Source organism: Sabethes cyaneus, chromosome 1 (genome assembly GCF_943734655.1).
Source record: "Sabethes cyaneus chromosome 1, idSabCyanKW18_F2, whole genome shotgun sequence".
Taxonomy (NCBI): domain Eukaryota; kingdom Metazoa; phylum Arthropoda; class Insecta; order Diptera; family Culicidae; genus Sabethes; species Sabethes cyaneus.
The window spans coordinates 12,536,705-13,685,686 of record NC_071353.1 but is presented as its reverse complement, the minus strand read 5'-3'; the positions used below and the strand labels follow the sequence as shown (position 1 = coordinate 13,685,686).

The 1,148,982-nt window shown below is 40.5% G+C and overlaps 32 protein-coding genes across 42 annotated transcripts in view; 19 read left to right on the top strand and 13 right to left on the bottom strand.

Moving 5' to 3' along the window:
* The first annotated feature begins 14,172 nt into the window (after positions 1 to 14,172).
* LOC128733063 (calcineurin B homologous protein 1) lies at positions 14,173 to 15,665 on the top strand. Its single transcript, XM_053826644.1, has 2 exons — positions 14,173 to 14,376; positions 14,907 to 15,665. The coding sequence occupies exons 1-2, from the start codon at positions 14,310 to 14,312 to the stop codon at positions 15,407 to 15,409; spliced, it is 570 nt and encodes a 189-aa protein (XP_053682619.1). The 5' UTR covers positions 14,173 to 14,309; the 3' UTR covers positions 15,410 to 15,665.
* Positions 15,666 to 15,714: 49 nt separating this feature from the next.
* Positions 15,715 to 24,990, bottom strand: LOC128733062 (protein transport protein Sec23A). 2 transcript variants are annotated; one of them, XM_053826642.1, is made up of 4 exons: positions 24,861 to 24,990; positions 22,570 to 24,788; positions 22,327 to 22,344; positions 15,715 to 16,207 (listed from the first exon to the last, which is right to left on the bottom strand). In XM_053826642.1, the coding sequence occupies exons 2-4, from the start codon at positions 24,784 to 24,786 to the stop codon at positions 16,118 to 16,120; spliced, it is 2,325 nt and encodes a 774-aa protein (XP_053682617.1). In that variant the 5' UTR covers positions 24,787 to 24,788; positions 24,861 to 24,990; the 3' UTR covers positions 15,715 to 16,117. The 2 variants fall into 2 exon arrangements, with proteins under 2 accessions (XP_053682617.1, XP_053682618.1); XM_053826643.1 differs by lacking the exon at positions 22,327 to 22,344.
* A 5,244-nt stretch (positions 24,991 to 30,234) lies between these two features.
* On the top strand, positions 30,235 to 33,885 carry LOC128734936 (ubiquitin conjugation factor E4 A). Its single transcript, XM_053829350.1, has 4 exons — positions 30,235 to 31,178; positions 31,249 to 32,203; positions 32,257 to 33,230; positions 33,288 to 33,885. Exons 1-4 carry the CDS (start codon positions 30,416 to 30,418, stop codon positions 33,644 to 33,646), a joined length of 3,051 nt encoding a protein of 1,016 aa, XP_053685325.1. The 5' UTR covers positions 30,235 to 30,415; the 3' UTR covers positions 33,647 to 33,885.
* A 266,268-nt stretch (positions 33,886 to 300,153) lies between these two features.
* Positions 300,154 to 776,564, top strand: LOC128745362 (leucine-rich repeat-containing protein 24). Of its 7 annotated transcripts, none has more exons than XM_053842419.1 (6): positions 300,154 to 300,261; positions 301,133 to 302,027; positions 672,786 to 672,918; positions 731,475 to 731,520; positions 764,217 to 765,968; positions 766,057 to 776,564. In XM_053842419.1, the coding sequence occupies exons 5-6, from the start codon at positions 764,435 to 764,437 to the stop codon at positions 767,106 to 767,108; spliced, it is 2,586 nt and encodes an 861-aa protein (XP_053698394.1). In that variant the 5' UTR covers positions 300,154 to 300,261; positions 301,133 to 302,027; positions 672,786 to 672,918; positions 731,475 to 731,520; positions 764,217 to 764,434; the 3' UTR covers positions 767,109 to 776,564. The 7 variants fall into 7 exon arrangements, with proteins under 7 accessions (XP_053698394.1, XP_053698395.1, XP_053698393.1 ...); XM_053842420.1 differs by having other exon boundaries at positions 300,160 to 300,334; XM_053842418.1 differs by having other exon boundaries at positions 300,160 to 300,576.
* A 113,449-nt stretch (positions 776,565 to 890,013) lies between these two features.
* Positions 890,014 to 892,241, bottom strand: LOC128745324 (zinc finger protein-like). 2 transcript variants are annotated; one of them, XM_053842366.1, is made up of 4 exons: positions 892,222 to 892,241; positions 890,586 to 892,165; positions 890,456 to 890,517; positions 890,014 to 890,145 (listed from the first exon to the last, which is right to left on the bottom strand). In XM_053842366.1, exons 2-4 carry the CDS (start codon positions 892,124 to 892,126, stop codon positions 890,054 to 890,056), a joined length of 1,695 nt encoding a protein of 564 aa, XP_053698341.1. In that variant the 5' UTR covers positions 892,127 to 892,165; positions 892,222 to 892,241; the 3' UTR covers positions 890,014 to 890,053. The 2 variants fall into 2 exon arrangements, with proteins under 2 accessions (XP_053698341.1, XP_053698339.1); XM_053842364.1 differs by lacking the exon at positions 892,222 to 892,241 and having other exon boundaries at positions 890,586 to 892,178.
* Positions 892,242 to 896,071: 3,830 nt separating this feature from the next.
* Positions 896,072 to 898,226, top strand: LOC128745332 (uncharacterized). The gene is made up of 7 exons (XM_053842374.1): positions 896,072 to 896,237; positions 896,300 to 896,380; positions 896,434 to 896,879; positions 896,969 to 897,131; positions 897,190 to 897,377; positions 897,438 to 897,609; positions 897,675 to 898,226. The coding sequence occupies exons 1-7, from the start codon at positions 896,174 to 896,176 to the stop codon at positions 898,157 to 898,159; spliced, it is 1,599 nt and encodes a 532-aa protein (XP_053698349.1). The 5' UTR covers positions 896,072 to 896,173; the 3' UTR covers positions 898,160 to 898,226.
* Positions 898,227 to 907,218: 8,992 nt separating this feature from the next.
* LOC128745132 (zinc finger protein 3 homolog) lies at positions 907,219 to 909,672 on the top strand. The gene is made up of 3 exons (XM_053842126.1): positions 907,219 to 907,500; positions 907,558 to 909,147; positions 909,210 to 909,672. The coding sequence occupies exons 1-3, from the start codon at positions 907,277 to 907,279 to the stop codon at positions 909,397 to 909,399; spliced, it is 2,004 nt and encodes a 667-aa protein (XP_053698101.1). The 5' UTR covers positions 907,219 to 907,276; the 3' UTR covers positions 909,400 to 909,672.
* Positions 909,673 to 917,103: 7,431 nt separating this feature from the next.
* LOC128745299 (zinc finger protein-like) lies at positions 917,104 to 919,344 on the bottom strand. Its single transcript, XM_053842334.1, has 4 exons — positions 919,251 to 919,344; positions 917,632 to 919,183; positions 917,502 to 917,563; positions 917,104 to 917,220 (listed from the first exon to the last, which is right to left on the bottom strand). Exons 2-4 carry the CDS (start codon positions 919,161 to 919,163, stop codon positions 917,129 to 917,131), a joined length of 1,686 nt encoding a protein of 561 aa, XP_053698309.1. The 5' UTR covers positions 919,164 to 919,183; positions 919,251 to 919,344; the 3' UTR covers positions 917,104 to 917,128.
* A 12,781-nt stretch (positions 919,345 to 932,125) lies between these two features.
* On the top strand, positions 932,126 to 934,398 carry LOC128745190 (zinc finger protein 492-like). The gene is made up of 3 exons (XM_053842207.1): positions 932,126 to 932,456; positions 932,523 to 934,109; positions 934,170 to 934,398. Exons 1-3 carry the CDS (start codon positions 932,242 to 932,244, stop codon positions 934,285 to 934,287), a joined length of 1,920 nt encoding a protein of 639 aa, XP_053698182.1. The 5' UTR covers positions 932,126 to 932,241; the 3' UTR covers positions 934,288 to 934,398.
* A 16,200-nt stretch (positions 934,399 to 950,598) lies between these two features.
* LOC128743531 (zinc finger protein ZFP2-like) lies at positions 950,599 to 952,996 on the top strand. The gene is made up of 3 exons (XM_053840130.1): positions 950,599 to 951,867; positions 951,930 to 952,097; positions 952,162 to 952,996. Exons 1-3 carry the CDS (start codon positions 950,818 to 950,820, stop codon positions 952,840 to 952,842), a joined length of 1,899 nt encoding a protein of 632 aa, XP_053696105.1. The 5' UTR covers positions 950,599 to 950,817; the 3' UTR covers positions 952,843 to 952,996.
* Positions 952,997 to 953,559: 563 nt separating this feature from the next.
* LOC128732889 (uncharacterized) lies at positions 953,560 to 955,387 on the top strand. Its single transcript, XM_053826318.1, has 4 exons — positions 953,560 to 953,586; positions 953,644 to 954,795; positions 954,850 to 955,218; positions 955,286 to 955,387. Exons 1-4 carry the CDS (start codon positions 953,560 to 953,562, stop codon positions 955,385 to 955,387), a joined length of 1,650 nt encoding a protein of 549 aa, XP_053682293.1.
* Positions 955,388 to 955,609: 222 nt separating this feature from the next.
* On the bottom strand, positions 955,610 to 957,646 carry LOC128738212 (zinc finger protein 420-like). Its single transcript, XM_053833182.1, has 3 exons — positions 957,411 to 957,646; positions 955,786 to 957,354; positions 955,610 to 955,721 (listed from the first exon to the last, which is right to left on the bottom strand). The coding sequence occupies exons 1-3, from the start codon at positions 957,626 to 957,628 to the stop codon at positions 955,610 to 955,612; spliced, it is 1,899 nt and encodes a 632-aa protein (XP_053689157.1). The 5' UTR covers positions 957,629 to 957,646.
* Positions 957,647 to 960,013: 2,367 nt separating this feature from the next.
* On the top strand, positions 960,014 to 962,736 carry LOC128745136 (zinc finger protein 345-like). The gene is made up of 3 exons (XM_053842131.1): positions 960,014 to 960,264; positions 960,324 to 961,817; positions 961,902 to 962,736. The coding sequence occupies exons 1-3, from the start codon at positions 960,023 to 960,025 to the stop codon at positions 962,047 to 962,049; spliced, it is 1,884 nt and encodes a 627-aa protein (XP_053698106.1). The 5' UTR covers positions 960,014 to 960,022; the 3' UTR covers positions 962,050 to 962,736.
* Positions 962,737 to 962,859: 123 nt separating this feature from the next.
* On the bottom strand, positions 962,860 to 964,101 carry LOC128743823 (electron transfer flavoprotein subunit beta). Its single transcript, XM_053840506.1, has 2 exons — positions 963,889 to 964,101; positions 962,860 to 963,730 (listed from the first exon to the last, which is right to left on the bottom strand). Exons 1-2 carry the CDS (start codon positions 963,937 to 963,939, stop codon positions 963,017 to 963,019), a joined length of 765 nt encoding a protein of 254 aa, XP_053696481.1. The 5' UTR covers positions 963,940 to 964,101; the 3' UTR covers positions 962,860 to 963,016.
* A 4,642-nt stretch (positions 964,102 to 968,743) lies between these two features.
* On the top strand, positions 968,744 to 969,886 carry LOC128732675 (3'(2'),5'-bisphosphate nucleotidase 1). Its single transcript, XM_053825964.1, has 2 exons — positions 968,744 to 969,064; positions 969,131 to 969,886. Exons 1-2 carry the CDS (start codon positions 968,822 to 968,824, stop codon positions 969,818 to 969,820), a joined length of 933 nt encoding a protein of 310 aa, XP_053681939.1. The 5' UTR covers positions 968,744 to 968,821; the 3' UTR covers positions 969,821 to 969,886.
* On the bottom strand, positions 969,863 to 972,023 carry LOC128732670 (uncharacterized). Its single transcript, XM_053825960.1, has 4 exons — positions 971,780 to 972,023; positions 971,496 to 971,706; positions 970,981 to 971,311; positions 969,863 to 970,921 (listed from the first exon to the last, which is right to left on the bottom strand). Exons 1-4 carry the CDS (start codon positions 971,942 to 971,944, stop codon positions 969,946 to 969,948), a joined length of 1,683 nt encoding a protein of 560 aa, XP_053681935.1. The 5' UTR covers positions 971,945 to 972,023; the 3' UTR covers positions 969,863 to 969,945.
* Positions 972,024 to 978,215: 6,192 nt separating this feature from the next.
* On the top strand, positions 978,216 to 979,506 carry LOC128738205 (serine--tRNA synthetase-like protein Slimp). Its single transcript, XM_053833168.1, has one exon. It carries the CDS (start codon positions 978,250 to 978,252, stop codon positions 979,504 to 979,506), a length of 1,257 nt encoding a protein of 418 aa, XP_053689143.1. The 5' UTR covers positions 978,216 to 978,249.
* A 60-nt stretch (positions 979,507 to 979,566) lies between these two features.
* Positions 979,567 to 1,001,955, bottom strand: LOC128732661 (lysosomal-trafficking regulator). The gene is made up of 12 exons (XM_053825951.1): positions 1,001,864 to 1,001,955; positions 1,001,458 to 1,001,691; positions 1,001,181 to 1,001,376; positions 1,001,034 to 1,001,110; positions 998,512 to 998,818; positions 998,247 to 998,369; positions 995,697 to 998,181; positions 987,287 to 990,355; positions 983,392 to 984,092; positions 983,175 to 983,334; positions 979,877 to 983,111; positions 979,567 to 979,812 (listed from the first exon to the last, which is right to left on the bottom strand). The coding sequence occupies exons 3-12, from the start codon at positions 1,001,343 to 1,001,345 to the stop codon at positions 979,680 to 979,682; spliced, it is 10,455 nt and encodes a 3,484-aa protein (XP_053681926.1). The 5' UTR covers positions 1,001,346 to 1,001,376; positions 1,001,458 to 1,001,691; positions 1,001,864 to 1,001,955; the 3' UTR covers positions 979,567 to 979,679.
* A 533-nt stretch (positions 1,001,956 to 1,002,488) lies between these two features.
* Positions 1,002,489 to 1,004,127, top strand: LOC128732674 (uncharacterized). Its single transcript, XM_053825963.1, has one exon. It carries the CDS (start codon positions 1,002,894 to 1,002,896, stop codon positions 1,003,896 to 1,003,898), a length of 1,005 nt encoding a protein of 334 aa, XP_053681938.1. The 5' UTR covers positions 1,002,489 to 1,002,893; the 3' UTR covers positions 1,003,899 to 1,004,127.
* A 6,780-nt stretch (positions 1,004,128 to 1,010,907) lies between these two features.
* LOC128732677 (ras-related protein Rab-1A) lies at positions 1,010,908 to 1,029,957 on the bottom strand. The gene is made up of 6 exons (XM_053825967.1): positions 1,029,633 to 1,029,957; positions 1,017,436 to 1,017,508; positions 1,017,259 to 1,017,306; positions 1,017,148 to 1,017,195; positions 1,011,814 to 1,012,041; positions 1,010,908 to 1,011,751 (listed from the first exon to the last, which is right to left on the bottom strand). Exons 1-6 carry the CDS (start codon positions 1,029,659 to 1,029,661, stop codon positions 1,011,557 to 1,011,559), a joined length of 621 nt encoding a protein of 206 aa, XP_053681942.1. The 5' UTR covers positions 1,029,662 to 1,029,957; the 3' UTR covers positions 1,010,908 to 1,011,556.
* A 1,030-nt stretch (positions 1,029,958 to 1,030,987) lies between these two features.
* LOC128732664 (exocyst complex component 5) lies at positions 1,030,988 to 1,033,778 on the top strand. 3 transcript variants are annotated; one of them, XR_008411828.1, is made up of 3 exons: positions 1,030,988 to 1,031,102; positions 1,031,162 to 1,033,371; positions 1,033,434 to 1,033,778. XR_008411828.1 is itself a non-coding variant. In XM_053825953.1 (2 exons), exons 1-2 carry the CDS (start codon positions 1,031,070 to 1,031,072, stop codon positions 1,033,271 to 1,033,273), a joined length of 2,145 nt encoding a protein of 714 aa, XP_053681928.1. In that variant the 5' UTR covers positions 1,030,988 to 1,031,069; the 3' UTR covers positions 1,033,274 to 1,033,778. The 3 variants fall into 3 exon arrangements, 1 of the variants encoding a protein (XP_053681928.1); XR_008411829.1 differs by having other exon boundaries at positions 1,031,162 to 1,033,375; XM_053825953.1 differs by having other exon boundaries at positions 1,031,162 to 1,033,778.
* A 213-nt stretch (positions 1,033,779 to 1,033,991) lies between these two features.
* On the bottom strand, positions 1,033,992 to 1,036,061 carry LOC128732667 (heat shock protein 70 A1-like). Its single transcript, XM_053825957.1, has one exon. The coding sequence runs from the start codon at positions 1,035,966 to 1,035,968 to the stop codon at positions 1,034,055 to 1,034,057; it is 1,914 nt and encodes a 637-aa protein (XP_053681932.1). The 5' UTR covers positions 1,035,969 to 1,036,061; the 3' UTR covers positions 1,033,992 to 1,034,054.
* Positions 1,036,062 to 1,045,318: 9,257 nt separating this feature from the next.
* LOC128732668 (heat shock protein 70 A1) lies at positions 1,045,319 to 1,047,294 on the bottom strand. Its single transcript, XM_053825958.1, has one exon. The coding sequence runs from the start codon at positions 1,047,230 to 1,047,232 to the stop codon at positions 1,045,319 to 1,045,321; it is 1,914 nt and encodes a 637-aa protein (XP_053681933.1). The 5' UTR covers positions 1,047,233 to 1,047,294.
* Positions 1,047,295 to 1,049,482: 2,188 nt separating this feature from the next.
* On the top strand, positions 1,049,483 to 1,051,409 carry LOC128732671 (heat shock protein 70 A1-like). The gene has a single exon (XM_053825961.1). The coding sequence runs from the start codon at positions 1,049,489 to 1,049,491 to the stop codon at positions 1,051,400 to 1,051,402; it is 1,914 nt and encodes a 637-aa protein (XP_053681936.1). The 5' UTR covers positions 1,049,483 to 1,049,488; the 3' UTR covers positions 1,051,403 to 1,051,409.
* Positions 1,051,410 to 1,051,672: 263 nt separating this feature from the next.
* On the bottom strand, positions 1,051,673 to 1,053,364 carry LOC128732672 (serine protease easter-like). Its single transcript, XM_053825962.1, has 4 exons — positions 1,053,156 to 1,053,364; positions 1,052,599 to 1,052,922; positions 1,052,414 to 1,052,522; positions 1,051,673 to 1,052,358 (listed from the first exon to the last, which is right to left on the bottom strand). Exons 1-4 carry the CDS (start codon positions 1,053,223 to 1,053,225, stop codon positions 1,051,737 to 1,051,739), a joined length of 1,125 nt encoding a protein of 374 aa, XP_053681937.1. The 5' UTR covers positions 1,053,226 to 1,053,364; the 3' UTR covers positions 1,051,673 to 1,051,736.
* Positions 1,053,365 to 1,062,425: 9,061 nt separating this feature from the next.
* Positions 1,062,426 to 1,064,038, top strand: LOC128738191 (zinc finger protein 616-like). The gene is made up of 3 exons (XM_053833131.1): positions 1,062,426 to 1,062,598; positions 1,062,660 to 1,063,963; positions 1,064,007 to 1,064,038. Exons 1-3 carry the CDS (start codon positions 1,062,426 to 1,062,428, stop codon positions 1,064,036 to 1,064,038), a joined length of 1,509 nt encoding a protein of 502 aa, XP_053689106.1.
* On the top strand, positions 1,063,949 to 1,064,608 carry LOC128732678 (early growth response protein 1-like). Its single transcript, XM_053825968.1, has 2 exons — positions 1,063,949 to 1,064,258; positions 1,064,313 to 1,064,608. The coding sequence occupies exons 1-2, from the start codon at positions 1,064,083 to 1,064,085 to the stop codon at positions 1,064,458 to 1,064,460; spliced, it is 324 nt and encodes a 107-aa protein (XP_053681943.1). The 5' UTR covers positions 1,063,949 to 1,064,082; the 3' UTR covers positions 1,064,461 to 1,064,608.
* A 5,569-nt stretch (positions 1,064,609 to 1,070,177) lies between these two features.
* Positions 1,070,178 to 1,072,560, bottom strand: LOC128732665 (zinc finger protein 431-like). The gene is made up of 4 exons (XM_053825954.1): positions 1,072,516 to 1,072,560; positions 1,072,127 to 1,072,452; positions 1,070,475 to 1,072,070; positions 1,070,178 to 1,070,412 (listed from the first exon to the last, which is right to left on the bottom strand). Exons 2-4 carry the CDS (start codon positions 1,072,348 to 1,072,350, stop codon positions 1,070,271 to 1,070,273), a joined length of 1,962 nt encoding a protein of 653 aa, XP_053681929.1. The 5' UTR covers positions 1,072,351 to 1,072,452; positions 1,072,516 to 1,072,560; the 3' UTR covers positions 1,070,178 to 1,070,270.
* Positions 1,072,561 to 1,091,833: 19,273 nt separating this feature from the next.
* On the top strand, positions 1,091,834 to 1,094,196 carry LOC128732666 (zinc finger protein 431-like). Its single transcript, XM_053825956.1, has 3 exons — positions 1,091,834 to 1,092,107; positions 1,092,167 to 1,093,732; positions 1,093,795 to 1,094,196. Exons 1-3 carry the CDS (start codon positions 1,091,893 to 1,091,895, stop codon positions 1,093,946 to 1,093,948), a joined length of 1,935 nt encoding a protein of 644 aa, XP_053681931.1. The 5' UTR covers positions 1,091,834 to 1,091,892; the 3' UTR covers positions 1,093,949 to 1,094,196.
* A 221-nt stretch (positions 1,094,197 to 1,094,417) lies between these two features.
* LOC128732669 (zinc finger protein 879-like) lies at positions 1,094,418 to 1,096,528 on the bottom strand. The gene is made up of 3 exons (XM_053825959.1): positions 1,096,227 to 1,096,528; positions 1,094,656 to 1,096,170; positions 1,094,418 to 1,094,591 (listed from the first exon to the last, which is right to left on the bottom strand). Exons 1-3 carry the CDS (start codon positions 1,096,448 to 1,096,450, stop codon positions 1,094,444 to 1,094,446), a joined length of 1,887 nt encoding a protein of 628 aa, XP_053681934.1. The 5' UTR covers positions 1,096,451 to 1,096,528; the 3' UTR covers positions 1,094,418 to 1,094,443.
* Positions 1,096,529 to 1,107,622: 11,094 nt separating this feature from the next.
* LOC128732676 (GTP-binding protein Di-Ras2) lies at positions 1,107,623 to 1,120,809 on the top strand. The gene is made up of 5 exons (XM_053825965.1): positions 1,107,623 to 1,107,733; positions 1,107,816 to 1,107,923; positions 1,120,012 to 1,120,197; positions 1,120,264 to 1,120,434; positions 1,120,495 to 1,120,809. The coding sequence occupies exons 1-5, from the start codon at positions 1,107,659 to 1,107,661 to the stop codon at positions 1,120,807 to 1,120,809; spliced, it is 855 nt and encodes a 284-aa protein (XP_053681940.1). The 5' UTR covers positions 1,107,623 to 1,107,658.
* Positions 1,120,810 to 1,130,552: 9,743 nt separating this feature from the next.
* The window catches only part of LOC128732662 (endoplasmic reticulum aminopeptidase 2), a 20,660-nt gene continuing 2,230 nt past the window's right edge, over positions 1,130,553 to 1,148,982 (top strand). Inside the window, 7 exon segments of the mRNA XM_053825952.1 lie at positions 1,130,553 to 1,130,664; positions 1,143,116 to 1,143,217; positions 1,143,289 to 1,143,516; positions 1,143,590 to 1,143,672; positions 1,143,737 to 1,143,939; positions 1,144,010 to 1,144,190; positions 1,144,256 to 1,145,848. Coding sequence (XP_053681927.1) covers positions 1,130,553 to 1,130,664; positions 1,143,116 to 1,143,217; positions 1,143,289 to 1,143,516; positions 1,143,590 to 1,143,672; positions 1,143,737 to 1,143,939; positions 1,144,010 to 1,144,190; positions 1,144,256 to 1,145,848 — 2,502 coding nt within the window.

Sequence of the window (1,148,982 nt, the reverse complement as noted above, 5' to 3'; positions counted from 1 at the left end):
GGGCTCCCATTCAAACGAAATACAAATTTGCTCATAACTTTAGAACTAATCAAGCAAATGGAACCAAATTTGGCATGTGAGAGTTTTAGATGGCAGAATTTTTTTTCTGTGGTGTATTACGACCCCTTTCCCTTTTAAGAGGGTGGGCTCCCATACAAATGAAATACAAATTTCCTTATAATTTGAGTACTAATCAAGCAAATGGAACCAAATTTAGCATGTAGGAGATTTTTGAGTCTTGAATTTATTTTATGATAGTTAGAGACCTCTCACCCCTGTGGTAGGGGGATATGGACTCTCATACAAATAAAACAGAAATTTTTGCGAAACTCCAAAACTAATCCAACTCGAGAAATTCGAGACTCTTCCATAAAACATTAATCAATAACAAAACCACAAAAACTATCTATAGTAACACTAGATCATTCAGGACGAGCCGGTCGCGAGTGTTGCCGGTGACCCGCCGTCGGAAGCGCCGTCGGGGCTTGCAAAACTCGAGAAGTGACAAAGATCATCCGAGATTCATGATTTATGCACAACACAGGTTAATTTGTGGCAATACGAAGTTTGTCGGGTCAGCTAGTATATCTATATTTTTGAGTTTATTTATTGTTGTTATTAAATAAGTTTTTAGCTGGCCCGGCATATATTTTATCCACAAAACAGTTAATGCGGCAAAAGGGTAGTTTTCCGACATTTCACTTTTTGTCTGATATAACTTTTATTTTGTTTCGTTTTATTTATTTTGGTTATTTTTGGATTTATATTATTAGTGATTTATCTAAATAAATGATAAGCTGCTTAAAATTGAATTCGTAGAAAAACGCATCGGGTACTTTCCTTAGGTGACCCGTCCTGCTCCACCTGACCCTATATTCTATTATAGCTGTTATCGCTGCCTGGACGACTGCGGGCCAGTCTCCCATAGCTACAGATATTCTTGTTCTGGGACCGTACACTCCAGCACCCATTTTGACTTCCATTTTTGACCTGTCGGTATAGAACTTGATTGAACCACTGTGGAGACTAGGTCCCTCCCCAACTCATACCGAACGTGAGGGTTCGTTTAATGTGTATGGGATGTCATAGTTGGTTCTAGCTTCCATCCAATCACTATTCATTTCCGCAGCTGGACCGACAAACAGGTAGAAGATTCAGGATACTCAAGTGACCGGTTTTATCTCCGTCGAGTATTGTCTTCAATCGATTAAGTGTTAGGACACTTTTCTTAGCCTCTAACTGAACATGTTGGTTCAGGGGTAGTAAGTGGAGGATAGCTTCTAGAACCTTTGAAAGTGTGCTTTTCATTGCTCCAGTTACGGCCATGCATGCTAATCGTTGAAGTTTGTTCAAATTTTCAATAGCTGTGGCTTTTATTAGTTTTTGGCCACCATACCTACGAGGCATAAGCTATCTTAGGTCTCACAACGGCGGTATAGACCCACATCACCATTTTTGGTTTGAGGACCCATTTTTTTCCTACCAGTCTAGAACATACCCATAAGGCAGTCTGCCTTGCTAATTATTAAATCTAAGTGTGCGTGCCAAGATAGTTTAGCGTATAGGATTACTCCTGAGACGAGACTCTACATTTAATTTCTTCCTTAAGGTGTAGAGATTGTAATTTCAGTTTCTTCTTCCTAGTGAAACAACACAAACAATTGTTGTTATAGAGGGATTGATGCCCAGGCCTTCTTTACTACACCAAGGCCCTCTGCATTCTATCCGATATCACGTCGTCGAATTTTCAAAGAACCATGATGACCAAATCATCAGCAAACCCCACAAATTCGAAACCTTTTGCCTCTTAGCTTCTCACAAGATCAGGTCCAAGACTTCCTGCCTCATAGCATTCATGAATGTAGGTTCATTGTTTTTATTAGCAATGTCGATATTGTTTAACGAGAGAAATTCTAAAAGGCACTCATCTCGATTGTTGATGTCGGTGCCAGCGAGGTGGTGTGGCTGTCAAATCACATACATTGTCCATGTCCCACTCATTGGTTTTAATACCTTTGGTGCTGGGACCTACTTAAAGGTTGATTCGTTTTAAAACAATTGTAATTAATTAGAAAGCAGGTAAACGTAGCCTTTTAGTTATAATTTAACTATTATTAGCTGTTATTTTCGATACGCTGGCTGGTTCCAAATTGTCGCCATTCATGGATGTTTAGTCCGCAAAATTTTGACAATTTCACACCCCTGGTCGGTGCTTCCCCACAAAATGCGATAGCGTTGGCATCGCAGCCGATAATACAGTCTTTGTTGACTTCTATGCAGAATTTGACGAACGCCGCAACCTCTTGAGTTGCAACCTTAGGAACGTCTCCAGGAAAATGGGGCGATGCTACGATAATATCGGATTTCCCTTGGCGATTGATACCTCAACTCTGATCGCCACTATGTCTCGTTTGATGAACTCTGTAATGGGCAAACAATTAATGTTTGCGTTGGCCAAGACAGCAGCTCTCGGAGGATCATATTTGTCATCATAGAAGAACTTACATGTTCTTGTTTGAATACCTTGTATTCTTCCTTTGTAGACCCAGGGCTCTTGAATCAGGGGTGGTATTGCGATTTTCGTTTCGAGTGATTTTAGTTCGTTTCGCCCATTCATTTAACGTGGTCGAAACGAACCAAAATCACTCGAAACGAGAATCGCAATGTCACCCCAGGGCCAGGTCCACACCGTGTTCGATAAACCTCCTGAAAATTACGCCCGAAACAGCTTTCGCAAGTGGAAGGTTTATCTGCACTGTATTTTTGTGATTTTTCCGCTCACTGGCATTTAGGAGAGACGGAATTACCGGAGGTTTGGCCTCATGGAGGCCGTAGTTTTCTTACTACCAGTAGCCGAACACACTTTGGATCGAGGGGGAGCTGGCTTCGTGTGGTCTCGCCTTTCCCACGCATATTACCGGAGTTTCCTAGAGACCACTTTTTTGGTTCCGCTCGAGGTTTCCACTCCTAGCGCCGAGGTTGCGACCCCGTTGACGGCCGAGCGTATCATACTCCACCCGTTTTCGAGGGTCGAAGCATCTAGCTTTAAGCGCACGTGTACTGCTATTAGGTAATTGTCCGAGTCGATATCCGTACCCCGTAGGGAGTGTACGTTGGTGATATTCGAGAAAAACCGGCCCTCGATGTGAATATGGTCGATTTGGTTCGAAGTTCATTGGTCAGGTGATCAGGAAGAAAGTGCTTCTGATCACCATCGCTGGTGATCATGCATCGCTGGCCGTTGTCGTTCGTATCGGTGTGCAGGCTATGGGACCCGATCACCGGTCTATACATTGCTTCCCTGCCGACCTGGGCGTTCATATCGCCGATGACGATCTTGATGTCCTGTCGTGTGCAGCTGTCGTACGTTGCCTGCAGCTGCACATAGAACGCTTCCTTCTCGTCGTCGGGTCTACCTTCGTATGGACAATGCTCGTTTATGATGGTGTAGTTGAAGAAACGGCCTTTTATCCTCAACACACACATCCTCTCGTTGATCGCTTTCCAGTCCATTACGTGATCCTGCATTTTTCCCAATACTACGAAGCCCGTTCCCAGCTCGTCGATCGCTCCACCGCTCTGGAAAAATTTGGCTTTACCGCCACGGATCCTCCACACCTTCTCGCCTTTGCGACAGATCTCTTGCAGTGCCGCGATAAAAATGTGAGCCAAAATATTTCGGGGGATGGGCCAAGGCCGCCAGGCCCCCCTGGCTACGTGGCTGCTCCCACCATTATTATTACGGCAGATAAAATAAAGCTAATAGTATTTAAATATTCACCGTGATTATATAACATTTCGCCGAATTTTCGCGGAAAACCAATTCTCAGTTGACCATAATGCGGAATATAGTGTTAGCCAAGGGGTCGGACACTCAGCACATAGTGCCCGGGCACTGCAGAGATATCAAACGGCACACCTCTAAAGCCTTATAAAAATAACATTTATAGGGCTTTACACACCTCCGGTTCAATTTTACATATGAAATGGGAGCACTGCCAGTTGTCAAAATCATCTCGCACGGTTGCCAGATCTATCAGATTTTAACGAATTTAACAAATCTTGCAGTTCGGCACTTTCGGTACAGCATCGGCACAGTTCGGCTTGTTTCAAGTCGCCTAACATAAAAACGGCTGTGCCGAGTGACCGACCCCTTGGTGTTAGCGGAATACCATTTCGCGAAAACCCTTTTAGCGAAAAGTACTATTTCGCGGGTGCGATCCTCACTTACCCGCCGTCGCTCGTTCGGACCCAACTGAAGGAAAGTAATAGAGGGCAGTAGACCTAGGAAAACAAATAAACCTAGACAGAGGTGTTTTCTCTGGGGACTGCCCCCCCTCGTAGTGGTTAGCGCTTCCGCCGGCAGTACTCGCGACCTGCGGCCGTCTCGCCCTGAATCATCTAGTGTATATAAGCAGTTTTTAGTGATCTTGATATTGACTAATGTTTATGGAAGAATTTTTCTCGAGTTCAATTAGTTTTTGAGTTTTGCAAAAATATCCGCTTTATTTGTGTGAGTACAAACCCTTCCAGAGAAGGGAAAACCCCACCTCATCCAAAATTTGGTTCAATTTGCTTCATTGGTTCTCGAGATATGTAAAATTTGGGTTTTATTTGTATGGGAGCCACCCTGTGTAGTATACCCAGATAACACAAAATCGTAATAGAAAGTTCACATTAAATCGTTTTCATGTCAATTTCACATTGAAATTGTATAATGGTTAGAGTATGTCAAATCGAAGTGAACAATAAGTTGTTTTGCAGTCGTGCGTGTCTTCATATACAATTCTAGACTGTGAATTATAAAGCAGTATAAACGATTGCAATATTTGATTATATCTTAATCATATATTCAGGAGTATTTAGTTGCGTGTTATAAAAACTACGCAAAATAGAATTACAAATAATTGTCGAAATTTTCGCACGTATATTGCCTCCACTTTGGTACATATATGCTCTTATATGGCGTGAAATATAACTTTTTCGTTCAGATATGATTTCGTATATCTCAGTTGCAATCGAGATATACAAACCAAATGGTTTACTGGGTAGTAAAATATTTATAAACTCTATTATCCGTTGATCTAGTAAACATAGATTCTTGGATATGCTATTTAATATACATACTGGGAAGTACAAATTTTACAACTGGGCGGCACAGACGTATTTTCATTAGCAGCACTAGCTAGTACAATAAGAACCTTCCCTGGCCCTAAAAACCGCATACAAATTTTCACTCCGATCGGTTTGGTAGTTTCCTAGTCTATAAGGCACATGCAGAACAGACAAAATTCATTTTTCTGTATACCCAACAAACATTTTTGTTTAATAGTATACCTTATTAAAACCATTGTATAGCTAATACCGAGTAGCAAACGCCTGATAAGCTGTTATATAACAAAAATATTTGTTGGGTACAATATTTTCTTTTTCTTTATATTTTCCGCAACATATTTTTAAGAAAATTTGCATCTGTTACTTGCTTCCGAAATATCGAACATAACCGGATTGCAGCTCTTTACAAAAACTAGGAATGAGCCAACACCATCCAGCAATCACAACATTTAGCCTCTATTGTGCGAACGGTATTGTTGCCGGGTCCAAGATCCACGTCATAGATCTTCTTGATTCGTCGTAAATACAATACAATGATCACGGTTTGCTCACCAACAGATGTTTTATATCGGAATCCACAGGCCAGTGAAACTTTTTATTTTATTAGGCCAGTGAAAAAAAAAGAATCAATCCAAAGTTTTAATCGCCGTCATCATAACTCCATACCGTACGGACTACAGGAAGCACCATTTGTGCTTTAGGTAAAGAAATAGAAAAATCATCTTTTATTATCTTCAAATACACCATAATAACTCTTTTTAGGACCAGCAATGAACTCGATTAGGACTGTTTCAAACGGTTGAGGCTAATATGTTGTTTTCCAGGTACAGTGTTTTACTGGATATTTCAGCAAAAAAAAACAGAAGTAAATACGTTTCGACAGAGGAAAGCGGCAATATAGTAGACCGACAGGAATCAAAAGTTAGTACATATTTTTCCTGACCGGTAGAGTGGCAGGTGCGGAACAAGCGTAGCATCCAGATGATCAGACAAACCAGTTCGAACATCCTGCCACACGTACAAACAAAAAGCAGGTTCTGGAACTGCCAACGATGGCTGATTCGTGTCGGGAATTGAGGATTACACTTTCGGTACCTTCAGTCGAATAATTCAAAATGACATCCTATGTAACACCAGCTAGACCAGTGATGGCCAAACTGCGGCTCTTGAATTTGGCCTTTGCGGCCCGCGAACTGGTTTGATAGATGGCGGACGGACACTATAGGTTGAATTTATTAATGGCAGAAGTCATTTGGGGCCGCGGATCTATTGGGGAGATCTGATTTAGCCCGCAATATGCTTGTACCGTGGCCACCACTGAGCTAGACCATCGTCAAACTATTTCCGTCAGCAGACACTGGAGCACAATAGACTTCTAAAACCGATCAGCGTCACAATTAGCAACTCCGAGACTTTGAAATATTTCAATCGTAAAATCTACTTCTACCAGCAGTTATGACGTCCTACTTGATCGGAAGATTTCGGCCGGCCTTTAAACTACCCCGAAACTACGGCATATCCAACGAACGAACGAAGTGAGTATTTAATTTTTGTCGTATTTCAATGTTTATTCAATTTTGTTCATTTCAGTCGTCTGTTATTCAAGTTGCTGACACACTACGAACGGACATAACGAAAACATCGCTCACAGTCGATGGTATTTATTATGTGGTTAATCCAGGATTTGTTGAGCAAAAAGTCTTCATCTCAAAAACTAGAATGGAACGTAAAACGCTTCCGATGCTGGTTCCAAAAATTTAGCGTACCGATTTGACCACAATGATATTTCAGCTGGGAATTAACGATTTCCTGCAGTTTGATTTTATGGATGCTCCGCTAGTTGAATTACTGTTGCCTGCTTCAGACCTATTGCACTCTTTATCTGCATTAGACAACGAAAGACAGCCGGCATGATTAGATTGCCGTATGACAGACTTTCCCTTAGAACCGAACATATATAAAATGCTAATTATGTCGGTTGTACCAACCTGATGAAATTGATCAGAAACCAATTGTTAAATCACTTGACGGAGATCACCTTTGCTTGCCGTTTATAACAGTTGAAATAACAATATTTTCAATGCATGGTGCACGGAGGAGAATCTTATCCTGTAGTTAATTGGCGTCATGGATAGGCTTAAGTTAGACGTGTTGTCTGCAGTCAAGAATACGGCATATGTCCAGAAAACTATTTCCAGGATTATCGATTTTCCCATCCGTACAGGATTCTGCTGCATAATGCCCCCGGGAGATGTTTCCAATTTATTCGAAGTCCCAATAACCGATGATCGTCATTGGATGTGCCATCATGATAAGGATTTTTAGAGTAGTAGCTACACGGGCTCGACAACTTTGAGGTAAATATTGGTATGTGTTAGTTTAGCACACGTCTAAAACCGCTTCTCATCCCAAATAGGATAACGTGAAGTCTATGCCACATTCGATTAATGTTCAGGCAGTTCAAACTAATAGGTAGCCAGTGGTTTCACTTCAGTATATTCCAGCTAAATATGCCAGATCTGACCGGCTCTGCTGCAGGCTGAACATCGCAAATTGTGGTTTTAGCCGCGGATGAATCTATACTCGGAATGCAGGTAACCACAGTCAGCAAACCTACACTGCAGAGCCACACCAAAAACGTACGTAAAATTCCTGTTAAAATTATAGTAATCTACGATATATATGTATAGACATAACCGATTGTTTGTTATTTGGATTGTGAAATAATGAGAAATCCGTCTAATTTATTTGTATATTACCGTTCACATTATGCTTACTTCGAAAGAATCATATGAATCTTTTGCAATAATTGAATGTGGTGCATCTGCAAGTATACTTGAAAGTTTCTCTGCAAGTATACCTGCAGGTGCACCACATTCATTTATTGCAAAAGATTCGTTTGATTCATTCGGAGTAAGTATAACGTGAATGATCATAAAAACTATAAAATTTATAGTTGAGATGACTACGTTCATGGTTATTTCAACAATAGTTAATAACGTCATTTTTACCACGAAATTGTCACGACAACCAACTCGTCCCGTTCATTGCGTGTTTAAGATGACTATTTTCTTGTCAGCAATATCATACAAAACCTGGTCATGATAACAAAACCATTGTCATGATGACAATTGTATAGTTTTAAATTATAGTTGTCCCAACCATACATGGTCATTTTTACCATAAAATTGTCACTGCAACCAGCTAGTTCCGTTTATTTTTTTGTCCAAGATGACTATTTTCTTGTCAGTAAAACTATACAAAAAGTGGTTAAGATAACTAAAGCATTGTAATGATGACAATTTTATGGTATACAGATTATAGTTATGCCTACTATGCGTGGTCAACCGTACCATGCGTCCATTGTTCAAGCTTATAGTCGAAATAACCATGAAAATGTTGTCTAGACCAGTTTTCCCAGTCGGTTGAAAACCACCATACTTTTCTGGTCAAGCTTACCCCTAAAATGGTAGAATTTACCATGAAATTTTTCTGTGTGTATTGACCACATTTAACACTAAACATGGTCGGGTACCCTGGCCCGTCCCGTTTCCGTCGGGTTGCGGTCGGGTTCGGGCATCAAAAATAATAAACTTGCGGGTTCGGGTCGGATACGGGTTTTCAATTTTTTTCTTGATCGGGTACGGGTCGGGTTCGGGTATTCAAATTTTCATACCCGACCATCTCTAGTACCTGGATTAATCCAGATTATTTTCTCTAATGCCAATGTATATGACAAAAGAAAACAGCAACATTGCAGTTGTCACTCTTTCTCTTTGTCACTCACAGCATTCGCATTGTCGCACTTTTTGTGCCAGTCGCACTTTTAGACAGCGGTGTCCAATAAGGTGCAAAATGCGGGATAACAGAATAAATTTTAAAATATAATGCAAAGTCCGATAAAAAAAATAAAAAATAACACGAAAATAAAATCTGCTGCAGCACAACCATTTTTTTCTAGTTTTCCCATGTGTGGACTCATCTCTGCAACCAGTTCCATCCCAAGTAACAATTTCAGGCTGGTCAATTGCTTTTATCAAGTTTTCCACAAACGTTAATGGCGGTTTTGGCATTCAATGCAAGTGCAGTTACTGCGGTTACTATAGAAGCTACTACGATTGTTTGCTGGTTGAGTGGTTAAATATAAATATTGTTTAGTTATCGCAGACCAAAGAGGGCTTTAATTGAACGGATGCGCAGTTTTGTGACTATTCTTTGGTGAAATATTGTCACTTTGATCCAATGCAAAGGTTATTTCAGGAAATATCACAATAGTTATTTGAAAATTGCGAACTTTGCTGCAAATAACTGGTTGTTTTATTCAGGTATAATGCCATTACTCACCTAATTTTATGAATGTTTCTTATAGAATTTTTTTTCAGCTTTCAAATGGTGGTCTTAAAATGAAAATCGGTTGGGGGGCTCATGGTGAAAACGGCCATTTTTTGATAAAACCCAATATGGTGACCAAATCCAAGATGGCCGCAAAAAACATTTTTACTCCATTAGAAAGCCCTGTTCTTCTTCTTTACAGAACCGGGCCATTTGTCAGTTGTTTCATAGCAAATTTATGAAATATCACATGACATAGATCTCATGGTTTGCTCACAATCCAGCTTTCCACGAGCGATAATGGCGGATATTGAGCACAAGTGGGCACAATCTTTTGACATTCATTGGAGAAGCGTCGAGTTCGCCCTGACGGAGTTACTATGGATACATTCATGATTGCTTGTTGTTCGAGAGCAAAAATGTAAACATTGTTTAATTTTGCAGATCAGCTGAAGTGGAACATAACTAAATGGATTCAAACTTTTATAGTGGTTTGCGGCCATAATTTGCTGAAGGCACTGGCTCAGAATACTTTTTCACAATCGTGCGAATTAAACATTCGAAACATTACACATTAACGCAAACATTAACTTCATGTTGGTCGAGCCGTTGTCAAGTTTGCTCTCGATCAGCGTCTCGACTTGATAAGAAACTTTCCGTTGCGTATTTGGACATTCTGCTTGAAATTTGCGAAAACTGAAAAGCCACAATCCATAAAATTTATTGTCCGTTCAATCATGTTCCTCTTTAGCTGATCTGCAAAATTGAACATTGTTTACATTTTTACATTCGAACAACAAACAATCATGAATGTATCCATAGTAACTCCGTCAGGGCGAACTCGACGCTCCTCCAATGAATGTCAAAAGATTGTGCCCACTTGTGCTCAATATCCGCCATTATCGCTCGTGGAAAGCTGGATTAAACTTTTTTTGAAACTGTTAGGCCCCTGGTGAACGAGGGGTCCACTATTTTGAGGTATCAAAAGTGTAATAGAGGTTTTCCGTCAAAAAATTTTTTTTCAATAAATGTTCGGTTTTGACTCTTAGAAATGATACCCATATAAATCTTTCTTTATTAAAGCCTCTAACTACTGTAAAAATGAAAAACTAAAATACGTATATTTCAACCCGTCACTTCTCGGATGTATTACATGTCTTTATGTACCAGTGTCCTCTATTTTCACCACTTCGAAACCATTTGTGCCACTCTTTACTCTTGTGGCAAGCAACAAACGAAATGAAAAAAAAAACGTAATCATTAGCTTTTCATTCGTTTTGTCCTTTTCTCTCAACCGTTGATAATGATACACATATGTCAAAAACTGTTGTGCAATGCTGCCAGAAAATCTGAAAATTTTGTAAACTGTGCAACCGAAACGAATTTTTTAAAACTCAACATTCGTGATTTGGTGAAAAGAAACTCAACATTCTTGCAATTTGCATTATTTAAAAAATCGTAGTAAATTCTAGTCAACGAAAAAAATATATTTTTGCACCATTGTCACTCGTATTGGGAGAACTTTCAAGAAAAAATAAGAAAAGGAGGGGTATGATCTGACGGAAAATCTCTATTCTTATTTTTTAACCATTTTCAACCAATTAAGCGCAAAAGTTTCAATATTTAAAGACCTCGTGTCAGTAGTGGCCCCATTTCAGCGAGAATTACTCAGCTATAAAAACGTTTGATCAGCCTAAAATTGGTATTGCTGATTGCAAGGAAAATTGTACCATTCAAATCCAGCTGAAAAGAAAACAGCTCAAGAAAAAATCAAGCTATTTGCCGCAGAAATTTTGACAACTGCAAGTTGAAAACCGTAATAATCGACGTGCGACATTCGGTTTCATTCTTGTTCTGTGTGTCGCAACTATGTCGCACGTGGTGCGCTGTCTGTCGCACGTCGATTACGGTTGTCAACAGCAACAGCAATACTTTCCAATGATGCATGTGCTATTGATTTTGCACGGTATGAATGTAGTTGAAAATGAAGCAAATAAACAACGCTAAACTCGGTTCTCGGTCGGTGGTCTCTACAGTAGGTGGAGGAAGAGGCACAATTTGGGTCTAAAAATAGCCCAACCCATGTCGCTACGTTAATAAGGGGGGTTGTGCAGACTCCTTTTGTCCATTAGCCACTACTGCTAATGGATCATTGAAAAAAAATTCACAGATGGTTCCAGCATAGACATGTTCTGTTAAACACACTCGACGAATGTCAGCGAACGGCAGTCAAACTGCCTTGCAACCCAAGTAACAATTTCAGGCTGATCAAACGCTTTTATAGCTGTATTGTTGAACCTGTGGCAAAACCTTTTTTCAGCTCTTAAACATCTAAATTTGGTGATTTTATCATGCTTCGAGCTTGTTATTAGCTGCTTTTTAAGCTGCAATGAAGCTTAATAGAGAATTTTGCACACTTTTTAACAGCCAGTTCGCACAATGCTGTCAATTCTATTTTTAGAACGAGAAATAGTTATGCAATATGCTTTTCCAGTCGCTTAATCAACGTCCCAGTAAACCATTTGGTTTGTATATCTCGATTGTAACTGAGATATACGAAATCATATCTGAACGAAAAAGTTATATTTCACGCCATATAAGAACATATATGTACCAAAGTGGAGGCGATATACGTGCGAAAGCTTTGTCAATTAGTTGTAATTCTATTTTGCGTAGTTTTTATAACACGCAACTAAATACTCCTGAATATATGATTAAGATATAATCAAATATTGCAATCGCCTATCCTGCTTTATAATTCACAGTCATGAATTGTATATGAAGGCACGCACGACTGCAAAACAACTTATTGTTCACTTAAATTTGACATACTCTAATCATTATACAATTCCAATGTGAAATTGACATGAAAACGATTTAATGTGAACTTTCTATTACGATTTTGTGTTATCTGGGGTCTCATCAACCTTTATGCAGCCAAAAAAAAAATTATTTTTAAATTTAAAAAAATTCCATTGAATGAGTTACCAGTCGGTAAAAGATTGTACCGTGGACCCCCGTTCGTTTGACCGTTTTTAATCTGAACACTTTTTAATTTGAAGCCCGTCGATTTGCACGACGTGCAAACTAAAAATGGTTCAAATGTCATTCTCAATATGACATCATTTGCTAATGCGAACAATGCACATAAACACGATTTGTTTGTACTGATCGAGCGTGTTTAATCTGTTTCACATTGCGTTTTCCCAACGGTTATGGTATAGAAATCCGATCGAAAAATTAAATATTCGCTGCTTGCAACTGCCAACTGAATCAAACCACCAAAACAATAACAAAGAGCAGTGCAGCCAGATCACACAAACTTCAGCATATTTGGGGTTATTAATTGTTCAAATTAAAAACTAACCCCGTTAGTTTGCATGAGGAATCGTTCAAACGAACGGGGGTCCACTGTAATTTAAAAAAATGGAACGCGATATTTCTATTTTGCCGTGAACATTAACGAACGCGATATTTTTAATTTCGAATAAAACTTTAATTCGTACAAGTTGGCTAATTAAAATGCATATTTTTTCGGGAATTGAACCCGCCACCTTCTGGTCTATAATCACTCACCGTATGATCCGCCCCACGATCTGCCTGACAGACAGTGGGAATATCTTTACACCTGAAAGCAGTCGATAATGTCGCTAACTGACAAACTTTTGCTGTCAGCCAAATTGCGAAATTCTATGATCTGACGGTATGTGTGCTGTGAGCCGAATGAAAACTTGATAGTAGTTTGTAAAACCACTTTAACACCTTTAAGCAGTCTTAAAGTAGTTTGAAGGCTGTGAGCCTAATGAAAGCTTCTACGCTACACTTTAACACCTTTAAGCAGTCGTGAAACGGTTGAGAAGCGGATTGTTTAAAAATCCGCTATGAAGCCTGTTTATCAGCCTTTAAGAGAGAGCTGGTTTGAAGAACTTAAAGTAGTTTAAACATCGCTTGTTCAACCACCATTTAAGTGCTTATTTTAGTGCAGCTTTGATCGCCTTAAAGCAGCCAGTAAACAGCAATTGCTCTTGTAATTCAGCTACCGTTCACTCACTATAATTTTCACGTCGAAATTACGGGAAAAGTTATATGAATATTTTCCATCCAATTTTTCCCATACTATTTACGATTTCAACGTAGTTTGCATTAGTATGTGTGCATTTACGTGGAAATCAGATAGATGTTATTGTGTTTTCCAATCATGTTCAATTGAAAGTCACGTAACTCCCTGGTAGAGTAATTTACGTGATTTTTCACGTAGAAGGGACGTGTGGATTATTTTGCGTCTTGTTACTTGGGAATCTGGTTGGTCCACCTAAAAAGACCGGTTCAGATTAACCGTCAACAGCAACGGGTAATCTGTATCAGCCTTAAAGTTTACTCCAAATATGGCACGTGGCGCTTTAGTGTCCATCTAGCGGCAAGCTTGAGTAAAAACTACCTGAAATGATCCATGTGTGCATCAAATTTGAACAAATCTGATTCGCTATAATTTAGTTTGTGCATGGCATCCGTTTAGCCTTTGCATCCTCTAAAGCATACAAGCAACACGAACGATTCTGAAGGGAATCGAATTGGATAGACCGAACGGTAAAAATGGAACCTTCATCAGCATGAAAGTAGCGGTAAGATGTGTGTCACTATGCAGTATGCACACACACACACTCATTCATGCATGACGATTACTCACTCGCGTTTTAGTTCATTCAATCAATGACAGAGCCGCTGGCTGGCCGAGAAGTCGTGTTTTTTTGCTCGCTTTGGTGACGCCGTACCTCAAAATTGTTCTCAAAGTTTTGCAGAAGGAAGAAACCGTTTTTCGGAGAATAATTGATTGACCTTTGACCAGTACCGGGATCTGCAAAATGGGCAATAAATCGTCGCTGCTGCTGCGCGAGGAAGAGATTGCGCAAATTCACGAAGAAACTGGATGTGAGTATATTTTAATAGACTTATTCTGCTGGTTAACGTAATTGATCGTTGTTAGTTAAGTAGGTTTAGTTTGCCCTTGAAAAAAAGTATACTGTTTTCTATTTCTGGAACTTGTGTATTGGTCGCTTAATATGCGTTTTTTGTTTTGCAATACAGGTGTCTGCTCATTATTCAATGATTGATTTTGTTCAAACGCAGAGACATTTTTCATGACAGTGAGGGAATATAACTAAACAACAGTAGGTAATAAATTACGTTTCTGTGTAGCGAATGTTAGATAAAGTCAGCTTGTGGTTGTGTATAGGTACCTCGGCTAGTTTTCTAAAAGATCACTTGAAAATCAGGTGTACAGATTTATCAGCAGCCTTATCTATGTCCGTCACTTGCACGCTTTTCATTTCTCTGTTCCATTTTAATTACTGTTAAGGTTTACGCTTCAAGATAACCGTATGGTTGTTTGCCTTCAAAATTGTGCATTGACACGATTCAAGGGTTTCAAACTAACAATCGCTATTCGCTCATAATTACAGTTACTCCGAACCAAATCGAGCGCCTGTACTCACGCTTCACGTCACTGGATCGCAACGATTGTGGCACTCTGTCGCGCGAGGACTTTCTACGTATTCCGGAACTGGCTATAAATCCGCTTTGCGAGCGGATCGTACATTCGTTTTTTGCCGACAGTAATGACGATAGGGTTAATTTCCGTCAATTTACTCGTGTGCTTGCTCATTTCCGGCCGATCAAGCCGAGCAAGGAGAACAAGCTGAACAGCCGAGAGGAGAAGCTGAGGTTTGCCTTTAAAATGTATGACCTTGACGATGACGATACGATCTCCCGGGACGAGCTGCTGAGCATCCTGCAGATGATGGTCGGTGCGAACATCAGTCAGGATCAGCTGAATAGCATCGCCGAGCGGACGATCGTCGAGGCGGACTCGGTTGGGCAGGGTAAGATTACGTTCGACGATTTTTGCCGGGCCCTCGAACGCACCGAAGTGGAGCAGAAGATGTCGATTCGTTTCCTTAACTGAAGTCGAAGCTCGTGGTGTGATTGGTTTGCCAATTTAGGGCAATCTTAGAGCAACCAGAATGGAATGTGCATTTGTTTTACGAATCTTTTGGGTTTCAAGTTCAAACTGATGCACACGACGAGCGGAAAAACGAACGATATTACGGAGAATGGGGATAATCTTCCGATTGTAATGGTTTATTTCAAGTGTCTGTAGAATGTAGCTTGTATGGTGTATATATCTGGACGTATTGCAGTAATTATAATAAATTTCTTGTTTGAAATTCAGTGTTCTTTTGTTCTTTTCAATAGAGAATCGGATTGATACCGGTGCTTTCTGACAAATATAATAAACTTGCTTTCTACATAAACATAATTTCACACTTGCCGTCTGGCAGCAGTTTTCAATGTAAAGTCTAGTACGTTAATTGACCGCTTGGCCTCAGTTCAATTAAGTTTGTCACGACTGCGTCAACTGGCTTCTTATCTCAAGCCAATGTTGACGATACCAACGACCGAGCCAATTGAATGCAACACACTTATAAACTGACGACCGCGCCGGTGTGATTTTCCAACACATGCCTATTGAACCCGAACGGCTATATGAAATGCTATTGATTAACATCATAATTGATAAAACTGAAACACTGCGCTTGCTGACGTCCTATCCGTCCCATACACGACGTTTAGGTATGTTCGCAGTTAAGTAGGAGTAGTCACGATCGAACGATTACGTTGTCGAGGAAACGGCAAGCTTTTTCAAGTGCTCCATGAATACTTGCAGCGACACATCGTCTGTGAGAACGGACGCTCCGCCGTCCTGAGGGGAAAAAGAGTTGAATGATTAGCATTTGATAGATGAAAATATTTTGTCCAAAACCCGTTATTTACAATTTAATGAATGGTAACATGGGGGAATAAGGTCTTCGGATGACTAAAAGTGATAAATCTAACTTAAAATTTAAAAAAAGCAAAAATTGTTTTGGTTGATTCATAGAAACTAGCTTAGTCACAGTCGTACAGATTATTCTTGAATTAATTTTTATTCTGGATCAATCACCTCGCCATTATACATTCTTCATACCAATTATTGAATTATTCATGGTAATAGATAACCTACTACCTATTGAATTTCTTCTGTTAATTTTTGGGTTTAAAACTACTCAGAGTCTAAGTTTGTACACTTGGAGAGGGTCCTGAGCCATTCCAATCAAATTATAGGTAAAAATATTTAAGAGAATTTAATATTTCGGATAGAACTATTTTCTCTACTGGTTCTGTCAATGACCTCAACCTGGTCGAGCCATCGAGCACATTGCGACCCTCTATTCCTGGTGCCGGTGGGGTTATTGAAGAGAATGGATTTTACTGCATAGTTATCTGGTACCCTTGCGAAGTGGCCGGCCCGGCGTAGTCTTCCAGCTTTCGCCCGGTGTGCAATGGGAATCTCTCCAAGTAGTGCCTGCAACTCATGGTTCATAGTACGTCACTCTCCGCTTTCCGTTTGCACTCCATCAAAAATAGTCCGCAATACCCTTCGTTCAAATACGGTAAGAGCACGTATGTCTTCCGTAAGCAAAGTTGCTGTCTCAAGTGTCAAGTCCGTAGAGGACTACCAATCTGATTAGCGTTTTGTACATCGTCAGCTTTGTGTCACGGCGTATTTCGATCGAAAATCGTTCCTCTTGTTACCCGCTCGCCGGCTCACACTTTCAATAGCGAATAACATACAGGACAGATCATCCAATAAAAAGTGATTGGGCGTTAGTGTTTCTTTCTCGTTATCTTCGACAGGTGTTTTCAACCTCTAGCAATTTGTTACTGAAAACTTCGTCTGTGAGCAGCCTTGGAAGTTTTATCTGATACCAATATCTTCTTTACCGATTTCACCAATTTCTCACAGTTTCCATCCAAGTGGGGACTGCTTGGAGGCAAGAAAGTCCATTTAGTGTCTTTGGTGTTACAATCTCTTCTATCAGCTTACTCTGGTCCATGGAACGCAAAGCTTCATCTAGCTCACGTTCCACTCCAACAAAATTCGTTAAACGTTCGCTGTATACTTCTGTCAGAGTTCCTCTCCTGGCTATGAAGTTTCGCAGGACCAAAATACACGAGCTTGTATTGACCAAGTGTGCAATTTCTATGTGAATGTCTACCAACAACTACTTGGATCGGGTAGAAGTAATGCTGAATTTTGCAGAATAGCATGAGCGTTAGTCAATTCGATGAATTCGCAACAAATTGTTCTTCCACAAATACGCAGTACACCGTTCTCATACAGGAAGGGCGACAGTTTGTAAATTGAACTAGATCTTTTGGAACCGATGCTGCAGAACTCAGGAACGACTTTTGATCGCTGAATTTCTCCAACTTACTTAGGTGGCTTGCCGTCCTACGGCAAAGCCTGTTGAACAAAGTTTCTCCATGTAACTCGATTGAAGGCTACCACTCTCCAATTTCTCGAACACCGAGTACTCGCCGCAAGATCTCGCTCCACCTGGTCTAACCATCTTGCTCGTTGCGCTCCTGGTCGTCTTGTTCCTACCGGATTTGAGGCGAACACCATCTTTGCAGGGTAGTTGTCCGGCATTCTTACAAAATGCCCTGCCCATCGTATCCGTCCAGCTTTAGCCACCTTTTGGATACTGGGTTCGCCATAGAGCTGTGCGAGTTCATGGTTCATCCTCCGCCTCCATACTCCGTTCTCCTGTACGCCGCCAAAGATCGTTCTTAGGTCTCGTAGGTCCACCTGCTTCGAGCATTGTCCATGTTTCATGTCCGTAGAGAACAACCGGTCTAATAAGCGTCTTGTACAGGGTGCACTTTGTACGGGGACTTAGTCTGCTAGACCGCAATTGCTTGTGAAGCGCATAGTAAGCACAACATCCGCTGATAATACGCCTCCAGACGAAGCAGACGAATTGACTAGATTTGTGGAATATCGTTCCCCGCGTGTTGATATCGCTCGGTTCATAACACCTTGTAGCACTATGTTGAACAGCAGGCATGAGAGACTAAAACCTTGACGAAACCCTCTGTGTGATTCAAATGAACTTGACAATCCACCCGAAATCTGAACACAGCGCTGTGTACCATCCATCGTAGATTTAATCAGTTTGATGAGCTTCCTAGGGGAAGCTGTTCTCGTCCATGACTTTCCATAGCTCTTTACGGTCGATGGTATCATATGCGGCTTTAAAGTCAACGAACAAATGATGCGTGGGAACTCTGTTTTCACGACCCTTTTGGAGGATTTGCCGCAGTGTAAATATTTGATCCGTTGTAGACCGACCTTCGAAGAAGCCGACTTGATAAGTTCCCACAAATCTATTCGCAATTGGTGATAGACGGCGGAAAATAATTTGGGACGGCACTTTGACAGGCGGCATTGAGAACGGTGATCGCTCGATAGTTCTCACAGTCCAACTTGTCGCCCGTTTTATAGATCGGGCAGATAACCCCATTTTTCCACTCCTCCGGTAGCTGTTCCGTATCCCAAATTCTAACAATTAGTCGGTGCAGACAAACGGCCAGCTTTTCTGGTCCCATTTTAATAAGCTCCGCTCCGATGCCATCTTTTCCAGCTGACTTGCTGTTCTTTAGCTGCATGATGGCCTCCTTGAGTTAACTCGCCTATCGTTGGGGTTGATGGTTCTCCGCCTGGGCGCCATTCAGGTGTTCGTCGAAGTGCTGCTTCCACCTATCCGTCACCTCACGATCGTCCGTCAGAATACTGCCAGTCTTATCCCGACACATTTCGGCTCGCGGCACAAAGCCTTTGCGGGATCCGTTCAGTTTTTGGTAGTACTTTCGCGTTTCCTGAGAACGATGCAGCCGCTCCAACTTTACATATTGCTGCTCTTCCAGGTAGCGCTTTCTCTCCCTAAAGATTTGGTTTCGCTGCATCTTCTTCTGTTTATGTCTTTCTACGTTCTGATGTGTGGTACTGCGCATCTTGGCTGCCCGCGTAGCGTTCTCCTCATCCATCACCCTCCTACATTCATCATTAAACCAATCGTTTCGCTGATTCCGGGCCACATGCCCGATGGATCTCTTCGCTACACTGCTGATTGCTGTTTTGATGGTGTTCCAACAGTCCTCGAGAGGGGCTTCGTCCAGCTCGGCCTCTCCATTTCTCCAACTGCTCTCGTCGATAAATAAAATCCTCTGCTTCGGAGAGCTCCATCTGCTTAAAGGGCTTTCGCCGCTGCATTTCCTTCATATGAGAGTGCCACGCGTGCTGCTAAAAAAGTTCCTGCTAACCTTATTGATATCGACACTTTCGAAATTACACCACAAATAATTACTGCTGCTGCGAAAACAATCAGATGTTTGTACTCGGCTGACCCGAAGTCGCTGCATAGAAGTTCTAATGCCTGCATGCTCCGCTGTATTTTGAACAAATACCCCTCGCGAGATTCCTTTTGAAATATCGTCAAAAGACTTCAGATACTTGTTATTTACAAAATTTGACGTAAATTCAAACATTTGAATAATAATTTTTATATATGTAACCGGGTATTTCAACTGCTCGAATTTTGTCGGATTTTCGGTCAGTCAATTTAGAATTTAAAGTGGTGACCGTCGGAATGTAAGAAACTACCGCAGGATAACTAATTTATCCGCCGCATCAAAATTATTCGTAACAATTGTTGGCACTGTTATTTTGCGTTGCACTGGCCGTTCCGTGTCTACGAACCTTTTGGATTTTGTATCGTGTATTGATCATAATACACTGCTTACGAAAAACTTACGAGCTTCCCGTGGTTCGCCCAGTGGTTGATATCGTTCTTCTGTGACAGAATTTTACATCTGATTTTTTGGATCGGACTAATCATTTGTATTTTCAAACAAATAAGGTGTACCCCAGGGTATCATCTTTGGCCCTCTTCTTTTCATTATATTCTTCAATGACGCAGCTCAACGCCGTTTACGCCGACGATTGTAAAAGCTTTCTGACGATTCGTAGAATCGAGGATTGTTATCGGCTGCAGTCTTTATTGGATAAATTTATAACGTGGTATGAACTAAAATGTTTGATTATAAGCACAGCTAAATGTGAAGCGATTGCTTTTCACCGTACTCAAACGCCAATTCTCTTCGTGAATGACCAAGCGTTAAGCAGAGTAGATCACGTTAATGATCTTGGTGTCATTTTGGACCGAAAGCTGATATTTGACAGGCACCGTACGGCGGTCGTGGCTAAAACTAGTAGACAACCTGGATTCATCTTTCTAGTGGCAAAAGTGTGCAATGGTGAAACTGCTGTCTATGATAAACTTCCGTGCATCACAACGTGTGCTGAGACCCTCTTCGATGCTTGGAAACCAGTTTCATCGGACAAACTTCGGTTATTATTTTGAACCAACATATTTCTCAGAAACCGGACGGCCGAGGCAATGGTCCGAACGAGCTTCCGGAAAAAAATCGATGAGAATATCACGGACAACTTGTACGTTTTTTGATAACTGCAACTCGTTAGTAGTTAAACCATGATCTTTTGCCACTTCGTTCCTTCATCAGCAACATTCAACTTTGTGGGCCTGACGAATTTAATGTATCTTCTATGATCTGAACGTAGCCAGCACAGCACGCACAACACGGGTTTTTGCCGTTACGGAAGCACACTCAATAACACCTTTTCACTCGCACCAATGAAAATATGGAGCTGGACTTCGTTGGTTTTCAGTGAAGAGGTTTCGCCATACGATGGCGTCGAGGAACAGTTACTGACTCAACCTTGGTCGGTACATCAACCCACGTTTTCCATTTGACAAATAGTTCATGGGATATTTGTTCGTCTCAGCCCAGCGTCCCAGCGTTACGGAGCTCTGAACATAAAGGTGTCACTGATTGTGCCCCACCATAATCCCAAGACCTTTTTTCGGTCGCCAATTCCGCGGTTTGGTCAAGACTTTTCGCGGCAATTCCGTGTTCGCCCATGGACTCCACCATCTTCTTAGAATTCGACAGCCATCCACCGATTTCCAATCCTCCTTCAACACAGATGAAGCATACGTTCTGAGCAACTCGAACTGCCTCTTCTTCCGTTTCGACACTGTATTCGGTGTAGGAAACGGACTGCTTTATTTTAAAACAGCATCCGGCAAATTGCTATATGCTATACGTATCCCGAGGGCTCTATCTAAACGAAGAACATGTGTAACAGCGGCGTTAAGTCGGAAATGGTATGCTAAAGTATCAACATACATTTCCACAAAAAAAATCCAACGTACATCTTCAATTTGGATGGATTTGGATGGCACCAACAAGCAACTCTGGATTCTGGCTAAATGTGGCGAGAGAGCCGTGCCATACATCAAACACCAATTCCAAAAACTAGAGTTTAAGGCTTGCCTAGATTTCTAATATAAAGTTTTTAAGGAACACTTTTGTCTATTATTATGAAACCGCTTTTATAAAGTGTCCATGTTAAGGAACAAAAAGGAATGAAACAAAAACCATTTCTTAAAACGACGCACTCATGTTGTTTAAGAAATGGTTTTTGTTTCATTCCGTCATTGAATTAGTGTAAAAGTTAAGTTAGATGTACGATGAATACGGTGGTAACCTAATTACCTGACTCATCTGAAGGGATAAGCTATTATGTACCACGGAAAAATTGAGCCCATTAATGTTGAGGAGAATAGCGCGAGGCATACTTTTTGATTAAATTCGATTCGAATTTTCCACTGACATACTGAATAGTACCTAATTATTATTCGCACGGAAAATATAGGTCTCCATGTTCAGAGTCACTTGTTAGTACAAATAAAAAAAAACTTAATTACTATGTTAGAAACCCCAAAGATGTTAATCTGCTTGAGAAATTGTTAATTTTCCTACAACTTCAGCGAGTATACACCAGCAACCCAAAATACAGTCCAAAGTTTACCCAATCAGCTAGATTCACCGAAAAAAGAAAATGAAAATATCTACCGCAGTTGATGCAGCCATCTGTCACCGAAGAAACGCGCCCCCGTAATAGATGATGATGGTCGGATCCAGTCAAGGTGGATTTACGAGTCACGGAGAGAAAAAAACAAAACGATTCACACGCACAAGAGGTACAGTCAATCAAACGCCATAAGATACCACGAAAGTAAAAAACAGTCCAAGTCAGTGAAAAACGAAACACTTAGGTATTTCTCCTTCAACGGGAGAGCAACGGCAGAAACTTACCTGTCCGTAGGCGTACATGTTGTTGTGCGTCTGCGAAGGGTTCACCTTAGACAGCAGAAAGCGAGCCTGCGAGCCACCCTGCTCGGTGTCGATGTACCGGGGCATCGGGAAGCGAGTCTGTAGGATTTCCTGCGCATCGTCGACCGGCGCTTGCAGCAGTTGCTTGAAGTTTTCGTACTCGGGCATTTCCTGGTACTTCAGATTGCGCCATTGCGCTATCGTTTCACCGTGAAAGATGAGAATTTGGAAGAAGGTGTCCATCAGCAAGATGCGATCTGGCTGGATTGACGACGTGTCCAGCAGGACCGGTTCGGGCGGACCGTTGAACGAATAAGAATACAGGATTGGTTGAATCATGATCAACGATTGAGTGAGGTCCTCCCGCATGAGCATGTGCCGATAAAATGTGGTCTCATCGGGTGAGTTGTTAAATACCTGCAAGAACTGTGACCGTCGCAGGTGGTACATAAACTGCGGGAACAATGAGAAATTCTCCGCCAATCTAAAACTGTTAGGATCATCTTTACTGTATTCACCAAACTTCTGACACAGACGTATAAGCTGCCGATCAACCCAACGTAAGGTGTCCGGACCATCGTCTGATTCGGCCCGATATACAACCATTCGAGACATAAGCACAGCGGCAGCTTCCTGATCAAAACCGGCACTAATCATGTGAAGATTTGCGGTGGCATCCGCCCAACTTCGTGCCACCGTAGTAACCCGAATCCGGCGCTGACCGCTAGAATGTTGATACTGTGTAATAAACTGCAGGCAACCCCGACCTCCTTGGGGTATTGGAGCGGCGTGTTGGTTTGCCACCTCGAAAAAGAATGCCATCGTACTGTTCGGGGTCATAGTACAGAGTTTCCACTGAGCCGTACCTCCCATTCCTATTTCCGAATCAGCAACAGAGCCATTTTTCACGTTCAATGAAACACAAGATCCTATACCGCCCTCGATTTTAAGTTCGCGAGAACATTTAATCTCAAGTGTACCGTTAAAAGCCATCTTCAGATCACCTTTCTGGTCCACGGCAAATACTCGCTGGTAGGTTTGTTTGAACAGCGACGAATTGAACGAATCGCCCATAACCATGTGACCGCCAGTGGAGTTACAGCACTGCTTCATCTCCATTAGACCGGTTTGATCCAGGGCACAGGAATAAATATCAATGCAATGGCCGTTGGTGGCCGATCTAAGTGCGAGCGCTTCATAATGTTTAATAGCTTTCTTCATGTACTTAGCGTTGTCCTTCTGAATATCATGATGGGATCGAATAGGATGTTTCAGCTCATCGTCCACCACCTGACCAGGGCCCTGAGAGCACGGTCCCCCGAGGAATAGCATTGTACGAGCACCGGTGTTCGGGTAGGTACATTCCAATAAGCCAACTGCAATCGAAAGCGCAGCTCCAGTTGAACGCAGGAATCGTTTTCCCTGCGGAACAGGCCACGGATCCCGTTGTAACTCTCCAAGCAGATCGGTTAGTGCCATGTCGCACTTGTGCAGTGGTTGTAGAAAGCGATTGGCCGGCGGGATGGGACCAGCCGGACCTCGTTGCTGCGGTTGTTGCTGGTTTGGCCCGGGAGCTCTTCCAATGCCAAGCATATCCTGAATTTGCTTCGCATTCAAATCTTTTGTGCCTCGAAACACGTAACTTTTAGAACAACCATCCGTTCCGAGCTCATGCACCTGGACCATTTTTCCGAAGGTTATCAAACCTACCAGCGCATTCGCTGGCAACAAACTGAGTGACATCTGCAGGGAATCCTTCAGCGCCGTTAGTTCTTCCTCGTCCATGCATGTATCCACAACAAACAGGAAAACTGGAGGCAAACAAGGTGCCCTAGTTATGGTGTATTCGATTGTACTGAAACCCGCAATCAACTCAGCCGGTTGATGCTGTTCGGAGATAGCTGCATACTGCGGTGGAAACGGATTACGCTGGAAGCAAAAGTTGCACACCCATAGTTTTGCCCGGTAGTCCACCTGGCACATCGGATTTAGAATGGCCCGGCAGGTGGTCCTGGTGCAGACAACCGGATCGTATAGTATGGGTGGAAGATCCGGACGCTCTTTAAGCGGTTGATAGAGGCATCCCAACGGGACAACCATACGGCTGGCATCCAGCCGACTGGAAGGCCAAACATTCCACGTGAAACGAATCCCGTCACGGTCCTCATTCTGCTGTATAAACTCTTCGTACGTAGTCATGTCTGGCGAAATGCAATGTCATTAATACCCAATTTCACGTTAATACTGCACACTTAGCTGAAAAATATATTTACCTTTCAGTGGACCAACTTTAAACTATTAGTTAAGAATATTGTATAACAAGAAATTATTCAAAATTCATTACGATAATTGTCCTGCACTTAAATTTCCGATCCGCCTTCCACACTGGAACCTGCAGAGAAAAACACGTCAGATAGCAGAGGCTGGCCTCGGAGTCGAACGTCGAAAAAAAACTCGCCACAGCTTTACACGTCACTTCGCCCGTTTCGCTCGTTCATCTTCTACACGGGAAAACGAGAAACCCTAAAATTGCGTTATATTTATTCAACATTTCTAAAGGGTCAAAGCTTGAGTTTTTGCACCAATGCATTCGCCCGCTTAGGCGCGCCCGGCAGAAATCGAACAAAAATCTGACAGCGAAAAATTTTTTCTGCCAGACATTCTGCCGGATTTCTGGCCGCCGTCACCCGTGAAAACTAGCAGAAATGCAACAACCGTTTCGGGCAGAAATTTCGCCTAACGGTTTTGTTTTGATTTTTCTGCCCGAGTTCTGTTCGATTTCTGCCAGTCATATCGAACAGAACCGGTGCAGGAACCGGTTCGGCTGATTTTCCTTTTTTTGTATTATTTTTCATTATTAAAGATAGAATGTCATCATACAAATTACGTTAAACCAAATTTATATTTATTTTTCTAGCTTTTTATTTACATTATCATAAGCACACACACACACACACACACACACACACACACATAAAGCACATAAATGGCGCACAAAAGAACACCGGTACTAGAAACAATTTTCTGAAAAAAGGTCTGGTTATAAATGTATCACACTAAACAAAACAAACATTTTTGTGATTAGTTATAGATGCAGATTGTTTGATTTGTTTAGTGTGGCTATACGAACAAAAACTGAAGTTTGCAGATATGAATTTGTAATTTCCTTACCTAGAATCGGAAACTGCAACGAGCAGCACGTGTCATCTCTTGTCACTTGTTCTGACATATAGAGAGTAGAGCGAAAAACGAAGAAGATGAACCGGTTCTGAATGTCAAATTCAGCCGGCGCCATATTGATTCTGTTCGATTTCTGCCAGGCATCCGACTTTTTCGTAAGCGGGCGATAGCGCCTTGGATAGCGTTATTTAAACAATTTTCTAACAGTTTTATTGCAGATTGCAAGAAAAATCCTCACATTGTGGTTATTTATTTTCCACCACAAACACGTTACAAAACTGATACCGTGGACCCCCGTTCGTTTGACCATTTTTAATCTGAACACTTTTTAATTTGAACCCCGTTGGTTTGCACGACGTGCAAATTAAAAATGGTTCAAATGTCATTCTCAACATGACATCAATTGTTTATGCAGACAATGCACATAAACACGATTCGTTTGTACTGACCTAGCGTGTTTAATCGGTTTCACATTTCGTTTTCCTAACGATTAAGATAGAAATCCGATCGGAAAATGCAATATTCGCGCTTGCAACTGCCAACTAAAACAAACCACCAAAACAATAACAAAGAGCAGGGCGGCCAGTTCACACAGGTTTCAGCATATTTCGGGTTACCAGTTGTTCAAATTAAAAAGTAACCCCGTTAGTTTGCATGAGGAATCGTTCAAACGAACGGGGGTCCACTGTATTTTGTTGAACGACAAACCAGAACACCTAAATTATAATTTTGCCGCACGCAGCAGGAGGATTTATTATAAGTGCCGCAATATATATACGGGGGTGTACGAACTAGTCGATTCTACCGGACCTCGAAAGTGGCCATTTGGAATTCTCTTCGAAAATATGACAAATGGGGTATCAAATCACTGGATTTTTCAACACGAGCTCGTTAGTGGACATTTGGATGTATTTTGAGCCGATTTGTACATTTTCACACCTTATTTGTCGTATTTTGGAGAATAATTCCAAATGACCACTTTTGAGTTCCGGTGGAACCGATGCTGGATATTCCGGCATGTCCAGATCGACTCAAAATACATCCAAATGTCCACTAAAGAGCTTGCGTTGAAAAATCCTGTCATTTGATACCCCACTTTCCATATTTTCGAAGAGAATTCCAAATGACCACTTTTGAGTTCCGGGAAAACCGACTTTGGATGTTCCGGAATGTCCAGATCGTCTCAAAATACATCCAAATATGCACTAAAAAGCTCGTGTTGAAAAATCCTGTCATTTTTACCCCATTTGCCATGTTTTCGAAGAGAATTCCAAATGGCCACTTTTGAGGCCCGGTAGAACCTTTACCGGATGTTCCGGAATGTCTAAATCGACTCAAAATACAACCAAATATGCACTAAAGAGCTCACGTTGAAAAATCCTGTCATTTGATACCCCGTTTGCCATATTTTCGAATACTAAAGAATACTAAATGACCACCCAAGGAACAAAACGGCAGCACCTAAACAAGCAGGTGTGGAATAAGAGTTGTTTGATAGCATTCGGTGCTGAATAAGCGAATTTGCTGAATTGTCTGTTGTTTAGACGTCATAACCTATATTTTTTCTAGCTTCTAATCAACATCTATACGTTGTTATATAAATGCGGAATAAGAGTCGAATAAACGTTATGCAAACGTATCGGCAGTACGGCTAACAGCAGGTGTGGAATAATGGTCGCTTAAAAGCTACCATGAAAATGCATGTCGAATAGACGTTGTGCAAACGTGCCAGTCAAGGGCAATTGTGGAGTAAAAGTGGAATAAGAGTGGAATGAGCATTGCGCAAACGTAACAGCAGCATTACGGAGATCAAATGTGGAATAATAGTGGAATAAGTGTGGAATGAGCGTTGCGCAAATGTATCAGCAGCATTGCTGAGAGCAAGTGCAGAATAAAAGTGGAATAACAGTGGAATAAATGTTGTACAAACGAATTTGCAGCATTGCTGAAAGCAAGTGTGGAATAACAGTGGAATAAATGTTGCGCAGCATTACTGCGAGAAGGTGTGGAATAAAAGTGGAATAAGTGTGGAATGAGCGTTGCGCAAACTTATCAGCAGCATTGCTGAGAGCGAGTGTGGAATAAGAGTGGAATGAAAGTTGCCCAAATGCATCAGCTGCATTGCTAAGAGGAATTGTGGAATATGTGTCGAATAATCGTCGTACAAACGTATCAGTAGCACCACCAAGAGCAGGTGTGGAATAAAAGGTGCTTGATGGCAGCCAATAACACCAATAACTTGAATGACACTTTATACACAGACAAACAGACATAACTCTTGGAAGAAAAATCAACAAGAATTATCGTACCTCACATTTAGCCTGAATACTAGCACCATCTATGATCGACATTCCCAAATATCAAATAGCAATATGGGTGTCCCTCGAAGTAGCAAGTATTTTTTATGGGGAATTCCCCTTCTTTCGTCAAAAAGCGCCACTTTGACCAAAACGGAGACATCCCCAACTAAGCCCAAATTTGAAATGACGGTTTTATCGGTACGATGAATGGAAAACGAGTGTTATGTCTGTTTGTCTGTGCTATAAATGCTTTAAATTTATGTTAGGTACACTTTATTTTTATTTTTTTTTTTGGTACATTAAGAATAGAAAACATTTGCATAACCACTTTTAGCCGCCGCAAATCTTTGCTGGTCGTGGAAATCCTTTTAAGTGTTGTCTGTACGGTGTGTATCTTTTCCCTCGGCGTGTCGTTGTCCCTCGTCGTACCGAAATTTAACTTTAACAAACTTATATCCAAAGGCAGCCGGCTGCTTGACGCTTTACGAGTTACTCACAATGGATTTGCTCAGCGAGATGAATTCCGTCGGGCTAAAGCCGCCAGAATTGTTATGATCGGGTGGCATAGTGGCGATACCACCACTGCTCCCGCTGCCGGTGCGCGAAAACACCACTGCTTCTCGTGCCATCCGCTGCTCTTTTTTGTTTTCTGGAAGCTCAGGACTATCTGCGTAAACTAATGACGGGGTGACAAAAGTACTCCTTCTCTGCGGTACTAACACGAATCACTCCTGCTGCTAACTAATCACTGCTGCTGCTAGTCACATCACTGCTAACTAAATGAACAATCGCTAACCGAACATTCTGGATTTCTAGTTTCCAGTTAATTTTATTCACTAGCACCGCTTACCGTCGTCAATATTCAAAAGAAAAAAGTCCTCTGCGTTGCGACTGTGTTATGTTTCTGCGTTTCTGGTGGTACAAGCGAAATGCTTTATTATTTCAGTACAAATAGTTTATTAAATGTTTAACATGTGCGGAATAAATACTTCTAAAGTAATCTTGTACAGCAGATGCCAAACATGATTTAAGAAACTACTCTTCAGCGCTTAAATGTATTTTAGCCCATTTTTGTTCCACACTTGACAAACTTAAGCTGGTAAATCTACATCGGCTGAAAACTCGGCGCCTGTCATATGTCAGATTATCTCAGATGTGTTCGTTGACGGCTTCCGACCGATAGGATGTAAGTTCGAACCCGGGTGAATAAAAAAAGTATTTGGCAGGCTTGATCAATTTAGAGTCAACCAATGATTTTCTACTAAAGTCTCTTATTAAATTATAATATATGCATACAAAAATGGCCATGAAAATAGCGAAACCCACAAAATAAAAAAAAATACTTCCTGCATATTTTTTTCTTTTTGCTTGTCTAAAAGTTGAACTGCTGTGGAATAAACGTAGCTTCAGTGTCATCAGCAGAAGTTTAATAAACATATCTATACGTACTGAATAAACATTTTACTATACGTTGCTTAACAGTCATACAAACGCATCTTCCACGCCCATATTCAGCACTGTGCTGCTTAAATTCTCCAAAACCAACTGTATAAGCATTGAACAGAGGTGTTTAGACATACTTGAAAAGCAGCTATACAGCATGTGCTGAATAAAAGCTGTCGGGTAAACGTTTAATAAGCAAAAATTGTTCCTTGGGCACTTTTGAGTTCCGGTAGAATTGACAACCGATGTTCCGTAGTGTGATGCGTAAGCCAGTGCTCTGTAGGATAGTTTAAAAGTCATTATTAGTGTAAATAAAATGGATAACTTTTGCGCGGTCAGTTAGGCAGATTTCTAATTTTATTTCACCTGTTACTTAACGTCAAAAAAAATCCCACCGCCATCTGGAATATCTCCGGGAAATTGGAACCATAATCTACCAGCATATTTTTCCATTAAAGGCCAATCTAATGTAGTTCTTTTAAGACTAGTTGCATAAAAATCGATTGAAAATCAGTGGAGATAGAGCCAAAATTGTTACTGAAAGTAAATACCTTCATTTTTTATGTCGGGGACGTAAAGCAAGTTTTTGTAAGTTGCCAAAATGCCGCCCAAACCTAAATTGCATTTTTTCTCACTGGCTTGACTGTCAAAAAGTGTACACAAACAGAAAATCTTAAGTGACGTTTCAGAAAATTTTCCAACTCATTGCGAGAAAATTACTTTTTTAATCAGCCAGCCACAATCGAGGTGCAAATTTAACTTTTTCAATAAGTGATATGTTATTGACATAAAATCAATGTAAGTGAACCATTCCTCCGTTCGCTGCGTTAAAAGATTTGTGTTTTTGTGCGAATAGAAAATCCATTTTTCACTGTCGACATTGGTTATCACATTCCGTCAAAACAATGGAGGACCTCCAACTGCAGAAGGCAAATCCATTGGATTTAAAAATCAATGCTCTAATTGAGAAAGTGTTTTTAATAACACTTCAAAAAACGCCACCCAAAAATCAACACGGCCGTGCACGACCGCAGCTAGTCTACATGGAAGAAGTGGCAGCTCAGTGCCCGGACGGCGAGTGTCTACTCACGGTGGATCTGCTTGAGCAGGCTCTGTTCGAGCGGATAATCCTGTTTAACCCATCAGAGTATCTCATACCGAGTAACGTAACCGACGGGGAAACCGAAACCGTGGCCCAGACTAAGGTGATGCTGTACCTTTTCGGATGCTTCCACCGCAGCGAACAGTCTGCCGATCCCAATGACTGCGTAGTTAGCGAAACCCGTCAGAAGATGAAAGCGTTGATTTTACGAAATGCGTGCACCTCGCTTAAGCAACCGGAACTGTTCGAAGGGCAGAATTTGTCCAATCAGCTGCTCGACATTTTCAAGCTCTCGGACGACGACCAGCCAGCGAAGGCACAGTTCGTTTCGGAGACCGTAAAGGAAATCTTTGCCGATTCCGAAAGCGAGCAGGAAGGCTTTTTGGTGCTGCGGAGTATATTTTCACCGATGTTTACGGAGGTGATGCGATCGTTGAGGACGGCTTCGCTGATTAGCATGGAACGTTGGATCGTTCCTTTTCTGGAGGTTTTCATCAGCGACAAAAGCAATCCCCGGTTGGCACATGTGCTGCTGAATTTTACCACTCCACCGGAGGGTGCAGACGGTTGGTATTGTTCTTGAGATTAGGATGGAATAATCCTTGAGAGTCCTGATTGCAATTATTTTACTTTCAGGTATCAAATATTCCGAGTCTTTACTAGGTCAACTGTTGTCCCTGTCGATTATGCCCCGCAATCAGAACGGACCATATGAATTCTTTGAAAACCCGTTGACTACGAATCGTTCGGCTTACGATAGTCTGTCGGCGTCATTGTGGAACTACACTAAACTGCACCTGGAACTGATGCATCGATTCATCAAAGGTTTCCTGCTGCTCGGGGGAGATGTCCGTAGTAAAATTTTGGATTGGATTGGAAAATGTTTGCATGCCAATGTTCCGCGTGGACAGATTTGGAATACTCATCAAGTTCAGAATATATTCGGCAATATGTCTACGGCCCCGGATTCGTTCAGCATTAATCTAGCTGGAGTGCTGCTTCGTCTGTGTCAGCCTTTGCTGAAACCTACATTGAAGGTGCTAATTGTTGATCCCACGTACTGTGCCGTAAAACAGCAGGACAAAGAAGCTAAGGGTGTTCATATGCTAGATACCGAAAAGGAAACCTGTCTACTGCCAGTGGATGAAAACGAAATTCGTCTGGAAGCGGATAAGTACAACTTCGTAACGGAATGTTTCTTCATGACACACAAAGCGATCGATCTCGGGTTTCGCGTTTGCATTGAGAAGTTTTTCCGCATGAATCGAGAGCTCCACCGATTACAGGGAGCCTATCAGGATACCCTAGCTGGGGGTGGCCTGGCCGGTGGTGGAGCGGACGTCGCGAACAACATCATGCAAATGTTGTCCGGTCAAACGCAACAGTTTTTGTGTTTACAGAATTTACTGCGTGAACCTACGACCGATCAGTTGCTGCTGCAATTCTACGAAGCTTCCGCCATTTGGTTAACCCAGCTGGCCGCTCGAGAAGCCGGCCGGATCGATTCGTTGGATAAGTCGAAAGGGTTTGCTCCGCAAACCGTAGAAGACGTGAAATTGCCTCTAACCAATGGAATATCTAAAGTTTTAAAGTAAGTGTTAATTAACTAAGTCACGTGGTTGGTTTTAATCTACCTCTTCTTAGATGCGTCCCGGAGTACATCATGGAAAACATAGTCGGCTATCTGCAATTTTCCCGTCACTTCGACAGTCAACCGCTTCGGGTTGATGTCGAAGCGCAGAATAACATTTTCACAATGACGCTGGTTTTCATGGGTTGTTCGGAACGTATTCGGAATCCGCATCTGCGTGCTCGGCTAGCCGAGGGACTGGAAAGTTTGTTGCCTAAGGAATCCGAATCCGGTGGGTTCAGTTTCAGTGCAGCCCTGTTCTCCAATCATCCACATCGGTTGGAAATCATTCCTAACTTACTGCAAGTCTTTGTCAGCATAGAAATGACTGGCCAAAGTGTGCAGTTTGAACAAAAGTTTAATTACCGTCGACCGATGTATGCCATAATGGACTACTTGTGGAAGATGGATGAACAGAAGCACTGTTTCCGCAATTTGGAACAGGAAGCCATCCGAAATATTGAAGCCGAAGATCCACCAATTTTCCTACGCTTCATTAATTTGCTGATTAATGATGCTATATTTTTGCTCGATGAATCACTGAGTAATTTACAGCAAATCCGGCAGTCACAAGCCGCTCAAGATGCTGGCGAATGGACTAGTTTGCCAGCAGCTGAACGTCAGCAAAACGTTTCCAATCTGCGCCATCTAGGAATGTTAGCCCGTTTCGATAATATTTTGGGTCGGGATACTATCAACATCCTGCAGCTACTGACGTCGGAGACAAAAAGCATTTTCTGTCATTCGTCTATGGTCGACCGAGTAGCGGCCATGCTCAATTATTTCCTGTTAAATTTAACCGGTCCCAAGAAGGGCAACTTTAAAGTAAAAGACAAAAGAGAATTTGAGTTCGACCCTGCCAACACTGTACTGGAAATCTGCAGGATTTACGTAAACCTACAGGAATGTGATGCATTCTGTCTGGCAGTTTCTCAGGATGGTCGTTCGTACAGTCCGCAGCTATTTGAATATGCTGAACAAGTCCTAAGTAAGTCAGAACTTCCTTTCCTCAGAACAGTAAATTGATTGCAATTCACACTTTTAGCTCGCATCGGCGGTGGGCAGCTGATCGGTGAAATCCAGGAACTATCCGCCCGAGTTCAGAAACTGGAAGCACAGCAAAAGATCGACGAGGAGGCACTGATCGATCCGCCGGAGGAATTCCTCGACCCGATTATGTCGTCCCTGATGACCGATCCGGTGATTCTGCCCAGCTCGCGGAATACCGTCGACCGCTCAACCATCGCTCGGCATCTGCTGTCGGATCAATCGGATCCCTTCAATCGGTCTCCGCTCACGATGGACCAGGTCAAGCGGAACGTCGACCTGAAGGAGCGAATCGACAAATGGATCCGCGAGAAACGAGCCGAACATGCTGCCAAAACTGCGTCCATTTCCGAGTGAACTATGCACTGGTGAGAAGGTAAGGTTTCTTTTTCGTACTATCTATTTATCTTTCTTCGAGCAAACGGTACATTCGAAGCACACTTTTCAAAGAAGTCGGTGGGCTTACTGGCTTTAGCTGGCATATGTGTAATATATCTACTATTAGTAGGATGATTCATTTTTTAATTATGGTTAGGAGCATTATATTTCACTAGAGAATAGATAACTAGATTATTTTAGAGCAATAAATAAAACTAGCCAGTTTCAAGCAATTCAGTCATGATGTTTATCGGATATAGGATTGAAAGAAGGTTTGATTGGTGGGGCCTTCCATCTAGTGATGTATCCCCCTAAGCTTCACCACGAAAGGAAACCCATTACCAATATATCAAAAATCATAGAATGATCCTGAGGATACACATGTGTCACTAGAAGTATAGATAATAACGGCAAATTTCCCATCAATAAAAACGGTAATCAGCTTGACTGCTATGTTTATCGCAACATCACCAAAGAGTTTGCACGCTGGTTTCTACCAAAATTCTAAGCTTAATGATATATCACCCAACTTCAAACGATTGGTAACATAACAACAACTTTACTCACTTCAAATGGGATTCCGGAATGCAATGACATCGGTATTTTTGTAGCTCTCGACCTTTTCGTCGTAGCCGAGTCATTTCTGCCAGTAAACAACAACCGTACTGGTTCTGCGCGTGGGTGTATGAGACATGGCTTCCAAATTTCAGATCAGACAAGTGTGAGATCATTTCGTTTACCAATTTTTCCGTTGACGATTATCTCGTTTCCAGTTTTGTGCCTGATTCGCAAGTTACATCTTTCAGTCCGTTGCTGATTTATTACCAGAACGTGCGTGGATTGCGAACTAAATTTGATGTTTGTTGCTGCTGTGACGAAATCCGAAGTCAAAACTTGGCTAGCAAGAAGTGTTGGCTTGAAGAAAATGCAGTGTGCCATGATTGTTAGACTGTAAATTTACTTTTAAATAAACAACGCATCTGTTATAGCTACCAGTGTAGATAGACATATTTCTATAACTCTCATGGGCTTATCGCACTAATTATAAAAATGGAAGGTGCAAGTACCAGTTCTGGAAGTAGCAGAAATGAAATCCCTGGAATTTCGTACAACGGATCAAGTTTGTCTGCGTTAGAAAGATTAACCGGAAGAGCGAATTGGTCATCCTGGAAGTTTGCAGCGAAAACCTTTCTTCAGCTGGAAGGACTTTGGGACACAGTGAAACCTGCGAAGAATTCAGATGGAACTTTCAAAGCCGTAGACGAACATAAGAACCTGAAAGTGAAGCTGAAAATTATTCTGCTGCAGTATCCTTCAATATACGTTCACGTTGAAGATGCGGAAGTATCTCGAGAAGTGTGGAATCGACTGGAATAAGCTTTCGAAAACAAAGGACTGTCCAGGCAAGTGGGTCTCTTGCATAAGTTACTACGGTTAACCTTGGAAAGCTGCGGTAATATGGAAGAGTATGTCAACGAGGTTATGTCTACTTCCAATCAACTGAACTCGTTGGATTTTAAAATTCCGCAATTATGGATCGGAATGTTACTCTTGGCTAGTCTTCCGAAAAGTTGCTAATCTGGATGTTACTGGTTATTGTGATGCTGATTGGGGTTCGGATGCTGATAATAGAAAGTCTACGAGCGGATACGTATTCTTACGCTTCTGGAGGAGAAATTTCGTGGTCTTGCAAGAAACAATTACACAACCAACAATCAGGGATACCACATATAATTCTGTATTTTTTGCTGGAAAAATCTGGCTACGTGAGTGGTACCATTCATTACGATAAGGGCGTCCTTCTCAGCTTATCTTTCAACAATTGGACAACACGCACACTGTTGAGCCCGAGAGCAACGCAAGCCTACTGGATGAGGCTCTACTGTAATATTTAACAATGCCCTGGGAATGCAAACTTCACTTGATACTATCAAGTTGACAGCAGCGGAAGTCCCGAAAAATGCAAAAAATTCCTGGATGTTGCAACTAAAGATAATACAACTTTAATCTGTCGCCTTCTTTGGCCTTAACCATCAACGGAGTCACATAATCGAGCTCTCCTAAGCTTTTATAACCAAGTGTACACAAGGCTACCTCCCAGTTGGCCTCGAGGTAAGATGCTGGTCTGATAAGTCAGTCATCGTATGTTCGAATCTCAGCTGGGAGAGGCTGTTAAAGTCAATAGGATCGTAGCAACTGGCCTTGCAACAGGTCCTGTATTCTACCAGCTGGCTGCGAAGTCTGTCGTATAAAAACAGAAGGTCAAGTTTCGATAACGGAATGTAGCACCTAGGGTTTGCTTTGCTAAGCTTTACACAAGGCTATTGAAGCGAAATTACCAGAGTTACTGTTTCATCGCGACATTATTCAGTAGCTGTCTCGCAATATTCGTGTCGCGAGTATTAAAGGGTGTGATATTTGTTGTAAGCTGGCCCATTCCTGGTCATAATTCAATTGTGAATAGCGAACACAAGTGTTAAACCGCGACGCAATCAAAAACGTAAATAAATCCTTGCTGCAAAATACAGACTCCAGAATGCGCAAGGACGGGGCACGGGGGGGAATAGTTAAATGCATCGTAAATAGACGATCTCGAGAGATCGCTGACCCCTGAGCTCTAGGGTAAGTCCACATACTCTTTCTAAACTTAAGTTGAACCCTGACTTACATTACTTTTCTCAGAACTTGATGCGTCGACCCTCGAACACCGATGGGGACGTCAACTAGGCCACAACCACGGTGCTAGGTGAAGATCTTCCCATCTTTCCACTCCTCCGGTAGCTGTTCCGTATCCCAAATTCTAGCAATTAGTCGGTGCAGACAAACGGCCAGCTTTTCTGATCCCATTTTAATAACTTCCGCTCCGATGTCATCTTTCTCAGCTGACTTGTTGTTCTTTAGCTACATGATGGCCTCCTTAACTTAAGTCGCCTATCGTTGGGGCTGGCACCTCTGCCTCGTTTGTTGCACCGTCGAAATCGCTTTCCCCGCCGCCATGGTTCTCCGCCTGAGCGCCATTCAGGTGTACGTCAAAGTTCTGCTTCCACCTATCGGTCACCTCACGATCGTCCGTCAAAATACTGCCAGTCTTATCCCGACACATTTCAGCTCGCGACACAAATCATATGCGGGATCCGTTCAGTTTCTGGTAGGACTTTCGCGTTTCCTGAAAACGATGCTGCCGCTCCAAATCTGCATGTTTCTGCTCTTCCAGGTAGCGCTTTTTCTCCCGAAAGATTTGGTTTCGCTGCATCTTCTTCTGTTTGTGTCTTTCCACGTTCTGACGTATGGCACTGTGTATCTTGGTCGCCCGCGCAGTGTTCTCCTCATCAATCACCCTCCTACATTCATCGTCAAACCAATCGTTCCACTGATTCCGGGCCACATGCCCGATGGAGCTCTCCGCTACACTGCTGGTGGCTGTTTTGATAGTGTTCCTACAGTCTTAGAGAGGGGCTTCGTCCAGCTCGCCCTCTTCCGGCAGCGCAGCTTCGAGTGAATGCGCGTAGTTTGCGGCGACGTCTAGCTGCTTCAGCCACGCTAGATCTAACCGAGGCTGGCGTCGGTACCGAATGTTGTTTCAAATTCTTCGTGTCGATAATTAGCTGCAAATTAGTATTGTAAGCACTATAAGAAGGTTAACAGGTAAAAAAGCTGTATATTTTGCCGGAATAGCATTTAAGTAGCATTTAAGACGACTTAAATGCTTATTAGCTTGCATTTGAATAGTTTAGTGATGCTTATTGGTTACCAGGGATACCTTCATAGTTACGTAACTGCCAAAATGAATCATCTAAGGTTGAACTCCTCAGAAACTTGTAAAACTCGAGATTGTGACAAAGATCATGCGAGATTCATGATTTATGTACAATACAGTTTAATTTGTGGCAATACGAAATTTATTGGGTCAGCTAGTAGCGTCGAAAACTCTATGTCGGGCCCTTTTGTGTTGTCACCATCAGAGTCAGAGTATCAGGGAGACTTCAAACATCAGTTCTTCCTGACGGGACGGGCAATTTCGCCCACTAAAACACAGGTAGAGCTCCAAGCATAGCCGACTCCTATGCTCGCAGACGGAGACGTTCTGGACCTGCGCGGACTCCACAAACAGACTCCGAGATCTCTCTGCCAAAGGCCGGAATGTCGTATTTTAATGTAATGATGACGATGACGATGGTGATGATGATTATGATGACGATAATGATGTTGAGAGGAAAAATGATAGATGTAAATCTGTTTTGCTCTGGACATTTTGTACTTCTTTTGTGGTAAAATGTAGTATAGTGAAGAAGTGGAGATCTCGTCGGCTCCGCCTAATACCGGTTGTCCTGACCCGCGCACCCATCATCAATTTTTCAACACAAACAACCACTAATGAACGAATAGGAAGACAAATATCGGACCATCAATAGTTATCAACTTACCAGGGCTCAACCCATGGAACAAATTTCATCTTCCATTCCCCTGCCATTTATGCACTGTCCCAAGATAGGTCTACGAAGTAAATTAAGCGTAGCACGACCTATGCATTCGCGGTAGTCGACAGAAGCTTTAAACCATAGAGTCGACCCCGCCTCCCAACATCCGAGACCAAAAAGCTAGTGTACTGTACAGTCAACTTTCGTTCGTTGGGCTATCTTTAAGTGGGCTACGTTTTATCGGGCTCCCGTTAATTGGGCTATAGCCCATCTAAAACGAAATCAAATGTAGTTTTTTACAGTGTATTTTTTCTTCCGTGAGGCCCTTGAATGCATTATTTCAAATGCAGAAAATAATTTCTATAGAAAATATTAAAATTAATTAAATGGAACACAGTTGCATCATGTCGTTATCTGATCATTTTTAAACTTGACCGTCTCCTTTATTAGCATAACGGGGAAACAGTTAAAAATGCCAATGTATGTTAATATGGTCGCTTGAAATTCGACTTTTTACTTGTGAAAAAATCTAGAAATAAATTTCAACAGCGAAAAGATAAAGTTTCACATTGACTCCGTGCTTAAACAGGGTATATATTTTTATAAACCTTTCTGCACAGACACAGTGTTAAATGTAATATAGTAAGAATATTGACTTAATTCTCGCATCTGCTACACACTTCGAAAAAATCTTGTAATTTTACGTCTTCTGACCTGCACATAAATACAGCATCGTGAAGCATATAAAATTACGTGTTATTTCACCTAAAGGCTTGTTTGTTACTTGTGGATTGATGTAAAAATATATCTTTAAAAACGGGTTAGGGTATTTACGTTTTATTTAATGGAAAAATGTATCAGATTTCAGTTTACGTCGAATGTGAGATTCATTTTTTCGTTCTGTGTACCTTAGCACCTGTATCATCGCTCGTAATCATAGTAAAATGCTCCTTCGGCTTCCAAACCGGTACTGGTATCCCGCAGGACAAGCTGGTTGTCTAAAGATTGAGATCCTGAGGCTGAACAAGGTCCGCTGGCCGGGTACTGGTGAACGCAAGACATCATCCGGGCAAGTAATACCCTAGTCTTGCTTAAGTGTTGTTAATACCCGAACCCGGCGGGTAACGAAAGTAGTAACAGTAACGAAACCCTCGACAAAGCGCGCGGCGGGCGGAGGAAATGGATTTCGGGTGAAACTTGGAGGATGATCGACGAGCGGATAGGGGCGAAAGCCGGTACTGAGCGAGCGCGAACCAGTTCGGCTAACCGTCAATGATACGCTGAACTGGGAAGGGCTGTTAAACGAGCTTGTAGGCGGGACAAGAGAGCCTGGATGAAGGAATTGTAGATTGTATTTCAGCCAAGATGCTCAACACTGTGTCATCTTTGTCAGCCTAGATGATGCATCAGCTTTTCAGCAATTTAGATGCAACTTTTCTGGTGAACTCGGTGGACTGGATGCAGGCAAAAACATTCCATCAAGAAGACTGGCAACTTTTCCAAAAGTTGAGAAGCAGTAACAGCAATGCTCTCTGTCGAGTTAAAGTGTGTGGATATAAGAATATGGATGTACACAAACACGTATGCAATGCATTGTCACGTTCGCACACATATTTTCCCATCAATACATGTACACAAAGCTTCAGCTTTTGCCTGGAGGGGTGCGCTGCCCCTTCTGTCACTTGTCATTAAATGATTATACAAATTTTGTATGACTGCGAGGAAGTGATGCCAGTCTTCTTGATGGAATGTTTTTGATGCAGGGTATATTGATCAAGGACCCTAAAAAAGGAGCTAACTAAATGCGGTGACTGGCGTGACATCATGTTGCTCTGTATTATTCTCAAAGTAGGGTAACCAACCTATTTTGGACCCCATCAGCAGCTGTACATAATTTGGACACTTTCATTTGATTTAGCTGTAAATCCAAATTATGTACAGCTGCTGAAGGGGTCCAAAATACGTTGGTTACCCTACTATGTTAGGTCATCCTTAACTGTATGCAGGAGTAGATCGACGCTACTCTTCGGCCAATGTGATATATACAGGTGTGGCGATGTTGGTTAGGTGGTGTTAGTGCAATGAAGAAATTTCATCATGGTGTGGGTGGAATCGTAAACCGACCAATCACGATGAAGCGTGACGTCAAACTCCAAAAACAAACCCCATTGTCCGACGCGGTTTGTTTTTGTAGTTTGACGTCGTTTTCTGATTTTTCGCTACTAACACCATCAAATGTCTTCTTCTTTCACACCTTTTTAAACCTTATCATTACACTCCGGCGGCAGCAAGCTGGACTCCGTACTGGCCGATCATGTGTAGACCATATCCGCATTATATTGGAGCAAATCAGTGATATGTTCTGTTTCAATTTTCCTATTTTTGACTCGAGTATCATTCTTTATATAAAGAAAATCTGAACTAAATACGTTGGTTATGGAATTGGGAAACCTTTCTCAAACGTGAGAATTTATTTTATTTGCACAGTTTTCTGTTCCAACCATATAACGGCGCTTCATTCGTTTACCTCAATCATGATAGCTGATCTTTCAAGGTTAGCGCATCGCATTTGCATTCATTGGAATCATCGCTGATGGGTTTGCCTGCTGCTCTGGAGCTTGAACCTCACATGCCCAGCCCCAGCGGATAATTTAATTCCGTATCCTCGCCTCGGCAGCAGCGATACAACAAAGCAAAATTCGTTTCTGCCGTTGTTGCCGCTGCCGCGGCCGTTGAGCTTATTTTGCGATATGCGAGCCTTTTATTCTTTCAACGCGCCAACAAAAACCGCTGTAAAAGAATATTGGCTTAAAATGCTCTTTTTAAAAATTCATTGCTACAACATTGGATACGAGAGACAGAACTCAACTGGTTCTTCATTTTTCACACAAATTTTCACCCCTAACGTTGGATTACCTCCTAACGCTGGAACTTGAAAGAAGAGTGGAATTGGGATTAAGGCGTCTGAACCACGCGAAACCAAAAAAAAAATCCTACTTTCATCTCCGTCAGAGCGTTCAATGGCGGATCCGAATGTCGACTAACATCTGGTTACTGTTATTTCGCAATCAGACATTCGTACATTCTTTGTTCTCAGTCCTAATTTCTTTTGCCCAATTTAAACCTTTTGTTTGTTAAAATTGATCATAACTTAGGTAAGAGTAACTTTGATTCCTTCAAATTTTTACTCAAATAAAAAACTCCAATAATAATTATTGGTTTAGTAAACACTATAGTTTTCAAACATTTTGCTGGCCATTTACGAAAGCTAAAAATTTCAGACACAATTAAGAAACGAACTTTGAATGATCTTGTTGTGCTCTTCAACATTCATCAAAATTAAGAAATTGCACAATTTAAAAAATGTTGGTTTTGAAAAATATAGAAACAACGCTACCACATTTTACGGTTGATTTCTTTCTACCTAGATTTTTATGCTATGTGATGTGATACATCGAATTCCTAATAACTTAGATTGTGCTGTAACCTACCTCGACCTTTCGTATAGTACTCCGGGTAATTGGAATAATACCGAATTTAATTGTATGGAATATTTAATTGGTTACCGAGAATTTTCTGCATTTAAAAATTCACGGAGTGAAACCAATATGCTGGCTAAAAACCTTGCCATGGTCGATTGCATCCACAATCGCAATCGAATCTACCCCCTGTGAAGTTAATTTTTGTGCATCGATTGTTTTCCCAGAAGCTAGCTGTTTTTCAACAGTGCCTTCTGGGAAATTTAAATGATTTTGCTCTTATATTAAACAGTTTGGTGAATGGAAGGTTGAAATGTTAAATATGGAAAATAACATTGATACCTGTCCAATTCGAACAGCAGCGAAAAAAAACCGAGGACCTTGACTACACAGTAACCAAATTAATAATGCCTGAAATTTCCACCATAAATTCACCTTTCACCGGGGCCATTGCATTACCGACAGTTCGACAAAGTCATTATCAATAGCAATAATAACCGTCGCGTAAAAGAGTGTTTTTCCTCTGCCAAGAATTGCAACCTCGACGGTTTTAATTGTTTCAATATCCAATGTAAAGCAGTCACCGTCTGTTCAAAATTGATTCCGAGCTGGACTATGCGAAAATGAAAAAGTAACGAAAAAGTTTGTTTCAATGTTAATTTCACCCACGGGCAATCGACATTTTATGTTATTACTACTATTTTTTAGCATTATTTTTATGGTTTCAATAGTCTCGAAACTTTTTCGTAATGTGTGGCAGCTGGAACAATACAGGCTTTTGAATTTGCAAATGTACGGATTGAAATTGGAAGAGTTGCTTGAAATGAGCGTCAAATATAGTTCTGGCCCTCTCAAGCTCTTACCTAGCGCCTCCTCGTGGATTTAATCAACCGACGACGATTGATGGCCATATCTGAAAATGCTTCATGTACATACTGGAGCAACTAAGCTAGTAGGTGCGAACTTGAGCGTCCGTTCCTCAGGTGAGGAGCGGCTCAAACAGCGTCTGTCTCGAAGCGAGCGGCTGAACATGAAACGCTATATCCGGCAAGCTATACCTAAGATGGCAGACCCATTAGCGGAGCGGGATGTAGGTACCGCGACCCCGGTACCTGGAATGTCCAAACTCCCCATGAACTGACAGAAGCCGGCTTGCCTGCTCGAGAGTAAATTCCGGAGAAAGGGAGCTCCGTGCAGTAGAGCCTTTTGCAAGCACTAACGTGAACGAGGAATTCTTTCGTCGTGTCATTGGAAGACACTCACTGAGCAGCCAGCATATTAAACTGCTCGACTTTCTAAACGTGAAGAAGATCGTCATCGCCGGCATCAAGGAAACCCACCCCAAACCAGAGGTTAGCGTCCACCTACCCAATTTTCGACTTTTGAGACTCGATCGAACAAGTGCAGGAGGAGTAGTCATCGAGGCCGTAGGGGTCGAGGTCAGCACGTCGCTCAATTACGATCCGACCCAGGCAAACTAACTCTGCGGTGAGAGAAGTACATCATTGCCGGTGACTTCAGTGCTCGGCATGAAGTGTGGGTCAACCGAAGGACAAATAAAAATGAGACTATATTGGAACCTCAAGAACGGGGAACCACTCGATTTTGGACATCTTTATAATGAACGTCGCCATCTCCGCAGTACCAGAGGTCTTCGAAGAACTATCCGTCCGACTACTACACTGTGATGCTGAAGCTTTCTGCCTCCACCGATACGGTGGACAGAAGGCCCCGACCGTTGACGACCACATCGGTACCGCACAGCTTCTGCATACACCGGAACTGCTCGATCAGGAGCTGGAATCCCTCCAGCAAACGATTGACCATGCCCGGACAAGTGGGCTCCCTGTTCAGCAACTCCGGGTGAGTAACTCTCTTCAAATAGACCCCACCACTAAACATCTGATGAGGTTGCGTAATGTTTGTCGGTGCCAATATCAACGTACTGGACCCCGGTAGAAATAAATCTATGACAAACAGTTTTTCTAGGGTTATCCAGTAGCGAATTCGAGAGTTAAAAAACAAGGAATTCCAACAGAACACCTCATTCAAAACCATTCTGGTCCATGACTAAGGTCCTCAAAAATAAGCCAAAGCCTATCCCTCCTCTTGTTTCGTCAGGTTCAGGTGGCTCAGGCGATAGAATTTTACTGATCACTCCAAGTGAAAAAGTGGACGCGCTGGGTCAGCAGTGTGTAATGTCTCACAATCTGGGGCAGAATTTCATCAGCCCACACGAATACGCTGTTACCGAGGGAGTCGCCGAGGTTGATCGATCAGACAGCTTAGTACCTGAGGAAGAAAAAATCCCCGCTGACCAGCCACTTTGGGCCATGACAAGGAATTGAAACATGAAGGCTCGACAGCACGTTCAACAACGAGCTTAAGCACTTGAGCTACTTTCCTTCAATGTGGAAATTCGCTAAAGTTATCCCAGTGTTGAAACGGGGGAAAGATCCTGCTGTTTCCAAGAGCTATCGACCCATCAGCTTGCTCTCTGCTCTCTCCAAGCTGTATGAGAAGTCAATCCAAAGCAGCATTCTTTCGTTCGCTGATGACAATGTTGTCTTCCTGGAGGAACAGTTTGGATTCCTCAAAGCAAGGTCTACCATCCTTCAACTTTATCGAGTTACCAGCATAATCCAGCGGAACAAATCGGGTGCGAGTGTTCCGGGTATCTCTGAATAGAGTCTGTTCAGACATTTAACGTCTCTGCAGGCGTGCCTCAAGGAAGTTTCTTGGGGCCCATTTTATATATCAGACATTCCTCCCCTCCCAGAGGGTAGAGTATTGTCTCCGTTTGCGGATGACACAGCAATCATGTTCGAAGATCGTGTCATACTTGCCCTCACATGCAAGCTTCAGAGAGGTCTGGATACTCTGACAGCATATTTTACGAGCTCGAAAATCGTGATCAAGGTGGCTAAAACTCGAGCAATTCTTTTCCCACACTCGAAGTCTCCGAAGTTGATTCCGGCTTCGAATGTAGGGGTCCGGTTCGGCGACTTTGTATGACAGATACAATGGTCCGATGAGGTCGATTACCTCGGACTCACGCTAGACAGGCAGTTGATCTTCAGGTCTCATATTAACAAAATTATCAACACCCGATGATATGCAGAACATCCAAACTACGCCTGACGAATCGAGCAATCCTTTTCCCACACTCGAAGTCTCCGAAGTTGATTCCGGCTTCGAATGTAGGGGTCCGGTTCGGCGACTTTGTATGACAGATACAATGGTCCGATGAGGTCGATTACCTCAGACTCACGCTAGACAGGCAGTTGATCTTCAGGTCTCATATTAACAAAATTATCAACACCCGATGATATGCAGAACATCCAAACTACGCCTGACGAATCGACTGGCTGTCTACAAATAAATCATCTACCCAGCGCTGGAGTACGCAGTCCAGGTCTGGTCGGGCTGTGCTAAGACACGCGTACAAAATAAATGCCTAAAGATGACCCTGAACCTGCCCTCCTGGACGAGAACAAGCGAAGTGCATCAACTCTCTGCCCTGAATACCCTGGAAACTAAGTTTGAAGAGAGGGGTTCCCACTCAGTCATGAAATAACTCAAGTTTTGAATTCATTATGTTAAGGCATTAGTTTTAAGTTCGAAAAGTAGAAAGCATATTATTAATAATTCGTACAAACAACAATGTTTTAATATTGAAAAATATTAGGGTAATGAAACAAACTAAATCAACAGAAAAAGCAAGAACTACAACAAAGATTAGAAGCAATATTTTGATGCCAAACACTTAAAATATAAAAATTGTAAGATGCAAAACAAACAAGAAAATACACATGAATTTAGTAAAAAAGGACGGTAGATGGCGTGCCAGCGGAATGCGTCAGAAAACTCGATCAACGAATCGCAGAACAGCAGGAAAAAAGGGAAGAAGATGCAAATGGGTTGTGGAGGGGCGTCCATGGCGCCACTGAAGCCACTGTGAGAAAAAAAGACAGCGTAACGTTTAGTTTGATGCTGAATGTCCGACAGTGATAGACAAGAAGAAGCAGGCCGGGAGTCGCATGCTCACTGTGGCTACACTTCAGTACAGAGAAATATACAGAGAGACTAGAGCTGCGAAAAAAGAATTCATTGTCTGAAAACACGCGAGGCAGGAATGCCTGTGAATGTGCAATGAAAGTGCTGGCAATCTGCTCACTGACCACACGGCGGTAGCAACCAGGTAGAAGGAGCACTTCCAGACGCTGTTGAATGAAGAGATAAACACAGAGATCGACTGGAATAGGATAAAAATTGTGAGCGATGGTCAAGCTGTGGATCCATCAACACAAGAGGAGGTTAAGAAGGTAATTAGTGAACTGCAAAATGATAATGCTGCTGGGAAGACTGTATTTCGTCTGAACTAGTAAAAGCGAGGAGCGAGACTAACACCGTTAGCGGAGTCCTTCGTCGACGAGTACCAAGCTGGTTTTCGTAAAGGTCGCTCCATGATTACCATTAAATGCCTACAAATAATTAAATTTAACGGAAAGAACTCGAATCCAATACAAGTCACTTCTGGGGTCCCTAAGGCTCTCATTTGGGACCTCTTCTTTTTATTTTGTAAGTAAACGACATTTCTTTCATTCTCAAGAAACTTGAAGTGCTAATATATGCCGATGACATGAAGCTCTTTTTAGAAATAAGAAATGAAGAAGACGTCAATGTATTCCAGAATTAAATACACATATTCTACATATGGTGTAAAAAAAGCCTATTAGAACTAAATGTAAAAAAATGCAATCTAATATCATTTGTCGGAAAAAGAATAACACCAGAAGTCTCAATTAGATTAGGAAATCTAACAGTAGAAAAATGTGAAAAAGTTAGGGATTTAGGAATTATCTTAGACTCCAAGCAAAATTTTATCGATAATGGTCGCAATAATACACAAGGCAAATAACATGCTGCGTTTTAGCTACAATTTTTTGGATCCATACACAATCAAAACATTATACATTGCCTATGTGAGGTCAATACTGGAATACTGCAGCATTGTATGGTCACCTTTTTCCATCATGCACGAAGAGAGAATAGAACCAGTACAATATGCCCTTCGTAAATTAGGTTGGACAACATTTCCTCCTCCATCATACGAAGCACGCTGCATCCTAATAAATAAATATAAAAAACTGATCTTTTATACACCTACTCGGCAACTTTGTAATCGAAATTTATTTGCCATAAACCATTATCGCATAAATTATGCAAAATTCGGTCCATTAAATCGTATGATGGCCTCGTACAAGCAATACTACGAAACCATTGACTTTACAATGTCTCGGCATAGACCTAAGGCTTGTTCGCGACAAAATCTGGACACCTCAATTTTGCAATAAAACAAATTTGCTAGAAGTTTAATCCATAAAACAATTGTATATCATTTATGTGTGTATCGTTAATAATTATCAAACAAATTAACATTACTTATTTGGTCTGCATGAAAAATTGGCGAACTTTGGAGTTTACCCTTGCCATGAGGGTCAGTGCAGACTTGTTGACAACCAATTTAGCTGCGTTTGTCCAAGATTTTCGAAATTTATCTATAGTTGTTGCTTGTTGTTTGTGCTGGGACAGCTTTCTCTTCACCAAAGCCCAATACCGCTCGATGGGGCGTAACTCTGGATAGTTAGGTGGATTCGCCTCCTTCGGTACAATATGGACTCCATTAGCATCATACCATTCCAAAACATCTTTGGCGTAGTGGCAGGATGCCAAATCAGGCCAAAACAGCGCGGGTACCCCAACAAACACCGAAGCTGAATTAAAATGCTACTGATTTGGTCACAGCTGATTTAACTCTGAATACAGGTGGTAGACGCTGAATAAATTTAAGCAAAGGCCTCTGTATTCTATAAGTGATTAAGCAGTCAACGAATGCGCTGTAAATCAGCTGCTTCACATGATAGTGTCACAAGCCGATTAGGGGCATCTTCAACCTTTCCACATCCCGTCAATATTCTCAATGATTGTGCTATACTAGCTGAATAAACAATTTGCCATCTTAATAAGCAGCCCTCCCACGAAACATTTATGCGCTGATTAAATAATTTAGGAGCCATTATTATTCAGCCATAGCTGAATATGCATCGAATAAAATTTATGTAAACAATTCTTATAATACTTATTCAGCCGAAATTGGAGAACTTATACAACCTATTTCGTTTGAGGCAGAAAAAACACTTGTTAAGCAATTATATCGCCCTTTATATAACCTCTGTGCGCCTTGTTTCTAGCTTTGCGCAAATTGGTTATTTGAAAACGTGCAAAAGCCTCTATTAAGCTCCATTGCAGCTTCGAAAGCAGCTATTAGCAAGCCAGAAGCATGTAAATTTACATGTTTAAGAGCTGAAAAAAGGTTTTTATTTCTAAAACTATACCACAGTTCAGCCCCAGGGGCGTCTCACTTAAATTAAATATATTCACTGCAAATGCTGCAATCACTGCAAATATCGCTTTGCATCCACGGTTGCCGCCAATAAAAAAATTTTGCAGCAAAAAAAAATTCGCTTGCCTTTTTGAAATGAATGCAAATGATGTAAAAAGCTAATGCAAAATTGCGAAGTGAGACACCCCTTGGTTCAGTCACAGGTTGAAAAAATTCAGCTATAAAAGCGTTTGATCAGCTTGAAATTGTTACTTGGGTAGCTGCTTTCAAAGCTGCAATGGAGCTTAATAGAGGCTTTTGCGTGTTTTTAAACAACCAATTTGCGCAATGCTGTCAATTCTATTTTTAGAACGAGAAATAGTTTTGCAATACTTTTTCAGTCGCTTAAATAACGTCTCATTAACCTTTATGCAGCCAAAAAATAATTTTAAAATTTCAAAAATGGAACGCGTCATATTTATTTTGCTTTGCCGTCATAAGCTATATTTTAAATTTCGAATAACTTGAATTCGTATATGCAAACTAATTAAAAATGCATGTCGTCATTTTTCGGGAATTGAACCGCCATCTTCTGAAATTAAAAACTTTCCAATTAAATTCGGCTATTTATATTTATGCGTGACAGATACGTATTTCGCCTACGACATGCAGGTTTCATCATCATGTCTGTTTACGAAAAATCTTGTACACTGGATCGCCTTAAATGCCTTAAAGTTGCATAAAGTAAGCACTCAAATGGTGTTTGATCAAGCGATGTTTAAGCTACGTTAAGTTTTTCCTCCAAAGCTAATAAACAAGCTTAATAGCAGATTTTTCTGCTAAACAATCCGCTTCTAAACAGCCATACACATAGAACCGTTTTACGGTTGCTTAAAGGTGGGTAAAGTGGCTTTATAAACCAGTAGACACTTTCATTAGGCTCACAGCTTTCAAACTACTTTAAAGCTGCTTAAGGGTGTTAAAGTGGCTTTACAAACTAATACCAAGCTTTCATTCGGTTCACAGCACACATACTGTCAGATCATAGAGTTTCGCAATTCGACTGGCAGCAAAAATATACGTCAGTTATCGACATTATCGACTGCTTCAAGTGTAACGATATTTTCACTGTCTGTTCTGCAGATGCAGATGGGGCGAATCGTACGATGAGTGCTTATGGAACAGAAGATGGCGGTTCAATTCCCGAAAGACGCGTTCTATTCTTTTTTAAATTTAAAAATAGATCATTTTTTGGTTGCATAAAGGTTGATAAGACGTTGATTAAGTGACTGGAAAAGCATTGCAAAACTATTTCTCGTTCTAAAAATAGAATTGACAGCATTGCGCAAATTGGTTATTTAAAAACACGCAAAAGCCTCTATTAAGCTCCATTGCAGCTTTGAAAGCAGCTACCCAAGTAACAATTCCAGGCTTATCAAACGTTTTTTAGCTGAATTTATTCAACCTGTGGCTGAACTATGGTTTAGTTTTAGAAATAAAAACGTTTTTTCAGCTCTTAAACATCTAAATCAAGCTTCAGGTTTGCTAATAGCTGTTTTGAAGCTGTAATGTAGCTTAATAGAAGCTTTTGTGTGTTTTCAAATAACCCATTTGCGCAAAGCTGGAAACAAGGCGCACAGAGGCGATATAACTGCTTAACAAGTGTTTTTCCGCCTCGAATAAAATAGGTTGTATAAGTTCTCCAATTTCGGCTGAATAAGTATTGTACAGTGGTTTACATAAATTTTATTCGATGCACATTCAGCTATGGCTGAATAATTATGGCTGCACAAATATTTATTCATCGCATGTTTCTTGGGCGTTAGCGCTTCGATAGGATCTGACGTCGATAATGTCTGAGAAGTGCCGACTGTCGATCAAAACGTGGTCGATCTGTGATTCTGTCTGATTTGGTGACCTCCAGGTGTACTTGTGATGGATTCTGTGCTGGAAAGAGGTACTACGTAGGCCATGTTCTTGGAGACGGCGAAGTCGATAGGTCTTAGGCCCATTTCATTGGTCCGCTGGTGTGCACTGAACCTTCCAATCACCGGTTTGTATTCCTCCTCCTGGCCGACCTGAGCATTGAAATCCCCGATGACGATCTTGATATTATGTTTTGGGCAGCGGTTATACTCACTCTCCAACTGCGCGTAGAATTCATCCTTGACGTCATCGGTAATTGATATATGTTAAGTGTATATATATGTTGAGTTTCAAATCATTACTTAATACAATAAAATACACTTAAATATAACACCTGTATAAGACAAATAAACTAGAATCGGGAAGAGAGAGGGACCATCAGAGCACTTGTTTGAAGCGGTGTGCCTAGGGAGAGTGAAACAGTCAACTTTCTAGGGTTAATCTTGGCCCGATTAACAACACATAGCGGACAATGAGCGGGTTCTTCTCCCCATTTGCTGGAGTCATTCTGCATTAAGACGGCTTATTTAACGATTGACTCAGGAGACTTAGCTCTTGGAAGGATATTCTCTAAATCCCTGGTACGTGTAAGTGATGTTGCTTGCCGACCAATTCCCTTTTGGCCCTTCATACGAGAGTTTGGAAGCATGACCAACCGTTGAATATGTTCAACTCTTTTTGACATGATAGGCTCATTGCTATGAACGGATATTCTGCTAAGGCGGTGGTAGTACCATATATTCATATTCATATATGTTAAGTTTCAAATTATCTTGAATTTGAGCCATTAGTTTGCATAGATCTAATCTATTTTTAGAAACAAACATTGTTGGTTTTTGGTACAATCTCACCCCCGTGGCCCAATGTCACCCCGGATGGTGGTAGTTTGTAAGCTGCTGGATGGGGGGCTCCGTAGCCGCAAGGTTACCGAGTCTGCTTTGACAAAAGAATGGACGTAGGTTCGAATCTTAGTAGAATGAAACCATTCGATGTCAAGTGACTTTAGCATGGGTTTATTTTGAGGCCCCTCATTTACTCTTCCTTCATGCTGAATTTCTATATATTTATTACTGAAGCCTCTGGACAGTGCAAAAGTCCCTCCTCCCTCGCCAGGGACGGCTATAATATGGGATAGTGCTGGCAGCGTGGAATAAGCGAGGTTGTTGGCCACAGTGGCCATGAACGCACCTACCTTATGTAGTTTACTTTGAACGGTGACATATGCGTCAGAGCCAGGTCAGTAGAAAAACAAAACAAACTAGGCAATATCAGAAAATTTCGTTCGCCTCAAGTGCAAATTTTTATTTCCTTAAAGTTACAACCTAAAAGCACCTAAAAGTTAACTTATTGCTAGATTTAAAACATTGTTAGCCGGTTTCACACAGTTTCACCTAAAGTAATAGGTTAATAATACCAGTATATACTACAGACGGTGAGAGGATAGGTGCAGCTTATTATTTTTCAAATCTAAACTAATTCGTTTACACATAGGACACCGTCGTTGTCATTCTTACAGTACTATCTTACGAACCTAAGCCGAGTGGTAAACAAAAGGAACTAAACGTGTCTTACAAATTAATATTTTAATCAAGATCTATATTATATGAACTAATAATATGCATGATGATTGCTACGTTTGTCATCCTGCAGGAAAATTATATTCTCCCAAAACCGAAGTCGTTGTTTTATTGTCGTCGGTCGGAGAATACGTTTTCGGAAAAAGATTCCGTTGACACAATTGTCAACATGGGTAAAGTAGATCAAGCTTTGAAGGAATGGTAAACCCCAATACACACAAGCACGCATAAAATTTAAAAAGCATATCGCTCACTCAATAGCGATTATAGCAAAAAGAAATGCAGTGCTGGTCATACAGCAAACACCCGGGCGATATGAGTCCACACATGAAAAAAAAGCTGCTGCATATTTTCGTTAACTGTGTCGCAAAAATCGGTTCATCGTATGCACAGAAAAGTGTCAGGTCATGACATTCCACCAACCTGTCAGCCCAATATTGTCCGAATACAACATTGATGATCAGGCACTCAAGAGAGCCGATAATGTCAACGATCTGGGCGATGTTCTTAACCCTACGCTCAGTTTTAACGTGAATCTCTCGACTGTCATTTCCAAAGCAACTCGGCAGCTCGGTTTTATATCCAAAATCGGACGGGATTCCGAGTGTACAACTTGCTGACTCATCATATCTTTGTGGACTTTGAGGCGACGAACGATTCAGTCAAACGAAATGAGCTGTGGCAGATAATGCTAGAACATGATTTTCCGACAAAACTGGTCAAAATTATGTGAACTTGAATCAACCGTATAGTCAATTGAGAGATGGGGAATCATAAAGTTGAGCAGCTGTCGTTTGCGTAAGAAACATGCAAAGCCGCTTTGATGCAATCCAGGTCAAGGCAAAGGTAGATTGTTATTTTAATGAAACGTGGAAAAACTTTTTCGCATCCGTCTCTCAAAATTGTTTTCGAGCGGTGCGGATGAACCACCAACCACCGGTACAGAAGCACTTTGTTTCAGACTATGCCTTCTGTGATTGCCAGTGCCGCTCATTATTCCCGTCTGAGAGCAGCACGTAATTCACTTCTGATGAGTTTTCCTGACGACGCGGTTTTTTTTTGTTTACAATGGCCAATTGATTTAGTCAGGCACGCGGTTGAGCGGTTCAGCAGCGCGGACGGTGATATCGATAAGGCACATTCCCGCCGGCTAACGCTGAAGGATAAGAGCCGCACCATCATAGAGACAAAGCGCGAGTTTTTTGTTCGTGACAAGTCATTGCTTCATTACGCCTACACCTGGCTACAGGCTGAACTTCACAAGGTAATATTACGAACCATCGTACGTTAGTGTCCGTGTCAATTATTTATACAAAAATCAAATATCAAATTACTGGCATTCATAAGAGAATTACATGAAAACCATTACTGGCACTGTAAGTTCTAATAATAAATTTTGAAAATATAACCAACCACGCGATTTTCCCAGCTATGGTTTCTATCAAAATCAATAATTTTGAAATTGCTGTCTAACTCTAACATGAAAACCGCATCATTCATGGAGCAAATATTGCCCTGGGCTGGTTGCAAAAGCCTCGCTTATCCCCTACAGTGTGAGTAACATCAACTGTGCCACCGAAACCGTCCATTCCATCCGTTGGCCGTTCCCGAAGTGGCCATTGGAAGTGAACGATGCCAATGTATGAACAACGGCCGGACGTTGTCTCGACTAGGAAAACAACGCCACCGGGAATTCACCGTTCCATCCTGGATGCGTTGCCGTTGCTGTCGGCCCCGGCCGGTTTAACTTGTGCGTTAAGCAGATAAGCTCAGCACTTATCGTTTGCATATCACGCGGTACATCGCACCTTATTGCGAGTACAGTAGAATTGCCGGCCGACATCATTATGAAATGGAACCATATGCCCTCTGCTGGGGATGATAGTTTCCTGATGCTAACTAGAACGGACAGTTATACAGCACATATATTCCAGCTGCGTCCACTTCCATATCCGGAGCAGCAGAGCGACTGTGAACATTAATCACAACTAGCCAATCGACGATCAACGCCGGTTACGTTCTCTGGTTCTGGAAACGATCGAACGGGTCAATATGTTATGGCGTATATCGTTGTAGGGCCACAATAGCCGGAAGGGGACGCCGCAGGGCAGGGTCCTTTGTACTGTGCAACGCGACGACGGAAATTAATACTGAACCATTATGGAACTCGATTCGATATTCGACGGCCGGTGCCTGATAGCATCGCATCGCAAAAGACTGATTTTGAAGAGTCCCAAACTGGACAACTCGGTCTCGGTAACCCGTGCCGTCGTCGTTGGCTATTGTTTGCCAGTGGGGACAGCTGCTGTAGTAGCTGATATGTATTTGTTTGATTTCAAGTGACATTTGCAATTAAACCAGACTCGGTCTGCCGATGGGCAGTTTAGCTTTTCGGAAAGGACCGAAAAATCTAGATTTATACTTGGGTCACGAAAACATACGGGTTTCAGAAGATGAATTCCCCTGAACCAGGTAGTGGGAGACACTTACTGATTGGTAAACAGTTCAGGTAAATAAGCAAACACTTTTTCCATGTTCATACTGAAAAAAGTAGTAAGAGAGACCGGTAACTTTTATAAATCTTTTGCTTCATTTCTGTTTCAAATACAGGCAAATTTCTTCCATCTTGAGTTTTGTTGAATACCTCATTCGACTAACTTGAGTCGAAATTAAATCATGAAAACTGAAATTCGATTTATAACATTTTACCAAGCAACAGGTTTGCATTTCAGTACCAGGAACCAAGCTCTGTATATACTGCCCTATGGTTTCACATCGTTATCAGGCGTCTATCGTCTGCTGCCTCAGATGAAGAGTATCCCTATTAACTGGAGAGCAGAAGAATCCCATAAAATCTCATCCTGTTTTCGAACGATTCTAAACAAGCAATGGATCGAAAAACTGACACATTACACGTTACGACCTAATCATCGCCATCAGTATCAACAGCAGCATCAGCACCAGCAACAGCTATCAGGATATTTCCGCAACAAAAGGCTATCAAGGAAATAAGGAAACTTGATACCGGAATGCTCGGAAGAATGCTCGCAAATAAAGGAATGTAAATGTAAAATCATTCGTGTGAGAAACTCAAGACAATTACCATAAAAAGTGAATATGCAGGTTCGGAGGAAACTCGTCGGCAGACGAGTTTGAGTTTTAATGTGATACTCGATTTCGTTATCGAATTTAGATAGCGAAAATAAGGTCGCTAGTAATACTTACTATCTTGGGTTCAAATTGTTATTACGTTGATATGAGGACTGCGATAAATTCGGAATTTTATAAAGTTGACTGTAAACAGCTTTCGTCGCAGTTATGTTTTATTGGGCTAAGTCCGACAACAAACATCATCTGCCAGCAAATCCCAGCATTTAGAACACAGTCAAATTAAAATCACCTCCCCCACTCGCAACCCGAGACCAGCTTCTCCCACCACCGTCACCATCACCCCAGAAGCTTCATAAATCACTGGATATTGTGGTATGACGCAAATCAAATTACACTTCCAGCCAGGCCGGAAGACCACGCTGATAGGGAAAGCACTCCTAAAGGAGGGAGAGCAGCTCTCGGCACATTATTACGAAAATATGAATCTATTAGTCATGGAAACATAAATTGGCCCGAAGGACCGCTCGGGCTCTGGCGCAGTGAATGATGCCGTTAATTGAATATTCAAATTGTCGTTCCGCTGGCGGGCTCGGACTCCGGTAGTCGTCGGAGGCCGGATACAGCGTTTGAGGTAAATTTTTACTAAAATTGAAGCAAGTTCACTCTGTGCTGGGAATTCGGTGGCATTTGTCATGCAGAGTGAAAGTGGGCTCTCGCCTAGGTTTGCGCTTTGTTTGCACAAAAATCATTCGAAATGAGTTTGAATTCGACTGTAGGGGCAGGTAGCGGCTACTGCTAGAAGTTGAACATACAAGAAGAAATGATTTTATTATATACAACTATAAACCAAATTGTTAAGGGTTCCTTTTAAAATAATTGTTGAGATCCCGTTGACTCTGGCAGTCGCTTCCGCAACCGATATTCGAACATGCGACTCGATATCTGGTTTATGTAGACTCTCAGGTTTAGACCAGTATCGCAGCTCGAGGCAAACGCTTTGCCAACAAATCATTTTCAAATATCCGATTATTAAATATGTAATAAATTTTTGCCTTCTAACGTACATATAGATGGGAAAAATCATACCGATGTCAATAGCAACAGTAAACGCCAAAACAGAATTTAACTTGCTCAAACAATCCATCGAAGCCATCTTTTGAACTCGTTGTGACATTGGATTGGATCATAAATTAATTTTAGCCGTACCTTTGCTTCGTCAGTCTACCGCGCTGCAGCTCCCGTTTGCCTGCGTGTAATTGCACTCAAATTTTGCAAGTCCATACTATAGTTTAGAGCAAATATTTGCTAGATGTTTCATCGGGCAAAAAGTTCACTTTCGCGTCAGTTGAACCATCAAATTTTGAACTGATGCTATCAGCGTAAAACTGATTTCACCCAGCTCAGTTCATTGGTGGCGGGATTCGGAATGAAGAAGCAATACCTATAGCGTTCAAAAATAACCCTCTGCATACTCTGCACATACGATGTACGATGCACACTATTGAATGCTGGAAAAATTATAATTTCCCACAAAAGGCACCCGTTCTGAATTCACTAAATTATAGACTGATATTATGCAGCTCGTTAGAATATGCACCCGGTTCGAATCGACAGCAGCAGCAGCAGCAGTTCCTGCTGGTGGTGGCGCAGTCCGGATGAACACCGGAAGCGTGCGGGAGATGGTTCTCCACCGTCCACACTCTACCGTGAGCATAAAAGCGTGCGCCCAGAACAACCAAAATCAATATTTTACGAAATAGCCATCGTTTATGCATGCAGGTCCCCGCACCAACTGCAAGGGGTTACGTGATACAAATTTACAAGCAGCCAAAGTTGCATTGCTGGACAGACAGGACCAAGCGACTGGCTTGGATAAGTAGTAGTGAGAGAATCCAATGTACCCGCTGCGAACTGTGCCGGATCATTTTCAAGCCAATCTGTGGCGCTGCAAAAGTATCAGGAGAAAGTCAACAACACAAAGTGACATAATGCTATTCTTTCAAATCAGTGCTCAACTTGACCTTCTGTCTGTTTGTACTTTGAAATCTGATAAGGTCGAACTTTGCCAATTTTAACATTTATCAAATTGATAACTTACACTTGGTGGAATTTTAAAAACTAGACGTCCAAAGGCTAATTTCCATTTACTTCGATATGCCATGCAAATGTCATACTGCTTTTGAGTTCCGTTCATTTCACATTAATGAACAAATCGTCATGTATGCACTCCAAAGGTTAAAGCTTTCATATACTGCTGGTCCCGATCGCATTCCAGCGTCCATTCAAAAGTTGTACTCGGAGGGGTTACTTGGACTGGATGATGGACTGGACTGGACCGTGCACTGGACTGTGGACAGGATTGGACTGTGGACTGGACTGGATTGTGGACAGGATTAGACTGTGGACTGGACTAGATTGTTAAGTGGATTGGACTGTACTGTGAACTGGACTGGACTAGACCGTGGACTGGACTGTGGACTAGACTGAACTGTGGATTAAACTGGACTGGACTGTGAACTGGACTGGACTGTGGATTAGACTGAACTGTGGACTGGACTGTGGACTAGACTAGACTGGACTGGACTGGACTGTGGACTAGACTGGACTGTGGATTAGACTGGAATGGATTGGACTGTGAACAGCACTGGATTGTGGATTGGACTGGACTGGATTGTGGACTGGACTGGACTGTGGACTAGACTGGACTGGATTGTACTGTGTATTGGACTGCCCAGTCAGCATTTTCATATGCATACCGTGACTACTGGTAATTCCGCGCACTTAAGGCGCAGATAATGTTATGATCCGTGTAAAAAATTCAAATAGTGAGTCAGAATAACGATAACTTCACCATCGGATACGATTTTTAGTCCTTTTATGAGAAAAATATGACAGTTGGTGTAAAGTTCCAATAAACAAGAAAAAAAAAATACTTCAGCCGGTTACGTGTCAGTGCACATAATTCCGTGCACTAATTTATGACTTGATTATAATTCCGCTCAGACGCGTACATAATTCCGCGCACTATATTTTTATCGTAATAATCACAGACACAAAGTCTAAAAAAGGTCCATAGGCAAAATTAGTTTAAAATTGAAACGAGTACATTTTAGGTCCGGTAAAATAAAAAAAATATTTTTCGTCATACACATGTACAGGCGATTTCTTTTAAATATCTGTTAAACACAGAATAATCTGTGCATGTGGCAACCCTGCCAGTACCAACTCGTATATCAATGTACGAATGTCCGGAATTGAAACGAGTACATTTTGAGGTCCGGTAAAATAAAAAAAATATTTTTCGTCATACACATGTACAGGCGATTTCTTTTAAATATCTGTTAAACACAGAATAATCTGTGCATGTGGCAACCCTGCCAGTACCAACTCGTATATCAATGTACGAAAATTATCGTAAATATCTCTTAACAAATTCGGATTCCTAAATAAAATCGTATAAAGCGCGCACAAGTTGATATTCTATCGTTTATAATGCTAGTAGTTGACAAACATACGATTTTCAGCACAAATTTGTATAGGTGTATGTAGCTGGTAGCGTTTAATCGGATCTTATCGTATTGAAACACCTATATAAGTGTATCGCTCAAAATTATTCCTTAGTGCGTATATCGCCTCCAAAATGGTACGAATAAGCGGCTTTTGCGCGTCGAATACGATTTTGTTGGATATTGCCCTTCTTATGACTATTTAGACTACTGTGATAATCATTTAATGAAACATACCGCATTTTGCACTGTTAATCTGACACTAGCGAGGCGTTTAGTTTAATCAACTTATAAGTCGGACTTCTTTTTCCTTCCTTCCCTTCTTGTTCACTTCATTTTCCTTGAGCGAAATCGTGTAAATCGGGGTAGTCTAAATAGGGGCAAATGGCGCAATACATATCAGTACGTAACTTTAATTTGCTAATCTAATTATACATTTGAAAATGCTGACTGGGTGTGGATTAGACTGGACTGGACTGCGAACTGGACTGGACTGTTAACTGCACTGGACTGTGGATTAGACTAGACTTAACTGTGGACTAGACTGGACTGGACTGGACTGTGAACTGCACTGGATTGTGGATTAGACTGGACTGGACTGTGGTGTGGACTAGATTGGACTGTGAATTGGACTGAATTGTGAACTGGACTGGACTGGACTGGACTGTGAACTGGACTGGACTGTGAACTGGACTGGACTGTCGATTGGACTGGACTGGGGACTAGACTGGACTGGACTGTGGATTGGACTGGACTGGACTGGACTGTGAACTGGACTGAACTGTGGATTGGACTGGACTGTGGACTAGACTGGATTGGACTAGACCGTGGACTGAACTGGGGTCTGCACTGGACTGGACTGCAGACTGGACTGGAATGTGTACTGCATTGGACTGTGAACCAGACTAGATTGTGGATTGGACTGTAGTGCGGACTGGACTGGACTGTGAACTAAACTGGATTGGACTGTGAACTGGACTAGATTGTGGTTTGGACTGGACTATGGCCTGGACTGGACTGTGGAGTGGACTGTGGATAGGATTAGATTGTGGAATAGACTGGACCGGACTGTGGACTGGACTGAACAGTGGACTGGACTGAACCCTGGACTGCATTGGACTGTGAACTGGACTAGATTGTGGATTGGACTGGACTATGGCCTGGACTGGACTGTGGAGTGGACTGTGAATAGGATTAGATTGTGGAATAGACTGGACCGGACTGTGGACTGGGCTGGACTGTGGACTAGACTGGACTGGACTGTGGATTGGACTGGACTGGGCTGACTGCTCCACTTACGAAACAATTTAAAAGGTCACTACAAGAGAACAAATTTCCTGAACTGTGGAAATCCTCATTTATGTTCCATGTTCACAAGAAAGTTGATAAGAGTACGGAATTACAGAGACATCACCACCTTATGCTACTGTTCAAAAGTTTTTGAGGTCATTATAACTAACAGCTTTTATAAACTCAGTAAACTGAAGGTACTCAATTTACTAAAAGTGTCATCGACATGAATACAGCAATTATCACGGCATTACGCTCCTCAATTCTGCATACAAAATTCTCTCCCGCATTCTGTTTCTCAGACTGAGGCCGTTGCAGGACACCTTTGTTGGCGGTTTTCGAGAGAGACGCTCCACGACGGACCAAATGTTCACCTTGCACAGATCCTCGATAAATTCCGGGAATTCAACTTGCAGACTCATAATTTGTTTATAGACTTCACTGCGGCGTACGATTCAGTTAAACGAAACGAGTTGTGGCAAATTATGCTTGAACATGGTTTTCCAACAAAATTGATTAAGCTGATACGTGCAACCCTTGATGGTTCAAAATCAAGCGTCAGGATGAGGATAGCGGGTGAGACATCGGACTCGTTTGTGACGTTAGATGGTTTGAAGCAAGGTGACGGACTATCGAACTTGCTGTTCAACATTGCATTGGAAGGTACTACTCGAAGGGCCTGCGTGCAGAGAAGTGGTACCATCATTACAAAATCTCATATGCTCCTAGGGTTCGCGGACGACATCGATATCATCCGTGTTAACCGTAGAGCTGTGGAAGAAGCGTACACGCATCTTAAGAAGGAAGCTGCGATGATAGGGCTTATCATAAATTCTACCAAAACAAAGTATATGGCGGCTTGTAGAGAGCGTGGTAGCCCCTCGGGTGTTGGAACTGCGGTGGTGATAGATGGAGATACTTTTGAAGTGGTCGACGAATTTGTTTACCTAGGTACGTTAGTGACATGTGACAACGATGTGAGCCGTGATGTAAAAAGGCGGATAGCGGCTGCCAACAGGGTCTTCTACGGATTACGTAGCCAGCTGAGATCCGGTAGCCTACAACTCTGTACAAAACTCGCGCTCTATAAGACGTTTATTCTCCCGGAGGTACTCTACGGCCACCAAGCGTGGACGTTGAAAGAGAGTGACCGTCGAGCTCTTGGCGTTTTCGAGCGTAGAATCCTGCGATCAATTCTTGGCGGCATATTAGATGAAGGAGTGTGGTCCAGGCGCATGAATCATGAAATATACCAAGTGTACAAAGATGCGGATATTGTGAAGCGACTAAAATACGGCAGGCTACAATGGGATGGATGAGCGCTGTTGACGAGGATGCTAGAACAGCGGGTGTTAGAGGCGACTGGAGAGTGGCAGTCCAAGACCGAGTAATGTGGAGTCGGCTCCTGAATTCGGCATGGATTCGATAAGCGGATTGTCGCCGAAAAAGTAAAAAGTAAATAAACTGAAGGTAATTTTTCAAGTAAAATTGGCCGCTGAATCCGACAATGAGGTCAAAAAGATTAAAGTAGATCAGTTTTTGATATATGCGCAAAAGTTGAAATTTTGCCTAAAGAAAGTACTTGTACATAAATACAAATATCCCCGGCTGCAGAGCATCAATTTGAAATCTCTTTTTTCCATATTAAAGGTGAGAAAATTTGCTATCGATTACTTGAACTTCAAGAATAAGAATAATAGTACTGTAGATATTTGTAAATTTGTTCACAACAAAACAAAAAAGAACCAATTTTTTTGAATAATTTCAACTTTATCGAGGATTTTGGACAAAATTAGCATATTTAAAAAAAAATTATTTTATGTGTGCCTTGTAGAAGTTATGACCATTTTACTAAAACAGTAATGTTTGCGCATTTGAATATCGTGCCCATGCATACACCTTCTTATTTGTCCACATGCATAAAATACCCCCCCCCCCCCCCCCACCTCTCTCTCTCTCTCTCTCTCCTTTCTTTATCTTTCACACCCACGCACCAACATGGCGATGTTAAGACACCACGTTAAGGTCGGAGCAAATTTTCCAATTATGTTCACTTTATTTTATAACAGAGCCTTTAGGCCGTATGCATAAGCAGGGTGTCGATTACCTGGAAAATCAGGGAAAACCTGGAAATGTCAGGGAAATTCGTTTCAACCTGGATAAGTCAGGGAATGTCAGGGAATTTCATTTGAAGTCAGGGATTTTTAACAGGTGAAGAAAATATACCGAAAAAGCTATGGCTTGGCAAGGATAGCATTTATTTCAAGTAGCTGGCACATTGTTATTCATTGCCATCACAAATGCACAAATGAAATGAAAGATGGCACGTTATTTTGAGTTTGACTCACGTGCAACCAATCTGTTGCGTACAAATTTCACAGAGTTTCGAAATCGAGTTTCGAATTTCATGAATGTGCGACTGACCCGCTCTTTACCAGACCACGCTTCTCAACAACGGTTGGACCGATTTGATCGATTTTCGTAAGGGCTCACCGCTCACCACCTAATTGATCATTATAAATATTTCAATATTTATTGAATTCTTCGATATTGATCGGATATTTAGCACAAAAGTTTTTGGGACAACTTTTGTGCTTAATTAGTTTATTTTGCATGGAAAGTGACATAAAAGTTCATGCTAGGCTAGTGGATGTTGACATATTTTTAATCTGTGCATCACTATTGTTGAGACAATACTTTTTCTGTTTTCTCTACGGCCAATGTAGCAAAATTCTTACAACACTATTCTACGCTTCGAGAACAACTATTCATTGGGTCATGGGAGCTGACATTTAGAAAAGTCCAACATTTAATACAAAGAAATTTTGCATCTAGATAATTCCAGACTTCCGGACCGAAATCAGACTGTAACCGAAACGAGAACGAATCAAACTGAACCAAAATCAGCCTTTGAAAATAAGCTACGGCATTTAACCCATTTGTGCCGGAACCCAGACTTTAATTTTTATTCTGATGTCGATCACTAGTGAAAACCTACGATTAATTCGTTTTCGGAGGATAGACCATTTCAGCATCAAAATCTTGATTTAGTCCAACAAATCAGTCATATGTTTGATACTCGACTGGAAGCACCCAGGGGAGCACAGAGTCCATAGAATCATAAACCCGACGTTATTAAAAGTAGATCGAATAAAAATATAAGATCTGGATTCAAATAATAGAACGAAGCTGCGTTGCTCACTTCATCGTCGCAAAAAAGATGCATTTGAATTGATAAAGACAAATGAATTCATTAAGAAATAGTAATTAAAGAGTTAACAACCAATTTAGTCTAATAAACACTTTGAAAAGAGAAATTAGCGAGATATTTTGCAACTGGATTTTTTCGAAATACACCTGGAAAAACCTGGAAAAGTCAGGGAATTTTATTTTCACCGGATAATCCACACCCTGATAAGAGTTTACTTTACTTCCTTAATAAGACTTACACGGGAAAAGCGAAGCAAACTGTTTTATTCATACGGGCTATTGATTCATGTTTACGGCAAATCGGGAATCGAGGGTTATTTGTATCCCTGAAGTAGTTATACAGCCTTCAAACTCTGCTTATTGCTATCTATGAACAAACGCCAATCAGCTGGGTCATAGAGCTCACCACCAAATTCTTCGAATAGCCCCTTTACATCCAAGCAGTAACAAGCATTGTCTTAATTGGCATAATATTTACCGAATTGCTTGTAACGATCTCTATAAATGGACACCTTCGTCAAGATTCTCAGAATCAAGTTTAAAGCACATACGATACGTAGTTTGCAATGAAGCAATGAAGCTGTGAAATTAACCGGGGTTGTAAAAATATAGTTTTAACAGGCGTAACAAAGTTTTTGTGGATTATTTTCACACTTAAACTCACTTCACACGCCGACTGTTTTACGCCGACTAAGTCAAAATATATAACATCATCAACAGCACTATAATGATTGCGACTACTTGCTACTATGTGTAGATCGTATGCAAAGTTGGTGCTCCCGGCATTTTTTGATACTTAGCATCAACAAATGCAATGTCATAACTTTTCACGGCCGACAGAAACCGATCATGTTTGCATATTCAATTGCTGGACACCAGCTTGAACGCGTTTACCAAATTAGAGATATGGGAGTTACACTGATATAGTGGAGGTAGTACAATATGACCGGTTGCGGGAGGCTGGGCACGCGGTCAGAATGGCCAACGAAAAAGTACCAAGAACTATTTTCAGCAGAGAACCGGGAAAACACCGTAAACTCCGGTGGTTGTGCGCTGTCTAGGATAACGCACGTTTAGCAGGTTCTCGAGGGGATTGGAGAACGGCAGTTTAGGACCAATAGTACTGGAAAACGCTAATTCATGCGACGTAGTAAAATAAGTACATATTCTTAGAAATGATTACAAGTTATGTAGGTTCGAAACAATCAGATAACGTTTTAAAGGCCTTACCACAACTTTTACCACTTCTGGTTACTATAACATTACAACTGTTATAAATGTGAAATAGATCAAACAATTTCTTGGCCAGCAAAGAGAAGTACGACGAATTCACTTCGGATCGCCAAAAGCAACAAGTAACCTAGTTTGTGACGCAGTAGCGAAGCACGTGCAGCAGCAGCCATGTTTTGCAGCTATTTCCGTGCCCAAGAATGCTTCTGCAGTTCATTCATGCAAATCATGCTTTGCTGGCTTGAACAAGAATCGCTCAACTATAAGCAAGCGCATAAATTCTTCCCCCGAACGCGCCCGGAATGTACGTCTACATGGCACAGCAGCTGCTATTGGCCCAAAGTTATCTATCTTTAGGGTTGAAGGGTGGATACGAATAACTTAAGTGTTGAAAAGATTTTCTGCCACAAAGAAAACTAGTTAACAGAACCATGGAATGACAATTTTGAAAACCAGCGAAAGTATGGATCCACCCTTTCCGATTAGTTCATTGACCGTGATGACAGATTAATTTTCCCACCAACCTTAAGGCTGTTTTGAATAACCAGTTTTAATTTTCCGTGTTCAAATGGTAGCTACCGCCGAATACCACAGTTCAAGTGACTTCACTCGCCAGACATCAACACCTACTTGTGCCTTGTATCGACCGCGAAGATAAACGCGCAACTTTTGCTCTTTGAACTTTCGGAAATGGGAATTTAAATTAATGCCACTAGTCAGTCTGTTCGCCGGAAGTCGACCCACACTCCTGTCGCACTTTGCGTTCGGTTCGGAATCCTACCACGTCGCAGCAGAAGCACGTGAAAGCACGCCGAAGATGAATAGATTGCTTAAATAGTTCGCTGGAACTTTAAATTGCGTTATCGTGCCGCGCGTTGGATCCGTTCAGATTACAATCACTGTTGATCCGCGGGAGGGGATTTTCACCGGCTAACCGGCGGCGCACCCCTCCCGCAGAGTTCGAGTCCGCCGGCCGTCGGTCGTTATCGGGGTTCGATCTAACTCTATCGAACCGTGGCACCGCCTTGAGTTCTTCTTCCAGTAGTCCTAGTAGCTATAATTAAAGTTGTGTAACGATTTAATGGAAGAATCGTTTTAATGAAGTGCTCAAGAAGATAAATTAAAAGCGTCAATTTTATAAATCACTAATCAACGGACGCAAAAGGTGGGGTGCCGTGACTAATTTTTTAATAAGTTTTATAATTTGAATAAGCAACTGAATCAATAGGGTGCGATTGTTATTCAAATTGTTATTAACTTGAAATATTCAGGTTGTTAAAAAAGTGTTGTTTCACAAGTTCAGCAATCGGTACTATTTAATTGGAAAATGATAAGCTCAATAAAATGAAATTATTGTAAAAAGCCAACAATCGTTGGACAATATATTGGCAACCGTTGGCGTTGCTAAGCGAATTTGATTCGAAATGTCGAATCGAAATCACTCTAAGGGAGTGTTCAGTTTTAGGTACGTTACGGTCCTGTAAGTTTAATTTTGCCATCGTCCAGCTGGTACCGGAGCCATTAAAATCCCTACATATAGGAACTTCTTGCCGTTCGGACCATTCTCCTACGAGGTTGAAAAACGAGTGGAAAATTAAAATTTTAATTAAACACAACTGCACGCTACACACACTTGAAGAAAAACTATATCTCTTGTTTTAAGCACCGTCCTGCCGTCGCCCCGAGTGATGATTGACCAGAGGCGGCAGACATCAACTATTTGTCCCGAAGGAGGGAATTGAAATCATCGTGTAAGCAGGCAATCCACTCGAGGCGAACCGTTGGTTGTGGCTCTGTCTAGAGTGCTAAAATTGCAAAAAGCAATTACAACTGCGTGCGGATAGGATGTGAGAAAAAGACACTGCAAATGTGAAAAGGGTTGAAGCGTTGTGATAATTGTGAAATTAATTTGTTGCTGTGAAGAATGAGAACTGGAAATATAAATAACATCTGGTTGGAACTTCTGAAATGGTTTTGATTAGTTATTGAAATTTAAACATGTTTTTGACATTATTTCCTATGCGAATTTTAATGCTCCAATTCAAACTAGAATGCTCTTCAGTCAACCGTGTCGAATTTTGATGATGTTTAGTTGCACGATCTTCCATTTAACCGAACGAAAGTACAATACTAAGTTGTTTCAATAATTCACCAAAACGAGTCAATTTAAATCTGATAAGAAAGCACCTTTTCCCCCACTAGTTTAATTTCTATTTGATGACTTTGACTGGCATGAGTAAGTAACCATCAAACACGGTTTGTAAAAAATCGTGGCACGAGTTTATAGCAGCCAACCAATGCACTATGGTCCAGAAAGTCAAATTAGGTGGAATAAATTGTTCACTCATGTAGGATAAGAATGTTAAATGTTGAGATGAATCAAATATTAAATGAATAAAATGTTAAATAAAATTCTTAGTTAAATAATATTATACGTGAAAAAAAGAAAACGATACATATTTCTCAAGTTGATGTCCGAAGTCCGCCAATTGGCATTAGACAGAGTACATATTCGCCCCGCCCCTTCTACTAGTACGTGAGAGTCATTTGCTATAAATAGGCGTGCGCGCCGCAAGAGAGCTCATTCGAATGTCGGACGCTGAGAAGTACACATCGGGAGCGGTAAGCAGTAGCAGCAGCAGCAGCAACTCTTGGGCCTTCAAGTAGCCCAATCGAGACGAAGGACGTCACCCGATCGACGAGTAAGCGAGCCATTCTTGGTGAGCCCTCTGTCCTACATCGGCAACGATTAGCAGCAACTCTTGGGCCTCCAAATAGCCCAATCGAGACGAAGGACGTCACCCGATCGACGAGTAAGCGAGCCATTCTTGGTGAGCCCTCTGTCTTATATCGGCAACGATACTAGTTAGTAACACGCGCAGAGATGCTGCCCGGTTACGGAAATTACGACAACTCAGTAGTCGATGATCTTAGACTGATGGTAGTGAAACAGATAGTTCCCAAACTTCGTACAATACCCGACGTTCGCGTAGAATACCGCCTGGGAAGAAAATGAAGCACTGCAACGAAACCATTAGTACCACCGAACACGAACACGTCCATATTTCCGATCATGAAATGCAATAATGGTTGAATACGTCAGCTGCAACATCGGAACTATCAATATCAACACGATCACAAACCAAACCAAGCTAAACGCTCTTCGCACTTTCGTCCGCATGATGGAGTTAGATATTATATTTCTTCAGGAAGTCGAAAACGAACAACTCTCCTTGCCTGGTTTCAATGTTCTCTGTAACGTTGACCACACTAAAAGAGGAACTGCAATCGCGCTCAAAGAGCATATTAAGTTCTCCCATGTAGAAAAGAGTCTTGACGGAAGACTGATCGCACTTCGTGTCCACAATACAACGCTGTGTAATGTATATGCGCCATCAGGCTCTGTTCAGCGTGCCCAGCGAGAGCGCTTCTACAACAACACTATCGCATACTACCTTCGTCATCGTACCGATCACATCATTCTTGGAGGCGACTTTAACTGTGTGATTCGGCAAAGCGATGCAACTGGGCACAATTCGAGTCCCGCTCTTCAGGCTACCGTTCAGCAACTCCATCTACACGACGTGTGGCCACTTCTCAGGCCGCGCGAAATAGAGTACACATACATCTCACACAACTCATCATCTAGACTTGATCGTTTCTACGTAAGCAACGGTCTCCGCAATCAGCTGAGATCGACAAGTACCCATGTGTGTTGTTTCTCAGATCACAAAGCCGTTACAGCTAGGATTTGCCTACCTCTCCCCGATAAAGCGCACGGGCGAGGCTTCTGGTCCCTTCGACCTCACCTCCTCACCAATGAAAACATCGATGAGTTCCAAATACGATGGCAATATCTAACCCGTCAACGACGATACTATCCATCGTGGATGGAATGGTGGCTGTCATACGCTAAACCCAAAATAAAATCCTTCTTTCGATGGAAGTCCAAAATCGCATTCGATGCATTTAACTATGAGCAGCAACGCCTCTTCGGACTACTACGGCAGGCATATGACAGTTACCAAAGCAACCGCACCGAGCTCACTACCATCAACCGGATAAAAGCCGAGATGCTCTCACATCAACGACGATTTTCTGAAATGTTTACACAAATCAACGAAACCCACGTCGCTGGAGAGCCTTTATCTACATATCAGCTGGGTGAGCGAGTTCGCCGAAGAACCACCATCGAAAATTTGAGAAATGAGAGAGATGAGGAAATCGATCATACTGCTGTTCAAGATCACATGGTGCAATACTTCACTCAACTCTACGCTCGTGAGCACCTGGACGAAAACGACACTGGCCTCTTTCACTGCGAGAGAATTATTCCCGAACAAGATCCCACGAACGCTGCTATCATGAGTGAAATCACCACCACAGAGATACTCACTGCCATTCGAACGAATGCATCGAGGGAATCTCCGGGTCCTGATGGCCTGCCTAAAGAGTTTTATCTGCGAACGTTCAATGTGATTCATCGTGAACTAAATCTCATCATGAATGAGGCAATCAGATCAAACTTCCCGGCACAATTTGTAGACGGAGTAATTGTGTTGGTCAAAAAACGGGACGGGGGAAAAACTGCTCGATCATACAGACCAATTAGCCTGATCAATGCTGACTATAAAATTCTTTCTAGAATTCTTAAACAACGCCTTGAAAATGCTCTTCGAACCCACAATATCCTCACAAGCTCGCAAAAGTGTTCAAATGCTGGACGAAACATTTTTCAAGCTACGCTCGCAATAAAGGACAAGATTGCACAACTTAAAGCAAACGGTCAAAAAGGCAAATTGGTCTCTTTTGACCTCGATCATGCTTTCGATCGTGTCGATCGGCGTTTTTTGTTTGACACAATGCGAAGGCTAGGATTGAATGCAGAACTGGTTGAACTGCTGTCTCGTGTTGCAGCACTTTCGTCTTCCCGCTTGCTGATAAATGGACACCTTTCATCACCGTTTCCGATTCAACGGTCGGTCCGCCAAGGAGATCCACTTTCGATGCACCTATTTGTCCTGTACTTGCATCCTCTCTTACGGCGTTTGGAACAAGTATGCGAAAATGATCTCATAGTCGCGTATGCCGACGATATTAGTGTTGTTGCAACCAATGCTAATCAATTACACTCAATGAGGGACCTATTTAGATGTTTCGAGCATGTAGCAGGAGCACGATTGAATGAAGCCAAAACAACAGCAATCGACGTCGGCCTGACTAATAACCCCTTAGCAGTGGCGTGGCTTCGTACAGAAAATACAATAAAAATTCTTGGTGTGATGTTTGCCAACTCGGTGCGAGTGATGGTAAAGCTAAACTGGGATGCACTTGTGACCAATTTTTCCCGACTGGTGTGGCTACACTCTTTACGCTGCTTATCACTGTATCAAAAAGCTACACTACTCAATACTTTCCTGTCCTCCAAGATGTGGTATATAGCAGCAAACTTACAACCAACGGCAGCACACGTTGCAAAACTAACCGCTACCATGAGGACTTATCTTTTCCGAGGTGCTTGCGCGACTGTTCCGATGCATCAGTTAGCTCGCAACAGAGAAGATGGAGGCCTTAAACTGCATATTCCGGCGATGAAGTGCAAAGCGCTACTTATAAATCGCCATCTACGTGAGATTGGATCTCTTCCCTACTATAGTTCTTACATTGCCCAAGAAAATCCCACTCGCCTGAACTTAATCAGCGACCTTCCCTGTCTCAAGCAAATCCTAAATAATTATTCAAACCTTCCCTTTCAAATCCGCCAAAACCCTACCGCTGTTCTTATCCATCGCTTCTTCCTGGAAACCACCGATAGACCAAAAGTGGAAATAGCAAACCCAGGAACCTACTGGCCCCGAATATGGAGAAATATAGCTTCTCGGAAGCTTACGCCTTCGCAACGCAGTGCACTCTACATGTGGGCGAACCAAAAAGTCCCACATCGACGGCTAATGAATATTATGGGACGCACAGATGGAGACCAATGCACTCACTGTGAGAGCACGGCCATTGAAACCATTCAGCACAAATACTTCATCTGCCCAAGAGTACGGAATGCGTTTATTACACTCAAACGAAAACTAAGCTCACTAACTGGTGGTCAATGTTCCTTCAATTGTGAGGATCTGCTGCGGCCAACACTGGATGGAATATCAGTGTCTACAAGAACAAAGTTTTTCAAGATTTTGATTGTTTATATAGCCTTCATTGATAACTGCAATGATAGAATAGATATAGGAGAATTGAAGTTTAACTTTGAAATTGCCATATAAAACCTTTGTGTAAATATTTTATTTATAAAACAACTTGCAAATAAAAATTTAAAAAAAAAATCTTAGACTAGTTTCGTCTTAGAAACAAAATCTTAGTTTAGGAAGCCGTTTTTTTGGGCATGAGCTATTTTTGGGTGATCCTTAAATTAACCAAGATCCAGAAATTATCTTCAAAACGAAACAAGATAGAGAGATATTCACTCCAGCAATTTTATGGCTTAAAGTATTTCGCGTAATATTGCAGAAGACAGAATCTCTATCTCAAACCATTTCTATATTAGAGCGTTTTTCCTGATTTAAGTTAGGGTGACTCTGCTATTTTGCGATTTTTATCTGTAACTTTTTTATTTTGCATTTCTCAAAAAACACTTCTTAACATAAATTTTGAGGCACAATAAGACGCAACTTTGGGTAAAAAACTGACTATCTACTTTACTTCTACACCTATATCAAATTTTGTGTAAAAAATAGGCCGTTTTCAAATGATAGTATCTTGAAAAGATGCAAGCAGATTTAAAACCAGTTGATTACGTTTGAAAGAACGCAGTTTTTTATGAAAATTGAAGAGGGATTTTTGTCTATCTCAAATACAGGGTGTTCAATAAGTTCGAATACACTTTAAAAATGTGTTTAAAATATGAATGAGACGTTTCTCAAAAGAATCACACGCGGCACGCCCCTTGTCCATGGGCATCTCGTCCCAGATTTTAGAAATGAGCTTCTTGAATTGGCCCATAGTGCTCATTTTATGTTCGCTTTGCTTGGCCAGCATGTACGACCATGCATAAAAGTCCAGGGGATTAAGTTCCGGGGAACTGGGAGGCCACAAAGTCTTATCGAGAAAATAGTCAAATTCTCCCGACACCCCGCTTGGACGATGTTCGCCGTGAGGGCCGGTGCGCCGTCCTGTTGAAAGACGTAATAATCTTTCTCGTAGAGGTCACGTAGTGCTGGGGCCACAACCTTCTCCAGACCTCGGTCTTATAGTACGCGGCGTTGATTTTTACGTTTTTCTCGATTAACACCAGTGGAAGATTCCCACGCTTGGATACGGCCCCCCAAACCATCACCGACGCGGCGCTCTGGAACCGCGGGATGTTTGTATGGGACGGGGGGAGGGGGTATGCTGGCCAACGTCGGCGCCCACAGCCGACCATTTTGGACATTAAGTATCAGTTTTGCTCTGTTCAGCCTCTTCTTCATTGAAACCTCCGTTACCCCGTGGACCTTGCGTTTTTTGTACGGTTTGCATCCCAGGTCCTTCGCCATGATTGTGTGGGCAGTCCAGATCGACACATCCAGGTCAACAGCGGTCCTCCGGATCAAACGGTTCATTTCTCGACGAACCCCATTTTTCCCTCACCAGCACCACCTTGATGGCTACTGGCGTTCTCGCCGAACGCGGCCGCCCGGATCTAGCACGGTCCTTGGTTATCGAAATATGTCTCCGGGTCGCTCACCTCTCGCAAACAACTAACCAATACTAATACACAGAATGCACATGCGCACTTCCACAACGATGGAAAGTTGTGTTCGAACTTATTGAGCACCCAATAAATCAACTTTGAATATGTAGGGTTTTACCATATTTAAGTATCTAAAAGTGAGCATGATGTGCCATAACTCCGGAACGCCTTGACTGTTCGGTCGACAATTTAGATGAATCTGCAGCTGTTCTTACAAATACTTTGAAAACGTGTACTAATAAATTGGTTGAATATAAATTTGTTTCTTTGAAAAACTCGAACAGCTGGTACAACTTAGATCTCTTACGTCTTAAACGTAAGAGGGATAAATGGTATAAAAAGTTTTGTAGATCTAATAGTCAAAATCATTGGAATAAGTACACGTTCGCGCGTAATAAATATTCGCAAGAAGTTAAGAAAACTCGTTGTGAATATATCCAGAGGAAGATTAGTCAACATCAAAACAACAGCAAAGAGTTATGGAAAATTTTAAAGTCTTTGTTAAAACCTAATAATTGCAAACCGCGGTCCATAACTTTTAATGGCACATTAGAACAGTCTGAACAAGTAATTGCATCTAAGTTTAATGATTATTTCGTCGATAGTGTTTCATTGATCAATCAATCTATTGAATTGGTCAATGAACCTGATGAAATAAAACAGCCTTGTAATAGTAATTGTAGATTTGAAAGTTTTCACCCAATTACATTAGATGAACTTAGGATTATTTGCTTTTCATTAGAAAAAACGGCAGGCGTAGATAACGTAAATGCTAGAGTTATTCAAGATTGCTTTCATGTCATTGGTCATACCTTGTTGGTTCTGATTAATGAATCTTTGCTAATTGGCCATGTTCCTCAAGTGTGGAAAGAATCGTTAGTTGTTCCGATTCAAAAAGTTGCTGGAACGATTAAAGCCGAAGAGTTTCGTCCCATCAACATGTTGCACACTTTAGAAAAAATCCTAGAGCTTGCTGTTAAAGATCAGCTGCTGGAATATTTGAGTTCGAATTCCTTGTTAATTCCAGAACAATCGGGTTATCGAGAAGGTCATTCTTGTGAAACCGCATTGAATTTGGTATTAGCAAAATGGAAAGACTACTTAGAGCAGAAGGAGACTTGGATGGATGTTTTCTTGGATCTAAAACGCGCTTTTGAAACAATTTCAAGGCCCTTATTGTTGAGAACAATCAAGCGCTTTGGAATTACGAGTACAGCGTTAAAATGGTTTGAAAGCTATTTGTCTGATAGATCTCAAAGGACTACTTTCAATGATTTTGTATCTAATGCAATGAGAAACGATCTAGGTGTGCCCCAAGGAAGTGTATTAGGGCCCCTTTTGTTTATTATGTACATTAACGACATGCGCCGCGTTTTACATTTTTGCGATATTAATCTTTTTGCAGACGACACTGTGTTGTTCATTGCAGCTAAGGATTTGCACGAAGCCGTTTTACATTTGAATGAAGATTTGCGTTCTCTTAGTAGATGGTTGAAGTATAAGCAATTGAAATTGAACATAACTAAAACTAAATTTATGGTGATGTCGCGAAGTCGATTAGATGAAAATGTCTCAGTTATGATTGATGATGAGGCAATTGAGCGCGTTCGGGAGATTAAATATCTTGGTGTAATTATTGATGACAAACTAAAGTTCAATGCTCACATTGACAATGTCATCAAGAAAATTGCCAAGAAGTATGGAATTCTATGCCGATTGAAAAAAGAATTAACTATTTGGAGTAAAATACAGCTATACAAATCAATCATCTCTCCTCACCTAGACTTTTGCCCTTCCATTTTATTTTTGGCCAATGAAACACAAATAGTGAAACTACAACGATTGCAGAATAAAATAATGCGTTTAATATTAAGATGTGACAGATTTACTTCCTCGATTTTAATGCTCGACGTTTTGCAATGGTTGTCAGTGAAGCAGCGCATTGTTTATTTGACTATGGTGTTTATTTTTAAAGTAATCAATGGTTTGCTGCCTCAGTATTTGTGTAATCGAATTGAAAGAGGTAGAGACTTCCATAGATATAATACAAGGAACGCGGATGAAATAAGAACACCGAATTTCTTATCATGTGCTTCACAGAACTCGCTTTTTTACAAAGGAATAAATGTTTTCAATTCGATGCCAAGACACATTAAACGTGCAGCAACATTTATGGAGTTTAAAAGACTATGTATTTCACACGTAAAAGCTGTTTTTTAAGATTTACTTATTAACTTATAATTGACGAAGTTTTGAACGAAACAAATGATTTTTGTGGACCATTGTGTTTGAAATTATTTACTTATTTATTTTGTTTGATGAATAGAAGATTGTAATTGACGAAGTATTTTTATGAATTATCTCATAGTGTTCGAAATTTAAATTGTTTTTATATTTTTAAATTTATGACTTTTTTTTAATTATTGTACACTTTAACTACTATGTTCACCACGATGGTGATGATGGATTTTTTTTTCTTATTATAGTAATTATAAAATAATACAAGAGCAGTCTTCAAAAGTTTGAGCCTCGCGCGCGGTGTACAGATATAACGATCGTTTAAATTTGATTACCTATATCTGTATGTGAAACCAGATCGTTTTTTTTTTGTTTGAATAACTGGTTTAAATTGTTATAATATTAATTATCTTATAGATATATCGTCTTGCTCAAATCTTTGTGGGGGTATGTGGCGGGACCATCATCATCATCATCATGTTCTTCAAACTTGGCGTATATGTTTCTTGACATACGTGAATCAGCACATTGGATTGACAAAAGGAGGGGGAAGGGGGGGGGGGGGTGGTCACTGAAAGGATGGGGAGATCCAAATATAAGTAAAAGGGGCTGCAATTATTTTGAATTTGGACCGATAGAAGTTGTATGAAGGCCGCTGGGAGATAAGAGGAAGAAGATGTGAAATGGTGGGAGGGTGACAACTACGGGACAATATAAGGAATTAAGGAGAAACTAAAAGTGGCTCACGTTATTGTATTAGAGCGACAAACACTGTACTGTACATCTCATGTGTTCGTTGAAAACCTAAATGTTTATTTGAATGTTGCATTAGTATTAGTAATATATGTCAAACAGCAGAACTTGCAAATGTAAACACAGCTGATCCGCAGCCAACCGCACCGACTCCAAATTTCCGAAATATGGTTTGTTTTCTTTATCCAGATATTCCGATTCATTAAAGATTTCCAGCAGCAACTGAATAATGCATAGGATCAATAGGATAGTTAATTTATCCGTTTGCATTGAAGGCCAGTTCCGTGTGCTTACTTTACTCTAAGCTTATCTATGCGGCAAAAGCTGAAAGCTCTTTTTATTTATTAGGAATCCGGATATATGGGTCTTGCCCTTCATCCATAGGATATTCAAAAAAATCACGAACATAAAAACGTATAACCAGTGGCGACTCGTCCGCATGTTCAACCTGTTCATAGGACAGGCAACAAAATTCAACCCGACAAAATTTTTTTTCATCACTAGTTCATGATTTCCTTTGAACCGACGCACATGCAATACGAATAATTCGGTAAATTATTAGTTTAGTTTACGAAGCTGCTGAGCAAACCGTTCAACACGACGTTTGAACGTTGCTTTGATCTCAATGCACAAGCATATACCAACACATTATTCCTGGTGTTGATTCTGGGTACGAAGGAGATAAAAAGAGAATGTGAAACAGCTTTTACTCGAAGGCGCGGGCGCATTATTGTCTCATTACTCGTTCATCTTCAGCATTGAACAACTTACTACCCCATATTCCTATGGCCTGCGCTTTGATTCCATTTTATCGAGTTACGAAGCTAATGAGCAAAACGTTCAATACGACGCTTGAACGTTGCTTTAGAGATTAGCACCAGGACAATGTATTGGTACGAAGGGGATGGCATGCATTATTCGCAAAATTTTCTCATTAACTCGTTCATCTTTAGCATTGAACAACTTACGCATATTGCTTGTGGTGCGTGTTGTGGTTATTCTTGAATTTGGTTCAATAGGTAAATTGAACGGAAAGTCTTAGGTTCGTAGTTAAAATTTGCTGGTAAAGTAAACCGCCGTATTCCGTTGTTATTTAAATAATAGGGGTATTCCCGTAGCGCTTGTTATGTTGCGTATACGGAGTATTGCGTATTTATACTGCCGCTACTCTGCCGCTTCCATAGAAACCGGAACTGCTATGCGAATTGCGGCAGCATATACACGAAATACACCGTTTACGCAACATAGCAAGCGCTACGTGCATACACCTAATGTTTGTTTTATGAATAAAATATAGAATTTCGATAATAAAAAAAGCTGCGGATTAATTTGTATTTTTCGCTGGTTGAACAGGTAAGCTAAACCACCACGAGTCGCCACTGCGTATTGTCGTGTCCAAATACCTTTTAACGACACTGTTAGGTTCGGGTACAAAACGCGATCGATTAAATGAGTTACCATCGGGTTAATCATTATGTAACGATGTTAATAAAGTTATCTCTTGTTACACTTCGAAGGATACAGACGTATTTTAGTTACCTTCATCTCCAACCCTTTGTGTGATACACATTAGTGGCGACGAGAATTTTAAGAACCCGCGAAGTGAAGATTAAGTCAAGTTCTTTTTAATAGTGGTTTAAATTTTGTTTTAAAGTGTGCTATTTCGCTAAGCCGATTGGTTTGCTAAGGATTGAAACTGTAAATCGTTGGACACGTGTGTTTCTGATCGGTTTCTGAGCCGCTGCAGGATACCCTTTGAGCGCGCTAGTTCAAACACGAAGAACGTAGGAAAAATTGTAAGTCGGATAAAACTTTCCTTATCTTGGTGGCAAAAGAAAGCATATGGAAACCATATCAAATTAATACAGATAATATATTGAATATAGATTGGAAGCCATCACGTTTTACATATCGGCATTATCAATCTATTGTCTGCTATTATAATAGGATTCATCATCAACTTTTGTACAGTGAAAGCTACCATTTGTGAGAAGTGAGTGGCTTGACTTAACCAAATCTCTATAATCTGTCTTTGAGTACCGGTTACAATAGTTACAATAAGTCGATTCGAGCAATTTGCATCGACGACCGTTGTCTGGTTAAGTGCGTCATCACTTTGTTGAATAGAACAATCAATACTGGTTGCTAACTCACTTTCGTTTGCTCATATCAGGACTCGTTTTGGAAAAAATAGTTAATACTAAACAGTATGACTACTTTCATTGGATCGGTTGAACCGTACGTGCCAGGAACGTCTTTCAGCGATTACGCAGAGCGTTTACAGTATGTATTCAACTATAATAACGTCCCAGTTGCCAATCGCAAATCGCTTTTTATAACGGTTAGTGGTGCAGCTGTATTCGCTGAGTTAAAAAAACTTTATCCGGGAACCAACTTAGATACACTGCAGTACAATGATATTATTCTACGACTAAAAACGAGATTCGATAAAACGGACGGAATGATGATTCGGAAAGCAATGTTCTACGAACGGAGTCAGCGAAAAGATGAAAATGCTGAGGATTTCATCTTGGATGTAAAATTGCTTGCAGAAAACTGCGGTTTTGGCGAACTGAAGGACATGTTAGTTAGAGATCGTTTAGTATTTGGAACGTGTGACAAAAAGTCACGAGACAGGTTAATGGAAGAAGATGAACCCAGTTTGCAAGAAACTGAGCGCGTTTTAATTGCAAGAGAACAATTGGCAAAGAGATCTCAGCTATTGGATCAACCAACTGACAGAGTTAGTGCAATTGATAGATTAGGAGAACGTAGTCGGCGAGATCAGTTCCAGCATAGATCACGAGAATATAGAGGAGATAAAAGGGACAATTTTTCTGACAGATGGCAACGTGATGAATACCCGTATCCACAACGGAATCGTAGTCGTTCATCATCCAGACAGAATTGGCGGAATGGAAACGTGCTATGCAGTTTTTGAAAGATGCGTGGACATGTACGTAAGAATTGTTTTAAGCTGCAGCGATCACGGCAGTCGGTTCGGTTCTTGGACGATTCTGTGGAATCTCCGTCAACGAGTTCAAACTTTAAGCGTATTGACCGAGCCCAGACAAGTGACTCTGAGGATGATCTGGAATGCATGACGATTACCGCTGGAATTAAGGTAAATGATCCTGTTTTTATTAATGTTTTAATAAATGGCAGAGGTTTTCGTATGGAAGTTGATACAGGCTCAGCAGTTTCCGTAATAAGTGAACCAATTTACAATATGTATTTTAAATATTTGACGCTTTTGAAATGTAATAGAAAATTATCAGTGGTAGATGGTACTAGGTTAAACATATTGGGCTATATATATGTTGAAGTTTCACTTAATAATAAAATAGGAAAAGTAACGCTTATTGTGTTGGAAGGGAAAAGTCTTTTCGCTCCATTAATTGGTCGCGATTGGCTTGATGTCTTTTTTGAGAATTGGCAGTCAAATTTTCAAAATTCGGCTGCAGTAAACAATTTAAAATCAAACAATGAAAAACAAAACACAATTGACGAAATTAAACAAAAATTTGATACTGTTTTTAACAAAGATTTTTCCAAGGCTATTTTGGGGTTTCAAGGTGAACTTATATTAAAGGAAAATCGACCGATTTTCAAAAAAGCCTACACTGTGCCACTTCGTATGAAGAACAAGGTAGTTGCTCATTTAGACTATTTGGAAGATAATGGTATTATAACCCCGATAAAAGCGAGCGAATGGGCCTCCCCTGTAATTGCAGTAGTAAAAAAAGATAACGATATACGATTATGTATTGATTGCAAGGTTTCAATTAATAAGCTTCTTATACAGAATACTTACCCGCTCCCACTAGCTCAAGACATTTTTGCCACACTAGCAGGAAGCAAGATATTTTGTTCGCTAGATTTAGCTGGAGCCTATACTCAATTAGAGCTGTCAGATAGATCTAAAAAGTACATGACAATAAATACGATTAAAGGACTTTACACCTATAATAGGCTGCCGCAAGGTGCTGCGTCGTCTGCAGCTATTTTCCAGCAGGTCATGGACCAAGTACTTCAAGGCATCGATGGAGTGTCTTGCTACTTAGATGACGTACTGGTAGCTGGCTTTAGTTTCGAAGACTGTAAGAAAAAGCTTTACCTGGTATTAAATCGGTTAAAAGAGGCAAATATCAAAGTAAAATTAAATAAATGCCAATTTTTTGTGGAGCAACTACCCTTTTTGGGTCATATTATTAGCAAAGACGGTTTGCTGCCATCGCCAGATAAAATTGATACTATTTCCAAAGCGAAAGCTCCAAAGAACCCCAGTGAATTAAAAGCATTTCTTGGGCTAATAAATTTTTATAACAAATTTATTCCGAATCTTTCAACTAGGCTTGCTTGTTTCTACAATCTTCTGAAGAAAGAAGTCCAATTTAATTGGGACGCTACATGCGATGAACAGTTTGAAAAATGCAAACAATATTTATTGCAACTAACAGTGCTTGAATATTTTGATCCCAGTAAAGAAATTATTGTTGTTACTGATGCTTGCGGATACGGGGGGGGGGGGGGGGTGTGCTGGCACATGAAGTGAATGGTTTAGAAAAACCGATTTCTTTCGCTTCATTCACCTTAACTGACACACAGCGGAAATATCCCATTTTACATCTCGAGGCCCTGGCAGTAGTTTGTTGTATAAAAAAATTCCATAAATACCTGTATGGTCAACATTTTGTAATTTATACTGACCACAAACCTCTTCTAGGGATATTTGGTAGAGAAGGAAAGAATTCGATATTCGTAACACGTTTGCAGCGATATATTATGGAATTATCAATTTACAATTATGAAATACGGTATAGGCCTTCGAACCGAATGGGAAATGCAGATTTCTGCTCCCGCTTTCCTCTTTCTCACACAGTTCCGCAAGATCTTGATAAAGATCAGGTAAATAGTCTAAATTTTTCTAAAGAGATGCCTATGGATTTCAAACTCATTGCGAGTGAAACAGTAAAAGATAATTTTCTTTCAAAAATAATAGGTTTTCTTTCTCACGGATGGCCGAATCACGTGGAGCGTAATTTGAGGAATGTTAAAGCACAAGCCCACGAATTTGAACTTTCTGAGGGTTGTTTATTGTTTCGCAATAGAGTAGTTGTGCCAAAATCTCTACAACAAAACACTCTCACGCTTTTACATTCAAATCATGACGGTATCGTTAAGATCAAACAGCTAGCACGCCGAACAGTTTTTTGGTATGGCATAAACGTTGATATAGAACGTTTTGTAAAACACTGCGAAATATGTAACCGTACATTGGTAACACCGAAAAACGCTACAGATTCTTCGTGGATACCTACAAGTCGACCATTCTCTAGGGTGCATGCCGATTTCTTTCATTTTGGGGAAAAGATATTTTTGCTAATAGTAGATAGCTACTCAAAATGGTTGGAACTCAGCTATATGAAATATGGTACTGACTCACAGAAAGTAATAAAACAATTTATTACTGTGTTTGCTCGTTTTGGACTCCCAGATGTGCTTGTAACGGATGGGGGACCACCATTTAATTCTTCTGAATTTGTCAGTTTTATGCAAAGACAAGGAATAAACGTTATGAAAAGTCCACCTTATCATCCTGCGAGCAACGGGCAAGCAGAACGGTGTGTGCGTACTGTTAAGGAAGTGCTAAAGAAGTTTTTGTTGGAATCACAAATGAAGCCTTTAAGTGTTGAAGAGCAGATTGACTATTTCCTCATTAATTATAGAAATGGCTGCCTGACGAAAACAGGAATTTCTCCAGCAGAGCACATTTTGTCGTTTAAACCAAAAATTCTCTTGGATCTAATAAATCCTAAAAACTACTACAAAAATTATCTGGTTTCTAGTCCTACCGATTCAGCGCAAGTATTAAATCCCAAAGTTGATCGCATAGATAAATTTCGAAATTTAACACCCGGCGATAAACTGTGGTACAGAAACCATAGAATTAAAGACGCAGAAAGATGGTTAGAAGCAAAATTTGAGAAGAGGTTATCACTAAATGTTTTTCAAGTATCGGTTAATGGACACATTTTATCCGCTCATCGGGATCAGCTAAGAATACAAAAAAAAGAAAAATCAGTCAACAGAAAAATGGTATATATTAATTTAAAAAGAGGGCGGGAGGATGAAGAAGAACCGAGTCTATTAGAAATTCCAAATGAAACCTCTTCCAACCGTTCTCGTCGGAGAACGGATAATACACAATCTAATAATCTAATTACAGGCATTAGAAGGTCCGAGCGCTTGAGGAGGAAACGACTGCAGAATGGTCCCAGTTCAAATAGATCGTCGACGTATATACCGGCATAATAATGATTTACTAGTTTAGGCATATACCATCGTATTATTTTTAGTATGAAGTACATACTTTCGAATTCTCTAATTGATAATGATTGCTTACCTGTTAGAATTATCATAAAAATGCACGGTAATTTGTATATAATATTAAATATCATTAGCATATACATTTCGAAGGAATTTTAAGGTTTTCGCCTATTGATAATGATTAGGTCTCGAGTTTTTATTTGATAAAAAAATATTTTATAAATTCAGGAAAAAATGAATAAATTTGTCTACAATCAAACAGCTTAAAGGATGGAGGACTGTCGTGTCCAAATACCTTTTAACGACACTGTTAGGTTCGGGTACAAAACGCGATCGATTAAATGAGTTACCATCGGGTTAATCATTATGTAACGATGTTAATAAAGTTATCTCTTGTTACACTTCGAAGGATACAGACGTATTTTAGTTACCTTCATCTCCAACCCTTTGTGTGATACACATTACGTATAACATAAATTACATAAAATGCACTCTTAACTTATTTTTAATTGATTGTCTACATTCTAATATTGATACTACGTTTTGTACGTCGTTTGCCATGGACATCATGCTGCGAACTGGTTCGTTCATGCTGTAGTTCGTATTTCTCGTGGGTAACTGGAACTCGCGAACTCTCCTCAAATTTCTATTTCCTTCGTTAAACGTTACCTGACTCAGAAGGTATGTCGAGTAGAACAGGTCCGTTAAGAGGTCCTTCAGGAACAGCACATCGTTCAATTTCCGTCTACAATCCAGCGAATTTAGATTTATTAATCTGCAGAGATCTAAGTACGGTGCTCACGCAAGTACGGTGCTAAACCATCACGCCAACCCAAGTTCCGAAGTGCGAACTTAACAAATTTCTTTTGAACACGTTCCAACCGCTGTTTGTGGATATTATACTGAGGTGTCCAGACAATTCCTGCGTATTCCACACTTGATCGTACCAGAGCTGTGTACAGTGTCACGATTGTATACGGATCGTCAAAATCTTTTGCTAAACGTTTTACTAAACCGAACATCGAGAAGGCTTTCGAAATCACTCCATCGATATGTGCGTTAAAAGATAGTTTCTTGTCCATAATCACTCCCAGGTCGCGTACTGTGTCCGATCGTTGTAAGTCAAAATCTCCTATGCGGTAGTGATGTATGACATTAGATAGTTTGTGTGAAAAAGTCAAAGCGCTACATTTCGAAGTGTTGACCATCAAACCACATCTGTCGCAAAATGTCTTGAAGTTGTTCAAATCAGCCTGGAGCTTGCAGCAGTCAATATTGTTTTTCACCGGGTAAAACATTTTCACGTCATCAGCGTACACTAACAAGAACGCATCATTGATGTACTCAGGTAAATCGTTCATTAAAACAATAAAGAACAAGGTCCCAAGGTGACTCCCTTGTGGAACTCCAGAATTTACATCGAAGGTTTCTGAGCAAGACTTATTAAGCTTTACGAATTGTTTCCTATTTGACAGGTATGTATAAATCCAGTTCAACATATTTCCTGTGATTCCACTTTTGTTCAAACAAGCGAGCAAAACTTTGATACTGATAACGTCAAAAGCCTTAGACATGTCGGTATATATCGTACCAACTTGATAACCATTTGCCATCCAGATCTTGGTTCTTGACACAAATTCTGCGAGGTTAATTACAATTGATCTTTTCTTTAAGAAACCGTGTTGAAGCTCTTTAAAAGCTTATTGATGTGGCGAAACTTTGAGACCGTGGTGCTGTTTTTTCGGAAATCGCTAGTGCAACGAAATATGTGCTCAACCAAATATCTATTAACTAATACCAGATTATACGTTTTGTGAACGCGTAATGATCTATATGATCAGTTAAATTTATTCTCCATTAGCAATTATGTTTTGCTGAGCGTTTGTTGATATATAGCGCATCGATAAATGAAATGACAAGTTTTAGGGAATTATAACAGCACTGGAAGCACTGATTACGTGGCGAAAGCGTGCTCTGCCAATACAGATGCATTTTTAAGGCACAAAACAATACATGCATCAAACGGTAGCCATTTATCCAGCCATCTTTGAGCCATTTTCGGTTTTCCCTTTTGTTTGTTTGTTTCATTATAAGGATCTTAGGAGAGAAATCAGACGTATAATTGGCTGTGGATAAAAAGGATGCCGACCTAGGAGAGCTAAACAGGAGAAGGGGTAGATACGTCCAAACGAGGAAAAAAAGCTTTTTTTGCATTATGAGAATTTTCAAACTGAAAGGTAGTCTAAAAAATAAAAAATAAGAAAATTTTTAGGTTTCGTATTCTACTAAGACGCTCCAAAAACTTCAGTGAAAGGTAGTGTTTTGAAGCCCGCATTCGTGTGGTCCAATTTTCTCCCACGCGCGATTTCGTTCTAACGAACGCACATGCATGAGCACTTCTTTCGGATGCCTTTTCTGTGGAAAGTTTTTGTCAGTGTGTATGTATTTATTAGCCACGGTCGTCGCTCTCACTCGTCATTGCAGCCCAGCAGTTGATACCTATCATCGCTCGCAAAGGCCTGCACTCTTACCCGCGTGTGGCAGCGAGGGTGTAAGATAAAGAAGAAAAGAATCCAAATTTGTATTCATACATCCTAGTGTACGGCTCGCGCTCACGACTTGTTGACAGCTCACGAGCTTTGGTTTCGTGAACGGGCTGTGCAGAAAGATGCTATGAGGCTGTACACTCACGTCTGTATAGGCAGCAGAATGTATGCATACGGTACCAGCAGTTGTTTGTCCTAGGCTTGCGTCAGTGGAGTAAGCGTGGGATGTTCAAATGGCTGAAAGACGAAAGGATGGTGGCCCCTGATAAAAGGGGAGGTCCGAAACGCGTTGATTCCCGTCGCGGGTAGAAAACTAGTTTAACTTCTCATTCGGTAGTTGACTACAATAGGCGGAGACGAGACATATTTTGTGTCCAGAAATAACGCTATTCTGCCAGCGATGGTGAACAGTAATTGAAAGTCGTGGTACACTAACCTGCTACAACGCGTGGATCATTTGGCTTGATAAAAGGAAACGAATTACAAACCTGGTAAGTGTTGTTTCAATAAGTATGCTTCGCCTTATTTCCGCTCTTTCCTCTTCACGTCTTATTCCACTTCCAGTCAAGGCGTTCGGGAGTTATGGCGCAATATGTTCACTTTTATATACTTAAATATGTTAAAACCCTAAATATTCAAAGTTGATTTATTTGAGATAGACAAAAATACCCTCTCCAATTTTTTGGTATTATGCGTTGTTTCAAACGTAATCAACCGGTTTTAATTCTGCTTGTATCTTTTCAAGATACTAGCATTTGAAAACGGCCTATTTTTTACACAAAATTTGATATAAGTGTAGAAGTAAAGTAGATAGCCAGTTTCTTTTTTCACCCAAAGTTGCGTCTTATTGAGCATCAAAAGTCAAGTCAAGAAGTGTTCTACGAGAAATGCAAAATAAAAAAGTTAGAGAAAAATCGCAAAACAGCAGTCATTGAGTCATTTTCAACATTGGAATTTAAAAACCGGATAAAAAATCTGAAATATGATATGAATACTTCAATAACGAAGTTGCCAAAGCAGGCAGAACGGTAGTTAATCTGGTTAATTGCTATCCGCCCATGGAAGAAATCGGGTTGTTGAAGACCAATAAAGCCGCTGATTAGAACCGTCTACCGGCAGAGCTTTATAAATATGTCCGAGAAACGCCGGCAACACTGGGTTATTTCTAAGATTCAGAAGGAGGAGAAGCAATCGGAGGAATGGATGGAAGGAGAGGCATAGCGCTGGTAAAGCTGGCTACGAGGTATTCTCCCAGATCTTGTTAGACCGGCTGTCGCCGATAGCACATGGTATCGTATGGAATTACCACGCAGGCTTCATGGGGGCTCGTGCAACTACGGACCATATTTTTACCATCCGGGAGATCTTGTCGGGAGTACAACGTGTCCACGAATCACATGTTTGTTTTTCAAGCAGCATACGATACAGTCAATCGAGACCATGGCAGATAAAGCAAGAATTCGGTTTTCCGTATAAACTGACGGGACTTATCAGAGTTACATTGGATCGAATCTTTGTTTCGTGCCCATTTCGGAGACACTCTGGAATTCGTTCGAGATGCAGCGAAGGTTGAGACAAGGTGACGACTTATCCTGCATGCTGTTCAACATCGCTCTTGAGGGGGTGATCCGACGAGCGGGTACCGAAACGAGAGGCACTATTTTTACCAAGGGTAGCCAACTTCTAGCCAAGAACTTTATACATATTTCGCACATCTGGCGAAAGTCGGTAGACTACGATTCTATTTTTTTTTTTGGAAGGTACCCCCAGGCCCCTTCCAGGGAAATTTCTCAGCTACGCCAATGAACAGAGTCACCCTAACTTAAATCACGAAAAACGATCTAATATGGAAACGCTTTGAGATAGAGAGATTCTGTCTTCTGTAATATTACGCGGAATACTTCGAGCTATAAAATTACGGAAGTGATTATCCCTCTACCTTGTTTCGTTTTGAAAACAATTTCTAGATCTTGGTTAATTCAAGGGTCACCCCAAAATAGCTCATGCTTTAACAAAGCGTCTTCCCAAATTAAGATATTGTTTCTAAGACGTAAATAATCTAAAATCATCGACTAGTGAGTGAACAATTTATACCACCTAATTTGACTTTCTGGACCACAGTGCAATGATGGCTGCTGAAGCAATGCGTGCCATTTCAGATTCAATCGCGTTGAACCAAATCGGAATCGATCCATTCCGGTTGCTCCATTTGTTCATTCAGTGCTACGCAAAGCAGTAGTGGCATGTGAAATAAGCATTCTGCCGGTAGGTCAATTAAAATTATTTTTCCTTGTCCTGGTACCTGGAAAAGTACAGAACCACGACCGGGTTTCGGAAGAAGTAAAAACACTTCCTTCCATGTAGGAATTTACTGCGAAAATGAAATAATAATAATAGTTCAGGACAAAAACAAACAACCAGTGCAAGCTGTTAGATTGTTTAATCAACATTTTGCTCAATAATTATTCTGTTTATTTAGATTGTGAGTAAAAAGTAAGATGGGAACTCGAGACAAACGTATGAATAAAAATCAAAAAATCTCAACAAACCACAAATACCTCATATTGTTAACCCAGAGACGTTACAAAAACACCATGTGGGCACGCCAGCGGAACCAGGCGGGTATCCTTTTCAACCCACCTGACCCCACGCAAAGCGCAAAGCGGCAGCTCAACTAAAAACTAAAAGTGCTACCAAGCAAGAAATCTCATAATTTTCAATTTTGGCAAACATTTAGCAAGTTCTCCGGAAAATGGCATCCAAGCAACCATTTCCTTCCGTGCAGTTCCGTGCTATTGTTCACCGTCGGTTTCTGTCGGAGTGTCGGTACCCGCCGGCTGGCGTCCTGTGTCCGGTGGAAGCCGAACCGTGCGGCAGGAGCCTGCTGACGGGTGAATGCGGGGGATAATTTTAAATGAAGTTTGGGAACGTGTTACTGCATGGTTATGGCTTTGTAATGTGCAGCGATGGTCGTTGGTAATTGTTGATAGCTGCTGGCAAGTGAAATCTGGAAATCCGTACCGTAAGTTGGCAGAACTAGTTGACAGCAAACTATTACGTCATGATGGGAGCAACTTTTGCCGTTTCAAGTCTCAGAGGCGACGTTACGGCGAAAAGCTTACATTTGCAGTAAGGAATAGTCCTCCGAGGTTACGCTTATTTGCTTGTCGAATTATCCCTATCAAATAAGAGCACGTAACAAGCAATGCCGTTAAATGCTTGATTTAATTTGCTCTGTCAAATGCAACACATCTTCTTACTCACGTTTCGAGAAAACTCGCCCAAATTGATAGCTTCGGATCAGCGCCTCTTCGCTTGGGAAGAAACCAAGATGACAAAATGGCCCGTATAGATTCGCTTAATTAATCGACAAAGTTTATAAGAAATAAATCTATTTCCGCTTGCTAAGTCTTTCTTCTTACGTTTGTGTGTCGCCGCCAACCGGCTTCACACTCGAACGGCAGACTTTTTCCTCCGACCGGAAAGGAAACTTCCCGATCCATCCGTCTGCCACTGATTGTAGACACAAGAGGTAAAGATAATTGACTTTCCTATACCACCACTAACGGGATTGAGTTGGGCTAAGTGGCCGGCGATGAGGAGTCGAAGACAAAGCAGGATACTTCCCATCGGGAAATGGGACTATATATGTGACGACATAAAGTTGGACTTTTCCATCATATTAGTGCCTCTTGAGAGGGGATGAAAATCCGTCTCCAGTTTCACTGGTCGTTGACTTTCCTAGCTTCAAATGCTTACAGTTACAAGTGTTCGCTTTTGTGTGATCGGGAGATCCACTGGTAGAGGAGGAAAAGGAAGGCTTTGCACTCATTACGGTCAACAAGATGTATGACTTGGCTGAAGGATTCTCGGAACTGAAAGCCGTTTTGGTAAGCCTGTATGTAATCGTCCCAGTTGTGCCGGCTCCTTTCAGGAGACAAATTGAAATGAAGGCATATGACACAAACAGACCAGGCCTTTGGCTTGGAACTATTATCAACTTACGACAAAGTGGCCTCAACGACCGGAGTGAAAAGGATACAGTCTTATGAAGCGAGATTAAGTATTTCCTTATGAAAACTAATCCTCGGATATGATATGTCGTATGATTTATCTTGCCATTGAATGTAAATTAAATCTGAGTAAAATTTTATATAAAAAAGGGAATACGAATGGCCAGAGAGTCGGTGAATTAACATTTGAAGCAAACAGGGTATAAAAATACCCTACGCAAGGGTTTTTCATACAACCTATCAATATGTTTAATTCGATTCGTAAATATTCGATTCGTTTCAGATTAGTTTTTTGATAAAAAATTTGGAAATACCATAACCGTTTGTTTCACCATCCAGAAAAACAAACATTTAATCTGTGTATAACTATACATACCTGTAGGTTGTGATCAGGGTAACGCTTTTTGGTTTCCGCGCTGAGCATAATCTTAATCCTAGCCTAATTCTCAATCGCCTACGGGCGCGCGGATGTGGAAGTAAGTATGTACTTGAACCAACACTGTCAACACTTTGTTTCATGTGGGGGAAAACTAATACTGTTTTGTTTACTCTCCGCTTTACCAGTCAATTTAAATATGTACTTTCCAGGGGGATAAACGTGCTGCTGTTCGATTTTCCACTCACCTAACTCTAATAAACAATACCTATAATCTAAATAAATTTACGTTGCTGCACAGCAACGCTTCACAACTCTGCGTCTACTTCGATTTCACCATTTGCATGGAGGCGCACGGTCATTGTTATTGTTTTTTTCACCAACCCGTGTTGCATTGTATTATTAAAACCATCGATATTGCTCCTAGAATCAATTGTTGCAATAAATCACGTCAACGTCCATCTTCCAAGCAGTGTTCCTTTCGATCTAAATTATCGTCTCTCTTGTCAATCGCAGCCGGCCGGCCGGCCGTAGTAGATTGCAACGCATCGTGAAAGGATGCAAGCCTGCATGTTCAACCCCCCTGGATCTGATCCGTTGTGCGCTCGAATGTACGAGATCCCATAATTGAAGGGCATATGCCGTGCGTGCGTCTGCTACGGGTCTTTCTCCTGCTCGACAGGTGATGGAAGGCGTGTTGTTTTTTCGACGCTTGCTGTTAGATCGTTCCGATGCAATGACAGCTTTTGCAGCTTGATTTTCTTCGCTTGCTGCCGGACCATTTAGTTGGTGGAGAAATAAGAAGTGAACTAAATTGATGGGCAATCAAAGAAGAGAAATTGGACATTCGAGCCATGTTCGTGCGTGCGCTTTCTGAGTTACGGTAGGTTTGCTGTTGTGTAGTTATGTCTTTGCAAATGGAACCTCAAAATATACAGAACATCTAAAGAATTTAACATGTAAACAAACTGAAAAATAATATTTGGGTTAAATTTTATATTCTGTTCAAAACAGATTCGCCAGTCTTCACTCGAAAATTAAGCAGCTGTCTTCTAAATTGATTCCATCAAGGACTTCTTTTTTAAGTCGGTCTCGATCCTGCTCCAAAGTCGAATGCACTGAACCCTTGTACTTGGCCGAAACGTATCGTATTCCGCAAGCTGGAGGATCTTTCGAAGGTCGAAAATCTCCAGTTGTGAATCTCACTCCAACGCACACCACTTCGCCTGCCCGCCCGGTTAGCTCCAAGGTACGATGCTGGTTTAAGAAGCCAGTCGTTGTAGGTTCGAATCTTAACTGGGCGGTGCCGCTATTGAGCCAATAGAATCTTTACACTAGTCCCGTAGTTTTCCTATACTCTAATAACCGGCAGGCAAGCCTGTCGATAAAGAAGGGTCTAGTTCTTAAGGACGTGGCTTTGTTTTACCCGCCACTCCGTCGCAATTTGTAATGCAGCAATAAATACTGAGTCCATGCGTTTATCTATACGGTGGGAACCAGCAGTTTACTGCTTCAGCTGTCGATGATGCCTCCTGGTTTTATTATCAGAATGTAAGAGGATTGTGTATCAAAATTACCCAAAATTAAATTTTTGGCGTGTTTTGGTTATATTTACGATGCAATTATGTTAACAAAGACGGTTTAAATGACAGCATCAATTCACTACAGATCTTCGGTTCGGTTCGGGTCCACATTTTTGAATGTGACGTAGGCTTGGCGGTGCTTTGATTGCTGTTGGCCGCATTTACACCTGTAACGGCCATAGGCTAGAGCGAGTGTGTGCTTCTGCTACTATACGGGGCCATCGTTTCCTGATGTGTAATATTTATATCCCTCCCGACGAAAGTCGATCCGTTTCAACTAATTGAAGAACACAGAAGCACCGTCCATGAATGCTGTGACATTGCCTCTCAAGGTGATATATCCAGCTTTCCATGAGTGATAATGACGGCTGATGGGTACAACTTTCTGAAGGGCACAGTTCGGTTTTGACATTCAATACAGGAGTGGGTACTGCAGTTACTATGGAAGCCACTAAGGTTGTTTGCTGGTTGAGTGGAAAAATGTAAACAATGTTTAACTGAAGTTTTTGGAGCGTCTTAGTAGAATACGAAACCTAAAAATAAAAAATAAGAAAACTTATCCAATTTAATTCTACTATGTGTATTTTATTCACGACAGATACGTATTTTGCCTACGACTTGCAGGCTTCCTCAGTTCGAGTTCGAAAACAGACACTGAGGAAGCCTGCAAGTCGTAGGCGAAATACGTATCTGTCGTGAATAAAATACACATAGTAGAATTAAATTGGATAAGTTTTCTTATTTTTTATTTTTAGGAAACAATGTTAAGTTTTCGCAGACCTCTTCGGCTGGAATTTAGTTAGAGGGAAGCGAATTTTCGTGCTTTCCTAGCTATCATTTTGTGAAATAATCTTTCCATTGGGTCAATGTGACAATATTTCAACAAAGAATAGCCATAAAACTGCGCTTCCGTAAAATTAAATTTGTTTTCGGGTGGTCTGCGGTAACTAAACAATGTTTACATTTTTCCACTCAACCGGCAAACAACCGTAGTGTCTTCCATAGTAATCGCAGTGGCTGCTCCTGCATTGAATGTCAAAATCGGGCTGTGCCCTTCAGAAAGTTGAACCCATCAGTCGCCATTATCGCTGGTGGAAAGTTGGATAGAGCCTAACCAGCGAGAAGAGTAACGTGAGAAGCCACATTTGACCACCAGCGTGCCCAAAAATAAACGAAAGGTGGGAATTTGAATTTAAAGTTTTGAAATTGGAATTGAATCTCATTCGGAATTGGATTTAAAAATTAAAACTGAAGTTTGACAGGAAATTGGATTAGAAATTAAGCTCGAAATTGAATTTGAATTGGTTTTAAATTGGACTAGAGATAAGACTTGGACTCAGAATTGCTGCGATCAGTTACGCTCACTTATGCTCATTGGACTGTACTACTTTATAAAAGTAAAATCTGTAGAAGTCATATAAGTAGCTTTTGTACAGTTGACTTTAATCTACAATCACAGACTAACAGACGTAACACTAAAGGCTCATTCCATCGCCAATTAAAACAATCATTTAAAATTTTCACTTAAGCCAAGACTCAAACAACAGTCGCTACGCGAGAACGCCGCACGCCTGCGCTGGTGCTGTTGTCAGATAATATAAAAGTATATTTCTACCATTGCTAAATTTATAGCGACCTGCTCTGCGTAGCATGTAGACTACATTAAGTAGTGCTAGAGTTTTTTCCAAGTTTTAGGGGTGTCATTAGGCCGTAAGAATAAAAGAGTCAGAGTAAACTCTCCCATAAGATTTACACGGTAAAAGCAAAGCAAACTGTTTTATTCATACGGTCTATTGAAACGATGTGTTGTTAGAAAATTTGTCCGAAGTGTTACGTCTGTTAGTCTGTGGATTAACATTTGAAATTGAAATTCAAATTGGACTTGAAATCAGAGTTTAAATTTAACTTCAAATTCAAATTTAACCTAAACTTAAATGACAATTGAGCTTGAAATTGAGTTTGACATTGGACATTAATTCCAGCTTGAACTTGAAGTTTTACTTCAAACCGGATATGAACACGAGACTAGATACCAAGTTTTACTTGAAATTAGGATTGACATTTGTATTATTATTCTCGTTTTATCTCTTTTCTCTCCTTTTCTCTTTTCCAATTCCTTCTTTCCACTTTTTGTTTTTCTACTTTTGTATTTTTCTGTACTGTATTTTTTCCTTGTCGCTCTCACTTTTCTTCCATTTTTGTTCAGTTGTTCTTCATTTCCTGTCTTATTTTTCATATTTACAGTCCTGTTTTTCTCATGTTTTAAATTAGTTTTTTGTTGTTTTGCTCTTTTTTCATCTTTTCGCTTCTCTTTTTCGAACTCTTTTTATCTCCTGTCCTTTCCGGTTTTCGTCTGTCCTTTTTTCCATTCCTCTCCAGTTTTCTATTTTTATCTCCTGTTTTCTATTTCGTTTTATCTTTTTCTTCAGTCCGTTTTTCCTGTTTTTCTTTCCTTCTTTTTTATCCCATTTTTCCGTTCATTGTCCCATCTTTCTCCTTTTATATTCTGTTTGACCGCTTTTTCCCATTTTCCTCGTTTTCTGTATCATCTTTTTCTCTTTCACTATTCTTTTTTTGTTAGATTAGAGTCATTTTAACACTTTTAGGTCATTCGTGACTTCTGCGGGGTTGGGATTTGAACCCGGGTCCTCGGCGTGAGGAGAGGCGTAAATGCTAACCAATACATCGGGACCGGGACACCCCATTTCACTATTCTTCTTTTCCCTCTACATTTCTGTATTCTATTTCTTGGCTCGTTTTCCCTTTTTCCTTTTAATCGTTGTTTTCTCTTTTTCTGCTCCTTTTTTTCTTCTTTTCCTGTCCCGTTTCCTGGCCCTCTTTCTAAGTTCTGATTGTTCTTTTCCGTTTTTTTTGTCTTTTTTCTTCCGGTTTTTCACGTCTTCAGACCCATTTTTCCTCTTTTTCTGTTTCTTTATATGGTCTTTATAGGGTTTCCTTCTTTTCTCTCGTTTTTTCCTCTTCCGGTGTTCACCTTTTTTAAGTTGTTTTCTCTCTCATTCCCTCCCCTCCTCTTTTTTTACATTTCCACTGTTCGTGATCGTCTTAAATGATAACTTACTAACGGGCGGGATTCTCCACTGGCTAAATAAAACACAGCGGTGCTGGCTGCTAGTGCACCGTACTCATTGCTATTGCGACCAATAAGCCTTTTTTACACTTGCGGTAAATAGATATTTTTTATTCTACGTTCAAAAGAATAACCACGTTCGGTCGAACGATCAATAGCCTTTTGTGACTAGATTTGGCTGAGCAATAGCTAACTATGATGAAATATTACAATGCGGCTTTCTGCCGCTATATCCACTTTTTTCTCTTTTTATGTCCCGTTGTTCTTTTCAGTCTGTTAAGTTTTTTTTTGGTTTTTTTAATGCCAGTTATTATGAGTTTTCTCTCTTGCGTTTTTTCTCTTTTTCTTCTAGTTTTTTCCCAATGTTGCTTATCTTGTCTTGTTTTTTCCAATGTTGCTAATCGAGCGAGAAGCCAACGTTGAGTACTCTTACGCGAGTGAGTATGAGAAGCATAACATTCAACGTTTGCGCCGCATACGCAAGCGTAAAACAATCACCGTTGCAGACTGGTGCAGACATTCTGCTACCTACACACTCGCGCACGCACCTCCTTACATCATCTTCCTGCATAGCTTATTCGCGAGTCAAATAACTTCTGAGCATTCAACTGCCCATGAGGCCTAGTTGCGCACTGGAAAACAGGTTGTGCATTACTTCATTCTCGGTCTCGCCCTCGATTCTACTCACGGGGGGAAGTGCAAACCCTCGCGATGAATCGGTTTCAGCAGCTCGGGCTGCAACGGCGAACGAGAAAGACGACCGTAGCTGTTAGCAAAACACACACTCGCAAAAACGTTGGAGTGTATCCTTTCCAAAGGCCGGCTTGTACGCGGTCGGGTTCCGTTGAATTCCGAGAACACATGGATCGCAAAATTTCATTTTTCCTTTGATGCTCGCAATTCCTGTAACCATGTTACGCTTCACGAGTAAATCCAGGTAACGTCAATGTGGCTCAACCGACGATGCCAGAGATTTACATCCTGAGTGACACACAGGTTCGCACGACCGTCCGTATAGAACACATCTAGCTCATAAAAGTCACCTCGCAAAGGGCAGATCATTTTACCAGCGTGTGGTCCTAAACTCACCGTCACTCCAGCCTTGGCCTATTGACGGATTATAAATTTGCACGCAGATCCGGTACAAATAGTACATCGTTAATACTCATCTTCACGCCTTGAAAATTGACTCCGCAAATCGTTCCTTTATGCTATGCTGTCATTGACTGGTCGTCCCTTCGCCACACCGATTATCACAGGTTGTTTAAGCTTTTCCAGTGACATGAAATGTTTCTTATTTCTCACCAAGTGATGGCTGGCCCCGGAATCTACCTTAAATGTGACCTCACTCTGGTTGGAACCCGCAGGTTTATTCTTATCAACCATGAAAGCAACGGCTTTGTCGTCAGCCACAACGTTAGCTTCAGCTTGCAGTTTGGCCCGACAATTCTTGGCAACATGTCCCTTCTTGTTGCACCTGCCTGTGGCATCTACCCGTAAATTTCTTCGGCTTCTGCTTGAATCCGACGAATGCGGCGGGTTTTTCTTTATCCGTTTCAACCATTCGATCGGATTTCTTCAGTTCTTCGGCCAACAACCGTTCTCGAACGACATCCAGGGTTAACTTCTTTTCATTAAGTTTCTCTAAAGCCGTTACCAAGGGGTCATAGGATTCGGGCAAAAAGCTGCGAAACCACGTCTCTTTCTTGAAGCGTTGCACCTACAGATTTAGTTGCCGAATAAGCTCGTCGAATGTCTTGAGGTGATCCTTGATCGACGCTCCTTCCGCCATTTCCAGTCTCGCCAGTTGCTTCCGGACGAAAGTTTGTGAAGAGACTGACTTCTTTGCGTAGACGTTTTCAAGTGCGATCCAGATTTCCTACGCAGAATTCTTCTCCCGGATCAGCTCCAGCAGATCATCGTGAATTAAAGATTTTATCACGTTCGATGCCTTATTGTCCATTTTCCGAAACTTTTCCGATTCAGCTTCAACCGCCGGCGCGTCTTTTGTCATCGCTTCCAACAGCTCGATAGACTGCAGGTATCTCTTTACGCGAAACTTCCAATTTTCGTATCCAGTCACGGAAAACGGAGTTATTCCGTGGAATGCATCCTTCCGTAAGTCGCCAATAACCTCTTGTAATATATAATTTGAAAGAATTAAAAACACAGTGGAAACAGGAACTATAACGTATATAGAGTTTTGCACGGAGGAACATAACCTCGCTTCTTTGACGTCTATCGGTGGTTTGTTTACATGGACTTAGAATGCGGGTTAAAATTATGGAAGTGAATATTGTTAATGGCATTTACGGCAGGTCAGAAAAGCACGTAAACTGCCATTCCAAGTAGTTTGGAGGGAAACACTGCTGGACAATACGCTTTTTAAACGTTTAACTCGAATTTATGTATGTTGCTTTCGCAAAATTCGGCTAACAGATAGTAAACAAACCCCAAGTAGATGTCAGATGGGTGAATCGCGTTCATTCGTGACGTCAGTGTGCAAAACTTTATTGAACCAATCGTATCCAGCTCTAATATTTGACATTTCCTTAGTACATCGCACATGTTGTTTCCGCACGTTCACGGTAAAACCAAAGGAACGTACGGAAAGAAAACGTGCAAAAAGATGGATACAGAGTTAACAATTGAATAGAATAAATTTTTATTAAGTGTTGCCTGATTTAGATCAAGTATTGCCGCTACTCAGACGCAGCATGGTTGAGCAAGGGTTGGTACTTGCTATAATCCTATATAAGCTCAAATTCGATAACGCCAACATGATGTTATCTATACGGATTTGAAGGTGGCCTTCGACAATATGGCCAATTTTGTAAAAGTATTACTCCGTAAATTGTTGTGAATTGGAGCATCGAGAGCAGATTGGTGTTGCAGTTTTTATCCTACCTAACTGGAAGAACGCTGCATATTAAGCACGGTTCCGCAAGGTAGCAATTTGGGATGTTCCATCATCCAGTACCACGCAATCGAACTTCGTTAGCATCGCTGTGTACAGCTTCCGGGATCGTGTTTTGGCCGTCTTGTTTTGTTTATTGTCACGTTTTTGAGTCACTGCTTTTTTATAAGTCAATACTCCGGCTTGGTTTTTTAGCTCGATTCACGGTTGTAGACGACACTTCTAGCTTGTTTGCAACATCTCGAACGGAGAGATTTCTTTTTGGTATCGTATCGGTTTCCGACTTTCGATTCCGCTTCTATCCTATCAGGCTTCCTGGCTGTCGACAAACATTCTCCGAACACTTTTATTACGTTCGTTACAGTTAATTTGGCCACTTTTAAGAGCATTCTAATGTATTGCTCCTCTTCTTGCCGTGTAAATTTTAACCGTAGCACACTTATAACCTATGTAACTTGCTGGTGTTAGATTTCATTTTTGGCTTATTTTGAACTTATTCTGAAAAGCATCATAATTTTCGCTCGAAGGATTGCAAACTTTCGGTCTGTTTCACAAAAAAAAGTAGATTAAGCCGCCTTATCTGCATCAGCAGGCCTACAAGCGTGCATGCTGCAGGCTGCTCCGTCGGCCGAGAAGTACGAGTGCAGCTCAGACAGAAATCTAATTTCCTTTCGGTAATGAGCAAATCGTCACTTTCGCTGGGTGTCATTTGGTGGAATTTGATTTTCCACTTTTCCGCATGCAGTTAGTGCCACTGAGTGGTGGTGCATTACGAAAGGCAGAGTTCTTTAGTTTGTTTTTTTTTCTCGCTGCTCTCTGTCGAATCAACGAAGTGTAAATGGAGAGCGCGGAATTGAATATTTTAATAAAGTTCGCTTAATGGTGTGCATCAGCTGCATCGCACGGTTGCCGTCAGGATCAGCGTGTGATAGCTCGGAATGTCTTTAATATCCTGAGATCAACTAAACCGAACACGGGCTTGGCATCAGTAACGATTTCAACTGGGGCAGGTTAACTGTTATTGCATCAGTACCCAGTATGAACAGTAAAGTTTTCTGGAACAAGAATAGATTATGAAAACTAGGGTAAAATCTCAAAAGCACGAACTCTGCTAAATGATAGGCGGCGGTTATTCAGTGAAGCTCCTGTAGGAAGGAATTAGTTCTACATCTTCAGCTTTTGTTCATTTCAAAACTTAGTTTTCAACTATTAATCGGTATTTATCCAGCATTCCATTGCTCGACTTTGCAGTTCCTTCCGGAATGCAACTCCAAGCGTCTGCTTGGATGATCAATCTCAATTCACTTCTGCTGGAGAACTATGTTTCGCCGGCGCGTTTGTGTGCTGATCTAGTCAAGTAACATAAACAGCAACAGCAGGCAAGAGCTGAGCATAAGAACATCAGTTACGGCGAGCATTGGCAGCGGGGCGGGCGCGTTCAGACGTAATGTATGTGCATAAGTAATGGTTGTGCAAACATTAATCTGCTGGCAACTCAGCCTCCCCGCATGTTCGCGGAATACGCGGCACCCGGATACGGAAGAGGAGAAATACGAGGAAGACGAAGCGTGCTACCGAGCGGAATGTACTACGACTGGCAGTGCTGGTTTTCGGATGAAGTTGCTCACCGCTTTGCCCACCTCATCGGCCGGCGTCGCGCCGGCATTCTGAGGTACAAGATGTTTGCCCGTCGGATTTGGTCGACGGAAACAGTTCCTTGATATGGATGCAAAATTTTGTTGAACGAAGATTCATATCTGATGAGCTTTCGAGGTTTTCGGTGGTTCGATGAGAGCGGCGGTCGGAATGATCCTGTGTAGGGTCGTTTATCAAAATAAGTTACATTCATTTGGGTATCATTTTTCCTGAATGTAGTTATGCTTATCAGATAAAGAGAAAACAACGTTCGAACGAAGGTCATATTCCAGTACACAGTTAGATGCCAGACAGAGTATTGAAAGTTCGGCTTACATGCTTAGCTTCCATAGCGATGCTGAAGCACATACTCAAGCTTAAGTACTTTCCGAGGAAAACTTATTAGATGTATTGGTTAACCTTTCTGCTATGCTGTGCGATTGCTACATACATGTAGGTAGGCATTTGGTTTTCGAAGTGGAAATTTCATTCAACATTGGCGTGCTCGGGTGCATTTGGATTTATTTTCCGGTGAATTTGGGCTGATTAGATTAACATCGTGTAATGGCGACCAATTCTCAAAGAAATATTCAACTTTTCGAATGTACACTTTTTTGATTTAATGAATGGCACATTGCAAGGACCTGTACTTTCAATACTAAACGAATATTCGTATTTAGCCTGAATTAATTTGGCTTAAATTGCTTTCCGTTCTACGGAGGAGGAAACTTGATTCGCCGTAGGCAGACACAAAAATGTCACCCGTTTACAAAACATTAAAATCCAGATTCGACTGCTTAGACGAACCAAGGCCACTAGTTATGACAATCCATATTCGTAAATTCAGCTTGGTTTCATAGCAAAAAAATATTTATGTACTTATTTATTTATCTGTCGTCAGTTCTCCGCAACCAACAACTACACCTCGCGGTTGACAATGTGATAGAAAGGCAGCGAAAGAATGGGGATTATACAAATCCTGCCGGGATGGTATCTATCTGTACCTGTTCGCAAACATAATCGTTTCTGCTGCGTAATGTTTATTGGTTACACAAGGGCTCGTTTAAATACTTTCCTCGCTAAGCACCCATCATTGTATAGTTCCAAAGCGGATACAAAACGGTCATAAGCTGCATTCTCGTGTAAGCAGAAATAGTTCATATTACCTGTAGCACCATCCACATGATAAACGAGTCCACGAGCTGGATATGCTAATTGCAGACCGCTTGTCGTTCTTTTTTTGCTCTCCATGCGTTTGAAACTGTATTCTAGAAGGATGAGTCAGCATATGCTCGCGAGGCTAAAGCTGATAAACCTGCAAGGTATACATTTATGACAGGAACAAGGTCCTGATGATGATTAAAACCCATTGTAAGAAGATTACGTTGTCCGCAATAGTAATTTAGTATGCCTCAATTGTTTAGAACATGGGAAAATCTGTTGCCTGGGAATGCCTTAGCAGCACCCATCACCATAAACGGTTGTTTATTACGATGGTTAATTAGTTGTTGACCTATGTAATTGTTTCACCATCAAACCAGTGATTATGCATGTGCAGCGGTAGCAGTTGATTCCCTCGCTCGAGTCATCATCATGAAGGACCTACTCGGCATATTATTTCTGTCACCACTTGTGAGCCGTGTCAGCTCGTGCCCTCGCCTCGGCGAGGGCACTATGTAATGTTTTTTCGATTGGTGTGAGCTTTGGCGTGCTTGGGAGGATTCTTGGGTGCTTGGGTGTCAAATGCACGATTTTTTGTTATACCAATGCATGGTATTTGTTCTGTAATGGCAGGATGGTAAAGCCAGGCCAAAACAGCACGGAACAATCGTCTTGCTTTAGGGAAAGCAGCACACGTTTTTCCACACACTCGTTCCTTCATTAATTGGTAGTGGTGGCTAATGATGTTTAAAGGTATACGCTTAGACAAAACTCAAACTCATTTGCGCTCCTGCTACTTCTTAAATAGCAAGTGATTGCATTATACTTGTCGCTGATTGGTTTTTGTCATTTTGGATTTTGTGTTTTGTTGCTTCCGATGATAAGCGCTTTTTTTTGCGGGAGGTACACTATTCCAATTTATAACACCTCGAATGAACAATTTTCGATGCAGTACGGCCGGAATTTGCATGGTTATTATTTTTCTCAAGAACAGGCAGAATCGGTATGCGTAAAAGACTTGCACAGAACACCCCACCAAACACTTTTGGAGATGGCTTACATCGCACATGGTCATATTGTGTCAAACCATAAACGAAGCGTACACAGCAATTTAATGTAACAGGAAGTCGGTCAAACGAACTTGCACTAAGACGACATCCATTTAGTACGTCACGAAAATCTTAACCAAACTCTAACCTCCCTTCCCCCCTTGTCAAATTTTGTCACACATTCATGACCCCCCCTGAGAAAGTACGTCACGTCACGGCAACCGCCCTCCCCACCACCTTCACAACAAGAAAAATAAAAATATATTCCAACCTTTTTATTTCAAGCTATCAATATAATTCACTTCAATCAATTCATCAAACAACAAAAACGAACTTCAGCTAATAAAAAAATAAAATTTTCGAGCTTACAGGTCATCGATTCTCGGATTTTGAAGATGATTTCCATTGCTGCAATCGGATACGCTTCAGAAGTCGCTGATTGACCCAAGCTAGTTAAAGTGACTATAATCTAACAAAAAAAGTCGCTGATGTGTCGTCGATTAATGTTTCGCGCATATCCACGTCCTTTACATCCATCCACTCAAATTCGTCTGATTTAGCTAAAAGAATCAGGACTTGCTGCTGACGTTTTGCAGCAACACACCCTGGAAGAACTTTTCTGACGGATTTTGTCATTTTGTGTGTTTTTTGCAATCATTCAACATTACCTTAGATGCGAAATTTAATCCGCAAGTGGAACAAATTAGAACAGTATAGGTTATACGGAAGAACCATAAAACCAGCCGTGGAACTTCGGTATGAGTTTATGTTCATCGATTGAGATCAGCACGAATATCAATTAGTCTCTGGTAGCACCTCGTAGCCCCTCACCCCTCAAGACTTTGTGCGACTGCAATTTGCGGTTGCAAATATCTTTTAGGCAGGACGGTACTCAAGGAGCTCTTTAGTAGTGTACTTACAGTACACAGTACCCCCCCCCACCTCGCCCCTCTACGCGTGACGTACCATATAGATGATCCCTAAGGCGAATATGGAAAATATCTCCACATAAAAAGTCACACTGTCCGGCCACACTGGATGTTTTTACCGTCTATCAAGAAGCACAATACCGAAGGCACAAATCCAATTGCACGCCGACGTCGACTTTCTATGAACAGCGCTTTACTTAGGTAGGATTTATTGCAAGCCAACTTCGCCGTGAACGTTCTGAAATTCGTTCAAGATCCGCATTCATCATCCTGGTTATTTCCGATCTGCTAGTGACCAAGACGTCCGAGATATAGTTGAACGTCATTATCATACATCTGGATGGAACAAAACTTAAGAATTGTTGGATGATCGTTTATGTAGCACCAGAACAGCAACGGTCCGAGAACTGAGCCTTGCGGTACACCAGATGTAGATTCAGCACAGCTGGAGAGCAGCGATCACCACAATATATAGTTTGTGTTCTGCCTTCTAGTGCTGCAACAGCATGTTAACAGCCGCAGAGCAAAACTTGAATTGAGCTTCCAGTTTTACAAGTAGCTTCCGGCGTGGAATGATGTCAAAAGGATTTGAAAAGTCTAGCAGCAGAGGAATACTAACTCCTTTTTTTATCGATATTCGCTCCCAAATCATCATGTACACGTATAACTCCGGTTTTAATGCTTTGACCTTTACGAAAATCGGCTTGGTAGTCAGTTAGTAGATTGTTGCTTTCAATGTAGTGTGCCATTTGCTGTTTGAGAAGCTTCTCGAAGGATTTCGACAGCGCGCATATGCTAGTCAAACGTAGATTCATACTATTGTTCATGTGAGTTTTCTTTGTCAGTGCGTGTAATGCGTTGGACAAGTGAGTTACATGTTCAATTACCAATGGTAAGATTATCTTCCGTCCATACCTACTGTGTTCAACTTAACTTGCCAAATGCCATTTATGACCTCCCAGTTCTGTACCGGCCGAAACTGTAGATGTACTGTACTGTAGATCTTGGAGAACTTCCTTTTAGAGCGCCACTCTAACCACATAGTGCCACGTAGTTGGGTAAGAAAACGTCATTTACCTCATCGGGGTCGTGATGCTGTGTCTCTTTTTCCTTGCCTACCCTATTCGCTTTCCTCGTTGCCACAAGACTTTTGACGATATTCTATTATCCAGGTACTGCTCCAAACAGTTTTTTCTATGGCACTTCTTCTTCTTCTTCTTTCTTTAGGTGGCTTGCCGTCCTAAGACAAAACCTGTTGAACAAAATTTCTCCATGTAACTCGGTTGAGGGCTACCGCTCGGACACCGAGTACTCTCCACCAGATCTCGCTCCACCTGGTCTAACCATCCTGCTCGCTGCGCTCCTGGTCGTATTGTTCCTACCGGATTTGAGGCGAACACCATCTTTGCAGGGTAGTTGTCCGGCATTCTTGCAACATGCCCTGCCCATCGTATCCGTCCAGCTTTAATCACTTCTGGATACTGGGTTCGCCATAGAGCTGTGCGAGTTCATGGTTCATCCTCCGCCTCCATACTCCAGTTTCCTGTACGCCGCCAAAGATCGTTCTTAGTACTCGTCGTTCGAAAACTCCGACCACTTGCAGGTCCTCCTCAAGCATTGTCCATGTTTCATGCCCGTAGAGAACAACCGGTCTAATAAGCGTCTTGTACAGGATGCACCTTGTACGGGGACTTAGTCTGCTCGACCGCAATTGCTAGTGGAGCCCATAGTAAGCACGACTTCCGCTGATAATACGCCTCCGAATCTCACGACTGGTCCGCCGTTACCAGTGTGCCAAGGTAGACAAATTCATCGACTACCTCAAACTCATCGCCGTCGATCGAAACTACTGCCCAAGCGGTGTCGTTCGGCCTCGGTTCCGCTGGCCAGCATGTACTTTGTTTTAGACGTATTTACCTTTAACAAAATCTTTTCTGCTTCGCGCTTTAGTCTGATGTACTGTTCAGCCACCGCCACGTATGTTCTGCCGATAATATCCATGTCATCGGCAAAGCAGACGAATTGATTAGATTTGTTGAATATCGTGCCCCGCGTGTTGATATCCGCTTGGTTCATAACACCTTGTAGCGCTATGTTGAACAGCAGGCATGACAGACCATCACCTTGACGAAGCCCTCTGTGTGATTCGAATTAAGCTGTTCTTATATATCAGGTGATTGCATTATACTTGTTGCTGATTGGTTGTTGTCTCGGTTCTTGTTGATTATCCCACCCAATTCGCCGGGTCAGATGCAATACCAAGCCAGACAATTCTTAGCGAACTTCGACAGATTCATATGCTTGAAAATGTCTGCCATCTTTCCCATTCCGATTGCCGTATCAAACTTCTGTCCAGGAAGCTGGTTGCAGTATGTCTTGTCGTAGGTTTCCTCGTCCATCAGCATCATCGTGGATAGTTTTCAGGATCGTGTTTCGTCCGGATCCAGCAACTCCTCTCCCTACCTTTTCGTGGTACCAGCCGGAATATGAGCAACCTTGATGGAGATCGGGTTACCAACCCCGGTGGAAGCTAAGGTCGTATACCGACAAGGAAGAAGGTACTCATGCATCTGCTGAGTGTTGGCAAAAGGAACAGCCTTGCCAGCCGTGAGCGTTTGACTCCAGGTTAGGGGCAGCTCACGACGGTGATCCCACTGCACGGTGAATCGCCGTTTCCGTACTAGGTATGCGGCTGCATCCCAGGTTAGGGGCGGCATACAACAGCGATTGATCCGGAGCGGACGGCTGACTTATGAAACGCTGTCTCGCCAGCTATACCCAAGACAGCAGCCCTGTCCACGAGACTAGGCTTCGCAGCCCCAGTCAGGCAGTATGCTTTCGCTAGGAGAAATTCAGAAAAGGAACTACGATCGGATAATCGGCATGGACCCAGGCAAAAGAAAAAGGACAACGGTTATTGGAAACGTGGTACTTGAAATGTCAGGACTCTACTTGAACCGGCACGCGCGGGTGTCGTGGCAAGAGAGCTGCAGAAGATGAAGGTAGAGGTTGCAGCCATCCAGGAAGTGCGGTGACCGAAGATGGGAGAACGTGAATTCCGCGCAATAGATCCTATTGCGGGCATGACGTTCAGGTATCACATCTACTACAGTGGCGGCGATAAAGCAGAGAATGGAGTCGGATTCGAATTATATGGAAAACAAATGAGCGTGTCATTAGGTGGAGGCCCATCAATGACCGTCTATGCGTGTTGAGAATCAAGGGCAAATTCTTAAAATACAGTCTGATAAATGTGTACGCACCGACGAACGACAAGCCCGATGACGTAAAAGAGGCATTCTATGATCTTCTCGACAGGACCTATGGAGAGTGCCCAAGACATGACATAAAAAAAGTCATCGGGGATACAAATACACGGGTCGGACGTGAAGAGTGCTTTCGTTCCGTTATTGATAGATAAAGCCTCCGTCCTACCACAAAACGACAATGGCCTGAGGCTAATCAACTTCGCTGCAGCCAGAGGAATGGTTATCTGTAGTACCCATTTTGCACGATGGAACATTCGGAAACACACCTGGAAACACCCTAATGGAGAGGCCTGCTCTCAGATCGACCACGTTCTGGTTGATGGCTGGCACTTTTCTAATGTCCCAGACGTGCGATCCTTCCGGGGACCAAACGTTGACTCGGACCACTATCTCGTAGTAAGCAAGATCCGTGCCCGGTTGTCCAACGTATTCAAATCGAAGCCAACGAGGAAGATACGACTGAACATTCGGCGGTTATCAGCGAAGGGAGTTGCTGCAGAGTACTCTCGGAAGACTGATGATGACTGAAGACATCTCGGAGAGAACCTGAACAAACAGTGGAGACACATTCACGACGCGATCAGTACTACAGCGCGGTAAGTGTTGGGTACTGTACTACTGCTGCAGCCACTTCCAGTGAGTGGTTTGACGCAGAGTGCCAGCGAGTGACTGGTGAGAAGAATCGAGCCAGAAGACACATTTTGGCTGCAACTGTGACACGCCAGAGCAGAGAGAGATACCGAGATGCTAGAGCTGCCGAAAAGAGACTTCACCGTCGTAAGAAACGTCAGCACTGGGATCGCGTTCTTGCGGAGGCGGAGAATTGCTTCGAGAGGCACGATACGAGAAGCTTCTTTAATACGATCAACGGAATCAGGAACCGAACCGTGCCAACACCTGTTATGTGCAACGACAAGGAGGGGAACCTGATTACCGAAAGATCGGAGGTGGCTAGGCGTTGGAAACAATATTTCGATGCATTGTTGAAGACTTGCTCGGCCAGAAATCCCGCCTCAAGGCGGGTCAGTTCAATAGACTCTAAATAGGGGAAAACAAAATGACGGACGCAATCCGCCAAAGGTACTCAGTCTACGAACGAAACAGTCTCTAAAGTGCTCAGAAAAAAAATCCCTTAAAAATCCCTGAATCAAATACCGACTCGTGTTTTACTCATCACTGGTCCAAACTCTGTACGAACAGATCACTGATCAGCTTCGAAAGTCCGAGTGCGGGGACTGAATTCCCAAGCAATGCAACTTGGAGTACTCAAAACACAACAAACAAACTAAAGACGAACGCGGTACGTGAGATACCTTTAGCAGGGTGTCGACTCAAATCCAAAAATAAAATTCCCTGACTTTCCCTGATTTTCCCTGATGCTTCAAATATTTTTCCCTGACCCTCAAAACTCGAATATCAAGCTTATTTGGGTGATTTCTGGCTTAAGTTTTTAATCCTTTAGCATGGCTTATGCGAGCTGCTGAAAACTAAAGCTAGATTTCTTCATGCTTTACGAACACATATCAAAGATTCTTAACCTATTTCTTACCAACGTTTCGAAAACGCCCTCTTCTGTCGAGTATCGAGGGACAGTTATGTTTGAGGTATCAACTTGAATCCAAAGAAACAAAGATTGAGAAATAATCTAATCGTCCTGTTTTTGCACAAAGCTTAGATGTTACATACAAAAAAAATTACAGCCGTGTAAACATAACAAATCTTGCTAATTTTCAGTCAGCTCAAACTAGTAACTTTACCGCTGGAAGGTGGACACATGTCTGCGAGTTTTCAGTTAAACTAAAACAAAACTTTCCTGGAAGTTCCAGCTTGTTATCTTTGCTGCAAAAAGCATGGGGTTAAGGAGATGATTCCCCAAAGATTTTTGGTACAAAAATGTGCGTTTTGCTGGCTTCGAGGTACGGCAAAACTTTAGCTAGATATATTATTGGAAAATGTCCAAATGGCAAATATTTTAACCCTCAATGGTGGACAGTTAAGACTAAAGCTGTGTGTCATGATTTCGGATTGCAACTATCGAGGCTTGAAAGCAACATTGACTCGAAGGTAGTTCGGTGGCCGGCCGTTCGGTCCGATGACCGTATATGGGTGTTGAGAATTAAGGCAAATTCTTCAACTACAGCTTAATCAACGTATAGTCACCAACAAATCATAAATTCGATGGTACTAGGGATGAATTGAACCGCCCAGTTAGCTTCGAGGTACGATGCTGTTCTAACAAGCCAGTTGTGTTCGAATCTCGGCTAGCTGGTTTTTGTTAGACGGAATCAGTAGGATCGTTGCACTGACCCCGTAATTTTCCTGTACTCTAACAGTAGGCTGCGAAGTCTGTCGATAAAGAAGGATAATGTCTAGTGACGGTTAATGCTCAAGACTTTGCTTTGCTTTGCTAGGGACGAATTCTATGACAGGTTCGAAATGATTTATGGGGTGCGCACGACTTGAAAATTCAAGACTCTAGCTCCCAGATCGATCGTGTTTAACGGTCAAAACTTTTTGGAAGTCACAATATACAGTCTTTTCTTAGTGACTTTGACCACTATCTCGACGTAAGATCCACGCAAGGTTATCGAAATCGGCGAAGGCTCGCACTGAGAGGATGTTGCATTTCAACATCTAGCGGTTTACGGCATATGACGTTGCAGTGGAGTACACCAGAAAGCTTGATCAACGAATCGCAGAACAGCAGGACGAAAGGGAATAAGACGTAAGTAGGCTGTGGAGGATCCGCCATAGCGCCAACAACTACGAGGGAAGTGATAGGCACGACGTGGGGAAGACAATCACCCTTATACCGCGAGTCACGTGACTCAATACGACAATTGTCATTCGCCGTGACTCGCCACGGCGAGTCGAATTGAGTGCTGTCACCTAGGTCACCTAGGTAACAACCCCGTGTCACCTAAGTGACAAACCGTGTCACCCAGGCGACAATTGTCACCTCATTCGCGATGACTCCAAATTAGTTACGTCACTCGTCTCGCAGAATAAGGGTGAGTGTAACAGCTTGTTTGATGTCGAATGCCAGAAAATGACAAATGAGAAGAACTAGGCCAAGAGTCGCATGCTCACTGCGGATCACGTCAGAACAGAGAAACATGTAAGCTTTCTGCGTATTACGTAACCAGCTGAACCAGTCCCGAAGGTTGCCAACTCGCATAAACGCAAATTTTACAGAACGTTAATGCTCCCGGTAACCGTTAACGGACATGAATCATGGACACTGAAGGAAGATGATCAATGCTTGGGACTTCTGAGTGTAAAATTCTGCAATTGGTGAAAACGCTGTAGATCGCGTGTAAATAACAGTATGTATCCCGCTTTGTGCTCTTGATGTCTGCACCGTGAAGTGCGTGAGACCTGCCATTGCCGATTTCGAGCACTACAGCGAGTGAAGTCTGACAATTGTACGGCGCAAAACAAATAAAAAATTTACGGCAAACTGAAAGATAATCGAATCGCCACTAGACATGTAACAAGTTTTAATTCAACCGATCAATCTGCGTATATTTTACACGAAAATTGATTTGATTCGAAAGTTGGCCGGGTAAATAAAATTTCCCTGATTGAATTTCGAAATTCCCTGATATTCCCTGATTTCCCTGATCCAAAAATGTATTCCCTGATTTTCCAGGTTTTTCTAGGAAATCGACACCCTGTTTAGACTATTTAAACCATACTAAACATCAATCCACTAATAGAAACTATTAAGACGGAATCTACTAATTTTACAATTTATTCTACATGCACATTTTCTTTAACCTACACTCTTAAATGATTCTACCTGTAAATAGGTCGGATTTAGTTAAAGCTAGGTTCAAACTACTCAAAATGCCCTTGAAGTGTACAAACTCAAACTTTGGGTAAAAATTTCAACCAATTTTGGCTACTTGCTACCGATAATTGAATTATTCTCTATGACAAATAACGCACTTATAAGTTCCTACTACCAATTTTTTGGTTGAAAAACTACTCAAAATCTGAGTTTGCACACGTCAAGGGCATTTTGAGTAGTTTCAACCTAGCTTCAACTAAATCCGACCTATTTAAAGGTAGAATCATTTAAAAGTGTAGGATTTTGATCTATTCTAATTTTGTGGAGAACGCTAAACGCCTACATCTATACTACAAGTTTAACTTGGCGCTCTAATTCTGGGGCTTGGCTCGCAAGCTTTTACTTCATGTATTGGTATGTGTTGGCTTTATAGGCTGGCTTTAGATCTACCCTGCGCAAGGATTTCATAGCATAGTCACTCCGATTATCGAAGACACACTAGACACTGACGCACGGTGATGCTGCAATCCCAGTACTGTAGCTACAGTAAATCTCCGCCCAAGGCGGTTTATCTGCTGCACTATACTATGCAAAAACAAAATGGCGACGATGTTCTATTTCAGGATGTGCCGGTTAGTTCAACCAGCGGTGCTTTATTTCTGCACGGGCCGATTAATCCAATAAGCGGCGGTTTTAGCGGTGCCAGAAATTCCAATTCTAGCCGAGAGTGGGTCAAAAGTGTGCAGCAAGAGTGAAGATGAGCTTTGCGGGCGGTGTGATTATAACCAATGTTGCGACGCCCACACTCGTGTGGTCTAATTTTCTAATTGAGTACGCGTGTGTGAGTACTCATCCTAACGAACGAAGCGGGCGTAAGCGTCCCTTTCGGACTCTCGCTCATACTTATTCATGCAGTGCGACGAGTTTTTGCGAGTGTGTGTTTAGCTAACAGCTACGGTCGTCGTTGCAGCACGAGCTGCTGAAGTCGATTTCTCGCGGGCGCTCGCACTCTCGCCCGTGAGTAAAATCGGGGGCAAAGATGAAGAAGAAAAGAAAAAGTAATGCAAAACCTGTATCCCAGTGCGCCTCTTTACCTAACGGGTAGCTGATTGCTCAAGAGTTTGCCTCGGGAATAAGCTATGCAGGAAGACGATATGAGAATATGCGTGCGCTAGTGTGTAGGTAGCAGAATGTCTGCACACAGCAACGGTGGCTGTTTGTTTCAAGCTTGCGTGTGCGGCGTAAGCGTTGAATGCTGTGTTTCTCATACTCACTCGCGTGTGAGCAGGCAATGTTGAACTTCTCGCTCAGTTGGCAGCATTGGTTATAGCTTCGCCGAGCGCTTGAACGAAATTGAAATAGCCAACACAAAAAGCCGCTGAACGGCTGTTCCCTACGAAACCACATGCTATCGGTGACAGCTGGCGCAAGAGGATCTGGGAGAGTACCTTGTAAGCGGTATTAACCAGCGTTATGCCGCGAAAGTTGCAGCAGTCGAACTAATCGCCCTTTTTGTAGATGGGACCTCCCTTCCATCCATTCCTCCGACAGTAGCTCCTCGTCCCAAGTCTTGGAAATAACCCAGTGTAGAGCAGTTGCTAGCGTTTCTTGGCAATGTTCCACAGCTCTGCCGGAAGGCGATCCTTCTCAGCGGCTTTGTTGGGCTTCAACAACTCGATTTCTCGTTTGACTTCTTGGAGATCAGGTGCCAGGACATTACTATCTTCCATGGGCAGTTCATCGAAGAACTGCTTCCAGCTGTCGACCACCTCACGCTCGTTTGTAATTAGATTCCCTCCCTCGTCACAATACATGTCAAGTTTCGGTGTATAGCCCTAACGATTTTGGTTCACCTTCTCGTAAAACTTGTGCGTGTCATTATCTCGGAATAGTTGTTCTAATTCTTCAGGATATCTGTCCTCCTTTTGGCGCCTTTTACTTTTCAGGATCGTGGTCAACTCATTCCGCGCTTGTTGATACTTGGCCGATTTCTCCCACGGGGCAATGCTTAGATAATTTTCCAAACTTTTTTCCTCTCCATAGCTTATTGGCCTTCCCGATCAAACCAATCGTTTTGTATACTCTGGGGGTGTTTACCTAGTCCCGCGGTACCGGCTTCTCCGATGGCCGAGAAGGCAGTGCCTCATCAAATATTCGCGGCAGATTGCGGGTTATCTAACTGCCTACTGTTCAGTCGAAGAGAACAGCTTTGACATGTCTGGTATGCGGTTGATAGTTTAAAGCGCACACATACTGCTTCTAGGTTAATATCCGCACCCCGTATATTAAAGAAGAACCGGTCTCCTAAAATCTTAAAAATGTTGCTCAATAATTTTGCATACGAATTTTTCATTGCTTTCAAATGTTCTATAAAGTTAATCAGTTTGTTGGTTGGAGGATTGGCTGTTCAGTCTTTAAATGCAGTGGACAATTTGTTTTATTTTACGCCAACGTTTGGATCTTTGGTTTAGAGCTTCTTCAGGGCCGTCTAAACCGTCTTTGTCTAGTACTTTTTGCCTATAGTGTTGTCTGCCTTTGGGTTTGGATGTGTATAATGGTTCGTTTGTCTACAATTTCTAAAATATGTTGATTGCGTCACAATTTCACTCATTTGTAGCAGTTTTTTGGTCACGATATTCTTAACTCTTGGCTTGATTCTTCCTATTCAAATAAAACAAATCGTCCACTGCATTTAAAGACTGAACAAGCAATCCTCCAACCTTTTACCATCACAGTCGAAGAAACTCCCGTTAATCAGTTTATTAAAATACACATTTTCTCTAAAGACTGTTTGTCATTAGGACACATATTTAATGAGTTATGAAATAGTTGAAAAAAACCACTGACTATTCAATTTTTTTTTTCAATTTCGGGCAAACAAAACCACTTTTTTGTCTACAAAAAAAAATTCATGAAGCGCACTCTGAAGTAACCTAGAAAAAAATCTACTGAAAAGAGCGTTACTTTTTGATAAAATATTTTATAACTCATGAACTGCGTCTCAGTAAAACCAGTCTTGACAGAAAAGATGTATTTTAACATTTGAGTAGTTGAACATTGTGTGCAAAATTATGGAGCTCTTTTTAAACAAATCATTATATATCGCCGCCAGTAAGAGATAGACAGTTGCCATATTCAGAAAAGTTGCTTTTTGCAGTCTGTTCTCTAACTTTTATGAATAAAAATTTTTTTGGACGTATTTGAAAACAAACTAAAATTTTGTATCATTCTAATATAGGTGGATTCGCCACATGACATTTTTCTCAGCTACATTTTTGTTTACAGCTTTCGATTGGTGTGGGCTAACCATGCGCTGTTTCACATGTTTCACAAGCTACTTCCTGCTACGCATATATGTAGGTGGTATTCCGAAACACTCGAGGCGAACGTGTTGTAGAGAATGACATCCACAGTAAGGCACTCGCCGCGAAAATCTAGATTGCCAAAGCGGCATTAAAAGAACACACACAAAAGCGCACCGAAGAATGTTATCTCTTCTAACACGCTGTCACTTTACACATTCCGTGATCCTCCCCGACAGCGTGTGCCTGCCTGCTTCCTGGGACCGGCCGAGTACAAAATAAGCCAAAAGTTTCCCACCCCACAACACAATTTACGGTGATGAGCGAGGAAAAAAGGTCCCGAGCCGGATTTTTATGTATATACATAGGTGATGCGCCTGAAGCTTGTTATAGCTGACTGTCGACAGTAGATGGAAGGATAAACTTTTTAAAAGGATAATTTTGCGGTTTATTTAGTCTGTGCGGTGTAGATGTCGACTTGTCTTATGGCATCAAGTGTGGCACTGCTCTGCTCTGGTGAAGGCTCCCGCAGGTGTAGGACTTCGTCGAGAAACACTTGCATAAGGTGCCGCACATGACCGCACCACCGCATGTCACTTCTTGATTTTGATTAATGATGGATCTCCCTTGGTACCATGGATGCCACTAATGCCACTCTAGTAGTACGCCGATCGGATTTAGTAACTCAAAGTCCGTCATCAATGTTTGTGCTGTATGTTAAAGTAATGGTGAATATTTGCTGCTATTTGCTGTTCAGTGATGTCCTTTAGTTCAAGTTGCGCTGCAATTCATTCTCAGAATAATTTAACTGATATGAGCAAATGCCATCTCGTAGCTAATCCTATTTGAAGTTGCGACGCCTTGCAGGATTTAAGATTAATAGTACGAAGTATGAAGGATGTCTCTTACCAACTTATCACCTCATCAGAGAGAAATGCACGTGTCTCTGCAAAAGGGTGTTGCCGTTGCACAAGCAAAACTTTCCTCCGGATTACCGGCTGAAGTATTTTGAAATAACCCGGAGAAATTTCATCCTGGCAAAACAATTTCTCCACGAGCAAGTTGTGTGATTGCATGCGTACGACGCCCGCCTGTGAGATGAAGTATGCCGTTCCAGAGCCGCATGTACCAGACCAGTACAGGTATGCATTTAATTGACGTAGTTCATTCGCCAGTACACGAAGACCACACAAGTGTTCATTGTAAAATTTCCCGGAGGTGAAAACAATTTAATCAGTTACCTTCCCTGCAACCTGCGTCCTTCAGTGCACCTTCGCTGCAGGCCCAGAAGCCCGAGAGACGGAAAGTTTGTCTCGGTAAGCAGTTTGGCGAACATCATTCCAAGGCAAGTGTGTGGGATGATTTCAGTTCCAGGCTGCTTAAGTCCTAGCTAGTTATTTCGAGCGCTGCGGCTGCGGATTATTATTAAACTAGTTGAGTTGGTGTTTTCGAAGATAGCTGCAATGCAATAGGATTGTTTTCCAAAGTGCTCATTTAGGTATTGCGTGTCTACGAGAACGACGCGCGAATGCGTCAGAAAGTTTGCTTTGTGGAAACTTCAACTTGAACTTGTGGAATTCATTCAACAATTGGAAGAAAACCGATAATTATATAGTTTAGTAGATAACTTCTTATTCTGCTCAAGTAATAACGTAAAACGTCAGTTACGTAGGTATAATTCACCAAGCAGATAAAAACCATTTTCTGTCTGACAAAACCAATCAGAAAACCAAGGGAAGCAATCTCACAAGCATATCATCTAATAAGTTAAGCTTAAAATAAAATTGATTTTTGATTTTTAGTTCTCCAATGCAAAAATTAAGTATGAACTTCATTTTCCTATCATTCTACAAACGTGATAACTGATATTTTTTTGCCTCGCTCACTTGTGTTGAATCACTAATGGATTTAACACCAAAGACTGAAATGCCTCACCCGCCCTGGCGGCAGAACGATTCCGCACAACTCATATCGAAAGCGAATCCCTTGAAAGGATTTGCCAACTTTATTCTATTGGGTTCTTTGCCCGCCGTTTTGACCAGCAGGGATGAGCTTTGATTTTCGGTGATCACTTCATCACTCGAAACACTGTGTCTGTCCTCTCTGACGTTGCGCTCCGGTTTGGGCTGGCAAAGTGGGCTTATGTATGTTAAGTCCTCTTCATTGCCAGCCGAGAAAAGGACCTATGTAATGAGTTGCCCGAGGCGTTTACTTCTTTGATCACCAACGACGATTCATTCGGGCGAGCGGGATTTCTTTTCTATAGCTCGAACAACAACGCCGGCGACAAGAATTGATAGAAGGGCGAAGAAAATTGCTCAATTCCCTTCGGGCTCTGCGAGATGTCCCCTTATCGGATGACAAAAGATATTTAACACTATCGATGACGGCGCCACAACGATGGACCATTTGTGGCGAAAGGAAAAACGAACACGAAACAAACAGAACAGGCGTCGCATTGTTCTGTTGTTAGCCAACGGAAACCTCATTACACTAATGAGAAATGAGAAAATAATGACCAAGCAGTTGTATGCAGAGAAGAATGTAGAAGGATGTTTTCTTCCGCATTACCAGTGGAAAATATTTCCCCTTTCACCGGACCGAATAGCTTCGGTCCAGGAAAACAGGAAATACTCAATCGAAGCGCACTGTTTTTGATCGGGATGTGCAACGTAATTGAAAATGTTTCCTGCAGTGTGAGAAATACTTCAACGTTATTATCAAGTCAAGAGCTTTTAGTGGTAAAGGTGATTGGTTTGTGTTTTCCGTTCGCTACCGTAGAAGTGCTTCAACAAAGGAGAGCGATGAACGCTCAGTGGCGGAAATACTGTTGATCTTGAATGCTTCACTAGAAGTAACTAATAAACCAGGTGGCACCATTTTGATTAATTTTCAAAGCTTCCTTCTTCTCTCGCTATGTGATTTGGCGTGCTCCCTTTGCCTATAATTAGCTATAATTAACAAATAACTATTATTATCTTTCACACAAGTAGAACGTAAGGTTGAAGCACGAATCATTGATTTCTGAGATTTCAAAACCCGTTTTTAAGCTCAAAACAATAGCAATGTTTATGAAATTGTTTTCATTCCATCCTTTCTGTCTATCAGAACACAGTGCTTCCCTAAAAACCATTTCTCCGAATATACTACTGTACTGCGCTAAATCGTTTTCCGGAAATCCCCCTTTTCCCTTCGTACTCGAGTGACTAAGTCGAGTCAAGATTCTTGGCATGACTTACATAATACGGCCCATAATAAAGTAAAGCGAAGCCTTGGGTCAAAAGATCAAAAGACTTCACAGCAGGTTATTAGAGTACAGACCAATTATGGCCGACAACCAGTATGCAAACCTAGACATTTACTGACTAGTAGGAATTATCCTAAAGAATTAAATAGGCCAAAGGCTACGAATGTTTTCTATGACATAGAGTCGAAATTTTTCAAACTGCAACAGTTAAATCAGTTTTTTAATGTAAAATGTCTACATTCCACCCGACAAAAGCCGGTCAATTAATGTAATAGAAGAACACATTAGTGCGTGAGCGCTTCTGTGATAGCGCTTCTCTAGGTGACATTATCATCGTGTGCGGCGATCACAATCAGCCCCGCCTTGTATGCTGCAATGACGAAAAAGGGATTCGTCTTGATAATTTGCCACATTTTCTTCTGTGTGTAAAGCACTAGTCGATGGCATGGACTTCTTGAACATGAATCAAATAAGCCTACAGCTGAATGACCTCGGTCGTGCTCCAGTTTTACTCTTTGCTTCTGAGGGTAGCCGTGCTGTCGTCCATACTGCCGAGGATTCTTTCTCCCTGCTGCCTATAGATCTTCATAATCCCTCCCCCCTTGATATTCGCATAAATGTTACCAAAAAATCGATTTCGACAATCTTACTGGTTTCCTACCAAACCTAGATTGGAATTTTCAATCTTTCAACTGTCTGTTCATCTGTCTTTCAATCCGAACAATCGTCTGATGAAGATGCTGAACTTGTTGTGTCTAATATTTCGCTGGATTCAGCAGATACAAAAGCCAAGCCTTGGGTATAACGTCCCAAAGAACTTGACCCTTCTTTATCGACAGACTTTGCAGCCGGTTATTAGAGTACAGGAAAATTACGGGGCTAGTGCAAAGATGTTTTTAACTCTTGTTAGGCCAGAATCGACACCCCGGAGCTAACTGGGCGGGCTCAGTAGATACGGATACCTTCGAAATCTTGCCCGCAATGATAGTAGCAGCGTCAAAAAAAAAGTATTTTATGTGCACCTGGACCAGATGGCATTCCTGCTGTTGTCTTCCGTCGCTGTGCTAACGCAATTGCTGAACCATTCACCTTCATTCTCAATCGGTCATTCGAAAGAGGAGAATTTCATACGAGTTGGAAACTATCATAAATGATTCCTATATATGAAAGTGGTTGTCGTCGTGACGGGAAGAACTATCGTGGGATAACCCGCTTCTCAGTCGCTTCGAAGTTGTTTGAGATCATCGTCGGCGAGCACATTCTACAAGCCATGAAGTCTTAATCTGGTCAATCTGGTAGATCTGTTACAACAAATTTGTTAGATTTCACAGGTGGTAGTGATTGACAGCTATTCAAGACAGAGCGCAAGTTGATGTCATCTTTACGGATTTGAAAGCGGTCTCCGAAAAAATTGACCATAACATATTACTTCGCAAACTGTCTCCAATGGGAGTCTCGAGTGGCGTAGTTTTCATCGAACCTAGCTGCGAGAACACTGCATGTCAGGCACGGTTCATGTGTTTCTTCACCACTTGTTAACACCTCTGGCGTTCCGCAAGGAAGCGATTTAGGACCACTTTTGTTTGTCATCTTCTACAACTATGTTCGCTTGGCGCTTAGCTATGACCGATGATTTTAAGATCTATCTAATGTAATGTAACAAGCTCGTTATCAGTATTGCAAAGTGTAACTTGATGACCTTTCATCGTTTGATAGAACCGATCATCTTCGATTACTATATCGACGGCACTATTGTCAATAGAGTGAACCATGTATTCTATCGGATCGAAAGTTTACCTTCCATGCCCATTACATGTCGATTATATCTAAGGCAAACCGACAGCTTGACTTTATCTCCGAAATTGCAAAGGACTTTACAGATACGCACTACCTGAAGGCATTGTATTGCTCCTTCATTAGACCGATCTTTGAGAACGCTTCAGTTGTATGGGCATCGAACGATTTAACAAGGCACTTAAGTATTAAGTGATCCTTCTAATCTTCCGACGTTTCCAGATAGATGCCAACCTGTTAATCTCAACACACTTGCACGAAAACGAAAGGTACAGCAAGCTGCTTTTGTTGTAAGACTGACGCCGTTGGTTCCCGGCACGTACCGCCAGCAAGGAACTATTTTCTAGAGGGCATTCACGCGCCCACTAGCCACCAGCATAACAATCACTATTCCGGTATTCATAAAATACAAAACATATCTTCAAATATATCTTAACCAATAACCAAAATACCTCAACACTTAACTATAATTCTAGCATATGAAAAAAATTTACGAAAATCTATTATTTTTTGGTCTTCCAGAGTAGGGTCCCCCCTTAAGTCACCAGCATCAGATGGAATTTTTCCGGTGGTATTACACTAAAGCAAGGATATCACGGTTTCTTTTCTGACAAAGATGTTTAGGGTCAGTTTGATACACTAAGAAATGGCGAACCTTTGAACAATAAAGAAATTTCATTTGCAGCTTTTCTTGATATTGAGGGAGCATTGGACAACGTGTCCCAGAATTCCATAAATAAAGCCACGAAGTAAAGGGGTTATGACAGGTGCATTTCCAATTAGTTATATGCTCTGCTGGGAGAGGCTGTAAGTGTCAATAGGATCGCAGCAACAGGCCCTGGATTGTCCTGCACTCTAACAGCTGGCTGTGAAGTCTCTCGTATAAAAATAGAAAATTGAGTTTCGATAACGGAATGTAGCACCTAGGCTTTGCTTTGCTTTTATATGCTCTGCTAACCAAGCGCATAATAACAGAAAAACTGGAAGGATCTCCTTTAACGACAAAACCAACTAAAAATTGCCCTCAAGAGGAAGTCTTATCTCCTACATGTTGTGGTCTTTCGTAGTTGATGATCTTCTAAATCAGTTGTTTGACAAAGGCTATGAAGTCGTAGGATTCGCTGGCAATATAACAATTTTAGTTAGGTGAAAATATGAGTGTACTACACTCAAGTCGCTTTTTACGCGCAGGATACGTCCCGCGTAAATCAAAACCGCATAAAAAAACCGCGTAAATTCCGAAAACCGCGTAAAAAAACCCGCGTAAAAAAACCAAAATTTCGCGTAAAAAAAACTTTGTGGATTTCAACACTACGCGAAAAAATAGACGTTTTGAGCACATCCGCATAAATTTCGAAAAATGCGTAAAAAAACCGCGTAAATTCCAAAAACCGCGTAAATTCCGAAAACCGCGTAAAAATAGTCGCGTAAAAAAAACGCGTATAAAAAACCGCGTAAAAAGCGACTTCAGTGTATTTCCAATAGAATTGCAATTCTAAACTACACGCTTAAATGGTGCAACTTGGGGGGATTAAATGTTAGCCCTTCTAAAACAGTCATATTACTATTTACAAGAAAAAAAAAACGAAATACAGTATTCCAGCTCTACAGCTGGGGGGAGTGCAATTGGAGCTATCCAAGTACGGCAAGTACTTGAGTGTTATGCTTGACTATAAGCTAAATTGAAACGAACATTGTTATTATCATTTATTGTATAAAATTCATCTGACAATAATATGTCGTAATAAAAAAACGAACACAGAATCGTGATAGTCTTTTCTCATAAAAACATGCAATGTAACGTTAAAGTCAAAAATGCTGTAAGAGACATTGAAGAAACTAGAAATGGCACGAATTTGCTAATTTTGTCCGTATGTATTGTCGATCCTGAGCTGCGAGGTGTAAAAAGTTGCGAACAAACTTATTCTAGATGGCAGTGACAGAAAGTTCGCTGATAAATAGCGTGACTGAAGTTTTTGGAGCGTCTTAGTGCGAGTCTTAGCGAGAACAAAAGAGGTCCAAGATTACTTCCCTGGCGGACGCTCGAAAGATTCGCAAACACTTCAGAGCAAGAAGCTCCGATCTTAACGCAAAGCGATCGGTTTATCAAATAGGATCTCAATCAGGCGATTAAGGATTTGTAGACTCTAAGTTTCTCTAGTTTGCTCAACAGAATTTCGTGATCCACTCATTCAAATATTGCCTTGAGATTAGTGTAGACAGCATCAACTTATCTACCGTTGTCCATTGTGCGAACGCATAGTGATGTAAATTCCGTAAAATTTGTCGCAACACAGCGCTTGGGATAGAATCCATACTGAGTAAATGTAATTCTTAGAAGAGCAGAAAAGCACCTGATTGATAATGATCTCAAAAACTTTTGAACAGCAGCATAAGGAGGTGATGCCTCTGTAATCTCGAACGTCTCTGTTATCACCTTTCATGTGAACAGGGAATTTAAATGAGAATTTCCACAATTCAGGAATTTTACTTTCTTGCAGTGACCTGTTAAATAGTTTCGTAAGTGGAGCAAGTAACACCTCCGAGCACAACTTCAGAATGGACGCTGCATATGCAAAGCTTTAAATAGAAGGAAATCAAAAGCATCACTAGAGCAGTCGTTGATGGCCATGGCGACTTGACCAGGTGAGGCAGAGCGTTCGTTGAACGAATTCCTAAAGTGTTGGACGAAAAGATCGCACTTCTCAAGTTCAGAGTTGACAACTTGTTCCCCAAGGTGAACCGACGTTAGCAGACCAGCCTCTTTCGTCTTGGAATTTACGAAATACCAAAACCGCTTTGGATTCCTGATCATCTAGAATATGCAATTTCAAAAGCAAATAAAACTCTTTGAGCCTGCAGTAATACTTTTATCAAAAAGTATAAACTTAAGCCTTGGATGATTCACTGGATCTAATTCGGTAATTGTGAGACCAAGATTAACATATGCTTCGCTAGTGTAGTGGCCTAATTCTTTAGAAAAACATCTCAAAATGGCTTGAAAACTACTACGTATGGCATGCTCTTCAATAACTATAGCACATGACCAACATACGCTCCAAAGCCATAGAGGCTCCTTTATATCTTCTAACGTTGTACCAATTCGTACATCTTGAAGCAGAAAAGGGCAGAAACTTCGAAAATGAAAATATTCTGTTCATAGCAATGTATGTTTGACCTGTAACAAGAGCGGATAATGGCGAGTTCGCAGTACTAGCAAAGTACGTATCCGAATTACCGTCAGAACTACGTAACAGAATAGCAATACTCGGCGATTTCAACGCACACATCGGAAGTGAGAGCATCACGGAAGATGATAAACAATGGATAGGTCCAAAGCTGATTCATAGTCAATCGAAACAAAATGGATTAGAGCTAAAATTCTTGCTCCACTGTCTCAAATTGAAAAACTTCCTCACCTTCGCTAAAAATCAAAATCTGCCAGAGTCACGTGGTTCAACAAAAAGAGATCATGTTGTAATGAACATCATGCCGTTTCTGAAAAACCCAGAAGTAAGATGTTTCTACACCCAAACCAACTGAGCGATCACAAAATGGTGATCTGCAGTATGAAAAGAAAACAAAATGTATCTGATAATCAAAAAAGCAGCTACAAGCAATGCTCAGTTCCCCCCCGACTAAGCGTACAAGAATCCATGTGGAAAAGCTAAAAACTGAGGAAGATAGCAGAGAAAGATACCAAAATATGCTAGACAGAAAACTAACCGATGTTAGTCTGGCGGAACAGGACAGCACTGAAAAGAAATGGGAAGTCCTTGCAGATGCAATCGTAGCTTCAACGTCAAGTACTTTTCAAACCCCAAAATCCCCAATAACACCAAGACGTGACGCAGCATGCAAAAGGTACAAGTAGTGGTGCTCGTTTCTCTCTTGGTTGACTCAGCTGTTCGAGCTGTATGAATGTGGATTTTTTTCCTTCCTGTCGAGTACTACACCCCCGGAGAGAATCCTACAAGACACGAAATACAAAACCTCATTTTTGAACTGAAGAATAATTCAGCGCCGGGGATTGATGGAATTGCAGCAGAGCTGCTAAAACACGGATCTGAAAAATTGATGGACAGTTTATTTGACCTAATAAATCACATTTTTAGGGCAAAAGAGGTGCCAGCAGGATGGACCTCCACAATCCAAATTCCAATCCCAAAGGTCAATGCTCCCAAGACACTAAATGACTACAGACGTATAACGCGGTGCTCCATAGCGTATAAACTATACGCGAAGATTCTCCTAGACCGGCTATAAAGGCAACTACCAAACCTCCCAGCCCATCAGATGGCATTCCAGGCCAACAGAAGCGCTGTGGATCAACTATTTATGCTTAAAAGATTACTAGACGAACGATGGCGGAAGGGAGCGCTCACCATTTTGGAATCTTTTGACCTGAAGCAGGCATTCGACCAAATAGACATCATGAAGCCAGCCGACGTTTTGGTGTCGTTAGGGGTCTTCAAGGCCCTAGTGAATAGAATAATCAAAGTGTGTCTTACAGAGAAGACTTCTATCCAGTGGTTTAAGCAACGCAGCATGGCTGTCAGGAAATCCAAAGGTATTAAGCAGGGGTGCCCCTTAAGCCCGATACTGTTCATAGTCATGCTCCACAGTGTTTTGACCACAATGAAGAAGTTCATGTCTGAATTAAACTTGGAACATGGCTTTGGGTAACACTACCGTTGATTTTGGACTGCGTGGATGGCCTCCTCTTCCTCTGCACTGATCCAGCAGATATTGAACGAATCATTGACTTACTAACGCCGCTCTTAGCCTCCGTAGGTCTGGAAATAAACACACTGAAATCAAAGGTACTTATCAGAAACCCCTATACGAGAAGGAAAAGAGAATTGTAGAGCCAGACAAAGTTTAGGAGTTCGGCAAATACAATCTGCTGGTAGTATCTAACTTGAGATACTTAGGAGCCGCCATCACCAAAAACCTTATGAGAAAGGAAACGACTGCGGAACGAATTACAGAGCGTTCAACAGCCTATGCAGCTTCTTGAAGAAACATTAAATTCGTTGGGAAGTGACGAAAAAACTATAGGTACCACACCTTAATAACCCCGGTCGTAACGTATTCCTTAGAAGTATCAACGATCTTAAGGAGAAACCGTAACTCACTAAGGAGGATGGAGAACACAATGTTAACCGTCCTTAAAACCTTAAGCAGTCAAAATACTATAGTCAACACCGAGGAAGCAGAAAGCCAATCATAAACTATTTTTTGCTCACTCCGTTCTATTTTTCCTTTTCTCTCTCTCTCCCATCACCGAGCCGTAACAGGTACCGAGGACGCCAAAGCAGCCAGTCCAAGTACATTTTGAACTAGAACGCAAAAGACAGACAGGTAGGAAGGAAGATTACCGGAACAGATTTACAAAATAGGATCGGCAAACGGAGGTTGGTAGCGCAGATCTCTCCAGGTACGCTGTATAGCAGGTATGTAGGTAAAGATAGGGTATGTTTCCCCAAAAGCATTTTGATAAGAGAACTACACGGCATCTGTATCATCCATACGCTGCAATCTCAATCTGTTTTTTCAACCATCACTATTCTCTGCTTTACCTCAGCTATCCACTACTTTCTGATCTATCATCTCCCTATCGGGCATCGGCCCCAAGACTCACTCGATCAGCAAGATTATTATTCTGAGATGCCAAACCTCTCCCTCTAGCTTAGCGCAGCATGGAAGGTATAGATTTTTCTTACTGGCGACCTGGTATCCTAGACCCCCTTCCTTCGTTTCCTTTAGTGGCAACGGTTCATTACCGATCCTGCGCCGAACGAATTATGGTCCTCCAGTACCGTCAGTCCGGGACTGCTGTTCTGCAATCCCAACGAACACCAGCTGAACGCGCATCGTCTTGGACAGCACACACCCACCGGGTGCGGGGTCTGCCTCGGATTCTACGGCCTCTTCCTGGTTCTCTGCTGAAAATAGTTTTGGCTACTCTTTCATCGGGCATTCTGGCCACGTGTACAGCCCACTGCAGTCCGCCACATTGCACTACTTTCACTATATCAGCATATTTGTATACTTGGTACAGCTCGTGATTCATGCGTTTGCGCCACACTCCATTTTCCATTTTGCCACCAAGTATAGATTGCAGAATTTTACGCTCAAAAACCCCAAGCACTCGCCGATCAGCTTTCTTTAGCGTTCATGATTCGTGTCCGTAAAGGGCCACCGAGAGGATTAGTGTTCTGTAGGCGCCAGTTTTGTGCGAATTTGCAAACTACGGGATTTCAGCTGGCTACGTAATCCGCAGAAAGCCCGATTCACGGCTGCAACTCGTTGTTTCACTTCGCGGCTTACATCGTTGTCACATGTCACGAGTGTACCAAGGTATATAAATTCCTCTACTACTTCATATCGTTCCCCATCTAACTCCACCTCGGCACCAACGCCACTTGGGCTCCTACGTTCCCTACCAGCAACCATGTACTTCGTTTTGGCGGTATTAATGGTAAGTCCCAATCTCGCCGCTTCCCTTTTAAAAGGCTTGAAGGCCTCTTCCACTGCTCCGATTCCGAATATATCGACGTCGCCCGCAAAACCAAGAAGCATGTGAGATTTCGTGATGATAGTTCCATTCCTTTCCACGTTTGCCCTAGACCCCCTTATGCGTTAAAAAAAGAGAAAATGAAAAAAAATGAAAAAAATCAAACCCAAAAGTAGTTCCAATATTTGAAGACCTCATGTCAGTACTGTGGGCTCATTTCAACAAGCATTATCCAAAAAAAAACCTTCATTCGGAGAAACTGTTTTCGTCAAATCGAGTTTTAGGGAAAAGACGTATAATTTACTTTGCATGTTTCTACTTTGAAAATACTGGAAAAGAAAAGAAAAAAGTTTGCGATGTAATGGCTTTTCACGATTTGTTAGTTGATGAATTCTACTCGTGATTTGAAAATCAGTATTCGGGAAAATGATGCATTCAGGAACATGGTTTTCGGGGAACCGGTACACTCGGGGAAATATCTTTCGGGAAAATGGTCTCCGGGGAGTTGATACATTTCCTAAATTGTGGTTAGTCTCTGAATGGATACGAATGGAGTTAAGCGGCAGAAATTTTATGGATGTGACATTTCTTTAAAGCCCTAACCTTACGCACACAAGTAAATACGCCGAAACATGCAAAAATAAAAACTTAATAATTTCGTTTAGCAAAATAACGTGATATGTATTTAAAGAAAAATGGTATAATTTCGAATTACACATAGAACAGCTGATGCTGATTGCAGCACGTTTTTGTTTTATAGCCTGTTGGCTAAATCTGAATCAATCTATTTCTTAAAATATAGGATAAATTTTTAATCCAATCGCAATAAAAAAATCGCGATTCCTGATATATAATTTCGTGAACGAACTTGCCAAGTTCGTTTCCTGATGAAAAATGTATTAAGTTTAAAATACGGTAACATTCGAGCGACTTTTTCGAATCTGCTCAATTGTGAAGAATTCGAAAAGTTAAATAAACCAAAAATTCCAACAAAATTCGTGCTGTAAAATGACAATTTTTTTTTCAAAAATACTCACTAGCCGACCGTCCCGTCGCACCGGATTCAGCATTCCGACTTTGCTTGTACGGTGGAACCAGCTGAAACTCGCTCCCTTTGTAGGCCCGATTGTCAACGTAATACTTAAGCAGCGAGTACCAGTGCAGATCGCGCTGCAGAGTGTCCGGATTGCCAACAATCACCATCAGCGCCCGCGCTCGCGTAATCGCCACATTCAGCCGCTTTTCGTTGCTGAGAAAGCCTACCGTTGACGTTCCGGAGCGAACGGTGGAGATCAGTATGACCGGTTTCTCCCGGCCCTGGTACTGCTCGGTCGAGCCTACCTCCACGTCTACCCAGTTGTTGTTTTTACATAACGTCTTGATCAGTTGCACCTGCTTGGTGTAGGGCGAAATGATTCCGATATCCTGTTCGCTCACCGAACGGCTACAGATTCCATCCTGCAAAATTTTTTTCAAGTAAAACAGAATCATATCCGCTTCCTGTCGGTTGTAGAGACTGTTCGAGTGCGAGTCTTTCTCTGTAATTCCTCGCAGAGAATGAAATAGAATAGGGAATTTTTTTCTCGGTAATTCGACCCATCCCAGAGCCCAATCCGTTGCCCCGACTGGGGCTTGTGAACGAAGATCTCCTTCGTAAAAGGCGCAATTAGGAAAGTCTAACATATACCGATGAGATCGGTAATTGTCCAAAAGTTTCGTTATGACACGTGGATTGTATTCTCCCATCGTATTTTTCTTGTACATGTCGTGATTCATCAGACGTTCCAGCATTGAAATTTGCTGTACGGTATCCAGTAAGTATGAGTAACGTACAAGCGGTCCCAGCTGCTTTGGGTCACCCGACAGTATGACACTGGCAGTAATTTCCTTTCCATCCGTTCCAATGCCAGCGATTGGGATCAAGGCCGAAACTTCCTTTGTACTTCCAGCTTCGTCAATGAATATGTAATTAAAGTGGTTCGGGTCTACCTTTGCCTGGGCCAAACGACCGCACATGGTAACCGTGGCCACCACCACTCGGCTATTGTAAATATCATGCCACGATGGAACGGAATAAGTGCCCGCAGCCAGGTTCGAAATCCCGACGACGGCTTCATCCATGTTAAGCACGTTCTTCTCGCAGGTCTTCGATAGATACCGAAAAACGTCAGTGGCTGGGATAAATTCCAGCAGTCTCTTGGTAAATTCATCACACGCGAAATTAGAGGAAGCCGTCACCAGAATGTGAGATTTCGGCTGAAGTTTACAAATTTGTACCACCGCTTCAACCAGCGTGGAAGTCTTCCCAGTACCTGGCGGGCCATACAGTATGTATGGAGCGGGAAAAGCCGTTCGATTAACTATGTTCTCTACGGCTGCCATTTGCTCGACGTTGCTTGCTACATTTTTGCTACACCAATCGAAGCTGTTTGGACAATAAACCTTGTTAGTTGCGTGCAAGTTTTACCTAAAAAATAACTCACTCTTTATAAAACATCTCCTTTTCTGCTGGCTCTTCAGGAAACAGCAGTTTAGCAAGGTTAATTTTTTCTAGCAAAAACAAAGCGAAATACTCCATCTGGAAGGTCAACCTATTCAACTCAAACACAATCCTATAGAACGGTGCCGGAGGCAGCGGAGTGTTTACATGGATCACCATGTAGTCCGGATGAATGTTGTGAATGGAACCAACGAAACTCTTTTCGTCAAATTCACTAGGAATTATAATTTTCACACTGCATTCCTCGTCCAGCAATGTCGGTGTCACGTCAAACTGGTCAATCTAATTGTGTTTTGCAAAATATTGAATCCATTCAAAATTAAAACAATTATTAACCATACTCACCGATAATCTGTAAAACTTTTCCGAAATTCCGGGTACAAGCTTCGCTTTTTTAATGCGATATTTCTGGTACTCAACCTGTAGATCAATGTCTTCAATTTGGTTTAGCACGTTGAGATACTCTATGTAGTTTCCGGGGTGCAAACCCTGACTTTTGAAAAGCTCCAATTTGTCAAGGAGACTTTTGGCCCCAGCCAACCGGTTCGTCGCACTAGGCGAAAAGTCGTTTGCATGAAGCTCTTTGATCAACTTCGGTACTGGATAACTGTTCAGCGGGGCACAATGTATTGGCGGTTTCTTCTCGGCCAGCTGTTCGCTCAGGAAGTGACACAACTCGTTTACCTGCAGGTAGTACTGCTCGAACACTTCCGTCTTCGAGTCGAGCATTCCAACGAGAATGAGGGCAAACTTTCGATTCACTTCCGACAGAGCAGAACTCCGAAAAGAAAAGCTCGCAACCGATCCCCACGGGATGCGACGATCACACTCGAAGAGTGTCATCAGTTGACCATCCGCCCGATGCAAGTAAGCCGTCGTTAAGACAATGATAGGATTGGACGAGACGTTTCGGACGTACACCAGCGTTTTGGCAAAATCTGGCCGATAGTCTACCCGAATTTGAAACACGGCTTCCTCTTGAATACTATCATCTAGCTGACGAATGAAGTGGAACTCCTCTCCGTGCTTTAATCGGTGCGTCTCCTCCTCCGATTCATTGGACAATTTGATTCTACAGATGTAACAACATCGAGAACCTAGGCTTTTCTTTTGAAAATCTCTGATAAAGGTTTTCACATAACGCAACTCGTGGTGGCTTTCCTTGCGCTTCGGCTTCGAAAGTTGTTTCATCTGCTCCACGCGGGATTCATGGTTCTGCTGGTTGAAGCGATCCAAAAGGTTAAGTTTCGAAGGAGGCTGCGATGTTCTGGCAGATTTCGATCCAGCGAAATTACTTCCACTCGCAGGAGGCTGACATGATAGTTTTGGTAAGCATAAGGTGCAAGAAAAAATTATTCCACTTACCTTTCCGAAAGCGGCACCGATTTTCATGCCGCTATGTGCTAAGGCTTTAGTCATCTTTATAAAGTAAACTCGCTAACGAAAATAAGCAGTAGAGTTTAGCACAAGTAAAAATAATTGAAATTCAGAAAAATGTGTAAAAACGACTGGCAATTACGTGAACGTGACCTCGTTCTCCGAGTTTGTTGAACGGTGAATGATGATTGATGATGATGATGATCTGATCAGAGATGCCAGATTTTTCTTTAAATTTTTGAGGACTGTTCGAAAGCAAGGGGTTTCCAACAGCAATGATTACTACGCACCTTTGAAAAAAGTTACTTTTGATTACTTTACTGATTACCTCTGATTACCAGTAATCAATCTCTTGCGATTACTATCCAGCTTTCCACGAGCGATAATGGCGGTATTTGAGCACAAGTGGGCATAATCTTGTGACATTCATTGGAGGAGCGTCGAGTTCGCCCTGACGGAGTTACTATGGAAACATCCATGATTGTTTGTTGTTCGAGTGTAAAAATATAAACATTGTTTCATTTTGCAGATCAGCTGAAGTGGAACATAGCTGAACGGATTCAAACTTTTGTAGTGGTTTGTGGCCATAATTTCCTGAAAGCACCGGCTCAGGATACTTTCTACAATCGTGCGAATTAAACATTCGAATGCACTCAGAGGCAAACGTGAACATTGAACTTCATATTAGTCGAACCGTTGCCAAGTTTGCTCTCGTTTTGATAAGAAACTTTCCGCTGCGTATTTGGCCATTCTCCCTGAAATATCCGAAAACTGCGAAGCCACAATTCATAAAACTTGTCCGTTCATTTATGTTCCTCTTTAGCTGATCTGCAAAATTGAACAATGTTTACATTTTTACATTCGAACCTTGATTCGAACAACAAACAATCATGGATGTTTCCATAGTAACTCCGTCAGGGCGAACTCGACGCTCCTCCAATGAATGTCAAAAGATTGTGCCCACATGTGCTCAATAACCGCCATTATCGCTCGTGGAAAGCTGGATAAATTAATCATGATTACCAATGATTACTTAAGATTATCATTGATTATTCTACTGATTACTATTGATTACCTAATTAATTCATAAATGATTACAAAAGTAATCTCTGATTACTACGCACTAATACGCCTTACTGGAAACCCCTTGTTCGAAAGTCACAGCAAAGTACTCGACAAGGTACTCGATATCAAATGTCAACCAACACTTGAAAAGGGCGGATTTCGGATAAGCCAACTGTCGAACAGAACGAGTGAGAGTTCATTTTCCTATGCTGTTCCAGCAAAAAATAACTCTCGCTTGGTCTGATAATTCTCGAATTCAAACACTAGAAAAATAAATGTCGACCGAAAAATGAAAATCCCTTAGGCTGTGAGCCATTCGCCAAATTTTTAACTTTTTGGTTAAAATTTGACAGTTCGATGGTTTTTCGAAAATAACCCTGCTCGGGAGCATGGTTAGTTTTGACCAAGGTTTTGACAGTTCGATGGTTCGCTTCAGAGCCAATGAGATATTCACAGGTGAGGAAGAGAGCTTCGACGTGTTTCACTGATTTTTCGTTGGATTTTTTTTTTGCATTGGTATGGATGCTTATCGCATAATAAATTTGTTCAAACAACCCGGGTTTAAATGAGATGAATTTTATCTATCAAATAAAAGCAAATCAACATCAAAAATTCATCCAATTTTAACTCGAACAGAATAAACAATATTTTCATCCTCACCTTATAGGCTCTCATTGAACAAAAAAAACTATCAATACGTCAAATATGAAATGGTTCGCATTCTGAACTGATTTTAACCACTCGAGGAGAAATAACCATCAAACTGTCAAATTTTAACTAAAAAGTTAAAAATTTCGCGAAATGGTTCACAGCCTTAAAAGTAGTAATTTTACTGCGTGAAGCATACTGTTCAAATTGAATTGTCAAGAAAGCGCAATGCTTGTGATTCAATCTTACTTGCTTACTTACTCAATTGGCCTAACGTCTCACGACAAGGCCTGCGCAGTATAATTTCTCCATCTATTTCGGTCCATGGCAGCTGGTCTCCAGTTCCGCGGGCACCCAGTGCTCGTCAGATCTCGCTCCACCTGGTCTTGCTACCTCGCGCGCTGTGCCCCTCTTCGTCTTGTTCCTACCGGATTCGATGCGAAAACTATTTTTGCAGGATAGTTGTCCGGCATGCTAGCAACATATGCTGCCCAAGGTATCCTTCCAGCTTTAACCACTTTCTGAATACTGGCTTCGCCGTAGAGACGCGCAAGCTCGTGGTTCATTCTTCGCCCCCATACGCCGTTCTTTTACATTCCGTCAACCTCCGGTTCATAGCACCGGCTGTTCGAAAACTCCGAGTGCTCGTAGGTCCTTTTCTAGCAGTGTCCACGATTCCTGCCCATAGAGGACAATCGGTCTAATTAGCGTTTTGTACAGTGTGCACTTTGTACGGGGGCTCAGATTGTTCGATTGTTGCGGATTCCGTAGTAGGTCCGGCTTCCGCTGATAATACACCTTTTAATCTCACGGTTGGTATTGTTGTTCTCTATTGCCAGTGCGCCAAGGTGTACGAACTCGTCAAATACCTTGAAAACATCCCAGTCAATTACCACGGTATTGCCCAAGCGGGCCCTGTCGCGCTCGGTCCCGTCCGCCAGCATATACTTCGTTTGAGACGTATTTAGCTTCAACCCTATCTTCTCTGCTCCGCGTTTTAGTCTGGTGTACTGATCTGCCACCATCTCAAATGTTCAGCCGACAGCATTCACGTCGTCTGCAAAGCAGATAAATTGAGTGGATTTATTGAAAATCGTGCCTCGCATTTCGATCGCCGCTCGTCTTATAATACCTTCAAGCGCAATGTTGAATATCAAGCAGGAAAGACCATCTCCTTGTAGAAGTCCCTTGCGAGATTCGAATGGATCCGACAATCCACCCGAGATTCTCACACAGCACTGGATCCCATCCATCGTAGCCATGATAAGTCTAATAAACTTACCCGGAAACCCGTTTTCGTCCAAAATTTTCCATAGCTCTTGTCGGTTAACGCTATCATATGCGACTTTGAAATCGATGAACAGGTGATGGGTGAAGGGGACTCGGAATTCGCGGCACTTCTGGAGGATCTGCCGCAAGGTAAAGACTTGGTCCGTTTTGGACCGACGACGACCATGAGGCCGGCCTGGTAACTTCTCACAAATCTATTGGCTATTGGCGATAGTCGATGGAAGATGACTTCCCAAGTAACCATAAGCATTAATCCAAAACCATATATTGGAAATAATTCTGCATCCCTGGTGCCAAACTTTTGTGTATTAGCCATCCTAATGCTTATAAAACGTATATTAATATTGTTGATGCATAGAAGCATTAACGTAAATCACCATTAAAGAAAGCAATGTATGCGCATATAACGTAACAATATAATGCATTTAGTCAATTGCATTAAAACGAGCCATAAGTGTTGATAACGGTTTATAGTTGACTTCCTATTTTGTTATTCTGCGGCCACTATTCGTGCCCTCTTCCACCTTACGGATGCCGGCTTTTTCTATCCTATTGGTACTGCAGGACAAGTAGCTATGATATGAGAGGGAATATCACCAAGATTTAAGGAGACACCGAAAGTAGCTAACGTTGTTGTGTTAGAGCGACACACACTTGTAGGGAACGAGCTAAGCCTGATAAATTAGCGCAAATATAAATCTAATGAAACTGATTTATTTGCTTCAGTGTAACAGAAATTCATGTTGCATGTGTTGTAAAAGTTCGTCGTACGAACGATAAGACGCAACGAGAAGGTAAATCATGAATCATACGTATACTGGGGCATGGTATAGCATACTTAGAGTGACTATATACAGAGTGGCGACAAGTCATCCCAAATGTATGCAATGCGGTTTTTCCAAGGTTTTTCTTTCTCTTTCCTGCATACGCGTTGGATAGGTCGTCTGCTCGATTGGAATGACACTGACAGATAATTATCATTCCAATTTTGACATTGTCGCCACTCTGTATATAGTCACTCTAAGCATACTCTAAACAAGAGTCAGTTTTTGGACTAACGTAGACTGGAACGGACGTCGTTTAAATCGTGTTGCGGGGATTCTGCTCAAAACTATTGACGGATACGATAACACTATACTGTACATCTCATGTGTTCGTTAAAAACCTAAACGTTTATTTGAATGTTGCATTAGTATTGGTAATATATGTCAAATGGCAGAGGTTGCAAACATAAACACAGCTGATCCGCAGCCAGCCGCACCGACTACGAACATCCCGAAATATGGTTTATTTTCTTTATTAAGACATTCCGATTCATCTAAGATATGCAGCAGCAATCCCATTGATCCTATGCATTCAATAGGATGGCTAATTAATCCGTTTGCATTGAAGGCGAGTTATTGATTACTGGTCAGCTGTTAGTTTAGTAGAATCAATATATATATATATATATATATATATATATATATATATATATATATATATATATATATATATATATATAGAATGCCAGTGTCACTGTTTTTCTACAGGACTCATTGTGGTAAACATGATGCTTGAAGCAAGCGAAGTTTACAATTGCATTACTTGGCAGCCATAATCGAAATTTTAAACTGGTTGTCAAAGTTTGACAATGAGATTCCCCTTTTGCTGAATCTCAGGCACACACACATATGCAAGTATAATGTAAATACATTATCTGAATATGTATGATGTTTGCCACGCGCACTGCAGCGACACTAGCATTCTATATATATTGATTATACTGTTTGTTTACATTCTCTAAGCTTATCGATGCAATTATGTTTTGCTGAGGGTTTGTTGATATATACCGGGTCGATAAATGAAATGACAAGATTTAGGAAATTATAACAGAACTGGGAGCACTGATTACGTGCTCTGCCAATACATATGCATTTTTAAGGCCCAAAACAATACATGCATCGAACGGTAGCCATTTATCCAGCCATCTTTGAGCCATTTTCGGTTTCCCCTTAAATACGACTAATTACAACTCACTCAATCACGTCCGCTATGGTTTAGATAGCAAAGGTGCAAGGAAACGAATGAGGTTGCATGACTAATAGCGAATTCATAAATTAACCTGGGTTCGTGCTAACTCGAGCCCGAAATTTATGAACGATACGGACAGTTTGACAGATCGACCCGTAAACCGTAATGCTAGACAGTTTTAACCTGTGCTTCAAACTGAATGCTGTCAGTTTAACCGAAATGCAATCTCGGTTAATTTATGAACACTTTGACAGCACTTCGATTAAAACTGAGTGCTAATCGACCTGTGCCAGGTTAATTTATGAATTCGCTATAACTCCCGGTCTAGGTGGTACAGTGAACCCCCGTTCGTTTGAATGATTCCTCATGCAAACTAACGGGGTTAGTTTTTAATTTGAACAACTGGCAACCCTAAATATACTGGAACTTGTGTGAACTGGTCGCACTACTCTTTGTTATTGTTTTGGTGGTTTGATTCAGTTGGAAGTTGAAAACAGCGAATATTTCATTCTCCGAGCAGATTTCTATCATAATCGTTGGGAAAACGCAATGTGAAACAGATTAACCACGCTAGATCAGTACAAGCAAATCGCGTTTATGCGCATTGTCTGCATAAGCAAATGATGTCATGTTGAGAATGACATTTGAACCATTTTTAACTTGCACGTCGTGCAAACCAACGGGGTGCAAATTAAAAAGTGTTCAGATTAAAAACGGTCAAACGAACGGGGGTCCACGGTAACATTATTCAGCATTTCCTAAAATGGTTCTGTTTATCCTGCTCCCCTTGAGATGCAGCAAAAGAAAAACAATCGCTTGCTTTTTTATAGTTTTTTCAATCCCGTAGCGTTTTTCAATTCCCGTTTTTCAATGCTTGTAGCGTAGCATTTTAATAACCCGCTATTTCGCCTTTTTAGCGTTATGTGAGTTCTACAGAAGTATATAAAGATAAATAAGCTTTTAATCATAGTTCTGTATGCTTATACAATGTTGTCAAAGGACTAGTGTTTAGTGCTTACTGGTTACTTGGGTTGGGACAGCACTTTGTAGGCGGCATTCAGAATAGTGATCGCTCGGTAGTTCTTACAATTCAGCTTATCTCCTCTTTTGCAGATAGGGTAGATAACCCCGCCTTGCCATTCCTCCGGTAGTCGTTCCGTCTCCCAAATTTTGACATTCAGCAGATGGCCAGCCAACTTGTCCGGGCCCATTTTAATAAGTTCCGCTATACAATGCCATCCTTCCCCACTGCTTTGTTGTTCTTCAGTCGCTGGATGGTTTCCCTTCCCTTATCGATGGAGGTGACACATCTTTGTTGCTCGCTACACCAATGTGGCCACTTTCTACGCTATCATGGGCTTCCTCCACCTGCACGCCATTAAGGTGTTCATCGTAGTGCTACCACTGACGAACTGACGTGACACAAGCAACACATTTTTGACCGACACATAACCGTCGCTTCAAATAGCAAGCGATCGCTTATGTCAAAAATTCAAACTGACAACTCGCTAGATGACTTTTTTTCTGTCAATAGTGTCAGCTGATTCGGCCGCTGTCTCGCAAGATGGTGATTCGGGTAATTTATGTTATTACTAGCCTTACAAGCAGAAAGTATGTCCATCACCGACGAGCAATTCACTAAATTAGCAGTAGCAACAGCAAAAGTGTAACGAGCACCCTCAGCCCCAGCAACATAATCATTGTCATCAACAACAAATGCACGCGAGTCTACATCACCTGCAGTAGCAGCAGCAGCTGCTGCCCAAGTAACCAAAAGTTCGAATAACGGTGTCTAACGAGGGCTAAGCAGCTTTATGTATATTGATCTATAACTTGTTAAGCAGCTTCACTTTTAAGTAATTAACCGAACTTTCAAGTTGTTTTGAGTTCCCTGCATGGAACACTAAGCAGCTTCGAAATAAACTGTCAAAAATAAGGAAAAAGCTAATATTTAGCAGCACTGCTATGTTCTATTTTTATACTTCTACCTAACTTCTATATTCATTGCATTCACCTGCTGTTGGGTTTGAACCCGGGCGTTCCGCGTTGTAATCCTATCCCGATCCACTGCGTCATATTTGCCGTATATAAGTGATGTGAACTTTGCCAGTATAAATACGTTTTAGAACGTTCAACAGCTTTGTGCGGCGTGAGTTAATTATAGAACATTAAAGTTCGGAGTCAGGCAATCAAGTAATAGTGAAAAGCATTGCATTCTAATTTATTATATTTACTGATTAGACATGTGCTCTGATTAAATTTATTTGAGTGATGGAGTGAAATGAAAATGTTTGCTGGTTTGATCACTAAAAATGTAAACATAAAAATAATAACAATCATTTCGTGGCCAGAAGCATACAAGCAGAACTTGTTAGCAACTAAGGTTACTTCAAAACTTCATGTAGCATCCTAAAAGCTTTGAAGTATCTATGAAGTACTTACAGCACTTCTTAAAGCATTTAGTTCTACGTACACTTGATATACACTACTAATCAGCAAAGAGGGTCTACGGAACTGAAAATGAACTAATTGTGAACTTTTGAGTTCGTTTGTCAAGACTTTTTGTTACTTGGGTGCTGCTTCGTTATCAAATCAATGGCACTGATGGACATTAGCTGCTAATAATTGGGGATCTGGGCGAAATCGAAAGAGTGCAATATCTGAAACCAGCATCCGAAGTGCAAAAAATCAACTGGAGCTTGGGAACGTTTCTCCGATTTACTTTTCTCCACTCTGATGAAAGTTTTGCTTTGTTTACATGCAGGCCGCTTTTGTTGATTTACGTAACCAATAAAGTAAAAAAAAAGGTGCGGTAAGCAAATATATTGCTAGACATTGCGTATGTATAAATATGACCATTAATATCTCATTGTAACCAGGGAAAACGAAATTTTCTGATAAACACATTTATTATCCCAGTTATATTACGCCTGTGATGATGTGTGAGGTGCTATTGATATTTTTTATCATTCGGGTTCATTTCAAACAATTAAGTTTTTTCACCTTTTTTCAGCCCTATTGATAATAAGGCGCGATCCGTTGTACAGATGGCGTTACTGTTTTAACGTATTTTAATTTGAAATTTTGGTCAAAAGTTTCTATGGAAAATGTATGGGATGGCATGTCGGTTCGTCGGTGGTGCTACTTCCACCTTTCGATCACCGCACGGTCGTCAGTCAAGATACCTCCATCTTAATCTCTGCACGTTTCCGCCCGCGGCACAAAGCCTTTGCGGGATTCGTTGAGTCTGTGATAAAATTTCCGTGTGTCGTGAAAGCGGTACAGCTGCTCGAGTTCTTCGCACGCATTCTCCTTTTGGTTGCGCTTCTTCTCCTTAAAGAGTCCGGTTTGCTGTCTCCGCTTCTGTTTGCATCGCTAAACATCCTGGCGGGTGGCTCTACGAGGCATTTGTACCCGCGCTGCGTTCTTCTAATCTAATATCTGTTGGCATTCCTCGTCAAACCATTCGTTACATCGAGTCGGTGCCACACGGCCTAGGACGTTCTCCGCTACGCTGTTAATGGCTGTTTTCACGGCATTCCAGCAGTCTTCAAGAGGGGCTTCATCCAGCTCACCCTCTTCCGGCACCGCGGTTTCAAGAGATAACGCGTAGTTTTCGGCGACATCCGGTTGCTTCAATCGCGCTAGATTATACCGTGGCGGGCGCCGGTATCGTAGATTGTTCACGACAGATAGTTTTTGACGTATCCTTGTCATCACTAGGTAGTGATCCGAATCGATGTTAGCGCCCGGATAGATTCTGGCGTCGATAATGTCCGAAAAGTGCCGACCATCTTTCAGAACGTGGTCGATTTGTGATTCTGTCTGGTTGGATGATCTGCAGGTGTACCGATGGTAGAGGTTATGCTGGAAGAAGGTACTACGTATGGCCATGTTCTTGGAGGCAGCGAAGTCGACAAGTCTTAGGCCGTTTTCGTTCGTTTTCGGGTGTGCGCTGAACCATCCATTTACAGGTTTGAATTCCTCCTCCTGACCAACCAGAACATTACAGTCCCCGAAGACAACTTTGACATCATGTCTTGGGCAGCGGTATAATTCGTCTTTGTCATCATCGGTACTTCCGAGGTCAGGGCTGTGCACGTAATTATGCTAATATTAAAGAATCGGTCCTTGATTCTTAATCAAGTTTTCGTCGCCTGGGTCTTTGGCGGTCGTTCCGATTAGAGTTATTATTACTTACGGAGTCCATTGCTGATTTTTTTAGTGGTTCAGGCTTGCAAAGCCCGCAACCAACGCCACAGTATCACCGGAGAGCCAACGTAGCTCGGAGAAGCCCTCCTCCCCTGTCAGCATACGATCTTGGTTTCCACTGGGGTTCTTTACCTGATCGCCACCTAGGTTGCTCGTATCCCGGCTGGTACCACGGGGAGCTAGGGGTAGTAATTGCTGGGTTTATCTTATGCTCAGTGCGTAAGGCACCGATGGTACGTATTACCCAGTCGTTTGCCAGTTCCATCTTATGATTTCTTATGTGCTTCTACAGAGAACTGACATCCAAGCTCAATCTGTATAATTTTTGTTTCGTTTATGTTTAAATTACTCCATTTCGTCAGTTTTGACGATTGGTATGTCAGCGGCATCATCTTGCATTCACATTCGTGTTAATGGTTATAAATGACCTGCAATATTTAGACAAACCACTAAAAACGCGAGAATAGACGTCAAAAAAATGAGGTTAAGTTCGCCCGTGCAACACCCCATACCGGCCGAGCCGTGAACCGGCGTTAATGCTTGATGGATGATTCCAATACACATTTTTGTTTAAGAGGAGCTTTTCAACTACATCCTGAATTCATTACTTAATTGTGAGTCACGACTGCACTCTTACTTTTCTAATCACGATTCGATAGTTGATTTTTTAGTTGATAGAATTTGGACATTCAAGCGCGTTTTAGTTGGAGTAGGTACAACCCAACTAGCGAACAACCAACTGTAAAATCGCCGAATTAATTGCTGTGTTACATAGCTAATACGCGTAGCACAAGCACTTGAAAAGCATTTATACAACCAAAATCTGGCTTTAGAAGGATATCTTGTCTGTAATAAGGTTGAAAATGTATTTAAAACATATAAATAAGTAATGTACAAGCTTGTCACTCAATTCTCGACAGTTAACAACGTCGTTAATTTACAGTTACACTATAGCAATTAGTGTGCTGTGAATTTTTACTTACGATTGTAGAAATATGCTTTAATTACTGCATATATATAATGTTAACTTACCCTTCAAAGCAACTTGGTGGAGAATACGGAAGGTTTGTTTGGAATATGTTTCCATTTCCAACTTCTCCACTCTTCAAACTCTTTCCACTCTACCCAACGAAACCCCACAGTATCGGTATGGTCATCACCATCAGCCAGCAGGATGGTCGTTATAAAATTTCCCTGCTCCCGCTGTTCACAGTTGCAAAACCGAGCAGCATTAGTTCAATTTCCGCCTTTGTACCGACTGCTCTGCTATTATTGCGAGGAGTGTTACTCTGTGCGAACTAACGTACCTACGTACGAACTGCTAACGATAATTACCTTCGAACTCGCATGACTGGATGTTATCGCGTAGACGTCGTTGTCGCAGTAACTATGAGAGATGGAAAAATATTATATACAGGAAGGACCGTGACTTTGGTACGCTCGAAATAATGATTATGTGAAGGCACAGGTTCTTTTAGCACAGATGGTCTAATCAGAGCACTAAAGTTAGCAATGTCCTTGAATGAAAGCAGCTCTGAAATGTACACCAAATTTCTCCGTTTGAATTGACGCGCATTAAAAGAAATAAACACTTGTGTTAACTATTGCAAAGATACGATTCGTATTTTTTTAATATACGGAATCAGTTACCTATAGACCTATAGACCAAAACAAAAAAACATTGTATAGTCGTTCACCAAGGTCGTTGTACCTAATTGTATGTTAGTTTACTTTTATCAAGATTAAAACGTACATAAATAGATCGGAGAGGTATATAGAAATTAAATATTTTTTTCTTGTTGTTCTGAGCATCACATTTCTCCTCGATTTTTTCTGCCGGCCAGCAAAGCAAAAACTGACTTCATTTGAAGCGGCTTCGATTGGAGCAGAACATAAAAACTACATCCGAGCCGTGTCTTTGTTCGGCGGCAGCATTAAACAAGTGAGTGTTTTTGACGTTTGCCATCCGAAAACTTTCCCCTTGTTCAGTTATCAGCGCAAAAAGAGTCGCTCATCAGCGGAAGCTGAGTCCCTTGCTGGAACAAACAAAGTAGACAAGGTTTGTTTTACGATAAATACTTTTGTTTTCATATTATTGAATGTAAACTGCGGCGACGCCGTCTAGCGACAGTATTTGCAGACAGACTGTTTGTGTTCTTAAACCAAAAACAAAGCTAACGGGAGTGTTCTTTGTGCAAATTTTTGTAACGGACAAAATTAAAAAAAAAACCTGTTCGATTTCCAAGTTGATTTAATCAGAAAAGGATGCAAAGTTTTTTTTGGGTGTAGGCGACGGTGATGGCTACACTCAAAATAATTTTCATGTCGAATTTATAGGAAAAATTATGTGCGAAGATTTTCGATTCAACTATTTACGTAATATCAAGGTAGTTTGCACCAATACTAAATGCATTTACGTAAAAATAAGAAGATAGATGTTATTATTTTTCCAATAACAATCAACCGAAAATTACGTAACTCCCTGTAGAGAAGTTTACGTGATCTTTCAGTAGAATCAATATACAGGGTGTTAGGTAGCTTAGTGCAAATATTTCAGGGGGAGACAGAGGACCATATTTGATGAAAAAATCCTTCTACGCATATGGTCAAATCTCAATCGTTACAGAGTTATTAAACATTTTTAGTTTTCGGTTCCGTTTGCCCCAAAATCGCTCTAGTACAAAAACTATGCCAGCTAGCTCAATACTGTTACTTTCATTCGAAAGCTGCGAAAATTTCGTATTAAAATTTGCTCTTAAACCTCCTACGTTATGAAATTTAGTAACTTTTCAGAAGTAAAAAGCCTAAAAATGAGTGTTTCTCTTGGCGCTTTTATCAAATTTCTCCTAAAAAGGCATGATAAAGTTGATTATTTTTATCCACCAATTTAAAGCTCTAGAACCGTTCTACAATACGTTCTTTGACGAAAAATGCCTATCTTTTTTCACTTCGTCACAATTAAATTTTAAACGTATCGTATTGGGTGTTGAATTGGTATCTGAAAACTGCCTGAATTCATACGTCACGCATGGCACACTAGAGCACAGCGTGTGATGGACATGAAACGATGCGTATGGAAACCAACAACAAAACCAAATTCCCGTGTTTCTGTAGAACGTTTCTGAAAACGATTGCAGCATTAAAATTTATTCTCAACAGACCTCCTACCTTTCCCTATTTTGTCAGTTTCCCCATTTTGTCAGCCCAAAATTCAACATGGGGCTGACAAAACATTACTGTACAACTTGTATTAGCAATGAAAATAGAGTAAGATGAAGTGAAACAGGTAAATAACACTGTTTGAACCTTTCTGATTCGGATGAAACTTTACCTGCTTGTTTGATAGAAGGAAACATAAAACTTGCACAGATTTTGGTTAGAGGCATATGAAATATAATTCAAAACAATCTAAAAAAATAACTTAAACACTACCCAGGTAACTAATAAGCATTAATATAAGTAGTAAACCAACGTGAAACCAACCATTTAATGGTGTTTTTTACACGTTGCTGTGTATTAGCCTTTCAATAGCATAGCTGTTATAAATTGGTATCCTAAACTCTATTCAAATACTTCTTGTCAGTAATTAGCTGCAAATAAGCATTGTCAGCAGTCAGCACTAGAAGAGGGTTCTTAGCAGTAAAGTAGCCGTATATTTTGCCAAAGCAGTTGTTAAGTAGCATTTAAGGTGACTTAGATGCTTATCGGCTTGCATTTGAATGGCGTTGGTAATGCTTATTCGTTTCGTGGGTAGTGCCTAACTATTGCCGACTAATATATCTACTTCGGTTTTACCGGGTTTGTATTCGGTTTTACGTAATACCCGGTAGCGAGTAATTTATTTTAAAATCAAACTGTTTGCGATAGTAGCACAATTCTCAAGAGTCTGTCTCAATTTCATTCGATAAGTAATTAGTGATTCAGCGCTTGAGAGCTAGCCATTCATCAATTCGAAATCGAAATGTGAATTATACAACCGGTTGCCGTTCGCTCATTGACTCAATCCCTTTTATGTGCATGAAGCACAAATCCGTTAATGCATCACGCTTCGACTTGACGTGTAAAGCAATTATAATAATCCTTCCAACCGGCCCGGCTCAGCTACCGGGAGAAGAAAAAGGGGCCGTGAAATGGATCATTCGACAGGCACCACCATAATCGACGCTGCACCGGCGGAGCTGCATCCGGTTGCCGCATGCCGGTGCATGGCGACGATACGCTGCGATGAAGAATAAAATTTATGGAAAACCAGCGGCCACCCCGTTCGAGACCACAAATCATTTTAATGCTTCCTTTCGAGGGATCAGACCTCCCGCTGTCCCCGGGCCCTGGCTTATCGGACGATACCGGCAATGATTGCGGCAATTTCGAGTGACAGTAGATACTTGTGCACCGCTAGATTCGGCTGTGACACGGCAAAATGGGTTTAATTAAATTTTCTGTTCGATGTCTGTGAGATTTAAACCAGGCTCCAGCCATATGCACCACCAACCGTATATACAATATGTTGACTTTTGTTCGATTTCTCTTCCTGCTTGGTATGTGGGGAGACAGAATGTTTTTGTTACGCATTTGAAGAGAAAAACATTTTACATTCAGTCAGCTGTAGAAAGTTAAAATATGTCATTTACGTGGGTTCCGATTACTATCAATGACAACCTTAATCAAGGTCTTATCGAAATCGTTAAAACAGTGGGCCAATTAAATTCTCAACCTACGCATGACAACCTTGTCAAAATCTAACCTAGTCGACCACATCAGCAGCACATTTGCTATGTATAACGGCAGGGCGAAGGTCTGGATTTGTCATACACTTTCGGGTCGTTCTATTATGCGAAAATTGAACCGGAAAATATCCACCACCATCATCGTCAGCCCCAATATGGTCCAATTTATGTACACTGGTTGGTCGAGCTCGTTCGCACAGCCACAGATCAAAGGATGTGACTGTTCCCGTGGGACTTGCCAAAATCTCCACATTCTGATAGAATTTACATACGAAATCCCCAATCCACTAATGCCGCTAACCCGCTTCAAAAACGTTCCATGATTGGTTTCGTTGGCTGTGAAAAGAGAGCCCGGGCGCTCCCCAATCTGAGATCCGATTTGAGCTACATCCACTGGAACCTGTGTGAAGTACTAAATTACCATTTGAGAAAGCCGTCACCGCAAAAACAGCGACCGGACCGCCGGGTGTCGAATTTTGCATCGCATTTCAGAAAGTTTATGAAACTGGGAAATCCGGTGAATGGTTCTAACTAGACTAGAGGAGGCTCGGCGCGGCCGGACTTGGTACCGATATCTGCGTTATCTATTAATGTTCCGGATCCCTGATGTTACGCCTATTTTACCGGAAAATTGGGGGTAATTAAATTACGAAATATATTAGGGCTGTTTCAAAACCGCACTGCAAGTGGAACGTGGCGCTGCTGCCATTTAAAATGACAGATGAAAAGCATTAAATCGCTGTTGAAAGTAGAACTTGTTATTGTAAAATAAAATATGGCAGAAAACCGATTAAAGATTAATTGTGACTGCAAATTAGACATTTATAAGACAGTTTTAATTGTGTTTTTTTATTAAATTAATGTTGAAATAAAACATTACTTACCTACTGATGTGCCGCCGTGGTGACCGCCGGTCCGGCAGAACAAAGGAATGAAATCAGAGATCTCCACTGCTGACGGTTACCCGCCATGGCTTTTACCTGGCGCCAGGACAGGCTCTCGTCTACATCCCGGATGTCGTTGGCTAAGCTCCATCGCCATGAGCCTCTGGGTCTGCCTCTTCCACGCTGTCCTTGCGGATTCCAGTCGAGTGCTTCTCTGCAAACCTCGTTCGTTCCTTTCCTCAAGGTGTGTCCGATCCACTTCCACCTACGTTCACGAATTTCTGTTGCTATCGGCCGTTGATGACACCGACGATGGAGTTCCTCATTGGATATCCAGTTATCAGGCCACCAAGCACGAATGATGTATCGCAGATACCGGTTAATGAATACCTGCAGTTTTTGCGTTGTTTCCACTGAGACGCACCACGTTTCGCAGGCATACAGTAGTACGGATTTAACGTTTGAATTAAAGACTCGGGTTTTCGTACGTAGAGCGATCTGGCTTGAGCGCCAAATGTTTCGCAGACCTGCAAAGGCACCCCTGGCCTTCTTGATTCGTGTGACTATATCAGTCTTGGTACCACCATCGGGCCACCTGCTCAACTTGTTGTCCCGCTACTGTGAAGTTGGTGGAATTGTCAGTGCTCACAACCGTAGACTTAGTTTTCGCTACATTGACTGTGAGACCTACTGCCTGGGAGCACTCGGAGAGGTCAACTAACTTGCTTTGCTTATCGTTTCGGCGTTGTGCAATGCAAGACAATGTCGTCGGCTAGGTCGAGGTCATTTAGCTGCTCCATCGTCAGAGGATTCCAAGGCCATCTTCGATTTGGTATACTGTCAATTGCTCCAATTAATAGCTCATCCATAACGATCAGAAACAGAAGCGGTGATAAAATGCAACCCTGTCTCACGCCAGCAGTAACCCTTATGGGGTCGGACAAGACGTCGTCGTGCAAAACTTTGCACGAGAACGCCTCGTACTGAGCCTCTATGAAATGGACTACCCAGGTAACCAATAAGCATTAAAATAAGCAGTAAATCAGTCGTTTATTAGCATCCCTGGCGTTTTATACTGCAGGTTGTTGTTTATCAGCTTTTTGACTGCATAACTGTTGTAAATTGGCATGCACAATTCTATTTAAATTCTTCTTGTTGGTAACTAGTTGCAAATAAACATTGTCAGCACTATAAGAGGGCTAGCAGTAAAGTAGCCGCATATTTTGCCAAAATAGCATTTAAGTAGCATTTAAGGCAACTTAAATGCTTATTGGCTTGCTTTTAAATTGCATTGGAAATGCTTATTGGTTACCTGGGTAGCTTATCTGGAACTTCTCTATGCCTAAGTGCACCCCAGATGTTTTCGTGATTGAGTCGGTCGAGCGCCTTTTCGAAGTCAACGAACTCCAGCAGAAGAGAGTCCTGGAATTCGATGATCTGCTCCAATATAATGCGGAGCGATGTGATATCCAGCTTGCTGCCGCCGGAGAGTAGCGTCGATCTTCTCCTGGATTCGGTTGAGGATTACCTTACAGAGTACTTTGAGAGTAATACAGAGCAAAGTGATACCACACCAGTTACCGTATTCAGTTACGTCTCCTTTTTAGGGACTTTGACCAATATGCCCTGCATCCAGTTCACCGGAAAAGTTGCGGTTTCCCAAATATTGCTGAAAAGCTGATGCATCATCTGGGCTGACAAAGATGTGTCAGCTTTGAGCATTTCGGCTGAATTACATTCTATCCCTGGCGCACTATTGGATTTCGTACTCTTGATGGCTGCTAGAATTTCATCCAGCGATGGTGCCTCCGAGTGTACGCGATTAATTCTGTGACAAACTGTAGGCGTCATACGCTACTGATTTTGTTGGTTCTGACAGTAAAAACAAGTTCACTTAGCGTAATTTTCTTTTCGGTAAATTGGAGTATCGATAACCGCAAACCAGGCACGGCTTGTTGCAACGAGCCAACCGGAAAGCCTCAGCAGCTATGCGATTGTCGAAGCTGTTCGTGTATGGTCATGAGTCACGATGAAATACCAGTCCAGGTGGCCTAGCTGCCCACTCAAGTACTTCCGCAGCTAATTACTCCATCGCGGCAGCCAGCTCCAGCTTCAATAGTTTCCTTTCCTCAGCAGCCGATGAATACGACTGACCGGCAACTGCAGACGTGCACGACTCGAGCGTGTATTTCGCTTGCCCTTGATGCTTTCTCCTTTGTCGCGTCCAGACATGCCAGTAAGAAGTTGGCTGTAGCTCAGCTAACGTTTGAATAATGCTGCTCGCTGGCTTACCTCGTGTTATGTATCAGAGTAAGCGACAAGAATCGGTTCCGCCTATTTTTCGTGGTCCGTCATTCCATCATCTACGTTGAAGAAAATGGAGCATTTCAATTTCAGTCTGAACAAAAGAGCAAAGTTACCAGTGAGCCGTTCACCTTTTACTGCCACAGAAAAATTACGCTACGTATTACTGTAGCATTGGTGATGGATAGATTTATGCGGCTAAAGAAAACCTAGTGAAAAGCCCTAAGTTCCAAGTTTCCTAAGTTTCATCAATTACCGGAAACCGTTCTTTTAAGAATGAACAAATTCTTATATGAAGATGCAGAAGATGTTACTAAAACCATTTCAATCCGTAGTTTTCAATGCATTTTGACGCTTGACCGAACACATTTACTTGGAGCTGGTATATTTGTTGACTGCTTTGGTACCTTCCGACACGGCAAACTCAACTGGCAGCAACAAGCGAACAGAAGCGCGAGAAATGATCGGTTAAAGATAATTCAATATGAGGCGAACAATTAGAATCAATCGAATTAAATTGAATATCAGTGAGCGAAAATTCCTCAAATCTTCATGAACATATGTTTTGTCCTTAAAAGAACGGGGTTTCGACGTGATGTTGGAAATTTAAGCCTTCTTTTCCGTCTTCTTGAGCAGCAACAAAACAGCTTGGATGTTCGGACACTTCTCTGAGCAGTTGTGACACGGGACAGCAATATGTTCAACGCTTCGTCGTTGCGGTTGGCCAGCTGCAAGTGACAATAATTGTGGTCGTTTTATTGTCGCGAGCAGCATATTTCCTGCCAATTCCAGAACTTCAGCAGCCAGACATTCCATTACGGCAGCGAAACGAGTGCTCCAGCTCCAACATACGCTCACCATACTTTCCTTTCCTCAGCAGCTGATCAATACGACCGACCGAGAACTGCAGACGTACACGACTGCGACACCGCTCGTGTTGCCCTTGGTGGTACATCACAATAAGGAATTTTCAAGCCAATTAGTAATCAACGAGAAAGGCTCGCATTGAAAATCAATAGTTTTTTATATTTTCCAATTCGGTTTTCCGATCTATTGCTGTAAAAAGCCTGGAAATCTGTTAGGAATTGACTGTATTGTAAGCCGAAGCGTGAAAACGCATTTCCACTTTAATGACGTCATTTCCAACAACCAATCACAAAGCTAGGATTTCTAGATGGAAAAGGTTTCATTATTTCCAATTTTTTAATTGTGCGCATTTAAAAATCAATAGCTTTCTTTATTCGTGTAGATGCGTAGAAGATTTTCCGATCGTTTGGTGCAAAAATAGTTAAAATCGATCGGGAAACCGCCAAGCTATTAGCGCTCAAAATTTTTCATTTTTCGTGACGCTCGCGTTTTTCGATCTTTTGGAATGACCTCCTATACCAGCTACCTTCCTGAAAGATGTAGTCCTACGTCAAAATTTATTTTTCTTCAGTTTTAATATAACACATTGATGTATTCTGCAAACTTTTATGATATACTACTACAAGAAATTTTGCTGAAGACAGTAACCTTCTATTTCTTCAGCAAATATAGAAAAATCCTATTTCTCATAATGGAAAAATCGTTAAAATCAGTTTTTCTATTTTAGCTGTTTTTGTAGTTGTTATATGACTTTTTCATGCTCTAAAAAGTTGTACAAATAGTGAAAATACACAACCTTCCTGAATATAGTATACCTCTATCTCTATCTTGTTTAGGAATTGTAGTACTTTAAGTATAAAAACACCCTAATTTTGATCCCGAATTACGCGCAAAAAAGGCATCATTTCATTCAAAAACTGTCTCTAGGGAACAAGAATAGTTTCATGCAGACTGAAAAGTTTATAAATCCTGTTTAAAAGCACATTAGTTAAACAAAATTCATAGACTGACTGATCGGGAGCTGACAAAATCGGAACATTACATAAATTTTGCACCATCTGCTTGTAAATAAGCATATAGATGGTATGGTAATAGAACTGACCTAAAATGTTTTCATTTGAACAGAAAAAATTAAACCAACCAGCATCTACCACTCAGCCACAGTTATTACGACACAGAGCGGTGCGCGACAAAGTACCCCCAAAATTCGCGGAAAGTGAATATCAACTCAATTATAGAAATGGAACTTTCGCTGGCATTCAGGGAAAATTTGCTTTTCGCAAGCTCTCCTATTCAGCGTATACACTTATGCATATTAAAGTCACGGTCGTTAGCGTCGTCAGAGTGGAGGAGTTGCTGCTGGTGCCGTTTGATGTCGTCGGTGTGCTGCTGCAGATTACTGGCTAATCCGACCAGTTAGAGGTAGAGGCGGTTCCGGGACGCGGGTTTATCTGAAAACGGGTGACATTTCCGTACTGCTGTCAGTTCCTTTCTTCGTTTATTATATTTGTGTTCATCATCAGGAGGTACAGGAAATGTTGATTGTGAAATAAAAACTGCGTTATAATTAACTGTAATATACGATTTGGTAATTGTGACGAAGGTCCACAATAGGGAACGGGTCCTATAATGGTAAACGGACCCTGCGTACTCGACATCACGCTCAGATGGCACGTCTTTGATGAAAAGCTTCTGGCAGATGTATTACATCGTCTTTTTGAAATCGGATTTGCAGTACTTCTAATTAGGAGAGATTGAATATGTTTATTTATTTTGGCAGAGGTTGTTTCATCTCTGAACTAGATTTCAATGGAATGATTGTAAATATTCGCTACAGTAAATATTTCTAGTTCTCATGCTACGGTGCGCAATGAGACGTTTCCTTTGAGCTTGCAAAATCAAACGAAAGTCTTGCTTGGACCGGCTGCTTTGTCGATCTCCGCATCCATTAATTAATCAATCAAAGTCATTTTCCTCCTTTTTTCTCGAACTAGTTCTTTTCTTTTCCATGTTTCTTCATGTGCGAAATTTCCAGGCTGCAAAATTTGTGCTGTCGAAAAGCGGCAGAAACACACGATCTACCATTTCTTCTTCCATAACGATTACCACTTTACTCGAATTACTAAATGCGCTACTCGATTACTGGGCCGATAACCTAAAATGACTTTTCGATATGTCGCGAAACTCGTAAAGAAAACGGATAAGTTTTATAACAGAAGAAAAACCAAACTAATCTTTTTTGTATGAGAAGAAACATGATGTTGAATATGAATATTGATGATGAAATGTATTTTGACACTTGACATACAGTAGAGTCTATATAGTAAGGGGCACGACAGACAGTAAATACTGGCGCTTGCATTAGAAGGATTAGAAGACACAACAGTGCAGCCAAAACTTGTTCTTTAATAATAGATGCTCTAAAACCTCTAAAACAGATTAAAATCCGGCGGCTGTTTCGCCCATTTTAATACTTTTATTGTTCATTCATACTTATATCAAGCTAATTCCTGATTTAACTGTGCAAATTAAATTTAGTAAGCTGTAATGCTCCCTGACGAGATCGAATATGCTACATTTATTTTCAGAAATAGCAAACAGCATACAGGAAGCGAAACATCGGATAAAAATTCGAACAAATCAATACCTTAAAATTCCACCCCGAGCCCGAATCACGTCCGTTACACATGTTTCATTCGTTGGCTGCTCTAAAACTGCAATTGGAAGCTGCGGCAGACCGAAAGCACGGCTCGAATTAGCAATGTAATTCTACCACAAAGAGTATTCGCGCCGATCAAATCCGCCGTGGCACACCTGTGCTGTGAGCACATACTAACTGGTTTTAGCGCACAATGTACGAGATGTGTAGTACGTATTTTTTTCCCGTTAAACCTGCCAATCCCCCCGAGGAGGCTTCCTGTTGCGAGGACGTCCCAGCTACTTTCATGTATATCGATTTGGCGCACCAAGGAAAAAAGGCAAAAATTAAACTATACCGTACCTGTCGGACAGCCGAGCTCTCAGTTGTAACTGCAGTCCAGCAATCGACCCTGGGAACAAGGGTCGACGATGGTGTCTGTTATCCGTATACCCTATTTTTGTGGCTCATCCAACAATAACAACGAGCTCGCACCGGTGAGCTGCTTCTAAAACCGCCGACGAACAATCATCACCTCTGACTGACATCGCGGACGAGTTGCTGGAAGCCGACCATTCTGATGTGTAATAGCATTAAAATGTAAACCACTGGCGGGGTCGTTCTCGGGGCTGCATAGAGCAATACGTAGGTCGCATTTCAAACGACCGACACACGGTTTTTCGGGAATGTATGCTAATCCTTCTGCACAAACCAATGCAATGCGCCCAGGTCGGTGGGCTGTGGGCTCTCGTTTGTGGTGTTTCAAGTGTTATCCAAAAACAGGATGCTACACGCGAAAGTATGTGAAATGCTGTGGCGCAGGCTTAGGTTGGATGTCACCATGCAATTCCAGCGGGCGTTATTGGTCGTTCTTGGCCGGCTGTGCGGTCTCACGTCACAGTTTAATGCGAATTCGTTAAGGTTCCTCAATTTTGTCCCTCCGAAGAGAGGGTTCTTTTGAAATCCTTTCTTTTTTCGTTTCAACTAATTTGCTGTTTCCCAGAGCATAAAACGAAAACTCTTCTGACACGGATAATTTATTGCCAGCGGACTCAGAATTGACTGCATCGTGGTTTGCAAGATAAGCAGTAAATATTTTGACACAATGCAAAACAAATCTGTAAATAAATGAGATAAAACCATGAAAACTTTTTGCCTCCTTCCCAATCCGAACCAACGTGGTGAAGAGTGGCACAGGAAAAGCTAATCTCTCGGAAAGCTCAGTGATTCAACAGTATCGCTGTGCCTCCAACTACAGCTTGGTAGGAGGATCCTTTGATTTCTTCTGAAACTAGCATAAATCATAGTTGGAAAAAGTATGAGCCAATCAGCATCGTTGGTTCCTCAATTCGTGCCCGCATCCAAAAAAAAAAACACGGAACAAGTTTCCTCAGCTGCAACGATAGAGTAACTGTTGAATCGGAAAGCGATGGCAGTGTATTTTCCTCTGCCATTTATGAATGCCAGAGTAGAGCGATGCATAGGAGATGGTGGCCCAAGTTGGCAGGAAGAGTAAAATTGGTGATAATTTGTATTTTGATAGGTTTATGTATTGCTGATTGCAAGGAAAATTTTGCCATCCAAAGCGGGCAATCGTTCATAAAAGTGCTATTTTGGCTTAAATCGCTTCGGTCTCTTCGGCGCACTTATTGCTTAGAATGGAACGAAAAAGTGCGCTGAAGATACCGAAACGATTTAATGCTGGATCGCAGTTTTATGAGCGATTTCGCACTTTAGATGGTACAATTTTCCTTGCAATCAGCAATATTTCCAATAGAAGCTAAAACACCTTCAAAGAGAATATCGCTCTACCTTCTGTTAGGAATTCGCTATGTGCGCGAAACAGTGCTGCCACCTTCCCAAGTTTGTTCTATTTGTGAAGTCTGTGCACAGGTTTGTTAAAGAGTGAAAAAGATAGACAAAACTTTGCACCAAATCTTCACAAACTTTCCATATGGCAGTTCCATGAGAGTACAAGAGATCGATTTGTGCTTACATAGCGAATTGAGCCGATCAAAAATGGCTCAGAACGACTGTATTTTTTCTATCGAGTTTTCCATGAGCGTAAATGGCGGCCAATTTTGAACTGCATGTACTGTCAAACTCGAATAAATTTCTCCGACCCATCACTTTTCCGCATGCTCATGTTACATTAATAAGTTTAAGTTCCTGAAATTAAATTAAAGAAAACTTTTTCCAAAGTTAATTCTACTATTTTTATTTATTTCGAAGTTCGAAAACTGACACTGATGATGAATCTTGTAAGTCGTAAGCGAAATACGACTCTGTCGCGAATCAATAAAAAATAGAATTTAGTTTGGAAAAAGTATGCTTTTATTTAATTTCTGGTTTAGTATTCTACAAAGGCGCTCCAAAAAACTTCAGTCAAGTTTATGCAAAGTTTATGTTGATATACGATAAGCTGTGCTTTAGAGTGTACTACTAATGTAACTTTAACTTGTTATTACATTTCTTTGATTTAGCGTGTAAAGCTTGACATCTAGTTCATGATATTGCTATACTGTCGATATAGAACTGGTCGCAGTGGTCCAAGGTCCCCAACAAGGAAAAAAAAAATACTGTCGATATTTGTAATTTCCCTTCGCGAATAACCGTTAACCTGTGCGGAAGAATCTTTTTACAACTGCGCGAGTTTCTGTGCACTTTCAGTTTAGTTACATATTGAATTAATTGTTAGAATTTGGAATACGGAATAGTTGCCGGAAAAGTGGAAAGATGGGATTATCTGCCTGATCTACAAGAAAGATGACAAGTTGGGCTGTGAGTGAGAACTATCGAGCGATCACCGTTCTCAATACCAATCAATACTATACAAAGTGCTATCCCAAATAATTTTCTGTCGACTATCACCAATTGCGAACAGATTTGTAGGAGTTTATCTAGTCGACCTCGTTGAAGGACGGTCAACAACGAATGAAATATTTACACTGCGGTAGATCCTTCGTATATTTGGGATCTCTGGTCACCGCCGACAATAATACGGGTAAGGAGATCCAACGACGCATTCAAGCTGGAAATCGAGCCTACTTTTCCCACCCCGTAAGGTGCTTCGGTCTGGGTGCGTGCGCCGCCGCACAAAGCTGACGATATACAAAACGCTAATCAGACCGGTAGTCCTCTACGGACTTGAGACACTAACTTTACTTACGGAGGACATACATGCACTTGCCGTATTTGAACGAAAGGTGTTGCGGACTATTTTTGGTGGAGTACAAACGAAAAGCGGAGAGTGGCGGAAGCGTATGAATCACGAGCTACAGGCACTACTTGGAGAGATTCCCATCGTACATCTGGCGAAAGTTGGGAGACTACGGTGGGCTGGCCACGTCGCAAGGATGCCGGACGACTGCGCAGTAAAATCCGTTCTCTTCAAGAACCCCACCGGCACCAGGAATAGAGGAGCTAGGAACGTGCTAGATGGCTCGACCAGGTTGAAGCCGACTTGCGTGTGCCGAGACGCGCGCCAAGCTAGCACCAACTCGTATATCAATTTACGAAAACTATCGTAAATATCGCCTAACAAGCTCGAAATCGTAACTAAAGCTGGATAAAGTGGGATCAAGTTGAGTTTTTGTCGTATATAATGATAACGACTGACATACATACGATTTTCAGCACAAAATCGTAGAGTAGTACGGAGCGATTCGCGCTTAATCGGATATCTATACCTATAAAGAAGGATTTCTGTCTGTCTGTCCTGTGTTCCTTATAGAATCAAAAACTACTGAACCAATCGGCGTGAAAATTTGCAAGTAGAGGTTTTTGGGGCCAGGAAAGGTTTTAGTGATGATTAGAGACCCCTCCCCCCACTAAGAGGGGGGGCTCCCATACAAATGAAACACAAATTTCTGCATAACTCGAGAACTAATCAAGCAAATAGAACCAAATTTGGCATGTGGGTGTTTTCGGTGACAAGAATTTATTCTAGGGTAATTTGAGACCCCTCCCCTCTTTATAAGGGGAATTATAACTCCTCTCCCCTTTAAGAGGGGAGGTTTCCATACACATTTCCTCATAACTCGAGAACTAATCAAGCAAATGGAACCAAATTTGGCATGTGAAGGTTTTCGAGGGCAAGAAAATTTTCTATGTTGAATTAGGACCCCTCCTCACTTTAAGAGGGGGGGCTCCTGTACAAATGAAATACCAATTTCCTCATAACTCGAGAACTAATCAAGCAAATGGAACCAAATTTGGCATGTGTGTGTTTTTGAAGACAAAATTTTTTTCTATGGTGAATTGGGACCCCTCTCCACTTTAAGAGGGGGGGGGGGGGCTCCTATACAAACGAAATACAAATTTCCTCATAACTCGAGAGCTAATCCAGCAAATGGAACCAAATTTGGCATGTAGGTGTTTTTGGAGGCAAGAATGTTTTCTATGATGAATAAGAACCTCTCCCCACTTTAGGAGGGGGGGCTCCTATACAAATGAAATACAAATTTCCTCATAACTCGAGAACTAATCAAGCAAATAGAACCAAATTTGGCATGTGGGTGTTTTCGGTGACAAGAATTTATTCTATGGTAAATTGAGACCCCTCCCTCTTTATAAGGGGAATTGTAACTCCTCTCCCCTTTAAGAGGGGGGGCTTCCAAACAAATTTCCTCATAACTCGAAAACTAATCAAGCAAATGGAACCAACTTTGGCATGTGAAGGTTTTCGAGGGCAAGAAAATTTTCTACGGTGAATTAGGACCCCTCCCCACTCTAAGAGGGGGGGGCTCCTGTACAAATGAAATACAAATTTCCTCCTAACTCGAGAACTAATCAAGCAAATAGAACAACATTTGGCATGTAGGTGTTTTTTTTGGTGACAAGAATTTATTCTATGGTGAATTGAGACCCCTCCCCTCTTTATAAGAGGAATTATAACTCCTCTCCCCTTTAAGAGGGGGGACTTCCATACAAATTTCCTCATAACTCGAGAACTAATCAAGCAAATGCAACCAAATTTGGCATGTGAAGGTTTTCGAGAGCTAGAAAATTTTCTACGGTGAATTAGGACCCCTCCCCACTTTAAGAGGAGGGGCTCCTGTACAAATGAAACACAAATTTCCTCATAACTCGAGAACTAATCAAGCGAATTGAACCAAATTTGGCATGTGTGTGTTTTTGGAGACAATTTTTTTTTCAATGATGAATTGGGACCCCTCCCCACTTTAGGAGGGGGGGTCCTATACAAACGAAATACAAATTTCCTCATAACTCGAGAACTAATCCAGCAAATGGAACCAAATTTGGCGTGTAGGTGTTTTTGGAGGCAAGAATTTTTTCTGTGATGAATTAGGACCTCTTCCCACATTAGGAGGGGGGCTCCAATACAAATGAAATACAAATTTCCCCATAACTCGAGAACTAATCAAGCAAATAGAACCAAATTCGGCATGTGGAGGTTTTTGGAGGCAAAAATATTTTCTACGGTGAATTAGGATCCTTCCACACTTCAAGAGAGGGGGCTTCTACACAAATGAAATACAAATTTCCTCATATTTCGAGAACTAATCAAGCAAATGGAACCATATTTGGCATGTGGGTGTTTTTGGAGGCAACCATTTTTCCCATGATGAATTAGGACTTCTTACCTTTTTAGGAGGGGGGGGGGAGGGCTCCCATTCAAACGAAATACAAATTTGCTCATAACTTTAGAACTAATCAAGCAAATGGAACCAAATTTGGCATGTGAGAGTTTTAGATGGCAGAATTTTTTTTCTGTGGTGTATTACGACCCCTTTCCCTTTTAAGAGGGTGGGCTCCCATACAAATGAAATACCAATTTCCTTATAATTTGAGTACTAATCAAGCAAATGGAACCAAATTTAGCACGTAGGAGATTTTTGAGTCTTGAATTTATTTTATGATAGTTAGAGACCTCTCACCCCTGTGGTAGGGGGATATGGACTCTCATACAAATAAAACAGAAATTTTTGCGAAACTCAAAAACTAATCCAACTCGAGAAATTCGAGACTCTTCCATAAAACATTAATCAATAACAAGACCACAAAAACTATCTATGGTAACACTAGATCATTCAGGACGAGCCGGTCGCGAGTGTTGCCGGTGACCCGCCGTCGGAAGCGCCGCCCACTGGGGGGCTTGCAAAACTCGAGAAGTGACAAAGATCATCCAAGATTCATGATTTATGTACAACACAGGTTAATTTGTGGCAATACGAAGTTTGTCGGGTCAGCTAGTTATCGTATATAAATACTTATATAGTCGCAACGCTCAAAATTATTCGTAATCACGTATATCGCCTCCAAAATAGTACGGATATGCCAAGTTTGCACATGAAATACGATTTATTTAGCATGTATATCTGCACATAATACTGATTTTTACCTTTTTTATACATATGAAAATGCTAGCTGGGCGACGAGTAGCCCAGGACCGAGTACAATGGAGAGGAATTCTTGATACGGCAAGAGCCATCCCGGCTCTCGGCTGCTAAAGTAAGTAAGTTAGCAGATCCTCCAAAAGGACCGTGAATACAGAGTTCCCACGACTTCAAAGCCGCATATGGTCCCTTCAACCGAAAAGAGCTATGATGGTCTCTTATGCCTACTGTTCAACATAGCGCTCCAAGGTGTTATGAACCGAGCGGATATCAACACGCGGGGCACGATCTTCAACAAAACCGGTCAATTTGTTTGCTTTGCTGATGACATGGATATTATCGGCAGAAGATCTTTGGCAGTGACTGAACAGTACACCAGACTAAAGCGCGAAACAGAAAGGATTGAGGTAAAGGTAAATACGCCTAAAACAAAGTACATACTGGCCGGCTAAGGCGAGGCTGACCGACGTCGCTTGGGCGGGAAAGTAACGATCGACGGCGATGAGTTTGAGTAGTCGATACATTTGTTTATCTTGGCTCACTGGTAACGGCGGACAATCACACCAACCGTGAGTTTCGAAGGCGAATTATCAGCGTAAGTCTTGCTTACTATGGACTTTATAAGCAATTGCGGTCGAACAGACTAAGCATAAGACCGGTGGTTCTCTATGGGCTTAAAACGTGAACAATACTCGAGAGAGACTTGCGAGTACTTGGAGTTTACGAAAGACGAGTGATAAGAACGATCTTTGGTGGCGTACGGAACGAAGTATAAACACAGAGAACAGACTACCAGGTAATTGACAAAAAGTGTGTAAAAGGTTTTTATGTAATCTACGAGTAACCTTTCAATAGAGCACCCCTCGAGCAGTAAGTGGCAAACTAAATCTTGATGTCGTTGCCATCGCTGCTATGTAACTCCAGCACAAAGAAATATTGATAAGGGTACATGGATATTTTTTTATGCGTTTGGCAAACTATTTCTGGAGGGCGCTACCGACAGATTTTACACACAAAAAATCGATTACTTCCTTCGAGCCTGTTAATCTGTTCTCTGTGGTATAAGGCGAAGAATGAACCATGAACTCGCACAACTTTGTGGCGAATCCAAAATTGAAAAGGTGGCTTACGCTGAACGGATACGTTGGGCAGGGTCCGTTGCCAGAATACCGGACAACTAATCTGCAAAGATGGTGATGTTCACTTCAAATCCGGTAGAAACAAGATGACCAGGAGCGCAACGAACAAGATAGTTAGATCAGGTGGAGCGAGATCTGGCGGAGAGTGACGGTGTCCAGGCGAGCGGTAGCCCACAAGGGCAGTGTATTAAAAGACCACACAAATGATCATCTTTTAGGGCAGACTTCGAATGCTGTACACAGTTTACGAGCTGCTCGTATCCATTGCTGGAGTGGAGTTAGATAGTTGTTATCTTGTGGCCCAATTCGGTACTACATGGTTAATAAAATCTATGACCTATTGAGATTTGGGCTTCAGGAAGGAAACTTCTGAAGAAGTTATGCCTGGATAAAGCAAGAGCAAATGCGCTGAACTTTCAAGTTCAGAGTTACAAAAGCGGCAGGTTTTGGTATCATCCGATATTCTTTAAATGATAAAGACCGGGACAGTGTCCAGCTAGGAGTTCCGTGATTGTGATTGTGAAGAAGCGCGGCAGTTACCAGTACCCAATGCACGGGGGGAGAGAACCTTTCGTCAATCTTTTTCGAGCACTCCGTGTGGCCATCCTTTGATCGCTGAAATCGTAACTGACGTATCTCTAAATGTTACTGTGATTTCACTGCTCGAAAGTATTGCTTGAATCTAGTCTATTATAATATGGTCGATTCCGTTTTATAAGAGGGCCGTAACAATTGAAACGAAACGTGTAATTGAAAGCTCCTTCAATATCAAGGAAAGCACAAAGTGCCGTCTCCTGATATTTGAGTGATTTCTCAACAATGCAGTGCGGTTTTCGTAGATTTGTCCGGTTGGCATGTATGTTGATTTCCATGTAACGGAGAGCTCTTTAAAGACTCGTTTGTTTTGTTTGGTTATATTATAGTCACTTTAACCAGCTTGGGTCATTCGTGGCGTGAATGCTAACCACTACGCCAGGACTGACCCCCTCTTCCGCCAATTCAGCTGGATATGTCCCAAAGCGACGCTGGCTCGAAAAAAAGGTTGATGAGCTCGGAAATTTTAACGTCATCTATTTTCTGTGTAAAAAATAATGGAATATTATCTGGATTTGGAGGTTTCATTGGTTCAAAAGAGCTAACTACCCATTTGACCGAAGCCTCCGTGAACAATCGGCGTGCAAGCCGCGTCGATTGGCACATGTAATGACTCATTCTAGAGCTGCGAGGCCTAAATTAATCGATTTTTTCTTAATACTTTATACTCTGCATTTGAATAAAAGAGAAAAGGAAGCATTTCCATTGCATTGCATTTAATGCCAGGGATTGTTCACTTGAATTTTTAAACATTTTTCTCTAGTCTTCACCGAAGTGCGAGGCTCTGTGCAACCGCACGGGTTTGCCTCTTAAGGGTTCTGTGGTCATCACATTTCAAAGCGATTTATTTACAGACTACGTGTGTCTACATATGAGAGTAATTCCAATATAAAAAACAAAACTAATTTGAAAGCTGTGCCAACAATGTAAATAATCTATGATGGACCTTACATTGAATTGCTCATTTTATGCATGGGGAGGATGTGGCTCCCTGGTTTTTTTAGCGTATTAGAAGATTTTGCCTTGAATGTGGAATGTGTGTTAATGACACATTGTTTGGGTAGTTGCTGGTAGCGTGTAACAGGCATAGAAAGAAAGTGTAGAGTAGTTGTTCCGTTCGACGGCACATGCTCTGATTGATCTGCTGATCTGCCCATATAGAGACATGAAAAAAAAATGATTTGTAGCCTCAAAAACCGAAAACTTTTACCGTAATGTGAGATTTATCACCATTTGATTGCTGTCATTATGTTCTCCTCGTTCATCGACTGTTACTCGGCAAATTTTCGAGTCGATAATCGTTATTTCAATTTTGACGTTGTCACAACTCTGAATATAGACATTCCAGCTTAAACGAGAGAATTAACGGAATTGTGCTGAAACGTCCGACATTGTTCCATTATTTTACTCCTAATTCAGCGGCACCCCTCAAACTCCTCCATTCTCCCCTATGCATAGCAGTATACTTGCACTTGCTGCCAAGCGAACGAAACGACTAAAGCTAAGGAATAATCATATTTCGGAACGGTGTGATTTATGAGTCAGATATTTCGAATGCTTCGGTTACAAATGTTGTATTGCTGCACACTCCATCACACAAACATGCATACACACACAGACATACATACTCGTGTGGGAAAAAGCAAATTTTCTTTACTAGGCAGAGCTTTTCGGCCACAAAGCGGCCAGCTGGCAGGTCTGTGGTGCCTTTACCGCCGAACGACCACATTGTAGCGTTGAAATTTGTTGAATTTTACAATTGAATTGCCAACATGATCTGCGGTGGGACAAAGTGGAGCGAGAGGAACCGTAAATAATTTATTCTGCATGCAAGTAATGTGCCTGCATCCTGACCTGGTACCAAAGCCAGAGGGCCAGAGGGGAGGGGGTGTGAAGCTGAAATGACCTTTCTGCTGGATTCGTAAATCAATTTGGCTGACTGGAGTGGACTCGACGAATAGCTTGCTTCCGGATCATGTTTTTTCTTGCTCGTGGTTTCTTCTTGTTTTTGAAGATTTTTATATGTATTTTGAATCCACGATACTTTGATGAATATACATGTGTCATTGATAGAGTATTTACAGTATTTTTCGTAGGATTAATTCGTTTAATTAAATTGAAAACTTCCTGTTTGATGCACCAATTTCCTACGCACAGCACGAATAATTGCTAGACCAGAATAATAAAACGTTTCAGGTTGTTTTTAAAACTTCTTGACGCGAAGCGTATTCAATCAAGAAAAATGATAATTTTATAGCTGTCTGTGAGTGATCCCAGAAGAAATATTAACATTAGAATTAAACTATTAACAAAATCGTCCTATAACAATGCTGACGCAGCTCACAGAATGACGAAAATTGTGAATCATACAGAGCATTGGAAAAACATGCTTTCCACTGCGACGAGCAACATCAGCGGCAAAGTTTCACCAGCGGAATTCCGCTTCGCCGTGAATTGAAATCAATGAAAATTTCAATTAATATGTAAATTGCTATCTATTTCTCCGTGTTTCTGCCTTTCGAATAGCGCGACAGACGGGATACCGACGCGCTGGTGGCGCCAGCGAAAAACGGTGCGAGCTCGTCCTGGCAATAAATCTAGCGCGATTTTTAATGACGATTTTTAAAGCGCTCCATCAATTTCCATCTGACTACCCACCACCAAAAAGAAGAGGGGCGAAGGGGGAGACCCGGAGAAAGCGAAGAGGTGGAATGGGGTAGAGCTTTTTTGTTCTTCGGTCTGGTACGTGTTAATCGGGCGGAAAATCGTTCTTAGGCAGCAGCCAGCGAAACGATTTGCTGTTTTGGGTGGGGGGCAGGACAAATTTCTACTCAACCTGTTCAATGGATACGGGGCGGTTAATTTCGATGCTTTATCATTCAAATACGGTTGCACGCAATCTGGCCTGAAGATGAGAATTGAAATCGTTCAAGGGAGCAAAACCTTGGTGCTGTATTCTGCTTTCGGAACTTGACCTTCGGTTTTTATTCGACGGACTTCGCAGCCAGCTGGTAGAGTACAGGACAATTGCAGGATTAGTGCTACGATTCTATTGACTCTTACAGCCTTTTCCAACTGAGATTCGAACCTACGACGACTGAATTGCTAGACCAGTGTTGTACCTCGAGGTCAACTGAAAGGCTAATGGAGGCTTAATGGAGAATATGATTAAATTGTCAGCGAAAAAACGGAACCAAACTTCTAACGAAGTTTGCATCTATAAGGAATTACGAAGATGAAGTTTCAAAAATCTTCATAGTTTTAGACGAATATACCTAAGTCGTTTGATGGATTGGATTTGCAATAATTTTTGCATCTACTCATCAGAAGTTTTTCTACAATTTTTATTAATAAAGACATAATGCTTTCAAGTTTCTGCGCAATTTCTCAGCATTTCAAACGCAGACGATACAGTAACATGAGACTATGTAACATGATACAAGTAAATTATGTATTATTACGAAAATTGTAATTGTGTTTGCATGTTAGGAAACAGGTTCGAAATATTGCTGAGACGCCGCGGTTATCAATAAATAAATCGGACGTTTCGACCGAGTGCAGAGTTCTGCCGCTGCGTTACGCAATGGAACTCATCTATAAGTGCGAACAAATATCCGTTACTCAACATTCAATAATATTGCTAAACTACTCACAGACCTAACTACTATTCGTCGATAATAAAAGATAAAGCTCCTTCTATTGTAATAGTAAATCACATTTTAGAATGTGATTTACATTAATACTACAGCTGATTTTCCGGTTGATTCAATCAATCCGTATCCGAAATTCTTCTTAAATTGTATTTACCTAAAGGTGAAATTTGTTGCCATCTTTTGTGCTAACCCTAGAGTATTGTACCTTGTATTTCGCTTACTTCGAGATCAATATCCCAAAGCCGGCGTCAATGGTCTATCCAACTTTTCACGAACCATAATATTTGACATTTTAGCAATACATCGCACGTTTTCTTTCCGTACGTTCCTTTGGTTCGCCGTGAACGTGCGGAAACCAAATGTGCGATGTATTAAGGAAATGTCAAATATTATGACTCGTAAAAAGCTGGATAGATACCATCATACCATGCCATAGTGCTGAGTGTATTATTATTTTATTTATTTGTTTTGAAATGTGATTGCTCCAGTTACTGTAGCAACGCAGTTGCTTGTAATGTTTTGGTGAACAATCAAAATCTCATCTGTCTGCGACACGAGCGCCACGTAGCGAGTGCTTTACCACTTACGTCCAATATGGCGGTTTGAGTTTTTACACATCCCAGGAGATTAAGATGAATGTCTACTCTATGTGCTTTTAGTTCAATAATAAGGTTTGTCATTTCTAAAATTATCCAGCTTCTATAAAAAAATTGTAGAATCAAAAATAGGTATTTTGCGATTAATCAAGATCCGGCAAAAATTTTTTGATTTTAAAATTTGATACAAATTGAACTTAACAACAGATATTATTGTTTCTAACTATCATCATTGTTCTGCGTTCTTCAGGAAAACATGCACACATTACAAATTTCAATGAACCGGATTGGATACTTTCTGTACACCTGAACTTGAACTTACCTGAAAAATGCCGTGAGCAGCACCGTAGCGTGCAGTTGCCCAGACAGGCACCCTCCAAGGGCGCTAGCTCTAGGGGGCGGCAAAATTAGCCTGAACCTCAGTAAGGTATTTTCGAGTGCAGCGAAGTACTGGATGTAGGAAGATGTAGGACGAATCGTTGTAAAAAATAATAAACATCGAAGGAAAACAATTTAAGAAATGAGAGTGTGCCAAATCGGGCCTTCCTCAGGGTCGGTACAATATCACGCTACGGCTCTAGAACCAGGTCTAGAAACTGGGTCCGAAGTCTGATAAAAAATGTGGTCCAAAACAAAAACTGATCAAAAATGTGGTCCAAAATCTGAATTATAATCTGACCCAGTTTGAAAATCTGGTTTAAAATCTGATAAAAAATGTGGTCCAGTCCCAAAATCTGATTTTGGCCCAAAATGTGATTCAAAATCTGGCTCAACATCTGATCAAAAATGTGGTCCAAAATATTATCGAAAACCTGGTCCAAATCTAAGAAAAATGAGGTTCAAAACCTTGTCTAGAATCTGATGGAGGTCCAACGTCTGGTTCAGGTCCAGAATCAGATCCAAAATATGACCAAAATCTAATGAAAAATGTAGTCCCAAATCTGGTCCAGATTCTAAATAAAATCTGTTCCAAATTTGTTACAAAATTTGGTCTGCGATCTAGTCCAGGTCCAAAATACCGTCCAGGTCCAGAGTCCGAATCAAAATCTATTTGGTGGTTTAAAATATGATCAAAAATGTGGCCCAATATCTGGTTTACACTCTGGTCCAGTTCCAGAATCTGGACCAAAGTTTTTTTCTTTTAAAATGTGTTAAAAATTTGGTCTAGAATCAGGGCAAGGCCCACAATCTGGTACAGGTACAGAATCTGGTCAAAAATTTTATCAAAAATGTGGTCCAACGTTTCCAAAATGTGGTCCAAATCTGATAAAAAGATAGTCCAAAATCTGGTCTAGAATCTGATGCAGCTGCAAGACCTGGTTCAGATTCAGAATGTGGTCCAGGTCCAGATTCTGATCCAAAATGTAATAAAAAATGTGACTCAAGTTTTATCCAAAAGCTGGTCCGAACCTGATAAAAATGTGGCCCATAATCTGGTGCAGGTCTGGAATCTGAATTCAAAATTTAATCCTAAATGTAGTCAAAAATCTGATTAAAAATGTGGTTCCAAATTTGGTCCACAATCTAGTCCACATCTGTTCTGAAAACGGAAACGAAAATTGATAATAGTTGGGGTCCACGATGTAGTCCAGGTTCGAAATCTGGTTCAAAATCTGATCCAAAATCTGGTTGGTGGTTTAAAATCCGGTCAAAAAACTGTGTGTGGCCCAAAATCTGCTTTAGGTCCATAATCTGGACCAATAAGTCTGATCAAAACTGTGGTCCCAAATCTGGTATATAACCTGGGCCAAAATTTATTACAAAATCTAGTTCGAAATCTGATGAAAAAAATGTCGGTAATTATAAAAAATATATCCCGATGAAAACATTAGTTCCATAGCTCCCGGATACGGTGGTCGCTGCTCGGATAAAAGATTGTAACAGATAGTGGTTTTCCGTTTTCTGGATGTTTTGATACCGGGAGACGTAGTAGGGTAAATAAAGTAATTTGGACCCCATCAGTAGCTGGAAATAATTTGGACACTTACAGCAAAATCAGATGGAAGTGTCCAAATTATGTGCTGCTGCTGATGGGATCTAAATTAGGTTGGTTACCCTATTAGCAGCTAAGGGTTGTGATATTCAAGATTTAGTCTAGTCCAGGGAACCATCTTCGAATATACCATCTTTCCTAAGCAAAACACAATTCAAGCAATCAAATAAGCTTCCGTATACGTATACATATACGTAAAGATCCATGCAACTTGCAACTGACCAGGTTTATCGCAGCCCTAACGAGATTTGTTGGGATGAGGAGACTTATCACTTTTCTGGCGCTCTTCTCTAACACAGCCATCAAATCGGTCTAGATTGTTAGCGGTCCTAAGAAATTTTGTTAGAGCAGAGGACTTTATCACTTTTTCTGGCGTGCTTCCCATGCACAGACAGATTGATTTAATGTGTTGGAATTGGAAAAGAGCTCTAAATGTGAATACAAGTTAATCAGTTCGGAATCAAAAGGAATTTAGAATTCGAAAAATAATTTTCAAGTAATTCGGAACTTGTTATCGTACGAAAATATTGCTCACACTTCATGGTACCTACAACACATCCAAATTGCCAAATTTATTTTAATGGTTATTTCCATTTGTTCGTTTTTGCTTCAAATTACAAACAATCCTTGATCTGAATTGGTTACAAAGATTTGTGTCTGAATCTGATAGTACCTAGCAGCTAGAAGCTTAGACGTGCTCTTTGGGCGGTATGGACACTTGATTTCTGTGCAAGTTCTTCCGAAACATATGCAATAAATAATCATAAGATGCCGCAATAAATGGGTTTTCTTCGTACAAAAAGCATGAAGGTCTGTGTCTAGGGGCACGAACGAGGGGCTCACGTAGAACTACGAATGCAAGTTCAATTCGACAAAGCTTGACATTTTGCAGGGGGTTTGTCATGCAAATTTTTAATGTACTGTATTGTAATAAATGCTCAGAAACATAGTTTAATACAAGAAGACTAGTTTAAATTTCTTAAATACTCGTGCTCTGTGTATCAGTTATATCCGTTTCTTGGAGTTTGTGGTTCCACCAAGAGTTTCATCAGGCCACAATCATACTTCTTCTTGTGATTGGCGACGATATCGCATGTTGGAAATTTGTGAGTGACTTGTAGCACTAGTCAACTTTAGGTAACTGGCTTGAAACGAATTGTAACTGGTGTAAAGATTTTGAACAACTTATGGTTGAACGGAAAAAATAAATAAACAATCTCAATTACCACTTGTTCACTTTCAACCATTTCCTTGCAAATAGTTGATATATAGCACCATTTATTGTGACAGGTTGATTTGAAATATAATTGCCTTTCAATTAATATAGGAGCAATGATTTAACATAATTAAACAGTTAAACACAGTCCATATTAAACGCCCAAAGCCTGTTTTTGGATCAGACAGTCGCTCATTCTTCATTATTTCGAAAATTGCTACATCGCGTCACATGCATGAATAGTCCGTCAACCCCTTTTTCATACAAGACATCATTTTGAAAATTTTTTTCAGTATATGGATACAGTCGGGTGAAAGATATAGTTGATCGCCCACTTTTTTGACGTAGGACTACGTCTTACGGCAAGTTTTGAGATAGGGTGTCATTCCAAAAAATCGAAAAATGCGAGCGTCACGAAAAATGAAAGGTTTTGAGCGCTAATAGCTCAGCGGTTTTCCTATCGATTTTCAATATTCTTACACCAATCGATCGGAAAATCTTCTTAGAATTGACCCAAATGAAGAAAAGTATGGATTCTTGATGTCGACCTTTTAAAAAATAAAAATAATGAACCTATGTTTTACCAGAATTCTCGCTTCGTGATTGGTTGGAAGATTCTTCGCGATGATCTAAACCTATACCAATTTGATATCTGTGCTTGGGAAGTAAGCCAAAACAAGTGACCAAGTTTCCTCATTTCAACAAGATTTCTTAACACCGCGAGTAAACCTAGACCATTTGGATGTCCTTGCTTGGGAAGTACGCCAGAAAGAGTGACAAAGCCCCCTCGTGCCAACAGATTTCTTACGAACGCGATTAGACCTAGTCCAATTTGATGTCTGTGTTAGGGAAGTGTGCCAGAAAAAACTACACATGTTCGACACATGTTATAGCATGTATACATGAAGAATCGAATGATTACAAGCATGAATACATCCTACTATCACTACAAAGAGACTTACGTAGTCCTGCGTCACCTATATATGCGGTCGTGTCTTGTACACAACCCCTCTGATTTTTTATCAACTTTTGTTTCAAATTTTGGAACAGTTTTGGACTAGATTCTGGAACTGGGCCACATTTTAGATCAGATTTTTGACCAGGTTTGGATTAGATTTTGGACCCAGATTTCAGACCTGGTCTGGATCTGCATTAGACTCTGGATTAAATTTTGGATCACATTTTTATCGGATTTGGACCAGATCTTGAATAAGACTTTGGACCACAATTTTGATCATATTCTGGACCTGAAGAAGATCTTGGAGCTGCATCAGATTCTATGTAGTTCAGATTTTGGACCACTTTTTCATCAAATTTTGGACCAGATTCTAGACCTGAACCAGATTGTGGACATTACCCCGAATCTGAACCGCATTTGTTTACCAGAACTAGATTTTGCGTCAAATTTGGGTCCAGATTCTAGAACCGGAGATTTTGGGTCACATATTTGATTTCATTTTAAACCACCAACCAGAATTTTGGATCAGATTTTGAACCAGTCAATGAACTTGAACTAAACTTGAGATTTTGTATCAAATTTTAGAACAGATTTAAACTAGATTCTGGATCAGATTTTGGACTACAGTTTCAATTAGATTTTGGCCATACTTTGGACCCGTTTCTGAAGCTGAATCAAACGTAGGACCTCCATCAGTTTCTGGGCCAGTGTTGGACCACATTTTTATCAAACTTGGACCAGGTTTTGGATAATATTTAGGACCACACTTTTGGTCAGATTTTGGATCAGGTGTGGGACCAGATTTAGGACCACGTATTGGACCAAGACCAAATTTTGAGCCTGGACTTGATTCTGGAGCAAATTTTTATCAGATTTTGAACCAGATTCTCAAACTGGATCAGATAATAAACCAAATTTTGAACCACATTTTTGATCAGATTTTCGACCATATTTTTGCTTTAGTGCAGGCCGTTTTTGGCGGCCCCTAGAGCTAGTGCCCTTGGCGGGGGCCAGTCTGGCCAACTGCACGCTACGGCGTTGCCCGTACAGCATAGTTAAATTTGTGGTAATACGAAGTTTGTCAGCTCAGCTAGTATGGTATAAATACCAGGATGCCGTGCTAGACGGGGGCTACCCGGGTAGAAATGCATGACGAATATTAATGTAAAAACATTACGGTTACTATGAATTTTACTGTTTACAACACTTTATGCTGTAACTTCACTGTACCGTTCTTGGAAAATTTTTCATATAATGTATTCATATTAATATAAAAACTTTACGATTACAATGAATTTTACTGTTTACACACTTTATGCTGTAACTTCACTGTACCATTCTTGGAAAATTTTTCATATAATTCAGCAATAATGCAAATTGTTTCGAAGCAGGAAATAATCTCTATCTAAGGTCCAATCCTTGGCAGGTTGAGTTATTGGTAGACACAAATTGTGTCTCTTCCTCCGTCTACTGTAGAAACCGCCGATCGAGAAGTTTAATCTAACTCGTTTTACTGACGGGACGACGATACTATGCAGGCGCTTGCGACTTACTTGTTCGTCTGTCAACATATTAGCCGCGACGCGATTCTTAACGCGGGTGTTCAGGGAAAGGCTCCGTTCCTATGGAATAGACCAACCTCGTTGTTTCTAAGTCTTGACATCGAATGAGATGTCAGGCATATAATTAAGTTTTTATAACGGTAGATTTTAAAATTGACAGAGGGAACTATAGAAGACAGCAATGAAACAAAGAGTCGATAGGATCTAACAGATTGAGATGAGGCGTGAATGGTAAAGAGCGGAATTTGTTTATGTAGTTGTACTGACCTCTAATACTTTCCTAATATGAGCGATGAATGCGGCTCGAAAATCATAATAGTTCGAGCCTATCAAATTCATTGTCATCATATCTTTTCAAAAACATGAAATACCGTAATTAATCAGCCGGTTTTATTTTGTCCTAATAACCCGAAAGCCTACAATTTTTTTTTCAGAACTCACCTTAAATTTCATTGTAACTTCGTTGTAAAACAGTGTAAAACTTATTAATTGCCTAATGACCAACAGATAGATAGAAGAAAACAACATGAAATGTAATGGACATCACTGAAATAAAATTAATTTTCCTTGATATTAACGGACTGGTGGAACTCATCATGCTAGTTCTCGGCATGTCACATACTTTCCATCGACAGAATGTGCCATAAAACGTCAATAACATCCATCGCGAATGTATGCGAAAGGACGACGGCATCAAACTAAACTAAACGATGATGAAAATGGGAGATTTTTTTTTTTTCATCCGGCACTTCCCACGCTCGGCAGAAATTCTTCGAAAGGAAAAGTTGCTTCTCCGCTGGGCTGCGCCGGTCATTGCTGGCCGGAAAAGCAGGAAGGAACTCACTCACGCTCGAACTTTCCAAATGGTTTTTTTTTTCTTTCTTCTGCTATCGGAGATGTTTTAAAACGATTTCGTTCGATCGGAGAGAAGCAAATAAGGGGGGCGGGAAAAAAGAACAGGAAAACCGAACATAAATCAGACATATCAAGTTCACGGTTGCTGCCTGCGGGACGTTATTAAAAATCTAAAATGTTTTCTCCGGTACACCGGACTTTCCCGACCCGGTTGTTGGGTTCGTTTATTCAGATTAGAAAAGTTTCCACCGGCGGCGTTGGCTGGTTGGACACTGTTTGGTTGGAGGAAGCAAAAGTTTTCCATTGTGTTGATATAATTAAGCCATAAACGCGTATACCTAGCGGGTCTCGGAATATGGATGCGTTAGTTGGTGTTTAGTTCTCCGTTAATTTCCACTAATTGGTTCCTTGCTGCCGTTAAAGTCTGCACATCTGCGTTTGCAGATTGAAATAGGAACGTCCAGCAATTGGGTTCAACACCAACTTGAAAAGTTTCTCACTGAAATGCTTCCGTATGAAGCGGTAGCAAAGTTGATTGAGTTCCGAATTGGTTCGTAATAATAAAGTAAATAAAAAGCTCACTCGAAGCTCAACTTGCGACCAGCAACTCGATCACAATCATCATTATTCAAGGGCCGGCAAGTTTTGAATCACCGCAACGACAACCAACTTGACCTGCATCACACAGTTCGGGTCGATGCCAGCTCATCCATTATGATTTTCCCATTGTTTCGGGCTGAACTATTTGCCAAACGAAAGCCAATAAAATCTAATTGAGGGGAAAACTTTCCCAGTTCCCAGCGAAAGGAGAGAAAGAAAGAAAAACTTACAGAAAACGACGATTGAGCACAATGGCGGCCGCCCTCGACAGTTTGGCAGTTCTAGGGCTTTTCCTTTGAAAGTCCGGTCCGGTCACCCGTTCACCGGCGATTGGACTTTCCAAAGTCAACTTCACGAAGTTAACCTTTGCCGGGCGTAGGAAGTTCCAGGCTGGGACCAGCTCTCCCAAACGAAGGGTAGTTGTTAAGCTTGCAAGGCAATCCTAAAGTTTGGAGGAAAAGATTTTTGGACCTGGCTACGACCGTTGCAATGCAAATCTAACCGCGTTGTTCGCGTCGTAAAACCTTAAAAACTATGAATTGGCTGGCACAACAGTTGAACGTCAAAAAAAATCCACAAGTTCTCTCTGCGTGCAAAATTAACAAAACCTTCCTATTACCAGTTACATGCTAACATATTAGTTCATAAGTAAATAATAAAAATGATTTGGTTTCACGTAAATGAACTTCACGGTGATATTAACCCTTTATAAGGCCGTGGCAATTATTTTGCCACCAACGAAAAATATTTGTTTTGCGTCTATAATGACATCAATATAATTATAGAAGCAAAATAAAAAATTTTTGTTGGTGGCAGTATAGTTGCCACTGCCTTATAAAGGGTTAAATGGTAAGTTGGGTGGAAATATTTGCTATGTTCGCTAATAATTAAAATATCATCAATTAGCTAGAGTCTTCCGCACATTAATAGCTTACTTTTCTATAACTGTTTACTTTCAGGACATCAAATTAGACTAGGTTCGATATTCAGACGATAAAATCGCATGAAGAGGAGGGATGTTTGTACTCTTTAACAAAATTTTTTACTCTCAGGACATCAACTTGGTCTAGCTTTAATCGAAACGAATAATCTCTGATATGTTGTACGGGAAGGCTTTATCACTTTTTTTTTCTAAAATCTGTCGTTACGGTTTTGGGAAGCACAAGTGCAGTGCACTCTAGCTCTGGCTCTGGCTCTGGCTCTGGCTCTGGCTCTGGCTCTGGCTCTGGCTCTGGCTCTGGCTCTGGCTCTGGCTCTGGCTCTGGCTCTGGCTCTGGCTCTGGCTCTGGCTCTGGCTCTGGCTCTGGCTCTGGCTCTGGCTCTGGCTCTGGCTCTGGCTCTGGCTCTGGCTCTGGCTCTGGCTCTGGCTCTGGCTCTGGCTCTGGCTCTGGCTCTGGCTCTGGCTCTGGCTCTGGCTCTGGCTCTGGCTCTGGCTCTGGCTCTGGCTCTGGCTCTGGCTCTGGCTCTGGCTCTGGCTCTGGCTCTGGCTCTGGCTCTGGCTCTGGCTCTGGCTCTGGCTCTGGCTCTGGCTCTGGCTCTGGCTCTGGCTCTGGCTCTGGCTCTGGCTCTGGCTCTGGCTCTGGCTCTGGCTCTGGCTCTGGCTCTGGCTCTGGCTCTGGCTCTGGCTCTGGCTCTGGCTCTGGCTCTGGCTCTGGCTCTGGCTCTGGCTCTGGCTCTGGCTCTGGCTCTGGCTCTGGCTCTGGCTCTGGCTCTGGCTCTGGCTCTGGCTCTGGCTCTGGCTCTGGCTCTGGCTCTGGCTCTGGCTCTGGCTCTGGCTCTGGCTCTGGCTCTGGCTCTGGCTCTGGCTCTGGCTCTGGCTCTGGCTCTGGCTCTGGCTCTGGCTCTGGCTCTGGCTCTGGCTCTGGCTCTGGCTCTGGCTCTGGCTCTGGCTCTGGCTCTGGCTCTGGCTCTGGCTCTGGCTCTGGCTCTGGCTCTGGCTCTGGCTCTGGCTCTGGCTCTGGCTCTGGCTCTGGCTCTGGCTCTGGCTCTGGCTCTGGCTCTGGCTCTGGCTCTGGCTCTGGCTCTGGCTCTGGCTCTGGCTCTGGCTCTGGCTCTGGCTCTGGCTCTGGCTCTGGCTCTGGCTCTGGCTCTGGCTCTGGCTCTGGCTCTGGCTCTGGCTCTGGCTCTGGCTCTGGCTCTGGCTCTGGCTCTGGCTCTGGCTCTGGCTCTGGCTCTGGCTCTGGCTCTGGCTCTGGCTCTGGCTCTGGCTCTGGCTCTGGCTCTGGCTCTGGCTCTGGCTCTGGCTCTGGCTCTGGCTCTGGCTCTGGCTCTGGCTCTGGCTCTGGCTCTGGCTCTGGCTCTGGCTCTGGCTCTGGCTCTGGCTCTGGCTCTGGCTCTGGCTCTGGCTCTGGCTCTGGCTCTGGCTCTGGCTCTAATATTTCAATATGTATCGATTTAGTGTTCCATATAGGCCTTAACAAAATCATTAACTAAATAAGACAAAAACGTACAGAAGCACGTAAAAAGCAAATATTTCCGGCTATTTCCCACTGATGTTGACAGTCTCTTCCACGACGAAGTACAAGCCACGAAACTGCTCCCTCAAAACGCTTTCGAATATTGCGGTAAGTTATCTACATAACAGTTATTTTACTTTGCCTCTGGGATGCAACCCACTCCACGGGATGCTCCAGATTCCGGCTCTCGACCCCCGTCAGTAGCACCGGTAGCACGGAAAATATCTCCTCAAAATTAAATTTACAACCATTTAAAAGCTTTTCCAAAGGGATGCTTTCAGTGAAACATTTTCAACTGAGACGAATGGTGGTAAGCGTCCGCGTAATTTTCGTAAACTCCCCACTATTACAACTACAGCAGCAATAACAACCGCTGCCCACTACACAAGCGAGAACCGTCAGAGGAGAGGAAAACGAGCACAAGAAAAAGCTTGTCGTAAATTCAATTGTAACTTTTCGCAAACAAAGTTAGGTCGTTTCAACGGATCCCGGTGTTACGCATACCTTCCACGGCTTCGTCTGTCACGCTAGCTGTCTGTGCCACAACCATGGGAGACAAAAAAACAGTAAACCGCCAAGACAATATCCGTCGAGGTTGGTCGTAGTATTTCTGTCTCCGTCCTGGGATGAGGATAATTAGCTTTTATTGAGGATTGCCCGCTATTTATCTCAATGACGAAGCAGATGACCGGCAGCCACCTCATGCTACTGCTGCTTCCAGTTCAGATTCCAATGTCGTTACCCTGCTTTTCGTCGGGCCATTGTTGTTGTCCATCGCATCTCGAGGTTGTAAAGTTAGTGAAACCACGCTGCCGCTTCGTTCGATAAGGCACAGCACTCTGGCACGTTGCAATGGAACCCGGGACGTACTTGAATCGACGGAAGAGCTTTTCAAGTAATACTTGGAACAAACTGAGTTTGACAGCTATCGCTTCCTTCCAGCTGTTGCACTACGTGGCACTACTGAACACTTTATGTTACAATTTGTTTACAAATTTTTTACCCCCAATGTGTTCCAATAGTTGTGGATTCCAACCAGACCATGATTTTGACATCAATAATAGTGTTTGAGTATTCATTCTTTGTATTATTTTAAGCAGTTTCATGAATCCTTGAGAAATGGATACAACTGCAAGGCCAAAATCCGGCACAGTTTCAAAAGCCACCTCTTCTCAGCAGTAGTGTAAGCGGCAGACGTCCATCTAATGTGACAAGTACAAGCAAACGTTCCGGCTGCTTCCGTTAGCCGGGAATATGTTCCGTGTCAATCTGGCCACGCAATTAATTACCACTCTTAGAAATCAACCGGCACAGTGCATTCCGGTTGGGTACCAACCTCGAGTATTGTTCCTGGGGTGGCCATCCCATCATTCTCAAGCAAGTGCCACGTAAAATACCATCTGTTGTCCCAGATACCGGTCACATACAGAAATTCGCACACACAACATACATACACACACACCCACACACTGCTGCTGGTCCGGTCGCTTCAGAAATTCTCGGATATTTGTACGCCTTGTTGGCCAGATGTCGATCAAGATAAATTGAATTTCAATCCCTCTTGTTCGCCTTGTCTCGTGCGTCTGTTGCTCTGGCATGGCATAACCGAGAAGCGTCATCCTCTAATCCACCTCGGTTTACTCCATCGCATAAGAGACAGCAGCAGCACCAGCAGCAGCACAGTAGAATATTAATTTAATCTCGGTTTTCATTTATTGATTTGTAGATGTCGTATCGATGACTGTCGGTCGGTAGGTGCGAGGCGAATCGGAATGAAGACGGACGGCAGCATGCAGCATATCGTTAGATGACTGCTTGCTTGCTTGCTTGCACGGAAGCCCATTCGCAATTGGAGAAACGATAAAATAACATACAATGGGTGTGCGGAAGATGGAAAACTGTCGTTTTTCATTTCATGCAACACTTGCAGGCATTTGTTTCTCGTAGGACTCTAATCGGACAACGAGCCCTGTCTGCCTGCAGCGGATGCATGCACAGACGACGATCGGCATATTCAGTTGGATTTAATTTGCAACATGTTATAGTACGCAATTTGTAACCAGGATTTACTTGAATTGGGTTTGACTTTCGGAAAATATCGTTCGCTTTTGGGCGGAATACTTTTCCTCGTTGGTCGGGTTCGTTGTTTGTCCGAAAAGTGACAAGAAAATCAGACCGGCCTTAATGGAATTTATTCGAACGAGTGAAACTATGTTTTTCACTATGCCTGGATGGGGCCTACGTTTATTATCGTTTATTATGCATAAACCAACCGGAGAATGTTTCCTACCAATTAACGTTCCAAACGGGAATTCCTTTTCCCCAGGGCATCGGCTAGCACCGGACGGGGACGACGCGTCGGTGCTGACCGTCACCGTCCACGAAACATAAAGGTAAAATTTTCTCACCGTTTTTATGGTGGGTTGGAATATTAAAATTGGGAAAGGGTACTGACTAGTGACTAACGGTGAACACCATAAAGTACACTTAATTATTTCCACTTACAACACCGTGCTCTCTGGAGGCTTGTGGTTATTGCTTTTGAAATTCGTTAATTGGTACCTACATATTTGTTTGGGTAAATGTTTAAAAAGTAAATTACAACTGGAAATGTCGGGCATTGCACAAAATCTAGGTCTCTTAGTTGACGGTGTGGTACAACACTGATGTAATAAGCCAATTGTCGTGCGAATATTGGGGCCATCATAATGCAGGCACCCTAAGCTCTAAATAAAAAACGGCTAAAACTGAATTTTCTGAAAAGTAAAGAAACAACATAACACTTAATTTATACCAACTACCTCTATTGAACTGGCACCACTGCTGCGCACGAATTCCTTTTTGAGTTCATTTAAAAACGATTTCTACAATGTTTTCCGTAACTCTATTCGGTTATACGCCCAAATTGTTCCGAACATTTAGTGAAAGTGCAAGAGTGTTTTCAATGATTCAAGACGACGACAAAAACGGAGCATGGCGATATACGTAGCTTACGTGACAGTAAAGTTGATTGTTTATTAATAAAAGTCAACAGATTTTTCTATCCTACTGACTTCTGACTAACTAATAGCTAAAATACCAAATCTGGTTTTCAGCACGTTGCGGCTGACGTCAAAGTCGAGGTAGGGCACGAAATGGTTGAAATTGCATTGTAACTAAGCTGGTTATACTACCGAAAGGTGCTGTAATCAGTTCGCCAGCGGGACCATTCTGGAAAAAGACGTCAAAAGTCTTTTCTCTTTTTCCCTGACGTTTTTGAGCTTAGGTGTCTTGGGAGAAGTTTTTAAAAAAGTATTCTGCATCTGTTGACATTTTCATAGAATATGATATTAAGAGGATAATATATTTGAAAAAAATTACTTTTTATAGGAACTAGAAAGCATGTTCATGTGTTCCGCAAAGTTGTAGAACTTTGAATTTCATTAAACTGCTGAAGATACTAAGTATCTGCATCGTATGGTTTGCGAGATATAATTGACTTTCTGTCGTGACCCCCTTAAAATCAGTTTATTAAATATTTTGTACATGTTTTGTAAATATTTTTGATAATTTAATCAAAATATGTAACTTTCTAGAAGGTGTAAACATCGTACGTTGCTTTATTTGCTTTAAAAAATGCTTTGAAGCTTAAATTTTACCGTTTTTACAAGTATTTTTTTTTGTAAATAGACACCTACTGGCAGCTAAAGTTAGCATCGCTTAAACCGCCATAGAAGATAGTATAAGTATGCTAAAAATCAAGCGATGCTATCTTGTTTACACCGATGTTTACACCTTCTAGAAAGTTACGTATTTTGATGGTATCAAAAAGTTTGTAGAACATGTCAAACCTATTAGATGAGGTTTTGTGTACAATAAACTGATTTTAAGGGGGTCACGACAGAAAGTCAATTATATCTCGCAAACCATATGATGCAGATTCTTAGTATCTTCGGCAAAGTTTAATGAAATTCAAAGATCTACAACTTTGCCGACCACATAAACATGCTATGTAGTACCTATAAAAGGTAATTTTTTCAAATGTGCTATCACCTTAATATCTAATTGTCTGAAAATGTCAACAGATGCAGAATACTTTTTTCACTTCACCGAAGATACCTAAGCCCAAAAACGTCAGAAAAAGCGAGAAGTTGACCGTCTTTTGCCAGAATGGTCCCACTGTGTGCCGTTGGGCCGAGTTAAGATGCCGAGTCTTTCTAGAATCCAAGGGCCGTCAATCCGAGATGTTACAACATCTGCTTTAAAGACAGCTTTAGTTAGGTCCCGACGTATTTGCAGCTTAAGGTTGGAACGAACCAACGCGCTGAAGAGTGACTTCGAACAATAAATATTCATCATTGAAGTTTTTGGCGATACGTATAATGAATTACAAATTCCTTCAGGCCTTGTCGACAACGAACGAAACATGCTGTTTGAAAGTCAATTTGAAGTCGAGCCATAGATATTTGACGCAATCTACCGTGAACGCTCCTAATTCTGCGCAGCTCCTAATTCTGCGCATATGCGCATATGCGCATTTATAAATGTCTGTTGAATATTACGTCATTATTCACAAACGGGCCATAATATTTGAGAGCGAAATAATTTAACGTCAAACTGATAGTATTTTATATGGCAGAAAACATCATCGTTAGCACCAACGCTAAGATTGTCCTTCTAGAAAATTAACAAATTTATGATCGAAAATCTTTGCAATCATCAAATTACCCAGCATAATTAGAAAGAATAATTAATTTTAGTCACGTTTTAGACAAAAAGAGTGATTGCATGCATTGCTTTCCTTAGAAAAATGCGATGCAATAATGCGCAGATTTAGGCACAGATTTTCATTATTCATGTTCCAAATTCTGCGCAGTAATGTATCCTACGAAGAAATCGAGAAAGAATACGCAACCTCACCCAAATGGCTGAGGTATAGAGGCATGAAAATTCAAGTAGAATCTTTAACTTGCATTTATTGGAATCCTGTGCTGTGTCTCGGGGTCCGAACCTACGAGCGCCAATTCATGAAACCATGTCTTCTATTTTTTTTAATGTCCAATCTCATGGGGCTGTCAGAGCGTGGGGAAGTGGTTTCTATATGAAAACACAATTACTAGTAAAAAGTGTCTAAAGTGTAATGTAATGTCTAAAGTGTAATGTTTGCCGCCCGGACAGCACAAGAATACCGAATCATAGATTTAATTATGGTAATGGCTAATGCCGGATTTTTTGGTGTGCTTTCAGTGTCTCAAGTCATAAACAGCATGTCAGGAGTATTTATTTTCACTTTTTGGGTGCGCAGAATTAGGAGCAAACATGCGCAGAATTAGGAACATGGACAAGAGAGTGCGCAGAATTAGGCACCGTAGATAAGTTTAAAAAACAAAAAATATACTCAATTGTTGGTCGACTTATAACTCCCATATTTTTTACCAGATATTATAGACCGTAGCACTACACGTTGCTGCTATCCGCGTTGTTAATTTAAATCTAGAATACTTGGAATAGCGGAAGAATCATAAAAATGTCTTAACTGCGCAGAATATGGTACGTTCACGGTACATAGCGTAAATGTAGACTTGATAATCGGTAATCAAATATTATATAGGATTCTGGTTTCCCAAAAAAGCAAAGCCTTGGATATATACCGTCTTTTGACATTACCCTTCTTTATCGACAGACTTCGCAACCGGCTGTTGGAGTACAGGATCGTACTGACCCTATCTAGCAAGCACCGCTTAGCTGAGATTCGAACATATAACGACTGGCTTATTAGACCAGCATCGTACCTCGAAGCTAACAACTGGGCGGTTCAGCTTTCCCGAGAGTGTTATCACTTCACATTTGTGTTCCATCCATCCAGCGAAAATCAGCAGTTGTTCCTGGAGTGTCCGATGAGTCGTTTACTTTCGAGAACAGTTTTAAGTCGTCATCGAACACAAGCCGAGGACTTTCAAGGAAGCATTAAGTTGCTGTCGTTACCTTAAAGAAGGAAAACCAACCGTCCGAGATGGCTACCTTGTGGGACTCCGGAAAAAGCGGTGAAAGCCGGTGAGATGAACTCATTAATAGATACATTAATAAGACGCTTCGACAGATACGATCTAAGTCACTGGAACAATGGTCCTCCAATGCCCAGTTTGTCCAGTTTTGCGACGGCGATTTAATGGATCGGCTTGTCGGAAGCGGCGGAGAGGTGCGTGTAGATGACGTCTGTCTGAGAATGGTCGTCAAGGCCCGTTCCATTACGTTGAATACCTTTTTTCGGATTTAAGACAACGTAACGTAGCGTTTATCCAAGACAGGTGCGGCACTATGCGTACTGCCATCCGGGGTGACATTGGACCACGGGGGTGACATTCTGCCAAAACCCAACATTAGATTATTTTATTTCTATGCAAACTGATGGCTCAGATTCAAGATGACTTGTAACATAACATAACGTTATGAATAACATGGAATGAAACACTAATAATATAAGCGAATAGTTTGGTTTAAAAAAGGTTTCAAACTTTAGGGTTAAAAATATCGGGAAAAACGTTGACAATAAATGTCCCAGATAAACAAACCCAAACAAGAAATCGCATCAGCTTGCTATTCTGAAGATAGATAAAGTAAACATTTACAATATATTGGAAGGGTATTATGCGTTGGACGGCTTTTGATTACGAAAATATATTTTTTTCTAAATTTTGCACTTTCCGAGCTCCACGAGGTGAGATTGTGCGAAACTATAACAATCAGTTCAGAGTGTGAAATTCACATACACAAGAAAAATGCGTCAGTGTGCATCAATACACTTGCATTGTTTACTAGGGAACACAATTTTTTGGCAATTTAGATTGCATTATCTTTTAAAGAGCAAACAGTATCGTAAGTCTGCCAAATAATTAAATTTTACTTTCCCTCTAGAAATTTTAGATCCTTTGAATAAAATCTTTAATATGAGACAAATATGCTTTACCTTACATACAAAGTCGGTTTTGAAGGTTAGGCTGATTGGATGTCCTTTGGCCGCAGTATTTATCTCGAACGAAGTAAATGTTAATTATTTGTTGTTGTTGAATGATCAAATAGATATTACGACCCTTAATTTAGATTTTACGACCCTTAATTTCCCCTTTCTAACGCCTGGAGACGCTACTACATATTTAGTAGCTATAAACCACGTACTTATAATTGGTAGTTGTAGACCCCCGGAGTAGTTTTCGTGCATACATTTCATTATAATTTGTAGGGTGCGTTGTTTTCGATCGTCCCCCAAATTCTAATAGACCATGTGATCATGGTCGGCCCCATACGTTCATATTTTTCTACATGTGTATTGTTCATAGATACGCTACTGTTTATTAATTAGGTATTTAGCTTAACTTTATGGTATTGGCACAGAGAACAGACTACCAGGTAATTGACGAAAAGTGTGTAAAAGGTTTTTATGTAATCAACGAGTAATCCTACGATGAAGCACCCCTTGAGCTGTAAGTGGCAAACTCAAGGGGTTTCCAACAGCAATGATTACTACGCACTTTTGAAAAAAGTTACTTTTGATTACTTTACTGATTACCTCTGATTACCAGTAATCAATCCCTTGTGATTACTATAAATTAATCATGGTTACCAATGATTACTAAAGATTATCATTGATTACTCTACTGATTACCATTGATTACCTAATTAATTCGTAAATGATTACAAAAGTAATCTCTGATTACTACGCACTCATACGCCTTACTGGAAACCCCTTGGGCAAACTAAAACTTGATGTCGTTGCCATCGCTACTATATGTAACTCCAGCACAAAGTAATATTGGTAAAGGTGCATGCATATTTTTTTACGCGTTTGGCAAACTATTTCTGGAGGGCGCCGCCGGCAGATTTTACACACGAAAAATCGATTACTTCCTTCGAGCCTGTTAATCTGTTCTGTGTGGTTTTGGCACAATGTCACCCCCTAGAAGGGGTGAGATTGTGTCAAAGTTAATGTAATTTTAATATCATCAATGTCCATTGTAACTAAACTATCTTTCTGGCAGTTGTTAACTAAATATTGAAGTATATATTGACAAGTTTTAAATCATAGTAATCGCTAAATTATGTATATAGCAAGCTAAAGAACAAAAACCTATGCTTTTTTGGCCCAATACCACCCCGGCAGATGGTATCGTCTTTTTAGGCACGTGGCGGCTGCATTCCAGTCGATACTGTTTAATAGACTTTGGATCACGTCAAAATCGACACGGTTGAATTCATAATGGACAGACGGTCGTTTCGCATAGGGATGGCATGGCAAGTGGTGTAACTAGAGTTATTGTATTGGGTCCTGGGTTATTTGACGCCAATTCGTTGAGCATCTCGACACAAACAAATCGGCTTCAACCTGGTCAAGCCAGGTTGTAAGCCTGGTCTCTCTATTCCTACAGGCCCTCATACACGTACGAACATGTTGGCCGCCGAAAATGTTGGTGAATTCATGTTCGGTCAACACTCTTGCCTGTGTACGAGCGTCTCGACCCACGAAAAGAAGAAGTTGGGCTTGTCGCTCGACCTGAATGGCCCGCCAACATTTTATTCATTTCCAACCCAACACATGCGTACGTGTAAGGGGCCCTTAAGGCCGACGAAGTTCTAGAACAGAACACAGATTCACTGCATGGACATCCGGTAGTCTTGCGACGTGACCGACTCATCATACTCTCCCAACTTTTGGCATGTGTACTTTGAGAATAATTCCATGTAGTGCCTGCAGTGCATGGTTCATACGCCTACGCCATTCTTCGCTTTCCGTTTGCGCTCCATCTCCTCCTGATGAAAATCTATTCGCAACAAAACACAACAATCAAAACACTCAGATAAACGTGGTGGGAAAGTGGCATTGATGATATTAAATTATTTAGAAATTTTCCGGGAGAGATTTTCGAATCTCTTCAGAATCCGCAATCAGCAGATTCATCTTCGATGAAGTAGCAAGGTATGAGGACGAAGTTTCTGAAGTAACAGGAAATATCGAACTTTTTCACTTTTGAATGTTCATCATTTCTAATACAGTAATGACCCGATTTTGTCACCCCCATGATGAATTTAAGGGTGACAAAAACGGGGCAGTGACAAAATCGGGTATTTTTTCAATTTTTATTTTTTTTTGCAGATAACTTAGAACGAACTACATATACTTCATTTTGATCACTTTTAGGACATGTCGCACTTCCTTCTACCTCTCTGTGGACATTTGTCACCTTTTCACAGCACTCCCAAAGGTCTGAAAACACGCGTTTTTAATTGCGCCGAAATGGTTGATTATACTGGTTAACTATGTTCAGAGAAATTCCACAGCGTAAAAAACTCTTTCTTCAAAGTTCTTATTATAAAGAACTTTGCCAAAGAAATTAACCTTCTAGCTATTATAGTTGTGGAGATAAGAAACAACTTTTGTGGAAACTCCACGATAATCAACTTGTTGAACACAGTTCTTTTCACAGTGTTTTAACACATTTGACATACTAAGCTTTTGATAAATCAAAAGCGTGACAAAATCGGGTAAAAAACGTGACAAAATCGGGTCAAAAACGTGACAAAATCGGGGGTGACAAAATCGGGGAGTGATAAAATCGGGGAGTGACAAAATCGGGTTACCACTGTAATGGGTTTCAAGAAACCGACAATTATTCAAAAGAAATGGCGGTTGACTGTGACCAGTGTTGCGAAATCCTACTCGTTGTAATGAACACGCCGGCATAAGCATTCCTTTCGGACTTCCGCTCTTGGTTATTCATGCACTGTAACGACTTTTGTGAGTGTGCATTTAGCTAACAGCCACGGTCGTCGCTCTCGCACGTTATTGCAACCTGAGCAACTGATACCGATCACTCGCGAGGACTCGCACTCCTACCCGCGTGTAGAATCGAGGGCGTAAGACGAAGAAGAAAACAAAAAGTAATGCTAAATCTGTATCCCAATGTGCCGCTAGCCCTCACGGGCAGCTGGCTACTCATAAGTTGTTTGCCTCGTGCGTGGTTATGCAGAAAGACGCTACAAGACTGTGCGTTTGCGAGTGTGTAAGTAGTAAATGTCTGCACACAGCAACGCCGGCTGTTTTTCGTTCGTTCTGGGGGCACCATTTTGAGAATTTTGCGTGGAGCGACAAATTGGCTAGCGCCGGCCCTGGAGCAGATTATGGTTTATGATTCAATTCAATTGATTTAATTCTAAAAATCGACTTTTTAGTTCAGTGATCGAAATTAGAAGCTGATCGGAATAACCTGCGTTCACAGTACTATAGCAGGCGAACAACTCGATGGTGATCGGGGGAAGAGTTGAAGAACTGAAGTCGACGAACAGATAGCCGTTGCCGCGTTTACACCAATCAATCCTGGAAAGGTTGAAACCATCCAAAATGAGCAAATCGTCAGAGGCGGAGGCTGACGAAGGATTTGCGGAGACCGGTGCCTTTTGAACCTTGAGGAGAACGGCGTCCCGTACCCAATCCGATGGGAACTTGCTCAACAGGTAACTAATCGTTGTGTTCCAAGACAGAGGCCTTGAGTTGATGATGACCTGCTATTAGAACGCCGCCGGCCGTTAATTTGCGATTGTTGTGCCAGGGTGCGCGGTGCGGAACGGAAGACTTCGTAGTTCGATCCTAAGATTTGTGTGGAGGAGGTTCGTTCATCGAGCGGCTCGATTCGAGCCATTTATACCGTACAAACAATTACATCGTATGGATTATCGACACACGCTAGCAAATAGTCGTGGACGCTTGCGTTCATTCCGCCTACATTCTGGCAGTACACGTGGATGTTGTGCTGAATGTCGCGCGAACTGCTCGGTAATCGGTGGGGTTTAATCGGGCGGTTGTGTGCTTGCCTGGAAGAGAGTTTTGGAAGCCTCTCTCACTACACCCACACGCAGGGTCGGGACGGCTAATGAGCGCTGGCAGGAAAGGCGCGATTGTGGCGGGGAGGATAGGACAATTCCGTGGTTCAACTGTAAAATTGAAGTATACAACGAATGGCAGCTTGAAGAAGCGCTGGGAAGGGGAACGGAGACTCGACGACGAGGGACAGGCACCACAGAAGTCATTGCGATGAATGGAGAGAACATCAGGAAGCGACCTCAGGAGAACATCAGTTTAAGTAGCGAGTATACTGTCTGCAGACTGTGACAATTGTGGATAATATAGGTACAGGAGTAAAGAGTTCGACAAAAATAAAAACAAAAAAAGTTTGTTTAAATTGCTCCTAATACGGAAATTTTTTTTTGACGAAAGTGCCCAAAGCCGTCTTTAAACAGTCTCTTGTTGTTTGTTAAAACAGATCACAAAAGAAAGCAATCAAAGTTTTTTCAAGCTAAAATAAAATTTGCGCACCGGAGGACTTCAATCGCTGTCCTTCGATTGCGTGGGATCCTAATGTGACACCGGCTTCAGGATGTCGAGCTGCGTGTGTTCGGATGATCAAAGGCAAAGAACCTGGGCTGAGTTCACGCACAACAGCTATCGTGGGTAAGATTCTAACGCGAAGAAGTTAACGCGCGTGACGTTGATTGTATCGAAAATGGTGTCATCGAGTGGAATGGCAGGAAATCTCGTAACAGTGGTATCAACAACTTTCTTCCTGTCCCAGTTACACGCTACTGGCAACTTGGCAGCCCTAATAATATGTTAACAACACACGCACACATTCCAGGCAAATCCTCTAATATGGTATAAATACCAGGATGCCACATTCTCCCCATGCGAAAGATGAACAATTCGAGGTGCTCTGTGCCGATCCCGAGATACAACTTTTTATGCAAAATCAAGAGCAAAATTACTTTTTATTGAAACAGTTATTCTTTATGTAATGTAAAAATACTTCGTCATATCGTGGAAGCATGTGTTCGTTTAGTCGATAACGCTAAAAGCAAAGCAATGCCTAGGTGCTACATTCCGTTTTCGAAACATAACCTTCTGTTTTTATTCGGCAGACTTCGCAGCCAGTTAGAGTACAGGACAATTGCGGGGCTAGTGCTACGATCCTATTAGGCCGTATGAATAAAACACGTTTACTTTGCTTTTCCCATGTAAACCTTATGGAAGAAGTAAAGCAAATTCTTTTATTCATATGAGCCAATACTGTAACAATCTCTTCCAGCTGGGATTTAAACACACGACGACTGCCTTGTTAGACCAGGTTGTAGGTTCCAGGTAAATAGGTTCCAAATCGATGGGCTGTGGATGGAGCCTTGCGAAAATCCCGCTGTGATTGTTCATTGTCCTTCGCTGTTCGGCGGACTCGTAAACAAGCTCCCGATTTTAAAAGTAACACCTCAAAATTCTGCACAGTGTAACGGATTGAAAAGTGTTACTCTATGGCTGGGTAAGTATCGAAATGAAATGAGTAGATCGCAGTAATCGTATACAATAAAGCTTCATGAAAGAGTGAAGCTATATGAGTGAGCGAGAAGTATAGATTACGAAACGACTTGAGATGAGGTAAAAGTCATAACGGTCGAGTCAGTTTTGGGAACACCAACGTTGACGATCGGACGGAGTTGCGAGTGCGAGTTGCGAGTGATATTTTACACACAGGTACCCAGGGACCTACATTCTGTGCAGCGACTCGCCGATGGACTGTTGGCACTGTTAATACAAAACACAAAGTATGAACAATTCATGCAAGCACTAAGCACTAATAGCAACCATAGTGGCACTCATGGGGCTGAAAAAGATACAATTTCAAGTTAACAAAAGTTTGCAAGCTGTTCGTTATCTGTATACGAACTGGGATTCAAACATTCTTGGTGACACTTTTCATTCCTGTTTTCACCAAACTGCTAATAGTTTGAAGTGGATTGCGAAAAATTCCGACTGATGGCCACAAGGTTCGGTTTGTGATCCCTTTAGAATACACAATCGGAGTTTTCTGTGTGGTGCACAACGTGTACTTTCAAGTCAAGTAACATAATCTGTTCTGTTTCTCTAATTTCCTAAACTAGTGTAAGCCATTCCTGTCGGTATCCGACCGCTTCGCTTTAAGATCACAAACGGTTTGCGGTTTTCTAAGCAGCTCCCAACTGTGGGAAAAGATTTTTCGAACAATTGTCACCGGAATAAGTGGACATATGGTATTCACTTTGCCGAGGGCTTTTGGAATTTGTGAGGAATGCCTTACACAGCAATGGAACCAAGTTGAAACCAACTGTCCAAGTTGAACGTCTCTAATTTTATACCATTTTGTGATTCGAAGGACTAGCAAGGCAATGGCAATTGTGTATAAAGGATGTATTCTGTGGAATTTTCCGTCAGTTTCATTGCAGTTTTTCTCCTATCGGGACAACACTCCAAGTTCGGATGCTATGTTACGCTCTGTTCGCTTTTCCTCAGTCTGTCGTTTTAAAGACTGGATTTATCTCCAACGAAAATGCTTAAATCTCGAGAGAACAGTGTCCGACAGGGTGGGGCTTTTTGGATAATGTTTGCATTGTTTTCGGTGTGCCAGGCTATCTGGACTGATCCAGGTAGTTTCGGTCTCTTGTACCGACCATAATAGCAAGTCTAGGAAATGACTTTTTCGTCAGAAAATCCAACTGCAGAGAAGGCAGAACGTTGTAAGTTTAACAATTATGTAAATATATCCGCACACATAACAATAAAAGCTTACACCATTATCAGTTGAAAGGCAGTTACTTTCCGGAAGCCTTATTCGTATATATTTGAATGGCACGCTGGCCTTGACAATGGCTAACGAAATTTAATTTGCAAAATTGGCTTCCCTGCAGCGCTAGATAGCTGGTGGCACCATGAATACACAACAAATTGTGCTTCGTGACCGTGAGATTGAAAAATGGTCATTTGTGTGTGCCTGAATCTGAGATTTAATTTTTCCAGTTAATGCGCGTGAAAGTTTAATTTTGAGGGGCATTCTTCTAAATTATTGATAATTACAGAAAAGTACCGCAAACCACTACAGATTGCTTAAGTATTGTGTTGTTGTGGACAAACTGATGTAATTGGGATTTTTCACCCTCTTTCTCTGCAGCGACATCGAGTGCTGAACGAGGCAATAATCTTTTACATTTGTGAGTAATGAAATCTAGCAACAACTAGCATTAATTAGGTTTTAGATAAAAATCCAAAGGGATTTAACAAGTATTAAGCATAAAAATGATTAGAAATCGGGATGCATGGTTGTTGAAAATATGCTAGTTTTTTTGGAAATTCTGCTACACTACATAACCTCGTTCTAGAACCAACCGGTCCGTTTAGGCCAGGGGCGCCAGTTTAGCAGCACTACATCCTGCCACAACCATCGTTTTCAACGAATTTATCCCCGCAAAGACTAGCTGTTTCTCTGATTCTACGGAGCCCTAGAACACCTCGAACACCTGTATAAAGCGTAGGTAAAGCAAAAAACCCCGCAGAACAATGGAACTAAAATTTATCGTCGCGCAGCGTCGACGTTGTTTATTTACATCGCCAGTAGACTGACATCAGCTTACCCCCTTTACCGGTTCAAGAAAGTGCTCTGCTTTGACCTCTGTTTTTCCTCCAACATCCGGCCACCGACCTTCCTCCTGGTTGGCTGGCTGGCTGTCGATCGTCATCTCTCATTGCAAGCAGGAGCACTCATTTTCACACCACTTTTCACCGGCGTAATAAAATACAGGAACAAGAATAAACACAACACAAAACAGATGGAATGAGGAAGGATTTAAGGATTTGAGCAGCATAAATCAGAGTCCGGTCGACCCGTTTCTTTCTCTGCTTAAATTTTTTTTCTGCACAAAATTCGCGTCCCGGAATCCTATTGTTGCCGGTTTCTTCACCACTCCCATCCTTACCTTCCCTGGTTTGTCTGTCTCTTCCGTTCACTCGGAACCGGACTTGATTGTAGTAAATTATTTAAACGAGCGGATGAGAAATAAACATTATTCCTCGTTCCGATGTTCACCGTCTGCTGTTTTTCTGCTGTCCACACGGCCAAGTATCACGGTAAGTTTCGACCTTTTTGTTGAACTGCAGCAGCACTAGCTATGTTTTATTCATACCTCGAACTAAGTGTTTCTTGCCAACCTAAACAGAAAGACAAAGATTTAAAAAAAACAAGTCTTGTTATTGCAAACTGAATAGCTACTTAAAAAAATACAAAATTTAAATATAATCATCACATAGTTACAATAAGACATTGTGATACAATTAGAAAGATTCAGCTTACTGAAATTTAACTGTTTATTTAGGTCATTCTAACCCAAGTAACATAATAGCTTATTAAACTATTGTACAACTAATTTCCGTGGAACTAGCGCTTGATAAGCTATTATACAACAAAAATGTTACTTGGGAATGCAACTTTTGAATAACTTTGAGTAGATTGTCCCGTTTCGTTGTTCCTTTGCAACAGCAAGAAAACCAAAATCAATCATCGAACGGCTAACTATTCGTCCTCATGTGATAGGAAATGAAATTCCATTCCATTGGATTGAACCAAGGAAATTGTAAACAATGGCACTGGCATGCAGCAAATGCTGGTTATGAAATAAACCCTTCAGCAGAAAATTGGTTGTTGACAACGTTTGCTCGTGCATCGTTATAACTTCTTCCGGTTCCAATCCTTTCAAAACAACAACAAACTGCTTCAGTCCTGCTAATCGGATTCACTTACGACATAGCGCAATTAGTGCGAAATAAACAATCCGTTAGTTCATTTATCTGCATCTGTAATTTAAATCTCTCGCAAGCTGTTTTTCAGAGATAAAACCCTCTCCCCCTTTCTCGTTCCCGAGGCAATATCTGGCTTAAAGTATACCTCTTTATTTGTATTAAATTGAATTCCCCGCCCGGTTGAAACACTCTCCCGGAAGTGGCGTAGTTTGTTTCTACGATACGTGGTGCATCTGCCGGAGAAATTTATACCTCCCTCTTCGCGGCCACTGTCTTGTGTGTGCATGTGTGTGTGTGTATGTGTGGACGTGTGTGAGTAAACAATACTCGAGAATAAATCGTGAATCGCTTGCACTCAGCAAATTTCGTTTGTTAAGTGAGCTTATTTCCATCGGGGGCAATAAACAACCGACGCCACGCCGGTGCAGTGGCATTCTTCAAGTATAGTGTGCATTCGCCGTGGCTACCAAGACGCTGCTGGCTGCTGCACCCCGGTGCTGGTAGCAGCAGAACGAGGAATCGTAATAGTGTGGCACTTTTCGGGGATTACCTTGTACTTGGTACGATTCGTATTGTTGGTTGTTTGTTAACTGGATTTAGGCGGCTTAGGACGTTGTTTGTATTATTTTATACTAACCATAAACGCCCACTTATGGAGAACAGCTTTGAAGCACTTTTGAGGATAATTATTTAAGGCTTGACCCCTCTTAATCGATAAACTTCGTAGCTAGAATACAGGACTTTGAATTCTAATGTGACATCTTGGTAAGGGTATGCGATGCTACTATACCGAGAAAACTAGAGCCGAGAAACCACCGGCGCTTTGCTTACTGGTGGGATATAACACTTAGCAACACTTAGCAGATCGAGAAAAGTGTAGTGTACTGTTCAGGCTAAGGTAGGTTTGCATGTCAAACCGTCGCACGCGGTGTTCTAGTGTGCTATGCGTGATTTATGAATTCGTGCAGTTTTCAGATACTAATTAAACACCCAGAATTAAACTGCAACGAAACTAAAAGCTCAGACAAACAAACGAAACACTCGCGTTAATTCCATCGTCTATTCAAAAACCACTAATTTTTCAAAAAAACGTGTTTCGCCACATGACCATACCGCGGCGTTCGAGTATTGGTTCGAGTTTTCAGTATAAAACCATACAAATGTAAAAACCCTGCAGCAAAAAACCCATATTGAAGTCACGCTGCCGAGGCTCTGGATAGGGCTGCCGTCTTAGCTTTAGTTCCGAGACAACACGCTGCATAATTCATAAACTATAATTCAGACGCCCGCTCAAGATCAGACGTTGTCGTGAGCCGCTCCTAATCTGAAGTGCAGATGCTCACTAGGTTGGGGAAATATCCAGCCGTCCCTGTCGTGGAAACAGACGTTGAGGGCTGACAAGACCATTCCACGTCTTGTCACACACCCATGGGATAATATAAAACAACTTTGTCAGAGAACAGCTAAACTAAAAGGTCCGCACTTGGATAAAATTAGTTGGGAAACTATAGTTAAGATGTCGCTAAAGGCACATAAAATTCAACAATAAACTGACAACAGTTAGCTGCTGGCGCTAGTGGAATGTTTATAATCCATATATACTAGCGCCAGAGCTTGTCAGTGTGCAAATCAAAAGAATCATTTAGATGGGAAACTATAGTGGTGGTGACGCTATAGTATACTAGGTGATTTTAATTTGAAATTTTATCCAAGAAATTTGTTCCTGAATGGATGTCTGTTCTCTGTGCTTTTCTTTCATTATTTTCTTCTGCCATCTCCTTCGTCTATTGGAAAGACTACCGTTACAAAAAAAAAATTCGAATGCTTGAATTGATTATGAATCCGGATCGTGATCGATTGAATTTGCTTTTGAAACTTTTGAAAATGTCTAAGAATGTGGATCTATGAATATTGTGCTTATCTGGCAGCTCTGTTCTGTACAAAGCGTCAAGTAACAGTAGACCAAATCATCATACCGTCAACTGACAGATTCTGGCACCCTTGTTTACATGTTGGACTGTTTTTTTTTGTTTATATCGAACATAATGTGTGTCTTCAACAACGATGCTACTTAATCCTGCTTCTGGGACGGTCTACTATCTGAAACGCTCACACAGTCAAAACGAAACGAAGATACATGGAGCACATAAGTGTGCAATCAACTCATTGGATCCATACTCCATTATAATGAACGTAGTGGGCTTAGCATCAACAGTTGGCGAATTTCGGGCAATAGATGCTGTTACATGCACTACCTTTAAGTAATGTATTTGAAAAATTGATCGATTTTTCATGCGATTACCCTACGACTTGGTGTGAATCCACATCGCCAATCGTAGTAACCCTGTTTTTTAACATTGTATAAAGATGTATTACATCTCACACTTCGCGTGGCTTCTACGGACATTTCAGTTTATTGGATTAAGCCATCGAAAGACATCAAAGAAGATCCCTTAACCAAAGTTCAGAATATTAATTATGGCGATACCACTAAACGCTTCTACGATATCGACTGCCAAGAAGCCATAGAACGCGATTTGGAAATTTTAATCAAAAGTCTTAACCAAACTGGCTCTAAAGCAGTAAAGTAATAAGAAAGTTTTGTAAAGAAGATTTCATGTTCAACCGTTATGAGCATTTACATATTTCAGACACAATGTTTTGACGTAGGACTACGTCTTACGGCAGGGTGCGATTCCAAAAAATCGAAAAATGCGAGGTCACGAAAAAAAGAAGCATTTTGAGCGCTAATAACCTAGTGGTTTCCCGCCCGAATTTCTATATTTACCAATAAAGCCAACTAAGAAAACTATTGATTTTTAAGTGCGCACTATTAAAAGGTTGAAAATAATGAAACGTTATCCAACTGTAAATTCTCGCTTCGTGATTGTTTGGAAAAGACGTGTTAACGTGTTTTTAGAAAAAAAAAGTGACAAAGTCTTCCCGTCCCAACAGGTGTCGAAGATTCCTTGCGACCTTTGGAGCTAGACCCATTTGATATATGTACTTGGGAAGTAAACCAAAACTAATAATCTCCTCGTCTCAACAAGATTTCTTAACACCGTGATTGAACCTGGACCAATTTCATGTCATTGTTTAGGAAGTAGGCCCTAAAGATTGACAAAGCCCCCTCGCGCTGACAAATTTCTTACGAACGTCCTTAAACCTAGACTAATTTGATGCCTGTGTTGGCAAAGTGCGCTACAGCTATTGTGCTCAGTTATAATATAATTCTAAATGGGATCGAATTGGTAAAATCCCTTCAATATGGGGGAACGATTGATAACAAAACCAAACTTTAATTTCTGTATGGTAACAGGAAAGCAATAGTTTGTGTTCTTGATTTTGTTAAATTGTTTCGAAATGCACATAAAAATAACTATGAAGTCTGTTGAGGATTGAATGTATACAATGTTACTATTTTGATAAATGTTACATATAACGCATATAGCATGTATATATGCTGGATGTAGTATGTATACATGAAGAATCATTTTATTACATGCATGGATACATGCTACTATCACTACAAGGAGACTTACGTAGTCCTGCGTCACCTATGCGGTCGTGTCTTGTTTACAACCCCTCTAATTTTTTTCGATAAAAATATTCTCCTTCAAGGCCTATTTAAAGAAGACTATAAAGGCAACGGGCTAGAAGAACTCAGGATTATTGCGAAAAAATCAAGATACAGCTTGATGTAGAAGATATTGCAGCAGTTGAGGAATTAACACACCGGCAATCATCTGATCCATTTTGGACGTACGTACGACACTTTTGAAGAGCAACGACAGTGCTTCGGTAAAAGAATATGGAATTTTTTGTGCAAAGAAAAACCATTTTGATGCCACGTCACCAGATCTTATGATTGATTGCATATGTTGCGGAATAACTTGCACAGAAATTCAGTGTCCATACCGCCCAAAGAGCACTTCTAAGCATCTAGCTGCCACTAACAGCTTCAGACACAAATCTTTGTAATCAATTTAGATCAAGGAATGTTTGTAATTTGGGGAAAAACCGAAATGGAAATAATTGTTTTAAGAAATTTGGCAGTTCGGATGCGTTATAGGTACCCTGAAGCGTGGCAAGCGTCACGAAAATATGAAAGATTTTGAACGCTAATAGCTCTGCCAATTACGAATGGATTTTCATGGTTTAGATACCGATCGACTCATAAGAGATGTTGCAATTCTGTAATTTCTATTTTAACTTTCTTTTTCAATCACTAATTGGTGAAAATAATAAATAGTTTCAAGGTCAAATAATATATCCCCAAACATTTTCTTCGTGATCGCCTTGCTTCACAGGCAGGAACGACTTATGCTTAGCAAGCACGCCAGAAAAAGTGGTAAAGTTGTTCTAACAAAACTCTTAGGACCGCTAACGAGCTACATCAATTTGATGTCTGTGTTAGAGAAGCGCGCCTGAAAAAGTGATAATTCTCCTTATTCTAACAAGATTTTTTGGGACCGCCCTAAACCTAGTCCAATTTGATGTCCTGAAAGTGAACAGTTATAAAACAGTGAGCCATCAACTCTATCTTTCGACCGAATGTATCCACATACTGCAAGAATTTATTGAAAACTGATGTCTCATATGACAAAAGAGCGACTATCTGATTCGAAAATAGGTTTTGAGCGTTTAAGCATTTAGAGTATAGAAAGAATCTGGCACGTTTGATTCAAGATTTTCGAAGATTTCGGACTAGTATTGAGATTCGTGATGTCCGTAGAGTAAAGGTACTTTTTTTGTTAGAACCTGAAATCATTTCGAATTCACACTGCCGTAATTTAAGCTCAACGTCCAAAACATCGACTTGGTGACTGACATTTTTTCATTATATCACAATCTGTGTGGTGGTTCCATTAATTGGAGACAATTTGCGTTCCGAGATTCTTCGCCGGATGTATATTTACCTTTGTTATACTATAACAAAGGTTTTTAGAAATTCACTTGATTGTTCATCGTCGACGCTACTGGAAGAACCACCCAGCATGGCACCTCCTAGCTTAGCTACTCAATAGAGCATAACTAGATTGCTCTAGATTTTGTATTAAATTTAAGACCAGATTCTGGAACTGGACCAGTTTATATTCCAGATTTGGGACCTCATTTTTGATTAGATTTTTTGGTCCAGATTATGGACCTAAAGCAGATTTTGGGCCACACACAGTTTTTTGACCAGTTCCAGGTTTTTTGATCAAATCACCAACCTGATTTTGGATCTGGTTTTGAACCACATTCCGGACCTGGACTACATCGGGGACCACTTTTTTTATCAATTTTCGTTTCCGTTGCTTTGTGTAGTAGATTCTGGACCAAATTTTGAACCTCATTTTTGATCAGATTTTTGACTAGATTTTGGATTAAATTTTGAATTCAGATTCCAGACCAAGTCTGGACCATATTCAGGACCTGCACCAGATTATGGGCCACATTTTTATCAGCCTTCAGGTAAGACTTTAAGCCACATTTTTTAATACACTTTGGATCAGATTTTGGATCAGAATCTGGACCTGGACCACATTCTGGATCTGAACCAGGCCTTGGAGCTGCATCAGATGCTAGACCAGATTTTGGACTACATTTTTATCAAATTTGGACTAGATTTTGGATACGTTGGACCACATTTTTGATCAAATTTACCAGTACCAGGTTGCGAACTTTGCCCTGATTCTAGACCACATGAACCACATGAAACTGGACCAGAGTATAAACCAGATTTTTGTCCACATTTTTGATCACATTTTAAACCACCAAATAGATTGTGAATAAGACTCTGAAACTGGACCGTATTTTGGACCGGGACTAGTTCGCAGACCAAATTTTGTTCTAGATTTTGTAACAAATTTGAAACAGATTTTATCTAGATTCTGGACTACATTTTTTATTAGATTTTGGTCGTATTTTGGATCAGATGCTGGACCTGAATCAGACATTGGATCTCCATCAGATTTTGGACCTGATTTTGAACTACATTTTTATTAGATTTAGACCAGGTTTGGGATGATATTTTGGATCACATTTTTGATCAGATTTTAAATCAGATGTTGGAACAGAATTTGAACCACATTTTGGGCCAAAATCAGATTTTGGGACTGAAGCACATTTTTTATCAAATTTTGAACCAGATTTTCCAACCGGGTCAGATTATTAATCAGATTTTGGACGACATTTTTGGTCAGTTTTTGTTTTGGACCGTATTTTTTATCAAATTTCGTACCCAGTTTCTAGACCTGGTTCTAGAATCGTAGCGTGATATTGTGTCGACCCTGAGGAAGCCCCATTTTGGCACACTCTCATTTCTTAAATCACGTTTCTTCGATGTTTATTATTTTTTACATTGATTCGTCCAACTTCCTATATCCAGTACCTTACTAAGGTTCAGGCTAGCGCCCTTGGCGGTGGCCAGTCAGGCCAACTGCACGTTACGGAACTGCTGACGGCATTCTTCAGGTGAGTTCAAGTTAGGGCGTACAGAAAGTATCCAATCTGGGCCATTGAAATTCGTAATGTGTGCATGTTTTCCTGAAGAAAACAGTTCTTGGTAGATAATAAATTTTTCATTAAAATAATCCCATACGTATTTACCAGTTCGGAAGTGCAGACTGCAAATGCGTTTTCCTTACATCCTACACTCTTAAATGATTCTACCCGTAAATAGGTCGGATTTAGCTAAAGCTAGATTGAAACTACTCAAAATGCCCTTAAAGTGTACAAACTCAAATTTTAGGTAAAAAATTCAACCAATTTTGGCTACTTGCTACCGATAATTGAATTATTCTCTGTGACAAAAAACGCACTCTCAAGTTCCTACTACCAATTTTTTTGGTTGAAAAACTACTCAAATTCTAAGTTTGTACACTTTAAGGGCATTTTGAGTAGATTCAACCTAGCTTTAGCTAAATCCGACCTATTTACGGGTAGAATCATTTAAGAGTGTAGGCCTAGCATACTTATCCATTTTTGCATGCAAACGTTCAGTGAAAGCCCTGGTGAAGAAAATCTAAAGTAACTTACACCGAGACACCTTCTGGTGGGTATGTCGCTGCTTCGTCGTAATTACCTATTCCCGTTCTATCCAACACAAATTATTAAAAATATCAGCATTTTTAAGACACACAATGCAAAACTAGTTATGCCCTAATATTTTAGTTGGTTGTCTATCATACGCGATCAATCAAAGTGAGCTCAGATCTGTTTAAATGCTTTTTATCATTAAAGAAGTCCTACCAGCCAAATTACCTACGTTTTTTCGTGCGACGAAGAAGAAAATGTCGACTAATCGTTTCAATTTCCGTCATTCATAAGATAAATGAAAATAACTCACGCAAGGCACTGTCGTTATTCTCCAGCCAGGAAAACTTGCCAGAAATTTTACAGAATAACATTTGTCATGCCGTACTACACAAATACATGCGCGTTAGCTTCGTAAACATTGTTGTGACTTTTATTTGGGACGATGAAAAATTTTGATGGACGGATTTTAAAACGGTACGACGAATTAAGAAATAAAATCAGTTGCGTAATTTTCAGTGATTTCAAAGCTCACGGATCGGAAGGTAAATGTGTTTTAGTCAAATCAACACAAGAGCTTTTGGAGTATTCATTAAAACCATCCAACAAATGATGAAAATTAGAATGGCTTTACCTACTACGACGGGAATTAGAAATAACCTCTACTTGAATCTTGACTGGAAAACAAATTTGTCGCTCACATAAACTTAATCTGTTGTTATGTAAACAAGGGCGCCTGTATCTGTCAAATCACATTCATGACGTCGCCTCTTGATTGCACGGGAGTTCCTAACCTCACTCTTTTGACAGTACCTGGTGATTTATTTACATGTTGTTAGAAGAAAAGGTGCTTTATATGCACTATAAAGCAATCGACACAGTCATCTTTCACGAAAACTCAAATCGAAAACACTGGATTTTACAAAATTTATGGAATTAAATCACCCGGCAGTGTCATTTGACGGCAAAATGACATCATCATGAAATGATCTACATATATTGAGACATAAAAAGGTCTGATTTTTTATCATTTCTATGGATGGACTTCTGAGTTTGGATTTAATTTGGTTGCTTTTTCTGGATGTGAAATGCTTGTCTCCTCGACGTGCATTACGTAATCTGCTTTTATCAAACCTCCGGCAAGAGAAATTAAAAACAACACGAGGCCGATTTCAACGAAAAAAGAAACATTACCGGAAAGAAATCATTGCTAAACACAGACTCATTCAAAATGAGTGAATCTGAAAGCCTGCTTCGACTTGAATGTAGGAATCAATTTTCAATCCGGCGGAAACTTTTTTCGCCCGAGCTGCCTCCTTGAAAAAACATCATGCTGCTGGCATGACATTCTAAAACAGCTCCCACAGAACGACAGAAACCACCACCGACCGACCCGCCTTCCGGAAGTATCCTACTCGCCCTTGGATACCCGAAAAAGTTGTTGATTCAGTTATGAACACTGAAAATAATTTCCACCATTACGCTGCGCTGCCAGTCAGCGTTAGCGTCCCCGTTACCTGTCAGCAGTTATTTTTTTTATATTTCACTTTTCGTTAATTTTTGCAAGTAATTTACATCATTTTGGGCTGGAGCCTGCTGCCTGCGTGTTGCAAAAACCAAACCGCCACTCACGCCGGTTCGCGGATGGAGGATGCTTATAGTAACAACTATGAACGTTAATATGACAAGGAGTTGATTATTTATACGTACGCTGCTCAACCGCACACACACACATACACTTACAAACACCCCTGATGGTGGTACATATGATAAATTACCCGAACTGGGCTGTTAGGGAAGGAAAATTCCCTCGTGCGGAGAAATTTTTAAGAGTGATGATTTTAAACTTTCATTTTTTCCGAGCGATTTTCCAAAAGTTATTGCTTTGGCAAAGGAGCGCAGAAAATCGTTTAGCCGCACCGCATGCGGTTGGTACTTAGTGCAACCAGGCGGCAAACGTTGCTTCCAAGAAGGGCGGGTCTTGGGCTTAGGAAATCGTTCCTTTTGGGCTGGCTACCCCATGGGAAGCCTTCTCGGAAACTACACAAATACTTTTTCGAACGATTATGATACAAGATTGTGACTGATTAAATTGGCCGAAATGCAGTGTGATTTAGAAACCCTACAAAATATGAACTTTATCTTCACTGATTTTGGTCTAACCCTAGCATGAGGTCATGTAATTTGTTGCTATTCAAAGTTGCAATAAAAGACAACCCGCCACCACTCCTACTTTCAGGACTACTCTACTAGACGAACCACTGAGAAACCCATCGTAAATCCACAGTGAATTCCACGAACTGCACTGCACTGCCGAAGAAAGATTGCGAAAAAATAAATTAGAATCCCACAAAAGATCTTGCCCAGAGTGGCACGTACGTTTCGGTGGTTCTTCCTACGTAAACGGGCACGATTCCCTCGCGGACGCGCGCCGGAGCTGGTTAGCAGCAATTCCATTTCTGAACGCATGCGAAACGTTGCGGCGGACTGGCTGGCAGAATGCAACTTTTGCATCACACCACGGTATCGCCCACCAGCCAGCGGCATCAGCAGTGGGACAAAACGGGCACGGAATACGAATGGGTGGGATTTCCGCGGCGGTGATCATGATAAACATATTTTTCCTCGTACTTAGCTGCTCGGTTTCGCAGCTCTCGTCGATAGTTCCTTTTTTTCTCTGTTTGCAAAAACAGCTTCAAGCTTTGCTTCCTCTATAGTAAACGAATAAAATAGATAGATCTACTCAATTTGATTTACAGCGCGCTCTTGGTAAAGTATTCAACTGCTAGGTGGCGTGCGGTGGAGTGGCGTGTCGATTTGTGGCTGCGACTGGGTAGTGTACTAGCTGGCGCAGAGCATTTTACCTGAGGAGGTCGATATGGAATCGAAAAGTTTTAGTCGTTGTAAAACCATGTGGTGGATGCAATGATGCAGCAGGATGCACTTGTGAACTTCAAATTTTAAAATTTTTCCTCTACTTAGAAACAATGGGAAACGAAAAAACACCGGTAACAGGATTCTACCTACCATCCAGGCTGTTAGGAAATAGACCACGCTACAAAATTGTTCTTTTTTGTGTAAACCAAACGAACCCGAACGAAGTGGTGGAAAACCACTTCGATTAAATATTGGTGCCAATGAAGCCGGCATTTGGTTGACTTATCACTGCGCCAACTGGTAAACCCACCAACAAAAGTTATCACCATTCATTGGTGGACAGGAAATGATGTTCCATGAAATGCAATCAAACAAGGATCAGTTTCCGCACACAATTTTCAATTCTTTCGTTCGCGCTCCAATTGGCCACAATCTTTCACTCACATACAGCGGCCGGCTCGAACCGGCGGCGCTTCCGGGGAATCGATTTGGAGCTCGCCATACAAATAAATTACATTTTCGATCAGTTGGTTTTCCAATCGACTTCGCACGTCCGTCCCACATTCTGTCGGCACACGGGAATGCCTACGAACGTCGTTTTCCGCTTCACAGGAGTCGTCGAATTATTCTCTCTAGCTGTGGTGGGCTGACAGGGCACCGTTATGGGGACGGGGAGGCATTGCGGTTACAATTCAAATTGCCACGACCCACCCAAAGCCCCTTCCATTCCGCTCCGAACCTCTTCGCCCGACTGGAGTATGCCGTTCGAAATAACCGTGTAATTGATGATCGCTGAAACTAGTCATTTTTCACTCGCTTTCCCATTACACTTGACCTGGTGATTTGCCTACCGCGTAGCGCCGCAGCAGGTAGGAAACAGTATTCGAGTGTCAAGACGAGGCGAAACTCCTTGCGCCCCGGGCAGTCGAAACATTAAGAGCCTTGTGGCTGGGAGGTGATTTTGCTGCTGGCCATTCACTACTGGCTGGCTTCAACCACTTCGAGGTCCATGAGGTTAAAATATCTGAAAATCTCGTTGTTTAAATCACAGTTTACCAGAAGTGGAAAAACAACCGGTATTTGATATTTGGGGTAATATAAAAATTGAATATCGGAACTGGATGCTCAACTTTCGGATTCGGTTTAACGAGAAGGTCGTCAGAGTCCATTTATGGCAGTCAGCATGGCACCGAATATCACCTTTCCCTTCCCTTCTTCAGTGTACCAACATGCTCCCATAGACTCAGGAAACCATCACAAAAATATAAAATTAGTTCAACTAACCTGCTAGCCGTAATAAGATCTTGCAACTCGAAGCACTAAACATTGCATTCTATAAGTTCTATTACTTTTTCGGTCATCAATTACACTAAATCCTGAGATTAGTGACCAATTAATATTCATCACTATATTTTCACTTTGTCGCCGTCGGTTTTTCATTAATTTTTTTCAGCCGTTTCAGTCGTCAAATCACTCGCGAAACTTAACTTGAGCCACAAAAAACTTTAATTTACCACCCGAACAGTTATTTAGCGAGATATTACAATCATTTTGCCCAAATTGTTCACTTGAATTGATAGGAAAAACTTCACTTCGCTTCGATTGCAATTCCGAATCCGCGACCGTCGTTGTTGTACGTTGCCAAGGGAACGGACGTTTATATGGAGTGATGACAACGTAAACATTTGAGCATGAAATTGACCAGTTATTTTCGCTATTAAATTAAAGGTCGTAGAGTGTCGATAATATACTTATAAAATTCACTGATAATAAAATTCACCGTAAACAACATTTTATGTGATAGAATTACTATCGGATCGAGTTCAACAGCAAAATTAGATACGTGATTCTACGTTTCATAATTGTTCATAGCAGATTATTACCTACTACTAGCAACTCTTTTCTCAACAAAACGATAGTGGCAACAAGTACTGAAATCAGTAAAAAGCAACAAGACTCTGACGACCTTCACCTTAAAAAAATTATCGTTTTATCTATTAGACTAATCTGACAGTTATAGCGGTCTCTTTGTAGCCCCTCGTTGCGTTATGATGTTTTTAGCGCGTTTCCCGTTTTGCGTTTAGTTTGTTTTACGTGGATTTAGTGAGCGCTCATTTAGCTTGTAGAGATTCAGTCTAACATTCGAAGAGTGAAGTTGAAGAATAAAGTTGTGCGGTGTTGTTAAATTAACACGTGCTTTTCAATTGACCGGAATACCACACAGTCAATTTTAATATGTAATGAAATTCACTTGTTCGAATACACTACTCTGACAACAAACACGAAATGTTTCTTTAGAAGCAAAGGAGTGTCTACAGAAGCGTCTGATTCCTTTGTTGAAGCAATACGAGGACCCTACGATTTTTTGGTCGAATCCAAGGTTAGTGAAAAGAGGTTTTCTAACTTTCAAATTTGTTATTAATTCATGCTGGGTGTTACCGTTGACAATCGCCGACTTTGTTAATAAACAAAGTAGAAACACTCCGGTGTGAATACTGCTCACATTCACTTAAAAGTATGGACATGTTCAGTGTTTTGACGTAGGACTACGTCTTTTTTTTGTATGCCAGAAGGGCATTGGGTTAAAAGGCCACTGCGACAGCCTTAAAGTAAGACTACGTCTTACTTTAATTGGATGGCATGCTACGAAAACAAAAATGATCGTGACACGAAAAAGTGATAGATTTTGAACGGTATTAGCTCAGTCAATTCTAAACGGATTTTGCTGGATTACATGCCAAGCGACGGGTATGAAATGGAGAGAGTTACCTGGAAGGAGCGTCAAACATAGCTCTGGCTCACTCAAGCTCCCACCTGGCGCCTCCACGCAGATCTAAGTCAAATGATGACGGTCGATTGCCTTACCCGGGAATGCTTCATGTACTTACTGAAGCAGCTAAGCTAGAAGGTGCGAACTAGAGCGTCTGTTCTCCAGGTGAGGGGCGGCTCACACAGCGTCTGTCTCGAAACGGGCGGCTGAATATGAAATGCTGTACCCCGCAAGCTATACCTAAGATGACAAACCCATCAGCGGGATGTAGGTATCGCGACCCCGGTGAGGTAGTATATCGAAAACTCAATTACCACGAACAACGAAGAAAGAAATTCAGGACGGAACAATCGGTATAGGACACGGCACGGGACAAGGAAACGATTAAGGGATAACGATTGGAAACTTGGTATCTAGAATGTCCGAACACTCCATGAACCGGCACGGGCTGGCTTGCTTGCTCGAGAGCTGCATCAATTCGGAGTGGAGATCGCTGCTATTCAGGAAGTTCGGTGGCCAAATTCCGGAGAAAGGGAGTTCCGTGCAGTAGACCCTATTGCAGGCACTTCTTGCAAGTACCACATCTACTACAGTGGCGGTAAGAAAGCTGAACATGGAGTCGGTTTCGTAGTGTTGGGAAAACAAAAGCAAAATGATACTTCCGATAAATCCGATGATGCTAAGGACGAGTTTTACGAAAGGCTTGAGAGGACCTATGGAGAGTGCCCAAAACACAACGTGATCGAGAGGGAGAAATTCTTCCGACCAGTTATTGGAAGACATAGCCTTCATCTGTCGACCAATGATAACGGTCTGAGGCTCATAAATTTTGCCGCGGCCAGAGGTTGGCCATCTATAGCACCCCCTTTCCACGTTTGAATACACTCAAGTCTTTTTTTACACGGTTTGTTTTTTTCGATTACTCAAGAACGGTACAAATGAGAGACCCATTACTAACTACGTGACGAATATCGGGCCTCTCCCAAATGTATTGAGAAATAAATGAATGGTCCCCAAGTTGCCCCGTTCTTAATAATCGAAAAAACAAACCGTGTAAAAAAAGTACTTGAGTGCAGGCTTGGCATACGCTTTTCGCTTCGATTTTGCTCTTTTGATTACTGCATCTCAGCCAAGCAAAATTTGAAAAAGTGATGTATGGGGCGCTTGTAGAATTTGTTATTATCTACAATATTGCCGAAGTAAGCATTACTGTGCGTTTTGTATTTATGACGCTATAAGGCTGCTACCCTCTTGGTAGCAAAAAGAGCGCTCTTTTTGCTACCAACGGCATTGCTGCGCTACAGCGCCGTAAATACTAAAGATAGAACTTCACTTTCTTCAGCAATATTATAGATAATTACTAGCTCTACATATGCCCCATACACCACTTTTTCAAATTCTGCTTGGCTGAGGAGCAGTAATCAAAAGAGCAAAATCAAAGCGAAAAGTGTTTGCCAAGCCTGCTTGAGTGTATTCGGAAACACACCTGGAGGCATCCAAATGGAGACTCTAGCTCTCGGATCGATCATATCTTGATTGACGGTCGACACTTTTCGGATGTTATCGAGGTACGGTCTTTTCGGGGACCAAATATCGACTCTGACCACTATCTCGTAGTGAGTAAGATTCGCGCAAGGCTGTCGAACACGGCGAAAGCTCGCACTGAGAGGACGCTGCGTTTCAACATCCAGCGGTTAACGGCAGACGGCGTGGCCAGAAAGCTTGATCAACGAATCGCAGAACAGCAGGTAGAAGGAGAAGATATGAATGGGCTGTGGAGGAACATCCATGGTGCCATCGAAACTGCTGCGAGAGAGGTGGTAGGCACGACGCTTGGAAGACAGCTGGTTTGATGCCAGAGAGTGACAGATGAAAAGAACCAGGCCAGGAGTCGCATGCTCACTGCGGCAACGCGTCAAAACAGAGAGAGGTACAGAGAGACTAGAGCTGCGGAACAAAGAATCCATCGTCTAAAGAAATGCGAGTACAAGGAGCACGTGCTCGCCGGTGCAGAGGAGCGATACGCCAGCAACGACACACGGAGTTTCTATAAAACGGTGAGATGCAGGAATTTTGCCATGCCTGTGATGTGCAATGATAGTGCTGGCAACCTGCTATCCGACAAAACGGCGGTAGCAGCCAGGTGGAAGGAGCACTACCAGACACTGTTGAATGGAGAGGTAAATGCGGGGATCAGCAGGGACAGGATAGGAATTGTAAGCGATGGTCAAGCTGTGGAGCCACCAACACAGGAGGAGGTTAAGAAGGCAAGCAGTGAGCTGAAAAACGGTAAGGCTGGGGGGAAGGACGCTATCCCGGCTGAACTTCTAAAAGCGGGGAGCGAGCGGGTGTCATTGTCTGGATCTGGAAGGAAGAACAAATGCCGGAGGAGTTGTTGGATGGCCTCATTTGCCCAATTTTCAAAAAGGGACATCGACTAGAGTGTAAAAACTTTCGAGGAATTACATTGCTCAATTCTACCTACAAGGTGCTTTTCCGTATCCTGTTCTGCAGACTGAGACCGTTAGCGGAGTCCTTCGTCGGCGAGTACCAAGCTGGTTTTCGTGAGAGTCGCTCCACGACGGATCAGATGTTTACCCTGCGTCAGTTGCTAGACAAGTTCCGGGAGTACAACTTGCAGACAAACCATCTGTTTGTGGACTTCAAAGCGGCGTACGAATCAGTCAAACGAAATGAGCTGTGGCAGATAATGCTAGAACATGGTTTTCCGACGAAACTAGTTACGCTGATTCGTGCGACGCTAGACGAATCCAAATCATGCGTTAGAAGGATAGTGAGTGAGACCTCAGCTGCTTTCGTGACGTTGAATGGACTGAAGCAAGGGGATGCACTCTCTAACCTACTATTCAACATTGCCTTGGAAGGTGCATTATGAAGGGTAAACGTGGAAAGGAATGGAATTATAATCACGAAATCTCACATGCTTCTTGGTTTTGCGGATGACGTCGATATCATCAGAATCAACCGTAGAGCAGTGGAAGAGGGCTTCAGGCCCTTTAAAAGGGAAGCGGCGAAATTGGGACTTACCAGTAGGTAAAATGGAAAATCCATCCATCCATCCATCTAATAGCATCCCCGGTTCCAAAACATCAAATTGGGAACATTTTTACGTCTTCCAAATAAATAATCGGGCTTTTTTGTCACTGACAAAAACGCATGGGACTGACTATTTTGCAGGGTGACGTTTTATTTTTGGTTTTCGTTTAGCGTCAGTGGCGAAACTGACCGTTACCAGCCCTGGTAGGGATAATTGAAACGATAGTTTTACACCTTTACAAACTTGTTTACTTTCAAGACATCGAATTCGTTTAGGTTTAATGTTTAAATAATAACATCGATCAAAGAGCAAGGGTAGTTTCGATTTTTTACAAAATTGTTTACCTTCAGGACTTCAATTTCGTCCAGGCTTACTGGTAATGAGAAATTCCTTTCTCGTTGGAAAGCAAGGGTACGGTGTATAGGTGCAGGTGTATAGGATTGTCGTACCGGGCCTGGGAAGCAAAACAGTGCTTTCATGTGATTGGCTAATTCCAGGGGGGTGGTGTCAAGCGAAAATTTCGTACCTAGAATCGAAATCATCATCCCCATAAAAAATTCCTCCTATTTAGTATTTGCAGTAGTATTTCAAAAACAACAATTCCAGTTCTTTCAATGTTCGTTCTTTATAAAAACACAAATACTCAATAGTAAAAAGCATTCAGTCTATTCGTAATAAGCTAACCAAACTTGTTTTGTTTGAAGGTCATTGATAATTGTCGTAATGAAGGGTATGAAATGGGGAAGGTAAATGAGGAGCGTCCAATATAGCTCTAGCCATCCCAAGCCCCTACCTAGCGCCTCCACGTGGCCATACCTGGTAATGCTCTATTGAGTAGCCAAGCTAGGAGGTGCGATGCTGGGTGGTTTCCGGCTGCCTGACTTCAAAACCGAGGTTTTGGGCAGACGGCGGAGCCACACGGCCTAGCTAATTGGTAAGCCTAATGAGTTATTTTAATTATTTTTTTCGTTTTAGCTTATAAAGCATCTTCTGCTATACAGTAAAAACTTTGACCAAAACGAGTTTTAATACTGCACATGGATACCATAATGAAAAATCTAATAGTTATAGAAGCACTTATGGAACCTCAAAGGACGCTACTTTATTTCATACGAAGGACTGCTGGTGAGATTGTTCTATTTTTGCCTATATATCCCACATTTAATCTTAATATCATATTATTAACAGTATTATTATTGAAATCATAAATGTGGAAGGCTGGATGATGGAGTGGATTGCCAACCTGAATCCTTAAGGTCTGAAGCAAATATGGCACTTCTCAATTTAAAACAAACAAATCATCACGTGGGTTAAAGTTGGTACAGCGAAATTGATTATTACATGGAAGGATCCCAATGCTGGAAGGCAACTCTTATAACCCCGGAATGCGCACAAGTGCCTCTGCTTGTGGGTCCGCCCAATCCCTTTTGGCCCTTCTGTAACAGCATTAGTGTGAAATTCATTTGATAATCAAATTCGGATCTACTGTAATTCTACCCACATACATTGGCAAGTCCTTGAAATGATGGTGGCTTTCCCCTACTACTACTACTACTACTACTACTACTACTACTACTACTACTACTACTACTACTACTACTACTACTACTACTACTACTACTACTACTACTACTACTACTACTACTACTACTACTACTACTACTACTACTACTACTACTACTACTACTACTACTACTACTACTACTACTACTACTACTACTACTACTACTACTACTACTACTACTACTACTACTACTACTACTACTACTACTACTACTACTACTACTACTACTACTACTACTACTACTACTACTACTACTACTACTACTACTACTACTACTACTACTACTACTACTACTACTACTACTACTACTACTACTACTACTACTACTACTACTACTACTACTACTACTACTACTACTACTACTACTACTACTACTACTACTACTACTACTACTACTACTACTACTACTACTACTACTACTACTACTACTACTACTACTACTACTACTACTACTACTACTACTACTACTACTACTACTACTACTACTACTACTACTACTACTACTACTACTACTACTACTACTACTACTACTACTACTACTACTACTACTACTACTACTACTACTACTACTACTACTACTACTACTACTACTACTACTACTACTACTACTACTACTACTACTACTACTACTACTACTACTACTACTACTACTACTACTACTACTACTACTACTACTACTACTACTACTACTACTACTACTACTACTACTACTACTACTACTACTACTACTACTACTACTACTACTACTACTACTACTACTACTACTACTACTACTACTACTACTACTACTACTACTACTACTACTACTACTACTACTACTACTACTACTACTACTACTACTACTACTACTACTACTACTACTACTACTACTACTACTACTACTACTACTACTACTACTACTACTACTACTACTACTACTACTACTACTACTACTACTACTACTACTACTACTACTACTACTACTACTACTACTACTACTACTACTACTACTACTACTACTACTACTACTACTACTACTACTACTACTACTACTACTACTACTACTACTACTACTACTACTACTACTACTACTACTACTACTACTACTACTACTACTACTACTACTACTACTACTACTACTACTACTACTACTACTACTACTACTACTACTACTACTACTACTACTACTACTACTACTACTACTACTACTACTACTACTACTACTACTACTACTACTACGACTACATTGACAATTGTCGTAATGAATTTTGTTACAATTAATTAAAACGAGCTTAAAGTATCAGAATCCATTTAATTTTATATGTAAGTCAAATTTTTTCTTCGCTGTTATTTCAATTTCTAAGCAATTAAAAAAATGCCTAATTGAAAGTAAAAAACATATAAACATTGCAAAAATTTCTTGGTCACTCTAATTTGGAAACAATGGTAACCCTAAGAGCCAAATTTTTGGTGCATGTCAGTAACGCATCGAATATATGGAGTTTGACAAGCACACCATAGCCCTGGCTAATTCGTTCGTTCTTGACAATGCCTACTATTTATGCTTTTTACGACAGTGATTTGACAAATTATTTTTATATTTGCTATTTGAATCAGTTTTTTGAAAAATTTTTGATCGATTGATGCAAATATCTTCAAAATCCCTTTAAAGATGACTGAGTTATAAGCGTACAAATCATAATCACTTTTCGTTACCCACGCTACCCCCCCAAGTGCACCCCAATATGGAAAACGAAAACGTAGTTCCACGTTAAAAAATCACGGAATTGAAAAACACCAAAGAAAGGTCAGAAAAGTTATGCTTTACCTCAAGAAAACTTTTCACAATATTCATAATTAAATGATAAAAATTGCATCATAGCGTGATGTTCTGTTCTTGACTTATGGCCGAAAAACTAAGAACCAATGTCGCCGTTAGTTTTTCGGTCATAGCTCAGGGATAAAACATAAACCCATGTTGAAATTATCATCAATGTGAAATCAAAAATCGGTAAATGGTGCAGGTTTAAAATATTGCTTTCATTCGTAAGTGTTTAAGGTAAAAATAGTCAAAACCGAAAATGTTGGTTGAACTACCTTTCCCTCTAGATCAGCAGCTCTGAAGAAACATTGGATTCTGAAATCTCGAATGCCTCCGTTACGTGGGTCCCGTATGACAGTAATTCGGTGCGCCACAATAGTAACATAACTCCACTTAATTAATGTTGAACCGAAACCGGCTAACCGCACACCGTGTAACCTGATTAGAACACGTACCAATACTTCGTGGGTGCCGCAATTGACCGCAGATACCTACCGGGAAAGAGTTTGGCGGGCGCGTTTGCCGTTAGAGACGACGGCAAAGTGTATGATTGGGAGCAATCGAGATAATCGAAGACGGGGCTCTCTAAATTACTTCCCAGCAAAGCGTGACATTTATTGCCAATTAGATGAAGTGGCGCAAAATTTATATCACGTATCTTTATCATCCGATATTATTTCGCAGCCAGCGCCAGAACCAACGATGGAGCCAATTTTCTTTTTCTTTAAGCTTACAGCTTGTGGCCCGCAGTATCTGGCCCAAGTTCCCCGGCCCTTTTATATGTGCTAACTGAGCAAAGGTATATTTTATCTTTTGCGTTGATCTTTTTCTATGCGGTGAGGGTGACGCTGGTTGCGCTTCGGTTCCCCTTCCTATCCACTCCACTGGGTTTGAAGCGAAATTGGTTTTGCACCCAGAGTTCACCAGGACATCGGAGAAAATCCTTTACGACGGCATCAGCCGAACCGGTGCTGTGCAGTTTCATTATTTGTACTCCGAGAATGCGACAATCAAGTTTTCTTTGTTTGGATTCCATTTTTCCATGCTTTTGCACCACTTGAATCATGTTATTATTTCAGTGTTGCAACTGTGCTTATTCTTTCTTGATGATTTCCAAACTGACAGCGGCTTCACTTACTGCAGCTGCCAAGGAAAGGACCAACCGACGTTAAGAACCTATATGGCAAATCACATTATCTATCCAATCCAGCGGATGACATCCTCTATCTTTATTCTTTGCTGGGAAAGCTCATATCACTTCTTTCCTTTTCGTGACAGCCATCAAACGGTGCTTGAAAAATCGCAAAAAAATACCCGCCGTGGCTCGGAAAGATCTTGTTGAAAAGTCTACAAATTGCTCATAATCCCGTTTTGTCATCGTACGCAAATATATTTACACTTATCCGAGTGTGTGTCGCCATCGTTAGACTAAGTGGCGCGACGAAGACCGAGATCTAAAAGGTTCGTCTTTTTGGCTGCGTCAGTATGGCTGGCAAGGAGGAAAAAAAAGGTCGGAATGCCATCCGTGTAGCCCTCGGGAACACCAGCCAACGATGTATGTTCGTATGGGAATTTGCATCGTCATGCGTGGCAACGTGCTCCAAGTCAGCATCAGGATTGCGGCGGGGCGTCGAGAACCGATGAAATGGCCTAATATAGCTTTTTGGCCCTGGTTGCTTTGGGACGGTGGTGGTGGGACAGAGTAGCAAAATCGTGCCATTCCTTCGGAATGTGTTATTCGAAAGTAATAGATCGTGTCGGCACGGGTTTATCAACCCCGCCGTATTCAGAGGTGGAGACAGGAAAATAACCTACGGATTAGTTAAGAAGTGGAAGGTTGCTGCTGCTGCCGGTTGTGTCGATGTGGATAAAGTACAAAACTTTTTCCTGGGAAAGGGTTTCTGTTGTACCGGAACAAAAGGTACGTTGAGTGAGCTGATTTAGGTTTACTCTTTGGAATACATATTTTTTGTGCTGGCGGGCTCGAGATGACGGATGGGATAAAAGTCAAAATGTTGAAATCGATTTCGATAAATTTACGTAATCCTAATATACTGAATCTGAAGCCAATTCCGGTTTGTTGTATTATTTGGCAGAAACGATACAACCCGGGTTTACAGAAATTGTCTGTTGGAAACGAGTTCTTGGAATAAATTTTCATGAATTCACTACAAACAACATCCGCGATCGTCATATCATAAAAAGGAGATTGAATTTCTGGATTCAGATAAACTCATTAGGTGATTCTGGTGAGCAGGTTTAGCAGTACAGGGATTTCGGTGAAAACGGTGATGGACAGAAAACTAGAAAACTACGTTATCAAAAACCAATTTTTAATCTTTTAGAGCTGAAAAGACAGCTAATTTTTAGATTTGATTTTAACCCCTTACCTTTGCGCATCAAATCTGAAACTAAATTAATCAAGGAAAAAGATCTTATAATAACTTTTAAAAGACCCTTTGCGTGTCATCCGGTCCACTGATGCTGTTGTTGTAAATATTTAGCTTTGTTTATCTAGTACATGAGAATTCGGAGAATCTCATTGTTGTGGCATCACTGGAAACCCTGAATATTTTGTGAATATTTTTTGAAACGATGGTTCTTCAATTGATGAAGGGAAGGGACGGTAAGGGAAAGTAATGAAGAAGGATTTTTTAGGAACGGAGGGGAAAGAGCGGAAAGGAAGGGGGAGGGGGGTAATAGGTAGCTACGCTTAACAAGTTGTCCTTGCGACTCCTATCTTTTGTCCAATGTTGGAAGATGCATAGGTTGAACCAAGCTATAATCTGAGATTATAACCGGATTCGAACCCACAATACCCGCCAGGGCACGTGGCTCGCTGGTACCCGTGTACCTAAGAACCCCAGAGGCGCTGGACAAAAGGAGACTGCACAACCACCCTTATTAATGTAGCGACGTAGCTGGTTTTGGGATATTTTTAGACACACAATTTATGCCTCTTCCTCCATCAACTGTAGAAACCACCGACCGAGAAGTTTAATCTAACTTTGTGTTTACTGGCGGGACGACGACACTATGCAGGCCCTTGCGACTTAGACTTACAAGGTAGCAAGGTACTACTGGAAACCCTGCCAAACGCTCCGCAATAGTAAGCGAGAAATGTCAGCATCATTACGAACTGGAGGGAAAACGACGCTCAGTGTTTCTTCGTCCTCTATGGAAGCATCATTTCTATTTTATTACTCTTTTTCTTTTCTCTTCTTGGTCACAGCTGTTGCTGACGACTCTCGTTTTAATTCTATAAATTTTGTGATATCTACCATAAACGAGAGAATTTTTTTAAACCCAATTTCAATGCGATGCAATCGTTGATCGGTTTATTGCAGGATCGGAATTCAAATATTCCGAGATCACCTCAGTGTATCGCCCGTTCTGAAGTTTTATATACTGCTTTCCATCCGCAGACTGCAATAATCTGTAGAGAACTAATCCGCAATGAAGCTTACTTCATTTGTACAGTTCTGCTGTCCCGTATTACTATGCAATCCATCTCTTGCAAGTATTACTGTTGCTTGGTATGGGTTTTTGTTTTTAACCTCTTCCAGGTTATATGTAGACTCGCTTTCGATTCCATTATTATGGAAATTAGTTCGCTCCTATAAATTATGAAAATATTTAAATGAAATTTTATTCATAAATAACCAACACAGTACCGTTGATATTTCATATACATCCGTATCCAACTAATGCGTGTTTGAATGGAACTTTTAATTTCTTCTGGTTGGCTGGACATGCGTTCCACCGTTTGTCTCAACCGCATCTTCCGAATCAGTAACGTTCTCCAACTTCCAGACTATTTTCTCTGCAGATTTATAGGTGTTTGCACGACCGACAGGTTGGCATTTTTGCTTTTGCCATTTTTCTCTGTCGGGCTCAGAATGTTACAAATTTGTTGGTGGCCAATAAACACTATCACTTGATAACCATTTCGAAGGCGCGATTGCCAAAACTGGCTTTGTTATCTTCGATTTTCTAGTTTGTATGATAGAGAAATTCGTTTTTACAGTAAAATTTAACCACTTTCGCTTACTTTCTTAAATCTTACACTCTAACCAAACGGCAAACCTCGCTGCGCAAGATGCAGCTCAACTCAATTAGATAAAAGTGACAGCGGCAGGGATGGCGGCTATTATAGACCATTGCACGGGACGGTTTAACCTTACTTTTTTGACAGTCGTGGGTGGGTGGTTTGTTCGCATGGTGTTTAGAATTTTAAATAAGATTTCTAATTCCGCCCGGATGATCAATGTTGATAATGATAATGTTAGTTTTTTATTGAAGAAAAAGCGCTTTACAATATGCATTTTAAAACAATCGACACAATAATCACACAACTAACACAGTTCATTTTCTTTCCACGTGCTCTCGCGGCAAAACTAAAGGGTCGTAGGTACGGAAAGAAAACGTGCGATGAATACAAAAAGTGTCAAAAAGGCTGTTCAAATAACACGAACCTAGATTATCCCGTCCACCATTATTAGCGTTTTTGTTTTTTACCCTGGGTTAGTTCCAACTCGACCACTGAATAAACAAACGTTTTCAGGTTGTCAGTGTATTGCTCATGGCGGGGTTCAAACTGTAAAAATACCCAGAGCGAACCCGTCGTCTAAAAAGTTCAACCTGAATGAAAAAACAAACGTTTTGAGACAGCCGTTCGATTGGAACTAGAGCAAACCTAAGTCGGACCTGAGGAAAAACAAAAACGCTGTATGGCTCGTGAAAATCTGGACAGACCATAGAACTTTCTGACAGCTCAAGCACCCACATTGGTGAACACGAAATATGCGTGTACACATGATGTTTGCCTCATCTGTGTGTATGTGTGTGTGTGTGTGTGTGTGTGTGTGTGTGTGTGTGTGTGTGTGTGTGTGTGTGTGTGTGTGTGTGTGTGTGTGTGTGTGTGTGTGTGTGTGTGTGTGTGTGTGTGTGTGTGTGTGTGTGTGTGTGTGTGTGTGTGTGTGTGTGTGTGTGTGTGTGTGTGTGTGTGTGTGTGTGTGTGTGTGTGTGTGTGTGTGTGTGTGTGTGTGTGTGTGTGTGTGTGTGTGTGTGTGTGTGTGTGTGTGTGTGTGTGTGTGTGTGTGTGTGTGTGTGTGTGTGTGTGTGTGTGTGTGTGTGTGTGTGTGTGTGTGTGTGTGTGTGTGTGTGTGTGTGTGTGTGTGTGTGTGTGTGTGTGTGTGTGTGTGTGTGTGTGTGTGTGTGTGTGTGTGTGTGTGTGTGTGTGTGTATGTAACGCTTTCAATCTCACTCACTTTTCTCGGAGATGGCTGGACCGATTTTAATGTTCTTAGTGTCAAATGAAAGGTCTAGGTGTCCCATTGGTCGCTATTGAATTTCATACTGATCGGACTTTTAGTTCAAAAGTTATGTATAAAAATACGAAAAATATGGGACTTCATTGTCTCATAGGTCCCTTAACCGATTTGAACAAAGTTGATTGCATATGAAAGAGGAGCCTTGCAAACCCTTAACTTCCAAATTTCATGATGATTGGACTTGTAGTTTGAAAGTTACATAAAGAAATGTGAAAAAATAGTATTTAAAACATATTTTTGTAACATATAAGCATTAATTCAATGAAAAACATCACACATTTTATTATTATTTGAAAATTACTGCTGAGATCTATCAAACAAAACCGAGTTATTGAAAATCGGACGGTTCATTCAAAAGTTATTTAAACTTTAACATTTAAGCACCGTATATTAAACCGTTAAAACGTGTGAAATCAAAACAAATGTTGATAGTATTCAATGTGTGTGATATATGAGTGTATGTATGTATGTGTGTATGTATGTATGTATGTATGTATGTATGTATGTATGTATGTATGTGTGTATGTATGTATGTATGTATGTATGTATGTATGTATGTATGTATGTATGTATGTATGTATGTATGTATGTATGTATGTATGTATGTATGTATGTATGTATGTATGTATGTATGTATGTATGTATGTATGTATGTGTGTGTGTATGTGGTGACAATTCGCAATTTTTAAATTTGCATTTAAATTCAAGAAAAGTAAGAAACATGTCAATTGTCTGAAGTTTTTGAAGCCTCTTAGTGGAATACGAACTTTGAAATTAAAGAAAAGAAAAAACTTTTACCGACTAAATTCCACTATTTAATATTTATTCGCGACAGATACGTATACGCTTTGAAATAAGACACTGATGAAGCCTGCACGTCGTAGGCGAACTACGTATCTGTTGCAAATAAATATTAAATAGTGGGATTCAATCGAAAAGTTTTTTCTTTTCTTTGATTTCAGATTTCAATTGTCATTTTGTTCACTTGCTGTTACACACAATAGTACAAGAAAAGCAAAAAGCGAAGAAAAGAAGTTAAATTAAGCATGTAGGTATAGTGGTATATAGGATTAAAAATACTAGTGAGTTGATTTGTCCAAATAAATTTATACAAATTTCAAACAAACTTTGCGCATTAATAGATGCTCTTTTCAATCCATAGATACTAGAGCTTAGAAATGTTATATGAAAAATAGGAAGTAAACGTTGCACGGTAGTAATTTTGTAAGATTTGTTTCCGTTAGTGACATTTTAAAGGACAGATGTCTTATGTCATGTATCATGTTTTATCATGTTTAAATAAATCAAAAATGACAAGCACTGGAAATCATATCGATCATATTTCCCATTCTCAAGCATGTTTGTGACGCAGCTTTTGCACTATTTTTCGACCTCATCTTGTTTTCCCAACCCTCTAACATTGTAAAAACGATGCGATCAAGCTAATGATTATCTTTGCATGAAAGTACATTCAAAAGAAGCTTAAGTTTTGATTTTCATGCAAAAATAATTATCTGAATGAGCGCCAGCTAAGAAAAAGTTCAATTTCTCTTTTTCATATCTAATGCATTTCTAATCTAATGCATATCTATTCAGTTATTTTTTCTAATTCAGATATATTGCAAAATTGAAGCGAAGCAAACTAATAGTAAAATTTTTAGATTAATCATTTTGTTGTCGATATCCTTTTTCTTCAAAAGCGAAGTATAATAATAATTTTTCTGAACTCTTGTTTTTCAAAGATGCTAGCTTTTGAACGCATGGTATTAATATCAAAATATCAAAAAATCTGCTGTGAACACATATTTTATATAGTCAATTCAAAACAAGTTTCATATGTGGCTCTGAAGCCCGAAAGTTAACGCCGACCGATTATAAAACTAAATAAGGTGTTACAAGTATTTACGCACCCAAGGAAAGAAAATTTAATTATTCTACGCAATACGTTGGGAATTTTACTGGGAAATAAGGATTTTGAGGAATACGGAACGGATATTTAAAAATATAGTCAAGTTAATTATAAATAGCTGTTCCTGAGAAATTAAATAATGATTATTGTGGCAGTAGAAAGGCTAGGTCACGCCGCTAGGTGGATTAATTCGGGTTTTTTCTATTATCTAAGGCTTAGTCACTAGCCGAAAGTTTTATTATTTTCTAACAAAACTGAAAACAAATTCTGAATTGACGGAACCTGTTCACCAGTAGCAGCAGCTACAGCACAACTGATGAACTATCGTGTTGCCAAGACACTGTTTCGGTTCTGGAAATAAGAATTTTAAGTTTGAAATTAACTAAAACCTCCTATGGTGAAAACGTGGTTCAATACTTTCAAGAGAAATGTATGTTCATAATTAATTTTTCTTTATTAAAAACAACACAAAAGACAGCTTTTTCAATAATTTTCGAAGATTTTCTCAGTGATTTAATAAAGCACCGATGTGTTTCAATGTTATTTGCTTTGACAACACTGTTCTGAGTCGGATCGTTTGTACTGCTATATGTTTACCTCTTTTGTTCTCCCACCATCCTTACGAACAGCGAGTGAGACGTCAAACTCGCAGTTTTCCATAAGAACAGCAGAGAATAAAAGAGACGACGAATACCGTTTGCCGAACGGTGCGGTGAGTGTATGCCTCGATAAACAATTTAGACAGATGGCATTTTACGCATCTATGCCGATACGCTATGCCGATTACGCATCAGATGCCGATTAGTAGGTCGCGGATAGGAACGTGAACTTACTGAATAGGGGAAAAGGTTTGAGGAATTTTTTAAGGGGACGTAAAAAAATTCAGATTTCAGGATTGCTAAAAAAAGCACCTTGCGGGTGAAAATAGGTTCGGTCTGTTCAAAATTAGTTCCGCCGCTCCAACTTTTAAAGCGAAAAATCATAAGTTTAGCTCAACAATAGTGTCTTCCAATGGTAACAGCTTGAAGAACTAAAGATAGCAAGAAGATTGGTATGCTGATATCCCCCACTTAGTCAACCCATCGCTTGTAATAAGGTAAAACAATCAGTGACCCGCTTAGACTGCTTAAAACTAGTTCTTTACCCTAATTTGATCAAGCGCTCAAAATCTAGTCGCTAGTTTTTCCTAACTTTGAAATTTGCTGCAACACGTCACATGCATGTACATTCTGTCACGGGTTCATATAAGACATATCACTTTTGAATAAATTCTTGTGCAGTATGTGGATACAATCGGGCTGCAGATAAGGTTGGTCGCTTACTTTTTTATAACTGTTCACCTTCAGGACATCAAATTGGACTAGGTTTATCGCGGTCCTAAGAGATCTTGCAGGGATGAGAAGGTTTATCTTTTTTTTGGTCTTTTTTTCTAACACAGACATCGAATTGATCTAGGTTTATAGCGATCCCAAGAAATTTTGTTAGGGCGAGAGGACTTTATCACTTTTTCTTCCCATGCACAGATATAAAATTAATATAAGTCTTAACGTTGTAAACAATTCGACATGTTGGGACGAGGGTGGGAGGTTGGGAGATGATGTGTTTAGTTTTCGTCCCTGCCTGGGAAGCAAGGTAATGAGGAAGAAAATGTATGGGGATATTCGACTTTGAAACTTTTCGTTAATTTTCACTCATTCGCGGTTGTAAGAGAAAATTGTAACAGAAATTATATAATTGCTACATCTGTTATGAATCGATCCGTATCCAAACCATGAAAATCCATTCATTATTGGCAGAGCCACTAGCGTTTAAAATCTTTCATATTTTCGTGACGCTACCTAGAATCTAAATTACGGAATGACACCTTACGGTACGACGTATTCCTACGTCAAAAGAAAAGTTGAATTCGAGTGCCGGACACTTGTCGGGCTAGCGCTACGATTCTATTCGCTCTTGTTAGAAACTAAAAAAGTAGTTCATATTTTATCAACAGAGTACATATTTTAAATTATAACAGAAAAGCATCTAGTGGAAAATGTCGAAAACATGAAGCTGAAAAAGCAGAATTGAACAAATATCGCTTGTTTTTTTTCCTTCGAATAGAAGCAAATGAAGTTAACTAAAAAGTGATCAAACATTCTTTCGTCGAACTACTTTGCGATGAAACTGGCAAGGCGAGCTCCGGTTTCATTGCAAGCCGCTGCTTGCAAGGAAGAAAAAAAAAGCGACAGCATAAAAGATTTGCATTTGATAAATCGAGAACCAGCAAAGTACCCCGACAGCATTGGACTGGAAGCAAGCAGGGCATTGGTTCGGCATTCAAACAAACGGTGTGAATTTTTCCGAAGCTAGCTGGCTGACCGGTAAAGGAAAATCATTTATTCAACCTGGCACTGGCACTGGTGTAGAGTGCTGCGCGGAGGCTGCTCGTAAGGTGCATGGGTGCACCGTCGTCCTTGGTAACAATCGAACGTAAAATTCGAACCGCACACCGGGTTAGCAAATGGTTGGTGCTCCTCCCCCTTCCGTGCAGGCAGAATGGTGAGGAGTTGGTCAAGGTGAATGAAAAATCCATTCATTTAATTTCGAATTTGTTCTCACTCGATTTACCTGCGATGCATTATTCAACGTTTCGTCGGTGGCTTTCGGGTTTGTGTGTGAGTGAGTCTGCGTGATACGCTAGTGATGTTTGCGTTGCACAGTAAGAATAGGAAATGAGGTAAATTCTGCTGACTGCATTCCGCAAGAATCTATTTTTTCTAGCCGACCGACCCCGACGGACGGAGCCCGTTTTTCGGCATTACTAATTAGCTGCGCAGACGAAATTTGTACGAGCGAACCGCGTGGCGTGGTGCTGCGGGCGTGCATTATTTAGCAGAGTGCGATGGATTATAATGGGTGGTATGACGTAGCATGTAACATCTGATTTCGCTGGCTCGTGACTCGTGATTGAACCTTTTAGTCGCGTGAAGCAACAAATTTGGAACAATGCTCTCTTTGTTCAGGTATTCTTCGCGAATGATTTATTTACGTTTGGACTATATGAATGAAAGACTCGTTTTAAAATATATCAAAGTTGTGCATTTTCGGGCGTGTTTTGTTTAAAATTTCATTTTACGTAAGTGCGTACGTACGTACATACCTGGAGTGAGCCTTCATCATCTATTTATTATCCACTAGCTGACCCGACAAACTTCGTATTGCCACAAATAAACCTGTGTTGTACATAAATCATGAATCTCGGATGATCTTTGTCACAATCTCGAGTTTTGCAAGCCCCCCAGTGGGCGGCGCTTCCGACGGCGGGTCACCGGCAACACTCGCGACCGTCTCGTCCTGAATGATCTAGTGTTACTATAGATAGTTTTTGTGGTCTTGTATTGACTAATGTTTTATGGAAGAGTCTCGAATTTCTCGAGTTCGATTAGTTTTTGAGTTTCGCAAAAATTTCTGTTTTATTTGTATGAGAGTCCGTATCCCCCTACCACAGGGGTGAGAGGTCTCTAACTATCGTAAAATAAATTCAAGACTCCAAAATCTCCCACATGCCAAATTTGGTTCCATTTGCTTGATTAGTTCTTAAGTTATAAGGAAATTTGAATTTCATTTGTATGGGAGCTCCCCTCTTAAAAGGGGAAGGGGTCGTAATTCACCATAGAAAAAAATTCTGCCATCTAAAACTCCCACATGCCAAATTTGGTTCCATTTGATTGATTAGTTCTCGAGATAAGAGGAAATTTGCATTTCATTTGTATGGAAGCCCACCCTCTTAAAGGGGAGATGGGCCTTAACTCGCTTTCTAAAGAAGAGAGGGGTCCTATTTCACCATAGAAAATATTTTTGCCTCCAGAAACCTCCACATGCCAAATTTTGTTCTATTTTCTTGATTAGTTCTCGAGTTATGAGGAAATTTGAATTTCATTTGTATAGGAGCCCCGCCTCCTAAAGTGGGTAGGGGTCCCAATTCATCAGAGAAAAAATTTTTGTCTCCAAAAACACTCACGTGCCAAATTTGGTTCCATTTGCTTGATTAGTTCTCGAGTTATGAGGAAATTTGTATTTCGTTTGTATAGGAGCCCCCCCTCTTAAAGATGGGAGGGGTCCTAATTCACCATAGAAAATATTCTTGCCCTCGAAAACTTTCACATGCCAAATTTGGTTTCATTTGCTTGATTAGCTCTCGAGTTATGAGAAAATTTGTATTTCATTTGTATAGGAGCCCCCCCTCCTAAAGTGAGGAGGGGCCCAGTTCATCATAGAAAAAATTTTTGTCTCCAAAAACACACACGTGTCAAATTTGGTTCCATTTGCTTGATTATTTCTCGAGTTATGAGGAAATTTGTATTTCGTTTGTATAGGAGCCCCCCCTCTTAAAGTGGGGAGGGGTTCTAATTCACCACAGAAAATATTCATGCCCTAGAAAACTTTCACGTGCCAAATTTGGTTCCATTTGCTTGATTAATTCTCGAGTTATGAGGAAATTTGCATTTCATTTGTATAGGAGCCCCCCTTCCTAAAGTGGGGAGGGGTCCTAATTCATCATAGAAAAAAATTTTGTCTCCGAAAACACTCACTTGCCAAATTTTGTTCCATTTGCTTGATTAGTTCTCGAGTTATGAGGAAATTTGTATTTCGTTTGTATAGGAGCCCCCCCCTCTTAAAGGGGGGAGCGGTCCATATTCACCATAGAAAATATTCTTGCCCTCGAAAACTTTCGCATGCCAAATTTTGTTCCATTTGCTTGATTAGTTCTTCAGTTATGAGGAAATTTGTATTTCATGTGTATAGGATTCCCCCCCTCCTAAAACGGGGAGGGCTCCCAATTCATCATAGAAAAAAATTTTGTCTCCAAAAACACCCACATGCCAAATTTGGTTCCATTTGCTTAATTACTTCTCGAGTTATGAGGAAAATTGTGTTTCTTTGGTACAGGAGCCCCCCCTCTTAAAGTGGGGAGGGGTTCTAATTTACTATAGAAAATATTCTTGCCCTCGAAAACCTTCACATGCCAAATTTGGTTCCATTTGCTTGATTAGTTCTCGAGTTATGAGGAAATTTGTATGGAAGCCCCCCCTTTTAAAGAGGAGAGGAGTTATAATTCCCCTTATAAAGAGGGGAGGGGTCTCAATTTACCATAGAATAAATTCTTGTCACCGAAAACACCCACCTGCCAAATTTTGTTCTATTTGCTTGATTAGTCGAGTTATGCAGAAATTTGTGTTTCATTTGTATGGGAGCCCCCCCTCTTAGTGGGGGGAGGGGTTTCTAACCATCACTAAAACCTTTCCTGGCCCCAAAAAACCTCTACATGCATATTTTCATGCCGATTGGTTCAGTAGTTTTCGATTCTATAAGGAACATACGGACAGACAGACAGACAGACAGACAGACAGACAGAAATCCTTCTTTATAGGTATAGATTATCGGATTGATAACCATGCGTCTCCATCAGCGACGGGCTTAATGGAAGCGCACGGTACTCCAATGTTTGCTAGTAAAACAAAATGCAAGGAAATGCCACTTAGTATAAATTTTAAATGATTTAAATCTAATTGGTTAACGATATCAAACTGAAGCTGAAGAGGACATAAATAAATTCGATTGAGAGCGGATTAGCTGCCAACTTTTTCTTCAATAGTTCAATTATTCCGTGTTGGTTAGTCTTCGTTACTGGCCGTCATCAGGACGCCTGGTACAGCGACATAATTGATAGCCACTCGGCTGTCCGCTGGAAGAGTGCTTTCAAACTCGACCGTTATTCCAGCTGTCCTCCACGCATCGTGGAATATGTCAATCATATCGATTAGACCCGCCCGCTAGAGTGGAACAATTTAGAATCCCTTTCCGTCGTAACCGCTGAGAACGATGGCTGTGGGAATGGTTCTATTTGTTTTTATTTTTTTCATTTTTCAGAATATTATGATAGGCAGTCAGTCTGTATTTGATTTGACTCTGGCTGAGACAGGAGCTGAACGTGGTTGAACGATTCGTAAAGTTCATTATCGATGTCAGCGTACGTAAAATTGACAGAACACTACCGGCGAGAAGGCGTGTTAGGTTGCCCAGGACAACCTCTTTGTTTATCGGAATGACGTGCGACTCGGGTGGAGTCCATCAATCTTCTGCAGATTTGAGGCTTGCCATTTTCACTCGATAGCTTTGTCGACCATTAGATTTGTGTAAGGGAAAACCTGGAAACAGCTTCCGAGCTGACCACAAACATGAGCCACAGACCGGAGGTTCGGTATTTACTATAATCTACACAGTCTGGTCATCATTCAGAACACTGACTGAGACTCCAGCTGTTGCACACTCCAACGCCTCATCGGACTCCGATGGTCATCGTTCGCCGAAATAAAACACAACAGCAAAAAGCTAGCAACAATTCCGGATGAAAACAGAGCCGCAGAATATAAACTTCAGCACTACCATCGACCTAATTTTGGGCTGGAGATTTCCATCTCAACCATCAGGCAAGCTGATATAAAATTATCCTTGTTGCAATCGAAAAGTTATTCAACTAATAAACCATCCAATCCATTCTGCTATGCGGTCGGTGCTGGTCGGGCCAACATTGATTGGAAAAGTTTCTTTCCCTATTCGCTCTCTCGCTCCCTCTGTGTGTCACTGCCAGATCGGATCCTGTGGACCGAACATGAAACTGAAAAGCGGATGTTTCACGCTTCTTTATAACGCTAATTTCAACCGACCAAAAGCATAACTTTCCCCCCTCAGTTAAGTACCTGCAAGTTTCACTAAATACCCAATAAAGTTCTTTTCCGACAACTAATCACCTTATTCTATTAATGAATCACCCAACAGGATAAAACACCGCCAATCAGCCGTCCCAAAGGGTGGTGGTGGGCGTCACTGGCACTGGCACTGGCGGTTTGCAACTGAAACAACAACAAGTTTCCCATCCAGAAACACGGGTGTCTGGCTGATGTGTCGAACAACCCCGGCTGCTGCTGCTGCCGGTTGTCTTCCAGGGACTGGTGACAGTTGTTGTTAATTTTAATTACGACTCACGCACCGACCGTCGATAAATTTCAATTAATTACCTCCATGGGGCTGCCGACCGGGCCCGTACCGTGTATCGTGGTGCATCAACAATTAATTCTCAATAATCCCCAGATGATCCCCATTACAAGCGGTCAGCTATCATGCAGATTCCACCGGGGGTGGTCCCACCGAGCCCGCCTCCACGTTCTTCGCTTTATTTCGAACATCACAAACTACACATATTGCCAATGATAGCTCATTTCATATTCTGTAGGCGCGAAATGAACATGCATTGTTTGCGGTTTACCAGCCATCGTCCTGCTTTCGAGTTTCCTCCAGGACACTGATATGGTAAGATGAGACCTGACTAAACCAAACAGCTCTCGAACTTCCTTGTTGGTTTAGTATCGATTTCAGGATTTTTACTCATCTCTTCTGCTGCTCCTTCAGGCGTTGGTTTTTGTGTGGTATGATTAATGATTTCGGCAAACGCATCATGTTTCGTTTCGTGACAGTGGCAGTTTCGTATACGAGCACCAACCTCACCTCACGTGGCAGTCGTCACGATGTGAAGGTGGTGGACACGGCCGAGCGAGTGTCGGCATTGATAATACATCGCCCCGGGTGGTCTGCAACTAATGACTTATTTATTCAAATGAGTCCATCGTCTGGCAGTATATAATCGCCTCTGGTGGGTGTGTTCGGTGTGCCGCACTAATTGGTTGACATTTTTTTCAGTAATTTGCTAATCTGGATAATTTCGACCTCTTCAGCTTGGTAAACGTTCGCTGGCCAGCAGCGGAGGCGAATGGAAAGGGGGCCTCCGTAGCGCCGTAGGTAGTGCTTCGATTCGGAAGAAAAATTCTATTAATACACGCAAGTAGCACAGTTGGTCGTAAATAAGTATCAACCATCGACTTAAAACTAATCCCATTGCTAAAGCTTTGATCTATAGACTTATTTACAACTCTTTGAACTTGAAGTTGTGCTACAAATTGAACTGGAAATTAAAACTGAATTTGAAATTAGGCTTCAATTTTGAGTAATTTGGTCTAGAAGTTCTACTTGGAATGGGACATTAAAGCTTGACTTGAATATTTGAAATTGGACATAAATTGAATTTGAATTGGACTTGAGATTGGACTTGCAATCAGAAATTAAATTTGACTTAAAATTGAACGATTACATTAGAGTTGAATTTGAACTTGAAAATTTATTTTAACCCGGATACGGGCACGAAATAAGACATCACGTTTTACTCTATTTTCTGTTCCACTTTTTCTCTTTTCCTGACCCGTTTTTTTTCCTTTTCTGTTGCCTTTTTTTCACATTTACTGTCCCAAATTTCTCCTTTTATATCCAATTTGACATATTTTTCCAGTTTTTTACGTTTCCTCCATCGGTTTTCTTTTTTCTTTCACGTTATTCTTCTTTTCCCTTTTGGTTACTCTTGTCTTCTGTTCCGTATTCCCTTTCCTGTTTAGTTTTCCCTTCTATTGATTTTTTTCCGCTCGCGATTTCTTCTTTCTCAGTTGCTTTTCTCTTCTTTTTCTGTCCCATTTTTCACCCTTTTGATGAGCCCTGAATTATCTCTATTCCGGTTTTCTGGCCTCCGGTTTCTCCTCTTTTCCTGTCTCGTCTCTGTTGTTACCTACTATCCCGTTTCGAAAGTTTTCTTCTCTTTTTTCGGTTTTTGCCTTTTTTCGCTTTCTTACTCTATCCCGTTTAATATTTTTTGAAACGGTGGTTCTACAATTGATGAAGGGACGGTAGGGGAAAGTAATGAAGAATTTTTTGAATGGAACGGAATGAGTGGAAAGGTGAGAGGGGGGGGGGGGTAAGTAGTTAGTAGCTGCGCTTGACAAGTTGTCGTCGTGACTTCTACCTTTTGCTGGAATGCTGGAATGGTGCATGGGTCGAACCAAGCTATAATCTGAGATTATAACCGGATTCGAACCCACAATACCCGCCAGGCGGTGTGGCTCGATGGTACTAATGTAGCTTTGATCCTTAGAGGCGCTGCAGGAGACTGCACAACCCCCTTATTAAGCGTGCAACGTATCTTCAATCTCCACCATCTGGTGGGTTGGGTTATTTCAATTGTGCCTCTTCCTCCATCTGTTGTAATCGAACCACCGAATTGAGAAGTTTTAATCTAACTCGTTTTTACTCATGGGACGACGAAACCGTACAGGCACTTGCGCCTTACAAAACACTGCACGTGATGTTGTTCGTCTATTAGCGTGTTAGCCGCAATTCTCAACGCGGATCTTCGGGTTGAAGGCTTCGTTCCTATGGCATAGACGATCGACCATCCTCGTGTTTTAGTCTTGACCTTGCAATGAGGTCAGGCATATAAATTAAGTTTCATTTGTTCAGTTTTATTAGTTTTGTCTTTTATTTTCATTTTTTTTTCTCTCCAATTAATTTTTTTTTGTTCCGCTTTTGCACCTTTTCTGTTCTCGTTTTTCCATTCTCCTGCTCCCGTATTTGCTCCTGTTCTTTTCCCTCTTCCTATCACGTTTTCTCTCTCTCTTTCTCTTCAGTTTATCCTCATTGTCTTCCTTGTTTTCTTCGTTTTCTGTATGGTTCTTCCTTTTTTGACATAGGACTACGTTTTTCAGGAAGGTAGCTGGTATAGGGGGTCATTCCAGAAAATCGAAAAATGCGAGCGTCACAAAAAATAAAAGATTTTGAGCGCTAATAGCTTAGCGGTTTTCCGATCGATTTTTAATATTTCTGCACCAATCAATCGGAAAATCTTCTACGCATCCTCACCAACAATGAACCCTATTGATTTACGTGCGTACTATCGAAAAATTGAAAATAATGAACTTATGTTTTACCAGAATTCTCGCTTCGTGATTGGTTGGAAGATTCTTTACGATGATCTAAACCTATACCAATTTGATATCTGTGCTTGGGAAGTAAACCAAAACAAGCGACAAAGTTCCCTCGTCTCAACAAGATTTCTTAACACCGCGAATAAACCTAGACCATTTTGATGTCCTTGCTTGGGAAATACACCAGAAAGTGTGACAAAGCCCCCTCGTGCGAACAAATTTCTCAAACGCGATTAAACCATGTCCAATTTGATGTTTGTGTTAGGAAAGTATGCCAGAAAAAATGACTAAAGCCCATTGCCTCAAAAGATTGCAAATTCTTTACTGTGAGACCGCGAGTTTGAGATCTGTGTTGTTCGGTTATAATATGGTTCTGTTTCGATACTCATGTTTGTAACAACTCCCAAATGAGTTGCTACTCCGACAAACTTCAGCAACACACACACACAGAAAATGCTCAGTTTTCGAAACTGAGTCGAATGGTATATGACATTCGGCCCGCAGGACCTTCTTTCCATTTCCGGTTTTCCAAGTGATTTCTATACCTTTATACTATATATTTATATAGTAGAAAGGCAAAAAGAGAGTGAATAATATGGTATGTGACAATTGAGTGCTTGAATTTTAGAGTGGTTGTAATCAGTGCTGAAAAATGTGATGGATTCGTTAGTAGCGAGGTAGCGATTGCCTTCAGCAGCTGAAAAATGTACGTTTTTAGACAACAATTTTTAATTCATCATATTTCTTGTGTGAATCAAATGTATGGTTAAGTGATTTGTGAAGATGATCCTATCAAAAGATTTTGAAAATATGAATAAAAAGTGCATTTTCGGCTCATTTATGTTCAACTGATTAAAATAGGTGACACTGCTTAACTCGTTCCTTACCCTAGCTGCATGCAATTTTGACGTAGGACTACGTCTTACGGCAAGTTTTGAGATAAGGTGTCATTCCAAAAAACCGAAAAATGCGAGCGTCACGAAAAATGAAAGGTTTTGAGCGCTAATAGCTCAGCGGTTTTCCGATCGATTTTCAATATTCTTACACCAACCGATCGGAAAATCTAAGAATTGACCCAAATGAAGAAAAGTATGGATTCTTGATGTTGAACTATTGAAAAATTGAAAATAATGAACCTATGTTTTACCAGAATTCTCGCTTCGTGATTGGTTGGAAGATTCTTTACGATGATCTAAACCTATACCAATTTGCTATCTGTGCTTGGGAAGTAAGCCAAAACAAGTGACAGTTTCCCCATTTCAACAAGATTTCTCAACACCGCGGTTCAACCTAGACCATTTTGATGTCCTTGCTTGGGAAGTATGCCAGAAAGAGTGACAAAGCCCCTCGTACCAACAAATTTCTTACGAACGCGATTAAACCTAGTCCAATTTGATGTCTGTGTTAGGAAAGTGTACCAGAAAAAATGACACAAGTTCATTGCCCCAACAGATCGCAAATTCTTTACTGCGAGACGATTAAACCTGGGCGAATTTGATATCTGTGTTGGAAAAATGTACTACAGCTGTTGTAGTGTTCGGTTATAATACGACTCTTTATGAATACGCATGCTTGCCGTTCCATTAGAAGTATAGTGAAAAGATGTGCTGTTGATAAAATAGGATTGAATTGGTAAAATCCCTTCAACGTGGGGAACCATGGGTAATAAAAACAATCTTTAATTTCAGTAAGGTAGCAGGAAAGTAATAGTTTGTGTTCTTGATTTTGTTAAATTGTTTTCAAATGCACAATCTTTTGAGAATTGAACGTATGCAATGTTACTACTTTGATAAATGTTACATACATCGCATGTAGCATGTTTATATGTTGCATATAGCATGTATACATGAAGAATCGAATGATTACAAGCATGAATACATGCTACTATCACTACAAAGAGACTTACGTAGTCCTGCGTCACCTATATATGCGGTCGTGTCTTGTACACAAACCCTCTGATTTTTTTTAAACATAAAATAATCGAAATCACAGTAAACAGATGGTGTATTTAAGCGTCGTCCCTGCCTGTGAAGCAAGGCGATCACGAAGAAAATGTATGGAGATGTTCGACCTTGAAACTTTTCGTTAATTTTGACTAATTAGTGATAGAAAAAAAATGCTAAAAAAGAAATCATATACAGTTGGATTTCGAATTTGGCATGGTTCGATTTTGGCATGCCTCGATTTTGGCAACAAAGTATCCGTTTTTGGCAACACAAAATATTTCTCTTCCAAAAATATGCTTAAATATCAACCAGTTTCCACATACATACTTTAAATGACGAAAAAATGATGCCTTGAGTATGTTCATGAAAAAAAGTTATGAGGTTTCGAACAATAATATTTTTATTGCCGTAGGACTACGTCTTACCGCAGGGTGTCAATAACTTATTTGCATCAGACAGATAGCTCTTGTCGGACTTTTTAAACATAAAATGGTTGCAATCATTGATTAATGATATTTAGTCTAAAGCATTTACATTAATTTTTTTCATGTCGGAAAAGGGTCTCGATTTTGGCACGGTTTCGATTTTGGCAACATAGGCGACACGCATTTGTTGCCAAATTCGAAATCCAACTGTAATTGCTACATCTTTTATGAGTCGATCGGTATACAAACCATGAAAATCCATTCACAATTGGCCGAGCTATTAGCGTTCCAAATCTTTCATTCTTTCGTGACGCTGGGTTGAATCCAAATTTTGGATTGACACCCTGCGGTAAGACGTAGTTCTACGTCAAAAAGACGAATGGGACAAAATGGAAATGGGCAAAAACGAAAACAACACAGCAGTGACAAATGTGAAACAGAAACGAAAAAGACCAAAAACGGAAGATAAAAAATTACCGGTGAACGAAGAGGAAAAAGAGAGCCAAAACAGTATGAACGTGACAGAATAGAAGCAAAAAGGGAGCATCAGAAATCTATACCTATAAAGAAGGATTTCTGTCTGTCTGTCCGTATGTTCCTTATAGAATCGAAAACTACCTAACCAATCGGCATGAAAATATGCATGTAGAGGTTTTTTGGGGCCAAGAAAGGTTTTAGTGATGGTTAGAATCCCCTCCCCCCACTAAGAGGGGGGGCTCCCATACAAATGAAACACAAATTTCTGCATAACTCGACAACTAATCAAGCAAATAGAACAAAATTTGGCATGTGGGTGTTTTCGGTGGCAAGAATTTATTCTATGGTAAATTGAGACCACTCCCCTCTTTATAAGGGGAATTATAACTCCTCTCCTCTTTAAAAGGGGGGGGGATTCCATACAAATTTCCTCATAACTCGAGAACTAATCAAGCAAATGGAACCAAATTTGGCATGTGAAGGTTTTCGAGGGCAAGAATATTTTCTATAGTAAATTAGGACCCCTCCCCACTTCAAGAGGGGGGGCTCCTGTACCAAAGAAACACAATTTTCCTCATAACTCGAGAAGTAATTAAGCAAATGGAACCAAATTTGGCATGTGGGTGTTTTTGGAGACAAAAATTTTTTCTATGATGAATTGAGACCCCTCCTCGTTTTAGGAGGGGGGATCCTATACACATGAAATACAAATTTCCTCATAACTGAAAAACTAATCAAGCAAATGGAACAAAATTTGGCATGTGAAAGTTTTCGAGGGCAAGAATATTTTCTATTGAGAATAAGGAGCCCTCCCCACTTTAAGAGGGGGGGCTCCTATACAAACTAAATAAAAATTTCCTCATAACTCGAGAACTAATCAAGCAAATGAAACCAAATTTGACACGTGGGTGTTTTTGGAGACAAAATTTTTTTCTATGATGAATTGGGACCCCTCCCCACTTTAGGAAGGGGGGCTCCTATACAAATGAAATGCAAATTTCCTCATAACTCGAGAATTAATCAAGCAAATGGAACCAAATTTGGCATGTGAAAGTTTTCTAGGGCATGAATATTTTCTATAGTGAATTAGAACCCCTCCCCACTTTAAGAGGGGGGGCTCCTATACAAACGAAATACAAATTTCCTCATAACTCGAGAACTAATCAAGCAAATGGAACCAAATTTGACACGTGCGTGTTTTTGGAGACAAAATTTTTTTCTATGATGAACTAGGACCCCTCCTCACTTTAGGAGAGGGGGCTCCTATACAAATGAAATACAAATTTCCTCATAACTCGAGAACTAATCAAGCAAATAGAACCAAATTTGGCATGTGGAGGTTTTCGGAGGCAAAAATATTTTCTATGGTGAATTAGGACCCCTCCCAACTTTAAGAGGGGGCGCTTCTACGCAAATGACATACAAATTTCCACATAATTCAAGAACTAATCAAGCAAATGGAACCATATTTGGCATGTGGGAGTTTTAGATGGCAGAAATTTTTTCTATGGTGAATTACGACACCTTCCCCTTTTAAGAGGGGAGCTCCCATACAAATGAAATTCAAATTTCCTTATAACTTGAGAACTAATCAAGCAAATGGAACCAAACTTGGCATGTGGGAGATTTTGGAGTTTTGAATTTATTTTACGATAGTTAGAGACCTCTCACCCCTGTGGTAGGGGGATATGGACTCTCATACAAATAAAACAGAAAATTTTGCGAAACTCAAAAACTAATCGAACTCGAGAAATTCGAGACTCTTCCATAAAACATTAGTCAATACAAGACCACAAAAACTATCTATAGTAACACTAGATCATTCAGGACGAGACGGTCGCGAGTGTTGCCGGTGACCCGCCGTCGGAAGCGCCGCCCACTGGGGGGCTTGCAAAACTCGAGATTGTGACAAAGATCATCCGAGATTCATGATTTATGTACAACACAGGTTAATTTGTGGCAATACGAAGTTTGTCGGGTCAGCTAGTATATAATAAACGAGAAGGGAGAGAGTTGGAAAAGACAAAAACTGTAAACGAAACATGGAAAAAGGGAAAAGACGAGAAAAGCAAAAGAAAATTATAAAAAATGGGTGAGAAACAAGAGGAAAATCAGGGCTGAAAATAAGATAAAATTGGACAGAAAACGAAGAAAAACGGAACAATGAAACAGCGAACACGGACAGAAAAAAATAACGAGAGAAAAAGAAGAATAACGAAAGGAAAAAGACGACAAATGAGAGCAAAGCTCAAAAAAAAAACGATACAGATTTTCTTTTCTTTCGAACGAATCAGTGGAAAAATAGGAATAAAAAAAGAGAAAACATGAATGTGTAAATGTGAAATATGTAAAGGCGCAACACCAATTATGTTAATCCTAACTTCTAGCAAAATTTTGTGTCTAATTTCATGTTCATGTGCAAATTCAAGTCTAATCCAATTTCAAGCTTAAATTCAAGTCCAATTGCATGACCGATTTTGAGCCCAGTTTCAAGTCTAATTTAGTTCTAATTTTAAGACAAATTTGAATTCCGATTTTTAACCCAATTTCCAGTAAATTTTGAATTCCGATTTCAAGTCTAATTTCAAATGTAATTCCAAGTCTAAATTTAACTTATATATACACCGCTGAATTTGAAAATCACCCAACGAGAGTGTCTCCGAAATAGTTTATCATACGAATATTTCAACATTTTTGCCAAAAACAATATATTTTTATTTTCACATGATCTCGAACTACCAGGCATGTCTTCTTCCTACCAAATGCATTTTTTCCCACCAAGAAGCTTCACAACAAATATATCAGCGGCGACTTTCGTCGTGACTTTTTCTTTCTTTTCACGAAAAATCATACGGACGAACGGTCCTACTAACTCGGTTACTATCACATTCTATTTCGGAGTCAACCTCCCTTGTCACGTGCAAGGTATATCAATCTTGAAGTCCATCTTCATCTTTCATGAGGATTTTTGAATCAATCTATCATCGCCAAATTACTCTCCATCGAACAGCACCCGGTCGACGTTGCCGTTGGTGGGAGTCAAACATAAAAGCCAAACAGTTTTTGTACCCTACGCGGCACCTTTTCCATTTCACTCGAGTGGGCAACCACATGCCGGGACGATGGGCGTAAAATAATAAGATAGCTCGTTCTTGCACTTGCTTTGTATTTTACGTTCCGAATTAATTTGATTCGTTTTTGTGATTTTTTTTGTCTCATTCGCGTAACCTAAATTGAACTTTAAGCAACGGAACGAGTTCAGTTGCTTTAGTTCGTTGAGTATTCCGTCGTTTTCGGTACTAGCGAAATCAGAAATAACTAAATCACAGCTCATAAATAAATAAATAGCAGGTGCCAAATCACTCGATAAGAGTGAATGACGTTTTGGTGTCATGTGTGAATCGATGGCATAGTAGGAAAATGCTTCGAGCTTCCGAAACCGAAATCGGAATGCAATCCAAATGGAGTGCTGCTAGCAGGAAATTGCATTAACGAACAAACAATAAATTTCATCAATTTAGCCAAACAATTTAATGGCTGTTCTGCATTCCACCGCACGCTGCTGGTGTTTTAAATTGAGCGTAAAAAGTCACCCCAGCGCCACAGATTGGATCGGTAAATAACCCATTTTCAGTGACGCCATGAAGGATCCTCGACGTGGTACGAGCCAGTACGTACGAACCCGACCACAATTGTCCGCAAACCGCTAATCGACTCTTCACTTCACCGAATGGCCACCATTAGGCCAATAATGGATCGGATAATTCTCCCCCATGATTGTGACGCCGATTTTCGTAGACCTTCGTTGGCAATCGGTTTCCACTATCCTCAGCGCCACACCATCGTATCGCATCACTTCGCAAGCTTGGTAGCCGGCAACTACAATACCACCCGAAGACTAATGAGCACGTTTATGAATCCCACCTGGATGGCTGGTGGCTCCTTTTTCCGGTGCACGTTCAAGTGTGTGAATGTCCGGGAAGCCTTTTGCAACATATCCTGTGTGTACAGTGCGCTGGCGGAGGTAGGGCTGATACAACCGTACCAGGCCGAAAGGAAAACCATTGCAAAACGGCTCTTAATGACGTTCCATTACTGCTAATGACACAATGCCGTCGAGACGAGATAATGCTATTATCGCTAACCGTCCAGGTAGAGGGGAAAACGGGATCCACAATCGGGTCTCGATTGTCACAACGACGATGAGTTCCTGGCGTGAAACAGGCGAAAGAATAGGTGGTTGGATCCAATGAAATGCATGAAATACTTCGAACTGTCACTGGTTTTCGGTTAGCTTCTTCGAAGAAAATCGATGCATCGAAGTTTTTCTCAAACTGACTGTGTGCGTTATCTTGCTGTGGGGCGTAAGGTTTCTGTTCCCGGAAAGATTGTTCCAACAACGCTGTCGAATGAGTCGGATCGGTTATCTACCTCAACGCCCGAGTTGAGGTTGCCCGAGGGGAACCTCTCTAATGACGAGCAATAAATGCCGAAGTGTAAAGACGTTACTCTACCGGTGGCTGACTCGATTGTCTATTGATAGATATAGCAGTTCCTTGAACTGGGGCTCTCTCTATAGTAAAATATTTCTGTGTTTATTCACCTGACGCCATACGATACGTACGGACGGTTGCCCACGTGACCAGAGTTTATTCCTAGATTAAACCGTGACTGATGTATAGTGAACGGATGATTTGAACAGTAAAGTGACGTTCTGTGAGAACTTGTAATCTATAGATAATCTTACGAGCTATAAAATATTATTTTTTCTGTTTCACTTGTTTCTGACTCTGTCGCGGTCTAACGTAAATGAACTAATTTTTATGGAGGAGCGTTTGGTGAAAATAATTCTCGAATACTCGACGGTGGGCACTAGACTGCAAAGCTCCTACCACAATGCAGTCGATAATCATCTATCTTCTCGGCGATAGAAGTAAAAGGGGCAAACCGTCTGTGGAGGAGCGTATGAGTGCGTATATGGAATGGTAAGACTGTCAAAATTAGACATGAGACAAACTAATATTGGGTTGTGTGGTAATAGTTTAATTGCCAAAACACTCGGGCGTCAAACGAGAACGTGTGGGTTGGAGGCTCATTTACCAATTGAACTACCTAATATATTTTTGGCCTCATATCGAAATTGCGCAGTTTCATCCAGTCTACCATTATTCTCACCAAACACTCCTCTACTTTAATTCCAGATTTCAATTCCCTTTTTTAAAATAAATGCTTCAATCAAAAGACAAAAACATCATATCTAATCTAATCCAATTTCAAACTAACGAAACCAATTCTTGAAAGCATCCTGGAAAAAGACGATTACTTGAATCAATCATTTTTCTTGTCAATGGCCAGGCCAATATTAAGGAATCAAGCGGAAACATAAATAATACCTATTTCCATCCAGCTCCTTGAAATAAAGGGAAAGGAAGAAAACGTGGACCGCCCATACCAAGCGCTTCCCATAAAGATAATGATCTATTTACAGTCGTTGGGAGTATCTTTGCTAAAAAGAGTCAAGTGCTACTCCGGCTACCCTCGGGGATGAACTAATGACATTTAAAGCAGAAGTTAGGCTGCAATTGACCACGGATAAAGCGCCTTATTTCGCTCTCCGAAAACAGATTAAACCACTAAATATATAAGTGTAAATAAAATTACACTTGAAGATAAAATCATGTGGTTCAATGTTTGGCTAACTACAATTGTAAGATCCTGAACTGAAGACCACATGTCCCCGCACCTCCTAGCTTGGCTACACAATTATTCAAATTGGAGTATTTCCAGGCATGGCCTCGTGAAGGCGCTAGATAGCGGCTTGGAATGGCTAGAGCTATATTGGGGGCTTCTTCCTAGTTGCCTTCCCCATTTCATACCCTTTAAAAGATCAAAAGATCAAAAACTCAAAACAACAAAAAATCAAAAGATAAAAAGATCAAAACATCGAAAAATCCAAAGATCAAAAGATCCAAGCATCAAAACATCGAAAAATCTAAAGATCGTAAGAATGAAAGATACAAAGTTCAAAAGATCAATAGATTGCCCAAGGCTTTGCTCTTTTAGATCGAAAGATCAAAACATTGAAATATCGGAGCATCGAAAAATTAAAAGATCGAAAGATTGAAAGACTGAAAGATCTAAAGCTATAAAGATCAAAAGATCGAAAGTCTGACAGATCGAAAGATTGAAGTATTGAAAAATGGAAAACTAGAAAGATTAAAAGTTTAAAAGATCGGAAGATCGAAAGATTAAAAAAACGAAGGATTGAAAAATCAAAAGATCTAAGCAACGAAAGAGAAAAAGATCGAAAGATCAAAAAATCGAAAAATCGAAAACTAAAAGCTCGAGCGATCAAAAGTTTTAAAGATCAAATGATTGAAAGCTCAAAGACCGAAAGTTTGGAAGATCGAATGATTGAATAATTGAAACAACGAAAGATCGAAGGATCAAAATATCAAGAGATCGAAAGATTAGATGGAAAGATCGAAAAATTGAGAGTCCAAAAGATCGAAAGATTGAGATTGAAGGATTGAAAGATCGAATGATCGGAAGATCGACATATCAAAAGAAGATTACAAGACGTCCTCCAAATCTATGGGTTTCAAGTTTCCAAAATCGTGAGATCCCGAGATCAAAAATTCATTTCAAAAGTTCAAGACCATAAGGTTGAAAAATTCACAGAATTCAACATCCTGAGATCCACATATTTTTTCAAAATATTAGGTTCTCTAGAATTCAGGAAATCCTAATAATTAAAAATTCCGTAAACATGAAATCTCCGAGATCTCCGTTGGCAATAATTTCAAAGCTCAGAGATAACAAGATCCCGTCATTTTTACTTTCCAAGATCCTTAGAGCATAAGGTCCAAAACTTCTGAGACTTCAAAGTGCTAATATCTCATGATTCCAAGTTTTCTTGACCCAAGAATCTAGACATTAACAGTTTTACATAAATCGAAACTCAATGGTCAACAGTTCTCATTGTCCCTAGGATCCTAGGATCCCAAGACCCCGAGATCCTAAGACCTCTAAACACACTAATTCAAACACTAGATTCAAAGATTTCAAGATCTCGAGATTCTATATTTCATGGTTCCAAAATCTCTAGTTTCCAGCACTCTAAGATCTCATGGTCACAAAATTCAAAGCACAAGAGTCTTAGATTTTTAAATGTCCGAGTCCCAAGATCTTTAAATTCCAAAGTCCGTAAATTACGTAAGTAATCTTGAAGATCCCGAAATCTCGGGATTTATTTCTATATCAAAATATCTAAAGTATTCAAGATCAAGAGTTCCAGAGATCTTAAGATCGCCAGATTGGTAAATTCAAAGATCTCCGGATCTGGAGATAACAGGATTTCAGATTCCATAATCCAGATCACAACATCCCAAAGTCACATGTTTACAGTAATGTAATACCTCAGATCCCAGTATTCCAACATTCCAGAACTCAAAGATATCAAGATTTAGTCTTCATATAATCGCTAGATTCCAAAATCCCAGAACTTTTTGAGACCTGCATGCTCCTAGCTCCACAGAACTAAAGCTCTCAAGATTCCAAGATCCGGAAATTTCAAGATCTCTAACTGTTTTGAACACGAATGACTACAGATTCTGAGATTCCAAGACCGTAAAATCTCAAACTTCTGCGATCCTGGTCCTGAGATCCAAAAATTCCGTGGCCCCAATTTTTCAAAATACCAATATCCAGAAATCTTAAGATTTCCAGACTTCAAGTCGAAAGTGTTTTGTTGTTTCTGAAATTGGCGACGAGTGGCCCAAAACTGAGCTGAATGGAGACGACTGCTTGAAACGGTACGAGCCACTCTGACTCCAAGCTGCTGCTGACGACGACGACAACAACCGAAGATTTAAGACCCTAAAATCTTCAGATCGAGATTAAAGGATCTCACACACTTAAAAAAAAAGTGCCGAAGTCAGCAAAATTTTGCCGAGATTTAGACAGCCGAGCGTTCGGTGAAAATTTCAGTTTGGCAAATCGACGTTTACGGATCTTTATTAACGTTAAATCTCATGACCTTTGCCAAATTAAAAGATTCCGAAATTCGAAGGTACAATAATCAGTAAGTTTCAATGCCCTAAGATGCTAAGATCTACAAATCGCAAGATTTCACTTATCTAAGGAAAGTTCACGAGATCCCAAGGTCCCTATATTCGACGGATTTCACGCCAACTCGAACAAAGGTTGGCACGACCCTCTCAGAATTCAATGAAACTTTGTGTGTGTGTGAAGAGTTCATGTAAATAAGCAACTTAGTTTTTTCAAAATTGCTCTAGACTAGCTTTTGATAAGGGCGCATTTTTTTCTTTTTTTTTAATAAAAAATCAATTCGAAAACTATAGGACCTACAAAAAAATGTTCTATGGGTGACTCTTAGAAAATGTTTTGAATAAAAAATTCTCAAAAATTTAAAAAAAAATTTCTTTCATGAAAAAATAACGTTTCAAAAATTAAAAATCGATTTCCCAAAAAACACCATCTCAGAAATAGATGAAATTCTTTTTGTAGGTAGATAATTATGTGGCCTACAAATCTTCCATATTGCAAGATGGTCAAACTGAAAGGAAAAAAGTTTTTCTAATAAAAACTTTTTTATGTGCTTACCGAGACAAAGAGATATTTCAGTATTTCCAAAATTATAGCACCAACAAAAAAATGAAGCACAAATGACTTTTAGAAAGTTTTCTGAATTTTCATAAGAAAATACTGAAAAAAAATTCCTACACTGAAAAAAAAGCATTTCAAAAATTGAAAATCGATTTCCAAGAAAACGCCATTTCAGAAATTAATGAAATTTTTTTTTGAAGATAGATAATTATATGACCTACAAATCTTCCTTACATTGCAAAATTGTCAAATTGAAGAGAAAAAAGTTTTTCTAACAAAAGCTTTTTTAAGTCCTTACCGGGAAAAAAAGATATTCCCGTATTTTCAAAGTTATAGCACCTACAAAAAAATAATGTATGAGTGACATTTAGAAAAGTTTCTGAATTTTCATAAAAAAATACAGAAAAAAATGAAAATTATTTCCTACACTGGAAAAAAAGCATTTCAAAACTAAAAACTCAAAAAACGCCATCTCAAAACATTGATTTTTTTTCTGGAGACAGATATTTATATGGTCTACAAGTCTTCTTACATCGCAAAATGGTCAAATTAAAGAGAAAAAAAACTTTTTCATATACACACTGAAAAAAAGATATAAACAGCTACCTATAAGTTGTTGTTAGAAAAACTTTTTTCTCTTAAATATTACCATTTTACAATGTATGGAAGAATTGTGGGCCACATAATTATCTATCCTTAGACAAAATTTCATGAATTTCCGAGTCGGCGTTTTTTGGGAAATCGAGTTTTAATTTTTGAAATGCGTTTTTTCAGTGTAGGAAATTATTTTTATTTTTTTCAATATTTTTTAATGAAAATCAAAATATTTTTAAAGGTCACTCGTACATCATTTTTTGTAGGTGCTATAACTTTGGAAATACTGAAATATCGTTTGTCCCCGTAAGGACTTAAAAAAGTTTTTGTTAGCTTCAATTTGACCATCTTGCAATGTATGGAAGATTTGTAGGCTATATAATTATCTATCTTCAAAAAAAGTTTCATCAATTTCTGAGATGGCGTTTTTTGGGAAATCGATTTTTAATTTTTAAAATGCTTTTTTCCAGTGTAGAAATTAATTTTTGAATTTTTCAGTATTCTTTTATGAAAATTCACATTTTCTAAAAGTTACCTAAATCATTTTTTTGTAGGTCCTATGGTTTTCGAGTTATATCTTTTATTTAAAAAAAGAGAAGAAAAAAATTACGCTTTTTCCAAAAGTTAGTCTAGAGCAATTTTGGAAAAACTAAGTATGCAGAGTTGCTTATTTACATGAACTCTTTACACACACAAAATTTCATTGAAATCTGAGAGGGAGCTGCCAGCTCCATAGACGAGTTGGCGTGAAATCCGTCATTCGTAGACGCAAATTTTAACCAGTGATATAGGGTACGAGAGAGTATTTTCAGCCCATTAAGCGGTAGCCTGAACAATATTCAGGAATTACGTTGAAACTAATTTATTCGAGACGAGATTTTTATACCAGTTGATAGCATATTATTTACTGAATATCGGCGTGTATTTTGGTCTTAATGAAACGCTACTGAATTTGAGTTATAGTCGCGGGAAATGATGAAGTCGCTGCGGCTTAATTGGGCCCATTTTCCATAGTGGTGTCTGTGTTTTTTAAATCCGACTGGCCGAAATAGCCTGCACAGACAGGGATTAGATGCTTTGCAAAAACAGATCAAAAGAGAGACCGATGGATAACGTGTCGCTATTGCCTACATTCCGGGCTCATTGAAGATAGTTTTGCAGTGACAACAGCTTGCTGCTGGCGCTAGTGTATCATTGAATCGTTCATATACACCAGCATCAGAAGCAACTGGTTGTTACTCAAATACTAGCTATGTCAACACGACAGAAGCGTTTCAGGCCTCACATATTGGTAGTATTGTAAATAACGCACCATATGCTGAAATTAAAAACAAAATGCTGCTAATGGCTATTGAATGAAAATTGATTTATATTTTCATATCAGAGGGGAATTTTTTGTGTTCTTCCGTGATAAAAAGAAGTAGAATTGTTCTGTGATAGCATGATTCACAGCTGTTTAGTTTCTAGAATAAGTAAGCGTGATCATAATTGTTTGTTTTCCAAACCATCATCAAGAGCGGAAACGCGTAAGCGATTGCTGCTGGTTTTTTCAGCCTGGTTATTGAATAAAATTTAGCAAATTACTTTTATGAATTTTTTTTTCCAATTTTTATGAAAATAGTTATAACACATTAAAGCGTATGAGTGCTACATTCGTTTCAGTATTGTTATATAGCGGCAAAGTTTTTATTTGGGAAAGTGTAGCGAAAAAAGGTAATGTATGCCGAAATTAGTAGTGTGCTGGGAATACCCTCCCGTACCCTACTGTGACTTCATATATTTTCTTTCGAGGAAAAAAGTAGTCTTACTCAGCAACGATATTGTCTTTTGTGTGACTGCTCTTTGTTTCTACCGTAGAGAGGATAGACCACTATCAACTCGTCCGGTGCCCGGTGCGGTACAAACAGGCAGTGCGTTGCAGACAGTCGCTCCGGCAAGTCTAATGATTTACCACCACCGCCGGATGTGCTTCTTTTTGTGTGATTCCATACGCGGCCATTTATTTATTTATTGATTAACTGATTGATAGGCTTCGCCCGTTATCATCATTAAAACTAATTAATTATCACATAAAATTTACATAAAACAATCTAAAACTACACTTAATTTGCTGCTTTGTCATTTGAACATTAACAATATCTCGATAATTATTAAATATGGACATCATTCTGTATACTGGTTCGTTTCTGGCATAGTTTTGGACTCTATTTGTCAGTTGAAAAGGCCTAACCCGCCTCAACGAAGAACGTCCATCGTACACGGTTATCTGACTCAATAGATATGGCGAGTTATACCTGCCGCTGAGTAGATCCTTTAAGAAAAGAGCATCTGTGGTACGTCGTCTGCTCTCTAAGCTTTCCGTTCCAATCAACATGCATAACGACTTGTAATCGGGCATCTCTCCAGACCATCCTAAATTCCGAAGGGCATAGCGTATGATGTTTTTCTGAATTCGTTCGACTCGTTTCTTATGAACTTCATAGCATGGTTGCCAAATTATGCTCGCGTATTCAATACCACTGCGTACTACGGAATTGTATAGAGTAATGATAGTATACGGGTCATTCAGATCTCCACTAAGGCGTTTGATTAAACCGATCAGCGAATTTGCCTTTGCTACTATCTTTTCCACATGACGAACAAAGTTGAGCTCATTATCTATTTCTACTCCAAGATCACATACACAATCCTTTCTAGGAATTACGTCACCTTCTATTAAATACTCAGACAACAATTTGTTTGGTTTTCGAGTGAACGAAACCACGCTGCACTTCGTTGTATTCACTTTGAGACCAAACATTTCGCAAAAGCCGACGAACCGATCGACGCTATCTTGAAGTATGCGACAATCTTTCATGCATTTTACTGGGAGAAAAATCTTAACATCGTCGGCATAAATTAGGACGTAAACATCGGGAAGTAGTTCCGGAAGCTCGTTCATGATAGTTACGAATAGTAAAGGTCCAAGATGACTCCCTTGGGGTACACCAGACCAAACGGGATACGACATTGATTTGCTTTTATCAATCTTGACATATTGCGATCGGTTTCTTAAATAATCGTTTATCCACTGCAGATTCATTCCGCCTATTCCATATTTTGGTAACACAGCTGTAATCGCATCTATATTAATTACGTCAAACGCTTTCGACATATCCGTGTAGATTGTATCCACCTGATAACCATCCATCATCCATTGCGCAGTTCTCGAGACAAATTCTGCCAAATTCGTTACCGTTGAGCGTTTTTTAAGAAAACCATGTTGAAAACTTGAAATTTTTGGTTCAATAACAAGATACAATTGCTCATATACCAGAGATTCAAACATTTTAGGTATGGCCGAGAGAATGGCAATTCCTGGCCATGACTAAGTTTCTCGTTAAGAGGATTCCCGAGGAGCTCATTGAGATACTCAAATTCTTGAATATAATGATATTATAGAAGCGGGTGCATCGCGTCTAGTTAGTAGAGTCTTGCATCGCACAACATCGCCGATTATTAATAGTGTACCAAGGCAGTCAAATTGGTGCACTGTTTCGAAAGTATTCCCAGCCATACTATTTTCAGAAGCAGTTCTTAGCTGTTTAAAGACTCTTTACCCTTTGATGTAGCATCACGCCGACATGCTCGGAAAGTTTACCAAATTCTTCGAAACTTTATTCAATGAAAAATGTTGAATAATGGATGAGCATTTTGTGCCACATTTATTACAGTGACCAAGCGGAAGGTGCTTTCGATTGGCATCCTAATGGAGACAGAATAAACTAAACGATTCAACCTGTGTACTAGCACAGTATAGTACTGAATTATTATGCGCTGAAAACCCCACACTGCAATCAATGGAACAAACCAATGGAGGTTCCATCCATATACCCGTTTAAAATCCGACTCGTAAATCTGGAACCCATATAACGGCGAGCAAAAAAAAAAACGTATCAAATCCGCTGCGTCGAACCGTAAAACGGCGACCTATTAATAACGCTAACGGCTTCCCACTGTGGGTGGATAGCTACATCAGGACATCAATGAAGAGAGTGGAAAAAAAACCTAGCAAATCCTTTTCGACTTCCTCTTCCAGGCGAAAGACACGCACAACTGCACACTGCCTGCTGCTCACGTGCTGCTCGAGCGAAGTGTGGCCGGAGCATTTTTTTGTGCCCTCCTCCGAACCAGCGAACGGGGTGAAACTTATACGGCAAAGACGATGCTCGCAGCATAAACCGGGGCAGTTTTCCTGTACATTGGTCTCTATCTGTCGCGTTGAGCAGCAACTTGGCCGTTACGACCCTACACGAGATTGGACAAGTACTTCCCAATTCGACGATGTCGTCGTTGGAGTCATCGTTGTCATCGGTGTCTCTATCCTTACAGCTGGCCTGGCCTAGTCTGGCGGAGGTGCTGTGTAGAGAGTGAAAATAGCGCTCACTTTTCAGCCATACAGGTGCTTAACGTGTTGAGGAAAAAGCTTTCTGCTGCTGTATTTTTCCTTTTTTCCTAGCTTTCAACCGTCTGTATCGTGCGCCGACGACGACGACGACGACGACGGACGGGAAGATCTGGGTCGGCAAAGATTTCGATTAACTTGTATGAGATGCATATTTTGCCCCGAACATAGTGCGGAGCGATAAACTGTGGATCATACTGCCGGGTTCGAGGTAAAGTATGAAACAAGAAATGGCTGCCAACTGGATAACTGGATGAATCCGGTCGACTGCCGGGCTGGAGTGTGCCGGTGTGCCGGCGATGGGATGGGTAACCGAGTGAATATGTTGGTAGGTATTAGATTGCATACTGGATTACTTTTACATTGTGGTTGCCGAACTAGGTGGGGGAAGGGAGTGATGGAGTATGAGCAGCAGCTGTAAAGTACTAGTCAGAATCTGTTGAACCACGTATTAATATTGAATAAGAGAAATCAAAAGCTGATAATGCTCGTGCTGAAGACAAAACCTGTCCGAAGTTCATGGTCCATGGAGCAAGGATGAGAAATACACTACGGGAGGTGAGTTTTTTTATTATTTGTTTTAAAAACGATTCAAAAATATATTGCTCAATGCTATGTTGGAGTAACCATTGTGAGAGTTAAACAACATTTACCGCAATACAAATTAGGAATGTCTAATCTGCCAGAAAGTAAAGTTTCCGGCTGTATACTAATGTGAATTGGCGACATAGGTTGTTCTCTTTTTATATTTTTAGATATGTGGGAAATTATCAAGCGGGTTTTGTGGACGGGTGAACGACAACGGACAAAATCGTTCATAGGTTTCAAGACCGCCTATGATATTATCGACCGTAAAGAGCTATGGAAAATGATGGACGAAAACGGATTTCCCGAGAAGCTGACAAGACTTATTAATGCCACTATAGAAATTTAAATTTGCCAAAAACAAACAATTTTCTACTCGTAATTATCTGGGCCCTGAATATTTAACAGGAGAATATTCCGTTTTGAATCAAACGTAGAATGGCTTGTCTCCTCTGTAATCTATAGCCTCTGATAATTATAATAGAACGTTTTTAATATGTATGGAATTATGTTTTGCTTGTGGGTTCCTGAATGAACCGAAACCAGATGTGCGGAAAGTCATTCCGGCAAAAATTAACTCGATTTGGCATGCAACCGCCCACGCAGCTCCGTAACCCATTGAACTGATTGTCAATAATTGAATCCTTTCGCCTTTTTGGGTGCTCATTAGAAACGGACAAACAACGGCCGTTTTCCGGCCGTCCTTACAATCCAGAAATTAGCAAACACGCGTTGAAAGTTGTTGAATGTTTTGGCTTTCTTGTTCGGTTGGGTTTGACAAACAAAGACGTGGGTTAAACGAAAAACATCGTAGGTAGGCAGGGGTAAATTAATATTTACGTAGTCTTTTCACGTACCGAAGAACACAGGAAAGGACTGTCTATCGAAAGACAGGCTCCGTGTGGGCTGCCGTAAGGTAAGTTGAGCTTTGATTTGATATTTCATACCTTTGGCATGCCGGAAATACGGTTGCTTACGAGTAGGTTAAATTGACTGGCCTTTAGGCACATGAAATAGCATCATAGTAGTGGTGTAATTTTACTAGAAAATTTATGGTTTTTCTCCAGAAAAGTAATTGCTTCCTTACTTCTACCTTGTGTCAGTAAAAATTTATGCTACATGTTTGGATGGAGTCGTTGGTAAATTGTGGATGCTTAAACATCATCACACGCATCGAGAAGGTTATGTTCTGATGATAGAGGCAGAGAAAGAAAATCAAATGTTAATGTGAGTGGCCATCATTATGAGTTCATTATAGTACGGGTTTTCCCAAAAAATTAACTAAAAAACCGAAAAGTCGGGAATTTCACAAGATCAGCTCGAAAACTACTCGAATTGAATAGGTAAGGGCTTTTCCCCTGGTAGCGGCTTCGTCTGCTATGTTATGCTTATGTAGCCTGCCGTAATACGGCCACCTATTCAGTCCGCTATTCGCTCCCCAAATCTCTGAAGCAAGTGACTTAAGCGCCACCTCGTGAGAGGGTCACTTGCCACGTTCAGGCTTGCCCGGCCAGAAACTCCGCCTCAGGGCGGGTCAGTTAAATAAACTCAAAGGGGGGAAACAAAACAGCAGACGCAATCCGCCAAAGGTACTCAGTCTACGAACGATAATGTCTCTAAAGCCTCAGAAGTTCCTTAAAAATTCCTACTATCAGAAACCGACTCGTATTTCTCATCACCGGCCAAAACTCTGTACGAACAGATCACTGACCAGCTTCGAAAGTCCGAGTGCGGGGACTGTTTTCCCAGGCAGTCCAACCTGGAGTACTAAATCACAAAATCAAACAAACTAAGACGAACGCGAGACGTGAGACCTTTAGACTATTTAAACCGCATCAAATATCACTCCATTAAGACAGAAACGTAATTTACAATATTAACAATTTATTCTAAACGAGCATGCTTTAAACCTAGGATTTTCTTGAACCACTCTAACACTATCTTACGGCACCATAATTGCGTGGGTGGAGAATTCTAATGCGCCTACATCTACTCTACAAGCACGACCTTACGCTCTAAATTCTTCACTATAATTGGCTTGGCTCGCGAGCTTTAATAGGCTATGATGGTGTGTGTTGGCTCACTGTAGCGCTTTAGCGCATCACCCTGCGCAGGGATTTTATAGCGTACTCACAGGTTTAGCGAAGATTCCCACTACCGTAGGATGCTGCTTTCCCAGTAGCTCCGGCTACAGTCATTCACCGCCCGAAGCGGTTTATGCTCCAAACTGCACTATGCTGGCCCCAAAACAAAATGGCGTCTACCTCAGCATATGCCGGCTAGTCCAACCAGCGGTTTTTATGTGCTGCACGGGCCGATTATCCCAATCAGCGGCAGTTTTCGTTCAGCAGGGACCGATTATTCCAATCGGCGGCGGTTTGGCGGTGCCAGAATCTCCGATTCTAGCCGAAAGTGGGTCGAAGAGTGTGCGGCAGGAGAGTGGATGATCTTTGCGGGCGGTGTGTTGAGCTTCGCCGAGCGCTTAAAGAAATTTTCAAATACGACCGAAAAAGCCGTCGAACGGCTGTTCGACGCGGTGAGCCAACTATTCGATAAGCCACTTATTTAAAATTTTAAATTTTACCTTTTAGGATCTCCACACTTGCTTGCAAACTCTCCACTATTTGCAACTCCTGACTGCGCTATCTAACTATTTAATGAAGAGAACATTTAATAAAGCTAACTAACCTAAAGGTAACTCACATCTACTAAACACAAACCTCGTTTTTATTTGCGGAACACAAAATCACACACTCTGACTTGCTCCACTGATCAGATAGAAATGATCGAAGCGAGATTTGAAATACCCTCAGATAGGAACGAGGTTTTTAAATTTGAAAGCGGAATTTTGTAACGAACTTCTGCGACCAATTCAAACGCGAACAAATCTCTCTTTTTCCCTTTGGTTTTATGCATCTAACCATTTCATTTCCCAGAGTTTATTGAACTTTCTTCGGGCAAATTTGAAGAAGAACATGGCAAGGCAGTTTACGCTTCGTGCTTCGAAATTTGAGTTTTGCGAATAGCGAATGAGCGGCTCTAGGAAAGAGTAAACTCGGATAACTTGTACGCAAGATGCATTGCGTATGCGTAGCCAACTAGCCATAATGTCTAGTGGCACATGCTCTAATTGCTAAGCTTATCGAAACTACAAGAGTAAACCGATTTAATAACCCTGGACGCTACATAACACCCCGGTCTGTTTTACGAAAATTTGATTGTAGAATACAATCAAATTTTCGTAACTGCAAACCGTACAAGAACAAATACTCAAGAAACACTAGAAGAGGCTCTAAACTAAATTATTTACAAGCTACTTAAACTACTATTTACAAATTTATACAAATGATTAATGGTTCATCAAAAGAAATTAGTGTACTTGAACGTAAGACATTTCTTCGTTACTGTGCCGCGGTTCATACATCAACACTTCCACATCTTCATATCCACTCTAAATCGAGCCCTAATCTAAATCTAAGTCCCAGTATAACATTTTCCCCAAATCGAAATCCCAAGCAGTAACTCTTGCGCCGATTCATATCGACCAATAAGAAATCTGCCACCTACAACGTCCATACATATTCCCCATAATTACAACGACTAGGCATATATATTCCATGGATTACTCCAACACCTATGTTGGAAAGGTATCCCAAAATAATATACCATCAGCTTTGCTTTCGAAGAAAACCTCAGAATACTTCTGAACACATTTCTTCTATTAGCAAAACGCAACCTCCCACCTTGACTTCCCCAGCAGTAACTCTTTACCAAATAATTGGCCACTGAGCAACCTGCCAACGTAATTCGCATAGATTCCCAACACACTAGCATCAATGTTTCAACGCCGGACCTATTCCGACAACGTGAAACATGACCTATACTCGAAACATAAATTAACAATTTACGTTTTGTTTCTAACATCGTAAACATTCGATTTCCACGAAACAAACGAAATTGTGAACCACCCTATAGCTTGCTATAAAAGCTCCGTATGAATTACGCACACATATGTACTCGCGAACAGCAACGAACGAAATGTCAAAACGAATGTAAACAGTGCCGGTGTTGTGTATTTGCTGCTGACGAATATATCGTGAAAAAAAGGTAAGTGGAATGAAATATGGGACAAATTTACGTGAAACAAGTAAATTGTCCCCCGCTAATTCGTATTAATATTGCAGTGGAGGAATTCACCATCTCCCCGAGGACCACCGAACCATTTCCCTCAGGGCGACTACGGCGGCCGACGACTTGGAGGGGCCGTGCGGCAGCTTATTATATTATTGAAGGATGATGCCAGGAACACCAATGGATTCAGGATAAACATGCCAGGAAAGTTGACTCCAATTTACAGGTGAGTGCTTAAACAGAATACTAATGCCTTTTTCTCTAATTTGTTTCAGAGCAACCGAACTACGGACATTAAAGGAGGACTGCAGAGGCGCTATAAACTGCGAGGAAGCAGTTACCTATAAAATATTTTCAACCCATAAATCACCCAACCATAATATTCCAAAAAGACTAAATTAACTAACCCTAGCTTTAAGTAATTAGACTTAAGAACTAAAATTAGCTTTAAGCAAAATCATGTATCAATTCGAAAACTCTAAATAATACACAATATGCAAATAAATTACCAAACCATAAATTGAGTAACTAACAAAAATAATTATACAAGTAAATAAATAAATAAATTACATGCAACTATTTACAAAATATACAAACTTTAAATGAGCCATACTAAACCCAATTAGAAATAAGTTTAGCAGGCAAAAATACACCAGTAGTAGTAGGTACTAACTTAGTTCTGTAAGACTCGATGTAGTTGTACCAAACTAACATTACTTATACCGAAAAGGGAAGTTTGTCTACTTCGTTATGGTTTCCCCAGTCCACTGTTTTCCGAAATTCCCATGGCGACAAGTTTCGCCAGAAATTTTTGACCATGTTCGTTCGTTGCTATCACGCACCCAGGGATTGTCGTCTGTGGGCGACCCAAGGTGGCGTGTCTAGCAGCGACTTCACGGAAATTTCTTACATTTTTAACCTAGATAGAGGTCTGTTCCTTTTCTCCATTACCAAAGGTCTCTCGAGCGTCTTAGCATCGAGGGCCCCCAGTAGATGACAGGTTTTGTGGGGGCCGCAGTGGCCTGCAGGACCTTAGCAATGGAGATGAGTATTTTATTGACACCAGAGCTTTCGCGTCATGGTGCAATTGTTTCGACTCAACGAAGTGAGCGAGACATAGCTTAAAAATTTTTATTATTACCACGTGAGGTTGATGATTGAAACAAATTGTTGCAAAATTGCACAATCTTGGGTGTCTGGAGGGCAAGAGTTGAAACGACTAAGACACTACTATACATATCGCGAAGTCATTGCTGGGGCTCGCTTAGCATTCATATTTATACTACTTTTAGCAGGTCATCATCCCGGCTCCTTCTAACTCTTCGTTCCCAGTTCTTCAGGCCCAATTCTTTCACCTTCCCACTCTTAATTATGCAATTTCCCCACAATCTACTCAATGACCATCTTAAGAATCGTTTTGTAGTTGTCTCTCCGTAGAGGTTCATAGCTTTGAAAATTTTTGGTCCCTCACTGTATTTTAAATTTGATCTTGTCACTCCGTAGAGCTTCATAGCTGTAAAACTTTTCAAGAAGATGTCAGGCTAAGGTCGAGAGAGCTTCTTTAGAAATTTACAATTGTAAACTCCTAGCCTCTGACCATTCAGATCGTCCAGGTCGTAACAATGCGCCCCTACAACCCTCCTTACTACGGCTGGAATGTACTTTGGTGCCAACTTAGCACAGAACCCTTTTCCCTTGTCCGATTGCTCCATGTTCTTTTTTAAAACTTGTTCTCCGACAGAGTAGGTCGGACAGTTGGCATTGGAACGCAGGTTGTAGTAGGACGAATGCTTTTCATAGGCAACTTTTAAATTTTTTCGAACATCTTCAAGAAGTTTATCTCTTTCTACGCTACTGATTTGACTCTGGTTCGGGTGTGGTGCATCTCGTAGTTGACGATATTCTCGTCCGTCGGACACCATGTTCCTGCCGAACAAGACGAAATATGGGGTGTAGTGAGTGGCATCGTGGACAGAGTTTCGCACAGCGTTTGCTATTTGCTGAAGATTATGGGCCCTATTCTGTAAGTCACGTCGAGCCACTCGGCTCGACTCAGTCACTGTCGAGTGTCGAGTGCAAGAAGAACGGGCAGCATAGCGGCTCAATGCAGGACCAAAACAAAACTAGCTCAAGCGTCACTTGCTAACCGTTTAGTCACTAGCTTTTTGGCGGTGGACTCAGTCGAGTTACTCGACAAAATCGGGTCGCATGTGACTTACATAATACCAAAAGTCGACTAGTCGAGCAAAGTGACACTCGACGTGACTTACAGAATAGGGCCCTATTTGACCATTCCCGATGATCGTTCTTAATGCAGGCTCGAATTGCAGTCGTTATCACCCTGTTAACCCTCTCCGTATCGTTCACCTGCGGATGGTAATTTGGCGTCCTCCTATTGCTGCTGACCGTTCCAACTCGCGGATGACTGTCGCAGTTTGAAAACAATTTCCCGGGATTGCCACACACGTAACAGAAAATTTGCTTCTCCTCCGTACAATGTCTCCACACATGTCCGCTTTTGCGACAATTCCAGCATAATGGACCTGAACGCTCAACTACGCGTTCCGACTGCTGTCGCGAGGCGTTTGCGGGTGCCTTCGGCAAGTCGGTCAACTTCTTCTGTTGGTTCTCTTTCCGGCCAACAAAATTGACTTCCTCTGGCTCTGAGTAAGACTCGTACGAATCAGCGTTTTCCCTCTCCACCTCAATCTGATGAATTCGATTCGGTGGCCGAGACGGTCCTTCTCTGGGTTGTCGGAATACTGGGTCATGGGCATCGATACGATAGGCGTAATACTCGAGCTTTCGTAAATCTCGTACCGTACGACAAGCAAGCTTTGCTTGGTAGTGTGGGCGCATATTGTCCCATATCACCTCAAACAAACGGTGCTGATCTAGCGGTGTAGTTAGAAGCTTATTGAGACGCTCGATTTCCATTTTGAACGAAAGGAATGTTTCGTCCCGATGTTGCTTCCTTCCATAGATACGCTGTCGATTCCCTTGATCCTTATTGGGGTTACCATACATGTACCGTATCTTTTCCTCAAAGTCCTCCCAAGTGAGAAACTCGTCGGAATAGCATAGGTACCAGTCGTACGCTTCCCCTCTAAGGATCGTATGAATTCGTTGCAGAAGCACATCGGCCGCAATACGGTCCATGTGGGCTAGGCGACGGATTTTGTGAAGGAAATCCTCTAACGAGCGTTGTCGACTATCCCCACTGAACGTTAAATGCCACTTTTCCATTCGCCGGTCTGCGTCTCGAATCTCCTCGTCACTGATTCGCCGCTGGGTTCGACGGTGGTGCCTATTTCGGCGGTCGAAAACTTCGTGGTCTTCATCGTGGCTCTCGTCACTAGACTCCCAATAGTCCTGCTCAAAATCTGCGCGACGGACACGATACCTGCCACCTTGTTCCGTTGCATGACGGTTTCTATTGGAACGGTCGTGAGCAGCAAAACGCTCGTCGTGCGAATGCGCAACATCTGCGCGCCGAAAACGATCAAACCTATCCCGAGTTAACCGGTTTTGATTCTGTTCCTCCGCCCATAAACTGTCCCGTGGCCGAGGAAAATTGGTCGACTGCCGTTCCCGTGGCATCTCTCTTGCATTCCTGGACTCTGGTAGATAGCTATCCGAGACCGTTCGATTAACCCGCGGAAGTTCATTCCAACTACTCGGTCCCTGACGTGGTCCCTCAATCCGTGCCTTTGCTAACTCCCTCTCTAAGCTCTCTATCCGTTTCAACAGTGCCTGATGATCTTCTGCTGGTTCTGGGTTTGCGGTTCGATCCCGGTTTACCTTGGCCTGCTTCGGCACTGCACCATGCAAACTACTCCGTCTTACTGCATCACTGTTTCCCTGCTGCAAATCGTCTTCTACCTGTCCACCTACGGCACCATCATCACCATCACACACGTCATCCGAGAAGTTTCGTCTCGCGTCTAATGCTCTTGTCCGACCTGGTCTCTCGTCGGAAGCTTTCTTACCATTAGACCTGCTCAGCTTCTCCCGTATAAATTCACTCAACTCTCGTTTCATTTTATCCGAATTCGTATCCGGAGCCTGGCATCTAGCTACCCTCATAGCATAATGCTTTAGCCTAGAGACAACCCTGTCGTCACTGCCACGCTCCAGTTTTCTACTTAAATCGTCAACCTTACCCGCGATATAATCGAACTCCTGCTCCACCGTGTAAGGGGATGGATATTCTCTATCCTCACGAATATCTTCGTGAAACAAATTACGCAGAAGGCGGTATTTGGCCTCTGGTTCATTGGTCAATTCCCCACTCTTACCACGAATCAGCAGTTCATAATCGACCTCCTCATTCGTGAGGTGGTCAGCGTGCGGAAATCTGTTCGACATAGCGACAGTATCCATTCAAATTTGAATAAGTTAATAATAACGGTAATAAATATTTATATACAATAGCACGACAAACACAGTAACACCAAGCAATGTTTATATACCAATACGAAAATAATTTCCTATAATAAATTAACTAATATATACTAAAATAAAAAAAAATGTGAACCTAATCTAGTAGCCAAAGTATCCGAAATAATTTCAAAAAGCTTTCTCTAAGTTTCCTGAAAACGTGGCCCCACGTTGGGCGCCAAAATGTAGCCTGCCGTAATACGGCCACCTATTCAGTCCGCTATTCGCTCCCCAAATCTCTGAAGCAAGTGACTTAAGCGCCACCTCGTGAGAGGGTCACTTGCCACGTTCAGGCTTGCCCGGCCAGAAACTCCGCCTCAGGGCGGGTCAGTTAAATAAACTCAAAGGGGGGAAAACAAAACAGCAGACGCAATCCGCCAAAGGTACTCAGTCTACGAACGATAATGTCTCTAAAGCCTCAGAAGTTCCTTAAAAATTCCTACTATCAGAAACCGACTTGTATTTCTCATCACCGGCCAAAACTCTGTACGAACAGATCACTGACCAGCTTCGAAAGTCCGAGTGCGGGGACTGTTTTCCCAGGCAGTCCAACCTGGAGTACTAAATCACAAAATCAAACAAACTAAGACGAACGCGAGACGTGAGACCTTTAGACTATTTAAACCGCATCAAATATCACTCCATTAAGACAGAAACGTAATTTACAATATTAACAATTTATTCTAAACGAGCATGCTTTAAACCTAGGATTTTCTTGAACCACTCTAACACTATCTTACGGCACCATAATTGCGTGGGTGGAGAATTCTAATGCGCCTACATCTACTCTACAAGCACGACCTTACGCTCTAAATTCTTCACTATAATTGGCTTGGCTCGCGAGCTTTAATAGGCTATGATGGTGTGTGTTGGCTCACTGTAGCGCTTTAGCGCATCACCCTGCGCAGGGATTTTATAGCGTACTCACAGGTTTAGCGAAGATTCCCACTACCGTAGGATGCTGCTTTCCCAGTAGCTCCGGCTACAGTCATTCACCGCCCGAAGCGGTTTATGCTCCGAACTGCACTATGCTGGCCCCAAAACAAAATGACGTCTACCTCAGCATATGCCGGCTAGTCCAACCAGCGGTTTTTATGTGCTGCACGGGCCGATTATCCCAATCAGCGGCAGTTTTCGTTCAGCAGGGACCGATTATTCCAATCGGCGGCGGTTTGGCGGTGCCAGAATCTCCGATTCTAGCCGAAAGTGGGTCGAAGAGTGTGCGGCAGGAGAGTGGATGATCTTTGCGGGCGGTGTGTTGAGCTTCGCCGAGCGCTTAAAGAAATTTTCAAATACGACCGAAAAAGCCGTCGAACGGCTGTTCGACGCGGTGAGCCAACTATTCGATAAGCCATTTATTTAAAATTTTAAATTTTACCTTTTAGGATCTCCACACTTGCTTGCAAACTCTCCACTATTTGCAACTCCTGACTGCGCTATCTAACTATTTAATGAAGAGAACATTTAATAAAGCTAACTAACCTAAAGGTAACTCACATCTACTAAACACAAACCTCGTTTTTATTTGCGGAACACAAAATCACACACTCTGACTTGCTCCACTGATCAGATAGAAATGATCGAAGCGAGATTTGAAATACCCTCAGATAGGAACGAGGTTTTTAAATTTGAAAGCGGAATTTTGTAACGAACTTCTGCGACCAATTCAAACGCGAACAAATCTCTCTTTTTCCCTTTGGTTTTATGCATCTAACCATTTCATTTCCCAGAGTTTATTGAACTTTCTTCGGGCAAATTTGGAGAAGAACATGGCAAGGCAGTTTACGCTTCGTGCTTCGAAATTTGAGTTTTGCGAATAGCGAATGAGCGGCTCTAGGAAAGAGTAAACTCGGATAACTTGTACGCAAGATGCATTGCGTATGCGTAGCCAACTAGCCATAATGTCTAGTGGCACATGCTCTAATTGCTAAGCTTATCGAAACTACAAGAGTAAACCGATTTAATAACCCTGAACGCTACACTTACTTGGCACCCTTGGTTGATGACAAAATTTCACTGACTCGACAGACAAAAAAATGGACGACAGCGACGGTGTTCAGGCTTAATTTACCTTTCGACAGACCTTGTAGAAGAGTCGGGAGTACAACGTGCCCATCACATCACATCTTTACTGATTTCAAAGCAGCGTACGATACAGTTGGTGGAGACCAACTATGGCAGATAGATGCAAGAGGACCGTTTTCCGGAAAACTCGACGCGACTGTGATGCTGTGATCGAGAGGGCTTTTCCAGCCGACCACAAGAATATAATACTGAGGGACTACAATCTACTCGACATAACGTGGAAGCAATACCAATGCGGTTTCCTGTACCTCGACCAGCTCTCTCTGTACTCCAAACCGGCGCTACCAGCATTCTCGACATTTACAGTGCTGCCACCCTGTCACAGATCAATCACGTCGTTGATGAGCATAACCGTCGCCTGAACATCCGTTTCTCTTCTACACTAGATACCGCACCATTCATCTCAACAGCTCCACTGCCGTTAGTTAGAAACGTACCTCACCATCCTCCATTAATCATCTCTGTAGAAGACACCTACACTAGCGATCTTAGCATAACCACCGCTGCTGTTTCGTACGATTTTTTTCAGAGCAAATCACCGCAGTTTGTCATCGATGTTTTGTCATATGTCATTGGTAGATATGTCCCGAAAAAACCAAATCGTTCCGGATCACGCGCTCCCTGGCAAACGAGTGAATGGCGAAGATTCAAATCATCAAAAGGAGCCGCTCTACGAAATTTTTTCAAACACCGTACGCTCTTATTACACCATCACTACGTTAGAGTGAATCACGAGTTCAGGCGGGTCACTCGTGTCTGACTCCAGCAATATCAACGTAGGATTCAGAAGAGGAAACTCTGGTTGCACCCCAAAGCTTTCGGGAAGTTTGTGAACGAGCAACGCAAGGAATGCGGACTGCCCTCCTCTATGACCGATCTCGATGAATCTGCCTCAAATTCTACAGACATATGCAAATCTCTGAAAAGTTTGCTAGCGAGATTTGTCATGAAAGTTTAACCAGCGATGAAGTCGACTGCACCGGAAGTAACGTCCCATCGTGCGGTCATGCTCTGAGTGATCTGGGTGAAAACGTCGAGATGATCTCCACTGGCGCTACGCAACTGAAGTCCTCCTTCGATCCCGGGCCACAGATGGAATTCCGTCCGCTTCCATCCTGACGAAACAAATCTCTTGTTTGCTTAGACCACTACTGCTTGTATTTTAGATGACCATCTCCAGTAGTATTTTTCGGTCTTGCTGGAAATCTGCTCATATGTTTCCTGTTCACAAAAAAAGGCAACAAGCAAGGTGTGGACAACTACTGAGGAATCGTTGAGCACCATCTCGAAATTGTTCGAACTAATCGTCTTGGAGGTTGGAACCACTTTTTTCACATTGCAAGATTTTTTGACATTAACTGTGACCCTCGCTGAAGCTGTTTGCAGTAGGAATAATATCAACAACATCAAATTCTAAACTCCCGGATCCTCTCCTCTCCACTATTTGCTTCCCTCTGCGCCCTGCACATACGAGCCCCAGGTCCCAGCTAATGTCATTCTCGTTTGGTGACGAACTGCAAAATACTTCATTGAACATAACTAAACAATAGGTAAACATCGTAAACGTCCCTTCTTTAAAACGACCTTGACTATCAACTGGTAATGTACACAAACAAAGCAGTGCTGTCAAAAGCGCGATGCACCAAGGGACTGGCAGCCCTACTCAATGTGTTTGACCATAGCCAACATCTACTGCCGGCTTGGGTATTATGTATTTGCAAAAATCTGCCTAGATTTGAAAATACTACCCATCTGCTAGCATCCCGGCTTTGCGAAGTGAAACGAACAGAACGTATAGCGGTGTCATGCTGTTTCATTTACGCAAATGGTTAGATGTTGACTGCAAAAACATGGTTGCCTAGCAGGACCTTGCAATGCACAGAAGTATGGATATCGGTATCGGTCTCGAAAAGTCGAACATCAGAGCAGAGTCGAAAAGTTAAAAGGTCGACAGTTCCAGATTAAGTCAAAAGTCATAATATCGGACGGTCAAGATTCGAGAAGTCGTCATGATTAAAATTTAGAGCCCTATTCTGTAAGACAAGTCGGGTGTCACTGTGCTCGACTACTCCACTTTCGGTATCATGTAAGGCACACGCGACACGTTTCGGCCGAGCAACTCGACTGTCTCGATCGCAAAAAAGGTAATGACTCTAGCCACTGTCACTGTCAACCACTGAATCCTGAAATGACTTTGTTTTGGCCTACACTGATAATAAAACTTGGTTTATAGTACGAAAACGATCGTTTGCTTAACGAATTCTTTCGTTGTTTTCTACCACGAAGTAAATTCGTAGAATCAGTCCAGAATATTTCGTACACAAAGCTATATTCGTACGAGTTATTGCATTTTACAAAATGATTTGTAGATTTTACGAATGTACAAAAAAGCCCACGATTAAAATAAATATTTTAGATTTTACTATGTTCCGATAGGTGTCATTGTTCTACATTACCGACACCTCTAGAAAAATAGCGAAATTTCTTATCTCCGAAAAATGCTGATTTATCGAGAATCGAACCGAGCTCGTTTGCCATACTTCTTTACGAACAGCGGACGTCGCCGCAAACCACAGAACCACAGCTAGTGCATACTAAGCAGGTCATAATTGCACAAGTCTGTTTTCTCTTTGTATAACGATGCCAGAAGACAACCGTGCATCCAATAGGCTTTGATGCAAGACAGCTATGAATGTGCTCTCGTAGAAAATACGAACCATTCGTAATAACAACATTTGCGGTAGACAATAAACCTACGAATGTTTTTAAATGGTATGAAATTATTTTTGTCAGCTACGAATATAGTTTTACAAATGTTTTTTCAAAAAAAAATACGAAATTATATTCTCAGTGTAGATCAACCTCGTGTTTTTTTTAATCTTTACCTTGAAATGCGGTCAGACATGTGTATTAATATTTTTTGAAACGATGGTTCTACAATTGATAAAGGGACGGTAGAGGAAAGTAATGTAAATTTAAAAAACGGAACGAAGGCTTTCCACGAAAACCCACGCAGAGAATCGCGGCTAACACGCTGACAGACGAACAGCGTCTCGCGCAGTACCATGTAGGGCCAGTAAAAACAAGTAAGATTAAAACTTCTCGGTCGGTGGTTTCAAAATCTAATCCAAAATCTGGTTGCTGGCTTGAAATCTTATTAAAAATGTGGCCCAAAATCTGCTCCTGGACCAAAATCAGGTCAAAAATGTTGTCTAGAATCTAGCCTAGGTCCAGTATGTGGTTAAAAATTTGGTCCCCCAAAATATTATTCAAACCCTGGTCCAAAATATGACCCAAATCTAATAAAAAAATGCAGTCCAAAGTCTAGTCTAGCATCTAGTTCAAATTTGTACCTAAATTTGTTAAAAAAAAATTGATAAAAAAAAGTAGTTTGCCATCTTATCCAAGCTCAAAATACGCTCTACTGTTTCACCTGACTCACTGCGAATATACGTTGTGTTTGTGGGATCCTGTAGGTTCGAAAGGTTGCGAAAAATATCGCCCTTGTATCGAAAATATCGCTCATTTCAATCACTGAAAATAACGTACTTAAACGTCATATTCCAAGTGCCAGTAGTACGCAATAATTTTGTTGTGAAACTGAATTGTTATTTGTGCAACTTTTTACAAGTTAAGTACAAAAACTCGTTTGATATCGATTTTAGCTGCATATACGTTATAAACGAATAAAACGGTAGATCAATAATGTTGCCCAAAATCTGGTTAATAGTCGGTCCAGTTCCAGAATCTGCACTCAAATTTTATTCAAATTCTGGTTCAAAATTTGATCAGAAATCTAATTCAACATTGGGTCCAAAATCTAACCTAAATATGTACTACAATCTGAAATATAGGTTGATAATGCATAGTTGATGATGGTTGGTGGCTTAAAAACTGATCTAAAAACTGGGGCTCAAAAAATGATTAAAAATGTGGTCCAAAATCGGGTTTATAACCTAGTCCAGTTCCAGAATCTGGTTCAAAATTTGATCCAAGTTCTGGTCCGAAATCTGCTAAAAAATGTGGACCAAAATTTGGGTCAGGTCAAGAATTTGGTCCAGTAGTAGGTAGTAGTAGCAGTAGGGGAAAGCCACCATCACTTCAAGGACTTGCAAATGTATGTAGGTAGAATTACTGTAGATCTAAATTTGATTATCAAATGAATTTCACACTAATGCTGTTGACGGGCCAAAAGAGATTGGGCGGACCCACAAGCAGAGGCACTTGTGCGCATTCCGGGGTTATAAGAGTCGCCTTCCAGCATTAGGATCCTTCCATGTAATAATCAATTTCGCTGTACCAACTTTAACCCTCGTGATAACTTGTTTGTTTTGAATTGAGAAATGCCATATTTGCTTCAGATCTTAAGGATTCAGGTTGGCAATCCACTCCATCATCCAGCCTTCCACATTCATGGTATCAATAATAATACTATTAATAATATGATATTAAGATGAGATGTGGTATATATGGGCAAAAATAGAATAATCTCACCAGCAGTCCTTCGAACGGAATAGAGTTGTGTCCTTTGAGGTTCCACAAGTGCTTCTATTAATTAATTTAATACTGGTATCCATGTGCAGTATTAATACTCGTTTTGGCCAAAGCTTTTCCTATATAGCAGGCGATGCTTCATAAGCTAAAGCGAAAAAAATAATTAAAATAACAAATTAATTAGCAAGGCCGTGTGGCTCCACCGTCTGCCCAAAACCGCGGTTTTGAGATCAGGCAGCCGGGAACCACCCAGCATCGCACCTCCTAGCTTGGCTACTCGATAGAGCATTACCAGGTATGGCAACGTGGAGGCACTAGGTAGGGGCTTGGGAGAGAGAGAGCTATATTGGACGCTCCTCATTTGCCTTCCCCATTTCATACCTCTCAGGTCTAGAATTTGGTCCAGGTTCAAAACCTGGTTTTGGTTCAGTATGTGGTCCAAAATCTGATCAAAAATGTGGTCTAAAATATGCTTTAACTTGGACCAAAGTCTGTGGTGTCAGATTTTAATCCAAGCACAAAATCTGGTCTTCGTCCAGAATGAGGTTCAAAATCTTGTCCCACATCTGATGAAAAATTTGATCAAAAATGTGGTTCAAAATATTATCCGAAATATGGTCTGAAATCTGGCCCAGAATCTGATGGAAGTACAATATCTGCTTTAGGTCCAGAATCTGATCCAATATATGGCTGAAATCTAATCAAAAATGTAATCCAAAACCTGGTCTAGAATCTAGTTCAAATCTGTTCCTAAATTTGTTACAAAATCTGGGATATGGTACAGGTTCAGAATCTGCATTAAACCCTGATCCAAAATCTGGTTGGGGGTTTTAAATTTGAATAAAACTGTTGCCCAACATCTGATTTTTATATTTTGGTCCAGTTGCAGCATCTGGTTCAAAATTCGATTAAAAATGTAATCCAAAATCTTATCAAAAATATCGTCTAAATCTGATAAAAATGTGGTTCAAAATTTGATCCAGAATCTAACCAAAATCTGCAAGAAAAGTTAATGATAGTTGTTGGTTTAATATCTGATCAAAACCTTGAGACCTAGAAAACTGTTCAAAAATGTGGTCCAAAATCTGCTTTATAACCTGGTCTAGTGCCAATATCTGGTCCAAAATTTGACCCAAAAACTGGTCCAAAATCTGAGAAAAAAAGCTTAAATTTGCTCCCAAATTTGTAACAAAATCTGATAAAAAAATGTGATCCAGAATTTATTGCAAACTCAGAGTCTGGTCGGTGGTTTATCATAAACAATAAACTTGGTAGGAATACTGATTAACGAAACAACGCAGTGCTAAGTCGGGTCCTCGCCAAGTACGCCACAATGTCACGCTACGGCTCTGCTTACAGAATAGGGCCCTTAATCAATCGACAGATCAAAATATGGAAACGTCGAATAGTCCACCAGCTTCAAAGGTAAAAATTCGACAAGCTGCAAAGTTGAAAACAGCAGAAGTCTATAAGGCAACTCCATGAGCAAGAAACCTTCAAAACCCGAATATTTCAAAATTTAAACAGTCGAAAAGCTTATCGATCGAAAAGTGGATAAGTTGAAAATATATATCTCCAGAACGCCTTGACCGATCTCCACCAAACTTGGCACACACACATACCTTAATATAATGGAATGAGCACTGGCGGGTTGATAAGAGAGCTGGGTCGTAAAAGGGGGGGGGGGTCCATAACTTCGAAATGCCTGGACGGTTCTTCATCAAACTCGGCACAAATGTTCCTTGACATTAGGAAATCAGCACTGGGAAGTTGTGCAACTGACTTTGAGAAAACAGAGGGGTTCCACCGTGGAGGAATATATGGTAAATAAACCTTTGTTTCGTTTCCATAGCGTTTTTCATAGAGCAAACCGATGCATAATTAGCTACGTGACAGAAGCGGGAGCTAACTGGAAAGGATGTGACATGTAGGGGGACGAGAAACGTGAGTATAAATGTAGGTATGTTCCGCCAAAGCTCCGGAACTTCTGGATTGTTATTCTTCAAACGTCGTTTGTCAAACACATGTTTTTTGGCATGATTCTTTTATGCCGGGGGGTTGACAAAAGAGGGAACGGTTTCTTACAAGTAGATTGAAAGGTTCAAATGGGTAAAGGGGGCGCTTCTCTTGCGTCTTATATTGCAAAACCCGATTTAATCCACCTATTGGTGAAAGGAACCTTTGTTATACCATATCATTTGTCATTTGAGATAGAATTCGGCACGCCTTCGGAACATAATTAAACTTTTTGCTAACACTCACTATGGTAGTTATCATCAATACATATGCATGTGTATGTAATATATTGATAAATTTGCATAATATTTGAAAGCAATCAAAAAATGTCTTCCTTTTATTTGTAATTTGTTATTTTAAGATAATAGCGGGGTCGCATTCTGGGGTTGGGTTTAAGTTAGAAACTGGCAGTTTTTCTTGCACATTTTATACGACTACCAATGGTCTAGTTGTGCAATTTCGAGTACTTGGAAGTGTCGCATGACGGGTTTGTTATGATTCAAGGAGCTTCTATGTTCAAGTTTCATATATTCCGGAACTTGTTCCGGACATATCTTCGGAACCGTTCATCCGTTCCAAATTCTGTTCAATAGAATTCTTCTAGGCCACAAAACTTTGCGTTTGGTAGTTATTCAGTCAAATCGGTCCAGACATTTCCTAAAAGCAGCTGTTTATTGTTATATTTTCACTACTGAGACTGTTATGCCGTTTTTTTGTAACTGGTGACTGACATAGTTTGATATTTTTTTCAAAATTTTGGGAACAAACTTAACATTGCTGTTTGAAATATTGAAAGCATGAACAATTTAAAGATGATTCCAAGGCTTATCTCAAAAGTGGTGAAATTCACATGGGACTGTTATGCATTTATGGGCAGTAATGGTAGTTATCATCAACACATATGCATGTGTATGTAAAATACTGATAAATTTGTAGAATATTTTTTTCTTGGGCAGGATTGATATTTAAGGGGGAGTCTTTTATCTGAAGAAATGTTGAGCCCAGAGTATTTTTCGGTGCGTGGTTTCGTTGAGAATTTACAGTAAAACTGTGGGATTGCTTGAAGGGAAGTGCAACGCTGTACCTACAATAGTTTAAACGCGCTCTCCTCGAAACCATATGTTTTCAGCGACGCACAGTGGGACGGCGTCAAAAATAGGCGGACATCAGCTTTTGCGGAGAAACTATTAAGTTTTTCGCATTAGTGTCTTCGCAAAAGTTTCTTGGTTTTTAATTTATTTTTTTGTTAGATAAAAAAAATTTACATTAAGGGGGTGAATCAATAAATAGAAAAATTAACTTTTTTATTTTAGGTCCAAAATAAACAGTGCCTAAGGAAAAGTGAGAGAGGACATTATTTCAAGAGTATTTGGTGAAGGAAGAAAGTTTCTATCCCTTAAGGGAAAAAAGATATTGAGCTACACAATAACAAACCCCCTTAATATCAGTTTTCCTAATTTTACTTGCTTATTTCCGTTTCTACATCGTTTTGATGTTCAGTAAAATTTAAGATATAGTAAAAATACATCTTTTTGCTGAAGAGAGCGAGGCTCTAACCTTATGGGATTTTAAGCTGTTACAGTTTTTAGACAATTTTCTAGTCAATTTTAAGGCGATTTATTTCAAAAAGGCGCAAGTATGCGCAGCCAATCTCAGCGACTTTATGTGCTGCAATGTAGTGGCTTTCATTTTCTGTATATGTCACGGTGGATCACGGTGGAACATTCGAGCAAACTGCAACTAAAAATATCACGTTTAACGCCTGAAAAATTACATAAAATAACATAATCGATCAATACAAATGGTATAAACCCATTTAAAATAAAAATAAATTTAATAATAAATGATTTAAAAATTCAATGATGTTATATTTCTAAATAACTGTTCATTTCTTCATCGTTAGCTTCGGAGGAGTCAATAGTACCGTTTCCCGCAAAATCTGGTTCATTATACGGATGGTACAAAATGACAGCTAGCATGCACCGAATTCTTATCCATGGTGCAGATATTATCCAAGCATCAGTGCTCCCTATCGGTGCCTTGTCAGAAGAACCGCAAGAATGCCGGAATAAGGACGTCAAAATGTTCCGGGAATATCGGGCGCGAAAATGTTCAAGGTGCATATTAGTCATCATATATGTTGTGTTTTGTTCCTAATTGCATACGCTTATGTTCACAGAGTATCTACAAATCAAGATATATTTAACCGTTTAATGCTATCATCTGATCCGATAATTTCATCAGTGGCTAAGAACACAAAACGGAAGAAAATGCCATTCAGTGAAGCAGCACTGAAGTTATTGCGTGAACCAGATTTTGCGGGAAACGGTACTCTTGACTCCTCCGAAGCTAACGATGAAGAAATGAACAGTTATTTAGAAATATAACATCAGTGAATTTTTAAATCATTTATTATTAAATTTATTTTTATTTTAAATGGGTTTATACCATTTGTATTGATCGATTATGTTATTTTATGTAATTTTTCAGGCGTTAAACGTGATATTTTTAGTCGCAGTTTGCTCGAATGTTCCACCGTGATCCACCGTGACATATACAGAAAATGAAAGCCACTACATTGCAGCACATAAAGTCGCTGAGATTGGCTGCGCATACTTGCGCCTTTTTGAAATAAATCACCTTAAAATTGACTAGAAAATTGTCTAAAAACTGTAACAGCTTAAAATCCCATAAGGTTAGAGCCTCGCTCTCTTCAGCAAAAAGATGTATTTTTACTATATCTTAAATTTTACTGAACATCGAAACGATGTAGAAACGGAAATAAGCAAGTAAAATTAGGAAAACTGATATTAAGGGGGTTTGTTATTGTGTAGCTCAATATCTTTTTTCCCTTAAGGGATAGAAACTTTCTTCCTTCACCAAATACTCCTGAAATAATGTCCTCTCCCACTTTTCCTTAGGCACTGTTTATTTTGGACCTAAAATAAAAAAGTTAATTTTTCTATTTATTGATTCACCCCCTTAATGTAATTTTTTTTTATCTAACAAAAAAATAAATTAAAAACCAAGAAACTTTTGCGAAGACACTAATGCGAAAAACTTAATAGTTTCTCCGCAAAAGCTGATGTCCGCCTATTTTTGAAGCCGTCCCACTGTGCGACGGTGCGTGTATCTCAGTATCTAGAGGACCGATTTGGCTGATTTTTGTTTTGACGTGTAAAAATTAATTATCTAAATTGTTACGTAGCCGCTTTTCGATATCTCAATTTTTCAATTTTCGCTGCATTTTTAAAAAAATCGTTACTCTTCGCAACCAGTAAGAGGTAGATAGTTACTATGTACAGCAAAGTTGCTTATTTTATTGTGTTCTACAACTTTTGTGGAGGCACTATACTTTTTTGGACGCATTTAAAAACACAAAAATTTGTAACACCCTAATAGGTAGATTTACGGTCACCCTAATAGTATAGAAAGTTACGCCATATTTTTTAAATAAACTCTTTCAAAGACACACTACCTGTAAAATTAAGCATTTTTGCGCTAGAGCACATGATCGCGTGTATTTCTATTTGGTTCATATCAGTAAAGTTTGCTTAAATAATTTGATCAATGTTTTTCAAATAACTTTTGATTGGTAAAGCCAATTCTAATGAAATTTGGCAGATATATTCACAGCGTTAAGGCCTCTCGTTTGATACTAAGATAATTGAAATCTGATTAATTATCTGGTTAAAATCGTTATGAATAATTGTAAATTTTTTTATGCTGTACACGACTGCTCATAACTTTCAAATTAAACGTCCAATCAAAAAACAAATCAATAGTGATCTATGAGGCTATATTACCTACCAAATGAGACTAATGGCGCATAAATCGGTTTGGCTATCTCTTAGAAACGTTCGACTAATTGACACCTTGAAAAAGCACATTTTTAAGCATAACTTTTGAACCGCTTGATTGTTTTCGATAAAATTCTCCCAAAAAATTTACAGTAGCAAGAGCCTTCATTTGATACTAAAATTGTTGAAATCGGTTGAGCGGTTCCGGAGAAAATCATGCCACGTAATTTTTACATTTTTGCTTATAACTTTTAAACAAAATGTCGGACCGCAAAACCATTCAATAGTGACCTACAAGGTGATAACACCTTTCAAATAAGCGTAATAGCAAACGAATCGGTTCAGCCCAAGGGAATGCGCCATTAACGAGAGCAGCGAGTACAACATCGAACAATGAAAATCGATGTTTTGCTTTTTTCTTTTTTTTCTCGCTATGTAACTGCCATTGAAATTTGACACTTTTGGAAGCGTTGACAGTTTTGGAAGCGCGATGTTATCCTCTGTCAAATACATAGCGAGGGATGGCACAGCGCATCCCCTCGGTTCAGCCATCTCCGAGAAACAGACGACTAAAGTCAAGCGTCTCACACACATACACACACACACACACATACACACACACACATACACACATACACACACACACACACACACACACACATACACACACACACACATACACACACACACACACACACACACACACACACACACACACATTGCTCAATTCGTCGAACCTTATCGATTGGTATATGTGACTCGGCCTCGGATCAACTTTGTGTTTTTCGACCAATTTTTAAACCTTTATTATAGTATAACAAAGGTAAAAAGGCTTTGTGTCGATTTATAGGGATTACCGCGAAGATGACAGATATACAAGTGGTTGGGGAACAACATGAGAGGAACTGACAAAGGAAGTAGACATATTAAAATGAAAAAAAGGGGTTTGTTTCTTGCATTATGAGAGTTTTCGTTACATAAACAGATGTACAAGTGACTGAGCGACAAAGGGTCTCTGAGTGAGATCGGACAATCAGCGAGTCTCTAATAAGTGTCACTCTTATTTTCAAAATTTGGGCTCTGTATCACCAACACAGTTTATTCAGTGTCTTTAGTGTGGCTCTAATTAAACTAGCAACTTTTAAAACAAAAGTTTCTTCTGACACTAAATGAGCTACCATAGTCAAATTTACAAACAGTAAAAACATTACAGCATTGTGCGAACCGACAGTTTTGTGGAGCGTAAACTGTTATGCATTCCGAAGAACAACGCCCTGCGGTGGGTGACAGAATAGCTGGCAAGTAGCAGTACGACGAGGCACATTTCACAGGCGTCACTTTTCGAGCTGCATTTCGAACAAGAAGCCTTCGGCAGGGCATCCAGTTTTCGTCACCAGCGGCAGGCAACACCCGTCGAATGCTACGGCGTGGTGCATTCAAACACCGAAATAACATTCTGGCACAAGAATGTACGGGGTAAAACCATTTCCACGATCAACATGTTGTCGACAAACGGTTCGATGTTCTATACGATTTTCACATTGTTCGCTAACAACGGTGCGAGTGGTTTTACAATGTGAGGAGGGGATTATTTTTTTCCTGTTTGAAATGAATTTTTAATTGGCTCAACTTGCATTTACTGCAGTGTTCATGTATGAAATTGATTTAAAATATGGTATTGATAACAAATTATCAACGAGCTCTACATAATTGCAACTGTTTGTCCGGCAATGGATTCGTAAACCAGATAATTCCCCCTGCAGTGTGTAAAAAATGTATGAACAACCGTTCTGTAAATAAATAAAATGCACACAAATCCACTTAAAACGAAGCCCATCTATTTGACCGGTTCCGGATGACTATGTAAACAGCGAACCCCCCGCGAATGTGAGTTTGTATGAGGGGAAAATAAAAGGTTTTTAAATTGCTGTTTGCAGAGTTTCGTGTTTGCATATGCTGGCGGATAATTAACAGTCCTTTACCGGGACCAGATGGAACTGGTCCCGTTCAATTCATGCGTGGAATTGCAATTTTTCGCCTCCCACCCAAATTGACGGAAAAATTGATTATCACTGAAACTGAAGACGACGAAAAACTGACGAAGGGTTACATATTTGTCGTTAACTGGATTTGCTCAATTGTGAAACAGATTAAACAAAAAAAAAATGGTTACAAAATTTGAAACCGGAACCAATTTCTGTTTCATGATTTTTCGTACTCAGATTTCATGACCAGTTTGAATGGGCTTTGAATGTCCTTGACTGCCGTATTTGCTTGGGACGAGGACGACTGTGACGACGAGTTCGGTGTCATTGAAGTTAGCAGGGCTGAGCTGCACACTGCAATTGCTGCTTCGAAGTATGAGTTACCGACGAGTGGGCCCATAACCTTGCCAGTATCCAGTACGGAGGAGGGAGCTTTGGTGTTTCACTTTTTTTTCTTCCTCGCACGAAAATCCCTGGCGGAAAACTAAAAGACCAGCCAACCATATGTGAGCCCCGGTTCCATATGGAAAGGCAAATAGACCAGCCGCACATTTCACCGACCGTCGCGACCGGCTGCTGCTGCAGCGACTTCCAGCAAGCCCAGCCTTCTACCGGGCTGGGACATTCGGTCGGTGCACGTTTGTTGACCTAGCCGAAACCGAATGCGCGGGCGAGGGACGGAGTCCCCACAGGCAGTTTTCAACTTTTGTAAGCCAGGTCGTAAAAATCGATAAAATTGTCTACTCTGCTCGGTGTGACTTCCTTCCTTCCGGGCCGGATGTGTGTTTGTGTCAATGTGGCATGGGTGTGTGGGCTTGTTCAGCACATGTTCACGTTGCACGCTAAATTGCTCGTAGGAGAAGTCTAGCGTCAGATTACCTTTTATTTTTGTTCAATTTACTGCCGGTGTTTTAGTGATTCTTGGAACAATTACTGGAATCCGATCAGGTTATTTTTTTTCTTGGTCACCCATTTCAGAGTGTCCCTAAACGGGCGGTGAGCAGGGATAATTCGCTCGTTTGTCTAAGCACCACGTCAGGACATGTGTTCGGCATGTGATAATCTCGCTGTAAACGGGTAGATATTGGCTTTAAAATCCGAACCTTACGAGACTGCGGAGAGGCATTTTCATTCGTTTTTACTGTAGTTGCCGTTGTTTCTGTTATTGTTATTAGCATAGTTCGCTGGCATAGTTCGATGCCAGGGTGAATCACATTATTGGACTGCTTGAAGAGCCATTAGTGTGTCATCAATCAAACCGAGCGGAATAGCATTTCCCCAAAGCGAGAAAAACTAATCATGCATATCATGTCGGAAATGTTCCAGATCCTAAATTAAATTTACCGCCGACGGGGGCAGCAGAACGCTCGGAACGGCTTCGGGTCGAACGCCAATCACACGCATAATTTTCAGTATCTGTTTCAAATCAGCCCCAAATTGATCCCATTAAATGTATTCCCCCTTTTCGCCCGGTTGCCTCCGACACCCCATCGTGCTGACCGAAGTTTGATAGTCATGAAAATGAACGACGACCATTCGCCGGCTGACAATGGCTCATAAAGGAATTGGCAAGTACGGATGATACGGAAAACTCTGCATGTGAAAAGCAGAACGCTTCGTTTTACAGACTGCTGCTGCAAGCCCGTCTTTTCCCACTCTGTTGAAATTACTAATTATTTACGACCGTCTATGCTGTAATAAGTTCTCGACTCCTTTTGTTAATAGGTCATTAAACTCTTCTCGGAATTTCTCCGCCCTTTATTACCACGACATCAGCTTGCTCTCCCTGTGAACTACCCTTTTTGAGACTTTTCATCCCCAGTAAATCCAAACCAATTTTCCAGCAGGCAGTTCTAGTAAAAAGAAAAAAAAAGAAAGCAAATATGCATCCGTAGTCGGCGCTAGTGTACAAGCTGCAAATAGCACCAGCCCGCCGCAGGTGGCACTTGAAGCTGTGAACTCGCACGAAAATCGTAATTAATATTCATATTCCCCGCTGCGCTGGTTCGTTGCTTTCGGGCTTCGGCAGTTGTCGTCCACTAGGCAGTTACCCTCGGACAAGAGGCGGTGGTGGGAGCAGTTTGTGTCGCGTATTTACTTACTGTGAACTCAATTGCTATTTCTAGCATTAAACCCATTTTTGGCTACGATGAAGTTGGCTGGTTCAACAGCTCGAAAGTAGGAACAACGATGGCAATTAATCCGTGCGTTAAAATTGTCGGTATTGCCGAAAAGTAATTGGCAATTTTATAACTCGCGATATAGAGATCACTCATTAACCGTAAGCAGCCTTTTCTTTGCGAAGGCAAATTTTACTGCAGCAGAACTTCGCCAGAGTGCAATATAAGAGTGCAGCGTAAAGAGGGTGGTGTAAAGAGCAGAGTTTTGTGCAGTGGTAATAGTAAAGAGTAAAGAGTAAAGAGTAAAGAGTAAAGAGTAAAGAGTAAAGAGTAAAGAGTAAAGAGTAAAGAGTAAAGAGTAAAGAGTAAAGAGTAAAGAGTAAAGAGTAAAGAGTAAAGAGTAAAGAGTAAAGAGTAAAGAGTAAAGAGTAAAGAGTAAAGAGTAAAGAGTAAAGAGTAAAGAGTAAAGAGTAAAGAGTAAAGAGTAAAGAGTAAAGAGTAAAGAGTAAAGAGTAAAGAGTAAAGAGTAAAGAGTAAAGAGTAAAGAGTAGTGTAAAGAGTAAAGAATAATGAAAATAGAAAAGAATGAAGAGTAAAGAGTAGTGTAAAGAGTAAAGAATAATGAAAATAGAAAAGAATGAAGAGTAAAAAGTAGTTCCTATATTAAGTGTAATTGAAAATTGGTTGACGACAACTGGCTTGTTAGATCAACTGCCGTACCTCGAAGCCAAGTCATTTTGTACTACAATTGAAAATTCTTTGTCTCTGCTATCATTATCATTGGAAACGTATATATGAATATCAATTTTCAGTCACAGTAGTCAACTCAAGACAAGGTTAGTCAATTAACATCACAATCGCTTTCGGTATGCATATTCATAATGACAATCCTACAGATTTGCTCTAGCAGCGGGGAATTCAATCGATGTTGGCATTTAAATTAAAATATGTTTCGAATGGATTGCTAACAAATTCATGTTGGGTTACGAACTTCACAATTGAAAAAAAAATGTTTTCGTAACCTATGGGGAGCCTACGTAAAGAATCTGCATTTTTAACTGAAATAGATAGCAAATGATGAAGCAGCATGCTGGATTGTGAGATTCATACACAGCTAGCTATTTGTCTGGACTCTGAAAATGGAAATTTGTTACATGATGTGGGTAAGACAATGTCAAACAAATCATATTCAGGAATCAGAACAATATCCATTTATTGATATTGGTAATGTAAGAAAACTGAGCTCATTCCAGCAGGTTCTTCACGGGATGTGCAATGAGTTCTACACTCTTAAATGATTCCACCCGTAAATAGGTCGGATTTAGGTCGGAGGATTCATTGTATTCTCATGTTGTTTTGTCGTTTTTCTTCATGTTCACATTAACTTCCTAAATTTCTAAATCTGTAGAACTACGAATAAATCCGTAGATCTGGCATCACTAATATTCCGGGTACAGTAATAGTAAATTTTCCGCATAGTAAAACTAGTTTTCTACAACAAGATTGTGCAAAAACACACTATTTTGATGAGTTTTTTCCTATGTTGGTCTAGTAAAGAATATCCACTGACGAAATGACGGGACACATAGAAGAAATTCCTTTGAAAAACATCGTCAGACACATTTTGCTTGCACACTAGCACCCTCTGTCATACATATCATAAAGTAAGATACATTTGTAGGGATTTGTACTGCTTGATTTTTATATTTGTAGGGTTTTATACTGAACAATCGAAGAAAGCCTCATGAGCTGCCATGTGGCCATCTTGCGAAACATACTTTTTTTTGGAAAATGAGTGGTTTTTGCTCGAACGATGGAATAAACGCAAGTTGTTCGTCTGGTTGTCTGTGAAATATTCCTTGCTCGGTTTGGACTTTGGCCTTTTTCTATTGTTAGTTATTGTTAGTATGGTCAAATGCTACAGTCTTAAATGATTCTACCCGTAAATAAGTCGGATTTAGCTAAAGCTGTGTTGAAACTACTCAAAATGCCCTTAGAGTGTACAAACTCAAATTTTGGGTAAAAAATTCTACCAATTTTGGCTACTTGCTACCGATAATTGAATTAACTCACCTTTAAACTCACCCAGAAGGTTTGATTTGGCAGTAAATCGCCAATGTGATGTCTTGCGGTTCATGCTCTAACACCAACTGACTCACTATTCCCCTTTACGCGGGAAGCTGTGAACCGACGCATGCTGTGTCAGTTACACGCTACCGGTAACTACCCAAATAATGGGTCATTAACACACATTACGCATTCGAAGCAAATGCTATAATATGCTAAAAATACCAGGATGCCACACCGGCTACCCTTTAATATGAGTTGGCCGTGCTTTTTCCCGTTTCAATTTTAATATACGTTGGCCATGGCCTTTCACCGGCTCAACCTTAATCAATCTTTAACTTTTTTACCATTTAAATATTTCAGCTTACACCTTTTTAGATTTCATAGCCACGTCTTCACTCCCAGAGACATCCGCTGATCGCCCGAATAACGAAATAACGCAGCGAATAACATATGAAAAAATTACTGGTCGAACACCACCAGCAGGAATAAACGAACCAATGGACTAGTGAAGGCCATCCCCAACGAACAATCGAGAAACGAACTGAAAATCGGTACATACACGCCTACCCTCTAGCCAGGGCAACTGAAGGATTCGATCTGTTTAAAAAAACAGCAAAATAATAATGCACTTGCCCCTTTGTACAACCCAAATCCTTCTGCCAAACAACACGAATTTAAACCTCTTTCCATTCCCTTGTAAATTTCATTTTTTTCATGCACAAAATCGTTTGTTATCGATATTAACTGAATATGCGTTATAAACGAATAAAACTCATGGTTACGTTTTATTTCAATAATACGCATATTCGCAGTGAGTCAGGTAAAACAGCAAATCCTCCTAAATGGTATAAAATACTATGATCCAACCGATTGATAGGATACCGCTCACGGGAATGTTTGTGAACGTTGCACACGGTCGAGTTAGCGTTTTTTTTAACTAGACCACGTCGAATTTTCGAAGTGGGTGTCCAAAATAAGTTTTCGGTTCGTGGTTTCAATCAAGTATAACTGCTTTGAAACAAAATTATTTGTGACGAACTTTAAGGCACTGACAGATGAAATATTTCGAAACAAACTACAGTCAAAATATTCCAGATTCGACCATTAGGAGCACTGCTATTAAATAAACAGTCCGTCCAGATATGAAAAGACTCATGTGAACAATTTTCCGAAACTGCCAAAAAGTGATAACCTCATTTCTCCTGCAATAATCTTTTATTTCAAAAGTGCTGAAAAGTTTTTTTTATAGAAGCCTGAACCACTGCGACTATTAGTTAGATCTATTGTGGTAAGCTGTAGTTACGTACACGTTGTTTGTTAAAGATAACAGAGTAAACATAGATCAGCGAAGATGAATCCTTTGTATTCAAACGAACTGTCAAAACGAGCGCTCCAAAAAAGCATGACGTCATCATATCCTATGAAACACTCGAGAATTTTACAGTGCTGCTGAGATGTCATTGTAGTTTTTTTCGTTGCCAGTTCTGCGAAAAGGTGCATCCGCTGATCTATGTTTACTCTACTATCTATAGTTGTTCCACTGACGAACTGACATGACACATAAAAGAAAATCCTTTAAAAACCATCGTCCTACACATTTTGCTTGCACAGTAGCACCCTCTGTTATGCATGTCGCGGAGTAGCTTGCATTTGCACGGTTTTATGCTGTAGGGTTTTCACATTTGTATGGTTTTATACTGAAATCTCGAAGCAAAACTCGCGCGCCGCGGTGTGGTCATGTTGCGAAACATGCTTTTTTGAAAAATGAGTGGTTTTTGATTGGACGATGGAATTTTCGCGAGTGTCTCGTCTGTTTGTCTGTGGTCGTTCTATTAGTTCGTTTACATTAGTTCTATTAGTGATCAGGATCACAAGCGTATTGTCAAAGCATTTAAACGGAATGCCAATGCTTCGGTCAGGTATTTGAGCAAAAAGTTGAATCTGTTCAAGTCTTTTGTTCAGAGAGCCAAGGACCGGAAGCGACTGCATACGTACAAAACGCAGAAGTCTCCAAATCGTGATGAACGGCAAAATACGGAGAGAAAGTCACGGGCTCGGAATCTGTGACGTAGCCGCATTGTCTCATCATGGATGATGAGACTTACGTCAAGGCGGACTTCCGGCATTTTCCATGGCTACTGTTTTACACCGCCTAGCACAAGTTAGATGTTCCGGAGGAAGCAAAGAAGCAAAAACTTTCAAAGTTTGCCATGAAATACATGATTTGGCAAGCGAACTACTCGTGTGGTAAACAGAGTGCGCTGTTCGTGACTACCGGGACTGTAAACCGGCAGATCTACCTCAAGGAGTGACTACAGAAGCGTCTGCTTACTCTGTTGAAGAAACACCAGGGCTCTACGATCTTCTGGTCGGAACTAGCCTATACAAAGGATATCCTGGAGTGGTACAAAACCAGCGGGGTCACATTCGTACCCAAGGACAAGGACATGAACCCCCTCCGGGTATGAAAAGGGGAAGGCAAAAGCGCCCAACATTGTTCGAGCCATTCCAAGCCGCTACCTAGCGCCTCCATTTGGCCATAGCTGAAAATATGCCAATTTGAATAATTGAGTAGTCAAGTTAGGAGGTGCGGGATAGCGTGGTTTTCAGTTTCTAATCCTACAACTGTAGCTTAAGGCAACCATAGAACCACACGGCTTTATTTTCAAGTGTTATATTATTTAAACTAATATTTTTGGTAGATGTATTTTTTTTTTTGCAGAGAGCGAAATAAGGCGCTATGTCCTTGACTAATTGTAGCCTGTTAACCTTTATTAGCAAAGATACTCCCAACGACTGTAAATAAATCATTATCTATATGGGAAACGTAAAACCCCCAACGCACCGGAACTAAGGCCCATCGAAAAATACCTACTGGGCTATTATGAAGCAGGGCCAAGGAGGTCAAATCGGAGGAGTACAGGAAGAAAAAGTGGGTTTCCGTACAGAAGAAGCTGCAGCCAGCCATCTTACGAGTGGAGTTAAGCGTAAGGTGCGAGCATAGGTTATAGTAATGAAGTGGAATGAAATAAATATGGGTTATATTTTATTGCTGAAAGTTTAAAAAGAATCAGTCAACCAGGTAATTTTCTGCAACGTTTTTTCCGTGATGCAATTTGATGTGGGACACTCTTTATTCACAGATGGATTATCAATGGGTCTAGAGGTAGTTCGTCTTTTGGTGTACGAGGAAAAACATGACAAAAACTAGACCAGCGCGACTGAAAATAAAACAAAAACACAAGAAAAAAAGTATAAAAACTGGCTTGAAAAAAAAAAGAACGGGACGGGAATACCGGATTTAAAAAGGAACAAAGAGTGAAAAAGTAGCTAACGGAAGAAAAAAAAAGAGAAAACGAAGAAAAAAGAGGAGACTGTTCAGAACAAGAGGGAGAACGGCAAAGAAAAGAAGAAAAATTAAGGAAAAGAAGGAAAAACGATAAAAAACGAGAAAGAAAATAAGAAAAAACTGCACAGAAAAAGAGAAAAAACGGATGGAGAATATAAGGAAAGTAACAGAATGGAAATGCAGAAAAAAGGGAGCAAAAAAATTGAGAAATGAGATCAGAAAAAAGACAAAAGGGATAAAACGAAAAACAGAATGTGCTAGAAAAGAATAATAAATGGGATGAGAACAAAACATTAAAAGAAATTAACGGTACAGAAAATAAGAATGGAAAAGATGAAAAACAAAAAAAAGAGCGACATTGTTCCGAAAAGTGAAAAAAAGGAAAATCGGGACTGAAAAGAACAAAAGACGGGACAGGAAAAAAAGAGAAAGAGGAAGCAGCGGACAGCGAAATGAGAGGTAAAATGATACAAATACAAGGAAGATGGAACAGAAAAGGAAAACAATCGTGGTGGAAAACAGACGGAAAACGCGAAAGGCGAAACGGACCACAAAAGAGCGGAAAACAAAAAGGAAAAGAATAATAGCGAGACAGAAAAAAGAAAACCGATAGGGTAAACGAGGAAACCGGGTCAAATGGGATATAAAAGTAGAAAGATAAGACAAAATGGTAATGGGAATGGGTTGGAAAAATGGAACAGAAAAGAAAGAAAAACAAGACAGGAAGAACGATCTGAAAAAGGTAAAACTATAAAAAAGACGAAAAAACGAGAGATAAAAAGGGAAAACCGTAGTGCAAAGGAAATGAAGGGAATCAAATGCAGAATAAACATGACAGAAAAGAAAAACGGAGCATCTATAAGAGGAACAATGGCACAGACCAAGATGAAAATCGATAAAAGGGAGAGTTAGAAAAAGACGAAAACTGGAAACGAAAAAATGGGAAAGGAAAGAGAAAAGACGGAAAATGAGTGAAAAAATTACATAAAAATAAGTGAGAAACAAGAAGAAAAACTGGACTGAAAATAGTTATAAATGGGACTGGAAACGAAGAAAACCGAAACAATGAAACAGAAAAACGGGATTTCTTAGTCCAAAAAAATGCAAAGGGGTAAAAAATGGGACAAGCAAAAAAAAGAGAAAGACAGCGGGCCAAAAAACCGAAAAACGAAAACAAAAGCAAAAAAAAAACAAATAGAAAAAACGAAAATGAGACAGGAAAGGCAAAATGGAATTGAAGCAATTGGGAAAACCGAAAAGGAAATGGTCAAAATAAGAAAAGAAAAATGGACCAAAAAATGTAAAACTGGAGTGAAAAAGACGAAAAACGGGAGATGGAAAAGAAAAGAAACTAGAGGAAAAAGAGAGCCAAAACAGAATAAACGTGACGGGAGAGAAGAAAAATTGAGCATCTAAAAGAGGAAATCGTCGCAGAAGGAGATGAAAAACGAGTAGATGGGAGTTTGAAAAAGACAAAACCTGGAATAGAAAAATAGAAAAAGAGAACGAGAGACAAGAAAAGAATTATTTTTTTATAGTTTTATAAGTGAGAAACAAGAAGAAAAGCAGATTTGAAAATAAGAAAAAATGGAACAGGAAACTCAGAAAAACGGCACAATGAAATACGAAGTAGAAAAAAAGAGTAAAACCGGAAGCAAAAAGAAGAAAAGTTAGGACAACCATCAAGAAAACGGTACAGAAAAGAAGACAAAACCAAACAAAAAGTGGAAAAACGAGTATGGAAAAGAGAAAAAGGAATATAAAAGAGGCAAACGTGTGAGTGAATAAGACGAGATATGGCAATGTCCCACGGATTGATCAATCCCCTTTGCAGTGACGCTTCTCCATTTTTCTCAGATTTTCGAAAAGACTCATTTTTCACTGCATGTCTTTGCAACGGGGATTGTTCAATCCATACAAAAGTTTGAGAAATTAAATGTGGGGTCGGAATAGGAAATTATACCAAACTTGGTTGAAATCGGAGGTGGTCGATTACAACAGACATGATATCTTGAGAGGGGATGACCCCTAAATAACCTTGAAAATTGAATTTTTCAAAAAACCCGAGATAGAATATTTTAAGACCTTCTCTAATTTAATTGTTTTGAATAACACTAACATCCTGTGAAAAGAAATCTGAGGTTCATGTAAGTTAAATAATAAGTACCGTCGGACCTAGCGTGTGGCATCTTATTCAACTCTTTTATGGACTAGGCTATTATTGGACTAGATCCTCCATTTGAGCTTCGCCCAAAAACTTTCTATCGGCAGTGGTTGGGAGACGTTGCGGGAGTTGGCGATCTCCGGTACGTTTACCTCCTCCCATAATCTCTTGGCATGATGGGTTGTGGCCAGGTCCGGCCAAAAGACCACACCATCCTTCGCATGATACTCCTTGATAGCTAATCGTCAGCCACAGAAGGACTTTATTCGGGAACTTGTTGCGGAAGATATACTTGGTGTCATCACTTAGCATCTTGGTGAAGGACAAAAGCCGTCTAGGGTCAAGTATGTAGAAACTCAACTTTCATTTTGCTACTCTTCAGCGGTTAGCTCTAGAAGAGTTCTATCGCTATTTTTCTATTACTCTTTACTTTGCGGCTTTCAATTTACCTTCTTTAATTGCCAATGACGTCTTAACTTACGGTTACTCGCGCTGTTGTAGGTTGTACAATGCCTGTGAAACGTTAACTTTATCTCGGTATATTTTGAGATTCTGGCAATAAAGAAAATTACTGGTTTCTGTAAGGTTATTCCGCACACCAAGATCTTTCAGTCAGTGAACCAAGTTTTAATAAGTTTTTTGCCAAGTGGCAAAAACCTTACCTAAGAGTCGGAGTTAACGCGAGTAAAGAAAAGTTGAAGACGTCCATTTTTATGAAATTTTGTGTAATTGCGGCTGTGGCAGATAGTCAAAACAATGTGAGCATGAAAATTTATACATATTGCTTTCACAAAAAATTGAAAACAATCCTGAATTATCCTGATTTTTATTTCCTTTGCTTCCTGACTTTTGAGAAAAATAATTGGCATCTCTGCTTGCAAATCGCACAAACAATATATTTCATTTTACTTACCTCAACAACCGAGAACGTTCAATTTGGCAGTAGATCGCCAATGTGATATTCCATGATTTGCTGTTCTACGCACTCCTGTTTTCGCGGGTAGCTGTCAGCCAGACTCCTGTCGCTTTCTCTGTGCCAGTGACACGCTACGGCAACTACCCAAATACATTCTAAGGAAATCCTCTAATGTGGTATAAATACCAGGATGCCACACTTTCGATTCTTAGTTCCACTACAACACGGTCAATTTAGACAATTTCAACAACTTCGTGATTTTGGAAACTGACCACGTCAGGTTTTCGAAGTGGGAATCCAAATTAGTTTTCAGTTCGCAATTTCCATCAAGTGTAACTGCTTTGAAGCAAAATTAATCATGACGAACTTTAAGGCAACATTTCGAAGCAAACTGCTGTCAAAACATTTCAGATCTGACCCCTAGGAGAGCTGCAGTAAAATAAACCGTACGTCCAGATATGAAATGACTCTGGTTTCAAATTCTAACACCATGTAAACAATATCCCGGAACTGTCAGAAAGTGGGGTTATCTTTTCTCGTGCAATAACCTTTTGCTGCAGTTACGTACACGCTGATTAGCTATTATCCAAATAAACTTCTATGATTTTTAATCAGTTAGTCACTTTACTTTCTATTTAAACTAGAGGCAATCATTAAATATGTTAATTTTCTTACACGGCACGCTTCTTGGACACTCATTTCATTCTGGTAATTCATTGAGCTTCTATTTCCACTTTGACACTTCCAACAAAGCTCGGCTTTCTCGTGCAAACAAAAGCTCAAAGAAAGAAACGCCATCGGCGTGCTGTTTTACATTCACTGAACAACCAAACAAAACGGGAAAAAGGATAGCCTTCCGTGCAATCTACTTCCCAAAGAAAGCTGCTCAATAGCATTCGTTTAGTTTGGTTGTCTTCTCCCCGTTCCGACCCATTTACTAATAGTAGATCCGGTGTTTAGGGGCGTACGGTGGCAGCATCCGAACGAAAACAGACGCGGCACCAACAAAGGCTGTTCGGTGTGAAAAGCTGGTCTGGGGAAAATACTAATTAGCATTCGCTACGCTGCCTTTGTTTACCATTAATTTCCCCGCCCGCGAGGTTCATCCGAATGCAGAATAGAACCCGGATTTCACACGGTGGGAACAACGTCCTCTGGTTATTGGAGCGGGGAGTGCAGCAGCGAGGGCAAGTGCAATGCTCCTGTTGCATACCTGCCGGCGCAACAATTTGCCAAATTACCCGAACTGCACACCAACTCAGCCGCCCATTCTGGCAAGCAGCAGAGTTCCGAAAGGATTCGAATCGTGGGAAGGAGTAGCGAAAAAAAATAGCAAGACTGCCGGCTGACTACGCGATAGTTTGTCACAGTGTCAACATGCAGCAGACAACAGTGACATCAAGCCGTCCGGAAACAATGCAAGCTCATCAGCGCCTTTTCCGCTGTTTCTGTGTCGCTCTCGCTCGCACGTTCGTTCGCCTGCTGCTATATTAGGCACATAACTTTTTGCTCCCGGTACAATCTCCGGTCGGACGAGAGTTCAGCAATTCCTTGCTACCGTTCTTTTTTTTTGCGTTACGCTTTCGGATGCTTTTGCCTTCCCGGCTACAGCTACGGCAAATGAAGAAGCATCCTCGCAAATAATTACTATTGTAAACGCCTGGGGGACATGTTTGATTACGAACCACCGCTGACTTCCTGCCGCCACGCGCGCGAGAATCATTCTTACGCGCCATTTTTTCCCATCGGTTTGCCATCCCGAGAGCACGAGAGCACGTGAGGAAGAAAATGATGTCAAAGTTGCTTTTTGTTCCTTGTTTTCCGGAAACCGCCAGGACTTCATCCGTTTTATTTATGCTGATTCATGTTTGTGTGATTTATTGCAAACGCCCCTGGGTTGCCAGCAATGATGGGCGTGCGGGCAAGTGAAGGCAGACGACGCGATGAAGACTGGTGGGGCGACTGGGTCACCCGTTAGGATTCCGGGGTACGGTTGATTAGTATACAACCCGTCGCTCCCGGATCCCTGGATCGCCGCCCTTCCCCCAGAGCCGGTGAGTCGCCGAAGGATGGCGACGTAAAGCGAGGAGGAACCGGCTTCGAATGGCGGAACTAACATGCATTAGGGCGGTTGATTGCAACTCCCACTTGTTTACTGTTTAGTTGGAAGTTGAAATTTTCCTATACGTGTTAACGATAGGTTGCGGATATTTGATCGGAAATGTGAGTTTAAGCCCGGCTTACTCCACCTATAGTTTGTGTCGTGCAATTTATATTCGGTGTATCCTGTTGCGGGTTCAACGTGTGATCTGATTTGCATTCCCGCACGGTGCGCGGTTCCTGTCCTTTTCCATAAGTTTTAGCAGTCCCAATTTTTGCAATTCACTCATAGTTAGTCGCCCACCCATAGACTTATGAATTTACGAATTAATTTTCAAGAAAACCGATTCACCTTACTCATCTCGACAAAGTATTACATATAAGCAAATCTTATCGTGAAGCGACGCTTCAAGGAATCTCTCCGACTATAAACAGAACCATTTTCTGTCAGCACATTTCTGCAAAATTCAATTAAACCACATTATCAACCCGACCTGTGTGTCAGCGTGGAAGGTGAATCTAGAATAAATCATCATTATTTCAACTGCTAACGAGAGGTCCTACAGCCGTTGGCAATCGGCGCGTAGGCTGTGTTACATGCTCGCACTATCGCACCCCCTGCATATCCTGGTCGGATTTCGCCGGATCCTTGCGCTGAAATGCTTGCCAAAAAAAAAATGAGAGGTCGCAATTTATGCCGATCCTTACGTAATCTCTGTCTAATGAGAGCCATTAAAAGGGAAATTTCACCGTCGTGAAATAACGATAACTCGTGAGATGGGTTGTTCATAAATTTCAATGTTCCACTGCAGACTCCAGCGGTAGTGGCTTTTTTAACTGAACGGTGGAGGTTAATCAATCACCACCGTCGTCGGTGGATAGTAAAGAAACACCACTTCGACCGAAGGTCGAATCGTAAATACGCAAATAATTTCCAGTAAGGAACAAGCTTTATTACCCATTAAAACACTCATCCGAAAGGATTAATTTGCAGTTCTGGTTCTGGAAGATCGATGTTGCAATGATTTGAAAATGGAATTCGCTTAAATTACAGCCTCGAGCGTGGAGAAACATTCCTCCCAGACGCACCGTTGATGGCGTGTCTCTCGAGTCACTCCTTTACATCTTACCACCGGAATACATGTTTCCAGCCGACATGAATTGGGCGTGTAACAAAACGTTTGTGCGTATGCTCATGTAGTTCCTCTTCCCGACCTCGGCACCGGAAACCGGCACTGATGGGGCAGCTGGGAGTTCGAGATTTATGCAAGAACATGTCACGGCCACAGCTTGGAACTGTAACGACGCCGCAATAAGAGCAGTACCTACACAACAACCATCAACTCGCTACAAATCAATCATATCCCACAGGGTTGACAGCAGAGAGCTGACACCGATCATCGGTTCAGTCGTTGTGTCATTCGCAGCTTTCGTGTAGGCTTTCCGGTGTCGTTTAAACACGTAGAATGGGCAAAGAATGTGTTTTCTATCTAGACATAAATGTCAAAAGCGTTCTAATAGTCTAATACAATTAATCAACTTTGCTAACTTGGTTGGACGTTGCGAAAAATTTTCGTCAAAATCCTTACACGGATTAACCGGGGTAAAAGGGGGCATGAAAATCTTAACAAATGCTCTTCTACATGGGAGCCTAGAATGAGTGTTATCGTACGCTTGGCAAATCAAACGGATAATAGGCATTTAGACACGAGGTTGATTTGAGACCAAGTTTGCACTAGTTGCTATCACACTACTCACGAGTCACTACTCACTAATATCTACCCACTTACTGTCACTAATTATTACTCACTAGTCACTACTCACCAATAACTAGTCAATAAACACTACTCAGTATTCACTACGTTCTGGTCATTACTCACTGATCTCTACTCTGCATTAGTCATTAGTCACTATTCACTAGTCACTACTCACAGGTCACCACCCACTGACTACTTACTACTCGTTACTTACTACACGCTGCTACTCATTGCTCACTAGTTACTACCAGGGCGCCAAAAGAGGCTTGAATTTCAGTAAAGCATTAGCAATAACGTATGTATTTTTTAATGCAATAAAACTTATACATCGCCAATCGTAGTAACTTTGTTCAGTACAGATCAAATTTGAGAGTGTTATCAGTTGATTTGCATGCAGCAGTCATAGTGAAAACAGTCAAATAACTACGCTCGATGCATTGTTCGTACTACCAGCTCCAGCCCGTAGTGAAGAAGTTGCAATTAATGAGACACTTTGAGTCCGCTAGATAAAACCGATCCTCGTCCTTCTGGCGAATGGCGAAAGCATCAAATGGAAGCCTTGTTTCGGCTGCCCGACGATGCTGCGCCTCCGTAAAGTGCATCAAAAACTGAACAGGAATACCGAGAGCAAGGTGGGCTTATCGTTCTGCGCCTTGGACCAGGAGGTCGAAGCAACCGGCCAAACGGTGAAGTTGGCCAAGATGAACATTTTTATGTGGAAGCGTCAGTTGTAGCTGGCCATGTTTGAATAGCAAGCAATCAGCCATTAGCCAGTGTTGATGAAATACATGTTTCTAGCGAAGTGTAAAGTCGTGTTCATAATGGGTGACGAGAACTACTTGACGCTAGATGGCAACGATTGGCAGGGGATCGAGTGCTTTAGACTTCGTGCACAAATTACGTAACGCTCAGAGGGGAGGGGGGGGGGAAGACAAGCTAGCGTTACTTTTTGTTACGTAGGGGGGAGGGGGAGTCTTGAGAAGAGTTACGTAACAAATATTTATCAAATTGAAAAAAAAACGGAATTATTTTTTGCTGAATAAATATGAGCAGCTGAAAACCGTTTGGCCCAACATGCAACATGGGGTGATGCCTAATTGCTGTTTCAGCTGTGTAACTCTATTTTAGCCTTGATTTCCACTTGATCAAATCCATTTTGACCAAAATTTTTGTTCTGAACTCAGACTTGGTTGTGTTAAATCATACAGTTTGATCAGAATTCAGAATTAACATTCTGATCATAGTAGTTTTGATAACGGGTGGCAACTAAAATTTTGGAATTTTTTTCTCAAGCTGTCAAAAAAAAAACAACGATACATGAAGAAGATCTGATTTACCGTAATTAAAGAGACATTATCCATTGTTGAAGAAAAATTAGTGTACATTTGAAAACGGTCCGTAATCGGCTGTAAGGCGAAGCTTTCGTTTGACGTCGAAACAGGAGCGTTGGCTGGATTTCCACTACCTTGCTTGCGAATAGTTGCTGGGCATCTTAGGATATGGTAAACAGTCGAAGCCGCAACATATTTGCTTTTTAAATGTTGTACCGTATATTTTTTGCCAAGACTAAAATTTTGGAATTTTTTTCTCAAGCTGTCAAAAAAAAAACAACGATACATGAAGAAGATCTGATTTACCGTAATTAAAGAGACATTATCCATTGTTGAAGAAAAATTAGTGTACATTTGAAAACGGTCCGTAATCGGCTGTAAGGCGAAGCTTTCGTTTGACGTCGAAACAGGAGCGTTGGCTGGATTTCCACTACCTTGCTTGCGAATAGTTGCTGGGCATCTTAGGATATGGTAAACAGTCGAAGCCGCAACATATTTGCTTTTTAAATGTTGTACCGTATATTTTTTGCCAAGATTTCTGTTGCAGTTCGTAGAAGTGCACAACGCGCTCCCGAAATGCTTCTTGTTTCGACGCCATTTTAAGCAAAACTGGGCAAGCATAAGCAAAACAAGAAATATTAACAAAAAGAGGAGAGAGAGCTAACACATACATACTCTCATTTCACTCTGAGCTCGTTTGTTGTTGAGCATAAGGGCCGCGAAAAATTCCAAAATTTTAGTTGCCACCCGTTAGGAATGTAGAATCGATGCGTTTCTTGAGTTTGCAAAACTAAAAAAACTTAAACGGATTGTGCGATTTTCATTCAATGATAGGGGGGGAGGTTTAGTTAACGTTACGTAACTTACAGGGGGGCTGTGCCAAGCGTTACTTATTGTTACAAAGGGGAGGGAGGGGGTCAAAAACTATAATTTTTGCACATGATCCTATACACATGAAATACAAATTTCCTCATAACTGAAGAACTAATCAAGCAAATGGAACAAAATTTGGCATGTGAAAGTTTTCGAGGGCAAGAATATTTTCTATGGTGAATAAGGACCCCTCCCCATTTTAAGAGGGGGGGGGCTCCTATACAAACGAAATACAAATTTCCTCATAACTCGAGAACTAATCAAGAAAATGGAACAAAATTTGGCACGTAGGTGTTTTTGGAGTCAAAAATTTTTTCTATGATGAACTGGGACTCCTCCTCACTTTAGGAGGGGGGGCTCCTATACAAATGAAATACAAATTTCCTCATAACTCGAGAGCTAATCAAGCAAATGAAACCAAATTTGGCATGTGAAAGTTTTCGAGGGCAAGAATATTTTCTATGGTGAATTAGGACCCCTCCCAACTTTAAGAGGGGGGCTCCTATACAAACGAAATACAAATTTCCTCATAACTCGAGAACTAATCAAGCAAATGGAACCAAATTTGGCACGTGGGTGTTTTTGGAGACAAAAATTTTTTCTATGATGAATTGGGACCCCTACCCGCTTTAGGAGGGGCGGCTCCCATACAAATGAAATTCAAATTTCCTCATAACTCGACAACTAATCAAGCAAATGGAACCAAATTTGGCATGTGGAGGTTTCTGGAGGCAAAAATATTTTCTATGGTGAATTGGGACCCCTCCCAACTTTGAGAGCGGGTGCTTCTACACAAATGAAATACAAATTTCCTCATAATTCGAGAACTAATCAAGCAAATGGAACCATATTTGGCATGTGGGTGTTTTTGGAGGCAACCATTTTTTCTATGATGAATTAGGACCCCTTACCTTTTTAAGAGGGGGGCTCTCATACAAACGAAATACAAATTTCCTCATAACTCGAGAACTAATCAAGCAAATGGAACCAAATTTATCATGTGGGTGTTTTTGTAGGCAAGAATATTTTCTATGGAATATTTTCTATGGATTTCCCCACTTTAAGAGGGAGGGGGCTCCTATTCAAATGAAAAACAAATTTCCTCATAACTAGAGAACTAATCAAGCAAATGGAACCAAATTTGACATGTAAGTGGTTTTGGACGCAAGATTTTTTTCTATGGTGAATTGAGACCCCTCTCTTCTTTAGAAAGCGATTTATGGCCCATCTCCCCTTTAAGAGGGTGGGCTTCCATACAAATGAAATGCAAATTTCCTCTTGTCTCGAGAACTAATCAATCAAATGGAACCAAATTTGGCATGTGGGAGTTTTAGATGGCAGAAATTTTTTCTATTGTGAATTACGACCCCTTCCCCTTTTAAGAGGGGAGCTCCCATACAAATGAAATTCAAATTTCCTTATAACTTGAGAACTAATCAAGCAAATGGAACCAAACTCGGCATGTGGGAGATTTTGGAGTCTTGAATTTATTTTACGATAGTTAGAGATCTCTCACCCCTGTGGTAGGAGGATATGGACTCTCATACAAATAAAACAGAAATTTTTGCGAAACTCAAAAACTAATCGAACTCGAGAAATTCAAGACTCTTCCATAAAACATTAGTCAATACAAGACCACAAAAACTATCTATAGTAGCACTAGATCATTCAGGACGAGACGGTCGCGAGTCGGAAGCGCCGCCCACTGGGGGGGCTTGCAAAACTCGAGATTGTGACAAAGATCATCCGAGATTCATGATTTATGTACAACACAGGTTAATTTGTGCTACCGCGGCACTAGGTATTGAGCCTCGGAGTACACAAAATGATTGGTTTGATGGGGAATGCCAACAAGTGGTGGAGGAGAAAAAAAATGCTTGGAAAAATTATCTAAGTATTGCCATTAGATAGAACCTGGCCAAGTACCGACGAGCTAGGAACCAGTTGACCACGATCCTGAGGAGAAAAAAGCGCCAAAAGGAGGACAGAGATCGTGAAGAATTAGAGCAACTATTCCGAGCTAATGACACGCGCAAGTTTTATGAGAAGGTGAACCAAACTCGGAAGGGCTACACACCGAAACCTGACATGTGTAGGGACGAGGGAGGGAATCTAATTACAAACGAGCGCGAGGTGGTCGACAGGTGGAAGCAGTTCTTCGATGAACACCTCAATGGCGAAGTCGCAGAAGGAGGCGGAACGGAAATTAACCTAGGAGCGCCCATGGAAGATGGTGATGTCCTAGCACCTGATCTCCAAGAAGTCAAACGAGAAATCAGGCTGCTGAAGACCAATAAAGCCGCTGAGAAGGACCGCCTGCCGGCAGAGCTTTATAAACATGGCGGGGAAACGCTAGCAAAGGCTCTACACTGGGTTATTTCGAGGATTTGGGAGGAGGAAAAGCTACCGGAGGAATGGATGGAAGGAGTGGTTTGTCCCATCTACAAAAAGGGTGATCGGCTAGACTGCTGCAACTATCGTGGTATTACGCTGGTAAACGCCGCCTACAAGGTACTCTCCCAGATCCTGTTACGCCGGCTGTCACCGATAGCACAAGGTTTCGTAGGGAATTATCAGGCGGGTTTCATGGGGGCTCGCGCAACTGCGGACCAAATGTTTACTATCCGACAGATCTTGCAGAAATGTCGGGAGTACAACGTGCCCACGCATCACATCTCTATCGATTTCAAAGCAGCATACGATACAGTCGATCGAGACAAGCTATGGCAGATAATGCACGAATACGGTTTTCCGGACAAACTGACGCGACTGATCAGAGCTACATTGGATCGAGTGATGTGTTTCGTACGCATCTCTGGGACACTCTCGAGTCCCTTCGAGACGCGACGAGGGTTGAGACAAGGTGACGGTCTATCCTGCATGCTGTTCAACATCGCTCTTGAGGGGGTGATCCGACGAGCGGGCATTGAAACGAGAGGCACAAATCGTAAATCGTAAAAATCTTACCAAGAGTAGCCAACTTCTAGGCTTTGCAGATGACTTCGATATCATTGCCAGGAACTTTGCGACGGCGGAGGCAATCTACGCCAGACTGAAAGCGGAGTCTAGGAGAATTGGGCTAAAAATAAATGCGTCGAAGACCAAATACATGAAAGGAAGAGGCTCAAAGGAAACAAATGCGCGCCTCCCACGGACGGTAACCGTTGACGGCGACGAACTAGAAGTGGTAGAAGAGTTCGTGTATTTGGGATCGCTGGTGACCGCGGACAACAACACTAGTAAGGAGATCCAGCGGCGCATCCAAGCGGGAAATCGGGCCTACTTTGCCCTTCGTAAAACGCTGCGATCAGGAAGCATACGCCGCCGCACGAAGCTAACAATGTACAAAACCCTTATTAGACCGGTAGTTCTTTATGGACTTGAAGCCGTGACGCTGCTTACGGAGGACATACGCGCCCTTGCCGTGTTTGAGCGGAAAGTGCTGCGGACAATATTTGGCGGAGTACAAACTGAAAGCGGAGAGTGGCGGAGGCGTATGAATCACGAGCTACAGGCACTGCTTGGGGAGACTCCCATCGTACATCTAGCGAAAGTTAGCAGGCTACGGTGGGCCGGACACGTCGTAAGGATGCCGGACGACAGTGCGACGAAAACGGTCCTCTTCAACAACCCCACCGGCACCAGGAACAGGGGGGCCCAACGTGCACGATGGCTCGACCAGGTCGAAAGCGATTTGCGACTTCTGAGACGACTAGGAAATTGGCGACGTGTGGCCCAAGATCGAGTTGAATGGAGACGAGTGCTTGAAACAGCACGAGCCACCCCGGCTCTATGCTGCTGAAGAAGAAGAAGGTTAATTTGTGGCAATACGAAGTTTGTCGGTCAGCTAGTAATTTATAAAATGGCCAAAAAGGAGAAGCTGCGGATCGTCAAGGCCATAGAAGAGTTAAATAAGATGCCGACGTCTACCTCTTTATCGGCTTTGGCGAAGGTAAGGTTCCGGTAAATTACTGTAAGGCCACCTGACAATGCATCGACGCATTTTTGTAGAAGATTTAATAAAGGTAAGATTTAGGCAAAATTTGTTTCCATTTGTATTACTATATTTTTTCAATGCATTTTTATTGCATTGGACGGAACACTCACTAATTTAGAAAACGAAGGGGCGCCAAATTGGGTCTTTGCAATGTCACGCTACGGCACTGGTTACTACTCACTGGTCAATATTCACTAATTGGCTGTGCAATGGCATTAACTGAATAAAACAACCAGTTATTTCTAGCAAGGTTTACAATTTTCATATAATTATTGTGATATTTCAAAAATTTGCTATGAAACAAACTACAAATGACACGGTTATGTAAAGAGGAGAGATAGAGCTTATAAACAAAGTGAAAAAAATAGCGGCCATGCTGGATTTTATCAAAAAATCGCCGTTTTCGTCATGATCCTTCCAACCGATTTTAGTTTCAAGACCACCATCGGAAAGCTGAGAAAAAATGCTGTAGAAACTGTGCTGTAGAATGCTTGTAGAAACATTCTACAAGTTAGGTATGCAATGGCATTAACTAAATAAAACAATTAATATTCTGTAGCAAGATATTCCATTATATGAGAGTTGTAAACCTTGATACAGAAAATAAATTGTTTCGTTTATTTAATGCCAATACACATGTAATTTGATTAATGTTCCTTACAGCAGTTTTTCTCAGCTTTCCGATGGTGTTCTTAAAATTGAAATCGGTTGGGAGGATCATGGCGAAAACGGCGATTTTTTTTTATAAAATCCAACATGGCGGTCAAATCCAAGATGGCCGTCGATTTTTTTTTCACTTCGTTTATAAACGCTATCTTGCCTCTTTACAAAACCGTGTCGTTTGTAGTTTGTTTCATAGCAAATTTTAGAAATATCACAATAATTATATGAAAATTGTAAACCTTGCTCGAAATAACTGGTTGTTTTATTCAGTTAATGCCATTGCACACCTAATTTTATAAATTTTTCTTGTAGTATTTTTCCTCAGCTTTCCAATGGTGGTCTTAACATGAAAATCGGTTGGGGGGCTCATGGTGAAAACGGCGTTTTTTTTTGATAAAATTCAATTTGGGCCAATTTAGGTGGAAAAAATGGTTTACTCAGTAGTTGTTGATTTCAGACTATTTACATGTTAGCAACAAAATCTTGATTTAGGATGCCGCTTTTTTGGCCTGAGCTATTTTAGGGTGACCCTTAAATTAACCAAAATCCAGAAATTATCTTCAAAACGAAACAAGATAGAGCAATATTCACTTCAGCAATTTTATAGCTTGAAGTATTTTGAGTAATATTGCAGAAGTCGAAATCCCTCTATCTCGAACCGTTTCCATATTAGGGCGATTTGAGTCAAGTTAGGGTGACCCTGCTGTTTTACGATTTTTCTCCATAACTTTGTTATTTTGCATTTCTCGCAAAACACTTCTTCCGATGACTTTTGAGGCTCAATAAGACGCAACTTTTGCTGGAAAAAGAAACTGGCTATCTATTTTACTTCTACACTTATATTAAATTTTGTGATAAAAATAGGCCGTTTTCAAATGTTAGTATCTTAGAAAGATGCAAGTAGAAATAAGATCGGTTGAAGGTGTTTGAAAGATTGTGATTTTTTGTGCATAATATCAAAAAATTGGAGAATGGATTTTTGTCTATCTCAAATAAATCAACTTTGAATATGTGTTTTTAACATATTTAAGTATGTAAAAGTAAACGAGTTGCGCCATAACTCCGGAACGCCTTGACTGTTCTTCAGCAAACTTGGCGTACATGTTTCTTGACATTAGTAAATCAGCACAGGGGGTTGATAAAAGGGGGTGGTCGCTTAAAAGGGGAGGGGGATGTATAAATAAGTGAAAGTGGCTGTAATTATCTTGCATTTAGACCGTTATAAGTTGTGTGACTGGTCCAAATCTAAAAGAGAATGTATAAACTTGTCCTCATCATGGTTGCTGACTTGAACTTTATAATGAGGTTAGACATTAAAAACGGTAGACTTTCCAATAAACAGAGGGAATGGTAGACAAAGTAATTGACCAAACTCGTGTTTTAGTCTTATGACCTTGAAATGCGGTCAGGCATATATTAATATTTTTTTGATACGATGGTTCTACAATTGATGAAGGGACGGTAAGGGAAAGTAATGAAGAAGGATTTTTTTTGGGAATGGAGAGAAAGAGTGGAAAGGAAGAAGGGGGGGGGGGGGGTAATAGGTAGCTACGCTTAATAAGTTGTCTTTGTGACTCCTACCTTTTGTCCAATGCTGGAAGGTGCAAAAAAATCCTTCTTCATTACTTTCCCTTACCGTCCCTTCATCAATTGTAGAACCATCGTTTCAAAAAAATATTAAGACAAAGTAATGAAATCATATGTGTTTCATAGTATCATGGAGTGGAACTACCGAATGAGAAGTTTAAATAGTTTTCTACCCGCGACGGGGATTTCCGTGATTCGCACCTCCCCTTTCATCAGAGGTCACCATCCTTTTGTCTTTCAGCTACTTGAACATCTGTTTTCGATAAGGTTGAAAATCTCACTCAGGCGAGCGAGTGTGAAAAGCATAGCATCTAAGGCTTACTCCACTGATGCAAGCCTACGACAAACAACTTCTGATACTGTGTGCATACATTCTGCTACCTACACACTCGCGAGTGTATAGCCTCATAGCAACTTTCTACACATCCCGCCCGCGAATCCAAAGGTCACGAGCTGTCCATAGGTTTTATTGAGTCTCAAATGTCATCTGAAGACGTGTTCTGCGAGAAATGCAAAATAAAAAAGTTACAGAGAAAAATCGCAAAATAGCAGGGTCACCCTGACTTGACTCAGAAAAATCGTCCTAATATGGAAACGAGATAAAGGGATTTTGTCTTCTGCAATATTACTCAAAATACTTCAAGCTATAAAATTGCTGAAGTGAATATTGCTCTATCTTGTTTCGTTTCGAAGATAATTTCTGGATTTTGGTTAATTTAAGGGTCACCCTAAAATAGCTCAGGCCAAAAAAGCGGCATCCTAAATCACGATTTTGTTGCTAACACGTAAATTGTCTAAAATCAACGACTGCTGAGGCTGCAATGGGAGACGCATGGTTTTTGTTTTTACTTGTAATAAAAGGGGATTTTGATAAAGAAATGCGTCTTTAAAAAATGCCATGCGCGTCAATTTTTTCTTTGAAAAAAAGAATGTAAATATGTAAATAAAGCCATTACAAATATTTTCTAAAGTTTTTGTCCTTCCGGTGTTGGGCCACTATAGGGGAGGTGGGGGGTGACGCGAAAAAAAACAGAGATTTTTTTAATCGAACAAAAAATATATTGATTTTAGGCATTTTTACTTAAAGTTTAAACGTGAAAACCAAATCTATTCTTGCTTTTAATATACACGTTATTATTTTCCATGCAAAAATCTACGAAAAAAGACAAAAACGAAAGAAAATTTTTTTGGCCGATTTTCGGAAATTCCGTTGTTTGAATTTCCATTTCTGATTCGTGCTAGAAGCATTGACTCAACTCGTACATTGATTTTTCCAGTTTTTCAGGCTGTAGAATCCACAGACTATTGATTTTATGAAACAAATTAACTTATATCCTAAATTATTTTTTTACCCCCCGATTTTTCAAGCCAATTTCCAAGGAGGGGGGAGGGGGGTGACAACAATTTTTGAAATTATTTGCAATGACCTAACTAGCTTGCGATTTTTTCTGAGAAGCTCTCTAAAATACCTTTTGTTTGGTTAGAAAATTATTGAAATCGGAAAGATTGAAATGAAAGATTAGAATTTTTTAAGGAAAGAAAGGTGATAACCATAGTTCCTAGCGGAGACGGGGTGTGCCCGTTAGCGTTACGGTATAGAAAAATCTCACAAAGAATCATTATGAAATGTTAAAAATATGCGTTTCAAAGTAAATGGAAGTAACTTTGCGTATTTGACTTCAGCATTATTATACCCATTCTGTGTATAATTACATACCACAGATGCCACATAGTAAACTATAAAATGCAAATAAATATTCTTTGCTATGCATAAATTCATGAAATCTTCCAAATTTTCATGTCGCATGTTTGAAATGATAATTTAAAAAGAGGTAGATAAAACCGGGTGCAAAAGATAGACAAAATCGGGGGTACCTAAAATCGGGTGTAGATTAAACCAGGTGTAGATATAATCGGAATTCCACTGTATTCGACACAACAAAATAAGTTGAATCAAAAAGTAGACCTGAAAAGTTCTTAGTCAAAAATTTGTTACCGAATCGAACTGACAAACTAAACTTTAAAAGGTATAAAGTATTAAGATGTTGAATATATTAAAACCGAAATATTGCAAAATCAAATTGTGTAACAAAGAGTAAAGTAGAAATTTCAAATAATCGATAAGCTCGAATAGTCTGGAAAGTAAAAATTGAAAAATCGATAAATGACAAAATCCAAAAGTCGAAAACTTGAGCATGAGGATTTAACAACCATTTAACGTGAAGTTCGAGCTTCAGAATCGCATCGATAGAAAGCTACAACATAACTGATGTTAAAATTTGAATCAAAACCTGCCAAAATCGTACCTCAATTAAGCAATCAATCAACCATAAACCACAACTGCATCACAAAAACCTAATCCACCGGCAAAGGTAATCAACCGCAAGCATATTCCGCTGAGTTGGTCAATCAATATTGGCAATCGATTCGGTATCAACCGTTATGGGCAATTCGGTTAGCCAGCCGCTCATTATGTGGCGATTATAACATAATTTTCCGACCATAATTCTATCGGTTCGTGTTTTACTTTGGTTGATCATGATGCATTTTGCTTCCCAATGTTTAACTAACAAAGGATTGATGGTCGGTTTTCCTAGTTTTGTGTTTGTCGAAATTAATGAAATCCAGCACTGGAACGCGATTGTCGGTTGGATTTCACAGGCTGAAGCATTACGTTACATTGTTCGAAATCATTCCTGTGCGTTTGTTGCTGACAAACCCGTTTTGGGATGGTAATTTTGCACCAACCAAAAGCCCGAAAAGGTCAAAGCCAAATTGTCCACAGAGAACTCACAGCACAAATGTACACCTGAACCGCAATTCCGAACCGCTTCAATCGAAATAACTCGACCGATTACGGCGGTATGCAGGACGAACAAAAGGAAGAGCAACGATTTTGCAAGAAGTAAACTCGGTCACCGGGGTTAGGTTTTGCGGTCTGGGACAAGCTTTCACCGGAATCGGTTCCGTTCGCCACAATCGCAAATTGTAGGTGTTAGTATGTGTGTGTCTGTGTGTGTGTGTGTGTCTGGAAGAAAATTTGCTCTTCCAATTCCGTCCAACCAACTTTAGCAACAGCAATAGACCAAACACGCTGTCTGATGATAACCTGCTGTGGGGTGAAATGAAAGCACTGTGAATCGAAGGGTGGATCAGTGGTAATCTGTCCAATGTATTGTGGTTCCCGGGATTACACGACAATCCACATGAAAAGAAATCCCATCCTCCGGTTGGGACCCAGCGTGGCGTGGCGTGTATTATGAGCACAGTGGCCGTGTCGCACTGTCCTTCCTTTCAACCTGACCTGGGATGGATAGTACGGCTCCCAGGTGTGGAAAGAAGATGTGATAAGCTGTTAAAATAATACTTTGTCGATTATGCTGGTCTGAACTTCGTTGCAAGGAGGTTTTTCTTTTTGCGGTGAGAACCACTCGAAGGGATTCCGTTAATCATGTTTGGTAAAACAGATGAAAAATTAATCTAATTTGGTGCAGCTTATCTACTTACAACACTTTCGGAGCGATGATTTGAAAAACAAATAAACACTCATGTCTGATCCGGTATCGAATCAACAAAAGTCCCACAATTTCCATCAAAAGGTGATCACTTTCGAGCACCGAATGGCAATACCGTATACACGAGAAGTGCTTCCTTGTGATATAATCACACAGCAAGTGCAGCTTTTCAGTTCCCTTTCCGTTCGTTCAGGATTTGGTCGGTTGTGGATTGCACATGTACACATAAATTGCGTACACCGAAAGCATCGCCAGAAAACAACAGGCAGCCAACCCGGTAGGACGACTCGGTCGGGTCGGACTCTCCCTCTCTCTTTATCAAGTCCTTTGCTGGTAATTGTACCGCGCGCTCTTCGTCCTTGTTTTCCGTACCTGCCGCTGCCACGCCCGTAGATGCCACTTAACCGAGCCGAGATCTGTGCAAACAACAGCGACAAAACAAGGAAATTTCGGCATGTTACCTCCGGTTTGCGCCGTGCTCGTTCTGTCCGCTAGAAGGTACCTGTTATCTGTTCGACCGACAGTACTGGCAGATGTCGTACATTCGACAACAGTATCAACGTCCCCATCTACTACTGAGCGAGCACTTCAAGATGGAATTGGATGGGAACAGGGCGTAAGGACGGGGGAGAAGACGGGGGTCTAGCATCTTGCAAATGTTGCCCGCTCACGGCGACGATCAACGAACCGAGCAGTGCTCAGCATTTCCGTATCCTGCCAGAAAAGGGTTGTGCCGGAGCGAGCACTCGCCCGAAAGCAGAGGACATTCAAAAGCGGTCGTATTGTGCACTTCAACATTTGCCTACCTTCCGGCGAAAATGTTTCCCAAAGTTTTGCGGCGGGTTAGAGCTGTGTTGGGAGTTCAGCTGAAATTTTCACGATGCACCATTTCCATCCACTGTTTGATGCAAATAACCGAGCGAAACCAAACCAACGTACAACATCGTGTGCTAGTGCTGGTATGTCTAAGTACCATTTGTATTATTTATTCCGACTTGTTGACTGAGCCGGGCATTGGCTGTAAATTACGGCGATTAAATAGTTTTCCATTGCTTCCGCACGACCGCTAATCAATGGAATAATTCAAAGTTGCTGGGATAAAAACTAGAAACAATGGCACAGGCAATATCAAATTTAAGCTTCGAGCTGATAATTATAATTTTTAACAACTCTTATTGCGAAATAGATTGACCGGAGTTTGATTGCAGCAACAAGTTTTTCATAAATGAACATCAATGTCATTCTCTAGTTCGCCCAGTCCACCCACAAGCATATGTTTCAATCACACTGCGGACGCGCGCTGTGAATTCATTCAATTGACGACATTGACAAATTCATCAATGAATGAGTGAATTACGTTTCCGCAGCCATGACAGCATTCTGAACGGTGACCTGCTGTGCATCAGTGACTGCTTTAAGTACTATTTAAAAAAAACTACAAAGCGCTTTTAGAACCGTTCTGAAGATACTCTAGGCTTCAGCAGCATTTCGTGCGAACCCAAACAGAAACATTCTCATACCTACGTACTCAGTGTTACACTGACAGTAACATACGAATGTAATCGCGTAAATGCGCGAGAGAACGTAACGCCCGACACTCACTCCCAGCGAACGTTACAGTGAGAGAAACGAAAGGCACTCACACGGAACACCCCCTCAGTGTGTATTGTCAAGTGTTGCCAAAATGACAAAACATCTGGATTCAGTGTTAATTTGGCCGATTTTCCATTTAAAAATATATGTGTTAAAATATTTTGTAAGGCGCAACAGTGTCAAATACATAAAATTAATTTTTTTGTTTAAAGCAAAGCCTACACTGAGAAAACTTTTCGTATAGTTTCTATGTGTTTCACACATAGATTTTTTCCATGTGCCCAGTAAATGAACTTGATGTGCCAAACAGTTATCATTTATGTGTTTTTAAATTTACCTTTAAAATTTGCGCATACTATTCATATGCATATAATTTTCATGTGTACTTCTGGGCAGATTGTGTTTATATGTGGCACATAATAATCATAAGGATTTTCATATGGAAATTTTCCATTAGTTATGTGCGGATTATTTTGAGTGTAGGTAGTACATTCTATTTTTGGAGCAAGACGTTCTGTTTTTATAATTTTCTGTTCTACTTTTATACGACATCGTACCTGTACAATTCGCTATGACGGCATCGCATGACCCAAGGAACATTTTTGTTGTATAGCTGCTCATCAAACGCTTGTTTCATTGCTTTTAGCTATAAAGTAGTTGAACAAGCTACTCTTAAACAAAAATGTATGTAGGGGACCTCTTCCATTATAGAACTGCCCGTAGCTGAATGCGTGAAAATTATTTCCGATATATTTCTATCTTTTGCTCTCTTTAACAAATCGCTATTCTATACTTCACGCAAACTCGAAACTAGTGTAGGTGGCTCTACTGCGGCGCCGTCATAGCGAATTACAGCACTACCCAAGTAACAACGGTAGCTGAATTGCAAGAGCAATTGCTGTTTACGGGTTGATTTAAGGCGATCAAATCTGCATAAAGTAACCACTTAATTGGTGTTGAACAAGCGATGTTCGAACTACTTTAAGTTCTTCAAATCAGCTCTCTCTCAAAAGCTGATAAACAGGATTAATAGAGGATTTTTCTGCTAAACAATCCGCCTCTAAACACCCAAGTAACCACAAGTATTAACGCATAACCCCATATTGGCTGTCGTTGGTGAAACTAGCGCTCATTTCTAGGGGGGCTATAACTCCCGGTACTTTTTCAACTATTTTATTTGGTCGCCCAGCCCAAGTAACAATCCAATAGCAAATTGGTCTTATGCATTTCTTATAGTAGTTTTATCAGAGCATTGCAAAATCTATCACGTTTTATAATGTTTTTCCTCAAGTGAATGTTATCTTATTTAATTAACATTTCTGAAGTATGATTGAAGGAGACTTGAAGAAACACGCATAAAACTGAAATATCAATAAGTGTAATTCACCTTATAAGTGGTTTTAAAGGATACTTGATTTCTGCTCAAAAACGACGCTCCTTAAAACCTAGCAATAGTTTTGTCAAAAATTTATGACATTCTTCTGCAAGATTGGTTTGTCTTAACAATACTACCATAAAACCGTCTTAAAACCGTATATTCTTGTAAGAGAAATCATACTCTGAAGAAAGAACATTCGAGCGAAACAACTGATCTGTCAAAATGAGCATCTGAACCAGGAGAAAATTGAACAAATACTGATATTTTAATCGAAACTTTAGCAAGATTTCATATGAAAAATCAGCGAAATCAAAAAACAATGAAGATTTCCAAATGAGCTGCGGAAGGACTATGCCGGTAATGATGCATCAATGGTAGATTTGTATGTTATTAAAAATTTGGTTGGATTGTATTTTGACGGAGGCGGTGCCGGTGCCGGTTTGTAAAGTTGTTTGTATTTTTTAAACTAAATAAGGTCATTAGCCGGTGTTGGGAAAATGTTCGAAGGGGTTGAAGCAGTTGAAGCATATTTGATTTAAAGACGGTTGTAACGACGAAGTATATAAACAATTTTGCAGATTAAACTTTACGCATGGAACTGCCGTGCAGCCCTCGTTTAATTTTTAAAATCAATTTGTATTGGTACAGGTATACCTCGATATAAGACAGCCTCGTTATAAAACAACCTCGATATAAGACAATTCGATATAAGACAATTTTGTCTTATATCGAAACAAATCCCTTTGACATAGCTGATAACGATACCAGAGCTGAAATCGGTGTCATGAAGATGTTCATTATTTCAAAATAACCCCAAAAATAGTAAAAAACTAATAGTTCAAACAATAATAAATAGTTCAATAACCGTAAACACATAAGACAGAGCAAAACTGGCGACCGCTAATGCAATTTTTTTTTTGAAAAAACCATGTTTCGATATAAGACAAGCTGTAAGCTGCGATATAAGACAATCGATATAAGACAACTTTTAGAAATTATAAATTGTCTTATATCGAGGTATCCCTGTAATCATAATGACTGCTGTACTTAAAAAATATCAAACTCAACATAAGTAGGTGAACCTCCAGCACAAAAAACATCTTACATTGACACTTTGTTGACGTTTTCTTTGTGATTATCTATGATTATCTTGCAAAAAACTTGGTCCCCTTAAGTAATTCAAACAATTCTTATTCAAGCACAACTTGTCTTCTTCAAGAATACAATAAGTATAGATGAACTTATCGACCTCTTGGAAAATTTTTCTTTGTCTTGTGCAAGAAATGTTAGTCTAATAAGCGCCTTCAGGTTGATTTAGATAAAACCATTGAAAAAATGGCGAACAGGACTGTTTTGATTACTTTTGAAATTCTAGCCAATTGCATATGGACGTTTATAAATATGTTGTTATACAATACCATAAGTGATCTTATATTTTTAAATAAATGTTCGGACACTTAAAAGACTTTTTGCCGCAATTTGTTAAAAATTTGGTAACTATCAACTTCTTCATGAAATTATTGAATATTTTTTTATTAATTAAATTTTTAAATAATCTAGCGAAAATAACCCGCGCGTTAAAATTTTCTAACTTTCATGTCACAAAACATCGACAAACTGAGCGTGACATGAAAAATTTCTCATTGATTGACAACAAAGCAGCTGCTTTTATTTTCAATTTTCATTTATATCCATTTTGGAAAAGCAATATCTGTGAATGCTTTTTCTCTCATAGCTTTTAGTCAATTTAAACAAATTAAGACTGTGAAAAGTGTATGATGTCTTGCAAGTGTTCTTTGAGACGACAACCATAAAATCATCAACACTTGTGGTGGTTTTCTTTTAGTTTCAACCGACTCTTGGAAGTCACTATAAATACATATCGATAAGAATTACAAGTTTTAAAAGGACCTTTGGAAATATTCTTGAGAACCTTCTTTAGTGTGGGCCTCCCCAGATTTATAAGGGTTTTATGGCTGTTTTACCACAGATTTGTAGAATTGCAAGTTTTATATTCGGTTTTAAGGAGCAAATGCTGGAAACCTCTTCAAGTGCATCTTAAAATTAAATTTGTTACTTGGGAGGTCCAGGGCCTAAATCTCTCCTAGGGGGGGGTTTAGCCCTCCCTAGCCCCCGCTAGTTCCGCCAATGTTGCCTGTAGCTCGGCATCGCTAATACCAGATAGCGGCATACCGTGTACCCCCGTTGGTATGACCTTCTTTGATCTGAACATTTTTAATCTGTACCCCGGTGGTATGAATGCGTTCACATTAAAAACCGATCAAGCGTCACACACAATTGACGTTAAAGTGGACCGGTAAATTAAAAAAAAGCAAAAAATCTTAATGCGTTTCCTCTTGCTTAGGAGCTTTGGCAATATAACTCATATGCAACTTATCTCTCTCCAGCACTCAAAATAGACCATTTTAGTCGAAACTGCCGAGCCAATTTCGTATGATACAAACCGAACCTTTAGAATTCGCGCATGTTTGAGATGTTTTCGAAACGTTTGTTTTCGTCAAATCAAAACAACAAGTTCATAGGGTGCGCGTCTTGCGCGTGTGTGAAAATGAATAGAGTTACCAAATATTCAGATTAAAAATGAACTCGCCCAATCTGAACAAGTTGTTTTTCATATTAGCGGGGGTTGAGTGTATCAGCAATTCGCATGGTTATGACACTTATATAAACATCGTTATTGCGTTTGAGCACGTTTTAGCATTACCGTAAATTAGCATTATTGAAAACACTATTTGCGTATATAATGTTACAATATGTTGCTAACACGCTTTTGGACAAATTTTTAAAACGTACGGTAAGTGATAATAAAATGCTTATACCTGACTTCGTTTTTGCTTATTTACGGCCACAACTCATGCTCTGTTTCGCCTAACAGCTGCTGTCTCTTTTCATCCAAATAAATTCTAACACTACGAACGATGATTTAAGTACGACTAATTACAACCAACTTATCTATAACAGCTACGGTTGAGAATCTCTTTAAAGGTATCGTCAAACGGGGTAACTTGCAACAGCGGGACTATACTGGGACTGGGTAGCACTTTGTGAAAACGAAAATAGAAGTGAACGTTTGAATGAAAGATTTCAAATGCTAATAACTACTAAACTACTGAACGAAACTGAACAATTTATATGTCTTTGTATAGATAAAATGAAAATTTTGTAGAACATTGTTTTGCTCTATCTCTTACTGCTTGAAAAATAAATTTTCTATCTTACTTTTAGGGGGGTTAATCAAAGAATCGTTCATACCATAAGAAAGAACTTTTTACGCTATGAAATTTCTATGAACATTGTTAACCACTATAATCAACCATTTCGGCGCAATTAAAAAACGCGTGTTTTCATACCTGAGGGACTGCTGTGAACAGGTGACAAATGTCCACAGAGAGGTAGATGGAAGTGCGAAATGTCCTCAAAATGATCAGAATGAAATATATGTAGTTCGTTCTAAGTTATCTGCAAAAAAATAGAAATTGAAAAAATACCCGATTTTGTCACTGTTTCGTTTTTGTCACCCCTAAATTCATCATGGGGGTGACAAAATCGGGTCATTACTGTATAAGAGAAAGACACGAATTGCACTTTACAGGGGATTAGTTGGCAATTTCTTGAACTTTATACGCAGAATTAGGAAATATTTAATTTCTGATCATGTTTTATCAATATCGACTGGAAAGAAGCAATTTAGAATTTTGGCCAGCTTTTTGGGGCAAATACTCCTATGTGCGTCGATGGTAAATACTGACCGTCCATCAGTGCGATAGTGCGATGAATGAGCAGACGGTGAACCAAGAGTTCCATTTTATTATAATCACTGGCACTGCCGCTGCTGCTTGTAAGCTAGTGTAGGTGGTAGGGGAAACCAGATCAACTGCTGCTGCTGCTCGAATAATTATCCGTCGCTGATTGAGCAAGCATTTTCCGTGTTACCATGGTATAACGCAAAATGGAACGTTAACCATTTTAGAAAATGTAGAAAAATCTTTCCTTTCTTCAATTACTATAGTTCTTATAAGAACTGTTTAAGACCACAACGGCCTGCTGCTGAATTTGCTGCCCGTCAGTCGATCCGTTTCCATTTGCCTTCAGTGTCCGATAGCCGTCGACGATAAATAAAGTACTGACCGTCCGTCAGTGCGATAGTGCGATAAATGAGCAGGCGGCGAACCAAGTGTACCATTTTATAGTCACTGGCACTGCCGCTGCTACTTGTAAGCTAGTGTAGGTGGTGGGGAAACCAGATCGACTGCTGCTGCTGCTGCTCAAATGATTATCCGACGCTGAATGAGCAAGCATTTCCCATGTTACCATGGTATAACGCAAAATGGAACGTTAACCATGTTAGAAAGTGTAGAAAAATCTTTCCATTCTTCAATTACTATAGCTCTTATAAGAACTGTTTACGACCACAACGGCCTGCTGCTGAATTTGCTGCCCGTCAGTCGATCCGTTTCCATTTGCCTTCAGTGTCCGATAGCCGTCGATGGTAAATAAAATACTGACCGTCCGTCAGTGCGATAGTGCGATAAATGAGCAGGCGGCAAACCAAGTGTACCATTTTATAGTCACTGGCACTGCCGCTGCTACTTGTAAGCTAGTGTAGGTGGTGGAGGAAACCATATCGGCTGCTGCTGCTTAAATGATTGTCCGACACTGATTGAGCAAGTTATCGAACAATTTCGCATGTCTGCGATGGCGATAATGCAAAATGTAACGTAAAGTGCATCGTGTGGGATTCACGTTGGCCATTGCACGCTGATTCCGTTTGTCTTCGGGGTCGGTGTTGCCGTCAATAGCCATCGATGTTGCCAATTGGATTGGAAAAGGGGTGTGGCGTACAAAGTGGTCTCAAAGGTTATCATTTGGATCCAAATCCTTTGGTGTATCTAATTGTCGTCCGTGCCTGTAAAGCTAGGCGATCACAAGGGAAATGTATGGGAAAATTCGACCTCAAAACTTTACACACATTTTCACTATTTAGCGTATAAAAAATTATTATTAATATGTTACTATAAAATTGCTGGACATTTTATCTATCCAACGACATATTAACTGTTATGTTTCGTTCAATAGTATAGTAGCTATTAGCGTTTGAAATATTTCATTCAAACGTTACACTTCTATTTTTCGTTTTTACAAAGTGCTACCCAGTCCCAGTATAGTAAACAAAGACGTAGTCCTACGTCAAAACGCATAAACATTGTGTCGTACAACGATCACATTAACACACCTATACTTTTTACCATATTACGAACACAAACGTTCTAGTCCAGACCTTGCAAAATGAAGCCCTTTTACGACACTAAATTGTATAACTATCAAGAGAAAAATGATTGCTAGTGATGGACAGCATGCTGTTTTGTGAATTGATTAAAACAATCAGAATTAATAAAAAAAAATACTTTCATTGTCTTCATCTGATACACCACAAAATTAATTCAATAAATTTGATTAGTGCAGTACAAAATACAGTAAAATCTTATTAAATTATTTTGAGTGACTTGCAGAGAAAAAAATTGCATTTGGAAAAGTTAATTTTCTTAAGATGAGTCAAAGTTTAATCAGAAATGTAGTAAATTTATAGTGAAATACTGTTCTACAGTAAAAACTTTGTATTTCATTTATTTATTTACTATTTGATCGGGCTTTCAACCGTTGGTTGGTTCGCCCCAACGATAAAAACTTTGTGTGTATATTGTTTCGAAACATTTTCTAATTAAAAACATATTATCATTTAAAAAGGCTGATTTTAAGGTACCAGTACACTGTTTACTTGTACTGTCAAATTGTGTTGTACTTTATCGTCAAATTTTCTTCCTGTCAGAATTTGGGCAAATTTTGGTATTTGACAGACATATTTGTCTTGCCCAGTACACTGTTTGTCAAATTTGATGTCAAAAATTCGATCTGAGACGTTACCCGTGTTACAAAATCAAATAAATTTTGACATATTTTGTGGGACCAGTACACTGTTTGCAAAACAGCATGAAATTCGTGAGATTATCAAATACATTCGGCCCGAAAATGTTTGCCCCAGCAGATTTCTGTGCAGATCAAACAGATCAAATATGCAAAAAAAGTACGCTCGGAAAGTGAGGCTATTCATTTAACAGGAAGCTGAAAGCCATTTTAATTTTTTTAAACACGTTTTAATACAGTCATTATTATTAATTCAAAATAATTAATACAAATTACTGCGGTATGAAAAAAGGCAATTTATATACACTGAAGTCGCTTTTTACGCATTTTTTACGCGACTATTTTTACGCGGTTTTCGGAATTTACGCGGTTTTTTACGCGGCTTTCGGAATTTACGCGGTTTTTGGAATTTACGCGGTTTTTTATGTGGTTTTCGGAATTTACGCGTTTTTTTCGCGGTTTTTTACGCGGTTTTCGGAATTTACGCGGTTTTGATTTATGCGGGACGTATCCTTCGCGTAAAAAGCGACTTGAGTGTAAATTCAATTTCTACATTTAGTGATGTCCGGTAATCGCTCGATTAATCGATTACAGCATGGAATAATCGAATAATTTGTGATCGAATACGGTCGGCACGAAGGATTCATTAATCGAATAGTTTAAATAAGATAAAAAAAATGCGAATAATCCCCATTAATCGTTCATAATCGTACGATTAATCGAATAATTTAACGAAATATTCGAATATTTATAGTCGAATACTACTAGCTAGTGTTCGACATCGGAACGAAAATTGAAGTCCGGGTTCCGGTCCGGTCCGGTTAAAAGGCGGCACGAACTTTGTTATTCCGACTAAAAAGACTAATGATCCGGTCCGATTTGGCTCTGTTCAGGTTTCGGAACCGGAACAGAGCCAAATCGGACAGGAATAAAGTCGGAATAAGAAAATTCGTGCCGATTTTTACCGGACCGGACCGGACCGGAACCCGGACCTCAATTTTCGTTCCGATGTCGAACACTACTACTAGCACGAATACTGAACTAATCGGACAGTGCCTACTCGATTGATTAATCGGTAATCGAATAATTAAAAATTTCGGACATCACTAATATCAATACCAATGTCAGCCGTGTCGCGTTAGTCCAATACCAATATCAGCCAATATCCATCCATATCAGCCAATATCGATCTAATCTTTTAAATAACATAAATAGTTTATGGACTACTTTAAAATTCAGGAACATTAGTAGAGCCAGAAATCACAGCAACTGAACTAATTGATGGGTCCCAAATTTATGCATGCACAAATATCTGTATTTGTGGCAGCTCTGTTTTGCTTTCCCGTGCGCAATATCAATATCAGCAAGTCAGCATGTCGCTTTGTCACGTAAAATGCTCTTTACATAAAGGCATTGCTTGGTATATAATAAATTCGGCACCAACTTTTCAAAAGGTCGTAAGCAGATGCCAGATATATCCAACAAACATTTCTGTTGAATAACAGTTAATCAAGCGCTTATTATCCGGTAATCTATACCCCTACTATTCAAGAAAAATGAATTTGGGACATTATTTTTCCGCAGTATTTCATTTTTGCAGTCTAATTTTTGCTGTAATGTACATAGTTTATGAAGTACTAGTACGTATTATAGAGGTTGCTGACATTTACCGCATGCACAGTTCGTCGCGTATACGTATACGCGGTTTGTTTGCATATCCAATTTTTTTCGCTGCGAAAAATTTTTCACGATGCACACAAACCACTATATTAGTCCCACATAAGCAATCCTGATACCGTCCGTTATTATGGCAGATGGTGTAAAAAGCTGGATAGCGCATCACTGTGCGATTACAGCGCACTACTTGCGACACACAAAATCAGAATAAAATTGAATGTCACACAGCTATCCACCTATTCGCGTGCGTAATGACGGCTAGTGGAGACAACTTTCGGAAAACGTTAGCATGCTTTTGGCAGCTTTATTCACGTTAAGTTAATATTTCCAGCCATAATTGTCGTTGTAGAACTTTCAAGCATACGTGAGCGGAGTTCCCAAAAGCAAATAAACATTGTCGAAAAGCGTACCCACTAGTCGCCATTAAGCGCGCGAAAAGGTGGATTACGGGTTCCAACTACAACAGCAATATTAATATTGCTAGTCGAATAGAGTCGGTGCAACGGAGGTTTATCCGCTTTGCCCTCCGTAGGTTACCATGGAATGACCCGTTCCGGCTACCAAGCTACGAACAGCGCTGCAGATTAATCAACTTGGACACCCTGCTAACACGTCGGGACGTAACTAGAGCCGTCTTCGTATCAGATGTTCTGACATCTCGGATTGACTGTCCTTGGATTCTATGAAGACTAGACATCTTAACTCGGTCTCGCTTAACGCGGAACAATTTCTTCTTGCATATACCGCACCGGAGAACTAACTACAGTACTTTCGGTACTATAACCGGCTTACAACGGAACTTCAACCGTTTTGTGTTTTCGACTTTGACGTCAGCCGCAACGTATTGAAAACCCGATTTAGAGCTCTTGCTATTAGTTTTTAAATAGTCAGTAGGATAGCAAAATTTGTTGACTTTTAATTAATAAACAAATAAACAAATATGGCCAACAATAGTTTTTAGGTATCGACCTTTACGCGTGTGTAATGGCGTCTAGTGGGTACAATTTGGGAGAACGTTAGCATGCCTTTGGCAAGTTGATATTTCCAGCCTTAGTTGTTGTTGTAGAACTTTCAAGCATACGTGAGCAAATAAACATTGTCGAAAACTGTACCCATTAGCCGGCATTAAGCGCGCGAACAGGTGGATATGCATACAATATTGTTCATATTTTGTAGTAAATTATCCATGTTAACAGAAACAGAATGTAGCCTTTCGATCCTGAAATGAACGTTTACATGCTGACTATTTATTTACTAGATTTACTAGAATAATGTTTCACATATGTAGTATTATATACGTGGTAGTGCCTAATTTTAGAGGGTATTTAAGGTGAAATTAGTCGTCATCGATTCTGCCAATTTCAAAAGCAGTTTTTTTATTTGAAACAAAAATTCTGTTCATGAAAATATATTCGCTGTGTTCTGATTGGCAAAAAGAAGGCAGTATTTATATTTTTACAACCAGACCCCAGCTATTGGGTCCAAAAACTGCTTCTGAAATTGGGCTCTCCGACGAAAAGTTAATGACTGCTAATTTCTCGTTAAACAAATCATGTTCGAAAAACAGGTCTATAAAGTGATTTCCTCATTATTCATAATCTTTTTAACTTTTCACTATTGATTTAATAATGTCCTGATTTATTCCAGTGTCATTTCCTTTGCAAAACTTCCTTTCTGCACGATTTTTCCTGTACCAAATTCGATTTTGACAGCAGTTCAAATAATAAACATTGTGAGCTTTTTTGATAAGTTTCAAGCAAACAAACAGGCGAACGGCGCAAAATGTTACGAAAACAAATTTAATTTGATTGGCATATTACACTGTTTTACAAACCGCCAAATTTTATTGGAAAAGCTCGGCGACATTTTGAAAAATAAAATTTGTTCGAATATTTGGTTGGGTCAGTACACGGGTTTTCAAATTTATTTGAAGAAATAGATCAAATATTGGATGATTCAGCAAACAGTGTACTGGTACCTTTATCCTGTTCAATTCAAGTTCACAATTATTTCTAGCAACACGAAACCGACGTATTTTCTGCATTGACCTTTGTGAAGTCCGCGGCACTCAGCGTACGACTCACGAACCACTCACCCGAGCCCACCCGAGTAAAGAAACTGACTAAAGAACTGACAAGTAACTCATTTTCGTTTCGTCGTAACCAAGTGCGCATGAATCTCGATGAAACCTTCTGAATCTTTTGCTCGAAAACTTGCGGAGTATCAGTCGATGAACGCGGCAGAAATTAATGATTGCAAGCAAACGGCAACAAATATCATTGTATCACCACGAAATCGGTCCGTGCTGCCTAACGAAAACACCAGGCAATCAAATTTGTATCGTACATTTCATAAAATCGCCTAAATGTTGAACTCGAAAAAATATTGTTCGAACTTTTCCTAGCAACTTTGAACGGAGTCACGCACAACAATCATCGTTGAGCAAACCAGGTTTAATGATGACAGGAGGCCGCGAGTGACTGAGCTCCAGTGTCTTTTCTTTAGTCAGTTTCTTTACACCCGAGACTTCGTAACGCCGGGTAATTATTGAGAGGCTGAGCGCCCCAGTAGGCGTTAGCGTTAGCGACAGTTTTACTGCATGCGTTTGTTCGGCGCTGCACTGCACTCGGTTTTCGGTTATTGTTCGTTCTCCAGCCAGTTTCTTTCGGAACGTCGGGCGGTTCAGGCATCAGTGAAGGTTTATTCGCGTTTATGCGCAGCTATGTGATTCGTTTACATCGTGTCATCACGAAACAACACACATGCCACGGGGCCGTTCTTTGCGCGTCTATGATAGTATGTCGATTGTGAATACGTGCTGATTTTTTGTTTGATGAAGAAGAAACACTAATAAGTAGTTTATCTATAGGTACCGGCCTAAATTTGTGCAAAGTTTGCTGGAATTACCGTTTTGTGCTTCTCGCAGAATGGGGTTAGCAGGCAGCAACAAGAAGAAGAGTGTGTACTTTTAGATGCTGCTGTGCTGTGCTGTGTGATGGTGTCTGTCCAGCGAGCGTACGTAGGCGCTGCGGCAGAGCCCGAGCCGTGCAAACGAGAGAAGGAATAAGAATAGGCATAAAATAAAAGTTGTTTTCGACAGCACATAAGCAAGTAAGCGAGCAGGCACTGAAAGAAAAGCACAAAGCGGTGGAGTAGAAAGAGTGCACACAAGACAGCAGCGCAACTAACAAAACACTGTAAGAAAACAAAGCTTAAGGATGTGTTTCATTCGTTCCATTCGATACGGTGTGTGGTTTAAATAGACACCGTCGAATGCTAACTGCGGTGCAATGGATTTTAAACAGCTGCCAAGTCGGGAAATCGAACGTTTGTGTAAACACCGTTCAGTTCTTGTAGTGTACAACCAGTATCTATATTAGCGACTTAATTTTTCTTCGTGTACCGGAAAGTTAGGAGTGATTTTAAAACTTACTCGGTCGTTGCCGATGTATAGCGCGCTCGAGTGAGCTACAACACGGTTCAAAGGCTGGCGTTCCAGCCAGCAGCATCGCAGATCGATTCTCCCGTGACGGTGTTGTTCGGAACAGAATCGCTAAGTAGGCCTTTACTCATACAGCGGCAATTTCGAGTGCACGTTCGGGACCGGTTTCCTGGCGATCGTAAAGCTGGTGATGCTAAAGGTTTTTATTTTTTTTTTATTTTTCAGCAGAGAAACAAAATGAGATGAAAACAGTAAACAAGAAAGGTGGAAAATTATAATGTGCAGTTTGCAACTGTAGGTGTGCGCGGTGGAGTGTGTGCGTGTGTGTTTTTTTTAGTTGTTCTGATCTGCTAAAGGCCACACGATAGCCTACTATGCGCCATTGAGAAGGCACATTACACACGAAAAATTACACGGTTGACTAGCCCTTTCGGGAGGGTTGAAGGTTTGCAAGGGTGTTTCGGGGCCAGTTAGAAGGATTCCGGTGCATAAGCGTTGAGGTATGAAATTACGTGCCACAGAGTTATTACGAACCAGTAGTGAAAAGTAATCGGGCCACACGCTTTGCTGTGCTGAAAGCAAACACGCGAAGGTATCGGAGAATAATCGTGTGCCTACAGGCTTATTGTTGTGTTTGTGCGCGAAATTAGTGTGCAGCAAAAAGAAAAAAAAGTGTGAAGAATAGTGTAAAGAAGTAATCAACAAAAGTGATCTCCACTCGAGAAAAGCGCGAAGAAAGAAAGTGTTTATAGTGCTGTTTGAAAATAAAAATAATCAAAATAGAGAAAATCCACTCATTGGAGTCAATTGTGAAAGATCGTGCGAAGCAGCGAAGCAAAGCGGAGAGGCCAATTCGAGCGGTTAATTAAATGTACGTGCAAGGCAAATAAACAACACACTCACTCGTGGCGTGGCGAAGACGAGACGAGACGAGGCAATTGGAATACACAAATAATAAATACACAATCGTGTGTGCCCGTGTAAACACGACGCTCGCTTCCATCGATATTATTGGCCTCAAGTGAGTGAGTGAGTGAGTGGGATTGTGCCGAGACATCGCCTACTATCGAGGAGCACTGCTGGTGCAGTGGCCGGCATCCATTTGGAAGCGGTTCAATAGGTTGGTAACCTTCCGTAGAAGGCAATTTTTCCTGTTACCATTGCTAAAGATCAATTCCCTATGATTTAGAGAGTGACAAGGTTAATTTCACACGCTCAACACGAACTTGGGTGTGGTTTTGAAGTCACAAGATAAAAATTTAAAATGAGTGTAAGGGTTAGAGCATAAAACCTTTTTACTATATTTTTTTTAAATTAGACCAAAATGTTTGAGAATTTCATGAAGTTTTCTACGTAAAAACAACGAATTTGCATTAACTGGATGAGCTACTGATGTTCGATAAAGTGAAATGGGAAAAAATGTTGTGCTATATTCACTTTGCGGCACTGCAATGACGGTTAAAATTAAATGTTCAGCTTCAAATCGTAGTTGAAATTCATTGAAAGCAAATTTTCTTTACTACAGCACAATGCCGAATGTAGAGTACAATTTTTAAAACTTAATCGTAGTTATCGGACTTCTTTACTGTGCGGAAGCTAACGAATGAGTATGTAGTATCAAATGCAGGTAAATTACCTATAGGCTTGTACTTGACAAAACATAACTCTAATCCCTGGTACAATAACATTTGTTACGAAAAGTAAGGGATACCTCGATATAAGACAGCCTCGTTATAAAACAACCTCGATATAAGACAATTCGACATAAGACAATTTTTGTCTTATATCGAACAAATCCCTTTGACATAGCTGGTAACGATGCCAGAGCTAATTTTCCTTTCCAAAATCGGCATCATTAAGATGTTCAACATATCAAAATGACCCTCAAAATAATAGTTTTAAAAATTTAAACACAACACAGAGCAAAATTGGCGACCGCTAAGGTAATTTTTTTTTGAAAAAAATCATGTTTCGATATAAGACAACTTTTTGAAATTATAAATTGTCTTATATCGAGGTATCCCTGTAGTTGATCGGGACTTAGCATATCGATAATGAAAATTTTCTAGGGATGATAGCCACCATAATCGTTTCAAAAGGCTCCGATTTAAAGTAATTTTTCTTAAACGCAAAGCTAAAGCAAAATATCTCGATTCATACCTTCACATGCACTTGACATCAAAAGAGTTATGGAGAAGCCTTGAGAACGTAGTCGTACAGGACCACAAAGTGCATACATCCAATCCTTTTTCCGCTGATGAAACTAATATTTTTTCGCTTTTTAGCCATTTTGCTCCTTCGTTTGATCCCTACTCTCCATCATCTGAAACTTCTGCAGTTAGTGCGTTGCATGCAATGATAGGACATGAAATCTAATGCTATTGGTTTCGACGAGTTGCCCTGCAAAATTTTGAAAGCCATTTGTCCTTTAGTAACTAAACCAGTAATGCACATTTTCAATTTAAATCAACTCTAATTCCATGCAAATCTGCGACCACATTGGCCACCATAATATGCTGTCTGAATTCCAATTGATTTATTACGCCAAACATAGTACGAAAGCTGTTACGCTAAAAGTTGCAGATGATGTTGCTATTGCTGTAGCTTACGGCAGGCAAGTTGTATTGATATTCCTTAACTTTTCCAAGGTCTTCGTTGCGATGTCCCACAACATGCTCTACACGAAATTTCAAACCAATTTCAATTGTTTAAACCACGCAACGAAACATATTCATATCTCACTGAAAGACGTGAAAAGGTTTTTAATGAGTGCCACAAGGATCCATATTAGGACCTATTTTATTTACAATGTATATTAATGACCTCTTAGATATACTAAACTTCTGCAAAATACATTTTTTTTTGCGGATGATGTACGGTTATACGTCAGTTACAAATCCACGCCTTTCCGTGATGCTACCATCACCAAGTAGCTTGAAACGGGACAAATCCGAAGTGATTCGCGCGATTAAGGCGCAACTAGCAAAAATGTAAACAAATCGTTTTATTACACCACCAGCCTTAACCTTCCGTTAATCGCGCCAACTTTTGTAACACGGATACTCGCGCGTTGTATTTTGTACAACACTCTTTATCTCGGAATATCTCGGAATCCTGGCTATATAGAAAGTTACCGTCTTCAGCAAAGTTAATCAGTACGTTAAGATCTATCGTTTGGGGGATAGAATTTCAAAAGTTTGTCACCAGGCGGCGCCAAAACTCGCTGTAAATTGTACATCTTACAATTGCGGCCAAGCTGCTGCATTCGGAAAGATCCTTTTATCGTTCCTAAATGATGTAGCATTCTATTGATTAAATTTTTTTCTAGCAGTTATCATGTTTTCTTAGATATTTTTCACATAAATCATCTCATCACATGAAAACATTTCTGCAGTTGGCAGAAAGTAGGGCATCTGTGGTTAGAAAGTAGGGCTGATGTGGTGTTTTGATTTACTTGGACAGGATGTTTAGAAAGTTTTTTGTGCAGTGATGATACATGGTGTGAAAATTGGATACTTCCGTTCATCAGCATTTTTGGTCCATTAGAACATTTTCTAAAAACAGGATCTTACAAATAAACAGATTCTGTAGATAGAACACCTTCAGAAAAGTAGCCCATACACTAGAGCCGTGAAGTCAGGAAATTATGAACTTTTGCACACCTGCGGAATGACCATCAACTGCTGAATAACTTTGCTGTATACAGAAACCATTTTCCCTTATGAAGAAATAAGAGAAAATTCCAGTAGGGACCAAGTGCGGTACCCCTCACACGCCGCTTGCATCGTTTCTGCGGTTTCGGTTTATGCTCATCTATTTTGCTGAACAGTAAAGCATTAATGTGTTAAATAATTATGTCATTTTGTTCATAATAAGTTTATTAAAGAATATATTTTGGTTTGACATCGACCTGTTACTTTAAAACAAAATGGCATCCAAAAATCTACAGGTGTTGTACAAAACACAACAGCACGAGTAACGGAAGGTTAAAAAGACTGATAATATCCATGGCAAGAGTCCTTTCCAGGGAATCAACAATCACGAACGCACAAGAGACAAAGTCCCTACTTCAAAATGTTGTGACAATGTATGATGAAAGTTTGTCACTATTGCATGGAAGTTAGGACAAAGACAAGTTATCGTAGCTGTTTATCGTGGATACAGATATTTCATGACAACCACGTTGTCGCCTGGGAAAAAGACACACTGCTGTATGCAATACGTATTGTACGCAACAAAAGCAATCCTAATCATGTCACACTGTGTCGGCAGTGGCAGTGTTTGGTAGTTACCAAGATAACGTTGGTAACTTTTGTACGCCAGACTTTAGGTCAAAGCAAGCTGGTCTTTTTCTTAAGGTTTTTGCTGTTTCTTCCTTTTGTTCAAGTTGCTGATAAAGTATTGTCTTTAACCAGCCGACTGGCGACAAAGACATATTTTATTGTATACCTGCGTCACCAACAACAAGCGCTTGTGAGAGCGAGTCAAAATATATTCTCATCGAAAGTTGTCCTGCTTGCTGGTGTGATGGGACATTCATTTGTCCTAATATTTTGTTATCGTGATACATTCTGGTTGCTACGTATGTTTGTTTTATTGGTAGAGAATAACTGGTTAATCCCTCTTCCTTTTTGTCGGTTGTTTCTGCGTATGAACAATGATATTTTGATTCCCTGATCCTTTTTTTGTTTTAATCGATAGAATTATTTAAAAAAGGTTTTAGTGATGAGCGATAGAAGTATTTAATCAAAACAAAGGCCATTTGCAGTTTAGCCCTTTTCATTGTTATGAAGTAACCGGCTCATTTGCAAACCGTTTTGTAAACAGGCGATAGTAAAGAGCGAAACTGCGTTGTTTTCAAAATACATGTGAATGTAAACAGGCCAAACTAAATAAAAAATCAAAACAAACAGTACTGGGCGAATCTCATTATCAAGGGGCTAAACTAGAAAACTTAGATTTTGAGCAGGAATGAACAGATTGGTTTATTTGATTGTGAAATTCAACTGACACAGTTATCTTATGGAATATTATAGTCATGCTTATAAAAAACTACTGTTAGATAATTTCTGTGCAAACTTATATGAAGGATCGCCGAACTCAAAGAGGGTTTCAACTGCAGAGAAAGTTCGAATGCAGGCAGTTATTGGTTCGTTGCATCCAAATGTTGTTCGATCAAAACTCGGCTGCATTAGTCCGGTTGATCGGAGGGAGCGTTGCGACGCACGGAAGCTCAAAGCAGAGTTGTCGGTGAATCGATCTCGCCAGTTAGGATCTTTGCTACACGTACAGCGTTTGCACCCGTTCCATACACAGATTCCATGCCAGCTGATAACGTCACCAAACTACGCACGCATTTTCGATCAGTGACGTAGCGCCTTCAGACAGTGAGGATCACTGAAATCACCTTAGCGATGAAGCCGTCGGGATGCCTTCGATATTGCAGTGGTGCGATGTTAATTGAATGTCAGCTTGGCATCAAGCAGCGCTCCGAGGTTATTGACTTGGTCGATTCCCGAAATTACCTGTTCATTTATTTGGTAATTGAAGAAGATTGGACTAGCGATGCGATGGAAAGTCATTACCTGGCACTTCGGGATGCTGATGACCAGCCAGTTTTTCCTGCACCAATCAGCGAACATATTCAAAAGCTCCTGAAGCCGCTTGCAATCATCTAAAGAACGAACCGGTGAATACAATTTCAAATCGTCAGCGTACATTAGCTTGCAGCCAACTCCAAGCAGCGGGGCGATATCGTTGAAAAACAGCACAAACAGTAGAGGTCCCATGTTGCTGCCTTGAGGCACACCCGACACATTAGTAAACCGGGAAGAGAAACAGGAGTTAAGCTGTACACGCAAAACTCTACCGCATAAATAGGAGCTTAGCCATTCTGTGAAATTCCGAGATGTGCCAAGTCGCGAGATTTTCTGCAGTAGTATTTTATGGTCAATACGATCGAACGTTGCTTTTAGATCAGTGAAGATTACTTCGAGTTGCGCTTTTTGCTCCATGCGGGAAATACAGGAAGACGTAAAATCCATAAGGTTCGTGCTTACGGATCGACCAGGCGTAAATCCGTGTTGGTCGGTGGATATATAGTTGCCTCAGAATCAGAAGCTGATTGTTCAGCACACAAACACAGAAACGAAAAATTTCGCGACCAATTCGCATGATCCTATAGTAGTTTCAGCTTCGATTTCGTCAAGATAAACATTAGAAGGAACAGGGGAATGCTTCCGTTTTGATTTAACAAAGTTCCAAAACCCTTTGGGATTTCTGCGAAGATCAATTGGAACCCGCATGACGTAGGATTTATACAATGTAATTTTAATACAGTATTGTTGGGAAACTATAAGATTGCTTTATTCTACACCAATTTATGTCTTTAAAATCAATCTTTGTCACTTGCTTGAAAATGGTCACGACTTGCGAATTATCACAGTGATATTCCTCATTAGTTGCGTCCTAATCACAAATCACTCCGGAGATACTTACTAAAGCAATTAGTGCTTAGAAATCTCGTATTCAATTCATGCAATACGCCTGAATTGATGCAACATACTGCTCATTGTTTGCTGTTTCTAGTACAGATTAAATGAACTCAGCATCCTGAAACCAACGATTCGAGCAAATCACTTGCGTTTGTGTTCGTGTTGTTCTGCATTCATGCATTGTCGACAATAGTGAATGAAATCAAATGAAAATCATTCGTTCATTTTGAACACTGCAACGGCAACGGTAAAATATTGCTTCGAAGTTTTAATTAATTTTCTTCACCGAGGTTTTGGTTGCTTTTAAAGAGCAGGCTGTTTCGAAAACTAAACTTTGATATTTTAAATATCAGTCAAGAGAAAGAATATTGACTGACAGGTTGCTCGAGCAATCACTTGCAATTCGTGAATGAATTGGTTTGAAGGGTAGAAAGCTGAAAAAGACGAACACTGTCAGCAGTTCAGTAGTCATGTCCATGGAGTGACAAATAAAACAATACTACCGAGGGTAAAACTGAATGCGTTGAATGCGTTTTATATTCACCTTCACGCAGGGCTGCAGGGTGGCAACAGCCTGAAAAAGCTAGAATTGTCAGAGAATTTGAAATGAAATGTAAAAACCTGGAATGATCAGGGATTTTTTCAACAAAATCAGGAAATTTTTTAAACAATCTCAAGCACTCACGCTTTATTGAATATTCAAGCACACTTTGAAATCGATGAAGAAGTATGGCACCGATTATAGAACCCGCCTAGGGAAATGGAATAAGTGGGGAAATTTCTCCATTTGGTTGGGTTAAGACGCGCTGTATGGGGAAAATATACGAGCGTTGTTTTTGACAGGTGAGTAATTCTCGCTGAAACGAGGCCACTACTGACACGAGGTGTTCAAATATTGGAACTTTTGCGCTTAATTGGTTGAAAATGGTTAAAAAATACGAATTACACTTTTGATACCTCGAAATAGTGGACCTCTCGTTCGTCAAGGGGCCTAACAAGTTCAAAAAAAGTTAAATTTTGAGCAAACCTTGAGACCTATTTCAAGTGATATTTCATAAATTTGCCATGAAACAACTAACAAACGGACCAATTTTGTAGAGAAGTACAGGGCTTTCAAACGGAGCAAAAAAAAATTGGCAGCCATCTAGGATTTGGTCGCCATATTCGATTTTATTGCCGTTTTCACCATGGGGGCTCAAAAAATTGCTGTTTTCACCATGAGCCCCCTAACCGATTTTCATTTTAAGACCACCATTGGAAATCTGAGAAAAAATACTACAAGAAAAATTCATGCCATCCAAACGACGGCCATCTTGGATTTGGCCGCAATGTTCGATTTTATCAAAAAATCGCTGTTTTCGCCTTGATCCCCCCAGCCAAATTTAATTTTAAGACCACCATTGGAAAGCTGAGAAAAAATTTTGGGCAAGGTTTGCTCAAAATTCAACTTTTTTTGAATCTGTAAGGCCACTGGCGAACGAGGGGTCCACTATTTCGAGGTATCAAAAGTGTAATTCTTATTTTTTAACCATTTTCAACCAATTAAGCGCAAAGGTTCCAATATTTGAAGACCAGTGGCGACTCGTGGGGGTTTAGCTTACCTGTTCAACCAGCGAAAAATACGTAGCTTTTTTTATTATCGCATTTTTATATTTTAATCATAAAACAAACATTAGGGGTATTCACGTAGCGCTTGCTATGTTGCGTAAACGATGTATTTCGTGTATATACTGCCGCAATTCGCATTACTGTTCCGGTTTCTATGGAGATGGAACTGTTATACGAGTAGCGGCAGTATAAATACGCAATACTCCGTATACGCAACATAGCAAGCGCTACGTGAAGAACCCTATTATTTAAATAACAACGGAATACGACGGTTTACTTTACCAGCAATCTCGTCTCTGAATTTTAACTACGAACCGAAAGCTTTTCGTTCAATTTACCTATTGATTGAACTTCAAGGATAACCACCTTACTGCGATGCACGCACAAGCTCACACCACACGCACCACAAGCAATATGCGTAAGTTGTTCAATGCTAAAGATGAACGAGTTAATGTAAAATTTTTGCGAATAATACATGCCAACCGCGCTCTATTTTAGAATCCCCTTCGTACCAACACATTGTTCCTGGTGTTAATCTAAAGCAACGTTTAAAAGTCGTGTTGAACGTCTTGCTCATTAGCTTCCTAACTAAATAAAATGGAATCAAAGCGCCGACCATAGGGATATGTGGTAGTAAGTTGTTCAATGCTGAAGATGAACGAGCTAATGAGACAATAATGCTCCCGCGCTTTCGAGTAAAAGCTGTTTCACATTCTCTTTTTATCTCCTTCGTACCAACACATTGGTCCTGGTGCTAATTCAGTATCAAGAATCAACACCAGGAATAATGTGTTGGTATGCAGGTATGCTTTTGCATGGAGATCTCTAAAGTAACGTTCAAACGTCGTGTTGAACGGTTTGCTCATCAGCTTCGTAACTAAACTAAATTCGTATTGCATATGTGTCGGTGCAAACGAAATCATTAACAAGTGATGAAAACAATTTTGTCGGGCTGAATTTTGTTGCCTGTCCTATGAACAGGTTGAACATGCGGACGAGTCGCCACTGGTGTAAGGAAAGGTCCTAGAGATTTGCAATCTTCTGCGAAAACATGTATTTTGAGTCTTTTAATAATCGCGTAGAACTATAAGGACTGTATCGAAAAGTAATTAGCAACTTGATTAGCAAAATGATTTTACTCAAAAATGGGTGAAGACATTTTTATGTGCGTGCAAGCAAAAGTGTGTTTAAATATCTAAAAAGAGTTGTGCAATCGATTTGTTTCGATTATTTTTTTACTTTTCGCTATCCCTAGGATTGATCTTGGAATCAGAAAAAAAATTCTGCACACTTGGTGCACTGAAAACGGTGTTTTTTATCAACCAAATCGCAAAACGGTTTAAAGTGCACCACGCAAGCGTAAAAAATAGTTTATAGTACTCGATTTAAGCGTCAAGATGAAGCACTGATTGCATAAATCCACTTGCCCCAGTTTACCCCAAGGACTTGTGAAGCTATGGAAATTTAAAGTTTGAATATGCGATAACTCAACAAGTTAGGGTCCAAGAGATTTGAGGTCTTCGGCAAAAACATGTGTTTTGAGAGCTTCGATAATTGCCCAGAACATTGTATTCTTGTAAAATGCAACTAACAAAAGCTAAGTATGAAAAACCAATTTTTTAAGAAGTTTTAAAGAATATGCCCTATAGTTCAGTACTCGATAAAGATAGAAATTTTATTTCTTCAGAAAAGTTGCCGGTTTTTACAATATTTACAACTTTGCCGAAGAAACTATGTCTATATTTCCTAACACAAAAAAGTTATTTTTTCATTTTCTTTATAGTGAGTGATGACTAACTTTTGACAGTTTTAAATTAAGGGTGATATTCATACGAACAAAAGTGCTGGTGACCATAAATGATCAAATGAAAACAAAAAACACTAGGAAAAAAGTTTCGCTTTTCACCCTATTTGACCACTGTGCAGTTAATCACCAATTTCGCGTAATGGCACGATGCCAGATTCAGCCAAAACAGAGTGTCACCTTTGAGGGACCGGAGGCGGGGCAGCTGGCGCTTCTAGAGGCATTGTTCTTTATATATTTGGCCGTTGATGGTGCCAGTCGTTGTGTACCGCTTACTGACTTTGCCGTACCTACAGATCGCCTGTCACACAAAGTACTTCTTGGCACATTTGTCAACCTTCGTCTTGCGGAACTTCTCCGGAACAGCCATGGGGGACTTACCAATGAAAAACTCCAGACCGGGGATCTGCTCAGAGTCCGCTTTGATGTACGTCTCGTTGTCCATTACAATGCCTTTCGGTTGCACTAACCATTCGCGGTATAGCGCCCTGGTGCGAGGTTTGGCCACCGTATTCTGTTTACCGGTTCGGTTAGGCGCCTTCCTTACCTTGCAGACATGAAGTCCGCACCCACCGCATTGTCTGCTGGACGAACTAGGCGGAAAAATTGACGTCCCGAATCGAAAGGTTCGGATTCGGTGCTTGAAGCAATCCTCCTGGGTTTTCTTGAGCGGTTTTAAGACACTGGGGCAAGGTCGAATGGTCGACTACCAAATGTTTCGCGATGCACCTGTGGGCCTGGGTTTTTTCTACGACCTTGCTCATAATTTTTTAGTCGAAGCACTTCTGGTTTGGAATTCATGTAAACATTACACTCTAAACTAATTTTACCAACAATTTCATCAATTTTTACCCATGCAATTAAAATTTATACAGAAAAGAATGTGTTGCATTTTTTTTCGAGTACAGTTCTTAGCCAACCCTTAGCCTTCGCAGATAACCTTGACATCATTACTAGAAAGTTTGGAACAGCGGAAGCAATCTACGTCAGACTAAAACCAGAGGCTACTTAGGAGGATTCCGCTACAAATCAGGCTCCTGAGACAACAACGTCCGCCTGGTTGATGACTTCGTTTGTTTGGGATCTCTGGTCACTGCCAACAATAATACGACTAAAGAGATTCAACGATACATTCAAGCTGGAAGCACAAAACTGACGATATGCAAAACGCTAATCCGATCGGTAATCCACTACTGTAATATTACTTATCGTGCACTTAGGGAGGTTACGGTGGGCCGGTCACATCGCAAGGATGCCGGACGAATGTGCAGTGAAACCTGTTCTCTACAAGAACCCTCTGAATATCTGAATTTTTGCATCAATTTTCGTGTTTTGTGTTAGCAAGATCAACGTAAAAAGTTTTGACGAAGTTATATTGTATAGCAAATCGTATAGAAATCGTACAGTACAAGAGTGCAATTGCCAGTAAAAATTAAGAAACAACTGAATTGATTTGCTTTTGACAGTTCATGATTGCAAAGAAAACGTTTTCGCACATTGTTTTACAATTGGTAAACAAAGAGACATCAAGCGTTGCAAACAATAAAAATAAGGAGGAGAAAACCAGCAGAGACAAAACAGTATACGAACAAAAGAACTAAAGTTAGTAAGCTTTGTATACACGAAAGCGATTGAATGTGACCGAACAAACAATGACGCTTACTACTAGGTATAGTGGGTATTGACTCTTCAAAGTTTTCTGTTCCGTACAGCAAAACTCGAAGGAACAAAAAGGTCCACCCAACCCACTCGAACCGGCATGCACAGCAGCAACATCATGATGTAGTGTGCTGCGAATCGGTCGGTTCGCTTTAGCATCGATGTTTGCCTTCCGTCACAGTTCCAGACACACACAAACTCACACATCCTCACGTTGCAATGTCTATCTAGACAAGCTGAATCGAACGTGCAGAATGGGAAAGAAAAATCGCACAATTACTCAACCGTGAATAGCGTCAACCGTTCAGTTTCAGTTCGATACACCCAAAAATAGATTCAATCGACATTTTTTTTTTGTTTTCTCTTGCTTTTATTATTTCGACAGGGAAATATTTATCGATAATTTGTCGTCGTTTTATCATTCATTCCGGTTGGTGTAATAAATCATTCAGTTATGGACTAACATTTTGAGTGTATTCTAATAAAAAAATTGTTAGCGAGAGAAAGGGATCGAATAACATCGTAAATGGTTCTGCACCTCTGTGCCGAGCAGCGTTCCGTAAACATTCGACAAACTCTCGAAACGTGATCGCACTGTGCTGTAAATCCTTCGCAAAGAAATGTATGTGATGTTTTTGCGAATAGCAATCTTCATTGTAACCACAGGATAAAATTACTGCATTGAATTGATCGGAAAAAAAGTTCGTTCTGCCGGCAGTAGTGGTAACTCAAGCAGATAAAACATTCGAGCATGAATCATTAGTAATGTGAGCCCAACTACAAAGCCATTTCCGTTCCTCGGGAGTAAGCCATCATTGCCACCGTTCGACAGCATCGACGGCAAACAGTGAATCGAGCGAAATAAAACTCCGACAGCCACCTCTCCTCCTTTGGCAGCCTTGGGAGCTCACACGTTCGACCTCGTGCATCAGAAACAATAACAAACCCTCGACTCGCGAGCGAACAAACAAACCCAGACTTGTTGCCTAAGCTGGTTAGGCTTATCTGCACGTAGACACGCACGCACATGTTTACACACATACACACACACACAGACACACGCCTACACCTGACAACTCAATCTGAACGATCTCTGATTTCCTACCCTTCTTGTGACGGTTGACACACAAGGCACGTTGTAGGACGTAACGTTATTGTTCAGCCGTCTGTTCGGTGGATCCTTGAACCTGGTAGCCGGATGGCATCGATGCGCCTACAGGTCATTGCGGGTGGGGGTGGGGGTAAAGTTCACCCGTAAAGAAGAGAAGATGATTTGCTGTGCCGGTTTGTTGGTACGAATGATTGACGTAGTGGTAAAGCTGAAAGTCAACTGATTGCAGAAGGATGTTGTTTTGACATAATCTCTGTTATGATGTTTATTTCCACGTTTGGGTTTGTTTCCATTTTCAAACTGGAATGGAAAGCAATGTGTTGCGCTCTTTCGGTGATTTCAGCATCAGAATCAATCTTAATCAACCTAGTAGATAATCAAATGAAAATCTGTCAAAATCCGAAATTCCTGACGGCAGCTGTTTTGAAAAGCTAAAGTCAGATATCAAAATATCCATTGCGAGACGAATTTTTGGGCGAAAAGTTCACGGTAGTCACCATCCCAAGCCCCTACCTAGCGCCTCCACGTGGCCATACCTGGAAATACTTCAATTTGTATAATTGAGTAGCCAAGCTAGGAGGTGCGGGGTCGTGCGGTTTTCAGTTCCTAACCTTACAAATGTAGTTTTAGGCAACCATTAAACCACACGACTTTATTTTCAAGTATTATATGATTTAAACTAATATTTTTGGCAAACTAATCTATTTTCAGAGAGCGAAATAAGGCGCTATATCCTTGGCCAATTGCAACCTGGCTCCTGGTCTAAATACCATTAGTTCATCCCTGAGGGTCCGGAGTATCACTTAACCTTTATTAGCAAAGATACTCCCAACGATTGTAAATAAATCATTATCTATGTGTACGAGAAGCGTTTGGTACGGGAGGTCCACGCTTTCTTCCTTCCCCTTGATGTCAAGGAGTTAAATGGAATTAGATATTTTTTCTGGTTCCACTTGATTCCTTGGAATTCTCTCTGCGGTACATGCTGCGCAGTTGGCCTGGCCGTTGACAAGAAAAATGATTGATTCAAGTAATCGTCATTTTCCAGGATGCCTTCAAGAATTGGCTGCGTTAGTGTGAGATTAGATTAGATTAGAAAAGTTCACGGTAGTCACTCTGATTTGTAAATCGAATCAAATACATCTTTTAACTATAAATCCTAGAAAACTCGATGATCTTCAACATTTGTTATAGCCCGTTTATATTTTCCTCATATTTTTACCTCATTTTAAAAACTTCAAAATTTAATCATTCACTACTTGAACGTACCAACAGTCCATCATCCTTGCTTTAGGTTTTCTCTCAGCCAAACTATCGCACAAAAGTTTCCCTACATCCGCCGATTGACCTTGAACTTTGCACACAGAACCACCAAATACCTACACCCGATCGACCATCATCGCCTAAGCCAAAGAAAAAGGAACCTCTCCGGCAGCAGCAGGCACACAGAGGCACACTCAATCATCCGTGTGTTCCGAACTGAACGAACGGAATGAAGGAATGATGATGGCCAACCACCAACTGGCGCTTCCGTCCTGCAGCGAGGATCTATTCTTCTCTCTATGGGATGTAGCAAAAAAAAAACGAGAACGGTTCATATGTATGTAGGAACCCCTCCCGGGAAGCGCCCACAGGCTTATCCGCTCAGGTAATCGGGTCAGTAACAGTCGACTGGAAGCCTTTCAGCTGGCCGAAAACGCGAAAACAATTCCTTTATTTGATGTATTTGTGTGCTTCCTCCACGGTGCGATGCCTTGGGATTGCAGGGAAGCATTGCCGTAGACCGTCGAGCAGCTGCTGAAAGAGTGCAGAAGGTTTGTTTTCGTTTCCGTTTATTCCTTTGCTTTTTTTTTCTCCGAATATTACATTTTCTGCTTTAAAATAAATGTAATTTTTGTGTAATCTAGCTCTCCATGAGCGGGAATGGCGGACAACGTCTGCATGCTGTCAGTTGATTTTGACATTTTATGCTCCGCAACAGAGTAGTCTAGGAGGGGGATGATCGATATTCAACTATCTTGGATTTCAAAACCGCTTTGGAACACACTGGAAGTCGTATACTTGTTAAACCCTTTTATCTAGTACCTATATTATGAGAATTTTGCGTCATTTCCAGTCACATCCGGAAAATAACATTAGAACACGATATTCCACTCCCAGTTGTCATGCTCTTTCACCTACTCTACTCATTTTATAGAGGGTTTTGTATCATTTATTGATGTTTGAAAATCCCATCTGTTGTGGAATGTTTTTGGGATGGCAGAAACATTACATTTGAAATCAGAGTGGTCTATGTTAATTGGTATGAATAACTTGGTTGAACAACTTGATTCGGAGAAAATAATTGAAAAGAATTTATATAGCTTTTTTTTTCAACAATTGCGTTTCCTGTAAAATTTACTTAATGACTCATACATCACTCTGTTGCAGAATAGCTCATTTTATGCCGGTCAAAATCGGTTAACCCGTTCATGGAAAACTTGACAATTAAATTTTTCGATGCGTCCTGTCTTGAAAGATTTCAGAGAAAAGTTATCGATTTTTTTTTGGATAGGAATGATGTCCGCTGCGAAGAATGATTAGTTGGATGAATTGGAATATCTCGATATGCTTGCACCCACGCTTTTTCGGTTGGTACCCGAGTGTTTTACTCATTAAACTACTGGCGCCCGTTATATTAGGTAGTTTAATATTTAGGTTTTGTTTTTTCTCCCAATTTTATCATTGCCGAATACGCACCACAGACTCCTATGCGGCGATATTATTTTTGTATGACTGCTCTTTGTTTATATAGATACTAGCTGACCCGACAAACTTCGTATTGCCACAAATTAATCTGTGTTGTACATAAATCGTGAATCTCGGATGACCTTTGTCACAATCTTGAGTTTTGCATGTTTCTGGGGAGTTCATGGGTGTTTTAACATACAAATTTTCCTCACAGTAAAGTAGAAAACAACTCTCCCCATTGCTTAGTCTGATAAAATAAAGCGGATAGCATTTAAATATTCGCCATCATTACAAACCATTTCGCCGAATACCCTTTTGCGGAACACCAATTCTCGGTTGACCATAACGCGGAATATAGAGTTTCGCAGAATATCATTTCGCGAAAAACCTTACGCGGAATGTACCATTTCACGGAAAATCTTTTCGTAGAAAGTACCATTTCGCAGCGGTGACCCAACTAAAGGAAAGTAATAGAGGTCAGTAGATCTAGGAAAAGAAATAAACCTAGATAGAGGTGATCTCTACGGGGGGCTGCCCCCCGCAGTGGCTGACAATTCCGACGGCAGGTCGCCGGCAACACTCATGGCCTGTGTCTCGCACTGAATTATCTAATGTTACTATTGATAGTTTTTGGTGGTCTTGTTATTGATTAATGTTTTATGAAAGAGTCTAAAATTTCTCGAGTTCGATTAGTTTTTGAGTTACGAAAAAATTTCTGTTTTATTTGTCCCCGTACCACAGGGGTGAGGGGTCTCCAACCATCATTAAAAAAATTCCTGACTCCAAAACCCCCCACATGCCAAATTTGGTTTCATTTGCTTGATTAGTTCTCGAGTTATGCAGAAATTTGTGTTTCATTTGTATGGGAGCCCCCCCTCTTAGTGGGAGGAGGGGCCTAACTGCTCATTCTGAACATACTGCTCATATAGATGAAATGAACACAGCATTGCCAACTTGAAAACAACGATTGGAGCAGCGAGTCACTTGCGTTCGTGTTCGTGTTGTTCTCTACATTCATTCATTCTCGATAATAGTGATTGAATCATTGCTGAATGCAGCAATTCATGAATGTTTTGAAGGGTAGAAAATTGAGAGAGATAAACACTGTCAGCAGTTCAGTAATCAGGTCCATAGGCTGACAGATGAAAGGATACTACCAAGGGTAAAACTGTATGCACTGAATGCGTTTTATGTTGTGTATTTTCACTATTTGTATAACTTTGTAGAACATGAAAAAGTTATACAACAACTACAAAAACAGCTAAAATAGAAAAACTGACTTTAGCGGTTTTTCTTATTGAGAAAGCTCTCTTTGCTGAACAGAGAGAAGGTTACTGTCTTCAGCAAAATTTCTTGTAATAATATGCTATAGAACTTTGCAGAACAATTCAAGGTGTCATAGATATTGAAACTAAAGAAAAATAATTCTTTATTGCAGTTTCAGGGGGATTACTTAAAATTTAAATTTTGCTATACGATCGAACTTTTAATTTTAAGAAACTCTTCCGAAGGTTCCATAAACCTAAAACCAAGTTTTCCCGCTTAAAACTCTAATGTGTACCAAAAAAGGTTCTGGACTAGTGTACTGTGCACGGTTGATTAGATTGCGGTGAGCTTTCGATTGATCAATTGAGGGTTAAAATTTAATTTTTAGTAGAAGTCTTCGATATTGAGGTCTTAATTCTTGGATTTTGAGACAAAAAAATTCGAAAAAAAATTTCCCGATTTTATCAGTTTCCCCATTTTGTCAGCCCAAAATTCAACATGGGGCTGACAAAATCGGAACATTACTGTATTTTGCAATCAACGAGAAAATGAGAAAAAATTATCCAATACCGAAATTTTCTTGTCCAACTTAGTCACTTCCATCTCACAGTACATATTCCAAAAAGGCGAAAAGCGGAACTTTTTTCCCAGTGTCTTTTGTTTTAGTCATCGCTCACTATAATGAAAATAAAAAACCCGATTTAATCCACCTAGTGGTGAAAGGAACCCTTGTTGTACCATCTTATATGTCATTTGATATAGGCATTTTCAGTTAAAATATTATTTTTGATTTGTATTTGAATTTGTAATTTTCATAAAACTGACAGAGTAAAATTATATACGCATCACTTTGAACTAAACTCTTATATAAACCGTTTCTTAGGCCCAGCCGTTCTCAAGTTATTCAGATGTGAAATCTCAAAATTATCTATTAGATTCAAGACATGCAAAGTATCCGATAACCGTGTAATCGACCTTCACGGATTTGAACCAAATTTTGTCAGATTGTTCATTTTAGGTCAGAAAGCAAAAATATTAAATTTGGTGCCGATTGATAGTGCCTCCTTTTTAAAAAAAAGACTCGTTTTGTCAAACTTTTTATTTTTTACTTACAGATAAACATGGAAATCTCGACCAACATGTCAAGAGGTCCAATGTGCAAATGACAGATTCTCTTTGCGTTTCTTCTCTTATGCTTATTACGGCGGCTTAAATACATTTCAACCCAACTATTCTAAAGGATAAACTTTCCAATAACTCCGGTAACCGTTTCATGCAAAATAGACGCATTCAAGTGCATTTATGCCGCCGTAATAACCGTAAGAGACGAGACGCAAAGAGAATCTCTCAATTGCACATTGCATTCATTTTTAACTATTTTTTCACCAGTAGAACCAATCCTTATGAAATTTGGCAAATACATTTGCAGTGTCACGATCTCTCGTTTAATACTAAAATAATTGAAACTAGATAAATTATCTTGGTTAAAATCCCTATAAAGTATTGTAAATTTTAACGTGTAACTTCAATTGCTCATAATTTTCAAACTAAAAGTTCAATCAAAAAACAATTCAATAGTGATCTATCCGGTTATATTACCTTTCAAATGAGACTAATAGCGCATATATCGGCTTGGTCATCTCTGAGAAACAGGCGATAATTATTACCTTGTCAAAACACGTTTTCAAGAATAACTTTTAAACTACTTGTTTGTTTTCAATAAAATTACCTGAAAATGTTTATGATGGCAAGAGCTTTCATTTGGTACTAAGATCATTGAAATCGGTTATGTGGTTCCGGAGAAAATCGTATCACGTAGTTTTCACATTTTTGCTTATAACTTTTAAACGAAACATCGGACCACGAAACAATTTTACAGTGATATACTAGGCAAAAATACCTTTCAAATGAGACTAATGGCGCATAAATCGCTCCAGCCATATCCAAGAAACAGGAGATAGAAAATGAGCTGCACACATACATACACACACACACATACACACACACAGACATTGCTCAGTTCGTCGAGCTTTATCGATTGGTATATGTGTGTGTTCGTGTTTTTCGACCAATTTCTAAACCTTTGTTATATAATATAATAAAAGTAAAAATAACTTTTTTGTGTTATGAAATATAGACATAGTTTCTTCAGCAAAGTTGTAAATATTGTAAAAACCCGAATTAATCCACCTAGCGGTGTGACCTAGCCTTTCTACTGCCGCAATAATAATTTTTTAATTTCTCAGGAACATCTATAATTAACTTGACTATATTTTCAAATATCCGTTCCTTATTTTTCAAAATCCTTATCCAAAAAGAATATCTGAATTTGAAAAAAAAAAATTAATGAGTAGAGCATTAGATATGAAAAACGAAAAAGAGAAATTGGACTTTTTCTTAGTTGGCGCTCTTTCAGTCAATTATTTTTGCATGAAAATCAAAACTTGAGCTTCTTTTGAATAAACTTTAATGAAAAAATAGCTTGATCGTATCGTTTATACGATATTGCCCGTTAGATGTTTTAGGAAACGATGAGATCAAAGAAACAAAAGCTGCACCATAAACATGCTTGAGGATGGGAAATATGATCGATATAATTTTCGGCGCTTGTTATTGTTGCTGGTATGAGTGGACCCATATTTATTTAAGTGTCTAAGTGTCACTCTCCCTAGCGAAAACAAATCGTACAGAATTATTAGTAATCTTTTCTTCCTTTTTTTTCATATAAAGTTTCTAAGCTCTAGCATCTAGTGATGCGCAAAATTTGTTTGAAATTGGTATAAATTTATTTGGGAAAATCAACTCATTAGTATTTTCAATCCTATACACCACTATACCTATATGATTAAATCAAATACTTTTCTTCGCTTTTTGCTTTGCTCGTCCGATTGCGAGTAACGGCAAATAAAGAAAATGACAATTGAAATGTTTCTCACTCTTTCTCCAGTATTCATAAAAAATCTTGCAATAGAGTTCACTGCTCCTCTGTTTTGGCTTTTTAACTTATCACTAAAATCCGGAATCTTTCCAAAAATATGGAAAAGCTCATTTCTGGTGCCTATCTTTAAATCGAGCCGGAAATCTGACGTACGTAATTATCGTGGTATTGCCATTATCTCTTGCATTCCAAAACTTTTTGAAGCTATTATCAATGAAAAACTATTCCTTCAAATTAAAAACAGAATTACAGAAATGCAACACGGTTTCTTCAAAGGACGTTCGACTACGACAAATTTACTGGAATTCATAGACCACTCACTGAATGCAATGGATAATGGAAACCATGTAGAAGCACTCTATACGGACTTTAGCAAGGCATTTGATCGCATTGACATACCAATGCTGCTTTTCAAATTGCAAAAAATTGGAATTGAGCCAGGGCTCCTGAAATGGCTTGAATCGTATTTAACTAATCGCCAACAAATAATTAAATTTAACGGAAAGACCTCGAATCCAATTCAAGTCACTTCTGGTGTTCCTCAAGGCTCTCATTTGGGACCTCTTCTTTTTATCTTGTATGTAAACGACATTTCCTTCATTCTCAAGGAACTTAAAGTGCTAATATATGCCGACGATATGAAGCTCTTTTTGGAAATAAGAAATGAAGAAGACATCAATGTATTCCAGAACGAAATACACATATTCTACATATGGTGTAAAAAAAGCTTATTAGAACTTAATGTAAAAAAGTGCAACCTTATATCATTTAGCAGAAAAAGAATTACACCGGAAATATCAATCATATTAGGAAAACAAATAGTAGAAAAATGTGAAAAAGTTAGGGATTTAGGAATTATCTTAGACTCCAAACTAACTTTCATCGACCATTATAACACAATAATACACAGAGCAAACAACATGCTAGGTTTTATTAAACGCTTTAGCTATAATTTTTCAGATCCATACACCATCAAAACACTATATATTGCTTATGTGAGGTCCATACTGGAATACTGCAGTATTGTATGGTCTCCTTTTTCAATCACGCACGAAGAAAGAATAGAATCAGTACAAAAACAATTTCTCTTATATGCTCTTCGTAAATTAGGTTGGACAGCATTTCCTCTTCCATCATACGAAGCACGCTGCATGCTTATAAATATACAATCATTAAAAGAGCGTCGTATTTATGCAATGGTCTCATTTGTAAACGATATCGTTTCGCACCGTATTGACTCAGCAACACTTTTATCAAAACTGAACTTTTATACACCTACCCGGCAACTTCGTAATCGAAATTTATTTGCCATAAGCCATTATCGTACTAATTATGCAAAATTCGGTCCACTAAATCGTATGATGGCAGCGTACAATCAATACTGCGAAACCATTGACTTTACAATGTCTCGGCATAGACTTAAACATCACTTTAATTCAATACGTAATCATAACGCATAGATAACGAAACAAAGGAATAAGAACACTTTTTAATCACCATCTAATCATAAGACTTCTATATAAGAAACTGTATATGCATTATACTAGTCTACATCGGTTGACGAAATAAATAAATGAAATAAATAAATAAAAATAAATAAATAAATAAATAACTTTTGAATAAATCGTCCGATTTTCAGTAACTTGGTTTCGTTTGATAGATCTCAACAGTAACTTTCAAATGACAGTAAATTGTAGGATGTTTCCCTTTGAATTAATGCTTATATGCAACAAAAACTGTTTTAAATACATTTTTTTAACATTTCTTTATGTAACTTTCAAACCACAAGCCCATTCGTCATGAAATCTGGAAGTTGAGGTTCTGAATGACTTCCCTTTCATATGCAATCAATTTTGTTCAAATCGGTTAAGGGACCTATGAGATAATGAAGTTCCATATTTTTTGTATTTTTATACATAACTTTTGAACTAAAAGTCCGATCAATATGAAATTAAATAGCGAACAATGGGACACCTAGACCTTTCATTTGATACTAAGATCATTAAAATCGGTCCAACCATCTCCGAGAAATGTTGGCTCAATCAAAAGCGTTCCACACACACACACACACACACACACACACACACACACACACACACACACACACACACACACACACACACACACACACACACACACACACACACACACACACACACACACAGAAAATGCTCAGTTTTCGAAACTGAGTCGAATGGTATATGACACTCGTCCCGCTAAACTATCTTTCGATTTTCGGTTTTTCGAGTGATTCCTATACCTTTATACTATACTAGCTGACCCGACAAACTTCGTATTGCCACAAATTAACCTGTGTTGTACATAAATCATGAATCTCGGATGATCTTTGTCACTATTTCGAGTTTTGCAAGCCCCCCAGTGGGCGGCGCTTCCGACGGCGGGTCACCGGCAACACTCGCGACCGGCTCGTCCTGAATGACCTAGTGTTACTATAGATAGTTTTTGTGGTCTTGTTATTGATTAATGTTTTATGGAAGAGTCTCGAACTTCTCGAGTTGGATTCGTTTTTGAGTTTCGCAAAAAATTCTGTTTTATTTGTATGAGAGTCCATATCCCCCTACCACAGGGGTGAGAGGTCTCTAACTATCATAAAATAAATTCAAGACTCAAAAATCTCCTACATGCTAAATTTGGTTCCATTTGCTTGATTAGTACTCAAATTATAAGGAAATTTGTATTTCATTTGTATGGGAGCCCACCCTCTTAAAAGGGAAAGGGGTCGTAATACACCACAGAAAAAAATTCTGCCATCTAAAACTCTCACATGCCAAATTTGGTTCCATTTGCTTGATTAGTTCTAAAGTTATGAGCAAATTTGTATTTCGTTTGAATGGGAGCCCCCCCCCCCCTCCTAAAAAGGTAAGAAGTCCTAATTCATAATGGGAAAAATGGTTGCCTCCAAAAACATCCACATGCCAAATATGGTTCCATTTGCTTGATTAGTTCTCGAATTATGAGGAAATTTGTATTTCATTTGTGTAGAAGCCCCCCCTCTTGAAGTGTGGAAGGATCCTAATTCACCGTAGAAAATATTTTTGCCTCCAAAAACCTCCACATGCCGAATTTGGTTCTATTTGCTTGATTAGTTCTCGAGTTCTAGGGAAATTTGTATTTCATTTGTATTGGAGCCCCCCCTCCTAATGTGGGAAGAGGTCCTAATTCATCACAGAAAAAATTCTTGCCTCCAAAAACACCTACACGCCAAATTTGGTTCCATTTGCTGGATTAGTTCTCGAGTTATGAGGAAATTTGTATTTCGTTTGTATAGGACCCCCCCTCCTAAAGTGGGGAGGGGTCCCAATTCATCATTGAAAAAAAAATTGTCTCCAAAAACACACATGCCAAATTTGGTTCAATTCGCTTGATTCGTTCTCGAGTTATGAGGAAATTTGTATTTCATTTGTACAGGAGCCCCTCCTCTTAAAGTGGGGAGGGGTCCTAATTCACCATAGAAAATTTTCTTGCTCTCGAAACCCTTCACATGCCAAATTTGGTTGCATTTGCTTGATTAGTTCTCGAGTTATGAGGAAATTTGTATGGAAGCCCCCCCTCTTAAAGGGGAGAGGAGTTATAATTCCTCTTATAAAGAGGGGAGGGGTCTCAATTCACCATAGAATAAATTCTTGTCACCAAAAAAAACACCCACATGCCAAATGTTGTTCTATTTGCTTGATTAGTTCTCGAGTTATGAGGAAATTTGTATTTCATTTGTATAGGAGCCCCCCCTCCTAAAGTGGGGAGAGGTTCTTATTCATCATAGAAAAAATTCTTGCCTCCAAAAACACCTACATGCCAAATTTGGTTCCATTTGCTGGATTAGCTCTCGAGTTATAAGGAAATTTGTATTTCGTTTGTATAGGAGCCCCCCCCCCCCCCACTTAAAGTGGGGAGGGGTCCCAATTCATCATAGAAAAAAATTTTGTCTCCAAAAACACACACATGCCAAATTTGGTTCCATTTGCTTGATTAGTTCTCGAGTTATGAGGAAATTGGTATTGCATTTGTACAGGAGCCCCCCCTCTTAAAGTGAGGAGGGGTCCTAATTCAACATAGAAAATTTTCTTGCCCTCGAAAACTTTCACATGCCAAATTTGGTTCCATTTGCTTGATTAGTTCTCGAGTTATGAGGAAATTTTATGGAAACCCCCCCTCTTAAAGGGGAGAGGAGTTATAATTCCCCTTATAAAGAAGGGAGGGGTCTCAAATTACCCTAGAATAAATTCTTGTCACCGAAAACACCCAAATGCCAAATTTTGTTCTATTTGCTTGATTAGTTCTCGAGTTATGCAGAAATTTGTGTTTCATTTGTATGGGAGCCCCCCCTCTTAGTGGGGGGAGGGGTCTCTAACCATCACTAAAACCTTTCCTGGCCCCAAAAACCTCTACATGCAAATTTTCACGCCGATTGGTTCAGTAGTTTTTGATTCTATAAGGAACACAGGACAGACAGACAGAAATCCTTCTTTATAGGTATAGATTTTCATATAGTAGAAAGGCAAAACAAGCAACTTTGCTGAAGAAATAAAATTTCTATCTTTATCGAGTGCTGAACTATAAGACATATTCTTTAAAACTTCTTTGCAAATTGGTTTTTCATACTTAGCTTTTCTTAGTTGCATTTTACAAGAATACAATGTTCTAGGCAATTATCGAAGCTCTCAAAACACACGTTTCTGTAGAAGACCTCAAATCTCTTGGACCTTTACTCGCTGAGTTATCGCATATTCAAGCTTTAAATTTCCGTAGCTTCACGAGCCCATGAGGTAAAATCAGGGCAAGCGGATTTATGCAATCAGTGTTCATCTTAAAACTTAAGTCGAGCACTATAAAATTGTATGGGTTCCGCTTGCCCCCAACCACCCAAATGAGAGTACGGCACGCATACGTTTTATTTGTTTCGCATTCGCTAAAGGCTCGATACACGTCCATTTTTTTGTGTTCGTAGATAGACACATGGTTTCTTCGGCAAAGTTATGGAAAATATTAAGCCAAACAACTATGCTAAAGAATTGATATTCCTATCTCTATCGAGTGCAGAGCTATAGAGCATTTTCGTTGGAAATTCTTTAAAAATTAGTTTTTCATACTTAACTTATGTTGGTTGCATTTTACAGGAATATATGGTTCTAGGCGATTATTGAAGGACTCAAAATATATGCGTCTGCAGAAGATTGCAAATCTATAGGGACTTTCCTTACAAAGTTATCGCTTATTTAAGCTTTATTTTTCCTTAACTTCTTCCATTGATTGTAAAAACTGCCATTATAAAAAATTAATTAATGCCTAACTTCAGTATAACGGTCAAGGCAAGAACACGATGTTAGTCTACTAAAAATTGACTGATTAATAATTTTATTGGATTCTTGTACAAGCTTTAACGATCAATCAAAGTTATTACCGGTTGAATAACTGATCTCATTTTTGCACCAAAGGAGAGCAAAATAATGAACATAATACGTCATTGCACAGCAATCTACACCGGTACTCTGTCGAACATACATTTTGCCGAACGTGCTCAGACGTAGCTCACCATATTGTACATCCTCGTGATCCATTTTCTCCTCGTTGCACAGGAAACTACTCAGAAAATTGAAACGAATAATTTGCATGCAAAAACACACATCAACAATGTTAGCACTTCCGTGGCACTCTCTGCCGGCGGAGCCTCACTGCCATCATCATCCTCCCTCCAGGCCTGAGCAGCGCGAGCTCGAGCACAAAAGAACTTTAATTCAATCACTTGGACCATAACAGAAAGATTAAACTTCCCTGCTCGCTCTTGGGCTGATGACATATTGGTTGCGTTGTGTGTTGTGTTGCTACGCGCGCATCAAAATGCTACGAGGAGACGCGTTCGGTCGCTTCGCTTTTGCTCTCGCTATGGCTGCGGTCTTACACTGACTGTTGTCTGCATTTTGCTGCACAGTGATTATCCTCGCTCGCAAGTCGCAACCTGACTCGGGTGATTTTTACTTGTTCTTGCAATGACACCGAACGCCGATGGATGGATGAGGCCGACGACAGCAACGACAACGACATCACGACGAGAACGGCATCATGGCAGTTGCAGTTGCAGTTGCAGCACCGAACAAAAAGAAGCAACAAAACACTGATCAGTGTCAGTGCTGCAAAGCGGAGGGAGCCTTCGACTTACGGCCGCTGTTGAACCGAGAGTCGCGAACCAATTTGGGAAAGTGTGCGCTTGGACGTGGGATAAAAATAACCAGTTCTTCCTTCGCCTACCGGCGTTCCCGCTGCGTCCCACCGTCTGGGGCGACATAAACAAACCGTAAAAAAGGCTGCTTCGAACTCGAATGCATCTCGACGAGCATCACCGTCGCATCGTAGTGCTGGATGCATCCCGTGGAATATTTAATGCACAAACACAGAACCGAAGAACGGCAGCGGCTGATTCGGTGATTGTTGTTAACCAAACCGGCTTCGAACATCTTGTTCGCTCCGATATGATCCGGCCAGAGCAATCACACAGATGGAGAGGAACGAAATCGCTCCGTAAGGCCTTGAGCAGATCGTGACTCCCATCCCAGACCCAGACTTGGAATGTAATAAGAAAACGGAAAACGGAGAACATCGGGAGGACGGGATTCGGCTCGACCGTATAAGATGGCGTGGACCGTCTTGGACACGTTCGCCCGTGGTGTTCGACACGGCACGTTGCAAGTGAACTGCTTTATTTGGAACACGTCCCTAGAGAAAGAAACTGTGTAGAGGTCCTATAATAAAATACCGCGTTAGAGTGAGTGGAAAATCGGATTATTAACTCATTCCATCGTCGTCGTGGCATGCGTACCATCCGGCTGGCTAGGCAGAAAGATGTTAAAGCGTTTCATAGACACACATACCTACAAGGGAAAAAGAAAAAAAAACGATAGGCTTCACAAGTTTCCCACCAACCAATCGGTTTCGCCGGCTTCTCGCTGGTTCCAGGAACTGGTAAAGTTGCCAATTTGCACGCTCCAACCAACCAACCGGGCGAATATTCCGATGTGCTGTATGGCTTTAATTCCGCTTCGTTAATCATTCCCTTTAACGGGTTGTTGCTGCTGCTGTTTGCTCGACTGCAACCCACAACAAGGAACACCGCCGTACGCCACCAAATGTTCGATCATCGCGCGTTCGACGATTAATGACTGACTGACTTCGAGAAAAGCAGCCCACGTCCAATTTGGGAAGGTTTGTTCATCTTCCGGAGCGTTCCATTCGACCGCTAGCGCTGCCTCCTGGCGGGCTTTGATAAAGCTGAGGCCAAGTTTCCAAGAACGTTTATCTTTCGCGAACTTGAAGTTGAAAAAAAAACCTGCGAATCACGGCTTACTTTTTCCGACCGTTGAATTGAGCTGTCACTCTTCATTTTGGCCCCACGGAGTGGGAGAAGAACGTTCAACGACAGGAATGCTCATTGGCCGGCTTTTTTCTTAACTTTTGCCTGCCTGCCATCACGTCATCATCATCAGCATCATCACTCAGCAGTGGAGATTTGTTAAGCTGAGTCATTGTTCTTGCTTCGTAACAAGTGCATACTTTCATTTGTTTTCCGGCGAAAAACAAATGAGATTCCGCGTTCCGTGATGCGCGGCCGATTCGCGACAAACAAGTTGAAGTAGCATTTTGTCACGAAAAATGAAATTAAAATGCTGTTAGATTAAAAGCAAAACAAAAAAACAGTATCCATTGCTCATACCTACGAGTATTTGCTCATCCGATTGTGAATGTTGTGATGGAAGAGTCCACCAAAAAAGACGAATAACTGATAGTAAAAACAATCGACTGGAGAAAGAAATAAAAGTTTGTCAAAATAAAAGAAGTTTCGGAAATTACAATTCATAGCGAAAATAATTCGCGTTCAGCGCATACAGTTTTACCCCTGGTAGTATTTTTTTATCTGTCAGCCCATGGACATGACTATTGAACTGCTGACAATGTTTATCTTTCTCAGTTTTCTGCCCTTTTGACTCTAACAGGCAATCTCTGCCAAGATTTGAGCTTGCGATAATATTGTAGGTTATAACTGGCTCATAGTTTGGTGCAACCTACGGATCTTCTAGTTTAATTAGAATGAACCTGGCTGCTTCAACGACCCTATTAACTTATTAATTTGTCCATGTCCGCCTGTGCGGCAGAACAAATGACAGTTATTGTCAATAGGCTGTTGATGGGCAACTGGTTCTACCTCTTCTACGTTGTCCTGGCTAACTTGTATAGGTGCCGCTTGTCCCCAACCACCCAAATGAGAGTACTGAGTTGTTTTCCGATGTCCCGATGAGTGAGTTGAGGATTTTCCAGGTGCTTGCGCAAAATTAATTCGCGACGTTACTTTTCGGGTGACGCCTTTTTTCCAATTTTAGAAAAACTGGCAGCGAAAAAAATACAGTGTAAACAATACCCAATGGGTAATTTTCTACAGCGTTTATTAACAGTTTTATTGGGGTTTTATAGCTAGTTATAAGTATATTTTGACACGTATCATCTTGGTATTGCGTAATACCATAATAAAACCAGAGATAATAATGATTAATACCGCAATAAAACCTTTATAAATTTCAAATAAGGCCAAGGCACCGGAACCGATCATACGGCCTCTGAGAGACATGAGATGATCACCAATCGCTATTTTGTCGAATGCTGATGTTTTTTGATATGCGACTCGACGTGCTTTAATGATGCTGAAATGTCCCGTTACGGGAACCGGTACCGGATTTATAGTGTCCCCCCGGATCCGGATGGCGCGCACCATGGCTCCTAACTGCGGCAAAGTAACTGATATGTCGATGATATGTTTACAAAAATCAACAGATTTCAAACAAATTTTAGATATTTGGCAACTTTATCTAAAAAAGCCACATCTCGGTCCCCCAAGGAACTCCGGAATAACTCCGGGACCATATGACATATGGCCATTATCTATAGATATTATGAAAATAGAAAATATTTTCGGTCAAATTCCCAAATTTGGAGAAAAAATATTGAAAAATAAAAAAGTTATGGCCATTTTAGTGAATTTTGCGGTGCTAAAAATGATGTAGACCTTGGAGGGGTTAATTATTGGTGTCTGTCAAGTCAATAATAAAATAGTTAGACCTTATACAGTTGCAACGTCCGTGCTCGGGAAGTTAAGTCGGTCTGTCTGTCTGTCGGTATGTTCCTTATAGAATCGAAAACTACTGAACCGATCGACTTGAAAATTGGCTTGTAGGGGATTTTGGAGTCGAAGAAGGTACTTATGATAGTTAGAGACCCCTCCTTTCCCTAAGAGGGAGGCTCCCATACAAATGAAACACAAATTTCTGCATAAATAGAGAACTAGTCAAGCAATTCGAACCATATTTGGCATGTGGGTGCTTTTGGAGGCAAGAATTTTTTCTATGGTAAATTGAGACCCCTCCCCTATTTAGAAAGGGAATTATGATCCCTCTCCCCTTTAAGAGGGGGTTTCCCTACAAATGAAATACAAATTTCCTCTTATCTCGAGAACTAATCAAGCAAATGGAACTAAATTTGGCATGTGGGGCTTTTAGGGGGTAGAAATTTTTTTTATGGTGAATTATAACCCCTCGCCCTTTTAAGATGGGGGGCACCCATACAAACGAAATACAAATTTGGTAATACGAAGTTTGTCGGGTCAGCTAGTTATATATAAATGGCGAGAGACAACTAATGTACTACAGTAAGGACCCGATTTTGTCACCTCCATGATGAATTTAGGGGTGACAAAAACGGAACAGTGACAAAATCGGGTATTTTTTCAATTTTTATTTTTTTACATATCACATATATTTCATTCTGATCGCTTTTAGGACATTTCGCACACCGTACTACCTCTCTGTGGACATATGTCACCTTTTCACAGCACAGGTCCCAAAGGTATCAAAACAGGCGTTTTTTAAATTGTGGAGATTATTATAAAGAACTTTGCCAAAGAAAGTAACCTTCTAGCTATTATAGTTGTGGAGATAAGAAACAGTTTTTGTGGAAACTCCACAATAATCACCTTTTTAAGCACAGTTCGTTCCACAGTGTTTTAGCACATTTGACATGTTTGATAATGATTTTCAAACAGTCAAATTACATACTTTCCTAGAACATAGAACTTGCTATCGTCAATATTTGAGAAGAAAATACATATTTTCTGATAAAAATTAAGCATCTTTCAATAGCAATAACTCCCAAATATACAAAAACGTGCAAGCCAATTATTATCCATGTGAAAGTACAATAAAAATACTACAAAGTGCTAAACAAACTCTACATGACCCCCTACCTGGAAGCTGTTATTCGGTGGGCTTTAATATGGCGTAGTTCAAAAAAAGTGTTATCCAGATTAAGAAAATCTCCGAAATAATTATTGAAAATGTGTAATTCAAGCAATATAGATTATTTCTAGACCCTCTCAGCTGGCCTCGAGGTAAGACGCTGGTGTAATAAGCCAGTCGTCGTATGTTCGAATCTCGGCTGGGAGAGGCTGTTAGAGTAGCATAGGATTGTAGCACTGACCCCGCACTGTCTTGTATTCTAACAGCTGGTTGCGGAGTCTGTCGTATAAAAAACAGAAGGTCAAATTTCGATAACAGAATTTGCACCCAGACTTTGCTAGATTATTTCTAGAGATTTATCAGAAAATGATTTTCAAATATCCTTTTTGTATGGAATTTAATTAGGGTTTATTTCTAATTCCCGTCGTAGTACAGGTATACCTCCATAGTACGTACCCTCGTTAGTACGTACCCTCGATAATACGTACCCTCCATAATACGTACATTTTGCCTCCATAGTACGTACATTTTCCAACAATGATTTTTTTAGTTGCTATATAAAGCAGAAGCATTTTTATGAATATTTATGAGTCAATACAAGCAAATACGTATTCAAAAATTATAAATTTTTGAATAATATCAGTTATTTCTATTATGTAAAAAACCAGTGTTTTAAAATTAAAAACAGTTCTTAAATAGTAAATTATTAAAATGTACGTTCTAAATAACAGCTATTTTAGCATTCCGGGCAGACTTATTGTTGGTACTAAATTTTGCAGATTTTTGCTCAGAGAATTCACCTTTTCTGCGAATCGCATTCTTCCCAACTGCGACGGGTGTTGTCGTTATTATAGAAGAATTATTTTACTTTCTTCGGAAAAAATTTACGTTACACTAGTAATAAAACTATCCACATTAACTTTGTTGTAAAGTTAAACACAAATCCATTTTTTTTTTTTTTTTCAAAATTTCGAAGATTGGACAATTATGCCTTTATTTACAAGCGATTGCTAAATAAAAGCATGTCTGTCCCATATGTATTTTTTTAAATTTTTAACTGTACATGGCGGAAGATAGTTCCTATGCCAATGTATGCGCAACCGGAACGCTTCTATAATATTTCAGGACTTTAAGATCGTGATTAAAGAAGCAGACGTCGCGATCTTGGACATAGAGTCATTGGTCTGGTTTAAATACACAATTTATAAATCCCAATATCTCGAAGGCATTCGAAAGACTATATTTATAAATGGGCAGCTTCACTGCTAAATACAAACTTGATAAAGTTTGAAGTTGTTCTGCTGTCGAAAAAACAACACGATCTATTTTTTGAAAACTTCTCAAATGAAAAAAATCACCATAACATCCATAACCATTGTGGAAAAGAATCGTAGAGAAAAGTCGCTCTATCAAATACTTTTCTCCTTGTCATCGCCGAAGAAAATTGTGAAATTATTATCACACTCAATAGAGGCGAAAATTAAAATAATATTGTTTCCTAAATTGGCAAAAAGAAAATGTTTATAATGGACAATATTATTATGGGATAGTTATGCTTTTATTTTGCATATGGAACTGTTCAAGTTTGATATTTTTTTGAAAATTTTTCGAACAATGTCCGTCTAAATTACAATTTTTTAAGGTAAATTAGGATATAAATAAGCTACTTCCGTGTTTTTCTCAAAATCGATTAATATTCAAATGGGACAGGTATGCTTTCCTACGCAGATAAGCAGCCTTATAGGAAATTCTCCAATTTCCAATTCTCCAATATATTGTAGTTAACTATTTTCTGTTCATAGCACTCACTCAGCTTATTGTCCAGCATATAGACTGGAAGCTCACTCGATTGATATTAGTGGATTTGGAATGAAATATCCCGAATGACGGCTATTGAGCTCCCCTTGTCATGCTTCCTCATTTTTTTGTATGCCAGAAGGGCATTGGGTTAAAAGGCCACTGCGACAGTCTTAATGATCGTCTTTTGTGGCAGGCTCCGATTGCTGTACACAGTTTACCTAGATATATTCGATTAAAATATGTAAATTTTCAATTTGAGAGAGAATTTTGAAAAAATAGGTGTTTTGGATTCCTTTTGCTTTACTTTTCAACTATTTTTTAACATTTGTAGTTTTTTTTACCTTTGTTTCTAAAATAATTTTACTAAGATAATTATTTATTTTATAATATCTGATCTGATCTATCTAATTTGGAAGTTTTAGACAATATGTAGTATAATAAAAACAATACTTTACCTTAAAAATTGTGATTCGATAGTACGTACGTTTCGATAGTACGTACGCTAAACGATGCGCGGGTGTACGTACTATCGAGGTATACCTGTAAGTAAAGCCATTCTAATTTTCATCATTTGTTGGATGGATTCAATAAATACTACAAAATTTCTGGTGCTGATTTTACTAAAACACACTTACCTTCCGATCCGTGAACTTTGAAATCACTGAAAAGCGATTATTAAAGCTTATTATTGAAATTACGCAACTGACTTTATTTCTTAAATTTGTCGTACCGTTTTAAAATCCGTCCATCAAAATTTTTCATCGTCCGAACTAAAAATCCCAACAATGTTTACGAAGCTAACGCGCTTGTATTTGTGTAGGACGGCATGACAAATGTTATTTTGCAAAATTTCTGCAGGTCTGGCAATTTTTCCTGGCTGTAGAAAAAAGACAATGCCTTGCGTGAGTTATTTTCATTTATGAATGACGGAAATTAAAATGATTACGCGTCGACATTTTCTTCTTCGTCGCACGAAAAAACGTAGGAAATTTGGCTGGTAGGACTTCGTTAATGATAAAAAGCATTTAAATAGATCTCAGTTCACATTGATTGATCGTATATGATAGACAAAAAACTAAAATATTAGGGAATAACTAGTTTTGCATTGTGTGTCATAAAAATGCTGATATTTTTAATCATTTGTGTTGGATAGGACGGGAGTAGGCAATTACGACGAAGCAGCAACATACCCTAGCTGCGGTACAAGGTGTACAAGTTTCAAGGTGTATTTGAAACTTCTTCATCATCACTATCGCTGTTAATGTGCCTGTCATCTGTACTGACCAATTGCGTGTTTTGATACCTTTGAGACAACTGTGCACAGTAGTGCCGAATCGCAAAAACGCTATAAAAACTGCAGTAATTATAATTACTTCTCTAAAAATATCATCATAAAAAAATTCCGCATTTTTGTATAAAAAAAGACTTGAGTGTATTTCGAAATTTAACCCTCCGATTTTTTTGTTCGACAAACTACGCCCCACTGTTAGCGCAGGACAATTCCGGGCCCGTCCTTGTGACTAATAGTCTTTCCCAGGCGAGATTAGAATATGCGTTGACTAGTTTGTCATACCAGTGTCGTACGTCGAAGGTAGCCTCTCAGTTACATGCTGCTTATATTTTTATTATACATTTTTCAACACACTTCCTTCCAGTACTATGGAAGTACAGTAATGTTCTGATTTTGTCAGTTCCCAATTTTGTCTACCCTCGATTTTATCAGCTTTCCATCCCGATTTTGTCAGTCTATAAATTTTGCTTAACTTTTATGTTTTTAAACATGATGTATAATACTTTTCAACCTGCTTGAAACTCTCTGGATTCTCTGGGGAGAGTTGTTGAATAAAATGATGCCTTCTTGCGAGTTATTCGGGGCCAAAATTAGGGTACTTTTATAGTTAAAGTTCTATAGTTCCTAAACACGCAAAGATATAGGTATATTATGTTCAGCAATGTTGTGTATTTTTACTATTTGTACAACTTTGTAAAACAAGAAAAAGTCATACAACAATTACAAAAACAACTAAAATAGAAAAATTGATTTTAACGATTTTTCATTTATGAGAAATAGAATTTTTCTATCTTTGCTGAAGAGATAGAAGGTTACTGTCTTCAGCAAAATTTCTTGTAATAATATACTGTAAAACTTTGCAGAACAACTCAATGTGTTATATTGAAACTGAAAAAAAAAATAATTTTTTATTGCACTGTTAGGGGGATTATTTAAAGTTTAAATTCCGCTGCACGATAGAACTTTTAATTTTAAGAAACTCTTCCAAAGGTTCCATAAACCTAAAACCAAGTTTTCCCACTCAAGTCTTGAATTTTGAAAAAAATATTTCTCGATTTTGTCAGCCCAAAGTTCAACATGGGACTGACAAAATCGGAACATTACTGTAGTAATAAAATGCACAGCCCAGCCCTCCTTTTTCTCTCTAAGAGTCCAATTACTGCTATGCTACTATACATTTTCTTTATTTACTATTTGCTGGGGCTTTCAACCGTTGCACAATAGTCGGAAAATTGCGATTTTTGGCCAAAATTATTTTTTAGTTTCAAATTGATTCTAGATTATATTTGTTAGAAAAGAAATGATTTGAAATTATAAGAACTCTTATATAGGGTGATTTGGGGAAAAATGATCAAATGTTTTCGATAAATTTGCTTGACAAAAAAAAATTCTCGCGGGGATTCTCCCATACTCTTATTGAAACTCTCTTCAGGTACTAAATAAATTTAGTAACAAAGATAATCAAATTTGTTGAAAGAGTACTTAAAATTTTATGGACTTGCTAAAAATATGACAATTTTAAAATTATTTTTTTTCTAAAAACGTCAAATTTATAGCAAACTTTTTATTCATGTTTTGATACAACATACTTCGAGCTTTCAGGCGCACTGTAAGAAACTGCGGCGACTAGAGGCGTCAAGAGTTGATTTTTTGATTAAAGTTTATGAGAATTTCATTTTTATTAAAAGTAGCCTATGGCGCACCTCATTGAGTTTAAATTTGTTTTCATTTCATTTTTTAATAGGTTAAGGGTTAATAGGGTCTTACATCGTGTACAAGATGCTCAGTTGCAAGTTTAGGCGGCTGATATATGAGAAGCAACAAATTCTACAACTCTTAAAAATGGTCTCAAATTTGCAAATGTTGACCGATTTTGCAGAAATTTTGACCAAAGTTTTAGGATTGAATATAAAACAAGTGATGTTGAGCTTAGGAATGTGGGTCTCTTTTATGGTCACTTTAAGGACCCCTAAAGTGAGAAAATTTTTAATTTTTTAGTTAAATTTCACATTTAATTGAAAAAATCTCGTACTTTTGTAACTTTTGTAGAACCATCGTGAATGTATATATATATAAATATATATATATATATATATATATATATATATCCTGAAAGCTTATCCTCTAAGCTTTCCAAAAATGTATAAAAAACTTGAAATTGCTTGGAAAATTATTGAGTTATTTATGATAGTATGTGTACACCTAGTCAGAAAACGTTTTTTTGCAATAACTTGAAATTTTGGGGGTGTTAGGATGATGTCATATGTGTTTTTATGATGTACTAGGTGTGACTAACAACGTACACTAGGTCACTTGCAAAGTATATTAAAAAAATTTTTTTTTTGTCACACCGTGTAATTTATCATTCAGAGTCCATCAAGCAAAATTACAGGTTTTCATACTTCATCCGACACGCATCGTTTCACAATACAGAAACCATGCTGCACGCGGAGCCCAATGGGAAATCAAAAGATCCGATACCGGCCAGAGCCCATGGCGATTCATTCCACTCATTGAACTAATTTTCTCCCAGAGAATAGAAGAAGCCTTCCAATGCTTCCGGAAGCAAACTGCAAACCTTCAGTAATACGTTCAGCATGGTTTCCAAAGTATACTCTGTTGGCTAGACGCATAGGAGGCACACACACACACAGACCAGCACTGATCAATGCCGCCTCATCAGTCAACCGCGGCGCAACGTAACGCACTGTGTTGTAGGACTCGTCCAGGAGGGTGCCACACTTCAGACGCAATCCTCCAGGAAAATAATGGAATGGAAACCTCAAAACGCATTGAACATCGTCAAATAACTGTGTGTGCGTGCGGTGGCTAGTCGCAGAAAGAAAGGACTCGGATTACAGCTGTTTGTCGGTTGGGATGCGAGCGAAATGAAAAGCGACAACCAGCTGAATAATTGAACGCTTCCAATCGGCTGCTGCGGAGAGATGCTGAGCCCGAATGATGACGATGATGATATCCCAGTGTGTCCTACTCCTGCTGGCGCTTCCTGTGAAGCATAGGTGTTGAGTGAACATCTGTCATGATGATCATGACTGACGCAACCGACGGAATGAGCTCAGCCGGGTATGCAGTACCATCAAGCTAGTTACTTGGTTAGGAGTCTAGGAGCTAGGAATCGACTCGTGTCCGATATTCAGTGGAGGCACCATTCGAACTAGAACGACGCCCGTTGCCATGTCACGTCAATTGATTTGTACGAAACTAGAATCCGAGTCAACTAACAACGGCAGAGACAGAACAGGAGAAAAAAAACACATGGCAAATCGCGCCCAATTGGGTGAAAGTGATATTCGACAGGAAATCGATAGCAAATATAATTCCTCGATTCGCATCAGCGAGTGGCCCAATTTACCACTGACTCGCCTGCTTTCGGTGTGGCTTTTTTTTTCTTCAGCGGAGCGCTGATAGGATGGTGGGGGCCTCAACAGGTACTCCTCCGGTCGTCGGTGGCATAATCGTACATGGGTTCTTCCATCAAAGTCAACGACACAGCGGCCAACAACGCGGCCACCCAAAATCAGACAGCGGAGCGGGGAGGAGGTGTTGGGGAAATAGCGAATATCGAGCACAACGACAAAAAAAAAAGATCTCGATGGTGTGCCTCCGTACCAGCAGGACACGACGAGCACGGTGGGGTGATGGTTGGGTGGTTCGATTTCCGAATGGTTATTATTTCCAAGTGGTTGGCGGGTGTTGCGTGACAAGTTGGCCGGAGTCATGTATCGCATTTTGGTTCTGGTCGAGAGCGAATTCTTTACTGCCCTCTGCACGGTGGGCCTATTCCTGGCTGGCGGCGTTACGGGGGAAAAGTTCTGAAGTACTTTTCCAAAGATTAGAGAGAAAAAACTACACCTCATTTACTTTTCCTTCATGCAGAATTCTCAATTTACCCACTGTTAACAGTGCAAAAGTCCCTCCTATAGTTAAGTGTACTGGTCAGAGGAACGAATGAGTCCTCGTCAGGGACGGCTATAATATGGGACAGTACTGGCAGCGAGGAATAAGTGGGTAAAGTAGATCAAGCTTTGAAGGAAGGGTAAACCCCAATACACACAAGCACGCATAAAATTTAATAAGCATATCGCTCATTCAATAGCGATTATAGCAAAAAGAAATGCAATGCGGGTCATACAGCAAACACCCGGGCGATATCACATTAGATCAATTATACTGGTCGCAGTGATGAGTCCACAAGCAAGGTAGTGGAAGACCAGCCAAAATTATGGACGCAGAAGGACATCATTCTCTTTCTCGTTTCTTCAACAACAAGCCCTCTGGTTTCGCTATCAGTTAAGATGCACCAGACGAATGTTTGAAGAAAATTTTGATTCCGTATCTACAAAAATATGGACAATACGTGTTTTGGCCGGATAGAGCATCATCGCATTAAGCCAGAAAAATATATTCGTTCCTGAATACCCATTCGATCCTGTTTGTACCCAAAACCCACGTCCCAAAAAACCTGTCTTAGTGCGCACAATCGATGATTTCTTCAAGATTTTTAGTTCTTTGGTGTACAAAAATAACTGGAGAGCCACGAATTGCAAACAGTTGATTGGTAGAATTAGGAAATGCATTCGAAAAGTTGACATGACGGCCGTACAACGCTCCGGTTCGGACATCAAACGGAAGCTTCGCCGAACAGCCGATTGATTATGGACCGTTTTCAAATGTACACTACTTTTTTTCAACAACGGATAATGTATCTTTAATTTCGGAAAATCAGATTTTCATGCATCTTTGTCTTTTTTTGACAGCTTGAGAAAGAATTCCAAAATTTTAGTCGTCACCCGTTATTGACACCATTATGCTTAACTACCAAACAGTTCTGGCAGCTTCTAACCTATAGAAGGGAACATGGTATCTACATGGATGGTAAAAACATTAAAACACACTTCCCCCAATTCTGATATGCTTAGTTACATTTTTTTAAACTATTCAAATAGAATAGTGACTAAAATGCTCCCGTGAGGAACATCAAATATTGCCCAATTGTACAACTGTACCGTCACTATTTCATAACATCTTAAGAAGCGTCTCCTTTAGTTGGTCTTTGGATAAAACTGCTAAGTTTTAATTGAGCCCTTGTTTATAACCCTTAAAGGTCTCATCTTCCCAATTTCCGTGTTGCTGCTTTTTTTTTCCTGTAAGGGCTCATCACTGCACTATGGGCCCGAAACTAAAATTTCGGGACAAAAATATTTGCGGTTAAACGGCATGTCTCAGCTCAATGTGGTCTTCGGCAACTTTTTGAATAAAAAAATGATGCAACTTTTGAAGGGGTCGTTCAATATTTAAGCGTTACTTAAACAACAATTTAAGTAATAACTTTTTGAGTAAACTTTTTTTCACCTTTTTGGTTTCAAAATATTAAAGATAAACCAATTTCAAGTAATTTTTCGGAAGGTATCAAACTTCTACCTTTTACCCATTTTCAGCAATAGACCTTTGTTTACAAACGACCCCTCAAATCACATTTCTTCTTGTAACATGTTTATTTCAACAGTCAGCTCAATGTGACGTTCTAGACAACATTTTGCACATAAAAGAGGAATGCATTTTTGGCTATAATCGCTATTGACTGAGCGATATGCTTATTAAATTTTTATGCGTGCTTGCGTGTAGTGGGATTTACCTTTCCTTCAATGCTAGATCTACTTTATCCACCTTGCTCCTCAAAAGACGAAAGTCAAAAGGCGATATTTAAAAAATGAAAATCAAATGACAAGAAATGAAAAATGACAACACGAAAGGCGAAAAACGAAAGAAAAAAGACAAAACGAGAGACAAAAGAAAAAAGCGATAAGCGATAAGACGAAAATCAAAAGACGAAAACCAAAAAGTGAATGCCAAAAGACAAAAGCTAAAGACAAAAAAAGACACGACAAAACGAAAGACGAAGGGTATTAGACGAAAAACAAAAGACGAAAGTCAAAAAATGAAAGTCAAAGGTTGATACAAACGACAAAAGTAAAAAAGCGAAAATGAAAAAATTAATCTTGAAAGACAAAAAACGACAAACGACAAGACTAAAGTCAGAAAATGAAACTCAAAGACGAAAGCCAAAAGACGATCAAACGACGAAAGTCAAAAGACAAAATTCAAAGGGCGACGGCCAAAAGACGAAAGTGAAAAAATGGAGAGAATGAAGAAACATAAAGCAACGCGATGAAATTAAAAAAAAACGAAAGTCAATAGATGAAAGTCAAAGGACGAAAGTCGAAAGTCGTCCTTTGACTGACGAAAGTAAAAAAAATAACGTCAAAAGACAATAAACAGAGATAAAAATAAAACAAAAAAACGGTAAACGACAAGTCGAAGGCGACTGACGAACTTCAAAAAACGTAAGTTAAAAAGATAAAAGACGAAAAAAACGAAAACTAGAAAAAATTACGGAGACATACGTGACAAAAACTGGATAAACGGGATAGAAAAAGAGGAAACCCGTGAGTAAGAAAAAGAAAAAAAACTGGCATCAAAAAAAGAAAAACGATAGAATAATCTTGGCACAATGCAAGAGCAAACAGGACGTAAAAAGAGAAAAAATTGGAAAAGAAGAAACCGAGAGGAGAAAAGGACAAACAAGGCAAACGTGAGGAGACTGCACAGAAAAGGAAAAGAGAACGGAAGAGAAAACAAGGAGAGAAAAGATGGAAAGGAAAATGAGAAAGAAAATGAGAAAAGAAAGAAAAAAAAAACGGAAAAAAGAAAAGAAGAAAATAGGGAAACAGGGAAATTGAGAAACAAGAACACAAAAAGAGGAAAATGGAGAGAAAACGAAAACAGAACGTGACATCATAGGAGGAAAAGCTGTACACAATGAGAGAAAGAATGGAACATGCGAAAACAAAAAAATAGAAAAAAATGAACGCGACAGAAAACAAAACATGAGGTTGGAAAATAGGAAAAATGGTCTGAAAATGGGAGAAAAAACAAAACAGAACGGAAAAGAGAAATACAAGAGGAAAATCAGGAGAGGGTAAAAAACGGAACAGGAAAAGAACCGATAGAGCAAAAAGCGTGCAGAAAATAGAAAAAGATAGAGCAAATGAGGATAAGGAGACCAATAGAGGGAAGACGGGACAGAAAAAAATTAAATTAAGGTGGGAAAACGAGACAAGAAAAGGAAAACTGAACAGAAAAGAAAAAAACCGAAAGGGAAAAAAATCAGAGGGGTTGTGCACAAGACACGACCGCATAGGTGACGTAGGACCACGCAAGTCTCCTTGTAGCGATAGTAGGATGTATCCATGTATGTAATAATACGATTCTTCAAGTATACAAGCTACATACGTAACGTTTATCAAAGTAGAAACATTGTATACATTCAATCCTCAACAGATTTTGAAGTTATATCCATGAATTGATTGAATCTATTTTATTAAAACGAAACCAAGTCAGTAACTAAACCAAACAGTAAATAAATTTTTATGATCTGTTTCTACGTTGAATAGTGCTTTTCCTCTGGTAATCGGTAGACGGTACGCGCGAGTTTTCACAAAGTTGAAAATTTTTCGCAACTTTTCTGCGGCTTACAAAAGAACACTGATAAAGCATTTACAACCTGCAGACGTTTTGGAAGTCGCAGAAAATGTCGCCCGTGACCAGAAAACTTATTTCCGTCATTTGTTGGCCGTCCGCAATGGCAAAAAATTCAACTTTTCCCTCGTTGCCTGCGTTATGGTATTAACTGGGCAACAAAATATAATAAACTCTTCAATCGTTGTGTGGCCCTTGAAAGGACCGATTGTTTGATTATCATAACTCCAGCTTGCAATAAACTTGCACTAACGCACTTAACGTAATACTCTGTTTGGTAAATTGGAGTACCGATAACCGCTAACCAGACACGGCTTGTTGCAACGGACCAGCCGGAAAGCTTCAGCAGCTATGCGATTAACGAAGCCGTTCGTGTATGGTCCTGAATCACGATGAAATACCACTCCAAGTGACCTGCTGCAAGTGACGTGGGATGCTTCTGGTCGTTTCGTTGTCGCGTGCAGCATATTTCCTGCCAATTCCAGAACTTCAGCAGCCAGATATTTCATCACGGCAGCGAAACGAGCGCTCCAGCTCCAACACACTACACTGCAAACGTGCACGAGTCGAGCGTGACTTTCGTTTGCCCTGGCAAACGATGCTGACAGTACCTCAGCTAGCGTTTGAATAATGCTGTTCGCCGGTTTACCACGTGTTATGTACCAGAGCAAGCGACAAGAATCGGCCACACCTATTTTTCATGGTCCTTCATTCTATCATCTACGTTAAATAAAATAGAGCATTTCAAAATAGAGCAAAGTTACCAGAGAGCCGTTCGCCTTTTGCTGCCAAAGAAAAATTACGCTACGTATTATTACTGTAGCATTGGTGATGGATAAATTTGTGTTGCTAAGATGCAAAAGATGTTACTAAAACTCTTTCATTTGATTAAATCCATGGTTTCATTTATTTTGACGCTTAACCGAACACACTTACTTGGAGCTGGTATATTTGTTGGCTGCTTCTTACCTTCCGAGACGGCCAACTGAACCAGCGTCCAGCAGCAACAAGCGAACAGAAACGCGAGAGGTGATCGGTTAAAATTATTTGATAAGAAACATACAATTAGATCAATCTAAATTAAATAGAATTAAAATCAGTGAGTGAAAATTCCTTAAATCTTCATGAACATATGTTTCGTTCTTAAAAGAACGATTTTTCGACGTGATATGCTGGAAATTTAAGCCTTCTTTTCCGTCTTCTTGGGCAGCAACAAAACAGTTTAGATGTTCGGAAAGACACTTCTCATAGCAGTGGTGACACGGGACACCAATTTGTTCAACTCTTCGTTGTTGCGGATGGTCAGCTGCAAGCGACGATAATTCTGATCGTTTCGTTGTCACGAGCAGCATATTTCCTGCCACTTCCAGAACTTCAGCAGCCAGATATTCCTTCACGGCAGCGAAACGATTGCTCCAGCTCCAACACCTCGCTTGGTGAATTTGCATGTCTTCGTTGCCGTATCCGTGGGAAGCAGCAACAGCTGAAGCTCAACAATCGTAAGGAAGCTTAACCCATTGCTTATACCGTATATATTTCTGACATCCGTGCTAGGGAAGTACTGACGAGGGAAGGCAAAAATATGAAAATAATTCAAATTTTCAAAATCAATTCAAAAACAAAATTTTTTCAAATTCAATTTCAAAAACAAAATCAATAGTTTTCTATATTTTCAATATTTTCAATCGATTTTCCGATCATTTGGTGTAAATATCTTGGAAATCTATTGAAAATTGACTGAATTATAAGCCGAAGCGTGAAAACGCGTTTCTACTTTGATGACGTCATTTCCAACAACTAATCACGAAGCGAGAATTCTGGTAAAACATAGGTTCATTATTTTTAATTTTTCAACAGTTCAACATCAAGAATCCACACTTTTCTTTATTTGGGTCAATTCTTAGAAGATTTTCCAATCGATTGGTGTAAGAATATTGAAAATCGATCGGAAAACCGCTCATTTTTCGTGACGCTCGCATTTTTCGATTTTTTGGAATGACACCCTATCTCAAAACTTGCCGTAAGACGTAGTCCTACGTCAAAAGAATAACGAGAGAGAGAGAACAAAGAAAACCGATAGAGGAAACGAAGAAAACGGAAGAAAAAGGTCCAACAGGATATAAAAGGTAAGACAGAAAAAGAAGAAGGAAAATCGGACCAAATAAATATATAAAACTAGAGACATAAGATCGAAAAAATCGGAGATTAAATAGGAAAACTAGTGAGCTAACAGCAAAAGGGGAATCAAAAACAGAATTAACGTCATAGAAAAAACAAGAAAAAAACGCACACCTAAAGCAACAGGACAAGAGGAAAAACAGAACAGGAAAAGACGGAAAACGAGCAGTACAGTTAGCAAATGATAAAAAGGGAAAAGGGAAAAAATACAAAAACGAGCGAAAAACAGAATTAAGTTATAACCGAACACTACGGCTGTAGCTCACTTTACCAACACAGATATCAAATTCGCCTAGGTTTAAACGTTTCGCCGTAAAGTATTTGCAGTTTGTTGAGACAACGGACTTTAGTCATTTTTTTTTGGCACACTTCCCTAACACAGACTGGACTAGGTTTAATTGCGTTCGAAAGAAATTTGTTAGCACGAGGGGGCTTTGTCACTCTTTGTGGCGTATTTCCCAAGCAAGGACATCAAAATGGTCTAGGTTTAATCGCGGTGTTAAGAAATCTTGTTGAAACGAAGAAACTTTGTCACTTGTTTTGCCTTACTTCCCAAGCACAGATATCAAATTGGTATAGGTTTAGATCATCGTAAAGAATGTTCCTACGAATCACGTAGCGAGGATTTCCAGTTGGACAATGCTTCATCATTTTCATTTTTCAATAGTACTTACTTTGGAATCAATAGGTTTCATTACTGGTGTGAATGCGTAGAAGATTTTCCGATCGATTGGCGTAATAATATTTAAAATCGATCTGGAAACCGCTAAGCTATTAGCGTTCAAAATCTTTCATTTTTCGTGATGCTCGCATTTTTAGATTTATTGGAATGACACCCTATCCCGAACCTTGCCGTAAGACGTAGTTCTACGTCAAAGTCAAGAAGGTTTCATGAAACCTTTCGATTATTTACATCCCAGTTGTGAAGTTTCAGAAACCGGAAATTCCAACGCCATTGTCAACATTGTAAAACTCAGAACACATTCCGAACCAATCGAAGCCGATATCAGCCCGAAGCAAAATTCAAAGAAAGACAGAGTTATTTCTTTTCCTGCGCCCTTTCTACCCTGCGCTGTTTATCAATATTTTGCCGAACCAAACATGTGCGTCGTGCAGTCCTGGCTTTGAATGGCAGCTGTGTTGATAACTACTGCCATGGCACATACTGCACTTCGCATAGGTGCTCAGACTGAGAAATAAAAATACACGCAGCAGTTCGAGTCCATTTATGGCCACTTACGGCAATCAGCGTTTCCTAGAATGCCCTCTTATCGGGTTAGGTTTTATGATTTCATTCGAATTCGACACGCTCCACACTCGATGCCAACCAACGAGTCGAAATTCGATTATTGCTTGCCGGCTTACTTGCACCGGCTTGCATGCACCGAATCAATAGCCTGGGCAAGTAGAGCTTCGAGAGCCATTTTTTAATTGAGCTAAACTGCTGTTGAAAGCCAACCACCACTGAAGTGGTCACCGAGCGCCTTTTAGCGTAGAAACATTTTCTCGCTGAATAGGGATTTAATTTATTTTCTGACAGTAATATGAGCAAGGAAAACTAAACAATAATTACCATTTCACAAAGTTTATTGTTACCCCCTGCCGGGTGCCAGACCGGAGACTTCCATCGACCACCCGGTCCGTGCGGGTGCGACATCGACCGTTATGCGTCGGTACGAAAGCGGCGACAACAGCGAAACTAGAACGCGGACCTCGTGCAGCGGAGCCTCATCGGATGAATCAGCACTTCCCGAGAAGCACCCATGAATAAAGCTTATTTATGGCTACACAGAACCAGTGCTTATTCAACGAAAATAAAATTCCACTAGCGAGAAGCGGGCCAGACACACATATGCGACTGAATGGATACGATGTAGTTTTGTATTTTTTTTTCCATCACACACATACAGACACATAAAAAGCAATACATCGGCACATTTCTCTAGGTGCCCATATCAAGCGGCAGTCACGCAGCCTAGAACCGATCCTTTCTCCTTTCGGTGCCGCGCGCACTACCAACCAAATCAAGTCCACTTGGCTGCCCCGGTAAGAGCCCATATCCGGGAACGGCACGGAACCGGTCGGTCACGTTTTTCCGATATATATCCTTTCTTGTTCCTAATTCTATGAAGCAAACGCAATCGGCAAATTCACCGATTGCGATTTATTGCCTTTTGAATGGTAGGCATCGTGATTTACACGGCTTCATCTTCACGAATCGGCTTGACTACTTCTTCGTCTCCGCGTTTTTTCTTTGCCTGCTGCATAGTTCAGTTCTGCATCGATTGAGTCATAGTGTCGTTATGCGAATTCCAGCGGAAGTTCCCTGGAATGCCAACGATTTATCGTCCATCGACGAAAGCTGAATATAGCCGTACAAATCAAAAATAATAGTTTCTCTGTCTTGTTTCGATGCCACTGTTCGTATGTTGAGAAAATTGACTGCAAGCCAACGAACTAGGTTGAGTAATAAAACAGAGAAAATCATTAAATAATAAAGCACCAAAAAAAAACCAATTGACGGAAATCGTTTCTTATCGTTGCGTTGGGAGAGAAAAAAACCACTTCCTTACTTGAACGAAACGTCTCGCACGTTCCACGCATTTGGTTGATTATTTTTATTGCGGGTGATTCACATTTTAAGATATATATTGATGTAGAGGAACATACCAATATCGACCGGTACATAATATCGCAATTTGTCTGATGGTGACTGGGTCTTAGGTAGAAGCAAAATTTTTGAGACTTGACTCTTCTTTATTATCGGCAACACAGATTATTAACTGTGCCGGTTATTAGAGCACCGGACAATTAAAGCTTGAGCTATTTAATATCAGAAACGGATCTGTTTTGGAACCATGTTAATGAAATAAAAATGTTGAGTACTCCAAATCCCCAAGGTAGAGCTGAACCTTCACGTGGGGAGGGAGCTTTTTAACTAATCAGTTTAATTCTGATTGTGGGTATAAATTAGAATATTTTTGCGAATTCAAGTGGGATTCCGGGCAAACATTACCCAATTTGATTGTTGCGTTCCTCAGAAGGTGCCTTCATTCTGAATAGGAACAAGACCGGCACGGACACTTGAATATCCTCAAGTCTTATAAAAGTCTCCTAAAAATCCTGGCTAAGGTGGCTGGTGGTAGAGGTGGAGGTGGCCAAGACTGTTTCTAAGGGATTACGAAGAAAATTATGTTTCATTTCTATGGGAGCCTCATCTACCAGAAGGTAGTGAGGTCTCGAATCACCATAGAAAAAAACGCTGCCTCCAAAAACCTCCAAATGCCAAATTTGGTTTCATTTGCTTGATTAGTTCTCGAGTTACGAGGAAATTCGTGTTTTATTTGTATGTGAGCCCCCCACCCTCTCAGAAGGGGGAGGGGTCTCAAACCACTATAGAAAAAATATTACCTGTAAAATCCCTTACACACCAAATTTGGTTTCATTTGCTTGATTAATTCTTGAGTTATGCGGAAATTTGATTTTCATTTGTATGGAAGACCCCCCCCCTGAGAAGGAAGGTACTCTGGAACCACCGTAGAAGAAAATCCAGCCCTCAGAAACTTCCACATGCCAAATTTGATTCCATTTGCTTGATTATTTTTCGAGTTATGAGAAAATTTGTGTTTCATTTGTATGAAAGCCCCCCCCCCCCCTCTCAGAAAGGCAAGGGGTCTCGTACCATCATAGAAAAAATTCTTGCCTCTAAAAACACCCACATGCCAAATTTGGTTCCTATTGATAGATTAGTTCTCGAGTTATGAGGAAATTTGTATTTCATTTGTATAGGAGCTCCCCCCTCCTAAAGTGGGGATGGGTCCTAATTCACCATAAAAAAAATTCTTTCCTCGAAAAACCTTTACATGCCAAACTTTGTTCCATTTGCTTGATTACTTCTCGAGTTATGAAGAGATTTGTATGGGAGCCCCCCTCTTAGTGGGGGGAGCGGTCTCTAACCATCATAAGAACCTTCCGTGGCCCCAAAAACCCCTACATGCAAATTTTCACGCCGATCGGTTCAGTAGTTTTCGATTCTATAAGGAACATACCAACAGACAGACAGACAGAAATCCATTTTTATAGGTTACTAGCGGACCCGACAAACTTCGTATTGCCACAAATTAACCTGTGTTGTACATAAATCATGAATCTCGGATGATCTTTGTCACAATCTCGAGTTTTGCAAGCCCCCCAGTGGGCGGCGCTTCCGACGGCAGGTCACCGGCAACACTCGCGACCGTCTCGTCCTGAATGATCTAGTGTTACTATAGATAGTTTTTGTGGTCTTGTATTGACTAATGTTTTATGGAAGAGTCTCGAATTTCTCGAGTTCGATTAGTTTTTGAGTTTCGCAAAAATTTCTGTTTTATTTGTATGAGAGTCCATATCCCCCTACCACAGGGGTGAGGGGTCTCTAACTATCGTAAAATTAATTCAAGACTCCAAAATCTCCCACATGCCAAATTTGGTTCCATTTGCTTGATTAGTTCTCAAGTTATAAGGAAATTTGAATTTCATTTGTATGGGAGCTCCCCTCTTAAAAGGGAGATGGGCCATAACTCGCTTTCTAAAGAAGAGAGGGGTCTCAATTCACCATAGAAAAAATCTTGCGTCCAAAACCACTTACATGTCAAATTTGGTTCCATTTGCTTGATTAGTTCTCGAGTTATGAGGAAATTTGTTTTTCACTTGTATAGGAGCCCCCCCTCCTCTTAAAGTGGGGAAATCCATAGAAAATATACCATAGAAAATATTCTTGCCTACAAAAACACCCACATGGTAAATTTGGTTCCATTTGCTTGATTAGTTCTAGAGTTATGAGGAAATTTGTATTTCGTTTGTATGAGAGCCCCCCCTCTTAAAAAGGTAAGGGGTCCTAATTCATCATAGAAAAAATGGTTGCCTCCAAAAACACCAACATGCCAGATATGGTTCCATTTGCTTGATTAGTTCTCGAATTATGAGGAAATTTTATTTCATTTGTGTAGAAGCACCCCCTCTTAAAGTTGGGAGGGGTCCTAATTCACCATAGAAAATATTTTTGCCTCCAGAAACCTCCACATGCCAAATTTGGTTCTATTTGCTTGATTAGTTCTCGAGTTATGAGGAAATTTGAATTTCATTTGTATAGGAGCCCCCCTCTCCTAAAGTGGGTAGGGGTCCCAATTCATCATAGAAAAAATTTTTGTCTCCAAAAACACCCACGTGCCAAATTTGGTTCCATTTGCTTAATTACTTCTCGAGTTATGAGGAAAATTGTGTTTCTTTGGTACAGGAGCCCCCCCTCCTAAAGTGGGGAGGGTTCCTAATTTACTATAGAAAATATTCTTGCCCTCGAAAACCTTCACATGCCAAATTTGGTTCCATTTGCTTGATTAGTTCTCGAGTTACGAGGAAATTTGTATGGAAGCCCCCCCTTTTAAAGAGGAGAGGAGTTATAATTTCCCTTATAAAGAGGGGACGGGTCTCACTTTACCATAGAATAAATTCTTGTCACCGAAAACACCCACATGCCAAATTGTGTTCTATTTGCTTGATTAGTTGTCGAGTTATGCAGAAATTTGTGTTTCATTTGTATGGGAGCCCCCCCTCTTAGTGGGGGGAGGGGTTTCTAACCATCACTAAAACCTTTCCTGGCCCCAAAAAACCTCAACATGCATATTTTCATGCCGATTGGTTCAGTAGTTTTCGATTCTATAAGGAACATACGGACAGACAGACAGACAGACAGAAATCCTTCTTTATAGGTATAGATAGGGCGCTTGGTAGCGGTCGGCTTTCTGCACACTAGCTGTTTGGTGTCGGAGTTTCGGTGTCGGGGCGGGTGCGACTCTATGGTTTATAGCTTCTGTCGACTACCGCGAACGCCCACGTCGTGCTGCGCTCAATTAACTTTGAAGGCCCATCTTGGGATCGTGCATAATGGCCAGGGGGGATGGAAGATGAAATTTGTTCCATGGCCATGGGTCGAGCCCTGATAAGGTGATGAAGATTTATCTTCCTATTGGTTCATTTGTGGTTGTTTGTGTTAGAAAATTGGTGGCGGGTGCGCCGTTGAGGACAACCGGTGCTAGGCGGGGCTGACGAGAACTCCACTTCTTCATTATACTACATTTTACAATTTTGAGTAATACAAAATGTCCAGGAAAAAGCACATTTACCTATTCGATCTATCATTTTCCATCTTCTGAAATTGAGCCTGAAATTGGAGATGAAATTGCCACTTAAATGGACATGAAGTTGGACTTGAAATGGGGCATTACAATGCACTTGCAGTTAGACCTCAAATTGGACTTGAAATGGGGCATTGAAATTGGACCTCAATAGGATTTCAAAATGCACTTGAAACATCATCATCATATTTAAAATATAACAATCCAGCCTTTGGCAGAAAGATCTGAGAGTCATTCAGAACGCCTCCGCCTTCGGGCATAGCCGTGTCAGCTATATTTAGGGTTCTACCTGTGTGCTCTAGTAGGCGACAACGCCTGTCTCGTCAGGTAAAACTGGAGTTTGAGGTTTACCAGCACTGATTTGAGCCCCAATTTCACATCCGTTTTTAGATCCAATTTCAAGTGCAATTAGAGGTTCTCTTTGCAAATTCAAGTCTTGTTTCAAGTACAATTTGGAGTCCTTTTGAGGTACAATTTCAATGTCCCATTTTAAAGCCAATTTCAAGTTCGATTTAATTCCAATTTCGCCTCCGATCACGAGCTCAAATCCAATGTCCCATTTTAAATCTAGTTTCAATGCAATTTTACCTCCGACTTCAGGTCCAATTTAAAGGCTAAATTGCAGTCTACTTCCTAATACTATTTGAAGTCCAATTTGGTCCAATTTTAATGTCCCATTTCATATCCAGTTTCAGGTCTTATTTAGTTCCAATTTTACCACCGACTTCCGGTTCAATTTCAAGGGCAATGTAATGTCCCATTTCAAGTGCTAATTTCACTTCCGATTTGAGGCCCAATTTCCTCACCGAATTCAGATCTAATTTCAAGTGCAATTTAATGTTCGATTTAAAGGGCAAACTAATGTTTAATTAAGTTCCCATTTTATGTCCGATTTCAGTTCCAATTTCAAGTGCAATTTAATGTCCCATTTCAAGGTCAAATTCTAGTAGACTATTTCCAAAAGTCATTTGAACTCCAATCGAGGTCCATTTTCAGTGTCCCATTTTTTGTTCAGTTTCAGGTATAATTTGGTACCAGTTTCACCTTCGAGCTCAGGTCCAATTTTAAGTACACTTTAACGTCCCATTTTAAGTCTGATTTCATGTCTGCTTTAGTGCCAATTCCACCTCTGATTTCAGTTCCAATTTCAAGTGCAATTTAATATCCGACTTATAGGGCAAATTCAAGTCTAGCTTCAAGTGTAATTTCAGGTTCAATTTCAATGTCCCATTTTAATGCCAATTTCTAGTTCGATTTTTTTCCAATTTCGCCTCCGATGTCAAATCCAAATTTTATGTCCCATTTTAAGTCTAATTTCAAGTTTAAATTTAAAATTAAATGCAATTTTACCTCCGACTTCAGGTACAATTTTAAGACCAAATTCCAGTAGACTACTTCCAAATGCCATTTGAAATCCAAATGAAGTCCAATTTTATGTCTCATTTTAAGTTCAATTTCAGGTCTAATTTTGTTCCAATATTAAGTCCGAGTTCACGTCTATTTTAGTGATGATTTCACTTCCTATTTTAGGTCCAATTTCGCCTCCGATTTAGGATTTAATTTCAAGTGGAATTGAATGTCCCATTTTAAGTCTAATTTAGTTCCAATTTTATGTCCGATTTTTGGTCCAATTTAAAGTGCAATTGAATGTCCTTTTTAAGGTCATTTTAATTCCAGTAGACTACTTCCAAATGCCATTTGAAGTCCAATTGCGGTTCAATTTCAATGTCCCATTTTAAGTACAATTTCAAGTCTGATTTGTTTCCAAGTTTACCTCCGGTTTCAGACCCAATTTCAAGTACAATTTAATGTCCCATTTTAAGTCCGATTGCATGTCTATTTTAGTGCCAATTTACGTCCGATTTTTGGTACAATTTCAAGTGCAATTTAATGTCCCATTTTAAGGCCAAACTCCAGGAACTACTACTTCCAAATGCCATTTGAAGTCCAATTGTGGTCAAATAACAATGTCCCATTTTAAGTACAGTGTCAGGTCTAATTTTGTTCCAATTTCACCTAATTTTGAAGTCCAATTTCAATGTCTAATTTGAAGTCCAGATTCAGTTGGTATCACTGAGACAATGCTTTCGCTATGCACGTTTTTGACGTAGCACTGCGTCTTTGATTTCTCTATTGGGATGTACTTTAGAAAAACGAAAAGAGAGGGAACATATTACGAAAAGTGGTTATAGTTTTCACGCTTATAACTCAGTCATCCCTCAATAGATTCTAGAGATATTGGCATCAATCGATTGGAAATTTTTCTAAGAATCCATTACAATATAGTAGATTACATGTTTCCCTAACAAACTTGCACAGGAAAACGGTTGCATACAACCGTGATTAAATTTACTCATTTCAGTTTGGACTACCAATACTACTAGCTAATGATGAAGAAAGTTTTTTTTTACATTTGCACCTTTATGTTTAGAGAAAAAAGTGACAAAGCCCCCTCGTCCCAACAGATCGAAGATTCATTACGACGTTCAGACTTATACTAATTTGATATCTGTACTTGGGAAGTGCCTCCCAGTTGGCTTCGAGGTATGACGCAGGCCTAATAAGCCAGTCGTCGTATGTTAGAATCTCGACTGGGAGAGGCTGTTAGAGTCAATAAGCAATCGTAGCAACTGGCCCTGCAATTGTCCTGCACTCTAACAGCTGGCTGCGAAATCTATTATATAAAAACAGAACGTCAAGTTTCGATTACGGAATGTAGCACCTAGGCTTTGCTTTTTTTTACTTGGAAAGTACACCAGAAACAGTGATAAAGTCCTCTCGTCTCGTCGTAACAAAATTTCTTAGGACCACGATAATCCTAGTCCAATTCGATGTCCTGAAAGTAAACAGTTATAAAAAAGTGAGCGACCAACCCTTTCTCTCGCCCGATTGTATCCTTATTCTGAAAGAATTTATTGGGTAACAGTGACAAAGGGACATCTTCACATTTGTGGTTGTAACTAGTTTAACTTAAAAAGCTCGTTGGTAGCTATCACAAAAAAAATAATTTTTGGAAAAAAGTGTCTCACTGTAGACATCTCTTCCTTAAAAAGATGATAAAGTCAAAAAATAAAAGGAATTATAGTAAAAAACTACGCAATTAAAAAAGACTTCTTGAAAATTTAGGGCCTAATTGTTTGCCTTGGGGGACTTAGCGTCCCCACAATCAAACAGAAAAAGTTAGGAAAATTATGTCAAATGCTCTGTCAAATATATTATTAATTGAGTCTAGAAAAAAAAACACTTAAAATAAAACTGTCGAGTTCCCGTGAGTTTTTCTGTGAGCGACCTACATACTTTATTTGAGGTTGTAACTAAAATATAAGATGACTTGGAATCTATTCCTAGATGTGCTTTTTACTGTCTCCTTCTTCATCCTTACGCATACGCATAGAAGAACCTCTAAAACACAAATGTTTTCTACCTCTTTTCGAAAGCATCAGCTAAATCTGGCAACACTGCTCAGAGGTTATCGTTCCTCTAATCCCGCTAAATGGTTGTCAAATCAGTGTTCTTTCGCACCCATTTTGCGCGCGACGACGGTTTTATGTAAATTCGATCGATCGACCCCGCCCCACGCTCCTCGTCACCCGGAGCAACTTAATTCAGCAATGGTCCATCAAGATTACATCCCCGTCCGAAAGAGTGCTAACTCGTCAGGCCAGTTATGTGGCGTGTCTTCCACGAAGCCCGGTCCGTGGCTGTTATGTGTTATCTCGACCACAACGTTAAATCCCCGAAAGTGATTTGCCCTGCCCAAACTCGCGACGCATCCCGACTGACGGCGACTGACGGTGGTAATACCACCGAGATGAATCAAAATTTATGGCACCCGACTCGGTCGGATGGACGGTCATTCTGTGGGGGAGGGATCGATGGTGAATGAGTGGGTCCTCCCGCTCGTGCGGGGCATATAAAAGGACGACAGTTGATGCGTAAATATCAACCGCTTTCATTTGCCTTGACGGGGGTTAATAAAATGGGATGCTACGCAGCATTCGTTCATTCATTCATTCATTCGATAAGGGGACGGGATATTTACTTTCTTGCATTCGCAAGAAGCTTGATCCCCTGCTTCTTCGGAAACACTTCCCGGCTGTGGATCCCTCGTGAAAAGAATGATACCTATAGAAATCGACAATCTGAAATTCTTTTCACAGTATAAAGTTGAAAAATGAGGAAATAAAGCCTTTCATAAAATGACTAGTATAATACTAATATAGACAGACTCTGTTGAGCAATGTTGTACACTTCATTGATTGCTCGGTAAAAATTTTACACAACAACCGCAGTTTTCCACCGTAGCTTTCACTCAGCCTCCGAGTGGCGGCGAAAAGTTACGCATTTATGAGGAGTAGTTTCGTCGACAGCGCCGTGACGAGCGAAGAAGCGAGAATCCACCTGCCAACCGCAATCACTTTTCTTCTTCGCATTACATAAGCTCGTTACCACTCGACTGTCACTCAAGCGGGATCCGACATAACGCGAATCATACCCACGTCGCGTAAAAGCCCGCATTTATTCGTCCCTAATTCCACGGCCTCCGGATGTTATGCCGCGTGTGGACTGGAAGCTGAATGCGACTGTCTGCGTAGAAAGTAGTAACTACGTCCTACCTTAGCTCCGAAACATCCGAACCACACAGAATTGCTGTCTTTTCCTCTTCGTTCTCGAAAGGGACGCTCCACGGCGCGGAAATGCACCAGAAAATGCAAAGAGTGGGGTGGCAGCACACTGTGACAAATATCGATTTTATAAACTTCACTTTCTTTACGACAAGTAAACGAGAGAAGGCTCTCAAACATGTAGTTTTTATTTCTATTTATTTGGTTGTACAAGTTTGATAGCATTTTACAGTGTGTACAACATTGGCCCAGAACCACAGAACCAGCAGAACAGCACTACTACCTAGTTTAGCCCAGACAGATGCTTAACTTCTCAACCATCATCTTTCGGCGCTACTCGGCATTGTTGCAGCCACCGCGCCGCTGCGCTGAAGGAGTGGCCGTTCTGCATATAATAAACTAAGCGGACCCGACCGGGGAACGCGCCGAGTGCTTCTTTCGCTGGAGAAAGCATCTCCGGTGGGTGACTTTATTATTATATTTCCAGCCTAACAGGAGTTTGTTTTCAAACGAGACGATGTACGGGGCTTGTTGAAAGAAGTAGTGCTGAAAGAAGTGGGTTGTGGCGGTATTTATGAAATTTACAGCAGCAAACAGTACGGGCGGCGGGGGGAGGAGGACCTAAGGCACGGCCTCGAAACGAGGAAAGGCCAAAACAAAACGCGCACTCTGACGGGAAAGCTAGAATTTTTGCCTGGGGGAAATTGGCTTTCTTCTGGAGTACTGCACCGGGAAATAAGTGCTTCAGTTGGGCTGCGCTGCGCTGCGCTGCGTTTCTCGCAAATTGGTTGGAGTGTGCAGATTGCAATTACTGATGATTTATTATGCACCAGATTTTGGTGGCCGACTAGAGTTTTTACGATTCGTAGTTTCGTCTCGCATGAACTCGACACTTATTTCCTCCTCCGTGCGAAAGTTTGTCGTCCCTGCTGCTCTCTGAAGAACAATTTTCATCATGCTTAATTAACGTCGAAAAGTGTTCATAACTTTTTATCGTTAAGTCCTTCCAAATAATTCGGGTATTCGTTGGACCCATTGTCTTGTGTTTGATAACCCGTAGATTGAAAAGTTTTCGTGGATTGAATAAAATAGCATTGCATATAGTTTTGTATTTGAAAGCTAATTTTAGTTTTTTTTCTTTCATTATAGGTAATGGACCACGGAATATATATCACATCAGGCTGGTTTATCCGAAAAAATCAATTCTTTTCTAATCGTAAGCTTTGGAACTAAAACGGTATTATTTTATGTTTTCCTTTGGAACTTCAATTTTTATTGGTTTTTGATGCACAATTTTTTTAACAAATCAAAATTTGAATAATGCAAAGGAGCCGCGTGGTATTTTTTAACTGTAAGAAAATGGAGATATCTAATGAACAAAAACTAAACCTTGTCAAGTCAAGTGTTGGAACCATTTTAACCCAGACGGGGTACTCTATGTGTAAAATAAAAAAAGATAACAGTTGTGTTATAGACATGACCGCATGGTTGACGTATTACATTATACAGATTTTGCCTGTAAAACCTTGAAACAGAAACTCCATGACCATGACTCCATTACTTACCTACATTAACAGCCGAAAGTCGGGGTGGCTCTTGTATCAAGAATTCCTCTCCATTGTACAACTCGGTCCTGGGCTACTCGTCGCCAATTCGTTGCGCGTCTCGACATACGCAAGTCGGCTTCAACCTGGTCGAGCCATCTAGCACGTTGGGCCCCTCTATTCCTGGTGCCGGTGGGGTTCTTGAAGAGAACGGATTTCACTGCACAGTCGTCCGGCATCCTTGCGACGTGGCCGACCCACCGTAGTCTCCCAACTGCGTTTTGTACATCATCAGCTTTGTGCGGTGGCGTATGCTCCCAGATCGAAGCGTCTTGCGGAGGGAAAAGTAGGCTCGATTTCCAGCTTGAATGCGTCGTTAGATCTGCTTACTCGTATTATTGTCGGCGGTGACCAGAGATCCCAAATATACGAACTCATTCACCACTTCCAGTTCATCGCCGTCAATAGTCACGGTCCGTGAGAGGCAAACGTTGCTTTCACAGGAGCTTCTTCCTACCATATATTTGGTTTTCGACGCATTGATTGGTAACCATATCCTCCTAGCCTCCGTTTTTAGTCTGGCGTAGATTGCGTCCGCCGTCGCAAGGTCTATAGTAATGATGTCGAGGTCGTTTGCGAAGGCTAGGAGTTGGCTACTCTACATTGATCGAACCAGTCACGGATGCGACCGGCCGAATTGAGCCGTTGATAGTATGCTAGTAGATTTGTGATAAATATTCGGTGCGTCAAATTTGAAATCGAATGACCACCAATCATTAGATCAAATGTTCTAACACGCTTACGTTTCCCTTTTCGGCCTGAGATTGCATCTATTCTTAGCAATGCAAATTTATCTACCGCTATTTGTTGTATAGCCTCTAGTCTCCATTTTTTCTATTGGTGACAGTCGCATGTTTAGTTTTTTCCACTTGTTGTGTTGAGTTTTTTGTGATGAAGATTAGAAGATATATACATGGGAAGCATTCATATTCGTGTTTATTCTTGGATTTTTTTTTTTCTGTCACGGTTATTTATACTTACTGCCGATAGAAGCTACATATGTTATGAATAATATGAAATGCAGGAACTTACTTACTTAGCGCCTGTATGGATCTATAGACGACTATTCATCATTTCATTATTTTCATTTTTCCGTCTTTCTCAATTATCAGTGATTAAAATTTTCATTCACATGTAGGATAAACGTTTATCGCTCACCCATTATTCTCATATGACAACTAGATTCTGTGGTTATCTGTTTGTATAAAGCGAAAGAAAAACATTTTTCCGCTACAGAATGAGAGTTGATAATATCTCATTGCATTTTTCCCTGAAAAACATTTATGCTCTCTCAGTAAACCATGAAAAATATAAATCGCAGGTGGAATTAGCGCGAAACTCTAATGCAATACTAGGTATATAATGAAACCCATGGTGATACCCAAATACATAAATTCGATTGTTTTATATGTCTCTCTATTGTACGCTGCTTGCCTGGTAAATTTAATAGTAACCTGAGTATTTTCGTCTCTGAAAAACAGCTGATACTGCTTTATCCTCTCACAAGAAAGAGAGGATAAACTCGTGTTACTAAAAATTAAAAATAAACAAATCATGATCGCGTGTTTCTAGGGATAAAGGAAAATATGAATAGCCTGTGCTCACGAGCGACAATATATATGTATAAAACATTCTCGTTTCTCTTTTGCTAGGTTATAAGTCGTAGTAGGCAAAATTCATTGAATATCGCGCATTTGAAACGATAAATTGAATGCCTGTCAATTATTAAACGTCTGTTAGGGAAACATGTAATCTACTGTGTTGTAATGGATTTTTTGAAAAATATCCAACGGATTGATACCAATATCTCTACAATCTATTGACGGATGACTGAGTCTTAAGCGTGCAAACTATAACTACTTTTCGTTACATTTCCCTTTTCGTTTTTCTAAAGTGCTCCCCCATATAGATAGAATAGAAATCAAAGACGTAGTTCTACGTCAAAAAAAAATAACAGTTGTGTCATAGACATGACCGCATGGTTGACGGACTACGTTAGACAGATTTTGCCTGTAAAACCTTAAAACTAGTGATGTCCGGTAATCGCTCGATTAATCGAGTAATCGATTAGAGCATGGAATAATCGAATAATTTCTAATCGAATACTGCCGGAACGAGTAATTCCATAATCGAATAGTTCAAAAGAGATAAAAAAAATGCGAAAAATCCCCATTAATCGTTCATAATCGCCCGATTAATCGAATTTTTTAAACGAATTATTCGAATATTTGGGGTCGAATACCTCTAGCACGATTACTTAACTAATCGATTAGTGCATACAACGCTAACCGATTAATCGGTAATCGAATAATTGAGAATCTCGGACATTGAAACAGAAACTCCATTTGACCCCTTTTTGCATATCGTTAAAAAAATTGCGTGAAAATATTCTTTGTATTCATCCTAAAAATCAATTTTTTCAAATCAAAATTATCAAATTAAACAAACAGTTGTGTCGTCCATGCTTGGAAAATTGAAGAACCTTGCGAAAAAAATACTTCAAAGAAGTTTTCAACTAATTTTCGAAAGCTAGAGAAAAACCAATTTGCTTTGTATTAAGAGTTTTCCTGAAGTTACACTGTCACAGATCAAACTGATGTCTGTGTTAGTAAACCAACTCGTCCCAACTGTATCGAAAATGACAAAAAATTACAAGGTATACAGCCCCAAGGGTTGTATGAAAGGGTGACGCAGGACTATATCAGATCATTAGATCAAAGATTAATGTAAATTGCATTTCTGGCATATGTATGTTTGTAAGAATCTGTGAGTGCAATTGTTTGAATGTTTAGTGAATGTTTAAAAGAGAAGAGCGAAATATTCAGATTCAATTCTTGTTTGAATGCAATGGTGGCTTTGAAACGCCTACAACCCGAGCAGAAGCGAAGAGCAAAATAATAGTGTTATTGGAAATCGAATAACTCATATCGAAATTTGGTCTTGTTTTGGCTGACATAGTTGGTAAAATAACAGAAAATAATATAAAAATTTTACTCCTTTAACAAAGCACTGTATTCAGAGTTTAGAATAACATATTTTAGTATTATTAATGTATTGAATAGCAAATGCAGTAGTATATCAGATATTAAAAATCGTTTTATAAAATATTTATAATCTTAAATCTCTTTAATCATCAAAAAAAATGTATGAAATATATCAAATGTCATTTTAAGGCCAAAATAAGATATGATTACAAAATCAGTTATTAAACTCATCTTACAACAGTGGCTTAAATATCTACTCAATAACAAAATGTGTTATCAATGTATCTCCATATCTATGCGATAACAAAATATACCATTATAACCCAGTTTGATATTGTTTTTATATTATTTTGCTCTTCGCTCCTGCTCGGGAACCTTTGAGACAGAGAATTCTTTTACAAATCATTTGTGTGCACCATAAATGTTGAAATAGTAATAAATGACCAGATCACAGATTGTTGTATTAAATATGATTATGCGTAGCTTGACATGTTTCAATAATCTTACTTTAACTCGCTAGTGTCCTTTAAAAGGGCCATTGGATACAAATAACATTACAGCCAAAGCACGTTTATTGCGAATATCACGTCCTTTTCTTTTGACATGATTGTCAACAGGCACGTAAGTTAGTGGCGTCGATTCACTGTATTTTGCTCCGAGAAGGTTTTACTAGTTTACTTTCACAGCTTACAGCTTACCACTTATTACACAGTAGAAAATATAGCACATACGCAAAAATTTCTGTTTTATTAGAATCAGAATCCTTCCCATGTAACAATTTCAGTTTTATTACGCTCTTATTGCGGTTTTTATGACCAATTTTGGTCACCAGAACCGCCATAAATACGTTATAAAACCAGCAATGTTACTTAGGTTATCCTCCTACCACAGGGGTAAGGGATTTCAAACCATCATAAAATAAATTCATGCCTCCAAAAACCCTCACATGCCAAATTTGGTCCCATTTGCTTAATTAGTTCTCGAGTTATGAGGTATTTTGTTTAGGAGACCCCTGTTAAAAGAAGAATGGGTCTCAGTACACTCAAGGCTTTTTTTACACGGTTTGTTTTTTTCGATTACTCGAAAACGGTGCAGCTAAGGAACTATTTACAATCTACGTGAGGAATGTCGAGCTACTCCCAAATGTATTGAGAAATAAATGAATGGTCTCTAAGTCACCCCGTTCTTAATACTCAAAAAACTAAACCGTGTAAAAAAAGTACTTGAGTGTACACCATAGAAAAAATTCCTGCCTTCTAAAACCCCACATGCCAAATTTGGTTCCATTTGCTTGATTAGTTCTAGAGTTATGAGGAAATTTGCATTTCGCTTATATGGGAGCTCCCCTCTTAGAGCGGGAAGGGGTCTCAGCACACCATAGAAAAAATTCTCACCTCCAAAAACCCCCATATGCCAAATTTGGTTACTTTTGTTTGATTAGTTCTAGAGTTTTGAAGAAATTTGTGTTTCATTTGTATGGGAGCCCCCCCCCCCTCTTAAGCTCTCCATAAAATTGCTCTCTTACCTCCTCCATAAAATTGCTGATAATTTTATCTGTCCAACGACATATAAATTGTTCGGTTTCTTTCAGTAATTTAATAATATTACCATTTGAAATCTTTCATTCAAACGTTACACTTCTATTTTCGTTTTCACAAAGTGCTACTGGGACTGGGCAGTATAGTAAACAAAGACGTAGTCCTACGTCAAAACAGTTTTTCCAATCAATAATTGACAACTAACATTTCAATAGGCTCGAGCGTGTCTAGTCTAGATCAGTTAGACCGCACCTGTTTGTATAAGGTGGCAAGTTATCCGGATGACGTCAAGGAAGATGCCACAAGGTCAGTCGTACAAATTTCCTTTGCACTCGTTCGATGCTTAGGTTCCAACTAATCTGGGGTGACATTGCGATTCTCGTTTCGAGTGATTATGGTTCGTTTCGCCCATTCGTTTAACGTGGTCGAAACGAACCAAAATCGCTCGAAACGAGAATCGCAATGTGACCCCTGCTTGGGAAACCAAACCAAATTACAGTTCTTCAGCGGTAGGCGAATTAGCGCGCAATACAAGGATTTTAAACAATCGTTTCCACGATGATCCACCCATATGTGCAGGGCGTTCGGTGAGATTATAACCCATTTCGTGGTTGTGTCGGAAAATGTTTTCGCCTCCATCGGCTCCTCGGTAGTATGCCCCGTTGTCCGAGTGGATATCTGAAGTCGTTCCGCGACATCGAAATTGACGCCAGATTCAATTCTGAAATTGATAACTACTTCTACAAACCGTTTCCGTTCTACTTATGGAGAGTATGCTTGGCATACACTTTTCGCTTCGATTTTGCTCTTTTGATTACTGCATCTCAGCCAAGCAAAATTTGAAAAGTGATGTATGGATCGTTTGTAGAGTTAGTTATTATCTACAATATTGCTGAAGTAAACATTACTGTGCCTTTTGTATTTATGGCGCTGTAAGTCTGCTACCCTCTTGCAAAAAGAGCAAAAAGAGTGCATTTTTTGCTACCAAATAATCGTAAATACTAAAGATAAAACTTTACTTTCATCAGCAATATTATAGATAATTATACTAGCCCTGCAAATGCCCCATACACCCCTTTTTGAAATTCTGTCTGGCTGAGGTGCAGTAATCAAAAGAGCAAAATCGAAGCGAAAAGTGTATGCCAAGCCTGATGGAGAGAGCTATTCCATGCGTTAGAATCACTCAGTTTGTGGTGCAATTTAATATGTCTTATCAATTTTCTAACTATAATTTGGAAATAATTATTCGGCATCGTACATTATTGTTGTTGATACATTTGGTGAAAACATTCAATGTGCTGTTTTTAATCGAAAGTTCATATTTGCTAAACTGATTGAAACGACTTACAAGTGTAAATTGATAGTGGGAAATGTTAGCAGCCATTTTGCACAAGCTATAAACGAACGAAAATAATGAAAAAAAAACAGAAAAGGACACCAAAGTGCACCTTGCGGTACACCAAAAATGTTTTTAAATGGTTTTAACCAAAAAATGAGCTCAGACGTAGGAATATTCATGAAAATTGTAACAAAATCAAAGAAAATCGAACATGTTCTTCTTGGTTTAAAGGTATTTCAGATAATAACTCAGCTATGCAATAAATAACGTTGGTTAACAGCGTAAAAAAGAATCGTTTAATATTCCATTCAAACAGTAAACTTTCAGTGATCAGCTAACTAATGCTTTTCTTCGAATTGGCTTTTCCTGACGACGACGGTAGCAAACCAGCTAAGTTGCAGCAAGTATCGCCGCCCATAGACATCAAAGCTAAGCGCTTTCGTCAATTAAGAGCACAGAAATTCATCATGTTGCCTAGAAAATGGCACAAATTACATAAGAAAAACCGGTAGCTGGTTCCATATATGACTAACAATTAACTCCGCCAGTATTCCCCCGCTCCCCGCTTAGACCGCTCCCTTACCACACCGCCGGTACTCTGTTGATTGGAAAAGTTGGCCGCTGCGGTTTCACGTGCCGGCAAACGGAGATCGCTTCGCTGATGCAGAGACGGCTGGCTGTACTATTGACGTACGATGGCAATTACGGTGAGACTAATTATTCCTGCACCGGGGTTTTAATCAATGTGCGCTGCCACCGAACGTCAAACTTTGCTCGATAATGCAACGAGCTCCTTCTAGGGTATCGCATCGTTTAATGTAGACACACACAGGAACGAACGATGAGGAGCTCGAAACTCAAACCATCCTCCGCAGCGTGTACCGGCTTTCGGCTCGGGCACACGATATCATGCGGTAATTTGAGATAATTTAAACGACGTTCCTATGTGTCTGCATGTCGCGATATCTCCATCGTCGTCGAACGTCGTCGTCGTCCTCGTCGATTGTCGCCGTTGTTGGTGTTCCGATAACTTCGAAGCTAAAAGTTGCTTGTTCGTTCATTGATGACACAGCTTTACATGAGCACATACCTTCACCCCTTCCTCCTTCTGTGCCCTAAACACGCTACCAGCACATTTGACATCGAACCGATAAACTTATTCTGCAACCGAAAACCGTCCGATAGCAGGGCATAGAATATACACTGGAGAATAAACGAGTTTTGCGAAAGCGTAACTAGAAACCAAGTCGGTGGTCTTGAATTTCATCCGACGTGCCAGTTTACTCAGAACGTCGTCGTCGTCGTCGTAGTCGTCGTTGTTGGCACCGAAATGAAGCCAGCTCCCTGACAAGCGCGCACGCCGGCTACCGGTTTCGTAATCGGTTATTAAAATGTGACGATCCGCTACACCGTTGCGTTGTTGTTGGCTGGCAACTACGACCGTTACGACCAGTACTCAACCCCATTCCAAGTGCCGCGATAGTCCAAGCATCTGAAATGTGATACGGTTTAATTAGCTACTCTTGTGGCCGACCGTGGCTGGCAGTAACGTAGCAATGATAGTAGCAACGAAAACAATAGCGTGCAGTCAGTTCATCAAGATGTTCATTAGTCATTACAGAGCTGAGACAAATGAAATTTGATTCCTCACACGGCGTTGGCGTTGTGGAGACGCGTATAAGTTACCTTATAAGGTACATCCGGGCGTGTGGCTTGCAATGGGTGACCCTAAACAAACCATTCCACATCATTTAAGAACTAGTTGAGCCCGAATCTTACGATCCGGAAAATATAACCGTCTGTTCAAAATTCAGAAAACTGCGGATACATTTCATTGGCCAGTGTTTGCGAAGATGTTTAATCTTTGTTTTAGTTCTTTGAGGTCTTATATTGCATAATATATCTCTAAGATGTTGTACATAAATGAGTCAGCCGAAAACTGTAACGAATAGCTTTTATGGTCGTATTGGATTTTATTAAACTGAATAAAAACTTCTGGCTGTTTGCAACATTTATGTAGCCTGATTAGAGTAAAATGTTGCTTAGAAAATTCTTGATCGTTTGCTATCATTAACTCATTTTTTAAAATTCCACGACTTCGTCCGGTCTGGTTTAACACCGACCATATGGTATCGTGACAAGCAATCGAGTTGAGCAGGCGAGTCGAGCAATCGAATCAAGCAATTGAGTCAAGCAGTTGGGTCAAGCAGTCAAATCGAGCAGTTTATTCGAGCAGTTGAGTCGAGTAGTCCAGTTGAGCAGCTGTGTCGAGCAGTTAAGTCGAGCAGTTAAGTCGAGTAATCTAGTCGAGCACTTGAATCGAGTAGTCGAATCGATTGATTTAGTGAAGCAGTCGGGTCAAGCGGTTAAGCCGGGCAATTCATTTGAGCAGTCCAGTCGAACAGTTTATTCGAGCATTTGAGTCGAGTAGTCCAGTTGAGCAGCTGAGTCGAGTAGTCCAGTCTAGCAGTTGAATCGAGCAGTTAAGTCAAGCTGTCGAATCAAACATAAGTCAAGCAGTTGAGTCGAGCAGTCCAGTCGAGTAGTTAAATCAAGCTGTTCAGTTAAGCAGTTGAGCTGAGCAGTCGAGTTATGCAGTTGAACCGAGCAGTCGAGTCAAGCAGTTTAATCGAGTAGTCCAGTCGAGCAGCTGAATCGAGTAGTATAGTCGAGCAGTTGAGTCGAGCAGTCGGGTCAAGCAGTTGAGTCGAGCAGTTAAGTCGAACAGTTAAGTCGAGTGGTCTAGTCGAGTAGTTTAATCGAGCTGTTAAGTTGAGCTGTCCGATTCCAACAGTTAAGTCAAGCAGTTGAGTCGAGCAGTCCGGTTGAGTGGCTAAGTCGAGCTGTTGAATCAAGCTGTCAGTTAAGTCGAGCTGTTGAATCAAGCTGTCAGTTAAGTCGAGCAATCAAATCGAGTAGTCCGGTCGAGCAATTGAATCGAGCAATCGGGCTGAGCAGTTGAGTCGAGCAGCCGATTCGAATAGTCCAATCGAGTAGTTGAGTCAAGCAGTTCATTCGAGCAGTCGAGTCGAGTAGTCCAGTCGAGCAGAGGAATCATGCTGTTGAGTCGAGCGTCGAATCAAACAGTTGAGTTGAGTGGTCTAGTCGAGCAGATGAATCATGCTGTCCAGTTAAGCAGTCCAGTTGAGCAGTCGAATTGAACAATCCAGTCGAGCAGTTCGATCGTGCAGTTAAATCGAGCATACGGGTCGAGTAGTAAGTCAAGCAAATGTGTCAAGCAATTGAATCGAGTAGTTAAGTCGAGTAGTCCACTTAAATCCAGTTAAATCGAGCTGTTCAGTCAAGCAGACAAGTCGATCTGTCCAATCAAGCAATTGAATCGAGCAGTCGAATCGAACAGTTCAGTCGAGCAGTTCAGTTAAGCAGTCCAGTGGAGCAATCAAGTCGAGCAGTCTAATCGAATAGTCCAGTCGAGCAGTCTAGTCAACCAATTGAGCAATCGAGCAGTCCAGCAGTCGACCAGTGAAGTGACTGAGAATACAACCCGTTGCTACGAAAGCATGACGTCCTGTCAGGGACCTGTTTTTAGTTACCGATAAGACTCTAATGACGTCCTGTCGGAGACCTGGTTTTTGGTACAGACATAAGCCTCTTATATAAATAGAAGATAGAATAAGATGTCAAGGTTTACTAAAAATTAAACTTTTTCAATAATTGTGCCCCCATGGTGAACGAGGGGTCCACTGTTGCGAGGCATTTAATGTGCAATTCTCATTTTTTATACATTTTGAACCAATCCAGCACGAAAATATCAATCTTTAAGTAACTCATGTCAGTAGTGGCTCCGTTTCAACGTTTTAATTCCTCCTGTACAGAAGTGAAGCGATCCCACGTTGCAACCCTGTGGATCCACTAATTTGTCTATTTAACAGAAGCTAAGCGTTCAAAAATGGTTTTATTATTTTTCAAGGTTCATTTCCTCATGAATTAGTTTCGTCTTAATTCTGTGTTGGCCAAATGTAGGCACGGTGCGGGCCAAATCACATCTACCTATGGAAGTCGCGATTTGCAATAACCACTACAAGTATGGTATATACATATACGGCCTCAACTATCACCACATTCTAGAACTTACAACGCCTTTTTACCAGAAATCACACAGCTCAACAACATGCTCGAAACATGACGACTTAACTAAACGGGATCATTAGATTGCTCAGTATATAATTCTCCTTCATCGTTCTAATCTGTTCGTGGGCCGCAGTTTTTCCATCACTGGCACTGTTTTAACCGACCGATTTGCCGACGAAATTTTTGCTGTAGCCAAACATTTTGCGTAAATCAGGCCTTGACTTGAATTTAGAAATAAAAAAAAAACATAACAAATTATAAAAAAATCTATTTTAGAAAAAAATCTACACCCCAGCGTTTAATTTTTTTGTTTAATTTATCATTCTAAGATAACGTGCTTATTCAGCCGTTTGAGAAAAATGGAAAGGCTGTCAAGGTCACACCTATATGAATCAAGCGTGTCAAGAGCCAATGCAAACTTCAATTCCGTTTTTCTCGAAACGGGCTTTTCAAAGCAATGTTGCTAATCCAGCGAGAAGTCAACCATTTCTACTCACACGCGAAAGAGTATGAGAAACATAGCAATCAACGATTACGCCGCCGTGGCACGCAACCGTAAAAGAAAAAGCCGCCGGTGCTGTGTGCAGACATTCTGCTACCCACACACTCGCGCACGCCCATTTTCACATAGCCTTCCTGCAGAGCTTATTCCCGAGTCAAAAAATTCGTGGGGAATCTGCTGCCCGTGAGGCTGGTGGCGCACTGGGATACAAATTTTGCATTACTTTTTCTTCTTCTTCCTCTCCTACGCCCTCGATTTTACTCACGGGCGGGAGTACGAGGCGTCTTGAGTAATCGGTATCAGCAGAAACGGCTGCGACGACGAACGACGAGCGACAACTGTAGCTGTTAGTTAAACACACAGTCGCAAAAATTCATGCTGCAGTGCATGAAGAAATAAGAGCGGAAGTTTTAATGCCTTATATAACTTACGCCGGCGTGTTCGTTAGAATGAGTACGTGTGTGTGTGAGAAAATTAGACCACACGAGTGTAGGCTTCGCAAAACTGTTTCAAAGTCGGTATTAAAGAAATCTTAAAAACCGTTAAATCAATTAACTTTGTTTTGTTTTGATGGCTGTAAAACTTTTTCCAATTTGGACATCTTTTTTCGATATTAAAATGATGTTTTGGAGAAAGTTTAAAATGGCTAGCTATCATGCCTGAAGTTTTAATGAAAAAAAATTATAAATTAAGAAAGCGGGTTGCTGAAGACCAACAAAGCCGCTGATAAGGACCGCCTACCGGCAGAGCTTTATAATTATGGCAGCGAAACGCTGGCAACAGCTCTACACTGGGTTATTTCCAAGATTTGGGAGGTGAGGAACAACCGGAGGAATGGGTCGAAGGAGTGGATTGTTCAATCTACAAAAAGGGTAATCAGCGCGACTGCTGCAAATATCACTGCATAACGCTGGTAAACGCCGCCTACATGGTACTCTCACAGATGCTGTTATGTCGGTTGTCATCGATAGTACAGTGTTTTGTAGGGAATTATCACGCAGACTTCAGGTTCGCGCAACTACAGGCCAAGTTTTTACGACCCGAAAGATCGTGCAGAAATGTCGGAAGTACAACGTGCCTACATCTCTTCACATCTTTATTGATTTCAAGGCAGCGCACGATACAGTTGCCCGAGACCAGCTTTGGCAGATAACGCACGAACACGGTTTCCCTGACAACCTGACGCAACTGATCAGAGCTACATTGGATGGAATGATATGTTTCGTGCGCATCTCGGGAACACTCGAGTCCCTTCGAGACGTAGTAAAGTAAAGGTTGAGACAAGTTTAGCGGAACACGAACGGAAAGCGGAGAATGGCGGAGCCGTATGAATCACGAGCTACAGGCACTGGCGAAAGTCGGTAGACTATGGTGGGTCAGACACTTGTACGGATGCCAGACGACAGTGCGACAAAAACGTCAAGACGTTTTACAAAAATTTTCAAAATTACACATTTCTGAACAGTACACCAGACTAAAGCGCGAAGCATAAAAGATTGGGTTAAAGGTAAATACGTCTGAAACAAACAAAGTACATGCTGGTCAGTGGAACCGAGACCGAACGACGCCGTTTGAGCAGTAGTATATAATTGATCGACGGCGATGAGTTTGAGGTAGTCGACGAATTTGTCTACCTTGGCTCACTGGTAACGGCGGACTGTGAGATTCGGAGGCGTATTATCAGCGGAAGTCGTGCTTACTATGGGCTTCACAAGCAATTGCGGTCGAGCAGACTAAGTCCCCGTACAAAGTGCACGCTGTACAAGACGCTTATTAGACCGGTTGTTCTCTACGGGCATGAAACATGGACAATGGTCGAGGAGGACCTGCGAGTGCTCGGAGTTTTCGAACGACGAACGATCTTCGGCGGCGTACAGGAGAACGGAGTATGGAGGCGAAGGATGAACCATGAACTTACACAGCTTTATGGCGAATGCAGTATCCAGAAGGTGGCTAAAGCTGGACGGATATGATGGACAGGGCATGTTGCAAGAATGCCGGACAACCAACTACTCTGCAAAGATGGTTTTCGCCTCAAATCCGGTAGGAACAAGACGACCAGGAGCGCAGCAAGCAAGATGGTTAGACCAGGTGGAGCGAGATCTGGCGGAGAGTACTCGGTGTCCGAGGAATTGGAGAGCGGTAGCCCTCAACCGAGTTACATGGAGAAACTTTGTTCAACAGGCTTTGTCTTAGGACGGCAAGCCACTTAAGTAAGTAAGTAAGTTTATAATTTTGCATACGTTTGTTTACTAAATAATGAGAGATTCATAATGTGCGCTCGAATATAGTTCAAAACAATATATTTGGTCATAGTTAATGAACGTCTACTCGAATTGAAGGAGGTTGATTCAAAAACTTTATAGAAATAACGATGAGAAGCGCTCTTATGTTACTTCCCTGCGGAACCTAAATACACCCTTAGGTAATTTTGGAATACTTTATTTCAAACGGACCTCTGACTTTAGCAATATTTTTAGCAATTCATTGGCAGACTTTCAGGGAAAAAGACCGTTGTGAACATCAAAACAACTGAATTCTGCTACTCTCACAAGGTCTGTTGTAGTATTGTGACCAACGAGTTTATCATTATCTGTCGATTCAATTATTGAAATAATCAAATTTCCAGCGAAACAAGATTGAAGTGATTTTTGGGATACATTCAATTGGGGAATTCAATTAATTATTTAATTTCCTGTCTGTGCTTTCTGATGCAATCATGCGTTAAGCATTCATAAAATAATTGAGGTCATTATTTCTAATGACATTGCCATTGAAATGAAAAACAATTTTGGTGAATTGAATTCGATTTATCATCGACCTATTCAAGTATGAAAGCACAGAACAGAAGTGGAAGTTCGAACAATCGTTCGAGCAAAACCTGGCATCTACGCTCTGGTCTAAAACTCTACCAATAAGTAAGAACTTTGACGAGTTTTTGTTTTGAGTGCACTTGTCATTCAAAATCTCGTCTAAACGAAATTCCTCAACTCGTCTAAATATTTCAGCTTTACTTCGCACATAGGAGTATTTGATGCAAAATGTTGGCCATAAGTCCAAAATGGAAAATGCATGATTTTATCAAAATATCGTATCTATTATCACAATAGGGCCTACTAGTCACGTTAGTATTGTTCTATACAGGATTGATTGATATTTTTTTTTACAGAGTATGCTGTTATTTTGGATAGCAGTTTTCAAGAAGCATCCTATCGTTCGTGGGTATATAAACCTGAAAATCTGAATGAAATATTATTTGTTTAACATAAGTGAGCATTTTCTCCGTAAAGAAGGATATTTTTAAATAATTTTATCTAGCTTTTCACGAGCCGTATTGGTGAACCGTATAATCTGTGTTAGTGTGTTCGTAATATTTAGACAGTGTTTTTGACATTTCGTAATTACATTGCACGTTTTCTTTGCGCACGTTCACGTTAAAATTAACGGAACGTGCGGAAAGAAAACGTGCCATGTAGGGTAAAGAACTAGTTTTAAGCAGTCTAAGCGGGTCACTGATTGTTTTACCTTATTACAAGCAATGGGTTGACTAAGTGGGGGATATCAGCATACCAATCTTCTTGCTATCTTTAGTTCTACAAGCTGTTACCATTGGAAGACACTATTGTTGAGCTAAACTTTTGATTTTTCGCTTTAAAAGTTGGAGCGGTGGAACTAATTTTGAACACACCGAACCCATTTTCACCCGCAAGGTGCTGTTTTCAGCAATCCTGAAATCTGAATTTTTTTACGTCCCGTTAAAAAATCCCTCGAACTTTTCCCCCTATTCAGTAAGTTCGCGTTCCTATCCGCGACCTACTAATCGGCATCTGATGCGTAATCGGCATAGCGTATCGGCATATGCGTAAAATGCCATCTGTCTAAATTGTTTATCGGGGCATACACTCACCGCACCGTTCGGCAAACGGTATTCGTCGTCTCTTTTATTCTCTGGTGTTCTTATGGGAAACTGCGAGTTTGACGTCTCACTCGCTGTTCATAAGGATGGTGGGAGAACAAAAGAGGCAAACATATAGAAGTGCACACGATCTAACTTTAGAACAGTGTTGTCAAAGCAAATAACATTGAAACACATCGTTGCTTCATTAAATCACTGAGAAATTTTCCGAAAATTATTGAAAAAGCTGTCTTTTGTGTTGTTTTTAATACAGAAAAATTAATTATGAACATACATTTCTCTTAAAAGTATTGAACCACGTTTTCACCATAGGAGGTTTCAGTTAATTTCAAACTTAAAATTCTTATTTCCAGAACCGAAACAGTATCTTGGCAACACGATAGTTCATCAGTTGTGCTGCAGCTGCTGCTACTGATGAACAGGTTCCATCGATTCAGAATTTGTTTTTAGTTTTGTTAGAAAATAATAAAACTTTCGGCTAGTGACAAAGCCTTAGATAATAGAAAAAAAGAGACTGAATAATATGGTATGTGACAATTGAGTGCTTGACTTTCAGAGTGGTTGTAATCAGTGCTGAAAATTTGATGAATTCGTTAGTAGCGAGGTGGCGATTGCTGAAGAGCAGCTGAAAAATGTACGTTTTTGGACAACAATTTTTAATTCATCATATTTCTTGTCGGAAACCCAGTAAATTGTGTTTGTGTGAATCAAATGTATGGTTAAGTGATTTGTGAAGATGATCCTATCAAAAGATTTTGAAAATATGAATAAAAAAGTGCATTTTCGGATCATTTATGTTCAACTGATTAAAATAGGTAACACTGCTTAACTCGTTCCTTACCCTATTTAGGAAATGTCAAAAATGCTATCCAAATATTACGAACGCCGTCCGCCATTATGGTATGTAAAAAGCTGGATATGCATTTATATATCCATCAGCTTTTTCGAGCCATAATGGCGACTGTCATTCGACTCAGTTCGACAAGAACAAAATATATTTGTCATTATGTTTACGTATATATGTATGCACGCATGTACATATGGATATACAAGCATAGGCGTCACACACACAAACCAATTTTATGTCACATACACAAACCAGTTAGCACCGCCTAGTTAGCTTCGAGGTACGATGCTGGTCTAACAAGCCAGTCGTCGTATGTTCGAATCTCGGCTACACTGAGAAAACTTTTATGTGCCAAACAGTTATCATTTATGTGCAAGCGATAAATTAGCACATACTATTCATACGCGTATAATTTTTATATGTATTTCTGGGAGGATTATGTTTATATGTGGCTCATGATAATCATATGGAATCTCATATTGTTGATTGCAAGGAAGATTGTCTAATCAATAAGTGCGCAATCGCTCTTAAAAGTGCTATTTTGGCTTAAATCGTTTCGGTCTCTTAGGTGCACTTATTGCTTGGAATGTTACGAAAAAGTGCGCCGAAGATACCAAAACGATTTAATGCAGGATCGCACTTTTATGAGCGAAATTTACTATTAGTTATGTGCAGAATATTTTGAGTTTAGGTGGGGCTTGCTAGTTAGAGGTAGTAGGATCGTTGCACTGGCCCCGTAATTTTCCTGTATTCTAACAACCGGCTGCGAAGTCTGTCGATAAAGAAGGGTAATGCCTAAAGACGGTATAAACCCATGGCGTTGGCTTTTTACACAAACCAATTTAGATTCAATGGATTCGACCGCAATAAATTTTATGGAAAGCTCTAAGGTAACAAGTTTATATATTTTTGGATAGAACTAAGTGTAAATTCGACTATCTGAAGAACCTTAAGCGAAACTGAAATAAACTTTTTCTCACCGAATAAGTCAACAAAAATAACATCACAGAACAGAAGTGGAAGTCCGAACGATTCGGCGATCAAAACTGGTAACAATAGCTTTTTTGTTTTTTTTAACCTGGGTTTATTCCAACCGACCACTAAATAAACAAACATTTTCGCGAGCATAACCAAACGTTTTCGGGTTGTCAGTGTATTGCTTCTTGCGAGGTTCAAACTGTGAAAAAACTCAGTGTGAACCCGTCGTCTAAAAAGTGCAACCCAGAGCGAACCAACCTGAGTGAAAAAACAAACGTTTTGACAGCCGTTCGATTGGAACTAGAGCGAACCTAGATTGGACCTAAGCAAAAATAAAAACGGTAAAAGTCTTTTTTGTTTTTATTTTTCTTTAGGAAGGTTTTCATTTAGAAGCGAATAACAGCAATATAAGCAGAACGCTCGCTGCCAATCGCATAGCAGCTTTCACATGCTTTTGTGTGCATTCGTATACGTTCGTGTGTTTTTGTGGAAAAAAAGTGACTCGCTACCGCCAGGTTCGCTAGTATCTATAGAAATCTGTAGCATGTACGTGTTTGGATTTTTACTTCCATTTCTGTTCTGTGATAACATATTAACCCCTCTAAGGTCTTTTCTATTTTCATAATGTCTATAGATAATGGCCATATGTCTTATGACCCCGGAGTTATAACGGAGTTCTTTGGGGGAGCGCGACATGGCTTTTTTAGATAGTTGCCAAATATTTAAAATTTGTTTGAAATCTGTTAATTTTTGTAAATGTATCATCGACTGTGGACTAGAGATGGTCGGGTAGCGGAAAATTTGCCCGAAACCCGCACCCGTACCCGTACCCGCCGGGTTCGGGTATTGGAAAAAAATAATTTGCGGGCTCGGGTCGGGTACGGGTTCTTAATTTTTATTTTTGAAACCGGGTACGTGTCGGGTCGGGTATCTCTAATGACCACATTTAACACTAAATGTGGTCGGGTACCCGGCGTCCCGTTCCCGACGGGTTGCGGTCGGGTTCGGGTATCAAAAATAATAAATTTGCGGGTTTGGGTCGGGTACGGGTTTTTAATTTTTTTCTTGATCGGGTACGGGTCGGGTACGGGTATTCAAATTTTCATACCCGACCATCTCTACTGTGGACATATAAGTTACTTTGCCGCAGTTACGAGCCATGGCGCGCGCGGTTCGGATCCGGGGGGGGAAACTATGAATCCGGAACTGGTTCCCATAAAAGGACATTTCAGCATCAGTAAAGTATGACGTGTCGCATATCAAAAAACATCAGCATTCGATAAAACAGCGATTGGCGATCAGTTCATGTCTCAAGAGAAAAATTTGTGCGCTGCCGTCCGAATACTTTTTCGGCTGATTGTTATTGTGCGCGCATTCCCTTACTGGACACGACGGTTGAAACAGTCGTGTTTCTGAACGGTCGTAAAAAGGGTCGTTTTTAGCTTTTGACAGATAAAATGTCAAATTGTGTCATCATCGCTGTTTCATTATTGGAACCAATCGAGCAAAGTAAATAAACCTAGGAATTACCGTTCTATCAGAAGAAACGGAATGAAATTCAGCATGAAATGAATTTGTATTTTCAACGCCGGTTTGCCGAAATTTCATAGTGAATAAAGCGTATAGTTTATCCTTCATTATCCAAACAAGCAATAACAAAGCAATAACGTTCGTATCCGAAAACAATTTGTTTAATGCTTTTGTATGATTAACGCGAAGTCACGATTAAGGTTGCGACAGAAACGCAATGAGCCTGTGTTGCCAGTTATGGCGATAAAACATTACGAACTGTGTTGCCAATTTAGTCATTTTTTTACTTTTGGAACGTTTGAAACAGTACCTGAACTCCTCTCGGAATCCATCGGTCAAGTAAATGCACAATACGTGTCAGAGCGCAAATCGCGAAAGCGAATTTCTCAAAACTGTTTTTCCAAAGTAGATGAGCATGATTTCTCGAAAAAACCTACACCGATCCACTTGAAACTTTTAAAGAAGTTATATTTTCGTTTTTTTGATTTAATACAAGTTTTCTGGAAATATTTTCTAGAGATTAATCGAAGAGTAAAATTATTTTTCTTTTTTTTTTGGTCTGTTACCGTAACATGTATACAAATTTCCACTTTAATCAGTTAAAAGGTTTAGTCCTCATTCTCATTTTAATTCGAATTTCGTTTTGTATTTTGAAATAATTCATTGCCGCAAGCATCAATTGATGTACCGCAAACCTCTAATCACATCTGCTTGATGAAATAAGACTAATAGAAGTAATGAAGATATTTTGGACCAACATGGCCACTTCACCGGAAAAGCATCTAGTACCTGATTCGCGACACATTGTTTAAATTTTAGGATAATTCATCTAACGGCACATCAAATCACATCATCTTGATAAAATGAGACTATTGAAAGTATAATAAAGACATTTTGAAAGCAAATGACCACATCACTATCGGATCTGGAACATCCGGTACCTGGTTCAGGGAAATTCTTTGGATTTTGGGATAATGCATCATGAGGCACATCAAATCATATCGCTTTGATCAAAAGACATTGATGGAAGTACAATGGAGACATTTTGGAACCAAATAGCCACTTCAGTAACCGGGTTTGGGTTCAATTGATGATTTTAGGGTATATAAGCGATTTAACTTATAATGAACCGGTTAACGGGTTAGTTCTGGTTATATTGGGGCGGTTTAAAACAAAATTGTATGGCACTGAAAACTATAATACATATATCAAACTAATAATGCGTTTTAGAAGCAACCATTACCATTGGAATAAAAACCATCTTATGTGTTGAAGGCATATTTGGTATCATAGCTTCTAAGGTATTACACATTTTTGTCCCGAATAATCTCATATGTGCTGAATCATAATCCACCCAGTTAGCTTCGGGGTAAGATGCTAACCTAACAAGCCAGTCGTCGTATATTCGAATCTCGGCGAGGAGGTGCTGCTATAGAGTCACTAGGATCGTTGCACTAGCCCCGTAATTATCCTGTACTCTAATAACCGGCTGCGAAGTCTGTCTGTCTGCCCAAGTACCGGGAAGTTCCATTAGTGTTATTTTGCTAAGCCGATGTGATTTGATGTGCCACAAAATGAATTATCTCAAAATACAAAAATGTCCCCGGAGACAGGTGGTTGATGTTCCGGAGCCGACGCAGAAGCGGCCATTAGTACAAAATACTCCGAAATTTACCTTTAGTGTCAGTTTTGGGTCATAACGAAGTTCGGATTGAAAATGGATGAAAAAGAGCAAGCTCAAAATTTGGGTCCTTTTTGATGATGCTTTCGTTTAGATGGACCGATAATACAAATTAATTGGGGAGTCAAACGACATGCATTGTACAACGGGAGCAAATCATTTGAATTGATAAGAAGCAATAAATTGAAATAACTATACAAAAACTTTTTAAATTAGGAATATCGTAAAAAAAAAAGAATTCATAACTACATATTTCATCACTTTACCCACTGTCCAGGCAGATTAGACTAGACACAGGGGGATTAAAATACCCAACTTTTGTTTTTGTTTTGGTTTCACTGAGCGAACTGACAGATTCAGTTGGTTCGACTAGTTGAATTTCATAACGGAGACAACAGCTAATAATAGTAAAATTGTAATAAAAATACAGTGTTTAATTGCTTCCTGTGTAATACTTCCAACCAGCAAGTGGGAGCAAAACCAAAACTGATAAATGCTATACGGACAATATGTAGAATTTGACAGCCACACCAGTCCCTAGTGGCGAGACTGGAGCATTTAGACGAGTTGGCAAGGATGCCAGAAAGAAAAGTGTTATGAATTTTCAAAATGTATCATCGAGACGGGAATCGAAATCAACATGCGGCTTGTGATCTTAAACAAATTTTATATTGCGAATTGCATCAAAAACGTGAAATGCAAGAAACTTGCAGACATATTACAAGTAAAATCCCCGCAACGAGCTGTCAATTACATATGTCAATTTATTGGGATTGACACTCGCAATAGTTGACATAAATATTTGACAACTCGCCGCTGGAATTTTACTTGCAAACTGTTTACAAGATTTTTGCATTTCGCGTTTTTAATGCAATTTGCAATATAAGAATTGTTGATGTGCGACTGTATTGGTGGTTTGTATGCATCGGGAAACACTTTGCAATAAAAAAAAACTCCAGATGCAAACAAATCGCGCATACGTATACGCGGCGATGTGTGCGTAATATTCTTGTCAGCAATCTCTATGCTAAACTTCCAACGACATGCGTAACCGGTGTAACGTATAAAATAGGAGTAAAATCAAAAGTCGCGTAGGTATAGATTTTGATTTTTATTATTGATCACCTGCGGTTAGCGGCAACTACATTAGCATGTTTGAAAGATGAAAAAACACCTATGCTAGTTTTGATCACACGGTGGCAACTTTGACGTTTTCGAACAAAATAGGTGAAGCCAACACATCTGGATCACTGGATCACTTTTATGCTAGTGCGCGGCTAGTGTGCGTGTAAAAAAACGATTAATACGATATTTCCGCAGCAGCAAACTTAACTTTTGTAGCGGCGTCATCTGTTTCTCGGCCGAGAAGTGAAGTTTTATGTTAGACGAATGTAAATTATTGTTACCAATGCACTGTTTTTGAGATTCCTAGAAAATTCTTCACTTCTATATAACTAAAGTTATATAGAGTTTTTGTTGGTTTGGTCGCGTGAGCATAAAGATTATTAACACCTTTTCGCCATTTCCGTACAGGAATTCCATAGAATAGTTCTGGCAACTTTGCTTTGGGTCAGCTAGTCTAAATTTGGAAAACAGTATAGTAAATTTTCCGTGTAAAAAGCCACTTTCCACCGCCAGGTTCGCTAGTATCTGTAAAAGGTTAGAGTTACGAGTTTTGATTTTAACTTCCACTTCTGTTCTGTGATGAAAGTCTAACAGCTCAAACATCAGAACAAATATGTGTGATGGGAGGAAGTGATAAGATAAAAAAAAATGAAAATGAATTCAATTCATACTGCTATCGAAACATCAAGATAACCGTTCCGAAAAATATATCGCAACCTAATATTGGCCTCCGAAAAATGTTTATCCATTCGCTCAAGCCGTTGGTTTCGATGATGCCAAAACAAACAAATGCCAATAATTGCCAAATTTGTACATTTTATTGCTTCCCCACTTCCCGTCCGTCCCCACTCAACATGCACAAGAGGAGAGAGCAGACCAAATATGTATTTCGGGGTACCTCCACAATCGACTACCCTCCGGTCTCTCGGGTTTGAATCCTCACAGTCCGCGCTCGGTGGCGTAATCATCGGCCATTTCGCCAACAACGCCACCGATCATCCATTGATTATTCCACGCTCGTTCTCGGATACATCAGGCGGCAGCTAATTGATATTCCAAGCCGATGCGACCAAGGAAGCAAAAAAAACAAAAACCCAGCACAATCGTAACACTTGCGGTGACGATCGACATTTCCAACCGACCGATCGGGGCGCCACACTGCGGAGGCGTCGACAAAGCCGGCATCGTTGAACGCCATCACACACTGATGACGACATGACAGCAGTTGGCTGATTTTCTGTGTGCTGCTATGAATCATGAATCACTTTTGTGGCCCACACATGTGTGTTTGTGTGTTTGCACACAGCACAAAGAGTAGACGTTTGTAATCAGATTGCTTGCGTGGTTTGCCGACAGAAAGCCTACGAAAAAAAAACACAGTGAAAAAGTGCGAATTTTTACTATTGCAGTTTAGTGAGTTTCCTGCTGCTTTCCTGGTCCTGGCGGCGGCTACCAACCAAAACATGCTGCTGTCAGCCAATCAAGCGATAGCGCGTGGTTACGGCAGCACTGATTTATAGCTTCATTGATCTACGCGTCACGACGAAACAATATTTCTCACTGGACGTGGGCCAGCAAGAGCAGTGTTGCGTGATTGCACAGCCAAGTCGTTCGTTCCCCGGCAAACATCGCGTTAGTTTAGCCAGCAGAAATTGGCCGCTTTGTTTGCAGCTATGAACTATGGTATGAAAACGTCGTTTGAAGCCGTCTACCCGTCAAGGTCCTGGTGGCCGGCCAACGGAACGAAGTTGTACAATCTTGATAACGAGTGCGCAGAAAAAAGTGCTGATTGTTTTTTTCTTCTAGCTCTTTCCACGCTAGAAATTTCTTTCCGATGAAAAGATACGGCTTTTGTATGAAAGAGGAAATTATAAGACAGCCAAGATAGACAGATATTCCATTGAATTAATTTTCTCGAAAACGGCCAAATTTTGTTCGGCGAAAGTATTATTTTCGGATTCAAGAAACATCGATCAAACTTAAGACATTTGGATTATGATAGTGAGATAGTCAGAATTAAAAGTTATTCCAATCTGACTATCGTTTCATTTTCATGATTTAATAAGAATTCGTCTTCGCACGCGATATAACCTGATGCTGAAGCACTTTAACATTTTTTGACTGACATTTACTGTTACGTTAAACGAATCCCCATTCACAACAATCTGAAAATACAACTTGACACAAACCGGAAAACGCATCCTTAGCTTATTTGCTAAGAAATCAAAACTGACACAAACACAAACAATGCCACACACATTTGTTTCTCTTTTCCCGTGTTCCCGCAGGGGAAAAACTTTTTCGAATTCAATTTACCACCAGCCAGCGACGGGAAAGCCGAAAAAATTCCTGCCAAAAGTAATCCAACAAAATCAATGCATCAATAATGGATCAAGCCGGTGGGTGGTGGCAGGGCACTAAGTTCTCCTCCACTCGAATGACATGAAACCAACGCAACCGGGTCGTAAACTCGGCAAATGACTTCGAAGCCTCCTTTCCCCCGTCCACGCGCAGTGTCCAACAAACCATCCGCCATCTTCTTGCCTCGTGGTCGATGCCTAGGAGAGCCATGAATAAACCAGCAGACGAGTTAATCGAATCAACAGTATCCTTTATCGAATCGAACCGTGGCTGTCATAAAAATTAATAACTTTCGGCAACGTACGCGCGCGCTGGTTCCCGATACTGCATCGGCATTTGTCGCCAGCTACCAACCGACCGACCGTCCGTCCGTCCGACCCCGCGCATCCCTGCTTCCCGTGTGTCATTTCTAATATTGTCGATGAAATTGGGATAGAATTCATGCTTCCGCTTATTGCTCCGCATTCTTCCCTCTAACTGGCTTTATATCCGCCGGACATGTAACCATAAAAGTGTCAAACTCGTGCAAGTTTATCGATAATTCATCTGTTTTTTTTTGTGTGTGCCGTAAAAATACGGCAGTTGCTGGCACTCAACCTAATAAATGGTAGCCCTAACTCACTGGACGCTGATGAATGACACTGGTAAACTGATATAGATCGTTAGAAAGCAAAAAAATCAGGATAATTTGTAGTACATAATTCGACGAGGCTGCGATTTAATATTGGATATCACCGCACGAATCTAACAGGGAAACTTTCCACCGTCGGTACCACAGGGGAGTAGTCTGGGATCGGGAAGAATAAAATTTTTTGCTTTTAATTATCAGCTTAGAAGGCTCAAATTATAATCAATTTTCAAAACTAGACTAATATCTGCAGCGGCTTGCTGTCACTGTTGCAAAAGAAATGCGATTTCGTACATGATTGATTTACCTCCTCCTCTTTCTGTTCATTGCCAACAGCACCACCGAGGAAATAGAGGCCTTCTCTACCACAAAGCCAGGAAGGTGTACTTATAAATTGTACAGCCTATCAATCAAATCCAACAGCGATTCGGTACCTAGCATTTCACTTTCTGTGGAGCAGCTCCCGCCTACCTGCGGGTACCGGGCGGTGTCTCGGTGAAATGTCGCTACTGTGCTGCGCCTTTCAGAACGAACCAAACAAAAATTACTGCTCTCCCACCTCCCCCCTTCCGCCCTCATCCTTTGTAATTTCTTGAAGGAAGCATCGATTTTCGGCGCGTAAATTCCGAGGCATCGAGCGTTAGTCTGAAAACATGAACAAAAACCATTCATCTAGGTCAGCCAGCGCCAGGGCCAGCGCGTGCAAGGTGTTCATGTTGGAAATAATGAGCACCTTGTGGGTCGTTGATGGAAATTGAATTGCCGGGCCGCTTTGCTCTGCTCTGCGTTCCAGGATGCTTCGGCCGCACACAACACGCATAGCCACACAGCCAGCCGAAGAAACAACCGGTTGAAAGGGTCTGCGCGCCAGCAGCGGTGTGGTAGGTCAACACTGGAATTATGAATGATAATAGAGCAGGGGATGCAGAAAAAGGGAGAGTTACGAACGAACCTTTTGCCAAATCTAATAAAAGATGAAAAGGTTTTCGAATTAATGTCTAACAATAAACTCGGGTGTGAGGCTGTGCTCTTTTGGGTAGTATACGAAGGGACAATTTTTCACTAGTCGCTTAACGTTAAAAACATTTTGAGAGCTTCCCCATGAGATACTCAAATATCTTGTTATCATTTTTTTCATGACTAGGTATGACACGACACACTACATACATCGTTTAAAGAAACCTCGCCCCGTTTTCTTATCATCGAAGTTAGGTCCAAAGACTAATGACGATGGTTTTCCGGTGGTTACTTAGGAACAACAACAAAAAACTATGTCGTGAAATATTTCTACTAAAACAATGTGAACAACGATCAATAAAAACCTTTTAAAAAGTTTACAAAAGGTCGAACTTTTCTACTTTTTTCAAGCACCGAAAAAAATATGGCGGTAAGCTTTTCCCGGTAATATTTCTTCTAGATTCCTAAAAAAAAATTCGCAAGCATTTTCATAAGGAAATATTTGTTTTACCACGCTTCGTTCATGAGATATGAATTTTTTTAATAGAACACTGAACGGATCTGGGAAAATAGAAAACGTTAAATTGAAGTTTTCTGGCAAATTGGCAACGTTGAAGCTTTTAAATATTAATTATTTATAACGGTAGTTTTTTACAATTGACGGATAGGGCGGTAAGAGAAAGTAATGAAACAAAAGTTTGTATAGTATCCAGACAGAGTGGGACAAGACGCGAAGGCGAAAGAGCAGGAATTTACTGAAGGGAGGGTCATTGAAGCAACGCTTATAAAGTATGTTTACCGTTCCTCTGTATCCAAGTTTTTGATTATAAACTTTTACATTCATTGTGAGTGTGAGAAGCATAGCGTTCAATGCTTACTGCACTGACGCAAACGTACAACAAATAACTGTTGTTGCTGTCTACATACAATCTGCTACCAACACGCTCGCGAGCATACAGCCTCGAAGCGTCGTTCTGCGCAGCCCACTTATGAAGCTAACAGCTCGTGAGCTGTCAACAGCCCGCGAACGTAAGCAGGATGTTTGGCTGCAGATTTTGCTTTACTACTTCGTTTCTTCTTCACCTTGCACCCTCGCTTCAATTGCGGCTATGAGTGCGGGCCATCGTAAGCATTCGGTATTAACTGCTCGGGTTGCAATAACGAGTAAGAGCAACGACCGTGGCGGATAGTTAAATACACACTCGCAAAAACTCGTCGCAAGGCATGGAAAAATAAGAAAGAGAGTCCGAAAGAGACACTCATGCCAGTCTGTTCGGTAGAACGAGAACGCGCGTGTGAGAATATTAGCCCACACGAGTGTGGGCTTCGTAACACTATCAAAAAGTACCCTACACGTTTGGTTTGGTTTCAAATCTAACATTATAAACGTTTTATTTCGTCTGCAACCAAAACCAGGTCCCTGACAAGACACCATATTGATACGAAAAACGAAAAACATCACGCGGAATGTATCATTTCACGGAAAATGCTTTCGTGGAAAGCACGATTTCGCAGGGGTTATCCTCTCCTTACACGCTGTCGATCGTTCGAACCCAACTGAAAGAAAGTAATAGAGATCAGTAGACCTAGGAAAACAAATAAACCTACTTGATAGTTTTTGGTGATCTTGTTAATGACTAATGTTTTATGGAAGAGTCTAAAGTTTCTCGAGTTCGATTAGTTTTTAAGTTACTCAAAAAGTTCTGTTTTATTTGTATGGAAGTCCTTATCCCCCTACCACAGGGGTGAGGGGACTAAAACCATCATAAAAAAATTCCTGTCTCCAAAACCGCCTCACATGCCAAATTTGGTTCCAATTGGTTGATTAGTTATCTAGTTATGAGAATTTTTTTTTATTTCATTTGTATAGGAGCCCCCCCTCCTAAAGTGGGGAAGGGTCCTAATTCATCATAGAAAAAAATCTTGCCTCCAAAAACCTTCACATGCCAAATTTGATTCAATTTGTTTGATTAGTTCTCGAGTAATGAATAAATTTGTATTTCATTTGTGTGGAAGTAGGGGGAGGGTCTCTAACCACCATAAGAACCTTCCCTGGCCCCAAAAACCCATATATGCAAATTTTCACTCCGATCGGTTCAGTAGTATTCGATTCTATATGGAACATACGGGCAGACAGACAGAAATACATTTTTATAGGTATAGATTTGTATGGGAGCCCCCATCTTAGTGGGGGGAGGAGTCTCTAACCATCATGAGAACCTTCCTTGGCCCCAAAAACCCCTACATGCAAATTTTCACTCCGATCAGTTCAGTAGTTTTCGATTCTATAACGAACATACGGGCAGACAGAAATCCCTTTTCATAAGTGTAGATTTGTATGGGAGCCCCCCCTCTTAGTTTGGGGAGGGGTCTCTAACTATCATAAGAACCTTCCCTGGCCCCAAAAACCCCTACATTCAAAACGATTGATTCAAGTAATCATCATTTTTCAGGATGCTTTCAAGAATTGGTTGCGGCTAGTGTGAGATTAGATTAGATCAGATAGGTTTGACGTAGAACTACGTCTTGCTGGCATTCTAGAAAAAAATATTTAAAAATACAAGCGTGTCAAAAAGTTGTTGGGTTTTCAACGTTAATAATTTGGTGTTTTTCGGATTGATTTTTAATATTTTCACACCAGTAGATCGAAAAATCTCCTGCACAACAACTCAAATAAAGAAAATATTGAAATTGATTCCAACAGGGCCGGTCTGACCTGAAAGTCGTTTTTGATAGAATTGACCACGGGATACTTTTGCGGAAACTGCCTCGTCTTGGTGCTTCGCAGATCGCAGTGGTAGAGTACTACGCTTGAAACTCGAAACTAGTATTTCCAAGAAGTTTAGCAATAAATCTGGAGTGCCTCCAGGCAGCGACATGAGGCCGCTAATAATTTGAAACTATACATTGGTGCATTTGGTGCAGACAGAACTAGCTCAAGGCAAAATGTGTAGTTATTAGTTTCCACCGCATCAAAACCCCAATCGGCTTTAACCGTATTGAATTACGCCGAGTGGATCGAGTTAGTGACCTCACCCCACAAATGATAGCCTAGGGTTTCACAGCAAAGCTTTTATATGATGTCAACATTGGTTGACGCGATTTTTTTTAACCCTACACTGACCCCCACACCAAAGAGCTCAGAAAGAGCCCCCACTTACAAAACAAAATATTAAAAGAAAAACGAGATTTAATTAACAACAATTAACAACGAAGTGAGAACCCAGTGGAACTTAGTTCCTTTGAAGGGTTTCACGTACAAAACGGAAAAATAATTTACAAAACATGAAAATAATTTAAACATTGATAACGTAAATTACAATTAAGAATGCAGGAAAAACCCAGCAGGAGCCAGAAAAACCTACATTTGCAAAATGGTCAACAGATCTATATAATATATTCATTCACGTTCCTGATTAAGTGATGTTTCAGTCTGTTTTTAAAGAGAATGTTATGTGTTATTCCTTTCAGTTCATTGGGGAGCGAGTTATACTTTAATGGACCATAATTTAGAATGCGCGACAGGCCTAGGTTCGTGCATGCCCTATTTCTCAAAAGTTCATTCACATGTCTGGTGTTCTGAGGATTGACCCTAGTGGAGAAACAAGTATTGTGATGGAATTTAGGGTTGTGCAAGACATTGTGTACAAACACGATCGTTTGAGAGTCACACAAGCCTCGAATGGGAATAACTTTGTGATGTAAAGTTGTATAAAGCGAAACTGTTGAGTATAGGTGAGGTAAACCGTAAATTACTTTTAAGCAGCTATTCTGCAAAGTTTGTATTATTTTAAGTTTAGATTTAGCAGCGTGACCCCAAACAATAACTAAATATTGCAGTACGGAATGAATACATGCGTAATAGAATCGTAGCAATGCTTCATTGGGAACAAAACAACGCACTCTTTTCATGAGACCACAAAATGCTGCAATTTTACTCGATACATGCTTAATATGAGCAGCCCATGAAAGGCAAGAATCTAAATGCAGTCCTGGGTACTTAAAAGATGGAAGTTTTTCAATGGACAAGTTACCAATCGATGGATCAGGGTGTTGAAGTATTTTTTGCGAATGGAAAACCATATATTTTGTTTTAGCGAGATTCAGAGTAAGATGATTGCCATTAAAATATTCCATAAGAGTCACTAAATCCGTTTCGATGTCTGTTACAATTGATTGATTACTAGAGCGAGGGTAAAATAAAGCTGTGTCATCTGCAAAGAGCGTCGGTATTCCACGCTGCTTTAAATTTCCAAAGTCATTTATGTACACTAGGAATAGTAGAGGACCTATGTTACTTCCTTGGGGAACTCCTATATCGATTGGGCGCAAACTACTACGTACACCATTAATTGACACATATTGTTGTCGATTTGATAAGTAGCGCTTTATTAAGTCGTTTGCTACTCCTCTCACCCCGTAACGATCAAGTTTTTTCAGAAGAATTTCGTGGTCCAAGGTATCAAAGGCTTTTTTGAGGTCAATATAGGTTTATAGGATATAGGGTTTAGGGGTCGCACATTTGAGTTTTATGAAAAAATGGCATTTTTCAGGAGTAAATTCAAAAAAATATGTTTAGAAATGTTAAAGTAGGTGAAACAAAATACTTAACTATTTCTTTCACAATCATTGAGATATGATACATTTATAAAAAAGTTATGGAGGCATGTCTGGAGTCATATTTGGCTACAAAAATTTATTGAATTCGGTAAAAAATTAAAATTTTCGAAATTTAATTTAAATAAACGTCAAAACAGGGTATCAGTATCTCAGAGTAATGTACGTATACTGTAATGATAGGAAATTTTATGACGAACAACTTTGCCGAAGAAAGTATGGACGTATGTTCAAATCTTGCTGAGCTATTTACCTTTTTATGAAAGCGGAACAAAACACATTTCTGTATTTTTCAAATTTTAGCAGGTTTATGTGAAAGAGGTAAATGAAAAACTTGAACTATTTACTCTAAACGTCACTTACGTTTTTGATAAGAGGAAATATGGAGTTTAAACTTAATTTCAAGTCCAATTTCTAGTAAAATTAGAATTTCAATTTCAAGTCTAATTTCAAATATTATTCAAAGTCTAATCTCAAGTCCAATTCAATTTTAATGGTTCCATTACTATTCCAGTTTAAGTTTAATTTCGAGCATAATTTCAATTGACCAAACTCGTGACTTTAGTCATGACCTTGAAATGCGGTCAGGCATGTATTAATATTTTTTTGAAAACGATGATTCTACAATTGATGAAGGGACGGTAAGGGAAAGTAATGAAGAAGGATTTTTTTCGGGAATGAAGGGGAAGGGTGGAAAGGAAGGGGGGGGGGGTAATAGGTAGCTATGCTTAACAAGTTGTCGTTGTGACTCCTATCTTTTGTCCAATGCTGGAAGGTGCATGGGTCGAACCAAGCTGTAATCAGAGATTCAAATCCGTTCCGGGTTCAAATCCGGTTATAATCTTTGATTACAGCTTGGTTCGATCCATGCACCTTCCAGCATTGGACAAAAGATAGGAGTCACAACGACAACTTGTTAAGCACAGCTACCTATTACCCCCCCCCCCCCTTCCTTTCCACCCTTCCCCTTCATTCCCGAAAAAAATCCTTCATTACTTTCCCTTACCGTCCCTTCATCAATTGTAGAATCATCGTTTTCAAAAAAATACATAATTCAATTTCAATTACATGCCCAATTTCATGCCTAATTTCAGGCAAAATTACCGGTCCAAAATACTGCAAATTTATTTTTAAGCTTAATTATCAATTTAAGTAGAAATAAAGCTTCAAGCCAAAATAAATCCAAATTCAAGTCCAATTTAATTGTGTATGATAATCGGTCAGTATTTTTGTGATAAGTATAGTCGATTTGCCATCCTACGAAATGCTTTCAAACCAGAATATGCTTCTGAAAGGTCGGGTGCCCCATCTTTAGTTTATGTCTGGGCACGCTACTGAAGGGGGGAGGAGATGTAGCGCCACTACTCCTCGTACCGTCATTTAACATAGGCTGAAGCCGGTTTTTTGCCCAGGAATGTATAGTCCGAAACGGTAGTCATTCATGTCATTTCCTTCATATTGATACAGTTTAGCATTTCTTTCTTTTCCATAATCAATACCAAAAATTTACAATACGACCTCGTTAATCCTTGCTACGCCTCTTGTCCGAGCTCTACCTTCAATTTCCGTTGGTCGCTGATCGTAAGCAGTGATTGATTGATGATATTCCAGGCTGACCTACCGCCTGCAGGCCACACTCATAATCGCGTCGCAAACACCTTGATAGCAGCAGCTCATCGCTCTTGCACCGATGGTGATGAACCAACATTGCACCGCATCAATCTTGCTGCCGGCCAAAGACACGTTTGGCAAAACTTTTCCCCCGTCATTCAGAAACCATTCAACTTTTGGCGCCTAGAACTCGCTTATCTAGTGCTAATATTTACCCAAACAGATCCAGGAAAGATTTGTTTCCATTCCATTCCATCCAGTTCCCAGACTATGCCCTGTTAGCTGCTGTAGATACTGTAGATACTGTGAATTGTTGCAGCTGCTTGTTTGAGTATCGAAAATTATTTCCAATCCGTATCAAGTCCGGCTGGCGAACAACACCGAACAAAGCCAGGATTATTAGACTAATTATGCCCGATGGGATCGTTATCGGTCTGGTCGTTTCGATGTTTTCAGTGCAACGGTTTTCACCAAGGTGCATCATTACATCCTAGCACAGGCTCTGTGCGAGAATCCATTGCTATCCGATGCCGTCGCCCGGCGGCCAAAGTAACTTTAAATTACCGTTAAGCTTACCTAAGTGCACCATTTTATGGCATCATTTTTAATTTGCAACAACATTCTGTCCGGAGACTCTCTCCTTCTGCTGTGTGCTCGGTTGCAACTAGAGTTGCTTTCCGGCAAACTTTGCATCTACAAAGCCATACCGACCGTGCACGAACCTTCCGGAGAAGCAGCAGCAACCAGCAGAAGAAGGTCGTCTGCTCCTCGGTCGGTTCACATTTATGGCTGTTGTCGTAACTCTTCAACACGGACTCGGAATTTCCCCTGATACCGTATCAAAGTTGTTCGCCCGACCGAAAACGGAAAACTTTGGACCACTGCCGTCGTCGGTTCATTGCCTCAGTACAGTACAGTACTGCGGACTTGGTACACTCAAAAAACTAGAACAAAAACCGGTGCATCCCTGCGGGCCAGAAGGTAGGGAAAAAGGTGACATATTACAACACATTCACCCGGCCACGGAAAAGTTGCCTCTTTTCTTGGGCTTTTTCGAAGAATTGAATACGGATGAGGTTAGTCCAAAAGGAGTAACTATGCAAGGGCGAAAGTTTCCCTGCCGGGTTAACCGAGAGCCTTACGTTTATGGGGCGATGTAAGAAAAAAATGAAACTCATCCGCGGTGGGATGTCGACGTGAAAGCACTTGCGGCTGCCTACCTACACTACAGAGAGAGAAAGAGAGAGAGAAAGTGTGCGGTGCAGTGGTAGTTTGGCCGACGAAAGAACGGCAAACATTCCCACCGGTGTACCTATAGTCCGTGTGTACCGAAACTTTGGCATAAGTTGAACCGAAAGTTCTGGTGGCACTGATGACAGTCCCGCGTTAGCTAGCGAGCCCCGGAATTCACGTTCATAACCTCTCGAAATTGCTGCGAGCAATGGAAACTATTGACTTTTTTCTCGAGTGTAGAAGCTTGTCGGTAAAATTGCAGTTGAACTTTATGCGTTGTCTTCTTCTTAAATTTTCCCCAAGATTTCCCAAAGATATTTTTTTGTTCTTACCAAACAATCCTTCTCTTAGTTTTTCGTTTATTCGGTCTTCAATAGTTTTTGCTCAAATTGTTGAAAAATAAATTGGATTTTAAAATTACTATCCTCATAAATCTCCTGAACTTTTCATAATTCAGAATACAATCTTCTAATTTTCTACTGAAACCATGAGAAACATTCTACCGAACACAGATTCATTGTCGACCGTAATGGCTTTATCAAAACAGATTTCCATTAAAGTCTCAGCTCTAAATGCTCCCGGTGCGGGAGCCTGGCCCGGCTAGGCAAAAACTGTCTCGCGCATAATGAGGTTATATTTCAACTTATGTCAACGAAATACGGGGGCCGACCGGGGCAGCTGGGCGGAGTCGGGCGCATTTGTCGAATGTTTAGCACTACCCGAGAGGGGAGGATCAGCACAAGAAATACTTTCGCCGCTTCCAAAGCGTACATAATTAAGCGACATCCGGAGGACCGACGACGACGCTCGCTAAGAAAAATCCTCACGGCAATTTGCACCGATAGATTCGCTACTCCTGCTCCTCCTCCTCCTTCGGTAACAAGCTGCGTCCGCTAGGATGAAATTGGGCTCTTGTGTTTGTGAGATGATAATAAATCAGCCGCTTTCTTTCGGTGTCTTTCGATACGGCCTTCGTTTTTATCCCTTTTCCTCGCTGGGAACCGTCGAATCCATATGTCGTTCGACAGTATATATCTTCGGGCCAACCACCTCTCCTGGATTTGGCAAAACCGAAATCTTATAAGATTGGGAAAAATACGGCCCCCATCCTACCGTCGACACTTCACCCCCAAACGACCGCAAAACCTATCTCTAACCAACCAAAATATTTTAATAATAAATTTAAATTTAGATTACCGAACGTCCTGGGCTGGGCCCAGGCAGCCGCTCAGGCAGGTAGCCAGCTATTCGCTTGCCCTCCATCGTAATAAGAAATCATTATTCCTGGGCCACCGAAATTGGGATTTAATTAAATTTCGACACTCTTGCCCGTGCTCGATTCGCTTGCCACGTAAGGCTGCTATTTTCCGAGCATCTTTCTTCTTTCTTGGCGCAAATTTTCACACCTGGGTAGTCCGAGGGGAAAATTAAAGTAAATATTTATTAGTGTACTTCCAGCTGCCGGTCGGTCGGTAGGTTGCCTTTTGGCACATCAACATCCTTTCGCCCTTGAATGGCCGTGGCCGCCGGTGTGCGTGTACTGTGTCGTATCTGTCTATTAGCTCATTTTCATCCGCATAAAAAAAAGCCGACCCAAGCACAGCGGCTAGAGGTGTCCTTTTAGCAGGCACGTATTCCAATCTTCATAGCTCCCGAGCGATGGAGAATCGTTGTCGAGAATGAAAACGATGGCCATTATTTTGTTGTTATTTTTTGGCTCTCCCCAATGGTCCATTTTACTCCTAGACTATAATGGTTTGATAGATGGTCTCTGGTCAAGGCCTTTGGAGTGGATGATGTTGGAGATTCCATTTCGGCTCTGTCCATCGGGACTAACCGGCAACTAATGAAGACCGCAGTGTACTCGTTTTTTTTTGTGAGGTAGTACTCTCTCTCTCTTTATCGCTAGAGGAGCGTGTCCTTTGAACACCTTTGATGTTGCCGAAATGTATTTCCCGGTGTTGCAAGCCTCTCTACCGACGAATTAGGTACGCTATTTGTCACTGGCACGAAGGATATTTACTCGGGCTGTGATGTTCACATGCTAGCCACGAGTAACTGCCTGTTGACGAGAGACATCTTCAAGTAGCCATAATTAGAGTACGGGGTTGGCTGGAGCAATCAAAAAGAACTTCACAATCCAGTTCGTTTCAAAAGGGGGGAATTTGGCTGCAACTCCCAAGGTTTGGTTACTACAGTGTGATACGTATATATTCGAACAAAAATCATATTATGCTTGCAGCGGCATATACAATTAATACAATAAAACTAAGACACCTTGACAAACTGTGGCATCATGACTTAAGTCTTACTTGACGTAGTTTCATTTTCGTATCGTGTCTTGTTCGGTGTGCCCGTACCAGAGTTTGAGTTACGGTCGTTGATAATAAATGAATTGTTGAACGGTGCTATATGCGGCACTAATTTTCGTGACATCAGACATCACGGCACAAAAAGAGGATTTGTATACTATACACTGAAAAGATTTGTCGAGACGGGATCTGTTGAAAACCCTAAAAAAATACCGGAAGAAAACGAAGTGTTAGAACTGCAGAGGTCAAAAAGGTTGTTTCTAGAACGAATTTGTCGCTTTCCGCGACCGGTCCGCACGAAAAATGGCAGTTGAGCCCTTCATCAAATTTTGAAAACGGATCTGCATATGAAACCATTCAAAAACCGTAAAATCCATGGATTAACGGGGGAAGCAACACAACAAAAACGGCAGGGCAGTTGCAAACTGCTGCTCCATCGGCACGGGGTTTCAGAAGTGATCTATTCTGATGAGAAGTTGTTTGTTCCTCAAACACCGCATCATGCTCAAAATGATCGGTCATGATTCAAAAAACAACAGTAGACATTGGGCAACAATTGGCAAATTACCATACACACATTTTGAACATCATCGGAGCCCTTTTAAATTTCGATATTTTTTTTCGAGGGGTTGTGATTTCAAATTGACTGGGTTTTATTCCATTTTACAGTTTTTTTTGCATTTCAGATGACCATTTGAGGTACATATTTTTCATTTCTAGACTCACACTGTAGAAAAGGAAGATTTTTTGCATATTATCGAGAAAAAACTTTGAAATGAGCCAAAAAATATGAATATTTTTTGAAACGATGGGTTTACAATTGATGGAGGGACGGTAGTGGAAAGTAATGAAGGAAGGGGGGGGGGGGGGGGTAATAGTTAGATCAAAACTTCTCGGTCGGCGGTTTCTACAGTTGACGGAGGAAGAGGCACAATCTGTATTTCTAAAAATAACCCAAAAACCAGATAGGTCGCTACATTAATAAGGGGGGTTGCGCAGTCTTCTTTTGTCCAGCGCCTCTATGGTTCAAAGGTACACGGGTATCAGCGAGCCACACGCCCAGACAGGCTTTGTAGGTTCAAATCCGGTTATAATCTCTGATTATAGCTTGGTTCGACCCATGCACCTTCCAGCATTGGGCAAAAGATAGGAGTTACAACGACAACTTGTTAAGCGTAGCTACCTATTATCTCCCCCCCTTCCTTTCCACTCTTTCCGCTCCTTTACCCAAAAAAAATTTTCATTACTTTCCCCTACCGTTCCTCCATCAATTGTAAAACCATCGTTTCAAAATTATTAATATTAATGCCTGACCTCATTCCAAGGTCAAAGACTAAAACACAAGTTTGGTCAAAAAATATGGTTACCAAACTGCTTTAACTCCTATTGCTGAATATGAGAAGCGCTCCCATATTGCTATCCTGTGGAACTACAAAACTTGTCTACGGACAGCTTTGTTACGAAGCCCACACTCGTGTGGTCTAATTTTCTCACACACGCGTACTCATTCTAATGAACACGCCGGCATAAGCATCCCTTTCGGACTCGCACTTATTTATTCATGTACTGCGGCGAGTTTTTGCGAGTGTATATTTAGCCAACAGCTACGATTGGTGCTCTTGTTCATCATTGCAACTCGAGCTGGTGAAACCATTGACTCGCGAGGGTTTACACTCCTGCCCCCGTGAGTAGAATCGAGGGCGAAGATGAAGCAGAAAAGAAAAAGTAATACAAAATCTGTATTCCAGTGCGCTAGGATACACGGGAAGCTGATTCCTCAGGGATTTGACTCGGAAAGACGATATGAGGTTGTGCTTTCACGAGTGTGTAGGTATCAGAATGTCTGCACAGCACAGGAAAATTGTTCACAGTCTTCAATTCAGTGCAGACTGGTATTACTATCAACTAAAATTAACAATTGCCTTTCTAGACCTACTTTCCTTTAAAAATGTGAAAATAGTGTCTTTCTAAACCCATTTCTTCCGGAGATATAAGCAAACGAAAATAAATAGGTTTTGACAAAAAAGGGAATTTTCCTTAAAAAAGAGGTGCTCCCATTAATCGAGGGAATGTCCGATGGGCACCAAATTTTGGATTTTTACTTTCTGACCGAAAACGAGCAATCTGGCGAAATTTGTATCAAATTCGTGAAGCTCGATTACACGGGGCTCGGACAGTTCGCGTGGAATGACCCATATACATGTATCGTTTGTGTTTAGAAAGTTGAGAAATCGTTGATAAAATGTATAGAGAACTCACACCTTCTCATTTATCATCAATCTTCGCTCCCTTTTTTCTATATGATTTATTTCGTAAAGAATTTTCTAGTCGATTAATACAAAAATCTTGTAAAAATTCTATCAACCATTCAAAACATGACTTCTTTTCTGCTTTAATATTTTGATCATACTCCTCTGCTTTTCTTTAAAACGTAGTCCTACGTCAAAATCAAAGCAAAATGAAACCAAAGTGAAGTGAAGTTGATTTTTGTGCGAAAAAATTAATTCAACAAATTCGAGGTAGCCCATTTCTCCAAACAATCAGATACGTGAAAATACTGTAATTTTCTTATGCCAATCATCGCACTATGGGCCAGAAATTAAAATTTCGGGACAAAAATATTTGCGATTAAACGACATGTCTCAGCTCGATGTGGTCTTCGGCAACTTTTTGAATGAAAAATTGATGCATATTTTGAAGGGGTCATCCAATATTTAAGCGTTAGTTAAACAACAATTTAGGTAATAATTTTTTGAGTAAACTTTTTTTCACCTTTTTGGTTTCAAAATATTAAAGATAAACCAATTCCAAGTAATTTTGCTGAAGATATGAAACTTCTACTTGTTACCCATTTTCAGCAATAAACTTTTGTTTATAAACGACCCCTCAAATCCCATTTCTTCTTGTAACATGTTTATTTCAACAGACAGCTCAATGTGACGTTCTAGAAAATATTTTGCACATAAAAGAGGAATATTTTTGCTGAAGACCAACCCAGCAATTTGGTGGTAAAAACTTGGACACAAGAGGGTTATTGTCCTTCGCGGGGCGTTCTAGTAGGATTTGTATGTCCCTTCCGACTTGCTGGTTTCATCAGTGTCTACATCGAATGTATAAAAGAGACAAATCAAATTGTAAAACCTTTCTTCTTTGTAGTAACATTACGCAGACGTTCTCTGTTACAGTACAAAATACTGTCAGCTGGCAGCAAATCTAAATTCATGTCAACATTCCGTACGAAAGCGACACATGCATTCAAATCGAATGATCATTTTCTATCTATCGCAACTTTCCCAGCATTGCCCCCCCCCGCTCGGTAGGAGGTCACAGTTAAAACGGATTGCATGTTTCTCACACTTTTTGGCTGCCATCCCCCGAGCGACCCAAAGTATGACCGCCCGTGGTGCATCGCCAACGCTAACCGATGGTGGTGTCTCTGTCAGTATCGAGACTGGTCACGAACTTTCCTCCAGCCAAAGATCGGGGCGTCGATAAAAATCAATTGCTTCGAACGGTCGCATGCAAGACCGACGCAAACGACGTGATTGGATCAATCTCCTTTCAATTGGCACCGATTTCCCAAACAACAGCGCGAGTGATTTCACATTCCACTGAGCCCAAAACTACTGCTGCCAGCTTGTGAGAGTTCGTACGTAGAAAAACCGTTTGCTTGATTTTTTTTCCACGCAGGACACTCTACTGATTCACAAGGGCGATGCGGTATATTGCCTGCAGCAAACAATTCCTGTAATGAAACGAAAAACTATGTCTCCGACCGGTCGGTCGCCACGTGCCCCCACGGAATCGAAGGGGAATGGCTTCGAAAATGCTCGCAAATTTCCAAACTCTGCCAAGGGTGCGTCGCAGTGGCGACGCCGTTGCCGCCGCCGACAAGAATGATGAGTCACGAAGTGTTCATTAGGAAAAGTGCTTTCCACCATTCAACACGTTATTCGAAACTTTCGCCTCGCTTGCCAGCTTTCCTGCTTGCTTGCTTGCTTGCCTGCGGGAGGCTGTGCGGAAACTGCACACCAAGCAATGAATGCGATGAATGATGATGGCTCAATACAGTGTACGACGGGTACAGTACGTGTGGGTGTGGGTGTTTGAAAGGAAAAGTTCATACACGGCACTTGTGCCCATTTTTATCAACTTTTAGATGCGAGAACTTTGCTCGTACGTCGTCGAAAATGAAGGGTTGCGTTGCGTCTACGTAAGCAGTACAAATTGTGGTATCGTTTCCTTATCGGGGCGGCCGTCCACCCCCGGTCCTGTCCTGTCCTGTCCTGTCCTGGCCTATTCATTGCGGTTCGGTTCCATTCGATTCCGATCTGTCAGTATGTACGTATGTGTGTGTGTGTATGTAGGAGGAGAGATCCAGTGACGACGGCTAACGACAGGAAGGAACAACTTTTTCGATTACATCCTGGCTGCTTGATTTCACTTGGTAGAGAAAATTGCGGCACGGCCACGGGTGCACATGCAACGGTACTGGTCGGTCAGGGTTGGTAGGAGAAAGAGGGCTAAATTGCGTGAATAGATTGGTGCGTATGTGTGTGTGTTTGATGTACCAGGGGGGTGGTGAAGATTTTTTGCGTCAAACTTTTCCTGAGCTGTCTGTCTTCTGCTGGTTATGGTTCCAACGGCAATCGGTGGCACCACAGGCAGCAAGGAGCCTGCTTTTCGGAAAAAGTTTCACTCTCGGTTGAACAACTTTGCATAGTCCGTAAAATTGATTTGCGATAGGTAGTCAATGTTTGCGGTTATCGTTGCTGAAAATATGTACTTGATTAGTTTTACAATTTTGTTTCTTATTGTTATTACGGAAAGGACTGGATCGGTCGGTACTGCTCTGAGCTACCACGGGAGTAATTTGAAATTTATTGTTATATCAGATTGCATTGCGTAACATTTCTATCTTTGCGTTCTTTCAGACCGCTTTTGCAAACAATTTTTAACCAGAGGTCGATTTGCTTCGGTACACACTTTTACTTCAGGATGTCGAACGTGCTGGCTCGGTGATTTCGGTTCGCTTTGCCTGGGCTCCTTGCCAAGGAGGAAAATGCTTTCCGCCCTTTTGATTGGTAACGACACAGTCGACAAGTGCTTTTGTCCATTAGAAAGTGGTTGTTTCCATTAGCAAATGCTACTGCCGTTGTTGCTTTTTATAACCACAGAACATTTCTCTAGAATAAACATCAACCCCCCTCCCGGCCCATTGATTCCCCGCGCAGAGCGCAGGCTATTTATTGGCACAGAATCGATCCGTTTCGTCGTCATCATCTGTTGCCGGTGTCACCAACAATCGTTGCAAATCGACAGACAGACAGTTCATTTCGGTCGGCATTCAACAACTAGAGAGAAACCATCGCAGGAACATTGTCAATCGCCGATCGACTCGGTTCGTCCTCAATTTGCCATCAGTCACCGCGTCTACCCACCATCGGCAATGAATCACCCGGATTAGGGCTTCGAGCAAAGTCATAAAATCAGTACGAACCCAACGGAGGGGGGAAGTGTAGCAGTCCAAAGAACCATCTGTCGCAGCTGATTAATTTGTAACCCAAACCACTTGTCGCTTTGTCAATATCGATACTAAATTTGACTTGATAGCATATCACCGAACGAACATCACAGTGGGTTGAATCTAGCAAATCAAAATGACGCAGAATTTTCTTAGGTTCCGCATGGTGGTCTTTCAAGGTCGGTTTTATTTTATGCCAAACGATTTGGTCGAATATTAATCCGGCTACTAAATGACTTTCAATATTACCTGAACGTAACTTTGTGTCACAGTAGAACGTCTGGTTGTTTGGATTAATCTTCCTCTCTATGTCGCTCGATGTCTGACTACGAATGATTAATTGCTTTACGAAGCTTAGCTCGATGTGTATTTTCACTAGGGAGATGATTTTGTTTTTCGGCCTTTTCCGGCCGACCGTGAACCGGAAAATGGATAAAGTCCATGGAACTGTGCTGCAATGCTGTCTGTTTTCATTGCCCCATGTCCGCCTTGACCTTGCCGGAGCGACGCCACCGGATGTGAAAAAATAATCTTGTCATTGTCGAGAATAACCTTTGTCCCCGGGTCCCCGGGTTGGTCGGTTGTCGTCGCCCATTTGGGAGTTGCAAATTCTGTTGGTTTTTCGCATAGACTTCCGAACAAAATTCACACGACAAACCGATAGACTAAATTCTGAATTATTTTTTCTGTCAATAAAAGTTGCTTCCTTTCCTATATTTCGATGATCGACAGTTGATTCAATTACCGGTCCGTTGGACCGCTGTCACTTCCGCCGGTTGTACCGGACTTGCTGGCTGACAATCGAATTCACTTAGTCATATTTATTCAGCCGAAAAATTCGTCGCACGGCATGGAGCCGGCAAATCATCGTGTGATTATTTCGAGCCCGACTGAGTTCTGGACTAAATGTACGATGACAATGCGCGTTACATCGTTCTGCTTAATTTTCGAATGCTTCATTACATTTGGCGATCATTTTTTGTGCATGTTTATTTTTCAATGACTTGATAAACTTTTACTTATTATGGAAGCACCGATTTGCTAAAAAGTAGAAAGTCACTTTTCGGTTATGTAATATTCACAAATTTTCGCTGTACAACTCTCATATAATAGAATATCTTGCTATAGAAAATTAATTGTTTTATTTAGTTAATGCAATTGCACAACCAACTTAATGAATGTTCCTCATAGCATTTTTTCTCAGCTTTCCGATGGTGGTCTTGAAATTAAAATCGGCTGGGGGGCTCCGGGTGAAAACGGCGATTTTTCGATAAAATCCTAAATGGCGCCCAAAGATGGCCACCAAACATTTTTTTACTCCATTTGAAAGTCCTGTTCTTCTTCTTTACAGAACCGTGCCATTTGTTAGTTGTTTCATGGCAAATTTATGAAATATATCACATGATATAGATCTCAAGGTTTGCTCAAAGTTCAACTTTTTTGAAACTGTTAGGCCCCTTGGCGAACGAGGGGTCCACTATTTCGAGGTATTAAAAGTGTAATTCTTATTTTTTTAACCATTTTCAACCAATTAAGCGCAAAAATTCTAATATTTGAAGACCTCGTATCAATATTGGCCTCGTTTCAGCGAGAATTACTCCAGGGTTTTATTTTTTACTACAGGTATATCTTGATAGTAAGTACATCTTTGTCTCGCTTAGTGTAGGTTTTACCGAAATGTACGTGCTATCGAATCACAATTTTAGGCTTTGAAGCATTGCACAGTGGGCAGAATCGACCGAAAATACGGATCTTTTTGTTGTCGCTGTTTTTTAAGTGGTGAAAAATGACTTTTCTTATGTAAAAAATTTCGATAAATCACGATTGATGATGTTCTCAACGCGCGGAAATAACGGGAAGTAGCCCGTTTTGCCCCATTCACCCCTATTTTCTAATAGTTTTGAAAGAATCATTTACAAACTCTCTCTAATTTGAGATTCTGTGGTAATTCCTTAGAAGAAGAAAGTTGCTTGGAAAAAGGTATATGAACAATTTTGTCTTAATGCAACATAATCTACAAGTGTGCTTTGCCCCATTTTACTCAAAGTTTCTGTGCTACATGTGAAATGCCAATTCGATACTTTTACCAGAAACTTTCAAAAAGGCATGCCTGTTGAGCAGGTCGCCTACTTAGCTTCGAGGTACGATGCTGGTCTAACAAGCCAGTCGTCGCATGTTCGAATCTCGGTTAGACGGTGCTTGCTTGATAGAGTCAGTAGGATCGTTACACTGGCCTCGTAATTTTCCTGTACTCTAAAACAGCCGGCTGCGAAGTCTGTCGATAAAGAAGGGTAATGTCTAATGACGGTTTAAGCCCATGACTTTGCTTGTTGAGCAGGTTGAAAAAGTTAGAAGATCGAATGGCGATCAAATTTTTCACTAAAATGTCATGTAAGGGCATTCCCATACATTTTACCTTGTTTTATCCTACAACTTTTACAGAAATGTATATTCTCACATTGATTGAAAAAGGAGCAAATGTGAAAGTGCTCCGATTTCGTTCAAATTTGATGTGTATGTTTCTAGTCCAAAAATTTTAGACCCATATTTTTTATTAGACGCTTGGGGTGCCCCTTTCGGAGTTAGGGTGGCTTCAAAAATCATCATGCTTTTCGATTTTATTTCAGTCAAAACTTCATAACTTTTGAACCACTGAACCGATTTTAATGATCTTGGTTCTAAATAAACGATATTTTAACAGACTTTTTAGAAAATATGTTCGACTGTAGCTAAAACCATTCCAAACTACAAAAACTTTGAAACTTTGAAGAAAGAAAGAATGGCAAACATGATTAATTTTGAAGCCGCCCTTACTCAGAAAGGGGAACCTTAAGCGTCCAATAAAAAATACGGGTCTAAAATTTTTCGACTAGAAGCAAACACACCAAATTTGAACGAAATTGGAGCACTTTCATTTGCTACTTTTCCTATTAATACATTCTCAGATTTCAGTAAAAAAATTTAGAGTAAGACAAGGCAAAACATTCCCTTACATGACATTTTTGTGAAAAGTTTGATCATGGTTCGCTCTTCTGATTTTTTCAACCTTCATAACAAGCATGCTTTCTTGAAAATCTGTGGTAAAAGTATCGAATTGGCATTTTGCCTTGAGTGAAATAGGGCAAAACAGACTACTAGATTATCAAGCATTAAAATAAAATATGTTCATATACCTTTTTCCTAACATTCTTCTTCTGTTCTTATCATAGAATCTCAAATTAGAGACAGTTTGAGTATGATTCTTTCAAAACTATTAAAAAAAATAGGGGTGAATGGGGCAAAACGGGCTACTTCCCGTCATTTCAGCGCGTTGAAACCATCACCAATCGATTTCTCGTGATTTTTACCTTTGTTATACTATAACAAAGGTTTAAAAATTGGTCGAAAAACACGAAATTGATCCGAGGCCCAGAGGGCCGAGCCACATATACCAATCGACAGGGTTCGACGAACTGAGCAATGTCTGTGTGTGTGTGTGTGTGTGTGTATGTGTGTATGTATGTGCGGAGCGCAACTTTTCTATCGCTTGTTTCTCGGAGATGGCTGAACCGATTTGTTCGCTATTACTTTTGTTTGAAAGGTATTATTGCCTAGTATATCACTATTGAATTGTTTCGAGGTCCGACATTTCGTTTAAAAGTTATAAGTAAAAAAGTAAAAATTACGTGACACGATTTTCTCCGAACCCAAATGACCGATTTCAACGATCTTGGTATCGAATGAAAGCTCTTGTTAACACTAAATTTTTCGGATAAATTTTATTGAAAACAAACAAGTAGTTTAAAAGTTATGCTTAAAAAACCTGTTTTGACAAGGTAATAATTATCGCCTGTTTCTTAGAAATGACTAAAGCGATTTAGACGCTATTAGTCTCATTTGACAGGTAACATAACCTAATAGATCACTATTGATTTGTTTTTTGATTGGACGTTTAATTTGAGAGTTATGATCAATTGAATACAACACATAAAAATTTACAATAATTTATAACGATTTCATCTAAGATGATTTATCTAGTTTGAATTATTTTGGCATCAAATTAGAGATTTTAATGCTACAAATATATCTGCAAAATTTCAGAAGAATCGGTTTTGCCGATCAAAAGATATTAACCCTCCAACACTTGCGCCGACTTTTGTAATTCGGTTACTCGTGCGCACAATGGTCCAAAGCCAAAAAGACATGCGCATTAGAATTTTGACTGGGAAAGCTTGGTTTTAGGTTTATGGAACCTTCGGAAGAATTTCTTGAAATTGAAAGTTCTATCGTCTAGTGCAATTTAAATTTTGATTAATCCCCCTATAAGTGAAATAAAAAAATTATTTTTCTTCAGTTTCAATATAACACATTGATGTGTTCTGCAAAGTTTTAGAACATATTATTACAAGAAATTTTGTTGAACACAGTAGCCTTCTATCTATTAAGCGAAGAGAGAAAAATCTTATTCATTGTATATGAATTTGTAAGATCAGTTTTTTCTATTTTAGCTCTTTTTGTAATTGTTGCATTCCTTTTTATGTACTACAAAATTGTATAAATAGTAAAAATACACAACTTTGATTAATATAGTATACCTCTATGTTTGTTTGTTTAGGTGCTGTAGAACTTTGATTAAAAAAAAGCCTTAATTTTGACCCCGAATGACTCGACTACCAACAGATACATTTTAAACATTTTATATTTGCTAATTATGTTGCTGCATACAGACACCATTTTTACATATGAAGAAACGAGAGAAACTTCCAGGGCCAATCGCGGTACAACTCACATGCTGATTGCTTCGTTTCTGTGATGTCAGTTTATGCTGATCTATTTGCCCAACAATTTAAAGTATTAATGCATAATTATGACATTTTGCTCATAACAAGGTAATTAAAGAACATACGTTAGTTAAGCAGAGATTTGTAACTTTATAAGAATATGGCATTCAAAAACCTACACGTGTTGTACAAAATGCAACAGCGTGAGTAATCGAAAGTTAATAGAAATTGATGAAATTTATTCAAGAAAACTTTATTGATGTCAATCAAAAATAATGGCGTTACAGAAATTTATGCGTAGTTCAAAAACCTATGAACTAGACTTTTACTACGCAATGTATATGTTAAAGAATAATATTTCCTCTTATAACTTGCTTTTACTTGCACTTACTCAAATTAGAAACAACCAGCTTACCCTTACTCAGTAATTTCATGAAAAAAGGATCTATCAAAATTTATAAGTGCTGCTATTTTGTTCAAATTTTGTAAACTTATTAAATTTCCAAAAATTTAATGAAAACCAACGCACCACGCAACGTTAACCAATAGATGAATTATGTTTCGAAGACGTGTCGATTTCTATCTCAAGTTCTAAGCAAGTAAGACCGTATAACAAAGGTTCCTTTCACCACTAGGTGGATTAAATCGGGTTTTTACATAAGAAAAGTCACTTTTTACCCCTTAAAACAGTGGCAACAAAAAGTTCCGTTTTTTCGGTCGATTTTGTCCACTGTGCAGTGGTTTGGTTTTGAAAAAGTGCGGTCATTAGCAATTGGATAAAAATGCGTAATTTTTCATGGGTGGTGTCTTCGGAGAAGTTTAATAATAAAATTTAGCGCGTTTTTCAGCACTATTAGGGTGACCTTGAATTCACCTATTAGGATGATACGAACTCTTGGTTTTTTAAATAATATCAAAACAGATTTTCTCCAAAAAGTTGCAGAACATACTAAAATAAGCAACTTTGCTGAACATAGTAACTATCTATCTCTTACGGGTTCCGAAATATAATTATGTGTTAAAAAAGAGCACTTAAAAATCAATTATGCTCAATAACTTTGCACACAATTTTTTTATTGCTCTCAAGTGTTCTGCAAAGTTATTGGGTAATGTAATGCAACTTCACGCAAACCATACAACCATTAGGTGAAAGTAATATATTTCATCTATAGAAAAAAAAATCCATCAGGAGATCTCCACAAGAATCTAAAAAAAATCAATTGAAAAATGTGTTATTTTTTGATAAAAATTTTTATAACTCGTTACGGAAAAGAGATTGCGAGTTTCTGTATTCAACCAAGTTGCTTATTTTAATATGTTTTACAACTTTACTGAGGACACCATGAAGACTTTGTGAGGAAAGGTCCTAGAGATTTGCAACCTTCTGCAAAAACGTATGTTTTGAGTCCTTCAATAACTTAGAACTATACTAGAATAGCTTAGAACTATACATTCTTGCAAAATGCAACCAACATAAGCTAAGTATGAATAACTTATTTTTAAAGAATTTCGAAAGAAAATGTTGTATAGCACTACACTCGATAGAGATAGAAATATCATTTCTTTAGCAAAATTGTTTGCCTTTACATTTTCTACAACTTTATCGAAGAAACCATCTGTCTATCTACTAACACCAAAAAGTGGACGTGTATCGAGCCTATAGCGAACGCGAAACTCATGAATATTATGCTTGCCGTACTCTCATTTGGGTGGTTTGGTTGGGGACAAGCGGCAGTGAAGCACTGATTTCATAAATCCACTTGGTCCATTTAACCCCATAGGCTCGTGAAGTTATGAAAATTTAAAGCTTGAGTATGCGATAACTTAGCAAGTAAAGGTTCCAGGAATTTGCGGTCTTCTGCAAAAAGGTGTGTTTTGAGTGCTTCAATAATTGCCTGGAACATTGTACTCTTGTAAAATGCAACTAACAAAAGCTAAGAATGAAAAACTAATTTTCAAGTTTTAAAGAATATGCTCTATAGTTCCGCACTCGATAAAGATGACAATTTTGTTTTTTCAGCAAAGTTGTTTAGTTTTACCTTATTTACAATTCTGTCGAAGAAACTATGACCATATTTCATAACACAAAAAAAATATTTTTTTATTTTTGTCATAGTAAACGATGACTATCTTTTGACATTTTTATATTAAGGGGGATATTCATACGAACAGAAGCGCAGAGTCCTGTAATTGTATATTCATCCCGATTTTAAACGACATAAAGTTCATTGCAAGTGTGCGTCATTTTTTGGTCAAGAGAATGACCTTGAACGGTCCATCGCACACGCACTGGAAACATTTTTTCAACAGATCAGTTATAGCTTCCATTATAACCAAAATAATTGCAAAGGAGGGGAACAGTTATTACTACCTCTTTAAAAGTTGAAGGCTTAAAATCTTCAAGGAGCGACTTGGAAACCTTAATGCGCTCAACACGTAGACAATTTTTCGGAAGACCATCACCAGCAATCCTAGGGGCTAATAGTTTTGAGAGGGTTTCTTATACTTCCTTAGAAAGCTGTTCCATCTGCTAGCCATTAACCAAGATGGTTGACAGACAAAAGAAAGTATGTTTACAGTACACTTTTGTAAAGGATATTTGACACTTTTGTCACTACGTTTTACTCATTGCTCTTTATTCTTCTCTCTTTATGTATTTTAAATCACCACTTTCTTATCACAGAAAAGCACTTTCTGGTTATTTCCTCCCAACGTGGCTATATCTTACACCTATCAACCCGGTTAAAAAATATTCTAATCGAATTCCTTTTTCTCTTCTTTTCAGGTACGCACACTCTGCAGGGCCCGGGACTTGGTTAGCACATCTGGGTTGAACCGAATTTCGTTGTCATTTTTTGTTACGCAAACTTTCAACTTCAAGGTAGATTTATAGCTGATAAATTATTAAGCTTACCGTTGTGAGAAAGAGAAAAAAAGTACGCCGGGAAAATTATCCGGTCGGCATCCTGCCAAAATAAATAATAAATATATAGAGTCCCACCCTCTCGGCGGGCCACTCGGGTTATTCTACAGATATCCCACCAGACACCCAAAACAAAAAAAAAAGAATTCAACCCGAACAGAAGCGAAAGCCAAGTTGTTCAAATGGAAAATAAAATTAGCTAATGCCTTATGTTGGTTTGCTGTGTCCTCTCGTTTAGGTGAAAATTGCCATGCACAACAATTACCAGGCCAAATGAGAAACAAAAAAGCAAAAATAGAACAAACCAAAACAAAACACAACACACTTTTTGCTCCCACAATTCCAATGAAATTTTCTGCCCTAAATTCCGTAGGGCAGCAAAGAGCAAAGATAAAAAAAAATTAATTTTACCCACCCTTGCACCCGAGAGTTCCGGTACACTACGCGTCGCTGCAATAAATTCTCTTCCAGGAAAAAAAATAATAATTGAAAATTCCCAAACGCTGCTGATTGAATTCCGAATCCCGACCGCCTTTGGTCGCACCTCGCACCTCCACCGTAACTACCGTTAGCGTTACAATTTCGGTACTGTAATCGAGCCCAAATTAAGCAACTCGTCGCAGTTGTCCGGTAACCGCGTCGGAACTGTATACGGTTACGCTGCGTTTGTACCGCATCGCACACTCCACACGCAATTGAGCCCATAAATAATCTTATCTACCAACATGATAAGACGTACTTACCGTCGACCTAATTGAAAGCCCATAACTGAGACAGCCCTCTGCGGCGCGACGTCCTGAAATAGGGTCGACACAACCGTGTGGTCTCCTTCCGTGGTTTGTTTGGTTCGACGAGACTAAACCGCGCTAACGGCGGGATTGACAGTGACAGTTCGGTCAATGTCAGAACAACCTAATCGAATCATATCTCTGCGCGCGCGGGGGATCCTTGCCTTGATTGAAGGACGTGCGAAGCTGTTCGTTCAATGTGAGTGGCTTTTAATCTTCCATCACTCGTAGACTTGTCAGGTAATTACTGAGATTATACCTACATTGCGCTAAACATCAGCATCCTGTCGTCGTTCGTTACGTGCGATGATGATGACAGCGTTGCCAGGCTGATTTCGGGTTCGTGTGCAATGTCATGAGATGGTTTGTGGGGTTTTGTGGATTTCAATTTGGCTAACTAACCAAGCAGAGCTAGATACATTCAAACGTTTTCTGATCGATCTCGTACGTTACGGTTGTATGACGCACGCCGGCTCCGTGTTGATTTATGATGAATGATGCTTAACGATGCGACGGTATGCTTAGATTACCGTGCCAGTAGGAAGCATACTGACAGTTGCTGGAGCATCCTGATGGTACCAGAAGGTACCACATTCGCGATAGCAAATAATCTTGCCAGATTCAGTTGGTCATAACGCAAAATGACGATTTTTCAATAAGATTGGTCTAGTAGAAGTGAAAAGTAAGCTTTTCTTAAGGATCTTAAGGACCTTAACTCGTTTCATGCCATGAATGGACCGAATTTTGATCACTCAAACCAATCTCAAACTGCCTTGCGCCTTTGTAGTAGTTTACAGGGTGAGTAGCAATAACTGTCAGTAAATTGAATGGTCATAAAAATAATCCGCTTGCATAAATTGTAAATATTTCGAGTGAAGTATACCCGTACCGTTCGTCTTAAAGTAGTACAATTCGTCCAATTTCGTCTCAAATCTTAACAATGCTTGAAAGTATCCATAGTCAATCCTTTGGTGCTCTATAGCTTACCTAGCATGTAACCCCATGCATAGACGACGAGAGAATTCAAATCAAGCCAAGAGACAGGCCACTCTTTCGAAAAATCAAAATCCGGAAAATTGTCCTCACACCAAGCCTGTGCAGCTTTCGCTTGGTGAGACGGTGCAGAATCTTGTTTTGACGATTTTTTTTGACGATGGGAAGCAAATGGTTCTTCAAAACATTATCGATGTGATATTTAGTGTTGATTTTAACACCAGCTACAATGAACAGTAATGGATCCTTCAAATTTTTGGAGAAACATCCCCATATCAAATCCCTGCAAACATTCTGAAACCTTTGAACAGCCAGTTTGTCGCGAGAAATACCAGAAAGATGTGCTGCAAGCATCCCATCCATTTGTTGGTTGTGGTGATCCTGTAGCAGGAACATTTTTTCATTCGAAAACAGAATTTCACGATCACCCCGTGCCGTTTGAGCAGCTCCCGATATCTTTCGACTTTTGCAAACTTCTACTTTGCGCTTCAACCTTGCAGCGGTTGTTTTTTTTTGTTTGAAATCAATCAAAAATCATCTTTCAAAACATTCCATTAAGCGATTGCTTCTATTTCTTCAGCCCAACTAAGGGCTAGCGAAGAAACAGTGGTGTTCATTTAATAAAAACCTACAAAATTTGTGAAAGTTTATGAAAATAACTGTAAAACATTAAAGCGTACGGGTGCTACGGTCTTTTCAGTATTGCTATACAACGGAAAAGTTTTATCTAGAAAAACACAGCGAAAAAAAAGACTAGGCTGAATTTAGAAGTTGGCTGGCAGTACTCCCGTACCCGTAGTCGATTTATGGAAGAGTGAAAAACTGTAGGAATAAATATATATCACCATATTCTGTATTTCGAACGAGTTGAAATATTTCGATCTTGGCAAATATTTCGTTCGAGTTGTTTTTTCATATGAAGATCTTTCGTTCGAGCCGCTCTTTTTTCGAACGAAATGGCAGTTTCGAACGAAACATAAGCCCGTTCGAAATACAGAATAGGGGTGATAGAGTCGAGTCCAGTCCAGTCCAGTCCAGTCCAGTCCAGTCCAGTCCAGTCCAGTCCAGTCCAGTCCAGTCCAGTCCAGTCCAGTCCAGTCCAGTCCAGTCCAGTCCAGTCCAGTCCAGTCCAGTCCAGTCCAGTCCAGTCCAGTCCAGTCCAGTCCAGTCCAGTCCAGTCCAGTCCAGTCCAGTCCAGTCCAGTCCAGTCCAGTCCAGTCCAGTCCAGTCCAGTCCAGTCCAGTCCAGTCCAGTCCAGTCCAGTCCAGTCCAGTCCAGTCCAGTCCAGTCCAGTCCAGTCCAGTCCAGTCCAGTCCAGTCCAGTCCAGTCCAGTCCAGTCCAGTCCAGTCCAGTCCAGTCCAGTCCAGTCCAGTCCAGTCCAGTCCAGTCCAGTCCAGTCCAGTCCAGTCCAGTCCAGTCCAGTCCAGTCCAGTCCAGTCCAGTCCAGTCCAGTCCAGTCCAGTCCAGTCCAGTCCAGTCCAGTCCAGTCCAGTCCAGTCCAGTCCAGTCCAGTCCAGTCCAGTCCAGTCCAGTCCAGTCCAGTCCAGTCCAGTCCAGTCCAGTCCAGTCCAGTCCAGTCCAGTCCAGTCCAGTCCAGTCCAGTCCAGTCCAGTCCAGTCCAGTCCAGTCCAGTCCAGTCCAGTCCAGTCCAGTCCAGTCCAGTCCAGTCCAGTCCAGTCCAGTCCAGTCCAGTCCAGTCCAGTCCAGTCCAGTCCAGTCCAGTCCAGTCCAGTCCAGTCCAGTCCAGTCCAGTCCAGTCCAGTCCAGTCCAGTCCAGTCCAGTCCAGTCCAGTCCAGTCCAGTCCAGTCCAGTCCAGTCCAGTCCAGTCCAGTCCAGTCCAGTCCAGTCCAGTCCAGTCCAGTCCAGTCCAGTCCAGTCCAGTCCAGTCCAGTCCAGTCCAGTCCAGTCCAGTCCAGTCCAGTCCAGTCCAGTCCAGTCCAGTCCAGTCCAGTCCAGTCCAGTCCAGTCCAGTCCAGTCCAGTCCAGTCCAGTCCAGTCCAGTCCAGTCCAGTCCAGTCCAGTCCAGTCCAGTCCAGTCCAGTCCAGTCCAGTCCAGTCCAGTCCAGTCCAGTCCAGTCCAGTCCAGTCCAGTCCAGTCCAGTCCAGTCCAGTCCAGTCCAGTCCAGTCCAGTCCAGTCCAGTCCAGTCCAGTCCAGTCCAGTCCAGTCCAGTCCAGTCCAGTCCAGTCCAGTCCAGTCCAGTCCAGTCCAGTCCAGTCCAGTCCAGTCCAGTCCAGTCCAGTCCAGTCCAGTCCAGTCCAGTCCAGTCCAGTCCAGTCCAGTCCAGTCCAGTCCAGTCCAGTCCAGTCCAGTCCAGTCCAGTCCAGTCCAGTCCAGTCCAGTCCAGTCCAGTCCAGTCCAGTCCAGTCCAGTCCAGTCCAGTCCAGTCCAGTCCAGTCCAGTCCAGTCCAGTCCAGTCCAGTCCAGTCCAGTCCAGTCCAGTCCAGTCCAGTCCAGTCCAGTCCAGTCCAGTCCAGTCCAGTCCAGTCCAGTCCAGTCCAGTCCAGTCCAGTCCAGTCCAGTCCAGTCCAGTCCAGTCCAGTCCAGTCCAGTCCAGTCCAGTCCAGTCCAGTCCAGTCCCGTACATCAGTCGTCATCGTCAGTCAGTGAAATCAATTTGCTCTTCATCATGCGCACTTACGCCTATTTGTTTCCAACTACACTTACATTGTTCAAATTGACGTCTGCGTTAGTAAAACACCTCGGTTCCATAGCAAATCTATACCTATAAAGAAGGATTTCTGTCTGTCTGTCTGTCTGTCCGTATGTTCCTTATAGAATCGAAAACTACTGAACCAATCGGCATGAAAATATGCATGTAGAGGTTTTTTGGGGCCAGGAAAGGTTTTAGTGATGGTTAGAAACCCCTCCCCCCACTACGAGGGGGGGCTCCCATACAAATGAGACACAAATTTCTGCATAACTCGACAACTAATCAAGCAAATAGAACAAAATTTGGCATGTGGGTGTTTTCGGTGACAAGAATTTATTCTATGGTAAATTGAGACCCCTCCCCTCTTTATAAGGGGAATTATAACTCCTCTCCTCTTTAAAAGAGGGGGCTTCCATACAAATTTCCTCATAACTCGAGAACTAATCAAGCAAATGGAACCAAATTTGGCATGTGAAAGTTTTCGAGGGCAAGAGCATTTTCTATAGTAAATTACGACCCCTCCCCACTTTAAGAGGGGGGGGCTCCTGTACCAAAGAAACACAATTTTCCTCATAACTCGAGAAGTAATTAAGCAAATGGAACCAAATTTGGCATGTGGGTGATTTTGGAGACATAGATTTTTTCTATGATGAATTGGGACCCCTCCCCGTTTTAAGAAGGGGGGATCCTATACACATGAAATACAAATTTCCTCATAACTGAAAAACTAATCAAGCAAATGGAACAAAATTTGGCACGTGGGTGTTTTTGGAGACAAAATTTTTTTCTTTGATGAATTGGGACCCCTCCCCACTTTAGGAAGGGGGGCTCCTATGCAAATGAAATGCAAATTTCCTCATAACTCGAGAATTAATCAAGCAAATGGAACCAAATTTGGCATGTGAAAGTTTTCTAGGGGATGAATATTTTCTATAGTAAATTAGGACCCCTCCCCACTTCAAGAGGGGGGGCTCCTGTACCAAAGAAACACAATTTTCCTCATAACTCGAGAAGTAATTAAGCAAATAGAACCAAATTTGGCATGTGGAGGTTTCTGGAGGCAAAAATATTTTCTATGGTGAATTAGGACCCCTCCCAACTTTAAGCAGGGGGTGCTTCTACACAAATGAAATACAAATTTCCTAATAATTCGAGAACTAATCAAGCAAATGGAACCATATTTGGCATGTGGGTGTTTTTGGAGGCAACCATATTTTCTATGATGAATTAGGACCCCTTACCTTTTTAAGAGGGGGGGCTCTCATACAAACGAAATACAAATTTTCTCATAACTCTAGAACTAATCAAGCAAATGGAACCAAATTTATCATGTGGGTATTTTTGTAGGCAAGAATATTTTCTGTGGTATATTTTCTATGGATTTCCCCACTTTAAGAGGGGGGGGCTCCTGTACAAATGAAAAACAAATTTCCTCATAACTCGAGAACTAATCAAGCAAATGGAACCAAATTTGACATGTAAGTGGTTTTGGACGCAAGATTTTTTTCTATGGTGAATTGAGACCCCTCTCTTCTTTTGAAAGCGAATTATGGCCCATCTCCCCTTTAAGAGGGTGGGCTTCCATACAAATGAAATGCAAATTTCCTCTTATCTCGAGAACTAATCAATCAAATGGAACCAAATTTGGCATGTGGGAGTTTTAGATGGCAGAAATTTTTTCTATGGTGAATTACGACCCCTTCCCCTTTTAAGAGGGGGGCTCCCATACAAATGAAATTCAAATTTCCTTATAACTTGAGAACTAATCAAGCAAATGGAACCAAATTTGGCATGTGGGAGATTTTGGAGTCTTGAATTTTTTTACGATAGTTAGAGACCTCTCACCCCTGTGGATATGGACTCTCATACAAATAAAACAGAAATTTTTGCGAAACTCAAAAACTAATCGAACTCAAGAAATTCGAGACTCTTCCATAAAACATTAGTCAATACAAGACCACAAAAACTATCTATAGTAACACTAGATCATTCAGGACGAGACGGTCGCGAGTGTTGCCGGTGACCCGCCGTCGGAAGCGCCGCCCACTGGGGGGCTTGCAAAACTCGAGATTGTGACAAAGATCATCCGAGATTCATGATTTATGTACAACACAGGTTAATTTGTGGCAATACGAAGTTTGTCGGGTCAGCTAGTGTACTATAAATAGGCAAAACTGATTTTCTTTAGTTGAGTCGATTCGCAGATTATCGGATCGATTGGCGCAAAACTATTAAAAGTCGATCACGAAAACGCTGAGTTATTAACGCTCAAAACCTTACCTTTAACAGTACTACGTTATTGGGACAGAATCCTCGCTGGTTTGTAGAAAAATAAATACGTAAACCGCAGCGCTTCGAATTCCCCGTGCCAGAACAGGGCCTTCAATAGTTCTTGAACTTTCCAATCAATTAATTGAACAACGTTGCAGCGTCCACCGAACCTCCACCTTTCGCTCCAAACACCCAAAACAATGCAGCAGGAAATTAAGTGCAGCGAATAGTAATAACTTGAAAAACATCAATTTACACCGGAACCAAAGTGCATCCGTTTATCGCTCGGAATCGACGAGGGTCCTTTCACACAAGTAATTGCCCTCGAATTCAAGAACGCCTCAATCCAGCGATCCGATCACGTGAATCATAGAGTAATTTATCGAGCGGCACATCTACGGAACAAATCCCTCGCCATTGCCCAACTCGATTCGGTGTGGCTGCGGAGCAGCAACAACAACAACAACAACTGCACAGATAACCGTGTCGAGTTCAATAAACCGATAATGCATTCGGACTCGGAGTCTAGAAAATCGAGTTTATGTTGCTTCATCGTTCGTTCTCGCCGTCCCGGCCATTCCATTGCAGCTAAACAAAAACCAAACACACGAACGGAGCCGCTCAAAGTTCGATATTTGAACAGCGATAATGGATGCATGCATGCAGCCCATTTCCAGTGTATGTAGAACGAACGAATTGGGCCGAGTTCAGTCCACTTTTGCTGTAACCGAGCGAGAGGCAGAGAAAGAAACAGATCCGGTAAGGAACTTTTACTGTCCCTCCCATCGTTCGTCCGCCGCGCCGGCTTTCGAAGCTTAAACCTAATCGACAAAGATAAATAATACTGGACGAACCGGACTGCATTGTGTAGCTAAGCTTTTATGTATGCAGGCACTTCCTTTTTGGCCCGAAACTGAATCCCGGAGCTGTTGTATGTTGGGAAAAAGGAACGAGATTTATGGACTATGAACTACGAACTATACGACGTCTGGTCGAATCTGCAAGAAGGTCTCTGCTCACGTGTGAATGTGTGTTTGGTTTCACGTTTGTTTCGTCCGGGTGTTAGGACGTGATTTTCGGTTTATTTGCTCTCCCTGTTCGATTCGGTTTCCGGCTTTTCGACTGCCGCGATGGACTGGGACAACACGCACCGTTTAAATAGGGAAAGTGCTGTGCTGGATAAACGGTTTCAGTATTCCCGTATTTACTCTCTGCTTGAAATTGAAGTGCCTCCACCATCCGTCATCCTGATGGATCCTGAATCGGTAGAACGGTATAATACATTTTTTCTTTCCTTTTTATTGATACTCGACGGAAAAATCTTAACATGCATATGACGCGGCTGGATTCACCAGGGAGGGAGGGATTCGATTTCCCGATTTTTCGAACTGCGTATTACAGAATATTGACAGCGCTGGAAACAAGGAGCTAAACGGAGATAAAATTTTTTCGGTTTCAGCTCGGTGTATCTTGAACTAATACTAAGCTGTCTTCTCCGCTTCGAAAAAAGATAAATTTCATGTTCGAGTCGGGTCGTTTTTTCACAGCTTCCCCTGCCGTCGGAAGTAAGAGGATTATAAATTTCCGCCCCACCAAAAACCTGACAGGAAGCAAAGTTTGCTGCGAATCTGCCGGCGATCGGGGAGTTTGAATCGTTCGCCATGACTGAAAGGCATCAGCAACTCTCTGGTGGGGGGATTGGCGAATCGGATAATAAATTAGGAATATTTTGCCGCCAACTTTTCTGGCTGATGAAATTGTAAGGATTGTCTTCATTAATTAGCCCAGTGCCAGACCGGCGAGCGTGTCGCCGTGGATTAGACACATCATCGTTCGTTTCACTTGTCAATTAGTTTAAAAACGATCTCGAACTCGTCTGCATCAGGGAAAGTATTTTAACACGAAAATGCTACATTGGCGATGTCACGCATCACGTTACATGCTCGAATATTCGGTCTACAACGTGTTCATGCTAGACTTCAGTTTCAAATTCTATAATTCTTATAGTATATCGATATAATCGGCTGAAAAAAAGGAATGGGTGCACTATTTTATATAACGGCTTACTTTCCCAATGAAAATGACGGAATAATTCTTTTGGACTCTGGGTCGCAGATAAGTTTCGTAAATTTTTCAATATGTCAGAACTACTTTATAATCAGAGCTAACTTCTACAAACAGTTGACATGAGCAGCAATGGGTAATCCACTGTCACCGTTACAACCGGCATAAAATCAAGGCCGAATCTATTAAGAACCTGATTGAGACTCGTGATAATCATGGAGGCAAAACAGAAGTTATGATAAGTCTGTTGTTGAAATTTTTTCGACCGTGTGATATTTTAAAGAAGCTGAAGTCACTCGGAATAAACGAAAGATTCATCTTTCGTGCTATCAAGCGATACAATGAAATCGGTTCTTGGAAAATACTCCCCAAATCTGTCCGTAAATGCATTGTAAGGACACCGGAGGCCATCAAACAAATAAGAGAGCAAATTCGACGAAAACCAGATCAGTCTGGACGTAAGATGGCCAAGGAACTAGGAATTTCGCAGTCTACCATAAAGAATTTTTTGAAAGATGATCTTCGTTTGATTGCACACAAAAAAACAATGGATGCACGATCAAACCCGAAAGCAACCCGAAGCGTTGCAAGAGTTGGAAGTCATCGGCAGCTGCTCAAGCGGGGCACGGTGATTATGAAATTCTGTTTTCGGACGAAAAATGATCCTGCGCTATCCTGTTTGTTCACCATCTCACGACTGACTGGCTCTCATGCCATTTACGCGGGAAACTATCAGCCGACTCCGACACTTTCTCTCTGTACCGGTTACACGCTACCGGCAACTACTCAAATGATGTGTCATTAGCACACATTTTACATTCAAGGTAAATCCTCTAATCTTTATATATATAGAGCCTTGTCTGTAGCCAAAACGAGGGGTGGATATGTATTTTCGTGGTAATAATCGCCCACATTGAGCAAAGACTAAAACCAATCATACCAGATAGCATTCAAGACGAGCAAAAGTAACATAGTTGCACCTCATAGAGTTACATAGCGTTAGCGTTACATAGCGTACCTCCAATTTGCTCTCAATCAGACGCGAAGCGACGCGCGCGGGTTACAGCTAGTATGGTATAAATACCAAGATGCCACATCCTCCGTAAAATACCAAGATACCACATCCTCGTAAAATGAACAATTCAATAGGGGAATGTCCCCGGTTATGAAACAGGTTTTGTTTTTTGGTCATAGTTTTTGATCGGATCATCCAATTTTAAATTTTTTTAAAGCATTGGAAAGTAAAAACGTTTACCTATGTTTTTGCCAAAGGAAGTATATGGTTTTTGTTTAAAACACAAAAGTTATAGCAAAATTTCAAAACATGGTTTTTTGTGGCTTAAAGAAAAGTGTCCCCGGTTGTGAAACATCTAGGGAAATCTTTAGAAAAGAAAAGAAAATATAGAAATATCGTAGGAAAAGCAAAAATTAAAATCATTTATTCATGAAAAATATTAAAAATACAAAGCAAGCAGTCATATTGGCGCATTTTAAATGCACAGGCCTGTTACATGTATTACAAGGAATTGAGTTTTTGCTAAACCTAAATATATCCTGCTGCCATAAAAACTCATAATGCCCCAATTGAAGTAATGTACGATCATTGAAGTATAAAATTATTGATTTTCTAGATGTTTCACAGCCGGGGAACTCGACTGTTTCATAACCGGGGCGGTGGCCATATTGCAAAAAAAAATTATATGATAATTTTTGAGTCAATTATTTCACCTAAAATTTGTCTGTGTGATGAAATAGAGGTCCAAAACTTAGCTTATATGCCTTTACCTGAGCTTTTTTTATCCCATTTGGTACACAAAATAATCAATAGCAAAACATACGAAAAAACTTTTTTGGGTGTTTTTTCAAACACTTTTCCTACAAAGCATTGTCAATGTTGAAGTTTGACTGTTGGTTGCTCAAAAGTTATATTACTATGAGACTAGACGTTGGTAGTAACTTGACTGCACTAGGATAATAAAAACGTTAAAAATTACGAGTGTTTCACAACCGGGGACACTCCCCTATAATTGCTGCAGTCGACAAATTATTCTTGCTTGTTTTTTTGTTAAGATTATATTTAGATTTATACCCCACTAGCGGGGTAAAAGTGCGAATACAGCGGTGCAAAAGTGCGAAGCAGTTAGCAGTAGCTAACAAAACCATAATATTTTCAATCGAAATTCGACTTTTCGAAAATTCTAACTGTATATAACCCTTTAATACGAATTGCCCAATCTCAATCCATAAAAAATATGAAAAACATTTGAATGTATGACACTTTTGAAATAAGCATACCATACATTTTAATGCTCGTAATAAAGAAAACTATTGAAGTAGCGTTTCTACTATAAAATAGATTGTAATATTTCTTCGGGTTGGCCTTTTGCCGGCTCAACTTTAATACGAATGTCTGTTCGGCTCCATTAATATGCGGTATAGGGTGCCCAATATATTCCATTTTTCTTACCACGAAATTCATCCCGAAGGTTAGGATTTGGCAAAAAGATCGCCAATGTGTTGTCCGGCTTGTTCACCATCTCACGACTGACTGACCCTCACCCCATTAACTCGCGGAAAGTTGTCAGTCGAGTCCGACACTTTCTCTCTGTGCCGGTTACACGCTACCGGCAAATACCCAAATAATGTGTCATTAACAGTTTTACACATCCCTACAACAGATGCGGCCTTCAGATGCGCTGATGGCCGGCCAATATAAATCTCTACTTTTACCGACCCCCCGGCACATCGCCATTTTTCTATGACTAAAATCTAAACGTCAAAAGCACTGGGCGGGAAATCACTTCATAGAAATTCTATGGAGCCGCCATTGTTGTTTGGGGCCCAGCACCGAGGGGCCCATCAGTATGAGGGTACTGTCAAATCATATGTGAGAGTGTATTGGTGACACCGGGTTGACTTTTACACATTTCAAACAAATCCTGTAATTTTCTATCTTCTTCTTCTATATATATATAAGAGGCTTGTCTGTAGCCAAAACCAGGACGTCATCAGAGGCTTATCGGTAATTAAAAACAGGCCCCTGACAGGGCGGTATGCTTTCATAGCAATGGGTTCTATACTCAGTCATCTCACTGGTCGACTGCTGGACTGTTCGATTGCTCAACTGGTCGACTGGACTGTTTGATTCAACTGCTCGATTGGGCAGGTCGACTTGACTAAACAGCTCGACTAAACTGCTCAACTGGACTACTCGACTCACCTGCTTGACTGAACTGTTTGATTCGACTGCTTGACTTGAGAGCTCCGCTAAACTGCTCGACTGTATTGCTTGACCTAACAGCTTGGTTCAACTGCTCGATTCCAATGCTCGTATTAACAGCTCGACTTAACCACTCGACTGAACTGCTTGACCTAACAGCTCGACTAGACTGCTGCTTAAAAAAATTGTTCGATTCGACTGCTCGACTTAACCGTTCAAATGAGCTGCTTGACTGAACTGTTCGATTCGACTGCTTAACTTGACAGTTAGCTTCAAAGGTTCGAGTGGATTGCTTGACTGGACAGCTTGATTCAACTACTCGATTTGTCTGCTTGACTCGACTGCTCGACTGAACTGGTCGAGTGAACTATTTGACTAGACTGCTCGACTCGATTGATCGAATCAACTGCTTGATTTGACTGCTCGATTCGATTGCTAGTCGCGACGTGCCGCTCATTTGAATCGGTTCGCGGCAGAAAATTGACGGTTCAGAGCCACTCACACAAAAGAGCCATTTTGTCCACCTAAAAAATCTGCACAGTGGAGATGTTTTTATTTTAGTTAAATAAAACCCAATGCGAGCATGAAAACTATTTGTTTCAGTTTCATTCTATGACTCTTATGTACAACACTCTAAGATGATTGTAATCGTAAGATCTTCGCATGCCCTGATGCAAATAAATTTATTGAAAGCTCAAAGAACTAATACAAAGATTAAAGATTTTCGCAAATACTGGGAAATGGAATGTATTCGCAGTTTTCTTGACAGACATTTATATTTTCCAGATCGTAAGATTCGGGCTTATCTAGTATGAAATAAATACCAGGATGCCACACTATACAGGATCCCCATAACCAACAAAATGATAGGATTTATGCAGAACATCTTTCTTCTTCGGTTCATGCTTCATTTCACTGCCTGGCTGTTCAAAGGTTCCAGAATGCTTCCAGAGTGATGGTATGGGGTTGTTTCGTCAAAAATTTGCAGGTTCCATTGCTGCTCATTGAACCAGGTGTTAAAATCAACAGCATCAAATATTACATCGATAATGTTTTAAAGAACCATTTACCTTCCATCGTCAAAAAAGACTACAAGGATACACCATACTGCTTCCAACACGATTCTACACCGTCTCACCATGCGAAACCTACAAAAGCTTGGTGAGAGGACAATTTTCCGGATTTAATTTTTTCGAACGAGTGGCCTGAATTGAAACCTCTCGACTTCTGTGCATAGGGTTGCTAGGCAAACTAGGGAGCACCAAACAATTGACTTCAAGCAACGCACAATGAGCAAAAACGAGCTCGTAATCCCAAGTGTTAGAAGCCGCTGGTTTGATGGAATCTTATCAGACACTTATTTCTATGTAAAAAATGCAGGAAATCGATTGGTGGTGGTTTCATCCTGCGCCATCTTCGGGAAGTGGTCCCTTTTGTAATATTTTCCCCAAAAATCACGATAAAAGCTAATTACTCAGAATAAAAACTTATTTACCGCCCGTGAAATGAATTCAAATAGCTTCCAAATCTTGTCAAAACATCAGAAGAATCAAATCCCATCCATTCCATGCGAAATGAAAGAATAATCCATTTTGCCCAATTCACCCCTGAATACATAGTAAACCCAACCTAATTAGAGCGATTAAAACTAATTCAAAGACAGGGGAATAAACTCGAATAGCACCATTTCATTCGAAAAATATCAGGAGAATTGAATGTCATTGGTTTAGCACCGTGATGAATTCACAGTTGGTCCGTTTTGCCTGATTCTCTTCTCGATGTACAAAAACACGTTCATTTGCTATTGCATACAACATTCGTAATTTTTCAACGATGCACAGTAGTCCAAAAGGGCGAGAAGCGGAACTTTTTTCCTAGTGTCTCGTTTTATCATTTATGGTCTTCAGCACTTTTGTTCGTATGAATATCCCCCTTAATCTAAAACTGTCAAAAGTTAGTCATCGCTTACTATAATGAAAATGAAAAAATTACTTTTTTGTGTTAGGAAATGTAGACATAGTTTCTTCGGCAAAGTTGTAAATATTGTAAAAACAAGCAACTTTGCTGAAGAAAAAAAAATCTATCTTTATGGAGTGCTGAACTATAGGGGATATTCTGCAAAACTTCTTTAACAATTGGTTTTTCATACTTAGCTTTTGTAAGTTGCATTTTACAAGAATACAATGCTCTAGGCAATTATCGAAGCTCTGAAAATACACGTTTTTGCAGAAGACCTCAAATCTCTTGGACCTTTACTTGCTGCATTATCGCATACTCAAGCTTTAAATTTCCATAGCTTCACGAGCCCATGGGGTAAAATGGGGCAAGCGGGTTTATAAAATCAGTACTTCATCTTAAAGCTTAAGTCGAGTACTACAAACTTGTATGGGTTCCGATTATCCCCAACCACCCAAATGAGAGTACGGCAAGCATAAGTTTTATGTGTTTCGCGTTCGCGAAAACCTCGATACACGTTAATTTTTTTTGTGTTCGTTGATAGACACCTGGTTTCTTCGGCAAAGTTATAGGAAATATAAAGATAAACAATTTTGCTGAAGAAATGACATTTCTATCTCTATCGAGTGCAGAGCTGTAGAGCATTTTCTTTGGAAACACATTAAAAATTAGTTTTTCATATTTAGGGTATGTTGGTTGCATTTTACAAGAGTATATGGTTTTAGGCGATTATTGAAAGACTCAAAACACATGTTTTTGCAGAAGACTTATTTAAGCTTTATTTTTCCATAACTTCACGAGCCAAAAGCGATAACTTTGTAAGGAAAGGTCCTAGATATTTGCAGTCTTGTGAGAAAACGTGTATTTTGAGCCTTTCAATAATCGCCTAGAACCATATATTCCTGTAAAATGCAACCAACATAAGCTAAGTATGAAAAACTTAGTTTTAAAGAATTTCCAAAGAAAATGCTCTATAGCTCTGCACTCGATAGGAATAGAAATGTCATTTCTTTAGCAAAGTTGTTTATATTTATATTTTCCAAAACTTTGCCGAAGATACCATTTGTCTATCTACCAACATAAAAAAATGGACGTCCATCGAGCCATTAGCGTACGCGAAACGCATAAAACGTATGCTTGCCGTACTCTCATTTGGATTGTTGGAGACAAGCGGAACCCATACAAGTTTATAATACTCGACTTAAGCTTTAAGATGAAGCGCTGATTTCATGAATCCGTGAACCGGTTCCGGTCATCCGGTTCGTGAAAGTATGGAAATTTAAAGCTTGAATATGCGATAACTCAGCAAGTAAAGGTCCAAGTTTTAAAGAATATGCCCTATTGCCCAGCACTCGATAAAGATAGAAGTTTTATTTCTTCAGCAAAGTTGCTGGTTTTTACAATATTTACAACTTTGCCGAAGAAGCTATGTCTGCATTTCCTAACACAAAAAACTTATTTTATTTATTTTCATTTAGTAAGCGATATCGGACTTTTGACAGTTTTAGATTAAGGGGGATATTCACACGAACAAAAGTGCTTAAGACCATAAATGGTAAAATGAAAGCAAAAAACACTAGGAAAAAAGTTCCGCTTTTCGCTTATATGCATCTGTCAGGGTAATACAAACTTTTGTTTTTTTGAACACTTCAAAAAAACTTTTTTCTTCAGAAAAATTGTAGAACACACTAAAATGAGCAACTTTGCTGAATATAGTAACTATTAATCTTTTACTAGTTGCGAGATATAGTGTTTTGTCTAAAAAATACACATAAAAATCAATTCTGCACAATAACTTTGCGTGCAATTTATTTATTGCTTACAATTGTTCTTCAAAGTTGCTCAGTATGATAAAATACACATTTTTTCTGAAGACTGTTTTTGCCTTCGAGTTAGTTTTAATCGCTTTCATTAGGGTATCTATGTATATGGGGGTGAATTGGGCAAAATGGACTATTCTTGCGTTTCACACAGTAAGGGAATGGATGGGATTTGATTCTTCTGATGTTTTGACAACATTTGGAAACTATTTGAATTCATATCACGGGCGGCAAAGAAGTTTCTATATTATTTAGTTAGTTTTTATCATGATTTTTGGGGAAAATAGGGCAAAATGGGCCACTTCCCGAAGTCTGCGCAGGATGAAACCATCATCAATCGATTTCCTGCATTTTTTATATAGGAATAGGTATCTTGTAAGATCCCATGCATTTACATGAAGACAAAAAATGTTGTCAAAGTCGGGCCATGTTGTACAGGTTGGGCCACCAAAGAAAATCTAAGACATACGTATTGAAATTCTATATAGAGTCATGAAAAGAATTAATTCCGTGAACAACGGCTCATATAAGTACAAACACCCTATTTTTAATTGCATTTTTGCGAAATTTTGGCGATCTTGTAAAATCAATATTGCTACAATCGCCTTTTTCGAAGTGTACAACTACGATGAAAAAAAACAACAAAAATCTAGGTTTTTATCGTATTAATTTTGCTTTATTTCATCACATTTTACGTGACTGACATTCTCTAGCGATTATTGCGTTTCTGCGCTTAAAATTATGGTGGCCCATTCATGACTTCTCAAGTGGCCCGACCTTTACAAATAGCGCTTTTGCAGTATTTCACCTTAGCCTTCCCAAACACCTTACTGGAGGGGATTTTTCTATAGTCTTCTTGTGCAGCACAACACACTTCATACATTTTCAACGTTTATCTCGATAATTGCATTTCATGAATCATTTCTTGAAGAAAAGTTCATTGCGCCTGGAAAACATTTTGTGTAAGATTTAGTCACTGAATTCAGTACGGGTGTTTTGAATACACGATTGAAACTCACAATATTGTGAAAAGTTAGCTATCACGATAAGAAGTTTTACAATGGTTGTATCAGAGATATCATGAGTTACTAAAACTGTAAAATCGTGATGGCCCGACCATAACAGTGGCCCGAAGATAACGACAATACCCTAATGCTATACTTTACACGAAATGCAGTCAAAACTGAAATTTATGCAGCCAATTATTTTTGTTTCAATTTACTCTGCTGACAGTTATTACTACTCACCCGGTAGTACAAAATGGCCCCCGTTTCAACGACCAACCGAATGCTGTAGAAGGTAGGTAGTCCACAGCATTAAGTTTTAAAATCGAGCAGCACGACTTCAAAATTGAGAGCTTACCGTTTGCTACCGTTCTAAGTAACATCAAATGTTAAGCTTTGCACGGTTTGAATAAATCCGCTCTAGTAGCTCGTTAATTTTGCCTCATTTTACCTGCGTAATTTGGACAGATAAGAAAAATTAGTGGGTTCCTTCGTTTTCCGTAAGAATCTCCTGGGTACCGCAAGGTAGAATCCTAGGATCACTGCTTTTTTCGTTATTAATGTACGAAATTTGGATTCTTCTGCCAAGCGGATGTCGTTTATTTTTGTCGACAATATTAGAATACCCACACAGAATCAATTTGTATTTTGCCTTGAGCGAACCAATCTTTTAAGGTACAACAACAACAACAAGTCAACATATAAAATACGTAGAAATATAAGTCATTTTAAAACGGAAATCTGAATTAAAAATTGATATTTGCTGAGAAATATTTTTCTTTTCCATCGAGGGTAATAAACACACTCCTTAATCGCTGGCAAAAGGTGTATCACACTACTGCCTAAAAACCCGTGGGTTATCATGATTCATTCCACGGCAGGAGGGTACCAGTACCAGGAGAAAAGTGTGCAGTTTACAGCACACAGAGTGCCCTGAAGGGAGAGAGAGAGGTGCCATAAAATATGCATTTCGTATGAGTCAACAAGCCGCATGCAAACACACATAGCTTGTGTGCCCGTTAACAAGCGACGAAGTCAGTGTGATTCTTATCTCGATAATGCACAGCGCTGATAACGAGCCGGCAACCCGGGATGAGTTAGGCAGAACTCCTGGTACTAGGTATTAGGCGCTGAAAAGGTGTGCAAGCCGTCTGCACCCGCCGTTCGAAGGAAATGAATTCAATATTCTCATTTCCTACAAATATGTTTGCGCTCATTATCACTTCAAAGCTTCGCTCTATCGAGGCTTCGTATGTTTGTGCTCACGTGCTCGTGTGTGTTGGTTGGTGTGTCAGACCATTCTCAAGGGTAGTGTAAACAGCTTATATAAATGGAAACGAACTAAATGCTAATGTAGCAAGCAGATGGCTTCCACTTATCGTAATGTGATCGTAAACACATTCCTACTTATCGGGGCGGCGAAGACGCCATTTTCCGCCAATCGATAGAAAGCGGGTGAACGACAGACCCCCCGTACGAACCCCCGATTTATCTCATCAAAGTCGAAACCAGCTCACACTCGCACAAATCAACACTCCGGTGAAATTTAATTTCAAACTCCAACGATTCGTCACCCGTTGCATCTATTAGTGACATCCTTGCAACCAAAGTTCAATCCTATTCAACGCTACTGTAACATTCAATATTGAAATTCAGCGAAGAATGACGCTTGGTACTGGCCCAGTCAACACTCAAACATAGGTACAATCAATAGGTGGTACGTGCCCGACTGGCAAACTCGGCAATGAATGGTTTTTGAAAGTTTCAGCAGCAATGGAACCGTGAAGTGCCATCAACGCGCCGATTGAGCGTCACTCTAAATCCAGCATCGAAGTACCTGTGTGCGTGCGTTCGAGCATAATCAAAAAATCGATCCTGCCATTTGGGAATACCTACGTAGAAGGTTTACTCTTTGGAATTCAAGCAAATCCTTTAAAGCATTGGAACCGATTCCAGCACCCTATCAGAAAGAAGGTTTGATTGATTGAGGTTGCTTTCTGGATCCAAGTTACTGATGCACTCCGGTTCAGCTTCGGTGCCGAAGCACAGCAACTGAGGATGTGGCTCCATCCTCCTGGCCGGATGATGCACCAATTAAATCTGTTTATGCAGATTCTCGAATGGCAGCAGAAAATGATAAGTAAACTTAATTGGATGAATATTATCGAATAATTACGGTAGAAAATTTACGCTTTCCGATACTTTTCGATACGAGCGATACCGCAGTACTCCGATGTCAAAAATGCTGATCCGCTCGCTTCGACAATTGAGTCCTGCCGAACGCGCTCGGAAAGTGTGTTCCACCCAGCGCCCTCAACCACCCACCCACCCTACTTTGAGCGGCGACACCCGCACGAAAGCAAACATTTATTGATGAAACCGATTGAAATCCATCCATTATGCAAAAGATTACTGCTGCTACTCCGTGTTGCCTACCGGACCAGGATCTACCTCCTATATGATGGTTGATATATTGAAATAACAGAAAAAACAAGCGTTAAATTTCGGTTGAATTCCTCGAGTGGCCGCATCGCGTACCGACCCGACCGCTCGCAATTTTTTGTTTGATTTACGTATTTATTTATTTTCGATTCGAACGTGGTATGGTTGAACGTTTGCAATTTAAATCGGCTGCTTAATCTACTGCTGACTGTGGTGGAGGATTCTTATTCCCCCGTCGAACCCGAAACCCGGAACCCGAAGGCTGATTGATTGACACACGCACACGCAGCAGATGGTGCGAGGTCCCCCGTGAGTATGCAGCAGTGCATCAGTGCACAATACGCACCCGGGGCGGGTCAAATTTAAAATTGATAATCAATTATTAAGCTTTAATCTGTTTTAAATTGTCCCGGGCCCGGTGGAAGCGGCAACAAACGGCCGCTAATCGATTCCCGGATCGGTTTCGCTTTTTGATAATAAATGGATGACTAAAAAAAATAGTTTGCTTATGCATCGCATTCCATTTGTGAACCGGATTAACGAGGCTTGTCCACTGGAGCGAAAATGGCTGGTAGTTATACGAAACCTGGCCAGGATCGGTTTGACCGGACGGAACCACCCCCCTTCGGGGTTCAAGGCAGTTACTCGATTCAACTGTTATTAGCGCAGCAAATTGATCCATCATTGTGTTGTTGAAATCAACATTAGCCTTGATTGGATGATCATATTGGGGTTGTTTTTTCAGTTAATCAAATACCAATATACTGCCCGCGATGCTTGAACCAAATTGAAACCTGGGACTGCATATGTAAATAACTAGTGATTAGTGATTGAATCCCACCTGTTTTGGGAAAATGATGGTGGATGAGTTTAAAATAACTCCGAGGTAACGTGACTGGTTATAAATAATAGTTTGAGTAGCAAATATCGTGTCTCGTATTTCCCTCCAAGTATTAAGAGAACCAAGCAGTAACTACTGGCGTGCCCAGATTAGGACAAACTGTGACACGTGCCCTACCAGTTCTTTATGGAAAAAAATCATTGGGGTTGTGTACAAGACACGTCCGCATAGGGGACGCAGGACTACGTAAATAACAAATTTATAACAGGGTTAATTCTAAATTACAAGTTTTTACCTTTGTTATAGTGAGTAATTCTCGCTGAAACGGGGCCCCTACTAACGCGAGGTCTTCAAATATTGAAACTTTTGCGCTTAATTGGTTGAAAATGGTTAAAAAATAAGAATTACACTTTTGATACCTCGAAATAGTGGGCCCCTCGTTCGCCAAGGGGCTTGACAGTTTAAAAAAAATTGAATTTTGAATTGAATTTCATAAATTTGCCATAAAACAACTGACAAATGGCTATGTTTTGTGAAGAAGAAGAACAGGGCCTTCAAATGGATTAAAAAATAGTTGGCGGCCATCTTGGATTTTGTCGCCATATTGGATTTTATCAAACAATCCCCGTTTTCACCATGAGCCCCCCAACTGATGTTCATTTTAGGTCCGCCATTGCACTATGGGCCAGAAATTAAAATTTCGGGACAAATATATCTGCGGTTTAACAACAAATTAAGTAATAACTTTTTGAGTAAATTTTTTTTCAACTTTTTGGTTTCAAATAATTAAAGATAAACCAATTTCAAGTATTTTTTCTGAAGATATCAAACTTCTACCTTTTATCCATTTTCAGCAATAGACCTTTGTTTATAAACGACCCCTCAAATCACATTTCTTCTTGTAACATGTTTATTTCAACAGACAGCTCAATGTGATGTTCTAGACAACATTTTGCACATAAAAGAGGAATATTTTTGCTGAAGACTGTTTTGCTTTTTCTGAATTAGTCAATAATATATAACTGTTTTTAGGCTAAAAACCATTTGATGAAAAATGTGTATTTTTTCAAGGGTGGTGTCTTCAGAGAAGTAAAATATTAAAATATTGCGCATCTTCCAGCACTATTAGGGTGACCATGAATTCACCTATTAGGGTGATATAACCTTTTGGTTTCTTAAATAATTAAAAAAAAAGTTTTTTCTCCAAAAGTTGTAGAAAATACTAAAATAAGCAACTTTGCTGAATAAGATAACAATCTATCTATCTATAATTCCCTACAAATTGGTATGCAAACTAATTGCAGATACCTGCAGATGGCAAAGATATTTGGATTTTTCATCAGACGGTTTTTAACTTAAAATCAGTTATATCTTATTAATCAATGCATATAAAGCAAAACAGTCTTCAGAAAAAATATTCCTCTTTTATGTGCAAAATGTTGTCTAGAACATCACATTGAGCTGTCTGTTGAAATAAACATGTTACAAGAAGAAATGTGATTTGAGGGGTCGTTTATAAACAAAGGTCTATTGCTGAAAATGGGTAAAAGGTAGAAGTTTGATGTCTTCAGAAAAATTACTTGAAATTGGGTTATCTTTAGTATTTTGAAACCAAAAAGGCGAAAAAAAGTTTGCTTAAAAAGTTATTACTTAAATTGTTGTTTAAGTAACGCTTAAATATTGGACGACCCCTTCAAAATATGCATCAATTTTTTACTCAAAAAGTTGCCGAAGACCACATTGAGCTGAGACATGCTGTTTGACCGCAAATATTTTTGTCCCGAAATTTTAATTTGTGGCCCATAGTGCATTGGAAAGCTGAGAAAAAATGCTAGAAGGAACATTTATAAAATAAGGTGTGCGATAGCTTTAACTGAATAAAACAACCAGTTATTTGTAGGGAAATTCACAATTTTTATTGTGATATGTTCAAAATCTTATATATAAAAATGGATTTCTGTCTATCTGTCTGTCTGTCTGTCTGTCGGGATGTTCCTTATAGAATCAAAAACTACTGAACCAATCGGCGTAAAAATTTGCATGTAGAGGTTTTTGGGGCCAGGAAAGGTTTTAGTGATGGTTAGAGACCCCTCCCCCACTAAGAGGGGGGGCTTCCATACAATTGAAACACAAATTTCTGCATAACTCGAGAACTAATCAAGCAAATAGAACAAAATTTGGCATGTGGGTATTTTTGGTGACAAGAATTTATTCTTCGGTAAATTGGGACCCCTCCCCTCTTTAGAAGGGGACTTCTCTCACCTTTAAGAGGGGGGGAGCTTCCATATAAATGAAATACAAATTTCCTCATAACTCGAGAACTAATCAAGCAAATGGAACCAAATTTGGCATGTGAAGGTTTTCGAGAACAAGAATATTTTCTATGGTGAATTAGGACCCCTCCCCACTTTAAGAGGAGGGGCTCCTGTACCAATGAAATTCCGCAAAATGGTATTCGGCGAAATGGTTTGTAATGGTAGCGAATATTTAAATGCTATCCGCTTTATTTTATCAGGCTAAGCAATGGGGCGAGTTGTTTTCTACTTTACTGTGAGGAAAATTTGTATATTAAATTTTGTATATGTAATTTGTATATCCTAAAGTGGGGAGAGGTTTTAATTCACCGTAGAAAAAATTCTTGTCTCCAAAAACACCCACATGTCAAATTATGTTCCATTTGCTTGATTAGTTCTCGAGTTATAAGGAAATTTGTATTTCATTTGTATAGGAATCCCCCCTCCTAAAGTGGGGAGGGGCCTCAATTTACCATAGAAAAAATTCTTGTCTCCAAAAACACCCACATGCTAAAAATTAATTCTCGAGTTATGCAAAAATTTGTGTTTCAATTGTATTGGAGCCCCCCTTTTAGTGAGAGGAGGGGTCTTTAACAATCATAAGAACTTTCCCTGGCCCCAAAAACCCCTACAAGCAAATTTTCACGCCGATCGGTTCAGTAGTTTTCGATTCTATAAGGAACATAGGGACGTAGAATATAGGGAGCGTAGAAGGAAAAAAGGGGTGAAATCATCGACGCCTAAGCACGGATATCACTCACTGCAAAAATAACAAAGTGCGGAACAACACGTGGATAAGATCACAATAGATCAAGGGCTCATCCGCTATTCTGTACACGATTTTGACACATCCACCGTAGCACGACTCAGATGAACTAGTTTCGTTGAAAATCAATTTCCTAGCGTTATCTGCCATAGCTCATTTCGTTTGACTGAATCGTACGCCGCCTTGAAGTCCACAATAAATGCAATATTTTTACAATACAGTTTTTTAAAAGAAATAAAGCTACGATAATGCAATGGAGATGCATGGTGTTTTGTCAACTTACAATTTGAAATCACATTTTATATGAAACAATTCTCAGTAGTAACCATGCAAAATCGCCAATTACACAGTCATTGTTACATGCAGCAAACGAAACCGGTTTCTAAAAGCTAAACAGCAACCACGTGATATAATCCCTAACCGTATTCTCTCGCTTTCGTTAATAATTACCATAGTGGAAATCCGAAAACCCAAAATCCCCAATGCACATAGTTCAGATGATGAACGACGCCGAGCAGAAAAAAAAATCCCAACCCAACCGAAGCTGTATTCGGCAACCGCAGGAAGAAATAAAATAATTTCCACTTTTCACAGCGACATACCTGGCCGGCGGCCGGTGGTGCGGTGGTGGACCGGTCCGAGAGAGGGAGTCCCTAGCCGCTGTGCGCCACCGGTTTTTCGCCACACCTCAGCAGCTGCGGAGCTGACGAATACACGCGGGCGCACACCCGCACCTACCTCACCACATTGAACGTTGCGCGCTGCTCGATTGTCATAACAATGTGTCAGCTAAAGTGTGGCAATTCTTCACGTGTCACTACACTGGGGAAAATGGTTGATTATGCAGTTTTTTTTTGTGTGTGCAAAATAATCTCAGTTAAATTTGGTTTTATAGCAAAATGTTTCATTTCACAGCTGGTTAGTGCAACTTCTACAAAACATTTGCAACAAAGTATAATGTAAAGGTGTTACTTTGTCATAGTTACTATGGCGGAGTCCCGTGTTTTTGCGGTAGATCCAATCGGTTGAAATCGTCAGTGCCCGCACAATAGGGTGTTGATTTTTTGTAGTCTTTCCAGCGACCGGTACACCACACATACACACACACACACGTGTCGCGCTAGGTGTACGCAATAAATTATCCGGAAATTTACCCCGACTGGCACCGGTGTAACCAACCAACCGGCTTGCCTGGCCTGGCACCACCACCCCCTCTCTGTTCAGCCAGCGCGCGCCCTCTGACGATCGAATCGTTAACTGCGCGGTTACGTCTGCGGCAGTTTAGATGGAAATTTTGTGCTGATATTTAACATTTTCTCTGCGAGAAGGTGAGCCCGGAGATAACGGTTCTAAATTACTGCCAGTTTAGTGGAGAGCGGTTTTCGGGTTGTTTCCAGCGTGCTAACAATAGGGACACCGAATGGTGTACCCGAAAAAAAAGTACGGGGGATTTTTAATAATTTATGCTGGAAATTCTCACATTTTTCATTACAGCGAAAAAGAGTGTTGTTTCTGGGACACATGGTAGGAAGACCTGCAAAAAAATGGAAGTTTGTGACTAATCGATTCGTAGTTTTAAAACCGAACCAAATTGCGGTGGGACTCGACTTCTCCACCTTCATCTCTGACTTCAATAGGTAATTATTCCAGCTACGATGGGTATTTTGCTGTGGAATTCGACCAAAACCAGACCTCGAGCTGCTGTGAGCCAGCAAAATAGACGAGAAACGAAGCAGCACAAGTTTTCGCTGTCAGTTTTGAAATGGCATCTCCACAGTGGAAACGCTCTGACAAATACTGGCTGTCCGCTGCGGTTGTAGTTGCAGTGGACCGGGAGCGCGGTAGGACGCAAGAATGTGTTCCATCCGGAAAATGCGCAGACATAGTGGAAACTAACCCGAGTGCTCGCAAACAATGCATTTGTCGGTGCCTTCGTCCTTCCGTCCTTTTCCACTCGGGTCGGGGGTCACAATTTTTAGCCTCCAGCTCGTTAGTCTGTCAAGTCCTGACCAGGTAGAGAGGTTGCCGCTCTTTCCCCTGGCACTGGCGCCGCTCTGATGAAGAGTGTTTGAATAAAGTGCGCTGTTGGCAGTTTCTGAATGCACAGAAATAAAAGTCACCATTTAGTGGTATTATTATTTTTGAAATGAAGGTAAAATGAAGGGTTGAACGGTGTTAGCTAATTGAAAGTGGAACACTTGCCAGTTAGGGCACCCTGGAGGGTGCAATTCTCGGTTGGTCAAACGAACTGTTAGCACAGAAATGAAAGATGATATAGGAATGATATATGCTTAACCGATTTTGTGGTTAAAAACTAAATTTTTCAAATCATAAGTGCACCATTTTGTAACACGTGTTATTTACAAAATGACATAAAACATCATAATTTTCTGACAAAAATTACGCAACAACTGTACAAAAATGATACAAAAACCAAAATACCCCAAAATATTGTAATAATGACACAAAACATCAGAATAATGATCCAGAGATGACTTTGAATAGCTTATAAATGTGATACATTAATAATACAAAAAATACACAAAAATGGCACACATAAATAACATAAATACGACAGCAAAATATATAAAACTGACGCAATAAATCATACTAACATGTAAACGAATAATACGAAAACGACAAAAAATGATTCAACAAATGATAAATGATTCCAAAATGACATAAATATCCCTTCGGTACAAATTAATATGAAACTGATGCAAAAATGACATAAAAAAGTATGTAAAAATAACCCGAAAAAGCAAAAAAAACACAAAATAAGCAGAAATGATACAAAAATGACACAAAAACATAAATGTGATTCAAAAATAAAGTGAAAATTTAACAAGATAACTACGCAAACGTAACACGAATTACTAAAATGACTCAAAAATAATACAAAATACAAAAAATAATAATGTTATGCCCTTGGGACACTAAAATAAGCCAAAAACTGAACCAAACTGGTACCAAAGAATCACAAAAACAATACAAAAAAGATACAGATAATGTTATGATGATATAATTAAAAAATAGCCCGAAAGTAATTAATAAATAATGCAACAATCAATAAAAAGATGACACAAACTGCAACAAAAATTTGAAAATAATATCAAAATTGGGGTCAGTCCCGGTGTATCGGTTTGCATTCACGTCTCTCACGCCGAGGATTCGGGTTCAAATCGCAATCCCGCAGAAGTCACGAATGACCTAAAAGTATTAAAGTGACTATAATCAAAACAAAAAAAAGTATCAAAATTATACTAAAATGTCAAAAAATCACATACATAAATATAAAAACAACACAAAATGCCAATAAACAATACAATAAAAATTATATAAAAATCACACAGAAATAACAGAAACCAAGAACATATGATAAATTGATAAAAAGTATACATGAATGGTTCACAAATGTTATATGTAAAATGACACCCACATTATACAACAACTGATACCTAAAATAACAAAATTTACAAAGATGCCTCAAACCACAAAAATAATTCCAACTTCTGAATGATGCAAACATAATACAAAAATGATACAAAATCAATACAAAAAACTTACCCCAAAATAAGGCCGTTACAAATATTTTAAGGCGTTTTTGTTCTTCTGATACTGGGGCCACCGGAGGGGGATGTCGAATAAAAACAGAGTTGTTTTTAAGCAAGCAGAAAAGCCGAACCTATCCTTGCTTTTCTGCTTGCTGCTTGCTTGCTTACTTGCTTGTATACGTTATTGTTTTCCATGCAAAAACTCTACCAAAAGAGAGACAAAATCGAAAGAAATTTCCTTTTTATCGCTTTTCGGTTATTTAAACGATTTATTCTGTCTCGTGTTTCACACTCCATACACTAATTTTTCGACTACTTTAGGCCACAGAGACTACAGACAATCAATTTTACACAAAAATTTTTTACTCATGTCCAAAAATTATTTTTTCATGAATAAATACACTCTAAAGATGCTCAAGTTTTGATTTTCATGGCAAAAATAATTGTTTGAAAAAGCGCCAGGCAATGTTGCGAATCGAGCGAGATGTCAACGTTGCCTGCTCACACGCGAGTCAGTATGAGAAACATAGCATTCAACGCTTACACCGCACACCCAGGCCTAAACGAAACAGCCGCCGTTGCTGTATGCAGACATTCTGCTACCTACACACTCGCGCACGTACAGCCTCACATCGTCTTCCTGCATAGAGCTTATTCGCGAGTCAAATAACTCCTGAACAATCAGCTGCCCGTGAGGCTAGTGGTGCACTGGAATAAGCCCTCACCCTCGATTCTACTCACGGATGGCCGAGCGAGCCCTCGCAAGTGATCGGCATCAGCAGCTCGGGCTGCAACCACGAACGACGAGCGACGACTCAGTGGGACTATTCTGGAAAAGGCGGTCAAAATTCTTTTCTTGCTTTTCCTGACGTTTGTAAGGTTAGGTGTCTTTGGAGAAGTTCCTTAAAAAAGTATTCTGCATCTGTTGACATTTTCATTCAATTAGATATTAAGGGGATAACATGTTTGAAAAAATTAACTTTGTATAGGAACTAGATAGCATGTTCATGTGTTCGGCAAAGTTGTAGATCTTTGAATTTAATTGAACTTCACCGAAGATACTAAATATCTGCATCATATGGTTTACGAGATACAATTGACTTTCTTTCGTGACCCCCTTAAAATCAGTTCATTGAACATTTTATACATTAAACCTCATCTAACAGGTTTCACATGTTCTACAAACTTTATGATACTATCAAAATACGTATCTTTCTGGAAGGTGTAAATATCGTATGTTGCTTTATTTGTTTCAAAAATTGATTTGAAGCATAAATTTTACCGTTTTTACAAACATTTTTTTGGCGGAAATAGGCACCTACTGGCAGCTAAAGTTAGCATCGCTTGAACCACCTTAGAATATAGTATAAATGTGCCAAAAATCACGCCCTTTTCCGCCTTTTTCCAGAATGGTCCCACTGTGCGACTGTTAGCTAAACACACACTCCCAAAAACTCGTTGCAGTACATGAATAAATAAGAGTGGGAGTCTGAAATGGATGCTTATGCCGGCGTGTTCATTAGAATGAGTACCCATGTGTGAGACGATATACAAAATACTAATCAGACCCGTAGTCTTCTACGGAGTTGAGACAGTAATTTTGCTTACGGAAGACATACGTGCATTTGCCGTACTTGAACGGAAGGTGTTGCGGGCTATTTTTGGTGGAGTACAAACGGATAGTTGTGAGTAGCGTGAGCGTATGAACCACGAGTTGCTGGCGCTACTTGGAGATACTCCCATCGTACACCTAGTGAAAGAGTGAGACTACAGTGGACCGGCCATGTCGCAAGAATGCCGTATGCCGGCACCACGAATGGAGGGGCCCAACGTGCTAATGTCTCGATCAGGTTGAAGCCGATTTGTGTGTAACGAGTGTAACGAGAGATGTGTCGCGCAACAAATTGGCAACGAGTAACCCAGGACCGAGTACACTGTAGAGAAATTCTTGATATGGCAAGGGCCACCCCGGCTCTCGGATGGTAGAAGTAGGAAGTAAGAAATAACTTACTTAAACCCCAGAATATATTAGGCGTAAATTGAATTGACGAAAAAGGTTTAAGAAATAAGAAAAAGTTCCGAGACTGCAATGGTTAAAAAAATAGAAGAGAAAAAACCCTTAAGTTCCTTAAAATTAGATTTAAATTATTGCAACATTGTATTAGTAAAACAAAAAAGTATGGAGGTCTGTGCCTAGGAGAACGAACGAGGGGTTCACGTAAGACTTCTACTTACATGTGGACAGCCAGTTAAAATATCAATTAGCTAACGTCCTCTGCATCTTACTAGTTCCTTTCAACACTCCACTTTACAGGTATTTGCGTACTTGACAGAAATATACTTGAAACTATGTGAAGAACTGCAAGCAACTAACTGGCGCAAAGGAGCAATTGACACGCTCGAAAACTATTCTTTAATAAGACAGTTGCTGATTTTCCTCGCTTTGAGAATTACTGCGTCACGTCACATATAAAAATATCTCTTCAGCCCTGTTTCCACGGAAGACAACAGTGCCGAACTAATTCTTGCTATAAATGGATGCAATCTGGCAAAACTTTCAGGACATCAAATTGAACTGGATTAATGTTTAAAGCTAAAATCAGGCTTAGCATTCTGGCGTACTTCCCAAGGACAGATATCAACTTAGTATAGGTTTAAACGTTGTAAAGAATCTTCGACCTGTTGGGACGAAGGGGTTTTGTTATTTTTTTTTTGTGAAAGGAAACCACACTAAACAGAAGATATGTTTGTCCCTGAGAGGGATGGGGGTCTCCGTAGCCGCAAGGTTGTCGAGTCTGCTTTGACAAGCGAGTGGTCGTGGGTTCGAATCTTAGTAGAATCAAGCCATTCGATGTCAAGTGACTTTAGCAAGGGTTTATTCTCAGGCCCATCATTTACCTTTTCTTCATGCTGAATTCTATATTTACCCTCTGACGCCTCTTGACAGTGCAAATGTCCCTCCTATAGTTAAGTGTACTGGTCAGAGGTACGAATGAGTCCTCGCCAGGGACAGGATTGTACTGGCAGCGAAGAATAAGTGGATAAAGTAGATCAAGCTTTGAAGGAAGGGTAAACCCCAATACACACAAGCACGCATAAAATTTAGTAAAGCATATCGCTCATTCAATAGCGATTATAGCAAAAAGAAACGCAGTGCAGGTCACACAGCAAACACCCGGGCGATACCACAATAGATCAACTATACTGGTCGCAGTAATGAGTCCACACATGAAATAAAAACTGTCGTTCCTGCCTTTGAAGCAAGGCAATCACGAAGAAAATGTATAAGGAAATTTGACCTTGAACTTTTCGTTAATTTTCACTATTTAGTGATTGAAAATGGAATTGTAATAAAAACCACATTATTACTACATCTATTATGAATCGATTGGTATTCAAACCATCAAAATCCATTCATAGCAGTGCTATTAACGTTCAAAATCTTTCATTTTTTCGTGACGCTCGAAGCTTTTGATATTTTGGAATTGCTCCCTGCACCAGATACCTTCTTGAGAGATGTAGTCCTACGTCAAGAAACGGGTCTATTGTGCATGTTGCTAAAGTTTGCTTCCCCATCTTCTATCAAAGCCTAGGTACACCAGTGACTGCTGGTTGCAACGCTGTCATAATATTTCATTGATCCCACGGTGCAACGCGCACCTGTGATGGGCGAAAGAGCTGTGAGTAGAATCCGCGCTGATTGAACTGATTAGATTAGATCCTCCATTAGATATATGGCCCCGTAGCGCTTGAGGCTAGTGTTTCATCTCGAATTGTGAAAAATAATTATGTTCCCCGTGGAAGCAAAATGGGAACTTTGGTGTTTAATGTGTTGTGAAAAATAAAAATCAAACACAAATAAAAATCAATGAGATAAAAAGTATTTAAGTGAGTGTTGTACCTATACTCCCACCGTCTAGTTATGGATGTATTTGTTTCGTCGAGTTGTTTCAATAAATGTACAGGGTGCCGGACGAATTTTTACCGTAAGTGACATGAGTTATAGCTTATTTAAGTTTTATTTTTCCTTAACTTCACGAGCCAAAAGCGGTAACTTTGTAAAGAAAAGGTCCTGGAGATTTGCAATCTTCTGCAAAAACGTGTATTTTGAATCCTTCAATAATCGCCTAGAACCATATATTCTTGTAAAATGCAATCATCATAAGCTAAGTACGAAAAACTTATTTTAAAAGAATTTCCAACGAAAATGCTCTTTAGATCTGCAATCGATAGAGATAGAAATGTCATTTATTTAGCAAAGTTGTTTACCAGTATATTTTCCATAACTTTGCCGAAGAAACCATGTGCTTATCTACTAACACAAAAAATGGACGTGTATCGAGCCTTTAGCGAACGCGAAACACATAAAACTTATGCTTGCCGTACTCTCATTTGGGTTGTTGGGGACAAGTGAAACCTATACAAGTTTATAGTACTCGACTTAAGTTTTAAGATGAAGCACAGATTTTATAAATCCACTTGCCCCATTTTACCCCATGGGCTCGTGAAGCTACGGAAATTTAAAGCTTGAATATATGATAACTTAGCAAGTAAAGGTCCAAGTGATTTGCGGTCTTCCGCAAAAACGTGTATTTTGAGAGCTTCGATAATTGCCTAGAACATTGTATTCCTGGAAAATGAAACTAACAAAAGCTAAGTATGAAAAACTAATTTTTAAAGAAGTTTCAAAGAATATGCCCTATAGTTCAGCACTCGATAAAGATAGAAATTTTATTTTTTCAGCAAAGTTGCTTGTTTTTACAATATTTACAACTTTGCCGAAGAAACTGTGTCCATATTTCCTAACACAAAAAAAGTTATTTCTTTATTTTCATTGTAGTAAGCAATGACTAACTTTAGACAGTTTTAGAATAAGGGGGATATTTATATGAACAACAGTGCTGAAGACCATAAATGATATAATGAAAGCAAAAGACTCTAGGAAAAAAGTTCCGCTTTTCGCCCTTTTGGACCACTGTGCGCGGTAATAGAACGGTACTTGTTTGCCTTCCGGGTAGGTGTGAGGATAGCTTATCACTTTCCCAAGCCCTTTCCTTTATAAAGTACACTGTTTTTTTCGACACTTTTACCGATCGAACTATCTCCTTTACGCTTGCTCCGGCGCGCAATAAAACGACGACGGCTGACCGATCATTTTCTTGTTTCGACATCTCTCAGTTTACTCAACATTGGTCGTTTACATCTGACACCCAACAGCGTAAGCTATTCAGTGCTGCCAGATATATCTGAATATGGTTTCGCAAGCTTGAGAAATTGCTATTTGAAATTTACTGCCGAAATTCGTCACACATCCTGTATAATGTGACACATTCTGTAACAGATATGTAGCTTATTCTGTAGTAGAAAATGACAGAATTGGGTGAAGTTTTAGAGAGAAGCGGACAAAATTGTGAAACTATTGAGGTCTGTTTTTGAGGTGGTTACTCGTTTTCACTTCAACTTTGCCCAAGACATTATTACAATCCAATTACCTTAAATCAAAATATTTATAAGAAATACAAAAATATTAACCATGTGATTTTAACTCACATTTTCACATGTTCCCAAATTACACTCAATGTTGTACATCTAAACAGCACTCAAATGAAGTAAACCATTTTGCACAATAAGTCGATTTTGATTTCTTTTTGTCGAATTGTGCGTGATAGACCATGAAAGCAAACAAATAAAATAAACAATTCTCTAATGAAAATGATAACATTTTCCGAACACTGACCGTTGCGGCTGCTGCTGAATGTTGACTCATGAAGAAAGGTGCTGCGCAATTACCGGCATCGAAAACCAGCAAAAAATACACACCGCCGTCGAAAAGAAAGTAAACGTTGGCGGTTGTGATTTGTGTGGAAAAAATCGTAAAATTAAGGTAAATTAAATTCACTCGAGCAAATATGCGTGTTTGTGACTTCCACAGCAGCAGCAACGTAAACGGACCGAGCGGAAAATTATTTTGAATTCGATTACGTTTTGTTTTTCGATTTCTTTGATCCTCTGCTCTGTGTGTTCGGTAATTAGAGGAACATTCCTCTTTGCAGTGGGAGTATTTATTTTTAAGATTGACCCGGCCGGCCCGGCCACTAATTAATGACTAATCGCAGTGCGAAAACCCACTGATTGGGAAGTGGGAAGCAATCAGCAGCAGCAGCGAGAGTCAACTTCGTCCGGCTGGAAAATGAGCCCAGCTAATTGGCATCGCAAAGTAATTAAAATGTTTCCCTCCGTTCTGTCATTCTCACTTTTTGCGCAGCAGCAGGAAGTGCTTTACATGCTGTTGAAGTCATACACGCTCACGTTTGAGATAAGTTAATTTTTTCATAATTAAAAAATTGGTTTTCGATTTTTTACATTTCCTGTGACTGATATTTTCGCTTGTTATTTTTTTTTTCAATTTTACATCATTAACTTAATTTGATTCCACACAGAATCCATTCAACCGAAAGCAAAGACCCCTATCAATCAGTTACATGACAGTAAAACAAGAAGAAGGGAACATCATTCGGTTTCCAGCGAAAGTTTCCTTACCCGGATTTAATCCTAATTTAATGAATTCGCCTGACTTCCCGCTTTGTAAGTAAATTCATACGACACCGAATTCCACTCCGCCTGTAATTCAACTTCCTTTCCCGGCTCACCCCACCCCACCCACTGACAAAACCAATGGTATCACTGTTGTCACTGTTGTTGCGTTTGTTCCGCCCACGCACGCTTACCATTTAATCTTGTCTCCTTTCTTTCTGCTAACGAAATTCACCGGAATCTTCCGACGAACCGCGCACTCCGTGGCTTTAGCTTGCCGAATCGACATTGACAGCCTCGGCAGCATCATCGTTCGCCGCCGCCCCACACGGGGTGCGTAGATATTCATGAATCCGCTTTTCTACTTGCTTAAGTTTTCCATTCGAAACATTTCCACCGATTCGCGACCCAATTCAACATGGCACGGATGGCAAAAGTTTACTCGAACGTTTCTTTCTTTCCGACAGAAACACGCGTGTAAACCCGGGTTGCGTATATTATCTTAATTTAATAGCATTTGACATTCGTTTGCCCTATAAATGTAGACAAACAATTTAGCTTCGCTCCGGTATAGTCAAGAAACTGGGAAGATTTGTTGCAAGCCATTACCCGCGCCCCCTTCCACCACTTAGACAGAAAATGTTAATGAAGTTATTTCGCAATTCTAGCTGTGCATTCTCCATTCCATGGCTCTGAATAAACGTGTATGACCTTGACCGAAATGTTCCTTGCCGCTATTAGTTATAAGTACTGCTACACCTTCCCCCCCCCCAAGCAAGTTTACAAGCACGACTTCGCCTAATGTTCGGTCACGAATGGCGTCAGCTATTAGTGGTAATGAATGCGACACTATATTGGTAGGTAAGCTGCTTTCGGCGGATCGAATCTGCTGGAAGCGATTATTTATAGTTGAATTCACAGATGGCTTTTATGCGTGCGGATCATGGCACGCGTGGGTGGCATTCCCGCAGGACTCGATTGGCCAACTGCTGCCGCTGTTCGCACTCTAATCGAGAGGCACTGCTGGGCTGGTAGGAAACCAGGTGCCACTTGATGCCTTTTGTAGCACCTCGTTATAATTACATGGCGCGCGCGAGTGCCCGACGGGAGGAAGGGACATTTCAGCGTTTTTCGCTGGAAAAGTGCGTGCTAAACTGGGGGTGAAGTATGCGAGTTGCTGCTTCACGTGGTGCTCTACCGGAAGACCGTCCGGGGAGGGAACAGTTTAAGTGGGCACTTTAAGCCACGAGCGTGAGTTATATTCAATTGTGGATTTCAGGGGTTTGATACTAAGTATAAATGTGTCCTCACCCAGTCGAAAGGTAATTTGTTGTAGGAAAATGGAGACAAAGTATTTATTTCCCAGAAAAACACTTGTGAGTTGTGACCTAGAAAAAAACTGAAGTCTAAGTTGTGTGGGCATTTGTACGGGAGAAATAATTCATTCATTTCAAAGAAACATGAAATCAAGATTTTAATGTACACGCAAGGGTTGATTTCTCATGCCGGTCGTACATAGTGGGCCGAATGGCAACATTTCCTTTCAAAGATTGTACGCACTTATCTGGTAGTTTCTTCCAGTGATATTACCAGAGTGTACGTGGACTTGGAATGAGAATTGCTAACGTTTTGCCCGTCACGACGGTCGATATGTGTAAGAAATTTTTGAAGAATGCATTTGCCTGTACCCTATAGTTTTTACACATCGATATATCGGCTTTAAAATGACTGGTAAGTCCCTCAGCATCCGCCGTATCCACTAGATCGTAAGTAGCATGTATCTGCACAGTTATTTCGCTGTCCCGTTAATAAATTATCAAAGATCTCATTCGGTGGCTGGTGGCTGACTATAAAAAGGGAGGGAGGAAGAGGCACAATTTCTGGTTGAAAATAACCTTGCTAATGCAACTTAAAATACGTCGCACGCTTAATAAGGGAGATGTAGAGTTAGTTTCCTTTTCATCTAGTCCTCTGTGGTTCAAAACTTCACCAGTTTCTGGTATCCACAGGGTCTAGGGGAACAGTTGGGCTCGAATCCGGTTATAATTGGCTCCCATTATTGCTAGGTTCGATCTGCGGATCGCCTAGCTCGGGTAAAGAGGAACGGTATACAAACTTAATAAGCGTTGCTTCAATTACCCTTCCTTAGCTAATTTACTGCTTTTTTCCATTCACACCTTGCCTCCCCTGAGATACTATCAATACCTTTGCTTCATTATTTTCTTCTACTGTTCCCTCCGTCGAATGTAAAAAAGTATTGTAATAAATAAAGCAAAAGTCGAAGTTCCGAAATCAAAAGTCAAAAGCCAAAAAAAAATAAAAATAACGTCCAATTCAACTATCAAATATCAAAACGAAAGTCAAAAATGAAAATTAAAGAAAAGAAAATTCTCATAATGCAAGAAACAATTCTTTTGGATGTACTCGTGGTCAGCTCTCCTCTTCTGTTGTCCCCCAGCCACTTATAAATCTGTCTTCTTTTCTAAAATCTTTATAAAACGAGACAAAGTTTTTTTTACATTTTTGGACCTGTCCCTTTCTATTGGCCACTCCAAGCTCCCCGTTCAGAAACCGCTTATCGTTTAACCACTTGTACAAATGCAAGAGAAAAGCAGCCCTTTGCCCATGTGAACCTTCCTCCGCCTTGTAAGAGACCGCCCTTTCTCTTTTGTCAGTAATATTGACAATGTGTGTCAAGTTTGATCAAGAACCGTTTAGGTGTTCCGGAGTTATGGCGGCACGTGCATTTATACTCACGTTCCTCCCCCCCTCCCCCTGGTGGCTCCATCATCTCTATCTCTCTGAAAATCCCTATAACATAAGAGAAACAAAGCCTTTTTCCATATATTTCGACCAGCCCCCCCCCCCCCTTCCATATCCCCCCGCCTTCTTGTCTCCTAGCCATTTGTGCAGCTGCAATCGGACTAAATGAAGAGAAACGCGCAATCCCGTTTTGAGGTAGAGGTATGAATTGACAATGACAAACACTTCCATCAATAGTGTTATGTCGGCAACAAATACCTAGACAAAAGAAGAAGTATACCACAATAGATCAAAATAATGGTCGCAGTGGTAAAATCTTCCGACAAAAAAAAGAACCCGTTTTGAGCCTCCCCCCCCCCCTCATAGGAACCACACCTCTTTCTGTCAACCGCCCAGAGCTGATTGCCTTATACCAAGGAACAGTTGTGTCAAGTTTGGTGGAGAACGATGAAGGCGTTCTGGAGTTATGGCAAAACAAACAGACATGCGTTCACTTTTATATATTATATAGATATGGATCTCAAGGAAACTGTCCCTTGGCGAATGAGGGGTCCACTGTTTCGAGGTATTAAAGGTGTAATTTCATTTTTTTAACCAATCAAGTACAAAAGTTCCAATATTTGAAATCCTCGTGTCGGTAGTGGCTCCGCTTCAACGGGAATTATTCAAAAGACAAAATGCCAAAAACCAAACGGTGAAAATCGGAGTCAGTCCCTGTGTAGTGTGGTTAGCATTCATGCCGAGGACCCGGGTTCAAATTCCAACCCCGCAGAAGTCACGAATGACCCAAGCTAGTAAAGTGACTATAATCAAAAATCATAAGTCGGTGATGAAAAATAAATGGTCAAAAATTAAAAGTCAAAATTCAAAAGCCAAAAATCAAAAGATAAAAATCCAGTCACAAATTTACTCAAACGTCAAAAACCAAACATCAAAAGTTGAAACACAAACATCAACAGTCAAGTCAAAATTCACAAGTGGAAATTTAAATTCGAAATTTAATTCGGTTGGTACCCGAATATTTTACTCACCAAACTAGTGCACTAAAATATAACGGGCGGCAGTTATTTAGTGAGTAAAACATTTGGGTGCGAGCTCCACCTGCCATAGCCCAAAGCGATACATTTTTAGCAGTGGTCAAAAAAATGGCAGGCCACAATGAAAGCGAATATAAAACGCATTCACCGCAAACAGTTTTACCCCTTGTAGTATTCTTTTATCTGTTGGCCCATGGACATGGACATGGACTGTACTGCTGACAGTGTTCGCCTTTCTCAATTTTTTACCCTTCAAAATAATTTATTCATGAATTGCAGCGCTAACTCATTGCTCAACTAACCTGTCAGTCAATTTTCTTGCTCTTGACTGATATTCTAGATCTCAAAGTTTAGTGTATTAAACTGCTTGCTTCCAAAACCTGGCTGAAAGAAATTAAATAAAACTTCGAAGCAACTTCGAAGGTTTTTTGTAATTTCGTTTGCCATTGTCGTTGTCGGCAGTTCAAATGAAATTCTTGCAATATGCCTGAATTGACTTTAGTGAAGTGGAGGAGCGTTTGGTGAGCAGAATGGTAGACTGGATGAAACTGGGAAATTTCGATATGAGGCCAAAAATAAATTGAGTAGTTCAAGTGGGACTCTAACCCACACGTTCTCAGTTGGTACCCGAGTATTTTTGGCAATTAAATTATTACCCCAACCCTATACTAGATAGTTTCATATCTAATTTTGTCCTGTATATGGAATGGTTAGACTGGACAGACAAAATTAGGTTTGAGACCATCTAGTATAGGGTTGTAGCAATAGTTTAATTTCCAAAAACACTCGGGTACCCATCGAGAAAGTATGGGTTGGAGTCCCACTTAACATTGAACTACCCAATATATTTTTGGCCTCACATCGAAATTATCCCATATTTCATCCATTCTTCTCACCAAACGCTTTTCCATTTCTCTAAAAAAAAAGTTTACGTTAAGCCGCGACAGAGTCAGAGACAAGTTAAACAGAAAAAAATAAATTGAACATGAGAATTCTAAACACTGTACACTATGGGCGCTGTCTTATTTTACGGAGAGCAGATCATTAGTGAAGGTTTACGGAGTCCGCTCTACCACAGTCCAAATTCAGTCCGGTGTACCTCATGGCAGCGTCCTGGGGCCATTGCTATTCGTGTTATTTATCAACCTACTATGTTAGAAATAGAAGTCGCCAAATTTTACCGAGTAATCACGATGCTGACAGATTGTTGCGCACTTTAAACGGATAACAACAAGCTCATGGATTGGTGCAGTTTGAACGGAATGGCACCAATGATACTAGTGAATGATATCGCTAGGTTACGTGCACCAATTGTATTTGATTACATCATGGGAGCAACCAGCATGGAACGTAAGACAACTGTGAAGGATTTGGGAACTCTGATTGATGGCGAACTAAGATTCAAAGAACACATCTTTGATGGTACGTTTGTTACTCTGCTTTACAGATATCTACAGTTTGAGGACCCTGTATTGATCGGTCATGCTTACTCGTGATGCACCAAACTGAGTCTTTTCGGCAATTGATTCAACAAACTGCTTACGGAATGAATAACCCACGCGAAGTTTGCTGCAGTGCATTATTCGCTCGATTTTGGTTCGTCAAAAAATGTAGTTAGACTAAGAATTAGTAGGATTTAGTTAGCTAGATAAGTTTTATGTCTTTACGATGTTATTTATGTCGAAAATTAGGGTACGTGTAGGTATTTTTTTAATTTTTATAACGATTGGTAGAATATTTACTGAATATTTTAGTGCTTAATAATTGTCCTAATCAAACGCTATTCAATTTGGGTTATAGTCGCCAGAAATGATGAAATTGCTGCGACTATTTTAGGCCCATTTTTATTGTGGTGTCTGTGTTGTTTATATGTCAGGCATGACGAAGGCGCCTGTATGGTACAAACCATAACAGTTATAAGGAAATCCCCCGAATAACTCAATGGTTGGTACTGCGCGGGCGCCCGCCGTTATTTCTTAGTTGCACAGTTAACAATAAAGCTGAACCACCCAAGGGCCTATTCGGAGGATTGCTGTACTTCAACGGCGGATAAAAAGGGAATAGGATACTTCACGTGTCGTTGTTGCCTTCATACCGGCTCATTGAAGATAACTAGTTCTGCAGTGACAACAGCCTGCTTCTGGCGCTAGTGTCGAATATAGACGAGCAAGTGGTAGTCACTCAAAAACTAGCTATTTTAACATGCTAGAAGTGTTCTAGACGCATCTGCCACGCATATTTGTAGTAGTGTAAATGAAGCACTTCATTTTTTAGGTTGAAATTAAAAACTAAATGCTGCATATTGCTAGTGAATGAAAATTGATTTTTATTTTCATATCAAACGGGAATTTTTGTGTTGCTCCGTGATAAAAAGAAGTAGAATTGTTCTGTGATACCGTATTAACAGTTGTTTTATTTCTAGAATAACGATACCTACGTGAACATAATTGAGTGTTTTCCAAACCATCATCGAGAGCGGATACACGTAGGCGATTTGATGTTCATTGAATAAAAATTAGCAAATTACTTACATTTTTATAAAAAATAGTTATAACACACTAAAGCCTATGAGTGCTACATTCGTTTTAGCACAGACTAACAGACGTGACACTTCGAACAAATTTTCTAACAAAGCATCGTTTCAATGATATCCCTAAAACTTGCAAAAAACACTAGCATCTGGTCACTGGTGTAGCCTTCGTGTTACGCAGAGCAGGTCGCTATAAATTTAACAATGCTATAAATTTACTCTGACAACAGCGCAGCGCAGGCGAGCGGCGTTCTCGCGCAGCGACTGTTGTTTGAGTCTTGGCTTAAGACGGATTTCACGCCAATTCGACCAAAGGTTGGCAGGACCCTATGGGAATTCAATGAAACTTTGTGTGTGTAAAGAGTTCATGTGAATAAGCAACTTTGCATACTTAGTTTTTCCAAAATTGGTCTAGACTAACTTTTGGAAAGGGCGCAATTTTTTTCTTTTTTTTAATAAAAAATATAACTCGAAAGCTAGAGGACCTACAAAAAAAGATCTATGGGTGACTTTTAGAAAATGTTCTGAATTTTCATAAAAAAATACTGAAAGGTTTAAAAATTAATTTCTACACTGAAAAAAAAAACTTAAAATGCTTAAAAATCGGTTTCCCAAAAAACGCCATTTTAGAAGTTGATGAAATTTTTTTTTAAGACAGAGAATGTGGCCTACAAATCTTACATACATTGCAACTTGGTCAAACTGAAGAGAAAAAAGTTTCGCTAACAAAAACTTTTTTAAGTCCTTACTGGGAAAAAAAGATATTTCAGTATTTCCAAAGTTATAGCACCCACAAACAAATGATGTGGGAGTGACTTTTAGAAAATATTCTGAATTTTCATTAAAAATACTGAAAAACTAAAAATTATTTCCTACACTGGAAAACAAGCATTTCAAAAATTAAAACTCGATTTCCCAAAAAACGCCCTCTCAAAAATTGATGAAATTTTTTCTGAAGACAGATAATTATATGGCCTACTAGTCTTCCATACATCACAAAATGGTTAAATTGAGGAAAAAATTTTCCTAACAAAAACTTTTTCATACACACACTGAAAAAAAGATATTAACGTAGATAAAAAAAGATATATAAGTACCTGAATTGTTTTCTGGATAGCAGAGCACCGTCAAAAACTCTATGGCAGCGGGTGAAGATTCAAGGAGTCGAAAAGGATAAGCAGTATGGTCCCTGCGAATTCGACCCAGATGAAGTGAATCGTACATTCTTAACCAATTTTAAGAACAGTACCCAACGAAGATCAACACCCGTAAGTTCAGCTCCAGCATCGTTACACAGTTTCTCCTTTCACGAAGTGCATTACTGGGAAGTCGTGAATGCCATCTGTGACATCAAGTCTAATGCTATCGGAATGGACGATTTACCAATTAAGTTCATGAAGACTATCCTACCGTTAGTTGTGCAGCACATTACGTATTTATTCAACACTTTCATATAATGTTCCACCTTCCTTGACTCTTGGAAACACGCAAAAGTTATACCGCTGAAGAACAAGGCGCACTTGAACGACATTAACAATCTGCGACCAATAAGCATACTTTGTGCGTTGTCGAAGGCTTTTGAGAAGCTTCTTAAACAGCAAATAACATCCTACATAGACGCCAATGGACTGCTGACGGGCTACGGGGCTGGATTCCGTAGAGGACAGAGCATCAAAACCGCAGTTCTGCGAGTGTATGACGATTTAGCAGCTACTGTTGACAACAAAGGTGCTGCTATATCGCTAATGCTTGACTTCTCGAAGGCTTTCGATACCATTCCGCATGCTAAACTGCTAACCAAGCTGAATACTCAGTTCAACTTCTCTACTGCTGCCGTAAGCCTGATGGAATCGTACCTGTGTGGAAGAAAACAGACCGTGTTTTGTGGTGACTGCTGCTCCCGTAGTGTAGAAGTACCGTCCGGCGTTCCTCAAGGCTCAGTACTCGGCCCTTTATTATTTTGCTGCCATATCAATGACTTACCGACGGTGTTGAAGTATTGTTCGATTCAGATGTACGCCGATGACGTGCAACTCTACGTCGGTCGGCTTGGTCCTTCTGTGCGTGAGATAGTCAGGATGATGAATTGCAACACTTTTACGCTTATAGATCGTGCATGTTCTTGAGGAACTTGCTAAAAACACAGTCTCCCAGTACTCTTCATCAGAGAATTATCCAAACTCGAGGACGCATAGTAAGTCGAAATGTCCGCTGAAAACATTTTATTTCCTATTTCTCACCGAAAAAGTCAACAAGAATCTATACCTATAAAGAAGGTCTGTCTGTCTGTCCTGTGTTCCTTATAGAATCAAAAACTACTGAACCAATCGGCGTGAAAATTTGCATGTAGAGGTTTTTGGGGCCAGGAAAGGTTTTAGTGATGGTTAGAGACCCTTCCCCCCACTAAGAGGGGGGGGGGGGGGGCTCCCATACAAATGAAACACAAATTTCTGCATAACTCGAGAACTAATCAAGCAAATGAAACCAAATTTGGCATGTGGGTGTTTTCGGTGACAAGAATTTATTCTATGGTAATTTGAGACCCCTCTCCTCTTTATAAGGGGAATTATAACTCCTCTCCCCTTTAAGAGGGGGGGTTTCCATACAAATTTCCTCATAACTCGAGAACTAATCAAGCAAATGGAACCAAATTTGGCATATGAAAGTTTTCGAGGGCAAGAAAATTTTCTATGTTGAATTAGGACCCCTCCTCACTTTAAGAGGGGGGGCTCCTGTACAAACGAAATACAAATTTCCTTATAACTCGAGAGCTAATCCAGCAAATGGAACCAAATTTGGCATGTAGGTGTTTTTGGAGGCAAGAATTTTTTCTATGATGAATAAGAACCTCTCCCCACTTTAGGAGGGGGGGCTCCTATACAAATGAAATACAAATTTCCTCATTACTCGAGAACTAATCAAGCAAATAGAACCAAATTTGGCATGTGGGTGTTTTCGGTGACAAGAATTTATTCTATGGTAAATTGAGACCCCTCCTACTTTATAAGGGGAATTGTAACTCCTCTCCCCTTTAAGAGGGGGGGCTTCCATACAAATTTCCTCATAACTCGAGAACTAATCAAGCAAATGGAACCAAATTTGGCATGTGAAGGTTTTCGAGGGCAGGAAAATTTTCTACGGTGAATTAGGACCCCTCCCCACTCTAAGAGGGGGGGCTCCTGTACAAATGAAATACAAATTTCCTCCTAACTCGAGAACTAATCAAGCAAATAGAACAACATTTGGCATGTGGGTGTTTTTTTGGTGACAAGAATTTATTCTAGGGTGAATTGAGACCCCTCCCCTCTTTATAAGAGGAATTATAACTCCTCTCCCCTTTAAGAGGGGGGGCTTCCATACAAATTTCCTCATAACTCGAGAACTAATCAAGCAAATGCAACCGAATTTGGCATGTGAAGGTTTTCGAGAGCAAGAAAATTTTCTATGGTGAATTAGGACCCCTCCCCGCTTTAAGAGGAGGGGCTCCTGTACAAATGAAATACAAATTTCTTCATAACTCGAGAACTAATCAAGCGAATTGAACCAAATTTGGCATATGTGTGTTTTTGGAGACAATTTTTTTTCAATGATGAATTGGGACCCCTCCCCACTTTAGGAGGGGGGGTCCTATACAAACGAAATACAAATTTCCTCATAACTCGAGAACTAATCCAGCAAATGGAACCAAATTTGGCGTGTAGGTGTTTTTGGAGGCAAGAATTTTTTCGGTGATGAATTAGGACCTCTTCCCACATTAGGAGGGGGGGCTCCAATACAAATGAAATACAAATTTCCCCATAACTCGAGAACTAATCAAGCAAATAGAACCAAATTCGGCATGTGGAGGTTTTTGGAGGCAAAAATATTTTCTACGGTGAATTAGGATCCTTCCACACATCAAGAGGGGGGCTTCTACACAAATGAAATACAAATTTCCTCATAATTCGAGAACTAATCAAGCAAATGGAACCATATTTGGCATGTGGGTGTTTTTGGAGGCAACCATTTTTCCCATTATGAATTAGGACTTCTTACCTTTTTAGGAGGGGGGGGGCTCCCATTCAAACGAAATACAAATTTGCTCATAACTTTAGAACTAATCAAGCAAATGGAACCAAATTTGGCATGTGAGAGTTTTAGATGGCAGAATTTTTTTTCTGTGGTGTATTACGACCCCTTTCCCTTTTAAGAGGGTGGGCTCCCATACAAATGAAATACAAATTTCCTTATAATTTGAGTACTAATCAAGCAAATGGAACCAAATTTAGCATGTAGGAGATTTTTGAGTCTTGAATTTATTTTATGATAGTTAGAGACCTCTCACCCCTGTGGCAGGGGGATATGGACTCTCATACAAATAAAACAGAAATTTTTGCGAAACTCAAAAACTAATCCAACTCGAGAAATTCGAGACTCTTCCATAAAACATTAATCAATAACAAGACCACAAAAACTATCTATAGTAACACTAGATCATTCAGGACGAGCCGGTCGCGAGTGTTGCCGGTGACCCGCCGTCGGAAGCGCCGCCCACTGGGGGGCTTGCAAAACTCGAGATAGTGACAAACATCATCCGAGATTCATGATTTATGTACAACACAGGTTAATTTGTGGCAATACGAAGTTTGTCGGGTCAGCTAGTAACATATAGAATTTCACGGTGACAAACCCCAACAATAAATTTTTCTCTTCAATTTGACCATCTTGCAATGTATGTAAGATTTGTAGGCCATATAATTCTCTAGGGTTTATTTCTAATTCCCGTCGTAGTAAGTAAAGCCATTCCAATTTTCATCATTTGTTGGATGGATTTAATGAATACTCCAAAAGTTCTTGTGCTGATTTGACTAGAACACACTTACCTTCCGATCCGTGAACTTTGAAATAACTGAAAAGCGATTATTAAAGCATATTATTGCAATTACGCAACTAACTTTATTTCTTAAATTCGTCGTACCTTTTTTAAAATCCGTCCATCAAAATTTTTCATCGTCCGAACTAAAAATCACAACGATGTTTACGAAGCTAACGCGCATGTATTTGTGTAGGACGGCATGACAAATGTGATTCTGCAAAATTGCTGGTGGTCAGGCAAATTTTCCTGGCTGTAGAATAACGACATTGCCTTGCGTGAGTTATTTTCATTTATGAATGACGGAAATTAAAACGATTAGTCGACATTTTCTTCTTTGTCGCACGAAAAAATGTAGGAAATTTGGCTGGTAGGACTTCTTTAATGATAAAAAGCACTTAAATAAATCTCAGCTCACTTTGATTAATCGCGTATGATAGACAACAAACTAAAAGATTAGGAAATAACTAGTTTTGCATTGTGTGTCATAGAAATGCTGATATTTTTAATAATTTGTGTTGGATAGGACGGGAATAGGCAATTACGACGAAGCAGCAACATACCCTATAGCGGCCAAATTTTTATTTGGGAAAGCGCAGCAAAAGAAAAGGAATGTAGGCTGAGTTTTGTAGCATACTAAAACACCTTCCGATACCCTAATTAATGATTAAGAAAAATTACAAAAAACTAAACTCCAATTCGCCTCTATTCTGCTGAAAGTGGTACAAAGTTTTTCTCAGCAATGATACAAAGAAAAAGATTGTCCTGCTGTAGTTAGTGGAAAACCAGTTTTAAGCAGTAATAAGATATGGCGATTGTCCTCATGTTTGATATTTTATCAAGAGGGTGAATTTTTTTCTTCTTAATATTAACCGAAAAGACAAATTACATAATAATGAACAAAAATACCCATATTATATTACCAAAAAAGTAATGGAATGAGTAATGGAATAAATTTCAGCCGGGAAAACTGCACAAAAAACTTAAAAAATACTTTCTCCGTTGATGCCTCGAGCAGGACACTGTTAGCAGAGTTAGCCAAATATCGGTTACCACAACTGCTTTATAACTGCTGTGTTAGTACTGAACAGAATCTATACCTATAAAGAAGGATTTCTGTCTGTCTGTCTGTCTGTCTGTCTGTCTGTCTGTCTGTCTGTCTGTCTGTCTGTCTGTCTGTCTGTCTGTCTGTCTGTCTGTCTGTCTGTCTGTCTGTCTGTCTGTCTGTCTGTCTGTCTGTCTGTCTGTCTGTCTGTCTGTCTGTCTGTCTGTCTGTCTGTCTGTCTGTCTGTCTGTCTGTCTGTCTGTCTGTCTGTCTGTCTGTCTGTCTGTCTGTCTGTCTGTCTGTCTGTCTGTCTGTCTGTCTGTCTGTCTGTCTGTCTGTCTGTCTGTCTGTCTGTCTGTCTGTCTGTCTGTCTGTCTGTCTGTCTGTCTGTCTGTCTGTCTGTCTGTCTGTCTGTCTGTCTGTCTGTCTGTCTGTCTGTCTGTCTGTCTGTCTGTCTGTCTGTCTGTCTGTCTGTCTGTCTGTCTGTCTGTCTGTCTGTCTGTCTGTCTGTCTGTCTGTCTGTCTGTCTGTCTGTCTGTCTGTCTGTCTGTCTGTCTGTCTGTCTGTCTGTCTGTCTGTCTGTCTGTCTGTCTGTCTGTCTGTCTGTCTGTCTGTCTGTCTGTCTGTCTGTCTGTCTGTCTGTCTGTCTGTCTGTCTGTCTGTCTGTCTGTCTGTCTGTCTGTCTGTCTGTCTGTCTGTCTGTCTGTCTGTCTGTCTGTCTGTCTGTCTGTCTGTCTGTCTGTCTGTCTGTCTGTCTGTCTGTCTGTCTGTCTGTCTGTCTGTCTGTCTGTCTGTCTGTCTGTCTGTCTGTCTGTCTGTCTGTCTGTCTGTCTGTCTGTCTGTCTGTCTGTCTGTCTGTCTGTCTGTCTGTCTGTCTGTCTGTCTGTCTGTCTGTCTGTCTGTCTGTCTGTCTGTCTGTCTGTCTGTCTGTCTGTCTGTCTGTCTGTCTGTCTGTCTGTCTGTCTGTCTGTCTGTCTGTCTGTCTGTCTGTCTGTCTGTCTGTCTGTCTGTCTGTCTGTCTGTCTGTCTGTCTGTCTGTCTGTCTGTCTGTCTGTCTGTCTGTCTGTCTGTCTGTCTGTCTGTCTGTCTGTCTGTCTGTCTGTCTGTCTGTCTGTCTGTCTGTCTGTCTGTCTGTCTGTCTGTCTGTCTGTCTGTCTGTCTGTCTGTCTGTCTGTCTGTCTGTCTGTCTGTCTGTCTGTCTGTCTGTCTGTCTGTCTGTCCTGTGTTCCTTATAGAATCAAAAACTACTGAACCAATCGGCGTGAAAATTTGCATGTAGAGGTTTTTGGGGCCAGGAAAGGTTTTAGTGATGGTTAGAGACCCCTCCCCCCACTAAGAGGGGGGGTTCCCATACAAATGAAATACAAATTTCTGCATAACTCGAGAACTAATCAAGCAAATAGAACCAAATTTGGCATGTGGGTGTTTTCGGTGACAAGAATTTATTCTAGGGTAATTTGAGACCCCTCCCCTCTTTATAAGGGGAATTATAACTCCTCTCCCCTTTAAGAGGGGGGGTTTCCATACAAATTTCCTCATAACTCGAGAACTAATCAAGCAAATGGAACCAAATTTGGCATGTGAAAGTTTTCGAGGGCAAGAAAATTTTCTATGTTGAATTAGGACCCCTCCTCACTTTAAGAGGGGGGGCTCCTGTACAAATGAAATATCAATTTCCTCATAACTCGAGAACTAATCAAGCAAATGGAACCAAATTTGGCATGTGTGTGTTTTTGGAGACAAAATTTTTTTCTATGATGAATTGGGACCCCTCCCCACTTTAAGTGGGGGGGGGCTCCTATACAAACGAAATACAAATTTCCTTATAACTCGAGAGCTAATCCAGCAAATGGAACCAAATTTGGCATGTAGGTGTTTTTGGAGGCAAGAATTTTTTCTATGATGAATAAGAACCTCTCCCCACTTTAGGAGGGGGGCTCCTATACAAATGAAATACAAATTTCCTCATAACTCGAGAACTAATCAAGCAAATAGAACCAAATTTGGCATGTGGGTGTTTTCAGTGACAAGAATTTATTCTATGGTAAATTGAGACCCCTCCCTTTTTATAAGGGGAATTGTAACTCCTCTCCCCTTTAAGAGGGGGGGCTTCCATACAAATTTCCTCATAACTCGAGAACTAATCAAGCAAACGGAACCAAATTTGGCATGTGAAGGTTTTCGAGGGCAGGAAAATTTTCTATGGTGAATTAGGACCACCCACTCTAAGAGGGGGGGGCTCCTGTACAAATGAAATACAAATTTCCTTCTAACTCGAGAACTAATCAAGCAAATAGAACAACATTTGGCATGTGGGTGTTTTTTTTGGTGACAAGAATTTATTCTATGGTGAATTGAGACCCCTCCCTTCTTTATAAGAGGAATTATAACTCCTCTCCCCTTTAAGAGGGGGGGCTTCCATACAAATTTTCTCATAACTCGTGAACTAATCAAGCAAATGCAACCAAATTTGGCATGTGAAGGTTTTCGAGAGCAAGAAAATTTTCTATGGTGAATTAGGACCCCTCCCCACTTTAAGAGGAGGGGCTCCTGTACAAATGGGATACAAATTTCCTCATAACTCGAGAACTAATCAAGCGAATTGAACCAAATTTGGCATATGTGTGTTTTTGGAGACAATTTTTTTTTTTCAATGATCAATTGGGACCCCTCCCCACTTTAGGAGGGGGGGTCCTATACAAACGAAATACAAATTTCCTCATAACTCGAGAACTAATCCAGCAAATGGAACCAAATTTGGCGTGTAGGTGTTTTAGGAGGCAAGAATTTTTTCTGTGATGAATTAGGACCTCTTCCCACATTAGGAGGGGGGGGCTCCAATACAAATGAAATACAAATTTCCCCATAACTCGAGAACTAATCAAGCAAATAGAACCAAATTCGGCATGTGGAGGTTTTTGGAGGCAAAAATATTTTCTACGATGAATTAGGATCCTTCCACACTTCAAGAGGGGGGGCTTCTACACAAATGAAATACAAATTTCCTCATAATTCGAGAACTAATCAAGCAAATGGAACCATATTTGGCATGTGGGTGTTTTTGGAGGCAACCATTTTTCCCATTATGAATTAGGACTTCTTACCTTTTTAGGAGGGGGGGGGGGCTCCCATTCAAACGAAATACAAATTTGCTCATAACTTTAGAACTAATCAAGCAAATGGAACCAAATTTGGCATGTGAGAGTTTTAGATGGCAGAATTTTTTTTCTGTGGTGTATTACGACCCCTTTCCCTTTTAAGAGGGTGGGCTCCCATACAAATGAAATACAAATTTCCTTATAATTTGAGTACTAATCAAGCAAATGGAACCAAATTTAGCATGTAGGAGATTTTTGAGTCTTGAATTTATTTTATGATAGTTAGAGACCTCTCACCCCTGTGGTAGGGGGATATGGACTCTCATACAAATAAAACAGAAATTTTTGCGAAACTCAAAAACTAATCGAACTCGAGAAATTCGAGACTCTTCCATAAAACATTAATCAATAACAAGACCACAAAAACTATCTATAGTACCACTAGATCATTCAGGACGAGCCGGTCGCGAGTGTTGCCGGTGACCCGCCGTCGGAAGCCCGCCCACTGGGGGGCTTGCAAAACTAGAGATAGTGACAAAGATCATCCGAGATTCATGATTTATGTACAACACAGGTTAATTTGTGGCAATACGAAGTTTGTCGAGTCAGCTAGTAATTAATATTATCGTTAAGTTTCAGTCTTCAATTAGAGCCCTAGTTTTTTGCGTTCTCCACAGTAACATTGAGACACAGTGCACGTCCGGAAAAGCATGTAAGTCTGGAATTATCGATGAGACACGACTTGCCCACACAAAACATGTCGTAAAAATTGCTCGCGCTTGGTTTCTTTCCTCCAGCAAGAAAAAAAAGACATGGTTCACGACCAGTCAATGACATTGTGCGCGCCGTCAAAGGTCGCGCCATCAGTCAGCATGCTCTGCTGTTGGCAAGTTCCGGAGATTCTCACTTCTGCCGTGTACAACATGTTCGTACCCTGCAGCACTGCGCTTGGATGCTGGATGCATCACAGCCAACATGCCTGAGTTCCGTTTCCATGTTCTATCTGCAGCGCGTCCGTCGTCGTCGTCTTCGTTGGCATCCCATACGGCGTACCGTACGATAGTTGACAGCGCACTGAACCGGGTTAAGTACACGATGGGAGCTCCCCGTCGTCGGGTCGGAGGAAAACCAGCAATGCCATCAAACGTCCAAGTGGCAGTGAAAATTGTCGCGTCTCAATCTATCTTTAATGATGGTTGGAACTGTCGAAAAATTTTCCCATTTCTCCCGCACACGTTACTTTCGTTTGTTTCTTCTCATGACAAGAGGCGGGGTGGGCGGGAATGTGAGGGAGAAGCATGTGATCGTTAACACGTGACAGAAGTCGCAGTGTTTTGTTTGTAAATTAGGTTCTCAGCGGAGCGTTCTGGCAAACTGGTCCGTATTGATCTTAGCCTGGAGTCAGGATGCAGCCGAACTTTCCCATGATGCTATTCACCCCGGAAGGAATTTTAATTCCACGCTGGTACATGTTTCGTAATGGATAACTTGAACTGCGCGACATCGGTTCAATCCAATTAGAGCAAACATAAACCATGTATCTGTAATCTTATCTCGGGCTTGCTGGAAAATGGCTCTAAAAATATGCACCCGGAGGCGACCACTATTTGTCAACGTTGACGGCGAAGAGCGAGTGACAAAGTCGAGCAGTTCGATATCAGGCGAGCGGGTTTTGGGCTGGAGGATGTTGTTCGTGATGAAGTGAGACGTGAAAAGAAAAGAAGAAAAAAAAAACCAGAAACAGAATGCAATTTGTTTTATCGTTGCGGTTTTTACTTGAACGTTGAATGGCTCGACTGCGCATTTAATTGTTCACAATTGCTTTTCATCGGCCATAATTGAAGCCGTCGCCGCCGTCCCCTGGATGGCATTTATTTACTGCTGAAAAAATGGGTTGTTTATTGTGCCATTTGTTTGGTATGATTTATGGCAGCTCGGAAACTAAACACGCCCTTTGTTGCATCGTTTAGATTAATTGAAATTAACAGGACTTTTTACTGTCACATCGAAATTGCTTCGCAAATATTTATTATTGTAAATGCTATTGCTGTCAAAACAAATTGTCTTATGATTCGAAACTACGATTTACCACTATAATGAAAAGAAAAATAAACGAAACCATCTAACTATATTGTTTACATTTATTTCCAGGTACGTTCATCAAGTTACGTCAATGAAATTTGGCATTTTATGGGTCGGTAAGTTTAATTATTCTATAAACCATAATTAATTCCCATTTGATGGCATTATCAAATACCAGTGCAGTCAAAATTATATTGGCCCAGCTTCCTGGCAAAAAAGCTCCATTCTAGGACAACACTCACTCCTGGTGCCATATTTCAAGCCCCCCGGACGTTCGCATCAATCACCATCAACGGCGTGACCGCCCGCTTTCCTCCGACCACCGACTAACGTAATTTATTGTTATTAGCCTCCACTTTTACTTCCTGCTCCTGTAGTGATTACTTTGTTCTACTTCTCTCGATTTGAGCGTTGGTTTGTGCCACAAACCGTCCACTGCTCTATCCGAAACACTTTTTTCTACCCATTTCGTTTTTGTCAGCAAATGTTTCTGATTGTTTCAGCATTTACTGTTTAACGTCCATAATCCATTCAACAAATTTAAATGTAATTCTCTAGCAAATGTTTCCACTGAACAATTTACCCAAGGCCATCCGAGCAAGAAGCAGCCATTATTGTTGGCTGTGTGTCTTCCCGAACGTCCTTCAGTCTCAGTGTTCGGCCAGTTCTCCCTTGCTGTGCAGCGCAAAGCCCAGCGAACGTTTATGAATTTATCCTGCCGTCGCGTCGCGTCGCGTCGGTTCTGTTCAGGTGATGACAGGCTCCCTCCAACCAACCAACCGACACCCAACATGCTGCTGGTTCGGGAGTTTGGGTGCGATAAATTTTTCTCGCTTGTGTTCCGAAAATGGACTACCCATGGCCGTCCCATTACTATGTACGGGAACCAGTACCGTTACGAAATTGCCCCGCTCGTAATTTACTGTCTCCTTCGCGCTATTTCCTTCTACACCGGACGAACTTTTATGCAAGTCATTTAGGATTTATTTCGCCTTCGTCTGTACTCTGACCTCCCGACAAATCCCGCAGCTTTCGCTCGATTTACGCCTTCGGCGTGTGGCAACAATATCAAGATTCAGTGCAGTAATGAGGCACGTGCAAATATTAATGGAGGGATTATAATTTAATGGCTTCCCAGCGCTCCGGCCAACGAGCTTTCGACGCCGCCCGCCCGGTGCACCGGCAAAGAACAAAACAGAAAAAAATTAAAACGTTAGCGAAGGTAGAAGGCAGCTACGCGAAGTGCAACAATTAAATCAACAAGTGAAATCTCTAGTAGGTGAAGCCTGCAAAGTGCACTCGAGCTGGAAGTGCACTGTGAAGTAAGTTTCTTGGAAAGTTTGAAGAAAAGTGCTTGTGCACCGGTTGCGTTTTGTGGTTGGTGGCCAAACAAATCACCGGAATGATTTGTGCTGCTTTCGGTTTAAGCAATTTCCCCGTGGGGACAGGGGGGAGGGTGAATTGCTGAAAGTTATACGATCTTATAATGGGATAAGATTGTTATAGTAGTGAGTATGATGGGATAGTGTAATTCATGGCTATTCCGGTGGAAATATCAGCAGGGATTAACCTCATCATCATCATTGGTTGGTGTTTTTCCGAGTGAGTTGAGTTTAAATAAATTAGTATAATTCTTGGTGGTATCTTTGTTTGCTCAATGCTCATCAGTAAATATTGATTTATCAATAAAGAGGGTGTTTATCGTGTATTCGTAAATCTTTGGGCTTTGAACCGAAAACTGTACAAGGCATTTATGTGAAATCAGGGACCATAAGCCAACACATATTATATGCTTTAAATATGTAGGCACAGAAATTGATATTTCTGGTTCGTCATTGTCAGAAATAATTTAATTTTGGTTCTATTTGCTTGATTAGTTCTCGAGTTATACAGAAATTTGTGTTTCATTTGTATGAGATCCCCCCCCCCTTTTTTCAGGGGGATGGGTCCGAAAACCCTCACATGTCAAATTTGTTCACATTTTCTTGATTAGTTCTCTAGTTATGAGGAAGTTTTTATTTCGTTTGTATGGGAGCCCCAATGAGAGGGAGAAGGGGTCTCAATTCACCATATAAAAAAATATGTCTTCAAAAACCACATGCATGTGGACATGCAGTGAAAAATGGTTTTTTTTTTCTAAAATCTGAGAAAAGTAGAAAAACGGCACTGCAAGGGGGATTGATCAATCCATACAAAACATTGAGAAATTGAATGTGATGTCGGAATGAGCAATCATACCAAAGGATCTAGCCGGTTTTCGTAATCTAATCTAATCTAATCTCACACTAACGCAGCCAATTCTTGAAGGCATCCTGGAAAATGACGATTACTTGAATCAATCATTTTTCTTGTCAACGGCCAGGCCAACTGCGCAGCATGTACCGCAGAGAGAATTCCAAGGAATCAAGTGGAACCAGAAAAAATATCTAATTCCATTTAACTCCTTGAAATCAAGGGGAAGGAAGAAAGCGTGGACCTCCCGTACCAAACGCTTCCCGTACACATAGATAATGATTTATTTACAATCGTTGGGAGTATCTTTGCTAATAAAGGTTAAGTGATACTCCGGACCCTCAGGGATGAACTAATGGTATTTAGACCAGAAGCCAGGCTGCAATTGGCCAAGGATATAGCGCCTTATTTCGCTCTCTGAAAATAGATTAGTTTGCCAAAGATATTAGTTTAAATCATATAATACTTGAAAATAAAGTCGTGTGGTTTAATGGTTGCCTAAAACTACATTTGTAAGGCTAGGAACTGAAAACCGCACGACCCCGCACCTCCTAGCTTGGCTACTCAATTATACAAATTGAAGTATTTCCAGGTATGGCCACGTGGAGGCGCTAGGTAGGGGCTTGGGATGGCTAGAGCTATGTTGGGCGCTTCTTCCTAGTTGCCTTCCCCATTTCATACCCAAAGGATCTAGCCGGTTTTCCATACAAAAAATGCCCCCGAACCTAATAAAATTGTGCAATGATTCAAACAAATTTTCAGATCATTAGACGCCATCTTGAATCAGTAATGGCCGCTAGAGTGAATTTCATTTTTCGCAGTTTTCTCCGAAACCAATTATCATAAAAATTTGAAAAAAAATCACAGATGTTATACTCACTGCAGGACACATTTCCATTGTTTTTTGGAAATTTTCCGATGCGAATATCACAGTAAAAAAAATCAAAAAAATTTTCAAGAGCATTTTTTCCAGTGTTCCAAAGATGGCGCCGCTTATTTTTTTCTATCAAAAAATTTTCCAATCAAATGTATAAATAATAGACTTTTTTGTAGATTTTTAGAAAATGTGGATGGCCGGCAAATTTTCTTTTGAAAAGTTCAATATTAAAAATGCTCTTATATGTAGTTCAGGAATACGGCAATAGGTTACTAAACCAACACACAGGTTACACTACTGGTAATTTATGATTGCTGGCAGTGCTTTTGAAATAAGAATTGTGTTTGTATTTGAAATTTTATGTAATTTTTACAATTTCACAGTAAAAAAAATTGAAAAAATTACAAAAATATTAATGAACATTTCTTTCAGTGTTTCAAACATACTGTTGCACCAAAACTCCACTCGCACTACATTCAAATGGTTATTAGAGCATTAAGAAACATTGCGAATTTGCATATGGACACTGATATACTACAGTACTCGCATGCTCGCTAAAAGGTTAGAAAATCTTTCTTTCAAGTTATTATTTATTTTACACTAGCTGACCCGACAAACTTCGTATTGCCACAAATTAACCTGTGTTGTACATAAATCATGAATCTCGGATGATCTTTGTCACAATCTCGAGTTTTGCAAGCCCCCCAGTGGGCGGCGCTTCCGACGGCGGGTCACCGGCAACACTCGCGACCGTCTCGTCCTGAATGATCTAGTGTTACTATAGATAGTTTTTGTGGTCTTGTTATTGATTAATGTTTTATGGAAGAGTCTCGAATTTCTCGAGTTGGATTAGTTTTTGAGTTTCGCAAAAATTTCTGTTTTATTTGTATGAGAGTTTATATGCCCCTACCACAGGGGTGAGAGGTCTCTAACTATCATAAAATAAACTCAAGACTCAAAAATCTTCTACATGCTAAATTTGGTTCCATTTGCTTGAATAGTACTCAAATTATAAGGAAATTTGTATTTCATTTGTATGAGAGCCCACCCTCTTAAAAGGGGAAGGGGTCGTAATACACCACAGAAAAAAATTCTGCCATCTAAAACTCTCACATGCCAAATTTGGTTCCATTTGCTTGATTAGTGCTAAAGTTATGAGGAAATTTGTATTTCGTTTGTATGGGAGCCCCCCCCCCCCCTCCTAAAAAGGTAAGAAGTTCTAATTCATCATGGAAAAAATGGTTGCCTCCAAAAATACCCACATGCCAAATATGGTTCCATTTGCTTGATTAGTTCTCGAATTATGAGGAAATTTGTATTTCATTTGTGTAGAAGCCCCCCCCCCCCTCTTGAAGTGTGGAGGGAACCTAATTCACCATAGAAAATATTTTTGCCTCCAAAAACCTCCACATGCCAAATTTGGTTCTATTTGCTTAATTAATTCTCGAGTTATGGGAAAATTTGTATTTCATTTGTATAGGAGCCCCCTCTCCTAATGTGGGAAGAGGTCCTAATTCATCACAGAAAAAATTCTTGCCTCCAAAAACACCTACACGCCAAATTTGGTTCCATTTGCTTGATTAGTTCTCGAGTTATGAGGAAATTTGTATTTCGTTTGTATAGGACCCCCCTCCTAAAGTGGAGAGGGGTCCCAATTCATCATTGGAAAAAAAATTTGTCTCCAAAAACACACACATGCCAAATTTGGTTCAATTCGCTTGATTAGTTCTCGAGTTATGAGGAAATTGGTATTTCATTTGTACAGGAGCCCCTCCTCTTAAAGTGGGAAGGGGTCCTAATTCAACATAGAAAATTTTCTTGCCCTCGAAAACCTTCACATGCCAAATTTGGTTCCATTTGCTTGATTAGTTCTCGAGTTATGAGGTAATTTGTGTGGAAGCCCCCCCTCTTAAAGGGGAGAGGAGTTATAATTCCCCTTATAAAGAGGGAGGGGTCTCAATTTACCATAGAATAAATTCTTGTCACCGAAAACACCCACATGCCAAATTTGGTTCTATTTGCTTGATTAGTTCTCGAGTTATGAGGAAATTTGTATTTCATTTGTATAGGAGCCCCCCCTCCTAAAGTGGGGAGGGGTCCCAATTCATCATAGAAAAAAATTTTGTCTCCAAAAATACACGCATGCCAAATTTGGTTCCATTTGCTTGATTAGTTCTCGAGTTATGAGGAAATTGGTATTTCATTTGTACAGGAGCCCCCCCTCTTAAAGTGAGGAGGGGTCCTAATTCAACATAAAAAATGTTTTTGCCCTCGAAAACCTTCACATGCGAAATTTGGTTCCATTTGCTTGATTAGTTCCCGAGTTATGAAGAAATTTGTATGGAAGCCCCCCCTCTTAAAAGGGAGAGGAGTTATAATTCCCCTTATAAAGAGGGGAGGGGTCTCAAATTACCCTAGAATAAATTCTTGTTACCGAAAACACCCACATGCCAAATTTGGTTCTATTTGCTTGATTAGTTCTCGAGTTTTGCAGAAATTTGTGTTTCATTTGTATGGGAGCCCCCCCTCTTAGTGGGGGGAGGGGTCTCTAACCATCACTTAAACCTTTCCTGGCCCCAAAAACCTCTACATGCAAATTTTCACGCCGATTGGTTCAGTAGTTTTCGATTCTATAAGGAACATGGGACAGACAGACAGACAGACAGAAATCCTTCTTACCTTCTATACCTATAGATAAAAATCGAAAATTATATAATTCTCACAATCGATTTCGTTATCTATTGATGAAAAAATCTGCGGCGTCATGTTTGAAACACTGAAAGAAATGTTTATTAATATTTTTGTAATTTTTTCAATTTTTTTTACTGTGAAATTGTAAAAATTACATAAAATTTCAAATACAAACACAATTCTTATTTCAAAAGCACTGCCAGCCATAATAAATTACCAGTAGTGTAAGCAGTGTGTTGGTTTAGTAACCTATTGCCGTATTCCTGAACTACATATAAGAGCAATTTTAATATTGAACTTTTCAAAAGAAAATTTGCCGGCCATCCACATTTTCTAAAAATCTACAAAAAAGCCTATTATTTATATATTTGATTGAACAATTTTTTGATAGAAAAAAAAGCGGCGCCATCTTTGGAACACTGGAAAAAATGCTTTTGAAAATTTTTTCGATTTTTTTTACTGTGATATTCGCATCGGAAAATTTCCAAAAAACAATGGAAATGTGTCCTGCAGTGAGTATAACATCTGTGATTTTTTTCAAATTTTTATGATAATTAGTTTCGGAGTAAACTGCGAAATATGAAGTTCACTCTAGCGGCCATTACTGATTCAAGATGGCGTCTAATGATCTGAAAATTTGCCAAAATGCTCCTCATTTTAGCCCCCCCCCCCCCAATTAAAGGGAGGAGGGGTCTCAATTTAGCATAGAAAAAAATATGCCTCCAAAACCCCCACATGCCAAATTTGATTCCATTTGCTTGATTAATTCTCGAGATATAAGGTAATTTATTTTTCATTTGTATGAGACATTTGTAAGAGAATTATAAGGAAATTTGTTTCAGTTATATGGGAGCTCCCCCCCCCCCCCTCTTAGAGAGGTGAAGGGTCTCAATTTACCATAACAGATATTCATGCCTCTAAAAACCCTCGCATGCCAAATTTGGTTCCATTTCCTTGGTTAGTTCTCGAGTTATGACGAAATTTGTGTTTCCGTTGTAAGGGAGCCCCCCTGTTAAAGGGGGGAAGGGTTTCAATTCACCATAGAAAATATTTATGCCTCCAAACGACGTAAAATAGTACCCTTGCCAAATAACCATTATGCCAAAAGACCGTCATGCAAAATGGATTTAGGTCAAATGGCGGTATGCCAAACAGCATTATGCCATATAGGGTAGCCCCTTTTTTATGCTGCCTGACGTTTCGCCCTTCGGTTTTGGCCGTTTTCAAGGCCGAAGGTCGAAACGTTAGGCAGTATAAAAAAGCTGTTTTCGATAGATAACCGACTGTGCAGCCGAAAATCCCCAAGAAAACACATCCCAGACGATCTCAACAATGTAAGCTTTTGTTTAATTTCAATTCCGCTACGCGCGCCTTTGGAAGAACGGGACCGCGCATTCTTGCAAATGTTTTTTTTTGTTAGATTATAGTCACTTTAACCAGCTTGGGTCATTCGTGACTTCTGCGGGGTTGGGATTTGAACCCGGGTCCTCGGCATGAGAGGCGTGAATGTTAACCACTACGCTGGGGCTGACCCCTCTTGCAAATGTTTAATTGTTTTATGCCAGCGTTGGCCGTTCTACTTGAAGTAATATTAATGAACAACGCAGCCATTTTGAATTTGCCATGAATTAAACGTGATTTAATCTTCCAGACCCAGGCTCGATTCTTAAGCTGAGTTAGATATACGATAAGATCGCTACAGCTGTTAGAGTGTTAGCCCCCTAATTGTACTCTAATAGTTGGTTGTGAGGAACTTTAATAGCGCACCTATAGCATAAATAATAGAGAAGAATCCTTCGATGAGCTTTAATTATTCGGTATAGCTTACGATGTGAAAATGATCTATTGTCTTTACAGTTTGACAGAACCATACCAGACTGATTTTAATCCCACTTGCTAACTTCTTAAACCAGAATGTTGCCGTTCATAATACCGACCAAATGCACGCAACTAAATCTTACTCGTTCAAAACCATGAAGCAAAAAAGAATATTTTACAAAGTAGAAAGTTCATGTCCCTGATGGTTTCACTCAGTGCACATGGAATCTGTGAGGAGCATTCCTCTGACTGCCAGTCTGGAAAATCCTTTCCAGACAGCAAATTTTTGCGCTTCCTTCAGCGGCTGCCTCTCGTGCCACTCAATCCTGACCACTGTACTGTGCTCTGCCGGGTCACAGCCAAACCCAGCACAGGACCATAACTTCAGCTTTTTCCCCTTCACCTCAACCACTCTTTTTGCACCCGTTCACACTCCTGCCGTGTACCTTTCGTACGGCATGTGAAGTGCATATTTTTACACCAGTTTAAATATTTTACAGCCGTACAAGCGGACTTGGGAGCTGCAGCGACGAAGGGGCAGTAATTCCACCACTCCGAACGCGGTTGTATCTTGTTGAATTGTAAATTCTTTCCGAAAAAAATGCATTTTCCGTTTTCCTTCCTTCTACTCCTCGGTAAACCAAGCTGTATCTGGAATGTTGTATCCCAGCCAGCATCGATCCGGAACAACCTCGGGTGCAGTGCAGGATAGTCCGCTTATTTACGGCTTCGGGTGTGAAAAATTACATTTTCATTTACAGAATTATTGAACTATTCGTATTTCCTTTTTTCTCGATTGTGTAATTTTATTGAAAGCACTTGTGAGTCACGTTTTACTGTACTGCACTGCAATGGCACTGCCAATTGCACCGGCGAACGAGAAATTCTAAATAGCTAACCACCCGTACAAATTGTCCCTCGGTTGTCACCGGAGGGACCTCCTCCACCGATCGAATTCCACCCACCCTATGCTGTCGCATGTTCGTAGCATGCATGTAAACCGACGCAAAACGTATCAGCAAGGTTTACATACAGCTTTGTAACAAGGAAGGAATGAGAAAAGCCACACCCGCTGCGACCGCCGCGCCGTAGGGTAATCTGGACAATATGTTGCCGAAAGAGCTGTTGGATAACTGTCGAAAACGATGTCGCACATTTTCCTGATATTTGAGCCGCGCGAATCGTTTTCGCGGCACAGCCGGCGCCTTTCGGCAGCCACCATATCGTGATGGATTAGAAGAGAAGATGCGCTTGCTCCTCCCTGTGCTGCAAAGCGAAGGCAATATTTTATGGAGAGCCTTCACGTGACTCCTGATCCTGATGGCAGGCAGCGCTGGTGGTAGCCCCACATGTGACAAACCGACGAACCCACTACGAGCGAGCAAGGCGGAAGATCCGGTTCGTGAGAGGATTTGCATATGCGGCACCCACAGCAACAGTCGGATCATAAAAAGTGCCTGCAGGGCGCGGAATCGTACCCGGGCGGATCCTCCGAACGCGGTGCCGGTTATAAAAAATAGATACAGCACATGCTGCTACTGCTGTTGTTGCTGGTTCGGTAAAACGCTATAACTCTAATTGTGATACTGCAAATGGTGCTAAATAAACAAAGGAGCGTTTGGCCGGTGCTGGAATTGAGTCATCAGCAGGATTTCTGCTGGGAGTTTTTTTTGCACTGCGTCTTCCCTCGTGTTGTGGATCCTCTAATGGCGTGGCGAGGAGAATGTGTAATTTAGTGGCAATTTGTTTCTTTCTTTTCTGACTCGGTCAAACAAATGGCTGTGCGGAATGTTTCCGGTGCGACCGTGAACTCCGCGCGGCTGGCTGATGTATGCGTTCTGGCCACCAGAACCCGGATACAGATGCGCGCAATAGTGCTACTACTGTACGTGTGAGTTGTGTTCCGCGGAGCAGAACGTGCAGAACTTGGTTGGGTTTGACCTGACCCCTAACCCAGGCCAAGGTGCATAAACTGGCGCGGCAGAGTCACGTTTATTACATTTCGAGCACTATGCTGCTGCCGAGTGGTGAACTGTGCTGGTGATTCGGTTTTGATGGGATGGAGATAGGATTTGGGTGGGTTTTCTGAACACTGAATCTACGGAGTTTTCGAATGAGCATAAAATATGCCAATGCAATGTAAGATGAACTTAAAACTTCACGTTTTTGGATTGAGCCCACAATTTCAACCTTCAATTTATTTTAAAACCATTATAAATTTTCAATTTATATCAAAATCAGGAAACACAATAACAAGTGAACACCTTCAATAGAATTGGTCCCAAATTTCATACATGTGGAACATTCGTTCAAATACAAAGTCGATTAATCAAAATACAATCATACTATTGACAACTTATATACTTACTCCATACTACAAAACTAAACAGAACTATATAAAATTAAGTCTATATCTAGTTACTATCAAAATGATCGTGGACCTCAAATTATAATTCTCTTAACTGTTATCGAATGCGATACCACGCCAGTCCAAAGAGTGATCTTTTTGCAAGTGTGCTTTTCAAACTGAAATAGATACGTGAACAAACAACGTTGATCCAATTGGTGTGGTGAGTAACCACAGGCAATACATGCACTGCCGGTGAATCCATTTGGCAAAATTCCTCAAACATTATTTTATGACCTAATGGTCGCTTTCCTAGATGATTCAGGTCAAGCCGGCCGTAAGCAAAGGCGAGTGCTCGCCGGTGATCCGCCGACGGAAGCACCGGCCACTGCGGGGGGCAGCCCCCTCGCAGAAATCACATCTGGTTTATTTTGAGGTTTATTTGTTTTCTTAGGTTTACTGACCTCTAGTTCTTTCCTTTAGTTGGGTCCGAACGAGCGACAGCGAGCAAGGACGGATCACACTTTCTTTACGAGGCGATCGAAGTCCATGGGCTTAATTAGTTGGATTACTGCGAAATATAGTTTCCGAAAAAAGGAATTCGCCAAATGGTACATTTCGCGAAAATTTTTCCCGCAAAATGGAACTTTTCGCAAAATATTGGATAAGTTTTCTTTTTATTTAATCCCAGGTTTCGTATTCTACTAAGACGCTCCAAAAACTTCAGTTAACAAGTCTAAAGCCGCTTGGTTTTATTTGAATTTTATAAAGGTTTTATTGCGGTTTGAATCATTACCTATGGTTTTATCATGGTGTTGTGCAATACGAAGACGAGTCAAAAACAACTTATAGCTAGCTATAAAACCATAATAAAACTGTTAAGTAAGCAAATTTAGTCTAAATCATTCTATGTATTTTGCTACGATAAAAATTGTTGGCCGCAACTCATCTACTATAACTTACTTACTTACTATAAGTGTGCGTAGCAATACAATACGACGCACCAATCAAAGGTGATTTTATAGCGGTTAGTTTTATAATGCTATTATTATGTTAACATCCTGATCAAACAGATTTATTGTTCGCCACTGAAATCATTTTTTTATGCGGGGCCATATTGCCGTTCTATACAATTTTTTTGGTCGCCAATTCATCAAAACAAGCAGTTAGTTGTAGAAAAGAAGTTTTTTTTTATTTTATTTTATTTATTTTTTCCATAAAATTTTTAAAAATTATTTAATGGGAGCCCAGTGGGCTCATCCCTATTTATCACAGCTATCACAAATATCTCCGAAAAATGTAGAATTGATTAGGTCGGCCAGGGGCTTGGGGTTAGTAAGGGGATGTAAACGGGATACCAGACCCAGTTGGGGAAAATTAAATCAATTATACTAGCCCGAATCTCACCATCCGAAAAATAAAAATGTCTGGCTAGAAAACTGCGGATACATTCCATTTGCCAGTTTTTGCGAAAATGTTAAATTTTTGTACCAGTTCTTTTTAATTTTTTTTTTTGCACCACAGCATGTGAAGATCTTACGATTACAATAATATAGCTCAAAGATATTGTACATAAAAGAATCATAGTCTGAAAGTGAAACAAATAATTTTTATGCTCGCATTGGGTTTTATTTAACTGAATAAAAACATCTGCACTGTGCTAATTCTATAGCTGGGCAAAACGGTTCTTTTTTGTGAGTGGCTCTGAACCGTTCATTTACTGCCGCGAACCGATTCAAATGAGCGGCACGTTGATATCGCGACGAGCAGTCGAGTCGAGCAGTCTAATCGAACAGTTTAGTCAAGCAGTCTAGTCGAGCAGCCGGGTCGAGTGGTTGAGTCGAGCAGTGAAATCGAGTAGCCTAGTCAAACAGTTAAATCAAGCTGTCCAGTCGAGCTGTCAACTTGAGCAGTCGAGCAATCAGGTCGAGTAGTAAGTAGAGTAGGTAAGTCGGATAGTTGTATCGAGCAGTCGAGTCGAGTATTGCAGCCTAACCCCGTTAGCTTCGGGGTACGATGCTGGCCTAACAAACCAGTTGTCGTATGTTCGAATCTCGGCTGAGAGGTGCTGCTATAGAGTCAGTAGAATTGTTGCACTAGCCCCGTAATTATCCTGTATTCTAATAGTCGGCTGCGAAGTCTGTCGTAAAAGAAGTGTCAAGTTTTCAACAGGACGTTTATACCCATGGCTTTGCTTTAGTCCAATCGAGCAGTTTAATCGAGTAATCTAGTCGAGCAGTTTAATCGAGTAGTCCAGTCGAAAAGTTGAATCAAGCAGTAGGGTAGAACAGTCGAGTCGCGCAGTCATATCGAGCAGTCTAGTCGACCAGTCCAGTCGAGCAGTCTAGTCGACCAGTTGAGCAATCGAGCAGTCCAGTAGTCGACCAGTGAAGTGACTGAGAATAAAACCCATTGCTACGAAAGTATGACGTCCTGTCAGGGGCCTGTTTTTAGTTACCGATTAGCCTCTTATGACGTCCTGTCAGAGACCTGGTTTTGACTACAGACAAGTCTCTTATATGTTACAGTTAATTCACAATAGTAATATTTCTAGCGGTCGGTTTTAGGGGTTTGGCGACGGATTCCCGTTATAAACACTGCTTTTTTATCTCGAGGGTTGGGAAGCGGGTACGACTCTATGGTTTAAAGCTTCTGTCGAAGACCGCGAACGCCCAGGCCGTGCTGCGCTCAATTTACTTTGTAGGCCTATCTTGGGACAGTGCATAAATGCCTGGTGGATGGAAGATTAAATTTATTCCATGGATGGAACCCTGATAAGTTGATAACCACGGATGGTTCGTGATCCTATTGGTTCATTTGAGTTGTTTGTGGTTGTCGTGGGTGCGCGGTTGAAGACAACCGGTTTGGGGCGAGGCTGACGAGATCTCCATTTCCGCCTGCCGGTATTGTCGACTATGCTTGGGGCTCTACCTGTGTTTTAGTGGGCGACATTGCCTGTCTCGTCAGGTAGAACTGGCGTTTGAGGTCTCTCTGATATTCTGATGATGACAACACAATATGGCCCGGCATAGAAATTTATACGCTATTAAGCGACCAGGTGGACAACCCGAAAAAAGGGAAAATGCAACTAATCGAATATATTTGTTTTGGTTACCTAACTGGTTTTTGAAAATTGCAAAATTATGATGGCGGTTTAATTTTAGCAACTTTTTATTCCAATATGTACGATAAAATTTAAGGCGTATAGGCCGCACAAGTACGGAAACGACTGAGAAATTTATTTTACTTATATTCTTTCGGATATCCCGAGCAGGAACGAAGTGCAAAATAATATCAAAACTATATCAAACTAAAGTATAATACTATATTTTGTTATTGAATAGACATGGAAATACATTGATAACACATTTTGTTATTAAGTAGATATTTAAAACATTGTTTGTGAGATGAATTTAATAACTGATTTTGTTATCATATCTTGTTGTGCCCTTAAAATGACATTCGATATATTTCATAAAATTTCTTTTTATTGATTAAAGAGATTTTAAATTATGAAAATTTTATGAAATAATTTTTTAAAATGTCGTATGCTACTACATTTGTTATTCAATACCTTAATAATACTAAAATATGTTATTCCAAATTCTGAATACAGTCCTGTTATTGCTTTGTTATTCACATAACACAAGTAGTTTTTCTTTTGGCCTTAAAGAAACAAAATTTTGTTATTATTTTTTGTTATTTTACCAAGTATGTCAGCCGTCAGTTATTCGATATCCATAACACATTTTGATATTAATTTGCTCTTCGCTCCTGCTCGGGATGTGATCATGGTCGCTGTAAATCAAAACAATCAGGATGATCTGACAGTAAAACTTTACCTCCTCAGCTCACGGCTGTATATTTTCAAGTTAATAAAGCTCTTTGGATATTTTAGCTTTTTACGCAGCAAGCTTTATGCTTTATATGCAAGCTTTATGCGAAATGCTTCATTAGATTATAGCGGTTGCCGTCAAGCAGCGAAAAACATAATCGGTTTTACCTTTGTTATACTATATAACAAAGGTTTAGAAATTGGTCGAAAAACACGAAATTGATCCAAGGCCCGGAGGGCCGAGTCACATGTACCAATCGATAGGGTTCGACGAACTGAGCAATGTCTGTGTGTGTGTGTGTGTGTATGTATGTGTGTATGTGTGTATGTGTGTTCGCTCCGAATTTTCTATCGCCTGTTACTCGGCGATGGCTGAACCGATTCGACCGCTATTGCTTTTGTTTGAAAGGTATTATTGCCTAGTATATCACTATTAAATGGTTTCGTGGTCTGACTTTTCGTTTGAAAGTTATAAGCAAAAATGTGAAAACTACGTGACACGGTTTTCTCCGGAACCACGCAACCAATTTTAACGATATTAGTACCAAACGAAAGCTCTTACTATTACTAAACATTTAGCTAAGTTTTATTGAAAACGGACAAGCAGTTTAAAAGTTAGCCTTGAAAAACTTGTTTTGACTAGGTACAAATGAACGCCTGTTTCTCAGAGATGGCCAAACCGATTTACACGCTATTAGTTTCATTTGGCAGGTAATATAGCCAGATAGATCACTATTGAATAGTTTTCTGATTGGACGTTTAATTTGAAAGTTATGAGCAATCGAATACATCACACCAAAATTAACAATAATTTATAATGATTTTAACCAAGATAATTTACCTAATTTCAATTATTTTAATATCAAACGAGAGGTTTTCACACTAGAAATATATATGCAAAATTACATAAGAATTGGTTTTACCGGTCAAAAGATATTAACCCTCGAACACTCGCGCCAACTTTTATAACACGGTTACTTGCGCGCACAATATTGCGGCGGTTATGAAAAATCCGCATGCTGCGGCGGTGATAACGCGCTCAGGAGATAACCGCGAGATAAACGCAATATTAAAATTTAGGTTTTATGGTTTGCAGTTCTACAAAATAACAGTTTTGTAGCATGGTTTTGACGAAAAACAATTGATTTAGTAAATTTTCATGTATTAAATTGCAGAAATCTGCTCTGCGGTGATCTTTTGATGGTTTGGTTCAACAGTCAAGATAACCGCGATGTGAGGATTTTTCTTGCAATCTGCAATAGCCCAAACCAAAGAAAACGTGCGCAATAGACTTTTGACTAGGAAAACTTGGTTTTAAGTTTATCAAACCTTTGGAAGAGTTTCTTAAAATTGAAAGCTCTATCGTCTGGTAGAATTTGTATTCTGATTAATCCCCTTAAAAGTGAAATAAACAAATTATTTTCCTTCAGTTTCAATACAACACATTGATATGTTTTGCAAACTTTTAGAGCATATTATTACAAGAAATTTTGCTGAGCACAGTAAGCTTCTATCTCTTCAGTGAAGGTAGAAAAATCTTATTTATTGTATATGAATTTGTAAAATCAGTTTTTCTATTCTAACTCTTCTTGTAATTGTTGTATGACTTTTTCATGTATTACAAAGTTGTACAAATAATAAAAATACACAACTCTGCTGAATTTAGTATACCTCTATGTTTGCTTGTTTAGAAACTGTAGAACTTTAATTGTAAAAACAGCCTGATTTTGACCCCGAATTACTCGATTACCAACAGACGGATACATCTTAAACATTTTACATTTGCTGGTAGTTTTGCTGCATACAGACATCATTTTTCCATGTGAAGAAACGAGAGAAAATTCCAGTTGGGGTCAATTGCGGTACACCTCACATGCTACTTGCTTCGTTTCTGTGATGTCGGTTTATGCTAATCTTGTTTCCTAACAATTTAAAGTATTAATGTATTCAATAATTCGGACATTTTGCTCATAACAAGTTTACTGAAGAATATACGTTAGTATATACGTAATATACGATTTGTAATGGCATTCAAAAACCTACACATGTTGTACAAAATACAACAGCGTGAGTAACCGAAAGTTAATAAAAATTGATGAAATTTATTCAAGAAAACTTTATTGTTGTGAATCAAATAGAATGGCATTACAGGAAATTATGCATAGTTCAAAAACCTATAAACTAGACCTTTACTACGCAATGTATATGTTAAAGAATAATATTTCTTCTTACAACTTACTTTTACTTGAACTTACCCGCATTAGTAACAACTTACTCAGCAATTTCATGAGAAAAAGAACTATCATAATTTGCAAGTGCTTCTATTTTGTTCAAATTTTGTAAACTTATTCAATTTCCAAAAATTTCATGTAAGCCAAACGTGTCGATTTCTATCTCAAATAGCAAGTAAGATCGTATAACAAAGGTTCCTTTCACCACTAGGTGGATTAAATCAGGTTTTTTAGCTGCTTTCAGTAGAGTGTAACAAACCTGCTTGAATTCATGGCCTGAGTCTTCAACAGGTTGTAAAAGCTTTCCGTAGAGTGGGCTTCTTTGTCGGAAGGAAGTTTTATAGCGATCATCGTAGCGTAGGTTCTAGTAGAACTCATAGTTTCATTAGTGGTTTTATGAAATTGGTCATGTAGACCACTAGGGAAACATAATAAAACATGAGTTGCTGCTTGGGCGGTGGTTAACCAACTTTGTTTACCAATTTTTACCCACCCCTTAAGCTTGTGCTTGCGAAATGACCCTATGCGGAAACGAGAACTAACGAGGCACTCACGCAAAGGACACAATTGGACAGGTGACAAAATAGGAGGAAGCAATTCTCGTATGGAGAACTCGCCTAGGGAAACAGAATAGGTGGGAACTCCATCCCCGTTGCGATAGGTAGCTTCAGAATTAACCGACCACTAAGGTTGACGTGGTTTATGTTGAGCCGGGTTAAGATCGAAGGAGTTCCCCCCGCCCACTTCACAGCATCAGCCAGTTGAGGTTCGAACATACGACGACTGGCTTGTTACACCAGGATCGTACCCCAGAACCAGAGACGTACGCTACGCCTGGACCAGAAAGGCAGCTGGAGAACTGAAAAACGTTAAAGAAACTGAAAAGAACGGCAACCATGCCGAAGTCAAGAGCGAACAGCTGTATTTTGCCATCCATCAGGTTATACTGAAAGTATGCACTGATGAGGACCTTCCTACGAACTGGTTGGAGGGTTTCTTATGTACATTACTCTCCTCTGCATATAAGTTTCTCTCCCGCATCCTCTCTCATAGACTTAGGCTGCTGCGGGAAAACATTTGTTAGCGAATACCAATGTGGTTTTTGAGAGGGACGCTTCACGACAGACCCAATTTTCACCTTGCGACAAATCCTCGTAGATTTCAAGACGGTGTACGATTCAGTTAACTGAAATGAGCTGTGGCGGATGTGATAACCTTGATGATTCAAAATCGAACGACTACGATATCAAACCCGTTTGTGACGTTAGATGGTTTGAAACAAGGTAATGAGCTTTCGAACCCGACTTTGCATTGGAAGAAGCTATTCAAAGAACAGGCGTGCACAGAAGCGGTACCATCATCTCATATGCTCTTACGGTTCGCGGACAGATTCGATATCATCGGTGTAAACCGTACAGATGTGGAAGAGGCGATGATGGTAGATTTATGATGGTAGAGAGCTTGGTAACCATTCGGGCGTTGGAGTTACGCTGGCTATAGATAGCGATACTTTTGAAGTCGTCGACGAATTTTTGTACTTTGGTAGGTTAGTAACATGCGACAACGATGTGAGCCGTGAAGTAAAAAGGCAGATAGTGATTCCCAACAAACTCTTCTACGGACTACGTAGCCAGCTAAGGTCCCGTAGCCTGCAACTTCGTACGAAACTGGCGCTCTATAAGATGCTAACTCTCCCGATAGTACGCTACGACAACAAAACGTTAACGTTGAAAGAGAGCTACCGACGAGTTCGTACCGAGCGTTTTCGAGCGTAAAACTCTACGATCAATTCCTTGTGGCATATCAGAATTAGGAGTGTGCCACAGGCACATGAGTTTCATAATATATTGTTTCAAAGATGTGGATATTGTGAAGTGACTAAACCACGGCAGACTACAGTGGGTTGGCCACGTAGTAAGGATGCCGGATAAGCGATCAGCAAAAATAATATTCTTCAGGGAATCTAAGAACGACCGACGACTCCGTGGTAGGCATCAAGTTGAAGCTATTTTTGCTTTGCGCGGATAAGAGTTATTTCACATTTCAGGATTATTTCTATAAACAAACCAAATGACTACCCATGGGAAATCACCTCTTGACGATTAAACGATTGAACCGGCAACGGTGATCAAAATTAGCAATATTTTCGATACAAGAGCGATATTTTTCGACACCTTTCGAACCAACACGATCTCGCGAATACAACGTATATTCGCAGTGAGTCACAGTAGTAACACAGTAGACGGACCGGAATGTAAAATCGATGGTCCCACGTAGTGAGCAGAATAATAGCAATCTCAATTGTTATAGAGAAAAATAAACCAAGTAGGACCTAATGGACGAAAAAAGTTGTCCGGCGATGATGAGCGAAGACCAGTAGTAGCTCGAAACGTCCAGACTAATTGGTATTTAAATTTTTTTAATTATTTCGATGAAAAACGTCGATAAAATCGAACAAACATTAAGGTGGCGGGGATTATTTCAAATCAACAGACTTCAAGACGGCGTACGATTCTGTTAAACTAAAGAGAATTATGCTTGAACACGGTTTTCCCGATAGTGTAAATTAACTACAACGAGTCCGAAAAAAATTTGATCAAGAATAAGAAACAAGTAGAAAAATTCAAATACTAGGAGTAACTGTTTAGCAGCACCAGATTATATGTACGAACCGAACAGAAGCCCAATGTCTGGGCTTACACCGTACACTGACATGAAAAGTATGAACTCTTGCATGCAATAAACCAACTATGTCGTAACTTCATGAATAGGAAAACGTTTCCATAAGTAATTGCGGCATCACTTTTAGGGAGCTAATGGAGAACTGATTGTTCCCCAGTAATATAATTCTTTCGGAAGTCAATCCAACACCCGACTTATTACAAAACATACCCCACGAATAGTCATTTCCAGTAATACTCATTAAATTACATTCATAACCCCGCTTCGGTATATTACAAAAAAACTATAGTGCCGCTCTAGCATATTATTAACGACCAATCATAATTCTGACACAAGCCTAGCGTAAAGCAATCCGTGAATCCTTTGCCGAACATTCCGGTCGTTCTCACCGAAAGATAATACACCATTCCCCTCCACATACCAGCCAGCAAGCAAATTCGTTCAGTGAACTCAATTAACAGACACGGCACATAATTCCTTCCTGGCCCCGGTCGTCGATGGTGGTTCACCGGCAAAGCAATGGAACCGACTTCAGTCAGTTCGGTTCGGCTGAACAACCGGCTCCTTCTCTCAGGCTCGAGCATCTGCTGGCTCATCCGTCATTAACTACCGATCTGAGCCCCCGTTCCGTGGGCAGCCGTTCACTCGACCGGTAGTAAATAATTCACAGCGTATCCTTTCGGCAGCTTCGACCGTGTGCGCGGAGCCTCATCCCACTCGCAAACCGGGTCGAGACGGAACGGCCTAGGTAACTTTTGGGCCTACCTTCGGACTAGCTAGCAAAGCAGTAGTGGAACGTTAGCAGATCCAACCCTTCGGTGTAATTATTTATGTTTCAGCTTAATTTGTTTTCGCACGAACGGCGGCAGCTGGCTACTTCAATCAATCGCAGCCGGACTGTGCTTGATACCTTCCGGTACTTGAGCACTGATCCCGATTTCGGTTTCTTCGGAATTTGTTCGGTGCAAATGAAGGGGTTGTGTCGGGGCCGTGATTTGTACGTATAACCAGCCCGAGCCATCCGGTCCAGTGTCTTTCTTGCGTAAAATTTAAACCAGCTTTATGTTTGAGATTTGCGCGTTTACTTACGAGACATCAGAGCTGTAACGATTTAGATACAAGCGCAATAAAGTGCGCTGGTGGCATACGAAAGGAAATAAAAAATATTGAGAATGTTCCGAGATCAGCGGTGAAATGACAAAAGCCTAAATCACGACTAGCAGAATGACTAAGCTGTTAAATCTGTTGATGACCGTCATTTCCATCAAGCAGGACGTAAAGATTTTACGATACATTGCTGAAATACCCAGGGTGACCCCATCATTCCAAATAAAAGAAAAAAAATCGCACAGTTTGTCAAGACATCACGTTAGCGGGACACTCATGCGGAGGGATTCACGCTTTTCGAATGAATGGCAAGTAAGAATGAACGATGTTAGAACTTATGATAACAAAATTTATCTTTCGACCTGGGTTGAACTCTCTTCACTCGTTTCGAGGCATATATGTTGCCGTTTAATGAGTGGGTGGTAATAACATTTTAGCAGCAACGGCAGTAACCGCGTTCCACAGTGACGGCTAAAGTGCTGTTTCAAATTTCGCTTCATTTATAGCAAAGGGTAGGCCTCGCGCTCCTTATCAATGGCCTACGTTTGACTTCGGTTCTGTTTAGCTTCAGGTATGCTGTCAGGGAAAATTATGCGAGTGACGTGCAGGAATTTATAATCCTGACAGTTCACGAACAAGATCAGAACGGTTTCAAGTTCGAAGCCGGACCGTCGGGCCGCCGTTGTGTTCGGTTTGGTCGTAGGTTTACGGTATTAAATTGTTTGAATTTGAGATATTACTTAGGAAGTCGATGGAGGATTTATAAACCGGCAGGAAAGTTTCAAGGTCAAGGAAGTTTCAAGACGATGATAAAGCACGTCAGGTTTCAAAATACCGTCCAAACGAAATGTGAAACCTAGCAAAATAATTATATTTTAATTTAATCTGGCAGGAAATTGATACCAAACATCGCTAATTTTAGTAAGCAAATTTTGCAGGAAAAGTTTTCAACGAACATTTTCCAACGTCCAAGCTTCAACCGAACCAACCACTTCGAATCTCAGTCGACAGCTTACCAGAATGGAAAACATTTTCGCCTGGGTATTCGTCTCTAGCTGTGTGGCACGCAGAAACAGCTTAAGTATATACACTAACTTTTGCTAGGGTCCACACTCTGCAGAGAACAGCAGCCAGGCAACAATGGAATTCCTTCGTCCTGCCGGTGAAATACCGGAACATTGCAAAATGCTAAATTTCGAAACATTGGACCGGCTGCAGGCATCTCCTACACTCGAATGGCGACGGTAATCCTTCCTTCGTTGTCCGACCGGTGAACATGTGCTCCATCTGAGTGAGCGCCTCTTCGCACTTGGCACAAACTATCCTGGGAACATTACACACACGCCGTTGAGTCAAGAAGGAACGGTACCACTCGATATCGGTTCTCCCGAAGGCGTTGGTTTAGTCAAGCGATTCCCGTTGCAACGACTTTTGGGACTGGGATTTAGTCGTACGCTCCGTACGCTGGACTGTCGCTTCATCTCGTCTCGGAATGTTCCGGCAGCTGCAGCACAGCAGCAGAGAAGGTCGGTTCGACGAAATTGAATATCACATCCAACGTACGGACAATGTCGGCAGAGAAGAGGAGCCCATTAGGGGAGTCAATTTGAGATTGGGTGCATAAGATCTCAGTGAAACTTTAAAGGAATGTGTGTGTGTGATGATCGGATGCTTCACCGTAAAATACACCGCTTGGCCGAAGTGCAGTTCACTCCACTGGACGGTCTTGTAGGAGGGGGGGGGGGACTTAAAGATGCCATCCAGAAGAGGGTAAACATCACTCGGTGGAATGTCTGATTTCTCGTTCATGCAAGGATGGCAGTAAGGTAAAATCGAACGTTGAATATTTTATTACTTGCCCAGAGCGCCGGTGTGTTCTTTGTCACAGTATTTGAGTGATAATCAGGATAAAGGGATTGACGTTCGAGTCTTTCTGAGCTGCCAAAAGTTGAGTCATTAGTGAGTTTGAAAAGGCTTAAATCCCAAAGTCAATTACAGTAACTTTCTGTTCCGGCAGAAAGTTAATGTAAATTCGTTGTTTTTTGCTGTTTTTGAGATTAAATATTAACTACTATATTCATATAAAGAGGGGAAAGTTTGACGTTTCAGCCTAAAATACTGAGATCATCTTCGGTCGCAATTAATCGCGTGTAATCGCGTTAACTCACAGATAGGTTTTTACAATGAAAAGGATCGTCTGCGTGCAATTCCGACTTCTACATGACCCCATAAAATTTATGAAGGTACAGTTTGAGTTCTGATTAAAATAGATGTTGACAGAAAAATGCTTTTTCCTAGCAATTGAAAGAGTTATTTTGAACTTAGTAGAAACTCAAATATGACTAAACCAATTTTTTTTCAGATTCTGATTTGTAGTTTGAACGATTGAAACCGTCTAAACCATGCTTCATTGCTAATTGCACTTTTTTTCCTTTTTTCAGGTAAATTGAGGATATCAAATAAATCACACTTGTCATGAACCATTCATTGGGCGAATTTGCTCGGCAATTGCACGACCCACCGATATAAATTAGTGACAACTACAGTACACCAGGTCTAGTAGGTAAACTGTATGGATAATAACCTCCAAGCCGAGTACAGTGCACGGCTTGGGAACGAATTTTGTTATATGCTTTGGATCATTGTCACGAAGGAAAATAACCTTCAAAAGTTATTAGCGTTAAATCAAAACGTAAGATGAAAATTTTACTTTGCAATGTTTCTCGAGTATTAACGTAGAATTAAGTTTTTGTTTACTATATTGGGTTGCACTTTAGAAGTACGAGAAATGAACCTGCAATGAAAAGTGGTTACGTTTTGCATTCTTATAATTCAGACATTTTTCCATGGATTTTAGATATATTTGTATTATATTGGATATTGTAGTAAGCATGAGTAAAAGGCCCTATCAAGAATGACCGAACCGGCCAATCACATGTAAGCACGGTTTTGCTACCCAATTTTTCCGTCCAAACAGGTCAAGTTATTTATTCCGATAAACTTAGACCAAATTGATACCCTGAGAGTAAATATTTTTGAGAGAGTGTAAAACTCTCCCCAACCGCTTCGGTCGATTTTATAACATTAAACATAGACGAACCTGATGTCCTGAAACTAAACCGCTCAACCATCCCTTTCCATTAACCGTCCATATAGACATTCTGTAAGTATTTATTCGAAGCTGAAGTCCTGTATGTAAACCTGGTAAAGGCAATATGCGAGTATGTAATGTGATGCAGAAATTCATAGTGGAGAACAGCACTCAAAGACTGCATACTTACATACTTTTGATTCTATTGCTGTCAAGTATAAAAATAACTGAAAAGCAGAGTACCATGAACACTTGCAAGGTACAGGGAGCGCTAATAATAATAATAATTGATAATCTTTTAACTGACAACTGACAACCAAAGGTTGTGTGATTGTGACTCGGTGCTTTAACTCTATAGAATTTGCAAATTTTAAGATATTTAAGAATTTTAGATAAAAATGTTACTAGCGGAGCACTGCCATTTGGAAAATCTTATCTCAACCTCATCTAAGAAACATTATAAATTTGCGTAACTATTAAACATTTGAAAAATATTCAACTTTATCGAATTGTATCTACATTCGCAGCTCTACGTAGATTTTTCTCTTTATAAATAGAGAAATAGAGAGAGAAACCGAAAGACTGACTGAGGGAAATGGAGCAAGCAAAGAACCAAAGCGGAAGAAAAGAAGAAAAAAGGGAGAAAAGAAGAAAAATGAGAGAAGAAAAAAGAGGGAAAGAAGAAAACAAGAAAGGGGAAAGAAGGAGAGAGAGAGAGAGAGAGAGAGAGAGAGAGAGAGAATGACTGACTGATAGACAGACTGACAAACTAAAAGACAGAGAGACTAAAAACCAGACAGAGAGATAGACTGTCTATCTTTCAGTCTGTCTGTCTGTGTGTCCTGTCTGCAATGTTGCGAAGCGAGCGAGAAGTCAACCATGCCTACTCACATGCGAAAGAGTATGAGAAACGTAGCATTGAACGCTTTCGCCACACACGCAGGCGTAAAAGAAACAGCCACCCGTGCTGTGTGCCGACATTCTGCTACCTACACACTCGCGCACGCACATCCTCACATCGTCCCCGAGTCAAAAAATTCGCGGGGAATCAGCTGCCCTGGTGGTTGGTGGCGCACTGGGATACAAATTTTGCATTACTTTTTCTTCTTCTTCGTCCTCGATTCTACTCACGGGCGGGAGTACGAGCCGTCGTGAGTAATCGGTATCAGCAGATCAGGCCGCAACGTCTAACAACGAGCGACGACTGTAGCTGTTAGCTAAACACACAGTCGCAAAAACTCGTTGCAGTGCAGGAAGAAATAAGTGCGGGAATTTTAAAGGGATGCTTATGCCGGCGTGTTCATTAGAATGAGTACGCGTGTGTGAAAAAATTAGACAAGTGTTGGCTTCGCAACATTGCCTGTCTGTCAATTAGTCTCTCTGTCTTTCAGAGCCTGTCTTTCTGTCTGTTTCCATTCCGTTTGTCTGTCCCTTAGTCTGTCTACCTTTCAATCTTGAAGGGTCTGTCTGTCTTTCGGTTTATCTGTCTTTAAGTTTATCTGTCCTTTAGTCTGTCTTTCTTTCAGTCTGTCTGCCTTTCAGTTTGTCTGTCTTTTACACAGTCCTTTAGTCTGTTTGTCTTTCAGTTTGTCTGTCCTTCAGTCCGTCTCTCTTTCAATCTGTCTGTCTTTCAGTTTGTCTGTCCTTCAGTCTGTCTACCTTTCAATCTGTCTGTCTTTCAGTCTGTCTGTATATTAGTTTGTCTGTCTTTCAGTATGCCTTTCTCTCTGGCAGACAGACTGAAAGATAGACAGACTTAAAGGCCGACAGACTGAAAGACAGACAGACTGAATAGCAGGCAGATTAAAGACAAGCTGAATGACAGACTGAAAGCTATAAAAACTGAAAGGCAGACGGCTGAAAGACATGCCAAAAGCCAGATAGAATGAAAGACAGATAGAACGAAAGACAGACAGACTAAAAGGCAGACAAACTGAAAGCCAGACTGAAACACAGCCAGACAGATTGAAAAACAGACGGACTCAACGACAGACAGACTAAAAAACAGACCGACTGCAAGATAGACAGACTGAAGGACAGACAGACTAAAGAACAGACAGATTGAAAGGCAGACAGACCGAAAGATAGACAGACTTAAAGACAGACAGACTGAAAGGTAAACAGGCTGAAAGATAGAGAGACTGAACGGCAGACAGAGTGAAAGATAGATAAACTGAATGACAGACTGAAAGATAGACAGACTGAAAGTCAGACAAACTGAAAGGCAGACGGCTGAAAGATAGACAAACTAAAAGGCAGACAAACTGAAAGACAGGCTGAAACACAGCCAGACAGACTGAAAGAGAGGCAGATTGAAAGACTGAAATGCAGACAAACTGAAAGACAGATAGACTAAAGGACTGTCTGAAACATAGACAGACTTCAAAGCAGACAGACTGAAAGAAAGACAGACTAAAGGACAGACAAACTAGAAGACAGATAAACTAAAACACAGACGGACCCTTCAAGATTGAAAGGCGGCAGACAGACTAAAAGACAGACAAACTGAACGGCAAACAGACAGAAAAACAGGCTCTGAAAGACAGACAGACTAATAGACGAGCAGGCTAAAGGACAGACAGGACAGCCAGACTGAAAGATGGACAGACAGACTAAAAGACTAACAGGTAGTCTGAAAGACAGGCAGGCTGAAAGATAGACAGACTGGAAAAAGACAGACAGACTGAAAAAATGGCAGACAGACTGAAAGACAGACAGACCGAAAAAATGACAGACAGTCTGAAGGACAGCCAGACTGAAATACACAAATTAAAAGACAGACAGACTGAAAGCTAGACAGACTTGAAGACAAACAGTCTAAAAGGCAGGCAGACTAAAAAACAGACAGACTGAATGACAGACAGACACACTGAAAGACAGACAGACTAAAAGGCAGATACCTACTGAAAGGCAGACAGATTATAGGATAGACAGACAGACTGCAAAAAAGATACTGAAAGACAGACAGACGAACAGACTAAAAGACAGATACACTGAAAGATAGGCAGACTGAAAGGCAGACAGACTGAAAGTCAGACAAACTAAATGTAGTCAGACTGTTGGGGAAGAATAAATGCTTAATGCGAGAAATGTAGATTCAGGCAAACTGAAAATTCTTGGTATTAGGCCAAAAATATAGATTTAGCGAAGGTGAGAGTCGAACTCACAGCTCCTAATCTCTAGTAGAGCGTGTTATTGAACCAATTACACCACTTAGCCGTCTATACTCTGTGGTCTTATATCAAGGTTTTTTTTATGACGCATGCTATTCGGTTTGTGCTTAGCAACAAGCAGTCGGAATATGTTTATCAATCTGTGCAATTGCAACAAATATAGTCAACAAAAATCTATTCGCGCTGGATAAATGTGCGAAGGAACGATAGAATCAAGCATAACGTCATAACAAAACCTTGATATAAGACCACAGAGTATAGACGGCTCAGTGGTGTAATTGGTTAAACAACACGCTCAACTAGAGATTGGGAGCTGTGAGTTCGACTCTCACCTTCGCTAAGTCTATATTTTTGGCATAATATCAAGAATTTTCAGTTTGCCTGAATCTACATTTCTCACATTAAGCATTTATTCTTCCCCAACAGAAAAGTAAAGCCGACTGCTATACGTCGTTTGAAAAAAGGTAGTCAGACTGAAAGACAGACACTGAAAGACAGAAAGATAGACAGACTAAAGGACAGACAGATTAAAGAATAGACAGACTGCCCAGATAACGCAAGATCGTAAAAGAAAGTTCATATTAAATCGTATGCATGTCAACTTTACATTAGAATTGTATAATGATTAAAGTATGTCAAAACAAAGTGAACAATAAATTGCTTTGTAGTCGTGCGTGTCCTCGATTACAACTCTTCACTGTAAATTATAAATCAGTACAGATGATTGCAATATTAAGTTATATCTTAATCATATATTGCCTCTTTTATGACTATTTAGACTACTGTGATAATCATTTAATGAAACATACCGCATTTTGCACTGATAATCTGACACTAGAGTGGCGTTTAGTTCAATCAACTTATGAGTTTGACTTCTTTTTCCTTCTTGCCCTTCTTTTTTACTTCCTTGGGCTTTTACTTCCTATTTTCCTTGAGCAAAATCGTGTGCGAGATTCGACTTTGATAATCGTGTAAATCGCGGTAGTCTAAATAGGCGCAAATGTCGCAATATTCAGGAGTATTAAGTTACGTGTTGTAAAAATGCCAGATAGAATCATAAATATAAGAGGCTTATGTCTGTCGCCAAAACGAGGGGCGCGATATGTATTTTCGTGGTAATAATCGCCCACATTAAGCAAAGACTCAAACCAATCATACCAGATTACATTCAAGACGAGCAAAAGTAACGTAGTTGCACTTCATAGAGTTACATAGCGTTAGCGTTACATAGCGTACCTCCAATTTGCTCTCAATCAGACGCGAGGGGACGCGCGGGGGTTACAGCTAGTCTATTTATATAAGAGACTTATGTCTGTACCGAAAACCAGGTCTCTGACAGGACGTCGTAAGAGGTTTATCGGTAACTAAAAACCGGTCCTTGACAGGACGTCATGCTTTCGTAGCAATGGGTTGTATTCTCAGTTACCTCACTGGTCGACTGCTGGATTGCTAGATTGCTCAACTAGACTAGAGGTTGACTAGACGTCTCGATTAGACTGCACGACTTATTTGCTCGACTGGACTGCTTAACTGAATTGCTCGACTGAACTGTTCGATTCGACTGCTCGACTCAACTGCTGCTTGGTTAGACAGATCGACTTGACTGCTTGACTGAACAGCTCGATTTAACTGCTCGAGTGGACTACTCGACTTAACTACTCGATTCGACTGTTTGACACATTTGCTTGACTTACTACTAGACCCGATTGCCCAACTTAACTGCACGATTGAACTGCTCGACTGGACAGCATGATACTTCTGCTCAACTAGACTGCTCGACTCAACTGCTTGATTCCACTGCTCGACTGGACTACTCGACTCAACTTCTCGACTCGACTGCTCGAATGAACTGCTTGACTCAACTACTAGATTGGACTATTCGAATCGGCTGCTCGACTCGACTGCTCAATTCGATTGCTCGATTCAACTGCTCGACTAGACTACTCGATTTGATTGCTCGACTCAACTGACAGCTTGATTCAATAGCTCGACCAAACTGCTCGACTTAACTGCTCGACTCAACTGTTCGACTTAACTGCTCGACTGAACCGCTTGACCCGACTGCTCGACTTGACTGTTTGATTCGACAACTCGACTTAACTACTCGATTCAACTGCTCGACTAGACTACTCGATTCAGCTGCTCGACTGGACTACTCGACTTAACTGCTCGATTAAACTCGTCAACTCGACTGCTCCGTTTAACTGCCCAACTCGACTGCTCGACTCAACTACTCGAATAAACTGTTCGACTGGACTCCTTAACTCAACTGCTCGACTAGACTGCCCGATTTAACTGTTCGACTTGATTGTTCGACTCGACTGCTCGACCCAACTGCTTGACTCGATTGCTTGATTCGACTGCTCGACTCGCCTAAAAGACAGATAGACTGAAAGTCAGACAAACTGAAAGAGAGACATTAAAGGACAGACAGATTGTAAGAAAGACAAACTAAAAGAAGCAGACTGAAAGAACGACAGACTCTCCAAGGCTGATAGGCAGACATACTGAAAGGCAGACAGACTGAAAGGCAGATAGACTAAAAGGCAGACAAACTGAAAGACAGACAGAGTGAAAGACCGACAGACAGACTGAAAGACAGACAAATAAATAACCGCTTTTCAGTCTGATTTCACGAGTGCAGCTTTTTCCTCCAGTACTTAAATCAACGTAAAACTAGCCCTCACAGTACTCCCCCGAATGATTTTGGGTAGTTCGTAATATTGTTTCCATCATTATTTTTATCATCATATGCATTTTTCACATGAAATTTACACCGGAACTATAAAATGCTCAACGCAATGAGGTGATTTTTTTCCTACCTTTCTCACTATCATCAAAGGGACACCATTCGGCGGCAACATCCTCCCACCCAACGATACACGTTGAATCGCAAAACTGCGAAACTTTTCGACCCAATTCTGCCGCGTACTCGCGAACCCAACCACCGTGCGAATGTCGCCCTAAGTTTAGGCACAGCAGACTGCAGTGGGAAAATTCCGCTTGCAGGTGATGATTGACTACTACCTCGACTAATAGCAAGTGGGTTTTTGTTAACTTGTTCTTTTTTTTGTATTCGAACATCCACGGGCCCCGGTAGAGACAGCGCAAAAAATAATAATCCATATTTCAAGTGTTGATTCGGATTTTCATTCTATCCACTCACGTTTGCTGGTGCGTTTGCTGCAGGCGCTTTGTTTTTTTTTTTCGTTTGACACACACAAATGCAGTCAACCGTTGAAAATTGTCACAATATTTCTTTCTGTTTTTCTGCATATTTTTTTCGGAAAAACTTTTCATATATTTAATTTGAAAAGTACCTACGGACACTGTTTGTTTTTGCTTTACTTTACTTTTGCGTCATTCATTATCAAAACCGTGGTGGTCCATTTCATTTTCTTTCCTGTTTTCCAAAATATTGATAATTTTCGGTTGTCTGCATCGGTCAGCTAATGTTGCAACGAGTTTCCACCATTACCGTGTACTACGTTTGAAGTCATTTGAAAGTACGTGAATTAATCTCACTAATGTACAGCACCACGCCCCGGGGAGTAAACTTCGTACATGACATTGAAAGTTCGCATTTCCATTTCAGCGCACAGCAATAGACCACCCAACAAACCGCCTGTTCACAACTCAAACAAAACAGGCTCGTGCATGTGCATGCAATGGTTTGCATATCTGTAGTAGGAAAATACCGCATTCACCTTCATAAAATGCCTCCAAGCACAGATGGGCAGTCCGTAGTCCTCGGTTCTCAGTCTGTTCTGTTGTGCGTTTGTCGAAAGCTTCATGCAGGGTAGGAAAATCCACAAATGTAAACCAAATTCCCGACAGAAAGGAATTGACAAATTTCAATCTAAATTTGCTCGCGCAAAATAAATCCAACGAAGGAGTCAAAATGCTAATTTTGAAATTAGCACCCGCAGCCAAAGCTTTGCTATCAAGATAACCACCCGTTGGCGACTCTGCGCTGCTGCAAGCAAGATACAAATGCAATCCGCAAACTGAAAAGTTTCCCAGAACTTCCATTCAGGAGCATCGCTGAGCATCGTCCAACTTGTGTAAAGAAACTAAACCATTTACTGGGCGAGCAATGATGGATGCATATAGCTATACTTACCATCATTGGGCGGGAAAAGTAAAAAAAAAATAAGAAAAAAGTTTCTTATTAAACAACAACATGCACAAAAACAACATCAGAGAAGACGGTATGTGAGCAGCATTCTCCCCCCCTCCCCTCCCCGAAGTCCGGTGCACCTTGGCGCAAAGGACGAACGTGGTTGTGGTCGCATAAAACATTTGCAAGCTCTGGTCGTTCTGCAGCAACACCACACCGCTGCTGGCTGCCATGCGCTCGGCTCGGTGTACTTCTGGTGTCAGTGCCGAACGGGACGAACACTTCGTCCTTGCAGCCGCTGCCGGTCGAATGAGCAATGACAACCGCATAGTTGCTTTCCTTGCTGCTGGTGCTGGCGCTGCTGCTGCTTCAAGTTATAATAAAGAACTTGAAAGCTAAAGCCGAGATGATGTCCTCGGGACGAAGCGACCGAGCAGGGGAAAGTTTTTCAATTTTTGAATGTGTATACTTATAGATGGAGGGGGGGGGCGGGGGGAGGGGGAGAAATAGTACCTCTTTCCGACGATAAACTGGTGGAAAATTTGTTCTTCTGCAATTGTAGTCGAACTTTTTCGGATTGTCTTTGCGCGCAAGTTATGACAAATGCCGTTTGGCGACCGACCAGCAGTAGCAGGATAATGATTCATTCAGTATGCGCATTCCAAGTAATAGGGGCTCTGCGAAAATGGGGTTGGAAGTTTTATATGGTATCATAGTCATCATCATCCTCGCAGTTGCTTGCTGGTAATTTGGAGCAAGTTTGATCCCTAGTAACTGGGCGAAATTGAGTTTTTAGCTGCCTCGGCCGCTGCCGCCATTGCCGTTCGGCAATGGCAATGCAGTAACGACAAACGATGAAGGCGAACTTCTTTGAACGTTCCGTAAAGTGGCATCACAGTTTCAATTTGTTACCTCTCTTTCTCTTTGTTCTTGGCGTTTTTCTTTTATTTGAAACTTTGCGATGGTACCTAACTTCTTTCAATATAATTCGAACTGATAATTGGAGGGAAAATATTTTTGCACTTTTCTACTTGACCAGAATAAGAATAGAATAATATTTGCTTGAAAGCACCCAGCAATTCTAATGGCAATGAATCGTTATTGTTGCTGTACCAAAATTGAAGGTAGCGTCAGTATTAAAGGTTTTGATAATTTTTATTATTTGTCTTTTCTGAATGCAAGCTATGTCGTGCTCTGAGAATAATCTCAATTCTCAGTGTTTTACTGCAAAGTGCAGAAGAGAAATTGCTTCTCGCTCTGTCGGATATTATTTTCTCCGAAAAGTGAAAACAATTTTTTCGTTTGTCAATTTGCTCTGTCGTCAATGCGCATTAATATTCTTTCATCTTTTTTTTCTGCCAGAGACCTACAGCATGAACAGAAAACGAAATCAATCGCTTGGTCGCCATAAGAAGCAGATTACTCTGTCTCTTTATGATTAAGATGAGCAAACACAAGCCTGAGTCAACTGAAAACTATACTCACTGGTCGTCCTTCCTGCATTCTTTGTACATGACCAGGCCAACGTGTCGTAAATGTGGAAATAATTTTTGGTTGTTTAAGCGTTCTTCCGAGAATTTTTATCCAACCTACATCTGAACAAATGAACACTGTGTTTCAGATGCGCAAATCATTATGTAGCTTCTGAACGCAAAGGCAATTTTATTATGTTTGAAGCTGTAAAAAAGCTGCTTCGCAGTCTGAATATACGTTTTTTGTTTGATCGGTGCGTAACCAGCATTTATCTTAAAATTAGCTGATTCGCCAAACTTTGTATTGCATAAATTTAACTGTGCTGTACATAAATCGTGAATCTCGGATGACTTTCGTCACGATCTCGTGTTTCTGGGAGCCCACCCTCTCTTTAACGGTGGAGGGGTCTCAATTCACCAGAGTTGAGAGTTGATTAGTTCTCAAGTCATGAGAAAATTTATTTTTCATTTGTATGGGAGCCCCCCCTCTAAAAGGGGGAAGGGCTCACAGTACACCATAGAAAAAATGCCTACTTACTAAGACCCCCACATGCCAAGTTTGGTTCCATTTGCTTGATTAGTTCTCGAATTATGCGGAAATTTGTATTTCATTTGTATGGAAGCCCCTCTTCTTAAAGAGGGAAGGGGTCTCAATTCACCATAGAAAAAATTACTGCCTCCAAAAACCCTCACATGCCAAATTAGGTTCCATTTGCTTAATTAGTTCTCGAGTTATGAGGAAATTTGTGTTTCATTTGTATTACAGCCCCCCTTCTTATAGGGGGAGGGGTGTCTGTACACCACAGGAAAAATTGCTGCCTCCTAAAACCATTACATACCGAATTTGGTTCCATTTGCTTGATTAGTTCTCGAGTTATGAAGAAATTTGTATTTCATTTGATGGGAACCCCCCGGCCCTTCTTAGAGGATGAGGAGTTCACCACGGATCAGATGTTTACCCTGCTTTATCAGTTAATAGACAAGTTCCGAGTGTACAACTTGCAGACCAACCTGTTTGTAGACCGCCTTAAGGCGGCGTACGATTCAATCAAACGAAGTGAGCTGTGGCACATAATGTTAGAATACGGTTTTCCGACGAAACTAGTTACGCTGTTTCGTGCGACGCAGGATGGGTCGAAATCGTGCGTCAGAATAGTGGGTGAGTCATGAGCTTTCATGGCGTGGAATTGACTGAAGCAAGGGGATGCACGCTCTACCCTGGTATTCAGCATTACCTTGGAATGCGCACAACAAAGAGAAAACGTGGAAAGGAACGGAACTATCATCATGAAATCTCGCATGCTTCTTGGTTTTGCGGATGACGTCGATATTATCGGAATTAACCGTACAGCAGTGGAAGAGGTCTTTTGAACCAAACCAAACTGCTTCCATCAAGATTCTGCACCGTCTCACCAGGCGAAAGCTACACAGGTTTGATGTGAGGACAATTTTTCGGATTTTATTTCTTCGCCTAAAGGATCGACCGTGGAAACTTTCAAGCAACGTTTGGAGAAGATTTTGGATGAAATCCCTCAGGATAATTTTTTTCATCAATGATTGCGGCTGGTAATTTTAATCACCTTTGCTTTAGCAAAAGGAGAAAGCTTTGAATGGGACTAATTTAAGATAAATGTTATGGATATACTTTGCACGAAAACGATTGTCTAATTTTTTTACTTACGAGAAAGTTGCAGGAGTCACAAAAATTGCTTATTACGTAGGTCCGTCTGCTTTCAAAAACTGGCGTTGACTTAATCCCGAGATGACCAGCAGGGAAAGCTTACGTTTCTATTTTTGTGTGCCATGGCACGAGATCAAATGGAGCTGGTTTTGGATTTATTGACGGAAAGGTGATTGCTAGCATGATTTTTGCAAAGGCACAATTGTTTTTTTGAGGCAAGGAATAAACACCAAGAGATGATGCATGTTGATGAGGAGCAAAGATCGTCACGACAAGGTATCCGACTGCTGTGCGGAAGTGGGGATTCAATGGCATTCCAGCCCTCTGGGTGGGCCGCACTTCGGTGGGCTGTGGGAGGGTGCGGTTCGTTCAGCTAATTCAGCCAACACCCTGTTCTTGGTGAGCATCCAGCAATACTTAAGGATATGAACACTTTGCTCGTTCAAGGTGAGAGATTTTTAAGCGCCCGACCAATACCGTGTTAGAAGATACTGATAAGTTGGAGCCGACGCATTTCGAAGTTCACAGGAAAATTTATATCTACAAGCTAATCAAAATTTATAAATGTTGGTAATAAATAGTAGTTAAAATTTCTTAGTTATTATTATACACTCAAGTCGCTTTTTACGCGTAGGATACGTCCTGCGTAAATCAAAACAGAGTAAAAAATACCGCATAAATTCCGAAATTCGCGTAAAAAACAAAATTTTGCGTAAAAAAAACTGCGGATTTCAACACTACGCGGAAAATTAGACGTTTTAAGCAATCCGCGTAAATTCCGAAATTCTCGTAAAAAACGCGTAAATTCCGAAATTCGCGTAAAAATAGTCGCGTAAAAAGCGACTTCAGTGTACTAATATCAAATTTCGTACCTGAATGAACGGCGTTTTTACGTAATTTGTGTTTGAACGCTCTTTCCTATGAGCTAGTTTATTTTAACGGCTCGGAAGCCGTTCGCCCATCCCTAGAATTAATACCTAGAGTTCCCATGTTAGATACAGAAATTCGGCGTTTACAAACTACAGCTACAACTTGTATCGTACAAATTCCTAGTGTGCGTCAGTGTTGCGAAGCCCACACTCGTGTGGTCTAATTTTCTCACACACGCGTACTTATTCATGCATTGCGATGAGTTTTTGCGAGTGTGTGTTTAGCTAACAGCTACGGTCGTCACTCTCGTTTTTCGTTGCTGCCCGAGCTGCCGATGCCGATTACTCGCGGGCGCTCGCACTCCCGCCCGTGATTAGAATCTGGGGCTAAGAAGAAGAAGAAAAGAAAAAGTAATGCAAAACCTGTATCCCAGTGCGTCACTATGCCTAATGGGCAGTTGATTGCTCAGGAGTTATTTGACTCGCGAAAAAGCTATACAGGAAGACGATGTGAAGATGTGCATGCGCGAGTGTGTAGGTAGCAGAATGTCTGCACTCAGCAACGGTGGCTGTTTGTTTCATGCTTGCGTGTGAGGCATGAGTGTTGAATGACATGCTTCTCATACTCACTCGCGTGGGAGTAGACCAGGGGTGACATTGCGCATCTCGTTTCGAGTGATTTTGGTTCGTTTCGACCACGTTAAACAAATGGGCGTCTCGAACGAAAATCACTCGAAACGAGATGCGCAATGTCACCCCAGGTTGCCTTCTTGCTCGATTTGCAACATTGGTGTACGTATAAAAGTATAAAAGTCACCAATACAAAATTATCTCTCCATTCTTACGTAGGAATAGATGAGTTTAATTCCTCACACTAGTGAGTAGTGCTTCCAAATGATAGCTGAATTAAACTATGATGTGAACATACAACTTTCTGACCATCGAACGATTGTTCAGTATTTATCAGTAAATATGGCGTAAATCGAAAACGTGTCCACGTCGGTTCTAAATGATAATTTAAATTAGGCAAATGTTCATTTCACCATTAGAAAGATTAAACCGGGGTTTTCAGAACAATAGAAAAATCAGCTCTATTCAAATGATATCATCAACACATATCGTAGCTTATTTTTTTATTTAATAACTGAAATTTAATAAGGCCATTACAAATATTTTATAAAGTTTTTGTCCTTCCGGTGTTGGACCACTGAGTGGTCCACAAAGTGATTTTTTTAATCGAGCAAAAAAAAGGTTTTAGGTATTTTTTGTTTTAAGCTTAAGCGAGAAAACCAAATCTACTCTTTTTTTATATGTACGGTATTACTTTCCATGCAAAAATCTACGAAAAAAGACAAAAAGAAAAGATAGTTTTTATGAACGATTTTTGGAAATTCCGTTGTTCGAATTTCCATTTCTGTTTCGTGCTAGAAGCGTTAACTCAACTCGTACACTCATTTTTCAAGTTTTTCAGGCTGTGGAGCCCACTGACAATTGATTTTATAAAAAAATGACTCATATCCTACAAATTATTTGTTTGCCCCCCAATTTTTCAAGCCAATTTCCAGCATAGTTTCCAAGGTGGGGCTGACAAAAACTTTAGAAATAATTTACAATGGCCTTACCGTTTTCAAAAATTGCTAATATTTGATTGCGCGTTAATTTTAGCCACTTATTATTCCAATACGCACGATAAAATTTAATGCGCATATGCTGCACAACTGCGGAAACTGCAGCAAATTTATCTAAAATCTCGCTTTTACTAAATTTGGTACATAATTTGAAAATTCATATCTCACGAATCAAACGGCACACTGTACGAACAAACAGTTTCTCATGAAAATTCTTAGCATATTCACAGTTGAATTAACGAATAGAATTAAAGTATTGTTTTAATTTTAATTTAGACATAGTAAAGTCAATATTTTCGCACTGTTGGTTATAGGCGATCAACATCTGATTTAAAGGCCCGAATTTGGTATAGTTTGTACGGCAGTGCCTTGTGCAAAATATATTTCGGTTACGCAATTTACAGTTCGGTACGGAAAAGCTGAGTTTAGATAAAATTTCTATTGAATCTGTTCGGTGTGAAACAATATCGTTTACGAATGACACTTCGGCGAACTCACGCCGCTGTTTTAGTGTTTGTATATTTATGAGCAAGCAGCGGGCTTCATAAGAGGGAAGAGCAAGGCTTGGGAGGAAGAGGGAAGAGGATAGAGAAGCAAAAATGTGATGATAAATGGAAGAGAACAGAAGAAGATTATTGAGATAAAAGTAAGAAAAACAATTATGAAAACAACGAAAAGAAGAAGAAAAAAATGAGGATAAACTTAACAGTAAAACGGGACAAAAACGAGAAAAAGAGAGGATAGAAAATGAGAAAAAGAAAACGCGGGAACAGGTAAAGGGAGAAATTAGAATAGAAAAGAGGAAAACTGGAACAGAAAAAGAAAAAAATGAAAATGGAAAACAACAGGAATAAAATGGAACAGAAAAACAGCAAGTGACAGGAAAAGAAGGAAAGATGGACATAATTAGAGGCAGAACGGAACAGACAGAACGAAAGGTAGGATAGAAAAGAAGTTAAAAATGGAGAAGCTGAAACTGAAATAGGGAAAAAAGCGTAACGAGTCAGAAAATGACAAAAAAACGGGCCTGATGAACATGACGAAAAACGAAGAAACGAAATAGGCAAAAATCAGGACTGCGCAAAATGATGAATAACGGAACAGAAAAGAAGAGAAAAGAAACAGAGAAAAAGAAAACAGACTGAAAAAAGTAAAAATGAGAGATAGAGAGAAGAGCGAAAACAATGGAAAATAATATGGAACAGAAAACAAGAGAAACCAAAACGGTAAAGAAGAATAGCGTAAGAGAAATAAGAAAAAAATCAAGGAAAATGGGAAATAGGGGATAAAAAAGGAGAAAGATGGAAAGAAAAAGAGAAAATGCGGGAGCAAGAACATTCAGGAAAACGGGACAGAAAAACAAAAAAATTGAGAGAAAAAATAATTAAAACGGAATAAAGGAATAAATCGAAATAGAAAAACAGAACGAGACAGAAAAGGAAAAAAACAAAACTTAATAAGAGGTACAGAACAAACAAAAAGAAAAAAACGAGATAGAAAAGTGGTTTAAAAGGGAAAAAAATGAAAACTTGGACCGAAAAAAATCGAAAGAAACAAAAAATTACAAAAAACGGGCCTGAAATCGAGGAAAAACAAAATGACGAAAAACGAAACAGAGGAAAACCAGTATTCAGGAGAGGAGTGCAAAACGGAACAGGAAATGAGCGGAAAAAGAACTGAGAAATAGGAAAAAGCAGGCAGAAAAACGTAAAAATTAGCTAGGAAAAGAAGGAAAACGATATAAGGAAAGAAATAGGGAACAGAAAACAAGAGAAACTAAAAGGGAAAAGAAGAATAGCGTAAGAGAAATAACAAAACCTATCGAGGAAAACGAGAAAAAGAGGATATAATAGGAGAAAAATAGACAGAAAATGAGTAAAAATAAAGAGAAAATGCGAGAATAGGGAAATGAAGAAACGAGGATAGAAAAGACGGAAAACGAGACACAAAAAGAAAAAAGTTGGATAGAAAAAAACTGAATTGAAAGATAAAACAGGAGATAAAATGGAATAGAAAAACAGAATGTGACAGAAAAGGAAGATAAGCAGGACATATTAGGAGGCAGAACGGGTAAGACCAAAACGAAAAACGGGATAGAAAAGACATTGAAAAAGGGTAAAAGAGGAAAACTGGGACCAAAAAAAAAAAGAAAACAGTCGAATGGAATAGAAAATTATAAAAAAGTTGTTTAAAAAGCATTACCCAAGTGTGAATTTAAAGAGTTTAAAGCTGTCTTCGAAAATTTTTGGACAGAAACCCCAACCAAGCCCGTGGTATTATGATTGAGAAAAAATATCTGTAAATAATGTGATAGAACTTCTAGCTGAACCAATGTCAATGGTGTCAGCAGCACCATGCCTTATTAACAAACATCAGAAAGAGCTACTCCCTCCCACTGCTCCAATGGGCAGCAACGAATTGCGGTTGTTTTCTTCTCATCCATGATGATTGAAAAATGGAACGTTTGTGTTCTGTGCTCTGTCAGCACTTTCGAAAACAAATATCAATCCATGTCCCCAAGCCCAAGTCTGTGTGGATGGGCGTGGAAGGACAAAAAACAACAGAACTCTGCTGCAGGAAATCCCGCTCTGGACAAAATACCATGGGAGTGAGGAAATCAAGTAAATGTTGTTCTATCTGAAAACTAAACAAATAGAAGACATCGTAGCATTTCGCCCAGTTCTTCGACGTTTGTCCAGGTTCACGAGTGGAGCACTCTCGCCGGGCGGATGTTATGATGGCGAATGGTTGGTGGGATTTATGAAGATGTTATAAAATCGAACTTTACTGCTGCAGCAGCAGCAACAAACTGCAACATGTGCTCTGAATTTACGAAATTGGCCCCTCAGCGGGACGGGGGCAGCGACCATTTGAGAAACAATATATGAAACATTTTGACACTAATCACAGCTTTGGCATTCCCGTGGGTTTTCCGATCTCGGCTGGGCAAACAAACCGCTCATATTTCACGGCCCGCTGGAACGGACGGCAGCGGCGGCGGCGGCGGCGGCGAGTGTAGAAAAGTGAACCCAAATCCGAATCGAAAGCACATTTCCATCAGCCAGACGAGCAATTTATGGACTTTTGGAAGTTTTTCTCGTATTGCTCTCGACCGTGCGCGCTGCACCGACTGCCCGAGTTTGGGTTCGCACCCCATATGGAACACATTAGAGACCATAAATCTTCTCTATTGCCTCGCGCCGTTCCCCCGCTTGACATGCAACATATAACTCATCTTCTCATCAGTAACGCTAGTCCGATTGTAGCGTGTGCGGCGGGAACGCACGGCAGGGTAAAAACCGGGAGATTGCCGGTTTATATTTTTCATCTCTGTCAGAATCATATTTAACTCGCGGCAGATTGGGGGAGGGAGCTGTGAGCGCACCATACTTATATGATTGCTTAAATGGATTCGTTCGTAAGCGCATCCACGCTGCGGACCGACCGACCGACTAACCAGGCGGTGGCGGATGTCTTTTGTTGTGATTCCATTTCGGATGTGGAATTGTCTTGCGTCGTCCGTTCGCTGGTCGTATCCGTACCGTAAACGAAGCGAACTGCTACACGACATATGCGGCGAAGGGCGATGAAGATCCGGAAGTGGGCGCATTAGACACGTACGTAATCGAAAGAGAAACGATTTCACAGCCAGGACAATTGCGACGGACTGGCAAGCGTGGTCCTGGGAAACGAACAATTGGTCAGTGCAATTAATTAAAATAATGGAGGTTCGAAAAAGGGCAGAAATTGCACACTACACATGAGCTGCTGAAAGGACGGTGAACAATGGTTGAAACCGTATGTAAAGTGTTCATTACCTCGAGAAAAAAAATGAATACAAAAGTTTGTTAGAGTTTGATAGTTCTCATGGAGTTCTGCTGATCACTGGGTTGATAAAGGAAATATAAGTTGATGAGTTTGCATAGCGTAAAACCAATTAAAGCTTGAACCATTTAATATCCGGACGCATAACAAACGGATCACGTAAGTAATAAAATGGTATAATATGAAAAAAGGGACGGCCTAAAATTGTACCTGAAATGTGTTGCAATAAAACAACGCGACCGTCGATAAAGTCAAGTCTGTCGATGAAGAAGGCTAATGTCTAAAAACGATTATGCCCAAGGCTTTGCTTTTTTCAACTACAAATCCAATGAGTTCTACGACACATACCCGTGCGGAACTCTGTACAGTGCCCAAACCACAATGTACAAAATTGTCATCGGAGATGAAAATGCGCAGATCGGAAGGGAACAATTTTTCCATCCTGTCAATAAAAGACATAGCCTTCATCTATCTGGCTCATAAACTTTGCCGCGCCAAGAGGACTGACCAATTGTAGCACCTACTTTCCATGTCTGAATATTCGGAAAGACACCTGGAGGCATCCAAATAGCGACCTTAGCTCTGAAATCGATCGTGTCCTGATTGACGATCGACACTTTTCGGATGTTCTTTTCGGAGAGCAAGCCACAGCTCTGAGCACTATCTCGTCGTGTGCAAGATTCGCGCAAGGTTGTCGAACGCGGCGAAGGCTCACACATGAGAGGATGCTGCCTTTCAACATCCAACGGTTGATGATAGAGGCGTCCTCGCCGGCGCAGAAAGCGATTGTTCTGGCGGGCAACGAGCAGCTGTACAAAGCAATCCACCGGATCATTCTCAGCCCAAGCAAAACAATTTGGGTTTTATTGCACTTTTATGATGGTATTTAAGACCAAAATTGGTCTTGAAGGCCAGCATAGGAGTACAATAAAACTCACATTGCTGCTTGCGAGGATTTTGTCAAAAAATATATTCGCGCAGGATAAATGTGCGAATGAAAGATAGAATCAGGCATGCGTCATAACAAAATCTTGATTTAAGATCACAGAGAATAGACGGCTTAGTGGTGTAATTGGTTAAACAACACGCTCAACTAGAGATTGGGAGCTGTGAGTTCGACTCTCACCTTCGCTAAGTCTATATTTTCGGCCTAATATCAAGAATTTTCAGTTTGCCTGAATCTACATTTCTCGCATTAAGCATTTATTCTTCTTCAACAGAAAGGTTAAGCCGACTGCTATACGTCGTTAGAAAAAAGAAAGAAAACAGAAACTAGTTATCTTCAACGAGCCGGTATGTAGGCAACACCGACACGTTATCAATCTAACTCTCTTTTAATCTGCTTTTAAAGGACAGTAATCCACCAAACAGGCCCCTGGGTTGTGCAATTTGCTCATTATAATTTATCTGGCTTCTTCAAAAAGATACAGCTGGTTTGTGTTGGACGATAAACCTTTGATAAGCCCCAAGGATATGCCAAAAATCAGCTTTATTGTTAATTGCGCAACTAAGAAATTATGGTGGGCGCACGCGTAGTACCAGCTATTCAATTATTCGGTGGATTGCTTTATAACTGTTATGGTGTGTACCATGCAGGCTTTCTCGTCCTGCCGGATGTTTAAACAACACAGATAACAGATACCACTATAAAAAATGGGCCTAAAACAACCGCAGCAACTTCATCATTTCTCGTGACTATAACTCAAATTCAGTTGCGTTTCATTAAAACCAAAATGCACTTCGATATTCAGTAAATGTGATTCTATCAATTGGTATAAAAATCTAGTCTCGAATAAATATACATAGTTTCAATGTAACGTGTGTTTGGGTTTCGTTGATTTTTTTCGGTGAGGAATGAAACAGTTTTATATTTTTTGCGTTACGCGTTTCAGCCTACTATATTTCATTCAGCCATCTTCGGACGCAAGAAAACACGTCTTAATCCTACGAGTGTTTCATACTAATTAGTATAGTAGAAATATAGTAGGCTGAAACGCGTAACGCAGAAAATATAAAACTGTTTTTATTTATTTATTTATTTATTTATTTATTTATTTACTAGCTGACCCGACAAACTTCATATTGCCACAAATTAACCTGTATTGTACATGAATCATGAATCTCGGATGATCTTTGTCACAATCTCGAGTTTTGCAAGCCCCCCAGTGGGCGGCGCTTTCGACGGCGGGTCACCGGCAACACTCGCGACCGTCTCGTCCTGAATGATCTAGTGTTACTATAGATAGTTTTTGTGGTCTTGTATTGACTAATGTTTTATGGAAGAGTCTCGAATTTCTCGAGTTAGATTAGTTTTTGAGTTTCGCAAAAATTTCTGTTTTATTTGTATGAGAGTCCATATCCCGCTACCACAGGGGTGAGAGGTCTCTAACTATCGTAAAATAAATTCAAGACTCCAAAATCTCCCACATGCCAAATTTGGTTCCATTTGCTTGATTAGTTCTCAAGTTATAAGAAAATTTGAATTTCATTTGTATGGGAGCTCCCCTCTTAAAAGGGAAAGGGGTCGTAATTCACAATAGAAAAAATTTCTGCCATCTAAAACTCCCACATGCCAAATTTGGTTCCATTTGATTGATTAGTTCTCGAGATAAGAGAAAATTTGCATTTCATTTGTATGGAAGCTCACCCTCTTAAAGGGGAGATGGGCCATAACTCGCTTTCTAAAGAAGAGAGGGGTCTCAATTCACCATAGAAAAAATCTTGCGTCCAAAACCACTTACATGTCAAATTTGGTTCCATTTGCGTGATTAGTTCTCGAGTTATGACGAAATTTGTTTTTCATTTGTATTGGAGTCCCCTCCCCCCGCTCTTAAAGTGGGGAAATCCATAGAAAATATACCATAGAAAATATTCTTGCCTACAAAAACACCCACATGATAAATTTGGTTCCATTTGCTTGATTAGTTCTCGAATTATGAGGAAATTTAAATTTCATTTGTATAGGAGCCCCCCCTCTTAAAGTGGGGAGGAGTTCTAATTCACCATAGAAAATATTCATGCCCTAGAAAACTTTCACATGCCAAATTTGGTTCCAATTGCTTGATTAATTCTCGAGTTATGAGGAAATTTGTGTTTCGTTTGTATAGGAGCCCCCCCTCTTAAAGTGGGGAGGGGTTCTAATTCACCATAGAAAATATTCATTCCCTAGAAAACTTTCACATGCCAAATTTGGTTCCATTTGCTTGATTAATTCTCGAGTTATGAGGAAATTTATATTTCGTTTGTATAGGAGCCCCCCCTCTTAAAGTGGGGAGGGGTTCTAATTCACCATAGAAAATATTCATTCCCTAGAAAACTTTCACATGCCAAATTTGGTTCCATTTGCTTGATTAATTCTCGAGTTATTAGGAAATTTGCATTTCATTTGTATAGGAGCCCTCCTTCCTAAAGTGAGGAGGGGTCCCAGTTCATCATAGAAAAAAATTTTGTCTCCAAAAACATCCACGTGTCAAATTTGGTTCCATTTGCTTGATTAGTTTTCGAGTTATGAGGAAATTTGTATTTCGTTTGTATAGGAGCCCCCCCCCCCCCTATTAAAGTGGAGAGGGGTCCTTATTCACCATAGAAAATATTCTTGCCCTCGAAAACTTTCACATGCCAAATTTGGTTCCATTTGCTTGATTAGTTCTTCAGTTATGAGGAAATTTGTATTTCATGTGTATAGGATCCCCCCCCCCCTCCTAAAACGGGGAGGGGTCCCAATTCATCATAGAAAAAATTTTTGTCTCCAAAAACACCCACATGTCAAATTTGGTTCCATTTGCTTAATTACTTCTCGAGTTATGAGGAAAATTGTGTTTCTTTGGTACAGGAGCCCCCCCTCTTAAAGTGGGGAGGGGTCCTAATTTACTATAGAAAATATTCTTGCCCTCGAAAACCTTCACATGCCAAATTTGGTTCCATTTGCTTGATTAGTTCTCGAGTTATGAGGAAATTTGTATGGAAGCCCCCCTTTTAAAGAGGAGGAGTTATAATTCCCCTTATAAAGAGGGGAGGGGTCTCAATTTACCATAGAATAAATTCTTGTCACCGAAAACACCCACATGCCAAATTTTGTTCTATTTGCTTGATTAGTTGTCGAGTTATGCAGAAATTTGTGTTTCATTTGTATGGGAGCCCCCCCTTTTAGTGGGGGGAGGGGTTTCTAACCATCACTAAAACCTTTCCTGGCCCCAAAAAACCTCTATATGCATATTTTCATGCCGATTGGTTCAGTAGTTTTCGATTCTATAAGGAACATACGGACAGACAGACAGAAATCCTTTTTTATAGGTATAGATTTATTTATTAAAATATCCACATAAACCATATTTGGTACTCGGAGCAATTTGACTATGAGGTAACTTAAAGGATTTTGTTACTTTTTCAGAAACTTTACAAAACTTTGATAGGATTTAGTGCAAATTTCCGTCGCTGTAAAGAGAGCCACTTCAATTTTCATCGTTTCTTGGATGGAGTTTAACAAATAATCCAAAGGATCTTATATTGATTTGATTCAAATACACTTTCCTGCGTTCCAATCAAACATTTTATTTGAATAGAACCTCATACAACTGTTATATAGCCTGGAACATCCTGGAAACAAACACTTAATGAGCAATTATACAGCAAAAATGTTTGTAGGGTCTTAAGCATTTTATTAAAATTACATCATTTTCTTTTTTTTTCCTAGTCGCACAAAAAAGGTAGAAAATTTGGCTGCTAGGAATTCTTTAATGAAAAAAAAAAGCGTTTAAATAGGGTAAGGAACGAGTTAAGCAGTGTCACCTATTTTAATCAGTTGAACATAAATGAGCCAAAAACGCACTTTTTTATTCATATTTTCAAAATCTTTTGATAGGATCACCTTCACAAATCACTTAACCATACATTTGATTCACACAAACACAATTTATTGGGTTTCCGACAAGAAATATGATGAATTAAAAATTGTTGTCCAAAAACGTACATTTTTCAGCTGCTGCAGGCAATCGCCACCTCGCTACTAACGAAACCATCACATTTTTCAGCACTGATTACAAACACTCTTAAAGTCAAGCACTCAATTGTCACATAGCATACTATTCACTCTCTTTTTTTCTATTATCTAAGGCTTTGTCACTAGCCGAAAGTTTTATTATTTTCTAACAAAACTGAAAACAAATTCTGAATTGACGGAACCTGTTCACCAGTAGCAGCAGCTGCAGCACAACTGATGAACTATCGTGTTGCCAAGACACTGTTTCGGTTCTGGAAATAAGAATTTTAAGTTTGAAATTAACTGAAACCTCCTATGGTGAAAACGTGGTTCAATACTTTCAAGAGAAATGTATGTTCATAATTAATTTTTCTTTATTAAAAACAACGCAAAAGACAGCTTTTTCAATAATTTTCGAAAATTTTCTCAGTGATTTAATAAAGCAACGATGTGTTTCAATATTATTTGCTTTGACAACACTGTTCTGAGTCGGATCGTTTGTACCGCTATGTTTACCTCTTTTGTTCTCCCACCATCCTTATGAACAGCGAGTGAGACGTCAAACTCGCAGTTTCCCATAAGAACACCAGAGAATAAAAGAGACGACGAATACCGTTTGCCGAACAGTGCGGTGAGTGTATGCCCCGATAAACAATTTAGACACATAGCATTTTACGCATCTATGCCGATACGCTATGCCGATTACGCATCAGATGCCGATTAGTAGGTCGCGGATAGGAACGCGAACTTACTGAATAGGGGGAAAAGTTCGAGGGACTTTTTAAGGGGACGTAAAAAAATTCAGATTTCAGGATTACTTAAAAAAGCACCTTGCGGGTGAAAATAGGTTCGGTCTGTTCAAAATTAGTTCCGCCGTTCCAACTTTTAAAGCGAAAAATCAAAAGTTTAGCTCAACAATAGTCCCTTCCAATGGTAACAGCTTGAAGAACTAAAGATAGCAAGAAGATTGGTATGCTGATATCCCCCACTTATTCAACCCATCGCTTGTAATAAGGCAAAACAATCAGTGACCCGCTTAGACTGCTTAAAACTAGTTCTTTACCCTACATTAGTCTCCTCTCACTTGTTGAACGCGAGATGAACGGAAATAAACAAACGACGAAGCAGCACCAGACCCTATTGAAAGAAATCCAACTCGAAATACCCTTCCAGAAATAAAATGAATGTAGAGGGTAAGGAACTCAGTGGAAAATGAGCTTAAAATGAAGTATTTCGTTCATATTTTTAGAATCTATTGATAAGAATATCATTATGAATCACTCAACCATAGATGTAATTCATACAAATACAGTTTATTGTGTTTTCGATTAATTAAAAATTGTCCTCAAAAAACACTGATTTTTTCAGCTACTACTTTGAGCACTGGTTACAGCATTTCGAAAAGTCAAGCACTCAATTTTCACATACCATATTTTAGTAGACATGCGAGCACTTGCGTCGTGTGACGTCATGGTCGCAAGCTCATAACAGTGATGATTTGGGACAAGTGGGTAATACATTAAGCCGCCCAATTAGCTTCGGATCGGGGTAATCGGATCGGGGCTTCGGATCGGAGCCAGTCGTCGTATGTTTGAATCTCGGCTGGGAGGTGCTACTATAGACTCAGTAGGATCGCTGCACTAGCCCCGTAATTGTCCTGTACTCTAATAACCGGTTGCGAAGTCTGTCGATAAAGAAGGGTCAAGTTCTCAACAGGACGTTTACACCCATGGCTTTGCTTTTTTTGGCAATACATCTGAAAAAATCAGAAATGCTTAAGAAAGCACCTTGGTTATTAAAATTAAAACTGATTAAACTTAGCGCCTTTTTAAAATAAAAAATTGGAGGCCTAAGCTTAATAATAGTGACTTTCAGTAGTAACAACTTGAAAAACTAAAGTTAACAAGAAGATTGTTACGCTTAAAATAATTATAATAAGTTAAACCAATCAGTGATCCGCTTAGACTGCTTAAAATAGGTTCCACAGGCTAATTAAACAAAGAAGACTTTGATCGTAAACCCAGCTACAAAAGATTTACGTAGAACATGCACCCACCGTATCCTCTGGACAGCAGGAAATTAGCATCAGCTCTGTCATTTCGGTCGGCTACTTGCCAGCCAGCAACCGTAGCTCGTTCATCACACAAACTCGTTGACAAGCTTGTAATTCCGGCTTATCGTAGCAAGTTCTTAGCAATTCATTACCTGGCAGGTCATTAGCAGTACACCAACCAGCGAGGACGGAATGTTCCAGAAACCCGCCGCTGCCGGTGCTTGTATGCTTGTGCTTTTCCGAAGCGGAAACACTACAGGACCATACATAATTAGTCAGTCGCAGTCAAAAGGGAGCCAGCAGCGGACGAAAGCGGGCACACCCGGCGTTAGGCTAAACATAACACTTGTTTCGTACAAAGTACCGGACACACACACAAACACACACGTCCTACGGTTGTTGGACCACCGGGCCAAGCCATGGGGTTTCGAGACATTATTAACGAGCAAACGCGTGCTGGCAAACTTGGGCCGGAATTCTCAAGCTTCACTGTTGTTGATTTTGTATTCATCCTATGCACTCACCGGGAAACAATAATAAAATGTAATGAGCTAGCTGCTATGCACAAACTGCGCTAACGTAGCTCCGTATATTGTTTAGTTGGGCCGTGTGTGTGTGTGCAGTGCACTGTGTGGCTCGAATTTTCCAAGATCCCAGCAAGGGGAGCATCCCGGCCACCGGACTACCTAGTAGTGCTGCGATTTTGGTGCCTAAGGATGATTCGAGCAGTGGCGGCCTGCATGTATCTTGTCTCGCGGTGTTCCGAACCGGAACCTGGGCCGCACTCGTGTAGAACAAATCTAAACCCTGAAAGAAGAAGATACACGTTGGGAGGAGGAGGAGGAGGAGGGGGAGGGAGGGGTCGTTTTCCTGCCATTAAGCACATCGTTCTCGGTTCCTCCCTCGCTTTTCACGAAACTATTTATGTTGTTTTGTGCTGAACCGGCACAAGAGCACTCATTAAAATTCAACGAATGTAAATAGGATAAGAGCTGGCAGCACGACTTCGCTAGCGTTACGGAAGCTTTGCATAGGTGAAACCTTTGCAGGCCACGAATGTGGGCCAAGCTGCCGTACAATGGCCGGTACGGCATCCGAGTAGTGCGCGAATGTGATCCGCGGCGGTACCCACCTGAAGAAACAGTAGGTGAACCGGCGTCAAAGTTGTCGCTTTGGCCAGCTCCAGGAAGGAGAGTAGCTTACATAATGACACTTCTTTGGACACCGCTTCATTCCTGCCAGTTCCAGTAGTGGGTAAAAAGATTAGAACGTTGCGAATCTCCGACGGTGTGACGAGAATTAAGCTGCTTTTGGTTGGGGCCAGGCCATGTTCAACAAATAAAACCAAGCGCCAACGAAGGGTTCTCCATAAATTGCTTTCGATGTGTGAAATAATGAGCTCTCTTTGCACGGAATAAATATTTGTTCCACGCAAATTATAACAATCACATGAAAACTGAAGCAATTTTAGTGATTCCGCGGACAAACTGAACTGGTCGCTTTCCGCGTATATCAAATTACTTTCAACTCGGTCTTTTCATTCATCATCCGTCCGTTAGTTCATTCCGTTCGGTCGGTTTAACCTCAAAACTAACCGAAATCCCACACCCGAGTCGCTCTCTGCTGGAGTGGTTAATCAACTGCGTTGGCTTGGCCAGAAGGAACCCTAATCACTTGTCAGGATAAACGTCGGCGGCTACCGAACGAAAGAGAAACCTCTGCACTGCTGCTCCGCACAAACACCGATGATAGCTCCCGTTTGGAGCCGAACCGAACACAACCAGTGCCTGTTGTTCCGGTCGCCCGGTGGGAGTTCCGTGAGGATTAGTTTGGAATTATCATAAATCAACAACAAGTCGCAGCGGCCACCGTAGTCGCTACCGACAACGCTACGGCGACACCGGCCAGTTAAGATTAAACACAATTAAACTCGGCCGCCCCGCCTCCCCTGCCTGGGATGTACGAAGACGGCTCGCTCCGCTCCCGTCGCCATAAATTTGTTTACACGCAGTGAATTAATCTCTGGAGTGGTGATTCGATACCGAACTGACTCGTGCGGTGCGTGAATGTGGCATGGAGTGTGTAGTGACTAGAGCAGGCCACCAGATTAGAACTGAACCGCTTTTGGGTTGATTCCTCTTGACATCACCTGTCAGGTCGACCATTTTCCATCTGTGGCGGCCATTAGTGCGCTGCGCCACCACCGAACCGGGGTGATACCGATTTCGTACGAAAGACAATAGCCGAGCGACCCATAAATTTGTTCGACCCGAGCAAACGCGCGTAGTCGCGCACACACACACATGTACACATCCGTGAGTTGATGCTAATTAAGTGTCATTATCATTATTATTACTGTACGCGCTTTCCGGTGGATAATGAATTATTGGGCTGCGCTGTGGGAGCGGGTGGCGTCCGTTTTACCAGGCACAAATTGACTGAGTGAATGTCGGGGTGGAGTGGAGATCGGGGTCAAGAAAGGAACCGTACACATTTAATGGACACACTGCTGGGTGCTGGCCGGGCTACGGGTACATCCGCGTCAGCGTTTTAAGATGCGACGTTGTACGAGTGCGAGTGCGAGTGGCGTTTTCAATTAAGATATGGTTACGATAATTAGCTATGGTCGCCTTGTTGTGCGGTGCGATATCAGCCAACGGCGGCATGGTTTGATTGATGATGGGTGGTACCGAGCGACGTGTTCCGGAGTTGCCGTTGCGTTGCGATGCGTTGCGTTGGTGTCTCCACGTGGAGCTCCGCGCGATTGATGTCCGATATGGCGAGCGGGTGTCGAAAGGAAGTGCGTCAATTCCGGCTGGGATGAAACGGATAAGCCGGACTCATGCTGCAGTGATGGAATTGTGATTTAAGGCTTTGTCGATATAGATTAAAATTGAGACAGTTTTCCGGTTCATTTGACAGGCAGGTAAATCCTCTTGCCCGGGGATGGGGAAGACAAACGGACCTCGGATTGCAGTTCACATCCTAATTTAGTATGAAACAATTACAAGTTCGTGAGTGAAAATAAACAATCGTTTCATTTCCATTTTGCGATATCCAGATCTACTTTGTGATATTCTCATTTTATTTAAAAAGATCCCAGGTTTGGTGCCGCTTGGATCAATGAAGCGCTCATTTGTCTCTTTTGAGCCTCATTCTTTCATGTATTTGGTCTTCGACGCATATATTTTTAGCCCAATCCTCCTACACCCCCAATAATGGCCAATACAAGCATTACCAATGCTATTCAAATGCCAGCCAATTAGCATTTACGGCTTCTTCACTGCTAATGTCTTTATAGTGCAGACAATGCTTATTTGCAGCTGATTACTGACAGTGGATGCCAATTTACAACAGAACAACGCCGTCAAAAAGCAGTCGCAAGACATGCCAATAAACGGTTAATTTACTGCTTATGTTAATGCCTATTGATTACCTGAGTAGCCTTCGCTTTCGGGCTCACATAAATGGCCACCGTGCCATCGTTAAGTTCCTTGCCATGATATCAAAATCAGCTGCGAAACCTAGGAGTTGACCACCCTTGACGAAAATCATGACTCTCGCTTCGACGCCCGCTTGGCGGATCACCCCTTCAAAAGCGATGTTGATCAGCATATAAGCGATCACCTCGTCTTAACCCCCGTCGCGTCTCGAAGAGACTCGAGCGTCTACTCGAGATGCACACGAAACACGACACTCGATCTAATTCGCGGGTGTTCGTCCATTATCTGCCACAGCTGGTCTCGATCGACTGTATCGTACGCTGCTTTGAAATCAAAAAACATGCGATACGTAAGCACTCCCGACATTCCTATAATTCTTCGTTCCTACACATGTCAGGTTTTGGTGTGTGGTGAATTCCTTTAGGTCCCAGTTGTCACAAATCGGGTTTCCACTCGAGCAAATTTTCGGCTAAATCATGTATTTTTTGCAAACGTTGAAAGGGACGTCGAACTTGTGATGAACAGGGAAGAACTGGTGCTCCGAAAGCTGCCGGGAGCCTGCTTTTACGTAGGTCTTGTCATCCCTAATGGGTCAATGCGGTTTCACCAACATCTGGGTGTAGAGCTTCCGTGCACGGTTATTTCCCAGCCGTTTAACGTCGCGATTCGGCTCCTTTCGAACCTTTTGAACACGTGTAGTTCTTCACGGTTTTTGCATCTTGCATGAAAGCTTTGCTTAAAGCTAGTTTTTTCGTCGCATCTCTAATTGAATTGTTTGAATTCTTCTTCAAAGTTTGAACTACCCGCTTGTGATTCTTTACACTACCCAGCCAGCATCAACTCGTATATCAATTTACGAAAACTGTCGTAAATATCTCCTAACAAATTCGGAATCGTAAATAAAGCCTAATAAATGATAGTAGCAGACAAACATACGAGTTTCAGCACAAAGTTGTATAGCTGTATGAAGCTGGTCGAGCTCAATCGGATCTTATCGTGTAGAAATTCCTATATGAGTATATCGTTTAAAATTATTCCTTAATACGCCCGGAAAAAAATAACCATAACACGAAGATAAAAAATATTGTAACAGTAGGACACAAAATACAGTAAAAACAATAAAAATTATCGTCAGAAAAGATAACCAAACCATCCAATTTATTGTTGTCCACCATAACTTTCATGGTTTTGAGAGATTCTACCATAAAAATGGCAGGTTGTTAAGTATCTTAACAATAAAAAGATCTATTTTTTCGCGAACTAAAATTTTCATTTACAGTAAAAGTTATCATCCTTTTATGGTAATTTTTATAGCCGAAAAAACGAAATATAACTAAAAAAGGCAGTAAGTTTGTTATGAAATATGGCCAATTGTATTACATAGAATAAGAAACAAAAATATGAATCATATTTGATTTTGAGGCACTTTTACATTAAATTCTCCATAAGTTTCAATGTTCACTATAAAAACTGTTGTAGATTTATTGTTTCTACTACAAAATTTAACTACAAACAAAATTGAGGATACATATCGGAACGTAATTCTCTTTTTCAACCTACAAATGAAAATACTAGCTGGGTATAAGGTTCATGTGGGTATTTTCGGCCCATTAAGCGGTAGTCTGAACAATATTCATGATTTATGTTGAAACTATATTTATTCAAGACAAGATTGTCATACCAATTAGTTGGATAACATTTACTGAATATCCCATATAGCCCTAGTTGTGCTGGTGGCCGGCCAAATGGAATTAATCTATACCTATAAAAATGAATTTCTGTCTGTCTGTCTGTCCCTATGTTCCTTATAGCATTGAAAACTACTGAACCGATCGGCGTGAAAATTTGCGTATAGGGGTTTTTGGGGCCAGGGAAGGTTCTCTCGATGACAAAAGACCCCTCCCCCCACCAAGACGGGGGCTCCCATACACATCTATGCCTATAAAAATGGATTTCTGTCTGTCCTATGTTCCTTACCGAATCAAAAACTACTGAACCGATCGGAGTGAAAATTTGCATGTAGGGGTTTTTGGTGCCAGGGAAGGTTCTTATGATGGTTACAGACCCCTCCCCCCACTAAGAGGGGGGGGGGGGGGGGCTCACATACAAATGAAACACAAATTTCTGCATAACTCGAGAACTAATCAAGCAAATGGAACAAAATTTTACATGTGGGTGTTTTTGGAAACAAGAATTTTTTCTATGGTGAATTGAGACCCCTCCCCACTTCAGGAGAAGGAGCTCCTATACAAATGAAATACAAATTTCCTCATAACTCGAAAACTAATTAATCAAATGGAACCATATTTGGCATGTGGGTGTTTTTGAAGGAATGAATTTTTTCTATGATGAATTGAGACCCCTTACCTTTTTAGGAGGGGGGGCTCCCATACTAATGAAATACAAATTTCCTCATAACTCGAGAACTAATCAAGCAAATGGAACCAAATTTAACATGTGGGTGTTTCTGTAGGCAATGTTTTTTTTTCTACGGTGAATTGAGACCCCTCCCCTCTTTAGGAGGGGAATAATTACCCCTCCCTCCTTCAATAGTGGGGTCGGGCTCCTATACAAATGAAATAGAAATATCCTCATAAGGATTTTCCGTGAAATGATACATCCCGCGTAAGATTTTTCGCGAAATGGTATTCTGCGAAACTCTATATTCCGCATTATGGTCAACCGAGAATTGGTGTTCCGCAAAATGGTATTCGGCGAAATGGTTTGTAATGATGGCGAATATTTGAATGCTATCCGCTTTATTTTATCAGGCTAAGCAATGAGGGTAGTTGTTTTCTACTTTACTGTGAGGAAAATTTGTATGTTAAAACACCCATGAACTCCCCAGAAACTTGCAAAACTCGAGATTGTGACAAAGGTCATCCGAGATTCACGATTTATGTACAACACAGTTTAATTTGTGGCAATACGAAGTTTGTCGGGTCAGCTAGTGAATATAATAAAACATAATGTTTAACTTGTTCCAAGTTTATTTTATTGGATTTCATTACCATATCCAATTGCACGAACTTTCCTGTCAACACTACTCAAAGAAATCATTGATCATTGGATCATTTTTTTGTATAGAAATCCCTTTTTTCACATCATTCAAATAGTGGCATAAGGCTAAATGCGGTCAGAAAAGTGAAGGACCATTCTGCGGAATCTAAAATAATAGGAAACGCTTTTCGAGGTATTCTTTTAGGTCGTCGTCGACCTCAGCATAGAACAGAGATCGCTAGTGCTGTTTCGTCTCCATTTAATTGGATCTTAGGTCACTCGTCACCAGTTTCTCTGGCACTTTCGAGCTGGTAGAGCCATTTTGCAGTGGGGTTATCGAAGAGAACTTTTCTTGCCCGGCATCCTTACGACCTGTCCGGCCTACCGTAGCCTACCGAATTTCGCCAGATGTATGGAGGAATCTCTCCAAGTGGTACCTGAAGCTCAAAATTCATGCGCCTCCGCTACTCGCCACTTTCAATTTGTGCTCCGCAAAATATCGTAGAGCGTATTCGACGGATGACCAAGGAACTGGGAATTTTGCAGTCATCTATGAAACATACTTTGAAAGGTGATCTTCGATTGATTCCCTACAAAAAAACAACGGGTGCATGACTTGACTGAAAAGTAGAAAGTTGCAAGAGTCGAAAGAATTCGGCAGCTGCTCAAGCGGTACGGTAATTGTGAAATTCTGTTCTCAAACGAAAAAATATTCCTACTACAGGAGCACTATAACCAACAAAATGATTGGACATATGCAGCACAGCTTTCTGATATTCCTCAGGGTAAACTAGCTGTTCAAAGATTCCGGAACCATTTGCTTCCCATCGTCAAAAAACACAAACCGCCGTAAGCCGCGAAGTAAAATTACGAATTACAGCTGCGAATAGGGCTTTCTACGGATTACGGCGCAAAAGAAAAGGAAGTGTGGCGCAGACGCATGAACCACGAGCTGTATCAAGTATGTAAATATGCTAATGCAGTGAAGATAGTCCATTGTGACAGGCTGCGGTGGGCTGGGCACCCGGCCAGAATGCCCGATGAAAGAGTAACCAAAACTATTTTCAGCAGAGAACTAGAAAGAGGTCGTGGGTTTAAGGGCGGACCCCGCACCCATTTCATACCCATAAAGCTCTTCTGGTAGGCAGTTCTTACCGACGGCTTTGTTGGTTTTCAGCTACTCGATTTCTAATTGGACTTCTGACGGATTTCGCGCCAACTCATCTATAGAGTTGGCAGCACCATCTCAAAATTCAATGACACTTTGTGTGTGTAAGGAGTTCATGTAAATAAACAACTTTGCATACTTACCCGAAAAAAAATTTACTTAAATTTTGTAGTAGAAACAATGCGTCTTCAACAGTTTTTATTGTGAACATTGAAACTCATGGTAAATTTATTGTAAAAGTGTCTCAAATCCAAATTTAATTCATATTTTTGTTTCGTATTTTATGCAATAGAATTGGCCATATTTCATCACAAATTTACTGCCTTTTTTAATTATATTTTGTTTTTCCGCTCAAAAAAATTACCATAAAAAGACGATCACTTTCACTGTAAAAAAAAGTTGATTTTTTTATTGTTAAGATACTTAACAACCCGTCATTTTTATGGTAGAATCTCTAAAAACCATGAAAGTTATGGTAGACTACAATATGTTTGATGGTTGAGTTATCTCTTCTAATAAGTTTTATTGTTTTTACTGTATTTTGTATCCTACTGTTACCATAATTTTTATCTTCATGCTACAGTAATTTTTTCCGGACAACTTATCACCTACTCACCAATAATTTTGTTGTTCATTTATTCCAAGAAAAAACCAATTTACAGCAATTTTTTCTCAGTTTTCTGCCAATTTTCAAGTTTCACTCGAAATATCTGTTTCAAATAAACAAAATAAACGTAATAAAATAAACAAACCATTCGAGTAGTTAGATTAGACTATAAGTAGAAGGTATTGGTGTGTATCAACATATGTAATACGAATAAGCATAGTAGATTTATAGGAATTTTGCTGAAGCCCGCCAATTGGCAGGGTTGGCAACTAAAGGGTTAAGCGAATAAAGTAGATTCTGTTGTTACTATATGTTAGAAGCCTGGTTAGTTCGATTTTGTTGAGGCATTTTACTGTACCGAACTTGCACATGGCACTAAATTGTACCAAGCGGCGGATCGCTGAAACTACAGCGACGCTGAACTACGGTCGTTATTCCAATAGACGCAGGAAATGATAGAAGAAAGGATTGAAATTAATGTGTTTACAGCATCCAAAAAGAATGGAACAAGATGTAAAGGGGAAAGAGCGCAAAATTAGATAAGGGTGGGTCATTGAAGCAACGCCGGGTTCGTAGATCGTCCCTCTTTACCTAAGCTGGCGGCCGCGCGGTTCAACCACGTTATTAAGGGAACCAATTATAACCGGATTCGAACTCAACTTCTGCTCCCAGGCCATGTGAACGCCACCGAACAACGTTACCTGCAGTTCCTTGTAAGTAGCAAGTACCGGTACAGTTTTGTCGTCCCGGTTAGTAAACGAATTAGATTAAACTTCTCGTTCAGTGGTTTGATCACAACAGACGGGGAAAGAGGCAAAAATTGTGCCTAAAAATAACTCAACCCGCCAGTGTTGGTGGAGTTTTAAGTACGTCGCACGATTAATAAGAGGGTTGTGGAGTCTCCTTTTTGCCCAATTCGCTGTGGTTTAAAGGTTAACCAATATTTGCGATCTACAGGGCCTGGGGGATTAAGTTGAGTGCGAATTCGGTTCTAATCAGCTCTAATTATTGCTTGCTTTGATCGGCGGATCACCCAGCGTGGGTAAAGAGAAACGGTACACAACTTCTTAAGCATTATTGCTTCAATGATTCTCCCGTACCTAATTCTCCGCTCTTTCTACTTTACACCTCGTCCCATTCTGTTTGGACACTGTCAACATGAAATAATAAGAGGTAAATTATTATATTCTCAGGTCATTTGGTCATTTTTTCTTTCAAAGCAACCAATAAACATGTTAGCAAAGCTCCTATGTCTGCTTAAATGTTGTAGCCCTGAAAAGGACTGTTTTGATTCGCAGCGAATTTGGAACATTTTTTAGTCACATCGATCGTGCGTGCATATGAATTAATGATTGATTCAACATCAACCACTGGCGATGCGTGATATTACTTTTTAGGTAAGAAAATTGTTACTCAATGAAGGATTTTCGACATTATTGTTATAGTAAACCGTTTAACTTTTGAACATATTAGTAAGTTAGATGTGGCTCTATCCAATTTCACATTTTGATTGTTTGGAAAAGAGCACGCAGGGAAATAAAATATTATCACAATGTCCTAAATGTCCATCACTTTAAAGGTAATTTACTATACCCTATAACATATTGCTCCCTAAAGTGTAATTATCCGCACGAATGTGGATTTATTTCCAATTAATTTTGGTTAATGTTACATCAAAGCGTGTCAGCGTATATTGACGCGGCTGTAATTAAATTTGAATGTCATTAAACAGTGACTCGACGGAAAGTGAACATCAAAGCGATTGGAATATAATTTTTTTTTTCGTTATTACTAGTATTATTTTTTCGAAAAACAAACAACTTCAAAGAAAGTTTATTACAACCGTATCTACTAGCCAGACTTTGTTGTGCCTCTCCCCGTCTCCCTTTTCGGAAACAGAAACAAGCGATCCCTTTTGATATTCGCAATATTTTTCCCAGTTTGTTAAAATACGTTCCAATAACAAGCAACCGAATGATGAAACCAAATTGTCTTCTATTTTGTGTAAACCGATCTACGGTAACAGTAGACAGAAACGAGCGGCTCACTCCTCCTACTCCTGCTACTGCTACTCCTCGTCACCACCACCGATGCTGTGTGGGATACTGCGACATTCCGTTCGGCAGGGAAATCCAATTTATCACACTTGAAAATGATGAATATCTAATAGGGCTGCTGCTGGTTACTGGTTGGGAATCGGTACGTAAAGTGATGGTGCCGATTTTCTTTCCGTTTCGGCGCGGGACAGGGATGTTGCAACCCTCTGTTTCGCATCGGGGAAAGATGAAGTGCCACCCCATCGAAATCGGAAGCGACCGTCGTCGTCGAATCGCGACGCACGGGTGGACGGGAAGAAGTGCGGTCACGGTAGTACCGCGGACAATTTTATCATGAGCGCACAGTTATATCCCTAATAGAGTTGATTTATGGTCTGTGGATTCTGCTTGCGGTCGGTGGGCGGGGGTGGTGCGATCGCCGCCCCGCCCCGGTGGCGTTTTTGCGGTGAGAAGAAGGATTTCGGCAGTGCAAAATAAAATGAAGCACCAACCAACAAAAAAAAAATGATTCGGAAAAGAAAAACAGCAGCTTCTAAATGACGTTTATGACAAATTTTGACAGCCATTGTTGATGGTTGTTAGCTTTTTCTTCTTCTGCTCTCGCGATGCCGCCGCAATCGAGTTAGAGAAGTGTGCGGTGGCAATGATTTATGATGGAGATAAAATTCAAAGCCTCAACATCGACGCCACCAATGAAACGTAATTCCAGCGCGAAATTTTGTTTTTGTTCAAAATTGAGTGTTCAAATATTTTTTTTGAAATTATTATTATCGTTTGGAGTCGTTTTATTTCTAACTGTGACTGCATTTTTCTCCGTAAATATTCAAAAGGCCGACCTAGCCCATTCGATCTTCAAGTTTTACATCTTACCAGTAAACCAGTAAACGATACCGATTGGGTTAAAAGAAATGCCGACCCGCGGAGTTAGTTTAGTTCTTGCTAGTGGGCCCCCTAACTCTCATCGGTGCAACCCCTGCTCCGATGAACGCTGGTAAAAGAGATCACTGTATTTGACATAACCTCAAACCGTATAATGCATAACGACATAAAATCCGGATCTTCTGCTGAATGCAAAGACTCTGTCTCTCGACCGTCGGATGAACCCTTTGAAGTTTACTTTACGACACTTGCCCCGTCCGCCGACGAGCATTGTGTTGCATTGTTTCGAGAAACCCTTTCGAGTGCTCGCGGGAGCTATGGCTTCCAGGAAAGATTCAGCTCATAAAGTATAATCCACGCAGTGCGTTCCCTTCTTTTCCTGCGTGGAAGTGATCGGAAGAGACGTAGTAGAGCAGTAAACTGGATGGAAAAATCGGCATGATTTTGGAGGAGATTTTCATTCTTTACAACCTTCTTTACAGCGGAAATAGACACGAAACAGCAGTCTAGCATCCGCACGAGTGAGAGGTTTCAAATTCAATAAGTTTCAGTTCAGGTTTCTTACCGTCGTTCGTTTGTAGTCAGTTCAGCAGGTTGGAAAACATCGGAACACCGGAAAAAGTGGTGCTTTTTACAATGGATGGAGTTTTTCTCGTTTGTGCTTCTGCCGAAGAAGCCACTAAATCCGTTTGATGGAATAAAAGCACAAGGGTTCATGCCTAGTGGCATGGGCGCAGGCTTAACGTAGGACTACGAATGTAGCGCGGATTGGATTAATAACGGTGGGAATACTGTTTACCGTACAAACGCCATTGGTATTTTTTTCACTTTTTTCCTTATACTATATTACATTTAATTCACAATAATAGTTTTTCTAGCGGTCATTTTTCGGGGTTTGGCGACGGATTTTCGTTATAAATACTACACTAGCTCTTTGGAGGGTTGGTAGGCGGATACGACTCTATATTTTAAAGCTTCTGTCGACTACCGCGAACGTCCAGATTGTGCTGCGCTCAATTTACTTTGTATCTTGGGACTGCATAAATGCTGGGGGGATGAAAGATTAAATTTGCTCTAATAACTTGATAACCACTAATGCTCCGACATTTGTCTTTCCTATTACAGTGGTAACCCGATTTTGTCACTCCCCGATTTTGTCACTCCCCGATTTTGTCACCCCCGATTTTGTCACGTTTTTGACCCGATTTTGTCACCCCCGATTTTGTCACGTTTTTGACCCGATTTTGTCACCCCCGATTTTGTCACGTTTTTTATCCGATTTTGTCACGCTTTTGATTTATCAAAAGCTTAGTTTGAAAATCATTTTGAAACATGTCAAATGTGTTAAGACACTGTGAAAAGAGCTGTGTTGATTATCGTGGAGTTTTCACAAAAGTTGTTTCTTATCTCCACAACTATAATAGCTAGAAGGTCACTTTCTTTGACAAAGTTCTTTATAATAATCTTCTCAAAAATTTTGTAGAACATTGTTTTGCTCTATCTCTTACTGCTTGAAAAATAAATTTTCTATCTTACTTTTAGGAGGATTAATCAAAGAATGGTTCATACCATAAGAAAGAGCTTTTCACACTATGAAATTTCTATGAATATAGTTAACCAGTATAATCAACCATTTCGGCGCAATTAAAAAACGCGTGTTTTCATACCTGTGGGACTGCTGTGAACAGGTGACAAATGTCCACAGAGAGGTAGATGGAAGTGCGAAATGTCCTAAAAGTGATCAGAAAGAAATATATGTAGTTCGTTCTGTAGTTATCTGCAAAAAAATAAAAATTGAAAAAATACCCGATTTTGTCACTGTCCCGTTTTTGTCACCCCTAAATTCATCATGGGGGTGACAAAATCGGGTCATTACTGTAGCTCATTTGTGGTTGTTTGTGCTGGAAAATTGATAGCGGGCGCGCGGTTGAGGACCGGTGTTAGGCAGGGCTGACGAATCCTCCACTTCCTCACTATACTACATTTTACAACTCAAGTAGTACAAAAAGTTCAGGACAAACATTTAAAATTCTCATCATCTTTATCATCATCAGTATCTTCATTATTTTTAAAATATGACATTCCGGCCTTTGACAGAGAGATCTTAGAGTCAGTTCGTGGCGTCCGCTCAGGGCCGGAACGCCTCCGCCTGCGCGCATAGGCGTGACGGCTATGCTTGAGGCTCTACCTGTGTTTTAGTGGGCGACATTGCCTGTCTGGTCAGGTGATGTGTGAGGTCTCCCTGACACAGTGCAGATAGAAAACTGATGTTATATCCGAAATTCGAAGACTACCCGGAAAAAAATAACCATAACACGAAGATAAAATTTTCTGTAACAGTAGGATACAAAATACAGTAAAAACAATAAAATTTATCGTCTGAAAAGATAATCAAACCATCAAACTTATTGTTGTCCACCATAACTTTCATGATTTTCAGAGATTCTACCATAAAAATGGCGGGTTGTTAAGTATCTTAACAATAAAAAAATCTAGTTTTTCGCGAACAAAAAATTTCGTTTACAGTAAAAGTTATCGTCCTTTAATGGTAATTTTTTAGGCGAAAAAATAAAATATAATAAAAAAGGCAGTAAATTTACGATGAAATATGGCTAATTTTTTAGCATAAAATAAAAAACAAAAATATAAATAAAATTTGAATCTGAGGCACTTTTACAATAGTTTTACCCTAAATAAAAACTATTGTAGATGCATTGTTTCTGCTACAAACTTTAATGTAAATTATTTTTCGTGTATTTTACGTGACAATCAGAAGAAATTGTGTCATGGTACGACAAATTTCTTTTTGACTATTGACTTGGCTCTAATCGTCTTCAAGAAAATATTAGAATATACTGCATAGTAGAAAATGGCTAAACATGGAATATTTAAACTAAAATTACTAGAGTTAGAAAAAACACCAGCTTTTTATTTTCACATATGTTTGAAATAAAATTTCAAGCTTTCAGAAACGGCCAAGTTTGAATTTTTCCGTTTGCCCTTTTTTGAGATGTTCTATTCCGAATAAGACTAAAAAAACACAAGAAAAACGTTAGAACTCGTTATACGTATGAGTTTTCAACATACAATATTCTACAAAAATATGTCTTTTGATAAGAGAAACAACTTTGTAAAACATTTTGATGCAATAAAACCGATAAATTTGAAGTAATTTGCGAAAAAGTGATTTTTGAGAGGTCTTTATATTGGCTTGTAAATACATAACACACAATAACTTTTTATAGAAAAGAAATAGAAGAATAATTTCTTCGACAAAGTTGTAGCTAACGAATATGTAAATAACTTTGCCAAAGACAAGACATAGTAGGCGTATTTTTTATAGTTTCTATCTCACAGAGTGTTTAACCTTTACGTCCCCGACATCAAAAATTATGGTACTTGCCGTTACACTTTTGGCTCTATATCCACTTATTTTCATTCGATTTTTATGCAATTAGCCTTAAAAGAACCACAATAGATTGGCCTTTAATGAAAAAATAAGTTAATAAATTTTGGTTCCATTTTCCCATAATTCCAGATCGCAGTGGGTTTTTTTTTGACGTTATAAGTAGCATGTGAAATAAAACTAGAAATCTGCTTAACAGAGTGCTCAAAAGTTATCCATTTCATTTGTGGTCAATAAGAATGAATCTTACACTATCCTGTAGAGCGCAAGTTCATGTCCCACACTCCGAAACATCCGGTATCGGTTCTACCGGAACTAAAAATTGGCCGTTTTGAATTCTCTTCAGTACCCGAGCAGGAGCGAAGAGCAAAATAATACAAAAACAATATCAAACTGTGTTATTGTATATTTGTATATTTTTTTATTGAATTGATATGGAGATACATTGATAACACATTTTGTTATTGAGTAGATATTCAAAACAGTGGTTGTAAGATGAGTATAATAACTGATTTTGTTATGCATCCAGATCGGGTCAAAATACATCCAAAAGTCCACGCAAGAACTCGCGTTGAAGAATCCTTTGGTTTGATACCCCATTTGCCATATTACTGAAGAGAACGGCCAATTTCAGTTCCGGTAGAACCGATACCGGATGTTCCAGAGTGTGACATGAACTCGCGCTCTACAGGATAGTGTAAGATTCATTATTATTGACCACAAATAAAATGGATAACTTTTGCGCACTCTGTTAAGCAGACCTCAGAGTTTTATTTCTCATGCTACTTATGATGTCAAAAAATCTCAAATCCCAAAAATTTTCATTAAAGACCAATTTAAGGTGGTTCGTTTAAGACTAATTGCATAAAAATCGAATGAAAATAAGTGGAGGTAGAGTCAAAAGTGTAACTGCAAGTACCATAATTTTTTATGTCGGGGACGTAAAGGTTAAACACTCTGTGAGATAGAAACTATAAAAAATACGCCTACTATGTCTTGTCTTTGGCAAAGTTATTTACATATTCGTTAGCTACAACTTTGTCGAAGAAATTATTCTTCTATTTCTTTTCTATAAAAAGTTATTGTGTGTTATGTATTTACAAGCCACGTTGAAACTTAGTCGTTGATTTCGCATTAATTGTCTTTTAGAGTTGAACAACTTTGCTGAACATTGTAGGGAGCTATTTTGAACCACAAAAAACTTTCCGCTTAATTTTCGCTGGTGGACCACTGTGCAATGGTATTATTACCATTATGAAGGCTACGTTAGGGAATCTTTATAATTACCAATACGTTTTAGTACGGTAGACAGTGCTCGAAATTAGATTACTTTCGAAGTTTATTCTACTGAAAAGTTATCCATGATTTGAACACAATTAGTAGTAACTGTATTTGGACACGGGTTCACCGCCACAAATTTTGACGTTTTTAAGATCTAATCAGAAAAAAGTACTTCATGATTTAACAAAACAGCTACATTTGGAAATTTACGATTACGATTAGTAAAGAAAATTTTTATCTCTTCATAAATGAATTCATTCGTCCTAAAAAGGACGGTTTGTGGTACTTGATAAGTCTGGGTTTTCATTTCGATCTTCTTTGGCAGCAGAACAGCGTGAATGTTTGAAAGAACACCGCCCAGGGCAATGGTCACACCGGACAGAGCATTTCCCACCAATTCAAGCCCTTCGCCGCTTCCGCAACCAAAATTTGGTTTTTCTATCTTATTTAATACTAGTTGACCCCGAATCTTACGATCCGGAAAATATAAATGTCTGTTCAGAATTCCAAAAACTGTGCATACATTCCATTGGCCAGTGTTTGCGAAGATGTTTAAGCTTTGAATTAGTTCTTTGAGTTCTTATATTGCATAATATAGCTCTAAGATGTTGTACATAAAAAAGTCATAGCCGGAAACTGAAACAAATAGTTTTTATGGACGTATTGGATTTTATTTAACTGAATAAAAACTTCTGGCTGTTTGCCACATTCCTGTAGTCTGATTAAAGTAAAATGTTGCTTAGAAAATTCTTGATCGTTTGCTATCATTAACTCATTTTTTAGAATTTTGCGACTTGCTCCGGTCTAATTTAACACCGACCATATGATATCGCGACAAGCAATCGAGTTCAGCAGGCGAGTCGAGCAGTCGAATCAAGCAATCGAGTCAAGCAGTTCGCTATTTTCTTTCGTTTCTCTGATGCCGGCAAGGATGGCACGGCAGACGGCAGTCACAGTTATGTGTGGTTGTGGTTTTGCTCGGTCAAGCATAATTCTAGATCAACATGTGAAAAGTGCCTATGTGCAAATGAGAAATTCTCTTCGCGTCTAATTTCTTCCGTTTATCACAATTATTGCAACAAGTTATAGTGAGTGTGGCTGGCTGCCGGGTGAGTTTGCCAAGCGCGCCGTCTCGGAAGGTACCAAAGTATACCGGCTTATAGTAAATGTATCTGGTCAGGCTTCTGTAACTATACAATAATCAGCCCTTTTTAGGGCCAAATATATTAATGAAGAGGCAATTGGATTTTCTCACCAAACGCTTAGTTTCGAATTGCGAAGTGTCGCAGTTATCTATTCAGAGGTTTTCGCCATGTAATGTGGCTCTTTTGTTTCATGTTTAAAAAAAAATGCTAAATCCGTATTATTTTGCAAATGGAGCTATATGAACAATTGTCCGCTGGCGGACGAGGTTTCTTCGATGGTTTCTTCGGTTTGTTGGCGTCTCGCTCGGTGAATTTGGATGTGTTCGATGCCTTATTCCGGGGAAGCAGCAACAGCTGAACAATTTTCGAGTGGATTCTATGGGCGTAAATTAAATACAATCAAAGAGAGTTTACCCCTGCCATAGATCATCTCGTATATATTTCTGTCATCCGTGCTAGGGAAGGGTTGACGTGGAAAGGCCAAAAAAATGAAAATAATCAATATTCGTCTAATATTTTCTCAATTTTTAAACGTCTGTTAGGGAAACATGGTAGAATACATGTTTCCCTAACAGACGTTTAAAAATTGAGAAAATATTAGACGAATATTGATTATTTGTAATTTTGTAATTTTTTGAAAAATTTGCAATCGATTGATACCAATATCTATAGAATCTATCGACGGATGACTGAGTTATAAGCGTGCAAACTATAACCACTTTTCGTTACATGTTTCCTTTTCGTTTGTCTAAACTGCACCCCCATAAAGATAAAATAGAAATCAAAAACGCAGTACTACGTCAAACCACAACCAGATATGAATGATTTGCAAATTGCTAGTCGAACTAGTTCAAATGGAGCTAGCAAACCAGCAAAACAAACGAAACATAATACCTCCATCGCTGCGATGAGCACTGAGCCCTTTAATTCGATTAGTAACAGACCCGGAATAAAAATTATTGTAACAGTAGGATACAAAATACAGTAAAAACAATAAAACTTATCGTCAGAAAAGACAACCAAACCATCAAATTTATTGTTGTGCACCATAACTTTCATGGTTTTCAGAGATTCTACCATAAAAATGACGGGTTGTTAAGTATCTTAACAATAAAAAAGTGAAGTTTTCCGCGAACAAAAATTTTCATTTACAGTAAAAGTTATCTTCCTTTTATGGTATTTTTTGCAGGTGAAAAAACAAAACATAATTTAAAAAGGCAATAAATTTATGATGAAATATGGCCATAAAATATGGCATAAAATAAGAAACAAAAAAGTGAATAAAATTTCAATAAGTTTCAATGTTCACAATTAAAACTACAACTACAAAACTTAATGTAAATTTTTTTCCGGGATGCTTTGCCGTGTTACTAAAACCGCAATACAATGGTTTCTTCTGCGTAAAGAAACTCGACCAGGCGCTTTCATGTCGGCGTGGGAACGTAAAACTTTATTAAAGGCCATAAATTGACCCCGGCTAGAAAGAATCCCGCGGGGTGGGCGGCCAATTCCCTTCCGCGTTTATTATTGATGGGAAACGATAATACTTATCCGGCTGGCAATCGTGACCAAAAAAAAAACCATTCCGCAAATTATCATCGATTGAGATCTAATCTTAGATTGTTTTTTTTTCTTCCTTTTTTCAGGTAAACGAACATGGCCTGGCTATGGCAAAGGAAAATGCACCCTAAATTGGTTTGGCAGCGTAAAATCGAAGCGTAATTTGATGAAAAATATATTGTTCAATTTATTCTCAATCATTTTAAAATTTCCACTCATTGATCCGGAGCGTTTTCCGTGGTCGATATTTTATTCAACGGTTTCTAGCTTTCTGTTTTTGGCTTCCAACCTACACGCTCTACTACTCGCGGTAAGCCCTTCGCATCGGTCCTTTCCGGACTTTTGGGTGAACCTTATTCTTATTTCAAGAAACAAAAAAAAAAAACACTGAATCGATCCACTGGTGCACCTGACCCCGTTGTTTTGTCTTGTCTTGTCTTAGTCTCAGCTAGGAACAACAAAACGACTGAACCGACTCGATGACTCTCAACGAACGAAAACCGGTAGCAAAGAGTGCGGTCAACCGGATGCAAGATTTACGACTTCGGTCAACGTTCGTGGGACGGAGAATCCGGGAAAATGGTATCTTTGGACGGCGAAGAAACGAACAGCACGAGGTGAAGTGTGTTCGGTTGGGATGGCGCACGCGGAAACCGCAATCCCTTTTATCCGTTTGCAACTTTTTCCCGCCGCGTCCCGTGACCGGGACGGTTTGCTTGCTCTGCCTGGCTGGGAACTGGAAGTTGGTAGCTGGGAATCATCACACGTGGACGTGGTGTATGGAGTGTCCTGCTGTGGACCCTGCTGAGTTTCGCTTGGTCATTGGACCAATCCCGGCTACCCGGCACTTTGCGCCTTTTTTGTTTTGTTTTGATGGTGCTGCTGCTCTCCAGTTTTATTGCAGAAGCTCTTGTTTATATTTTATGCTGAAATAAATGCTGCACACCCGGCCCAAGTAAAACACACTCGCACACGCTCACTCACTGGTGGTTGGTGGCATTGTTGGTCGCATAAAAAATCCATGATGACGATAAAAACGAAAGCCGACAGGACGCCACCAGAATGCAGTTCCCGCGATATCGATGAGTCTCGGACGGTGCTATTTTTTGCCGGGTCCGAGTCCCTACTCTTCCGAAACTGTTGCAGCTTTCGGTACTCGTGCGATTATAGTTTTATGACACATTTCCATTTTTATTGGGCAATATTTTCGATACTACCGATATGCTGAATATTTGTGCCTTCCTTTGAGTGCGCGCAGTGTCGCCTGGTAATCTGTATCCGATAAAAAGTATTCATGATTAATGGATAGAACTTGGTTTTATAGTTCTTTTTTGTTCCCGAGTGGGAAATCCAACCGGGGCGTTGTTTGATATTTTCAACAAATGTGAATTCATGGGAGTTGTTTTCGAAAATTTGGATATCCTGTACGATAAGATGCAGATTAAATATTGATTGAAATTTGATTGCTTTTCTGTGCGTGCTTGTTTCAGTGCAGGACAAAACAAAGGTTAAAACAGCGAAAAGCGTTTCTGCTGCTTGGAGAAACAGTAACAATGAAAGGTGATTCCGAAATACGCTGAAAAACGTTCGCCTAGGTTCGAGAGGAATGCTCCACGATGGATCAAATGTTCACTTGCAGAGTCACCATTTGTTTAAAGACTTCAAGACGGCGTATGATTCAGTTAAACGAAATGAGCTGTAGCAGATTATGCTTGAACATGGTTTTCCAACAAAACTGATTGGGCTGATACGTGTTTTTATTCCGTTTAAGAATAAAACAGTACGGGGATCTCTGATGATTAATAGATGAATGTTTCTCGGGCCCAACCCTATTTATCACAGCTATCAAAAATGTCTCCGAAAAATGTCTGATTGATTCGGTTGGCCGGGGGCTTATGATTACTAAGGGGATGTAAGCGGGATACCAGATCCGGTTTGGTCGCGAGGTTTAGGAGGCGGGGTCGATTCAATGGTTTAAAGCTTCTGTCGACTACCGCGAAGCCCCAGGTCATGTCAATTTTCTATGGGACAATGCATAAATGCCAGCGGGACGAAAGATGAAATTTGTTCCATGGCTCGAGCCCTGATAAGTTGATAACTACTGATTTGTTTTCCTATTGGTTTATTTGTGGTTGTTTGTGTTGGAAAATTATTGGTGAGTGCGCGGTTGAAGACAACCGGTGTTAAGTGGGGCTGACAAGAAATCCGCGTCTACACTATATTACGTTTTACAACTCAAGTAGTACAAAATATCCAGGCTAAAGCACATTTATATCTATCATTTTTTCCCATCATCATCATCATCATCAGTATCATTATCATAATTATCATTATATTTAAAATATGACATTCCGGTCTTTGGCAGAGATCTCAGAGTCAGTTTGAGGAGTCCGCGCAAGGCCGGAACGCCTCCGCCTGCAGGCATAGGTGTGTCGGCTGTGCTTTTAAGGATCTACCTGTGTTTTGGTGGGTGACGTTGCCTGACGAGACAGGAAGAACTGGTGCTTGAGATCTAAGGGCTCGGCACATAGTTTTATACGCTATTAAACGGCCAGCTGGATGACCCAAAAAAAGGACAAATTTAAAACGTTTCTAATCCGGCTTCAAATTAGGTTTCAAACCGCTGAAAAACGCTTCTAGGAGCTTTTATAGCGTGCGATTAAGTGAGTGAGTTAAAAAATATGCTTAAAACCGCTGAAAAATAATTCTAAAAGTTCTTTGGGCAAAATTGAAAAACTCTTCAAAAGAGTTGAAATGGCAACAATGATCATGAATTAGACCTAAAATCCTTTAAAATTTGGAAAAGACTATTTTAAAACGTGATTTCGAATTAGAGACGTTTCTAAAACCAGAAAAGATTAAATGGAGGCTTGCGATTGAGTGAGTCAGTGAAACAGTGTGCGACTGAGTGAAACAAACTGGGTTAAAATTGCGAAAAAACATCACCTTACCAAAGACCTTCTGTCATAGTTAAACATCGCCCGTGAATTATGCTTAAGAATATGTTTCGAATCGCTGAAATTACTACTTCCGGAGTGATTCGCGATTAGGGCGCAACTAGCAAAATGTAAACAAATCGTTTTATCACACCATCAGCCTTAAAAAGACAAGCAAGAATCCTTTCTTCTGTTTTAATCGTTAGAATTATTTAAAACAAGTTTTTAGTGATGGGCGATACAAGTGTTTAATCAAAACACAAGACAATTGCAGTTTAGCCCCTTTCCTTGTTATGAAGTAACAGGCTTATTTGCCACTCGTTTTGTAAACAGGCGATAGTAAAGAGCGAAACTGCGTTGTTTTCAAAATACAGGCGCATGTAAATAGGCGAAACTAAATAAAAAAAAACAGGGCTGGGCGAATTTCTTTGTCAAAATGCTTTGAGGCTCATTTTAAGGGGTTAAACTAGAAAACTTAGATTTTGACCTTGAATGCACAGATTTAATGCAGTATTGCTGTGAAATTATAAGATTGCTTTATTCTACTCCAATTTATGTCTTAAAATTCGATTTTTGTCACTTTTATTTAAACTACGACTTGAAAATGTACTTGCAAATTATCACAGTGATATTTCTCATCGTTTACATTTTGCTAGTTGCGCCCTAATGGTGAATCACTCTGGACTTACTTACTAGTAAGTTAAGGGCCAGAACAAGCAACGTGCGGAATTATTTGTTTGCTTGAGTGAACGATGAGTAAGTAAGTAGTAAGTGAGTGAGTAAGTGAGTGAGTAAGTGAGTGATTAAATAAGTGAGTGAGTGAGTGAGTACGTAAGAAAGTGAATGAGTAAGTGAAGGAGTAAGTGTGAATGGGTAGGTGAGTGAGTAAGTAAGTAAGTAAGTAATTAAGTACTGTCAAACGGGGCTACTTTGAAGTCCGAGTCCGAGTCCGAGGACATTTTTTCTATATATTTGAACCTCAACTGTCAAGACGCAAGATTTAAGCTACGCTATTCACTGCGTTAAATTAACTAATATATATTGTCGACATTCTAAATACATACATAGAATATTATCAGCATGCAATATTGCCTTTTAGTGTTTTCCTAGAATAGTAAATAAAATCGGTTTATTTGCACCAGACGGGGCTACTTTGGAGTTTGGACATTTTGCGCCGGAATTTTTTTTTGTGCTCTGCTTTCCATTTTTAGCCGATTTTGCGAATCTCTAAAGTGTTTCGATAGATAAAGAAAAATAAGCCATCAATTTAACCGATCTAGCGCCCTATCTACCTTCAAAGTCGAAGTAATAACACTTTTTAATTAATTTTCAATTATTAAGCTTAACAACGCTGAAAAACGCTTCAAAATCCCAGTAAAGGCAAGCGTAAAATGTGCTTCTGAATTAGCCCCTTTCGAGCTTTGTCGCTGGTCCTCCGGCGAAATAGGTGGTTGGTCCCGCAGGCCTTGCAAGTCGCCACCACGAAAACCCAAGAAGCAATGAATGAAGACCAAAAATAATTCGGTTTGGAGCAATTGGAATAAACTCATACTGCGAAAAAGGACTTTCCAGACAACACAAAAATCAAAACACCCGTTAGCAGTGTAGCGAAGAACGTCAACGACACGGAGCAAGCGGAACAACTAATTTGATGATAAACGCACGTCAACGAACAAGACTGCAAAGCTGCATATGATATTATTGACCGAAATGAGCTATGGAATACCATGGATGAAACCGAACATGTGTGACCGTGGCTGAACAATCACCAGATTAAAGCGCTAAGCAGAATAGATTGCGTTAAAGGTAAATTCGTCTAAAACAAACTAAACCGATAACGCTCGGTCAGTAGTGTAACGATCGACGGCAATGAGTTTATGGTAGTTGGCGAATTTATCTACCTTGACTTACTGGTAACGGCGGGCAATGACGCAAGTCGTGAGTTTTGGAGGCATGTTATTAGCGGAAGTCGTGCTTATTATGGGCTTCATAAGCAAATGCGGTCGAGCAGACTAAGCCCCCGTACAAAGTGTATCCTGTAGTACAAGACGCTACTTAGACTGGTTGTTAATTTTGTCCATCAGGCTGTGTCGTTGCACGGAAAGTCAATTAAGTAAAAGCAAGTAAGTTCAGCAAGGTGAGGAGAAGGGCTGCTACTTCCTTACTTAGGTAGCTTGCCGTCCTAAGACAAAGCCTGTTGAACAAAGTTTCTCCACGTAACTCGGTTGAGGGTTACCGCTCTGCAATTCCTCGGACATCGAGTACTCTCCGCCAGATCTCGATCCACCTGGTCTAACCATCTAGCTCGCTCGTAGTTGTCCGGCATTTTTGCAACATGCCCTGCCCATCGTATCCGTCCAGCTTTAGCCACCTTCTGGATACTGGGTTCGCCATAGAGCTGTGCGAGATCATGGTTCATCGTCCGCCTCCATACTCCGTTCTATTGTGCGCCGCCGAAGACCGTACTTTGCACTCGTCGTTCGAAAACTCCGAGCACTCGCAGGTCCTCCTCGAGCATTGTCCATGTTTCAAGCCCGTAGAGATCGTCTAGAATAATATATTCTCGTAAAATGCAACCAACATACGCTAAATATGAAAAACTTAGTTTTAAAGAATTTCCAAAGAAAATGCTCTATAACTCTGCACTCGATAGAGATAGAAATGTTATTTCTTTAGCAAAGTTATTTGCCTTTATATTTTCCATAACTTTGCCGAAGAAACCATGTGTCTATCTACTAACACAAAAAAATGGACGTGTATTGAGCCTTTAGCGAACGCGTAACACATAAAACGTATGCTTGCCGTACTCTCATTTGGGTGGTTGGGGACAAATGGAACCCATACAAGTTTATAGTACTCGACTTAAGCTTTAAGATGAAACACTGATTTCATAAATCCGCTTACTCCATTTTACCCCATAGGCTCGTGAAGCTATGAAAATTTAAAGCTTGAATATCCGATAACTCAGCAAGTAAAGGACCAAGAGATTTGGGGTCTTCTGCAAAAACATGTGTTTTGAGAGCTTCGATAATTGCCTAGAACAGCGGTTCCCAAATGGGGGTTCGCGAACCCCCAGGGGTACGCCAAAACTTTAGTTCGCTTCAGAATAGTATAGGGAAATCCGTCAGGGGGTACGCGAACCGAAAAAAGGTTGGGAACCGCTGGCCTAGAACATTGTATTCTTGTAAAATGTAACTAAGAAAAGCTAACTATGAAAAACCAATTTTTAACGAAGTTTTAAAGAATATGCCCTATAGTTCAACACTCGAGAAAGATAGAAATTTTATTTCTTCCGCAAAGTTTCTTGTTTTTACAATATTTACAACTTTGCCGATGAAACTATGTCCTAAACCTCTCAAATATGGAATAAAAACAAAAAATGATAAAATGAAATCAAAAGACACTAGCAAAAAAGTTCCACCTTTCGCCCTTTTGAACTACTGTGCGCTCGGTGCGATAGGCTCCTACCGACTGGCCCGCTACCTAAGAACGTAGTGCTTTGATCTTCAGCCCGTCACCGATGAGCACGGTGCCAGCATTTAAAAAATGGGCTCGGTACTCAGGCTCCGTACACGGGCGGCGTATACTAGCTTTGTCTGGCCCGGTAGGCAGGCACGGTGTTGCTCGTAAACATGGGGATCAGTGCGATACGGGAACACCCTACATATTTATGAACGATAGAGCTAGGGCTGTCGGTATTGGGTGCTTTTGGTGAAAACCGGTATTTCGGAATTCAAAAATTGGTCGGTATTACCGGTTTCGGTACTACCGGTTAGACAGCCCTAGCACAGAGCGTTTCTATGATAAATGAATGCCAATGAATAAATTGCTCAACTGCTGTGCTCTGGGTTCTGGTACGGTGTCGCAGGGTGCCCTCAGCACACATATAGCACTGTGCCGTATAAAATAGCACTGTGCCGTGTCGTCATAGCGTGTTAAGTGTGAACGGAGCAGAATGTTTTAGTACGGCTCGCAGTGTGGTGCGGTGTATTCTCGGTATTCCACACTTCATTTTTCTTTGTGTATTATTACTGTGGTTTAGTGATATTTTCAATAAGTTTTGGTAAAGTATGCCCATTGAGGACTCACTTGAGCACCAGAAAATTTTAGTGTTTCGAATCGTCGACGTCTAGTAACCGTTCCATGAGGAACCACCCCTGGATTTTACATCATATTTCCACAATGCACCGTAAGGAACTGTATTCTGCTTTATAGTTTTCAATTTTTCTCCACTTCACTGTTACTCGATACCAGACCATGTTCGTCTGTTGGAAGCCATTTGTGTGTACTATCGGCATGTTACAAAATGCCTCATTCCTGCCGCTCGTTGGCTAGAAAGGAAACGATAAAAAAGTACACTCGGTACGGACGCACATTCACACCCATCCACGTGGGAAGAAAGGTAACGTACTCTGCTCGTGCAACAATCATCCGTCAGTAAATGATTTGTGCTTCCCTAGCCGAGCGAGCGGTGTACCCAGGCAAGCGGATAATCCGGAATTAATGAATCTTTATCCACAATATTTTCCTCATCAGCACTCGGTTCCGGACGGTCGGAAATCCGGAACTGTGTCTATGGCACATTCGAGATCCCTCCCCGGGCTCATTCGGAATGCGCTTCTTCGCAGTCCCCAGTCAGTGTATGTCGCCTTCGGCTCTGTGACCTGCTGGTAGCTGGTACGTACCGTGTGACTTCTCTGTCGCTCCGTGCCGCCGTTCGGTCGATCGGTCGTGCGTGCGTAGAAAGTAATGAATTTGCAAATTCTCACACAATCGCTTCGAAATTGGTTTCCCAATATACATCATATCGACCGTTTCCGTTCCTGCGTTCCGTCCCCAACCGGTTTCGAATGCAGCGCATTCAAAAGCGATGTTTGTATTCCAAGCTTTTCGTTCCCCTGCATGCCAAAAGGGGGGGGGGGCACACAATGTAAATCTTGCCTATGTGTTTGCTTACCAATTGGAAATTCTAATAATGTTTTTTTTCCTCCACCCATCTGAAGCCGAACGAATCTTTCTGTAACCATTCGGTGACTCTTCAGCTTCACAAAGGGTCTGGATTTTTTGCACGAGCCAGACAACCGAGAGTGAGTAAACTGTGAAGTAAAGTGTGCTCTCCTGTTCGGTTCGGGAGTATGGTGGGGATATGTGATAAAGTCGGTACAGTTCCGGAATTTTAATGAGGCAAGCTTTTTTTCGTTCATCCATCGGCAGGAGAGAAAAAAAGCAAAGTACTTCTGCAATGTGCTGGTTCTGGACGAGAATGTGCCGAGAAGTGATAAAAGTGGAGACACCCCTTCCGCCAACCAACCGACACACTGCTCCTGGGTCCACTTAGTATTCTGAATAGAGCAGATTGAACTGGTGCGCTTCTTAGAAGTAGAAGGCTGTTTGCTCTTACCGGCGGGGTTCGAGGTTCGAAAGTGGGGCAATCGAACCGTTTGAGAATAATTTGAAATTGAAAGTCTTATTGGCTGTTTCGGCATCGGATTCCGATGAACGGTAAACGAACGAAAAAAAAAACGGTACAGATTCCAATCAATGCGACGCAATGAACCAAAAGATAAACTTTACCTGTTTAAGGTGACCTGTTTTGGACGAAATTACACCTTCCAGCAAGTGTCAATTTGTTGAAATACTTTGCGAATAAATCTCGCCGCCGGCGGCGGCCCGTAAAATTACGTCGCAGTCAGCTTCCGGCGGAGAATGTCCCTCCCGGCAAAAGGTCAGCGCCGCCATTCGGATGCCATCATATTTACAGATATTAAAATCCCATCAACCGTCGTCGCAGCGCAAAAGCCGCAACCGAAGCGTATAAAACAGACCGCAGAAACCCATTAGAAGGACCATCAACGGTTCTCAAGACACACAGCGCGCAACAGCTGCAGCGAAAACACGGCCAATGTCAATGTCGGAGTCACCAAGCGCACATAAAATGACATTTTATATGCTTAACGTGTATGGGTGTGTGTGTGTGTGCGTGTGTTTATGTGTGATTTTCCACCGAAACATGTAGAAAGTGAAAAACGCACTCTCGTCGTCTACCCTGGGATCCGGGATGGTAAATCTCGCAGAGTCAGAGAGCCGGAAGGCGGGACGACAAGCGTTTATTTTCCGGTCCCCTGCGGACCGGCGCTCGGCGGAGGTCGACAACAACGGTGTGACTTTTTATGACAGGCCACGCCACAATCGGTGCAAACTCGGCCATCAGTGAGTGGTAGGTTAGGTAGGTAGTGGGAGCCAACAATAGCTCCCGGTGTAAAGAGATGGACCGTGATTGAATTACGATGTTCGCTGGAAACGCAGCTGGCGATGGCGGAGGAGGCGGTGGAGACGTGAGACTGGCCGCTGTCCTTTAAGCAGCGACGACGTTTTACGGTTTCGTTCGAGCCTGAATGCTTCAATTAGACCGAGCAGGATGAAACGGGGAGGAAAGGACTTTATTCATCACGAATTGCAAACAAAAAGTCCTGCAAACTGATGGCAATTATAATACTGCAAGCTGAGAATTAATGGGTGGTGAACATTTTTACGACCTCACCTCTGACATGAAGTGGAGCATAAAAACATACCGACGATAAAATAATATTTTGGCAGGATGAATGGTATTATTTCGGGAGGATTACTTTAGTTTTATTGGTTTGTTTTATTATCAATTGATTCATATTTTGTTTTCATTAATTTTTATTCGATGGGTTGGTAGCGGTTTTTGGGTCTTTGTGGTTACGAGAATTTTTTTTTAATTTTATGACGTCGATTCGGTGTCAAAATATAACTCACCATGAAAACCGGTAACTCTTTCGGTTCCTCCTTTCGGGCAAGAGAATCAAACATGAAAAATAATGTTTACGTGCTATACATTGTTAACGGCTGGACTCAGAAGTATTCAGCACAATTGGAAAGAAGGGAAAAATAAAACGAATAACAATAATAACAAAAGTAAAAACATTTGCTAACATTTTCTGAATTTTTTTAAATTGTTAGTCAAACCAAAAACTTTAAACTTCAAAAGCTTTAAAAATAAAAGCAAAACGTGTCGAAGAGTAACTAAAAATTTGTTACGATTTTGGTTTGACTACATAAGCCATTTCCCAAAAAAATGTATTTATCTGTCTATCTTATTCCACCAGGTCTTCATCCGATTGATGTCTTTGACAACTTTTCCCTTTGTCTTGAGTCTGCTCTTCATGATTGCCCGGTATTTCTCAATAGGGCGGATCTGAGGAGGATTGGGTGGGTTAAGGTTTTTCGGAACAAACTGGACCTCATCACGGGATGGTGGTGGGATCGAATGAACGGCGAAATTCGTTTTTGGAGACACTCCTTTTGGTACAGTTCCGACTTCATTGTCGTAATTTGTAACGAAAACTTTCGTTTTTCTGTCACAGCTGCAAATGCCCTGCCAAACCATGAATTTTCCCTTATTATATTCTATTTGCAGCAGGCAAAAAGTGCCTGTATGACATAAACGAAAACACTTATACAGCAATCCTCTAAATAACGCGATGGATGGTGCTGCGCGTGTGCCCACCGTAATTACTTAGTTGTTCATTAAACAATAAAGCTGATTCTTGGCATATTGTCTGGGCCTACAAAGGGCTTATCGTCTACCGAAAATCAGCAAAAATCTATTAGACTAATCTCACGTTTTTAGTCTTAACCTTGAAATGCGGTCATACATATATATTAATATTTTTTGAAACGGTGGCTCTACAATTGATAAAGGGACGGTAGGGGAAAGAAATGAAAATTTTTGGTGAAGGAGGGAAGAGACCGGAAAGGTGAGGTGGAGGTAGGAGGAGTGCAAGGAACTACACGTGACGTTGTTCTTCTGTCAGCGTGTTAGCCGCGATTCTCAGTGCGGGTTTTCGGGGGAAGACCCCGTTCCTATGAAATTTCAAAAAATATTAAAAATCTATTGAAAGACACCTGAGAAATTGCGATTAGCAAACAGCACTAATCAAGGCGCTATTCAACGGATTACTGTACACACCAATATAACAGACCAAAATGGTGAAAAACCAGTTATTATCTGCAATTTTGCTGAACAAAATGTTGCTGTATCTTTTATAGTTACGATGCTAAAATGCTAATACACTCTAGGAAAAGTTAATTGTTCAGAAAAGTTAAGCGAATATCAGCTCTTAAGCAACGCCCTTAAAAGTTAATTTTTGCCTTAACTTTTCTGAGAGTTTGAATTTATTATTGGTTGTCTAAGCGTTTGTCCACACAGGTGTGTTTACCTTCTATCTTTATTTCTCATTTTTCGGTTTATTGTTTACTAGCTGACCCGACAAACTTCGTATTGCCACAAATTAACCTGTGTTGTACATAAATCATGAATCTCGGATGATCTTTGTCACTTCTCGAGTTTTGCAAGCCCCCCAGTGGGCGGCGCTTCCGACGGCGGGTCACCGGCAACACTCGTGACCGGCTCGTCCTGAATGATCTAGTGTTACTATAGATAGTTTTTGTGGTCTTGTTATTGATTAATGTTTTATGGAAGAGTCTCGAATTTCTCGAGTTGGATTAGTTTTTGAGTTTCGCAAAAATTTCTGTTTTATTTGTATGAGAGTCCATATCCCCCTACCACAGGGATGAGAGGTCTCTAACTATCATAAAATAAATTCAAGACTCAAAAATCTCCTACATGCTAAATTTGGTTCCATTTGCTTGATTAGTACTCAAATTATAAGGAAATTTGTATTTCATTTGTATGGGAGCCCACCCTCTTAAAAGGGAAAGGGGTCGTAATACACCACAGAAAAAAAATTCTGCCATCTAAAACTCTCACATGCCAAATTTGGTTCCATTTGCTTGATTAGTTCTAAAGTTATGAGCAAATTTGTATTTCGTTTGAATGGGAGCCCCCCCCTCCTAAAAAGGTAAGAAGTCCTAATTCATCATGGGAAAAATGGTTGCCTCCAAAAACACCCACATGCCAAATATGGTTCCATTTGCTTGATTAGTTCTCGAATTATGAGGAAATTTGTATTTCATTTGTGTAGAAGCCCCCCCTCTTGAAGTGTGGAAGGATCCTAATTCACCGTAGAAAATATTTTTGCCTCCAAAAACCTCCACATGCCGAATTTGATTCTATTTGCTTGATTAGTTCTCGAGTTATGGGGAAATTTGTATTTCATTTGTATTGGAGCCCCCCGTCCTAATGTGGGAAGAGGTCCTAATTCATCACAGAAAAAATTCTTGCCTCCAAAAACACCTACACGCCAAATTTGGTTCCATTTGCTGGATTAGTTCTCGAGTTATGAGGAAATTTGTATTTCGTTTGTATAGGACCCCCCCTCCTAAAGTGGGGAGGGGTCCCAATTCATCATTGAAAAAAAATTGTCTCCAAAAACACACACATGCCAAATTTGGTTCAATTCGCTTGATTAGTTCTCGAGTTATGAGGAAATTTGTATTTCATTTGTACAGGAGCCCCTCCGCTTAAAGTGGGGAGGGGTCCTAATTCACCATAGAAAATTTTCTTGCTCTCGAAAACCTTCACATGCCAAATTTGGTTGCATTTGCTTGATTAGTTCTCGAGTCATGAGGAAATTTGTATGGAAGTCCCCTCTCTTAAAGGGGAGAGGAGTTATAATTCCTCTTATAAAGAGGGGAGGGGTCTCAATTCACCATAGAATAAATTCTTGTCACCAAAAAAAACACCCACATGCCAAATGTTGTTCTATTTGCTTGATTAGTTCTCGAGTTAGGAGGAAATTTGTATTTCATTTGTACAGGAGCCCCCCCTCTTAGAGTGGGGAGGGGTCCTAATTCACCGTAGAAAATTTTCTTGCCCTCGAAAACCTTCACATGCCAAAGTTGGTTCCATTTGCTTGATTAGTTCTCGAGTTATGAGGAAATTTGTATGGAAGCCCCCCCTCTTAAAGGGGAGAGGAGTTACAATTCCCCTTATAAAGAGGGAGGGGTCTCAATTTACCATAGAATAAATTCTTGTCACCGAAAACACCCACATGCCAAATTTGGTTCTATTTGCTTGATTAGTTCTCGAGTTATGAGGAAATTTGTATTTCGTTTGTATAGGAGCCCCCCGTCCTAAAGTGGGGAGAGGTTCTTATTCATCATAGAAAACATTCTTGCCTCCAAAAACACCTACATGCCAAATTTGGTTCCATTTGCTGGATTAGCTCTCGAGTTATAAGGAAATTTGTATTTCGTTTGTATGGAGCCCCCCCCCTCTTAAAGTGGGGAGGGGTCCCAATTCATCATAGAAAAAAATTTTGTCTTCAAAAACACACACATGCCAAATTTGGTTCCATTTGCTTGATTAGTTCTCGAGTTATGAGGAAATTGGTATTTCATTTGTACAGGAGCCCCCCCTCTTAAAGTGAGGAGGGGTCCTAATTCAACATAGAAAATTTTCTTGCCCTCGAAAACCTTCACATGCCAAATTTGGTTCCATTTGCTTGATTAGTTCTCGAGTTATGAGGAAATTTGTATGGAAACCCCCCCTCTTAAAGGGGAGGGAGTTATAATTCCCCTTATAAAGAGGGGAGGGGTCTCAAATTACCCTAGAATAAATTCTTGTCACCGAAAACACCCACATGCCAAATTTGGTTCTATTTGCTTGATTAGTTCTCGAGTTATGCAGAAATCTGTGTTTCATTTGTATGGGAGCCCCCCCTCTTAGTGGGGGGAGGGGTCTCTAACCATCACTAAAACCTTTCCTGGCCCCAAAAACCTCTACATGCAAATTTTCACGCCGATTGGTTCAGTAGTTTTTGATTCTATAAGGAACACAGGACAGACAGACAGACAGACAGACAGACAGAAATCCTTCTTTATAGGTATAGATTTCCATAGTTTCACACAGAGTCGCATCATTACTGGTCCCAAGTTGTTCGTTCTGGAACAGCTGATAAAATATATAGAAATCAAACACCGAATATGGATAAAAGAATTTCTGAAGATGATGGGGGACTTCTTAGAAGTGGAAAACGTAGGAGAATAGCGAATTGCGGCCAGGATGAAAATCAGCAGATGTCTGCCAAAATGATTGATAACCAAAATAATATTGGTAATTTCTATAATTTCTGAAACAGTTTGCTTTAAACCTATAACTAGCCAGTCTGTTGACATGACTAAAAAAGATATTCGTCATTCATTAAACGCGGTTACTTCAGGAGTAAAAACGGTTCGTTATTCTGAATCAACAGGCGAAGCGTTTCTCAAATGCATTACAAAACAAAAATCAATGGAACTACAAACGAATGCACAAGAATTATTAGGAAATAAATATAAAATAGAAATTCGGGAGCCAACTAGACCAAAAATTCGTATTGTAGGATATGAGAAAGATGAAAACGATATTGATGGTAGTAAATTCATTAGAAGCCTAATTGAACAAAACGATATTCATGATAAAGCAGACATCAAAATTGTAAAAACATTCAAGAATGAAAAATGGAAAAATAGTTCAATGATATCGATTTTGGAAGTAGATGCCGTTACGTTTGAAACTATTATAAAGAAAATGAAGGTAAATATTGGATGGGACAGATGCAAAGTGCTTGAAGAGATTAGCGTAATGCGTTGTTATAAGTGTTGGAATTATGGCCATAAAATAGCAGATTGTAAAGAAAATGTTTGCTGTCCCAAATGTGCAGAAAATCATGATATAAAGGAATGTAAAGTTAGCTTGGAAAAATGCATAAATTGCGACAAAAACAACAAAAAAATGAAATTAGAGCCAGATAACCAGTTGGATACTTGCCATCCAGCATGGAGTTATGAATGAGATATGTTCAAAAAAAGACAAAGTAAGGCTAAACGATTTATTGATTACACAAAATAGCAAAGAAAGTTCATAATAATGTATCTCAATTCTGCCGGATTGACTTCAAATTTTGATGAAATTTGTTTAGTTGTAAATGAGAGTAAACCATCTATTATAGTGCTAACAGAGACTCATTTGACTGACGAAGCAAGTGCCGCAATATTTTCAATTCAAGGGTATACTATGTTTAACTGCTGGTCACACTCTAGACATACAGGTGGCGTAACAATATATGTTAAGCGTAAATTGACTACTACAGTAGTATTGAATGTCAAAGATAATGAAAACTGGTTTCTAGGATTGAAGGTTAAAATTGGTACCCAATATGTTATTGTTGGAGGATTATATCATTCCCCAAATTCAAGTGACTTGGCCTTTCTAAGCAAACTTGAAGATGAGTGGTTGTTGGAAGCACTTGATGATACTATTGATAGCATTATCTGTGGTGATTTTAATATCGACTACAACTTAAGTAATGATAGTAGAGAATTAAGAAGAGTGATGGATGTATATGGACTTAAACAAATTGTGAAAGAAGATACACGTGTTACGCAACAAAGCAGCACAAGGATAGATTTAGTTTTTGTTAATTATGTTAATGAAGCGGAAGCTAGTATTGAGCCAAACTTACGTGTTACTGACCATGAAACGATATGTGTTACAATCGACAATACATCGGCATTAGATGATGAATTCACGAAAGTGAAATGTTGGAGAAGGTACAATCAAACTGATTTATGTTGTCTGCTAAGGCAGAGTCGACTTGACACACAAGCTTCTTCCTGTTGCTTGCAAAGGCGAGACAGGCAAGATAGAGATGAGATATTTGCCATAGATCAGTGCTTGAATTGTAGTACACATGAAACGTTTGAAAATTGTGTCCAAAATTATGACCTAATGCTTAAAAACAATGTAGCCAGATTACTAGACAACAGAATTTTAAACACAAATCGGTGTGATGGTTGGTATACTAATGAATTAGCCCAGATGAAGCGAGAGTGTATTCAGTTAAATAGAGAACACAGAAGACACAAAACACAATATCATTGGAACAAGTATATTATGGCCAGGAACAAATACTCTAGGGCAATTCGAGATGCTAAAAATAAATCTATTCAAAATGAGCTAAACAGAAATAAGCATGATGGTAAAAAGATGTGGAAAACTATAAAAAGACTCACAAATCCGAAAATTGAACATGCGAGTACAATAATATTCGATGGGATAGAGGAATCAGATGAACTCTCAGTTGCTAACAAATTTAATGACTACTTCATAGATAGTATATACGAGATACGAAACAATATTCCAAACACAAACAGTAGTCAACCAGCTATGTCACAGATAACATGCAACCGGTGTATGTATAGATTTGAGGTTATCTCAATGACGAATTTGCGTAATATTGTGAACGAACTGAAACAAACGGCAGGAATTGACAATGTGTCTACCAGAGTGTTCAAGGATGCATTTTTGGAAACCAATGACATACTATTGCGATTTATTAACACTAGTCTATCAACGGGTTTGGTGCCAAGTGCATGGAAGGAATCAACCATAGTCCCAATTCCGAAAGTGAGTAATACAAAGAATGCAACGCAGTATAGACCAATTAATATGTTGGAGCTCCAAGAGAAAACACTGGAAATCGTTGTCAAAGGACAATTAATGAGTTTTATCAATTCTCAGGATATTATAATACCTGAGCAGTCAGGATTTAGAAAAAGTCATTCCTCAGAAACGGCTATAAATCTGATTTTGCATAATTGGAAGACTAATATTGAAAAAGGAAAATTCACTGTAGCTGTTTTTTTTGGATTTCAAAAGAGCATTTGAAACAATTGATAGATCGCAGTTGTTAGATCTTTTACATAACGTAGGAATACGGGGAACTGTTTGGAAATGGTTTAACAGTTATCTTTCTAATAGAAGTCAAAGGACTAAATACGGAAACGCTGTTTCGAATTCGCGTAGGAATGATTTGGGAGTACCACAGGGAAGCGTATTAGGACCCTTACTTTTTATTTTATACATCAATGACCTAAAAACTTGCTTGAGACATGGAAACCTGAAACTCTTTGCAGATGATGCCACAATTTATTGGGCCAGTGACAACTTAGACACGGCAATTCGAGAAGCTGAAATTGACCTCAAGCAGATCGCAGAGTATTTGAAACGGAAAAAACTAAGCTTGAATGTATCGAAAACAAAGTGGATGATTATAGGAAATAAAAAATTTGCTCAGAATGTTGAACTCAAAATAGACGAAGAGGTAATAGAAAGAGTGACTGTTTCTAAGTATCTAGGAGTACAAGTGGACGAAAAGCTTAATTTCTCTGAACACGTGGATTACGTTATAAAAAAGATTGCCATAAAGTATGGAGTACTGTGTCGGATAAATAGATATCTAACGTTTTGGTCCAAGCTAACATATGTAAGATCAGTTATATTGCCGCATTTTGATTACTGCGCAACGGTGCTGTTGCTGGCGTCAGGTACGCAAGTGCAAAGGCTTCAAAGGTTGCAAAATAAGATAATGAGACTATTGCTCAGATGTGGACGGTTAACATCAACGAATCTTATGTTAGATATGCTCCAATGGATGTAAGTGAAACAAAGAATAATATATAACAGCTTGATGTTTATACATAAAATGAAAATTGGTATATTGCCTGAATATCTTACACAAGAAATACAGTTTGGTAGAGATATACACAGACACAACACTAGAGGTGCTTCTGACTTTAGACTGCCCCGTTTTTTGAAACAGACGACTCAGAGATCGCTTTTCTATAAAGGACTTCAAATATACAATAGTTTGCCACAGGAAGCCAAATGTTCAACGAATTTGACCCAGTTCAAACGCATGGCTATTGAAACAGTGAAAAGCCAATTTTAAATCAACGATTATTGTGAACTTGTCGAGTCATTCACTCTATAGTCTGCTAAGGCAGAACCGTTTTTTACTAGGGAATATCCTGTTGCTTGCGAAGGCGAGACAGGTGAAATTGTAATGGTCCTGTTGCTTGCGAAGGTGAGACAGGTGAAAAGTAATGGTAGCCCAATCTATATGAAATCATAGAAAATACGATTATCAGAATTTAATAGTATTGTGATGGACATACGCGGGAGAGTGATGCAACAAGTAGTATGGTTGATAAATAGATAAGCAACAATGTGTGAAATAACTATATTTAAATATCCAAGAGATAAACGTCCCTCCCACTCCAAAGATGCGTATGGGGTGGAGGCAAAGACCATATAGGGTCTAGGGCCATCACATAAAAAAAAAAAAAAAATTACTGGGATTAAATTATACTCTTGTACCGTACAGTTGCAACAATAGTTCAATACGGGCACATAGTTACTACAGGACTATTGATAACATACTGGAAAAGCGTAAACTCAGATTGAATTTTAAATGCAAAAGAAGGAACAGCAAGGAACTAAAAATAAGCGCGAACATTATCAAAACGTAGTCGCAGACTATACGAAAAAAACTAAACTAAACTAGTGTAACCGACTATTTTAAACTTACTGTAAGGAACTAAGTATTATTTTATAAAGATCTGGCTACATATTTCTTTAGAAGTTCATATTACAACTTCTAGATGCAATAAAATGTGTTTCCTGTATCCGAGAACATATTTTTCGCCTTTGTATTTATCATTTTCAATGATTTTTAGGACTACTCGGAAAAGTTAATAGTTCGGAAAAGTTAATCGACCCATTCCCCAATTGATTAACTTTTCCGCGAGTCCACTGTACCTCGTTAGTAACTAAGTGAAGTTAATCTAGTTACTAACGAGGTACTGGCATTGTAGATCGAAAACTACAAAAGATACAGCAAGTCTTTATTCGGCAAAATTGTAGATAATAACTAGTTCTACGAATGTTCCATATATAACTGTGTCAAATGTTGCTCGGCTGTGACGGTACTGTCAAATGAATCAAAATCGAGTCAAAGTGATCGGACTCTCGCTGACGGCCAGACCAACTGTGTAGCATGTATCGTAGAGAAAATTTCAAGGAATCAAGTGAAACCAGAAATAATATCTAAGCCCATTCAACTCCTTGCAATCCAAGGAAAGAAACAATGCGTGGACGTCCTGTACCAAATGCATCCATACGGGATTTATTTACAATCGTTAGGTGCATCTTTACTAATAAAGGTTAAGTGATACTCCGGACTATCGGGAACATAACTAATAGCATTAGACCAGAGGCAATTATGCAAATCGATAAATCAATTATGAAAATTGGAGTATTTCCAGGTATGGCTACGCGTAGGCGCTAGGTAAAGGCTTGAGATAACTAGAGCTTTTTCCTAGTTACCTACTAGGTTACCCATTCCATACCCGGCAATGTAATTAATCTAGTAAGAATTTTTGCTCAGTATACTAGATACGTTCTTGAAATCTCTGGTGTGGTGTAGTAGTGCAAATGCTGCTCCTGAAATCACTTGTAGCTCTGTAAGAAAGGGGGAGATGTAGTGCCCCTACCCACGCGCTCTATTTTAACATATTCTGAACCGGAAACTTAGTCCCGGAAGAGATTACCCTGCATTCTTTTACGTCGGTTTGTCTAAAGTCCAGTGTTGTTCGAATGGTCTAATTTTCTCACACGCATACTCAGTCTAACGCACACACCGGCAAAAGCATCCCTTTCGGAATCTCGCTCTTATTTATTCATGCACTGCAACGAGTTTTTGCGAGTGTGTGTTTAGCTAACAGCTACAGTTGTTGCTCTCCTTTTTCGTTTCAGCCCGATCTGCTGATACCGATTACTCGCGACGGCTCGCACTCCCGCCCGTGAGTAGAATCGAGGGTAGAAGAAAAGAAAAAAGTAACGTAAGATTTGTATCCCAGTGCGCCACCACACACTATGTACGAAGTCGGTTATCAGTTAACTTTCATGCACCTCCGATTTCTCTTTACAGGATGTTAGTATTGGTCAAAACAATTAATTTAATGAAGGTCTTAAAACATTCTATCTTGGTTTTTTTTACAAAATTCAATTTTCAAGGTTATATAGGTTATATCCCCTGTCAAGTGATCATATCCGTTGTAATCGACCAAATGGTGGTCTTGAAATTCAAATCGGTTGGAGGGATCATGGCGAAAACGGCGATTTTTTGACAAAATCCAATATGACGGTTAAATCCAAGATGGCCTCCGATTTTTTTTTTCACTGTTTTTAAGCCCTATCTTTTCTCTTTACAAAACCGTGTCGTTTGTAGTTTGTTTCATAGCAAATTTTGGGAATAACACAATAATTACATGAAAACGGTGAACCTTGCTACGAATAACTGGTTGTTTTATTCAATTAATGCCATCGCACAAGAAATTTTAGAAATGTTTCTTGTAGCATTTTTTCTCAGTTTTCTAATGGTGGTCTTAAAATGCAAATCGGTTGGGGGGCTCAATGGGTTGGAGGGGAAAATGGCGATTTTTTTTTATAAAATCCAACATGGCGACCAAATCCAAGATGGCCGCCAAAAAAATTTTCACTCCATTTGAAAGCCCTCCTCTTGTTATCAGAACCGGGCCGTTTGTTAGTTGTTTCATGGGAAATTTATGAAATTTCACATGATATAGAGATCAAGATTTGCTCAAAATTCAACTATTTTTGGAACTGTAGGCTCCTGGCGAACGAGGGGTCCGCTATTTCGAGGTATCAAAAGTGTAATTCTTATTTTTCAACCATTTTCAACCAATTAAGCGCAAAAGTTTTAATATTTGAAGACTTCGTGTCAGTTGTGGCCCCGTTTCAGCGAGAATTACTCCTTGACATTAAGGAATCAACACTGGGAAGTTGACAAAAGGGGGGAACAGGGGGGGGAGAACTAAATAAGTAAAAGGGGTTGCGTTTCTCTTGCATCTAAACCGATTCCAGTTGTGCAACTGACTTTGAGAACAGAGGGAGGTTCTACCGAGGAGTGGTCATGTGGTCAATAAACCTTTGTTTCGTTTCATTGAGCAAACCGATGCATAATTAGCTACATAACAGAAGGGGGAGCTTACTGGGAAGCAATCGAAATGTAGGGGGACGAAGACTGTTCTTCATCAAACGTCGTTGGTCAAACACATGTTTTTTGGTATGATTGTTTTATGCCGGGGGTGACAAAAGAGGAAGACAGTCTCTTACAAGGGGAGAGAAAGGTTCAAACGGGTAAAGGGAGGCGTTTCTCTTGGAACGATAGCAGTTGTACAAGTTGTTTTATTTCTGAAAGAGGGAATCAGGTCGGCATTAAAAATGGGGAGTTTCAAAAACGTAAAAGGCTTTGTGTCGATTCATAGAGATTACCGAGAAGAAGACAGATTTACAAGTCTGTGGGGGACAATGAGAGAGGAACTGACAAAGGGAGTAGACATATTCAAATGAAAAAAAAGGGTTTTGTTTCTTGCATTATGAGTGTTTTCATTACAAAAACAGAAGTACAAGTCACTGAGTGACGAAGGGGCCGAGTGAGATCGGGCAATCAGCTAGTGTCAAATAAAACAGGATATGCTTGAATTTTCATCGCAATAGGTAAGATTAAGAAATATTAATGTAGGTACCTCAAGGAAGCAGCAAAGGACCCTTACTCTTTTCATTATTTTTAAATAATTACGCCGAACTTCAAGGAGAAGCATGGTCTGGAGGGTAAAAATGTCTTATTCTTTTTGGAGCAACGTTAAAAGGCTGCCTAGGTGCTACATTCCGTTATCGAAACGTGACCTTCTGTTTTTTTGACGATATTATATGTAGTACCCTACTAGCACGGCAGTTACAAAGTTGTTGTGGTAACCGAAACATGGCTAATTTCGGTCGTAATCCGGTTGCTTCAACTAAATGAACCTAAAGTGTGCTACTCGGGTAGCTGAAACCTAGAATGAAATGAATTTTCATGAATGAATTTAATTGTATTAAGATAATATATTTATTGGTCCCAGCTAAATGCAGAAGAAACACTCGATATGCACTTAAAAATACCACCATTTTCTGTATCTAAAAAAATTACGTATTGAATTCTTGGAAAGTTTAATGAAATATGGTAACCAACCTAGTTTGGACCTCATCAGCAACTTTACATAATTTGGACACTTCCATTTGATGTTACGGTTAGTGTCCAAATTATGTACAGCTGCTGGGGTTAGCCTAGTAACAACAAAAAATAAAATTTGAAAATAGAAAAGAAATTCAAAAGTTTGAAACTACCTCAAGGAAGCTACATTGGACCGTTGTGTTTTTTCTTATTTTCGTTAAGGTCATGATCATGGTTAAGCAACATTCAAATAATTCTCTTGTATTATTATGGCAATTAGCATATAACAAGCTAATCGTCGTATGTTCGAATCACAGCTGAGAGAGGCTGTCTGAGTCAATAGGATCGTAGTCGAAGTCAAATAAATATCTATTATGTTTAGTTTCAAAAACCGGAATGTAACTACTATAATTTGCTTTTCTTATTCCTTAGTTTATAACAAAAAAGTAGCAGAGAGTGTCTCAGTCCACAAACGCAGGCATTCTTGAGCAAAGATATCTATTTAGTCTAGGTTTAATCACGGTCGAAAGTGAAAAAGGTCTAAAGTATTGTTGGGATGAGGAGACTTTGTTACTTTTTCTGATGTACTTCCCAAGCAGAGACATCAAATTGGTCTAAGTTTAATCGTCGTGAACAATCTTCGACCTGTTGGACTAGAAGACTGCCGCTTTTTCTTCTAAAAGTAAAGTAATCGAAAACACAGTAAAAACAGATAGTGTTGTCGTCCCTACCTGTGAAGCAAGGAACCGGTTAAAACCGTTGCTTTAGGTAAAAATCACAAAGATACACTCAATAGCCTCCAGACAGTATTATTCCCTTAACAGGAGACGGTATGGTCTAGAGCATTTACCACAGTAGATTTTAATGCTGGTCGCAGCGGTTTCGCCTTTCGTAAATTCAAAACAAGTGGTAAAGTGATGACAAACAAATGGTGAAAGTTAAAAAGGTAAAGCTTTTATATATTATTTTTTGCACATTGGTTATAAGTAATTAAAGAATGTTTTATCGACTGGACGCACACTAAAAGAGAAGTTGATCGCTTAGAATAATCTTATCACAGTATGACATTAAGCACAGGAGATCATTCTGTAGGTATTGTTGATCTTTCTATATTTCTACCTACATTCTGCAGATTGACGCATAGTTACTGTAACGGTGAAGTAACAAAATGTTATCCATCAGTAGCGTAAACACAAAAAGTTCTACAATGCTTCCTTGCGGCACTCTTGATCGAAGGGTTCCAGAATTTCATAAAGGTTTTTACTCGAACGTATTTTATGGACTAATGAATGAAAACAATATTTGAAAAAATAAGGTCTCCTACTTAACCGGATAACTCTGGTGGAAATTTCGGACATCGCTTATTTAAACCTTAACCTAACCTTAAAACCTTAACAATTCAACGAAGTATCGTAAAACAATTTTTTTTCCAAAAAATGCAAACAAATTTTGTGAGGAAAAAATACGCGCAACAATGAGAAGCTGGTTAATTTTCGGAATTGCAACAAACCATAAACACATTACTCATAGAGCGATAGAGACATATGCAGTTCGTTGGTTTTAATACTTGAACCTCTCACGTTTTGGTAGTACGCAAGTAGAAAACCTCCGGTTACGAAGTGGTTTATCCATTGAAAACATGAAAACAGATACTTTTCCAGGATGAATAGATTGATTTTAGCAATGTTTGTGAATTTTTAAGACAAATTAATAAAAATTCAGGTTTGCTCGACTTTTATATCACATTTCCCTCTCTAAACATTTTTTACTAACTGGCGCTGTAATCGAAAGAAAACAGAAACAGATCATTGTTGTTATATTATTCTCTCCCATTTTAACCGTTCACTATTGTTCTGGCGACAATACTAATGGGAAAATTCATTTTTTGTATACTTTCAGGTAAATCAACTTTCCAGAGGGTAGTTCAAAGGTAGTGAAAAAAGAACAAGATTAAAGGCCAATCCAATTCGTAAGGTAAAATACCAATGAGTACATTCTCTCTTGCATCCATGTTCGAAACCCTTTCTCTGATGTGAACTCCGATTCGAGTACCGGCAAACTTGACGACAGATATGTTTTAGTTCGCCGGCTCTGACCCATGTTTGGTTGGGCCGTAATAGTCGATAAACCGAAAAACAGTTGATATCTCAGGTGCGTTCGTGTGTGTGTATGTATATGTGGCCCGCCGAAACCCTTTCGATCGATAGACAGGGTCTACTTTTCTGTCCGATGGTTCCCAGAAGCAATAAATAGCCCTTTTATCGAACCGTAGCCAGAAATATACACAACCAGGTGGGTGGGTGGAGGTTAAAGATAGTTGTCCGTAGGTTTCCTCCGACACAGCAATAATATCTGACTGCCTTACTGACGGCAATATTAATACTGAATGTGCCAACATAACAAGCAATATCATCGAACACGGTTGGCAGCCGGCAGCCGGACTCGACCCCTTGCTGGGAACGTCTGAGTGAAAATATGTGTGTGCTTTGATATCAGTTCGCTCTGCTGCCAAAACAAAAATAGCAGGAATTTAATTAGACCTTTCAATCATTATTGGCTTTCTACCGAATATGACACAAACGGCTGGGTGGCTCCACCCGTTTGGTTGGTTGGTTGGTGGAAACACGTGACATTTTTTCCCTCGAATAACGAGACAACCGCAGCTACACAAGCTCATGCTGACTATTCCGGTGAAATCCAATAAAAAGGGTAAACATTGATTGTGCCATACAGTTCGATCCGATTGAATTCCCTTCCTTCGTTAGAGCAAAGCTCAAAGGAAAACTTTGGTCGGAGATTTTCCGATAAAAGACTACTCGCATGAGCAAAATCTATTTGCTGATTGATTAAGTCAACCAGTAACCAGGCTCTATCAGTGAAATTGTATTAGCAATTAGCTTGAAGAATGTATGGCTAGTTCGGTTCGTCGAACCATCAATTATTCGGTCCAAGGTACATACATAAATGCAGGTAAATTACTAATTATGTTCAGCACATTCTTCCAGTTGACAGCATCAAACAACAACTCTATTGGCTGCGTGTCGGTGTTTATTGAGTGCTGGCTTTGAATGTGTGGTACATACATACATTCAAAGGGGGTAAATAAATTGGAATCATTATCTCAAAAAGTAGTCTTTAGCGCTTTCAGCAAACATCACGTTCGTTACATATCTTGATTAAGTTTTGCTCCGGGTCGCGTCAATCATGGTCGAAATGAAAGGAACTATCAACAATCGACGGTAGTTCAATTAGTGCCTCGAATAGACTTCTCCCATCCGCTCCCTGCATGCTGTTGGTGTGCGCTTTTGAGACAGTGAAGGGTAAACGGCATGTCAGTCGCTTCCAGTTTGGGTTTCGAAATTTTGATGGTACTGTCATATTTATAAATTGAATATCTTTCCCATATATCGACTCGGTTATAAGAAAATCACCGGAAATTTCTAGTGGTTGGAAATTACTCTATCATGCATGATGTCTTTTTCGAAAATCAAAATATTTATGATGTTAAAATATTGTAAAATATTTTCGATCTGTCATTTCACTTTCACTTCAGCAAAAACAAACGCAAGTATGGTAACCTATTCACTTGAAATTGATGTCTCGGTTGAAAAAAATAATTTTGATAACTTCCACTTCGATTGACGATATACATTTTCGTAATTTAAAACTGAAGTCTTGCAAGAAAAATGTATGCATTTTACACTTTTTAATTGCTGCTATCAATTTAAATAAGTAACCAGCTAAACCGTTTTATGATGCAAAACTTGCAATACTAATGGAAATGCGGAAAGGTTTAAACAAAAATAATCAATATTTCAACCGCTTTCATCAAACATTACATCCGATGATGCCACCAACGACCTGAATATTTCATCCGATTATATCCTATGGATATAAATATAGTAATGGTCCGATTTTGTCAGCACCATGTTGAATTTTGGGCTGACAAAATGGGGAAACTGACAAAATGGGGAAAAAAAATTCGAAAATTTTTTCAAAATTCCAGACTCAAGACCTTGCAATATCGAAAACTTTTGCTAAAAATTAAATTTTAACCCTCAATTTGTTAACCGAAAGCTCAATGAACCAGGCACAGCACACTGGTTCAGAACCTTTTTTGGTGCGCATTAGCTTTGAGCGGGAAAACTTGGTGTTTTGTTCTGCAAAGTTTTACAGCATAATATTACAAGAAATTTTGCTGAAGACAGTAACCTTCTATCTCTTCAGCGAAGATAGAAAAATCCTATTAAAAATTGTTAAAATCAGATTTTATAATTTAGCTACTTTTGTAGTTGTTGTATGACTTTTTCCTGTTTTACAAAGTTGTACCAATAGTAAAAATACACAACATTTCTGAACATAGCATCCCTCTATCTTTGCTTGTTTAGGAATTATAGAACTTTTACTATAAAAATACCCTAATTTTGACCCCGAATTACTCGCAAGAAGGCATCATTTTATACAGAAACTCTCCGCAGAGAATCAGAATAGTTTCAAGCAGGCTTAAAAGTTTTATAAATCATATTTAAAAGCACAAAAGTTAAACAAAATTTATAGGCTGACAAAATCGGCATAAAAAGCTGATAAAATCGGAGGTAGAAAAAATCGGGGGTAGACAAAAGAGGAGGAGCTGACAAGATCGGAACATTACTGTATTTCAATTATCCACGGGCTTCGGTAAGACGAGTACATGTTAATGTAGAATATGAATGGTTAAGCTTCTTGAGAGTATAAGAGGATTATTTTAATTCAAATTGATGTGGGAATTCAATTTGATTATTTCACTACAATTAGGCTTAAGAGTTAATAACCCTCATTGGTCCGGTGAACGAGTGGGTCTTTATTTCCAATTTAAAGCCACAATTGATATTTTTTTTGTTCGCATCGTGAGCACCGGAACAGGGATGGAAAATAACGACGCAGTCAAAAATAAATAACTGACTTCAAATTTGGCAACCAGCCACAACTTCATTCGCTGGTGGTGTCAGATAAGTAGACATTTGTGCCGTTGGAGATATCAGATAAAACATTCTGCACAGAAAATTATTAGAGTCTGGATATTTTCCCGACGTTTCGATACCTAGTTGGCGTAGCGACTGTTTTCAGAGATTTATATCGTTTCAAGGTTAACGTGAAAATGTAAAAGGAATTAAGCAATACTTTTTTGGCAGATTTTCCATGAGGCAAAACATTTCCGAGTTTTATTTGAAGTTCTGTAAAAAAGTTTTTCCAAATCAGAGCTTGTTACGAAATTTAATGAAGAAAGTCACAGACGAAATACAACATGGATTTAAAAGGAAAATTGTCATCTTTTTCTCGAACTCGAGTTACGGATGATACAAAAAAGATTTCCCAAGCGCGCAGCGTAATTTGTAAATGGTCCATAAGATAATTCGTTATAACGGTAGAGTAAAATAATAATGAAACAAATGTGCTGATAGTATCCAAACAGAACGGGAAAAGGTGTGAAGGGGAAAGAATGGAAAATTAGGTAAAGGAAGATCCGTTATAACAAATTAATTATATACATGACCTCATTAAATGCCAAGACAAACACACTGGATTGGTGCATGGAACGTAAGTTACACAGTTCTTGAGTAATCGAAAAAACAAACTAAACTGTAAAAAAAAGACTTCAATGTACCCTGAATGATATGAAAATGGCACCAAAATGATTTAAGAAGAAATATAAAAATTACGCAATAATAAAGCAAGAACAAATACAACAATACACAAGTAATAAGAAAAAGTAACACAAAAATTGACGCGCAAATGATACAAGAATGATACAGAGGTAACAAAAATAAAGAGCCAAAAAGGGCCAAGAAAACTGACCCGAAAATTACAACGAAATGACGTAAAAAGGAGAAAAACATGAAATATAACATGAACAAGTAAAAAAATTATACAAAAACATGATTGGAAAAAAATAAAAGAATGGAGATACAAAAAGTGTCGCAAAAATGCAAGAAAATTGCCCCAAAAATGCAAGAAAATTTCCCCAAAAATGATAGAAAAATAATCCAAATAAGACATATAAATTATATAATGATACAGAATACAGTTAGACGTAACTAGACACGAGAAGGACCACAAAAAAGTAACCAAAAACTGTCAAGCAAACGACACACAAAAATGTTACCGAAGTAATGGAAAAATGGCAATAATATAAAAAATTATACAAAAATGACAAAAATTAAACGAAACAAAATTGATACAAAAGTCACACCAAATATAACACAAATATACACTCTCGTTTTACGTGCACTATTGAGGGTACGTTTTAGTCGTTTAAAAAAGAGGACGGTGATTTAATTTTCGACGTAAAATAAGAGGACGTTAATGCATATTGTGGACGTAAAAAGAGAGGACGTTATTTCGTTTTTTTTTAAATTACCTCATGGTATTTGACGAGGACGTTAATTCAAATTTCGTTTCGAATTGGTTACCTGGAAATGCATAGGGGAACTGTGGGTAAAATGAACAGGGGAGGTAAAATGAACAGGCAGCCAAATTCCCAGTAAACCGATTAAAATCTGTTCCAGATCAATACCTTCTCCTAGAAGTATTTCCAGATACCTTCTCCTAGAAGTATTTCAAGCTGTTTGAGACAATATATGGTGATCATAAGCTTTCCAATGTGAAAAAAATGGAAAAAGTAAAAAATATTTGCAGAAATCTGACGCCGATGGTAATTTCCACTATTAGTAAATAAGCTATTTTGGCGAAACAAATTAAATTTCGACTATTGGTATCATTTAGTGTTGTTTGCTTATCGCTATCCAACGGATCTGTCGAAAATTCCAAATATTTTTATCAACTGTTTGTTTATAATAAACACTTGAAAACAATTGGTGTTTTGGAGGTAAAATGAACACCTCACTATGGGGGCAAAATGAACAGTGTGTATCATGATGTTTTACTTTCCATTTATCAGCAGCTACGAAATAATTACAGTTCAAGCAACAAAAATGATCGAGTCTCTCGAAAAATGACCGTGTGCTGGAAAATCCTGAGAGCTAAAAGTCAAGCATTGTATGAACGAAGATACATTATGTTAACTTTGTGGACTCCCATTTTAATTCCAACAGCCCTGTTGAATACCTACTGCTTATGTAAAACAATGATAATGTAAAATAATGTTTAATTTATCCAAACTGCACGTTAACTTTAGTTTTCTATGACATGTTCATTTTGCCCTCACTGCATGTTCATTTTACCCACATGAAAAAAATCAGGCTCGAATGTGACGCTTTCGAAAAAAAGGAATTATTCATGACAAATAGTTCTTTTTTAAACATCTTTATATATTTCTACGTGGAATATAAATCCAGCTTTCAATTCATATAGTGCGATCAGCATTTGGTTGGTTCCTGGGGGAGAAAATGGCGAAATTACTAAGGGTGTTCATTTTCCCCCCAGTTCCCCTAACAGTAAAATTAAATCTAAAATAAATAAAAAGAAAATGATGAAGGAATAATAAAAGAAAGAAAGGCACAAAAATAACACAAAAAATGACACCGAAATGACACAAACACAATACAAAAATGATGCAAAACTAATACAAAAACGACACAAAAATTACATATAAATGTACAAAAATATATGAAATGATATAAAATGGCACAAAAATGACACAAAAAAGGTATAAATAATGTTGAGAAGGGGACGGTAGAAAAAAATCCAGTCCGCTGTGGTTCAAAGATTAACCAATATCTGCGATCCACAGGGCCGGCAAAAAAAAGTTGAGTTCGAATCCGGTTATAATTGGTTCCAATTCGACTAGCGGTTTCTATAACTTGGGTAAGAGGAACGATACACAACTTCTTAAGCGTTGCTTCAATACTCCTCCCTTTTTCGCTCTTTCCACTTCACGTCTTGTCCCATTCTGTTTGGACTCTATCAACACCTTTGTTTCATTACTTTTTTCTACTTTTGATTGTGAAAAATATCGTTCTAAAAAATTAATTTTATGTTTGACCAAGGCAAAAACATATACAGTGGGATTTCGAATTTGGCATGGTTCGATTTTGACATGCCTCGATTTTGGCAACAAAAGTATCCATTTTTGGCAACACAAAATATTTTACTTCCAAAAATATTCTTAAATATCACTATCAGTTAGTTTCCGCATACATACTTTAAATGACCAGAAAATAATGCCCTAAGTGTGTTCATGAAAAAAAGTTTGCGGTTATAGAATGTTTCGAACAATAATATCTTTTATTGCCGTAGGACTACGTCTTACCGCAGGTCGCCAGAAACTTACTCTTGGCGGATTTTGTGAACATAAAAAGTTTGCAATTGTTGATTAATAACATTTAGTCAATTTCTAACGCATTTACATTCAGTTTTTTCATATCAAAAATGGTCTCGATTTTAGCACGGTTTCGATTTTGGCAACAAAGACGACACGCATTGTTCTAACAAAATGTACAAAAATTAAAAAAATTAAAATAACATGACTCGAAAAGTGCCACAGAAATGAACAAAAATATAACTAAAACAACCACGGAAATGACACAAAAAAAGATACACAAAATATAGAAGTAACACTAGAACTGACATGAAAATGACTCTAAAATAGTATAAAAATGATGCAAAAATGACACAACAAAAACAACAACTACAAAATAATACATAAATTATGCGAAAATGACATAAAATGGTACAAAAGTATACAACAGTGACACAAAAGAGATACAAATAATGTTGTAAAAATATCAAAAAATAAAATATACAACATTTATAACAAAATATAAAAAACATGTAGCAAAACCAGTTATAGAAATGCTCAATAACTGCCAGAGAATTGACATAAATATAGCCAAAGTATTAAATAACATAAAAATTGTCCCAGAAATTATACAAAAATGACATAGAAATGGTGCAATAATAACACAAACATGATGGAAGTTTTACACAAAAATAATACAAATATACACAAAAGTACAAAACGGAACAAAAATACTACCAAAATGACACGAAAAGGATGCAAATCATATTGCAAAAATTACAAAAAACATGTACAAAAATTATAATAATTTTAAAAAATCTTTACACGAAACGAGCAGCGAAATTGCACAAAATGATACAAGTTGACACAATAAATGATAATAATCTATACCTATAAAAATGAATGTCTGTCTGTCTGTATGTTCCTTATAGACTCTGAACCTGCTGAACCAATCGGCGTCTGAATTTGCATGCAGGGGTTTTTTGGGGTTCTTATGATGGCTAGAGGTCCCTCTCCTTCCTAAGAGGGGGGACTCCCATACAAATGAATCACAAATTTCCTCACAACTCGAGAGCTAATCAAGCAAATGGAACGAAATTTGGCATGTGAGGGGTTTTTGGAAAAAGCATTTCTTACTATTACTATTTTTTGAAACGGTAGTTCTTTTACAATTGACGAAGAGACCATCGCAGAAAGTAATGAGTTTTTTGAGTGAAGGAGAAAGAGTGGAAAGGTGAGAGGGAAGGGGTTTTATTAGTAGCTACGCTTAACAAGTAGTCGTTGTGACTTCTACCTTTTGTTCAATGGCTACTGTCTCTTCGTCAATTGTAAAATATCTACCGTCCCTTCGTCAATTGTAAAAGAACTACCGTTTCGAAAAGCTATCAATTTATATGCCTGACCTCATTTCAAAATCACGACTGAAACACGAGGTTGGTCTATCCCATAGAAACGGAGCCTTCAACCAGAATTGTATGGGTTCCGCTTGTCCCCAACCACCCGAATCAGCGTATGGCATGCATACGTTTTATGTGTTTCGCGTTCGCTAAAGACTCGATACACGTCCATTTTTTTGAGTTCGTAGATAGACACATGGTTTCTTCGGCAAAGCTATGGAAAATATAAAGGTAAACAACTTTGCTAAAGAAATGACATTTCTATTCCTATCGAGTGCAGAGCTATAGAGCATTTTTTTATGGAAATTCTTTCAAAATTAGTTTTTCATACTTAGCTTACGTTGGTTGCATTTTACAAGAGTATATGGTTATACGAGAGTATTGAAAGACTCAAAACACATGTTTTAGCAGAAGCTTGCAAATCTCTAGGACCTTTCCTTGCAAAGTTATCGCTTATTTAAGCTTCATTTTTCCTTAACTTCATGTGCCAAAAGGGATAACTTTGTAAGGAAAGGTCCTAGAGATTTGCAATCTTCTGCAGTAACGTGTATTTTGAGAGCTTCGATAATTGCCTAGAACATTGTATTCTTGTAAAATGCAACTAACAAAAGTTAACTATGAAAAATCAATTTTTTAAGAATTTTTAAAGAATATGCCCTATAGTTCAGCACTCGATAAAGATAGAAATTTTATTTCTTCAGCCAAGTTGCTTCTTTTTACAATATTTACAACTTTGTCGAAAAAACTGTGTCTATATTTCCTAACACAAAATAGTTATTTTTTTATTTTCATTATAGTAAGCAATGACAAACTTTTGACAGTTTTAGATTAGGGGGAAATTTATACAAACAAAAGTTCTGAAGACTATAAATGATAAAATGAAAGCAAAAGACACTAGGAAAAAAGTTCCGCTTTTCGCCCTATTGGACCACTTTGGTGCATAAATTTGCCATACTATTGAATGCTACAAGTTGTAACCGAAATACGGGTGTAGCTTGAACCCTGAAGAGTAAATTCCGATCAAGCCATGCAAAGTAAAACAAGCCTCGTTGGTCAGAAAGTCAGAACAGCTACCAGTGGTAGAGCGAGGTTAAAAATTAGCTCAATTAAACTGTTCTTTCTGCATGGCTTATGGCTCGGAGTACGAAAATTAGGCATATGAACATTTCCGCGTAGCTTGCAGAAAAAGCACCACGGCGGGTTCTAGAGTTAGTCGCAATGCCGCACTAAAAAGTACGGTGCTGCGAGAAGATGAGAGTGCGAGCGACGTTCTCCGCCTAGCCAACTTTGTTTATCAATTTTTCACCCTACCCTCCGCTTGCGCCTGAGTTTGCGAATAAACTTGCGCGGGAAAAACGAACGGGTAAGCAACTCACGGGAGGAGTGTAATTTGCTGGTCGGCAGAGCAGGAGAAAGTGATTGAAGAACTCGCCTAGGGAAATAGAGTAGATGGGGAAACTTTTCTCACTACCTCGTTGATTGATAAATAATTCAAATATGAATGATCGAAACACATTTTCAGTAAAAATTATATCGCAATTTTATTAAACACCGGGAAAAACCTGGAAAAATTAGGGAATTTGGTAATAGGTAAAAATAACTCAAAAATGATTTTTTATCAGTAAAAATAACATTACTTGATAGTAGTAAGTTATTTTGCATTTCAGTTCCATATACGGACGTTTAAAGAATATGACGCCATTGAAACTGGTAAATGATATGTGAATAAACAAATAAATATTCAACCTTTCACGGAGAGGGTTAGTTCCGAACACGTCTTCAACCGAGCGCCTCCACCACATTACTGCAACTATGGAGGCGCATGATTATCGATCGGAAATTCGTCCTATCATTTACAAATCGTTCGGAAAAAGTGCTCATATTGAGCATATTTTCTAGTCAAACCATTCGTTTTTTTTTTCTACATACAAACGATTCTATTTTATCGAGCATCTTAATGGTTGCACCGTTTCAAGCACCGCCTTGTTGAACCCCGCTTTCAGAGTTTCCGTTTTTATTAATCAGATTCATAGAAAAACTGATCTACAAATTCATTCAAGCAAACATTTTCCAGTTTCAGTGGAAATCGACCTTTTTTTCTTCTCCAACAAGCTAAACGCCCATTCCGGGTGTATGTGGAAGGACGCTAGCAGCGCTAGCCTCTGCTTTTCTCCGTCCAACTTAGCATATAAACAGCAGCTAGGGAAGTATGAAGTCAACCACATCAGAAGAAAAATTGACTCAAACGCCGAAGTGGGAGTGGGGGTACAGGGCAAAGGTAGAATGAAAAACCTTTCCGTGCTGCGGTCCAATTCACCACCGACCAATATTTACATTTTAATTCAATTCTCACTCGACCAGCCAACCGGGTGTGCCTTCTTCCGTGGGCAGTATGAAAGCGCTCTAAAGTTATGGAACGTTTCAAACTGTTTTTTTTCATTCGTTGCTTCCGCAATGTCCAACCAGAAGGTCGTGTCCTTGACGTTTGCAAATCGTTTGTTTATTAGCAGCTCATTTCAATTTCCCCCGAAAGGGAAATTAATTTCACCGGCTCGTTCGGTTTCGAAATAAAATAAAGATTTATGGTTTAGGGCTTCCTTAGATGGGCTAATGCCTCCTTATTTGACGACTGCCGTTAAATCATTTCGTCTTGCGGCGGCAGTTTACCGCAGCTGATTCGATGGCCAGAAAATTATTCTCGCTTCTGGGCGAGTTTCTTGTGTTCTGTAATTCTGTAACTGAAATTCAATGAACCACTGCCACGCTACCTGTCAATCAGAATTGAAATCCTTCCGAATTATTGCCAATTCAAATTCACCGCCCAAAGGCGGCCGAATGCGAGTTAATAGCCTGAAGTTATGAGTTATGGTCGACCGTGTTCCCGCCAGCCCGAGGCAGCCTTGTTCCTATTGTTATTAATTTCGAGCGTTCCGACTGTAATGTTCTCCATCGTACGAATTATTAGCTCGTAACTTCAGATCAGTGCCTGGCACAGCCAGGTGGCAGCAGTGGTCCCTTAACCGGCCAAATAACTTCGGTCACGCAAAAAGCCAATCTATATTAACCGTCGTCGTTGTGGTTGTGGGTGGTCGGGCTTCGGAAAAGCGTCGCCGCAGATCTTGCCACTGGCTGATGCATCATCATCGTTAGGAGCGAAATTTTCGTCCTCTGTCTTTTGTGGCCGTTCGCCGCAGTCTGTGCTCTATGGTTGGTGGAAAGCAAAGAGAGAGAAAAAAGGGTAATTAATCTGCTGGTCCGGTATTTTTTGTTTTCGTTCCTTTCGAGTCGATCGATATGGCCAAAAAGCCGCCGCTCCGCTAGTAGTCGTTTGCAGATTGGTGCTTTGCTTGCTGGGGCTTGCTTGCTTCCTTACTTGCCGGGCTCCGTCCGGCTGGCTGAGGGAAACCGTGAAACATTTGCGTGAGAGTGGTTTATTTTGAGTGTTTTTCGTTTCTTCGAGTACCATGCAACAGAAAAAAAAGTTAGTTAACGGAGCTGTCAGCAACGAAAATTGATTGCTTTTCACCGTTCGACAATCGGCATGACGGGCCGAATTGAACAGCGACATTTTCGGGTGATTCTTTTGAGTTGTGGCGGAAGGTTGAACTTTTCATTAGGCTCCGTGCACGAACAAACGTTTGTAGAAAGGTTTGTTTTGTTCGCCAGCAGATTGTGTTGCCCTTTACGGTCACAACTCAGGATATTGTCTTTGTCGGTGTACCTCAAGGTAGCAAATTGAGATTTTATTCATTCATTTTAATTTTTTAAGTGTTTCAATGTAAATTGCAACCGTAAGTGCAGTTTCTACTTTGCAAAGTTAAGCAAATAAGCAGCCTTGTACACCGGTAGAACCGTACCGTAGGAGAAGAACCCTCCAGTCGGTTGGGTCGACCTAATTTGATTGGTTCTTCAAACATTGCAGTAGCAGAGTGCAGTGTTGTTTTTTGTCGACGAAATTACTTTATCCACGGCCGCATACGGAGGCGGCACTGTGCCGCGACGCGATGTATTCCGGCAAGCAAACAGAGCTGAACTCTCATTTGTGATACGAATAATGCATTCATTGCATCCCGCCTGCCAGAAGGATGCTGAGAAAGTTGAAATGCTGCTTGGTTAGGTGGTGGTGAGATTTCCATTTTTCGTTCTTTCCTATTTTGAACAAACTCACTGTTCAGAGAACCACAGGCACCTACAAACAACGGCAGCAGGCATTTTCCTCTGCACTGTACGGCAGTGTAATATAGATAGGAGAGCCTCACGTATATGCTGATGGGAAAAATCACATTGGTAACAAGCATGTGAATCTTGCTCTTCCACCGGAACTGTGCCGAAAGGATAAGGTGCTCTAGTTTTTGAAAGTTAGTATACCACTCGAATGCACCTAAATTACGGCTCGGATTGTTGAGAATTATTATCATTACTGCACTGGCACTCTGCCTTGCGAGAATTCTGCTGAAACATTCTGCTTTGTTTTCATTTTTCGGTGCCGCTCCAAAGGCTCAAATTTGCACTAATTATTTTGGATGGCGCTACGGGGTTTCAATGGGGTTCCTTTCCTTTCTGCTAGGAAAACCCTATTCACCGGCTTAATGACGGTTGGAGGGCATTCTGTTACGGAGTTTTTTCCCTCTCTCCTGCCGCACCAATTGCAGTTAAAACGGCTCCATTTTGTGCTAAACGAATTGTTTGAACGAGGCAGACCAGCGGCGAAACTTCATCTGCTGATTGGTTTCTGTTCAGTAATAATCCTGTTTATTCAATCCGAAAAATATTCAATGCAAGCGTCAGCATTTCCTTAAACAGTATTTTCTCCTCCACTGACCATCGGAGTGAGTGAGTGAAGCTCTTCTAATCGCATTTCCCGCTAACGATTGCACAGCAAATCAATGGCAAACCTTTTCCGTCTAAATTCTAATTTATCCAATTATCCCCTCCTACTGGACAAAACTCAAGCGCATAGAGCTTTACCCTTGCATTAGTCAGTCAGTCCCACAGAGCGAGCCGGATGAATCCACTTTGCTAACGCAGCGTAAGCTATCCTTTTACTATTTCGTCTAAATCAGTCTAAATCCACTTTTTCCTCTCGTTTTGCTTTCACTGTTGGACTTTTCTTCGTTGAAAGCCATTCACCTACACGAATGGGGAATACACGGAACGCTGTTAGCAATTTGTGTTTATTTTTTTATTTTTTTCCTGGAAAGAAAACTCCGGTAAAGGATTAAACTTTTCCCGTTTCCTTAACAGCAGCACGCACGACTATTCGTTACGCTTTCCACCCGAGCCGGTGGACACCGGAATGAAATGGTGCTGCTGCCGAACGTATGCCGAACCAATGCAGCAGTCAGCAGTGATGATGACGACAGAATAATCGATAGGGATTAAGGGATAATGTACGCACCATTGCACTGACTGGCGGGGACCGGGCAGATGAGCTATCCCCAAAGGAGGTTTTTGCAATTAACTAGTAGATAGGCCAGTCATATCAGCACGGAAATAGCTCTGTGGGGGAGGGGGGGGGGGAGGAATTCTCTTCTGTTCTTTTCTTCTGTAAAGCTAAGCCGTAATAGTGAAGCATTCTAATGCAGAAGTGGATGAATTCTGAACAGTAATGCAGTAAGAATGATTTGGTTTAGAAGCAGTTTTATGATGTTATTTCCAATATGTTTGAAAATCCAGTACACACTAGAGGAAGATACTGAAGCAAGAAAATAGCTCGTAACAATTCGTTTGTCATTCTTTGAAACTTGGTTCACTTTTCCTTCGTGAAAACAACTAATTATGTTTCTACCTTTCATGTCAGTTACAGACACACTTGCTGTACTTGTGTACTATCTCTTTGAACTTCTAACAATAAACAATCTTTGACAGGAAGTTGCTGTTATCTCATTTTCTTCAGAAATATACTCTAGCGCCCCGAGGTTTACTATTTATGGGAGGGAAGCCATCAGGTTATACTAAAGGTACGGACTGAGGAGGAACTATTTACGATTTTCAAAAAAGATCATCGACTGGAATGCAACCAATTATTGTGGTATTATTCTCCTCAATCCTACAATAGAAAATTCTCTCCCGCATCCTGATTCATAGACTGAGGCCGTTGCAGGAAACCTTTGTGCGCTTTTCGAAAGGGACGCTACACCACAGACCAAACAGTCACCTGCGGCAAAAGCTCAATAAATTCCAGGAACTCAACTTGCACACTCAGCATTTCTTTAGAGACTTCCAGGCGACGTACCATTCCGTTAAGAGGGGACCCTACTCTGGAAGGCCGAAAAATAATAGATTTTCGTAGTTTGTTTTTCACATACTAGAATTATAGATAAGTATTTCGGTATTTTGGTTTCTGGTTAAGGTATATTTGAAGATATATTTTGTATTTTTTGGATACCAGAATAATGATTATTATGCTGGTGGCAGGTGGGCGCGTGAGTGCCCAATAAAAAATAGTTCCTTGCTGGCGGTACGTGCCGGGAACCAACGGAGTATCGTAAGACGGATTTCAAGGATGATTTTGAAGCTTTTGGTCAAGCCCTAAATTATTACGTAGCGGTTTTTGAAAATTCGAAAATTTACCAAAATGGCGGCAGTTTTCCCAAAAGAAAGATGTTCTTTTTATCAAAAATTGCCAATTAAGAGTTCATAAATAATTGAAAAATTGAGATATCAAAAAGCGGCTGCGTACGACAATTCATTTTTACATGCTGAAAAAAAATTTCTGCCAAATCGGTCCACTAGATTCTGAGATACACGCACCGCCAGCTAAAGAAACAATGTTTCGGGGAAAACGCGTACAAAGTTTCGTACAGCAATGGACTTCTTCAGACTTCTCTAGAGGTGACTGCACAATATTTGCCGTAAGTTTTCAATGAGATCAGATATCAAAAAATCATTTTGGCATGACATTTCTGAAGTTATAAGCGTCTGGAAAATGCAAAAAAATAAAATTCGATTTTTTCGACTTTCCAGAGTAGGGTTCCCCCTTAAATAGCACTTGAAATTGGACCAGAAGTCGGAGGTGAAATTGGGCCTTAAATCGAAGGTGAAAATGGCACTAGAATAGACATGAAATCAGTCTTAAAATAGGACATTAAATTGCACTTGAAATTGGACCAGAAATCGGACGTAAATTGGCACTAAAATAGACATGCAATCGGACTTAAAATGGGACATTAAATTGTACTTAAAATTGAGCCTGAAATCGGAGGTAAACTTGAAAACAAATCAAACTTGAAATTGCACATAAAATGGGACATTGAAATTGGACCTCAATTGGACTCCAAATGGCATTTGGAAGTAGTCTACTGGAATTAAAATGGACTTAAAAGGGGACATTCAATTGCACGGGATATTGGACCTGAAATCCGACTTTAAATTGGACTTAAAATGGGACATTAAATTCCACTTGAAATTAGATCTGAAATTGGCGGCGAAATTAGACCTGAAATAGGAAGTGAAACTGTCAATAAAAGACGTGAAATCGGACTTCAAATGGGACATTAGATTGCACTTGAAATTGGACCGGAAATCGGAGGTAAAACTGGAACTAAATTAGACCTGAAATTGGACTTGAAATGGGACATTGAAGTTGAACCTCAATTAGACTTCAATTGAATTGAGCCTTAAAATTCGACCTAAAGTCGGAGGTGAAATTGCATTTAAATTGGACTTAAAATGGGACATTAGATTTGGACTTGGGATCTGAGGCAAAATTGGAAATAAAGCGAACTATAAACTGGCGTTAAATGGAACATTAAAATTGGCACTGAAATTACACTTAAAACTAGACTTGAATTTGTCCTTTAAATTGGACATTAATAGGAACTGAAATCAAAGGCGAAATTGGCACTATAATAACGTGAAATCGGACTTAAAATGGGACATTAAATTGTACCTGGAATTGGACCGGAAATTGGAGGTAAAATTGGATCAAAATTAGGCCTGAAATTGGCCTAAAATGGAACATTGAAACCTCAATTGGACTTCAAATGGCATTTGAAAGTAGTCGATTTGGCCTTAAAATGGGACATTAAATTGCACTTGAAATTGGACCTGAAATCGGACATAAAATTGGAACTAAATTAGACTTAAAATGGGACATTGAAATTGAACCTTCAATTGCCCTTGAAACTAGACTTGAGATTGCCCATCATCGAACGTTAAGTTGCACTTGAAATTAGATCTTTAATCGGAAGTAAAATTGGGTTTGAAATCAGAAATGAAATTAGCACTAAAATAGACGTGAAATTGGACTTGAAATGGGACAGGGAGTAGTAGACTGGAATTTACGGACAAGGACATGGGGAAGTAGACTGGAATTTAGATTTAAAATTAGATCTGAAGTCGGAGGTAAAATTGCATTTAAATTGGACTTAAAATGGAGCATTGGATTTGGACTTCAGCTCGGAGGCGAAATTGGACTTGAATCCAACTTGAAATTGACTTCAAAACGGGACATTGAAATTGTACTTCAAATAGGACTTTTTTGCTCAGTATATGTTCATCAGACTTCCCTAGAGGTGACTCCACAATATTTGCCGTAAGTTTTCAACGAGAACAGAAGTCAAAAAATTCTTTAGGCATAAAATTTCTGAAAGTATAAGCGTCTCAAAAATGCAAAAAAATAAAATTTGATTTTTTCGACTGTCCAGAGTAGGGTCCCTCCTGAAATGAAATGAGCTGTGACGGAATATGCTCAAACCCCCCCATCTTCTAAGGCAAATGTTTATTCGACACTTTCAAAATGAAACAAATAAAGACTGTACTCGAAAGAACTGAGACTCACAAAAATGGTCACCAAAAAATTCATTTCAAATCATATTTTCTTCCAACCGTCAGGGAAAGGGAATAAACTGCAACGTTCTGGTTAGCTTTTTACCTCAGTGCAAAGCTTGACCCTACTCATTATGTTTAAGGAAATAGCGGGACCGACTTCTTTTGATACTTTCACTCACTGTTTCTTCGCAGCTAGCTTGTTCTTCTTGACATTAAGTGTTTTATGAAGTCTGGCCATCATGAAAGCCCAAAACTTCTCAATCGGCAAAGTTTCGGTTTTTCGGTTGAAAAATGCTGTTGTTATCTCCCCATACCAGTCTATAATCGGCTACGCGTAGTGGTAAGATGCTAAATCTGGCCAAAATAACCAGCGCCGAAGCGTGCAGTTGGCCAAACTGGCACCCGCCAAGGGCGCCAGAGCTCTAGGGGGCGCTAAAAACGGCCTGAACCTCAGTAAGCTAGTTCAAATCTGGTGAAAAATGTGGTCCGCAATCTAGTCCAGGTTCAGAATCCTGATCCAAAATCTGGTTGATAAAAAATGTGGCCCAAAATCTGGTTTACAATCCTTTCAAGTTTCAGAGTCTGGACCCAAATTTGATGCAAAAACTAGTTCAAAATCCGATAAAAAAAAAATAAAATGTTGTCTACAATCGGGGCAAGGTCCACAAACTGGTGCTGGTCTAAAATTTAATTCGAAATTTGATAAAAAATGTGCTCCAAAATATCATTCAAAATTTGATCCAATTCTGATAAATCTGTGGACCAACATCTGATCTCGAATCTGCTGTAGCTCCAAGATCTTGTTCAGGTCCAGTATCTGATCCAAAATCTTATCAGAAATGATCTAAAAAGTGGTCAAAATGGTGTCCAAAAGCTTATTCAAATTCTGGTTCACACAAAAACGTTGGTTCTGACAAAAACGTTGTCCAAAATTTAGTCTAGATTTCTCTGGCCTAGATTCTCTGTTCTAAATCTGTTCTAAAATCTGAAACAAAAGTTGATAAAAATGCGGTTCGCAATCTGTTCCAAAATCTGGTTGCTGGTTTAAAATATGATCAAAAATGTGGTTCAAAATCTGATCTAACATATAGTCCAAAATCTAGTTTTTAATCTGGCCCAGTTTGAGAATCTGGTACAAAATTTGATTAAAAATCTGATAAAGATGTGCTGTAGAATCTGGTCTTGGTCTACTATGTGGTTTAAAATCTGGTCCCACATCTGATCCGAAATCAAGAATGTGGTCCAAAATATTATCCACAACCTGGCCCAAATTTGATAAAAATGTGGTCCAAAATCTGGCCCAGAATCTGATGGAGGTCCATCATCTGGTTCAAATCCAGAGTCTGATACAAAATATGGCCAAAATCTAATTAAAAATTTAGTCTAAAATCTGGTTCAGAATCTAGTATAAATCAGTTCCAAAATTTATTACAAAATCTGGAACAAAATTTAATAGAAAAAAGTGGTCTGCAATCCAGTCCAGGTACAAAATACGGTCCAGGTTCAGAACTTGCACCAAAATTTAGGTGATGGATTAAAATCTGATGATCAACAATGATAGTTGAATATCTGGTTTATAATTCCATCCAGTTTCAGAGTCTGGACCCGAATTTGATGCAAAATCTGGTCCAGAATCGGACTAAGGTCCGCAACTAGTCTTGGTTTAGAATCTAATCCAAAATTTTATAAAAAATGTAGTTCAAAATATCATCCAAAATCTGGTCCAAATCTGATGAATATGTTCCAAAATCTGGTCAAAATGTAATAAAAATATTGTCCAAAATTTGGTCCAGAATCTGACGCAGGTCCAAAATATGGTCCAGACCATATCCTGAATCTGGGTCCAAAATCCAATCCCAACCTGGTCAAACATCTGATCAAAAATGTTCGCAATTTGGTTTAGAATCTAGTCCAAATCTGTTCTACAATCTGAAACAAAAGTTAATCAAAAATGCGATTCGCAATCTAGTCCTGGTCCGGAATCTGGTTCAAAACGATTCAGTTAAACGCAATTAAAAGCTCTGACGGAGTATGCTCAAACCCCCACCCTCTAGGAAAATTTATGTTCGACACTGTCAAAGTGAAACTTTCTACTATTGTTTTTCTCAATTAAAGACTGCACTCGAAAGAACTGAGACTCACAAAAATGGTTCAAATGGACTTTATTATGACTTCTCTCCATAGCCGAATGCCCGCGTCTTTCCCTTGACACTATTCATAATGTTTTAGGCAATAGTGGGACCGACTTCTTTTGATGCTTACACCCACTGTTTCTTCGATACCAGCTTTGTTCTCCTAAGCATTAGGTGTTTTACGATGTCTGGAGATAGCGGTACCGTTTGTTCAGTTCCAAATCATTAATCGATAATTCGAAACAGCGACACAACTAGGGACAGTTTCAAGCTAAGCTCCGAGAATAGTTATGACCACCCGCCGGTGGCTTTCAAGGTGACGTATGATTCAGTCAAACCAAATGACCTGTGGCTGATAATACTTGACATGCTTTTCCGATAACATAATTAAGCTAATTTGAATTGAATCACACGTTAGAATACTCGCATTCATTGGAATCATACTTTACCCATTAATATTATCTTCTATCTTCCAATCTACAACAATTTACTCGAAAAATATTTCACATTAAATTTTGTAGTAAAAGCAATGCTAAAATTTTAAAGGTTTTTCAGGGGAATGTTTAAAATTCGCGGAGAGAAATAAATGAAAAAGTTTATTCAAAATGTGTAAGGTCTAACAAAATAAGCAATAAAAATTTCGTTGATTTAGGCATTCTGGGAAAATTCGGCCTTTCGCGATTCGGCCTTCTGTAACTGTTGTTGTAATTCGGCCGTTTGGATTTCGGCCATTCGTGATGCGGCCATTTGTGTTTCGGCCATTCGGTACCAGTCCGATTTGTCTAGAAAAAATTCAAGTTCAAATACAGATCCAAATTTAGGTCCATATTCATGCTCGAGTTTACGTCGAAATTCAAATCAAAATTCTGACCTCAATTAAAATTCATGCTTCAATTGGGATCAAAATTCAGGTTCTAATTGACTCTAAAGTCCAAATTTCAGGCCATGTTTAGGTCCAAATACCAATTCCAATTTCCGTCCGAATTCTGGTTCAAATTCGGGACCAACTGAGATCAAAAGTCAGGATCAAATCGGAGTCCCAATTAAGATTCATAGTACAGATTGAATTTAGTGCAAATTTAGATTCGCAGTCTAGTTCAAATTTAGGTGCAAATTTAGCTCCGAATTCTAGACCAAATATAGATTCCAATTTCAGTTCGAAATTAGATCAAAACTCAGGTCCAGATTGAATGAGAAATTCTGGTCCAAATGTGGAAGTAAGTTGAGATCGGAATTCGTGTTCAAATTCCAGTCCAACTGGAGATCCGACCCAGTAAATATTCGTCGTAAGACGTCGGACGGACGTAACCAAAAAGTTCACTTGTGTCGTGCTACAAACCCTAACCGGGGAATTTAGGATCTGATTTAAGTTGGAATTCAAGTCCAAATTTAGGTTTGAATTCAGTTGTATGTTAAGGTACGAATTTTGGTCTAAATTTAGGTTCACACTCAGGTCCGAATTAAAGCTCAAATTCCAGTTCATATTTAAGACCAAATTTGGGGTCAAAATCAGGTCCAAATTCAGGTTGAATTCTGGTCCAAATTGAGGCCTAAATGGATATAAGAATTTAGTTGGACTTGAATTGACGTTTACATTCTAGTCCGAATAAAAGTTTCAGTTCCAGTTCAAATTTAGGATCAAATTCAGGTCTAAATTTAGGAAAAATCGAAATCTCCAAAGTCCAAATTCAAATTCATTCAATTCCGGTCTAAATATAGGTACAGATTTGGGTTCAAATGCAGGTCCAAAGTTAGCTCTAATTTTTGATCTAAGCTGAGGTTTAAATTCAGGTCCAAATTCCAGTCAAAATTCAGGTCCAAATACAGATCTAAATTAAGACCCAAATTTAGACTCGAATTTACAGCCAAATTGGACTCGAAATCTCGGTCGAAATTTGGGTTTAAATTCAAGTGAAAATCTAAGTCTCAATTGAGATCAAAATCAATTCCAAATTTCAATTATAGTTATGATCTAAATATGAATTCAAATGTACATCAAAATTTCGGTCCAAACCGAGGTTAAATTTCAAGATCAAATCGACGTCCGAATTAAGGTTTACAGTTCAGTTCAAATTTAGGCACAAATACAGGTCTAAATTCCAGTCCAAATATAGATTGAAGGGTACGAAATCAGATAAAATTCAGGTTCAGATTGAGGTCGAAATTCTGATACAAATTTAGGTGTAAGTTGAGTTCGGAATTCGTGTTCAAATTCCTGTTCAAATAACGATCCGAGACAGTAAAAATTTTTTGCACGTCGTCGGACGAACCTAAGCGAATGGTTTGCTCGTGTCCAAATTTAGGTTTAAATTCAGGTGAAAATTCAAGTACAAATTCTAGTCAAAATTTTGATCTAAATTTAGGTCCAAATTCAAGTGCAAACTTAGGTCCAAATAGCGCCCAGTTGGTTTCCTACAGACACAATCTCAAATGAATCTCAGATCATCGGTGATTATCAATTTATTAAGGCTCGACCCATGGAACAAACCTTCTATTCACCTAACTCGATCCATAGAACAAATCTTCTATTCCGCTGGCATGTATGCTGGCTGTCCAAAGATAGTAAATTGAGCGCAGTGCGACGTGGGCGTTCGCGGTAGTCGACAGAAGCTGTAAACCATAGAGTCGCATTCCCTGCCGACATCCAAACCCCGATGGTGATAACCTTAACACCAAATACTCTTCACAAATATCATTATCAATCCTTTCCACCATCTTGAAAGCAATACCGAATATCATTCAACGAAACAGCGTACACTCTCACACGTTATCTATTTATAAGTTGAAATCTTTCCTAATTATGAGCAAATAACATTTCGCTCTGCGCAGCGGAGAAAACTTTCACTACAAATCAAAAGCATCTTCCTCGCTCGCTATGAAGCCAAATAATGCAAAGTGCCTTTATTCATGCTAAAGCACGTTCCGCATTATCCCGCTGATTAACCACATTTAATGACTAAGTTTCCCACCGTGATACAGCAGTCCTGGAAGCAGCATTGCAAGCAAGCTTTTCCAATTAATTGAAACAACTTACTTTCATGAACATCCTGTCCTTCACACTCTTCCTCTTCCTCCTGGCTTGGCTTGCCGCAGTCGGCGCAATTCGCCCGGAAAACCGTGAAGACTTTTCAACAGTTTTTCCCGCCATCTTACCACTTCGAGAGACTAATTCACTTGGTACGGGCAACATATTTATCCACACCGAAGATAAAATCCAGCTTCACTTAACCTCCCCCTCCCCCTCCCACCCCCAGCACGCTCCATCTACCGTCGTCTGCCTCTCGGACGGTGTGTCTTTCCACTTGCCCTTCCGGCGGAGGAGTCAAGCGCGTGCCCGTGAAAACTAATGAGACTTTCTCGCGTTGTAAAATTGGAAATCTCCGGCACTCTGGAGACCCCGCGCGAAGTTGGAGCCCATTAATTTTCAGACGTTTTTCAGCCACTACTTCTCTTCCTGTGCCGCCAAACGAAACCTCTCACGGCTGAAGCACCGAGCCCAAAACTTTCCACGCAAAACTGAAAGGATATAATTTTGTTAGTTATTTTTTGTCACGACGCTCGCTACTTACGTACGTACGTACGTACGTACGAGAGCACGATGCGATGGCGATGGTGCCGCGGTATTTTGACAGCGGGAGAAAAAGGAAACTTTTTTAATCATAAAACACGTCCACCGTTACCCGGCGTTCCCGTGCACGTACACGTACACGTACACACAGGGCCACCTTTCCGGGTGCGAAGCACTTGCGAGACGTTTCGATGATTATCTAAAGTAAACCGGAGCGGAAAACAGAGCAGGAAAAGTTATTTGCTTTCGCCGAGTGTAACGGTGAGCTCTGTTTGCCCGAAGAAGCGGAAGGCGTTGAGTGGGTGAGTGAGTGAGTGCTAGACCTCTTCACTGCTAGCTAGGTGAGTTGCCCCTCGCATGTCCCGCGCACTTAGGCCAAGTTCCGGTGGAATGTAAATTAACAGTCTTTTTTTACCGTCCACTCTCTTCACCCGGTGGTGCATCGCTTTTGACAGTCAGCTTATTTTACCGAAAGTCACGCCATCGGTCGAACCGTGGTCACGGAACAGGTCACAGCGCAGAATTTCCATCTTCTTTTGTATGTTTCCCCTTCTTTCCATTCCAGCAGAAGGGTAGAGCCTTCTTCTGCTAACGGTTGTGCGACCCGGACCCGGCGCGGAACAAAAACCTCTGGCAGATCCTTGAAATATAGCGGGTTTGGTTCGTCGGCTCGGTGGTTGTGATTGCAAAGTGGAACAAAAATTTGACGCCAACATTAATTAGCTACCGTGAGGGACTCAATTCGGCGCACCTGCTTGACGTCAGCAGAAGGTCTAGGAAGAAAGAAGAAATAGACCCACGTACCACTGGCGGGCTCTAGACTGACTGTGGGAAGTTTGACAAAAGATCCTCGCTCTGTCTGTTAGCTAAGTGATCATTAATTTTGTGCTCTTAGAATGCTGGAATTGTGTTTTTTTTCGTTAGCAAACGCATGTGTAAGCAGGCGTACGTTAGCAGCAAAGAGTGAAAACTATCTTAACAAATTCGGAAATTTTGTTTACAGTGTGTATATTTATGATAACTTCCTAAGAATCGAATTCGATATTTCTACCAGAAATATCACGTGAAGCTATTAGTTTTCAGTAGAATTCTTTTAAAAGTAGAGGTGCAGAATATGTGCTTTTTTATTCTGAGATTAAGATGCCAGAATTTTACAAACTGCCTTTTTCCCTGTTATTTTATATTTCTCTAAAACATATCGAACCCAAATCTGGACCAAAATTCGTACCTTAACTTACAACTGAATTCAAACCCAAATTTGGACTTGAATTCCAACCTGAATTTGATCCTAAATTCCCCAGTAAGAGTTTGTAGCACGACATCGGACGGACACAAGCGATCTTTCTGGTTACGTCCGCCCGACGTCGTGCGACGAATATCTACTGGCTTGGATCTCCAGTTGGACTGAAATTTGAACACGAATTCCGATCTCAATTTACATCCACATTTGGACCAGAATTTTTAGTTCAATCTGGACCTGAGTTTTGATCCGAATTCGAACCCAAATTTGAATCTATATTTGGACTGAAATTGGCAATATAAATCTTAATTCGGACTCCGATGTGATCCTGAATTTTTATTTCAGTTGGTCCCGAATTCGGGCCTGCATTCGGACGAAAATTTAAATTTGTATTTGGACCTAAACTTGGCATGAAATTTGGACCTGAATTTGAACACGAATTTTGACTTCAATTAGTACCTGAATTTTGATCTCAATTAAAGCTTGAATTTGGACATGAATTTGATTTGGGATATCAGAATTTTGATTTGAATTTGGACGTAAGCTCGTGCCTGAATATGGACCTAAATTTGAATCTGTATTTGAACTTGAATTTTGACTAGGCAAGTCATAGGTCAAAACACCTGAATTCGGAGCTGGATTTGGACTTGTATTTAGACTGGAATTGAAACCTAAATTTGGTCCTGGATTTGAAGCCGTATTTCTTGAATGTGGACCAAAATTTGAACCTCAGGTTAAACTTGAAATTAGGCCTAACTTTGGACAAGGCAGCTTTGAACCTGAATTTTGACCTGAATTTAGCCGGAATTTAGACCTAACTTTGGATATGCATTTGGACCTGATTTGGGACCTAAATTTGCACGTGAATTTGGATTTGAATTTTGACCTAAAGTTTGACTTAAAGTAGGCTTTTTGCTTACCAGAATTTAGACCTTAATTTGGACCTTTTTTACGCCAGAATTTTAATTAGAATTTGCACCTAATTTTGGTTCCAAGTCTCCAATTAGAACCTGATCGTAATACTCGGAGTTGGACCAGAATTTTGACTTGTTTTTGGATCTGAAATCGAACCCAAATTTGGACCTGAACGTCAACATCAATTTTTCATAAATTTAGACTTAAATTTGAACTGGAACTTTGACCTTTATTAGGACTAGAATTTGGACGTTAATTCGGATCTCGATTCAAACCTAAATTCTGATCTCTGTTTAGACCTAAATTGGAGGCCAGAATTTTGACTTGAATTTGCACCTAACTTCGAAACTAATTTTGGTCCTCAATTTGGACTGGAATTTAAGCTTTAATTCGGACCTGCTTTGGAACCTGAATTTAAATCCAAATTTTGACTTACATTTAGACCTGCATTCGAACCTGAATATTATTCGCAATTTAGACATGAATTTTGTCCTGTATTTAACCTACATTTGGACCTAAATTCGAACCTGAAATGGACCGAAATTTGATCCTAACTCTCCGGCAAGAATTTGTCGCGCGACGTCGCACGGACACAAGCGAGCATGTTGCTTACGCCCGTCCGACGTCGTGCGACAAATTTTTACCAGGTCGAAAATTTGTTTGGACTGGAATTTGTGCTTGAATTTAGACCTTGATTTGGACCTTTTTAGACCAGAATTTTAATTAGAATTTGTACCCAATTTTGGTCCTGAATTTTAATCTAACTTTGGATCTAATTTTGGTTCCAAGTCTCCAATTAGAACCTGAATATCATCGACCTCAGGAGTCTATCTCGAGATGAATTTTGATCTGATTTCGAATCTAAATTTGGCTCTGTATTTGGACAAAAATTTGCTCCTGAACTCAGATCTAGGTTTGGATTCTAATTCTCGGACCTTGCTTTGATCCAAAATTTTGACCTCAGTTTGGTCCCAATTTGGGACCGAAATTTAGACGTAAATTTGAATTTTTGTTTGGACCTAGGCTTGAACTGGAATTTGAACGCGAATTTTAACTCAACTTCCAATCGAGACTTAAATTTGGATCAGAATGTTTATTTGAATCTGTACCCACATTTGAACCACAATTTTTATTTGGCCATAGACAAACAGATAAAACACTCTCTCTTCCTTTCTTCGCACGCTGTAACAGTAATTTCAAATGTGTTGTTGGTTGGGACTATCTCCGTATTCATCAAAGTGGTGAATTTTTAACGAAAGGAAAGGAATGCCCCATGAAAAATACTTGCTTGTTCGAAGGATGCTCCTGTCGTAAGCAATGTTGCTAACCGAGCCAACGTTGTCTACTCGCACGTGAGTGAGTGAGTGAGTGTGGGAAGCGTAGCATTCAACGCGTACGCCGCACACGTATGCACAAACCGTTGCTTTGTGCATACATTCTGCTACCTACACACTCGCGCACGCATATCCTCACATCGTCTTCCTGCATAGCTTATTCGCGAGTCAAATAACTCCTGACCAATCCGCTGTCCATGAGGCATAGTGGCACATTGGGATACAGGTTTTGCATTACTTTTTCTTTTCTTTTTCAGCTTCGCCCCCCGATTCTACTCACGGGCGAGAGTGGGAGCCCACAGTGGTTCAAAAAAGCGAAAAGTGGAACTTTTTTCCTAGCGTCTTTTGCTTTCATTTTATCATTTATGGTTTTCAGCATTTTTGTTCGTATGAATATCCCCCTTAATCTAAAACTGTCAAAAGTTAGACATTGCTTACTATTATGAAAATAAAAAAATAACTTTTTTTGTGTTAGGAAACATAGACATAGTTTCTTTGGCAAAGTTGTAATTAATGTGAAAACAAGCAACTTTGCTGAAAAAATAAAATTTCTATCTTAATCAAGTGCTGAACTATAGCGGATAACATACTTAGCGTATGTTGGTTGCATTTTACAAGAATATATTGTCCTAGGCGATTATTGAAGGACTTAAAATACACGTTTTGCAGAAGATTGCATATCTCCTGGACCTTTCCTTACAAAGTTATCACTTCTGGCTCGTGATGTTAAGGAAAAATAAAGCTTAAATAATCGACCGTCTTAGATTAAGGGGAATATTCACACGAACAAAAGTGCTGAAGACCATTAATGATAAAATGAAAACAAAATACACTAGGAAAAAAGTTCCACCTTTCGCCCTTTTGGACTACTGTGGAGCCCTCGCAAATAATCGGCATCAGCAGCTCGAGCTGCAGTGAACCCGGGTAGAAATGCATAACGAATATTAATGTAAAAACATTACGGTTACTATGAATTTTACTGTTTACAACATTTTATGCTGTAACTTCACTTTTCATATTAATGTAAAAACTTTACGATTACAATGAATTTTATTGTTTACTACACTTTATGCTGTAACTTCACTGTACCGTTCTTGGAAAATTTTTCATATAATGTATTCATATTAATGTAAAAACTTTTCGATTACAATGAATTTTACTGTTTACATACTTTATGCTGTAACTTTACTGTACCGTTCTTGGAAAATTTTTCATATAATTCGGCAATAATGCAAATTGTTTAGAAGCAAGAAATAATCTCTATCTAAGGTCCAATCCTTGGCAGGTTGAGTTATTTGTAGACACAAATTGTGTCTCTTCCTCCGTCTACTGTAGAAACCAGCGATCGAGAAGTTTAATCTAATTCGTTTTACTGACGGGACGACGACACTATGCAGGCGCTTGCGATTTACTTGTTCGTCTGCCAACATATTAGCCGCGATTCTTAACGCGGTTGTTCGGCTAAAGGCTCCGTTCCTATGGAATAGACCAACCTCGTTGTTTCTACGTCTTGACATCGAATGAGGTGTCAGGCATACAATTAAGTTTTTATAACGGTAGATTTTACAATTGACAAAGGGAACGATAGAAGACAGTAATGAAACAAAGAGTCGATAGGATCTAACAGATTGAGATAAGGCATGAATGGGAAAGAGTGGAATTTGTTTATGTAGTTGTACTGACCTCTAATACTTTCCTAATATGAGCGATGAATGCGGCTCAAAAATTATAATAGTTCGTAGCCTATCAAATTCATTGTCATAAAATCTTTTAAAAAACATGAAATACCGTATTTAATCAGCCGGTTTTATTTTGTCCTAATAATCCGAAAGCCTACAATTTTTATTTCAGAACTCACCTTAAATTTCATTGTAACTTCGTTGTAAAACAGTGTAAAACTTATAGTGAATGTACCATAAATTTTACTGTTTTTGGTTTTTATTTGTATGGGAAAAAGCCGAAAAATTTAGTGTTACATCACTTAATCACCCCCTTATTCGCTGTAAAATTGGCGGTTTCCATTAAAATTTACTGTGAAAACAGCGATATTCATGGTATCTTCAGTGTAACTTTTACAAAGATTTTCACTGTTTCAATGTAGTTTTTCGAAGTTTTTCGATGTTTGTAACAGTCAAATTCAATGTTTTTTCGCTATACATTTTTATTCGGGAAGCACAACACGAGAGAGACGACCCACGAGTGTGGGCTTTGCCCACACTGGTTGTAATTTAATATTTGAGATTCTCGATTATAGATGGTGCTAGTGTCCAGTAAAAATGTGCGTGACGATAATTTTTGTTGATTTTTCTTCCGAGAGTTATGTCTGTTGGTCTGTGATTTGACTTTAGATGTAAATTCGGGCCAGAATTTGGACCTGAATTCGGATTTGCATTTTGACCTAAATTTGAACTTGAATTTCGAATGAATTTTGCCCACAATGGGATCCAGAATTTGGACCGAAATTTGGATTCGTATTTGAACTTAAATTTGAACCTGAATTCGGACCTTGATTCGAAGCCAAAATTAGACATCAATTTAAACATGATTTTACACCTCATCTTGTTTTGATATTTGAACCTCAACTTACCCTGGAATTTAGACCTAAACTTGGACTTATATTTGAATCTGGCATTTGACCGGCATTTAGGCCGGAGTTTTCAATAGAATTTCGACCTAACTTTGGACATGGATTTGGAACCAGGAATGTGGACCTGTATTTGGGTTTGAACTTAGGCTTGAATTTGAACCTGAATTTTGACTTTAATTTGGATTCGACCTTATATTTGGACGTGGACTTGGAATAAAAATAATATAATACTTGGAGTTGGACCAGAATTTAGACTTGATTTTGGATTTAAATTTTAACACGAATTTGGACTAGAATTTGGACCTTCATTCGAATTAGAATTTAGATTTTGCCCATAATTCGGACCTCGATTAAATCAGAATTATGTTCTCAATTTAGACCTAAATTTGAACCTGAATTCACCTAACTTTGGATCTGAAATTTGCACTTGAATTTGGACATGAATTTTGACCAAAATTTAGACTTGAATTTCGAACTCAATTTTAGTCTTATTTTGGACCTGAATTTACACTACAATATTGAAGTGAATTTGCACCTCAATACGGGCCTAAAATTAGACTGGAATCTTAACCTTAACTTACTAAAATGCAATTTTAACCAGTGTTGCGAAGCGTGGCCTAATTTTGTCACACACGCGTCCTCATTCTAACGAACACGCCGGCATAAGCATCCCCTTAAAACTCCCGCTCTTATTTCTTCATGCACTGCAACGAATTTTTGCGAGTATGTGTTTAGCTAACAGCTACAGTCGTCGTTGGTCGTTGCAGCCTAATCTGCTGATACCGTTTACTCACGACGGCTCGTAATCCCGCCCGTGAGTAGAATCGAGGGCGAAGAAGAAGAAGAAAAAGTAATGCAAACTTTGTATCCCAGTGCGCCATCAGCCTCACGGGCAGCTGATTCTCCGCGAGTTTTTTTACTCGGGAATAAGCTATGCAGGAAGACGGCGTGAAAATGTGCGTGCGTGAGTGTGTGGGTAGCAGAATGTTTACACGCAGCACCGGCGGCGGCTATTTTTTTTACGACTGCGTGTGCAGCGTAAGCATTGAATGCTATGTTTCTCATACTCTTTCGCGTGTCAGTAAGCATAATTGACTTCTCGCTCGATTCGCGACATTGATTTTAACCCTAATTTGGACCTTTTCAGACCGTAACTGGAAGCTCAATTAGAAACTCGATTAAAATCTAAGTACACTCAAGTACTTTTTTTACACGGTTTGTTTTTGCGAATATTGAGAACGGGGCTATTTAGGGACCATTCATTTATTTCTCAATACGTTTGGGAGAGGCCCGACATTCGTCACGTATTTTTGTAAATGGTCCCTAAATTGCACCGTTCTTGAGTAATCGAAAAAAACAAACCGTGTAAAAAAAGGCTCGAGTGTATCCGTGTTAGCCGAAGAGAGACTACCGCCCATTATAGTTTGACGCGACAAACCGTTTGTTTTCAGCTGAAGATGGTCATTTCGGATCGATTTGCGTTCACGGGGAATTGATTGAATGATCAAACCATGCTACCTACAACCTACCAGGGAAAGGAGATATTTATATCTATACCTATGAAAAAGGATTTCTGTCTGTCTGTCTGTCCCTATGTTCCTTATAGAATCGAAAACTACTGAACCGATCGGCGTGAAAATTTGCATGTAGGGGTTTTTGGGTCTAGGGAAGGTTCTTTCGATGGTAAAAAACCCCTCCCCCTACTCCCCCTACATACAAATCTATGCCTATAAAAATGGATTTCTGTCTGCTCTATGTTCTTACAAAATCGAAAACTACCGAACCGATCGGAGTGAAAATTTGCATGTAGTGGTTTTTGGTGCCAGGGAAGGTTCTTATGATGGTTAGAGACCCCTCCCCCCACTAAGAGGTGGGGGCTCCCATACAATTCTATACCTATAAAAATGGATTTCTGTCTGTCTGCCCGAATGTTCTTTATAGAATCGAAAATTATTGAACCGATCGGCGTGAAAATTCGCATATAGGGAGTTTTGGGGCCAGGAAAGGTTCTTGTGATGGTTAGAGACCCCTTCCCCCACTAAGAGGTGGGGGCTCCCATACAAATGAAACACAAATTTCTGCATAACTCGAGAACTAATCAAGCAAATGGAACAAAATTTGACATGTGGGTGTTTTTGGAGACAATTTTTTCTATGGTGAATTGAGACCCCTCCCCATTTTAGGAGGGGAGGCTCCTATACAAATGAAACACAAATTTCCTCATCACTCGAAAACTAATTAATCAAATGAAACCAAATTTAGCATGTGGGTGTTTTTGCAGGCAAGTTTGTTTTTTCTATGTGGAATTGACACCCCTCAGCTCTTTAGGAGGGGAATAATGACCCCTCTACCTTTTAAGACGGAGGGCTTCCATACAAATGAAATACAAATTTCCTCATAACTCGAGAAGTAGTCGAGCAAATGGAACCAAATTTGGCATGTGGATGTTTCTGAAGACAAGAATTTTTTCTATGGTGAATTGAAACCTCTCCCTACTTTAGGAGGGGGGGGGGGCTATACAAATGAAATACAAATTTCCTCATATCTCGAGAACTAATTGATCAAATGAAACCATATTTGGCATGTGGGTGTTTTTGGAGGCATAATTTTTTTCTATGATGAATTGAGACCCCTTATCTTTTTAGGAGGGGGGGCGGCTCCCATACAAATGAAATACAAATTTCCTCAGAAGTCGAGAACTAATCAAGCAAATGGAACCAAATTTGGCGTGTGGGGGGTTTTGGCGGCAGTATTTTTTTAATGATGGTTTGAGATGGTTGAGATGGTTTGGTTTATTTATTTTCCTAGATCTTCTGACCTCTATTACTTTCCTTTAGTTGGGTCACCCCTGCGAAATGGTACTTTCTACGAAAAGATTTTCCGTGAAATGGTACATCCCGCGTAAGGGTTTTCGCGAAATGGTATTCTGCGAAATTCTATATTCCGCGTTATGGTCAACCGAAAATTGGTGTTCCGTAAAATGGTATTCGGTGAAATGGTTTGTGGGGCTCGCACCCACGCTCTTTCGGTTGGTACCCGAATGTTTTACTAACTAAACTACTGTCGCAACCTTATATTAGGTAGTTTAATATCAAATTTTGTTTTATTCTTCCAGTTCTATCCATCCTAGCACGTCATGAAATAAATGTTCCGGGTCCTAAACTTTATGTAGGAGCTTACCAACTGAAATAAAGGTGTACAATTTAAGAAGCCGATGGCTGACAGTCTCTCTTTCTTTTCTTTTCTTTTTTTGTCATCATTTTCTGGATAAGTGTGGAAAATCAGCAATCCGTTGCAACTTTTGTTCATAAAATACGGAAGTATAAAACACAAATTTCAATTCTTTAAAATCGAATTCAGAACCGGTAGCAAAAAAAATCTGTTATTCAGTGTGTTGAATAATCAACTGTTGAATGCAAACAACATCTAGGTATTCAGCACATGAAAACAACAAATCATAACTCAACCCGAACCCGGCAAAAGTGCACGAAAAAGAAACGGTGGCAAGTTTGCCCAGCGAGACGAGCGGGCGGTGGTCTCCACCCGAGGTCACGCAAATTCAAGTTCTGGATCACATCGCAGCACTCTAAATAGCAAGCAATCCCGTTGAGATTGTCTGCAAACGACGACGGGACGGCCAGCCGGCGTCGAACCACCATCAACGCGGAGAAGCTTGGTCGACCGGCCACCGACCACCGCCGCCCCCGTCGTGTCGGTGTTAGCAGTTTGGATCGCGCGGAAATTTGCATAGTTTGCATCACAATGCAAGTCACGCGGCTTCACAACCCGGCCTTGGGAGACCGACCGGCCACCGGTCGTTCGCGAATAGAATGCTTGGAAAATGTGGGTGTTGTCCGCCGTCCGTTGGGCAGCTTCAGTGCCACCACAGTGCCGTTTTGTCGAGTATAGAGCTATGGAAGGCGCTAACGAGTGATGCTAGTGCGCCGGACAGACAGAGATAGAGTCACACAAATTGAGGTTAGTGGTATCGATCTGGCACCGCGTCGGATGAAGTGGAACTTTTTGCTTCGTTAGCTTCCGTCGTCATGTACCTAAACGATGGACGTTAGCTAGCCAAGCGCCCGGCACAGTTCGTGCTGCCGTTTGCCGCTGGTTGATTTCGTGTAAAAAGCCTTTCGAATCAGATGGGAAACGGATGAATCAATTAGACGATACAATGCTTCTAACGAGAGGGAAATTCGCTTCAAGGAAGTTCGCCTTTTGATGGGAATTTCATCCGGTGTGTTGGTACGGTTGGTTTCCCAAACACAAATGGATTATTCACGAGTGAAAATAGTCTGATTAAGGATATCGATCTTCCTCGTCAATTCTTTCTTAATATGCGTTTACGATCTAACAGGCATTCCTGTGCGTCAACCAAGGAAACAGATTCGTAGTAGATTGCGGTTCCGGATCGACCGTACAATCAATCAACCAGAGAATGTCAATAAAGCAGTGAAAAGCTATCAATCTACAGTCTACAGTGCAGCGCTGCTGTTATCAAGCGATGAATTCTCATTGCTCAGAGGTTGCTACGCGACATCTCGACCAACATCGGAGAATTGATCGAATAACAAAACCCAGTTGGATGTTATTGACTTTCGATTTAAAAGAGAAATATCAATTTCCGCCGGCTTTGGGGAGCCAACCGAGGCTCGTTTCGACCAAAAAGCTTTGAGATCTTATGAAGCCTGTCACAATCGTCCGTCGGTTTTCAGTTCTGAATCCCCAAACATCGTCCTTAAATTATATGAATTCATCGTAGTCGTCGTCGTCGTTGTCGTCGTCGTTTTTGTGTCATCATCCTATTTAAATAATGTACGCTTTCGAAGAAAAAGCCGCCGGCCCGGTGTTCGTCTCATAAAGCCGCAGTACATTCGCGTGTTTCTTTCCTCGCCCCTAAAATGACGCCCACTGGAAACGTTGTAAAACCATTTCACATCAATGCTGAAAGCTTTAGGCAGGAATTGAATCAATCTTCGCGACCGTTGCGCTGCCTGTTTTCGCTGCCTGTCGTCACGTAGCACGGCTTTGTATGTACGAGGACGAGGCGAATGTTCCGTGCCCGTGCCCGTGCCGAGTGCCGGCCCCTTTTTACAAGCGCGAACCAGTCGTAAACTTTGACCTTTCACTAGTATGGGGCCATTTTAACGTTTTCCCTTGAGCCAGCCAGTTTTCGGAAATTGCTCTATAGATGAAGTGTTGTTTACAGTGAATCTCTCCCCTCGTTGGGGAATTCGGTCTAAATAAGCTTTCCTGTTGGAATTGTAAACGTCGATTATGCAGATTAAAAAATGAATTTATTGAAAAACTATGATATTGGAAATCTTGTAGAGTAGTACACTATTTGACGCAAGTAAAATAAATTTCCAAACAACGATATCTAAGTCGGATCACCACTGGTGCGGTCCATGCTTAGATCGAAGAAGAAAGGTGAACTGAACAACTCGGAAGTCGAACAACAAACGAAAGATAATAATCGTTTTGCTTTTCTTTTTATGTCCTTTCAGTAGTCTTTACATGTCAGGAAGGCGAGGCTACGCAAACGCCGTATGTTTCTTCTTCTTCTTCTTTTTCTGAAAGCAGCAGCACCAGCCACACGCTTGGTATTTGTAGCAATCGTCCGTGGCAGGGAGCAGGGCTGTTACACAGAAAATGTATGAGGAAATTTGACCCTGAAAGTGTTCGTTAAGTTTTGCGAATTTCGACGAAATTCAGGTCAAAATTCGACTCCAAATTCGGGTAAGAATTAAGGTTAAATATGGTCAATATTCAGGCTAAGTTGAGGTGCAAATTCAGGTCAAAATTCTGGTCTTAATTCAGTTCCACATTTAAATCCTATCTCAGATCCAAAATAAGGTCCAAGTTCAGATTCAAATTCTGTTCAAAATGTAGATCCAAGTTAGACTTTAAATTGAAGTCCAAATTACGTCAAATTCAAGTCTCGATTCAATTCTACATTCAGGTGCAAATGTAAGTCTAAATTAAGGTCAAAATTCAAATCCAAATTTATGTCCATATTTTAGTTCAAATTCTGGTCCATATTCCAGTCAAAACTGAGGTCCAAGTTCAGCTTTAAATTCAAGTCAAAATCAAGACCTAAATAAAGGTCAAAATTTAGGCCCGAATTCCGGTTTAAATTGAGATCCAAATTTAGTTCTAAATTAAGGACCAAATTACGTAAAAATTCCTGTCAAATTCAAGGGCTTATTCAGATCCATATTTACGCTTGAATTCAGGTTCAAATTACACAATTTGAACCTCAATTCATGTCGAAATTGCAACCCGAAATCATTTCAAACTCAAACTCAGTTCAGGTTTTAATTTTAGTCCAGGTCAAAATGCAGCCCAAGATTTAGGTTCCATTTGCTTGATTAGTTATGAGGAAATTTGTGTTTCAATAGCATGGAAGCTCCCCCTCTTCAAAAGGGGAGGGGTCTCAATTCACCATAGAGAAAAGATCCTCTCTCCGAAAACCCTCACTTGCCAAATTTGGTAGCTCTCGAGTCACGGGGAAATTTGTTTTTCATTTGTATGGGAGCCTCCCCCCCCCTCTTAGTGTGGGAAGGGGTCTCAATTCATATATTATTATATGTAGTCTACAAATGCTTGACGAATAAGTAAATACATGGGTCATTCCACGCGAAGTGTCCGAGCCCCGTGTAATCGACCTTCACGAATTTGAACCAAATTTCGCCAGATTGTTCGTTTTTGGTCAAAAAGTAAAAATCGAAAATTTGGTGCCGATCGGACATTCCCACGAATAATGGGAGCATCTCCATTTTTGAGGAAAATACCCGTTTTTGTCAAAACCTCTTATTTTCTTTTGCTTATGTTATATCTCCGGAAGTATTAGGTTTAGAAACACACTATTTTCACATTTTTAAAGGAAATTACCCAAGGAATTCGAAAAAAAATATTTTATTTTATTAAAAATTTATTTATTTTTGAGCACCAGTGCTGCTAAATATTTTTAAACTCAATTTGAAAACTAAATTTACATTTTTCTCTTAATGAAGACAATTTGATCTCAAAAATTCCAACTTCATCGTATTTTGCAGATTTTTTACATAAGAATCACTTATCGCCTCGAGGTATTCTTTGCCAATCCCGAGATACAGCGTTTTAAAGCAAGCAATTCTCCATTTTTTATGTAAAATTGTAAGCAAAATAACTTTATTTTAAGCAGTGATTCTGTCCGCAACGTAAAACTACTTTGCCATATCGGGAAAGCATTTATACAATATATAGCAAAGTTTTTCTTAGCAGTGTTGCTAGTTTTTCATTTTTTCGTTTAATTTATAGTACTAGATAAGGAAATGTTACTTCAAAAAGGCGTAAAATATGCGTTAGTTGTTTGATCATAGCCTTGTAAACTGTTTTTCATCTCGCTAATAGACATGATCTGTTACCTTTCTTGTTTATTGCGTTTATTGTTGCTAGGAGAGCCTTAATTAATGTAACTAATCATGCAGGAAACTGAAAAGTTGGCAACACTGTTAAGAAAAACCCTTTTATAAATGCTTTTCCGATATGCTAAAGTATTTGTACATTGCGTAGAGAATACTGCTTCAAAAAACATTATTTTGCTCTTAGTTTTACATTAAAAATAGGGAATTGCTTGCTTTAAAACGCTGTATCTCTGGATCGGCAAAGAATACCTCGGGGCGATGAGTGACTCTCATGTAAAAAAATCTGCGGAACACGATGAAGTTGAAATTTTTGAGATAAAATTGTCTTCATTGAGAGAAAAATGTAAATTTAGTTTTCAAATTGAGTTTAAAAATATTTGGCAGCACTGGTGCTCAAAAATAATAGTTTTTTCGAATTCCCTGGGTACTTTCCTTTAAAAATTTGAAAATAGTGTCTTTCTAAACCCAATACTTCTGGAGATATAAGCAAAAGAAAATAAGAAGTTTTGACAAAAACGGGTATTTTCCTTAAAAATGGCGGTGCTCCTATTAATCGAGGAAATGTCCGATCGGCACCAAACTTTGGATTTTTACTTCCTGGCCAAAAACGAACAATCTGGCGAAATTTGGTTCAAATCCGTGCAGGTCGATTACACGTTTGAACTTTTTCTCGGTCACTAGGCATGGAATGACCCATATAAAGAAATAAATAAATTCACTATAGAAAAAACTCTTACTTCCAAAAACCCTCACGTGCCAAATTTGGTTCCAATTACCTGATTAGTTGAGTTGAGTTATGCAGAAATGTGAATTTCATTTGTATGACAGCTCCCCCTTCCTGAGGAGGGAGGTGTCTCAAACCATCATAAGAACCTTTCCCGGCCCCAAAATCCCCTGCACACAAATTTTCACGCCGATCGATTCAGTAGTTTCCGAGTTCATAAGGCACATACAGACAGACCGAAATTCATTTTTATATGTGTAAATTCCGTTCCGAATTCCAGTCCAAATTTAAGCTCAGATTATGGTCCAAAACTGGATCCTAAAGTAAAGCTAATTGAAGTATTAGATTGAAGTCGGAATTCAGGCCCGACTTCGATTCATTTCCAAGTTGGGCTCCAAATTTAGGTTCAAATTCATGTGCAAATTCAGATCTAAAACCAGCTTAGGTTAGTCCAAACACACGTCTAAACTCCGGTCCGAATTCGGTAAAAATTCATGTGTAAGTTCAGGTTTGCTGAATCCAAAATTTCGTTAAAATTTAAGCTCAAACTCAGGTCCAAATTTAATTCTAAATTTAGGCCAAAATTGGGGTCCACATTCTGGTTCCAAATGTACGTTTCAATTCAGGTCTAATTTGAGGTCGAGCTTTTTAGCTCAGAATTCTGGTCCAATGGCAGTTTCAAATTTAGGTCCAAACTCAGATCGTAATTCCGATCCAAATTTAGATACAAATCCAGGTTCCAAATTTGGTCCCAATTTACAAAAAAATTATGTTCCAGATCCAAATTCGAATTCTGGTCCAAATTTTGCTCGTAATTCAAGTTCAAAATAACGTTAGGTCCAGTTCAAATTTCGGTCCAAATTCAGGTCTGAACTCAAAAGTTTTGGTAAAAAGGTCTGAGTTCATGTCCAAATGCGGTTGAAAATGTATGTTTAAATTTAGATCCAAATTAATGCGCAAATTCAGGTTTTCTGGATCCAAATTTACGTCTAAGTTCAGGTCCAAACTCAGGTGCACAATTAATTCCTGATTTAAGCCAGAACGTGATACCACATTCTGGTCCAAATGTATGTCTCAATTTAGGGCTAATTTGTGGTCGAAATACAGATCAGAATTCTGATCCTTTGTTTATAGCCACACAAGCAATTGGGGCATATTGGCCGCATTTGAAACATATCAAAATCCATTCACAAAGAGGGTGATCGGCACGATTACTGTAATTACCATCGCATTACCCTGATGCACGCCGCACACAAGGTTCTTTCCCAGATCTTGTTACGTCGTCTATCCGCAATAGCAAGAGAATTTGCAAGGTAGTATCAGGCAGTCTTTATGGGGCCCGTGACACTACGGAAAAAAATTTCACACGGCAACAAATCCTTTAGCAATATTGAGAGTACAACGTGCTCGGACATCATATTTTCGTGGATTTCACAGCAGCATACGAGACAGTCAAGCGCGAACAGTTACAGCACGAAACCAGTTTTCCGGACAAACTGACGCTACCTCGAAGCGAGTGATATGCTACGTGCGTGTTTCGAGGGCACTCGCGGCTCCTTTCGAATCGAGCAGAAGGTTGCGGTTGGACTACCCTGCATGTTACTTAACATCGCTATTGAAGAATCACCGTATCACAGGTGAGTAGGCATTGACACAGAAGGAACGATCTAGCCTTCGCAGACAAACTTGACAGCATTACTAGAAACCTTGGGATGGCTTAGGCGATCTAAAAACAGAGACTAGGAAGATTGGGTTAAAAATAAATGCGTCAAAATGATATATGATAGGAAGAGGTTTCAGAGAAAAATTTCAGAGAAATTTCGACTATTAACGGCGATGAACTGGAAGTGGTCGATGAGTTCGTATATTTGGGATCTCTGATCACCGGTGACAATAATACGGGTAAGGAGATTCAACGACGCAAAAAAGTAAAGCCTTGGGCCCAAACGTCTTTTTAATACTTGACTCTTCTTTATCGACAAACTTCGTGGCCGAATGTTAGAGTACGGTACTTTCTAGCAGCACCGCCTAGCTGGGATTCGACAACTGGCTTGTTAGATCGGCATCGTACCTCGAAGCTAACTGGGTGGGCACGGCGCCAACTGCATTTGCCGTATTTGGACAGAAGGTGTTGCGAACTATTTTTGGTGGAGTACAAACGGAAAGCGGAGAGTGGCGGAGGCCTATGAACCACAAGTTGTAGGCACTACTTGGAGAGGTCCCCATCGTACACCTGGCGGAAGTTGGGAGATTACGATGGGCCGGCCACGTCGCAAGGATGCCGCATGACAGTGCAGTGATATCTGTTTTCTTCGAAAACTCCGCCGATACCAGGAATAGAGAGGCTTAACGGGCTAAACAGCTCGACCAGGTTGAAGCCGACTTGCGTGTGTCGAAACGCTCAACGAATAGGCGACGGGCAGCCTAAGACCAGCACCGAGTGGGAACAAGTTCTTGATACGACACGAGCCACCACGAGCCGGCTATGCTGCTAGAAGATGAAGACTTCTTACTTCTACCAGCCGAGAGCCGTGGCTCTTGCCGTATCAAAAATTCCTCTTCCGCTCCACTCCACCAGAAGAAGTAGAAGAAGCATTGTAACAGTCAACTTTACTGTTTTCTACAAAGTGTGGTACTAGCAACATCCTCTGTTGATTGGCACATCTTTCAGACATTAGATCGAGTTAAATCAGCTGACAAGAAGCTGGACGGTAAAACTGGAAGTATGGCGGCGAATGAATCCTAGTGTGGAGAATGCCTTCGCGGTTATAATTCCAATATGCTTGTTGAATCCGACTTACGAGTCAATTGTTACGCCTAAGTCGCGAATTGAGTGAATACGGGCTACAATATCTAATCCCAATGAGTATTTGTTATGTCAATTGTAGAAATTGATCATTTTAATCAATGTTGCTATTTATCGATAAAAGTACTGATTCGGTTCAAAACACACTCAAAGGTGATTCCATAACGTGAAATTCTCTGGCAATGCTTTTCCATGCCCTGGCGGGTGTTGTGGGTTCGAATCCGGTTGTAATCTCAGATTACAGCTTGGTTCGACTCATGCACCTTCCAGTATTGGACAAAAGGTAGGAATGCTTTTCCAGCTGAGAATTATTTAATGAGAGTGAGAGAAGAGCGAATTACCACTCACTCTTTTTCCTGCATGATTTGATCACTAGTGATGCAAATCAAACACGAATAGCTCGCAGTTTGACTCATCGCGATGAGTAGTGATGATTTATCAATTTTTGAAAAGAGGCAAAAGCGCTATTGGATATTGAATTAAACCTTCAAAAAAATTGTACCTGACACTTATGTTGGTTTTTCAGTTCGATTATTAGCATCTGAGATACTTGTTATATGACCCATTGGGTATTTTCTCTTCAAAAACTAGGGTAGAGGTAGTTTAGAGTGCATTGTTTACTCTGATATTTTTAACGCTGTCAGTTTCATGGAAATTGGAAAAAATGGCCCCATCCGAAAAGCAACGCAGCGAATTTATTTTGCGCAAACACCTAGAAAATTCTCAACTCGCTCATCATGGATGGTAAGACTAAGGTCAAGACGGACTTCCAGCAGCTTCCGGGGCTACTGTACTTCACCACCGGATGCAGAAACTTTCAAAGTTTGCCATGGAATACATGATTTGGCAAGCGATCTGCTCATGTGGCAAACAGAGTGCGCAGTTCGTGACTACCGAAACTGTAAACGGACCGATCTACTTCAAGGAGTGTCTACAGAAGCATCTGCTTCCTCTCCGTTGAAGCAACACGAGGGTCCTACGGCCGGATCTATACACTTAAACGATTCGGTAAAATTTACCGAAATCTAAACAGCTGAACGTTCGGTAAAATTTTTTATTGCACCAAACGTTACTAATTATCTGTAAACATCGATTGGCACCATCAATTTTACCGAATTCGGTGCTTTTTGTTAAGTGTGTAGCTTTGTACCACTATTCAAAGGATGTCCTGGAGTGGTACGCAGCCACGGGGGTTACTTTTGTACCCAAGGAGAGATGTTGCAGAAAACTTTTTGAGTGGAGTTAAGCGTAAGGTGCGAGCATACGGTTATGGTATTGAAATTGAATGAAATAAATATGCCAAAAGCTTACTAATGGGTTATGTTTTATTGTCTAAAAGTTTGAAAAGGATCAATTAGGTCAATGGTCATAATTAGGTAATTTTCTACAGCGTTTCTTCCGTGATGTAATTTGATGTGGGACACCCTTTACAAAACCATCTGCTCTTTGTCAAGATTGTTTTTGTTTTTGTTACTGATCTGTTATTTTGTATAATTAACTGGATCATTGCACCGGTTTTACTAGGATTGTGAATTACGTTTTGTTGTAGTTACGATGTTCTACTTTTAATAGACTGACATCCAATAAAAACGAGAATACCAATGAGTTCGAGTGAAGGTTACTGTTTTACATTTTTTGTAGTTGATACGCATGCCGTTATTGTCGCACCAAATTAATAGATTGTTCAAATCCTCTTGCAGTGTCATGCTGTCCGAAACCGACAGTATTCCTCGAAAAATGTTCAAATCATAGGCGAACGAAAGTACGGGGAATGACATAAGTGCACCAAAGTTGTTCACGAAAATATTGAAGAGTAGTGGTCCGAGTACGCTTCCTTGGGGTACGCCGGAAGGAATAAATAAGAAACGTTCCAGAGAGAGAGCGCGCGGAATTCACTACAAGGCATGCCGTACGCCATTCTATAATCCAATCTGGAAGCCTCATTTGCTTCAATTTGGCGATAGCCAAAATGTAAGGTACAGTGTTGAAAGCTTTTGCAAAGTCGATGTACACCGAGTCCACTTATCGTTTGACTTTTCAGCGTCCTAATATAACCCCAGAAACGTGTATGGTTTTGGTTTTGTTTAACGCTGAACTGGATCCAGGAGATGTAGCTATCATAAGTTGTTTTTATTCGTTCTTGATAAGTCGATACAGCTCCGTGAAGGGGGGATCGATCTAATTCGGCTTCTACCCTGTGCGACAAGCTCTAATGATTCCATAGAGTACAATAGAATACAGATCCAGTGATCTGTTGGTTATTGGAGGCGACCAGTTGATCTACTAGTTGTTTAGAGTACTGTAATAGTACACACGAAAGCCACGAATGAAACAATTTAAAAATTCATTACTTTTGAACCACAGAACCGATTTTATCATTTTTTCACGTTTGTTGGCGATCCTGCTGGTCGAACCTTAAATTATAAAATTATATAATTGTCCACGAGTTGGTCAAAAGGGGTTAAACGAAAATGTTCCCTTTTCTTGTGGCAGCAAGTAACTAATGGGAATAAAAATGAAAACAACTCCGACTTTCGTCCCTTTTGCTGCAGTGTAGCAAACGGAAAAATATTACCTAAGGGAATAGGTAACTGTTCGCATTCGGTCGGTATGCGCTGCTGCCGTCGTCCCCGCCCGGCCTTCGCTTGTTTGCATCCATTGTCTGCAAGATATTAATCGTATCCAAAGGGGTAGCGGCGCCGCTGCTGCGGTGCAGGAATTGAGTTTTGACCTTTTATCCTGATTAAAAGAAAAACCGGCCAAGACCCCGCTGGGAAATACGCAGGTCCAATCGATATGATTGGTTGCGAACCTTTACCGATAAATATTTAACCCATAGGCAACGTTTTTCAGGCGGGCAGAGAAAACGGAAAAATGCGAACTTTCCGATCTCGCCACGACGACTTGGGGACCGATTGCGGAAAGGTTTACAAACTCAATTTAATTTCGGGTAGCTGGCAGACGTACATCAATCACGTGCTGCTTGAACAAATTTACATTTTTTGTCTCGCTATAATGATCGATGTATATCATTGTGTTTTCCGGAATGGTTCGACCTACAAAGTTGACAGCAGCACATCCGGCTGGCTCTATCTTGCATGCAACGATCCGAAACCATTTTCGTAGCCTCCGAGGAACATAATTCCGTCACATGTTTCTGTCAATCAATGCTGAACTACGCCGGTCAGCTGAACCTGTTCCAATCCATGGTCGGAGCCAGTCCTACGCTGCTGCTACCGTTCTCGTGCCGTCCTCGTCCGGGGGTTGAAAAACAGGTCACAAGTATTTAAATGTACAATCAAAATTCAAATTCAGTCCATGTTTTCTCGCCTTTTCTGCCAGCTGGTGCAGTTGTTGCCTGTTACTGTTGAACGTAAAAGCTTCTGTTTTTCCTGTCCGCTAACACGTGACAGTTCTACAGCCGGGCGAAGCATCCTTGTGCGGTGTGTTAGCACAGGCTCTCCTCTCCTGATACAACAGGAAGGAACGCAAGGGTTGAAAAAGAACTATAACCGGTGTCAACATGGTGACAACAATGAGGTAGAAAAGGGAAACCTTGACATTTTCTCGACTTGGTCGCACGGTTGAAGTGATGAAGTGGATTTTATTCTGGTGTTTTATGGAAAAAGAAACACACACACACACACACACACCGGTCGGTGCGCACCGGTGAGGAACCCTGGGAGAGGTTGGTTGGAGCGAAGAAAGTGAAGCATTTTCTTTTCTGGTGACCCTTTTTCTCTCTCGGTAATGCCGTGATGATAATGTACTAGGTAAACGTGCTCCACGACAAGAGTTTCATTTTTATGTGAAATGTAAGGTAAAGTGTTTGAAAGTTATTGTTGCTACCATTGTTGAGAGCATTTCTGCATTAACAGATGAACGAGGGGGACAAATAACTGTCAACAAGAACGGAAGGATTTCAACACGGGATGTATCCTTATTTACGGCGACTAGAAAATTTCCAGCAATGTAATTTGATGGCAGCAACAACAGGTTGGAAAACGGATCTTAAATCACGAACGAAAAAAAATTTCAACTTGAACAGATCTTATAAAGCATTCCCAAACAACATTCCAGCCGGCTTGAGTGAAAAATAACATCTCTCGGGTGCTTTCGTGACTCCCACGGAGGGCAGGCAGGCAGAACCACTTCATCGTAAGCCCTTTTCTCGCGAACAGTCATAAAACTGTCATTACCCGCACCGACAGCTAGGAAGAGGGCGAGCGAACGATGACGGGAGCCGTCAACAACGCCCAAAATGCTTGACGGTCGCCCCATTGTTGGGCTGCTTGGCTTGCAGGAGAAGGCGTGCGAGCTTATTCCACGTCCAATCGACCGACCAGCGCCGCAGTGGTCCTTTTCTTCGCTGACACCCGAACATGGCTGTCGCTACCCAGACCGTCCGTCGTCTCGTCTGGCGGTTCAATTTCTCATCCTATAAAAATGCCATTTTTCCGGTAATCATCCGAGCTTAATCGTGCCCAACAAAATGGTTAAAGCGACCGAAGCCGAAAAGAGGGAGATTTTTTCTCTCGATATGTCCGCTTTTTCCCATTTTGCCAGCAGCACATATTGAATTAGTGCCCGCCCGCACATGACCAAAGTGCGCGAAATTCCGGAAGAAAGTGGGAGAAACTGCTGACGGTGGGGGAGGGCAGTTGGATAGCTTTCACCAACTGTCTCGTTCAATGCGCCCAGGTAGAGAATACGGGCAGTAAACCCACGTGAATATCGTCCTCCTAAACCGATGGGAAAACAAATTGAACTAAATTGAGTCATGGTGTTGCGGGGAGGCGAAATGGGCTGGCTGCTATAATGCTACCGTCTGTGCCCGGGACGGATAGATGGAAAGTTTGTTTTTTAGATACATTCCCGTAAAAGCGTTGTGGTGATTTCCGAAACAGGTCACCAATGAAGGACGAAAAGAAAAAACATGCGTTAGAACGAGAGGAACGCCCTTTAGTAGTGGTGGTGACACCAGAGCAACAGATTCCGGCGATGCAAATTAGCGGTAATACAATCAATGCTGATAAGGGATCCCATTTGGTTAAGCTGCCAGCTTTGCGCAGGCATCGGCGGGCGGCTGCTGGATGCCGGCGGCAACTCATCCAATTTGCTAACTGTTCGGGGAAATGAACTCACCGATAATGGCGTTGTTTGGTTGAGAAACGCGACGGGCAACAAATACGGATGCTATCTGGATTATGCCCTGCTTCGGGGACAGGGACAAACAAAAACCTTTCGTCGAGTAATTTTAATTGAATTTTTCGGATAAGCAGTGAAAATGCTTCATTAATTGAGGTGCAACTGACAGATTTTCGTTGTGGTAGAGCGATTTTTTCGTTCGGGGAAATTTTCGAATCGGATTATATGATTTTGATGATGCTAATATTCAGTCACTATGGGCAAATATAAATATTTCAATGCGAATTGTTAGTTCGTTAAGAATGCGGCGTCGCGGCTAGAAAAAACAGTTAGAATAAACTTTTCAGTTGGTAGCTGACTACGATAGATGGTGAATGATATAATATGAATCCATAAAAATAACTTAATTGTGCCAGTGATGATGGAGTCTAAACAAGTGTCGCACGCAGTCTCCTCCGTCCGTCCATCCCAACAGGTCAAAGATTCTATACGATGATTATAGATCAATTTGATGTCTCTGCTTGGGAAGTACGCCAGAAAAAGTGACAAAGTTTCCCAATGAAACCCAATTACATTACATACATTACCCAATGAAACATTCATGACCCAAGCTGTTAAAGTAACTGTAATCTAACAAACTTAGACCAATTTGATATCTGTGCTAGGGAAGTGCGCCGGAAAAAATGACAAAACCCCCTCATCTTAACAAGATTTCTTATGACTACGATTAAACCAAGGCAAATTTGATATCCGTGTCGAGGAAGTGCGCTATAGTTGTAGTGTTTGGTTGTAATATGAATCTATATGTATGCGCGTGATTGCTGTTTCATTGGAAGATTGGTGAACGTATTGTGTTGTAGCAAGGATGTGCTACTGTTAGAAAGAGATCGAATTGGTAAAATGTCTTTAACGTAGAGAAAGGGTCGGTAATAAAAACAATCTGTGATTTCTATAGTGTACCAGCACAGCAGTAGTTTTCTTTTTAATTAAAATTCCTAGTCCAATAGAAACAACGCAATTTGATTCAACTGAAAGCTGTTTCCCTGCTACTTACTGGGCTGTAAACCGAGAGTTTGGAAGACGAATGCGAAATTGAATTCAAGATAGTGGTGTATAAGGCAATTATAGAGTTGATTATTATCTATAATATTGTTGAAGAAAGTATAGTTTTATCTTTTGTATTTATGGCGCTCTAGAAATGCAATGTCGTTGGAAGCAAAAAGAGATAAATGCCATAGAGCAGATCCACGTGGAATAGGTAAATGACTAAACTTGAACGTTTCTGATTTAGATGAAATTTTACAAACGTGTTTGATAGGAGGAAATATGCACCTTCCACAGGCTATAAAAACTCACAGATAATTGATTTTATACAAAAAAAATTCTCAAGTTCATCTATTTTTTTGCAGCCCCCGATTTTTAATGTCAATTCTGAAGGGCGGTGGGACAAAAACTTCACAAATAATTTACTGTGGCCTAATATATGAATTTGTAATACAAATAACAATTCTTTATGTGTTATGTCATTTACAACAAAATTGGTCATAATAATTACTTTTCTAAATGTAGCCGTTTTCAAGATATTCGGAGGAAAAGTTGGATTTATTTTCATTTTTTATGTTAAACACGTCTTTTTCAGTTGCTCCACTGTTTCTATAAAATGTCTAATAACTACATTTAATTGACTACAACTTATCCGAATACACCTTATTGATTCAGCCTTTCGCTTTTGAGTGCAAAAAACTGGACACACTGATTAGTTAGTAACTTTTTTGCCGCGTGACTAAACATAACAGAAATTTTGACTAAAAATAGTTGAAAGTATGTTGTTTATATCGGTAGAGTTTTACCAAAATAGATCTCAGTGATATGTTTGAAACAAGAGAAAGTACGCAAAAACTTTAGGTACTTTCTTCGACAATCCAAATGCTTCTCATCGACAAAGCAGTAAACAGCTCAGAATCGAACGCTCAACCGTATCCCAAGTAATTAGACGTACAAGAAGCATCAGACTACCAAACGGAATGATGACAGCGGTAGGAAACGCGGCACCACAGACCCGACGAATGCCAGCACGGTAGTTGCGCATTCAAGCACAACTCAATATTTCGATTCAGGATGTGGCCAAAACAGGTTAAATTTTCGGTTTATTTTGTGCAAAAAACAAAGACACGTTGTGGACTGCACGTGTAAAAACTTCGGATGGCACCGAACTGGAGTGACAAGCAGAACACGGTGGTTAAAACTCGCGAAAGGAAGCTGTTTAGGAAGTGGCTTTTAAAATTGTTCTATATTGTGATGAATGATGAAACCTACCAGACCAATGCCGGAACAGGAATACTATGTTGCCACCAGAGCTGCCACAAATACAGATATTTGTGCATGCATAAACTTGGGACCCATCAATTATTTCAGTTGCTGTGATTTCTGGCTCAACTAATGTTCCTGAATTTTAAAGTAGGCCATAAACTATTTATGTTATTTAAAAGATTAGATCGAGAAAATTAAATACTCCGGAGAAAACGGTAGGGTCCCAAATTTATGCATGCACAAATATCTATATTTATGGCAACTCTGGTTGCCACCTCTAAATTTTCAGTTCCTGAGAATGTACAAAAGAAGAACACGTTGCTGAAAACTCGTGGTCTCGCAAACAATCTGTGGATGACGTAAAATGAGTCAGCCGTTCATTACAATTTTACCTTCCTTGATATAAGTATAGAGTAGGGCGGGGTATATGTTCGACGTTTGAAGTTGTCATCAATTTTCATGAGATATGAAGAAGCACAACAATAAAATATATTTTATATTGATGCAATAATTCAATATCTTCACATTCAACTATAAATCATATGGAGTAATAGTGTTATGCTAAATAAATTCTTCATTTTTCTGATCAAGTGGCAAATCGCACTTTTACCCCACAAGCGGGGCAAAAATGCGAAACTCGAATCCATGAAATTGGCACAGCAGCAGCTAACAAAACCATAATACCTTCAATCTTCAATATGTTTCGGAAAGGAATATTCTCAATTTGCACCTTTCCTGTTTTCTGCTGGTGTACTGTAGCCTCCGACAGATCGAAACTTTACCAAACGTTTTAATTTGGATTTTAATTCACCAGCGGATAAACACTATTTTCCTTCGGCCAGCATCTGTAGAGCACACAGTTTTTAGCTGACCTTCTATTTCTTGCATTTGTAATACAGTGCTTAAAACTGTATATAATCATCTATGCATTTCTGCCTCGTCCATGAATCGCACTTTTGCCCCGTCCGTGAATCGCACTTTTGCCCCGCTAGGCGCCTGACGGCGTTTGATCAAATTATGGTAAAGCGAAATATACTTTGTAAATTCTTCTCATCGCATTTTGCATTTTCAAAAGAGATATGTGAGAGATGTAAAACGCTGCTACAATTTTTCAATAAGTAATATCCTCCCGTCGATATCGTATTTGCCGTGTAACGAAATATTACATCAAAACCGCCCTAAAATAACATTTGCACATAATTTAGCAACCATGCTTCGTAAACGACAAATGTATACGCCCTTTTTAAAAATGAGTCTTGAATCAATATGGCGCCAAAACCTGTGGAAGGTGCATATTTCCTCCTATCAAGCACGTTTTGTAAAGTTTCATCCAAATCAAAGAGGTTCATTTCAGATTTCAGCTTTTTTTGGACGATTTGGCGTGGAACTGCTCCATAGCTACAGTATAATGTCCCCTATGCAGCAGAGAAAATATGTCCCAGAAAGCCCTAGCTAGGTTTATTATCTTTTTCTATATTATCTATATTATTAAACGTTTATTATCTTTTTCTATAAAATAAAGTAAAAGTGTCAGTTGTGTAAATAATCAGCACCGAACGGGACGTATGATACTACAACTGGAGCATATTGTCCCCAAACTAAAAATTAAGACGTCGTTAATAAATAATTCCTAGTTAATAAATAATAAATAAATTTTACTCTACAACAACTAAATAAGATCAATAATTGCAATTAATTTTAGATTTTTCTGGGGCCTTTTTGCCGAAAATAACAATATGTTTTTTATATATTTTATAAGGATATATAATATATTTTTAGAGCTTATTAAAATACATTTTAACCGATTCCGTGAATCAATAGTTATGAATTTTTAAAGTTTTTTATTCTCCTGACGATGCAGGGTTACCTTTCGAAACGTCGACTTTAAACGAAAAATGAATATTTTCGCACGAAACCCATTAACAAAAGCCAGTACCATATATTAAACAAAACAAACGATCGTTTTATTATCATTGAATTTTTAAAGAAAATGACGAAGCAAAAATGATGATTTTCGGGGTCACCCCAATTCACCCTAAAAATGAGGAACCATAAAAACCAGATATATCTATCTATCTATCGTTCTATTTATATAAGAGGCTTATGTCTGTACCGAAAACCAGGTCTCTGACAGGACATCATGCTTTCGTAGCAATGGGTTGTATTCTCAGTCAACTCACTGGTCGACTGCTGGACTGCTCGATTGCTCAACTGGTTGACTAGACTGCTCGACTGGACTGGTCGATTAGACTGCTCGATTTGATTGCTCGACTGGACTGCTTAACTGAACTGTTCGATTCGACTGCTCGAGTCAACTACTTGATTGGACAGATCGACTTGATTGCTTGACTGAACAGCTCGATTTAACTGCTCGAGTGGACCTCTCGACTTAACCACTCGATTCGACTGCTTGACACATTTGCTTGATTTACTACTCGACCCGACTGCTCGACTTAATTGCACGATTTATTGAATTGATTGAATGTATTTCGAATATAGGCTTCAAGCTCTTTACCCATTCTTAAATCTATACAAGTAATAATGATAATAAATATAAATTCTACAAGTTACAGAAGTTACAAATATTACAAGTCATAAAATAAATAGTATTAAAGTTAACGTAATTGTCCTCTGAACTGCAAAATTGAACTGCTCGACTGGGCTGTTCGATTCGACTGCTCGACTGGACAGCATGATTCAAGTGCTTGATTCCACCGCTCGACTGGATTACTCGACTCGACTGCTCGAACGAACTGCTTGACTCAACTACTCGATTGGACTTTTCGAATCGGCTGCTCGATTCAACTGCTCGACTAGACTATTCGATTTGACTACTTGACTCAACTGTTAGCTAGATTCAACAGCTCGACTAGACTGTTCGACTTAACCGCTCAACCCGACTGCTCGACTAACTGCTTGACTTCTGCTCAATTGGACTACTCGACTCACCTGCTGGTATAAACTTCGATTGGACTACTCGACTCAACTGCTCGACTAGACTACTCGATTCAACTGCTCGACTGGACTACTCGACTCAACTATACGATTCAACTGCTCGACTGGACCACTCGATCGGACTGCTCGACCGGACTGCTTGACTGAATAGCTTGATTTAACTGCTCGACTAGACTGCTCGACTTGACTGTTCGACTCGACTGCTCGACCCAACTGCTTGACTCGGTTGCTTGATTCGATTGCTCGACTCACCTGCTCAACTCGATTCCTTGTCGCGACATCATATGGTCGGTGTTAAATCAGACCGGACCAAGTAGCAAATATTTAAAAAATGATTTAATGATAGCAAACGCTAGCAAAGGCTCTACACTGGGTTATTTCGAGGATTTGGGAGGAGGAAAAGCTACCGGAGGAATGGATGGAAGGAGTGGTTTGTCGCATCTACAAAAAGGGTGATCGGCTAGACTGCTGCAACTATCGTGGTATTACGCTGGTAAACGCCGCCTACAAGGTACTCTCCCAGATCCTGTTACGCCGGCTGTCACCGATAGCACAAGGTTTCGTAGGGAATTATCAGGCGGGTTTCATGGGGGCTCGCGCAACTACGGACCAAATGTTTACTATCCGACAGATCGTGCAGAAATGTCGGGAGTACAACGTGCCCACGCATCACATCTTTATCGATTTCAAAGCAGCATACGATACAGTCGATCGAGACAAGCTATGGCAGATAATGCACGAATACGGTTTTCCGGACAAACTGACGCGACTGATCAGAGCTACATTGGATCGAGTGATGTGTTTCGTACGCATCTCTGGGACACTCTCGAGTCCCTTCGAGACGCGACGAGGGTTGAGACAAGGTGACGGTCTATCCGGCATGCTGTTCAACATCGCTCTTGAGGGGGTGATTCGACGAGCGGGCATTGAAACGAGAGGCACGATTTTTACCAAGAGTAGCCAACTTCTAGGCTTTGCAGATGACTTCGATATCATAGCCAGGAACTTTGCGACGGCGGAGGCAATCTACGCCAGACTGAAAGCGGAGTCTAGGAGAATTGGGTTAAAAATAAATGCGTCGAAGACCAAATACATGAAAGGAAGAGGCTCAAAGGAAACAAATGCGCGCCTCCCACGGACGGTAATCGTTGACGGCGACGAACCAGAAGTGGTAGAAGAGTTCGTATATTTGGGATCGCTGGTGACCGCGGACAACAACACTAGTAAGGAGATCCAGCGGCGCATCCAAGCGGGAAATCGGGCCTACTTTGCCCTTCGTAAAACGCTACGATCAAGAAGCATACGCCGCCGCAAGAAGCTAACAATGTACAAAACCCTTATTAGACCGGTAGTTCTTTATGGACTTGAAGCCGTGACGCTGCTTACGGAGGACATACGCGCCCTTGCCGTGTTTGAGCGGAAAGTGCTGCGGACGATATTTGGCGGAGTACAAACTGAAAGCGGAGAGTGGCGGAGGCGTATGAATCACGAGCTACAGGCACTGCTTGGGGAGACTCCCATCGTACATCTAGCGAAAGTTAGCAGGCTACGGTGGGCCGGACACGTCGTAAGGATGCCGGACGACAGTGCGACGAAAACGGTCCTCTTCAACAACCCCACCGGCACCAGGAACAGGGGGGCCCAACGTGCACGATGGCTCGACCAGGTCGAAAGCGATTTGCGACTTCTGAGACGACTAGAAAATTGGCGACGAGTGGCCCAAGACCGAGTTGAATGGAGACGAGTGCTTGAAACAGCACGAGCCACCCCGGCTCTATGCTGCTGAAGAAGAAGAAGAAGATAGCAAACGACCAAGAATTTTCTAAGTAACATTTTACTCTAATCAGACTACATAAATGTTGCAAACAGCCAGAGTTAGAAGGTGATGTCGAATGCAGTAAACTATGAATGCGTTATTCTCGAAGTCAGAATTTTGCCACTTGGTTCTGTCTGACTTAACACCGACCATATGAATCGGTTTGCGGCAGACAATAGACGGTTCAGAGCCACTCACACAAAAGAGCCACATTGCCCGCCTATAGAATCAGCACAGTGGAGATAATGTTTTTATTCAGTTCAGTAAAATACAAGACGACCATAAAAACTATTTGTTTCAGTTTCCGACTATGACTCTTTTATATACATCTTAGAGCTATATTATGCAATGAACTCAAAGAACCAGTATAAAGATTAAACATCTTCGCAAACACTAGCCAATGAAATGTATTCGCAGTTTTCTGAATTCTGAACAGATATTTATATTTTTCGTAAGATTCGGGCTCAACTAGTAAAATATACGTGTCTAAAATTTTCTGAAAAAGGAACAAGTACACAAGTTTTGAACAAAACCGGAGCACTTTTAAATTTCGATAATGCCCTTTTGACGTAGGACTACGTCTTACGGCAAGTTTTGAGATAGGGTGTCATTCCAAAAAATCGAAAAATGCGAGCGTCACGAAAAATGAAAGGTTTTGAACGCTAATAGCTCAGCGGTTTTCCGATCGATTTTAAATATTCTTACACCAATCGATCGGTAAATCTTCTAAGATTTGACCCAAATGAAGAAAAGTGTGGATCCTTGATGTTGAACTATTGAAAAATTGAAAATAATGAACCTATGTTTTACCAGAATTCTCGCTTCGTGATTGGTTGGAAGATTCTTTGCGATGATCTAAACCTATACCAATTTGATATCTGCGCTTGGGAAGTACGCCAAAACAAGTGACAAAGTTCCCTCATTTCAACAAGATTTCTTAACACCGCGGTTAAACCTAGACCATTTTGATGTCCTTGCTTGGGAAGTACGCCAGAAAGAGTGACAAAGCCTCCTCGTGCCAACAGATTTCTTACGAACGCGAATAAACCTAGTCCAATTTGATGTCTGTGTTAGGGAAGTGTGCCAGAAAAAATGACACAGGTTCGTTGTCCCAACAGATCGCAAATTCTTTACTGCAAGACGATTAAACCTAGGCGAATTTGATATCTGTGTTGGAAAAATGTGCTACTGCTGTAGTGTTCGATTATAATACGACTCTGTATGAATACGCATACTTGCCGTTTCATTAGAAGTGTAGTGAAAAGATGTTGATAAAATAGGATTGAATTGGTAAAATCCCTTCAGCGTGGGAAACCATGAATAATAAAAACAATATTTAGTTCAGTAAGGTAGCAGGAAAGCAATAGTTTGTGTTCTTGATTTTGTTGAATTGTTTTCAAATGCACAATCTTTTGAGAATTGGACGTATGCAATGTTACTACTTTGATAAATGGTACATACAACGCATGTAGCATATATATGTTGCATATAGCATGTATACATGAAGAATCGAATGATTACAAGCATGAATTCATGCTACTATCACTACAAAGAGACTTACGTAGTCCTGCGTCACCTATATATGCGGTCGTGTCTTGTACACAACCCCTGTGATTTTTCATGAAATCGCTAACATGGCGACCGTGTTAGAAGTTGAGCTGATTAATTACCTGAACTGAATTGAATTAGGTTGTGCTAAATTCAATTGTGATCTTCTGTTCGAGTTTGACCTTTTTGGTTTTGTTGAAAATAACTCACGCAACGCATTGTCGTTATTCTGCAGCCGGGAAAACTTGCATGACCTGCAGAAATTTTGCAGAATAACATTTGTCAAGTCTTCCTACACAAATACATGTGCGCTAGCAACGTAAACATTATTGCGATTTTTAGTTCGGATGATGAAAAATTTTGATGGACGGATTTAAAAACGGTACGACGAATTTAAGATATAAAGTCAGTTGCGTAATTTGAATGAAATGCTTTAATAATCGCTTTTTAGTGAATTCAAAGGGCACGGATCGGAAGGTAAGTGTGTTTGAGTCAAATCAGCAGCAGAACTTTTGGAGTATTCATTAAATCTACCTAACAAATGATGAAAATTAGAGTGGCTTTCCTTACTACGACGGGAATTAGAAATAAACCCTACATGAGGGACGTTCATCGATTAAAAATGTTCATTTTTTCGTGAATTCTCCAACCACTGATATCACTAAATGCAGCCAATAATTGCAATTTATTTCAGTTATTTCTGGTACCTTTTTGTCAAAAATATCAATTTATTTTTTTTGGAAAACCTTATTAAAATACCTTTTGTTTAACATCCATTCACCTAAAACCGATTCAGTGGTTCAATAGTTATGAGTTTTTAAAGAAAATGCTTGAAAGCGAAAATGGACAAAAATGATAATTTTCGGGTTCATCCTAACTTCAAAGGAGCAATCCTAAGCACTTCATAGAAAAACGGGTCCAAATTTTTTTGGAAAATAACAATTACACTAATTTTGAACAAAATCGGAACACTTTTAAATTTCAATAACGTACTTTTTACATGAAATCGCTAACATAGCGACCGTGTCAGGAGCTGAGCTGATTAGTAACCATTGAATTGAGTTGTGTTAATTTCAGGCGTGATCTTCTGTTCGACTTTGAGCTACAACCAAAATGAAATAATTGTGTAGTTGAGCATAACTTCTAATTATTTCTAATTATTTAGCTTCGTGGTGACTATCCATTTGTTTTCGAAGTCGAATGTGCTCGAGAGCGCGACTATTTGAGGCTATAGATTGCCATTCGATTAATTTCGTGGCATCAGATAATTTGTCCCGAAAACAACTACCGGAGGGATAGCATGTAAATTATACATGTACTGCCGATTTTAGCACTGTTTTTCTCCAATCTACAATAGATTTATTTTACTCATCGATCACCATAGTATTGATTGTTTCGAGATTGTACGCATCGGAAATCTTCGTTGTTATTTGTTTTACATATAAATTTGTGTAATGCCGTCAAACCTGCCCGTTGTTGGGGCTGATCCGAAACACGCATAACATTTCTGAAAATATTTCAAGCACGTCCGGTCGCACGTTTGTGTGTGTGTGGGTGTTTGTGTGCTTCAGCATGCATTTGTTTTAGCACAGATTCAGCAATATTCGACCGCGTAGCAGTAGTAATCACGTGGACGACGTCTGTCGGATCAGACCTGGTTGGACTGGCCGAGTGTTGCTGCTCGTTATCTGTAATAATTCACATTCGGAAAAATTGAAACAAAGGTTCAGAGATGTGTTACTGGTTTAGAAGCTTGGGTTTAGAGCATGGAAAAAGCGACGGGATTAAAATATTGAGAACACCCTCCTGCCAGCTTTTTCATACGTGATCCTTTTTTCGGGTGATTATTTCCTCACTTCAATCGAAAAACTGCCTCCGGATAGTTCACGTTCCGAACCGAATCGTGTCGATTGTCGATTGAATGAATGACAGTGCCAGCGATGACGACAATATGAAACTATTTGTTTTGTGTCAACTCGAACTTTTCGAGTTGAACTATGGTTGAGTCACAAAACCGCTTCGGCGGAACGATCGAAACGATGGCGACGGATTGTGCATGTAAAAGGGCAGAAAGGCACCCAATCAGACTGACTATACCCACCGAATGCAATCGGGTGGAAAAATGATGAATGCGGCGTCATGAATGTGGAATGATGAGAATTTTCCAAAACTAATCTGGTGTTTCGGTGCCATGAATAATAAATTTAATATGCTGAGCGCAATTTTCAGCCCGGTTGACGGATGGCATATCCGTGCAGTCACGCGTAACGCAACTAGGAAATGAATTTGTGCGGCCCGTGGAGGATCCACTGCACTGGAGTGGATGGAGGACAGACAGGCGAGTTAGGAGTTATTATTATTAATATTCATGAATTGCCCGGTTGATAATTCTGATCCGATGCTAAATGCGGCCATCAAAAACAACTGAGTTATTTGTAACCGAAAAAGGAAGACAGAAATGCAAAGCAAGAAGTCATTTATATTGTGAAAAAATCCGTTTAGATTAAAGGTGATTAGAAAAGCCCAGTAATTCCCCTGATTTCAATCACCTACAAGTAAGTAGAAGTTACATAAACTTTTACAGTGTAGACAATTCTTCATCGGGTCCATCCCGACTGGTATCGTTAGGGGTTTCCTTGGAAATACCAATCACTCCCAGCATTCTAGTGTCCAAAGATACACAGAAACTTTGTAGCAAAACAGCCTTCATCCAAACCATGCATGACTTTTTCAATTACTTACTTGCAGCGAAAAAAGGGAACTCCGCACACAGCACAGTTCGCATTCAGAACAGAACCGAACGATCTAAAGGAATTCCGGAGTACCTAGTTCATGATGTAGCCGTCAGCCGTGAATGGATTTGCACCTTTTACAGGTGACCGTTTCTTTTTTTTTTTGCTGCTTTTGTCCCATTTGACCACAGCACACAGGACTAGCAGGATCACTCTGCAGTAAGTGACTCATATTCCTCCTCCTCCGCGCCAGGGCAGGCGAGCCATGTATATTATCCTACATCGCCCGAGCTGCATGCAGTGGGAAATAGGAAGAATCAATTCCCTCGACTTCAATGTTGTTGGTATAGTTGAAAAAGTTTATTTGATATTCTCTTGGTGTTACGAAAAAAAAATTGCAGATGATGACAAAATGTTTATGTGTCTATCTTTCTTTTCGTTTTTTTTTTTTTTTTGAAAACTGAGTTGCGGAAGGAAAATCGTACAAAACTAGTTATTTTCCGATACTCGGACCAGTATTCGCTCCGTCATGGTCAATTTGTGCTAGCTTGATATAAGCTTTTCCGACGAGCAGAAGGAGTGTAGAGAAGATAGCCTTTCGAATGGATGGTCGAAGAAGGGAAAAAAGACACCCTTACCTGCACTTTTACTGGCCTGCGTTAGTGCAGCGAGGTTCTACCGAAGGCGAAGGTGAAAAATCGGAAAATGATTCCTCGCGTGTGTAGGTATGTATGTATGGGACAGTAGACTGAACAAAAAAACAACGAATTGAACGGAGCATGAAGAATCATATTTCGGTATGGCTTTATTCAACGTACCACTGAGCACCAAGGGAAAGGAGAAACACATCGAGCTGGGATCCTGAGACATGGCATCGCACTGCTCGAAGGTCGAAGGAAAGCTCCGGTTGCAGTGAAATATGGGATTTTAATGACTGTGCATTGAGTTTTAATTTCGGATTTTCGGGTAAGGCCCCCCTTTCCACGAAACGATGAAAAATGAGACGAGCTGCAACTTTCGGATTCGCGATAAGGAAAAGTTTGTTGTTTTTAGCGATGGAAGTCACATAGGAGCTGAAAAATACTACTCCATTTCCGACCAACAGCCAGGGGTGACATCATGATCAAGAAAACGGGAACGACACGAATGATTAATAGTGTGTCAAGGCGTTTTCAAGGCGGTAGTCAATGTTATTTAGGGAAAATGAGAAGAATTCTTTTTATGTTCCCTGGACTTTAAGTTTCTATCAAGCGGTTGAAAATTGGATAGAAGTTCTAACAATACTACTGACACTTAAGAACTGCATGTAATTAGTAGAGAGTAATTCCAATTGACAAAGTAAAAATCCTCCGAAAGCCCCTGAACTGAATAATTTATTTTTTGAAATCCAACAAAATTTTATCCGAGGATCCACAGCGACTCACGATTTATGGTCATTCGCATTCCAAGTGCAATGGACTGGAAGCCAAATTGCAAGGATTATTACTTAATTGCAACCGCGCTGCGTACCATCAGCAAGAATTCCGGCACCAAAACGCATGAAGGTACCACCTTCCGCCTCAGAAGTCATCGTTGGCGCACAGTGGTCCAAAAGGGCGAAAAGTGGAACTTTTTTTCTAGTGTCTTTTGCTTTCATTTTATCATTTATGGTCTTCAGCACTTTTGTTCGTATGAATATCCCCCTTAATCTAAATTTGTCAAAAGTTCGTCATTGCTTACTTACTTACATTACTTACAACTTTGCCGAAGAAACTATGTCTATATTTCCTAACACAAAAAAGTTATTTTTTTATTTTCATTATAGTAAGCGATGACTAACTTTTGACAGTTTTAGATTAAGAGGAATATTCATACGAACAAAAGTGCTGAAGACCATAAATGATCAAATGGAAACAAGAGACTCTAGGAAAAAAGGTTCCACTTTTCGTACTTTTGGACTACTGTGGGGCGGGCGTAAAAACTGCATCCACTCGCCGGCTCGTTCGGTGTGCCATCCATCGCCGCGCGCCATCTTCTGTTCCGACAATAAATTCCGATTCCGCTCTAATGAAACCGTTCCGTTCGTTGCAACGCGTCCAACCCACCCCAGCCCCGGCGTGGCCAGTATTCTAGAATTCCGAACTTCCGAAGCTCATTTACACGCCGAAGGAAAATTTCCTTTCAGATTTATAGGTAATTACTGCAAGTTTTAATGTCCTCTGGCAGTGCAGGGAAAAGCGAACGCGTGCGCCACAGTGTCGGCCGTTCCGGCCGATGGATGTCATAAACGCACACGCGGTAAACGGGATCGGTCGGTCGGTTGGTCGGTGAGGAACGTGTGCAAAAAATAGTCCTACTACTACAGCCGATCGAGTGACCACCAACCAAAAGGGAAAGCTTTGCTTCCCGTTCCGTCTTTGGGCCATACGGGGTACGAGTCTTGCCGAGCGGGCCTGGGAGTAGGACGCTTATTGTTGCTATTTACCGTCTTTAATTAATGGCTTCGGGTCATTATCGCCCGAAGCACGTGCTCGCTCTCTAGCTGCAGGGGGCCAGGATTGCTGACTCGGGAAATTTTGTTTGTTCTTTTTCTTTTAGGATTTTTTCCTCGAACACCCGCCGGGTAGTGTGCGATAGAAATGGTGGTGACAAACTGTGTGCCGGCCGGAAGTCGATTGCATTTAATTAATTTTGTATTATATTTGTTGTATTTTTGTATGCTTTTTTGCCTCCATAACCCAAAAGTTTTTTCATTGGTTAAATAATTTAAACAAGTTATCCTAATAAAACATCTGATTATATACTAACCAGTGATTTTTTCTTCCTTTTACAGGTTAGTTTTAACCCAACTCAATTTTGTTGTACCAAATCAATAACCACATGACCTAAAAAGTGCATGTTAATATCGTAAGTATACTGCTATTTTTTCATAGTATTGAACATTTTTCTTACTAAAATTCAGTGGCGACTCGTGGTGGTTTAGCTTACCTGTTCAACCAGCGAAAAATACAAATTAATACGCAGCTTTTTTATTATCGAAATTCTATATTTTATTCATAAAACAAACATTTGGTGTATTCACGTAGCGCTTGCTATGTTGCGTAAACGGTGTATTTCGTGTATATGCTGCCGCAATTCGCATAGCAGTTCCGGTTTCTATGGAAGCGGCAGAGTAGCGGCAGTATAAATACGCAATACTCCGTATACGCAACATAACAAGCGCTACGGGAATACCCCTATTATTTAAATAACAACGGAATACGGCGGTTTACTTTACCAGCAAACCCGTCTCTGAATTTTAACTACGAACCTAAGACTTTCCGTTCAATTTACCTATTGAACCAAATTCAAGAATAACCACCACACGCACCACAAGCAATATGCGTAAGTTGTTCAATGCTAGAGATGAACGAGTTAATGAGAAAATTTTGCGAATAATGCATGCCATCCCCTTCGTACCAATACATTGTCCTGGTGCTAATCTCTAAAGCAACGTTCAAGCGTCGTATTGAACGTTTTGCTCATTAGCTTCGTAACTCGATAAAATGGAATCAAAGCGCAGGCCATAGGAATATGGGGTAGTAAGTTGTTCAATGCTGAAGATGAACGAGTAATGAGATTGTCTCATTGCGCCCGCGCTTTCGAGTAAAAGCTGTTTCACATTCTCTTTTGGCTTGGCGATTCCGCAATCAAGTGAGCGATGGTATCCCAGGTTAGGAGCGGCTCACGACAGCGTTTGATCAGGAGCAGGCGGCTGAATTATCTCGGCACTAATGCTAACATGACAGCACTATTCCGAGTAGACTCGGTAGTGTGGTCCTAGTAGAGCAACCTAAATCTACCTTACTACAAACAATCAAAGAAATTCGACTTGGAATATTCGGCATGGACAAAGGCAACGACATTAGAACAGGTCGCTGGAACACCCAAACCCCCGAACGTTAGGCATCGTGGCACTACAAAAGATCTGTCGCAAAGGTTAAAAAGATGTGGAGAATCCAAGAGGGAAAAGCTCAATTTTACCAGAACGGTTATGCGACCAACGAGCTGAGAACGGACTTTGTAGTGATGGGCAGTATACAGGATCGCGCGATACACTGAAAGGCGATCAACGAGCGGATGTGTATGTTGAGGATAAAAGGCCGTTTCTTCGACGTTCGCCACCATAAACGTACAATGTCCACAGAAAGTTAGACCCGACGACTGGAAGAAAGCCCCGAATAAAAATGTATAGCGAAAAAACATTAAATTTCACTGTTACAAATATTGAAAAACTTCGAAAAACCACATTAAAACAGGGAAAATCTTTGTAAAAGATACACTGAAGTTACCATGAATATTGCTGTTTTCACAGTAAATTTTGATGTAAACCGCCAATTTTACAGCGAATAACGGGGTGATTAAGTGCCGTAACACTAAATTTTTCGGCTTTTTCCCATACAAATAAAAACCAAAAACAGTAAAATTTGTGGTACATTCACTATAAGTTTTACACTGTTTTACAACGAAGTTACAATGAAATTTAAGGTGAGTTCTGCAAAAAAATTGTAGGCTTTCGCATTATTAGGACAAAATAAAACCGACTGATTAATTATGGTATTTCATGTTTTTGAAAAGATATGATGACAATGAATTTGATAGACTTCGACCTATTATGATTTTTGAGCTGCATTCATCGCTCATATTAGGAAAGTATTAGCGGTCAGTACACCTACATAAACAAATTCCGCTCTTTTCCATTCACGCCTTATCTCAATCTGTTAGATTCTATCGACTCTTTGTTTCATTACTGTCTTCTATCGTTCCCTCTGTCAATTGTAAAATCTACCGTTATAAAAACTTAATTATATGCCTGACACCTCATTCGATGTCAAGACGTAGAAACAACGAGGTTGGTCTATTCCATAGGAACGGAGCCTTTTCCCGAACACCCGCGGTGAGAATCGCGGCTAATATGTTGACAGACGCAAGCGCCTGTAGAGTGTCGTCGTCCCGTCAGTAAAACGAATTAGATTAAATTTCTCGATCGGTGGTTTCTACAGTAGACGGAGGAAGAGACACAATTTGTGTCTACAAATAACTCATCTTGCCAAGGATTGGACCTTAGATAAAGATTATTTCCTGCTTCGAAACAATTTGCATTTTTGCCGAATTATATGAAAATTTTTCCAAGAACGATACAGTGAAGTTACGGTATAAAGTGTTGTAAATAGTAAAATTCATAGTAACCGTAATGTTTTTACATTAATTTCGTTGTGCATTTCTATGCGGGATGCGCAGCTAAAGGCAACGTACGATAACTTATCACCTTGGAACACAAAGATTGTCTACGGGGATATGAACGCCATCATCGGTAGGAAAGTGACGTACAAATCGGTAATCGAGACAATAACCTGCACACCGACACGAACGATAACGACCAGCGATGCATCAACTTTCTAGTTTCCCGGGGCCTGGATTCTCCACAATGATAGTCACAAAATCACCTGACCAAGGATCATTGATTCAAATCGACCACCTTCTCATCGATGTCAATCACTGACGTCTTCTAAACTCGCTGTTTACAGCTCAGTAGTATCAGGGAAACAGCCTTCGGATGAGGCCACTGTCACATCAGGTGTATCACAAGGATCAATGCTTGAACCGCTATTATTTTATTGTTATATTAACGATCTGCCTAATATTCTTTAGCACTGCTCTATATATGTTTATGCTGACTACGTACAACTCTACATCAGTCGTGGATGGATCTAGTACTCAGGAATTGAAGGTAATGATGAACGAGGACCTTACTAGTGTAGGCCCCTTTCGAGGGTACCTAGTTCTTTCTTCCGAAATAAAAAACCGCTTTTCCATAACCGACCAGACGTGTCGGTGAGTCAAATTTATTAAATTCGATTTATTACAACTTAACTTTTTTTTTCCATGTGTGGACTCATTACTGCGACCAGTATAGTTGATCTATTGTAATATCGCCCGGGTGTTTGCTGTATGACCTGCACTGCATTTCTTTTTTGCTATAATCGCTATTGAGTGAGCGATATGCTTATTAAATTTTATGCGTGCTTGCGTGTATTGGGGTTTACCCTTCCTTCAAAGCTTAATCTACTTTACCCACTTATTCCTCGCTGCCAGCACTATCCCATATTATAGCCGTCCCTGGCGAGGACTCATTCGTACCTCTGACCAGTACACTTAACTATAGGAAGGACATTTGCACTGTCAAGAGGCTTCAGAGGGTAAATATAGAATTCAGCACGACGGAAGGGTAAATGGAGGGGCCTGAGAATAAACCCATGCTAAAGTCACTTGACATCGAATGGCTTGATTCTACTAAGATTCGAACCCACGACCACTCGCTTGTCAAAGCAGACTCGGTAACCTTGCGGCTACGGAGCCCCCCAATTACAACTTAACTTACAAGTTCCGTAGTTCCGTCCTATTCTGCCTAGCGGCAGACCTCACACCGTTCGTCGAGCCTCCCTCACGCGCATACATTTTTGGCCCTCAGGTGGGGACGTTGTTTGTTAACAAATGACATATTCTTATTAGAGAGTCTGGCACCTCGCTGAGCGGCCAACCCTTTCACGTCAATTTGCCACTGCTAAGTCACGTGTCTTTGGCACCTCGAACAGTCACCCGCTTCATTATTTACCTTATTCCGCAAAATGCAATAGCGGATTTGTTTTGGAAATTGTTCGTTGGCGCAGGTTAAGAATTATGCGCATTCGTTCATCTAGAATGTGGTGCGAACGCGACATTTTAATGTAAGCGTTAGAGTTGTTTTTCGCCTTACTGGCGCCGTCGCTCGGTCGAGTCTCTGACCGGCACGGGTGATCAAATTGAATGTTAAATTTATGCTCTGAGCTGACCGGGGTTGATTCCTCCGGGTTCGGCCGGATAAAATGCGTGAGATCATGTAACACAGGGGATGAGTGTCGCTTCACTAGAATTTCTCACTCGATCTCAAAACGTTACCAAACGCAGTTTGTTACCGGATATTGTGATGGATGGACAAGTGATTCAGTGGACAGAGAATGCAAGCAAAGTGGCTTACAATAAGTGCACTAGAAAAACTGCAAGTTGCTTCGAAGCGGGCATCGAAACAAGAGGCACGATTTTTGCCAAGGGTAGCCAACTTCTAGGCTTTGCAGATGACTTCGATATCATTGCCAGGAACTTTGCGACGGCGGAGGCAATCTACGCCAGACTGAAAGTGGAGTCTAGGAGAATTGGGCTAAAAATAAATGCGTCGAAGCCCAAATACATGACAGGAAGAGGCTCAAAGGAAACAAATGCGTGCCTCCCACGGACGGTAACCGTTGACGGCGACGAACTAGAAGTGGTAGAGGAGTTCGTGTATTTGGGATCGCTGGTGACCGCGGACAACAACACTAGTAAGGAGATCCAGCGGCGCATCCAAGCGGGAAATCAGGCCTACTTTGCCCTTCGTAAAACGCTACGATCAGGAAGCATACGCCGCCGCACGAAGCTAACAATGTACAAAACCATTATTAGACCGGTAGTTCTTTATGGACTTGAAGCCGTGACGCTGCTTACGGAGGACATCGCGCCCTTGCCGTGTTTGAGTGGAAAGTGCTGCGGACGATATTTGGCGGAGTACAAACTGAAAGCGGAGAGTGGCGGAGGCGTATGAATCACGAGCTACAGGCACTACTTGGGGAGACTCCCATCGTACATCTAGCGAAAGTTAGCAGGCTACGGTGGGCCGAACACGTCGTAAGGATGCCGGACGACAGTGCGACGAAAACGGTCCTCTTCAACAACCCCACCGGCACCAGGAACAGGGGGGCCCAACGTGCACGATGGCTCGACCAGGTCGAAAGCGATTTGCGACTTCTGAGACGACTAGGAAATTGGCGACGAGTGGCCCAAGACCGAGTTGAATGGAGACGAGTGCTTGAAACAGCACGAGCCACCCCGGCTCTATGCTGCTGAAGAAGAAGAAGAACACGTTGCAAAAAAAACTATTCGAATGCATAATCATAATTGATTGGTGCTTTGCTTTTAGTAAACGTGATGGCAGACTATTTGGAGACGCTTATAAAGAAGTTGTTTATACGACACCAATCTGCAGTCAACAAGATTTTGTAACTGCCAATAGTCCGTCAATGGATCTTATGACAAGAAATATGTTGAAATCACCCTCATATAATTGTTTTCGTTGGAATTACAAATCGCATGTCGTTGAAGTATATGAGGAATAATAACGGTCCTACGTTACTTCCCTACGGAACACCTGACTTATTGTAAAAATTACCAGACTCGATGTGGTCTGGCTTTACTGAATATCAACGATTCATGAAGTATGTTCGAAGCCAGCTGACAAATTCGTCAGAAGCTCCTGGCCGGTAGAGTTTCCGTAACAAAATTTCATGGTCAATACAGTTAAATACGGTCGGTGTACACTTTGTTGATCTTAGCTGCTTCCTCCATATGTCAAAGACAGAATGAAATAAACTATAGCAGGTTAGTACTCATAGAGCGTCTTGAGAAAAAGCCATGTTTCTCCATCGAAATATAGGATTTTCGTAGGAAAATTCGGGAACATTATGCATCGCCTAATCAATTTGGGAGAGAAGTACATGAACAAAATAAAACTAAGGAGGGCATCATTGGATGTTGGTAATCACTACGTGAGCGAAAAATTTCCAGTTTTTCTTTTTTGTACAGCTTCTGAATTATTCAAATAATACATTGGTATTTAATATCGTTTATTGTTTCAAAGTTATAAATGGTAATCGATTTCATTTTCATATATTTATCATCTGGTTGAGTTTGGTTTTTCGAAGAACACAAAAAATTGAATCAAAAATGTATCAAATTTAAATATCATGCAACGTTTCAATCATTCACGCATCGTTCGATCGATGAATTTCGATTATTTTTATTTTAATACTGAACAGCTGAAATAATCCTTTTTATTCTACTGTGTTTCATTAAACACAATCATTTCGACCCACCCGCAGTATGGCAAACGACAACCAATCATTTCTAAATTTCCAAGTAAAATTCATCCCCTCCCGTTCACCCAAGTTCCACCCGCTTGCCCAGACGGGCAGCACGCAGTTGGTAGCGAATCGCAATAATAGAATGGTCCTTATGGGTTTTGTGTAATTATTCTATAAATTTAATTGTATCGTGCTTGCTACCTTCGAACGTACGTGTTCCACCCTGTGGAAGGTGGTAGTATTGATTTTCTTTCGTGCGGACGGTCGTTCTAGAGCTGCGTTCTGGCTTCGTTTTTGCTTCGGTGCCGTCTGTAGGACAAACAACAGTATAGTAGTAAATAAAAAATGAAACATTTCAACGATTTACAGCTGAAGTTTGATTGTACATGTTTAATAAACAACAGTATGAATAGTTTATGACTGAACCGATACTGAAAGCCATTCTGAGGCCAATCAAGTAGTGGAAAGTGGGCAATAAAGTTATTATCGAGTTGCCTCCGACGGTAGTTATTTAAGGCTGCCTAAACAACAAACAGTATTTATGAGCCGAAAAACTTTGATCGACATGCGAATTTGTCCGCTTTTAATCTCTACAAATGAGTCTGTTAAGTGGAAACCATTCTTTTTGGTTGGCCTGTTTTTAACCTTCAAATTATCATGATGCACTTTCGAGGTGGCGCCATAATGCCATGAAACCAAACGATCAATAATATGAAAACCCCCTACCGGTCAGAAGTGGGTTAATTTAATCCTCTAACCTATCACTTTTTGTGCTTGTTTTGACTGACTGCTTTGCATATTAAAAATCACCTCTATCAAGTTTCCAATCATGTATCCTTCGTGTTCGCGAAAAAAAAAAATAACAACACTACCCTGTCCAACGAGTCAAAACATCAATGATGATGGTGCGTACTGTGCCTATCTCCCGTTGGCCTGGCAGGCTCATTTGCCATTTGCCAGCAAATTGCTCGTAACGCACTCTTCCACACCCACTCAATCTGACACTAATGGGAAATCATACATCACCGCTTCAAGGACCAACTCAACCACCCCGAGCCCGTGTCGTTCCGCCGGCTGGCCTTCCGAAACCGAATCCATCGATGTCCGACTACTGATGAATGAACTGCATTGAAATCAATCCGGACTGATTGGATTGGCGCGCGGCGGCCTGTCGCGTAAACAGAAAAAGGTGCACCTTGCACATACATATACCATACACTGCATCGCGTACTGACGTGTACTGACTGTCGTAGTCCACAAAAGCGGGCCGAACTTCGGAAACTAGTTTGAGCAAACTGAACCATCGAGATAAAAATGCAATTAAATTCAGTCGCTTTCGTTATTGCCGTCGCTGTTAGTAGCGCCGCGTTTGCCGCCACACTCGCAGGAGAAGTAGCAGGAAGAGGTAGAGGATAACCTCGGGTGAGGAGTTAGTACATTTTGTGTTACAATTATTTGCAGTTAAATGGCATAGTAGCATGCCGACTGCAGGTTGCACCATTTCCAACTATCGGAATGAATTCGTATATGCCACGCCACGATTCGGAACCCGTATCCTGTCCATTGTCACCTGGTTACAAGAAGAAAAAAATTCGCTGTATTTCACTGAATGATTGAAGCGTCCATCATGTGGGTGGCCACGAGCGGACGGCAGGAAATGGTTATTCGATTACGATACTGTGGGATGACTGCGGGGGCGGCATTTGAAATGAGCGCATTTTGCACTCGATGTATTATTGCGTTGCAGGCTTTCGGACCAACAAAGGACATCCATTGATCGCGGTCGTTCAGTCCACCAACAGCTCGTTAATGAGCTTGAAATGTGTTCGATCGAAATCGCGTTGAGCTCGAATCTAATGGAATTGCTGTTCTGTGCACAAATAATAAACCTGGTGGCGCATTCCATGGCATTTGTGGTCAACGATTTAATCGCTTCGGGGTTCGGTCATGTGCCATGTGGACGTGTGCCGGTTTCAAGTTGCCGTCAGTTTTGTTTTTTTTTTTTGAGCAGGGCTTTTGAACCTGTGAACGATTTGCCAACACCTGTAAACAATGTATGATTATTTTATGTTATAAATACGATTTTTTGACCTTCACAGAAAACCTTCAGAGCCTACCAAAAGATCAAAGTCACCAGAGAACTGGCATGCGTAATTAACGCTCAATTTCTCCTTACCAGACCACTGGCGCTTAGTACGATTTCTGAGGAATTTCCCATAGCTGACGGACACTCAATATTAATTTTAATTTTTAATTGTGCTATGCTCAGAGCTATTCTCTTTCCTTTACTAATACAATACAATACGCCTATTCCATTTCGTCGAACTAAACACACAATTATAGCATTCATACTACCAAAACGTGAGAGGCTGTGAAGCGAAATTGAGGATTTGTTTCGGGCTACCACAACGCGGAGTTGAAATTTGTCTCGCTTCTACAGTTAGTTTTACTCGCAATCCCGAAGCACTTCAGGGAAGCATTTTGGGACCCTGAATGTTGTCAATCTCTTTTGATGATGTTTATGTGTATGTGTGACTGTTTGAGATTTAGTGATACTGGAATCGGCTGATAATCAGGGTACGAAAGAATATCGTTTCCTTCAGGCACAAAAAACCGACCATCGATTGGGTTTACAATATTGTTGGAAACGAAATAGTTGGAATAGAAATAGACGGTAGAAGTCCAGACCTAAGTGACAATTCTAAAACCAGTTGGTTTTACTTGAATTTTTTAGGGTTTTATTACGGTATTAATCATTATCTCTGGTTTTGTTGTGGTATTACACAATACTAAGAAGATACGAGTCAAAGCACACTGATAGCCAGCTAGAAATCCATAATAAAACTGTTAATAAAGCAAATTTATTGTGGTTGCTTATATTACTACGATAAAACTAGTTGGCTGCACCATGTCTCTTATAAACTCACCATAAGTGTGGCGTAGCAATACAATATGGCGCACGAATCAAAATTGATCGTATCGCGGTTGCTTGTCAAACCGCAATAAATCTGTTAGATTCATACACTCAAAAAAATCAACACGTCGCATCCACGTGAAAAATCATGTAAATTTCTGTACAGCAACTTACATGAACTTCATATACTAGTTAATGGGAAAGTTGATAAAATTTACCGGGATCGCACGTAAACCTGTTAGTATGAGTGTGAGTTACCAATAATTCACGTGAATGTTACATGAAAAGTGTGATGGATGAGAATTACCTATGTTTTCACGTAAACTTGACGTGCCGATTTTTTTGAGTGTAGAGCTGCCAAAATGGTAACACCCTGACCAAACAGTTTTTTGCTGCTACTATGATGAATAATAAAGTTCAACATCAAAACCATTTTTTTATCTCGCAAACGAAAATTCATCAAAGCCAAAGTGTTTTGTTAAAATAACCAGTTTTCGAAAATTACAAAATTTCAAGGCGCGTTGATTTCATCCACCTTTCAGTTAGATATGCACGATAAAATTTAATGCGCATATGCTGCAAACGAACTAAGATTACTTAAAATTTTATCAATTATTCTATGGAATATTTTATTATGGTCACTATAAACCAAATCGATCAGAATGGTCTGACAGTAAAACTTAAACTTTTCTGCTCACGGATGTATTTTCAAGTTGACAAAGCTGGCGAACTGGTTTAGCTTTTACCAGAGCGAAAAGCCTTATTAAATTATGGCGGCGGCGGTTTTATTTTTGCTTTTAGCAGAACGTGATATGACTTCTTGAGCTTATAACCAGAGTCTTGTAGAGGCTATGAAAACATTCTGAGGAGTGGACCACTTGGTCAGAAGGCAATTAGCGTTTTATAGCGGTCATCAGAAAGTTCTGGGAGAGCTCATAGTTTAATTAGCGGTTTTATAAAATAGGTCATGAAAACCATTATAGGAACGTAATAAAACTTATAATTGTTACTTGGGGATACATCATTGCCAAAGCCATCGAGAACTTAGGTTTCTGAGATCCCAGTTGGCTTCACCTCACGATTTTGGTCAAACAAGTCAGCCATCGTATATTGGAATCTCGACTCATATAGACTTTTAGAGTTTATGGTGTGGTAAATAGCGCTAACTTGGCTGCGAAGTCTGTCGAACAAATCAGAAGGTCAAATTCCGTCGACTTGTGGCGCCAGGACTTTGCATTTTTACTGCCTTCAATCGTTATTTTACACCCTCATTTGCTCACTTTTGGAAACAGCTTTAATTGTGTGGTAATCTTGTGCAAGCTACTAAAAATGCTTCTAATACGTCTGAATTTCACACGGCCGCACTTCGGAAGAAATGATACTTAATGCAACCTCGCATGGGAACTAAGTTACAAACATTTCGCCGTTTAGTCTTTACCGTGGAAAACCACGTTTTGAGAGAGTAGTGGAACAAAAATGACTTTTAACACAATGAATAAGGAACCTAAGTGCGAGCCTTGTGGAACCACAGCTTTAAACGTCATTTAATTACACAAATAACTTTTGAATACAGAAAAACGAATTTACTGGAAGTGATTATGATAAATAAAAATAACTGAACTGATAACTGAAACTGAAATTATTTTTGATACCCCATTACTCTCTCTTCTTGACTCAGCATCATCTGGCAAATGGTGAGAAAATATTACATCCTCAATGCTTTTTTCCGTTTTGAAATAGTAACGTTTTATGTAAAGCTGCTAAATTTTAGCATGAGAGCAACAAACCTGATTTATCGTTTTTCTTCAGGCTTCATTTTCGGTTTTTGCTCAGTAGATGCTCATTTGACTCGAAAATAAACGAGAGATTCATCTTTCGTACCATCAGGCGATACAAGAAAACTGTTTCTTGGAAAATACTCCCAAAACCTTACCGTAAATGTGTTGTAAGGACACATGCAAAACATGTTTTATAGTTGATATCAACAGCAGAATATGTAATAATTTGGATATATTTTGTTGTCAATCCTTGCTTGGGAGGCGAGTCGAACAGTCGAATCAAGCAGTCGAGTAAGGCAGTTGAACCGAGCAGTCGAGTCGAACAGTTGAGTCGAGCAGTCTAGTCAAGCAGTTGAATCAAGCTGTTCAGACAAACAGTCCAGTCCAACCGAAAGTTCAGTCGAGCAGTTGAGTCGAGCCATTCAGTCAAGCAGTCAAGGTGACCTGTCCAATCGAGCAGACCAGTTGACCAGTCGAATCGAACAGTCCAGTCGAGCAGTCTAGTCGACCAGTCCAGTCGAGCAGTGTAGTCGACCAGTTGAGCAATCGAACAGTCCAGCAGGTCACTGAAAATAGAATTCATTGCTACGAAAGCATGACGTCCTGACAGGGGCCTGTTTTTAGTTACCGATAAGCCTCCTTTGACGTCCTGTCAAAGACCTGGTTTTGGCTACAGACAAGCCTCTTATATTTATAGAAGATAATAGATAATATTGTAGTGGAAAGTATAGTTTTATCATTTGTATTAAGGCGCAATGGGCCTGGAACCCCATTGGTAGCAAAATCAGCGCTATTTTAATACAAAATACAAAAGATAAAACCACAGACTAACAGACGTAACACTTCCAACAAATTTTCTAACAAAACATCGTTTCAATCACACCTAAAACATGGAAAAAACACTAGCATTACCAGGTGCAGTCCTCGCGCTACGCCAGTGTAGGTTGCTATAAATTTAGCAATGCTATAAATTTACTTGTATATTATCTGACAACAGCGCCAGCGCAGGCGAGCGGCGTTCTCGCGCAGCGACTGTTGTTTGAGACTTGGTTTAAGCGAAAATTTGAAATGATCGTTTTCATTGACGATGGCTTCAGTATTACGTCTGTTAGTCTGTGATAAAACTATACTTTGTACAATAATATTGTAGATAATAGTTATGGATCCAATGAATCTTTTCGAGTCGCCAAAAATATCTAAAAGCTCTTAGCTTGCTTCCCCGCCTGATCTTACTCGGACTTTTGTAGAAGTGCTGAGTAAAAATAAATCCGCATCACAACAGCCGAGCGAGCTCGAATCAAGATCTACCTGGAAATATTGACCGAAAACATGATTCGCAAACGGGATTTTGTTTATAAATTCTCTGCGCGAAAGTTCTGCTTCTGGTTGGTAGAGATCCCTAGTAGCACAGTTGTTATAAACTAGTTGTGGTAACCAATTAACGACTAATTTCAGTCATAAATAGGTTGCGGCAACCAGAAATGACAAAAGTGTGCTATTAGGAATCGATGGTATGGTTAGTCATTTAAGTCTGACAGTTTTGGTGGAACGGCCCGAGATTGTTGTCAGATGCTTCGATCCAACGACCATCGCTGGGTTATATTTCTACAGAACCGTACGTTACGAAGGAAAATAGGCAGCGGTGGCATTAGCGCTATCAGAAGAAAATTCTTTTTTAACGTACCTATTGCAAACATTTTCATGTTACACTGATGTGCTGAGGATGACGGTTTACTGTATCCGATTTCTAGGAAGTCATTTAAGTCTGACCGTCAAGAGCCTGCTTAACTTTGGAATTGGCCAATGCAAGAATTTCAATGCCCAGTCGGTAACGACATTGGACCGCAAGCAATTGAGTAGTCTTTCCGAGAGATTAAAAAAGTTGTAAAAGAAAGTAATGAAACCATGTTGATAGTACCTCCGAGGCGAGACAAGGCGTGAAGGAGTAAGAGCGGGAAATTAGGTTGGGTCATTAAAACAACATCTATAGGTTCGTAGTTCATCTCTTTCTACCAAGCTGGATCTGCGGATTGATCGAAGCTATAATTTTCCGCTCCGTTTCGATGATGATGATGAATGATGGACAACGGACGATGGACAATGGACGATGGACGATAGACGATGCACGATGGATGATGGACGACGGACGATGGACGATGTACGATGGATGATGGATGATGGACGATAGACAATGGACGTTGGACGATAGATGATGGACGATGGATGATGGACAATAGACGATCGACGATGAACAATAGACGATGGATGATGGACGATGGACAATGAATGATGGACGATGGACGGTGGACGATGGACGATGGACGATGGACAATTTCGACCCATTAGTTTATGCAACAGCTTTGGATGTGGAGCCTATGTATACTTATGGTAGTATGTTTATGGAGCTTGTGTATATCTGAAATGTTCTGATGGAACAGGATTGGTATTAGTATCTCTATTGGCTTCAAAATCAAGAGTAGCTCGGACCATCCGGAGTGCGGACCATTAATCGCTGCAGAATTATTCGAAAGAGTTCATACATCAATGCGCTTTGAGGGAGACGCATTTTTCTGGTGCGATTCGACGTCAGTTTTACAATGGGGTAGTACAGTGCCGGTGACATGGACCACCTTCGTCGCTAACCGTGTAGCTAAAATGCAAGGGACTTACTAAGGACGCTAGCTGGGGTCACGTTCCGGGTGATCAAAACCCAGCAGCAGGGATGGAAAATCCGTGATATTGATCAAATCTGTGAGTTATCGTCACACGCACAGATCACGATCCGTACGCTACATGACAAACCATGAATCTTTAGTATTGATCAGAAGATGTTGGTCTCTAAACAGTCTCACTAGTCGGTTACGGCGTTACATCTTAACTAGCTACGAGAAAAAAGGTCACACATGTTGTTTGTATTGAGATTCATACGCTGCACACAACCAATCGTCCGTATCTGAAATATATTCTCAACGCAATCATACAATGAACATGATCTGACATGAGTTTTATCATAATCTGTACAGATCGCGACAAAGTATTAGACGCTTACAAGTAATGATGTCAATGAATCTGAATCTGATCGCCCCTATGATCTTGATCGCTAGAAGCGATTTTTTCCGTCCCTGCCCAACAGACTTAATATCACGAGGTATGCTGCTCGAAGAGATTGCACGATATGAGTTTTGGTGGCACGGCCCCAAATGCTTCGATTCAGATGCTTCGATCCAACGACCATCGCTGGGTTATATTTTTACAGAACCGTACGTTACGGGGGAAAGGAGGCAGGTGGCGGTGGCATTAGCAGTATCAGAAGAAAATTCTTTCGGAATTCTGCGGAAGGGTGAACCGGTGGGCCGATCTTCACGAATCAGATGGTTTAACCCTTTTCTCTCAAGCGAACAGGTGATACGTATAGGTGGACGACTATCTAATTCTATTCAGCCAGAAGAGGCTAAGCATCCAGCAGTACTACCTGCTCGTCATGCTTGTACCAGATTGCTGTTACAACATTATCACCAATGTTGCGAATTGAGCGAGAAGTCAACCATGCCTACTCACACGCGAAAGAGTATGAGAAACATAACATTCAACGCTTACTCCACACACGCAGGCATAAAAGAAACAGCCACCGGTGCTGTGCCCAGCCATTCTGCTACCCACACACTCGGGCAAGCATATTGTGGGATCTGTCGGCACTTATACTGATATGCGCGGATTGCAGACGAGGCGGAGAACCAAAACTAGTAGACAACTTAGCCAGGTAGTGGCCCGTATCAACCAACTGGCTGTGGGGTTACCTAAAGGGAACTGTTCATCAATTTGGCGATGGCCCAGATGGGGTCGCGTTGACAACTCAGAGTTCCTATGTAGAATGCTTTATTCCAAAAATACATTTCTTTTTATAGGCATTTTGTGCCTCAAAATAATCGATAACGCAGATCGATATTTGGTTTATTCTAATAGGTTCTTACGGCTAAAAAGAGATAGACTACCGGGACCGTATGGGAATGCTCTGTGTTCAATAAGTTTGGTTGTAATTTGAGTCCTTACTGTGCGCCGAGCACACACCGGCCACCACGGCTAGTGAAGACAATTCAGCGAAAACGCGCTCGCTATGAATTGAATGCACTTGCCTTCGGCGTGCGCTATGTACTTCGGTTGTTGTTAGCCTGTTTTGCTTTGTGCTGTTATGTACTGTTTGTTTACGTGAAGAATGATGTGGGTTGGTTCGGGTACGCATAGTACAATATCCTCACATCGTCTTCCTGCATAGCTTATTCCCGAGTCAAAAAACTCACGAGAAATCAGCTGCCCGTGAGGCAGGTGGCGCTCTGGGATACAAATTTTGCATTACTTTTTATTCTTCTTCTTCTTCATCTTCGCCCTCGATTCTACTCACGGGCGGGAGTACAAGCCGTCGTGAGTAATCGGTATAAGCAGATTGGGCTGCAACGACTAACGACGAGCGACGACTGTAGCTATTAGCTAAACACACACTCGCAAAAATCCATTGCAGTGCATGAAGAAATAAGAGCGGGAGTTTTAAAGTTCGTTAGAATACACGTACGCGTGTGTGAGAAAATTAGACCACACGAGTGTGGGCTTCACAACAATTGTGTCACATGTTTTTGTTTTCGCCCAACAGCTGTGCAGCAGTTTATGGTGGATTTACCTGCTGCAAGGGTTATTCCTACACGGCCATTCTCTAAAACTGGTGTCCGCTACTTCGGCCCTGTCTATTATCGACAGGCACCTAGAAGAGCGGTTGTAAAGGCGTATGTTTCGGTAGTCATCTGTCTAGTTACAATGACGGTTCATATTGAACTCGTGACGGATTTATCAGCGGAACGATTTATTCAAGCATTATGACGGTTTGTTGCACGGAGAGGAAAATCTTCGGACATGTTCTCCGACAACGGACGCAATTTCGTGGGCGCGAAAAATCAGCTGGCGGAACTGGGGTAGAATCTGAGGAAGAAAGAGTACCATGAGCTATGAGTATCGTGAAGGAATGTTCGGAAGAAGGTATATACTGGCACTTAAATCCTCCCGCTTCCCCTCACTTTGGGAGGAGCTGGGAAGCAGCCGTACGTTCGGTAAAGATTCATTGATTGAAGTTTCTGGGACAGCATGTAGGATATTTTGAGGATTTGCAGACGCTACTTCCGCAAGTGGAGGCCTGTTTAAATTCGCGACCATTAACAGCACTTTCTGATGACCCAGCCGATTTAGAGCCCCTCACACCGGGCCTGTTTTTAATATGAGCATCCCTATAAGCTGCACCAGATCAAAATTACAAGGCCATTCCTGAAAATCGCCTCGAATATTGGCAAGTAACAGAACAGAAGCTGCAACATTTCTGGAGTCGATGGAAGGGGGACTACCTGACCCTACTTCAGGGACGTATGAAGCGCTGGTAACCTCCAGTGCCGATAAAGGTTGGTGAGTTAGTGGCCTCCTGGTCGCATTCTTAAAGCGCATCCTGGAAAAGATAACGTCACACGCGTGGTAACACTAAAAACTGCTACCGGGATCTATGTTCGCCCGGTAGAGAAACTTTGTCTGTTGCTGTTAGTATTCGAGAATGACTAAAGGCGTTTCTTCAGGGAGGCGGGGATGTCTATGGACGTTCCCTCGCTACCAAAGTCGAGTGAGCTACCATCAGGAGGAGAACTCAATGGATCTCGCCACACACGAAGGTTGGCAAGAATGATGATGTTTTGAAGCTTATTGCAATATTAAGTAAAAGAATATATTGAATTAGTTATACTTTGTCCGTAGTCAAATAAAGGTATTTTTTTTCTCTATACGGTTAGAGTTCTTATTTTTTACGCACCATCCTGTCGGAACAAGCCGGACAGAATCAACAATCAAAGTGTAAGAGTAGATTAAAAGGCATAAGTTACGTGAAATTAATATGTCATGTTACCCTTATCAAACGATACGAAATGCAAATGCTAGGCGACTTTTTTGGCTGCAAATTTGGATCCTCAATTGGATCAATCCCAAAATCCAGCAGGTCCTTGGCGGCCAACCTCTGATCACTGATGCGGTACTTTCGTGTGAAATGCTCACATGTAACTAGCAATCTTCTTTATTAGCTTTCTTTTATAATTAGCTTTTCTGTTATAAGATTCGAGAAGTTTGGTTGTTGAAGTATATTTTGAAGGGCTTTTGAGATGTCGGTTATCAGCTGATTCAGAGAATTTGTATTATGTACGATGCCAAACCACCAAGTAAACAGTTGAAAAGTAAATCGTTTGTTGAGTAATTTTATAAATATCAACCAATATAACTCGGTTATTAACCAATATGTGATTGTTTTACTTAGTAGTGGTCTAACAAGTCGGTCGTCGTAGGATCGTAACACTGGCCATGTAATTGTCCTGTACTCTAACTGCTGGTTGCCACATCTGCCGAATGAAAAAGCACAAGGTCAATTTCCCAATGCGGAATATAAAACCACGACTTTGCTTTGTGTGTATCAATGATTTAGCAATTTAAATCACATGTTGTCTTTTGTGTCCTCTATGATCTCATTCCTTATAATCTGCACTGCCAAAAGTCTACCAAAAGTAAACAAACTGATAAAACCTACCTACTTTAGTACACTCACCGTTATTAGCTCGAGTGCACCACCTTTTCAAGCCGAGTGCAGCCCGCCTGGTTGTAATCGGAAACTTCGCTCAGCCACCCTCGCCTGTTACTACTTCCCTACACTGAGTTCCGCGCGACTACGCGAAACAATACGTCAATCCGTCGCCGAAAATAGCGAACCGTAAATAACAACCGCTGCTGCTGCTGCTGCTGCTGCTGCTGCTGCTGCCTGGAGCAACCGAATCACGCGCGCACTGCTTGCCGGCTGTAATCTTTGCGCTCCGTAAAATTTTAAACATTCAGTCATGTGCAATCTTGTCGAAAGTTGGCACCCACCGAACCTCAACCCCAGCCCAGCTCAGCAGCCAAGAGAGTTACAGAAGTTGGCTACTATCTTACGAAACGTCGAACCACCGAATGCATCATCGCCAGCCAGCCAACCCACCAGCAACCAGCCCGGCGTGGCGTGAGAATGTGGTGCAGGCGGTGAAGCGGTTGAGGTCGGAAATCTGAAATGGAAATTTTCCCCGCCAATGAACGGTATCTGCTGTTGCATTGCGCTGCACATCGAGTCGAAGCAGTCGAAGGAAGATGGAACCAGTTAACGTTCTCGTTCTCGTTCTCGCTCTCGCTCCCGCTGCCAGCAATCGCGTCAGTTTGATGCGATAAGAACGCGCTCGGTACACAATGCCGTCCTTACAATGGAAGGATGTAGCCTTTTGTGTCCTTTCTGTATTTTCTATATTCTATTGCCATTGTGTTTCTCCGAGGTGGAAGATTAGTTTTCGACTCTCAAACGCTTTCCCGGTTTGCAGTGCGGTTTCATCAGGATTTGGGCGGATTTCGCTGTCGACAAAGAAAGCATCCGGTTATACTTTCCGTTTATTAGGAAAATATGTTCGTCAAAGCTCGGATTTTCCTTTTCATAATGACATCACAGAAGCAGCAGTGGCACATGGCGCACAAGCAAGTCTGACAATCGTTAAAAGCAATATTAATTAGATCTCAGCAGCGCTGAGCTCCGTCAGCAGTAGCGGCAGCGAAGCGCACCATCCTTCATTAAATTTTCGAACATTATTTTTCATTTCGGAAAAACTTTTCGGTACGTTCGTCGTTACACAAGGGAACCCGACTGGAAATGAACAAAAAACAACAACAGCGTATGCACATCGAGAAGTGTTCATTACTTGCCTCCCCTTTCTCTTCCTTTCAGCATCTCTAATCCCATCTCCTCGAGTGGTTCAGTGGTACTCCTGTTCCGAACCGACACTCCAGCCACAGAGAAAACCACATCAAGATGGGGCAAATAGCAATGTTCTGCATTTCAAGACTTCTGCAAGATTTGTTCATGTTCGCTGTGCAAACAGAAACTATCGTTTCATCTAGCGGTTACTCTAGATCGATCAGGGTTGGCAGCGTTTCGCACGTTCGCAGTGTATGCAAGTACCGAACGCTTCGGCAACACTTCCGCCCGAAGCATCGGTTCGCACCCTATTGTAATAGGAAAACACAAGAGCTTTCAGCTGACGGGACAACCGACACCCGGCATCGGGTGGGGGTGGGCCAGGCGCATCAGGAAAAGAAACGTAGCAAATAAGTTCTTCCTTGAAATGGAAATAAAACTCTTCTCGTAAATGGACCGGGACGATCGGAGAGAACAGTAGTGGCAGGAGGAGGAGGAGGAGGAGGGCTGAAATTGCACCGACGGAACCCGGAAGGTTGATGGAAAATAAATGTTATACAGCATTTGATGGCCTGAGCCGAAGCGGGTTTGAGCGGTGTGTGGTGGTGGGAGCAGGCAGGCAATGTGCCCGAGAACGATGACGACAACGTCGAGGAAAACTAGCTGAAAAGAAAAATGGCAATAGAAATTGTAATAATATGAAATATAACTGCCATTTCACATGAAAACGCCATGCCCGGCAGCAAGCTCATGCTGGTGCTGCTGCTGCTGCAGTGAAGGGCGGCGTACGCAGAGAATCGAAGTGAGTGAGTCCTTGCTGCGAAGGAAAAACCGGCGGTAGTTACAAATAGCTAAGCTTGTGGCGGGTTCGAAGAAAAAAGTGAATTGATGGAGGGCACGCTGCGTATGCAGCACGGACGAAGCTCGTTTGCCCCGATTGCGGGGCGGTTAAGCGAATACTGTACGTGTGTGTGAGTGTGTGGGTTGGTGTGCATTCGTTTGTTTTTAATTTTTTTTATTTTTGCTTTTTGTTGTGAGTAAAGTTTTTAAACTGCTCCTTCGAGGGATTGAGATTTATGTTTTCTCCTTCTCTTCCGTTTCATTAATTCGGTCGAGGAATTTCAAGGTTGTCGAATATTTTGTGCGAAACTAATTTGTTACTTCGACAGCTACGAATTCCGAGCAATTTCTTCAAGGCAAAAAATCATCAGGTTAACATATAAATATGCTACACCTGACGTAAGACTACGTCTTCAATAGGGTGTTATACCAAAATTTAGATACAGGAGCGCATCACGGAATAATAACAGATTTTGACCACTGATAACTCTGCCAGTTCTGAACAGTTTTCAATGGTTTGTATATCAATTAATTCATAAAAAGTGCAGCAATTATATGGTAACCAGCACAACGTTGTTTTTCAACTGATAAATAGTGAAAATTAAAGTTTCAAACACATGTTTTCCTAAATATTTCCAGTTTAATCGTTATACTGACCACGCACAAACGATAATTTGACATACATCCTGAAATTTCAATGTCTGTCTGTATGCTCCTTATAGACTCGGAAACAACTGAACCGATCGACTTGAAAATTTGTATGCAGGAGTTTTTAGGGCCGGGGAAGGTTCTTACGAAATGCTACTAAAAAGCTATTGCACTACTCTGAAAGAAATCTCAGTTCTCGGCGTTTTACTAGCAAAGCGCAGAAAACGATTCGATTTACTCTCTCTCTCTCTCTCTCAGTCGGATGTTACCTTCTCCGATAAGCGACGAGTTGTTTTGCTTTTACAGAGCTTCGCTGCTTTGCTCTGCCCCCGAATAAGCGTCAGTTTTGTTGCATCTTTCTTTTTCTGCTGGAGCACTACCAAATGCTCTCCAGGTCGCGGAGCGGATCGTTTCAGTGCATATTCCTGTCTGATATTCTCATTGAGATATGGAGCAAAATTTTTACATGTGTATTTCACTGAACGTTCACAGCAATATCCCTAGATAAACAGAAACTATCACTAGAATTATGTTATTGAAATTGAATCGTCCATCGAGGTACGCAAAATAATACTAAAAATGACAACTGGGATGTATTTCGCTCTCAATCCTTCAATTCAAGATAAATTAAGCCCTTTTGACTCTCAACCACTTCTACATCTATTATTGCAAATTTTCATAATGCAAGAAACAAAACCCTTTTTCTTCATTTGAACGTCTCTACTCCTATCGTCAGGAGCCGCACCTACACCCCCCCCCCCCTCCCTCCCCTCTCGTTGTCCACCAGCCATTTGTGAATCTGCCTTCTTTTCAGAAAGCGAGACAAAGCTTTTTTCTGCTCTTTTGCACCTTTTCCTTGTCAATGGCCGTCATATACCTGTCCTTTTTAGATCTTCCTATTGACGGATTTCGCGCCAACTCGACCAAAGGTTGGCACGACTCTCAGAATTCAATGAAACTTTGTATGTGTAAAGAGTTCATGTAAATAGCAACTTTGCATACTTAGTTTTTTTCAAAATTGGTCTAGACTAACTTTTGGAAAGGGCGTAAATTAGTTTTTAACATATAAAGCAAGTCCTAGTCATCGTTTCCACTGCGGTCAGTTTTACGATCAAAAGTGCTCCGGACTTTTCCGGACTTTCAACGGAAGACCTGGTCCGGTCCGGTTCCGGAACGCTTCGTTCCGGTTCCGGTCCGATAAAAAATCGGACTCAAAAATTTCGTTCCGATCGGACTTCGGACCGGATATCGGACCGGACTTTCCGGACTTTACCCGGTCCGATGTCGATCACTAATCTCCATAGTTACCAAACACAAATTCTGCCAATGCACTATGGGCCAGAAATTAAAATTTCGGGACAAAAATATTTGCGGTTAAGTAGCATGTCTCAGCTCAATGTGGTCTTCGGCAACTTTTTGAATAAAAAATTGATGCATATTTTGAAGGGGTCGTCCAATATTTAAGCGTTACTTAAACAACAATTTAAGTAATAACTTTTTGAGTAAACTTTTTTTTACCTTTTTGGTTTCAAAATATTAAAGATAAACCATTTTCAAGTAATTTTTGTGAAGATATCAAACTTCTACCTTTTACCCAATTTCAGCAATAGACCTTTGTTTATAAACGACCCCTCAAATCACATTTCTTCTTGTAACATGTTTATTTCAACAGACAGCTCAATGTGATGTTCTAGACAACATTTTGTACATTAAAGAGGAATATTTTTGCTGGAGACTGTTTCGCTTTTACTGCATTAATGAATAAGATATAACTGTTTTAGGTTAAAAACCGTCTGATGAAAAATCCGAATATCTTAGCCATCTGCAAGTATCTGAAATTAGTTTGCATACCAATTTGTAGGGAATTATTAAATCTATCTGCCCAAATGTGTATTTCAGAGAATACCTGGGAATACCATGGCTGGGAATACCTGGGAATCGGGCGGAATTTTTTCTCATACATTTTATAACTTAACTAGCTGACCCGACAAACTTCGTATTGCCACAAATTAACCTGTGTTGTACATAAATCATGAATCTCGGATGATCTTTGTCACTTCTCGAGTTTTGCAAGCCCCCCAGTGGGCGGCGCTTCCGACGGCGGGTCACCGGCAACACTCGCGACCGGCTTGTCCTGAATGATCTAGTGTTACTATAGATAGTTTTTGTGGTCTTGTTATTGATTAATGTTTTATGGAAGAGTCTCGAATTTCTCGAGTTGGATTAGTTTTTTGAGTTTCGCAAAAATTTCTGTTTTATTTGTATGAGAGTCCATATCCCCCTACCACATGGGTGAGAGGTCTCTAACTATCATAAAATAAATTCAAGACTCAAAAATCTCCTACATGCTAAATTTGGTTCCATTTGCTTGATTAGTACTCAAATTCGTTCGTTTTTTGTTCGTTCGTTAAATCGGATCGTGTATACACCGTTTTAATCGCTCCTAAATCGTCGCGAAATTTGCGTTGTAAAAGCGTTAGTTTAAACCGAAAGTTGGTGCTCCGCTTTTCGCAATCGTCTATTTAGCTACTTAGAGTGAATTAAGCGTCTATCGAGTTTTGATTTGTGATATTTCGCCTACGATTATTGTCCAGTGCCGGCCGCTTCGAACAATAAGCATTCTTCCATCATCATCTTCGTTAAGTTTTCTGCCTTGCCTGTGTTCGTCACCCGTGTGCGACAAATCAAGTGTGAAGCGCAATGGAGAAAAAACAATGCTTGGAATGCAAGAACGATATCAACGATATTGAACCGCTTCGCTGCGGATTTTGTGATGGCTTTATGCATATTAGCCAAACCTGCTGTGGCATTAACTCACGCGGGTTAAAGGAATCGTTTGCCCAGGGGAAGCTCATACTGTTGTGTACTGCCTGCATAAACGAATTAAATGGTCGCAGCATTCGTTTATATATAGCGGACATTCAACATGGATCTCCAAATGTGCCTTACTCGCCTGAACTGCCGGTCAAAGTTCAACAACTTGCTGACGTCGTGGATGCGCTGAGCAAAAAAATAGACAATTTGTCTTTACCCACTCAACAGCAACTCGACTGGCCCGTGCCTACTCCTAAAACACCGGCTTGGGCCAATCGTTCGGTTAAACGCCGGCGCACCGATGAAAAAACGATCGTTGATGCCCCTTCTGATGTTGGAACAAACATTATTGACCTAAGTGACCTTCCGGTTCCCTCTATTGCACCTAAGGCAAACAAATTTTGGCTGTATCTTTCACGATTAAATCCAGTGTTGACCGATAGTGATGTACAGAAAATTGTGTCTCGCTGTTTGAACGTTAGCGATCCGGTTGATCTAGTACGGCTTGTCCCTAAAGGGAAAGACGTTGCCGATATGTCTTTTATATCATACAAAATCGGATTGGACCCTGATATGAAACCTCAGGCACTGAACCCTTCGTCGTGGCCGGTCGGAATGCTGTTCCGTGAATTTTTTGATCGTCCAAAAAACTTAAATCGTTTAACCGTGGCTCCCCCGCTCGAGAGAATGGAGTGAGCGCAGTACGTTACGTGCCAAATGGGCAAAATTTTAGTGCTCCCGTGTTTGATACTTTGAATACTTGTAACCGTAACGACAATGTGAATGAAATTTCCTGCTACTATCAAAATGCAAGGGGCCTAAGAACGAAAATCGACGATTTATTCTTGACAACGTGTGAATGCAGCTATGATGTTATCATATTAACTGAGACCGGACTTGATGATCGTATAAATTCCCAGCAGCTTTTCGGATCAGCATACAATGTTTTTCGTTGTGATCGCAATCGACATAACAGTCACAAGACGAGCTTTGGGGGTGTTTTAATTGCTGTTGCGGACGAACATAGCAGCATCGCTGTTGAAACTGTGAATGGTCGTTGTTTGGAGCAAGTGTGTGTCCGTGCTACAGTGCGTGGAACAAAACTGTTAATTTGTGGCATATATGTTCCACCAGATAGGCGCTCACAAGTTGGTGTTGCTGATAGCCACATTGCTTCGATTTCGGAATTGTGGAGCAACGGGTTGACAAGAGAAGAAAATTTGCTGATTTGCGGTGACTACAACCAGCCACGCATTGTTTGGAGCAATAGCAACGATGGTTTGCAGTACACCAATTCATCGCATCTATCTGCTGCTGCCGCGGCGCTTGTCGATGGTGTGAACTTTTTAAATCTCCGTCAGGCAAATAATCAACACAATCGTCTTGGCCGTATATTGGACTTGGTTTTTTGTTCTGCCGATCTACGATGTGCGACAGACGTTTGCGTCGCTCCGCTGGTTTCGCCCGTCGATCCTCATCATCCTCCTTTAAACATTGCTTTGTTTGCGGATTGCAATATCAATCCTATTTCGGTCCGGCAATGTACATTGACCGAAAATAATACATTGAATTATCGCAAAATAGATTTTGCCGCTTTGACGGATTATTTGGCAAGCGTAAACTGGGCGATTTTGACTGAGCATGACAACGTTGATGATATGGCTAAGCTGTTTTGTGATATCCTGTATCAATGGCTAAACGGTCATTTACCGCTAGTGAAGGAGCCTGTTTCACCCCCGTGGACTACCCCGCATCTGCGTTTCTTGAAACGAAAGCGCAATTTCTGGCATCGCAAATACCGTTGTTGGAAAACTAGCGCGGCAAAGCGTAATTTTAAACAATTGAGCGATGAATACCGACGCGTAAATGCTTCGTTGTACAAATCATACGTCATGCGTGTTCAAACTGATCTTCGAAGGAAACCAAAAAATTTTTGGACTTTTGTCAACTCAAAACGGAAATGTGCTTCAATTCCCTGCAATGTTTATCTTGACGGCACGGAATCAAAGTCGAATTTGGATTCGTGTGAACTATTTGCAACATTCTTTGCTTCCGTTTTTGCCGTTGATACTGCATCCGAGGTGGAATCTGAGACGGCCTCACAGTCTGTTCCTATGGATTTAGTTGACATGAACACATTCGATATAACTGCTGATATGGTTCTAGCTGCTGCAAAAAAATTGAAACGCTCGTTCTCTGCGGGACCGGATGGTATTCCATCTGTCGTTATTGCTCGATGTGCAGCTGTACTGGCCGATCCTCTGCGGTGTATATTCAACAAATCGTTTGAGCAAGGCATATTTCCTACAATCTGGAAGGAGTCTTTTATGTTTCCTGTATACAAAAGTGGTGATCGTCGGAATGTAAGGAATTATCGTGGCATAACCAGCCTTTCTGCTGCCTCGAAGTTGTTCGAAATAATTGTAAGCACTTTCGTTTTATCCCGAACAAAAAACTATATCTCGACTGATCAACACGGATTTATGCCTGGTCGATCCGTTTGCACAAATCTTCTCGATTTTACGTCTACATGCATTACACACATGGAGCAGAAGGCTCAAGTTGATGCAATCTATACCGACTTGAAAGCGGCGTTCGATCGGATAGATCATGGCATATTGTTAAAGAAAATCTCGCGGCTTGGTGCATCACAGAAGTTTACTGCATGGCTGAGTTCGTACTTGCGCGAAAGAGTTCTCCGTGTAAAGCTTAATAAATGTTGTTCTACTGAGTTTACTAATAATTCTGGTGTCCCACAAGGCAGTAACATGGGGCCTCTATTATTTGCACTATTTTTCAACGATGTTACATTACTGTTGGGTGCTGGCGTAAAACTTGTGTACGCCGATGATTTGAAGCTTTATATGCCGATACGATCCATCGAAGACTGTCGCCGATTACAAGAGCTCCTGGAGGTATTCGTAAGCTGGTGCCGTAGTAACTGGTTACTTATTAGTATAGCTAAGTGTCATGTTATTACCTTTCACCGCACTGTGAATCCAATAGTGTTCCAGTATCAGATCGACAACCAGGAACTAGCAAGAGTAGATCACGTTAGCGACCTGGGTGTTTTGTTAGATGCGAAGCTCTCTTTCAATTCACACCGCACAAACGTCATCGCTAAGGCAACACGTCAGCTTGGCTTCATCTCGAAAATTGCTCGGGATTTCAACGATCCTCATTGCTTAAAGGCCTTATATTGCTCACTGGTGCGACCACTACTTGAATATGCAAGTTTAGTATGGTGTCCTCAACAACTTGTTTGGAACTTGCGAATAGAACGTGTACAAAAACGGTTCCTCCGATTCGCACTACGTGATCTACCTTGGCGTGATCCGGCGAACTTGCCCCCGTATCCCGACCGCTGCCGCCTTCTTGGCATCGACACTCTTGAACGCCGCCGAAAGATTGAGCAAGCAATGTTTGTAGCAAAAGTGATAAATAGTGAAATCGATAGCCCGAGAATTCTATCGCAGCTCAACTTTCGTGCCGCGCAACGTACCCTCCGTTCTAATGGTTTGCTTCAGCCCCGCTTTCACCGCACGACGTTTGGATCCAACGAACCGTTAACCTCCTGCATGCGTACCTTTCGTACAGTAGAAGACCTGTTTGACTTTGGTGTGCCGTCTAACAAATTTCGACAAAAGCTTTTATTGTGTAGACTATAATATTTTTGTGTCACTTTTCGAAATTTTTCATTAAGACAATTAGTCAGATGAATGTTATATTAATAAATAAATAAATAAATAAATAAATAAATAAATAAATTATAAGGAAATTTGTATTTCATTTGTATGGGAGCCCACCCTCTTAAAAGGGAAAGGGGTCGTAATACACCACAGAAAAAAAAATCTGCCATCTAAAACTCTCACATGCCAAATTTGGTTCCATTTGCTTGATTAGTTCTAAAGTTATGAGCAAATTTGTATTTCGTTTGAATGGGAGCCCCCCCCCCCTCCTAAAAAGGTAAGAAGTCCTAATTCATCATGGGAAAAATGGTTGCCTCCAAAAACACCCACATGCCAAATATGGTTCCATTTGCTTGATTAGTTCTCAAATTATGAGGAAATTTGTATTTCATTTGTGTAGAAGCCCCCCTTCTTGAAGTGTGGAAGGATCCTAATTCACCGTAGAAAATATTTTTGCCTCCAAAAACCTCCACATGCCGAATTTGGTTCTATTTGCTTGATTAGTTCTCGAGTTATGGGGAAATTTGTATTTCATTTGTATTGGAGCCCCCCCTCCTAATGTGGGAAGAGGTCCTAATTCATCACAGAAAAAATTCTTGCCTCCAAAAACACCTACACGCCAAATTTGGTTCTATTTGCTGGATTAGTTCTCGAGTTATGAGGAAATTTGTATTTAGTTTGTATAGGACCCTCCCTCCTAAAGTGGGGAGGGGTCCCAATTCATCATTGAAAAAAAAATTGTCTCCAAAAACACACACATGCCAAATTTGGTTCAATTCGCTTGATTAGTTCTCGAGTTATGAGGAAATTTGTATTTCATTTGTACAGGAGCCCCTCCTCTTAAAGTGGGGAGGGGTCCTAATTCACCATAGAAAATTTTCTTGCTCTCGAAAACCTTCACATGCCAAATTTGGTTGCATTTGCTTGATTAGTTCTCGAGTTATGAGGAAATTTGTATGGAAGTCCCCCCTCTTAAAGAGGAGAGGAGTTATAATTCCTCTTATAAAGAGGGGAGGGGTCTCAATTCACCATAGAATAAATTCTTGTCACCAAAAAAAACACCCACATGCCAAATGTTGTTCTATTTGCTTGATTAGTTCTCGAGTTAGGAGGAAATTTGTATTTCATTTGTACAGGAGCCCCCCTCTTAAAGTGAGGAGGGGTCCTAATTCAACATAGAAAATTTTCTTGCCCTCGAAAACCTTCACATGCCAAATTTGGTTCCATTTGCTTGATTAGTTCTCGAGTTATGAGGAAATTTGTATGGAAACCCCCCCCCCCTGTCTTAAAGGGGAGAGGAGTTATAATTCCCCTTATAAAGAGGGGAGGGGTCTCAAATTACCCTAGAATAAATTCTTGTCACCGAAAACACCCACATGCCAAATTTGGTTCTATTTGCTTGATTAGTTCTCGAGTTATGCAGAAATTTGTGTTTCATTTGTATGGGAGCCCCCCCTCTTAGTGGGGGGAGGGGTCTCTAACCATCACTAAAACCTTTCCTGGCCCCAAAAACCTCTACATGCAAATTTTCACGCCGATTGGTTCAGTAGTTTTTGATTCTATAAGGAACACAGGACAGACAGACAGACAGACAGACAGAAATCCTTCTTTATAGGTAGAGATAAATATGCGTCCTAGCGTCAAACATTCTTCACAGAAAATATGTATTTCAACATACTAAATAATTTTGTAGAACATTTGTAAGCAATAAAATAATCGTGTGCAAAGTTATTGAGTGTAGTTGATTTTTAGATGCTCTTTTTTAACACATCATTATATTTCGTAACCGGTAAGAGATAGATAGTTACTTTATTCAGCAAAGTTGCTTATTTTAGTATTTTCTGCAACTTTTGGAGAAAAAGACTTTTTTTAAATTATTTAAGAAAACAAAAGTTTGTATCACCCTAATAGGTGAATTCATGGTCACCCTAATAGTGCAGGAAGATGCGCTATATTTTATTATTCCTCTTTAATGTGCAAAATGTTGTGTAGAACATCACATTGAGCTGTCTGTTGAAATAAACATGTTACAAGAAGAAATGTGATTTGAGGGGTCGTTTATAAACAAAGGTTTATTGCTGAAAATGGGTAAAAGGTAGAAGTTTGATATCTTCAGAAAAAATACTTGAAATTGGTTTATCTTTGATATTCTGAAACCAAAAAGGTGAAAAAAGATTTACTCAAAAAGTTATTACTTAAATTGTTGTTAAAATAACACGTAAATATTGAACGACCCCTTCAAAAGATGCATCATTTTTTTATTCAAAAAGTTGCCGAAGACTATATTGAGCTGAGACACGCCGTTTAACCGCAAATATATTTGTCCCGAAATCTCAATTTCTGGCCCATAGTGCACTGCACTGTTAGCTGATTTCAGTCAAAATTTTATAAATTTTACTTTCCTTACAAGAAAAATTGAAAGTAAAGCTCGGTTTGACCATCTCTGATAAAGAGATCACTAATACAGTTTTAAAACCCATTTACTGAAGTCTACTTACAGAGTTTGCAAAATTGTTGACGTTTCAAATGACCACAAACTAATTCTATATTGGGGGATAGTAAGATTAACCGTCGATTTACTAAAAATCTGCGTTATTTCAAAACCTTAAACTGTTGATCGTTACACAATCTTTTAATTGAATTTTATATTAGTTTGAGAAAAATTTATGCTTGGAAAGATTCCGAGTTCCGAAATCTTCGCAAGTTTTTCTCGTGCAGAGATTATTTGCTGAAAACAAAAAGAGCAACGGAAATCATCCACACTATTTATTTGAAAATGTTTTAAACTATGTTTTTTCATCACCATGCTGATGTCCTATACTGTAGTTGCATAAACATTTATTTTTCCTGAAATGCTGAACTTATAACCTCAATTTTTTTCTATAGCATTCACAGAAGGAGTGACTGTTTATGCAAGGAAGCGATTTTTTCTGACCGTTTCAGTTTATGATATAAACAGTTTACATTTCAGCCGGAAGTTGAACAAAACAAGTTCTACTACTGGTTTCGAACGGGAATGGGTTGAAATATTAAGCCGAACCAAAAGTATCGATCTTTTCAACTTCGATTCACCATCAATCAGTATCAGTAGCAATTTGCATGTATAAAAACCGAACACGAGTGTACGAGCAATCATATTCGTTTGGTTCGATGATTAGAGCATATCAAAATGGACAATTTAAAAGCATATTACATAAATCAAGCGTTGCGGGAAGCCGGTCATCCTAAAGATGACCGAGCACGTGCAGCGGCCATTCAACGTGGAATTGAACGCTACAAACTGGAACAGCTCAGGGCATACTGGACCAGCCGCGGACTTTGATAACTGTTTGAGCTTTGATAATAATTAATACGATATAAATATAATAAAACCATCTAATTCATCTAAGGGTGAAAAGAAAACCTTTTGTACTGTGTATCACATTCATTGTGTAAGAAAGAAATTAATCCATTTTCAGAACAAAATATAAGGGTCTGAGTGCTCATTGCGTCAGTCAGAGTGTATTAACTATATGACAACTGAAGCTATTTGGAATCAACACGGATTTTAATTGCGGAATTCGATTTTTTTTCGATTCGATCGAAGATTTAATTTTTGTTGAAATGTCCAGTAATAGGTATAAAATAAGTAAACTATTCAAGCTGCGGTGTTAAAAAGTCGGAAAGTGACCGAAAAACACAATTTTCCTGTTTACTATACTTCAAAAATTCAATTCTGAGGAAGAGTAAGCAACCTAAAGTAAATATTTTTAACGAAAGTGTAAGTAAATTTCCTCGGCAAGCCAGTATACTATTCAAACCAGTAATTTCATTACTCTCCTCTAGTATTTCCTTCATCTATTGTAAAGATTACCGTAGTAAAAATTAACACGGTACCAGTTGGATGGAAAATATCATATAACTTCGATAAGAAAATTTTCCGAGCCCACAGCGCAATCGAGTGAAATCAAACCGTATTGAAAAAGTGAACCTTCTTTGAGAGACAAACCAAATCTTCCGAAAATGAACAAACGTGAGAAAACCGTTAACCGGCAGCAATCCACCGGGTTGTTCGTTTCATTTCCCACACCTACCAGAAGGATTAGAATCCAAAATTGAACCTCCAAAATTGGCTGAAACACACGTGGACCATCTTCACAATTATAAAAGCGTAATATACGAGATACTATTCAATTGTATTTGAAACATCTTAATTCAAAATTTCTCCACATCAATGTCAATGGAGAGCTTTACTTTTTTGAACCGTCTTGCTGTTTTTGTTTTGTTTCGAAATTGTCAAGTCCACGTTCAAATGCCGCTTTCCTTTCTTGTTTATCCTTGGGATTTCCAGCTTCAGCTATTGCTTTTTTGATTTTCGCTCCTTTCGTAGTCTTATCCATTTTGATTTGTCGCTGCTACTTGACCCTGTACAGTATATATAATTCAACCAAAAACTAAATTGTCGTATTTCACTTTTCTTGAGTTTATATATGCAAAAATCTCGTTAATTTCGAATCGATATTTAAGATATCGATTCTTTTGGCGCGATGGATTGATTTTTTCCAATCGATGTATACTAATTTAAACCATCACCATTCAGAACCACTGCATCATGTTTTGATCAACATCCGGCTGAAATGTAAACTGTTCATGTCACGCAAACAATCTATGTATGTATATCAACCCGGTTTCTGTCTTTCTTTCAAAGGTACTTTCACATGCAACATGATCATGTAGATTGGATCTAACTGAATGAAGCGGTCAGCGAAAATCGCTGCCTTCCATAAACTATCATTTTGATACTACGCTTATCGCATCATAAGCAAACATTTCTATGGAACCTCACAGATAGAATAAATCTAGATAAAAAATTATCCAGTTCATAATTTTTTTTCCTTAGAAATGCCGGGAATTGTGAGAAAATACCTATTCTAAATGCTCGTTTTTCTATATTATTTAATCAAATGCAAACAAACATGCACATTTCAACAATTGCGAATTAAAACAAATGAATCGCTGGTTCTACTCTGCTCTCAATCTAAATCATTTGTTTATGAGTAGGTATTCGACAGTTCAAAAATAATTTTTTTTTCTCTTCAAATTGACTTTCCAACTCTTCGAAAACAGACACTTAGGAAGCCTGCAAGCCGTAGGCGAAATACGTATCTGTCGTGAATAAAATACACATAGTAGAATTAAATTGGATAAGTTTTCTTCTTTTTTATTTTTAGGCTCTTCAGTTTGACCATTTTGCGATGTATGGAAGACTTGTAGGTCATATAATTATCTGTCTCGAGAAAAAATTTGATCAATTTTTGAGATGGTGTTTTTCGGGAAATCCAGATTTAATTTTTGAAATGCTTTTTTTCCAGTGTAGGAAATAATTTTTATTTTTTTCAGTATTTTTTTTATGAAAAGTAAGAAAATTTTCTAAAAGTCACTTATACATCATTTTTGTAGATGCCATAATTTTGGAAATTCTGAAATATTTCTTTGTCCCGGTAAGCACTTAAAAAAGTTTTTTTTAGAAAAACTTTTTCCCTTCAGCTTGACCATCTTACGATATATGGAAGATTTGTAGGCCACATAATTATCTATCTTCGAAAAAAATTCATCTATTTCTGAGATAGCGTTTTTTGGGAAATTGATATTTAATTTTTAAAATGCTTTTTTTTTCAGTGTAGAAATCAATTGTTAAATTCTTCAGTATTTTTTTATGGAAATTCAGAGCATTTTCTAAAAGTCACATCATTTTTTTGTAGGTCGTATAGTTTTCGAGTTAAATTTTTTATTAAAAAAAAAAGAGAAAAAATTGCGCCTTTTCCAAAAGTTAGTCTAGAGCAATTTTGGAAAAACTAAGTACGCAAAGTTGCTTATTTACATGAACTCTTTACACACACAAAGTTTCGTTGAATTCTGAGAGGGTGCTGCTAACTCCATAGACGAGTTGGCATGAAATCCGTCTATTGTCTTTCAGTCATTTGTACATATGTCATCGATCCGGCAATTCGCATAATGCAAGACAACCTGTCCAGTTAGTACTATGCTGGCCTAACAAACCATGTTCGAATCTCGACTGGGCTCAGTGTTTATACCCATGACTGTTTGCTAAGACAAACAAAGCCCTTTTTTATTTCCTTGCGTCCGGACCTCCAAAAATTCAAACGATAAATCAGGAGCTAAGCCGCCGTTTGGGACCGCCTACCAGCAGAGCTTTATAAAAATGGTCATGAAATGCTAGCAACGGCTCTACACTGGGTTATTTTCAATATTTCGGAGGAGGAGAATCTACCGAAAGAATTGGATGGAAGAAGCTTTTTTATCCGATATACCAAAAGCGTAAAGCGTCTTGGCTACTGCAATTATCGGGATATAACGGTGGTAAACACCGTCTACGAGGTACTGTCCCAAATGTATTTTGATTGACTTCAAAGCAGCATACGATACAATCGATCGAGATCGAGCTGTGGCAGGTAATGAACGAATACGGTTTTCCCATGTGTTTTGTCTAGCCAACTTGAGTGTTGAACTTGAAGTGCATAGCATAGTTTGGCCGCCCGTGAGTTGCCCGCGATTATTCTAGATCAGCTGAAATTACACAAAGAACCATCAGAATGATCCTTGGGAGTAGCAGATCATTCTCAGTGTGCATTTTCTGCTGATCTAATTCTTTGTGATGATCAATAGCACGCTCATGCAGGCCAATTTGGGAGGCATGGAAAGGAATGTTAGTCCGATATTACTGCTACTAGAGACCGAGGAATCCACTGCATCATCCACAAGTGTCATAGGAAGGTGTTGTTGTTAGTAGAAAGGAATTGACCTGGATCCACCAAGGCAGGTGGTACGATCACTGTCATTCGAGCTCGCGTGCGATTTGAGGACGTTTTTGGTTACGTGGCCATTGCGAAACAGGTAGTGGAGAGCCGACATACCGATGTAAGAAAAAACTATGAGAAATCAGTGTACCGCGCCGAAAGTTATATGCTATCAATATATAGAGTGAGTATGAGAAGCATAGCATTCAACGCTCTAGGCCGCACAAGCAAACGTAAAGCAAACAGTCACCGTTGCTGTGTGCAGACATTCTGCCACCTACACACTCCCGCACGCACATCCTCACTTCGTCTTCCTGCATAGCTTATTCCCGAGTCAATTAACTGCCTGAGTAACCAGCTACCCGTGAGGCATAGCGGCGCACTGGGATACAGGTTTTGCATAACTTTTTCTTTTCTTCTTCATCTTCGTCCCCCGATTCTACTCACGGGCGGAAGTGCGAGCCCCCACGAGTAATCGGCATCAGCAGCTCGGGCAGCAACTTACCTAGCATTTTTGTCAGCTTTCCAATGGTCTTAAAATAAAATCGGTTGGGCGGATCATGACGAAACCGGTGATTTTTCGATAAAATCCGCCATGGCGGCCAAATCCGAGATGGCCGTCGATTTTTTTCCACTTCGTTTATAAACCTTATCTCGCCTTTTTACAAAACCGTGTCGTTTGCAGTTTGTTTCATAGCAAATTTTGGAAATATCACAATAATTATATGAAAATTGTGAACCTTGCGGCACATAACTGGTTGTTTTTTTTTCAGTAAATGCCATTGCACTAGGATTGGGCAAAATTCCCGAAAGTATCGATAATTGAATATCAATATCAAATCCGCCGCTTTATCGATACCGTCGATATATCGCTCGTGAAGCATCGATATTAGATTTATCGATACTATTTAAGGCGGCATTCTGGGATTAGGAAATGCTACTCAAAAAAAGGGATTCATAAAAATTAATCAATAAAAACAAGTTGAGCAAAGAGAGTGCCCCCAAAACACACACGCAACACATCACTCGCTCCAGTACATCTCTATTTCGGACACGTCGCTTTGTACGGAAAACCGCATCACAGCTGTTCACGCCCGACTGAATCGTATGCTGTCCTGGAATCCACAAAAATATGATGGGTTGTACTCCCGACACATCTAGATGACATGCCGAAGAGTAAAAATTTGATCCGTAGTAGCACGGGCCTTCAAAAGCCCACCTGGTACTACCCTACGAACTCTCCAGCCACCGGGGATAGACGACGTAACAAAATCTGTTGGTGGCTTTGACCAGCGTTATGCTGCGGTAATTGCAGCAATCTATCCGATCCCCCTTTCTGTAGATGGGACAAACCACACGCTCAATCCACTCATCCGGCAGCTCTCTCCCAAACCCCTGAAACCATTCAGTGATGTGTCGTTGCTGGCGGTTCTTGGCCATTCCTGCAGAGTTCCGCCGGGAGTTGCTCCTTTCCGGTTCTAGCTCTGCTCGATCTCTGTCCCACCTCTGCCACTTTCACCGCTATTATGGCGCGTAAAAAGCTTGAAAATCTTTATGCCTTCAACGCCCAATACTACTCTATGTGCTCTCTGGTCAGTTTTGAATTGCTGAAAATCGCATATCGTACGCACTTACTGTTCAATAAAGGCCCAGACACAATGCATACGGATTTTACTACGTTGCGGCAATTTGACAGTTTTTACATGAGTTTTCTGTCAAATATCCGCAACGTAGTAAAATCCGTATGCATTGTGTTTGGGCCTTAAGTGTTAAACATGTAAGTGACATTGTTCAAGGTTTTGCATACGAGTCAATTCCAAGGGGTCGGACACTCAGCACATTGTGCCGTGGCACTTCAAAGATATCAAGCGGCACACCTCCGGTTCAATTTTACATATGAAATGGGAGCACTGCCAGGTGTCAAAATCATCTCGCACGGTTGCCAGATCGTTAAGATTATAACAAATTTAACAAATCTTGCAGTTCGGCACTTGTACCGAAATCGGCACAGTTCGGCTCGTTTCAAGACGTCTAGCATAAAAACGGCTGTGTCGAGGTTTAATTTGAGAATTAAGCTTAGTAGCTACCTAAAAAGAAAACAGTGCGAGAAAAAATCCTAAAAATTTTGTTTTTTGAGCATTTTCTGACCTAGTTTTAGTTAGAGTGACTATATACAGAGTGGCGCCAAGTCATCCCAAATGTATGCAATGCGGGTTTTCCAAGGTTTTCTTTCTCTTTCCTGCATACGCGTTGGATAGGTCGTCTGCTCGATTGGAATGACACTGACAGATAATTATCATTCCAATTTTGACATTGTCGCCACTCTGTATACAGTCACTCTAGTTTTAGTCTATATTTTTTCAGCTGCATATCCCGCTTTATCAGAACAGTATCGGGATGAAATTATCGATTTAGCATAATATCGACGTCGTAAGTATCGATGAAATATATCGAAATATCGGCCTTCGAGTATCGATATCGCGGGTATCGATACGGTATCGCCCAATCCTACATTGCACACCTAATTTTATGCATGTTTCTTGTAGCATTTTTCCTCAGCTTTGGCCAATGGTAGTCCTAAAATGAAAATCGGTTGGGGGGCTCATGGTGAAAACGGCGATTGTTTGATAAAATCCAATACGGCAACCGCATCCAAGATGGCCACCAAAAATTTTTTTTGCTCCATTTGAAAGCCCTGTTCTTCTTCGTTACAGAACTGGGTCAGTTGTTAGTTATTTCATGGCAAATTTATGAAATATCACATGATACAGATCTCAAGGTTAGCTCAAAATTCAACTTTTTTGAACCTGTTAGGCCCCTTGGCGAACGAGGGGTCCAGTATTTCGAGGAATCAAAAGTGTAAGTCTTGTTTTTAACCATTTTCAACCAATTAAACGCAAAAGTTCCAATATTTGAAGACCTCGTGTCTTGAACTTTCACTGCCAGATTGCTGTGTTTAACAAAACATGCTATCTGAACTGACAATTTTACACATTCTTTAGTTGCCGCAACTTGATTGCATCTGCATCAATAAATTCCATTCTATGCTAGTGTACGAGAAGAATGGAGTTTGGTGTGAGTTTTTTTTCTGTTTTACTTGCCTTTGACTCTGTCGCGGTCCAACGTAAATCATTTGTTATTGAAGGTGGAGGAGCGTTTTGGTGAGGAAGAATGGTAAACTGGATGATATTGCGAAACTTGCGAAACAGTTGGTGTAGTTCAATTACTGAGTGGGACCCAAACTCTCTCGGTTTGCGCCCAAGTGTCTTGACAATTAAACTATCAGAACATCAGTACCCTATATTAGATAATCTCACATTAATTTACGTTGGACCGCGACAGAGTCAAAGACAAGTAAAACAGAAAAAATCAGAGGGATTGTGCACAAGACATGACCACATAGGTGACGTAGGACCACGTAAGTCTCTTTGTAGCGATAGTAGGATGTATCCATGTATGTAATAATACGATTCTTGATGTACATACGCTACATACGTAACGTTTATCAAAGTAGAAACATTGTAGACATTCAATCCTCAAACGATTTTGGAGTTATATCCAAGAATTGATTGAATATATTTTATTAAAACGAAACCAAGTCTGTAACTAAACCAAACAGTAAACAAATTTTTATATGTTTCTACGTTGAATAGTGCTTTTCCTAATCGGTACTAATCGGTAGACGGTACGTGTGAGTTTTCAAGAAGTTGAAAATTTTGCGCAACTTTTCTGCGGCTTACAAAAGAACACTGATAAAGCATTTACAACCTGCAGACGTTTTGGAAGTCGCAGAAAATGTCGACCGTGATCAGAAAACTTATTTCCGTCATTTGTTGGTCGTCCGCAATAGCGAAAAATTCAACTTTTCCCTCGGTGCCTGTGTTATTATGGTATATGGTTGTGTGGCCATTGAAAGGACCGATTGTTTGATTATCATAACTCCAGCTTGCAATAAACTTGCACTAACGCACTTCACGTAATTCTCTGTTCGGTAAATTGGAGTACCGATAACCGCTAACCAGGCAGGGCTTGTTGCAACGGACCAGCCGGAAAGCCTCAGCAGCTTTGCGATCAACGAAGCCGTTCGTGTATGGTCCTGAATCACGAAGAAATACCACTCCAGGTGGCCAGCTGCAAGTGACGTGGGATGCTTCTGGTCGTTTTATTGTCGCGTGCAGCATATTTCCTGCCAATTCCAGAACTTCAGCAGTCAGATATTTCATCACGGCAGCGAAACGAGTGCTCCAGCTCCAACATACTGCACTGCACACACACTGCAAAAGTGCACGAGTCGAGCGTGACTTTTGTTTGCCCTGGCAAACGATGTTGGCAGTAGCTCAGCTAGCGTTTGAATAATGCTGTTCGCCGGCTTACCATGTGTTGTGTACCACAGCAAGCGACAAGAATCGGCCACACCTATTTTTCATGGTCCTTCATTCTATCATGTACGTAAAATAAAATAGAGCATTTCAATTTCAGTTTGAACAAAAGAGCAAAGTTACCAGTGAGCCGTTTGTCTTTTGCTGCCAAAGAAAAATTACGCCACGTATTATTACTGTAGCATTGGTGATGGATAAAATTGAGTTGCTAAAGAAAACCGAGTGAAAAGCCCTAAGTTCCAAGTTTCCTAGGTTTCATCAATTACTGAAAACCGTGCTTTGAAGAACGAACAAATTCTTATATGAAGATGCAAAAGATGTTACTAAAACTCTTTCATTTTTTTAAACCTATGGTTTCATTCATTTTGACGCTTGACCGAACACATTTACTTGGAGCTGGAATATTTATTGGCTGCTTTGGTACCTTCCGAGACGACCAACTTCTTAATCACCAGCAACAAGCGAACAAAAGCGCGAGAGGTGATTGGTTAAAATTATTTGATAAGAAGCGAACAATTAGAATAAATCTAAATTAAATAGCATTCAAATCAGTGAACGAAAATTCCTCAAATCTTCATGAACATTATGTTTTGTCCTTAAAAAAACATTTTGTCGACGTGATATGTTGGAATTTTAAACCTTCTTTTCCGTCTTCTTGGGCAGCAACAAAACAGCTTGGATGTTCGGAAAGACACTTCTCTGAGCAGTGGTAACACGGGACAGCAATTTGTTCAACTCTTTGTTGTTGCGGATGGCCAGTTTCGTTGTCACGAGCAGCATATTTCCTGCCAATTCCAGAACTTCAGCAGCCAGATATTCATTCACGGCAGCGAAACGAGTGATCCAGCTCCAACACCTCGCTTGGTAAATTTGCATGTTTTCGTTGTGGTATCCGTGGGAAGCAGCAACAGCTGAAGCTCAACAATTTTCGATCGGATTCTATAGGGCGTAAATTAAATACAATCATAAGGAAGCTTAACCCATAGCTTATATCGTATATATTTCTGTCATCCGTGCTAGGGAAGCACTGACGAGGGAAGGCAAAAATATGAAAATATTTCAATTTTTCGATGACGCGCTTTGAAAATCAATAGTTTTCTGTATTTTCAATATTTTCAATCGATTTTCCGATCAATTGGTGTAAATATCTTGGAAATCTATTGAAAATTGACTGAATTATAAGTCGAAGCGTGAAAACACGTTTCTACTTTGATGACGTCATTTCCAACAACCAATCACGAAGCGAGAATTCTGGTAAAACATAGGTTCATTATTTTCAATTTTTCAATAGTTCAACATCAAGAATTCATACTTTTCTTCATTTGGGTCAATTCTTAGAAGATTTTCCGATCGATTGGTGCAAGAATATTAAAAATCGATCTGAAAACCGCCGAGCTATTAGCGCTCAAAACCTATCATTTTTCGTGACGCTCGCATTTTTCGATTTTTTGGAATGACACCCTATCTCAAAACTTGCCGTAAGACGTGGTCCTACATCAAAAAACACACCCGGTGTGGTAAAAAACACCAGCGTTCTAATCGACGGTCGACACCGACTGCCAAGCTCCTACCACAATGCAGTCGATAATAGGCTATATTCTCAGTGAGTGGTAGAAGCAGAAAGAGCAATCATATAAAAATAATTACCATCGGCGGGTGGAGCGTATGGTGTGTGCGTACGAATGGTTAGACTGGAATGGTCGATCTTGATATGAGATTATCTAATATAGGGTGTCGTGTACTGATAGTTTAATTGTCAAAACACTTGGGCGCAAACCGAGAGAACGTTATGTGGGTTAGAGTCCCACTTAGTAATTGAACTACACAATACATTTTTGGCCGCAGGTCGAAATTGATGTGAGTGTTAAAACGTTACGCATGACATGTAGTTTACGTACAACATAAAAAAGCGTGTAACATGAATGTAATCCTTGTGGAACCTTATGTGCGAAATAAAGTATATTCAATCAAACATATGCATAGTTGACCATAATGGTAAGAATTCTTCACACTGCTTTGATCAAATCAAGTAGCATGAAAAAAGGCAAGAGATTTTCCTGTTTTTTCAACATTTTATCCTGTGGCTATTTGGTTAAGTTTATCCATTTATTCATTTCTACCTCAAATAACCTTGCTGAAACGCTGCTTTATTTCTAATGAACAACATGAGTTAGCGTGCAGCTCATGTGCTTATTATTCTCGTTTAGCGCAACTTTAGAACGGTGCAAATCTAAAAACAATAAAAGTGTAGTTTCGACAAATTACCACCGGTCTGTGGTTACTGTTCCCGGAAGGCAATGAAAACTATTCAAGGTTACTGCGGACCTAACCTGCAGTACTAGCCGACGACGAGGATATGTATAATTCCGAACTGCGTTCCGTGTTCAGACAAATACAAGCATACAGACACACATACACATTCAACTTAATAATAGTTCCTGGTGGTCGGCAGTTGCAATTCTGATCACGTAAAATGATGGTGGGCTCGTGGCACAGGCTCCACTCCTAAACGGCCAAACACCATACCAAATTCGAGAAAATATTCAAAACAGAAATTGGCGTCCGTTGTTCGACCTCGAAAGAAACTTACGAAGGTCGTGTCAGCCTCATCGTCGTGAAGGAAAAATTTTAATACCTGCTTATGATTATTTTTTGACAGTCGACTTGTGGAAGAAAAAAAGCTTCACTCGGTCAACGACGAGTCAGCACCGTGCTGCGTCGTCGTCGTTTCGTTCCGAACATCGGTGGAAAGCGTAAACAGCAGCGGTGAGTGACGAACGAAGTGTTTCCGGGCTCCATCTTATACATAACGTGGCTGGCTGGCTTTACTTCGTCCGTCGTCGATGGCTGGTTTAGGTTTTCGCCGGAGTCAGCCGGAGCCCTGGCCTGGCAAGCGCAAGCGAACGAAGGCAATAACAATAGGGATTGATGTTATTTTCACGATCGTTATAAATTTTCATTATAAAGTGGCGTGAGGTTTTGCGATTTTGTGAAAATCTTTCTCTTCCTGTGCAATGCTAGTTGCACAGCATAGTCCGCATAAGCTTTAACGTTCGTTTGCCACCTCCTCAGGATACAGCACTGGCAGCGAACGGATGCCCGGAGAGAACAGCGAAAACGCTCAGCACACACCTTAACGTGCATTGAAAAGCTAGCTATGAAGAGGTTTTCCTCCTGCCTTCAGGTCCTACCTCACCTGGTGGGTAGACGAAAACACTCTAGTTGAAGTACACCGAGTGGGAGAGTATTACAGCCGAAACGGTTGGAACTGGGTCGGGGAGGGGTAAATGAATAAACCGTTAATTCTATTACTTTAGAAAAGTGGAATTGAAACGTACGAGTCGTACGGCACGAGCTAACTTGGTTATGGTCTAGTGCTTAGTTTGTTCGGAACTTTTCAGCTGTAGGATTCGGGGGTCTACCCGATGAGAACAAAGGGATTGCGCGAATCCAGAACAAACATCAATCGAATAGCGAACGGTAAGATGCCATAATTTCCCGCCGAACATATTCCAGAGCCAACGCTTCTGCCGAACAATTTTTGGTTCGCTAATGGATCAATTGCTACTTCCGAAGAAAACTTCCCCGGCGAGTGGTGGCGAGCCAACTTTCCGCTCTTCGAGCGTTATAACTCAATCTCACTTGAAAAGCTACATTCAAGTGAACATTTGCGCAAAGTTTCTAATTTCCTTTCCTAGCAGTTGCCTCCGAGAAAGTCATGGATTTTACGGATCAAAGCGAAACCGAGCCGCAAACGTCGGCTCGAGCCCCACCGACTGACTACCCACGGTGTCCCTATCCTGGCCCTAACGATTCTGCTCGCAGCGTTCACGTACTGGTTATTCATCCCATCGCCACTTACTCGTCACCTCGTGGGATTTTTTTGCTAATACCACCTTTTGCTCGGGTTTACCAACTATGAGAGCCAGTCCCACCGGTCCCGAGCCGAACGAACATCGTTTTACTGTCCAAAATGCAGAACGTTCTTTGTCCGTGCCGTGTACCCCTTTTGTGCACAAGGAAGGAGATTTCCAGCAAACGACGGTTTTGTGCGATAGTCGGAGCTTTCCAGTGGAATGCGGTTCCGCGGATGGAAATTAAGGTCAAAACCACCCATTGGTCGTCGCTATGCGGTACATGCCCCTCCCCCCCTCGCACAGTGGGTGATGATGGTGCGGCGGCAGGCATGGCGAATGCCGACGTTAATTTGCGATTGAAAAAGAAGGCCTTTCGTAGTTCCTTTGTAGAATGCTGGAGGCAGCTATTAGTGTTACCACCGTTGGCTGGCACTGCTGAGGAAAAAGTAACTTTCGCTGCACGCAATTACTTGTGGTGCATTTTTTTTCTTCACCGCAGTGTAGTACGGGGGAGGACTCGCTTTGTCGGTCCAAACTGCCCGCTTTTGTTGTAGTTCGTGCGAAAAAATGTGTACCAGAGCGCGCAGGTTTTAATAAACTTACAACTTCATCGTAACTCGAAGCGATTGGTTCGCTAACTTTTCAAACAATTATAACTGTGCAGTTTATGTGACATCAACAGACCGTGCAGCGTTAATTTGATTGCTCACTTGAACTTTCATTGGTTCAGTTTTATTCCCGGGGAAATTTTCCCTTCATCGTGCTTGCAGTCGCTAAATGGACGGCCTTGAATAATTCAGCAGTTGTGAGCAAAATTGAAATGAGATTTCACTGCCGGAGGATGTCGAAAAGTTACCCGATTGATGTTGGATGCATGGTTTTTTAAGTATTATTGATTTTTCAATCATTGTTTCAACTTGATTTGAAAATATTCGACCGATAACTCTTGGATGTTTAAAAAAAGAAGCATTCTTGCTATGAAAACTAATTTACCACCGAATAAATATTTGAGGTTAGTAGGCAACACCATTTAAATGAAAATAAATTATTTAGTTTATAAAAATAAAACACTGGAATTTTCGTTCATATTATACTAGTTGACCCGACAAATTCGTATTGCCACAAATTAAACTGTGTTGTACATAAATCGTGAATCTCCGATGACCTTTCTCACAATCTCGAGTTTTGCAAGTTTCTGGGGAGTTCATGGGTGTTTTAATATACAAATTTTCCTCACAGTTAAGTAGAAAACAACTCCCCCCATTGCTTAGCCTGATGAAATAAAGCGGATAGCATTTAAATATTCGCCATCATTACAAACCATTTCGCCGAATTCCATTTTGCGGAACACCAATTCTCGGTTGACCATAACGCGGAATATAGAGTTTCACAGAATACCATTTCGCGGAAAAGCTTACGCGGGATGTACCATTTCACGGAAATTTCTTTCGTAGAAAGTACCATTTCGCAGGGGTGACCCAACTGAAGGAAAGTAAAAGAGGTCAGTAGATCTAGGAAAATAAATAAACCTAGATAGAGGTGATTTCTACGGGGAGCTGCCCCCCGCAGTGGCCGGCACTTCCGACGACAGGTCGCCGGCAACACTCGCGGCCTGTGGCCGTCTCGCGCTGAATTATCTAATGTTACTATTGATAGTAACATTAGATTGATTGATACTAAGCTAACTCCCATCGCACGTTCGACGTACAATGTTTGTTATGTTTCATGTGCAAACGTTTGCGGTTGCCCCTGAAACTGTCAGAGAAATAAACTATACAAAACCGCACCGAAAGGTAAAACTTTCGCTGTCGCGGAAGCTTCGGTCAATGTTAACCGTCAATGCTACCGTTTGTCAATGTTACCCGTACTGGGCACTGACGCTGCACCATCATTAAAAAAATTACTGCCTCCAAAACCCCCCACATGCCAAATTTGGTTCCATTCGCTTGATTACTTCTCAAGTTATGAGGAAATTTGTATTTCATTTGTATGGGAGCCCCTCCTAAAAAGGGAGAGGGGCCCTAATTCATCATAGAAAAATTCATGCCTCTAAAAACAGCCACATGCCAAATATGGTTTCATTTGCTTGATTAGTTCTAGAGTTATAAGGAAATTTGTATTTCATTCGTATGGAATCCCCCCTCTTAAAAGGGAGAGAAGTCATTATTCCCCTCCTAAAGAAGGGAGGGGTCTCAATTCACCATAGAAAAAAAATTGCCTACAAAAACATCCACATGCTAAATTTAGTTCCATTTACTTTCATGCCTCCAAAAAAAACCCAAATGCCAAATATGGTTCCATTTGATTAATTAGTTTTCGAGTTATGAGGAAATTTGTATTTCATTTGTATAGGAGCCCCCCCTCCTAAAGTAGGGAGGGGTCTCAATTCACCATAGAAAAAAATCTTGTCTCCAAAAACACCCACATGTAAAATTTGGTTCCATTTGCTTGATTAGTTCTCGAGTTATGCAGAAATTTGTGTTTCATTTGTATGGGAGCTTCCCCTCTTAGTGGGGGGAGGGGTCTCTAACCATCATAGAAACCTTCCCTGGCCCCAAAAACCTACATGCAAATTTTTACGCCGATCGATTCAGTAGTTTTCGATTCTATAGGGGACATACGGACAGACAGACAGACAGAAATCCATTTTTATAGGTATAGATGGATCAATTCTCACACTAGATTCCCATTTCAATTCACATTTTCAGTTGGAATTAGATAGTTTATTCGTTGAGCGTCTTAGTTGAATATGAAAATATAGAAAACACAGACGAAATTGACATACTTATGTAGCCGGCAAGTCATAAGCGTATCTATTAGAAGAAAACAATAAATTAATAGAATATCTATAACTGTAAAAAAAATCGTCTTTCGATAGTTGTGATTCACCAAACCTGATACAGTTAGCTTTTATGTTCTCCGAGGTTTCCATTTGAGGGGTTTTCTTTTTATTGAAACGTAATCGTCATTTTTCACCTAGATTGCAAGAATCTCAGGTTAATTAATTAACACACAGAAATGAATGAATTTAAAATTTGAAATCTTCATCAATCATTTCATCAATAAAAAAAATTAACACACGAAACTATCAAATTTTTAAGCCATGTGTCGTGATTTTGCTAGAAAGTATCCCCTCTTTTTTGTTTCTTCTTCTTTTTACTTCTAGCAGCTAGAGCAGGTAGGCTGGTTCTTGCTGTATCTTGCTACCCTGCTAGCACAGTTGTTATAAAACAGTTTTGGTAACTGATTTACAACCAATTTCAGTCGTAAATAAGTTTCTTCAATTAAAAGCATCAAAATTGTGCTGCTTGAGTAGTTTAATCCTTAATTTGGAGTTATTTTTTTTAGTATGGCTTTTTCAAACTTGTTTCTATATCGGCTTGTTTTGTACTTCAGCAAAGTTTTTTTTTGGTCATGTTAAGCCAGTTATCAGCGATCATGTTTTGTATTGGCCATTCTTAGTTTCAGTTTTTTGCGGCTTTTAGAAACATTTTGAGTCTTGAGGTATTTTTTTAAATTTGTGATAATTTTTCATCCTGGCGTTTACTATTTTTACCACACCACACCAGACTAGATCAGACCAACTCATCATCAGATCAGACCAAAACTAAATAGACAGATCAGAGCAGATCAAATTGGCCAAACAGACCAAATTGATAAACAGATTAGACTACACTAAACGGAAAGACCAGATTAGACCTGGTCAAATAGACAGACAAACAGGCCAGACCAAACTAAATGGACAGAATGCCTAGACAAAATAGACAAACATACCAGACTATACTAAACGGACAGAACAGACCAGAGAGACACACTAGACCAGACCAAATGGACAGAGAGACCAGAGTAAATGGACAATTAGACTGAACTAGACGATACGAAAAGACCAGATTAGACCTGACCACATGGATAGACAGACTAGACCAAACGGATAGACCAGACCAGACCAAAGTTATTGGACAGATCAGATCAGACTAAATGGACAGACGGATCGGACCAACTGGACAGAGAAACCAGACCAAATAGACAAATAGGCCAGGCTAAAACAAACGCAAGAGCAAACCAAAGTAAATGGATAGATCAGACCAGACCAAATGGACAGACAGACCGGACCAATTGGACAGACAGACCGGACCGAATGGACAGAGAGACCATAGTAACTGGACAAACAGACTGAATTAGAATAAACGAAAAGACCAAATGGACAGACATACAGAAGCAAACGGACAGAGAAGCCAGATCAAATAGATGAACAGGCCAAACTAGACTAAACGGACAAACCAGACCAAAAACGCATTAGACCAGAACGAATGGACAATCAGGCTAGAGCAAACGAATTAGACCAGACCAAATGGACAGACAGATCATACCAATTAAATTGGCAGATCAGACAAGACCAAATGGACAGACAGATTAAACCAGATCAAATGGACAGATAGACAAATGTTCGAACAGACTAGACTGAACTAAACAGAAAGACCAAATGGACAAACAGACAGACCATACCAAACTAAATGGACAGATCAGAGCAGATAACATGGACAGATAGACCGGACCAAATGGACAGAGAAGCCAGAGTAAATGGACAGACAGATTAGCTGGTTAGACTAGTCTAACCAAATGGATAGACCAGATTAGACCAGACCAAATGGATAGACAAACCAGACCAAAGTTAATAGACAGAACGGACCAAACCAAACTAAATGGACAAACCAGACCAGACTAAATGGACACACAGACTAGACCAAATGGACAGCAAGACCATAGTCAATGGACAATCAGACCAAACTAGACTAAACGGACAGACCAGATCCAGGGACATATTAGACCAGACCGAATGGACAGACAGACCAGATAGATTAAATGTTCAGAGAGACCGGACCAAATAAACAAATGGACTAGACTAGACCAAACGGATGCACCAGACTAGTCCAGACTAAATGGACAGACAAATCAGACCAAAGTAAATAGACCAGACCAGAGACACATTTATTTACTGGTCTTGAAACAATCGTAGACCATATGTGTATTACAATATTTTAATTGATTAACTTACGCGAAAAATAATGCAGCTTAATACAGTTTAATTTCTATTAAAACGAAATAACTCTAGCAAACTAGACCAGATCAAATGTACAGACAGACCAGACCAAATGGATACACAGACTCGACAGGACCAAATGGATAGACCAGATTAGACCAGACCAAAGGTAATGGACAAATTAGACCTGACCAAATGAACAAACAGACTAGACTTATCTAAGCGGACAAACCAAACTGGATCAAACGGATATACCTGATCAGAACAGACCACACCAGTCAAAAGGACAGACCAGACCAGACCAGACCCCAGACCAAATCAAGTCAGTCATACTAGACCAGTGATGGCCAAACTGTCATCTTGAATATAGTCCTTAGAGCCCGCGGACTTTAGCCCGCATTATGCTTATACCGTGGCCACCACTGTACTCGACCAAACGGACAGACCTGACCCATCTAAACGGTCGGACTACACCAACCGGATAGCAGGATCAGATGGACAGGCTAGACCAGATGGACGGGGCAGACCAAATTGATAAACCAAGCCAGAGACCACACAAAACAGACAGGGCAGAACAAATGAACAAACAGGCCAGACCAAAATCTCTTAGATCTGAACGGACCAAACGAACAAACCAAACCAAGACATATCGGACCACGATAGATAGACATTCGAGACCAGATCAGAAGAACGGGCAGAGCAGTAGCATTATTTCTCATATATGTCAGTTTTGCCAATTGATTTTTAAAAGAAGTTTTTCTTTTGTCGAATGTCGCTATAGTCGAATCTTTCCCTATATTTTAAATCTATCTTTTTTATTCATACTACAGAATTTGGTTTTACATACAGTTTTGAATGTCACTTCTACTTACATCTTTTATATGATTTATGTAATTATTATATTTCTCTTCTTTTTCCAGGTAATTATCAAATCATACTAGAAGTAAAGGAAACATTTGACTTAATGCAGATATTTAGTAAGTAATTCTACTGAAAAGGTAAAAAATCATCTTTGAATTTCTCAGATATGGTTAATTGAGTGGCAGAATATGACCATTTATTTGACCATTTCATGAAAACATTGTTACTGCTATGATCGTTATTGATGGCCAGGTTGAGGTGAAATTTCTTCCATCTTGCACTTTGTATGCATTGCTTCACTCACTTTTACTGATTCATTCAGCATTCAGCCTCACTTTTGCTGATTTATCATTCAGTCTAATATGTAATTAAGGGGGCATAGTACTTTTTACACCATATTTTTTGCCTTATTTCAAATATTTTTTCTCGATAACGCGAAAAGCGAATTGATTCGGGTTTATTGCTTGCTAAACATTGCACTTTATACTAATATTTGCAGTTTTGTTTGCATATGTGAAGCTCTTCCCCTCTCCCCTACGGCTCCTTGAACATGATCATTCGAAAAAAACATGATTTGCGGTACCATGGATTGACGCTGGGGGGCTTATCCGAATTGAAAAATTCCAAAACGGGTTGAAAGAATATTAAATTATCTCGTGTTTGACCCATCCTTTTTTTAAAAGTCGAACGCATAACAAAATGGCGGACATTCAAACATAAAAGTAAGGTTTTTAGCCGAAAAAATTGACTTTAAACATTTCTTAAAAATACAAAAATTGTAATATCGAAAAAAGGATGGGTCAAACACTAGATAATTTTGCTAGCTTTGAAACAAAAAAGAATCATGAGAATTGCTTCAGCCGTTCGTGAGATATTCATGGTACCGACTTTCAAAACCTGGTTTCGTGAAAAACGACGTTGAAGTTTTTATTCGCTGTGTAATCGCTCCAGACATGCGCGGTACAAATAGCTGTAACTTTGTCAATTTTTGGAATTCATCGAAATGACTTGAAACACGTATGGTCAAAATGTTAATCTTTCGAAATAATCAATAAAAAAAATTTCGATTTTTTTAAATTGAAAAAGTACTATGCCCCCTTAACAGGATTTGTTTTCAATATTTGAGTACAGAATGTGGCCACAGGAATAATGTGAAGGGTGAAAGCTTCAAGATAGTTAATAAAAAGAAGAAACCTCCCAGCTAGCACCAGCTCGTATATCAATGTACGAAAACTATCGTAAATATCTCCTAACAAACTCGAAATCGTAACTAAAGCTGGATAAAGTGGGATAAAGTTGATTTTTTGTCGTATATAATGATAATGACTGACATACATACGATTTAGCGCAAAAATTCGTAGAGTAGTACGGAGCGACTCGCGCTTAATCGGATATTATCGTATATAAATACTTATATAGTCGTAACGCTCAAAATCATTCGTAATCACGTATATCGCCTCCAAAATAGTACGGATATGCCAATTTTGCGCATGAAATACGATTTATTTAGCATGTATATCTGTACGTAATGCTTATTTTTACCTTTTTTATACATATGAAAATGCTAGCTGGGCTATTGAAGGAAGGATCCTAATTCACCGTAGAAAATATTTTTGCCTCCAAAAACCTCCACATGCCGAATTTGGTTCTATTTGCTTGATTAGTTCTCGAGTTATGGGGAAATTTGTATTTCATTTGTATTGGAGTCCCCCCTCATAATGTGGGAAGAGGTCCTAATTCATCACAGAAAAAATTCTTGCCTCCAAAAACACCTACACGCCAAATTTGGTTCCATTTGCTGGATTAGTTCTCGAGTTATGAGGAAATTTGTATTTCGTTTGTATAGGACCCCCCCTCCTAAAGTGGGGAGGGGTCCCAATTCATCATTGAAAAAAAAATTGTCTCCAAAAACACACACATGCCAAATTTGGTTCAATTCGCTTGATTAGTTCTCGAGTTATGAGGAAATTTGTATTTCATTTGTACAGGAGCCCCTCCTCTTAAAGTGGGGAGGGGTCCTAATTCACCGTAGAAAATTTTCTTGCTCTCGAAAACCTTCACATGCCAAATTTGGTTGCATTTGCTTGATTAGTTCTCGAGTTATGAGGAAATTTGTATGGAAGTCCCCCCTCTTAAAGGGGAGAGGAGTTATAATTCCTCTTATAAAGAGGGGAGGGGTCTCAATTCACCATAGAATAAATTCTTGTCACCAAAAAAAACACCCACATGCCAAATGTTGTTCTATTTGCTTGATTAGTTCTCGAGTTAGGAGGAAATTTGTATTTCATTTGTACAGGAGCCCCCCCTCTTAGAGTGGGGTGGGGTCCTAATTCACCGTAGAAAATTTTCTTGCCCTCGAAAACCTTCACATGCCAAATTTGGTTCTATTTGCTTGATTAGTTCTCGAGTTATGAGGAAATTTGTATTTCATTTGTATAGGAGCCCCCCCTCCTAAAGTGGGGAGAGGATCTTATTCATCATAGAAAACATTCTTGCCTCCAAAAACACCTACATGCCAAATTTGGTTCCATTTGCTGGATTAGCTCTCGAGTTATAAGGAAATTTGTATTTCGTTTGTATAGGAGCCCCCACCCCCTCTTAAAGTGGGGAGGGGTCCCAATTCATCATAGAAAAAAATTTTGTCTTCAAAAACACACACATGCCAAATTTGCTTCTATATGCTTGATTAGTTCTCGAGTTATGCAGAAATTTGTGTTTCATTTGTTTGGGAGCCCCCCCTCTTAGTGGGGGGAGGGGTCTCTAACCATCACTAAAACCTTTCCTGGCCCCAAAAACCTCTACATGCAAATTTTCACGCCGATTGGTTCAGTAGTTTTTGATTCTATAAGGAACATAGGACAGACAGACAGACAGACAGACAGACAGACAGACAGAAATCCTTCTTTATAGGTATAGATGCAATTCCCAAATGACATTTTGGGTTTTATTGTTTTCTTATAAAAGAATTTGTGACCAATACTGGGAAGAAACCCCATTATAAGAGTGCATTAAAACTCACATTGGTACTAGAGTTGCTATTATTTTATTGCTTTTTGCCAAACTAAGAAATCTACAGGCTGAACCAGCCTACAATTCGAATTTATTAGCACCGGACGTCTACAACCAATCTGCTTCCGGTGTCCAGTGTCAATTGTTTTTTAAACATTTCAACCGAATGTCATAAAGTGCTAACTTGATATTTAATATTTAGAACTTGTCTCACTTGTTTATCTCTAATTAGCAAATGTCATTCAGCTACAACATCGGTGTTGGAATGACCACACTTGTGGCATCAAGGAAAAGTTTCACGTATTTTTTCCCACTGAACTTTTTCAACTCACCATTTCGGCAACAACGTCGATGTACCGTCCCGTCGTCGGAGCGGTGGTGGTCCAGGCTCGTTATAATGAAACAACGCCCCCATCCTTTGAGCCACGACTGCTGCTGCTTCATCACAAAGTAATTAGACGGCAGAATGTTTTAGTCATTAAACCGAGGAACCCACATTTCGCTCAGTAATCAACCAGATTGAAGAGTGTACTCATCGTCATCGTCAACAACTGTATGTACCTAACTGTGGCGGTTCACATCCTGACTGGTGACTTTCAAATTGATTAACTTTTCCATGTCGGTATGTTGAGAAATTGAGTATCGTTCCGAAGAACAGAGTGACCAGTGACCAGCGAGAACTCGGCTAAGCAGAAGGCGAATAAAACGGATATAAAACTCGGTTCAACTGTGAGATTTCCTGGAATATGGATAAACTTTTCGACAGGTTTAGGTTGTTTGCCATTTGAAACAGGAAAAACGTTTAGAACGGTTAAATCCCGAATGAACCTTTTGTTGAGTTCACACAATCAGCCATAGAAAAAGTATCGTTCTGTTCGAAAAAGCTGACGTTGAAAAAGAAAAAGAACCATTTTACGATCGATCCACATTTCAATGACCCACATTAAAGTGTAGAACTGCGAGTTATTGGCGGTGCCACAATCTTCGCCCCAAGCCACGACTGCGGTGATTGCTTGTTAACGATTTCCAGCAGCCGGAAATAAACGTTCTATTTTAACCATACCACAATTAAACGGTCTTAAAAGACCGTCATTTTCCCGGAACAGCCTAATCAACTCGTCTCCAACCATAAAACCACGACCCATCGAAGTTCAATCGATGCCGCCCAACGAAGAGGAAAACGAGCTGATTGTCAGTGATGGTGGTCACGGCCGGAGCGATAAAATCTCCTCTTTCCCGGCGTGGCGGAAAACTAGAGTCCCACTCGCGTCCAGGAAGGGGGAATAAGCTCTCTATTATAGCAATTCATTGTACGAGCACAATTCGTCGGAAGACTCAATCGATTCGTTGGGCGGGTAAACAACCGGGCTCTGCAGAGCCCCGCAGAAAAGTAAAAGTCCACATTTCCACTGGCTTACAAAGAATAGCTGTTTTCATTCCGACCAGATAACCCTGATTGCACTTCCAATAAAAAATATGAAACAGAAAATATTTTTGATTGAAGAATGGCATTTATGCTGCTAGCAAAAATGAAAATTTAATAAAATCGATGCAATTCGCCGCTGCCAGGATCGGACGGAATGCAATCTTGCTTGTATAAAACACTATCCGGAGCGGCATGCAAAGTGAAAACGTCGTCGTGCTTTTCCCACCGTACCACCACCGTTGACCCACTTTAAAAACACACCCAAAACATATAATAGCCTGGCAGTACCGCGTTCCGAACATTATCCACAGATAAGATTATTCCGTAAGTTTTCGTGTCTACACTGCTGGCACTTTGGGTACAGCACTCGAGCAGCCAGCAGTGCTATCGCCCGTCATGAGGCCCGGCAATTACGCCACCAAGAATACGGTCGGTACGGTTTTTCACCTTCACGTAATTGCGAAACTAATTATCGTAAAATTTTATACATTCAAGACCTTTTCGGCATGCGAGAAACTTTCGGTGTTTTCGTGACTCCCGGAATCGGAGCCAGCCCAGCCCAATCGCTTGTTAGGAGGAGGTACACAGGGGCAAACCTTGACAGAGAATTGCTTCCGTAGAGAACGGAACAAGATGGTTCTGAGGAGAGCATCGACATGAGCTGGTTATCAACACGAAATCGCAGCTTTTGCTGTTGTACCCATGTAAGAGGTTACGCAGACAAGACGTAAATCGGAACACTCTGATGGAGATTGCTGTACGAAGGAAACATTACTAGAAGGATTCGACATCACCACAGTAACACGTTTGAATATCATTTTTTCAGGCCTATTGTATTCAATATGCAATTCTAGATGTGATATCTCTACCAAACTTTTTGCTTCACAAAACAATTCTATCGTGAAGACGATTGAAACAACGATCTGTTCACTGTTACAGTTTGGAATCTTATCTACGAAAAAAAATCTAGGGAGCTTTTCCTGTACCTTCACATAAAAGTTGAGAACGACACCAATACTGACTCAAGCGTCACGGTGAAGGATCTGTTGAATCGTGGAGTTGAACGTCTCCAACCCATAAAAAAATCCTAATCACAGTCAATTGGAATCAGGATCGCCCGCAAAGTTGATTTCAGTTCTAAAAAAATAGATTTTTTTATTTCCATTTTTTTTGTTTTTAAAGCTATTACTAAGTTATTAATTATTTTAACATAATATACCGATCAAGAATTGGAAAAGTTATGGCACTAGAATCCGATCCCGTGTAATGAAATTTTGGAGGGATTCGGATGTACTCGAAATCAATTTGAAAGTTCACTGTTTCATTGTAAAGGTTAGCCCAAAATTGAGTATGTATTAGACTGGATCCAAGTCAGATTTATATCCATTTCAAATCTCATTCGAAGTTTGTCGAAATCCATGTCCAAATTCATAATCGAAGTTCAGTTCAAATCTAATAAAAATCCAATGGAAATGATAATTCAAATTTAATCGAAATCTAGTTTAAGTACAATTCGAATTAAGTACGAATCCAAACTAAGCTAAACACAATTTCAGGGTAAATCCCGGTGAAGTGGTCAATTTTCACACCGAGAAGCCGGGTTCAATCACCAATATCCCACAAATCACGAATAATCCGAGTTGTTAAAGTGACAATGACAATAATCAAATGAAAAAATACAATTTCATCCCAAGCGAAATCCAAACCCAATCTAGATCCAAATCCAATACAAATCCTTATCCCATTAAAATCTTATCCAAGTCTTATGCAAACCTAATCCAAAACCAATCCAAATACAATTTAAATCCAATCCAGTTCCGTGCCAAATCTAAATCTGATGCAGATTTATGTCCAGTTTCCAGTATTAATCCCGTCCACATTTAATCCACGTCTAAAGCAAATCCAATAAATATTGAATTCAAATATGTAAATCAAATTCTATTCCAATGAATTCCAAATTCAACTTCAAGCCAAATCTAATTCATACCCAAATTCAATCCAAATCGATTATAAACTATTTCTAAATCGAACTCAAACCCAATCTAAATTCGATCCAAATCCAGAAAAAGTCCAACTCAAATCCAATCCAGATTTAAATCAAATCCAAATTTCAATCCCATCCAATTCTAATTTAAGTCAATCTAAATACAAACTAATTCGAGTCAACATCCAAGCCAAATCCAATCCAAACCCAATAAAAATCTCTTTCAAAGCCAATCCATATTCTACATCAATGAAATCCAAACCAAATACAACCCTTTTTTTTTCAAATAAAATCCAAATCTAATGCAAATCTAGTTAAAATCCAAACTGATTCGAATTTAAATCCAATCCACATCCAACCACAATCCAATATACAGCCAATTTAAATCCTAATTCAATCCAAATCCATCCCAAATCTTATTTAAATCCAATTAAAATCCAATCCAATTAAAATCCAATCCAAATACAATCTAAATTCTGTTCTTATGGAATCCAAATCTGATCGAAATACTCTCCAGATTTTTATCTGGGTCAAATCCAAATCTGACCAAATCCAATATAATCTAACCCCTTCCAAATATAATCCAAGTCTAATGCCAATCTAACCCAAATCCAAACTAATTCGAATCGCAAACCATACGAATTCCTAACCCAATCTAGATCCAAATCCAATACAAATCCTAATCCCATCAAAATCTTATCCAAGTCTTATGCAAACCTAATCCAAATCCAATCCAAATACAATTTAAATCCAATCCAGTTCCGTGCCAAATCTAAATCTGATGCAGATTTATGTCCAGTTTCCAATATTATTCCCGTCCACATTTAATCCACGTCTAAAGCAAATCCAATAAATATCGAATTCAAATATGTAAATCAAATTTTATTCCAATGAATTCCAAATCCAACTCCAATCCAAATCTAATTCAAATCCAATCCAAATCCATTTCATGCCCAAATTCAATCCAAATCTATCATAAACCATTTTCTAAATCGAACTCAAATCCAATCTAAATTCAACCCATATCCAGAAAAAGTCCAACTCAAATCTAATCCAAATTTAAATCAAACTAATTCGAGTCAAAATCCAAGCCAAATCCAATCCAAATCCAATAAAAATCTCTTTCAAAGCCAATCAATATTCTATCTCAATGAAATCCAAACCAAATACAATCCAATTTTTTTCTAAAAAAAATCCAAATCTAATTCAAATCCAATTCAGACTCAAATGCAATCTAATCTCACCCAAATCCAGTCCAAGTCCAATGGAAATCCACTTGAAATCCAAACTGATTCGAATTCAAATCTAGTCCAAATCCAACCACAATCCAATATAAAGCCAATTTAAATTCTAATTCAATCCAAATCCAGACCAAATCTTATCCAAATCCAATCTAGCCAAATCCAACCAAATTAATTTGAATCGCACACCATACAAATTCCGCAATCCAATTCGAATCGTAATTCATTCCAAATCCTACCTAAATCTAATCCAAATCCAGTAAAAATACCATGCAAATTCTACCGAATGAAATCGAAATTTAATCGAAATCCAATCGATATACAATCCAAATATTTTTCTGATTAAATTTCAAATCTAATAGAAGTCCAATTCAGACCCAAATGCAATTCAATTTCTGCTAAATCTAATCCAACTCCAATGCAAATCCAAATCCAATCTAAAACCAACATCATTCCAATATAAAAACATTCTCAATCCTTATTCAATCTTCCCAAACAAGGACGTAGCCAGAAATTTTTCTTAGGGGGGGTTTTACAAAAAAAAAATTACATAGCCTAAACTTAAGGAGTTTATTCAGGAAATGGGGAATTATTTTCAAACATCACAAGCTATTTTGGTTTATACTCCGGGTTCTTCATTTGACAAAAAAAAAATCAAAATGTTATAAAAGTAGGTAAATGTTGAAATTACGCCTCCCAGTTAACATCGCGGTAAGTTGTATATTCAAATCTTGGCTGGCAGAGTCTATTAGAGTCAATAGGATCGAGTCCCTTCCAGGCGCGGCAAAAGTCGAAACAAGTTGACAAGCTTAACCTGCATGCTTTTCTACATCGCCATTGAGACATTGAGAAGATTATCCGGCGAGCAAAATCGAAACGAGCGACTCAATTTTCAGTGAAGGTAGCAAACTTCTTGGCTACGCAGATGACGTTGATATTGTCGAATACTTTGAATCGAAACTTCGCAACGGCGGAGGCCACCTGCGCTAGACTGAAAGCCGAGGCTAGTAGGATTGGGCTCAAAGTAAATGCGTTGCAGTCCGAATACATGATTGCCCAGCTAGCACCAACTCGTTTATCAATGTACGAAAATTATCGTAAATATCTCCTAACAAATTCGAAATCGTAACTAAAGCTGGATAAAATAGGACCAAGCTGATTTTCTATCGTATATAATGATAATAACTGACATACACACGATTTTCAGCACAAAATCGTATAGTAGTACGGAGCGACTCGCGCTTAATCGGATATTATCGTATATAAACACTTATATAGTCGTAACGCTCAAAATCAAATACGATTTATTAGCATGTATATCTGTAGGTAATGCTGATTTTTATCGTTTTTATACATATGAAAATGCTAGCTGGGTGGTAGAGGCTCAAAGAGACGAACGTGCACTTTTCGTGGACGGTAATCGTTGGGGTCGCTGCTGGCCGCGGTTAACAGAAATAAGGAGACCTTGTGACGCATTTAAGCAGAAAATCGAGTCTACTTTGCCCTTCGCAAAACGCTTCCATCCGCAAGCAAACGATAGCCACCGTACGATGCTGATAAAGTACATAGCCTTTTAATAAATCCAATGACCGGTAGTTTTTATGGATTTGACGATATTCGCGGAGGACATGCCCGCACTTGTGGACGACATTTGACGGAGCAAAAGCAGGAAGTGGAGAGCGGCGGAGGTATACTAGAATCTCTTTTTGCGTCCATTTATTTTACGTGACTTCCTTTTGCGTCAATATTTTTACGTACGGAATTTGAAATGTTTCTCGTTTTACGTCTAAAATTTGAATTAACGTCAACCCTTTTTACGACCAATTGTTCTTGCGTCCCATAACAGTGGACGTAAAAAGAGATTTGCGTGTATATGAATCACGAGCAGCAGACACAACTTGGGGAGATTACTATCGGACATCTAGTGAAGCATGTGGTAAACTACGGAGGACCGGTCAGTCATAAGAAAAACGGTTCTATTTAACTCCTCGGGCACCCAGATCAGAGGGAGCCTACGCACGAGATGGCTCAACTTGGTCTTGCGATTTACTCCTTCTGAAACGCCTGGGAAATAGGTGACGAGTAACCCAAGATTGAGTTGCATGCAGCTGACTAGTTGATACAATGATACAATGAGGTCTATGCTACTGACCACGACAACGAGGATCGTACAACTTGTCCCGTAAATTTTCCTGTGCTCTAAGCAATTGGTAGCAGAAATTGAATTGAACCCCCAAAACCCTCCCCGTTGCTACGCCCTTGATCCCAAATCTAACCCAAATCGAATAAAAATCCAATTCGAATCCAATACAAATTCTACCCGAATGAAATCCATATAATGCAAATCCGATGCGGACCCAAATACAATCTAATTCTACATCTCATCCGTATCTAATCCAAATTGAAACCAAATCTAAATGCAATCCAAATCTAATCTAAGTTCGACACAAATCCAGGCCAAATTCAATCCAATTTGAATCCAAATCCAATCTAAAACCAGCCCCAATCCACTAAAAGGCAATCTAAATCCTAATTCAATCCAAATCTACTCCAAATTTATTAAAACTCCAATCCAAATTCTACCCGAATAAAAATACCAAATCCAATCGAAATACAGTGCAGATTGTTTTCCGAATGAAATCCAAATCTAGTACAATTCCTATTCAGTCCTAAATATAATCTAATTTTAATTGTTATCCAAATTTTATTCAAATCAAAGGCAAATCTCAGTTCAATCGAAATTTTAATCCCATCCTAAATTATTCCAAATTCAGTCTAAATCGAACCCAAATATAACGCAAATCTAATAAAAATTCAATTTTAATCTAAGGTCTTTATAAATCCAATATCCAAATCGACTTGGTGAATGACCAACTGGTTAAAACCACATTAAAAAAAATAATATCCAAACCTAATCTATATCCAATCTAAACACAATTTAAGTTTGATTCAAATCCAAGCCAAATGTAAATCTAATCTAGATTTTGATCCCCTCCAAATCTAATCCAAGTCCAATGCAAATGCAATCCAAATACAATCATAATCCAACCCAAATACAATTTAAATCCAATCAAAATTTAACCCGATGCCATTCCGAATTAATACAAATCTAATCCAAATCCAGTTCAAACTGAAATGCAATCTAATTCCACCCGTATCTAATCCCAGTCCAATGCAAATCCAGTTGAAATCCAAACTAATTTGAATCTAAATTCAAAACCAACAACAATCCAATATAGAGCCAATCGTAATCCTAATTCAATCCAAATCCATCCCAAATCTGACTCAAATCCAATTCAAATCCAATCCAAATTCTACCCGAGTGAAATCCAAATCTAACACAAACCCAATTCCGACCAAAATGCAATCTAATTCTAAATCTGATCCGTATCTAATTCTAATCCAATGCAAATCTAATCCAATCTAATCCAAAAAAATCCAATCCAAGTTTTATTTAATCCCTTCCAAATCTAATCCATAGACGGATTTCACGCCAACTCGACCAAAGGTTGGCACGACCCTCGCAGAATTCAATGAAACTTTGTGTGTGTAAAGAGTTCATGTAAATAAGCAACTTTGCAGACTTAGTTTTTCCAAAATTGGTCTAATCTAATCTAAATCTAATCCATAGCCAATAAAAATTCAATCCCAATCAAGCCTAAGTACAATCTTAATTCAATCCGAATAAAGATAAAAATTTCAGACGCAAGTCTAAATTTATTCCAAACCTAATCTAAATAGAATCCAAATCCAATCCCGATTCCAGATAGAAATCGCGTTCAGGTCCAATCCAAATACAATTTAATTTAAGAATACAAATCCAAGCTAAATTCACTTCAAATGCTTTGCAGTTCTAATTCAAAGCCAATCATTCAAACCATAATCGAGCATTGTAGTTAAATTGGATTTGGATTGGATTGGATTAGATTAGACTAGGATTATTTTCGAATTGGATTTGATTTGCGTTTGGACTTGGATTGGGTTTAAATTGGATCAATATTCATCGTATTGAAAGAATAAAGAAAACCAATCGAAATTGAAACACGAAGTAAGCTAAAATGGGTCAAAGCAAAATGCAAAGGATAACAAGGCAAGGCAAACAATCATGGTCATACATATTTTATTTAGAAAATAAATAGACCGAGCTACAGTTATACATGTTTAGTAAAAACGTTTAGTAAAAAACTGATTAAATTAAACGATTCCGCGTTCCACCAGCTGGCTGCGTTATCAAGTTTACGGCACTCGCCCGCCGTTGGTCGGGATTACCTCGAGCTGGGGCTTCGAATTAGTAATTCACGGGAAGGAACTAGCCGCTTCTGTTCTTAAGAGTGTTAGGAAAATGATATTGTACGCAGTCGCGAAGATCCGGACATTAGAATAGGATAGCAGCAGACTAAAAGAGAATACATAGGCGGATGCATAACCATGCGTCCCCTTTTTCTCCTAAATCGATGGAGAGACGCCTTAATCATAATCAAACTATCCGCGAAGTGAAAAATTCTCCTGGATGCAAATTTAGGTTTAATTTAGAAAACAACTCTAGCAAAATTTTCAATAACGATGAGTGAAATAGCTTTAACAAAAAAAGTGGCTTTAATAAAAAATGAAAATTTAATATCATTTGAATTGTTTTAATTTGCTGAAAGCATCGAGCCCATTGATGTTGCCTGTTACTACTTTTGCCCCCTTTTGATTCGCCATAGTTACGCGAAACCCACTTCAATCGAATGCATAAAAGTCCGTCCATAGTTTGGCTTCAAGCTAATGACTTTATGGTCACAGACAAAGACAATCATAATCGGATCAATTATTAAACGGTAAGCTCTGGGTAGGGTACCATGTAGGCTCCGGGGCATGGTGCAATAATGCACTAGGCCGCGGAGACCGTCGGTCGCAATATAGGATCCCAAGTTACTTCTCCGTGGTCGGCGGACAATGGCGACAAATTGACCGTTGTGCCAACCAATCCTTCATGCGTGTGTGTGTAGGCGAGTCACTTTCCAGTGGCGAATGACAAATGAATTTTTAATCACGAAAGTACAGTTCTCGAACGGCACTATACGCCTTCGGCGTGTGCATGTTTACAGACAAATTGAGGATTAGGGCAATAGTAAAAATTGTCGCTCGTACAAAAAGATATAATCATTTGAAAATTAATTTTTTTTCGCAAGAAAAATTTAGAAATCTCTCAAAAGAGATTTTAAATTTGCAGATAAAATGTTATCCTACAAAACCAACATCACCCTACTGCTTGGGGACCGAATGGTCACAGCTTTGCAGCAACGGCAGGACACCAGCGAACAATTTAATGTTCAATATAATAGCAATTTTCTTCTTCGAACGATAGACGTTCAGGCGTGCGACACCAGAAGCTCAGAAGGCCAACTATTACCGACGGCGACGACTGACGGTGGTGACGACAAAGTCACGGCGCGGATACGACATCGACGAACATTGGCACGACCTTGGGGTGATTGAATTTTTTTCTTCGAAATTCCTTCAATACAACAGCAGCACCATATGGGCCAGCTGCCATTCGAATCGACAGCAATAAACACTGCTCTAGAGCATGTATACTCCAAGCGAAATTGGATCGTAATACTCAATTTTATGTGAGCTTCCACCATAATTCGGTAGTAAAATCATTGGAGTGAAATCTCGTTGGCGAACGAACAAAACGGATTAACAAACCGGCGCCAGATTATCAATCCGAGGTCGCTATCGAAAGGCTAGATCAAGTATGGAAAAAATAGCATTCGGTTTATTTGTATTTAATCAAATTTGTACGATAAAACAAAAAAAAGCGTGATCCCGTGCATGCTAAACTAACAGGATATATATTTACAAACTCTACAGTGCGATGGCTGTCGAAAAGGATGCATACCAGTTATCTGTTTTTACAAGCAATTTGATCCAATTTTTTCCTATACTACCATCAAAAAGTGCACCCAGGGAAAAACTAGGGGTAAACCTTTCGGTTTGAATACTTTTCGGTCTGGTTCGTCGGAAGTGCTTCCTGCCAGAAGGTCGGATGGAATCGGAGGCCGGGACGGGCCGGGCCGGCAGTCGAAGCAACGAAGAGTGCGAAAAAGCTTTTGGCGTTTACGAAAGCCGAACTGCTGGGGAATGCACTTTTCCGATGATGTCTGTGGTTCACGTTTGCTCTTCATCGGTCGGTCGGTCGGTCTGTCGGTCCGTCGGTCGAACGGTTTGGCAGGAGCGGAGCATTCAGCAGAGAATAAAGCAATAAAAGAAGGATTTTTGGTTGCAGTCTATTTCTATGATCGTGAGTGCTTTCGGTGAGATAAAAGTTGAATACTTTCGGCTGTCGGGTATTGCTTGCACACTTTGGCACCAAAGCCAAAGCGGATGAAATAAGTGACGGCTGTAGTCGAGCGACGGGAGGCAGGAGGGAAGAAGTGTTAATTTTTGACTGCTACTAAACACTGCCATCCGAGGAGTATTGTCCCGAATGGATTTGCGGTACAAGCGGTCGAAGCTCAATTGTACGAAGCTTGGCTGAAGTGTGGCATGAGATGAGATGTTCGGGCCATTCTTGAATTGAGATTCCGCCAGTGTGTCTCTGGTTTTGTGACGTCCTCTGATTTAACTTGAAAGTTCTTAATTATTTGATTTATCAGCTGAAGTGTTCCAGAATTAAGTCTGTTTTCCTCTTCTGCTTTTTGGATTTAGCTTGAAACTAATTAGTTTTTTTTAAATTATTTGCGTTGTTGGTAGGAATCGCTTAACTGTGGATTCGACGCTGACTTTTCGAGTATTGAGTTAAATTGGAATTCCAACATTAGCGTTTGGTGTTACCTACGTTGGAAAAAAATTAGTGGATAAAAAAACCCGATTTTGTCATATAGTTTTTGCTGTCAAATGGCTTAAAAAAGATGTTATTTAAAAAACATTCAGCAAGAATCAAATCTCTGCAATTTCTCCCGCAAAATATTTTGAAATATAAATTAGATAAATCAAAAATTGAAACAGCTTTAAAGGGAAATTATAACTTGTAATATTTATTTAATCTAAGGTTATTAACCAAAATCCTATTCTTTCGCAAAATGTAATAATTGGTTTGTTTTCATAAGCCATTGAGGAGCTTAGTCTTTAATTTGGTTCGATGGGCATGAAATTGTAGAAAAGCTGAGAAGCTTTTCTTGAGACTACTTAGAACTATATCTAACTTATCTAACTATAACTTAGAAATTTAATCTAGCCTTGAGCGCATCAAAGTCATCGACAAACGCTTCTAAAGGCAGGCCTTCCCAAACTGAACTTACAAAAAAATTAGAGAAAAAGAAAAAAACCCGCTACATAAAATGATCCGTCGAGGCGCTCAAATAAGACTTCTAAAGATCTAAAGGTTAAAAAATAATCCATCGTGTGGCGATGAGCCCAAACCAAAAAAAAAAAGAGTTTGAAAACGCGCTCAATTCACGTATCTAACAGTCAGAAAAGACCGAACCAGACAGAATACACAGCTAGGTTCGAAACCGTCAAAGGACGCTTTTTGAAGTCAGAAAAGAATAAATAGCAAATTTTACCTCAAATTGAGACGTCGGAATCCACTCCTCAAGGTGTGAAAAAGTTAAGCTGAATAATCCCTCTACACACGGTCAAAATTGAACGTAATTCGGAAGAGACATAAGAGTCACAGCAAGCTACCAGAAAGCTAGCAGGTAAGTTGAAGAAATGACGCAGAGGAATGGTTGAAAGTAGCAGAAAGGTACCAGAAAAGTAGCAGAAAGGAAACAATAAAGTGACAGAAATGTAGCAAAAAATAGCAGAAGACTAACAGAAAGCTAGCAGAAAAAGTTAGTAAAAGCTAAAAGGTAGCAGGAAAGTAACAAAAAGTAGTAGAAAGGTAACTGAAAAGTAACATAAAGGTGGCAGAAACGTTGTTGAAAAGTAGCAGAAAAGTTACAGCAAAATGGCGGAAAAAAGGCAGAAAGGTAGCAGAAAATAGCATAAAGGTAGTAGAAAGGTGGCAACAAATAGCAGAAAAGTGACAGCAAGGTAACTGATAAGCAGCAGAAGGCTAACGGAAATGTACCAGAAAAGTGGCAGAAACATAGCAGAAATAGTTAGCAAAAGCTAAAAGGTAGCAGAAAAGTAACAAAAAAGTAGCAGAAAGGTTACTGAAAAGTAACATAAAGATAGGAGAAAAGTGGCAGAAACGTAGCAGAAAAGTTACAGCAAAATGGCAGAAAATTGGCTGCAGGAAAAGGTAGCAAAAGCTGAAAGGTAGCATAAGGGTAACTGGAAACTAGTAGAAAAGTCGCAGAAAAATGGTTGAAAGTGTCAGAATGGTAACAAAAAGGTAACAAGAAAGTGGCAGAATGGTTACTGAAAAGTAGCAAAAAATGGTAGAAATGTAGTAAAAAACATCCGATGAGTGACAGAAAGCTAACAGAAAAGTGGTAGAAAGGTAGCCGAAAAGAAGCAGAAAAAGTTTGCAAAAGCTGAAAGGTAGCAGGAAAGTAACAAAACAGTAGCAGAAAAGTTACAGCAAAATGGCAGAAAATAAACTAAAGGTAGAAAGGTGGCAGCAGGTAGCAGAAAAGTGGTAGAAAGGTAACTGAAAAGTACCAGAATAGTGGCAGAAAGGTAACTTAAGAGTAGCAGAAGGCTAACTGAAATGTAGCAGAAAACTGACAGAAACGTAGCACAAAAGTGGCAAAATGGCAGCAGGACAAGGTAGCAAAAGCTGAAAAATAGCAAGAAAGTAACAAAAAGTAGTAGAAAGGTAACTGAAAACTAGTAGAACAGTCGCAGAAAAATGGTTGAAAGTATCAGAACGGTAACAGAAAAGTAGCAAAAAAGTGGCAGAATGGTTACTGAAAAGTAGCAGAAAAATGGTAGAAATGTAGAAAAAAAAAACCAAAGAGTGACAGAAAACTAACAGAAAAGTGGTAGAAAGGTAGCCGAAAAGAAGCAGAAAGATAACTGAAAATTGGCAGGAAAGTTGTAGAAAAGTTGCGGAAATGTGGCAAAAAGGTAGCAAAGAAGTGTGGGAAATGTGGTAAAAACAACTGAAGAACGTCAGAAAGCTAGCAGAAAAGTAGCATAAATATAACGGCAAGTGGCAAAATAGTTGCAGAGAAGTATTAAAGAAGTATCCGAAAACTAGTCGAAAGGTATCAGAAAGGTAGCAGAAAAGTGGCGGAAAGGCAACTGAAATCTAACAGAAAGGTAGCAAAAAATGGTTGAAAGTAGTAGAATTGTAACAGAAAGGTAGCAAAAAAGTGGCAGAATCGTTACTGCAAAGTAGCAGAAAGGTAAAAGTTAAATTTAATTCAACGCGAAGTTTCCGAAATTATCATTCTCGAATAGAACACAACGATCATGCAACGAGAGAATATAATTTTCCTGTAAAATTATAAAATAAATACATATTTCAGGTTAATCAGCATGAACCGGATTAACTATTGTAGCTTATGTAACTATTGTACTTACGTTTAGTTCGCTTTATAAATTCTTTATCACCTCTAGCAGGGCTCGTAGCTAGTAGTTAACGATTAATGATAAGTTGTAACTGTCCATGTATACTGCTTTAAGCACTGCACTGCAGTAACTGCAAATTAGCAGGAAAGTTGCAGAAAAGTAGATATCAGAGAGGTAGCAGAAAAGTGGCAGAAAGGTAACTGAAAAGTGGCAAAAAGGTAGTTGAAAAGTAGCAAGAAAGTTGCAGAAAAGTGGCGGAAAAGTGGCAGAAAGGAAATAGAAAGGTATCAGAAAGATAGCAGCAAAGTGTGGGAAATATAGTAAAAACAACAGAAGAGTGACAGAAAGCTTGCAGAAAAGTAGCATAAATGTAACGGCAAGTTGCTAAATAGTTGCAGAGAAGTATTAGAAAACTGACAGAAGAGTAGCCGAAAGCTTGCAGAAAAGTGGCGCAAAGGTGCCAGAAAGGTATCTGAAAGGTAGCAAAAAATGGCAGGTTTGTAGTAAAAAATAACCAAGTAGTGACAAAAAGTAGTAGAAAGTTAGCAAAGTGGCAGAAACGTAGCAGAAAAGTAACAGAAAGATGATAGAAAAGTGGTAGAAAGATAGCAGAAAGCATTAGCAGTGATGGTAAAAATTCAAAATCGCAAAACACATCAAAAATCAAAATCAACTGTGAATCATGTCAACTTGATCCTATGCAGAAAAAACTCACGCGTGAATTTTTCTGCTTTCATAGCAAAAAGCACAAAACTCACACATATTTCTTCCGTTTGATCGCATTCTGCTTTGCTTCATCTGCTACCCGGAGCTGTACACATATACATACAAATTCGTTGTTGAACAGCATAGGCATTCTCTCGTGCGATATGTAGCTGTGAGTGAGCGTGAAGGAATGAATCTCTAAATAAATCGCAAAGCTAAATTAAAAAGCACATTTAAATTACATGTTTATCTAATTCCTATTAAGCTCGTTGCTTTCTAGTTAAGAACATGTCGAATCCCGCGAAGAAAAAATGTAAATTCCGCCAATATGTTTGCTATCTTAATCCATGATTGTGTGTTGCGTTTTTTGCTGCTGATATTTTCTCTGACGGTCTTTCGCTCTCTAGTTCTTTGTATGAAATGCCAACTGTGGAAGAATTAAGCAAAATGCTCACCGCTGAATTTGGTTCACATCGCATAGCATTCATATGTAAGTTCGGCGCTTCTGATCAAGGTTTAAATTTCAGGCTGCTTGAAATCTCATTGAGTTTTTTTGCTGCTATGAAATTTTCAACACTGAGCATTAGAGCTGTAGTGGCAAAATATTAACAGAATAGTATTAGAAACGTAGCCTAACAGTGGTAGAACGGTAGCGTAAAAGTAGCAAAAATTTGTTAATAAATGATAGAAACCTTACAAAATATCAGAAGAGTGGCAAAAAGTTAACAAAACAGAAGAAGAGAAAAAGATAGTAGAACAGAACAGATTGGTGGTAGAATAGTAGCACAAAAGTAGCAAAATAATAGCAGAAAAGTCGCAAAAATTGTCAAAGTAATTGCAGAAAAAAGCAAAGCCGTGGGCTTAAACCGTCATTGGACGTTACCCTTTTTTATCGACAGATTTCTTTATCGACGCAGAAGGCTTAGAGTACAGGAAAATTATGGGGCCAGTGCAACGATGCTACTGACTCTATCTAGCAAACACCGCCTACCCGAGATTTGAACATACGACGACTGGCTTGTTAGACCAGCATCGTACCTCGAAGCTAACTGGCAGAAAGGTAGCCAAAAAGAGCAAAAGCGAGGAAGAAAGCTGGCAAAAAAACGCAGCAGAAAAGTAGCAGGTAGGTAGTAAAAAGATGACGAAGAAGTGGCAGAGAGGTAGCCGAAAAGTGACAAAGTACTAGCATAAAAAATTAGAAAAGTAGCAAAAGAATAGCAAAAGAGTAGCAGAAAGTAACAGAAAAAGTTACCACAATAGATCTAAATGCTGGTCGCAGTGGTCTAGTCTCCTATAAACAAACAGAAAAAGTAGCAAATAAGTGGTAATGAAGGGACACAAAAGTGACAGAAAGGTAACAGAAAGGTAGCAGAAAAGTTGAAGAAGAGTCGCTGAAAAATGGCCGAAAGTGGCAGGAATATAGCAGAAAAGTATCTAAACATTGCAGAAGACAGTGACAAAAAACTAGTTTCTGCTAGTAGTGCTAGTAGTAGAAAAGTAGTAGAAAAGTTGCAGCCTAATGGCAGAAAGGTAGCAGAAAATAGCATAATGGTAGCAGTAAGGTGCCAGAAATGTGACAGCTAGGTAACTGAAAAGTAGCAGAAAGGAAACTAAAATATAGCAGAAAAGTGGCAGAAACTTGGCAGAAATTTTTTTATAAAATTGGTTGTGGAAAAGTTGCAGAAAAAATTAGCAAAAGCTGAAAGATAGTAGGAAAGTATCACAAAAGTGGTGACTGAAAAAAGGCAGAATGGTAACTGAAAAGTAGTAGAAAAGTAGCAGAAAGGTAGCAGAAAAGTGGCACAAATGCAGCAGAATAGCTGAAGAAAAGTCGAAGAAAAAATTGTAGAAAGCTGCAAAAAGGAGCAAAAAGTGACAAAAAAGTGGTGGAAAAATAGCAGAAAATCATTAGAGCTGCAGTGGTAAAATAGTAGCCAGAAAGTATCAGAAACGTAGTCGAAAAGTAGTAAAACGGTAGCGCAAGTAGCAAAAATTTGTCAAAACATGATAGAAACCTAGCAAAATATCGGGAGAGTGGCAAAAAATTAACAAAACAAGAAAAAAAGATGGTAGAAAATTAACTGACAAGTGGTAGAAAAGTAGCAAAATAATAACAGAAAAGTGGTAGAAAGGCAGCAGAAAAATAGTACAAACGTAACAAAAAAGTAACGAAAAAGTTTCAGAAAGGTAGCATAAAAGTAGCAAAAAATTGTCACAGAAATGGCAGAAAGGTAGCCAAAAATAGCAAAAGACAGGAAGAAAGATGGCAAAAAACGAACAGAAACGACGAAGAAGTGGCAGAGAGGTAGTGACAAAGTACTAGCATAAAAAATTCGAAAAGTAGCAAAAGAACAGCGAAAGAGTAGCAGAAAGTAATAGGACAATAGCAAAAAAGTGATGAAAAAGCAACAAATAAGTGGCAATGAAGGGATTCAAAAGTAACAAAAGAAACGTGAGAGAAAGGTAGCAGAAAATTTGAAGAAGAGTAGCAGAAAAATGGTTGAAAGTGGCAGAAATGTAGCAGAACAATAGCTAAACTTAGCAGAAGACAGTGAAAGAAAGCTAGCAGAAAAGTGGCAGAAACGTAGTAGAAAAGTAGGGGAAAAGTTGCAGCAAAATATCAGAAATGTAGCAGAAAATAGCATAAAGGTAGCAGTAAGGTGCCAGAAAAGTGGCAGAAAGGTAGCAGAAAGGAAACTAAAAACTAGCAGAAAAGTAGCAGAAAAGTAACAGAAAAAATTAGCAAAAGCTGAAAGATATTGGGAAAGTATCAAAAAAGTGGTAACTGAAAAGTGAGAGAATAGTAACTGAAAAGTTGTAAAAAAGTAGTAGAAAAAGGTAGCATAAGTTGAAAGTTGAAAGGTAACAAAAGGCAAAAAAGTGGTTGAAAAGTGACAGAAAGATAAGTATCAAAAAAGTGGTAACTGAAAAGTGAGAGAATAGTAACTGAAAAGTTGTAAAAAAGTAGCAGAAAAGTGGCACAAATGTAGCAGAATAGCTGAAGAAAAGTCGCAGAAAAAATTGTTGAAAGTAGCAAAACAGTAGCAGAAAGATCGCCAGAAAGTAACGAAAAGGTGGAAGAAAGGTAGCAGAAAAGCAGCAGAAAAGTTGCAAAAAAGTTGTAAAAAAGTAGCAGAAAAAGGTAACAAAAGTTGAAAGGTAACAGAAAAGTAGCAAAAAAGTGGCTGAAAGGTAACTGAAAAGTGACAGAAAGGTTACTGAAAAGTAGCGGAAAAGTGACAGAAAAGTATCAGAAACGTAGTAGAAAAGTTGCAGAAAGATAGCAGAAAAGTAGCAAAAAAGAATCAAAAAAATAGCACCAAAATAGTGGCAGAGAGGTAACTGGGAAGTAGCAAAAAGCTACCAAAAAAATTGCAGAAATGTAATATAAAGCAATAGACGAGTGTCAGAAAGCAAGCAGAAAAGTGGCAAAAAGGTAGCTGATGAGTAGCGGAAATGTGGCAGAGAGGTAATTGACAAATCACAGAAACGCGGCAGAAAGGTAAATGAATGGTAGTAGAAAAATAGCAGAAAAGTGGCAGAAAGGTTGCAAAAAATTGCAAAAATGTAGCAAAAACAGCAGAAGAGTGACCAAAAGTTCTCAGAAAAGTAACAAAAAAGTGCAAAATGATAGCAGGAAAGTAGTAAAAGTGGCAAAATAGTAGCAAAAAAGTAATGTAAATGTGGTAAATCACTAAACTTGCCGGAAACACACTGCCTATTTCTATCGCACGGACCGAATAGATAACCAACCGTCTATCATCTCTGTGGCAGACACCAAAAGCAGTCACAAAACTAGTTATAAGGCTACCTAATAGAAGAATATGGCGGTAGTGTAAAGGTAACACACTTGACCGGCAATCGAGCGAGACGTGCGTTCGAGTCTCAGCTATCATTGTGTGTGTAATATATTTTTTGTCTATACATCGAAATTTTCCAGTTCGTCTAATTAATCATTCTTTGCATCAGATGCTTACTCTCGTTTTGAAAAAGATTGTAAAAGTTATCAGAAAGTGACAGAAAGGTAGCAAAACATTGTTGAAAAGGTAACAGGAAAATGACAGAAAGGTAGCAGAAAAGTGGTAGAAATGGAGACGAGTAGTATAAACGTCACGGCTAGGTGGCAAAATAGTAGCAGAAAAGTATTACAAAATTGGCATAAGGGTAGCATAAAAGTAGCAAAAAATTGTCGAAAAATGACAGAAGGAAACAACATGGTAAAAAATTTCCAGTCAGGTGGTAGAAAGGTAGCAAACTTTTTTCCTATCTTAAACATAGGAAAATCAAGGTTATGTTACGTTTATTTAATTTTACTAAAGACTAAACTCGACAAAGCTGATGTATATCTATCTGTTCCTAGCGGAGAAAATTATCCTTTGACGACCAATGAATCATAATCTGTCTTCGACCTTTCACATTTATGCATTACGATATTGCTTATCTAATTTGATTGTATTTCCCCGGAGATAACCAATATCATCTCGAGAGAGAGACCGTGAAAAACCCGTCTTCTTTCCCGGCAAGATGCACGATGACAGTCAACCAGTTCGTTTTGTTACGACGACCGTTATGGTTATTACAACTGATGTTGATATTCAACGCCTGCCTACCCAATCAATCCATTTGTCAACTCAATCATGCTGTTCGAATGATTACACTAGTCGGCAACAGATCAAATTTGTGAAAAAAAACTAAGCTCTAAGACGCTTTTTATTGATCTTTTCTCGACAAACGGTTTGGTTGTCCACAAATAGCAATGCGTCTCCATTGTTTTGCGACTGATGGAGTGTTATTGTCATCCAAATCAGCTTTGCTTTTTCCAGTGCCACAAACGTGTTAACCAGTGTTACTTTTGAAATTCCTATCCATTCAAACGTGACTTATAAATATACTGCAGAATCTGCTGCGCAAGGAATTTTACATTACCGGTCCTTGTGACGCATTAGCATTTCCAATGATCATTTATCATGTTTCGCAATAAATTGTACGACAAGATGCCCGACGACCGGTACGACGCGCAACGGAAAGTGTGCTGTCAAGGATTGTTGAGAGGAAAAAAAATACAGTAGATAAAAACAAGCTATTATTATATCTTCATTCCATAATGCTGAGCATCTCGCCTACATGGAGGAATGCTCTTCAATCTTCCGTAAATCGCAGGCTCTCTTAGGCCTGTGCAAAACAAGCTGCCAATCATAAAGTCTATCCAGCACGTGAGATACACTTCCCGTGCGAACGGTTCTCCCCTTCGTGGGGGCTGCGACATGTGCTGCATTGGAGAGGAAGCAAGCCTCTAAGCAGACGAAACGGCCAACATCACGCAGCATTTATCCCGAAAATAAACGGCACCATTCAGCAACGTTGAGCGGCAGCACTTGTCCGGCACGGAACGTGACCGGCCAAGATGGACAGAACAATGTGTACGAAATATTATACGTGCACAACACAGACACAGTGAGTGTGTGGTGGTCTGGCAGTGGTCATCCGGTGGGCTCGGCTGCTGTTGGTTGATTAATCCTTTGAGCCGTGGAATTTTGGATCGGCCTCATGCCTCTGGTTTTTCGGTCGTACGCACTGCAGCAGTTAGACACTGACTGGGCTGAGAAGATCTGCAGCAGGTGCAAATATTTATTCCAGGATCCATTGGCCGTTTTGAATTTTTCCCTCGAGGGAGTAACATCGAATCTAGAGCATCATTTGACTGCTCCGTCGGGAACTATATAACGTAACATCTTACGAGAGGGCTTTTTATTCTTGTTGATGATGAATAGTGGGGCAGAACGAGGGGGTGCATAATCAATCGATCTGATCCGTTCACTAATGGACTTTCTTTTCTCGTCTTCTTTTTTGCCGCATTGCAGGAAGAAAGCCGATTAGCGCAGAACTTTCACAGTCAATTAGATAGAGTACGCAACAGCAGCAGCAGTCGGAATCGATCGTCAACTAAGTCGGTGAAGCAAGCAAGCGGACGCTCGTGGTTTCATATTATTGATGGTAAGTGAATGTAGTACTATTATGTTGTAATGCCACAATAATGGTCCCTAAATGGATTTACTATTGACATCGAAACGATGGAAGTTAATTGTACTGGCCGCGTCAGTCGATTGCCGCATTTCGGTAATTCCGATTTCAACCACAACAGTCCAATTCATCAACCTACTTTGAAGCCCACTCCGAATTCCCATAATCGAAATAACAACCCGTCAGTCCAAACAACAATAATCCCACAATTTATTACTGATTTTTTAGGTTACGCAATTCAATTTGCTGCCGTTTTCTTAATAAATTTGAACAGTAAGACACCGAATTCAGCCCCGATTTCTACTGTATTACATGATTCGAAACGCACCAAATTCGTCCGATGAATTCCTGCCGCCCCGACGGGCAAAGACAAACAAAACAAAACACCTTAACCAAGCTGGGAAAGGATTTGGGGAGAGTAGCTTCGGCCGAAGTGAAATATGGGCGTCCTTTCGTGAGCCGTGTGCAGCGCGCGTCCCGCGTACGGCTGGCTGCCACCACGGCTGTTTATATTTTTAGACCGCCTCGGTTTCCGTTTTTGTTTCATAGTAGAAAGCGAAAATTTATGATCAAATTTTCCTAAGCGAATGAATTCCGACAAGAAAGGATCCTCCCAGCAGCTACAGTAAAGCAAAACAAAAAAAACGGTACGAAATGTTTCTTCCCATTTTCCGCTTCGAAGGCATATGCTTCACAAGGAAATACGCAGTCCATTGAATTGAAGGCAAATATTGATTTTGTGTATACTATCTTGCTAACAACAACTGCCTTTGTTCAATGCTAGGCAAGATGCTGGGAAAAGCAAACCCAACTATCGGCCGGCAGCTCGTTTACTGGCTGTGCGGTGTGCGTAGGGCACAAGGATATATAGGTCGAATGTCGTAAGATCGAACACACTGCACAATCGGACCAGTTGTTCCGTTCGTTCGTTCGTTCGTTCGAGTTTGACATTATTTCACCAAGCCCTTTAATACCTAAAATAAACAGTGTAAACATGCTTCCTGTTGTAATATAAAGCTCCATGCACTCAGTACCGACGACCAATTGTGTGTCTGGATGTAATTCCTTTGAACTTTGGGTGGGTCACCAATCGACCGGTCGCCCTGATTGGAGCGTGATGGGTCCGGTTTGAAGAGGACTCCGCTTTGATTCATCCGCTTCGTCTGTCATACCGACTTTCGGTATGTTTTTGTAACCCTTGAAGCGAACGTCGATTAAGGCGGTACTGTGAGACAGATTTAAAAATATTATGTAGGTTGAGAAATGATTAAGTTTATGGGGGAAATCTCTGTCAAGTACCTTCGACAAAATTGTTAAGTACCTTCGACAAAATATCTTCTGCTGGTAGAAAGAATTGGCTGAGGAAAACTGTAAGAAAATACGGTTTGGTAGAAAATATTCGTTGTAAGTTGTGTATTTCCATTTTTGTCTCAGTTTAACTAAGTGCTCCCCAAGGTATCAATAGGGGACTCTTTCTTTTTAGGTTGTTTCTATTCTTACTCTGTAGTTTTGGGCGTATCCATCCTCTTCCCTGTTGACCCTGAGGTACAACACTAGGCTAACAAGCTAATAGGATCGTTGCACTAGCTCCGGAATTGTTCAGTAGTTCAACAGCTGTCTACGAACTCTCAATAAAAATGTTCCTCCAAAGCTTTGCTGTTCTTTTAGGGAGTGCATTAAAATCGCCATTTTGAGCAGTTCTCTAAAGGGAACTCAGGGGAGTTCCGAATCACAGGGTTTCGAGGAAAAGTTGGGTCTGAATCCGGTTATAACTGACTCTCATTATAGCTCATTATAGGTTTAATCTGTGGATCCCCCAGCTTGGGAAAAAAGAACGTTCTACGAACCTGCTAAGCGATGCTTCAATGACCCTCCCGTACCTTGATTTTCGCTCTTTGCGCTTCACGCCTTGTTCCATTCTGTTTGGATACTATAAACACTTTTGGTTTCATTACTTTCTTCTATCGTTCCCTCCGTCTATTGGGAGAAAACTATTAATGCCTGACCGCATTCTAAAGTTAAAGACAACAAAACATGAGGTTGCTTTACTTTCGAGTTTATATTAAAATCTAATATTCTATAGATGCAGCCCAGATGGCATTCCTTCCATAGTTCTGGAACGCTGGAGTATATCTTTAGACGGTAGTTTTTACCGAGTGCTGGAAGGATTCTTCGAAAAGGGGTGCAAACTTACTAATTGCCGTGGTATTGCTCCTATCTCTAAGCTACTTAAATTAATCGTTCTGGAAAATTTAATGCAAGATGCAAGATACAGTGCGAACACTGTACAAACCACGAGATAGTTATCTCTAAGTACAACAAATTGGACATTCACGATAATCTGCTGACCTGGGGACTTCGCCCCTATCTCATTGGCAGAACTATGTTAGTCAAAATCGGCGAATACGCTTTGTCATCCTTCGCAGTAACCGCCGGCGTTATCCAAGGCAGCCATTTGGGACCGTTCCTGTTTCTGCTGTACATGAATGACGTGAACATGATCCTCAACTGTTTAGGATTATCATATGCTGTCGATTTTTAAACGTAATATACCACACATGCCAAATTTGGTTCCATTTGCTTGATTAGGTCTTGAGTTATGCAGAAATTTGTGTTTCATTCGTATGGGAACACCCCCCCTCTAAAAGAGGGGAGAGGCCATAATTCACCATAGCAAAAATTCCTGTCTCCTGAAACTCTCACATGCCAAATTTGGTTATATTTGCTTGATTCCTTCTCGAGTTATAAAGAAATTTGTATTTCATTAGCATGGAAGCCCCCTCTAAGAGTGGGGAGGGGTCTCAATTCACCTTAACAAAAATTCCTGCTTCCAAAAATCCCCACATGCTAAATTTGGTTCTATTTACTTGATTAGTTCTCGAGTTATGAGAAAATTTGTATTCATTTTGTATGGGAGCCCCCTATCTTAGAGAAGAGAAGGATATCAATACACCATAGAAAAAATTACTGCCTCCCAAAACCCTCACATGTCAAATTTAGTTCCACTTGCTTGATTAGTTTTCGAGTTATGCAGTATTTCATTTGTATGGGAGTCCCCCTCCCCCCCCCCCTCTTCAGAGAGGGGAGGGGTCTTAAACCATTATAAGAACGTTCTCCGGCTCCAAAAACCCCTGCATACAAATTTTCTCGCCGATCGATTCACTAGTTTATATACATTTTATTTTATATACAGAGATTTAGTGTTGGGAAGCTTACACTCGTGTGGTCTAACACACACGCACCCATTCTAACGAACACGCCGAACACGAACGAACGAAAACTCCCGCTTCTATTTCTTCATGCACTGCAGCGAGCTTTTGCGAGTGTGTGTTTAGCTAACAGCTGCAGTCGTCACTCGTCATTCGTCGTTGCAGCCCGTTCTGCTGATACCGATTACTCGCGACACCGACGGCTCGTACTCCCGACCGTGAGTAGAATCGAGGGCGAAGATGTAAAAGAAGAAGAAGTAGAAAAAAAGTAATGCAAAATTTGTAACCCAGTGCGCCGCCAGCCTCAGGGCAGCTGATTCCCCGCGAGTTTTTTGACTCGAGAATAAGTTACGCAGGAAGACGATGTGAAGATGTGCGTGAGTGTGTGGGTAGCAGAATGTCTGCACAGAGCTCCGGCGGCTGTTTGTTTTACGCCTGCTATGTTTCTCATACTCTTTCGCATGTGCGTTTACATGATTGACTTCTCGCTCGATTCGCAACAATGCATAGATTTGTAACGGTTCTAGTGGATACAAGAAGTCCTAAAACTACCTGCAGGAGTCAAACAAAGTTCTGATTGGCACATATGAAATCCAATAAAGTTATGATGTTTATTTGTTACTTGATTTAGTCGGTACGTTTTTACCACTTAATACCACTTTTTACCACTTTACGCTTAATATATTTCATTGATGTCTTGGTTGAAAAGTACGTTGGATTTTGTACAAAAAAAAATTAATTTAAAAATGTTTTTTAACAAGCTAGTTACGTCGTAGCGAAAATAACACACAAAAGTGTTCTAAATTTTAAGTCTGAAAACACGCGTCTGGGCATTCGTTCTAGTGAACTGAATAAAATTTTTGAAAAAGCTAAGATGGTTTTTCCACTTGGAAATGAAGTGGCTGTCAAACGGCCAAAGATCAATATGTATTGATATTTTAAAACCATTTACAATAAAAAACAGGATCTTCTATTTTGTTGTTTAAAATCATCAGATTTGCTGTGTTTGTCTGGAAACTTTTAACAACTTAAGTATGGATATATTGACAAAAAAATTGAACGAGATTTTATTTTTAATCTGAAAAAAGAATTTGACAGCACAAACCATGACAGTTTTGAAAAACTTGATCAATGTAGAGTTTAGACGACTACTATAATGATTAAAATTTATCAGTCATGCCGGAAACAATTGTAGAAGTCAATGGTGCTGAAAGCAGCGATTGACATTGGCGTTCCTCAAGGGAGCAATATAAGCCCCTCGCTATTTTTAGTGTTTAACAATGATATGGGAAATTCAGGACACTGTTTTTTGCATACCAGCCCAGCATATTTACAGACAATGCGGTCGGCATTGCTTTAGTTTAACCAGTTGAATATTTAGTTTTGCATTCATAATGAAATAAAGTTTCACGGAAACTTTAAGTTTCATTGGAAAAGTGTATGCTACACTTCGATATGTCTACAACAATCGATGAATTCCACTCTTTGAATGTTTTAAATGATGGAACACAATTCGCCCAGCGTCAGCTCTGAGTTCGTGGCTCAAGGCGGTCTGACTTGTGGTCTTAGAATTATCATCTGATTTTGATAGGTTTAATGCAAGCTCTATTTTGACATATTACCCGCCAAGTTTTGAATCAAGCTGCAGCTGCCACGTAGTTTTAGTGAACATGAATATTTTTAAACTAGCAATTTAGATCTGCGAAACTTCCAGCTCTTTGTATAGTCAACATTCAATGAATAACACAGTGCTACATGTTAATTACCGAACAAGTTTCGCGCTGCCAGTTAAAAAAGTTAACACAAAAAAATAAATAGGAAAAAATTCCCAAGTGAATGTTGTGGTTCTGTACCCTGGAAAAAAATTGTGAGTATTTAGGGCACATAAACGAACTAACTTCTCCTTCTGCCTTTTAACGAAGCAAAAATAAACGTTTTATCACGTGAACCCAGCGGAGGAGAGAAGACATCAATCATTGGGTATTTACGTCTTCCAAACTCGCTGCTTACGGCTCAGTAGCATCAGGAAAACAGTCTTCAGTTGATGTTTTTCGAATCATTACTCATAAAGATCGTAGCATGGATTGGATTTGTAGATGTAAATCGCGCGCTTTTGAACCTTAATGCACAAAGATATTTAAAGCAAACCACGAGAAAATACCATAGTTTCCCAGGCGAAAATATGCATTTGGAAACAATTTAATAAAATCAAGAACAAAATTACTACTGTCTTATTACCTTACACAAATCAAGGATTGTTTTCATTATTAACCCTTCCTGCACGTTAAAGACATTTTCCCAATTCGATCTAATTTTATCAATAGCACATCTTTGGGACAACGCAATACATTTTCTTATCACTCTTATCTTCTTATCTTCCAATGAAATGGCAACATACACATAGATATAGAATTATGTTTCAGCCGAACACTACAGCTGTAGCGCACTTCCCCAACACAGATATCAAACTGGCCTAGCATTAATCGTCGTACGTAAAAAATCTTCGACCTGCTGAGACAAGGAGGTCACTTTTTCTGTCGTACTTTCCAAGCAGAGACATCAAATTGGTCTAGGTTTGATCGTGATAAAGAATAATCGACCTTTGGGACGAGGAAGTTTTGTCACTTTTTCTGGCGCACTTTCCTAACACAGACATCAGATTGGGCTAGGTTTAATCGTCGTCGTAAAAAAAATTCTTCCGGTTTGGACGGGGAGGTTTTGTCACTTTTGTTCTAAGAACACGTTAAAACTTGGACGATGTCTTTTCGAACCAATCACGAGACGAGGATTTCTGGTTGCACAATGCTTCATTTTTTAAATTTTTCATTAGTGTAACCTCAAGAATCATTATTTTTCTCAATTTGGGTCGACGCATGGAAGATTTTCCGATCAATTGCAGAAATATTTGAAATGCATCAGAAAACCGCTAAGCTATTAGCGCTCAAAGTATGACCACTTTTCGAGGAGTCACCCTCTATATTAGCTACCATCCGGAAAGACGTAGTCCTACGTCAAAGAATCAAATTTTGCAAAATAGAGGTACAATAGTAATCTTCAATTCACCATATTTATTTTCGATGTTTCGGTTGAGCTATTGAGGACGGTAAAAAATAAATCAAAACCTAAGAGTGGAAAAGTGGTCGGCCGGTCATATTCTATTTGCCAAGTACTGAATATTCATAAAAGTGGGATGACGCGGTGTGATACAAGACAGCAAACAACTATAACACGTCATTCTACTTTCTACTTTTCCTCGGATTTGAACCAGATTTTGTCAGATTGTTCGTTTCAAGTCAGCAGGAAAAAAAACCTAAGTTTGGTGCCGATTGGACGTCCCCTCGATTAATAGGAGTACCACCATTTTTAAAGAAAAGACACGTTTTCGTCAAATCCTCTTATTTTCTCTTACTTATAACTCTGGAAACACTAGGTTTAGAAAGACAATTTCATCATGATTCCAAAGGAAATTGCCCAAGCAATCCGAAAAAATATTAATTTTTAGGGGCAGTGTTGGCAAATATTTTTAAATTCGATTTAAAAACTAAATTTGCATTTTTCTCTCAATGAGTACAATTTGATTTCAAAAATTCTAACTCCATCGTATTCCTCAGATTTTTTTTACATAAGAATCACTCAAAACCACGAGGTGTGCATTGCCACTCCAGAACAGCTCCCCACTCCTAAACAGAGGAGGGGTCTTAATTCATCATAGAAAAAATTTCTGCCATCTAAAACTCCTACATGCCAAATTTTGTTCCATTTGCTTGATTAGTTCTCGAGATAAAAGGAAATTTGCATTTCATTTGTATGGAAGCCCACCCTCTTAAAGGGGGGATGGGTCATAACTCGCTTTCTAAAGAGGAGAGGGGTCTCAATTCACCATAGAAAAAAATCTTGCCTCCAAACCCACTTACATGTCAAATTTGGTTCCATTTGATTGATTAATTCTCGAGTTATAAGGAAATTTGTATTTCATTTGTACAAGAGCCCCCCCTCTTAAAGTGGGGAGGGGTCCTAATTCACCATAGAAAATTTGCTTGCCCTCGAAAACCTTCACATGCCAAATTTGATTCCATTTGCTTGATTAGTTCTCAAGTTGTGAGGAAATTTGTATTTCATTTGTATGCAAGCCCCCCCTCTTAAAGGAGAGAGGAGTCATAATTCCCCTTCTTAAAAGGGGAGGGGTCTCAATTTACCATCGAATAGATTCTTGTCACCAAAAACACCCACATGCCAAATTTTGTTCTATTTGCTTGATTAGTTCTCGAGTTATGCAGAAATCTGTGTTTCATTTGTATGGGAGCCCCCTCTCTTAGTGGGGGGAGGGGTCTCTAACCATCACTAAAAGCTTTCCTGGCCCCAAAAACCTCTACATGCAAATTTTCACGCCGATTGGTTCAGCAGTTTTTGATTCTATAAGGAACATTCCGACAGACAGACAGACAGACAGACAGACAGACAGAAATCCTTCTTTATAGGTATAGATATATGCTTCCGTGGTAGCGCACAGTGTTTTAACAGTGCATAGCGACTCACTGCTTCAATGAAACGCAATTTGACTTTGATTGTAATCAAATAACTATTTGTGAAAAATTGCTGGTTTCTTTCTTCAAATTACTGTAACTCTGGTTCGGCAAAGAACACTTCGTGGTTTTGAGTGATTCTTATGTAAAAAAAATCTGAAGAATACGAATTTTTGAAATAAAATTGTAGGGCACGGGAGGGTATTTTCAGCCCATTAAGCGATGGCATCTATTTTTTCGGCCTATGGCGTAGTTCTAGTGGAAGAACAGGTGGTTTTGACGTTCTTTCAATAAAAAATAGTAGATTACTTACAGTCTTGAGAAAATAGTTATAACATATCGAAATTGTATGTCGGCAAAGTATTTTTATTGGCGAAAGAAAAGGCAAATAAGCTGAATTTAGAAACCTGCTAAACATACCCTCCCGTACCCTACTTATTGGGAGAAAAATGCAAATTTAGTTTTTAAATCGAATTTAAAAGTATTTGGCAATACTGCCCCTAAAAGTTAATGCTTTTTTCGGATTGCTGGGCAATTTCCTTTGGAATCATGATAAAATTGTCTTTCTAAACCTACCGTTTCCAGAGTTACAAGCAAGAGAAAATAAGAGGATTTGACGAAAACGTGTCTTTTCTTTAAAAATGGAGGTACTCCCGCTAATCGAGGGGACGTACAATCGGCACCAAACTTAGGATTTTTTTTTGCTGACCTGAAACGAACAATCTGACAAAATTTGGTTCAAATCGGAGAAGGTCGATTACAGGTTTGCACTTTTTCTCGGTCACTTGTCGTGGAATGACCCATATGATATAGGGTTTAGTTCTAATTTCCGTCGTACTAAGAAAAGCTACCTCAATTTTCATAATTTTTTGGGTGGATTTTAACGTATAATCCGACAGTTCTTCAACTAATTTGACTCAAACACGCTTGCCTCTCGTTCCGTGCACTTCAAGTTTACTATAAAGCGATTATTATAACCATTTTATTGGAATTACGCCAGTGACTTTATTTTTTTTTTAAATTCGTCCCACCGTTTTTAAATTCGTCCTTCAAAATTTTCCTTCGTCTGAACAAAACATCTAAAGTGCAGTAACATTTGTGTTTTAAATGACTCGAAACAAGGGAAACTACAACAGATAATGTATTGTGTATTCGAGACTCGGCTAGGCGGTGCTGCTAGACAGAATTGGTAGGGTCGTTGCACTAGTCTCGTCATTAGCCTGTACTCTATTAACCGGCTGCGAAGTCTGTCGATAAAGAAGAGTAAATTCATAAGACGTTTACGCTGAAGGCTTTGCTTTTAGTCCATTTAATTAACATGTCAAAATGAAAACATGACAGGAATGTATCGTAGCACATTATAGAGAACCACGTGAAATTTACCGATAATTTTCCCGAAATTGTCTGTAAATGCTCTAGAAGTAATTTAAAATCTAAAATAATCTAACTGAAAGTCATACAAAAGGCGTATCATTAAATATAATGTCAATGACACTGGGTTCCATTTGGCGCTCGGATAATTTCCATCTATCAACCGCCCTAGCGACGTGATAGCACTGCAAATTTATTACCGCCCAAAAATTAGGATTTAAATATGTATTTCGTTCAGTTCGTAATGAAAGGCAATTCAATTTAAAAACACAAACCAAGTCCCCACCGCAGTTCCGCTTGATGTATTCGCCGAAATACCTTCAATCTCAATTAACGTTCAAATTCGTAATACCTCAACAACCAATTAGGACCCACCGACAACCGGGGAGAGAGCCCGTTCTTCGCTGCGCTTCCCGGTCCGTCCCGTTCTGTTATTTCGGTTCGGTTCGAAGCATCTGCCTGCGCCTGCCTGTCGGTACCGTTCCGGGGCCGGAAATAAGATTTCATTGACTGCCCTCTTTCTGCTCTGTCTCGCTCCGTTTCAATCTGTCTGAATCTGCCGCTCTTCATGTACCTTCACACCACACCGCAGCTCGTTAGCACGGCTAAAGAAGCGCCAAAATCAAGACCCATTCATTATGCAAAACGGATTAAATTAATACTGTTGTTGAAATGAATGTTTAAATTTTATAGTGCGTGCCTCCGGTGGAGATGAAAAGGATCCGGAACGAATGTGAATGGCGGCCGGAGCACCGAGGACGAGCTGAGCACGATAGCTGTTACGGTTAAGAGTACAACAGAGTCCATGCACCATCACCGTAGCACTACTACTGGCGTGGCAGCTTGTGTATATATTATGCGATGATTAGAGTATCCGACCTTCCAAATTGTATCATTCGGCGGGCGAATTGGACGAGAATGTTTGTATTTAGTTGGAATATGCTTGCTAGCTAGCATTGTTTACCGGCTAGAAAATGTATCCGAACTTTTGGTTTGGCACGCGAGCCTCGACGGTGTCAATAGGATTTTCGCGGTGCGAAGCAGCTTTTGTCTTCCTAATTGATCAAAGCAAATTAAACTCACTCGACAGTCGGAAACGGGAAAACGCTAGTTTCGAACGCAATCGTAAACAGATGAGACGAGCATGATTGTGAAACAAATAGATTTTCACGAGCTGAATATGGCTGTGCCATCTGTATCAAGTACAGAACAAATTGCTAGGAAAAGCAACCCTTCGTAAAGCAACCCGAACGAGGTGAACCTGACGATGCTGCTGCTACCGACCAGTAATATCAATAACACTGTTGTTGCTTCCTCCCATACGTACACAAACACACACGATGGGAAGGATAACAAAACCAATTTTCCGGAAAGAAAATCGTTCGAACGTTCTTTTTCCTTTTTGGCCTTGTCTGATCTGCTCGTTGCACGTTCGCCAGCTGTTTAACATATATGTTAATCTCGGGTTTGCGCTTCCTCTTCTGTCTGACCCTGCCAACCGATCCTATTATTATTATTATGATAATGTATATTGAACTCATTGCTCTCGGGCTCTTGCATTTGATTGAATGGCTCCAAGTTGGTCCTCCAGCGAGCGCTCTCGACTATCGGTCGAATGCCGAACGAGGAGCCTCTGGCTCCCAGTGCCTAACGAGAACTGTCTCCGGCACAATTTTGTTAGGAAAATATCGTCCTTATCTTTGTGTGGCGCTTTGCGACTTGGCTTTTTTTTCTTCTTCAATGAATCTCAATCGACAAAAGAGCTCGGTGATTTTACAGTCTGTTGTGAAAAATTTCACAAGCGGAAAGCTTTTGAAATTTTTCAATAAATAATAACCTTTCGTATTTAAATTCCACTCGGCGATATTGTTTCGAGCTCGATTCACTGATTGCTTGCTACGGTTGAGTCTACTTTGGTAAATGAATACATTTGTTTTGTCATTATGAAAATGCGTCATTTGTCTTGTTTTATGAATATGTATTGATTGCACACAATTCCGTCGATTGTGACTCGCCAGAACCGAACCAATCGAGCGTTATTGACTTATTATTTGCAGTACATATTTGTGAAGCACTATTTAGTGCAACAGCAAGATATCAATCTAAAACGTTTCAGAATTATTTTCGCATATACGGTTTTGAAAATGGAATATTTGTGGTATTTTTCTCTCTTAACTTTGCTGGAAAATACAGGAAATTGATATTGTATTTTTTCCTCTTTATTTTTTGTGCCAAAATCACGACAAATCATGATTCTGCAATAGAAATGACAAAAGTATAAGAACTGGTGACAATCCCATTCCTTTCGATGTTTACTCTTCGTATTCCGCCTACCAAGGCAATGATGAAAAGCTTATTAGGGAGTGCATCCCCTTGCTTCAGTCCATTCAACCTCACGAAAGCGGTTGAGGTCTCACCCGCTATTTTAACGCATGATTTTGACCCGTCCTGCATCGCACAAATCAGCATGATTATGTAGTTTTGTCGGAAAACCATGTTCTAGCATTAGATGCCACAGCTCATTTCGTTTGACTGAATCGTACGCCGCCTTAAAGTCCACAAACAGACGATGAGTCTGCAAGGTGTACTCTCGGAACTTGTCTAGTTACTGACGCAGGGTAAACATCTGATCCGTTGTGAAGCGATCCTGACGAAAACCAATTTGGTATTCCGTTTTAACGGCCTCAGTCTACATCACAGGATACGTGGAGAGCACTTTATAGGCAGAATTGTGCAATGTATCGATTGTTTTTACGCTCGAGTCGATGGCCTTTTTTGAAAATAGGGCGAATGCGGCCATCCAATCACTTCTCCGGTATTTGTTCTTCCTCCTAGATCCTGACAACGATCCGGTGGATTGCCTCGTACAGCCGCTCGGTTCTCGGCTTTAGAAGTTCTGCCGGTATGCCGTTCTTCCCAGCAGCCTTATCGTTTTTCAGTTTACTGATAGCCTTCTAAACCTCATCCTGTGTTGGTGGCTCCAAATCTTGGTCATCGCTCACAATGCTCCTGTTTGCACCGTTTTGTAGAAACTCTGTGGTTCGTTGCTTGTGTGTTTCCCCCTCTGCGCCGACGAGAACGTGCTACTCGTACTCGCGATTTTTTAGACGGTGAGTTTTTTTTCCTAGCTCTAGTCTCTCTATACCTTTCTGTTGTCTCATTGAAAATCCTAAAATTATCATAATCTCCGAAAAAACTTATGCCCTGCAATACTCGAACCCTGAAGTGCTAATATCCAATGAACCTCCGATTCTGCTTCTAACGAATTTTGCAGGTATGTTTTCCAATAAAGTGTATATAATGGGTAATAAAGGGTTTAAAATGAGGAAGACAACTAGGAACTACGTGCTCAACAACATTGCTCTGGCCATTCCAGTGCCTCTACGTGGCCATATCATGAAATACTTCACGAAAAGAGACGAAAAATCTATTGGGTGATTTAATTGGTAAGTGGGACTCCAACCCACACTTTCTCGGTTGGCACCCGAGTGTTTTGGCAATTCAACTATTACCACGCAACCCTATATTGGGTAGTCTCATATCTAATTTTGTCCATTCAGTCCAACCATTCCATATACGCACAAATACGTTCCCCCGCCGACGGTAATTATTTATTGTATGATTGCTCTCTCTCTGTTTCTACCACCGAGAAGTTAGACGATTATCAACTGCATTGTGGTAGGAGCTTAGCAGTCTGATGCAAACCGTCGAGTCTGTATTTTTTCAGTGAAAAAATTCCCCCATAATTTGTCAAAATGTCATGAAGACTAGTGTAGATTATTGTTAAAGAAAGTGTAGTTCTATCTTTTGCATTTACGGCGCTATGGGGTTGCTACTCCGTTGGTAGCTAAAAGAACGCTCATTTGGTTACCAACGGGGTAGAAATCGCATAGCACCGTAAATACAAAAGATAAAACTATACTATCTTCAACAATAATGTAGATAATAATTAGCTCTACAATTGCCCTTTATACTACTTTTTCGAATTGTGTTTCGTTGAGGCACTGTAGTCAAATGAGCATCTACTGAGCAAAAAACCGAGAATCAAGCCTAATTAAGGTATTACACAATACCTAGAAGATATGAGTTAAAAAACACTTACAGCTAGCTACAAAACCATAATAAAAATGTTAAGCAAATTTATTTTGGTTGCTTGTATAACTACAGTAAAACTAGTTGGGTGCACCACGTGTCTTATAAACTTACCACAAGTGTAGCGTAGCAATACAATATGGCGCACCAATCAAAATTGATCTTATTATCTTGTCAACCCGCAAAAATGCTGACTTTATAGAGCTTTTAAAACAGTAACACCCTGGTCAAAAAAATTTATTGCTGCTATTATGAAGAATATGAGAGTTTGACACCGAATTCATTTTTTTATGCGAGGCCATCATATTGCGAATCAATGTTGCGAATCGAACGAGAAGTCAACCATGCTTACTCACACGCGAAACAGTATGAGAAACATAGCATTCAACGCTTACGCCGTACACGCAGGCGTAAAAGAAACCGCCGGTGCTGAGTGCAGACATTCTGCTATCCACACACTCGCGTACGGATATCCTCACTTCGTCTTCCTGCATAGCTTATTTCCGAGTCAAAAAACTCGCGGGGAATCAGCTGCCCGTGAGGCGCTGGTGGCGCACTGGGATACAATTAATTTTTCTTCTTCATCGCCCGCGATTCTACTCACGGGCGGGAGTACGAGCCGTCGTGAGTAATCGGTATCAGTAGATTGGGCTGTAACGACGAGCGACAACTGTAGCGGTTAGCTAAGCACACACTCGCAAAAATTCGTTGCAATGCATGAAGAAATAAGAGCGGAAGTTTTAAAAGGATGCTTATGCCGGTATGTGTTCGTTAAAATGAGTACGCGTGTGTGAGAGAATTAGACCACATGAGTGTGGGCTTCGCAACACTGCCTTATTCTAGTATTTTGTTTTAGCTCGCAAACAAAAATTTATCAAAGCGAACTGTTTTGTAGTAAAAAGGTATTATCAATCGATTTTCCTGTCACAGGAACCAATTAAAATAATTTTGCTAGAAATTGAGATTGACTAACGCGTTAATTTTGTCCACCTATTATATCAATATGTACGATAAAATTTAATGCACATATGCTGCAAACCAACGGAGACTGCTGAAAATTTATTAATTACTAGCTGATTGCCCGATCTCACTCGGGGCCCCTTTGTCACTCAGTCACTTGTACATCTGTTTTTGTAACAAAAACTCTCATAATGCAAGAAACAAAACCCTTTTTTTTCATTTGATTATGTCTACTCCCCTTGTCAGTTCTTCTCATTTGTTCAAAATGCAACAGAAACGCACCGCTCTACCCATTTGAACATTTCTCTTTCCTTGTAAAAGACCGTCTCCCTCTTTTGTCAACCCCCCGGTGCTGATTCTTTTATTCCAAAAAAACCTGTGTTTGACAAAGGACGTTTGAAGTCCAGAAGTTACGGAACCGGAGGTTCCTTCCCAGTCAACTCCCCCTTCTGCGACGTAGTTAATTATGCATCGGTTAGCTCAATAGAAATCCTTGGAATGGAAACGGAACAAATGATTTTTTACCATATATTGCTCCCCGGTGGAACCCCCTTCTTTTTCAAGGTCACTTGCACAATTACAATCGGTGTAAATGCAAGAGAAACGCAACACCTTTTACTTATTTGAACCTTCCCCTCTTGTTAGGGACTTCCCCCTTTGTTTGTCAACACCTGCGTTGTTTGATCCCCGTCTGTCTGTCAAGGAACATGTGTACCAAGTTTGGTGAAGAACCGTCGAGGCATTTCGGAGTTATGGCCTCCCGCCTGTGTTACGAAGCCACCCCCCCCCCCCCCGCTCCCATCAACTCCCTAGTGCTGATTCCCTTATATCAAGGAATACATGTGCCAAGTTTGGTGGAGATCGGTCATGGCGTTCTGAATTTATGGTGGAACATATATACAAACATACTCACGCGCACTTTTATATAATTCTATCTTCTTCTGTACCGCCATCCGGGGTGAGATTGTGCCAAAAACCAAAAATGTTAATTTGTGAAAATTTATTAAATCTATAGAGACAGGTGACCTAAATTCAAAATGATGATGAACATAACATATTTATTCATAACTTAGAATGGAACACAGATAATATCAGCACACTATTTAGCCTAAACAGGATTTCAAAGCTCGCGATCAAAAATACTCGAAAATAACGCTTGTAAACAATGTCCCGCATAAACCAATCCAAACAAGAAATCGCATCATCTTGCCATTTTAAAGGTATATAAACTAATCATTTACAATGTATTGAAAGGTTATTATGCGTTGGATAAGTTTTGATTAAGAAAATAATATTTTTCGAAACTTTGTACTTTTCGAGCTTCACGGGGGTGAGATTGTGCCAAGCCATAATGATCGATCCAATTTGTGAATTTCACATACACAATAGAAATACGTCAGTATACACCAGTCCACTCACATTCTTTACTATTGAGCACAATATTTTGACAGATTAGATTGCATCATCCATTTTGGAGCAAATAGCATCAAAAATCTGCTAAATAATTTAAACTATTTTTTACTTTTGCTTTGGAATGTTCAGATGCTTTGAATAAACACTCTAATATTAGACGAATATATTATACCGTGTATAAACTGCTAGTTTTAAGGGTGGGGGAGGGGGGTGGCATAGGCCACATGTTCTGCGGCCGCGGGTTCTCGAACGAAGTTAATGGTTACTTTTGTTAACTGATCAAATAGGTATGCCCTCTTAGGATACACCCCTTCATATATCTCCCCTTATTAACCCTAGAAACGCTACTGGCTATATAAATGCTGTCCATTGAGTACGGACTCATTTTTAGTTATTTCAGAACTCCCCGGGTTATTTTCGTTCATACTTTTTGTATGATGCGTTGTTTTTGGCCGACCCCCTGCCCCTAATAATCCACTTAGTTCATGGACAGCCCCATATGAACTACTTTATACTGATATTTATGTGTATTGTTTATAAACATGCTAATGTTCACTGGTTAGGTTTTTAGCTTAACTTTATGTTTTTGGCACAATGTCACCCCCTAGAAGGGGTGGGATTGTGCCAAAGTTCATGCACTTCCAGTAAAATGAGGTTTCATTTTAACTAAACCATCTTTACGGTAGTTGTTAATTGAACAATTTAATATATATTGACAGGTTTGAAATCAACTTAGTTCCTAAATTGTTTGTATACTGAGCTAAAGAACAAAAACATATGCTGTTTTGGCACAATCTCGCCCCGGATGACGGTAGATATAAAAGTGAGCGTGAGTATGTTTGTATGTTCCACCATAACTCCAGAACGCCTTGACCGATCTCCACCAAACTTTGCACACATGTTCCTTGACATAAGAGAATCATCACTGCGGGGTCAACAAAAATGGGGGGATGTTCCCTAATAGGTGGGTGAGAGTCCCTAATAGGGGGGGGGGGGGGGCATAACTCTGAAACGGTTTGACCGATCTTCATTAAACTTGGCACACTTTTTCCTTGACATAACAGAATCAGCACTGGGGGGTCAATAAAAGTGGGGAGATCCCTAATAGGTGGGGGAAGGTCCCTAGTAGGGGGGAGGCCATAGTTCCGAAATGCCTTGACCGTTCTTCACTGGTGGGTCAATAAAAAGGGGAGGTTCACTAATAGGTGGGGAAGGGTCCCTAATAGCGGGGGAGGTCAAAGACTGCACAACCCCCCCTGCCCCTCTTATTAAGCTAGCGACATGGGTTGGGTTATTTTTAGACACAAATTGTGCCTCTTTCTCCGTCTACTGTAGAAACCACCGACCGAGAAGTTTAATCTAACTTTGTTTTTTTTTTACTGGCGGGACGACGCCACTATGCAGGTCCTTGCGACTTACAAGGCACTGCGTGTGACGCTGTTCGTCTGTCAGCGTGTTAGCCGCGATTCTCAGCGCGAATATATTTATTTTGTTAAAACAAGTTTTCGAAAATTGCAAAATTTTAAACGCGCGTTGATTTTATCCATAATAGGTGGATCAACAAGCACGATAAAATTTAATGCGCATATACTGCAAACCAACGGAGACTGCTGAAAATTTATTAATTTTTCTATGGGATATTTTATTCTGCTCACTAAAAACCAAATCGAACAGGATGATCTGACTAGTGTTGCCACATATTCATCTGTATTGGAAGGTAAAAAAAATCTTTTTCATCTGTACTTTTGCTTTCAAAAATCTGTACCAGTTTATTTGTTACATAGGAAAACCTGTTTTTTTTTGCTTTAAAAAAATTCAAAAATCGCAAATTACTGATTTCTATGATGATATTTGTATGATATTTTATAGACATTATCCATCTAGAATTTTTGAAGTGTTTTCAATCTGGAATGCAATAATGCCAAGAAATTAACTTATTAGTTTAATTTTTCAATTCACTTAGCAAAGGCGCAAGTTGATATTCCATAGGTGCACCACTTTTTTGTCTATAGATTTTATTCCGGAATATAAAATAATTTCGCACATACAAATTCAAGTTGATTATTCGTAATTATTCGTAAAGTTTCGTTTTCGTACATTCGTTTCTTGCTAGTAAAATGAATAGGGGTGACCAGTTAAAATCTTCAAACGAAACTACCAAACAAAATATGATACGTAGTTCTAGCCACTTGAAAAAGGTAGCAAAAAAATCGAACCGTCGAAAGCGTTTTCACTACGTTGGAAATATAGCCAGTCGTCAAGGAGAAACGCTGAAGATAACGATGTCACATTAACAAAAAATTGTTGAAAACCAGCTCATCTTAATTTGTTTGCGGGCAAAGTCCTCGCACGTTTTGGTAAGGAATTGAAGTCAAAGTGCAAATGATGTTTAATGGAAGGGTGAGTCGGTTGTTAATGTCGCACACTTGCGAATCGTATGAGACTGCAGTTTTCTATAGAAGAAAGCTCTTAAAAACTGTATGCACCGAACGGTTTTCTTTTTTCGAATAATAAAATTCTATAATATGATAAAATAAATTCTGGAAAAACAGGATATACAAAGCTGCTTGATTAGGTTAAATCTAAACGGCTTCAAAACTTCCTTGAATTCTGAGAAGGTGCTACCATTCTCATAGATAAGTTAGCCAAACTTCATCTCATGTGAACGATCGTAACATAACAATAACACACATGTCAGCCTCCTAATTAATCATCATCCAACCAGGTTAAGCAAATGGTCCTTTCAAGCCTGCGGCGGGTCGGTCTGTTGGCTTCCCCCGAAGATAGGCCTTTCAAATCGTCGCACCATCGAACGGTCTCTCCAGCGGACAATCCAAAACACAATCGACGTTGCCAGCAGAGCAGCGCCAACCTCCTCCTCCCCGCCGCTACACGTGACGGTCTAAATATTTGACTAACCTTTTAGTCGTGCGCTTCGTTGCCCTCCATTGGCAACGAGAGCGACTGGAGCTCTGAAGCACTCCTTCCCTCTAAAAACGAGTGCCAGCTGACAAACATTAACCTCGTTAAAGTAAAACTTTAATCTCGGGAGCGCCATCTTGTCTGTTTGCCTGCCGGCTATGTTGGTCCCCGAACCCGTCTCCTGCTTTCAATCTTCTGTCTCTCTCGCTCTCGCTTCCTCTAGCCAGACTCGGGATATGATGACGGCGATCGGGTTAAGTGGGAACTGGCCCATCGTACAGCCTGCAGCAGCCACCAGTCAGCTAACCAACCGGCACTCGTTATGTTTTCATGAATAATAATAGCAATATTTTTTACGCTCATGTTGCCGGTGGGACACCTGCGACAACCGGCAGAACGATCCGAGGGACGGCACGAGAAGCGAAGTAACATTGTTGCCGAAGGTGCCATGCAAATAACGCTCTATGAAGTCAGACCAGAGCTCGGGTTCTCTGCCTGCATCCGGCGTGGGCCGCCTGTCCCGGGTGGCTCTTCAGAGTGCACAGATTTTTTTCCTTTCATCTCCTCCCATTCGGAGGGACATCGAGACCGGAGGCTCTTATGACGCAAAAAATGAACCGACTTTTATCACTTGTATGGTGACAATCTTTCATGCATATGATTATTCTCCCACTTTCCGGCTTCGTTAACCGGCGTGGGATTCTCCGTGTGAGTTTTCCGGACTCCAGAGGGTAGGATGTCAAAACTGCCACAATCTGATTTAACGTACCGTACTGGGAAGGGAATGGAACCCTCCTCCCGGTTCATCCATCGGCTGTGGGTGGTGACCTCTTCTACGAAACATGCTAAAGTATGAAAGAAAAGACATCTTCGAAGCCACCCACTTGGGTCTCGCGCAGTTCAACGGTCCCGACGCATTGTTCACTGGGAACGTCGTTGAACTGCGACGGACCCAGGTGGCAGCTTCTCCACCCGGAAGGCACTGTGGCCTGGCCATGTACCGGGTTCTTTTGTTTTCAGCACGGCGGCGCCCTAATTTCGGATTAAGGACTTCACGTCTTGCGAAGATATTAGGCTATTCAGTGAAGTTGACAGACGAACAAGCTAGCAAGCAAGCAAACAGGCAAACAAACAACAAACTAATAACAGGCCGCAACCGAAGAAGTTCTTTATTGTTCGGAAGCATTCGCTCGCGGCATTGAATTTATAATTGCGCTAGATCCTGCTGCGACGGTACACGGAGTTTTCATTTTGCAAAGCTGATTTCATTGAAGTTTGAGAATCTGAATGATTTTCGGAGTGCCGTAAGCGTTGAGGATGAAGGTAAACAATTTTGCGACTTTATTAAACAGTAACTATTTTAATCTGTTCAAGTATTTGCTAAGCATTTCGATGGAGGCTATTTTTGTGGACTTAAACCTGTTCTATTTTTGTTCAAGTTTTATCCAATTGCGAGCAATTTTTACTATAGGAGAAAAACTAGGATCACTAACAATTATCTGAATAATGAATTGATTTCACTTCTCCGCTTCCATCAACCGTGCGTTGAACCACTCCACAGTGCAGTTGCAGGGGCGATTCAATTGATGCACCACAAAAGAGCGTGCACAGTGCTAAAGACAATCGGGGTCAGTCTAATTGTCCATTAATTTATCAATTTAAATTCCACATCAATTCATTCATTCCATTCGTTCGTTTGTTCGTTCGTTCGTTCATTATTCCCGACTGTCACCAGTCCATTACTGCACTGACCTCTCCTGACTGACGGTAGACTACGGAAAAGTCAGCTCTCGGTTCCCCTAACCCGGGGCACGCGCTCGGAGCTGCTGCTGGCTGGCTGGTACCGGCTGCAGTCTAGTGGTTTTCGTTACCGGCTTAGATCCGCCCGGCAATCTACCGCAACGATGACATTCGATAATGCTAAACGAGTGAAACGTGCATACGGGCGAGAGCCGTGCTGCAGTTTTTCTCCACCCGAATCTGTGTCACCCATCCGGACCTCCGTACCGGCCAGTTTGCCATTATTGTCATAAAGCTTCTATTATAGGTGAGTGCATCGACAAATCGAGGTACCACTGAAGCCATAACGGCCAATACCGGCTAAATGTTTTAATCGTGCGGATGAACGAACCGCACGTGAGAGTTGACTCGGTGACAGTCGGATCCAATCGCCGGTGAAACGGAGAAGGATAAGCTATTTCGGTTGGTCTAGTCAGGAAATATTATACTGTTGCGGTTGTCTGAGGGTGGTTGCCACTTCATGTGGATAACGAAGTAAAGTACAATTAGGACACTCCGGGATCTGGACTCTAAGGTTTCATTGCATATCGAAATTGCTTTGTAATAACATCGAATGGGTGTTTATCGATTACGTAACGTTCGCTCCTCTTATTTTTATTGCAGCAAGGAAAACTAGAGGGCCTGTTAGGATGGGCATTATCGATTTCGGCTTTCTTTGGTTAAAAACATGCAGAATAAATGTCTTAACTGTTATGTATTCCCGACATCTTCAACCCCATCATCATGCGTTCGTGTTGTGTGTTTTGTGCCTTTTACACGGAAAGAAATTCAATCGCCAAAATGGGCAAAGTGACTCATGATTTCAGCATTCTAACTTATGTTTTATGAAATGAATAATAATCATGATGTCATGAACCTCTTGCGGCAGGAAGATCAAGAATAGTTCTAATTGATGATTGTGTGTGCCTGACAAGGCAGTTCAAAATATCGGAATCGGATTTCTTTTCGTGTAGCTTCAGTGACGCTTCAGTTTCTGTACTGATTTATGATTCGTAAAAGTTGACTATGATGCCGGTGGTAAAATCCTCCCACAAACAAGAAAAAAGCGAACCCTTAGGGGCGTCGAAAAATTATTCCCAAGTAACCCAATCGTTCATCTGCAGTTTGCCATCCATTTTTTTCGGTTCATCTGGTCGATTCATAGTCATTTCGAAAGGTCAAAGATATTGTTTTTGGAATCATCGTATATTTCTTTCTAGTAGAAGAGAAATATTAAAAAAAACCGATCATATCTGTTTTTACCCTGAATGAAATGAATATTTTTCATACGATCAATCATTTTGATTGTCCAGCGCTAGGCTAAACTTTTGAATGCGGGGATATCGTTGTTATTTTTTTATTTATTTACACGTACACAGAAGGTGGTGCACTAACTTTCAAAGCTATTTTGTGCAATGAAACGTCTTCCTAAATTCTCCAGTAATTTTCAAATAGACCTATGTGACAATGAGTGATTCTCTCCGCGTCTCCTCTTTTCCGCTTTTCACGACTACATAACGGCATAGAAAAGACAATTTAGGGTATGTTGCTGCTTCGTCGTAATTGTCTATTCTCGTCCAGTCCAACACAAATTATTAAAAAATATCAGCATTTTTATGACATACACACAATGCAAAACTAGTTATTCCCTAATATTTTAGTTGGTTGTCTATCATACGCGATCAATCGAAGTGAGCAGAGATCTGTTTTAATGCTTTTTATCATTAATGAAGTCCTACCAGCCAAATTTCCTATGTTTTTTTTGTGCGACGAAGAAGAAAATGAAAATAACTCACGCAAGGCATTGTCGTTATTCTACAGTAGAATAACATTTGTCATGCCGTCCTGCACAAATACAGGCACGTTAGCTTCGTAAACATTGCTGTGATTTTTAGTTTGGATGATGATAAATTTTGATGGACGGATTTTAAAACGGTACGACGAATTTTAGAAATAAAGTCAGTTGCGTAATTTCAATAATATGCTTTAATAATCACTTTTCAGTGATTTCAAAGTTCACGGATCGGAAGGTAAGTATGTTTTAGTCAAATCAGCACAAGAACTTTTGGAGTATTCATTAAATCCATCCAACATATGATGAAAATTAATATGGCTTTACTTACTATGACGGGAATTAGAAATAAACCCTAGCTAACTAGTCACTCCGGCAATCAATTCATGCAAAGCTAATGCGTTAAAATGCATTAGTTTCGATTGATTCCTATATTTGTCTGCGGAAAGCATTGCTTTTGAGTTGTAACTTTTACGGTTTCTTACATGTTTTTTGAACGAAAGAAACACCTCCTCTAAAACCTTCTGATGACCAATATAAACCTGTCTTCTGACAAAATGACCCACTCTTCAGAAGATTTTTATATGTAATCTCTATAAGAGTCAGGTTATAAGCTCATCTGGTCTTATCATGCTCCGCTAAAAGTAACAATAAAACCAATATTTTTGGACCAAACCTCGTGATTTTAGTCATGACCTTGAAATGCGGTCAGGCATATATTAATATTTTTTGGAACGATGGTTCTACAATTGATGAAGGGACGGTAAGGAAAAGTAATGAAGAAGGATTTTTTTGGGAATGGCGGGGAAACAGTGGAAAGGAATTACCCCCCCATAGGCAGCTACGCTTAACAAGTTGTCGTTGGGACTCCTACCTTTTGTTGCTGGAAGGTGCATTCCCCCGAAACCCTGCGCTGAGAACCGCGGCTAGCACGCTGGTAGACGAACAGCGTTCACATGCAGTACCTTGGAAGTCGCAAGGGCCTGCATAGTGTCCTCGTCCCGCCAGTAAACACAAAGTTAGATTAAACTTCTCGGTCGGTGGTCTCTACAGTACGTGGAGAAAGAGGCACAATTTGTGTCTAAAAATAGCCCAACCCATGTCGCTACGTTAATAAGGGGGGTTGTGCAGACTCCTTTTGTCCAGCGCCTCTGTGGTTCATAGGTACACGGGTACCAACGAGCAACATGCCCTGGTGGATGTTGTGGGTTCAAATCCGGTTATAATCTCAGATTATAGCTTGGTTCGACCCATGCGCCTTCCAGCATTGGACAAAAGGCAGGAGTCACAACGACAACTTGTTAAGCGTAGCTACCTATTACCCCCCCTTCCTTTCCACTCTTTTTGTTGCTTGTTGGCAAACCCTATAACTTATTTAAGCTTTTCACTTCATTGTTCGAAGCTATAAAGCGTAAAGCTTGTTGCGGTCAAAAAAGCTATTCAGTCTGCCAGCTTTGTTAACTTTTTTTTTTGTTTTTTTTTACTTAAGTTTTACTGTCAGATCATCCTGATCGATTTAAATTATAGCCAGCATAATAAAATGTCAATAAAAAATAATAATAAATTTTCGGCAGTTCCCGTAGTTACACAGCATATGCGCATTAAAGCGTGCATTTTGAAATGGTAGATGACGAAAATCAACGCGCCGTCGAAATTTCACAATTATATAGACCGGACTCGATTATATAGAGACTCGATTATATGTATATGATTCGATTATATACAATTTTAGACTCGATTATATATAGTAAAAAAAATTTGCTCCGATTTTGTTAAAGCTCGCTCTATTTTTTCTTTTTTGAAAATAACTAAACTCGTAACTTTTTATCTGGCCAAATAGGTGGCCCTATTTGAATTAGGGTGGTTCCAAAAAATGCGATTATTACCTACCTTCTTTCATAACTTTTAAAACACTGGACCGATTTAAAGCGTTGACGTAGCAACGAACGTTGAAAGGTAGGTTAAAATCGCGTTTTTGGGACCACCCTAACACAGAAAGGGCCAATTAAAAAATTACGAGTCTAATTATTTTCAAAAAGGAAAAAGTTCAGCGTGTTTGAAGAAAATCGGCATAATTTTTTTTTTCGATAGTGCTTTTCTGCGGAATTGTTCTACCGTGACCGCTCCTAATTCTGCGCATTTTTCTTTATATGAGTATTTTTTAACATTGTGCATAACTATGATCATTGTGTTATTTTTTTTTATAAATGTCTGTTGCATATTACGCCATTATTCACAAACGGGCCATAATATTGGAGAGCGAAATAATTTAACGTGAAACTGAAAGTATTTTATATGACAGAAAACATCGTCGTTAGCAGCAACGCTAAGATTGTCCTAGAAAATTAACAAATTTATGATCTAAATTCTTGGCAGTGATCAAATTACTCAGCATAATTAGAAAGAATAATTAGTTTTAGTCTTGTTTTAGACAAAAAGAGTGATTGCATGCATTGCTTTCCTTAGAAAATTGCGATGCAGTAATGCGCAGATTTAGGCACAGATTTTTTATTCATGTTCCAAATTCTGCGCAGTGATGTATCCTACGAAGAAATCGCGAAAGAATACGCAACCTCACCCAAATAGCTGAGGTATAGAGGCATGAAAATTCAAGTAGAATATTTAACTTGCATTGATTGGCATCCTGTGCTGTGTCTCGGGGTCCGAACCTACGAGAGCCAATTCATGAAACCATGCCTTTTATTTTTTTTTAATGTCACCCTTTATGGGGCTGTCAGAGAGTGGGGAAGTGGTTTCTACAAGGAAACACAATTTTTAGTATTAGTTTACAGTGTGATGTTCAGTATGCAGAAAACCCAAATCAATTCGCCCTTCACGTTATCGAGAATAGAATATTTAAAATGAGGCAATCAAAATGATAACAATATTCCTTTGCCACCCGGCCAGCACAAGCAGGCCGGATCATGGATTTAATTGTGGTAATGGCTAATGCCGGATTTTTTGATGTGCTTTCAGCGTATAAAGACATAAACAGCATGGCAGAAGTATTTATTTTCACTTTTCGGGTGCGCAGAATTAGGAGCAAACATGCGCAGAATTAGGAACATGGGCAAGAAAGTGCGCAGAATTAGGCACCGTGGATAAGTTTACTAAACGTAAAATACACTCAATTGTTGGTTGGCTTATAATTCCCATATTTTTTACCAGGTATTATAGACCGTAGCACTACACGTTGAGGCTATCCACGTTGTTAATTTAAATCTAGAATACTTAGAATAGCGGAAGAATCATAAAAATGTCTTAACTGCGCAGAATATGGTACGTTCACGGTATATTCTTATTCATTTTTAATGTAAGAAAGATATTTTCTGCCTTTAAGGTGAGAGCCAAAAATAATTTTTTTCGTTTACATTTAAAAATACACAAAATTTTGTATATAAAACAATGAAAAAAAAATATTTTTCTTGATTCGATTATATGGAGGATTCGATTATATGCAGTGAAAAAATTTTGGTGGCTATATAATCGAGTCCGACCTGTATTGCAAACCAGTTGTTTAAACAAAATAAATATATTCTATTTGTCAATCTCATTTTCTAACAAAATCGTTTTAATTGCTTAATATGACTTGAAAACCGATTGATAATAACTTTCTTTCTACAATTCACACGTTGGTTTAATGAATGTTTGTTTGCGGTCTCGTTTAAATATTTTGCCCTATTGTGAAAGCATGTTTACAGTAAATAATAAAATTTTTCTCAACAGGGTTGCCAGTTTTGCAGTTCAAATTTTGTAATTTTTTTTCTTATTTACTATGTATATGCTTTCACAATACGGCAAAGTAGTTTTAGATTGCATAGAGATTCACTGTTTCATGAAAAGTAATTTTGCGCTTGGTTTTACATGAGACATTGGGGGTTACTTGCTTCAAAACGCTGTATCTCTGGAACGGCAAGGAATACTTCGTGAAGATAAGTGATTCTTATGTAAAAAATCTGGAGAATATGATGGAGTTGGAATTTTTGAGATCAAATTGTCTTTATTGAGAGAAAAATAGAAATTTAGGTTTCAAATCGAATTTAAAAATATTTGGCAGCACTGGTGCTAAAAAAACTATTTTTTCGAATTCCTTGGGCAATTTTCGTTGAAAATGTGAAAAAAGTGTCCTAGACTTAATATTTCCGGAGATATAAGCAGAAGAAAATAAGCGGATTCGACGAAAACCAGGCTTTTCCTTATAAAAGGGGGGGATGGTGAGTCCAATCGGCACCAAACTTGGGATTTTTGCTTTTTGAGCTAAAACGAACAAACTGACTGAATTAGGTAAAAATCCGAGAAGGTCGGTTACAAGTTTGTACTTTTTCTCGATCACTCGATGTAGAATTACCCATAAGTATTCGACGTTATCAGCCGTCTCATGCTTCCATTATTGAACACTATTTGCACACTCTGGCGTTGATGGATTACCAAACCGTACGTGCATTTTCCACAATAATGTTTTGAGTTTATGATTTTTTGATGCGTCAGCGTAATTCTGTGGTGTTTTTGTTAAAGACTAGCAGCAACGGAAATACTTGAAACGCAAGGGATACCGCAAGGTAGTGATTTGGGACCGTTTTGGTTATCATAACTACTAATGAATGAACTGTCCACCGTAATTGATAGCGCCTTTGTAGTATTTTGCGATGACCTTGAGAAGCTGCTTAAGGCTTCAAAGCGATCCGCATACTTTTTAGTATTTTTGTTCTACACGTAAGTTACAAATAAATTACGAAAAATGTGCTCTATGAATCCAATTGTATTCGATTATAAGTTATTTTCGACCCAATCCATGAAGGGAATAATTAGCGTTAAGAGCTTGAGAGTAAATTTTGCTAAGAGTTTTTGCTGTGGTAAGCAGATTTGCAACAGAACTAGATGGTCCGTAGACAATAAAATCTATTTATGAGTCTGGTACGGTCAAAATGATGGGATTTGAAGAAAAGCATTAGCAGGTAGCGTTTATTACTGCTTTGCATATATACGATATTGTTCTCCTTGCAAAAATCTACCAAAAAAGAAACAAAATCGAACGAAGTATTTTTACCATTGATTTTATAAAGAAAATTGACTCACATCTAAATTTTTTTCTCCCCGATTTTTAAGGGTGGACCCTACTCTAGAAGATTGAAAAATAATGGACTTTCGTGAATTTTTCTCGCATGTTGGGATTATAGTTAAGTGCTGGGGTATTTTTGGTTATAGGTTAAGGTACATTCGAACATGTATTTGCTGCTTTTTGAATGCCAATATAGTGATTATTATGCTAGTGGCAGCCGGGCGCGTGGATGCTCTTTAGAAAATAGTTCCTTGCTGGTGGTACGTACCGGGAACCAACGGAGTATCGGAAAACAGATTTCAAGGATGATTTTGAAGCTTTAGTTACATACCTAAATTGTTATGGGGGTGTTTGAAAATTTGAAAAATTACCAAAATGACGGCAATTTTTCCAAAAGAAACGTGTTTTTTCGTCAAAAATCGCCAATTAAAAGCTCATTAAAAATTGAAATATAAAAAAATGGCTACGTAACAATTTAGATAATTAAATCGGTCCACTAGATTCTGATATACACGTACCGCCAGCTGAAAAAGAATGATTTCGAGAAAAACGCGTTTAAAGTTTCGTGCAGCGATGCACTTCCCTTGAGGTAATCCCACAGTTTTTGCCATAACTTTCAAACGAGATAAGATTGAAAAAAATCCTTTTGGCATGACATTTCAGAAGGTATAAACCTCTCGAAAAGCCAAAAAACTAAAATTCGATTCTTCCGACTTTCCAGAGTAGGGCCTCCCTTAAAGCCAATTTCAAAGGGGTGAAGTGACAGAAACTTCAAAAATAATTCGCAGTGGCGCAATCTGCCACTACTCGCATAACAGTGCCATTTTCTATGGAGTTTCCTATATATTTCCTATATTGTGCGAGAAGCGGCAGTAATTGTAAACTATAAACAAATAAATGGAGCACCTGTGGAAAATCCACATAATCTCAATTCTCAGATTTTTATTGGCAAAGCGCAGAAAACTCTCTTTCTCTCCCGCTCTCTGTTGGATTTTGCTTTCTTCGAAAAGCCAGAAGATTTTGCCTTTCTACCATGCTAGTGGGAAGCTTTTTCGAGCTCATTGTACTCGAATACCTAACTTTTAACTGTTCTCGCTTTATAATCGAGTCTCTATATAATCGAGTCCGACCTGTGTCAGAAACAACCCAGATGCTGAGTTCTTACAAATGCAGCTGGATAATTTCGCTGACTGGTGTACAACGAATAGAATGATCCTAAATGCCTCCAAGTGCTCCTGTATTTCTTCTACACGCAAAAGATCAATTTTGTGCCATGATTATGAAGTGCCTCAAACATCTTCAAAAAAAGAAACGTGCGTAAAGGACTTAGGATTTATACTAGACTCCAAGCTAACATTTATGGAACATGTAGCTTTTGTTTCAGCCAAAGCTTTCGTTTCACCGTTGTACTTTTTGTCAACAAACATTTTTTTTGTTGTATAATGGTTTATCAATCACTCGTTTGCCGGATATAAGCTTAATAACAGTTGAATAATCTACTTTTAAAATTAAATGGTTGTTGGGTCTATTTTATATTTCTTATATCTTATATTACTTTGTAAAAATTACTGTTCAATTCGCATGATTTTTCACAGAGTGGTGCCAGTGGGTTGCCAGGAAGCCACAAATAGCTGGTAACTTTGCTGGATAACTTTGTAGAAATACCATACGAAGTCTCTGGGTGTGTAACCACCAAGAGATGCACTAAGACGGAAATGTTTGCTCGTGTAAGCTACAAAATCTATTACTTATCGACCTAGAAAGAGACTCTGGGCACTCAGTCACCGCGACATTCTTTCGAATGTTATTTACAAACATCGGTGCTGCTGATTTCACAATTGAAAAATTTGTAAATAAATAAATAATTCAACGAACATGGGGTGCGCGATCAAGTGACCAACAGTGTTGGCAATTTTGACGTAGGACTACGTCTTACGGCAAGTTTTGAGATAGGGTGTCATTCCAAAAAATCGAAAAATGCGAGCGTCACGAAAAATGAAAGTTTTTGAGCACTAACAGCTCAGCAGATTTCCGATCGATTTTCAAAATTCTTACACCAATCGATCGGAAAATCTTCTAAGAATTAACCCAAATGAAGAAAAGTATGGATTCTTGATGTTGAACTATTGAAAAATTGAAAATAATGAACCTATGTTTTACCAGAATTCTCGCTTCGTGATTGGTTGGAAGATTTTTTGCGATGATCTAAACCTATACCAATTTGATATCTGTGCTTGGGAAGTAAGCCAAAACAAGTGACAAAGTTCCCTCATTTCAACAAGATTTCTTAACACCGCGGTTAAACCTAGACCATTTTGATGTCCTTGCTTGGGAAGTACGTCAGAAAGAGTGACAAAGCCCCCTCGTCCCAACAGATTTCTTACGAACGCGATTAAACCTAGTCCAATTTGATGTCTGTGTTAGGGAAGTGTGCCAGAAAAAGTGACACAAGTTCATTGTCCCAACAGATCGCAAATTCTTTACTGCGAAACGATTAAACCTCGGCGAATTTGATATCTGTGTTGGAAAAATATGCTACAGATGTAGTGTTCGGTTATAATACGACTCTGTATGAAGGTGAAATTAGTCATCATCGATTCGGCCAATTTCAAAAGCAGTTTTTTTTGTTTGAAACAAAAATTCGGTTTATGAAAATATATTCGTTGTGTTCAGATTGGCAAGAAGAATGCAGTATATACATTATTATAAACACAATCCCGCTTTTGGGCCGAAAAGCTGCTTCCGAAATTGGGTTTTCCGACGAAAAGTCAATGACTGCTAGTTTCCCATGAATACGCATGCTTACCGTTTCATTAGAAGTGTATTGAAAAGATGTGCTGTTGATAAAATAGGATTGAATTGGTAAAATCCCTCCAACGTGGGGAACGTTGGGTAATAAAACAATCTTTAATTTCAGTAAGGTAGCAGGAAAGCAATAGTTTGTGTTGTTGAGTTTGTTAAATTGTTTTCAAATGCACAATCTTTTGAGAGTTGAACGTATGCAATGTTACTACTTTGATAAATGTTACATACAACGCATGTAGCATGTATATATGTTGCATATAGCATGTATACATGAAGAATCGAATGATTACAAGTATGAATACATGCTACTATCACTACAAAGGGACTTACGTAGTCCTGCGTCACCTATATATGCGGTCGTGTCTTGTACACAACCCCTCTGATTTTTTTTTCTAATAAAGTGGATGAGCGTTTGGTGAGAAGAATGGTATACTGGATGAAACTGTGAAACTTCAATATGAGGCCAAAAGTATATTGTGTAGTTCAATTAGTAAATGAGACTGTAACCTACATTCTTTCGGTTGGTGCCCGAGTATTTTGACAATTAAACTATCACCACACTACACCCTATATTAGATAGTCTCACATGGCGATAGTGTGGGGCACCAACCGAGAGAGTGTGGGTTAGAGTCCCACTTACCAATTGAACTACGCAATATACTTTTGGTCTCATACCGAAAATTCGCAGTTTCATCCAGTCTACCATTCTTCTCACCAAAAGCTCCTCCACTAATAAAATAGTTCACGGAGAGCCGCAAGAGAGTTAGAGGGTAATAAACAGAGCTTGTAAAATGTATCCGAATGTGGGGTAACTAAGGGCACCCGTTTGGGACTTTTACTCTTTATTATGTAAATACAGGCTTCATTCTCGGTGTTTTGCTCATTTGACTGCAGCGCCTCAAATAAACAGAATTCGAAAAAGTAGTGTAAGGGACAATTGTAGAGCTAATTATTATCTACATTATTGTTGAAGAAAGTATAGTTTTATCCTTTGTATTTACGGCGCTATGCGATTGCTACCCCGTTGGTAGCTCTTTTTGCTACCAACGGGGTAGCAACCCCATAGCGCCGTAAATACAAAAGGTAGAACTATACATTCTTCAACAATAATGTAGATGATAATTAGATCTAGAATCGCCTTTTACACTACTTTTTCGAATTCTGTTTCGTTGAGGCGCTGCAGTCAAATGAGCATCTACTGAGGAAAAAACTGAAAATGAAGCCTGTGTAAATAAGAATGATCACTCTTTTAATACTAACAAATAGAATACCTTTCCGTTATTTTCGGGATTTGATTTTACCAAAAGTTACACTTTTTGTGTACCTTAGTGTTTAATCGAGAAAAAAACCATGGAAAAATCATGTCTAAGGTATTCACAAAAATACATTTATTCTTCATATAAATCAAAAATACATAACTTGGCTAACATAGTCGCCATAAAAAGAGAAAAAATTGAAAAACCAAACAATAATTTAATGAAGAAAATCTGATATCATGTTATTTTAATTTAATCAAAAAAGAAAACATGTTCGCTTCTAGAGCAGTATCGTTTTTTATTTCTTCGTTCCATCAATAATTGGTCCTGCTTTGCTCACCAGGGTTTCTGTCGAATGAAGCATCTAACGCCGAAACAAGAGAGAAGGAAAATGCTTTTCGCATCCGACATTATTGGAAGCACAATTCTACTATAGTCGATTACGAGAGCACAATGGATGGAACCCATCGTGATGAAGTAATATTTCGCTTCAAGGAATACCCAGCATCCCACGATTTCGATATTTCTTTTCCACAATACATACTTTTCCGCCCCGCACGCACAGTGGTTCCAACTTCTGAAAGTACGGTCAAAACTAGAAACAATCATAGTTTTTTACCTTTGAAAACCATGTCTAGTTTTCAATTTATGGTTTGGGCTTTCTATTTGTCGAAACTGGCACCACTGTGCCACGCGCCGCTTCAAAGTTGCAGTTCGATTCAGTTACCGCATTGCTGCCGGACCCAGGCAGCCGGCGATAGCAACCGACAGAGCATGAGCAGAATCTTGAATATGACCCATTGAAATATATGTGAAGCATCGGAATGCTTTCTTCCTTTCATGTACGTGACCCTGGCGATGCACTTTGCAAAGGAACGAACGAACGTTGCCAGCCCCGTTTTCCCATCATGAATTACAGCAACCGACAAAAGCCTGACTATTTCCCAGCCGGGATCGGGCAAACAGAAAATAATTCTGCATTGTCATGGGAAGCTATGGGGGGGGCTACTTTCGGACCGCCCAGCAGTTGATTTTTCAGCTCCACTGCAAATTGGATCGTCGCCGTCGTCACCGTCGGTCGGCATCGTAGGCAGGAAGGTGCAACCAAAGCAGAGTCCCGCCAAATCCTTCCGTTGTCCATTTCCTGGGTTGTGGAAGGCTGCTGGACAGACTACCATCTTCGGAGCAGAGTAATTTTGTCACAATCAAACACCGGCATAGTAGTTTCCGGAGTAACAAAAGATCAAACGGGTCCCACCGGGCCCGGTCACAAAAGCCGGCTCGTAACATTATTGCACTGTCAAGTCGGCTGGATTTGATGCCAATTGGATGAACAAACCAATCAGTTGTCGTTCCGGAGGCCTGGTATTAATCATGCGAAACCGAGTTCGATACGACAAGTTTTATTCGTTTTTTCGCCGGCAAAGGGAGACGAACGAAGGGGCCACAGCGATGATGAAGGAACAAAACATTTCCAATTAGACAGACATTGAGAGACAGGATTGTTACAAACAGTTGATACACTGACCGGCGCGCCGGTTCACTTTGCCATTTTGTGGTCGTTCTTACAACCGGGACAATACCAGGTTGATAAACTTGAGCTCAACGTCTAATGAATTGGAAATAATAGCAAGTTCAATTTTGAGGTTCAGGCCAGCAAAACTAAAACCGAATGGACCTAAAAGTTTTTACATTGCAGTCGTCACTAGGACACACACTCGCTACTTTTCCAATTTTGGGTTTTGAGGCTCAAACCAGAACCCTGGTTGGTTGTTCATCAATTTATCTCTACAGAATCAACTTGTAATAATAATAGTCTAACCCATCCCGAATAGCATCCCAAACAGTGCCTCAATCCTCAATCGAGTCGACTAAATAGAATGTTCTTCTTCCCTCTGCTGGTTTTGCCATGAAATCCCATCGCTTCCCGCCTTTAAACGATTGTTTCAAAAGCAATTGTTTTGCAATTACCACCCACCTCCTTATTTGCGACACTCTCCTCCGCCGACGACGCTTGTTTGCGGTACTGCCGTAATCAAATAAACCTCCAGACTCCTTCGGTGTGTTTCTTGAAACCGCACACAAGCTAGCTAGCTAGCTAGCTATCAGCCCACTTGACAATCCTCCTCCCATCGGTTGGAAAGTGATACTACGTGCACGTGTTCCACATCAGAGGACATACCGGATAATAACAAAATACTCCCACCCAGGTGCTGGGAGAATACAGGATAGAAGACTGACGAGCAGTTTAACACACTTATACAAACATAGAACGAAGAAGAGAAATGTGTTTTCAATTAAACTTTTAATAACTTCAGTCTGGCTCGTCGTCGTCGTCGGCGTCGTTGTGCCACTCTCCGGAAGCCGAACCACATGCAGGCGCAAACTTTTCCGAATAATAATGATGATGTTATCGAAACGGACAGAGAGTACGTGTATCCTTCGTTCTCTTTTTCGTCCACGGCTGAGTTGCAGCTGCGCTTGGGTGGTGCTGATGGGAGACCCGAAAAGGTTCCCGCCGAATTAGGAAACTTTTTGCAGCAGGCCGCGGAAAACCGGCGTTCGTTCAACAAACGTTTACTAATTTGGGTCGCTCGGTACTCGGTACTGATCTGAGACCGCAGAAAAAGCAGGTCAGGAATGAAAATGTTTTTTTTTTCTGATAGGAATTTCAGTTTTATTAAAGTTTAAGGGTCTCGTACGTATGTGAAAAAAACTTTGTCGACCTTAACTTCTCGATTGTTGTTGAGTCCTGGATATATGAGAACTCTGAATGGTTTTTTATGAGACGAGAGAGCAGTTTCAAATCTGGTCCATTTGATAATCTGAAACAACCAAGCTTTGAATAAAAACTAAAATTTAAAATCTGGTTCTTAAAATTTCTACATTGTTTGTTATTCAAACATAATAAGCGTTGCTTCAATCATCCTCCCTTACCTAATTTTGCGCTCTTTCCACTTCATGCCTTGTTTCGTTATGTTTGGATGTTATCAGCATCTATGTTTCGCCGGCTTTCTTTCTTCTACCGTTACCTCTGATGGTTGTAAAAAAACTACTGTTATAAAAAATATATTTCCTTACAGTTGGAAAAAAAAACACCGTGCGTCTCCATTGGAATGTCGAAACCTAATTTTTTTAAAATAATAGTAACAGAAAAAGAATATGTTTGATCAAACATTTTAGTATCAATCCCATATTTTACCTGAAGAGATCCTTAAAATACCATTGACTTGATATTAAAATTGTTAAAATCAGCTCACTGGTTTTAAAGAACATTTACTAAACGTAAAGTCGATTATTACTGGAACCACCTCAACTCAATCGGAGTTCAAACGCTCAGAACACCAAATAAAAAAAATACGGTTCTAAGATTTTTCGAAAAGCAACAAGCAGACAAGATTTGAACAAAATCGGGGTACTTTTAAATTTGGATAGAACTTTTATTTTCAGCTAGCTGACCCGACTAACTTCGTATTGCCACAAATTAAACTATGTTGTACATAAATCGTGAATCTCGGATGCCCTTTGTCACAATCTTGAGTTTTGCAAGTTTCTGGGGAGTTCATGGGTGTTTTAATATACAAATTTTCCTCACAGTAAAGTAGAAAACCACTCCCCCCATTGCTTAGCCTGATAAAATAAAGCGGATAGCATTTAAAAATTCGCCATCATTACAAACCATTCCGCCGAATACTCGGTTGACCATAACGCGGAATATAGAGTTTCGCAGAATACCATTTCGCGAAAAACCTTACGCGGGATGTACCATTTCATGGAAAATCTTTTCGTAGAAAGTACCATTTCGCAGGGGTGACCCAACTGAAGGAAAGTAATAGAGGTCAGTGGTCAGAAGTAATAGAGGCTGTCCCCCGCAGTTACCGGCGCTTCCGACGGCAGGTCGCCGGCAACATTCGCGGCCTGTGGCCGTCTCGCCGTGAATCATCTAATGTCACTATTGATAGTTTTTGGTGGTCTTGTTATTGATTAATGTTTTATGAAAGAGTCTAAAATTTCTCGAGTTCGATTAGTTTTTGAGTTACGCAAAAATTTCTGTTCTATTTGTATGAGAGTCCTTATCCCCCTACCACAGGGGTGAGGGTTCTCAAACCATCATTAAAAAAATTCCTGCCTCCAAAACCCCCCACATGCCAAATATGGTTCCATTTGCTTGATTAGTTTTCGAGTTATGCAGAAATTTGTATTTCATTTGTATGGGAGCCCCCCCCCCCTCCTCAAATGGGGAGAGGTCTCAATTCACCATAGAAAAAATTCTTGTCTCCAAAAACACCCACATGTCAAAGTTGGTTCCATTTGCTTGATTGGTTCTCGAGTTATGCTGAAATTTGGGTTTCATTTGTATGGGAGCCCCCCCCTCTTAGTGGGGGGAGGGGTTTCTAATCATCATAAGAACCACAAAAACCCATACATGCAAATTTTCATGCCGATCGGTTTAGTAGTTTTCGATTCTAAAAGGAACATACGAACAGACAGACAGAAATCCATTTTTATGGGTGTAGATTTTGTTAAATGTTGGTACATTATCGTCAGATTTTTCAATTTTTTAGTTTCTCATTTTGTTTTAGTCCTCGGTATAGCAAATGTCTAGGTTTTATTTTTATTTTTATTTAACTTTAAGTTCGTCATCTTTTGTTTTATTCCCATTATTATTATTATTTATTTTTAATAATTTAATAATTTGATACCCTTAAGTTTATGGCTAGTTTTTAATTTTGTATTATTTATTAGCTGATTACCCGATCCTACCAGGGGTTCCTTTGTCTCTCAGCCACTTGTACATCTGTTACTATAGATTCTCATAGTGCAAAAAACAAACCCCTCTTTCTTCATTTGAATATTTCTACTCTTTTTGTCAGCTCTTCCTCTGTTGTACGTTATCCACTTGTAAATTTGTCTTCTTTTCGGTAATTCATATTAAGCGAGGTAAAGCTTTTTTATGTTTTCAAACCCCCTTGTCACTCTATTCCTCCCTTTCAGAAACCCACTCTTGTTATGTACAACTGCTATCATTCCAAATGCAAGAGAAACGCACCCTTGTAAGAGATCGCCCCCCCCCTCTTTTGTGAAACCCCCCGCGCTGATTCTCTTATGTCAATGAACACGTGAGCCAAGTTTGATGAAGAAGCGTCCATGCGTTCCCGAGTTATGGCAGAACATACATTCATACTCACGCTCCTCGACCCCCCTCCTCCTTCTTGTTGGCTTCCTCTTAATCAGCTCCCCCTTCTGTCACGAAGCCAAATGTACATCTCTGTTTGCTCTCTAAATCTCTATATCGAAAGATAAACAAAGCCTTTTTTCCACATAGCCCTCTTCGATGGACACCCCCCCCCCCCACCTACATAATCTTCTCCACCCGCTATTATCCTCCACACCCCTTGTCTCCCAGTTACTTGCGCAGCTGCAATCGGTCGAAATGCAGAGAAACGCAAGCCCTTTTACTTATTTGGCACATCCCCCCTCTTGTTATGACCACCGCCTTGTGTCAACCACCCCACAACTTGTGATTCCCTTATATCAGGGGACATGTGTGCCAACTTTGGTAGAGAACAGCCAAGGCGTTCCGGATTAAAATTTTCTCTACCAGTATTGGCAGATTTTCAGTTCAAATTTTGGAATTTGGCAACACTATTGAGAAAATTTTGAATATATACTGTGTACATGCTTTCACAATAGGGCAAAGCATTTTTACATTGCAAGGAGGCTCACTGTTTCATGAAAAAGTAATTTTGCTGCTTTGTTTTACATGAGAAATTGGGGCTTACTTGCTTCAAAACGCTGTATCTCTGGATCGGCAATGAATACCTCGTGACGATAAGTGATTCTTATGTAAAAAAAATCTGGAAAATACGACGGAGTTGGAATTTTTGAGGTTAGAGAAATTGTCTTCATTGAGAGAAAAATAGAAATTTACTTTTAAATTTGACAGCACTGGTGCTAAAAAATACTATTTTTTCTTCGAAAATGTGAAAATAGCGTCCTTCTAGACTTAATATTTCCGGAGATATAAGCAAAATAAAATAAGCGGATTTGACGAAAACCAAGCTTTTCCTTATAAAAGGGTTGATTCCCGTAAAGGGAGGGGAAGTCCAATCGGCACCTAGCTTGGGATTTTTGCTTTTTGAGCCAAAATGAACAATCTGAGTGAATTTGGTAAAAATCCGAGTCGATTTCAAGTTTGTACTTTTTCTCGGTCACTTGACGTGGAATGACCAATATAGATTGTTCACTATTTTGATATCTTTTGAAACGGTGGTTCAACAATTAATGAAGGGACGGTAGGGGAAACTAATGAAAAGGGGGGGGGTATTGGTAGCTACGCGTAACAAGTTGTCGTTGTGACTCCTACCTTTTGTCAAATTCTGGAAGGTGCATGTAGATAGAGTAAGAGGCACGATATGTGTCTAAAATAGCCTAACGCATGTCGCTACCTTAATAAGGGGGTTGTGCAGTCTCCTTTTGTCCAACGCCTCTACGGTTCATAGGTACAAGTACCAGCGAGCCACATGCCCTGGCGGGTGTTGTGGGTTCGAATCCGGTTATAATCTCAGATTATAGCTTGGTTCGACCCATGCACCTTCCAGTATTGGATAAAAGGTAGGAGTCAAAACGACTACTTGTTAAGCGTAGCTACCAATACCCCTCCTCCCCCTCCTCACCTTTCCGCTCTTTCCCCTCCTTCACCAAAAAAATTTTCATTTTTTTCCTTTCAGGGTTCATGAGTAAAGGTATATAGCAAAAGAGGACACACCACAATAGATCAAAGAACTGGTCGCAGTAGTCCAAGGTCCCCAACAAGGAAAAAAAGGGGTCATAATTTACTATAGAAAAATTCCTTCCGCCTAAAACCCCCACATACCAAATTTGGTTCCATTTGCTTGATTGGTTCTCGAGTTATGAGGAAATTTGTATTTCATTTATAAGGGAGCCCCCCCTCTTAAAAGGAATAGAAAAAAATCCTGCCTCCAAAAGCCCCCACATGCCAATTATGAGGAAATTTAAATTTCATTTGCATGGGAGCCCCCCTCTTAAAGGAGGGAGGGGTCCTAATTCACCATAGAGAAAATTCTTGTATTCAAAACCCCCTCATGCCAAATTTGGTTCCAGTTGGTTGATTAGTTATCGAGTTATAAGGAAATTTGTATTTCATTTGTATAGGAGCCCCCCCCCCCTCCTAAATAGGAGAGGGATCCTAATTCACCATAGAAAAAATCCTGCCTCCAAAACTCCCCACATACCAAATTTGGATCCATTTGCTTGGTTAGTTCTTGAGATATGAGGAAATTTATATTTCATTTATAAGGCCTCCTCCGCTTAAAGGGGGCAGGGGTCATAATTCGCCATAGAAAAAATTCCTGCCTCCAAAAACCCCCACATTTGGTTCCATTTGCTTGATTAGTTCTCGAGTTATCAGGAAATTTGAGTTTCATTTGTATGTTAGCCCGCCTTCTTAACATGGGGGGGGTCCTAATTCAGCATTGAAAAAATTCTAGCATCCTCATGCCAAATTTGGTTCCAGTAGATTGATTACTTCTCGAGTTGTGCAGAAATTTGGGTTACATTTCTATGGGAGTCCCCCCCCCTCTTAGTGGGGGGAGGGGTCTCTAACCATCATAAGAACCTTCCCGGCCCCAAAAACCTCTACTTGCAAATTTTCATACCGATCGGTTTATTAATTTTCGATTCTATAAGAAACATACGGACAGACAGAGAGGAGAAATTCATTTTTATAGGAATAGATTGTTATTTTTTTACGTATATTATTTCAATTTTCTATTTTGTTTATGCTTTTCGGCTTTTATTTTCCTAGTTTTTTTCTAATTTATTTATTTTTGTTAGTTAATTAGATCATTACAAATATTTTATACAGGTTTTCTTCCTCCGATTTTGTACAACAGAAGATGGTTACACAAAACACAAGGAGATTTGTTTATACAAACAAGCGAGCGTTTTACTTAAATTTTTATTGTGAAAACCTGCCAAAAAAGAGCCAAAATCTTTTTTATCGCCCTTTGGTCATTACGTTGTTGGAACTTCCACTTTTATTTGGTGCTGGAAGCGTCAACGCTGATTTTTACAAGTTTACTAATGAATTATGTTCTATCTTTTTGTGTTACGATGTCTTTATGAAAATTGTAGAACATACTAAAATAAATAACTTTGTCGAATATAGTAACTATCTACCTCTTATGGTTATCAAAATATAATGGTTTGTTTGTAGAAAGTACTCAGAAATCTATTTGTGTCAATAGTGAATAACTTTTGAGGATATAATCAGATGCAGATAACTGATGATACTTACTTTTACAGGTTTTCTGTAGTACTTTAATATGTGAGCTGTTTGATCTGGCACCATTTACCACCTTGAGAAATATTTGAGTTTAAAGAAGTGCTCTTTTTCAACGAAAAAGCTCAATATCTTGGAGAATTTAGTAAATGGCGTATAACGAAGTTCCACTAAAACGTGGATTTTAGTAAGATAAATTACTTTCTAGAACATTATGAACTTGTAAAAATTGACCAAAATAATTTAGAGACAAAAAACTGTTTTTAAGGGGTTTTCCACAAATAACGCTTCATAGCTAATTTCTATGAAGAGATACAGCCATTTCAATCTTACGTTACCTGTATGTTACGATCAAGTTGAAAAAAAAAGACTTTATGTAGCCCAATTTTTATCGTCAAACATCTTATCTACCCTGGCACAGGACTCAACGAACGGGTAGAAAAATAAGTTTACTAAACATACAGAAAAAAACTTCAGTGTCCGATAATGTGCACAGAAATACTCCACAATGCACACATACACATACACACAAATCGATGACAAGTTTCCGGTTCCATGCCATTTGCAGCCCGTTTGCGACACAAACCACAAGGCAGTCCTCGTCACGTAGAACTCGACATTCGGGGAGAACTCCCCGAAGCAAACTTCTTCTCCCGGCGCCGCCCGCTATAGACAAATTTTAGATGGAACACTTAGCACGTAACGCCGATAAAAGGTTCCGTCAATTTTTGCTCGCACTTTCAACCGCTCCAGCGAGCGCCCAGAGCGCCCAGAGCCTCCTGCGCCAAGGCGGAAAAGTTAACTCTATTTGACGTTCGTTTCAGCTTCGCATTGCTGCCGGGCCGAAGCCCGAAGCAGACGAAAAATCACAACCAGTTATTTCCACATGTAGGGCGACCATCGCACACGTCCACAGGGAATGTTCCTCATTATGGGCTCCAAGTTGTTTTCGGCAGATCCGAACAATGTGGGTGTCGAGCACCCGAAAATCGAGCACGGAACGAAAATAAACATAATTTAATTAGACTACGTATGTGCGACAATGCCACAGATGCTGCGCACAGAGAAGACACATTTCTTTCTATTCCAGGTTCAGAGAATTATGTGCCATTACTTTTGTGGCAGGGAGCGAGTAAAGTGCCGTTGAAAATCGGGTTTCTTACTCGTCAATTAATAAAGTATCGCACACTCGACTCGCTGGCTCAATGGCTTAGCCTTGTCACCAACGAAGTGTCACTAAGCAGACAATTTAAGCCTGGCAAATGGTTCATTTCCACTGCAGACCGTGACTAATCTCGATCATTTCGGTGTCAATTGGCAGTTAATGCAGTGTAGAGCGATTTTTTCCTTTTATGTCTGAGGATTTTGCATTGAGTTATGTTCTTCGATCCGAAGACAGTAGAACGAAGGTACTTTACTGTGAGTTGTGTTAGTTTTTTTTTTAATTTCTAAAATTCATGGAAGCTTCAGTAAGTAAACGACTGGTTAAACTGGTGCTGTATGTTGTTATATCCTTGCCAGAAACTTAAATTATTCACCTCAGCAAAGTTTCCTTCCATACCTGACAACCTTTCGTCGTGTGTGCTTGTTGAAAATGTCAGTGATGTGTGCTTCACCGATCCAGGTAAGAGGACCTACCTCCAGCCAAAGCCAATGGAGCGGGTATCAAAGTTTTGATGGAATGCTGCTGCTTCCGGTGGAATTAGCCGAAACGTCTCAATGTTACTGACTGATGCTTTCTCGCACGAAATAGCGTTGCGATTGCATGTTCAAACCAGCCCAGGGTTTATCAGTTTACACCGCACAAGACTGTAGCAATTTTCACCTAACAACAAGATTAGTGGAGACCGCCGCCGCCGCCGTCATACGGGTCTAGCCTAGCTAGCAAAGCAGGGTAGACCTCAACCGAAGGCAGTGTGGATTTGCAAGGATATCGATTTTCAGCCAGCCAGCCAGCCTACCCGTACGACCGACGCTTCGTCTGATTTTGTCGGTGCAAACAGTGACGTAAATGAATAATTCATGTGAAACTAATTCTACAAGCTTACAAGCCGGCTAAGAGGCTTGGTGTGCTTTGGAAATGTTTATTCCACCGGTTGACAAATTTTCTCTCTGCGATACTGCAGAGCACCTATTTCGGTATAATTTACTTATCGGAAATTAGTTTTCCGCTGCTGCAGATCCCTTTTTACGCACAGGTTAGTTTAATTTGTGGCTTACTTTTATCCTCGTTTCTAAACGTATAAACATTCTCGAGCACCAGTTTAAAGTCCCACACATAGCCTTCCGGACAGGACGATACGATGGGAATATCCAACCTAAACTGCGGAAAAGTTCCTAATCATCATTCACAAAGCCATCAGCAACTGTCAGGACTGGGTTGTGGCCAGCACCCGGTAGGGTGCACTTTCCATCAACCTCGAAGCCCGTCGAGCATGATTGTCTGTCAAAAAGGTTTTCATTTTCACAAGACAAACACAATTTTCTGTGTCTTGTCTAATGAGATATGCTATGGTTGTATCATCCTGCTGCCGGTGCGGTGCTGCTGTAAGGATGTCCTGCCTTGGTCTGGTGGCTGGCAGCGCTCACGTCACGGCCAATGGAGCATGCAAACTTGCGTAGAACCACACTCCTGCACTGCTATTTTTACATCTCCCAGTTGGGGCGGTGTTGAAAATGGAATGTTGCTGCGGTCCTTCCGTAAGGTACTAGGCTAGAAGTGACGTTCCTTGATATACATAGTGCTAGGAAGGACGAATGTTCTACCGCAGCGGAGCAAACATACGAGGAAAAATGTGACAGCACTAACCAGTCATCCAGGGAGAAAAATGAAAACAAACGACAGCCGTTGACTTTCGAGACGTAAACGCTTGTTATCCGGGAAGATATGGTCGGTGTACCCAGCAAGGCTGCTGCAACCACGAACATGCCACTAAAACCGATGACTGCTTGAAATTTATTCTGACTGCTACTAAATAAGAGAAGCTTGTTACAATTTATGAACGTTGTTACTCCTAATGATTGTATCGTCCGATACGACCGCCGTCCTGCTGTCTGTCCACCCTGTCTTTTCATTGTCCGATGGCACGCGTCCAGCTGCAAGTTTGCTTGTTTGATCGGTTCTACCGCATGACACCCGCCGCCCGGCGCTGGAGGGATTTCCCAATTACTGCGAACCTGATTTGTTCCCCGCTGACGATGGCCGTTACAATTCCGGGATAGCTAGCCAGTCGGTGGTGGTGGGTGGGTTTATGAAAAATCCTTGCTACGTGAGGACCAAGCAAAACGAAGCAAAAACTGCGCTGCAGTCCAGGAGAAAACCATCGAACAAAAATGACAATAATAGGCAGCACGTAAATCGTATCAGAAAAAAAAAACCTGGCTTTCGCTGGTGGAAAATCTTGGCTAACTTGGCACTACACTGGATCCGTTAGTCAGCGCGTTGAAATCGACGCTGTGTGTTCTTCCTGGTTTTGTATTCTCTTTCGAATGTCTCCGTTGTCGTTTGAAATATGATGTGGCTTTTTTCCGGTGGCGCATTGTCTATTTCCGGCTGAGACGCATCGTTGGCAAACTCTTGCTAGTTATAACTTGTGACCGGTGGCGTAGCAAGCTGCTTGTGATCAGCTGAATTCATGAAACACTTCGATAAAAACGAAATACCATGCGTCTCCCTAGCATTATCGCAACTTTATTATTTATCTCAAAAATAAAAAACCCGATTTAATCCACCTAGTGGTGAAAGGAACCTTTGTTATACGGTCCTACTTGCTATTTGAGATAGAAATCGACACGTTTTCGGAACATAATTCATCTATTGGTTATCGTTGCGTAGTGCGTTGATGTACATAAAATTTTTGAAAATTGAATAAGTTTACAAAATTTGAACAAAATGGGAACACTTTTAAATTTTGATAGATCCTTTTTTCATGAAATTGATGAGTAAGGATAAGTAAGTTGTTATTAATCTGAGTAAGTGCAAATAAAAGTAAGTTGTAAGTGGAAATCTTATCCTTTAGCATATACATTGTCTAGTAAAGGTCTAGTTTATAGGTTTTTGAACTATGCATAGTTTCCTGTAATGCCATTCTATTTGACTCACATCAATAGAGTTTTCTTGAATAATTTTCATCAATTTTTATTAACTCATGCTGTTGTATTTTATACAACACGTGTAGGTTTTTCAACGCCATATTGTTATAAAGTTACAAATCGTTGTTTAACTAACGTATATTCTTCAACAAACTTATTGTGAGCAAAATATCATAATTATTCAATGCATTAATAATTTAAATTGTTGGGAAAATTTATGCAGCAAAACTATCAGCAAATGTAAAATGTTTAAAATGTATCCATCTGCTGGTAGTCGAGTAATGCGGAGTCAAAATTAGGGTATTTTTTATAATCAAAGTTCCACAGATTTTAAACAAGCAAACATAGAGGTATAGTATTTTCAGCAAAGTTGTGTATTTTTACTATTTTTACAATTACAGTATTATTTTACAGTACATGAAAAAGTCATACAACAATTACAAAAGGAGCAAAAATAGAAAAACTGATTTTACAAATTCATATACAATAAATAAGATATTTCTATCTTCGCTGCAGAGATAGAAGGTTATTGTCTTTAGCAAAATTTCTTGTAATAATATGCTCTATAACTTTGCAGAACACATCTATGTGTTATATTGACACTGAAGAAAAATATTTTTTTTATTTCACTTTTAGGGGGATTAATCAAAATTTAAATTCCACCAGACGATAGAGCTTTCAATTTTAAGAAACTCTTGCAAAGGTTCGATAAACCTAAAACCAAGTTTTCCTAGTCAAAACTCTAGTGCACACGTTTCTTTGGATTGGGGCTATTGTGCGCGCGAGTAACCGTGTTACAAAAGTTGGCGCGAGTGTTCGAGGGGTAATATCTTTCAATCGGTAAAACCAATTCTTATGCAATTTTGCATATATATTCGTAGTGTCAAAACCTCTCGTTTGATATTAAAATAATTCAAATTAGGTAAACTATCTTGGTTAAAATCATTATAAATTATTGTTAATTTTGGTGTGGTGTATACGGTTGCTCATAACTTTCAAATTAAACGTCCAATAAAAAAACCATTCAATAGTGATCTATTAGGATATATTATCTTTCAAATGAGACTAATAGCGCATAAATCGGTTTGGCCATCTCTAAGAAACAGGCGATAATTATTACCTTGTCAAAACAGGTTTTTTAAGCATAACTTTTAAACTACTTGTTTGTTTTCAATTAAAAATTCCTGAACAATTTAGCTTTAATAAGGGCTTTCATTTGATTCTAAGATCGTTGAAATCGGTCATGTAGTTCCGGAGAAACCCGTGTCACGTATTTTTCACATTTTTGCTTATAACTTTTTAACGAAACGTCGTATCACGAAACAACTCAATAGTGATCTACTAGACAATAACACTTTTCAAACAAAAGTAATAGCGAATCATTCGGTTCAGCCATCTCTGAGAAACAGGCGATAGAAAAAATCATTACATACATACACACACACACACACACACACACACACACACACACACACACACACACACACACACACACACACACACACAGACATTGCTCAAATCGTCGAACCCTATCGATTGGTATATGTGACTTGGCCCTCCGGGCCTCGGATCAATTTCGTGTTTTTCGACCAATTTTTAAACCTTTGTTATAGTATAACAAAGGTAAAAAGATACACAATCAAATTGGCTCAGTGGTTCAAAAGTTATAAATTTATTTATAAAAGTTTTTTAAGGCAAAAGTAGGCAGAAATAGAAATTTTTGGTGAAACCTCAGAAGGGTAGCACCCTGAGCATCAAATAAAGAAATACGGTCCGGAAAAAAATAATCCGATATTTTCCGGATAGGAGCAACACAAGATTTGTATAAAATTAGTGTAATTTTAAATAGAATGTAAAGCGACATGTAGAACGTCATGTTCTCGTAGCAAGGTTCGTAGCTTGCTCCCTAAATACTTTTTTACACAAAGCTGAAACTAATACAGGTTATGGTTATGGGCTAGTGCCCAGACATAAACTAAAGATGGGTCACACGACTTTTCAGAAGAGTGTTTTAGCCGGGAAAAGCAGAAAATACCTGCCGATTAGGCTCCTGGAACCTGGAAACTCCGGACTTTCGGGTTCCAATTCGTAATCAAAGTTTAAGTTGGACTAGAAATTGAACCTGATCTTGGACATTAAATAATACTTGAGTTGGCTTTGGGTATGAAATTAGACTCAGTTTTTTTTAAATTAGAATTGACACACATAAGTCATCTTGCTGCCTTTTTCCACTTTTTGTTCCGTTTTTATTTCTTTCCTTTTCAGTTCTGTTTTTCCTCCTGTTTTTCACTCATTTTTTTAGTTTTCTTTCCCGTTTTCCATTTTTCTCTTCCCTTTTTCCTTTTTTCGTTCCTAGCTTTTGTCTTTTAGTATTTTTATTTTTTTTTCTTTCTCATTTTTCGTCTTCGTGTAATGCGTGATTCTTCTTTTCCCTTGTTTGTTTGTTCTATTTTTGAGTCCCTTTTTTATACTCCCCAGTTTTACCTTTTTTGTATCGTTTTTTTTGTTTGTCTTTCTTACTTCTTCTGTCCCATTTTCCTATCCCGTTCATATTTTGTCCCATCTTTCTGCTTATATATCCCATCGGACCTCTTTTTCTAGTTTTTCCTCTGTCAGTTTTCCTTACTCTCGCTATATTTCTTTTCCTTTTTGGTTTCTCTTGTTTTCTGCTCCGTGTTCCCTTTCTTGTCTCATTTTTCCTCTTCTTGTTTCTCGTTTTTCGACCTTGTCTGTCACGTTTTTTTCTTTGTTCTGTGTTTCCTCTGTTTGTCTCGTTTTTACTTCTGTTCTCTTTCGTTTTTTATTTGTTTTGCCCACTGTTTCTTCTTTCTCTTTTTTTCTTCTTTCTTTTCTTCCGTTTTTCCTCATTTTCAGGTTATGTTTTTGTCTTCTATTTTTATTCTTTTTCTCTACATTTTCCTCTTTTTCTGTTCTCGTTTCTCAAATTATCTGCTTCTTTTTTGTCCTTTTCTACCCCGTTTTTTTCCTTTTTATTCCGTTTTTTCTCCTTTTCTGTCCTAATTTTTTCTCGGGTTTCTCTTTTTTGTTATCGTTTGTCCTTCTTTTCTCTCATTTTCTCCTTTTTTTCTCAACCGTTCTCCCTCTTTTTCTATCTCATCTGTTCTTTTTCGCCCGGTTGTCGCTTTTTTCTCTCGTTTTCTTCTTTTTTATTTTTTTCTCTTTTTACGTCGTTTCCTCCCATTCTGTCATGATTTTTCTTTTTTTATGCCAGTTTTTCATCTCTTTCTCATTTTCTATCCCGTTTGTCCAGTTTTTGTCACGTTTTTCCTCGTGCTCTGCCGTTTTTTTTTTTTCAGGAACAGCCCAATTCTACATCCTAACCCACTGGTTAACGAGGTGTTTCGCTAGCACAGACATCAGCTTCATTATTGTCAGTATAGGTACAAACAAATGTGTGCTTGATGAGGAGTAAATCGGTTTTTCTCCACGATTTCTCTTTTTCTCAAGCACTGTTTTTGTGCCTTGATAGTTTTGTCTCAAGAAACAGGACAAAACATGTTCGGACGGAACGGAACGATATTGAATAGTTTAAAAGCTGTTTGCTTTCGATCCTTGTCAGTGCAACAGCGGACGAAGATAATGAGATAATTGGTTTTACTCGCTCTTGAAAATTTTGTTGAAAATATTAAAGTCATATCTCCAAGATTTTTCAACTTCCCAAGCACAGATGATACAACTTTACACAGTCTGGCTACTTTGACATTGCAATGCAACTAATAATTTATTTCCAAGATTTAAATTTTATAAAATTCTATTGGGAGTGAAATTTCGATTTGGGCATTCCACGATTTTTGTCTCTAGCAAAAGCTTTCTTTTTGGTAATATAAAATCACTCGTTAACCAAAAATATGGTAAAATACTAACCAGTTTTAAACAAATACGTTCTAAAGGTCAGGAAAACTCATGATTTTGTGTTATTCTAGAATAATAAATAGTTTTGATAGTTTGGGAAGAATACAATATTATTTTTATGTACTATTTGTTTTGCGCTATATTGCCTTATATGTTCATAAATCAAAGTCGTGAAAAAATATTTTTTAATGAAGGTATTTTAGCAAAAACTTTCCTAATGTACGTCAACCTTACGGTCGTATCCATAACACAAACATTCTGATTTTTTTGCAACACACCTTTGTTTCTAGTAGTTTGACTCGAATGAGAACATCGAAAACAGAACAATCGAAAAAGTTTTACCCGAAATTCCTCAGTGTGTGCTGAAAAAGAGTTGGGGTAAAATGTTCTTCATTCAGATAAGACTACAAGAAAATACATATTCTAAACAAACACCAAACCGGCGTTGCAATCCTTATAAAAACATCTTGTTTTCTCTCTTTCTGTATTTCTTCCTCTATATGGACATCATCACTGCGACCAATATTTTCATCTATTGTGAGATCCAGGAGTTTTTCTGTATTCCGCACTTCGTTCTCTGCATTTATCCTTCTGCAGTGAACTACTTGTTATCCGTGCTTGAGTATCGGTGTTTTTACTCGTTTACCGTCATGTTTTAATTACTTTTCAATACCAATCTCACCTCTAGTGCTAGGGAGGGTAGTAACTGGTTATAACACTCGCTTTTGGACGAGAGACTTCATTACCAGTACCGTACTCATAACTCTTAATAGCAGGAGGTTTTAAATTACTCATAAATCTCGCTCTTGGTATTAGAAATTAGAACAAGTTAGTTCATGGACAAATCGTTTTTTGCGCTCCTCAAGCTAGTATCACGCTTGTGATGTGCCCTGGAGAGACGTAAAATTGGTATCGTATGAAGAAAGGTTGTAGAGTGGTCTGAAACGCAATCCATTCATTGAATGGCCTAATTTTACTAAGATTCGAACTTACGACCAATTTCTCACCATGGTAGATTCGGTTATCTTGCGGCTTGGATGAATTCCGAAAATTGACAAAGTTATAGCTATTTGTACCGCGTTTGTCTGAAACGATTGCACAGCGAATAAAAACTTCAATGCCGTTTTTCTCGAACCCAGGGTTTCAAAGTCGGTACCATAAATATCTCAAGAACGGCTTAACCAATTCTCTTGCTTCTTTTTTTTCAAAGCCAACAAAACTAGTGTTTGGCCCATCCTTTTTTCGATATTGCAATTTAGGTATTTTTTAGAAATGTTTAAAGTCAATTTTTTCGACTAAACTTGACTTTTATGTTTGATTGTCCGCCATTTTGTTGTGCGTTTGAATTTTTAAAAAAGGATGGGACAAACACAAGATAATTTAATATACTTTCATGTCGTTTTGGAATTTTTCATTTCGGAATCATATTTTTGGTACTAAAATTTTTTTTGAGTGTCATGTTTTTTTATTTGTAGGTGTCAGATATTTATTTCTAGTATTGCTTAATCTCCCCCAAAGTTAGAAAATGCCTTTCTTACGATTTTCTTCGCTAATCAATTTTGTTTTAGCACAATTTTTCTTTGTATGCCAAGTTTTTTTACTTGAAGCTACCATAAATGGTATCAAAATGATGATTTCGATAATGATGATCATGCTGATGATGATTTTGCTGATGATTATTTTGATTATGATGATGATTATTATTTTGGTGATGTTAATGATGAATCATACCACGCAACAATTTAAAAATTAAAAATTGACACCATTATCTGCATTACTCGCTGATAAAAATACATAGGAAAAGAATTTTATACTTTAGGGAGGTGAATTAAAAAAAAATTTAAAAATTTTTTTTCACCCGGATAAGGCCATTACAAATATCTATAAAAGTTTTAAGGGGAGGGGCGAAAAAAAACAAAGAGAATTTTTTAATCGAGCAAAAACAATATGGATTTTAGGCATTTTTACTTAAAATTTAAACGCGAAAACCAAATCTATTCTTGCTTTTAATAAATACGTTGTTATTTTTCATGCAAAAATCTACGAACAAAAACACAAAAACGAGAGAAATTTTTTTTGGCCGAGTTTCGGAAATTCCACTGTTTGAACTTCCATTTCTATTTCGTGCTAGAAGCGTTAACTCAACTCGTACACTCATATTTCGAGTTTTTCAGAGTGTAGAGCCCTCAGACAACTGATTTTATAAAATTAAACTCATCCTGCAAATTTATTTGCCCCCTGATTTTCAAGCCAATATCCAGGGGAGGGGGGCTGACAAAAATTTTGAAAATGATTTGCAATGGCCTAATCGAGTCCGGATAAACGAATCCCCGAATAATCGAATCCCAGGTTAATCGAATCCCCGGATAATCGAGTCCGAACTGTAATTGTTTAAAGTGCAATGTTTAGAATGCAAAAAACTCGAATCGAATCGTCTAGCGTATTGTCGAGAAAAAAATATTTGAAATGAAGCCAAAAATAAGGTGCGAAATCAGTATTGGTTTCTATGCACGCTTTCACACCGTTTCAATCAACGGCAACGGAAACCTATATCAACATCAACGTATGGTATAAAAAGAAGAGATCCTAACTGAGAACCTTGAGAAACCGCAGTAGTGATTTTTGTTGCATGTAGCCTATGTATTATCGTTTCGTTGAATATGACTCCCAGTTTCCAAAAAAGATTGATCCTACTCCTTTTTTCAACATAAAGAGTTGGGAAAGTATGACAGTCAATGTTAACGTGCAAATGTTTTGTAGGAGTGATACGTGTTGTGCCTTGTCCCTTGATATTGTTACCTCAAAGTGTTTCTCGAAACCCAAGCAGCAATTTAAATTTTATTGCGTTTCTCTGGTGGGTTTCATGACCAATTTCATAAAACCGCTGATAAAACTATGAGCTCAACCAGAACTTTCTTATTACCACTATGAAACTGCCTACTAATTTAGTAGCCCAATCTTCAGAAGGTTTTTATAACCTCTTCAAGAAACAAGTTATAAGCTCATGTAGTCTTACCACGTTATTCTGATAGCAGCAATAAAACCGGAAATGCTCAAACCGCCATAGTTTAAGGAAGCTTTTCGCTTTCTTCGACAAAGTTATAAATCATAAAGCTTGTTAATTGACAAAGAAGCTACATCAGTCAGTCAGCTTCGTTAGCTTGAAAATGCATTGCCGTGAAAAGTTAAAGTTTAACGGTCAGATCATCTCAATTGATTAGATTTATATTGACTGTAATAAAATATTCCTTTATTTATTTATTTATTTATTTATTTATTTTACTAATACTTGTAGAGTAAGAATTATTTCTTATTACTTTCTACAATTGGACGAACAACCACATTTTTGGTGAGAAAAAAAACAAACATAAAATAACCTTACAACTATTTAACCTGAATTATTTCAATTTGATTTTCATTTTCATTTTAACTTTGAAACTCAACATAATTTTGCTTTTATTCTAATTTAAATTCCTTCCTTCCAACCATTCGGTGCAGGCTTGGTAGAATCCGGCTGGAGAGCTTATCACTCTTATATCAAGAGGAAGCTGATTCCACCAGACAATTGCACGTACGAAAAAGGTTCCACTGTAATGCGAGGTACTTGCTTGCGGTAATATATAATCCCTAACACGTGAACTACGAAAAGAATGTAATTTGTCACGCAAGTAATCAGGGCCATTACGAATAATTCTATGCAATGTAGAGAGACAACGAAAGTTAAAAAAATTCTCAAAAGATACTTGTTGTTTTTGTAAATGAGATACTCTAGAATATCTACTTAGGTTGAACACCCATGGAACACATCAGTTCAATGGTATTCGTAATCTATATTTTACTTGTACTGATGTGTTAATAATCAATTCGGCTCCAACCATAGGAGAAATGAGGAAATAACAGGGATTTAAACATTCTCAATTTGATAGTAGTAGGTAACATGCCAGCAGTAACCCTTAGGTGCCGTAATCCAGCATAAATTTTACTACATTGCGCATTGACTTGTTTGTCCCACTCTAAATTATTGTGAAAGCTAATACCAAGGTTCTAGGCTTTCACAACATACCTTATTGTGTCACAGTTTGTTATCAGATCGGGCAAGTTATCCGGTCTGTGACTCCTTGTTATAAACATTGCTTTTATTTTAGACGAGTTAATTTGAAGTTGAAGTTAATATTCGATGGAGTAAATGATAATTTGCAGCAGTTTCCGTTGTTGCGCAGCATATGCGCATAATATTTTATTTTATTTTATGATTGACAGATAAAATCTACGAAATTTTGCAATTTTTGAAAGGTACACTCAAGTATTTTTTACATGGGGGATACGTGGCGCGTGGAAGAAAACCGTTTTAAAACAACCGCGTTAATTAAAAATTCGTCGTAAAAAATCGCGTTAATTCAAAAATCGTCGTGATAAACCACGTTAATTCAAAAATAACCAAAAAAGTTATTTAAAATTGAGATCGTCGAAAAAAACTTGAATTTAAAAAATCGCTGAAAAAACTGCATTAACTCGAAGATTGTAAAAAATACGTGTAGAAAGAGACTTAAATGTAGTTGTTTTAACAAAATAAGCATATTCAATTAGTCAATCTCAATTTCTAGTAAAATCATTCTAGGGGCTTCCAGTGATTTGAAAACCGATTGATAATAACTTTTTTTCTGCAACTAACACTTTGACTAGACACAATCGCGGACAAGACAACACTTATAACTCGTACAAAATGTGACAATGACACATTGACAACAATACAACATGACATTTTGTAAGAGTTATAAGTGTTATCTTGTCCGCGATTGTGTCGAGTGATTGTTGGCACGAAAAATTTAATTTGTTTGTAACGCTTTGCTTTGATGATTTTTTGTTTGTGGGTTTAAAAAGTATGGCAATATGGCCTCGCGTGAAAAAAAAATCGTTGTTGAACTCCAATATTCCTCCGAATAGCATCAATAAATCTGTTTGGTCAGGGTGTAACCATATTAATTGCACTACGAAAATAACAGGTTAATTGCAGTTTTACAAGTAACCACAATAGGATCAATTTTGTATAGGTATTGTATTTCTACGCTCTTCTTCCCACTTATAGGAAGTTTGTGAGAGATGCGATGCAGCCAATTATGGCATAATAGCAGTAAAGCAATATCATTAAAAAGCAACAGGAGAAGTCCCAAGTTGCTGCGTTGAGGAACACCCTAGTACAGCCACGTAGCCAGAGGTGGGGGCCAGGAGCCCTATCTTGGCTCCTGATACATTATATGCATATCTTACTGCTTAAAAATATAATAAATTACAATACATTTAATGTATTGTAGTTCTAAACGAAAAAATATGCATATAAAACAGTTAAAATCAAAATTCAATTTCAAATCGCCAGGAACATCAAATATATTAGTATACTAGCTGATTACCCAATCTTACTCGGGGTTCCTTTGTCTCTTAGCCACTTGTACATCTGTTATTGTATCGAAAATTTTCATAATACAAGAAGCAAAACCCTTTTTCTTCATTTGAATGCGTCTACTCCCTTTGTCAGCTCCTCCCTGTTGTCCCCCAGCCACTTACAGATGTGTCTTCTGTTCGGTAATCCCTGTGAAGTGCGGCAAAGTTTTTTTACGTTTTCGAACCTCTCTTTGCTGTTGGCTCCCTTCCAATCAGCCCACCCTTCTGTCACGAAGCCTATTTCTTTTATTCTTTTACTTATTTGGGCCTCTCACCATGTTAGGAACCACCCCCCTTGTGAGGCACCATACCCCTGTTGTCAACTCCCCAGTGGTAATTTCCTCTGTAACTGCAAAAGTAGTATTCAAAGAACTCTGAAAAATACACTCTAAAAATTGTATCAATAAATTTGCGTTTCGAGTACGAGTCATAGAACAAAAGAATTGCTGGATGTTGGAGTCTCTTTATGATGTATGTGCTTGAGAATCTTTGAGAAGAGGAATTCGGTTTTGCAGCAATTTCCGCGAGCGATGCCACCCAATTGCAAGTTAATTTTTATTGCACTCAGGAAATGCTAAAATGGTTTTATAACCAGTTTTATAACTAGAACTGCTATGAGTGTAATAAAATATATATCATTACTCAAGAATATCTTATGGAGCATTTTTTTTTAAATTTTGACATTCTGTATTGAAAGGAGATTCAGAATTTTTTTTGAAAATGTGTGTAATATATAAATAACTAGAGGACCCGGCGCGCGTTGCTACGCCATTCTAAAAAGGGGGTACATGCATAATCCTGAAGACTTGATTAATTGTAATCTTGCAACCTAGAGCTTTCTTTTTGACAACCTAAGATATTCCTAAATCATGCCGCAAATTTCTAATCCAACGCATCAGCATTTGTGACTCGAACTGCAAGTCCAACGGAACGATTTGGGTTCTATCACCAACCCATAAAATGGTAATGTTGACAAAATCGTAATAAAATATCAGTGCAGTTCGATTGAAATCAGTTGAAAACTGGTCAGAAACCATAAACTAAGTGTAATCTCAACATTATTTTCTTCATATTTTCATTTCAACAATGAATTTTCTCTTCAATTTTGTTTTTAAAATAAGTATTATATTATCTTACTTTTATTTAATTTAACCCATTATTTAGGCTTCAGCGATTTATTCTTAACAATTTTGTTCCAAATTTATCTTATATTTTAGTATGGACGGCAACACTCGCGAGTTCGATTACTTTTTAAATATTGCAAAAAATTCTGTTTAATTTGTATGAGAGCCCTCCCCCCTTCCAGAAAGGAGCGGAATCTCAATACGCCATAGAAAAAAAATTTGCCTCCAGTAAACCCCAAATTCATTTGCTTGATTAATTGTCGAGTTATGGGGAAATTTGTGTTTTATTTGTATGGGAGCCCCCCTCTTAAAAGAAGGAGGTTTCTCAATCTACCATAGAAAAAGAAATTCTACCTCCAAAAACCTTCACATACCAAATTTGGTTCCATTTGCTTGATTAGTTCCCGAGTTATAAAGAAATGTGTGTTTCATTTATATGGGAGCCCCCCCCCCCTTCTAGAAGGGAAGGGGTCTCAAACAACCATAGAAAAAAATCCTGTCTTTAAAAACCCCCACTTGCCAAATTTAGTTACATTTGCTTGATTAGTAGTCAAGTTATGAGGAAATTTTGGTTTTATTTGTATGGGAGCCCCCCCTCTTAGAGGAAAGAGGGCTCTCAATCTACCATAGAAAAAATTTCTGCCTCCAAAAACCTTCACATGCCAAATTTGGTTCCATTTGCTTGATTAGTTCCCGAGTTATGAAGAAATTTGTGTTTCATTTGTATGGGAGCCCCCCCCTTCTAGAAGGGGTAGGGGTCTCAAATCATGCTAACAACATTCCTCACATCAAACGCAATATGTATGCCAAGTTTCATAAAAATCCGTCGAGCGGTTTGCGAGTCTATACCGGACACACGAACAACATTTCATTTTTATATATATAGATTATATATATAGATTAATGCACTAATTTGATGATAAACTTGAATCTAAATTTTGCAATAGGGTTTTGGGTTTATAGCTTTTAAAAATGCAAAGATTCTGCTTAGACCAAGCCATTTTCAACAACAACACTTTGCGATTATGATGATAATTACGATCGATTATGATGATGATTACCCTTAATTTGAATAGCCATTTGAATATAAACCCACATCCTCGATACACACTAGATGCGCAAAATATCTACACCAGATTTTAGTTATCTAACCTAAACGACTAGCTCAGCAATCTAAGATTTGCACTGCTACCGTTGACTCGGAGTGTCATTCCTCCTCACTGGTCATCGCCACCGCGCGGTCGGTACACACCGGTCGGGCGGTCGGTCGGTCCGTCGGCGATCTCAATTTTGCTAATGGAAGCAATCCGGTGGAATATAAATTATATCTTTTGTTTTCCGGACTGCTGCCACACGGCCGTCGCATTTGTGCACGGCTCTGCCGATTTGCCGGCATTTATCTGATACGGATTATTTATTGGAAGGCTACCGGCTTTCCTCCGGCGCTCCGGCTTTCGCTGGATATGTAGCGCGAAACGATCACATTGTTCACGGGTTTTGGGCACAAATTGGGGTGCCGAAATTCCAATTTAGTTGGGTTTTGAAAAATGTCCTCCCGAAGGGAACCTCAGCGCCCAGCGGCGTACAAGATGCGATAGCAAGCAAGACCGACCATCTTTTTGATATTGTTCACAGTCGGATGGCACGCCGATGGCTTCCTTATTTTTTACGACTCTGCTGCAAGAGCTTCGAATTCAACACCTATTTAGCAGTCCTTTTTTCCTCCGGAAAATATTGAAAGCATCACCCATCCTTCTGAGGAAACTTGCTCCGAGCTCCAACTCGGTGGAGGTATTTGTTCGGATTTTCTGTGGCAAACACAGACTAAGGAAGTGTAAACCGCGAAACAAATGTTGAGACAAATATTTGCTCTATCAGGATGCTTCAAATAGCAATCTCGCTACCAATTCGTGCAAGAGTAACGCGGATGAAACACGCCGTAATATACGTTTGCATATCTCGCAACTCCTGAGGAACCACACCTTCGCTGTTTCGATTGTGAAAGCGATACAGCTTGTGTTCGTTCGTCTACTTATCCGGCGCAATTCCCAAGCGCTAGCCGTCGAACAGCAACAAGCTTTTCTAACCGAGGATGCAAGGTAAACACCGGGTGGGTTTGTTGTTGGTGGAGGATGATAAATGGAACAGAGCTGGGAATTGAATCTCACAATAGATCCAAGACGGAAGAAACAACTTAGGAATGGAAATTCAATTTCGCTAAAAACATTCTTCGACAAATACCGTGGCCGTCGTCTCCGTCGTTTCGGTCCACACGTCGACAATCGCAGCCGCCTCCTGCCAGCTGCCAGGCCAGAAGTTTGTCTATCATCGTCGTGACACAATGCGCGATGGTGACGGTTGGCGGCACTGGCGGCACCCCGACCGACAATCCTCATTCCTTGGTTCTTCCTGGTCCTAGTGGCGTGTGCGATGGATTCGGATTCGGTGTAGACAAATCAAAATTGAATTTTAGTCGCGGCATAGCGCGCGCCTCTACCAGCGGGAAACGAAAGACACACGACGGACTCGCTAGTGGAAGATTTGCATGGTGGTTTCGTTCCGTTCCGTTCGCCTGTCGGTCCGTGTCGGGTGGTCGTGTTTTTCAGCCTTGCAGCCTATATTTTCGTCTTCAAATAGTTTCTTTCTCTGTCTCTTTTTCACCACACAACTTCAATCACCAGTTCAGTGTGTTTGGAATGGAAACAATTTCTGTTTGAAATAAATATTGTCTCAAACATATGAATAAAGGAGAATAGTTTTTATTCAAACATTTTTTCAAACCTCTTTTAAATTTTAAATTTCTATTAAAATAGATTCAAAGCAAAAGCCCTGGCACACCAGCAGCATAAAAATTTCCATTTTACGGGTTCCCTAAATGATAAATGCGTTTGTAAGTGCCAATTAGAAACCCCTGCGTGCTCAATCCGAACATAAATTAAAAAATGACTAAACAACTGATGCTTAAGCTTGTTAAACAAAACCTAAAATTTATGCTCATTTTAATTACCCAGATTAAAGACAGATTGGCTCTAGTGCAGTAGTGCAGTAGTGCCCTCGATGAAACGAGCCCTAATTTTATTGCAATTTCTTTCCCCCTCTTCTGTGAGATTTAATTCAATACATTTAGCGTCCTGCTAGGGCAGGAAACCCCGTACTCTGACTGACTGAGGATCATCCTATCACAATCAAAGCTAATCAACTAACCGCGCAACGAATTGCTCTTGTGTCACTCTGCTGGGCCATGCGGGTCGCTCCTGGCCGCTCCTGCCTGCAGTCGGATTCATGTTTTAGCGTCGTTTATTCATACATATTTATTTAGCATTCATGCTGTGAGCCATGCACAGGGGTCCAGGAGGAACAAAAAAAACCAAGATAAAGGCAGGAAGCCATCCTGTGGGATAACAAATCTTGTGCACGCAGCGAACCGCTCATAAATTGCCCCTATTACTCAGGGACTGCCTGCCTATCCAGAGGCGACTTTCTGACTGAAAGAAGAGTTGTTTGTAACTCGCTTCTGCAAATGAAATAAATTTTCAAACCCATTATTGTGCAATAGTTTGCTAGCAAAAAAATCTAGATGTGTAGATTGTGAACGATTTTACCTGCTGAGATGGGCCTCCCTGTCCGGTCGGTTACCGTTCCGTGCCAACAACCTGGCGCGAAAGAAAAACCATTTTTTTTAAATTCGTCACGAACCATATCCCTACAGCACAGCAGCGGCGAATCGCGAACGGAAAACACTGCTGCCACCGCCAGGGACAAGTGAGACATGAATTGCCGGCTGCCGGTTCCAGAAACCAAACAGATCACAGAACCGTTGCCAAAAGTTTTGCTTGCTTGCAGTGCAGCTCCTGTGTACGAAGCATTCCCTACCGTAGTATGTATTTTCTGAGCAAACACACTCTTTCCACTTTCCAGAAAAGGCTTCCTCCTTCCATCCCCTCTGTTGCTCTTTTTTTATCTTATTCTCTGTTCGGTTAAACAGATCGTATGATAAGATTTATTTTTTGTCAAAAGAAGTTGCTGCCTTCGTCGTGCTGTGAACGTCACTTAATGAAACTTTCTGTATTCACGAGGGCAAAGTTTTGGTGCTCTATTATGGGCTATGTGGATTCGTGGTTTACCGAGACCAAAGATTTCAGGTCCTGTGCGGATTTACTTTGAGTTGTATTTATTTTGCTGTGGTACCAGTTTCAGGATAAGCAGCGAACACCACCAGCTAGTGCCAGTAGTGATCCGGAATTCTGCTTCATGTAATTATTTTACATGTGAGATTTAGTGTTGGAAATAAGAAAAGCTTCAAGTTAAATAAATTTCAAATGAAATTGAAATAGAATTATCACAAAAATTATCTGCTTGCAATTTACCTCTACACATATACTAATTACAGTAAATGTTGAAACAAAAAGTGACTCAAAAACTGACTGTTAAACTATTCTTACCAAAGTTAAATTGAAGAATTTTTTCTCTGTAGTTCCGAAAAATTATTGATAATTTTATCCTTTTATTTTACAGATATCTACCATCGCCATCGAAATCATCAAGCAACTTAGAATTTCCGGTACGTATTACTTTCAGTTTGGTGCAACTTTGCGTTTCGCCTTCCATTTATTAAGAAAGCTTTGAGTGGTTGTCTGTAATGTTCGGATGCGGTTCATAACCTTTAATTTTCAATTGTATTGTAATGAAATATTCAATTGTAACTGTTAATATTCGGCAGGGCAGTCTTCGGAGAAATTGATCAAGACTGAAGTTTGATGTTTTCCGGACGTTTCGACACTTTGTTGGTGTCTTTTTCAAGGGTTACTGTGGTAAAATACACTTTTAATGTTATTTTTAAGTTGCTTACATTAATTTCACTTTGCTTACATATCATTTAGTCTTTTGTTCTGTTCTTTGGATTGTACATATTACGGTCAAAAGACTAAATGATATGTAAGCATTTCTCCGAAGAATGCCCTGCCGAATAATAACAGTTACAATTGAATCCAGTCGACAAAAAACACAACCGAAATATTCAATATTTAATCAATTGCATTTACATCATTGATTCTAGTTTATTTCCGCGAACGTTTAGATTCTCTGTTCTGAATCTTCTTCAAAATGTAAAGATTATATTACTCTTCTGTAGTCTACTAAGTCGCGATTCCGACCCCATCGATGGAAGGCTCCTATAACTTCAGTGGTCGTCTTGGGGCACGTCAGCAAATAAAATTTCTTCGCTGAACGCATTTAGCTGCGCTTGTTTCATCTGATTGAGGACTCCAGTGGACGCATTAGTATGCTTCATTTTTGCGCGAGCGTTCTTGGAGAATCGCAGGAGGAATCTACGATTGGATCGCAGCTTGCGTGGACTGGGCTGGCCATGCACTCTGCGGTTGACACAGGAAGTCAGGTGCCCTGAACCACCGACTCGGTGGTGGGAGATCAGGCATTTTCTGCCATTTCGTGCCTTCATCCGCCACGTTCAGTTTTGTTGGGACCTAGAGTCACTCCGATCAACTCTTGCCGGAACAAACTTGCTGTATCGTCTAAGATCGGAACACAACCGACACTGTACGTCACGCGAATCAGACCAGTAGAACAGGATTTGCTATCGTCTTCCTTCATAGCTATCTCGTGAGTCAAGTAACTCCTGAGCAATCCTGAGCTGCCTGTGAGGCTAGTGGCGTACTGGGATACAAATTTTGCATTACTTTTCCTTTTCTTCTTCATCTTCGCCCTCGATTCTACTCACGGGCGCGGGCGTGCGAGCACTCGCGAGTAATCGATTTCAGCAGTTCGGGCTTCAACGACGAACGACGAGCTACGACTGCAGCTGTCAGCTAAACACACACTCGCAAAAATTCGTTGCAGTGCATGAATAAATAAGAGTGGGAGTTCGAAAGGGATGCTTATCCTGGCGTGTTGTGTGAGCAAATTAGACCACACGAGTGTGGGCTTCCCAACACTGGCTCTGAATACTATCAAAAGTCTGCTTCTATGGTCAAAATGACGTCGGATTCATGCTGGTCGTAGGTGAACGAGATGAAGATCTGCCGAAAGTGCCTGACGAAAAGACCTGCAACACTATAGAGAGCTCGTTGATGAATAATCTAAAAAACAAAAGTTTAAACTAACTTCCTGGTGGAACTCTCGATTGATTGTAATTCCGGTTCTTCTGGATGGATTTGGATGCATAACCTACAGCCGGTAGGATTAAACCTCATCCATCTTGTGAATGCAGAAGAAATTCTAAGCTTTTCCATCCGATTCAACAATATTTCAAAGTTTCCGGAAATTTCTAAAAAGAAAGAGAAACAAAACTTTGCTTTCCTTATTTGAATCTCTCACCCCGTTCTTTTCAGACCTCCAACTGTTACACAAATTTAAATTATGACCTGCCGTCCCGTTAGAGACCACCCTTCTTCCAACCACTTGCATATCTGTTTTCATTTTGAAATTTTTTTATAATGTAAGAAACAAAACTTTTTGACGTAGTATTACGTCTTTCTGCAAGGTAGCTGGTACAGAGGGTCATTCCAACGCTAATAATTTAGTGATTTCCTGATCAATTAAGTGCGATGCGGGTAAAAGTGCGATTCAATGATATATCGGTGCAGATTCCGAGTAAATTGACTACATTGGCATGCATGGGTGACTACTTTGACAGCTTGCGGTTTTGATGTAATTTTTCGTTCTACGGCAAATACGATATCAACAGGAAGATATTACTTGTTGAAAATTTGTAGCAGCGTTTTACATCACTCACATATCTGTTTTGAAAATACGGTGAAAAGAATTTACAAAATATATTTCGCTTTGCCGTAATTTAATCTAACCCCGTCAAGCGCCTAGCGGGGTAAAAGTGCGATTCGCGGACGGGATAAAAGATCGATTCATGGACGAGGCAAAAATGTACAGCTAATTATATACAGCTTTAGGCACTACATTACAGATACTAGAAATGAAAAATCTGCAGAATACTGTGTGCTGTGTGCCGAAGTAAAACAATGTTTTTCCGCTGATGAAACAAAAAACATACGTTTGGAAAGGTTTCGATCTAACGGAGGCTGCAATACACCGGCGTTAAATAGGAAAGGTGCAAATTGAGAATATTCCTTACCAAAACATAACGCAGATTGAAGATAATATGGCTTTGTTAGCTACTATTGTGCTAATTTCATAGATTCGTGCTTCGCACTTTTGCCCCGCGGTATTCGCACTTTTACCCCGCTAGTGGGGTAAAAGCGCGAATCGGCACTTGATCAGTAGAAAGAAGAATTTATTTTGCAAAACACTATTACCACAGATGATTTATAGTTGAATGTGAAGACATTGAGTTACTGCATCTCTGTAAAATATATTATGTTGAAGTCCTTCTTTACATCTCACGAAAATTGATGACAACTTCAAACATCGCACTTGCGCCCCGCCCTACTCTATAAAAGTGAACGTGAGGATATTTGCATGTTCCGCCATAACTCCAAACCGCCCTGACCGTTCTCCTCCAAAATTGGCACAAATGTTCTTTTACGTAAGGGAGTCAGAACTTGGTTTTCACAAAAGGGGGGGGGGGGAGGTTCCCTTAAAAGGAGGGGAGATCCGAATTAGTAAAATGAGTTGCGTTTCTCCCGTACTTAGACCAATTGCAGTTGTGATTGTGTGAAAAGAGCGGGTTCCACCAAGGAGGGGTATACGAGAAAAAAAATCCTTTGTTTCGTTTTGGTTACACAAATTTTCATAGAACAAACCGATGCATAATTAGTTATGTGACAGAAGGTAGAGTTGAGTGCGAAAGGGCCGACAGGAGGTGGTTACGAGGAACGGTAGTATGAATTTATGTTCTGCCATAACTCCAGAACGTCTGGATGGTTCTTCATTAAACGTCGTTTATCAAACACACGATTTTTGATATAAAATAATCAGCACGGTCTCTTATAAGAGGAAGGTTCAAATGGCTTCACGGGTGCATTTCTCTTGCATTTGGAATGATAGCAGTTGATTCAAGTTGCTGGATTTCTGAAAGGGGGAATAGGGTGGCCATTAACAAGGGGGAGGTTCAAAAACGTAAAAAAGGCTTTGTGTAGGTGTATTTGTAGGGACTATCGAGAAGACAAATTTACAAATGGCTGGGGGATAACAGGAGGGGAACTGACAAAGGGAGTAGACACAAATGAAGAAAAAGGGGTTTGTTTCTAGCATTATGAGAGTTTTTGTTACAATAATAGATGTACAAGTGACTGAGAAACAAAGAGGCCTCGAGAAAGATCGGGCAATCAGCTACGTCGATCCAAATGAAGAAAAATTTTGATTCTTGACGTTGCATAATTGAAAAATGGAAAACAACGAAGCATTGTCCAACTGGAAATCTTCGCATCGTGATTGGTTGAGAAAGACATCATTAAAGTTTTAACGTGTTTTTAGAACACAAAAGTGACAGAATCTCCCCATTCCAACAGGTCGAAGATTTTTTTCGTACGACGATTAAGCCTACACCATTTTGATGTCTGTGTTGGAGAAGTGCCCCAAGTAACAATATTAGTTTTTTGATAATCTTTATACTATTGTTACGACCATATTCTTAAATCTTCTTTTAAGTCTCGTAAACATGAAAGGCTATAACAAATCAATGAAAAGCCTTACTTAAAACCAAAGAGGACCATGCTACAGGATAGAGTTAGAACCAAACTTTAAAATCATCTACATACTTCTAAGTTTTACAGCACAATATCCTATCGTAGTTTTAAGGCGGTCATTGCGATTTTAATGAGAGCCGTATTCAAAAGCAAGAATTTGAGTTTTACTGTGTTCTTTTAGCGGTTTTAATGACCAAATTTATAAAATTGATGAAAACTTCTTCATGATAACTGCTATAAAACCATGTTAATGCCTAGTGCCCTCTCTTCAGATCGTTTTTAAAGCAATTTTTGGAATAACAATAATGCTTCTGTAGACCAAGTTATATGTAGCCTCTGTATTTTACAGGAGGTTTTTACAAACTTTTTAAGAGTAGTATTAAGCGTGAGTAGTTTTATTACGCTCCGCTGGAAGCAGTTATAATGTGAATTGGATTTGTTGTTGCTTAACAGCAGCTGTCAGAAACTGATGCAGCTCTTCGATTTATTTAACAAAGCTATGAAACATAAAGTACCAACCAGCCTAAATCAGCCAGCCTGCTTTGTTAACTTGAAAGTATGTGGCCGTACAAAGGAAAGTTCTAGACTTACTGTCAAATAAAAAAGAGTTCAGTTTGAGTAAACTGAAAAATTTCAACATCTTCCGTAATTACACATCATAAACGCATCAAATTTTATCGTAAATATTGGGATGATAGGATGATAAAATGAACGCGCCTTCAAAATAGTACACTTTAAGGAAGCCAGTTTTTAAAAACAAAATAGATGAATCCGATTAGTCTTTTCCAATTACTAGCAAAACCATTCTAGTTCCATTGTGTAACATAGAAAGGCATTGCTAATGTTTTTATCTCGGTAATTTTTGCTTTATCCTCATGAAATAGCTTGAATTGTTGTTTTAGAGTCAAGAAAAATTCCAAAATGTCAACATGGCCCAGCAAAAATACAGGGTTTCCTTGATAAACACTATTTACTCTTCATAACAGCAGGAAAAAATCTATTTGGTCAGAGAATTACCACTTCAAAAACATTACAAAACTAACAGATTTGTTGCGGTTTGACAGCAACCACAATAAGATTAGAGCGGTTTAATGAAAGATGTTGTATATAGCCAGCAGCTTTTATAGTGGTTGTAGAAACAACCGCAATAAAACTATTTTTTAGGCTAGGCTAGATTTGAAGATTAGGTTAGATTTGAAACAAAAATGCTAGCTATTGCATCAATGCAGAGAGAGCAGCAAAAATGAAGTTGATATCGATGTGTTTTCGTGTTGCAGAATGCAGCCGATGCAGTTTGGTTACAGGATATTACGATTACCTAATCGAATTTATTTGCGTTGTTTAAACAACAACAGGCTAGTTAAACATATTTAGCATAGTTTCATGCCTTATAGTTTTGGAGAGCGGAACGAAAAGCTATATCAGTTTATGGTGGCTGCTGTCAAGTATCGAAAAATCCAGTTGACTTTATTGCTGCTTTCAGTCAGTGTAATAAAGCTACTTACACTTAACATTACTCTTATAGAGTTCGAAAAAAATCCTGTAGAATATAGAGGCTACATCCAAATCGGTTTAAAGCAGCATTATAGTTTGCCTGAAAATTGTTTTAAAATTTTTCTGAAGAGCACTAGTCATTAAAATGGTTTTACAGATGTTATTAGGCAGATGCTTTTTATTTGGCCATAAAAACCGTTCAAAGAATACAATAAAAATCAAATTGCTGCTTTGAAATATATAGTTCTCATTCAAGTCGAAACAACCGCTATAAAACTACGATAGGATATTGTGCAGTAAAACTTAGATATCTGTAGATGATTTTAAAGCTTGGTTCCAACTCTCTCCTCTATCGTTGCCCTCTCTGGTTCTAAATAAGGCTTTTCGTTGATTTGTTATTACTTTTCATGTTTACGAGCTTTAAAAGAAGATTTAAGAGTATGGTCGTAAAAACAGCATTGAGATTATCAAAAAGCTAATATTGCTGCTTGGGATAAACTAATAATTGCTTTAACATTGACTCAAACTGATAACCAAAAGGCTAAGAGTCTTTTAATACGTATTTAGGACATAGTTGAATCCTTTGTTGAGGGGCTTCATTTGGTTTTAATGAATGAGTTTTATTTGACACTCATATATCCCTATCAAACTTAATTGTACTTTATTCGCCATTATAGCCTATTGAAAGAGTTTTAAAAGGTCGTCCCAAACCATTTCAGGATATCTTGAAGATAAATTTATTTAATGCAGTATGTTGCTTTATAAAAACAAATTAGCTTCAGTACTACCACCATAAAACTCTTATAAAATATGCCTACGGCTTTATAGCACAGAAATTGTTACTTGGGTGCGCTACTGCTGTAGTGTTCAGTTGTAATATGATTCTATAAGTTTGCGCGCGTTGCCATTTCATTGGCAGAGTAGTGAAAAAAGTATGTATTGTGTTATGGCAATGATGTGCTACTTATAAAATGGAACCGAATTGGTAAAATTTCTTCAATGCTAAATACAATCTTTGATTTCTGTAAAGGGTCAAACAAAATGCTGCATCTACGCATCCATCAGTATCAATTCAACAGTTTACGTATGGGAAAACTATCAGAAACACGCAGACGGACGCGTTGACGCAGCATTCTGTTTGGCCCCTAAGGTAACATGATAACAGTAATTTGGTTTTTGATTTTCTTTAATCGTTTCCAAATACGCCTTTTTGCCAGCAATTGACGCAATAAGGCTCAAAAGGGCACGATCCTACGAATCCATGATGCTATGATATTTATGAGTAGGTAATGATTCGAAAAACATAATTTGAAGACTGTTTCCCTGATGCTACTTGGCTGTAAACAGCGAGTCTACTTACTTTATCAGCTGAGAGCCGGAGTGGCTCTTGCCGTATCAAGAATTCCTCTCCATTGTACTCGGTTCTGGACTACTAGTCGCCAATCCGTCGCGCGTCTCGACACACGCAAGTCAGCTTCAACATGATCGAGCCATCTAGCGCGTTGAACCCCTCTATTCCTGCTGCCGGTGGGTTTCTTGAAGAGAACGGAATTCACTGCACAGTCGTCCAGCATCCTAGTGACGTGGCCGGCCCGCCGTAGTCTCCCAACTTTCGCCAGGTGTACGATGGGAAACTCTTCAACTAGTGCCAGCAGCTTGTAGTTCATACGCCTACGCCACTCTCCGCTATCCGTTTGTACTCCTCCAAAAATAGTCGGCTACACCTTTCGTTCAAATACGGCAAGTGCACGTATGTCTTCCGTAAGCAAAGTTACTGTCTCAAGTCCGTAGAGGACAACCGGTCTGATTAGCGTTTTGTACATCGTTAGCTTTGTGCGGTGACGTATGCACCATGATCGAAGCGTCTTATGGAAGGAAAAGTTGGCTCGATTTCCAGCTTGAATGCGTCGTTGAATCTCCTTACTCGTATCATTCTCAACGGTGACCAGAGATCTCAAATAAACAAATTCATCAACCACTTCCAGTTTATCGCCGTCAATAGTCATTGTTCGTGGGAGGCAAACGTTGCTTTCTCTGAACCCTCTTCCAACCATATATTTGGTTTTCGACACATTGATTTGTAACCCAGTCCTCCTGGTCTTCGTTTTTAGTCTGGAGTAGATTGCCTCCGTTTCTAGTAATAATGTCGAGGTCGTCTGCGAAGGCTAGGAGTTGGCTACTCTTGCTGAAGATCGTTCCTCTGGTTTCGATGCCCACTCGCCGGATCACACTTTCAATAGCGATATTGAATAACATACAGGACAGTTCATTTCTTTGCCGCAATCTTCTGCGCAGAAAGGACTTGAGAATGTCCCCGACGTGCGCACGTAGCACATCACACGCTCCAGTGTAGATTTGATCAACCGCGTCAGTTTGCGTCAGTAAGGTTTAGTGTGATTTAAGGTGTCCTATGATGAGTTTTTGTTCATGTTCGTAACTGGTCATTTCCTAGCGGTTCCCGGAGTCCCTCAAACATGTCCAGATAAGACCAAACCTAACTCTAGATGGGTGATTTGACTTCCATTGATCTAGTTATTGAATTCTAGTGTGATTTAAGGTGTCGCTCGATAAGTTTATTATCATGGACGAAAGTGGCCACTTGCCTAGGTGTTCCCGGAAGTCCCCGAAACTTGTCCAGATATAACCAACGTGGTACTAGGGAGTTGATCTGACTTCAATCGAGTTTTAAATTTCCAGTTTTAAATTTCTGGCATAATGCGACATGCGACACCTTAGCATGATAAGTTTTTTTTTACGTTCGATACTGGCCATTTCCCGCAGTGATAACTTATTCCGGAACATTTCCGATTAATCCCAATACAGCGTAAAACTCCTAAAATAGTTGTCAATGGGCATATGTTCCAAAAAAAAAGTTAATACCGGTTGAGATTTAGATTTAGGTTAATTTTGGAAGTGTCATGAAGATTTTTATTTACCCCTTGAAAAAGACGCCAACAAAGTGTCGAAACGTCGGGAAAACATCAAACTTCAGTCTTGATAAATTTCTCCGAAGAATGCCCTACCAAATATTAACAGTTATTTTTATTTACTTTATATGAGCAATCTACCATACTTCAAAAGAGCGTAGCCCAAAAATTCGTCAAACGATTTTTTTTTTTGGCTCAGATTGGCTTATACCACGTCTGGTGTGTTTTGAGTGTTTTTTTTGCTGCATTGAACGTTATTGTTTCGGACAAGTTGGCACCTTAGCAAAAGAATTGCAATAAATTACGACCGAAGCCTCCAAACCTGCCGTACCGGAGGACCTAGCGCATCACAATCTACTCAACGACACTAATGTTCTTATTAGCCAACTCCACCAGGAGCCTTCGTGCTCCATTCTAGACAGAATTCGGTAGCTGACGAACAACACTAAACAACATGCACAGTAAATTGTTTCCGCCCTGCCATCCTCTACCCGCCCTCCATCTTTTCTATCAGCAGCAGCTCAGTTTCACTGTCTGCTGTCTTCCGGCGACGGCAGTGGTAGCTTCTGCAGTGCTAGTGCTCTTCTTTTATGACTCGTGTAAATATTTAATTTAACTTTGTCTATGTTGTCCGTCGAGCGTGTTTTTCTGAGATATACCTGACACTGCGAGGAGATGCATCCTCTCACGCTAGGACACGCTAACTAGCCGGAGCAGCAGCAGCAGGCTTATCTGTATTTGTTTGTTTGTTCGTCTTTTGTGTGATTTGCATCGAGTAGACAATTGAATCTACGTGACCGTTTTTTTTTTGTTTTTACTCCCACTTGCTCGAAGCGCCGTAGCACCGGTTCTCACCCGTAGCTGTACGACAGGTCAGACAAAGGACTGCTACCCTCACGCAGTGAAGTGCACTCTAGACAAATGATCCCTCCCCTATCGGATATGTGTGCGGTGATCTCGACGAACATCGGAGCTGGTTCTCCACTTGTCTGTTGGCCAGACATTCCCGTAGTAGCGAAATAATTAAAAGCAACGTAGCCGAAGCAAGCCCGTGCGCCAATGTAAACAGGTTGTAAATTACATATACTGCACCGCCGGATAAGATCTACTTTTAATGACTTTGTCGTAAACGGTGGTAGTGGTGATGGTGGAAAGGGGAGAGTGTGCGGTTGTGTCAGTGTTTATTTTCGTACCGAGAAGCGTATATCGTCCGACCCCGCCCCGGAATAGCGGTGGGGTACTCTGCTGGACCATAAATAATTAGGTAAATAGGATTTTTCCCATCGTGTCCGTGTTGCAAACTGGAAGCGACAATCCGGAAGAGCAAGTTCGCCCCGGGAAAATTCAGTCTGGCACTTGTGGCCAGGTTAGATGAACCCTGCACTTCACCCGTTTCGCCGGCGAAACCGGTTGCATAGCTCGTTAAGCTTGTTACTGCGACCCACAAAATTGTGAAGTTAAATCATAGTGAAGTTGATACTAAAAAGCGATTATTTTAATTTAAATTTTTCGGTAAATAAACTTCACCCCCATTCAAGGATTGATTTCATAACCAAATATTATTTTACTCTTTTGGCATTTATCTCTCATCATTCGGATACACAAAAAAGCACCCCCAGTGGGGCCTGAACTTGGCTGAATGTTTTGTTGAGATTTTTTTTGCATCCATTTGAATCGGTTATCGTTTGCTTTCACTTCTACCGAAGCTCGTGTTTTTGATTGTTTCCTGTTCATCAGAGTGAAGCAGAAAAAAAATGCAATCGCCTTTGGCGCGTACATTCGACGGGATCGTTTTCTAAGTTGTTCCGACCTGTGCTCTCTTGATCACAAGAAGCGGTAGAACATAAAGTCACCCACCGCCCACCGCAAGGCGGGCGCAACACAGCCAATCAGGCTCGTTCTACCTACCACCCCGCGCGGGGGTGGTCGGGAACAAACAAAAAAGCAGTACGCGGGAATCACTCTCTTCTGACAAAAGATTTGTTTTTACGATAATGGTTTACACCAATTGCTCCCACGTCCCACCCAATGGAGAGGAGGTCGCGGCATGAGCGGCTCTTGGATGTGTCTCTACCAATGAACTACTCTATTGACGATCTATGTTTTGGTTAATTGAATTTTTTCTTCAGTTGGAAAATCGGATGTTTAAAAACATACCACCGCAATGGGACAAACAGCCGTCGTTGTCTAGCAAGCTCTGTAAACAACAACAGTTCCATGGGAGAAAAACTTTTCGGAACTGGCACGAAACGAACGGAGGGGCACTGCACCGGAAGTACACCGAACATTATTGGATACAAAGACGTTCCCGCTCTTGTCGAAGTCGTACAGCCACATCGAGGACGGGTGCGTGTTCGTTGAGAATCGTTCTGCACACCATCAGGTTCGGAACTGATAAGGTCCTATCTCTCGCTCGTGTGCATTACGGTATGTGCGGGGCAATAAGTGCGCCCCCTCTCCGTGGGGAAATAAATGGAACGAACGTGCCATACGCTACGATACGAACATGAAAGCCACAAATTCCCCCAGCTCCCAGGCAGGTATTACGACGGTGATGACAAGGACGACGACAACGACGACTACGAGAATGTTGATGTCATGTTGATGATGATGACATTGTCGCTGTCGACTGTTGCCCATCGATTCAGAATGGGAGACGACGAATAACCACCTTCCAAAACAATAAACGCAGTAAATTGACTCATTTTACACTGATAAAAAAAGAATCACAGAAAGAGAGGAGCAACCTCGTTGGTAATGTAGCCGCACCGCCAAGAAACGTTAGTCTATCGACATGATTACATGGTTTAAATACGACCATAAAGTTCTGAACGATTGAACGCAAAATAGGTGGTCTTTGTATTGGAAGAATCGATGGCAAAACCTGACAGGTTGTGAGTAATATTTAATGTATGAAGCTATAAGTGTGAAGTATAGGATGCAAAACAACGATAAAGTATCATTCAGCAGCAAATGTCCTGTTTGAATTTTGGGGCTAAAAAATTTCTCACGACAGCCACTTTAGTGGAAAATGGCAATCCGAATCAGATTGCTCGGAAACAATTTAAAATGCTGTCTTTTTTCTGGCAAAATATTGATTCTTTCAGAAGCATCAAACGTACAGTTTTAGAATATAAGTCCAATTCGGTTCAAAACCAGAATTTTTATAAACTAGCTGATTGCCCGATCTTACTCGGGGCCCCTTTGCCTCTCAGTCACTTGTACATCTGTTATTGTAACGAAAATTCTCAAGAAACAAAACCCTTTTTTTTTCATTTTACTGTGTCTACTCCCTTTGTCAGTTCTCCTCATGTTGTCCCCCAGCTACTTGTAAATCTGACTTCTTCCCGGTAATCTCTATAAATCGACAATAAGCCGTTTTTGAACCTCCCCTTTGTTAATGGCCACCCTATTCCCCTTTTTAGAAATCCAGCAACTTGTACCACCGCTTTCGTTCCAAATGCAAGAGGAACGCTCCCCTTTACCCATTTGAACCTTTCTTTCCCCTTGAAAGAGACCATCTCCCTCTTTTGCCAACCTTCCTGCGCTGATTCTTTTATGCCAAAATGCATGTGTTTGACAAACGACGTTAAATGGAGAACAGTCCAGACGTTCCGCAACTATGGCGAAACATACTCTCATGCTCACGTTCCTCGTCTCCTCCTACTTGTCAGTTCTTTCCCAATCAGCTCCCTCTTCTGTCAAGTAGCTAATTATGCATTGTAATTATGCTCTATGAAAATACCTATAATGGAAATGAAACAAAGGTCTTTTTACCTTTGTTATACAATATAACAAAGGTTTAGGAATTGGTCGAAAAACACGAAGTCGATCTGAGGCCCGGAGGGCCGTGTCACATATACCAATCGATCAGGTTCGACGAATGAGTAATGTCTGTGTGTGTGTGTGTGTGTGTGTGTATGTGTGTGCGCTTCAATTTTCAATCGCGTATTTCTCGGAGATGGCTGAACCGATTCGTCTGCTATAACTTTTATTTGGAAGGTATTTTTACCTGGTATATCACTATTAAATGGTTTCGTGGTCTGACTTTTAGTTTAAAAGTTATAAGCAAAAATGTGAAAATTACGTGACACGATTTTCTCCGGAACCACATAACCGATTTCATCGATCTTAGTACCAAATAAAAGCTCTTACTATTGCTAAACTTCACGCCAATTTTTATTGAAAACAAACAAGTGGTTTAAAAGTTATGCTTAAAAAACCAGTTTTGACAAGGTACAAATGAACGCCTGTTTCTCAGAGATGGCCAAACCGATTTACACGCTATTAGTTTCGTTTGGCAGGTAATATAGCCGGATAGATCACTATTGAATGGTTTTCTGATTGGACGTTTAATTTGAAAGTTATGAGCAATCAAATACACCACACCAAAATTAACAATAATTTATAATGATTTTAACCAAGATAATTTGCCTAATTTCAATTATTTTAATATCAAACGAGAGGTTTTCACACTACGAATATATATGCAAAATTACATAAGAATTGGTTTTACCGGTCAAAAGATATTAACCCTCGAACACTCGCGCCAACTTTTATAACACGGTTACTTGCGCGCACAATAGCCCAAAACCAAAGAAAACGTGCGCACTAGAGTTTTGACTAGGAAAACTTGGTTTTAAGTTTATCGAACCTTTGGAAGAGTTTCTTGAAATTGAAAGCTCTATCGTCTGGTAGAATTTGAATTTTGATTAATTCCCTTAAAAGTGAAATTAAAAAATTATTTTCCTTCAGTTTCAATATAACACATTGATGTGTTCTGCAAAGTTTTAGAGCATATTATTACAAGAAATTTTGCTGAAGACAGTAACCTTCTATCTCTTCAAAGAAGAGATCTTATTTATTGTATATGAATTTGAAAAATCAGTTTTTCTATTTTAGCTCTTTTTGTAATTGTTGTATGACTTTTTCATGTATTACAAAGTTGTACAAATAATAAAAATACACAACTTTGCTGAACTTAGTATACCTCTATGTTTTCTTGTTTACGAACTGTAGAACTTTGATTATAAAAAATATCCTGATTTTGACCCCGAATTACTCGACTACCAACAGACGGATACATTTTAAACATTTTACATTTGCTGGTAGTTTTGCTGCACACAGACACCTTTTTTCCATATGAAGAAACGTAAGAAAATTCCAGTTGGGGCCAATTGCGGTACACCTCACATGCTACTTGCTTCGTTTCTGTGATGTCGGTTTATGCTAATCTATTTTCCTAACAATTTAAAGTATTAATGCATTGAATATTTCTGACATTTTGCTCATAACAAGTTTACTGAAGAATATACGTTAGTATATACGTAATATACGATTTATAACTTTATAACAATATGGCATTCAAAAACCTACATATGGTGTACAAAATACAGCAACGTGAGTAACCGAAGGTTCATAAAAATTGATGAAATTTATTCAAGAAAACTTTATTGTTGGGAATCAAATAGAATGGCATTACAGGAAATTATGCATAGTTCAAATACCTGTTAACTAGACCTTTACTACGCAATGTATATGTTAAAGAATAATATTTCATCTTACTACTTACTTTTACTTGCACTTACCCTCATTAGTAACAACTTACTCAGCAATTTCATGAGAAAAGAAACTATCAAAATTTATAAGTGCTTCTATTTGGTTCAAATTTTGTAAACTTATTCAATTTCCAAAAATTTCATGTAAACCAAACGTGTCGATTTCTATCTCAAATTGCAAGTAAGACCGTATAACAAAGGTTCCTTTCACCACTAGGTGGATTAAATCAGGTTTTTTACCATATATTCCTCTTCGGTGGAACCCTCATCTTTTCTCAAAGTCACTTGCACAATTGCAATCGGTTTAAATGCAAGAGAAACGCATCCCCTTTTACTTAACCCCTTGTTAGGGCTCCCCCCTTTTGGCAACCTTCCAGTGCTGATTCCCTTATGACAAGGAACGTGTGTGTCAAGATTTCGTTACCCCCCCCTCCCTTTGTTAACTCCCCAGTGCTGATTCTCTTATATCAAGGAATCAAGGGGGTTCAGGCAGGGTCCTGATGAGGTTCAGCAGTGTGCAAATGCATTCAGATGTGGGTAGCAATGTTGCCAATCGAGCGTGAAGTCGGCGTTGCTTTCAACGCTTACACCGCACACGTCAACCGTTGCTGTGTGCAGATATTCTGCTGCCTACACACTCGCGCGCGTACATCCCCACATCGTCTTCCTGCATAGCTTATTCCCGAGTCAAATAACCACTGAGCAATCAACTGCCCGTGAGGCATAGATGGGCATTGGAATACAGGTTTTACATTACTTTTTCTTTTCTTCTTCATCTTCGCCCCCGATTTTACTTACGGACGGGAGTACGAACGCCCGCTAGCCCGCGAGCTCGGGCAGCAACGAAGAACGAGAGCGACGACCGTAGCTGTTAGCTAAACCATCAGGTTAAAAAATGGGCTCACGGGAGAAAAAAAGATTTGGGTCAGGGATGGCTCGATTACTTTGACTCTATTTTGATTCATTTGACTGTACGGTACCAATACTACAGTAGTAAGTTCTACAAATGTTACATAGAGTAGGGCAGGGCATAAGTGCGATGTTTGAAGTTGTCATCAATTTTCGTGAGATATAAAGAAGGACAACAACATAATATATTTTACAGAGATGCAGTAACTCAATGTCTTCACATTCAACTATAAATCACCTGTGGTAATAGTGTTATGCAAAATAAATTCTTCTTTCTTCTGATCCAGTGCCGATTCGCACTTTTACCCCATTAGCGGGGCAAAAGTGCGAAGCTCAAATCCTTGAAATTAGCACAACAGTAGCTAACAAAACTGTATTACAGTCACCCCAGTATTACGAGCCACCCAGTATTATGGGCCAGTATATGCTTTACGTTAGTTTTATACATAGCAAACTAATATTTAACCATCGAGTATGAGTTGAATAGACAGAAGCAACATTCCGCTGCATGCTTGACAGCAATACATTTTGTTCCAATGCGGTAATTTGCCTAATTTTCCAATAGTTGTCAGTTGGCTCCAATCGACCGTCGATGTGTTGTTATTTTTGCGGTTGTTATAAAAAGTCGGTTGTGAATTATAAGCTGAAAGCGGCGTAAATTTTTGTGTCTGGGCGCAAAATGGATGGAAATCGAGGGAATGGGTATGTATTTATTGAATTACGGTGAAACCACCTAGAAAAAATTATTTTCCGCTTTAGTATACGAAGTTAAACAATGGCCCATAATACTGGGAGCAAAATTGACTTTTCCCAGTGTTATGGGTCAAGCATATAGATCAACAGTACTCGCTGTTTTCGACTAAAATTGTAATTTGTTTTCAGTAAAACGAAAAAACGTGCAAGGACAATCAGAAAATCGAAAAAGAAAAGGAAAATACAGAAATCGAATCACTATGATCCTGATATATTGCATCACCCTCTTGATCTAGCAAGACAAACCGAAAAAGATCAGGAAGTTACAAGGGATCACAATCTACCGTACACTACAGTTCCGCGTTGTTTTTGGAAACCACCCGAAACTAGTAAGCGTGGACTAAATACTTTTCCTCTTACTGAACTTACTTACTTTACTTAGTTGGCTTGCCGTCCTAAGACAAAGCCTGATGGACAAAGTTTCTCCAATGCATTCGGTTGTGGGCTAACGCTTTCCAATTCCTCGGACACCGTATACTCTCCGCCAGATCTCGCTTCACTTAGTCTAACCATCTTGCTCGCTGCGCTCCTGGTCATCTTATTCCTACCGGATTTGAGGCAAATGCCATCTTTACAGGATAGTTGTCCGGCATTCTTGCTACTTGCCCTACCTATCGTATCCATTTAGCTTAAGTCGCCTTTTGTATACTTGGTTTGCCATAGAGACTATCACCTTGATGAAGCCCTCTGTGTTTCGAATGAAATTGACAATCCATTGCACTGAGTACTATCCATCATAGATTGAATAAGTTTGATGAGCTTCCTGTAGAAGAAGTTCCAGATACAACCAGATCCCTAAACCGCGACAACTACACACACACACACCTACACACACACGCACACACACACACGCACACACACACACACACACACACACACACACACACACACACACACACACACACACACACACACACACAACACACACACACACACACACGCACACACACACACACACACACACACACACACACACACACACACACACACACACACACACACACACACACACACACACACACACACACACACACACACACATACATACACACACCCGAAGTAATACTTAACGGTAGTTCCGGGGGGTTAAGGTCAGACGCCCGTGAGGTTTTTAGTGGGTTAGAGTCCCACACTGTGCCACGTGATGTAGCAATATATCATTAGTGTGCCTGGCATTGAGCGTTTCCTCACGTAAAAAAAACACACACACGAGCGAGTTTTTCTCGGAAAACTTTCACTGACCCGTAATACTGGGAACATTGACCCATAATTCTGACCAGGTTTAAAAGTGGCCCATAATACTGGGAATGGAATATACTTAGATTTTGTTGTTCTGCAAAGAAAAATGTGACTTTGGAACAAGATTACCTACAGGACATCAAATTATGATATATTTATAACCAATTAGGTTATAAATAAACTGTAAATTATTTAAATCTGTGTTTCTACCAGTAATTTTGTAGCATCATCATGCTTAACTGGCCCATAATACTGGGATGACTGTATCTCCAATCTGCGTTATGTTTTGGTAAGGAATATTCTCAATTTGCAATTTGCGCTGGTGTATTGCAGCCTCCGTTAGATCGAAACTTTTCCAAACGTTTGTTTTTTGTTTCATCAGCGGAAAAACATTGTTTTCCTTCGGCCAACATCTGTAGAGCACACAGTTTTCTGCAGATCTTCCATTTCTAGTATCTGTAATGTAGTGCCTAAAGCTGTATATAATTAGTTATACATTTTGCCTCGTCCATGAATCGCACTTTTGCTCCGTCCGTGAATCGCTCTTTTACCCCGCTAGGCGCTTGACGGGGTTAGATTACATTACGGAAAAGCGAAATATATTTTGTAAATTCTTTTCACCGTATTTTCAAAACAGATATGTGAGTGATCTAAAATTTAAAACGAAAAAACTTATCCAATTTAATTCTACTATGTATATTTTATTCATGTGAGTGATGTTAAACGCTGCCACAAAATTTCAACAAGTAATATCCTCTTGTTGATATCGTATTTGCCGTACAACGGAAAATTACATCAAAATCGCCCTAAAATAACATTTGCACATAACTCAGCAACTATGCTTCGTAAGCAACCAAAGTTTACGTTAGATTCAAGCTGTCAAAGTAGTCACCCATCCATGCCAATGTAGTCAATTTACTCGGAATCTGCACCGATAAATCATTGAATCGCACTTTTACCCGTATCGCACTTTTACCCCTCCTTACTCTATATGCTTTTTCAAACTTAGCTTGGCTGAAACGGTACTGTCAAATAAATTAAAATTGAGTCAAAGCGATCAAGCCTTTCCTGATTTGGGCTCAAATCAGAAAAATGGTACGGGAAAATTAGAGCGCCATCACTCAAATACTAGCTATGTAGCTTTCCGATGGTGGTCTTGAAATTAAAATCGGTTGGGGGATCATGGCGAAAAGGGCGATTTTTTGATAAAATCCAAAATGGCGGCAAAATCAAAGATGGCCCCAAATTTTTTTCGCTTTGTTTATATGCTCTATCTCTCCTCTTTACATAACCGTGTCGTTTGTAGTTTGTTTAATAGCAAATTTTGGAAATAACACAATTATACGAAAATTTTGAACCTTGCTACAAATAACTTGTTGTTTTATTCAGTTAATGTTATTGCACACCTAATTTTACGAATGTTTCTTATAGCATTTTTTCTCACTTTTCCATTGGTGGTCTTAAAATGAAAATCGGTGGGGGGGCTCATGGTGAAAACGGCGATTTTTTTTATAAAATCCAATATGGCGACCAAATCCAAGATGGCCGCCAAAAAATTTGTACTCCATTTGAAAGCCCTGTTCTTCTTTATAGAACCGGGCCATCTGTTAGTTGTTTCATGGCAAATTTATGAAATATCACATGATACAGATCTCAAGGTTTGCTCAAAATTTTTTTTTTTTAACCTGTTAGGCCCCTTAGCAAACGAGGGGTCCACTATTTCGAGGTATCAGAAGCGTAATCCTTATTTTTTAACCATTTTCAACCAATTAAGCGCAAAAGTTCCAACATTTTAACACCTCGTGTCAGCAGTGGCCCCGTTTCAGTCCCTCCTTAAAAACACACTTGTGCTTAGGGGGAAGTCCTGTATGGCCAGACAGTCCTCTATGCCCTGGACACTGGAGATTTCTCAAAAACAAAAAATGATAAAAATATTTGAAAAGAATAGAACAATAGTACTTTGAAGATACTATTGTCCTATTCTTTCCAAACAGTTTCATCATTCCTTGATTCTGAGAAATCGCTAGTGTCCGGTCATACAGGACTTTCCCCTACATGAGATTGTTTAATTTTTGATTTTTTCATTCTGACTGCGATTAGCAAATATATATTTTTTGTGGTCAATATTCAAAAATCTGTATTTTCTCTACATTTATCAGCTCGTAGAAAAGAAGAAGGAAGATTTGTTAGGAAATGACCAAGTTGCCTGTCCATTTTTCTTAATTGTTTTAGCACTGTTTTGAAACTAATCGCGAGTCTGAGAAAACTCCCAAAAACCTATTTTGAGTGATTTTGTATCTATTTCTGTAGGAAATAACATTGATGTGCCCCAGATAAGTGTATTAAGGCTATTCTTGATGAATATGTACGCAAATAATATGCGACGAGCTGTACAATTTGTGACATTATTTTTTTTACAGCCGATACAGTCAGTGTTAATCATTGCAGTTGAATTTAGATGAAATCGTTCTCAAACTAGCAGGTTATACTTTAACCAGCGGGGGGTGCTGTATGCGAGATATCAACTAAATATCTAGCAATCTGTTCTTGTAAATCTACTGTCAATGACGGAAACTATTACCTTGATCAGCAGACCTCGACTTCTTCATTAAACCCAAAATTGGTTTGAGATACAGAATCGTGTCCGGTGAATGTGACAATTTTTTGTGCAGAAGTTGTTAAAGAAAATTGAGCTAAAGCGCCTCATAAATAGCAGGGAGAAATTCCCCGAAATCGGTTTATACAAAACCACTTAAATCGTGTCGAATAAATTATTCAAGCCAATCTTCCTAAAACGGTTCTCTGTCAACATGTGCTGGAAAAGATCAAAGCATCATCCCCCCCATGGGTTTGGAACCCTTCCGAAAAACAAATCCACAGACCACATCTTCATCAATTGAAAATCTACATAATTAGATACAAGGCGACAAATTCTCCGGTGGGAGTTGGATTCGTTGTATGCAACTCTGCCACCCACCGGTGTACCCACACGTACGAAGCCGAACCGGCTGGCACACATTCCAACCTGTGCGAAACATGTCGTCGTAAATATGTTTCTTCCTTGTGTATCGTCGTCGCATGCCGAAATCTTATCCTTCCGTCGAATTCACTTTCCGGCAGGTGGGCGCCGCCGTTGTGTGATGGGTTGGGAAATTGCTTTTCGCTGGTCTCTCGAGGTAGATTCTAGTCAAATCAACCTCGTTGACGTCCCCCTAGACGGGTTCCGAGAAGTATATGCGGCTCCGTTCGACGGGTGGTTTTCAGAGTGAGCTTTCAGTTTCCTATGACGTAGTTCGCATGGAAAAATTAAAATGGTAATCAAGGTGGAAAATCCTATCAACGTTAGCTGGACCATCATTTTTGGCCAAAACCTCTAAACGATGACTTCAGCATCAGCAGGATAACGATAGGGCATTGCCAAATTGAGGATTAGTTGGAGAGACTTGGGAAATTTAATTCCGATGTTCAAAACAGCGTTTACATTTTTATTATTTGCATTTGCAAAATTGCTGAGGGTTCATTTCCTTCTTCAACTTCATATTTCGGGAGAAATTGAACTTACACGCCTTTCTCCTGTAGTTCCTCCGCTATTAGTTCCAACAACCGGGAGCTTTGAATTTATCGGCTCACTTGCTGCGAAATCAAAATCCCTCCAAGCTCCGGTGCCGCTTATTTCGATCCTTTCCCTCCCGTGAAGGGACCGACTGGGGCTATAATATAGCAAAAGCAGAACCAAAATCAAAATCCTGGCTAACCCAATTTGTTGCTTGTTCGAGCTTGCTGCTTTCGGAGGTGGCCCCCGTCGAATCAACAGTCGGATTATTTAACACTAATTGGAAAATCGAATTGTGCCACTTTTCGGCTCGGTTTATTTTCAAGGGTGTGCTGAACCCGTCACTGCTGGAGACGAACCAAGAGGGGGGAAGTTGGTGATGAAGACATTATCTTCATTTTCCGGCTAATTTACGGTTCAACTTTTGAACGGGTACGAAAGTTTGTGTTTGATCTATTTTAATTCGCGTTGAAATGGAAAAGTTACTGGACGTTTTGACCAGTTCCAGGAGAAGTGTCAGAAAGTGTCAAACATTTCCTTACTTTCATCACGTAGATGTTTGTTCCTTTCACAGAAAACAAAACCACACCATTTAAGTCACTGATGGAAAATTCATCACAAAACACTGACACAGATTACCGATTCAGAGGAAAATGTCAGTAAAGAACGAAATGGCATAAGCTGGTAGCAGTGCACGCCGACATGAGCATATCTCAGATTCCACCTGAGCGACGAACAAAATCCGGATGTTTGCCGCTCCGCTGGAAAAGCCGAGCATAAGCTGGCTTACAATTCCATCTCTTGTCGGTGATCATAACTCGCTTGCGACGAAAATGCGTTCCGCATCCTAGCAACGGAATGACGGAGTGCTGCGGAATGACGAACAACAACAAAAAAAAAATGTCAAACTCAGCAGAGAACGAACAAAAAATATATCAACTCTCATCATTGCGAGAGTAGATAGAATTGATAAACGGCAGCAGTCCGATTGCTTATAGATTGTAGATTCCATCTTTGCAGGAAAAAATATGATAGGATGTAATTCGACTAGATCTATGATTCGCACCATTTACCTGCATGTACTTCAACACCCTGTCGACGGTAGGCATTGTACACGGAAATCCATTAACACCCGTCAATACCAGCGGGACAGGAAATTGGAAGCTTCGTCGTCGTCCCGGCTCAGCCGGGCGTTTGTTTCAGATGTCGCATCAATTTCAAATCATACTGCTGTCACGGAAATCCCACCGCTTCTTGCGCTACTCGAAAATCCTTTCCACCGAATTCATTTCCCATCGAAATCTGCCGATCCACTTAGCGATTTGGATGGGCTCAAAGTGTCAGTTTCAATGCTGCGACGTCGTTGGTACTGTCTTGTCGAATGCAAAGTCAAAGTCTGCCCGCTCGTCTCGGGGGACTTGAAACGGATTTCGTCGTCGTCCAAATCCTACTGCAACACGTCTTTGACCACCACCATCCATTGAAATGGATCTCGTCTGGGCATGATATCACAGGCTTAGCAGCATCAACTCAATGCTACTAAATACTAACAATATGGTAGAGCATAGAATGAAATGTGCTGGAATTATAAAGCAATTATGAAGCCAACGCTATTCAACAATATGACTCAATGCTCAATGCTGTTCAATAATATGATGAACAGACTGATATGACGACTGAATGACAGGCTCTGTCTGACTAAGAGACTGGTGCAAATAATGAACTTTGCTCTAAATACGTAGTGCTTATAGCAAACGTAGATTACAATTATCATTGATTTTATTCTTTTCATTTCAAATTATATATTATCATCATTTTTACACGGTTTTACCTTTGTTATACTATATAACAAAGGTTTAGAAATTGGTCGAAAAACACGAAATTGATCCAAGGCCCGGAGGGCCGAGTCACATGTACCAATCGATAGGGTTCGATGAACTGAGCAATGTCTGTGTGTTTGTGTGTATGTATGTGTGTATGTGTGTATGTGTGTTCGGTCCGAATTTTCTATCGCCTGTTACTCGGCGATGGCTGAACCGATTCGACCGCTATTACTTTTGTTTGAAAGGTATTATTGCCTAGTATATCACTATTAAATGGTTTCGTGGTCTGACTTTTCGTTTGAAAGTTATAAGCAAAAATGTGAAAACTACGTGACACGGTTTTCTCCGGAACCGCTCAACCAATTTTAACAATCTTAGTACCCAACGAAAGCTCTTACTATTACTAAACATTTTGTTAAGTTTTATTAAAAACGGTCAAGCAGTTTAAAAGTTAGCCTTGAAAAACTTGTTTTGACAAGGTACAAATGAACGCCTGTTTCTCAGAGATGGCCAAACCGATTTACACGCTATTAGTTTCGTTTGGCAGGTAATATAGCCGGATAGATCACTATTGAATGGTTTTCTGATTGGACGTTTAATTTGAAAGTTATGAGCAATCAAATACACCACACCAAAATTAACAATAATTTATAATGATTTTAACCAAGATAATTTGCCTAATTTCAATTATTTTAATATCAAACGAGAGGTTTTCACACTACGAATATATATGCAAAATTACATAAGAATTGGTTTTACCGGTCAAAAGATATTAACCCTCGAACACTCGCGCCAACTTTTATAACACGGTTACTTGCGCGCACAATAGCCCAAAACCAAAGAAAACGTGCGCACTAGAGTTTTGACTGGGAAAACTTGGTTCTAAGTTTATCGAACCTTTGGAAGAGTTTCTTAAAATTGAAAGCTCTATCGTCTGGTAGAATTGGAATTTTGAATAATCCCCCTAAAAGTGAAATAAAAAAATTATTTTCCTTCAGTTTCAATACAACACATTGATGTGTGCTGCAAACTTTTAGAGCATATTATTACAAGAAATTTTGCTGAAGACAGTAACCTTCTATCTTTTCAGTGAATGTAGAAAAATCTTATTTAATGTATATGAATGTGTAAAGTCAGTTTTTCTATTCTAACTCTTCTTGTAATTGTTGTATGACTTTTTCATGTATTACAAAATTGTACAAATAATAAAAATATATAACTTTGCTGAATTTAGTATACCTCTATGTTTGCTTGTTTAGGAACTGTAGAACTTTAATTGTAAAAAATAACCTGATTTTGACCCCGAATTACTCGATTACCAACAGATGGATACATCTTAAACATTTTACATTTGCTGGAAGGTTTGCTGCATACATACACCATTTTTCCATATGAAGAAACGAGAGAAAATTCCAATTGGGGTCAATTGCGGTACACCTCACATGCTACTTGCTTCGTTTCTGTGATGTCGGTTTATGCTAATCTTGTTTCCTAACAATTTAAAGTATTAATGCATTGAATAATTCTGACATTTTGTTCATAACAAGTTTACTGAAGAATATACGTTAGTATATTCGTAATATACGATTTGTAACATTATAACAATATGGCATTCAAAAACCTACACATGTTGTACAAAATACAACAGCGTGAGTAACCGAAAGTTAATAAAAATTGATGAAATTTATTCAAGAAAACTTTATTGTTGTGAATCAAATAGAATGGCATTACAGGAAATTATGCATAGTTCAAAAACTTATAAACTGGACCTTTACTACGCAATGCATATGTTAAAGAATAATATTTCATCTTACAACTCACTTTTACTTGGACTTACCCTCATTAGTAACAACTTACTCAGCAATTTCATGAGAAAAGGAACTATCAAAATTTATAAGTGCTTCTATTTGGTTCAAATTTCGTAAACTTATTCAATTTCCAAAAATTTCATGTAAGCCAAACGTGTCGATTTCTATCTCAAATAGCAAGTAAGATCGTATAACAAAGGTTCCTTTCACCACTAGGTGGATTAAATCAGGTTTTTACTATTACTTTGGCAGAATCTCCACAATTAAACAGCACTTTTCAGAGTCACCAAATTATCGCTACAGAGTTAATCAGATATTTAAAATCATGCAATTAATTGGAGGAATCTAGTTCGTCTGGCTATGGTTTAGGATGAGGAGCCAATTAAATAAAAAAGCACATTATTACACAACATTATTAAAAAAAAGTTTCAAGTGGCTGCCTTGAGGAACGCCAGATGAAACGGGTGAAATTTCTGATCTGTTCAAAATTCTACCTGTTAAATAGAAACGAATCCAGAATCAGTAAACTATTGCTTTTGGGCCCAACTAGATTCTTAAGAATTTCAACATCTTCACTCGCTTCCAAAATTGCTACTTTCAGTGTTTTTTTACTTCTTGTTAGCACAAATCCATCGCACAATGATTTCCCAGGTGTTACCTTCCACTGCATTGGAGTTCAGTCCGGACCTGTTGGGTGACCAGCATAATAGCTTGATTTGCTGGGTGTTGAACCAGGATTTCACAACCAAACTGGTGTAAATACCACCACTATTTGGCTGGAAGACGAATTTCTTGCATTGGTATATTGCTTTAATGGAACCAAGCAGATATTCTTACGAAATGGTAGATTCTTTGTAGCCTTGATCTTCAATAATGAAATGGTAAAATTGGATGCGAATTTCACGATGGATCGTTTGACGCTTGCTGATAACTTTGATTTTTTAACTTTCTTTTGAACATAGTTTTCTGGATCCAAAACACAAGCGATTGATACTCTATCGTTTATTAAAATACAGTTTACTGTTGATAGCATTCATCCCTATAATTAAACTGAACCTTGGCATGGTGTAAGGCTTTTTAACTCATCAATAAATGGTCAGCGGTTACGTTTACTTCTGATTGTGGGTATATGTCAAAATACCTTTGTGATTTCAAGTGGGACTCGGGGTAAAAATTTATCAAATGTGATTGTTCCGTTGTTCAAAAAGTGCTTTTATTCCCTGTTTATCAAAACTGTCACAAATATCTTCGAAAAATGTCGGATTGATTGGGTCGACCGGGGGCTTAGGGTTAGTAAGGGGATGTATGCAGGATACCAGGCCCGGTTTGGATGCCGAAGGAGCATTCTGCAATGATAGAGATGCTACGGTAGCAGATGGGAAAATTAATTCAATTCTTATGTTATATTACATTTGGTTTGGCGTCGGATCCCCGTTTGGTTTCGAGGGTTGGAAGGGGAATGCGACTCGATGGTTTAAAGCTTTTGTCGACTATCGCGAACGCCCAGGTCGTGCAAGGCTCAATTTGCTTTGTAGATCTATCTTGAAACAGTGCATAAATACCAGAGGAATGAAAGATGAAATTTGTTCGATGGGTCGAACTTTGGTAAGTTGATAACCACTGATGGTCCAAGATTTGTCTTCCTATTGGTTCATTTGTGGTTGGTTGTGTTGAAAAATTAGGATATCTTTTTTTTTTTGGAAAGCGTCGAAGTGTCTAGTTGTACGCTCAGTTGGTTTCGAGGTACGATGCTGGTCTAACAAGCCAGTCCTCGTATGTTCGAATCTCGGCTAGGCGGTGCTGCTAGATAGAGTTAGTAGGATTGTTGCACTAGCCCCGTAGCTGTCCTGTACTTTAATAGCCGGCTGTGAAGGCTGTCGATAAAGAAGGATCAAGTTTTTGAAAAGACGTTCAAGCCCAAGGCTTTGCTTTGATTTGCTTTTTTTGGAAACGTCTGGAGCGAAGAATGATAAAATTGCATGAACTGGAAAATTTTCGATATATATATATGCTAAAAATAATATATTGCTGTCATTTCGGGCGAATGTTTTATTGCTGTAAACTTCAGTCTAGTCGATTTACGTCTTGACCGCTTACAGATTAAGGAATGAGTATGTACGAAAAACCCACCCGGCGGTGGTAAATAACTAAGCTAGCCAGAGCGATGTCCGGCAACAGCCTGCTCGTTTCTATCGCGCTGACCGAGTAGATAGCAGTTTATCTTTTCGGCGGCAGAAACAAGGAGCAATCACACAAAAAACAATATCGTCGTCGCCCAGCTAGCATTTTCATATATACAAAAAAGGTAAAATTCAGCATTACGCACATATACATGCTAAATAAATCGTATTTCATGCGCAAAATTGGCATATCCGTACTATTTTGGAGGCGATATACGTGATTACGAATAATTTTGTGCGTTACGACTATATAAGTATTTATATACGATAATATCCGATTAAGCGCGAGTCGCTCCGTACTACTCTACGCTCTTTGTGCTGAAAATCGTATGTATGTCAGTTATTACTATTATATACGACAGAAAATCAACTTGATCCCACTTTATCCAGCTTTAGTTACGACTTCGAGTTTGTTGGGAGATATTTACGATAGTTTTCGAGCATTGATATACGAGTTGGTGCTAGCTGGGCGAGGCGAGCATGTGGTGCGTGTGTGGAATGATAGAATTGGGTGAATAAGAACAAAATTAGTTACTAGAGTTCGGAATATAAGGTTGCGGCAGTAGTTTAGAGCAATGGAACATTCGGCCAGGCCGGCAACACAAAGGGCGTGGATTGGAGTCCCATCTGTCATAGGACAACTCAATATATTGTTGTCCTATGTATTGAAAATTTCCCAGTTCATCCAATTTTATCATTCTTCGCACCAGACACTTCCTCACTTTTCAAAAAAAGAGTTTACAGCTTGACCGCGGACAGAGTCAGATATAAGTACAAAAAGAAAAAACAGGAAAAATGAGTAAAAAAATTTCTAGAGACAGTACAAGTTTTTTGTTCGAAATTCACATTATCAAAACAAATGCAAACTTGTTTCAGACTTCTTTTAGTAAAACAAAACCTTGGACTTAAACATCTTTCTAAGACTTGACACTTCTTTATCGAGAGACTGGACTCTATCTAGCAGCACCGCCTAACCGCGATTCAAACATACGACGACTGGCTTGTTAGACCAGCATTTCTTTTAGACTTCTTTTAGCATGTTTTAGGCTTGTTTTAGACTTCTTTTAGACCGCTTTCAGACTTCTGTTAGACTTATTTTAGAATTCTCTAAGACATTATTTATGACTCTTTTGGACTTTTAGACTTCTTTTAAATTTGTTTAGACTGACCTATTTTGGACTTATTTTAGGATTTTTAACTTACTTCTAGACCTCCTAATCTGCTGCTTTAACCTGCTTTTAGAATTCTTATGGATTTCTTTTAGACTTCATTTAGAACTCTTTCAAATTTCTACCAGACTGTTTTAAAATTATTTTTAGTTTTCTTTTAGACTTTTAGATCCCTATAAGACTTCTATAGAACTAGTTTAGAGTTTAGATTTTTTAAACTATTCTTAGACTTTGTTTAGGCTCTTTTAGACTGCATTTAGAACTCTTTTTGTCATATTTTAAATTCCTTGCAGACTTCCTTATGGCTAGTTTTATAGTTTTTTAGACCCCCTTAGAATTCTTTCAGCTTTGTTTTAAAGTTTCTTAACTTTTCTTTCGGGATATCTTTTACACTGCTTTCAAACTTTTTTTAAAACTTCTTTTTTTAAAACTTATTTTAAACTTGTTTTTAGACTTCTTTTAGACTTCTTTTAAGCCTCTTTCAGACTTATTTTGGCATTCTGTAGGACTTTATTTAGAATTGTTTTGGACTTTTATACTGTTTTAGATTTCTTTTAGACTAGCTTATATATGACTTATTTTAGGATATTTTTAACTTGCTTCTAGACTTCTAGAATTCTTATGGACTTCTTTTAGACTTAATTTGGAACTCTTAGATTCCTACCAGATTTCTGTAAGACTATTTTTAGAGTTCTTTTAGATTTTGACTATTCTTAGACTTTTTTTAGGTTTTTTTCTGACTTCTTTTGGACTACACTTAGAATTCTTTTTGGTTTCTTCCAGACTTCCTTATGACAAGTTTTACAACTTTTTTACAGTTCTTTTAGAATTCTTTCAGACTTATTTGAGAGATTCTCAAGACTTCTTTTGGGATATCTTTTGAGCTTCTTTCAAACTTTTTTAGACTTATTTTACTCTTCTAGATTAATTTTAAACTTGTTTAAGGCTTAAAACGTCTTTTAGGTTTCTTATAAGCTTCTTTTAGACTTCTCTTAGGCCTCTTTCAGAACTTTTTCAGTCTTATTTTAGAATTCTCTATGACTTTATTTAGGACTGTTGTTGACTTTTAGACTTCTTTTAGATTTTTTTTTAAATTGACTTATTTTGAAGGATTTTTTAACCTACTACTAGATTTTTGGAATTCTTAGACTATTTTTAGAGTTCTTTTAGATTTCTTTCAGACTGTTTAGACTACATTTAGACTTCTTTAAAGCTTTTTCCGCATTCTTTTAGATTTCATTTAGAACTCTTTTTGCCTTCTTTTAGATTCCGTCCACACCTCCTTAAGGCAAGTTTTAGAGTTTTTTATTCTTTCTATTTTAGGCTTCTTTTAGACTTCTTTTAGGCCTCTTTCAGATTTCTTTTAGACTTATTTTTAAATTCTTCAAGACTTTATTTAGAACTGTTTTAGACTTCTTTTAGTTTTTTTAGACTGATTTATTTTGGATGTTTTTTAGCCTGCTTCTATACTTTGAGAGTTCTTTTAGATTTCTTTTATTAGAGTTTTTTAGACTACTCTTAGGCTTCTTTTAGGCTTTTTCAACCTTTTTTGGACCTAATTTAAAACTATTTTTGCCTTCTTTTAGATCCATTCCAGAGCATTTTAGATCCCTTTAAGAATTCTTTCAGGCTTCTTTTAGAGTTTCTTATGACTTATTTTGGGATATCTTTTGTACTGCTTTCAGACCGCTTTCAAACTTCTTTTAGACTTATTTTAAACTTGTTTAAGATTTTTTTTGAGCGTCTTTTAGGCTTTTTTTAGACCTCTTCAGGCATATTTCAGATATCTCTAAGACTTGATTTAGAACAGTTTTAGATTTCTAAGCTTCTTTTTATTTTTTTAAACTTTTTTATTTTGGACTTATTTTAGAATATTTTTAACCTCCTTCTAGACTTTTAGAGTTCTTTTGGACTTTTTTAGATTTCATTTAGAACTCCTTTAGCTTCCTACCAGACTTCCTTAAAACTATTTTAGAGTTCCTTTAGATTTTTTAGACTACTTTTAGTTTTTTCAGACTTCTACATTTAGAACCCTTTTTGCCTTTTTTGAAATTCATTGTAGACTTCCTTATGACTAGTTGTAGAGTTTTTTCGACTTCTTTTAGAATACTTTCAGTTTTGTTTTAAAGTCTGTTAAGACTTCTTTCGGGATATCTTTTATACTTCTTTCAAACTTTTTCTGTACTTCTTCTTATTTTAAACTTCTCTTTAGACTTTTTTAAACATCTTTTAGAATTTTTTTAGGATGCTTTTCAACTCCTTTTAGGCCTCTTTCAAACTTTTTAGACTTATTTTAGAATTCTGTAAGACTTTATTTACAACTGTTTTTGTCTTTTATATTTCTTCTAGATTTTTTTAGACTAACTTATTTATGTCTTATTTTAGGATATTTTTAACCTGCTTGTAGACTTTTAGAATTCTTATGGACTTCTTTTAGACTTTATCAGACCGCTTAGATTCCTACAAGATTTCTGTAAGACTATTTTTAGATTTCTTTTAAATTACTCTTAGACTTCTTTTAGGCCTTTTCAAACGTCTTTTAGACTTCTTTTACGCTTCTTTTAGACTTCTTCTAGGCCTCTCTCAGACTTTATTTAGCACTGTTTAAGATTTTTGGACTTCTTTCAGATTTTTTACACTTAACACTTGTTTTAGGATTTTTTTAACCTGGTTTTAGACTTAGAACTCTTATGGACTTCTTTTGGACCTTGTTTAGAACTCTTAGATTGCAAGATTTAGAGTTCTTTTAGACTTATTTTAGAATTCCTTTAGATTACTACAAGACTTCAGTAAGACTATTTATAGTGTTCTTTTAGATTTTTCTTAGATTTCTTTTAACCTTTTCCAGACTTCTTTTGGACTTAATTAAGAACCCTTTTTGCTTTCTTTTAGATTTCTTCCAGATTTCCTTGTGGCTAGTTTTAGAGCATTTTTAGACTTCTTTTAAAATTCTTTCAGATTTCTTTAAGAGTTTCTTAAAGCTTTTTTTGGACATTCTTTATACTTTTTTCAGATTTCTTCCGCACTTATTTGAAACTTGTTTTGAACTTTTTTAAAAGTTTTTTAGATTTCTTTTAGGCTTTTTAAAGACTTTTTTAAACTTCTTTCAAATCTTCTTTAAGATTTTTTTAGACTTCTTGTGGACTTATTAAAAAATTTAGACTTCTTTAAAACTTCTTGTAACCTTCTTTTAGATTTCCTGCAGATTTATTTTAGATTTGCAGATATTGTAGATTTTTTTAGGTGTTTAGATCTAATGTTTTAAATCACTCCGCTACTGATGTCCCAATTTTGTTGGTTTGTTTATTTGAATATATGGGTCATTCCATGCCAAGTGACCGAGAAAAAGTTCAAACGTGTAATCGACCTTCACGGATTTGAACCAAATTTGCCAGATTGTTCGTTTTCGGTCAAAAAGTAAAAATCCAAAATTTGGTACGGATCGAACATTCCCTCGATTAATGGGAGCGCCACCATTTTTAAGGAAAATACCCGATTTTGTCAAAACCTTTTTTTTTTCTTTTGCTTATATCTCCGGAAATATTAGGTTTAGAAAGACACTATTTTCACATTTTTATAGGAAATCATCCAAGGAATTCGAAAAAGATATTATTTTTGAGCACCAGTCCTGCCAAACATTTCTAAACTCAATTTTAAAACTAAATTTACATTTTTCTCTCAATGAAGACAATTTTATCTCAAAAATTTCAACTTCATCGTGTTCCGCAGATTTTTTTACATAATAATCACTCATCGCCCCGAGGTATTTTTTGCCGATCCCGAGATACAGCATTTTAAAGCAAGCAATTTCCCATTTTTAATGTAAAACTAGGAGCAAAATAACTTTTTTTTAAAGCAGTAATTCTTTACGCAATGTAAAAATACTTTGGCATATCGGCAAAGCATTTATACAGTATATAAAAAGGTTTGCCTTAACAGTGTTGCCAACTTTTCAGTTACCTGCATGATTAGTTACATTAATTAAGGGAATATTAGTCTCCTAGCAACAATAAACGCAATAAACAAAGAAGATAAAAGCTCATGTCTGTTAGCGAGATGGAAAACAGTTTACAAGGCTGTGATCAAACAACTAACGTTTATTTTACGCCTTTTTGAAGTAACATTTCCTCATCTAGTGCTATAAATCAAACGAAAAACTGGAAAGCTGGCAACACTGTTAAGAAAAACTTTGCTAAATATTGTATAAGTTATTTTGCTCTTAGTTTTACATTAAAAATGGGGAATTGCTTGCTTTAAAACGCTGTATCTCGGGATTGGCAAAGAATTCCTCAGGACGATAAGTGATTATTATGTAAAACAAAATCTGCAAAACACGATGAAGTTGAAATTCTTGAGTTAAAATTGTCTTTATTGAGCAAAAATGTAAATTTAATTTTCAAATTGAGCTTAAAAATATTTGGCAGCACTGGTGCTTAAAATTAATATGTTTTTCGAATTCCTTGGGTAATTTCCTTTAAAAATGTGAAAATAGTGTCTTTTTCAACCCAATATTTCCGGAGATATATGCAAAAGAAAATAAAGAGGTTTTGACAAAAAAGGGTATTTTCCTTAAAAATGGAGGTGCTCCCATTAATCGAGGGAATGTCCGATCGATACCAAATTTTCGATTTTTGCTTTCTGACAGAAAACGAACAATCTGGCGAAATTTGAACCGAATTGTTCGTTTCTCGGACTCTTCGTGTGGAATGATCCATATGACAATGTTCATTAACTTTGTGCTCTCAACTTTTCAACTTTCTGGCTTTCCAATAATTCGACCTTTTGACATATTGAATTTTTTTCTACATTTTAAATCAAACTTTTTGATGTATTAGTTTTTGTTTGTTTTATGCACTTGATGCATACTTTACCTACTGCCATACAAACATAATATTAATCCCATATTAAATAAATTTTGAGTGAACGATGCTTGCCCATTTTTTACTGATACCTAAAAGAAAAAGTTTCACCTAATCTGTATATTTCTGCTCTGCAAATACCAACCCTCGTGTAATAATCCTACTTTTAGTAATAAAAAATCTGAAGAGTTATTTACATTTATGAGCCAAAACCCTCTGCCAATAATGCTGGTTGCTGGTGCCGTAAAATCTCGAGAGAGTTGCACTGGCAACTGCGCTTATCACCGAACAAACAGACTTAATATCGCCGAGGAACAACTTTCAACTAACTAATTTTATTTACCTTCTCATTTCTGCCGTTTCACAGATTAGAGCAATCTCGTACGGAATCGCCAGCAGCGGCGAAGGAAGCAAACGGACGGAGCGATAACGACGCATCACAGACGGACAGCCACCCACGGCGGACGCCCGTGTGCTGAATGCTGGTCGGCCGCCAGTGCAGCAGCTAGCACCGTCGGGACAAGATTCATAATTTCCGCATTTCATCAGCATCCTGGAGCGCTTCCGGAGCTATCACCACCGACGATGGATTCCCAGGAACAGCGACATCAACGGAGAAAGCGGTGGCACCCGACGGTAGGGGGTCTATCAGTGTGGTGGGTGCTGCTGCTTATCGGGCTGTGCTTGCTGGTGACAGCAGGAAGCGGGCACGCAGATTCCGATTTCACCCTGCAGTGCAACAAGTGTAAATGCGGCTGGAAGAGCGGTAAAAAGAGTGCTGACTGTACTAACCAGAATCTGGAACTGGTACCGACCGATATGAGCTCGGAACTGCAGGTACTAGATCTGTCCCACAACTACATCGGGGAGATTCGGAGCCGAGAGCTGATGCAGGCGCACCTGCAGAACTTACACAAACTGTACATCAAAAACAGCACCATCGAAAGTCTACATCGGGATGCTTTCCGAAATCTGACCATTCTAATCGAGCTGGATCTGTCGATGAACAAACTGAAGCGGCTTGATCCGGGTCTGTTCGACGATCTGAAGAAGATCCGAGCGATAATGTTGAACGACAACCAAATCGAACGAATAGAGAACAATCTGTTCCAAAACTTGAAATTTCTAACGAAAATCGAACTGCAAAGCAATCGTATCTATCGGATAGCTCTGCACAGTTTCACCAACGTACCGGCTTTATCGCAAATCGAACTGGACTTCAATAAACTGCAGAATCTGCGGAAGGAAACGTTCCTAAATCTGGACAAACTGACCAGCCTATCGTTGACGAACAATCCGTGGAATTGCAGCTGCACACTGCGTAATTTTAGCGAATTCGTGATAAGTCGCAGCTTGTACCGGTCACCAACGACGTGCGCCGAACCTTCACATCTGGCCGGTAAGGAATGGAACAATATCCACCTGGACGAATTCGCCTGTCGTCCGCAGATCGTCGAAAATCGCATCATCTATCCGAGTGAAGGAGAGAACGCTACCTTCACCTGCAAGGTGACCGGTCTTCCGCTGCCGAAAGTAGACTGGCTGTTCCACAAGCGGCCGTTCCCTAAGAATGACAAACGACTAAGTGTCACGTACGCCGTGCGCACTTCCGGCCGAGATAATAGTGAGATTCTGGTTTCGGAACTTACCATTGTCGGGTTGAAAGCATCGGACCGCGGTTCGTATGTGTGCAAGGCGACCAACAACGGCGGAACCGACGAGAGTGAGCAATTTTTCGACCTGAAAAAGGAACCAGCCAAGCTGACACCGAACCGAACGAACGACATTCTGTGGATCGTTCTGTTCGTGGTGCTGGCGATACTCGTTATCCTGATACTGACCATAATCGTGCTGTGCTGCGTTTGTCGCAAAGCGCGCAAGTTCAAGAAAAATTCTTCACTCAGCGAAAATGGGCTGGTCAATTCCAAGATGGACAAATCATCGGACGGTTCGGTTCTGGATGGTGGATCGGTAATCCTGGAGATGCGAAAGAGCCTACTGACGGAGGTCAATCCAGTGGAGAAGCCACCCAGACGGGCGGACATCGAGGCGAACGATAAGGTGGACTACGACGAAGGGCACGAGGTGAAAAAGACTCTGCTGGAGGAGACTGGTTTTGGTGAGTATAAATAAAATAGCAAATGAATCGAAGCAATTGTATTCGAACTAACACTTTCTTCCCTCTACTTCTTTCGCCTTTTTTTCAGCCGCTCAGGATGAGGAAACGGTTTCGGTGGCTCTTTCGGACACCACACCGCGATCCCGCACGGCCTACGTTGATGACGGAAGCGGTGGCTATGGGACCGCCAATCTGCCACCAGATCTGCTAGCCTTCCCTAGCACACGCTTTCCCCAGTCACCGTCGATTCAGAGTTCGATGTCGAACATTCACGATGGTCGAATCTACGGCAAATCACCGCTGTCGAGTCCGATCTATCAGCACAGTCCGGCGCTGGCTGGCGGTCAGGTTCCGGTTGGCTTCCGTACGCTGCAGCATCCCAAAACCGGTCGAACGATAGCGATTGCTGCGCAGCGATCGAACTCGCCCTTCACACCGGCACCGTTGATCTATCCGCAGGTGGTGATGAAACAGGGCTACGTAACCATTCCCCGCAAGCCTCGCACACCGAGTTGGACGCCGTCGATCAATTCAACGGCCACGACGGCAGAATTGCTTCCACCAACGAGCCCTACATCGATCGGTGAGCTACCGGCCGCGACCGAGCCGGTTTATGACAATCTAGGCCTCCGAACGACGGCATCCGGCAATTCGACGCTCAAACTAAACAAAGCTTCGCGGTCAGCCGGAAGCAGTAGCAACAGTACGTACAGTATGAAGAATCGACCACTTCCAGCGACCCCCGGCGGTCAAACGGCCTCAGCAACGACATCGATGCACAACAGCTCATCCGGTAGCAACTACGAATCGATTCCGGAAATGGGGGGCACGGAAAAAGCAGCAACACGAGCAGGAGGACAATCACCACCCGGGAAGCCGTTGCCGGCCGGTCTCGAATCGATCTACGGCAGAACCATGGGCCTCAACGGTACTGCCAGCAGTAGTAGCAGTAGCCACAGTAGAAGTAAAGTGCCACCGCGACCACCACCGAAGCCTAAGAAGAAGCCACCGAGCATAGCGAGCGGAACGGTCGGCATACCGAACAACACTACCAATGCCAGCGGCAGCGGTGGGCTGGTCAGTACAAGCAGCACCAGTCCGCTGTTCTCCGAGGAGGGTGAAGACGGTACCGAGGTTTAGGAAACGCTCGGTCGTTCGAAGGGAAGCAAACGAGGGAGGTACAGAACTCTGGACTTCGGGTGCGCCCCGGGGGTCGTGTGAGTAGTTGATAAACGGAAACAAACAAGTATATATATGCTAATATATATGAATTCGATATAGTATATTCGAAGAAATAGGTAATAATTATTTTTTTCTAACTCTATTTGAACGTACATTGAAGTTGAAAGTGAGAACTATATAGCGCAAGGACGAACCGAACGGTGATTGAACTTGATGTGTATACAAGCGACAAGAAATCTTTATGAACTCGATGAAATAGCATTACTATTAACTATTACTATATATTATGCTAGGTAATATTGTTTGTTTTATAAGAAAATGACACGAAAATTGTAACACAAAAAAGTGGCAGAACGGCAGACGAAGGATCAAAAGTTTAAACTAGACTAATGTTGATTAAACAAAAAAAAACTGTATGCTATAGTTTGATAATGATGCCAGCGAAAGTGGTAAAGTGATGGAAATAATAGCTATTTATTCAAGACGAGCGTGTGAGAGATAAGGCTGAAGCTGAAGGATGGAGCCTCCGTTTTTTTGCCGGGTGTGAATTGTGGCGGCGGCAGCAGCACAAAAAAAAATTAGATTACACACGATGAAGAGCTAAAAATAAGTGTAGCTGGTGATAAAATTTCGGCTTTTTTGTCTTTTTATTGCAGGAAAGTTTTCTGCTTGAACCGAGAAATTAACTTTTAAACATTTAAACGATCGCAATCTAACCGAAGTTTTCTCTACAAGTAGATAACGACGGGATGAATATAATTATCTTTCTTTCTTTGCGGGATCTGGTCACTAAAACACATTCAGAAAGGACGTCCGGAATTAATTATAAAAAAAGATTCAAATTAGAATTGGCGGTGGAAAAAGTGCGGTAATTTCGGTTTCGGTTTCGGGTTAGGGGAATGGAACGGCAGGATCCTTGTTGCAATGGCCTATTATCTTAATCTGCTGAGAAGCCTGGTAAGAAGGTCTTCTTTCCTCTAACTGTGTAGTGCGTGAATGCGTTAAATTTTCCTTGCATTGTCGGTTACAGTGGTGAGCTGGACGCATTTCGTGTGTCATTGTAAACAATTTACAATACAGCAAAATCACCTTTTCTGAGGTTTTTACGCGATTTGTTTTTTTCGACTATTCGAAAACGATGCAACTTATCGAGTTAAAACCAATCATCAATGGTGTTGATACAGAAAATTTTTAAACTGCATTCTGTTAACACCATATTCCACTAAAGTTTGCAGTGAGACACAAAGCGAGGTTTTTCCTTGTCGTAGGTTGCTGGTACAATAGATTAACCAAGTCGGGAATGAATTCGGATGCTTTCTTCTGTGAAGTCATGTAGGTTTTTGTCTTGAACGATGGTAGTAAAACGCAGTTGATCCAGATGAATGGTTGAGAAATTAAATCGAACTGAACCTTCAAGCACAAGAAATAATTGCATCAGATCTCGGATGTGCTCATTCGGCTCAACCATTCCACAATCGAATCTACCGAGAATTGTTCAATTATGTTCGCGCTGCAAAACTAGATGCCATTTTCCTTACCTCAACAACCCCCTAAATCATTGCATGAATTGCAAAAACAACATTTCCCCTTTACAAATGCACAAAAGCATCAATTTGGCAGGATCGCCAATGTGTTATTCAGTGTTCTAGTAGGATTTCACAAATTGCTCTTCTAGTTGGACAAAGTTTGCAGTGGGACCCAAAGTGGTTTTCTTTCTTGTCGTAGGTTCCAGTCCAGTAGGTCTAGTAGGTCAGCTAAGTCGGGGATGAATTTGGAAGCTTTCTCCTGTGAAGTCGTGCAGATTTCTGTCTTGAACAATGGAAGTAAAACCCACCAGGTCTAGATGGTTGGACTCTTCATTTATTAAATTGGGTGATCATAACTAGCTTCACTCTACGCACCTTCACGTTAAGCTTCTGGGGTTCTGATGGTTCTCTTGTGGTTGATAAACCGAACTGAAGCTTCAAACACAAGCAATAATTGCATCAGATCTCGGATGTGTTCATTCAGTTCAACCGTTCCACAATTGAATCTACCGAGAAATGTTCACTATTGTTCGCGCTGCAAAACTAGATTTCATTTTCCCTGCTTCAACAACCAGAAATGAATTGCAAAACAAAATTTCACCTTCACAAATACACAAAATGATCAATTTGGCAGGATCGCCAATGTGATATTCAGCGTTACAGTCATCTTGCACAGCTCCCTTCAAGCGAGAAACTATCAGCACCATATTCCGCGTTTCTCTCTGATCCTGTAACACACTTCAGGCTAACTGGCTAGCATAGTATTAACGTTGGGATTCCACAGATTGTATCGTTCTACCAGTTGGACAAAGTTTGCAGTGAGACACAAGGCGGTGGTTTCCCTTGTCGCGCTGGTTGCTGATTCAGTAGTTTAACCAACTTGGAAATGAATTTGGATGCTTTCTCCGGTAAAGTTATATGACACATTCCAGTGCTATGGGACAGAATCAGTACCAATTTTTACTGTGTTAACCTGCTTCCTGTTTTGCCATTTTTTGATAAATAGTTCATTAACGAGGACATTAGCTTCCACTTGAATGCCAGGGATTTGATGAAATAGCAACTGATTGTGTGGATGGTGTCCCGTAACGCTGGAATGTGACATATAGCTTGCCGTTTTAAGCGATAGGAGTAAAACCCACCTGATTCAGATGGATGGACTCTTCGGGTATGAACCCGGGTGATCATAACTAGCTTCCCTCCATATACCTTCACGTTAAACTTCTAGGGTTCTGATGGTTCTATTAGGGTTAGGAAGTAGGACTGAAGCTTTAGACGCAGGAAATAATTTCATCAGATCTCGGATGTGCTCATCCAGCTTAACCATTCCACAATCGAATCTACCAAGAATTGCAGATAGAATTAACAAAAGGGCGAATGTCGCAAGCGTAAACACACCGAGTGAGGGTTGATTTTCCTATACTGATCCAGCAAAAAATAACTCTCACCCGTTTTGTTTACATTTGCGACATTCGCCCTTTTGTTAATTCTATTTAAAATTGTTCAATATTATTCGCGCTACAAAAATAGATTTCATTTTCCTTTTCCTACCTCAACAACCTTCTGGTTCACTGCATCAATTGCAAAACAAAAACTTTACTTTCATAAATACACAAATGGTTCAATTTGGCCGGATCGCCAATGTGATATTCAGTCATCTTGCATAGCTTCCTTTAAGCGGGAAGCTATCAGCACCATATTCTACGTTTCTCTCTAAACCTGTAACACACTTCAAGCTAACCGGCTTACATAGTATTAACGTTGGGATTTCATGGATTGCTCTACTAGCAGCGCTACTGCTGCGGGATGGGATGGGATGCGGGATGATGGGAGTAAATCCCACTGGATGCAGATGAATGGACTCTTCGGGTATAAACTCCGGTGATCATAGCCAGCTTCACTTCACATACCTAAAACAAGCCACCGAAGTAAGAGTTTTTCTATAATTTCAGGTTGCAAAAGTAAATTTTTACATCGCATCGGAAAGAATGTTAAGAACTGTAGCAAAGGATTGGGTTATCAGTATGAGAACAAAGATTCCGTTGGCATCATCAAGATCTAGCCCATGGCATCATATGCGACCATGTACGCACGTAATTTTTTTTTAATTAAAAAAATCGCGGGTAAATAATTTCAGCAGTTATTTACATTATTTTGCGTACGAAACCGGTATCAGTACGTACGTTTATTAACTTTCCTTCAGTCGATTGTCATAATCTTCTACAATTTTAAAGCTAGGAGCATACGAGATTTCGTGATGATGGTACCGCTTCTCTGCACGCCTGCCATTCGAATAACACCTTCCAATGCAATGTTGAACAGTAAATTCGATAGCCCGTCACCTTGCTTCAAACCATCTAACGTCACAAACGAGTCCGATGTCTCACCCGCTATCCTGACGCTTGTTTTTGAACCATCAAGGGTAGCACGTATCAGCCTAATCAGTTTTGTTGGAAAACCATGTTCAAGCATATTCGGCCACAGCTCATTTCGTTCAACTGAATCGTACGCCGCCTTGAAGTCTATAAACAAATGGTGAGTCTGCAAGTTGAATTCCCGGAATTCATCGAGGATCTGTTGCAGGGTGAATATTTGGTCCGTCGTGGAATGTCCCCCTCAGAAACCGCACTGGTATTCGCCAACAAAAGTTTCTAGCAACGGCCTCAGTCTGAGAAACGGGATGCGGGAGAGAATTTTGTATGCAGAATTCAAGAGAGTAATGCCTCGCGAATTGCTGCATTCGAGTCCGTCTTTCCAACCAGTCCGTAGGTAATTCCGCCTCAGTCCATACCTTTAGTATAACCTGATGGATTGCACAAAACAGCCGTTCGCTCCTGACTTCCAAAAGGTCGGCGTAATGCCGTCCTTTCCAGCTGCTTTGCCTTTGCTTTATCCTCACAGTCACCTCACCTAAATTTTTCAGGTGAGAGCACAATTTGCAATTCTGAAAGTCGGTGTCACGGTGTGGTCTGCTTTTCTGCTGGATTGCTCCGTTAGATATCCTTACTTATGACGTTGTCCGCGGTCATCCGGTATCCCAAAATACCCGAATCTACCTACTATCTCTAGTTTGCCACTGTCAACGCTTACCGTCCGTGAAAGGCGCTTGTTTTTCTCCTTCAAGTTTCTACTTTCGACACATTGATTTGCAACCAAATCCTCAGCTTTTGTTTGCTACAATGTCAGTGTCATTTGTAAGCTGATATTCGTACCTCTCGTGCCTACACCCGTCTTGAAGAACTATGTTTTGCGTATTATTTAGCTTGTAGGATAAACCATCACCTCGTCTCAATCCTCGTCGAGTTGCGAAGGGACCTGAGAGAGTCGCCGAGATGCGCACGAAACACGTCACTCGATCCACCGTAGCTCTGATCAACCGCGTCAGTTTGTCCGGAAAACCATATTCGTACATAACCTGCCGTTACTGTTCTCGAACGACTGTATCGTATGCTGCTTTGAAGTCAATAAAGACACGTTGTATTTTCGACATTTCTACAAAATCTGTCGGGTGGTGAAAATTTAATCTGAGGATCGGAGAGAGTACCTTGTAGGCGTCATTTAGTCGCGTCATGCCGCAATAGTTGCACCAGTCGGGCAGTGATCCCCCTTTTTGTAGAGGGGACAAAGAACTCCTTCCATCTATTCTTTCTGTAGCTTCTACTCCTCCCAAATAGTGGAAATACCCCAGTATAGAACCGTTGCCAGCATTTCTCTGCTGGAAGGCGATGCTAATCCGCAGCTTTGTTGGTCTTCGGCAACCAGATTTCTCGTTTGGCTCCAGACTGGAGCGCAGGCCTTGCCGACAATACCTAAATGCGGTGTGTTGTTTGAAATCGAGCTTAGAGTCGAGCGGTATTCCCAAGTGTTTGACTCAGTTTTCACGACGTAAAGACACGTCTAATAGTGGGTAGTCAAAGACGAGAGGGTTAGATTTCCTGGAGCATGTAATAACTTCGCATTTGCCGGAATTCAGCATCACGCGGTTCGCAAAAATTGATTGCTGCTCCTGTAGAACCGCGGCATCGGACGGTTTCTCTACTTTTGCATACAGCTTAAGATCGTCAGCAAATGACGATTTGCTCGTGGACATTTGCGCAGGAAATTGACAACGTTGAAGTAGACGAGAAAGATCAATCAGGTCCAAGGGGGCTGCCCTGTGGGATTCCAGAGTAAACAGTGAAGGCTCTTGAAATAAAACCATCGACCATCCGGTACGATAGCGCGAGAGGATTTTAGCTTCGCAACGACTGATATGACCATCGCTTCGTCCAGGGACCGAAACGGTTACATTTTTTCTATACATTTTCCAGTTTGCAGTGTCAAGTCAGAATCTCAGCCAATACCGCCGCTTCGTATAGTTTCTGTATCGAGAGAGTCTGTCTCTTTAGGCGTTGAAACTAGCTCGAATACGTACATGATAATAAGTAAACATTCTTATTTCCACTGTGACCAGTCGCAGAAAATGTCACAGTATAGAAATGACAGGCATTTGCCGCTTTTTACTTACAGTGCTAGCTGGCATAGTATGGACAAGCGATAGAGAATAAGGTGTAATTATTGAGGCGTTTTTCACCTGAACTTCTTATAATGAAAATTGTTGCATTATGGTACTGTTTTGTGGCTGATCACTACTTGAAAGATCTCGTAAGAATAGATGCAGTAGAGTTCGTTTTCAATTTTGGAAACGTTCTTTTTTGAATCCGCATTATTTGAGGAAAAGCTGTAGGCATACGAAAAAAGCAGCAAACGAGAATATCAAAAACCAGTACACCTTTTGTCATGCATGCTGCTAGAATATTGAAGCGTGTCTTTGCCGCTCCGAAGTGTGTACGACACGACGAGCAAGCGATGTTATCGATGTTCTGGTATTTCTTCTCAGTGCGTGTGTACTAGAAATCTGCCGTATGACTGGCCGTAAGAAATAATGTCAAATGTTTTCAGATTTTGGTCACCAACCAGTACATTTTACGTCTCTGACTTCGACGATAGGGAGCATAGCAAACAGTGGCTAAGTACTGGAACGCACACTACGAGTCAGTAGGATCGTTCCACTAGCCCCGTAAGCTTCCTGTACTCTAACAGCCGGCTGCGAAGTCTGTCGATAAAGAAGAGCAATGTCTGAAGACGGTATAAGCTCAAGGCTTTGCTTTTTTGGAACGTACTGGACGGCTGCGGAAACTGCTACTCTTGCCAACTTGTTGACAATGAATACACTGGAGAACTTCCGCGCGAACAGTTGATGGGAAATCTGTTCTATGTTGCTCGCAGATTCACTACCCAGGGGCATGACCGATGGAAGGTCGCCTAAGTAACAGTTATAGTTTTATCATACTCTTATTGCGGTTTTCATGACCAATTACGGTCATAGAAGCCATCATTAGACTATGATAAAGCCCAAATTGTTACTTAAGGGTTGTTTTTTCGCTGTTCATTGACATGCATTAGAAGTATTTTGCATTTCTTTTCAGTCTACGTTCGACCTTTCTCAGGTAGCTCCGGAAGCTGGAGGGACGTAATTAATTGTACCGCATGTTGATCGACAGATAGTGGTAAACTACTATGTTTCGAGATTTTCCTGAGAGCAGCTATCCTCTCGGATTTCAGACGTAGTAAAGCAGTGTCTAACCAAGCTACTTGCTTCCGAACGGGCTGTGTTCTTTTTGGAACGTATCGATCGATGGGTTAGTTCAGAATACTAGAGAATGTTGTTGCAGCCGAATTATCATCGTCCTGAATATGAATATATGGTACTACCACCTGCCTTTGCAGAACATCCGTTCATAGCAATGAGCCTATCATGTCAAAAAGAGTTGAAGATATTCAACGATTGGTCATGCTTCCCACCCCTTGTATGAAGGACCATTAGAGAATCTCCTTCCAAGGGCTAAGTCGCCTAAGTCAATCGTTGAATAAACCGTCTTAATGCAGAATGACTCCAGCGGGTGGGGATCAGAGCCCGCTCATTATCCACGAAGTGTTGTTAATCGGGACAAGATTAACCCTAGAAAGTTGACTGTTTCACTCTCCCTAGGCCCACCGCTTTAAACAAGTGCTCTGATGGTCCCTCCCTCTCCCACATTCTAGTTTATTTATGAAATGTGGTATATAAGGATAAAAATAGAACAATCTCACCAGCAGTCCTTCGAATGGAATAGAGTTGCGTCCTTTTAGTTTCCATAAGTGCTTCCAATAATTAGTTTAATTTTTTCTTCTGGTATCCAATATCCATGTGCAGTATTAACACTCGTATTGGCCAAAGTTTTATATAGCAGGAGGTGCTTCATAAGCCTAAACGAAAAAAATAATTGAAATAACTTATTTTATGCTTACCTATTAACAAGGTCGTGTGGCTGCGCCGTCTGCCCAAAACCTCGATTTTGAGATCAGGCAGCCAGGAACCACCCAGCATCGCACCTCCTAGCTTGGCTACTCAAAAGAGCATTACCAGGTATGGCCACGTGGAGGCGCTAGGTAAGGGGCTTGGAATGGCTAGAGCTATATTGAACGCTCCTCATTTGCCTTCCCCATTTCACACCCTGCAGCAGAATTATCATGGTCATTGTCCAAAACTGCATCTCAATTAATGCTACAGAGAATCGTTTGAATTTTATTAAAATTTGCGTGGGCGAAATCGTAGTAGACGGTCAGTGGTGCGATCATCATGTCATGATGGATGTGTTGAAGAATCCTTAACAAGCGAGGAAGGAGCCATCGCTATATCGGGAGCCTGAACTTGAACAGTCGAGCAATTCGTTGGTGATTTGAAACCATTGCACAATGGGCAAAAACGAGCTCGTAATTCCAAGAATTAGAAACCGCTGGTTTGGAATAAGTTACCTAACGGGTGGCAACTAAAATTTTGGAATTTTTTTGCGGGGCTTATGCTCAACAACAAACGAGCTTAGAGAGAAATGAGAGTATGTATGTGTGTATGTATGTGCTCTCTCTCTCCTCTTTTTGTTAATATTTTTTGTTTTGTTTATGCTTGCCCAGTTTTGCTAAAAATGGCGTCGAAACAAGAAGCATTTCGGAGGGGTCTCAATTTACCATAGAATAAAGTCTTGTCACCAAAAACACCCACATGCCAAATTTTGTTCTATTTGCTTGATTAGTTCTCGAGTTATGCAGAAATTTGTGTTTCATTTGTATGGAAGTGTGTTAGTGGGGGAGGGGTTTCTAACCATCACTAAAACCTTTCCTGGCCCCAAAAACCTCTACATGCACATTTTCACGCCGATTGAGTCAGTTCAGTTTTTGATTCTATAAGGAATATCCCGACAGACAGATAGATAGACAGAAATCCATTTTTATATATAAGACTAGCTGACCCGACAAACTTCGTATTGCCACAAATTAACCTGTGTTGTACATAAATCGTGAATCTCGGATGATCTTTGTCACAATCTCGAGTTTTGCAAGCCCCCCAGTGGGTGGCGCTTCCGACGGCGGGTCACCGGCAACACTCGCGACCGTCTCGTCCTGAATGATCTAGTGTTACTATAGATAGTTTTTGTGGTCTTGTATTGACTAATGTTTTATGGAAGAGTCTCGAATTTCTCGAGTTCGATTAGTTTTTGAGTTTCACAAAAATTTCTGTTTTATTTGTATGAGAGTCTCACCACAGAGGTGAGAGGTCTCTAACTATCGTAAAATGAATTCAAGACTCCAAAATCTCCCACATACCAAATTTGGTTCCATTTGCTTGATTAGTTCTCAAGTTATAAGGAAATTTGAATTTCATTTGTATGGGAGCTCCCCTCTTAAAAGGGGAAGGGGTCGTAATTCACCTTAGAAAAAATTTCTGCCATCTAAAACTCCCACATGCCAAATTTGGTTCCATTTGATTGATTAGTTCTCGAGATAAGAGGAAATTTGCATTTCATTTGTATGGAAGCCCACCCTCTTAAAGGGGAGATGGGCCATAACTCGCTTTCTAAAGAAGAGAGGGGTCTCAATTCACCATAGAAAAAAATCTTGCGTCCAAAACCACTTACATGTCAAATTTGGTTCCATTTGCTTGATTAGTTCTCGAGTTATGAGGAAATTTGTTTTTCATTTGTATAGGAGCCCCCCCCCTCTTAAAGTGGGGAAATCCATAGAAAATATACCATAGAAAATATTCTTGCCTACAAAAACACCCACATGATAAATTTGGTTTCATTTGCTTGATTAGTTCTAGAGTTATGAGGAAATTTGTATTTCGTTTGTATGAGAGCCCCCCCTCTTAAAAAGGTAAGGGGTCCTAATTCATCATTGAAAAAATGGTTGCCTCCAAAAACACCCACATGCCAAATATGGTTCCATTTGCTTGATTAGTTCTCGAGTTGTGAGGAAATTTGTATTTCGTTTGTATAGGAGCCCCCCCTCTTAAAGTGGGGAGGGGTTCTAATTCACCATAGAAAATATTCTTGCCCTCGAAAACTTTCACATGCCAAATTTGGTTTCATTTGCTTGATTAGCTCTCGAGTTATGAGGAAATTTGTATTTCATTTGTATAGGAGCCCCCCCTCCTAAAGTGAGGAGGGGTCCCAGTTCATCATAGAAAGAATTTTTGTCTCCAAGAACACCCACGTGTCAAATTTGGTTCCATTTGCTTGATTAGTTCTCGAGTTATGAGGAAAATTGTGTTTCTTTGGTACAGGAGCCCCCCCTCTTAAAGTGGGGAGGGGTCCTAATTTACTATAGAAAGTATTCTTGCCCTCGAAAACCTTCACATGCCAAATTTAGTTCCATTTGCTTGATTAGTTCTCGAGTTATGAGGAAATTTGTATGGAAACCCCCCCTCTTAAAGGGGAGAGGAGTTATAATTCCCCTTATAAAGAGGGGAGGGGTCTCAATTTACCATAGAATAAATTCTTGTCACCGGAAACACCCACATGCCAAATTTTGTTCTATTTGCTTGATTAGTTGTCGAGTTATGCAGAAATTTGTGTTTCAATTGTATGGGAGCCCCCCCTCTTAGTGGGGGGAGGGGTTTCTAACCATCACTAAAACCTTTCCTGGCCCCAAAAAACCTCTACATGCATATTTTCATGCCGATTGGTTCAGTAGTTTTCGATTCTATAAGGAACATACGGACAGACAGACAGACAGACAGACATAAATCCTTCTTTATAGGTATAGATTGCGTAAAAAATTAATTTTTTAGCGATGGTGTCTTTAGAGAAGATTATCAATAAAATACAGCGCATCTTTTTAAACTATTGGAGTGATCTTACATTCATCTATCAGAATGATACAAACCTTTGTTTTTTTTTTTTTTTAATCCGTCCAAAAAAAATTTTTTTCTTCAGAAAAATTGTAGAACACACTGAAATGAGTAACTTTTCTGAATATAGTAACTATATATCTTTAACTAGTTGCGAGATATCATGATTTGCTTAAAAAGTACACATAAAAATCCATTCTGCCCAATAACTTTGCATCCAATTTATTTATTGCTTTCAACTGTTCTCCAAAATTGTTCAGTATGATAAAATACACATATTTTCTGAAGACTGTTTTTGCCTTTGAGTTAGTTTTAATCGCTTTAACTAGGTTATCTATGTATGTGGGGGTGAATTGGGCAAAATAGACTATTCTTCCATTTCGCACAGTATGGAATGGATGTAATTTAATTCTTCTGATGTTCTGACAACATTCGGAAGCTATTTGAGTTCATTTAACGGGCGGCAAAGAAGTTTCTGTATTATTTAATTAGCTTTTATTATGATTTTTGGGGATAATAGAGCAAAATGGACCACTTCCCGAAGTTTGCGCAGGATGAAACCATCACCAATCGATTTCCTGCATTTTTTTGTTACATAGGCATAGGTATCTTGTAAGATTCCAAACCAGCGGCTTATAATTCTTGGGATTACGAGCTCGTTTTTGCCCATTTTGTAATTTAAATATTATTGAAAAAGTAAAAGAAAAAGTTAGATTCAAAATGAAGCCGCTCGTTTTTAACTTTTATTTTCCGATAAGTAGAAGTTGGACAACACTAAGGAGAAAGATTCTTTTATTGGTGTCAAATTGCAAAATTCATAGCTTTGCAATGGATCAACGATGATTGAGCGTGTTTGATTTCATCTGCATAAACATCCCTATTCTGGATTTCGAACGAATCTTTATTTCGTTCGTCTTGTTTCGAACGAGATGTTTTGCTCATTTGATTTTACTAGCGGAAATTTCGTTCGAAAAAACTTTCGTTCGAAATACCAATCCGTTCGAAATATAGAATAGCGGTGAAAATATCCAAATCGACTAACAGCATACTGACACTGTCCGCCATTATCGCTAATGGAAAGCTGGATAGTGTTCAATCGTCCAACTATACTAATGCGACAAGTAATCTGTTATGATTTTAAAACCAGCTATCTTCATGGATCCATTAAGATCAGAAATCATTTGAAACTAGAATGAAAAAATAAAACACTATTCGATAATTCCTTCTGCACCAGAGTGGCATCGAATAGCAACACTTTCCTAGCCAACTCATCCCAACTGCCAAACGGTAGAGAAAAAAGTGCGAATAAAACGAACTGCGATGTCACACAGCTATCGCCGGTAAAAGCCAATCCTCTTCCTTCCCACAGTCACAGGATTAGTCCTTAAATTCATTAGTGGAAAAAAGCAATGCACAACCCAACCAAATGCAGCCACCACGTCAGTTTACATTTGCTTTGCTGCTACCCAACATATTACTATCAGCATCCTCCTTCAGCTTGAGTTGAGTTTGAGTGCGAAAAGAAAGTGCTGATTCTGGCACCCGGCCAACCAGCTAGCCAGCTAACCGGCAAGCTAGCGTGGGCGGCAGCACGCTGCCACGATGTCGTCGAGTGCGAGCGAGAAATAATTAGATACGAAATAATTAACGCGTAAAAGAAGCGAAAAAAAAAAATAACAAGAGTGCCAATCGACTGAGAAAAAAAACAAATTCAAAGTTTAATGAGAAAGAACGAAACAAAAATTAAATAAACGCAGAGACGCAAGTTGAAAGAAAAACACAAACAAATTATAAACGAAAGAGAGGAGGAGGCCAGCAGGAGGGGCTAGGATTAAAGCATTGTACATAGTATGCATAATTATAATAATTACTCTGATAACAGAAAATGAGCCTGGCAAAGCCTAAGCCGAGCGGGGAGCGAGAGGGTTAAACTTTTAAGGACACAGTTGGCTAGGTGAATCTGTTTTTTTTTATACAAACTCGTGCATAAAATCAAATAAAACACAAACTAATTTTGCGGGCAGCAGCAGCTATATAGTTCATGCTTGCTAGGTTTTCACATTGAAACTTTCATTAGCATACGGTAGCCAGCAGCCAGGCGTATGTGTCACATAGGGGGCTTGACGAAAAAAAAAAAAAAAAAACAAACAGAAATGCCGGCACCGAGTGCCTAATCCGGATTTCTGTCTCGCTCGCGAACTCAACCGGTAGACCGGGTTTAGCGCAGAACCAACTGAGGCGGAAAAAAATCTAGCTAAACATGAAACATACAAATGAATACAAACGAAAGCAACGATTAGCAAAAATTATTCCATTGTTTGTGCAACTCCGTTTTCCACTGCAGCATGCCTTATTTAGTTTAAGTATTTGAATTGCATCCGCAAACTACTGAGTTAAAGGGGAGGGAGGGGCACTTGTTTACCGCCGGACCTAATTTGTTTACAGACATACACACAAACAAACACACACAGAAATATATTTGTACATGCGTCGTACAAACAGAGTTACACATACAACTGTCGGGATAGCAGCCGAAATACGACATTTCTGAACGAAATAGCCAGACGCGAATGTGGTGAAGGGGGTGGAAAGGTCGTGTCGGGGGCTCGCCTGAACGGCGCGGTCCCCGTGTTAAGATCAAGTGTACTTGTAGTCTTATAAGCCGGATTATCGGAGATTTATGAAATCGATAAATATGCGTTAATATATATATGGTTTTTCATTTAGTTCTTAAATAGTTTACACTTCTCACGAATACAAAAGCGGGGGGAAGATTACACATTGAACAGAATAAAAAACGAAGAAGAAAAAAATCATACAAACGGCAGCAACAAACACAACAGAATACGCAACAAAAAAAAAGACGAGGGGAAAATCTGAGATAAAAATTGAACATTCAGAAACGTTCACTGTAAAAATGAGAAATCGGCGTAAGCAGAAATAAAAATCAATTGAAAATCTAGTGGAATTTAATTTTGGCTGATGACACACCTTTTTGTGTCTCATTGAATAGTGAGAACATGAAGTCATGAAACAAACGCACAGTGGATTGTAATAGAGATCAATAGGCCGTGATTTTCAGTAGTGTCATTTTCAGTTCAGGTGTGATGGTAATGATTCAAAATGCTGATGGTAATGATTCAAATTGTTAGAAACGTGTGTTATTCTTAACAAACGTAGAATGGTTCGCAGAAGCAGTGAATAATTGAGAATCCACCGAACGTAAGTACCCCTCAAATAATAGTGTTTATTTTGTTCTAAATCTAATTTGGTATTCGCACTGTTCATAATTTTGAATCTCAGCTTTTGAAGGGCTTCGATTTTCTTAGGAAAGAGTCAAATTACAATAAGGCATATTTCTATCAGATATAGTACATATAGGCAATTGTTACAAAAATTTGATGACTTTTGTACCGTGCTTAATCATCAGCTGGGTACAGCTGGTACCAGACATCTGTCCAATAGAACGTTATTTCTCACATTATTTCTAGTCAGCGGGAATAACTTTGAAAGACAAGTGACGCGAACGAAAAAGTTTTCCGTACACGCTGTCATTTGCATTTCCACCTGTTTTGGCGCTGACGGAATTGAAGATAATTCACTCAGTTCTTCGAAATCCCTCGAGCAACTGTCAAGGTCAGCATGTGCGTACTACCAAACAAATGCAAATATATTTTTGTAAATAATTTATTTAGGTATACATTTATTTTTGTTTTTCTCACGAATTAATGCCAGTTGCGGCGAATGGTTGGCACCCAAAAATGATTGTTTCCAGTCATTCGACTCGTTTCCCAGAATACCGGCGGAAAAGCAACTGACAGCGTGGTGAAATTTGTCGGTTCACGTCACTCATCCCGCACACAAAAAACCGGTTTTTCATTCAGTTGTTTTCTTTTTGTCCACAATTTGAAAGGATGGCCTAATGCCATTTTCTCGCTCATGAAGTACTAAGAATTGCTATGGTCTTATCTAATAAAAATTCAAATACAATTGTGACACGACAGTGTATTTTGTTTGATGCCAAATTAATGTAAAAGAAAGTCGAATCTTCTCATTGGTCGAGGTTGTAAACCAGGACATCCCAACCATGACGCGAATCAACAGAACCTGCTGTGTTTTACGCACTAGCGGCTCTTACAGCCATGAGCCGGAACGTATTCATCTTCGCGGAGCTCCTCTTGCATCGTAGTGCCGCGTTCCTGGTTGGACCAGACCTTCATACCGCAACATCGACGATGGTCACTAGTCAGCAACCGCCGCTTGTTTACTACCAGACCCGTAACTATTTGGCATGATTCTGGCTACCGCATTGATAGCCTTCACCGCCTTCATCTTCACAGCTGCCGACCAGCAGCACCACCTCAGTTTTATGGTGGGCATTTTGTGGCCTTGCCCTATGTAATCAGTTCTCGATCTTTCTTTGTCACCAGTATTTCCACTTCTTTCAGTGACTCGCCAATCCACTAGGACTCGCCTCCCATATAGCCCTAGCTGTGCTGGCGGCCGGCCGATTGGAACTAGGACTCGCCGATCATCGCACCTTTAGGTAGCTTCAAAGTCAGTACAGTTCCAGTTCCAGTTCTTCTGTTTGGACGACTTCGCTACTCACTTGACTACTGTGCGAATAGCCTCTACCGTTGACTTCTTTTTCCGGAACCCGGACTGCATGTTCGTCAGACCATGTTCATTTTCCGTGTACTTCGTCAGTCTGTTCAGGATGATCCTCTCGAGGGGTTTTCAGGGTAATCCTCAGCAGGCTTTCCTGACTTCGGCAACAGCACTAACCTGTGGATCTTCCATTGGTCTGACAAGTGACCATCTTCTAGGCATTTTGGCAGCACTGTGTTGAACATGTCCGGAAACGCCTGTGTTGCTGCTTTAAAAGCACTTGTTATGCTGCCTTTGCAGACCAATCAGCTATCCACTTTGCGTTACCGAGTGAAACTTCGGTACGCCTCTGCAATTGTTGCGACGTCACACAACGATACCAACAGCGGTAAGGCATCAGCCAAGCGTCTGAGACAGTCCCCGGGGGATGGCACCCCTGGTGGACCAAAAAAACGCCTGATCGGTAAAAGCCCTCAGGCTAGCGAGCTGGTGGAGCCAACCGACCAAGCAGCGGGAAACACCCAGACGGGTGGCCCGTGGATCGAGGTCACGGCCAAGACGAAGAAATGAGGAAGCTTCACCTAAACCGACAGGGAAGCGAGCGAAGAAGGGCGACACTCTTATCCTGAAAACCGACGGGTCGAAATACTCGGAGCTTCTGAAGGCCATGAGAAGAGATGCCCTACTCAAGGACCTGGGCGCGGCCGTGCGGCGCATCCGCCGCTCACGCACGGGCGAAATGATCCTTGAGTTGAAGAAGGACGCCACCAAGAAGAGTTCCGCATACAAGTCGATAGCGGAAGGAGTGCTCGGGGACGGAGTGCAGGTACGTGCTCTCACACCAGAAATGACTCTCCAGCTTAAAAACCTGGATGAGATCACCGATGTGTGTGAGGTCGTACAAGCCCTCAAAGAGCAAAGTGGAGTGGTGGTGACAACCGAGGCGGTTCGCCTGCGTAACGGTCCTGTCGGGACCCAGGTAGCCACCATACGACTTCCGCTAGCGGACGGAAACGATGCCCTGAAAGCTGCTAGGCTAAAAGTGGGGTGGTCGGTCTGCCCACTAAGCGTGCTGAAGCAATCGGAGGCTTGCTTCCGATTCTTCGAGCACGGGTATAAGGCCTGGAACTGTAAAGGGCCAGATAGGAGCCAATTGTGCAGGAGATGTGGCAGTGATGGCCATAAAGCAAGGGACTGCGTGGAGCCTCCCCAGTGCTTGATCTGTCCCGGTAAAAGGGACGCAAAGCACGTAACGGGAGGTCCAAGGTGCCCGGCTGGTGTGCCGGCGACCAAGCCACGATCATAGTGCAAGTGACACAGCTCAACCTGAACCACTGCAGCACGGCTCAGCAGCTGTTACACCAAGCAGTTTCTGAGTCAGCAATGGACATTGCCATAGTCTCGGATCCATATCGCGTCCCTGCCGGAAACGGCAACTGGGTCTCGGATAGGTCTGCGACGGCGGCTATATGGACGACAAGCAGGTTCCCGGTTCAAAAGGTTGTGTCAACTGCAGACGAGGGATTTGCGGTTGCCAAAGTGGGTGGAGTGTTCTACTGCAGTTGTTATGCTCCGCCGAGTTGGTCTATCGAGCAGTTTACGCGGATGGTAGACCAAGTATCAGTTGTGCTGACTGGTCTAAGGCCGGTGGTTATGACGGGCGACTTTAACGCTTGGGCGGTAGAGTGTGTAAGTCGTCGCACGAACCACAGGGGTCGGATTCTGCTTGAGGCTCTGGTAAAGCTCAACGTAGATCTGGCCAACGTCGGCACCACAAGTACCTTCAGTAGGAACGGTGCGGAGTCTATCATCGACATGACATTCGGCAGTCCTGATCTAATAGGAGACTGGAGGGTAGACAATGGCTACACTCACAGTAACCATCAGGCGGTCCGCTATGGTGTCGGCCAGATAACGAGACGGCAGGCGGCGAGTAGAGTCGACACTTCAACCACCCGTGAATGGAAGACATACTTCGATCACGAAGTATCTGTGGAAGCGTTCCGAAGAGAGTGCGGTGATCGCGGTGTGCCCGATCCGAATCTGTCGCGAGCGTGTGACGCTACGCATGCCTACAAAAGGTCGACCTAGGTATGGGAGGTCACCGGCTTACTGGTGGACAGATGAAATATCGGAACTTCGCGGAGCATGCTTTCGTGCGAGGAGAATTATGCAAAGAGCTCGTTCGGACGAAGGCAGGGCTGAATGTGGAGTAGCACTTGTTGCTGCACGCGCAGCGCTTATGAGTGGGATAAAAGCTAGTAAAAGAGCCTGCTTTTAAAGGTTATGTGCTAGTGCCAATGCGAACTCGTGGGGTGATGCCTACAGGGTCGTAATGGCAAAGACCAAGGGCGCGATAGCGCCCGCAGAGCAATCGCCAGAGATGCTGGAGCGGATCATCGAGGGCCTCTTTCTGCGCCACGAGCCAAGGCCCTGGCCCCAGGCCGCTGAGTCGTCCCACGGCCGACGTTCCAGTATCTCAGACCATAGCGTAGGATGGTCGGCCTCCCAGCCGAACATCCAAAGTAACGTGGGCGAGGGCGGTTTGGAGGTCGGGGAGGAAGTGACGGTTACGAACGAGGAGCTCATCGAGATCGCTAAATCCCTAAAGGTGAGCAAGGCACCGGTGCCAGACGGTATCCCGAATATGGCCATTAAAGCGGCTATTCTAGAGGCTCCCGAATTATTCGGGGCAGTAATGAGTAGATGCCTGGAAGATGGCCACTTCCCGGACAGATGGAAGCGACAGAACCTGGTCCTATTGCCGAAGCCGGGAAAACCTCCGGGTATCCCCTCGTCATATAGGCCGATCTGTCTGCTCGATACTGCCGGCAAGGTGCTGGAAAGGGTTATCCTTAACAGACTCGTACAGTACACTGAGGGTACAAACGGTCTGTCAAGGAACCAATTCGGCTTCCGAAAAGGCAAATCTACGGTGGATGCCATCTTGTCTGTCACTAAGACAGCCGAAGTGGCAATCCAGCCCAAGAGAACAGGTATCCGTTATTGCGCAGTTGTCACGCTCGACGTGAGAAATGCGTTTAATAGCGCTAGCTGGGACTCCATAGCCAACTCGCTTCGGAACGTCCAGGTGCCGGTGTCGCTGTACAGGATCCTGGAAAATTATTTCCAGAATCGTGTGCTATGCTACAACACGGAGGAGGGTCAGAAATGCGTTACAATCACCTCAGGGGTTCTGCAAGGTTCCATACTGGGTCCGGTGTTGTGGAACGTCATGTATGACGAGGTATTGAAGCTAAAGTTCCCGGTACGGGTGGTAATTGTCGGCTTTGCGGATGACATCACCTTGGAAGTCTACGGTGAATCTATCAGAGAGGTTGAGTTGACGGCTGCCCACTCTATAAGCATTGTTGAAGATTGGATGCGATCCAGGAAACTGGAGCTAGCGCATCATAAAACGGAGGTTTTCGTGGTGAACAACCGCAAGTCGGTGCAGCAAGCAAATATCAGCGTCGGGGACTGCACTATTTCGTCAACGCGGTCCTTCAAACTCCTCGGAGTCATGATCGTCGACAAGCTCAAGTTCGGGAGCCTCATCGACTATGCCTGCAAGAGGGCTTCCACAGCTATTTCGGCATTGACTCGTATGATGTCTAATAGCTCTGCGGTATAAGGCGGCAAGCCAACGTGGTCCAGCCCCTACTCAGGTATGGCGGGCCAGTGTGATCATCGGCGTTTGGTACCAAAAGCTATCTAGCCAAGCTGGAAAGCACCTATCGTCTCTGAAGTATTACCGATAATGTGGATTGACGCTGGAGACTCGAGCAGGGTTTTAGTGGGTCTGAATCCTCACGCCTCCTCCTCATACCTAACCCCACACCCTGAGTTGTCTTCTCAGGTATCTGATAGTATCGTATCTTCTCAAGTGCTCAGCTGATTTCCCTACTCGTTAAAAAAACCCGATTTAATCCACCTAGTGGTGAAAGGAACCTTTGTTATACGGTCTTACTTGCTATTTGAGATAGAAATCGATACGTCTTCGGAACATAATTCATCTATTGGTTAACGTTGCGTAGTGCGTTGGTTTTCGTAAAATTGTTGGAAATTGAATAAGTTTACACAATTTGAACAAAATAGCAGCACTTATAAATTTTGATAGATCCTTTTTTCATGAAATTACTGAGTAAGGGAAAGTTGGTTGTTACTAATTTGAGGAAGTGCAAGTAAAAGCAAGTTGTAAGAGAAAATACTATTCTTTAACATACACATTGCGTAGTAAAGGTCTAGTTTATAGGTTTTTGAACTATGCATAAATTCCTGTAATGCCATTCTTTTTGATTGACATCAATAAAGTTTTCTTGAATAAATTTCATCAATTTTTATTAACTTTCGGTTACTCACGCTATTGCATTTTGTAGAACACGTATAGGTTTTTGAATGCCATATTGTTATAAAATTACAAATCGCTGTTTAACTAACGTATATTCTTCAATTACCTTATTATGAGCAAAATGTCATAATTATTCATTGCATTAATACTTTAAATTGTTGGGAAAATAGATCAGCATAAACTGACATCAAAGAAACGAAGCAATCAGCATGTGAGGTGTATCGCAATTGACCCCAACTGGAATTTTCTCTCGGTTCTTCAAAAAATGATGTCTGTATGCAGCAAAACTATCAGCAAATGTAAAATTAAGGTATATTTAATAATCAAAGTTCTACAATACCTAAACAAACAAACATAGAGGTATACTATATTCAGCAAAGTTGTGTATTTTTACTATTTGTACAATTTTGTAATACATGAAAAAGTCATACAAGAATTACAAAAAGAGCTAAAATAGAAAATACTGATTTTACAAATTCATATACAATAAATAAGATTTTTCTATATTCGCCGAATAGACAGTAGGTTACTGTATTCAACAAAATTTCTTGTAATAATATGTTCTAAAACTTTGCAGAACACATCAATATGTTATATTGAAACTGAAGAAAAATAATATTTTTATTTCACTAATCAAATTTAATCAAAATTTAAATTCCACCAGACGATAGAGCTTTCAATTTCAAGAAATTCTTACGAAGGTTCCATAAATATAAAACCAAGTTTTCCCAGTCAAAACTCTAGTGAGCATGTTTATTTGGTTTTGGGCCATTGTGCGCGCGAGTAACCGTATTACAAGAGTTGGCACGAGTGTTGGAGGGTTAATATCTTTTGATCGGCCAAACCAATTCTTCTGAAATTTTGCAGATATATTTGCAGCATTAAAACCTCTAATTTGATGCCAAAATAATTCAAACCAGATAAACTATCTTAGATGAAATCGTTATAAATTATTGTAAACTTTAATGTGTTGTATTCAAATGCTCATAACTTTCAAATTAAACGTCCAATCAAAAAACAAATCAATAGTGATCTATTAGGCTATGATACCTTTCAAATGAGACTAATAGCGCCTAAATCGGTTTAGTCATCTCTAAGAAACAGGCGATAATTATTACCTTGTCAAAACAGGTTTTTTAAGCTTTACTTTTAAACTACTCGTTTGTTTTTAATAAAGTTTATCCGAAAAATTTAGCCTTAACAAGAGCTTTCATTCGATACTAAGATCGTTGAAATCGGTCATTTGGTTCCGGAGAAAATCTTGTCACGTAATTTTCAGGTTTTTACTTATAACTTTCAAACGAAGAGTTGGACCACGAAACAATTCAATAGTGATGATATACTAGGCAATAATACCTTTCAAACAAAAGTAATAGCGAACAAACCGGTTCAGCCATTTCTGAGAAATAGGCGATAGAAAAGTTGCGCCCCGCACATACACACACACACACACACACACACACACACACACACACACACACACGCACACACACGCACACACACGCACACACGCACACACACACACACACACACACACACACACACACACACACACACACACACACACACATTGCTCAGTTCGTCGAACCCTGTAGATTGGCATATGTGACTCGGCCCTCTGGGCGTCGGATCACTTTCGTGTCTTTCGACCAATTCCTAAACCTTTGTTATAGTACATATAACAAAGGTAAAAATGTATGGATGTACGTATGTATGTATTTATGTACGTATGTATGTATTTATGTACGTATGTATGTATTTATGTACGTATGTATGTATTTATGTATGGATGTATGGATGTATGGATGTGTGTGTGTGTGTGTGTGTGTGTGTGTGTGTGTGTGTGTGTGTGTGTGTGTGTGTGTGTGTGTGTGTGTGTGTGTGTGTGTGTGTGTGTGTGTGTGTGTGTGTGTGTGTGTGTGTGTGTGTGTGTGTGTGTGTGTGTGAGTGTTTGTGTGTGTGTGTGTGTGTGTGTGTGTGTGTGTGTGTGTGTGTGTGTGTGTGTGTGTGTGTGTGTGTGTGTGTGTGTGTGTGTGTGTGTGTGTGTGTGTGTATATATGTGTGATATTTGATGTTCTTTTAACAAAACACAACATATTAGTTACATTTTTTGTTGCAATATGTTAAAGCAAAGTATTTATTTAGCAAAAGAAAAAGAAAATAGGTTTAATTTAGAAACAGGCCATAATTACACTCCCGTACCCTATATCACTGTTGCACTGTTTCGTAATCCGATGTTTCTTTTAAAAGTTCTTAGCGAAAATTTGAAAACTGCGTGACACGATTTTCTCCGGAATCACACAACCGATTTTCATGATCTTAGTCCCAAACGAAAGCCCTTGCTATCATGAAAGGTAATATAGGCGCATTAATCAATAATTTATAACGATTTTACACCAAGATTATTTATCTAGTTTCAACTATTTTCAACATAAAATCGGAGACTTTAACACTGCAACTATATCTGCGAAATTTCATAAGAATTGGTTTTATCGCTCAAAAATTATTAATGAAATATCGATGAAATTTATTCAATAAAACTTCATTGATATGAATAAAATAGAATGGCAGTACAAGACATTATGCATCGCTCAATATTGCCAAAAAACTATCAGTTAGACTTTTAACAGGCTATGTACAATGTTAAAGCTAAATGTTTCCTCTTACAACTTGCTTTTACTTGCACTTACTCAAATCAATAACAACTTACTTGTTCTTACGCAGCAAATTCAGGTAAAAAGAAGCAATTATAATTAAAAAGTGCTCCGATTTTGTTCAAATTTTGTTCAAACTTATTCATTTTCAGAAAATTTTCGACCCGTGTTGTGCTGAATTTGGCCTTTGGGGGACCTCTTTTTTAAGTCCAGAAATTGTTGTTTCACCATATTTTGTTCTTTTTTTTAATACTAACTTTTGAACGACTGAACTGATTTTCATGATTTCTGTTGGAGACGTGGACATTCCAAACACCTGTGTCACTGTCGGAGACGTTAACATTCGTAACAGCGTTATGGTCAAGCATCAGTTGATGCTAGCCAGTATTTACAACAGGACATTCCTGTTCCGTTTACCGCTAAAATGAGACTCCCACAGTGGTACCCAATAAAGTTATTGCCCAATAAAGTTAATTTTTAATTTGTTAATGTACGGATTGTGTAATATTTTGAAATATCTTAATCGGTCACTTTCGGTCAGTTAATTATGTTCCGAAGACGTGTCGATTTCCGTCTCAAATAACAAATTTGGTATAACAAAGATTCCTTTCCCCACCAGGTCGATTAAATCAGAATTCATATTAATCAATTCGCCTTTAGTTAGGCACGAGGCAACGCACGGAAGGTAATAGGCAGTTAATTATAAAACAGTTAGCTTATTTCTTCCCTTGAAGATTTTTACAATGCTTACCTTAAGCTTTTGAAAATTAAACAACCTAATCATATACCGCTAATTCCGATTAAAGTTTCAAGAACTCTCCTCCATTTCCATAATACCTGCTTTCGAAAGAATAAACCAAATTTCAGAAGCGCATTTGGTACTCTTCCAGCTTCCTCTCACTCACTTTCGACGCTGCTACACACCTTCACCGGTTTAATATGATACCAGAAGAGTAAAACCACTGAACATACGTTGGAGCATTCGGCTGAGAATAATAATTATAATTAATTGAATATGGATGAATGAACTTTTTCCCCTGAACTGAAGGTAGGGGTAGTGCAAAATAAGTAAGGTAGCCGTCGTTCTGCCCACCAAGACGACGACGACGACGACGCGACACCGAAAGGGTGGTACTTAAGGCCGCTCGTACCTTTGCTTCCCTGAAATTTCCCGCACCACCCATATGTATGGGCTATGATCGTTTATCGTTTGCCGTGTGGTGCTTTTCCCATAGAACTGGCGCGTTCAGCTGGAAACTGTGTGGAAACCGAGTGAAAGAAGGGCGTTATAGGAGCAGTTTAGGTTTGTTTTTTTGGCTCACTTCACAGAATCCATTCTTTGCAAAGCAAAGGCCAGGTGCTGTATTCCGTTTTTGAAACTTGACCTTTCGATTTCGCAGCCAGTTGTTTGGGTACAGGACAATCGTGGGGCCATTGTTGCTACGATCCTATTGACGCTTACTTACCTCTCCCACCAGTTGACTGACATTCGAACATACGACGGTTGGCTTGTCGGGCAAGTGTCGTACTTCGAGACCAACTGGGAAGCTTTCTCCGCACAGCGGACAAAAAAACCGCGGTTGTGCTACTCTGTAGTAAAACAAGACCGCTCGAAAACTTCGAAGACGATCTGCTCAAGCAGTGAGTTGGCTGGCTAATAACCGCGGTTGGAACAATCTCGGAGGTTTTTATAATTTTCGTTTAATTACTTTGTTCGGTGCGCTTTGTCTGTGGAAACCCAGTTCGGAGTGCCACGCGGTATAAACAGGAAATTTTTCTACGGTTTTTTTGTGCAGAATCCTATCGGAAGCTTCAAAAGGAAAGTCTGGAGAGGCAGTGAAACTGAACTGCAGGTAGTCTTTGGACGGGAAAAAACGGGAGCATATGAATCTATAGAACACGTTCTGTGCAGTTACGCGATAGACACTAAAATCTAACAAGGTATGTTGAACATGGGAAGCAGTAGCTCCAGGTTGAGCGAAATTATGTTTCTTTTTGTTCGGGTCTTGTTAGTTGAAAAACATTTGACATAAAGTTTGCTGCGGAACGAATGTTACGTTTTAACCTGTTTTATTAGACAGAAAAACTACCGCAACTAGGGAAAGTTTAAGCGGAACTCGAGTAATATAATTAATGAGTTCATTTGGTTGCCCTTCGGTAACCAGCGGTCAACTTTCACGGTGAAAAACAGACAAAGACCAATTAGTTTTTATTTCGGTTGCACAAATTTACATTTATGTCAATAAGCAGGAATCAAACAAATTCCTTCAATTCACTGCTAAATGTTATGTTTTATTAGCTCTTTTGTGAAAACCGAGAGCTGCATTCACTAGCGTGCCCAGGCTGATGCATATTGGGGCACGTGCCCCACCTTCTTTATTACACAAAATAATTTGTGTTACCTAGAAGCCTGCCGTTTTTAATTCAATCGACCACTATCTTTGCGATGAGTAAATTAATTAAGCATAAGCATAAGCATAGGATACCGCCCGTGTGCTGCTACTCCGTTATTGACCAAGACCGATGAAAATTGCAAAATGATGGCTGGAAAAAGCATACTTGGGACAGCACGCTATTTTTCATTGTGCAACCTTATCAGGTCCCTGCATGCTGATCAATACCGACGCCGGCCACGTCCGAATGCGGGTCCTGGTGGGATGGAAAGGAATGTTAGTCCAATACTTGTTGCTACTAAAGACCAGGGAATCCTCTGCATCTTCACAAGTATTTCGGGAAAGGAATTGTTGTTAGTAGATGGGCGGAGCTAGATGGATAATGTAAGTATGTAAGCATCAGTCATATGAGACTAAGCTGGATATTCGAAAATTTTCTTGTAAAGTCAGTAACTACGAAAATTAAGATATAAAAAATACCTTTTTAACAAATTTAATACAATACCAAAGGTGCTTATATACAACCATAATTTAATTTATATCGAAAAATACTATGCACATGCGAGATTTACGGCTCAAAAACCACGTAACAACTTGAACTTATCCGCGATCAGGGAAATCAAGGATAATGAAACGAGCCAATATAGTCCCTAAGTTGATAAGCATTTCCTCTTACCAACGCTAATATGCAGAGATATAGCGCCCTACACGCTTTGCGATGAGTAAATTAATTGCGTAAAAATAGTTCCAGTTTCAATTTCAAGTTTAATTTCATGTCCCTTGCCAAACCTAATTTCAACTTCGATTTTAAGTCAAACTTCAAGCCTAGTTTCAACTCCAATTCGTAAAAACGATGAGCTCAATGTAATGAGTATTTTTACACGAACTTACACTCAAAAGAAGCTCAAGTTTTGATTTTCATGCAAAAATAACATCACTAATGCTATTCAAATGCAAGCCAGTAAACATTTAATTCGCTTTAAATGCTATTTAAAAACTACTTTGACAAAATGTACAGCTACTTTACTGCTAATTCTCTTATAGTGCTGACAATGCTTATTTGCAGCTGTCTATCGACAAAAAGAATTTGAATTTCTAGAATTTCGGAAGCTAAATTAATGCGAATAGGCTGTCAAAAAGCTAATAAACAACAGCGTGCAGTATAAAATACCAGATATGCTAATAAGCAGCTAATTTACTGCTTATATTAATGCTTATTGGTTACTTGGGTAATTATCTGGCGGAGTGCCCGGAAAGAAATAGTCGCATTTCTCTTTTTTCGTTTCTTAGTGATGGTGAAGAAATGCCGGAAAATTATGTTCTGTCACATGAACTTTTTCTGAAATTCAGTATGGTTCCGATTATATCAGCCCCCGATTAAATCTACTCCCGATTATTTCTACTCCCGATTATATTAGCTTTTTTTCTGATTCTATCAGCCCCAAAAATGAATTTTTTGTTTGTTCTTTTTAAGTTATTTAATGATTCCTTCAAGCTCATATGAACAAACAAATGAGTGTTTCAGGCGTTTTAACCCTTTATGGACCAGGTTGCACATTGGTTTAAACTGCGAAATACGTGATCGCGTGAGATTACGGCGAAACGCGAGATTTTTCGCGTATCGGATCTTTGGCAATATTCATTGGTATAAAAAAACGCTTTGTTTGACAGAAACGAGGACCCATTATGAAATTTATTTTCTCACATATTCGAGATACGGGTTTGATGTGTTCAGGAAAGATGTAATAAACATCAACAATAACAACTTTGTCAAAGACATCATAGCTGTATTTCTTCAGAGAAATTAGCTATAAAGCGTTATTTATGGACAAACCCTTAAAACAATTTTTTTTGTCCCTAGTTTATTCTGGTCACATTTTACGTGTTCATAGTGATCTAGAAAGTTATTTGTCTTACTAAAATCTACGTTTTTGTGGAACATAGTTATACGCTATTTACTAAATTTTCCGAGATATTGAGCTTTTTCGATGTAAAATAGTACTTCTTTAAACTCAAATAGTTCTCAAGGTGGCAATTATGGCAGACCAAATAACTCACACATCAAAGTAGGTATAACAAAAAGCCTGTAAAAGCAAGTATCAGTTGTCTGTATCTGAATTGTATCCTCAAAAGTTACAGTTTTTTAAAAAGGGCTTTGAATGAGTGGAATGAGGAGAAAAAAAATTACAAGGTATACAGCCCTAAGAGTTCTACGAAAGGGTGACGTAGGACTATATCAAATCATTAGATCAAAGACTAACGTAAACTGCATTTCTGGCATATGTATGTTTATACGAAAATGTGTGTGCCATTGTTTAATTGAATTTTTAAAAAAGTAGAGCAAAATATTCAAGTTCAATACTTTATTGAATACGTGGACGGGGGTTCCTAAGTACAAGGCCTGCAACGAATGAGACATATAGATTTCTTTCAAAAATCACTTGTGTGCATCATAAATGATGAAATGGTAATGAATGACCAGCCCACAGATTATTATATTGAATATGATTATGCGTAGTTTGACATGTTTCAATAATCTTACTTTTACTCGCTTGTGGCCTCTAAAAGGGCCATTGGTTACAAATAACATTAAAGCCAAAGCACGTTCACCGCAAATATGACATGCCATTCGAATGTTCTTTTTTTTTAACATAAATGGCAATTGACAACAGGTACGTAAGTCAGCGGTGTCGATTCTTTTGCTCCAAGAAGATTTCACTAGTTTACTTTCACAGCTTACCGCTTGTTACATAGCAGAAAATATGCCTCATACGCAAAAATTTTTGTTCTTTTGTATGAGAGTCCTTATCCTAAAACCGTCATAAAATAAATGCATGCCTCCTATAACCCCCACATGCCAAATTTGGTTCCTATTGCTTGATTAGTTCTTGAGTTATGAGTAAATTTGAATATTATTTGTGTGGGAGCCCCCCTCTTAAAGAGGGGAGGGGTCTCAATTCACCATAGAAAAAATTCTTGCCTTCTGAAACCCCCACATTCCGAATTTGGTTCCATTTGCTTGATTAGCTCTCGAGTTTTGAGAAAATTTGTGTGTCATTTGTATAGGAGCCCCCTCTCTTACGCCCTCCTTAAATTTGGCCTCTAACTCCCTCATAAAATTGCTAGTCGTTTTATCTATCCAACGACATATAAATTGCTCAGTTATGTTCAGTAGTTTAGTAGTTATTACCATTTGAAATCTTTCATTCAAACGTTACACTTCTATTTTCGTTTTCACAAAGTGCTACCCAGTCCCAGTATAGTAAACAAAGACGTAGTCCTACGTTAAAATGAAAACGGGGGATAAAAGGGATAAACTGGAAAAGAAAAACAGAACGTGTCAGAAAATAAGGAACAGCATTACATAATAAAAAGAAGAATGAACCAACAAAAACCGGGATAGAAAAGGCCGGAAAGAACCGAAAAAACGAAAAAAGGTTAAAACGGGACATAAAATGATAAAAAACGCCATATGCAAATACGCAACCTAGGGAATTCAGGACTTGGGAAAAGACAGGCAATTGGAAAGGAACAGAAAGAGGAAACAACGGACAGAAAAAAAGAGAAAAAAGAGGGAATACGGAATAGAAATCAGTAAAACAAGAAGGGAAAATGAGAATAACGACAGAAAAAAGATAGTGGAAATGAGAAATATTGGAAAGAGGTAAATTTATTGAAAAGAATAAAATACCGGAGCAGGAGAATGGAGAAATGAAAACAGAAACAAAATGAAAACAAGAGACAAAAAAACAAAACTAAAAAGAAAAACAAAGCGTGACAGTAAAGAAAAAATAACAAAACATAATGAAAGGAAGAACGGAGTAGATCAAACGAAAAATGGGATAGAAAAGAAGTAAGCACGAAAAAAGCTGGAAACCGGAACTGAAAAAATCGAAAAAGTCGAACCGGGACTGAAGCCGAGAATGGAAAACACGTTAAACGGTTCTGAAAATGGAGAAAACGAAAAAAGGAAGTCGAAAAACTGAATAGAGGGAATTCCAGGACCAAGCAAAGGGCGAATTTAAGCAAAATTTTTTTAAACGAACAGAGTAAGAAGAAACAACGGACGGAAAAAGGTCAGAAAAAAGGAAAATAGGAAAAAGAGGTAAACGGATAGAAAATGAGAACATACGGGAGCAGGAGAATGGAGAAACAAGAACGGGACAAAAAAAAATGAATGTGGAATGGGGAGAAAAAACGAAAACGGGAGACAAAAGGGATAAAACGGAAAAGAAAGAAAGAATGGAACAGAACCAACAAAAAAACGGGACCGAAAAAACGACAAAAGTTGAAACGGGACATAAAATGACAAAAAACGAAACTGGAATAGAGAACAAACGGTCCTGAAAATAAGGAAAACTTATGAAGAAAGTCGAAAATCGCTACAGAAAGAATTCAGGACTTAGGTAAAGTCGAAAACCGGGACAGAAAAATCGAAAAGGAACAGAAAAGGAATAAACTACGGATGAGAAAAACGAGAAACGAGAGAGAGGAAAAAAAGACAGAATACGGAATAGAAAACAAAAGAAACCAAAACAGGAAAAAGAATAACGACAAAGTAAAAGGAAGATAGAAGACATGAGAAAAACTGAACAAAAAGATAAACGGATAGACAAGGAGAAAATACGGGAATAGAAAAATGAAAATGAAAAAAGAGGGAAAACGGGAGAAAAATCTTTTAAGTGGAATGGGATAAAACAAGAAAAACAGAACATGACAGAGAAGAGGAAACAGCAGGACATAGAATGAACTAACGAAACCAAAAAAAAAGAACAGTACCAACGAAAAACGCGATAAAAAAGGAGTAAAAGCGAAAAAACCGAAAACAGGGGCCGAAAAAAGTCGAAAGGGGACTTAAAATGGCAAAAACGAGACAAGAACAAGACGAGAAACGGTCGTCAAAATGGGTAAAACGGAAGAAGAAATTCGACAAACAGCACAGAGTGAATTTAAGACTCAGGAAAGAGCGAAAACCAGTATAATTATTTTTAAAAAGAACAGAGACAGGAGACAACGGACAGAAAAAAAGGAAAAACGAAGGAGAAAAAAAAGGAATACAGAATAGAATACTGAATAGAAACCGATAGAAGAAATTAGAAAAAATTGAAAGGGGTAAACGGATAGAAAAGAATAAAATTCAAGAGCAGGAGAAGAGAGAAATGAAAACAGAAACAAAAAAACGAGAAATAAAAAGGATAAAACTAGAATGAAAAATAGAGTGTGGAAGAAAAGAAAAAACAACAGGACATATTAAGAGGAAGAATGGAACAGAACCAACGAAAAACGGGATAGAAAAGAAGTAAAATGGAAAAGGTCAAAAACAGGGATCGAAAAAAGTCGAAACGGGACATAAAATGGCAGAAAACGAAACAGGAAAAGATGCGAAATGAAAACCAGGATAAGATTTTTTTTAAAAAAGAACAGAGACATGAGACAACGGACAGAAAAAAGAGGAAATACAGAATAACGAATAACGACCGAAAAAAACCGGTAGAGAAAATGAAAGAAGAGGAGCAGGAGAATAGAGAAATGAAAACAGAGACAAAATGAAAGTGAGAGACAGAAAGGATAAAACTAGATAAAAAAAACCAGAACAGAAAAGAAAAAACAACAGGACATATTAAGAGGAAGAACGGAATAAAACAAACGAAAAACGGGATAGAAGTAAAGCAGAGAAGAGAAGTAGAAACTGAAAAAACCGAAAACCGATTAAATGACAAAAATGAGACAGGAAAAGAACAGGGACCGCGGAGCAGAAGGAATTCAGGACTCAGGAGAGGGTGAAAATCAGGATAAGAAAAAGAATTGAAAAGGCACAGAGACAGTGAAATGACAGTAAAAGGAGATGGATGGGATAAAAAATTGGAAAATGGGACAGAAAAAAAGGAAATAGAAACAGGAAAAACGGACTAAAAAGGTAAAATGGAAGAGAAAAAACCGAAAAACGAAAGATAATAAAAGAAAACCGAAGAGGAAAGGGAAAAAAGAGAGTCTAAACTAGAATAAAAAGTCAGAAAAGACGGACAAACGGGGAATCAAAAAGAGTAAAATGGTACAGAGGAAGACAAAAAACGATAAGGGAAGGAAATAAAAAGAGTTGGAAAAATACGAAAACTGAAAAAAGGGGAAAAGAGCAGAGAAATGACTGAAAACGGGAAGGAAAAACAGGAGTTTAAATAAGAAAAAAAATGGAACAGAAAGCGAAAAAATCTGAACAATAAAACCGGAAGCATTCGTTAGAAAAAAGGAAAACAAGAGGAAAGGAGGAAAAACGGATTGAAAGAAATCGATCCTGAAGAGAAGAAAAACGGAACTAAAAGTGGAAAAATGGGACTGGATAAGAGAATAAGCGGAACAGAAAAGGTGTAAAACGTGTGAGAGAATAAAATGAAAAATATCAATTTTTTAAAAAGTGGTGGGTTAAAACCACATTAAAACAATTAATTTGTCGGAGTCAGACCGGACCAAGTCGCAAAATTTAATGACAGCAAACAGTGAAGATGTATAACAATGATAAATTCAGGACTCACGACAGGGTGAATGAAAAATATTGAAAAGCAACAGTAAAAGAGCAAACAACGAACAGAAAAAAGAAAAAACGAGACACAGAGAGACATTGAATACGCGATAGAAAACAAGAGAAATGAAATGGGAAAAGAGAATAACGACGAAGAAAAAGAAAAAGAAACGAATATTGGAAAAGAAAAAAGGGATACAGAGAAAACGGGAATTAAAATAACAAAAAGCGAGTGAAAAGCGTAAGGAAAAACAGGACTGAAAATAAGCAAAAATCGGAAAGCGATGAACAAAAAAAAGGAAAATGGGAGAAAAGGAGAAAAAACGGATGGAAAGTAAGAACCAAACCAAGAAATTAGTACTGAAAAGGCAGAACAAAAGGTGTAAAAACGGGACTTTCCAGACAAAACCATTCTTCTAAAATGTCGGGTGCACCATTTTTCGTTTATGTCTGGGCACGCTAGTGGCCTGCAGCACTGGAACAGACACGGTCGTCTAATGCATTGCCAATTCGCATCATTTCACGTAAAACGCACAACTTCCTGCGTCCGAAGTCAATTGCATTGGCAGTACTCTTCGATTCGCATGGCATCGTGGAGAGCTGGGCCCTTCAGTATCGCCGCCGGCATGAATAGGGCCGGCTGCTGTTGGTGGTAATGGAAGAAACCATTGCATCGGTCAGCAGGAGAATAGCATCCGAAGTAGTAAACGTGCCGGAAATAATCATGAATCAGCATTCTACCAGACGTCCCGACACCAGTACGGCAGTGGGCGACTACTGGATGCGAACGGAGCTATTCTGCAAGTTGTAAAGCACTTTTGCAAGGATCGAAGAGAAAGCGAAAAAAAACAGACGAGGCACAAGAAACCTCTTGAGAATCTCAAACGACCGCAGCAGAGTCGTTGTAATGAAAATAGTAAATAAATTTACTACCTCCCACAAGGGCATTAATTTCCCTCCGGTTGGCACTCGTATACGCCAGCAGTGTATGGTCAACCTCGACTCGATGATGGCTGCCCGAGTGTCCAGGCGGTCAATCCACCCACCCGTGCCGTGGCATAAGCCAGACAACCGCATTTCGAGCGGCCGACTGACGTGTGTTGCGGATGAACAATGACTGTCACACACTGCCGGGGAGTAATTACTCCGTAGAACTGTGAGGGTGGCAAACGGTTGCATTTTATCGTTTGGTTCACTCTCAACTAGGTACCTACACAGTACGCTGTACTGCCAGAAGCGGCCAGTATTAACCAGATTATCGATTTATACAGGTTAGCAAGACGTTTACCGCTACACGGTACCGGTAAAGACGTATGATTGAGAAATTTCATCCAATTAAGCTGGACATTAGTTCTAATGATAATTTTCTCAACCACTCTAACTGTCGTACAATGTCTGGCACAACGGACTTTACGATGTCTGGCATAGTAAGGTGTTTATTTTGTAGAATTAATTTATGATGTTGCTTCCCTTTCTGAAGCAACGGCCGGTCCTTTGAATGTTTCTGCTGCGCTTGGTTATTACATTAACACACAATAATGCACCAACGAAGCACTTTGAATATGCGGAAATAATGCAAAAGGGTACAACGTTTACAACATATTTCCACGGGTTATTCTTGTCAGATTGATGCACATACTTTACATATTGTCATTATTCAATCCAGTCAAACAAATCGAAAAAAAAATCCTGGAAATCGAATAACTATTTCCCCAGATTTTTTCCAGATTCCACATTTTAATTCTATATCGTAAAAACAAAAAAAAAACCCTGGTTGAATGAAAAACACGAAACACCACACATTTTGTCGGCATTGAAAGTGCTTCTCCGAACTATCCGTGCCGAGTGTTCTGTCAAACTGAGGTCTTTCCCAGTAATTACGATTCATTGAATTTCGACCCGTTTATCCATGCGAAACGGTTTCAGCTACTAGGAATTCCCCGGTTGACTTACAGCGTGCATTGAAAGACGTTAACTTTCAATGATACACCGGACTATTAATCGCGGAAATAACACGCGCACACGTACAACTTTTGTAGAAACCGAAACGCAAGCATCGTTTCGCTTGATTTAATTAAAAATTTCAGAATTTTAATCCACCCTGAGGGGAAAAAACATAGATTTATGCTTCAATCCATACCCAACGCGTCGCATTCGTCTCCCCGTGCAACGTTGACAACTTTAATCGTACGTACTTTATTCAAACTGTAACGGGAAACGCGTCAGCAAACACACAAAAAAAGTTATTTCTGATAATTAAAATTTACATTCCTCGTTGCAGTTCGACCTCATTAAAATGTATACCGACGGATCCGTGCTGTTGGGTCGGTTGTTTCTTCACCTGTCCATGGCAAAGCTCTGAAATCGCTGCGAAATGATAACGAAATAGGATATCGACACATTACGAAAAAATTGATATAAGTTTTGACTGTAGACTGTAGTAATCGTCCATTACCACGAAATTGAACTTTGTTACTACCGTCTTGTACAGCCCCCGGGATCGTGTTTTGGTCATCTTATTTTGTTTATCTTCGTGACTTGAAGTCACTACCTTCTTGTTAGTCGGCTCGTTCTATAGCTCGACGCACGGTTGTTGGCTTCCCAGTTGGCCTCGAGGTACGATACTAGTCTAGCAAACCCGTCGTCGCATGTTCGATTCACGATTGGGAGAGGCTGTTAATGTCAATGGGTTCGTATCATTAGCCCCGCAATGGTTCTGTACTTTGACAGCTTGCTGCAAAGTCTGTCGTATAAAAACAGAAGATCAAGTTTCGATAACGGAATCTAGCACCCTAGGCTTTGCTTTGCTTTGCACGGTTGTCGAATGGAGAGGTTGGTATTTCGCTTGAATGCGCACACCGCATGCGCAGGCGATGACAAAAGTGTCATCGCTGTGGCTCCTGGCTTTCGATTCAAGCTTCCTGGGCGTCAACAATTGTTCTCTGAACACCTTTATTACGTTGGTTACAGCCCCCAGATTTGGCAAATTTTAATGATTTCGCTAGCCTGACGTGCGAGTAGTTCGGATTTTTGCGATGCTCGTCGCCAATTTCCCAGGTGTCTCAGAAGTAGAGATGGTCGGGTAGCGGAAAATTTGCCCGAAACCCGCACCCGTACCCGCCGGGTTCGGGTCGGGTTCGGGTATTGAAAAAAAAATAATTTGCGGGTTCGGGTTGGGTACGGGTTCTTAATTTTTGTCCGACCATCTCTACTCAGAAATCGACAATCGAGAATCACTTTCGACCTGGGCGAGCAAGCTGCACGTAGCGCTCGTCAGTTTCCGGTGCCGGTGGAGTTATTTGAAAGAACCGTTTACGTCTCACTGTCACCCGGCGATGGGCATCTCTCCAAGCAGTGCCTGCACCTCATGATTCATACGCCTCCGCCACTCTTCGCTTTCAGTTTGTAGTCTGTCAAAGGTCGTCCGCAGTACCTTCCGCTCAAACCCGACAACGGCGCGTACGGCCTCCGTGAGCAGCGTCACAGCTTGAATTATGTAAGAAACTACCAGTCCGATAAGGATTTTGTACATTGGCAGCTTGGAATATTTCCCTATTTTTTGGAGTTTTTGCAGCATTTCTGCTATTTTTGTTGTTGCATCGTGATTTATTATGTCAGAAAGGAAAGAACTTGAATATGAATGAGTGAAGTTGAAGTATTTTATCCACATATAATAATACGTTAAGCTGGTTGTGTGACAAAAAAAACTTTGATACGACCGCAAATAAGCCAAAGTATTCGGTACGTTCATGAAGTAAATGGTTCGGTACGACCATAGATGAACATAATGGTTCGGTAGAATCATTGTTGAATGAAGTATATGGTTCGGAACGACCATAGATTAATTAACCGTTATGTGTGCAACAGGGTACCCGGGTACCTTTTCAGTTTTAAAATAGTTATAACTCATTCAATTTAAAACAGACGTCATTGAAATTTTGCGACATCGTAAAACTCGTTGATCTTAAGTAATTGAGGTTTTTTGGTGCATATCCATAAAGGGGTTTACCAATGAGAGGCACTTGAATTTTTTTATTACGTAGGAGGGCGACAAGGGTACCCGGGTACCCATGATTTACTATGTTTATAACTTTGGCTATCTTGAACCGATTTGGATGAAACCAGTGGCATTTGATTCGTACATTTATTTAGTTTTGATTAGACAAAGCATTTGGCCATCAAATGACATGTAGTTCCCGGGAATCGGTAATTCCGGAGCAACGTCCGGTAAAACGTGGGAAGCCGCTTGTTTTGAAAGAATATCAGCTTTCAGCAAAGCTATTAGCTTTGAACTTGACATTGTGGACCCCTTTTTCATCTTATTATATAAATTGGTGACTTTAGATCGCATTGGCCATTCCATAAAAGGGTTCCTGTAGGGTTACAGATGGCCAGTTGGGTGCCTAATCCAATATTAGGATTGGTTTAGCGGATGTTTTAGATGTTTTGAACTGATATGGTCAGTTTAGTATTGATTAATAATTTCGGAACTGGTTCCAAATGTTTAACGGATAGTTCTACGTTTTGAACTGTTCGTATAATGCTAAGCATTATCTTGAATCCTGCGGTATGATCTGTGACCCCGTAGAAACTGTTGTCGAAATAACCAATCAAAATATATCGAAATGTAAAAAATATCACCTCCCGAACTAATTCCAAGTACTTTGATACCCATATTGCTAGGTTTTTACTTCCAATCCTAGACTGGCCACCCATGACCCCACAGGAACCTACTCCGGAATGGCCAACCTGATTCATCTCATTATATGAAATAGTTCATTGTATGAATTTTTAGAGTTTTTATATCCGCATGACTGATTTTCCTGCAATACAATACTGTCGGAATTCCGGATTTTTGGGCCCCGTAAATCTTTTAATGGCCAAATGGCCACATAATTGAAAACTAGATAAAATAACGAATCAAATGACACCTATTTCATCAAAATCGGTTTAAAATTGTTGATGTTATAACAATATCAATTTTGGGTACCCGGGTACCCTTGTCGCCCTGCTAAAGGTGTTTTTTTTGTCGCACACATAACGGTTAATAATTCGATACGACCATTGACAAGTAAGAAGATACGGCACGTTCATAGTTGAATTAAGTACAGTAATCTATAGTTATGGACATTCCCGCACCGTGTACCAGACGGCCGACTATCCGAATCTACAACGTCAGCAACACGTGGGCTCTTCGCAAGTTTCATCATAGTAACTTCGTCAGCAAAGCAGCCAACACAACATTCCAGACCAAAACGGAGACATGCTGCCAGCGCAACGGATACGGTTTCCCTGATGCAGCAAGACTTCGGCACCGGGCACTCACCAGCAGCGGTGGAGCGGATGCGGAATCCCTGACGCAGCAGGTGTGTGGCCAGTGATAGTCAGGTAGTTAGGTTCGTTTAGTCAGGAGCTCAAGTCAGTCTAAGTTATCGTTTTGTTGAGTGAAGAAGTGAATGTAATTAGTAATAAGTTGTGAAGTAATAAATATTTTTTTTATTGATAATCACATGGAGTGATCCATATTTGGCGCAGTCGTACGGCTTACCCTACGACTTAGTGAAAACTCGGACTAGCAAGCCAAATTAATCTATTAGTGAAAAGGCCCAACCCGTGGCATAGAAAATAGTGCACAATCAAAAACTGTTTCGGACAAAGTGCTAGTGTCAAACCATTGACTACGAGAACCCGGCTACAGTGTTCATCGAGAAGACGACGGCCATCCCTCAACCCGCAGGCGATTTGTGGTGCTCGGACCGGAAACAACTAAGTTGGTGGATTTTCATCCTTTAAGGGTAAAGAACCGTGAGTAACTTATTTCCTCTCCCTTTTTATGAAAAGATTTAACCCCGTTCCTAGAGTTAACGCATTAAAACATACTAGAAAAATGGAGCCAAACTTCCAACACCTGTTTGACTCGATTCAAAATATGGAGCAGCGAATCGGCGCTCTCCAGTTGGAAAATGAAAATCTCCGACAACAACAAAATCAGCAACAGCAACAGTTGCAACGACAGCAGCAGGCCCCCGTTGTGGAGGACCGGCGAATTGATTTCTATAGGATTCCTGATCCTATTAGAACGATTCCCTCTTTTGATGGGAATAAGAAACAATTAAGTTCATGGCTGACATCAGCTAGAAGAACTTTAAATTTATTCAGGCCACTCGTAACAGCCGAATTACTCGCTGTTTACGAACAGGCTATAATAAACAAGATCGACGGCAAAGCCCGTGATACGATCTGTGTTAATGGAAACCCTTCGACGTTCGAAGAGGTGGCAACAGTCCTAGAAAGTGTTTATGGTGATCGTAACAATATTGCTACATACCAGACACAACTATGGTCAACAAAAATGCAAGATTCCTTGCACACGTACTACAAACGTACGAAAGAGATCATGATAAACATGAAATCTCTAGCCAAACGAAACGATACTTACAACCAACACTGGGTTGCAATAAATCATTTCTTAGAACAAGAAGTTCTAGCAGCTTTTATCAATGGACTGAGTAAACCATATTTTGGGTATGCCCAAACTGCTCAGCCATGCGATTTAGAAACGGCATACGCATTCTTATGTCGCTTCCAAAACGCAGAAAAAACGAAATCTCAAACACAACCTGCACACGAGCAACCTCACCATAGCAAAGTTTACAAGCCATTTAACCAAGAAAAGAACTACAAACCATTCAATCAAGAGAAAAATTATTCCAATCCAAAACCTGGACCATCATCGGACAGAAACAGAATTACGCCCATGGATATCGACCCATCCCTTAGATCTAATCAACGAAATAGGCTTTTTAACCATACTGCCGAGAAGGATGAAGAAATTGAAACAGATAGTGAAGCTTCAGAAGCGGAAGAAGAGTCAAATTTTCAGATAGGCTCTTACAAGGACATTATGAAATAAATGCTACTAACGGCCTACCATTTATCACATTTAACATTTTTGGCAAACAGGCAAAAATCCTTATAGACAGTGGTGCAAATAAAAATTTCATATCTCCACATTTGGTTCCAAAAAACGTACGGATTCCATGCAAAACAATTAAAATTTCAAATAGCTCAGGTAGTCACAAAAGCAGTGAAAAGGTAGCCATTAAATTGTTTGCTACTGGCGAAAAAGCTAATTTTTACCTTCTCAGATTCCATTCATTTTTTGATGGTATTTTGGGATATGAAACTCTTTCAGAACTTGAAGCAATTTTGGATATTGCAAACCACAGACTCGTTTTACCAAAACAAACGGTCAAGCTGAACATACGAAATCTTGGATCACCGGAAATTAAACTTAATGCTCACACTGCTACAGTTTTGGAAATACCAGTAACAGAAAAAAGTGGTGACGTTCTACTAAAAAGACCAATCAGGATAGGAGACGCAGAAGTTCCTGCCGGACTCTACAAATCTCAAAATGGATTTATTAAAGCTCTAAGCATGAATTATGGCGAACAAATCACATTCAAATGGACAAAACCTGCACAAGTACACGGAATTCTCTCAAAAGTCGAAATTAATTTAAACCAAACTTCAGAACACGAAAAGCTAAGCTGTCAGGATGTCGCGAAACTCATTAGAATTTCGCACCTGAACATAGAAGAAAAACATGCTTTACTTAATGTACTTTCGAAACATTCAAATATTATACACGACGAAAATTTTAAATTATCGTGCACTTCATCCATACAACATCAAATAAAAACGGTTGACGACATACCCATCCATACAAAAACATATCGGTATCCCCACGTTCATAAGCAAGAGGTCGAAAAACAAATCAATGAAATGCTTGCTGATGGAATAATACAGCACTCGATTTCACCCTGGACCTCGCCCATCTGGATCGTGCCAAAAAAGGCCGATGCCAGCGGGAAACAGAAATGGCGCGTAGTCGTAGACTATCGAAAGCTAAATGAACGGACAATCGACGACAAGTTTCCGATTCCAAATATCGATGAAATTCTAGACAGGCTAGGAAGAAGCATGTACTTCACTACCCTTGACCTTAAATCTGGATTTCATCAAATCGAAGTCAATCCAAGAGACCGCCCGAAAACAGCGTTCAGCACAGACAAAGGACACTTTGAATTTATCAGAATGCCCTTTGGCCTTAAAAATGCTCCCTCAACTTTCCAGAGAGCTATGAACAGCATCTTAGGCGATTTGATTGGAAATTGTTGCCTAGTTTATCTAGACGACATAATAATCTTCGGAAACTCGTTGCAGCAACATCTGGATAACCTGAACAAAGTACTACACAAACTAGAAAAAGCAAACTTGAAGATACAACTTGACAAGTGCGAGTTTCTTCAGAAAGAATGCGAATTCTTGGGACATGTAGTCACACAAGATGGAATCAAACCGAACCCGAACAAGATCGATAAAATTATAAACTGGCCAATACCAAAAACACCAACCGAAATTAAAGGCTTTCTCGGTATTCTGGGTTATTATAGAAAATTCATCCGAGACTTTGCGAAATTAACGAAACCAATGACCAAATGTCTTAAAAAAGATGCACAGATTATACATAATGCGGAATTCATCCAATGTTTCAATGATTGTAAAAAAATTCTAACTACAGACCCTCTGCTGAAATACCCTGACTTCGAAAGAAAATTTATTCTCGAAACCGATGCTAGCGATTTTGCTCTAGGATCTGTCTTGTCCCAACGCTTCGACGATGGCAAAGAACACCCAATTGCATATGCTTCACGTACACTGAATGATACCGAAGTGGGATATTCAGCAACGGAAAAAGAATTATTAGCTATCGTATGGTCCGTAAAGCATTTTAGACCTTACCTATTTGGAACTAAGTTTGAAATCAGAACAGATCACAAACCGTTAATCTGGCTTAGACAGAAAAACGATCTCAACAAACGACTTCTTCATTGGAAATTGGCCCTAGAAGAATTCGAATTCGAAATAAACTACAAAAAAGGGACACAAAACAGTAACGCAGATGCTCTTTCCAGAATTCAACCTGAAATAGAAGTAAACGCAAACACTTCCAGTGACAGCATGACACAACATTCTGCAGACACTGACGACAGTGATTTCATTCCCTCAACCGAGAGACCGCTCAATGATTTTAGAAACCAAATAGTTTTAGAAATCTCTAACGAAAATAGCATAGAGTGCAACACAATCTTTAGAAACTACCATAGAACAATTATCAAAAAACCAGTGTTCAGCCCCGCTATACTTATAAACATTCTAAAGGAACGTGCATCACCGAACTGTGCTAACGGCCTTTTCTGTGACCAACACACACTCCTTAATTTGCAAACGATTTATAAGAATTATTTCTCTAGAGCAAAAACATTCAAAATCTATTGGACTGAAAAAATTCTCACAGATGTTACCGATGAATTAGAGCAAAACCAAATTATACAAAACCAACATGATGCCAACCATCGAGGTATCAACGAAACTACGAGACACCTAGCCCAAACATATTTTTTCCCACACATGAAGTCCCAAGTAACACGTTATATAAATTTATGCAAATTGTGCCAAAAATCCAAGTACGAACGGCGACCCTACAAACAAAAATTCCTATTAACTGAAACCCCAGATAAACCCCTTAAAATTGTGCATATGGACATTTTTATTATCAAAGAGAAGCATTATCTCACCTTCTGTGATAAATTTTCTAGACTTGTACTTGCACTACCAATTAGAACTCGGAACAGTGTGCACATCCTTCAATCTATCTCGAAATTTCTCGGAACACTAGGAAAACCTTCCCTCATAGTGATGGATCAAGAACCAGCGTTTACATCTGCCGTAATACGCGAATTCCTCGAAGATAACCAAGTCCAATACCATTATACCAGTGTTGGACAATCATCCTCAAATGGGACAATAGAAATCGTTCACCGTACCCTACGGGAACTACATAACATTTTATCCAACAAACCCTCTACAAAAAACCTCTCCGAAACTGCAAAAATAAACCTAGCTGTGTCCATCTACAATGATTCCATCCACTCCCAAACTAACTACACACCAAAAGAGCTTTTCTATGGCATAAAAAACCAAGAACAGCTTCCCGAAGACTTAGAAGAACGCATTCGCCTGAAAGAAAAGTTTTATCAGGAATTCATTCTTCATAACACAAAAGCGAAGCAAAAACAACTTGAAAAGATAAACAAGACAAGAGAAAATCCTGAACATTTCTACCCAAATGACATAGCGTATATGCGCAAAAGAAATAATCTTAAACACCAGGAAAGATATAAAGAAATTAAAATCACAGAAAACAGAGACGTCAATGTTATAGACGATACTGGACAAAAGATACACAAAACCAAATTGAAAAGAAAAAGGAAAACAAGCCAACCAACATAACACTAATACCCATTTTTTTCTGGTTCTGTTTTAGCTCTTCTCTTTTCAGCCTACAACAAAATGACAACAGTTATCCACACCACCCTCATCATCCTCATCATTATCCATACAACCTCAGCCAACCCCTTATCTCATTTACAAATTACGGATTTGAACAACAATCCTGGTATTTTTGCTTTGAAAATTGGAAGAACATACTTAAAACAAGGTTACCATAAGCTTATTCATGAATTCAAGTTACATGCGTTCCATTCAATACTTAGACAATACGAAGCAATAATAACTGATTTAGAAGGGAACCCTCAATTAGATGAAATCACTAAAATTGTAAAACAAAAACACATGCAAGCTAGTACAATATTACAAACATTAACTCCAAGATACAAACAAAAAAGAAGCATTGAAATATTAGGTTCAGTAATCAAATCAATTACGGGTAACCTTGATAACGAAGACCTTTTAAAGCTAACCAATCAAATTCAAAATATTAGAAATTCTAATAACATATTGATAAATGAGAATAATGAACAAATTAGAATAAATGACATGTTCGGCAAACGTATGAATAACCTCACGAAGCAAATATTCAAGCAATCAGTCGAAATTAGTAAAATCGTTAAACAAGCTAGATTAGGGCTAGACAAATCATTCGACTGGCAGCACACACTTCACATTCATAATATCATCTTCAACCTGGACGACATACGTTACCATCTAGACATCATCTTCGGCGCAATCCAGCTCTCCAGACTAGGAGTAATTTCGACAGCACTTCTTCTGCCTAAGGAATTAGAGTTGGCCACGCAAATTCTACAGTCGCAAGGCATAAATATCAGCAACCACGATCAAACGTATGAATACCTGGAGTCTGCAGCATACCATCACGACGGTTCGATAATCATCATTATAAAAATCCCAAAAATTCGAGAAGGCTACTACCAGCTACTCCGTATCGAACCAATTCCGATTGATAGGAAGGTGATTGAGATCACTAGTAAATTTGCTATTACCAACAATGTCGAATCTTTTCTATTGGACGAAAAATGTGGTCAAATCGAAGGAACATCCCTATGTGACATACAGAATCTTATAAATGTTACCGATGATCAATGCTACCATCAATTGTTCCTTGGTAATCCAAGCAGATGTACTTTCGCCAGCCACCCTGATTCGTTAGAAATCCAAGTTGTGGAAAACAGTGGAATACTGGTGAAAAACGCTATCAAACCCGTTCATCTTGAAAACACCTGCGGATTCGGAGCAAAAAAATCTCACCGGATCATTTTTCGTAACGTTCGACAATTGTTCGATTGAAATCGACCAACAGCGTTTCGATAGCAAAACTTTCAAATTTTCTTCAGAACCTATCATTCTTCCACTTCATTTCGTCAATGTTAAGAAAATCAACGCCAAAGTTAAACCCATGGAAGAGCTCCAGGACTTGCAGTTTAGCAATCGTCACAGGATAAATCGTTTAGAGAACACAAATCAACGAGACAACCTGACAAACTTTGGAAGCATCATCATGTTAACAATGATCGTTACAGCTGTTCTGATCTACATCATCAAGGAACTCCAACAACTTAGGCGGAGGACGGCTGTTCGAGTTCCCGAATCCAGTTCATAGGTTGAACCGAGACGTTTCAATCTAGCAAGGGGGAAGTTATGGACATTCCCGCACCGTGTACCAGACGGCCGACTATCCGAATCTACAACGTCAGCAACACGTGGGCTCTTCGCAAGTTTCATCATAGTAACTTCGTCAGCAAAGCAGCCAACACAACATTCCAGACCAAAACGGAGACATGCTGCCAGCGCAACGGATACGGTTTCCCTGATGCAGCAAGACTTCGGCACCGGGCACTCACCAGCAGCGGTGGAGCGGATGCGGAATCCCTGACGCAGCAGGTGTGTGGCCAGTGATAGTCAGGTAGTTAGGTTCGTTTAGTCAGGAGCTCAAGTCAGTCTAAGTTATCGTTTTGTTGAGTGAAGAAGTGAATGTAATTAGTAATAAGTTGTGAAGTAATAAATATTTTTTTTATTGATAATCACATGGAGTGATCCATATTTCTATACCTATAAATAAGGATTTCTGTCTGTCTGTCTGTCTGTCTGTCCGTATGTTCCTTATAGAATCGAAAACTACTGAGCCAATCGGCATGAAAATATGCATGTAGAGGGTTTTTGGGGCCAGGAAAGGTTTTAGTGATGGTTAGAAACCCCTCCCCCCACTAAGAGGGGGGGCTCCCATACAAATGAAACACAAATTTCTGCATAACTCGACAACTAAACAAGCAAATAGAACAAAATTTGGCATGTGGGTGTTTTCGGTGACAAGAATTTATTCTATGGTAAATTGAGACCCCTCCCCTCTTTATAAGTGGAATTATAACTCCTCTCCTCTTCAAAAGGGGGGGCTTCCATACAAATTTCCTCATAACTCGAGAACTAATCAAGCAAATGGAACCAAATTTGGCATGTGAAGGTTTTCGACGGCAAGAATATTTTCTATAGTAAATTAGGACCCCTCCCCACTTTAAGAGGGGGGGCTCCTGTACCAAAGAAACACAATTTTCCTCATAACTCGAGAAGTAATTAAGCAAATGGAACCAAATTTGGCATGTGGGTGTTTTTGGAGACAAAAATTTTTTCTATGATGAATTGGAACCCCTCCCCGTTTTAGGAGGGGGGGATCCTATACACATGAAATACAAATTTCCTCATAACTGAAGAACTAATCAAGCAAATGGAACAAAATTTGGCATATGAAAGTTTTCGAGGGCAAGAATATTTTCTATGGTGAATAAGGACCCCCCCCCCCTCTTTAATAGGGGGGGGGGGGGTCCTATACAAACGAAATACAAATTTCCTCATAACTCGAGAACTAATCAACTAAATATAACAAAATTTGGCATGTGGGTGTTTTTGGAGACAAAATTTTTTTCTATGATGAATTGGGACCCCTCCCCACATTAGGAAGGGGGGCTCCTATACAAATGAAATGCAAATTTCCTCATAACTCGAGAACTAATCAAGCAAATGGAACCAAATTGGGCATGTGAAAGTTTTCTAGGGCATGAATATTTTCTATGGTGGATTAGAACCCCTTCCCACTTTAGGAGGGGGGGCTCCTATACAAACGAAATACAAATTTCCTCATAACTCGAAAACTAATCAAGCAAATGGAACCAAATTTGACACGTGGGTGTTTTTGGACACAAAAATTTTTTCTATGATGAACTGGGACCCCTCCTCACTTTAGGAGGGGGGGCTCCTATACAGATGAAATACAAATTTCCTCATAACTCGAGAGCTAATCAAGCAAATGAAACCAAATTTGGCATGTGAAAGTTTTCGAGGGCAAGAATATATTCTATGGTGAATTAGGACCCCTCCCAACTTTAAGAGGGGGGGCTCCTATACAAACGAAATACAAATTTCCTCATAACTCGAGAACTAATCAAGCAAATGGAACCAAATTTGGCACGTGGGTGTTTTTGGAGACAAAAATTTTTTCTATGATGAATTGGGACCCCTACCCACTTTAGGAGGGGGGGCTCCTATACAAACGAAATACAAATTTCCTCATAACTCGAGAAATAATCAAGCAAATGGAACCAAACTTGGCATGTGGAGGTTTCTGGAGGCAAAAATATTTTCTATGGTGAATTAGGACCCCTCCCAACTTTAAGAGGGGGTGCTTCTACACAAATGAAATACAAATTTCCCCATAATTCGAGAACTAATCAAGCAAATGGAACCATATTTGGCATGTGGGCGTTTTTGGAGGCAACCATTTTTTCTATGATGAATTAAGACCCCTTACCTTTTTAAGAGGGAGGGCTCTCATACAAACGAAATACAAATTTCCTCATAACTCTAGAACTAATCAACTAAATGGAACCAAATTTATCATGTGGGTGTTTTTGGCAAGAATATTTTCTATGGTATATTTTCTATGGATTTCCCCACTTTAAGAGGGGGGGGGGGGGGGCTCCTATACAAATGAAAAACAAATTTCCTCATAACTCGAGAACTAATCAAGCAAATGGAACCAAATTTGACATGTAAGTGGTTTTGGACGCAAGATTTTTTTCTATGGTGAATTGAGACCCCTCTCTTCTTTAGAAAGCGAGTTATGGCCCAACTCCCCTTTAAGAGGGTGGGCTTCCATACAAATGAAATGCAAATTTCCTCTTATCTCGAGAACTAATCAATCAAATGGAACCAAATTTGGCATGTGGGAGTTTTAGATGGCAGAAATTTTTTCTATGGTGAATTAAGACCCCTTCCCCTTTTAAGAGGGGAGCTCCATACAAATGAAATTCAAATTTTCTTATAACTTGAGAACTAATCAAGCAAAAGGAACCAAATTTGGCATGTGGGAGATTTTGGAGTCTTGAATTTGTTTTACGATAGTTAGAGACCTCTCACCCCTGTGGTAGGGGGATATGGACTCTCATACAAATAAAACAGAAATTTTTGCGAAACTCAAAAACTAATCGAACTCGAGAAATTTGAGACTCTTCCATAAAACATTAGTCAATACAAGACCACAAAAACTATCTATAGTAACACTAGATCATTCAGGATGAGACGGTCACAAGTATTGCCGGTGACCCGCCGTCGGAAGCGCCGCCCACTGGGGGGCTTGCAAAACTCGAGATTGTGACAAATATCATCCGAGATTCATGATTTATGTACAACACAGGTTAATTTGTGGCAATACGAAGTTTGTCGGGTCAGCTAGTCTATACCTATAAAAAAGGATTTCTGTCTGTCTGTCCTGTGTTCCTTATAGAATCAAAAACTACTGAACCAATCGGCGTGAAAATTTGCATGTAGAGGTTTTTGGGGTCAGGAAAGGTTTTAGTGATGGTTAGAGACCCCTCCCCCCACTAAGAGGGGGGGGCTCCCATACAAATGAAACACAAATTTCTGCATAACTCGAGAACTAATCAAGCAAATAGAACCAAATTTGGCATGTGAAGGTTTTCGAGAGCAAGAAAATTTTCTATGGTGAATCCCCACTTTAAGAGGAGGGGCTCCTGTACAAATGAAATACAAATTTCCTCATAACTCGATAACTAATCAAGCGAATTGAACCAAATTTGGCATATGTGTGTTTTTGGAGACAATTTTTTTTCAATGATGAATTGGGACCCCTCCCCACTTTAGGAGGGGGGGTCCTATACAAACGAAATACAAATTTCCTCATAACTCGAGAACTAATCCAGCAAATGGAACTAAATTTGGCGTGTAGGTGTTTTTGGAGGCAAGAATTTTTTCTGTGATGAATTAGGACCTCTTCCCACATTAGGAGGGGGGGCTCCAATACAAATGAAATACAAATTTCCCCATAACTCGAGAACTAATCAAGCAAATAGAACCAAATTCGGCATGTGGAGGTTTTTGGAGGCAAAAATATTTTCTACGGTGAATTAGGATCCTTCCACACTTCAAGAGGGGGGGCTTCTACACAAATGAAATACAAATTTCCTCATAATTCGAGAACTAATCAAGCAAATCAAGCATGTGGGTGTTTTTGGAGGCAACCATTTTTCCCATTATGAATTAGGACTTCTTACCTTTTTAGGAGGGGGGGGGGCTCCCATTCAAACGAAATACAAATTTGCTCATAACTTTAGAACTAATCAAGCAAATGGAACCAAATTTGGCATGTGAGAGTTTTAGATGGCAGAATTTTTTTTCTGTGGTGTATTACGACCCCTTTCCCTTTTAAGAGGGTGGGCTCCCATACAAATGAAATACAAATTTCCTTATAATTTGAGTACTAATCAAGCAAATGGAACCAAATTTAGCATGTAGGAGATTTTTGAGTCTTGAATTTATTTTATGATAGTTAGAGACCTCTCACCCCTGTGGTAGGGGGATATGGACTCTCATACAAATAAAACAGAAATTTTTGCGAAACTCAAAAACTAATCCAACTCGAGAAATTCGAGACTCTTCCATAAAACATTAATCAATAACAAGACCACAAAAACTATCTATAGTAACACTAGATCATTCAGGACGAGCCGGTCGCGAGTGTTGCCGGTGACCCGCCGTCGGAAGCGCCGCCCACTGGGGGGCTTGCAAAACTCGAGATAGTGACAAAGATCATCCGAGATTCATGATTTATGTACAACACAGGTTAATTTGTGGCAATACGAAGTTTGTCGGGTCAGCTAGTACCTCTATATAAGACAACCACGATTCATAGCAATAGCGCAACTCGATATAACATAACTTTTACCTCGGTATAACATTTTTTTTAAGATCAACAAAAACAACTGAATTAACTTTCATTGTGGTGTGACCTCGCATTGCTGCTATGCGTCGTCCTATTTTTTAAATATTTTACGTTATAATCAGGGAATCAAAATATCATACGCAGAAATAACCGACAAAAACGAAGAACGATAAACCAGTTATTCTCTGTCTATAAAAGAAACATACGTAGAAACCAGAATGTTTTTTTCCCTGTATGGACACATCACTGCGACCAGTATTGTTGATCTATTGTGATATCGCTCGGGTGTTTGCTGTATGACCCGCACTGCATTGTTGAATTTGAAGCGTGCTTGTGTGTAATTGGGTTTTACCCTTCCTTCAATGCTTCTACTTTACCCACCCCGTTCTACATGATAGCGCTATCCCCAATTATAGCCAACCCTGGCACAGCTTACCAGTGCATTTAACTATAAGGGTCTCATTTTTGCACTGTCAATAGGCCTTATCGGGATACTATAGAATTCAGCATGAAGGAAGAGTGATGAGCGGCCTGAAAATAAACCCATGCCAACCTTTGACATCGAATGGCCTGATTCTACTAAGATTCGAACCCACGACCATTCGCTTGACAAAACGTTTCATGACAACTATGTTGCGAGAAAGACACACTGCTGTATGCAATACGTATTGTACGCAACAAAAGTAATCCTAATTATGTCATACTGTGTCGGCAGCCGCAGTGTTTGGTAGTTACCAAGGTAACGTTGGTAACTTTTGTACGCCAGATTTTAGGTGAAAGCAAGCTAGTGCTTTTCTTAAGGTTTTTGCTGTTTGTCCCTTTTGTTCAAGTTGCGGATAAAGTATTGTGATTGTCTTTAACCAGCCGACTGGCGACAAAGACCTATTTTATTGTATATCTGCATCACCAACCACAAGCGCTTGTGAAAGCGAGTGTTTATCAATATATTCTCACCGAAAGTTGTTTTTCTCACTGGTGTGAAGGAACATTCGTTTGTTCTATTATTTTGTTATCGTGATGCATTCTGGTTGCTAAGTATGTTTGTTTAATCGGCAGAGAATAAATGGTTTATCGCTCTTCATTTTTGTCGGTTATTTCTGTGAATGAAGAATGATATTTTGCTTCCCTGCCTACAATGCACTGCAGGAAATTCTTCTTCTTCTTCTTCTTCAGCATAGAGCCGGGGTGGTTCGTGCTGTTTCAAGCACTCGTCTCCATTCAACTCGGTCTTGGGCTACTCGTCGCCAATTTCCTAGTCGTCTCAGAAGTCGCAAATCGCTTTCGGCCTGATAGAGCCATCGTCCACGTTGGGCCCCCCTGTTCCTGGTGCCGGACTGTGGGATGAAACCCAAATCTAGGTGGACAAAAGTAATTACGCTAAAACCGTTAGTCCTAGGTATATAGTTTGTTTGGAGTAAATTTGTTATTTTGACTTCCGCATTTTTTGGTGTATATGGTATTAGGGTGATCATCATAGTAAGCGAGTGCAAAATATAAACTTTTTTATGACTCAAGTTAGCTGAATGAAATGTTCAGCAAAGTTAAAGAACATTAAATTTTAAGTAACTTTGCTAAAGAAATGAAAGTTATGGTTGATGGGCTGGAGCTATTTAAAGTTTTTTGGTCGGAGTGGACCTAAAAAATCCGTTTTTTCTTTATATCTCCTTTCGTGTTTATTTCTCACAAATCATACCTTCTGAGCACTTTCACACGCATGGAAAACGCACATTTTGTGCGCACAAGGAATCAAGTTGCTATCTTCTTTGGTTCCGAAACTACAGGCATTTTTTCTAAAACAATATGGTTTTTTCAAATATCAATAACGTAAAAACTGCTCAAAAGCAGCAAATCAAATATTGTATAGATGTTTAGTAATATATTGGCCTCCGAAATTAATTGAGATCACATCGGTCCAGGTTGGCCCTGTTTTGCTAGACCGTATTGAATATTGAACTAAAAATTACCGTTTTACCAAAATCACATTTTTTACGTAAATAGAATGGATTAAAAATGCGAAAATAAGTCTAAATGATTGTATTTATCAATTCACAGACCGAGCGTATTACGTCGAAGGGCCGCATGTAGGACGTGGGCTATTATAGTTATAGAGGGTCAAACAAAATTATCATTTTCATTTTTACATCCTAACAGTTAACTAACTACTGTACATACTTTTCAACTACCGAAGGATTTGAGTCAATGCGGCGAATCTAGCGAGAAATCAACCATGCCTACTCACAGGCCAAAGAGTATGAGAAACACAGCATTCAACGCTCACGCCCAGGGCCGGCACTAGCCAATTTTTCGCGTCACGCAAATTCTCAAAATGGCGTCCCCAGAATAAACGAAAAACAGCCGACGTTGCTGTGTGCAGACATTTTACTACCTACATCCTCGAAAACGCACAGTCTCCTAACGTCTTTCTGCATAACCACTCACGAGGCGACGACCGTGGCTAAATACACACTCGCAAAAATCGTTGCAGTGCATAAATAAACGATAGCGGGAGTCCGGAATGCCGTCATGCCGGCGTATTCATTAGAACGAGTACGCGTGTGTGAGAAAATTAGCCCACACATGTACGGACTTCGCAACACTGGTCACAGTCAATCGCCAGTTTGTCCTCATACTGTATGATAGGTGGTATGATACCTTGCTACTTCATCGAAGATGAATCTGCTGATTATAATCATACGTATACGTATACGGATTCTAAAGAGATTCGAAAATCTCTCCCGAAAAATTTCTAAATAATTTAATATCATCAATGCCACTTTCCCACCACGTTTATCTGAGTGTTTTGAGTGTTGTGTTTTGTTGCGAATAGATTCTCATCAGGAGGAGGTGGAGCGCAAACAGAAAGCGAAGAATGGCGTAGGCGTATGAACCATGCACTGCAGGCACTACTTGAAATGATTCTCAAAGTACACTTGTCGAAAGTTGAGAGAGTACGATGGCTCGGTCTCGGTCACGTCGCAAGAATACCGGATAACCGTGCAGTGAATCTGTTCTCTTATAGACATATACGACATTCTACGCATATGTTGGAAACGAATAAAATGTTGGCGGGCCATACTTTTGCTAGCTTGGTTCGTGGCGCTCATACACAGGCGAGAGTGTTGATCGAACATGAATTCACCAACATTTTCGGTCATATGTTAGCACGTGTATGAGGGCCTTTAGGAATAGAGAGACCCAACTTACTAGATGGCTCGACCAGGTTGAAGCCGATTTGCTTGTGTCGAGATGCTCAACGAATTGGCGGCCCAGGACCCAATACGGCGAAGAGTAACTCTAGATATCACAACTTGCCATCCCGAGTTTATGCTGCTAAAGGAGAAGGAAGAAAGTTTTAAATTACCCACTTATTTATTTATTGCTACAGTTTTTTTAATGTAGGTGAAATGGCGCCCCCTCGAAATGGCGCTCCAAGCAGCTACTTGTTTTGCTTATAGGAAGCGCCGGCCCTGCTTACGCCGCACACGCAGGCGTAAAGGAAATAGTCACTGATGCTGCGTGCAGACATTCTGCTATCCACACACTCGTGCTTGCGCATCCTTACATCGTCTTCCTGCATAGCTTATTGCGAGTCAAAAAATTCGTGGGGAATCAGCTGCTCGTGAAGCTGGTGGCACACTGGGATACAAATTTTGCATTACTTTTTCTTCTTCTTCTTCTGCATCTTCGCCCTCGATTCTACTCACGGGCGGGAGTACGAGCCGGGGTGAGTAATCGGTATCAGCAGATTGGGCTGCAACGACAAACGACGAGCGACAACTGTAGCTGTTAGCTAAACACACGCACGCAAAAACGCGTTGCAGCGCATAAAGAAATAAGAGCGGGAGTTTTAAAGGGATGCCTATGCCGGCGTGTTCGTTAGAATGAGTACGCGTGCGTGGGAAAATGAGACCACACGAGTGTGGGCTTCGCAACACTGATTTGAGTAGATACACAGTAGATTTAACTGTTTAGTCTATTAGCTCCTACCAGTGACCAAAGTAAAGGGGAAGAAACTCCTTCTTGTGGACAACCTTTGACCACCGAAATCGTGACCGATGTATTTGCCAATTATGATGGGATTTGTCTACTCGAAAGCATTGTATAAATCCAGCGCATTGTAGTGTGGTCAATTCTGTTTTGAAAGAGAACTGTAATAATTGAAACGAAGGACGTGTAATCGAAAGCTCCTCCAATATCAGGGGAAGCAAAAAGTGCCGTTTCTTGATATTTGAGCGTTTTCTTAATTAACGATTTACCGTGTTGGTATCTATGTTAATCCCCATCTATGTTAATCCCCCAATCTTTCAAAACTCATTGCGGGTATAGTTGTCTGAGATTTTCTCCATCAACCCAAGAAGGGTTGATGTCAGATTTATTAGGCTGAAAGCCTTATTCATGATTTTCTCTTATCCCTTCTACTTTCCGCCAATGCTACGCGATATGTTATAAAGTGAAACTGTCTCGAAAAAGCTTGATGAGCTCGGATATTATACCGCCGTCCATTTACTGTAAGAAAATGAGTAGCATACCATCCGGACCAGGAGTTTACATTGGTTCGAAAGTGCTAAGTTCCCATTTGATCCAAACTTCCGTAAACAATCAGCAACAAGCTGAGCCGTGTCGTTGGACATATTATCTAACGACCCATTCCAAAGCAGCGGGGCTTAATTTCATCATTTGTTTCATAACACTTGACATCACATTGACAAACACATCACTCTATCCAATGTAGCTCTGATCAGTCGCGTCAGTTTGTCCAGAAACCCGTGTTCGTGTATTATCTGCCATAGCTTGTCTTAAACAACTGTATCGTAAGCTGCTTTGAAATCAAAAACCCGATTTAATCAACCTAGTGGTGAAAGGAACCTTTGTTATACGGTCTTACTTGCTATTTGAGATAGAAATCGACACGTATTCGAAACATAATTCATCTATTGGTTAACGTTGCGTGGTGCGTTGGTTTTCATTAAATTTTTGGAAATTTAATAAGTTTACAAAATTTGAACAAAATAGCAGCACCTATAAATTTTGATAGATCCTTTTTTCATGAAATTACTGAGTAAGGGTAAGCTGGTTGTTTCTAATTTGAGTAAGTGCAAGTAAAAGCAAGTTATAAGAGGAAATATTATTCTTTAACATATACATTGCGTAGTAAAAGTCTAGTTCATAGGTTTTTGAACTACGCATAAATTTCTGTAACGCCATTATTTTTGATTGACATCAATAAAGTTTTCTTGAATAAATTTCATCAATTTCTATTAACCTTCGATTACTCACGCTGTTGCATTTTGTACAACACGTGTACGTTTTTGAATGCCATATTGTTATAAAGTTACAAATCTCTGCTTAACTAACGTATGTTCTTCAATTACCTTGTTATGAGCAAAATGTCATAATTATGCATTAATACTTTAAATTGTTGGGCAAATAGATCAGCATAAACTGACATCACAGAAACGAAGCAATCAGCATGTGAGTTGTACCGCGATTGGCCCTGGAAGTTTCTCTCGTTTCTTCATATGTAAAAATGGTGTCTGTATGCAGCAACATAATTAGCAAATATAAAATGTTTAAAATGTATCTGTTGGTAGTCGAGTCATTCGGGGTCAAAATTAAGGCTTTTTTTAATCAAAGTTCTACAGTACCTAAACAAACAAACATAGAGGTATACTATATTAATCAAAGTTGTGTATTTTTACTATTTATACAATTTTGTAATACATGAAAAAGGAATGCAACAATTACAAAAAGAGCTAAAATAGAAAAAACTGATCTTACAAATTCATATACAATGAATAAGATTTTTCTCTCTTCGCTTAATAGATAGAAGGTTACTGTATTCAACAAAATTTCTTGTAATAATATGTTCTAAAACTTTGCAGAACACATCAATGTGTTATATTGAAACTGAAGAAAAATAATTTTTTTATTTCACTTATAGGGGGATTAATCAAAATTTAAATTGCACCAGACGATAGAACTTTCAATTTCAAGAAATTCTTCCGAAGGTTCCATAAGCTTAAAATCAAGTTTTCCCAGTCAAAATTCTAATGCGCATGTCTTTTTGGCTTTGGGCCATTGTGCGCACGAGGAACCGAATTACAAAAGTCGGCGCGAGTGTTGGAGGGTTAATATCTTTTGATCGGCAAAACCGATTCTTCTGAAATTTTGCAGATATATTTGTAGCATTAAAATCTCTAATTTTATGCCAAAATAATTCAAACTAGATAAATCATCTTAGATGAAATCGTTATAAATTATTGTAAATTTTAATGTGTTGTATTCAATTGATCATAACTCTCAAATTGAACGTCCAATCAAAAAACAAATCAATAGTGATCTATTAGGTTATGTTACCTGTCAAATGAGACTAATAGCGTTTAAATCGCTTTAGTCATTTCTAAGAAACAGGCGATAATTATTACCTTGTCAAAACAGGTTTTTTAAGCATAACTTTTAAACTGATTGTTTGTTTTCAATAAAATTTATCCGAAAAATTTAGTGTTAACAAGAGCTTTCATTCGATACCAAGATCGTTGAAATCGGTCATTTGGGTACGGAGAAAATCATGTCACGTAATTTTTACTTTTTTACTTATAACTTTTAAACGAAATGTCGGACCTCGAAACAATTCAATAGTGATATACTAGGCAATAATACCTTTCAAACAAAAGTAATAGCGAACAAATCGGTTCAGCCATCTCCGAGAAACAGGCGATAGAAAAGTTGCGCTCCGCACATACATACACACATACACACACACACACACACACACAGACATTGCTCAATTCGTCGAACCCTGTCGATTGGTATATGTGGCTCGGCCCTCTGGGCCTCGGATCAATTTCGTGTTTTTCGACCAATTTCTAAACCTTTGTTATAGTATAACAAAGGTAAAAAGATGTGATGCGTGGGCACGTTGTACTCTCGACATTTCTGCAAGATCTGTCCGATAGTAAAAATTTGTTCCGTAGTTGCGCGAGCCCCCATGAAACCCGCCTGATAATTCCCTACGAAACCTTGTGCTATCGGTGACAACAGGTGTAACAGGATCTGGGAGAGTACTTTGTAGGCGGCGTTTACCAGCGTAATACCGCGATAGTTGCAGCAGTCTAGCCGATCACCCTTTTTGTAAACCACTCCTTCCATCCATTCCTCCGGTAGCTTTTCCTCCTCCCAAATCCTCGAAATAACCCAGTGTAGAGCCTTTGCTAGCATTTCTCCGCCATGTTTATAAAGCTCCGCAGGTAGGCGGTCCTTCCCAGCGGCTTTATTGGTCTTCAGCAGCCCGATTTCTCGTTTGACTTCTTGGAGATCAGGTGCTAGGACATTACTATCTTCCATGAACGCTCCTAGGTTAATTTCCGTACCGCCTCCTTCTGCGGCTTCGCCATTGAGGTGATCATCGAAGAACTGCTTCCAGCTGTCGACCACCTTACGCTCTTTTGTGGTTAGATTCCCTCCCTCGTCCCTACACATGTCAGGTGTCCGTGTGTAACCCTTACATGTTTGGTTCACCTTCTCGCAAAACTTGCGAGAGTCATTAGATCGAAATAGTTATTCTAATGCTTCACGATCTCTTTTGACGCTTGTTACTCCTCAGGATCGTGGTCAACTGGTTCCTTCCTTGTTGGTATTTGGTCAAGTTCTTCCTAGTAGCAATACTTAGATAACGTATCCAACTATTGAAGTACGAAGTGTTATCTTTAAACTAACGTTGCGCAATTTTTCTACTTTGTGGGTAACGCAAACCTATTGGTTGTATGTGCTAGTGCTTAAAAGGTTATAGAAATGTCGAAAACTAATCTGTTTTAAGCAAAGTCATTTAAGAGTAAAAAAGTCAAGCCAAGTGTTGCGTTGTGAGACCATAAAGTTTTTTTAGTTTGATTGCAGCAAATGAATAGAGGTTGCTGACAAACAAAGCGAAAGAAGACTAAATTTTAGGGTGTTAGACACAGATTGCTAAAAATTTCCAGTCATGATATGATACGGATATGATAGGTACATGACTTTTACCAATTTTGAAAAGATTTTTCCGGTAGGGATTAAACTAACGCATCATGCCAGATCGCACCATCAGGTGGATTGCTTCTGCTTTTGCCCTCCAGCAATATCAGCAATGACACACCTCCCGGAGGGGGAACTCAATCACTGCCGGTTAAATTTCCTTCGCATAATGGGGGCTCGTTTTTTCCCGAAATTCACTCAGCCAACCGTTGTTGTTTAACCGAAAACCTCATACGTTATACAGGCGAAACAAAAATTAATTGTCACATAATTAAATGCAACACAACCCGGAAACAATGATTCCCGCACACTCTATCAATACGCACGTTCGCATACGTGTGCAGCCTGCCGGTATTATAATAATTGTTATACGATAATTATGCAGTAAAGTTCAACATGCCACGGGCCGATTGACCTTACCGAGCAAAATCTCTCCGATAAATTATCCAACCAAATATCTAGCATGGTGTGTTTCCCCACCTATAGGTAATCCGAAACGATCGTTTTGGCAGCCACAATAGATTTACGTTTCACTGTAAGCCGTAGCCTATTAATAAATAATTACATTTAGTCTCCCTCTCTCCGTAGGGATCATAATCCCAACAGGTTTTCGTTACACTACTAACAGCGGCGCTGGTAGTAGGGACCTATATCGGAATCGAATTGTACCAACTGAGCGTGAAAATGCGTTCACGGCATAGTTGACCGACCATTTACCGATTGAACCTTGAAATTAGCGCAGAACAGGTGAACCATAAATCGGACCGTATTTTCTAGATCGATAACAGTCGGAATGGATCATAAAAGTCGAAATGGCAAACATTCTGACTGACCCACCACCTGAAGCTGCAATCTATTTTACTTTCACTCCATCAAATCAGTTTAAATGAGCAGCTTCTGGGTGAAAAAGTTTAAACTTTTCTTTTTTTGCTCGTCCGCCGGTTTTCGTTCAATCTGTTCAAACATGATAAAAACATCCAATCAAATTCCTAGTATTTTCAATTTGTGGATTTGAGTTTCGCCATTAATTGTGGCGATGAAGAATCTTTCTGGGGAAGTTTTGCCAGAGCAACTAATTGTTAAATTGCTCGTTTAAAAAAATTCGGAACGATTTCCGCTTTGTTTAATTTAACTCTCGCCTGGGTCCCTTCCGTCCCTACGTAATCATTGCCATTTCTTGTTTCACCATTCTTTTTTTTCGCCGAGCGAACCGGCGTGGTCTAATTTTTGTTTTCTAATCAGTTTTCCCCCGGAATAGACCGTGCTTCCAGCAAAAGAAACTCTCATACAATTTGGCCCAGATTGAAAAAGTTGTGACCGTCCGAGTCCGAGTGGCAAGCCATATGTGTGAAAAACGTGCCACCAGTCAGTGCCGTAGTGTAGTGAGTTCCATGGTTTTTCCCCGTCCTGTCTTTGCTGCCACAATCGAGTGGAACAATTCCCGGCATCCGGGCCGGGCTCGTGGCTGGGCTGGGGTACGCTTAAAGTGCTGCCGGTTAGCAATGTGTCAGCGTGAAACTTTGTTGAGATTGTTTCACATGATTATCCCTTTTTACCTTTATTATACTATGTATAACAAAGGTTTAGAAATTAGTCGAAAAACAAGAAATGGATCCGAGGCCCGGAGGGCCGATTTATTCGGTATTAGTTTTGTTTGAAAAGAATTATTGTCTAGTAGATCACTATTGATTTATTTTGTGGTATGACGTTCCGTTTAAAAGTTAGCAAAAATGTGAAAACCACGCGACACGGTTCTCTCCGGAACCACGCAACCAATTTTAACAATCTTAGTACCAAACGAAAGCTCTTGCTATTACTATAATGGACAAGCAGTTAAAAAGTTAGCCTTAAAAAACTTGTTTTGATAAGGTACAAATGGTCGCCTGTTTCTCAGAGATGGCCAAACCGATTTATGCGCTAGTAGCCTCATTTGATAGATAATATAGCCGGATAGATTACTACTGAATTGTTTTTCGATTGGACGTCTAATTTGAAAGTTATGAGCAATCGTGTACAACACATCAAAATTGACAAGAATTTATAATGAGTTTAAACAAGATAATTTATCTACCTAGTTTCAATTATTTTAGTATCAAACGAAAGGTTTTAACATTGTGAATATACAGGGTGTTAGGTAGCTTAGTGCAAATATTTCAGGGGGTGATACAGAATCATATTCGATGAAAAAAGTCCTTCTACGCATATGGCCAAATCTCAATCGTTACAGAGTTATTGAACATTTTCAGCTTTCGGTTCTGTTACCTTAAATTAGCTCTGATACAAAAACTTTGCTAGCTAGCTCAATTCTGTTACTTTCATTCGAAAGCTGAGTATTGAAAATTGTGTTTAAACCCCCTACTTTATGAGATTTACTAATTTTCAAGAAGCAAAAAGCTTTGAAATAAGTATTTCTTAAGGCATTTTTATCGAATTTCTCCTAAAAATGTGTGACAAAACTGATTGCTGTTATTCACCGATTTAAAGCACTAGTACCGTTCTACAATTAGTTCTTTAACGTAAAACGTCTATCTCTTTTTATTTCGTTGCAATTTTATTTCAAGTGTATGTTTTTGAGTGTTGAATTAGCATCTGAAAACGACTCGAACTCATACATCACGCATAGCACACTAGATTAACGCGTGCGAGGGACACGGTTAGACGCATATGGAAATATTAATTCAGAGACGTTTACGACAACGCACCGTCGCTTCCGAGAAGGAACGTTGTTTTCAACAAGGTTTTGAGGGAAGCCTCAGCCTCATCAGCAAGTGGCGTCAGCAATCTATACCTATAAAGAAGGATTTCTGTCTGTCTGTCCTGTGTTCCTTATAGAATCAAAAACTACTGAACCAATCGGCGTGAAAATTTGCATGTAGAGGTTTTTGGGGCCAGGAAAGGTTTTAGTGATGGTTAGAGACCCCTCCCCCACTAAGAGGGGGGGCTCCCATACAAATGAAACACAAATTTCTGCATAACTCGAGAACTAATCAAGCAAATAGAACCAAATTTGGCATGTGGGTGTTTTTGGTGACAAGAATTTATTCTAGGGTAATTTGAGACCCCTCCCCTCTTTATAAGGGGAATTATAACTCCTCTCCCCTTTAAGAGGGGGGGTTTCCATACAAATTTCCTCATAACTCGAGAACTAATCAAGCAAATGGAACCAAATTTGGCATGTGAAGGTTTTCGAGGGCAAGAAAATTTTCTATGTTGAATTAGGACCCCTCCTCACTTTAAGAGGGGGGGCTCCTGTACAAATGAAATACCAATTTCCTCATAACTCGAGAACTAATCAAGCAAATGGAACCAAATTTGGCATGTGTGTGTTTTTGAAGACAAAATCTTTTTCTATGATGAATTGGGACCCCTCCCCACTTTAAGAGGGAGGGGGGGGGGCTCCTATACAAACGAAATACAAATTTCCTTATAACTCGAGAGCTAATCCAGCAAATGGAACCAAATTTGGCATGTAGGTGTTTTTGGAGGCAAGAATGTTTTCTATGATGAATAAGAACCTCTCCCCACTTTAGGAGGGGGGCTCCTATACAAATGAAATACAAATTTCCTCATAACTCGAGAACTAATCAAGCAAATAGAACCAAATTTGGCATGTGGGTGTTTTCCGTGACAAGAATTTATTCTATGGTAAATTGAGACCCCTCCCTCTTTATAAGGGGAATTGTAACTCCACTCCCCTTTAAGAGGGGGGGCTTCCATACAAATTTCCTCATAACTCGAGAACTAATCAAGCAAATGGAACCAACTTTGGCATGTGAAGGTTTTCGAGGGCAAGAAAATTTTCTACGGTGAATTAGGACCCCTCCCCACTCTAAGAGGGGGGGCTCCTGTACAAATGAAATACAAATTTCCTCTTAATTTGAGAACTAATCAAGCAAATAGAACAACATTTGGCATGTGGGTGTTTTTTTTGGTGACAAGAATTTATTCTATGGTGAATTGAGACCTCTCCCCTCTTTATAAGAGGCAGGGATGGTTCGATCACTTTGACTCAATTTTGATTCATTTGACAGTAGCGTCGTAACCAAGCAAAATTTGGCAAATTGATATATGGGACATTTGTAGATAATAACTAGATCTACAATTTTGCTTAATAAAGTGTTGCTCTATCTTTTGTAGTTAAGGTGCTACAATGCTAGTACCGCATTAGTAACTAAATGAACGTTCATTTAGTTACTAAAGAGGTACTAGCATTGTAGCGCCGTAACTATAAAAGTTACAGCAACACTTTATTCTGCAAAATTATAAATAATAACGAGTTCTACAAATGTCTCATACATAACTTTGTCAAATTTTGCTCGGCTGAGACGGTAGTGTCAAATGAATCAAAATTAAGTCAAAGTGATCGAACCTTCCCTGATAAGAGGAATTATAACTCCTCTCCCCTTTAAGAGGGGGGACTTCCATACAAATTTCCTCATAACTCGAGAACTAATCAAGCAAATGCAACCAAATTTGGCATGTGAAGGTTTTCGAGAGCAAGAAAATTTTCTATGGTGAATTAGGACCCCTCCCCACTTTAAGAGGAGGGGCTCCTGTACAAATGAAATACAAATTTCCTCATAACTCGAGAACTAATCCAGCAAATGGAACCAAATTTGGCGTGTAGGTGTTTTTGGAGGCAAGAATTTTTTCTGTGATGAATTAGGACCTCTTCCCACATTAGGAGGGGGGACTCCAATACAAATGAAATACAAATTTCCCCATAACTCGAGAACTAATCAAGCAAATAGTACCAAATTCGGCATGTGGAGGTTTTTGGAGGCAAAAATATTTTCTACGGTGAATTAGGATCCTTCCACACTTCAAGAGGGGGGGCTTCTACACAAATGAAATACAAATTTCCTCATAATTCGAGAACTAATCAAGCAAATGGAACCATATTTGGCATGTGGGTGTTTTTGGAGGCAACCATTTTTCCCATGATGAATTAGGACTTCTTACCTTTTTAGGAGGGGGGGCTCCCATTCAAACGAAATACAAATTTGCTCATAACTTTAGAACTAATCAAGCAAATGGAACCAAATTTGGCATGTGAGAGTTTTAGATGGCAGAATTTTTTTTCTGTGGTGTATTACGACCCCTTTCCCTTTTAAGAGGGTGGGCTCCCATACAAATGAAATACAAATTTCCTTATAATTTGAGTACTAATCAAGCAAATGGAACCAAATTTAGCATGTAGGAGATTTTTGAGTCTTGAATTTATTTTATGATAGTTAGAGACCTCTCACCCCTGTGGTAGGGGGATATGGACTCTCATACAAATAAAACAGAAATTTTTGCGAAACTCAAAAACTAATCCAACTCGAGAAATTCGAGACTCTTCCATAAAACATTAATCAATAACAAGACCACAAAAACTATCTATAGTAACACTAGATCATTCAGGACGAGCCGGTCGCGAGTGTTGCCGGTGACCCGCCGTCGGAAGCGCCGCCCACTGGGGGGCTTGCAAAACTCGAGAAGTGACAAAGATCATCCGAGATTCATGATTTATGTACAACACAGGTTAATTTGTGGCAATACGAAGTTTGTCGGGTCAGCTAGTTGATCATAAAATTTTGCGAATCGTAGGAAACCATTTCAAGACAAGCACGAGGCAAATTGCGGCACAGTCCGTTGTCACCATGGAGGTGTGGAACCTATTGTACCGGGTAAAAAGCATCCTTTCCACACTGCAAGTTCAAGAGCTACTGCTAGCGAATAAACCTAAGCGGCTTGAGTTTTGCAAGATTATGCAAGCAAAAGTGGCGGCGAACCCTCAATTTATGAAAAACATTGTTGTCGTTTTTCATACGTGTCAGAATGTGTTCATCGCACGCGGTAATCTAGTGTGATATGCGTGATGTATGAATTCTTGCAGTTTTCAGATGCTAATTCAACACCCAAAACCACACGTTTAAAATAAAATTGCAACGAAACTAAAAGAGATAGAAGTTTTACGTCAAAGTACTAATTGTAGCACGGTACTAGAGCTTCAAATTGGTGAATATGTAACAGCAATCAGTTATCGTTAAAAATGTCTCTAGACTCTAGAGAAACACTTATTTTAAAGCTTTTTGCTTCTAAAAAGTTACTGAATCTAATGAAGTGGGAGGTTTAAGACAAAATTTTCTCAACTTTCGAATGAAAGTAACAGAATTGAAAGCAAAGCCTAGGTGCTACATTCCGTTATCGAAACTTGACCTTCTGTTTTCGTACCAGAGCTAATTTAAGGTAAACAGAACCAAAAACTAAAAATGTTCAATAACTCTGTAACGATTGAGATTTGACCATATGCGTAGAAGGATTTTTTTCGTCAAATATGATCCTTTATTACCCCCTGAAATATTTGCACTAAGCTTATTGGTTTTACCGGTCCAAAGATATTGAAAAATAATTGATGAAATTTATTCAACAAAACCCTACTGATATGAATCAGAGGGACCAAACCTCGAAAACGCGATAATTTACTATAGCGTAAACTGCATAATTTTTTAACGGGTGTATCTTTGGAGCAGTTATTAATAAAATATAGCGCATTTTCTTACACCATTAGGGTGACCGTCAATAAGTGTAGGGGAGTGTCGTCGTGGTTGGGCCACGTTTTGGAAGTCGCCCGTAACTTTCGTTTCAAAAGGAATTTTGGAAATCTAAATACATCGTTGCAAAGGTCTAAGAATAAGGTATATTTCCGGAAAGTTTTGAACTGATTGCTTGAAAAACAAAAAGTTATAGGCATTTTCGTGAAGACAAAAAATGTTGTCATAGTCGGGCCATGTTGTTCAGGTTGGGCCACCGCAGAAAATCCATGACATACGTATTGAAATTGTATATAGAGACATGAAAAGAAAGAATTCCGTGAACAACGGTTCATATAGGTAGATATACCCTATTTTTAATTTTGCGCATTTTTGCGAAATTTTAGCGATCTTGTAAAATATTGCTACAATCGCCTTTTCCGAAATGTACAACTACAATGAAAAAAACAACAAAAATATAGGTTTTTATCGTATTAATTGTGCTTTATTTCCTCACATTTTACGTGACTGACACTCTCCAGCGATTATTGCGCTTCTGCGCTTGAAATTATGGTGGCCCAACCATGACTACTCAAGTGGCCCGACCTTTACAAATAGCGCTTTTCTAGTATTTCACCTTAGCCTTCCCAAACACCTTACTGGAGGGGATTTTTCTATAGTCTTCGTATGCAGCACAACACACTTCATACATTTTCAAAATTTACCTCGATAATTGCATTTCATGAGTCATTTCTTGAAGAAAAGTTCATTGCACCTGGAAAACTTTTTTTGTAAGACTTAGTCACTGAATTCAGTACGGGTGTTTTGAATACGTGATTGAAACTCACAATATTGTGAAAAGTTAGCTATCACAGTAAGAAGTTTTACAATGGTTGTATCATAGATATCATGAGTTACTAAAATTGTAAAAACGTGATGGCCCGACCATAACAGTGGCCCGACAATAACGACAATACCCTATTTACGTGGGTGATACAAATTTTTGTTTTTTTAATTGCGTCCAAAAAATATATTGTCTTCACAAAAATTGTAGAACACACTAAAATAAGCAACTTTGCTGCATACAGTAACTATCTATCTCTTACTATTTGCGAAATACAATGATTTGTTTAAAGAAACCACTTTAAATTCAATTCTACTCAAAGACATTGCACACGTTTATTTCTGTTGCTTTCAAATGTTCTACAAGTATTCAGTATTCAGTATGAATTGAGTTGAATTAAGTTGGCAAAACGGGTCTTTCCTTTAAGAAAAAGTTTATACAGTTATGTTCCGATTTTGTCAGCCCCATGTTAAATTTTGGGCTGACAAAATGGGGAAACTGACAATACCGGGAAATTCTTTTTTTGAAATTTTTTTCAAAATTCAAGACTTAAGACCTTTCAATACCGAAGAGTTCTACTAAAAACTAAATTTTAACCCTCAATTGGTCAACCGAAAGCTCAATGAAACGGGCACAGCACACTGATCCACAACCTTTTTTGGTGCGCATTAGCTTTGAGCGGGAAAACATGGCTTTAGGTTGATGGAACTTTTGGAAGAGTATCTTAAAATTAAAAGTTCTATCGTCCAGCGGAATTCTAATTTTGATTAATCCCCCTAAAAGTGAAATAAAAAATTTATTTTTCTTCAGTTTCATTATTGACACATTGACGTGTTCTGCAAAGTTTTACAGCATATTATTACAAGAAATGTTGCTGAAGACAGTAACCTTCTATCTCTTCACCAAAGATAGAAAAGTCCTATTTCCCATAAATCGTTAAAATCAGTTTTTCTATTTTAGCTGTTTTTATAGTTGTTGTATGACTTTTTCAAGTTTTACAAAATCGTACAAATGGTATAAATACACAACATTGCTGAATATAGTATACCTCTATCTTTGCTTGTTTAGGAACTATAGAACTTGTACTATAAAAATACCCTAATTTTAACCCCGAATTACTCGCAAGAAGGCATCATTTTATTCAAAAACTCTTCCCAGAGAATCAAAATAGTTTCAAGCAGGCTGAAGAGTTTTATAAATTATGATTAAAAGCACAAAAGTTAAACAAAATTTATAGGCTGACAAAATAGGGATAAAAAGCTGACAAAATCGGGGGTAGATCAAATCGGGAGCTGACAAAATCGGAAAATTACTGTATAAGAATTTAGGTTTACAAACAAAATGCAAATTTCAAAGGTTTTTCATAAAATATCAGAAAGAGTGTCCAGTAGGGCGTAATATAAGCTATCTTTAGAAAAAATAAGGCAAATAGGAAAGGGATATTTCGAGAAAATTACCATTTGTCATGATTTTGCAAAGTTTTTTCTTTCAGTGTAATTTTTAACGAAAAATATTATGTTTAATGGAAAATGAATCCTTGTGTTGTATCCAATATATCATCAAAACTTTATTCCAATCAAAAATAATCGAGATTTTTAAGGCTGGGAATTCCCATATTAAATGACATATAAGATGGTATAACAAAGGTTCCTTTCACCGCTAGGTGGATTAAATCGGGTTTTTATATGAAAAATTAAATCTAATGAGTATGTTAACGGGTTGCAAAGAATGGATTCGCTTTTTTTTTAATTTGCAATCAATTATTTTCTGCTGCTTGACTTGATTGTAAACCAATAGATACGATGGTTTCTAACCCTTTCCCTTTTGACAGGCTAATGAACCCATTATTCGCCTTGCCAAAGTAAGTAAAAAGTCGTATAAATACATACATCAAAAGACAGCTAATGGAGAAAAATGCTTTTACTCTTCCCCCGTGGCCCGACACGGGAGTGTGCTTCAGTTTTGTTTAGAAACAATATGACATGGCAAACGAATGCATGATGTAGTCGAAAATGGCGTTCTGTTATTTAGCCTCCTTCAGCAGCATAAAAGTTTCCCGCCTGCTCTGATGATACATGCCACAACTTAGATAGATTGAAGGGAAATTAAGCCGACAGCAACTGTAATTCAACAACAGAAATTCTGTCGCTTCAGCGAAAATACTATGCATACTAAATATTACTCCACTCGGAATATTTCATATCTGCAGAGACAACCCTTAAAAGCACTGAAGCCGCGTGCTTCCCTTTAAAACTTTCCCCATTCCCGTTCACATTGGTCTAGACTAGATATCGTTCGTCTACCCCTTAACGGTTCGGATGGCGCCAGCGTTGTTATCGGAGAATAAAGCTATTTTTCTATCCAGCTTGGAAAAAAAATCGCCCGACCTCCTTGCCGAACAGGGAGCCCGCGGTAGTAGTTTTACTTGGATTTTCGTAAAACATCTCTAATCCGCCAGTGATATCCGGCCCGTTCCTCCGGCATGCCTGCTAGGGAGCGCCCAAAATGTGTTTGCGAACGAGCAAGGAACGGCAGTTCCGTTCGAGTTGTGTGCAAAAGTTTTTTTTATACATCTTGTTCTGTGATCCGCCACCCATGGTTAGGTCGCGGCGACGCGGGACGTCGTGAAGCTTAGCGTATCTTCCATGTCATACAGAAATACACGAGCGACAGCAGCAACGCCACAGTGGGACATTCGACCCGGTGTAATGTAACACTTAACAGACAGACAAGTAGATAAGCCATTGCGCTCGCTACATTACGTACTGGCAGGAGGTGGCCATATCAAGAGAAACTATTCGGATTAACTTCTTTTCTTGCCGAGCAGGCGGAATGTCACCGGAGGAAGGTATAATGGACACAATCTTAAATCTGCTTTATGTGGACAAGGACGTATGACGGGAGAGCTAGGATTTCCCACACTTTATTAGTGCTTTTAGTGGAATTAATTTTTATCTTCAGCTACAACTATTAGCAAAGTTGCCCGAAACCGGAGTGCGGGAATGTTAAAGTTTCCCCAGAAGCAGCGGCCACGGTCGAAATAAATATCCATTACGTTCTTTCTTCCGGGCAGCGATCTTTCCGGGGGAGAAAAAGTTACACCATAGATCATCAATATGTATTGCTCAATATACATCAAAACAAGCTACCAGCAGCTAACGGCCAGCCTCTCCTGTGAGCACTGTGAGCGAGCATGTTGCTCTTACGAGGTCATCCTTCGTATATAGCTTGTCGTTGACTTAAATCACCAATTCATTAAACCACCAATCTTCGTTACCGAGGTGTAATGACTTTCCGCACTTCGGACCATTGCCACCCCATCGCTGGCTGGTGGTCCTGTCCACTAACGTTATACGTTTACCGTAATAAAGCCTGTTCGATGGATTGACCTCGACCGGTTTTTCGGTAATTTAAGATACCTTCATTCGAAGGAAAAACGCTATTAATCGAAACCGGGTGCGACTGGTGCCAGAACAAATACTCGGCTTCCTGCTTCCGGTGTGAGTTTTGCAGTACCTATACATACCTACACGGAAAGATTTCATTCATACAACTTTATCCGAATCCGAATGGGGTTGGTCTGATTCGTTTCCAGCCAGTTAAGCACGCTTGAATGAGGTGAATGAAACGGAAAACGAGAACAATTTGGGATCGAACTCGAAGGAATGTTGTTGGGAGCGAAATGAACGCAATAACGTTTTAACGCTAAATTTGATGGGGACGGATGGTTATCTGTGCGTTTTGTCTGTTCACTTATGGTTGTTCACAGCCTATGGTTGCTATGGTTGCAAAATGAGTTGAGATATACACACTAAATTAAGAGTCAGATGAGCTGAATTTTGCAGTCTTTTGTTTTTGCTAATTGAAAAAGTTGAAACCAAATATTTTTTTCTCGCACTAAAATTACTGCTTAAGATAAAAATTAAATCCTTGAAATAATTTATACATTATAACAGTAATACTTCGATTTTGTCAGCTTTTTAACCTGATTTTGTCAGCCTATAAATCTTGTTTAGCTTTTGTGCTTTTAAACAAGATTTACAACTCAGTCTACAGTTTATTCCGAATCCCGGTGAATTGTTTTTGAAAGAATGGTTACTTTTTTCTGCTTTTAAACCAAGAGACTAGTTGTGGCGAACCAACCACTGGTTGAAAGCCCCATTAAACAATTTAATAAATAAATAAATAAACCAAGAGACCGCGTGGAACTGTCAAGCAAGAGATCTGACCAATCAACAAAGTATCAATTAGCTAGGTTTATACCACGAACTTATGATTGTAGCTGGTAAGGGCATCTTCTACGGTGATCCAAGTCCTTAGTTTCGTCCAAATTATTAGACCAAACAGAAAAACGTTATCGCGCCAGTGTTGTAAATCTAATTTTATACTAGAGCGAAGTTGTAAATTTTTTACAACTCGTATAACTTTTGATCTATTTCTGACTCGATTTGGAACAGCGCGAAGGTTGTTTTAAATCTTGCAGGTACGGGGGAGTGACATTTGACAGGAAAAAACAATGAATATGGTGAAGTTCATAAAGCCATCGCCAATTTTTTAGCACACTAATTGTGAAGTACATTAATCAATTCATCTAAACTAAAATTGCTTTGATTTTATCGCTTGGAGTTGCATTTCTCATATCTGGCATAAACAAACGAAAAGGCGAAATCGGGCCATCCTTTGGTTTATTTACATCATGCACCCTTTTGTCGATTCGCAACAGGAAATATTTACATCACCGCTGCGGATTGATCTGAATTGAATCAGTTCGCCAGTTCTATTTTCAATTTCGCTGGTCCAAATTTGGTATAACTCTGATCTAAATATAGACCACCGTAGAAGATGCCCTAATGATGCACATTTATGCTAATACAGTTTGCCCCCACTAATCGGATACTTGACAATATTGTTAAGAAAATGATTAGCTGACGTATAATAGAGGCCGGAAAGGATCGACTCCCGGCAGAACACTAAAAAAATGGCCGGGAACCACTATCAACGGCACTTCACTGGATAATTTCGAGGATTTGGGAAGAGGAGAAATTACCGGAGGAGTGGATGGAAGCAGTGGTTTGTCCCATCTACAAAAAGGCGATCGGCTAGATTGCTGTAATCACCGCGGCATTACGCCGGTCAACGCCGCCTACAAGCTGCTTTCCCAGATTTTGTTACGTCGTCTATCCCCAATAGCAAGAGAAATCGTATAAGGCAGTACCAGGCGGGATTTATGGTGGTTCGTGCTACTACAAGTAATGTCGGGAGTACAACGTACCCACGCATCATATTTTCGTGGATTTCAAAGCAGCATACGATACAGTCGAACGCGAATAGCTATGGTAAATAATGCACGAGTGCGGATTTCCGGACTAACTGACGCAGCTGATCAAAGCTACCTTGGAGCGAGCGATGTGTTACGTGCATGTTTTAGGACCAGTCTTGAGTCCTTTCGAATCGCGCAACGGGTTGCCGCAAGGGGATGGACTGTCCTTTATGTTATTCAACATCGCTCTTGAAGGTATGATCCGGCAAGCGGGCATCGAAACCAGCGGAACGATCTTTAACAAAAGTAGCCAACTCGTAGACTTCGTGGACGACCTCGACATCACTACTAGAATCTTTGGGACGGCGAAGGCAATCTACACTAGACCAAAAAGAAGCCTATGCAAGACTGCCCGACTCAACTGTTTAGCTCGACTGCTTGACTCGCCTAGGCGACTATTCGGGCACAACTAGTTTTATAAATTTTATTATATATAAATTTATAAAAATTTATTTGAATGTTGCATGAAATTCCTCTAAAAACCATTTAATTTCGTCTGAAGCTCATCCGAGAGCTATCTGAAAGCCGCCTAAATGTCAAAAGTACATTAGTATCAGCGGGTCACATGACCAGGCGGATGTTGTGGGTTCGTATCCGGTTATAATCTCAGATTATAGCTTGGTTCGACCCACGCACCTCCCCGCATTGGACAAAAGGTAGGAGTCACAACGCCTACTTGTTAAGCGTAGCTGCTAAACCCTCCGCCTACTAATCCGCCCCCTCTCACCTTTCCGCTCTTTCTCCTTAACTATAAAATTTCATTACTTCATTCTTCGTCAATTGTAAAAGAACTACAACCGTTTCAAAAAATATTAATTTATATGCTTGACCTCATTTCAAGGTCAAGACTAAAACACGAGGTTGGTCTGTCTACAAATCGTCTGAAAGTCATATAAACATCGTTTAAAGGTGATCTGAATGTTGTTTGAAAGTCGTCTGAAGGCTGACCATCAGAAAATCGTCTGATGAAAGCCAAGAGAAAGTCGCCTGAAACTTGCCTGAAATTCACATGAAAACGTATTTTAAATCTTTTTAATTGATTATGTACGTTTCATTTCAATTTTAGTATAGAGCAATTTCCCATGAAACGCCCTAAAATAGCTGAAATCTGAAACGAACCTTACTGATTTTCATGAAAGTTTTGGCTACGTGTTTGATAAGAGAAAACATGTTGACCGGAATTGATTCTATTTTTTCAACTTAGTTAAGCTTCATAGCTGTCCAACAAGTGACAACAAGTTAACAAGTTCAATCAAAACAAAAAATCCAATTAAGCCTTGCTTTGGAAGGTTTGCAGAGAACACATTGACAAATGTCGCTTAATGGATTATTTCATCGAATAGACTTACTTGCAAATTAGAAGAAAATCCAGACGATCACGGTTTAACCTTTACAAAGGTTTGCCTTTTCCTGGTCCGAAACAGAAATCCAAGCTTCTCCTTTGTAAAGTAATATCAGAAATACCATTTTACCACCAAATGGCTCAAATTTTATTTTATTTTATTTTGCTTCGCTTGCTTTCCGACGCCAATATGGCGTGACTGGAAGGAGGGAGGGGGTGTCCAAGCGACCATTACTAGTCTTTTTTTCAACGCGCACTTGCCGAATGATTTCATTTCCATCCTGCGAGGCATCAGTGTTCGGTCGGTGGGCTGAAAAGGTCTGCAATATGAGTTATTTAGTTAATCGCTTCGTGCTTGGCGAATCAAATCTAAGACCATAAAAAAGAAGACCCGAACCCTGCTCAACGGAGATTAGAGGAGAGTTTGCAATCAAACGCCGACCAGCAACGGTGTCATAATAGAATCTGATGCGCTTTCTGCCCGCACGCTGCCTCCCACTCGAATAGAAATCCGCTACCTAATGGACCCAAAAACAAATCATTAATGGTTCATCAAACCGGAAAAGAAGCACCAAAAATCAGAAGTTTTTTATCAATCCTCCGCTTAGACTCAGAATAAACCGAGCGATTCAGTGCTGTACTGTAATGTGAAAGTTTTCTTCTGGGAAAATTCTATCTTCCTCACCATTATATCGGAGCATTCCTTTGGGATCTCGTTTTAATGATGGGATGGTCATAAAACCGAAAACTTGCCGCTCCTCGCTCGGTGGCGGCGGCGGCGGCGGTCGAGCCGAAGACACACAGCCGTAAAGCTCCTTACAACGTCGTATCATTAAAAGGAAAAACAGGGAAAATACAAAAACCATAATGGAAATTGACCCTGATTTAATGGCTACGGTGTCGGACTGGCCCGGCTCAGCTAATACGGAACACCAAAACAAGCACTCTCAGCGGTTACAATCCTGGGCTTAATAAACTTGACCTCCATAGTGTGATTCCGGTGAGAAACCACTATAGTCACATGTTGGCTTTGTTTTTTGGGTTGGGCTGTCTCCTGCCAGGACTATAAATTAGCATATCTGCTGTGCTACCGGATGTAAGGATGCTGTGTCCCGGGAGTGTTGCACTCGAAATCGCACGCACGATTTTGGTTTTGAACAATTCTGTATGGAGGAAACCTCAGAGGAATTAGAAGAACCTTTCACCCCTTCAGTCTACACGTCACCCAATTAGACCATCCGAGATTGATTGATTCAATCAAATTCATTTCAAATGAGAATGTCAAATTTCGAACCGAAACCCACGTACAACATGTCAATTCATGCGAAGCACTTTGTGAGTTGCGAGGGAAATTCATTAATCTAGTCGTTTTTAATTAAATGTTTAGCACCGGGAAAAAAAGACTAATGAATGTTGCCGTTCTGGCGGCACGAAAGGTAGCGTCCATTATCATTCAGGATAGGGCACTTTTTCTAGGAGCTGATTTCATCTTTATTTACCTTGGACGAAAGGGCAAGTCCCATCGAGTAAAAAAAATGGTTGAATCAAAATTAAGATCTTTATTGTTACAGCAATTAGTAATCGGTTTTTCTGTGGTCACTTTCCTGTTTAAAAAGAATGACTAACTAGTCATGTTTGTTGAGTCAATGAAGGTTATACTTTTATCGTCCAGATCCAAGCGTTTCAACCATATATTCGAAACAAAATACCAGTAAAAGCATATTCCCACACAAAACCCACGATAATAAATCAATCAACTAGCCAATCGTTCGCCAACGCGAGTCTTATCGGTAAACTGTATAGAGAACGGAACTGCATCTCTGGTGGATCACGATACACAGCGATCTTCCACCGAAAGAGGAGGCTAAGGCTAATCAATTTCAGTTGCCCACATTTTCTAACAAATCACTTTTCCCACTTTTTATTTTCGAACAGTAGAGAAAACACTGATATGCGTATAACTAAAACAAACCGGAGCCTTATAAACCTATAGTTCTATGACTGCACCTATAGTTCTGCATTCGACTTTTAGTCACTGAAAAACTGACGAGCTTGTACACTTCCTATCTAATTGCACAGGTTCAGGTTAGATTCATGATTTGACAGATAACCTTAGTCATTCTCTTATAAGAGTTTCTCTAATTGTACTAACTCAAACATTTCGGCACCTACTTTTCAAAAGGGCCATTCTGCAAAATGTAAACAAACCGAGTGAGGTTTATTTTCTGCTGGACTAGCATAGGAAAAGAAACCCTCACTCGGTTTTTTTTGCATGCCAGAAGGGCATTGGGTTAAAAGGCCACTGCGACAGTCTTAATAATCGTCTTTTGTGGCAGGCCCCGATTGCTGTACACAGTTTACGAACCGCTCATACCCATTGATGGAGTTGAGCGGGATAGTTGTAATCCTGTGCCCCAATTCGGTACTACATGGTTTATAAAGCCGATGACCGTTTTGGGATTGTGGCTCTATACCTGATATGGAGTAAGAAGGAAACTTCTTAAGAAGTTGTGCCTTGATAATGCAAGAGCTAATGCAAGAGTAAAGAGTTACAAAAGCGGCAGGTGTTGGATGATACCTTGCCGATATTCTTTAAATGATAAAGAGCGGGACTGTGTCCTGTTAGGAATCCCGTGATTGTGCGTAGTTCACTATGAGTTAAATGGAGTAGTTTTTTAGCTACTGCAGGGTTTGGGTAGATAAACTGTTTAGCTTGTCTACAACCCTGTGTTAGATTCCAACGGGATACTATTTCTAGCTTTTCCCATATCATCAGTACGCCTTTCACGGCGCATGTGGAGGTGCCCAGAAACGGTTCAGGACCAATAAATTGCTGGGCTGATCCTTGTCTTGCTAGGTTGTCAGCAAATTCATTGTCCTCGATTCCGCAGTGACCGGGCACCCAAAGTAATAAAACTTTGTTTTAGCGGGTGAGCTCCCTCAATGCTGTGCTGCACTCTCAAACTAATTTGGACACGCATTTGGCGGACTTGAGTGCCTGTAGTGCTGCTTGGCTGTCCGTGAAGATACCGATTTTCGCATGCCTGTACTTTCGTTTCAAGCATATTGTTGCACAGATGTATATTGCATATATGTACTTCTGCTTAAAAAACGGCCACTTTTCTAATGAGAGAGTTTCCCTGATACCGGGTCCGTAGACTCCGGTGGTGCAGGCCCCCATTTTTGAACCATCTGTAAAAAAGCAGATAGTTCCAGATGGAAGATCGGGCCCTCCCTTATTTCACATTGAGCGATCTGTTTCTATCACCTCATATGGAACGTCCATATTGGGCCTGGCTTCCATGCAGTCAAAGATTGAAGTTACTAAGGGTTGAACTCCCGAAGTATGCGAAGATGACCGATTTGGTCACCTTCGAGTATAGTTTTACTCCTTTGCAACCGTAGAGCGCCGAGATCTGCTTCCTTCTAATCTAGATGGGCAGCCCAGTTCAGTTTTTTATCGAGTATTATTCCGAGGTGTTTGACTTCATTACTGAAGCCCAGTCTGACACCATTCAGTGTGGGGGAGTAAAGGTATGTTTCCTTCGCCTTGTGAATGGTATAACGACTGTTTTGGTGGGGATTACATTAAGTCCCTCTTGTGAGCATCATAACATGGTGGTGTTTAGAGCTCCTTGCAAGCGACTTGACAATACTGCGTCAAACTTTCCTCTGACGATAAGTACAACGTTGTCGGCGTAAGCCATGGTCTCATAACTAAGCTGTGATAGCTTGTGAAGGAGTGCGTCGGCCGCCAGTGACCAGAGCAGAGGGGGAGAGAACTGTTCCCTGTGGACATCCTTCGATCACCGAAATCGTGACCGACGTATCTCCTAATGATGCTGTAATTTCTCTGCTCGAGAGCATTGCTTGAATACAGCTCATTGGAGTGTGGGCGATTCTCTTTTGACAGAGAGCCGTATTAATTGACGTGAAGGACGTGTTATCGAAAGCGCCTTCAATGTCAAGAAAAGCACAAAGTGCTCTTGATATTTGAGCGATTATCAATTAACGTCACTAAGCAGTGCAGTGCGATTTCCGAAATTTTAACGGAGAGTTTTTTAAAAACTAATTGCAGATATAGTTATCCGTGATTTTCTCCATCAGCTTAAGAAGCGTTGAAGTCAGACTTATCGGTCTGAAAGCCTTAGGCATGGTTTTGTCTTTTTTGCCAGCCTTAGGTATGAGCACCACCCTTACTTTCTGCCAATTCTCCGGGATATATCCCAAACTGAAACTGCCTCGAAAGAGGTTGATGAGCTCGGACATTATAACACCGTCCGTTTTTTGTAAGAAAATGGGTAGAATACCATTCGGACCTGGAGATTTGATTTCATTGGTTCAAAAGACCTGAGTGCCCAGTTGATCGAAGCCTCCGTGAACAAACGGCGTGCAAGTAGAACCGAATCATTTAGCACACTGTGTAATAACCCATTCCGCTGCTGCCCGCCAATGTCTTGTCCAGTGGTCACTGTCGAACCAGGGAAGTGCGTGTTCATTGGAACTTCCAGAGTTTCCCTGGTGGTAGCAGTGAGACTCCCATCCTCTTTTTTAATTGGCCTAGACCCCTAGACCATTGCAATGGTCCTTGGACATCGCTTTCTGCAGACGCGTAGCCTCTGGCAGAGTTTGTATGCTTTCGCAAAAATCCCTAAAGGAACTCCAATTGGTTTTCCTCGGATTCCTAAATTGTTCTCTCTTTAGAGGATTAGTCTCGATGTCGAAAATGATAGGTCTGTGGTCTGGTAAACTTGGTTCATCAGAGACATGCCAATTTTTGACTTTTCAGCTATAGCAGCGCTACATAGAGTAAGGTCTAGGACCTCATGTCTGATAGCGTTTATAAAGGTGGGGTCATTCCCTACATTGATTACATCGACAACTTCCCGAGGGAAGTTCCGCACTTTCCACCCTCAACGTTGCAGGATTGCATTGTCTTGGTGGTGGCGGGGCACTCCCAGAAGGGAGTTCCGCTGGTACCTTCTTCGACGAGCAGAGATTGTTGCGCCTGTGTTGATCAGACCTCTGCCAACCTTTCTCATGCGTGCTTTGCCAAACATATAGATTAGCATAAAGCGCTGCTCGGTGATCTGGCTTGCCGATTTTTGGTCAACCTAATCAACAGTTCCACGGTCTTTACACGCACAATGCGACGGCGTATCTGTCACGCTTGTGTTGAAAATCCATCGTTCTGATTCTGGAGGAATCTCAAAATTCTCTCGTCCGTGGTGCCGACACTGTCCAGGAAGTACCATATGAAGGTATGTGCCTTCGGCAGGTCCTTCGTGTCGTAGGCCTGTAGTAGTGCCCCTTTCCAAGAAAGGGAAGAGAGTAGATGCCGTTTGATCCAGCCATTTGACCGTGTTCTGGTCAGACCAAGCCAGTGTCAAGTAGCCGTTCTTGAACTGGTAGCTCTTGAATTTTGGCCTAGTATCTGGTGTCTCCTGGTCAGCAATGTGATCCAGAAGAACGGCGCTGACAGTCTGAAGCTGATCCGTAGTGAGCAGGGAAACGGGATAATCAGTCGTAGTTATGGCTACGCTGAAAGCATCCACTGTTTCCCTGTATGTGCACCCCGAGGATGGTTTTGGTGCTGAACGACCCGCGCAGGCTCGGCTACGCGGTTTCTTTTTAGTGGGACCTTTGTTGCTGATATTCGGGGACGCCGTATCAGCAGATCGTTGCTTTTTGGTAACGACGTTGCTTTTGGTAAGGTCCCGCTGGGCAGGCTGGCTGGCCGGCAGAAGGGCGAGTTCCTCCTCTTCCTTCTTTGAGTAACCCTTGCTACGATACCACTTCTGCCGTCGCCGTTGCGCATTGGAGAGGCGCTTGGCCACATCTCCGGAAGCCACAGGTTGCCCCTTGACTTCAGGTAGCGTCTCTGGAACGGGACGGTTATCCGCGTCACTCTCCGCATTCTCTGTTGGTGAGTTTAGGATCAGGGATGAAACCGAGAGTCCTCCTTCCAGCGACATGCTGTCGAGGTTAAAGTTCTCTTCCATCCCTGTGTCCATCACTCCACCAGTATCGATCGTGCCGATCGGACTGCATTTCACTGTTGAGAGTGAATCTTCTCGTCAAGCCAGGTTTCCGTTAATATGATTATATCGAAGTTTGACTCAGCTACAGCAATAAAAAAGTCATTGATTTTGGTTCGAAGTCCGCGCACGTTCTGATAATAAATCAGCCATGGAGGATTCGGGTTCAGCTGCGAGTGTGACACAGAGCTGGAAACGTGAAGTGTTAGTGGTGCTTGGAGAGTCAGAAGCAATTACATGACCAAAGATCCTGGAGCTACAGCTGGTTCCGAGGTCGTCGCCAGGAGTTACTGTGATCCTTGGAGTAATAGCCGATGAAAGGCGGTTTGATGAGTCCTTTTTGGTGGAATGGAATGACCTTGAATGACCCATTCTCTAACCAAATCAGTTACTGCATCCGATTTAACACTAGGGTGTATTCTGGACAGATAGAGCTAGAATAATTCCTTCGGAGGGGGAACGGTTTATACGGCTTCAGGGGGTCGATGGCTTCGTACCTCCAAGAAGCGACTTAGCAATCATGCCGCGCTCATCATGACGGCGTTTCATTGGAGGTTTGTCGAGAGTAGTTCTAGGGGCTAGTTGTGTAGAGATAGTCTCGTGTTTACATTTTTAGAAAGCCGCTTGCCGTTAACCAAGATTGACTGCTTCAAATCACGGATGGCTTCACTATGGTTAGCAGACATTGAGGAGATAGTCTACTGAGGATAAAACCTTTTTAAAACATGTCATTTTCACATCCAAAGGGGATTCCTGCGCTCATGTAACACTTTCATGACGGACGAGTTAAATCTAGTGCATTTAGCATAAATGACCTGGTCACTAAATCCCATGCAGGTGATTGTCTCATCAGTCACTTTCACCGGTTTGGCGCAATGATCGCAGGCACTTTCCATACTGAACAACTCCTTGCCGAGATAAACCACCTTGAGTCAATTTACTTTCAACACGGCAGTGAGCCACCTCAAATCCAGTTACTTTGAACACTGTAAAGCGATATCAAACAACCTTAATACAATCTACTTTGGTCGATATCGTGGATTCGGCAAATGTAAACAGTTAAGCGCGAATAAGCGATATTTCACAGAGCAACAAATGTGAACAAAAAGCACGATTAAGCGATGTTTCACTGACCCGGCACAAAACTAATCACAGCGAAGAGTATAATCAACTCTAAACCACAGTTAATGCTCAATATCATTGCTAAAATACGGTTTATTGTGGAGCCGTGAATAAGCTTAACTTAAAAAAACTAAACAGTCAGTGTTCATTTGCAACTCATTACTCATTCATCTACTCTTGTTTTCCCTGTCATTTTGACATGCTTCGCCTGCTACGCTGACGCGCTCGTTCAATGAGCATTAGTAAAATGGTGAAGAAATAGTGCTCGGTTGGTGATTTTCTATACCGCGGTGCGTACAGCTTCAATGGGTTCCGGTGACATTCCGAAAGCGGAATGTAGTGTCAAGGCTTTGTTAGGCTTCAGTCATTATTCACTTCATGCTATGAATTACAGTTATGAAAACAATTTACCAAATCGCCAACCATAAAACTTGACACACCTTTTCGAGAGCGGCCTACTGTTCGAGACAGATAGGTATACTTTAGTGCCGAACCCTCAAATTTATCGTCTCATTCGGATAGTCCAGCAAATCGGTGTGGAAAACATTTCCCAAGCGCGTCAAAACATAGTCAGCGCCAGCGGAAGCACTCGTAGATTCATGGCCTATCTGATATGTAGGTATGTCGGCAAGATAAGGCTCATGCGAAGCCAATAAATTCTATCGAAAATGGAAGCCCCCCTTTCGAACGAAGTTTGTGAGATCTGATTTATTGCAGGCGTAATGTTGGTGAGAGGGGGAAAAGGCTGAAGCCGTTTTTAAGCATATAATAAAAGCAATAGTTGCATTTAATGTCTGTTCTTTTGAACAACAACAATTTGTTTTTGCAAATGTCAAAGCAATCGCAAATGTACTGACTAACTTCGAATGGTTACCCCATCGATTTTAGCTCAAGCTCTACGCAAAAGGGTTATTGTATAAAAGATCATCAATATGTTGTATACAAACATTGATTTAAATGCTATCCTTATCAAACGATAAATATAACGGATAATGCACTGCCCTTTTCAGAATTGAAAAATGTTCCCGACTGTGCAACAACGTGAATTAGCTCCATCCCACACTACGTTGATGTATTCGACCACAAAAGTCCAACTACTTTTAACCATTTCCAGCTAGCACCCACATCCTTTTGGAATTCGTAATCAGGTGAGTAGCCAATAGCTGGTTGATAAATTGCTTGTACATTTCTTTGCTACCTTATGAATACCAATTTTCCCATTCACAGATACGCCGGCAGCACCCACACCAGGTGATCGAATCCCGCAGAAAGGTGAGTGAACGGTGTTTCTTTTTTTTCACAATCTTCCCACCTATGAATTAAGGGAATAATGTGCAAGGTAAATTTGTTTTGTTTTAACGGTAACGTTAAAACTGCATGCGTTATTGCACAAAAACTTGTGAAGTCATTTCCTTACTTTAATTTTTATTTTAGGCGAATATTTTAATGTAATCAAAACACCTTGCGTTGGATGCAGTAGAATAATATCCCCTTAAGCAAACGAAAATCGAAGCATATTGGGTTCCAATTTCCAGGAGGAAATGTTTTCCTCTGAAACGGGCTGGGCAGGACAGACCGGGCTGCATGTCCGGGAGCGCCGACAGGTTGACTTTCGTTCCGACCGAATCGACCAACTTGGAAATTTGCACCACTTGTTCGTATAAGAGTCGTACACTCGTCGGCGGTAGCGCTTAATGTCGTTTGCATTTTTACTGCTATTGACGACGAGGACGGTGTGATGTCGCAAATTTTCGCCAATTTCCCTTGTACTCTGTTGCTCCGTAAGTAGTACAAACTCACTCACAACCCGGGGAGAAGTGCTTTTTTCCAGAGCTTAGCCCAGACCTGGTAGGTACGTAACAGGGAATGTATTTCTGATTTCGAATCAGTACGCACCACTTGGTTAACGCTGGGTTAGGTCTGTGTCGGTGTGGCAGGTGTGGAAAGGTTCTGGTTTGAATTTCAATTCACCGACGATGTTGTGTTATTTCGTTTCATGCTTTGGATTTTTTATGACCATTTTCCATATTTGATTATATTCCATCAAGATGAAGAACACTGCCGTTTGGGCCAAATTTGGAAATGTTTGAGGGTCTAATTTTAGTTTCCTTTTTCTTTCGTTAATTGTTGGTTATACAAATTTTATTTATGTACTCCAAGTTTAATTGCTCGCTGTAAAGTGCTAAGTTGAGGTCCCGGTTTTCGCTCCCCGCGAGTGCCATACATTGCACTGTGGCAACAAATTATAAAATCTGAAAACTTTCATTCCTTCCTCTGCCGTTGCATTTCACGCTGCAACCGTTTTCCGCTGCATCAAAAAGTCGGATGCAGTTACGTTGAAATGGCAACCAAATCAAACGCTGGAAACTGTTCTCCGCTCGCTTGCGAGATTTCTGCAAAAACTATGCATATAATAAAACAAACCTCGTTTGCTGCAATCCTTTAAGTTTCGCTTTGCTTTTGAATATCATACCACGTTTCCAGAGCAGAAAAATCAACCAACAAACAAACAAACAAACACTGTTGTCGGAGGGATAGAAAAAGAAAAGAAAAGCTTAAACTTTATCGAAACAATATTCAACTTCTTCGCTAAGTCCGTGGAAAAACAAAGATTTTAAGAGGAAAAGTTCGATGTAAAACGAGATGCTTACGTTGGTAAACAAATGAAAATAACAACAAGAAGCGAAGGCATGTTTTGTGCTAAATTGCTAAAACATAGCAGGCATTGGAGTGCTTTCCGTACGCATGTGGCCAGCTCTGCTGATAGTTGAACAACAAGTTTGCTCGGTTTATTAAACATTCAAGGCAAATATTCTTAACATTCATTGAATAAAACTAATTATGAATTGTGCTTGGGGAAATGCTCGTGTTGCTAGCCGGGACGTACGTGCCTGTTGGATGCAGTCAATCGGCAAAACTAGATTAATAGACGCTATGTGTCATTGACATTGATATGGATCGTAACACTCAGTTCTGCTGACACGAATGAATACAAATTGACAGCAAAGTGACAGATATATAAACACGATAGAAAATGAACGGTTTATTTGGATGCAAACAGGAGATTGTTTTCCATGGATCGGTTGCGCCAGCATGGGGTCATTGGAATGCCATCACGCAAGCCAAAAAAACAAAGAGTCCAGTTTTAATCAGTTTGCTGAAAACTGGTAATCAACAGTAGACAGTCGTCGGAAAATATTCAAACGAGCGCGAATCGAATCATAGATCCGGTCGGGTTCGTGACGCGACAGAGGCAGGATGAGTTTACAATTGATATATTTATTGACGATGGTTTATTATATTGGCTGGTGTCCTTCGTTAGACATTGTCGGTTCAGGTTGGAATTGCTCTTTTTGCTACGAGTTTGCTCGTTTGACTACAGCGCCTCAGTCAAACCGAATTCGAGAAAGTGGTGTTTGAGGCAATTCTAGATTTGCCGAAAGTAACGTATCGTAATTTTGACTAGAACACTGCTTCAGCTAAACCGAAATCTTTTCTGCAAAAATTCACTGGTGTGTCCTCTAATTTTACCCTCTTTACCATGATCCTTGTTTCAGTGTAGACAAAAGAAGAAGTATACCACAATAGAGCGAAATAATGGTCGCAGTGGTTAAACCTTCCGACAAAAAAATACACCAAGATTCCTGCTTGCGGAATCCTGAGGACGAGGATTCTTATTTCATTGTAAAGGCGATTCTTATGCCGGATTATAGATATTTCGGGAATTGTTACTTTGGATCTTATCCTCGTTCTGTACGAATTTTCTGCAAAGACAACAAAACTGCGACGAAAAGATGAGGAAACGTCGATAGAACGATGAAGTGGTGACGAAAATACGATGAAAAGGCGGCTGAAAGACAAAGATGACAAAAGCACAATGTAAATGCAACGAAGAAACAACAAAAGATACACGAAAAAACAATAAAAAGTGAAGGTGAAAGGTGAAAATGCGTGGAAAAGAAAATGAAAAACGACCCAAAGATGACGAAAACCTAACTGCGATGAGGGGCGACGAAGAAACGAACAACGACGGAAAGTTTATATGAAAATACGAACAAAAGCCAATGAAAGAGAACGAAAGAAAATAAAAGGAGACGCATGCGTGGTAAAATACAACAAAAAAATAAAGACAAGTGACAAAAACCGTGACGAACAGGCGACAGTATGACGCCAAAACAATGACAGAAAAAACAACAAAGAAAACGCCAAAAGAGCTTTAAGAAACGCCAAAGAGCAATAAAAATGCTAAAAAAGACAACAAAAAAACAAAAATACGAAGGAAAGTTGACAAAACAAACTAAGAAAAATTTCAAAGCAGCCAAAACAACATAACAAAAACGGCAGAGGGGTGCTATGTTGTTTTGGTTGTTTTGAAAAAAAAAGACAAGCGACGAGAATACCACAAAAGAACGGAAATGACGCCCAAACAGTGCAATGACTAAAAGAAACTAAAAGAGAAGAAAAATTGCAGAAACCGAAAGAGACACAACAAAAAATAGACAAGAGAGGCAAAAAAGAGACAAGAGAGCCAGAGAAAGGGTTAAAGAAAGAGTTCAACAAATAGCCAAGAACAGATCCGAATCCGAAAAACCGTTAAAAAGTCAGTTAAGAAAAGGGATCAAAAAGGAGTAGTGTAAAAAGAGTAATAGAAAATCGTCCAAAAACAGGGTGCAAATCATGAGAATGGACTTGAAAAGAGTGTAAAACGATTGAGAAGAGTCTCAAAAAATCTAAAAAACTCTAAGAATAGGCAAGAAATGCTTAAAAACATTTGGAATACAGCCCAATAGCAGCTTCAACAATGCAAAAAGATCGCAAAAAATGTGTGCAAATGATTGTGTGACACTCACAAGTTTTGTGCAAATTTGCAAACTACGTAATTCGTAGAAAGCCCGCAGCTGCAATTCGAGCGTGTCATGAGCGTACCAAGGAATATGAATTCCCCCTCTACATCCTATCGCACCCCATCCAGTTCCACCTCGGTACCAACACCATTTGGACTCCTACATTCTCTGCCTGTTAATGGCAAGTACCTATCTCGCTGCTTCCCACTTAAAAGGCAAAAGGCTTCTTCCATTTCTTTACGATTGATTCCGATGAAATTAGCCCCAAAACCATTCTTCAGAACAAGCAGTTTCGTCAGAATACCATGTTCTAGCATTATCTGCCACAGCACATTTCATTTGACTGAATCGTACGCCGCCTTAAAGTCCACAAACAGTTAGTAAGTCTGAAAGTTGTACTCCCGGAACTTATCTAGTAACTGACGTAACCACTCCTCCGGCATTTGTTCTTCCTCCTACACCCTGACAATGATCGTACAATCCACTCGCTCCCCGCTTGTAGAACTTCAGCTAGGATACCGTCCTTCCCAGAAGCCTTACTAATTGCAGCTCACTGATTGCCTTCTTAATCTCCTCCTGTGTGAGTGGCTCCACAGCTTGGCCATCGGTCATAATTCTTATCCTGTTCCTGCAGATCTCTGTGTTTACCTCTCCATTCGACAACGTCTGGAAGTGCTCCGTCCACCTGGCTTCTACGGCCGTTTTTTTCCTGGTCTTCGATTATATCGTACAGACAGTTCTTAATGTAAACTTATTCTATTTTTAAAAGTTGTTCTAGATACATTAAACTCATAACAGTCAGATACACTATTAAATTCGCGGGAACACACATCAATCGGGTTATTTCTGGCGAAAAGAGTACGGTGTAAAGGAAGCCGGAAGAAATCCGCTCGTCGGGTAAGCCTAGGAGGGGCGTTAAACCGAATTTGACCTAGTAGCTCCGGGCTATCCACGTTATTTTCGTTGAATAATCGTTGCAAAATACTTCTCCTATTTGTCAGAGTGGGAAGACGTATAAGCACGCATCTGTTTTCGTACGGAGGTAGACGAACAGGATCATCCCAGGGTAACCTGCGCAGAGCGTACCGAACGAATTGACGATGGATTCGTTCTATCCGGTTGATTTGAACAGCATAATAAGGTGCCCACACAAGCACCCCGTATTCAAGAATACTTCGCACCATGGGCGTAGCCAGAAATGTTTCCTGGGGGGGGGGGGGGGGGGGGTTACAAAAAAAATCTAACATAGCCTAACCGTCAGGAGTTTATTCAGGAAATGGGGAATTATTTTCAGTTAAAAGCTATTTTGGTTGAAATTGAGTGTTCTTTTGACTGAAAAGATAATATTGAAATAATAGAAGCCAAATGTTAAAATTTTGCCTCCCAGTTGGCATTGAGATACGTCGTATGTTCGAATCTCGGCTGGGAGAGGCTGTTAGAGTCCATCGGATCGAGTCTTTCGAGACGCAATGATGGTGCTGCTAACAACTTATATTGCATGGTTTTAAACTTCGCTCTTGAAGTGACCCGACGAGTAGATTTCGAAACCGGTGGTTTGATTTTCAAAAAAGGCAGCAAACTTCTTGGCTACGCAGGTGACTTTGATATTACAACCAGAAACTTTGCCACTGCAGAGGCCATTTGTGCTAAACTGAAAGCGGTGGCTAGGAGGATTCGGCCTAAAACCAACGCGTTGAAGATTAAATACATCAATGACAGAAGCTCAAACGAAACAAACGTGTTTTTTTCGCGGACGGTAATCGTTGACGGCGACGAACCAAAAGTGGTAGATGAGTTCGCGTATGTGGGATCGCTGATAGCCATGGACAACACAAATAAGAAGATCCAGCGATGTTACTGCTCACCGATTACGGACAGCACAAATCCGCAGACGAAAGCACGATACCCACTATCTTTGAACTTATCCTGTGGGCCAGAAGACGAATAGTATCAGCTTTCAATGGACAGCGAAACAGGACAAATTTTCATCAGAATAAAACATCGCATGATCGTACTTGACCATCTATATTACGCAACTATCTGGGACAACAGTATTCTACTAATAAGGACGTTACATTGTTCTAATCTTCTTACATTTAACAAAGCTATTTGCCTCGCAGAGAATCCAGTAATATCTTTTATCTCAGATAAAACAAGCGGCGTATTCAAACAGGACATCGAACCTGCTTTGCCCTTCGCAAAACGCTGCGGTCAAAAGGCATAAGCCGCCGTACGAACCCCCTACTAGATCGACAGTTTTTTATAGATTTGACAATACTGATGCAGGGCATACGCGCCTTTGCGGACGACATTTGAAGGAGTACAAGCTGAAAGCTAAGAGCAGCGGAGGTGCATGAATCAAGGGTAATAGATACTGCTTTTCGGGCGAACCAACCACTGCACATAAGAAGGGCCCCATATAAAGTAGCGACCAAAATTGCCGAATGTAAAATTTCACATTTTAGCACATGTTTAAACGCGGTTTTGTAGTAAATTATCTATATTTTTATGATTCGCGAATTAAATTTTGATAGAAAAAAATATCATGTAGAAATAAGCCGTCAAAGTTGCCCATTTCAAAAGTTTGAAAAATAAGTCATTTTAAAAAAGTCAAAAAATTAAATAGTTATCGCGGAAGTAAATATTATTGTTATATATCATTTTAAAACTGATATCTTGGCCTATTAAAAACTGAAATGAAAACAAATTTAAACTCAATGAGGAGCGCCATAGGCTACTTATAATAAAAATGAAATTCTCATAAACTTTAATCAAAAAAACAACTCTTGTCGCCTCTTGTCGCCGCAGTTTCTTAAAGTGCGTCTGAAAGCTCGAACTATGTTTTATCCAAACATGAATTAAAAGTTTGCTATAATTTGACGTTTTCCGAAAAAAAATAATTTTAAAATTGTCATATTTTTAGCAAATCTTTAAAATTTTAAGTACTCTTTCAACAAATTTGATTATCTTTGTTACTAAATTTATTTAGTACCTGAAGAGAGTTTCAGTGAGAGAATGGGAGAATCCCCGCGAGAAAAAAATTTTTTTTTGTCAAGCAAATATTTATATCGAAAACATTTGATCATTTTTCCCCAAATCACCCTAAATATGAGTTCTTATAAGTTTAAATTATTTCTTTTGTAACAAATATAATCTAGAATCAATTTGAAATTGAAAAATAATTTTGGCCAAAAATCGCAATTTTCCGACTATTGTGCACTGGTTGAAAACGCCATTCTAACCCGGTTCTAAGCTGCTGCTGACGACGACGAGAATCGTACAACGTGCCTCGTAAATATTCCTGTGCTCTAAACAGCTGGCTGTGAAATTTCAAGCTTGAAAGTATCGAACAAATTTTGGTCTGGGGGGGGGGGGGGGGGTTTGAACCCCCAAACCCCCCCCCCCCCCCTCCCGTCGCTACGCCCATGCTTCGCACGATTGAACAGTAAAGCGATTTCAGACAGTAGATATCGTTGAACTGCTGCGTATTCCTTTTAATAAAGCCTAGCATAGCGTAAGCCTTAGCAGTAGTAACGGCAATGTGTTGAGCAAAACATAATTTACTGTCCAAGAGGATGCCCAAGTCCTTCAAAGTTTCGACACGATTGATGCTGTCCATTTCCATCGTGTAGTCAAATGATATGACATTCCTACTCCTACAGAATGAAATAAAAGTAAAAGTTTTGTTAGTAAGCAGGTTGCCAGCACTATCGTTGCACAACACAGGCATAGCAATATTCCTGCGCCTCACCGTTTTGTAGAAACTCCGTGTCACGGGTTTTTAGACGGTGAGTTCTCCTTTTCACAGCTCTGGTCTTTCTACGAAAAAAAACCTACCGTCTAAAAAAGCAGCTCTGGCCACTCTACTCTTATGGCGACGCAGCTTAGTCAACGGTTTCTGGGCTGTTAACGAGAACCTATCCTGGCGGATTACCTACGAATGGCCGAAACACAAATGGCCAAATCTCGAATGGCCGAAACACAAATGGCCGAAATAACAAATGGCATAATATATCTAATTGCCGAATCACGAACAGCCGAATCACAAATGACCGAATCACGAATGGCCGAATCAGAAAAGGCTGAAACACGAATGGCCGAACGTCATATTCGGCCGAAAATAATCACGGCCTTCAGCCTGCATAATTTCGATGATTTAGACATTCCGGGAAAATTCGGCCTTTCGTGATTCGGCCTTTCGCGATTCGGTCATTCGTGATTCGGTCTTTCGCGATTCGGTCTTTCGTGATTCGGCCTTCTGTGACTGTTGTTGAATTTCGGCCATTTGGATTTCGGTCATTCGTGATTCGGCCATTTGTGTTTCGGCCATTCGGTACCAGCCCGTCCTGGCGACCGGAAAAAGCCATGCAGGTTACCGTCGGCAGTGGAAATCTTTTCCTCTTTCTCCATCCCAAGCAACAATGTGAGTTTTATTGTACTTTTATGACGGTTTTCACGACCAATTTTGGCATTAAATGCCATCATAAGAGTGTAATAAAACCCAAACTGCGATCTCCACTCCAAGTCGATGATGTAGCGCTCAAGCAAGCAAGCTAGTTCGTGCCAGTTCAGGAAGAGTTCGAACATTTCACCTACCAAGCTTTTAATCGTTATCCATTTATTTGATTGATACGTCCTTATTTCTATTTTCGTTGTTCGTGATAAATGAGAATTTGGAAATACTACCTTACCGGAATCGCGATACCTACAGCATTTCGCATTCAGCGGCTCCCTCCGAAGCAGACGCTGTTTGAGCCGCCCCTCGCCTAGGGAACAAGCGCTCAAGTTCACACCTCCTAGCTTAGCTGCTCCAGTGTGTACGTGAGGCATTTCCAGGTATGGCCATCGATCGTCTTCGTTTGACTTAGATGACTTCGAGGAGGCACTTGATAGGGGCTTGAAAGCGCCAGAGCTATATTTCTCACTCCCTCTAGGTAGTTCTCCCCATTTCATACCCCATTTGTAATATATTCCACAGTTTCTTTTTTTTTATTTCTTTATCAATACGTTCTTAAAAATTTAGCTAAACCCAAGACTAAACTCCTATGACTTAGTTTCACTTCGGCAACTGAATTTCCGAAAGGGTTGATTAAATCTTCAAAGAGTCATTACATCTGTTAAAGACCAAATTCCACAATAAAAGAAAAGAAGAATGAACCTCTACCAGCCTGTTCTCTCCCCATCACAAGACTGTAGTGCGGAAAGTTTCCTTTACACCACTAATTCGTTGTTTTTTCCTTCCATTATTTCTCGCTCGATTAAAACGTGCACAAAGAGCAAAAATTCATACCTCGTTCGTAGGCTGGCACCATTCAACCCATTGAGTGTTCGGTCTTTTACAACTTTCTGTACTTTTTTATGTATATATATCTCCCTCTCACACTCATTTTCCTCTGCACACAGCTCCCGCATCCTTTCAGCGGCACTAAAGAGGCACCATTTCCTTCACTCGGTACAAAGAATCATCCGAAATGTGTGTGAAATGGGGCTTTCTGTTAGGCAGGTTTCATGTGATTTCATCCTCTGCCTTGGCCACCTTCCCTTGCAAGCAATTGTTTCTACCTATTCAGGCAAAAGAGCCGTAGAAAGCAGTCCGTACGTACACTTATCTAAAGCCGCTTGAGCGCGCCCCTGTTGTACACCATTACTGAAGAATAACTCATTGAGACCGCATGAAAAGCACTTCCGCTGTACCTACTAGACTCCTTTCGTTGGTCCCGGCGGAACCGCATTGCACACTTAGTTAGAATTGCAGAGTTGGTCTGTTTTGAATCGCTTAGCAAATTTAATTGCGAAGGACAAAATTAAAACCCGCAATGAAAGGGATATGGCCACGCGGTACCACAGGGCAGGCAACATGGAAGCTATGTTGTGAAACCCGGTGACATTCAGCGTGTAAAGGAATCCTTTTGGTATTTTTTGGGTTACCCATGGAAGGTTCACTGTTTTTCGAACGTGCAACAAAAAAATAACAGCAAGATTTAATCAAAAACTTGCATTATGAGTAAAATTCAAATTAAATTCTGGCGCTTTTCTCGCGTTTCTTGGCAGCATTTCACTTACCGATAGAGTGTAATCCTTTCCCGTTTGTTGGTGGGGGCCCGACTGGGGAAAAGCTGGCGAGAAAATGAGCTATAGTCTGTCGCGCCTTTCCGTTTTTTTTTCGCGCTTTCTACTTTTTGACGACCGGAAGAAAAAATTGGAATTTTAACAAGAAGCGAGCAAAAGTTTATCTACTCCCGTCGACTTCTTCGTGCGGCTAGTTTGTGCTGTGCTGTTTGAAGCGAGGCCCGGCAATTTGATTCCACCGCGGCAGCGGAAGACGGTCGAATTTCCCAACCGACCAATATGACCAACTTTCTTCTGACAGTTTTAGGTTTATGACGGAGCAGCAGTTAGTTTCGTGTTTTTCATTTCTTTTTGCCTTCTTTTTTGTTATATTTTTGAGATTCAAAAATTTACACGAGGCAGAGAAAAAGTTTTCAAATTGTTTTGCCCTTTTACTGACTCTCTTGGACTGTTAATCGAAGCATAGTTTGGAAAGATTTTTTCGTACCATTCCCGTTTGGCTTGTCGGTGCAAACGATTTATGTAGTAGTACATTTGCCAGTGATACGTATTGGAAGTTAAATTTTTCGCTTGACCTCTATCAGTTTCATACGATGTTCAATGAGGAGCAGCTAATATGTAACAGCTGGTGAACCAGACAAGGTTGTTTGAATCTGCTGCATCTCAACCCAAACTGCAGCGTTCCATTTTGCAAATATTTTTTGCAAGTAAAGGCTCATGGCGGAGGGCTATCTGCCTCTATTCCCCAACAACCGGAGCCAAGTAAGCACTGCATATTGAGCGTAAACATCGAGAAGGGCAACTTTCAGAACTTTCTTCCTACGGTACTGTTCCGAAAATTCAACGGTCGTCAGTTGGAAACAACGGAAAAACTTAGATATAAATTCAGCCAGCTCATCCGAAAACTTATCGTTTTTTGTGTACACTTGGATGGAAAGTAGTGAAGGTGGGCAAATAATGCACTTTACTCGTTGCAAGTGAGCCAAAAAATTCGGAACTAACCGAAGTTTATGCTTCCTCTGGAGAAAGTCCGTTGATAAATTGTTGTCTGGTAAAACAGACCAGATACGCTGGTTTCGGAAGGATTGCGGCAATGCGGTTCTTTTTTGGTAAAAAACGAAAAAATTATTTCTACTGTAGCCGTAGTAGTCAAACAATTGATCAACTACCACGCGTCTGCACTGCTGGGCAGTCTCATGGAAACGCATGGTAGATTATAGGGGCATTCCGAACAACCCAAGCTTGGCTAGCCATACAAAATGTCACAAAGTGATCGAACTGGATGCAACCGCAAATTCATTAAATCATAACGAACCCAAATAAGTGCACCCAGGCCGAGCGTGTACCGGACGCATGTCACACGCAATTCACGGCCGGAGCCACATCAAACGTCAAGCCTGCAGCGGTAATATTATCAAATTTATCAAAGACAAACACAAACATGCTGTTATGCCAATGGGACTGTTTCCGCAATTTGACGTATATTAACTGCACCATGTCCGATTTAGCGCGACAAGCTGAGATAGACTGAAATTATTACACCATAAACCGAGCGAACTCAACGGGATAGGTGGCCACATAAATAATGTTAAATTACACTTTCACCAGCGGTGGAGTTATTTCGCTACCATTCAGTCATTCAGTACTTTTAGCATCGAGACAGATGCCAGCGAGAAATGGCGTTCTTTCCATTTTTCTGCGGTACTTTTACTGCATTCAAATGTGAATTCTTCAAAAAGCCATATAAAAAACATTATCAGCTTGTTATAACATTATTGGAAAAGTTTTTATTATTGCTTTGAGGCATAAAAATGATGGTGAAAAGATTTTTGGTTTGATGATAATTTTTTTGACAAATTTGCTCACAGTGTGAAAAAAACGCTGGAAAGATTTTTACGAAACTTTATCTGAAAGAAATTTTATGTCGCACATATCTAAAGCCTCGATTACATTAGCCGTATTTACTGGCTGCTAAACTTGCCCAGTCCACTAGCTAGCTAGTGGAGGAGCTTAATGTGATTGAGGGTTAAATGATTCATTGTTGTTGCAGTTGTTGCAGTACGTGGTCTTCGTTTGAATAATTGACCGATCTGTATTCTCAGATGCGTATTAAACGTACGTACGATAGAGTTTTTGATAGAGGATCGCAGCATGTTGCGGCATACTTACGCATTTGGATTGAGCTCCGTTGCTAATCATACGCATTTCCAACAGATACCCACACTTAACAGCAGTGTAAACCGTTCCAGAGGGAAATTCTGCAGATGCGATCCGAGTTGCCAATCATTATTTGTCGGCATAGCACCAACGCGCTGCTTCCGCCAAGCTGCGGAAGGTATCATGCGTCAAATCTCTAAACAAGGTTAGTCCATTACTGTTTATCTATCACGCACCGTTGCAACGCCAGTGCCTTGCTTTACCAGCCTGTCGGTGCAAAGTGAAAAGCTATCGCGCAGAATTCTTCCACTTTTGTGTAAATGAAAAATTAGGAATTTCAAAACGAAATTTATGAAAAAAATGTCTTTTCTGTGGATTTGGACCACACCAAAGTGAAAAGCATTATTTGAACATTCGTCAAGAAGAAGTTCCATTCTTTGACTTCTGTCCGTCAAACCACGAACTGAAACTACGATTGCTGACTGGACGACGACCGAAACAAAACTTTTTTCTGTTTTCTTCGGATCTGCTACCAATATACACTGAAATGGTTTTTCTTATCAGATTCAAAACCAATAGTTTTCACAAATTAATCAAACAGAATTAGAAACAGTATTAGTTTTTTTAGTACGAATGCACAGGTCGGACGTGAAAAGTTCTTTCGTCCCGTTATTGGTCGAGAAAGCCTCCATCCTACCACAAACGACAATGGTCTGAGGCTAATCAACTTCGCTGCAGCCAGAGGAATGATTATCTGTAGTACCCATTTCGCACGATGGAATATTCGGAAGCACACCTGGAAACACCCTAATGGAGAGGCCTGCTCTCAGATCGACCACGTCGCAGACCACTATCTCGTAGTAAGCAAGATCCGCGCCCGGTTGTCCAACGTATTCAAATCGAAGCCAACGAAGAAGATACGACTGAACATTCAGCGGTTATCAGCGTAGGGAGTTGCTGCAGAGTACTCTCGGAAGACTGATGAGCGGATCGGTGAACCTCTCGGAGAGAACCTGAACGAACAGTGCAGACACAACTACGACGCGATCAGTACTACAGCGCGGGAAGTGTTGTGTACTACTGCTGTAGCCACTTCCAGTGAGTGGTTTGACGCAGAGTGCCAGCGAGTGCTGATGAGAAGAATCGAGCCAGAAGTCACATTTTGGCTGCAACTGTGATCTGTAACACGCCAGAGCAGAGAGAGATACCGAGATACTAGACCTGCTAGAGCTGCCAAAAAGAGACTTCACCGTCGTAAGAAACGTCAGCACTGGGATCGCGTTCTTGCGGAGGCAGAGAATTGGAGAATCGAGAGGCACGATACAAGAAGCTTCTTTAATACGATCAACGGAATCAGGAACCGGACCGTGCCAACTCCTGTTATGTGCAACGACAAGGAGGGGAACCTGATTACCGAAGGATCGCAGGTGGCTAGGCGGTGGAAACAATGTTTCGATGCATTGTTGAATGGTGAACAAGATGGAACGGTCAACAGAAATAGGATAACGATTGAGGATGATGGACAAGCTGTGGATCCACCAACTTTGGACGAGGTTAGGAAAGCAGCGAGAGAGCTGAAAAACGGCAAGGCAGCTGGAAAGGACGACATCCCCGCCGAACTTTTGAAAGTCGGGAGCGAACGGCTGTATTGTGCAATCAGGTGCATCAGGTAATACTAAAGGTATGGACTGAGGAGAAATTACCTACGGACTGGTTGGAAGGTCTCATATGCCCAATTTACAAAAAGGGCCATCGACTCCAATGCAGCAATTATCGAGGTATTACTCTCCTCAATTCTGCATACAAAATTCTCTCCCGCATCCTGTTTCTCAAACTGAGGCCGTTACAGGAAACCTGTACCTGGGACGCTCCACGACGGACCAAATATTCAGCTGGCGACAGATCCTCGATAAATTCCGGGAATTCAACTTGCAGACTCATCATCTGTTTATAGACTTCAAGGCGGCGTACGATTCAGTTAAACGAAACTAGCTGTGGCAGATTATGCTTGAACATGGTTTTCCAATAAAACTGATTAGTCTGATACGTGCTACCCTTTATGGTTCAAAATCAAGCGTCAGAATAGCGGGTGAGACTTCGGACTCGTTTGTGACGTTAGATGGATTGAAGCAAGGAGACAGACTATCGAACTTGCTGTTCAACATTGCATTGGAAGGTGCTATTCGAAGGGCCGGCGTGCAGAGAAGCGGTACCATCATCACGAAATCTCATATGCTCCTAGGGTTCGCGGACGACATCGATATCATCGGCGTTAACCGTAGAGCTGTGGAAGAAGCATACACGCATCTTAAGGAGTAAGCTGCGAGGATAGGGCTTATCATAAATTCTTCCAAAACAAAGTATATGGTGGCTGGTAGAGAGCGTGGTAGCCCTTCGGGTGTTGGAACTGCGGTGGTGATAGATGGAGATACTTTTGAAGTGGTCGACGAATTTGTGTACCTTGGTACGTTAGTGCCATGTGACAACGATGTGAGCCGTGAACTAAAAAGGCGGATAGCGGCTGCCAACAGGGCCTTCTACGGATTATGTAGCCAGCTGAGGTCCCATAGCCTACAACTCCGTACAAAACTCGCGCTCAATAAGACGCTAATTCTCCCGGTTGTACTCTACGGCTACGAAGCGTGGACGTCGAAAGAGAGCGACCGACGAGCTCTTCGCGTTTTCGAACGTAAGATTCTGCGGTCAATTCTTGGCGGCATTTTAGACGAAGGAGTGTGGCGCAGGCACATGAATCATGAAATATACCAAGTGTACAAAGATGCGGATATTGTGAAGCGACTAAAATACGGCAGGCTACAGTGGGCTGGCCACATAGCAAGGATGCCGGATGAGAGACCAGCGAAAACAATATTTAGCAGAGAACCCGCAGAGGCTGACGACTTCGAGGCAGACCCCTTACCCGGATGTGCGCTGTTGACGAGGATGCTAGAACAGCGGATGTTAGGGGCGACTGGAGAGTGGCAGCCCAAGACCGAGTAATGTGGAGACGGCTCGTGAATTCGGCATGAATTCGATAAGTGGATTGTCGCCGAAAAAGTCAAAAGTAAGTAGGTATTAGTTTTTTTAGTTTTACTGTTCATTCATTGTTTCAAAAGCTGCAGCGATATCACCCGCTTGAAGTGAATTCTGGCCCTGACTAATACCTTGACTTTCAGACAATGTTCCAACTTTAACTGTTATTCCCAAAGACTGTTTCTCAAGCAGTAAGAGCAGAAATTGAGGGTCATCAGTTTGCAATTTACGGAATATTTCCAGTCTACGACCGCATGTTTAGCTGTCAAATGATAAACAAATACAAATCTACCATCTCTGTCCGGTCCGGAGAAACCGAAAGTGGCTAACGTTATTGTGTTAGTGCGACACTGTACTGTACATCTCATGTGTTCGTTAAAAACCTAAACGTTTATTCGAATATTGCATAAGTATTGGTAATACATGTCAAATAGCTCTGGGAACTTTTATGCGCCGTTTCAGTGTATCTAAACCGGGCAGAAGGCAACGCTCACGATACGGAGGATGATTCTCTGGGTCTCTCCAAGGCAAATCTCTGAGGGCAATGCGGATAAATCGTCTTTGGATGCGTTCGATTCTTAGAATCCAAGTGAGCTGGTGTGGTTGCCGAATCACGCACGCGTTTTCAAGCAAAGGACGGACTTGTGTACAGTATAAAGATTCCAAGCAGTGAGGGTCCTTAAAATCTCTTCCAATAATGGAGATAAATCCTTGCTGTCGGGATGCTTAGGAAATACCCAAGTAGCACACTTTAGATCCATTTGATTAAAGCAACCGAATTACGACTGAAATTAGTCATATTTCGTTTACCACAATAACTTTATAACAACCGTGCTGGTAGGGTAATAGCAGAACGGTGAGCGTTAATAAGTCTAGAGTCGAGTAAGATCGGGTATCAGCATCTTTGGCTCGAGCAGCACATACCTCACAATCATGTGGAAGATTTGTGCCTTGCTCATCTTTCCCATGTCATCATTTACCTATACATACGACCTATACAGGGAGGTATTAAGCTGACGATTCGTCACTGGTACGTTTATATTCACGTTTTAATTCTTGCGGATCTACGGCGCCAGCGCCGATTAGTACTCCAGGGCGGTGTGGAACATTGCTTGACAAAAGGCAAATTCGATTGAAGCCACCGGTTAATAGCGTTACAGAATAAAATGGCCATATCATCCACTTCATTCATTTCAAGAAGATTCTCCCAGTCATTGTTTAGTAAATGTAGAGCAGATATAGAGCAGGCCAAAATCTATTTTGCGGTAGTTTAATTTTCGTCCCTCATTTTCTGAAGGTCATTTTCTCGGGCGGGTAACGAACACAACAATGGGGGGTGATGAGAGTCAAAAGAAAGTAATGGTGCACCGCACTCGTCAACCGATACAGCGTGGTCAACAAAATAAAAAACTAAATCGTAAATCAAGCACCCTTCCGAAATGATTACGTTCCAAGTTGGCTTGTTGGAGGTTGAGGAAATCCATTCCGTCAACTAATACCGCACTCGCACTGGGAAGCTGCGTTGTGTTAGTGTGATTTATCATGTCGTCATTGTATTCCCAAACAATGCGTGGTTGATTATAATCGCCGCAAATGAGTATAACATCAGTTGAGGGGTTTTTCGCACAACTCACGACTAGAAGAAACGTGCGATTTAATAACAACAGGATCCTGGCTTTTGTCGGGAGGAATGTAGACAGCGCTAAATAAAATTTTCAACCCACGAATATTCGCGATAATACAGACTTGCTTCAACCTACTTGCTTGTATTGACGTGAGAGCAACGTAAGGATACTACCGGGTTACAGCGAGCAATACAACTCCAATTACTCCATTTATCACAATTACGGGACGAACGGTCGCAGCGAAAAACGTTGAAACTTGTCGCCGAACAGCTGCACAGAATTAATGGAATCATTGAGTCCGGTTTCCGTCAATATGATGACATCAAAACAGCAATCACGAGAAGCCAAGAAGATATCGTCCACCTTTGTCCTCAATCCCCTGACGTTCATATAATAGATGACGATATCGTTGGAATACGGCTGGTATTGTTGTCCTCTGTTGCCAGTGAGCCAAGGTATACGCCCTTGTCGCATTCGGTTCCGGCCGTCAGTATATATTTCGTTTTAGACGTATTTATCTTCAACCCAAACTTCTCTGTTTTGCGCTTTGGTTGGGATTGTACTGATCTTTCACCGCCTCAAATGTTCTGCCTACACCATCCAACTTGACAGATAACTTAAAAATCGTGCCCCGCATTTCGATCGCCGCTCGTCTTAGAACACCTTCAACCGCAATGTTAAATAGCAAGCAGGAAAGACCATCTCCTTGTCGTAGTCTCCTGCGAGATTCGAATGGGGCTAACAATTCACGCGGGATTCTCACACAGCCCTGGATCCCGTCCATTGTAGCCATGATGAGTCTAGTAAAGCCGTTTTCTTCGAGGATTTTCTGTAGCTCTTGTTAGTTTACACTATCATATGCGGCTTTGAAATCGATGAGCAGGTGATGCGTGGGGACTCGGAATTCATGGAGGTGAATAAAAATTTGGTCCGTCCTGATAACTTCTCACGAATCTAGACGGCATTCAGGTTAGTGATCGCTCGGTAGTTCTCACAATCCAGCTTATCGCTTTTCTTGCAGATAGGACAAATAACCCCGTCTTTCCACTCCTTCCGTAGTCGTTCCGTATTCCAAATCTTGACAATCAGTAGATGCAGACAGTCGGCCAATTTGTCCAGACCCATTTTATTAAGTTCCGCTCCAATACCATCTCTTCCCGCTGCTTTGATGTTCTTCAGTCGCTGGATGACTTCTTTAACTTCCCTTATCGATGGGGGTGGCGCATCTCCGTTGCTCACTACACCAGTGAGGTCACTTCCACCGCTATCATGATCTTCTGCCTGCACGCCATTCGGGTGCTCACCGTAGTGCTGCTTCTACCTTTCGATATCTCCAATGGCACAAAGCCCTAGCGAGATTCGTTGAGTCTCTGATAGAACTTTTATGTAATAAAACTTAGCTGTCGTATTAGAACCATTGCACTAGCCCTGTAACAGATCGCTACGAAATCTGTTGATAAAGAAGGAACAAATCTTAAAAATACGTTAAGCCCAAGGCTTTACTTTTAATGTGAAAGTGGATACATTTAGTAACTGTGTGGCGCAATATGCGACACCCGGACTCCCTCTGGTGAACACATACCGTAGAACGTACCATCTTGATAGCAGGCGGTTCGTTTAGCTGAGTTTACCCAATTAAGCAAACGGACGATAGGTATACGGAAGTTAGGCATAACGGCCGTTAGGCATAAATAAATTAGGCATATTGAAGCAATTTTACGAGTCCTACGCAAATTCATATTTTAATAATATTTATTCTGTACTGTACATAGAAAATATGCTGGTCAAGCAAAGAAGGGTATGGGAAAGGCATTGATGAAAAACTGATGGTTCAAATTGTAAACGTGTGTGAGACACGCAGAAATCACGCTAATAATTTTCGCGTGGGAGTCTAAAAAAGTTGAATCTCTGCAATAATGAATGGTAGGCATAATGCGCGATAAGCATAATGGACGATAGGCATAGAGTAGGGCGGGGCATAAGTGCGATGTTTGAAGTTGTCATCAATTTTCGTGAGATATAAAGAAGGACAACAACATAATATATTTTATAGTGATGGAGTAACTCAATATCTTCACATTCAACTATAAATCATCTGCGGTAATAGTGTTTTGCAAAATAAATTCTTCTTTCTTCTGATCAAGTGCAGATTCCCACTTTTACCCCACTAGCGGGGCAAAAGTGCGAATACAGCGGGGCAAAAGTTCGAAGCTAGAATCCAAGAAATTAGCCCAGCAGTCGCTAACAAAACCATATTATCTTCAATCTGCGTTATGTTTCGGTAAGGAATATTCTCAATTTGCACCTTTGCGCGGGTGTATTGCAGCCTCCGTTAGATCTAAACTTTTCCAAACGTTTGTTTTTTGTTTCATCAGCGGAAACACATTGTTTTTCTCAGGCCAACATCTGTAGAGCACACAGTTTTCTGCAGATCTTTCATTTCTAGTATCTGTAAATAGCTGTATATAATTAGCTATACATTTTTGCCTCATCCATGAATCGCACTTTTGCCCCGTCCGTGAATCGAGCTTTTACCCCGCTAGGCGCTTGACGGGGTTAGATTAAATTACGGAAAAGCGAAATATATTTTGTAAATTATTTTCGCCGTATTTTCAAAGCAGATATGTGAGTGATGTAAAACGCTGCTACAAATTTTCAACAAGTAATATCCTCCTGTTGATATCGTATTTGCCGTATAACGAAAAATTACATCAAAACCGCCCTAAAATAACATTTGCACATAACTCAGCAACTATGCTTCGTAAGCAACCAAAGTTTACGTTCGATTCAAGCTGTCAAAGTAGTCACCCATTAAGGCCAATTTAGAAAATTTACTCGGAATCTGCATCGATAAATCATTGAATCGCACTTTTACCCGCATCGCACTTTTACCCCTCCTTACTCTAATGTGTTGAAAGCATAGAGCCGGTAGACTCAGGAAAATGAATAAATCTAGACAAATTTGATTTCTCCGAGGGACGATGAGTCGCTGGTAACACCCGCGGCCTGCGACCATCCCGCCCTGAATCATCTATAACATGTCATAAAATGATGTTTAATGAATTATGCTAACAAATGTGTATGCATAGGAAAGCGAAGGTTTGTAAATTAAGCCCAACGTCCGTTATACCAATCGTTCATCATGCCTATCATCCAATATTTCTAACGTCCATTATACCTAACGTCCGTATGTCTAATGCCTCTATGCTTAACGTCGGCATGCATATCGTCCATATGTCTAACGTCGCACACCTTATTCGGCTTTCCTTCACAGTTCCTCAGGGCGTTATTCAGTCCAATCAATAACTTAGGATGTACGTCGCAGTAGGATTGTATGGATAAGCCATAGAAGTAACATGCTGACGCATGGACAAACATTGCCACAAAGGTTTCAGTTTTTTAAGTGTGTTAAACATCAGTCAGCTGTCGAGCGAAACGTCCGCAGCGTTGTATTCCTATTGGCAAGTATCAGCCGTCCAGTGAAGACACAGCAGATACTTTTCATCTTGCAAATTCAGTTCCACAGCAGTTCTTCCCAGATGGTTTACTGGACCTCCATCATTATTCCATTCCTCACCACCATCCCTCAAAGTGGTTTGCATCGGATGCAGGGATAGCACTTATCCTTCTGAGCAGCGAATAGACGATTTCCGGACGACCGGAAAGAATTCTCAAAGTAGAGAGAATGTGTTCCAGGTTATGTGCAACAATTGACATTTGACAACTTCCAGGCCATGTGCTCCTCTGAAGAAAATTCACAAAGGACCGTTGTGTTCGCGTACGTAACAAAAAGAGGTTCCGAATCATCGATGAAATTTAGTAACTCCCCGGCGACAGAATGACGTGCGGCGACATTTTGGCTTATATTGAGCAACACCATCCCTCCTAAGATAGTGGGAAAATCGTAAGAATCGTACGCGGAAGATCAACAAATGGGGCAAATGCAGACGCGTTCGGATGCTAAGTATAATTCGGGAAGAACGATCGTATATTCGGACGACGTTCGGTTCGACGAGGAGCAAAAGATGCTGTGTTATGTCCTTCAAAGACTGGTGATGAAAAAAGTGCTGGAATATATGGCGTCTTGTCGACAGGAGAGATGGATTAATTGTCGAAAACGTGAAACCAATTATTTATCAAGAACGGATTCCCAGCAACAGCGTGTAGTTGTTAATCTCTCAACCCGACCCGTTATTCAGTTGTAAGATATCTTGTGGCCTGGTTAAAAATAAGTGACCAAAACAGTTTCCAAAATGTAAGATTAATGTTCACCAATCCAATTGAAACTGAACATTCGATCTCCTCATTCTTTCAACAATCCTATTTGCACCCAAATCCTTGGAAGATTGCACTTTAAGTGTTTGCAAACCGTGTTGGATTATTCGCACGCGATAATCTCAATTATTTGTCTAATGCACACAGAAAGCAACATCGAATGTATTAATTGCTTCTCGTACAGGGGGTCAGTTGGTTGGTTATTACCGCCCGCAGCCAGCGGTGGAAACCGGGAGAGATAGAGAATGGGGCCGCTTCCCCGGAGCCAAATAGCCTGGCCAAGTGCAGGAAGGAGAAGTGCATGTTTAAAACATATTTGCCGCAGCAGACCTGCAGCGCAGCGGCCTGTCACTAGCGTGTTGGCTTGTTCCAGAGAAACAATTCTCTGCATGCGAGTACCCAAACTCATGTGCTCCAACACTGGCCGACTGGAAGTGCACAACACTGGAACGGCAAAATGTTGAAAGTTTTGCATTTGAACGATAGCAAATGTACAAACAAGCATCAAAGCATTTCTCGAATGCCCGGTCGTGTTTTCGGTTAGTATGTATTTTCTATATAGAACTGCCTGCGTATGGTGATATCACAGTGATATTCATAGAAGCACAGTACCTACTTTTGGGCCCTGATGATGCCAGGAATGAACATGACAACAGATTTATGCCTTTTTCATGTTAAGAAACACTGAGAGCTGGGCGGTAGTGTGGTGGCTTCTTTTGGTCGCTCTCTCAACGAAGCTGGTTGATAAAACTTGTTGACGGTGGTCAGTTGGATGATTATGCTTGAAAGTTATATCCGTTTGTCGAGAAGCAGTCCGAAATTCTAGCCACCGCACGATACGGGCTTCGAATAAAGCTGGCGTGGTGCTCGGGCCGGCACAAGCAGCATGAAGTCGTGGTTATTCGAGTTGTTTGTTGGTCAACAGGACCGCTAGCAAAAAGCGCCTGTAGCAGTTCATTGTTAGACATCATTCAGGACAGCACCAGATTACAGAATATAATATACAGATTTTACCATCTGACATCAATGCCACACACGAACAAAATACGCATATGCACACAAAATATAAAATCTAACACAAACCGTTCGTACGTACCTTGTGGTTTTTGGAAACAACAACATGTACAAGTCTGGTGATGACAAACTGACAGACCTAGGGCTGTCAGTTCCGATGCAGGCTGGACAGACCGAGACCATAGGTTATACAATTACGGAAACTAGGACACTCTCTCTCTCTCTTGGTCGTCGTCTCCGAAGAACCGAACCATTGCATTGGACCACGAAAGCAAACGAGCATATTAAATTTATTCACATAACCCTCATGCTCAGCTGGCTGCAATAAAATGCACATTGTCGTTTGCCCTGTAAGTAACGGGTATATTAAATTTTACTAACAACTGGCTGGTAGGTACGCTGCATTTACCTAAGAGGTTCCGCAAACAAATATGTTAATGTTGTTTATGTACATCCGCCATCCTCTAACACAAATTATAGATTAGATCGATGAGCTAACGATGATATTCTAGTTTATGAAAAGCGTTTAATTACAACAGATTAAGAAACAAGACACGCATGCTGCCCTGTTGGCGCCCGAGGGATGACAAATTATTACAAATGAGTGGAACACTCTTCACCATTAGGCTTCCACAAGGACAATGCTGTCGGCCACCAAGTACCTACTACACGGTTTCCAACGAAGCGTGTCTAAATCTTTTGAATAAAAAAGTTGTCATGTACATCGCACCTCCAGGGGTCTCCAACCCAACGGAGAAGGTTTTTAGAGCAAAAAATTGCCTCCTATTTGCACGGTGAGACGGTGCAGCATCATAGGAACTTGCACTGGACCACCAGTGCAGTCAGTGCTTCGGTGTGATGTGCTTGTTGGCTTTTTCGCCGCAAAAGGAAGACACCGGGAATCAGTGATATCTTTCAATTAATTTTAAATTGCACATTGCGGCACCGGGTTCTGCCCGTTGCTCGGTGTGTAATACAGCTGTTACGGCACGGGTACAGTTTTGTGCTGCACTTTCGTATGTCAGCTAGACCAGATGGCGGCTCGGTTCTTCATTCTACCAGCTACCTAGGTCTACGCGTAGGCTGCATTTGAGACGCCACACCACTTCTGGCAAAAGACCCTGCATGGCTGGCAATGGAATTTCCTTTCTAGGTCACTTTTGGTGCATTAGAAATGCATCCGGCCTTGATCGATTGCTACGGATTATCGGTGGGACATTGTGGAAAAGTTATTAGGGGAATGTCCCCGGTTATGAAACAGGTTTTGTTTTTTGGTCATAGCTTTTGAACGGATTATTTAATTCCAAATCTTTTTAAAGCACTTGAAAGATTGAAGGCCACGTATGTTTTTGCTAAAGACAGCATATATTTTTTGCTTGAAACAAAAAATTTATAACGAAATTGGGAGACATAGAACTTTTTGACCAAAAACAAAGTGTCCCCGGTTGAAAAACACTTCGAAAAATCCATGAAAGAAAATAAAAATAAAGAAATATGAAATGAAAATAAAATATTACATTCATTTATCAGTTTCTTAATTTAATCATCTAAATCTATGTAATGTAATGTAATCAATGTATGTATGTGATACCTCGAAATATGAACCTTTATAAAACAAATATCAGAACTAACTGGCTGTATTCTAGATACACCCGCATAGCTGACGTAATACAACGTTAGTCAGGTTTTTTGTGATGGGATTTAGATTATAGTAGCTGACTTTTGCCATGCCTGTAATGTGCAATGACAGTGCTGGCAGCCTACTTACCCGCAAAACGGCAGTAGAAGCCAGGTGGAAGGAGCATTTCCACACACTGTTGAATGAAGAGGTAAATGCGGAGATCAGCAGGGACAGGATAGGAATTGTAAGCGATGGTCAAGCTGTAGAGCCACCAACACCAACAATCAGTGTGCTGAAAAACGGTAAGGCTGCTGGGAAGGACGGTATCCCGGCTGAACTTCTAGAAGCGGGGAGCGAGCGGCTGTACGAAGTAATCCACCGGATCGTTGTCGGGATCTGGAAGGAAGAACAAATGCCGGAGGAGTGGTTGAATGGCCTCATTTGCCCAATTTTCAAAAAGGGACATCTACTGGAGTGCAAACACGATCGAGGAAGAACATTGCCCAATTCTGCCAAAAGGTGCTTTCCCGTATCCTGCCCGTATTTGCAGCCTGAGACCGTTAGCGGAGTCCTTCGTCGGCGAGTACCAAGCTGGTTTTCGTGAGGGTCGCTCCACGACGGATCAGATGTTTATCCTGCGTCAGTTTCTAGACAAGTTCCGGGAGTACAACTTGCAGGCACACCATCTGTTTGTGGACTTTAAAGCGGCGTATAATTCAGTTAAACGTAATGAGCTGTGGCAGATAGTGCTAGAAGATGGTTTTCCGATGAAGCTAGTTACGCTGATTCGTGCGACGTTGGACGGATTCAAATCATGGGTTAGAATAGCCGGTAAGACCTCAGCTGCTTTCGAGACGTTGGATGGACTGAAGCCAGGGGATGCACTCTCCAACCTGCTATTCAAAATTACCTTGGAAGGTGCATTACGAAGGGCAAACGTGGAAAGGAATGGAACTATCATCACGAAATCTCACATGTTTCTTGGTTTTGCGGATGACGTCGATATCATCGGAACCAACCGTAGAGCAGTGGAAGAGGCCTTCAGGCTCTTTAAAAGGGAAGCGGCGAGATTGGGAATTACCATTAACACCGCCAAAACGAAGTACATGGTTGCTGGTAGGGAACGCGGGAGCCCAAGTGATGTTGGTGCCGAGGTTCGATATGAAGTAGTGGAAGAATTTATATACCTTGGTACACTCGTGACATGTGACAACGATGTAAGCCGCGAATCGGGCTTTCTACGGGTTGCGTAGCCAGCTGAAGTCCCGTAGTTTGCAAATTTGCACAAAACTGGCGCTCTACAGAACACTAATCCTCCCGGTGGGTCTTTACGGACACGAATCATGGACGCTAAAGGAAGCTGATCGACGAGTGCTTGGGGTTTTTGAGCGTAAATTTTTGCGATCTATACTGAATCACGAGCTGTGTCAAGTATACAAATATGCTGATATAGTGAAGGTAGTGCAATGTGGCAGGCTGCGGTGGACTGGGCACGTGGCCAGAATGCCCGACGAAAGAGTAGCTAAAACTATTTGCAGCAGAGAACCAGGAAGAGGCCGTATACTCCGAGGCAGACCCCGCATCCAGTGGGTGTGTACTGTCAAAGATGATGCACGTTCAGCTGGTATTCGTGGGGATTGAAGAACGGCAGCCCAGGACCGACGGTACTGGAGGACCATAATTCGTTCGGCGCAGGATCAGTAACGGACCATCGTCACTAAAGTAAAGTAAGTAAGTAAGCTGATTGCCCACGATCTCACTCAGGGCACCTTTATCTCTCAGCTACTTGTACATCTGCTATTGTAACGCAAATTCTCTTAGTGTAAGAAACAACCCCTTTTTTCTTCTATTTCAAGTGTCTACCCTTTGTCAGCTCCCGCTTCCTGTTGTCTGCTAGCGACTTGTAAATCTGTCTTCTTTTTGGCAATCTCATAAAGCTAGACAAAGCCTTTTTTACGTTTTTGAACCTTCTCCTTGTCAATGACCACCCTGTCCCCCTTTCAGAAATTCTTTCTTGTCGACCACTTTTACAACTGCTATCATCCCAAATGCATGAGAAACGCACCCCTTTACCTATTTTAACCTTCCTCCCCCCACCTGTCAGAGACCACCTCCCTCTTTTATCATGCTGATTCTTTTGCGTCAAAGGACATGTGTCCCAAGTTCGAGAAAGAACTGTCCAGGCGTTCCGGAGTTATGGTGGAACATTTATTCTCAGGTTGCTCGTCCGCTCCAGTGTTGGCTCCTTCCCAGTCAGGTCCCCATTCGGTCACGCACTCTCGAAACAAAGCTTTTTTTTTTCATATATCCATCCTCGGTGAGATCCCGCTTCATAAACTCACCTTTTTCTCTCCCAGTCACGTGTCTCCTTTTACTTATTTGGAGATTCCCCGCTTGATAAGGAGACCTTCCTATTGTTTAATCCCCCAGTGCCGATTCCGTTATGTCGAGGTGCATGTGTGCCAAGTTTGGTGGAGAACGGTCAAGGCGTTCTGGAGTAATGACGTAACATACAAACATACGTTCACTTTTATATATAGATGGCAATCTGAAATTGCTCAATTTCGGCAACACTGCCATTCACTAATTAAACCAGCAGCCCGACCATTTTGTTCCATTTGAACGCACTTTGGAAGTTCGGTTGGTGCAACTTTGTCATACTTTATATTATAAAGATTTACTTGGGTTGGATTTGGATTTAGATTTAGGCTAAGATGATGACATACCCTTGGCTTCCAGGGACGAATAATGTAGTAAAATCAAACCAGTAGCTTGTACGGATGTCTTCCCAGCAACGATATTGACTGACTGACTCGCGATCGTTTCCTCCAATGTTTTTAAAGGATAGAGATGAAACTTCTCATTCGGTAGTTTGACTACAAAAGACGGAGGGAGAGGCACAATTTGTGACTAACACTAACTCAACTCGCCGGTGTTGATTGAGTTTGAAGTACGTCGCACGATTAATAAGGGGGTTGTGGAGTCTCCTTTTTATCCAGCCAGCTGTGGTTCACCAATACCGTTGATCTACAGGGCCTGGGAGGGAAAACGGGTTCAAATCCGGTTTTAATTGATTCCGATTATTGTTTCGGTTCACACATCCCCCAGCTTGAATGAAGAGGAACAATACACACAACTTTTTTAGCGGTTGTACCGTGGACCCCCGTTCGTTTGAACGATTACTCATGCAAACTAACGGGGTTAATTTTTAATTTGAACAACTGGTAACCCTAAATATGCAGAAACTTGTGTGAACTGGTCGCCCTGCTCTTTGTTATTGTTTTGGTGGTTTGGTTTGTTTGCAGTTTCTAGCAGCGAATTTCCATTCTGCGATCGGATTTCTATCATAATCGTTGGAAAAACGGAATGTGAAACAAATTACACACGCAAGTGTTTATGTGCATTGCCTGCATAAGTAAATAATGTCATGTTGTGAATGACATTTGAACCATTTTTAATTTGCACGTCGTGCAAACCAGCGGGATTCAAATTAAAAAGTATGCAGATTAAAAACGGTCAAACGAACGGGGATCCACGGTATTTATATTTGTTCTGGCTTTTGTAGGCTTTTTTGCCCTTAACTAAACTAAATTCTATACACACAAATACTAAATACTATATAATTGCCCTTCAAAATTATATTTATTATATTTAAGCCCGTTAAACTCGTTCATGAACCTACATGTCGCTTCATGCTGCGAATAATTTCTGCTTCGTAGAGGAGGTTCAAAAGTTCTGCGCTGACGAAGGACAGCTGGGCTCCTGTTCAGACTCAATTTGTCGCTTAACACCTGGTCTCTTACTCGACCATTTAATACTTTGACAAATAAGATAATATCCGTTATTTTATGTCTGGCAGTCACGGTGCCCCGGTCTCCAGATGGCACTCGCAAAGTCCAGTTTGGATCGAACTAAGTCAGTAAATATAGCGAGCAGTGCATGCGGATCGTTAAGTTCGCGGCCAAATCGACGCACTAGTGCAAACATTTGCAAACATTCCTTGACTAAATTATTGATATGGCTGTTGAACGAGAGTTTTACATCGAACACAACTCCTAAGTCCCGTATCACTGTCACTCGCGTTGCTTCAATGATACTGCCTTACTTGATTTTCCTCTCTTTCCCCTCCACACCTTGTCCCGTTCTGTTTGGATACTATCAACATTTTTGTTTCATTACTTTCTTCGAACGTACCCTCCGTCCATTGTAAAAAAATTATTATATGCCTGACCTCATTAAAGGTCAAGACAAAAACACGAGTCTATACTATATCCAGCAAAGTTGTTCATTTGAATGTGTTTTTACTTATTTAATCCATCTGATCGCAATCTACATGAATTTATAATAGGATGGGGAAAAGCTCAGTTGAGGTGAAGCGTCCCTCAAGTGTGTGCAAAAACCCCATCTTTTTGATGTACAGAACATTCGATACAAATACAATAAGGTTTTGCAAGGTGGCGCCACGAATGAACGCGATTCACCCATTTGACATCCACTCGTGGTTTGTTTACTAATTGTTAGTCGAATTTTGCAAGCGCGATATGCATAAATTGGAGTTAAACGTCTTCAAAACGTATTGTCCAGCAGAGTCGCCCTCCAAATTTCTTGTAATGGCAGATTTTGTGCTTTTCTGACTTGCCGTTAAGGCCTTAAGCAATATTCACTTTCATCATGTTAACCCACATTCTAAGTCCATGTAAACAAACCACCGATAGACGTCATAGAAGCGAGGTAATGTTCGCCCGCGCAAAACTCTATGCTCGCTTATAATAATACTAGTACAGATAACAAATTGTCAAGCTTATACTCTGTTCCTTACAACTAAAAATCTTAAAAATATCACATGAAATACTGAAGTCAAGCTGTATACAGAATCTATCTATATAATCTATATGGCCCGGATGGGTTCGTTCTGGCCGTAATCGGTGCGCTGGAAGTCAAGCCTCATAAAATTCCACAATCTAAGCTCCTTGTAGAGGCATTGATATTAACTAGCATTCGCATAAGAGGTTGCACACATCGTAGATGGCTATTTAATCGCATTGTATACCTGGCTACGTCCGAACAATCGCGGGGGAAGTAGGTAGGAATGTTAGTGATAGCATCTACTTTTGAAACTACAGGGAACCCATACTACCTTCATAGATGTTACAGGAGAACAGAGCATATCGTGTTAGTAGGGCAAGGCAAACAATAAGGATCCTGAAGAAGTTTTGTTCCATAATAAACATACTAGATATTGTAAATATGGAGTATATATGGGCAAAAATAGAACAGTCTCACCAGCAATCCTTCGAATGAAATTATACGTCATTTGAGTTTCAATCAGTGCATCTAATACCGAATAATTAATTTATTTTTTTCTTCTGATATCCATGTGCATTATTTAACTTGTTCCGGTCAAAGTTTTCATTGTACAGTAAGAGGTGCTTGATGGGTTAAAAAGGAACAAATAATTAAAATAACATATTAGGCTTACCTACTACCAAGGCCATGTGGCTCAGCCGTGTCCAAACTCTCAGTTTTGAGATCAGGCATCTAGAAACCACGCAGTGTCGCACCTCCTAGCTTAGCTACTTAATAGAGTATTAATATTTTTTTTTTGAAACGATGGTTCTACAATTGATGAAGGGACGGTAGGGAAAGAAATGAAAATTTTTTGGTGAAGGTGGGGAAGAGCGGAAAGGAAAGGGGGGGGGGGGTATTGGTAGCTATATAATATATATGTATGATCGTATTTCAAGGTCAAGACTAAAAACTTGAGATTAGTCTATTACATAGGAACGGGGCCTTCCCTCGAAAACCCGCGCCGAGAAACGCGGCTAACACAAGCTGACAAATGAACAACGTCACGTGCAGTACCTTGCAAGTCGTAAGGGCCGGCATAGTGTCGTCGTCCTGAAAGTAAACAGTAGTTAGATTAAAACTTCTCGCTCGGTGGTAATCTGCAATTGATGTAGGAAGCGGCACAATATGTGTCGATAACCCAACCTAACGCGTCGCTATCCTTGAGAAGTGGATTTTGCGGTCTCCTTTTGTCCAGCGCCTCTATGGTTCAAAGGTACAAGTACCAGCGAATCACATGCCCTGGCGGGTGTTGTGGGTTCGAATCCGGTTGTAATCTTAGATTACAGCTTGGTTCGACTCATGCACCTTCCAGTATTGGACAAAAGGTAGGAGTCAAAATGACTACTTGTCAAGCATAGCTACCAATACCCCCCCCCCCCCCCTTTCCTTTCCGCTCTTCCCCACCTTCACCAAAAAATTTTCATTTCTTTCCCTACCGTCCCTTCATCAATTGTAGAACCATCGTCTCAAAAAAAAAATATTAATATATATGTATGACCGCATTTCAAGGTCAAGACTAAAAACTTGAGATTAGTCTAATAGAATATTGCCGGTTATGGCCGCGTGGAAGCGCTAGGCAGGAGCTTGGGCCGAGAAAAGCTATGTTGGACGCTTTCTCGTTTGCCTTCCCCATTTCATACCCCCTTGTGGGGGCATTAATGTTGATGTGCACAAAAAGCTTAGGAGAATCAATTTTACCGGTTTAAGGCTTTCCAATAAAAATGGCTCGGCGCTCGGGTCATGTCTTGCCTTTAGGCAAGCGTTTCCATGAAGCAAAAGACAACGCTTACGTAGAGCGTAGAGGAAAATCTATTGAATTACGCCAAGACCGAGATCTAGGGCCCTATTCTCACAGGACTCCGCTCACCTGGGTGACTGTACAAATCAAATGGGGCCTGTAAGGTAAGGTGACTTTAGGTGAGGCGACAGGAAAGTGAAAGAAGTGAGGTGAGGTGAAGTGACTGTGAGAATAGGGCCCCTAAGGTCATATCGTAGAAATCTAGACTGTACCGCCTAAATTCTACCAAACCAAATATCTGCATAAGTGGGTCAAATTTTCGCTGAAGGTTCTATAACCGATCGCACAAGACAGTAATACATTCCTGGTCACCTGTGCGTGAGTAATGATCTCTGAAGGACGTACGAAAATCCAGCCTCCAGCAGTATCTCAAGACCCTTAAAAATTGATACCCTTGAGAGCATCTGACCAGAAAATGTAATCCCATCCAATTGATTGTCGGCGTGTAAAAGACATCACTTAGCATTTGCCAAGCCAAGCTGATTATTGGAGCATCATTCAAAGAGATCATCCAGATAACGTTGCAGTTCAATACAGTCCGTTATGGATCGTATCACAAGAAACAGTTTAAGATCGACGGCGGTAAAGTACTCTGCATCCTGGTGGTTTGACAAAACAGACATAATTGAAAAACAAACAAAAAAGCAGAGACCCGAGACTGCTTCCTTGTGGTACACCCGATTAGCTGACGAAGCTGTACGTCTCATAGTTTCCAATGTTCACAGGAAGAAAACGGTTGATCAGGCATTTAAAAAACTAAAGTTATAACAACGCATTTTTTACGCAATAGCTAATGGTCATTTTCGATTCTGCACGACTGTATGCTGGTGGGATCCGATTCTGATCAAGGAGGAACAGGCAACGATGGGATGAGACGATAAAGTAGACCTTCTTCGAATGAAAATATCCTAAAGGTTAAATTCTTCAACGTTTCCTAGATGGTTTAGGGTGGGACGGCTGTAGGCCGCAAGTTATCTACCCCTAGCTTGTTTTCCCTAATCCTAATCACATCGAGATATCTTTTATAAAATATTTTTTTTTACAAATGAATCAATCATGCCTCTTGCAACATTCGTTCAAACTTTGAATTTTTTTTTTTATAAGTTTTGTTTTATTCGTCAAGCATTTGTAGACTACATACAATAATATTATTACAATGTTTACTTATATACTATACATTATTCCTATGGCTAAGTCGTAGTTTAATTTGGATTCTGGACATAGTGATGTCAATTCTTTCGCAATTTTGATTATAAAGGCGCATCATGTTATTGACTGGTTCATTTTTCGCATAATTGGTTTTATATGATTTTTCCATAAATATTTTTCTAGTTCTAAGGTTACGACTCGGCGCATAAAAGTTTAATTGAGCAAGCAAATCTGCGGACTGGATGCGTTGAGAAATAATGTCATTGATAAAGTAAAGCATTGCTTGTTCGCGACGTTCTTTAAGTGTTTGTATATGGATAAGCATGCAGCGCGCTTCATAAGATGGTAATGGAAATACTGTCCAGTTAAGTTTTCGAAGCGCGTATAGTAGAAATTGTTTCTGAACAGATTCAATGCGTCCTTCGTGTAACGCAGTCTGTGGGTGCCATACAATATTGCAATATTCCAGAATAGGTCTTACATATGTAATGTATAAAAGTTTTATTGTGTATGGGTCTTTGAAATTATGACTGAAGCGTTTGATAAAGCCCAGCATTCTATTTGCTTTGTTAATAATGGTATTGTAATGTTCTGTAAATGTTAGTTTTGAGTCTAAGATTACTCCTAGATCCCTTACAATTTTACATTTTGGTACAATATTGTTTCCTAAGTATATGTCAATAGAGGGAGTTTGAATTTTCCTGCTAAATGCTATTGAGTTACATTTTTTTACATTGAGGTTTAGTAAAGATTTGTTGCACCAAGTGTTGAATACATTGACTTCATTCTGAAATACTGCGACGTCATGGGCATTTTTTATTTCCATATTCCATCCATATTTTTATTTTATTTCCTCCTCCAGATTTTTTCTGACTTAAAGACAAATTACGGTCGTGCCGGAATACGTTAAATAGATTTCCAAAAATTTCTTCGCTTTTGACGCTTTCGTCCCAGCTACTTTCGGTTCCAAGAATGACTTTGAAAGAAGATGATATTACATTTTGATGAATTTCCTTCATTTTGGCTGGACTTTTCATGCGGTTGAAATTCTGGCAATACACAAGAATTTCAGCCGCATTCTGTTTTAGTGCAGAAGAAGTTTTTGGAAAATTATTACTACTTACATTTACGTTTACTAGCTCCAAAGAGCGCGTCGATAAAATTTCTTCTTCATTAGACTGGGCGTCGTCGTTTGGTGATTCAAATTCTTCCGTGTTGTGCGTCAATGGTAGAGAAAATTCGCGTTGTAAGATTTACGTGACGGTACAACGCTTGTCGAAAATTTATTGTTACTTTCGCGCAATTGCTGAAGGCGGTGAGTTCGTTCGCTTACTAAAAATTGTCTGTACGACTGCAAGTCAGCTTCTGCTTCCGGCGGTAAAAGTCCATATTCCTGGTAGACTTCTAGAAAGATGCGCTTTAGATGTTCGGGAGACGTCGGGAGTCCTTCGGATGCCAAAAGCATTCGAATGCTGGTTGATGTTAGTCCTTCTATACAGACTGACGGCTGCTGGTCTTTCATATATGCCAAGTACAGGCGGACGATTTTCATTATTTTTGGGTCGCGCAGTCTAGCTTTCAGAAAGCGTCCGTCGCCGTTTGTTGACTGCTGAGTGAGCCGGACTATAGGTGGACGCATTGGGTCGCATTCAAATAGACTGTCTTGAGGAGGTGCTGGAGCTGGGTGTGAGGTATTGTTATTGCTGGCGTTGTTATTTCCGTTTTCGTTCAGGGTGGTGTTGGTCTGGTTTTCGGTTCTATATGGATTAATTGTTTCGCCTTTTTGGAAATTTATGAATTTGGATGTTATGTCCGTTGTTGGTGGTCCAGAAAATTGAAGTTTTGCAGCTGCCAGCAGGTCCTTGTCCAGAGGTAATGCATAATTTTTTGGAAGCATTGGCTGATTGCTTTCGACAGTTCTATGGATATTGTTGTTGGTGTTGTCATAGTCGTTGCTGCTATAGATATTATTACTGACATTGCGGTGTTCGCTATTGTGCTGAGTATAGTCGTTATTATTGTGATGATTGTGACGTGTGTTATTATTGATGTTGTCCGAATTTTTACGCTGTCGTCTACGTTGTTGTCTGCGTCTTCGCGCTGCAATTTCTGCCTGTTTTTCTTGAAAGCGGCGGGTTCGTTGCCTGGAGTCAAAAGAACTCCAGTCAGCTTTCCAGATTTTTTTGCTGCCTACTATACGCCAGCCGGAATTTTGTGAAGGGTCATTTTTCGCGTCATTTACAGGTGCGGACGGATGCAGTGATCGTTCCATCTCTTCAGAAAGACTAAGGTGATTGACGGACACTGGTGTTGTATGCATTTTGGAGGTTTCAGCAGAAAGTACTTTTAGTTCGTCTAGTACTTCTTTTGCTGCAATACTACAATTGAGCTTACTAATTGACGAGGCTTCAATTGATGATTCAATTGCGTCAATTTTTGATTCAAGTGTAGCAAAAGCGTTTCCAAAATGCTTTTCCAAGAGTTTATTTGTGTGTCTTTGGATTTCTGCTACAATTGTGTCATTCACGTTTTCTGATATTTTTTCTTCGATACGATGGAATGATTCTGCCATTTTCGCGTTAAGCGGCTTAAAAAATTCGCTGTTAGCATTTCGTACGACGACCGAGAGGTGGTCGCTTACGTTTGCTGACAAAGAATGTTTTGATATACTGGCTAATGTGGTGGCTATTTGCTTATTTCCCACATGCCAATGTTGTTCAATGGCAGCCATTCGTTTTTCGATTTGTTCCACGGCGTCCTGCATATGCGTGATATTCTGCAATTGTGTGATGATTCGATGTTGGCTTTCTGTCTGCTTGCTGATTATTTGCTTCAGCGAGTATTTTTCCGTGAAGTCTGGTGTGCATTCTGTACATAGTGGCAGGACGAAATTCCGTAAATCGTCCTCCCACTCACGTTTAGCACCAATACAAGCAGCATGAAAGCTGCGTCCGCATGTTCCATGACACTTCCAAAGATGACGTAGACTTGTCATTCCACATTCAGGAGCGTTGCACTTCATTACGGCTGGAGTTCACTGCGCGGCGGACAAGATAAATTATTTACACACGGTTACGCGACGGTCAAAAATTGTTTATAAATACTAGTTACTCGCGGTTGCGCGACGGTCAAAATTGTTTATAAATATTCGCGAGGCTTTCGCAAGTCGGTAAAAAAAAAAAATATTGTACTTATGTTACTGCGCAGTAAAAATGCGCGTCCAAACTCTTCGACGGTCAGCGGACGAAAAAAGGTCGAAAAAAGGACGAAAAATTGGTCGAATTGGGCATACCAAAAAATCAAAAGTCGAATATATGGCAAACATACATTATCGTGTTCGTCTTTATGGCATTTTTCCGTACGGCAACCGTCCGTATGACTAATGGGGTGTCATTAATCCGTTAAGAAACAAAAGTGTTAAGCATTTAAAACTTTAAATGTTTATTCTTTACACGTATTGGATGTTGATTTTACACCCTTACCTTTCCGCAAGAAGACGTAGTCCTGCGTCAAAGCTATTGCCTAGGCACTCCTTTGGACGGTCGGTAAGGGTCGAACGGTTCAGACGATTATTTTAATATACTTGATACTTGGCTCTTACGGACTTATGGTTGAAATATGAGTTCTGATTCAAAAGATGTATGCTACTCTGCTATCCTGTTTGGATAAAAGCACTATAAATCATTTCACGGAAATCACACAACAGCTGCTATATTCAATATTTTCCCAGCCAAATAATAATATTATACGCTGCCTTCTCTAGCATAGAAGATTTCGGAAATCTGCCGGAAAATAAACGCCCTTCTTTGGCACAGTGACAATTTAATCATAGCGCTTTCTGTAACGGTTGCACCAGAACCCATCAGGGCGCTGCTTTACACTTTCTACCGGGGCGAATGAATAACGGCTAAGCAAACAATATTGTGTTAATCTCGCAAAAGCTTCGGCTAGACTCCAGCGCACTCAGTTGTGCTACGGTGCCGCCCTCGATGGGCAAGTGTCCACTCTGGGGCCAGGCAATAAATACGCGAATTCAGCAGCTTTTTTCGTTCGTTGCTGCTGCTGCTGCAATTGCTCGCTACTGTAGCTCTGTGCGAACCGAGCAGATGTAATCAACAGAATCATCCTTGTGTGTTTTGTCCTGAACTGTTTGGCTAGGCCGGCCGGCCGGGTCCGAATGAAATGTTTACACTTTTTTTTCTCAACCGACATACTCGGTGGACCATATGCTGATGACGGCACTGTAATTAGTTCGAGTGCTCCAGTCTGTTCTCTATTATTTACGCGATGATGTTTGGATGGGCACGAACGGTTGGAATTTATTTGACTTTGCACTTGTGGTGTATAGTATCGTTCATGTTTTATGAATGTCATGTAATACACGCTGATCTCTGTACGAGCTAAGCTGCACTAAGTGTCCATCCGCTATCATCCGGATCCAGCAGAGCAGTGAAAAAACACTACGATCAAATGCCATCGAAATGGACGTGGATTCACAGATCAGCTCTGTTCGTCGGTACCGTCGGTACTGAGCTTTTTCAATAAATACACTAGGCCACAGATTTTGAAACGTTTCGCATATTGACCATACGTACGTCCATGCCTATCCATTTTCTGTGGACTTCACTAAACATGTATCAATAAAACTGGTAACAGAGATAGTGTTAAAAATGTCAAAAATGTTTAAAATCAGTACGTTTCGGCTCTTCAAATTTGGTTTGATAAAACGAGAAAAAGTCCGGATTTGTTGACTAGTGAGCTCGCTCCGATCTAACTACATACAGTTGCAGAAAATTTTCTGGCCAATTTTATATGTCCGCGAAATTAATGAAATATGGCTGTAATATTTTGCAGTGGCAAAAGCTTAATTCCCAGATCTCTCCTGTGTTCTCTTTTTTAGTCTATTTAATTATTGTTTGTCATCGGCCAACATTTGGCAGAAAACCACTGTAGTACTTTTTCGCTGTAGTGGCAGCTTGCCAAATCATCCCAAAACTTTACAGGTCCATTGTGTGCTTTAATGTACGGAAGAATATGTTTTTTCCAGGCACCGCTGCTTGTACATTTTAGAACCCACAGTCTTATTTATGACGAAACCTGGGTGGGTCACTGACGAACTGATAAGACAACTATAGAAGAAAATCTGTTAAAAACCATCGTCCTACACATTTCGCTTGCACTGTAGCAACCTCTGTTATGCATGTTGCGGATGAGCTTATATTTGTAAGGTTTTATACTGTAGGGTTTTTATCGATTTTCGATTTTCGAAATGGCTGTCCAACAAGTAGGTATAACTTCTATGAAACAAAATTAATCATGACGAACTTTTTAGTACTGAAAAAGGAAAAAAATCGGCTGTCAAAACAGTCCAGGTCCGACCAGTTAATAAAGTTAATAAGTTAATAGGTCCGACTCGAGCTTCATTAAAAAATTATTTCAAAATTCTACTCCGATTCGCAGTATTCAAATTACTTGTTGACAATTGTTGCAGAATAAACAAATCGCAAGCATGAGTGTACGACAAATACTTCTAAATAGGACATTTACCTACAATAATACCGCTATGATTTACCCCTACTCGCCGCGCTCCTGTTCCGGAATGTTTCTGATAAGGGCACCCTAGGCGACTATATTTCCTACGGCACGGTCGGGTCGGAAATGCGAAGCAGTTGACGTATTTCACCGTCTCCGCTATACTACCTCATCGGGTGGGCTGGCCGTCTCCGCGAAGGCCATCAGCCGGGAGAGGAGGGTGAGAATTGCCATTATTGCAAACCTTCTTCGTGTTTATTTAAATATTTAAAATCGTCAGCATCTGCCGCGGCGCAAACGGCCCCGAATGGCAATGTTTCAGAGCTTAATCCGCACACGGATTCGCCAGCTGAATGCTGTTTTCCCATTGCGAGAAGTGTGCTTTATTATTTTTTAAAATGTTTATTTTCTGTTTTTTTTCAATTTCGCTAATGGCGGTTACTGTCGAGTAGGAAGCGTGTATCTGAAAAAGTGGAAAATTATTGCCCATTTTCTGTCAACGGCTAGCAATGGTCGTCAGCATTCCACTTGGCTGTAATTTGCTGCACACTTGATACGCAGTGGAAAACCAGTTTATCAATTGTTACCGGATAAGGCAATGAATATTTTATGTTTGATGTCGAATTCGGTACCTACAATGTTTTAGTAGGTTCTCACCTAAATTGTTAAAATGTACAGAAATGAACAACCAAGCGTCTCCACTGAAAAGGACAAACTAGAAAGTAATTGGATAAGTTTAAAAAAAACTAATCGGAACAGGCCTTAGCGAAAACTTCTGCACGTAACCCGAAGAAAACATTTTTTCATCATCTGAATCCGACAAGAGGACAGGAAAGATTAATTACTTACTCCCGGAATCAGACGGAACACGCTGGTCATTGTCGTTGTCATCGCTTCGGCTTCCCAGGCAAGTCAGGGTCGTCTTTGCTTAGCGCCTGCTGTTGGGAACGTTCGGATTGATTTTTGACTGTGATGGGCCTGTCATGCGGGAAAATCAATGACTTAGGCATTTTTTTGCCTACTATGCTGCAGCTTATATCCTTCTGGCAGAATCGATTTCGGCTTTTTCCTGTTATAAACCCGGTCGATGAACGTTAGCCAGTATATCGTCGTAATACAAATAGAACTTTACTTCTAACAAATTTCGTAGCCACCACTTGGATACTTTGGGCAAAATCTCTCCGAAAAACGGATCGCCGTATTTGGTCTAGCGCTTTGTTGCTATACTTGTCGACTCACGCTAGCGGCATTGTCAAAAACGGTAGCTGATGACTGACACAGAACAGCATCAGAATGGATCGCCTGCCAAATTGGCATATCACACTTTTACTAAAGTGTGGGCGATGTTACAGGAACATGTTTTGGTTAACTAAACTGTGGAGGAAGTCCTAAACAGGACGTATGCACGGTAACCATTTTTGGTAGTATAACATTTATGGTTTAAGTATGTACAGTACTGGACAATATAAAGTACGCACCCGCTCTCATACTATATAACACGCGGTATCTTTTTTATTGTCAAACATATGAACTCGGTATATTTGGACAAATTGTAGCATTTTCAATGCTTTAAACGAATTATGTATCGTTAAATATAAACATTAGCTATTTTGGTCAAGCTATTGCATAGTTCTAGAAAAAGTCAATTTTTAGTTGGTCATAATAAAGTACGCACTACTAATATAATGACTGCACAACGCCGCCTACTGCATACGAATAGTTTCCTCGCCATCACACTGCAGCGAAGTGTCAAAACAAATTGTTTGTGATTGATTTTTCATTACTGGTGCGCGTTTTTATCTGGAACGACGGCAAAAAAGCAAATTTGTGAAGATAACCGGAAACTTATCGTTAAAAATCGTAAGAAAGGTTTCTCGAATAGAGAAATTGCTCGATGATATGAAATAAGTGAGGCAGGAGTACGAAAAACATTGAAAAAATATGAGGAACTTGGAAGCGTGAAAGACTGGACTGAAAGAGGAAATACGAACTTAAATATTTCCGAACGAACTGTTCGTAGAAGACTGAAGGAAATGGGATTTAAAAATGGATTTGCTCAACGAAGGCCATTTATCCGAAATGTTAACAGGTTTGTTTATTGCATATTCAATATTTGTTTTTAAGTAATATTAATTTATATAGGATCAAACGTCTTAAATTTGCTCAAAAATATATCGACAAACCTCTGGAGTATAAAGCCTCTGTATAAGATATCTTCTGAAAGTACATCTATAAAGCTAATTTTTGTTCGATCACTGTGAATAGTTATCTACTATAAATAATGAGAAAAGCATGAAAGTTTCAAGATGTGGTAAGTGCGTACTTTATTTTGTCCAGTACTGTACCTCCATTAAGCTAGAATACATAGGATAAAATTGCGACAGTCATGTTGTCTTCGACTTCGTTGCTTGCTGCCTATTATTATTATCAACACGTTTTGACTGAACACTGGCCGCTTGGTTGCCAGCAATCGCTGTAACAATTGCACATAATTATCCCTAAGGAAACTCCACTATCAAAAGCCTGCACACTACAGCACAGCTTCAATCTCTCAGACAGGCTACCAGTCACGACATCGGCTGCGTAGATGCAGCCGATATAAGAAGATTAAAAAATCATTTAGCCGATGAGTAAATTTCATCCTTTTCCACAGTTGCTGCTTTGACTATACACAGGACTGCAATAGTTCGAGCTCGTGACATTCGCTCGTTTCTCCATCGCAATCAGCAGCATCCACGCAAACTGTGTACCTACCTAAACTCCACTCCACAGTCCACAGTCTTCGGGAAGGACCTCTTCGCGTCGTCACTCAGTCACCGTTATAGTAGGAGCAGCCAAGAAGCTAACGCTGTCGGTCGGTAAATGCGAGGAAGAAAAATGGATAATGGGCATGACGTGATGGTGAAAATTGGCGAGATTATACGCTTCTTTTAGCTGGAAAGAGCTGGTCGACGCACAAGAAGTTTCGATCCTGACAGATTTCCTCCGCTGATGCTCGGCTGATGCTGACCCACTAAAGAGAAAGAAGCACACCGACAAAGAGGAGACTGTAGCATCAGTTTATCCGATCGAAGGGAGAAACGACAATTATTGTGCAATGGAGTACGAACAGAACGAACGACTTCTAACCGGTCCGCTTTGGACCGATGAAAAGGACGAAATTAATTAAACAATTAGGAATGGGTGAAAATCCCGATTATCATTGCTCCACGTGGCTGTGGTGGTGGCGATTGGTGCGTATTTTTATGCCGTTCCGGAGTGTTGCCTGTGATTCGGAGTTCGGACACTTTCCCCACGGATCCATGCGGATTATTTTCGCGTCGCAGGGTAAAGACGGTATTAAAGCAGAGAGCATTATCTCATCAGCTGGTCATCACGGCACGGACCGGCGTTACCATTGTGTTGGAGGCGGAACGGAAAGCGTTGAGTGAGAAAAGGGAAAATCAAGCAGGATATAATTTGGGTAAGCTGTTGGGATGGGTGGAAAGTATCAACCGTTTTGAGGGAAAAACAGAAGAATTATTGTTGGAATTCGAAATGATTTACATAAATGTTATTATCATCATAGTCACGGAAAATACGCACCAAGAGGATGCTTTATTCAATTATTCAATTATTTATTATTCGCAGAAAGCTTACCCGTCTATAAGCAGTTAGTTGTTTAATTTCTACTTCCAGCCCTTTCAACTGAAGACTATTAGAATTATTCAAGGGTTTGGTAAACTAAACTAGCGCAAATTAAAATGCAAAACTAACTAGAAACTTTAGTATTTGATGGAGCCGGCCTACTAGGCAAGTATGACAGATGTCACATGCCATAAATCCAAAACAAAAATAAATCGGTTTTCGAACAACTTTCGATGTAATTTTACGCGTTGCTTGCATAAGCTATTTTTCTGCTTAAAATATGTAAATGTGCGGTTGTCGCGACTTTATTGCATGAAGTGAAGTTCTAAAAAGTTTGTTTTCTGACGAAAAAACGGTGAGAAACGCTTGACTGGTTTTACTATTTAATATTTTCCCCAAAATTTCGAAGGTGGCCAGAACCCCACTTATGGTGGTTACTTACTTTAGCAGTCAAGAGTCGGTTTGGCTCTTGCCGTATCAAGAATTCCTCTCCATCGTACTCGGTCCTGGGATACTCGTCGCCAATTCGTTGCGCGTCTCGACACACGAAAGTCGGCTTCAACCTGGTCGAGCCATCTGGCACGTTGGGCCCCTCTATTCCTGTTGCTGATGCCGGTAGGGTTCTTTGACAGAACGGATTTCGCTGCACAGTTGTCCGGCATCCTGGCGACGTTGCCAGCTCACCGTACTGTCCCAAATTTCGCCAGGTGTACGATGGGAATCTCGTGATTCATACGCCTCCGCCACTCTCCGCTTTCCGTTTGTACTCGCCAAAAATAGTCCGCATCACCTTTCGTTCACATACGGCTAGTGCACGTATGTCTTCCATAAGCAAAGTTACTGTCTCAAGTCCGTAGAGGACTACCGGTCTGATTAGCGTTTTGTACCTCGTCAGTTTTGTGCGGCGGCGTATGCTCTTTGATCGAAGCGTCTTACGAAGGAAAAAGTAGGCTCGATTTCCAGCTTGAATGGCGATGGCAGTGACCAGAGATCCCAAATATACGAACTCATCAACCACTTCTAGTTTATCGCCGTAAATAGTCACTGTCCGTTGGAGGCGAACGTTGCTTTCTCTGGAGCCTCTTCCTACCAAATATTTGGCATTTTACGCTGTGATTTGTAACCCTATCCTCCTAGCCACCATTTTTATTGTGGCGTAGATTGCCTTCTCCGTCCCAAGGTTTCTAGTAATGATGTCGAGGTCATCTGTGAAGGCTAGGGATTGGCTACTCTTGTGGAAGATCGTTCCTCTCGTTTCGATGCCCGCTCGCCGGATCACACCTTCAATAGCGATATTGAATAACATACAGGACAGTCCATCTCCTTGCCGCAATCCTCTGCGCGGTTCGAAAGGATTTGAGAGTGTCCCCGAAACGCGCACGTAGCACACCACTCGCTCCAGAGTAGCTTTGATCAGCCGCGTCAGGTTGTCCGGAAATCCGTACTCGTGCATTATCTGCCATAGCTGCTCTCGTTCAACTGTATCGTATGCTGCTCTGAAATCCACGAAAGTATGATGCGTAGGTACGTTGTACTCCCGACATTTCTGGAGGATTTGTCGGAATGTAAAAATTTGATCCGTGGTAGCACGGGCCCCCATAAAGCCCGCCTGATACTGCCTTACGAATTCTCTTGCTATTGGGGATAGACGACACAACAAAATCTGGTAGAACACCTTGTAGGCGGCGTTGACCAGCGTAATGCCGCGGTAGTTACAGCAGTCTAGCCGGTCGCCCTTTTTGTATATGGGACAGACTACGTCTTCCATCCGGTAGTTTCTCTTCTTCCCAAATCCTTGAAATCAGCCGTTGCTAGCGGTTCTTGGCCATTTTTGTAGAGTTCTGCCCGGAGTCGATCCTTTCCGAAGGCTCTATTATTGCTTAGTAGACCGACTTCTCGCCGGATCTCTTCGAGGTCGGGAGCCGGTACGCTGTTGTCATTTGTAGGTACTCCGAGGTTAACTTCCATTGCGTCTCCTGCTGATATATCGCCGTTGAGGTGCTCATCAAAGAACTGCTTCCACCTGTCGACCACCTCGCGCTCGTTTGTGATTAGATATTCTCCCTCGTCCCTGCACATGTTAGGTTTTGGTGTGTATCCCTTGTGAGTTTGGTTCACCTTCTCGTAAAACTTGCGCGTGTCATTAGCTCGGAAGAGTTGTTCCAGCTCCTCACGATGTCTGTTATCCTTCTGGCGCTTTTTCCTCCTCAGGATCGTACTCAACTCATATCGCGCTCGTCCATATTTGGCCAAATTCTCTCTCATGGGTCTGCTTGGATAGTTTTTCCAAGCTCTTTTTTCCTCTCTATCGCTTGTTGGCATTCCCCGTCAAGCCAATCATTTTGTGCACTCGAGGTTTCCACACCTAGCACCACGGTTGCAGCCTCGTTGACAGCCGAGCGTATCATACTCCATCCGTTTTCGAGGGTCGAAGCATGTAGCTCCACAGAGAAAGGCAGAGCTTCATCCAGTATGCGCCCGTCGTTTTCGGTAACTGGCAGCGGCGAGTTGTTTAATTACCGAATGTTTAACCAAGAAGGGCGGCTTTGTCGCGAGGTATAGACCGTCGATAATTTTGAGCGCACTGCTACTAGGTAATGGTCCGAGTCGATATCCGCAATCCGTGGGTAGCGTATGTTGGTGATGTTCGAAAAAACCCGGTCCTCTATGAGAATATGGTCGAATTGGTGCGAGGTTCGTTGGTCAGGTGACCTCCAAGTGGCTTTGTGGATATCTTTGTGGGGAAAGAAAGTGCTTCTGATCTCCAAGCCTCGGTAAGCTGCAAAGTTGATGCATCGCTGGTCGTTATCGTTCGTTTCGCAGACCTGTAAAGGAACCCCTGATCGGTGTGGCTATATCAATCATCATCAGGCGTTGTTTGGCTACCAAGATATTTAAAGGCGTCCACCTGCTCAACTTGTTGTCACGCTACTGTGAATTTGGCGGGATTGATGGGATTGTAGACTTAGTTTTTGCTTCTAGGATTTCAAAGGATTTTCTTCTATATGTATGTCGGTTAGTCAGTGTTACCTAAACGTTGGATATCAAAATACCAAAAAAGTTGTTCACTTATCTCTGTAAATCGTTTATCGTTTTTTTTTTTTGCGGCAGGGAATACAATTCTAGTTTTTGGGAAAAATACAAAATCAGATTACCTATTTGGAAAATCGAAGTAACCCACGAGCGCGCACGGACGTGAAAATTTTGACGTCACGAATTTTTCGTTTTTAAATTGAAACATTTAACTTCGATTTTATCATAAAATTTATGTAACGGATTCATCACAAATCGTGTGAAATCAGCCCATTGAAAAATAAGTAAAAATTTGCTGCTAAATTAAATTTCATGTTTTGCGTGGCTGGACTATTTGAAGTGAAAAATAGTGTAATGTGGATTTTGTCGAGCTAAATGTGTCTACTATGGGGAGTAATTCGAAGCAGCAGCAAAATATTTGATGTCGTGCCCTAGAGGAACTGGGATCAGTGCCATCCAGAAGTAATCTATCTGGTGGTTTAAATCACTACACAAACTGGGAAGTAGATCATTTCCTCTTGTTTATTTATCTGGTTATTTTTGTAAATTTGATCTTTTTGTAAAATAATTTATGCTAATACTTTTGATAGTTGGTTAGTTTAATCTATATTCCAATCTATATTATCTATACTCAGAGAGCGAAATAAGGCGCTTTGAGCTTGGCCTATTGTAGCCTAGCTTGTGGTTAATCCCAACGTTTATAGCAAAGCAAAACCTAGGTGCAACATTTCGTTATCGAAACTTGACCTTCTGTTTTTATACTACAGGCAGCCAGCTGTTAGAGTACAGGACAATTGCAGGGTCAGTAGCTCCGATCCTGTTAACTCTAACAGCCTCTCCCAGCCGAGAATCGAACATACGACAACTGGCTTATGGGGCCAGCAGCATACCTCGAGGCCAACTGAGAGACTCAACGTTTATAACAATATATAAATATGAGAACAGATGGTACTGTTGTCCCCGTTTCTTCTTCCCCTGATATTCGAAAATGTATCGATCAAATTATGTTTCATCTTGATGCATTTTAAAGAATCATCTCTGCGGAAATTTGATTGATTGATTGATTGAAAATACAAAATCTACTAGGTATTTGGCATTTAAGCATGAAGTTTCTCAAACATCTACCCTATAAGTAACTGAAGGTTGATTCAATGTATCAATAGGTTTACTCTAATCATTACACCGATTCAGACAATTTCGACTCGGAATCACCTTCTAACCTTTGCGATGTGTCCGTTCGTGTTCTGCCCGCAATCGTCTCGTGATGAACGTCTTTTCACAGAATGTACATTTGTGAGGTTTTATACCTGAAAGAAATGTTTATTTTATAGTACTTTATTTAACGGAAAAATACTAGTGTTAAAAACTGAATTATTGTTATAAAACTTAACGTAACACAAACAGCATAGATCCCGAATTTTCACAGACCTCTAGTCACATAAGAGCTTTCTTCCAGGTACTTAAGTTAGAAATTTTTTTCGTAAATTTAGAATGATTAGGGTTCATTGCAAACAATGTTTACGAACAAAGTGTGAGATCTATCAAATTAACGCCGAGCTCTACCAATTTGAAAATTAACCAAGAATTCAGCATATTTGTAAACAAAAAAAAACTCACCAGTGTGCCCCATCTCATGCCGTTGACGGTTACTATGGTCCGCGAAGGACTTTTCGCAATATCTGTAACGCAAAAGCAAGCTTACTGGTTAACCTAAATCCGTAAGCCCTACGGTGATTGATTTGCTCACCTGCACTGGTACGGTCTGGCACCGGTGTGAATACGCATATGCAGCTCAAGTCTAGGCTTGACACGGAAAGCTTTCGGACAGAGTTCACACGGAAAGGGCAGTGCGCCTGAATATATAAGCTCGTGATTTTTGAAAGCAGCCTTGCGCTGAAATCCCATTCCGCATACGGCGCACACAAACGGCTTGTCGTTCGAATGGACCAGCATATGCGTCTTCACTAGACCCGGACTGGTGAAACACTTGAAACACTCCTCACATCGGAACGGTTTCTCCTCTCTGTGCTTTCGCTCGTGCGCAGCTAGAGCCGCACTTCCCGGCAGGTTCAATCCACAGATCGAGCACTGTTTTCCGGTTTGTCTGTACTTTCTTTTCTGATGCATCCGAAGTCCCTCTCGGTGGCTGAACCGCTTGAAGCACACTTTGCACTGGAACGGCTTTTCTTTTTTGTCCGGCAAACACGCTTCATATTTGTTCACACGATGGGCCTCGTGAGCGTGAGCGATTAGTGCTTCATCGGACGAAAATTCGAGACCACAAGCGTGTGCGCAGCAAATGTGTCGTTTTCGGTAGTTTGGCTGTAGACGTATTGGAGCCAAAACCGAAGACTTCAGAAGTTCTCTGCTAGGATGATTGTGAGCGTGCTGTCGGCGTCGTTTAGCGTCGATGAAGCGACCCTGACATCGCGTGCATTCGTATACTTTAAAAGCACGGGCTTGCTTTCGATGAACTTCAACACCTCGGGCAGTCGTGTACCTTCGGTAGCAAACCGGACAACTGTGGGATTTAGATAGATTGATCCTGGACTTATGTTTCTCACTATGAGCCTTCAGCGCTTCTTCGGAAGGAAAGATCTGGAAACAAGCACAGCACAGAAAATCGCCTTTAGTTCTCACGATAACTTTGAACAATTTTTGTTCGACTTCGTCGAGAACATCATTATTCTTATTATATGTTTCTTTGCCATTAAGGTTTTTCAAATTTTCTGGAGTTATTGGAGTTTTCAATTCTACTTTCATTTCTATACTACACTCATCTTGAACAGCAGCGTCATCAAACCCGATGAATTCTCCTTCCGAGTAATCATCGATCTGCGAGGCTTCTAACTCCAACGTGATATTTGGTGAGCGTTCAGATTGTGCTGCATGCCACTCCAAATATTCTTCCGCTACAACCGGATCTTTTTCGTCTATTATTTCAGTTCCCAAGTCCAAAACTTGTATCTCTTGATATACGTCTTCCGCGGAGAGGCTCTCAAGCGACTCTTGTTTAATATCGTTTTCTCGAATTTTTTTCCGCAATGCTCGATCTGTATCCCTGACCTTGCGAATGAAGCGGATAAACTGTTTCAATTCCTCCAGACAAGATCCACAAATCTGACCCGGCAGATCGCTGTGCTCCTGTATATGCACCGAAGTTAGTTCGATAATAACTGTCCCGACCGGGGAATCATCCTCCAGGTGTGCCACCAGTGACATGGCCAGATCCGGATCATCAATTTCTGTCATACACGTCCGACAAAGAGCCAAGCAGATGAATTCCATTTCGAAATTCGAATCGTCGTTTGCCTCCGAAAACGTAAACTTTAGCTTATTATTCTCGTACTTATCTAACGGGCACGGTTTACTCATTTACTTACTTGCTTTTTGTTGTGCCAACGAAGTTGTTGAACGTTTGAAATCAATCACCTTTATTCTTATTTACGGCCGTATCCTGCATTCGTAAACGAATAAGGTTTTGCAAGGTGACGTCACGAATGAACCGAAATGAACGCAATTCACCCATTTGACATCCACTCGTGGTTTGTTTACTATTTGTTAGGCGAACGCGATATGCATAAATTGGAATTAAACGTTTTGAAAGCGTATTATCCAGCAGTGTCGCCCTCCAAACTACTCGGAATGGCAGTTTTTGTGCTTTTCTGACTTGCCGTTAAGGCCTTAAGCAATATTCAGTTTCAACTTGTTAACCCATGTTCCAAGTCCATGTAAACAAACCACTGATAGACGTCAAAGAAGTGAGGTTATGCTCGCCCGTGCAAAACCTTATAGCCAGGGGGCTGATATGACGTCACATTTTCATTGCTCACATGAAAAAGGCGGCAAACGCAAAGCGATTTCGCGAAACGAATTTAACTAATCATTTTCACAGTTTCATGTATTTCGCATCAATTGCCTGCCTGGTATTGGCTATGTGATACTAAAACCTTGGCTAAAATCAAACTAAAACTAACAAAATTGAACAATTTACACATCCCACTCGGTTGTCAGCTTGAGCCCATGTATGAAGCTGTCAGCTTGGGCCCGCTCTATGTTGGCTACGTTTTTTTGTACAGGTTGGTATTGGAAATGTCATTCCCGTGCTTATAGCGAATTCATAAATTAACCTAGGTTCGTGCTAACTCGAATCCGAAATTTATGAACGATACGAGCAGTTTGACAGTTCAACCCGTAAACCGTAATGCTAGACAGTTTTAACCTGCGCTTCAAACCGAATGCTGTCAGTTTAACCGAAATGCAATCTCGGTTAATTTATGAACGCTTTGACAGCACTTCGATTAAAACTGAGTGCTAATCGACCTGAGCCAGGTTAATTTATGAATTCGCTATAATAGTAAATTTCCATATGAAATCCATATGATTACCATGAGCCGCATACAAACGCAATCCTTCCAGAAATACACATAAAAATTATTCGCGTATGAATACAGTGAACCCCCGTTCGTTTGAACGATTACTCATGCAAACTAACGGGGTTAGTTTTTAATTTGAACAATTGGTAACCCTAAATATGCTGGAACTTGTGTAAACTGGCAGCCCTGTTCTTTGTTATTGTTTTGGTGGTTTGATTCAGTTGGCAGTTGCAGGCAGCGAATATTCATTCTCCGATCGGATTTCTACCATAATCGTTAGAAAAACGCATTGTGAAACAGATTAAACACGCTAAATCAGCACAAACAAATCGTGTTTATGCGCATTGTCTGCATAAGCAAATGATGTCATATTGAGTATGACGTTTGAACCATTTTTAATTTGCACGTCGTGCAAACCAACGGGGTTCAAATTAAAAAGTGTTCAGATTAAAAACGGTCAAACGAACGGGGGTCCACGGTAGTATGTGCAATTATACACATAAAAATTATACGCATATGAATAGTATGTGCTTATTTTTCGCTTGCACATTGAGCTTGCTGACGTTTGCCGCACGCACACATCGACGCGCGATTTGTTGTTGCTGTTGTTAGATTTTACATTGATTTTACACGTTTGTTTTTGTTTTCCCCCAGTAATACCCCGGTAAAAAAACATACGTTTGAGTGAAAAACGATAAGTTTTTGTAACCCTTAGCAAGCTCTATAAATGATAACTGTTTGGCACATAAAAATCATTTACTGGGCACATTGCAAAAATCTATATGTAGGGACACATAGAAACTATACGATAAGTTTTCTCAGTGTAGTAAAATGAACTCCTCCAAGTCCTCACTCGTTCTGTTTGACAGTTGGCTTATCCGCCCCGTTCAAATGTTGGTCGGATTCAACCGGAAATAGCTGCCGTGAACGGACGTGTTTTTTCAACTCTTCGTGAAGTGTGCTTATTCGGGAGAATTTTCAGATATTCTTTTAACAGAACAGAACATTATCAAAAGTAATCGTTTGATCTTTTAAGATTTCTACACCTTAATAGTGTAGCTCAAAAAAAGAAAAGTTACGGTGTGATCACGTGATCGCCATTTCGTCATAACCTAAGCTCAAAATGGAGGAAGTGAAAAAACCACCTGACAAGCTGAACAGAGCAGAACAATTGGACCACGACATGGAACCGAACAATAACGGAGCAGGAGCACATCGTTTGGAAGCACGTCATCAGCGGACGAAGGAATTTTCCAATGTTTTGTATACGGATGTCGATACTGGACCATACAGAATATACATCGAGCAGCGGGATGAAGGAGAGCAAAGAATCAATAAATTCTCGGTTGGATCCACATTAAGGAAAATGGAACAGTTCAAGCACTACCTATCGGATATGAAACAAGTTGGACGAAATAGAATACTGATTTTTGTCAGTAATTACGTAAAAGCTAACATGCTAGTCGACGAAATAAACAAAAGTAACACGAGCAGCTACAAGGCATACGTGCCTCTACACCTCGTCACAGTGACGGGTTTAGTTGACGGAATCCCAGCGGATATAACAGAGGAAGAAATTATGGCTGAAATTCTCTCCGACGTTCCAATCATCAGCGTGAAACGATTAAGCCGTTATGTGAATAATGTTAAAGTTCCAGCGAATCGTATAAGTGTAAGGTTTAGAGCGAAAACGCTACCGGATCGAGTTCGTCTATTTTGTTGTAGTACGAGAGTTAGGCCATTTGCGCAAAAGTTGGTTGCTTGTGGCAAATGTCTCAGGTTCAATCACAGTGAAGAACGTTGTAAAGGGCACCGTAGATGCAAGATATGTGCCGGACAACACGAAACAGCAGAAGAATTCAATTTATGCACAAACAAACCGAAGTGTGCCCATTGCAAATCAGAAGATCATTCGATGTTAGATGAAAAATGCCCGGAAAGGATCAGACAAAAAAACATTAAAATGTTGATGTCTAAGTCAGCAATCACCTTTACCGAAGCCAGAGAATGTTTCTCTCTTCAAACGAAAAACGCGTATGCACCCTTGGAGGACCTCAACGAATTCCCAGTGTTAGGTGAAACGTACGCATCTACACAGCATGGTGAATCTCTACGTGAACAATGGCGACGAACAAACCAGGAGCGAGAGAAAATCAGTCCAGCAGTGAAAACGTATCCGGACCAACCAAAAAAGCAAGGAACTAAGAGACTGCGTAAAGATGAAGGCCACCCCATGGAACCAACAAATGCAATGCAGACTACAAGTGAACGGGACAGAATCCTTAGTAGCAATAACTATCGCGCTAAGGATGGCGTCGCTTTAAATAGTCAAAACAATAAATTTGAAAAGGATAAGTGGGAAAATCTAATGAGTGAAGCTCGAATGAAAGCAGAATGGACTGCTCGCCAAACCATCAGAACGACAATAATGTCCTACTATACTGATTTTATCAGTCAACTGGGGAACGACGAGGAAACCAAAAATAAATTTAAACAGTGCACAAAAAAATATTTTGACTTAGCGAATTCAGTTGTTGAAGGAGAAATAAATGCAATGTAATTGCATAATCACGTACGATAAAAATGCAGAGCAGAAAAATAGTTCAACTACCTGGCAATTTTGTTGCCAGCTACGTTGTACGTTGTTTGAACTATACACTGAAACGAACATCATGGTAATGCAAACTATGTTACCAATGTAGAAAATACCATTCTCATTAAATAGTAAAATTAACCATGAGCTGTTCGGAATTACTATGACATACTTATATTTTTACTATGAAAATGGTATAAATAAAAAGATTTATCATTACTTTTTACAAGACTAAATTTTTAAACCCACTCTGAACATGGTATTTTCTTCAGTGATAGCAAATTTGCATTTGTTCGCCATTTTGATGAAAGCGTTGCAACAGATTCGGACAGAAAATTTTATTTTGCATACGAAATCCGGTATAAAATGAATGCAAATCAGGTTGAAATAAGTGTTGACGACTACATGGCTGACCCGCAATTCATTATCGGTAAGTAGTATGAAACCTTCGTTGAAATGTAAATATATTATATTTTAATTTCCCCACAATAGAAACTGAAAAAAATCCGGAACTACACAAACTTATAGTTGATGAGTGGGAATTGGATCCAGCCATTTATGCTATTTTAGTTGGTAAGATATATTTTGTCTACAAATTCAGTCATGCTTAAATATCGCCATTAAAGGACATGGAATTACGGTAGAATATTTAAAACTATCGGACGAAAGAGCACTCGAAGATGTTTTTTCGGTTGCCAAATGGACAGGGCATAAGCATGCTCTACGTAAAAAGCTAATTCAATGGGAAGAAAGCGCACTATGTCCACAATTTCCGTCCAATACAGAAATGCCTATGGATGTGGAAAGCTGTGTGTTACCCGGAGTATCAGAACACAAGCTACTATCAACTAGTGTGACAATTCATTTGCTCGAAGATATTTTGAATCGTAATGAAAAGGGCAAAATAATAACCGAACATTACCAAATGCACAACAAATTGGATTCTGAACAACGAAGATCTTTGGCTCATACTATCGTCGATTATTACATTGCTCGTCGCCGCAATTTTCCGCTACCAGACATGGCACGATTCGCCCAGCTCATCTCTGAACGTTTTCCTCCGGAAATCCCGGTAGTTACCATAAATTTAATTCATAAATAAATTCATCATGAGCAGCTAAAAAAATATACGTAATTTTAATAAACATTTTTCATTTTTAGGAAATCTACTATAATCCACGAGACTATAAGGCGAACAAAAAAAACCCATCGGGTTTAATTTATGATCGTTTCCACAATAGACACAAAAAGACTTTGGTTAAGAACAAGCGTGTAAACGTCTTGCAAAATTTGCATTCCAAAGCATTGGAACTTTCGGCTGCAGGTAACCTTAAAATTACAATAATATCAAAGTACAATTAAACAGTATATTTTTTACACAGAGGTTGAAAGACTGACGGCTTTCAGAAACTGGATGCGTAATAATTCAGAACCCGGCGAAAAAGTTTTTCAACAGTGGAAAGAGTGCTTTTTGCTGCGTCTTAGGAGTATTCTAAAAGACGAAGATGTAAATAAGCAAAATACCATTCAAGAATGGCCAAGATTATGTGATAAAAATGGATACTTATTGGTAATTATAAGTTAGTGCAAATATAGTAATACTAATACTAATTAAAAATCTTTATTTAAGGTTGATTGCGATTTTGACATCCTACACGAGGGAATAAACAAAACAAAAAATCTGTTTGAAAATTGGGAGCAGTTCGCAGTTCACTTTATAAAGTACATTCAGATAAGCAACATAAAAGACCATTTCTCTCTAGAGCTTGTGATGTTATTGGATGACCCAAATTTACCTCTAGGTATATTTGGTAATTTATGAATATAATGCATATGTATGTATATGCCTTTTTTCTTGTATTTTCAGACTCCCGTGACTACATTATTTGCACTGTTTTCCATGCTATTCTAAAGCCGGTTAGGGCATCGAATAAAAAACTACCAACGATTCTTCAGGCGCAAATTGACGTATGCCGTATATTTGATACTCAACAGGAGTACAAAAAGGCGCTCTGTGATTTGCGAGAAGAGTTTACTTCTAATAACCAATCATTGTCACCTAGAATTTGTGTTATTGGAAAACCTAATAGTTTCGAATCATATTTCGTCGTTACGAAATCGCTGGAGTATCAGCTCCCTTCTTTTCTACGTTGCCTGGATGTTGTTCTAAAGCTCAAAACTATCCTTGGTTTTGAGTATCCTGAAAGCTGTGAAATTTTCTGGTGTTTCATCAGTCGATTTTTTTACAATATTGACTACATGCGAAAATCGAAGAACACTCAGTTGTTACAGTTATTAGCATATTTGAGAGAGCACCATAATGAACTGCCAACTGTGCAAGGAACCGTATGATAACTTTCAATATCTTCTCGATCATTTAACTCTGCTACATGGAACACCATCAACCTTCAAGTATAAATGTTCGATTTATATACCAACAGCTTCATTCCAAGATGTTTATCGTTTCAAACGACATGTTAACATGCAGCATGCCGATGTTTTTGAGTGCAAAGTCGACAATGAAAATTACACACCTTACCAAGAGTCACAGGAAATTTCAAATACAGAGGAAAATATGCCAATTCTTTGCGATGTGGAGTTTTCTACAGGAGCGTTGAAAAATGACGAAACGGAAAAGGAGAAAATAAGCGAAGAGAAAATTTTAGATATAAGGCATAGTCTACGAAAATGTATTTTGAATTTCACACTTAACCTACATAGTAAAAAAAATCTTACACGAAAAGATGTACTCGATCTTCAAAGGGATATCTCCAGAGACATTGTCGTTCCAATATGTGACACATTGAACTTATTAGCACCTATACCTGAGGACCCCTGTTTCCAACAATTATTAGATGATTTGCGAGACCCGTTTCAGTTTATTGCTTCAGAGCAAAAATTTAAAAGCCAACTTAAAAATATGCATCTGCATGATGCACCAAAAAGTGTAAGTTACAAGGATAAAGAGGGAAATATCCGTTCTAAAAGTTGCCTGATGCCAATCAAACATCAAATCAAAAAATTTTTCGAGACTGGAAATATTTATGAAGAGACAATAGAAAATATGCGCAGATTAGAACAGGAGAGCAATATAGCAAATGTTGTAAACGGAAGTCTATGGCAGGGAATCAAATCAAAATTTGGCAACAAAGCAGTTATTCCTTTTTTCTTATTTTCGGATGACGTAGAAATAAATGACGCAATTGGTGCACATTCAGGAACTCATAAGGTATGTGGGTTGTACTATAACTTTCCAACTATTCCATCACACTTTCTATCACGTTTGGAAAACTTGTTTGTCGCTGGGTTCGTGAAGTCAAAAGATATGGCAGAGTTAGGTCCATCCGAATCATTAAAGGAGTTAATAGCTATTCTATGCGATTTAGAAAGCAATGGATTAGAATTGATAATTGCTGGTAAAACTATCGTAGTTAATTTTGTATTAGCAGGAATACTTGGAGACAATTTAGGAATGAATTGTTTAATGGGATATGCGAATTCTTTCAGCTCTTTATATTATTGCAGATTTTGCAAAATAAACAAGTATGATTCTCAAGAAATGGTTTGTCTTAACCCTGACATAAATCGGAATAAAAATAATTACTTGGAAGATCTAGCTAAAGGTTATAAAGAGACAGGAATTAAAGAAGCGTCCGGTTTTAATCAATTAGTTTACTACCACGTCGCTGATACTGCAATTGTTGACCCAATGCATGACCTATATTCACATGGGATATGTAATTACGATATAGCTCTCGTTTTAAACTACATGATAAAAAATCTTAATATTTCATTGCAAACTATAAACTACCGAATTCAAATGTTTGATTACGGCGACACTGAAAAACGAAATACTTTTAAAATAATCACAAAAGAGCAGATAAAAACTACTAATTTCAAAATGACTTCCCGTGAAATGATGCTTTTCATTCATTATTTTCCATTAATCTTTGGTGAACTAATTGCAGAGAATGACGAAATTTGGAACTTCGCGCTTTCATTGGTTGAACTTGCTGATCTGGTTCTCTTACCAAGGTTCAATGAAAAGTTGTTAGAAACTTTACAACAACAGATAATCTACCACCATACACTCTATAAAGATTTATTTGATAAAAAACTTAAACCAAAATATCATATACTGCTGCATTATCCAGAAGCTATAAGAAAAACAGGGCCACCGCGGTATACTTGGAGTTTTCGTTTCGAAGCATTTCATCAAGTTTTTAAGAGGTATTGTAGAAACATTACGTCTCGACGCAATATTTGCCATACACTTTGTACAAAAGCTAACTTAATTTTCTCATATAATGCCAGTCACTCTAAATTCTTCGAAGAGTTGCCAGTTATAAAAAAATTCGTTAAGATTAAACTCATTGATATGCACTATTTTCCATATTTAAACTTAAAAAGTGATTTTTTGAATTCTTGCTTCTATGCCTCCAAATCAATATCATATAAAGGAACTATGTACAAAGTTGGCCATTTCCTCACAAGGTCGTCAATGGATTTTCAGAAAGTAGAGCTATTTGAAATTATAGATATACTGATTGCTAATAATGTATTATATGTAGCGTGTCAGCAGTGGCAGGTTTCAGAGTACACACATCACTTAGCATCATTCAAAGTAGTTGGTAAATACAATAAATTCAGTTTGACTAAAATTGACTCATACGATGGGCCACCTATTCATCTGTATAATGTAGAGAATAAGAATTATATCAGAATTAAAAGATATTTTTTGTAATCAATTATATAAAAACAATATTTAAAATAAACTACTCTGAAATAAATCGCTATCCTTTCTTTTATTAGAAAATTAATTATTTCCTAAATATATTACCTTTGAATGGTATTTCAGGTTCACAACAATGTTTAAAATTACCATACTCATGGTTGTTATTACCATTCAATATAAAAAAAATCATGGTAAAATATACCATTATAATACTATGGGATACTCAGAATTACCATACCGTCATGTAGGTAAAAGCATGGTAAAAACAACGGGAACCATGGTCTAGTCAAGCATGGATGCTTTTCTGCAAAAATTCACTGTTGCATCATTTTTAATTTTACCCCTTAATATGGTAACAGTTACCATGATCTTTGTTTCAGTGTAGATCACAGGGCCACACAACGAAGTATAAAAACGATGGAAACAAAATCTGGATCTGGAAGATTGAACGACTAGTCGTTACACACTAACCGTTGGGAGCAACGATTCTGGCCATATAGTCAAAGTTACTGGGCCAACCACAGAAGCTGACAGATGTCTGCTTCGACCAGATTAAAGAAGAAGAAGAAGAAGAAATGTTGGTCGACAAATTTGAAAACAATAATAAATATTATAAAACGTTTAGGGACCACAGAACTTCTGTCACAGAAGAGACAATAGACAATCTAAACAAGTCTTTTTAAATCGAGTGATATTTTTGACCATTCTCAAAAAGTTAGTCACACGTGTCGGTTGATTTTCGAAATTGTCGCGATTTTAAACTACATAGTGGCTGTATTTGAGTGCGAACAGAAAAGTGAGAGTCATTGAGTGCATAAAGGGTGTTGAAAGATCAAAGATCTAGTTAAAGTGCTAGTTTATCGAAAAAAAGCGAAAGCAGAAACCTTTTTGGTTGAAAAGTGAGGTTAGAATGGAAGTGGAAGACCCGCCGGATCCTGGCGGAACAAACAACGAAGTCAGCAGGCCGAACAGTCATCAGAGAGAGAAATTCGAATACACAATCCAAGACGAAGCGCCATACCGAGTGTATGTAGAATTGAGAGACACTCAACAAAATGGAAGAATAAACAAATTCTCTTTGGGCTCAAAGCTGCGCGGTTTTCCAGCGTATAAAAACCATATAATCGATATGAGACAAGTCGGCAGGAATAAGATAATGGTAGTACTGAAAAGCTACTACAGAGCAAATTCGATTATTGATACTATCAACAATAAAGATGATACGTATATAGCATACATTCCAAAACACGTGGTCTGCATAACGGGAGTAATCTCTGGTATCCCGATTAACATCACAACAGAAGAAATTCGAAACGAACTACAAAGCGAGGTTCCTGAGGTAAGCGTCTACCGTCTAAATCGTTATGTAAACCGAGAAAAACAACCTTCAACCAGAATATCCGTCACCTTTCGAGCAAGCCGTCTCCCCGAGAAAGTGCGACTGTTCTGCTGTCAAAGCAAAGTACAGCCATTCGTGCAAAAGTTACTATTTTGCCAAAAATGTTTACGTTACAATCATAAAACAGAATACTGTAAGAGCCACCGTAGATGTCAAAAGTGCGGCGAACGCCACGAGGACGAGAACTATGAAAACTGTTTGCTTCGCAGCAAATGCCTACACTGTAAAAAATCACATGAGACGGGAAGTATTGATTGCCCAGAGCGCCTGCGTCAAGAACAAATTAAATCCATAATGGCAAAGAAAAATTATACATTCGTCGAAGCTCGAGACATGGTCAGCTTCACATCCAGTAATGTGTTCGAACCTCTCAACTCGTTGCAAGATATGCCAACGCTGGCAGAGACATTACAGAAAAGCAGTAATCTGGCTGCACAATGGCAGCAAACCAATTATCCGAGAACCCCTGTTACACCCGGTGTCAAGCAGTACACAGAAAAATCAAAGACGCAGCAACAGCAGCAGCATAAGCGGAAGAGACCAGAAATAACAGAACTTACAACGAACGAGGAACCAGGAGCATCAGGAGCGCAAACGAACAAGGTATCGAAAGAACAGGAAACAAAAGGAACAGCTTTACACAACCAACACACAGTTCATGAGGCAGAGAAATGGAATAGTATGATGCGGGAAACCAGCCAGAAAATAGAGTTAAATATATCGAACCAATATCAAAATAGAGCGATGTGCTTCTATACAGAGATTATCAGTGACGAAAATATCAACGCTGAAACCAAAGAATTATTGAAGCGAAGCGTGCAAAAACATTTTCAACTAAATCAAACCATAATTTAAAAAAAAAAAAAAAAATCAAAAAAAAAAAATATTTATATAAAAATCGTTTACAAGTAGCTTAGAAAGTTATCAACAATCGCCTACATTAAAATTCAAACCGTTAAAAGTAATGCAATGTAACATACAAAGCTTAGAGAAACACAAAGCTGAATTAAACAGAGTCCTCATCGAAGGAGGCTACGAAATCGTTATACTATCGGAAACATGGACAAAATATAGTTTCGAACAAAGCTCCAGATACAAACTTCCACGCTACCATCTCATCTCGAATTCGCGAAATGATAGCTATGAAGGAGCAGCTATAATGCTGCAGAACGAGTACAACTACCTGGCAATTCAGTTGCCAGCTACGTCAGAGTGGACTCAAGTATGCGGTATCAATGTATGTCATCTTGATATTGCGGTAGTATCTATATATATTAGCCCCGATATACCGGCAAATGTGTTCGAGGATGACATAAATAAAATTATTAGCTCTTTAGACCAATATAAAAAGGTACTGCTCGCCGGAGATGTCAACGCGCATCACTACGCGTGGGGCAACGAAAAATGTGACCGAAAGGGGACCATTCTGATAGAAACGATTAACAACAGCAAACTGCTAATAGTAAATGACGGTTCCAACACGTTTATTCCCGCACAGTTAAATAAGAAACCTTCGGCCATCGATATCACGCTATGTACCTCGGAATTATACACCGATATACAATGGATCGTACGAGATTTCAGTATAGGCTCCCATCATATGGTCATCGAAACCACACTAGGATGCAATGAACCGGAAAAAAATAAATATTTTTATAACAAGAAGAAAATCTGTGAGGCAATGGCAAAAATTGATCCTAGAGTAGTTAAAACAGTAAAAGACCTTATTCCAGTGGTAAAAAAAGCTTATAAAACTAATAGGCAAAAGGACACCAAAGTACCTAAACATTGGTGGACAAATGAGGTAGAAGAAGCCTGGGTGAAAAAAACGGAAGCAAGAAGGAACTTCAACAAATTATCAAGTGTAACGAACCTAATTGAATTCAAAAAAAGTTCAGCGATGTTCCAGAGAGCTAAAAGAGAAGAAATCAAAAACAAGCTAATCGAATTCCAAGATGAAATAAATCCTTTCACTAGTTCCAAGGAACTCTGGGAAAAAGTAGGCAAACTAACAGGAAAACGAGTTCGAAAAAAAGAAAACAACGTGATGTACGACGATAAGAAGGCTGCAGAAGAGTTCCTCGATGCACATTTCGGACCACATGATCCCCAGCAGGGTCTGAGAGCAATGCCGTGGTTTACAGGCGATTTAATAGATAAAGATAAATGGAATAGAATACTAGCTAGTAAATCAAAACCATCAGCGCCAGGAGACGACCGGATTACTTATGAAATGCTGAGGAAGCTAAATCCAATAGTAGTCGACAATATCTTAAGAAACGTAAACGAAATGTGGATAAGAGGTTACCCGGACGACGATTTAAAATCGATACGGATTGTGGCTATCCCGAAACCTGGAAGGGATCAGACTACACCGTCAGGAAAGCGACCAATTAGCTTAGTGCCCACGATAACCAAAGTAATCAACACAGCTGTTCTAGAGAGACTCCAAAAGTGCATTGAAGAAAAAAACCTCCTACCAGCAACATCATTCGGATTCAGGAAAGGACTGTCAACCAACACGTGTCTTCAATTCGTAGTCAACACTATTAAAAAACATAAACGGCTTAATATGAAGGTGGCATTAATTTGTGTTGACTTGAGCAACGCTTTCAATGCAGTAAAAACGGATATATTAATTGACACGCTCACTGATATGCGTGTGCCTGGAGAAATAAATACATGGATAGCAAATTTCCTACAAAACAGACGGTTGAACCTGCAAATCCGCGGTGCGACTATCTCAAGGACAGTGAACAACGGGCTACCTCAAGGGGACATCCTGTCACCAACACTTTTCAATCTCTACACCCTCGCTTTGCATAAAATTGACAACGATGACGTCGTACTAGTACAATACGCTGATGACTTTGGCATCCTGGAAAAAGGTAAAACATTCGAAGGTCTGAATGACACAGCGCAAAATTATATGAACATTTTTGTGGAGACAGCAACAGCGTTAAACTTCACCATAAATGCAGAAAAAACGAAAGGAATTATATTCCAGAAAGGGGACAATCAGCTAACCGTTCGGATAAATGGAATCCAACTGGAAACCGTGAGAGCACACCGTCATCTGGGTGTGTATATAGACAGTTTCTTATGCTTTGGGGCAAACACCAGAGAGGTCGCGAAAAAAGTAAATGAAAGACTCAACATGCTGAAGATAATTAGTGGAATTAAAAATGGCTCACACCCGCAAACAATGACCAACATCTACAAAGCCTTAGTGAGGAGTATACTAGAATATGGATGTACAATACAGAACAATGCCAGTAAAACAAATCGGAAAAAGCTGGAAGTTGTAAACAACCAGTGTTTGCGAAAAGTAACTGGCTGCACTAAAACAACTCCTCTCAACGCCCTAACGGTCTTAGCCGGGCAACATCCTTTGCATCTCAGACAAGACTATGTAGCCAACAAAGAAATCGCCAGATCTTTCAGCCGAAACGATATTATTGCCGTTCAACTCAGAGAACTAAGAAACCAGGACACTTCGGACCTAGAAAAATACAGCTACAGTCAACTTTCGTTCGTTGGGCTATCTTTAACTGGGCTACGTTTTAATCGGGCTCCCGTTAATTGGGCTATAGCCCATCTAAAACGAAGTCAAACGTCATTTCTGACAGCATATTTTTTCTTCCGAGGGGCTCTTGAATATAGTTCATTCAAGTGATGAAAATAATTTATATAGAAAATATTAAAATTAATTGAATGGAACACAATTGCATCATATCGTTTTCCGATCCCTTATGAACTTGAGCCTCCTATTTTTAGCATCACGGTGAAACAGTTAAAAAAGCCAATATATATTAACATTGTAGCATGAAATTAAGCTATTTACTTGTTAAACAATCTAGAACTAAATGTCAACAATGAAAAGATTAGGTTCCACTTTGATTCTGTATTTAATATAAGCGTATATTTTTATAAACCTTTCTGTGACGATTTCGACAAAAGCAATCGATATATCCCTCGGTTTTGACATCTCAGCCCAATTAACGAAAGTCTTTCACTAAACGGGCTAAGAGCTTAGTGCAATTAGCGAAAGTTGACTGTACCTGGAAAAGATGTACCTGAAAAATAAAGACATTTTCAACGACATCATGCAAACCATAAAGCTCCAAACGATTGCAGTGGATATATATCCTTCCCTAGATGGGCTAACGACAGCCAAAAATGAAACAAACCCTTTCAAATTGAAACAACTAGTACTCTTTACCATGAACAACAAATTCCGAGAAAGAAAGCGCATTTTTACCGATGCATCGAAGGAGGGCGAAAAATGTGCTATAGGTATTTACCTTGAGTGCTGTAAAGGAAGATACTGCTACAGGCTGGAACAGGAGAGCAGCATTACAGCTGCGGAAATAACAGCGATCAGAAAGGCGTTATCCTTTGTTCAGGCGATAAATTTACAAAATTGCGTGGTGTACACGGATTCGAAATCGGCTTGTATTATGCTGAAAGACGCGAAAGAAGAACAAGTGGGTCCGGAAATAGTGATAGAAATTTTACAAATTGCTGACCAGTTCGGGGTTGCTATCCAATGGATTCCAAGCCACGTAGGAGTCGAAGGTAATGACATCGCGGATCGACTGGCTAAATCTGGACTTTCCAACGAAGCACCAACCTACGGTAACAGAATATTTTTTAAAGATGCACTGTATCGTTTTAAAACACTAACCGAAGAAAGTTCCAACAATTGGTATCAAGAATACTCGGCCGAAAAAGGTAAACGTTTCCACAAAGTGTGCCCAGAGTTTTCGACAGAGCCGTGGTATTACCGAAAACAAATGGCTGGACGAGACATTCGACTAACAAATCGATTAATGACTGGCCACGACTTTTCCAATTTTTGGCTAGCGAAAATGAAAATCATCGACGAGGAAAACTGCGAATCCTGCGGTATCCCTGATACCTCTGAACACGTAATTTTTCACTGCAAGAAGCACTGCCTACTCAGAAACAAAACACACTTCGGAAAAAAGTTTTCCAATCTTACGGACCTGTACAATTCAAAGAATATAGAACTATATCAAGAAGTAGCTGAATTCGTGAAGCAAATCAATGTTATGATGTGATCAAAACGAAATTCGAAAGGATGAACGACTAGTCGTCACTCAAACGTCGGGAAAAATATTGCTGGCCATATAGTCGGAGATACTGGGCCAACACCGGAGCAGACAGCAGTCAGCTCTAACCAGAGAGAAGAAGAAGAAGAAGAGGAGACAATAAAAAATCGTGCAAAAATTATTACAATCTAAAAGGGTAAAAGCTGTATTTAGAAAATATTTTATTAGTTTATCTTGACGCCGATTAGAAGAAATTCGTTATGCCATGTATTGTTCCTACGTGTCTCCGCAGCGAGCAAAACATGATATCGTTTCCCGGCGATCAAACACTTGCCACGAGATGGTTTGATGCGATCGAGATTGGCTGCGGTTACTCGATGCAAATAGCTTCGACCGAGCCTCATCCGGAAATATGCAGCCTGCATTTTACATTTTCGAACGGAACTGCATGCAGCTACGAAGAGCCATCCAGGTTTATACATAGGTAAGTGATGTGTAATATTCGTTTGTTTTTCACCTATTGACTATTATTTTCGTTCAGCGATGAAAACTGCATAGAAATCAGCGGTTGCAGATTGTGCTTGACCTTTTACCCGAGCAAGGAAATGGTAGCTATTGGAGGCACTGCGGGCGAAAAAAGAGTTGCATCTCTACTTGCTGCAACGGGTATAAATTTTCATGAAAGTAATTTTTTGCAATTGATTTGCATACAGTGCATTGCTCAGATAGAGATATTTGTAAGACTTCAAACAAACTTTACTCAATCTGAGCTAGGTTTTCAGAATCTGCAACAGAAATGTCAAAACTCAGTTCAATTCCCGACCATCAAAGTAGAGGTTAAGGAAGAATTACTGATTGACCAAAATCTGGTTGTCAGTCCAGACACTAGCGATCACGAATGCATGCCAATAGTTGACCACGATCATGTAAGTCAAAATGAGCAACTTCTCGAGGAGCTAACAGACAAAGTTTCCAGTAAATCCCAGACTACGAACATCAAAAAAGTCAAAAAGAAAACGATTAACTTGAGAGAAAAATTAGAGCGAACATGTTACATATGCAATACAGTGCAATCCGATGCCAATCAGTTGATGGTTCATCTTATAGAAACACATACCTCAGACACGGGCTATCGATGCGATGAATGCTTACTGAACTTCCCATTGTTAAACATGTACAATCGTCATCTTAGCCGGCACAACGAATCGCAGCTGCCGATCAAGTGCAATGTCTGTTCTATGCGATATTCGTCTAATTACTTGGCTAAACTACACGAAAATAAAGCGCACGGTGCAAGTCATACAGTAAAACGATTCGAGAATAAATTACGAGAAAAGGTCTGCGATATTTGTGGAAAATTGATGGACATTCGCAGGCTTAAAGAGCACATTCAACAGGTACACCAGAAGGAATCCCACCCGAAATGTGATATATGCGACAAATCTTTCGTGACGAGGGGAACTTTTAGACGGCACATGCTTACTCATGTAAAACCGAGACCCTACAGTTGTGACCAGTGTGATGAAACCTTTCGTCGTCTGCTCGATTATCGGCACCATAAAAGTATTGTTCACGATGGCATAAACCCACACATTTGTTCTGAATGTAGTCAAGAGTTTAAAAACTACCATCAGCTATATGTTCACAAGCAAGAAATTCATCAAAAAAATCCCAAAACAGTAGGACAAAATCAAAACTTTCCTGGGTCCGGTCGCTATAAACAGTGCGTAACTTGCGCGATCTGCCGGATGCGATTTCCCAAAAGCAGTGAGCTAATAGATCATGTTCAAAGCGTACATAAAGAAGAACAATATCCAATGCTCAAATGTCCGCATTGTCCGAAGACATTTGTTTCGTCGATGCAATTGTCCAACCACAAGCAAATTCACTCCGGGAAGCATGACTGCCCGGAATGCGGCGCGAGTCATATGACCAAGAAATTGCTTCAATACCACATGGATATCAAACACTCTAATGGGCGCGTGTACGACTGTTCCGATTGTTCTGCAACATTCACCAGTTTACGCCAGCTTAATCTTCACGAAGTTTTGCACACCAAGGGGAAACAGCATCAGTGCGAATTCTGTGAAAAATCGTTTCTTCGAAGGTTTCAACTAGTGATTCATACAAGGTGAGCTGTTGGGCCGTTTGCGCTTTCGAATCCTATAATTTGTATATTTATTCTCTTCACAGAATTCATACGGGTGAGAAACCGTTCGAGTGCGCTGGATGCTTAAAGCGATTCGGCGACGACAGAACTTTTTGTAAGCACAAAAAACACTGCCAACCGCTGCTTGACAAGAAAATGGCTGAATCGAAGGGTGCAGAGGAAGCTGATAGTTCTTCGCAAACGAGTGCAAAAGAGTTTTCCCCCTCAACGTAACAACTTGAAAAATAGAGCAAAATCACGACGTTGAAGAGCATTGCGGAATACCTTTGCAGACCACAAGCCAATAAAGAAGAATAAAAGCGCTAAATCACAATTTATAATTCAGGGAACTAAGGAGCTTGCTAAAGCAGTACACTACCTTCCATTGCATGACAGAAACTGCCTGATAATTAAAACGAAAAAGAGCTGTTGAATGATCGAGAAGTTGAAAGAGAAAGTTGAAATCTTATGTTATTGAATTGCAGCAGTCCAGTTTTGAACCAAAAAATCGGTAAGAGTGTAACTCAAAAGTAGGTTCCTTATTACCTACCGTGAGTTGATTGTAAAAAGCCAAATGCAAATTCAAGGTTTTTACTCAGATTTTAAAGAAACTCTTGAAGCTTCGGTAAAAATGTTTAAAGTTTAACTATACCAGTGTTATTCACATTGGCTAACCGCAAGTGATAGAATTGAATGGAATTTTACTCTTTCGTACTACTACTTTCTTAGCAGCTGAGAGCCGGGGTTGCTCTTGCCGTATCAAGAATTCCTCTCCATTGTACTCGGTCCTGGGTTACTCTACTCGTCGCCAATTCGTTGCGCGCAGGTCGGCTTCAACCTCGTCGAGCCATCTAGCACTTCAGGCCCCTCTGTTCCTGGTGCCGGTGGGGTTCCTGAAGAGGACGGATTTCACAGTCGTCCGGCATCCTTGCGATGTGACCGGCCCACCGTAGTCTCCCAACTTTCGCCAGGTATACGAAGGGAACAAGTAGTGCCTGTAGCTCGTGATTCATAAGCCTCCGCCACTCCGCTTTCCGTTTGTACTCCGCCAAAAATAGCCCGCAAATCCTTTCGTTCAAATACGGCTAGTACACGTATGTCCTCCGTAAGCAAAGATACTGTCTCAAACCCGTAGAAGACTACCGGACCGGTCTGATTAGCGTTTTGTACATCGTCAGCTTTGTGCATCGGCGTATGCTCCCAGATCAAAGCGTCGGCGGTGACCAGAGATCCCAAATATATGAATTCATCAACCACTTCCAGTTCATCACCATCAATAGTTACTGTCCGTGGGAGGCAAACGTTACTCTCTCTTCCTACTAGGGCCCGGAATCGTCGAAACAAATAAATGAAACTGACTTTCTCTTACCTTCGCTTCATACATGAAATGACTTACTTCACTTGTTGAACAGAACGTTTCAAGCAAGCTTCAGTTGAAGTTGGTGGCTGTTTCAATTGACGATTAACTTTAATATGCGCTGCATTGTAGGAATGGTTACTCAAATTCAATTTATTTGCACTCAAAGTTGCTGGCTTTCTTCTGAATATTTGATAGAACAGTACAAATGAAAAGTTGAAACCGATAGTCCTGATGAAGTGAAACCCGTTTCGCTGACGCTGACTGAAGCCATTTTGAAGCTGAAGCGGTGCTGCTTCTGTTGAAGCCGAAGTTTCACTGCTTCATTGCTGAGTGACGCTATGCAATTGAAGGTGACGTTGTCGGGCCCTGCTTCCTACCATATATTTGGTTTTCGACGCATTGATTTGTAACCCTACCCTCCTAGCCTCCGTTTTTAGTTTGGCATAGATTGCCTCCGCCGTCCCAAGGTTTCTAGTAATGATATCGAGGCCGTCCGCGAAAACTACTTAGGAGCTGGCTACTCTTGCTGAACATTGGCTGAACATCGTTCATCTCGTTTCGATCACACCGCTCGCCGGATCTCACCTATAATAGCGATATTGAATAACATGCAGGACAGTCCATTCCCTTTCCGCAACCCTCTGCGCGAGTCAAAGGGACTGGAGAGTATCCCCGAAACGCACACGTAGCACATCGCTCGCTCCAGAGTAGCTTTGATCAGCCGCGTCAGTTTGCCCGAAAACCCGTACTCGTGCATTATCTGCCGTAGGCATAGCTGTTCTCGTTCAACGGTATCGTATGCTGCTTTGAAATCCACGAAAATATGATGCGTGGACACGTTGTACTCTCGACATTTCTGGAGGATTTGTCGGAGTAAAAATTCGATCCGCAGTAACAGGGGCCCCCATAAAACCCGCCTGAATTTTGTTACTTGATTTTGCTCTTGTTGATTGCTAATTTGCCTTAATGATATCGTTACTGCTATATAGAGCTTTCTGACCGCTCAAGTTCTCTGTGGCTAGACCGGGTTAAACCAGTGCATTTTACTATAAGAGTCATTTTTGCACTGTCAATAGGCCATGGGTATGAAATGGAGAGAGTTACCTGGAGGGAGCGTCAAACATAGCTCTGGCTCTCTCAAGCTCCCACCTGGCGCCTCCACGCAGATCTAAGTCAAATGATGACGGTCGATGGCCTTACCCGGAAATGCTTCATGTACTTACTGAAGCAGCTAAGCTAGGAGGTGCGAACTAGAGCGCCTGTTCTCCAGGTGAGGGGCAGCTCACACAGCGTCTGTCTCGTAACGGGCGACTGAATATGAAATGCTGTATCCCGCAAGCTATACCTAAGATGGCAGACCCATCAGCGGGATGTAGGTATCGCGACCCCGGTGAGGTAGTATACCGAAACTTCAATTACCATGAACAACGAACAAAGAAATTCAGGACGGAACAATCGGTATAGGACACGGCAAGGGACAAGGAAACGATTAAGGGATAACGATTGGAAACTTGGTACCTGGAATGTCCGAACTCTCCATGAACCGGCACGGGCTGGCTTGCTTGCTCGAGAGCTGCATCAACTCGGAGCGGAGATCGCTGCTATTCAGGAAGTTCAGTGGCCAAATTCCGGAGAAAGGGAGAAGACCCTATTGCAGGCACTTCTTTCAAGTACCACATCTACTACAGTGGCGGTAAGAAAGCAGAACATGGAGTCGGTTTCGTAGTGTTGGAAAAACAAAAGCAACGAGTTATCCGGTGGAGGCCCGTAGATGACCGTATATGCGTGTTGAGAATTAAGGTCAAATTCTGCAACTACAGCCTAATCAACTTATACGCACCGACAAATGATAAATCCGATGATGCTAAAGACGAGTTTTACGACAAGCTTGAGAGGACCTATGGAGAGTGCCCAAAACACGACGTGAAAATCATCATCGGAGATGCAAACGCGCAGATCGGGAGGGAGGAATTCTTCCGTCCAGTTATTGGAAGACATAGTCTGCATCTGTCGACCAATGACAACGGTCTGAGGCTCATAAATTTTGCCGCGGCCAGAGGGATGGCCATCTGTAGCACCTACTTTCCACGTTTGAATATTCGGAAACACACCTGGAGGCATCCAAATGGAGACTCTAGCTCTCAGATCGATCATGTCTTGATTGACGGTCGACACTTTTCGGATGTTATCGATGTATGGTCTTTTCGTGGACCAAATATCGACTCTGACCACTATCTCGTAGTGAGTAAGATTCGCGCAAGGCTGTCGAACACGGCGAAAACTCGCACTGAAAGGACGCTGCGTTTCAACATCCAGCGGTTAACGGCAGACGGCGTAGCAGTGGAGTACGCCAGGAAGCTTGACCAGCGAATCGCAGAACAGCAGGTAGAAGAAGATATAAATGGGCTGTGGAGGAACATCCATGGTGCCATCCAAACAGCAGCTAGAGAGGTGGTAGGCACGACGCGTGGAAGACAGCGTAACAGCTGGTTTGATGCCGAATGCCAGAGTGACAGACGAAAAGAACCAGGCCAGGAGTCGCGTGCTCACTGCGGCAACGCGTCAAAACAGAGAGAGATACAGAGAGACTAGAGCTGCGGAAAAAAGAATCCATCGTCTAAAGAAACGCGAGTACGAGCAGCACGTGCTCGCCGGCGCAGAGGAGCGATACGCCAGCAACGAAACACGGAGTTTCTATAAAACGGTGAGAAGCAGGAATTTTGCCATGCCTGTGATGTGCAATGATAGTGTTGGCAACCTGCTTACCGACAAAACGGCGGTAGCAGCCAGGTGGAAGGCGCAATTTCAAACACTATTGAATGGAGAGGTAAATGCGGAGATCAGCAGGGACAGGATAGAAATTGTAAAGCGATGGTCAAGCTGTGGAGCCACCAACACAGGAGGAGGTTAAGAAGGCAATCAGTGAGCTGAAAAACGGTAAGGCTGCTGGGAAGGACGGTATCCCGGCTGAACTTCTAAAAGCGGGGAGCGAGCGGCTGTACGAAGCAATCCACCGGATCATTGTCAGGATCTGGGAGGAAGAACAAATGCCGGAGGAGTGGTTGGATGGCCTCATTTGCCCAATTTTCAAAAAGGGACATCGAATGGAGTGTAAAAACTATCGAGGAATTACATTGCTCAATTCTGCCTACAAGGTGCTTTCCCGTATCCTGTTCTGCAGACTGAGACCGTTAGCGGAGTCCTTCATCGGCGAGTACCAAGCTGGTTTTCGTGAGGGTCGCTCCACGACGGATCAGATGTTTACCCTGCGCCAGTTGCTAGACAAGTTCCGGAAGTACAACTTGCAGACACACCATCTGTTTGTGGACTTTAAAGCGGCGTACGATTCAGTTAAACGAAATGAGCTGTGGCAGGTAATGCTAGAACATGGTTTTCCGACGAAACTAGTTACGCTGATTTGTGCGACGCTGGACGGATCCAAATCATGCGTTAGAATAGCGGGTGAGACCTCAGCTGCTTTCGTGACGTTGGATGGACTGAAGCAAGGGGATGCACTCTCTAACCTGCTATTCAACATTGCCTTGGAAGGTGCATTACGAAGGGCAAACGTGGAAAGGAATGGAACTATCATCACGAAATCTCACATGCTTCTTGGTTTTGCGGATGACGTCGATATCATCGGAATCAACCGTAGAGCAGTGGAAGAGGCCTTTAGGCCCTTTAAAAGGGAAGCTGCGAGATTGGGACTTACCATTAATACCGCCAAAACGAAGTACATGGTTGCTGGTAGGGAACGTGGGAGCTCAAGTGGTGTTGGTGCCGAGGTGGAGTTAGATGGGGAACGATATGAAGCAGTGGAGGAATTTATATACCTTAGTACACTCGTGACATGTGACAACGATGTAAGCCGCGAAGTGAAACGACGAATTGCAGCCGCGAATCGGGCTTTCTACGGATTACGTAGCCAGCTGAAATCCCGTAGTTTGCAAATTCGCACAAAACTGGCGCTCTACAGAAGACTAATCCACCCGGTGGCCCTTTACGAACATGAATCATGGACGCTAAAGGAAGCTGATCGGCGAGTGCTTGGGGTTTTTGAGCGTAAAATTCTGCGATCTATACTTGGTGGCAAAATGGAAAATGGAGTGTGGCGCAGACGCATGAATACTGTACCAAGTATACAAATATGCTGATATAGTGAAGGTAGTGCAATGTGGCAGGCTGCGGTGGGCTGGACACGTGGCCAGAATGCCCGATGAAAGAGTAGCCAAAACTATTTTCAGCAGAGAACCAGGAAGAGGCCGTAGACTCCGAGGCAGACCCCGCACCCGGTGGGTGTGTGCTGTAGAAGACGATGCACGTTCAGCTGGTGTTCGTGGGGACTGGAGAACGACAGCCCAGGACCGACGGTACTGGAGGACCATAATTCGTTCGGCGCAGGATCGGTAACGAACCGTTGCCACTAAAGTAAAGTAAAGTAAGTAAGAAATAGGCTGTAGTGAATAGCAATGACATGGTTGAATGTAAGCAAATGTTTATGATCAAATCAAGAGTAATCATAGCTAGCTTAGTTATGAACTTAAATATAAAACAATAATGTCACTTTCAAAATGTTAGCACTGCCCAAACTTTGAGTCAATATTCGCTATGTGCGCGAAACGGTGCTGCCACCTTCCCAAGTTTGTTCTATTTGTGAAGTCTGTGCACAGGTTTGTTAAAGAGTGAAAAAGATTGATTGAAAGTGACAAAACTTTGCACCAAATCTTCACAAACTTTCCATATGGCAGTTCCATGAGAGTACAAGAGATCGATTTGTGCTTACATAGCGAATTGTTTCTGGCAGCCATGTATATAATCCTATTGAGTGGGACAACGTTTCCCGTAAGGTCGAGGAACGCGAGAATAACGAGCGAAGTCATTCTGTGTGCTATCTTCGAGCTATGTACACTATTACTTAGGTACGGCAAACGCGGCATGTTTGTGTTCGTAATATGCTGAAAAGTATAGGTGTGTTAGTGTCATCGTTGTACGGCACAATGTTTACGCTTTTTTATGCCCGTAGAAGAATAGGGCGAGATTGACGTCACCCTTGCTGTTTACATTATTTGCGCTGCTAACACAATTAAACGGTACGTTGTTCCACACCTCTACTACTTCACATAGATCTTCGAGAACCAAGGATGTGTTTTGGATTCGGATACGACATAGGCCATATCGGGATAATGTAGAATTTCGTCAGTGGTATAGAATTCTGCATGAAGGAAGGGTGATGAGGGGCCTGAGAATGAACGCATGCTAAAGTCACGTTGACATCGAATCACCTGAGAATTGATTTAACTAGTTTCAACATGGAATAACTCGTGAGCCTGACCGTATAGAAGATCACTATGTGGCGCTAGTGTACACATATTCTTATACAAGCTACTGTATCTCGCGCTGCTAACTATCTAGAAGGTTTCAGTCTTCCGGAAGGGCTCTCAAATGACTGCCACCTTCAAGCTGATATGGAAAATAGGGTAGAACTGACTCACTACGTGGCGCTAGTGTATATGTAATATTCTTATACAGGCTGTATCTTGCGCTGCGGACTATCTACAAAGTTGCGGCGTTCGGGAAGGTTATTCAAATGACGCGGAACTGGCTCACTATGTGGCGCTACCGTACATGTAATAGTATTCAGTTGGTCTCAGTCACGTGAACATATTTCCAGCCATAGTGGACTCTCGGAAAAATTATAATCGATTGGGGATTGGGTCAATCAACTTTTCCGAATTATTAACTTTTCTGTGTAGTCCTAAAAATTATCAAAAAAATATGTTTACCTTCCGTTCGTTTCATTGGTTTTATTTATACAATAGTTGAGTAAGCTACCCTTGAACAAAACTAATGTTTGGGGCAATAAAAAATTTACCGAACGTTCTGCTGTTTAGATTTCGGTAAAATTTTACCGAACCGATTAAGTGTGTAAGGGAGCAATTTTATGGAAGGCGTAAGAGGGGGGCTCCTATACAAATGAAACACAAATTTCCTTAGAACTAAACAAGCAAACGGAACCAAATTTGGCCATGTGGGGGCTGTGAAAGTAAACTAGTAAAACCTCGGAGCAAAAGACAGTGAATTGACGCTGCTAACTTACGTGCCTGTTGCCATTCATGTCAAAAGAGAAGGAATTTGAATGGCACGTCATATTTGCGATGAACGTGCTTTGGCTTTAATGTTATTTGCAACCAATGGCCCATTTAAAGGTCACAAGCGAGTAAAAGTAAGATTATTTAAACATGTCAAGCTATGCATAATCATATTAAATACAATAATCTGTGGGCTGGTCATTCATTAGGTACTATTTCAACCTGTAAGATGCACACAAACACAAGTGACTTTTCAAAGAAATCTCTATGTCTCAAAGGTTGTAGGCGTTTCAAAGCCACCATTGCATTCAATGAAGAATTGAATCTGAATCAGAAATGCATGATACATGATTGAAAATACAAAATCAAACTACTTGGCGTTAAAGCATGAAGTTTCTCAAACATCTACCCCATAAGTAACTGAAGGTGCAGCTAAAAAGAGTTGATTCAATGTATTAATAGGTTTACTCTAATCATTATACCGATTCAGACAATTTCGACTCGGAATGACGTTCTAACCTTTGCGATGTGTCCGTTCGTGTTCTGCCCGCAATCGTCTCGTGATGAACGTCTTTTCACAGAATGTACATTTGTGAGGTTTTATACCTGAAAGAAATGTTTATTTTATAGTACTTTATTTAACGGAAAAATACTAGTGTTATAAACTGAAATATTGTCATAAAACTTTACGTAACACAAACAGCATGGATCCCGAATTTTCACAGACCTTTAGTCACATAAGATCTTTGTACTTTTTTCCAGGTACTTGAGATTTTTTTTTTTGATAAATTCAGAATGATTAGGGTATCTAGCAAAATAACGCCGAGCTCTACCAACTCGAAAATTAGCCAGGAATTCAGCATATTTGCAAACAAAAAAAAACTTACCAGTGTGTCCCATCTCATGCCGTTGACGGTTACTATGGTCCGCGAAGGACTTTTCGCAATATCTGTAACGCAAAAGCAAACTTACAAGTTAACCTAAATCCGCAAACAATATGATGATCGATTTGCTCACCTGCACTGGTACGGTCTGGCACCTGTGTGAATACGCATATGCAGCTCAAGTCTGGGCTTGAGACGGAAAGATTTCGGACAGAGTTCACACGGAAAGAGCAGTGCGCCCGAATGTATAAGCTCGTGATTTTTGAAAGCAGCCTTGCGCTGAAATCCCATTCCGCATACGGCGCACACGAATGGCTTGTCGTTCGAATGGACCAGCATATGCGCTTTCACTAAAGCCGGACTGGTAAAACACTTGAAACACTCCTCACATCGGAACGGTTTCTCCTCCCTGTGCTTTCGCTCGTGCGCAGCTAGGGCCGCACTTCCTGGCAGGTTCAATCCACAGATCGAGCACTGTTGTCCCGTTTGCCTGTACTTTCTTTTCTGATGCATCCGAAGCCCTTCCTCGTGGCTGAACCGCTTGAAGCACACTTTGCACTGGAACGGTTTTTCTTTTTTGTCCGGCAAACACGCTTCATATTTGTTCACACGATGGGCCTCATGGGCGTGAGCGATTAGTGCTTCATCGGACGAAAATGCGAGACCACAAGCCTGTGCGCAGCAAATGTGTCCTTTTCGGTAGTTTGGCTGTAGACGTATTGGAGCCAAAACCGAAGACTTCAGAAGTTCTCTGCTAGGATGATTGTGAGCGTGCTGTCGGCGTCGTTTAGCGTCGATGAAGCGACCCTGACATCGCGTGCATTCGTATACTTTAAAAGCACGAGCTTGCTTTCGGTGAACTTCAACACCTCGGGCAGTCGTGTACCTTCGGTAGCAAACCGGACAACTGTGGGATTTGGATAGATTGATCCTGGATTTATGTTTCTCACTATGAGCTTTCAGCGCTTCTTCGGAAGGAAATATCTGGAAACAAGCGCAGCACAGAAAATCGCCTTTAGTTCTCACGATAACTTTGAACAACTTTTGTTCGACTTCATCGAGAACATCATTATTCTTATTATATGTTTCTTTGTCATTAAGGTTTTTCAATATTTCTGGAGTTATTGGAGTTTCCAATTCTACTGCACTGCACTCATCTTGAACAGCAGCATCATCAAATCCGATGAATTCTCCTTCCGAATAATCATCGATCACCGAAGCTTCTAATTCTAACGTGATATTTGGTGAGCGTTCAGATTGTGCTGCATGCCAGTCCAAATATTCTTCCTGTACAACCGGATCTTTTTCGTCTATCATTTCCGTTCCCAGATCCAAAACTTCTATCTCCTGATATACGTCTTCCGCAGAGAGGCTCTCGAGCGACTCTTGTTTAATGTCGTTTTCCCGAATTCTTTTCCGTAATGCTCGATCTGTATCTCTGACCTTGCGAATGAAGCGGATAAACTGTTTCAATTCCTCCAGACAAGATCCACAAATCTGACCCGGAAGATCGCTGTGCTCCTGTATATGCACCGATGTTAGCTCGGTAATAACTGCCCCGACCGGGGAGTCATCCTCCAGGTGTGCTGCCAGCGACATGGCCAGATCTGGATTATCAATTTCTGTCATACACGCCCGACAAAGAGGCAAGCAGCTGAGTTCCATTTTGAAATTCGAATCTTCGTCTGCAGCCGAAAGCGTAAACTTTAGCTTATTATTCTCGTATTTATCTAACAGGCACTGGTTACTTACTTCCTTTTTGTTGTGCCGACGAATTTGTTAGAAGTTTGAAATCAATAAATTAATATAGATTTTGGCTCGCAGTCCTTGCAGTAGAACTATTTGGATTTTGAGTTTCTTTATTTAACTTTATAGAGCTGCAGATCGCAGATGTGATGTTATGGGTCAAGGCAGGTATACACCATCCCACTCACGCTAAAGCCCTGTAAACAGCGGGGTGCTATCCGTATCTTAACGAACGGTGTTTGACAGTCCACTTAACGAAGGGCGCTATTTCAAAAAATGCAAGAAATAGCGCCCGTCTGACAGGTAGATTTGCTGCCAACCTTTGTCGAGATGTGCTGAGATGTTGGCAACAAAAACATGGCACCCATCGCAAGCCCCTGCCTGTAAAGTAATTTGTCGACCTAGAGTGACTATATACAGAGTGGCGACAATGTCAAAATTGGAATGATAATTATCTGTCAGTGTCATTCCAATCGAGCAGACGACCTATCCAACGCGTATGCAGGAAAGAGAAAGAAAAACCTTGGAAAAACCGCATTGCATACATTTGGGATGACTTGTCGCCACTCTGTATATAGTCACTCTATGTCGACCAATACAAAAGGGCGAAAAACGTTTTGCACGGGCGAGCATACCTTTCCATTTATGTGTGTGTTATAGTTACTATATATATAGTTCGGCGGATAGAAAACCAGGCGAATTGGCATCCCTGATTTATGAAATTAAATTTGAAATTATGGTGAAATGTGCAGGTTTTTACGAAAAATAATCACTGGCGGGTGTTGAAAATGACTAGTTCTATGAAAATAAAGTGTGTTTTTTTAACATTACTCCTGCATTTTGGATTTTGAAAAGCTTTTGGCTCCGCTTTTGACGTTTATTTGGCTCCCGATTTTCTATCCGCCGAACTATATATATAGTAACTATAGTGTGTGTTGGTGCTTGAAATGAGGCAAACAGGTAGGTATCAGCTCTTTCCCAAAATGAGGCAAATATCATGTACATACACGCAAATTTCGTGTTCGCTAGTGTGGGTGCTTGAGCTGTCAGAAAGCTCTCTAACCTCACTTCTTTGACGTCTATCAGTGGTTTGTTTACATGGACTTAGAACGTGGGTTAAGATGTAAGTGAATATTGCTTAAGGCCTTAACGGCAAGTCAGAAAAGCACAAAAACTGTTATTCCGAGTAGTTTGGAGGGCGACACTGCTGGATAATACGCTTTTAAAACGTTTAACTCCAATTTATGCATTTCGCGTTCGCCTAACAAATAGTAAACAAACCACGAGTGGATGTCAAATGGGTGAATTGCGTTCATCCCGGTTCATTCGTGACGTCACCTTGCAAAACCTTATAAGGTTTTGCAAGGTGACGTCACGAATGAACGCAATTCATCCATTTGACATCCACTCGTGGTTTGTTTACTATTTGTTAGGCAAACACAATATGCATAAACTAAAGTTAAACGTTTTAAAAGCGTATTGTCCAGCAGTGTCACCCTCTAAACTACTCGGAATGGCAGTTTTTGTGCTTTTCTGACCTGCCGCAGACGCCCTCAACAATATTCACTTTAATAATTTTAACCCGCATTCTAAGTCGATGTAAACAAACCACTGATAGACGTCAAAAAAGCGAGGTTATGCTCGCCCGTGCAAAACCTTATAGACCAAATCAAGGTGACGTCATCTGGCAGATACTGGCGCCCTTGTTTACAAACAGACCGCAGAGTTCAAAAAAGTTTCAGCTGTTAAACGGCAAGTTTGTTGTTTAAACAGCATTAGGACTGAATTTAAAACGCCATTATGCCTGTAAAATGTTAAAACACACGCTATATTTGCAAGGTGACGTCACGAATGAACCGGAATGAACGCAATTCACCCATTTGACATCCACTCGTGGTTTGTTTACTATTTGTTAGGCGAACGCGTTATGCATAAATTGGAGTTAAATATTATAATTATCCAGCGTATTATCCAGCAATGTCGCCATCTAAACTACTCGGAATGGCAGTTTTTGTGTTTCCTAACTTGCCGTTGAGGCCTTAGGCAATATTCAGTTTCAACATGTTAACCCATGTTCCAAGTCCATGTAAACAAACCACTGATAGACGTCAAAGAAGTGAGGTTATGCTCGCCCGTGCAGAACCTTATAGCGAATGTAGCGAGTGTTTTAACAGTTTACAGGCATATTGGCTTTTAAATTTAGTCCTAATGCTGGTTAAACTCGGTTTAAACAACAAACTTGCCGTTTAAACAGGTGAAACTTTTTTGGACTCTGCGGTCTGGTTGTAAACAAGGGCGCCAGTATCTGCCAGATGACGTCACCTTGATTTGGTCTATAGTTTTGTTTGCATTTCGCACATTTTTGCCCTCAAGCCCTTGGCAGACAACCATGTTCTCGCCGCCAACATCTCGTGTGTGCGAAAATGAGATAGCAATTCAGCACTGCGTTTCACTCAACTGCCAGCAGTCTGATTTGGGCCCGCTGTCAAATTTTGAGCCCCGGACATGCTGTCGCTGACGTTTACTGCAGCTCGATATAGAAATGTCGATGGGGTGTTTGCCCGCCTTCTTTGACGTAAACGAAAGAAAGAGCACGGTAGTGTTGCAAGCGAAGAGTGACAGATTTGATGTATGCAGAGTTGCCAAAAAGATTGTTCGCATATTACGAATACAATTTATAGCGTCCGACATTATAGCGCGTAAAAAGCTGGATTGTTCGCAACACAATTTATAGTGTCACACATATAGATTTTGCCCAGTAAATGATCGTTATGTGCCAAACAGTTATCATTTGTGTGCATGCGAAAAATTTGCACATACTATTCATATACGCAAAATTTTTATGTGTATAATTGCACATACAGTGGACCCCCGTTCGTTTGAACGATTCCTCATGCAAACTAACGGGGTTACTTTTTAATTTGAACAACTGGTAACCCGAAATATGCTGAGACCTGTGTGAACTGGCCGCCCTGCTCTTTGTTATTGTTTTGGTGGTTTGTTTTAGCTGGCAGTTGTAAGTGCGAATATTGCATTTTCCGATCGGATTTCTATCTTAATCATTAGGAAAACGAAATGTGAAACCGATTAAACACGCTAGGTCAGTACAAACAAATCGTGTTTATATGCATTGTCTGCATAAACAAATGATGTCATGTTGAGAATGACGTTTGAACCATTTTTAATTTGCACGTCGTGCAAACCAACGGGGTTCAAATTAAAAAGTGTCCAGATTAAAAATGGTCAAACGAACGGGGGTCCACGGTACTATTCATATACGCGTATATTTTTCATGTCTATTTCTGGGAGGATTGTGTTTATATGCGGCTCATGATAATCATATGGAATTTCATATGGAAATTTACTATTAGTTATTGTAGTAGATAAGCCTGGTATTAATAGTTGGCATTCGCAAAATGTGTATGTTCGTTATATTCTTCCAGTTATAGACCTCAAGCGCATACACGCACACTGGCAGACGGCTGCCTTGCTAGATATGAAAGAGTGGAAACCCATCAAACATGATACACACTTAAACGATTCGGTAAAATTTACCGAAATCTAAACAGCTGAACGTTCGGTAAAATTTTTTATTGCACCAAACATTACTAATGATCTGTAAACGTCGATTGGCACCATCGAAATTTTTACCGAACGTTCAGCTGTTTAGATTTCGGTAAGATTTTACCGAATTCGGTGGTTTTTGTTAAGTGTGTATGTGAAAATAAATTGCGTTAGCCGTAGCTTTCGCGTTGACGGTATTGAGCGATCTCTTGTCCACTTATAGAGCTGCGCATGTGTGAGAGTCAGCGCAAGCTGGTTTTGGCTCTGGCGCTTCTTGGAAAGTGTTCTGACTTCACCCATACAATAAACGGTTGAAGCCAGCACCGTATTGCCGCCAAATATACATGGCTTGCCCGATAACTGAATATTCTCTTACGATTTTATTGTCGAGAGAACAATTGCATGATCGGAAGAGAATCGGTCTGTCTCGTTAGCTCTTTTGAGCTTTCGGGGATTCGGGTGAAAAAGAGAAGTAGCACAGAGAACAGACATCCATTCAGGAACAAATTTTTCGGGAATTCTTGGATAAAATTTCAAATTAAAATCACCTAATATGCTAGCGTCACCACCACTATAGTTTCCCAACTAAATGATTCTTTTGATTGCACACTGACAACCTTTGGCTCCTCTGGCGCTAGTATATATGGACTGTAACCGTTATGCTAGCGCCAGAAGCTAGCTGTTGTGAGTTTAGTGTAGAATTTTATGCGCCTTTAGCGACATCATCACTATAGTTTCCCAACTAATTTGACATAAGTTTTATCCAAGTGGGGACCTTTCGCTTGGATGTCTGTTCTCTGTGGAAGTAGTTCGGCTCTCAGTTAGAAGTGCAGCTAAGGGTTGCTAAAAACTAAAAACGAGACGAAGTTCATTCTGTTAGCGAAGTTGAGGTTGAATGCTGCGTTTTAGTTCGCGCTATCCGTTGTATAAACGCGTAGGAAGGAAAAAGATTGAAAATGGCTACGAAACGGTTCGACAAGCACGACAGTTATGAGCAGAATATTTTGAGTGTACAGATCGGCCGATTCTTGCAACATTTACCAGCCTACCCTTATGTGAGTTTTACAGGGGAATATACCGATTCTCAGGTATATAAAATCGAACGACTAGAACCAACTAAGTTGGTTCACAGATAAACAGACGAGACACTCGCGTTAGTTCCATCGTCCATTCAAAAACCACTTATTTTTCAAAAAAGCATGTTTCGCAACATGGCCACACCGCGGCGCTCGAGTGTTGCTTCGAGTTTTCAGTATAAAATCATACAAATGTAAGAAACCTACAGTATAATACCCTGTAAATGTGAAAAACCTACAGTATAAAACCCTACAAATGCAAGCTACTCCGCAACATGCATAACAGAGGGCGCTAGTGTGCAAGCAAAATGTGTAGGACGATGGTTTTTGAAGAATTTTCTTCTATGTGTCATGTCAGTTCGTCAGTGGATGGTTGTTTAGTATGGTGATGAATTAGAGCCGACCTATACGGAACCAGACTAAATGGGCTGGTTAATCGGAAGATAAAATTTATCGAAACAGACGAAATACGTGGATTGATTGGTGCATGCAATTGGCTGCCTACTAAAACCGACCAAATCGGAGGAGGAATTGGATGACGAAATAACCCAAGTAACAATTTCAGGCTGACTAAACGCTTTTATAGCTGATTTTATTCAACCTGCGGCTGAACTATGGTTTAGGTTTAGGCACTGTCGAACTGACATGACACATCCTTCAAAATCCTTCAAAAACCATCGTTCTACACATTTTGCTTGCACACTAGCACGCTCTGTTATGCATGTTGCGGAGTAGCTTGCATTTGAAGGTAACTGTTTGAACTGTAGGTATTTTACATTTGTATGGTTTTATACTGAAAACTCAAAGCAATACAGTGGACCCCCGTTCGTTTAAACGATTCCTCATGCAAACTAACGGGGTTAGTTTTTAATTTGAACAACTGGTAACCCTAAATATGCTGGAGCTTGTGTGAACTGACTGCCCTATTCTTTGTTATTGTTTTGGTGGTTTGATTCAGTTGGCAGTTGCAAGCAGTGAATATTTCTTTCTCCGATCAGATTTCTACCATAATCGTTGGGAAAACGCATTGTGAAGCAGATTAAACACGCTAGATTAGTACAAACAAATCGTGTTTATGTGCATTGTCTGTCTAAGCAAATGATGTCATATTGAGAATGACATTTGAACCATTTTTAATTTGCACGTCGTGCAAACCAACGGGGTTCAAATTAAAAAGTATTCAGATTAAAAACGGTCAAACGAACGGGGGTCCACGGTACTCGAGCCATGTTACGAAACATGCTTTTTTTTAAAAATAAGTGGTTTTTGAATGGACGATGGAATTAACTCGAATGTCTCGTTTGTTTGTCTGTGCTTTAACTAAATCAGACCTATTTACAGGTAGAATAATTTAAGAGTGCATGCTGTAACATAGCGTAAAAAAAGAAAATAGGCAAACTAGAGAGAGAGAGAGAGAGAGAGAGAGAGAGAGAGAGAGAGAGAGAGCATTACACGGGAGCTCCTAACCTCACTTTTTTGACAGCACTTGGTGGTTTATTTACATGGTGTTAAAGTTTGAATTGAGTTTTCTATCTTTTTCCGGCAGATAATGATAAAAACTTTTAGATTTTATTTAAGAGAAAGTGCTGTACTTGCATTTTGAAGCAACTGATGCAGTAATCCTTCACGAAATTTCAAATCGAAACCGCTGGATGTGACAAAAACATGTAAACAAACCACCAAGTGGTGTCATTTGACGGCAAAATGACGTCATCGCAAAATGATCTATATACAGAGTGGCGACAAGTCATCCCAAATGTACGCAATGCGGTTTTTCCAAGGTTTTTCTTTCTCTTTCCTGCATACGCGTTGGATAGGTCGTCTGCTCGATTGGAATGACACTGACAGATAATTATCATTCCAATTTTGACATTGTCGCCACTCTGTATGTAGTCACTCTAAGGCAAACCATCCACGGTAAAAAATCATCACGTTTATTTCAAGTGTTTTTGCATTTGCTTCAATTTGTCACGCCGCACTGCAAATTGAAGTGATTTAGCATTGATTTTCAAGAGATTTCTATTTTTTAACAAAGAGTTCTACCGTTGAAAAGTATTTAATGGAAAACACCATCTGCATGACTGTTTTCATCCATTGAAAATGAATTTTGTTTTGCAGTTCGTAAATGTCAAAGGCTTGCGAAACAAAAGTGCAACCTACAGTAGTCAGGTAAAAAACAGAAAATCAGCAGATTAAACCATGTTTTCCTTTGAAATCATTGATATTTTGGAGCGTGAGTATAGTGAATTTATCTCTGTAGTCGAAATTATTAAATTAAATATTTTTAGTTTACGGAATTGATCAGATGAAGACAGACATGAATCCCGTAGCTGCATTCTATAATATTTAGCCATCCCAGTATCGGTGATCGTGGATAACTGTTAAAATATCATTCATTATGGTAAATTATATTACACATTATATTGATATAATATAATAAATAAACTTGTTGAACAAATTAAGTTTTATCAAGCTTTTTTTTTCAATTCATTTGACAGTCCAAAAATCAAAACATATAGCACACTCGAAATTGAAGTGATTTTTTGTTGGTTTCATCGTGCTTTGTATTGACTCATTTTCAATAGATTTTCATTTCGAATTATAATGTTTGGCAAGTAGTGCTAATTCAAAGGTAAATCACTTCACTTCAACGTGATATTTTTTTACCGTGTCGAGTTCAACGATTCACTGTTCATGGAGCATTCAGGTGGCTGATATGACGTCATATTTTCATTGCTCACATGAAAAAGGCATCCGACTCAGTTGTCAGCTTGGGCCCATCTATGAAGCTGTCAGCTTGGGCCCGCTCTCCCTCGGTAGCCCAACAACAGCGTCCATTTTTTCAAAGCCCCCCACCACCCTGTTTGACGGCCGTCCATTGTGAATGACGCCTCAGACATTCTTAAAAACAGCGGGGTGCTATCAGGGGGCTGATATGACGTCACATTTTCATTGCTCACATGAAAAAGGCGGCAAACGCAAAGCGATTTCACGAAACGAATTTAACTAACCATTTTCACAGTTTCATGTATTTCGCATCAATTGCCTGCCTGGCGTTGGCTATGTGATGCTAAAACCATGGCTAAAATCAAACTAAAACTAACAAAATTTAACAATTTACACATCCGACTCGGTTGTCAGCTTGAGCCCATGTAGGAAGCTGTCAGCTTGGGCCCGCTCTATGTTGGCTACGTTTTTTTGTACAGGTTGGTATTAGAAGTGTCATTCCCGTGGTTGGTATTAGAAGTGTCATTCCCGTGGCTGCCAACCTTTGTCGAGATGTGCTGAGATGTTGGCAACAAAAACATGGCACCCATCGCAAGCCCCTGCTTAAAAAAGATCGTGTCGTGGCTGCTGGCAGCGCTGCATCGATGACAGATGTATAACGGCCAGGGGCTTGCGATGGGTGCCATGTTTTTGTTGCCAACATCTCAGCACATCTCGACAAAGGTTGGCAGCCAGGGATGCCAGATATACAGACAAATCTGTATTATACAGACTTTTCGTTTTCTGATACAGACATGTTTTTGACTACAGATTTTATACAGACATGCGATAAAAATTTCGCAAAATATAGTTTTACTTTTGTCAAGGTAAAAGTATCCAGCTTTTTACGCGCTATAATGGCGGACGCTATAAATTGTGTTCGTAATATTCGAACAATCTTTTTGACAACTCTGCATCCATCAAAACTGGGCACTCTTCTCATGTACGGCAGTGTTGCTCTTTCTTTCGTTTACGCAAAAAAGGAGAGCAATAGTTTTGTTTACATTTCGCACATTTTTGCTCTCCTTCTTTGACGTAAACAAAAGAAAGAGCACGGTAGTGTTGCAAGAGAAAAGTGCCAGATTTGATGTATGCAGAGTTGTCAAAAAGATTGTTCGCATATTACGAACACAATTTATAGCGGCCATTATTATAGCGCGTAAAAAGCTGGATACTTCGATTTTAACTCGCACTGAAACCTCAAAACAATATCTCGTAAGCGACTATCAATCCTCATAAGGAGAAAGACTTTCGTCACTGAACAAGCGCAGTGCCGATATTGCATCCGACCATCAGCTTGTTATCGCTGAAATAGGTACTCAACGACTGGAGGAGAAAGCTATAGGTATCGTTTCGATGTCCGCCGATTGGAAATCCCAAGGCGAAAAGGGTTTTTATCTAACAACTTGAATTCCGAGCCTAGGAACAGCTACCTGGTGGAAGTGTCCAAGAGTAATGGACCAGCCTCAAGAATGCCCTCATTACGACCAGTGATGAAAGTGCGCAGCGGGCGGAGAGAGTGGATTTCGGATGAAACTCCGAGAAAGATCGATGAATAGAGAAAGGCAAAAGCTGGCACAGGCGAGGGCGAACCAAAGCGACTAAGACGGCTGTCCGCTTACGATATGCCGAACTGGAGAGGGCTGTTAAACGAGTTTGTATGTGGGGCAAGAGAGCCTGGACTGATTCCCGAGTCGACGAAGGAGTTCGTTGTATTAACCGCGTCAAGTCGAAGGCGTCATTATTGGATGAAATTGAAGCAGCCATAAAATGCTATAGAGCGCCAGAAATAAAGGCGACCTAACCGAATGCTGGCGTGGCATCACATTGCTCTGTATTACTCTCAAAGTGCTCTGTTAGGTAATCCTCTACCGGATCCAGGAGAAGATCAACGCTACTCTCTGGCGGCAGCAAGCTGGATTCCACACCAGCCGATCATGTATAGACCATATCAAAACGCTCCGCATTATGTTGGAGCAAATTCGCGAATTCCAAGACTCTTCTTCTAGTGTTCGTTGGCTTCGAAAAAGCGTTTGGTCGACTCAACCACGAAAACATTTGGGGCGCACTTAGGCGTACAGGAGTTCCAGATAGTGCAAGGTTTAGCACAATGGCGTCTTGTCCGACCCTATAAGGGTTACTGCAGCGTGAGATATGGCTGCATTTTATCATCGCTTCTGTTTCTCATTGTTGGAGCAATTGACAATAGATCAAATCGAGATTTGCCTTGGGATCCTCTAACGATGGAGCAACTAAATGACCTCGTCCTAGCCGACGACCTCGCACAACGCCGAAACGATATGCGGAGCAAGTTAGAGGTTTTCTACTCTACGAGAGTTCCCAGGCAGCAGGTCTCACAGTCAATGTAGCTAAAACTAAGTCCATGGTAGTGAACACTGACAATCCCCTTAACTTCGCAGCAGCGGGACAAATTGAGCGGGCGGAAGCCTCAATATCTAGCCAGACAACGTCCGTTGGTGGTACCAAGACTGATATAGCAATACGGATCAGGAAGGCCAGAGTACACGCATAGCGATCACCAAGCTATACGGTACACAATTGAACGACGGAAGGCATGGTCACGCTGGTTTAGGTCGCCTGGGAGGAGGTGGAAAGTGAAGGCCTTTGATAAAGTTCATTGAAGCACTCAGCGCCCGTGAGCTGACCAAGGTCCTAATACAGGCATGTGATACCACTATACACAGGACGGGACAGCCAATGAACCGTCGTCGCTCGGTATACTGGTGGAGCGACACCATTGTTCAGCTCCGCTCCAGATCCACAGAGAAAGCAAGCGCAGTGGGCCCGGACCGATGCAGATGCTGAAGCTCGGGGGGTCGAACTTAGAGCGGCCAGGCTGGCGCTCAACAAGGAGGTTAGGCGTAGCAAGAAATCCTGTTTTCAGGAGCTTTGCCGCGATGCGGACACGAACCGCTGGGGTAGTGCATACCAGGTGGTGATGAAAAAGATGACGGGTGCATCCGCTCCGCAGGAAACTTGCCCCCAAAAGCTGAAAGTCATCGTGAAAGGGCTCTTCCCGCAATACGATCCAGTTTAGTGGCCTCCGACCCCGTACAGTCAATCGAATGGTGTCCTCATTTCGGTCACGAATGAGGAACTCATCGTAATTGCCAGGGGTTTAAAAACGAAGAAAGCGCCCGGTCCTGACGGGATTCCGAACGAGGCACTCAAAACGGCGATCCAAGCATATCCCGATATGTTTAGTGAGACGCTTCAGAACTGCCTAGAGGTATGCGAATTTCCAGACAAATGGAAAGTCCAAAGATTAGTACTGCTGCCGAAGCCGGGGAAACCAGCGGGTGATCACTCAGGCCAATTAGCCTATTGGACACGTTAGGCAAATAGCTAGAGTGGGTAATCTTAAACAGGTTGACGCCTGTGGCGGAGAGCGATGTCGGGCTGGCAAGTTCGCAGTTTGGCTTCCGTAAGGGGAAGTCCACCGTAGAAAGTCCGTGGTAGAGAGGGCCGAGAAGCCTATGAGACGGAAAAGACGAGGCGACAGGTATTGTGCCATAGTCACAATCGATATCAAAAACGCCTTTAACAGCGCTAGCTGTGGTGCAACCGCGCAGAGCAGAGAACCGCTCGATTGGAATCCGCAAGGACAGCGTAAAAGTGGCAGACTCATGGACTCATGGCGACGTAGCATAGTCAACGGCATCCAGGCTGTAGACGAGAACCTGTCCTGGCGATAGGCTGGCGGGTAATCGTCGGCAGTGGAGATCACTGATTTTATCTCTTTGCTCTGCCGGACCAGCGGACAAGGACACATTAATAAGTAAGTTCTATTTAGTAAATGTTTCAATGGAGTTCTCTTGCGTTTCGATATTCTTAGAGTTGGTTTTCTCAAACAAATCTGCTACTTTGCCAAAATCTGATTTTGTGCAAAAGAGCCGCATTAAAGCAAAACAACCTAATCTAATGGATTGACAGATATTGCGCACACGCTTAAAAAATTTGACCTACTCACGAAAAGTGGAACAGCTCAAAACATGCGTATATTTTACACACTATTTTGACTAGCTCTTATTCCTTTTATGAGTTCCACCGTAGAAGCTCATTAATGAGCAATATTTACTCAAAAATGAGTGCCATTTCACCCAAGTAAATTTAACTCAGCTATGAGGTCGACCTAAACTACTCAGAATTTAGAAATTGCCATTACTCAAATTTCTGGGTTGTTCCACTTTTTGTCATAGTGAGTCGGTTTTTACTCATTTTTGAGTTGAAAGTCACTGATTTCTGAGTTAATCTTATTCATTCGCGGGTTAAATTTTTTAAGCGTGCAGCGAGTGATGGGTTTTCAATGGACCACAGACTTATACAGACTTTTACAAATTATTATACAGACCTGTCAAAAAAATATCTGGCATCCCTGTTGGCAGCAAATCTACCTGTCAGACGGGCGCTATTTCTCGGGAAATTTTTCAAAGGGACTTAAGTCGCAAAATGTCAAAAAACGGTTTTTTTATGCTATGTTACTATATAACATGTTATGAAAGCACTTATTAGATTAGATTCACGAAAATCGACTCTTGAATAAGTTTAAACAATTTTGACAATATGACCGAACATCCCTACAGTTACATTTTTTACTTGCACCGCTTCGGGACGAATGTATGAAACGAATTGTCATTTGACATACGCTCTTATAATATCAGCCGAAGTAACTAAAGAAAAAAGAAATGCACCACAGTCATTTCCGTCATTTTGTGTGAACTTGTGGTTTTTATTCTGATAGCTTTATTTTACTTTTTCCTGGAGTTTTTCTAACTCACAATGATACGAACAACGAACCAAAACACAACACTGTTTACGTAAAAGCCTATAATGCAGCATAATATGCTTATGTTCAATTCGACGTTAGTAACATTCGATTGCATTGAACGATGTAAACATATTGACGATTTTGACGCATATAACATAACGGTTTTCAATCTGACACAACATTTTGACGTAAGGTAACGCACTAGTTTATAGCGTGCGTTACGCCAAGTGGAGAGTAACACGCTAGCTGTCATTATGTCTTATGATCGGGTGTATGTGTTTTTTACTGAACCGAAGCGTTGTATACCTTATTTTTGCTCAAAACTCAGTTATTTTTAAAAATACTTAGAATCCTTACTACAATAATGCAAAACCATAGTAAAAAGTATCGTTAGGCAGTATCCACTAAAATAAAAATTGCCGGATTTTTAAATAGGATTTAAAATGATGAGTAAATAGTTTCAATGTTGATTTTCTCAGTTCGATGCAAATGTTAGATAAGGCCATTTGAAAAATTTCCCGAGATTTCTTGCATTTTTTGAAATAGCGCCCTTCGTTAAGTGGACTGTCAAACACCGTTCGTTAAGATACGGATAGCACCCCGCTGATAACGGCTTACCTTTTGTTTTGTTAGTTTGTACCTTTATAGGGCTTTCAGTGAACCTGATGCGGTGTTGGATTTTACGGCTGGACCTGGAGCTTATTTTCCGCTTTCAACCGTTTGTGTTTAGACTTGCATTATTATTAGCTAATCAAATTGTTAAAACAACGCTACTAGAACCGTACGTTTTCGAGATTAAATCATGCCTTGTCTCGTGCCGACATGTCTCCGAGAAAATGAAAAAATGGTACCGTTTCCTGATGAGCACGAACTCGCCGCTAGATGGTTTGAAGCAATCGAAATTGGATGCGGATACCCGATAATTTCTGAGGATGATTGCCGCCCGGAAATATGCAGTTTGCATTTTGCGACTGTTACCCCATACAAATACGAAGAACCGTCTAAATTCATCCACAGGTGAGTGTAGTCCCTCGTTTACCTATTTTCTAATACGTATAGAATTCTAAATGTTTTATTTTTTAGCGATGGAACCTGTACAACAATCAGTGGTTGCAGGATGTGCTTAGCTTTTTTTCCGAACGAAGATATGGTTGCCATTGCAGGTACCGTAGGGAAACAAAAAATTGCCTTTCTGCTGGACAGGATGGGTGTTAATTTTTCCGAGAATAATTTTCTGCAATCAATTTGCTTGACGTGCTTTGCTCAGTTAGAAATTTTCACATTTCTCCGCACAAAAGTTACCAAATCTGAGCAAGGGTTTCAGCAATTGTTACAAAAAAGTCAGAACATAATGCAGCACGCTGACAAACCAGAGGAGGTCTTGTGTCCAGTTGATATTAAGATGGAAATGTTGTCCGAACCGGAATTTGACGTCAATAATAGTAGTGATGAAGAGTACAAACCGATAGTGCAAAGAAAACGTGCTAGTCGGAAAGTGAAACTTCTGGAAGATCCATCACCGAACAAAACTGGGGTTCGCAAATCCGTCAAGAAAAGAAGAGCAAGAGCGTCAAAAACCAAAGTAAAGTACGAGACTAGTTTACAGGAAAAGATTAAACAAACTTGCTATATATGCAATACGGTTTACCCAGATGCCAACCAGTTGATGATTCATCTCACAGAAAATCACAACTCGGAGTCGGGCTATCGATGCGACGAATGCTCGTTAGAGATCCCTATGTTATACACGTATAATCGTCATCTGAGCCGACACAATGAATTGCGGCTGGGATTCCAGTGTAGCATTTGTTCTATGCGGTTTTCTTGCGATTTTCGAGTGAAAATTCATGAAAATAAAGTACATGGGACAAAGCACAACGTAAAACCAGTGGTAAATAAACTACGCGAAGTAGTTTGCCATCAATGCGGGAAAGTCAGCGACAATCGTCGAATTAAAGATCACATTTTAGAGGTCCATCAGAAGGAAAGCCTACCGAAATGCCTTTTATGCGAGAAAACTTTTACGACATCGCGAAGTCTCGAGCGGCACATGTTAGTACATACGGGTATAAAACCCTACAGTTGTGACCAATGTGACGCGACATTTCGACGTTTACTGGATTATCGTCACCATAAAAGCATAGTACACGACGGCGTTAATCCACATGTTTGCTCCGAATGCAATGAAGAATTTAAAAACTATCGACAGTTATACAATCACAAACAGGAAGTACATCAGAATAAAATTCCTAAAACTATACAAAGCGAAACATGCAAACTGTGTCAAATACAATTTGCAAAGGCCAGTGAGTTGATGACTCACATTGGTATACAACACGCAGACGAAGAATACCCAGTGCTCAAGTGTCCGCATTGTCCCAAAACATTTATATTGGCGTTGCGGCTCTCTACCCATAAGATAATGCATACGGATCGGTATGCCTGCAAAGAATGTGGCGCCGGCCATATCGACAAGAAGAAGCTTCAGTATCATATGGATCTCAAACACCCGGACGGTCGCGTGTATGCCTGTACCAATTGCTCTTCAACCTTTACTAGTTTAAACCAGCTTAACGAGCACAGTGTAATTCACACCAAAGGCAAACAGTACCAGTGCGAGTTCTGTACGAAATCGTTCCTACGCCGGTTTCAGCTTACAATTCACATCCGGTAAGATTGTTTGTGATTTATGATTTCGAATTTATGTTCTTATATGTAGCTTCGCTTTAGAACTCACACAGGAGAGAAACCATTCCAGTGCGATGGATGTTTGAAGCGCTTCGGTGACGATGGAACGTTCTGTAAGCACAAAAAACGCTGCCAGGCGTACATTAACTTATCTAAGTAGGTATCCTGAAAGTGCATTAGCATTGTGTTTTGGATCGGAAGTTTTTGGTTGGAGCTGCATATTTTAAATATTTGATTCATTTTTTCATTTCAATAATACAATATGAGCACAGAAAACAGACATCCAAGCTAGGACGCTCAAATTTCACAGTTTCTGTAACGGCCATTCCGAAATTATTCCTCGTTCACGTTCATATCTCTGTATTTCGTAAGTTTTGGCGATTCATGTGTCGGCGTCACTTACATGCTTGTTGATGGGTAAAAACGACCTCCAAGCCTGAATTATCAATATCCGGATGAAAGACAACCGAATATACTATCCTCCAGCAGAAATCCCAAGTAACAATTTCAGGCTGGTCAAACACCTAAAGCTGATTTTATTCAACCTTTGTCTGGATTAAGGTTTTGCTAGTAGAAACCTTTTTTCAGTTGCTAAACAGTGGAGTAAATTTCGTATAACACTTGGAGAGGAAGTTCGACGAGAGGAGAGCTACTCGTCAACGATACACTGAACTGGGCTGTTAAACGAGCTTGTAGGCGAGACAAGAGAACCTGGACTAACTCCCCAGCCGAAGAAGGAGAACCCGCCGCCGCCAATGCCGCTAAAGGACAGAGCTGGACAGCTACTGACTGACCGTACAGAACAGTTTAAGCGATAGACTGAACATTTTGAACAACTCTTTCGAGCCTCAAATCTCAGGGACCAGCGAACCAGCAGTTACTGCTGGGGCGAGATAGGGATGCACATTATCACCGTTGCTGTCTCTCATCGTTATGGATAGTATACTAATTGGAGCTTGGAGTGACAGTAGACCAAATCAAGGATTTCCATGGAATCCTCCTACGACGGAGCAGTGAAATAACCTCGACCCAGCCGACGACCTTCTCTTGCGCGCGCAATATCGAAATCAAGAATGGTTACCAAAACTGATATAGCCACACGGATCAGAAAGGCCAGGGGTACCATTGCAGGTCTGCGAAACATTTGGCACTCAAACTAGATCACTATAAATCTAACCAAAACCCAAATTTTCAACTCACGTTAAATTTAAATTGTTGTACGCCTGCGAAACGTGGTGCGTCTTAACGGAGACAATGCAAAGTGCTGCCTGCGATAAATCATTGTGCCTGGTGGCCTGACAATTGGATATCCAACAAAGAACTCCATCGTCGATGTCATGAACGGCCGATGGCAACAGAAATTCGTAAACATAGGTGAAAGTGGATCGGACACACCTTGGAAAAGAGAGCGTTTCTATCTCGGCTAATCCAATTTTGGCCAACAGGCTATCGGCCCAGTGACGCGACTGCGCATAGCTTGCGGAATAAAAAGCAACTAACGCAAGCTTGAACGTAGAAAAATTAAATGATTTTAACTACGAACTATGGAAGTTTTGTTTGGAGCTAGTTTGGTAGTTAGAAGCACTGCACCAAGGCTCGCAAAATGTGGCTTTCGCTGAAAAATTATCATGCACGATCATCGCTTGCCACGAAAATTGATTAATTTACGGAAGCTCTTTCGGATGTTCTTGCTTCCTCTTCTTCTTCTTCAGCATAGTGCCGGGATGGACCGTGCTGTTTCAAGCACTTGTCTCCATTCAACTCGGTCTTGGGCCACTCGTCGCCAATTTCCTACTTCCTAGTCGTCTCAGAGGTCGCAAATCGCTTTCGACCTGGTCGAGCCATCGTGCACGTTAGGCCTCCCTGTTCCTGGTACCGGTGGGGTTGTTGAAGAGGACTATTTTCGTCGCACTGTCGTCCGGCATCCTTAGGACGTGTCCGGCCCACCGTAGCCTGCTTGCTAACTTTCGCTAGATGTACGATGGGAGTCTCCCCAAGTAGTGCCTGTAGCTCGTGATGCACACGCCTCCGCCACTCTCCGCTTTCAGTTTGTACTCCGCCAAATATCGTCCGCAACATTTTCCGCTCGAACACGGCAAGGGGGCGTATGTCCTCCGTGAGCAGCGTCACGGTTTCAAGTCCATAAAGAACTGCCGGTCTAATAAGGGTTTTGTTTGCTTCCTGATCGTAGCGTTTTACGAAGGGCAAAGTAGGCCCGATTTCCCGCTTGGATGCGCGCTAGATCTCCTTGCTAGTGTTGTTGTCCGCGGTCACCAGCGATCCCAAATACACGAAGTCCTCTACCACTTCTAGTTCGTCGCCGTCAACGGTTACCGTCCGTGGGAGGCGCGCATTTGTTTCCTTTGAGCCTCTTCCTTTCATGTATTTGGTCTTCGACGCATTTATTTTTAGCCCAATTCTCCTAAACTCCGCTTTCTCCCTCCCATGGGTAGGTGGTTTGACGCGTACTTCGGCTAAACGACCTAAAAATCTTAGTTCCGCATGTAGAATGTAATATAGTTTAAGTTGGATATATGTGTAGTATGTAGTATTGCATAATTTACCTTTACCTGTAGCATGTGTCTCGTAAAGCGGAATGGAGCGAAATCGAACGGATTTGATTTTAAATTCAATCCGTTTGGGCCGAAGCACCGGGAGGGCTTACTCAGTTCCCTAGATGAATTGCTGGTATGCACAGAAATTTCTCTAGAAAACTGAAACCAAATCCTACCCACCATTCATGAGATTTTGACTTCTCATGAAAATTAAAATTTATCGCTAGTTAGAACGAACGAGTATTCAAAAATGATGTGATGTCTTTATTTGCGTAATCGAGACATTTTCTATGAGATTGCCATAGAATTTGTGGCTGTTATGCGATTATGGACAGCACAGCACTGAAAAATATACACCCACGTACATGTATACATGTGTATCCATGTATGAGTGTGCATGGGTGTATAGGTACGAATGAATATATGTTTGAGTGTTCTATGATGAGTCGGAAATTCTTTTTATACCTATGCTGCCAAACTACAATTATTAATGGGCAGGAAGTTATAGTCAGTAGCTGTGTTTCCTGTGTCAGTTTCCTATGTTATTACTATTATTACTAATATTGCTATCGTTACTGTTACTGTCACCTCTATTGTATTGTTTTGGATGTAATTAATTATAATTATTTTTTTTCTTATCTCCCTCCTTATTAGAATGATTTGCATGTCTTGTGACTAACCGCGTTAACGGTATTCAACTAACAACATAAAATGATCATGAATGACGCTGTTTGTCTCCCAAGGGTCCTCCTAATGCTGATGAGCCTCTGTCGGAGAGTCCATCAAGTCGAACAGTGGCAACTCACCGGCGGCCTGCTCCTCTCCATTCTTGCGGCTGTCGTCGCGGTCGGACTTAGTGGATCTCTCGAAAAGCTTTATAGCCTCGATATATATTTTGTTCTGTCCATTGCCCAATGCTGGCAGACTTCAACTGAAATTCCATTTCTAACTAAATCTTTTTAGAGTTAAAACTTCTTCAAGTAAAAACAGGTATTCGATTCTCCCCAGGTAACCAATAAGCATTAAAATAAGCAGTAAATCAGTCATTTATTAGCATCCCTGGCGTTTTATACTGCAGGTTGTTGTTTATCAGCTTTTTGACTGCATAACTGTTGTAAATTGGCATCCACAATTCTATTTAAATTCTTCTTGTTGGTAACTAGCTGCAAATAAGCATTGTCAGCACTATAAGAGGGCTAGCAGTAAAGTAGCCGTATATTTTGCCAAAATAGCATTTAAGTAGCATTTAAGGCAACTTAAATGCTTATTGGCTTGCTTTTAAATTGCATTGGAAATGCTTATTGGTTACCTGGGTCTGGCTGATTCAAGCGATAGCGAAGGGCTGTCCTCAATATACCATCATTCCCACTTCCTAAAATGGGGTCATAGTACATAATATATGGCCATGGTATGAGGATTTTTTTTCCGATTCAATACCATCCTCACAGAATTATCAACGTCGTTAACATCTTATTAAGTCTTGCTTCAGTGACAGCTTGCACTTAAGACTCAACACGGCATATATACATATCTCCAAGTGAAGTTCTTTTTGATCCACCTCATCCCTTCTTAGTTACAGAATCATTTCAATTGACCACGGTCTGAAGAGCATACCGACAAATCGGTTGACTACCCAGGTAACCAATAAGCATTTCCAATGCAATTTAAATGCAAACCAATAAGCATTTAAGTTGCCTTAAATGCTACTTAAATGCTATTTTGGCAAAATATGCGGCTACTTTACTGCTAGTCCTCTTATAGTGCTGACGATACTTATTTGCAGCTAGTTACCAACAAGAAGAATTTAAATAGAATTGTGGATGCAAATTTACAACAGTTATGCAGTCAAAAGGCTAATAAACAGCAACCTGCAGTACAAAACGCCAGGGATGCTAATAAACGATTGATTTACTGCTTATACTAATGCTTATTGGTTACCTGGGTACCGCTACAAATATGCAATTAATGCCACCGGGAATAATACGAGCGAGTACCAGTCCCCATTATATCGCATCTGCTCTATTTTTCGGAAGTTCAAGTAGTTTTCCGATAGTTTTGAGCGATAATATTGCTCTTGAATAATATTCCGCACAAAATATTCGAAAATTTACGCCATCAGCTACAATACTGCAAAGATGGTAGATAAAGAGGCGGCTGTGGCTTTTAATGAGCATAGGTTGTTGAACAGCGCTGGGTCAATCGTGATGACGGGTATTTGGGAGATGAGTAGCGTCCAGCCTAGCGAGTAGTTGGTCGGTAGTAGCATAGGTGATGGACAGACATAGAATTCTCGTGATATTACTAACTCGAAAATTGCGATCAACATGTTGACTAAAAATTTCTTCTTTTCTTTTCTTTTCTTTTCTTTCTCTGCCTGTTGTCGTGAGAGGAGGCAAGAGATCAGCCACAGATGATTGCACTGGTGACAACGATGGAGAGGACGGCCGGCGTGGAGCCTGCTTTAGGTTTAATTAAGATTGACTACGAACAAGATGAGGAAACAAATAAACAAACAAAGGAAGGAGAAAACAAGATAAGTACAAGCCATCTTATGCTATATTGACCAAGCACACAATTATAACGAGCCAAGTTCTGTCACTCTTCTTCCGCCCATTAATCCATAATCACCAACACATTATGGCGCTAGCGTAATCCGCACGGATTCTTTTATAATTATCACAACCACCTTATCTCAGCCCTGGACAGACTTGGCTCTTACTGCCCCACCTTGTGCTGCAAACAGAAACAGAAACAGAATTCTCCTAAACTCCGCTTTCTGTCTGGCGTAGATTGGCTACTCTTGGTAAAAATCGTGCCTCTCGTTTCGATGTCCGCTCGTCGCCGTCGGATCACCCCCTCAAGAGCGATGTTGAACAGCATGCAGGATAAACCGTCACCTTGTCTCAACCCTCGTCGCGTCCCGAAGGGACTCGAGAGTATCCCAGAGATGCGTGCGAAACACATCACTCGATCCAATGTAGCTCTGATCAGTCGCGTCATGTTTGTCCGGAAAACCGTGTTCGTGCATAATCTGCCATAGCTTGTCTCGATCGACTGTACCGTATGCTGCTTTGAAATCAATAAAGATGTGATGTGTGGGCACGTTGTACTCCCTACATTTCTGCAAGATCTACCGGATAGTAAAAATTTGGTCCGTAGTTGCGCGAGCCCCCATGAAACCTGCCTGATAATTCCCTACGAAGCCTTGTGCTATCGGTGACAGCCGGCGTAACAGGATCTGGGAAAGTACCTTGTAGGCGGCGTTTACTAGCGTAATATCACGATAGTAGCAGCAGTCTAGCCGATCACCCTCTTTGTAGATGGGACAAACCATTCCTTCCATCCATTCCTTCGGTAGCTTTTCCTCCTCCCAAATCCTCGAAATAACCCAGTGTAGAGCCTTTGCTAGCATTTCTCCGTCACGTTTATAAAGCTCTGCCGATAGGCGGTCCTTCCCAGCGGCTTTATTGGTCTTCAGCAGCCCGATTTCTCGTTTGATTTCTTGGAGATCAGGTGCTAGGGCATTACTATCTTCCGTGGGCGCTCCTAGGTTAATTTCCGTTCCGCCTCCTTCAGCGACTTCGCCATTGAGGTGTTCATCAAAGAACTGCTTCCACCTGTCGACCACCTCGCGCTCGTTTGTGATAAGATCCCCTCCCTCGTCCCTACACATGTCAGGATTTGGTGTGTGGGCCTTGCGAGTTTGGTTCACCTTCTCGTAAAACTTGCAGGTATCATTAGCCCGGAATAGTTGTTCAAGCTCCTCACGATCTCTGTCCTCCTTCTGGCGCTTTTTCCTTCTCAGGATCGTGTTCAACTCATTCCTCGCTCGTCGATACTTGGCCAAATTCTCTCTCGTGGATATGCTCAGATAGTTTTCCCAAGCTCTTTTTTTCCTCTCTATCGCTTCTTGGCATTCCCCGTCAAACCAATTATTTCGTGCACTCGAGGTTTTCACACCTAGCACCGCGGTTGCGGCCTCGTTGACGACCGAGCGTATCCTACTCCATCCGTTTTCGAGGGTCGAAGCATCTAGCTCCACAGAAGAAGGCAGAGCTTCATCCAGCACGCGCGCGTAGTTTTCGGCAGTTCGCGGGTTGTCTAGTTGCCGAATGTTTCGCCGAGAAGGGCGACTTTGTCGTGAGGTATAAACCGTCGATAGTTTTGAGCGCACATGTACTGCTACTAGGTAGTGGTCCGAGTCAATATCCGCACTCCGTAGGGAGCGTACGTTGGTGATGTTTGAGAAAAACCGTCCCTCGATGAGAATATGGTCGATTTGGTTCGAGGTTCGTTGGTCAGGTGATCTCCAGGTGGCCTTGTGGATATTTTTGTGGGGAAAGAAGGTGCTTTTGATCACCAAGCCTCGGGAAGCCGCAAAGTTGATGCATCGCTGGCCGTTATCGTTCGTGTCGGTGTGCAGGCTATGGGGCCCGATCACCGGTCTATACATTGCTTCCCTGCCGATTTGGGCGTTCATATCCCCGATGACGATCTTGATGTCCCGTGGTGAGCAGCTGTCGTACGTTGCCTCCAGCTGCGCATAGAACCCTTCCTTCTCGTCGTCGGGTCTACCTTCGTGTGGGCAATGCACGTTTATGATGGTGTAGTTGGAGAAACGGCCTTTTATCCTCAATACGTACATCCTCTCGTTGATCGCTTTCCAATCCATTACGCGATCCTGCATTTTGCCCAACACTAAGAAGCCCGTTCCCAGCGTTGGTAGCTCCACCACTCTGGAAAAATCGAGCTCTGCCGCCACGGATCCTCCACACCTTCTCGCCCTTGTGACAGATCTGCTGCAGTGCCACGATGCCAAACTTTCGGGGTTCTAGCTGATCGAGCAGCACCCTGTCGCCATCAACGAAATTTAGCGATCTGCAGTTCCAGGTACCAAGTCGCCATTCCATGTCCTTATTTTGTCGCCTTGGTCCATGCCGAATATTCCGAGAAGATATTTCTTGACTCTTGTAAGTTGTTTGTTGTTTAGATAGGTAGCCGTACTAGGGCTTACGCTACCGAGTCTCGTGATGGGGCTGCCATCTTGCAGTGTCGAGACACACTGTGCTTCCTCCCCTGTTGGCATACGACCTTAGTTTCCACCGAGGTTGGTTACCCGATCTCCGCTAAGTTTGCTCGTATTCCAGCTGGTACCACGTGGAGGTACGTGGAGGAGTTGCTAGATAAGAGGCTAGGGACCACAATGGGGTCTGTTTTACGCGTTATCCAACCATTTACCAACAAAATTGTGTCTTGTCCGCCAATTTTATTAACCAGTTTTGTCTTTGTTCCTAGACGTTCCGTGAGATAAGGATTTCTTTTAGCTGGCCACAACGAAACTCGCTTCCGTTGTTTTAGTAGTAGTAGCAGCAGCAGCTTTAGCTGTAGATTTATTTATAATTAGCGTTAAGAAATGTAGTATTTAAGTATAATCACCTACAAAAATCGGTTTTCACGTGTCTCTTAGCCTTAGGAACAAATCTAACCTCAACACTTTAGTATTTAAGTAGGGTTTTAATTATTTTTAGCTGCATGATTTTAATTAGGCATTTTAATAAAAAAAAAGAAATTAATTTTACTTTAATATAAGAAATGGCTCAATTTTTATAAGTATTTTAGATATTTTTAGTAATCTTCTCACCTCACAAAATATATATCTTAACTGTTCAACGTTTAGTTTAGGTATGAAACAGGAAGTAGCTAATGCCAACCTCAAGTTCACAGTTTCGATGACGGATCGATGCCTACCGTTACATTAGCGTGACCAGAAGTGCTGCCAGTATTAACATTCTCTCCCCCGTAAAACTGGCCACCAGGTCCCGTTTTACCACCTTCGCCAACCTCTAAAACCGCCAACTTTGCCACAGGCCTACGCATCAACCCCCTCGCAGTTTGTACGATTGCTTGCCGTATTCTACCGTCTACCCCTTTGACCACTTCTACGATACGACCTCTTATCCAATCGTTCCTCTTGCCTTCACCGACTATCAGCACTAAATCGCCTTCCGCTATCGGTTTCGTTTCACCGCACCACTTTGGACGCTTAGTCAGCGTTGGGAGATATTCTTTCGTCCACCTGCGCCAGAAAATGTCCAGGTAGTACTGAATGCGATTCCAAGATGATCGGAGAGTGTCTGCATGAGATGTTGCTTCCACGGCCGGCTGATGAGTACCACTGGAGTTGCCCAAAAGAAAGTGGTTTGGTGTTAGGGCTTCACCCTCTTCCGATGCTATGGGTAAGTACGTCAGCGGTCGCTTGTTTACGATCGCCTCTGCCTCAACCATAAACGTTTCCAACGCCTCGTCGTTTAATTTAAGATTGTTGTGGCACGCCGTCTCTACCGCTGTCTTGACTGAGCGCACCATCCGCTCCCACGCTCCGCCCATGTGTGGAGCGCTGGGAGGGTTGAAGATCCACTTAGTAGAAGTGCCTGTGAACGTAACAGCTAGCTGGTCGCATTGTTCCTTTAGTAGTTTGGCGGCACCTTGGAAATTCGTTCCGTTGTCTGAATAAATCTCGGCTGGATATCCTCGGCGGCAGACGAACCGCCGAATGCACTTAATGCAGGAATCTGTGGAAAGACTGTACGCGATTTCCACGTGAACTGCACGCACCGTAAGGCACGTGAACAAGGCCACCCACCGTTTTGCGTTACTCCTACCAATTGTCACTGTCAGCGGTCCGAAGAAGTCTAAGCCAACGTAGGTAAATGGTCTTACAAATGATGCCATTCTCGCCAGCGGGAGTGGGGCCATACGGGGAGTTTTCGGCGATGACTTGTAGACTCTACACCATTGACACGCTTTTGCAGCACTGTTTACTGTCGTCCTAAGCCGTGGGATATGGTATCGTTGACGTACCTCGTTCACCACTGTCTCCGAGTTACCGTGCAGATACTTTCGGTGGTAGTCATCCAGTACCAGAGCTGTAAACGCATGCCTCCTAGGGAGGATAATGGGAAATTTCATATCTTCATTCACATTTGAAGCCGCTCCAATTCTGCTGTCGATACGAAGGATTCCGTTTTCGTCAAGTAACGGACACAACTGGTAAAGATTACTATCTTTTCCTAACGGGATCTGTTGCTCTTTTGGCTTCGAACGGTTGCGATACAACAACACCATCTCATCCGGAAAGCACTGCCACTGTGTTTCTCGTACCAGTAGTTGTTCAGCTCTTTGTAGCTCTTCTGACGTCAATGGGCCTACAGACCGTTCCTGTCCCATCACGGATTGCTTTGCGTTGGCAATGAACCGATAGACGTAGGCGGTTGCCCGGATGGCTCGGGTCAGCCGCGAAAACCGTTCCAGATTGATAAGATGTACGGGAATCTCTGCCGCTTTATGGGTGTAGCATGGACGAAGCTCTTCGTCGGTTGGTGGGGCCGGAGTTTTTTGTATTGGCCACTCTGCTTCCGGTAGCTGTAGAAAAGGTGGACCCTTAAACCAAACGCTGTCGGCTGTTAGGTCGGGACCTTTACCCCACTTTGTCGCAATGTCTGCGGGATTCTGCTTCGATGGAACCCAGCGCCAATTTTCCACGTCGGTTATCGTCAGTAACTCCCCTATTTTGCAAGCCACAAACTGTCGGTATCTACGATGTTCTGACCGTAACCAAGAGAGAACGGTGGCAGAATCACTCCACAGAAACTTTTTCGTGATGCGTACAGTATGGCTTTCCTCGATGAACTGCATCAAACGTGCACCCAAGCAAGCTGCGAGTAACTCCAAGCGGGGCACCGACTGCGTCTTCAGCGGGGCGACTTTGGTCTTAGCTGTGACCAGCACGTTTTCAGGAATTCCATCGTTATTCAACGTCCGGAAGTAGGCAGCAGCGCAGTAGGCGGACTCACTCGCGTCAACAAAGATGTGTAGTTGTAGCTGTCTGTAACGATCACTTGTAGCGTCCGGGAAGTAACACCGTGGAATTTTCAACTCACGAACGTCTGCAAACAAATTCGTCCAATTTTTCCACCTTCTGTGCAGATCATCGCCCACTTTCTCATCCCATTGGATTCCAGCTCTCCACACGTCCTGCAGCAAAATCTTTCCGTGCACTGTAAAGAGGCACAACAGACCTAGAGGGTCGAAAAGTGACATCAGGCACTTCAACATCTGTCTCTTAGTGGGAGGTTCGTTGCTGTCTATCAGATTGTCGATTTCCTGCGTCATCGTCGTTGAGAAACTTAAGTAATCCTCGCCTGTCAACCACAAAAGTCCCAGCACGCGCTCATAGTCCTTCGACTTATCTGCTGCCAACTGTTTATCCTCTCTAGGGGCTACTTCTCCGAGACTGCTCAAAACTTTACTACTGTTCGACAGCCAATTTCTCAGCTCAAAGCCGCCATGCTTGTGAATGGAGCACATTTCTTGGGACACCTTGATCGCCTCCTCCACCGATTCATAGCTCTCCAGCGAGTCGTCCACATAGTGGTTCTGTATAATTCCTTCGACTGCTCGGGGGTACAACTCTCTGAATTCCTCCGCATTTTTATTTTTAATGAACTGTGCTGACGCAGGAGAGCATGTTGACCCGAACGTCATGACGTCCATAAGATAAACGTCTGGAGCATTAGATGGTTCACTGCGCCAAAGGAACCGTTGCGAGTGGCGATCCTCTTTGCGTATGTAGACCTGATGGAACATCTCCTTGATGTCCGCGGAGACGGCCACCTTAAATTGTCGAAAGCGAACTAGAACACCAGGGAGCGACGTCAGCTGGTCCGGACCCTTCAGCAGCACTGAATTTAGTGAAATTCCGTTCACGGCTGCTCGAGCGTCCCAAATCATACGAACCTTGCCTGGTTTCCGAGGATTCGTCACTGCTCCCAATGGTAAATACCACACTCGTCGTATGTCAGCATCAGCCAATTCTGCTTCGCTTGCCCGGTGCGCATAGCCTTTGCGCTGGTAATCGACTAGTTGGTTTTGCAAGTTTTTTCTCAGCTCGGGATCTCTATTCATTCGCCTTTCTAGGCACTCTAGCCGTCGAAGAGCCATATTATAGCTATCAGGAAGTTCTACACAGTTATACTTCCATATTAAACCGGTTTCGTAATGTTTTCCGACGCGAATTGTAGTATCTTGCAATAGTCGCTCGGCACGCATTTCTTCCTTCGACATAAGCGGCGTTGGTGGCATTACTACAGCTTCATCCGTAATGAAAAAATCCTTGACAAGATCGTGCAAGGTATTGTCCGACGTACAATCACACATGTGACAGTTCACTGAAGATCTTTGGTCGCTAGTCCCGTTTCCACCGTAAATGCACCAACCAAGTCTTGTTTTAGCTGCGACGGGTTCCCGCACTAGCCCTTCGCATATCTTTAATGGTACCATCAAATTAAGATTGTTGACTCCAATTAACACTTTCGGAACCGCAGCGGCGTAACTCGAAACCGGAAGTCCTTTCAGGTATGCATAACGTTCAGATAATCCACTGTATGAGAGCGTTTGCGTAGGAAGTGATAACTCCTTCACTGTTTGAACTTCGCGCAACGAATGCTTTCTCCCGCCAACGCCAGATATGGTTAACGACAGCTGCTTCGAATCGTTTTCCACTCTGGTTACGTTCGCGGTCCACAGTAAACACAAAGGGGCTGCCACGCCATCGACACCAAGTTCCTGGGCCAGGCTATCCTCCATGAGAGTCAAAGACGATCCGTCATCGAGGAATGCGAAGGTCTCCACCTTTCCTCTGGGGCCATATAAGGTGACGGGCAGTATCCTGAAGAGAAGCGATTGCTCCGTCACGCGATGCGTGTGATTTTCCGAAGCGTTCACCAACGGTTTCGTATGCGGGTTAGTACGCACTGAATGCAAAAGCGGATGATGACGAAATTCGCAGCCGTTTATTCCACAGCAGCTAGTTTTCCTGCAACTCCTTCTGCCGTGTGAGCTCAGACAGTTTCGGCAAAGTCCATTAGTTTGAACACATTTCCAACGGCCGTCAGTGGTAAGCGCCTTGAATGTACGACACTCGTATATTCGGTGACCTGTGCCCTTGCAAGCCGGGCATACCTTCGCGACATCAGACTTAGCAGATGAATTATTTCCAACACTTGATCCTGCAGCATCCACGTGAGCGTTTATATTTCCTCTGGATTTAGTTTTATTCTTCTCGAGGACGTTTACACTATTGCTGGCATACGTAGTCACTTTACTCACTGATTGCACTACACACGACATAAAGGTTCCGAACGTTTTCAAATTTACTTCAGAAAAACGCTGAAGATATGTGCCCCACTCTATTTGAAGATGTGGAGGAAGCTTCGCAACGAGTTCGACGAGGAGGGTGAGATTTGACAGGTGTGCAGTTTGACCGGCAGCTTCTAAGTGGTCGCACAGACTTTGAATTGACATTCCAAAATCAATAATGGTTTGGAATTTTTCCAGCTTCGGTGCTGGAGCTGACCGTACTTTCCCCAGGAGAGCAGAAATAAGTAGTTCAGGTCTCCCATATAACATATGGAGTGTCTCCATTATGTGAGGCACCGATTCAGGTAGAAGTAATCGGCTTTGCACAGCCTCGTATGCAGCGCCTTTTAGGCATCGTTGCAGTCGGCACAAGTTTTCTGCGCTAGAGTACCCACAAGCTAGCGTAGAGTTAATAAAGCTGCTGACAAATAGTGGCCAATCGGCGGGGTTGCCAGAGAAGGGGGGTAGATCACGCGGCATTACTTGCCTGGCGGCTAGTTGCGAGGGGGTGGGGGCGAAAGTGGCTAAATTTGTGTTAAGCAATGGTGCTTGCGCAGGTGATAAGGCAATACTGCCAAATTGTTTTATTAAATGTTGGTGGTTGGCATCAATATGGTTTAAAGGTGTATTTTCTTGTAGAGGATTTACTGGCTTACCTGGTGGCAAGGGAAATACTTCACCAGGGAGTGGCCCAGGCCACGAAGTCGATGTCGATACAGGCGGTACGGGTGCCGGTGCAGATGAACTTACATTCGTCGGTGCGGCTGCTGTCACTCGTTGAAACTGTGATCCCCAATTCACATCAGGAATCGGCACAGATGCCGTCGCAGGCATGGTCGCTGGCAAGACATTTTCAGTTGGTGGTAACGGCCCAACTAGTTGATCCGGAACGGGTTGGTCCGGAAGTTGCGCTGATGTAGATGGATGTGTAAACATAGAGGTATGATGCACCACTGGCGGCACGGGTAACGCTCTCCCAAGATTAGCGTCGGATGCCGATGAATAGTACGTTGGCGGTGGTGCCAACGCTGGTATCGCTGTACGTTCAATCGTGGATGGATGTGCGATCGTAGATCCCGCCTGTTTTTCAGAAAACCCTACAGGTACGGCGGTAAGCACAGACGCTCGTGGCTGTGTATGTTGCGAGAATACACCATTTTGTTGCAGCAACGGTAGTGGCTGCTTCATCACATACGACGGTACTGGCACGGAAACAACTGGCGGTCCGGTTGCCGGTGCATTGATTGATGCCTGCTCAGATGCTGGTACAGGAATCGTATCTGGTATGGCCTTTGTCACTGTAGACTGAGATACCGGCGCTGTAAACGGTACTGACGCGGGTATCAAATCCATCACTGCCACCGTTGGCTTTGGTTGCGCATTTGTAGGCAGTGAAACTGCTGCGGAATGTAGTAAGCACGTTGGCGTTGATTGTGCTAGTGGAATCGCACTGTTGGAAGCGACGTGCTGCGTTAAAACATCACTTGGTTGAGAAACAGCATTAATAATTCCAGTATCTGGATCAGTACACGTCGTTGTACATGAGTATCGGTGTGTCGGCATGGCGGGATGTTTAAGCGGACTTTGCAGATTGTTACCATCTGGTAACGGCTTCGGTGTTGAAATGTGGCTGCTGGTAGTAGTGGCTTTCGGTTGCGTCTGGTCGATTCGTACTGGCGGCAAATTTGTCATGCCTTCGTCCGTTGATGTCGGTACGTGGATGATTCCGGTCTGCTCTGCACACGATTTTACCCAGTTCGTAACCTTGGCGGTATTGGACTGCTTACTAACTCGACTGCCCTTACTGTTTACACTCCTGTTATCACCTTCGAGCTGCGACTCAAGCAGCTTATATTTTTCCTCGACGAACGTACGTTGTATTGCTTGGAGCTCGTTCAGCTTCTCAAGCTGCAAATTCAACCTCGGGGATCTCGCCGATTTATCGGTAGTACGGGAAACACGAGACGAGGAAACGACGCTAAGCACCTCATCTGGCTGGCACTTTGGGCATGACCATGAGCGGTTCTCGATCGACTCGGAGACACCAACACACGAAAAGTGCCACCATGCTTGACAGTTATCGCACTGCACCATATTATCCGCTCCATTTGGGCGCTCGCATTGTACGCAATCTGATCGATTCTCGTCGAGCGTTTCTGCGAGTGGTACTGTGCGATCTTCCGATTGCTCCGGGATGGACTGCATGTCGAAATTTAATCGTTCTGCGGACGATTTTTCTAAAGTTTGTTCCTAGACGTTCCGTGAGATAAGGATTTCTTTTAGCTGGCCACAACGAAACTCGCTTCCGTTGTTTTAGTAGTAGTAGCAGCAGCAGCTTTAGCTGTAGATTTATTTATAATTAGCGTTAAGAAATGTAGTATTTAAGTATAATCACCTACAAAAATCGGTTTTCACGTGTCTCTTAGCCTTAGGAACAAATCTAACCTCAACACTTTAGTATTTAAGTAGGGTTTTAATTATTTTTAGCTGCATGATTTTAATTAGGCATTTTAATAAAAAAAAAGAAATTAATTTTACTTTAATATAAGAAATGGCTCAATTTTTATAAGTATTTTAGATATTTTTAGTAATCTTCTCACCTCACAAAATATATATCTTAACTGTTCAACGTTTAGTTTAGGTATGAAACAGGAAGTAGCTAATGCCAACCTCAAGTTCACAGTTTCGATGACGGATCGATGCCTACCGTTACATTAGCGTGACCAGAAGTGCTGCCAGTATTAACAGTCTTTGTGTTTGTATTTAGAGAACCACTCCAGCACTGTGTCGCGCTCAGCTCAATGGAATCCGAGTACGTCTCACTCAGAGAGGCCATCCAAGAGGTTGCCTGGTTGAGGAAGCCGCTTGCTGATATGGGTGAGACTGGACGGTCCGATATGCTTCATGGAGGACAATCAAGGATGCATCCAGTTCGTCCAATCGGAACGAATTGGTCATCGCTCTAAACATATCGAAATGAAGGAGTGGTATGTTCGAGAGTTAGTTGACAAGGGAGCTGTGCGACTTAAATATTGTCCCTCCGAAACGGATGGTAGTTGTTGACCTGCTAACTAAGTCGCTCGGAATCACTCATGTGAATGTGTACTGACGTTCCGTTCCGTTACGTTGCCTGTTGACGATTGCTGACGGTCAGTGTGATTCCGGCCCAATAGAGCTTTCTGACAGCTCAAGCACCCACACTAACACGAAATACGCGTGTATATACATGATGTTTACCTCATTTTGGGAACAGCTGATGCTGGAGGAACAAACCGAAAAATAGCGATTACTAGTTGTGTTTCTCTGTTTGCCACACTGCAGAGCACATATTTCAGTCAAATTTTTCATTCTGTTCCAAATTCAAGCACATATTTTGAAAATTTGCTGGTATTTAAGCCGGCGGAAGACGAAATTCATTCTGTACCTTGGTGACAAAAGAATGCATCTCTTTTGTTTACTGTTGTTGTTTGCCTCATTTTCAAGCACCAATACGCACATAACTCTGAATCGGAAAGCTCTATTAGCTTCCGATTTTATTTTATATCCGCCAGACTATATTATATGTAGTGACTATAAGTTTGACATAACATGTCACACAAAACACAGAACAAACAACAAAAACCCCTTAAGCCGATGGCTGGGCGTCTTGTACGATACATAAATATATTTTTGCTAAAATAAATCAACAAAATTTAATTTATGCGTTAAAGCATAAAGTAAGCAAATAAATTGTAAAATAATGGAAGCATACTAGTCAAACTGTGTAATTTTATCAAAATTTAAAATATCAGTGTAATAGCACGTTTGTTATCTCGTGTCATGTAAAAGTAGAATTAAGGAATAGTATTCGATTAAAACGGTTTACCTCGCTGATTAGCCAAGTGTGAACTAACAAATAAGTTACCAAAGATAAAGTTTCAATTGAATTAACCACAACAATGGTTCACTTTTGCAAATTATGTCAGCTGCTCCATAAAAATATGGACTATATCGAATGCGACGAGAGCAATGTCTGGTTGTTGGAAAATGTTTTCAAGCTGAAAATTGTACCCATTAATGGAAGGGTGGAACCTATTTGCCAGAAATGCATTGACCGGTACAATAAGGTGATGCGACGGAAACGTAAGGCCAACGGTGGATTTCCGATTTCACAGAATGAAATCTTTCCGATCACGACGACGACGACGGTTACCTCGTCTCAGCTGGTTATTGCTGGCTCAATGATGAACGGTATTGTTCAGGGTCAGCTGCAAGAACCACAGACTGCTTTGGCCACGGCGTCTCAGCTGCAGGAGGAGGATGCTGCCAGGAAAGCTTCGATAATGACGTCTAATAGCTTTCAGCTTAATATTACGGGTGCTGCGGCAGTGTACCGAACGGTTGGCAAAGAGGAACACGGAAGTTCCGATGAGGAGAGTTCGGCTGAAAAGAGCAGCGATATAGATGATGACGACGAGGACGATGATGTTGATGAGGAAAGCAGTGGTTCTAGTGACTGTTGCAGCGACGGGTCTGGCGATAGCAGTTCTAGTTATAGCACTACCAGTAGCAGTGAGGAGAGTTCCTCCGAAACACGAACTAGTTTGACGTTGGAAAAATGGATTGGCGAAGTTCGAAACGAAACGGCAAACGAAGTGAATTCGACTAGTTTTGACATGGAAGATCAAGCCTTGCTGGAGAAATCCAGTGAAGTTACAGAGGAAAGTCTGGTAGAGCAAATGCAAGAGGACATGGAACAATCGTTGGAGGATGTCAAAGGAGCAACAAAATCAAGTAGAAAAAGCAGAAAAAAGTTGGAAAGTATGGAGCATTCGTGCGAAATTTGTGACAAAAAATTTTCAAAAGCAGTATATCTGAAGGTTCACATGCGGGTTCATACCGGTGAGAAACCATTTGCTTGTGAAGTTTGCTTCAAAAGCTTCACACAAGCGTCGAGTTTGAACACACATCGCCGGTTACACACCAATATTCGTCCCTTTACCTGCCAGGTGAGGTTACGGTGGTAAGATTAGTTAACAACCTCAAATCTATTGGGAATTTATTGTTTAAGGTATGTGGCGCGGAATACAATAGCTCAGGGAACTTCAAAGTTCACTTGCGCACCCATACTTTGGAGAAACCATACAATTGCAGTTATTGTGAAAAAACATTCAACCAACTTTCCTCGAAGAAGTTGCATGAAAGGGTTCACAGCAATGAGAAACCATACGTGTGTCAGGTAAGTAGAACAAACTGCAGGACTTCTTTTACTTTAAGTTAATATATTCTGGTTTCCATCGTAGGTTTGCATGAAAGCTTTCACCAGTATAAGCAATTTATACGTTCATTCTCGAATCCATAACAAGGAACGGCCCTACGCATGCGAGCAATGTGACAAACGCTTTGCCCAATCACAAACACTCAAAACACATATACTGTCGAAGCACACGGAAAATCGCCCTTTTAAATGTGATATTTGTCCTAGATCCTACGCGACGTTATCTAATTTAAAAACCCACAAAAACTGCCACCTGTTCGTGAAACCATTCGTATGTGACGAGTGTGGCGGTCGCTTCACACAGAAAAGTTCCCTCAAGACTCACATCTTGTCACATCGAAGCGACAAGGGTCACCGATGCGATAAGTGTGGCAAAACTTATTCGACGCCTGGCAATTTGGCCACTCATCAGAAGACCGTTAATTGCGAAAAGAGCACCAATCCAACGGTTGTCCACCATTGTGAAGCGTGTCAGAAAACGTTCAAAACAGAGGTACGCTATTTGAAGCACATGAAGGCAATGCATGAGAAGGATTTAAACGGTCCGGCACCAACGCCAGCTATGGAACCCGGCAACGAACTACCGGTAGTCGTCTGCGAAGGTAACCCGGATTCGCTGAAGGAGATCCTATCGGACAGTTTGGACGTGCTGTCGTCGGCACTGGTGACCGAATTCGAAGACCACTTTGCTGCACACAATTTCTAATGAAATCGAGTCAACAATTGTGTGCTATTTTACGCAATGCCATTGGGTGTAATCTTCCGGGGGAGACCCGTGGCAAAATGAACCATTTCCCGGTGGAAAAAAATCTAAATCTAACCTAAAATATTACAATAAACATAAATTATTCAATCGAAAATATTACTCCATTGATCGAGAAAAGTAAGTTTAGAGAAAATAATCTCTGGAAAATAACTCATTTTTCCATGAAATGGTTCATTCCGGGTAATTATAAACCCAAACTTATTTGCCAGTACCGCAGCATTGTATGTAGCGAGCATCTGTCAGGACAAAACCTGCATGCGGCGCATGCTCCAAAGCAGTAGCAATCGATATTGTACGAGCTTTTTAATAAATATTCGAACCGAAAATTTGTTTTACTTTCTACCAAAAACATCAACTGATTACTGGTTGTTGCATTCCTCCGTTAGAACATTGTGCCAAAAATTAAAGAAACACTCTGTGAATGTTTTACAGATGAATGTTCGCGCTTCAAGCATAAAAGCACAGATGAAAGGTCCGAAAGGTCAGCTCATTGTACATCAGATAAGCACCTGTTGATATGCCAAAACATCTATGTAACATATCCGAACATGTTTTCTTCTATCATTTGCTGTGATTACAATCTTCATTTCAATTATTGATCAAATAGCAGAAATTTTTTGGTCCGTCTAGCACACGCGGTCAGTTAGTTTGCTCGCAATGGAAATTGAAAATTTGCCAAACGAGGTAAACCTAAACAATAGCTGCCTAGTTCAGTATAGAAAATCACGTCCATTCTTCCAGATTCTAGAGCAAATCTTCCGTTTATTACGAACAGAGGACTTGGAGAACGTAGCATTAGTTTGTCATGAGTGGAAAGAAATAATTCTTAGTGTTGTAATACCGAAATACTACGTAATACATCTGCAACCTGTCCACCCGGTTACACATCAATTGAATGCAATTCCCACGTTGTTCCATTCCCAAACAACAAGCTTAGTTCCAAAGTGGCATTATAGAATTACCATTCCCAGTGATGAGTTACCGAAATGCGAAGCATTTATCGATTTTTTCAAAACCTGTGGTCACCGTTTGAAATCACTTAGCATGCAAATCTTGCAGCTGACTGAAGCTGTCCTCCACATTTTTTGTTACCTACAAAACTTGGAAGAGCTTTGCTTGATCACCGAATCGGACGAACCGTACGGGCAAAAACCCCCAAATCCTGAAACTTACCTTTCACCGCTGAAGAGCCTCAAAACCTTGAAGTTGATCCTTCCAAACTACTACTTGCTGCAGAACGCGTCTCTGCTTTCGTGCGCTCCTTTGCGTACACTTTCGTTGGAACGTTTCACCGTAGAACTTGAGCAACTGAAACCATTTCTTGTGCAACACTCGGGCACTCTGCGTGGGCTTACGGTACGGGTTGAAGAACTGAAACCCCTGCTGCAGTTCATGAACACTCTGCCGGATCTGGTGCTATTCCAGCTGAACATCAAAAGCGACGGCAACGAAGACGACTTCACCGATGCGCTGCTTCAACTGTTCGATCAGCAAGGACAGCTTCGTACCCTGAAAATTGGCTCCGAATTATCCCTTCGTGCCGTAGCCGCTCTACCGCGGAAATTGCCCGATTTAGAAGAGTTGGAACTTATTGCCGAAAGCATTCATGATTGTAAATCTTTTGCGCAACTCAAACGCTTGCGCAAACTCACCATGTCACTGTATGATGTACGTGCATGGGACGAATCGGTTGCCCTCGCGAGTGTACTGGATTTCTCACTTTCCGTTACGTTTCCTCTGATTTCTCCTGCTATCTTTTGTTCGTTTCCAAACATGAAACGCTTCTATCTGGAAGATGTTGACGACGACACGCTGATGCGCGACATCGTCGTGGTTCAAACGTTGATGCAACAGGTTCAGGTCGTAGAATATCTCGATCTGGAAAATTACGTGGTAGGTATCTATTAAACATGTCTTGTTTTTATCACACACTGACTGCGTAAACAGTTAAAGGAAAGGGAAATTCTGAATGACAACGTGGAACGCTTCGACACTCTCGTCGGTTTAAGAATGCTGAAGTACAGTTGCCGCGATATGTCGGATGCCTCACTGCTGACGATGGATCTACCGGAATTACGTGAGCTCTACCTAACGCACTGTCCTGGTGTAACGTTTAAGGGTGTCTCGTATCTGGTCAGGCACTGTCCGCTAATCGAAACGCTGCACGTGGAATACAATAAACTCGGTTTTAATGACGATTGTGTTGAGATCGCTGTGAAAAAGCTAACACGACTTAGAAAATTGTATTTGATCAATTTACGTGCCTTGACGAACGAAACCGTTGAGTTAATTTTGGTCAACTGCACTAAGTTGAGAGTAAGTACCTAAGTCTATATATAAATCAACTTCGAAAATAATACATTATTTTTACTTCACTTGACAGGAGTTGACCTTTTCTTATTGTGTGGGTATTACAATGGAGAAAGCTGACGCAATAGAAAAACTAAGCTCCATTAGGACCTTGCGTAATCTAATCTTCAGCTGAGCCTTTCTACTATTCGCTGGAATTTCTTTAACTTGTAGAAATACACGCAATTTTAGATATTACTAGCTTACGTTCCATACTGTGCTGTCGTTTGAAACTAGTAAACTTTATAACCAAGAAATATAATGCAATAAATTTAACTATTCAAAGTTCAAGGAAATTTCGAAGTTAGAAAGACAATATCGTTCGTTTCAAAACATATAAATACCTTAAGCAAAATTATTATTGGCTCTGCAGCGCACGGCAAGTTTTTTTGTGCTTGGAAAACGTTCCATCGTCGCCGAATCGTTTCAAACAACCACTGCACTCGAAAGGTTTCTCGCCTGTGTGTGTTCTAAAAAAGGAAAGTTCTATGTGAAAAAAGGGGTTTCAAAACGTCAAACAGCGGAAAATCCTACCGCGTATGAATCACCAGTTGAAACCTTCGCAGGAAAGACTTCGTACAAAATTCACACTGGAAGCGTTTTCCCTTGGTGTGAATGACACTGTGCTCGTTAAGCTGATTCAAACTGGTAAACGTTGTAGAGCAAGTGGAACAGGCATACACGCGACCGTCCGGGTGTTTGAGATCCATGTGATATTGAAGCTTCTTTTTGTCGATATGTCCAACGCCGCACTCTTTACAGGCATACCTATCCGAATGAATTGCCTTGTGGGCCGACAGCCGTGATGGTAATATGAAAGTTTTTATACAGTGAGGACATTTCAGTACCGGGTACTGTTCGACTACATGTTCGCTGCGAATATGTTGCATCAGTTCACTACCTTTTGCAAATTGTGACCGACAAATCTTGCAAACTTCGTACTGTTTGTTCTGTCTGTAGGCACTAAGCATAGATTTTGGAACCTTTTTATAATGAACCCCTTGCTTGTGAACGTACAACTGATGGTAGCTTTTAAATTCTTCATTGCACTCGGGGCAAACGTGTGGATTAACGCCATCGTGTACTTTGCTTTTGTGGTGACGGTAGTCAAGTAAACGTCGAAATGTTGCATCACACTGATCACAACTATAAGGTTTTGTGTTTGAATGCAGTAGCATGTGCCGCTCGAGGCTTCGCTTCGTCGTAAATATCTTCTGACATATATCACACTTTGGCAGGCTGTCCCTTTGATGTACTTCTTGGATATGATCTTTAATCCTGCGGCTGTCGCTAACTTTTCCGCATTGATCGCAAATCACTTCCCGCAATTTAGTCACAACTGGTTTTACGTTGTGATTTGCACCATGTACTTTATTTTCGTGAATCTTAACCCGAAAATCGCTTGAGAACCGTAACGAACACATACTGCACTGGAATCTCATTCGCAATTCATTGTGCCGGCTGAGATGACGGTTATACGCATATACCAAAGGTATATCCAGCGAGCATTCGTCGCATCGATATCCCATTTCCGAGCTGTGACTTTTCGTGAGATGAATCAGCAGCTGGCTTACATCCGGATGGATCGTATCGCATATATAGCAGCTTCGTTCTATTTTTTCCTGTAAACTAACATTTGGTACGCTTTTAGAATGGGACTTGGAAGATTTTTTTTCTCGTTTCACTGTCAAACTTGAACTCTCTTCCTCTTGATCCATTGGAATGTACTCGTCATCACTAACATCTTTGATGCTTATTTCCGATTCCAGCAATATTTCTTCCTTAATTATATCAACGAATGGAACCTCCTCCGGTTTAATGTCGGTATGCAGCACTATATCCTGACTTTTTTCTAACAAATGTTGAAATTCTAGCTCGGATTGGGCAACCTTAGTATGAAGAAACGTAAACATTTCTAGCCGAGCCAGACAGGTCACGCAAATTAGTTGTAGAAAGTCATCCTCGAGAAAATTTATACCCATAGTATCAAGTAGAGATGCGATTGGACGGTCAGCCACGGTACCTGCAATAGCTACCATATCTTTGCTCGCATGAAATGTTAGGCACATCCTGCAACTACCAATTTGCGTACTGGTTCCGTCACTAAAAGATAAAATAATTTTATTACGATTTATTCAACGATATAACATTTTGCTCACCCGTCTATGAATCTAGATGGTTCTTCGTAGCTGTAAGGGTTGGGTTGTGTAAAATGATAACTGCATATTTCCGGATGGCAATCGTCCTCGGCAACGTTCATCGGATATCCACATCCAAACTCGATTGCTTCGAACCATCTTTTGGCAAGTACGTTGTCACTGGGAAACGATGACATTCTTTCGTCCCCTCGGAGACATGTAGGTACACAACAGGGCATGACTTGATTCTAATCTTATTTAAATAATGTGTATATTGAGGATTTTAAGTACTCTAACAAACTAACAGACCTGATTTAAATTAAAACAACGAATAAATGATGGAGGAGAAGGAGATGTCAAAACAACAAACGGAAAGCTAGAGTGCCTATACCGACAGAGAGCAACCGTGACTATGGTGTGGTGAGTGTGGTGACAACAGCAACATGTCATGTCGACAGATCGATAAGAGTGAAATCTGAAATGAAGTGACGATGAAATGCAAAATGAAATGCTAAATATTTCATTCACTCGCGATGTGATGTTGGTGGCTTGGTTGGTGGCGAATGGCCTGCAGATGCACAGTTGTTCCAAACCACCCCACTGTCACAAATGTCATTCCCATACATTTTTCGTGTAGCCAACATCTCATCTATATAGCCCATACTAGAATGACTATATACAGAGTGGCGCCAAGTCATCCCAAATGTATGCAATGCGGTTTATCCTAGGTTTTTCTTTCTCTTTCCTGCATACGCGTTGGATAGGTTGTCTGCTCGATTGGAATGACACTGACAGATAATTATCATTCCAATTTTGACATTGTCGCCACTCTGTATATAGTCACTCTACCCATAACAAACTTTGCCTCGGACCAAATGTATTTGTGAGTAGCCCGCTCTAACTTCAGCCTCGGATGAATATGTATTGGTAAGCGCTCGAACAAAATTTTTCTTTGCTTTTTTTCTTTTTGTGTCGGACGTGTAGGAAGCGTAAAAAGATGTTAGCCGCATCTTTACCCTTCAGTTTCATATACGGCTGTTCCAAACCGTAAAAACAGATAAATACAAGCATTTGGGTAAATAAAAATGCGTAATTTTCCAAAGATGGTCTTTGGAGAAGTTTATTATTAAAATATGGCGCATATTTCTGCACTATGTTAGGTTGGCCCAAGGGGTCGCACACTCAGCACATAGTGCCGCGGCACTGCAGAGATATCAAGCGGCACACCTCTAAAGCCTTATAAAAATAACATTTATAGGGCTTTACACCCCTCCGGATCAATTTTATAGATATGAAATGGGAGCACGGCCAGTTGTCAAAATCATATCGCACAGTTGCTAGATCTATCAGATTATAACGAATTTAACAAATCTTCCAGTTCGGCACTTTCGGTACAGCATCGGCACAGTTCGGCTGGTTTCAAGTCGCCTAACATAAAAACGGCTGTGCCAAGTGACCGACCCCTTGGAAAGGCACATTTTTTTGTGGTTCGAACGGTAAATATGCGAACCATGAAAATATATTCAGAATTGGCTGCATATAAGCGCTCAGAATCTAAACACTTTTTCGGTCCACGATTATCTTTGCTTTCGTATATGGCATGGACATGGACTATTAAAGACGTATAGTCCTTCGTCAAAAATTATTCACTGTATTTAAAAAACAGAAGTATGAATTTAGCGTCACCCAAATAGTGCAGAAAGATGCGCTATATTTTATTAATACAATTCTCCAAAGATAAATACCCACTGTTGAAAAATTACGCATTTTTTACCCAAATCCTAATGTCCGGTTTTTTACAATTTTGGACATTTTGGATCACTGTGCGATGGGGTGGTTTATTCGGTTGATTCATTTTAACAAACTCATACACATATATATATTATTACTTATTATTATATATATTATTACTTATTACTATATATTATTACTTAAAACTGCGGAAAAAGTACCTAATTTCGAGTTTCTTTAATAAAATTTAAAATTGCGCAAAAAATACCCACTTTTAAGAACTGTTAATTCATCTTTTAATGCGCAAAAAATACCTATTTTTAAGAACTGGCAGTGCAACTGGTATTGCGCAAAAAATACTCATTTTTGAGAACTGTGAATGCATCTTATTATGAGTAAAAATTACTTTTTTTTAAGAACAGCTTATATTAAATTAACCAGCCGGTGGGTATTTAACATGGTACTTAGTTTTGGGGGAAGAACATGAAGTGCGAAATGGGTCAAATTTTACCCATTAAAAAGTAACCGATTCTTAGCGTGTAGACTTCCATGTGTGTTTAGCAGAGATGCCAGAAGTGAAGACATGTCTTCATTTTGAAGACATTTTTGTTACAAAAAAGTGAAATGTCTTCACTTGAAGACATGTGAAGACATGTCTTCACCATGCAATTTCAATGGGCGGAAAGCCGAAAGCAGACAAATGAAGACATTTTTCCTTGACTCGTGAAGACTTTTCAAAAAATCACCTGGCATCTCTGGTGTTTAGTACATAGATGGTGGCAGAGTTTGTTTAGATAAAAATATTTATAGTGGTTTGTTTTTGTAAAACTTTTCGTGTTACGCATTTTTTGTAAACTAATGAAGTACTCTATTTGAAATTTCAAATAGAAGTTTCAATTGCCATGCCATGTATCGTGCCAACCTGTGGAACAACAGAAGGAAGTTTCAAACTCTTTCCGCGCAATGGGATACTATCGGGACGGTGGCATGAAGCCATCCAAGTCGGTTCTGGGTGTGAACTGGAAAACATCGACGAACAGGAGCTCTATCAATATGAAATTTGTGAGCAGCATTTTGCTACCGGACCAGACCAACCACAACCGGATGAATTTTACTACCAGGAACCGACCCTGTTTACACATTGGTATGTGGTTCTATAATAAGCATTCCTGGTTAAATGATCATTTTTATTTTATTTTGTAGCACCGTGGGCTACATAGAAGTAGGTAGCTGCCGGATGTGTCTAAAGTTTTATCCTGCAGTTGAAATGGTTTCAGTAACTGATACTCTTGGGGGGAAATCGATCGCTGCTGAAATGGCTGAAGCACTGGACATAAATCTTCGAGATGAGGACTTTCTACCCTTAATATGTATCCAATGTCTGGCAAGGTTTGAGATTTTGCTAACTATTCGTACGTCCTTTGTTAAAGCAGAGAAACAATTTAAAGATTTGATAGACATCGCACAGACGACTGCTCTAGAAATTCATAATAACTTTACCTTAGAGCATCCTTCTGTCGATGCTTTCATAGAGGAAGAATATGACTTGCCAAATGACGACGTAGAAAATGTTTCGAAGCAGCGGGAATCTCAAGCACTGTCAGTATCGCAATTGATAAACCCACAAAATAAGGATAGCAAAGGAAATATAGCAAGAAAAAAACAAAAATCAAACAGATTGAAAGCTATGCATGGGAAAAAGTGCTACATTTGTGCAACGATTTTTCCAAATGCTACCGAACTGCTATCGCATCTAGCAGTTGAACACGCCACAAAAGATGGCTACAATTGCAATGAATGCTTACAAGATTTTTCTCATGTGATAGTATTTAACCGACATCTTAGTCGACACGAGGTGTTAGATGATGAATACAAGACTCAAGGTATTGGAAATAACTGCAACATAGACAAGTCAACATTCCCTTGTAACAGTTGTAACAAAATATTCAAATGCCAGAGTAAACTTATGCATCATATCAAAATGAAACATGAAAATCGCAAAGCTCCCACTTGTAATATTTGTGGTAAAACATTTACGGCCATGTCTAGCCTAGAAAGACACATGCTAGTTCATACTAAAGAAAAACCACATAATTGCGATAAATGTGACGCTACTTTCCGACGAGCACTTGAGCTTCGCAATCACATTAGCATAGTTCATGATGGCATAAATCCACATATCTGCCAGGAATGCCGTGCGTCGTTCAAAAATTACCACGCACTCTACATCCACAGGCAGACAGTTCATCGCAATAAACCCGTACCAGTGGTACAGTTTAAACCATATCACTTGACTTGCAAACTCTGTAAGCGGCAACATAATAAATCAAACGAGCTAATTGATCATATTCGAGAGGAACATGCAGACCAGGATTACCCATACGTGCAGTGTCCAGATTGTCCACGAACTTTTCTCAGTCAACAACATCTAAGTCACCATAAGGAGGTCCACACCGACAAATATGCCTGCAGTTATTGTGGATTGCGCAACCCCACTATCCAGCGATTGCAGAATCACGTGGAAAACAAACACAGCGAAGTGCGCAAGTATGACTGCCGGCTGTGTATAAATAAATCGTACAAAACCAAGGCAGCTTTGCGAAAGCATGTCCTTATGCATACGCATGGTAAACAGTTTCAGTGCGACATATGTCAGAAGACGTTTATGCGCAAGGATCAAATGGTTATCCATCGCCGGTAAGTTTTTGTTGTTTGTGGTAAAAACAAATCCACTGTAGGCTGGACAAAAAAACGAAACGAACGAATTTTTTCTGCTTTCAGCATCCATACAGGCGAGAAACCTTTCCGCTGTGAGACCTGCTTGAAACGATTCAGCGACGATGCTATGTTCAGTAAACACAAAAAACGGTGTTGGCCATTGCCGGTTAATATCGATGACGATTTGAATAGCCTGTTTCAGGAGTACTGAGCCAAATTGCTAATTATTCTACTAGGTAATTGCTTTTTTGCATTAGCCAACATGCTAACTGTTGTGTCCATTGAAATACGCCAATCAAATCTAAATGGGCGATTGACTCGATCGAATCAGATTCTATCGAAAATAGTCAATAACATGGGTACCTATTAAATTAGGTGAACACGAGTAATATCTCACTAAATTAAATTAGAGCTGCTGCAGTTGAAATTTTACGCTTTGATATTGGCATTTTATATACAGAATGTCGTGCTGTAACATTCGCATTTATCTGTGAAAATGCATTACCTTTAAATTTGATAGCCTAAAAGTAGCGGTCAATTATAACTGCTGCTTAGGCTGTAAAAGAGCTACCCATTTGATGACATTTTTTGACTGTTTATTTATTTGCTCCTGATAAACATCATTTATCACAAAACAATAGAAATTTGATAGAAACGAATTTGCTATAGTTGATATTCATAGCGCGGGTTTTTTGAATTGGATTTATTTATACCTACCTACCGTGAGTTGGTTTTGCTCTCCTCTGTACGTTACGTAATTTGTACATAATTCCGGAGAAATGTTTGCTTTTTAAGTACCTAGGTACATTATATTTTACTGTCGGGCAATCAAATAATGAATAATTTTCTTTGTTTGAATAAACTGTTATTAGAACGCAGAACATCACGATATAAAAAGAATGGCAATAAACAGTAGATGCTAAAGTTCACTATCATAGTTATTCAATCTAATGACCGTGCGAAAAGCATGAGATCAAAGTACATTTCGAAAGAAATAAACTATACAGACAAAATACAAGGAAGCACTCGATTTTTCTGTTTTCTTTATTCTTGATTGTATTTCGCTATCTACTACAAACATAATCCAATACAACACCTTCGGTCTGATGGTTTTATAAACAGATAGAAAACGAATAAAAAAAATGCACTTTATTACGGGTAAAGACTACCGTCCGGAGTTACTTAATGTGGCCGCCGTCACGCAGTTTGCCCAGGAGGGTATCCACATCGGGCAGAATTGATCCAGCCTGACGCACCGGTGGATCCTCCACCGAAACGATTTCGATACGCGGTGTAGTGTCTACTCCGAGATCTTTCGGGGCCAATTTCTTAATCGGTTTTTTCTTAGCTTTCATAATGTTTGGCAAAGTGGCATACCGCGGAGTGTTGAGGCGTAAATCGGCACTGATTACAGCCGGAACCTTCGTTTTGATGGTTTCTAATCCGCCATCGACCTCGCGAATGACCGTCAAACCGTCGCTCGTCTTTTCCACTTTGGAAGCGAACGTCGCTTGAGGCCAATCGAGTAGCGCCGCAGTCATCTGAGCGGTCTGGTTGCAGTCGTCATCGATGGCCTGTTTGCCAAGAATGACAAGATCTGCTTTCTCATCTTGTGCCAGCTTGGCCAAAATCTTTGACACATGTATCGGCTGAAGCAGATCATAGTCTTTACCGGCTACCTCGACATGGATGCCTCGATCTGCACCCATTGCCAATGCCGTGCGCAACACCTCTTGTGCCTGTGCTGGGCCAACTGAAACGGCCACGACTTCCGAAGCGATTTTCTTCTCTTTCATCTTGACCGCTTCCTCAACAGCGATTTCGTCGAATGGGTTCATCGAGTGTTTCACTCCCTCGGTCACTACTCCAGATTTGTCCGGCTTGACCCGAATCTACGTGCAGAGGCATTTATTCGAAAAAGAAAAATTATTAGGTATACATTCGATACCCTCTTGTGTAACAGCTCAAGGCTAGCTTTAGTTGCCTGTCGAGCTTATCAGTCTATTATCTCTTGACTGCGAATGCTGATCCGCATTTTCTTCCTGCTTACCTTAACAGCATAGTCAATTACTCGCTTGACTCCAACGAGAACTCGAGACATGATTGAATTTAAGTTAGCTGCAAAATACTACCGCTAAATAACAATCTTCCTGATCCTAATGAGGACACGGATTCAAAGATAATGGACAGAAAAGATACACGAGACGGACCTGCTCACTCACGGTCAAACTAATGAACTTTATTCAGCTGAATGAGTTGACCCGTCGTCGTCTTGCACAAATACTTATGTCGACTGCCGAAACGGCCGAGCGAAACAAATAGAGCAGAGATGCCAGATATATTTTTCAAAATATTCTGCACACCAATAAAAAAAAGTAAAAATGCAACATTTATTTATTGTCAATTGCATGGAATATTGTACCATCCAAAGTGCGAAATCGCTCATAAAAGTGCTATTTTAGTTTAAATCGTTTCGGTCTCTTCGGCGCACTTATTGCTTGGAAGATAACGAAAAAGTGCACCGAAGATACCAAAAAGATTTAAGCTAAAATAGCACTTTTATGAGCGATATCGCACTTTGGATGGTACAATTTTCCTTGCAATTGACAATAAATACTCGTTAAAATTTATTTAATACTACTGTTTTACCTGACTCACTGCGAATATGCGTATTATTGAAATAAAACGTAACCATATGCTTTATTCGTTTATAACGCATATGCAGTTAATATCGATAACAAATGATTTTTTGTAAGTTGTGCTTTTGTTATTGCATTTAGTTTGTAAAAAGTTGCATAGATAACAATTCAGTTTCACAATACAATTATTACGTACTACTGGTACATGAAATATAACGTTTAAGTACGTTATTTTTAGTGATCAAAATTAACGATATTTTATTCGAAACAAGGGCGATATTTTTCGAAACCTTTCGAACCAACACGATCCCGCGAATACAACCCAACAAACATTTTTGTTTAAGAGTGTTTATTCAACCATTGTATAGCTAAATTCAATGGAACAAGCGTCTGATAAGCTGCTATCCAAAAAAATTGTTCCTTGGGAACGCTTTTCGCAGTGAGTCAGGTAACACAGTAGCTGACCCGACAAACTTTGTATTGCCACAAATTAAACTGGTGTTGTACAAAAATCCTGAATATCGGATGACCTTTATCGCAATCTCGAGTTTTGCAAGTTTCTGAGGAGTTCGTGGGTGTTTTAATATACAAATTTTCCTCACAGTAAAATAGAAAACAACTCCCCCAATTGCTTAGGCTGATAAAATAAAGCGGATAGCATTTAAATATTCGCCATCAATACAAACCATTTCGTTGTATACCATTTTGCGTAACACCAATTCTCGGTTGACCATAACGCGGAATATACAGTTTCGCAGAATACCATTTCGCGTAAAACCTTACGCGGGATGTACCATTTCACGGAGAATCTTTTCGTAGAAAGTACCATTTCGCAGGGGTGACCCAACTGAAGGAAAGTAATTGAGGTCAGTAGATCTAGGAAAATAAATAAACCTAGATAGAGGTGATCTCTACGGGGGGCTGTCCTGACCACCCCCCCTCCCCCGCAGTGACCGGCGCTTCCGACTGCAGGTCGCCGGCAACACTCGCGGCCTGTGTTCGTCTCGCCCTGAATCATATAATGTTACTAGTGATAGTTTCTGGTGTACTTGTTATTGACTAATGCTTTATGAAAGCCTAAAATTTCTCGAGTTCGATTGGTTTTTGAGTTACGCGAAAATTTCTGTTCTATTTGAGGGGTCTCAATTCACCATAGAAAACAAATTTGCCTATACAAAAACACCCACATGCTAAATATGGTTCCATTTGCTTGATTAGTTCTGGAGTTATGAGGAAATTTGTATTTCATTTGTATAGGAGCCTGCCCCCCCTCTCCTAAAGTGGGGAGGGGTCCTAATTCACCATAGAAAAAATTCTTTCCCCCAAAAACAGCCACATGCCAAATTTGGTTCCAATTGATTGATTAGTTCTCGAATTATGAGGAAATTTGTATTTTATTTGTATAGGAGTCCGCCCCCTCCTAAAGTTGGAAGGGGTCCTAATTCATCATAGAAAAAATTCTTGCCTCCAAAAACCTTTACATGCCAAATTTGGTTCCATTTGTTTGATTAGTTCTCGAGTTATGAAGAAATTTGATATTTCATTTGAATGGAAGCCCCCCTCTAAAGGGGAGAGGGGTCATAATTCCCCTCTTAAGAGGAGAGGAGTCTCAATTCACCATAGAAAAAAAATTGCCTTCAAAAACACCCAAATGCTAAATTTGGTTCCATTTGCTTGATTAGTTCTGGAGTTCTGAGAAAATTTGTATTTCATTTGTATGGGAACCCCTCCTCCTAAAAAGGTAAGGGGTCCTAATGCATCGTAGAAAAAAATCTTGCCTCCAAAAACACCCACATGCCAAATATGGTTCCATTTGCTTGATTAGTTCTCGAGTTATGGGGAAATTTGTATTTCATTTGAATGGAAGCCCCCCCCCCCTCTTAAAGGGGAGAGGAGTCATAATTCCCCTTCTAAATAGGGGAGGGGTCTCAGTTCACTATAGAAAAAATTCTTGTCTCCAAAAACACCCACATGCCAAATTTTGTTCCATTTGCTTGATTAGTTCTCGAGTTATTCAGAAATTTGTGTTTCATTTGCATAGGACCCCCCCTCTTAGTGGGGGGAGCGGTCTCTACGCTGATTGGTTCAGTATAGTTTTCGATTCTATAAGGAGCATCCCGGCAGACAACAGAAATCCATTTTTATAGGTATAGATACCAACAGACCTCATAGTCCCTGTGAAGTAATTTGCGGTTTCGTCACTGACGAGAATGACATTAGCTGCGGATCGTTTATGTAGGAGTGAGAGGGGAGCGAAAAATGGAGGAGAGGATCCGGGAGTTTGATATTTGATAATAGCAAAAATTATTCCTACTGCAGACAGCCTCAGCGATGGCCCAGCTAATGTCAAAAAATCTTTATATGTGTGCTTGGTGGAATACTTCATAAGGATTGCTAATGTGCGACAGTATTAGTGGTTTGTGTGTATCGTGAAAAATTTTTCGCAGCAAAAAAATTGGAGATGCAAACAAACAGCGTATACATATACGCGGCGAAGTGTGGGTGCGGTAAATGTCAGTAATCTCTATGAAGTATTATATTGTCAATTGTAAGGAAAATTGTCCAATCAATAAGTGCGCAATCGCTCATAAAAGTGCTATTTTAGCTTAAATCGTTTCGGTCTCTTCGGCGCATTTATTGCTGGGAAGATAACGAAAAAGTGCGCTGAAGATACCGAAACGATTTAATGCAAAATAGCACTTTTATGAGCGATTTCGCACTTTGGATGGTACAATTTTCCTTGCAATTGACAATATCACGCATACATATAAAGATTTTTTGACAGCTGGGCCAGGGTTGTCCTGCACTCAGTGCACCTATTTTGCTTTTTTAGCTGTAGCACCTCAAAATTCGAAAATGTTATGTATAGAGCTTTCTGACAGCTCAAGCACCCACACTAGCGAACACGAAATACGCGTGTATATACATGATGTTTACCTCATTTTGGGGAACAGCTGATGCTGGAGGAACAAACCGAAAAATAGCGATTACTAGTTGTGTTTCTCCGTTTGCCACACTGCAGAGCACATATTTCGGTCAAATTTTTCATCCTGTTCCAAATTCAAGCACATATTTTGAAAATTTGCTGGTATTTAAGCCAGCGGAAGACGAAACTCATTCTGTACCTTGGTGACAAAGGAATGCATCTCTTTTGTTTACTGTTGTTGTGTGCCTCATTTTCAAGCACCAATACCAAGGGGTCGGTCACTCGGCACAGCCGTTTTTATGTTAGGCGACTTGAAACGAACCGAACTGTGCCGGTGCTGTACCGAAAGTGCCGAACTGGAAGATTTGTTAAATTCTTTAAAATCTGATAGATCTGGCAACCGTGCGAGATGATTTTGACAACTAGCAGTGCTCCCATTTCATATGTAAAATTGAACCGGAGGTGTGTAAAGCCCTATAAATGTTATTTTTATAAGGCTTTAGAGGTGTGCCGTTTAATATCTCTGCAGTGCCGGGGCACTATGTGCTGAGTGTCCGACCCCTTGACCAATACACACATAACTGGGAAGGTCTATGGGGCATTTATAGAGTCGATGATTATCCATAAGATTGCTGAACTAAGTATTCCTCTATCTTAAGTATTTACGGCGCACTCTCACTTTACACTGAGTGGTGCGCAGAGAGCGCTCCGGGTGCACCGTCCAGTGTGAACTGGGAGTGCGCTGTAAATACTTAAGATAGAACAATACTTAGTTCAGCAATCTTGTGGATAACAATCGACTCTATAAATGCCTCATACAAAACATTTTCGAATTTTCTTTGGCTGAGGTGCTACAGCTAAAAAAGCAAAATAGGTGCACTGAGTGCAGGACAGCCCTGAGCCGGGCCATCGCTGAGGCTGTTTGCAGTAGGAATAATATCAATAACACCAAATTTCAAACTGCCGGATCTCCTCCTCCACTATTTATTTGCTGCCCTCTCAACTCTCACTCCTACATAAACGAGCCGCAGCCCGCAGCTAATGTCATTCTCGTTAGTCGTTAGTGTAGTGACGAAACCGCAAATTACTTCATGAGGTCTGTTATGCGGTCACATAGAACAGATATCCATTCAGGAACAAATTTTTCTGGAATTCTTCGTAAAATTTCAAATTAGCGAACCAATTTACTGGTAAATTTGTTTAAATATAATTTTAATTTATTTTTTAAATAGCTACCGGTAGTGTTGCTCTTGTGTAATTCAATCACGAAATAAAATACCTTCATTAGATTTTCTTTGGTTCATTCGCGATTTTTTCAAATTTTGTTGCGGCTTGCGGATTCAGTCAGACTGCCACCTTCTTATCACGCTTAATCATCTTGCTGTTTGGAGACCTACTGTGCCGAGTCCCAGGCAGAGATGGCCAGTGTCAGCGCCCCGCTTGTGATGCGGATAGTGGCAAGTTCGATCCAGATTGCCGGCCGTGCGGGTCGAATCATCCGAGACGTAATGGCCAAGGGCGATTTGGGCATTGTCGAGAAGGGCAAAGATGACTTGCAGACGGAGGCGGATCGATCGGCACAACGATGCATTGTTGCTTCGCTGACGAAGTTGTTTCCCGGTGTAACCATCATTGGCGAGGAAGGGTCCAGTGATCTCAAGGTGAGTGCTGCGAAACAAGCGATTTTTTACGATTGTTGAAAATATTCCGATTGACGTACATCGTAGGTCCCAGACGATTGGATTATTTCCGATTTCAATTCAGAATTTTTGGAACGCAATACCTGTCCGGATGCGCTGAGGCAAGTTAAGGAATCAGATTTGGTTATTTGGGTTGATCCGCTGGATGGAACTGGTGAATACACGCAAGGCTTTTTGGAACGTGTCACGGTACTCATAGGTATTTCGGTAAATGATAGAGCTGTGGGTGGAATAATTCATCAACCGTACTTCTCAACGGATTCTAAAGAGTTTGGCCGTACTATTTGGGGAGTAAAAGATATCGGAACGGGTGGTTTTGTGCCCGAAAATGCCCCTTCGGATCGATTCATAGTGACAACCACCAGATCACATTCCAATGCAGTCGTTCAGGCAGCACTCGATGCACTTTCTCCGGACGAAATTTTAAAAGTGGGTGGGGCTGGGTATAAAGTTTTACAACTTTTGGAAGGTAAGGCTCACGCATATGTGTTTGCAAGTGCAGGGTGTAAGAAATGGGACACATGCGCTCCTGAAGCAGTTCTAGAGGCACAAGGAGGAATGCTTACAGACATTCTGGGCCGTCACTACCGTTATGGCAGCGACGTAAGCTATCCGAACGCTTGTGGCGTACTCGGTACAGCCAAAGGAATTTCGCATGACGAAATTCTGGCTAAGCTACCTGAGAGCGTCAAACAAGCTATGAACAAAACTACTTAACTAAAGTTTTAGTAAGGTTACTAGTACAATTCACTTGACTATTAAAATCCCCGAAATTTATTGTCACCATTGAAATAAGCTGACTTGTTCCCATTTTCCGAAATAGTTCCAGTTTAGCAGAAATGTTAAAGCTTCGATTTTGGCTTCTGTATAATCGCTCGCAGGTCTTTTCGTAGTATTTTTCCACTTAAATTCTTTGGTATTTCGTTGATAAATCGGGCGCCTCCGTGAAGTCTCTTCGCCGGTGAAGTTCGTTCGGCTACGTACTGTTTAATTTCAGCTTCGGTTATTTCTACACCTTCTTGTTTTACGATGAATGCCAATGGAAGCTCTCCAGCTTCTTCATCTGGTAAACCAATTACAGCTGCGTCTTTCACCTTTGGATTGGTCAACAATATCGCTTCTATTTCAGCGGGTGGCACTTGAAAGGCTTTATATTTGATCAATTCTTTTAATCGATCAACAATAAAAAATTCTTTATCCTCATCAAAATACCCAATATCACCAGTGTGCAACCATCCATCGTGATCGATCGTTTCACGAGTGGCTTGATCGTTCCCGATGTACCCTTTCATGATCTGTGAACCTTTGAAGCACAACTCACCGAGCTGGTTTGGACCTAAAATCTTTCCAGTCTTCGGATCAATTATTTTTGCTAGTGTCCCCACTTGAACTTTTCCAACGCTGCCAGCTTTGTGACTGTCTTCACTTTGAACCAAAGTGGCGAGCGTAGTTTCGCTCATTCCGTAGCCTTGACGAACGTGCCGAATGTTCAAGCGTTGCTTGACTAAATCTTCCGTTTCCTTGCTCAATGGAGCTGCACCGCACAGTAGAGTATCAACACTGGACAGATCGTAACTGTCAACTAACGGATGCTTGGCCAGGAAAACGACTAGCGGCGGAACGACGAACACCATAGTGCAGCGATAGTTTTCAATGCAGCTAAGAAATAGACCCTCCTCGAATTTTGGAAGCGAGACCAGCTTTTGCTTGTTGCAAATTATGTTAATCAGAGTCAGGCAACCGTATGCGTGAAACCATGGCAGAACACCGAGCAAAACCATTCCACCAGGCGGGGGATCCATAAGCTGCGACGATTCCCTACAAAAAGTGTATTTATTAATGCCGAAAAATTTCCAAACAAACCTGAGCCGACTAACTTCAACAAAGCAATGCTAGCCAGCAAGTTGGCGTGAGTGAGTTGTACTCCTTTCGGTAACCCAGTCGTACCAGAGGAACACATAATCAAGGCCACATGTTCGTCAATGTTCACCGGTGGAATGTAAAAATTCAATGGATTGACGAACGAGACGGAGCTTTGAAAATCATTGTAGAGTATCACATCGTTTCCGAAAGGGTTTTCCTCTCCAAACAAAACAATGCGTTCTATGTGTTTGGTTTTCCTGGCGGCGGCCACCACTCGGTCGGCGGAGAATGGTGACGCAAAGATTATCTTCGGTTTGGATAAATTGAATGCATGTTCCATCTCACCTGTGCGAAAGACTCTTATCAGTATTAGGCTACAAGCTGTTGCTATTCTAATAATGAAACTCATAAAAAGCTTCCTATGCGATAAGCGACTATTATAGATAAGAGTTTGATAGGCTATTCAACTGTTTTTTCTTCTACGAACTGTACTGCTACGTGAGTCGACAAATATCTGCGATTAACTTACGTTCGGTGTAGGTAAGATTTATTGGCGCCACTGTTGCTCCGACGAAGAATGCGGCAAACAAAACTGGTGGAAATTCCAGCCGATTTTCACTAACTATTCCGACCACATCGCCGATTTGAATCCCTGCAAGAGTACGTAAGCACTCTCCCAATCGGGAAGCTTGTTCCAGTAATTCCAGGTAACGCAACTCAGTGCCATAGATACCGTCAATCTATCGATGAAAGGATTGAATATCAAAATTGAATCTGATTGACCTTCGTTCTATACATGGAAATGGCTCTTACCACCGCAACATCGTTGCCATTCAAACGCATTCGGTTTCTGAGAAAAGCTCCGAGCGATCCGTATCCTTCGGTAATGTTCTTGGGTTCGGGTCCTCCGCTTATCACATATCTGGTATCATCTGCGTCCTCGAAGGTCATTTCGAAACGATCAATGCGGGATAACATAAACAAATCTATAATCCGCTCAAGTGCCAATGCAAACAGCAACTGAGTGATAGATTATGGCACGACGGTGGCGCTTGCCTAAACTGCGGGAACAGGAACACAAGTATTAGTAGGTACCTACTTATCATTCATAATGTCATGTAAAAGTAAAAATCTGTTCTGTTTCCATTGTGTGAATAATTCGTGGATGATAGTATCATGAACGGTCACAGGTAAAACACTTATAGAACATTTATGACTGATTTAATGAAGTATCAACAAAATCTATTAAAATATGTTAAAGTGCCTGAGTACGTTAAAAAATTATTTCATTTAGAACATTTTAAAATAAACGCCGACTTTTTGTTAGTTTTTTAAATACCCAATTTCAAAAAAGATTAAAAATGTGAAACAAACCTCAATGTTTTCGTGTAGTGAATGTATAGTAATTATGAATGGTAGTCACTGTCGGTGCGGTGGAAGCATAAGTGTCCCACGTTACAGTTTGTCATTTTTTGAAGTCTAACGTTTTAATTCGATCGATACCTACTTCTCATTTCAATTTTTGAGCAATATTTTAGCTACGCGTTCCAAGAAATTCTTAAGTTCAAGAAAACCCTTTTCTTAAGTTTGTCAGCCAACAAACCTACAAAGGTGGCGTCTTGCAGTATCGCTCATTCGAATAGATTTTTTCTTTGCTTCTTCGAGCGACGCATGGTTGTCTATTTTGCATTAATATAAACAGAAAAAGTGCAACAGAATTGTATGCATAACATTATATGTTTTTATCCTAATTTTATGCAGGTAATGAAAATATCGCCAAGTGCGCGGCCATTGGAACCGCGCGGCGACTGACTGGTGCTTTCACGGTATCTATCTACATCTATACCTATAAAAATGGATTTCAGTCTATCTGTCTGTCGGTATGTTCCTTACAGAATCGAAAACTACTGAACCAATCGGCGTTGCATATAGGGGTTTTTGGGGCCAGGGAAGGTTCTTATGATGGTTAGAGACCCCTCCTTCCACTAAGAGCCGGCTCCCATACAAATGAAACACAAATTTCTGCATAACTCGTGAACTAGTCAAGCAAATGGAACCAAATTTAGCAAGTGGGTGTTTTTGTAGATAATTTTTTTATGGTGAATTGAGACCCCTATCCTCTTTAGGAGAAGAATTATGACCCCTCCCCCATATAAGAGGGGGGGCTCCCATACACTTGAAATGCAAATATCATCATAACTAAAGAACTAATCAAGCAAATGGAAGCAAATTTGGCATGTGGGGGTTTTGGAGGCAAGAATTTTTTTTATGATGGTTTGAGACCCCTCACCTCTGTGGTGGAGAGATAAGGACTCTCATACAAATAAAACAGAAATTTTTGCGTAACTCAAAAACTAATCGAACTCGAGAAATTTTACTCTTTCATAAAACATTAATCAATAACAAGACCACCAAAAACTATCAATAGTAATATTAGATAATTCTGCGCGAGACGGCCAAAGACCGCGAGTATTGCCGGCGACCTGCCGTCGGAAGCGCCGGTCACTGCGGAGGGCAGCCCCCCGTAGAAATCACCTCAATCTAGGTTTATTTATTTTCCTAGATCTACTGACCTGTATTACTTTCCTTCAGTTGGGTCACCCCTGCGAAATGGTGCTTTCTACGAAAAGATTTTCCGTGAAATGGTACATCCCGCGTATGGTTTTTCGCGAAATGGTTTTCTGCGAAACTATATTCCGCGTTATGGTCAACCGAGAATTGGTGTTCCGCAAAATGGTATTCAGAGAAATGGTTTGTAATGATGGCGAATATTTTAATGCTATCCGCTTTATTTTATTAGGCTAAGCAGTGGGGGGAGTTGTTTTCTACTTTACTGTGAGGAAAATTTGTATATTAAAACATCCATGAACTTCTCAGAAACTTGCAAAACTCGAGATTGTAACTCCAGAACTCCAGAACGCCTTGACCTATCTCCACCAAACTTGGCACACATATTCCCTTGATATAAGGGAATCAGCACTGTGGTTGCTGGAGCACTAAGGTGTTGATGGGCAATGTTTCTTGATATAAGCGAATGAGTACTAAAGGGGTTGACAACACGGGGGGGAGGCTTTATAACAGAGGGGGAGGTCCTCACTCCGAAACACCTGGACGCTTCTTCATCAAACTTGGCACATATGTTCCATGGCATAAAGGAGTCAGAATTTAGGGGATTGACAGGGTGGAGGTTCATAACAGTGGGGGAGGCCCTAACTCCGAAATGCCTTGATGGTTCTTCATCAAACTTGGCACACTTGACATAAGGGAATCAGCACTAGGCGGTTGCCAAAAGGGGGGCCCTAACAAGGGGCTAAGTAAAAAAAGGGGATGCGTTTCTCTTGCATTTAAACCGAATGCAGTTGTCCAACTGACTTTGAGAAAAGAGGAGGTTCAACCGAAGAGGAATACATGGCCAAAAAGACCTTTGTTTAGTTTCCATTGTAGTGATTTTCATAGAGCAAACCAATGCCTAATTAGCTACGTGTATGTGTTTGGTTGGGCTGGTAAACGGCTGAATAATGCGTACCGTCGGTGCCTTGTGCACGTGTAGGCATAAAATAAACCCTACAGTGGTTCATAGCCTCTTATTCAGCAACTCCTATTCCTACCTCCTCGTGGTACCAGCCGGGATACGAGCAACTTTGGTGGAGATCGGGTAACCAACCCCGGTGGAAGCCAAGGTCGTATGCCGACAGGAAAGGCTCCTTCGAGCTTCGTTGGCCATCCGGCGAAACAGGGGGTTGGTGTAGCAGGTTTTGCAAGCCGTCACCACGACAAATACTAAAGCAAGGAACGAAGAACAAAGAAATTCTTACTGGAACAATCGGAATATACCCACGCGACGAAAAAGGACTATGGATTGGAAACTCGGGACGTGGAACTGCTGATCTCTCAACTTCCAAGGGAGCACTCGAATGCTCTCCGACGTATTGAAGAGCCGCAAGTTCGACGTCGTAGCGCTGCAGGAGGTGTGCTGGAAGAGCTCAACGGTACGTACGTTCAGAGATGGACATACCATCTACCAGAGCTGCGGCAACACACACGAGCTGGGTACAGCTTTCATAGTGATGGACAAGATGCGGATACGGGTGATTGGGCGGTGGCCAATCAATCCTCGAATATACAGGTTGAGAATCAAGGGCTGATTCTTCAATATAAGCATCATCAACGTACACAGCCCTCACCTCAGAAGTACCGATGACGACAAGGATGAATTCTACGGCAGTTGGATAGTGAATACGACCGCTGTCCAAAACATGATATCAAGATCGTCATCGGGGATTTGTATGCTCAGGTCGGCCAGGAGGAGGAATACAAACCGGTGATTGGAAGGTTCAGCGCACACCAGCGGACCAATGAAATGGGCCTAAGACTTATCGACTCTACCGCCTCCAAGAACATGGCCGTACGTAGTACCTTTTTCCAGCCCCGAATCCATCACTAGTACACCTGGAGGTCACCAAATCAGACAGAATCACAGATCGACCACGTTTTGATCGACAGTCGACACTTCTCGGACATTTTCGACGTCAGATCCTATCGAAGCGCTAACGTTGACTAGTGTTGGTTAAGATGCGCCCAAGACTCTCCGTTGTGAACAATATTCGGTACCGACGCCAGCCTCGGTTAGATCTCACGCGGCTGAAGCAGCCAGACGTTGCCGCAAACTACGCTGCGCGAAGAGGACGAGCTGGACGAAGCCCCTCTCGAGGACTGTTGGAACACTATCAAAACAGCTATCAGCAGTGTAGCGGAGAGCTCCATCGGGCATGTGGCCCGTAATCAACGGAACGATTGGTTTGACGATTAATGTAGGAGGGTGATGGATGAGAACGCTGTGCGGGCGGCCAATATGCGCAAAGCCACACGTCAGAACGTGAAAAGACACAAACAGAAGAAGATGCAGCGAAACCAAATCTTTCGGGAGAAAAAGCGCTACCTGGAAGAGCAGGAATATGCAGAGTTGGAGCTTATTAAAATGGGACCAGAAAAGCTGGCCGTTACACCGACTAATTGTTAGAATTTGGGATACGGAACAGCTACCGGAGGAGTGGAAAGATGGGATTATCTGCCCGATCTATAAAAAGGGCGACAAGTTGGACTGTGAGAACTATCGAGCGATCACCGTTCTCAATGCCGCTTATAAAGTGCTGTCCCAAATCATTTCCCGCCGTCTATCACCAATTGCGAATATATTTGTGGGAACTTATCAAGCCGGCTTCGTCGAAGATCGGTCTACAACGGATCAAATATTTACACTGCGGCAAATCCTCCAAAAGGGCCGTGAATACAGAGTTCCCACGCATCATTTGTTCGTTGACTTCAAAGCCGCATATGATACCATCGACCGGAAAGAGCTATGGAAAATCATGGACGAGAACAGCTTCCCCGGAGAACAGCTCATCAAACTGATTAAATCTACGATGGATGGTACACAGTGCTGTGTTCGGATTTCGGGTGGATTGTCAAGTTCATTCGAAGCCCACAGAGGGCTTCGTCAAAGTGATGGTCTTTCATGCCTGCTGTTCAACATAGCGCTACAAGGTGTTATGAACCGAGCGGATATCAACACGCGGGGCACGATATTCATTATCGCGCGTATTATCAGCGGAAATCGTACTTACTATGGGCTCCACAAGCAATTGCGGTCGAGCAGACTAAGTCCCCGTACAGAGCGCACCCTGTACAAGACGCTTATTAGACCGGTTGTTCTCTACGGCCATGAAACATGGACAATGCTCGAGGAGGACCTGCGAGTGCTCGGAGTTTTCGAACGACGAGTGCTGAGAACGATCTTCGGCGGCATACAGGAGAACGGAGTATGGAGGCGGAGAATGAACCATGAACTCGCACAGCTCTATGGCGAACCCAGTATCCAGAAGGTGGCTAAAGCTGGACGGATACGATGGGCAGGGCACGTTGCAAGAATGCCGGACAACTACTCTGCAAAGATGGTGTTTGCCTCAAATCCGGTAGGAGGAAGACGACCAGGAGCGCAGCGAGCAAGATGGTTAGACCAGGTGGAGCGAGATCTGGCGGAGAGTACTCGGTGTCCGAGGAATTGGAGACCGGTAGCCCTCAACCGAATTACATGGAGAAACTTTGTACAACAGGCTTTGTCTTATGACAGCACGCCACTTAAGTAAGTAAGTAAATCTTTGTCGGCATGTTTGGGCGAAAAATGTCCTGATTTTTAGTTGGACCGATATAGTCACCCTATATGAATGTTTCGCCATAGCTCCGAAACTTCTGGACTGTTCTTCATTAAACGTCGTTTGTCAAACACATGTATTTTGGCATAAAAGAATCAGCGCTGGGGGGGGTTGACAAAAGAGGGAGATGGTCTCTTACAAGGGGAAAGAAAGGTTCAAATGGGTAAAGGGGTACGTTTCTCTTGCAATTGGAACGATAGCAGTTGTACAAGTTGCTGGATTTCTGAAAGGGGGGATAGGGTGGCCATTAACAAAGGGAAGGTTCAAAAGCGGTTTTTTGTCGATTTATAGAGATTACCGGGAAGAAGTCAGATTTACAACTGGCTAGGGCACAACATGAGGAAAACTGACAAAGAGAGTAGACATAATAAAATGAAAAAAGGTTTTTTTTTGTTTTTTGCACTATGAGAATTTTCGTCAAAATAACACTAAGAAATATAAAGAAAATTTGTCCCGCTGAAAAAATGGATGCATATTTATCTCTTCGTATTTTGTAACATGGGACAGATATGTTGCCAGCGGCAGTGCACTGCAGCAGTATGAATTTAATTCATTCAATTCATTCAGTTCATTCAGCAGTGAATTTGACGTGTGCTGAAGTCAGAATGCACATGGCATGGTACCACGGGAATGACACTTCCAATACCAACCTATACAAAAAAAAACGTAGCCAACATAGAGCGGGCCCAAGCTGACAGCTTCATAGATGGGCTCAAGCTGACAACCGAGTCGGATGTATAAATTGTTAAATTTTGTTAGTTTTAGTTCGATTTTAGTCAAAGTTTTAGCATCACATAGCCAATTTCAGGCAGACAATTAATGCGAAATACATGAAACTGTAAAAATGGTTAGATAAATTCGTTTTGTGAAATCGCTTTGCGTTTGCCGCCTTTTTCATGTGAGCAACGCAAATGTGACGTCATATCAGCCCCCTGCATGGTACCCATACAAACAAATTTTGATAACAAACGTCAAACTTGTTTTGGTTTGGTTGTGGTCTGTCGGTGCAATTTCCAACATCGCTTTATAATTTTCCGTCCTCTCCGTGCTAGGTTTCGTGCCAAAACCGAAATGCTTCGAATCCGTTCGATAGGCATTCCCAGAAGAGTGTTCTCTTCGGCCCTCTACGTTACCGGCGACAAAGCGAAAGAGCAGTACGCACCGTTGATTCCATACTTGGACTTTCAATCGAAGTTTGCCGATATAGAAAAGCTTCAGCGTAATTTACGGTTGCGCCGGTATCAGTTGGATTTTGAGACTCTAAGACAACAGTGGGAATTATATCGCTCGATGGAACTTCGTAAAAGAGACATTGAAACGCGCCGAACAGAGCTTCGAGACCTTATTGCTAAAGCAACTAATGAGGAAACCATCAAACAGCTTAAACTGCAAGCTACTCTGGCTAAAGCCGACCTCAAAAGTCTACGGGAGAGCAGTTACAGTGTGGCAGATACCTTCGTGGCGGAGACTTTTTTAAAGATTCCGAATGAATTGCACGAAAGAACGCCAGCTGAAGAAGCTGTCATTTTATACGAAAAAAGTCAAAATGTGATACCAGCATCAAACGGTATAGGAGAGGAATGGTTAGAGGAATACGCCTCTACTAGTACCTATATGAAGGAAGATGCAGCTTTAATGGATCTGTTCCTTCCAATTAAGTGTGCGGAAGTGTTTCAAGATGCTGGTCACACCTTATTTTCCAATCCAGACTTTGTCCGAACCGTGCTGGTGGAAGCGGCTCAAGAAGATCTCGACTCGGTGTATCTGGTCAACGAAGAAGAGGCTTTGGAGCACACCTTGAATCGGTTACATTTGTGCGGGGGAGGTAGCATGCTGAGCTTCCTAGGATATCTCACCAAGCTGTTGGTGTTTCCTACCGTTTTGCCAATTCGTCTGATAGCCAATGGAAAGCAATATTCGTACGAGAAGCCGCAAACGAGTGCCGTTCAAACGTTGCTTGCTGCCAAACAGGATGAAGAAGCGATTCGGATGTTTGATGAGACATTGGAGTTGTATAGACGCTTTTATGATAGACTTGGACTGCCCTACCGGTTGGTGATGGTTCCGGCTTGTGAGTTAAAATCAGCTGAAGCGCTACGGGTGAACGTTGAAGTTGCTGGCGTGAACGATTCTCGGTTCGTTAGTGTGGGCAATCTTTCCTATTATGCAGATTTCATTAGCAAAAGGATAGCTTTCAACTACAGCGAAGGAAAAGTACAAAAATTTCCTCATCTCGTGATTGGGACCGTGGCAATAACTAGTGAAATTATAAAACTACTGCTAAACAGTGGCGTCAGTTTTAGAGACTTAGGTTATCTGACAAGTTAGAATAAAACGTACGTCTTCAAGTAAAAAAATATTATGCGTATATGCTTTTGTTCTGAACAAAACTATGAAAACATTCCTATAAAGCTCTTGATTCAATATTATTTAAAAATAAACTTTCGAAGTACATTTCTGATCACAGTTTGTGGGTAAGACGATAGATTTTTCTTACTTGTTTAACCCACCGAACGACGAATTGGTAATTCTAATATCTGCGGTGATGCTCCGGGGAGTCCTTCGGATTTCCATGCCTGAATTACATTACCTGTCGTGAGCACGACCAGCTGGTGATTACGTGAGTAAATCAAGCTGCAAAATAGAAAAAAAACTGTTAAAATCAAAGAAAACAAAGTACAGTACAGGAGAGTAAAACCTTCTGATTCCAAACGTGTCATACGGATTGACTGTTATTTCCCGAACCAGAGCTAAATTCCAACTGCTGTACAGGCGTATTGTTCCGCTGTCTAAGCAAACTGCGATGCAGTTGACTCCACAGCCTTCCTTGATGGCAGTATAGCAGAGCGACTGTACCGGGCATTCCATGAAAACGTGTTCCACGTATGCTGCGTTGACCGTGTGCAGTCTCAGCTGATCCCGGTCGGATGCCATCGTGACGTTCACGTAGTCTTGGTTGTAGTTTTCGGTGACCTCGAAGCTCTCGTCGTCCACCAAGGTGGACGACTCACTGGATCGATTCAAGCGTACGGTCGACTCCGATCGTGAGTGCACAGTAATTATGTCGCCAAGCGTAGGACTAATGGCGACCAAACTTATCTTCGAACTAAGCATGTTTACGGGGCGTGGTATTTCCCGAACGTAACTCAAATTATTATAGTCCCAAATAGCTGCACTACCATCCATGCTGATGCTAACTACAATTTTAAACTCGACAGATATTGCAATGCCTGTGATCTCTGCCTTATGCTTGATCAAAATGATCGGAAAATTCCACTTGATGGGAACGTTTGCTTCATTGCTTTCATCCCCATCCTCATCACCTTCCAATTTGCGCCTTAGGGTGGCGCTCTTTCTATCAATCCAACGTCGGAAGGAGCTCGAGCGAGATCTTGTAACCGCTGGTCGGATGTTAGGGTTAAAGAAAGATACTTTTTGTTCGAGTTTCTGTTGAAAGACGGCAATTCGTCCCGAGCGATGTCCGAACCAGAGGTCGTGACTGGTGGGATCACTACCGCATGCCGTTATTGGATCCACAGAGGTATTATAAACCAACTCGTGCGATCTGACATCACTTTGATGCACCGATCGGTAGTGAATTACACCGTCGATTTGTCCCCAATCTATCACGTAATGGCTTTTTGATTGCTGTGCTTGATAAATATTTGTACAAGCGGGCAATCCAACTATTCTATTCCCGCTTAGCTGTACCAAAGTGGCCAACTGTGTTGCAGCCGTTCTAAGATCCGTTAGTTTTGGTACCGGCAAAGCTGGGGACCCGCTGTAGAGACCCCACTTTAGCCCGCTAACGCTATCCAACACTTCCGGACATCGCGCATTCGGAAGCGACAGTATTGCCTGTGGATGCGGAGCATCAAACAATTGCCGTGGCATTTGGCCGTAAGTTTTAACCATAGTTTCCAAGGCTAACTTCTCCACCGGGTCGTCAATACCGGAAGAGTTGAAGTTGGCATACGTAGCCGGATGGAAAACGTTGAGTGAATCAACTGCGGCGGAACCGGTTTGCTTATAGCCGAAGATCAAATCAATCCAGTGCGATAGGTGCTTGCGAACGTAATCGCACTCCAACGCCTGACGATGGATCAGAATAAACAGTCGCGCCGAGCGATGACTCCAGGGCGGAAGTTCTACATGGTTGACGGGTTCACCGGATTGCCGTACTCCAAAATCGAACCCTTCCAAGTTTTCCAAGAACTCCGGAAAACTGTAGAACTCCGGAATAAGCTCCTTCACGTCCGTTGGCGAGTCTTTACTCGCGAGGTTCCAGGTGGTCACAAGTGAGTGAAAAGTTCGGTCCGGAATATCAAAACTGTTGTCCTGATAGTGAAGGAATAGCGACGTAAACGGAAGCATTCGTACCAGGAAATGCAGTACCGTTCCGGAGTTAGAGTAGTGCGAACTGTAGTGATATGGTTTAATTTTTTGCCTACTCATGCAATCGTTTTCCGTTTGCTTTAGATAGTTGTAGTTGTTTATGTAGTGCTTTTCCAGCTCGCTGTACTGAACTGCTATGGGTTTTTCCAAATTGCGGAAGCTCTTTTCAACTAGCAAATCCAACCGGCTACCTTCGTAATCGGACAGTATCCATGGGAATACGGGGTACTGCATGAGATCATGATAACTCCGACCGGCAATGTGATTCAGGTACATCAGGTACTCCCAATTGCTAAGCCATCCATCTTTCCACTGTTGTGTATGCGCTTCCAACTCCTGGCGGCCTTCTCGTTGAACGAGATCCTCGAAAAACCCAGCAAAAATCTCTCGTTCCAGCCGTACATCGAACACCAAAAACAATGACCGTCCACTTCTAAGAAATATTTCCACCGCCGTTTCTTCATGTTGGTAGCGTTTCTTCCAGATTTTCGCAATGCTGCACAGATCATAGATATCGAGATCACCCGTACTTGGGCACAACATAAGCTCCGTGCCGGTCAAAATGCACTCACTGTCCAGTTCCTGCTTAGGCGAAATTTGTCTCACACGCGACGTGTGCAGAACTTGGTTTTCCATCGAAAATTCCTGACTACGGTTCTGCGGTATCAAATAGGACAACAACTGGTTCGGAAGTTTACCCTCATAGTTGTCGGTGCGAAAGTCTTTCTGCAGAAATTTCTGATCCACGGTGAGATGACAGCGCTTCATTCGCTTCAGCGACATATCCGGACCATGCGTATCGTCCACTTCCCAGGAATTGGAATATAGCTTCGGATTGTACCAAGGGGCATCCTCATGAGTCATCTGATCGATGATCTGCCTCCACTGGTTGAAGAACTTGAAATCGTTATCCTTCTTGAGTTGCGAAAGCAGCTCTTTACGCAATCGATTCTGCTTCTCAACAATATTCCTCGTTATCTCCATTGCTGCAACCGTGTACGAGTGAATCAACTTATCCTGCTTGTTTATTGACTTCATGATTGCTTGCTCCTGTTCGCTTTGGTTCATTGTTCGCAAATATTCAAAGTCATCCAATATCTGCGGTAAGGTCCAGGTGTTACCGTGCGCTCCTTCGATTTTCTGACAGAAACCTTCGACGTAGCTTTGATCTTCCACCGTCAGTTCTTTTCTGTTTAGTAGAAGAATACTTTCACTAAAAACTTTGAGCATTCGTAGTTCACAGATCCAAGATAGATAATTTCCTCCGTCGACATACTGGCTGAGTTGTTTGATGGTGTACATCTTGAGGCCGACGGGTCGCTTCGGAAGTAAGCACCACAGAATTATGTTCCCCCCGCGCGGATTTCCGTTCAGTGTACGATTCATGAGGCTTTTGATCAGGAGCATTTCAGCCTCGGACACCACATGCTTATCATCACAGTTAGTCATAAACTGAACAGCTTTATCCTGTATCTGATTGAATCGAGCTTTCACCTCGGTTTTCGAAATGGTGCTGCCCGGAAGATCGACGGTGAAAGCTGTGAAAAAAAATAGTTACCATTAGTTCCACAATCGGTAAAATCGATTCGAAATTTTCTCACAATTATTCTTATGACCTATAATCGACTCGGTTGGACGGTAGAGGAAAAATTGTAGCAAATTGCGGTACAGCAAAGCGTGAACGTCGCGAACATTTCGACAGACTTTTGCATTTTTGTGCCTCTCCGCAATCGTCAAACCATTATGCAAGTCCCAGAATGGCTAGAAAGAATCAACTGTATAATAAATCCGTACCAATAATATCTCGAGCAAACTAACGTTGATGAAATTAGTTGACATCAGCGCCCTGTGGGCAAGATTAGTTACAAAATTCAGATAGCTATTGAAGTTACTGGTCTGTTCGCCCTCGTCACGCTCGTACATTTTGATTGCAGTTTTTACCACCGTCCCGATAAGACCATTTTCCACCATATATTGAGCCGCTCTCGGGCGCTTAACACAAATGCAATCTATTAGCTGCAAAACCAACTGAAACAGTCGCGGTTCCGGATGTGACTGTGGTAAAATTGCCAGCAGCACGTTCAAACCACTCTCCTGCACTACGTTAATCCGCTGCTCCAAAGCTGTCGAATCCAGGGTCAACGTGTAGTTACTTTTCGTTATCCAGCGAAAGCAACAGTTCACCAGCTCCACGTTGACACTGTGTGACCCGATCTGATTGCCCAAGTGATGCCAGAAGATCTTCAGTTGCTCGTCGGTGTAGCCAAGCGCGGGCGGCGTCGAGGGGCTGCCCAAAGTGCGATCGCTGATCACCGCAATCAGATTGATGATCACCGCACGGATGCGAATGTTCGAGTTGTTCGCCAGGATCAGCAACGTCTCGATGATTTGGTTGTCGGCACTGAAGAATTGCTTCGCTTCCTGATCCGGAAGGATGAGCAGAAAGTCACACATCGTGCGTAGGAAGCTCTCCTGGATGAAATCGTTGCCGGTTCCGAAGTAGTTTTCTTCGAAGAACTCTGTGGTGGGAAAAGATGATAAAGTTGATTAGTGTTTTCAGCAATCAATTCAAAGCATTTTTTGTTCGTACACATGTTCGTGTGTAGGGACGAGGGAGGAAATCTAATCATAAACGAGCGCTAGGTGGTCGACAGGTGTAAGCAGTCCTTCAATGAACACCTTAATGGCGAAGTTTGAGAAGGAGATCTGGAGTGCCCGTAGAAGATAGTAATGTCTCAACTGAATAGTAATAGAGTTGCTGAAGTCTAACCGCTTGTAAGGGCTAGCTACTGGAAGAGCTTCATAGACATGACCGAGAAACGCTGGCAATGGTTCTACACTGGATTTGGAAATAATCCAAAGATTTGAGAGAAGGAGAAGCTACCGGAGGAATGGATGGAAAGAGTAGTTTGTCCCATCTACAAAAAGGGTGATCGGCTCGACTGCTGAAACCATCGCGGCATAACGTTGTAAAACGCCGGCTACTAGTTACTCTCCCACAGATCCTATCACGCCGACTGTCACCGATAGCAGAGGGTTTCGTAGGGAATTACTAGGCGAACTTCATGGAGGTCGGATTTTCGGATAAACTGACGCAGCTACATTGGATCGAGTGATGTGTTTCGTGTGCATCTCGGGGACTCTTTCGAGTCCCTTCGAGACGCGGCGATGGCTGAGACAAGGTGATGACTTATCCTGCATGCTGTTCAACATCGCTCTTGACAGGGCGATCCGACGAGCGGGTATCGAACTTACTTAGCAGCCGAGAGCCGGGGTGGCTCTTGCCGTATCAAGAATTCCTCTCCATTGTACTCGGTCCTGGTTGCGTGTCTCGACATACGCAAGTCGGCTTCAACCTGGTCGAGCCATCTAGCAGGTTGGGCCCCTCTATTCCTGGTGCCGGTGGGGATCCTGAAGATAACGGATTTCACTGCACAGTTATCCGGCATTCTTGCAACGTGGCCAACCCACCGTAGTCTCCCAACTTTCACCAGGTGTCCAATAGAAATCTCTCCAAGTAGTGCCTGCAACTCGTGGTTCATAAGCCTACGTCACTCTTCGCTATCCGTTTGTACTCCGCCAAAACAGTCCGCAAAACCTTTCTTTCAAATACGGCAAGTGCACGTATGTCTTCCGTAAGCAAAGTTGCTGTTTCAAGTCAGTAGAGGACAACCGGTCTGATTAGCGTTTCGCACATCGTCAGCTTTGTTCGGCGGCGCTCCTTGATCGAAGCGTCTAGCGGAGGGAAAAGTAGGCTCGATTTGCTCTCCTTACTCGTATTATTGGTGGGCGGTGACCAGAGATCCCAAATATATGAATTCGTCACCCAGTTCTAGTTCATCGCCGTCAATAGTCACTGTCCGTGGGAGGCAAACGTTACTTTCTCTGAAGCCACTTCCTGCCATATATTTGGTTTTCGACGCATTGATTTGTAACGCAATCCTCCTGGCCTCCGTTTTTAGTCTGGCTTTGATTGTTCTAGAGTTTCTAATAATGATGTCGAGGTCGTCTGCGAAGGCTAGGAGTTGCTACTCTTGCTGAAGATCGTTCCTCTCGTTTCGATGCCCACTCACCGGATCATACCTTCAATGGCGATTGTGAACAACATACGGGACAGTCCATCCCCTTACCGCAAACCTCTGCGCGATTCGAAAGGATTCGAGTGTCCCCGAAATGCGCACGTAGCACAACACTTGCTCCTGGGTAGCTTCGATCAGCCGCGTCCGTTTGTCCGGAAACCCGTACTCGTGCATTATCTGCCATAGCTGTTCGCGTTAAATTGTATTGTATGCTTCTCTGACATCCACGAAAATATGATGAGTGGGCACGTTGTAGTCCTGACATTTCTGGAGGATTTGTCGAGGAGTAAAAGTTTGATCCGTAGTTAGTTGCTTTATAGAACCCGCCTGATACTGCCCTACGAATTCTCTTGCTGTTGGGGATTACATAATGAAGTGCCGTTGCTAGCGGTTCTTGGCAATTTTTATATAGTTCTGCCGAGAGTCTGTGCTTTCTATTATTGAGATGCTCAGCGTAGAACTGCTTCCACCTGTCGACAACCTTACACTTTTTTTTTATTAGATCCCCTCCCTCGTCCCACACCTCGATACACATGTCGAATCAAGCCATCAAAAATTACTAGATGGTCCCGTATGCATTCATCTTCAGTCTTCCAAGTTGCTTTCGGACCAAGTTTTGAGTAACAAGAGACTTCTTTGCAAGGAAATTCCCCAAAGCTTGCCACATTTGTGATTTTATCTTGTCCTCTTCACTGAATTTTTGTCTGTCTTCGGCTATCACACTGAGAAATTCCATATGCCGTATCTTTGATCGTTTTCACAACCTATTGTTGATTTTTTTATTTGATTCTTTATTTCTGAGGTTTTCAGCCTGCGGCTAGTTCGCCTCGTGCCTATTGTTGACGGACATTTCAGGAATAAAGTTCGACTGTATTGAACGAAAGTAAATTAGTGCTGCTGAAACAACTGTTTACAAAATAACAAACTTATGTTGCTCGCACTTCGTAACCAACGCACACGTTTGCCTACTAGATTACTGATTTAAGTGTTGCAAGGCGAATAAAACGCAGCAGACTACAGCGGGCTAGCTAAGTAGCTACGTAATGAGTCGAATGAACGGCGAGCGAAGATATTATTCAGCAGGGTGTGATAGGGATGCAACGAGGATAGGAGGAATAGCAACCCAAAATCGAGTGATGTGCAAGTGCCTTCTGGATTCCGCAAAGGATTGATACTTCGCCATAGAAGCAAGTAAGGATAGGAGTTTTTTACCAAAACTTCCCAGAATTTTATACAAGTTTTGGTACGGGCGTTACCGTTTCCAGTTGAAACATCGCTTATTTTGAAAATTGATATCTCATCGATTAAGCATCGTAGAATAAACATTTTTTCTATAAAAATACATGAAAATTTTCTTGGCAATGCACGAAAACTATTATATGAAAAATTCTAAAAAAAGATAAAAAAAACTATACTCTTAATGAAAAACTTCCAAACAATGGCAATGCTATTTTTACTTCCTGAACTAGAGACAAAATACGAACGACCAACAACAGCGCAGGACCAGTCGTAGGAGTGTCGTCCTAGAGTTTGTAAAATATTTTTTTCTGTACGTTACTTTTGACAAATTTCTTTTCTGGTTAGATAGATGAGATAAGACAGATTTTTTTTTTAACTATAAAAAAACTACTTACTGAATTTCGTTGGCAGCGATTGACTGGCCCGTTGTAGTTCCAGCCGCACGCAAACCTTCGGTGACGAGTCGGTTTCCTTTGGCGAAGAACACGAACGACCTCCGGTATTTTGCAAACGACGAACCTTGCTCTTGTCAGGCTTCCAACTTCGCCTTCGAATTTCAATATCCGCCAAAGCTTGGTTCAATTTGTCATAATTATCAGGCGGACTACCAACAACACCGGGTGCATTTGGCGAGCGGCGTTGTGGTGTCGACGAAATTGGATCAGGCGATGTTGCGGGCGGGCTGCTAACGAGCTGGCCCATTTCAATGAAACTGGTGCTCGACTCGAAGCTGCTGTTGGCCGAGTTCGATAACGCCAAAGGAATAGCCTTGCGCAGTTGGGAGTATTTCAGCCGAGATTCGCGTAAATTCAGTCGTTGAGCTATCTTGTTATCTGTGCTTTTTACTGACTTGGTTGTGAATTGAGCGTTTATATTGAAATAGAACTTTTGACGATCGTGGGTCACATAGCTATCGGTTGGTTTGTGCATTAGAAGCAGTAGTTCAATGATTTCCTTTAGTAAGCTAATCTTCGGTGGAGTATCCGAAAGAATCGATATCAAGGCAACCAACGAGTCGGCTGATGAGCGAGATATTTTAACCGTTTTTGGTGGAATCACAAAATTAACTCGACAAAAATCTATCAAGGTTGGGACGAGTCCAGCTGACGCTAAGCGTTTGCAGTTATAGTTCATACCAGGATGCTTGTCCCGAGTAGCAGCGACCAGAACATCAAACACCAAATTCAGAACCTCTTCCGAACGCTCAATCCATATTTGAAAGTTTTCGAAAAAGAAAGTGATGATTTCGGGATAACGAATTCTAGCCATTGAATTCACCAGAACACAGTAAGTATCGGTGCGTCGCGCAAGGATTGGCTGATCGAAGGCTGCTTCCAAGAATGCCGCTAGAACGCAAATATCTTTCTGACATGCTTTGTTTTTGAGCACAATTCCCACCAGCTCGAGAAGATCACGACGGATAAATTCGTTGTAGAAATCATGGTTATCATGAGCGATCTGTAGCAGTAGGGTCAACCCGTTGGCGTGAATGTGTGCTGAATCCGATAGCTCGACGATGCGTGCAAAGGCAAACAGTATGGTACTAATACCACCTGAGAGCAGAATTGATCGCTGCAGGGAATGGTTTTCCTTCGGAACTAAATGAGGTGAGAAGCTGAGCATTCCGAGAGCAATCTTCGAATGTCCAGGTTTAGCTGAGATAAAGACATCAGGTTTATGAGCTGCGAAACAGCCCACGTGGTATCGGTGAAGAAGCTGGAATACGTCACCCGGCTGAAGGTCTTCAATTGTTAACTTGGCAAGATTCAGGATGCCGTAATTTGGAATTATTTCACTATTCAAACGAATCCAATTGGGCCCAGCAGCATACATGTTGGTCATTACGGAAATGTCTGTAAGACACTTTTTATACAGCTGAATGTTGGATAACGAAAAATTCAATGGAACGTCGTCTTCGACACTTATCCGATGCCCAATCGCAAGTATTGGCAACGTAGTGTCGATGTGGATCTTGCATGGGTCGATAATTGATACACTTTGCTGTTGAACGCCATCCAGGGAGACGACAATGGATATCGTGGTATCTAGCTGACGGACGGAAAAACATACCATGCTCCAGCGATCTTCCGATATCTGAAGTTCCTTTATTGTGTACTGTTGCGCATGCAAATCGTAAAAATAATCATCCGACAGGCTACTGCTGGAAGGGCTTTTGTTCGCCGAAAGGTATTTGTAACAATACACACATTGTGCTCCGGCAGTATCTATTCGAAAGAGCTGTGTTTCTGGTTCAACTGACCGCTGAAAATTTCTGTAACTCCACAAATGAGACAACTCTTTGGCACAATTTTCACAGCACGTCAATCCTACGGCATTCGCTAGGTAGCGTTTCGTGCTGGTACTGGATATTATTCGATCTGGTTTGTTGAATCGGACTGTAAACTGCTTCTGGCGGTTCAGAAATAGCGAAACAATCTGCTTTTCACTGCCCACCGAAAGCAGATGGGTCATCGTGAGGCGATTGCTGTCCTGCTGAACCGATCCCAAACGGAACCAGGCGGTAGCTGTGAAACCTTCTGCATTCCATGGTGAAAAGTTGACATAATTCAGCGGGACGATTTTTGCCGAACACGTGAATGGAGACCGTATGTTAAAAAACCGGTGGTGCTCGCTTAAGTAATTAATTTTCTTCGATAGTAGAACGTCACAGGTCGATGCACGTGTTCCATCATCACAGGGATCAGGAAACTGGAGCTCTTTGTAGCATTCTAACTTGCAGTTGGTATTGACAATGTTCAACAATTTCGTTAAGATTAAATGCACAGGAGGATCTTCGTAGCTTAACAGTCGCAGAAACTTAGAGAACACTTCGGGACTCTCTAAATCGGTTATCAGTTCTAAGACAGAGGTCTGCAGTTCTTTCAGTTGCAAATCACTTTTTTCCAGTATTGGAGCAAACCCATTTATCAGATAAAGAGATCCACCAAGATAATCCTTGATGCTATTTAATTTTAGAACCATTTGAGCGAGTACCGGACACCAGTTTTGAGGGTTCGCCGCACAATTTTTCGAAAGCTCGATCAAAATATCGCAAACGAGTGTACAAACATTCTCGTTGACTCGAGTGGATCCATTCTCTCTCGATCGCAGGCTGCTTTTTCGACCCATCAATGGCATAAGATGGTCATTTTCGACATCACCCTCGTAGCCGTCGTCGAAAGCAGTGGTATAGCTCTCATCGGTCGAGCTGATGTCATCGTCGGCACTGAACGACTTCCGCCCGCCAACTGGTGATTGCACTGGGAAAAAGTATTCATTCTGTGGCTGTAGGTCATCGAAAATAGCGAAGCTCCCACTGTCGGCGCCACGCACTTCTGAAATTTTCAGCAACGATTGCAGCACATTCATCACGTTTTTCGTCATCTCCGGCGAGTCCCAGCTCTCAAGCGCACCGCTGAGAATTAGTTTCTTCAGCTCACACAGGGCGGACTGCATGGCGGATTCTGGAAAATACAAACAAATATAAATTTTTTGCACTGGCACAATCAATTAGCGCTGGTAAAGCGCGGTTTGAAACTGTTGAAACTGTGATCAGTAGTTGCAGACCGCTAACCGAGGCTGCTTTTTTTTCAATTGGAAAACGAACGAAAGGTACGCAGATATGGAGCATGGCTAGTGGAACGACAACAGACCGCGAACTTTTCTATGGCTTCGCGCTTCATAAGCGAGGTGTCCGGTGACTGCAGTGTGGATGGGGTGGTGCTTAATCAACGCCAAAGGTAAAAAGTTATCATTTTTCAGAAAGGTTTTGAGCAGTTTCGTCGTCTGAAGGTCCGTTTAGTTTCAATTTTAAGTTATAACTATGTTGCAAATATTATCTATCTTAATACAGTAAAACCAGGTTGGTGTTTGTATGTTGTTGTTGTTGGGATAAACTCACTCAAGAACAGCTTGAGTTGAATAATTTTGTGCCTAAAAAATGTAATAATAATTTACGCATGAAGGTGCAAAACAGTGAAAAACCAATATTTTACTTTTCCCGCCATCCATCGTATACACAATGTTTCAGGCTGCTGCGATTAGCAAAGGAGCAAAGCAAAATCCATTTTTAACATCAAGCGGCGTCGTTGTCATGGTCATTGTGGAGTGATAACTAAACCAAGGTTAGTCAAGAGAGGTTTTCTGATGTTCAAATTTGTTTTTCACCCCCGCTGGGTTACCCTTGACGATCACCGAAATTTTCAAAGCGGAAACTGCTGATTGTATAAACAACGTCGATGGTTGCTAACCAATCGTTCCGCGCACTTCTGTTCTACAAACTGTGAAAACTAGATCACCTATTTTAACTCACCTTGAACTAAACAACGTGCTTATTATTCTTATGACTGTAGTCTAACTAATGGCTTAGCATAGTTGCAAGAGAAAGGTGTTCTGTAAAAATCCGGAACCCAATTAAATTCTGTCAAATGCTAAACTTCTCAAGAAAATGCAAAACCAAAATTATATCTTGAGTACATTCAAAATTTACAATTTATGTGATTTAGCTAAAAAAGCCGTCGTATGTTCGAATCTTGATTAAGAAAGCTTGTGAAATTCAACAGAATCGTAGCATTGGACCCCAGGGTACTTGCAAGCTTCGTTGGTTTTCCGGTGAAACAAGGGGTAGGTGCCGCAGGCCTTGCAAGCCGCCACCACGAAAAATTATTAGGCAATGAAGAAGGAAGAAGGAAATTCGAACTGCGACGAAAAAGAATTATGGATTGGAAACTCGATACATGGAATTGCCGATTTCTCACCACCCGAGAAAGCACTCGAGTCCTCTCCGACGTACTGAAGAGCTAAACGTACATTCAGAGATGGAAAACAATCAATCTCGGGCAAGTATGATGCTGTTTGGAACTTGACTCCTCCTGATCCATCGAATGCTTCCAATTTGTCCTTGTCGATTATCACCTGAAGGTCACGCAGGACGCATTGAATATGGTATTATGGAAGCCCTCGGTCCCTCAGACACAGTTGTGTAGTTCCTGCCAGCGGCCAGTAGTCGCCCCGGCCCTATGTGCTGGTGTGCTGACAGGGTCTTCCAACCCAGTTATGCAGGCAAGTGCAATTGTAATCTGGACATTCTTTCCGCTGAAGTATTTCCCACTTCCAGCTTGGCATCTCCGCGTGCAGGGAGTTTTGTTTCGGAGCTTTCTGCACACGCCAATGACGTGGATGGTATTTGTACATACTGTGAAAATGTGCGAGGTTTAAGGACTAAAGTGGACGACCTATTCCTTGCATCTAATGACTTAATTTAAGCATCTAATGGCAAACTGAAACCGGTTTGGACGGCCGCATCGATTCTCTTCAGCTGTAGCACATCTTCCACGTGTCTTATTGTGATCATAGTTCGAAGAATAGTGACAAAAGTTTTGGTGGCGTATTGGTTGCCGTTGCTCAACAGTTCCCTAGTTCGCTGGTCAGCTTAAAACCTGTGAATTGTCTCGAACAAGTCTGTGTTTCTGCTGTCATCAAAGGAATGAAGTTTTTACTTGCTGCAGTTTACATCCCACCTGACAGAAGTAGAGTTGTCAAGTTTATCGATGAGCATATTCTCTCAATCCGTGAATGACGTGACATTTGTGGTGATTATAACCAACCGCAAATTTTTTGGTTTAATGGAGAGGATGGAGTACAGTACAACAATTCTCTCCCGCCTCCTGCTGCTAGCTTTGCTATGGTCGATGGATTTGAATTCCGGAACTTGAAACAAGTAGTACCACGCAGTCTAATGCTGAAATAGCTACGTCAAGTGTTCCCGATGGTGCTGATGGTGTTCCCGATGGTGGTGATCTGGACATTTTTGACATCACTCCCGACATGGTCATTTTTGGTGCAAAGAAATTGAAGAGCTCCTACTCGCCTGGACCCGATTTTCTGTCGCTGCTCTACTGCTTTTGCCGTGCCTCTAAGTCGAATTTTCACCCAATCGTTTGAGCAACGGAAGATTCCAACGCTGTGCAAACAGTCCCATATGTTTCCCGAAATTTAAAAAAGGAGAAAAACGAGATGTAACCAACTACAGAGACATTACCAGTCTTTATGCTGGATCAAAGCTCTTTGAAATCATTGTAAGTGGTATAATTCTGAACAGCTCCAAACACTATATATCAGTTGACTAGCATGGTTTTATGCCAGGTTGTTCGGTGGCGGCACAAGCTCTCTAAACTCGGTGTATCTGATAGATTGGCTTCATGACTGAGCTCATATCTAACAGACCGTACTTTACGTGTCAAGCTGTATTCCACAGTTTTATGTGAATTCAGCGATACTTCTGGTGTTCCGCAAGGCAGTAACCTGGGGCCTTTGCTATTCTCCTTGTACTTTAACGACATTGCTATACTGCTTGGTTCCGAATGCACACTGGTATATGCTGACGATCTAAAGCTCTACCTCAATGTGAAATCTATCGCTGATTGCTACCGATTGCAAGCGCTGTTGGACACCTTTGATGATTGGTGTAATAGAAACAAGCTCACAATAAACATGGCCAAATGTTTGGTTATAATATTCCACCGATGTAATACACTCATCTCATTTGATTACCGGATAACCGGAGCTATTCTCTGACGCGTCGATCACATCAGCGATCTTGGAGTTCTGTTGGATGACAAGCTCATGTTCAACCAAGATTATACTGCTGTCATCTCTAGAATTTCGCAACAACTTGGGTTCATCACAAAAATTTCCCGAGACTTCGCAGTTCCCCATTGCTGGAAGGCATTGTACTGCGTGTTGGTACGGCCAATACTTGCGAATGCCTGTGTCATCTGGAATCCTCATAACTTGTGTTGGAAAGCCAGAATAGAACGTGTTCAACGAAGATTTGTTCGTATCGCCCTGAGATATGTACCACCTACCAGATCTGCGGCAACACACACGAGGTGGGTACAACTTTCATAGTGATATCATGATATCACATGATATCAAGATCGTCATCGAGGATTTCAATGCTTCAGGTCGGCCAGGAGGAGGAACACAAACCAGTGATTGGAGGGTTCAGCACAAACTCGCTGACCAACGAAATGGGCCCCTTATCGACTTTGCCGCCTCCAAGAACATGGCCGTACGTAGTGCCTTCTTCCAACATCCAGTTTTGATCGACTGCCGGCACTTCTCAGACATCATTGACGACAGATCCTATCGAAGCACTAACGTTAACTCAAACCACTACCGAGTGATGATTAAGATGCAAAACATGTGAACAACATTCGGTATCATCGACGCCAGCATCGGTTGAATTGAAGCAGCCAGACGTCGCCGCAAACTAATTGCACTCACCCGAAGCTGCATTGCCGGAAGCGGACGAGTTGGACGACGCCCCTTCCGAGGACTGTTGTAACACCGTCAAAACAGCCATTGGTAGTGTAGTGCCTCCATCGGGCATGTGGCCCGGAATCAGCGGAACGATTGGTTTGACGATGAATGTAGGAGGGTGATGGATGAGGAGAACGCTGCGTGGGCGGCCAAGATACGCAGTCCTACACGTCAGAACATGGAAAGGCACAAATAGAAGATGATGGAGCGAAACCAAATCTTTCATACCTGGAGGAGCAGGAGTATGTGAAGTTAGAACGGCTGCATCGTTCTCAGGAAACTGAACGGATTCCGCAAAGGCTTTGGTCCGCAAGCCGAAACATGTCGAGATAAGAATGGCAATATTTTGATGTGAGGTGACCGAAAAGTGGAAGCAGCACTTCGATGAACACCTTAATGGCGCCCAGGTGGAAAATCATGGCGGCGGAGAAAGCAATTTCGACGGTGCGACAAACGGAGAAATGGTGCCAACGCCAACAATAGGCAATAAATCTGCTGGAAAAGATAGCATCGAAGCGGAGCTTTTTAAAATGGGACCAGAAAAGCCGGCCACTTGTCCACACCGACTAATTGTTAGAACTTAGGAGACAAAACAGCTACCGGAGGAGTAGAAAGATGGGGTTATCTACCCGATCTACTAGAAGGGCTACAAATTGCACTGTGAGAACTATCGAGCGATCACCGTTCTCTATGCCGCCTACAAGGTGCTGTCCCCAATCATTTTCCGCTGTTTATCACCAATTGCGAACAGATTTGTGGGAATGAAATCAACGGAACGAATATTACACTGCGGCAGATCCTCCAAAAGGGCCGTTCCCACGCACCATTTGTTCATTGACTTCAAAGCCGCATTTGGTACCATCAACCGAAAAGAGCTATGGAAAATCATGGACAAGAACAGCTTCCTCAGGTATGCTTCTTCTTGTCTACATTGGCTCAATGGTAAAGGCGGATAATGACATTAGCCGTGAGATTCGGATGCGTGTTATCGGTGGAAGTCGTACTTTCTATGAACTTCATAAGTAATCACGGTCGAACAGACTAAAAGTGCAATTAGGTTACAAAGAAATAAATTAGATTACGTAGAAATCGGGAAAATGTTGTCATAATGAGGCACTATTATATTATCTCTCTCATTTTGCGAATTCGAAAATGTTTGCTTCCACTGCTTTATGCATTTTCAGGGTTTCAAATCAAACCTTTAACATTTTAAAGCATACTTACATAACGGCAAAGAACCTCCCCATCCACGTAATGCACTGAATTAACCTCGCTCAAGCACGACTTATTATTCCGTCACTGTCACACACTGTTTTATAAATGAGTTCTATATCGATACAGTGTTTCAACAACATGGGACTGATTTTTTTTCTGAACAATAAATCGAATCATCGAAATGCAGGAAGGAAACAGAGTAATAAATATCGAATTACCTCCCTTTGCTCTAGCGTTACCCATCCCCCGTACTGAAACAAAACTTACCCAACTGGTTGTTCTTGATAGCAAGCAGCTGAAATGCGCCAAGTATTAGTTCCGCTAGTGTGGTCAATCGTTTGCGAACGTACCCACTAGTAGCGAGCAGCTGGCGTGCCTGTTCTGGCAAATCGTTGTAGTTCCGAAACGTTGCTTCGCCACCGCCCGGTAGGTATTCCTCCATCAGATCGCTAAGCAAATTTCGAATGTTGAACATCACGGACCAACTTTTCTCTAACTTTCCATTAGTCGGATTAGTGGGTGGTAACTTGGACTCTCCATTCCGATCGGCGGCTAACTCCGGCAGAAGGGGGTAATCACTTCCTTGCTCTATCACATTCGAAGATGACGGGTTACAACTGTACAAATATTCCTCACTGGTCAATTGGTTATCAATCAATTTATCACTAAAGTGAAAAATGTTAAGAATGCTCCGTCTCTCCGTATCGATTATTTCACTTGGTTCCGTCAACTCGTCCGTTACCGAACAAGATATGCTGCACTCAGTTTTACCATGGTATAACAGCAAACTGAACAAATTATATACTAGCGGTAGAAAGTTTTCAATCTCGCTGAATTTCTCAACAAAACAGGTATAAAAATACTCATTCACCAACAGAAAATGCTTCACTAATTTCCAATGCTCGACGTACAACTGCAAAACGCTAGCCATTGGTTCACCGCTTAGCTTCACATCTTCACTTTTACCACTGATTTCTTTCAAACTAATCCGAACATCACTTTTCTTCAAAATCCGAAACAAATATTCAAAAAAGTCAGATAGGTCACTCAAATTGTCCAACAGTATTCTCACTAACAGTTCTTCCAAACCGTCTTGCTTGCTGGGATTTCCGATGCCAGTTTTCAAAATCACCCCCACCTGATAGACGAATTCGGCTCGTTGCGACAGATCGCTCAACATTTCACGATTATCATTGTCGAAAAAGGCTTCAAACATGGTCACATCACGCAAGCAGCGACTCACAATCATTAGACAACCGTTGATAATTTCTTTCGTCGTATCGTCAAGCATTCCGTCGGCTAAGTTGCTCTTCTCCATCCGTAAATGTGGTAACACTAGTTCGAACAGAATATGCTTTCTTAGGCGTTGCGGCACAATCTTAAGTGCATCCTGAAAGTATTTGAGAAGGATTGGAAACCGGCGACGGTTCTCCTGTCGCCGGTACGCTTCGAACAAGTCCTGATGAACGGTGGCAAATCGATCGTAAAAATGATCATTGAATTGTTCTCCTTCGCAGCTATCGCAGGTGGTTTTAGCGAAGATGGCACTTATGATGCTACGATTGACAAAGTTTAAACAAATCCGCGGTACTAACTCTTCGCCATCAGTAAGGGTCAGTAGAACTTCCAGCGTTCGCATGGTGGCATTGCAGCAGCAAATTTGATTCTCAGCAAAGAATTGTAACAGCGTGCGCTGGTCGGAGTATTTTACGATGGGGAAAATGTTCAGAAGGATGTTTTCTAGCGAGCAAACGTATGCCGTTCGAGGATCCTGTCTGGAGTGATGCAATCGATGTCGCACTTTGGATGACTTTTTCGAGTTCGTTCGGGCAGCAGCAACGCCGGTGATAAAATTTTTTAGCATTTTTAAGAGTACCTCTACGAGCTTGGGCCTGGAGCCAAAGTTGGATTCGTGCAGTAAACTGTAGATATGTTTGATTATCTCTAAATTGCTTTCCAGCAATCGAAAAATGGATAGAAAAAACTGCTCGCTGACCAAATTGTCCGTGTAGTTTAGAAATGTCTGGTTAACCGTTGATACGATCGTGTAGGTAAGGTTGTAGATAAAATCACAGCTAATGGGGTTCGGACTGGTAATTTCCAGTTCGGCTTTTAGCAAGTTCATCACTTCGGTGGCAATCTGCTTCAAACCAACATGATCGCTTTCGAGCGTATCGAGGAAAAATAGATTATTTAGACCCAACATCAGAATTCCAAGTAGTTTGTGACGCAAAATTAGTCGATTGCGTGGATTTTCTTCCAGCAGCTCGTGCTGGCGCAATCGATCAATGGCCATCCTTAGACAACTGATGGTAACGGACTTTTCGTCGATAGTGAGGATATTCTCATGCACCACAAGGCTCTCCAACAGGTTTAGTATTGTGAGCGTTAACTGGTCTTGGGTAAACGTGGCGTGAACATGAGCGTCAAACGATTCGCTGCGGTAGTCGGCGAAATTGGCTAATGGGAAACTTTTGAAATCGCTTGGCGTAGGTGTTGCAACCATCGAGCGCTGCGCGGGTGACTGCGGTGGACTTGAGCAGTAACCTATTTGTGAAGTGCTAAGATTCAGCGAATTTCGCTGTGTACTGCACCGCCAGTCGCCATTGCGGGAACGCATTTTAAACACTCGCAGCAAGTGTTCGCTGTAATCTGCAGAAAAATCTAAATCAACTTGATGTGAGCAATGCCAGGCTTTAGTAGGTAAGATTCCAATGAGAAAGTCCGCAAATTCCCGACCGTTGACGATGTCCTAAAAATACAAATTTTAGAGTTTAGCAATTTATCATTGGTTAGTAGTTATTTGCTTAAACTTACCCCAGCACCTATTTGGTCCAACGCTTTGAGAATGCGCCCACCGATACCTTCGAGTAGAAAGTTTCTAAGCGTTTGACATTGATCTTCGTCAGTTTCCGTCTCAATTTGTGGTCTGCTGGTGACCTGCCAGGTCGAATAAATGAGAGAAAGTGAGATTACTTAAGCTTGGTGGAGTCCTGCTTCCACCACGATAAGATATCGAATGTGGGCCATACGTTTAGTTTAGCCATAGTTTAAGATGCATAAAAGCACATTACGAACTTACTTTGTTATCGTCTTTATCATGCAGTAGTAGTGAGGGTAAGCTCAACGTGCCACCCACTGGTTGTGTAGTGTCGTCTGCACCGACACCATCAGCAGGTGAAACAGTGGTGACCAAGTGCAACTCAGTTCCGCTCCGAGCCGTGGCATAGGTAGACGCGGACGAGACTGAAGACGCGACGGAGGAGGCCCGCCCGTCGATTTCCTCCGCACGTCTGCTGGCAGCGGTCGCACCGTTCGCCGAATCGCAGATCTCGTTAATAAATAGCAGTAATTGTCGCGATAAGACGGATGATGGTGCTTCCGAGAGGCTGTGGGTATTTGTTTGTTGAGTCAGTAGCGTTAAGGTAGATTGTAAGGAAATCGTAGGTGGAATCATCAATAATTTGGGTACACGCATTAAAGCGAAAATATGTTGTATTTTCCATCAGTGGGTTGAAAATTTGAGAAAATTATACAGTTATAAATTATTAAAAAAGGTAATGTACGGGAACATTGAGAACATTCAGATAATTTTTACAGGAAAATTTAATTTTTATAGAGAACTGCAAATAGTTTTTGCAATTTTCCTACTGCAATTATAAAACACTGTCTAAGGGTAAAAAATATGCGCAGAAGAAGATGACACACAAATAGTTTTGTTTCAACAGTTTTAATGCGTGTAAAATCTGTGATCCACGTGACACCGTAGAGAGCAGTGGTACAGCGTAGCTTTCTGGATTGGCATTGGGATTGAGCTACCGAAAGGTGCTAATAAACAAAATTCAGATCACAAGTAATTCCATTGCAAATTCTTTTTTTTTTCTTTAAACAACGAACAGGGCGAATTCAGTTGAGGAACCAGTTCAATAAAGTTGGAAAGTAGGTTAGAGCAACTGCTTGACCGAGGCGAAAACCGTGAGCGGCCGATCTTTTGTAACATTTATATAGACAGGACGAACTGCGACAGCAGGAAAAGCAACAAATTGAAATTAACCGGAAGAATCCTCTGATGTACGACAAAAAATCCCAAAGAAGATGGTACAACTGTTTTGGAACGGCGCGTTCGGAAACCGTAGAAGCAAATTCTGGAGTGTTTCTTGACGGTAGGTACCACAGTCAGCAAGTTCACGACAACCGGCTGTTACATTTGGAAATGCTATTGGCAAAAGTTAAAAGAACAGGCGGCTGGCTGCAAATGTGAAAGGATATGGTTCATGATATTTTGAATAAAGATAATACACAGGCTGAATCATCCCGTGATAGTCAATAGAGGTCCATTTTATAAATTTCAAGAGTAGTTAGTACGGTTAGTACCCACATGTCTATTGTAGTAGGTAGGTATGTGAATATATGCCTATTGAATCAAAGTAAGCTAATTAAATAAAGGTTAAGGGGTTTTCAGCAAGCAAGCAAGCAACACAGTTCGATTTTCGTAAATCTCCTAGTTTACAATTGACGACAAGGATTCAAGCTGAATATTATTGAAGAAATCATCCAAAAGATAACAAGAAATATTTAGAAAAAAAGCCTAATAAATGGCTTCGATAACTACACATTACATTGCTTTGTACGGATTTCAACCGTGTTGAAAACATTGATTATCACAAATAGAGAGTAAAACATGAAAACAAGTAAGACATGAAAACTTCAATCCATTTCTTGCAGAGAAGAAGGGAATTAAAAATCCGGTCCGTTAATCTAAACTCGAAAACCTGTTTGACGTTGTTATGACAACATAAACAGAGTGTTGGGTGAAGATGATTATAAATGATGCAATGAGACTACATAAAGCAATATGTTTATTTTCTCTTTTGAGGGTTTCTTTCCCAATGCTAGTCTAGCAGAAAATAAACTCTCACTCGGTTTGTTTACATTTTGCAGATTGGCCCTTTTGAAAAGTTGGTGCCGATTTGTCTGTAACCATAAGTTTTTGTTAACTAAATTGTAACATCCAACCAATTTCCGAGATCAGTCGAGAATTCGTTTTCTATTAAATACTAAAGGGTATGGACGGTCACGACGATATGTATAATTTATTTATTTGTCTTGGAGGAGCAGACGTTCGTAAAGTAGCACGAGATGTCTCCGCCATAGGTTGGATAAGTATTACTATCCAAAGATTTGAACAACTGCCCCGCAAAAGCATGCTGGAGTAAATGTGGTAAGCAGTGGGTACTTTGCGAGGTATTGTCAGTATAACACCTGGTAGGATATTGTTATACGGAAATCTCGCCCATTCGGCACAATTATTGTTCTCTTTTCTGACCCATAAACTTCTATTGGGTGGAAACATCTAGTTTTACGCATACAGAATTTTATACGTGAAAGCCTTCAATGTTTTTTTTCTTCTTTCCAATATAAAAATTGAAAAGCGATCCTAATGAAAAGTTGTTGTCAAAATCGATGGTAAGTACTTCCGGCCCGCGGAAAACGTTAACCTGATAAGAACGCGAACCTCATCATTAAGCGATAAGACGCGCTCGATTGATTCACTCGACGGTTGGCCTATAGAAACTGCTTTAGGTATATGCACGATCTACTTACTTTGATCGGTGGAAGTGTGCACGCTGCTCGCCGCTAAGCTTATCGAACTCATATAGAAATAGCTCCAACCATGCAGTCTAATAGTGGCCAAGAAAGAGTAACATAATCAAAAGTTCGTTATGCTTCACATGCAAAGACGTAATTTACCTTTTTCTCATTGATGACAAATTCACCATTTTTACTAAGGTCGGCATGCTCACCATCGCTGTTTAAAAATATCAGCCACAGCTCACTAATTCTTTGATGGTTGTAGGTGGATACTTCGCTCAATACCGAAGATTCCAGGCTATCGCTTCTTAACAGGTTATCCATTGCAATCTTGTAGCCTAAATTATATCTTACTCTGCACAATTCAAATAAAATGAAATAAATAAATATGTTAACTTCTTCCAGTGGCGTACGCCTCTGTCGTTCAAATATTTACCTTTTAGCTTTGAAGCAGACAGTTTGCTACTTTCTTGCCACTCAACGCCGTAACTTAGGTACTTTGGTTTACTACCGTCATCGTACAAGTTTTAATTCTATGGTTAATGCGCATTGTCCAAGCTATTCGCAGGCACTGACTGTGACTTTATGGCTGGATTAGAGCTTTATTTGTTCATTGCAGCTGTTTCCAGTTCTGATTCTCCAAAGCATCATCGAAATCGAAAGAGAATCGCTGTAGATAGTGGGATGGTATTAGTACTATTAGTATATGCATTCAAGCAGAACCATTTGCCACTGCAAACCTAGTAAACAATGGCTACTCCTCCTCAAGCGAAAGGTCAATATGTGGTTCAAAGCTCTACGGCAAAGTGTAATAAAACTTTGAAAAACAGACTTTTACTCACCTGTCGATACAATACAAGAGTGCTGCACTTCTAAACTTGATTGCACTTGTTCCAAAATTGCACTCCGCGAGTATAAAATATCTTGTGGTTTTTCTATTACAGCTAATTACGCTTCTTCTCATCGGTTCGATTTTTGTTTCGACTCCTTTTGTTTTGAACACTATTCTCTCAATATTCAGCTAACAGAAAATTGCAAAAGAGGAATTCACGCACCACCACCAATACACGTATAAAGCAATACGGTCATTTGATAAGAACGTAAAAGGTAAAACATTGAAAAAATCTCTCCCTGTGCACACAACACTGTTCAGCTTCACCAAAGTAAAACAAAACAATAATTTATTCTAGAATTATTTCTTGGGATAAATCTTTTTTAGCAGTTTGTTTAGTCATTTTCTTGTAAATTTTAAGTATACAAAACCACAATTTATTATATTATATAGTATTCCAATAGGAAAAAATTCATTCTAGCTTGAAGGTTATTCATCAATGAAAGGAGCATATCACTAACACCATCATGCTCAACCTTCATCGATATCTCGATGATTACGGTTTTGTGTGTAGGAAAGAAAAGTTTACCGAAATCACTACTTGTACTGTACCGTATACGTAAAGCAAAAAACAACGGCATTCGGCTGTCGGTTCGGTTGTCGCATTTCGTTGTCATTGGTTGTGATTCGCGAACGTGGGTGAACGATTCCTGATACTGGATTCATTCATTTACAATAAATTGGTTAACTCTAGCATTACCCGCGCTACACAATAGTGTACAGAGAAGGCATCTTCGGAAGACGTACTTCGCTCTTCCCGTACTTTCACTCTACCTTATAGTTGACACCGTACGCATACGCAAAACGCAGCATCGCACACATCTCCAGAGGAATCTGGAAGCTACAGAAGCGAAAAAAAAGAGTGCCGTATTTCACAGCTCACTGGAAAAGTGTAATATACAGTTTGTTTTCTACTAATTCCTGTTTGAACCTGTCAACAACAGCAGACTGTTTCATTTGCAAAATATTTGATAAACACGATGGAGCTTGATTACGATAATATTTATCTGAATAAATTGCCGATCACGGCAGCCACGGGGGACAGCGCTTGGAACCACTACGCCCTAGTGGAAAGTACCTGGGGCGAGCGGAAAATTCTACTGAAGATAATCGTTTTCAGTCCGATCTACAACACTCCATTGAGTTTTCTAAGCGAAATTGACCACGAAGTGCTTCAGCAAACGGCAATTCGACTGGAAAAAAGTCTGGATGATTTCTTGGCAGAAACGAAGACTGCTCTGTGTACCGATGGTGGCGCGTCTGGTTTTAGCTACTCGGTGGAAGATAACAATTTCGTTTGGCGTAAAATTGGTGGTCCCTTAACGGTTACGTACGGTTCGGTTATTCTACTCCGTTCGCCGTGTCTGCTATCGGATGTGTTGCAGAATTCGATCAATGTTCAGAGTCATTTGCGGGGTGTAGTTGAACTAAGAAATAGGATTTTGCTTGAACTGAAGGAAGAGCATGAAGAGCTTCTTGAGTTTCAGCGCCAGCAGGAGGAAGATAATCGTCTCTACGAAATCGAGTTGATTACGAAATGCATCAGCATTCTGAACGAAAAGAAAGAGGTAATCAATCATATGAAGAAGCAACTGGCGGAGGATGACGATGATGAATTAGGCAGTACTCCGCAGCAACAACAGGACGAGGCTGGTGACGGATTGGAGGGACGTTCGACGGTAGGTGGGGCACCGGCTACGGTGGGACACGATACAGAGTCCGTAGGTCGCAAAAGTTCGTCGGTAATCGATTTCAGTGACTCGGATGCATTCGATAGCCCGCTACACGAACAGGAAGAACTAGAGCACAACCTTCCCAAGCGGACGAAATTCCAGCTGGTAGCACCAAGGAGTTCGACCTCCACATCGGGCACGTCGTCGACCGTCACAGCAACCGGTAAAGGTACAGAAACTGGCGGCGGTGGCAATAGTGAGGAAAAAGATATTTACAACCGGGATACTGAGGAACTGCTGCAGAATATGTAGGAAAGAGGAGATTGAATAAATGACTAATAGTGCAATCTAACGTACTTTTTTTTAGAATTAGAAGTAACTAAAATATATAAAAATATTTATTTGTCTTTCTCGAAAGAGGTATGATTTAACGAGGAGTTTCTCTCTTTCGTGATAGTATTTGAAAAGGGTCAGCACATATGTATGTCATTTACATTATGTATTCTTATCGTTCGTGTGTCATAAATTGTACCTATAAATATATGGGCCATTTCACTTAACGTGTTTTTTTTTTCTTAATTGAACTTACTTTAAGGGACATATCAGCAAGAACTCATCATCCGTTATTCCCCCTTAGTTATCGAATAATCAGAAAACCGCACTAAGCCATATTGAAATATAACATGTCCAATAATGACGCGAGAATTTCAAGACGGATCTTTCGCGGCATGTGACTCGAATAATATAACACCGAAGTAAATGCGAACGGCAGCACAATGAAATTGAGATTGTCACGTCCCTGACCTTGTAGAACAGACCCCGTCAACTATAGTTTTTGATTTAATTGTTTACTTTCGGCGATGGAACCAGGAGCTGGCGGGAATAGCGCAAAGCGACGCGCGTGGAAGATCAAAATTATTGGTGGCGTCAAAGATAGACGATCTATAATTTTTTACACAATCCAACGCCCTTTCCGTGTCCTAAATGATCCACGGTATACGGCACAAATTTCTTTTGTGCACGTGACAATTTTTTTTGCTTTAAAAGTATCGCGATGGGCGATACTTTCTCCTCTGCCACCAGAAGCTACAATTAACTCAAAAGTGCGTAGGATATGAACTATTAAATTCCAAGCAACAATATTAATTCTTTGATAATCATGATACGGGTGTTATGATCATACTCTTAAATCTCATGAACATGAAAGGATGTAACTAATTAAGGAAAGGTTGTTTGTTACTTACTTACTTATGTGTCCATGTCCGCCGGTCCGGCAGAACAAAGGGATGAAATCAGAGATCTCCACTGCTGACGGTTACCCGCCATGGCTTTTACCTGTCGCCAGGACAGGTTCTCGTCTACAGCCCGGATTACGTTGGCTAAGCTGCATCGCCATGAGACTCTGGGTCGGGCCACATCTTTGTGGATTCCAGTCGTGTGCTTCTCTACAGACCTCGTTCGCTCCTTTCCTTAAGGTGTGTCTGATCCACTTCTACCTACATTTGCGAATTTCTGTTGCTATCGGCCGTTGATTACATCGACGATGGAGTTCCTCATTGGATATCCAATTATCAGGCCACCAGGCACGAATGATGTATCGCAGGCACCGGTTAATGAATACCGGCAGTTTTTGCGTTGTCTCCGCTGAGACGCACCACGTTTCGCAGGCATACAGCAGTACGGATTTAACGTTTGAATTAAAGATTCGGGTTTTCGTACGTAGAGTGATCTGGTTTGAGCGCCAAATGTTTCGCAGACCTGCAAAGGCACCCCTGGCCTTCCTGATCCGTGTGGCTATATCAGTCTTGGTACCACCATCGGGCGTTGTTTGGCTACCAAGATATTGAAAGGCGTTTACCTGCTCAACTTGTTGTCCCGCTACTTGAAGCTGGTGGAATTGTCAGTATTCACAACCATAGGCTTAGTTTTTGCTACATTGACTGTGAGACCTGCTGCCTGGGAGGTCTCGGAGAGGTTCTTAGAGACTTTGACCAATATGCCCCACATCCAGTTCACCGGAAAAGTTGCGGTTTTCCTATATATTGCTGAAAAACTAATGCATCATCTGGGCTGATGGGTCAGCTTTGAGCATTTCGGCTAATATACGGTCTATTCCTGGCGCTCTGTTGGCTTTCATATTCTTGTTGACTGCTCCATTTTCATCCAGCGATGGCGCCTCCGAGTTGACGCGATTAATACGACGAACTGTAGGCGTCATACGCTACTGGTTTTGTTGGTCTCTGACATTTCAAACTCGGAAGAGTTGTTTAAAATGTTCAGTCCATCGCTGTTCTTTACGGTCAGTTAGTAGCTGACCAGATCTATCCTTTAACGGCATCTTTGCATTCATCCTGGCACCACTAAGGCGGCGAGAAATATTGTACAACAAACGGATATCACCATTAGCGGCGGTGATTTCTCCTTGCTCGTCTAAGGAGTTAGTCCACGCTCTCTTGTCTCGCTTACAAGCACATTTAACTGACCTCTCTCCGCTCGTCGATCTTCCTCCAAGTTTCATCCGAAATCCACTCACCCCGCCCGTTGCGCGCTTTGCCGAGGGTTTCATCACTGGTCGTGATGAAGGCGTTCTTGATGCCGGTCCATTGCTCTTCGACGGTTCCTTGAGGTGGCAACTCCGAGGTTGGAGATTCAAGTTGTTCGACAAAGGCTCTTTTCACCTCAGGATTCTCCGATCGGCGGACGTCGTAGCGGCACCCAACTTTCTCCTCCCGTCGTTGGACACGTGCGACATGCAAACGTATTTCAGCGATAAGATGATGGTCGGATGCGATATCAGCGCTGCGTTTGTTGCGTACATCAAGAAGGCTCCTTCGCCATTTTCGGCTGGTGCAGATGTGGTCGATTTGGTTTTCTATTCGGCCGTCGCGGGAAACCCACGTGACCTTATGTACTGGTCTATGGGGGAAGAGCGATCCACCAATGACCATGTTGTTATTACCACAGAAGTCTGTAAACAAGCGATGGCGCCCCATGACGCGTTCAAGGTCCGCGTTGTTTGAGCCAATGTTCAGCTCTCTGTAAAATTCTCTTTCTCCTGCAAGTCGGCAGTATTGCATTGCATTGGCGCATAGCACTTGATTGCTGTGTTCTGAATCTGGCAACGATTATTCGCTCATTTAGCGATCCCCATTTCATCAGCGCCGCATGTGCCCCTGGGCTCAGTAGAAATCCAACTCCTCTTTCTCGAGTAGCATTTTCACCTCGTATGCCAGAGTAGAGCAAGAGTTGCCCGTATCAGCGGACCTCGCTAAGCCCCAGGATTTCAAGCTTCACGCGGCCAGCTTCCCTTGCAAGTTGAGCCAGCAGCTCTGCTGCGCAAGGGTCCTTATATTCCATGTTCTGATTAGTGTCCGTGTTTTCATGCTGCAGGTCGTTGCCAATAAACCAGAGAGATTTCTTCTCTCGTTTTCATTAATTTTTTATGTTCCAGTAGGCTGTTAACCTAAGGTTCTTATCCCGCTGATAGGGTTGCCATCTTAATGTGGGCGGGAGCCACTGTAACCCCTTTCCTGTTAGCGTACGACAACCGCGGTTGCGTATCCCAGCCGGCACCACGTGGAGGTAGGAATAGGAGTTAGTGAACAGAGATTATGGAATGCACATGTTCTGGGTGAGTGATGGTGCAAGTCAAATAGGGTGGTTGCTCTAGCCCCGTAATTACCTGTATTCTAACAGCTGGTTCCGAATCCGAAATTATAATCAGGGTGCCGATTTCCTGGAAAATCAGGGAATATCAGGGAATTCATTTTTGGATCAGGGAAATCAGGGAATATCAGGGAATTTCGAAATTCAATCAGGGAAATTTTGTTTACCCGGCCAACTTTCGAATCAAATCAATTTTCGTGTAAAATATACGCAGATTGATCGGTTGAATTAAAACTTGTTACATGTCTAGTGGCGATTTGATTATCTTTCAGTTTGCCGTAAATTTTTTATTTGTTTTGCGCCGTACAATTGTCAGACTTCACTCGCTGTAGTGCTCGAAATCGGCAATGGCAGGTCTCTTGGTGCAGACATCGAGAGCACAAAGCGGGATACATACTGTTATTTACACGCGATCTACAGCGTTTTCACCAATTGCAGAATTTTACACTCAGAAGTCCCAAGCATTGATCATCTTCCTTCAGTGTCCATGATTCATGTCCGTTAAGGGTTACCGGGAGCATTAGCGTTCTGTAGAATTTGCGTTTATGCGAGTTGGCAACCTTCGGAACTGGTTCAGCTGGTTACGTAATACGCAGAAAGCTTACATGTTTCTCTGTTCTGACGTGATCCGCAGTGAGCATGCGACTCTTGGCCTGGTTCTTCTCATTTGTCATTTTCTGGCATTCGACATCACACAAGCTGTTACACTCACCCTTATTCTGCGAGGCGAGTGACGTTACTAATTTGGAGTCATCGCGAATGAGGTGACACGGTTTGTCACTTAGGTGACACGGGGTTGTTACCTAGGTGACACGGTTGTCACCTAGGTGACAGCACTCAATTCGACTCGCCGTGGCGAGTCACGGCGAGTGACAATTGTCGAATTGAGTCACGTGACTCGCGGAATAAGGGTGATTGTCTTCCCCACGTCGTGCCTATCACTTCCCTCGTAGTTGTTGGCGCTATGGCGGATCCTCCACAGCCTACTTACGTTTTATTCCCTTTCGTCCTGCTGTTCTGCGATTCGTTGATCAAGCTTTCTGGTGTACTCCACTGCAACGTCATATGCCGTAAACCGCTAGATGTTGAAATGCAACATCCTCTCAGTGCGAGCCTTCGCCGATTTCGATAACCTTGCGTGGATCTTACGTCGAGATAGTGGTCAAAGTCGCTAAGAAAAGACTGTATATTGTGACTTCCAAAAAGTTTTGACCGTTAAACACGATCGATCTGGGAGCTAGAGTCTTGAATTTTCAAGTCGTGCGCACCCCATAGATCATTTCGAACCTGTCATAGAATTCGTCCCTAGCAAAGCAAAGCAAAGTCTTGAGCATTAACCGTCACTAGACATTATCCATCTTTATCGACAGACTTCGCAGCCTACTGTTAGAGTACAGGAAAATTACGGGGTCAGTGCAACGATCCTACTGATTCCGTCTAACAAAAACCAGCTAGCCGAGATTCGAACACAACTGGCTTGTTAGAACAGCATCGTACCTCGAAGCTAACTGAGCGGTTCAATTCGTCCCTAGTACCATCGAATTTATGATTTGTTGGTGACTATACGTTGATTAAGCTGTAGTTGAAGAATTTGCCTTAATTCTCAACACCCATATACGGTCATCGAACCGAACGGCCGGCCACCGAACTACCTTCGAGTCAATGTTGCTTTCAAGCCTCGATAGTTGCAATCCGAAATCATGACACACAGCTTTAGTCTTAACTGTCCACCATTGAGGGTTAAAATATTTGCAATTTGGACATTTTCCAATAATATATCTAGCTAAAGTTTTGCCGTACCTCGAAGCCAGCAAAACGCACATTTTTGTACCAAAAATCTTTGGGGAATCATCTCCTTAACCCCATGCTTTTTGCAGCAAAGATAACAAGCTGGAACTTCCAGGAAAGTTTTGTTTTAGTTTAACTGAAAACTCGCAGACATGTGTCTACCTTCCAGCGGTAAAGTTACTAGTTTGAGCTGACTGAAAATTAGCAAGATTTGTTATGTTTACACGGCTGTAATTTTTTTGTATGTAACATCTAAGCTTTGTGCAAAAACAGGTCGATTGGATTATTTCTCAATCTTTGTTTCTTTGGATTCAAGTTGATACCTCAAACATAACTGTCCCTCGATACTCGATAGAAGAGGGCGTTTTCGAAACGTTGGTAAGAAATAGGTTAAGAATCTTTGATATGTGTTCGTAAAACATGAAGAAATCTAGCTTTAGTTTTCAGCAGCTCGCATAAGCCATGCTAAAGGATTAAAAACTTAAGCCAGAAATCACCCAAATAAGCTTGATATTCGAGTTTTGAGGGTCAGAGAAAAATATTTGAAGCATCAGGGAAAATCAGGGAAGGTCAGGGAATTTTATTTTTGGATTTGAGTCGACACCCTGTATAATATATTGCCGAATTCTATGCCAAATATTCACTGACCGGTTGACTGAAATCAACGTTTACCTTCAGTACGCGTGTCGGAAAATTTTCTTTTCAACAGCATGCTTGGATCAGTCACTTGGGTGTAACAGATTTGCATGGAAATGATAGCATCTAACATTATATTCAGAGACTAAAATTAATTCTTGTTTTAAAGAATAAGGCCAATCAGAAGGACATTAGATCGTATGGGTAAAAGAGATTGCTCTGCTTCTCCCCAAGATTGAGACGGGAAAATAAAGCCAATTCTTTTGTTCTTACATCCTATTTGCTGGGGGTCAAACTGAAGAAGCTGCTATGGGTTGAGAGAAAAGCAACGATAGAGTATATTGGTACTGTCTCAACGAACACCTAAATTTGAACGGCAACATCTGACGAATGGTTAAAAACTTTTACTGCTATGTCTGTTTATCATCATGACATTCGTTAGAATCTAAAAAATAGCGTACCTAAAATATAATGGAGTTTTAGTAATCGAATCAAGTCTGACAGTTAAGAAAACAAACATTGAAATACATATTTTACTGTTTTTTTTATTTACGATTCGTTAGCTGTATGTTGTACCCTCTCTCTGGAATCGTTTGCCTATTAGTTCACCGTTGCCGTTGTTCGGTTGTTTTTAAATCGCCTTTGTTTTACTTTTATCATATCTAACCGGGTCGGGCATGGTGGCTATGTTCTATCTTCGTACCTTACGTTGGCTAAATCAATCAGATAAAGATCATAAAACATTTGGTGTCAATTCAATTTAAAGTGGGCGCATGCGGTTGAAACGTAAAGATTGATATTGCTTTTGTCAAATTATTTGTCAAAACGGTGGAAAGGCCTTCTAAATAAATTTATATTTTCCCTCGCTAATTGATGAGTAACTTCAAAATAATGAATATAAATACATCTGATATTATCTTCTTTTTTTACGATTTCATAAACTAAATTAGTATAGACACACAAAAAAAAAACTCTATTTGGGCAAAGACTGTAATATTTTCGCCTTGCATTATCTACTGCACCACACTATCAAGGAAGATAGAATGTTAAATGAACGGGAAAAAACTAACATGTTTCTACTACTAGTGGAATTGCGAAGCTCATCGAAATGGATAGCTGGCTTTTTTCGAAAATATCTTGTTACGCTTTCTAGGACTTTTGACGAAGCTGACATTACGGCGCTTTTCCATTGATTTCTTTCTTTGATTAAAGAACGATAACGTATGCGGACTTCCGGCTGGTAATGCACTGTTGCTTTACTAGTTTATTTATATCGCTTCCTTGCATCTTGCGTACTTCAATGTGCTTCACCTAGTTATTTTTTTATCTCGTATCCAATACAGACGATCACCTGCCAATGGTTTTTCAGTTAATTTTCATACCTTTATTCCTTGGTTGGTTCGCTCTAGTAAAAGTATTTCCTCTAATGAATATTTTTCTTATGCTAGCTTTTATTTTCACCTTCCACAATCGTTCCCTTCTGCGTGTATCTTTATACTTTTTTTCTGCCTTATAGATCTTCTAAAGATTTAGATTTAGGCTTGAATCGTGTTACTAAACAGGTTATCAATTCTGCTGTGGTTGTAGAATCAATATGCGTTCAATCTGGCTGAATGTAAGAGAATGTAAATTTGTGAAATTTTCGATATTGGTACAGTAGCAGCAACATACTGTTGTATCTTTTTAATAATACGTTAGTAGAATAGTGCACAATCACTGTGTAGGTCTAGGAGGGAGAGTAACAGAAGAATCTTGATGCGAAGTTTCTCATATACTCATGTGTTTGTTTTTTTTCTAGAGGGAAAATTTACAAGAGAAACAAAACGCACGAAACGAACGAAATGTAGTATATTAGTAATAGCTTCTGATCGAGAACCTGTTCAGCAGCAACCCGACTTTGCCTCAACGTTGCGGCCCTTGTCGATCTTGACGGCACTGGGCGCCTCCGCTGCGCTCGATGGTGGCCCGACGCGATTTTTAATTTCCGCCGCCATCGTCATGAATGCTTGTTCTACATTAGTTGCGTTCTTCGCGGACGTCTCCAGGAATGGAATGCCGAGTTGATTCGCATATTCCTGAACAATCAGAAAATGCAATTACCAAACGAGCAATCTAAATTCTATATTTTGCCACTTACCATAGCCGTAGTCGTATCGACCACTTTCTTCGTCTGCAGATCACACTTGTTGCCAACCAGCAGCTTATTAACGTTCTCGCAGGCGTAGCGTTCGATCTCCTCCAGCCATTGTTTCACATTGTTGAATGACTCCTGGTCGGTGCAGTCGTACACCACGATGATGCCATGTGCTCCCCGGTAATACGAGGAGGTTATCGTACGGAAGCGCTCCTGGCCGGCGGTATCCCACTGCAATGCACGAGGGTAAATATTGGCTTTAACTTTTTATATTATTTTGGCGAAAGGACTACATTTTGAACTATTCTCACAATCACCTCATATCACATTTAAAAGTGAGAGTACAAATCGGAAAGTCACCTCGGTGATTTTCCAGTCAGATCCAGAACACCCAGTAGGTATGTTTGAAATTGTTGACTTGACCCAGGTGTTCTTAAACATGTCAGCCTCAGGTTAATAGCACCGTAGTAGTTTTAATATTTACCATTCCAATCCATGACAGATGTATAGCAAGAAAATCGAACGATCAATGTTGAAAGAAGATAAGCCCAATACAAACGCCCGGAATATCAAAACCAAATCCAAATGTTAATTATATAACACAATGTTTACTAAATTTTACGTAGTTTCCTATATTTCTCTTGAGTGCTGTGGCTGTGCAGTGTGAATATCATTTATTGACTAAAAAATTTGATTAAGAAGAATGGTGAAGGGGAAAAATTTTAAGAACTAGATTTAGATTTATTACGTCTTCAACATAGTTGCACTGATAAACTAGAAGGTCATTGCTCAGCTGTAAAATCAATTTTTCATTAATAACTTTCACAAGTTATGAAATTGTACTTGAACAAAAAAAAATTTTAAATAAAAAATATTACGCGCTGGTAATAGCAGAAAATTTCCATCCCATAAATTATTGTTCTGGTGAGTTCGATTTCTTGTCTTCCGGTTAGCCTAGGTTAGCGGTTAGTTAGCAGTCGTCGTGTTTGAATTTTGACCGGAAGAGACTATTAGAATAAAATGACAGTATATTTTTTAAATGAAAGTGAGACACATTGGATGGCAAATAAAAACCAATAGAAAATTGGTTCTGTAAAGCTGCGAAAGATGTTATTTTCCATCCCCTACATGTTTTCATCCAATACTACTACTACAGTTTTGTATAAATTTTAAAAGCAAATCGATGCAATGAAGCAAGCAATTTCTTCGGAAGTTTTCCGACTTGCTGGGAACTTTTTTCTTGAGGCGGAAATCACAATGAAAGCCCGTGTAAAAATGTATTATTACTTTTTTCACGTTATTTTTAACATAGGATTACGCTGCTGTTATATACCAAATTTAATCCATTTTATTTTTTTTAAGAAATTACTGACTAGTAGCGGTTAACCCATAGACGAGCCCGACCGAGCGATGGCGAGTAAGGGCAGAATATATCAATAAATTGAGTATGCCTTAGGTTGAGAATGTTTTCAATGACAAAAAGTCGTAATTTTCCAACTGCAACAGTTGAATGCAATGACATGTATTACTCCACTTTATAAATCCCAAATGTTACTTTGCGACTGCATAACTGATTTTAGTTAATTTTAGTTAAGTTTAGACTTTTTAGATTATTTCCGATGAAATTTAATTCGAAAATTCAACGTCGCCTACAAGGTGCTCTACCAGATTTTGTTACGTCGTCTATCTCCAATTGCAAGAGAATTCGTAGGGCAGTACCAGGCGGGTTTTATGGGGATCCGTGCAACTATGGATCAAATTTTCACTCCGACAAATCCTTCAAGAAATTTGGGGAGTACAACGTGCCCACATACCATATTTCGTGGATTTCAGGGCAGCATATGATACAGTCGGAAGCGAACAGCTATGGCAGATGATGCACGAGAACGGACGGCATGTGCCGGGGACACTCTCGAGTCCCTTCGAATTGCGCAGAGGGCTGCGGCAAGGGATGGACTGTCCTATACATTATTCAACATTGCTATTTGTTTGTATATTTGTTTAAAAAGTCAACAGATTTCTTGATCCTAATGACTAATAAAAACTACTAGCTAATGTTCTGAAGCGAGATTTCAGCACGTTGTGGCTAGCGCCGAAGTCAACCCAGGATACAAAACGGTTAAAATTGCGTTGTAAGCTAGTAATAGTGCTAAAGGTGCTGTAGTTAGTTCTTCTGTGTGGTATACGTAAAAATTAATTGTTCCGTGTTAAGCGAGACGGAGCAGAAATATCAATTCTCTCTACTCTAGTATCCATAGGGGCAGTCGATCCGGTACGTCAAAACGTCTGATATAAAAACAGCTTTGATTACGTCCCGACGTCTTTGCAGAGAGTCCAGGTTGAGCTTGGTAGTCTGATCGGGTCGTTCAATGGTAGCCGTCGGAGCGCAAAGCAAATGAACCTCCGGTGTACTGTCTCGATTCGGGTGACGCCGTTTTGGTAATACGGACTTCATACGGGTGCGCAGTATTCAAGATTGGAACGAACTAACGCACAGAAGAGCGATTTCAAGCAGAATATCTCATTGAAGTTTTTGGCGATACGCATGATGAATCCCAAATTCCTGGTGGTCTTGTCGACAACGAAGGAAACGTGTTGTTTAAAGGTCAGACCCGTCGATAGATACATTAACGAGACGATTCGACAGATACGATTTAAACCACTGCACCATTTGCCACCTTAGGAAATATTTAAGCTCAAAGTAGTACTATTTTTCATCAAAAATGCTCAAAATCTCCGAAACTGCAAAAAATCACTTATAATGTTCTACAAAAAAGTTGATTTTAGCAAGATAAACAACTCTCTAGAACACTATGAACACGTAAAAGTTGACCAGGATAAGTCAGGGTTTAAAAACTGTTTTAAAGGGTTTGTCCACGAATAACGCTTCATAGATAATTTACATGAAGAGATACAAGTATAGTGTGTTTGACAAAGTTGTTTGCATTGATATTTACTACAACTTTGCCGAAAATACCAAACCTGTATCTCGAATGTACGAGAAAATAAATTTCCTATCTCACTTTTAAGGGAATTAATCACTCAAAGATTTCTCTCACAAGAAGGGGCTTTTTATACCAAGAAATGTTCCTAAAGACAATATATGCGAAAAATTTCACGTTTTGGCGCAATATCACACGATCACATATTTCGCTGATTGGACCAGTGTGCACTGGAGCAGCGGCCCTCCAATGCCAAGTTTGTCCAGTTTAGCGATAGCGATTTGATGATTCAGCTTATCAAAGGTAGCAGAGAGGTTCGTGTAGATGACGTCTGTCTGAGAACGGTCGTCGAAGCAGTCCATTATGTGTGTGTTAGTAGATTGGTGGTCGTTGAGCGCTTGGACATGAATCTGTGTTATTCATCGGCCAAAACTGCTGGACGATCGAGGAAAATGGTACGAGCACAACGAGCTCGAAGAGTTTTGATAATGCACATAAGGCGGAGATTCCTCTGTAATTGTCCATGTTACCCTTCCTAAGAACTGGAAACATATAAGCGGACTTCCAGGCAGCAGGAAATACACCTGAGCTAATCGGTAATCTAAATAGACGACGGATTGGGGCTAACAAGGCTTTAATACAGTTCTTCAAAAAGATTGTAGGTATGCCGTCCGGTCCACCGGAGGAAGAGCTTTTTAATTTCAGAGCGGCCAGCCTAATCATAGCATCGTCAATAGTCACACTTATTGAGAGAGTCGCCGAGATTGGGAACGCTGTCTAGTGCAGGCGATACTTCTGTGTCAGACAGCCTTTCGTTAACAAAGACACTGGAGAATTTCCGTGAGAATAGTTGACAAACCATATCCATATTAGAGCAGTGTCGTTTCCAAGGAACATTGCTGACGGAAGATCGTCGTCTGTTCGTTGAGCATTCACATTCACGCCTTAGGGCTACGTTTCAATATTATAAGTAGTTCAATAAGTATTTACGGTTTACGGTACATATTTACGGAAGCAGTGACGACGGAGCTTTTTGTAACTTCTGTTGAGCGCCAGATAGTGGTTTCGCAGCGATTGGGTCTTGTACCTTGAGTACCTCCTTAGAGCAGTTTTTTTTTCATCCAGGGCTCTATCCCAGTCGATACACGTTAAAGTACTTTGGATAAGGTCAAAATCGGCACGAATAAACTCGTAGTACACGGGCAGTGGCGTATTAGACATCCTGGACGATGTATGTTGACGAATCTAAATTAGTAATGGTGGATGATGGAGGGCGTCCTTGATGAGAGAAGCCGGTGCCAACGCACATTCTGGAGCAAGACTGCGAATGCTGGAGAAGCAAAGATCCAAACACCGGCCGTTTTCATTGAGGATTTTATTGATTTGTTGCAAAGTAGCTGTGCTATAGCAGTCGTGATCGGGGGAAGTGTTGAAGATCTGGAGTCGACGAACAGATATCCGTTGCCGCGTTCACACCAATTTATACTGGGAAGATTGAAATCGCCCAATATGAGCATGTCGTCAGAAGCGGAAGCTGCCGAGGAAATTTTGGAAACCGAAGCCATGTGAGTCTTAAAAAGAACCGCATCTCTTATCCGCTCTGGTGGAAGTAGACAGCGCACAGGTATAAACAGCGATCGGTTAATTTTATAGTGACCCAAACTTGCCCGACAGGTAACCAATCGTTGTGTTCCAAGCTATTGAAGGTGTGATCTGGTGAGCGGGCATCGAAACGAGAGGAATGATCATCAGCAAAACTAACCAAATCGTAGGCTTCGCAGACGACCTCGACATTATTACTAGAAACTTGGAGACGGCGGAGGTAATCTACGCCAGACTAAAAACGGAGACTAGGAGGATTGAGTTACAAATCAATGCGTCGAAAACCAAATATATGGTATACCATAGCTATGCTATAGCAAAAGGCTCCAGAAAGAACAACGTTTACCTCCCGCGGACAGTGACTATTAACGGCGATGAGCTGGAAGCGGCTGATGAGTTTGTATGTTTGGGATCTTTGGTTACCGCCGACAATAATACGAGTAAGGAGATTCAATGACGCATTCAAGCTGGAAGACGAGCCTACTTTTTCCTCCGCAAGACGCATCGATCAAGGAGCATATGACGCCGCACACAGCTGACGATGTACAAAACGCTTATCAGACCGATAGTGTTCTACGGACTGACAGTAATTTTGCTTACGGAAGACTAACCCCATCAGAAATAGAGGGGCCCAACGCGCTAGATGGCTCACTGAGGTTGAAACCGATTTGCAACCGAGTACGGTGGAGAGGAATTCTTGCTACGGCAAGAGCCACCCCAGCCCTATGCTGCTAGAAGTAAGAAATATACAACAGTTCTATACTATTTTCTTTATTTTTGTTGGAATACTTACAATTTGCAGTTTGATTGTTTTGCCATCCAGATCAATTGTTCTAATTTTCTGCAAGACAAAAAATGTCCAACTTAGTTTGTTGCCGTTAAATTAAACCATCAGCGTACTTACAAAATCGACACCAATGGTACTGATGTAGCTCTCCGTGTATGTGTCGTCCTATTGTTGGTTGGTCGTAGTATCACCAAACATGTGAAATGAGAGACAGCAAATAGTTGTGGGTTTAGCAAAATTAATAAACTCTCGGCTAGGAATATCAGTTCTCAGCCGTTTTCTTGGTATACTCACCGCAAATCTTAGAAGCAGGCAAGACTTTCCAACACCCGAATCGCCGATCAGGAGCAGTTTGAAAAGATAATCACTGAAAAGAGACAGAACGGTTTGTGTTTTGATTAATTTTCACTTCCAACAAAATAGACTGTAAATAAATGATAAGAACGACCACGACAATCACGACGACAAAACAAAACGTAATATTATGTGATTCACTCATGTTTCCGTTAGGCTCTGTGGGGCTCCTAGAATAATCTGTTGCCATTAAAGCATTTTAAATACTATACAAATGGAATCCGGAAGGTATGTAGAAAACGCAAAAAGCGTTATCATGAGCTACTTCATTGAGATTTGTTCTCGGTTGGGACAAAAGACTAATATGAACAATAAGTTTTGTAGACCTTTTTTCATATCAAGTATTGATAATAGTACATTGGTATTTATAGTAACATAGATCCACTAGATAAGTACGAAGTTATTATGCAAAGTCGATAATCGCTTACGAATAGAGAATTTCATTTCAAATACTTGTTCCGGTGGGCGCATAAATGTCCCATACGACGTTTGTCATTTGGATGCTTTAATGCCTAACTTTATAGTGTTTATATTAGAAAAATTCGGAAAAAATGGGAGGTCAAAGTCAGATAAAATAGTATATATTGGCATTGGCCCACGACGGACCGAATGTTCACTTTGCAACAGAACTTTGATAGATTCCGGTAACTCTACTTGCAGAATCACCACGGTTTATAGACTTTAAGACGGTGTGCGATTCAATGAAACGCTGAGGTGGATTATTATGCTTAAAAATAGGTTTCCAAACTCGTGTGAGTTTCATATAAGCTTTAGCTTTGCGTTTCCACATGTTTCCGCTATATTGAGAAAGACGCCAATCTTCGAGAAGGGACAAAGCTTCATTTACTGGAACGCTGGGGAACAACGCAGCTACATCAAAAGAAACCATTAAATCGTCATCCCCAACCCAGATAACACAAGATCGTAATAGAAAGTGCATATTAAGTCGTATGCATGTCAATTTTACATTGGAATTGCATAATGATTAGAGTATGTCAAGGCGAAGTGTAAAATAAGTTGTTTTGCTGTCGTGCGTGTCGTCATATACAACTTATTGCTGAGAATTGTAAAGCAGTATTGATGACTGTAACATTTAGTTATATCATAATCGTATATTGAGGATTATTAAGTTGCGTGTTCCAAAAACTGTTGTATAGAATGCAAGATAGAATTATCAAAATTTTTCTGTTTCTGTTTCTGTTTCTGTTTGCAGCACAAGGTGGGGCAGTTAGAGCCAAGTCTGTCCAGGGCTGAGATAAGGTGGTTGTGATAATGTTAAAAGAATCCGTGCGGATTACGCTAGCTCCATAATGTATTGGTGATTATGGATTAATGGGCGGAAGAAGAGTGACAGAACTTGGCTTGATATAATTGTGTGCTTGGTCAATATAGCATAAGATGGCTTGTACTTATCTTGTTTTCTCCTTCCTTTGTTTGTTTCCTCATCTTGTTCGTAGTCAATCTTAACCTGAAGCAGGCTCCACGCCGGCCGTCCTCTCCATCGTTGTCACCAGTGTGGTCATCTGTGGCTGGTCTCTTGCCTCCCCTCACGGCAACATTATTGTTGCCGTGAGAAGAAGCAATAGAGATCAGGCAGAAAAGAAAAGAAAAGAAAAGAAAAGAGGAATTTTTTAGTCAACATGTTGATTGCAATTTTCAAGTTAGTAATATCACGAGAATTCTATGTCTGTCCATCACCTATGCTACTACCGACTAACTACTCGCTAAGCTGGACGCTACTCATCTCCCAAATACCCATGTCATCACGATTGACCCAGCGCTGTTCCACAACCTATGCTCATTAAAAGCCACAGCCGCCTCTTTATCTACCATCTTGTATTGTAGCTGATGGCGTAAATTTTCGAATATTTTGTGCGGAATATAATTCAAGAGCAATATTATCGCTCAGAACTATCGAAAAACTAGTTGAACTTCCGAAAAATAGAGCAGATGCGATGTAATGGGGACTGGTACTCGCTCGTATTATTCCCGGTGGCATTAATTGCATATTTGTAGCGGTAGTCAACCGATTTGTCGGTATGCTCTTCAGACCGTGGTCAATTGAAATGATTCTGTAACTAAGAAGGGATGAGGTGGATCAAAAAGAACTTCACTTGGAGATATGTATATATGCCATGTTAGGTCTTAAGTGCAAGCTGTCACTAAAGCAAGACTTAATAAGATGTTAACGACGTTGATAATTCTGTGAGGATGGTATTGAATCGAAAAATAATTCCTCATACCACGGCCATATATTATGTACTATGACCCCATTTTAGGAAGTGGAAATGATTGAGGACAGCCCTTCGCTATCGCTTGAATCAGCCAGAGAATCGAATACCTGTTTTTACTTGAAGAAGTTTTAACTCTAAAAAGATTTAGTTAGAAATGGAATTTCAGTTGAAGTCTGCCAGCATTGGGCAATGGACAGAACAAGATATATATCGAGGCTATAAATCTTTTCGAGTGATCCACTAAGTCCGACCGCGACGACAGCCGCAAGAATGGAGAGGAGCAGGCCGCCGGTGAGTTGCCACCGTTCGACTTGATGGACTCTCCGACAGAGGCTCATCAGCATTAGGAAGGCCCTTGGGAGACAAACAGCGTCATACATGATCATTTTATGTTGTTAGTTGAATACCGTTAACGCGGTTAGTCACAAGACATGCAAATCATTCTAATAAAGGAGGGAAATAAGAAAAAAAAAAAATTATAATTACATCTAAAACAATACAATAGAGATGACAGTAACAGCAGCGATAGCAATATTAGTAATAATAGTAATAGCATAGGAAACTGATACAGGAAACACAGCTACTGACTATAACTTCCTGCCCATTAATAATTGTAATTTGGCAGCATAGGTATAAGAAGAATTTCCGACTCATCATAGAACACTCAAACATATATTCATTCGTACCTATACACCCATGCACACTCATACATGCATACACATGTATACATGTACGTGTGTGTATATTTTTCAGTGCTGTGCTGTCCATAATCGCATAACAGCCACAAATTCTATGGCAATCTCATAGAAAATGTCTCGATTACGCAAATAAAGACATCACATCATTTTTGAACACTCGTTCGTTCTAACTAGCGATACATTTTAATTTTCATGAGTAAGTCAAAATCTCATGAATGGTGGGTAGGATTTGGTTTCAGTTTTCTAGAGAAATTTCTGTGCATACCAGCAATTCATCTAGGGAACCGAGTAAGCCCTCCCGGTGCTTAGAATGCAAGATAGAATTATCAAAATTTTTGCACGTATATTGCCTCCAATTTGGTACTTATATGTTCTTATGTGGTGTCAAATATAACTTTTTCGTGCGGATATGATTTCGTATCTCTCAGTTGCAACCGAAATATACAAACCAAATTGTTTACTGGGAATGTTGCTAGATGTTTTTAATTTATCGACGAAATATCCTGTGCTCTTAACTGCGGACTATAGGGAATTTCTTTGGTGTGGCTTAAAATTCTTTGCCAATTTTTCAGTTGGAAATCTCACTGCCAAAACAATTTCTCTCATTTCATTGCCTGGATTGTGAACCTTCAGGGGATCGGGTTTAGCAGGATCGATTTTGGAATGCTTTTCAAGTACCTATGTTAGTGAAATGGGATTTATAAATCTTATCTCTCCTGACATTTTGAAAACATTTTACCATATCAACAAGCATATTATTCATTTGTTGTCTGAATGGTCTATTATTAATTTTACTCGTGCATCATAATCAGTTTGATTCAAGATGAAAATTTCGTAACCCTTATCTACTGTTAAATAGTAGACGGATTTTTCACGTAATTCTTGAAAGGTCTTCTTTTCCCGATTTATTCTAGTGACAAGGGAGATTCTTTATGGTTTTCGAAAATATTGTGCATACTTCGCTAAGCGAGCGAGTGCTGTACACGGCTTATCATAAACTCTGCCAAAACGAAGTACCTATATATAGTGGCTGCTGGTCGCCCACTTTTCCATGAGGGTTCACTTTCAGGACGTTAAATTAGGGTAGGTTCAATGTTCAAATAATGAAATCGATTAAAGAAAAGGGATGTTTTTTCATTTCAACAAAATTCATTAGGTATTTTCAGGATATCAAATTGGACTAGCTTTAATGAAAGGGGGAAGGCAATGAAGATGCGTCCAACATAGCTCTAGCCATCCCAAGTTCCTACCTAGCACCTCCACGTGGCCATACCCGGTAATGCTGTTTCCTTAAGATTGAGTAGCTAAGCTAGGAGGTGTGCGATGTTGCGTGGATCCCGGCTACCTGATATCAAAATTGTGGTTTTGGGCAGACGGCCGATGCACTCGGCCCCGTTGATAGGAAAGTCCTAACATATATTCTAATTATTTGTTTCGTTCTAGCTCTTCAAACACCTACTATACAATGGAAACATTGACCGTAAAACTTATTAATAATGTACATGTACATGCTGTGCATGTAGGACTGATGGAAACTCAAATGATGCAACTAACTATATCTGATTCAAAGGACTGCTGGTGAGCTAGTTCTATTTTTATTCACATTAATTTCATTTCATTGTATATCATGTGATAAATTCATTATATACATCATATGATAAATTCATAAATACAGAGGCATCATATGAGTGGAAGACTGGAAGATGGAGTGAGGAGTCAACCGGAATCACTAGGATGAAACTTCTGAAGGTCTGAAACAATATTTATGTTGCACTCTTCGAACAAACAAACCATCACGTGGGTTAAAGCTGGTGCAGCGAAATTGATTGTTACACGAAAGGATCCTAATGCTGGAAGAAAATTCTTATAATCCCGGAATGCGCACAAGTGCCTCTGCTTGTGGATCCACCCAATCCCTTTTGGCCCTTCTGTAACAGCATTAGTGTGAAATTCATTTGATAATCAAATTTGGATCTACTGTAAGTCTACCCACATACACTGGCAGGACCTTGAACTGATGGTGTATTCCCCCTCATACATACATACATACACGCGTACATACATCAAATTGGACTAGCTTTAATCGCAACGAATAATCTGTAAGAAAGATTTTGGACAGACAGTCACTTTTTTCTAAGGCTTATCGTCATGGTCCTAAGAAGTAAAAGCGTGCTTGCATATGATTGGTCAATTAATTTTTGATATTTATGTTTATTTCAATAGTGACTTGCTAAATAGGATCTTTTTCCTTTCGAATCAATTCGAATTAATCGACAGGCATGTACTGAAGCGAATGCTTTCAAAGTTCACGCGTACCCCATGGTAAACAAGGGAATTACGTCAATTAAAAACCGTAAAGCGAGCAGTTTTACGTCATTTTTCAAGGCGCCGCACTGATGTTGATGTTGAGGGATTATTACGTGAGACTAAACCAGAAATATCGACGTATGAGCCAATTATGCTATCGGTCCTACATCAGCTCTATGCAACGAAAACTGAATTCGAATCCGAAGTCTTTCTACACTGAGAAAACTTTTCGTATAGTTTCTATGTGTCCCACACATAGATTTTTGCAATGTGCCTAGTCAATGAACTTTATATGCCACATAGTTATAATTTATGGTTACGCGAAACTTTTGCACATACTATTCATATGCGTATATTTTTTATGTGTATAATTGCACATACTATTCATATCCGTATAATTTCTATGTGTATTTCTTGGCGGATTGTGTTTATATGCGGCACATGATAATCATCTAGAATTTCATATGGAAATTTACCATTAGTTATGTGCAGAATATTTTGAGTGTAGAAGTTTGTAAATAATCAAAGGAATGAGTCTGGACTACCTTCCTTAACCGTTATGTGTTCGACAGGGTACCCGGGTACCTTTTCAGATTTCAAAGTAAGAAATTTTATAGTTTTCTTCGACCCAGGATACTGAAACTCCGTGACATCTCAGAATTCGCTAAATTACAACTTTTTATAAAATAAGTTTTCATGTAGCACTTAAGGGGGAGGAAAGGGAGGGCTTCGAAATTTTTTACCCTTTAAGTGCTCGACAAGGGTACCTGGGTACCCACAAATTGAAATGCTTGTAACTTTGGCAATATTTGACCGATTTGGACCAACCTACCACCTGAAGATTCAGAAACTTATCCACTTCCAGTGGGGTTACAACAGAACCGGAAGTGGCTTATCTGGTTTCCGGAAATCCGGTATTCCGAGAGTGTGATCTGTGATGCTAAATCTTGATGCCGCTGCCATCGCTGCTATGTAACTCCAGCACAAAGAAATATTGATAAAGGTACATGGATATTTTTTAATGCGTTTGGCAAACTATTTCTGGAGGACGCTACCGACAGATTTTACACACAAAAAACCAATTACTTCCTTCGAGCCTGTTAATCTGTTCTCTGTGGTATAATGGGCGCTGGAGCTCCTAACCGCGGATGATTACTGATCTCTTTGCCGCTAAATTCAGAGGTGTTTTTTCGGAGGAGTTTTTAAACCTGGAACAAATTGAATCTGCTGCTGAATCTGTACCCTTTCTTGGTCCTTCGTTCACCCAAATCGAGTTAGACGAATCGATGATAAAGTCAGCAATAATTAGACTCAAAGCGTCTTACTCCGTTGGCTCTGATGGCATTCTATCTGCTTTGCTGAAAAAGTGCATTGCCAGCTTGTTAACTCCACTACATCGTATTTTTCAAATGTCTTTGGCTAAAGGCAAACTCCCGACTTTTTGGAAATCCGGTTTTGTTTCCAATCTTTTATCATTTACTTCCTATATAACATATAGCTATAATCATTCTGAGCAAACTGATGCAGTTTATTTTGACCTAACAGCAGCATTCGATAGCATTAATTACGAGATAGCCATAGCCAAACTGGAAAAGCTAGGATTCGGCGGCAGAGTTATCAGTTGGTTACGGTCGTATCTCACTGGCCGTCGGCTGGCAGTGAAAATTGGTGATAATTATTCTGATTTCTGATGAATTTTCTGCTCCATCTGGAATTCCCCAAGGCAGCCACCTAGGACCGTTGATATTTCTTCTATACATCAATAATGTAAATTTTACACTCAAAGCTTCCCGCTTGTCCTTCGCCGACGATTTGAAAATCTATCGAATCAGCTCTATCGCCGACGCCCACGTGCTTCAGCAACAGTTAGACAACTTTGCTGACTGATTTTGCACAAACCGTATGAAAGTTAATCCGAGTAAACGTGCCACCATCACTTTCTCAAGATAAGAAGAACCTATCTCTTTCGGCTACAAGCTCTTCGGTACTAGCTTTGGAAGAACTAACTGCGTCAAAGATCTAGGCGTGCTATTAGATTGCAAACTATCGTTCCAGCAGCATATTTCACATGTAATCGGGAAAGCCTCTAGAAATCTAGGTTTCATGTTCCGGATCGTTAAGGATTTCAGCAACATCTATTGTCTAAAGTTCATATACTGTTCGCTGGTGTGTTCATCCCTCGAGTATTGCTGCCAAATTTGGAATCTACATAACCAAAATGGATTTGATCGTATCGAAGCTGTACAGCGGAGGTTTATGCGCTTTGCTCTTCGACGTCTTCCATGGAGGGATCCATTCCGGTTACCCTTCTACAAAAGTCGTTGCCAACTAATCAATTTGGATACATTAGTTGTCCGTCGCAATGTTGCCCGTGTTATTCTTGTGTCTGACGTTTTAACGGCTAGAACAGAGTGCCCAGCATTGCTCAACAGTATTCGGGTACAAGTACAACCAAGAATTCTGAGAAGTCAAGGATTTCTACAACTTCCCGCACGGCGGACGAATTACGGCATGTACGGTAATATCGTTGGGCTTCTTCGGTTATTTAATACAGTTGCTAGAGGTTTTGACTTTAATTTGTCCAGAGAAGTGGAATTCACACTTTTTACGTGAGTTTCGGAAATTACGCGATTTGATTTACGCGTAATGTATTCTTTGCGTAAAAAGTAACTTAAATGTATGGGGAATGTCGGAATGGTTGGGCTACCAGAAACATGCATTAAAATTATATATCGTGGCATAGAAAGATTAAATTCTAAAAAAAAACAAACATTCGGGCCACTAAAACTGAAAAAATTGCGACCCGGACCCGGACAGTGGCCCGACTCTAACGACATCGCCATAGTATGAACTTATGAACTGCGTATCATAAGGCACAATCTCAATGCAGAGAAACTCTAATTAGTCGTATCAGTTTATTCGAGAACCCGTATTCGTGACCTCTTATTTCTTATCTCTTATTTATTAACTACATCAATAGACTTACATGGTCCTAATGATGGTCTAACTTCCTAAAACTAGTGGTCAAGTGTGTAAATAGTAATAAATTCAGAGGAACAAAAATAAAAACGGATAGACAAGTTAATTGGACCGGCTGAAGAAACAGTTGAAACGTCCACGAAGGGTTTGGTGCGATAAATGGAAATCGAATATGGATGCTACTTTGTCAAACGAGCTCTGGAAACCGCTGAGGGCCTCGTATTTGCTGTAGTTCGTACGGTGGTGTGACATCCTCAGCATAGCAGTATTTCGAAGGGATCTAGGCTGCTCATTAAGGTCGATTCGCTCTAGAAGTTGAGGGCAAGCTATTTTTGCTCGTAGAGTATCGGCGACTAGCAGGGTGCAGGGCTTTAGATGTATCTCTCCGTGTGGAGAGAGTATATAGGTGGATCAGCCAGCATACATCGATTTTTGAAGCTCGGTAAGTGATACGGATTTCGCCAGAACAGCCGACGAAGAGCAAAATGCAGAAAGCGGCACTGAACGGATTCGATTCGTTCAGAACTGTTGTGGTAGTTCGGGTTCCAAACCGCAGAACAGTACTCCAGAATCGATCTGATCAGGGAGCAGTATAATGCTTTTAAGCAGTAGACGTCTGTGAAACTTTTAGCGATGAATCCCTAAAAATGAATCCCATGGTCGTAGAGGATTTCTTGACGATATAAGGTACATGCTATCTGAATGTTAGTTTTGTATCGAAAATTACACCTAGGTCTTTGATATGATCGACTCGCTCGATAGTAGCGTATAGTTTAAAATAACAGCATCTTTTTTACGTGAAAAAGATATTACAGAGCACTTTGAGGGATTTACAACCATTCAGTTTAAGGTACACCAATTAGCGTAGACATCCAGCTAGCGTTGGAGAGCAAGGCAGTTTTCAGTTGAGCGTAAACAGGAGAATATTTTCAGATCATCGGCATATGATAACCTTGGTCCTTCAAGCACGAGGTCCAGGTCGTTGGAATACAGCAGCAATATCAGCGGTCCGAGATGACTGCCCTTGCGGAATGCCTAAGGTGGCGCAGAATGTGCTGCATCTACAATCACCGATGGCAACCACCAGCTGACGATTGGAACCATCGCAGGAAAGTTCCGCCTATCCCAAGCCTTTCGAGTTTAGCGATTGCGATTACGTGACTGAGCTTTTCAAAGGCGGCTGACAGGTCGGTATATATGACGTCGGCTTGCGTCATTGCAGACATGTTGTCGACGATGGCACAGCAAATTGGTAGTAGCTGTTCGACCAGGGAGGAATCCATGCTGATCCGCGCTCAAATATTGCTTGCAATGTGAAAAAAGTGACTCCAAGACGATTAGCTCGAACAATTGTCCACATCTCGCTTGTTGCCTTTTTTGTGCACAGTCTCAGCTGACCAAAGTCAATATTGTGCTGATAGACCGAGGTACTAGCAAAATGTCAATCAACTTAATAATTAATAGAGCCAACAGGATTTCGCTATTAGACGCATTTTTAGGATAAAAAACGGTCATTTATTACTAGTGTTATTAGAGTAAATTTCACACAAATAAAACTTTCGAACTAATCAGAAATTGAACCCATTTGCAGAGAATAAGCCAAACGACGTTGTTATCCAAGCGGCAATGCCTTGTCCCGATATTTCTGCGAGATCGGTTGGTTTAAAAAATCTAAAGTTCCGATTGTTCTAAACATTATCACTTTGGACCAAAAGCTTTTAGTTCAAACAACATTAGAAAACATCCAAAAGTAACAAATCACGATAAATAAATGCACTTATATTATTCAATCGGAATTTATTTGGTTTAAACCAAAGCAATTGCTTTCCACCTCATAGTTATTTACTGCAGGTTTGTAAAATTAGTTTTCCACCACAACAGGAACAATTTTTTTTGTGAATTTATTTTGTTCCTGAACATTCCCGTGAAATTAATCTTTGGTTACACAGCTTTCTACAAAACCTACCAAAATTTCCTTCTCCGTTGCAAGCAAAGGAGGTTTACAAAGCAAATTAAAGTGTAAGGTTGCTGTGTTTCCAATATAGTGGTATGTGTGGCAAGAGTAAAACTTTCTTTTGCTTTTTATGATTTTATGCTTATACATACATATGATTTGTTTGTTTTGACCGACAGGTAGCCGCTGCATAATGGCCGGCATTCAGGAAAGCTCAATGCTTATATAGAGTATCATGGCGTTCTTCGATTATCCGATTTTCCCGAAATCTTATCGGTTGCTACTCTTCACCGTTGTCTGCATAACGGAAATCTATCATAACTAAAATGATCTTTCCATATTTATATTGATTTACATTTACATTGATTACCGCGAACTGGATTCTACCGTCTATTTTTTTTTTATTGTCTTCGATGTCGCAAATACTATTTCCATTAGAATTACAGCTACCAAATGTAATGTTTCTTACCATGTGTGAAATTATAATGGTTTCCCAGTTTTCACGAGGTTGAACTTTTACCTTTTAATCTACAACCGTAACGTTCCTAAATCTTCAAAGCAGTTTACGCAAAAAGAATATAAAAATTACTGCCAAAAATAGGTCAAACCCTAAGGAACTCCTCAATTATTAATGACCTTGTTGAATCCATCAGAAGGCACACAAAAATGGGTTAAGATTTTGCCGTTTCTTGACACGCGAGAATAAAACAAAGTGGAGTGGAAACGCAGTTTTCTTCTGCATCGCAATTAACGCAGACTAACTTGAAACTGTTCCCTTTTTTCTTGCCATTCTACCAGTGGCTGGTACCTATATGTACTCGAGACTGGCGATAGAAACAAAACAAGACAATCAAATCAAAATTTGCAGAGTACATAAAGGAAAATTGCGAGGTTGTCGGATTACCTTTTCCGACATATTAGCTGGATCGGAGCACCCGATTTCCTATCTAGCGACAAAACGTACGTGATGTAATCGCATTTGCATATCCTTATGCCTTATTCCGAATGAAGATATTTTGTATCGGATTACAACGTCCGGATAAAGCTGGCCTCTATTCCTCTTTATTACCTACTACCATTTTTGCTGACATTGTCTCGTCTGGCCATCCATTAGCTGCAGAGGACTTTTAAAACCAAGCGGGCTGCCATTCGAAAAAGAGGGTGGAGGCAGCAAAGCAGAAGGATGAAAAAACAACACTGACGTTTTATCAAACAATGAATGACTAACGTCTGCTACTGCTGCGTCAGTATGAGTGAGCACGATCGTTGTTAGCCATCATCAGCCATGGTTTTGGGGCTGAATCGGCTGAATAGTGACTCATTTTGTGCACACATACACGCACAACTACAGTGACTGCGGAGTGCGGATGCCTCTGTGTTTGTTCGCAAGATGATGGCTAATAGCGAGGGTAAGAGTCGCAAAAATTCTTCACCAACACTGTGGTTGCAAGGAATTTTCTTTGTTTAACTCTTGGATAAAATAATACAAAGCTTACTTATCTCAGCACTGTTGGACTTTAGTCCTAATTTCCAGCGCTCCAGAAAAATTTGCATCATTCCGAGAGTGCAATCAGCATTCAGCAAAAAAACACTTTAATCCACAAATACAAAGGGGGAAGGCGGTGTGGCAGTATCAGGGAAAACCAAAATCGATTACTGAACGAAAAATGGAGCAAATTTTACAACCCGAAGGATGTGTTTAGGTTCAAACGTTTTTTTTTTTCAGTAATAGGCAATCTGATATTAATGAAGTAATTGTCGTGGTTGCAGTCTGCCCATTCGTTCCAAGAACAAGAGCAAACGACGTCGTCATCGTTTTTTTATTACAATGCAAGATTATGGGACAAAACGGGTACACATAGGTAATTTGGGGGATGGAAGAGGAGTCACAAAAGAAGAAATTAGATGGCCTGCATGGCAGCATCAGTGGAGAAAAAATTCCTTTTTTAACCAACGCAAACTTACTATTCGGGGCTCATTGCGGATGCAGACATTTCCTGCTTGGGTACTCGTTTATCCGTAAGCTGGAGGGTTTTCTTTTAATACACTAATCAGGCTACCCGAAGTTGTACAAATTCACACAAAATATATCCACCGTTTTTCACGTCTCGCACTTTATCACTGAGACAACAGAACAGCAGTATCAGTACTTCTTTTTTTCACAATCGCGGCGCAGCGTTTTTCTGATGATACGAACGGAAAAATACGCTTTTCGACGGAGATTTTTCTTCGCAACTGACGGAACGATGGCTATTTTCAAGATTTTGTAACTCTCTGACTTCTGACACGACGACGAAGACCGTTACCAACGGAACAGTGTAAAAAGCGAACGTCATCCGTGCGGCTGATGTTTCTTTGGCATTTTCCAGCTAATTCACTAGGTGACGTTTCTGTGACGCTTATATGACACTCTTTCGATTTTTTCGGCGCAAAAACACTTTTGATGTAATCAACGTGTAATCCCTTGATGGAGTACCCCTATTGCCTCTAAAGCAAAGTTCGGACTTCGGACAGAAAACACGAAAAACACAGGCCAATTGGCATCTATGTGAAGTAGTAGAGGTGTGGAACAACGTACCGTTTGATTGTGTTAGCAGCGCAAATAATGTAAACAGCAAGGGTGACGTCAATCTCGCCCTATTCTTCTACGGGCATAAAAAAGCATAAACATTGTGCCGTACAACGATGACACTAATACACCTATACTTTTCAGCATATTACGAACACAAACATGCCGCGTTTGCCGTACCTAAGTAATAGTGTACATAGAATTGGCATGGCTGATTATTTTTGGAATTAAATGTGCAGGAGAAATGCGCAGGTTAAGCGGGGTACGGGGGGTACGCTGCTGAAAAGAAAACAGCTCAAGAAAAAATCTTGTTATTTACCGAAGAAATTTTGACAACTCCAATGCAAGCAACCACCTGTCATTTTTTCTTGTGGTAATAATTGCGCCGGATATTATTCCGTACGGAAAAGTGACGTTTTAATTCACTTGCGTGTAAACCAACGTCATCTGGACGTGAAATAATATTTCTTATGAGGTGCGTACTGCTTAAGAAATCGTAAAAGAAATCGATTTCTTGAGCATTTCTTGTCCTATCTTTTTACCCATTACTTTTCAGCAGCGTACCCCGCTTTATACGGAAAATAATCGTTGAAAATGAACAGTTCTATGACCATAAAATATGTTTCTCGTACATTTCGCATCCTGAAAAATGACTGATGGTTCCCTATTTTGTATCCGCCAGACTATACATAGAGTAACTATAATCTGATGTTCTGTACAGCCCACTGGACTTCTCTGTGCAAAACATAATCGAGGAAAAAAACATAGATTTTATGTTTTATTTCTAGTAAACCTGTAAAATTGTGCAAAAAAGTGAACTATTTCTGAACCCAATGTTGTCCCAATACGTGGAGGAGTTGGAACAGGTGAGTAATGGCTGTTGCAACTTAATTGAGTTTCTTCAAATTGTTTACTCTAATTAAAGGATCCCTTCGAAGTGGAGGAGTTTATCGAACGACTGTGCTGGCGGACCAACAACGAAATCGGTTCCGATCAGTTTGATCCTGATCTGCTGTACGAGACTTTTGTGGAGACAATCAAAGATCTTAAGATCGTGCAGGAACGGCAGCAGCGGAAATGTGATAAATTAGAGGAAGCCCTCAAGGAGGAGCAGAGTTTGTTTGTGAAAGCAATCGATCGTTTCGTCGGTAAGCATCAAGTTTCTGTTGACTACTTTCATCAGTTGGATGAGAAGATAAACTCCGTGGCTGGTAAGGTGATTCATTTGGGTGAGCAGCTAGAAAACGTTAATGTGCCCAGAAGCCGAGCGGTAGAAGCTCAGCTGTTGTTGAATCACATGGGAGACTTTTTAACGCCGGGTCCGATTGTGAACGATGTCTACAGTGATAAGACAAGATTATTTGAAGCAGCGGATATCATTCAAAAGCTGTATATGATATCTCAGGATTTACCGGCTAATAGATTTGCAAACGCGAAGAAAAAAATTGAAGGTAAATACGACGAAATTGAGATGCAGTTGATTGAAGAGTTCGCAACAGCACAGAAAACGGAGAGTATCGAGCGAATGAAAGAAATATCGTCCATTCTGTCTCAGTTTAAAGGCTACTCTCAGGTTATTGATGTCTACATTGAGCAAAGCCAGGCAGTGACCTACGGAGGAAGGGATGTTTTCGATGGAATTGTTCCGCTTTGTCACAAAAATTATAAAATAATTCGACAAGTTTTTAATGCTCCAGACCAAGTAATGAGCAAGTTTATTCTGAATATTTATCAGCTAAAAATCAATCAGTTTGTGCAAACTAAGCTGGAGGATCGTAAAGACGAGAGCAAATACCTAAAGTCGTTATATGAATTGTATTCTAGAACATTGAAACTCTCCAATGAGTTGCAGGAGTTCATGAAGGAATCCGATGATGATCTGTTGCAAAAATTGACAGCTAACATCTTTTCTACCCATTTATGCTCGTACATAGAGGTAGAATGTCGTAATTTGGACGCAAAATGTCAGCTGGAGTTGCGAAAATTTTACGAAAACAAGAATCACCAGAAGAAGCAAGTGGAACGCTTTCAGGAGCTTCGGCGTGATATGCAAGCACTGATCGGTGCACGTGCCAACATAAACATCGCTCAAATTGAAGATTACGGAGGTGAAACATTCCTGTCGGAAGAACTGGCCATAAATCTTTTACAACAATCCTCTTGCGCACTGGAACGTTGCTGTCTGCTTTCGAAAGAGGTGGATTTACCAAAACACATTCTCAAAATCGTTGATATTTTGTTGAGATTCTTATTGCACGAACACGTTGATTATGCGTTGGATCTCGGCCTTCAAGCAATCCCAATTGCCGAGTGCAAGTCCATCCCACAAATCTACTTCTTTGATGTGGCACAGAAGTGCAACACCATCGTGCATCTGCTGGAAAAAACATATAACGCAAGTGTCATTCCGAACGTCCTGTCCACCGCGCAGTACACGGATTGCTTGCAGAAAAAGCGCTATTATTTGGAGTCGATTGAAAACAAGATTGAAACGGGTTTGGAACGCACCCTTAACGCGATTTTTGGATGGGTCAAAACGTATCTGCAAAATGAACAGAAAAAGACTGATTTCAAACCAGACTCGGATGTGGACACGGTAGCATCCACAGCCTGTCTGGCGGTCGTTCAGTACATAAACCCATTGATTGCGCTAATCCAACGAACGATTGATGGTGAAAATTTGACAGCTGTAATGAACGAGTTCGGTATTCGCTATCATCGGGCAATTTACGAGCACCTGCAGCAGTTCCAGTATAATACAGCCGGGGCCATGTGTGCCATCTGCGACGTCAACGAGTACAGAAAGAGTGCCCGGGCTCTGCAGGCGCCGCTAGTGACGCAACTGTTCGACGTACTGCACGCTCTGTGCAACCTGCTTTTGGTTAAGGTGGAAAATCTGCAGGAAGTGTGCGGCGGAGAGACGCTTAATTATCTGGACAAATCGGTAGTGATGAATTTCATACAGCTGCGCAGCGACTACAAGACTATTAAGATATCTAACTCTTTGAAAGGCATCTCCGATCAGCGAACTATTTAGAAATTCGAGGATCTAATAAAGCGATAGAACATATCTGAATATTGGTAACAATTCAGTTTAGTTCTGTCGCTCGCACTGGAAACCATGATCTATTTTATGTATGTACGTTATTGAATAAAGCTATGTATCGTCCAGTTTAGCTAAAACTTTCTCCAAATAGTTCACAGCCTTAGTGTACCGTGCTGGATGTTGAACAGATTGAATAGACAAGTTGGCTGCGTGAGAAAAACGAAACCGGGCAATAAAGTAATCGAAATTTACTGATTCAGGAGGAGTAAGTGTCCGGGAAGTTCACAAAGAAGAATATTTTGTGTTGCACGAGCCATCACAGTATAACTAAATATTTTGCTGAAAAGCTATCAGTTACTCGATTTGAACATTTTTCATTTCTTCTCTCTAAAAGACAGTATATGGATATTCCTTACCGTTTGAAAATCAACTCTATATTTAAGTTAATCCTTAATATATTGAGATCTTATTTTTATTTTATTACGAAAGCATACTGCCAAATAGACGAACAATATTGAATTCGTGCAAGAAACAGTGGTTATTTTACTTTTTAGCAGACCCTACTCCTTGTTTTATTAATGCACCAGAAGCAACAGGTTACGATTTTTATTGAACAGAAATTGGGGCACCATTTTCTTCAAACAAATTCAAAACAATTTTAATTTGGACATTTGGTTTTATATTTCAGTCTTATACTATCCTAATTTATTCTTAACACAATCTTATCAGCTATTTTATCATACATTGATTTTTAACGTAGACATTTTCAGTTTTAATCAACTTCTTCAACCGTGGGACCTGATCGTCCCCCACCGAATCCACCAGCCTGCTGGCCGCAGCTGGTTGCGCCGCCGGTCGCTCCCTGATGTAACCGGGTCATTATCGGACTGCAAACTCGGTTCAGTTCTTGCATTTTGTGATTGAATTCGTCCTTTTCAGCCATCGTGTTACCATCCAGCCATCGAAGCGTCTCGTCACATTTGTCGCGAATGGTTTGCCGTTCGGATTCGCTCAGTTTATCGCCTGCCGATTCCAGGGTTTGCTTCAACTGGAAGCAGTAACCCTCCAGCTGGTTTCGCGCGGAAATTCGTTCGCGCTGTTTCTCGTCATCTGCACGGTACTTTTCCGCTTCGGTCAACATCCTGTCGATTTCTGCCTGGCTAAGACGTCCCTTGTCGTTTTTAATGGTGATGTTCTTTTCCTTGCCAGTGCTCTTCTCCTTAGCCGACACGTTCAGAATACCGTTAGCGTCCAAATCGAATGTAACTTCAATCTGTGGAACACCTCGAGGGGCCGGTGGAATGCCAAATAAATCAAACTGTCCTAGGCGATTGTTGTCTTTAGTCATGGCACGTTCACCTTCAAACACCTGAATCGAAACTCCCGGTTGATTGTCTGCATATGTGGAAAACGTTTGAGTTTGCTTGCAGGGAATTCGACTGTTGCGTTCGATTAGTTTAGTCATCACGCCTCCTGCCGTTTCAATGCCAAGCGACAACGGAGCTACATCAACCAGCAGAACATCCTGAATTTTCTCGTCCTTGTCTCCGTTAAGAATAGCAGCTTGAATGGCCGCGCCATAAGCTACGGCTTCATCTGGATTTATCGACAGATTCAACGTTTTGCCGCAGAAAAAGTTTTGAAGCAGAAACTGTACTTTCGGAATACGTGTAGATCCACCCACCAGAACAATGTCGTGGATTGAACTTTTGTCCATCTTGGCATCTGAAAGTGCTCTCTCTACCGGCTGCAATGTCGATCGGAATAAATCAGAACAGAGTTCCTCGAATCGGGCACGAGAAATCTTGGTATAGTAATCGATTCCGTCGACAAGGGCGTCAATTTCAATAGTCGCCTCTGTGCTCGATGACAACGTGCGTTTGGCTCGCTCGCATGCAGTCCGTAGCCGCCGTAGTGCCCGTGGATTTGACGAAACATCCTTTTTGTATTTGCGTTTGAATTCTTCCATAAAGTGTGATACCATTCGATTATCGAAGTCTTCTCCTCCTAGGTGGGTATCTCCGGCAGTGGATCGTACTTCGAACAGTGAACCTTCATCTATAGTCAAAATCGAAACGTCGAAGGTACCACCGCCAAGGTCGAAAATTAGCACATTTCGCTCTTCCTTTAGATTTTTATCCAGTCCGTATGCTAATGCGGCGGCAGTTGGTTCGTTAATGATTCGCATTACATTCAGACCGGCAATCGCGCCAGCATCTTTCGTAGCCTGCCGCTGTGAGTCGTTGAAATAAGCCGGAACTGTGATGACTGCGTTACGAACACTTTTTCCCAAATAGGCTTCGGCGGTTTCCTTCATCTTAGTCAGCACCATCGAGCTGATTTCTTCTGGAGCAAACCGTTTCCGCTCACCTTTGAATTCAACTTCGATTTTCGGTTTGCTGCAATCATTGATCACTCTGAATGACCAATGCTTGATATCAGCTTGAATTTTCGGATCGTCAAACTTGCGACCAATCAATCGTTTGGCGTCGAATACCGTGTTCTGTGGATTCATTGCCACTTGATTCTTTGCAGCATCGCCAATCAGCCGTTCCGAATCCGAAAAAGCCACGTAACTTGGTGTCGTTCTATTGCCCTGGTCGTTGGCAATGATTTCCACCTTGCCATGCTGGAACACTCCCACGCAAGAGTACGTGGTACCCAGGTCAATTCCAATCGCTGACATTTTCACTTTAATAAATATATGAACAACTATTTACTTTTCACAAAACACTTGAATTCTTATTTCGCAGTTTGAAAATTACTTTCTTATTCACGTTTGAACACTTTCGCGCTTACAAAAATTTTTCAATTTGTCTTTACTTTGATGAGTCTGTTTGCTTCTCTTGCTTGAAGTATACTGATGATGCGAACGCACCTAAACTGCTTATATATGCTGAGGCAACAATTCGAGAAAATTCGAGTACGTTCTGTGAATGTTCGAGCACTGTGTCTCGGCTAAATAAAGCATAACACATAAGCATGAGTAATCGTTCTGTGTGTATTTACGCGCGCGCTTATTTAGGAGAAGAGAGGAATAATGTATAATGAAAATTGCTAGAAAACTCGAGAAAGTCGAGAATATGCCAGTGTGTTTTTGCTAGCCAATTTTAGGTGATATTAGGGGAAGGGAATCTACTAGAAAACGCCAGAGAAATTCGAGAAAGCAGTACATTGTTTTTTGAATGCAAGGAATATGCAATTGCCGTTTTTATACAATTCCCCATCAGGTATGATTGGTAGATGTATGCTTTGGGACAGGTTAATGCATATGAAACATTATCGAATATTGTGTAAATATTAGTGGGTGAATAATGCGTGTTGAAGTAAAAGATAAAATTACAAAAAATTATATTATTAAATATAGATTAATTAAAAGTTAATGATGTTATAGGGAAAAACTAGCACACTGAATTATGTTATGTGACTGCCCGAGAAACAATTCTTGATTTAAGAGATGTTACTAAAATCAATATAATTAAGCTATATGTTGATTAAAAATCGATTTATTAAAAATCAAAACATTTGTTCAAGCCTTGTTCGCCCAAAAGTAGAGAAATGTAAGCAGTTACATAGCACCAAAAAATAAGCGTTAAAAAATTATGCCACAACTGTTCAACTAATCAAAAGTAGAACCATTTCAAGCAGTATTTGCCGATGCATCTGCAACGCATCTCAAACCAAACATGTTTCACTTGTGCGGATAGCGGCGCCGCTAAAAATTTTGAATGATTGAAATTTTGCACACTGTTATTTATAAACAAAAATTAAAGATCATTAATATTAATCTGCTCCAAAAAAACTTGTTATTTAATAATCTACTCCGAAAAGACTTGCTATTTTAAGCTTTTAAAAAGTACGGAGCAAAATAGGCATTTTAGACAAAAAGTAAAATGTCGGAATTGACTGTCTTGTGGATAAAATATAGACCGGCCACTTATCCAATATCAACAGTACAGAATCTCACAAATATATGGATACTGGCTGACCCGACAAACTTCGTATTGCCACAAATTAAACTGTGTTGTACATAAATCGTGAATCACGGAGGATCTTTGTCACAATCTTGAGTTTTGCAAGTTTCTGGGGAGTTCATGGGTCTTTTAATATACAAATTTTCCTCACAGTAAAGTAGACAACAACTCCCCCCCATTGCTTAGCCTGATAAAATAAAGTGGATAGCATTTAAATATTCGCTATCATTACAAACCATTTCGCCGAATACCATTTTGCGGAACACCAATTCTCGGTTGACCATAACGCGGAATATAGAGTTTCGCAGAATACCATTTCGCGAAAAACTTTACGCGGGATGGACCCTTTCACAGAAAATCTTTTCGTAGAAAGTACCATTTCGCAGAGGTGATCCAACTGAAGTAAAGTAATAGAGGTCAGTAGATCTAGGGAAATGAATAAACCTAGATAAATGTGATTTCTACGGGGGGGCCGCCCCCTGCAGTGGCCGGTGCTTCCGACAGCAGGTCGGCGGCAACCCGACGCGCTGAATTATCTAATGTTACTGTTGATAGTTTTTGGTGGTCTTGTTATTGATTAATGTTTTATGAAAGAGTCTAAAATTTCTCGAGTTCGATTAGTTTTTGAGTTACCCAAAAATTTCCGTTTTATTTGTATGAGAATCCTTATCCCCCTACCACAGGGGTGAGGGGTCTCAAACCATCATTAAAAAATTCTTGCCTCCAAAACCCGCCACATGCCAAATTTGGTTCCATTTGCTTGATTAGTTTTCGGGTTATGAGGAAATTTGTATTTCATTTGTATGGGAGCCCCCCCTCCTGAAAAGGGAGAGGGGTCCTAATTCATCATAGAAAAAATTCTTGCCTCCAAAAACATCCACATGCCAGATATGGTTCCATTTGATTAATTAATTCTCGAGTTATGAGGAAATTTGTATTTCATTTGTATAGGAGCCCCCCCTCCTAAAGTGGGGAGAGGTTTTAATTCACCATAGAAAAAATTCTTGTCTCCAAAAACACCCGCATGTCAAATTTTGTTCCATTTGCTTGATTAGTTCTCGAGTTATGAGGAAATTTGTATTTCATTTGTATGGTAGGCTCCCCTCCTAAAAAGGTAAGGGGTCTCAATTCATCATAGAAAAAATTCATGCCTCCAAAAACACCCACATGCCAAATATGGTTCCATTTGATTATTTAGTTTTCGAGTTATGAGGAAATTTGTATTTCATTTGTATAGGAGCCCCCCCTCCTAAAGTGGGGAGAGGTTTTAATTCACCATAGAAAAAATTGTTGTCTCCAAAAACACCCACATCTAAAATTTTGTTCCATTTGCTTGATTAGTTCTCGAGTTATGCAGAAATTTGTGTTTCATTTGTATGGGAGCCCCCCCCCCCCTCTTAGTGGGGGAGGGGTCTCTAACCATCATAAGAACCTTCCCTGACCCCAAAAACCCCTATATGCAAATTTTCACTCCGACCGGTTCAGTAGTTTTCGATTCTATAAGGAACATACGGACAGACAGACAGACAGAAATCCATTTTTATAGGTATAGATATGTATGCAACTGCCCAGTTAGCTTCGAGGTACGATGCTGGTCTAACAAGCCAGTCGTCGTATGTTCGTAACTAAGGCGGTGCTGTTTGATAGTCAGTAGGATTGTTGCACTAGCCCAGTAGGAACTGTGAAAGCTGTCGATAAAGAAGGGTCCACTCTTTAAGACTTGTCGTTTAAGCTCAAGGCTTTGCTTTATATATATAGTGGGATTTCGAATTCGGCATGGTTCGATTTTGGCGTGCCTCGATTTTGGCAACAAAAGTATCCGTTTTTACCAACACGAAATATTTCACATGATAATCAAACAATCGGTTCTTTTAAGGACCACGCAACAAATGAAGAGTTTATTATATTTTCTTGTCTAGTTAATACCATAATAACACAGGCAACGAGGGAAAAGTTGAATTTTTCGCCGTTGCGGACGACCAGCAAATGGCGGGAATAAGTTTTCTGGTCACGGACGACATTTTCTACCACTTCCAAAACGTCTGCAGCTTGTAAATAAGTGTTCTTCTTTTGTAAGCCGCAAAAAAGTTAGGCGTAAAATTTTCAGCTTTTTGAAAACTAGCGCGTACCGTGTACCGATTACCAGAGAAAAAGCACAATTCAACACAGAGACAGATGACGAAAATTGATTTACTGTTTGGTTTAGTGTGACTGATTCGTTTTAATAAAATAGATTCAATCAATTCATAGAAATTACTCCTAAATCTGTTGAGGATTGAACGTATACAATGTTCCTACTTTGATAAACGTTACGGACAACGCATGTATACATGAAGAATCGTATTATTAGGCAGTGTGCTTGGGCCACTCATCTTTATAATTTATATTAATGACCTGGTCGAGCTGCTGTCATCATCGAAATTATCGTTTGCCGACGAACTAAAAATCTTTCGGGTGATTGGTGCCCCTGCCGATTGTGTCTCATTACAGGAGGATATTAATCGTCTGCTAGTCTGGTGCAGTGACAACGGCATACGTGTTAACAGCAATAAGTGTAAAGTAATATCATACAGTCGCCGAAACACCGTTTTTCTTCATCAATACAGCATGGGACCGGATTGTCTGGAACGTGTTAACTCTATTCTCGACCTAGGCGTTACTATTGACTCTAAATTGAGGTTCGACGAGCATATAAGTAGAGTCACTGCTAAAGCATACACCGTGCTTGGTTTTATGCGACGCCATGCGTCTGGATTCACTGACGTTTATTGCCTCAAGACGCTATATTGCTCTCCCGTACGCAGCATTTTGGAGTATGCTTCCCCGGTTTAGGCTCCTGCACACGTAACACAGATCCCTGCGATTGAGCGAATTCAGAAAAAATTTTTGCGATTCGCCTTGCGTCAGCTACCGTGGAATGATCCAGTCAATCTTCCCAGTTACATAGACCGTTGCCAACTGATTAGCCTGAATACACTCGCAGTCCGGCGCGTCAAACAGCAGCGTCTATTTATATTCGACCTAATAACAGGCAATGTGGATTGCCCGGAACTCCTGTACCAGATACCGTGGAAAGTACCTCCTCGTCGGCTTCGTCGGCAATTCCACAGAACAAATTATGGTGTGAATAATTGTTTTAATGTCTGCTTGCGTTCTTTCAACGATGTTTGTAATGTGTTCGATTTTACTCTGTCTAGAAATGTGTTTAGTAATAGAATCCTAGGCTTAAATTAGTTATTAAGTAAACAATCTGTACGACGTAGTCGAAGATGGTGAAATAAAATTAAATTAAATTACATACATGATTACACCCTACTATCTCTATAGAATTACGTAGTCCTACGTCACCTATGCGGTCGTGTCTTGTGCACAACCCCTCTGGTTTTTTTATAAAACAGCGCTTGTTGCCCGGTAATTAGCTATTCAACAGTTGAAAAGGCTACTATTCAATGAAAATGTTTGTTGTGTTGCCCCACCTTACCCTACGTTATTGAATAAAGCTATGTATTGTATATAACCTTTCGGTTAGCTTCGGGGTACGATGCTGGTCTAGGGTCTAACAAGCCAGTCATCGCATGTGCAAAGCACGGCTGTGCGGTGCTGGTATAGAGCCAGTAAGGTCTAGCCCATAATTGTCCTGTACTCTAATAACCGGCTGCGAAGTCTCTCTATAAAGAAGAGTCAAGTTCTTATAAGGACGCTTATACCTTGACTCAAGAACATAGATATGCCACTCTTCGCAGATTCGATCGCCAGTAAAGTGGCTCCTGACAGCAAGGAGGGTTTATCAACCTGTCATATAGTGTTCGTAAAGCGTTCTCATATAGGCACACGTTTGACTATGCATAGTTTACACAACGTTTCGATTCTTATTTCACACTTACAATAAACAATGTGTAGATGTTGAATAGAAGCTAGAAAAAATATTGGATATGACATTTAAACAATTTGCTTGTTCAACACCGGATGCTACTATACAACTCTTATTCCACCCCTGCTCTCTTAAGCGCTGCTGTTTTGTTCCTTGGGTGGGACCTATTCTGTAAGTCACGTCAGAGCTACCATAAATACAGATATTTGTGCATGCATAAATTTGGGACCCTGCCGTTTTCTCCCGAGTATTTTATTTTCTCGGTCTAATCTTTTAAATAACATAAATAGTTTATGGAGTATTTTAAAATTCAGGAACATTAGTCGTGCCAGAAATCATAGTAACTAAAATAATTGATGGATCCCAAATTTATACATGCACAAATATCTGTATTTGTGGCAGCTCCGAGCCACGTCGAGCAGGGATGGTTCCTCCTCAGAATAAATAAAGAGAAGAGAAAAATTCAAACTGTGCTCAGTCTTCAACGCGATTTATTCTGCTCCGTTTCATTTTAACTTTTCTCTTTCTTGCTGAACGCAGTTGTATGAGCAACCGCACATTGTGCTACTCATTGAGGAGAATGTTAATACACTTTGAATACGTTAATGCGATGCGCTGACGTATGACAACTACGGGTAGTTTTAACATGGGTAGGGTGTTGCGAAAAAACGACGATTGTCAGTAGCGGTCATTGCCATCAGAAAAATTTAATCCATTAATGCAGTTGAATCATGATTCTTACATTTAGTAATATTCAGTTGAGTTTGGCTGCTCGTGAACGCAACCGCATCATATGGTTAGGCATGTCACAACCTACGGGGTGAAGTGGCTGTCAAATTCATACATTTTCGATGTCCCACGCATAGGTACCAAAATGTTAATTTTGACAGCAACCAAAAAATTTGCTGGGAATTCCCCTTTAACGAGGACCATTTGAAAGTTGCTCTCTTCACTCCTACATGAGAAAGAGATAGCAACACACCATGCCCTTGGTCACAACGGCAACAGTGCGAAAAATGTTATTTACCCATTTGATTCTTGACGCGCACCAACAGGAAAGTCCCATTATAAACAAAGGTAATTCTCTGCTAAGATTCAAAATTTAACGACTTTTGATTGTCTTGACCAGGGCCCGACAACGTCACCTTCAATTACATCGGTTGATTAATAGGTTGATTTCTTCGGCATCCTATTTCGTCGATAGATGCGTAAAACAGCATCTGTCAAAATTTTCTATTGGGCGACTTCGTCGGATCGCGTTGGATGGTTGTCTCCGTCACCCGACGCATTGGTATATTTAATCTGTTACCGTCGGGTAACGATTAAATCAGATGATGATCGGTTTACTCTGTACAGAATGATGTTTTGACAGCTAAGTCTGATTGATTTTTGAACAAGGCCAGTTTACTTCTATTTCACTTGTTCTTTATTTGAAAAGCTAGGTAAGTATCCTTTACATAAAAAGACAGCTGCATTGAATTTGTAACTTATTATCGCTATTTTAGTTGGAATTTCGCACTGAAAATTATCGTGCGACTATTTTTTCCTATCGGATTGTGGAGCCACACAACGGAGATAGAGGTTAGGTCCAGTAACAAGCTGCTCTTGACTCGGTTTATATCTTCCTTAAAGGAACTCCGTCCGGATCTGCGTCGCCGTCAATGAGGCATGGAATCGAAAAGGTCCTGCGACAAGTTCATCTCCTTTGTCACGATGGGAACGGATTGGTTCTGCGGAGGAAATTGATCGATTGGCTTCATGAAGGATGAGCAGGTTAGTGAAATTAAACTATAGGAGTCAATATAAGTGTTCGTGTATGTTCCGCAGAAGAGAGAAATTTCTTCAATGAACAGCTTTTTTTGATTCCAATTAATTACCTTCTGATCGTTACAGGTTGTCACCGCGCCGACGTCGCTCGTGCTATTTCAAGCAGTCTTCTTCGTTCAACTCGGTCTTGGGCCGCTGGTCGCCAATTCTCAAAAGTCGAAAGTCGCTTTTAAACTGGTCGAGCGATACCGCACAGTGGGCATCTCTGTTCCTGAGGCAGGAGGAGTTGTTGAAGAGGGCCACTTTCAGGGCATTATTAGGAGCATTTTTATTAGAATTAGGTTTGGTTTTATAGACTTCAATATAATGCTCAAATTGATCCACCTATTTTGTCTGTATTGATAAATTTTATGTTCCAAATAATCGACCTATTTCGTATGGTTCCGTAGGTTACAAAATTTTCTCCATCGATTAATCCACCTATTTCGTATGATTTACGTATTTCGTCATCTGATTCCTCCACCGATTTGATCGGCTTTGGTAGGCAAGTTAACTACATACACCAATTAATCCACCTATTTCGTCGGTATATTGACAAATTTTATCTCCCGATTAATCAACCTATTTCGTTTGGTTCCATCAGACACCTTTATTTCGTCACCCGACTAAACAGCCAATTTAGTCGGTTTTTGTCGATCGATTAAACATACCGACGAATCGGTAGATCGCCCTGTTAAACTCCCATAAGCGTCGTTGCAACAATCGGCCGATTCGTCGGGTCCAAAATCGGGCGATTCAGCCGACGCGAACCTACTAAATCGGGGGAAAAGTAGGGGGGATTTTTTATCGGAACCTTGTCGAGATGTGCTGAGATGTTGGCAACAAAAACATGGCACCCATCGCAAGCCCCTGGTAGTGAAGCCTCGGTTTAAACAGAAGCAGCACCGCTTCAGTTTCAAACTGGCTTCAGTCAGCGTCAGCGAAACGGGTTTCACTTCGTCATGACCATCGGTTTCAACTTTTCATTTGTACTTTTCTATCAAATATTCAGAAGAAGGCCAGCAACTATGAATGCAAATGAATTGAATTTGAGTAACATTTCCTAAAATGCAACGCATATTAAAGTTAACCTTGTAAATGTCGACAAATCGTGCCTGACTTTCTGCCGTCGTCAATTGAAACAGCCACCAACTTCAACTGAAGCTTGCTTGAAACGTTCTGTTCAACAAGTGAAGCATGTCACTTCATGTATAAAGCGAAGGTAAGAGAAAGTCAGTTTCATTTATTTGTTTCGACGATGCCGGGCCCTGGTCTTGACGCCTCTGAGTCTATAGTTGCTGTATGCGCACCGGTTGTTTTGTTTTCACGTTTACTGCTGTAGCTACCGAGAGGATCGGGAGCAAACCCGAAAGTTGCTCATTTAAAGAGCGCATTAAGAAGTTTTTCTGCGCGTCAGTTTTTCTCATTGTTTTTAGTCTGTTTCTCATTGTGTGGATTTATTTCTCATTTCTGAAAGCAGTTCTGGTCATTGTGTTGAACAAAAAAAGTTGCACTTTTTGCATAATGAGTGAGGAAATAACCAGCCTGACGTCGAGTGTTACTTTGCTGGACTAGTCTACTTTTGGTATTAAGTGGTATTGTGTAAGTTACATGCGATACGATTTTTTTGTTGTGTGTCCTGTCCTGCCAGGCTTTGGCTGAGGCCGGTGCGTTTAGCCGAAGTGACTTTAGCATGGGTTTATTGTCAGGCCCCTAATCGCTCTTCCTTCATGCTGAATTCTATATTATCCCGATATGGCCTATTGACAGTGCAAAAATTACCCTTATAGTAAAATGCACTGGTTAGCTGCGGCAGGGATTGCTTATAATTGGGGACAGCGCTGTCATGTGGAACATGACTTATCATATTTGGAGTGAACATGTAATTTCTTATGGTATATAGTTGATATTTGTATGCTCTGATCGAATTCTATGATCAATTGATCAATTAAACAAAAAACCACCAGTTTGTGAGTTACGAGACCCTTTCCCGTATATAACGTATATTCGTTATGAGTCAGGAAACACAGTAGACAATAACGTAATCGAAATTAATTGATGAGAACGAGAAGTAGGAGAAAAATATTTTGTGAAGCACGAGCACGAGCAAATTTTTCATTTCTTTTCTGTAAAAGACAGACACGAACCGCATATTCGAAACCCATTTGCGAAGACATACATGGATATTCTTTTGATGCAATCGATTTAGTTATCGTTTGAAAATTAGCTCTATATTCAATCTAATTCTTAACATATTGAGATCTATCCTTAAAACAAATTATACAAGTTTATGTAATTAAAGAACACTTTTAATTGTTTATCTATTACATCAGAATTGTTATGGACAGTTATGCATTAGGAAGTTCAAATTTAATACATGATAGTTTAATCAACTTCTTCAACCGTGGGACCTGATCGTCCGCCACCGAATCCACCAGCCTGCTGGCCGCAACTGCTTGCGCCACCGGTCGTTCCCTGATGTAACCGGGTCATTATCGGACTGCAAACTCGGTTCAGCTCTTGCATTTTGTGATCGAATTCGTCCTTTTCAGCCATCGTGTTACCATCCAGCCATCGAAGCGTCTCGTCACATTTGTCGCGAATGGTTTGCCGTTCGGATTCGCTCAGTTTATCGCCTGCCGATTCCAGGGTTTGCTTCAACTGGAAGCAGTAACCCTCCAGTTGGTTTCGCGCGGAAATTCGTTCGCGCTGTTTCTCGTCATCTGCACGGTACTTTTCCGCTTCGGTCAACATCCTGTCGATTTCTGCCTGGCTAAGACGTCCCTTGTCGTTTTTAATGGTGATGTTCTTTTCCTTGCCTGTGCTCTTCTCCTTAGCCGACACGTTCAAAATACCGTTAGCGTCCAAATCGAATGTAACTTCAATCTGTGGAACACCTCGAGGGGCCGGTGGAATGCCAGATAAATCAAACTGTCCCAGGCGATTGTTGTCTTTAGTCATGGCACGTTCACCTTCAAACACCTGAATCGAAACTCCCGGTTGATTGTCTGCATATGTGGAAAACGTTTGAGTTTGCTTGCAGGGAATTCGACTGTTGCGTTCGATTAGTTTAGTCATCACGCCTCCTGCCGTTTCAATGCCAAGCGACAACGGAGCTACATCAACCAGCAGAACATCCTGAATTTTCTCGTCCTTGTCTCCGCTAAGAATTGCAGCTTGAATGGCCGCGCCATAAGCTACGGCTTCATCTGGATTTATCGACAGATTCAACGTTTTGCCGCAGAAAAAGTTTTGAAGCAGAGACTGTACTTTCGGAATACGTGTAGATCCACCCACCAGAACAATGTCGTGGATTGAACTTTTGTCCATCTTGGCATCTGAAAGTGCTCTCTCTACCGGCTGCAATGTTGATCGGAATAAATCAGAACAGAGTTCCTCGAATCGAGCACGAGAAATCTTGGTATAGTAATCGATTCCGTCGACAAGGGCGTCAATTTCAATAGTCGCTTCTGTGCTCGATGACAACGTGCGTTTGGCTCGCTCGCATGCAGTCCGTAGCCGCCGTAGTGCCCGTGGATTTGACGAAACATCCTTTTTGTATTTGCGTTTGAATTCTTCTATAAAGTGTGATACCATTCGATTATCGAAGTCTTCTCCTCCTAGGTGGGTATCTCCGGCAGTGGATCGTACTTCGAACAGTGAACCTTCATCTATAGTCAAAATCGAAACGTCGAAGGTACCACCGCCAAGGTCGAAAATTAGCACATTTCGCTCTCCCTTTAGATTTTTATCCAGTCCGTATGCTAATGCGGCGGCAGTTGGTTCGTTAATGATTCGCATTACATTCAGACCGGCAATCGCGCCAGCATCTTTCGTAGCCTGCCGCTGTGAGTCGTTGAAATAAGCCGGAACTGTGATGACTGCGTTACGAACACTTTTTCCCAAATAGGCTTCGGCGGTTTCCTTCATCTTAGTCAGCACCATCGAGCTGATTTCTTCTGGAGCAAACCGTTTTCGCTCACCTTTGAATTCAACTTCTATTTTCGGTTTGCTGCAATCATTGATCACTCTGAATGGCCAATGCTTGATATCAGCTTGAATTTTCGGATCGTCAAACTTGCGACCAATCAATCGTTTGGCGTCGAATACCGTGTTCTGTGGATTCATTGCCACTTGATTCTTTGCAGCATCGCCAATCAGCCGTTCCGAATCCGAAAAAGCCACGTAACTTGGTGTCGTTCTATTGCCCTGGTCGTTGGCAATGATTTCCACCTTGCCATGCTGGAACACTCCCACGCAAGAGTACGTGGTACCCAGGTCAATTCCAATCGCTGACATTTTCACTTTAATAAATATATGAACAACTATTTACTTTTCACAAAACACTTGAATTCTTATTTCGCAGTTTGAAAATTACTTTCTTATTCACGTTTGAACACTTTCGCGCTTACAATATCTTTTCAAATTGCCTTTGCTTGCCTTTGATGCGTCTGTTTGATTCTCTTGCTTGAAGTATACTGATGATGCGAACGCACCTCAACTGCATATATATGCTGGGGCAATAATTCGAGAAAATTCGAGTACGTTCTGTGTACCTTCGAGCACTGCTGATTGGCTGATGATTGTCGGCTACAAAAGCATCAAACAGCTTGATGAGTAATTGTGCTGTGTATTTACGTTTTTTATGAGAAGAGAGGAATAGCGTGCGTGAATGAAAATTGTGAGAAAGTCGGGTCGAGTCGAGAATATGCCAGTAGCCCGCAATTTTAGGTGATATTAGAAGAAGGGAATCTACTAGAAAACGCCAGAGAATAAAAGAAATTCAAGAAAGTACGTTGTGTTTATGCAATGACTGTTTTTTATATACCTCCAGGTATGATTAGTGGATGTAGCATGTATGCTTTTGGACAAGTTAATGCATTTTCGTGTGCATATTATATATGGAACATTATCGAATATTGCGTAAATAATAATGGGTTATAATGTATACTGAAGTAAAGAAAATGTTTCACTAAATTTTATTATTCAAAATAGAGTGAGAAAACTAGTACATACACTAAATTATGTTGTGATTATTTTGCTTGACTGTATATTTTATACGTGTTTCAGGATTTAGATATGACTATAATTGGTTCTGCTAAAAAATTGCTGATACAAATTTTGAATGATTATTTTTTCACTATGTGAAATTTATTCAGGTACATAAATCATACAGGTAGTGAGCCTCCAGATTTTATGGAACTATCGGCAGAAATAACATTATTACCGATACTGTTGACTGACGTGGACTAAATTTTAGCGGCAATCAAAATCGAAAAGTTCAAGGCGATTCTGCTTGCTAAATTTGCTTGCCAAATCCCAAAGACGAGTGCATTTTGCATATTTCTACAGGCTTTCACTTGTAGAAACCGGAACACGTATAAAATATATTTGCAAGAAAAATAATCGCAACATAATTCAAAGTGCTCGTTTTCCCTTATAACATGACACTTAATTACTCTATATTTAATAATATAATTTAGTGATTCTTTTCCTTCACACCAACACGCATTACTTGTGATGAACAATGCATTAGGCCATTACAAATATTTTATAAAGTTTTTGTACTTCCGGTGTTGAGCCACTGAAGGGGGGGGGGGCCAAAAAAACAAAGATTTTTTTAATTGAGCAAAAAAAATATTGATTTTAAGCATTTTTACTTAAAGTTTAAACGTGAAAACCAAATCTATTCTTGCTCTTAATATATACGCTATTATTTTCCATGCAAGAAATCTGCGAAAAAAAGACAAAAATGAAGGAAAAATTTTTCGGCCGATTTTCGAAAATTCCGTTATTCGAATTTCCTCTCCTGTTTTGTGCTAGAAGCATTAACTCAACTCGTATACTCATTTTTCGTGTTTTTCAGGCTGAATAACCCACAGACAATTGATTTTATGAATAAAAATTAAGTCATATCCTACAAATTATTTTTTGCTCCCCGATTTTTCAAGTCAATTTCCAAGGGGGGTAACAAAAACTTTCAAAATTATTTGCAATGGCCTTACTTGTCCCAAAGCATACTTGCGAGCATACATGATACATCTACCACATCTACCACGGTCATTGCATACAAACAACAACGTACTTTCTCGAATTTCTTTTATACTCTGGCGTTTTCTAGTAGATTCCTTTTCCTAATTTCACCTAAAATTGGATAGCATAAGAACACGCACTGGCATATTCTCGAATCGACTTTCTCGCAATTTTCATTCACGCACGCTATTCCTCTCCTCTCATAAAAAACGTAAATACATATATAGCTAGATGTCTAATGTACTTTGCTTTATTTAGCCGAGACACAGTGCTCGAAGGTACACAGAACGTACTCGAATTTTCTCGAATTATTGCCCCAGCATATATATGCAGTTGAGGTGCGTTCGCATCATCAGTATACTTCAAGCAAGAGAATCAAACAGACGCATCAAAGGCAAGCAAAGGCAATTTAAGCGCAAAAGTTTTCAAACGTGAATAAGAAAGCAATTTTCAAACTGCGAAATAAGAATTCAAGTGTTTTGTGAAAAGTGAATAGTTGTTCATACATTTATTAAAGTGAAAATGTCAGCGATTGGAATTGACCTGGGTACCACGTACTCTTGCGTGGGAGTGTTCCAGCATGGCAAGGTGGAAATCATTGCCAACGACCAGGGCAATAGAACGACACCAAGTTACGTGGCTTTTTTGGACTCGGAACGGCTGATTGGCGATGCTGCAAAGAATCAAGTGGCAATGAATCCACAGAACACGGTATTCGACGCTAAACGATTGATTGGTCGCAAGTTTGACGATCCGAAAATTCAAGCTGATATCAAGCATTGGCCATTCAGAGTGATCAATGATTGCAGCAAACCGAAAATCGAAGTTGAATTCAAAGGTGAGCGGAAACGGTTTGCTCCAGAAGAAATCAGCTCGATGGTGCTGACTAAGATGAAGGAAACCGCCGAAGCCTATTTGGGAAAAAGTGTTCGTAACGCAGTCATCACAGTTCCGGCTTATTTCAACGACTCACAGCGGCAGGCTACGAAAGATGCTGGCGCGATTGCCGGTCTGAATGTAATGCGAATCATTAACGAACCAACTGCCGCCGCATTAGCATACGGACTGGATAAAAATCTAAAGGGAGAGCGAAATGTGCTAATTTTCGACCTTGGCGGTGGTACCTTCGACGTTTCGATTTTGACTATAGATGAAGGTTCACTGTTCGAAGTACGATCCACTGCCGGAGATACCCACCTAGGAGGAGAAGACTTCGATAATCGAATGGTATCACACTTTATGGAAGAATTCAAACGCAAATACAAAAAGGATGTTTCGTCAAATCCACGGGCACTACGGCGGCTACGGACTGCATGCGAGCGAGCCAAACGCACGTTGTCATCGAGCACAGAGGCGACTATTGAAATTGACGCCCTTGTCGACGGAATCGATTACTATACCAAGATCTCTCGTGCTAGATTCGAGGAACTCTGTTCTGATTTATTCCGATCGACATTGCAGCCGGTAGAGAGAGCACTTTCAGATGCCAAGATGGACAAAAGTTCAATCCATGACATTGTTCTGGTGGGTGGATCTACACGCATTCCAAAAGTACAGTCTCTGCTTCAAAACTTTTTCTGCGGCAAAACGTTGAATCTGTCGATAAATCCAGATGAAGCAGTAGCTTATGGCGCGGCCATTCAAGCTGCTATTCTTAACGGAGACAAGGACGAGAAAATTCAGGATGTTCTGCTGGTTGATGTAGCTCCGTTGTCGCTTGGCATTGAAACGGCAGGAGGCGTGATGACTAAACTAATCGAACGCAACAGTCGAATTCCCTGCAAGCAAACTCAAACGTTTTCCACATATGCAGATAATCAACCGGGAGTTTCGATTCAGGTGTTTGAAGGTGAACGTGCCATGACTAAAGACAACAATCGCCTGGGACAGTTTGATTTATCTGGCATTCCACCGGCACCTCGAGGTGTTCCACAGATTGAAGTTACATTCGATTTGGACGCCAACGGTATTTTGAACGTATCGGCTAAGGAGAAGAGCACAGGCAAGGAAAAGAACATCACCATCAGAAACGACAAGGGACGTCTTAGCCAGGCAGAAATCGACAGGATGTTGGCCGAAGCGGAAAAGTACCGTGCAGATGACGAGAAACAGTGCGAACGAATTTCCGCGCGAAATCAACTGGAGGGTTACTGCTTCCAGTTGAAGCAAACCCTGGAATCGGCAGGCGATAAACTGAGCGAATCTGACAAGCAAACCATTCGCGACAAGTGTGACGAGACACTTCGATGGCTGGATGGTAACACGATGGCTGAAAAGGACGAATTCGATCACAAAATGCAAGAGCTGAACCGAGTTTGCAGTCCGATAATGACCCGGTTACATCAGGGAGCGACCGGTGGCGCAAGCAGTTGCGGCCAGCAGGCTGGTGGATTCGGTGGGGGACGATCAGGTCCCACGGTTGAAGAAGTTGATTAAAACTGAAAATGTCTACGTTAAAAATCAATGCATGGTAAAATAGTTGATAAGATTGTGTTAAGAATAAATTAGGATGGTAAAGACTGAAATATAAAACCAAATGTCCAAATTAAAATTGTTTTGAATTTGTTTGAAGAAAATGGTGCCCCAGTTTCTGTTCAATAAAAATCATAACCTGTTGCTTCAGCGTTCTTGGTTGCTTCTGGTGCATCAATAAAACAAAGAGTAGGGTCTGCTAAAAAGTAAAATAACCACTTTTTCTTGCACGAATTCAACATTGTTCGTCTATTTGCAGCATGCTTTCGTGATAAAATTAAAATCTCATTTTTGCAAGTCATTCCACCAGATTCGACTCAATCCAACTCACATATTTAACCACATTGGTGTATACGCCTGGCCAACCCTGTTGTCCGCATGGTGTCGGCCCAAACGAAACGAGCCCCACCAAATACCAGTAGGGGCTCTTGCTACCTGCCGTTGTCACTCCCATCAATGGTCCACCGGAATCACCCTGGCAAGAATCCTTTCCGGCCACACCACCGGCGCACAGCTGATTCTCGCGTAAAACAACCTGCTCCTGCCGATACACTTCATTGCATCTGGCTAATTCAACACCGTCAACTCCAACCTTCTGTTTAACGTTACTGAATCGGGCAGTTGCGGTGCGTCCCCAGCCGGCAACTTGCAGCTTCAGTCCAACGGAACTTTTATCAAGGAGTTCGGATGATCGTGGCAAGCAAATGGGTTTCACGAAATCCGTATAAGAAATGCGCTGCTCCAACCGCAGAAGAGCAATATCGTTGTATTGCTCCAACGACTGTGGATTGTACTCAGGATGGGGAGTCTTTTTCACGATGATGACGTCCACCGGAGGTGGTGAGCAGTCTGTATCTACACCAAATCCATCACAATCGTCATCTGTTGAAGTGTCCCATTCTCCTAAGCGCACTTCCGCTCTGAATCAGAAAAAAATAACAATAAAAAACTCACCAAAATGGGTATAGTACTCACAGATTCCAGGTAGGGGGAATGTCTTTTCCATTAACACAATGGGATGCAGTCAATACATATCGATCATTGATCAGTACACCGCCGCAGTGAAACCCAAAGATATTGTTGGCTAGAGTTAGAGAAAATTTAAATAAATATACACACACCTATCCAAGGTGCTAATTAACGTTGACACATTCGCTTACGTTTGGCATATTTCAGCAATGCTAGCCAGGGAAACTCGTCAATCTTAGTGTTAATGCCACCAACGATACGATCACTTGTTTGTATTCCACAAACTCCCGGTGATGGTAGCAAAGAAGCTTGCACTCGAATCGGAGTATCGATTGGATCACTGCAGCACACCAGTGGATGGTTATCCTGCACCGACCAACCGCATTGACTGCGGCTTAGTAAGGTACGATCTTCCGGCAGCAGGGGCTGTTTCTTGATCAATGTGAACAAGCTGTCGCACGATCGCAGCAGGATGCAACGTCCAGATTTTTGATCCGGTGTAGTACATGTTTGCTCTGTAACCAAAAATATTCCGGTAGTGAAGCGTGATTAACTACGTTATATATGTAATTAGTAAAGGTCTATGTCTGATGGCGGTGCTTTTGGGAAAACCGGTTTGACTGTATGTGCGCGAAGATAGAATAAAACGAAACTGATTGATATGGTTCTGATAACCTTCATGTTTCTTCTCTCGTCTTTTTATGTGTTCAAAATAATTCCTGTGATTAGGGTATTAGACGAAACTTACGGGCAACGGCTACCTGTAGGATGATCAACAGTATCAAGCCTATAAAACTGGACCCATTAAACCATCTCATTGTGGTTCCCACAGAAGAAAACCATGCAGCAGTAGAACTATTTCTCAGCAGAACTTTTTCCCACACACAACCCGAACGAGCAATCGCAAGATGAGCACAAAACGCGCAAATGCAACAAAACGCAATACAAAACCGCTTGACTTCGCGATCGCAGCACGACTAATCACTATCGTTTCGTCGGCTGTTGGGCATGGGAAAGAACAATAATTATTATTTACTATAACTTTTGCTGGGCTGTACTGTGGGATGACCGCCATCAGAGCTTTTCAAGCTGAGGGGAGGGAATCCCCGTCCGTATTTGTGTTTAGCGTATTTATTTTAGGCGCTTTAGTTGTTTGCGGCGGTAAACGAAACAGAAGAAGATAGAAAAGTTCGGAAAGCACATTATGTCTGAGATGAAAAAGCTTGAGTCATCGGCACAGCGCTGCGACCTGCGACTGATGCGTGCGATGCGAATGGACGTTGTAGGGCAATGCGGCTTAAAAAGGCAAGGAAGAAGAAAATGTAGGGAACATGTCATCAGGCTAAATAGTATTCGCTATGTGCGCGAAACGGTGCTGCCACCTTCCCAAGTTTGTTCTATTTGTGAAGTCTGTGCACAGGTTTGTTAATGAGTGAAAAGGATAGACAAAACTTTGCACCAAATCTTCACAAACTTTCCATATGGCAGTTCCATGAGAGTACAAGAGATCGATTTGTGCTTACATAGCGAATAATCACCCCATCGGCAGACAACCATGTTTTCGCCGCCAACATCTCGTGTGTGCAAAAATGAGATAGCATGTCAGCACTACGTTTCACTCAACTGCCAGCAGTCTGATTTGGGCGATTTGGGCCCGCTGTCAAATTTTGAGCCCCGGACATGATGTCGCTGACGTTTACTGCAGTTCGATATAGAGATGTCGATGGGGTGAGTATAATCAATATATATATACACTCTTAAATGATTCTACCTGTAAATAGGTCGGATTTAGTTAAAGCTAGGTTGAAACTACTCAAAATGCCCTTAAAGTGTACAAACTCAAACTTTGGGTAGAAATTTTAACCAATTTTGACTACTTGCTACCGATAATTGAATTATTCTCTATGACAAATAACGCAATTTTAAGTTCCTACTACCAATTTTTTGGTTGAAAAACTACTCAAAATCTGAGTTTGTACACTTTAAGGGCATTTTGAGTAGTTTCAATCTAACTTTAACTAAATCCGACCAATTTACAGGTAGAATCATTTAAGAGTGTAGATCATTACACGGGAGCTCCTAACCACACTTTTTTGACAGCACTTGGTGGTTTGTTTACGTGGTGTTAAATTTTGAATTGAGTTTTCTATCTTTGTCCGGCAGATAGGTAATGATAGAAATTTATAGTTTTTATTGAAGAGAAAGTGCCTTACATGCGTTTTACAGAAATTGATGCAGTAATCCTTCACGAAATTTCAAATCGAAACTGCTGGATGTGACAAAAAACATGTAAACAAACCACCAAGTGGTGTCATTTGACGGCAAAATGACGTCATCGCAAAATGATCTATAGAATGCCAGTGTCGCTGCAGTGCGCGTGGTAAACATCACACTTGTTCAGATAATGTATTTACAGTATATATGCATATGTGTGTGTGCCTGAGATTCATCAAAAAGGAATCTCATTGTCAAACTTTGACAACCAGTTTTAAATTTCAAATATGGCTGCCAAGTAATGTGATTGGGAACTTCGCTTGCTGCAGATTTCTGAAAAAATCGGTGCAAAAGGGCGCAGTAGACCAAATCAAGGTGACGTCATCTGCCAGATACTGGCGCCTTTGTTTACAAACAGACCGCAGGGTCTAAAAAAGTTTCAGATGTTTAAACGGCAAGTTTGTTGTTTAAACCTAGTTCAAACTGCATTAGGACTAAATTTAAAAGCCATTATGCTTGTAAAATGTTTAAAAACACGCTACATTCGTTATAAACGGAAAGGAATTTTTTTCAAAATGTAAACAAGGGCGCCAGTATCTGTCAATTGACGGTATGATGATTTGGTCCGTTGTGGGATTCAATTCATCCGGACGAAAAGAAAAAGAACGTTTAAGGTGAAATTAGCCGTCATCGATTCTGCGAATTTCAAAAGCAGTTTTTTGTTTGAAACAAACATTTGGTTCATCAAAATATATTTGAAGTGTTCAGATTGGCAAGAAGAATGCATTATTTACAATTTTACAAACAAAACCCTGCTTTTGGGCCCAACAACTACTTTCAAAGTTTTGCTCTCCGACGAAAAGTTGATGACTGCTAATTTCCCGTAAAAACATTTCACTGGCATGAAAACACAGCGATGAGCGCACTGATGACAGCACCAACGAGCGCACAGATAAAGAACAGATAAATAACAATGAGCAACTTTGACAATGAAGTTCCCGATTCACAGACTTGATACAGATTGTTAGCATCATGTTTACCACAATGAGTCCCGTAGTAAAACAGCGACACTGGCATTCTATATATATTGATTCTACTGGCTAAATGAATTAGCGAGTTAACCTTTACCTCCCCGACATCAAAAATGAAGGTACTTTCAGTTACACTTTTGGCTCTATCTCCACTGATTTTCAATCGATTTTTGTCCAATAAGTTTTAAAAGAACCACATTAGATTGGTCTTTAATGGAAAAATATGCTGGTAAACTATGGTTCCATTTTCCCGGAGATATTCCAGACCGCGGTGGGCTTTTTTTAACGTCATAAGAAGCGACCTTTTTAGTGCATATTTGGATGTATTTTGAGTTGGACATTCCTGAATATCCGGTATCGGTTCTACCGGGCCTCAAAAGTGGCCATTCGGAATTCTCTTCAAAAACATGGCAAATCACAGGATTTTTCAGCACGAGCTCTTTAATGGACATTTGGATATATTTTGAGCCGATTCGGACATTTTCACACCCCATTTGCCATATTTTCGAAAAGAATTCCAAATGGCCACTTTTGAGTTCCAGTGAAACCGATACTGGAGTGGCACCGAAAGAGCTCGTGTTGAAAAATCTTGTGATTTGATACCCCATTTGCCATGTTTTTAAAGAGAATTCCAAATAGCCACTTTTGAGGCCCGGTAGAACCGATGCCGGGTGTTGTGGAATGTCCAGATAGACTCAAAATACATCCAAATATGCACTAAAGAGCTCGTGTTGAAAAATCCTATCATTTGATACCCCATTTGCCATATTTTCGAAGAGAATACAAAATGACCACTTTTGAGTTCCTGTAGAACCGACAACGGATGTTCTGGAGTGTGAGGCGTAAGCCAACGCTCTACAGGATAGGGTAAAGTCATTATTAGTGACTACAAATAAAATGGATAACTTTTGCGCAGTCAGTTTAGCAGATTTCCAATTTTATTTCATCTGTTGTTTATGACGTTAAAAAAAATCCCACCGCAATCTGGAATATCTCCGGGAAAATGGAACCATAATTTACCAGCATATTTTTCCATTAAAGGCCAATCTAATGTGGTTGTTTTAAGACTTATTGGATAAAAATCGATTGAAAATCAGTGGAGATAGAGCCAAAGGTGTAACTGAAAGTTCTTTCATTTTTTATGTCGGGACGTAAAGATTAATGAATCTGGATCGATTGAATCATTTGTTTCAGTGCAACTAAAATACATTGAGCTTGCTGACGTTTATCGTACGCACACATCGACGCGCGATTTGTTGTTGCTGTTGTTAGATTTTACATTGATTTTACACGTTTGTTTTTGTTTTCCCCCAGTTATACCCCGGTAAAAAAAACATACGTTTGAGTGATAAACGATAAGTTTTTGTAGCCTTTTGCACTGGGCTTAGCAAGCTCTATAGAGCTTGCTAAGCCCAGTGCAAAAGGCTATATAGATTAGGGTGGGTGTGGGTGAAATCATAAATCGACCAAATCACGATCAAGCATGGCGTCAAACTCCAAAAACAAACCCCATTGTTCGGCGTGGTTTGTTCTTATGGTTTGACGTCGTTTCCTGATCTTTCCCTACTAATGCCATCAAATATCTTCTGTAGTGTGGTCGTTTTTCTATGCTAAATTTCCGAAATATGCACCAAATGACGTCCGTCCAAACTCCAAATCTACGTACGTCCAAAAACTGACGCGCTCGTTTCGGGAACGATATTATTTTAATACTTTCATATTCGTGCGTCTCGTCTCAGACGATCTTCGCCCAGGTAACCAATAAGCATTTCCAATGCAATTTAAATGCAAGCCAATAAGCATTTAAGTTGCCTTAAATGCTACTTAAATGCTATTTTGGCAAAATAAGCAGCTACTTTACTGCTAGCCCTCTTATAGTGCTGACAATGCTTATTTGCAGCTAGTTACCGACAAGAAGAATTTAAATAGAATTGTGAATGCCAGTTTACAACAGTTATGCAGTCAAAAGGCTGATAAACAACAACCTGCAGTATAAAACGCCAGGGATGCTAATAAACGACTGATTTACTGCTTATTTTAATGCTTATTGGTTACCTGGGCGATCTCCCTCTGTCGTACTATTCGTGTCACGAAGTCAGTGAGAGCTTTGAGTCACACAATGTGTGTTCGTTCTCTCGTTCTTACGAACTTACGGAATAGAGCTTGCTAAGGGATGCAAAAACTTATCGTTTTTCACTCAAACGTATGTTTTTTTACCGGGGTATAACTGGGGGAAAACAAAAACAAACGTGTAAAATCAATGTAAAATCTAACAACAGCAACAACAAATCGCGCGTCGATGTGTGCGTACGATAAACGTCAGCAAGCTCAATACATATTTACTAGAGTGACTATATACAGAGTGGCGACAATGTCAAAATTGGAATGATAATTATCTGTCAGTGTCATTCCAATCGAGCAGACGACCAATCCTACGCGTATGCAGGAAAGAGAAAGAAAAACCTTGGAAAAACCGCATTTCATACATTTGGGATGACTTGTCGCCACTCTGTATATAGTCACTCTAATATTTACATACGGCATTCAGCTTGCTGACGTTTGCCGCACGCACACATCGACGCGCGATTTTTTGTTGCTGTTGTTAGATTTTACATTGATTTTACACGTTTGTTTTTGTTTTCCCCCAGTTATACCCCGGTAAAAAAACATACGTTTGAGTGAAAAACGATAAGTTTTTGCATCCCTTAGCAAGCTCTATTCCGTAAGTTCGTAAGAACGAGAGAACGAACACACATTGTGTGACTCAAAGCTCTCACTGACTTCGTGACACGAATAGTACGACAGAGGGAGATCGAAGATCGTCTGAGACGAGACGCACGAATATGAAAGTATTAAAATAATATCGTTCCCGAAACGAGCGCGTCAGTTTTTGGACGTACGTAGATTTGGAGTTTGGACGGACGTCATTTGGTGCATATTTCGGAAATTTAGCATAGAAAAACGACCACACTACAGAAGATATTTGATGGCATTAGTAGGGAAAGATCAGGAAACGACGTCAAACCATAAGAACAAACCACGCCGAACAATGGGGTTTGTTTTTGGAGTTTGACGCCATGCTTGATCGTGATTTGGTCGATTTACGATTTCACCCACACCCACCCTAATCTATATCGAGCTGTAATGAGTGACAGCGTGAGGATGTCCCGGGCTCAAAATTTGATAGCGGGCCCAAATCAGACTGCTGGCAGTTGAGTGAAACGCAGTGTTGAAATGCTATCTCATTTTCGCACACACGACATGTTGGCAGCGAAAACCACGGGAATGACACTTCCAATACCAACCTGTACAAAAAAAAACGTAGCCAACATAGAGCGGGCTCAAGCTGACAGCTTCATAGATGGGCTCAAGCTGATAACCGAGCAGCGGGGTGGTGTGGCTGTCAAATCACATATATTGTGTATGTCCCACTCATTGGTTTTGGTACCTTTTGTACTGGGACCTACTAAAAGGTTGAACAACTGAAACTAATTAGAAAGGAGTTGAACACATCCTTTTAGTTATAATTTAACTATTATTAGCTGTTATTTTCGATATGCTGGCTGGTTCCAAATTTTCGCCATCCATGGATGTTTAGTCCGCAAAATTTTGACAATTTCACACCCCTGCAACCGAGTCGCATGTGTAAATTGTTAAATTTTGTTAGTTTTAGTTTGATTTTTTAGCCAAGGTTTTCGCATCACATAGCCTATGCCAGGCAAGCAATTGATGCGAAATACATGAAACTGTGTAAATGTTAAGTTAATTCGTTTTGTGAAATCGCTTTGCGTTTGCCGCCTTTTTCATGTGAGAAACAAAAATTGAGCTTGCTGACGTTTATCGTACGCACACATCGACGCGCGATTTGTTGTTGCTGTTGTTAGATTTTACATTGATTTTACACGTTTGTTTTTGTTTTCCCCCAGTTACCCAAGCAACCAAAAGTTCGAATATTACTTGACACGCGAACTCGAAAGTTCATAATTAGTTCAGATTCAGTTCCGTGGAACTTTCTTGCTGATTAGTAGTGTATATTAAGTATACGTGGAACTAAATGCTTTAAGAAGTGCTGCGAGTACTTCATAGATACTTCAAAGCTATTAGGATGCTACATGAAGTTCTGAAGTAACTTTAGTTGCTAACAAGTTCTGCGTGCTGCTTTTTTGTTTATATTTCTGGTGATCAAACCAGCAGAACCTGAAACTATTGGAGATTAATTATTTTTATTTCATTTGAATAAATTTAATCCTCGCACATTTCTAATTACAAATATAAATTAGAATGTAATGCTCTTCATTATTGTGTTGTGTTGTGTAGCATATGCTGTCGGTATCTCACTACTATAATTAATTGCCTGGCTCCAAACTTTATGTTCTATAATTAACTCGCGCTGCATAAAGCTGCTGCAAGTTCTAAAACGAACTTTTACTTAACAACTCATTGGCAAAATTCACATCGCTTGTATACGACAAAGGTGACGCAGTGGATCAGTATAGGTTTACAACGCGGAACACCCGGGTTCAAACCCACCAGCAGGCAAATGCAACGAATATAGAAGTTAGGTAGAAGTATAAAAATAGAACATAGAAGTGCTGCTAAATTTGTTTTTTCTTAAATTTTGACAGTTTATTTCGAAGCTGCTTAGCGTTCTATGCAGTGGACCCAAGACAGCTTTAAAGTTCGGTTAATTACTTAAAAGTGACGCTGCTTAGCAAGTTATAGATTGATATACATAAAGCTGTTTAACCCTTGTTAGACACCATTATTCGAACTCTTGGTTACTTGGGTATACCCCAGTAAAAAAACATACGTTTGAGTGATAAACGATAAGTTTTTGTAGCCTTTTGCACTGGGCTTAGCAAGCTCTATGTGACATCATATCAGCCCCCTGGTGAAAACATGCTTGCCTGCCGATGGGGTGCCCACACCATGATGAAATTTCTTCATGACATTAACACCACTTTACCAACATCGCCACACCTATATTTTCAACATTGATTGCAGAGTTATGCTAACCAATGATTGACGATGCCCTCATCATATGAAGATAGAATTAACAAAAGGGCGAATGTCGCAAGCGTAAACAAACCGAGTGAGGGATGATTTTCCTATGCTGGTCCAGCAAAAAGTAACTCTCACTCGTTTTGTTTACATTTGCGACATTCGCCCTTTTGTTAATTCTATCTAGATATGTATTCATGACTACCATGATTGCTTTGAGTGTGTTAGTAAATAGGTCTTAGGCTGTGAACCATTTCGCGAAATTTTTAACTTTTTGGTTAAAATTTGACAGTTCGATGGTTATTTCTCCTTGAGTGGTTAAAATCAGTTCAGAATGTGAACCATTTCATATTTGACGGATTGATAGTTTTTTTTGCTCAATGAGAGCATATAAGGTGGGGATGAAAATATTATTTTTTCTGTCCGAGTTGAAATCGGAGGAATTTTTTATGTTCATTTGCTTTTATTTGATAGATAAAATTCATCTCATTTCAACCCGGGTTGTTTGAACAAATTTATAATGCGATAAGCATCCATACCAATGTAAAAAAATCTAACGAAAAATCAGTGAAACTTGTCGAAGCTCTCTTCCTCACCTGTGCATATCTCGTTGGCTCTCAGAATTTGGTTAAAACTAACCATGCTCCCGAGCAGGGTTATTTTCGGAAAACCATCGAACTGTCAAATTTTAACCAAAAAGTTAAAAATTTCGCGAAATGGTTCACAGCCTTAATGGCCCTTTAGTTGCAATTTTTCAAATGTAGTACAGTAGTTTAGCTAGGATAAATGTTTATTTGTTTTACATTATCGATGATCGTCAATATGCAACTCAGTTCCATCGACAAAAATGTTTTTATGACGAGAAAACTGCCTATGAGCATACGCACTTCAAAATATATATACTTCAAAATCATCTCAGCATAAAAAATAAAGCATAAAACACACACACACAATACTAACTTCATCGCGTATCTCATTTTACCTGAATATTTTAAACAAAATCGGCCCTTTACTTTACTTGAAATGCAGTTGTTAGAAACATTTAATTGTAGCACATCAATATCTGGCTCACTTTCCGTCAATATATCTCGGTAGTTGGTAGAAATTTACAAAATATGAAAGCAAAGCACACGATCTGACCACTTTTCGACAAAAATTTTTTGGAATTACACCCTACCCAGCCAAACCTTGCCGTAAGAACTCGTTCGCGTGGTTCGCATGGTGTCTGTATACCTAGTTTGTGCTGTTAGTCTGTGCTCTGTGCTTTGTAGAGGGCTTTAAGAGTAAACTGATTTAAGAGTGTAGGACGCAAACGACAGTCTCTTACCTACACTGAGAAAACTTTTCGTATAGTTTCTATGTGTTTCACACATAGATTTTTTCCACGTGCCGAGTAAATGAACTTTATGTGCCAAACAGTTACCATTTATGTGTTTTTAAAATTTACCTTTAAAATTTGCACATACTATTCATATGTATATTATTTTCATGTGTACTTCTGGGCGGATTGTGTTTATATGTGGTACATAATAATCATAAGGATTTTCATATGGAAATTTTCCATTAGTTATGTGCGGATTATTTTGAGTGTATAGTTTTAGTGTATTTTGATTTTTGAATGTTTTGTCTAAAATGTTGTGGCCGGTTGCAGTTTTGATTCATTTTTTATGAATGTGCTATAATATAATTATTATTATTGAATGTGTTACCGATCTCGAGTAATAGTCGTCATGCCTTGTATTGTTCCTACATGCCTGCGTCCCAATAAAACAATGAGACTGTTTCCCGACGATCAGACGCTCGCGGCCAGATGGTTTGGAGCGATAGAAGTTGGCTGTGGATATCCAGTGCAATCTGTGAACGATATCCAACCGGAAATATGCAGTTCTCATTTTTTGGTTTCGGACGCTGGCAGCTATGAAGAACCATCGATATTCGTGTACCGGTGAGTATTGTACCTACAATCTCTTGTTTAACACCCTAGTTAATATTTTCGCACCCTTTAGTTATAAAATTTCCAGGAAAATCAGCAGCTGCAGAGCCTGCTTAGCCTTCTATCCTAGCGAAGAAATGCTAACTTTGGAGAGTAGGATAGGCGAGAAAAATATTACGGCTCTTCTTGAATCGATGGATATGTGCATAAGCAAGCATCACTTTCTTCAGTTGATTTGCCTACCATGTGTTGCTCAATTGGATATGTTAACATCTCTTCGCATGAAATTTACTCAATCAGAGCTAAACTTTCAACACTTAATAGAGACAAGTCAGAACTTTAACAATGAAACAGAGACATGCTTGACGCAAGCAGATAGTCGCCAGAGGGAAATAATAATAGAAGTTGAAACATTGGAACTTGTTGACAAGCAGGAAAATAGAAGCGAAGAAAATACACCGAAGGCTCAGCAAAGTCATTCGAGCTCGTGCAGTAAACGAGTTGAACCTCCAAAACAAGAAAGTTCTAGCAAATCTCAAACCAACAACAATGACAAGCAGAAGAAAAACTGCTCAATAAGTCTAACAAGTGTGAATCAAAAATTGGAACGATATTGTTATATTTGTAGCACATTCCTGACAGATTGCAGTCAATTAATGGTCCATCTAACGGAAACACACACCTCCGAGACGGGTTATAGATGCGAGGATTGCTCTCTGGATATTCATCTGCTAACCGCATATAACAGTCATCTTAGCCGACATGACGAATCAGAACGGTCAATTAAATGCAGTATCTGCTCGGTACGATTTGTTTCTGATCTTCAGGTCAAGGTGCACGAAAATAAGCTACACGGTGCACATCATGACGTCAACCATTACCTGCAGAATAAACGGCGCTTTACCGTATGTGACCAGTGCGGAGACGTGTACGATAAACGCAAAATCAAAAAACACATGGAGCAAGTTCATCAAATAGATTGTCAACCGAAATGCAACATTTGCAATAAAACTTTCACGGCAAAAGGAAGTCTCGAACGACACATGCTTTCACATACGGACGCGAAACCGTACGTGTGTGAACAGTGTGGAGCATCGTTTCGAAGATTGCTTTTTTATCGGCACCATAAGAGCATGGTACACGATGGGGTAATCCCACACGTTTGCTCCGTATGCAACGAAGTCTTTAAAACTTATCGACAGCTTTACAACCACAGGCAGACAGTGCACTGTAACAAACCTTCTCTATATCAGCGCTATAAACAGCCCGAAGTTTGTAAACTTTGTAGCTCGCGGTTTCCGAAAGGCAGCCAATTGATGGAGCACATTAAAAACGTACACGCCGATGAACAATATCCGACCTTGCAGTGTCCAAACTGTCCGAAAACATTCGCGTTGCCAGCGAGATTGACCATTCACAGCATTATTCATACGGACAAACATGCCTGTGTAATATGCGGTGCACGTCATTCCGGAAAAAAGAAGCTTCAGTACCACATGGATCTCAAGCACCCGGACGGTCGCGTGTATACCTGTTCCGATTGTCCGAGAACATTTACCAGTTCACACCAGCTTAATAGACACGTTTCCGTTCACACCAAAGGACTGCAGTTCAAGTGTGAATTCTGCACGAAATCGTTCTTGCGAAAGTGTCAACTGGTAGTTCATAGACGGTAAAGTTTTTGTAAAATATATCGAACCGAAATTTATATGAATTTCTTTTCCAGAACTCACACAGGAGAAAGGCCACATCAATGCGATAAATGTTTGAAGCGTTTCAAAGACGGCGGAACTTTTAGCAAGCATAAGAAAAAATGTAAAGCGCTTGAAAGCACAGTTGTGGAGCCGGAATATCTAGCAGAAGAGTCTTCTTAATTAATTTTAATTGCAAAATAGAGGTAGGTGTAAAATCAATCTTGTATCAGAGCTCAGCGAACACGTCCGCACCGCACGACTGTCTACTCTAGAATAAAACCGCGTGGTACTATCTGTACTATTTGCTGCCGAACCGAACACCTACAACTTCGTGTCATGTACAAGTAGTACATGTAGTATTGTGTGGCCAGCTCAGCTCGTTAGGCTTACACATTATAAATAGCCCATCGTTACATCTCTCCCTTTTTTATGACTTGAACTATAAGTTTACAAACGCCTTTAGTTTCTATAAAGAAATCAGTAACAGACATACAGTAGCCTCAACATCCAGTATACAATCTCTAAGCCCACCTTGCATCCCACTATAGGACGTTTGATGCCATATGAAGTCAAGCATCGTTTGAACAGATGTAGCTACCTGTCCAACTGGCTTCCCTGACCTGTTGCTCATAACTACCACGAACCTCTTTAGTCGCTTCTCCTTCAAGTGCACATCGCTTCGCAGACAAATCCTTTCCAACTTCCGTTCATTCCATCCCATTGCACTCCGGCCCACATCAACCAACTCGAATTCGAACTCCTGGACCCAGATCACACACAAGAACAGCATTTCCTCTCCTTAAGGTATGATTCCTAATGCCGCGCCACTCGCCGGCTACCTATCCACGATACCCTCATGTCTCCTCCCTGGACAAATTGAATGTAGAGCACCTACCAGATTCTCACGTACCAACATCATTCGGCTTGGTAAAACTCCAGTTACAAAATTGTTTCGAAATATGAGTAACAGATGGTGCTACTCTACATGAATGTGCAAAATGACAACTCTTTCTCCCACAACTACTTTGATGTCACGGTTCTATCTCCAGGTAACACTCGCCACATTGCGTAGCCGTTAGCCGTTTTGCTGTAGCTGTAGCCGTTTTGAACTCAGCAGGTACTGTTCCAGAAAACATCATGTCCTTTACGACATAAAGTTCCTAGCTCATACATATGACATATGCTTCCAAGCTCTGAGACACCATTGTAAGAGAATTTGCAACCTGGAAGAATTTCCAGCTGGATCACCCCGAACTACGAAGTCAAAACTACAAAGTTCCAGCATTCATCGCTTTATGCGGGCCCACGACCTAGACTAAGTTTAGTTGAACACCAAAAGCTCAGAAGCAGAAATAACCCAGCAAACAATTTGGTTTGTATATCTCGATTGTAGCTCAGAGATACGAAATCATACCCGCACGAAAAAGTTATATTTCACATATAAGTATCTAAGTGGGGGCAATTTTGACAAACATTTGTAATTCTACCTTGCATTCTGTACAACAGTTTTTTTTTTTTTTTGGGACACGCAACTTAATTCTCCTCAATATACTATTACGATACAACTAAAAGTTACAATCATCTATACTGCTATATAATGCACAGTCACAGGTTGTATATGAGGACACGCATAAATGCAAAACAACTTATTGTATACTACGCTTTCATACTCCAATGTAAAATTGACATGCATACGACTTAATGTGGGCTTTCCATTACGACCTTGTTTTATCTGGGAGTATCACGCGAATACCACATAAGTATACAAAACGTGCTTCCGTTGTAAAGACGGCCGGGAACACTCTTCCTCAATTCGGATATATTTCTCGCGTCACTTTTCATTTCGTCCAATGTAACAAATGTAAACAAATCCGGTTTATCACAACAAATTATTGCTCTTTTTAAACTCTATGTTTTACAAAAACACCTGCCCAAATAGAACTATTTTGAGGTTAAAAAATTAGCATTATCAAAATGTCCAATGTGCACATTCGAATTACGGATGACTGACTGTTACTTCGGTCGCTCTCATCTGATGTCCAAAGTGCAAAAAAAATCAAAACAAACCCAATCTGTACATTGGACGTTTAGCAAGTGAAAGTTTTTTTTCGCATTATTTATGCATTTTAAGTGAAACAAGTGGCCTAATATTGAAAAATAGCCTCGAAAATAGCGTAGCACGGCAACGCACGTATTTTACGGTGATCTCGCTTAATTTATGTGCAATAGCCTGGAAAAATAAAAACGTCCAAAGTACAGTATGAGATGGTAAACAGTCCAATGTTACTTTTTCCATAATAAACCAAAACTGCTTAGTTTTAATTAGATTTTTAAAATCTCCGTTAAATATTGAATGTTATTATTCATCAACCACGTTGAGTGAATGACTGAAAATTATTTCATTTCGAAACAATTTAAAATTCAATTCGAAGAACTTCGATCTCGTTTTTCTCAATATGGTGGAATTGTTACATTGGACGAAATCAAAAGTGACGCGAGATTTCTTCTCATGAGTTGCCAAACTTTTTACAAATGCTGTTTTGCATTATGATCGCTTCCATCCCAAACGCGCGTGCATCTGCCACGTGCAGCATTTCATCTGGTGGATCGAAACATGATAGTTACTTGATCTTTTCTCAGTTATGTGTCAAGAATGTTTGTCCCTAAAACCACTTTGCCTGTGAAGCAACTCTATCATACACAACGTCAACGTTGAAAGGCTTCGCACGAATCTTCAACAAGTTTAGTAATAACGAATCTAGCTTGGTAACTGAAGGAGCCTCCAACTTGTACCGCATCCATTTTTTCATCTACACACTTAGAAAACTTGGCAAATTTTGCCGACTTCGGTACCTTTTTTTAAGTGTGTACAACTTTTATAACGAAATAATCAGATCTTCGTTCATTCACCTGCATATTCATAGTTGTAAAACGAGCTTCTCGCAGCCTCCCGTTTGGCTTCGGAGCACTATACCGGTTCGTTAAGCCCGTCGTCGTGTGCTCGAACCTTGGCTGAGAACCCGTTAGAGTTAATGGGATCGCAGCACTAGCCCTGTACTCGAACAGCCGGTTATTGTTTTGTAGCTTCATAAACTAGTAAATTGCACATACATGCAATCATGCTACTTATCCCCCTAGATGAGCCTTCATCTCCCCAAAGAACAGAACAACAGGAGCCGACCCCATCCCGAATATCAACCTGCGAGAATAGAAAACACTCCCTTGCTGCCTGCAAAAGCCACCACACCCCGACCATCCCTGTTGAGTACAATATGGTAATATCCAGCCTCCAAGTCGAACCAAGATAACTTTGCCATCCTTGTGGCCAAAATCACCACTGGGTCGATACTAGGCATCAAGCAATTCATGAGTTTATGACGCAGTTTGGCGCTCCTATGTCAACGCACAAACCTTGCGATCTTCGACTCTCAAACATGTACCAAAGCGAAACACAGGTCAGGGGTCCCCTCACTCTCTCTGCAATACTTCCTTCCAAAAAGTCTTGGACTGCAGTGCTTCTTCATCGATCTGGATACTTATGCCACATTTGAGACTTTTGAAAACATATCCGGACCTTTCCAAGTACTAGAATTGGACTCAATGTGGTGGACACTGCATCACTATTTGCAGAACTTCTAATGTGAACATCTCATCTTTACCTAATACGCTGGCCCGACCATCGTCCAATACATATGCCCGCATGTCCGAATCTTTCCGATCCGACTGCAAACTTCGATCTGTCTCAAAAACTTCACTAAAAATCGTATTTTTATTTGAAGTGAAAGATATCAAACACATTCTGCACTTCGTGGATATTTTTCAATGACCTCCGTATCACGAAATCCTAGCTTAAGTTTGCAGTCTGTAAGTTCATAAAAGACTCGTAATCTGCTCGCTACTTCGTACGAAACTAGTGCCATTTCTACCCAACACCAAGCTGTGATGCAATATATTCTTCTAATCATACAGCTGAACCGCACTACATAACGGATACCTCCCCAGATTTTGTAACTATTTCATATTGTGCAATTTCATCATTATAATTAGCATCAACAATGTCTCTGACAACCAGCACCATATCAAACCTTTCCGAAAATTTCAGCGATCTTATTCGCCTGTGTAAAAAACGGTCGAAGCTTTTTTTTGCGACTCCCCGATTCGTTCCGTAGGTCTAAAACCATGTTGGTTAATTTCTGGACTTTCCTATATTCCTATATCATTCCCTAAACATGTTGCTCTAGCTAAAGCCAAATATAACAGGTAACCAAAACAGTCATACCTCTGTCCATGCATGACACCTGTAAATATTCCCCCAAGCATTAAGGCACTGCCCACCTGCCGCTGCTGTTTTTCTAATGCAAAGCTTACAACCACATCAGATGGATCATACATTCGCACGTAGCGATTTTGTAACTTGCCTGAATAAACTAGCAATTTACATGTCTTACATACAACCTACATGTAGCGTACTTTCAACTAGCACGGAGCTAAATATCATACAGCACGTAGCTACCTATAGTTATAAGCAACAACTTGCACGAAGCTAACTTTCAACTTGCACGTAGCCAACTTTCAGCTTGCACGTAGCCAACTTTGAACTTGCACGAAGCAAACTTCCGACTAGAAAGAACCAACTTTTAACCTGCACGTAGCCAACTATTAACTTGCACGTAGCCAACTTACAACTTGCACGTAGCTAACTAACATTTATACGTAGTCAGTTTTTAACAAGCTTACCATCATAAAGCTGTTAATCAATGCTAGCTATCAGTTTCCCGTGAACAAGCACTCAGCTGTTCCTCAACCAGCACGTAGCGTTTCGAACAAAACCTCTTGCATTATTGTTATCGGTAACAATAATCACTGATATGAAGAAATTTCATCTTTTGTTTTTTTTTTTATTGCCGCTCACATCTTCCCCCATTTTGTTTACAGCTAGCAGAAATTGATTATATATTTTTCCACACATTATATATAATTTATCCACTTTTTATATAACTTATCCACTTTTTACCAAAACCACGAAAGCAAACAACATTTATTTTATTGAAAGCTTATTTCTGAACTTCATATCTTACCGATTTTGTTCCTCGTCGCCATTGTAAAATCAATCTTGTATCAGAGCTCAGCGAACACGTCCGCACCGCACGACTGTCTACTCTAGAATAAAACCGCGTGGTACTATCTGTACTATTTGCTGCCGAACCGAACACCTACAACTTCGTGTCATGTACAAGTAGTACATGTAGTATTGTGTGGCCAGCTCAGCTCGTTAGGCTTACACATTATAAATAGCCCATCGTTACAGTAGGTATCAAAACTGCGAAATAATAAGAAGATATGTTTTTGTTTTGCTTGCTGATTAAATTGAGGAATTACTATTTTCATTGTTATTTCGATTTCGGATTGCAGTTGCTACTGGTTTGCAATTCTTAGGCTTGTAGCGAAGACTCCAGAAGTAGTTTTCGCTTGATATCTAGTCAATGCATTTTTGGTAAAATTTCCGGACTGCTGGTTTATTTATTGAGTGGCCAGGCTTTAATTTTTATAGGTGAGAGCAAAATTTGCGATTCTGTAACTCACCTGGGCGACTCTGGTGTCCGGATACCTGAGTAACTGTACGAACCAATAAGGAACTGTAAAAAATGTGGCGTGAGACGACTGAATCCCAAAACCTATGCTTTACTCTTTACTCCCCTTTTACTGCGCAGCTAATTCCGTTCTTGTTAGTCAGTGACGTCTGTTGCCACGTCTGTTGCCTGATGGTTGTGGTATCCATCGAAGTAGCCATGCCTGCGGTGACACGTCATCGTGAATAACTGACGATTGCCAAGAAACAAATATAGCAATATGCAGCAATAATAATTATTAAGTAAATTTCTATAACCATACTCCTATTACACTCTTATAATATCAATTTTTCCATGAGGACACAGGCAAATTAATTAACGCAATTTTCTATAACGTTCGAACTAATCTTGACCCCCATACTAATTCTCCTCATACTCCGACTTCGCAAGTGTCCTAGCGAGCAACGCCTGGCAGCGTTTTTTGTGTTTGCAAAAAGTTCCATCATCACTGAATCGCTTCGAACATCCTTCGCACTGAAATGGTTTCTCCCCCGTGTGCGTTCTAAAAGTGGCACCAGCTGTTACAATGGCAGTCAAAAAACTACAAACTACAGACAGTCTTACCGTATGTGTATCACCAGCTGACACTTTCGCAGAAACGATTTCGTGCAGAAATCGCACTGGAACTGCTTCCCTCTAGTGTGGATAGTACTGTGCAGGGTGAGCTGATGTAAGCTGGTAAACGTTCTCGGACAGCCGGAACAGGTGTATACGCGACCAACCGGGTGTTTGACATCCATGTGATATTGAAGTTTCTTTGCGCTGACCTGGCGAGCGCCACACTCCTTGCAGACGTACTTATCGGAATGGATAAGCTTGTGGGTCGCCAGTCTTATCGCCATCATAAACGTTTTCGGACAATGCGGACACTGGTGCATCGGATATTGTTCATCTGCGTGTTGTTTTTGAACGTGCTCAACCAACTCACCGCTCTTCGCAAATCGCAATCGACAGAGTTTGCATGTTTCATACTGCTGATAGTACTGGTATGCGGGTATCTTGTTTCGATGAACTCTTTGCTTGTGGCCATACAGCTGCTGGTAGCTTTTAAATTCTTGATTGCATTCGGAACAAACGTGTGGATTAACGCCATCGTGTACTTTGCTTTTGTGGTGACGGTAATCAAGCAAACGTCGAAAGGTAGCGTCACACTGTTCGCAGCTGTAGGGTTTGGCATTTGTATGCAAAAGCATGTGTCGTTCTAGACTTGGTTTTGTCGTAAACGTTTTCTCGCATATATTGCATGTCGGTTGACTTTCTTTTTGGTGTACTTGTCGGATGTGTTCCTTTATACTGCGGTTATCACTAACTTTGCCACACTGATCGCACACCATTACTCGTGCTTTACTTACACCTCGTTTGACATCGTGTTTCGCACCATGCAGTTTATTTTCATGTAGTTTTAGCTGAAAATGGGACACAAAGCGCATAGGACACATGGTGCATTTAAGTGGCCGTTCCGACTTGTCGTGCCGGCTGAGATGACGATTATATGCATATAGCAAAGGGATTTCAAGAGAACATTCATCACATTTATAGCCTGTTTTGGAAGGGTGAGTTTTAGTCAGATGCACCAGCAGCTGATTGGCATCTGGAAGAACCGTATTACAAATATAACATTTTCGTTCCATTTTTTTCTTTAAACTGATTTGTTCATCCTGTTTTTCATTTTCATTGGATGTGAGTTTGCAAGAATTTCTCTTCTTCGGACCTCTACGTCGTTTTTCTGTCCGGCTCGAACGATTACGGCTCGGTACCGGTTTGTACTCATCATCATAGCTGTCCTGATTCACATCGAACTCAGCCTTCATAGAAGTTTGCATCAATGTTTCTTCCTCTACCATAGCAACCTGTTCCGAATCAACCTCTACTTTGATGTCAAAATACTGCACTACATTTCGACTTTTCTGTAGTAATTCCTTGTATGCTAGCTCTGATTGCGTAAATTTTGTGCGAAGAGCTGTAAATATTTCTATTTGAGCAATGCACGATAAGCAAATCAATTTCAGAAAATTGTTTTCGTAAACGCTGACGTCCAACATTTCAAGCAGATATGCAATACTTTTCTCGCCTATACTATCTTCTAACGAAACCATATCTTCACTCGGATGGAACGCCAAGCAAGCCCTGCAACTGCTGATCTGCGTACATGTTTCATCACTACAAGATACAACTTTTAAATGGGCTAAAATTAGGAAAATCAAAGCCCTGCTTACCGGTGTAAGAATCTAGACGGTTCTTCATAGATGAATATGTCCGAACCCGTAGGTATGAAATGTGAACTGCACACTTCCGGATTCGAAACTGGTTCGGCGAGCTGCATCGAGTGCCCGCAACCAACTTCGATCGCTGTAAACCATCGAGCCGCAAGCGTTCGATCATCAGGAAACGAAATCATTTTCTCGTCCGTGCGAAGGCATGTCGGGACAATGCAAGGCATGATAATTTATTTCAAACTAACGTGAAAAAGTAGTAGCAAATTTCGACGTTAAGTACTTCTATACGGGTTTGCGTACATGTACCGGTGGAGATTTATGATATTCTGTAAACAAAAACAAATTAATAGAGCGCAAATCCAGAACGAAATCGCATAGTTTAAATATACTTGGTTTATGAGTAATAATAAAATGTTAATGCAATTGCAAAGTATTTATAATGCACTCCGTGAATTTTTTTTGTAAGAAAATTTATCTTGTTCAAGTTGTTTTGACAGCTGTTAAGCGAGCGGCTAGGGGCTTCCAAAAGACATGATTACAACACACCTTTGAAAAAAGGAAAAAAGTTACCCTTAATTGATGGGTTCTAAAATTTGAAATTAAAATATTTTTTTCGTAAGAACGATAAAGCTCCACGTTGTGACTATTACGAGTGCACAGTTTTTTCTTTTTTAAAACACACCGTACAATCAAAAATTAAACAAAAAATAAACTACAATCACAGAGAACAGATTAACAGGCTCGAAGGAAGTAATCGATTTTTTGTGTGTAAAATCTGTCGGAAGCGCCCTCCAGAAATAGTTTGCCAAACGCATCAAAAAACATCCATGTACCTTTATCAATATTTCTTTGTGCTGGACTTACATAGCAGCGATGGCAGCGACATCAAGATTTAGTTTGCCACTTACTGCTCGAGGGATGCTCTATTGCAGGATTACTCGTAGATTACATAAAAACCTTTTACAAACTTTTTGTCAATTACCTGGTACAGTCAACTTTCGTTCGTTGGGCTATCTTTAAGTGGGCTACGTTTTAATCGGGCTTCCGTTAATTGGGCTATAGCCCATCTAAAACGAAGTCAAACGTCATTTCTGACAGCGTATTTTTTCTTCTGAGGGGCTCTTGAATATAGTTCATTCAAGTGTGGAAAATATTTCATATAGAAAATATTAAAATTAATTAAATGGAATACAATTGCATCACATCGTTTTCCGATCAATTATGAACTTGACCCTCCCATTTTTAGAATCACGGTGAAACAGTTAAAAATGCCAATATATATTAATATTGTCGCATGAAATTCTACTATTTACTTGTTAAATAATCTAGAAATAAATTTCAACAACGAAAAGATTAGTTTCCACTTTGATTCCGTATTAAATATAAGTGTATATTTGTATAAACCTTTCTGCGAAGATTTCGACAAAAACAATCGATATATCCCTCGGTTTTGACGTCTCAGCCCAATTAACGAAAGTCTTTCACTAAATGGGCTAAGAGCTTAGTGCAATTAGCGAAAGTTGACTGTAGTCTGTTCTCTGTGCTACAATTTCTACTATATGGCATTACAGATCTATCTTAACATTTAGGAAAGAATATGTTTCTGGCAACAAGGATAACTATTTTTTCCACTGGCAACCCTGGTTTGACATTAACTTTGACAGCAGTGAAACAGCTGATCATTTTGACAGTTTACCTGGTCTCGGTTAGTTTTGCTCGTGAAAAAGTGAACTTTGCTGATTGCTGCTTCTTTGCCGCGATTCGACGGTAATGGCTTCACGAAACTGTCAGTTGGCTGCTTTTCACTAGCAATCGCTTGATTTTACGCCTAGTAAAGCGATCAATCGCTTGAACCAGAGCGGCCCGCTTTCGTTGCTTCCCATCTATTTCTAGTTTCACGTCACCGATTGTATACCGCTGCCGCTGCAGCTGATTTGTGTCCACCGTCTCCACTGCAGTTGGTTGCTCCAGGTGAAGATTTGTATTTACTGTTCCCGCTGCTGCTGGTTGTCTTCTGCTGCTGATTATTCTCCGCCGCTGCTGCTTACTCCTCGACACTTATTGTCAAAAGAAATAACGAGAAATGTTAATCACCCTCACCAACTGATACTAGTTGTTAATGGAAAGTTCCACAACTAGCGGCGAGTTGATGAAAATGTGGACAACATTGGTACCCGCTTACGAAAAAGTCGGAAGCCTGGCAGAAATCGAACAGAACCAGTCTTCATTTTTCGCTCGATTCTCTTTATGTCAAATGTGACACTTTGAGGCAGGAGAAAAGCGGTTCATCAGTTTTGCAGTTTCGGGCAAAAGGTAAGAGAATAACATGTGTCGCTGCTAGAGCGGAATGATAAAAATAAATAACTTAGCTGGAGGCATTATCGCTTCCAGAGGTAGAGCAAACAAGCTGCTTAGCTAGACGCGCCAACGATGTAATCAAATAAACATGCCAGAAAACGATCCATCTGATCGGGAGTAGGAAAATCAGAATATGAAAAGGAATCTGAAAAACCATCTCGCGCATGGATTATGTACTGATTAGACTATTTATTTAGGGCATGAAAGATTAAGCCACTCCCATGTGTCGCATTTAGAATTTCTTTCTCTTTTTATCGTTAGGACGCAATGAGGAGTGTTCAAACAATTATAGAGTTTTAGAATAAGCGCCCGTTAGACTCCAGAAGGAAAATAAATGAAAATTATGGATATTCGAAGAAAAGTCTGGTATCTAAAGGGACATAGTATATAAGTCAATTTTTCTGGGATGCTTTACATAAGTATCCATCGATTATTCAACGCGTAGCTTTAAGACGACTATTGTAACTTTTTTTAATAAAGTTAAGTTTTCCTGGGAACAGTTTCCCACATACCAGTAGTGAAGTGAATCAGCACGATCAGCACGAGTGAATATCACATCCAATTTCGGAGTACGACCTAGTCGGAAAAAGACTTTGGGCAAGCAGGCAAAACCACCGGCTAAGACCATCTCTAGCCAAACTAAATGTTGCTCTGTTACAATTCTTTTTGTACACAATGAATAAATTCTTTAATACAATAGCCTTTGTTTCTTACCGGCTTGGGTCGTCTTGGTTGGTCTCCTGCTGAAAATTCTAAAATGGCGGACTTACAACCCACGCCAATGGTCACTGAGCAAAATTCTTACAACAAGCAAACTTTAGAAATAGACAAAGGAAGTGCAATATTGAATGAATTTTAAGGCTTGAACAATTACAGACCATACATATATTTTTTTAAATCAAAAGTGTTAGTATTTTGGGTACCTGCGCATTTTCAAACAAAAACTTCCTCCTGGCACACCGCGTGCCGGGATGGTTGCTGCTGCTGTTCGTTGGTCGACTTGGTGATGACGGGCGATGCGAAGGGTGATCCAGGGGCTGCACAAACTTTGATGGTTTACGGAAAAGGACGCAGCGGCGTCCCCCTTCGATGACAGGGTGTCCACTATATTCCTCACAGGGCCTAATGACAAACGGCCGAATGGTAATTTGCTGGTACGGTGGGTGATCCAAATCTATCAGTAGCACTGTCTACTCGCTATCGAACAATTTACTGTTACTGGCCTAATGACAAACGGCCAAACTAACCCGGAGGCACTGCGCATTCAACCAAAACTGCGGTTGGCGGTAACCCGAATTTGACGAACGGATTAGCGTCCCGAGATGGCGTTAATTGTAATCACTTTTACGGTACTTGGCGATATTCCACTGGTCCTTTGACCCCGCGCACTAATAACCTCCGGGTGTTAACTATTCCTCAGACGGCGTTTTCACAAAGGAGCTCTTTTTTTATCCGGTCCTTTGACCACAGGAACCGACCACCTCCGGGCTTACTATTAATTTTACTAGTCATCTCGCGCCGGCAGTTGCGGGCACTTTTTAAGCATCATCAGTCCGCTTTCCATTCTAAACCATCTCCTTCGCATCCCGTGCTCCCGTTGTTTTCCCTTCAGCTCGTTGTGTACTTATGCTATCACAATTTTATCGTTTTTGTGTTGGTGTCCCGATCAAACTAGTACTTATTAATAATTTTAACATTAACTGTTGCATGCAAAATATTTATTTAATCTATCCCTAACCATAAAATTGAATCCTAATTAATATCAAGCAAAGCTAAACTAACCAAAAAATATAACATGCAACAAATAAATAACAAAAAAAAGGAAAATAATTTAAATAAATAACATGGAAAACAATTTTTAATAAATAATATTCGAGGACACCAACTTGAGCTATTAAACATAAAATAAACGTCTCTCAAACATGCAAGCACAGAGTACTGACATTTATTTTACATTTAGACATTTACTTACAATATTTACAAAAAAATTTACAATATAAATAATGGTAATTGACAAGCTGGCCCAGTGACCAAAGGGTTTTATTGTGACCGTGGCAAAATATGGTCACAATTTTCCCCGAGTCGGATTGAAAAAAAACTGAAGGTTTTTTTTCTATTTGAGTGCTGACATCCGATGCGACTACTTCTCTTCCAGTATCAGTGCAAAGTGTGGGATGATTGTTTCATGCTAATCAGAGGATCTCTATCCCGCATTTTGTATGACACTAGAAGAGTGAGCCTGTCCACCATCCATCATCGTTTAATGCGACAACTTCTCCCTCAGTATCAGTTCAATTCGTGAGATGATTTGTCATGGGAACCAGAGGAACTCTTTCTCACGAATTGTATGACACTAGTGGAGTGTGCCTGACCACCAACGTCACCGTACGATGCGACAACTTCTCCCTTAGTATCAGTTCAATTCGTGAGATGATTTGTCATAGAAACCAGAGGAACTCTTTCTCACGAATTGTATGACACTAGTGGAGTGTGCCTGGCCATCAACGGCAGATGCGACTACTGCTCCCTGAGTATCAGGTCAATTCATGAGATAGAATCCCGAAGAACTCTTTCTCATGAATTGTGTGACACAGAGGCAGTGAGCCTGTCCATCTTCGGGATGCGACTACTTCTCCTCCAAAACCTGTACCATTCCATGGATGATTTTTCATATTAGACAGAGGATCTATATCCACTGAATTGCATTAGGTATTAAAGCAGTGAGCCTGGCCATCCGCAGGATGCGACTACTTCTCCTCCAATGCCAGAACTATTCAGTGAATGATCATGTGAAACAGAGGATCTCTTTCCATGGGATCGAACTAGATTTTAAAGCAGTGAGCCTGCCCATCCAAACACTCCATCCGAAAACTGTCAAAATCAGAATGAATCAAACTCTCCGATTGTCCTTACGGAAGATTTTCAGTGTTTATTATCGAATCTCCGTGTTGCGTCAGATAAAAGATTTTTCTGCCATTGCCGCGCATGTTGAGTAGAAATGTCTAACAGAACCAATAACGAATTAATTTTACTCCACCGAAGCCTTATCAAACAACCGGCTATCTGTTTTTCTTTTCCTCGTCGCAAATATCAATTTGGACCAAACGAATTTCAATTTCCTTCTCATTCGTGCTATTCGGTCATTCATTTCATTCATCCATCCCTACTGTAAATTTCTACGTTCATTCTAGTCCTTTTAATCAACATCATTCATACAATTCAACCATTCCTTTCATTCTTCCTTCGCATTCATTCAAATCACGCACTCACATCAATCGCAACTTCATACTACACTATTTATGCTAGGGGCCCCTAATCTTAAACTTACTCTAAACATTGGCATCTACCATATGATGCACGAGGTAAACTAGTTCACTCGTCATGAATTTCCCGAAAACATCTCAACTCGTGAGAACAGAAAGTGGGAAACACACAGAATGACACTATTCACGTTAAGCGTGTAATGTCGACTGGCTGCGTACGTGCACAGACTGCTTGTACAGCCTGACACAACACAACCCTGTCGTCGACTTGTTTAGCTTGTTTACTTATGTTTACGGTTCTGTCAAAATCATGATCATCCCAACATGGAACATATCGCCTTCGTGGCGAACAAGTTTAAGCAATTTGAGGAACTTTTTGGACGGAAAAGCAGCTAATATGGACAATTTTCGGTAAGTATTTGTAATTAATGATTTTCTTTTCGATTTTTCTTGTAGGTTCAACATGTTTTCGAAAAATGGAGCTATGCAGACGGAGAAGCAGAGGAATGGTGTTGTTCACGAGTTTTTTTTTTTAATAAAGTGATGCACTTTTTAGTGTTTATGTCGTGTTTTTTTTTCTTTGTGGAATCAGAGGATGTGTTTTTCTATATTTTCGCGCTAGTCCAGAACGAAGGGGGCTTTTCGCGTCTACGGGTACGTGATTATTTACGCGTCTGTATTCGGCGATTCGCGATTTTGGACCGCGTCTAGGTCGTTTTTTTTTTTAAACAGTATGGACAATAATTTGTCGGGAAGCCGTGTAGACCACACCTCGGCTATAAAAGATTCCGCGTGGCTCACGGCACATCGTCATATGATGTCCGGCTCGGTCGCAGTTAAAACATGTGTTGTTTACTGGGAGAACATGGGAATTGAGCATGTCGTCGAAGTTAAACTTTTCAAACGATTTTGAGAGCCTGAAGTTCCTGCTACGGGCTCAGCTTGTGAGGGGGCATTCTGCTTATTCTGAGAGTTTGCGCTTTGCTGATTTTTTTCAAACGATTAAAAAGAACGATTGTTTTGTGTTGCTAGTGGACAGATGGTTTCTACTACGGGGGTTAAAGGAAACTTGCGCACTACTTTGTAGCGACTGTGACTGGTTCTTTGTTTTCGTTGATTTATAATTCGTATCGTCAACTACCTGGACGGTACTATCGTTTCCGAAAACACGGTTATAAGAGGAAAAATTTATCGAGTCTAACTTTTGTCCCACAGACACAAGCGAGACTTAATCGAATATCGGGGTAAACGCAAGAGCGCGTTTGTAATCCGGGCGAATGTTCTGTAATAATATCTGAAGCTTTTCGTAATCAGGAATTTGTACATTCATCGTACGAAACAGCTTTTGAACCTCAAAGTAAAAGTCATGAAAAGATTCCTTCCTCTGCTGCGGTCCCTGGTATATGGTTTAATTCCTCGTCGGTTAAACATTCCATCTTCATCGCATAGTACCATCCTAACAACACGTCACTTGCCTGGTCAAATGTTAAGTGCTTAAAGGCCATCATGAAAAAAATAATAAAATTCGCAAAAAAAATCTAGCGCTATCACTCTTAAGAGACCCCCTCTTATTTTTCTACGCCTGTGGCATATAAAAACCGCAAAATTATTTCTCGCCCACACTCGCAGTCACAATTAGCAAGCACCAAACACTCATTCATTAGTTCGAACAGCCGAAAACTACCGTACAAACTAAATTTTCCCCCACAATCACTATCCCGAACAGTCGATGTAACACTCTCAAAACTAAATGCCACTAATTTTCCCGAACGCTCACGCTGAAAAATCCATCCAATTTGTCCAAATTTGCCACCAATGCGAAAGAAAAACGGAATTAAGCCTGCTTTTTCTGTAGATCGCAATTTGCAACGCAGCAAAGATCAACACAACAGTGTCTGACGTTTATGTCAATGCTGCAGATAGCAACGATGGATGAGCATAACTTATCGATCGGTGTTTGACGTTTCTACTCATACGAACGCGTAGCTTTCGGCACTCGATATATAGGATTTTTTTATCATCACCCGCAACGATTCGTTTTATCACTTTTTCTTCTTTGGGCAAATCTTCGAAATTTAATTATAAAACTGATGACATTCATTAACGATTAGTGAAATGAATTTTCCCCAGGAGACCGACTAAAAAAGGGGCTTATTTCTGGTCTAAGAACTAAGCCACTTTTTTTTTATTTTTACGTTGGGCGCCAATTGTTACAATTCTTTTTGTACACAATGAATAAATTCTTTAATACAATAGCCTTTGTTTCTTACCGGCTTGGGTCGTCTTGGTTGGTCTCCTGCTGAAAATTCTAAAATGGCGGACTTACAACCCACGCCAATGGTCACTGAGCAAAATTCTTACAACAAGCAAACTTTAGAAATAGACAAAGGAAGTGCAATATTGAATGAATTTTAAGGCTTGAACAATTACAGACCATACATATATTTTTTTAAATCAAAAGTGTTAGTATTTTGGGTACCTGCGCATTTTCAAACAAAAACTTCCTCCTGGCACACCGCGTGCCGGGATGGTTGCTGCTGCTGTTCGTTGGTCGACTTGGTGATGACGGGCGATGCGAAGGGTGATCCAGGGGCTGCACAAACTTTGATGGTTTACGGAAAAGGACGCAGCGGCGTCCCCCTTCGATGACAGGGTGTCCACTATATTCCTCACAGGGCCTAATGACAAACGGCCGAATGGTAATTTGCTGGTACGGTGGGTGATCCAAATCTATCAGTAGCACTGTCTACTCGCTATCGAACAATTTACTGTTACTGGCCTAATGACAAACGGCCAAACTAACCCGGAGGCACTGCGCATTCAACCAAAACTGCGGTTGGCGGTAACCCGAATTTGACGAACGGATTAGCGTCCCGAGATGGCGTTAATTGTAATCACTTTTACGGTACTTGGCGATATTCCACTGGTCCTTTGACCCCGCGCACTAATAACCTCCGGGTGTTAACTATTCCTCAGACGGCGTTTTCACAAAGGAGCTCTTTTTTTATCCGGTCCTTTGACCACAGGAACCGACCACCTCCGGGCTTACTATTAATTTTACTAGTCATCTCGCGCCGGCAGTTGCGGGCACTTTTTAAGCATCATCAGTCCGCTTTCCATTCTAAACCATCTCCTTCGCATCCCGTGCTCCCGTTGTTTTCCCTTCAGCTCGTTGTGTACTTATGCTATCACAATTTTATCGTTTTTGTGTTGGTGTCCCGATCAAACTAGTACTTATTAATAATTTTAACATTAACTGTTGCATGCAAAATATTTATTTAATCTATCCCTAACCATAAAATTGAATCCTAATTAATATCAAGCAAAGCTAAACTAACCAAAAAATATAACATGCAACAAATAAATAACAAAAAAAAGGAAAATAATTTAAATAAATAACATGGAAAACAATTTTTAATAAATAATATTCGAGGACACCAACTTGAGCTATTAAACATAAAATAAACGTCTCTCAAACATGCAAGCACAGAGTACTGACATTTATTTTACATTTAGACATTTACTTACAATATTTACAAAAAAATTTACAATATAAATAATGGTAATTGACAAGCTGGCCCAGTGACCAAAGGGTTTTATTGTGACCGTGGCAAAATATGGTCACAGCTCGCGACAACATTTAATGGTGGCTATCCATAGAGGATAGTAAGGAAGGCGAACTCACGGAATAAAACCAGGAAGCTTCCAACCAGACTGTTTGGTTGAATTTTTGTGTCGACTTCTGCCACTGGCGGTGGAAGTGACAATTCTTGACCCGCGCTAGGGTAAGAAAGTAAAAAAAAAAAAAGACCTGTCGCAAGCGTACAGGCACTAAGTCGAGGAAAATAATACTCGCAATTTCAGTCAGAAAGCTGACTGTTTTGAGTCGACTTCTACCACAAGGGTAGAAGTGACAATTGTTGGCCCGCACAAGGGTAATTAAAAAAGACCTGCTGCAAGCAAGCAGGCAAAAGACGGGACGACTTCTACCAGTTTGGGGCAGCACCCGCTATCATTGGCGCTCAAGGAGGCCGGTGATATCTACCGACAACAGGCGTCGGTGCTATCCAAAATCTCAAGTTCAGTGAGCTGCTTGAGTCACTAGCAGGCGCTAGTGTAATCCGAAAAAACACCGGCACACGAGGAGGCCGGTGCAACCCAACCGACGGAAGGCGTCGGTGCTATCTAAAATCTCAAGTTCAGTGAGCTGCTTGAGTCACTAGCAGGCGCTAGTGCCATTGTAATCGTCGGTCAGCAAGGAGACCGGTGATACTTACCGACAGGCGTCGGTGTTATCCAAAATCTCAAGTTCAGTGAGCTGCTTGAGTCACTAGCAGGCGCTAGTGTAATCCGAAAAAACACCGGCACACAAGGAGGCCGGTGCAACCCAACCGACAGAAGGCGTCGGTGTTATCTAAAATCTCAAGTTCAGTGAGCTGCTTGAGTCACTAGCAGGCGCTAGTGCCATTGTAATCGTCGGTCAGCAAGGAGACCGGTGATACTTACCGACAGGCGTCGGTGTTAATCAAAATCTCAAGTTCAGTGAGCTGCTTGAGTCACTAGCAGGCGCTAGTGCCATTGTAATCGTCGGTCAGCAAGGAGACCGGTGATACTTACCGACAGGCGTCGGTGTTATCCAAAATCTCAAGTTCAGTGAGCTGCTTGAGTCACTAGCAGGCGCTAGTGTAATCCGAAAAAACACCGGCACACAAGGAGGCCGGTGCAACCCAACCGACAGAAGGCGTCGGTGTTATCTAAAATCTCAAGTTCAGTGAGCTGCTTGAGTCACTAGCAGGCGCTAGTGCCATTGTAATCGTCGGTCAGCAAGGAGACCGGTGATACTTACCGACAGGCGTCGGTGTTAATCAAAATCTCAAGTTCAGTGAGCTGCTTGAGTCACTAGCAGGCGCTAGTGCCATTGTAATCGTCGGTCAGCAAGGAGACCGGTGATATTTACCGACAGGCGTCGGTGCTATCCAAAATCTCAAGTTCAGTGAGCTGCTTGAGTCACTGGCAGGCGCTAGTGCAATCCGAAAAAACATCGGCACACAAGGAGGCCGGTGCAACCCAACCGACGGAAGGTCGGTGCTATCCAAAAGCTCAAGTCTAGTGGGCTAGCTTGAGTCACTAGTAGGCGACTAGTGTAATCCGAAACATCGGCGCTCAAATAGGCCGGTGACACTCCAACCGACAGGCGGTCGGTGATTCCAACACATCGGCACCCAGTCGGTGGCAAAAGGTCGGTGAACCGAAGCAGCAGCGTAGCAGCATCGGCAATCAGCTGGTGGCAACCGCATCGACGAACGGTCGGTGAACCCTAGAATCAACAAACACAGCAGGCACAGGCAAAGGCAAAGAAAAACATCTGGTGAGTGAAAATGCACAAAATTTTAGTAAATAATAAAAACGGCAATTGCCGTCTTTGTGAAAAACCCGATAGCATCGGCACGTTGGTAGCCTGCGACGAATGTGATCGCTGGTTCCACGTGTCATGCGCGGGATTAGATCATACTCCCGGCGAAAAGGAGCCGTGGATTTGTTTTAAATGTAAGAGACTCTACGACGAGATCTCGAGTAGGGACAAGAAGATTTCTCGATTAGAAACTCCCGACAGCTCGCATGTCGAGGCATTTAACGAAATTATTAACAAAATAAAAGAAATTAATGTCGAAAAGCATTCATCAACCGACAATTTCTTGATGAAACAGTCGATGATTGACTTGCCATATTTTGATGGGGCATATAATCTTTGGCCCAGATTTAAACAAACCTTTATCGAAACCACGAATAAAGGTAATTTTTCCGATTTGGAAAATTTGTATAGACTGCAAAAAAGTCTCAAAGGAAATGCATTGAAATTAGTCAGTGCACTCCTGTTGGATTCCGCCAACGTCGGAATAATTTTGAATAAATTAGAAGAACATTTCGGCAGTTCCGAAATGGTCTATAATGGCTTATTAAAAGAAGTACTTTCGTTAAAGGCTCCACGATTAGAAATGCCTAAAACGGTAGTCGATTTTATATCAGGGATTGGAAACCTGGTAATAACTATGAAAAGTTTAAATAGAGAGGAATATTTAAATGACCAACGTCTGATTAAAGACTTGGCCTTTAAATTACCAACAACATTGCATCAAAAATGGTTGATGCACCTTAATGAGGAGAGACTCATGTCAACTCCTAAAAACCCCTATACGGCTCCAACATTAGAAAATTTTTATAAGTGGTTGAAACCACAAGAAACTCTTGCGAACATGTTAATCGCGGAAAGAGGCGATAACTATGAAAGAACAAGACCAGACCGGGTGAATTTCCTCGGTAATAAACAGTCCAGATGCTTTGCTTGCAAGGGCGATCATCGTTTATCTGATTGCTTAAATTTTAAAAGGATGCCACTTGACAAAAGAAGGCAATTCACAAGGGAAAGGAAAATTTGTTTCTCTTGTTGTAATTACAGCAACCATAGAATGCAGGATTGCAAGATTGGTAAAACATGTGGTGTTGACGGTTGCACATTGAAGCACCATCCATTGCTGCACGCGCCCTTTAATACAAGAAACAACAATTCAGACACGTCAAGAAGACAACCTGAAAATGTAAATTGTCTTGTGCAAAATAACAAGACTATCTACTATCAAGTAGTGCCGATTACAATAATCGGCGAAGACTGCGAATATAAAACATTCGCTTTCTTTGATACAGGTTCGTCTGTAAGTTTGATCAAGGAACAAGTTGCAAATGATGTTAAAGCAACAGGTTCATGTGTTCCGCTAACGCTTGCCTGGACCAACGGAGAAGTCCAGGAAGAACGGAATAGTCAGGTAATACAAATTAAGGTCCAAGCCGATAATGGACAAATCTTTACCATTAAAAACATGAGAACAGTTGATGAACTGAATTTACCTGTTCAATCAATAGATATGAAACAATTAAAATCACGATATCCTTACCTTCGTGATGTAAATATGCGATCATATGAGCAAGCGGTACCCACCATACTATTGGGGCTACCCCATGCTTATTTATTTAAGGCAATAGCAGAACGCTCGAGGGGAAATAATGAGCCCATTGCCAAACAAACAAAATTGGGATGGACTATTTTTGGTGGTAGCGAAGTTAATACTAACACCAAAAACTTGTTCTCCATAGATGAAGTTATTGAAGAAGAGAAGTCAATTAGAGAAATGATGTCGAATTACTTCTCAACAGAAGCCTTTGGGGTAAAAGTCCCACAAAGCAACCTGATTCCGAAAGCGGATGAGCAAGCCATTAAAATAATGGAAAACACCTTAACAAAAACTAACCAGGGCTATGAGATTGGCCTGTTATGGAAAAATGAAGACGTGAAATTTCCAAACAGCTTTAAAACTGCGTTGGGACGTCTTCTAATACAAGAAAGAAAGATGGATAAGGATCCAACACTAAGAGATTGGTATAATGCCAAGATAAAAGAATATGTCGAAAAGAGATATATAGATTCCGCGTCAAACCCTGCTGATGAAGGAACAAAGGTAATTTCATCAGAGTCTAAATTTATAAAAGGACCCGTTGTTAAGTTAGCCGTACTAGATGTAAGCCCTCCGAGTGAAGAGGGAGGTACCGCAAAAGGAGAAGAAAGTTCGGGCGTTGAACTCAAACAAACAATAAAGCAAAATTTTGAAGAGCAAAGTTCTAGGAAGCCGCATGCTGTAAAGTCAAGTGCAGGCAATAAACATAACTTTGTTGGTGTAGTAAAAAGAACGCCAACCGAAATATTTAAACCATACGAATATGGGAAAAGAAGGTGCACTGACCTTGACGTAGTGAAACGAATTGCAGCTCAAATTTCAAAACCCGAACCAAAGCGTAAGAGAAAAGCTATAATTAGACCCTGGACGTGGGGTAATTTACTTATGCTTATTTACATTATATGCGCGGCATTCGGATCCGTGTTTTCCTATGAAGGTTCCGGGCTAATCGCTTATGACTGCGGCAATCCTGAAGTTAACTTAACGAGTTATTCATTATTAGATGTAGCATCTTGTATTCCACCTTCCAACAATTTAACGACGGAAGAAGTGCAAATACAGGTCTTGCAACGTAATGTCAAAAGCGAAATACATGTATTCCAATGCAAGGTGATAATGAAGCGCCGAATTAAGCATTGTGGTATGCATTCACATACATCTGAATTCGAGAGGGGTTATGCTTACATGGTGAAAGAGTTTACTGCAGAAGAATGTAGACTTTCACATCAACTTAATAGAGTGACACTTACAGACACTCATACGATTCGCGAACTAAAACGAAACTCTACAGTTAGAGGTGAGAAACTCATTGTGGGTTCCGTTTCTGGAAGTAGTTGTGTAGGCGGGAGACATTGGACACCCGAATATACATGGGAGAATGCATTGGTTTTTTACGAGTATGAGATAACGTTACAAGATTATGTAGCAACAGTTGACTTCGAAAGCGATACTGTATATTTGAGAAACAGTATAAATTGCTTTTATTCCCAAGGACGATGTTTAGACTCAGAAGACGGATACATCACCTGGGACGTAAACCTTAATAAACAATGCGAAGAAACTGAGTTCGAAGTTATTTACGAGGGTACAGTAAACAAAATTAAGAAGGAAATAAACACGAAGGTCGTAAAGCGACGAATGTTATCTACAGCACAATCTCCAAGTCGAATTTGTTTTCTATTCGTGCTAGGGAGCAAACGAAAATTTGTGGTAATGTTGGTTTTACAACTGATCACCCACGAATATTAATAGTAGAAGTAGTTGGCTTCAACTCTCCCTTTATTAGACGATCTACAACAGGTAGAAATTTTGACTTGTTTACATACTTCAACTCAAAAATAACAATCGTCGAAAATTATATTGGTCAGAGCATGACTGAACTTTACAATACAGTTATGACTGAAATATGTAAAGTCGATAAAACGCTAATGGAAACAAGATTAACATTAGCACGATTAAATCCTACGGAATTTGTTTCTAGTATAATTAAGCGGTCCGGATATACGGCCGTTGTAGCAGGTGAAGTTTTACACATTTTGGAGTGTAAACCAGTTTACGTAATGCCCAGGTCAGAAGAAAACTGCTATCAAGAGATACCAGTAAATTATAATAACAAATCAATGTTTATATCACCTGTGGCCAGAATTCTGCAAATTAGAGGGACGCAAATTGATTGCACACCTTTACTCCCTGCCAAATTTCGAATCGGTGGTAGATGGTATACCACAGATAGTCGTATACGAGAGACTACCGCTCCGTTACAGCTTGCAACGGATATTCTTACTACATGGTCCTACACGCCGCTACCAAATCTTATGCAAAGTGGAGTATATGATGCGGACAGTGTTGAAAAAATGAGGAATATGATATATGAACAGGGAGACAGACGTATAGCGTCTAACGTATTACACAAAATCCTAGTTGGTCAGCGACCCGATGTTCAAGGATTTCGTTTCGATGCGCTTGTTTCAAGTAGGATAGTTGAAAACGTCATCGAAAAATATTGGAGTAAGTTGATGTCCTGGTCAACTTGGCTGGGGAATATAACTTCTACATTTATTGGAATATACATGATTGGTAGGATAATTAAATTTGTAATTGATACTTTTATGCACGGACGTATATTATATGATATATACGGTCTCGGTTGGCAACTTATAGCATCATTTTGGGATTCACTAACGAGCTTCTTGTCCCACCGAGATTCAATGAGAAGAATGGCCCAAAAGAATGAAACAAATGAAATAAGTCTACATATTGAAAGTGCACCAAGGGAGGCCGATCTGCCGGCTGCACCCGAAGTATATTTATATCCAAAAATACAACAAATTAATTAGTAAATCTAGGATGATTTACGGGCCCCGGAATGTCGCTGCTAGAGCGGAATGATAAAAATAAATAACTTAGCTGGAGGCATTATCGCTTCCAGAGGTAGAGCAAACAAGCTGCTTAGCTAGACGCGCCAACGATGTAATCAAATAAACATGCCAGAAAACGATCCATCTGATCGGGAGTAGGAAAATCAGAATATGAAAAGGAATCTGAAAAACCATCTCGCGCATGGATTATGTACTGATTAGACTATTTATTTAGGGCATGAAAGATTAAGCCACTCCCATGTGTCGCATTTAGAATTTCTTTCTCTTTTTATCGTTAGGACGCAATGAGGAGTGTTCAAACAATTATAGAGTTTTAGAATAAGCGCCCGTTAGACTCCAGAAGGAAAATAAATGAAAATTATGGATATTCGAAGAAAAGTCTGGTATCTAAAGGGACATAGTATATAAGTCAATTTTTCTGGGATGCTTTACATAAGTATCCATCGATTATTCAACGCGTAGCTTTAAGACGACTATTGTAACTTTTTTTAATAAAGTTAAGTTTTCCTGGGAACAGTTTCCCACATACCAGTAGTGAAGTGAATCAGCACGATCAGCACGAGTGAATATCACATCCAATTTCGGAGTACGACCTAGTCGGAAAAAGACTTTGGGCAAGCAGGCAAAACCACCGGCTAAGACCATCTCTAGCCAAACTAAATGTTGCTCGCGACAACAACATGCAACATGACAAAGCAAGTATAATTTAATTGTTAACCTGTTTATTGCACGCTTCTTGCTGCTACAATCTGCTGCTGTTACCCTCCAAAAAGGAGGGAAAGCTGAATCGGTACAAAACCGGTTTTTATTCGAAACCTCTGGCAGAAATCCGGCAGAAACCCCGTAAGACGAAATTTCTGCCCGAATCGGATGTGTCATTTCCGCTAGTTTTCACGGGTGACGGCGGCCAGAAATCCGGTAGAATGTCTGACAGAAAGTTTTTCGCTGCCAGATTTTTGTTCGATTTCTGCCGGACGCCCCTAAGCGGGTATAAGCCTGAGAGAGAGTCGCGGAGACGGTCTTCTTTTTCTTATGCTTTGGCTGTTCTTCTTCTTCCTATTACGTTTGCTTTCATTTTCGGGCAAATAAATGAAACTTGTGCGTGAACATCTCATTGGACGTGTGAAGTGTGCATTTTATAATAACATATTTTGGTGTTAATTGTCACACGGGCATTTCAGTTTTTGCAAAAATGTTAATTTACAATTGAGACAAACAAGACTAATTCAATTCCGAATGTGTTTTTCACAAAAACACCGGCAGAAAACTTATGAGAATTAACAATACTTTTCCATTTTGGGACAACGATAACGACTGGCTGCATTTGACAGATCGTACTGGCTGCATTTGACGTTAGAATTTTTCCTCTTCGCGAATCTCTCTCAGGTATAAGCAAGTGTGTTGTAGTAGCTGGTGCCAAAAGAAAAAATGCTAGAGTTTATATCCAGAAATCCTACATAGTATCCAGCTTTTTACGCGCTATAATGGTGGCCGCTATAAATTGTGTTCGTAATATGCGAACAATCTTTTTGACAACTCTGCATACATCAAATCTGGCACTCTTCTCTTGCAACACTGCCGTGCTCTTTCTTTCGTTTACGCCAAAGAAGGAGAGCAAAAATGTGCGAAATGTAAACAAAACTATTGCTCTCCTTCTTTTGCGTAAACGAAAGAAAGAGCAACACTGCTGTACAGGAGAAGAGTGCTCAGTTTTGATGGATGCAGAGTTGTCAAAAAGATTGTTTGCATATTACGAACACAATTTATAGCGTCCGCCATTATAGCGCGTAAAAAGCTGGATTGTTTTCAAAACTTTATTTTTGTAAAGGATTTATGATAGACGCTTGTTATTTAAATGAAATAAACACAAGACGTAAACAAAACAGTTTTCGTGACATTTAGAGGCAAACTATGGTTTCTTTTTATAACTCGTGTTCTCTTACCACAACCACGCAGCGCACTATTGATAGTTGGTTGCCCTGTATAAGGTTGCCTAGAAAATTTATTTTTGTTTAAAATTTAAGAAAACAAAAAAAAGTTTTTTGACGAAAATAGGCCAAAAATATAAAATTTAATATTGAAATATGTGTTTTTAACCCTAACTTGATCGATACAGACATACATAGGGCTTTAGGACCCAATTGACGATTTTTTTGAAACGATGATTCTACAATTGATGAAGGGACGGTAAGGGAAAGTAATGAAGAAGGATGAAGGGGAAGGGTGGAAAGGAAGGGGGGGGGGGGGGGGTAATAGGTAGCTATGCTTAACAAGTTGTCGTTGTGACTCCTATCTTTTGTCCAATGCTGGAAGGTGCATGGGTCGAACCAAGCTGTAATCAGATATTATAACCGGATTTGAACCCACAACACCTGCCAGGGCGTGTCGCTCACTGGTACCCGCGTGTCGATAACTGACAAACTTTTGCTGTCAGCAAAATTGCGAAATTCTATGATCTGACAGTATGTGTGCTGTGAGCCGAAAGAAAACTTGATGGTAGAAGTTTGTAAAGTCACTTTAACACCTTTAATTTAAAGTGTAGAGTGGAATCTTTCATTAGGCTCACAGCTTTCAAACTACTTTAAGGCTGCTTAAAGGCTCGCCCTATTCTTCTACGGGCATAAAAAAAGCATAAACATTGTGCCGTACAATGATGACACTAAGGCTGTGAACCATTTCGCGAAATTTTTAACTTTTTAGTTAAAATTTGACAGTTCGATGGTTATTTCTCCTCGAGTGGTTAAAATCAGTTCAGAATGCGAAACATTTCATATTTGATAGATTGATAGTTGTTTTACACAATGAGAGCATATATAAGGTCAGGATGAAGATATGTTTCTATAACAGCGGATTTATTTATTTAGTCCAGGTTGGAATTGGATGAATTTTTGGTGTTTATTTGCTCCTATTTGATAGGTAAAATTCATCTCATTTCACATCGGGTTGAATAAACATATTTGTTATATAATAAACATCCATACATTGATGAAAAAAAATTCAAGGAAAAATCAGTGAAATACATCGAAGCTCTTTCCTCACCTGTGGCATGTCTCATTGGCTCTTGGAACTTGGTTAAAACCAAGGTTAAAACTAACCATGCTCCCGAGCAGGGTTATTTTCGAAAAACTATCGTACTGTCAAACTTTAACCAAAAAGTTAAAAATTTCGCGAAATGGTTCACAGCCTAAACACCTATCCAGCTTTCCACGAGCGATAATGGCGGATATCGAGCACGCCCTGACGGAGTTACTATGGATATATTCATGATTGTTTGTTGTTCGAATGTAAAAATGTAAACATTGTTCAATTTTGCAGATCATGCAGCTAATGAGGAACATAATCGAACGGACAAGTTTTATGCAATGTGGCTTTGCAGTTTTCGCAGATTTCAGGGAGAATGTGCAAATACGCAACGGAAAGTTTCTTATCAAGTCGCGACGCTGTTCGAGAGCAAACTTGACAACGGCTCGACCAACATGAAGTTAATGTTTGCGTTAATGTATAATGTTTCGAATGTTTAATTCGCACGATTGCGAAAAAGTATTCTGAGCCAGTGCCTTCAGCAAATTATGGCCGCAAATCACTATAAAAGTTTGAATCCGTTTAGTTATGTTCCACTTCAGCTGATCTGCAAAATTAAACAATGTTTACATTTTTACACTTGAACAACAAACAATCATGAATGTATCCATAGTAACTCCGTCAGGGCAAACTCGACGCTTCTCCAATAAATGTCAAAAGATTGTACCCACTTGTGCTCAATATCCGCCATTATCGCTCGTGGAAAGCTGGATACTTTTTAGCATGTTACGAACATAAACATGCTGCGTTTGCCGTACCTAAGTAATAGTGCACATAGTCTCTGGATGCGCTACCGCATCAGATAAGAGATGTTAGTCGTGTCACTTAATTTAGCCCACCCCATCGACATCTCTATATCGAGCTGCATCAGTGAACGTCAGCGACAGCATGTCCGGGGCTCAAAATTTGACAGCGGGCCCAAATCAGACTGCTGGCAGTTGAGTGAAACGCAGTGCTGACATGCTATCTCATTTTCGCACACACGAGATGTTGGCGGCGAAAACATGGTTGCCTGCCGATGGGGTGATTTAGCCAATAGCTAAAGATACAGTAAACACTTACACTACAACATTTTTAGTCTTTTTAATGTTTTATCTGTAATTTAATAAATCAGATGTAATTTCGATTTATTTTTTCTAAGTGTATTACAATTCTATCGATCTCGAATAGTAGTCGTCATGCCGTGTATTGTTCCTACGTGCCTTCGCACCAGTAAAGCAATGAGATCATTTCCCGACGATCGGACACTCGCGGCCAGATGGTTTGAAGCGATCGAAATTGGCTGCGGATATCCGGTGCAATCTGTAAACGATATCCAACCGGAAATATGCAGTTCTCATTTTCTAGCTTCTGCCATAGATAGCTACGAGGAACCGTCTGTATTTGTGAATCGGTTAGTGATTCACAATTTTTATTGTGCATAATTCAGGTTCACAATTTTGTATTTTTTAGTTATAAAATCTGTAATAAAATCAGCAGTTGCAGAGTCTGCTTAGCATTCTATCCTAGAAAGGATATGATTTCTTTGGAGGGTAGTATAGGCGAGAAAAATATTTCGGCTCTTCTTGAATCGATGGATATGGGCATAAGCAAGGATCACTTTCTTCAATTGATTTGTCTACCATGTACTGCTCATTTAGATATATTAACATCTCTTTACACAAAATTCACCCAATCGGAGCAGTTCTACCAAGAATTAATACATAAAAGTCAAGACTATAATACTAAAATAGAGACTTGCGTGATGCGGGCGGACAGTTCGCAGGAAAAAGTAATAATGGAAATTAAAGAATTGGACCTTGTTGACAACCAGGAAAATAGCAGCGAAGAAAGTAAACCAAAAATGCGTCGTTCGAGTTCGCGCCTTAAACGAAGTAGGCCTCTTAAAAAAGAAAATGCGAACAACAACAATGAGAAAAAGACAAAGCGATCAACAAATCTGAATAAAAAATTGGAACGATACTGTTATATTTGTAACACATTCCAAACAGATTGCAATCAGTTGATGGTCCATCTAACCGAAACGCACACTTCCGAAGCGGGCTATCGATGTGAGGAATGCTTTCTAGATATTCCATTGCTATCTGCGTATAATCGTCATCTTAGCCGACATGACGAGTCAGGACGGCCAATTAAATGCAGTATCTGTTCTGTACGGTTTGTTTCTCAACTTCAGGTCAAGGTGCACGAAAATAAAGTACACGGTGCAAATCATAACGTCAAGCAGCCGCAGAGTAAAACACGCCTTATGGTATGTGATAAGTGTGGAGATGTGTTCGATAAACGTAACATTAAAGTTCACATGCAGCAGGTTCACCAAATAGAATGTCAACCAAAGTGTAATATTTGTAATAAAATTTTCACGGCAAAAGTAAGTCTCGAACGGCACATGCTTCTACATACGGACACGAAACCGTACAATTGTGAAGAATGCGGGGCCTCGTTTCGACGATTACTTAATTACCGGCAACATAAAAGCATGGTACACGAGGGAATAAACCCACACGTTTGCTCCGAATGCAACGAAGGCTTTAAAAACTATCAGCAGCTTTATGTCCACAAACAGAAAGTTCACGATAAAAAACCTCCCCCATCACAGCGCTATCAACAATATGAACCCTGCAAACTGTGTGATTTACGCTTTGCTAAAGGCAGTCTATTAATGGAGCACATTCAAAACGTCCACGCCTATGAACAATATCCGACTTTCCCGTGTCCACACTGTCCGAAAACATTTATGCTGCCATCGAGACTGGCAACTCACAAGCTCATCCACTCGGATAGACATGTCTGTACGCTATGCGGTGCTCGTCATGCCGAAAGAAAGAAGCTTCAGTACCACATGGATCTCAAGCACCCGGATGGTCGCGTGTACGCCTGTACCGTTTGCTCTAAAACATTTACAAGTTTACACCAGCTCAATCTGCACATTCCCGTTCACACCAAAGGATTGCTATTCAAGTGTGAATTCTGCTCGAAATCGTTCATGCGAAAGTGTCAGCTAGTGATTCACATACGGTAAAAGATGGAATATTATGTACACTATTTAGAATCAAAATTTATGTGAACTTCTTTTCCAGAACTCACACAGGGGAAAAACCACATCAATGTGATAAATGTTCGAAGCGTTTCAAAGACGACGGAACTTTTAGTAAGCATAAGAAAAAATGCAAATCACTTGGAAGCACAGTTGTGGAACCGGAATATCTAAAAGATGAGTCCATTCTTAGCTAGTTTGAATACATTTCACCAATTCACGACTGGAGTTTTCAAAAGGCACAGCACCTGGAAAGCAACGTGTCTGCGACAAAAATCTCCATGAAACTTCCATTGCACTCAGTGCGTTCTTTCCGTCCCACGTTTGAGAATTTTGTGTGGTTTGTTTTGTTTTGTTCACTTTTTCGCAATAACAAGAAGCAGGCAAAAAAACAACAATCATAAAAACAAGTGGTACGAACTACTAGTAATCAATTTAGGTTATCAAAGGGAATAAAAATAAAAAAGATATTGATCAAAACAAACCTGTAAAATCGTTAACAGATCACACCATCCAGTAAGGTTCCCCTTCTAGTCACTAACAATTCATTTCTCGAAAAATGCTTGTGAAAAACGAGCCAAAAAGCATGGCCTTCTTAGAGATTTGAAAGACTGACATTGCATGGGAACTCATTCAGAATATTGTAGGGTAGGCTCAAGGCTTTTATTCAAAATGAAACATAAAATATCGAATCAACATTTTTCAATCACACACGCAATTGCTTTTTCCTGCTTGATGACCGAGGCCTGGCAGCGCTTTTTATGCTTGCTAAACGTTCCGTCGTCTCCGAACCGGGTATTGCATATGCCGCATTGGAATGGTTTCTCTCCGGTGTGCGTCCTAAAACAAAACAAAAATCTTCGTAATTCGTGATCTAAGTTTTTTTTAAAAAACAATACTCTACCGTCTGTGGGTTTTCAACTGATTGGTCGTTAAAAATGTCTTCGGACAAAAATCGCACTGGAACCGTTTGCCTTTGGTATGTAGAATGCTGTGCCGGTACAGATTAAACCGGCTGTTGAAGCTTTGATCGCATTCGGGGCATTCGTAAATCTGACCGTCCGAATGCTTTCGATCCATGTGGAACTGCAGGGTGCCTCTGTCAATATGCCGTTGGCCGCATTCGGGGCATGCATACTTGTCCGTGTGAATGCTTTTATGTATCGACAGCTGAGACGGAGCGATGAAGGATCTCGGACATTCTGAACAGACACACATTGGATATTCTTCTGTGCTGTGTTGTTCCCGCACGTGAGCGATTAGGTCCTTGTCTCTCCGGAATTGCACCTTACAGAGCCGACAGGCTCTATACTGGCCGTAACTTCCTTCCGTTTTGAACCTTTTGATAGTCTTTTTCAGATGAACGACTTGTCGGTGGTTATAGAGATTCATATAGCTTTTGAATTCTTCGTTGCATTCAGTACAAACGTGCGGATTAATGCCATCGTGCACTAAGCTCTTATGATGCCGAAGATCAAGTGGACGACGATAGCTTTTGTCACATTGGTCACACTCGTACGGTTTGCTATTGCTATGCAAAAGCATGTGACGCGCCAAAGTAGCTCCAGTCGTGAAGGTGCGTTCGCAAAGGTGACATTTATGGGAAACCTTCTCGTGCATTTGACGAACGTGGCTTTTGATGGCATGGGGATGGAAAAATTTACCACACTGATCACATACCACGCTTTTAACCGTTGATCTTTTTTGCTTCCTTTTTGGATTTTTGCCGTGACTATGACGTACATGGGCTCTCGCTGATTCGGCCGTTGGATATCGCATTGGACAGAAACGGCACTTTATCGGCCGTTCCGATTTGTCATGCCCGCCAAGATGTCTATTATATGCTGCCAGCGATGTAATATCTTTCGAACATTCCTGACAGTGATAACCCGAAGCGGAAATGTGGTATTCGGTAAGATGTTGAAATAGCTCACTGGAGTTCTGAAATATCTCCAGACAAATATAACATTTCTTTTTTAATACTTCTTTAGCATCTTCTAAAGAATCTACTTTTTCGATTTGTATTTCCTGGGTTGCTTGGTACGTTTCAGTTTGTATATCATCACCTTCACTATCGACTTCTTCGGTATAGCTCATTCCTTCGTCCATGTCGGCACAAATATCTAACTCTTCCTTTATTCGAAAGACCTGGCCTGGAGTACTCTCAACCAGCTTCTGGTAAGTGAGCTCTGAATTAGTAAAGGCCGCTTGAATTGATTTCACAATGTCTATCCGAGCGACACAACTTTGACAAATCAGTTGAAATAGATCGTTAGCTTGAAGGCACGTATTAAACAACTCGCTAGCCAATACGTCAATCCTATTTTCACCTAAAGCACTGATTGGTGATAACATGTCTTCTTTCCTATAAAAATCCAAGCAAAACCGACAGCTGGCGATCTCCTCCACGGTGCCATTTCTGAGTGAAAGTAAAAAATCAAAACATGATCTAAGATCAACTCGCAGTTTATTTACCTTGTTACAAATCTGGTCGGTTCTTCGTAATTTCCCTCGGTGAATAATTCTTGCACTGGAAAGTGCTCTTCGCAAACCAGCGATTGTTCCTGTTCCTCGAATCGAATGTCTTCTCCGGTTCCGAGCTGAATCGCTTTACACCACCTTTCCGCAAGCCAAACGTCTGTGGGAAACGTAACCATTGTCCCATTTGGGCGAAAACACATTGGAACAACACAGGGCATAGTAACCAGTCACTTCTCTCTTATCACTAAAGAAGATTAATTTATTTCTTTCTGATTGAATCTTGAATTCAACAACTTGATTTAGGGGTTTCGTCGTCGCGTTCGCGTACCCGCCACTGCCACCGTCAAAGCAAAAAGCATTCGCAATCAGAGATGCCATATTTTCTAAAAAAAATGTCTGCAACTGCTCGAAAACCGAAAAAATCGAGCAGTTTTCCGGCTACTCGAATTTTCTGGATTAAAATTAATCTGCGAAAATCTGCACACTTTTTTAGGAAGTCTGTGAAAGTTTAAAGAGCTTCGAACAAAAATCTGCGCCAAAACAATAAAAGTCAGAAAAACTGCAAATATCTGCAAATTTCTAATGATCTGCAAGACCGTCCCAAAAATCTGAAATTTGCAGACAAATCTGCAAGTCTGGTATCCCTGTTCGCAATTGCAACTGCAACACCAGAGATGCCATCTATTTCTAAAATAATTATCACGAACTGCTCGAACGCTTAAAAAGAGGTATTTGTCGTATTTGTATTCATTCCATTTCGATTAAAGTATTTGAAAGATACGAAAAATTCGATGAATATTTATGATATTTATAGAGAAAACTTATATGCAAAGCTGAAAAGACATTAGCTGATAGCATAACAAATCCTTTGAAATAAAAGTATCTGCTGTGTATTTTAGAATCCCAAAATCTACATTTCACATAATGAATCTGTACATCTGGCACCCCTGAACAACTCGAAACAGCAAACAAAATGTCAAATCTGCACGAACGACCAGGGGCTCATATATAGCGTTTTTGCTTTTCAACCTGAGTTATAGGGTGTTTGCAGAGTGCATATGTATTGGTGATCTGTTGGGCAGGCAAAAGTGACAGCTCCATATAAAACACACGGGCTGGGAAGAGCAAAATTTTTTAAATGATTTATTTTCTTCATTTAAAACAGAAATTACAAATTGTTTCATACATATGGCAAGGTAATATATCTGTTTACTAAATAAAAAAATTATTTTCAACAAATAAGCTAAGACGCGGTAGCAATGAACAAAAATGTAACTATGACCTATGTTAGCGGGATAAAACTAAACAAATATTAAAATCTAGCAGTTGCTTTCGGCTAAGAAAGCAATTTATTATGCTAAAACCAATTTTATATTCCGTTACTTTCAACTTGGCCTATGCCCTATATCGCTTCGAAAAACAGTATGTTTGGAACACCGATTTAACGCGAATTCACCGAAACCCAAGTTACCAACAGTCAGCATATATTTCAGGTAACATTTGTCGGTTACATTACCTATTAATTGCTTTAAAATGATGAATAATTTCCGAAAAAATGATAATTCTATCCAGCACGTTTTTGCTGCATCTAATACAGTGGACCCCCGTTCGTTTGAACGATTCCTCATGCAAACTAACGGGGTTACTTTTTAATTTGAACAACTGGTAACCCGAAATATGCTGAAACCTGTGTGAACTGGCCGCCCTACTCTTTGTTATTGTTTTGGTGGTTTGTTTTAGTTGGCAGTTGCAAGTGCGAATATTGCATTTTCCGATCGGATTTCTATCTTAATCGTTAGGAAAACGAAATGTAAAACCGATTAAACACGCTAGGTCAGTATAAACAAATCGTGTTTATGTGCATTGTCTGCATAAGCAAATGATGTCATGTTGAGAATGACATTTGAACCATTTTTAATTTGCACGTCGTGCAAACCAACGGGGTTCAAATTAAAAAGTGTTCAGATTAAAAATGGTCAAACGAACGGGGGTCCACGGTAGGAAAATATGCAATGTGTGCCCAACAGATGTCTGTGTAGCAAAAGCCCTATTGAACTTGCTGACGTTTATCGTACGCACACATCGACGCGCGATTTGTTGTTGCTCTTGTTAGATTTTACATTGATTTTACACGTTTGTTTTTGTTTTCCCCCAGTTATACCCCGGTAAAAAAACATACGTTTGAGTGATAAACGATAAGTTTTTGTAGCCTTTTGCACTGGGCTTAGCAAGCTCAATAGCGTAGATTTTGCTTGGGTCCAAACTACGTTCGCCCTAGTTCCAATCGATCGGCTGTCCAAATGTTTGTTTTTTTTACTCAGGTTGAACTTAGTTTCGCTGGCTCTGGGGATGTACTTGTTAGACGACGGGTTCGTTCTGGTTTTTTTTCACAGTTTCAACCCCGCTATAAGCAATACACTGACAACCCGAAAACGTTTGTTTATTCTACCGAAAATGTTCGTTTATTCAGTGCCTTGGGTTGGAACCAAGGGTAAGTCGCTTAGAACATTGAGGCAGGCTCAATTTAGGGAACAGCTGACCTCATTGATTGCAATTGCGGTACATTCATTTCACAGTTTATGGCACACTGTGGCCCACTTTTTTGACATTTAAATTTTGAAATGTTAGAAATTGGCAGCCCTGCCAATGTTTGTTAATGTCAAAAGGATCAAACGGTCAATCTGAGCGCAGGCGAATTTGACAGGTTTCACATGATCAGCACCTCGGCAGCACAGTAGGCACAGACTGAACAAAATTTCCATGCAAGAGGTGAACGGAATGTTCTCAGCGACTTACCCTTGGTTGTAACTAACCCAGGTTAAAAAACAAAAACGCTATATGTTCAATCTGAGTGTAGGTGTCGGTCACTCGGCAAAACCGTTTTTATGTTAGGCGACTTGAAACGAGTCGAAGTGTGCCGATGCTGTGCCGAAAGTGCCGAACTGCAAGATTTGTTAAATTTGTTATAATCTGAAAGATCTGGCAACCGTGCGAGATGATTTTGACAACTGGCAGTGCTCCCATTTCATATGTAAAATAAAACCGGAGGTGTGTCGCTTGACATCTCTGGAGTGCCGCGGCACAATGTGCTGAGTTTCCGATCGCTTGAAAAACAACCCCTTCGATTGGAACTAGGGCGAATCTATCCAGCTTTCCACGAGCGATAATGGCGGATATCGCTCGTGGAATGGCACAAGTGGGGACAATCTTTTGACATTCATTGGAGCAGCGTCGAGTTCGCCCTGACGGAGTTACTATAGAGCTTGCTAAGCCCAGTGCAAAAGGCTACAAAAACTTATCGTTTATCACTCAAACGTATGTTTTTTTACCGGGGTATAACTGGGGGAAAACAAAAACAAACGTGTAAAATCAATGTAAAATTTAACAACAGCAACAACAAATCGCGCGTCGATGTGTGCGTACGATAAACGTCAGCAAGCTCAATGGGTACATTCATGATTGTTTGTTGTTCGAATGTAAAAATGTAAACATTGTTCAATTTTGCAGATCAGCTAAAGAGTAACATAATTGAACGGACAACAAGTTATATGGATTGTGGCTTTGCAGTTTTCACAAATTTCAGGGAGAATGTCCAAATACGAAACGGAAAGTTTCTTATCAAGTCGAGACGTTGACAACGGCTCGACCAACATGAAGTTAATGTTTGCGTTAATGTGTAGTGTTTCGAATATTTAATTCGCACGATTGTGAAAAAGTATTCTGAGCCAGTGCCTTCAGCAAATTATGGCCGCAAACCAGTATAAAAGTTTGAATCCGTTTAGTTATGTTCCACTTCAGCTGATCTGCAAAATTGAACAATGTTTACATTTTTACACTCGAACAAGAAACAATCATGAATGTATCCATAGTAACTCCGTCAGGGCATACTCGACGCTCCTTTAATGAATGTCAAAAGATTGCGCCCACTTGTGCTCAATATCCGCCATTATCGCTCGTGGAAAGCTGGATAGGCTAGACTAGAGTGACTATATACAGAGTGGCGCCAAGTCATCCCAAATGTATGCAATGCATTTTTCCTTCTCTTTCAATGCTAGGTTTTTCCTTCTCTTTCCTGCATACGCGTTGGATAGGTTGTCTGCTCGATTGGAATGACACTGACAGATAATTATCATTCCAATTTTGACATTGTCGCCACTCTGTATATAGTCACTCTAGGCTAGACCTAAGTAAAAACGAACGTAAATAGATTCGGCTGGTAAACGGCTTACTAATGCATACCGTCGGAGCCTTGCCCATCGGTAGGCATAAAATAGACCCTACACTGGATCACAATCTCTTATTCAGTAACTCGTATCCCTATCATATCCTCGTAGTACCAGCCGGGATACGAGCAACCTCGGTGGAGATCGGGTTACTGGTAGAAGTAGAAGCCAAGGTCGTATGCTGACAGGGAAGGAGGGCTTTTTTGAGCTTCATTGGTCTTTCAGCGAGACAGGGAGTTGGTGTCGCAGACGTCGCAAGCCGCTACTACGAAAAACTATATCAAGCACCGAATGGAAAATAAAAAAATTCGAACTAGAACAGTCGGAATAGACACACGACAAAAAAGGACTATGGATTGGAAACTCGGGACGTGGAACTGCACTCGAATGCTCTCCGACGTATTGAAGAGCCGCAAGTTCGGCGTCGTAGCGCTGCAGGAGGTGTGTTTTTATATTGTTTTTGCAGGGAGAAAATCTTCATAGACAGCACCTTTACGGTGCCGAATAGGATTCGCAAGGTGCCAACATGCACCTACCTACTAAAAACTCTCCTGCTTCCCATCCCATTTCCTGATACCCTCCCGGAACTACCGTTAAGTTTTACTTCAGGAGGGAGGACGTGCATAAGCACTCCGTCATCCGTTGCTTGAATGGGTTCACACAACACAATTGTCACTTCATTCCGCCACTACCTTTCACCTAGGGCCTGGGCTGCCCACTCAGCCCGTTACTGACCCTAGGTAAGCTACACACTTAACAAAAAGCACCGAATTCGGTAAAATTTTACCGAAATCTAAACAGCTGAACGTTCGGTAAAAATTTCAATGGTGCCAATCGACGTTTACAGATCATTAGTAATGTTTGGTGCAATAAAAAATTTTACCGAACGTTCAGCTGTTTAGATTTCGGTAAATTTTACCGAATCGTTTAAGTGTGTATGTCAGGCCCTGTCGTTGCAAACGTTCTAGCCGTTACAACTCCGTTATCACGTCCGTTACCGCTCTATCGACGGCACCTCATGCGCGCTGCTCCGCCCACATTCTCTGCACGATGTTGTTGGCGTTGGTGTCTTCTTCAACGACCGCAAGCATCCGCCGCCGAGCTGCCACGAAACGCGGGCAGTGAAACATCAGATGCTCCGCCGTTTCCTCGGCTACCGTGCAAACGGGGCAAAAGGGTGAGCCTACCCGCCCACGCGTATGTAGATACTTTTTAAAGCATCCATGTCCCGACAGAAACTGGGTAAAAAAGTTTACCTCACCATATTGTAGTATCCATGCGGGCAACTACACTTTCTACCGATCCAGGACGAGATGTTCTGGATCAGCCTATGAGTCCACCTGACGTTCCTCTGCCTATCCAGCTTTTTACGCGCTATAATGGCGGACGCTATAAATTGTGTTCGTAATATTCGAACAATCTTTTTGACAACTCTGCATACATCAAAACTGGGCACTCTTCTCATGTACGGCAGTGTTGCTCTTTCTTTCGTTTACGCAAAAGAAGGAGAGCAATAGTTTTGTTTACCTTTCGCACATTTTTGCTCTCCTTCTTTGACGTAAACGAAAGAAAGAGCACGGTAGTGTTGCAAGAGAAAAGTGCCAGATTTGATGTATGCAGAGTTGTCAAAAAGATTGTTGGCATATTACGAACACAATTTATAGCGGCCATAATTATAGCGCGTAAAAAGCTGGATAACACTCGATGTCCTCACCTAGAAGTATGCATATGGGAATCATGGCTGCAATAACCCCGATCGCATCCAATGATATGGTACGGTAGCCGCACGGAACGCGCAATGCCAAGAGCCTGAACACCTTGTTAAGACATGCCTGATTGCGCTTACTGTCCAAAGCCGGGGCCCATGCCTTCGCACTATACCGTAGCACCGACGTGGCAACGCTGGCCATCAGGCGTCTCTTCGGCATGATATTGAACAGCGCAGTAACCGTCGTTGACGCTTTACCACAAGCATAGGGCCCTATTCTGTAAGTCACGTCGAGCAACTCGGCTCGATTCAGTCACTGTCGAGTGCAAGAAGAACGGGCAGCATAGCGGCTCAATGCACACCCAAAACAAAGCTAGCTCAGGCGTCACTTGCTAACCGTTTAGTCACTAGCTTTTTGGCGGTGGACTCAGTCGAGTTACTCGACAAAACCAGGTCGCGTGTGACTTACATAATACTAAAAGTCGACTAGTCGAGCAAAGTGACACTCGACGTGACTTACAGAATAGGGCCCATAATCCACATGGCTGGTGAAGTTCAGCCTGTTGTCTGCCATAACACCCAGGTATTTCACACTTCGTTTGGAGACAATCACCTGTCCTCCAACGATTATTTTGGCCTCTAAGGCCGACTTGCGGTTGCTGATCATCACCGCTTCCGTCTTGTGGTGGGCCAATCGCAGATTGACGCCCGCCATCCAACCCTCTATTATGCTTATGGCGTCCGATGCCAGCATTTCCACCTCCTCTAGAAACTCGCCTACCACTGTAAGGACGATATCATCGGCGAAGCCAGTGATCTCGACCCCAGTGGGTAGTTCGAGCCTCAGCATCCCATCGCACATAGCATTCCAGAGCTGTGGAACACCCGTTGTCACTTTGTCGTGTCGTACACTAGCGTCCGGCTCTCGAAGTAACTTTTAAGCAACCTGCATAGATGCAGGAGGTGTGTTGGAAGGACTCAACGGTACGTACGTTCAGAGATGGACATACCATCTACCAGAGTTGCGACAACACAGACGAGTTGGTATAGCTTTCATAGTGACGGACGAGATGCGGAAACGGGTGATTGGATGGTGGCCAATCAATCCTGGAATGTACTGGTTGAGAATCAAGAGCCGATTCTTCAATATAAGCATCATCAACGGGCACAGCCCTCACCTCAGAAGTACCGATGACGAAAAGGGTGAATTTTACGCGCAGTTGGAGCGTGAATATGACCGCTGCCCAAAACATGATATCAAGATCGTTATTAGGGATTTCAATGCTGAAGTTGGCGGAACACAAACCGGTGATTGGAGAGTTCAGCGCACACACACTGAGCTAACTGAGGAAATGAGACTTATCGACTTTGCCGCCTCCAAGAAGATGGCCGTACGTAGTACCTTCTTCCAGCATAGACTCCTATACAAGTATACTTGTATACACCTGGAGGTCACCAAATCAGACAGATTCACAGATCGATCACGTTTTGATCGACTGTCGGCAGTTCTCAGACATCATTCACGTCGGATCCTATCGAAGCCCTAACGTTGACTCGGACCACTACCTAGTGATGATTAAAATGCGCCCAAAACTCTCTATTGTGAACAACATTCGGGACTGACGCCAGCCTCGGTTAAATCTCGCGCGGCTGAAGTAGCTAGACGTCGCCGAAAGCTTCGTGCTTTCATTCGAAGCTGCGCTGCCGGAAAACAATGAGCTGGATGACGCTCCTCTCGAGGACTGTTGCAACATTGTAGCGGACAGCTTCATAGAGCATGTGGTACGGCATCAATGGAACGATTGGTTTGACGATGAATGTACCCAAGTAATAGTTTTGTTGCATAATAGCTTATCAAGCAATTACTCCACGGCAGTTAGCTTTACAATAGTTGAATAAGTTATTCTTAAACCAAAGATGTTTGTTGTGTAGCAGGATGATGGATAAGGAGGAAACGAGGAAACGCTGCGCGAGCGGCCAAGATGCGCAGTGCCACACGACATAATGTGAAAAGACACAAACAGAAAAGGATGCAACGAAACCGAATTTTCCGAGTAGTTGATGCGTATGCGGAATTGGAGCGGCTGCATCGTTCCCAGGAAATGTGAAAGTTCTACCACAAACTGAACGGATGACAGCTTTGTGCCGCGAGCCGAAATGTGTCGGAATAAGAATGACAGTCAGTATTTCGACGGACGATCGTGAGGTGACCGAAAGATGGAAGCAGCTTTGTCGATGTACAGCTGAATGGCGCCCAGGCAGAGAGCGATGGCGGCAGAAAAAGCAATTTCGAAGTTACAATAAACGGAGAATAGGCGAATAAACGATAGGCGAAGTTAAGGAGGCCATCATGCTGTTCGGCTTTGAAGGCTTTTGCCGCCTACAAAGTTCCCCGTCTATCGCCAATTGCGAACAGATTTGTGGGAATTTATCAAGCCGATCTCGTTGAAGGACGGTCAAGAACGAAGTTCCCATCCACCATTTGTTCGTTAACTTCAAAGCCGCGTATGATATCATCGTCCGAAAAGAGCAATGGAAAATCATGGACGAAAATAGCTTTCCCAGGAAGCTAATCAACACACAGTCATGTGCTCGGATTTCGGTGGATTGTTGAGTTCATAAAAATCACACAAAGGGCTTCATCAAGGTAATGGTGTCTCATGCTTGCGCAACAAGATGTCATGAACCGAGCGGATATCAACATGCGGGGCACGATTTTTAACAAATCCAGTCAATTCGTCTGCTTTGCCGATAAAATGGATATAATCGGCAAAACATCTGTGGCGGTGGTTCAACCGGAGACTTACTAGTAACAGCGGACAATGACACCAGTCGTGCGATTAGGGAGGCGTATTATCAGCGGAAGTCGTGCTTACTATGGGCTTCATAAGCAGGTGCGGTCGAACAGACTAAGTCCCCGTACGAAGTGCATCGTGTACAAGACGCTTTTTAGACTGGTTGTTCTTTGCGGGCTCGAGAAGGACCTGCAAGTGCTCGGAGTTAGTCAAAGACCAGTGCTAAGAACGATCTTCTGCGGCGTACAGGAGAACGGAGTATGGAGGCGGAGCATGAACCATGAACTCGCGCAGCTCTATGTCGAACCCAATATTCAAAAGGTGGCTAAAGCTGGACGGAAGCGAAGGGCAGGGCGAGTTGCAAGAATACAAGACGATAATCGACGAACCAGAAGTGCTAGATGAGTTCGTATTTTTGGGATGCCTGGTGATCGCGGAAACCAAGGAGATTTAGCGGCGTATTCAAGCAGAAAAACGAACCTACTTTGCCGGCCAATAGTTTTTGTGGAAAGAAGCTCGCTGATTTTGGGAGACACGCGCTAAAAGTTATCATTGAAAAGCAAAACTTTTATTTGTCTTTATGATGACTTTTAATGAAATTTTTAATGAAAATTTAATGAAATATTTTTTAGAGGTTCTAAAAACACATTTTTATGACGTCCTGTTGATAGAAAATACCTATTGTCTTTTCAAAACATTTAACTTTTACTTCGGAGGATCTTTTTGTTTTGTCGATTCTTCCTGTTCACAACCAATCTAACAGTCGTAAGCCTTTACCTTGTTAACAAATTTAATCAACTAGCATAACTTTCATAACAAAGGGAAAAGCTGGAGAAAATCGAAAATAAAACAAAAACAAAACAAAAAACAAAACAACAACAAAACATGCTTTCCCTGGCGGCGCTTACTGTGACTGATAATTTTTGCTTTTTATTCGAATTCATTGTAAGTAGATATTTATTACTAAAAAACAATTTACCGGTCAAATCGAATATTTCTAATCACGCTTTCCCTACCTGTGAAAACGATATTAGTGGGCGATAGTGTGTGCCCTCGCCCGAATGGAGCACGCTCCTTTTTATCCGTGAACTATCCAGTCGGATGGCGCCGGGGCGTGTGCGTGCTTTCAGTTAGCTTTTCTTTGCCACCCACACACTAACACACCTACACTGAATTGGGGCTGCCCATGCCGTGCCATGATGGTGTTGCATACGGTGTGGCTTTTCCGACGACACACGACATCCATATCACTCACCCGCGCAGGTTAGAAGAACGCAAGGCAATGTGAGTGATGTTGTCGGGATATCCTAAAGGTACTTACGTTTTCGATAAGAGTATACTAATACATCATCGCAGTTTCAGCCTCGGCCAGAGCCATCAGCGAAAAAGTCATCCACCATTGGAGAAGCAAAAATCTTCGATGTTCAATAATTTTCTTCTCTTACTACTCTACCAAATAGGAATCGCCAAGAAGTATCAAAAAATCGGATAAGTAAATCCACTGAACGCTGCGACCGAGAATTGTTGACTATTCATTGTGTGTCTGTCGAGTAACAAGTTTTTTAGTTTACCAAGCAACCGTTTGTGTGTCGTGTAAATAAGAATCGAAACAAAAAAGTTGTCTTCTACCGAGGAAAATAAATTGCAAGTGATTAAATTTACGGAAGCTGTTCGTTGTTGCTTTTACAGCGAAGAGTAATTGCAAAAGCTGCGAGGCGAAACAACGGAAAAATGTTAATTGAAAGAAAAACCACCGCCTGAAAGGGAGTCAAAATTTTCACACACAAAAAGCAACAAGGATGCCTGATTGTTAAGAGAAATTATCGACAGCGAATAATACAAACATCATCCTGGGCGATGGAGAAGCAGTAAATGAATTTCGAAAATACACGAATAAACGAGCATAACTATGCAGCGAGACACGATCTTCGAACTGACCCAGAGTTAAGCGTATGCAAAAGCCTCAGCAGTGTTTCCGTGATCGATAGAAGGGGCAATCCCCGCGAAAGTGTGCGGTGAAAGTTAAAAACGGACATTAGAGGGTGCCCCAACGAATCGAAGAAACAACTAGCGGAACGTGGCTCCACTATACACATTCGTCCTTAAACAAACATCGAATTTTAAAAAGCAAAGCATAAAAGAAAAAAAATAACAAGAAATAAACGGAAGGGGGATCAAAAGCACCGGAATCTTTTTTGTTCTGTTGTTAAGTGATGTTGAGCATATGATATATTCTTTACTGTTGCGACGGTTGATAGTGAATAAGATACCGATTTTTGGGAAATATGCAAAAACTTTGTCAAACAAAGCAAACCACTCGTTGACCGCAGGAGAACGAAAAAATAAAACAAGGAAATCGCCCTAGGGGCTTTACACAGGAAAGTGAAAGCAGTAAAATCATAAGTGCGATTAATCGTGAGTGTCGTTTAAACATATACACATACACATACAGCTATCATACGTATCAGAACGCATCCGCGGCGAAACACGATTCCGAAACGCGGCTGCTTGGATTCGGGCTCGGGTTCGGTTGTGCCTATAGGGTTGTTCTTCGAACATACGGTTAGCCTTGCTGAGTAGCCCTAGCCATTGCCGTCGTTGTTGTCCGTTGCCTAGCGTCGCTCTTTTCTCTCCGCCCCACCACCAGCAGGAAAACTTTCTTTCCCCTCATCCCACCGAAATTAACCAACTGCGGCAAAAATGGGTGATGATAGGAATAACAAGAAGATTCTACAAAATATAAAAATGCCAGAGCAGAGCAACGACTACCGAGTGGTGAGTAATTTTCCGTTTTAAACGGTGAAAAACGCCTAATTTGACTGCGAAAAGTGTCTTATTTGATCTATTGCTCTCGTAGGTGGTGTTCGGTGCTGGAGGTGTCGGGAAAAGTTCACTGGTTCTCCGGTTTATCAAAGGAACATTCCGGGAGAGCTACATACCGACTATTGAGGACACTTACAGGCAGGTACGGAATATACTGCGGGTTGTGGGAATGGGTGGGGGGTGGTAGGTGGTAGGGCATTCATACAGTGTGTCATTCAATCAAAGTGCATCAGGTACTGTACTACAGCCCCGGCAACAGCCTTTAGTAGGCGTAATATGTGCAGGTACTGTGTGTCATGGTAATGACTGTCCACCTCAACACATGTCCTTTTGACGAGCGCAGCGGTTTGCGAGAGCAGGACTTACATACCGAAACATGACAGCAACGAACGGTGCACCGCGACGGTGCGGTGGGGCAGGAAGTTGTTTGTATTGCAATTGTGGCACCAGTGCGTGTTGTGGGGGAAACGGAAAGTTCACCAGTGCGTGTCAAGACGGTTGATAAAGGTTATGCGTTCGGTGGAAAATAAACAGCAGTGGATAAATATGCACATTTCGCCACCTTACAGCGCTTTATAACGAACCTACTTTTCTGCCGCAGCGCAGTTATTGCGCTTGTGTTAGTAGGTAATGCTGCTTTCCGCTAAAGGATGATTCCGTTTCATTGATAAAACAAGGGTGGTGGCAAGTAGTCATTCGATTGACATCACACGGTGTGTACTGTTTGCATGAATGAGAGAATCCCAGTTGGCGATGCTTTTTTTTCAATGTCGCTTTACTTTCGCCGTTCGGTGGAGACGGACGGTTATTTTCAGCGATGGGTAAAATTTAAACCAGTGCTTCAAGGGTTTGTTTTAGCATACGTAATGTATTCTAATGTTATTCATTCTGTATGGACGTAGCTAAGTTGGCTCCGCTTTTTAACGAATTGCTTTCGATTTCGACTGGAGTTAGTGGATACTGTCACGAAGACAATCTAAATGTCTAACGAGATTTTTACGTTAATCAGCAAAACGAGAGTGTGAATTTTGTCATTTTTTGTGATTTAAAAAACCATTTTTTCATAGTGAAACAGTTTTGGAAAAAAATTATCTGAAAACAATTCACTATTTGTATTTGTATGTTTTTACCATTTTCTTTGTATTGCTTGTACCATTTTTGTATCACTTTTTGTATCATGTTTAAATCTTTTAACGTAGAACTACATTTTTGTTTTCTATATTAGGGTGCATTTTGTAAGTACGAGAAATGAACATGTAACGAAAAGTGGTTACGTTTTACACGCTCATGGCTGAGTTATTTTTCAATGGATTTTGAAGATATTTGCATCAATCAATCAGAAATTTGTCTAAGCATTGAATGATATAGCAAAAATAATAAGAATTGGTAAAATCACTATTTAAATAAGCATAAATATCAATCATTGTTAAGAGTTAACGAGTCAACCAACCACATGTAAGCATGATTTTGCTTCCCAGGCCCACGACAGCAAGTTTATACACTTGTGAATTCAACTACCTTAACATTAGAATTAAAAAGCTACAAAGCTTTTCCGTCCAAGAGGTGAGGAGCAATACGTTTCGAATAGACCAAGTTGATGTTCTGAAAGTCAACAATGTTGTGAAAGTGTAAAGCTACCCTCTCTCTTCAATCAATTTTATCATTTGAACATTCAAGCTAAACCAAATTGATGCCCTGAACGTAAAAATGATATCATAGAAAAGAGCAACCATCCCTTCTTCTCAACCGATTAAATCGATAATTCTAAGAATGTATGAAAATGTGGTAGAAAACGAGGAATATTCAGGCATGTGATTTGACGTAGCAATTCTCATAGTGAAGAATCAAAGATCTCTCAAAGAGCTGCGTCAGTTAGTTGCTTCGCATTTTTGACTATACATATTGCTATAATGTATGAAAATAACCAAAAATGCCAATGCAGATCCGTCTCCGTCAAACGGCGAAAGTAAAGCAACATTGAAAAAAGCATCACCAACTGGGATTCCCTCATTAATGGAAACAACACACACCGTGTGATGTCAATCGAGTGACTACTTGCCAAGTTGCCACCCCTCGTTTTATTAATGAGTCGAAATCATCCTTATGGGTGGTTTCAGCAATTTTCGAAAAACACGACGCATGCGAATCAATGTTGTAAATGTTGACGCAGATTAATTCTTTATTTTTATTTAACCAAAAGGTCTAATAACTATTATTATATGTTTTGAGAAAGTTCCTTAAACCAATAAACAAATACCGTTCAACAACGGCAGGATGCAGTGGTTTCATAAGTAGATCTAAAAACTCTGAAAATAAGCAGTTGATACAAATGACATGAAAATTGATAAAAATGATATTTCAAGGTGTTTGTTAACAATATAGTAAATTATAAATTTGGGAAACAAACCGTTGAACACTTGTAAAATACCACGTATTGTCGAATTGTACCTACACTCGTAGTTCTACGTCAACGAGTCCGTTTACCTAGCACTAACAGTGAACAGTAGATTATTCAACCGTTATACAGCTAATGTTCAGGAATAAAGCGTTTAATAAGCAATTATACAGCAAAAATGTTTTTTGGGTATAACAACGTAAGAACAAAAAGTAACGAAACAACGACATTTTCAGCATTAAAAGTTAAAAACACGCGAACAAAACAAATGTTTCAATTTTTTTAACTTTTGGCCGTTTTACTTCAGCGTGCAAAATTTTGTACAAAACTGTTCCTCGAATAATAATGTAAAATGTAGGTCTACAAAAATGTAGGCGCTAGTAGGCAGCAGGACAAAGTTTTCCCATAGCTCGGAAAGAAGGGCCAAAAATGTGGACGCAGGATAGTTCTTCAGAACAGCGACTTCAAGGCTTCTGTTTTACAAATTCACGATCTTCTATGTTCCAGTAATTTAATATAGAACAATCGCAGGCAGTAACTAGTAATTTCTTTTAGAGCTCTCTTAACCCTTTATAAGACCGTGGCAACTACGTGTAGAATTAACACAAATTTCATCAAAACATAATGTTCACATTCGGGAGAACCCATTAATATACTTTTTGTTGAAAAAATAACTGAAAAACTTGAAAAAAATGGTGACAATATAGTTGCCACTGCTCGTTCAGACCAAAACATTGGTGGCAATATAGTTGCCGCTACCTGTCTGGCGTAAAACGTTGGTGAAATATTTTTGCCACTGTCTCGCAGGATCATTTTTAAGAAATTGATCAAGTTTAACCATTTAATTCTACAACTATACGAAGTATTTGATAACATTTAGCTTCTTTTGCTGAAAAAATAGCTGGAAAACTTGAAAAAGTTGGTGGCAATATAGTTGCCACTGCCCGTCTACCGTAAAACGTTGGTGGCAATATGCTTGTCGCTGCCCGTTAAACCCAAAAAACATGTTTTCGTATATTCGAATATTATAAGTTTTTGGATAAATCCACATAATCTATCACAAAATTTCGTAAATGGAATATTACCATCCAAAAAGTTTCCAATTTATTGGTTTTTCTACGAATTTAAGCTAGGGTTGCCAAGTGGCCGGTTTTTGGCCGGCCCGACCGGTTTTTTACTTGCAAAGCCGGTGGTCGGTCAATCCGGCAAAAAGGCCGGTTTTCCGGAATATAAAGCCGGATTTGTACTTTTTGCCTGATTTGCTAAATTTTCTGATATTATTAGCAATCCTGAGCAGTGGAACATTGAAGATAGCCAGTTTTGCAGTGATAATACGTTGCTTCTAGCGGTAATATGCACTCTTAAATTATTCTACCTGTAAATTAGTAAAACTTGGTTCAAACTACTCAAAATGCTCTTAAAGTGTACAAACTGAAATTTTGGGTAAAAATTTCAACCAACGCATTTTTTTGCGCCACTACAACCCCCCCCCCCCTGGAAAACTGGACTGATCAACCGATTTTTGTAATTTTCAGACTTGGCAACCCTAATTTAAGCCAAATTTACTGTTGACAATCAAAAATCAAGATTTGTTTTCATAAAAGTGACTCGCAAATTATCATTTTTACAAATTCGGCGATTTGAAAACATTGAGAATGTTGCCAAAGGTTATCAGAACCTATTGAGTGCATAATAACCTAAACCGATATTGTTAGAGAAACAAAAACAATATTTTTCGTGGGTGGCAATATAGTTGCCACTGCCTTATAAAGGGTTAATTCTTAATCTCTCTCAACGAAAGTTCTTGAAAGTAATGAAAATTTTCACCCCCAGTTGCTTTGATTGTTTGTTTTACAAATTATGCGGTAACCAGGGTTACGGGCTTCGGCGGTTTGCATTGAACGGAACGGGAAAACGGATTTTTTCAAGTTGTACATAGTGTAAAGGTATCAATATACCAAGGAACTGGCAACCCTATCCCTACTCAATGTGTTTGACCGTAGCCAACATCTACTGCCGGCGTGGTTTATTTGCAAAAATCTGGCTAAGATTTGAAAATACTACCCATCTGTCAGCATACCGGCTTTGCAGAGTGAAACGAACAGAACGTATAGCGGTGTCATGCTGTTTCATTTACGCAAATGGTTAGATGTTGACTGCAAAAACATGGTCGCCTAGCAGGAACGTGCGATATACGAATAGGCAGAGTTAGCAGACGGTTGTTATCTCCAACACCCCTGCTCAACCGCTGCAAACTGCGAGACCAACGCTCGCTCGATGATGCCGAAAAACTGCTACCGGAAAACCTTTTATCATCATGTCTGCATGTTGATCAGCCGAGGGCACGTAACTCAGCTCAATCTTTCCCGAACGAATCAGATCTCGCACGAAATGAAACTTCACATCTACAAGGCTCACTGGCTCACTTACACACAAATGCCCAAATCTCCCAGCTTCGGTCGACGACAACGACACAGTTTGCTGTTTTCGTGTAATCCAGTTCACTAGACACCCGAAAGTCTTGAAGATACATCCACTAACCGATCGCCTCTCGCCTGTCGCACGGATCGTTCGCCCATTCAGCATCAGGAAATATTTCCATGTCTCGAACCGCTTTGTCGCCCTTGTAGATCAAACCATAATTCAGAGTTCCCGATATGTATCGCAGCACTCTTTTCAAGTGCACCCAGTGAACGTCAGTGGACAGCTTTGATGTTGGCTAAAGAAATTCACAGCTGCAGCAAGATTTGGTCTGGTAGTTAAAGATGCATACGTTAGGCATTCTACTAACTCACGATACGGTTCCTTCGTGCGATCTTTTGCTTCTCCTTTCGTCAACTTCTAGTGATTTTCTATTGTAGTCGCCATCGGCTTGCAATCATCCATCCTGAATCGACGGAGAATATTTTCAAGATACTGTTGTTGGCTGATTCGCATTTCGCCTTCTTTCATATCGTAATCAACGCGCATACCGAGAAAGCACTTAATTGCTCCCAGATCAGTCATCTCAAACTCTTTTGATAGACTACCCTGCACTGCAGTTACAATATTCAGCAACGAACCCACAACAATGACGTCATCCACGTAGCGCACGATCATAACGGAACCACTTGCAGATTTACGCGTGTACAAACACTGATCGTTCTCACTTCGCTTGAACCCCAAACGATCGACCACGAAGCCATGAAAACACTCGCTCCACGCGCACGTAGCCTGCTTCAGTCCATACAGAGACTTTTGTAAACGGCACACTAGCCCGTTACCACGTTCCAAACCTTCGGGCTGTTTCATGTAGATTTTCTCTGTTAACGGCCCTTCAAGAAGGCCGTCTTCACGTCCATTTGATGGACAACCATCTATTCGCAACAAGCCAGGGCGAAAACTATACACAGCGTATCTAATTTAACAACCGAAGAGTTGGTCTCACTGTAATCGAATCCATATTTTTGGCTGAATCCTCTCACTATCAAGCGTGCTTTGTAGCGATCTGATTCCTCTTCAATACCTCTTTTAATCTTGAATACCCACTTGCTCGTTACCACTGAACGATCATTTGGCAGCTTCGTCAATTTCCAAGTCTGGTTTTTCATTAACGACTTAATCTGCTCATTGACTGCCGCCTCCCACTTGTCACAATCCTTCGCTTCCGAGCTTCTGCCAAAGAATTCGGCAAGTCCTCGACGTAACTCGTAGCATTTAGAGCGTACGCTGCATACTTCACGTCGAAATCCTTGTGCCATGCAGGAACATTCCGCTTGCGCCTGATCTGATTCGGAATCAGTTTCCCATATTACAAATAAACACATAACAGTCACAGCAGTAAAAATATATCAATAAGCATCTGTTTTTTGGAAATGCCTGGAACGATTCGACTGTAACAACTACCAAACGGAAGATTTTATGCCCTAGAAGAACACTATTGTAGAGAATTTGGATTGGATGTACGGTTCCGAAGTTATAGTGGGAACAAGTTCCGGAATATATGGAACTTGAACATAGAAGTACCTTGAATCACAACAAACCCATCATGTGACACCTATAAGTACACGGATTTACAAATCTAGACTATTGGTAGTGGTACAAAAAGTTCAAAATGTCTCTGAAATTAAAATACAACATGTGACATCTCTAAGTCGGTAACCGAAATTGCAAAACTAGTTTGAAATAGTTCATTTGTTGTCACATATAGTATCCGGGATCACATTGGTCATACTCGTCCACGTTCTGGGAGTGTTTCGGACACACAGGAAAGCGACCAGCTTCTGAGTCGAACAAACCCCATCATGCGACCCCACTATAAACTGCACGTGAATGATCAAAACACGTGGTCTCGAAAACACTGTCGAGTCACCGGCAACGCAAGGATCAAGGCATGCTGTGACTGTTACGCGTTTATTCTTGCTTATTCAAGCACAAATAAACGCATATCAGTAACTTCGGCAGTTTTTCTAAATTTTGGAACAAATTTTAAGTCACTTGTGGACAAAATGCTGGCAAAAGTATTTTGTTATGTACATTCCAGTGATTTTATGACGATTTGGATGATTTACTTTCATAATCGCTTCAATACTAAAGAAAAATTGTCGCGATTTCACCAACGTTTTTCGAAGTTACACGTTTTTGCAGATGTGACTGTCTTCCATTTATGGGCAGCAGACTCCAAAAAGTCCACATCGCGAGCATGAACACTCCGCTGTTTCGGATCCCAAATGCGATATCCGTTGTAAGCGTATCCTATGAAAATTTCCTGCGATGCTTTCGCATCCAGCTTTCGCTGCACGTTCAGCGCATGAATGAACACGGGACATCCAAACGCTCGCAATTTACCAACATTTCGCTTACTGTTTTCCCACAACTCGGACGGTGTTTTATTTTCATCTACTGCACTTGAAGGGCTACGATTCAGCAGGTACGCCGCAATCTGAACCGCCTGACCCCAGAAACGCTTATGTATTCCGGAATCGTCCAGCATAGAACGGGCCTTCTCTGCCAAGGTACGGTTCATCCGCTCGCTGACCTCCACCTGTATCCCCTGCTGCTTACAATATTTTTCAAAATATTTGCTTTTATACTCACCGCTGTTATCGCATCGTAAGCGGGAAATCTAATTAAACTTAGCCGTTACCAACGCTTCATACTTGATTGAATCAGGAACACCATCGTTAAGTGACTCCAATCGTCGATAAAGGTGACGAAATATTTCACGCCTCCTAGTCCAACCGGCGCGCCGTTACAGGACACATCAGTGTGAATTAGCTCGATAATACGCGACGATTGCTCTTCCTTACGAATGCTAAACGGCTTCCGCATCTGTTTACCGCTTACGCACGACTCGCATATTATATCACTATCTTTTCCGTATCTGTCTGGCTTTAGTCCAATTACCATTACATCACGAACAAGCTTCTCGAGGGCTCTTGCGTTGAGGTGGCCAAACCGACGGTGCCACAGCTCGAGACTTTTCGGTATACGTCCACACATTAACATCGACTCACTGTTACTACTCCAATCAGTGAACAAGTCTAGCCGATAAAGCATTCCGGCTCGCGATCCACATGCGACGACTTCCGATCCGTGACTTATTTTCACTTGCAACGATGCAACGATAGAAAACATAATCCACAACTCTACAAACACCAAACGAAATAAAATGTCAGTTCAATGGCTTAGAAAACGGCAGGAAATAGAATGAGGAGTTTCTCCCTGCAGCGACAGTGGAGCTACCGACACTTTCCATTAGATGGTTCACTAAGTCAGAACAAAAATTAATTAGCTCCAGCTATTCAACAAAAACTAGTTAAAATCTTTAACTTATTAAAGCAAGTGGTGCTTATTATATAGCACGATATTTGTATATACGATCCGTGGTTCTTGAAGTGGATTAGCAGCCCCTAGACGGTAGATCAACGAGTGATTGGCAAAATCCTTCGGAAAAACGCACCCGCGTTCGAACCCCCGCTTCTGAGGTCACACGCGCTCCAGAGGAGGCGGTGACGGGCCGGGGTGAAGCAGATAGTCCGAACCGATTATAGATTCCCTCCGCCTTTGAGGTCACACGCGCTCATAGGGAGGCGGTGACGGGCCGGGGTTAGGCAGATCTACAGAGCAGGTAACACTTCGCACCTGCAGTCGCAGGAAGCAGATCAGTAGCCAGAGGTGTTCATCGCAAGCAGCAACTGTCGGCAGATCTACAGCATCGGTAGCAGCAATCAAAGCAAACCCAGCATCGTGAGTAGAGTGGGAAAAAAGTTAGGTTAATAAAAGATTGTAAAAGTTTAATTTATGGTTTTGATCTCCTGATCCCGAAAGTAGACCCGGAGCCGACCCTGAAAGCCTTCGCGTTCTCAAGGTTGAGCTAGCCAGTGAGAAAAGAGATCTTAAGAGCCCAGCCCCTACACGGTTCCCAGTGGTTCGACCAGGAACCTGGGGTGAACTTAGCCGAAGCCCCTCCGGCCTCGGAAGTAACAGATTTCGTTACCATACACTTGCGATGTAACTTTTACCGTACCTGAATACTCGGCCACAAGATCATCGAATATCTGTCGTTTAGGAGCTAATCCGAACAACCAGCATCAATAAAATAGTTCACTCGATGTTTATCGCACGCAAAACTTCGGTTTACCCCAACAAAACACACACCGCCTTTTTGCGTGATATTTGCCTTCGATCTTGTTTTGTCACTGTTGCCGTTCTTCGGACACTCGGACAATGTCCTTCTTGTTTACAACCGAAATACTTTATTTTCTTCTTTTTCGGTTGTTGCGTTGATCCGGAAAAAGCAGCTGTTCCACTGCTGCGCTCGGGGTGCATCACTCGATATCTCTCTGTTTCGTTTCAGCATCCAGCAGCCGAACTTTAGCTATCTCTAGCGTTAACGGCACAACCTGAAATGGGGTTCGGGTGGCCACAGAAAAACCGGAAAAACGGGTTTTAATAATCGAGAGAAAAAACGTTTAATTAACACACGTGAGGAAATACATTTGACAGTTCAAGTTGCACATTATAAGGTTGTGCACGGGCGAGCTTAACCTCACTTCTTTGACGTCTATCAGTGGTTTGTTTACATGGACTTGGAACATGGGTTAACATGGTTGAAACTGAATATTGCTTAAGGCCTTAACGGCAAGTCAGAAAAGCATATAAACTGCCATTCCGAGTAGTTTGGAGGGTGACACTGCTGGATAATACGCTTTCAAAACGTTTAATTCCAATTTATGCATATCGCGTTCGCCTAACAAATAGTAAACAAACCACGAGTGGATGTCAAATGGGTGAATAGATCATTTTGCGATGACGTCATTTTGCCGTCAAATGACACCACTTGGTGGTTTGTTTACATGTTTTTGTCACATCCAGCAGTTTCGATTTGAAATTTCGTGAAGGATTACTGCATCAATTTCTGTAAAATTCATATAAGGCACTTTCTCTTCAATAAAAACTATAAATTTCTATCATTATCTGCCGGACAAAGATAGAAAACTCAATTTAAAATTTAACACCACGTAAACAAACCACCAAGTGCTGTCAAAAAAGTGTGGTAGGAGCTCCCGTGTAATGATCTATTGCGTTCATTTCGGTTCATTCGTGACGTCACCTTGCAAAACCTAATAGGGGGCATCCATAAAGTACGTCACGCTTATAGGGTGGAGGGGGGGTTGACCTAATCGTAACGATTTGTGACCTGGGGGGAGGGGGGGTATGAAGTTATGTGACGTCACATGAAAAAAAATCAAATGGAAAATTTATTTGGGAAATTATAATTTAGCCTTCATTTTAAGATACAACTATTGATGGCTTCTATAAAATTAACGTACTGATGGAAATAGTTAATAGTTAAATGTTTTGAATGAACACTTTTTTTTAACATATATGTGTGAACAAAACTCATTTATTCTATGTAGTATGAACTCTCCATTAAGGTTTTACAGAATATGCAGTACACCGCTGAAGAACTGCTTGAGTACCGTCCTGCCTAAAAGATTTTTGCAACCGCAAATAGCAGTCGCACAAACTCCTGAAGGGTTACGGGATGCTACCAGAGACCCATGGCAATGTTTTCCCTTGATATTCGTGCTGAATTCAATCGATGGACAAAAACTCATACCGAAGTTGCACGGCTGCTTTTAAGGTTTTTCGGTATAATTTATACTGCCCTCTGCTATCTCTGAAGGATAGAGTTTGTGCCACTTGCGGATTAAATTTCGCATCTAAGGTAGTGTTGAATGATTGCACGATTGAATGAATACACAAAATGATAAAATCCGTCAGAAAAGTTCTTCCAAGGCGTGTTGCTGCAAGACGTCAGCAGGAAGTCCTGATTCTTTCAACTAGATCAGTCGAATTTGAGTGGATGGATGTAAAGGGCGTGCATATGCGCGAAACATTAATCGACGACACATCAGCGACTTCCGAAGCGTATCCGATTGCAGCAATTGGAGATCATTTTCCAAATCCGTGAATCGATGACTTATAAATTCGAAAATGTTCCTTTTTTTATTTGCTGAAATTCATTTGATAGCTTTAAATAAAAAGGTTGGAATGAATATTTAATTTTTTTGTTGTGAAGGGGGGTGGGGTTGCCGTGACGTGACGTACTTTCTCAGGGTGGGTCACGAATGTGTGACAAAATGTGACAACGGGGGGAGGGGGGTTTGATTTTGGTCAAAATTTGCGTGACGTACTAAATGGATGTCGCCATAGTGTAAAGGTATCAATATAGGAATAGGCAGAGTTGCCAGATGGTTGTAATCTCCAACATGCATCACTCGTGTGTATAATGTTGGCAACACGAGATTGCCAGCCCCGACTCGGGAACAACACCGTTCATTAAATTTTTATCGCTAAAAGCTTAGAAATGGCTGGCCTAGATTGTCCTAAGTTTTTCCATGAGACGTACACAGTTTGTCTGGTTTTTCTTTAGATTTTTCCGTGAAAAATCTCGTCAAAAAAGGTTTTTCCAAATATTTTTTATGGATTGGTGACAAAATTTGTTGATAGGATAGTTGATCCAATAGTTGTGGTAGTACCAATAGTTGCGCTACTATTAATTATTAATGCATATTTTCGTCACCGTAGCATTTTAGATAAAACAATTACGTTCATTATATAAAACAGGTTCTTAGAAGTATTGGTAGTTTGCTAAAATGCCAATTTCCTAAAATCTAACGCAACTATACGCGCAGTTGGAGCGTACAACTATAAGCGCTACATATAGGCTATAGGGTTTTACTGCGATGTTTTTTCACTTAGCAACCTAGCAATGTATATGGAATAACACAATTAAAGGAACACCAAACTTAATTAACGAAACATTAGCGCAACTGTTGGTACAATATAATTGAATCGGAAAATTAATTTTTTCTTTATAAAGCTTCTCGTACAACAAAAGCAATTGTCTTGCCTTGTGACAAATACCATGAATTTTATAAATTTATATCCCACAAGCATTAATTTAAGCATATACCTCAATAAACAAGAACAATGAAGTTATATTGTGTTTAGTGGCGCAACTAATGGAGCATCTATCCTACCTATTTTCATTAAAACTTGTTCTACGACACTTGGTCTATGTAACAAGTTTCGGTAATGGAGAAAATTTGAAAAATTCTCTTGGAGTTTTCTGAAAAAATAGGAGACTTCGGATATTTTTAAATGTTCCCTGTCATAAATCCATTAAATATGCCCACGTAAAAGTTATATGGAATTCTAAAACCTTTTGACTAATTTTTTACGACAATTTTGAAAAATGCCCGGAATCAAATTTTTATGTGTTATCATTAGAGAACTCATTGAAAGGCATCTGCACGTTAACCTCCAAATCCTTTCTAACACACAGGTAATCAGTTGCAACAAGAACATATGCACCCTGCAAATCACCGATACGACCGGTTCGCACCAGTTTCCGGCCATGCAACGGCTATCAATCACCAAGGGGCACGCCTTCATTCTGGTCTACTCGGTTTGCTCGAAGCAGAGCCTGGAGGAGCTGAAGCCCATCTGGAGTTTGATACGTGAATTGAAGGTAACACGCGTCTGCCTTCCAGCGGAAGCTTTTTTTCTAATTAACCTGTGTTTCCGTTTTTGTCAGGGAGAAGAAATCTCTCAGATACCGGTAATGTTGGTGGGCAACAAGTGCGACGAACCGGAGGAACTGCGCGAAGTGACCAACATCGAAGGCCAAACGGAAGCTGCCACCTGGGGAATCTCGTTTATGGAGACCTCGGCCAAGGAAAACCACAACGTAACCGAGCTGTTTCAGGTTAGTTGTTTACTCAAACAAAGAAACGGTATGTCTTAACTGTTGTTTTTGTCATGGTAGGAATTGCTCAATATGGAGAAGAATCGCAACGTGTCGCTGCAGCTAGACGGGAAGAACAAGAAGAAAAACAAGAAGAAAATGATGAAGGAACAAGCCAAAGAGGAGAAACTGCTGAAGGAAAAGAAAGAAAAAGCAAAACAGCAGGCTAAGGAGAAGGAAAAGTCTCAACAAAAAGAGAAGGAAAAGGAAAAAGAAAAACCAAAAGATAAAGCGAACGGAACCAATAAGAAAGAAGGTGCAGCTGCTGCTGGTGCCGAGGGTGGAGCGGAAGGCGAGGGTAGTGCTAGTCTTAAGGAGAAATGCAAGGTGATGTAATTCGGAACCATCGGATAAACTGTTAATCGAACTATACGTTAGAAAGTAGAAAATTAAAAAAAAACCAAAAGAACAACAAATAATCGAATAAAATCGAACGCAAAGACAAGCAAAAGTGAAACAACGTGAAAGGAAAAGAGACACAACACACATTATCAGGTTTTAAATCGATTTTAGACGCTAAACCACTTAATTGATTAAAGAAAAATGATCAACAAAAATGATATTATACAAGCATAATTATATTTATATATATTGCTAAAAAAAGAACAAAATATTATGTACATATGATAGTACTAATTTAAATTATGATGCAACGTAGTAACGAGCAGACGCTTAAACTTCATGATATGCCATAAAAATCACTAGCAAATATAGCAAATTATTATATATTTTGCTTCGATTGAAATCAATAAATTTGAATAAATCGTTAAACTTAAAACCAGCACAAACGTAAGTTTCGTTGTTATTGTTTTAGACTTTCCGAATTTGACAGATTTTAAGCTTTTGACTAGGGAATGGGTTTTGCAGAAAGACCAAAACAACTTCGACTTTGGTTTAACCTATTGTGGTGTGCTCTTTTCTCCAAATGGCTGCGAGGTACGGCGCTGGTCTAACAAGCCATTCGTCATATATTTGGATCTCGGCTGGGACAGGCTATTAGAGTCAATAGGATCGTAGAAAATTGTCCTGCACTCTAACAACTAGCTGCAAAGTCTGCCGAATAAAAACAATGGAAGGTCAGAACCAACACCGTGACGTGAAGTTGACCAGACTGAACTCTAAGGGGCGCCAAAAACGGGCTGAACCTCAGTAAGGCAATCTCGAGTGCAGCGAAGCACTGGATAAAATATGGTTCACAGTCTAGTCCAAATCTGTCCCAATAAATAAAAATGCTGTCCACGATATAGTCCAGGTCCAAAATATGGTCCATATCCAGAATCTGGTTCAAAATCTGTCAAAGCTGGTTTAAACTGAAAACTGATCAAACAAGTGGTCCAAAATCTAGTTTATAATCTGGTCCATGTGAGAATCTGGTCCAAATTTGATCCAAAGTCTGATTGAAAATGTGCTTCAAAATCTAGGTTCGGTCCAGTATGCGGTTCAAAGTCTGGTCCCACATCTGATCCAAAATCTGATCAAAAATCTCGCGCAACTTGGGGAAAGGGCCGATGTGCAAATGAGAGATTCTCTTCGTGGCGCCATTCCAATGCAATTTACTAATAGCTACCCGATCAGATAAACATAACAAAATTATAACAAATCGTGATATTCTGTTATGACGGTTGTTTTAACATGATGTGTTATAATCTTGGTCTCGTAAATAGTTAAAATATCAAAAATTCTATCAGAACTTCTAAGCAGCTGTAGCAAAAATATAACAAAATTTGTTATGTTTAGAGCAAAATTATATAAAAATTTGTTGTAATATTTCGACCATGTTTTGTTTAATTTTTTCAAAATATAACAAAAGCTTCATTGCCTTTATCTGCTATATCGACATTTTATTTCGACGAAATTGTCAAAAATAGTACAATTATTTTCGAGAACATTCACAAATAGCACAGAAAAAAACTTTCACACATTTTCACATTTTGCTCCTCCTTCAACCGGGATTGAACTCATGACACATCGCACAGAATGCAACTGTTTTAACCCCTATACCAGAACTACTCTTGAATGAAGGAAGATACAAATAAACAAATTAAATGCTTGGCCAAACTAGTGTTTTAGTCTTTGACCTTGAAATGCCATCAGGCATTAATACTATTATTTGTTTTTAAAACGATGGTTTTACAATTGATGGAGGGACGGTAGGGTAAAGTAATGAAAATTTTTGGGAAAGGAGGGGTTGAAATTAAAAGCAAAATGCTGCAGATTGCTAGTGAATGAAAATTGATTTATATTTTCATATCAAACGGGAATTTTTGTGTTCTTTCGTGATGAAAAGAAGTAGAATTGTTCTGTGACATCATAGTCACAGCTGTTTAGTTGCTAGAATAAGTAAACGTGATCATAATTGTGTGTTTTCCAAACCATCATCAAGAGCGGATACGCATAAGCGATTATACGGTGTTACACGGAAAAAATACTTCTCAAATGACCTAGTGTATTTTGTTAGTCATCATACACGATTGTGAAGAACGTGCTGCTCGAGCCACAAATGCTGATACCTGCTGATAGTCATACCTAGTACATCATAAAAGCACATTTGAAATCTTCCTAACACCCCCAAAATTTCAAGTTATTTAAAAAAAAAAACGTTTTTTGGCTAGGTGTACACATACTATTATGAATAACTCAATAATTTTCCAAGCAATTTTAACTGAAGTTTTTGGAGCGTCTTAATAGAATTAAAAAAGAAAAAAACTGTTCGAAAACAGACACTGAGGAAGCCTGCAAGTCGTAGGCGAAATACGTAGCTGTCGTGAATAAAATACACATAGTAGAATTAAATTGGATAAGTTTTTCTTCTTTTTTAATTTTAAGCAATTTTAAGTTTTTTATACATTTTTGGAAAGCTTAAATTTAACTAAAAAATTAAAAATTTTCTCACTTTAGGGGTCCTTTTAAAGGATTTTCTTCTATATGTCATGCCAGTTCGTCAGTGGCTCAGACGAGGGTGTTCTGTTCACCAGAGTGAATGAGCTGGAGATGGAGATGCCCAAGAGTGCAGGCTGGCACAACGTTTCATACGTTCTGATGAGCGGTAATTATAATACGCAACTGCCAGCGAGACTCAGTGCTTTAGAGGAGTTCTGGAAATCGATGATGTGAGGACACACTACAGTGTCCTACATAATTGGATGATTATATTTAACACTTGTTTTACTGAACATAGCTGTGATAGGAGCCAAAAGGAATTTGGCTGACTGGTGTTTGAAGCGAAACATTCCAACTTGAAATAGCATTGTTATTTTGCATTCTCGGTTTAGTTAGTGAGAGAAGATACGAAGTGGAATTGAACATGGGTGGTGGGCAAGTGCTGGTCTTACTAAGCACATCTTTTTTCATTTTTTTTACCAATATGAGAATGTAAAATAGACAATCGGGTGGTCATTGCCAGAACAAATTCAGTATCCAGTGGTGAGTTCATCAACAGATGAAAATGAGTTCGGTGCCAATGAATCCAATTACTAAAGAAAGTATTATATTTATAAGAAAAAAAAAATAGAGTTGAGTTTAATTCGGTCGCGTAAATGAAAACACTGGTAATTTGGTGAATTAGTACAAAACTCAAGTAGCATAAGAAAAAGCAATATTTGTTTGTTTACTTTTTTACAGAGATACCATGTTGAAGGACATAGCTTAGCAGGATACGGATAGCTTACTTGTGATTTACGATAATGAATTTCTTTCTAATACTCCTTAACTTAAGATGTTGATGAATAAATTACAGAGAGTATAGCAGAGGGCAAATGTAGTGAATAGCATTGGTAAAGTAGAATATGAGCAAATCAATAACTTACATAGACTAGATGAATTGTGAAACGTGCTTGTTATAAACTTGAACATAAAATAAAAAGGACGCTTTGAAATGTTAGTACTGTGTTGACACGCTAATGAGCTCCGACATATTATCTGGCAACCGAGTATATAATTCTTTAGCGTGTGAAAGAATTAGAAAAGTCAGATACGCCATTCTGTGTGCGATTGTCGTGAACGAAAGATGTGTTTTGTTTTCGGATACGACACTAAGGAAAAAGTTTATGTGACATAATTTTTTCAAAATTATGCGTAGAATTTGCGTAAAATTAAGCTTAGAATTTTCTTTTAGTTTTACAAAAAAGCAGCGTAGGGTTGCGGACCACCTCGTCATACGTAATCATGATTCACACTTTATTTCGAGTATTAAAAGGCTACCTTTGTAGCTGATCCAATTCGGTCGAATATTGACTGCCCCGACCTGCTTCAACGTCTAAATTTTAATGCTAGGCCTCGAAATTTACGTCACAATAACTTCCTGTTTATTCGTGGTTCTCGACCAAATTACGGTCAAAATGAACCATTAACAAGTGTATGTCGCGTGTTCAATCTTTGTAATGAAGTATTTGATTTGAATGTATCTCGTGCTATGTTAAAGAAAAAATATCGTCATGTTTTGTCTAGTTTATAGGTATAAAATCAGTGTATGTATGTGTAAAGTAGAGTGATGTATGTGAATGGTTGGTAAATGGTTGGATAATGCTTAAAATGGACCCCATTGTGGTCCCTAGCCTCTTATCTAGCAACTCCTACCCCTACCTTCACGTGGTACCAGCCGAAATACGAGCAACCTTAGCGGAGATCGGGTAACCAACCCCGGTGGAAACTAAGGTCGTATACCAACAGGCGAGGAGGCACAATGTGTCTCGAAACTGCAAGAAGGCAGCCCTATCACGAGGCTACCTATCTAAACCTGTAAAAAACTAACAAGAGTCAAGAAATATTTTCTCGGAATATTCGGCATGAACCAAGGCGACGAAATAAGGACATGCAATGGAGACTTGGTACCTGGAACTGCAGATCGCTAAATTTCGTTGGTGGCGAAAGGGTGCTGCTCGATCAGCGAGAACCTCAAAAGTTTGGCATCGTGACGGCACTGCAGGAGATCTGTCGCAAAGGCGAGAAGGTGTGGAGGATCCGTGGCGGCAAAGCCCGATTTTTCCAGAGTGGTTGAGCGACCAGCGATCAATGAGAGGATGTGCGTGTTGAGGATAAAAGGCCGTTTTTTCATCTACACCATCATAAACGTGCATTGTCCACACGAAGGACCCAACGACGAGAAGAAAGGGTTCTATGCGCAGCTGGAGGCAATGTACGACAGCTGCTCACCACGGGACATCAAGATCGTCATCGGGGATATGAACGCCCAAATCGGCCCAATTTTGCGGCTTCCCGAGGTTTGGTAATCAAAAGCACCTTCTTTCCTCACAAACATATCCACAAGACCGCCTGGAGATCACCTGACCAACGAACCTCGAACCAAATCGACCATATTCGCATTGAGGGCCGGTTTTTCTCGAACATCACCAACGTACGCTCCCTACGGAGTGCGGATATTGACTCGGACCGCTATCTAGTAGCAGTACATGTGCGCTCAAAACTATCGACGGTTTATACCTTTCGACAAAGTCGCCCTCCTCGGTTAAATATTCGGCAGCTAAACAACTCGCCAGTTGCCGAAAACTACGCGCGCGTACTGGATGCAGCTCTGCTTTCCTATGTGGAGCTAGTGCTTCGAACCTCGAAAACGGATGGAGTAGGATACGCTCGGCCGTCAACGAGGCCGCAACCGCGGTGCTAGGTGTGGAAACCTCGAGTGTACGAAATGATTGGTTTGACGGGGAATGCCAAGAAGCGATAGAGAGGAAAAAAGAGCTTGGGAAAACTATCTGAGCATATCCACGAGAGAGTTTTGGCCAAGTATTGACGAGCGAGGAATGAGTTGACCATGATCCTGAGGAGGAAACGCGCCAGAAGAAGGATATAGATCGTGAGGCGCTTGAACAACTATTCCGGGCTAATGACACGCGTAAGTGTTACGAGAAGGTGAACCAAACTCTCAAGGCCCACACACCAGAACCTGACATGTGTAGGGACGAGAGAGGGGATCTAATCACTAACAAGCGCGAGGTGGTCGACAGGTGGAAGCAGTTCTTCAATAAGCACCTCAACGGCGATACAGCAGCAGGAGACGCGTCAGAAGTTAACCTCGGAGTACCTACAAACGACAACAGCGTACAGACTCCCGATCTCGTAGAGACCCGACTAGAATTCGGTCTGCTGAAGAATAATAGAGCCGCCGGAAAGGACCGACTCCCGGTAGAACTCTACAAAAATCGCCAAGAACCGCTAGCAACGGTACTTCACTGGCTGATTTCAAGGATTTGGGAAGAAGAGAAACTACTGGAGGAGTGGATGGAAAGCGTAGTCTGTCCCATCTACAAAAAGGGGGACTGGCTATACTGCTGTAACTACCGCGACATTACACTGGCCAACGCCGCCTACAAGGTGCTCTCTCAGATTTTGTTGCGTCGTCTATCCCCAATAGCAAGAGAATTCGTAGGGCAGTATCAGGCGGGCTTTATGGGGGCCCGTGCTACTACGGATCAAATTTTTACTCTCCGACAAATCCTTCAGAAATGTCGAGAGTACAACGCGTCCACGCATCATATTTTCGTGGATTTCAGAGCAGCATACGATACCGTTGAACGCGAACAGCTATGGCAGATAATGCACGAATACGGTTTTCCGGACAAACTGACGCGGCTGATCAAAGCTACTCTGGAACGAGTGATGTGCTACGTGCGCGTTTCGGGGACACTCTCAAGCCCTTTCGAATCGCGCATAGGGTTACGGCAAGGGGATGGACTGTCCTGTATGTTATTCAATATCGCTATTGAAGGTGTGATCCAGCGAGCGGGCATCGAAACGAGAGGACCGATCTTCAGCAAGAGTAGCCAGCCACGTAGCCAGAGGTGGGGGCCAGGAGTCCTATCTTGGCTCCTAATACATTATATGCATATCTTATTGGTTATAACTATAATATATTATAATACATTTAATGTATTGTGGTTCTAAACGAAAAAATATGCACATAAAACAGTTAAAATCAAAATTGGCCCCCCCTTCTGGCTACGTGGCTGAGAGTAGCCAACTCCTAGCCTTTGCAGACGACCTCGACATCATTACTAGAAACCGTGGGACGGCGGAGGCAATCTACGACAGACTAAAAACGGAGGCTAGGAGGATAGGGGGGCTAGGAAGATAGGATCAATGCGTTGAAAACCAAATATATGGTAGGAAGAGGCTCCCGAGAAAGTAACTGTTGGCACCAATGCCAACATGTGAAGGCGGGTGGATGAGCGGTGCCTTCTTACCGCCGTTGGAACAAAAGTCACGGTAACAACAGCTGGATGGATTTGTGCCACACCACTGCGAAGAGTAGAGTCCAGAGGCGACGCCGGAGAGGGTGGAAGGGTCACGCAAAACGGTACAAACATGCTTCTTCTTCTTGCATTCTGTTAAACGCCCGTATTTATAATACACGGTGCGACATTCTGGTCATCTCGGGGAACTTCGGAAAGGTTCGACGAAATACATTGCTGACATAGGAAAGAAGTGCCTAGAATGTTCAATGTACGTTGCTAGCAGATGCAGGCAGCTTGGAGATGCTTCTCGAATGTTCGAAAGCACGTGTTTCATACGGTTGGCGGGTTTTAGCGTATTTTTTGCTATCGCGAACGTTTGCCTCCCACGGACAGTGACTATTGACGGCGATGAACTGGAAGTGGTTGATGAGTTCGTATATTTGGGATCTCTGGTCACCGCTGACAATAATACGAGTAAGGAGATCCAACGAGGCATTCAAGCTGGAAATCGAGCATACTTTTCCCCCCGCAAGACGCTTCGATCTAGGAGCATACGGCGCCGCACAAAGCTGACGATGTACAAAACGCTAATCAGACCGGTAGTCCTCGACGGGTTTGACACAGCAACTTTGATTACGGAAGGCATACGTGCACGTGCCGTATTTCAACGAAAGGTGTTGCGAGCTGTTTTTGGCAGAGTACAAATAGAAAGCCACAGCGCAAGGATGCCACATGGTAAGGATTCCAAAACCCCAACGGCATCAAGAATAGAGGGCCCAATGTGCTAGATGGCTTGACCAGGTTGAAGCCGACTTGCGTGTATCGAGACGCACAATGAATTGGCGACGAGTAGCCCAGGACCGAGTACAATGGAGAGGAATTCTTGATACGGCAAGAGCCACTCTGGCTCTCGTCTGCTAAAGTAAGTAAGTACTCAGTAATTAATTAGTAATACATCGGTTGATTAAGCTACTATACAACAAAAATGTTAGTTGGGATACGTACCGTTCCTCTTTACCCAAGCTAGGGGATCCGCGGATCTAAGCGTTGCTTCGAAGATCCTCCCCTCCTTAATTTTGCGCTCTTTCCTCTTTACCTCACGCCTCGTCTGAGGTACAATACTTTATTTCATTACTTTCCTCTGCCGTCCCCTACTTTATCGATTGTAAAAACTTCCGTTATAAAAAAAATAACTAAATGTCTGCCATCATTACAAAGGTCAAGACAAAACACGAGTTTGGCACAGGAAAAACTGTTGACTTCGTTGACTTGGAAGCGATTTAGTACTTTATTTTAACGCACAAACGTCAAACAGTAGCAATATTAAATGCCTGCTGCGATGTACAGGCCCAATGACAGAGTATCCTGATTGGGTTAATTTGATTCATTCAGCGGCATACCTGACGATTGTAATGTAAATATCAATCAAACTCGTAAGATATTTTGCAAAACGATTCAAACAGTGAATTGAAATGCCGAATCCGTCTGGAGCATGATTTTCGAGCGCACATTCTGTCGCCAACGAATTCCGACGTTTTGATGGCCATTGACTGAAGTATCTCGCCTGTGCGATTGCAGCGGATTGCAACCTGCTCTGTGGTTGAATTTCTCCTGAATCCAACCACACTGGTAGAACTTGCCTTGCCTCGGAAGTCAGAAGGGCGCTGCTTCGAAACGCATGCGCACCATTTGTTGATATCCTCCGGAATAAATCAATACCACCGAACGACCGGACGAATTTTAACCACCCAACAACAGACGCACATAGACTGCTCGGTGCGAGGCAGAACTTCACATGTTGTGTATCAGATAGATTTGCAAATCTCATAAGCTTACATCCTACTGACCGGGTGCTAAATTTCTGTTGGAAAAAAGAAAAAAAAGTGTGAAGGCAAAGATGGATCCGCAACCTGAAGCGATCGAAAATGGTGCTGTGAAATAATTCGATAAGTTGTAGTGTTCAAACCCGAGATTCGTGGCTTATCACGATTTTCATAATAGTTCATCTTGATGTGTCTCATTCCCGTAGTGGACGCTTTTCGAAGGGTGTACAGCAACGGCGCCCAGGTCTTCAGTCTTTGCTAGTGTCGTCGCTATGTATCGCTATTACGCCGAGAATATTGCGAGAATAATATTATGCCAGCCAGTGGGTTCGAAACCTTTGAACCGTAGAGGTCGCAGAGAATTCGGCGGGTGGCCATTGTAAATGCCATCGAAAATATAACAAAAAAAATCACAGCTTCTGTAGCAAATAAGTGTGCGTGTGGTGAAAAATCAACAATCATTTTGCGGACTAGACTCCCTTTTGGAAATTGTATTATTATGTACCCATCTCTAGGAAATTGATGTGCCTTCGAAACATTTTATCTGGTCCCTCTGAAAATTAACCACAGAATACAACGCATTTAGTGCTCTATCTTGACACAACTGTTTGTTATCCGAAGTGTGCTCTTGTGAAAAGCTTCTCTTTAGATGTGCAGAAAACTACTTATCTATGCTAGTGAACAAAATCAACCATATTTATCACTGTACAACATAGCTGCTTACCGTAAATAACGACTTTACTGTATGTCTTTTAAAGTAACTATCATATCAAATCGACATCTCTGCTTGAGCTATTGTTATACACTCAAATGTGAGTAGTCCTTGCATTCGGCGATATGCCAGAGCTCATTATTTGTGTGTCGCCTTTTCAGGATCATATCGGGAAATTTATATATATACACAACCACAAATTTTACCCTATTCAACGTATTCAATAGAGGTCCATTTCGCTCAGCAAAATAGCACACACAAAAGCCATTCATTACTATCAACAAGTGGGCCAACAATTTTCTATCATAGTAAGCGACAGCACAATTTTTCCGATAAAACTAGATAAAGCCGAAGATGAAGCGCCGAAACGATTACAAGGTAGCCATGGCCGAAAGCATGGAACTGGAGCCGCTGGGTGGCATGGAGAAATCGTCGGAAAGCAAACGCAACGGAATTAACAAATACGGTAAGTCCGACTCGCCAAAAACATAATTGAAACTAAACTAAAGGATACATTTTTGTCGAAACAATATATTTACGTATACTTTGCCACACGAAAATCATTTTTGCCTAGATTGTCACCGTGCATTCAAACATTGCATAAATAAAACATAGCAGCGGGCAACCACATTAGCAGCACCGATGACTGTGGCCATGGAAACGATATCAAAAAGGGGGAAACTGTATGTACCTACTGTGTTTTTCCATCCACAGTAGCGCTAGCAAACAGCAGCAGGCGAAGGAAAAACTACCCTCGCCTGCTTTCAGTTTAGTGGTGTGCCTGTAGGCCGTCTGTTCGTCTGCATGAAAAGGTATGAGGAAAAAGAAAAAAAATAATATCGAAATTGCATTACTCAAGGGGGTTTTTATCAATTAAAATCGCTATGCTATGAACATCCGTCAACGCTCTAGATTGGTTCTGTTCATTTGCACTGCTGTCGCTTCGCACCGGGCTAAATTTTCCGTTCTTTATACACCCACGGCAACTGAAAGAGACACATCCTGGAAGTGGAAGAGCGCTCGGCGAGAAGTAATGTGACGGTGACACACATTTCCCAAGAGGCTCTTTCACATGCTCGAGCATATATAGAAAGCAAATCGAGTCAGTGTACCGAAGCCTGGCGTTGTTTTTGTTTTGGATTTAATTGTGTCACTTTCACGTGCTCCACTCTCGTTTGTCAGCAGAATTTTCACCTTCGGTTGCTATAGGAAAAGCAAAATTAATTTTAATGGAAAATGTGGGTGTTTATCGCATTTACCCCATTTGATGGCTCTTCAACTCTCAACTTTGGCGATTTACCGGATGATACCTTTTCAACGAGAATCCGTGAACTATAATGATCTCTCGAGATGTCTGTCGTTTTCCGAGACCCCAACAGTCAGCAACGAAACGAAATATGTACAGCAGTTGAAATGAATAGTCTGACCCTCGAATAACCTTAAAGAAAATTAATCTTTTTTTTGCAAAAATCGAACCCATTCCTTCCCGTTCTACGGAATCAACCGGCATAAGCATTTCTCAAAAGCCTCCCACTCATTTGAAACGAGTTCACATCACCGGATACCCTACCCCATAGACGCTGGCCCTCCTCCGCAACCCGACTCTTAAAACCACGGAGGGTGGCTGGTAGAAGCCGCCGAAAGCGTCAAAATGGGCGAACCGTGCCGCTGCTGGCTGGTTGGATGGAGTCTGAGTTCCGGTTGGGCACCAACACCCGCGCGCTTCGTGAAACGCAGATGGCAAGCACAGTAAAAATTCGTCGGAAAACTTCACACCGGTTGGTTGGTCGGTCGGTTACGTACGGTAAGGAACACGGATCATGCGCAACGGACAGCTGTCAAACGGCAACGAGCCGGGATCTCACGAAAACTGCGCTTGCAGTGAGTGTGTGTGCTTCTTCTCGGAAAATCACACGAAAAAATTTTACAGATCCACTTTTTCCGCAAATTCCGTCCGTTTTCATAGTCTTAACTTTTTTCGGACTTTCGAAATCCGCAAGTGAGTTGTGGCAGCAGAACGGACCAAGCAGTAGACGCCGATACTCTTTCCGCACGGGGTTTTATTAGGCCGAATTGGAATTTGAATTTTCCTACTTCATAGGGTTCCCTGTCGTTCGCGTGTGTGTGCATTCTAAGATCCTTCGGAGCCAGTCGGTCGGTGGGATGAAGGCATTTTTTTCGGGATCAGATAAAACACATATTTTGGAGAATATCAGCGGCTTACCATCTCCCCAGTTAGGTGCCCAATTGGGGGAAACTGGACCGACCAAAGTGAATTGATGTTCTTTGTAGAAAAAGGACGACGCAAGGCACGCTAAAATTCGACAGTGTTAATGAAAATTCAAAGATTATCTCGAAGATAATCATTTTCTTCGCATGCTTTTATGCAATTAGTGATGCAAGGATACACAGTGCTGCTGTGTCGTAGAGTGACGCCAGAGGCTGCTAAGCATTCCAAGAAACGGATTCGTACCTGCCGATTGTGATGTGTGTCAATAGACGACAGGCGTTTGATAAAGTGAATGATAAAGCTGATAAGCCCTTAAGCATAATAAATTAAATTTACTGGGAATCTAAAATGGACGTTCATCAGAACCGTACGCATGAAAGCAAAACTCGGAAAAGCATCATCGCTGACAGGAAAAAAGCTAATGGTGGTGTGAGAGCATGTGCCAGGATCAAATAGAGAGACCAGGCAAAGAGGTGGATTGACGACGACGGTGCGGTGGTGACGACGTCGTGTGCATGTGTATTGTGTCGTGAGCGACGCCTGGTGTATGTGTGTTTGTTGTTTCCATGTCCACTGTGGCCGTGCGTTGTGTTTATCAACATTTCATGCAAGGGCCAAATTCATCATTGACCGAGGAGTGTTCTGGCGAACGAAGGCGCTATAGCAGGACGGGTAGCCGACCATAAACAAAACGTTAGCCAGTGCGGGTGTTTTATATGTGGCCAGAGAATTGAATTGATCGGTGTCCTTTCTTACTTCCTGCCGAAAGGAAGTGGGTATTATAATCCTATAACACATCTGAATTGGCACCGTGATAAGGTGAGCAGAGCTGTGGTCTCGGGATAGCACGGTAGAATATAACCATTCGTCAGATTGGCTGGAAATCACAGACCGGGGGGCCCCGTCAAAGTGTCAGTTGTTGGAAGCGGCGGCCCTGGCAATAAAATTTGGAGACGCGAACGGATAGGAATGACGGAACCCGACTCGGACGATGTGGCGTTTCTTACAGGTGATTGATGTTTTTTTTGTGGTACATATCAAGTTTGTCTTACCCAGCTTTCCCATCAGAAGCGAAGTAATCAGAAGCCTGCCTATACATGGTTATGTTGTGCCTTTTGCAGTCACTACATTGCTTCATGTGAAAAAATACACGTGTTGTGCAAGGCCACTGTCGCAGGGGTGAGGCAAAAACGAAATTGACAGTGTGGATTATAGCGTTTATATCAAAATGCTGCCTAGCGTGGTTCTGTTCTTGATGGAATGTTGGCAAGCCGATTGAGGAAATTTTGGTAGAGTAATCCCAACTAATCAAAAAGTTATTTTTGAAGATTGCAAAGAATAATCGCAAATTATTTTCGAACTTCTAGCAGAATTCTAGAATTTATAAGTAGATGAGAAAAAAGTTCCATGTAATATTTTTTCCACCATTATTGAACAACCGTAAATATCAAGAACTGTCAAAAATGAACGAATCAGCCAATCATATGTAAGCACGCTTAAGACAATCTTATACATTTGCCATTTTGTTTACTTCGATTCTTGAAAAAAGTGACTAAGTTTAGTCATCCCAGCTAGCTGACCAGGAGTCATTCATTTCGATAAAACCTCAACCAAGTTGATATCCTGGAAGTAAACAGTTTTGTAAAGGTGTAAAACCACCTTTACTCGTCGATAAATTTTATCATTTGAACATTGAACCTAGACGAACTGGAAGTCTTGAAAGTAAACAATTTTGTAAAAGTGGGCCTAGGCCCTATTCTCACAGTCACCTCACCTAAACCTAAAGAAAAGAACACAACCGTCCCTTCTCTTCAACCGATTGTATCGATATATTGTTAGCAAGGATGGAAAAACAACGATTTTGATCAAATCTGTGAGTTATCACCACACGCACAGATCACGATCCGTACAAATCATGACAAACATGATATGACACGACTACGTAATTGAAGTCTTTAGCATTGATTGAAGATTTTGTTCTCTAAACAATCTCAGCAGTCGATCACAGTGTTACATCTTACCTAGCTGCGAGAAAAAGGTCACTCATGTTGTTTGTATTCTGATTCATACGATGCACAACCAATCATCAGTATCTGTTATATTTCTCAACGCAATTATGCAATTCACATGATCTGACATGAGGTTTATCATAATCTGTACAGATCGCGACAAAGTATTTGTCGCTTGCAATTAATGATGTCAATGAATCTGAGTCTGATCGCTCGTATGATCTTGATCGTTAGGAGCGATTTTTTCCATCCCTGATTGTAAGAATATATTCGAAACTGAAATCTTGTGTAAAAATGCGGTAGACGGTACCATATAACTTGAGTCATGTTGCTTAAATTTCTAGTATGGAGAACTGTATTACAAAAACTTTTTAAATATGGAGATCTGCACTTAAAGATTAGCAATGGAATTCTTTACATTATTTCGGTTGTACTACTTTCAACAATAATAATAACAGAGAACGATGGTAAAAATGAAAATCTTTCACCCGGTATAATCTTTTACTGGTATTCCACATGTAAATTGAAAGAAATTTATAATTCAAGCCTATCTGTCATAATAAATGATGCTTTCAACTATTTTTGAAGAATACATGGAAAAAAGCCTTTGTTTCTCTTTCGTTATAAAGATTTTGTGAGAGCAAACCGATGCATAATTGGCTACGTGAACACCTGAACGGTTCTTCATCATATGTTTTTCATTAAAAAAATTAGCGCAGGGGGTTTGACAAAAGGGGACGGTCTCTTACAAGAGGGGAAGGATGGCTCAAATGAGCAGCGGTATTAATCATTACCTCTAGTTTTATTATGGTATTACGCAATACTAAGATAATATGAGTCAAAACATACTTATAGCTAGCTATAAAACCATAATAAAATTGTTAATGAAGCCATCTTATTGTGGTTGCTTGTATTACCAAGATAAAACTAGTTGGCTCCACTACGTCTCTCATAAACTTACCATCTTATAAACTTGCCAAATCTGTTAGTCTTTACAGAGCTATTAAAACGACAACACTCTGACCAAACAGATTTACTACTACTATTATGAAGAATAATAAAGTTCAACGCCAAAATCATTTTTTATACGATGCCATACTACCTTATTCTACTATTTTGTTTTACAAACAAACGCAAACAAAAATTCACCAAAAACAAGATGTTTTGCAGATAAAAAAGTTATTATCAATCAGTTTTCCGGTCACAGGAAGTCACTTAAAATGATTTCGCTAGAAATTGAGATTGACTTAGTGAATATACTAATTTTTTCAAAGCAAACAGTTTTCGAATATTGTAAAATTTCAATGGCGCTTTCTACCTATCATTCAATGCGCATATGCAGCAAACGAACGGAGATTGCTTAAAATTTATTATTTATGCTATGGGATATAAACCAAATCTATCAGGATAATCTGACAGTAAAACTTTAATTTTCTGCTCTCGGATGTATTTTCAAGTCGACAAAGCTGAGAAACTGATTTAGCTTTTTACCAGATCGGAAAGCGAAAACCTTTATTGAATTATGGCGAAGGCTGTTAAGCACCGGTTTTATTGTTGCTTTCAGCAGAGCGTGATATGGCTACTTCAGCTTATAACCTGATTCTTAAAGAGGTTATAAAACCTTCTGAAGAGTGGGCCGCTTGACCAGAAGGCAGGTTTATAGCGGTCATCAGGAAGTTCTGGTGGAGCTCATTGGCTCGTGGCTGGGGGACAACAGGGCAGGGGTGTGGAATTGACAAAGGTAGTAAAGTGTGTCAACGCTAAAATTGCAACACACTCAAATTGTTCTAACTTTTAAATCGTTGGGTAAAATTAATTGAAATTTTTGCATGAAGAAAGCTCAAAGTACAATGTTTAAACTGTGTGAGTCGTTTTATCAGGTGTGCAAAGATCTGAAAAATAGCGTCGAAAGAACAGCTCGTTCATGAAAAAATCTGCACAAGTCCATCGAAAATGAGAATCTATCACATCGTGCCATCGGTAAAAATTTTAAAATCTCCAATTCTACCGTTTCTCGTGTCATAAAACGGTTCGAAGAACATCTGACTGTCGATCGTAAGCCATGATGCGGGAGAAAAAGTCGTCCGTATACTGGTGAGGGATCACACCCGCATAGTTGGGGCCTTCGACGGGAAACCAAACTCCTCCGTTCGAGATGTGGGAAAAAATCACAGAATCTGAGCAAAAGTTTCATCCAGAAGGTCAAAGTTCAAACTGGATTACGTACGTTCAAGAATCAGCAGGCCTCAACAGAATACAGTCGCGAGAAGTCGTGTCCGTAAGTTATACGATCAAAAGCTGACAAAACTACGCTGCTGCGTTATGTACGTTGAGAACTACGTGAAATCGGACTTCAACCAGATGCCGGGGAGCTAGTATTTCCCTGCAAAGGATAAGTTTGATATACCAGAGAACCTCTGAAAACAGAAGATGTCGAAGTCAGTGCCAAGAAATTCTTGATTAGGCAAGCTATTTGTTTATGTGGAAAGCGGACTACACTTTTCGTGACCAAAGATACCACGGATATACCAATGGACAGGTGTATTTGAAAGAGTGTCTCCAAAAGCGACTTCTTCCTCTTCTGAAGTCTGACAACTTTCCTACGATCTTCTGGCCGGATTTAGCTTCATGTCATTACGCAAAGGACGTGCTGGAATTGTATAAGGAAAATAATACCGATATCGTGCCGAAAGACCTTAACCACCCAAATACACCGGTGTTGCGGCCAATCAAGAAAAACCGGGTTATTATGAAGCAGAATCTTCCAAAACCTTCCAAAGTAGGTAAAACAGTTGAAGAAAAGAAGTCATATATGCAAAAACACGCTGATTTTGAGATTGTGTTATATCTACTGGAGGAGAGGGGCTTAGGGCCAAATTACGGGCATTCGGAATTTCGGATACTGAGGCGAAATTTATTAAAATACAGACGCTAAAACTAAGTTTAATTGTTTCATAGAATACCCTGGAAATTTGATGGCAATCGGATTAAAACTCGAATTATGCGAATTAATTTTGTGTGTTGCAATTTTCCCGTGGACACCCTTTAGACACATTCAAATGAAAAAAAAAGGGTTTTGTTTCTTATTTCGGTACTGTTCTCATGGTTCTCATGGTACTGTTTATCTTGTGGGCGCCTAAGACTAAAACTAAATCTAAGTTGAAGTTAAAGTCCAATTCCTCACCCAAGCCCAAGCAGTAATACATGTTTTATTACGTTCCTCTACTGGTTCTCATGACCAATTTCCTTAAAACCGCCAATAAAACTATGAGCTCCACTAAAACCTTCTGATGACCGCTATAAAACTGCCTTCCGACCTAGTGATCCATTCTTCAGAAGGTTTTTATAACCTTTTTAAGAGTCAGATAATTTTGTCACGCTCTACTGAAAGCAGCAATAAAACCGACTAAATTTTTCGTTGCTTGACGGCAACCGTCATAAAAGAAACTATAATAAAAGAATGGAAAAGTAACTCATTTAAACCAAGTGACACGTAAAGCTTCCGAATCGGTTGCTTGAAAATTTGCTGAGTATCAATTGCAAAAACTGCCTTTGGAAAATTAAAATATTCGTTAGTAGCCGGACCTGACGGTATTCCATCTTGCATCCTAAAAAAGTATTTTACTGTTCTCGAAGAGGTCTACCTTTTTCACTATTCATTCCAGCAGTGCAAGTTCCCTACCCCATGGAAAGTTTCAGTGCTGTTTCCTGTACCCAAGAAGGATGATTAGTGCAGTGTTCAAAATTGTCAAGGGATTGTCTCGTAGTGCTTCAGTTCTAACGTGCTCGAAATAATCGTGAACGACGCATGTATGCGTAGTTTACCAAAACGTTCAGTCTCTACGAATCACGTTGATTTCGTTTCGTTCTGCTTGCGTAACATGAATGAAGGAGTGCAAATTGATGCAGTGTACACGGACCTGAAGCTGAAAGTAGCATTTGATCAGGTGGATCACCACATTTTCTTTGCAAGGCTTGAGAAGCTGGGAGTTTCCGCTCCGTTCTGCAAGTGGCTACACTCGTACCAAACACACCGTAGGCTCAATGTGAAGATTAGGGATGGGAACAACCATTAAAAATCGTTACTGATAACTATCAGTAGTTTCCAGTACCTTACCGATAACTATCAGTAAATATCAGTAATTTTTCCCATCACATTGAGGCAAAAAATAGGAAATTGGAATATTATAACTGCGTTATTCATTGTAAGTTTACATTGTAATTTACCAGGCGAGCTTCATGGGAGCTCGCACAACTACGAACCAGATTTTTACTAAACGACAAATCTTGCAGAAATGTCGAGAATACAACGTGCCCACGCATCACATCTTAGTTGATTTCAAAGCAGCATACAATACAGTCGGTCGAGACGAGCTATGGCACATAATGCACGAAATCGATTTTCCGGATATACTGACATCGAAGACCATGTTTCAAGTATTTGAAAGGAAGAGTTCTAAGCAAACAAAAGCGTGCCTCCCGCAGATGGTAACCGTTGACGGCAACGGACTAGAAGTGGTAGATGAGTTCGTGTTCGAGTGGAAGGTACTACGGGCGATAGTTGGCGGAGTACAAACTGAATGCGAGAATGGCGGAGGCGTGTGAATGACGAGCTACTTACACTGCTTGGAGAGATTCCCATCGTACATCTGGCGAAAGTCGGTAGGTAGGATTGGCCGGGCACGTCGTAAGGATGCCGGACGACAATGTGACAAAAACAGTTCTCTTCAACAATCCCACCGGTTCAACGTTCAAGATGGCTTGACCAAGTCCGAAAGTGATTTGTAACTTCTGAGACGACTGGGAAATAGGCGATGAGTGACCCAAGATCGAGTTGAATGGAAGAATACTGTTTGAAACTCGTCTATCGTACGCAACTACCTTATTGGTCGGTTTAATCTAACTGATTTTTTTAACAGGGCGGCTTAAAGTAAATATCAATAACAGCGACACCTTACTGATACTTAGTGATATTATAGCTACGATTCGTTCTGCAACATATCTGGCGTACGTACCTCAGGGGAGTAACCTTGGACCACTGCTTTTTTCCTCTTTTTGTAAATAAATTCGTGATCCTGGTGTCATTCTGGATAGTGCACTAACTTTCGGCATTCCGTGACCCGTACTGTTTTCGATCATTGTACTATTCACTTGAAACCGCTTAGTTGGTTTCGAGGTACGATGCTGGTCTGACAAGCTAGTCATCGTATGTTCGAATCTCGGCTTGGCGGTGCTGCTAGATAGAGTCAGTAGGATTGTTGCACTAGACCCGTAACTGTCTTGTACTCTAATAGCCGGCTGTGAATTATGTCGATAAAGAAGGGTTAAGTCGTAGAAAGACGTTTTAGCCCAAGGCTTTGCTTTTTTAAAGGTTTATTTTGGAATCCGGATCTGTGATCTAGTATGCCAATAAATAAATTTAGATTGCAAGAATCCAAGCAGCACAGAAAAAATCTTGCGCTATGAATTGCACCGTCTTCCATGCCGTGATCCCAGAAACCTACCACCGTAGGAGAATCGTTGCCGTTTACTTAATTTGGAGACTTGAAAGAAGACGTGCCAACGCTCAAGCCATGTTCCTGGTTAGAATAATCTTAGGAGATATTGACTGCCCCGCCATACTGAGCCAAGTGAACTTGTATGCTCCCGAACAATACCTCGGAACTAGTAATTTCCTGCACCTGCAAGGACGGAATGTAAACTACGGACTATACGAGCCTATCCGTTTTATAGCAATGCGGTTCAACGAAGTCTACGATTGGTTTGACTTCAACTAGATGGTGAATAGCGTTCAAAGATGATTCTCTCGGAAAAGATACAGTTGTAATTGTAGCATTGTATTGTTTATATCATGAACTCTTAGTGTTGTTCGATGATTTTTACATATAAATAAAGAAAGAAAGAAATAAAACGGGACATACTAAATAACTAAAATAACTAATGAAGATAACTCGACGGAGGGGACAGTAGATGAAAGTAATAAAACAAAGATGTTGATAGTATCCAAACAGAACGGGACAAGGCATGAAGGGTGAAACTGCTGAAATTCATGTAAGGGAGGGTGAAGCAACACTTAAGAAGTTGTGTAGCATTCCTTCTTACCCAAACTGGGGTAGGAGTAACAAAAGTTTGACAAGTAACCACAATAAATGCAATTTTTTATTGGTACGCCAAAGTATTGCTACGTCTTCGCGAAGAAACACTTTTTTTTCATGTGTGGACTCATCACTGCGACCAGTAGAGTTGATCTATTGTGATAACGCCCGGGTGTTTGCTGTATGGCCTGCACTGCACTTTTTGCTATAATTGCTATTGAATGAGCGATATGCTTATTAAATTTTATGCGTGCTTGTATGTACTGGGGTTTCTCCTTTCTTCAAAGCTTGATCTATTTTACCCACTTATTCCTCGCTGTCAGCACTATCCCATATTACAGTCGTCCCTGGCGAGGACTCATTCGTACCTCTGACTAGTACACTTAAACTGTAGGAGGGACATTTGCACTGTCAAGAGGCTTCAGAGGGTAAATATAGAATTCAGCATGAAGGAAGGGTAAATGGAGGGGCCTGAGATTAAACCCACGCTAAAGTCACTTGACATCGAATGGCTTGATTCTACTAAGATTCGAACCCACGACCACTCGCTTGTCAAAGTAGACTCGATAACCTTGCGGCTACGGAGAAACACTTAAAGTATGTTTATAAGAGACTAGCTGATTGCCCGATCTCACTCGGGGCCCCTTGTCACTCAGTCACTTGTAGATCTGTTTTTATAAAGAAAACTCTCATAATGCAAGAAACAAAACCCTTGTTTTCATTTGAATATGTCTACTCCCTTTGTCAGTTCCTCTCACGTTGTCCCCCAACCACTTGTAAATCTGTCTTCTTCTCGGTAATCCCTATAAATCGGCACAAAGCCTTTTTTACTTTTCTGAACCTCCCCCATTTTAATGGCCACCTGATTCCCCCTTTCAGAAATAAAACAACTTTTACAACTGCTATCGTTCCAAATGCAAGAGAAACGCACCTCCTTTATCCTTTATCCGTTTGAACCTTTCCCCCCCCTTGAAAGAGACCGTCTCCCTCTTTTGTTAACCCCCCGGTGCTGATTCTTTTTATCAAAAAACATGTGCTTGACAAACGACGTATGATGAAGCTCCGGGGCTATGACGGAACATACATTCATACTCACGTTTATCGTCACCCTACATGTCGGTTCCTTCCCAGTCAGGTCCCCCTTCTGTCACGTAGCTAATTATGCATCGGCTTGCTCAATGAAAATCACTATAATGGAAACGAAACAAAGGTTTATGTACCATATATTCCTCCTCGGTGGAATCCCCCTCTTTTCTCAAAGTCAGTTGCACAACTACAATCGATTTAAATGCAAGAGAAACGCAAGCCCTTTTAGTTATTTAGATCTCTTCCCCCTTTGTTAGGCATTCCCCCCTTTTGTCAACTTCCAGCACTGGGAAGTTCGCTAATGTCAAGGAAAATTTGGTCCAAGTTTGATGAAGAATTGTGCAGGCATTTCGGAGTTATGGCCTTCCCCCTGTTATGAACCCCCTCCCCCTGTTATGATCCCCTTCCTGTTAAGAGCCCTCCTCTTTTGTCAACCCCCTGAGCTCTGATTCCCTTATAGCAAGGAACATATGTGCCCAATTTGGTGAAGAACCGTCCTGGTGTTTCGCAGTTATGGCTTCCCCCTTTGTTATGTACCCCCACCCCCCCTTCCTATTCTTGTCAACCCTTCAGTGCTAATTCCCTTATGTCCAGGAACATGTATGCCAAGTTTGGTGTAGTACCGTCCAGGCATTTCGGAGTTATGGACCTCCCCCCGGTTACGGACCCTTATCAACCTCACAGTGCTGATTCTCCTATATCAAGGAACATGTGTGCCAAGTTAGGTGGAGATCGGTCAAGGCGTTCTGAAGTTATGGTGGAACATACAAACATACAAACATGCTCACGCTCATTTTTATATATGAGTCATTCCACGGGAAATTTACAGTCAAATTTTTATTTCTCTTCGAAATATTTTTTTTACGTTCTTTGTTTTGAAAAAAAATCGACACGAATTTTTTTATTTCGATGTTACTGCTGGAATTCGCAAGATATGATTTTTTAAAGTATTGTAATCCGAAAAAATCACTATTTTTTAAATGCTGTTTATAAATAGTTAGTGATACAATATTCGCAGCCAGAATGTTAAGGAAGGGTTTTTTGTTTTCGTCGCTTTGCAAAAAATGGATACAATGCCAAAGCAATCATCACAGCGATCATTTTTTCTCAAAAACTTTGACTTGTGCTAAAGTTTTACCTGGAAACTCTTTCTATCTAATAGCAGAGTAGCAGCGTAGTAAATAGTCTCCAGCAACAAATAGGAACAAAAATTTTCAACAACTTTGTAGATGTAATACATTCGGTGTAATCCACTAATGGAGGAAAGAGTAATACTCTAGTTGTCCTTGTCCTCAACAAACCATCTTGTGATGCAAAAAGTACAACCACCATCAACTAAAAATGCCTTTTATGTATTAATTAAAATCGCTTGAGTCAGCACTATTAGGGTTGAAACGGCTAATAAGTATACGTATTGTATGACACATCATTGCATAGTTGCAACGTTAGGTAATTATCTATGAAAATATTAGCTAATCTAGCTTACCTTTAAAACAGGAGGTGACAGTACCAGCGGTCGTCCGGCGAGGGAAGGAGTTGCCGTGTGCTCACAGAAGCGTGCACTATGCGTGACAGCGATTGTCTTGGGAACGTTGCTAGGTAAGCTTTAGCTCCGATTTAGTGAAACGGAAATCTTATTTCGGTTGGCCTCTTTAATTATCTATTTCCAGCCACTGCCCTGGTGATAGCATACGCCGGACCGCAGAGCGTGTGCCCCTGTGCGGGCAAAATCCCGCCCGGCTACATACCGGAGGGCTACAACAGCTCGGAACCGTTTCAACCGATTGCCACCAATGGGCAGCCCTACCCGTGGCTACTACCCACGCTGCCCAACAATGTGCGACCGAACCGGTACATGCTAACAATCCATCCCAATCTGACGACGCTGGATGTGAAAGGTCTGCTAGAGCCATGTTCTTTACACAAAATACATTAGTTTAGGTTTACGTTTTTTTTTCATTCTCGCACCAGGTCAAGTGACGGTGGAGTTCTATGTTGAGAAAGAAACCAACTTCATAGTGCTGCATGCACAAGATTTAAATATAACAGAGAAGGTACAAAAAAAAAACGTAGTTCGAGTAGTGTGATTCACGTGATGCAAATATTAAACATTTACAGGCTCTGGTAGGACCGAAAGGGTATGCTCTTAAAATACTGAGGATACTGGAATATCCCCCTAGACAGCAGCTGTACATCGAGTTGAGAGATAAGCTAAGAAAGAAGGCCAATTACACTCTTAGCATTCGGTGGTACTCGAAGATGGTTTCCGAACCGGATGGATTTTTTGTCGATCAATTCGAAACGGAACCGGATGTTAACAAGTAAGCTAATGGGTGCTTGATAGGAAAATGGTAAGATTCGTTTGCTCTATTTTTGACTTGTACATTGCAGGATACTGGCAGCTACAGTCCTCAAACCGGGAAGTGCTCGAAAAGCTTTTCCCTGCTTTGACGAACCGCATTTGAGGGCTTCTTTCAGGATATCACTGTTCCGTGACAGATTTCATATTGGTTTATCGAACTCGATCGTACAGGATACGGATGACGTTGGATTTTATATGGGAACCGGATTGGTGGGTGGAGTTTGAATTTTTCACATCTTTTGGATCGAACTAAATAAAATCTTTTTTATTCACAGCTGCGTGACGATTTCGCTGAAACACCACCGCTGCCACCGGATTCGATCGCGTGGGTGATAAGCGATTTCAAGCGACAAATGCTTGATCCGTCGCCAATCTATCAAACCGTAAATGTGACCAAAGATACTCATCGGCCCTTGCTGGAGCCGACGAAAGCGCCGGCGAAACTAACGAAGGCTGAAAAGAAACCATTCCGCAATCTAACTGCCGTTCTGCTGTCGAAGAACCTGTTCAAGCTGACGAACAATCAACCAACCGCTAAAACGGCAGGCGCAGATGAAACGACACACGCGAGCTCAGCCGCAGGAGCCGTAGCGGAAAACGTAATTCAGGGAAATCATACCAATCAAAATGGGAACGGAGCGGACGGCAATCACACCAGTGCGAACGACACGCTGGAAATCAAAACTGCCCCGGCGTATTCATTCTATGCTCCAAAACCGTACGTAGACAAGGGAAGCTTCGTACTGCATACTTCTCGAGACATCCTGGAATATTTACAACAGTGGCTTGGGGTGGCTTATCCTCTGTCGAAGTTGGACTTTATAGCATTACCGACCCTAAGCGACGATCTTACAAGCTCACTCGGATTGATCGTATGTAGAACATCGTTCCTGAACTCCCCGGAAAATGTATCCACCAAGGAGTACCACATGTCGGTGGTGAAGATTTCCGAGGGAATTGTGAAGCAATACTTTGGTGGATTGATCTCGCCGAAAGCATGGAAACATGTTTGGCTATGGGAAGGTATCATCAAGCATTTGAGTAGATTCATTCTAACGCCGATACGCCCGATGTGGCCCATGAACGAACTATTTCTAATCGAAACTACAACGCGAGCGCTCGACGTTGATGCTTTGCAGGGATGGGAAAGTATCCACGGAGGAACGACCGACACCGGAGATAATGAAGCCTTCTACATCGATAAATCCGCATCGATGCTGGCTATGCTACAGTCGGCCATTGGAGAATCTCATTTTCGGCAGTGCTTGGGAAAGTTCATAAGAACCTTTAAATACCAGACAGCAGAACCGGCTGACCTGTGGTCGATCTGTGCGAAGCAAGTAAACAACAGTAAAAATGTTAAAGAAATGATGAACTTCTGGACGAACCTGCCCGGGTTTCCACTCTTAAACGTGACACGGTTGGGTGATGAACTGCACATCAACCAAATACCGTTTACCCCTGCCGAATTCGTGGCAATATACGATGATCCGAACGAGGATGAAAATGGTTCTCTGTCGACTACGACAACGACGACGGTTGCTCCGACTTCTGCCACCGGTAAGGATAAAAAGCGAGTACGGTGGACGTTTCCGATTAGCTACGTAACCAGCAACAGCGACCAACTGCCAGAGACGATATGGTTCAACACGACTGGATGTACGTAATGTTGAGGAAGCCTCTTGGAGCGTTGTAATCTGATCGTGGGTTTGCTTTCTTTTTCAGCCGTTTTAGCACTAAATCACTCACCCAAGTGGGTTAAGATGAATCATGAGCAAACGGGATACTATCGGGTGTTGTACGACGAGAGCAACTGGGCCCAGTTGGTCGAGCAGCTGCAGATTAATCATCACGTTTTTAACACACAGGTAAGCTTATTCTGGGGTTAATAATTTGAGGAAAGGGTATTGCATAAGAAATAACTCGAGAGAAATTATTGAGCTATCGTTAGCCAACGTTGCGAATAAATTTTACAGCACAGGTTGTTTTCCCTGCGGAACTTAATCTGTACATAGTCATATCGCAGCAAGTCGTTGTTAATTCTACCGTCTGCCTTTTATCCCCAAAAGGCAAAATCATGAAAGGCAAAGTTGCAAAACTGAAAGTCGACAGTTCCAGACAAAAGAATCACAAAAGGTATCGAGGCACAGGAGCGAAACGGATGCGAGTAGTTTCATTTTTTTTATCACAACTTTTAGCGGACGATCCTCGTAAGCTTTTTTTCCCCCCGCAACTAATCAAAACGGAAAGTTGAATGGTTTTTCGACCAGCAAGCAGCTTGTGATGACAATGAGAAAAGCGGCATCCACTCTTTTAAAGTAGTCCTTTAATCCTACTGTCATGGTACACAGTTGATGGATGGACAGGAAAAATGAGACAAATCTGATGTTACTTTTTTATCGCTGTGGGAGGGGGTGAAAAGTTTTGGCAGACAGACAGTCGATGTTTGACGAAGTCGTGTCGTAGCTATGGCAACGATTCGAAACCGTTTAAAATGAGAATATTTATTCGCAGTTTTTAAAATTATCTAAAAATTTCAAATCCTATAACAGTCAATTTGCTGTCATATCAAGTGGGAGAACAAAGAAGCTCTAGGTCATGGAAAAGCCAATACTTGCAAAATACACCCACCAACAACGGGGTAAAACCACCAATTAATAAGATGTATTCCGAATCGGATATTCCGATAACTTGTAGGAAATTTAATTTACCTAGTTACAATAAATTTTATAGACAAGGTGAAGAAGAAGGAAAGGACATATTTAATTAAATTAAATTTATCTTTTTCTTCAAATATCTCGTAAATTACTACATTTAAAAAAACAGTTATGACATGTTTTTTGTTGTAAATCACATAAAGAATTGTTATTTGTGTTAAAAATGATATATTTCTTGAAAAATCTCTAGTTTAAAAAAAAACTCAGGAAAGTCGTTGTTTTACGAAACAATGTTGTAAATCGAGCGAGCAGTCAACGATTTCTACTCTCACGCGAGAGAGAATGATAAGCATAGCATTTAACGTTTTACGCCGCTCACGCAAGCGCAAAAAAAACAGCCGCCGTTGCTGCGTGCAGACATTTTGCTACCTATACACGCACGAAAGCACAGCCTCATATTGTCATTTTACATAGCTTACTCGCGAGTCAAATGACTCGTGAGAAATCAGCTGCCCATGAGGCCTAGTGGAGCTCTGGGATTCAGATTTTACATTCCTTTATGTTTTATTCTTCTTCTGCGCCCTCGATTCTTCTCACGGGCGGGAGTGCAAGCCCTCGTGGGTAATCGGTATCAGCAGCTCGTGCTGCAATGACGAACGAGACCGACGACCGTAGCTGTTAGCTAAATACACACTCGCAAATACTCGTCGCAGTGCATGAATAATTAAGAACGAGATTCCGAAAGGGCTGCTTTTGCCAGCGTATATTTTTGGCCTCATTGAAATTTCCCAGGTTCATCCAGTCTACCGTTCTTCTCACCAAACGCTCCTCCATTATAAAAAAAATGAATACCCTTTTTAAAAATGGGTCTTGAACCAAAATAGAGCCAAAATCTGTGGAAGGTGTATGTTTTCTTCAAGCACGTAGTTTCATCCAAATCTGAAAGGTTAAAATTTCTTCATTTTCCTATTTCACATAGAACTGCTCATATCAAAATTCAAAACTCAATTATATAATTCATATCTCATGAACCAAATGGCACAGAGGCAACAGTTTCTTTTGAGAAAATGTAAGTAAATTTTTGCAGCATGTTCACGGATAGATTATGGATGGTTGTAACGGCAGTTCCTCTCCTGCTGGAGCTCTCCTCTTGGATAAAAAACAAAAAGGAAGAGAAAACTGAACAAACGGAACAGAGGGAAACCGCAAGAGTGAGAGATAGAGAGGGAGAGAGAGAAAAGAACAACTGTACTGGAAAAAAGAAAAAACAAAGAAGAATCGTAACGGAAAAACGGGAAGTAAAAATAGAAAAAAGTAGAAAAGAAGAAAAGGAAAAACGAGGCAAAAAAGATAATGGACGGAAAAAGAGAACGGAAGAGAAAAGAAAGAAAGTGAAAGAAAAGACAGGAAAACGATAAAGAAAATGACGAATCCAAAAAAGAAAATGACAAACTGGTCAAAAAAACTGAACAGAAAAGCAAAAAAAGGGGTAGAAAAGGAAAAAAAAACATACGGGATTAGGAAAACTACAACACGAAAACCAAATAAGAGAAAAATGGAGAGATAAAACATGAAAACTGAAGACAAACGGGATAAAACGAAACACAAAAATAGATCGTGACAGAAAAGGAAGAAAAGCAGGACATAATACAAGGAAGAATGGAACAGCCCGTCCAGTTAGCTTCGAGGTACGATACTGGTCTAACAACCAGTAGACTCTGGGAAGTGCTGCTAGCCCCGTAATTGTGCTGTACTCTAATAATTTGCTGCGAAATGTGTTGATAAAGAAGTGTAAAGTCTCAAAGACTTTTATACGCAAGGCTTTGCTTTTTGGAACAGAACAGAAAACAAAAAAAAAAACGAAACAGCAAAACAGGAAAAACAAGCATAAAATAAGGAAAAACAAAAAAAAGACGAAAAACGAAACGTAAAACAGAAAAACAGCCGGCGGGAAAATAGGAAAAACAAGAGAGTAAAGGAGAATATTTATTTTGTTAAAACAACAGGTTTACGAAAATTGCAAAATTTCAATGGCGCGTTGATTTAGTCCACCTATCATATCCATACGCACGATAAAATTTAATGCGCATATGCTGCAAACGAACTGAGTTTGCTCAAAATTTATTAAATATTCTATGAGATATTTTATTATGGACGCTAGAAATCAAATCGATCAGAATGATCTGACAGTAAAACTGTAACATTTCTGCTCACGGATGTATTTTCAAGTTCAAAAAGCTAGTGAACAGATTTAGCTTTTTACCGAGCGAAAAGCGAAAAGCTTTATTTAATTATGGTAGTGGCTGTCAAGCAACGAAAGCTTAATTGGAACAGCTAACCAGTGT

Coding starts and splice junctions, on each gene's coding strand:
- LOC128733063 (XM_053826644.1), top strand. CDS start 14,310: ATGGGCAATAAATCGTCGCTGCTGCTGCGCGAGGAAGAGATTGCGCAA. Junction 14,377..14,906: donor AATTCACGAAGAAACTGGAT/GTGAGTATATTT, acceptor TCATAATTACAG/TTACTCCGAACCAAATCGAG.
- LOC128733062 (XM_053826642.1), bottom strand. CDS start 24,786: ATGACTACGTACGAAGAGTTTATACAGCAGAATGAGGACCGTGACGGG.
- LOC128734936 (XM_053829350.1), top strand. CDS start 30,416: ATGGAGGACCTCCAACTGCAGAAGGCAAATCCATTGGATTTAAAAATC. Junction 31,179..31,248: donor TCCACCGGAGGGTGCAGACG/GTTGGTATTGTT, acceptor TTTTACTTTCAG/GTATCAAATATTCCGAGTCT. Junction 32,204..32,256: donor GGAATATCTAAAGTTTTAAA/GTAAGTGTTAAT, acceptor ACCTCTTCTTAG/ATGCGTCCCGGAGTACATCA.
- LOC128745362 (XM_053842419.1), top strand. CDS start 764,435: ATGGATTCCCAGGAACAGCGACATCAACGGAGAAAGCGGTGGCACCCG. Junction 765,969..766,056: donor GCTGGAGGAGACTGGTTTTG/GTGAGTATAAAT, acceptor CCTTTTTTTCAG/CCGCTCAGGATGAGGAAACG.
- LOC128745324 (XM_053842366.1), bottom strand. CDS start 892,126: ATGGAATTCATCTGCTTGGCTCTTTGTCGGACGTGTATGACAGAAATT. Junction 890,518..890,585: donor GCCAGACCGTACCAGTGCAG/GTGAGCAAATCA, acceptor TTTGCGTTACAG/ATATTGCGAAAAGTCCTTCG. Junction 890,146..890,455: donor GCATGAGATGGGGCACACTG/GTGAGTTTTTTT, acceptor CATTTCTTTCAG/GTATAAAACCTCACAAATGT.
- LOC128745332 (XM_053842374.1), top strand. CDS start 896,174: ATGAATGCAAATCAGGTTGAAATAAGTGTTGACGACTACATGGCTGAC. Junction 896,238..896,299: donor TGACCCGCAATTCATTATCG/GTAAGTAGTATG, acceptor TCCCCACAATAG/AAACTGAAAAAAATCCGGAA. Junction 897,378..897,437: donor ATAAAAATGGATACTTATTG/GTAATTATAAGT, acceptor TCTTTATTTAAG/GTTGATTGCGATTTTGACAT.
- LOC128745132 (XM_053842126.1), top strand. CDS start 907,277: ATGCCATGTATTGTTCCTACGTGTCTCCGCAGCGAGCAAAACATGATA. Junction 907,501..907,557: donor CCATCCAGGTTTATACATAG/GTAAGTGATGTG, acceptor ATTTTCGTTCAG/CGATGAAAACTGCATAGAAA. Junction 909,148..909,209: donor CAACTAGTGATTCATACAAG/GTGAGCTGTTGG, acceptor TTCTCTTCACAG/AATTCATACGGGTGAGAAAC.
- LOC128745299 (XM_053842334.1), bottom strand. CDS start 919,163: ATGGAACTCAGCTGCTTGCCTCTTTGTCGGGCGTGTATGACAGAAATT. Junction 917,564..917,631: donor GCCAGACCGTACCAGTGCAG/GTGAGCAAATCG, acceptor TTTGCGTTACAG/ATATTGCGAAAAGTCCTTCG. Junction 917,221..917,501: donor GCATGAGATGGGACACACTG/GTAAGTTTTTTT, acceptor CATTTCTTTCAG/GTATAAAACCTCACAAATGT.
- LOC128745190 (XM_053842207.1), top strand. CDS start 932,242: ATGCCTTGTCTCGTGCCGACATGTCTCCGAGAAAATGAAAAAATGGTA. Junction 932,457..932,522: donor CCGTCTAAATTCATCCACAG/GTGAGTGTAGTC, acceptor TTTATTTTTTAG/CGATGGAACCTGTACAACAA. Junction 934,110..934,169: donor CAGCTTACAATTCACATCCG/GTAAGATTGTTT, acceptor GCTTCGCTTTAG/AACTCACACAGGAGAGAAAC.
- LOC128743531 (XM_053840130.1), top strand. CDS start 950,818: ATGGTTCACTTTTGCAAATTATGTCAGCTGCTCCATAAAAATATGGAC. Junction 951,868..951,929: donor TTCGTCCCTTTACCTGCCAG/GTGAGGTTACGG, acceptor TTATTGTTTAAG/GTATGTGGCGCGGAATACAA. Junction 952,098..952,161: donor AGAAACCATACGTGTGTCAG/GTAAGTAGAACA, acceptor TTTCCATCGTAG/GTTTGCATGAAAGCTTTCAC.
- LOC128732889 (XM_053826318.1), top strand. CDS start 953,560: ATGGAAATTGAAAATTTGCCAAACGAG. Junction 953,587..953,643: donor TTGAAAATTTGCCAAACGAG/GTAAACCTAAAC, acceptor CCATTCTTCCAG/ATTCTAGAGCAAATCTTCCG. Junction 954,796..954,849: donor TCGATCTGGAAAATTACGTG/GTAGGTATCTAT, acceptor CTGCGTAAACAG/TTAAAGGAAAGGGAAATTCT.
- LOC128738212 (XM_053833182.1), bottom strand. CDS start 957,628: ATGCCCTGTTGTGTACCTACATGTCTCCGAGGGGACGAAAGAATGTCA. Junction 957,355..957,410: donor CCATCTAGATTCATAGACGG/GTGAGCAAAATG, acceptor TTTATCTTTTAG/TGACGGAACCAGTACGCAAA. Junction 955,722..955,785: donor CAACTGGTGATTCATACGCG/GTAGGATTTTCC, acceptor TTCCTTTTTTAG/AACACACACAGGCGAGAAAC.
- LOC128745136 (XM_053842131.1), top strand. CDS start 960,023: ATGCCATGTATCGTGCCAACCTGTGGAACAACAGAAGGAAGTTTCAAA. Junction 960,265..960,323: donor CCGACCCTGTTTACACATTG/GTATGTGGTTCT, acceptor TTTATTTTGTAG/CACCGTGGGCTACATAGAAG. Junction 961,818..961,901: donor CAAATGGTTATCCATCGCCG/GTAAGTTTTTGT, acceptor TTCTGCTTTCAG/CATCCATACAGGCGAGAAAC.
- LOC128743823 (XM_053840506.1), bottom strand. CDS start 963,939: ATGTCTCGAGTTCTCGTTGGAGTCAAGCGAGTAATTGACTATGCTGTT. Junction 963,731..963,888: donor TAATTGACTATGCTGTTAAG/GTAAGCAGGAAG, acceptor CTCTGCACGTAG/ATTCGGGTCAAGCCGGACAA.
- LOC128732675 (XM_053825964.1), top strand. CDS start 968,822: ATGGCCAGTGTCAGCGCCCCGCTTGTGATGCGGATAGTGGCAAGTTCG. Junction 969,065..969,130: donor AAGGGTCCAGTGATCTCAAG/GTGAGTGCTGCG, acceptor CGTACATCGTAG/GTCCCAGACGATTGGATTAT.
- LOC128732670 (XM_053825960.1), bottom strand. CDS start 971,944: ATGTTATCCCGCATTGATCGTTTCGAAATGACCTTCGAGGACGCAGAT. Junction 971,707..971,779: donor ATGGCAACGATGTTGCGGTG/GTAAGAGCCATT, acceptor TTTCATCGATAG/ATTGACGGTATCTATGGCAC. Junction 970,922..970,980: donor GCTAGCATTGCTTTGTTGAA/GTTAGTCGGCTC, acceptor CACTTTTTGTAG/GGAATCGTCGCAGCTTATGG.
- LOC128738205 (XM_053833168.1), top strand. CDS start 978,250: ATGCTTCGAATCCGTTCGATAGGCATTCCCAGAAGAGTGTTCTCTTCG.
- LOC128732661 (XM_053825951.1), bottom strand. CDS start 1,001,345: ATGGATAACCTGTTAAGAAGCGATAGCCTGGAATCTTCGGTATTGAGC. Junction 998,182..998,246: donor TGGACCAAATAGGTGCTGGG/GTAAGTTTAAGC, acceptor TTGTATTTTTAG/GACATCGTCAACGGTCGGGA. Junction 983,335..983,391: donor TGTCAACTAATTTCATCAAC/GTTAGTTTGCTC, acceptor GATTCTTTCTAG/CCATTCTGGGACTTGCATAA.
- LOC128732674 (XM_053825963.1), top strand. CDS start 1,002,894: ATGGAGCTTGATTACGATAATATTTATCTGAATAAATTGCCGATCACG.
- LOC128732677 (XM_053825967.1), bottom strand. CDS start 1,029,661: ATGTCTGCATCCGCAATGAGCCCCGAATA. Junction 1,017,509..1,029,632: donor TCCGCAATGAGCCCCGAATA/GTAAGTTTGCGT, acceptor GTCTCTTTTCAG/TGATTATCTTTTCAAACTGC. Junction 1,017,196..1,017,258: donor GTACCATTGGTGTCGATTTT/GTAAGTACGCTG, acceptor TTTGTCTTGCAG/AAAATTAGAACAATTGATCT.
- LOC128732664 (XM_053825953.1), top strand. CDS start 1,031,070: ATGTTGTCCCAATACGTGGAGGAGTTGGAACAG. Junction 1,031,103..1,031,161: donor ACGTGGAGGAGTTGGAACAG/GTGAGTAATGGC, acceptor CTCTAATTAAAG/GATCCCTTCGAAGTGGAGGA.
- LOC128732667 (XM_053825957.1), bottom strand. CDS start 1,035,968: ATGTCAGCGATTGGAATTGACCTGGGTACCACGTACTCTTGCGTGGGA.
- LOC128732668 (XM_053825958.1), bottom strand. CDS start 1,047,232: ATGTCAGCGATTGGAATTGACCTGGGTACCACGTACTCTTGCGTGGGA.
- LOC128732671 (XM_053825961.1), top strand. CDS start 1,049,489: ATGTCAGCGATTGGAATTGACCTGGGTACCACGTACTCTTGCGTGGGA.
- LOC128732672 (XM_053825962.1), bottom strand. CDS start 1,053,225: ATGAGATGGTTTAATGGGTCCAGTTTTATAGGCTTGATACTGTTGATC. Junction 1,052,523..1,052,598: donor ATTGCTGAAATATGCCAAAC/GTAAGCGAATGT, acceptor CTCTAACTCTAG/CCAACAATATCTTTGGGTTT. Junction 1,052,359..1,052,413: donor ATTCCCCCTACCTGGAATCT/GTGAGTACTATA, acceptor TTTCTGATTCAG/AGCGGAAGTGCGCTTAGGAG.
- LOC128738191 (XM_053833131.1), top strand. CDS start 1,062,426: ATGAGACTGTTTCCCGACGATCAGACGCTCGCGGCCAGATGGTTTGGA. Junction 1,062,599..1,062,659: donor CCATCGATATTCGTGTACCG/GTGAGTATTGTA, acceptor CGCACCCTTTAG/TTATAAAATTTCCAGGAAAA. Junction 1,063,964..1,064,006: donor GACCTTGCAGTGTCCAAACT/GTCCGAAAACAT, acceptor GACCATTCACAG/CATTATTCATACGGACAAAC.
- LOC128732678 (XM_053825968.1), top strand. CDS start 1,064,083: ATGGATCTCAAGCACCCGGACGGTCGCGTGTATACCTGTTCCGATTGT. Junction 1,064,259..1,064,312: donor CAACTGGTAGTTCATAGACG/GTAAAGTTTTTG, acceptor TTTCTTTTCCAG/AACTCACACAGGAGAAAGGC.
- LOC128732665 (XM_053825954.1), bottom strand. CDS start 1,072,350: ATGCCTTGCATTGTCCCGACATGCCTTCGCACGGACGAGAAAATGATT. Junction 1,072,071..1,072,126: donor CCGTCTAGATTCTTACACCG/GTAAGCAGGGCT, acceptor TGTATCTTGTAG/TGATGAAACATGTACGCAGA. Junction 1,070,413..1,070,474: donor CAGCTGGTGATACACATACG/GTAAGACTGTCT, acceptor TGCCACTTTTAG/AACGCACACGGGGGAGAAAC.
- LOC128732666 (XM_053825956.1), top strand. CDS start 1,091,893: ATGCCGTGTATTGTTCCTACGTGCCTTCGCACCAGTAAAGCAATGAGA. Junction 1,092,108..1,092,166: donor CCGTCTGTATTTGTGAATCG/GTTAGTGATTCA, acceptor TGTATTTTTTAG/TTATAAAATCTGTAATAAAA. Junction 1,093,733..1,093,794: donor CAGCTAGTGATTCACATACG/GTAAAAGATGGA, acceptor CTTCTTTTCCAG/AACTCACACAGGGGAAAAAC.
- LOC128732669 (XM_053825959.1), bottom strand. CDS start 1,096,450: ATGCCCTGTGTTGTTCCAATGTGTTTTCGCCCAAATGGGACAATGGTT. Junction 1,096,171..1,096,226: donor CCGACCAGATTTGTAACAAG/GTAAATAAACTG, acceptor ACTTTCACTCAG/AAATGGCACCGTGGAGGAGA. Junction 1,094,592..1,094,655: donor CAGTTGAAAACCCACAGACG/GTAGAGTATTGT, acceptor GTTTTGTTTTAG/GACGCACACCGGAGAGAAAC.
- LOC128732676 (XM_053825965.1), top strand. CDS start 1,107,659: ATGGGTGATGATAGGAATAACAAGAAGATTCTACAAAATATAAAAATG. Junction 1,107,734..1,107,815: donor AGAGCAACGACTACCGAGTG/GTGAGTAATTTT, acceptor TTGCTCTCGTAG/GTGGTGTTCGGTGCTGGAGG. Junction 1,120,435..1,120,494: donor ACGTAACCGAGCTGTTTCAG/GTTAGTTGTTTA, acceptor TTGTCATGGTAG/GAATTGCTCAATATGGAGAA.